The sequence below is a fragment of the Pan troglodytes genome, chromosome 4, assembly GCF_028858775.2.
Source record: "Pan troglodytes isolate AG18354 chromosome 4, NHGRI_mPanTro3-v2.0_pri, whole genome shotgun sequence".
Lineage (NCBI taxonomy): Eukaryota > Metazoa > Chordata > Mammalia > Primates > Hominidae > Pan > Pan troglodytes.
Window position 1 is genome coordinate 134,291,389 of NC_072402.2, and position 1,055,800 is coordinate 135,347,188.

The 1,055,800-nt window shown below is 41.4% G+C and overlaps 1 protein-coding gene, 3 long non-coding RNA genes and 1 pseudogene across 4 annotated transcripts; 3 read left to right on the plus strand and 2 right to left on the minus strand.

The window, feature by feature from the left end:
- Positions 1 to 6,413: 6,413 nt before the first annotated feature.
- Positions 6,414 to 13,958, minus strand: LOC129144020 (uncharacterized). Its single transcript, XR_008548087.2, has 2 exons — positions 13,520 to 13,958; positions 6,414 to 8,644 (listed from the first exon to the last, which is right to left on the minus strand). It is a non-coding gene; the product is annotated as an uncharacterized LOC129144020 (long non-coding RNA).
- A 163,993-nt stretch (positions 13,959 to 177,951) lies between these two features.
- LOC134810027 (uncharacterized) lies at positions 177,952 to 212,845 on the plus strand. The gene is made up of 4 exons (XR_010157095.1): positions 177,952 to 178,124; positions 203,171 to 203,332; positions 203,716 to 204,792; positions 212,283 to 212,845. It is a non-coding gene; the product is annotated as an uncharacterized LOC134810027 (long non-coding RNA).
- A 94,478-nt stretch (positions 212,846 to 307,323) lies between these two features.
- On the plus strand, positions 307,324 to 308,084 carry LOC471643 (ankyrin repeat domain-containing protein 49-like; annotated as a pseudogene).
- Positions 308,085 to 425,032: 116,948 nt separating this feature from the next.
- Positions 425,033 to 942,971, minus strand: SPOCK1 (SPARC (osteonectin), cwcv and kazal like domains proteoglycan 1). The gene is made up of 11 exons (XM_517947.9): positions 942,756 to 942,971; positions 941,946 to 942,131; positions 710,890 to 710,935; positions 584,171 to 584,285; positions 556,222 to 556,348; positions 511,535 to 511,649; positions 442,374 to 442,490; positions 438,319 to 438,540; positions 434,890 to 434,952; positions 429,078 to 429,215; positions 425,033 to 428,590 (listed from the first exon to the last, which is right to left on the minus strand). Exons 2-11 carry the CDS (start codon positions 942,129 to 942,131, stop codon positions 428,400 to 428,402), a joined length of 1,320 nt encoding a protein of 439 aa, XP_517947.4. The 5' UTR covers positions 942,756 to 942,971; the 3' UTR covers positions 425,033 to 428,399.
- On the plus strand, positions 571,956 to 574,751 carry LOC107974960 (uncharacterized). Its single transcript, XR_001718127.3, has 2 exons — positions 571,956 to 572,043; positions 574,472 to 574,751. It is a non-coding gene; the product is annotated as an uncharacterized LOC107974960 (long non-coding RNA).
- Positions 942,972 to 1,055,800: the final 112,829 nt, after the last annotated feature.

A 1,055,800-nucleotide genomic window follows, 5' to 3' on the forward strand; every position in this document is an offset into this window, starting at 1 on the left:
CTAAGCTGATCCTCACTGGGGGATAGGGTGGCAGAGGCCAGGTGTTCCCTTTGGTTCTCAATGTGGCCATCCTGGGTTTCTGTGCTCTACAAAGACTTTTAGACTCTTTTGATGAACTCTAGTGCTCTCCTTTAGTTATTTTCGTCAAAATGTGGTTTATTCATTGTTTTGGCCATCTTGGTTGTGGGGGAAGAACACTAGAAGCTTCTAGCCAGCCATCTTGCTGACATCACCTCGAGTTTACTGACCTTTTTATAAATGAGAGGACTGAAGTTTGAGTTCTAGGTCAAGGACACATAGTAATAAGCGTGTTAAAGAAGAGTTTTAAGCCAAAGCCTGTAGTACTATTCCCACCATACCATGCTAAGTATTAAAGTAAAGCCTCACTTGCAATTGGACAGATTATTGGGTACAAACAAGACACTAAAGGAATCCTTGTCCCAATGTGCTCAAATAAGTGACCTCTGAGAGCAGCTGTCCAGGCAGGCACAGCTCTCCATGAGGGATGCCTGTGGCAAGCTCTCTAACAGTGGCTGCTGCCTGTCGTGGACAGCTAACTTCCAGATCTCAATGCTGACAACCCATGTAAGGCCTCCCAAAATTGATTTTCCCCTGTATAATGGCTTTTGTACCCTTTAGCAACCCAGACTTATTTTTTGATTGAACTAGACCCTAGTAATTTCCAGACTTAATGGATTTCAGAAGTTTTGAAATGCTGAACTGTTAGAGAAATACACAACCTACATGTGGCCACAGAGAATCTTCCTCATAAGCCAACTGCACTCTAAATATTGAAATGTCATTTTCACAGCTATGCAGTTTTTGCAGATTTTTCAAAATGGTTGACATTAGCAAAAAAACTCTTGCTATTAAAAAACTGCATAATGTTTTGTTAATGAAAATGTGAATAAAAATGTCTCTAATGTCACTTGTCCCTAATTAAATTTTTCACAAGAATGTTGTCAGCAACATACTGTGATTCTGTTAAATAGGAAAAGGAGTTACATTATATGGCTTAACAATGTTCCTGGAGTTACTTCCATAAGGAAAAGTGATTAGAGCCATTCCAGCTAATGACCACAATGTACAATAGTCATCTGAAGTAAGCATCCTCAGATTGCAATCAACAGTTCCACATAATAGCAAATTTGAAATTTTATCTGGTTTCTGGGTTTATCTTAGTTGGTGCCTCATTTTATGTTTCCCTGTGATTTAATACCAAGTGTCTGTGTTGCAAAGTTTTGTTTTGTTTTAAACTTTCAAAATTGAGGCACAACATGCCCAGACAGGTGTATAAATCTTCAGTGAACAACTTAATAAATGTTTGCATATGTATATGTCTGTATAGTTATCACCCAGGTCAAGTTATAGAATATTTTCAGCACCCAAGAAAGGTCATTTGTGCCCCTTTTCAGTCAACAACATCTTCAGAGGTCACCATATTTTTCCTTCTATCGTTATGTATTTGTTTTGCTTGCTCTTGAGCTGCATAGCAGTACGCTTTTTGCTTCTGGTTTCTTTTGCATAATACTGTTCCTGTGAGATTCATTCATGGTGCATGTGGCAGTAGTTCATTCTTCTTTGTTCTGTGTAGTATTCCATCATACCACATTTACTTTTAAGAATCATAGCTGGCCAGGCACAGTGACTCAGGCCTGTATTCCCAGCACTTTGGGAGGCCAAGGCAGGTGGATCACCTGAGGTTGAGAGTTCAAAACCAGCCTGGCCATCATGGCGAAACCCTGTCTCTACCAAAAATACAAAAATTAGAAGGGCCTGGTGGCAAGTTCCTGTAATCCCAGCTACTCAGGGAGGCTAAGGCACAAGAATCACTTGACTCCCAGAGGCAGAGCTTGCAGTGAGCCAAGATCCCACTACTGCACTCCAGCCTGGGCCACAGAGCAAGACTACGTCTCAAAAAACAAAAACAAAAAAACATAGCCAAGCTAATCACAGACTCACTCAATGTGGGGTGAACCTCTCCATCACTGCCTGCAAAGGATAAATTAAATTTTTAAAAATGCTATCATCTTATCTCCTCCTACAGAGAGGAAAGAACCGCCATCATCTACCCAGAAAAATTTCATCTCACATAGGCAGGCGAGTCAGCCCTTTATTGGGTCAGGGCAATTTTACTTGTCAAACAACTGCCTCTATGATGCTTTGCAATATCCAGGGATCTCTGATAAGAAGGTGGTATTGTTAATTGACAAGCATGGAAGAAAATATTGCCTGTTTGATTCATAATCAGTAAATCATATTTAGCGATATAAATATCACCAGCAGTTTGAAGAGGAGATAGTTGCTAGGAGCAGTTCACTTAAGTCAAGCATTGATAGTACTCAGGCCTGAGTCACACTGATGCTCGGTGCAGAGACCCAGGTAGAATGTATGAGGACCATAAAGAAATGAGGCTCCACAGACAGTACTCACCACAAACATAAAGGAGCAGAACAAAAGAAGATGGATAATGAGCTTTAACAAATGAAACTTTTGCTAAGGTAGATTTTACATAGAAATACAATAGTGTTATGTATCTGGACACATATAGAAACACAGGGGTAGAGATCAACAGAGAAATCAGAGCTTAGAATATCTCTTAACACTTAAGGCTTGTTTTTACAATCTTGTAGGAGATTGAAACATTCTGGTTTCAGCCTGCCATAAAGTAAGTGCATGGAAGTCCAGACCTTATCAGTGCATTGTCATAGTGAAAGCCAGTCATCCAAGTATTTATGAAAACTAGAAGCAGAGGAACATTTGATGAAAGAGAAAAAAAAGGAGGATGTTATAAGATTCATACGTAATGAAAGGATGAACTTGAGAGAGCAGAGTTTTTAAACTACTTTAGCTCTACCATTTCAATTTTATTAATAAAATAAATACTTAATCGTGTCTATGACTTACTAATTTGTTCATTCAGCTAGTTTTATTGAGCATCTTCCATACACCAAAACAGAGAAAGAGCCTTGTAAGTAGCAATGCCCTTTGTCGAAGGCAGCTACCCTGAATCTGCATCTTTATTTTCCAAGGACATTTTTTTTTCCTGTAGCTGTTTTTGCTGCCTGCACTTTCAAGTCTGTAACTATATTTACAGTTTTCTTTTTGCCTTTGACATTTGCACTTCTCAACTCAATGCTTCAGTAACTCTCCATGCCCTTTACATATCCTGCAGCTAATAACTATGCTGCTTACTTAGGAAGTTACAAGGAGCCTCAAGTTGGAATGCTTTGAGAAATATGAGCCAACAGCTCCTATTCCCTGACTGCATTTTCTGAGCATGGTTTGCAAAGTAGAAGCTTTGGGGAATGCTTAGGTGTGGGAAGAAGGAAAAGGAGGCATCTGCCTAAAATTTGAAGTTCTTGTAATGAAGCCCCTGGACTTTTAAAGTCCCCTATAATAAGAGAGGAACAATTTCCTTCATTAATTAGTCATAGATGGTTTGAGAAACTTTGCCTACTATGCAAATTGCACAGTGCTCAGGACAGGAAATTCAAGAAGAGATGTCATTCTGGAGCTCAGCTGGGTTCATTCTGGCTTGAGAAAGAAGGTTCTAGGAGGAGGAATGGAGAAGACATAATGGACCAAGAGAATTGATCTTGAAAACAGAGAGAAAGCATCAGACTGCAGTTGAAGTTACAATGTTACAACATGTGTCCCATTTGTTGAGCACTTATGTGTCAAACCCTGTGTCAGTCCAAGAGCATGTAGTATAAACTTCCCAACAACCCTATGGGGGCAGTTACCATTATTTTTGTCATATCAAAAATGAAGAGACTGAAGGTCAGATGTTTTCTGTAGATCACAGAACTGGTAAGTAGCGGAGCTGCAACTCAAACTCAGGCCCGAGCGACCCCAGAACCCACGGTTTTAGCCATGTGCCATGTTATCTCCATGTTATCTCTTTGTTGAGATAAGGGAAGATACACAGGACAGGGTGATTTTCACTGGAAAGTGAAGGTGGTCAGGGGCAGGGGTACCTGCATGTCTGGAGATGGAGAATGGAAGGATGAGTCTTTGGCTTTTATAAAAGCCAGTGTTCTCTGAAAACCTCATAATACCCAGTATGTCAGGCAGCTCTACTTGTGGATATCACTGCCAATCAAAACTTGGATACGTCCTTCTAAGGAACCCTGGTTTTCTCATCTCTGTTCCTCAACCACTCTGAAGCTAAGCAAGAACCTCTTTAACTGGAGCAGCTTGTTAACCTTCCAGAGAGCTCTCTTGCTTCTGACACCTTGACTGCCTCTCATCATGCTGCTGATGTTATTATTCTCCTTTCACAGTGGAGACTGAGCCACAGGAGCCTACACAGAATCTGAACTAGACGGGTTCCTGCCCCTGTCTTCTTCCTCAGGCTGGCACAGTTATTTGTGGTTCCATCTATGTAAGCATAGAACAAAGAACCAATGTAAATTTTGGTCAGAATTTAAATTAGATTCCAGAAGGTTCACAAACTTGCCTTCCTCTTTCTCTTCCTCTCTTTCCCCTCCTTCTCCTCCTTCCTCTTTTTTATTGCTTTTATTTTTCCTTTTAAGAAAACTGATCTGAAAGGTTCAATGCACTTGGTCATTAGAGTCCTTCTAGAGCCAGATCCATGAACTGTTTCTGAGAGACGCAGAGAGCAGTGGCTCATCCAGCCAAGTTGAAGACCCTGGCATGGGCAGAGCAGCAAAGACCCCCAGAGTGTCTGGAATCACTAAGAATTGCTGCATGCCCACAGCTGGCTGTATCCACTAGAGTTGGGCTATGGTCTTATCCTAAAAAGCACTGACCCTTTACCATGTGCCAACTCTGCCAGGAGCTAGGGTGTGTGCTGGGGATTTGGAGTTAAATAAAACATAATTCAGGTGAAATGTGTGGGGGGATAAGCATCGTAACAACGTGCTCTTGATGTGCTAAGATAAAGTGCAAAATCAACTGTGTCAATAATATACTACAGCACTGCTGAAGAAAAAAGAATCGATCATGCATTGGGTAAGGAGAAGAATTGGGGGAAGCTGTTTGTGTTGGGCTTGGAGTGGTATGAGTAGAATTCTACAGCAGGAGCATTATAGATAAAGGTGAGAAAACAGGAATGGTCTGAAAATAATAATGTCAAAGACGGTTCTGTGATTTTAATACTTAAAGCATGATCCATGTATTTCTTTATTCAGGAAATTATTTGCTGAATAACTTGTGCCAAGAGCTAGCTAGTTACTGAGTACACAGCATTGAGCAAGACTGGCCAGCTCCATGTCCATGGAGGGGGAAGTCTCATGGAGGGAGATAGAAGAGAATATGCCATTTACACAGTCATTTCTTTGTTAACGGTCATGATAAATAAAAGTAAAATGGTGCCACAAATGTGCCTAGAAAAGGGCCTGATCTTGTCTTTGGAATATGGAAATGCAGTTAGGATGTGTTTCCTCAAGGAAGTGACACTTGTGTTGAGATCCAGAAGATGATTAGAAATTAGTTAAATGAAAGAAGCACATCCTGACACAGAGAGGTTTTATGCTCTGAATTTTGTCCCCCCAAAATTTATATGTTGAAGCCCTAAGCCTAGTACCTCAGAATGTAACTGCATTTGGAGATAGGGTCTTAAATGTGGTGGTTGGGTTAAAATGAGGCCATTAGGGTGGGCCTAATCCCATCTAATTGGTGTCTCTACAAGAGGAAATGTGGATGTACAAAGAGTGACCAGCGATGCATGTGTACAGAGGAAAGTCCATGTGAAGAAACAGCAAGAAGAGAGCCATCTGCAAGCCAAGGAGACGGGCCCAAGAATAATGCAAATAATAATTGCCACCCTCTACAACTGTGAATATTAAATTCCTGTTGCTTAAGCCACCCAGTTGAGGTATTTTATTCTGGCTGCCCTGTTTGTTATGGGTTCTGCTTGAAGATGGGGAAGATGGTCAGTGTGGCTTATGACATTCCTTCAGTCTGCGGCCTGGGTAAGTCTGTCTCCTATTCTTGGGACTGGGAGTTGCCTCCTGTAATACAAATGCCTTGGACTGATCATTCATCTCTGAGGTTCCTTCTGGGTTTTTGATGCTGTAAATTCAAAGACTTAAACTCTTATAATTCCAGGACCCTAGGAAAGAAATGGGCAAGATGATTATTTGAGAATCCCTTAATAAAACTCAGAACACTGGAAAAATTCTTGATTCATCAAGTCTAACAGTGGATGATCAATAAATGTTTGTTGAAAGAATGGACACTTGGATGAATAAACCAACATTTATCAATAGGTTGAAGGATAGCTAGCTAGGTAGAGAGAATTCTGATGCTAATATGCAAAACAGTAAACTATTTTCTTTCAACTTCTTGAGGTATTGCTCCTCACAAGAGGGCATTAGCTGCGAGGGTCTGCCCGCAGACCCTGACCCAAACAACGGATGGATAAAACGTACACTGACACACAGATATTCTGTTTTGCCAGTCCTGCTGAATGTCTGACCGCCTACACCAAGAGAGGTTTGTCACTGCGGCCAGCCCCGATCAGCTCAGGAGGCTTGCATTTATTCATTAAGATTAGCTAACAAAAGCTTGAGTTAACGCCATTAGAGGTTAATTGACATTGAGGACTTTCTGAGTAAAAAGTATACATCAAAGGCTTAAGGCTTAAGACCACATGAGTAAACAAGCTAACTAGATAACTTCCCCACATCCTGTTGTTTACTACTCTAACCTATGTAACTAAAGGTAATGTGACCAGGCTGCCTTCTGCCCGGTCTATTACCGAAGTCATATGAAAACCCCAAAAGGGTTTTGTGGCTATCATAACGAATATTTTTCCCACCAGCCTGATCAAATTCCAACAAGTTTTATTTTAGAATCATGGGGTGCATGGGCAGGTTTGTTAAAAAGTTATACTGCATTATGGTGGAGTTTGGGGTATGATTGAACCTGTCACTCAGGTAGTGGGAATAGAACACAATAAGTAGTTTTTCAGCCCTTGCCCTGTTCTCTGTCTCTCCCCTCTAGTAGACTGCAGTGTCTATTTTTCCTATGTTTATGTCCATGTGTATCCAATGTTCAGCTCCCACTTACAAATGATAATATCTGGTATTTTGTTTTCTGTTTCTGCATTGCATTAGTTTATTTAGAATAATGGCCTTCAACTGCATCCATGTTGCTGTAAATACATGGTTTCACTTTTTATGGCTGTATAGCATTTCATGGTATATATCTATCACATTGTCTTCATCCAGTCCACCACTGATGGGCACCTGAGTTGATCCCATTCAGAGGCAAAGCCAGCTGGACTTCCTGGATCCATTGGGGACTTGGAGAACTTTTCTGTCTTACAAGGAGATTGTAAAATGCACAAATCAGTGCTCTGTAGCTAGCAAGAGGTTTGTAAAATGCACCAATCAGCACTCTGTAAAAATACACCAATCAGTGCTCTGTAGCTAGCAAGAAGTTTGTAAAATGGACCAATCAGTGCTCTGTAAAATGGACCAATCAGCAGGAGTCTAAGAGTAGCCAATCACGGGGAGGATTGAAAAAAGGGTGTAGGACAGAAACAGGACATGAGAGGGGACAAATAAGGAAATAAAAGCAGGCCACCCCAGCCAGAAGCAGCAACCTGCTCAGGTCCCCTTCCATGCTGTGGAAGCTTTGTTCTTTCGCTCTTCACAATAAATCTTGCTGCTGCTCACTCTTTGGGTCCGTGCCAACTTTAAGAGCTGTAACACTCACTGCAAAGGTCCACAGCTCCATTCTTGAAGTCAGTGAGACCACGAACCCACCAGAAGGAACCAACTCTGGACACACCAAATTTTAGTATTGTGAATAGTGCTATAATTAACATATGGGTGTGTGTGCCCTTTTGGCTATATACCCATTAATAGGATTTTCCTTTGGGTATATGCCCTTTAATAGCATTGCTGGGTCAAATGGTAGTTCTGTCTTAAGTTCTTTGAGCAATCTCCAAACTGCTCTCCAGAGTGGCTGAGCTAATTTACATTCCCACCATTGTCCCCTCTTCTCCACAGCCTCACCAACATCTATTTTTTTTGGACTTTTTTAGCAAAAGCCATTCTTACTGGTGTGAGATGGTATCTCATTGTGGTTTTGATTTGCATTTCTCTGATGAGTAGTGGTGATGAGCATTTTTTCATGTTTCTTGGCCGCATGTATGTCTTCTTTTGAGAAGTGTCTTTTCATGTCCTTTGCCCACTTTTTAACGTGGTTATTTTCATGCACGTCCATGTGAAGAGACCACCAAACAGGCTTTGTGTGAGCAACATGGCTATTTCACCTGGGTGCAGGCGAGCTGAGTCTGAAAAGAGAGCCAGCGAAGGGAGATAAGGGTGGGGCCATTTTATAGGATTTGGGTAGGTAAAGGAAAATTACAGTCAAAGGGTGTTTGTTCTCTGGCGGGCAGGAGTGGGGGGGTCACAAGGTGCTCAGCGGGGGTGCTTTTTCAGCCAGGATGAGCCAGGAAAAGGACTTTCACAAGGTAATGTCATCACTTAAGGCAAGGACCGGCCATTAACACTTCTTTTGTGGTGCAATGTCATCAGTTAAGGTGGGGCAGGACCTTTTCACTTCTTTTGTGATTCTTCAGTTACTTCAGGCCCTCTGGGTGTACACGTGCAAGTCACAGGGGATGCGATGGCTTGGCTTGGGCTCAGAGGCTTGACATTCCTGCCTTATATTAATAAGAAAAATAAAACAAAATAGTGTTGAAGTGTTGAGGCGGCAAAAATTTTTGGGGGGTGATATGGAGAGAGAATGGGCGATGTTTCTCAGGGCTGCTTCAAGCGGGATTAGGGGCAGCATGGGAACCTAGAGTGGGAGAGATTAAGCTGAAGGGAGGTCTTGTGGTAAGGGGTGATATTGTGGGAATGTTAGAAGAAACATTTGTCGTATAGAATGATTGGTGACGGCCTGGATACGGTTTTGTATGAATTGAGAAACTAAATGGAATAACAGAAGGAGAAAAACAGGTATAAAAGGTCTAAGAATTGTGACAACTCAGGATATCTGATTAGAGAGTGCCTAAGGAGATTCAGCATAGTCCTGCCAGCAAAGATTATTTATTTACTTCTAGAGTTAAGAGTGGCAGTTTGGGGATAGCACCAGGAGATATCAGCTGTGATGGCTTGGAGAAACAGTGTAAACCCGCAGCGTAAACAAGAGCAGGGCATGTATGAGTAGTTGAGAATGGTGAATAGGAGTATGACTAGACAGAAGATAGTAGGGATGACAAGTTTTTTGGGGGGCACAGTCTAAGTTGGTCTGGTGTCTGGAATGAGACTGGGGCCTAATAAAAAGGAGCACCTATATAGGAGCTTAAATGGGCTGTATCCTGTAGCATTCCGAGGATTGGCCTGAATTCTGAGAAGGGATAGTGGTAAAAGTATTGTCCAGTCCTTTTTAAGTTGGTGGCTGAGCTTGGTGAGGTGTGTTTTTAAAAGACCTTTAGTCCATTCTACTTTTCTTGAAGACGGAGGACCGTAAGGGATATAAAGGTTTCACTGAATACTAAGAGCCTGAAAAACTGCTTGGCTGATTTGACTAATAAAGGCTCGTCTGTTATCCGACTGTATTGAGGTGGGAAGGCTAAACTGAGAAATTATGTCTGACAGAAGGGAAGAAATGACTGCGGTGGCCTTCTCAGACCCTGTAGGAAAGGCCTCTACCTATCCAGTGAAAGTATCTATCTAGACTAAGAGGTATTTTAGTTATCTGACTTAGGGCATGTTGAGTAAAGCTAATTTGCCAGTCCTGGGTGGGGGCAAATCCTCGAGCTTGATGTGTAGGGAAGGGAGGGGGCCTGAATAATCCCTGAGGAGTAGTAGAGTAGCAGATGGAACACTGAGAAATTATTTCCTTGAGGATAGATTTCCACGATGGAAAGGAAATGAGAGGTTCTAAGAGGCGGGCTAGTGGCTTGTAATATAGCATAACCTGCCTTTGCTGGTGTGTGGCAATTAGGCCTGGTGGAACTGCCATCAATAAATCAAGCGTGATCAGGGTGAGGAACAGGAAAGAAGGAAATTTGGGGAAATGGGGTGAATGTCAGGTGGATCAGAGAGATACAGTCATGGGGGTCAGGTGTGGTATCAGGAATAATGTGGGAGGCCGGATTGAAGTCTGGGCCAGGAACAATGGTAACTGTGGGAGACTCAACAAAGAGTGAGTATAGCTGAAGGAGCCGGGAAACAGAAAGTATGTGCATCAGGTATGAGGAAGAAAATAGATTTTGGAAGTTATGAGAACTGTAGAGTGAGTTGAGCATAGTTTGTGATGTTGAGGTCCTCTAAAAGTATTAATGCAGTGGCAGCCACTGCACGCAGACATGAGGGCTAGGCTAAAACAGTAAGGTCAAGTTGTTTGGACAGAAAGGCCACAGGGTGCGGTCCTGGCTCTTGTGTAAGAATTCTGACCACGCTAACCATGCCTAGGAAGGAAAGGAGTTGTTGTTTTGTAGAAGGTGCTGGGGTTTGAGAGATCAGTCAGACACAATTGGCAGGGAGAGCACGTGTGTTTTTATGATAATTATGCCGAGATAGGTAACAGATGAGGAATAAATTTGGGCTTGATTGAAGTAATGGGGGCTGTCTGTGTAGCTTTGCAGCAGTACAGCCTAGGTAATTTGCTGAGCTTGATGGGTGTCAGGGTCAGTCCAAGTGAAAGTGAAGAGATGCTGGGATTAAGGGTGCAAAGGAATAGTAAAGAAAGCATGTTTGAGATCTAGAACAGAATAATGGGTTATAGAGGCAGGTATTGAGGATAGGAGAGTATATGGGTTTGGCACCACGGAGTGGATAGGCAAAACAATTTGGTTGATAAGGCGCAGATCCTGAACTAACTTGTAAGGCTTGTCTGGTTTTAGGACACGTAAAATGGGGGAATTGTAAGGAGAGTTTATAGGGTTTAAAAGGCCATGCTGTAGCAGGCGAGTGATAACAGACTTTAATCTTTTTAAAGTGTGCTGCGGGATGGGATATTGGCATTGAGTGGGGTAAGGGTGATTAGGTTTTAATGAGATGATAAAGGGTGCATTATCGGTCACCAAGGAGGGAGTAGAGGTATCTTATACTTGTGGGTTAAGGTGGGGGGATACAAGAGGAGGACGCAAAGGAGACTTTGGATTGGGAAGAAGGGCGGCAATGAGATACAGCTGTAGTCCAGGAATAGTCAGGGAAGCAGCTAATTTAGTTAAAGTGTCTCAGCCTAGTAAGGGAACTGGGCAGGTGGGGATAACTAAAAAGGAGTGCTTAAAAGAGTATTGTCTAAGTTGGCACCAGAGTTGGGGAGTTTTAAGAGGTTTAGAAGCCTGGCCGTCAATACCCACAACAGTTATGGAGGCAAGGGAAACAGGCCCTTGAAAAGAAGGTAATGTGGAGTGGGTAGCCTCCGTATTGATTAAGAAGGGGATGGGCTTACCTTCCACTGTGAGAGTTACCTGAAGCTCGGTGTCCGTGATGGTCTAGGGGGCTTCCGACGCAATCGGGCAGTGTCAGTCTTCAGCCGCTAAGCCAAGAAGATCTGGGAAGGAGTCAGTCCGAGAGCCTTGGGCCAGAGTTCCAGGGGCTCTGGGAGTGGCTGCCAGGTGAGTTGAACAGCTCAATTTTCAGTGGGGTCCCACACAGATGGGACATGGCTTAGGAGGAATCCTGGGCTGTGGGCATTCCTTGGCCCAGTGGCCAGATTTCTGGCACATGTAGCAAGCTCCTGGGGGAGGAGCTTCTGGAGGAATGCCTGGCTGCTGTGGTTCAGGAGTTTGGAAGTTCTTGTGTGCTGGAGATGTGGCTGGGGTTTGTCTCACAGTGGAGGCAAGGAATTGCAACTTTTTTCTGTTATTGTACACCTTGAAGGTGAGGTTAATTAAGTCCTGTTGTGGGGTTTGAGGGCCAGATTCCAATTTTTGGAGTTTTATTTAATGTCAGGAGCAGATTGGGTAATAAAATGTATATTGAGAATAAGACGGCCTTTTGACTTTTTAGGGTCTAGGGCTGTAAAGTGTCTTAGGGTTGCTGCCAAACAAGTCATGAACTGGGCTGGATTTTTATATTTGATGAAAAAGAGCCTAAACACTTCTGATTTGGGATAAAGAAAAAGGAGCATTAACCTTGACTATGCCTTTGGCTCCAGCCACCTTTTTAAGAGTAAATTGCTGGGCAGGTGGAGGAGGGCTAGTCATGGAACGAAACTGTGAGCCGGACCAGGTGTGAGGAGGGGAGAGGTGGTAAAATATTATAGGGTGGAGGAGCAGACGCTGAGGAAGAATTGGGACCTAGCTCGGCCTGGTGAGGAGCAGCCTGGGGAAGAAGGGAGAGGTCAGATGGGTCTGTAGAAAAGGAGGATTAGAAAGACTCAGCAATGCTTGGGGTTGGTACTGAGGGGACAGGTGGGAGGGAAAGAAGGAAGATTTGGGGTGAGTTGCACTGGGCACAGAGACTAGGAAGGGACTGATGTGTAAAAGAATGCCTGGATGTCAGGCACCTCAGACCGTTTGCCTATTTTACAACAAGAATTATTTAGATTTTGCAGGATGGAAAAATTCAAAGTGCCATTTTCTGGCTATTTGGAACTACTGTTGAGTTTATATTGGGGTCAAGCAGCATTGCAGAAAAAAATAAGGCATTTAGGTTTTAGGTCAGGTGTGAGTTGAAGAGGTTTTAAGTTTTTGAGAACACAGGCCAAGGGAGTAGAAGGAGGAATGGAGGGTGGAAGGTTGCCCATAGTGAAGGAAGCAAACCTAGAGAAAAGAGAGAGTAGAGAAATGGAGGGAAGGGGTTCAGGGGTTCTCACCTTCCAGAAAAGGGGTTGGGGCACAGAGATAGATCAGGGTGTGGAAATAAGGGATTGGGGCGCAGAGATATAAGAGGTTGGGGCATGGAAATAAGGGATTGGGGCACAAAGATAAGAGGTTGGGGTGTGGAAATAAGGGATTGGGGCACAGAGATAAGAGGTTGGGGTGTGGAAATAAGGGATTGGGGTGCAGAGATAAGAGGTTGGGGTGCAGAAATAAGGGATTGGGGCACAGAGATAAGAAGTTGGGGCATGGAAATAAGGGATTGGGGTGCAGAGATAAGAGGTTGGGGTGTGGAAATAAGGGATTGGGGGTTCTTGCCCCATAGAAAAGCGGGACTTGCCACTAAGGGTGAAGGAGAAGGGGTTGAGGGGTACTTGCCCCTCTCCCAGAAAAGCAGAGAAGGGGCAGAGACAAGGAGAGAAGGGGTTGAGGTACTTGCCCCTTCCCCAGAAAAGCGGACTTGCCACTAAGGGTGAAGGACCAAGGCAGGCATGTCTGCGTGGTCTGACACCCTTGAAACGTGGGTGTATAATCAGAGAGGCATCCCTGCAGTGTTTAAACACCAAGGGAAGGCTGCCTTCCCAGTCCGTGACCGGCGCTGGAGTTTTGGGTCCATGGATAAAATGTGTCTCCTTTGTCTCTCCCAGAAAATGAAAGGAATTGAAATTAAGAGAAGGGAGAGATTGAAGAGTGGAAAGGAGAAAGTGGTTGAGGGACTGTGAGAGAGGTTGGAGAAGAGAGTAAGAAGAGGCCGCTTACCTGATTTAAAATTGGTGAGATGTTCCTTGGGCTGGTCAGTCTGAGGACTTGAGGTCATAGGTGGATCTTTCTCTTGGAGCAAAGAACAGGAGTACAGGGGATTGATCTCCCAAGGGAGGTCCCCCGATCTGAGTCATGGCACCAAATTTCATGTGCGTCCGTGTGAAGAGACCACCAAACAGGCTTTGTGTGAGCAACATGGCTGTTTATTTCACCTGGGTGCAGGCAGGCTGAGTCCTAAAAGAGTCAGCAAAGCAAGATAAGAGTGGGGCCATTTTATAGGATTTGGGTAGGTAAAGGAAAATTACAGTCAAAGAGGGTTTGTTCTCTGGCGGGCAGGAGTGGGGGTCGCAAGGTGCTCAGTAGGGGTGCTTTATGAGCCAGGATGAGCCAGGAAAAGGACTTTCACAAGGTAATGTCATCACTTAAGTCAAGGACCGGCCATTTACACTTCTTTTGTGGTGGAATGTCATCAGTTAAGATCGGGCAGGGCATATTCACTTCTTTTGTGATTCTTCAGTTACTTCAGGCCATCTGGGCATATATACGTGCAAGTCACAGGGTATGCGATGGCTTGGCTTGGGCTCAGAGGCCTGACAGTTATTTGTTTTGTGCTTGCTCCATTGTTTAAGTTCCTTATAGATTCTGGATGTTAAACCTTTCTCAGATGCATAGTTTGTGAATTTTTTCTCACATTCTGTAGGTTGTCTGTTTACTTCCTTGATAGTTCCTCTTCTGTGAAGAAGCTCTTTAGTTTTCTTATGTCCCACTTGTCAATTTTGTTGTTGTTGTTGCAATTGCTTCTGAAGACTTAGCCATAAATTCTTAACCAAGGCCAATGTCCAGAAGGGTATTTCCTAGGATTGCTTCTAGAATTTTTATTGTTTGAGGTTCTTACATTTAAGTCTTTAATCTATCTTGACTTAATTTTTACATATGGTGATAAGCAGGAGTCCAGTTTCATTCTTCTGCATATAGTTAGCCAGTTATCCCAGCTTCATTCATTGAGTGGGGAGGCTTTTCCTCATTGCCTATTTTTGTCGAGTTTGTCAAAGATCAGATAGTTGTAGGTTTGTGGCTTTATTTATGGGGTCTACATCTGTTCCATTGATCTATGTATGTGTTTTAGTCACTGTGGCTTTGTAGTATAGTTTAAAGTTGAGTAATGTGATGCCTCTGGCTTTGTTATTTTTGCTTAAGATTGCTTTGGCTATTCTTTTATGGTTTCATACGAATTTTAGAGCAGTTTTTTTCTAATTCTGTAAAAAATAATGTTGGTAATTTGTTGGGAATAGCATTGAATCTCTAACTTGCTTTGGGCAGCATGATCATTTTGATTATATTGATTCTTCCAGTACATGAGCTTGTAATGTTTTTCATTTATTTGTGTCATCTCTGATAGTGTTTTGTAGTTCTCATAGTTATTCTTTACCTCCTTGGTTAGATATATACCTAAGTATTTCACTATTTTTTGTGGCTGTCATAAATGAGATTGTCTTCTTGATTCAGCTCTCAACTAGGATGCCATTGGTGTATAAAAATGCTACTGATTTTTTTCTGTTCTGATTTTGTATCCTGAAACTTTACTGAAGTCTTTTATCAGTTCTAGGTGCCTTATGGCAGTCTTTAGGGTTTTCTAGGTATGGAATAATTTTACCAGTGAAGAAAGACACTTTGACGTCTTCTTTTTCTATTTGGGTCCCTTTTATTTCTTCCTTTTGCCTGATTGCTCTGGCTGGGACTTCCAGTACTATATTGAATAGGAGTGGTGAGAGTGGGCATCCTCGTCTTGCTCCAGTTCTTAAGGGGAATGTTTCCAGCTTTTGCCCATTCAGTATAATGTTGGCTGTGAGTTTGCCATAGATCGCTCTTATTATTTTGATGTATGTACCTTCAATGCCTAGTTTGTTGAGCATTTTTATCATGAAGGAGTGTTAGATTTTATCAAGTTTTTTTCTGCATCTATTGAGATGATCATATATTTTTTGTTTTTAATTCTGTTTATATGGTGATCACATTTTTGACTTTCATATGTTGAACCAACCTTGCATCCCAGAAATAAATCCTACCCGATCATGGTGAATCAACTTTTTGATGTGCTGCTTGATACAGGTTGTTTGTATTTTGTTGAGGGTTTTTGTGTCTATGTTCATCAACGATGTTGGCCTCAAGTTTTCTTTTTTCATTGTGTCTCTGCCAGATTTTGGTATCAGGATGATGATTTAGTTAGGGAGGAATTCCTCTTTTATTTTTTGGAATAATTTCAGCTGTATTGGTACCAATTCTTCTTTGTACAACTGGTAGAGTTAAGCTGTGGATCCATCTGGTCCAGGGCTTTTTTTGGTTGATAGGTTTTTATCACTGATTCAATTTTGGAACTTATTATTAGTCTGTTAAAATTTTCTCTTTTTCCTGGTTGAATCTTGAGTGGTTGTGTGCTTCCAGGAATTTATCCATTTTCTCTAGATTTTCTAGTTTGTTTGCCTATTGGTGTTCATAATAGTCTCTGATACTCTTTTGAATTTCTGTGGGATCAATTGTAATGTCATCCTTTTCATTCTGATTGTGTTTATTTGGATCTTCTCTCTTTTGTCCTTGGTTATCTAGCTAGCAGTCTATCAATGTTGTTCATTCTTTTGAAGAACCACCTTTTTGTTTCATTGATCTTTTGTATGAATTTTTGTCTCTCAATTTTGTTCAGTTTATCTCTAATTTTACATTTTTCTTCTGCTAGCTTTGGGGTTGGTTTTTCTTTCTAGTTTCTCTACATGCATTGTTAGATTGTTAATTTGAGATCTTTCTAATTTCTCTTCTTTCTTTTTTTTTGAAAGAGAGTCTTGCTCTGTTGCCCAGGCTGGGGTGCAGTGGCGCAATCTCAGCTCACTGCAACTTCTGCCTCCCAAGTTCAAGCGATTGTCCTACCTCAGCCTCCCCAGTAGCTGGGACTACAGGTGCACCCCACCATTCCCAGCTAATTTTATTATATTTTTAGTAGAGACAGGCTTTAGCCATGTTGGTCAGGCTGGTCTCAAACTCCTGACCTCAAATGATCTGCCTGCCTTGGCCTCCCAAAATGCTGGGATTACAGGCTTGAGCCACCATGCCGGGCCTCTAATTTCTTGACATAAGCACAAAACAGTAAACTATTCATAGCTAAAAGTTACTTCGAATTTCTCTGCACCAAACTCAGTATTAAGTGTTTCCGACTCAGTATATTTAATCTTCATGGCAACTTTTTTAATGTAAGCATTACTTTGTAAATGAATAAATTGAGACAGGGAGGTTAACCTTCTCAAGGATGCCCAGGTGCTTTGTACCACAGGAGAGCAGAGATGGTGAAACACACAAAGGAGAGCTTCTGTCAACTTTGAGTTCGGACTGGCAGTGTGACTGCCCTATGGGGAGGCTCAGGCGATGGTATGGCCAGTCCCTATCCATGGTAGACCCTTAGTGCCTTGTGAATTTGCTTTTTTTCCTTCCTCAACTTCCTGATTCCTACACCTAATAAAAGGAGCTGCAGGACGACAGACAACATAGTCTATTTCAGAACACAGTTGACAGTTTATAGATACTTCCCAGCTGAGTAAAGAATGCCCTTTACTGAATTAACCAGCCACCCTGTACTAGAAGGCTTGGAGCCTGTTAGTATAACTGTGCCAGTTCATTTGGTTCCATCAAATATCGTCACGACACTGCAGGTGACCTTCAAGGAAGTATTGGCTGCTTCTCGGTGGACCTGCTGGAGCTAAACCAAATTTTTCCTCATTATTGACCTCAACCATGAGGATGTGAATATGAATATAAAATATTCATATTCATATTTATATCTAATGTGATGCTCCCATCAACCCTCTGAAAAGACTATGCTTCAACTACAGTTGGTTTTGTAGAACACCCACTATCATTATATTTTCACAGCCAGCTTCTGGAAGAAAGAAAGAAATCACCCGAGGTTGTTTCCATACAGGAGAAGGACAGAAAATTGGCAACCAGGCATCAAAGTATGGCTTCTGTGGACTCTAGAGAGTCACAGCTCCAGTGCTGGGAAGAGTCACCCGAAATGCAAAAGGAGGCCTCCCTGCCCATCTCATAACAAGGATGCTTCCTAGGGCCTTCTCAAGTAAAATAAGAGTGGAAACTGGCTTTGGATCACCTTACGTGGACTGCAGAAGCTCAGCTCAGACTAGAAAATAGTGCTCCTTTGGCCACACTGCTTATTTGTTAATTTTTAAATTTTTAGATTGCACAAAGATCTAAAACTGTTGTAATTCACTGTGCTCCATTCACAATCATTGTCTTCCTTGCCTACACTCAAAACCGTCACCATTATCTTTGAAGTACTTCTTCCTCTAACTTTGCCCATCCATCAACCCAGTTTCCAAAAGGCCATTTTATAGACCAACTCATCACAATCAACTGAGTAGCTTTGTAGATCTACTGATCCCAGGCCCTCATCTGGTAATCAAAGAGATTCTTATTCAATAACTCTGTGGTGGAGCTAAAGAATATTTTAAGAATATTGCCCCACAATATCAAATACATTGGCAAGGTCTCCCGGGAGGGAATCTTGGTGCCTGGGACAATGGCGTAGTGGTGCAGGGGATCCTTTTCACTGTATACCTTTTTCATTATTTTAGATTTGTATCCAGTGAATGTATTACTTATTTCTACAGAATAGAATTCACAATGAATGCATAAATAAACAAATACATAAAAACATGTTCCCTTGATGATTCTGCTGCACAGCCAGGTTTGAGAATCACTGCATTAACTCATCACAAGGGAAAAAAATAAATTCAAATTGATTAGCCCATTTACCAATCTTCCAGTGTAGACATCTGCCTTGTATCCCCAGTGATTAATACAGGGCCTGCCTGGAGGGTAAGCAATAAATATTTGTTGAATTTAAATCAGTCTTCATCTGTCCTTTACAACAGACTGAGGTGAACATCGTCTCTTGAGGTTGAGTTCTGTATGTATTTTTATATGCCCCCTGCAAAGCTAGGGGCCACAGCACCATATCTTGTGTGATAAATTCCAGTTTCTAAGTGTCTAGCACTGAAGTGCATTTAATCAGGCTGGTCCCAGGGAACAATGGGATACCGTCTCTGATCCTGTTCTTTAAAGAATATAAATAGTCATCTTTCAAGATAAATTTGAAAAGGGCCTTGGGTCAAAAGTCAGAAGTTTGTATATACAGGGAGTAGTTAGGGATTAGGGAAGTCTTCATGGGGGAGAATGGCACATCTTGACCAAGCTCATCAGAATGATTAAGATGTCAGTGAACGGTGATATCATAGGAAAGGCGGACTCAGGGGTTAAGACATTCCAGGTGGAAGTATAGGAATGGGAAAGTGTAGCATTGGAAAGGCCACAAGTGGAAAAGCATATTTGGGAAAAACAGGGAGCAGCTAGCTATAGGAAAGAAAAACTGGGACACATAGTCTGGAGAGGGTGGGGCCGGGTTGTGGGAGGCCTAATGTAAGTAATGCGAAAGTCTTTGAAATGATATGCGCAGGCAGGGAATCATAATTGTTATTATAATTTTTAAGTCCTGGTTGGTCCTGTAGGTAAACTGGGCTACTATTTTAAGCAAGAAATATGCTCCAAAGCTTGCTGCAAAAGCTGAATATTACACGAGGAAGCAGGCTCTTTGGCAAAAGAATGTGTTCCCCAGACAGATTCAGCCAGGTTTTGATGTTGAACCCGCTGAGAACAATGAGAAGAGAGGTAGTGAGTGGAAAGAATAAAAAGATAATTACTACTTAAAGAAAGAAATGTAGAAGCAGATAAAATAACTGTTTTCTCCTCTCAAATGTAACAGGGAAAGAAATGCTGAGATGGGTAATGATAAAAAGTGGCCCAAGATGAAATAAAGTATGCAAGCGACAGAAATCGATTCCCTGACTATTGTGTATCCATTCTGGGCTCAAAGGCAGAGCTAACCTGGACTTTTGTTCCACATTCTCAGCTCAATAAATTCCTCTTATTTTCCCTGAAGCACTTCCTACTGAGGCATTGATGGGAACGGTGGAATATGTTCTTCCTTCCAGATTTAACGCTGCCAGCCAGCCATAGTGTGAACTCCCAACAGGTGTTGAGGAGCACCAGAAACATAGGAGTCCAAGCTAATGGAAAATAGAGCAAATGAAAGCATTTCCTAAGAGCGCTATTTGCCCACAAATGTTTTGAGGGGGTACATATGAAAGAAATCACACAAAATTAACTTCTTTCAGTGTCAGTTACATTCCCCCAGGACAGCGATGAAACCTGGTGAGCATGGATCACACTTATGAATTTCAGCCCCAAACTAGATGTAGTTATTTGTTTTACAGACTAAGCAAAGTTTAAGAGGTGGAAGTTACCTTTTGATGCAACCGGAAGCAAAATTTCCCCTGCTTTCTGACACTTGATGTACTTACTTAGTTTTAGGTCTTACAAATCAAGGCACATTGCTTAACAGATTATTCTCTCTCTCTCTCATTTTTAATTTTCATGCTCCTATTCATGGCTCTTTACGTAGGAGATGAGGATAAATATAGAGAAGATGCTCCTCACTCAAGCCATTCTATTCCTCTGTCTGGCTGAGCGGAACTTCCCCTTAGGATAACACATAACTAGTTTACTCTGCTTTAGTCTTTAGGGAGCTATGAGAAGTAAATTTGCTTGGGAAAAGATCCGGAAACAAAACTAGGCATTGAAAAAGCAGGACCAGCGCTCAGGTGAGGTGAATAAAGTAAGTAAGGCACACAATTTAAGAAGTCACTCCCGCTCCGGGTCACACAGCACAGGGTTGGCCCTGGGAGTGGACACCTCCTTCAATTTTAATCCCTGGGTGTCTCACTTGCCTCACCCTAGTCTCTGCCTAGAGCCCCAGTGTTCCATTCATAAACACCCAAGTCGCCTTGATATTTCATGCAATCAGTTCACCATTTATTCAGGAGATACATATCTGAATATTATTCACAATATCCAGACGTTTTTCAAGTTGTTTCATCTGTTTCTTTCACTGGCAATGGCCCCAAGCATGTTAACTTTGTATTTTCCTTATTGCTTCCTGCAGAGAATCTTAGAGGCACTACAGGAAGCTGACATTAAGTGAATTTGAGAAAGTAAAATAATCGTGAGGTGTTAACGATCACCTCTGAAATTTATCTGTTTTATATTTTCGTGTTTTAATTTTCTACAAGTTCAAAACTGTCTATACATTTGGATTCCTGAAATTCACCGTCCCACAGGCCCACCAGGAGGCTAAACAAAATGAGAGCAGCCATTGCTCTCTTTATTGTCAACTGATCCTGCATAAGATCTCCTTCAACGCTATATGCCATATTGCCATGTCTTAAACGGCTGGCTGCTGGATTCTCAGGGATGAATTAATTGTGAATGTACTGTTAACCACCTGGAAAAGTGGATTCTTTCATTCTAGGATTCTGATTTAGTACCTTGCCAAAGAAAATGATCTCTATTAACTCGATAACAGAGGATTAGTTAGAATCCTTAGTCATTGCTGAAGGCTATGGTGACACGATAGCTGAATGCCTAAGAAGGATGCTGCTTTTCAGATGGTCAGCTGTATTAATACTTTTCTTTGTGACTATTTGCTTTTATCCTTAGCAAGTTTTTTCCTGTTTACCTATATTATTTTTCTTTTTGATTTTTCATTTAAAATGTACTGAACTCTTTTATTCTTCTAGAATTTCTTTTTGTAAATGTTCTAAGGAGAATATCTAAATTTATTTTTCTCTGGTTAGTAAAGCAATTCACCTAATACTATTCATTTCAGAATTTCTCAAGTCTGTGTACACATGAACCCCCTTAAGCATATAAAAAATAAACTTTCAAATAATTAAGGACAAGGAGAAAAGGCTTACTATGCTACAGTAACTATAAAACATCAGATACAAAACTGAATCAATTTGATCCATGTATAATGTTATACACTATACATGAATATAAATAAAATGTGTTTTACTTAAACATTTAAAAAGGTTAAAAAACACACCTAATTCTTAGTAGTTGTATGTATCTCGGGTGATAAAATTATAGGCAATTTTTATTGTTTTCTGTATACTTTATGAGTTTTCTGAATATCCTCAATGGGCATGTATTATTTTTATAATATAATGGTATCAAGATTAAAAATTTAAAACTTTTTTGCCTATTACATTAGCAAAGTGAAAAATACATATATTCAGGAGAATTCTGAGCAGAGGGTGGCAATGGCTATAAAGTTTTTCAATCTCTGAATGCCCCCATAAAATTTGAGCAACTTTATGGCAAAACACAGACAACATTGACAACAAAACTAGGTGAGGTGTCCCCACAAACCCTAAAATATAAGCCACCAACAGCCACAAGATCTATGGGGTATTGGCGTTTTTGTGGAGAACACAACTGAAACTATAGGCCAGCATTTTATAGGGTTGAGAACAGAGAACCCCAAAAACTTAATAGGTATTCACCGGAAAGTACCACAGGCTAACTAGAGAACAGCAGCTGAAATGAGGGTGAGGTTTACTCTACCCCATATCAAATGAGTGCAAGAAATCTGGTGCTAGAGAGGTGTGAGGGAGCTGCAGCCATTAGCCAAAGCTTGAGATGAATTCTCAAAATAGCCAGAGCTCCTGCTAGGATGGGCCCGCCCTCAGGAATAACTGCTGGGAGTAGAATCAAAATTGAGCAGGAGATGGACACCAGGGACAAGAAAAGACAACACTGGGGAGGAGAACAGAGCTGGGAGACCTCAGGAAGCAGGCTGCCTATTTTGGAGCATTATGAAACAGACGAGGGAAATCTGTGAAGTTATAAAAGCTTTCCTGAACCACGCCCATTCTAAAAGTGCAGAGAACCAATTACACATAAAAATGGGCAACAGAAAAGTATGAAGGCCAAACCCATACTCAGTTATTATAAGAAAAAAGAGAATAAGGGGCAGAATAACATCTCTGCAGACAATGAAAGCATGTTAGAAAGTTATGCTCCCAAACAACAAAACTATATCCTACAATTTTAAAACTAAAAGAGATTAAGAAAATGATATGACATTAAAGAACAATACAAATCAAAATTAGAAAAACATAAAAATGTGATGACAAAACTTGAGAAAGAACTAAAAATAATTAAAAAATGGTGATCGCCCTATAATATTTTTAGACATAAAGAGACATAGACATGAGCATCAGTTGTCAGCTTATAGGAATCTATAGAACTAAAACTAAGTGAGAGCTAAGAAGGGGAGGATAGAATTCATAAGTACTATGTATTATGACAATGCAGATAGAGTAGAACTCCAAGAAATACAGGAGAAGAATGTGTAAGTCATATGCAAAAATAATTGTAATATTTTCAGGAATTGTATTCACTAATATTAGTATTAGTCTCTATTATTATTTGGATACTGTTGTATGTGCAATATGTGAATAAACAAATGAGTAATTATGGAATATTTTCATTCTATCACACCTGCTGTTCTTGAGAACCAAGATTCTCAGTGTGAAAGAAAGGAGATGCATATATAATAGAGGGAAAGTTGAGTAAGAGTTCTGTAGGCTTAAATTTGAATTAGAGGCAGCAAAATAACTTACGTGGTCTTTTATCTTTATATATGTATATGTGTATGTGTGTATTTCCTAGCTCTGGATACTAATGAATGGAGAAGCCTAGGGACAACGATCCTCCCAGTAGCAATGAGCTCTAGTACCCAGATTGTGGTATTGAAATAAAATTTGTCTCTAAAAGAAACCTAGGCTCCGTAAAGAAATAGCTAATGGCTGGGGGCGGTGACTCATGCCTGTAATCCCAGCACTTTGGGAGGCCAAGCCAGGCAGATCACATGGTTGGGAGTTTGAGACCAGCCTGACCAACATGGAGAAACCTCGTCTCTCCTAAAAATACAAAAGTAGCTGGGCGTGGTGGTGCATGCCTGTAATCCCAGCTACTCAGGAGGCTGAGGCAGGAGAATCACTTGAACCCAGGAGGCGGAGGTTGCAGTGAATGAAGCCGAGTCCACATAGTTGTGGGCTGCCAAGTCAAGGTGATTGTTTCAATAGGCCACAAACACTTTTAAGGATCTAATCATGAGATAAGAGAAGATGAAAGATACCTCTAGGTGTCATCAATATCTCCAAAGAATGGAATAAATATGAATATCATCAACAGGCAATGAGCCCAACTTGGAGGGAAACTCAGACAGCTAACAACTATTTCAGCTGATTTGCTCAGCTTCATTTGAAAAGGAAATAAGGCAGAATGGAGTCCTTCAATCAGATGGTTTAATCCTATCTTCAGGGAAGGCAAAAATCATTGTGTTAGAGATGAGAGCTGCCTTTTTAAACCAGTTAAAAACACTTAAACAGATAAAACACAAAAGCTGATTAGAAAAATAGGGCGTTGAATCAGGCAGAGTTTTTTTTTCAGATTCTTGATAAACTTTCATCACAAGGAGATTTATTATTGGAAATCAAAGAGCAATGAGCTATTAATAAATGTATTAATGGGAGTAGAAGTATTACTCATACTTTTAATAATATTTAATATAATAGCAAAAATGAGACAAATATCCAAATGGTATCAATTTGAATATTTTATCTACAAATGTATAGACATACAACTTTAATTTGATAACAATCACTAAAAAATGAAACTTAAAGGGTGATTTTTGTCCTTAATTTTAACCATTTAGGGGAAATGGAAATTAAGGTCATTTCATAAATTCACAAATAACTCAAAACTAATAACTAAGGTAAAAATTCAAAATAAAAATAATAAAAAACTGATTATTAATGAATATTTAGCCACAGCAGAGTGATTTTAAAATGGTAAAGATCACTATTTCAAAATGATAAAAAAAACTCAAGGACTTTATAGATGCTGACATTTTTAGAGAAATTTTAAAATTCTCACTTTTGTAAGAAGGGTTTATTTTATCACCCTGAGACAAAAAAATGTTCTGGGTATTTTAGCCAAAGTTAAATAATACTTAAATTTGCAAGATTTTTATTGAAAGCTAAAAGCCATTGATTCTCAATCATGGTTGCACATTAGAATCATCTGGACAACTTTCAAAATATTAATTCTGCATCTTATTCCAGACTGATTAAATTAGAATCTCTGGGAATAGGGTTGGGCATCAGTTTTTTCAAAAGTCCTCCAGATGATGCTATTGTGCTGTCAGGGTTCAGGACCATTAATTTAGATAGTGAAGAGAAAATTGTAAACATGATGAGAGTAAGAACGATGTGTGATTTATTCAACACAGTGCTTGGGGCACAATAAATGCTCAATAAAGATGGAGTGAATGGAGTAATTTAATAATCATGTGGCAATCTATAATTAGGAAAGCCTACCAATGCTTCCTATCCCCATCATATCATTTTTAAAGTTGTCCATGCTGAGTGATAACTTATTTTTAGTTCTTCTTGATTATACATTCAAATAATATTTTCAAATCCAAAATCTAAAGAAATGAAATATCTTTTGAAATGAAGTTGAATTTTAATGTGCCTACTTCTTGTCCTAAAGGAACCAGCTGCCTGTCTTGTTACCATTATAACAAGCACCTCATAGGTGGTGCCCCTAAGCATCTCATATGTGGTGACACAGTGCTGAGCTTGTGGCCTAAGGAGCCATGCCTTCATACATTTTTTTATGGTGACCTGCTGTCACATATATTTTACATCAGAACCAGGATATCCATAAATTTAAATCTGAAACAAATATCAATACTAACCTTTAATATGTGAAATAATCTCTGATATGTTCTATTCTATTTAATTCACTAAAAATATTAGTAAAATCTCAATTAATTTCATGACCACTAGGGAATCTTTAAAAAACTTTGAAAAACACTGCTAGTGTATGCTACTGACTTTTGTATGTTGATTTTGTATTCTGAAACTTTGCTGAAGTTGTTTATAAGATCTAGGAGCTTTTGGACAGAGATTGTGGGGTTTTCTATCTATAGAATCATATTATCTGCAAACAAAAAGCAGTTGCAACAAAAAGAAAAATTGACAAAGGGGACCTAATTAAACTAAAGAGCTTCTGCACAGCACAAGAAACTATCAACAAACTAAACAGACAGTCTACAGAATGGGAGAAAATATTCACAAACTATGCATCCAACGAAGGTCTAATATCCAGCATCTACAAGGAACTTAAACAAATTCACAAGAAAAAAAACCAACCAACCCCACTAAAAAGTGGGCAAAGGACATGAAAAGACACTTTTCAAAAGAAGACATACACATGGCCAACAACCATATGAAAAAATATTCAGCATCACTAATTGTTAAAGAAATGCAAATCAAAACTACACAAGATACCACCTCACACCAATCAGAATGGATATTATTTAAAAAGACAAAAGAGAAAAGACGCTAGTGAGGTTGTGGAGGAAAGCAAATACTTATACACTGCTGGTGGCAATGTAAATTAGTTCAATCATTATTGAAAGCCATGTGGTGATTTCTCAAAGAATTTAAAACAGAACTACCATTTGACCCAGAAATCCCACTATTGGGTAAATACCCAGAGGAATGCAAATTGGTCTACCATGAAGACTTATGCACACATATATTCATCACAGCACTATTCACAATAGCAAAGTCATAGAATCAACCTAAATGCCCATCAATGGTAGACTGTATAAAGAAAATGTGGTACATATTCACCATGGAATACTATGCAGCCATAAAAAGAACAAGACCATGTCCTTTGCAGCAACATGGATGATGCTAGAGGCCATTATCCCAAGCAAACTCATGCAGGGACAGAAAACAAATACCACAAGTTTTCACTTATAAGTGGGAGCTAAACATTGACTACACATGGACACAAAGAAGGGAACAACAGACACTGGGGCCTACTTGAGGTTAAATGGTGGGAGAAGGACAACTATTAAAAAATTACTTATCGGGTACTATGCTTATTACCTGGGTGATAAAGCAATCTATATACCAAACCCCCATGACATGCAATTTACCTAGATAGCAAACCTGCACGTGTACCCTGAACCTAAAAGTTAAAAAACAAACAAACAAAAAATGCTATAACTGAACAGTGCACATAGCATGGCCAAGGCGAAGTAGCAATGCTCTTCTTACCATGGAGGAGAAAATAGATTTTCAGTGATTATAGCTAACTCATAATATCCTGGTATTGTACTTGCTATAAATAGATATTTTATTGTTTACTCTTTATTTCTTGCAGCATGAATCTATGCCTCATTGAGGGCAGGACTTTCATCTGCCTTCTACATCATTCTGTCATGAACTAGGTATAAATATGGTGCCTAACTCATATTAGAAACTGAGCAAATGCTGGTTAGATTGATGAACACATAAATAAATAAATCACAACTATAGTTGTGTAAACTATATGAAAGTTTCAATTATTTTCCAAAAGCTCTCAATTCTGAAGTCTTAGTTGTACAGTTTGCATCCTCTTGAAGAGCTGGGCATATCATCATTATTTTATAAAGGGATGCATGGTATTCAGTGAAAAATATCATGAATCTCCTAAAACTCAACCAAGGATTTAAAAAATAATATTTTCCCTGAAGTTTATAGCCCTAAAACCAAGAATAATACCCCCATCAGCTGAGAGATGGAGGCAGAGAGAGAATGAATCTATTTTTTGAATAATTTTCTATGAATAATAATAACTAAATATCTTGGCAGGGAAGAAGGCAGGCCTTGAAAGTAAAAGAGCCGTTAAATCAAAAGCCTGGGAGCCATGAATGGTGAACGCCAATGAGACCACCAGATTTTAGGATGGTTTTGGCCTCTGAGGTGATTGGGAAAAGCAAAAAAGACCAGTAATAGGGAAACGATGGCAAAAATAAAGAAATCATATGTTACCTGGCAGGGTATCTGGGAGTACCTGCCAGTACTCCCCAGGGAGTAGCAACCCAGGAACTCCCCAAGCAACTCAGGGAAAGAGAAAACCGGTGAGAACATAGATCAATAGATACTCATCCACATGCACACACAAGATATCATAGATATACAAGTCAATGTAAGCCAGCGCTCATGTTGCTGAGTGACTCATACGTTTCGATTCAAAGATAAGTTGCACTTAGAGGTTTATAGCCCAAGCTCTGATATTGGTAGAGAATGAAAATCCATTCATTTACTTAGTCAATAAATATTTATTGAACATTTGTCCTATACAAACATTAGGAATAGAATGGTTAGCATGGTAGACACTGTCCTTATCCCCATGACATTTCTATTCTAATGAGAAATTTAAACAACTATAGTATTAACAAATTAATTGCATAGTTATTGATTATAATTTTAAGAGTTATGAAGGAGGTGTTCAATGGTACCATAAACGCTTGAGCTGTGGTCTAAAGCATGAAGAAGAGCCCACTGGGGCATTCCAAGCAGAGAGGACAGTATTTGCAAAGGCCCCGTGGCAGTGGGAGTATGTTTCATTTGAGGATGGTGTGGCTAGAATACATGAGTGAAGGCAGAATCATGAATGAGGAAGTCAGTAGGGTCTGGACCATGCATGGACTTTCAGGGCATGTTAAGTTTTGGAAACTTTATTCTGAGATTAATGAGAAGCTGCTCAAGGGTTTTGAACAGAGTTCAGAGGGGTAGTGTTGAGGAGGATCAGGGACGGGAATTAATGTGAGTTATCTGGCTCAGGTCTGTTCTGTGGCAAGTGTACCAGCATGATGGCTGTCAATTGTCATGACCATCTCATTCTAATTCTGACTGAGATAGTTGTGTTAGGACAGCTTTAGTTCTGTTACTGAATGATCTTTTCATTTTATCCCTGGATCTGCCCAAATTGCTGTATAAAGAAGTTTTCCAGTTTAAACCATTTCTCATTAGAGAATGATTTAAAAAGAAAAAGGCTTTGCCTGTCTATTACTACTGAAGAAAATGTTCTGGAGAGAGAGACTTGCCTTAATCTTGGGCCTACAACTTATGCATTCCAAATATGATTTTCAATAAATCTGTTTAAATCCTCATTGTGTCTGGGATTCCTAGCTTTCCAAAGAGCTCTATCTAGACAGAGAGGATGTATATACATCTAGGAGGTTTTCTTTCTTTCTTTTTTTTTGTACTGTTTTTAGGGTTAGATAAAATTAAATTGTACCATAAACTATGATTTTTTAGAAAACCTATTCTTGAAAAGTCTAGGTGTGAGAAATCTGAACTTACATGAAAGTATTTAAGTTTGGTACCAGATCCAGCAATGACGGAAGATTACAATAATTCTTTTAAATATGTATTAAGCAGTTACTGTGTGCCAGGCACATGCGGAAGCTTTAGATGCATTATCTCATTTTACCCTCATAACTATTCCAGGAAATAGATATTGTTAACATCTTCATTTTACTGATGAGGAAAATGAAGCTTGGAAATGTTCATTTGCTGCCTGAGAATGTGGTAGGGCTGGGATCTGAACCCAGTTTATTCAACTCAAACACTCCTTCTTTAATTCCAACATAAAATGTAACACAATTAGATTAATTAAATATCACGTGTAAATATAAGACTTTTTTTAAACAGGTTCCTAACATTGTGCAATATTGTAAAGTTATTAACGCAGGCTAGCATCTAGGAAAGACAATGACTTGAGCTCAGAAATAGAGCCCCACCTTTCCTCTCCTATAAAGTGATTTTAAAAAATACCAAAAGAATCCAAAAAATAAAAAGGAACACAATTCTGTCATTAGTGGCAACATGGATGCATGGATAAGCTTGGAGGACATTATGTTAAGTAAAATAAGCCAGGCAAAGAAAGATAAACACTGCATCTTCTCATTCATATGTGAAAGCTGAAAAAGTTTATCATATAGAAGCAGAGAGTAGGGCAGTGGTTGCTAGAGGCCAGGGGAGGGCAGCAGGGAGGGCCCTCACTGTTCTTTCTTGACATCACATGCGGTACAGACACCACCATTAAAGCATTTTCATAGTGAAAAAAAAATTATCCTTTCCACTTAAGAGCTAAAAGAGAACAAATAAAAAAAAGACAGAAATCAATCAGAATGGCAAAACGTGGGTATTGTAAAATTGAGTGACAGGAGAATTCTTTATGGTATTCTCTTTACTTCTGTGTATGGTTGAAAGTTTTTATAATAAAAAGTCCTAGATTTGGAAAATAAATTCAGGAGTAAAGTTGAAGATTACAAAATTAATGTACAAAAATTACTAGCATTTCTATACAGCAATAATGATCAAGCCAGGAAAGAAATGAAGAAGGCAGTCTCACAATAGCTACAAAAAAATAAAATACCTAGGAATAAATTTAACCAAGGAGGTAGAAGATTTCTACAAGGAAAACTACAAAACACTGTTGAAAGAAATTGAAGATGATCCCAACAAATGGAAAAACATCCAATGCTCACGAATCAGAAGTCAATATCATTAAAATGATTATATTGCCCAAAGAAATCTACAGATTTAATGCAATTCCTATCAAAATAACAATGTCTTTTTTTTACAGAATTAGAAAAAACCAATCCTAAAATTCATATGGAATCAAAAAAGAGCTTGAATAGCCAAAGCAATCCTAAGGAAAAAGAAAAGAATCTAGATGCATCACATTTCCTGACTTCAAAACACATTTCAAGGCTATAGTAACCAAAAAAGCAGGGTGCTGGTATAAAAAATAGACACACAGACCAATAGAACAGAATAGAGAACTCAACAATAAAGCCACACATTTGCAGCCAACTGATCTTTGACAAAACCAGAAAGAACTTAGAATGGGGAAAAGGTAGCCTCTTCAGTAAATGATGCCGGGAAAATTGGAGAGCCACATCCAGAGGAATGAAATTGACCCCTATCTCTCATCATATACAAAGATCAAGTTAAAATGGAGTAAAGACTTAAATGCAAGACACAAAACTATTAAATTACTAGAATAAAACCTAGGGAAAAATTTCCTGGTTCTTGATTTAGGCAATGAATATATGACTAAGAGCTCAAAAGCACAGGCAACAAAACCAAAAAATAGGTAAATGAGACTTTATTAAGCTAAAAATCTTCTTCACAGCAAAAAGAAATCATCAACAGGGTGACGAGACCTCCTATTGAATGGGAAAAATATTTGCAAACTATTTATCTTACAAGGAATTAATATCCAGAATATACAAGAAACTAAAAAACTCAATAAGAAAAAAATCAAATAATACCATTAAAATGTAGGCAAAGGACATGGATAGACATTTATCAAAATAAAACATACAAGTGGCCAATAGGTGTATGAAAAAAATGCTCAATATCACTAATAATCAGAGAAATGCACATCAAAACCACAGTGAGGCATCATCTTACCTCAGCTAGAATTGCTATTATTAAAAAGACACAAAAAAACAAGTTGGAGAGAATGTGAAGAAAAGGGAAAAGACTTCCCTTCAATTCTGTTGGTAGGAATTAAAGCTAGTACAGCTACTATGGAAAACAGTATGGTGATTTCTCAAAAAACTAAAAATGGAATCCCCATTCGATCCAGCAATCCCACTACTGGGTATCTACCCAAAGGAAAATAAATCAATATATGAAAAGGATACCTGCATTCACATGTTTATTGTAGCCCTATTCACAATAGCTAATATATGGAATCAACCTTAGTGTCTATCAACGAATGTATGAATAAAGAAAATGTGATGTATATAAACAATAGAATACTACCAATAAAATCATGTTATCTGCGGCAACATGGAGAAAACTGGAAATCATTCTCTTAAGTGAAATAAGCCAGACACAAAAGACAAATATCGCATGTGCTCACTTATATTTAGGAGTGGAAAATAGATAACAAGGCTGGGGATGTGAGTGGGTGGGAGGGGAAAGGATGAAGAGAAGTGGGCTAAAGGGTACAAACTTATGGTAAGATAAGATGAATAAATTCAAGTTTTGATAGCAGAGTAGGATGACCATGCTTAACATTGTACTTCAAATCATACTTAACATTGTAAATATATTGTACTTGGGTAATGGACACTGAATACTGTCTTGATGGAACCACATTATATACGCTACACATTATTTTGTAACAAAATTTTTCATGGACCCCATAATTTTTCACAAATAAAAAAAGCAAAAAAGAATAGGAAGAAGAAATATGCATCAGTATGGGAAACCAGAGATGGTATCATACTCATGTCCAAAACTTACATGAATTTCTGTTATGGTACAGAAATTGCATAGGAAAGTGGACCGGCTTTGATATAATTAAGCAGAAGTGAATATGCAGAAATTGGATATTCCCTAATTGGCACTCCTGTTGGAACAGAGTGGGGCAGGCTGCTGGACAGAGGGTTCTCCCTCTGAGTACTCTTCTACACTGCAGATCAGTCAACAGAATCAGCACAGCAAGCAGTGTTCCAATCAAAGGAAAAGCCTTGGGGAAGAGGACTGCATATTGAGAGGCAATTTAAGACCCGCTGGGTGGATTTTCCCTCTATCTATGATGCCAAGAAGTAACAAAATGTTACCTACAGCAAACATTTCAATCAGAATATGCAATTCATTCAGAATACAAATGGTTTCTTAGAAAGACAGGTAGCCTGTTTGAAGGACTGAAGCATACACTTGTTTACTAGCCTTGAGATTGTACAGGGAAGAGTCCATTGATATTTGTGGCATGGAAAGAAAGATGATGTGGTTTTTGCTGGTTTTGTGGTGCAGAAATTTGACTGTTTATCATTTCTTTTATCCCATGTCTAAGGTGCACTCCCTCCTCATCCTCCAAGACCCAGCTCAAATGCCCATTCTTACATCAAACCATTTCTTGTTATTCCATCCGAGTTTTTATCCTCCTCAGCTAGAAGTAATATTTATCTTTCTTTTTGTTTGTTGATCCCTCAGGAAAATTTCTTCATTAACTTTTCCAGCCATTTTTTAACTGCCTCACTCCATGCCAGAGGCAATGACTTTCTGAATTCTGCTACAATGTATCAGTTTTTAATATTCTTATACTGAATATAAATGAAATAATATAGTACACAGTCTTATGTTCTTTTATTCTTTTTCCTTGCTGAGTAGTATTTTATTTTGTAAGATGTGTTTATCCATTCTCTTTTTAATAGACTTTCTGATTTCCTCTAACTTTTTCTTCTAGAAAGCTCTATATTTTTAAGCTTTTATATTTAGATATATGATATTAAGTGAATTAATTTTTGTGTATGGCATGAAATGGGGGCTGAGGCTTCTATTTATTCATACAAACATCCAATTATTCTAGCACCATTTGTCAAAACAGCTTTCTCCACTGACTTTGTGCATTGAAGTTCAGTTGTCCATATATGCGCACATACGTATTTAGATTCACAATTTTCCCATCAATCAATTGATCCAACACTATCTTTATTACTGTAGCTTTATTTTTAAATCATAAAATATAAATTATCCAACCTCATTGCTCTTTTCAAGGCTGTTTTTCTTATTATAGACCCTTTGAATTTCCATAAAAAATTTACTTTATTATATATTTACTTTCATAAGTTCGACTTTTATTCTAGATTCAGGAAGTACAAGTGCAGTTTTGTTACTTGGGTATATTGCACGATGCTGAAGTGTTTGGAGTACGATTGATCCCATTGCATAAGTACTGAGAATAATATCCAATAGTTAGTTTTTCAGTCCTTTCCCCTTCCCTTCCTCCAATGTTTAGCTCCCACTTATAAGTGAGAACATGTGGTATTTGGTTTTGTGTTCTTGAGATATTTTGCTTAGGATAATGGCCTCCAGCTCCATCCATGTTTCTGCAAAGGACATAATCTCATTCCTTTTTATTGCTGCTTAATATTCCATAGTATAAATATACCACATTTTCTTTATTCAATCCACCATTGGTGAGCACCTAAATTGATTCCATGTCTGCTATTCTTAATAGTACTTCAATGAGCATATGAGTGCAGGTACCTTTTTGGTAGAAATGTTTATTTTCTTTTGGATATGTGCCCAGAATTGGGATTGTTGGATCAAATGGTAGCTCTGTTCTAACCTCTTTGAGAAATCTCCAAACTGCTTTACACAGTGGCTGAGCTAATTCACATTCCCACCAATAGTGTATAAGCACTCCCTTTTCTCTGCAGCATTGCCAACATCTGTTGTTTTTTGACTTGTTAATCATAGCTGTTCTGACTGATGTGAGATGGTATCTTATTGTGGTTTTGATTTTCGTTACTCTTATTAGTGATGTGGAGCATTTTTTCATATGTTTGTTAGCTACTTGCATGTCATCTTTTGAGACGTGCCTGTTCATGTCTTTTGCCCACTTTTCAACGGTGCTATTTGTTTTGTGCTTGTTCAATTGTTTAAGTTCTTTATGGATTCTGAATATCAGGCCTTTGTTGGATGTATAATTTGTGAATATTTTCTCCCATTCTGTAGGTTGTCTACTCTGTTGATAGTTTCTTTTGCTATACAGAAGTTCTTTCGATTAAGTGCCAATTTTCAATTTTTGGTTTTGTTGCAATTGCTTTTGAGGACTTAGTCATAAATTCCTTGCAAAACTGATATCTAGAGAGGTTTTCCTTCTAGGATTCTAATAGTTTACCTTTAAATCTTTAATCCTTCTTGAGTTACATTTTGTATGTGGCATCCAGTTCCATTCTTCTGCATATGGCTAGCCAGCAATCCCAGCATCATTTGTTGAATAAGGTGTCATTTCCCCATTTCCTATTTTTGTCAGCTTTTATCAAAGATCAGATGGCTGTAGATGTGTGGCTTTATTTCTGGGTTCTCTATTCTGTTCCATTGTCCTATATGCCTGTTTCTGTACCAGTATTGTGCTATTTTGATTACTGTAGCCTTATAGTATAGTTTGAAGTTGGGTAATGTAATGTCTCTGGTTTTGTTCTTTTGCTTAGGATTGCTTTGAATATTCAGGCTCTTTATTGGTTCCATATGAATTTTAGAATAGTTTTTTCTAGTTATGTGAAAAATAACATTGGTGGCTTGATAGAAATGACATTGACTCTGCAGATTATTTTAGGCAGTTCGGCTATTTTAACAATATTGATTCTTCTAATCCATGAGTATAGAATGTTTTTCTATTTATTTGTATTGTCTCTGATTTCTTTCAGCAGTGTTTTGTAGTTTTCCTTGTAGAGATCTTTCACCTCCTTTTAAAGATATATTCCTAAACATTTTATTTTTGGTGGCTATTGTAATGAGATTGCATTTTTGATTTGACTCTCAGCTTGAACATTATTAGTGTATGAAAACATTAATGATTTTTATACATTGATTTTGTATCTTGAAACTTTACTGAAGTCATTTTTCAGTTCCAGGAGGTTTTTGGCTGAGTTTTTAGGTATAGAATCATATTGTCTGTGAAGAGAAATAACTTGACTTCTTATTTTTCAATATGGGTGCCTTTTATTTCTTTCTCTTGCCTGATTGCTCTGGCTAGGACTTCCAGTACTACGTTGAACAGGAATGGTGAGAGTTCTCAAAGGGAACGAGTCTAGGTTTTTTGTTTGTTTGTTTGTTTGTTTGGTGTGGGGGGTCTTGCTATGCTGATGAGGTTGGCCTTGAACTTCTGGGCTCTAGTAATTCTCCCACCTTGGCCTCCTAAAGTGTGGGATTACAGGCATGAGCCATCACACGTGATTGAATGAGTCTAGTTTTTGACTGTTCAGTATGATATTGGCTGCCAGTTCATAATAGATAGTACACAGGCTTTGGGGGTTGGTAGTTTTTTTTTTATTACTGATTCAATTTTAGAACTCATTATTGCTGTGTTCAAGTTTTCATTTTCTTCCTAGATCAATCTTGGGAGATTGTGTATTTCAGGAATTTATCCATTACCTCTAGATTTTATAGTTTGTGTGCATAAAGGTGTTCATAATAGTCTCTGAGGGTCTTTTGTATTTCTGTGGGATCAATCGTAATGTCACCTTTGTCATTTCTAACTGTGCTTATTTGGCCCTTCTCTCTTTTATTCTTTGTCAGCCCCACTAGGTAGCTATCACTCTTCTTCATTCTTTCAAAAAAAATTTTGTTTTCATTTGTCCTTTTTATGGATTTTTTGGGTCTCAGTTTCATTCAATTCTGCTTTGATTTTAGTTATTTCTTTTCTTTTGCTAGCTTGGGGTGAGTTTGTTCTTGTTTTTCCCTAATAATTCAAGAAAATTTCCCTAATCTTGCAAGTGAGGTAGGCATTCAGATACAAGAAATTCAGAGAACACTTGTAAGATACTACATAAAACTAACATTACCCTGGCATATAATCACCAGACTGTTCAACGTCAATGTTAAAGAAAAAATCTTAAGGGCAGCTAGACAAAAGGCCAGACCATGTACAAAGGACACCCCTTGAGGCTTACAGTGGACTTCTCAGCAGAAGCCTTACAAGCCAGGAGAGACTGGAGTCTAACCATGAATTTCATATCCTGCCAAACTAAGCTTCATAAGCAAAGGAGAAATAAGATCTTTTCCAGTCAGGGAAATTTATTACCACTAGACCAGCCTTACAAGAGATTCTTAAGTGAGTTCTAAACATGGAACTTAAAGAGATACCCACTACCATAAAAATACACTAAAGTACATAGCCCACTGACCCTATAAAGCAACCACACAATAGAAACTACAAAGCAGCCAGCTAACAACTTCATGATAGGATTAAAGTCTACATATCAATTTTAACCTTGAATGTAAATGGTCTAAATGCTCACTTAAAAGGCAGAGTGGAAAGTTAGATAAAAAAATAGGACCATCTATTTTCTGTCCTCAAAAGACCCATCTAACATGCAAAGACACTCAGCCTCAAAGTAAAGTGTTGGAGAAAGAAACATTGTGCAAGTGGAAAACAAAAAAGAGCAGGGGCGCTATTCTTATATGAGATAAAGCAGACTTCAACAATAGTGAAAAAAAAGACAAAGAAGCACACTAGATAGTGATAAAAGGGCTCAATTCAACAAGAAGACTTAACTACCATAAATATACATGCACCCATCAATTGGAGCACACAAATTCATATAACAAGTACTTCTATACTTAGGAAAAGACCTAGATAGCCACATAATAGTAGTGGAGGACTTCAACATCCTACTGACATTGTTAGATCATAGAGGCAGAAAACTAACAAAGAAATTCTGGACTTAAATTTGACACTTGGTCAGTTGGACCTAATAGACATTTACAGAGTACTCCACCGATCAACCAAAGAATATACATTCTTCTTATCTGCATATGGAACATACTCCAAGATTGATAACATGCTTGGCCATAAAGCAACTCAAAAATTTTTTTTTTTAAAGTGAAATCATACCAACCATACTCTTGAACCACAGTGAAATAAAAATAGAAATCACTACCAAAAAGATCTCTCAAAACCACATAATTACGTGGAAACTAAACAACTTGTTCTTGAATTGCTTTTGGGTAAATAGCAAAATTGAGGCAAAAATTAAAAAAGATTGAAATAAATGAAAATGGAGACACAACATACCAAAAACTCTGGAATGCAGCAAAAGCAGTATTTAAAGTTTATAGCGCTAAAGACCTACCATAAAAAGTTGGAAACATCTCAAATTAATAATGTAACATCACATCTAGAGGAATTAGAAAAATAGTTAAATTTCAGATTTTAAATACCTATTAGTTTTCCATTTTCTTCAACGTGCTCTGCTGGGATTTTAATTTTGGAGAGAATAAGCACCTTGACAATTTTGAGGCATCTGATCCATGAAAATTATATACCTTTCCATTTATTTGGATCTAACATCATTTCTGTTTTGTTTTCAGTGTAGAAGTATTGTACATCTTTTATTAGGTTTATTCTAAGGTGTTTTATATTTTGGTTGCTATTATAAATGGAATTTTCCAATTCTTTATTATCAGAATAATGAAAGTACAATTGATCTATGTATGTTGCATACACATTATGTTACTTGTTTTTTAAATGTTTGTATTTGCTGTATTAGCTTTGCAGGACTTCCATAACAAAGTATTACCAACTGGGTGACTTAAACAACAGAAATTTACATCTTCACAGTTCTGGGTGCTGAATGAGGTCCAGATGTTGTCAGAGTCACTTCCTTCTGATGGTCATGAGAAAAGAATCTGCTTCAGGCCTCTCTCTTTGGATTAGATATGGCCATCTTCTCCCTGTGTCTTAACATAGTCTTCTCTTCGTGTCGGTGTCCAAATTTCATATTCTTCTAAGGACCCCCATCATATTAGATTTGGGCTCACCCCAATGACTTCATTTTAATGTAATTACCCTTCAAAGACCCTGTCTTCAGGTATAGTCACATTCTGAGGTCTTGGGACTTAGGACTCCAAAATATAAATTTGGGGAGGGTGCTAAATTTAGCCCACAGCAATGTCCTATAAATTCTTTGTTTCTTTGTTCCCTTTTTCCTCCTTTCCTGCCTTCTTTTGGACAAATCAGGCATTAAAATATTAATTAATGTTATGATATTAGTATTCCATTTCATATTATTTATTGACATCTTTGTTATACTTCTTTGTGTTAATTTTTAGTGGTTGCTCTAGAGATTACCATCTGCAAATTTAACTTTTCACAGCTATCTTCAAATAATATTATACTATTCATAAACACATAAAGGATGTTTCAACATTGTAATTCTATACACCCCACCCTGACCTTTGTGCATTTTTTCCATTTATTTTATTTTACTTCTACATCTGTTATAAAGCCCAGAATATATTTTTATTAGTTTCACTTTAAAAGTCAATCAACTTTCAATGAAATTTTTAAAGGGAGAAAAAGCAGTATTTAAGAAATTAAACTATATATATATGATATTATCCTGGTAAATATTAAATAGTATTTTAAATAAATATAAAAATACACACATATATTTATTCCTATATATATTGATGTGTTAATAACAATGTATATAACATTTTATTTTCATTTATCAGGTCACAGATGCTGTTTTCTTGTTTCTGGCCTCCACTGAAACAGCAATTTCTAACCTTAGCTGCTGTGGCCATAGAGATGAATGGGCAAAGAAAAAGTTTCCATGAAGGAAAGAACTTTGTCTTCCATGTAACATTGGATTTCGAAAATACCACTCCCCACCCAGACATGGGAATGCTGTATTCCTCCTCTTACTGTTGCCTTAGTATGCTCTTTGTCAAGGCTCAGAGGGGCTTCTTCACCCTGGATGAGAGATACATGTACAAATTTTTAACATCAAGTGAGTCTGTACAGGAAATCACTGATGGACTCTGTACTCCTCTTGCTGTTTACCCTTTGCAAAGCACAAAAGAAAACGGAAAAGGAGAAGACAAAGAGAAAACAAGGTCTTCTAAAAGATAAGAATATTCTGGTTTATAGGAGTGACTCTGGTGAAGGTTGGAGAAATATTTTGGCATGTAGTTTTGGAGCATACATGTGAGGATTGAGCGATTTTGAAGATCCTCTTTGTCCCACCAAGCACACTCATTCTGCTCATGACACAACCTTAGGGTCTTGAAGGTAGAAATGATAATGAAGATGTTGTGCAATGTGTGGGCATCGTCGCATTAGCAAGGGCAGTGCTTTGCAAGCACATTATCTGTCTTTGCTTCACCTACTCCGTGGTATTATCCCAGTAGTGGCTGCATGCATTCTGATCTGAGATTTCTTTTGAGGAGACCTTAAGGGCTAAACTTTTTCACAGTATCCAAATGCCTGAATACAAAGTGGATTACTAAATTTAAAATGAGACTAAGTTGGGGTAAGTGCTTTATCTAAATTATGGTGCTTCAAGATTTGTCATGTGCAAAAATATTATCAATCAGTGATATTCTGAATGCAGTTATCTTAACTGATGATCTTCAATTTTGAATATTAAATCTCATTAGAATATGCCATTATGCAGTAGTCATTATGATCTGATAGATTCAACAGATATTCACATATCATATTTCCAAGTATAGGCTGATATTATGAATATACATAGTGAATTATGCTTAGAAAATGTTGTTGCAGATATTTGTTTTACACAAATGGTTAACACTTGGAGTGAACATTCACAGGCAGTAAATTGAGGCAAATTACATAATGCCAGAGACTGCTTGTTCATTATCATCAGTTAGGGACTTTTTGTCGTAAGAAAGCAAAAAGAAAAAAAAGCCAAATTAAGCAAAAAATGGGGGTGAGGAAGGCAGTTCTTGGTTCATAAACCTGAAAGATTTAGGAACGTTTCCGTGTTTAGGTGATACTTGATTCAATAACACATATATTATAACCAGAACTTGATTTTTCTTTTTGCTCTATCTTTCATAGTGCTGGCTTCATCCTCAGGCTTCACACATTGCTATCTTCCCCATTCCAAGCCCTCTTTTCTTATTTATGAACAGCTATTGCTAGTTGCAAACTCACAGCCTTAAACCATTCTCCAAGGGAGAAGGAGGGCCACTTCTAGTTGTTCCTGCACAAATCCTTAGATGCTCTCTCTCTTATTGGCTCAGATTTGCTGATATGTCCATCCAGAACCAATTATGGTTGACATAGGGAGAGGAGACCACAATCAGCTTAAATCAATCAGGGCCTGGTCTTCAAACACAGAATGGGTCAGCTGCACCAGAACCATATAGTGTCAGAGGGAGGGAGGATAGGTTGGTTCCCCCCCACTCTCTGGGTACACTTGCCTGACAGAGGATTAGCATTTTACTCTCTGGGGATGGTGACATAGGGAGCTTAAAGTTGCAATGCATTCAATCCTTTCCTTGTGCAAACCCCAGGCTTTGGAATTTTCTCTATCAAAACTGATGCTCCCATTCAGGGCACCTACAGGCATATCCTACCCTTAAAAGGGGCATTTCCTTCTTGTTTGGGCAAGTTTTCCTTCTAGGGATGAGTTCTTCTTTTTCTTCTCTTTTTTTTTTTTTGAGACTGAATCTCACTCTGTCACCCAGGCTGGAGTGCAGTGTCTCGATCCCAGCTCACTGCAACCTTCAGCTCCCAGGTTCAAGCGATTTTCCTGCCTCAACCTCCTGAGTAGCTGGGATTACAGGCATGCGCCACCACACCCAGCTAATTTTGTGTATTTAGAAGAGAGGGGGGTTTCACCATGTTAGCCAGGCTGATCTCGAACTCCCGACCTCTGGTGATCTGCCCACCTCGGCCTCCCAAAGTGCTGGGATTACAGGCATGAGCCAACACTCCCAGCTGGGATGAGTGCTTCTAATTCAAAGGCCTCTAGGAACAAAATTAAACAGTTCAAGTTTCATTTCAAAGCATAAACAGCTATTTTATTCCTGGGCACTCTGACCAGAAGGGCACTCATCTGAAAGCTGCAGAATTGCTTGAATTATCCTTGAATTATCGTCATCATCACCATCATCATCATTCTCATCATCACTTTCACTGAAGACACTGTAGGAGACACATTGCACATAGTGCTCTACTCCAATCTTAGAAGTAATCCTTTTTCTAATCCTATACATGTTTCAAGGCCCGGTTCTGATCTTCCCTTAGAAATTCTTCACAATCACCCTGACCTTCATAAATATTTTCTTTGGGTGATCTTTTTTGTCTCAATTATTTATCTTGCTCTTCCTTGTCCTGTCTTCCCACTGGGTTGTTAGCTGCTTAAAGGAGGAGACCTTAGATTCTAACTTCGTGTATCCTCAGAGCCTAACACAGTGGCCTTGAACATCATTCAAGACTGTGGAACTCTCATTTCTTAAAGAAATCAGAAAACCGTTGTACCACAGGAGAAAGCTGTTTGTACAGTTCACATTTCAGGACAGTCATCTTTGGCTGCATACTTGCAGGCTTATTCTGCAAAATTACATTGCTCTAAACACTTCTCACACTAAGGAGACTGAAGATTTAGGGCCAGAAATGTCTCCCCTAGCAGTTTTCCTTTCAGCTTCATTCCTGAAATGGGATTGGGATAAGCATTTGTAATATCTGATCTTTGTGAGAGTTAGAGCAGGTGGCAAAAAGAAAAAAGATCACAGACCTTGGAATCACACAAGCCTCAGTTTAAATTCTAAGTCAGCCACATAGTAACTGTATTATCTAATGGGAATTACTTAGTGTATTTAAACATTAACATATTCCCTGTAACTTGAAAATATGATTCCTACATTTGAATGTTGGGAAGTATTCCTGCCTTTACCACAACTAAATATACTGTAATACAATTCAATTTAATGTTAACCACCTGAAGTTAGCATCAGATCAGCAAGGTTCATAACAAGACTGTATATTAGACATCAATTATAAATTATGTGGATCCACAAGCCACCTGCATTCTGACTAACAAACTACCAATCCAAGACTTTTCTACTCTGCCCCTCGTGTTTGATAATTTGCTAGAATGACTTACTGAACTCAGAAAAGTAATACTTATGATTACAGTTTTATTATAAGGTATACCCATAGGGTGAGGTCTGGGAGGAAACACGGAGCTTCCATGCCTCTCCCTGTGGACTGAGGGTGAATCACTCCCTTGGCACATCAGTGTTTTAATAAATTAGTAAACTCCACTGAGCCTTGTTGTCTAGAGGTTTTATTGAGGCTTGATTGCATAAGCATAATTCATTAGCTCATTAGCCATGTGATATGGTTTGGATGTTTTGTCCTCTCCAAATCTCATGTTGAAATGTGACCTCCAATGTTGAGTTGGGCCTGTATGGAGGTGTTTGCATAATGGGGGTGGATTCCTCATGAATGGCTTGGTGCCATCCCCATGGTAATGCATGAGTTCTCACTCTGGTAGTTGATGTGAAAGCTGGTGATTTAAAATAGCCTGGCACCACCTGTCTTGCTTCCCTTTTGGTCATCTACTCTAATTGTTAGCTTCCTGATGCCCTCACCAGAAGCTGATGCCAGCACCATGCTTCATGTACAGCCTGCAGAACCATGAACCAAATAGTCCTCTTTTCTTTATAAATTACCCAGTCTCAGGTATTTCTTTAAAGTAACGCGAACAGACTAACATACCATGTGACTTAACTCAATCTCTTGTTCCTCTCATTTCCCCCAAAATTAAGATCGTCTAAAGTGCCAACTCCATAATCACATGGTAGGTGTTTCTGGTGATCAGCTCAACTCGCCCAGAAGAAGCTATCTAGGAGTCCACCATGAGTGACCTAATTAGCATAACAAAGACTCTATCACTCAGGAAATGTCAAGGATTTTAGAAGTTCCATGCTAGGAACCCAGGACAAAGACTAGACAAATTCTTTATCATACTACTGGAAGATTATGAAATAATGAATAAAAATACACTTTTGTTGAGAAAAAGTGGACACAGAATAAAGCACTAAGTTTAAAAAACTAAGTTTTTAATTTCAATAGTTTTGGGGGAACAGGTAATTTTTGATTACATAAATAAGTTTTTTAGCAGTGATTTCTGAGATATTGGTGCACCTGTCAACCAAGTAGTGTCCACTATGCTCAATATGTAGTCTTTTATCCTTCATCCCCCAATCATTTTTCTCCCCAGGTCCCAAAAGTACATTCTATCATTCTTATGCCTTTGCATCCTCATGGCTTAGCTCCCACTTATAAGCAGGAACATACAATATTTTGTTTTCCATTCCTAAGTTACTTCACTTAGAATAATGGTCTCCAACTCCATCAAAGTTGCTGCAAAAGCCATTGTTTCACTTTGTTTTATGGCTGAGTAGTATTTCATAGTGTACATATAGCACATTCTCTTTATCCACTTGTTGGTTGATGGGTGCTTAGGTCAGACCTAAGTTCCATACTTTTGCAATTGCAAACTGTGCTGTTATAAACAGGCATGTGCATGTGTCTTTTTCATATAATGACTTTTTTTCTTTGGATATGATGTGGTTTGGCTCTGTGTCCAACACTAATACATGGTGTTGCACCTATGGGTGCACAGAAATTAAGAATTGAAGTTTGGGAACCTCTGCCTAGACTTCAGAGGATGTATGGAAACACCCGGATGTCTAGGCAGAAGTTTGCTGCAGTAGTGGAGCCCTCATGGAGAACCACTGCTAGGGCAGTGTGGAAGGAAACCGTGGGGATGGAGCCCCCAGCAAAATCTCATTTTGAATTGTAGTTTCCATAATCCCCATGTGTTGTGGGAGAGATCCAGTGGGAAGTAATTTAATCATGGGGACATTTATCCTCATGCTGTTCTCATGATAGTGAGTGAGTTCTCATGGGACCTGATGGATTTATAAGGGGCCTTTTCTCCTTTTCCTCAGTACTACTTCTCCTTCTTGATGCCATGTGAAGAAGGACATGTTTGGTTACCCTTCTGCCATGATTCTGAGTTCCCTGAGGCCTCCTCAGCCCTGCAGAACTGTGAGTCAATTAAACCTCTTACCTTTATAAATTACCTAGTCTTGGGCAGTTCTTTATAGCAGCATAAGAACGGACTAATAAAGTAAATTGGTACTGCAGAGAGTGTGGTGCTGCTGTAAAGATACTAGAAAATGTGGAAGCAACTTTGGAACTGGGTAACAGGCAGAGATTGAAACACTTTGGAGGACTCAGAAGAAGACAGGAAAATGGGAAAGTTTGGAATTTCCTGGAGACTTGAAGGGCTCAGAATATAGGAAGGCGTGGGAAAGTATGAAAATTCCTAGAGACTTGTTGAATGGCTTTGAAAAAAATGCTGATAGTGATATGGACAATGAAGCTCAGGCTGAGGTGGTCTCAGATGGAGATGAGGAATTTATTGGGAACTAGAGCAAAGGCAATGCTTGTTATGCTTTAGCAAAGGGACTGTAGGCATTTTGCCCCTGCCCTAGAGATCTGTGGAACTTTGAACTTGAAGGAGATGATTTAGGATATCTGGTTGAGGAAATTTCTAAGTGGCAAAGTGTTCAAGAAGAAGCAGAGCATAAAAGTTTGGAAAATTTACAGAATGATGATGCAATAAAAAAGAAAAACCCACTTTCTGGGGAGAAATTTAAGCCTGATGCAGAAATCTGCATAAATATTGAGTAGCTGAATGTTAATCACCAAGGTGATGGGGAAAATGTCTCCAGGGCATGTCAGAGACCTTCACAGCAGCCTCTGTTATCACAGGCCTGGACGCCTTGGTGGGGAAAAGGGTTTCATGAGCTAGGCCAGGGCCCCCCTGCAGTATGCAGCTTTGGGATATGGTGTCCTGTGTACCAGCTGCTTTAGCTCCATCTTTGGTAAAAAGCATCAAGGTACAGCTTGGGCCATTGCCTTAGAGGGTGCAAGCCCAAGCCTTGGTGGCTTACATGTGGTGTTGGACCTGCAGGTGCACAAAGGTCAAGAAATTAGATTTGGGAACCTACACCTAGATTTCAGAGGATGTATGGAGACAGCTGGATGTCCAGGCAGAAGTTTGCTGCAGGGGTGGAGCCTTCATGGAGAACCTCTGTTAGGGCAGTGTGGAAAGGAAATGTGGGGTTGGAGCCCACACACAGAGTCCCCACTGTGGCACTGCCTAGTGGAGCTGTGAGAACAGGGCCACCATCTTCTAGCCCCCAGGATGGTAGATCCACCAACAGCTTTCACCATGCACCTGGAAAAACTGCAGACACTCAACATTAGCCCATGAAAGCAGCCAGGAGGGGTGCTGTTTTCTGCAAAGCCACAGGGGCTGAGCTGCCCAAGGCTGTGGGAGCCCACTTCTTACATCAGTTTGCCCTGGATGTGAGACATGGAATCAAATGAGATCATTTTGGAGCTTTAAGATTTAGCTGCCCTGCTGGATTTCGGATTTGCATGGGACCTGTAGCCTTGTCCTTTGGCTGGTTTCTCCCATTTGGAATGGGTGTGTCTACCCAATGCCTGTACTCACATTGTATTTAGGAAGCAACTAACTTGCTTTTGATTTTACAGGCTCATCAGTAGCAGGGACTTGCCTTGTGTAAGATGAGACTTTGGACTTAGACTTTTGGGTTATGCTGGAATAAGTTAAGATTTTGGGATACTGTTGGAAGGGCATGATTGTGTTTTGAAGTGTGAGGACATGATATTTGGGAGGGGACAAGGGTGGAATAATATGGTTTGGCTCTGTGTCCCCACCCAAATCTCACCTTAAATTGTAGTTCCCATAATCCCCATATGTCATAGAAGGGACGTGGTAGGAGGCAATTTAATCATGGGGGAGGTTACCCTCATGCTGTTCTTGTGATAGTGAGTGAGTTCTCCTGAGATCTGATGGTTTTATAAGGGACTTTTCCCCCTTTTACTCGGCACTTCTTCCTGCCACCAAGTGAAGAAGGATGAGCTTGCTTCCCCTTCCTCTATGATTATAAGTTTCCTGAAGCCTCCCCAGCCCTGCAGAACTGTAAATCAATTAAGCCTCTTTCCCTTATAAATTACCCAGTCTTGGGCAGTTCTTTATAATAGTGTGAGAATAGACTAATACAGGGTAGATACCGAGTAGTGGGATTGCTGGCTCAAATGGTAGATCTCCTTTTCATTCTTTAAGGGATCTCCATACTGTTTTCCATAGTGGTTGTACTAGTTTACATTCCCATCATTGGCATAAAAGTGTTCCTTTTTCATCACATCCACACCAACATCTATTTTTTTATGTTTAAATTATGGCCATTCTTGCAGGAGTAAGGTGGAATCTCATTGTGATTTTCATTTTCATTTCACTGATAACTAGTAATGTTGAACATTTGTTTTCATGTTTATTGACTGTTTGTATATCTTCTTTTGAGAATTATCTATTTATGTCCTTTGATCACTTTTTAATGGAATTGTTTTTTTCTTGCTGATTTCTTGTTTGAGTTCCTTGTAGATTCTGGATATTAGTCTTTTGTTGGATGTATAGTTTGCAAATATTTTCTCCCACTCTGTGCTGTTTATTTCTGTTTGCTGTTTATGTATGTTTGCTGATTATTTCTTTGGCTGTGCAGAAGCTTTTTAGTTTAATTAGGCCCCATTTATTAATTTTTGTTTTTGTTTCATTTGCTTTTGGGTTCTTAGTCATGAATTCTTTGCCTAAGCTAATGTCTAGAAGAGTTTTTCTGATGTTATCTTCTAGAATTTTTATGGTTTCAGGTCTTAGATTTAAGTCTTTGATTCATCTTTAGTTGATTTTTATATAAGTTGGAGATGAGGACCCAGTTTCATTCTTCTGTATGTGGTTTGCCAGTTATCCCGGCACCATTTATTGAATAGGAAGTCCTTTCCCCCACTTTATGTTTTTGTGTGCTTCATGAATCAGTTGGCTGCAAGTTTGCCAAAGATCAGATGGCTGTAAGTATTTGGCTTTACTTTGGGTTCTCTATTCTGTTCTATTTGTCTACATGGCTATTTTTATACCAGTACCATGCTGTTTTGGTAACTATAGCCTTTTAGTATAATTTGAAGTTGGGTAATGTGATGCCTCCAGATTTCTTCTTTTTGCTTAGCATTGCTTTTGCTCTAGGGACTCTTTTTGCAGTTCCATATGAATTTTAGGATTGCTTTTTCTATTTTTGTGAAGAATAATAATGGTATTTTTGTGGGAATTGCATTGAATCTGTGGATTACTTTTAGCACTGTGATCATTTTCACAATATTGATTCCACCCATTAATGAGCATGAAATGTGTTTCTATTTGTTTGTGTCATCTATAATTACTTTCAGCAGTGTTTTGTAGTTTTCCATGTAGAGATTTTTCACCTCCTTGATTAAGTACATTCACAAGTATTTTTTAGTTTTTGCAGCTGTTGTAAAAGGGATTGAGTTCTTAATTTGATTCTGAGCTTGGTTGTTATTGGTGTATAGTAGTGCTATTGATTTATGTATATTAATTTTGTATCCTGAAACTTTAGTGAATTCATTTATGAAATCTAGGAGCTTTTGGGACGAGTCTTTAGTGTTTTCCAGGTATATTATCACATCATCAGAAAACAACAACAGTTTGACTTCCTCTTTTCCGATTTGGATGCCCTTTATTTTTCTCTTGTCTAATTGCTCTGGCTAGGACTTCCAATATTATGTCAAATAGAAGTGGTGAAAGTGGGCATCCTTGTCTTGTTCCAGTTCTCAGGGAGGATGCTTTCAACTTTTCCCCATTCGGTATTATGTTGGCTGTGGGTTTGTCAAAGATGGCTTTTATTACTTTAAGGTATAACCCTTCTATGCTAATTTTATTGAAAGTTTTTATCAAAAAGAGTGCTGAATTTTGTCAAATGCTTTTTCTGTGTCTGTTGAGATGATCATATTTTTGTTTTGAATTCTGTTTATGTAATGTATCACATTTATTGACTTTCATATGTTAAATCATCTCTGCATCCCTGGTATGAAACCCACTTGATCAGGATGTATTTTTAAATATGCTATTGGATTTGGCTAGTCACTATTTTGTTGAGAATTTTGCATCTATGTTCATCAAGGATATTGATCTCTGGTTTTCCTTGTTGTTGTTATGTACTTTCGTGGTTTGGGTATTAGGGTGATACTAGCTTAATAGAATGATTTAGGCAGGATTCCTTCTTTCTCCATCATTTGGAATAAAAATCTAACTTTTATGATAAACTATTATGCTGTTCTCCACCTTCCTTCCTCTTTTTCTGCTCTCCAGAACTCTGTCAATATTTCAGCCATTTAAAAGATGCAGTCTATGTAATGGGTATTGTATTCATGGCGTAACTCAACGTGAAAAAGAATCTGTTATAACTTATGTTTGTACTTAATTGATAAAATAAGGGACACTTCCAATGAAATAGTTTTAGCCACTTTCCAGAAATGTTTTTAAAACAGAAAGAAAAGAGAATTTTGGGTGACCTCCCCAGGATAATGTAATGAGAAGGGATGGTGATAAAAACAAAATCTGATCTTGTCATAGTAACAAACATGGTAAACTCACATGCTGAAGACTTAGATGTTCCAAAAAGATCTGTGATCTGCACATTCACCAAAGCCATTTTACTTCTGCATTCCGGCATGAATGCTTTTCAGATGTTTTCTTTTGAGGTCTCTACATCACCTATGCCCACCAGGTCTTGAGAGTGGGCAAAAAAAATGCTCACACAAAGCCTTTAGGTGGGCCTACTGCAGGAACCACTGTGAGCCACACATCATTTCCCTGTCATGAGTTTGAACAACAATTTTTTGAGTTTTTTTTTGTTTCTGTCATCCCAGAGTTTATTCCTATCATCTTGAAATGTCAGATAATCAGAAACATAAAAATGTGCAGAGGTAGCATGACCTCTGTTTAATAGTCTGATGAAAGGAGAAAGGAATTAATTCCATGCTAATCTTTCATTAGATTGTAAGCTCCTAGATCATGGATATTAATGTTAGTCACCGTGTGTGTTCAATACTAGGTCTCCTGTCTGACATATAGCAAGTAGCTGATGTCAGATAGTAGAATAACACATGAAGGAGGCCCTCAATAGAAATGGAATGCTGGGATCCACAGTACAATTCATTTTTCTTTTATTCCCCTGGGGATCACAACAAGCTCCCTCTGAGTCTTTTTCCAGTTGTTTACATCACTGGAATGATGTGTCGTTGTAAGGATATTATAAGAGGTCAGTGTGAGTGATATAGACAAATGTTCATATTACCATATTTAGTGAAGAAAGAACTAGGTTACAAAATTAAGTATCAATACAATTCCAGCACTAATCCTTAGATAATATTCACATATAGAAAAAATATTGGGGCAGTATATCAACATATACTTTTTAATAAAACATAAACTTTTTAATCATGGCATTACTGTTTATGGTTCATTCTCTTCTTTATTCTCTTCAACATGTTTACAGTGCTTATGCATTCATTTAATCATAATAAAATTATTTTAAGAAAACACTGTATGCTTGTGTATAAATTGTCCTGTGATTATTTTCACCCTATTTCCTATGTGTCTGTATGATAATCTTATCTCCCAAGTGGAATTAAACTCCTGCACAATAGGCACAATGCCTCCCACTGACTCCAAACATGGCACATTATTTCCCTTAAAGAACAGGCTGATGATTCAAACAAGATACCTAGGAGCAGAATACCTTTAGAATGGTTCCAAGTCAAACAAAGCGGTGGAGCAAGATGTTGGAGTAGGACTCTCCAGTGATTGTTCTCTAGTGGAAACATCAATGTGAACAATTGTCCATGCACAAATACATTTTCACAAGAACTAAGGAAACTAGGTGAGAGATCATAGTACCTGGTTTTAGGATAATAATTTTAAAAGACACATTGAATATAGTAAAAAGGATTTATTGCTCTCATTACCACTTCCTCCATCCCATGCAGTGTAGTATGGAAAGAGACACCATAAGATTGGGGAAAAGAGAGGGGAGTAAGTATAGGACTTTGCCTTGGAATTCAGTAATGACCCACCAAATTAAGACCCACCACTGGGATAAATGCCATGACCCTTGACTCCAGGCCAGTTCCTGCAGATGGAGCCTATAGATCCACCCTGATGCTAGATGAGAACTTATGGCCCCAGCAAAAAGAACTCAAATTCTGTGTTGCATCACTTCCAACTGACTACAGCAGCTTCAGGTCCCATATAAACCTCAGCAGCACGCAGACTGTAGCCCATGGGCTTTGGGCATGCCTCAGTACTGTGCCAGTCTCATCAGCAGTGAGCACTGTGTTTGACTGAGCACTTCATCAGCCTCAGTGGCCACAAGACTGCCATATCATTCCTCCCCAAGCTCTGGGCAGTGTAGCACAGAAAGGGATACTGTCTGCTTGGGGGAGAAGAGGGAATTAAGCATATGACTTTGCTTTGGAACCTAGAACTGGGCCCACCACAGTAAAATCCAGCACTGTGAATAACCCCATGGCTCATCAATTTAGGCTGGTGCTCAGAGACAGAGCCTCTAGATCTGTCCCAATGCCAGATGGGAATCTGTGGCTCCAGTAAGACAGACTAAAATTTTAGCTTTCATAATCACCAACTGACTACAGGGACTTTGGGCCCTTAATAAACTTCAGTGGCAGGCAGGCCATAGAGGCTGTACTTCCCCAGTGCTGCACTAATCTCAGTAGCCACGGGCTTCGGGTGCATGAATACTGTGTCAACTTCAGCAGCCATGGGATTCTGACTGAGTCAGTCCTGGGCTTAGGGCACTCTCTGGCACTATACTGGCTAAAGAGCTCATGGGCTTAGGGACTTCAGGAGTACACCTTTTTTTGAATATTGGGACAAGCTTACTGTTGAAGAACTCCCCTAAACAAAGCTAGACTGTGAAGACAGAATTAGGTACCTATATCAATGCGGATAGATCAATGCATGGCCCTAAGGATCAAGAATAATCAGGGGAATATGACATCACCAAATGAACAAAATAAGATGCTAGTGACTGACCATAAAGAGATGTAGATAAAGAACTTCCTGACAAAGAATTCAAAATAATTGTTTTAGGAAGCTTAGTAAACTTCAGAAAAATACAGAAAAAAATTTAGAAATTTATCAGAGAAATGTGATGGAGAAATTGAATTAATGTTTTAAAAGTGGAGCTGAAAAATACAATAAACAAAATGAAAGATACAAATAGGGGACTTCAACAGCAGAACTGATCAAGCAAAAGAAAGAACCAGTGAACCTGAAGGCAATTTATTTGAAAATATATATACAGTGAGAGGAGAAAAAAATGAAAAAGAATAAAGTTTACAGGGTTTATGAGATAATATCAAAAGAGCAAATGTTTGAGTCATCAGTGTTCAAGAGGGAGTAGAGAAAGGAGTAAAAAGTTTATTTAACTAAATAATAGCACAAAATGGTTCAAAACTGGAGAATGATGTGAATATCAATTTACAGGAAGGTCAAAAGTTGCCAATCAGATTCAATCTAAAATACAGATACCAGATAATATATTATAATCAAGCTGTCAAAAATCAAACACAAAGCGAGGATGCAGAAAGCAGCAAAAGAAAAGAAGCAAATAACATATAAGGGAGTTTCAATATGCATAAAGCAGATTTCTCAGCAGAAATTTTACAGGCCAGGAGAAAGTAGGATAATATATTCAAAGCACACACACACACACACAATCTTTCAACTAAAAATACTGTACACAGCAAATCTGTACTTCCGAAATGAAGGAAAGATACATACTTTTCTAGATAAATAAAAGCTGAGGAAGTCCATTACCACCAGACGTGTCTTACAGGAAACGCTAAAGGAAGTTCTCCAAGCTAAAAGAAAATGATGCTAATGAGTGGCACAAAAAACATCTGAAAGTACATTTTTCATACTCACTGGTAAAAGAAAGGATACAATCAAATTGTGAATACTCTTATGATATAATGGTGTGTAAATCACATATCTTTAGTATGAAGGTTAAAAAACTATTAAAGTAATAGCAGTAACAATTTTTAAGGGATATGCAATATAAAAAGATGTAAATTGTGACAGCACAATTCAAAATGTGAAAGGTGGAGACTGGAGTTAAAGTGTAGACTTTTGGTGGGTTTCTTTTTATTAATGAAAGTTGTTATTAGTTTAAAATAACCAGATACAAACATAAGTATGATAGTTTTTTTGTAAGCTTCATGGTAGCCACAAAGCAACAACTTAAATATATATACTAAAAATAAAAAGCAAAAAATCAAACACAAAACTGAGAAAATTATTTAACCACAAAGGAAGACAGTGGGAGAGGAAGAAAGGAAAAAAAGAATCAACAAAACAACTGGAAAGCAATGAACAAAATGACAATAGTAAGTTCTTATCTAACAGTAATTACTTTGAATGTAAATGAAGTAAATTTTACAATTAAAAATTATACAGTAGCTGCATGGATTTTAAAAAAGAAAATTATATGCTGCTGACAAGAGACACACTTTACTAGTAAGAAGACACATTGACTAAAAGTGAAGGGATGAAAAAAGACATTTCATGCAAAGGGAAACCAGAAGAGAGTGGAATAGCTATAATTATATCAGATAAAATGGACTTTATGTCAAAAAGTAAAAAAAGAGGCAAACAACGTCATCATACAATGATAGGCAAGGGGATATAAGAATTGTAAATATATATGCACTCAATATCAAAGCACCCAATGTCAAAGTCAACTATTAATAGTTCTAAAAGGAGAGATAGATTGCAATACAGCAACAGTAAGAGATTTCAACATCCCTTTTTCAGCAATGAATAGATCATCCAGACAGAAAATTAATAAAGAAATAATTGGGTTTAAACTGTGCTCTAGACCCAATAGACCTAAAAGATATTTACAGAACTTTTCATCCAACAGCTGCAGAATACACGTTCTTCTCAACTGAACATGGAACATTCTCCAGGATAGAACATATGTAGCCACAGAACAAGTTTTAACAAATTTAAGAAGGCTGAAATCATATAAAATATCTTTTCAGACCACAACAATATAAATCTAGAAATCAGTAACAGGAGAAACCTTGGAAAATTTGCAAATCTATGGAAACTAGAAAACATGCTTCTAAACAATCAATGGGTTAATAAAGAAATTAAAAGGGAAATTAAAAAAATTTCTAGAGACAAATGAAAATGGAAACACAACATACCAAACCTATGGGGTACAGTTATAAGAGAGAATATTATAGCAACAAATGTTTACATTAAAAAAAAAGCACAGTGGCTCACATCTGTAATCCCAACACTTTGGGAGGCCAAGGTGGGTGGATCACCTGAGGTTGGGAGTTGGAGACCAGCCTGACCAACATGGAGAAATCCCATCTCTACTAAAAATACAAAATTAGCTGGGAGTGATGGTGCATTCCTGTAATCCCAGAAACTCAGGTGGCTGAGGCAGGAGAATTGCTTGAATCCAGGAGGCAGAGGTTGCAGTGAGCTGAGATCGCACCATTGCACTCCAACCTGGGCAACAAGAGTGAAATTCCAACTCAAAAAACAGACAAACAAAAAAGCAATATCTGACATAAACAACCTAATAATGCACCTAAAGGAACTAGAAAAAACACCCAAAACTAGTGGAAGGAAAGAAATAATAAAGATTTAAGCAGAAATAAATGAAATAAAGTCTAAAAGTAATTTTAAAAGATCAATGAAACAAAAACTTGTATTTTCAAAACGATAAACAAAACTGACAAACTTTTAGCTAAACTAGGAAAAAACGAGAGAAGACCCAAATAAAATTAGAGAGGAAAAAGATAACATTACAACCAATAACACAGAAATACAAAGAATAATAATAGACTATTAGGAACAATTCTATACCAACAAATTGGAAAACCTAAAAGAAATGGATAAATTCCTGGACACATACAACATACCAAGATTAAACTAAGAAGAAACAGAAAACCTATATAGTCCAAAAGATGTGTAATAAGATTAGATAAGCAATAAAAATGTTTTCATCAAAGAAAAGCCCAGAACCTGATAGTTTAATTGTCAAATCTTACCAAGAAATTAAAGAACTAATAGTAATTATTCTCAAACTATTTCAAAAAAATTAAAGAGAAGTGAATTATTTTAACCTTTTTCTGTGAGGCCAATATTACTCTGATACTAAACCAGACAAGGACACAACAAAAAAGAGAACTGCAGGTAAATATCCCTGATGGACATAGATGCAAAAATCCTGAATAAATATAGCAAACTAAATGCAACAACACATTAAAAAAATCATTCACCATGATCAAGTGGGATTCATCCCAAGGATGCCAGAATGGTTTGACATATGCAAATCAGTAAATGTGACATATCATGTTAAAAAAATAAAGGCCAGAAACCTGTATGATCATTTCAATAGATGCAGAGAAAGAATCTGACAAAATTCAGCATTCCTTCATGACCATAAAAATCTCTTCATAAATTAAATATAGATGGAACGTATCTCAACACAATAAAGGCCAATTAAAACAAACCCTCAGCTAACATAATACTGAATGGGAAAAAGTTGAAATTTTTTTCTCTAGGATCTGGAAAAAGACAAGTATGTCCACATTCACTGCTTTTATTCAACAGAGTACCAGAAGTCCTAGCCAGAGCAATCAGGTAAAAGACTTGGAACCAACCTAAATGTCCAACAACGATAGACTGGATTAAGAAAATGTGGCACATATACACCATGGAATACTATGCAGCCATAAAAAATGATGAGTTCATGTCCTTTGTTGGGACATGGATGAAACTGGAAACCATCATTCTCAGCAAACTATCACAAGAACAAAAAAACCAAACACTGCATTTTCTAACTCATAGGTGGGAATTGAACAATGAGAACACATGGACACAGGAAGGGAACATCACACACTGGGGACTGTTGTGGGGTGGGGGGAGTGGGGAGGGATAGCATTAGGAGATATACCTAATGCTAAATGACGAATTAATGGGTGCAGCACACCAACATGGCACATGTATACATATGTAACAAACCTGCACGTTGTGCACATATACCCTAAAACTTAAAGTATAATAATAATAAAATTTTTTTAAAAAGACAGAAATGAAAGCTAACGAAACTGGAAAGAAGGAGGTTAAATTGTCTCTGTTTGTGGATGACATGATTTTATATATAGAATACTCTAAAGACTCCACAAAAAACTGTTGAACCTGATAAATAAATTCAGTAAGTTGCAAGGCACAAAATCAACATACAAAATTAGTGGCTGGGTGTGGTGGCTCATGCCTGTAATCCAAGCACTTTAGGACGCTGAGGCAAGTGGATCGCTTGAGGATATGAGTTCGAGACAAGGCTTGGTGAAACACTGTCTCTACTAAAATATACAAAAATCAGCCAGGCGTGGTGGCAGATGCCCATAATACCAGCTACTCGGGAGGTTGAGGCATAAGAATCACTTGAACCCAGGAGGCGGAGGTTGCAGTGAGCCAAAATTGCACCACTGCACTCCAGCCTGGGCAATAAGATTGAGACTGCATCAAAAAAAAAAAAAAAGAAAAGGAAAAAAGAAAAATTAGTAACATTTCTATATATTAATAGCAAACTATCTGAAGAAGAAATCAACAAAATAATCCCATTTACAATAGCCACAAAATTTAGAATACCTATGAATAAATTTAACCAAGGAGGTAAAAGATGTCTACAATAAAAACTATAAAACACTGATGAAAGAAATTGAAGCAAATACAAAAAATGAAAAGATCTCTTGAGTTATTAATTGTAATAATTAATATTGTTAAAATGTCCATACTACTCAAAGTAGTCTACAGATTCAATGCAATTCCTATTAAACCCCAATGACATTCTGACATTCTTCATGTAAATAGAAAGAAATCCTAAGTTTCGTGTGAAACCACCCAAGAGCCCAAGAGCCAAAACAACCTCAAGCAAAAAGAACAGAGCTAGAGGTGCTGCACTACCTGACTCAAAGTATATTAAAAAGCTGTAATAACCAAAACAGAATGGTAATGATACAAAAACAGGCACATAGACAATTATAACAGAATAGAGAGCCCAGAAATAAATCCACACATTTACAGCCAACTGATTTTTTTTCACAAAGATGCCACAAGCACACATTGGAGAAAAGACAGTCTCTTTAATAAGTGGTGTCGGGACAATTAGATATACACATGCAGAAGAATAAAATTAGACTCCTTTTTTTCATCCTATGCAAAGATTTACTCAACATGAATTAGACAATTAAATGTGAGACCCAGAACTACAAAACTACTAGAAAAAAACATAGGGGAAATACTTTTGATGTTGTTCTGGGCAAGGATTTTTTGGTTAATGCCTCAAAAGCACAGGCAGTGAAAGCAAAAATGGGATTACATCAAACCAAAAAGCTTCAGGAAGCCATCAACATAGTGAAAAGACAACCTGCAGAATAGGAGATAATATTTGCAAACTATATATTTGACAAAGGATTAATATCTAAAATATTTGAAGAACTCAACTCAACAACAACAACAACAAAAATAAAATCAAATAAAATTTAAAAATGGTCAAAAGACCTGAATAGCGGTTTGGCCTAATAGTAAATGGCCAACAGGTATATGAAGAAATACTCAACATCACGAGTCATCAAGGAAATGGAAATCAAAACCACAATGAGATATCACCTTACCCCAGTGTGAATCACTATTATAAAAAAAAGATAAAAGATAACAAATGTTAGTGAGTATGTGGAGAAAAGGGAATTTTTACATTCTTTTGGTAGGAATATAAATCAGTACAGACATTATGGAAAACGGTATGGAAGTTCCTAAAAAAATTAACAATAGAACTAACATAGGATACAGTAACTTCATTACTGGGTTATAGCCAAAGGAAATAAAATCATTATGTTGAAGAGATATCTGCATTCCATGTTTATAGGTGCACTATTTACAATAGCAATGATAGGATATCAACCTAATTGCCCATCAATGGATGAATGCATAAAATAGGTGTGTAGTATATATATACAATGGAATACCATTCAGTAAAAAGAATAAAAGGATAAAAAAGAATAAAATCGCCATTGGTGACAACGTGGATGAACCTGAAGGACATTATGTTAAATGAAACAAGCCAGGCACAGACAAATACTTCATTATTTCACTCACATGTGGAAGCTAGAAAAGTTGAACTTATAAAAGTAGAGATCAGAATGGTGGTTACCAGAGGATGAGGAGGTTAGTGGAGAAAGGAAGGTGAGAAGACGTAGGTCAAAGGATGTATAATTACAGGAGAATAAATATGAGAATGAATTTCAAGAGATCTCTTGTACAGCAAAAGATTATAGTTAATGATACCTTGTATTCTTAAAAAAGTAAAGAGAGTGGATGTGTTTTCACCACAAAATAATAACCTTGTGAGTTAATGTATTGGTTAATTAACTAAATTTGACCATCCACAATGTATATATACTTCTGTCAATTTCACATAAATAAATAAATTAGTTTTTTTTTTAAAGAATGGGTTCCAGTTCATTTCTAGAACTGCCCTGGGAGGAAAAATTCAGAATAAGTACTGTTTTATGGAATATTCCATAACAAAATCACTCATTGATTCAAAATATGTCATAGTAGAGTCTGTAGAAAATGATGGAGAAAAAAAGTCTTTATTTCATAAAAGTTATCCTGTTAATGTGGAGAAAAATCTTCTCAGCAAATATGTAACTTAAGGGCATTTGCCCAAATTCTATGATGCCTCGTTGTATATAGACGCCAGCTATAGAAATAGCTTACCTTTGAGCTTGAAGACAATTCATTTTCTCTCTTGCTATTTCATTCATTCAATCATTCATTCACCAACCCACTCATTCATTCAACAAAAATTCAACAATTATTTGGGCCACCTAAAATATTCATTATAGTGTGCTAGGCATTGAAGGGGATAAGGGGTAGAACACTTGGTCAGGTAACTTTCTAGTGAAAATCATCATGTGATAGACATGATGCTTCTGATCCATGTCATGCATTATCTGGATTTCAAAGTTTCCCTAGCCCTCTTAGTTCTCAATTTAAAATAGCTAAGTCATGTTTTTTTTCTTTTTTGCAATATGTTAAATATAAACTTGAACCTAATTTCAAACACATGAATTTTTAATATAACAAGTTTTAAAATTTTACTATATGGGACTCCTTCTCATCCCCAAATAATTGAGAAGTAAGAAAACAAGATTTTCCTCTGCATGATAACCTTTAAATCAAAGTAATAAAGAACTCCGTTCTCTGGCCCATGGGCACTGGCATTGGTGGCCAGAGCTGGCTTTCTATTCCGGTCATGCCCCTGCCACTGCCGTTAGCCAAATCTGGACAATAGAATCTTTGCCATGTGGAGCCAATGAAGGAATTTAGAAAAGTCAAACAAACTTAAGAGGCCCAATGGTAAAATATAGGTATTACTGTGTGAAGAAGCAGGCTTTATAAATGTGTTGTTTAGAAATATATTTTCTTGGTGAGCTCGAGAAGCTTTCTCTCTCTTTGTAATATTAAAAAAGAAAAGAACCCTGGAAGAAAGTCTTATATATCATTTTTTTTCCTGCCAAGGAGAATTCCAAGATAGGCATTTTCTAGTAAATGTCTTCTTTGCAATAATTGCTTCCTTGGCATTGTGATATAATGCTGCCGTTTCCTTTAATCTGAGTCATATACGTTTCAATATCTGACCATTCAAGCCGTTGTAACAAGACACACAAAAAGAAATTGCTTTGGCTGGTGTCCTGAGATGTTGGGATAGATGCTGTCATTTACAGCCACAGGTTAGGAGAAATCACTTTAAAAAGCAGGGAATCTGTCTGAGGAGCCTTATCTGTTTTATTGCAACATGATGGAATATGATCACCATCATGTATTGTGTTTTCATCCCCTGATTGATTTGGTTTCTAGTCTTGAGTTGTAATGACAAATACAAATACAAATACTCAATGACTTACCAGGAACAGAAATAGGGATTTAACATCAATCATCTTATAAAAAGCTCAAAATGCAATTTGAAACAAGAAAAGGAAATGCGACTGAAATGGAAATTTCCCATGGTGTTTGTGGCCCATCAGTCACAGCTTTATGTCTCTATTAAAAAATAGCCCTGTCTCCATACAAGGTGAGCAGCTGGCGCATGATCACAGCCCGTGGAGTGAGTCCACTGAGCTTGTGCTTCATTTCTACAAACGGCCTCAGGGGTTTCCCTTTCTTGGCAAATATAATTTGTGTAGGAATTGATTTGCTGCTTCAATAGGAGAATTACATTACTGATGTGCTGTGTACCTAAACTCCTAGATTATTTTCATTAATAAGTCAAATAATGGGTCAGTTTAGTAAACAGATCAGTTGGGTCTGATATCTAATCAGCCTTTATTTAAATTTTGCACCATCAGAGAGGATAGTTCTTTCATGTCCAAATATGTATGAATTATATGAATTAGTTTATGCCAGGCAACATTCTAGACCTTGAAGTTTTGTTGGTAAATGACACAGACAGATTTCCTTCCCTCATATTTGTAAATTGGGGGAGACCCACAATAAGTGAATTAACAAATTAAAAAGGCAAGAAAGAAAGAGACAGAGACAGATAGGGAGGGGGGAGACAGAGAGGAATAAGAACTCCAAAAGCAACAAAGGATAGGATATATGTATGTAAACCACAGCATTTATATGTATCACAACTGTAGCTCAGAAGAACATACAAATTAGAGCCACTTGATTTTAAGGTCGGAGACCTATGCTAACACGGCAGGTGTTAGTTATTTCACTGAAGGGGAATGGCCTTGTTGGTCTTTGCATTGTTCCTAAAAGAATGTAACAAGGAAACAAGACCCCACTCCCTAGCCCCACAACAGAAGGAGTACTGAGTTCCAATTATACTTGCCCCACTTGAAAAGTCATAACTGATATTATCTGAGACTCTGGAAAGGCTGGTAATTCCTGTTTCATCTATTATTTTAATACTGAAACTTTTTTCCTGTCCCACTTATTAACCTTCCACCTTACCTGTGTTCTAACAGTTATCGCATGGGTAGGAAGACTAGGGGAAGGGGGATCATTAAATAGAAAGCTTTATGCACCTGGGCACTCAACACTACTGGAGAGTAGCCAAAAGACAGTTCAAGAGCAGCACATACTCTCTAGGAATTTATAATCTCAGTATGTGACAGCTCAGTTTATGAACAGCCAATCTGTGTCAGTCCTGGGGATAGAGAGATGAGTGAGACACGGTTGGTTTTTTTTTTTCAACTTTTATTTTAGATTCAGGGGTACATGTGCAGGTTTGTTCATATAGGTAAATTGTGTGTCACAGGGGTTTGGTGTACAGATTATTTCATCATCCAGGTAATAAGCATAGTACCCAATAGGTAGTTTTTGATCCTCACCCTCCTCCTATCCTCCATCCTCAAGTAGGTTGTTTTCTTCTTAGTGTTCACATGCACTCAATGTTTAGCTCCCACTTATAAGTAAGTCCACACGGTATTTGGTTTTCTTTTCCTGTATTAGTTTGCTTAGGATAATGGCCTCAGCTCCATCCATGTTCCTGCAAAGGACATGATCTCATTCTTTATATGGCTGCATAGTGTTCCATGGTGTATATGTACCACATTTGCTTTATCCAGTCTGCCACTGATGGACATTGAGGTTGATTCCATGACTTTGCTATTGTGAATAGTGCTGTGATGAACATATGCATGCCTGTGTCTTTATGGGACAACTTATATTCCTTTGAGTATATACTCAATAATGGGATTGCTGGGTTGAATAGTAATTCTGTTTTAAGTTCCTTAAGAAATTTCCAAACTGCTTTCCACAATGGCTGAACTAATTTACATTCCTACCAGCAGTGTATAAGCATTCTGTTTTCTCCACAACCTCTCCAGTATCTATTTATTGACTTTTTAATAATAGCCATTTTGACTGGTGTGAGATGATATCTCATTGTGGTTTTAATTTGCATTTCTCTGATGATTAGTGATGTGCAGCATTTTTTCATACAGTTGTTGGCTGCACATATGCCTTCTTTCGAAAAGCGTTTATTCATGTCCTTTGCCTACTTTTTAATGGAGTTATTTTTTACTTGTATATTTGTTTAAGTTCCTTATAGATTCTGGATATCAGCCCTTTGTTGGATGCATAGTTTGCAAATATTTTCTCCCATTCTATAGGTTGTTGGTTGACCCTGTTGATAGTTGTTTTTATTGAATGCAGTTTTTGCCCTCAAGAAAACAGAGTATAAATTAAAATCTGTATTTCAGTATTACTTGCTACAATCAAGAGAAGGGTCCAGAATAACCAGAGAGGCACAGAGCTCATTTGGTTAAGCCTGGACAAGACATGAGGGGTATTATAAAAGGGACGATAATTGCATATACAAAATTTCCTGGATAATAATCCATGATAGCCCAACATCAAAAACTGGGTCATAGTTCAGATACAGTTCAGGAATTCAGAAACTGGAAGAAAGATTCTGGGATATTTGGTCAGGTATGGATTTCCACAGAGATAGTGGAACATTAGCAGGATCTTGAAGGAAGCAGGCCTAATAATTAGCTTTAATCATCTACAATTAATAATAATAATATTATATTAAGTATCATTAACTGTAATGGAAACCCTTCTCTGCATTATATTTGTGGCAGACACTGCACAGCACCTACCTCTCCAACAGCCCTCTGAGGTGACCATCACAGCTGCATTCTTCTGTAGATAAAAAAAGGAGCTTTGAGGGTTCAGAGAATTTGCTCAAGTGCACCTCAAGGTCAGGGGAAGGGCCAGGATTTTAGCCAGGCATGATGCAGATATTCACGGGCTTCACTGTGATGCTGATTATGTTATTTGGACCCGATGCCCAGTGATAGGAGAGGAGTCTTTTAGAGTATACTGTGAGTTATATGAAAGATAAAGAAGTACTCCTTATGTACAAAATAGCTTTTTATGTAGCATGCTTAACTATACCTCCTCATTCCCTTTGGATTCCTAATACACAGGATTTGATGAAAAAAAGATACAAAATACTCAATAACTCTATATGAATTATAAGTCTGCTTAGATCGGTGCTGCATAATGACACCAAAGGAAATTTTATTTTGTGTTCAAAGTTCATATCCCATTTATAAAAGCTCCTCTCCCCAGTGCTGCTAAGTTTCCAAAAAATTAATATTAAATATAGACTTCAGAATTCTTTGTCTCCTCAAAGAAGATAAAATATGGAAATGACAAGAAAGGAGGACCTATATTTAGAAAGAAATTCTTCAGTTAGAATCAAAGTTGTTGTGATATTGAAATTACAGGTATTTGTGAGTTTCCCTACTCTTGGAGAAATAGAGCTTACAAGTCAAATCTCAATGCCGTAAGTCCTTTGGAACTTTCTACTTATGTCATCAAATTTGCTTGATAAAGAAGAGGTCTGCTTCATCTTACATATATCTCCATTTGAAAGAAAGACCTGATTGGGGTCTATTTTTTCATGTTGTTAAGAAATCATACTTTTTATTTATAAAGTTTTACACTTCACTATTTCCCGGAAGTATTTTTTAACTTTTATGTTCGTTTCAGGGGTACATATGCAAGTTTGTTACATAGGAAAATGTGTGTTGCCGGGGTTTGGTACACAGATTACTTCTTCACCTCAAGCATAGTACCAAAAATTATTTTTTTGAAAAAGAAATTATACCTGTCACAGAGATTCAAGAATGTCAAATATATGCAAACATTTCTAAATTTCATATGAGATTATTCATTACATTTGGTGCTAGATGTGCCAATGCTGGTTTGATTCTTTCAATTAGGAGGCATAAAACATGCATGGAAAAAATATTTTGTATGAACACGGGGCAGATTGATTTGCCTTTTAATGCTAAATGGAAGTGGTAGATCAGTAATATTTCATAGGAAATGCCAGAACAGTGAGTTTTAACTCCTGTTTCCAGAACTTTAGTTTCCTCATATGTAACAGTAAGCTAAGTAGAGAAAATATTACAACTGGATAAACAAAAGCTTTTTGGCCTTCTTTGACTCAAACCTGGGCTCCTTCTTCACAGCCTACTTCTCCTGCAGCCCTTTTAAGAGGTAGGTAATTCTCTCTCCAAGCGGATCCTTCAGGGTCAGCTACTGGAGTATACCCCCTTCTGGTTTTCTATTGTCATTTCCAAACCACTCTCAGACTCTTGGCAAAAAAACACCAAACAAACAAAAATCTTCTTTGAGCCCTATGACATTCAGACTCTCCACTTTTTGCTCCTCAAATGCTTTTCCTCTGCCATCACCCATTGACTTCAACAGTCACATGGACAATTCATCCTGTAATCTGGCCGCTCAGCTCCTTGACCTCTTCATCTTCAGTGTCTAAGATATTCTACCCCACACTTCCTGTCTGTTTCTTATCATCATCTAAAACTGTTGACTAGAGTTGCTGACTAATAACAACTATTATTTCAGACTTCTTCTCCTCTACTCCATCATCTGATCTTGGCCACTTTATCTTCTTTTCTACTATCTCTCAGTAATTGACCCAACTTGTGACTCAGAGAAAAGTAAAGTCATCATGTGGGAAATGCCCTCCATTTCCAAATGCTAAATCTACAGACCTATTTACACCGGTCCTCATTTTTTCTCCTTTTCTCCTTTTCTCATGCCCACTTAGTTTTTCTCAGGGACTTCACATGGACTATAGATTGTCCTTGTCTTTCTCCCATCAATCTTTCTTTGGAACCAGGTCCTTCCCATAAGCATCTAAACACGCTCAAGTTCCTCTATATTAAAAACAAACAAAAGAGCAAAATCAAGTCTCCCAAAAATCTCTCTTCTGACATTATATCTACCCCCTGAGACACTTATCTTCTCTTTACAACCTATTTCTTTTATAAGAGCTGCCTTTACTTCCTGTCTCCATTTATTCACTTCTTACTTACTCCTCAACCCACTCTGGAGTGAATTACAATCATATCAAGCTAGCAATACAATGCCCCCTAAGATGACCACTTTTCTAAATCCACCTTTCAGCTCCCTATTGTTTGACCTCTTGGTCACATATCTTCATGTTGACTGTTCACTCCCCTCTTGAATCACACTCTATTTTGGCTTATGTGACATGACATCTCCCTTATGTTCCTCCAGTATCTCCATCCACTGCCTCTTTAGGTCATTAAATATTAGTATTTATCAAAATTTAATCACAGTCACTTCTACTTTTCATTATGTACTCTTTTAATTCTATGTTTTCTGCCTAGGTTTTCTTATTGATACTCATGGGTTCAATTGTTATCTATACATGATAACTCATTAATATAAATCATTAGCCTAGCTTCCAGATCTGACTACTTATATGACATCTCTACATAGATGCTTCTAGGTACCTTGATCTCATCCTCTCCAAAATATGGATTTAGTCCCTTTCCAATGTCCTCTGTCTCAGGGATTAGGATCCCCATCCATCCAGTTTCATAAGCCCAAAACCTATGAACCAAATGACCTTCTTCTCCTTTACATCTGCATATTCAATCTGTCAACAAGCTCTCTCACCTTCCAAATCTGTGCACATCTCTTTCCACTGCCACAATTTTAGTCTAAGTTGTGATCATTTGTCATTTGTCTCCACTATGCAGTTAGTCAAACATTTTCAAAATGCAAATTGGCCATGCCTCCTGTCTGCTTTTAGTTTGAAGACTAAAATCTTTAACACGGTCCTCGAGGTCCTTCTTGTGTTAATTCATGGATTAATTGATTGATTCATTCCTTTAAGAAATATTTATTGACTGCAAACACTGTTCAAAGCACCGTGGATACAGTGGTAAACAAAAAAAAAACAATATTCCTGCTCTTGTGGAGCCACAGAATATTTATTCTAGTGGGAAAGATCAACAACTCAAACATATACAAAAAAGAAATTTCTTTTTGGGGGTGATAAATATGATGAATAAATGTTAAGCAGCATAAGGAGTTGAGGAGTAACCAGCAGAGTAAATTTGGAAAGGAGGTGGAGGAAGCCTCTCTAAAGAAAAGACTCCTATGCAGAAAACTAAAGGAAGTGAGAACACACTTGGGGCCCGAGCTCTCTGCTCTCCTTTATTCTCTGTGCTCTAGACTTGTTGACTTTTTTTTTATTCCCCAATGCCTAAGGCTACCTGAGGGCGTTTACACATGTCCTTGGCTCTTTGTCCTTCTCCTCTTCCTTCTTCCCTTCTTCTCCTCCTTTTCCTCCTCCTCTTCCTTTTTCAGTACTTGAAACATTCTTCTCCCTTCCTCTCACTGGACATGGTTTCCTCCTAATCTTCAAATCCAGGCCAAATTCACCTCCCCTGGGAAAATCCTTCATCACCTTCTAGATAAAATCAATTTTGGTATTATGTGTTCCGCCTGATCATGTTCTTGTCTTCAGGTTGTCAGCTGAGTTTTATGTTGTATGCGAATGGCTTTTACACATTCAATGGGGTATTTACTATTACTTATATTTTAATTAATACTAAAATTATGAAAAACTTGCTTTTCTTAAGCATTAATCTCAGTTGGTGAATTATGTTCTTTTACTTATAATCTAGCTATTTTCTACATACATTAAAAAATGTTTAACTTGTTATTTGATTAATATAATTTGATTAATAGTTAATAATGAATTTAATAGATTAAATTATCTATAACATTTAACATAATTTTCTTAATATGTCCTTAGATGTTTCAAATTACAATCACAAATGCAATGAATCTAATTCTCTCAGGGCATAGCTGTAAGCAGACCTACAATTCTAACATGATTTTCTTAGGCACTTAAAGACTACTTTCAAAACTAATTAATCTCAACTTTGGGATGTAACTGATCAGATTATTAAATAAACAGTGTTTACAAATACAATCAATCAAATTATCTAGACATTTCAAATTAAAATCACAAATGTGTTACCAAATAAACAGTTAAAATCAAAATAACAACTCTAATGGGTCAGATGGACTTAACTGTTTCATATACCTTAAATAGATGGTTACCTATCAGTATGCCCCAAGACTTGACTTGATACTCTCAGCCTTTGGGGCAGGCAAGTGGGGCTTGAGGTGGCCAGAATCCATGGGGCTCTTGGCATCCTGCCAAGAACAGCTTCATATAGGGCTCCAAATCCCTCTGGAGAGTAACCCTAGTATTCCTTTGTAATATTATTTATTCTATGACATGGTAAATGTTGGCAAGCACTACCATAAATGACAAACACACAAATTGTTATGATTGCAAAACCTTCCAAAGCAAAATTTGTTAATACCTTGGGTGTGGCTTATGTATTTTACCAGCTGAGGGCTTATTTCCAATTTCCCAGGGTACAAAGACACTTCCCCATATAAGGAGAGCAGATTTGCCATTTCTGGCCAACTGAGGTCACCAGTGTAAGACCTAGGGTACTGATGGATTTGGCTACACGTCCAGAATAATTCTACCTGAGCCTTAGATTTAAAAGCTGAGGCTTGTTTTATATTCAGGCTGTGGCTTCTTTCTCAGCTCTTAAAAAGACTGTAATCTATCTCACAGTTGTACTGCCTGATTGTTAGTTGGCTCTATTCACCCTACCTAGATGGTAACTAACCCCTTTCCTGACACTTTGAAAAGTCTTTCACTCCCTTGGTTTTAGTTTCCTCTCTCGCATGCACGCCATCGTTATTCTACTGTTCTTTATTTATATATAGCGTTAGGACAGCTTTAATATTACATTTAAGCCCTTGATTACATGATTATTATCTATCTTCTTCACTAGACTGTGAATTGCATTAGGGCCAAGACTGTGTCTGCCTTTTTCTCACCATCTTATCCCTACCATGCGGTACAGGGTAGCTACATGATAAATTTACCAGTGAGCAAATGAAGAATGAATTATTGCCCAGGGAAGGTGTGGAATCCACTAAAATAGAAATCATATAGATAATACGAAAGTATTACATTAAGGGGTTATATGTCTTTTCAACAAAAATTTGGCCATAACAAATATCTAACTACCCTCTGAAAAATGAGCAAAACACCCAAAACATAATGGTTCAGGGTACATATGCACAAAGCCAAAGCCAGAATATATTCTAGGCCCACAAGATTGATTTGATTTCTCAACAAAAGCCTACTACGCAATGAGGTACTTAGCAAAGGAGACACTGACATTACCCATCTCAGCAAACTCCAGAGAAAAAGGTGCCCAAGGACACCTGGTCTGGTCTCTAGAAAACTGTGTCTCTGTTGTGGAAATAGCATCCAACTTCAAACATCCCTGCAGAGAAAAAGGCATATGGCTTATGAGCCAACAGAATTAGGAATCATAGGACATGCTTTCCCGCTTTCCAGTCCCCCACTGCCCACCACCACCACACCCAGCTCTCTCCTTTCTTCCTCTTTCAGCCATCCTTCAGGTCTCAGCTTCAGGATGACCGCCTCCAAGTTTTCCCCAGCTCCCCTCCCCCTTACCCTGCTCCCCATACTGGCAGAGATGCCTCTGTTCTGGGCTCCCACACCATCGTACACTTTCCACATCACGTTATATGAGTTCCATATTATTTCATACTCACTTGTAGCCAGTGTACATCCTTCAATAGATTGTGAGTTACTTCATGGCAAGAGTGATTATGATTTGTTCATCATTCACAGTGCCTCTTACGGAGCCAGACTCATAGCAGCCATTCCATTAATAGTTATTGAATGAATAAGTTGTTCTGATCTCCTGCTTAGGTGGCCACTTGTTGTTTTTGGTTGTTGTCGTTACTGTTTTGAAATGGAGTCTTGCTTTGCTGCCCAGGCTGGAGGGCAGTGGCGCGATCTTGGCTCACTGCAACCTCTGCTTCCTGGGTTCAAGCAATTCTCCTGCCTCAGCCTCCCAAGTAGCTGGAGCTACAGGTGCACACTTCCACACCCGACTAATTTTTGTATTTTTAGTAGAGACAGGGTTTCATCAAGTTGGCCAGGCTGGTCTTGAACTCATGACCTCAGGTGATCCACCCACCTCAGCCTCCCAAAGTGCTGGGATTACAGGCATGAACCACCGCGTCCAACTGGCCACTTGTTGATTATCACTGGCCTTCACATGATGTGAGTTACACAGGGGGAGGGGAGAAGGTCAAAAGAGGAACAGGCATGCTCCCCTTAGGAGTTTGAATTTTCAGTGGTAAGTTATAAATTGGTGTTCTGGTTGACACATCAGTCTCTGGGCACTTAGTAAAAACACGTCCATTCCTGAGAGAGAAGTCATGTTTGCCAGGTCCTACCTGATAGCAAATGTCCCCAGCCCTATCAGCAGCCTCCCTCAGGCAAACACCCTCGCTGTCTGCATCTCTTTCTCACCCTAAGCTTTGCTTTTGAAACATTCATACGTGGGAGGAAAAATGCTTCAAGACTTAACCTGAAGGCAATTTTATCCTAGAAGAAATGAGCAAGCAAATGATAAACAGCAGCTTACACAAAGACCACATTCATTGGAGGTGCCCTGATGCTAGATTTTTATTCAATTTAGGAAATGTGTAGCTACTTAGCTCTTGAATGTTAGGATCTAAATTTATTCTGCATTGAACCTGTAAAAAGTTCCTATGATGAAAACATATAACGAAAAAACAGCTTTTTTTTTTTTTAAACTGGTTTCATCCCAGGAACCTATTTTCACCTTACCTGCAATATTATTTAGGGCTTTATTTTCCTCTTTTTCCAGAAGCCTTGGGTTGGGGTTTAATGAAAATGAAACCTAAAGTAGATGTCAGAAAAATATGGAAGGGGCTTTCACTGCTGTCTTGAGACGGTGGTGCCCAAGAAAGAGAGTGTTTTCCACGCAGAGACAAGCCCTTGTCTCTTGTTCACTTTATTCTGAGCTTAACATTCCTACTGATTAGCTGACAATAAGGAAGAAATAAAAAAGTTTCAAGCCTTCAGAGGCCATTTGAGAAACTTTTTTTTTTGTCTTTAAGAATGGACCCTGATTATAGTCACTTCAGCTAGTAGGAAGAATTACCATGGTTATTTCATGTTTGCAATGTGCCTATGCTAAACCCCTGCTTTACATTTATCTCGTTTGATCTTTGCAATGATCCTAGAAGTTCAACACCTATGCCCTTGCCTTCTAAGGCTTATGGAAGTTAAATGATTGCCCAAAGTCATGGAAAACGAATAGGTAGTGCTAAGGTTTATATCCATGTCTGTCTGACTCAAAAGTCCATCACCTTTACCACTGTGGTGTCCTGGCTCCACAAAAGCAGGTGACATTAAGTGCTAAACACTGGCAGTTCTAACTCAGGTGCCCACTGCCACCACCATGTCCCACTTATCTTCTGTGATTTCTGTAGCTCTTTGAGGCCACAATCTCCACACTTGTCAGTGATAATACATCAGTTATCATTATTATAGGACAGCCATGCCAAAAATAAGAGTTATATAAAAATGTTTCCCAGGTAAACTAGAGATAAGAATCACTCCAAATTAACCAAGGGAAAAATGGAGTCTTTCCTGCTTTCCAAGGTAAGGGTTTTGAGCACTTTTAGAAAACAAAGACATACACGTGTGAGAGAACATGTCATGTTCAAGGTGAAATAGAGAGAGTAGTTAATACTCATATAAGGACAATAATTTGTGTTTAGTGGAAATAAAATAGCATTTGGTAAAAAGAAACCCAGTGACATAAAACCAGCCTGCATTATTTTGTTTAACAAGTATTTTATTCAATAAATAAGATAAAAAATTTTTGTTCAATGAATATTTATTGAATGTTTAGTTTACATCATGGACGGCTCTGTCCTAGATACTAGAGAATTTTTTTTCTCTTAAGCTTCTCTTATGGTTCTCATATTATAATGTAATCAAGACAAATGGTGATGACCAAAAGGTGACACATAATCTGAGACAGCATCCCCTAGAGCCAGGCACAAAGTTTCCCTCTCAGGGACAGGGAGTTCTGCCGGAGGCTTGCCATGCTGTCACCTGGCAATGTTCTGTCTTAGAGAATAGAGATCTGCAGGGGAGTCCCTCCTGCATCAGAGAAGAAGGCATTGCCAAATCTAGGACACAATTCTGCCCCCTTCAATGAGGATTCTGGAGAAGGAAAAAAATGGTGGCTGAATAACATTCAACTTTTTATTGAGCATTATATCAATGTGTTTTTCAAATGTCTGGAAGAAAGCACTGTAGGATTGCATTAGTCCATTCTCATGCTGCTAATAAAGACATACCTGAGACTGGATAATTTATAAAGGAAAGAGGTTTAATTGACTCACAGTACAGCATGGTTGGGGAGGCCTCAGTAAACTTATAACCATGGCAGAAGGAGAAGCAAACACATCCCTCTTCACATGGTGGCAAAGAGAATGAGTGCCCAGTGAAGGGGGAAGCCCCTTATAAAACCATCAGCTCTCATGAGAACTAACTCACTATCATGAAAACGGGATGGGGGAAACCGCCCCCATAATTCAATTATCTCTATCTGGTCCTTCCCACGACACATGGGGATTACGGGCACTATAATTCAAGATGAGATTTGGGTAGGGACACAGCCAAACCATATCAAGGATATTTCAGGATGTAGGATAGTCTTAATTTGCTTTGTTTACTTATTTTGTTTGTCTTTGTGATGGTTAATTTTATGTGTCAACTTGACTAGGCTAAGGAATGGCCAGATAGCTGATAAAACACTATTTTTGGATATGTCTGTCTCAGGTTGTTTCTAGGACAGATCAGCATTTGAATATCTGTAGTTCACATAAAGCAGATGGCCCTCACCAATATGGGTAGACATCATCCAATTGGTTAAGGGCCTGAATAGAATAAAAGTTTCCTAAAAACAAAAAGAAGAAGGATGAATTTGCTTCCTGTTTGAGCTGGGACTTCCATCTTATTCTGCACTTGGACATTGGTGTTCCTGGTTCTGGGCCAGATTTCAGACTCCAACTGACACTACAGCATTGTCTTCCCTGGTTCTCAAACCTTTCTTCTCAGACTGGGAGTCACACTACTGACTCCCCTCCCTGGTTCTCAGGACTTCAGACTGGGACTGAATTACCCCACCTGTTTTCCTGGTTCTGCAGCTTGCAGATGGCAGGCTGTGGCCTCAACTTCATAATCAATTCCCATAGTAAATCTCATGTGTGTGTGTGTGTGTGTGTGTGTGTGTGATCTCTTATTGTGTTTGTTTTCTGGAGCACCCTGACTGATACACTCTTCTAAAACAGAACTTTGTAGATGAGGTCAATTGAAGTTCCGTGCTTCTTTTTCTCAGCTTTGTGTGTCTTTAAGATATACAACATCTTCCTTCTGTATCAGTAGACTCTGTGGCCTGTCTCTTCTCAAATTTCCAAGAGGACTTGCCTAATACAGAAAATATAATGTCACAGCTAACATTTTACTGAGGATTTACTTCATGCCAGGCTCTATACTAAGCAGTGCTTCTTCAGGCCAGTTTTCTTCTTATGCCCATTTTATAGATGAGGAAAACAGGGTTAGCAGGTTTTGGTAGCTTGTCCATGTAAATGGCAGAACTGGGATTGGATCTAAGTCTGACGTCAACGGCCCTGACTTTAAAGGACAAATATGCTCACCACTGACCACATAATTATGGAGTGCCTACTATGTGCTAGACACCATAAACTCTGAGGCTATAGAAGGGATCAAAATACACAAACTTCCTGCCTGTAGGGGTTTCTCTGGGGATGTGAAGGGAACAATCGACAATAAAATACACATGAAACACGATATCAGGGAGTGAGTTGTGTGAGCAATGTGATCGCCTATTGACAGATGCACGTGTATGTTTGTATTAGAAACATGCCCAGAAGAAAAGACTAGAAAAAATCTACCATAAGGGTGAATATCTCTGGGTGGTCAGATTTCAATTTTCTTCTTTATATTTTTTGTAAAACTTTCAAATATTCTTCAGTATCTATAAATTTCTGAAGTGATCAGATGCGACACACAAATATTATTAAAACATACTTTAATCTTAGACAAACTGCATACAGTTTAGGTGGTCTTCTCTTACCCTCTTTCAATTCAGTTCTTCATATTAGAAACTAATCATAGTTTGCTTTTTTTCTCAGCTGTAGCAATGTCTGAAATATTTGTTCCTTCCCAGGGACCTTGTGGGCTCTCTCTGCCCCAAGCTTTTCTGAGTTCATGCTTATCTGGGGTTCTCAACCCTGGCTGCATATTTCAATCTTCTGAGGAAGCTCTGGGGTGGGGCTGGTCCCCCTCTGTATGTTCCAAAGTCCCCCAGGTGACTGGTGTGCAGCAGGGATTGAGACTCCCGGAACAATGGGCTCCTTCCTCCTGTTCCTCAGAGCCCCTGACATGTTTCCTGGGGAGTACCCAGGGCAGAGAGTAGTTCAAGGCCTCTTTAGCCCACCTTCCTTTGCTCTGTCTCACTGGGTCTGGGTTGGCCAGGGAGGAGGAGGAGGGATGGGCTAGAGCAGGTGCCAGAGCCAGGCAGAAAGAAGACAAGCAAATCCCTAGCCCTGCAGCGCCTGGCTCCCCAGCCCCTCCCTCCTGACCTACTTACTCAGGGTACATGGTGTGGTGTGAGGGACTCAGGGCTGGAGGACAGCAGAAATTGTTAACAAAAGCAGAGCGCTGTGCAGGTGGGAGCCAAGGACACACTTCGGTCCCGCTAGACTTCTCACCGTTCCGGAACGCAGCACTCACTGTCTCAGCTTTGGGCCTTTGCCCTGGCTGCCCTTTCAGACCAAAATGTCTTGTGAAGCCAACTCTCTTCTTCCCTGAGGGCTGAATTCTACCCTTCGTTGAAGGTTAAGCTCTCTGAGGTCTCCCTTGACCCCCTCCCTCCCAGGCTGGATGAATCCCTTCCCTCTTCCCCATCCCTTGGCACCCACAGGAATTTGTCACACGATTTATGCAGCACTTAGCACATTTCATTACTCAGTAAAAGTGTCTGCCCCCCTGGCCAGTCTGGGAATCCTCCAAGGCAGCATCACGTCCTGATTCATCACACACAGTTGCCCCCCACCCCCAGCCCTCACCTCACAGGATACCTGGCAAGTGGATGAGCTCAGGCCTTGAAGTTCAACTAACCAGGTTCAACCCCAGCTCTGACCTTTATGGCTGATGAAATGGGAAATCATGCCGCTTCTTGCTATTCACCTAGAAACAGATTAGAAATGCAGAATCTAGGATCAGACCAGGACCTGCATTTAGTAAGACCTCCGAGTGATTCAGATGCACATTAAAATTCGAGAAACATTAGTAGTTTCTTTAACCCTCAACTTGCTTGGCTGTGAAATGGGAATAATAACTGCTAACTTACAGGGTTGTTGTGAGGTTTAAAAAGGCAACACACTCAAAGTATCTACCACAGTACAGAGCACATAGGGAATATTTTTATTGTTTCTGCTTGATGAATGCTGTCTTAGGAGGGGGCGGGAGTCTGCCGTGGCCCACATTAAGAGGTCTGGGGTCTGCTCCAGTGAGCCCTGGGGCACTGTAGTGGAGCAGGCTTAGCAGCCCACAGAAGGAAGAGTAAGGGAGGGGAAACAGAATCTCAGCATGGCTCAGGTTTTAGTAGGTCTTATGATCTCTTTCCAATTTTTAAGGGGCCTTAATCACTGAGGACAAGTGTGTGCTGACCTGTAATGCTGGGGCTTCCTGAGCCAGCCCATCAATGAAGGACTGTGTCATCAGGGCCCACCTGGATCTTCCTCACATGATGAAGTTCATTATATGAATTAGGTGAAATTCACAGAGCTTCAGTCAATTTATGCATGATCAAGCTGTGGAACAGGAAAGTGGGGGCTGTTTGGATTGGGCATTTTTGTGTTAATTAAACATTAGCGCTGACTAATAACTCCATCCAACACATGGAACATATCACATTTGTGAGAACTTACTTTGCATAGACCATTTCATTTTGTAGTGATGCCTTTTCCTCTCAGAATTCCCAGACTCAGTTGCTGCTGGAAAGAGAGGACCTACAAGTCAGCCTGGCCTGCAGGCTGCTCCCCTGGGGGCAGGGATAGAACGGAGACATCTTTCTGCTTATCCCGGGTCTGCTCTCATCAGATCATGCCAGCCCATAAGGGCAGGTAACCAAGTGGGAATGATGTTGATTCAATGACACCAGCTTCAATTTCTAACCTTCAGGCCTTGCTCCCAGACAAATTAGATTAGGGTTGCTCCTAAAGCCACTCTGGCACACGATGGAAAAGCCTTGCCCAGGGAGACACATACGCGCACTGGCAAAAGGCATGTGAGTCCTTCAGTGACATGGCCTGAGGTTGGCTCAGCCTAGAATTGAGATTCGGGGACCCTGGGCAGCACACAGGCATTACTGGCAGGGATAGGAGTCAGTGGCCAAGGTGGGGCTAGTTGCCAGGGTGGTTTCTGCTGTGCAGTCTCAACTCAGGACATACTTAGAGATTGGAGTTGCCAGTAAGGTGGGCAGACCAGGGCACAGGAAGCCACAGCAGGGCACTGTTCTTAGAGCAGGCTCAGCCCCAGGGGCATCTAAGTACAGGATTTGCCTTCCAGGACCTTATAATCCAATAGGAGAGATTAAACTCACAGCGACAAAGAGTCCAGATAAGTGCGGTTGTTGCCACAGTGAGTCAGCATCAGCTCTAGCCTTAATTCTCAGATCAGAGCATGGGGATAGTGGAGAGAGGATGAAATCAGAAGGTGAAGTGTTGAACTTGTTTTTACCTAGCATTATTGAAGGTACATGCAAAAACATACAATAAACTGCACATACTTAAATGAATATTTTATATATTTTGTCATACGTTTACACCTGTTAAATCAACAGCACAAACAAGATAATAAAATCTGTCACCCCCAAAAGTTTCCTTATGCCTTTTGGAAATTCTCCCTTTCATCTCTCCCTGCTCCCAATCCCCAGGTAATCACCAATCAGCTTTCTGTCATTGTAGAATAGTTTGCATTTTCTAGAATTTCACATAAATAGACTCAAACAGTATATACTCTCTTTTGTCAGACTTCTTTCATTTAGCATAATTATTTTTATTTTCCCCCAGGTTGTTGCATAAATCAACAGTTCATTCCTTCTTATTGCTGAGTTGTGTTCTGCTGCATACCACAATTTGTTTATTTATTCACTGGATAATAGACATTTGAGCTGTTTTCAGTTTTTGGCAATGAAAAATATAGCTGCTATGAACATTCAAATACAAGTCTGTGTATGAACATATCTATTTATCTTTTATTTCTCTTGGGGTAAATAGGAGTGAAATGGCTGCATCATATGGTACATATATATTTAATTTTGTTAAGGAACTGCCAGACTCTTTTCCAAAGAGATTGTATCATTGTTATCCCCACAAGCAATGAAGAAAATCATCACTAATACATGGGATTGATATGACCAACTTTTAAAAAATTTAAGCCATTCTAATAGATGTGTAGTGATATTTCATTTTAGTGTGAATTTGCATCTCTTTAATGAGTAAGGATGTTGGGTATCTTTTCATGCACATATTTTCTGTCCAAATATCTTCTTTGGTGAAGTGACTGTTGAAATAGATTGTCCATTTTAAAAATTGGGTTGCTGTTTTCTTATTATTTAGTTCTGAGTTATTTCTATAATCTGGATATAAGTCCTTTATCAGATGTGTGATTTGTAGATATTTCCTTCCTGTCTGTGGCCTTTTTGTTCATTTCCTTATGATGATCTGCCAAACAGTTGAAGTTTTAAATTTTTGATAAAATGTAATTTATCATTTTGTTGTTTTATTCTGCTTTTGGTGCCCTACTAAAAAAAATCTTTACCTAACCCATGGTCACAAGGTTTTATCCTATACGTCATTCTGGAAATTTTATAGTTTTAGGTTTTACAATCAGGGTCTATGATCAATTTTGAGTTAAATTTTTATTGGTGTAAAGTATTGATAAGTGTTTGGGTCTTTTTTTTTTTTTGCATATCTATGTCCAATTGTTCCAGCACCATTTATTGTCAGATCATTTTTCTTCAGTATGTTGCCTTTGCACGTTTGTTGAAAATCAGTTATCCATATATGAAGGGTTGAAATTTGATAAAAATTTTTCCAAATGTTACAGTTCTGGAGGGAGGAAAATAAAATGTGTCTGAGATCTAATAGGTGGTTGGTCACGTAGTTAATGGTTTACATTCATAATAACTAATGCTAGTAAATAATAACAACAGACTCCCACATACTGAGCACTGACCATGAGCAGGCCGTGTGTTGAACACTTTACATGCTTCGTCTCCCTAATCCTCATCACAACCCAATGAGATAGGGTCTATTTTTGCCCTCACTGTTCAATGGAATAAGTTGAGTCTCAAGAAGCTTAAATAACTTGCCTTTGCCTAAGGTCATGAGCAAGTAAGAAGCCAAAAAGAGCAGTATAAGAGCAATCCAGCCTGGATTTAAATTTGCAGATTCAAATTTAGATTCTGTATCACTCCAAAGCATATGCCATATGATCCCTTAACTATATGATCATTAAGCCATATGATCCCTTAGATCAACATTTGCATACAACACAATTTTTGTATCTTTCTCAGACACCATAATGGTCAGTGTATCATGAAATAACACTAATAGCCATGACTGTTTATTTTATTGAAACGTTGAATGTGTATGAGTGAGAAAAGTTTAGTATGGCAGGAGTTCTTTCAGCAGAAAGGCAAATTTTAAGTGTCAGATGGAACCTCTAAAAAGCAACTCAAAATACTACATGGGCAAATCTGTTCAGTGCAAGCCTCATGCCTAGTAGCTGCAATAGATCACCCAGCTCTAGTGGGTCCATGCCAGAATGACCTAGGAATATCAGAAGCAGGAACTAGTCAAGTCTCTGGTGTTCAGTTACTGATACCTCCCTGAGGAAAAAGAAGCACATGTCTGGAGCAGAAGGATTAATCTTACCAGCGATAACCAGAGTCTTTTGGGGGCACTTGCTATTCCCTGTCTCACTCTGCTCTGCAGGCCACAGCTGCTTGAAGACTCCTTCCCATCTTGTCTTGCAGGGGGATGGGTACCTGCCTCCAGAGTTGGTCCTATTCCCAAGGGTGTGTGGATGAAGCTTGCACTTAGTCTCAAATACCATTCCCAACTTTCTTCACAAAATTCTATTGAGTCACAGTGCTACCCTGCCTGGAAACACCCTCACTGAATGTTACTCTACATCTGGTTATGCCCGGTGACTTACTTCAGGCCAATGAGATGAGATTTATTGAATAATTTGTTTAGTATACATATGTTCCATGCAATATTGAGGATATACTTTTAATTTTAAAAATATTCTTTGTTTATCTGATATTTAAATTTAACTGTGTGCTCTATATTTTATCTGACAACACTATCCCCAGTTAAAAGCCCAAGGTTGGACTACCATCTCTTAGTCCAGTAGCTGGCAAATTTTTTCTGCAAATAGTAAATATTTTTAGGCTTTATGGGTTATACAGTCTCTTTTGCAATTACTCACCTATGCCATTATAGTGCAATGGCAGCCATGAAGAATATGTAAATGAATGAATGTGGCTGTGATCTAATAACATTTTATTTACAAAAATAGGAAGCAAGCTGGATTTGGTTCACAGACCATAGTTTGCTGACCTCTATTTTAGATCACTGATCCTTAAAGTGTGGTTTCAGGATCAGCAGTATCCTCTGGGAACATCATCTGGGAACTTTATAGAAAAGCAAACTCTCAAACTCTGTCCCAGACCTACTGAATCAGAAGCACTGGGGATGGGGTTCAGCTATGTGAGCCCAGAAGATTCTGATGCACACTAAAGTGTAAGAACCATTCTTACGAATTCTTAGTTCTCAAACATGAAGGATCATCAGAACCACCTGGGGTACTTCTTAAACTACAGACAGCTGAACCCTCCGGACCCTATGAATCTGAAACTCTGTGGGTATTCAGGATGGAGGGGGACAAGATAAATTAGTGTATTTCTACATTTCCACAGGTTACTCTCAGCTAGAGCTGAGAACAGTTATGAAGTCATCAATGAATGTTAGATCCAGAACCTGGTATGTTTTAAGATTTCAAAGCATGAATGCTGAATTAATCTCCCCAAAGGAATAGAACATTTGCACTCTCTGAGCTACCGCATAATAAAGAGATACATAAAGGTTCATATTAGGAGTATAAAAACAATTATGTCTTTTATTCAAAGGTTGATTTTCTTTGCCAAGAAACTAAAAATGCATTTAATAAATTGCATTAACCACAGTCCTATGATGCTGTTCCCCTAGGCAGAGTTAGGTAAGCTAGTGCTCTCTCTTCCTCCTTTCCCACTGGGTAGGAAGCTAACATAAAGTAATTTATACAGGGCAATGCACTGCAGTTCTTCATTCTAAAGGATATTATTCTAAACAAAGAAAAATAATTAAGCCAGCCAGCCATATTTCCTTTTGGCTAACTCCCCGTCCCTAGCCTCCCAAACACTTCCTCCCCAGACAAACAGCAAATACATAAAGTGTTACAAGCATAGGAAAGGAAAACATGAAAACTCATTAGATGCTTATTCTCCCATGAAAGAACCTCAGTTAAGGTCTTAAATGTTAACATTTCTGTCTTATAGTTATTGACTTGCTTTATTTCATTAAGAACAAGTGATCAAAGGGCTTTGGGCAGAGACTTTTGGGGATTGTTCTCCTTCAAAAGGAGTATTATTAATTAGTTAGCAAAATGAAATGTCCCTTCACAGTGGGATTGGGGAGTTGGTTATAGAGATCCAGGAAGGAGAAGTTCTTGAGTTTTCCCCTACAAAGGAGAAAAAGGTAAATAAAAACCCTGGACACTGGGGAAAACAGCAGTTTCCCTTTTCTGCTTTTTGAAATTTTACTTTGAACATTCCATCAAGTTGAACTGGCAAGTAAAAAAAAAACAGTAACTTGGGTCCAAGTTAATTAAGCAACTCTGAACAGGAGCTCACAGGTTGGGAAGAATAAGGCACATGATTGGAAACCAGTCTGGCAATACTTTATTGAGAGTCACGGAGTTCATCATGACTTTTGGACCAAAAGAGGAGAGATAAGGAATTCTTCCATACAGCTGCAGATCTCTTTCCAAAGTCGTCTTTTTGTAATATCTCACATGGATTATTTTGCTCTTGAAAATCCAATGAATATAAAGGGATGGAAAATTTGAAATACCTGTGTTTACATAAATATGTGAAGAATACCAAATATAACCATCCATGGAGGAAAGGTATTCACTTTTGCAAATGTAGGTAGTAGTTGTTAATATCTCCCAGTAGGGCACTTCTGAGAAATTTTTCCTTTAGTGGAAATACTCCTACTTTTTATTATTTGCCAGTTGACTGGTCATGGTTACTGCAGCTGTCTTTGAACAGCTGATCTGCTTAAAAATAAACCTAGCATCCTGCAGAAGCTCAGTTCATAGGATAGAATAAAGATTTCTGAATAAGTGATCAAAATGTTGAACACAGCTTCAAATTCTTAGAGTCTGCTCCGTGCTATATCTAGTTGGTCCTAAGTGTTTCACATTTTTTAAAGGATTTATTTCTCACAAGAACAAAAGTGTTCTTCCTCAAAGGAGGAAGTTACCATTTTCCTTAATTAACAGATCAGGAAATTGAAGGGCAGAAAAATTAAGTAATTTACTCTAAGGTGACAGCTGATTAGTAAGCTAGTAGGGATTGGAACTCAGATCCTCCAAGCTTCGAAGTCTTCTCCACCACACATTTTTTCCGTTGCTCTGTTTCTTCCTTCCTTCCTTTTTTTTTTTTAATGAGTCTCACTCTATCGCCCAGTCGTCCAGGCTGGAGTGCAGTGGCACAATCTCTGTTTACTGCAACCTCTACCTTCCAGGTTCAAACAATTCTCCTGCCTCAGCCTCCCAAGTAGCTGGGATTATAGGCGTGCCCCACCACACCCAGTTAATTTTTGTATTTTTAATAAAGAGGGTGTTTCACCATGTTGGGCAGGCTGGTCTAGAACTCCTGACCTCAAGTGATCTGCCCCCCTCAGCCTCCCAAAGTGCTGAGATTACAGGTGTGAGCCACTGTGCCTGGTCCCTTTGCTCAGTTTTTATGCAACCATCCAGACAAATGAGCTATAAATAATAATAAATTGCATAGTTTTATCACCATTATTTCTCAGTTCTTTTTTTTCCCCTACATCAACAGAACATAATACTTGTAAACAACTTCCAAAATGTTAAAGTTGGAAAACAGTTGGGAAAAGATTGGGAAACAGTTGGGAAAAATCAACGTAGTAAGGCCTTGCATTCTTGCTAGTGTTTAATTGGAAATGCAGAATTTCTTCCACTGAATTCTCTTGGGGTCTAGAGATAGAACAGTGGTCAAAACCATGGACTCTCAGGTGAGAAAAATCCAGACTCTACTGCAAACTACATAATTCTGGGAATGCCTCATTCTCCTCATTTATATAGTTAGGATAATAATGACATCTATGTTTTGGGATTGTTGGAGGCGGGTATTAACATGAAAACCTCTGGCCTTGTCAGCACATAATGAGCATTAACCACATTTTATTTCCCTTTCTGCTTTCATTCTAGTCTTGTTTGCAACTACTTCTTACCTCATGCTTGATAAACATAGCAGGCAGATACACTTTGCTTATTACGGCAATACACATAGATTGGACCTATGGGCCAGCATCAACCTTCAGGAACAGTATGTGGGTTCATCATTATTATTATAAGAGTAATTATTTCATTCATCTTTCAATAATTACTTCAGTTAAAAATGCGTCATCTAAATCCTTTCTGCCATTTTTTGAGTAGAGAATATTTTTCCAAATATTTCCTCTTCTAAAATTTTAGTCATCGAGGCAAATAGACTAAAGAGACCACAGCCAAAACCAACAACAACACCAGGAAGAAAGTGTCCATCACTCAAAAATAGAAGGAAACTTTCCCATCTTAGAGACCTTAAAATTGTCCTTGAAGATTCTTTCAAAGAGAAAAAGAAAGCACCTTCTTCATTCGGAGAGCAGGGTCAGCTCCCTTGCCCCTCTCAGCCAGATACAGAACCAGTGTGTGCTCCAGGGGAATCATGAGGATGGCGAGGTGAGCCAGATCAGAAGGTTTCCACGTCCTGGGAAGCTCTTCGCCCACTTTCTGTCTCCTCTACCCACCTGCAACAGGCAAAGTTTAGCTCCTTTAGGAACAGCTTGGAGATTCAGCTCATGATCAGGGTTTCTCAAATGGTCTTTTCACCACCAACAAAGTGACTTCATTCTTCTCCATGGAGCATTTTTCCAGAAAAGGCTTTCTTCCTTTCTCTGTAAGAAGCCAAAAGGAGATTTGGGGCTTGCAGTGATGTCTTCCTTTGAAGAGTTGGGGAGAAGTGACAGCAATGAACAGCCCTCTCTGACAGTCAGTAATCTTGGTATGTCCATGTATAACAGCTACCACCTATTGGACACCAGATGGGGCTACCAGTACCATATACAAGATCACACTGGACCTTGGTAACAACCTTACAAAACAGTTACTATTACCATCTCCACTCTACAGATGAAAAAGCAGAGGCTTAGAAAGCCCAGGTTACCTTCCTAGGGACATACAGCCACAACTCAGCCAGGGTTTAACCACCAGTGTGTGCCTCTTTTCTGTCTTTAAATAAACAAACACTAAAGCTTTAAAAGGGTATGCAGAGACATGAACACATAGTAATTCTACCTGCAAGTGGCTCTCAGTTTCTCCATCAGGTCCTTCCTGGCCTGACATTTCAGAAAAAGGTTTTGATGCCGGGTATTGACTTGGCGACCTGAACAACGGGCAAGATCCTGCTGTGCCACCCTCATTCTGGAGGATAATGTATACTGTGTGGAATAATGTGAAACATTTTATAACTTCTTGCTTGGGTGATGTGTTGGGAGGACATTGGGAGAAAGGGAAATACTGACATATTTAGACTCTTTCAGTCATTAAAATTTGAACATTTGGATCAAGGTGAAAACAGAGTGGTGGGATGTCTTTCCTGACACTAAGAAGGGGAATGAAATCAAATACAAATGGAGGATGGGCCCCCACCAGTCAGGGATTTACTTTTGAGGAAGTAGCTTCATACTAATAAATTATTAACATCAAGAGTCCTCTTCAATATGCCTGGTGTGTCTGTAATTGGTTTATCAGAAGGTTTTTATGGGGGAAATCCTACACTGTACACACTGCACCCTCCCTGCACAGCCTTGGCCTCCAGTGAGTGACAGACGCTTCTGACCATTCCCCACCTTTTCTAAAGACCCTTTAACAAGGTCCCTGTACTTGGATTCCACCATCCGTTAGATGTCTGCAATGCTCTGCCACTGTCTCATCACAGGGCAGGAGGCTAGGTGAGAAGTGGGTATTTCTGGTTAACATTAGGCAAACAGATGTGATTCTACACTAGGTGCATTACTTGGCTCCTTAGTGGCATCATGGCAGCTCTGAAGCCACATGATATTTCTCAGTAACAACTGTCCAGATGAGCAAATGTCCCTAGATCTCTCTTGGGGACAGAGCTAACGTAGCAGCGGACTTCATCCTCCTTCATTCAGGCCTTTATGGTCCTCTCCTTGTCTCTGCCTCTGTGTGGCTTATTTGGAAGAGGATGAAAGGACTTGCTAGTAAAGAGGGAATGAGAAGGACATATTTATTAGCTGTGGCCAGCTAAAGCCTTACTAAGGACGCTTGTGGTGGGTTTGAGAACCTGGAATGGAGAATCTCAGTTGACACCGCTTTGTTGTTCTGCTTCTGCTAATGGCATTTGCTGCCCTGGTTTTGTGGAAGCATCCTGGACCTCAATTGCCTCAAAGGTAGTAGAAAAGGGCATGGAAGATGGTAAAAAACTACAAAAAGAAACAGTTTACAGCATCATGCAATATGCTTATGTAACAAACCTGCACAGGTACTCCCTGAATCTAAATCTTTTTAATGTAAAAAAAAAAAAAGAAACTGAGTTTGGAAATAATGCATTAAAATTGGTTTGAAATCATAATGTTAAAATGTATGTTACCACCCCATGTATGCGCTGGGGACCTGTAGGAGCACACAGGCTGCATGAACATATATGAAATATGCATGTGAAGTCATCATCCTATGGCTCACTATGCACCTGTCACATCCAAGACTAGAAGCTTAAAGTCAAGTAGCAATCAAAGTTATCCAAAATGTGTGTCAAATAAGTGCAAAGAGCAGAGACAGGCCCAAGTGTCTCTGAAGTGGTCAGAGGAAGTGAAACTTGATTTGAGGCTTGAAGGAAGGGAGCTCACAGAATGTAGAGAAAGAACAGGGTAAGGCAAGCAGGGACCAAGAGATAGCAAAAGCTCAGGGCCTGAGAATCGATAGGATAGAGTGATACATGGGATGGCCCTGGAATGACTGAACCGTCCTGTGGACCTGAGCCTCTGCCACCTTGGCATTGTCTTAGTACCTTCTTAGAATCCCAGAAATTGATCTAGAAGGCGCCTCAGAGATTATAGTGCAACCCTCTCCCCTCTGGGGACAGAAGGCTGGATATGCATTGCTTAGGATCCCACTCCATGCTGGATCCTGGCCTAGCCACTCATTGGCTGTGAAACTGACCAATCACTTCCTCACTGCGGACCTCCTTCTCTTTCTGAGAAACAAGAGAAACTATTGACTGCCTCAAAGCATGGGTGTGAAGATTCAGTAGGATGCCACAGGTAATTCCATAGTATGCCCGGTAATGACACAATAAATGATGATTATTGTTCTCATCATTATTACTTTCTTGACAGTGAAACCCAGGCTGAAGGAAATTAAATAGCTTGCTGGGGTTACCCAAATTAGAGGCTGTGTCAGGCCTACAACCTGGGTCTCCTAAGAGCCAGCCGGATATTCCACCTCTAGGGAGAAATAGAATTTGTGGTAGGAAGTAGAGGTGCATATTGATAAGAGACAAAATTTGGTGCCAAAGGGCTCCACCCCTTAGGAATAATACAACTGCACAAATTACCTAATCTCTCTTGGTTTCATCTTCCACGCCTGAAAATTGGAGATGCTGTCATCTGCCTCACAGAAAGGGTGAGGGTTCACTGATGTGAGACCTGGGAGGGGCTAGCAGGCAGCCAGGCACACAGAAAGAGCTGGATCCATGGACCACTTACTAATTCATCTCAGGACAAGCAGACAAGATCCCTCTGGCCCCAGGTGTGGCATTTGCATGAAAAAAATGGGATCTTGAATTTATTATTTGGCAGAAGGTTGCTTCATAGCATAATTGGAGACAGCCCACAAAGGTGGTAAAACTAATGCTGACCCGCTGCCTGAGAAGCCTTCAACCTGGGCATCCCCTTGAAAGAGCCAGGTAAACATGCATGTCCTGGAGACAAAGAAGCTTTCCTCAGAAAGGCTCTGAAAGCTGCCCTGCAGGCCCACCATATCCCTTGAGATGTACCCAGAGAAGGAGGGAGAGATGGCCATCCCATTGTGCCGCTGCCCCCAGCTGCTCTGGGCATGCCACAGCACATTCACCTCTTCCTAGCTTTCGTTTTTGCTGATTCTGGAGAAGAAGCCAAGTAAACTCAATATTTATGGAGCACCTTCTATATGCTGAGTGCTGTGCTTACCCATATATCCTTGTGCCCCACCGAGGATAAGAACTAGAAAGCATCCACAGTCCCCTCAGCACCACCAGCCTGGGTCATGAGGGATGATTCATTACTTCATGAATGACAGCTACTTCATAGATATCTGAAATGTGCCAAACAATGAGCTAAAGTACTTCTTAAGCGTCATTTTGATGAATCCTTACAGCGTCCTAGTGAAGTTGGCCCTATTATTATACGTGAGGCTCAAAGGGGTGAAATAGCTTATGGCCATAGAGTTAGTAGGTGGTGAAAATGCGTATGCACTCAGGCCCCAGGGTCCACTTAATTAACCAGATCAGAAGGCTAGGTGAGCTAGGTAACAAAGTGAGGGCAAGGAGTGGGGCTTCTCTGTCTCTTGATCAGCTCCTGGGTAGCATTAGGGCTGAAGGGTTGGTGCCACATAGCTTTTTGGAACAGGAGCCTAGCAACAGAAGAAGAAGGAATCTAGAGTGACAGCCCTTGCTCCAAGAACTCCCTCTGGGCCTCTGCTCTTCCACACCCCAGTCCAGCCATCTGCTTGAGTGGTTCCACCCAGGCCAGGTGCTCTAGAATCAGACAATCTCTGTTTGGGTGCTTCCTGGCCCAGTGACCCTGGACAGGTCCCTTAGCTTCTCTAAGCTTCAGTTTGGTTCACTACAGGAGGAAATGGGATTACCCAATTCCTGAAGAGCCTAAGGATTAAATGGGTTGACACGTGTATAAGAGTATCTGCCACACAGTAAGCTCTCAATGAACATGAACTTTCTCAGCTCTCTGAGAACGCGCCAAACCATCCATCTTAATCCAAAAGATGCTGGCTGCCCTCTGAGCCAGGACTTACTGTAATTATTCACTTCTGCCTCCCTCTTGGGATTGAGCAGAGACCTGATACATTTATTTAATTCAATAGTGTGGGCTGTAGGACCAGAATGTCTGGATTCAAATCCAGTCATCATCACTTACTGCCTGTGTGATCTTGAGCAGTTACTTGAATTCTCTGAGCCTTGGTCTCCTTATCTGTAAAAGGGGATAGTAATGGTGCATATGTTTAACATTTATTGAGCACTTATTTTGTGCCAGACACTTTGCCAATTGCTTTACAAAAAAGAAAAAAGAAAACCCACAGTGATAAAACAGATGTTTCTGCAATAGCTTCTGTGTGTTAGACTCAGCACTAGATGCTGGGGACACTCTAGTAAGACTGACCTGGACCCAGCCTTCTGGAGGTCACAGTATCCACTGGGGAAGATCTCCACACCAGTAAACCAATAAATAAATCTAACATTCCACATTGTAGTACATTGTAGTACAGTCCAAGGAGAAAATGAACATGGTTTGGTGATAGAGAAAGGGTAGGACCTACTTTGTGAAGGTCAGGAAGTTTGTGAAGTCTGGAAAATCCTGCATACTTTCCCTGTTAGAAATTCATAATGTTCATTAACATATTAAAGACATGAGAAATCTTCAGCAAGGAAATGACGAAGCCAGTTAATTTTGTGTAACCTAGATATTTTTCAATTGTTTTGACTATAGACTATATTTCCCAGCAGAAGATCTTTTAATCATCTTTTAAAAATTAGTGTTCTACCAAACACATTTCAGGGACTTGAAATCAGCTAATATTTCTCTGTAATTAGGTGTTTTTGGCAGCCTCAGGTAGGAATCTTTCATTTGGTTATTCTTTAGACTAGAATGACAATACTGCTGGTGAAAAATGTGTTTCCAGGTGTCGCATTCATCCTATTTTTCTTCAGTGTTATTGATTCCTTCTCTCTCTTTGAAATTTTCTTAGTACATTTCTTCATATCTCTCTGTTAACAAAGTGGTTTTCACCCTGACTTTTTGCAGAGGAATGAAAAAACATTCTCTTCAAGGAGCAATGTATTCAGGTGAGTTATGCAGCGGGCAGCACAGCATGGAGCCTTGGCAGCATTTTCCTGGGGCCAGCTCAAGGCATCCATACCTGTGTGGTGAGAGCAAATGTCCTCTTTAGAATTCAGGAGTGACAATGAGGCTGCCATGCCAGCTGGCAGAGATGTCCTGGGCATCCCTGGCCAACACTAGCAAGTAAAAAGAGCTGTAAAGCTCAGTACGACTCTCCCAAATAAATGAGGCTAATCTACTGCCACTAAATATCAGGATAGAGCACAGAGAAGGCAAAAGGTGACATTGGAGCACAAACAGATGGCCTTGTGCACAAAATAATTCATATTTCAACCTTAAGAGAGAGTTAGAAAGTCTACCATTGTGCCTACCATTGAGAAGGCTCAAAATGCAGGCATTTCCTGAAATTAAATTGCAAATATTTTATAAACTTGGGAGCCATATGGGCTTGCCTTTGAATCCTGACTGGCACCATGCTAGCTGTATAACCTTACTTATCTGCTCTATGCCTCAGTTTCCTCATCCATCAAGTGGGGATATTGCCACAAATCTCATTATGAGGATGACATGGGAAGGTGGCAACAGTACAACAGCAGGCACTTAGAAGGGACTTTTAAAACACCATTTTTGGGCTGGGTGCGGTGGCTCACGCCTGTAATCCCAGCACTTTGGGAGGCCAAGGCAGGTGGATCACGAGGTCAGGAATTCAAGACCATCCTGGACAACATGGTGAAACTCCATCTCTACTAAAATACAAAAAATTAGCCGGGCATGGTGGCACATGCCTGTAATCCCAGCTACTCGGGAGGCTGAGGCAGGAGAATCGCTTGAACCCGGGAGGCAGAGGTTACAGCGAGCTGAGATCACACCACGGCACTCCAGCCTGGCAACAGAGTAAGACTCCATGTCAAAACAAAACAAAACAAAAAAGCATGTCACTTTGCCTTCCCTGCTCCTTGTGAGTCACACTCAGCTGTTAACACCATAGGATGAGTTGTTCATGAGATCAATCCTATCAGAAAGCTGGGGGTTGGGGGGCATGCAGTTGTGAGGAATAGAAAAAAGAATTGAAAAAGTGTGGGAGTGCTCAGAAATGTCAGTAGCTTGGGCTCTCCAAGGCCTGCAAACCATTGGCTGCAAACTCTAAAGTGTGGGAGGCTTGTTGGCACACAGAGAAGGAAATTAGTGCAGAGGGGCTCCCTGGCATCATGGCTCAGAGCAAGATGCGGGCCTGCAACATACAGTGACAGCCAAGAGCCAGCTGTGTGATTTTGGCAGTGATGTTCCTCTCTGTATGCCAAGTGGGCACCTGATCAATGGAACACTCCTTTCTGAGGATGCCATGATCATTTGCCATAGAGAAATGCACAGCACAGAATTTTAAATAATCCACCTTACTCAACTTCCTCAATCGACAGGTAGGGAAACTGAGTTATGGGAGAAAGACTGTCTTATTCGGTGGGTGATATAGTTTGGAAGTTGTTCCCACCCAAATCTCATGTTGAAATGTAATCCCCAATGTTGGAGGTGGGGTCTGGTGAAAGGTAATGGGAACAGGGGGTTAGATTTCTCATGAATGGTTTAGTACCATCCTCTTGGTACTATCCTCGTGATAGTGAGTGAGCTCTTGCGAGATCTGGTTGTTTAAAAGTGTGTGGCACCTCCCCCTTCTCTCTCTTACTGCTGCTCCCACTGTGCGTGATGCCTGGTCCCCTTCATCTTCCACCATGAGCAGAAGCTTCCTGAAGCCTCCGCAGAAGCACATGCCACTGTTACGCTTCCTGTACAACCTGCAGAACCGCGAGTCAGTTAATCCTTTTTTCTTTATAAGTTACCCAGTCTCAGGTATTTCTTTATAGCAATGCAAGAATGGCCTAATACAGTAGGAAAGTATGATCTAAGAAACCTGTTTGCTTAACTCCCAGTTTCTTCTTTCCACTTGATCTAATACTACACACTAGGAAAAATAGTCCTGAATGTCTTAGTACCTGGCACAATGCACAGGGACAGCCTGTATATTTGAACAGAAGCATTAAGAAGCCATTTTGGAGGCATCTTTTATTCTTCCTCATTATTCCTCCTTCCTTTTGCCTTTTTTGGAACATGGTAATGGTACAGCCACCATCTTACGACCATGAGGATACCCTGAAGATGCAGCCCAGCACCAACGAGGCACAGCAGAAAAGAGGAGGAGGCTGGGCTATAGAAGGCATCACAGAGCCATCATAATAGTCTGGACTGTCAACTCGAGGCTTATTTTATATGAGAAAAAAGTCTCTAGTTTACTCTGAATGTGTGTGTGTGTTTATGTGTGTGCAATGTAGACTGATGTGAGACATGTATTGCATAAACTGATGTCACTTTCAAATCCTAGCTCTGCAAGACTTTAAACAACTAGTTAATTTTTTCTCTGGAGCTTCTATTTCTTGATAACAATATAAATAATAATTGTCATAAATTAGACACTCTGAGCCAGAAGCTGTGCTACCTACTTTCCATGCATCACAGAGTAGGTGCCACCTCCATTATACACATGAGGAAACTGAGGCAGATATTGGCAAGTAACTTGAGTGAGCAGGGATTCAGACCCAGGATTATCTGATTCTGGATGCTCTACACCTGCCCAAGGAAAATGGATAGACAGTATCTACCTCATAGATTTGTTGGGAGGGCTGTGTACCAAATGGCATGTAGAAAGCACTCATTAAATGATGGATAGTATAATAATTCTTAGATAAATAATAAGAAATAAGAATTATACAATTTATATAATTATAGAATTATAAAGAATTATGCAATTCTATTAAATAGCAATTATAAATAAATTATTAGATAAAGTTATATTTCCTAGTTTTCATTTTATTTGTTGGTTTTGTTTGTTTGATTTGTCAGACATTGTAAAAATTTATGGAAGAAAAGGAGCAATCCCAAGAGGTCAAGAAAAAAACTAGGGTGAGAGGGAAAGTTTTCCTTTGCCATTCCTGGCAGTGGCCAATTATCGATAGAAAATAATTAGAAACCCATATTTTCTATTGTATCTGGAGGCCACCTAAAATGGGCCCTGGACTTGGAATAGCAGGAAATGAGCTCTAGTACTGTATGCATTAGTAGCTCACTATGTGACCTTAGGCAAACTCCATTCATTTTCTGAATCCCAGTTCTCCCCTCCATTAAAGGAGGTGGCTTCATTAAACATTGTACACATGTAGAAAAAAATATTACACTGTACCCCATAAATATGTGCAATTATTATGTGTCAATTAAAAATAATAATAAAAAGAGAGATAGAATACATTTAATATTAAAACTGAGAGGAGAAAAAGGGAGGGGAGGGAAAAGAAGGGTGGAGGTTGATAGAATACATTTTGCATGAAAGTATTTTCCAAGTACTTGAAGTTAAGTTACCATTCAAATTCACTTATAGTATGGAAGGCAAAACCATGTGAATGAACACAAATACCAACAATAACACAACTAATAATGACTTTCTAAAAAGTAGATGTTTGGATTGGATTGGCTTTAAGGGTCATTTCCAGTTGCTTTTCTGAGAATTTCAAGTTCATACAGAATGGGCATACCCCCTACAGAGTATTTATTAATGAAGTTTTCATATTTAGTCATTTTAAGACACTACATATTCATTTTCAAAGCATCTGTTAATTTCAAGACCACTACTGATGACATATGTTAATTTTAGCATCTTATCATCAAATCATTTTCTCTTAAGATATACACTACAGTTACTTCTTTAAAAGTTCTTTTTAAGACATTGGAATTAAGGAGGAAAATGTACAAATAAAATCAAAATATCAATAATCCTCAAATCTGACTTTCTTTCCACATTATGTTTTGTTCAGTTTGCTGTTAAAAATGAGTTTGTATTTCCTGTCTGACAGCAACAGGAGGTGTTACAAGCTTCCAGGATAAAAAGAAAGCAGCCCAAATTACTTATGTGTTCTTAGACATGCCATGAAGTCCCTTGAGTGACTCTGGCTGTACTAATAAAGGCTGCATCCTGTACTCCTCTGGCCCATTATGCATTCCAAGATCCCAAAGCTTCCAAGCTGTCAGCAATGAAAATACTTGTGACAGCGATTCAAAGACAGTCTTGGGGAAGATTCCTATCTAGAAGATTGCAGGCAATTGGTGTTATATTCTCAGGACCTAGCCCTACATGCCCATCAGCACCCAGAGAGTAGAACAAGAACCCATGATCAAAGATAGTTAGGAAAACATAAGGAAGAACTTCCTAATGACCAGGCACTTACAGGCGGTGACCTCCTTGTCACTGTAAGAAGGCAAGTTAATGTTAGGTAACCTCTTAATGGTAAGGCCAGGAGATAAAACTTTAGGTGGAGGGTTTGGCCTTCATAAATGTCACCTTCCCTTCCACCAATGCTCTTGACTAGAAATGCTAGCTTTTTTTTTTTTTTTTTTTTTTTTTTTTGCACTGTTATTAACTAAACACTCTAAACACCAGGCTTTACTTGGATTTCATTACTTTTTTCAGTAGATGACCTCTTTCTGTTACAGGAGCAAATTCAAGAAACCACATTGCACTTAGTTGTGTCTCCTTTGTCTGGAATCTGTGTCTTTCTTTACTCTTTCTTTGTTTTTGTGATGTCGACAGTCTTGAAGATTACTGGCCAGGTATCCTGTAGAAATCTTCCAATCTGGATTTGGCTGATGTTTTCCTCATTATTGGACTGGTGATATGGGTTTATTTAAAAGATTATATAGAGGTAAAGTTACATTATATTAGAGGGTACAATGCAACCACATGATATCAGTGATGATTTTAACCTTTATCATTGGTGGTGCTTGTCAGATTTCTTCACTGTGAATTTACTATTTTTACCTTTCTCTCTATTCTTTAAATATGTCACTAAGTTTGGCCTACCCTCAGGAGGCAGGGCATAAACTAAGCTATGAGCTTAATGGTATTGTTCTAAATTGTATTTTCGAATTGTTTTTTTCTTGGTATTTAAAACTACAGTTGATTTTTGCATATTGACCTTGTATGTGACAATCTTGCTAATTTACTTATTAATTATTTTCGTGGATTCTTCTGAGATTTCTGTGTACAAAATCATATCTACTGTGAAAAATGATAATTTTACTTCTTCCTTTCCAATCCTTATACATTTATATTTCTTCCTGCCCTATTACATAGACTATGCCTTTTAGTATAATATGAGATTGATGTAGGTATAGAAAGCACCATTGTCTCATTCTCAATCTTGGAGGAAAAGTTTTCAACATTTTACCAGTAAGTATATAAATAAAACTTGTGTTACTTAGAAAGTGCCTGTATTAGTCTGTTCTCACTCTGCTGATAAAGACATACCTGAGATTGGGCAATTTACAAAGGAAAGAGGTTTAATGGAGCTCTCACAGTTCCACGTGGCTGGGGAAGCCTCAGAATCATGGTGGAAGGCAAGGAGTACCAAGTCACATCTTACGTGGATGGCAGCAGGCAAAAAAAGGGCTTATGCAGAGAAACTCCCATTTTTAAAACCACCAGATCTTGTGAGATTCATTCACTATCACAAGAACAGCGCAGGAAAGACTCGCCCCCATAATTTAATCACCTGCCTCCAGGTTCCTCTCATGACATGTCGGAATTGTGGAAGTTAGAATTCAAGATGAGATTTGGTTGGGGACACAGCCAAACCACATCAGCTCCTTTCTATTTCTATTTTGCTAAGACTTTTTATTATGTGTAGATGTTGGATTTTAACAAGTCTTTTTACTATATCCATAAATCTGGTCATATTATTTTATTCTTTTATTTTGTGAATGTTGTAAAATATATTGACCAGTTCCAAGGTTAAATCAACCTTGGATTCCTGGAATAGTATGATTAGGATGTATTGTCCTTCTTGCATATTGCTGTATTTGATTGACCAATATTTTGTTTAAAAATTTTACAGCTATGTTATGAGTTATTTTAGCATCATTAAATGAGGTAGAAAGTATTTCTGTTTTTTTTTTTTTTTCAGTAATCTGGAAGAGTTTTTCTAAAATCATGTTATTTTCTCCCTTAAATGTTTGGTAAAATTCACCTAATGACCCACCTGAGTCTGGATTTTGGTGATGAAGTGTTGGGGTGTAGGGGTGCAAATTTTTAATTATGGATTAAATTTTATTAGTAGTCATAGAAGCACTCAGATTTCTATTTCATCTACTGTCAGTTTTGAAATTTGTGTTTTTCTAAGAATTTGACTAGTTCATCTAACCTTTTAAATTTATTTGCACACATTTGTTTATAATATCCTTACCTTGGAGTGTTGTTTTTCTTTGCTGATGTTGGTTATTTGTGCCTGCTTTCCATTTTTAAAACTTAATCCATCATGTCATTTTAATCTAACTTATTAGCCTTTTTTAAGACCAATTTTGACTTCATTACTAGGAGTGTTTTCTTTCCATGTCATGGAGTCCTGCTCATATCTTTGTTGTTTTCTTCCTTTTACTTTGTATTTGGCTTACTTTTCTTTTCCTAATTTTTATTTTTTTAAATGTTTTATTTTTTTAGTTTCAATAGGTTTTTGGGGGAACAGGTGGTGTTTAGTTACATGAATAAGTTCTTTACTGGTGATTTCTGAGATTTCGGTGCACTTGTCACTTGAGCAGTGTACACTGTACCCAATGTGTAATCTTTTATCTCTTACCACCCCCCCCCACTCTTTCTCCCATGTCCCTAAAGTCCAATGTATCATTATTATGCCTTGCATCCTCATAGCTTAGCTTTCACTTAAGAATGGGAACATACATAAGATGTTTGATTTTCCATTCCCTGAGTTACTTCACTTAGAATAATAGTCTCCAATTCCATCCAGGTTGCTGTGAATGCCATTATTTCATTCATTTTTATGGCTGAGTAGTATTCCATGGTGTGTGTGTGTGTGTGTGTGTGTGTGTATTTCTATCTGTATATATATTCTATCTGTATATATATTCTATTCTGTGTATATATATGTATATCACATTTTCTCTAACCACTTGATTGATGGGCATTTGCTTTCATATTTTGCAAATTGCAAATTATGCTGCTATAAACATGCATATATATGTGTTATTTTCATATAATGATTTCTTTTCCTTTGTGTAGATACCTATTATAATAGTGGGATTGCTGGATCAAACAGTAGATCTACTTTTAGTTCTTTAAGGAATCTCCACATTGTTTTTCATAGTGGTTGTAATAGTTTACATTCCCACCAACAGTATAAAAGTGCTCTCTTTTCATCACATCCCCACCAACATCTATTTTTTTTTTTTTTTTTTTTTTTGTTGATTATGGCCCTCCTCGCAGGAGTGAGGTGGTATCAGATTGTGGTTTTGATTTGCATTTCCCTGGTCATTAGTGATGTTGAACATTATTTCATATATTTGTTGGCTATTTGTATATCTTCTTTTGAGAATTGTCTATTCATGTCCTTAGCCCACTTTTTGATGGTACTGCTTTTTTTTTCTTGCTAATTTTTTTTGAGTTATTTGTAGGTTCTGGGATAGTAGTTCTTTGTCAGATGTATAGATTGTGAAGATTTTCTCCCACTCTGTGGGTTGTCTGTTTACTCTGATGACTGTTCCTTTGGCCATGCAAAAGCTCTTTAGGTTAATTAAGTCCCACCTATTTATCTTTGTTTTTATTGCATTCACTTTTGGGTTCTTGGTCATGAAGTCTTTGCCTAAGACAATACTAGAAGGGTTTTTCTGATGTTATCTTCTAGAATCTTTATGATTTCAGGTCTTAGATTTAAGTCTTTGATCCATGTTGAGTTGATTTTTGTATAAGGTGAGAGTTGAGGATCCAGTTTCGTTCTTCCACATATGTGTTGCCAATTATCCCAGCATCATTTGTTGAATAGGGTGTCCTTTCCCCACTTTATGTTTTTGTTTGCTTTGTCAAAGATCAGTTGGCTATAAGTATTTGGGTTCATTTATGGGTTCTCTATTCTGTTCCATTGATCTATGTGCCTATTTTTATACCAGTATCATGCTGTTTTGGTGACTATGGCCTTATAGGATAGTTTGAAGTCAGGTAATGTGATGCCTCCAGATTTGTTATTTTTGCTTAGTCTTGCTTTGGTTATGTGGGCTCTTTTTTGGTTCCATATGAATTTTAGAATTTTTTTTTCTAGTTCTGTGAAGAATGATGGTGGTATTTTGATGGGAATTGCATTGAATTTTTAGATTGCTTTTGGCAGTATGGTCATTTTCACAATATTGATTCTACCCATTCGTGAGCATGGGATGTGTTTCCATTTGTTTGTGTCATCTAGCTCATTGATTTTATGCTTTTCTGTTTTTTAAACTTACATGTGTTTCAGGCCATAAATATCTCTTTAAGCACACCTTTAGCTTCATCTTAAAATTTCAGTGTTTATCTTCCTTAATATTTGGCTCAAATATTTTCCAGTTTCCATTATAATTTCTTTATTGATCCATGGTTTATATAGAATTGTGTCTCTTAATTTTGAAATATATGGGGATTGTCTAGGACAAACACACTCATATGTGCACACACACCATCTTATATACTTTGTCTCTATTTTCTGGTTGTTCTCAGTGGGAAGATTGGTCTTCAATAATTAGTAACTGATTATCAGAAGCAGAAATCCCACTCCACTTTATTTCTCAACATTTCATAAAGGTTTACTTCTTCATAAAGATTTCCCTAATTATCCCAACTTCAGTCTCTTTCCTTGGTATATTCTATCCAGTTCCATACAGTGTAATCAGCTCCTGTATTTCTGTCAAGAGGGTTGTGCTTTTCCTTCTTTCCTGATTATATTTGGACTCCTTCTCACCACTCCTTACACCAAGGGCATCATATTTAAGTTCATCCAAGTCTCACCTCACATATAGGATGACTCTTCAAGGGTGTATTCTAACACCTGGCTGCCAGGTGAGTCTGCTGACAGCCACACCCCTTAAGTGTGCAGCAACTATTGTCTGGCTAGTGACAGAATTTTTTTCTCAGTCCCTTTCAAGCTGAGACCTCTGGCTGGTAATGCTCCACCCAGGCCTCCCTCAGCCATGCTACCTGCTGCAGGAGATGGCCCACTCACTCAGCCTGCCTCAGCCGAGTCTGGCTTGTGTACCAGTTCCTGAGTTCTTGTCCCACATCCAAAAAGAATGAGGATACACTGACAATCAAAGAGTGAGCAAGGTGAGGAGTGTTATTGAGTGATGAAAATGGCTTTCAGTGGAGAGGGGATGTGAGGGTGGTCCCCCTACATGAAGGCAGTAAAGTCTCCCCAATGTGGCTGAGTCTGGGGCTTTTATGGGCTCAGAATGGGGGAGGGGTAGGCTCTAGGTAGTATTAGAAAAGGTAACATTTGATTGGCTAAAAGGCACTATTCAGAAAGAATCCATTGGGAAAGGGTGGGCAAACAGAAACAGAAGTTCTCAATCTGTGTCATAGGTTTCATCCAGGACCAGCAGTCTGGTCTTTCAGCCTTTAGGCTGTTTTTGGGCTTGAAGGTGGGGTTTCACTGGGGACCCACACCTGACTGCCTAGGCATTTGTCTGTCTCCTGTCACTTTTACTGGCAGAGGTGCTGCATGTCTTGCCCCATAGGTCAGTGACTGACTTTGATGCAAATAGTTGCCCCACCAGACACATGGCTGGACACTCTCACAGAGAAGCAGTGCGTGTGTTCCCACCCAGCCTCTCTCCTTATATATCTGGCACTATGGCTTTGTTTTCTGAGGTCAGAAGCCTTGACAACCATAGGAGCAAGATGAGTGCATCAAGCCCTGGCCTTTCTGGAGCTCAGATGAGGCACCCTGAGGAGATTCTGTCAGCTCAGGCTCTTATCACAATTGCTTAGAGAAAAAAAAAACGAGGGTACTTGGGAGTGATTTAATTATATGGACTGCAATGACTTGCTCTGTTATTGATTTTATATATTCAAGGAGTCTTTAAAGTGATTATTCTTGCAATGGGCAACCACCACCACATTGATTTCTATGAAGTCAACAGTATCTGGAGAGGAGCCAGTCCTGCTGGGCAGAATACATTTGGAAGCAAAGTCACAGACCCTTTTGAATGAGACTCTGGGGGGAAGATGTTGAATATGGAGGAATGAGCAAGGGGGATGGCTTGAGGCAGATTGCTTTAAACACAGCCAGCATGGTCCATTTGTGCTCCTTTTTTCTTCATGTGCAAATCTAGTTTTATCCTTAGGACTGGACAGTCAGTTTTCTCCCTACCTGCTGCAACCCTGGAGATTCTGGAGGCTAGTACAAAAGAGGCACCAGAACATTTTAAATAAATGGCAATTGCTTAGTCTTAATACCATTTATACTCGAGTTTATATTTTCACATGAAAAGAAACATATGACTCAATAAAAAGGGCTAACATATTAGCAGCAACCATCTTTTGGTAGATAAAGCATGGTTTATTATAGTTTTCCACAATAATTTTTATATTCATAAATACCTTGGTATAGCTGAAAGTATATTTCAAGAAAGGACTATATGCTCTGACCCAATATTCTTACTTCTAGGTATATGACCTAGGAAAGTAATTTGAAATACAGAAAATATATTTATATATAAAAGGATGATATATAAAGAACTATTTAGAACAGTGAATGAGCTATACTTTACACTTGATCTTAGCCAAAAGGCCAAGAAGTGATGAATGAGCTATACTTTAAAAAATAATTTAAATATTCAGTAATAAGGATAGGTAGAAGGAAATGGAGGTTTATGCAGTTATAGTATGGAATATTATACAGCCTTTAAAAATGTTTACAAACAGGTTTTAATGATTTAGGGGAAGAATAGTAAATTTTGTGAAAAGAAAAATGCCAAGTTACAAATTTTATTAATAATACAGTAACTTTGTACTCCAATTTAACTCTATAAAATATACATAAAAATATTCTCAGCTGGGTGTGGTGGCTCACGCCTGTAATCCCAGCACTTTGGGAGGCCGAGGTGGGTGGATCATGAGGTCAGGAGATCGAGACCATCCTGGCTAACATGGTGAAACCCCATCTCTACTAAAAATACAAAACATTAGCCAGGCGTGGTAGTGGGTGCCTGTAGTCCCAGCTACACGGGAGGCTGAGGCGGGAGAATGGCCTGAACCCAGGAGGCGGAGCTTACAGTGAGCCGAGGTGGCACCACTGCACTCCAGCCTGGGCGACGAGTGAGACTCCGTCTCAAAAATATATATATATATATGTGTATATATATATATATATATATTCTCAATAGTTAGCCCTGGAGAGCAGGATCCCAGGTGACTTTTCTTTCTCTGTTTTTACTTTTCTATATTTTCTAAGCTTTCCTTAGTGAACAGAAATATTACATATACACATATACACGCATGCATTGAAAAATTCATATTAGAAGGAACTTTGGACCCTGAGAGTTAGACTTTTGCTTACTTAAACTCTTCAGAGACTAAATGAGGCCTAAGTGAATATAAATTTTTATATCCGTTTAATTTTCCACCTAAATTGAAGCTTAAATGCTTATGCAATTATTGAACCAATACCAACAGCAATTTCACCAATTATTTGGAACTCATGTTAAATGTGAATGCAGAGGCACACAACAGAAATGAGCCAAAGTGTCTGAGGCCAGATGTCATTCCATTTTCAGAAGATGATACTCCACTATGAGCATTAATCAGCCTCTGTCTTTTTCTAAATCCCATTCCCCTGGATTGATGTAAGAGAAAGATTTCACACTTGCTTATTCTACTTAGAGACTGTGGTCTAATTTGATTCACTTATATTTGAGAGAGTTGGCATTTATAATTCACTATGGGTTTGGATTATTGCTACATTTTTTCACAGAGCCACCAAACTGCACATCTCTGAGAAGCGCCGTTTTGTGCATACAGCATGCTCTGGAGCACTGTGTGCAGGGCATCGCAGGGAATTTTTTTCCAGAGAGCATTCTTCATACAGCATTCTGGTGGGCACTACGCCCTGGAGTAGCAAGGGTCGTGAATTTTACACAAATTCCTGCTTTACTCTAACTGATTCCTCACCTGTCTCCTTCCCTCAAGCTTTATAATTTTGTTGGGTTGAATTATTTATGCTAGCCATGAATTGGAATAAGGATCAATGTAGGAGGAAGATGAGGTGGTAAAAATTGTAGGGATATTTGACAGACCTTACCCAAATCAGATTCTATAATCCTTAAAATAGTAAGTGTTTTACAACTTACTTCCTTAATAGTTTCTACTGACTGTGCCATTATGGAAAACGGTGATCAAATCAATACTGCATATCATTAATATTATATTGTGATGTGCCCAGTCTGAATGACAGCAATAGGTTTCAAGCAGGGCCATTAGTCTGATTGGTTAAATTAAGTGGTCGATCATCATGATTATGGTATATGCAAAGATTTAATCAAAGCCAACTGCCCTTCCAAAAAACAAAGAATAAATGTATTTTTTTAAAAAAAAGATGGAGTACATTAGTCAGAATGGCTAGTCTGGTCTATGCTGCAGTAAAATAAACACTCCCTAGTCTCAGACTTACAATAACAAAGATTTATCTTTTATTTACATCAGTCTGATGTGGACTTTACTGATTTACTGATTTACTCTCTTCCAGGCAGTGAGTCAAGAGCTCAGGCCACCTTAATCCCGCTTTTTCATCACCTTGGAATCCCTTGTTTCTGATAGTGTAGATTACACAGAAAAGGAGCAAACAGAACGTGTTTTCATTCTTAATTGTCTAGGACCAGAAGCAACAGATCCATTAGACTCAATAATTAGTCACATGACCCCCCAAAAGATGCATACGTACTGGATATTAGGTGGGGATTAACAGCCTCTGCCACAGGCAGTAAGTGAAATATTGTATTCTAGCTGGGAGAGTTTGTTTCCATGAGAAAGCTCATGCAGGCTTGCATGGCAGCCTAGTGCCTGGTGGGCTCATGTGTGAGTCACCCAAGGAGAAACAATCTGTCTAGAGGGCCAGAGAGTTCCCAACATCAAACTCAGTCATCCCTTCAACCATAGCCCACTTTGGTCATATTTTCTTTAAACTAACATGTGCATTCACACATTACTCCAAGAAATGTGTGTATCCTGTCACTCCAGTTTCCTTGGGAATTGAGACATCCCTATCTGGGCTTTTGTTTGCCCTATTATTTTTGCCTATAATGACCCCCCTATTCTAACGGCAACCAATAATTGTTGAAAGCCTTACTTTCTTAAGACACATTTAGAATAGGTACACTTAGGAAGCCTTCTCTGATCCTATCGACCAAATATTCATTCACTTAACAGATATTTACAGCAGCAAATAACATAACAAATTTTCTGATCTTGCAGAGTATACCTTCTAGTTGAAGGAGAGAGTAGTAAAGAACAAGTTTTTTAAAAATGCCAATTATGGCAACAGCTATTGAGGAAAATAAAATGGTATTGTAATGAAGACAGGTGGGATACTTTAGTTTGGGCAAAGACCTTTTTGAGAAGGTGGCATGTGGGCTGACACCTGAACACTTGAATGTGTGCTCTGTCTTCCATCTGGGGCCCCCAGAAATGTGTTTGTACTACTTAAAAGATACTTCTCGTAATCTATATGGTATTTATTTTGTCTTCACCTCCTGGCCCATTCTTTTAGAGTATGAGCTCTTTAAGGGCAAAAACTGTTTTGTTTCTTTTTTCATTGAAACTTAAAGTTTCCATTTTAATTTTGACATTTCATTAAATGGTTAATGCCTAACATGATGTCTGACCTTTCATAGTTGCCAAACAAATAGAAACTCTTAGCTTACTGAAGACACATATACCTTAAGTGTTCAAATTTGACTGTTGGATAGAAGAGAATTGGATTGACTAAATATATCATCAGGAGTAACTCACAATGTTAAAAAAACAGTTTCCTCATGTCCATCCAGCTTGACAGTGAATCAATCTTTCTGTGGCATCTTTTAAGTCAAACAACATAACGAGTCATCTCCACTTCGTCCATACATCACTCTGAGTGCACAGCTAACCCAAACGGTTTTCTTGGCATCCAAGCACATTCCTTATGTAATGTGCTGGCTAGCCCTCATGCTTAAAAGAATAGGGTAACATACGTTTTCCTGCAGACTATGGCATCTTGTCAAAGACTACATGGAGCAGGCTGAACTGCTGTAGCTATCAATCAGTGCAGTCTTGACCAATTTCTGGGGTAGTGGGTGTAGAAGACTATAACGGACTTAACACCCTTGTCAGTACAAAGTGAGTGATATCATTCTATTATTATTATTATCATTATCATTACTATTATTATGTGCCTGAACAAAGTCCTTGGCATGTTTTATTTCATTTAATCCTACCAACAGCTTTATGAGATAGATTTGATTATTTTCTCCATTTTACACAGGAAAAATGGAGGCTTCATGAAGTTGAGAAACTTGTCAGGGTTGCAGAGCTAGTAAGTGGTACAGCCACATTTGGAATGTGCAGTCTGATTTCAGAGCCCATGTATGACATCATTATTCTAAGACAGACAACCTTTCCTCAAATTTATACACAATTCAGGGCAGCTCTTGTCTAGGCCAGGAGCCCACATAACTGTCTGTCTGCCCAATGCTTTAGGACTTACCAAGTGCTTTCACATCTATGATCACACCTGAAACTCATAAATACCCCACAAAACATGTAGGGTAGGGTGAAGTGGAGAAATACCTAATGCATGTGGGGCTTAAAACCTAGATGACAGGTTGATGGGTGCAGCAAACCACCATGGCACATATGTAACAAATCTGTGTGTTCTGCACATGTATCCCACAACTTAAGTATATTTTTTTAAAGAAGCAAAAAAAAAAAAAAAAAAAAAAAAAAAAAAAGCAACACATAAAGAAATGAGACAAAAATCCAAGGCTTAGGGTGATTGAGAGAGTTGCTGCCCTTCATAAGATGCTGGTGAATTGGAACTGGTACTTGTGATGCTACTTTGCCTTTTCTTCCCTGAAATTTCATAGATACCACCATATTTTCCAACAAATACCCTTGCTCCAGTCTTTGCTTGAGGGAAGTATAAATAAGAGTGCTATTCATAACTGAATGAATCTTGACCATGGTGTAGGATCATTTCCCCATGTGAAAGACCAAGGAAGCGAGTGACATTTCCTATTCTCACAGGTAAAAATGCTAGAGTGAAGGTTATCTACCCCAGTACAGTGCACTTTCCACTCTAGTAAGCTACCTCTTTAGACTTTGCAATTCAAGCTACTATTTTATACGTTGCTTACTTGGATCTCAAACTAACAAATTATGAAAAACTCATAAGATATTCTGACACATAGCCACACATTGCATTCTCTTAACTGGGCACTGCCTGTCTTGTCTAAGGCAGGAAACTACATTTACCAGGATTCCCTTCCCCACATGAGAGGACTTGTCTGAGATTTTGGAAGCAGAATTGAAGCAGGACCATACTCCCACTGGTTGAAGCAGTCAGGCACAAGGATGAGCCAGTACAGAAGTGCCTGGCGAGCCTCAACCAGCCCTTGCTTTCTTCCTGTTGTTCATGAAGTTCATCTGGCTCTGCTGGCCCCACAGAGCCAGCAGATTGAGGCCCACTCCCAGATCCATGGCCACAGGCTGCACAGTAGCAAGGTTCAAAGAGGCATCTGATTCCACAGGGGCAGGAGTTTGCCAGACCACTCCAACAACTCCCCCTTTGTGGTCCCGTGATGCAGTCAGTTGCACAATACTCATATTTTCCTGCGAGTTCTGACTTGGTCAACCTCACCAGTGCAGCAGTCGGATGGGCTAGTGACTCTCTGATTCTCCGACACCCATGTCAAGATGTTCACTTTCCCACATCCATCATTTGCATAAATAGCAATTTACCAATTAAATCCTTTATTCTCATAAAGCATTCTCATACTTATAGAGCTCTGTTTTCATCAATGACACACATGTAAAGTGGAAATGATAATAAAAAATAAATGACAATAATAAGACCATCACTCACTTCCATGTATTGAGTGCTTATTACATTCCAGGCTCATGCTAAGGGCTCTATGGGCATTACCTGGTGGTCATCCAGATTCACTCTTATATGGGGGCATTTCTGAGTTATGGTGGCCATTCTTTTAGCAAAGAAAAGGATTAGTTTTGTAAAAAAGTAATTTATGACTAAAAATACCAACAAGATGGCTTTATCAAACACAGATAACTTTAGTGCTGAAGGACCTGCCTGTTTAATTGCACTCTTTAGTGCTCTAGTCTCTGTCAAGGATTATTTTCATGAGCCAATAGAGCCTCAACTCACATGGCGATGTATATTCTTATTTGCCACAACTGAAAGGCATTAATCAACACTCTTACAAGATAAGTCACCAGGAATATTCTTGCCAAACAAGGATTTGGTGTTTCACACAACCCCCATGTTAAAATGAATGTAAGCTTCTAGTCTCACTTCACATCTTTAAAAATCTCTTTTCCCCTTTAACAATCACTCTCCAGTTCCATGAGCTGTGTGATAAATATTTTTATGCAAAATATTAGGCCTGCAAAGGGCAAGCATTGCCATTATTTCATGAGAACATCCATAAATGTTTCATTCAAGGATAATGAAGTTATTGATGCCATCATTATCAATTATTTGTGATTGACTTAATGGCCATACCAGGCTGTGTCCTTGACATACCACACCCTGTTCCCATGACTTAAGAAGCTGGCAGTCTCCATGTGTGGAGTCATGAATCCCCACATTGCCAGAATCCAGGAACCTATATGCAACTTTTTTTGTTCAGCCACTAAAATTTGTTACACTGTGTGAGCCAACAGGCCTTCAAAGACTTGCATGGAAAAAATATCCTGCCATTTCCCAATTGCTGTATGCATCTATACATTCCACTTGAGAACCTAAAGAGCCTAATAGTAAGAACACCTAATCCTCATCTCACCTCATAGAACAGAGGGGTGTGGGGTCTAGGCCTGGGACACCCATAAGAGGCTACCTGTGGTAGGCATGTAAGAGACCAATGATACTGAAAGTGGGAACACTGTAACCAGAACCCTTCTTGGGAACAGTGTAATGAAGTGTCCCCTGCTCCCTCAAATGAATCTTTGACCCAATTCACCGTAAGCCCATAGGCTTAACAACTATTCTTCTACCTCCCACAAAGAAAATACTCAATAAATAGTAGATGAAGAATGGCAAATGAAAATGTTTATAAGAATCCACATGCAAGAGGATCAAGTGCGGTCTTGAAGTGATTCTTCCAATAGCAGTTACTGTGCCACCTGAGAGACAGGCATGTTTTCAGATAGAGAGATGTGGATCTGATAGGAAGCACCATGACTTTACCCAGACCCTTGTATTGCCAGAGGTGCATATTTACAAAATACCTCCCTGAGATTTTATGTGCAATGTATGGTCACAAGATCCACCAATCCACCTGCATAATATGGGTTTTGCTTCATCGTCCCAACCTTCTAACAGAGCAAGTTCCTGTAACACCCTGTTTCCATCTTCATTGACTTCAGTGTTTTCTACAAGTAACATATGGTGAAGAGGAAAATTGGTAATAATAGCAATGGTGATAGTGAGCATTTAAGAAGGGCTTATTACATGCCAGGACTCCCTTTAAAATTTAATTTCCATGTAGTAATAGCTGTTATTCTTATTTTACAGATGAAAAGGTGAGATCTTAGAGAGATTAAATGCCTTGCTAAAGTTAATTAGGGCTTAATCTACTAACTTGGTTGATCCTTTGAATTCTGAAGAACCTTTACTTTCTCCTGTTGTTCTAACTAATAATCAAGTATCAATTCTTTCTACCAAAGTCTTACAAAATGCTTATTTTATATTTCCCTCACGATTCATAAGAAAAATGAATTGCAGTTTGTTAAATTCCATTTTGATTTTCCTCAGTAAAATTCAAATTACTTCCTTGGGCATGCTGACCAATAGTAGAGTGGAGTAAAAATGTTTTTAAAACCACAAAAATTAGCACGGCATCATTTATGACAGCAGCCACAGCAGCATACATATAAAGCTATCTTAGAATGTTTTAAGCACACATTGTATTTCTAGAATCTAATTTATCTAAACAGCGTCAAGAAGAAAAACAAAACATACAATTACAGTGATTTTTGGAATGACACATGGATTTTGTGACAAGCTGTAGGCTATGTCAGGAAAGAGTTATTTTCTGGTTCCTTTCTAAACGATGCTGTTTGGGAATTCTTCCCAGCATTGTTAGAGATGGATGCAGACCATCTAATCTGCATCTCTTTGCCAACTCTATGATCATTCAGTAGACAACAGATTTGAGCAGGAGCTGGAAAATTCTGTCAGCCCATCTTACATGGCCTTTCCTCCTTGGCTGATAATAGGATGGGGACAATGATGCCAGCCCTGAGTGGTAGGATATGCTGTTAAAAGGCAAAGCACAAAAAAGGGGTGCATGGTGTGGTGATGCAATGTTCATGTGGAATTTTCACGGGAGGGTCCCCACAGAATTTGACCAACATCTGACCCCCAATATAACTCCCACCTCCACCCCCTTATCTTCACTTTTCTGAATACCCAGACCTCTGAGCTATTCAGAAAAGTAAAAGGACTCTGGCCTTTTCAGCTTTGGACTGGTTGTTCTAGTACAAACACAACAAAACTAAACTTCAGGAAACTGAGTAATTATAGACATGCTGGAGGCACATGCTGAGAAACAGGAAGGCTGCTCTTCTTGTATCATTTCAAACCAGGTTCCGGGGGCAGGATTGGGTTTTATGAATGCCAAAGGGCCAATCCTGAGAATGATCGCCATTCAAATCTTTCCTCCTGGGTTTGCCAAGATATGTTAGGTCTGGTGCACTTCCCTTCCTCCTCTGGTGACATGCACTGGCATTTTGGGAAGCCCACCACATCACTGCTTGCCTCTGCCTGGATTTACAACATCTCACTGCAGGGTGAACCAGCAGGGTGAGGAGCATGGTGTTGGGCCTCGAGAACTACCTGTCAGATTACTGAACAATTCATCCAAATCTGCAAGGTCTCCTCTATTTCATTAAGTCATCTCAGAGACATTTGCTATCAGATTTATTTCACTGTGCCCCCTGTAGCTTAGGCAGATTTTGTGACTTTAAGTTTTGTATTTAGGAAGCAAATGGTTTTCATGCTATTTTTTTCCCCAAGACTCCTTAGACAATATATAAGCCAATATTTTATTAACTCCAAGGCGCAGGAATAATGGTATTTGTGCAATATATTAACTTCATTGAGCCTCGTTCCTATTTCCAAGATGCATGTTCCTATGAACACATACCTAAATAATAATAATAATTATTATTTTACTTTAAGTTTTGGGATACATTTTCAGAACGTACAGGTGTGTTACATAGGTATACGTGTGCCATGGTGGTTTGCTGCACCTATCAACCCATCATCTAGATTTTTAACCCTACATGCATTAGGTATTTGGCAAACATATGTCTTTTCTTCTTTGCTTACCAGATATTTATCAGATTATATAATAATAAAGTATTCAATTGGCTTTCAGTTGCACAGAAACGGGCATGCTTTGGGAGACTAATGGAGTTGAAAGACCAAGAAGATTTCCTTAAAGATTTCTTGTGCTCTGACAGCAGAATTGTGAGTGGGAGGCCATGTTAATTGAAGTTATATCCAAAGGTGTAGATCTGCACTGAGCTGTATCTCAACCCTGCTTGGGCACTGACTGCCTCTGTGACCTAGGCAGGCCTCCTGACTGCTCTCAAGCTTGGAGTTTTCAACAATAAGAGGATTGATTGTGCTTAGGTCAGAGTTAGTGAAAGGATTATATGAATTTATACCAAAAAGTGCTTAGCACTGGGCCGAAGACATATTAAGTAATTGTTTACAAGGTAGCTTTTATAAATACAAAGGACTTCAGAGAGGGGGCTGGACAGGCTCATAGACTATTATTGACTGGGACCCTGACATCAGGACTTGTGTGAATCTGTATGTGGATTTACAATGCAGGAAATTAAATATCAGCTTTCCACAAGGCATTGACTTGCTCACGGAAGTCACAGCACAATTGGTTATTTTCACACAGAAAAATAATGTCACAAAATAACATTTTTGGCTTTATATCTTTCATCAGCCAGTTCTTAAATCGCTTCTAATACCAGTACATGGAGCATGCCATACGTAATATTCTGATATCTGTTCCAGTGTGTTTCTCCCCCACCTCACCCTCTATTCACACACACACACACGCACACACACACGCACATACATACACAGTATTATATAAAATCAAATGAGATAATAATGTCCATAATATTTTTTGGCTCAATTTTTAGCACTGAGTGAAATATTGTGAACATTTTTCATATCATTAAAAATTATTCTACCTAATCGAATTTGACATCATAAACTGTTTGAAACTTATTTCCACTTTTAAAATATTCTAAATGACATTTTGGTAAAGATCTTGAAACATACATCTGTGTATATACTACTATTACAATCTTATAAAAAACTTCTAGATACAGAAGTTTTGAGTCAAAGGATGTGCACAGTTTTAGGACTTCTGTTACATCTTGTCAGATTTTTCCATGGGAAATGCTAGACCAATTTTCACTTCTGCCAGAAGGGTGCTAGTTTCCCCTCACTATTGCCAACTGGGTATTTTACTTTAAAAACACTTACCAATTTAAAAAATGAAGACGGTTTATCAGCCTTCTCAGTCTGATTTGCATATCTTTGAACATTTTCACACATTAATTATTTTTTTTCTCGTTAGTAAATTGCCTTTCCTAAAGTTTTTCTTTGTTAAAACACTGATGAGCCATGGAAAGAAGATGGGAATATAATTTCTTTTAAATATTTTGTTGGTTTTTGAGACTGAAGGTAAATTAAATTCAACAGCAATGTCACACCCTTGTTCCTTCAGAGCAGAAACTCATCCAACAGAGCACTGAACCTGAGAGACGCCAGACATGTTGTGAACATCTCATGATTAGAACAAGGTTTCCCAATAGTAAATGTGATAATAATGAGGGATCTTAGGCCCTACATAGCTATCATGGGATAATAAAGAAAAAGCCCTTCCACCTGACAATAGGAAGTTTATTTTAGCCCTCCCATGAATGCTACTTGGACCAATTTCCAGAGTTTTTCAGGGAATCTGGAAAGACAGTTCTATATGTCATAGAATATCAAGGTAACAAAGAAACTTCAAAGAACAGAGACTACAGAAGGCCAGTCTTACATCATTTCTGCTTCTGTTTTATAGTAAGGTATTCAACAAAATCTGTTGCATGAATGGCAGCCATGGTAATCCTCATGCTTAAATTGTTCATAGACTTAATATTCAAAATAAAAATCCCAGAAGGAAACTTCTCCTATAAAGTAATGTGCCTTGGAGGTCAAATAGTGCCCACCCAAGTCCATGCCTCATTAAAGCTGATGTGTTCATTCTTCCTAGTCCAAAACACTGTAAAGTGTTAAGTCTTGGTGTGTGAATGTGTGTGTGTGAGTGTGCGTGGGCTTATAGGAACACATAGGAAAATCCATGATTATAGGGTGACAGTCCCACAACTTTATGAATCAGGGGTCAAGGATTATAAACCTGGATGCTTAAAATAGAAAGATTGTCCCACAGCATTTGAGAGATATAGCTGCAATTTAATTTGTCTCCCTTTCTGTGATCCAAGGCCAAGTGAAATGCTCGTGTGCTTTGCTTAAGTGAAACAGACCCACTGCTCTTACTAACCCTCTCATGCAGATACACATATGCACACACTGCTCCCTAACTTCCATGGCACCACCTTCACAGTCAGCTCTCATCTCATGCACATTTTCCAAGGAGGTATATAAGACACAGATACTATACCTTCTCTGACCTTGTCGCTCAGACATAGATCACAATCCCAAACCCTTTCTCCTCCTAGTTTAAAGAGTAACACAGAGAAGAAGTGAACAGTGTTTGCTTCAGAGACTGATGAGGTTTCACTTGGTCTCTGCTACTTCTCCAGCCCTGTGACTTTGAAAAGATTACTTTTAAAAAATGAAAAGTTACCAGTTTCCTTCTCAGTGAAAAGAGCATAAAAATAGTATCACCTTACCAAGGTAGTTGTGTGTATTCAATGAAATGTGTGCAAAGGATTTAGTGAAGTGGTACATTGTAAGTGTGCAGTAGCTGTAAGCATGTATTATTATAGTCATTACTGAAACTCTTCCAAATAGATCCTGCAGTTACGAGCAATACTGGTTTTGCACTTCCCCTGGAAATGGAGGCAAAAGAACAGCGGAGATTTGTACTATTTAATGAGAAAACAAAATTGCCAGACATCTCTGTAGATTTTTTTTTTCTCAGCTCCTTTCTGTTACTAGCTAGTTCTCAGAAAAAGCATGTGTACCTACTTAAAATTCCAATTACAAATAACACAAAGCCATTTTGATTTCATTTTAAGAACTGAATGAGGGAAAGACAATCTGTTGAGGAAACTAGGATGCTCCTCCAGCTCCTAGGAGGAAGGAGCTGAGGCTCCCCCACACACAGAGTGTACTCAGTTGGAACTCTACTCCCACCATGGGTGTCTGCTGCCAATTATGAGGCAGCTCAGAGCTGAGCCAATTTCTTCACTAAGGCAAATGTCCCAGGCTGGCATAGTAGTCAGTCCCTTCACCTCAGCTGTAAAAGGAAAGAGAATGTCTAACAAAATTTGGTATTTTTCCTTTTAAATGTTATCCCCATTTTAATTACAAAAGTAACACATTTATTATATAAAATGTTGGAAAATACCCCCAAAATCAAGTAAAAAAGTTCAAGTCACTGTAATCATACCACCAGTGTCAAAGGTCACTGTTAGCATATTAGCGTATATCCTTGCTGACATATATATACATTTTTTTTAAAGATAGGATATTATTTTAGCATCACTTCCCCCACTTAATAGAACATGAACATATGTCCATATAAATATTTGTATCTAAAACATGTAAAATTGTGATGGTTTCATAGTATTCCACCTTGAAATGATACTCTTAGTTATTTAACCAACCTCTCATTTTTATACAAATGTCTTGTTTCTTATAAACAACTAACTGACAAATAGCCTTCTAGCGACATCTATGAGTCTATCCAACAATAGTTCCTTAGGAAGAAGTAGAATTGTGGGCTAATAGGCATACACAGTTCTAAGGGTTTTAATATGTTCAGGGGATAAGACTTGGCTAATCTAAGTCAACTGCGGTAATTCCATCTTCCTTCCCAGTGACCAGGTTTAGTCATGGGCACATGGCCAGTTCTGGCCAATAGAACCTGAATGGAAGTATATTTGCAGGTGTCCAGGAAATGAGTTCCTCTGATTAAAAGAGACACAGAAGGGAAATACTTTTTCCCTCAATGGACCATTTTTCCAGTTCTTAAAGTGGAAGGGAGTGTGTAGAAATAGCTCCTGCACCCATAGGGTAACCACGAGAAGATGTGTGGAGGGGAAGAGACAGTGCACAGAGGACAATGGAGGGAAAGATGGAAAACTTTCCATCTTAAAACCTAGATGATGGGTTAATAGGTGCAGCAAACCACCATGGCACGTGTTTACCTATATAACAAACCAGCACATGTATCCCAGAACTTAAAATAAAAATGCCATTCCTGGACAGCATGACAACTCACTAAATTAACTGCCAGGGAAAAACTCCACACGTACTCTTTGTGCAAGGTAATAAAAGTTTGTATTTTCTGAGCTATGTTTTGTCAGGTTTTCTGTAAATCACAATGAAAAGCATTCAATCAGGGTAAGAAGCAAAAATGATATATAATGATCTTAATTTCCATCTTTGATTACAACAAACTTAAGCTTTGTCTTTTTAACCTGGCCACTTACGTTGCTCTTTTTGTGAACTGCCTTTTATGTCTGTTGCCATTTTTCTGCAAGGGTATTGGCTTCATGTTGATTTAGGGAAGTATGTTTAGAGGAGGAATTTCAAGATAACTAACTAGAAGTAAATAGATCATCCAATAGAGAACACTAAAATTCAACAGAAAAGTGACAGGAAATACTTAAGTGAGGAAGGAGAGGGAACAAAGGCAGCTTGCTTTGCCAGGATGGGCTGGGAGCCGAGGGACTTCCCACAGTGGCCCCTTAGTGGCCCATATCCCCACCTTGCACTTCTGCAATTCTAGCCATGGGAGAGCCCCTTAAGCCTTGTAAGTCCTGAAACTAACATGGGGAGTTACCAAGCGACTGTGTGATAGCACTCCTCCGGGAAGGAAGCTCCTGCTGGGCCCCACACCCTCCCTAAGACCTAAGCAGCTGAAGAGAGCACTATTTGAGAGCCCTGCCCCCAACAGACTGCATGTTGTCCTGGGGCCCAGTGGCATCGCGGCTGAGGTTAAAGAGAAGTGCAGGCCACTGTCCCTGGGGCTGAGGCATGAGCCAGGTATGGGCTGGGGCAGCCAGGGCTGAGGCATAACCATCACACGGGCTATCACCACAGTTAGGACTGAGCAGAGAGCGAGGCAAAGGTTACCACCAGTAGAGCTGAGGTGTGAGTGCTTTGGGGCTGAGGCACGAGCAGCACTTGAGTTTCCCACCCGCCCACCTAGGCTGCCACCACTGAAGGTGGCTCTGCATTCCCCAGTGGCAGGGGAACAGTGCAGCCACTGCTGCTTCCCACCTGAACATTCCACGGGTAGCCTGGGGGCCACTCACCCCTGCCTACCATGACTGATGCCTACACACACCATCAGGGGGCCTGAGGACAAGCCTACCTAGCCCAACTTTATCCCCCACCCCATGGCAGAGCACACAGTACAGGAGCCAGAGGGTTGTCCAGCCCAGTCCACCACCATTGGCACCTGAACACTCTTTCCTGGGGGCTTGAGGTGGGGTCTGCTCCCTCTGCCACTACAACCACAGCTGTCACCTGCACATGCCACCTAGAGTACTGGGGACTGGTCTGCCCAGCCCTTTGCAGCCACGGCCAACACCAGCACACACTACTCAGGACCCAGAGGGTCATCCTGCCACTGCCACTGCTGTAGCCCAAGTCATGCTGGCAGCCCAGGGGCCTGAGAATCTGCCCACCCACCCAGTCCACCGCTGCCACTACCAGGAAGTAAGCCACATGGAGACCCAAGAATCAGTCTGCCTGGACCTGCTAACACCAGTGCCAGTGTATGCCACCCTGGGGTCCAAGGACAGTGATGCTTAGCCCACCACTGCCACCACTGGAATCTGAAAATCAGCCTACTGGGAGTCCCAGTCTCCAACGAAACTTTACCAAAGCCCGTGGGATACAGAAAAAGCAGTGCTAAGAGGGAAGTTTATAGCAACAAATGCCTATGTCAGAAAAGTAGAAAGATTTCAGATAAACAATCTAATGATTCACCTCAAGAAACTAGAAAAGCAAGAACAAACCAAACTCCAAATTAGCAGAAGAAAAGAAATAACAAAGACCATAGCAGAACTAAACTAAATAGAAACTAAAAAACAACAAAGGATCAATGAAATGAAAAGTTATTAGAAAAGACAAACAAAATTAATAAACCACTAGCTAGACCAACTAGGAAAAGAAAAGAGACACAAAATCAGAAATGAAAAAGTGGACTTTACAACTGATATCACAGAAATGCAAGAGATCATCAGAGACCGTTATGAACAACTATACACCAAACAAACTGGAAAACCTAGAGGAAAGAGATAAATTCCTGGATACATACAACCTACTAAGACTGAATCACGAAAAAAATTAAAAATCTGAACAGATCAATAACTAGTAGCGAGATTGAATTGGTAATAAAAAATCCCCAAACAATCAAAGCCCAGGACAGATGGATTCATTGCTGAATTCTACAAAATATATAAAGAAGAACTAACACAAATCTTCCTCAAACTGTTTCAAAAAATTGAAGAAAGAATTCTCACTAACTCATTTTACAAGGCCATCATTAACCTAATACCAAACCAGTCAAACAAAACAAAATAAAATAAAAACCATAAGCCAATACCCCTGATGAACATAGATACAAATATCCTCAACAAAATACTAGTAAACCAAATCCAAGAGTACATCAAAAAAAATAATACACCATGATCAAGTGGGATTTATATCTGGGATGCAAAGATGATTCAACATAGGAAAATCAGTAAACATGACACATCATATCAACAGAATGAAAATAAAAACCATATGATCATCTCAATAGATGCAGAAAAAGTATTTGATAAAATTCAACATTCTTTCATGATACAGACTTTCAATAAACTAAGCATAGAAGGTACATACCTCAAGATAATAAAGGCCATATATGACAAACCCACAGCTAACAACATACTGAATGGCAAAAAGTGATAGCTTTTCCTCTAATAACTGGAACAAGAAAAGGGTGCCCATTTTCACCACTCCTATTCAACATAGTACTGGAAGTCCTAGTCAGAGCAATTAGGCAAGAGAAAGAAATGAAAGGCATACATATTGAAAAAGAATAAACCAAGTTATCCCTCTTTACAAATGATATAATCTTATAATTAGAAAAACCAAAATACTCAATCAAAGTTCTTAAAAGTGGTAAACAAACTCAGTGAAGTTGGAGAATACAAAGTAAATATACAGGATGGGCACAGTGCCTCATGCCTGTAATCCCAGCACTTTGGGAGGCCAAGGTGGGTGGATCACCTAAGGTTAGGAATTCGAGACCAGCCTGGCCAACATGGTGAAATCCTGTCTCTACTAAAAATACAAAAAGTAGCCAGGTGAGGTGGCAGGCGCCTATTGTCCCAGCTACTCGGGAGGCTAAGACAGGGAGGATTGCTTGAACCTGGGAGGCAAAGGTTGCAGTGAGCCAAGGTGGTGCCACTGCACTCTATCCTGGGTGACAGGGTGAGACTGTCTCAAAACGAAAACAAAACAACAAAAACAAAAATAAAATAAACATACAAAAATTAGTAACATTTCTATACCCTTATAATAAAATAACTGAAAAAGAAATCAAGAAGAGAATCCCATTTACAAGTTACAAAAAAGAAAATATTAGAAATAAATTTAATCAAGGAGGTGAAATATCTCTACAAGGAAAACTATAAAATACTCATAAAAGAAATTGAAGAGGACACACACAAAAAAGGAAAGACATCTCAGGCTTACGGATTAGAAAAATTAATATTGTTAAAATGATCATAGTGTCCAAAGCAATCTACAGATTCAGTTCAATCCCTATCAAAATACCAATGTGATTTTTCATAGAATTAAAATAAATAGTCCTAAAATTTGCACAGAACAAAAAAAGAGCCCAAATTGCCAAAGCAATCCTGAGCAAAAAGAACAAAGTTGGAGGTATCACCTGACTTCAAAATATATTACAAGGCTGTAGTAACAAAAACAGCATGGTATTGGTATAAAAATAGACACATAGAACAATGGAGCAGGATTAACCCACATATTTCCAGCCAATTGATTTTTGACAATTAATTAACCCACATATTTCCTGCCAACTGATTTTTGACAAAGACATCAGCAACATATACTGGGGAAAGGACACTCTCTTCAATAAATTGTGCTGGAAAATTAAATATGCACATGCAGAAGAATAAAACTGGACCCCTATCTCTCACCATGTACAAAAACCAACTCAAGATGGATTAAAGTCTTAAATGTAAGACTCAAAACTGTAAGAATGCTAGCAGAAAACACAGGAGAAACACTTCAGGACGTTGGTCTAGACAATAATTTTATTGCTAAGACCTCAAAAGCACAGACAACAGAAACAAAAATAGAGAAATTGGACTATATTAAACTAAAAAGCTTCTGCACAGCAAAGGGCACAATCAACAGAGCGAAGAAACAATCTGTTGAATGGGAGAAGATATCTGTAAACTATTCATCTGACAAGGGACAAATATCCAGAATACACAAGGAACTCAAACAACTTCATAATAAAAAACCAATAATCCTGTTAAAAAGTTTTTTTAAAAAGTGGGCAAAGGACATGAGTAGACATTTCTCAAAAGAAGACATACAAATGGCCAATAGATATATATAAAAAAATGCTCAATGTCACTAATCATCAGGGAAATGCAAATTAAAACACATATAAATGACAAATATTTAAGGTGATTGATCCATATTAATATGATACCTGGCCCTACTTTAGACTTGTCTATTCTTTTTCATGACTGTCTGTTTTCCTTTTATATCAGTGTCATACTACATTAGTCATTGTAACTCCCTAATACATTTAATATCTGGCAATACAAGCCCAACCTCACTATTCTTTTGTAAACTTCTTTGTTTACTCTACTGATTTCTTTTGTATATAGGATTTCAAAATTATTTTTACATACCCCCCAAGTTTTATTAGGAGTTTTGAAATTACATTAAAATTACAAAATAATGTAAAGAGAGATAGCATCTTCATGTCACCATTCTCCTTATTTAGGACCATATTTCATCTGCCACATTTTTTAAGTCTTATTTTACTTTTCCTAGCATTTTGTTTTAATTTTCTGCAGGTAGTTTCTATATATTAACTTTTTTCCTAAATGATTAGATTTTTAAGTTAGTGATACAGTTTCCTTTATTGTTATGGGAGAAATAATTATTGCTTTTTACAGATTGTGTGATACTGGTGTTATAGCAACTCTTCAGTACTAAATATAGTCAGCTAATTATGCACTTTTCAATCTTTCTAAAATATTAATGCATATTAGACAGGATCAGTATCAAAGTAGACACTTCACTTTCATTAGTGTCCTCAGTGTTGTGAACTTTCTGCCAGAGCCAAGGTATTGAACAACCTTATTTTAGAAAGAAGAAAAGCTATTAACATCTAATAAACCTAAAATCTCTCAATAGTCAGACAAGTGAAGATGATCACATCAATTACTAAGATAAATGCAATATCTCCCTTTTACACACTTAACCTCAAATAAATACAACATAAATACAATTATGTTTACTACACACTTAAAATATTTGTAAATCAGTCTCCCAATTGACATTATTTACATAAAAAAAGACTATTTTACAGTACAACATAAAATGGGCAGTGGCTTACGCCGGTAATCCCAGCACTTTGGGAGGCCAAGGTGGGCAGATCACGAGATCAGGAGTTGGAGACTAGCCTGACCAACATGGTGAATTCCCCATCTCTACTAAAAATACAAAAATTAGCTAGGCGTGGTGGTGTGCACCTATAGTCCCAGCTACTCAGGATGCTGAGGCAAGACAATCGCTTGAACCTGGGAGGCGGAGGTTGCAGTGAGCCAAGATTGTGCTACTGCACTTCAGCCTGGGCAACAGAGCAAGACTCCATCTCGGCAAAAATAAATAAATAAATAATAATAAATGGCACTATTCAGAGGGACTTGAAAATATAATAGACTTTAGAAATCTGTGTTTTGGGAGAAACTCAACTAAGTAAAGAGTTCTTTTCCTTCTCTTCCTGTGTAAAGCCAACTCCCTAAAACTTAAAATCGATGTTATTCTTTACCTGTTTTGAAGTTTTAAGGTCTCATCCCTTCCATATTATAAATTAAAAATAACATTTTAATTTCTTTAATGTTCTTTTCATTATACTGTTTGGTTTAGATGTGTTGTAGCTACTCTAGGGTTTTACATGTATCTCTTTTTAAAAATTTTTTAATTTTTAATTTTTGTGATTATATAGTAGGAAGGTGTATATAATTATGGGTTACATGAGATATTTTAATACAGGCATGCAATGCATAATAATCACATCAGGGTAAATGGGGCAACCATTACCCCAAGCATTTATTCTTTGTGTTACAAACAATCAAATTATACACTTTTAGTTATTTTAAAATGTACAATCAAATTTTTTTTTTACTGTAGTCACCCTGTTGTACTAGCAAATACTAGATCTTATTCCTTCTAACTATAGTCACCCTGTTGTACCAGCAAATACTAGATCTTATTAATTCTAACTATATTTTTTTACTCATGAACCATCCACACTCCCATTCCCTACCCATATTACCCTTCCCAACCCATTCTTCCACTCGCCATCTTGATGACTCAAATTGTTTTACTTTTTAGTTCCCCCAAATAAGTGAGATGCAAAGTATGTTTTTCTGTGCCTGGCTTATTTCACTTAACATAATGACCTCCAGTTTCATCCGCATTGTAAATGCTTGGATCTCATTCTTTTTTATGGCTGAATAGGACTCCACGGCCATAAAGGGAGATTTACAATGACCTGAACGACTTATGATGATCTCACCATTGTTTATAATATAAAGAACAATTCAGAGAGATATGGAGGTAAGGGATAAAACCTTCTATGTGCCAAGCTCATATGTATAGATCATATAGTTACAAATTGGATGCATTTCAAAACGAAATCTAGTTTATAATTTCACATACTTTCCTTGATGCTGGGCCCCCAGGTGGTTCAGGCTTTCAGTGCAGGCAATGAATTCTAATCCAATCAGAGCATTAAGGGTACAGGACTCCATGTCTCTGATTTTCCATGAGAATACTTGAACTTCTCATCCATGTGCGCTGATTTTTGTTCTCTACGTATTGGGTCCATTACATTTCTGGGCCTCTTACCAGTTCCTGGCCTTCCTCTATTGATCATGTTGGAGAAGACATAGTAATTCACTTCTGCTTTGCAGTGAGGCAGAATTACAGCACAGAGGGCTTAAGCAAGTTGCCAAAGATCACATATCTGGGGAGGGGTAAAACCAGGATTTGATTTTCAGAGGTCTGATGTCAGAGTCAATGCTCTTAGCTGCTTCTCTTTTATGGCCTTTTATAACAAATGTTATCAGTATCAGTTTCCCTTTCTCTCCTTTTATGCAATGAATTCTGCCTGTACTGGTGATGATGGCTTGATTCATGTTTGGAGTCGTAAATACCTGACTAATTCAAGACACTCCTCCGAATCTCAAAAACCCTTAAACAGGAATTCTCACACTTAGCTGCTCATTGTAATTACCTTGGGAAATTTTAGAAGTAGTAATATCTGGGTCTCAACCTGAAGATTCTGAAGGAATTGATCTAGGCTATGTTCTGTGCATTGGGAATTTTGAAAGCTCCTCAGGTGACTCAAATGTGCAGCAAGGCTGAGAACCACTTCACTAACAAACCTGGGCATCAGCTGGTTCACCTGACAAGGAAGGGCTCACTCTAGCTCAACTGATTTTATTTCTAGGTATTGGTGACACAAGCCAGCACAAAATGTATCAGTTTAGACCCATCCAAAGTGGAAATTCAGGTACATCACAGTTCTACAACATAGCATCACTGTATTATGATCACACACGCACATGCACGTGCACACACACACACACATGCGCACCATTCCTTTAGCTGCTAGATTCCTATTTCTGCATGTCCTTTACTGCTGGGCCCTTGAAGAGCATGTGTTTAGGTATAATAGCGTGGTGCCATCTCTCAGACTATTTATACTAATCCTTACAGCTGTTGAAGCTGTCACTTTGTAAGTGCTATTGTAATATGAAGGGCTCTTCTAAAAATAGAGTGTTTTTTATCTTCCGAAGTCTTTGCTAACTAGGACCATGGAATACACACAGCTCCTGTGCAACTACAGAAAGATTAAAAAAGCACTCTTACTTATCTCCATTTTACACCTGCCAGTGCTTCTGGGAGGCCTATCCCACCTATCAGGGCCAGGAAAATATTTAGCAGTTTGAGTTTTTACATTCACAGGTAGAACCACAGTGGAGAAGCACAAACTAGGGCTTGTGAGAAAACTTAGCACTTTACTCCCAGTAAAGTGATCAGCTAGTTCCTATCTTCAGGAGATCCAGTCCCCTTTTCAGAAAAGAGTCTAAAGTGTGGATTGCTTCCAGTGACCAGTGTTTGATCCACTGAGGAGGGAGGCAAGGCGGCAGCCATGCAGAGCCAGAGCTCAGCATCACTCACTCATACCTCTCACTAACACACTGACACCACTGAACACCTGCCACAGCCTTGTGGGCCCTGGGACCAGCAGCCAACAAGGCAGATGTGGCCCCTGCCCTCATGGAGCTCACGGTCTAATGAGGAGGGTGGATGTTAAATGATTAAAGTCAAATAAATAACTACAAATAAATAACTACAAACTGTAATAAAAACCAGAAAAGAAAAAAGGGCTATGAGAGAACATAATAGGAAGAATCTTCTTGAGATTGAGTGGTGGGAGGAGGGGCAGATGCCCCAAGTTTAAGGAATGAGTGAGATGTGGCTTGGAGGAAAGAGACGAGTATTCCAGGAAGGAGGTGTCATGGGTAAAGCTAGCCCATTCCGCAAGGAATTCGTATGATGAGAGGGGAGGCAGTGGGCCAGGGCAAGGACCCTAGAAGAGGTGGGAGAGGGAGATTGAGGTCAGGAGGCCTCAAGGCCACGGAGGTCAGGAGGGGGATTGGGGATGTTTTCCTGAGTGCCATGAGAAGCCTTAGAGGCAGAGGGGTTGAGGTTACATGGCCATGTTTGCATTCAGAGAGGAGAAAGAGTTAAAGAAGAGTGGATGTGAGCACACCAGAGAGAAGGGGCCAGTGAATGGCTCACAGCATTCTCACCCAGCTGACCACCTTCCCTTTCTTTAGGCTGAGTCCTCAGGTGAGGAAGCAGCCAGTGTGTTTGCTGTCTGTCAGCACTTGTGTTTTCTGTGCCTGGAAGAATGAGGCCGATGGGATGGAGGCTGACATGGTCGTTGCATGGTCCACTCATCCACACTGGCCTCCAGAACACAGCAGAGTTGCAGACCTCTGTTTTTGGGGATGACTGCACAAGATTCTTGCCCGTGGGAAGATGCTGCCTGCCTCTGCTTTTTGGTGATGAATGAAACCTGCATATTTTTGCTCTCAGTGTCTCTTCTGTCAATCTCCTTTTTTTCCCCAGCCTCTCTCCTGATATCTCAGTTTGGACTCTGACCTCCTTTCACCTGGCTTGCTGCAGTAGATTTCTAACTGGCCTCCCAACTGGTTTTAGAACCTCCAATATTTTCTGCTAATCAGGCCTGCCTTGAAATCTGACTCATCTTCTCAAATCACAGTTTTCAGGACACCACACCCCTGATTTTCTCTTGGCTCACCATTGCAGAATGAATTAAACTGAAGTTCTTTCATTTGCATTCAAGTCCCCAAAGTACCTCTGCCTTTTATTGCCTACTGTTCTTTGGATTATTGACCCAACAGGACTGCACTCTATTCTAGGACCATGTCCTTTGGTCTCCTGTCTCATGTCTTTGGAATTGGCCCTGCCTACCAGAAATAAGTGAAATTCCCTTCTGTGAAAGACAAGAGCATATTTCTCATGCCATTTACTCCCCAGCTTCAATGGTTATCTTTGCCATCCATCTATCCTACATGTTCTGGGAGGGCACAAACTAGCTAATTCCTCACTGTTGTTGCCCATCTTAGTCCTAGGATCAGGAAACATTGACACACTTGGACAAATACACCTGGAATTCTCTTCCCTCTTTTCCTCATCTTCAGATAACGCTGGAAGTTTAGCAGTAGGTCAGAGCTGAGAAACACCTCCATTCTTTACGTCTAGGTGCCTACTTTCTTTCTCATCCTTCTTTGTCTCTTTTAGCACTGATGGTGCCAGCCACAGTTTTCTTTTAATAGAAGAGGGGGGCTGCAGAGACTTTTTTTCTCAGCCAGTATAACAGTGTTTGCAATACCCCCTCCACATGGCAGTGATGGGTAGGTAGAAGGGGACAAGTTCTATTTTCACCTGCTCTACTTGCAAATGGCTACAAAGTGATAGTGCAAGCTGGCATTTGATTGACTCAGTCCCACTGAAGGGAGTCAAGAGGCTGTGTTTGTGCACCACCATCTCCAGATCCCTGAAGGGTTTGCAGGTTCCTGAGTCTGTAGACTGCAGCCAGCTTTAAGTGATTATGACACAAGGCATTAGCAGGTCCTTAGCTGATGCAGAAAGTACCCTTTACGAAGTGTCATGAAGCATAGCTGTGGCCTCTGGATGTCAGGGCTTCTAGCACTACAGCTTCTGATTGCTAAATTCTCAAGTTCCTTACCAGGGACCAGGAACATCACAGTTCTTAAATGTCAAAGAAAAGGGAATCAGTGCCACCCTAGTCTTGACCTGGAGAATAACAACAACTCAGCAGTCTTGGGGCAGTGTTCTACAAAACTTGTTTATAGTCCTTGCAGTCCTGCTTTCCTCTACACTCACACTTTTCACTTTCAAACTCAATTCAAAAGCAAATTATGCAGAGGCTGACAACCCCAACTTGGTGAGGATTTGGAGCAACAGGAATTTGTATACATTGTTGGTGTAAGTGTAAAATAATAAACCACCGCTTTGAGAAAAGGCCGGCAGCTTCTTATGAGACCAAATATACATCTAGCCTGGATCACCCTCAGGCCTTTACCCAACAGAAATGAAAACATGTCCACAGAAGGGCTTGTGGTAAAATGTACATAACTGTCCAAGTGACCATCAGTACAAGAATGCATTAACAAACTGTGGCATATTCATGCCTTAAAATACTATGTAGCAATAAAAAGCGATACCCTGCTGACACATGCAACAAAACCTGGAAAATATGCTGAGTGAAAAAAGCCTTATACAAAAGGGGATATACTATATGATATGAAATTCTAGAATAGGCAAAACTAATATATACTCGAAGAAATCACATCAGCCTCTGCAGAAGGTGAGGTCAGAGATGGACTGAAAGGGCTCACGAGGGAGCTTTTTGGAATGATGATAATGTTCTACATCTTGGTGGAAGTTTGGGTTAGTTGTATGCACCTGTCAAAATTCAGAATGTACACTTCTTAAGACTTGTGCTTTCATTGCATGTGGATTTTCATAAAAAATAAAAACTGCACACAAATATTAAATTTCACTTAATGATTTTATTACATATTTAGGGGGAAGTGTCCTGTAGTCTTCAATTTACTTTGAAACCCAAAATATGAGATGGATCCATGGATGGATAGAGGGATAGAGGAATGAATATGTGTTACAGCAAGTATAGTGGCATGTCAGTGCTAGAATTTAGGAGGTAGATGTACAGGTATTCACTGAAAAATTATTTCAACTTTCTGAGTAGTGTAAAGCCTGAAAGTAAAGCCCCATATTGTGAGATGCCTTGACATGTGGTGTAACCAGGAGGGCCTTGAATGGCCTTACTGTGAGTTCCCCTCCCCACCCTGCTATCATGGATAAGACCCCAAGCCAAACAGCCCTCTTTATCCAGGGGGTCATACACACGTTCCTGTTTATCCCTGAGTAGTGGGTTTCAGTTCCTTGCCAGCCCACAGAGTTATTCAGTCAAGTCAATCATATCCTCCTATGGGAACCAGGGGCACCTCACCCTCTTGGTACTACAAAGCATGCCACCCTCAACCCCTGGTAGTTCACTTTGTTCATGAGTGAAACCCCCATGTGGCCCTGTGTGGCACTGGTGTCCTCCTCCCTCAATTGTGAGTATGTGTGACTGATAAATCTCATCTGTCTAGTGTAGGGTGTCATGCGTTTAGCCATCCCGATAAACCAAGGGTGAGAATCCTTCCTTTGGATGAATAGGAGACAATTAAAACATGCTTCATGTTTTAAATTTTTATAGTAAAATATTGGGGAAAAAATCTGCCACGTGTCTGGCAGTGAGTAATGTTTCAAAAGAGAAAGCGTTGCTTCTATCTTTATTGAGCATATAAATTACTTAGGCAAATACTAAATAATATAAATCACACACTCATCATGTAAATGTAGCATATACTGTACCCGCTGTCTATCATTTAATTCTGACTTGCTCAGGGCCTTGCAGTGATTGGAAGAGTATGAGAATCCACACATCAGAATGCAGTGGTGTGATACAGTTCAGAGAAGAAAGCCCTCCACCACTTTTTAACTCTGTGTCCTATAAGCAAATTACTTCCCCTCTCTGGGTCTCCATTCTTTACCCATAAAAAGGAGGGGTTGCCACGATTCACCTTTCCAGCTCTAACAGTCTAAATATATTTAATGTTAAATTAGCATAAATTACTGTACTTACAATTACCATATGACAGGAAAAGGAAAGGGGCATTTATTTTTGGACCCCTAATTCCTGAGTAGTCATTTGCTTGGTAAACAGTTTATTCCATTGCAAACAGCCCCCTTGTTTCCACCCAAATGCAAACCCCCAAAGAGCAGGAATTTAACTGCCTGCCTAATTCAATCATCTAATTCTGAGAATTTGCACAATAGCTAGCAATTTTTTTTTGGTCACACAAATACTAATAGTCAAATAATCCAACCCAGCTTTCTTGTGGACAATCACCCAGAGGGGAGCCATGGTTTCTTCTCACTCACAGAAAGGTTGGCGTGAGGATTTCATACAGAGGCAGGCCACATCCATGCAATGAAGCTGAGTGTGTGACTAAGCAATCTGGATGTGTAGATAAAAATGTCACACGCGGCTGGGACAGATTCACTGCACGCCTGCAGAGATAACAATTTTTCCTTTTATTCTTCTCAGGCTTCAGCTTGCTAAAGATTGGTGAAAGATGATGGCTGATCTAGGACATATTCACCGAGGACAAAACGAGACAGATTATGCTTTGGAGACATCTTTCCGGGGATACTTTAAAATCTGGCTTAAAAGCTTGTGGGAGAAGAGACAGAAAGTACCAATTATCTGTAGATAACCACGTTTCTCTGCCTGTGACATTGTAGTTAGTTACCCATCACCAACTGGATTTTTTTTTTCCCCAGAAGGAGGAGTGGGCTTGCTGTAAGCCAGGATATCTTAACCTCAGCACTATTGGCATTTGGGACCAGATAATTCTTTGTTGGGAGGTGCGAGGGGATGATCCTGTGCATTGCAGGATGTTTGGTAATATCCTTGTCCTGTGAAAACTGATGTGTCTCCAGACATTGTCATCTTCCCCAGTTGAGAACTACTGTTCTAAACTATCCACACTCTCTTTACCAGATGCACTGGAAAACAAGCTAAGCATACATGAAAAAGATGGGTAAGGTGAGGGAGGAGCCGTTGGCTCACTACCGTTACTTTCAATGGCAGTGAAGAAAGCTTAGTTTCCAAATAATGCCCTCAAATTGGCACATTTTTTTAAATGTAGGAAAATACATATAACACAAAATTTATTATCTTAATCATTTTTAAGTATGCAGTTCAGTATTGTTAAATATATTTACGTTGTTGTATAATCAATCTCCAGAACTTTTTCATCTTGCAAAACTGAAACTCTATACTCATTAAACTCCCTGCTTCCCCCCAGCACCAGGCCACTGGAATTCTATTTTCTGTCTCCATGAATTGGACCACACTAGGTCTCTCATTCATATAAGTGGATTCATACAGAATTTGTCATTTTGTGACCAGCTTACATGACTTGGCATAATGTCCTCAAAGTTCATACATATTGTCGCATGTCAGGCTTTTCTTCCTTTTTAAGGTAGAGTAATATTCCATTGAATGGATATGCCACATTTTCTTTATCTGTTCATCTACCAGTGGGCATGTGGGTTGCTTCCACCTTTTGGCTATTGTGACTAATGCTGCTGTGAACATGGGTACACAAATATCCTTGAGACCTTGCCTTGAATTATTTTTGACAAAAATCCAGAAATGGAATTGCTGGATCATACAACAATTGTATTTTTAATATTTTGAGGAATGGACAGACTGTTTTGCATAGCACCTGGACCATTTTACATTCCAATCAGCAATGCAATTGATCCACATTCTCACCAACACTTGTTATTTTATGTTTTTTGTAGTAGCCATCTTGGTAAATGTGGGGTGATATCTCATTGTGTTTTCTTCACAACTTTATTAAGGTATAATTGATATACAAATAACTGTATATATTTTATGTATACAATGTGATGCATTTTGACATACACATGTGGATCAGTAATAGCATAGACTAGGTAATAAATATGTACATACCTCCAAAAGTTTTTTGTGTCCTTTTACTTTTTATTTTTGGTAGTAATAACACTTAACATAAGATACATCTTCTTAATAAATTTTTAAGTGAACAATACCATATTGTTAACTACAGGCACTACGTTGTACAGCAGATCTCTAGAACTTACTAATCTTGTATAACTATAACTTTTTACCCATTACTATGGTTTGAATATCGTTTGTTTGTCACACCAAAACTCATGTTGAAATTTCATCCCCACTTTGGCAGTTTTGGGAGGTGGAGCCTACTGAGAAGTGTTTGGGTCATGGGGGAAGATCTCTCAGGCTTACAGCCATTCTCACAGTAGTAAGTGAGTTCTTGTGAGATTGGATTAGTTCTTAAGAAAAGGGATTAGTTCCCATGACAGTGAGTTGTTATAAAGCCAGAACACCCCTGGGGTTTTGTCTCTTTACAAATGTCTACTTCCACTTTGACCTTCTTTGCCATGTTTTGATCTAGCACCTATCCTTCACCAGAAACTAAGCAGATACTGGAGCCATGTTTTTCATAGTTCCCAGCCTTCACAGCTGTGAGCTAAATAAACCTCTTTTCTTTATAAACTATCCAGACTCAGATATTTTGTGATAGCAACACAAAATGGACTAAGACATGCCATCCATTGAACAAATTCCCCCTTTCTCCATCACCACATTTGCATTTCTCTAATGATTCATGATGTTGAGCATCTTTGCATATACTGGTTGACCTGTATTCTGTATACTGCCAGCCTTTTTTCAAAGTGGTGGTTTTTAATTTTACACTTACACCAACAATGTATACAAATTCCTGTTGCTCCAAATCCTCACCACGTTGGGGTTGTCAGCCTCTGCATAACTTGCTTTTGAATTGAGTTTGAAAGTGAAAAGTGTGAGTGTGGAGGAAGGCAGGACTGCAACGACTATAAACAGGTTTTGTAGAACACTGCCCCAAGACTGCCGAGTTGTCGTTATTCTCCAGGTCAAGACTAGGGTGGCACTGATTCCCTTTTCTTTGCATATACTGGTTGACCTGTATACTTTCTTTGGAGAAATGTCTATTGAAGTCCTTTGTTCATTTGTTAATCATTCTCTGTTTTTTTTTGTTGTTGTTGAGTTGTAGGAGTTCTTGATATATTCTGGATATTATATATCAAATATATAATATGCAAATAATATCTACCATTCTGTAGGTTGTGTTTCACTCTGTTAATTGTATCCTCTGATGCACAGAAGTTTTTAATTTTGATGTAGTCCAATTTATCTGGTTTTACTTTTGTTGCCTGGATTTTTGATGTCAAGAAATCATTGTCAAATTCAACCCAGGATTTTCCCACTTTTTTCTGACAGTTTTATATAGTTTCAGATTTATATTTAGATTTTTGATCCATTTTGTGGCACACACTTTTTACATTAATACTATTATGTGATATAGTTTTCTGAGTTCTGAGGTAGCCAGGTCTCAACTGCTCACTAATGGATAGAGTCATGGTTACAGTGATAAGCTAAATTTCTCAGGCTCTTTCTTCCCTTGCTATAAACTTTTTAAAAATCCCTGACATTACTCCTGGCAGTACCAAGGCAGGGCTCACATGTGCTCACAGGCAAGTTCAGTCACATGTTCCCTGCCACATCCCATCATCCATTTCAATTGATTGGGTGCCATGAAGTCCAGTAAATACAACCGCCTTGTCTTGACCTGTTTGCCATCTCCTGCCAGGCATGCCTCTACTTTTCCATTAAACATTGCCTATAGGAAACTATATTATAATTTCCTATAATCCGCTGCTGCCAATATATATGAGGGCCACCACCATCACCCTGGGGCTCTCAGGGTGTCAGAGCTGTGGTGGTAGTATAGGTTGAAATAAAGGAGCACATCTCTACCTTTTTATTGTGGTACATTTTCTTAAAGAAGCTATATGTATTGGGGTTTGCTTTTGTTTTATCAACATGACACCTTTAGTATTTGCTGACAGCATGCTTCTCTTCCTGTAACAAGTTCCAGACACAAGTTCATGGGGTTGAGTTTGAGTTTGAGAAGCAGCCAGTGGCAGGGCAGCCACCATGCCTTGGTAAGACTCAGCACTCCAGTCCAATAACAAAGCTTTGTAACTGGGTGAAGCTAAAGGAGCCTGGCTCCTCTTTCCCTCTCAATGAATACTTTCCCATGGATCCTCACCGTCTTGTGCAAATAGACTTTTGTCCACCTATCCTTTTCATACCCCAGCTTAGTGTTATGCTAAGATTCCATCTGAATTATTTTAGAATGACTGAGAGCTCAGGAAGCAGCCTCACAGCTATGCTGATGATCTACTGTGAGTTAGTCACAGCACTGAATAAAGCTTCAATGTTAGATGTTCCCAAGCACTTACATAAATCTCATTTGTTTGGCACTAATGAAGAATCCCTGTTTTTTTTTATTTAAAAGGGATATTTGTTATACACCATCCAATATTTATGAGTTAATTTGAATCCTGCAGTAAAGCAAAATACAATCTTGAACCAGAAAATGCTAGTAATCCTTCCATTGTGCATCACTGTTGACACTGTTAATTTCATTTTAATCACACAATCTTACCCCTGAAATGTTGGCATCTGTGTGGCAATAATTCAAAGTGTTCCAACTTGAAGGGGATGGGGAAAATCACTAAATAAGCTGGCAATCAAACAAGGAAAAATTTGAGCTAGGAATTGTAGCATCTGGTTGCCAGCACCTACTAGGCATGCAGAAGGGTCAAGTGGCACCAACAGCCCCAGAACTGTCCCTTGGTTAAAGAGAAAAGGTGATTTTCTTTTGTATCTAAAACCTAAGCCTCTCATTGCTTGTGAATGGGTTTTTTAATAATTATTATTATTATTTTATATATATATTTAACAATTGTATTAATAGTTAGAGGGATGTTGTGAGCATTTAACCAGATCATGCAAGGAAAGCATATAGAACAGACCCTAGTATTTAGCTCAGTAAATTATTTTTTTAATAATGTTTAAAAAAATACACTGAAGGCAAAGTGTGGTATAAGAGAAATAAAATGGGCTTTAGCATCATATGATCGTGATCCAACCACCCCACTTAATAAGTAAGTGACTCTTGCTATGTTACTTCTGGAACCTCATCTTCTTCATCTATAAGATGTAGAAGTCATCATCTTCAAAGAATTGATGTTAAAACAGTAAATGAGATAAATCAGTGCCTGCTAGAGTCACTGGTACTTCACTATCATCATGAAGCAGTAATAAAAGTTAATGTTTAATGATCACCAACTCTAAGCGTAACACTTTAAGTCAGTCCTTTTATTGTCTCTAAGAGATGAAGAAACTAAAACTCGAACAGGTTAAATGACTTGCCCAAGGTCACAAAACTAAAAAATATTCACCTTTGAACTGAAGTCATATCAGTTGGATGCCCAAGCTCATGAACTTAATCACTTTAACATACTGACATGCCCCCTTGTTGCAGAACTTTCTTCAATGATGCTTGGTGGCTTGGCATTAAAGAATCCAGACAAAGGAGGCTAGCTGAGGACATGAATAGATGAGGCAGAAAGGTGGGAAATGAAAAGGCTAATGGTGGCAGAGTGCTCTGTCGAGATGGCTGTTGTGAAATGAAAACAGACAAGAGTTGTGTGCATGTGTTGGGAGAGGGGGAAGGGAAGAAATGTTAGGATACTCACACGAAGACAAAAGAGAGTAATGAAATGAGGAAATAGAGCAAGTCAAATGATTAGAAGACAAGATTGAGTTCCTAACAATGCACCCAAGAGATCTCTTCTGAAGGCAGCTGTTGATCCAAAGGCTTCTAAGAGAAAAATGAAAGCACATCTCTATGTTGTGCTGACTGGATTCTAACAGCATGATACTTGTGGGAATGAAACCATTTTAGAAGGAAAACAACCTGGGTAACTCAGCATCACTCAGTGTACAAAGATTCTTCTGTAATAACTCTCCTGGTTGAAGAAAAATGCATTATTGAGCATTTTAAGACCATAGGAAATATAGAATTAAGAGAACCAAGGTCACAGAAAACTCTATGAATGCCCTTATAAAACTTTCACTTTTGTCAATATAAAATACATCCATCCAATCCAATTAAAAGAATATCAAGTTTGTTTGTTTGTTTTTCCAAGATGGCAGATTAGAGGCTTTTAGTGTGCCTCAGCCACTAGGAAATAGCAAGAGAGTGTATAAAGATCAACTCTGTGAGCCTGAGTTCCAGAAGAAAAATGGGAATCCACTGAAATTGTAAAGGACACTCTAGGTCCTGGGGAAGAGAATGTGTGCAAACAGCCCTTATGACCTTGTCCAGCTGGTAAAAGTGAGTGAAGCTCCAGTATGTGAGAGAAGCAGACAGTCCCCCTCTGTGACTCACCTTTCCACTAGGGATCCAAGCAACCCAGCTGAGGCAGAGCACTTTGCTTCTCCCAAGCCCTGAAGCTAACCTGGGGAGAGACTTGGAGATGCTGTAAGGGTACGACACTGGGAAAAGCTGCAGACATTTTTGCAGATCCAGGAACAAGAGCAAGAAACCATTTTTAATCTGGGTACATACAAATCAGCCATTCTTTGGAGACCTAGCACGATGGTCATGCAGGCATTTTAATCTTGGGCCAGAGATTGGAGTGCCTGCTTTGGAATAGAGTAAGGACTCCACAGACAGAACTGTGGAAAGCACCTCAGTAATAGGCATGAGAATTGTGCTCTCCTCCATTGCAGTCCTGGGACAAGAGGAGAGCTGCCACAACTGTGGTTTCTCCGGGGTGATGAGACTTGCAGCTAGGGCCAGCTTGGCAACCTGGGACTGGTCTGCATGTGTCATTGCTGAGTGCCCAGTCTACTTCCCTGAGATTGTGGTACAGTGAGACCATCTCCACTCCACACCCATGCAGATCTCCAGGATTTCAGAGTACCTGCTAACCTTGATCTGCTGCCTGATCTACCCCACCTTTCCTATGCATAGATTGTGGTACAGCAGGGCCCTCTCTACCCCATGCTTAGGCAGATCTCTAGGCATTCAAAGCATCTGCTTGCCCAGATTGGCAGCTTGAGCTACCCCATTTTTCTTGTGCAGATATCTTGGTGCATGGGGGCCCTCTCTGTTCCATGCTCAGGCAGATCTCCAGGCATTTGGAGTGCTCACTCACCTGGAATAGCAGCCTGAGCTGCTCTACTCTTCATGTGCAGTGATCTTGGTGCAGGGGAGTCCTCTTTGCTCCACATCCAGGCATGTGGAACACCCTCTTTCTTGAATTAGGAGTTTAGGCTGCCCTCCATAAACATCCTGAGAAGCTGGGTCTGAAGGGATTTCCTATCTCCACACCTAGGCACACTTCTGGGTGCTTGGTGGCTGCCCACTGGATTACCTCTCAGTGCTTGTGCTTGTGGTTGTCATCAGGGAATCTATAAGCAGACCTGCCCAGTCCAGCCCCACCCAACTTGGATCCCACTCCCCAAGGGCTGAGCATGAAACTCAGACCTCTGTACATTCCCTGAATCAGCTCATTGCCCAAGGCAACAGAAAGCTTCTCCCAGTAAACAACGATCAAGTGTATACCCAGCCACATTGGCTGTAGCTGGCTCTTACCTATAAGTGCCATCTACTGGCTTGTAGGTCAAACTGCATAGCACAATATAAAATCTGCCAAAAGAAGTATATACGGCTATAGAGGCAAAGCCAAAAGACCCTACCCAGAATTCTTTACCGTCATATCCCCTAGGGAAAGGATGAAAGGAAAAAGAAAATAACAGAATAATATTATAGAGAAAAAATAAAATATTCTACCTACACCAAAATAATTGCAAAAATTAGAAAGTGACAACATCTCCAGATGAGAAGGAGGAAGTGCAAGAATTCTGGCACCATAAAAAATCTGAATGTAGTAACATCACCAAAGCTCTCCAACAATGGTCCTTAACCAAAGTGGAAACTCAGAGATAGCAGATAAAGAATTCAAAGAATGGATTGCCAGGAATCACAATGAGATCCAAGACAAGGTTGAAAATCAACACAAAGAAACTTCTAAAGCAATACAGGAAATGAAGGAAGAGATCTTAAAAAGAAATCAGTAAGAGCTCCTTGAATTAGAAAACTCACTTGGGAAATTTCAAAATACAATTGAAAGTTTTAGCAATACACTGGGCCAAGCAGAAGGTAGAATCTCAGAGTTTAAAGACTGGTCTTTTGAACTAGCCAAGTAAAACACAAATAAAGAAAAAAAAATTGGTTAAATAAACAAAGCCTTCAAGACATATGGAATTATGTAAAGCAACCAAATCTAAGAACTATTGGCATTCCTGAGAGAGAAGGAGAAAAACTAAACAACCTGGAAAACATATTTGAGAATATAATTCAAGAAAATATTCCTTATCTTGCTAGATATAATAAATTCAGAGAATGCCTGTGAGATACTATACAATACAAACATCAACAGGGCATATAGTGAACTGATTGTTCAATGTCAATGCTAAAGAAAAAAATCTTAACAGCAGCTACAGTAAAAGGTCAGATCACATACAAAGGGAATTCCATCAGGCTAACAGTGAACTTCTCAATAGATACCTTACAAGTCAGAAGAGATTAGGGGCCTATTTTTGGCATTCTTGAGGACAAGAAATTCCGACCAAGAATTTCATATCCTTCCAAACTAATCTTTATAAAGCTAAGGAAAAGTGGAATATTTTCAGACAAGCAAGTGCTAAGGGAATTTGTTACCACTGAACCAGCCTTACAAGAGATTCTTAAGGGAGGTCTAAACATAGAAACAAAAAAGCAATACTTGCTACCACAAAAACACACTTAAGTACATAGCCCACAGACCCTATAAAACAACCACACAATAGAAGCTACAAACCAACCAGCTAACAACTTCACCTAGGATGGAAACATCACATATTAATATTAACCTTGAATGTAAATGATCTAAATAACCCACTAAAGATGTACAGAGTGACAAGTTAAATAAAAAACAAGATCTATCCATCTGCTGTCTTCAAGAGAAGACATCTCACACACAATGACACCCATAGGCTCAAAGTAAAGGGCTGGAGAAATATCTACCACTCAAATGGAAAATAAAAGAGAGCAGGGTTCACTATTCTTATATCAGATAAAACAGGCTTTAGACCAGCAACAGTAGAAAAGAACAAAGAAGGGCCTTACTAATAATAAAGGGTTCAATTCAACAAGAAGACTTAAATACCTTGAATATATATGCACCCAGATTCATAAGATCAGTACTTCTAGTTATATAAAAAGACTTACACAGACACACAGTAATAGTAGGAGACATAAACACCCCACTAACAGTGTTAGAGAAATCATCAAGGCAGAAAACCAACAAAGAAATTCTGGACTTAAATTATATACTTAACCAATTGGACTTAGCCGATATCTACAGAATATGCCAGCTATCAACCACAGAATATACATTTTCTCATCTGCACATGGAACATACTCCAAGATTGACCATATGATTGGCCATATAACAAGACTCAATAAATTAAAATGTGTAGAAATCATACCAACCATACTCTCAGATCACAGCGAAATAAAAATAGAAATCAATACCAAGATCTCACAAAACCACACAATTACACAGAAACTAAACAATGTGCTCCGGAATGACTTTGGATTAACAACAAAATTAAGGCAGAAATAAAAAAATTCTTTGAAATAAATAAAAATGAAGACACAACATACCAAAAATCTCTGGGATGTAGCAAAAGCAATGTTAAGAGGAAAGTTTATAGCACTAAACACTTACCTCAAAAAGTTAGAAAATCTCACATTAACTATCTAATATCACTGCTGGAGGAACTAGAACTACAAAAAGAAACTAACTCCAAAGCTAACAGAAGAAAATATATAACTGAAATCACAGCAGAACCAAACAAAATTGAAACCCCCAAAAAACCATACAAAGAATCAACAAAACCAAAAATTGGTTTTTTGAAAGGATAACAAGATCAATAGACTACTAAGTAGATTAATAAAGAATAAAACAGAGAAGATCCAAATAAGCACAATCAAAAACCACAAAGGTAACATTACAACTGATCTCAAGATATACAAAAGATCCTCAGAGACTATTATAAACACCTCTTTGCACACAAACTAGAAAATCTAGAGGAAATAAATAAATTACCAGAAACACACAATGTCCCAAGATTGAATAAGGAAGAAAATGAAGCCCTAAACAGATCAATATTGAGTTCTAAAATTGAATCAGTAATAAGAAAAACCTATCAACAACAAAAAAGTCCAGGACCACATGGATTCACAGCTGAATTCTGCCAGACATATAAGGAAAAGCTGGTATTGGCCGGGAAAAGTGGCTTATGCCTGTAATCCCAGCACTTTGTGTGGCCGAGGCAGGCGGATCACTTGAGATCAGGAGTTTGAGACTAGCCTGGCCAACATGGTGAAATCCCATCTCTACTAAAACATTAGCTGGGCATGGTGGCACACACCTGTAATCCCAGCTACCGAGAGGCTGAGGCATGAGAATTGCTTGAACCCGGGAGGCAGAGGTTGCAGTGAGCTGAGATCACACCACTGCACTGCAGCCTGGGTGACAGAGCGAGACTCCGTCTCAAAAAAAGAAAAGAAAAAGAAAAAAAGAGCTGGTACCAATTCTACTGAAAGTATTATAAAAAATTGAGGAGGAGGTTGTCCTTCCTAACCCATTCTTTGACGCCAGTATAACCCTGATTCCAAAGTCTGACAAAGACACAACAAAAAAGGAAAACCGTAGATAAATATTCCTGGTAAACATAGACACAAAAATCCTCAAAAAAATACTTGCAAATTGAATCCAGCAGCACATCAAAAAGTTAATTCATCATGATCAAATAAGCTTCATTCTTGGAATGCAAGATTGGTTCAACATATACAAATTAATGTGATTCACCACATAAACAGAATTAAAAACAAAAATCATATGTTCATATAAACAGACACAGAAAAACATTTTGATAAAATCTAACACATTTATGATTAAAAACCATCAACAAATTAGGCATTGAAGAAACATAGTTCAAAATAATAAGTCATCTATTGCAAACACATAGCCAACATTATACTGAACAGGCAAAAACTGGAAGCATTTTTCTTGAGAAATGGAAGAAGACAAAGATGTCCATTCTCACCACTCCTATTCAACATAGTACAGGAAATCCTAGCCAGAGCAATCAAGCAAGAGAAAAAAATAACAGGAATCTAAATAGGAAGAAAAGAAGTCAAACTATCTCTCTTCTCAGATTATGTGATTTTCTACCTAGAAAACCCTGAAGACTCTGCCAAAAGGCATCTGGAACTGATAAATGACTTCAGTGAAGTTTCAAGATCCAAGATCAATGTACGAAAATCAGCAGCATTTTTATACACTAATAATATTCAAGCTGAGAGCCAAATTAAAATGGTTTTATTTATAATAGCCACACAAAAAATAAAATACATAGGCATACATATAACCAAGGAAGTGAAAGATCTCTACAACAAGAGCTACAAAACACTGCTGAAAGAAGTCATAGATGACACAAACAAATGGTAAAATATCCATGCTCAATGATTAGAAGAATCTGTATCATTAAAATGACCATACTGCCCAAAGCAATCTGTAGATTCAATGCTATTTCTATCATACTACCACCATCATTTTTCACAGATTTAGAAAAAATATTCTAAAATTCATATGGAACACACAAAGAGCCCAAATAGTCAAAGCAATTCAAAGCAAAAAGAACAAAGTCACAGGCATCACATTACCCAACTTCAAACCATACCATAAGGCTACAGTAACCAAAACAGCATGGTACTTGTATAAAAACAGACATATAGAACAATGGAACAGAATAGAGAACCCAGAAATAAAGCTGCACACCTACAGCCATCTGATCTTTGATAAAGTCAACAAAAAAAGGCAATAGGGAGAGGACTTTCTATTCAATAAATGGGGTTGTGATAGCTGGCCAGCCATATGCAGAATAATAAAACTGGACCACTACCTTTCACCATATAAAAACTTAAGATGGATTAAAGATTTAAAAGTAGGACCTCAAACTATACGAATCTTAGAAGAAAACCTAGGAAACACCAGTGTGGACATGAGCCTTGGCAAAGAATTTACGACTAAGTCCTCAAAAGCAATTGCAACAAAAACAAAGATTGACAAGTGGGATCTAATTAAACTAAAGAGCTTATGCACAGCAAAAGAAACTACCAACAGAGTAAACAGGCAACCTACAGAATGGGAGGAAATATTTGCAAACTATACATCCAACAAAGATCTAATATCCAGAATCTATAAATAATTGAGTTTATTTGAAAAGAAACTAAGATGATCATGTGCTTCAATCCTGGAATAGGAAGAAACAGTCCAAGTATAAGCAAAGGTTAGGACAGGAGTAGACTTTACTTGCATTTTGAAATAATTGGTGGGTTTGAGGCCTAGGATGAATAACCTTAGGTGACAAGAGAAGTGAATCAAGAGTCCTAAGGCCATCTGTTGGAACAAAGGTGATTTAAAAGAAAATATAACTGAACTTGTGACAGTGCTAAGGTTGGGAAAGTTATACCCTGACCTTATATTTATCTGCAATGTTATAATTTTTGTAAGGAACAGTGTAGTCATATCTTACTTGAGTAATTAAAAAATCTTTAATAAAAAATTTTAAGGATATGCCAACTTGTGAAAAGTTGGTATGAAATGGGTTGATTGACACTTTTTCTTTCTATTATTCTGCATTTTTCTAATTCTCAAGATAAACAAATAAATATATATATTTATGTTATATGTAATATATAAAATAACTTTATTTTATTATATTTATTTATAATAACATATATCAATGTATACATTCTGCTCCTGTTATATTCTGCTATAACAATTATTATATCATTTGTTGAGTGCTACTTATGTGTCAAAGGGATCTACTAACAAATGCATCATTTCCTTTAAATATTACAACAATCCCGTAATGTAGAGACTGCTTTTATCTCTGTTTTCAGATAAGAAAACTGAGGAGAAATTATGTACTTGCCCAAAGTCACTTATTAGAAAATATAGCTAAGCTTGAGATTCAGGTCCCTATGTGAACTCCAGAACCTGCTTTTTAATGTTTATATTAAACATAAAAAAGCAAAACATAAAAGTGTTTATATTTTTATGTTTATATTAAACATAAAAAAGCAAAACATAAAAATGCATGTAGAGTAGAAGCTAACTTTGTGGCTGTATATGACATAAATGAGACACTGGAAAGGAAACAGCCTTATCTTAACCTTCCAGCTTTGCTTATTCCAGAAGGAAGAAGGGTTACTTACCTACTGCCCTACACAAAGAGTTTTGTAATAATTTCTTGTTCATTACTGAGGTAGGAGTTGAGTTGGAAGAAAGGAAGACGATAATAGATGATAGTGAAAAAGGAAGAAACTTCAAGGAGATATGGGATAGAATCTTTCTGCTGTCAGAGAAAACAACCCTAGAAGCAGATGCTATTGAGACAAACCGTTTCTATTCCTAGCAATTTTCAAGAATAAAACTGATACACCACCTTTTCTGGCCAGCTTGGCCAGACAGGGGCCTGCATTCTGTTATCCCTGTGGATTCTGATCTAAGTCTTAAAGGTTCAGCCATAATTACAGGGAAAGCAATTTGCTTTCATGCCTCCTTCATATCACCTCATTGACCATTCTGGTCTTCAGCTCCCTCTTCTCATCTCAGATTATCTGGGATAAGAATACTTTTGCAGAACCTGACTGTTTTCATTTCGCAGAAACAATTTAAGATAAATTGATCATGGTGAATTGCTTAAATCTCTTGCTACATGTAATCTTACCTCTAATGTATTTACGGAAACAGTGATGGAGCCTGCTTTCTTTTTCTTGAATATGTTAACCCTAAATAACAGAGAGAAGCTCTCTAAAAGGAAAAGATATTTATTTGAGAATACAGCATTGCAATGGGAATATGCATGCCACAGTAAACTATGTGAATATTAAGGAAGGTAGGGAAGTCAAAGGTTTTTAAAGAAAAAAAAAATGAGAATTACATAATTGTTTTGAAATAATTATCCTTGGCTACAAAGATCAATAACATTTGTGACACCAATTCAAGGTTGGACAGGCAGTTTCTGGGTAGGTGTCCTTGCAGAAGTATGTTTCTGTGTAAGGTTGTGATAGTCTTTGTGCAAGGTTATGGTATATTTTAGTCTTTTTTTTTAATCAGGTATACAAGCATTAGAATCCTCTCTTCATGGTCTTTCCCAGCTCTATTTGTTGGGGGTTTCTTATCATTAGTGACTCCATTTTGATTCTGAAAACTTTCATTTTTCACCCTTTTGATCAGGATCTTTCTTCTAAAGCATCACTGATCAATCACCCTGCAGTTAGGTTTTGATGTCCTTCCATGTTGGAATACACCTGTACTGGTTGTTGATCTTGCTATATTTTGGGGAGAGTGACTGGTTATAGAAGTCAGTGTCAAAACCCTTTTAGCCACATATGAGCAACAAAGGAGGTTTTAAGGGAGTGGCTTTCAGGCTAGTGTCTCCTGAAGTCCATTATTAAGTTCAATTTTGTCTGTCCCATAGTTTTTTGTTATTATCTCAAAGTGCTGGGCCAGCATTATTTTGTTAGGAGTTACACTTCTGCAAAAATTTAGCAAGTAAAAGATACAAATTTAAAAAGAGAAAATACAAAGGGAAATTAATAATAATATGACAATTTCAGTTTACATAATGGTTTAAGTCATGAACCTATGTTTAAATACAACCAATTGAAAAAATCAAATGACCATAGGGAATTGGGTGAGACCTACTATAACCGTAAGTCCTGTTTGCTTATTTTGTGTATATGAGTCTCATCTTTCCAAGAGGAATGTATCCAGGTACAGCACGTAATATTAGCAATAGCACAGACATTTTCTTATTTAACCAATATGTATTAAATGATTTTTTATTAGGTTCTGTTAAGTTACCAGCAGAAGCTATTGATTATAAAATTTCAATTATACCATTATCCCATCAAGTGAAAAGTTAAGTACTAAGTTGCGGGGGGGTGGTAAAAGTCTCATTATGATACAGAATCTTGTTCCAACAACTTAGGAAAAGCTGTCTACAGCATGAAAATATTAACTTTTTTTCTCTTTTTTTGTTTGAATGTCTCTAGTCATGACATTCTGCAGTTTGGTGAACTTTTTGTTGGTCCATACATCAGGCATGAGGCTTGCTCCTTAAAATGTGTCTAGTTTCAGCTTATAGGGCTTTGGAACAGAGAAACTTTTGTTTTTAGTTGGAAAATTATACCAAATATTGGAGGATATTGGGAAAATTCAGGAACTAATCCAGTCTACATGTAGATAACATGAACTTGAAAACAATTAACAAGGCTACAATCTAACAACAGGTGTATTACAGATTTTCTTTAGAAACATAAATTTTCTCTCCACATTGATCATATGGGAATCTCAGATTTAAAAATGTCTTGAAGCTAGGAAGCCAAGCCAACACAGACTTCAGATTTTACCCACAGTCGTAAGGTTCTTGGGCCTGCCAGGAAGTAATAATTTTTGCTCACTTACCATAAGGCTGGGAACTCTTGAAGCCAGGCATTTTATGCACATTCTTAAATATGACACTTCAGTCAAAGCATTGGTGATATAACTAATGTTTCCAATTGTATACGGCTTATAAAGAGAGAGCAGATTTTTATTGAACTTTTGTAAATAAAAATGAGAATATTCCACAAAGAGTTTCCAAATTTTGGAGGAATCAACTAGGGAGAAAAAGCAAATGCTTCCACTTTTGGTTCACAGGAGTATACTTTACCAAATTCTTGTAAACTATAGCTAGCTTATGAGAGAAAATTTTCTTAAATGGGGAGAACAAAATGCTTAAGTAAAGAACTAATAATGGTTTAAATAAATCATAAAAATGCTATCTTCATCAATTATTTAATTTCACATAATTTTTCTTGTTTTGCTTGATTTTATTAGCAGTATTATGAACCCATCCATTTCGTTATTAGAATTCTAAAAATTTTTATTTAGTCTATTGATCTTAAAGCTATCACAAATCTACGTTCAAGAGTACATGTTAATAGTCTTTTCCCATGAAAAGGAATTTTGGTTTATAGCTGACTGCAAGTGATTTTAGAGCAGAATTCAAAATAATAACTGTGGATGACAAAAACTTGGAATAACCATAGTTTAAATCTGATGCAAGTTCTCAGCTGACAAGGAAATTTAATTATTTCTACTACTTGCAGCATTTTAAGATAACCAGAATCATGACTGGCAGTGTCACATCAAGACTCCCAGACTTTTATAAATTTCATATAATCTTTTTTTTGTGGGGGGTCGTAGAGGATGGAGTCTTGCTTTGTCACCCAGCCTGGAGTGCAGTGATGGGACCTCGGCTCACTGCAACCTCCACCTCCCAGGTTCAAGCAGTTCTCCTGCCTCAGCCTCCCTAGTAGCTGTGATTACAGGCACCTGCCACCACAAGCAGCTAATTTTTGTATTTTTAGTAGAGATGGGGTTTCACCATGTTGGCCAGGATGGTCTCAAACTCCTGAGCTCAGGTGATCTGCCCGCCTCAGCCTCCCAAAGTGCTGGGATTACAGGGGTGAACCACTGCACCCAGCCAATTTCATATAATCTTTAGAATACTCACATTATATAACATATCCATACAAATATAACTTTAGAAAAGAATTAACATAACAATCAAAATTATGATAACATTAAATTTTTATGAATGTATATAATTTTTGGAATATTTATATGAATAACATACCCACAACTGTAACTGAAAACAGATCTAGTATCTATATTTGTCTTTGCTAGATATTTTTAAATGTCAATGTTTGATACAAAGTTTGTAAAACGATATGCCCAGCCTAAAGCAGAATGATCTTTATATAATTTTTTGATAAGTAAGATTAATTTGTTAGTTTAATGAAAACAGCCATATCTTCTGAGTTATTGGCAAAATACTCACACAACCTTTAAAAAATTCTGGCTGATTATGCCAGATTATACCACGTAGACATGATGTATAACATGATCAATGTACATATGCATAGACACATTCAATACATATACACACACACATATAAAGATTATATAGCTTTCATTTTAGAGTTTATCATGAGTTAATAATACAAACTTACCAACTTATAAAAGACAGTTGGATCTAAATTATATCTGACTCATCTGGGACCTATTCACATGGTTAAACTTTATTTGCCCCAATAGATAATCTAAAGAAGGCTGTGGGCCAAAATTTTGGGTAATGCAGTTTCAATGGCAGTTTTATTTTTAAAAACCTCTTTCATCCCCCCGTATTTTTTCTTTTCTTAGTTTTTAATGAGTTGAGGGTTAAATTTTCAATGTTTACATTTCAGGTAGGACTGGCTGATTTATAAAAGAAAAACAAAATCTCCAAGTAGCTTTGAATTAGTAACAAATCTATCTTTTGTTTGCTGGTCTGGTTTGCTTGACTAGCAGGAAATAATTTTAAAAGTTTCCTTTTCTTTCTTCTTTTTTATTCTTTTTTCTTTTGACCTTTGCGTGAAAAAAGAAGCAAAATTTTTACACTGGACAGAGACACCTTATACTATTTCTCCAAGCTCAAGATTTTGACCTGTTTGATTTGAGAGGCTAACTTTTATAAATATTTATCTAGTTTTTATTTTAGATTATTAATTTTTCCATTAAGTGAAAAATCATACACAATTGATGATCATAAATCATACACAAGCAAACCTAAATTTATATTTGTAAAAGGTGTATAGGTTGTTGGTCACCATGGAGCTACTGCAATTTGTAAAACCATCAATTTGATAACCCTTTAAAACTTTTTTTTAATCCTGGCTGGAATGCCATAAGCAGTTAGTTTATCTCAACACCAGTAGAAAAGTGAGCAGATACAAAGTAGGCTGGAAAAAAAAATATGTAGACAGACAATTTAGAAGACTCTACATGTAAATTCTATATTTGCAGGTTTTTCAAATAATGCTCATCTGAGTTCTGAATTTTCCTTGACGTAATTTTCCTTTTAGTTAAAAAATGTGTGCAAGAAGGGGCCAAAATATGTAGCCCACTAGAATCCCTCAAAAACCTGGCATGATTTAATGTTTGAGAATCCCATTCTGTTCCTTATTAATCTCCCAAAAGCAAAGAAAATCTTATAAATCCTGTTAGGGAATGTCCGGAGTTTAGATTGGTGTTTTAGATGAAGGAAACCACCCTAATGGCTTTTAATTAGCCATCCTGTCCCCACTATTTAGAATGTTTATTTTTGCTTTCAGAAAATTTTCAAGAAGAAATAATCTAACCAAATTTTTAAAGAAACGACAAGATAAGCATGTTCACAAAAATTTTTACCTAGGCACACAGATCTAAAAAAAAATTTAACTGGGTACACAGACTGGACCAAAAATAAATTCACCAGGAGGCATGCCTCACAAACAGAATGCAAATTCTGTAGAAATCAAGAGTACTCAATCCAGAAAGACGCTTGCTTTTGTATCAGAAAGGACTTACCAGAAAAGACAGAAAGTCTTTTATCATCCCAGGAGGGATGTATTGTCCTTTATTAAGTCAGCCTTATCCAAACCAGATCCCAAATAATATTAAAAAGCATCTGCCAAAAGGAGGGAGGCTCAGCCTGAGAGAAGACTCATCAGGGCAGAAAAGGCAAGCCAAGGAAGCAGAGAGCTCAGAGGGCTCAAGTGAGTAGTGCACCGCGGGTCCAAGAATCACCAATGCATCCCGATAGTGATCTTTTTCAAGTCCTGTTTCTGACACATATAGGTCAACATAAAAAACAGAAAGAGGCACTCCAAAAGAAAAGGTATTTATTTGGGAAGAGAGCACTGCAATGGGGAATATGCATCCCATAGTAAATTATGTGCATATTCAGGGAGGTAAAGGAAAACAAAGATTTTTAAAGAGAAAAATGAGGAGGACATACAAGTGTTTTGACGTAACTATCCTTGTCTACAAAGATCAATAACTGGTGATACCAGTCCGAGGTTGGACAAGCAGTTGTTGGGCAGATGTCCTTGGAGAAGTATTTTTTTTGTGTCTAAGATTGTGATGGTCTCTGTGTAAAGTTGTGGTTCTTGCAGAGTCTTTTTTGTTATCAGGCATACAAACATGAGAAACCTCTCTTCACGGCTCTCCTCAGCTCTATTTGTTGGGGTGTTCTTAACATTACTGATGCCACTTAGATTCTGACAAGTTTCATAAATATTAATAAACAGTTAAAAACAGAGATACTAGTATTTTTTCTGAAAGCAAATATTATTCATTCAAATACATTTTAAAGTATGTAGCAATTTGATGTGCTATGAAAATGACAATTGGCATATTACTTATTCAAAGACCAAATGACTGATATATGAAATAAACCAGATACACTACACCCAGTATTATCAAGTTGGAGAGAAATGCATATTCTTTCAAAGATACAAGTTATAAAAGCAACATCATGCTATTTAACTTAACAATCGTGATTTTTGATGATAAAAATGTCACTATGCATGGTACAGCAAAATAAAGTCTAATTTAGCTAAATGTGCTTTGAGTAAATATTATATAATTTCTAAGTCATGTATTTTGAAGAAAACAAGCTGACAAGAATCTTGATAAATTAAATTGAAGCCACACATTGTACTGGTTAAGATGCTTTTAAATGCAAGAAATATTAGCTCAACTTCAAGTGATTTTTAAAATAAATTCCTGATCTTCTATAACAGAAAGTCAGGTGGTAAGGCAGGCTTCAGGGTGCGTGGAGCCGGCAGTCCAATCATATCCTAATGGAGCATGGCATTTTCATCTGTCCATACTACCATTCACAGTATCAGATTCCTCCTAACGCAGTTCCCTTTCATGGTGCTGTGGTGACTGCCAGCTACAACTGGAGAAATATTTCTGTTCACATCTGGGAGGAGAGGGAACTCCACCTGAAGCATGGAATAAAAATCCTTCCCTTCTCTGAGATAGACAACGTCAATTTATGTGCCCCCTTTTGAACCATAGCAGTTGCCTAGGAAATGCCACATGCATCCTTGTTAACAAATCAGCATCCACCCCAGGTTTTGTGGGATGAAGCCAGTTTACTGCTTGTTGGTGGGGGCCAGGCAAGGGGGTAACTAGACATCTGAACAATATTGGAAGGAAAAGAGGGGCAATGGGTGCTGAGTTCTCAAGCGATAGTGTTCACCACAATCATCTTTTTTATTTCCCAACACATACACACACCCATCTTCTCATATGTACATTTCAACAATCCTGGCACGTGCATAAAATACTGACATTCCTTAGTCTCATCCAGTCTCAGATCCAGTCTTTCTGGGTGATGGGCAGTCCTTCCTTCCATATCTAAATTGTCTGCTGACATAGCACCAGGGAGAAAACTGTTTTTGTTTTGTTTTGTTTTGTTTTTAGCGCCTGAAGCTCACATAATTTGGGAGGCTGTATTAAAGAAAAATAATGTTAAATTATAAACACAAAATTTGGCACACAAAAGGAATATTTACTTAGAATGAGAAAACAAATCACAAAAATTTATGTATTTTAAAAAGCTGACAAATACCACAGACATCAAAAAATTCAGAAAAAAAGAATATATTCTTGCATAAGTGTTATATTAATTGCCTAACTCATCTCTTTTCCTACATTTTTTGTGTGCATACGCTGATCATCTCTTCAAATGACAATGATTTCATAATTCAAATTTCTATGGAAAGAACAGAAAGATAATACAGTTTTTATTTTATTTTTTATTACTGAAAGTTTAGAAAGTTTCTTTCAACGTTGCAACTTCCTTCCTCATTTTTAGTACCACAGTTCTTAACACCCTCTGCAGTTTCTTACTCAGGCAGATCTGCTTTGAGATAAACTTTAGGAGCATTCCAGCCCTTTAATCTCACAGTATAGCGGTCCAGACTGCAGCTTCCTTAGCAACCAATTCAGTCTGACATGTGGCACTACCAGTTCCTCCCCGCCTCGCCACTCTTGACCTGAGGCCAATGATGGCCGGGAGGAGGTGAATCCTGGGTTGTCTTGGTCTTCAAGCAGGAAGCAGAGCAGTCGCTGATTCAGGCACTTCTCCTTTGGGTTAAAGATACACTCCAGGTGCTGAAATGTGGTCCAGCAGAGGGATGCTCTCCCTTGGAGCCAGGCAGATGTGGAGGTAGAGCTGATAGCCCACTGGCTGCCTGAAGCACCAAGACCACACCTAGATGTAAAGAGTAAAACCCCACACTGGACAGCACTTCAGGGCTCCAGCTTCTGTATCCTGTTCCATCATGCCCCAAGGGAGAACACACTGAGCTGTGGAAGGGGTCCATGCAAGTGAGGGGTTTCAACACCAAAACATCATTAACTTCATGGTAAGAGTCTACCTCTTACTATGACTAAAAGATCATTGCAAAAATTCTCAAACCAGTCAGTATTCAATTGTGCAAAAGGAATGGGTTAATCATTCTATTTAAAAAGGAGAGAAAGGTAACCATGCACAGTGGTTCCTGCTACTAGTACATCCTGCCGCTGGACACAACTGGGGAGGACCTTCTGCCCAGGCAATGATGTAACTATTGGCCAGCCAACTTGACATTCCTTGAATATTCTCTCTGGGACAACGCTCCTGTTCCTGTTTCCTCCTTGGCCACCTCTGGCCCCCAGAACAGAAATTGAGGGTCTGTACTGCAAGATGGTATGTATACTGGTGGATAATATGTGCCCCTGATGGGGATGCACAGCTTCAGCAGTCTTCTTCCTGACATTACACATTTCAAGGTCAAAGAATTGCTTTAGGAATTAAACATGTTTGCTGTTGTCAGCCAGCTGAGAGCTGTCATTGGCAATACAGTTCCTGTATAAATTTAGTGGTTTCAGTCTATTTGCTCCTAAGCATTTCATTAGGCACTCAAGTACCCAAAGTTAGATATCTTCTCTGCCACTGTGTCTTGTTCATCCACATGGCCTGAAGTTAAACCAATGTCCTCATTTGAAAAATTAGCCACAGTAAACCTCTCCTTGACCCAAGCCTCATCTCAGATACTTCTTTCCGGTGGGCATGATAATACCCTCTGTCAGACAGAAAATACTTGAGAGAAAGTGGTGGGGACAGGTTTATAGAAAAGGGCTTATCTTTTTAATCTCTTTCTAAGTCTTCTGCCTCTTCAATGTCTAACTTCAGCTTGGGGAAGAGACTTCCGCCTTTCTGACCTTGAATATCTACAAATTATTGAACTTGTATTCAACTTAGGTTTTAGGACATAAGCAAAAAGGACCTTCTTTAGTAAAGCTGCATGATCTTCCCTCTCTGCTCTTAGAATCCAGTGTAGCCTAAATTTATCTCTTGTAAGACCTTGCTGAAGCTGAAAGAAGTGGCTAAAAACATACCTACAGCCTGAACTTTCTTACCACTTCCCCTAAAAGTAAAGCCTTTGGCACATGGTCTCTGCCCTCGGGTACAATAAGCAACAGAGGTTCCCAGCCGCATCAATAGGGTATCCCATTTCCTAACTGGAGTAACAGGTTCTCCCAACTCAGAGACATCAAGGGCTAGGCTATGCTGGGAGTAACTGGTCTAATTCAAAATTTTGTGCTGAATATTTACAGATATTAGTATTAATTTTGGCTGCAAGTAACACAAAACCAGACTAAAAGTGACTTAAATCTGCAAAGATAGTTGTTATTTACAACAAATATAAAAAGTCTGTAGGCAAGTGAATGCAGGGTTGATTCCAAGGATTAGCAATGTCAGGACTTTGGGTCTACAGGCTGAAATACTTTCGGTCTCTCACTAAGAATGACAAGATGTATGCTGAAGCTTCAAGCAACATACCCTTAAGTAACAGCATCTCATGCAGCAATAAGAATGGGGGTAAGTAAATGGGCTTTTACTCCTACAATGTTCTTTCTCTTATTAAGAAAGAAAATCTCTTCCCAGAAGATCCCCCCTCAGTCTCACTGGACAGAACTGGGTCACACGCCCACACCCAGAGCAATCGCCAGTCAAGAAGACTGGGATTACCTGGACTGGATGAAACTATTTACCCCTAAGGATGGGGTGATGTCTTCCCTGAGCCTGCTGCCGCCCACCTGCTGCTGCCCACCTGCTGCTGCCCACCTGCTGCCTACAAAGCACAGCTCTGTTTGCAAAAGATAGGGGAGTGGCAGAGGGCAATGTATCTGCCAGAGAACTCTAGAAAGAGAGATACTTGCAAAGTGGAGAAGGCAGTGCCCAGCAAATGTCAAATATCTGTGGACTCCTTTCTGGAGATACACTAAGTAAGTCTTTAAGACTCAGAAGTTTCTGATCCACTCATTAAGAGGTCTTAGCACGAGACACAGACAGCAGAAAAAAAAAAGAAGGCAACTGGAAGAAAGGGAAAGGGTAAAGCAAAGGAACAGAAAATTAAGAAATGAAAATAAGTAGAGGAAAGAGAAAATTGGAGAATATAGAGAGGCAGAAGTGAGTCTGTTTTTTAGATTTTCGTAGTGAAAAAGCTATAAAGTTTTTCAGCAGTTTATTTTTCTAGGAAGAGGAGAACAATAGAGGCAAAGAATACATGGAGAGAGACTTAGTCTGTGGGCAGGGGTCAAGCCAGGTCTTATGGGACCTGAACCTTATGGAATTTGAAGGGCCTTCTTAAAGAAAAAGAAAAAAATATATAAATATGTGATTAGATGTGCAGGTGATTATTTACCTAGGATGAGAAAATAAAGCTATACAAATTTTTAAAATATGACAATTATTTTAAAGAGACATTATTTTTATTAACTAACAGACTGGCACACCTCTTTAATAATTTTTCCTTCGGTTTTTCCCTGTATATTCTTTAACATCTCTTCAAATATATAACAACTTTGCTGTATTTTTTATAGAAAGCATAGAAGGAAAAATCAGTCTTCTAGCATAGTAAAAATAAAAGATATTTTTATTATAGTTGGAATACATAAAACCTATGACTTTCCACATAGATGTCTTCACTATTTCTAGCACTGGTTGCAGGGCTTGTGCTCTACAGACACAGGCATTCAGATAAATCCTATTTCATGCAATTCAGTTTAGAAAAGGAGAAAACAGGTATGGTGCAATTATCATTACATGTTGGGTGTACCCTAGACAGGACAGAATCTCCATTTGGATAAGTTGTCAATGAGACCCAAATTCTCTGCTAGAATTTTGCATGCCTGATGACAAATTTTTCCTGAATCAGTCTTTGGCTCTATGTTTTTAAAACTTGTTTCTCCTCCACTATACACAAACTTCCAATGCCAGACCCCAGAAGCACATACTTATCCTAGTCCCCTGCATCTTTGTTGTCATGAGGTCTGGAGAGTTGGCAGAGTGCAACAGCAGTGTGCTTGGATACCATTCTCACACCAGATGGCTATCAATAACTTTACACGGAGATGATGGCAAACTCCATAAACATATCCCACTAGACCCAAACAAAATGTGTTTATAAGTCAACTCTTCCTTAGCTGGATCCCCAAAAATGCCTCTCAGCTACTCCGGTACCACCCAAAACAAGAGGAAATGTGACAGAAAAGAATCCAGCATGGAAAAAACAGCAGTCTTAACCAATTGTGGTTAAAATATATTATTTTTGCAAAATTCACAAAAACATATGACCATGTGAAGACATCGCTAGGCCCTTTCCAGGACCTAAAATCATAAGCTTTCTTTGTTCAAGTAAAAATGCTTCTGTCTGGAGGGAACAAAGGGTATGGATGGGGTTATGGGGAGTATGAATAAATAATTTCATCATCATGGTTTTTCCATGGACCAACCCTACTACCAGCTCCCTGACTTAAGTACAACCCTAGGACCAAGGCAAGACACCAGTCTGCAGACCTTTGCTGTCAACACAGCTAAAATGTAGCTCTTCCTGACACATTTGGTGAATTCATCCCTCAAGAGTCTACAATTCCTTCTCCATGACATATTTTCTGATCTCCAGAGCAAAGTTGACTTCTACTTCCTTCATTTGACATAACTGCACCCCTTCCACCCTCTCCTGAATCGACTGTGGAAATGACTCACTTGGACTGCAGGCTCTTTTCTCTCATGAGGTATTTGATGGCACCACTAGATCCACAGTGCTAAGTCTGGTACTCTGCACAGAAGAGGAGGCTCTGGGACCATGTTTTGAAAATAAGTCTGGGAAAAAATGTCAGAATGAGAGGTTCAAGGTGGCTGATTAGAGGCATCTTGTATATGCCTGCTCCACTAAGAAGAACTAAAATAGTGAGTAGATCGTCACACTACTATTAGATTATTCAAAAGAGAACACTGGAATTCAACAGAAAAGAGACAAGAGACCCCTAAAGCAAGGAGGAAGAGAGAACTGAGGCAGCTTGCTTGGCCAAAATCAGCCTGGAGCCAAGAGAGACTCCCTAACGTGAGAAAAAGGCAACAGAACCTCCATGATCCATATTCCCACTGCAAATATTACTAAACTGAAAGAGAGAGATAAACTGAAATACAATAATTGTGGGGAACTTCAACACTCCACTCAGGTTTAGACAAATCATCTAGACAGAAAATTAACTGAGACACATTGGATTTAAACTTCACACCAGGCCAAATGGACCTAACAGACATTTACAGAACACTCCATCCAATGAATACAGAACACACATTTTTTTTTCAAATGCACATGGAACATTCTCCAGGAAAAACCATATGTTAGGCCACAAAACAAGTCTCAACAAATTTTTAAAAATTGAAAACCTTTCAAATATCTTCTCAGACCACAGTGGAATGAAACTAGACACCAGGAACAAGAGAAACTTTGGAAACTGTTCAAATACATGGAAATTAAACAACATGCTCCTAAATGACCACTGGATCAAGGAAGAAATTTTAAAAATTCTTAATACAAATGAAAATCAAAACACAGCATACAAAAACCCATGGAATAAAGCAAAAAGAGTGCTAAGAGGGAAGTTTAAGGTAATAAGTGGCTACATTACAAAAGTAAAAATTTTAAAATAAACAATACAATAATGCTCCTCAACAATCTAGAAAAGCAAGAACAAACCAAACCCAAAATTAGTAGAAAAAAAGAAATAATAAAGATCAGACCAAAGCTAAACAAAATAGAGAGTAAAACACAATACAAAAGATCAATAAATGAAAAATCGTTGTCCTAAAAGAAAAGCAAAATTGATAAATCGCTTGCTAGACTAACCAAGAGAAAAAAAGAATCTAATAAACAAAATTAAAAATCAAAAGCAGATATTACAACTGATACCACAGAAATACAAAAGATCATCAGAAACAATTATGAATAACTGTGCACCAACAAACTAAAAAGCTAGAAGAAATTGATAAATTCCTGGACACACAATCTACCAAGATTAAACAGGAAGAACTACAAAACCTGAACAGACAAATAACAAGTAATAATATCTGTAGTAGTCTATTCTCACACTGCTATAAACATACTGCCTGAGAGTGGGTAACTTATAAACAAAAGAGGTTTAATTGACTCACAGTTCCACATGGCTGGGGGGGCCTCAGGAAACTTATAATCATGGTGAAGGGGAAGCAAAGTATGTCTTACATGGCGGCAGGAGTGAGAGAGTGCGTGCAGGAAAAACTGCCACCTTTAAAACCCTCAGATCTCATGAGAACTCCCTGACTATCATGAGAACAGCATGGGATAAACTGCCCCATCATCCACCAGGACCCTCCCTAGATGCATGGGGATTACAATTTGAGATGAGATTTGGGTGGGGACACGGAGCCAAATCATATTGATATCAAAGCAGTAATAAAAAGTCTCCCAACAAAGTACAGAACCAGATGACTTCACTGTCAAATTCTACCAAACATCCAAAGAACTAACACTAATTCTCCTGCACCTATTCCAAAAGATTGAAGAGGAGGAAATTATCCCTAACTTCTTCTACAATGCCAGCATTACCCTAATACCAAACCAGACAAATACAAAGAAAAAAACCCAAAACTAAGATGGATAACAATGATGAACACAGTGCAAAAATCCTCAACAAAATATTAGCAAATCCAACAACACATTGAAAGAAAAAATACATCATGATCAAATGGAGTTTACCCCAGGGAAATGAGAATAATTCAGCATATGAGAATCAGTAATTGTGATACATCACATCAACAGAATGAAGGACAAAAACCATATGATCATCTCAATGAATGCAGAAAAAGCATCCAATAAAATTTACCATCACTTCATGATTAAAAAAGAAAAAACTCCTAATAAACTAGACCCAGAAGGAGGGCACCTGAACCTAATAAAGACCAAATATGATAAACCCACAGGTAACATCATACTGCATGGGGAAAAGCTGAAAGTCTTTCCTCTAAAAATTGGAACAGGACAAAGATGTCCACTTTCATCACTCCTATTCAATATAGTACTGGAAGTCCTTCCCAGAAGAATCGGGCAAGAAAGAGAAATAAAAGGCATCCAAATTGGAAAAGAGGAAGTCAAATTGTCTTTTTTTGTCAGCTATATAATCTTGTATTTAGAAAGCCTAAAGACTCCACCACCAACCTATTAGATTTGATAAAGAAATTCTGTAAAGTTGCAGTATACAAAATCAATGTACAAAAATCAATAGTGTTTTTATACACCAATAATGAACTAATTGAGAAAGAAATCAAGAAAACAGTCCTATTTACAATAGCTAAAAAAAAAACCCTAGGTATAAATTTAATCAAGGAGGTAAACGATCTCTACAAGAAAACTATAAAGCAATGATAAAAGAAATTAAAGAGGAGACTCATACGAATGGAAAGACATTCTATGCTTATGGATCAGAAGAATTAGCATTGTTAAAATGACCAAATTACCCAAAGCAATTTATAGATTTCATGTAACTCCTATCAAAATACCAATGACATTCTTTGTCTGTCAGAAACAGACAAAAACAATCCTAAAATTAATATGAAACCCAAAAAGAGCCCAGATAGCCAAAGCAATCCTGAGCAAAAGAAAAAAGTGGAGGCATCACACTAGCTGACTACAGAAATATTACAAGGTTATAGTAACAAAAACAGCTTGATATTGGTATATAAACAGACACATGAACCAATGGAATATAACAGAAAACTAAGAAATGAATTCCAACTCATTTTCAATAAATGCACCACCTATACACACTGGGGAAAGGACGCCACCTTTAATAAGTGGTTCTTAAAATATTCAATATCTATAGGCAGAAGGATGAAACTGGACCCTTATCTCTCACCATACACAAAAATCAACTCAAGATAGATTAAAGACTTAAACATAAGGCCCAAAACTATAAAACTACTAGAAGAAACCATAGAGAAAACACTTTAGGACATTGGTCCAGGCAAAGATTTTATGGCTAAGACCTCAAAAGCACAGGAAACAAAAAGGAGACAAATGGTATGATATTAAAGTAAAAAGCTTCTGCATAACAAAAGAAACAATCAGCAGAGTGAAGAGACAACCTGTGTAAAAGTATTTGCAAACTATTTATCTGATAAGGGACTAATATCCCAAACATATAATAAACTCAAACATCCAACAATTAAAAAAAAAACAAATACCATTAAAAAGTGAGCAAAAGCACAAATAGACATTTCTCAAAAGAAGACATTCAAATGAACAGGTATATGAAAAAATGCTTAGCATCACTAATCATCAGTGAAATGCAAATGAAAACCACCATGAGATATTTTCTCACTCTAGTTAGAATGGCTATTACTGAAAAGAAAAAAAATAATAATAGCTGCTGGATAGAATGCAGAGGATGGGGAACTCTTACACAGTGTTAGTGGAAATATAAATTAGTACAACCACTATGAAAAACAACATGTATATTTCTAAAAAAACTAAAAACAGAATTACCATGCAATCCAGTAATTCCACAACTGGATATCTATCTAAAGGAAAAGAAATCAGTATATCAAAGGGATAACTGCACTTGCAAATTTCTCACAGCACTATTCATAATAGCAAAGATATGAAAATCAACCTAAATGTTCATTAGTGGACTAATGGATCAATAAAATGTGATGTATATACACACAATGGATACTGTTCAGCCATAAAAAAGAGTGAAATTATGTCATTTGCAGCAACGTGGATGGAACTGGGGATCATTATGTTAAATGAAATAATCCAGACACAGAAAGACAAATACTGCATGTTCTCACTCATACATGAGACCTAAAAAAGTTGATCTCATGGTGTAGAGAATAAAATTATAGATACAAGAGGCTGGGAAGAGTGTGCGTGTGGGAGGAGGGTATGGAGAAATTTCGGTTAATGGGTAAAAATATAGAGTTAAATGGAAGAAGTTCTAATGTTTAATATGAGAGTAGAGTAACTATACTTAGATATGTAAAATATTATGTATCAATAAAATAACCTTTTTTAAAAGTGATAAGGATATCTTGAGAGAGTATGCAGTAATGTTAAATAATATCATCATTAATAGCATAAATAATATCATCATTAATAGTATCAATAATAATACACATATGTTTTGAGCATTTACAATATGGCAAGCCACTTTATAGTCACTGTCTCATCTAATCCTCACCATAGTCCTATTAAGTTGGTACAATAATCACTCCTACTTTCTATAGCTCAGATAGTTGAAGTAGTCACACAGCTAGTAAGAAGCAGAGCCAGGATTCCAGTCTAGGTCTGCATAACTCCCTAGGCTCATACATAACAAATTTACCTTCTATACTGAGATTACTGAGGCTACCCTATAAAGATTATACAGCCAAGAAAGTCAAGTCTACTCTCCTCTTCTAGGGTTGTAAACAATATCACTAGTAGATCAGGACACTTTTGTCATCCTTTTGGAAGTAAAGTCTACATCCAATTCCAAATAGCTATCCCGAAATCACTGGAGGAAGAACAGAGCTAAAACTTGTATTTCTTCTTGCACCCATCCCATCACCTTGGTTGAGAGAAAAGCCGCTTGCTCAGGTTTACAAAAGAAATTTGTTATAAGTTTAGGTTAAGAATCCAAATCTCCACATTTCATCCAGTAGTCTTTGATCTACACTGTGTGACTGATAACCTTGCTTCTGGTAGTTTACTCTTTTTCTTGAGATTAAAGACTCATTAGAAGATACTCCCAGTGAGTTAGACAAGCTCTCATAGCTGACTGAGAAATGAGGTATTTCTGTAAATGAAATGAGGTATTTCTGTAAAGAGTTACACTCATATTTCTTCCGGTAATTTTTTATCCTGTAATTCATATATATATATGTGTGTGTGTGTGTGTATGAATTATATATATATAATTAATATATATAATTAATATATATACACACACACACATATATAGATATATATTCCTAATAGAGACAGGTGTGCAGTAATACTTCATTTTTTTCATGAAGACTGTATAAACATATCAACTTAGTAAATTACAGTATGGCTACTCCTTGCTTTTTCCTCTTTCAAGAAAAATAATAAATTTTATCAATTTTATGTTGATTCATTATTAGCCAGCCATATTAGACCTATCAATGGCAAAAACTAACATATTATGAGTTTTAAAAACTGAACTTGGAAGACAGAATTTGCTTCTCAGAATATTCTTATCTAATATATATTACAAAAATACATAATAAATTTGAGCCAGAATGGAATGAAAAACACCTAACCTGCACTGATGTGTGAGAAATGCTCCACTGAAGCCACAAGTTGTCACTAGAAATAAACAAGAGGCAGGCAAAACTAGAAATTCACACCCTGGTGGCCACCTGTGGTTGCTTCTGTGCCTCTAAGCCTGGTGGCCCTCCCAGTTCTCTGAGTGACTCCCAAAACCTTCCTGGGTATTGCTTGCAGACCATCCCAATTAATCCTGCTGCTTCTCCCGGAGGTTCTACTCTTTACTTTTCCAGACTCCAGCAAGTTATCTTTTATTCATCACCAAGTTTATATTTTGGAGTGCTCTTACTCCTTCTTCTTCGCATCCAAGGAAGTTTCAATTCCTCCATCCATTCCTCCATCACTTCCTAAAAGGTTCAGCTGAGAGATAACTTACATCCCCAAAAAGGAGGTTAGTGGCTACATAGTCTTGATAAAGACCGCTGGATGGAAAGTAGACACACTTGGGTCCTGACCTAGACCCACAACAAATTCCTTTGGTAAACCTGAGTGAGTCCCTTTGCTTTTACCTTAAAGTTATCAAGAAAAGTGGTCTCTCAGAGTCTCCAGAGCCCAAATAACACACTAGCAAACAGAACCAATCAGATTTGTCTTCAGAGATCCTTCCTTTATGTAAAGCTCACAAGTTGTCTCTAGATCCAAAGGGCCTCTAGCTCCAACTCTGAGCATCCCACCTTTGTGCTCTAGACCTTTTTACTGCCAATTCCCAATACTTCCACTCTTTCTTCTCTAAACCGTGATTCTTCTTAGTTCTCGTCAGTGGGTACTAATTTCTTACCTCTGCCTGATAACAAAGTTAAATGTCAAGGGAGGCCTTTGATTCATCCCACCACATGTAGGGTTATAAAAATTCATCCTGTGGCCAGGCGCGGTGGCTCACGCCTGTAATCCCAGCACTTTGGGAGGCCAAGGCAGGCGGATCATGAGGTCAGGAGATCGAGACCATCCTAGCTAATACTGTGAAACCCCGTCTCTACTAAAAATACAAAAAATTAGCCGGGCGTGGTGGCAGGTGCCTGTAGTCCCAGCTACTTGGGAGGCTGAGGTAGGAGAATGGCGTGAACCTGGGAGGCAGAGCTTGCAGTGAGCTGAGATGTGCCACTGCACTCCAACCTGGGCTACAGAGCCAGACTCCGTCTCAAAAAAAAAAAAAAAAATTCATCCTGTGACCTTGGACTTCAGGACAGTGGGAAACATACTCTGAGACTGGCCTTGTCAATTTAACAAATGGGCAAAAAATCTGAACAGACACCTTACCAAAGAAGCTATACAGATGGCATTGGAAACAATGCTCAACATCGTACATCTCTAGAGAATTGCAAATGAAAAAATAATGAAGTATCACCACACACCTATTCGAATAGCTAATTTTAAAAAACTGACAACATTAAATGCAGATCAGGATCAATATAAATGCATTCATTGCTAGTAAGAATACAAATGGCACAGCTACTTTAAAAGAGAGTTTGGCAGTTTTTACAAAGCTAAACATGCGATCCAGAAATCATGCTCCGAGGTATTTACCCAACTGAGTTTAAAACTTGTGTCCACATGAGAACTTGCACAGGAATGTCACAGCAGCTTTATTCATAATCACAAAAAACTGGAAAAAATTAAGATGTTCTTCAACACATAAATAGATTTTAAAAAACCTGTGGTACTTCAATTATTATTTAATAATAAAAAGAAATGAGCTATTAAGACAAAAAGACATGGAGGAATCTTAAATAGTGCTAAGAGAAGAAAAGCCAGTCTAAAAAGGATATACATTACGTGATTTTAAATATATGGCATTCTGGAGAATATAAAATTACAGCAATGGTAAACATATCTGTTTACCATATTTAGAATGTTTAGTTAGGAAAGGCATAGGGAATTTTTAGGGCAGTGAAACAATTCTGTATAATATTGTAAGGTGAATACACAGCACAATGCATTTGCTAGAATCCGTAGAACTTTACTGCACAAAGAATGAACTTTAGCAAGTGCAAATTAAAAGCAAATCATTTAGGAGTTTGGGGAATCCCAGAATGGAATGCAGAATGTGAAAAAACAGCCTAACTGTATCACAAATATATGAAATAATCTCACTAAAGGTAGTGGGAGAAAATCGTACTGACAAGTAAATTTGGAAACGAGTGGAGTCTCTTAAGACTAAAAGCAAAATAAACTATAGACGGCCCTCCATATCTGTGGGTTTTCATCCATGGATTCAACCAACCATAGATTGAAAATTTTTAAAAATTGTGTCTGTACTGAGCATGTATTAACTCTTTTCTCTCATTGTTATGCCCTAAAAAGTGCAGAATAACAACTATTTGCATAACATTTACATTGTATTAGGCATTAAAATTAATCTAGAGGTGATAAAATATATGGGTGGATGTGCATAAGTTAAATGGAAATGCTACACCATTTTATGTCAGGGACTTGAGCACTCATGAATTTTGGTATCCACTGGAGGTCCTGGGACTAATCCCTTATATATCCCAAGGGACAACTGTATACACAAGCACTGTGCTCTAATTTATAAAGCTATTTACCATGGGAGTATTAATAATTCTGATATTGCTATACATGTATGCTGGAATTAAACAATTAAGTAAACAGACGGAGGATGATAGGAGCCGGGTTTTTCACTTCCAGGGTGGGAGATTACAGGTAAGCAAGAGTAAGAGTCTATAATGATCATGTGGTAATGGATTAGATTTGGAGACATCAATATGAACTCATATCATAATCCAGATACAGATGGTTATAAATAGAAATATCTATTAAAATGTATATACACATTAATTTCCTACCTCTGTCAGCTGAGTGGGCCTAGGTGCAATGCCAACCCAGTAGCAATTAGCACACCTAGTACCCAGATCTTGGTTCCTAATGCCATTGTCCAATAAAGCGAACCAGGGTTCCTTAGAGAAACTACAATTCTTGGACTGAGTCAGGAAAGATGAGCCTGGAGTATCTTGTTGTGAAGAAAGAAAGGAAAGAAGATGAGAGGGAGAGAAAGAGAGAGAGAGAGAGGAGAGAGACAGAAATAGAGGGAGAGACAAAGACAAAAATAAAAAACAAAAATTATGATGGAGACATGTCAAAGGGACACTAGACATGTCTCCCATTCAGAAGAATTCCAAATAATTTATGCAGACACTCTGCCCTCAAGGATGTGGCACATAACTCTTTGTTTATTTTGGATACAAGTCATTTATCGGATATGTTTTGCAAATATTTTCTCCCAGTCTGACTTCTTTGTATGGCTACTATATTTTTCCAACTACATGACATTCTAGAAAATTCAAAACTAGAGAGATGGTAAATAGATCAGTGGTTACTAGGGGCTGGGGGGAAGAGAAAAAGATGAAAAGTTTATGCACAGGAGATTTTTTTAGAAGATGGAACTATTCTGTGTTACACTGGCAAAGATTAATTTTATGTGTCTGCTTGACTTGGGGGCAAAGGGTTCCCAGATATCTGGTCAACATTTTTCTGGGTGTGTGTGTCAGAGTGTTTTAGATTAGATTAACATTTGAACTGGAACTGGTAGACTGAGAATAGCAGATTTTCATTCCTAATGTGAGGCGGCCTCATCCAATCAACTGAAAGCCTAAATAAAACAAAAAGGCAAAATCTCCTATGAACAATAGAGAATTTCATCCCGCCTGAATACCTTGAGCTGGGGCATCATTATTTTCCTGCCGTGGGGCTCCAAATGAAACACTGGCTCTTCCTGGCTCTTGAGGCTGTAGGTCTCCAGACCTGGGCTGGAACTTACACCATCAGCTCTCCTGAATCTTTAGCTTGTTGACTGCAGATCTTAGTTCTTGACAGCCGCCATGATTATGTGAACCAATTTCCTGTAATAAATCTCTCTCTTCTCTCTCTCTCTCTCTGTGTGTGTATGTGTGTATGTGTGTGTGTGTGTATTCTATCAGTTCTGTTTATCTGTACAACCCTCACTGATACTGTAATGATAGACACATAACATCATGTGTTTGTGAAAATCCATAGAACTGTACAAAACAAAGAGTGAACCAGCATAAAGAATATAAACTGTAGTTAATAATGACATCTCAATATTTGTTCATTAATAGTAACAAATGTACCATATTAATCCAAGATGTTAACAGAGGAAACTGTGGAAGAGAAGAGGGGGTTATAGAAATTTTTGTACTATCTATCTGCTCAATTCTTCTGTGAATCTAAAGGTAAAGTCTACTAATTTAAAAAATGTAGAGTATGCAGAATACAGTGTGTTGATGGTGTTTGGAGGAAATCAAGCTAATGTGCAATGGGCTGATGGTTGCTGCTATAAGATGCCAGAAATAAGTTGACAGTTAATTTAAAGAAAGTAAGAGGTTGTAACTTAGGTGGCCAGATGCAATCCAATGCTTCCCAAGAATCTCCAGATAAACTGGGGATAAGGGTGGAGGTGGTAATAGAAGCTGTGTGTCCTATTACACTTGGCTTCAAAATCTGAACGAATTTTAAGTAAATTTTAAAGGATTAAGTGGCTTAGAACAGCATTATGTATGTCTTCAATTCCATCTGTAAGGTCTAAACTGACAGGTAGGTACCCCATCACCAAAAGGAAAAGTAGATTTAACACACTGAATTCTTTCTGTTTTCCTTTTAAAATTTTATTTTAGGTTCAGAGGTGCATGTTCAGGTTTGTTATATAGGTAAACTTGTGTCATGGGAGTTTGTTATACAGATTATTTTGTGACCTAGGTACTAAGCCTAGTATCCAATAGTTATTTTTTTCTGTTTCTCTCCCTTCTGCCTGCTATTCTCCTCTTTGTGTCCATATGTTCTCACCATTTAGCTCCCACTTATAAGTGAGAAAATGCAGTATTTGGTATTATATTCCTACATTACTTTGCTAAGGATAATGACCTCCAGCTCCATCCATTTTCTGCAAAGGACATGATCTCATTCTTTTTTATGGCTGCATAGTATTCCATGGTGTATATGTACATTTTCTTTATCTAGTCTACCACTGGTGGGCATTTTAGTTGATTCCATGTCTTGGCTATTGTGAATAGTGTTTCCATGAACATGCAGGTGCATGAAACACACTGAATTCTGATGTTAGTATAACATATTTCTTAACTTTTTCTTAATTCACTTGAAGCATAAATGTCTGCCATTGAGGTCTGTCCAGGAGACCCTTCTCTCCCTGTGTTTTCTATTCACCCTGCCCTGAAGTCTTTTTATCCTGTGAAACCAAGCCTCGGTCTTCTCCTCAGGACCCTCATTGCCATCCAGGTGGTGTACTGAAAGTACTCTGGGCTCACTTTGTGCCTCCTCCTGCTTGCCTCCAGTGGGTCTTTTAGATGCTGTGGTATGGATACCTTTCAGAGCTCTGTCATGTTTTCCAAAAAGCCTCCGTCTGTTTATGCTGTCTTATTGCAGACACCCTCTTCATTAGGGAGGAGGAGGAGTAAAGAAGATAGGTGGTAAGGAAACCCTATCTTGCCACACTAGCTAGCATCATTATCACCATCATTATCTTCATCATCATTGTTATTGCAGGCACCTAAAGAGCCTACTTCTTGACTGCTTTTCTGTCTCTATGCCAGGCCCTGGGCATCCCAATAATAAAGCCCTTGTTCCTCTGAAGTAACCCCAGTGAGCTTCTGGCCAGGATATAAAGTGATTTCCAGATCCTCCCAACTTTCTTTGTACACATGGAGCAGAGGCTGCTTATGCTTTAGGAAGTGAGAAGGAAGCACCATCCCAGGTGCAGCTGTTTTCACAGGAGCCAGAAAAATGTAGAGTTTGACCCCTATCATCTCCAGTGGCTTATATTTTAATGAGAAATGTTTGAGGAGGAAGGAAGCTTTCAGGGGTCTCTGATGGGAAGGAGCTGACTGAATGGCATGTGGTGTGATTGGCGGGTACATGCTTCAGAACTGGCTCAGCAGCTCTGGCTGCACCCGTGTCTCTGGCTGCCTCCCCCTGTTCCTGCCCCTTCCCCTCCATTCACAGACTGAAGGTTAGCTCCCCTGACTGAGCAGTGGTCTGCCCAGACTGGAGACAGCCTGTCCTTCCAGCACCCCATTTAGAAACACCAACCTCACACCTCAAAGGAGGATGAGCAATTTCATTTTCTGCCTTGAAGGCCAACATAAAGAGACATCATAATGCCAGCCCTCAGGAAAGGTGGGCAGAATCAGAGACCTTTTATCCAATTCTTAGAGATTAACATTTCAAATCTGGAGGGTTGGATGCCTTTGTTCATAAAAGGTCACAAGAAGGGCACGTTGACTCCCATCAGCATTCTTAAGCAGTCCCTCAGGTCAGACCATCTCAGAAGCGTCAGCCTTTGGAAAGCCACACCATACAATGACAAGGAACACAGAGGGGTGAAGAGTTTTCACTGCTCAGATGCTTTGTCTGACTACTCAAAGTCCACTGTGCTCCACCAAATGGGCACTGAGTTCTGGACCTGTTTCTATCGCATACTTAGCAGGTGATTCTCTTCTCTGGGGCCTCAGTTTCCTCATTTTGCAAAATGTGAGAATGGACTACACTAGATCAAACACACTCAATGCTGGCTCCACTTTGGTATTACCTGGCAAGCATTTTGTTTTGTTTTGTTTTAATTTAAGGGAAATATATAGATTCCTGGGCCCAATGCCAGGCTTGCTAAGTCAGGATCACTTGGGCTGTGACCCTGGACCTTGTGTACCTAGTGAGCTTCCCTAGTGGTGCTGAGGCAGCAGCTGGGTCCTCAGCAAAACCATACTTGGGAGCCACCGAATGAAACAACCTTCAAGAGCCTTTTCTCATATGATTGTTTTGAAAATATTTAATTATATTTTAACAATCTAAAATATAGGCACTTTTCAGAAAAATCAGAAAAGTAGAGATAGAATTTTTGAAGGACAATAATTCCACTAGCCAAAGATCTCTATGCTATCATTTGTCCATATGCATCAGTTTCTGGGATTTTTGCTTTTGTTTGTTTGCATAATTATAACCCCATTACAAATATGCATTCATATCTTGTTTTCTCACTTGACATTAATCAATTTTAAAAATGTAAGTATTTCCCCATGTTTTATGTATTTTCAAAACCAACATTTTTAAAAGTAAATGACATAAGCTGAGAGTGAGGGCTGCAGTTTACTTTGTCACTCCCTTTTACTGGGCATTTTCAGTTAAATGAATTGCACCACTCACTTCGTTGCAGGGCCCCTTAGTGGAGGGATGAGAGAGCAAAAGATCAGCCATCAACTCTCCTTCCCTGGCCTTGTGGAACCCTGGCAATTCACACCTGCCCACAAACTGCACTTTATGGCATTTGTGCCAGAGGGAAACCAATACATTGAGTCAGATGCTGCTATGAAAAGGCAGCACAGACCTTTCTCCCTTGATCTTTGACTCCTCTGCCTGAGAACACCGCATTAGTACTGCTGATGACACAGATTAATGGAGAAACTGATGGATCTGGCCTAGAAAACATCTGATCCTTCCCCATCAGTTTTCATTTGCTATGGTGTGTTTGGCCATTTTAGGGGCTGCAGTGAGCTTCAGTATTAACTAGTGAAATCTCAGGTCAGGGAAACTCATTCATCAACCCAACCATGAGCCCCTGACTAAGTAACAGGCAGAAAACTCAGAGCTAGGCTTTGGGAAGAGATGATGCTCAGGGACTAGCAGTTCAGGGACATCATGGCTCCAACTAAACTTCTCCTTATAGTTGGCAGAGAATCCAGCAAAACCACTCATTTTCCAAGGAGGAAGCTGAGACTCAGAGAGGCTAAGGAACATGTCTCAGGTCTTATGGGGAGTATGTGGCAGAGCCTGCTGGCTGGCCTGGCTGCCTGCTCCTGGCCTGTTCCCTACACAGACTGAAATGCTGATACAGGGTGTCTGTGACTCCTCCTGCTTCATTCAGGATGGAACAGAACAGTGACCTCGGTACTCCTCCATATTCCCCAACCACCCGCTTTACCTCAAAGTCTGTGTCTCTCTAATATCCATGTGTTCATCCTGCTTTTTCTTTCTTTTTTCTCCCTCCATTCTTTCCTCTCTCCCCTACTCTCTTCCTTCCCTCTTTCACAAAGTTTTTGAATACTAGGCAAATGTCAGGCACTCACTCTAGTGGAGACTCAAAGCATCCACCAGCCCACAGGCAGCTTCGCTACCAACATGATAAGAACCATAATGAGGTTGTAAGAGCAAACGTCAGGGCACCAACTCCAGACTTGCAGGGGAAAGGAAAAAGGCTTCCTAGAGATGGTAACACCTAGATTAAATTCCGAGGACCAAGGCGTGAGTAAGGTGAGGCATGAGGAGGGGAGGGGACCCTTTCCTCCTGGGAGAGGGAACAGCATGTGCAAAGGCCTGTGAGTGAAAAAGCTCATGACGCATGTGAGGGACTGCAAGGCATTCCATATTTAGGGCCCAAAGAAGGAACAGGGGAATGTGTTTGGGGGAAGAGGTGAGGATCACAGCAAGGCAATGAGTAGACCAAGCAGAAAGGCTACAGATCCTAAGTGCCCTTACTCATACATGGTGGTTACTACTTTATCCTGAGGGATGTGGGGAGGGGCACAATTAGGGTACACCTGGAATGTGTCTGTGGCTGCAGAGCAAAGACTAGAATGGAGAGCCTGAAATCTGCATAAGAAAGGGTGGTGGCCTAATCCATGGATGGGCTGCAGGGATGGCAAGGATGCAGAGAATATCACTTATGGAGTACCCCCTGCATCAGGGCTGCAGAGCTCTAAGGGGAGGCCCACTTAGTGCATTCCAGGCTACCCCCAAGAGTCCCCAAAGCAGAAAATAAGGCTACACAGCTCAAACTGCTAAGCCTTGGCCTTCTCCAGCCACTCAGGGTCATTGATTCCCTGGAACAACCAAGCTGGCTTTAATAACAGACACCTCAGTGCTTCCCACTGGGTAGAACCCTGCAGCTGATCGGTTCAGCCTCAGAGCATGCAGGCCCCTGACCACTGCACACCTTTGAAGAGGGTTAATTGAATTTTTGCATCTTTAAATGTATAATTCGTGACCAAAAGTGGAGGAACACTGGTTCTTTATTTCTCCTAGTTATCTAAATAAAACAGATGTTTGTAAAATGCAGTTCCTAAAGAATACAGCCAATTTTTTGTTCACCTGAAAAACCCACTGGTATAGAAAAGCTTTGATACAAGTTCATACTTAACAATTGCATTTTACTGTTATTTATTCTTATTTCCCCAACCCAGAGGTGATGTCTTGCCTCACAGGTATGAGACAAAGGACAAGGGTCCTTTAGAAAAGTCAAATGGTAAGTCTGAGGTGAGGGGGTGCAGTGGTGGGACATTGTCTCCCTGTAGGAATGCTGTCTCCTGGGCCACTGATCATAAAATTAACCATCACAGTGAGCAATAGGTGTCTGCTCCAACAAGAGAGAGCTGTGGCTCCATGCACTTGAGGAAACTGAGGGGTCCATCTGAGCCCAAAAAGGAAGGAAGTCTGTTTTGGTTAAATAACACTGAAGGGCCTGTAATCCCAGAACTTTGGGAGGCCGAGGCGGGCAGATCACGAGGTCAGGAGAGCGAGACCATCCTGGCTAACACAGTGAAACCCCATCTCTACTAAAAAATACAAAAAAAATTAGCTGGGCATGGTGGCGGGCGACTGTAGTTCCAGCTACTTGAGAGGCTGAGGCAGGAGAATGGCGTGAACCTGGGAGGTGGAGCTTGCAGTGAGCTGAGATCACGCCACTGCACTCCAGCCTGGGTGACAGAGCGAGACTCCGTCTCAGAAAAAAAAAAAAAAAAACACTGAAGGCGTCTTTAAAGTACAAAGGTAACTAGGAAGAGGGTATCATATTTAGCCATTCCCATTAACTGACATCTCTTTTCTTCCTGTACCTAATTAGGCAGGCACCCAGCTTGGCATTGAGGTGTGGAAACTCAGGAGTGATAAGTTTTCTGGGTAAGAGTTAGATGATTCTTAAGAGTAGAACTTGCCCAAGTGGGGCACTGCTAGGAAGGTCCCAGGCAGCTGGGGGAGGGAGTCAGCAAAAGCAGGAAATCCCTGCAGCAAGGACAGAGTGAGAAGGAGAGCTGATGGGGACCAACTTTGCCTTATTCCATATCGGTTGAATTCTAAAAGCCAACAGCATCCTTTTCTCCGGGCTCCTTTTTGCTCATAGTATCCAGTTTATTACAACCCAAGTCTCATGGACAAAGGGGTCTTTTTGGTTTTATGAAAACAAATAATGACCTAAGCCTTTTAAAGAAGTAATCTTCTGCTTGAGGAGCTTGGATTTCAATCTTTATGAAATCACTTTCACTTGGGTCATGAGCTAACCCTAGGTGATTTCAGCTATTACCACCCTCCAAAGACAGTAACTTGACATTACCAATTAGTCTTTTTTTTTAAATCTGCATTTGTTACCAAGGGTCTTAGTGTTATTTCATAGTCACACAGTCCAGCTGGTATCTACTCTCTGGATAATCTGGGAATAGTTATAAGGCAGACAGTGCAGAAATAACAGGAGGAGGGGAAGAGACCTGCAGTCACTGAGTGGCTCTTTCACATTTTGTATTTAATTCAGTCCTCACCACAAGTCTGGGAGGTAGGTTTATTCATCCCTGTTCTCAGCTGAGGAAACTGATATTCCAAAGGGGGTAATGTAGCCAGAGGAGATGTGGTAGGAAGAACTCTGTGATGAACTTCAATGACCCTGACCTTTTTATAATTTCCTTTTGTTGAATGTGGGAAGAACCTGTGAATAGGATGAGGCATCACTTTCATAATTTTATCTTGTTATATGGTAAAAAGTTGTGCAGACGTAGGTAGATTCATAATCAGTTGCATTTGAGTTTATCAGAAAAGAAGCTATCCAGGTGGACCTGACCTGATTACCAGAGCCCTTTAAATCTGCATGAAGAGGTCAGAGAAATAGAAAGTATGAGATTTGAAGAATGGGAGGGATTACACCTGAGAGAGATTCTCCATAGCTGGCTTCGAAGTTGAAGGAGCCACATGAGAAGGAATGCAAGTGGCCTTAGGAGTTTAGAGCATTCTCAGCTAACAGCCAGCAATAGAGTTAGGCCTCTGTCCTACAAGAACCAGGAACTGAATTCCGCAAACAACCACACGAATTTAGCCCAACTGACACTTTGTGTAACTGAGCAAAGGACTCGGCTCAGCTGTGCTGGATTTCTGACCTATGGAAACTAGGAGGAAAGAAGGGGTTATTGTTTGAAATTGCTTAGTTTGTGTTAATTGGTTACAAAGCAATATAACATGAATGCAGATGGTGATGAGCTAGAACATAAACTACCTGGACCCAAAGGCCACGCTCCTCCCACTGTAGTAGTTGCCTCTGCCTTCTACTTCTTCCATCTGGGAAGAGAGATAAGAAGGGTTTACTGGACAATTACATTCTACAAGGGTTTATTGAGAACCATTGTGTGCATAGCCCTGGAGTAAGCAGGGGATTTACAAAATGAGTAAGGCTGGACAGCATCCCTTCAAGGGGCTCACTGTCTGGCATGAAAAATAAATAAGAGGCAGATGGTGAGAGCAACGTGTGGGAGCAGATAGTCAGTAGCATGCTGCTAGAACTGAGATGAAGAAAGGCTGTGAAGGAGAGGAGACTTTAAGCCTGGATGTGAAGATGAGGAAAGAGGATGCGGTAGGCAAGCTGGGTAGTGCATGCGAGAAAGGGCAACTGCACAGGCAAAATCAGAGACAGAACCCACACAACATATTTAAGCTATAGTATCAGAACTGCTAGGCATACATAGGGCAGGTGGGAAATGGAGCTGGAAACGGATTAGACCAGATGGAGGGAGGCCTCTCATGCCATGATATGGCAGCTGAGCCATATCATAACTTCTCTGTTCTGCCAGCTCTGCCTGCCCAAAAGCCCCATAAAAATCAAGGCAACTTACTAGACAACACTCTAGAATGTCTTAATATGTAAGACCTCAAATGGCTGCTATTTGGGGTTTTTTTCAGTTGACTTTTTTCACTTCATTTAATCATTGATTCATTTAACAAACATTCCTTGTATAGCTTCTCTTGCTGAGCACTATGCCATGCCCACGGGGTATAGCAGGGAAGCAGAGGAGGCCCTTTTCCCCCAAGTGGTTGACAGGTTTGGGAAGCTGCATGGACCTGCCTGGGGTTGGAGATGGGAGAGGAGAGGAAGAGTGGGAAAGACTAAGATAATCTTTCCAGAAGGAAGAGAAGAGAATCTGCTTCCTGGGAAGTGAGGATGAAGAGGCCAGAAAACAGTAAAGACTTCCCTTTTCTAAAATATTCTGGAATTCCCTATGCCCAGGCAACCTGTTACTTCTGATCAAGCTGCAGATGGAAATGTATGCAGGTTACCACAACCGTTTCATAGCTGGCAACGGTGCCCAGCCTGATTGCATGCTCAGGGCTGAATTGCCATGCATTCTTTGCTTTAATTGCATAATGGCTTATTTTGTTCATTAAACTTTGGCAAATGACATCATAAGCAACAAAACATTTCAGGAGCATTTTGGAAATAATTGTGTTTTTTTTTTTTTTTTCCTACAGCAGATATCTCCCCACTCTCAAGATTAGAGCTTTTCAGCCTATTGTAGAAAAGAATAAAAAATTGGGGGCAGTGGGATTGTTCTATATCCTGACTACAGTGGTCGTTTCATAGGTTTATTTGTCATCTTGGACTGCCATAACAAAATACCATAGACTGCGTGGTTTAAATGACAGAAATTTATTTCTCAACAGTTCTGGAGGCTGGAAGTCCAAGATCAGGGTGCTAGCATCATCAGGTTCTGGTGAGGGCTCCCTTTCAGGTTACAGACTGCTGACTTCTCACTGGGTCCTCACAGCTCTCGCTCTCTTTCTCTCTCTGGTGTATCTTCTTATAAGGGCACTAATCCTATCATATCAGGGCAAACTCTTAGGACCTCATTTAACCTTAATTTCTTCCTTGTAGCCCTGTCTCCAAATAAAGTCACACTAGGGATTAGAGCATCAGCACATGGATTTTGGGTGGACACAATTCAATCTATAGCAACGGGCATATAAATCTATCAAAACTCATGAATTTGTATGCTTCAAATGAGTGCAGTTTATTATAGATAAAACAGACCTTCATAAAGTTGTTTTAAAAAATAGAACAGGCCAGAAACAGCCAGATCTTGGCCCAGTAGATTTAATAGAGTCTTTTAAAAAAGTCAGGTTAGTCCTTACTCCGGAATTGAGTGACTATGTCACTTGCTACTCAAGAGAAAATTGCAAAAGAAACCACTCCCTTCCTGAAACCTCTCACCCCACTGGGCTTACACTTGTCCCTCTATGACCAGGCTCCAGAGGACAAAACTGGACACTGCCTCTGTACCTGCTGAGGCCAAGTGGGTTCACCCTCTTCCCCAGGCAGCTTTGGCCACTGGTACTCCCCTTGGCTTTGGGTGCTCTCAATACCCAAATAGATGACTGGCCTGCCCCTGCTTTTAAGAAGTTAGGTCCATTTTACCACCTACTTTCCAAAGGGCTCTGGGAGCACTGTGTTGTGGATGGAAGGTCTCAGGTGCCCACCTGTTCAATCAGTGCCCCTGCAAGGTGTGCCCTGCTGTACGAGGACTCCTACCAAGTCTGATCCCTTCCCAGGGGGCTTCATGCTCCAACATTTCCTACTCCTACCCCTTTCTTTTTTTTTTTTTCTTTTTCTTTTCTTTTTTTTTTTTTTTTTTTGAGACAGAGTCTCACTGTGTTGCCAGGCTGGAGTGCAGTGGTGCAATCTTGGCTCACTGCAACCTCTACCTCCTGGGTTCAAGCAATTCTCCTGCCTCAGCCTCCCAAGTAGCTGGGACTACAGGTGCTTGCCACCATGCCCAGCTAATTTTTTGTATTTTTAGTAGAGACACGATTTCACCGTGTTAGCCAGGATGGTCTCGATCTCCTGACCTCACGATCTGCCTGCCTCGGCCTCCCAAAGTGCTGGGATTATAGGCGTGAGCCACCATGCCTGGCCCCTACCGCTTTCTTGATACCTCATGAAATGTGCTTATGTCTTAGGCTCTACAGACTCTGTTTTCAGATAACGTACTGGTGACTGATAATGACTTGCAACCCAGGGTTGCCTTTTAATTTAACAGAAGCATTTTGGAGACAGCATCTGAATCTCAGGGAATCTTGATGCTTTCAGTCTAACCCCTGCTGAACTATAAGTTTGTCTGGCCTACTATGCCATGGGGATTTTTCTAAAGCTCCAAATGGATCACATCACTTGGCTGATTCTAGTCCTTCATTATTCATTCATTTATTTATTCAAAATGATATATCAAGTTTCTGCTGTTCTTGGCTCTGGGCATAGAGAAATGAATAAGACATAGTTCTTACCCTCTAGGAAAATACTGTCTGGCAGAGGCAGCTAGACCTGCATTTTATGTAAGTAGACAAATGTCACAAAGAGCTGTAGGTGCCTTGATGGAAATGATGGGATTTAGGAGAGCCTAAAGGAGAATGATGTCATTTCTTCCTAGAAGGCAAGAGGACATTGTTTAGGCTCAAAAAACAATATCCCAAAATGAAGTCCACAGAAGCAGCCTCAGAAGCCTGTTTTTCTCTGACCTTCTCCTGCCCTCTTGAGTCTTAGTACTATTCTCCCTCAAAACTAGTCCTGTAAACTAGAATCCCGCTTCCCCAAAGCAGATCATAGAAACAAGAACTGCTTTTCTAAAAATCCATCCATAAAACTTAAAATATTCCATGTAAAAACTGGCCATAAATTATATGACCTACCTTGTTTGACTGCAGGTCATTAGAATCCCATTCCAGAGAGAGGCCTGCCCCATACCCAGAAGGGAGGAATGTGTGCTTAGCAAGGCCAAGAAGAATCTAGACAGACAGGCCTTGCTGGGTTTACTCAGTCTGTTAGATCAGATCATACCTTCCTGTCTATGTTTCTACATGGCTGTCCATACTTGGTTGAACCTAAGTATAAAAATGGATAATTTCCCCTGTATCTTGGGTCTTCATTCTGAAGGCTCCTACGTATACACATTAAATAAATTTGTATGCCTTATCTCCTATTACTCAGTCTTCCTCATGTCCATCATTTTCAGCAAATCTCCAAAGGGCCAAAGGCCTTGGCCCTTACAACATCAAGAAAAGCTTCAAAGAAAAACTGACCCCTGAGCAAGGTCTTGAAATGAGAGGGTTAAGACATTTCTGGAAGAGGAAGCCACACTGAATAAAGGCATGAAACAACGTGGACATGTTTATCCACATTTTACTCATAAGAAGTCTGAGGCTCCAACAGGTTAAAAGCTTGCCCATGACCATATTACTTGTGTTGCTAGTAAGAGCTTCTCCTGTGTGCCAGGTATTATTCTAGGGGTTGGGAATATGACAGGAAACAAATTCAAATTTAAGTACAGGGATATTTTTATTACTCAACACTGCAATCCCATCTTTTCAGTTTAGTAATGCTACAGAGCACACCTACTCTGCTCAAACATTTTGGGGAATACAGAAATGAGTTATACAAAGCTGTCCTCAAACAATATATGTAATATAGTAATAACCCCGTAGTTAAATTTAAATTTGTTTCCTGCCATATTCCCAAATAATTTTGTGGTCCTTTCAATTTTGTAATGTTATCTTAAAAATAATCACTGTTTTGTTTTGTTTTGTTCATTTTATTTACCTGATGACAAAGTGCGAACATTACAAGAAAACCAAAGTCTTATTGACCTGGTACTTAGCACTTGACCAGTGTTTTGATTTATATATTTTTGTTTTTTGTTTTGTTTTGCTTTTTGAGACAGAGTCTCACTTTGTCACTAAGCTGGAGTGCAATGGCGCGATCTCGGCTCACTGCAACCTCCGCCTCCCGAATTCAAGCTATCCTCCTGCCTCAGCCTCCCAAGTAGCTGGGACTACAGGCACAAGTCACCACACCCAGCTAAATTTTTATATTTTTAGTAGAGGTGGGGTTTCACCATGTTGGCCAGCATGGTCTTGATCTCTTGATCTCATGATCTGCCTGCCTTGGCCTCCCAAAGTGCTGGGATTACAGGCATGAGCCACCATGCCTGGCCTGATTTATATATTCTTATGAACAAAATTATGTGAGTTCTGGCCCAAAGGCAATTGGGGGCTGTTTTATTTGAACTCAGACTGTGTAACATGAATTGTCATCCTGAGAGAGGGCAGTCTTTGCAGTTAAGCTATTGGGGCTGCCATGTAGGTTTCTTGTGCTAAATCCTTGAGGGGGTTCCCAAACCCATAAATGAGAATCCATACTCAATCTACTTTTATGCCTAGAATCTTTTCATATGGGTACCTGAACATCTACCTCTGGCTGTTAGAGTAAACAGCAGTGATGAGATCCAGGTAGATAATGTCAACCTCCCCCTCATGATACTTCTGAATTAAACAAAGGTGAACTGTGTCGTCTTAACTCAAGTCGTTACATCCCCTTAGGTCCTCCTGGCCTGAGCTGGGAGGTATTCATTCAGTGATGTCCTGGACGATGGGACCAGAGACATGAGCATCACTTCCTTTGGGTAGGAAGGAAGGCAGGAAACTGGGAATGACTCTTGAAGCCCACCAAGAGATTCCATTCCTACCCCATCCCCCAAGTAACCAAAGCAACCTCTAGAATCCCTACCTGGAATTTTAGGTCCCAAATTCCAAAGGTAGTCTGTGTGTAAAATTTGGGGCATTAATAACAGGTCCTTTTGGATTTGTTTCATGGCCAAGGAATCTAGAAACACATTCTACTCATGATCCATCCACTTTCCCTACGAGTCCCCAAGAGAAATAAGATGCAGGACAAGTATAAAAGACAGACACACTTCAGTGTTAGTTGAGCCTTTGAACCTAAACCCCAGTATACAGAGTATCAGTGGGATAGACTGTGCCACAAGTAGCACTCCTTTTTCCCACATTAGTTGAGCCCACTCTCCAACCCTGGACCCATGGCAGATACCACTAATCAATTGCAGTACTCTACTGTTGATCCCAGACAGAGCCTCAGACCCTTTTTCAATACAGAGTTTTAAGAAGCTACTCCTTATTAATAGGATTAGTACTGTACAAATATAAAGCCTATAAACTATTTTTTTGACCCACGAGATGAGTGAACACTTGCTTGGTTCTGTCCTTGTCTTGCTGCTTCCCGCAGGATTCTTCTGCTATTCTAGGCTTGGCTGCATACCCATAGATTTCAAGCTATTAAGAAAGATGTCACATACTTGGATTTGAGTCACTAAAGCTCTGCCATATAGTTCCTCTCCTTCCTTCCTCTTTTCTTAATCCTTATCATCCAAGTGATGGGAAGGCATTGTGTTTGCTTGATCTTTGTCCATGTGCTTTTTTTCTACCTCTGATTAGAGTCATGCCCTTCTACCTGGGTTATCATTTGTTGGTCTTCTCCCCACCAGCTCATACTCTCTAACAATTTTCAAAAAAGTCAAATTTTCAAAAGTTTAAACAAAGACTAACTGAAACCTTCTCTTTCATTGTTAACAGAAAATCTAATGTGCCAAGTATGCTGACAACTTTGAATTCAATGTCTTTTAATTCATAACTGAAAATGCACCTACTGTCTGAGGGATATTTTATGTTCCACCATCTCATGATGTCTCTGGGATGCTTCTTAAATGATATTCCTCTCACTGAAGCCTCAAACCTTTCTATCTCCTGTAGAAAACTACCTTTCTCTACTTCACCCATATTGCTCCTTGGCTTCCCAGGTTGGGCCCAAATATCCCTCTACTTTCCTTTTATTATGTATTATTACTATTTTTAGAGAAAGAAAGAATCTTACTCTGTTACTCAGCCTGGAGTGCAGTGGCACACTGATAGCACACTGTAACCTTGAACTCCTGGCTCAATCAATCCTTCTACCTGAGTTCCCTGAGTAGCTGGGACTACAGGTGTGCACCACCATGCCCAGCTAATCCTCTTCTGTCCTTGAAGGAAGTCAAAGAAGATGCCAGTGAAGAGGCATAAGTGGCCAATTACTCTTAAGCCCAAAGGCTCTTAGGAATTGACTTCTGCTTCACCAGAGGTGTCCAATATTTTGGCTTCCCTGGGTCACATTGGAAGAAGAAGAATTGTCTTTAGCCATACATAAAGTACACTAACACTAACAAAAGCTGATGAGCTTAAAAAAAAAAAAAAGTTCTGTGTTGGGCCACATTCAAAGCTGTCCTGGGTCTTATCCATGGGCCACAGATTGGACAAGCTTGCTTAGAGGAAGGAATTCAAATCAGGATTTCACTCTAACTCTGTTGCTTTCACTCTGATGGAGGTATTAATCTGATGGGTTGGATTTCAGGGCCTCATTTTCCAGTGATTGGGAAGCCCTCAGGACATAAACGAGCCTGTGGATAGGCAGACTATGATTTTGATTCCATCCCTCCTGCAGCTGGTGGATGTCTTTCTTACATAATGATAAGGTTCAAAACTTAAATTGGGTGCTGGGAAAGTGGGAGGTAGGGAACAGGCAGACTGTTCTGAGAGCCTCTTTTGTATAAAGCCACTTAGGCTCAACCAAGTCATCACAAATGGTCATGGACAATAGATGTCCTCAATGCCCCTTATCAAGACTCTTAAAATGACTCTTAAAGCTCTAATTATCTAGTCTTGCCTCTGATCTCTCCTGTATCCCGAACCATAGTGACTTTATGAAATGTGAAAATCTGATGATATCTCTACTCTTGGAAAGGCAAAACACATTCAGAGCTCTGGGACAAGGATCAGAGAAGTGATCTTGCTTAGGAAAGACAGGCCCCTGCATCCCCATAAGCCATGACTTATTAGAGAATTCATGTTCTTATATAGAGCCACACACACCTCAGCCTGTCCAGTGGGAGCTATCATGATAAGCAGAAAAAGGAGAAGGAACTAGAAAACAATTAAATAAGAAATTGAAAATCTAAGAGTTTTGTCAAATAGGTAGCCTTGTAAGATGCCGTCTTCTGAACCATCAGTAAGTGTCTATGTGGTCTCCCCACAAGCTGAGGATTCTGGGTCTATTTTTGGACAGGATAGCAGGGGTGTGGGCCCCAGGGTGGCAGGCTGGTCTGTTCCCATTTTTAAGCAAGGCCCAAAGCACAGCTTGGAGGGTTCATCCTGCCCCATCTCTCCTTCCAGGATCCTGGGCCTGATTAAGAAGCAACTCAGATGTAACGCGGTGGGAAGGAGTCTCTCTTCCTTAGCAGTTCAATTGGAAGCAGTCACGGCCAGCTGTCAGCACTGAGGCAGGAAAAGCCAAAAGCAGTTGGAGGCCAGGGCAGGTGTGGTGGGAGTGGGATCGAAGGTCAGATGCAGGAGTGTGAAATGAGGCCAAGCAGGGGCCGGGAGGATGGATGGGCCTGGAGTCTGAGGCTAGGTCAGCTCTGCAGGAAACATCTAATCTGAGCAGTATGTGAAAATTGGAGTTTGGGGTCAGAACCAAGGGCAAGCAGAGCTTGTTTGGAAGATGGGGCCAGGTTTCAGGACAGAGCCTTGGTTGGGAGAAAAAAATCACTTCTAGGGGATAGAAGGCCAGAGCATCACCAGAGAGGCCAAGCTTATCTTGGTTCTCCCCTTTCCCTTTCTTCTAAAAATTATTACCTCCTCTGGTCTTAAAAGTGCAGTCGTCCAAAACTAGTGTCTGTTGTAGAGGGAGGTGCTGTTTAGCATTAAATAATCAAAAGACATCAGCAATGTGTGGGAAGCCCAGGAGGGGACCACATCTTAGCTGAGGAGCCCCCTGCATTCATTACCTTCTGGTGCAGCGCTGAGCGGCATAAGCGGGCTGCTTCAACCCTTCTTTGGGTGTAAGGCATATGCATTAACAAGTATCCTTCATTTCAAGAACATTCTATATTTTCTGTGATGAATTTTGAAATAAGTGTTCATCCTGAGGCATCATAAAACCAAATTTGAAAACCACCAACATGACCAGTATCCAGGTAGCTTTGAGGATAAAAAGAGCAGGAGTGGTTCCTGTACAGCCTCTGTCCTTCCTTCTGTCCTCTGCAAGGACTTATGAGCTCCTTTTCTGGACCAGGATGGCCTTCCCCAATAGATCATACACTTGGAGATGAGCTTCTCAAAACTCCCCAGCATTTTCTTTCCAGTCTGCCGGCTCTCCAAAAGATCTGTAGGGCTGACCAACATTTTATACTCATTTTGTAGGTTAAAACCAAAAGCCACAAAATTAGCCAGGTGCAGTGGCTCACACCTGCAATCCCAGCACTTTGGGAGGCTGAGGCAGGAGGATTGCTCGAGGCCCGGAGTTCGAAACCAGCCTGGCCAACATGGTGAAACCCCATCTCTACTAAAAATACAAAAAATTAGCCAAGTGTAAGGCTGGGCGTTTGTAATCCCACCTACTCAGGAGGCTGAGGCAGGAGAATCACTTGAACCTGGGAGGCAGAGGTAGCAGTGAGCCAAGATTACGCCACTGCACTCCAGCCTGGGTGACAGAGCGAGACTCTGTCTCAAAATAAATAAATAAAAGCCACAAAATGGGCTTGTTTAGGGTCAAAACAGTCTTCAAAAAAACAAGATACTCATCATTTGCATGACTCAAGGATGCCAGATAGTTAAGCCAATTGTTTACTTTATGATTATTCTGCTCCATGATGCCGCTTTGCCTAGCGTTCCTTTCATACAATTCTCCAGCTTTAAAATGTTATGTGATTAATAGGAAAAAGAGGTAGGCAGTCTGGCTTCCCACTGAGAGATATGACTCACCCTCATAACTTTAATGGCCTTAATGTGTAATGCCCTGTGCCTGAACTTGAATATCTGTGGAAGGGATTCTCTTATCACTGTGTTTGCAGCCTATTCTCGGAACCATCAGAGGATCATATCAGAAATCTCCCAGTCTCTGATGTGAGTCTGGTGAGGGTATTCATACACAAATACCCTTTCTTCGTTTCATACAAATAGTTTTCCTCTCTGAAATATCCTTTCTTAGCCATGTGATAATTATCACCTGCAAGGGACACCATGAAGAGAGGCCCAGGTGCCACCCAGCCTTGCTTTGCTTCTAGTTCTCTGCAAGGGCTCTCAAATGCTTGTTGAGTGTAACCTCTCTTCAGGGCAGCACTAACCTCCTCTGAGTGGCCACCTGCAACCCCATACCACTCATTCATTGCTGGGAGGTAACAGCTACACCGTGGTGAGCAGTCTTTGGTAACAGAATGACTCAGAATCAAATCCACCCCTCACAGGTGAAAGATCTGTGACTTTAGGTACAACATCCGTGTCACTGAATCTGTTGATCTGTTAGAAAGATAAAATGACTAACAGAAAGAATGTCCCAATTGTAAAAATTAATTTGAAAATCATAAATGTGCTTAAGGATAGCTTCAAGGATAAAATAGGTAGGGCCAGTGTCAGGTGCAATCTCTGAACTTCCTCTTGTCCTGTAACTTACTGATGACTGCAATGTGCCAGAAGCTGCATTCACTGCTAAGGATAGAGCAATCAACAAGAACAAGTGGTCTTTTATCCCAAAGAGCACATATTGGGAGACAAGCATCTCAAAAATTACTCTGCCCTGGCACACGGTAGGCCCTCAGACACAGGTGGTTATTGTCCACTGAATTATTCTACATCCGGAAAACATATTATGTTCTTGTAGTTTTGTGGAAATGCACTGTTTTTGCTACACTTCTCTAACCCTGGCTTGGTGTTCTACAGCTAAGGAGAGAGCAAGAACGGTTTTTCTTTTCTCTGCCATTAATACAATGTTCCCAGTAAGAGTTCGATAAAATGTTCGTTATGTAACTAACCACTGTTAGCAAAATTCAACTTCCAGGAGAGATTTTTCAGAACAGCACACAGTGTCAAGAGTGGCATGTGGAAAATCACCTCTTACACTTTAAGCTCTGGTTAGAGACAGAAAAGGAAAATGAACAATGATCCCTGCCCTTCCATAGTCAGCTGGGTAAGGCAGGGTGGAATCAAACAGAATAATCTTAGCAAACTCATGTAAGAAGGCCATCCCCAGTGGTGAGTGAACAGAGGGGAATGCACGTGCTAAGAGAAGTCTAGCTTTGCCGGATCTCACTAAGATTTTATGTGTACTTTTCCCATTTTACTACTATGAGAAACAACCCAATGAGGGTGTGTAAGGAAAAAAGGAAAGAAACCCACATAATGTAATTGTTATGTGCGTGGCATAATGTAGGTGATTTTAACAGCAGGTAGAAATAAGCTCCTTCAGTAAATTAATTCAACTGTAGTGGCAAAGCATCCTGAAACCATAGAGGCTGCTCCTGGCAAACCCTCAGTTCCTTGGCAGCAGTGCTTAAACACAACTTTATGTATTAAAATAGGAGAACCTCCTTTCCAGGAGAATGAGCCAGGAAAATCAAATAAAACAGCAACTTCTCAAATCATTTCAAGTTCAAGAAAATGCTGATCAAGCAGGCCGAATAAAATGAGTTGTGTTTCTAAAATAAGAAAGGTGGGTGTCTCTAAGAGTGGAAGTTGGTTTCATGACCTTTCCTGGTAATAGAAATCTCTTATATCTCTTAGTTCACATATTTCCACCAAGCCCCCCCTCACCACCAAACAAATACAACAAAACCACCTCAGAATCATCCCTCTGTTTGACTGTCAGCAATGTGATCTTCAGTAAAATCTGCAGACCCATCTTGGAAAAACTTCACATAGTTTCTAGCCTAAAGGTGATTTTGTTTTTTGGTGAATCTCACCAATGTGGACATACACATCACAGGATTTATTTCAGATTGAAGCTGGATCTTCTACTCTGATTCAAGTTCTGAAATGTAAAGGTTGTTGAGGAGAAAAAATACCCAGAAACAGTTTCTCAGTTCATTCAGTTCATTAAAATCGAGTTTTAGGTTATTGAAAATTATTTTCTTCCACATGTTGGAATAATACTTGTCCCTACGAACATTAGGGCAACATTGCTCGTGCAGTTTGGAACACTGATTACTAAGGCAAGAAAACCAGCTGGGGCCGGGCGCAGTGGCTCACGCCTGTAATCCCAGCACTTTGGGAGGACGAGACGGGCAGATCACGAGGTCAGGAGATCGAGACCATCCTGGCTAACATGGTGAAACCCCGTCTCTACTAAAAAATACAAAAAATTAGCCGGGCATGGTGGCAGGCGCCTGTAGTCCCAGTTACTCGGGAGGCTGAGGCAGGAGAATGGTGTGAACCCAGGAGGCGGAGTTTGCAGTGAGCCAAGATCGTGCCACTGCACTCAAGCCTGGGTGACAGAGAAGACTCCATCTCAAAAAAAAAAACAACAACAAGAAAACCAGTTGGTATGTCTTAGAAATATTTTCAACCCCATAAGTTAAAATTAAAAAGGCTCTATGGCTAAAACAGAGTTAAGCAGAACGTTCAGTTTGGAAAAACATTATATTCACTGATATTTTTGGTTACTCAACATTTTGTTTCATTTTGCATTAGAATGAAAGGTTAATCATTCACTATTTGATGAGATGCTGCCTGGCATAATAGTGTGGGCTGGATAAAAAGCGACTTGGCTTTGTTTGTGTTTTGCTGTAAAGTAGCCTGGTGGCTCAGGGAAATTACTTAACCTCTTGGAGGTTCAGAATGCTCAAACGGATTAAGATATCAAATTGGAGACTTTATAAGACCCTGTAGTTCTAAGTGACTTCCATGTGCTTCCAAGTCATTTACCAGGTACTACAGGTGAAGCCAGAGACACTGGCCATGAGTTATCTTCAAGGTCAACTGTGATCATCTCAATCTCTTCCTAAAAACTGTCAATCATTTCCAAACACCTACTGAACAAAATTCTATGGATACCATTGAAAGCTTCCTACCAATGAAGATAAAGGAAAAGAAAAAAAGGAATTTTCTCTGCCCCCAGGTGAGAAATGAAATCTCTTTCACCATTGTACTTTCTACCACAGTAATTGTTGCTAAGCAAGTAGCTCGACAGAGTGATGTGAGGTTTTTTTTTTTTTTTTTGAGACGGAGTCTCGCTCTTTCACCCAGGCTGGAGTGTGGTGGGCGCAATCTCAGCTCACTGCAGGCTCCGCCCCCCGGGGTTCAGGCCATTCTCCTGCCTCAGCCTCCCGCGTAGCTGGGACTACAGGTGCCCGCCACCTCGCCTGGCTAACTTTTTGTATTTTTAGTAGAAATGGGGTTTCACGGTGTTAGCCAGGATGGTTCGATCTCCTGACCTCGTGATCCGCCCACCTAGGCCTCCCAGGTTTTAAATGGACATGACAGCCCCTTTCTAGCAACCTCCAGATTCAAGGTTAGTGAGGGTTACATGGACTCTGGGATTCTAGGTATTAGAGGCTGTGGTTACTCAGCAGCTGTTTACCAAGTTAATTGCCCTCTCTTTCTAGAAAAACAACTAGACTAAGTTTCCTGGCCTCCCTTGCAGGTAATTGTTACTTTGTCATGGCATTCTGTCCTACAGAATATGGGTGGATGATACCTTTTCCAGGCCTACCCCATGAAAACCTCTCACCTGGCCTGGAGTGGTGGCTCACGCCTGTAATCCCAGCACTTTGGGAGGCTGAGGTGGGCGGATCACAAGGTCAGGAGATCGAGACCGTGGTGAAACCCTGTCTCTACTAAAAATACAAAAAATTAGCCGGGTGCGGTGGCGGGCGCCTGTAGTCCCAGCTACTCAGGAGGCTGAGGCAGGAGAATGGTGTGAACCCGGGAGGCGGAGCTTGCAGTAAGCCGAGATCGCGCCACTGCACTCCAGGCTGGGTGACAGAGCGAGACTCTGTCTCAAAAAAAAAAAAAAAAGAAAAAGAAAAAGAAAACCTCTCACCTAATTCTCAATTTCCTGTTGCCACCCATCTGCCAGCTGAATTGAAGATGGCAGCCTGGGTTCCTGAATGACTGTCTTCCACCACAGACTACACTCTGCAAGAGTAAAGAATCAACTTATTTTGTGTTCAACTGCAGAAAATCTGGGTGTTGTTGTTTTTTTTTGTTTGTTTGTTTTTGTTTTTGTCACAGCAACTAAATTAGCTGCATATAGAAATGTCTGCCTATATACAAAAAAAAGGTATTTGCACTATTGATTTCTTCAATGGGAGCTTTTAAGCTTTCACCTAATTAAGTCAATAAACCATCCACTATAGTTCTGATACCAGTTCCTGGGGTCTTAATGAAGGAATGAATACTGAATAAATCACTGGATAAAGAAAAGGTAGATAATTAAGTAAATCATTGAATAAATAAATAAACAGGCTTGTCAGTGGTAGGTGCTCCAGAGTGGGGTAAGATGACAAAAACATCTTCTTCCCTGGGCCTTTTTATGTCTGGAACAGCTGAGCACAACCACTGATTTATTCCTTGAGAAGTGTGACATGAATTGTGATGCAGGCCTAGGACTCTGAGACAGTTAACAAGAGGCTCAGAGAGAGATTGGCTGACCCACAGCTACTGCCCTGAGACTGAGTAGTGTAGTGGGGAGGCCAATAGAGGGAGATAAATGAAGTGCCATCTAATTAAGAAACAGGGCAATGGCTCATCCTAGAGCTGAGAAGGAAAGAGAGGCTGCTTCTACCAGGTTCTCCATCCTGCAACACAAGGTATGTCCAATTATAATTTCCAAACAATTAAGAGCGTGACTATGTGTTAAAGATTATTAATTTAATAATGAGGGAGTTGGTAAAATGGTAAAGCTGGTTCAAAGAGCATTTTAAAAAATAAGGGACTCTTCCATAATCCAGGAGAGAAGGCATTCTGAAATAAATTTGCCGTTAGACAGAAAATTGGAATATCATACAGGACAATAAAATATAACTTTTAGGATTATCTATTTTAACAGAGAGAAATCTATGTTACATGTAACTTTATTGTATCTAATCCCTTAAAAGCAGATATATCCCCACATATAATTAATCTTTGAATAAGCCTATGAAATAATATTCTAGTATGACATTGAAAGGACATGGTGCTCACTTTTCTGCCTCATTTCTAAGTTTTAAAAGATTTTTTCCTAGCAGTCCCCCTAGTTTGATCATAAATAATCTGCAAAGATTATTCTCTATCACAAAAAAACTGATGGTCTTGAGAGGAGGTGTCAGCTGGGCTTCCTGGGTCAAGTAGGGGCCCAGAAAGCTGTGAAACTCACTCATTTTCTGCATCAGGACTTACTTCGGTCCTGGATGAATAATATTGAAGATATATGCTTAAAATATTCCTAACATCAGAATTTGTGCATGTGTTTTCTTCCCCAAGAAAGCTATAAACAGCAAAAATTTTGTTGTAAGCTTCCCTGTGTCCTCTCTCCCTCTCTCCCTTCCCCCTCCCCTGAAACTAAAAGGAATGTTAAAAGCCCATTTTTCTGTGACCAGCAGACCTTATCTATGCTCCCAATTACAATTCCTTGTAAACACATTTGTAAAATCCTGTGAGATCCTGTCTCCTTTGCCATGCAGCGGCAAGGTTAGAAAGTAGATAAAACTTAAGTTGCAATTCCGGTTTTCCTCAAGATCTGAGACATGTTCATTGTCTTTGTTTCTCGCTCTGGTAACCTCTTCCCACCGCACGTATTTCCCGCCTTAAAGAGTTTAAAAGGTGATCAAAAAATCTAATACTGGCTACCCACTCGGGACCCCTTCCACGCTGTGGAAGCTTTGTACTGTCACTCTGTTCAATAAAGCCTACAGCTTTTTTTCTCTTGGTCCAATCCGTGTCTGTCTCTCACCACGGGCTGCCGTTACACTAAATCTTTGGCGTGGCTAAGGTAAGAACCTTTGGCGTTACAGTCTCATGGTGTTTTAGCTTGATTATTTACAAAAGTGAAACAAGAGGTATTAATTAACCATAAAAGCCTCCATGAGCATATAGTACTAAGCAACTACTAAGGCCAGATAATTTAACTTCTGTCTGGAAATTTTATTAAGGAATCTCAGGTAGAGCTTTTTAAAAGACTCAATTGTTCTGTCTTCTAGCCTGTGGCTAAAAGCAGGCCCAAGAAACTCCACCACATTTCACATGCAGAACCTCTACATTTTGTTCATTCAGCTTTTAAAACTGTGTTGAGCTAATTAAGAAGTATGCATAAAAGAACTAGCTATTGCTAGCATCCCATTAAATCTTAGAAGATCTCAAAGGATGTCAGGTGTAAAATTTACAAGAGATAAACAACCCCATTAAAAAGTGGGCAAGGGACGTGAACAAACACTTTTCAAAAGAAGACAGACATGTGGCCAACAAGCATATGACAAAAAGCTTAATATTAGTGATCATTAGAGAAATGCACATTAAAACCACAATGAGATATTATCTCATACCAGCCATAATGGCTATTATTAAAAAGCCAAAAAATAATGGATGCTGGCGAGGCTGTGGAGAAAAGGGAATGCTTATAGACTGTTGGTGAGAGTGTAAATTTGTTCAACCATTGTGGAAAGCAGCATGGTGATTTCTCAAAGAGCTAAAAGCAGAACTACCATTCAACCCAGCAATCCCATTACTGGGTATATACCCAGAGGAATGTAATGCATTTTACCATAAAGACGCATGCATGTGAATGTTCATTGCAACACTATTCACAATAGCAAAGATATGGAATCATCCCAAAATCATCAAAATCCATTTTTATAGCTATAAAAATAAGATCATTGTCAGGCTTATGAGCCCAGGCTAAGCCATCATATCCCCTGTAACCTGCACGTATACATCCAGATGGCCTGAAGTAACTGAAGAATCGCAAAAGAAATGAAAACGGCCTGTTCCTGCCTTAGCTGATGACATTACCTTGTGAAATTCCTTCTCCCAGCTCAGAAGCTCTCCCACTGAGCACCTTGTGACCCCCACCCCTGCCCACCAGAGAACAAACCCCCTTTGACTGTAATTTTCCATTACCTACCCAAATCTTATAAAACAGCCCCACCCCTATCTCCCTTTGCCGACTCTCTTTTCGGACTCAGCCCGCCTGCACCCAGGTGAAATAAACAGCCTTGTTGCTCACACAAAGCCTGTCTGGTGGTCTCTTCACATGAACACAAGTGAAATTTGGTGCCGTGACTCAGATTGGGGGACCTCCCTTGGGAGATCAATCCCCTGTCCTCCTGCTCTTTGCTCTGTGAGAAAAATCCACCTATGACCTCGGGTCCTCAGACCAACCAGCCCAAGGAACATCTCACCAATTTTAAATTGGGTAAGCGGCCTCTTTTTACTCCCTTCTCTAACCTCTCTCACTATCCCTCAACCTCTTTTTCCTTTCAATCTTGGTGCCATCTTTCAATCTCTCCCTTCTCTGAATTTCACTTCCTTTCCTTTTCTGGTAGAGACAGGAGACGCATTTTATCCGTGAACCCAAAACTCCAGCGCCAGTCACGGACTTGGGAAGACAGTCTTCCCTTGGTGTTTAATCATGCAGGGACATCTGCTTGATTATTCACCCACGTTTCAGAGGTGTCTGACCATGCGGGGATGCCTGCCATGGTCCTTCACTCTTAGTGGCAAGTACCGCTTTTCTGGGGGGCAAGAACCCCCCAACCCCTTCTCTCCATGTCTCTACCTCTTTTCCACTTTCCTGGGGAGCAAGTACCACCCACCCATTCTCTCTGTGTCTCTACCCCTTTTCCACTTTTCTGTGGGGCAAGCACCCCCCACCCCTTCTGTCCGTGTCTCTACCCCTTTTCCGCTTTTCTTGGGAGCAAGAACCCCCCACTCCTTCTCTCCATATCTCTACTCTCTCTTTTCTCTGGGTTTGCCTCCTTCACCATAGGCAACTTTCCACCCTCCATTCCTCCTTCTTCTCCCTTAGCCTGTGTTCTCAAAAACTTAAAACCTCTTCAACTCATACCTGACCTAAAACCTAAATGCTTTATTTTCTTCTGCAACACCACTTGGCTCCAATACAAACTTGACAATGGCTCTTAATGGCCAGAAAATGACACTTCGATTTCTCCATCCTATAAGACCTAGATAATTTTTGTCAAAAAATGAGCAAATGGTCTGAGGTGCCTTACATCCAGGCATTTTTCACACTTCCTTCCCTCCCTAGTCTCTGTTCCCAATGCGATTCCTCCCAAATCCTCCTCAGTCCCAACCCTAAGCATCACTGAGTCTTTCCAATCTTCCTTTTCTACAGACCCATCTGACCTCTCCCCTCCTCCCCAGGCTGCTCATCACCAGAGTGAGCCAGGTCTCAATTCTTTCTCAGCCTCCACTCCTCCACCCTATAATCCTTCGATCACCTCCCCTCCTCACACCTGGTCCAGCTTACAGCTTAGTTCCATGACTAGCTCTCCTCCACCTGCCCAACAATTTCCTCTTAGAGAGGTGGCTGGAGCTGAAGGCATAGTCAGGGTACATGTGCCTTTTTCTCTATCAGACCTCTCTCAGATCAGTCAGCGTTTAGGCTCTTTCTCATCAGACCCCACTAAATATATACAGGAATTCAGATATCTAACTGTGTCCTACAATTTAACCTGGAGCGACTTAAATGTCATCCTAACTTCTACCATCTCCCCAGATGCACAGGAAAGAGTTTTTTCTCTGGCCCAATCTCATGCTGACAACTGCCGGCTCCATGAGCCAGACCTCCAGGAAGGCATTAGAGCAGTTCCCTGAAAGGATCCCCAATGGAACTATCAGGCAGATTCCCCAGCTATAGCTAGGTGAGATTACATGATTTCCTGCCTAGTTAAAGGGCTTAAAAAGGCAGCTTACAAAGCTGTTAATTATGACAAACTTAAAGAAACTACCCAAGGTAAAGACGAAAACTCAGCCCAGTTCATGGCTCGTTTGGCAGCAACCCTGAGATGCCTTACAGCCCTAGACCCTGAAGGGTCAGAAGGCCGTCTCATCCTAAATATGCATTTTATCGCCCAGTCAGCTCCTGACACTAGAAAAAAACTTCAAAAATTAGAATCCGGTCCTCAAACCCCACAACAGGAATTAATCAACCTCGCCTTCAAGGTGTACAATAATAGAGAGGAGGCAGCCAGACAGCAATGCATTTCTGAGTTTCAATTACTTGCCTCTGCTGTGAGACAAAACCCAGCTGCACCTCTAGCACATAAGAACTTCAAAATGCCTAAGCCACACACGCCTAAGCCGCAGCAATCAAGCATTGCTACAAGACTTCTTCCATCAGGATCTTGCTTCAAGTGCCAGAAATCTGGCCACTGGGCCAAGGAATGCCTGGAGCCCAGGATTCCTCCCAAGCCATGTCCCATCTGTGCAGGAACCCACTGGAAATCAGACTGCCCAGCTCACCTGGCAGCCACTCCTAGAGCCCCTAAAGCTCTAGCCTAAGGCTCTCTGACTGACTCCTTCCCAGATCTGCTTGGCTTAGTGGCTGAAGACTGACACTGCCCGATTGCCTCTGAAGCCCCCTGGACCATCACAGATGCTGAGCTTTGGGTAACTCTCACAGTGGAGGGTAAGTCCATCCCCTGTTTAATTGATATGGGGGCTACCCACTCCACATTACCTTCTTTTCAACGGCCTGTTTCCCTTGCCCCCATAACTGTTGTGGGTATTGATGGCCAAGCTTCAAAACCCCTTGGAACTCCCCCACTCTGGTGCCAACTTGGACAACATTCTTTTATGCACTCTGTTTTAGTTATCCCCACCTGCTCAGTTCCCTTATTAGGCCAAGACATTTTAACCAAATTATCTGCTTCCCTGACTATTCCTGGGCCACATCTCATTGCCGCCCATCTCATTGCTGCCCTTCTTCCCAACCCAAAGCCTCCTTTGTGTCTTCCTCTCATATCCCCTCACCTTAAACCCACAAATATGGGACACCTCTACTCCCTCCCTGGCAACCAATCACATGCCCATTACTATCCCATTAAAACCAAATCACCCTTATTCCACTCAATGACAATATCCCATCCCACAGCACGCTTTAAAATGATTAAAGCCTGTTATCACTCGCCTGTTAGAGCATGGCCTTTTAAAGCCTATAAACTCTCCTTATAATTCCCCCATTTTACCTGTCCAAAAACCAGACAAGCCTTACAGGTTAGTTCAGGATCTGCACCTTCTCAACCAAATTGTTTTGCCTCTCCACCCTGTAGTGCCCAACCCATACACTCTTTTGTCCTCAGTACCTTCCTCCACAACTCACTATTCCGTTCTTGATCTTAAAGATACTTTTTTCACTATTCCCCTGCACCCCTCATCCCAGTCTCTCTTTGCTTTTATCTGGACTGACCCTGACACCCATCAGTCCCAGCAACTTACCTGGGCTGTACTGCCACAAGACTTCAGGGACAGCCCTCATTACTTCAGCCAAGCTCTTTCTCATGATTTACTTTCTTTCCAGCCCTCAGCTTCTCAATATATTGGTGACCTTCTACTTTGTAGCCTCTCCTTTGAATCTTCTCAACAAGACACCGTTCTGCTCCTTCAACATTTATTCTCCAAAGAAGATCAGGTATCCCCCTCCAAAGCTCAAATTTCTTCTCCATCTGTTACCTAACTCAGCATAATTCTTCATAAAAACACACATGCTCTCCCTGCCAATTGTGTCTGACTCATCTCTCAAACCCCAACACCTTCTACAACACAACAACTCCTTTCCTTCCTAGGCATGGTTGGATACTTTTGCCTTTGGATATCTGGTTTTGCCATCCTAACAAAACCATTATATAAACTCACAAAAGGAAACCTAGCTGACCCCATCAATCCTAAATCCTTTCCCCACTCCTCTTTCCGTTCCTTGAAGACAGCTTTAGAGACTGCCCCCACACTACCTCTCCCTGACTAATCCCAACCCTTTTCATTACACACAGCTGAAGTGCAGGGCTATGCAGTTGGAATTCTTACACAAGGACCAGGACCACGCCCTGTAGCCTTTTTGTCCAAACAACTTGACCTTACTGTTTTAGCTGGCCATCATGTCTCTGTGCAGTGGCTGCCACCACCCTACTACTTTTAGAGGTACTCAAAATCAGAAACTATACTCAACTCACCCTCTACAGCTCTCATAACTTCCAAAATCGATTTTCTTCCTCACACCTGATGCATATACTTTCTGCTCCCTGGCTCCTTCAGCTATACTCACTCTTGGTTGAGTCTCCCACAATTACTATTGTTCCTGGCCTGGACTTCAATCTGGCCTCCCACATTATTCCAGATACCACACCTGATCCCCATGACTGTATGTCTCTGATCCACCTGACATTCACCCCATTTCCCCATATTTCCTTCTTTCCTGTTCCTCACCCTGATCACATTTGGTTTATTGATGGCAGTTCCACCTGGCCTAATTGCCATTCACCAGCAAAGGCAGACTATGCTATAGTATCTTCCACATCTATCAGTGAGGCTACTGCTCTGCCCCCTCCACTACCTCTCAGCAAGCCGAACTCATTGCCTTAACTCAGGTCCTCACTCTTGCAAAGGGACTATGTGTCAATATTTATACTGAATCTAAATATGCCTTCCATATCCTGCACCACCATGCTGTTATATGGGCAGAAAGAGGTTTCCTCACTACACAAGTGTCCTCTATCATTAATGCCTCTTTAATAGAAACTCTTATCAAGTCTGCTTTACTTCCAAAGGAAGCTGGAGTCATTCACTGCAAGGGCCATCAAAAGGCATCAGATCCCATTGTTCTAGGCAATGCTTATGCTGATAAGGTGGCTAAAGGAGCAGCTAGCATTTCAACTTCTGTCCCTCATGGCCAGTTTTTCTCCTTCTCATTGGTCACTCCCACCTACTCCCCCGCTGAAACTTCCACCTATCGATCTCTTCCCACACAAGGCAAATGGTTCTTAAACCAAGGAAAATATCTCCTTCCAGCCTCACAGGCCCATTCTATTCTGTCATCAATTCATAACCTCTTCCATGTAGTTTACAAGCCACTAGCCCATCTCTTAGAACCTCTCATTTCCTTTTCATCGTGGAAATCTATCCTCAAGGAAATCACTCCTCAGTGTTCCATCTGCTATTCTACTACCCCTCAGGGATTGTTCAGGCCCCCTCCCTTTCCTACGCATCAAGCTCGAGGATTTGCCCCTGCCCAGGACTGGCAAATTGACTTTACTCACATGCCCTGAGTCAGGAAACTAAAATACCTCTTGGTCTGGGTAGACACTTTCACTGGATGGGTAGAGGCCTTTCCCACAGGGTCTGAAAAGGCCACTGTGGTCATTTCTTCCCTTCTATCAGACACAATTCCTCAGTTTGGCCTTCCCACCTCTATATAGTCCGATGATGGACTGGCCTTTACTAGTGAAATCACCCAAGCAGTTTCTCAGGCTCTTGATATTCAGTGGAACTTTCATAACCCTTACAGTCCTCAATCTTCAGGAAAGGTAGAACAGACTAATGGTCTTTTAAAGACACACCTCAACAAGATCAGCCTCCAACTTAAAGAGGACTGGACAGTACTTTTACCTCTTGCCCTTCTCAGAATTAGAGCCTGTCCTCGAGATGCTACAGGGTACAGTCCATTTGAACTTTTATATGACACACTTTCTTGCTCAGCCCCAACCTTATCCCAAACACCAGCCCTCTGGGCAACTTATCTTCCAGCTCCAGTGGGCTAGACAGGAAATTCACCAGGCTGCTAATCTTCTCTTGCCTACTCCAGATTCCCAGCCATATGAAGACACCCCAGCTGGACGATCAGTTCTTGTTAAGAATCTGACTCCTCAAACTCTACAACCTCGATGGACCGGACCCTACTTAGTCATCTATAGTACCTCAACTGCTGTCCACCTGTAGGATCCTCCCCACTGGGTTCACCATTCCAGGATAAAGCTGCGTCCATTGGACAGCCAGCCTAATCCCTCCTCTTTCTCCTGGAAGTCACAAGTACTCTCCCCTACTTCCCTTAAACTCACTCGCATTTCTGAAAAACAGTAATAACCCTTATGAGCTTAATACATCTCTTCATTCTATTAGGTCTGTTCATCCTTACCCTTCTTTTTGCAACAAGGCTTTACAAAGTCACCCCCACTACTTGGACTGAGCCCCAAAAACTAGTCATCCCTACTATCTTCTGTCTAGTCACACTCCTATTCACCGTTCTCAACTACTCATAAATGCCCTACTCTTGTTTACACTGCCAGTTTATACTGTTTCTCCAAGCCATCACAGCTGATATCTCTTGGTGCTATCCCCAAACCGCCACTCTTAACTCCCTTTTAGAGTGGATAGATGATCTTTGCTGGCAGGGGACCCTCCAATACTTTCACTCTGATGAGGTTCTATTCCTTACTTTTATACTCATTCTTATTCTCATTCCCATTCTTATGCCACCCTCTACCTCTCCCTAGCTATCTCCAACACACTATTAATGTTATTCACTCTCTCCTAGCTGTTTCTAATCCCTCCTTAACAAACAATTGCTGGCTTTGCATTTCCCTTTCTTCCAGCACCTACACAGCTCTCCCCGCCTTACATACAGACTGGGCAACATCTCCTGTCTCCCTACACCTCTGAACTTCCTTTAACAGCCCTCACCTTTACCATCCTGAAGAACTCATTTATTTTCTGGACAGGTCCAGCAAGACCTCTCCAGACATTTCACATCAGCAAGCTGCCGCCCTCCTCCGCACTTACTTAAAAAACCTTTCTCCTTATATCAACTCTACTCACCCCATATTTGGACCCCTCACAACACAAACTACTATTCCTGTGACTGCTCCTTTACGTATCTCTCAGCAAAGACCCACTGGAATTCCCCTGGGTAACCTTTCACCTTATCAATGTTCCTTCACTCTTCATCTCCAAAGCCCAACTACACACATCACTGAAACAATTGGAGCCTTCCAGCTCTGTATTACAGATAAGTCCTCTATCAATACTGGCAAACTTAAAAACATTAGCAGTAATTATTGCTTAGGAAGACACTTACCCTGTATTTCACTCCATCCTTAGCTACCTTCCCCTTGCTTGTCAGACTCTCCCCGCAGGCCCTCTTCTTGTTTACTTATACCCAACCCTGAAAATAACAGTGAAACGTTGCTCGTAGACACTCAATGTTTTCTCATACACCATGAAAATGGAACCTTCCCCTCTATGCAGTTACCTCATCAGTCCCCATTATAACCTCTGACGGCTGCCACCCTAGTTGGATCCCTAGGAGTCTGGGTACAAGATACCCCTTTCAGCACTCCTTCTCATCTTTTTACTTTGCATCTCTAGTTTTGCCTCGCACAAGGTCTCTTCTTTCTCTGTGGATCCTCTACCTACATGTGTCTACCTGCTCATTGGACAGGCACATGCACACTAGTTTTCCTTACTCCCAAAATTCAATTTGCAAATGGGACCGAAGAGCTCCCTGTTCCCCTCATGACACCAACACGACAAAAAAGAGTTATTCCACTAATTCCCTTGCTTGTCAATTTAGGACTTTCTGCCTCCACTATTGCTCTCAGTACTGGAATAGCAGGCATTTTAACCTCTGTCATGACCTTCTGTAGCCTCTCTAATGACTTCTCTGCTAGGATCACAGACATATCACAAACTTTATCAGTCCTCCAGGCCCAAGTTGACTCTTTAGCTGCAGTTGTCCTCCAAAACTGCCGAGGCCTTGACTTACTCACTGCTGAAAAGGGAGGACTCTGTATATTCTTAAACGAAGAGTGTTGTTTTTACCTAAATCAATCTGGCCTGGTATATGACAACATAAAAAAACTCAAGGATAGAGCCCAAAAACTCACCAACCAAGCAAGTAATTATGCTGAACCCCCTTGGTCACTCTCTAACTGGAGGTCCTGGGTCCTCCCAATTCTTAGTCCTTTAATACCTATTTTTCTCCTTCTTTTATTTGGACTTTGTATCTTCCGTTTAGTTTCTCAGCTCATCCAAAATCATATCCAGGCCATCACCAATCATTCTACCTGAAAAATGCTCCTTTTAACAACCCCACAATGTCACCCCTTACCACAAAATCTTCCTTCAACTTAATCTCTCCCACCCTAGGTTCCCACGTCGCCCCTAATCCTGCTTGAAGCAGCCCTGAGAAACATCGCCCATTACCTTTCCATACCACCCCCCAAAATTTTCACCACCCCAACAGTTTACCACTATTTCGCTTTATTTTTCTTATTAATATAAGAAGACAGGAATGTCAGGCCTCTGAGCCCAAGCTAAGCCATCATAACCCCTGTGACCTGCATGTCCAGATGGCCTGAAGTAACTGAAGAATCACAAAAGAAGTGAAAATGGCCTGTTCCTGCCTTAACTGATGACATTACCTTGTGAAATTCCTTCTCCTGGTTCAGAAGCTCCCCCACTGAGCACCTTGTGACCCCCGCTCCTGCCCACCAGAAAACTACCAGCTTTGACTGTAATTTTCCACTACCTAACCAAATCTTATAAAACAGCCCCACCCCATCTCCCTTCACTGACTCTCTTTTCGGACTCAGCCCGCCTGCAGCCGGGTGAAATAAACAGCCTTGTTGCTCACACAAAGTCTGTTTGGTGGTCTTTTCACATGGACACAAGTGAAAATCATGTCTTATGTGGGAATGTGGATGGAGCTGGAGGCTATTATCCTTAGCAAACTAATGCAGGAACAGAAAACCGAATACCACATGTTCTTACTTACAGGTAGGAGCTAAACGATGACAATTTATGAACACAAAGAAGAAAACAACAGACACTGAGGTGTACTTGAGAGTGGAGGGTGGGAAGAGGGAGAGGAGCAGAGAAGATAACTATTTGGTACTGCACTTAATACCTGGGTGATGAAATAATCTGTACAAGAAACCTCCATGACTTGAGTTTATCTATATAATAAACCTTCACATGTACCACCAAACCTAAACTAAAAGTTAAAAAAAAAGAATATTAGGTGTAAAAAGACATGTTGATTATTTTTCTAAATTGTGCTCTGATTTTGGAATGACAAAATCAAGAGTTATGAGAAGATATTTAGGCACTTGATTAAAATAGAAACAATAGCTTGGTTACCTATTAATCAAAGAGACCATATGATATTTTAAATAAACATTGAAAAAGATGACACAAGAATATGGAATCTTGGCTCTTTAGAATCAAAGGCATAATAAAGTCACACAAAGAACAGAAAATTATTCTGGCGAGACTTTGAGTTCTTGCTATCCAGACAGATAACACAGGGTGTAAAAAATAACCTTTTTCTTTCCCTCATAAGAGCAGAAATAAATACTCTAAGACAAATCTATGACTTTAACAGAGAGAAATCATATTCTAGGTTTTCATTAATGTCAGACTTAGCAGTGAAGATTCTCAGGTTCCTCTCACTCCCCTTTTTTAAACTTATGGATGAGCCCATCAACACTATGCAAACTTTTCCAGAATTTGAGGACATTCCTTGGCTTCTTTCAGACTCATCATTTGTAAGTATTATAAATCAATTTCTAAAAACCCTCTACAACTTTCTATATTCACGTTTTGTCTCCCATTATTCTTTTTCACATGTGGAACAACCAGACACTTTACTTAGGTCAAAACTACCTCTTTGATCCTTGCCATTTTCCTTTCCCATGATCTTGCAAATAGTTGAATTTATTTGCCATAATGCCTGGTATAGTTTTTTGTTTGTTTGTTTGTTTGTCTGTTTTTTTGTTTGTTTTGTTGTTGTTGTTGTTTTTAGGTGGAGTCTCACTTTATTGCCCAGGCTGGAGTGCAGTGGTGCAATCTCAGCTCACTGCAACCTCTGCCTCCCAGGTTCAAGAGATTCTCCTGCTTCAGCCTCCGGAGTAACTGGGATTACAGGCTTGCACCACCACACCCAGTTAATTTTTGTATTTTTAGTAGAGACAGGGTTTCATCATGTTGTCCAGGATGATCTTGAATTCCGGGGCTCAAGTGATCCGCCTGCCTCAGTCTCCCAAAGTGCTGGGATTACAGGCATGAACCACCATGCCCAGACCCTGGTATAGTCTTAACCATTTATATTCATTAAAACTTATAAACAAATTCTATTTTAAAAAGAGAACTTGTAAGTAAGTATGTAATTAAGAATTATCTGTCATACACAAGCATTTAGGCAGACCCAAAAGCATAGAGGAACATATAATACAACCTCCTACTGCCATCCACATGCCTTTTACACCTTCTCCAAGTGGCAAAAAGAAACACTTCCACTAACAAGATCCAAAGATACAGTCACTCTATAATATATGCAAATAGGAAGCAAAAGTATACCCATTTAGATGTTAAGATGACACTCAGTAACCGAGATTTCTGTATTCTATTTTACTTAGAAATTACCCAGGTAGTCAAAGATTCTTCATTAATCATTATCCATTATCAATTTAATATTAGTTTATAGATTCAAAGTTTACTGAGGGTGTTAGAAATTATGTTCAAACAGACATGCTACACATATAATTGCTGTTAATAGAAAAGGTTTGTAAAAACTCTAATTCAATTTATTTGAAAATTTTGTTTTCCCACAATCCTAAATATTATGTAGGGCTAATATTAGCTAATCTAATAAATGAATTAGTGTAAAAAGTTTAGGAAGTTCAGATTAACTAGTATCTTCACATAAAAGAAAATATACCAAACCTTACTTTCAAAAAATCTTATATTTATACCCCACACTGATAAAACCATAGGAAATTACATGTAACTGTTGCTAATCCTAATTATTAAATCAACCTGATTTGGACATGGATTCATCTTGATTACTTGAATTTTGATGCTTATGAAAATGCCTCCTAGCTAGCATTTTCTGTAAGAGAGAATTTTTGTAGGTTAGCCCATTTAAAATATTAGTTTAGCTTCTTTATTTGGGGGGATGACATGGTTTGGCTCTGTATCGCCACCGAAATCTTATGTTTAATTGTAATTCCCTATGTTGGGGTGGAACTTAGTGGTAGATGATTGAATTATGGGGGTGGATTTCCCCCAGCTGTTCTCATGATAGTGAATTCTCACAAGATCTGGTTGTTTAAAATTGTGTAGCACTTCCCCTTTTGCTCTCTGTCTCCTGTCACCATGTGAAGATGTGCTTGCTTTCCCTTTACTTCCACCATGATTGCAAGTTTCCTGAAGCCTCCCCAGCCATGCCTCTGGTACAGCCTGTGGAACTGTGAGTCAATTAAACCTCTTTTCTTTAAAAACTATCCAGTTTCAGATAGTTCTTTATAGAAATGTGAGAACAAACTAATACAGAAAATTGGTACCAAAGAAGTGGGGCATTTCTATAAAGATACATGAAAATGTAAAAGCAACTTTGGAACTGTGTAATGGGCAGAAGTTGAAACAGTTTGGAGTGTTCAGAAGAAGACAGGAAGATGAGGGAAATTTGGAACTTCCTAGAAACTTGTTGAATGATTTGACCAAAATGCTGATAGTGTTATGAACAGTGATGTCCAAGCTGAGGTGGTCTCATATGGAGATGAGGAACTTACTGGGAACTGGAATAAAAGATCCCTCTTGCTACACTTTAGCAAAGAGACTGGCAGCATCGTGCCCCTGCTCTAGAGATCTGTGGAACTTTGAACTTGAGAGACATGATTTAGGGTATCTGGTGGAAGAAATTTCTAAGCAGAAAAGTGTTCAAGATATGGCCTGGCTGCATCTAAAAGCTTATGCTCATTTGCATGACCAAAGAAATGACCTAAAACTAGACCTTATATTTAAAAGGGAAGCAGAGCATAAAAGTTTGGAAAACATGCAGTCAGATCATGCAATAAAGAAGAAAAACCCATTTTCTGGGAAAAAAAATTCAAGGTTACAGAAATTTGCATAAGTAAAGAAGAGCTGAATGTTAATAGCCAAGACAATGGAGAGAATACCTTCAGGGCATTTCAGAGACCTTAGCAGGAGCCCCTCCCATCACAGGCCTGCAGGCCTAAAAGGGAAAAAATGTTTTGTGGGTCAGACTCAGGGCCCTGCTGCTCTGTGCATCCTTGGGACAAGGCACCCTGCATCCCAATTGCCCCAGCTCCAGCTGTGACTAAAATGGGTCAAAGTACTGCTGGGGTCATTGCTTCAGAGGATGCAAACCCCAAGCCTTGCTGACTTCCAAGTGGTGTTGGGCCTGTGCATGTACAGAAGGCAAGAGTTGAGGTTTGGGGGAATCTGCCTAGATTTCAGAGGATGTTTGGAAATGCCTGAATGTCCAGGCAGAAGCCTGCTGAAAGGATGGAGCCCTCATGGAGACCTTCCACTAGGGCAGTGTGGAGGGGAAATGTGGGGCTGGAGCCCCCACACAGAGTCCCCATTTGGGCACTGCCTAGTGGAGCTGTGAGAAGAGGGCCACTATCCTCCACCTCCCAGAATGGTAGGTCTTTTGACAGCTTGCACTGTGCATATGGAAAAGCCAAAGGCACTCAGTGCCAGCCATGAGGGCTGTACCCTGCAGAGCCACAGAGGCAGAGCTGCCCAAGGCCTTGGGAGCCTACCCCTTGCATCAATGTGGCCTGGATGTGAGACATGGAGTCAAAGGAGATTATTTTGGAGCTTTAAGATTTAAGAACTGCCCTGCTGGGTTTGGGACTTGCATGGGGCCTGTAGATCCCTTTGTTTTGGCCAATTTCTCCCTTTTGGAATGAGAGAATTTACTCAATGCCTATACCCCCATTATATCATAGAAAAACAAACTTGTTTTTGATTTGCAGGCTCACAGAGGGAAACAACTTGCCTTGTCTCAGATGAGACTTTGGACTTGAACTTTAGAGTTAATGCTGGAATGAGTTAAGACTTTGGAGGGCTGTTGGGAGGGTATGATTGTGTTTTGAAATGTGAGAAGAACATGAGATTTGGGGGGGTCCAGGAGCAGAATGATATGGTTTGACTCTGTGTCCCCACCCAAATCTCATGTCAAACTGTAATTCCCAATGTTAGGGGAGGAACCTGGTGTAAGTTGATTGGATCATGGGGGTGTATTTCTCCCCTGCTGTTCTCCTGATAGTGAGTGAGTTGTCACAAAATCTAGTTGTTGTTTGAAAGTGTGTAGTGCTTCCCTTTCACCATCTCTCCCCTGTCACTATATGAAGATGTGTTTGGTTCCCCTTTGCCTTCTGCCATGATTGTAAGTTTTCTGAGGGCTCCCAAGTCATGCTTCCTGTACAGCCTGTGGAATTGTGAATCAATTAAACCTCTTTTCTTTATAAACTACCCAGTCTCAGGTAGTTTTTTTATAGCAATGTGAGAATAAACTAATACGGGGAATTCTGAGAATATTATATCTATGTAATTCCTTAAAGTCCTATGAAGCATTTAATTAATTTAAGAGACATTGTAATCTAATTTATTAATATCCTTCAGGAGAAGGAAAATGTTTCACACTCACAGTGAGAAGTAAAGCTTTTCTTAATTACATACAAACGTACAGAGAGCTTGCAGTTTCAGTTCTGTAAACTAAGTCACAGGTCAAGAACAGATAGAAATACAAACATTCACTTATCCAGATCTCAAAGGATATGCTTAGTTCCAGGAAGCACAAAATATTTTCTTAGTTACTTGAGCTCACAAATGGTCAAACAAACTGAAAAGACTAACAGAATTATCTCTCATTTCTCACCCAAGAGAGTATATCCCATCGTTCTAGTAAAGATCACCAAATGATCACACTATGCAGCCAGAGTCCCATCATTGCAGTCACCAGTGGCAAATGACTATTGGTCATGCTTAAATCAGAACTATGGCTAAATCTATCCAAGGGCCAGAAATAAAAAAGAGAAACATGATTAGAAGAGTAAGCAAGTGAAAGTGTGTGTGAGAGAGAGGAAAGACGAAGATTTATTACCACTTGAGATCCATTGTAGGAGCCAAAATCACTTGCCGGAGCTGCAGCAGCCCAGGTTTGTTTCCCATGCCTCAGAGTTTAATGAAAACTAGCAGGTTAGTCCACTTGACAATCTCAGCAAATCTTCAAAAACCAACAATTATTTCAATTCCCCAAAATTTAAAAACATGCAAATATAGAAACAACATGTATCCAAAATTACTGATTCATCAATAAGGAAATAACTAAGATGGTAAAGTTATTTAAAAGAGCATTTTGATCAAATAAACAATCTAATGCAACTTAAAGAACTAGAAAAGCAAGAGAAAACCCAACCAAAAATCAGTAGAAGAAAAAAATTAATAAAGGTCAGAATAGAAACAAATGAAATAGAAATGGAAAAACAATACAAACCTCAATGAAACAAAAAAGTTTTTCGGAGTTTAACAAAATTGACAAACCTTTAGCCAGACTAAGAGAAAAAGAGAAAATATTCAAATAAATAAAATCAGAAATTAAAAAGGACATACTACAACTGATACTGCAGAAATTCAAAGGATCACTAGTGACTACTATGAGCAACTATATTCCAGTAAATTGGAAAATTTAGAAAAAATGGACAAATTCCTAGATTCATACAACCTACCAAGATTGAACCAGAAAGAAATTCAAAACCTGAACAGACTGATAACAAGTAACAAGATTGAAATCATAATAATAACAATAATAAAAATCTCCCAGTAAAGAAAAGCCTGGGACCTGATGGCTTTGACTGAGTTCTACTAAACCGAATTCTACTAAATATTTAAATAAGAACAAATACCAATTAGTTCTTCTAATTCTACTATTTAAGGAAGAACTAATATCAATCCTACTCAAACTATTCCCAAAAATAAAGGAGGTTGGAAGATCTCCAAACTCATTCTATGAGGCCAGTATTACCCTGATATCAAAACCAGTCAAAGACACATCAAAAAAAGAAAACTACAGGCCAATATCTCTGATGAATATTGATGCACAAATCCTCAACAAAATACTAGGAAGCTGAATTCAACAACACATTAGAAAGATTATTCATCATGACCAAGTAGGATTTATCCCTGAGATGCAAGGATGATTCAACATATACAAATCAATCAATGTGATATATCCTATAAACAGAATGAAGGAGAAAAATCATATGATCATTTCATTGACACTGAAAAAGCATTTGATAAAATTCAACATCCCTTCATGATAAAAACTCTCAAAACCTGGGGATAGAAGGAACATACTTCAACATAATAAAAACAACAGACCCACGCTAATATACTGAATGGGGAAAAACTGAAAGCTTTTCCTCTAAGATAAGGAACACAACAAGGGCGCCTGTTGTCACCACTGTTATTCAACATAGTGCTAGAAGTCTTAGCTAATCAGACTAGAGACATGCAAAAGAATGAAACTAGACCCCTATCTCTCACCATATAAACAAATAGAGTCAAAATGGATTAAAGACTTAAATCTAAGACCTCAAATTATGAAACTACTATAAGAAAACATTGGGGAAAATCTCCAGGACATTGGTATGGGCAAAAATTTCTTATTACCCCGCAAGTACAGGCAACCAAAGCAAAAACGGACAAATAGGATCACATCAACTTAAAAAGTTTCTGCCCAGAAAAGGATGCAATCAACAAAGAGAAGAGACAACCCACAGAATGTGAGAAAATATTTGCAAACTACTCAACTGACAAGTAATTAATAACCAGAATATATAAGAAGCTATAGGAAAAAAAATCAAATAATCTGATCAAAAATGGGCAAAAGATTTGAATAGACATTTCTCAAAAGAAGATATACAAATGGCAAACAGGCATAGAAAAAGGGGCTCAACATTACCAATCATCAGAGAAATGCAAATCAAAACTATGATGAGATATCATCTCACCCCAGTTAAAATGGCTTATATCCAAAAGACAGGCAATAACAAATGCTGGAAAGGATGTGGGGAAAAGGGGACCCTTGTATACTCTTGGTAGGAATGTAAATTAGTACAACCACTATGGGGAACAATTTGGAGATGCCTCAACAAACTAAAAATTGAGCTACCATTTAATCCAGCAACTCCACTGCTGGATATATACCCAAAACAAAAGAAATCAGTATATCGACAAGATACGTGGACTCCTATGTTTGCTGCAGCACTGTTTTCAATAGCTAAGATTTGGAAGCAACCTGAGTGTCCACCAACAGATGAATGGATAAAGAAAATGTGGTACACATATACAATGAAGTACTATTCACCCATAAAAAATAATGAGATTCAGTCATTTGCAACAATATGAACAACATAGATGGAACTGGAGATCAGTACGTTAAGTGAAATAAGCCAAGCACAGAAAGACAAATATTGCATGTTCTCGCTTATTTGTGGGATCTAAAAATCAAAACAATTGAACTCATGGACATAGAGAGCAGGAGGATGTTTACCAGAGGCTGGAAAGGGTAGTAGGAAGGGGCGGATAAGGTGAGGATCATTAATGGGTACAAAAAAAATAGAAAAAATAAAAAAGATCTACTATTTGATAGCACAAATAGCGACTATTATTAATAATAACTGCACATTTTTAAATAAAGAGAGTAATTAGGTTGTTTGCAACTCAATGAATAAATGCTTGAGTGGATGGATACCCCATTCTCCTTGATGTGCTTATTTTACATTGCATGCTTGTATCAAAACATTTCATGTACCCCATAAATATATATACCTACTATGTACCCACAAAAATGAATAAAAATAGATTTTTAAAAAAGACTTACTATGAAACTAAGAAAAATATCTCTTTAAAATATGGTAAGGATGAAAAATAAAACTTATTTTTTACACAAAAAATAAGTAAATAAAAGAGCATTTTGAGGAACATGGACTGTGTTTACTATATTGTGGTAGGCTGAAATAAGATCCCCCAACACTTGTATCCCCAGAACCTGTGAGTATAATATCTTACATGGCAAAAAAGATTTTAAAAATTAATTTAGTCTAAGGATATTTATATGGGAAATAATCCTGGATTATCTGAGTGTGCTCAGTTTAATCACAGAATAAAAATAGAAGAGGAAGGCAGATGGTAGGTCAGAAAGATGCTATGTGAGAAGGATCTGCTGTTGCTGGCTTTGAAGTTAGAGGAAGGGGACCATGAGCCAAGAATGTGATGACCTCCACAAGCTGGGAATATCCCTCAACTTATACTTAGCAAGAATATGGATGGGGACCTCAGTCACAAACCTGTAAGGAACTGAATTCTTCCAATAACTCACATGAGCCGGAAACAGATTCTCTCCTGAGAGACTTCAAAAAGGAGCAAAGCATGCACAGACCTTGACTTTAGTCTGGTAAGACTTGTACCAAACTTCTGACATTCAGAAGTATGGAATAATAAATCTGAGTTGTTTTAAGCCACAACATTTGTGGGAATTTGCTATAGCAACAATAGAAAACTAACATACTAGAATGGAGATTTAATTTGTTAAATTCCTACAGGACAATAAAACTGTGACCTTGAAACTTATCTTTTCTGCCACACAGATACCTACATTATGCATTTGATATGTTTAGGTTTTGTGTCACCACCCAAATCTCATCTTGAATTGTAACCCACAGGTGCGGAGAGAGAGACCTGATGGGAAGTGGTTGGATCATGGGGGCAGTTTCCCTGTTGTCATGATAGTGAGTGAATTCTCATGAGATCTGATGGTTTTATAAATGGTAGTTTTTCCTGCACTCTCACATGATCTCTTTCACCTGCTTCCCCTTCTACCATGATTGTAAGTTTCCCAAGGCCTCCCAGCTACGTGGAACTGTGAGTCAATTAAACCTCTTTCCTTTGTAAATTACCCAGTCTTGGGTACTACCTTTACAGCAGCGTGAGAACAGACTAATAAAACCTTTAACATCAGAGTATGACTTCATAGTTAATAGTGAATATCAAAATAAAAAACAGGTACATTATTCTAGATATTTAAATTATTGTTTAGTGAATCCATTAAACAATGTCCCAGTATGACATTGAAAGAACATTCTATTCACCTTTTTGCCTTCTTTCCAAGTTTAATTATTTTTTTTTCTGCCAGGTGAGACTAGATGTCATTTCATTTTATAGACTATAAGTTCCATGATGGCAAACACCATATTTTTTTCAACTGATATCTTACTTGAGTCTAACACATTGTCTGACATATTGTGGGTGCTAAATAAATGTTGAATGGATAAACAAACCTCTGCAATCTCATGTCTGAATATTTCCTGCTGTGAAATTTATGATTCAACCTCACTGAATTCCTTCCATTCCTTAAATATCAATAAACCATGCTCTCTCTCACTGTGAGACTTTTGCACTTTATTTTTTCTCTGCCTGAAACCCACATCCCCATTTTGCCTGGCTAGTGAGCAATCAATGTTAGAGCTCAGCTCAGATGTCACTTCCTCTGGGAAGCAGTGTCTGGTCACTCTCCCCTTCCCATACATCATTCTCTTTGCTCTGACAGTCTGTGTACTTACCCCTCCATAGCACTTGATGCATTATATTTTTCTGTATGTTCTCTTCTTGATAGACTAATGCAGCAAACAATAATAGTGTTTTTGCTTGTTTGTTTTTAAGGCAGGGTCTCACTCTGTTGCCCAGGCTGGAGTTCAGTGGCGCCATCGTGGCTCACCACAGCCTCAACCTCCCTGGGCTCAGGTGATCCTCCCATCTCAGCCTCCTGAGTAGCTAGGACCACAGACCTGCACCACCACACCCAGCTATTTATTTATTTTTTTGTATTTTTAGTAAAGACAGCATTTCACCATTTTTCTCAGGCTGGTCTTCAAACTGCTGAGCAACCATAATAGTTTAATCATCAACCCTAGAGTCAGACTGCCTGGCTCTACAATTGACTAGCTGTATTAATTTAGGTCATTTAATCCATGACTCCATTTTTCATATCTAAAGTAACAACAATATTAATGCAACTACTGCATAGGGCTGTTGCGAGGACTAAATGTTAAAGACTTAGGACAGAGCCTGGTATACTGCTAGCTCACAGGAAGCTTTTGCTGTTTTGTAAGCTTCCTGAACTCAGAACCACCATCTTATTCACTCTTTTCCTTAGTTTCTGATACAGAAAGCCTGCCATAGAGTGAGTGTTCAGTATCCTTTGGTGACTTGAAGAGATTTGTGATCCAGTAAAGAACATCCTTCTGTGGGACCATAATTGGATATAAAAAAGCAATGTCTTTATAGTGAGATAAGCTACCCAGAGAGGCTCAACTTCAAAGGCAAGAGGGATCCTCCAACTCACCCCCACCCCAAATATCTGGAAACCAAAGTACCGGTCCTGGTGCTCCCTGGAGGGGCCTGTTGACTCAAGCCTTCTGGGACATATACCTCATTACATCACAGATGCAAGAAGCCTATTCCCCAAAAGACTGTGGATTCTCAGTAACAGCAGACCCTTTCCATCCCTACCTCCCTAAAACACATAAACGCATGTGCACACACATACACACCACTCCCTCCATCCCACCCCAAGCTTCCTGGATCAGGAAATTCTCCTGTGGTCTTTAGACACATTATGCTGACCTGAGGAATCAGGCTTTATAATTCCAAGAGCTTGTTCAGGCCCAGGATGACTCGAAGGAAAATAAGAGTTGCCTTTGACTGAAGGAATGCAGTGCCATGTTTTCCCTCTTTGGTTATTGGGGTTCCTAGCTGAGTCATTACACCCTTTTTGGTGCACAGATTGAGAGCTTTCCTCAGCCTTTCTGCCCAGCAGGGTCCGGAAGCACCAGCCCATCCAGGAACAGCACAGAGCTGGCTGATGACTTCATCAAATTCACACTCCTGCAGGCATCTGCCTACAGCCCCCACAGAGTGAAAAGAGAACATAAATTATGTGAAAGGCACAGTCTCTTTGCAGAAATTACCCTGAGCCAGCATGGAATTTGTGCATGGATAGAAACTGTGAGATTTGGTATGAATTTTTAAAGGCCCAGTCTTATCACATACTGGACCTGTGTGGGCTGCATTCAAAAGAGCTGTGCAGGAGCCTCACTGGTGATTGTCCACATCCTCCTAGTTTCCATCTGTTATTGAATAAGGTTTTACATTGTTTGCCAATGTATGCTTTTATTTTCCCTATCACTAAAGAGCAGAAAACACCAAACAAACATAAAAAAAACTAGACAGTACATGCCTGAATTATTATTATTATTTTGCCATTGAGAAAAGCGAGCCAGAAGAGGTTACACAAAATGTGAAAGGCTATATAGCACAATAGGCACAGAGACCAAACTCTTGAGTTCCGGATTTCTAGGGACATTACAGCATATAATCCATACAACAATCTACCAGTTGGATGCTATTAACCCACTAGCAAGGAAGCACTTTTTTTTTTTGACAATTAAACATTTATTTTTTACCTGAAAACTCCACAGCTAATAAAAGAGGTGGGTGAATATTAGAATTTTTGCTTTTTTTTTTTTTGGTTTGTCTGTCTTATTTATTATACCTTAAGTTCTAGGGTACATGTGCACAACGTGCAGGTTTGTTACATAGGTATACATGTGCCATGTTGGTTTGCTGCACCCATTAACTCATCATTTACACTAGGTATTTCTTCTAATGCTATCCCTCCCTCTGCCCCCTACCCCAGGACAGGCCCCAGGGTATGATGTTCCCTGCCCTGTGTCCAAGTGTTCTCATTGTTCAATTCCCACCTATGAATGAGAACATGTGGTGTTTGGTTTTCTGTTCTTGTGATAGTTTGCTCAGAATTATGGTTTCCAGCTGCATCCGTGCCCCTGCAAAGGACATGAACTCATCCTTGTTCATGCAATACTGCATAGTATTCCATGGTGTATATGTGCCACATTTCCTTAATCCAATCTATCATTGATGGACATTTGGGTTGGTTCCAAGTCTTTGCTATTGTGAATAGTGCTGCAATAAACATACATGTGCATGTATCTTTATAGTAGCATGATTTATAATCCTTTGGGTATATACCCAGTAATGGGGTGGCTGGGTCAAATGGTATTTCTAGTTCTAGATCCTTGAGGAATTGCCACACTGTCTTCCACAGTGGTTGAACTAGTTTACACTCCCACCAACGGTGTAAAAGTGTTCCTATTTCTCCATATCCTCTCCAGCATTCGTTGTTTCCTGACTTTTTAGCGATCGCCATTCTAACTGGTGTGAGATGGCATTTCACTGTGGTTTTGATTTGCATTTCTCTGATGACCAGTGATGATGAGCATTTTTTCATGTGTCTTTTGGCTGCATAAATGTCTTCTTTTGAGAAGTGTCTGTTCATATCCTTTGCCCACTTTTTGATGGGTTTTTTTTTCTTGGAAATTTGTTTAAGTTCTTTGTAGATTCCAGATATTAGCCCTTTGTCAGATGGGTAGATTGCAAAAATTTTCTCCCATTCTGTAGGTTGCCTGTTCACTCTGATGGTAGTTTCTTTTGCTGTGCAGAAGCTCCTTAATTTAATTAGATCCCATTTGTCAATTTTGGCTTTTGTTGCCACTGCTTTTTGTGTTTTAGTCATGAAGTCTTTGCCTGAATGGTATTGCCTAGGTTTTCTTCTAGGGTTTTTATGGCTTTAGGTCTAACATTTAAGTCACTAATCCATCTTGAATTAATTTTTGTATAAGGTGTAAGGAAGGGATCCAGTTTCAGCTTTCTACATATGGCTAGCCAGTTTTCCCAGCACCATTTATTAAATAGGGAATCCTTTCCCCATTTCTTGTTTTTGTCAGGTTTGTCAAAGATCAGATGGTTGTAGATGTGTGGTGTTATTTCTGAGGCCTCTGTTCTGTTCCATTGGTCTATATATCTGTTTTTGGTACCAGTTCCATGCTGTTTTGGTTACTGTAGCCTTGTAGTATTGTTTGAAGTCAGGTAGTGTGATGCCTCCAGCTTTGTTCTTTTTGCTTAGGATTGTCTTGGCAATGCAGGCTCTTTTTTGGTTCCATATGAACTTTAAAGTAGTTTTTTCCAATTCTGTGAAGAAAGTCATTGGTAGCTTGATGGGGATGGCATTGAATCTATAAATTGCCTTGGACAGTATGGCCATTTTCATGATGTTGATTCTTCCTATCCATGAACATGGAATGTTCTTCCATTTGTTTGTGTCCTCTTTTATTTTGTTGAGCAGTGGTTTGTAGTTCTCCTTGAAGAGACCCTTCACATCCCTTGTAAGTTGGATTAGTAGGTATTTTATTCTCTTCATCTTGTGAATGGGAATTCACTCACGATTTGGCTCTCTGTTTGTCTATTATTGGTGTATAGGAATGCTTGTGATTTTTGCACATTGATTTTGTGTCCTGAGACTTTGCTGAAGTTGTTTATCAGCTTAAGGAGATTTTGAGCTGAGATGATGGGGTTTTCTAAATATACAACCATGTCATCTGCAAACAGGTACAACTTGACTTCCTCTTTTCCTAATTGAATAGCCTTTATTTATTTCTCTTGCCTGATTGCCCTGGCCAAACATCCAACACTAATGTTGAATAGGAGTGGTGAGAGAGGGCATCCCTGTCTTGTGCCAGTTTTCAAAGGGAATGCCTCCAGTTTTTGCCCATTCAGTGTGTTATTGGCTGTTGGTTTGTCATAAATAGCTCTTATTATTTTGAGATATGTTCCATCAATACCTAGTTTATTGACAGTTTTTAGCATGAAGTGCTGTTGAATTTTGTCAAAGGCCTTTTCTGCATCTATTGAGATAATCATGTGGTTTTGTCATTGGTTCTGTTTATGTGATGGATTATGTTTATTGATTTGCATATGTTGAAACAGCCTTGCATCCCAGGGATGAAGCCGACTTGATCGTGGTGGATAAGCTTTTCGATGTGCTACTGGATTCGGTTTGCCAGTATTTTATTAAGGATTTTTGCATTGATGTTCATCAGGGATATTGGTCTAAAATTCTCTTTTTTTGTTGTGTCTCTTCCAGACTTTGGTATCAGGATGCTGCTGGCCTCATAAAATGAGTTAGGGAGGATTCCCTCTTTTTCTATTGATTGGAATAGTTTCAGAAGGAATGGTACCTGCTCCTCTTTATACCTCTGGTAGAATTCGGCTGTGAATCCGTCTGGTCCTGGACTTTTTTTGGTTGGTAGGCTATTAATTATTGTCTCAATTTTAGAGGCTGTTATTGGTCTATTCAGAGATTCAACTTCTTCCTTGTTTAGTCTTGGGAGGGTGTATGTGTCCAGGAATTTATCCATTTTTTCTAGATTTTCTAGTTTATTTACATAGAGTTGTTTACAGTATTCTATGATGGTAGTTTGTATTTCTGTGGGAAGCACTCTCTTGAAAGGAATAAGACTGGATTCTGAGAGTAAACATTTGATGAAAAAATATAGTTCAAATCCTGCACACCTGGGTGACTTAGAAAATTTTAACTATAAATAAGGGCATTCAAAATACATAGCAGTATTGGCAAAGGGAGTCCCAAATGCCATGTCCAGACTATTTGTCTTTCTCTCTTCTTTCTAGGACAGCAGTTGGTTGACATTTAAAGGGCTACTGTCCCAGAAGGCTGCTTGCCTGGGCCCATGGCACTGCCAGAAATCACAAGACTAAGCTGAAAAAGCACAAAGAAGTTTCCTTTCGTTCCAGGAACCTCTTGGCTTGAATAGGAAATAGCCTCTTAGTGACACTACACTGCAATTTCAAATAATAGGTTTTTTATCACCTCTTTGAGAAATATCACCTTGGGTTCATCCCAGAAAAATAATACAAAGTAGAATTTTTTCAAACGTAATCCCCTTGGGTTCATCTCAGAAAAAAATAGAAAGTAGAATTCTTTCAAACTTAATCCCTTCTTTGTATTTGTCTCCTCTGCATCTCTCCAAAGTAGATGGGTAGGAGAGGGAAACAGTGCTGTAGAAAATGGGACAAGACCACACCCTAATAAATCAAGAAAACATGGTTTGCCAGAGGTCTCCTTTCCCAGGCTCAAGCCTCAAGTTTCTAATTGTCCCTACATTACTCCCACAAATGCCTTTCTGGGAGAGTCTTGTATGCTAGACCTCTGCCATCTTCCCATCCTTTCTCCCTTCCTCCTAACCTTCACTCTTGAGAAAGACTCATCCTGGCTTCTGTGTCCATAGAACCTTGAAGCAGCTTTCTGGTGAGGAGGTGAGCTACTTCCTGCAAAACTACTAGTAGCTGCTATTGATTAATGTATTCTTCCAACCAGGTAATGTATTCCTGTTCCAACAGAAGTCTTCTTGAGACATATCTGAAAGTGACATAGTAACCAGAAGGAAGATTTTTGGAGGGTTCTTGAACTAGCTCTACATAGGAAACTGCCAACAATAACTTCCTGTGGCATTTGTTAAATTGTGATTCTGCCCCTCACTGCTTGACTTAGTCCTCTTGACAAGGGCCAGGAGGAGAAAACAGGTCTCAAAGAACAGTGTACATCAAAGCCTGGCTTTCCAGCAATGCCTGACCCTGCCAAAGAAGGCAGGGAAGCCCCCACAGAGCCTCTTAGAAACCTCAACTCCCTCAGCCTCTTGTCCCAGAGCATCACTGGCAGGTATAGACCAAGCATATTCACATCCACATGTACGTCTTTTTTGCTTTTATTCATTTTAGTTTATAACAACTATTTATTTAGGACGTGGTTCTGTGAGCTGTTAAATTGTTCTATTGTCAGATCATAGCTGTATACATTTGTGGGGTGTCAAAACGATGTTTTAACGTATATATACAATCAGTGTGATTAAATCAAGCTAATTAACACATCCATCACCTTGCTTACCTATCTTTTTTATGGTGAGACATTTGAAATTTACTGTCTTAGTTGTTTTGAAATATACAATGCAGTATTATTGACTATAGTCACCCTGGTGTACAATATATCTCAAAATCTATCCCTACTGTCTCTCTGAAACTTTGTACCCTTTGATTAACAATTCCCATTCCCCTCTCAATCTGAAACACTGTACCCTTTCATCAGCAACTCCTCATTCCCTCCCTCCCAGCCCACTCTTAGCCTCTTTCTACGCTCTATTTCTATGAGTTCAACTTTGTTAGATTTTTACATGTAAGTGAGATCATGCAGCATTTGTCTTTCTGTGCCTGGTTTATTTTACTTAGCATAATGTCCTTCAGATTCATCCGTGTTGATGCAAGTGACAGGATTTCTCCGTTTTTAAGGCTGAATAATTTTCTATTGTGTATGTTTCACATTTCCTTTATACACTCATCCATTGATGGATACCTAAGTTGTTTCATGTTTTAGCTATTGTGAATAATGCTGCAATAAACATGCAGAGTACAGATATTCTGTTGACATGATTTCAGTTTCTTTATATATTCAGAAGTGGGATTACTAGGTCATACGGTAGTTCTATTTTTAATTTTTTGAGGAACCTCCATGTTAGTTTCCATAATTGATGTATAAATCACATTCTCACCAACAGGGTATGAGTTTTCTTTTTCTGCATCACTCCAAGATTTGTTATCTTTCTTCTTCTTGATAAAAGCCACATTAACAGATGTGAGGTGATATCTCATTGTGGTTTTAACTTGAATTTCCCTAATGATTAGTGATGCTGGGCATTCTTTAATGTACCTGTTGGCCATTTGTGTGTCTTCCTTTGAGAAACGTCTGCTCAACTCCTTTGCCCATTATGTTAGATCATTCTTTTGTTGTGAGAAATTAATATCTGAGATTGGGTAAGTTATAAAGAAAATAGGTTTAATTGGCTCACAGTTTGAAGCCTATACAGAAAGCATAGCCCCGGCATCTCCTCAGCTTCTGGAGTGGCCTCAGGGAGCTTTTACTCATGGCAGAAGGCTACTTGGGAGCAGGCACAAAGCATGGTGAAAGCAGGAGCAAGAGAGAGAGGGGAGGTGCCACACTTTACATCAACCGGATCTTGTGAGAACTCACGGTTGTGATGACAGCACTAAGCACAAGTGATTTGCCCCCATGACCCAAACATCTCCCACCAGGCCTCACATCCACAACTGGGGATTAGATTTCAACATGAGATTTGGGTGGGGACAAATATCCAAACTATAACACCCATTTTTAAATCAGGTTTTTGTTTCTTTGCTATTGAGTTGTTAGAGTTGCTTCTATGTTTTGGATATTAACTCCTTGTCAGATGTATGGTTTGCAAATAATTTCTCCCTTTCTATGAGTTGTCTCTTCACTTTGTTAGTAGTGTCCTTTGTTGTGCAGAGGCTTTTTAGTTTAATATAACCCCATTTGTCTATTTTTGCTTTTGTTTCCTGTGCTTTCAGGGTTACATCCAAAAATACCATTGCTTAGACCACTGTTAGGGAGATTTTCCACTGTTTTCTTCTAGCATTTTTACAGTTTTGGGTCTTATTTTTAAGTCTTTAATCCATTTTGAGTTGATTTTTTAATTGTGTAAGATAAGGATTCAATTAAGCCCTGAATTCTCTAATTCTGAAAGGGTGGTGTGAAGTAACTTTATTCCTACTAGGAAGGTTGTAAGACAAACTTATTTAAAATAACTGTGGATCCAATAAATTATTAAAAATATAAATACAAGAACAAATGTAAATTTCGACATTAAAAACAAAAGGTGGGAGAAAGGCAGTGAAAGTGTAGAGTTTTGTATGCAATTAAAAGCAATTATTGTCAGCTTAAAGTAATCTGTTTTAAGGATAACATGTTTTATGTAAGCCTGATGGTAACCACAAAACAAAAACCTATAGTAGTTGCACAAAATATAAAATAAAAGCTTTCAAACTGTACCCCCACAGAAAATCATCAAACTACAAAGGAAAACAGTAAAAGATGAAGAAAGAAACAAGGGACCTACCAAACTATCAATAATTACATCGAATGTAGATGAATTAAATCATCCAATAAAAAGAGTGGCTCAATAGATGAAAAAAAAAAAAACAAGAAAAAACTTGCTTTACTAGTAAGGACCCACATAGGCTGAAAGTAAAGGAATGCAAAAAGATATTCCATGCAAATGGAAACTAAAAGGAGCAAGTGTAACTATGCTTATCTCAGACAAAATACACTTTAAGTCAAAAACTATAAAAAGAGACAAACATGATTACATAATAATAAAGAATATACAAATATATATTTGTAACATTGCAAATATATATGCCCCCAACATTGGAGCACCTAAATTTGTAAAGCAATTATTAAATAATCTGAAGGGAGAGATAGAATGAGTTACTATTATAGTATGGTGCCTCAATACCCCACTTTGGACAATGGGCATATTATCTAGACAGAAAATTAATAAACATTGGTCTTGAATTATACTTTAGACCAAATGGACCTGACAGACATATACAGCACATTCCATCCAACAACAAAATACACACTCTTCTGAAGTACACAGGGAACATCTTCCAAGGTAGATCATATTTTAGGCCACAAAACAAATCTCAACACATGTAAGAGGAATGAGGTCATATCATGTATCATTTCAGATCTCAATGGCATAAAACTATAAATCAATAACAGGAGAAATCTTGGAAAATACAGAAATATGTGGCACATATTTCTGTTACAGTTTCAGTACACAGATCTTTTACCTCCTTGATTAAATTTAGACCTAAGTATTTAATTTTTTTGGTTGCTATTGTAAGTGGGATTACTTACTTAATTTGCTATTCAGATAGCTTGTTATTAGTATAAGGAAATGTTCCTAATTTTTGTATGTTGATTTTGTAACCTGAAACTTTACAGAATTTATCAGTTTTAACAGTTTTTTGGTGATGCATTTATGGTTTTCTATACATAAGATCATGTCATCAGCAAATAGACTTGCATTTCCCTAATGATTAGTGATGTGGAGCACACTAATAGGTCACAGAAGAAATAAAAAAGGAAATAAAAAGTACCTTGAGACAAACACAAATGAAAACACAACATACCAAAACTTAGGAAAAGCAGCCCTAAGAGGAAAATTTATAGCAACAAATACCTATATATAAAAAAAATTCACAATCTACTGTTATAACTCAATAAATTGGTAAAAGAACAAACTAAGCCCAAAGTGAGCAGAAGAGAGGACATAGCAAAGATCAGAGTAGAAATAACTGAAATAGAGACTAGAAAAACAATAGAAACATTGATAAAACTGAAAGTTGGTTTTTTGAAAAGGTTAAAAAAGAAAAGACAAACCCTTAGCTAGACCAACTAGGAAATAAAGAATAACTACTCAAATAAATAACATCACAAATGAAAGAGGAGACATTACAACTGATACCACCAAAATACAATAGATAATAAGAGACTAATATGAACAAGTATATGCCAACAAATTGTAAAACCAAGAACAAATGGATAAATTCCTAGATACATACAACCTACCAAGAATGAAGAATGAAGAAATAGAAAATCTGATTTGACCAGATTTTCTGGTCAAATCATGAGTAAGGGATTGAATCAGTAGTTAAAAAAAAAAAAAACTCTCACCAAAGAAAAGCCCAGAATCAGACAGCTTTACTACTGATTCTTCCCAACACTTAAAGAAGAACTAATACAAATTCTTCACGAATCCTTCCCAAAAAATCATGGTAGAAAGAATACTTCTGAACTTGTTTTACAAGGCTAGCATTACCTTTTTACCAAGGCCAGACAAGGACACTACAAGAAAAGAAAATTACAAGCCAATATCCCTGGTGAACACAGATGTAAAATCCTCAATAAAATATTAGCAAACTAAATTAAAGAGCACATTGAAAGAATAATTTACCATGAACAAGTAGGATTTATCCCTGGGGTGCAACGATGCTTCAATATATGCAAATCAATAAATGAAATATGCCACATTAATGAAATGAAGGATAAACGTTATATGATCATCTCAACAGATACATAAAAACTATTTGACAAAATTCAACGTTCTTTCATGATTAAGAAAAAACTCTCAACAGATTAGGTATACAGGGAATTATCTGAACAAAACAAAGCCCATACATGACAAACCCATAGCTAACATCATTCTCGATGAAAATTTGAAAGCTGTTCATCTGCGATCAGAGAGGATGCCACTCTCACCACTTCTTTTCAACATAGTATTGGATGTTCTAGCCAGAGCAATTAAGCATGAGAAAGAAATAAGAGACATTCTAATAGAAAAGGAAGAAGTAAAATTATCTCTATTTGCTGATGATATGATCTTATGTATGGAAAACATAAATGCTTCACTAAAAATCTGTTAAAACTGATAAATTCAGTAAAGTTTCAGATTACAAAATCAACATACAAAAATGAGGAACATTTCCTTATACTAATAACAAGCTATCTGAATATCAAATTAGGTAAGTAATCCCACTTACAATAGCAACCAAAAAAATTAATACTTAGGTCTAAATTTAATCAAGGAGGTAAAAGATCTGTGTACTGAACCTGTAAAACACTGATGAAAGAAATTGAAGAAAACAGAAATAAATGGGAAGATATCGCATGTACATGAATTGGAAGAATTAATGTGAAAATGCCCATACTACCGAAAACAATCTACAGATTCAATGTAATTCCTGTCAAAATTCCAATGTCATTTTTTAAGAAATGGCCAAAACAATCCTTAAATTCATGTGGAGCCACAGAAGACCCCAACAAGTGTCTAATATCCAGAATCTATAAGGAACTTAAATCAACAAGCAATAAACAAACAGCCTCATTTAAAGATGGGCAAATGACATGAGCAGACACTTCTCAAAAGAGACATACACATGGCCAAAAAGCATATTAAAAAATACTCAGTATCACTAATCATTAGGGAAATGCAAATCTAAACTACAATGAGATGCCACCTCACACTAGTCAGAATAACTATTATTAATAAAATCAATAAACAGCACGTGCTGGCAAGGTTGTGGAGAAAAGGGAATGCTTATATACTACTGGTGGGAATGTAAATTAGTTCAGTCATTAGTTTCAGTCATTAGTAAATTAATTCAGTGGAAAGCAGTCTAGAGATTTCTGAGAGAACTTAGAATTATAATTTGACACAGCAATCCCATTAGTGGGTACATACCCAAAGGAATATAAGTCATTCTATCATAAAGAGACACACACACACATGTTCATCACAGCACTAGTCACAATACCAAAGACATGGAATCAATCTAAATGCCCATCAATAATGGATTGGATAAAGAAAATGTGGTGCATATACACCACAGAATACTATGCAGCCATAAAAATGAAATCATGCTCTTGGCAGCAACATGGATGAAGCTGGAGGTGATTATCTTAAGTGAATTAATACGGGAACATAAAACCAAATACTACATGTTCTCACTTATAAGTGGGAGCTAAACATTGAGTATACGTGGACACAAAGAGGCCTACTTGAGGGTGGAGGGTAGGAGGAGGGTGAGGATTGAAAAACTACCAATTGGGTATTATGCTGATTACCTGAGTGACAAAATCATCTGTCTACAAAGTCCCCACTATACACAATTTACCCATGTAACAAACCTGCACATTCCTTGAACCTAAAATAAAAGTTGGAAAGAAAACTAACTAAACGAACAAAAGTTACTTCCCAAGCTTATGCCATATTCTTTTTATATCTCCTTAATGAGGTCAAATTGTTGTCTTGGGAGGAGGGTTTTAAATGTTGGAAAATAGCCCAAGGTCATTACGAGTTTAGCCTGATGGCTGAGTACCTTGAACTCTACTGTCTCGCCACTCTGCTTGCTCTTCTGCACAATGATGGGATGATAACAAGAATAAATTTCTTGCATAATTTGTAAAATGACCCTGAAGGCCATCTTAAAAGAAGAGTGAGAGTTACTGAATGGCTTGTTTAGAGCAACCAAAGCACCTGTGGAACAGGTGCACAGTCTTCCAGCATGACTACTTAGAAATCAATAACTCTCACTAGGCCATATAGGTCTGGACAAGATTCATTTATGAGATATAATCAATGTCTCCCTATCAGAGCCACACTGAAAACTAAGTAGTATTTTGCATTGTTACCACCTCTAAAAGCCTGAAAAATGGAAACAATTTCCATAAGCTCCAGAACATTCCAGAAAACCCTTTTCTTTTGCTTCCTACCACATGTATGAGAGACAGCAAGAGAATATGAGAGAACACGGGTTCACGTGCATATGAAGGAGAGAAACATAGTGGATTTTTGTTAGGAGGATATAATTTCTAATCAGCCAGACCCTTTTCACTCAATAATTTCCTACACTGCAGAGAAGTTAGGTGTTGGATCACTTCCCTCTATGCTTTTTAGATCAGAAGTGTAAATTCTAGCAATGTGTTAATTTATTATCAAATGTGGTTATAAACCCCCCAATAATTTGTAGCGCGCACACACACACACACACACAGAGAGAGAGAGAGAGAGATCAAATTTGTAGGAAAAAATCATGTTTTGGAGTCGCATAGGCCATAGCAGTGATTTTTAGAAGCCAAATGCCAAGAGAATAGAGATGTTGAACACTCTAGCCCCTTTGCTCCTAATTAAGCACAAATAAATGTATTTGAATGATTTGATTAGATCTATTAGATTTTATTTTGCATGTAACTAGCATACAGCCAGACCTGGGATTACTCACTCACCACTAAATTGTCTCCTGATTAGAAGGTTGAGTGTTGTTGGTTGGCATTTGGTTCAGTTAGAAACCTTCCCTTCTGAGTGCCAATCTGAACTGGCCACCTTGCAACAAAAAGAAACAGTGGTGTGTTGGCCATGGGCTGGTTCATACCACGTTGAGGCTGAGGATGTGTGGTTTGATGGAAATCTGAATGCTGGAGCTCTCCATCAGTCTTCCCACATGTGAATGTCTGCAGTGTCTCCTATCTACTATGAGGACAGAACTGATAATCAAGAGCCTTCGGGAAAGCCTGGATTGCTGGGCATGTGTCCCATGCCCTGAACAAAGTGTGCTTCCCAAAGCCAGCACTAGTGACCCCTAGCACCCTCCACGAAAACTTAGGTCCACACCAGAGCTGAACTCCCTCTTCACTTCTCTCAAGTATGCTAAGACTAATTTCTGTCTTAGTTCATTTTGTGCAGGTATAACAAAATAACTGAGACTGGGTAATTTATAAAGAACAACCATTTATTTTCTCACAGTTCTGGAGGCTGAGAAGTTCAAGATCAAGGATTCAGGAGGTTTGGTTGTCTGGTGAGGGCTGGTCTCTGCTTCCAAGATGGCACTTTGATGCTGTGTCCTCCAGAGGAGAGAAATGCTGTGATCTCACCTGGTGGATGGCACAAGGCCCAACTGTCACTGAGGAGGGGAAGACCCAGGAAGAAAGGTCAAAAATCAAGCAAATTGCCTCACTATCCTCTCAAGTCCTTCAGAGCCTCAGGATCCCCTGTGGACCCTGGAAGTTTTCCCCCACCTTACTCAGGTCACTCCTTTCTCCGAGACCTTCTAAACTTTGAGGAAACTAAGAGACCTAGCCCTAAGCATAGATGGGACAGGATGGTGTAAATGTGCAACACAAACCAGCAAGACACAGGTACTCTCCTCTACCTTCCCTGCAGAGCAAGCGGTGTTGACAACAGTGAAGATGATGATAATGATGACAACTGCAGTGTTTTGGAGAGCAAATACCTAGGGCCAGCTATTTTACAGATATCCTTATGTTACTATCCAAAGAAACTTTATAAAGAGACGATGGAAAATCACAGCTTTGAACTAGATGACCTGTGTCTTTATTTGATTTGCCTGCCCTTCCTTCAGAATTTTTTTTTGTCTTTCTCTACCTCCCACAAGTTGAATGCCTACCTCATGCTCCTAGGTCTCCTCTCTATCAGAAAATTTGGTCCCCACTGGTGCTATGGGTTACCCATGGCTGTCTCCCTTGCTTAGGCTGTGAGCTGTAAGAGGCTGACTTTGTCTCTATAAACCCAACCCAATCCAGTACCAAGGACAGAGTATGCCCTTAGCAAATGGGTGTCGGATGGATGGATGGATGGATGGATGGATGGATGGATGGATGGATGGATGGAAAAAAATCTATGTACAACTTGGCTTGGATTAAACAGATATTGAATGTCTCCTATGTGTCAGGCTCAGTGCTAAGAATTCAATAGTGACCATACAGACATAGTTCCTACCTTTAAGGAGCTTCCAGTCTGGTTTATAAGTTTACAAGCCCCAACCCTTTTCCTTCTCCCTCCCTGGAAAAGTCTACCTAACAGCCTACTTCTCAGTGTTTAGGATACAGCCAGGCTCTCTTGAAGGCAGAGGACAGAGCAGGGGTCTCAGTCATATTCTCAGTTCTATCTGCCACAAGAGTAATGTAAGTGCTGATGGTACTGATGGGAGAGAAGCTCAATCTTCTGTCTTTTGGCTCACAATTCAGAGGCTCCTACTTTCTGTGACAGTCCCTCTCAGGGCCATACTATGGCTTTTCACTCCTTCAGGTGCCTGTACTCCTGCTGACCTCCTCAGTCCTGAGTCAATGCAGCAGATGCCAGAACTTTCCATGTCCCCACATTGAGTGCAAATCACACGGCATTAAATAAAACAGACATCAGCATTGCCTACCCTCTGTCCCCTTCCCTTGGCAAAAGGAAATGATAAGTGCATGCTGTCGAGCAGGTGTAGTGTATCAGGCAATTACTTTTCTAAACTCTCAACCAACCTGCAAGATAAGCATCACAGATATGGGAATCAAAGCTCTCAGAAGTTGGGCAGACTTGTTCAAGACCTCACAGGACTTGAATTCAGGTCTTTCTAGGTCCATAGCAGGTGCTTATCCTACTACACAAGACTTTATGGAGCAAAGTGAAGGACTGTGCTTTGAACAACCAAGGGGCAATTTGCTGAATTGGCCAAACATAAATTATTTGGAGTCCTATCAAAGGCTATGTTTTCCTCTGTGGATATGCAATCTTTTATCTCACAACCTAGAGAAAAAAAAATATTTCTAAGTGAAAGAGAGCTGACAGGAAGGAATTTAGACAGGCTTACCAGGGTGACATTAAAATGCCTCTGAACCAGTGAGCTATGGCAAATGCTCCACTCTTGATCAACTTTATAATCCAGCTGGGGCAGCGTATAGCCTGCCATGAAAATGAGATTCCAGAAAGATGGGCTGAGGTCAGGGTAAAATTGGGACTTGTTCTCAAAGGATGTCATGAGTTGACTGTTGGGTTGATGTTGAATCCCCAGGATGTTACGGCTAGTGTCAATCATTCCAACTAATGTGTTTTGGGGGCCAACTCTGGGCCAGGCTCTGGACCAGGCCCTACATTTTCAGTCATGAAAATGGCAGTGCACACAGACTGGAGAAGTGGCAATTAGACAAAGAAATCTCATGCACTGAGAAGTGCTAAAATAGGGGTGGCTCCTGTTCACATCTCTGTGAGTGCGAATAGAAGCCCCTGCCCTCCAGGAACTTATGACTGCTGTGACCTGCGTGAGACAAGGGTGCAAGTATCTGACAACAAATGGTACTCATTCATTCAACAAAACCTGCAGGCCAATGAGAAGACAAGATTAGTGAGACAGCCCTATCTTCTGAATATCATTACACACATTCTACAGAAGAGGGAAAATACCTCCAGACAGCTTGTCAACTTGCCTGGGCTCATGAGCTAGTGTTTGGCAGAACCATATTGGAACACTAGACTGTCTGGGATCACAAGGCCTATATCTTTCTACAACATAACAGAGGCTGAAATGACTCTGAATTGCCCTCTCAATGAATCTCATCTGTAAGTATTCTTTGGAGTCTGAAGAGATTCTTTGATACAAGACTAGCGTCTAGTTCATGTGCTCAATTCAGGCCAGTTGGCTCAGAGGCCTAGAAAGAGCCCAAGCTGTTGCTAACTCTTCTTGGGGACCAGTTTATATCATAGGGGGAGGAACAGTGGGCTTCACTCAAGTAGCCCTCAGCAATTGTATATCGTCCATAGTACACTCAGAGACAAGCCACCCAAATCCCCTTCAAGGAAGGACTTGCTCCCCAGCTGCTGGGGGAATACAGCAGGCACCTCCAGCTGTCAGCTCCTCTTGGATCTGCCTCAGCTGCCAAGAGCCTGGGTCACACCTTCCTGGGCAGCCTGTATTCAGTGGTATAGGGCCAGCCATTTCAGCTCAGCCCAACACTGATGGGTGATCTTTGCTCCCATGCTCCTTATCAAGTGGGCCAAGGCTTTGTCAGGTATACATTGTATTTTGATTTTTCCCTCTGACCCATCCTCCTGCTTCCTCCCCTTCCTTCCATAGGTGTTCATTCCTAATAGACATCTTGTTTTTTGTTTGTTTGTTTGTTTGTTTGAGAGGGAGTTTCGCTCTTGTTGCCCAGGCTGGAGTGCAATGGCATGATCTCAGATCACCGCAACCTCCACCTCCCGGGTTCAAGTGATTCTCCTGCCTCAGCCTCCTGAGGAACTGGGATTATAGACATCCGCCACCACATCCGGCTAATTTTGTGTTTTTAGTAGAGATGGGGTTTCTCCATGTTGGTCAGGCTGGTCTCGAACACCCGACCTCAGGTGATCCACCCGCCTTGGCCTCCCAAAGTGCTGGGATTACAGGCATGACCTAATAGACAACTTGCATTCCAGTTTGTCTCTGCATTTACTGTCAGAGACTCCAACCTCCAGCAGTGTTGAACGTCTTCAGCAGTGTGTATGTGTGAGGAGTGGAATGAAGAGTGTTGCAAACAGACAGAGCCTTGCTCTTAAGATGTTCATCGTTGGGCATGAAGGGAGAAGTGTGGATGGTTCAGTTCAGACTCCCATCTGCAGAAGAATTCAGTCTAAACTCCCTGCATCTGCCTGAGCGCCAGCACAGCAGGCCCTCCTCAGTGCCCAGCCTGGCTGAGGGTGAGTCACAGAGGCCTGGGGCCATATGAGGAGTCTGTGACCCTGGGCACCAGCTTCTTTCCAGCTCATCTGCCAATTACTTTGCTCACATTCTTCTCTTCACATCCACTGACCGTCCTGATGCAAGCCACCAGCACATTCCCTGAGTTCCATCTCTGGACCCCTGCTTCCAGTCATTCTCCATAATATATCCACAGTAAACTCAAAATGCAAAGCAGATCACATTCTCTACTGCTTAAAACTTCCAGTGGGGCCAGGCATGATGGCTCACATTTGTAATCTCAGCACTTTGGGAGGCCAAGGCAGATGTATTGCTTGAGCCTAGGTGTTCAAGGCCAGCCTGGGCAACATGTCAAAACCCTGTCTCTATAAAAAATACAAAAATTAGCCAGGTATGATGGCACATGCCTATAGTCCCAGCTACTCAGGAGGCTAAGGTGGGAGGATCGCTTGAGCCCAGGAGGTGGAGGTTGCAGTTGGCCGAGATTGCACCATTGCACTCAGCCTTGGTGACAGAGCAAGACTCTGTCTCAAAAAAACAAAAATAAAAACAAACTTCCCAATGGCTTCTTACTGCTTTTAGAATAAAACCTACAGTGCTTAATACTGTCTATTACATTCTCCATGTTCCACCCCTGTGTATGTTTCTGACCTCCAAAATATTTTGGGGTATCTGCCACATGCCAGGCAGGTGTTGGAGATACAGCAATGAACAGAATGAAGTCCCTACATCCAATGAGCTTCCATCCTAAGGGGAACAGACAACAAACAAACAACTAATGCATCAAAGGGTGATAAATGTCAGGGAGAAAAATAGAAAGTGCTGGCCGGGAGCGGTGGCTCATGCCTGTAATCCCAGGGCTTTGGAAGGCCAAGGCAGGCAGATCACGAGGTCAGGAGATGGAAACCATCCTGGCCAACATGGTGAAACCCCATCTCTACTAAAAATACAAAAATTAGCTGGATGTCATGGTGTGCACCTGTAGTTCCAGCTGCTTGGGAGGCTGAGGCAGGAGAATCGCTTGAAACTTGGAGGCAGAGGTTGCTACTGGGGAGGCTGAGGCAGGAGAATTGCTTGCACCTGGGAGTTGGAGGTTGCAGTGAGCCGAGATCATGCCACTGCACTCCAGCCCGGTGACAGAGAAAGACTCCATCTCAAAAAAGAAAGAAAGAAAGAAAGAAAAAACAAAGAAAGTGTACAGGGTGGGTGATGGAGACATTGAGGAGGAGTAGACAGGTTGGTAAGAAGCCTCCATAATAAGTTGATATTCAAGCAGAGACATAAAAAGCCATGTGGGTAAGTGTGTATAAGGGGATGCAACAGGGAGTCCTCCAGCTGAGAGAAGAGTAGGTGCAAAGGCCCTGAGGTAGGGTGTGTGCTTTGCATGTATGAAGAAATCAAGGCTGCTGCTGGAGCAGAGTGGATAGGAGAGGCAGAGTGCATGCCGGGCCTTGTGGGTCACCGTATGCACTTGCGGGTTATTCTCTGAATGAGATGTGAGCTACAGAAGAATGTGAGCAGCACAGTGCTGTCATCTAACTTACATTTTCAAAGGTTCCTTCTGGCTGCTTAGGGGTAGAAATCAGGTACGAGACTCCTGCTCACTCCAGGTGGAGTTGAACTAGGATGGCCATCATGCACAATGAAGCTGAATGGACTTGCTGAGAGAGCGGCTACAGAGTGAGAGAGAGGGTCAAGGATAGCTGCAAAGTTTGGCCCCTGAGCAGTGGAAGAATGGAGATGGGAAAGATAAGAGGAGGGACAGGTTTTGTGGGGAAATGAGTTCAGCTTGGACATGTGAAATTTGGCAGTATTTCATCTCCTATCAACCACTGAATTCACACTGCTCATTCATCAGTTTCTAGAAATGTAAGCTAGTTTTACCTCCTGGCCTTTGCACTTGCTGTACCCTCAGCTAGATGCTCTTCCTGTCTACATGGGCAGTGGGGTGCAGCCGTCTGAGAGACAGACAGGACTCTCATCCTTGGGCACCTTCTTTTTTCAGGTTTCAATATGACTGTCACTTACCTCTGATGTGTTGAAAGTAGATCTCAATCGCATGCACTGTTTGCTTTTTTGTAGCATTTGTCACTACCCGTGACCTTTGTGTTGTGTGTTTCTCTGCTAGTCTAGCTCCATGAGCATTGCTGGCACCTAGCTAGCGCCTGGCACATGGAGGATGCTCAGTTAACATTTATTAAATTGATTTAACAGAGACTAGCAACCACGGTTTTATACTCCAGGGGCTCACGGCCAGAATGAGAAGGATATGTCACTAAAGATTAGTCACAGGTGAGAAAGAGCAAGTGCAGAGAGGACCAAAGGAACACCTAGCAGCCAAGGGACAGGGCAGGGGCAGGGATAGGATCTGTCAGGGAGGGCGTCAGCAAGGCCAGTCAAGGGAAGATAAGCTGGGCAGGAGGGAGAGGGCATAGCCAGCCAGACCTGGGTTAAGTGGGCCAAGCCAGGCAGGGCCAGGATGAGCTGGCCTTCTCTCCACACAGCTAGCAGACAGAGGGTGCACAGGCCACACCAGGACCAGGGCAGGGAGCACCAGAATAAAAATACCAGCAACGTCTGCCACAAAGCCATTTCGACAGCTCCTTCTCCAGGTGGTGGTGGGAGGCTCAGAGGCCATAAATCAGAATTAACTGCAGCTGTCATGCAAAGGGTGCTTCCCCAGGACGTTCATCCAGACACCAGGGGAAAGAAACCCCACTGGGCCACCCAGGCCAGCGCACCACGTGTTCTCACCCCACCAACCACTGCTTTACCTCTGCAACTGCGGCTAAAGCTTCCCTCCAACAAACCATGACCTCAACAACCTTCACCTTGAACAAAGGGCAGAGGTAAACCCTCCCACAAGTCCCACGAAGGCCAAGGCCTAAAGGAAATATGGCTGCTGAAAAATAATGAAACCCCTATGCACCCTAGAGCTACTCCTGCCTGAACCTGGGAGGTGTCCCTGAGGCTGTGTGGGTGAGACCAAGGAGGGTGACAATCGCACATCACCAAGGGAAGGAGGTAGTTCTTGTCAGCTCAGAGCAAGGAGCGGGGGCCCATGGTGGGGCAGCAGAGCTAGGCTGGGAGCACCAGCCAGGATAAAGCCCATCTGGCAAATTTCCCCAAATCGATTGGCACTGGCTGCTAAGAAGCTAAGGCTTGTTAGCAGCAGCTTTCAGAGCACAGTGTGGTGGGACCTGTGGATTTCTCCGCTCTGGGGTATTTTTCTTGGCTTCTTGAGGCCACAGAAAGTATGATCTCCCCCCATCCTCCAACCATGATCCTGGTCTGTGCCAGGGTTAATCCGGCTGCCCTGAAGGTCAGGAACCCCCTACATCAGCACTGTGTCTGGTACAGAGGGGACATGCTCCCTTGGAAGAACTCCTCGGCTCTCAGATTTCTGGGCACTCCAGAGGCAGCCCCGGGCCCTTCTGGGATGACTGGAGGCATATTAACAAGCGTGGGACGTTTGAAGGGGCCTGGCTCTGGGCCATTTCCTCTGCTGGGTTTTCGGCCCTCTGACCCTCCTCGGAGAACCTTTCTCTGGGTCATCCTCTCTGACTGTGATGCAACAGCCCCTGCTCCCTAAGTCTCTGGCCTGGGCTCCTCATTCAGATGCTCCAGCCCACTCACAGTCTGGTCCTTCATCGCCCCCAAGTGGCTGTCTAGGCTCACTGCTCGCTGAGCTGACTCATATTTCCTGTTTTCCTTCAACATGGTAAATAGACACTGCTTTCCTACTATTCGCCTGGCACCCTCACTAGACCTGCAAGGGACACAGTGCCTGTCCTAAAAAAAGTATAATCTCCTCAGGAGATGAAGGCACACCCTCAATGGAACAATGAAATCAAATAAGATAATATATGCTTTCAGGGAGAGGTAAAGTCGCAGCAGAGAAGGAAAGGCTCAAAAAGACTGAAGCCATAGCATGCCTTTAAGCATGGAGTACATTGTGGTATGTGGAGAGGTTGGGGAAGGACTCCAGGAAGGAGGGATGACATGGGTAAAGACTGGGTGAGGAAAGACCTGCAAGGAGTCAGAGAGGAAGGAAATGAAGCAGTATGCATGGCTGGAGCCAAGATCCCAGAAGAGAAGTCGCTTCTCTTCCAATGAAGAGAGCAAGAGAGACCCCAGCCAACTCCTCCCAAGTTATGGAGCACCTTGAAAGGGGCTTTTTCCTTTAAATACCAAAGCTCTCAAAAAAGATGAATCTGACACCCAAGCATGGGGTTGAGTGGACACAACAGGCTTCAGAAGTAACAAGCACAGCGGAGCCACCTAGGGAGCCAGCGGGCCCACCCCAGCCCTTTGAAGGATCCCGTCTATCTGTGGAGAAGAGGAGGCTCTGGCACTCACTAAGCCCCTGCCGTATATCTGATCCATGCAGGTGTCGAATCACCTGCTATCTTATTTAAGCACCACGCGGGCTCCTGTGGGAGGCCTGTTCCCTTTTTCACAAATGGAAAGGCCAGGGCTCAAAGAGGTTAAGCATAAGGTCACATAGGTAGGAAGAAGCCAAGCAGAACTTCAAGCCCATCTGTGATTCCACATCTGTGTTCTTCCCAAAAATCACAGTTTACATTAGTGTGGGGGTATAATCTGTAGACGTGCTTTCATATGCTTTATTTAATTTAATCATCATATTAACCCCAGGAAGCTGGAGGTATTATTTCTATTTTATGGGAGAGAAAATAAAATCTCCAAGAAATAATATGCCCCATGACTCATTATCTAGTAGGTGGCTAGGCTAAGATTTAAAATTCAAACACCAGTGTGTCTGGTAACCTAGGCCCTTTCACGACTCCACAGTGATACTGTTATGTGTCACCTCCTTCCATTAAAGTGTGGAGACTGAGAGTTTTCCCACAAAAACTGTCCTGCTGTCTCCCAGCCCAAGTTCATTCTCACCTAAGCCCCCTACCCATGCCTTGTCACAGGAAGTCAGAAGCACACACACTCCAAGGACCCCGACCACCAGGCACAGTTCCCGCCCCTCATCAGCAGATGTGGTTGATTTGTTAGTTTTGTCACTGCTGCCCTTGAATATCTCCATGCTCAGGTTCTGGGATGGGGCACAGCTAGGAACAAATATCCTTGAGATTTCATGAGTGCCCCTAAATCTAAAGCCATGGTCTGGGGAGCCAGAATGGGTGAAGGGGTGATACAGACATGTTTTGTTAAAAGACTTCCCTGCCATTTCTCCTGAGAACGCTTTCCCTTAGCGCTGAAAATGTGTGGGGGACAACCTCTCTCCAACTAGAGGGATTGCCTGGGTGGAAGAAACAGCTCCCAGCAACAGGAATGATGTAGGAAGGCAAGACACACATCCCAAGGTGGGATGGCAATGATTCTCACTACCTGAGTGTAGATTATAGGATGAAAAGTAACAGAAGAGCAAGAGAAGCACAAAGGCAGATTCCACAAAGGATCAGAACAAGGGCTCATGTTTATTGGGATTTAGGTGCTAAGGACTTCACTGCTCCATTCCAAATGAGCACCATAACCACCCAGTGAGGCCACAATTCTCATGCTTCCATTTGACAGATGAGAAAATGGAGGCTCAGGAAGCTTAGGTAACTTGCCCAAGGGTTTGTAATCCAGTGAGGCTGATTCCCTCCCCTCTGCCCATAATCACTGTTTGATATAATACTCCCCTGAAGTATTCTATCAAAGGCCTCACCTTCAAGAATTTCTGATTTAAAAGGTCTGGGGTATGGCCTGAAAATATGTATTTTTAACAAGTTACCAGATGACTCGGAAGCTTTGAAAATGATTATTCTAGAAGTTGGATGGCTAATCAATAATTTACTCAAAATCAACCCAAGTTCAATGGCAACAGGGATGTGTATCATCTTGTATTTGGGGGTGAACTGGGCTGGTGATGCTGATGCATCTTAGCTTTAGCAGTAACCAGCTCTGAGCCAGATCCTCTCCCTCATGTCTGGCTCTTGTGGAGCAGGGCACAGAGGTGGGCACTGCACTGTTAAGCCTTGAAAGAGGCCCCAGGGGGCTAATCCATCACACAAGGACAGCACCACTGTGGGAGGCTCTAGGGACTCTGACAGCCCACAAGTGCTGGAGTCTGAGCCACCAGCCATGAGCCCAGCTGTGCAGCCCAATCCTACTCTCTATTTTGTCCGAACCACAAGCATCTGAAATGTGCATCCCTGGAGGTTTGATTTTAGCATTTCAAGATCAAGAAGCAGACACACTTGCCTTGTCTGCTGCTCCAAGGGCACACAGTCCCCTCCCACCTCTACTCCACACATAGCCCAACCATAGAAGATGGCAACTGGAGGAGAAAAGGGAGGAGGGAAAGACAGTAGCCAGGAGGTGGTGAATAGAGGAGCTCAGAAGACCCTACCCCCTCGTGTCCCGGGACGTGCTGCCCCTGTCAGGGGAGTCCTAGACAAGGTCCAGTTGCAGGTCGTGGCAAGAGATTTAAATTCATAGTAAAAGCATGGTTCTCATGTTTGCCTGTGTGGCTGCATCTCTGCTCTGCTTCAGGTCAGGCTGACCCTAGACTCCTAACATGGACAGACAGTCCAAATGCAGATATACTGTATGTACGATGAGTTGTCCAGCTGGAAAATGCACTTTCTAATGATGCCACACTTTGGATCTTTAGATCTTTGGATCATTAATAGAGCATTTAAAAAGAAGCAGGTAATTTGTAGAAGCTCTAAAAGCCTTTGTTGAAAATTAATTGCTCTGCAGCAGTCAGATATTATAGTTCTAGGGCCGCCAGGGTCCTTTGACGAAGAATGTCGAATATAAGCACAGCAATTATGAGCCGTTGGTGAGTCCCAGGGCAATATTCAAAAGAAAATCATAAATAATTTTTAAAAACATGTTTTAATATTTGATGAACGTAAAAATTAAAAAAGTAAAACATGCCCTTTTATGAAACCAGCTATGTAGTTTAGGAAGCAAAAGTGACAGTTCCATTTGTTTTATGTTGGTGTAAAATTCACAAAAATTTAAAAACCAGGTAAATACAAAGCACAAACAAAACAAAACAAAACAAAGAATGCAAAGGAAAAGAAAGAACGGATTCTATAAATCCAGGGTTGCACCACCAGCTGCTCTGATGCTAAGCATAGGGTTTGATTGCCCAGATGAAGGGGAAACACTGGTGTGAACAAGAACAAAGACACAGTTTTAAACCCTGCACGAAGGGTTCGGGTGCAGAGAGGAGAGACATCACCTTACTCAGTAGTCTTCCCTGTCTGGCTTAACTAGTGTCCAAAAGGAAAGTGCATTCTAGATTCCCTAGACTTGCAAGAGATAGTGAAGAGACAAAAAGATACCACTAATTCATTGCCCTGGCCAGCCTTTTAGATCAGTGGTTCTCAACATAGTCTGAACATCAGAGTTATCTGGGGAACATTTAACATCTTAATGTCAGGTCACTCCTCAGACTAATTAAGTAAGAATTGGTAAGAACCAGGCATCAAAGTTTAAAGTTTTTAAAAAATATTTCAATGGGTCAATGGTCAGGCTGAGAGACACTGCTCTAGAATACTCTGACTTAATGTTGAATTTCCTGGATTTTTTGGCAGATTTTGATAATCTGCTTTATGCCATCATCCACGTGGTCAGTTAAGATCTGGCCACAAATCCACCTCACTGCCCATTCCTGACACTCTGCATCCTTATATCCTTATCTTGCATTGATTACCTCACAATGGGCATGAACCAAAGTCGAGCAATTAATTGATACTTTAAAAAACAACAGAATAAAATTGTGAAAGTGTATCCCAGTCCTCTCCGCATAAAATGTCTTCTAAGAACACAATAACATCCTATCCAATTTCATTAGCCACAAATGCCTTTGCAAAGTAAACTCAATTCTTAAAAAAAGTTAGCAAGCCAAAGGTTTCTTCTCCCATTGTCAATCAGTTCCTTGATTTTATCCTTTGCCTCACGAAACATTTTGTGGAAGATCTGCCACCTACCTCTTCAAATAACTTGTTTTTTTTCCTTCAGGTTGTGTGATAATATGGTCATTCTGATTTTTGTCCTAAGAGAAACTTATACCAGACAGACAGGTCTTAGATCATTTTTTCTCCCACTTTACCATCATGCTGTTGTTCAATTTTTTTTTTTAAAGTTCTTTTAGAAGTGCCTCTTCCAATCAAAGGAAGGCCATTTATTTCAAGATATATAAATAGCTGTGGATTTTTAAGATTTTTAAGATTTTTAAGATTCTTAAGATTTTTAAGAGCTCTGACTCTCTATAGCGTTCATTTTCCTCCCAATTTTCTTATTCCTACACAGCCTGAAAAATATTCCCTGTGGAGAAAGCTATAACAAATGCTTCAAAAAAGGGGGACTCTGCCAATTTATATGTGAAGTTCACATATAAACTTCAACACTACCAATAGCTACACATTCCTAGATGAGTATACATGTCACAATTCTGAGAAAGCATCTGGAGAAGACTATGCTATTAGAAGTTCTAACAGGGGTCATTATCATAAACCAGTAGATAGAAGAATCTAATCTCTACTTTCATCTCTGCTCAGACTCTCTCATGCATCTGGGTGAACACTGCTTGGATTCAAAAACAAAGGGAAAGGATTGAGATTATTTGATGACTTTGGACTTTGTTTATCGATACTTGAGATAATCAGATTATTTTTTATTTTTTAATCTCAATTTGTCTTATACCTATATTAATGTTTTTGTCTGTATTCTATGTTTTAAACCATGCATATTTCATTATGACACAGCCACGGTTTACAAGTTATCAATCACCTAATCTTCAGGAGTAGATAATGACTGTGTAAAAAAATGTTTTTTTCCAGGATTTGAATCAAGGAATAATTTGGTAAGGTGCCTAAAAGAGAATCAACCTCCAGGAATCATGTTCAAATCTCTAGTTGACCCATCTTGTCCCCATACCAAGTCCAGAGTATCTGATCCCATGAGAAGAGGCCTAGATTTTAGAAGGACTTGTGTTTCAGCCTGCTCTCTGCTCTTTGAATGGGTATATTACTTGTTTTAATGTACGAGGATATTCATTGCAGTGGAATTGATTATGAGGAAAAGTTTAAAAGCAACAGAAATGGCCAACAATTTATACTTAGTTGAATTCAGTAAATTTTGATATTGAACATCAATATAATGAAAAATACGCAGTCATTCAAACTGTATTGTAGAGGGATATATGGAGACATGTATTAGGATATAGATTTAGCTACTATTAAGAAGACTCAATTTATAATGAAGCAAAGAAAATGGGAGTTTCTTTCTTATTCACAGTTCGGAGATGGTCAGTCCAGGGCTTGCAGTAGCTCTGCTCCATGAAGTCACTCAGGGCCCCAGTCTTTTTATATTTTGTTCCTCTCTCTTCTATCTTGTTAACAGTCTATTTTGTCATATCAGCCTTCTGTCTCATTATCATTCTGTTTTGTTGTCAGTCTATGTATCTTGTTATCAGTCTTCTTCTATCCTATTATCTTGTAGAGCATGATCCAAGACAGTCCACACTTTGTCTTCATTCCCTTTAGCTGAAAGTAGCAAGAGTGGAAAACAGAGGGCATATCCCTTTCCTTCAGTGCAGTACTCCCATCCCTTCCACTGGCTAGAACTTGGTCGCATGGCCACATCTAGATGGAAAGGAGGCTGGGAAGTAGGGTTTTTAAAAGAATTGTGGACAATCATAAAACATTTTGATTGATTCTGTTACTAAAGAGCAAATGAGCACAAATAGCAGTCTCTGATTCAGCACAGAAACATTTTTACAACATACTTAGTAGAAAAAAACAGGAAACAAAACAGGACCAGTTTTACATGTCTGTGTGTACTCATACATAGAATTCCTTTTCTATATAAACAGTGGTTATCTTTGTGAGTTGGAATTATGGATGATTCCAATTTCTTCTTCTTGCTTTTATTGTGGAAAAAAAGTCCCAATTGTTTTACAAATTAACATTTTTCCCCCAGTAATAAGAAAAACCTCACAATTTGTACATTAAAAAGAAGTAATTTAGGAGAGAAAGCAGTGCCTCTTGTGTGCTTGCAGCTGTCTCCCTTTCTTCTCAGTTGTTCCTCTGCTGGGCCTCTTTTGTTGGTGGATCTCTTGGTTCTCATGCAAAGTAATAACATTGTCCAGGCTGAATGGGTGTATTACTTTTTAAAAGAGGAGTAAGAGAGCTCCGTTTGGAAATTTCATTTTCATTGTGGATAATGGAGTGGTGTGTTAGTTGTTGATGTTCAAATGTCTATTTTGTGTGTTAGTTGACCTGCCTCAGCTTTCCCATGATGACCAATCTCAGGGAAACTAATCGATTTGGAGAGAACACATAAAAGCAGGCACAAGATTCATCTGCCCCCTTTCAGCCAGACTGTTTCACCATGCCAATCTACCAGGAGCACTGTGTTTCCATGCTGAAATTCCTTTCCAGTATTTCTTGGAAAATTTACACCTTTCTGAACACCTCAATTTTGAGAAAAATCAGTCAAGAAATCAGGAAAATGAAAAACAAATAATATAAATCTCCTTTGAGAGTTAAAACTTAACGAGTAACACAAAGACACTCCTGGCTTGAAGTTCAAACAAGAACAGGAAAATTTGGCAAGAAAAATCAAAGGTTAAGGTGGACATTTCTAGGAACCAGACATTAGCCCAAAGACAGTCATAATCTAATTAATGTTTCCTTTGTAGCTATGGACATGTTTATGAGTGTGTGTCCTTGGCCTTCTCTGCTGCTAATAGTGAGTCATTCTTTCAAGTAAAATGAATATTAATAAGCTTATAAATATAGTATGCTTTATACAAATCTTATGAGTGGTGCTTCAAGAAATAGTAAGTTTTGCAAATAAATTACATCCTAAAATGGGCAATTTTGACATGCGATTCTGTGAAGTATCATTTATCTCCCTGGGAGATCTGAATACTACATTATCGCAGTACCATCCAAAAATGTGCCAGCATTTTCCAGTGTTTAAATCTGTAGGCTACAATTCTTCATAAAGTCTCTAAACCTTCTTTTTACTTCTTATTTATTGAAACAACTTTTTCTGCTGTCCATAATAATAATTAAGAAATATGAGAAATGTTCAAAGTTTTTTTTTAAAAAAGTATGATTTTGGAAATTCCTGAAAATCCCCAGGATTCCAATTTCCAGTTTCCAAATTCTAAAGACCCTCAGAAGTTTGGAAACACTGCTGTCAACTACAACTCCTAAATTTCTTAGTTTGGTGCCCTTATGTCTGCCTCCAACCTGGGCTGTCATCTGCCTTGGACTGGATTGCTGAACCAGCCTCCTGACAGGATCCTCGCAGTCCACTCTCTATACCAGAGCCAGACAGACCTTATGGAAACACAAATCTATTGGTTTCATCCCTTCACATGAGACATTTTAATGGCTGCCAATATGACAACAAGGTGCTCAACTTCATTAATAACCTGGGAAATTAAAATTAAAATCACAATTAAGGATCAGGGCATACCGATCATATTGGCAAAAATGTAAAGTCCCAGATTCATGAGGGTAGGGACAATATCCATTTTTGCTCACCATTTTATTTGTAAGCTTAGCACAATGCCAGACAACTAGTAGATACTTAATGTCCATTTGTAGATGAATGAATGGGCAAATGAATGAGAGTGATACATGCAAGGGCTCCCATTTTATATTACACAGTGTCACCCCACACATGGAAAAATTGAGTCCCCTAGGCATTGTTCAACCTTATTTTTCTTCTCTTAGGCTGACATCCAAAGATCCCTTGATTTGTCAAATGCCTTCTCCCATCACAGTGGTGAAATAGATTCTTATGAGCCCAAATTTTCCCATCTTAAACAAAGAGAGACTGTACAACAGGCTTGGTGTTTCCTTTGTTCCGAGAAATTATCAAACGATATTAAATTCTATAAAAATCTATCAAACATAGCCACCGTTATCAACACTATTTCTTCCTGTTTTGTGGGATTGCAGTGAGAAAACAAATGAGATAATATACATAAAAGTGCTCCATAAAGCACAAAACGTCATGCAACATTAGAATCCAACATTAGTAAATCGGCATGCCTCCACTTTACAAGCAAACCCCATCTACGTACATTTATATCACAGAGCCTGGGCACAGCCTTAAGCCAACCTGGAGAGATCCTCTCTTTATCTGGGAGCACTTTCTTTTCTGATTCTCTTGCCCTGCTTTGGGTGTATTATAATTCAGTACCTGACTTCCACAATCAAGATTTTCCTTCTATCTGGAGAAAAATGCATTTTAGAATCAAACACACCTGGTTTTGAATTTTGACTTTGTGGCTTATAGCTTCTTTGAACACTTAACTAGTCCCTTTCATTTCTTAGACTCATTTTATGCACCTGTTAAATGGGAATAATCATCTCTCCCTAATGAGGGTGTTTTGGGAGATCAAATAAAGCCATATGCTCAAAGTAGCTTCCTTATTATCTGACTCGTAATGAATATGAGCTCTATCAATTCCCTTCTATTTCCCTGAGTAATCTCAACGAATTGAAAAGCTTATTTTCACTAATAGGAGAGAGCAAAAAGCAGGTTCTCTTTAGTAAGACAAAAAAGTGGGAATATCAGGCTGGGTAAGATAGTATTTAGCCCCTTAACAAAGCAAAGGGTTAGGACTTGGTCACATAGAAGCCTAACAGCTGCTCTCAATGACCACCAAATTTTCTGGGGTGTTGGAAGAATTCGAATACACAAGAAAAGAAGCTGACCTACTAAGCAAAGACCCTTGTCTGACAATATGTTCTAGGACTATGATGATTTCCCAGGTCTCAAAATCATAGTCAACCAGAATTGTACTATCCTAGGTTTGACTGTACCATTTTAACACATTCTGGGAACAACACCAACAACAATCTGGATACCAATTGAGGGCCCCAAATTACTTATTCCTTAAACCTAAACTTTCATTCTAAGGAATTATCATCTTAGACCAAGACTTGCAATAGGAATGGCCTTGTCATAGGTTTGCTGTGAGACTTTATGCGAGACCACCCATCTCTGGGCTCCATATAAACCGATCTACAAACTGAGTAGGCTGGGCTTGGAAAGTCTCAGGGCCCTCCCCAAAGTTGCATCCTGTTGATTAATGATACAAGCCTTTGACTGGCAATTCATGCCTCAGGATCAGGGACTGTTTCCCTTGTTTTGAAATCAAAATCGTGTCAGTTGTATTTGAAGTCTGTTCCTGCACTCCCTGTTCTTTCAACAGAGAGAAAAAGAGCTACTCATTGTTCCAAACTCTCAGGACTTCCTCTGTTTTCTGATTTCTTGTTTCATACTTGCACTGAGGTCCCCAGCCTCAGCTCTGTAACCACCAGGGTGATGGCTGACAGCACAATGTAGCACATCAGGTCATCCTGATATCAGCAAAGGATGTTTTTATTCTGTGCCCTCTCCCCATCACCTCGACACAAACAAATATCTGGTGCACAATATGAAAGTTTGCTTATTTCCAATCTGACTTGGTTGGTACATTAGTTGAATCAGAAGGGGTTTTGATCAAATACAAAAAGTTCCTAGCTATAACAATCTCACGACAAGAATTTTGCAGGATAGTCACAATTTCAAATATTACAGGCCTCCTTTTGTATCCGTGAGGTATTGGTTCTTGGAACCTTCATGAGCAAATACCAAAATCTGGGGATGCTACATATAACCCATGCACATTCTCCCATATCTTTTAAATCAGTCCTAGATTACTTATGATACCTAATACAATGTAAATGATAGAAATAGTTGTTATACTGTATTGTTTTTATTTATATTACTTTTATTTTTTTTTTATTGTTTTTTTCCCCAAATATTTTAGATCCTTCATTGGTAGAATCTGCAGATGCAGAACCATGGAAATAGAGGACTGACTGTACATTGTATTTTCAGATCAAGAGTTCTAAATTTTAACTATGAAAACACTCACTGCAATGAGGATTAAGAGCAGTAAGATGGTTGCAAAATTGACCTATGTCAGAGATGTAAGTGATGAAGAAAATCCATGCCTGGTATTCAACCTGAACAGCAAGAAAGCATGCAACTTAGCAAAAGCCTTTTCACCATGATAAGCCCCGAAGCGTGCATTGTTTCATGTGTGTGGTTTTACTGCCCTCTAGTGTCTCAGAGTGTTAAGGATGTGTTGAACCTGGAAATGCCTTCTTACCACTAATTATAGAGTCACAGATTCCAAAATATTATCACTTAATGAAAAAAAAGAGATAATCTAGTGAACATCAACAACTTTTGTATAGGTGTCTAATTGAAGATGAGAGAGTAAAAGACTTGCTCAGTCAGCCAAAATTAGAAACAGCACAGTAATGATTAATCACCTCATTCATTTCATTGCAAAATATTGGAGAAAACAATTTACATTATTTGTTCCCTAAGTTAGATCCTTTTCTCTGAGGTCCCTCAGGGCAGAAAATTGCACCTCTGACTTCAGAGCCAGGGTTCTTAATTCAAACTTTGTGCCTAAGCTCCTTTATATCCTCCAGGAGAGAGGAAAAACAAGGTCCCTCTTGCTTACAACCATATTCCAAGTGCTTTGGATAGAGTTTGACACATGTTAGGTGTTAAGTCACTACTTATTGAATAAACCAATCAATGAATAAATAGCAGGGTAATTTGTTGAAATACTAATCATGGGTTTTTTGTTATTGTATATTTATCTCATTGCTATAGGAATGTACACAAGCTGTTGAAAGAGCAGAATTTAGTAGGATGTAGTCACAAAGCAATTCTGTCCCAATTACTGCCCTTTCATATCTGCTTAGTGGGCTAGTTGCTTTTATCCCCCTCCCACACAAGTTTCTCAGAAATTTTGTGGGCATGCGACCACGCCCACAGCAAGAAGCACGTTTTGCAGGGCCCAGGGCACACACTCACATGTGTTCATGAAACAAAAGTTTCTGGAAATAGTGATCTTTACTATGTACCACATGCCCTGATATTTCCAATTCCATTCATTCTCTGTGTTTTTTAAAGCTGGTCATGACATACGAAATGGGTTTTATGACTCACTAAGAAACTATGAACTTCAGTTTGTAAAACCATATACTGAACTGATTTCTGCCGTCCCTCTGAATCTTTTCCTCTTGCCCCTCTGAGATTTCACACATGCCACTCTTTCTGGTAGGATTCACTTTCTCTTCTCCACTCCTCCTTTGGCTACTTCAATTGTGTATTAGGGTACTCTCGAGGGACAGAACTAATAGGATATACATATATATATGAAGTTTATCAAGTAGTATTCGCTCACATGATCAGATGGTCCCACAATAGGCTGTCTGCACGCTGAGGAGCAAGGAAGCCAGTCCGAGTCCCAAAGCTAAGAACTTGGAGTCCAGTGTTCAAGGGGAGGAAGCATCCAGTATGGGAGAAAGATGTAGGCTGGAAGGCTAAGCCAGTCTAGCCTTTTCATGGTTTTCTGCCTGCTTAATATCCTGGCTGCACTGGCAGCTGATTAGAAGGTGCCCACCCAGATTTAGGGTGGGTCTGTCTTTTCCAGCCCTCTGACTCAAATGTTAATCTTCTTTGGCAACACCCTCACAGACACACCTAGGATCAATATTTTGCATCTTTCAATCCAATCAAGTTGACATTCAGTATTATCCATCACAAGTTGTTTCCTACCTTTCCTGCACATTAGAATCACACAGGATGCCTTAAAAATATACTAGTGCCTGGTCTCCTTCCAACCCATCCCTCAACCCCTACTCTGTGATTCTGATTTAATTGGTCAGGGTGGAGCCCTGACTCCCAGGTGGTTCCTCATGGGCAGCCAGAATTGAGAAGCACTTGGCCTCACTCCTACTCAATCTTCGAAGTTTATCTGCAACATCCCCTCCAGGAAACTTCCTCTCCCACCCCCGACACACACACACACACGTGCATGCATGCGTGCACACACACACACAAACACAAACACACGAGTCCACAAGCTCCTAGCTCTCTCCGGTCCAGTCTCTATAACATTCACCACGTTTTATTATATTTGCTCTTCTATCTGTCTCTCCTCTAGGTGGTGAATGGCTTGAAGGCAGGGATGTATCACATCTTATGCCTGTAAACTTAACCTACTTAGCACACAAAATGTGCTCAGTAAATATCTGTTGCATGACCTCTGAGGCAGTTCCTATCATTATCCTATTTTACAAGTGTGAGTTCTTTTTTTTTTCTTTTTTTTTTTTATTATACTTTAAGTTTTAGGGTACATGTGCACATTGTACAGGTTAGTTACATATGTATACATGTGCCATGCTGGTGCGCTGCACCCACTAACTCGTCATCTAGCATTAGGTATATCTCCCAATGCTATCCCTACCTCCCTCCCCCCACCCCACCACAGTCCCCAGAGTGTGATATTCCCCTTCCTGTGTCCATGTGATCTCATTGTTCAGTTCCCACCTATGAGTGAGAACATGCGGTGTTTGGTTTTTTGTTCTTGCGATAGTTTACTGAGAATGATGATTTCCAATTTCATCCATGTCCCTACAAAGGACATGAACTCATCATTTTTTATGGCTGCATAGTATTCCATGGTGTATATGTGCCACATTTTCTTAATCCAGTCTATCATTGTTGGACATTTGGGTTGGTTCCAAGTCTTTGCTATTGTGAATAATGCCGCAATAAACATACGTGTGCATGTGTCTTTATAGCAGCATGATTTATAATCCTTTGGGTATATCCCCAGTAATGGGATGGCTGGGTCAAATGGTATTTCTAGTTCTAGATCCCTGAGGAATCTCCACACTGACTTCCACAATGGTTGAACTAGTTTACAGTCCCACCAACAGTGTAAAAGTGTTCCTATTTCTCCACATCCTCTCCAGCACCTGTTATTTCCTGACTTTTTAATGATCGCCATTCTAACTGGTGTGAGATGGCATCTCACTGTGGTTTTGATTTGCATTTCTCTGATGGCCAGTGATGATGAGCATTTTTTCATGTGTTTTTTGGCTGAATAAATGTCTTCTTTTGAGAAGTGTCTGTTCATGTCCTTCGCCCACTTTTTGATGGGGTTGTTTGTTTTTTTCTTGTAAATTTGTTTGAGTTCATTGTAGATTCTGGATATTAGCCCTTTGTCAGATGAGTAGGTTGCGAAAATTTTCTCCCATTTTGTAGGTTGCCTGTTCACTCTGATGGTAGTTTCTTTTGCTGTGCAGAAGCTCTTTAGTTTAATTAGATCCCATTTGTCAATTTTGTCTTTTGTTGCCATTGCTTTTGGTGTTTTGGACATGAAGTCCTTGCCCAGGCCTATGTCCTGAATGGTAATGCCTAGGTTTTCTTCTAGGGTTTTTATGGTTTTAGGTCTAATGTTTAAATCTTTAATCCATCTTGAATTGATTTTTGTATAAGGCGTAAGGAAGGGATCCAGTTTCAGCTTTCTACATATGGCTAGCCAGTTTTCCCAGCACCATTTATTAAATAGGGAATCCTTTCCCCATTGCTTGTTTTTCTCAAGTTTGTCAAAGATCAGATAGTTTTAGATATGCGGCGTTATTTCTGAGAGCTCTGTTCTGTTCCATTGATCTATCTCTGTTTTGGTACCAGTACCATGCTGTTTTGGTTACTGTAGCCTTGTAGTATAGTTTGAAGTCAGGTAGTGTGATGCCTCCAGCTTTGTTCTTTTGGCTTAGGATTGACTTGGCGATGCGGGCTCTTTTTTGGTTCCACATGAACTTTAAAGTAGTTTTTTCCAATTCTGTGAAGAAAGTCATTGGTAGCTTTATGGGGATGGCATTGAATCTGTAAATTACCTTGGGCAGTATGGCCATTTTCACGATATTGATTCTTCCTACCCATGAGCATGGAATGTTCTTCCATTTGTTTGTATCCTCTTTTATTTCCTTGAGCAGTGGTTTGTAGTTCTCCTTGAAGAGGTCCTTCACATCCCTTGTAAGTTGGATTCCTAGGTATTTTATTCTCTTTGAAGCAATTGTGAATGGGAGTTCACTCATGATTTGGCTCTCTGTTTGTCTGTTGTTGGTGTGTAAGAATGCTTGTGATTTTTGTACATTGATTTTGTGTCCTGAGACTTTGCTGAAGGTGCTTATCAGCTTCAGGAGATTTTGGGCTGAGACAATGGGGTTTTCTAGATATACAATCATGTTGTCTGCAAACAGGGACAATTTGACTTCCTCTTTTCCTAATTGAATACCCTTTATTTCCTTCTCCTGCCTAATTGCCCTGGCCAGAACTTCCAACACTATGTTGACTAGGAGTGGTGAGAGAGGGCATCCCTGTCTTGTGCCAGTTTTCAAAGGGAATGCTTCCAGTTTTTGCCCATTCAGTATGATATTGGCTGTGGGTTTGTCATAGATAGCTCTTATTATTTTGAAATACGTCCCATCAATACCTAATTTATTGAGAGTTTTTAGCATGAAGGGTTGTTGAATTTTGTCAAAGGCATTTTCTGCATCTATTGAGATAATCATGTGGTTTTTGTCTTTGGCTCTGTTTATATGCTGGATTACATTTATTGATTTGCGTATATTGAACCAGCCTTGCATCCCAGGGATGAAGCCCACTTGATCATGGTGGATAAGCTTTTTGATGTGCTGCTGGATTCGTTTTGCCGGTATTTTATTGAGGATTTTTGCATCAATGTTCATCAAGGATATTGGTCTAAAATTCTCTTTTTTGGTTGTGTCTCTGCCCGGCTTTGGTATCAGAATGATGCTGGCCTCATAAAATGAGTTAGGGAGGATTCCCTCTTTTTCTATTGATTGGAATAGTTTCAGAAGGAATGGTACCAGCTCCTCCTTGTACCTCTGGTAGAATTCAGCTGTGAATCCCTCTGGTCCTGGACTCTTTTTGGTTGGTAAGCTATTGATTATTGCCACAATTTCAGCTCCTGTTATTGGTCTATTCAGAGATTCAACTTCTTCCTGGTTTAATCTTGGGAGAGTGTATGTGTCGAGGAATTTATCCATTTCTTCTTGATTTTCTAGTTTATTTGTGTAGAGGTGTTTGTAGTATTCTCCGATGGTAGTTTGTATTTCTGTGGGATCGGTGGTGATATCCCCTTTATCATTTTTTATTGTGTCTATTTGATTCTTCTCTCTTTTTTTCTTTATTAGTCTTGCTAGCGGTCTATCAGTTTTGTTGATCCTTTCAAAAAACCAGCTCCTGGATTCATTGATTTTTTGAAGCGTTTTTTGTGTCTCTATTTCCTTCAGTTCTGCTCTGATTTTAGTTATTTCTTGCCTTCTGCTAGCTTTTGGATGTGTTTGCTCTTGCTTTTCTAGTTCTTTTAATTGTGATGTTAGGGTGTCAATTTTGGATCTTTCCTGCTTTCTCCTGTGGGCATTTAGTGCTATAAATTTCCCTCTACACACTGCTTTGAATGCCTCCCAGAGATTCTGATATGTTGTGTCTTTGTTCTCATTGGTTTCAAAGAACATCTTTATTTCTGCCTTCATTTCGTTATGTACCCAGTAGTCATTCAGGAGCAGTTTGTTCAGTTTCCATGTACTTGAGCGGCTTTGAGTGAGATTCTTAATCCTGAGTTCTAGTTTGATTGCACTGTGGTCTGAGAGATAGTTTGTTATAATTTCTGTTCTTTTACATTTGCGGAGGAGAGCTTTACTTCCAACTATGTGGTCAATTTTGGAATAGGTGTGGTATGGTGCTGAAAAAAATGTATATTCTGTTGATTTGGGGTGGAGAGTTCTGTAGATGTCTATTAGGTCCACTTGGTGCAGAGCTGAGTTCAATTCCTGGGTATCCTTGTTGACTTTCTGTCTCAATGATCTGTCTAATGTTGACAGTGGGGTGTTAAAGTCTCCCATTATTAATGTGTGGGAGTCTAAGTCTCTTTGTAGGTCACTCAGGACTTGCTTTTGGAATATGGGTGCTCCTGTATTGGGTGCATATATATTTAGGATAGTTAGCTCTTCTTGTTGAATTTATCCCTTTACCATTATGTAGTGGCCTTCTTTGTCTCTTTTGATCTTTGTTGGTTTAAAGTCTGTTTTATCAGAGACTAGGATTGCAACCCCTGCCTTTTTTTGTTTTCCATTTGCTTGGTAGATCTTCCTCCATCCTTTTATTTTGAGCCTATGTGTGTCTCTGCACGTGAGATGGGTTTCCTGAATACAGCACACTGATGGGTCTTGACTCTTTATCCAATTTGCCAGTCTGTGTCTTTTAATTGGAGCATTTAGTCCATTTACATTTAAAGTTAATATTGTTATGTGTGAATTTGATCCTGTCATTATGATGTTAGCTGGTGATTTTGCTCATTAGTTGATGCAGTTTCTTCCTAGTCTCAATGGTCTTTACATTTTGGCATGATTTTGCAGCGGCTGGTACCGGTTGTTCCTTTCCATGTTTAGCGCTTCCTTCAGGAGCTCTTTTAGGGCAGGCCTGGTGGTGACAAAATCTCTCAGCATTTGCTTGTCTGTGCAGTATTTTATTTCTCCTTCACTTATGAAGCTTAGTTTGGCTGGATATGAAATTCTGGGTTGAAAATTCTTTTCTTTAAGAATGTTGAATATTGGCCCCCACTCTCTTCTGGCTTGTAGGGTTTCTGCTGAGAGATCCACTGTTAGTCTGATGGGCTTCCCTTTGAGGGTAACCCGACCTTTCTCTCTGGCTGCCCTTAACATTTTTTCCTTCATTTCAACTTTGGTGAATCTGACAATTATGTGTCTTGGAGTTGCTCTTCTCGAGGAGTATCTTTGTGGCATTCTCTGTATTTCCTGAATCTGAACGTTGGCCTGCCTTGCTAGATTGGGGAAGTTCTCCTGGATAATATCCTGCAGAGTGTTTTCCAACTTGGTTCCATTCTCCCCATCACTTTCAGGTACACCAATCAGACGTAGATTTGGTCTTTTCACATAGTCCCATATTTCTTGGAGGCTTTGCTCATTTCTTTTTATTCTTTTTTCTCTAAACTTCCCTTCTCGCTTTATTTCATTCATTTCATCTTCCATTGCTGATACCCTTTCTTCCAGTTGATCGCATCGGCTCCTGAGGCTTCTGCATTCTTCACGTAGTTCTCGAGCTTAGTTTTCAGCTCCATCAGCTCCTTTAAGCACTTCTCTGTATTGGTTATTCTAGTTATACATTCTTCTAAATTTTTTTCAAAGTTTTCAACTTCTTTGCCTTTGGTTTGAATGTCCTCCCATAGCTCAGAGTAATTTGATCGTCTGAAGCCTTCTTCTCTCAGCTCGTCAAAGTCATTCTCCATCCAGCTTTGTTCCATTGCTGGTGAGGAACTGCGTTCCTTTGGAGGAGGAGAGGCGCTCTGCGTTTTAGAGTTTCCAGTTTTTCTGTTCTGTTTTTTCCCCATCTTTGTGGTTTTATCTACTTTTGGTCTTTGATGATGGTGATGTACAGATGGGTTTTCGGTGTGGATTTCCTTTCTGTTTGTTAGTTTTCCTTCTAACAGACAGGACCCTCAGCTGCAGGTCTGTTGGAATACCCTGCCGTGTGAGGTGTCAGTGTGCCCCTGCTGGGGGGTGCCTCCCAGTTAGGCTGCTCGGGGGTCAGGGGTCAGGGACCCACTTGAGGAGACAGTCTGCCGGTTCTCAGATCTCCAGCTGCGTGCTGGGAGAACCACTGCTCTCTTCAAAGCTGTCAGACTGTAAGTCTGCAGAGGTTACTGCTGTCTTTTTGTTTGTCTGTGCCCTGCCCCCAGAGGTGGAGCCTACAGAGGCAGGCAGGCCTCCTTGAGCTGTGGTGGGCTCCACCCAGTTAGAGCTTCCCGGCTGCTTTGTTTACCTAAGCAAGCCTGGGCAATGGCGGGCGCCCCTCCCCCAGCCTCGCTGCCACCTTGCAGTTTGATCTCAGACTGCTGTGCTAGCAATCAGTGAGATTCCGTGGGCGTAGGACCCTCCGAGCCAGGTGTGGGATATAATCTCATGGTGCGCCGTTTTTTAAGCCGGTCTGAAAAGCGCAATATTTGGGTGGGAGTGACCCGATTTTCCAGGTGCGTCCGTCACCCCTTTCTTTGACTCGGAAAGGGAACTCCCTGACCCCTTGCGCTTCCCAAGTGAGGCAATGCCTCGCCCTGCTTCGACTCATGCACGGTGCGTGCACCCACTGTCCTGCGCCCACTGTCTGGCACTCCCTAGTGAGATGAACCCGGTACCTCTGATGGAAATGCAGAAATCACCCATCTTCTGCATCGCTCACGCTGGGAGCTGTAGACTGGAGCTGTTCCTATTCGGCCATCTTGGCTCCTCCCCCCTACAAGTGTGAGTTCTAATCCCATTGTACACTTCAAGCTATATGACACTGGCTAGTTTATTTAACCTTCCAGATATGTTTTCTTTTTAATAGCCAAAAGTTACAAAAAGTACTTGAAAATTAATCTGTCTGAAGGTATCAGAGAGTTATAGAGGTAATGAAAACTTGAGAAACCTAAGATTTCCAGGAGACCAGAAGCCCAGAGATGTAATCACAACATTTGCCAAGGCACCCTCCCTGAAACATTTGGAGACTGGAAAGTAGTGGCAAAGATGAAGAGATGAGCAGAGAGCCAGAGATGAGAAGCTGAGAACCTGAGCAGAGATCTTCATCAGTGTCATGAGATGGGGGGAAAATCTTATTTCAGAGCCTGGCAAGGAGGAGCGACCCTGACAAATACTCCAGAGTTTCAACTGAGATCCCTACCCTCAAGGCCTTACACTAGATTAGTCTAGCCTTTGCCAAGAATGAAGCTCAATCCATAATTGCCCTAGGGTGATGTGCATCTAGGCTATCAGCCTGTCAGAAGTAATAGTAAATCCTCTCTGGAGAAGAACATCATACAGATCTTCACGTGATATCCAAAGTTTTTGAACACAAGCCTCATACTCAATCAAGATTAACCAGACAAAACAGAATATGAGATATGCCCCAAAAGTTAACCGAACAATAGAAATAGTTCCATGGGAGATTCAGATATTGGAGTTATGAGATAGGGATTTTAACAGAGTCATTATTAATGTATTCAAAGAGTTAAAAGACCAAATGAAGACTTAGAGTACATAACTATAAAACATAAAAAAGAATACAACAGAAATTTTAAAAGTGAAAAATACCCCTCAAAATGTGATATAGTTACAGAGATAGTTAATAAACTGGAGTATAGGTCAAAACATATCCAGACTGAAGCACAGAGAAATAAAATAATGCAAAATAAAGAAAAGAGCAGAGAAAATATACATACTTTTTGAGTCTGAGAAGTTGAGATGAAAAGGATGGATCAAAAGTAGTATTTGAAGAGTCAATGTCTGCGAATTTTCCAAAATTCATGAAAGGAATTAAGCCACATACACCAAAAGCTCTATAAACCCAAGGTAAGTACAAGGAAAACCACACCTAAGCACATCATCATAAACTTATAAAAATCAATAAAAATGAATGATATTACATTAACACTATGGAATATTATGCAGCTGTGGGAAAATATTTGCAAACTCTCCATTTGTCAAGGGATTAATAATCAGAATATATAAGGAACTCAAACAACTCAACAGAAAAACCCAAATAATCCAATTTTTAAAATGGGCAAAGAATCGAAATAGGCATTTCTTAAAGGAAGACATACGAATGGCCAACAGGTGTATTAAAAAATATTCAACATTACTAATCATCCAGAAAATGCAAATCAAAACCACAGTGAAGTATTATCTCACCTCAATTAAATTGGCTGTTATCAAAAAGACACACACAGACACAAAACCAGATGTCTGTGAAGATTCAGAGAAAGAGGAATTCACACACTGTGGGGATGTAAATTAATACAACCATTATGGAAAACAGTATGGAGGTTCCTCAGAAAACTAAAAATAGAACTAATATATGATCCAACAATCCTACTGCTGGGTATATAGCCAAAAGAAAAGAAACTGGTATATTGAAGAGATATCTATTGGCACTCCCATATTTATTGTAGCACTATTCACAATATCACAGCACCGTTCACAATAGCCAAGATATGGAACCAACCTAAAGTATCCATCAACAGATGAATGCATAAAGAAAATGTGGTATGTACACACAATGAAATACTATTCAACCACAAAAAGAATAAAATCCTGTCATTTACAGCAACATGACAAATGGCCAATATATTTATTTAAAGATTATTAACCTCATTACTTATCAGGGAAATGCAAATTAAAATTACAATGTGGTTTTACTACATACCTACCAGAATGCTTGAAATAAAAATAACTGATTATATCAAATCTTAGCAAGAGCAGGGACCACTGAACTCTCACATGCTGATGGTGGAAGTCTAGATTGGAATGACTCTTTAGAAAAACTCTTCAACAGTATCTATAAATTTTTTTTTTGTATACGCAGAAAAAAGGGGCAATATCTTCACCAAAAAACATGCAAGAATGTGCATACAGCCACATTATTCTTAAGAGCCAAAAAGCATAAATAACCCACCAACAATGTCTACTAATAATACAATGGATAATACATGGCATTTTGGCATTTTCACACAATGGAATCCAGGCAACTATGAAAATTCATATCAACAATTGTATGCAACACAAGGATGAATCTCAAAAACAAAATACTGAGCAAAAGAAGCCAGGCCTAAAAAAATGCATACTATGTGATTCCAAGTCTATAAAGCAGAAAAACAGGAAAACTTACCTATCCCTTTTTTTTTTTTTTTTTTTTTTTTTTTTGAGATAGAATCTTGCTCTGTTGCCCAGGCTAGAGTGCAGTGGCATGATCTCGGCTCACTGCAACCTCCACCTCCCGGGTTCAAGTGATTCTCCTGCCTCAGCCTCCTGAGTAGCTGGGATTACAGGTGCTGGCCACCACGCCAGGCAAATTTTTGTATTTTTAGTAGAGACAGAGTTTCACCATCTTGGCCGGGCTGGTGTTGAACTCCTTACCTCGTGATCCACCTGTCTCGGCCTCCCAAAGTGCTGGGATTACAGGCATAACCACCGTGCTCAGCCAAACTTACCTATGTTACCTATGATCTTAGAAGGCAGAATAGTGGTTTTACGCTGGTAGAAGAAGAGGGTAGTGACAGAGGAACATGAGGGGGCTTCTGAGTTGCTGGTGATGTGCTGTCTCCTAATCTGTGTACCTGTTTCACAGTTGAGTTCACTTTTTGACAAAATGTACATTTAAGATTTGCTCACTTTTTTGCACATATGTTATACTACAACAAAGCTTTTATTGAAACAATGAGGATGGAGACGATTGGGCATACACTCATGCAATCAGTTTCTGAAGGACAAAGCGCTAATCTGCATTAAAACTCATCAACATTTTCATATCGTTTGGCCCAGGAATTCTACTTCCAGTAACTTATCCTAACAAAATACTTAAGAATGTGTAAAAAAGTAGAAAGATTTAGCTACAAAAAAAGTGTTCAAGATAGCATTGTATACAATAGTGAAAACCTGGAAATTGCCTTACTGTCAAACAAAAAACGGTTTGCTAAACTGTGAAATATTAGAAAACAGTATTATAAAATTAAAAAGTAAATATATAGACTTGGAAAGCTATAAACAATTTATTAGGTCAAAAAGTTCAAGTTATTGGCTGAGCACAGTGGCTCATGCCTGTAATCCCAGCACTTTAGGAGGCTGAGGTGGGCAGGTCACCTGAGGTCAGGAGTTCAAGACCAGCCTGGCCAACATGGTGAAACCCCCTCTCTACCAAAAATACAAAAATTAGCCAGTGTGGTGGTGCATGCCTGTAATCCCAGCTACTCGGGAAGTGAAGGAAGGAGAATCACCTGAACCCGGGAGGCAGAGGCCGCAGTGAGTCAAGATCACACCACTGCACTCCAGCCTGGGTAACAGAGGGGGATTTAATTAAAAAAAAATTTTTTTAAGTTATCAACAGCATTTCTTTTCTGATTCTAATTATATTAAATAAATTGTTGGATTATATTCAGCAAAATTCTTTTTTTTCTGAGTGGAAAAAATAAGTGATTTTAATTTTTAAGTTTATTATTATCTTAATTTATAACTTTTCTCTAGTAACAACACACTATCTAAGCATATTTGCTGACTCCTAGGCTGGTGGTCTTTTAAGAGCAGGGGCCTGAGGGTCCTTATAAGTGGCACAGATATGGGGAAAGGGGAGCAGGGATAGGGTGCTACTGTATAGTATCTCCTCTCTTATTTCTCATTTAGGTGGCTTGGACAATCTGGTAAGTTATGTAATTCTTCTTCTCTGGCCACTCTAATCTTGTGATTCAAGAGATCTATTGCATCTGGGGACAGGTTGCTGGTATATAGGTATGCAAAGACAGCTTTTCCAAGAAAAATGATTTTCTGGAACAGATTCCCATGAGAAGCAGCAATGAGTGAGAGTATTTGGGGTATCTCAGAGGTGACCAGGTGTAAATCCAATGATGCTTCTGTGGATCATGTCAAAGTAGCCACTGACTATTTTTAATCACATGAATTCTGAATTTGTAGGTCACTAATGTGCAAAATATGATAACTACAGCTCTGTCAGAGCTTCTATTTGTTTTTCATTTTCAGAAATATATACCTACCAAATGGAGTAATAGTGTGAAGCGGATTGTGTTTGTACAGTCAGGATGGGAACTTGGAAGATAGGACTCTGTTATGAAGTAATTTGGGAGCCCTTCCTGTGCTGTGGACAATTCTCTCACTAAACATATGCTTATCTGTTCGTTTAATAAAGCTTTACGCTGTTGATATCTAGTCATCAACTTAAATTTTGGAATTTGGACATAATAAAGCTGAATATCTTTTAAGAAATAACTTCTTTGGAGTTGGGGATATGTTGATTCGAGGACTCAAAATTTCTGTTAGATAGGAGGAATAAGTTCAAGAGATATATTGTACAACATGGTGACTAGTTAATAACAACATACTGCATTCTTGAAAATTGCTAAGAGAGTATGTTTTAAGTGTTCTCGTCACAAAAGAATGATAAGTATGTGAGGTAACGCATATGTAAATTAGCTTGATTTAATCTTCCCACAATGTATGCATATTTCAAAACATCACTTTGTATATAATATATACAATTTTTTGTGAATTAAAAGTGAAGGAAAAAAGAAAAAAGTACTTCTGGTTGAGTATGTACCTTGATCAAGTACTGGGTCAAGTCTTTGCAATCCTTTGAGATCTGTTGTTGCTGATAATCCCATTTACAGGCATCCAAAATTTCTAAATGGTTACATAATTTGCTCAAGTACACGTATGCTAATTACGAGGGTCAGATCAGAATCTACATCTTTCTACACTAAACTAATTTTTCTTTTTCCATTGGCCCATCTCCTCCTTTAGATAATCTTGTTAATTTAGACTGTACTACCTTTCCTTCAGAAAGTGAAGTTCTGTAGCTAGAGTGGATAGACTTGATTTTCATAGCCTGGTAGCCTGAAAGCACTGTTCTCTCTTGGAGTCCAGTAGGACAGGGCCCTGCCCTTCTACACCAGGCCACACTTCCACTGCCTGACCCCTGCTTGCCTCTCAGCCCTCTCTGCAAAGTGCAAGGCTGGTGCTTCCAGGGCACTCTCGCTCTCCAAGTGACTGAAGTAGAAAAGCCCAAAGAAATCAAACTGAGCAGATCTTATTACTCCTGGTTGTCACCCATTATATTGTTACTTTTTCTGTAGAATTAGAATATTTTTTATGAAAAGGCAGGGAAAGTTCAGCTCCTTGCAGCACATCCCAAACTTCTCTATTGGGGTGGTCTGTTCTGGAAATTGCCAGCTGTGACTTCGGTGTGATGTTCATTATCTTTCCTGGTGGCAGTTTGCAGAGAGGATGTTGAGGTTGTACACAGTAATCACAGTAATCACCTGACACATAGTAGGTGATCATTAAATGCTTATCACATACATTAATATGCCTTCATCATTCCTTTTTCAAGCACTTTTGAATCTTCCACCTTCACATCTATGGAGTGCCCTGCAAGCTTGTAAACATTATTTGGAATGACAAAGTAGAAATTGTATTATACATCCTCCAGGTGAGGAGCCTGAGGCACTTTGATGCTAAAGCAAAGAGTTATGCAGCAGAAACACGGTAGAGGCAAAGATAGGTCAGAAATTATCAAAAAGAATCCTCCTCTGTGTCCTTTCACTTAGACTCCTTTCCTGTCTCTCTGGCTGGTTCATTTTCTTTCTCTTCTTTCTGATCTTAATATTTCAGAAGTTCCTCTTCTCTTAAACCAGTGCTGAAGTTAATGGCAGCACAGGATCAATAATATAAAAGCCCCTTCATCAACAGAGCAGAGGCAATATTCAAGCATTGTGAACTCCTCTCCCACCTAAACTCTGAGATTGTATCTTAGAAGCCCATGGGCTGAAAGAGAGTGGCTAGTGACATATTTTGTTGCTATAATTTGTTGGATCATCTATCTCCCCATGGGGTCACTTGGGGACTCCCAGAGAGACAGTGTGGAATCACAAAAACTTCAGACCCTGGAGTCACAGCCCAGCTCATGGGCCTTGGCTTTGCACTCATTCAATAAATACTGACCACCAGGCACCATGCTGAGACTGGGGACTATCATGGTAACAAAACAAGCATGGTCCCTGCCTTCATGGTGCCACAGGGTCACCTCTGGAAGATGGGCACTTGATGAAGGAACAGAAGCATGGCTCATATTTATTAGTGGTTGCCATGTGCCAGACACTGTGTTTAACAGGTTGCAAGCATTGTTTGAAGATAAAACATTGGGTGGCAGAGCTAGAGATTCATACCACACCTATATCTGTCTCACTCTAAAGTCCAAACAGGCGAAAAGAGAACGTATAGAAAATACCAAGTCAAACGTATGGCACTTGGTACATGGCATGGTTGAGGGAAATGGGTCTGGATTTGGAGTCAAAAGGAGAGGGATTGAGCCCTGCATCTGCTGCCTCTGACTGTCTGTGATGAGGAAGCACAGGGGTGAGGCCACATCAAGAAAGAGCGAGCTCCATGTAGCAGGGCCAAGCCAGGCAGGTTCACTACTTTACCCTTAGCATCTGGCACAAAGAAGGAGCTGGAATTCAATTACATTGACTTGACTTAGAACATCCTGGCAAACCTGCTTTGTTACAAAAACTAAGAAATAGTCTGAAGAGGACATACCTATAGGAGTCAAGTGGCCGATTAACTGATGATATCACTCTCACCACTAATAATAATAGCACACTCCCATGTATGGAGACACTACTCTGTGTACTCTACTACTACCCAATACAGAAGCTGTTATTTCTATTTTATAAAAAAGAAAACCATAGCTCAGAGAGTGTATTGCTCTTGGCTACACAGCCAGTAAGAGGGAGAGTCTAGACTTGAACCCACGTCCCTAATGTAACTATCCCAGCAGACCCTGCTTCCAGAGACTCCTCCTCAGAAATCACCCTCAGTCCAGGCCATATCCTCATTTGGGTGGACTAAAAGCTATCATTCGAAGATGAGCTTTGGTGAGATTCAAAGGTCTCCCGGATCTGAAGTCTGTGTTTAGTTTGGAAGCAGTTACAATTAAGATAACAGAAAAGTTCTAATCAAATCGAACATTATCTGGGCCAATCAGATCTTCTGCTAATAAGAGTTCCATTCAAATAATAATGCATGCAAAATTGTCTTTCTTGAGTTAAGGAGGAAGACTAACTTTTATCAAAATATCTAGCCCTAAGCTGTACCAACACTCATCCCAGAAAAGTAGGTGAGTGCATGAGGCTGAGACTTGTCCTGGGCAGCTCCAGTTTCTTCTGAAACCTTGAGTGCTCCTAGGAGACTAACCAGTGGTGTCTGCCCATTGCCCTAAGGCAGGGTATCTCAACCTGGGTACTATTGACATTTGGGCTAGAAAGTTTCTTGTGGGGGCTGTCCTGTGCATTGCAAGATGGTTAACAGCAGACAGGTGTGGTGGCTCACACCTGTAATCTCAGCACTTTGAGAGGCCAAGGCGGGTGGATCACCTGAGGTCAGGAGTTCGAGACCAGCCTGGCCAACATGGCAAAACCCCGTCTATACTAAAAATACAAAAATTAACCAGGCATGGTGGCACATGCCTGTAATCCCAACTACTAGCAGGGCTGAGGCAGGAGGATCACTTGAACCTGGGAGGTGGAGGTTGCAGTGAGTGGAGATCATGCCACAGCACTCCAGCCTGGGCAACAGAGTGAGACTCCGTCTAAAAAAAAAAATAGATGGTTAACAACATCTCTGACCTCTATGCACTAGATGCCAGCTGAAGCCCCTCCCCCAGTTGAGACAACAACTAATGTCTCCAGACATTGCCATATACCCTCTTGAGGGGAAAAATTGCCACTGGTAGAGAACCACTACGATGAGAACATTTATTTGGGGATGGATTAATTAATTCAGTCACTTTGCCCTCCTTGGTATGCTGGCTCTCTTCTCCTGGCCCCTGCCAGCCTTATGTACTACGGATGCTATAATTAAGGAATGGAACACACAGAATTAAAGAAAGGAGCAATGCCTATCCCTGGCTTGCCTTACTTCTTTGTCTTATTGCATGTGGAAATCACCATGTGTGCTCTGGCAGACATTTGCCGTGCATGACTCAGTAAGGTAAGTGAATGAAGAAATTAAACAAATGTTACTAGCGGGTGGGAAGAACCCTTGCCTCACATAGGCCAATAAAGGTAATTTTTGTGGTTCTAGTTCTTGAAAAATCTAATCTACCTGCAAACTATCTCAGCGGAGGGACTTGGCAGGTGTATTTTGGCTCAGTGCGCCATGGGAAGTAGTCCCTGACATCTCTCATACTGGGACTCCTCAGCCTGTCCTTGTGGGATGGTGTATCAGAGTCCACTCACAAGTCAGGTAGCTGCCCTGCCACAATGAGAGCAAAGCAGTGGTGCTGTTAGCAGTGGGTTGGAAGGTCACAAGCAGAGGGTAGAGTCAGGGAGTACAGGTGCAGCTTTGTTACATGGATGCATTGTATGACACTGGAGTTTGGGCTTCTACTGAACCAGTCACCTGAATAGTGAACACAGTACCCAATAGGTAGCTTTTCTGCCCTTGCTCCTGTCCTCCCCTGTCTCTCCCCATAGTTCCCAGTGTCAATTATTTCCGTGTTTATGTCCATATGTGCCCATTTTTTAGCTCCCACTTATAAGTTAAAACATGCAGTATTTGATTTTCTGTTTCTGAGTTATTTCACTTAGGATAATGGCTTCTAGCTGCATCCATTGTTTCTGCAAGGGACATGATTTCATTCTTTTTTATGGCTGCATAGTATTCCATGGTGTATATGTACCACATTTTCTTTATCCATTCCACCATTGATAGCCACCTATGTTGATTCTATGACTATGCTACTATGAATAGTGCTGTGATAAACATTTGAGTGCAGACGTCTTTTTTGGTAGAATGGTTTCTTTTCCTTTGGGCACATAACCAGTGGTGGGATTGCTGAGTTAAATGGCATTTCTATTTTTAGTTATTTGATAAATCTCCATACTGCTTTCCACAGGGGCTAAACTACAAACAGTGTATAAGCATTCCCTTTTCTCCACATACTTGCTAATGTCTGTTTTTGTTTTTTTACTTTTTAATAATATCCATTCTGGCTGGTGTAAGATGGTACCTCACCGTGTTTTAATTTGTATCTCTCTGATAATTTAGTGATGCTGAGCATTTTTTCATGTTTTTTGGCCACATATATGTCTTCAAGTGTCTGCTCATGTGTTTTGTCCACTTTTTAATGGGGTTATTTGTTTTTTTCTTGTTGATTTAAGTTTCTTATAGATTCTGTAAATTAGTCCTTTCTTGGATGCATAATTTGCAAATATTTTCTTCCATTCTGTAGATTGTCTGCTTACTCTGTTGATAGTTTCTTTTGCCGTGCAGAAGTCCTTTAGTTTAATTAGTCCCAATTGTCAATTTTTGTTTCTGTTGTGTTTGCTTTTGAGGCCTCAAAATAATGAGAGCCATCTATGACAAATACACAGCCAACATCATACCAAATGGGCAAAAACTGGAAGCATTCTCCCAAAGAACGGGAACAAGACAAGGATGTCCACTCTCACCACTTCTATTCAACATAGCAGTGGAAGTCCTAACCAGGGCAATCAGGCAAAGGAAACAAATAGAAGACCTCCAAATAGGAAAAAATGAAGTCAAATAATCTGTTTGCTGATGATATGATACTTTACCTAGAAAACCCTAAAGATTCCTCCAAAAGACTCCTAGACCAGATAAATGACTTGAATAAAGTTTCAGGATATAAAATCAATGTACAAAATTAGTAGCATTTCTATACACCAGTAATGTTCAAGCTGAGAACCAAATCAAGAACTCAATTCCATTTACAAAAGCCACAAAAAAAAAAACCTAGGAATACATCTACTAAGGAGGTGAAAGATCTTTACAAGGAGAACTACAAAACACTCCTTAAAGAAGTCAGAGATAAAACAAACAAATGGAAAAAATATTCCATGCTCATGGATTACAAGAATCAATATCATTAAGATGTCTATATTGCCCAAAACAATATACAGATTCAATGCAATTCCTATCAAATTACCAAGGTCAACCTTCACAGAATTATAAAAAATGAATTCTAAAATTCATATGGAACGATGAGTAGCCAAAGAAATCCTCAGCAAAAAGAAAAAAAGCCAGAGACATCACATTACCCAACTTCAAACTATACTACAAGGCCATAGTAACCCAAACTGCTGGTACAGAAATAGACACTGAGATTAATGGAACAGAATAGAGAACCATAAATAAAGCTACACACCTACAACTAACTGATCTTTGACAAAGTCGACCAAAATAAGCATTGAAAAGGGCTCCCTATTCAATGAATGATGTTGAAAAAACCGGCTAGCCATATGCAGATGACTATTTAATCCATCTGCCATATGGATCTATAAGAAACTTAAATCAACAAGAAAAAAACAGATAACCCCATTAAACAGTGGACAAAACACATGAGCAGACACTTGAAGACATACATGTGGCCAAAACACATGAAAAAATGCTCAGCATCACTAAATTATCAGAGAAATACAAATTAAAACACGGTGAGGTACCATCTGCCATATGCAGATGGATTAAAGACTTAAAACCTCAAACTATAAATTCCTAGAAGAAAACCCAGGAAAAACTCTTCTGGACACTGGCTTAAGCAAATAATTTATTATTAGGACCTCAAATTCAATTTTAGGGTAACTTCATTTACTTGGGTTTTTTTCCTTTTAGACTTACTTTTTAAATGAACTGTAAAGGTAATATTTATTATAGAGATAGTTAGTAATGACAAAGAAGTACAACAGCACAGAAAATACGGATAATCCTAATGCCAGAAATGGTGAGGCAAAGAATTTTGTCATTTTTGGTCATAATTTGGTCAAGGTTTTTTTTCTTCTATGATTTTTTTCTTCATTTTGAAATGTATTACTCACAGTCCCAGCAAAAGTACAGGATATACTTAAGTTGAGTAACTTGAAGAGAATTTAGTAAACTTACTATTTATAAGAGAGTGGATGGAATATAAGGAAACCACAAGAGATAGTGCAGCATCTAGGGTTTGGTATTAGTGGGGATGACATTGCCACCTGGAGCTTGAGTGGGAGAAGACAATGGTCAGAACCCAAAACAGAGAGAACTGTGTAGGGACCACCTCCTGACAGCAAGAGGAGGTAGTGCAACATCACTGGGAGGAGAATACATGCCTCAGCCTCACTCTTCCCCTTCCCTACCAGTGGCTTCCTCTGGCCAAATACATCAGAAACCAGCCATCAAGGCTGCAGCCCATTTATGCAGCCTACACCCCTGGGCATAGGACAGGGTCAGGGAGTGTAAAGAGTCCAACTAAAGGGGCAAACAGAAGATATCCAGCCCAAACTGCCCAAACACACTTTGCTTTCATTGTCTGATATTCGAACATTAAAGATAAAGCAACCTCTCCCCTACAAAGAGGTAAGCATTGTTTTACGTTTAGTGTATGTCTTCCAGACATTTTCCTAGTTTGTTACCTGTATAATATATGTCCTCATAATAGGTGCAATTTTGTTCTGCCTGTGTGGGCATGTGTTTTATAAACAGTGTGATACAATATGTATTGTTAAAGAACTTGCTTTTTTACTCAACAATTTGTCTTGGACTCTTTTCATATCAGCATGTAGAGACCTGACATTATTTTAATCCCCTGTGTGGCATTCCACAGTGTGGTTGATAGGAGGGCTGTTCTCCAATGTCCTAGTTCTCTCTCTCTCTCTCTCTGGGCACATAGTAGGATGGGAGCATCCCACTCTACTAAACTCAGGTTGCCAGTATGATTGCCTTTGGTCAAGGAGATATAAACCCATGTCCCATATGTCACTCCCAGGCAAAAGCTTTAAGAGCTGACACATGCTTCATCTTTCTCTTTTCACTTGCTGTTGAGACTAGTGGTGTTCTCGACCAGCACTGCCTAGTAAAAAATATAATCTAAGCTGTTATCTAATTTTAAATATTCCGTAAGTCACATTTAAAAAAAGTTAAACACAGGCAAAATTAATTTTAATAATGTATTTCATTTACCCAGTATACCCAAACTATTATCATTTCAACATGCAATCAACACGAAAAACTATTAAATAAATATTTTACACTTTTATACTCAGCCTTTAAAATCCGGTATATAACTTACACTTACAGTGTTTATCAATTCAGACTAGACACATTTCAAGGGCTCAATAGCTCCATGTGGCTAGTAGCTACCATGTGGGACAGTGCAGTTCTGTCTGGATCTTAAGGATGATGGAGCTGAGCCCCAGCTGAAGTGTGTTGAGTTACTTTTACTCACACTAAAGTGTGAGAAATTTTTTATTGTTTTTTTTAAGGCATCGTGATTTGGATGTTGTTTGCTCCCACAGAATCACCTGATCTGTCCAAACACACATATCGTAATTCATTTAATCATTTCAATATGGGTGGACAAGCAAGTTGTTTCCAATTTTTCACTGTTATAACAAGATGTTGGTGAATATCTTCATGCACATTTTTGTGCTCAGATGGAACTTTTTATATCATAGGCATTTATATATTTTTTTACTTTAACAAATTTATCTAAAAGGCTGTCCAGAGTGTTTCAAATTTTCACTTCTATTAGAAATATGTGAAAGTACCCATTTTCCCCATATCCTTACCATTACCTGATATCATCTAATTTTTTATTTCAAATACTTTTTCTACTTGTTTTTATTTACATCTCTTATAGTTGATATAATATACAGCCCATTCTTCTAACATCGTATTTTTATATAATTAAAATTTTCTTGAAACTTTGTTTTTAAATGACAGCATCAACATGTGGCATAGATATAGCAAGTCAATTTAACCATTTTCCTAGTTTCTTGGATATCCACATTGAGATTACTTCCAAACTTTATTATACATATCACCATAATGAACGTCTTTTGTGCAAACAACATTTTATACGTTTCACTTAATTTTCCTATGATAAGTTCTAAAAGTGTAGTTACTGGCTTGAAAGGCCCATACACATTTATAGTTCTTGGTATTTGCTAGCAGATTCTTTTTTCTTGCTAGAAAATTTGTATCGATTACAGTCCTTTAGGGAAATTTCAGGTTTTTATATGACATAAATTGAACATTTGCCATTTACAGATGCTTTTAGATACATTCTTGCATCTAATGCTTACAAGGGTTCCATAAGGTGAGCAAAAGGAAAATGACCTGCCAGGGTCACAGCGTAGGTGAGAAGCAATGCTGACATTTGAACTCAGCTTCAGACAACAAATTCAGGTTTGTTTGTTTGTTTTGTTGAATACTTCAATTGCTTCCTTAACATTGACCATGGAAAAATAGGCTTCTTCTTGATCCCCATTTCAGCCACAACTTGTGGCCCCAAGTAACTCATCAGTTTGGGTCTTCAAGGAGAGAGAACTAATATTACCAATGGCTTATTTCTGTAAAAATCCTCCTCCATGCTTGAAAATAGGAATGTCACTCTATAATTTCAAGATGCCAGGTGAGGGCACTGCTGGCCCATAATTTGTTTCAGAAACAAAACAGAAATGGTCTCAAGAGGAGGCTAACAATTTTTTATATGGTTTCCCTCAGAGAGACACCTTCCACTGAAGGAATATTAAACTGGTGTCTGGCATAGAGAACTGTTTTCCAGTGGGACTCACTGGGGTTCTCTATTTGGCGGATTTATCCACACAGACCAACTTGTTTCAAAATGAAAAGGGAGCCATAATAAAGTAAGATGTTAAGCTGTTTTAGGTGGAAACCACTGCAGATATATTCTAGTATAGTTCTCACTACTGCAGACAACAATAAAATGCAAATGGGGAAATAGAGCGAAATGCAAAATTTCCTTTTAGAGTTTAATAGAGTTGAGCCTATCAGAAAAGATTAGAAACAACTTCTCAACATTTTTACATTTTGTTCTTTGGATGATGTTGATATATTATAGTTTTAGCTGAAAGGAGAATGTTTGTGTTCTCTGAAGTCATCTATCCCTTGTTGTGATCTGAGCTTCTTTCTTGTCTGGACCATGGCCATAGTGTTCTGATCAGGGTTCCTTCCCCCATTGTCACATCTCCATACCCAACTCACCCTCACTCTGCATACTACATTCTGTATGAACTTTCTAAGGTAAAAGTTGGATCCTTTCACATCCCTTCTCAAAGCTCACCAGTGGTTCACCACCCTCTAGAAGATAAAAGCCTTCACATACCTTATACTACCTTCAAAATGAAGCTTCTACCCACTTTCCAGCTTCATGTTATGCCATGCTTCCTGCATCCCCTCGTAATACTGTGCTCCAGTCACACTGAACTTCTTGCTTTCTGCTATGGTCTGAATGTGTCCCCACAAATTCACATGTAGGAAAATTAATCCCCAATGCAGCAGTGTTGGGAGGTGGGACCTAATTGGTGGTGTTTAGGTATGAGGGCAGAGCCCTCATGAATAATTAATGCCACCATAAGAAGCTCTTAAAGAAGTAAATTCACTCTCTTTTGATCTTCTGCTATGTGAGAACGCAATGTTCCTCCCCTTCAGCAGACACGGCAACAAGGTATGAGTTTGGTGCAAAAGTAATTGTGGTTTTTGTCATTTCTTCCAATGGCAAAAACTGCAATCACTTTTGCAGCAACCTAATACCATCTTGGAACCAGAGACTGAACCTGCCAATGGCATGATCTTGGACTTCCTAGTCTCTAGAATTGTAAGAAATATACTTCTGTCATTTATAAAATACCCAGTCTCAAATATTCTGCTATAGCAGCACAAAATGAACTAAGATGCCTTCCCCCAAATGTGCTCTGCTCTTTAATATCACCAAAGTTTTATACCTACTCTTTTTTCTGCATAAGAGTTTATTCATTATTTTATTCAACCTACCAATCCCTCTCACTCTTTAAAACCCAGCTAGCAGGTCACCTTTCTAGGATATTTTTCCCCAAATCTCCAGATATAATCACTTGTATCAGTCAAGGTTCTCCAAAGAAACAGAACCAATAGGACACACACACACACACACACGCACACACACATGCACACACACAGATACAGATAATAGATATCAATATGTGAGAGGGGGCCAGATGCCATGGCTCACCCTGTAATTCCAGCAGTTTAGGAGGCCGAGGTGAGTTGGATCACTTGAGCTCAGGAGTTTGAGACCAGCATGGGCAACATGGCAAAACCCCATATTTACAAAAACATGCAAAAATTAGCCAGGCATGGTGGCATGTGCCCATAGTCCCAGCTACTTGGGAGGCTGAGGTGGGAGGATCACTTGAACCTGATCCTATGGAGGTTACAGTAAGCCAAGATGGCACCACTGCACTCCAGCCTAGGCAACAGAGCCAGACCATGTCTCAAGAATTTATATCTATCTATCTATCTATTTATCTATCTATCTATCTCTATCTATCTGTCTATCTCTATCTATCTATCTATCTATCTATCTATCTATCTATCTATCTATCTATCTATGGGTATTTATTATGGGAATTGGCTTACATAATTTTGGAGGCTAAGCAGTCCCACAGTTTGTGATCTGCAAGCTGGAAAATCAGGGAAGCCAGCAGCCTGGCTCAGTCCAAGTCTGAAGGCCGAAGAACTGGGAGAGCTGAATGTGTAACTCTCAGTTCAAGGCCAAAGGCCTTGGTTGGGGGAGGGATTTGTGCAAGTTGCAGAGTTCAAAGGTGAGAGCATCTTGAGTTCTGATATCCAAGGGCAGAAGATGAGTGTCCCAGCTCAAGAAGAGAGAACAAATTCAGTTTTCCTCTGCCTTTTTGTTCTATCTGGTCCCTTAATGGATTGGATGGTGCCTGCTCACACTTGGTGAGGGCAGATCTTTCTTACTCAGTCTACTGATTCAAATGTCAACCTCTTTCAGAAACACCCTCACAGACATACACAGAAATAATGCTTTACCAGCTATCTGAGTATCCCTTAATTCAGTCAAGTTGACACCTAAAATTAACCATCACATGACTCCTCTATTGGTACTCCCATGAGTGATCTTAGGACTACATTATGTTGCTATTTCTTATTTTGAGTGCCTATCAGTACCTCTGTACAGAGAGCTCCTACACGAAAGAGATTATATCTAATTCATCACCGAATTCCAAACCTAAGCTTACACTTGGCACATAATAGACCCTCAATAAACTATTATTATTATTTACATTTTGGTAGATAAAGAGGTTTTTCATGTCAATAATCTGGCAGCATGCCATATATACCATTCTAAAATTTTATGGAGGTTCTGAGATATCATTATTCATAACTTTACAATTTATACTTACAAAGATGTTTGTGCTTACTTTTACTTCTATCTTCTGGATTATTTGGTTTAGGCAGAAGGGGAGAGGATATCTGAGGTTAGAATTTGGTCCAATGCCAGCACAGGTTTTTTTTAAAAAAGAGATGGAATTTAAGTGAAGGGAGGAAGATTTCCCAAAGGGTAAGAAGGGAAACCTGCTCTGAGTATTTAACAGAAGAAAGCAGAAAGATTAAAGTGGAGAAGAAAGCAAGAATCCTTGAGAACAGTTTTGCCACATTGTAGGGAAGAGAGATGGGAGAGAACAGGAGTGAATTAGGGAGGAGAGAGAGAAGTGAGTTTAGGCATTTATTCCTCTTCCTACAACTTCTATTTCTGCCCCCAGTGGCAGATATTAGCAGTGGTGAAAGACAATTGCAAAGTTCTACCAACTCCCCATATTCGTTTAGATGGTAATAAACTCTGAATGATCATTACATCTCAAAATGTAGAAAGTCACTAAAGGGAATATTATACATTCAGAGATCTATAAAGCTTGTTACTACAGAGTGTATACTATTTTAATGAGTCTTAAACTCTTTACACAGGTCCTATATCCACACAGAGTCATAACCAATAGCCTATACAACCACATGCCTGCACGTATGTGCACACACACAAATATGGCATCTCACACATCTACTATCCCACCTGGGGCATGACTGTATTTTCCTACTGATGGATTGAGCTCTTGGGTTGAGATGAACCATCTCTCTCCCAGATGGATTTCTAGTACTTCAATCACATCTCCAGTAATCATTTCCCCTGAACACATTAGTGGGAAATGATGTAAAAAATAATTAAGCATAACTATCCAGTGCATTAGAAATTGATGGTATCTATGTTGTGTAAATTAGAGACATGTAGAAGAAAATGATTATTTTCACAACTCATTGCTACAGAAAGATCTCTTTATTATTGCATAGAATTCATTCTACTAAAAGGAATGTTTGACTTCAAAGGAAAGAAGTGAAAACTTTAAATGAAAGAGAGAGCTACTTAGAAAAAATGAAGAAGACATGATGGTGAAAGATGATGATGAAGACAAGAGGAAAAAGGAAGCTATGCCAGCAAAACTAGCTTCTAATCTTAAATACAGCCTAGAGTAAGTTAATTTAGCTCATGTGACCCAAGAAAGTGAGGCAGACATTTGGTTCCTAGAATATCGCTTCTGGCTTAAGATTATATCTTGCTGTAGCCTTAGACACAAGTTTTCTTATATTTTCACTAATTCACCTATGAAAAACTCTTGTCCTAAAGTAAATAGGTAGAGCCTTTGTTCATCATCATCTATCTGGTTGAGAAACACATCCAAGAAAATGGAGCAATGGCTCTCAACTACATGGATGTCACTCTTTTTGGCAGAAAAAATATTGCTTCTTACTCCTTTAGTGCACTCTCAATACACACTTTTTTTCAGTAAATTTTACCTTACCCATAGACATAACCCCTGAGAAAACAACTAAACAAGACATATAGGGGAGGGGGGGAGGGGGGCATGTACAATGAGTATGTCTGTGGGGATGAGGCGGGGGCTACATGCACACAGCACTCAGCATTTTTTTCCACACAGGTTGAGTGCCCAGTGGAAACAAGAAATTGGGCTAGGAACTGTGTGTACCATTTTGCTCTTTGGCTATAAAATACGAGAAAAGTGTTTACCAGAATTCAAAGGCCTCAGTGATTAATAACACATAGCAAACTTTGACTCTGCATAAAGCACATTTATTCAAGCACATGAGAGAAAAAACGTTATGGGATCCATTAGAATATTCTACAGGATTGGTGAAAGGCTATTTTATTGCAAAGATGCAGAGGAATACCAAATCTTTGAAGATAATTTACTACAGAGATCAGAAAAAGAGTTTAGAAAATTGTTTGTATATTTAAGAAGATGCTATGAGGTGTGACCTCTCTGGAACAGAAACAGAATTCCACAAGGTTAAAATGCAGTTAAAATACTTTAATGCGGTTTCAAAAGTTTCTAGGAAAACCTAAACTGAACAGATAACATAATAAGATGGAAGAAAAAATAAAATGTAGATTTTCTGTAAACCAAAAGTACAGAATTAAATCTATATTGGAGGCTTTAAAGATCAGAAGTGGCAGAAAAATTCTATTTAGTGATAGAAACAGCAAACTTTAAAGTATGTTTAATAATTAGAGGAATGGGATAAATATTAAAATGGGAGTGATGATATATAGAGAGAAAACAGAGGCTAAACATTCCACCTAATAATTACATGAATTTCTAAGGAAAAATCCAGAATCATTAATATTGAATCAATAATGGAGAATATAGTTGAAGAACGTTCTGCATAGATTTTTAAGGAGAATTTTAATAGGAAGATATTAGGGTGAGAAATCTTACTACATTCTCAGATAGAATCAAAGAAAATGACCCAAATTCAGATGTAAATCTAAAATGGAATATTTTAATTATAAGTAAAAATAAAATTCTATAAGCATCCTTTCAGATGATCCACAAATGACCTGCAAAGAAAAATATATATGTATGATGATACACTTTTCCTCTGTGATACTAAGTTATAGAGAAAAAGAGAGAAATAGTTTTGAGGGGATAACAATAGAATACAATAATTCATATGTGAAAGCAACAGGAAAATACTCTCAGGTACACATGTTAAATAAATGTACCATCCACACATCTATCTTTACATAATACTTGAAGAAATAGCTTCAATTGGCAAAATGACTCATAAGTCAAGAACCAGGATAACTTGTATAAAAGCATGGCAATTTCTTCTTCAATTCAAAGTCTCTGCCTTTAGGAAATAATTTTATATGCTATGATTTGTTATACAAAGATATTAATTGAAGCATTATTTCTTTTAGCTAAATGTTATAAACAAGCAAACTGACCAATATTTTCAAAATGTCCAAATGACAGATTATTCTTCTGTCATTGAAAGTAATATTGAGGAAAAAATTTAAGGATGTGAAAAAACACAAGAAAAAGTTAAATGAAGAAAACATGATAGAAGTTTGTTATGCAAAATAATATTTACTATGTAAAAACACAAAAGAAAATAGATCAGAAGAAAATATATTTGATGTCAACTATGGTGCCTCTAAATAGGAGGATTAGGATTGAGCTTTATGCTTTAATGCAGGTTCAAAAGTTTCTAGGAAAACCTTGAAGATAGGGATGGAGAAAGCAGAAAGAATCAAACTTTTAGAACTAGAAAGGACTTTAGAGATTGTCTAGTATTGTGGCTCCCAACCATGAAGCCATTTCTGGAAGTCTTTAAGCAATGTTTAGTGTTTCAAATAATAACAAGAAGGTACATTTATTACACATTCACTGCAAGCTAGTCACTATGATAACTCCTTTACATATACTCCCTCCAAGTTTAAGAAGAGTCATTCAGGTATTCATCAAAAGGTCTAGAAACCATATTTCAGGTCTTCTAATAACTGGTCCAATAGCCTTTCTAACACCCCACAATTCGCATGACTCTAGGTCTAGAGTGTTCTCATAGTGTTAATTGTTGGGACATTTGGTTTTCACTGGAGTAGATCATACTTTATTCTCAGAAGGAGAATTTTTGCAGAAGCCCTTATAATGCAAAGCTCTTGGAGCCTGACGGAACTGGCTTTCAAATATGACTCAACAACTTAAAAGCTGGATGGTTTTAGGCAAGTCAATTAACCTTTCTGAATCTCTATATCCTCACAGAAGTGTTGTAAGAATTTAATTAGATGACACATATGGAGTGCCTGGCACATTGCCTAGCATGTAAGCCTCCATTGTAACTATTGATTATCACCACCCTTTCACAGAGTCTTCAATATCTGCACTGATGATCCCATTTGACACTCTGACCTTGTAATCTGAAATGGGGAACACTCTATGTCCCATTTTCAAACATAATGGAGCAGCTTTCAATTGCCCTATAACTTGCTCCGAGTGCCCTCTTCTATTACGCTGTCTAATTGAACACTAAGTACTGCAGTTCCTCTTGGCAAGGGTTCTAAGGAGCTTTCTGCTTACTTGTAAATCTGCCTCTGACGCAGCCTATTTTCTTTGCCTCTCACAATGCCAATGGTAGCCTCTGTGGAGACCTCAAGCAAGGCTGGCTAAGCCATAGGTAGCAGGCAGCAGGCAACTTTCTCACATGAAGTAACTCCAGTGCCAGCCTGGCATGAATGTGGGCATTTCTGCTTTACTTACTCCTTTGGTCTAAGTCATGCAAAAGACGCAGACCTACTGATGAAAGAAGTAAGTTACAAGACTGACATCTTCTTTCATCTGAATGGACAAGTTCCAGGAAAAAGGCAATGGAGGAAGGTTGGTTCAGAGACACATTTGGCTGCAAACTACCCCTGCAGTCCCCTCCTTTTCTCATCTTCTCACAGCCTGGCACAGATTATCACAATCCCAACAAGATTTCGCCCACTCTGCCCTCCTTCTGGAACATTTTCCCATCCCCTTTGCAGTTCTTTACATTCTAACTACCCTGTAGACTTCAGTTTCGATCCCATTTTGCCCAAGAAGCATTCTCTTATTGCCCCAGCCTACTCCATTCCCTACCTCCCCTCAATGCCTGTGGCACTAGGTTATCTCCCTTACTCAACTGTGTTTCATAATTAGGACTCTGGAGTCAGAAAAAATGATCCTGAACCTAGCCTCTTCCTCTCATTAATCTTGAGAAAGTGAATTAAGAAAGTGAAAGTGATCTTGTGAGAAAAGTAATCTTGAGAAAGTGACTAATCTTTTTAAAGTAAGACTTCTCATTTGTAAATAGACAAGCTAATTATATATTTCTCATAGGAATGCTATGAAGGTCAAATAAAATAATCCATAAAGAAGACTTAGAAAAGTTCTTGTACATAGTTAACTGTTTAATGAACATTTTCTAAGTTACTTAATTTTTTTTACTCTAAATCCTATAGGGCAAGATTAATCATCTCTCAATCCATCCATTCTTTCATCCATGCACCCATCCAAGCATTTAACACCTGGAATCCCATAGATATACTAAACCCAGTCTTTGCCCGCAAAGAGCTGGCAGTCTTGCCAGAGAGACAGAAATGCAAACAGGTTTATTATAACATGATATATTTGAAAGGCTTAGGGCCCACCAATTGGAACTTGTCAATCTTCCCCAATAATGGGACAGCTAAGACAGACCACTCTCATTTGCCTGCAGTGTCCAACATCCTCATTGCTCTTGGCTCCTCAGTGAAGCCTTTTGGTTCCAGAGAAAAAGCTGAACGCTATGGATACACAGTGGTCTAGAGGGACTTGTGCTATGTCCTGATTTCAATACCAGAGCAAGCTCCCTTTTGCTGTATAGGAAATGGAAAACAACTTTTTAGCACAAGCTGCTGAAGCTTCTAGGACTTTTGCCAGGATTTTAGTTCATCCAAATCAATTATTCTAAGATCAAGGTCAGTGGACCAGCCCTGGATGTGATTCGGGAGTCAGACAGCAAAAGTTGCAGGTCATCTGATGCCTTGTCAACACCTTCCACCCAGCAAGTCAGTCTGAACCATCACCAACAATGAGAAAGTCTTGTCATTGGAAGATTTTCAGAGAAGTGGTTCCACAGGTGCCCTTTCCAATATGAGATTAATCATAAAATCTCTGAATCATCCTACTAAGCTGCAGGAGCACACGAATATAGAAATAGTGTCCAATTAGCTCAGGGGATTATAATAGCCTGTGAGCACAGCCTTAGTCAGGGCTGTGATTCCCATGTAAGCCAGCTGGCCTTTCTCTGATGCCAGCAGACTTAATGCTGATAGGATAACATGTGGCCTTCAAAAACCAAGGGAGAGTGTAGGCAGCTCTGCACAGTCCCCATGACCAAAAGTTATACCCTGAATTGTTGACATGCCTTTGCATATAACGTTCTTTCCAATTGGCATCATTTGCCTACCTGGCAGATCTCAGCTGTTCCACACAGACATTGCTTGTGTCTTCTCGGTTCTGTGAAATTCTCCTAATAGGCAATCAGTTATCTGATGCTTCCAAGGGTTCTATTCAATAGATATTTATGCGGTTCTCTTTTTACTTAGATGTGTACATGTCACTATATTTCTTTACTTTTATGCATGTCTGTATTTTCTGTTAGACTTGAACGACCCAAGGACAAGGGCATGTCTTCTCTATTCCAATGCTCAGCACACAGTTGGTAGCAGAAGATAAGCATAGATAGGATCAGATAAATAAATAAGAAAGTCAGAATTCCATCCACACTAGTGGAAAAGGCATAGCATTGCCATCAGCAAAGAGCTAAAAGAAATGGAATAGGTTCCAGTGGTCTCTTGGCTCAGGAAAACGGGAAGCTTCTGAGCTGGGGTGTGAAAGATATCAACTCAGCCCCTTGTTGGCTGTTTTCCCAGAGTTTAGCAACTCTTTTATCTTCCAAACACTTGGCTTTGCTTTTTTTCTAATTATTTGACTACCTTTTCCATTATCTATTTTCTTAAGGTTATTAACATCTTTTGTATCTGTGTGGTGCACCATCACATACCATTTTCATTACACAGATACAATAGATGTCAATAATCCTAAGAATATTAGCTAAAATGCAGTCAAATAATTAGGAAGTGATAAGCTTTGAGTTCACATTACCTTTTAAAAATATAATTTGTTTCATAATTATATATTTAATTATATACTTATATGATCTAGTTAATTGTAACTTTATATAATTTAATTTGTAACATCACTGTGTTTAACACTCAGCTTGGTGAATTCCTAAAAATAGAACAGTGAGCACTGTGAGCAGGCATGAGTCAGCTCCAGCAGCCCATTGTCAGGATGACTAACCCAGATCATTTCCCCTAACCATCTTTCCAGGACTCTGCACACCAATGGGGATGCTTTACAGGAGAAGCCACATGCTTAGTACTGGAGACTTGAGCTTCAAACTTGTCCAGACATAAGCAAAAGCAAAGCAGTCTGGCCAGCAGGAGAACTGCCACTCTGCCCATCAGAAAGATGGGACTATCACCATCATTCTTCACAGAATTGAAAAAACAATTCTAAAATTCATATAGAACCAAAAAAGAGCCTGCATAGCCAAAGCAAGACTAAGCAAAAAGAACAAATCTGGAGGCATCACACTACCTGATTTCAAACCATACTATACGGCCATCATCACCAAAACGCATGATAGTGGTGTAAAAATAGGCACATAGACCAATAGAACAGAATAGAGAACCCAGAAATAAACTCAAGTACTGACAGCCAACTGATCTTCAACAAAGCAAACAAAAACATAAAGTGTGGAAAGGACACTCTTTTCAACAAATAGTGCTGGGATAATTGGCAAGTCACATGTAGGAGAATGAAACTGGACCCTCATCTCTCACCTTAAACAAAAATCAACTCAAGATGAATTAAAGACTTAAATCTAATACCTGAAACTATAAAAATTCTAGAAGATAACATTGGAAAAACCCTTCTAGACATTGGCTTAGGCAAGGGTTTCATGACCAAGAACCCAAAGCAAATGCAATAAAACCAAAGATAAATAGCTGGGACATAATTAAACTAAAGAGCTTTTTTATGGCAAAAGGAACAGTCAGCAGAGTAAACAGACAACCCAAAGACTGGGAAAAAATCTTCACAGTCTATACATCTGACAAAGGACTACTATCCAGAAGCCACAACGAACTCAAATCAGTAAGAAAAAAATAAATAACCCCATGAAAAAGTGGCCTACAGACATGAATAGACAATTCTTAAAAGAAGGTATACAAATGGCCAACAAATATGAAAAAATGTTCAATATCACTAATGATCAGGGAATGCAAATCAAAACCACAATGTGATACCACCTTATTCCTGCAAGAATGGGCCTAATCAAAAAATTTTAAAAAAACAGTAGATGTTGGTGTGGATGCAGTGAACAGGGAACACTTCTACACTGTTGGTGGGAGTGTAAACTAGTATAGCCACTATGGAAAACAGTGTGGAGATTCCTTAAAGAACTAAAAGTAGAACTACCATTTGGTCCAGCAATCCCACTACTGGGTATCTACCCATAGGAAAAGAAGTCATTATTCAAAAAATATACTTGCACACACATGTTTATAGTGGCACAATTCACAATAGCAAAATAGTGGAACCAACGCAAATGCCCATCAATCAACAAGTGAATAAAGAAACTATGGTATATATTTACGATAGAATACTACACAGCCATAAAAAGGAATGAATTAACAGCATTTTCAGTGACCTGGATGAGACTGGAGACTATTACTCTAAGAGAAGTAACTCAGAAATGGAAAACCAAACATTGTATGTTCTCACTGATATGTGGGAGCTAAGCTCTGAGGAAGCAAAGACACAAGAATGACACAATGGACTTTGGGGACTTGGGAGGAAGAGTGGGAGGGGAGTGAGGAATAAAAGACTACAAATATGGTGCAGTGTATACTGCTCGGGTGAAGGGTACACCAAAATCTCACAAATCCCCACTAAAGAACTTCCTCATGTGACCAAATATCACCTGTACCCCAATAACTTATGGAAAAATTTAAAAAAATAAAATAAAAAGAAAGACTGGGGACTATGAAGTCTACAAAGCAGGCCCATGCTCTCACCATTTGTTACAGATTAAGTCCTCTGACAAAGTAGTCCTTTGTCAGATGTGGGGGACTCTGTCATGGAGATATGTGTTTATTAGAGAATGTTATTGGGAACAACTGTGAGGGAGTGAAGGCAACAGGACTGAGCAGGGGGAGATGTTAAACTGAGATGTACCTGAAAAGAGGACCCCAGCTGATCCCAGGGGAGCTCCAAAGCTGAAAGATTTTCCAGAATCATCACACATGGAGGCAAAGAGGCTGGGCCTTTGTGTGCCCACATCACTCAGTCGCTGAGTGTGATGTAGCATCGATCCCTGAGGAGATGTAACACTGGACAAGGAAACCCCTTCTTCCCAGGGCAATGCCTAAGGAGAGACTCAGCTGTGAGCCACCTAGAAGTTGAGGCAGCTGGGAAATAAATGCCTTGGTGCTGCAAGGGGGTTGGGGGTGTCTGTCCTACACACACAACATCTCTTACACCTGAGAGGGTCCTGAATCAGCATCAGCTGGGAACTTGTTAGAAATGAGTATGTTTAAGCCTTACCCAGGCCTCCTCCATCAGAAACTCTGGAGATGGGACCCAGCAATCTGTTTTGACAGGCTGCCCAGGTGACTCTGATGTATGTTGAAGTTTGAGAATAACTGCCTCATACCAGCAATTCTCAGATTCTGTGGTCCCAGAACCACTTATCCTCTTCAAACTTACCTGGGATCTCTAAGAATTTTTGTTTATGTGGGTAATAGTTATATTTACCACATTATAAATGAAAGTTTAGAAATTTAAAAAATATTCTATTAATTTATTTATGATAAGCTCATCTTTTTTATGAAAAATAACTAGATTTTCCAAATTAGGAAAAAAGTTAGTAAGAAAAATAGCATTGTTTCACAGTTTTGCAAACCTCTTCAATATCTAGCTTAATAGAAGTGAGCTGGATTCTCATAACTACTTTTATATTCAATCTGTTTTAACATATGTCATATATATAGCTCATGGAAAACTCCACTGTACACTTGCAAGAAAATGAAAAAGAAAAAGGCAGATAACAACTTAGCATTATTATAAGAATAGTTTGACCTCATGGACCCTGAAAGGGTCCCAGGGACCCCCACTTTGAGAACAGCTGGCCCTAGCATCGATAATGAAGCAAGAGGCCCAGGCTTTTAGGTCAGAGATTGCTAGTTACTCATTTGTGGTTTGGGATTATGTCTTGGAACTTGTGAACGTTACATTTGGGAGACTGATTATGTTTTATCCGGTCATATCCTGAAGAGTACTTCCTCCCTATCCCCAGAAGATAATGCAATTGATTAAACTCAGACTACAAGCTTTGTCTGTTTGGCAGCGGCCCTAAGCTTTCCTGGAGTCTCTTCTGGGAGCACATGCTGCAGGGCTCATGCAGACTTGGCAGAGCTTATACGCAAAATCTGGGGCCCTCTTTCTCTGGTTCTCTCCATTCAGGGATTGCTCCCTCACTTTTGGGTATGTGTGGTGACCTTAAACTCAGACATCTAGTTTTTCGAATTGGAAAGAATATGGAGTTTGTAGCAGACTTTTAGCCACCCTACAGAATGCAGATTTCAGTTTGCTCTAGAGTCAAAAACCCCATGCAAACCGCAGTCTCACACCACACCATTCCTTTGTTCTGAGTGTCATCCCCGCTCCAGAATCTGCCTGATGGTGTTCACTCTCCAGTCTCCTGTGCCTGCAGATCGTCAGTTTTGGATGCTTTGTCCAGTTTAGTTATCTGCAGGAGGATCAGACGGTCATGAGCTACTCAGCCATAGAGCAAAGGAAGGGCCACAGGTCCTTAGGAAGCCCCATGCTTCCCTCCTGCTCACTCCTCCCGAGAAGGAAGAATGCTAACATGGATTCTAGGCCTCTGTGAGTAGAATCACTATGAGTTAAAGGGTTGGCACACAGCGCAATTCTTTTCTTTTTTTCTTTCAGCTTTTATTTTAGGTTCACGGGGCACACGTGCAGGTTTGTTACATGGGTAAATAGTGTGTCGCTGGAGTTTGGAGTACAAATGATCCCGTCACCCAGGGAGTGACCATAGTACCTGAGAGTCAGCTTTTCCGCTTTCTTTTTTTTTTTTTTTTTTTTTTTTGAGACGGAGTCTCGCTCTGTCGGCGCGATCTCGGCTCACTGCAAGCTCCGCCTCCCGGGTTCACGCCATTCTCCTGCCTCAGCCTCCCGAGTAGCTGGGACTACAGGCGCCCGCCACCACACCCGGCTAATTTTTGTATTTTTAGTAGAGGCGGGGTTTCACTGTGTTAGCCAGGATGGTCTCGATCTCATGACCTCATGATCCGCCCGCCTCTGCCTCCCAAAGTGCTGGGATTACAGGCGTGAGCCACCGCGCCCGGCCAGCTTTTCCGCTTTCACCTCTTTCCCCGTCCCCGATTTAGTAGTCTCCAGTGTCTATTGTTCTCATCTTTGTGTCTGCATGTTCCCAATGCTTAGCTCCCACTTATAAATGAGAACATGTGGAATTTGGTTTTCTATTCCTGCATCGATTTTACATCTTCCCTTTTGGTGGCAGAGAGGGAAGCAGACCTATCTAGACAACATCTTTTTCTCTCTGGGTGTCCTCTATTTCTCCTGCTAGATGGGCTAGCCCAGGACATCTGCCTCCCCTGAGGTCCAGGACAGCTCTGAGCTAAGTACTGGAACCCAAGCCCTTTCTTCTGCTACCACTTCTCTCTGGTTACATTCCTCCTGCAGCGGATGGGTTTGCATTGGATCAATCCTCGGTCTGAAGTTCGTTAGGCCTAACTAGCTTAAGAAAAACGTGTTTACCAGTTTACTAGAGTTCTCTGCTTTGGGGATGGAGGGAAACACCACAGCTGATAACATATTGTTTTATTTGTTATATTTTATTTTTTCCAGGCATTTTCCCATATTCCTCGCTCCCTCTGGGGCCTCAAAGAAAGGGAGGGTAGAAAGGGCAGGATTAAGGACTTCCAAGTGCTTAGCAAAAATAGTATCTAAGAGTACAGCGAACACACTATTAGTGCCAGCTGGGGACACCATTAAAACTTGTCAGGCACGTGCCTTCTCTCAGGCCAGACCCCAGAATCACAGGATCTATTTGAATGACTGAGGCACAGACTCCAGAGTTTTTTCCCACACACTCTAGAGAAACCTAGATATGGGAGACCTATGTATTAAAGAGAAAGCACGCAGAATCTGAAGCCCACCCCAGCCACATGCCTTCCAGGTTATCTGCCAGGTCGTGGGCAGAGTTCTGGTCTAATGCCTGACATACTATGGTGTGGTCAACCCCTTCCACATCTGCCTCCCCTGCTAGATTAGAGACCCTTAGGCATCTCTGAGCTCATCTCTGTTTCCTTCTACCCTTGCAGGCTCTTGGTACACATTGTCTATTCCTGTTCTCAGGTTAACACGTCCAGAAGCCAGATCAATTTGTTCTACTTTAAATCTTTGGCCATGTAACCCAAAGGGGTCTACAACATCATTCAGCATGAGTACTGCACACTTTTTTAACAAAGGCGTGGATTGGGCTTAAAGAAGAAACTAGGGATGGTGCAGTACTCCAGTACTACAAATGGATGTGATGTTAGTGGAACCCAGAGAAACAGCTCTATGGAGAGTGCCACCTGATGGAAACTGTAGCCTGAGTTCAAGGCACACAGCCAACCCGGAGAACTCAGTAGAGAGGGAGGCAAGGACATAAACACCAACATAACTCTCCTTTTGTTATCTGGTCTCCTGCAGGTGACTTCCATTGGCTGACCTCAAACAGAAGCCAGCAGGCAAGGGAGCCCATTGAAGCAACACACAGAGATCAAGTTCCTAGGCACAGAGCAGAGTGGAAGGTAGGCAGGGAACAATCTACACCAGCAGAGAGAAGCTGATCAAGGGAAAAATCACCTAGCCCTACTTCCATTCCTACTAATTCAGGGAAAAGGAACAGAGGGAAAGGAAAGTAGCCCTAATAGAATGAACTGATGTTTTTGGTTTACTCATACTTACCTGCTGTATGATCTTGAGCATACTATTGAATCTGTATGCATCTCAGTTTTCACCTCTGAAAAATGATGGCAATAATACATAGTTTATGGGGATTTTATGAGACCGTTGTGGTAGACATAAAGCAGTAGGATGTGGTCTGGCACGCAGGAGGCTTCAATAAATGGCAAATATCCTTGCCAGGCCAATCTTTCCTCATATACCCTTAATCATATCAGTAATCCCTCTCTCTTTTGCAGTTTCATTCTCTCCAAGGAATTCTTCCCTACTGTCAGCAAATATGTCTGGACATCCCTTTTCCTAATTCAACTTTAATTTAGTTCACAAAATTAAATGCAGTGGTTGGCATTTTTAGAGCACTGGAAACTCCTGGAGGGCCAAGCCCCTGGTGAGGATGTAGCCTTGGACTGGCAGCAAGCCCTTCATGTTTGGTCAACCCAGGACTAGGACCAGCTACTAAGTCAGCCTTTACAGCTTAGCCTACAGAAACTCAAGTGAGTATATTAGCAAAGGCAGTGTCAAAACTGGGCAGCCAGTCCACCCAGGTCTGGTTGTGTTGAGTCTTCTGTCAGAGACTGGTTAAAATACAAATCTGGAGAAGACTGCCCATGTTTGGATTTCATTGCATGCTCAGGGTTTATTGGCCTTTTCCAGTTGTGTCTTGAGTGTGAACAATCCTCAGGTCCTAGGAGCCAGGAGATGCCCCTTATTGGTGATGTTATAAGAAAGTCACAACATTTAAGCAGAAGTCAGACTACCATTAGGATTGGCAGCAGGTATAAAACACAAACTACCAATACCCAGATGCCCTTTGTATCAGTTTGCTAGGGCTACTGTAAGAGGATCACAGGCTGGGAGGCTTAAACACAAAAATTTATTATCTCGTAGTTCTAGAGCTAGAAGTCCAAAATCAAGACTTCAGCAGGGTTGGTTCTCCTTGTGGAGCTGTGAGGGAGAATCTGTTCCAGCCCAATCTCCTTGGCTTGTAGATAGCCATCTCTCCCTGTGTCTCTTCATATCATCTTCCCTCTATGCATGTCTCTGTATCCAGGTTTCCCTTTCTTATGATGACACCAATCATATTGGCTTAAATCCTAGCCTAGTTGACCTCGTTTAACTTGATTACCTCTGTAAAGACCCCATCTTCAAGTAAGGTCACATCCTCAGATGCCAGAGATAAGGACTTCAACATTTGAACTTTAGGGGGATAAAATTCAACCCATAACACCTTCTTGATGGCTCTTATGTCAATAAAGTGTCATTAAGTAAATATATATAGAAGAGTCTCAAGTTGGCTATATTCCCATAATTATTTTTCTAATTACTTTTCTGCTAAAGCAAACTTTTTTCCCATTCTCTCTTGTAATTTTTTGGATAGTACCTGGGTATGCCAAATGGATTAAAGAATTCACAGACAGTACTAGGCTATTGACCACACTGGCCTCTTCCCTTTGCACAAATTAGGGCAGGTCCCTGGATAGCCCTGAATGAACTAACTGGCAGAGAACTCAGAGTTTCACACTGAGCCTGTCTGTTTACTTGCATGTGCCTCTGCCTCTGTTACATCTTTTGATAATTCTGCCTGAGAGCCACTATTTGTCGTGTCAACACAGACCATGAAAAGATGAAAACTGAGCTCTACTAATCCTGACTTTTGTGCATCTTGTCCTATACCTTATGTCCAGAATCCCAGGGTATGCCTGGCACCTACCCTCAGGGCAACATAAAAAAGGCTTTTCTCTCCAGGGCTTGAAATGTTCAGATTGATTCCACTGGCTCCAGGTTGCTGAGTCTACAGATGTTTTGCTGCAGAAAGCTAAAGTTTTCCAGGGCTCAGAGACAAAACCATATCAGAGGCAGGATAGAGACAATGGGCATTTGGCTTGCCACAACCAGCCTTTGAAGAGAATGATGTGCTAGGTGCTGGGCTAGGCACAGGGAAGATGGGTGAATAAGTCACAGCTCTCAAGGGACTTGCAGCCACTGTGAGACATTTATGGACAATGAGGCATTAAGGCTGAGGGGAGTCTGGAAAAGAGTTGGCCTGGGCTCATATGGTCCTGCTGGATTGGACTGTTTGTGTCCCACCTGAAGGATGGATATCACATATTCTTCTTGAAACTCAGTAACCCCGACTCTGGGATCTATTGATGTTGGTTTCTTGTATGATTTTCAGCTTAGTCCCTTAGGGTCAGACTGGTGATGTCATTCCTCCTGGAGGGATTGAAAACATATGCTGTCCATTATCCTGGGCAATAAATGATTTAGAAGGCAGGCTCTAGATCAGGGTAAGGCAAAAATATCCTCCTCTTCCAGGGTCCATCTGGCCTGATTCTGAGACAAGGAGGTATCCTGGTATAAGAGTACCCTGCCACAAGGAAGCCACTCAGTAATGAATAAACAACATAGTGGGATGAACCTTGCCTGACTTTAGTGCTATTCCTCTGTATTACACTGTATTATACTTCTTTGTCATAAGTCTTGAAACTTTCAAAGTTAGAGCCTGACCCATGCCCTACTGCAGGTGGTGATGGGAAGGGTGGGTCTCTTTCTCAGGGGAAGTGGACAAGGCTAGAACAGTGTCCTCTGTGACCACATGGTGGCATCAACTGGGGAACGAATAGATGGGGCCATGTCCTGACAGGAGAGCAGGTGAAGCACATGTCCCTGTGATTCAAGTTACACAAATTAACAGCCAGTTGGAATTCAGCCTGATCAATCCTGTGTACTAGGTCAGCGCAGGTGCAGAGTAGAACACAAATGCAGCATAGCTGAAGGGTCAGGAGTGTGGGTGTGTGCCTGGGTAGTTAGCGGCTCAGAGTAGGGTTCTGGAACCCGATAGCTTTGATTTGAGGGCTGTCAACACCACTTGCTGACTGTATGATTGTGGGTAGATTAGTTTTGCTAAGCCTCAGTTTCCTCATTTATAAAATGGAGATGATTATAATACTTTGTAAAATTCTTGTAGGATTCAGTGTGATAATCTGTGTAAAGTCCTTAATCTGTGTAAATCACTCATTAATTAATTCATTCATAATTCAGCAGTATGCATAGATCACCTGTATTGCGCCAGGTCCTGTTCTAAGCACCAGGGTACATCAGTGGGTAAAAGCAGACAAAAATCCTGCTTCCTACCCCATTACCCCATTCCACCACCACCACCAAATTTATATCCAACAGGTGTTTAGTGCAAGCCCTCAAAAAAATTAACAAGGCTTATTATCCCTCAGGTGGCATTTGGGAAAGGAATCAAAGGGTGAATGAGGAAATGATAATGCAGAAAAAGGTGAGAGAAAGGCTTTCAAGTCAGAACCTTGCACAAGTAAACATGCAGGCTGACATGAAAGCACACACAAATTGTGATTCAAGTGGCCATTTGGGAGGCTCTCCATGCCTCACTATGACCAGTCAAGCCAAGCCACCCCCAGGAGGTGCACAGCACTGGGGTAACTTTGTAGCTCAGAAGTTCTATGTTGGAGCCCAGGGAATGCTGCTATGGGTCTGACTGTGCTCACATGGCCCCTAGGGAAAACGCAGTTGCATCAGGGCTGAACTGGAGTGCATTCTACAACTGAGCGATTCTGCCTTACTTTTCTAATTCTGGTAGCACAATAGAAACCTTCCTGTTATTTTACAGAATCAAATAGGAAAAGCAATTAAAGAATGAGAAAATTATGCAGGATTTCAGCTTGAGAGAGCAAAGAAATTAGCAACTGCATTATTGAAATGGAAACGTGACCAGGAGATTTTGAGAGCAGTGATATCCATACTGAGACAGCCGGTCTGTAGAAGATTCTGGCATCACTGTAATTCAGCTAAAATAAAGGCTCCCACTGCCTTGGAAAATGTGTGGCATTCTATCCCTCTCATCTCAGAGCCTCCTGCCATCTGAGCGACTGGTGTGGATGTGGTATTTGCAGGGCTCATCTGCACAGAATCTCTATTTGTTTCTGGCTTAATAAGTTCTCCATGTGTCCTAAACCAATCACCACCTGTGGTCTGTGAGTGAGCCATTTGCAGTGTTTGCTGTGCAGGAACATTTAATGGGATCCTAACACCTGCCTGGACCTCCGATAGAAAAGGCAAGTGATGGGACGTCAGCACTGCATCATTGCATTCTGGGAGCCAAACGCTGGCACTGTATATTATAGAGAGAAATTCACGGGGCGAGTCCTGTGACCTGTCCAGAGTGATAATTATGGAAGGATAGCTAACATTAATTTACCATTAACCTAAATTTTTACTATGAATAAGGTACTCTCCTAAGCATTCTACACATAGCAAGTTAACTTGGTCTTCACAAAACCTCTGTAAGATAGGTGCAATTATTAATTCTCTTTTGCAGATGAGGACACTGAGACCCTGAGAGCTTAACTAACTTGCCCAAAGTGACTCAGTTGATAAAGGGGGGAGCCAGAGTTTGAATCCGGGCAGTCTCACACTGGGGTCCTTGTTCCTGCACTTCATCTAAAGTTTCTCATCATGGTGGGATGAAGGATTAGGCATATGAGATTGCAGCCTGCTTCACACCAAGGTCTGTGCAGAATCAAACTCCCACCCAATTTTATGGAGCTTCAATCTAAAGTCATGTCCCCATCTGTGAGGTCTGATTCCTTGCCCTCGTTTATGGGATTTATTACTCACTACCTGAAATACAATTTGGGTGGTCTGGAGATCACTCAAATTCAGCGTTCAACTATTTAAACTCAATTGACTTTTTAAATTTATTTTTTATTTCAATAGGTTTTTGGAGAACAAGCAGCATTTGGTTACATGAATAAGTTCTTTAGTGGTTATTTCTGAGATTTTGGTGCACCCATCACCCAAGCAGTGTACACAGCACCCAATGTGTAGTCTTGTCCCTTACATCCCTCCCACCCTTTCCCCAGCATCCCCAAAGTCCAATGTATCATTCTTATGCCTTTGTGTCCTTATAGCTTAGCTCCCACATATGAGCAAGAACATACAATGTTTGGTTTTCCATTCCTGAGTTACTTAGCTTAAAATAATCGTCTCCAATTTCATCCAGATAGCTGCAAATGTTATTATTTCATTCCTTTTTATGGCTGAGTAGTATTCCATGGTACATGGAATATATATATATTATATATATATAAGTTATATATAATATCTAATATATAGATATTTTATTTAAATATATATAAATGTGAGACATCACATTTTCTTTATCCTCTCATTGATTGGTGGGCATTTGGGCTGGTTTTATATTTTTGCAATTGTAAATTGTGCTGCTATAAACTTGCATGTATAAGTATACAAGTATCTTTTTCCTATAATGACTTCTTTTCTTCTGGGTAGATACCTAGTAGTGGGATTGCTAGATCAAATGGTAGATCTAATTTTAGTTCTTTAAGGAATCTCCACACTGTTTTCCATAGGGGTTGTACCAGTATACAGTCCCACCAATGGTGTAAAAGTGTTCCCTTTTCATCGCATCCCTGCCAACATCTTTTATTTTTTGATTTTTTTAGGTGAAATAACTATTATTATTATTATTATACTTTAAGTCCTAGGGTACGTGTGCACAATATGCAGGTTTGTTACATATGTATACATGTGCCATGTTGGTTTGCTGCACCCATTAACTCATCATTTACATTAGGCATATCTCCTAATGCTATCCCTCCCCACTACCCCCACCCCATGACAGGCCCCGGTGTGTGATGTTCCCTTTCCTGTGTCCAAGTGTTCTCATAGTTCAATTCCCACCTATGAGTGAGAACATGTGGTGTTTGGTTTTTTGTCCTTGAGATAGTTTATTGAGAATGATGGTTTCCAGCTTCATCCATGTTCCTACAAAGGACATGAACTCATCCTTTTTTGTGGCTGCATAGTATTCCATGGTGTATATGTGCCACATTTTCTTAATCCAGTCTATCATTGATGGACATTTGGGTGGGTTCCAAGTCTTTGCTATTGCAAATAGTGCCTCAATAAACATATGTGTGCATGTGTCTTTATAGCAGCATGATTTATAATCCTTTGGGTATATACCCAGTAATGCTATGGCTGGGTCAAATGGTATTTCTAGTTCTAGATCCTTGAGGAATCGCCACACTGTCTTCCACAATGGTTGAACTAGTTTACAGTCCCACCAACAGTGTAAAAGTGTTCCTATTTCTCCACATCCTCTCCAGCACCTGTTATTTCCTGACTTTTCAATGATTGCCATTCTAACTGGTGTGAGATGGTATCTCATTGTGGTTTTGATTTGCATTTCTCTGATGGCCAGGGATGATGAGCATTTTTTTATGTGTCTGTTGGCTGCATAAATGTATTCTTTTGAGAAGTGTCTGTTCATATCCTTTGCCCACTTTTTGATGGGGTTGTTGTTTTCTTCTAAATTTGTTTGGGTTCTTTGTAGATTGTGGATATTAGCCCTTTGTCAGATGAGTAGATTGCAAAAATTTTCTCCCTGTAGGTTGCCTGTTCACTCTGATGGTAGTTTCTCTTGCTGTGCAGAAGCTCTTTAGTTTAATTAGATCCCATTTGTCGATTTTGCCTTTTGTTGCCATTGCTTTTGGTGTTTTAGACATGAAGTCCTTGCCCAGGCCTATGTCCTGAATGATATTGCCTAGGTTTTCTTCTAGGGTTTTTATGGTTTTAGGTCTAACATTTAAGTCTTTAAGCCTTCTTGAATTAATTTTTGTATAAGGTATAAGGAAGGGATCCAGTTTCAGCTTTCTACATATGGCTAGCCAGTTTTCCCAGCACCATTTATTAAATAGGGAATCCTTTCCCCATTTCTTGTTTTTGTCAAGTTTGTCAAAGATCAGATGGTTGTAGATGTGTGGTATTATTTCTGAGGGCTCTGTTCTGTTCCATTGGTCTATATCTCTGTTTTGGTACCAGTATCACGCTGTTTTGGTTACGATAGCCTTGTAGTATAGTTTGAAGTCAGGTAGCATGATGCCTCCAGCTTTGTTCTTTTGGCTTAGGATTGTCTTGGCAATGCAGGCCCTTTTGTGGTTCCATATGAACTTTAAAGTAGTTTTTTCCAATTCTGTGAAGAAAGTCCTTGGTAGCTTGATGGGGATGGCATTGAATCTATAAATTACCTTGGGCAGTATGGCCATTTTCACAATATTGATTCTTCATATCCATGAGCATGGAATGTTCTTCCATTTGTTTGTATCCTCTTTTATTTCGTTGAGCAGTGTTTTGTAGTTCTCCTTGAAGAGGTCCTTCACATCCCTTGTAAGTTGGATTCCTAGGTATTTTATTCTCTTTGAAGCAATTGCGAATGGGAGTTCACTCATGATTTGGCTCTCCGTTTGTCTGTTATTGGTGTATAAGAATGCTTGTGATTTTTGCACATTGATTTTGTATCCTGAGACTTTGCTGAAGCTGCTTATCAGCTTAAGGAGATCTTGGGCTGAGACAATGGGGTTTTCTAAATATACAATCATGTCATCTGCAAACAGGGACAATTTGACTTCCTCTTTTCCTAATTGAATACCCTTTATTTCTTTCTCCTGCCAGATTGCCCTGACCAGAACTTCCAACACTATGTTGAATAGGAGTGGTGAGAGAGGGCATCCCTGTCTTGTGCCAGTTTTCAAAGGGAATGCTTCCAGTTTTTGCCCATTCAGTATGATACTGGCTGTGGGTTTGTCATAAATAGCTCTTATTATTTTGAGATAGATCCCATCAATACCTAATTTATTGAGAGTTTTTAGCATGAAGGGCTGTGGAATTTTGTCAAAGGCCTTTTCTGCATCTATTGAGATAATCATGTGGTTTTTGTCTTTGGTTCTGTTTATATGCTGGATTTTGTTTATTGGTTTGCATATGTTGAACCAGCTTTGCATCCCAGGGATGAAGCCCACTTGATCATTGTGGATAAGGCTTTTGATGTACTGCTGGATTTGGTTTGCCAGTATTTTATTGAGGATTTTTGCATCAATGTTCATCAGGGATATTGGTCTAAAATTCTCTTTTTTGTTGTTGTTGTGTCTCTGCCCGGCTTTGGTATCAGGACGATGCTGGCCTCATCAAATGAGTTAGGGAGGATTCCCTCTTTTTCTATTGATGGAATAGTTTCAGAAGGCATGTACCAGCTCCTCCTTGTACCTCTGGTAGAATTTGTCTGTGAATCCCTCTGGTCCTGGCCTTTTTTTGGTAGGTAGGCTATTAATTATTGCCTCAATTTCAGAGCCTGTTATTGGTCTATTCAGGGATTCAACTTCTTCCTGGTTTAGGCTTGGGAGGGTGTATGTGTCCAGGAATTTATCCATTTCTTCTACATTTTCTAGTTTATTTGCGTAGAGATGTTTATAGTATTCTCTCTCTGGTGGTAGTTTGTATTTCTGTGGGATCGGTGGTGATATCCCCTTTATCATTTTTTATTGTGTCTATTTGATTCTTCTCTCTTTTCTTCTTTATTAGTCTTGCTAGCAGTCTATCAATTTTGTTGATCGTTTCAAAAACCAGCTCCTGGATTCATTGATTTTTTGAAGGGTTTTTCTGTCTCTATTTGCTTCAGTTCTGTTCTGATCTTAGTTATTTCTTGCCTTCTTCTAGCTTTTGAATGTGTTTGCTCTTGTTTCTCTAGTTCTTTTAATTGTGATGTTAGGGTGTCAATTTTAGATCTTTCCTGCTTTCTCTTGTGGGCATTTAGTGCTATAAATTTCCCTCTACACACTGCTTTAAATGTGTCCCAGAGATTTTCATATGTTGTGTCTTTGTTCTCATTGGTTTCAAAGAACATCTTTATTTCTGCCTGCATTTTGTTATGTACCCAGTAGTCATTCAAGAGCAGGTTTTTCAGTTTCCATGTAGTTGAGCAGTTTTGAGTGAGTTTCTTAATCCTGAGTTCTAGTTTGATTGCACTGTGGTCTGAGACACAGTTTGTTATAATTTCTGTTCTTTTACATTTGCTGAGGAGTGTTTTACTTCCAACTATGTGGTCAATTTTGGAATAGGTGCGATGTGGTGCTGAGAAGAATGTATGTTCTGTTGATTTGGGGTGGAGAGTTCTGTAGCTGTCTATTAGGTCCACTTGTTGCAGAGCTGAGTTCAATTCCTGGATATCCTTGTTAACTCTCTGTCTCGTTGATCTGTCTAATGTTGACAGTGGAGTGTTAAAGTCTCCCATTATTATTGTGTGGGAGGTTAAGTCTCTTTGTGGGTCACTAAGGACTTGCTTTATGAATCTGGGTGCTCCTGTATTGGGTGCATATATATTTAGGATAGTTAGCTCTTCTTGTTGAATTGATCCCTTTACCATTATGTAATGGCCTTCTTTGTCTCTTTTGATCTTTGTTCATTTAAACTCTGTTTTATCAGAGACTAGGATTTCAACCTCTGCCTTTTTTTTGTTTTCCATTTGCTTGGTAGGTCTTCCTCCATCCCTTTATTTTGAGCCTATGTGTGTCTCTGCATATGAGATGGGTCTCCTGAATACAGCACATTGATGGGTCTTGACTCTTTATCCAATTTACCAGTCTGTGTCTTTAATTGGAGCATTTAGCCCATTTACATTTAAGGTTAGTATTGTTATGTGTGAATTTGATCCTGTCATTATGATGTTAGCTGGTTATTTTGCTTGCTAGTTGATGCAGTTTCTTCCTAGCCTCGATAGTCTTTACAATTTGACATGTTTTTGCAGTGGCTGGTACGGGTTGTTCCTTTCCGTGTTTAGTGCTTCCTTCAGGAGCTCTTTTAGGGCAGGCCTGGTGGTGACAAAATCTCTCAGCATTTGCTTGTCTGTAAAGTATTTTATTTCTCCTTCACTTATGAGGCTTAGTTTGGCTGGATATGAAATTCTGGGTTGAAAACTCTTTTCTTTCAGAATGTTGAATATTGGCCCCCACTCTCTTCTGGCTTGTAGACTTTCTGCCGAGAGATCCGCTGTTAGTCTGATGGGCTTCCCTTTGTGGGTAACCCGACCTTTCTCTCTGGCTGCCCTTAACATTTTTTCCTTCACTTCAACTTGGTGAATCTGACAATTATGTGTCTTGGAGTTGCTCTTCTCGAGGAGTATCTTTGTGGCATTCTGTGTATTTCCTGAATTTGAATGCTGGCCTGTCTTGCTAGGTTGGGGAAGTTCTCCTGGATAATATCCTGCAGAGTGTTTTCCAACTTGGTTCCATTCTCCCCATCACTTTCAGGTACACCAATCAGACATAGATTTGGTCTTTTCACATAGTCCCATATTTCTTGGAGGTTTTGTTTGTTTCTTTTTACTCTTTTTTCTCTAAACTTCTCTTCTCACTTTATTTCATTCATTTGATCTTCAATCACTGATACACTTTCTTCCAGTTGATTGAATCGGCTACTGAAGCTTGTGCATTTGTCATGTAGTTCTCATGCCATGGTTTTCAACTCCATCAGGTCATTTAAGGACTTCTCTGGATTGGTTATTCTAGTTAGCCATTTATCTAATCTTTTTTCAAGGTTTTTAGCTTCTTGGCAATGGGTTTGAACTTCCTTCTTTAGCTCAGAGAAGTTTGATCTTCTGAAGCCTTCTTCTCTCAACTCATCAAAGTCATTCTCCATTCAGCTTTGTTCCGTTGCTGGTAAGGAGCTGCATTCCTTTGGAGGGGGAGAGGCGCTGTGATTTTTAGAATTTTCAGCTTTTCTGCTCTGTTTTTTCTCCATCTTTGTGCTTTTATCTACCTTTGGTCTTTGATGATGGTGACGTACAGATGGGGTTTTGGTGTGGATGTCCTTTCTGTTTGTTAGTTTTCCTTCTAACAGTCAGGACCCTCAGCTGCAGGTCTGTTGGAGCTTGCTGGAGGTCCACTCCAGACCCTGTTTTCCTGGGTATCAGCAGCAGAGGCTGCAGAACAGCGAATATTGCTGATCAGCAAATGTTGCTGCCTGATCATTCCTCTGGAAGCTTCGTCTCAGAGGGGTACTGGGCTGTGTGAGGTGTCAGTCTGCCCCTACTGGAGGATGCCTCCCAGTTAGGCCACTCGGGGGTCTGGGACCCACTTCAGGGGGCAGTCTGTCCATTTTCAGATCTCAAACTCCATGCTGGGAGAACCACTACTCACTTCAAAGCTGTCAGACAGGGACATTTAAGTCTGCAGAGGTTTCTGCTGCCTTTTGTTTGGATATGCCCTGCCCCCAGAGGTAGAGTGTACAGAGGCAGGCAGGCCTGCTTGAGCTGCGGTGGGCTCCACCCAGTTCAAGCTTCCTGGCCACTTTGTTTACCTACGGAAGCCTCAGCAATGGCAGGTGCCCCTCCGCCAGCCTCGCTGCTGCCTTGCAGATAGATCTCTGACTGCTGTGCTAGCAATGAGTGAGGCTCCATGGGTGTGGGACCCTCCGAGCCATGCGCAGGATATAATCTCCTGGTGTGCTGTTTGCTAAGACTGTTGGAAAAGTGCAGTATTAGGGTGGGAGTGACTCCATTTTCCAGGTGCTGTCTGTCACCACTTCCCTTGGCTAGGAAAGGGAATTCCCTGACCCCTTGTGCTTCCCGGGTGAGGCAATGCCTCTCCCTGCTTCGGCTCACACTCGGTGGGCTGCACCCACTGTCCTGCCCCCACTATCTGACAAGCCCCAGTGAGATGAACCTGGTACCTCTGTTGGAAATGCAGAAATCACCCATCTTCTGCGTCGCTCATGCTGGGAGCTGTAGACTGGAGCTGTTCCCATTCGGCCATCTTGGAACTGCCACCTGTATTTTTTGATTTTTTTATTGTGGCCTTTCTTGCTGGAGTGAGGTGTTATTACATTGTGATTTTGATTTGCATTTCCCTGATAATTAGTGATATTGATGATTTTTCCATATGCTTCTTATCCATTTGTATATCTTCTTTTGAGAATTTTCTATTCATATTCTTAGCCCATTTTTTGATGGGATTGTTTATTTTTATCTTGCTGATTTGTTTGAGTTCTTTGTAGGTTCTGGATATTAGCCTTTTGTCAGATGTATAGATTGTGAAGATTTTCTCCCACTCTGTGGGTTGTCTGTTTGGTGATTACTTCTTTTGCTGTGCCGAAGCTTTTTAGTTCAATTATGTTCCAGCTATTTATCTCTATTTTTGCTGCATTTGCTTTTGAGTTCTTGGTCAGGAAGTCTTTGCCTAAGTCAATGTCTAGAAGGGTTTTCTGATATTATCTTCTACACTATTTATGGTTTCAGGTCTTAGATTTAAGTCTTTAATCCATCTTGAGTCGATTTTTGTGTAAGCTGAGAGATGAGAATCCAGTTTCATTCTTTATATGTGGCTTGCCAATTATCCCAGCACCATTTGTTGAAAAGGATGTCCTTTCCCCACTTTAGGTTTCTGTTTGCTTTGTCAAAGATCAGTTGGCTGTAAGTATTTGGCTTTATTTCTGGGTTCTCTATTCTGTTCCATTGGTCTTTGTGCCCATTTTTCTGCCAGTACCATGCTGTTTTGGTGACTATGGCCTTATAGTATAGTTTGAAGTCGGTTAATGTGATGCCTCCACATTTATTCTTTTTACTTAGTCTTGTTTTTGTTGTGTGGGTTCTTTCTTGGTTCTGTATGAGGAACTGTTCTTCATTCTGTGAAGAATGATGGTGGTATTTTGATAGGAATTGCACTGAATTTGTATATTGCTTTTGGCAGTATGGTCATTTTCATGATATTGATTCTACCCATTCATGAGCATTAGATGTGTTTCCATTTGTTCGTGTCATCTATGATATCTTTCAGCAGTGTTTTACAGTTTTCCTTGTAGAGGTCTTTTACCTCCTTTTTGGGTATTTTCATAAGTATTTTATTTTATTTTTTTGCAGCTATTATAAAGGGGTTGAGTTCTTGATTTGATTCTCAGCATGGTTACTGTTGATGTATAGCAGAACTACTTATTTGTGTATATTAATTTTGTATCTGGAAACTTTGCTAGTTAATTTACCAGTTCTAGGAGTTTTTTGGAGGAGTCTTTAGGGTTTTCTAGGTATACGGTCATATCTTCAGCAAAAAGCAACAGTTTGACTTCCTCTTTACCCATTTGGATGCCCTTGATTTCTTTCTCTTGTTTGATTGCTCTCACTAGAACTTCTGATAATGTGTTGAATAGAAATGGTGAAAATGGGCATCCTTGTGTTGTTCCAGTTCTCAGGAGGAATGCTTTCAACTTTTCCCCATTCAGTATAATGTTGGCTGTGGGTTTGTCATAGATGGCTTTTATTACCTTAAGGTATGTCCCTTCTATGCCTATTTTGCTGAGGGTTTTGATCATAAAGGGATGCTAGATTTTGTCAAATGCTTTTCTGCAGCTATTGAGATGATCATATGATTTTTGTTTTTAATTCTGTTTATGTGGTGTATCACATTTATTGACTTGCAGATATTAAACCTTCATTGCATGCCTGGTATGAAACCCACTTGATCATGGTGGATTATCTTTTTAATATGCTGTTGGATTCAGTTAGCTAGTATTTTGTTGAGGATTTTTGCTTCTAAGTTCATCGGGGTATTGGTCTGCAGTAATATCTCCTGTTTTTTTTTTTTTAATTGAACTTATTTGGATCTCCTCTCTTCTTTTCTTGGTTACTCTCACTAATGGTCTATCAGTTTTATTTATCTTTTCAAAGAACCAGCTTTTTGTTTCATTTATCTTTTGTATTTTCTTGTTTCAATTTCATTTAATTCTGCTCTGATCTTTGTTATTTCTTTTCTTTTGCTGAGTTTGGGTTTGGATTGGTCTTGTTTCTTCAGTTCCAAGAGGTGTGACCTTTGATTGTCTATTTGTGCTCTTTCACACTTTTTGATGTAGGCATTTAATGCTGTGAACTTTGCTCTTAGCACCACTTTTGCTGTATCTCAGAGGTTTTGATAGGTTGTGTCACTATTATAGTTCAGTTCAAAGAATTTTTAAATTTCCATCTTGATTTCATTGTTGACCCGAAGATCATTCAGGAGCAAGTTATTTAATTTCCATGGTTTTGAGGGTTCCTTTGGGAGTTAATTTCCAATTTTATTCCACTGCACTCTAAGAGAGTACTTGATATAATTTCAATTTTCTTAAATTTACTGAGACTTGTTTTGTGCCTCATTATATGGTTTATCTTGGAGAATGTTCCATGTACTAATGAATAGAATGTATATTCTGCAGTTGTTGGGTAGACTGTTCTGTAAAAATATGTTAAGTCCATTTGTTCTAGGGTATAGTTTTTTGTTTGTTTGTTTTTGTTTTTGTTTTTTGAGACAGAGTCTTACCGTGTCACCCAGGCTGGAGTTCAGTGGTGCGATCTCAGCTCACTGCAACCTCTTACTCCCAAGTTCAAGCAATTCTCTGCCTCAGCCTCCTGAGTGGCTGGGACTACAGGCGCTCACCACCATTACTGGCTAATTTTTTGTATTTTTAGTAGAGACAGGGTTTCACTATCTTGGCCCGGCTGATCTTGGACTCCTGACCTCGTGATCCACCTGCCTTGGCCTCCCGAAGTGCTGGGATTACAGGTGCAAGCCACCACACCTGGCCTAGGATATAGTTGAAGTCCATTGTTTCTTTGTTGACTCTCTGTCTTGAAGACCTATCTAGTGCTGTCAATGGAGTATTAAAGTCCTCCACTGTTATTGTGTTGCTGTCTATTTCATTTCTTAGTTAGGTCTAGTAGTAATTGTTTTATAAATTTGGGAGCTCCAGTGTTAGGTGTATATATATTTAAGATTGTGATATTTTCCTGTTGTAATAGTCCTTTTATCATCATATAATATCCCTCTTTGTCTTTTTTAACTGCTATTGATTTAAAGTTTGTTTTTCTGATGTAAGCATAGCTACTCCTGCTCACTTTTAGTGTCCATTTGCATGGAATACCTTTTTCCACCCCTTTACCTTAAGTTTATGTGAGTCCTTATGTGTTAGGTGAATCTGCTGAAGACAGCAGAAACTTGGTTGATAAGTTCTTATCCAATCTTCCATTATTTGCATTCAATATTAGTATTGAGATGTGAGGCACTATTCTATTGTGCTATTTGTTGCCTGAATACCTTGTTTATTTTTCATTGTTCTATTGCTATATATGTCCTGTGAGATTCATGCTTTAAGGAGGTTCAATTTTAATGTATTTTGAGGATTTGTTTCAACATTTAGAGATCCTTTTAGCAGTTCTTGTAGTGCTGGCTTGGTAGTGGTGAATTCTCTTAGCATTTGTTTGTCTGGAAAAGACTGTATCCTTCCTTTGTTTATAAAACTTAGTTTTGCTGTATGCAAAATTCTTGGCTGATAATTGTTTTGTTTAAAGAGGCTAAAAATAGGACCCCAATCCCTTCTAGCTTGTAGGGTTTCTAATGAGAAATCTGCTATTACTCTGATAGGTTTTCCTTTATAGGTCACCTGGTGCTTTTGCCTCACAGCTTCTAAGGTTATTTCCTTCATCTTAACTTTAGATAACCTTCTGACTATTTGCCTAGAGAATGATCTTTTTGACATGAATTTCCCTGGTGTTCTTTGAGCTTCTCGTATTTGGAAATCTAGATCTCTAGCAAGGCTGGGGAAGTTTTCCTCAATTATTTCCTCAAGTATGTTTTCCAAGCTTTTAGATTTTTCTTCTTCCTCTGGAACACCAGTTACTCTTAGGTTTGGATGCTTAACATAGTCCTAAACTTCTTGGATCCTTTGTTCACTTTTAAAAATTATTTTTTCTTTGTCTTTGATGGATTGGGTTAATCTGAAAGCCTTGTCTTTGAGCTCTGAAGTTCTTTCTTCTGCTAGTTTGATTCTATTGCTGAGACTTTTCAGTGCAAATTGCATTTTTCTAAATATGTCCTTGATTTCCAGAAGTTGTGATTGTTTTTTATTTATGCTACTTATTTCACTGGAGAATTTTCCTTTCATACCTTGTATCACGTTTTTAATTTCTTTAAGATGGGGTTCACATTTCTCTGGTGCCTCCTTGATTAGCTTAATAATCAACATTCTGAATTCTTTTTCTGGCAATTCAGAGGTTTCATTTTGGTTTGGATCCATTGCTGGTGAGCTGGTGTAATCTTCTAGTGGTGTTGAAGAACCTTGTTTTGTCATATTACCAGAATTATTTTTCTGGTTCCTTCTCATTTTGGTAGATTATGTCAGAGGGAAAATCTGGGACTCAAGGGCTGTTGTTCAGATTCTTTTGTCCCATGGGATGCTCCTTTAATGTGTAATTCTCCCCTTTCCCCTTGGGATGAGATTTCTTAAGAGCTGAACTGCAGTGATTGTTTTTGCTCTTCTGGGTCTAGCCACCCAGTGGATCTACTGGGCTCTGGGCTGGTACTGGGGAGTGTCTGCAAAGAGTCCTGTGATGTGATTTGTCTTCAGATCTTTTAGCTATGGATACCAGCACCTGCTCCAGTGGAGGTAGCAGGGGAGTAAATTTGACCCTGTGAGGGTCCTTGGTTGTAATTTTTGTTGAGTGTACTGGTTTTGTGTTGATTGGCCTCCAGCCAGAAGGTGGTGCTTTCAAGAGCGCATCAGCTGTGGTACTATAGGAAGGAAGTAAACTTGCCCTAGGGTTACCTGGTTATGTATTTAGGTTTCTCAGGCAGTGGGCAGGGCCATAGAGCTCCCAAGAGATTATGTCCTTTGTCTTTGGCAACCAGGGCAGGTAGAGAAATACTACCAGGTCGGGGCAGGGATAGGCATGTCTGAGCTCAGCCTCTCTTTGGGGGCTTGCTGCAGATGCTGTGGGGGACAGAGGTGTGGTTCCCAGGCCAATGGAGTTATGTTCCCAGGGGGATTACAGCTGCCTCTGCTGAGTCACATAGGTCACCAGGGAAGTGGGGAAAGCTGGCAGTCACAGGCTTCAACCCACTTTCATGCATCCTGCAGTCCTAAAGGCATGTCTCATTCCCATTATGCACCCCCACCAACAGCACCGAGTCTATTTCCAAGCAGCCAGTGACCAGAGTTGAGAACTTGCTCCAAACCCCAAGGCTTCCTGCTGGGAAAACAAGCAGACTCACGGTTTTTGGCATTTGGGGAGCCTGCAGTAGCAATACAGTTCCCTCAAAGGGTCTGTGGATTCTCCTGAAATTATCTTTTATCTCATTAGATTCAGTCATTCCAGTCACTTGAAGAATCTGGGTGGGGATATAGTCCAAAAGGCCAAGAGTTATATCCCTCTGACTCTGATGACTTTGTCTTCTCTGTTGTTCACTAGGTGAGCAGTTATGGCTTGTATTGTGGAAGTTGTTCAAGTAGGCAGCACTGTCCTATTACAGAAAAATTATAAATCCCTATTTCTTAGTTATAATATTCTCCACCTTGTTCTGATGGTTAAAGATTTACATATATACATACAGTTTTGTTACAGCATTAGGTTAAGATGGGCGAGGGGAGAGTATTTTATGTGCATCCCAAAGCTGAACATTGTATAAGATCTGGGAAGGGAATAAATGATGGAAACAAAATCAGATAGACAACTGTATTAGTCCATTTTCATGCTGCTGATAAAGACATACCTGAGACTGGGTAATTTATATAGAAAAACAGGTTTAATGGACTCACAGTTCCACATGGCTGGGGATGCCTCACAATCATGGCAGAAGAGTAAAGGACATCTTACATGGTGGTAGACAAGAGAGAATGAGACCCAAGTGAAAGGGGTTTTCCCTTATAAAAACTATCAGATCGCATGAGACATATATTTCCACAAGAACAGTGTAGGGGAAACTGCCCCCATGATTCAATTATCTTCTACCAGGGCCCTCCCACAGTACATGAGAATTATGGGAGCTACAATTCAAGATGAGATTTGGGTGGGGACACGCTAAACCATATCAGCAACTTAGAAGGAGCCACAGGGCAGATCATGGGAGAGGGCAAGTTCTTACAAATTCCTCTAAACCACTTATTCAAAACTAAATGTTCAAAGGAACTAGACTCAAAGCAAGTTAGCAAATGGGGATAGGAGTACAAGATTTTTATTACCAATTAAGTGTCCATATTTGTGACCCTCATTTGTGACCCTGTGAAGCAGCAGAGATCCTCACAAAGTATTGGGCATGGAAAGATGAAACTGCAAGACTCCAGCAGCTCTTTTTTTCTTGAACAAGTCCCAGAGGCTGTGCAGAAGATGTCATGGTGCTAAGGCTCAACCTAATATGGTAGCTCTCTCTAGTCTCTACCAGAGGGGAAGCGATTATTTCTATCAGACTCTAAGATGTTACCCTTTCTTTGTGGTAGAGAGCAGAAGGATGCTGAGCCCTCAGGCATGATATAATCACTGGAGAGTGCAGACCCAACACATTCCCTTTGGTGAGCCAGGGCTACCCCCTTCTGGTTATAAATTTTATAAGGCAGAGAAACTTAAAAAAGAAAGAAAGAAAGAACCATTGACAGAGAAGTGACTAATGTACTTGATCTAACAAAAATCTATGATAAAAGTAATTAAAACAGTGTGTTTATTGGTGGAGAAATTAATAAATAGATCATTAGAATAAAACAGAGGATATAGAAATGGTTCCAAGTAGATACAGAAATTTAGCTTAGGGAACAGATTGAATTTCACAGGGAAAGAAAAAGAATGGCCTATTTTCCCTTCAAATGGATAACTAGTAGTCCCAATGTCATTGATTTAATAAAGCTAGATGTGCCCCAACTCTCTGTTCCCAGCACCAAAATATAACTGAGATGGGCTGAAGAATGCTGTATTCAATACAATGATAATATTAGATGAAAATGAACAAGAATATTTTGATGGCTTTGGAGTGAGTTAAGTCTTCCTACGTAGAATACAAAATGTCAAAAGTTTGAAAAAGCTGTTCACAGATGTGTAAAATAAATTTAAACTCTGTATACAAAAGGCATAAGAGAAGTTAAAAAAATAAGCAACATTTTAAAAAATTGCTGAGTATTTGAAATTTTTCTTAATGAAATTTGGGGAAAAATAAGCAACATACTAAGAGAAAATGTTTATCACAAAAATTATAGGCAGGATTAATATTCAGAATATATAAAAGCTATAAATGCCAGAAAAATCGAGAAAGAATAGAGATAGGCAATTAACATGAAAAGAAATGCCAACAGACTATAAACATATGAAAAGTTGTTCAACTTGACTAGTAATCAGGGAAATGAAAATTAAATCAACAATTAGCTCACATTTTTTATTCATTAGATTGGAAATAATTAAACATATTGATCATATTCAGTGTTGTTGTTAAGGAAACAGACACTCTCATATACTCTTGTTTGGTGTATTCATTGCAAAGTCATTTTGAGGGTAACTTGGAAGTATTATCAGTGCTTTAAATATGTACATTCCTTAATCCCGAAAATCTGTATCTCAGAATTTATTCTCAAGGAAGATGTATTTTCTTCAAGAGTCATGGAAAAGTATTGGGAAAAATGTCCATCACTAGAAGAATAGTTCAAAAAAACTGTTGATACACATAACCACTGCCTTCAGAAAGAATATCATAAATCTTTATGTACTGACACAAAAACATTTGCATGGCATTTTTCTTTTATTTAACTTTTATTTTAGGTTTAGGGGTACATGTGCAAGATTGTTAGGCATTTTTCTTTGTCAGTGAGAAAGGCCAGTCAGAAAACAATTCATAGAACATGATTTTCATTATAAGTAGAAAAAGAAAAAATATTTGTTTTACATAGAAAACATGACTGGAAGGATGACCATCACAAGGTCTCACCTCTCTCTCACCCGGCAATTCTGGCTTTCTAATCTTTTTGAACATGCCAGCCTCTCTCTCAACTCACAGAACCTTTTTCTTTTTTTAAACACTTTTCCTTTGACTCTTCAGGAGGCTGCCTCGTTCTCATCCATGAAGCGTCGTTATTCGTATAGTGATCATTAGCCATCCACCTCCACCACATAGTAACAATTTTCTTGCTTCTCTTCCTAAATGGACCACAGTTTTCCTTTTCAAGTGGCTTTGATAGGACTAATCCCATGTTCAGTTCCCAGAATGGGTCACAACTAGCTTAAGCCAATCAATGTATTCCATCTTCCTGGCTAAAACTATTGATTTAGGAATGGGCCAGGTCAGTTTAAGTAGAACAATGAAATTTCATTCTATGGTTTGTAGGGTTGATGAGGTAATGGCTAGGATTGAGAAAAGTTGCAGTACTAGCTGTTGCTGTAGGATATCTCATGTCAGGGAGAATGGAGCCCACCTGAGAACAGTACCAATGCTGAGGTAGCTAAGCCAATAATTGGAGCAAGCATCCAGTTCTTTGATAATGTCATTTGAATGGCTGAGTCAAACTGTGCCTCTGGATGTTTGGTTAGAGTCCCTAGGCTTTCTGTGACTTGCAAAAGCATTACCACCACCCATACCTGAAGGAACCCTCTCTATCTCATCTTTTTTCCCTCTCATAAGTGGTCTTTGTACCACTCTAGAAGGTAAGCGCTCTAAGGACAGGTATGCATCTGTCATAATTACTGTTATAACTCTATAATTAAAACTCAGTATTTTTGAATGATTAGATAAATGAATAAGTCAAAGTGAAGGATGCTATGGGATGACCTTCATGTTTTGCCATGTATACTTACGTATCACTTGAATCTTTTACCTAAATGATATACTATGTATTATTTTTAAAATGTTTAGTAAAAGGTTAAAAAAAGGTTTGAAGAAATATACTTCCAAATGTTTATATTATGTAATTATATTAATAGAAAGTGTCTGTGATAGTGAGATTATGGTTGGATTCCTTTCTTCTTCATATTTTTCTGAATTTTCTAAAATTTCTACAATAAACATACATTGCCTTACAATATTTTTAAAAGGAACATTTTTAAAACACTCTGAGGTCAGTAACAGCGGTCCTAAGTTGAGAATTAGACATCCCATTGTGGGCAAACAAGAACAATGTTGGTCAAAGAGAGACAAATTCAGAGTCTACAGGAATTAATCCCTCAGCTACCCAGGGGAAGGGTATTAATGAGTCCCTTAATGAGGAGGAACATAGTAGAGCTATAAAGGGTCATTATAATTTGTTGGTATTGTCTCTATGCAGCAAACCTTCTGTAGTCTTTAGCACAGAATGTGGCAGAGTGCTGTTTTCAATCTCTGTTCTCCTCTTCTTTTTCAGCAATAAAATCCCACATTTTTAACTGCACACATGGTCCTCTAGGGTAAAGACTGGATTTCCCAGCTTCCTTTGCAGTCATGTGGCATGTCACTAAGTTTCAGCCAATGGGATGAGAGCAGAAGTGTAAAGCAATGTGTTCCTAAAGGGATGGGGCTTCAGCCCATCCTTCTCTTCTTCCTTCCAGCTGCCTGGAGTATGTGGCCAGGATGGCTGGAGCTCAAGCATTTGGGGCCATGACCAGGAGTCCACATGCTAAGGATGACAAGGCAAGATGATTAGGAGTCTGACTGTCTGATGCCATGAAGTGCCATGCTGGCTCTGGACTGCTCACCCCACCCTACCCCACTCTGTACTTTTATATGAGGAATACTCTTCCATCTTGTTCAAGCTGCCAGTATTGGTTCCCCACCCCGCTTTTTTTTGAACCGTAATGCAGGTGAACCTAATCTAATTGATCCACAGTGTGGTCGTTCTCAATAAATTGTTATGTGTCACTCTCAAGCAACCCTATTATAGTTTTCAGCCAATCCCAAGTTGATTAAACCCACTGTACACTATGCTATTTAGATGACTGAACTGAGTAGATGCCCCTGAATACATTGAAAAAAATTCTTATGTCCAAAGTAGACAAAATCAAGGAAGTACCTTCCTCCATTTTTCCCTAACCACACACACACTTACACACCACTTAGAGAATTAGGTCCTAATTAGTTTATAAGCTCCTTTCCCTATGGTGTTTTCTTAATACCTTGTGCTTCTACTTCTCTCATCTTTATCATAATTATTCTTTCAAACTCTTTTCTCTACTAGCTTCTGGAAGGCAGTGACTATGCATTACATACCAGTGCACCCCTGAGGCCGAACACTGAGCTAGGCCCACAGAGGGCACCCAACAAATATTTGTTGGATAAATAAATAACTCCTTTTTCAAAGGCAACACCGAAAGAAATTAACACATTATTAATTAATAAAATACAAATAAATTAGCATTTTCTATATCAAATGGCTAATTGGAGAATAAGAAGTTTACATGTGACAAAGTGTAGGACTGTTTCACATACGTCCCTTCCCCAAAGGTATTAAATGTATCATTCTATTTTCTCTAAGTTGCAATAAGAAGAGATCAGTGCTTGTTCATATTCTTCATGGATATGAGCACAGACTTCAGCAGGTGCTCTTTCTATACCACTGATAATGGGAAATCTCAATAGAGAAAAGAAAGGGAAGGGAGTGAGAGAAGATTTCTTTTTTAGTTTGTCAAGGTGAACACTGGCACTTCAATTTTATTTTTTTAAGGAAAAAAATAATCTAGCGAAGATAACGTAGAAGTTGGGTTCCTCAAAAATAGATAAATGATGGAGGAAATGCAGCTCTCCTGTAAACACAGATAATGAGCAGAGAAACCCAGTATCTCAGGGGTGGAATGGATCTGAGAGGTTATCCATTCCAGTGAAATTATTTTTGTTATAACATCTAAGTCTGCAGAAGATATGTTATCACTATGGGTGAGTTTTCAGGGAGGGATAAGACTGCACGTGGGTGTTGGGAGGAAGAATACCATGTGTTGAGGACAGATGGAGCTTGTGGGGAAAACTGGGTAAAATGAACTCTCTTGTCTTTGTCTTCATCTTCAAGCCTGCCTCTGGTCGTGTTTGGCTCTATTTTGAGCAGACACTGCCTCCGTGGGCTCTGTGTAAGCTCTGCGAGAGGAGCAATGTGACATCACCCCACAAATGTGTAATATCATGATCACTGCCTGAGTTGGAATTCTCTGTGCACCTGTCTGCTTCACCAGGTCCATGGAAATCTGTTAATTGCCTGGTTCTCCATTACCAGTAAGTAGTAGGCAAATCATAAAAGTTTATTGAATTGATAACATTTGTGCCTTTTTCTTAACATGGAAATAAGGAGGTGGTTCTTTGTTTGAAAATGATGTATGGCTTCAGGAGATGGCAAAAAAGGCAAGAAGTTTGTACGTCTCTTTGGTCTCTGAATTGTTCCTAGAGATTGGGTGTGTGGGTTTTACCTGATTTGATAAATAAGATCAGAGACCTAGAAGTGCAATAGAAAGTCCTAGGCTCATTATTACTCCACTCTTAGATTATTGTAGACCAGAGTTTTTCACTCTGTGTCTTTTGAAAGGAGTTGGGGAGACCAGAAGTTTGGAAAACAAACAAGTAGGTCCAAGTGTTTCTGTGGGACATGGTGTATTTTTCTCGATGAGCATGACTGAGTTTTGTGGTAACTGTTCTGCCCGTAGCCCTGTTCTCTGGGAATTCTCTCCATTCACCCATAGCCTGTGCAACCATGGGAGGGTGGCACTGCAGCAACCAGCTTGCAATTCAAGTCACTGCTCCACCAGGAAGGAACTGAATTCTCTCTCCTGAGAATTTCAATGCCACAGAGGCCAAATCAGTCTTTTTAGGGCTCTGGAATTGAAAGTCCACATGGAGAGTCAGGGTTAGGCCCAGTGCCCCAAAAACCAAAGCCACACAGCAACCAAAGTGAGAGGAGGAGGCAGGGTCAGCAGAGGTGGCCAGACGGTGGGGAGAGTAGAGCTCATATCAGAGAGGAGCTGGGGAACTCCATGTGGGAGAGGAGGACAAGGACGAAAGGTCCAGAGACAGGGACTCCATGGCTGTATATAGTGCTTCACCAATGGGTGTCTTTGAGATTTTTGTCCTTTCAATAAGTGCCCTTAAATGGGCACTGATGTAGGTGGATATATATCTCTTACTAATAATCTCTGACTAAGACACTTGTTTGATGAAAGTAATCCATCTTTTCATGAATACTCTGGATTTGTGCATGAGTGCTATGAACCTCGGTGTTCTGCTACTAAGTCTATTCAGGCTTCTGTATATTCTCCACCAGAAAAGGCATGTGCCCATTACCAGGTGCCTCTACTTAAGAAACAATTTTGAAATTAAAAACTAGTTCTTTTTTTGAGATGGGGTCTCACTCTGTCACCCAAGCTGGAGGGCAGTGTGATCATGGCTCACTATAACCTTGAATTCCTGTGCTTAAGCAATACTCCCACCTCAGCCTCCTGAGTAGATGGAAATATAGGCACATGCCACCACACCTGGCTAATTTTTGAATTATTATTATTATTATTATTTGTAGAGACAGAGTCTTGCTAGGTTGCCCAGGCTGGTTTTGAACTCCTGACCTCAAGTGATTCTCCCACCTCATCCTCCCAAAGTGCTGGAATTACAGATATGAGTCACCATGCCCAGCCAAGGACTAGTTCTTTAAAAACTGAGTTTCCTAAGTTTATGTTAAATATGGCTTACAAATACACACATTTTTAGGAATGTTATATCTAAAACAAGGTCACTGAACACAAATCTCATTCTCATCTGTGTTTCTCTGGCCAGCTGCATCATTGCTTCTGCCTTTCAGTGTATGTACATGATAAGGGACTTGGATGGTCAGGTACATTCTTCTCCTTTATATATGAAGAAACTGAGGCCCAAGGAAGTCAAGCAACCTACTTACCCAAGGTCGAAAAGTGATCCTGGACAAAGCTATGGATGAACTCAGTGGTCCTGAGAGCCAAGTCCCGCGGCACTCCCCTTTCATTGAGCGATCTTCTTGTCTTGTCAATATTTAATTTATCCCCTGGCTACAATAGGCCCCTCTTGGCCAGCTGAGTATAAGCTTAGGCATACTTTATTTCTTTTCCAGTGAAGTTTTTCTATGTGGTCCTTTATATAATTGGTCCTCAGCTAGGAAAGAAAATGTATGCTGGTGTCAGGGGGTAAGCCCTCCAACAGTTCCAAAGTTAGCTTTCTGCCTGCTGCATTTTTCAGCTGCAGAGCTGAGTAAATCTAGAACAAATGCTCTCACGAATCACTGATGGGGTCTGTAAAGAAGAATGTTTCCAGTCCCTCTGAGGCCTGACTTAAAAAATGCAAGTAGTTTTAGAAAAAGAGAAAGGTGGCTACTTTTCAAACCAATACTTTGTCCACCCTCTGAGTCTCTGACCTGCATGCACAGGCTCAAACAAACGTGATCCACTTAGCTTCACCTGGCTTGTCATCTCAAATCCCAAATCAGCAGCGCCTCATATTCAAGAAGCAAGGCTGTGTAGAAGCAGCAGGCAAGACTACAAAAGGCCTAGAATAAACAAGCCCAGGAGAAGCCGATGAGTTGAGGGGAGGTAATGCTGCCATGGCCTGGAGCACTGGAGCTACTGGAGAAGTTCAAGAATGTTAGAGAATCTACCTGCCCAGTCCGGTCCCTGCCCATTGCACAGACAGCCCTGTTAGGCATTCCCCACCATGAATGTATGTGGAAGAAGGAACTGAAGGCACTGAAGGAAACTTGTAAATCCTTGGGACAATAGAAGCAAAGCGTCAGAGACAGAAGCCAACCAGCCATGTGAGGAGCACAGGACTAGCCCTTAAGCCTGTGCTTTGAACCTGTGCTGGGCCCTTATAAGGGAAGCAAGTGCTGCCTGTGGGGGTCATCCCAAACTGCTTCCAGCTCTGCTGCACACTGCTTTGTACAAAGAGTAAAAGGCAACATGGATGTGGCATTTATCCTGGCACTGTGCTGGCCACTCTTTACATTCATTAGGCATTCACTGAATCTTCTCCAAAAGCCTGTTAGGTGGGTTTTCAGTATCCTTACTTTCCAAGTGAAGAAGCAGAACTCTGCAAAGTCAAATGACTTTCCAAATTTACACATTTATAAAGGAAAAAGGCCTAGATTTAAACCAAGGTTTTTCTAACCTTAGAATCCAAAGTCTTATCTCTAATTATCTCTTGCAATGTGTTTGTTCTACAAGAAATTGCCAACCTTCTTGGTAATCATGCTTAGATGCTGCCAAAGTTATTCAGAAGACCCAGGCTTTTTAATTCCTCCCTTCTCCTTCTCCCCGTCCCTCTTTTTCTCTTTCCCTTTTCTCTTTCTTGCTTTTATTCTTTTTTTTTTCCTTTGTACTTCTTGAGAAACTCTCCCTAACCCCTAACAATATTGTTGAAACCAGTATTTGGCTCCCTGCGTCAAAAGGCTTCCTATTTAGCGGCAAAGGTCACATTCTTTCCACTTCCCTATAAATGTGAGATCCTTGAAAGAAATTTCTGATAAGAAAAGTGTTGGACCCTTTTCTTATCAGAAATTTCTTTCAAGGGTCTCACATTTACAGGAAAGTATAAATGGTTGATAAGCCTCATAGAAGAGGGTGCCAAGCCTTAGCAATAATAAAATATCCTCAAAGGTGAAGAATCACAGAAGAAATCAGGCACAATGGAGATTAAGTCACCAAGGAAAGGAATCAGTCACCATGAAGAATTGAGGTCACCAACAGGGCCAAGAAGAGGGAGGCTTTTCCATTGGGAATGGAGTTCAAGAGGAGAGATGGCTGGTAGACTGAGCAGGTTAACCTTCTTAGTTGACCTTCAAAGCATCAGTGGGCAATGCTCTTCCTTCTCCCAAGGCTGCCTCCCTGCCGTCTAGCTCAGGAAATGGCCAGGTGGTCTTCTCTCCTTCCCCCTTGCCTTCCTTCTTAACTGGATCCAGGTTCCTGTCACATGTCCCATCCAGCCTGCCTCTTGAGGAAGCCTGGTTCCTCTTGTCCTCTAACATGGCTAATTTATCTAGGCCCTGGGTAGAGTCTTATGGACAACCTACCTTCCCCCTACCCCACAATATTTGCCACCACAATAAAGTACATGGGGAAATCACATCTAGAAAAGAACATGCCCAGAGGTAGTCTCAGAATTGCAATTTCTCATGGCTGGGCTGAACAAGGCAGCTAAAGGAACTGCTGTTCTAAGCCATAGAGTTATAAAGATATCCAGTATCTCTGAGGACCATCTCATGCTATTCCTGTATTTCATTAGCTCAGCACTAATTGACTTAACTAGAACAGACAAAGGCTCATTAAAATATCATGCTGAATGAGATGTAATTTTCAGAATAATGTTAATATCAAAAAGTGATTGGGAAACAGCTTTGCCCGCCCCTGCAAGTGAGGAGATATTTTGTAAGGTAAGCACTTTTCTCAACAACGGGGTTTGGAAGCTGGGAAAAGGGAAAATAATATGGATGAAGAGGCTGTTGCTGTGAGGATAGAAATTCCATGTCAACTAAACCCAGCTCTGTCTAGTCAACCCAATATCTGAACATTTGGCTTCTCAAAACGTAATTCTACTTTAACCCTAATCCACTAATTACATCTTCTCTAAATTGACCATTCAGCAATTCTTCCATACAAATTAACCACCAGTCCACTTTTAAGAGAAACTGCCAAATTAAATTTAGAATCAGCCAGTGCTGCTTTTCCCATAGGGATCAGTCAGTTGTGAAGCATCATGGCAACGATAACGTAGGCAGACGTAGTTAGTTTTGTGTAGTATAAAGAACATGGCCTTGAGTTAGTCCTAACTTACAGTCTTAGCTCAGTCACTGTGGTGGGTTAAATAGTGTACCCCCAAAATTAATGTCCACTCAAAACCTCAAACTGCGAACTTATTTGGAATTAGGATTTATATTTGGAGATAGTAATTAGTTGAGATGAGGTCATAGTGAATTAGGGTGGGTTATACCAATGACTGATATTCTTATAAGAAGAGGAGAGGCTCACAGAGACACACACAGCGTAGAAGACCATGTGAAGACAAAGGCAGAGATGAGAAAGATGCAGCCATAAGCCATAAGAAGTTAGGAAGAGGCGAGAAAGGAGTCTTCCCCAGAGGCTTCAGAGGGAGCATGGCCCCACCAACACCTGTTTTGGACTTCCAGCCCCCAGAACTGTGAAAGAATAAGTTTCTGTGGTTTTAATCCACCAAGTTTGTGGTCATAATTTGTTATAGCAGCCCTAGAAGAATAAGACAGTCAGTAATCAGCTGAGTAAACTTGAACGAGTTATTTATCCTCTCTGAGCTCAGTTTCTTTGTCTAAACCAGAGTTTAGGCCTACAACTTAGGATAAATTATATAGGCATTCTATTTGCTTATCTTAAAATGGACAGTAATATTACCTAGCTTTTTAAGTAGAGAGAATTGGAATTAAAATGTGTTGAGCTCCTAATACATCATGAGCATTAATAGGAATCTCATTAAATATTTGCAATAAATTTCTCTACACTGACTTGATCTGAAAAGTTGAGATGGCTTAACAAATTCTTGTCTTAAAGCATGATACACTTGGACAGAACTTGATGCTAGACTTTCCAACATCCAATGCAAAAAGGGAAACATGACATTTTATGTGACTCACATATCCACAGGGTAAATTATCACTATGTTATCCTGGCAATCCTAGGGAAGATACTAATGGGCCAAACTCTGCTCTCCCATGAACCCATTTTCCTATCAATGTTTCCAGATTTGATTTAACCTCATATGTTATTAAATTTCTCTGTGAACAAGGCTTACCATAGCAAAAATAAGGGAAGACCCAATTTCTGTTGAGAAAGAACTTCTTGTCCAGTAGTGAGGTAGGGTTTGGAGGGAAGTTATATAAGCCTACAGGAAACTGATGTAAAGCAGAATAGAATCATGTCCTCAATCCTTTGAAGCTTGAAAGGATGGATAAAGGACGGCAATAGGATTCTGAAATAACACAAACCCAAGTTCTATCTCACAGCCATTTTCTCACAAAGCAATGGACACCCCAAATGTTATCTCACCTCCTACCCACAGCCCAGTGCCCAAACGGGACAGTTTAGACGGTTGGGGCTTCTTCTTTTCTGAAAAACTTACCTAAGGATTGGCGTTTCCAAGAAAAGCCAAGTCTAGGAATTGATGCAAGAAATGGTATGTTAAGTTCTAGGAATGCAATAGTGAATAAAAACAGGCAAGATCCCTGCTCTGATAGAAATTACACCAATCATAACCAAATTTGAAGGTAAAAATGTTCTCTGCTATGAGAATAGATAATAAAGATGAGTATTCTAGTTACAGCAGTCAGGGAGTTGTCCTGTAGAAGTGGTGTTAGAGCTGAGATTCAAAGCATGAGTAAAATGTATCTAGGAGAAAAGATGGTGACACAGCTTTCCAGACAGGATGAACAGCATCTGCAAAGGCACTGAAATGAGCAGAGCTTGACTAGTAGAAAGGACTTAACAAAGGCCAAATTCAGTGCTCTGGGAAGAGCACAGAAAGTCATGGAGGGAAGAAAAAAAGCTGTCGTGTTAGATGGCAATGAAATCATGCAAAGACCTTGTAAGCCATGTTAAGCTGTGTCTGTATCTCAAGAGAAATGTGAAGCCATTTGAGAGTTTAGAAGTTTGTTCTGCAGTGTGGGTCATGGATCAGCAGCATGGGCATCACCAGGGAACATGTTAGAAAAGCCTAACCCCAGGCACAAGCCCATGCCAACCAAAACAGAATCTGTTCCCCAGGTGATTTGTATGTATATTTATGTTTGAGAAGCACTGGAAACTAGAGCATTTTTTGATGGTAGAGGAACCGCCAAATGCAGAATTCAACACAAAACGTTTATGGTTTTTCTCGAAATCCTACTATCTGTAACAAAACGGATGAACCTGGAGGACATTTGCCAAGTGAAATAAGCCTGTCACTAAAGGGCAAATATGGCATGATTTCATTCATATGAGGTGTCTAAAAGAGTCAAATTCATAGAATCAAAACATGTAATAGTGGTTTCCAGTCCCTAGAAGGAGAGAGAAACAGAGAGTTGCTAATTAGCAGTCAGAAAGTTTCAGTCAAGCAAGATGAATAAACACGAGAGATATAATGTGTAACATTGCACCTATAGTCCATAATAATGTAGTGTACATTTTAAAATTTGTTAAGAGGATAGTTAAGTATTAACTCATGTTAAGTGTTCTTACCACAATAAAAAAATATGAAGTTGTACATGTACTACTTGTATATTTTTCTGTATCTTTCATATACCTCAATATATTTTTTCCTTTTTATTATACTTTAAGTTCTTGGATACATATGCAGAACGTGCAGGTTTGTTACATAAGTATACATGTGCCATGGTTGTTTGCTGCAGCTATCAACCCTTCATCTACATTAGGTATTTCTCCTAATGTTATCCCTCTACTTGCCCCCTACCCCCTGACAGGCCCTAGTATGTGATGTTCCCCTCCCTGTGCCCACATGTTCTCATTGTTCAACTCTCACTTATAAGCAAGAGCATGCAGTGTTTGGTTTTCTGTTCCTGTGTTAGTTTGCTGAGAATGATGGTTTCCAGCTTCATCCATGTCCCTGCAAAGGACATGAACTCATTATGGCTGCAAAGTATTCCATGGTGTATATGTGCCACTTTTTCTTTATCCAGTCTATCATTGATGGGCATTGGGTTGGTTCCAAGTCTTTGCTATTGTGAATAGTGCTGCAATAAACATACATATGCATGTGTCTTTATAGTAGAATGATTTATAATGCTTTGGGTATATACCCAGTAATGGGATTGCTGGGTCAAATGGTATTTCTAGTTCTAGATCCTTAAGGAATCTCCGCACTGTCTTCTACAACAGTTGAACTAATTTACACTCCCACCAACAGTGTAAAAGCCTTCCTATTCTCCACATCCTCTTCAGCATCTGTTGTTTCCCGACTTTTTTTTTTTTTTTTTTTTGAGACGGAGCCTCGTGCTATTGCCAGGCTGTAGTGCAGTGACATGATCTTGGCTCACTGCAACCTCTGCTTCCCAGGTTCAAGCGATTCTCTGGCTTCAGCCTCCTGAGTAGCTGGGACTACAGGCATGTGCCACCACACCCAGCTAATTTTTGTATTTTTTGTAAACACGGGGTTTCACCATGTTGGCCAGGATGGTCTCGATCTCTTGACCTCATGATCCGCCCACCTCACCCTCCCAAAGTGCTGGGATTACAAGCATGAGCCACTGCACCTGGCCTTTCCTGACTTTCTAATGATTGCCATTCTAACTGGTGTGAGATAGTATCTCATTGTGGTTTTGGTTTGCATTTCTCTAATGACCAGTGATGATTAGCATTTTTTCATGTTTTTTGGTTGCATAAATGTCTTCTTTTGAGAAGTGTCTGTTCATATCCTTCACCCACTTTTTGATGGGGTCATTTGTTTTTTTCTTGTAAATTTGTTTAAGTTCCTTGTAGATTCTGGATATTAGCCATTTGTCAGATGGATGGATTGCAAAAATTTTCTCCCATTCTGTAGGTTGCCTGTTCACTCTGATGATAGTTTCCTTTGCTGAGCAGAAGCTCTTTAGTTGAATTAGATCCCATTTTTGAATTTTGGCTTTTATTGCAGTTGCTTTTGGTGTTTTAGTCATGAAGTCTTTGTCCATGCCTATGTCCTGAATGGCACTGCCTAGGTTTTCTTCTAGGGTTTTTATGGTTTTAGGTCTTATGTTTAAATCTTTAACCCATCTTGAGTTAATTTTTGTATAAGGTGTAAAGAAGGGGTCCAGTTTCTGTTTTCTGCATATGGCTAGCCAGTTTTCCCAACACCATTTATTAAATAGGGAATCCTTTCCCCATTGCTTGTTGTTGTCAGGTGTGTCAAAGATCAGATGGCTGTAAATGTGTGGTGTTATTTCCGAGGCCTCTATTCTTTTCCATTGGTTTATATACCTGTTTTGGTACCAGTACCATGCTGTTTTTTTTACTGTATCTTTGAAGTATAATTTGAAGTCAGGCAGCGTGAGGCCTCCAGCTTTGTCCTTTTTGCGTAGGATTGTCTTGGCTATATGGACCCTTTTTTGGTTCCATATGAAATTTGAAGTAGTTTTTTTCTAATTCTGTGAAGAATGTCAATGGTAGCTTGATGGGGATAGCATTGAATCTATAAATTGCTTTGGGCAGTATGGCCATTTTCACGTTATTGATTCTTCCTATCCATGAGCATGGTATGTTTTTCCATTTGTTTGTGTCCTCTCTTATTTCCTTGAGCAGTGGTTTGTAGTTCTCCTTGAAGAGGTCCCTCATATCCCTAGTAAGTTTTATTCCAAGGTATTTTATTGTCTTTGTAGCAACCTGTGAATGGGAATTCACTCATGATTTGGCTCTCTGTTTGTCTATTATTAGTGTATAGGAATGCTTGTGATTTTTGCACATTGATTTTGTATCCGGAGACTTTGCTGAAGTTGCTTATCAGCTTAAGGAGATTTTGGGCTGAGACGATGGGATTTTCTAAATATACAATCATGTCATCTGCAAACAGATAATTGGACTTCCTCTCTTCCTATTTAAATACCCTTTGTTTCTTTCTCTTGCCTGATTGCTCTGGCCAGGACTTCCAATACTATGTTGAATAGGAGTGGTGAGAAAGGGCATCCTTTTCTTGTGCCAGTTTTTAAAGGGAATGCTTCCGTTTTTGCCCATTCAGTATGATATTGGCTGTGGGTTTGTCATAAATAGCTCTTATTATTTTGAGATACGTTCCATCAATACCTAGTTAATTGAGAGTTTTTAGCATGAAGTTTTGTTGAATTTTGTCGAAGGCCTTTTCTGCATTTATTGAGATAATCATGTGGTTTTTGTCATTGTTCCTGTTTATGTGATGGTTTACTTTTTTTGATTCACATATGTTGAACCAGCCTTGCATCTCAGGGATGAAGCCAACTTGATAGTGGTGGATAAGCTTTCTTATGTGCTGCTGGATTCAGTTTGCCAGCATTTTACTGAGGATTTTTGCATCAGTGTTCATCAGGGATATTGGCCTGAAATTTTCTTTTTTTGTTGTGTCTCTGCCAGGCTTTGGTATCAGGATGATGCCGGCCTCATAAAATGAGTTAGGGAGGATTTCCTCTTTTTCTATTGTTTGGAATAGTTTTAGAAGGAATGGTGCCAACTCCTCTTTGTACCTCTGGCAGAATTTGGCTGTGAATCTGTCTGGTCCTGGGGTTTTTTTGGTTGGTAGACTATTAATTACTACCTCAGTTTCAGAACTTGTTATTGGTGTATTCAGGGATTCAACTTCTTTCTGGTTTAGTTTTGGGAGAGTGTATGTGTCCAGGAATTATCCATTTCTTCTAGATTTTCTAGTTTATTTGTGTAGAGGTATTTATAGTATTCTCTGATGGTAGTTTGTATTTCTGTGGGATCAGTGGTGCTATCCCCTTTATCATTCTTTATTGAATCTATTTGATTCTTCTCTCTTATCTTCTTTATTAGTCTGGCTACTGGTCTATCTGTTCTGTTAATTTTTTCAAAAAACCAGTTCCTGGATTCATTGATTTTTTGAAGGGTTTTTCATGTATCTATCTCTTTCAGTTCAGCTCTAATTCTAGTTATTCCTTGTCTTCTGCTAGCTTTTGAATTTGCTCTTGCTTATCTAGTTCTTTCAATTGTGATGTTAGAGTGTCAATTTTAGATCTTTCCCACTTTCTCCTGTGGGCACTTAGTGCTATAAATTTCCCTCTACACACTGCTTTAGCTGTGTCTCAGAGATTCTGGTATGTTGTGTCTTTGTTCTCATTAGTTTCAAAGAACTTATTTATTTCTGCCTTAGTTTCATTATTTACCCAGTAGTCATTCAGGAGCAGGTTATTCAGTTTCCATGCAGTTGCATGTTTTGAGTGAGTTTCTTAATCCTAAGCTCTAATTTGATTGCACTGTGGTCTGAGAGACTGTTTGTTATGATATCCATTCCTTTACATTTGCTTAGGAGTGTTTAACTTCCAATTATGTGGTAAATTTTAGAATAAGTGCAATGTGGTGCTGAGAAGGATGTATGTTCTGTTGATTTGGGGTGGAGAGTTCTGTTCATGTCTATTAGTTCTGCTTGGTCCAGAACTGAGTTAAAGTCCTGAATATCATTGTTAATTTTCTGTCCCATTCATCTGTCTAATATTGACAGTGGAGTGTTAAAGTCTCCCACTATTATTGTGTGGGAGTCTAAGTCTCTTTGTAGGTCTCTAAGAACTTGCTTTATAAAACTGGGTGCTCCTGTATTGGGTGCATATATATTTAGGATAGTTAGCTCTTCTTGTTGCATTGATCCCTTTACCATTATGTAATGCCCTTCTTTGTCTTTTTTGATCTTTGTTCATTTAAAATCTGTTTTGTCAGAGACTAGGATTGCAACCCCTGCTTTTTTTGTTGTTTTTGTTTTTTGTTTTTTTTGTTTTGTTTTGTTTTGTTTTGCTTTCCATTTGCTTCGTAAATCTTCCTCCATCCCTTTATTTTGAGCCTATGTGTGTCTTTATATGGGAGATGGGTCTCCTGAATACAGCACACCAATGAGTCTTGACTCTTTATCCAATTTGCCAGTCTGTGTCTTTATATTGGGGCATTTAGTCCATTTACATTTAAGGCTAAATATTGTTATGTGTGAATTTGATCCTGTCGTTATGATATTAGCTGGTTATTTTGCCCACTAGTTGATGCTGTTTCTTCATAGTGTCAATTATCTTTACATTTTGGTGTGTTTTTGCAATGGCTGGTACCGGCTTTTTCTTTCTATATTTAGTGCTTCCTTCAGGAGCTCTTGTAAGGCAGGCCTCATGGTAACAAAATCACTCAGCATTTGCTTGTCTGTAAAGGATTTTATTTCTCCTTCACTTACGAAGCTTAGTTTGGCTGGATATGAAATTCTGGGTTGAAAATTCTTTTCTTTAAGAATGTTGAATATTGACCCCCATCTCTTCTGGCTTGTAGGGTTTCTGCAGAGAGAGTTGCTGTTAGTCTAATGGGCTTCCCTTTGTGGGTAACCTGACCTTTCTCTCAGGCTGCCCTTAACATTTTTCCTTCATTTCAACCTTGGTGCACCTGATAATTTTGTGTCTTGGGGTTGCTCTTCTTGAGAAGTATGTTTGTGGTTTTCTCTGTATTTCCCAAATTTGAATGTTGGCCTGCCTTGCTAGATTGGGGAAGTTCTCCTGGATAATATCCTGAAGTGTGTTTTTCAATTTAGTTCCATTCTCCCCTTCACTTTCAGGTGTACCAATCAAACATAGGTTTGGTCTTTTCACATAGTCCCATATTTCTTGGAGGCTTTTTTCATTCAGTTTTGTTCTTTTTTCTCTAACGTTGTCTTTACACTTTATTTCATTAAGTTGATCTTCAATCTCTGATATCCTTTCTTCCACTTGATCAATTCGGCTATTGATACTTGTCTATGCTTCACGAAGCTCTTGTGGTATGTTTTTCAGCTCCCTCAGGTCATTTATATTCTTCTCTAAAGTGGTTATTCTAGTTAGCAGCTCCTGTAACCTTTTATCAAGGTTCTTAGCTGCCTTGCATTGGCTTAGAACATGCCCTGTTAGCTCAGAGTAGTTTGTTATTACCCACCTTCTGAAGCCTACTTCTGTCAATTTGTCAAACTCATTCTCCATCCAGTTTTGTTCCCTTGCTGCCAAGGAGTTGTCATCCTTTGGAGGAGAAGAGACATTCTGGTTTTGGGAATTTTCAGCCTTCTTGTGCTGGTTTTTCCTCATCTTCATGGATTTTTCTATCTTTGGTCTTTAATGTTGGTGACCTTCAGATAGGGTTTTTGCGTGGTCGTACTTTTTGTTGATGTTGATGCTATTGCTTTCTGTTTGTTAGTTCTCCTTCTAACAGGCACCTCTTCTGCAGGTCTGCTGGAGTTTTCTGGAGGTCCACTCCGTACCCTGTTTGCCTGGGTATCACCAGCAGAGGCGGCAGAACAGCAAAGATTGCTGCCCACTCCTTCCTCTGGAAGGTTTATCCCAGAGGGGCACCCACCAGATGCTCGTCGGAGCTCTCCCGTATGAGGGGTCTGTTGACTCCTGCTGGGAGGTGTTTCTCCATCGGGAGGCATGGGGGTCAGGGACCCACTTGAGGAGACAGTCTGTCCCTTAGTGGGGCTCCAACACTATGCTGGGAGATCCGCTGCTCTCTTCGGAGCTGGCAGGCAGGAAGGTTTAATTCTGCTGAAGTTGCACCCACAGCTACCCCTTCCCCCAGGTGCTCTGTCCCAGGGAGATGGGAGTTTTATCTATAAGCCCCTAACTGGGACTGCTGCCTTTCTTTCAGAGATGCCCTGCCCAGAGAGGAGGAATCTACAGTGGCAGTCTGGCTACAGCAACTTTGTGGCACTGCAGATGGGCTCCGCCCAGTCCAAACTTCCCACCAGCTTTGTTTACACTGTGACCAGAAAACCACCTACTTAAGCCTCAGTAATGGTGGATGCCCCTTCATTTATGTTTTTAAGTATGTGAGTATGCATTCATGTGTTAAGAAGAGATGATGATAAATTTCAACACAGAGCCATGCCCAATAATACTACATACCACCCTATTCCATGTACACTCTTTTTGAGAGCAATAACTACATTTTCTACTATGTCAGAGCTCCTCCATGCACTTGGAACAGTATTAGGTATGTATAGAATGCTCCATAGTTGTTGCATGCCCTTTGTTGACAACTCTGAGGCATTCAAACCTGGTACCTCTGTGGGGTGGCTCCCACTCTGGAGAGATATCTCTTAACAATCAGGCTCTCTTTTTACTCAACACCAGAGATAAGACATGACCTGAGAGTCTCTCCACACAGTTCTCCTGTGCATACTAATTGATCTGAATTGACACACAAATGAAATCAATTTGCCACCCCCAATTTCTTTGAACAAGACGTGGAAACAAATCTCAGCAACAATCAAAACTTCTGAACCTTCTGCATTTGCTCAGGGGCCTTCTGGCTTGCAAGCCTAATTTCTGGGAATACCTTTCCAAGAGGGAAGCAAAATCACACCGTGTTGGAGGTTGGCCAGGGGAAACAGTGATGGTTACACAGCAGGCTCCCCACCCAGAAGGGGAGGAATGGATACTAGCTCTGAGAGCTTGCTTCTTGCAGAAACACCAATATTTGAAGAAGGAACAGCAGAGACATCATTGGGCCACACAATGATTAGGATGCATGCTAAATATGGTCAGCAGTATCCAAAGTATACAGATTAGCTCTGATGGGTTAGAAAATGCAGTTATTGCTCTCAAGCAGTGCTTCCTCCTGGGGGAAGAAATTGCTTGTTCTTTTTGAACCACCAGAGCTGCCTCTGGGTCTGCAAAGAAGGATGACTGGAAGCTGTTCAAAAAGACAACTTAACCTTCCTCCCACTGGGCAACTTCAGTTACCACAAGCTTAGACAGAGATGTATAAGCTGTCAAACACCACAAAACTAATTCTAAATCTCTGAACCAAGCAAGATTCCAGGCATAAATAGCCAGCCTCATTTTGCTTTCAAACTCTTTATAAAAGGACAGACAAATCTTTCTTTCCCCCTATTCACGCATAGAGGAGAAAGATAAAACTGGATTTGCCACCAACTGTGCCAAATCCAACATTTGGTCAATTCTTTCAAGCACAAGCATTTTTCCGGACACTCAGCTCTGAGACTGTAATCAAATGAAATTGATTTTGCTTCTGAATGAATCAACTTTATTTTGTGGGGGTTAAGTGGACTTGGCCTAGGTCAGCTTTTAGGTTGTATCCATTGGTAGATTTAAAGGGACCACCGAGTACATCCATATGTCAGTGTCCTTGGAGTCCTAATGTAAGAGGAAAAGGCAAGAAATGCAGGACATGGCTCCATCCTCAAAACCATTGCCACATAATTAAGTGATATTTTAACATTTTATTTATCCATATACTATCAGGAGAGGCAAATATATGGCAGACTCTAATAAACAGACATAGTGAATAACATCAAACAACCAAACAGAAGGTTTTCTGTCATGAGGAAAAGCCAACAATATCAATGAGGGCTACAGGCTCAGAGGAAAGGGGAAACTTGGGATCCATGTGGAATTGAAAGAGAAAAAACAGGAAGTTGGGCTTTTGAACAAGTCACCCAACAGATATATGTGTGCCTTCATTGAGCACGTTCGGAATGTCTTAGCTGATGCTGTACCCTTTCCACTTACACCTACCATACTCTTCCCAAGGAGAGAGTCAGGGATAGGACAGATTGCCAAATCCTGAAAGAAACATCATCCAAATGGGTAAATACATCTTTCCAAACGTAGAAAGTCCCAAATCACTTCTCTGCAATGTTCAGAAAGATTTACTCCGGAACACAAAAGGTAGCAACTAATTCCAGCTTTCATATCTGAGTACTATAATTTCTGTATTCCCCTGGGAGTTATTCTATCACCATTTTATTTTATTGCTATGTTTGTTTTTACGCTGAGCATGAAAACCTAAGACTTCATGACACCAGATTCCATGGTGCTGATTCACTATTTTATACCTCAGCTAGCCCCTCTGAGAAAAGTACTATTGAGATACATTCCTGTTTGAGAGAGCTATCATTTTACTAATCAACACAAAGCCCATTGCTGAAAAAAAGACATGTATTTGACTGTGTTTATTATGCATCCTTGGCATAAGTGTAAGGCTTTGTATACAATGAGGACTAAGGAAAGTGTTAGTTCATTCAGAAAGTCAGTCAAAAGCAGCTGTTGATTTCAAACAGTGAGAACAACTGAATGAGGTAGGGAATTTAAATGCATTGTTTGAAATTTCATTAATGGGGTGCATTTAATGACAGTGGGAACATGCATAAAGGAGACTTAATTATATTTAGCTCACCTTCTTGAAATGGAGGTCTAAAACCAGAATGATATGATATATATTTTAAGCAGTAGGTAAAAGGAAATATAATTTTTAAAATGATATTATGCTTAATTCTGATTGGAATACAACGGGGAAAACATATTTAGATCTAGGTTCCTCATTTTAACAAACATAAATATTTATAGGAAAGTGTCTAGGGTAGTGAAGTATTCAGAAACTGCACCACATGAAGAATGGGGAGGGCATTTACCGAATTCTAATCCTGGGAGGACGGCTTCACAAAAGTAGTATCCTTGAATGACTGAAGAACTGCTTTGTGGCTGCAAACTCCTTCTATGTTGTTCTACAATGGCAGAAACCATGAAGAAGTGAGCACGATGATAGGGTTTCCAAGCTGCTAGAACTGCCCAGTGATGGAATCAGTGTGGCAGAAGCAGAACAAGATGGGACAAGAAAGGGAAATAGTTCAAAGAGTAAGAAACTGAATGAGGAATCATATTGTAGACACGACCCAAATCTCTACATAAAAGGAATCAAAACCAGGGGAACTTTTTTTCCCAATAGAGTTTATTTTTTCAGAACAGTTATAGGTGTACAGAAAAATTAAGACCATATACAGAGTTCTGGTATACCCCACACCCAATTTCCCTTATTATTAACCACTTACATTTGTTACAATTAATGAACCAACATTCATACCATATTTTTAATAACTGAAAGTTCATAGTTACTCAGATTTGCTTAGTTTTTCCTTATGTCCTTTTGCTGTCCCAGGATCCTATCCAGGATACTACCATACACGCACATCATGTCCCTTTAGGATCCTCTTAGCTGTGAAAACTTCTCTTGATTTTCTCATTTTTGATGACCTTGATAGTTTTGAGTACTGGTCAGATATTTTGTAGGATGCCTCTCACATAGGATTTGTCTGTTATCTTTCCTCACAATTAGACTGAGACTGTGGGCCTTGTGGGGGAAAACCACAGAGATAAACTGCCATTTTCATCACATTATATCAACATGGTTTCTCACTGCTGATGTTGGCCCTGATCGCCTGGCCATGGGTGTTTTCTGGGTTTCTTCACTGTAAAGTTACTGTTTCCCTCCTTCCTTTCCATGCTGTACTCTTTGAAAGGAAGTCACTATGAGAAGCCTACAATTAAAGAGTAGAGATTTATGCTCTCTTTCTTAAGAATGGAGTAAAGAAACCATCATTCTCAGCAAACTAACACAAGAACAGAAAACCAAACACTTCATGTTTGGTTTTCACTCATAAGTGGAAGTTGAACAATGAGAACACATGGACACAGGGAGGGGAACATCACACACTGGGGCCTGTTGGGGGGTGGGAGGCAAGGGGAGGGAGAGCATTAGGAGAAATACCTAATGTGGATCACGGGTTGATGGGTACAGCAAACCACCATGGCACATGTATGCCTATGTAACAAACCTGCACATTCTGCACATGTACCCCAGAACTTAAAGTATAATAATAAAAAAATTGTAAAAAATGCTACCGGAAGTGAGATGCATGTTGGCTATTTTCCCTTCTGTCAGATCTTGATGAATAAAGCAATCATAATTCATCTCTAGAAAGATTATTTATACCCTGGCATTTGAAATGCTTTTTATTTAGAATAGTAGTAAAAATGGAAAAAGAAAAAGGAAATGATGATGGAATACCAGACCAAGGGAATTCCTTGGATTTTTCCGAACACTTTAACCAACTTGAATTTTTGGAAACACATGGACACCTTATTCCTACTGGTACTCAAAGTCTTTGGGTAGGCAATTCTGATGAAGACGAAGAGCAAGATGAAAAAAATGAAGAGTGGTATCAATTGCAAGAAAAAACAATGGAAAAAGACCCAAGCAAATTGCTTCTTTGGGCTGCTGAAAAAAATCGGCTTACTACAGTACAGAGACTACTTTCTGAAAAGGCCGCTCATGTGAACACTAGGGATGAAGATGAGTATACCCCTCTTCATCGTGCAGCCTACAGTGGACACGTAGATATTGTCTAGGAGATCATTTCACAGGGGGCAGATGCTCATGCAGTGACTGTGGATGGCTGGACGCCCCTGCACAGTGCTTGCAAGTAGAATAATATGAGTGGTTTCTTTCTTACTGCAGCATGATGCAGATATCAATGCCCAAACAAAAGGCCTCTTGGCCCCCTTGCATCTTGCTGCTGGGAACAGAGACAGCAAGGATACCCTAGAACTCCTCCTGGTGAACTGTTACATCAAGCCAGGGCTGAAAAACAACTTGGAAGAAACTGCATTTGATATTGCCAGGAGGACAAATATCTATCACTACCTCTTTGAAATTGTGGAAGGCTGTGCAAATTCTTCACCTCAGTCTTAACAGTTCTGAAAATTTTCTTAAGTTTCTAAGTACCAGTGCCTCCTTTGTGTGAGATGTAAAGTATTCCCATAATCAAAGTTGACATTGAACATCTTACTACAAAAATTCGGTGGTATTCATTATAATGTTCTTCCAAGTGAATTGACTGACTTTGATGTCAAAATGTATTTGAAAGTTGTTTGCATACATATTTAATGATTAAAAAAAGAAGGGAGTATCTACATGATTTACTTGGAATTCTTTTGAAAGGGACATTTGTTTCTTCTCCATCATTTATTTAGTCATTTTCAGTATAGACTTACGGATATTTATGTTACACTTTGGGTTATAATCCAATACTGCTATATTTTGTTGTTCAAATTGTTCCAGCTTTGTCCATTGGAAATTCTTTCAGTTGGGCTCTGTGTCCCTCTGTTCCTCTGACATAATCCCATCATTGTAAGTTTCTTTTAATTTTTAAGCACTTCCTTACTTTCTGATATTACAAGATGCTTGAGGCTTATCTTGTTTGTTTCCTGCCCCAAAACTATAATCAGCCATTTCTCCAAGGAATCCTGGTTCTTTGTAATGGTTCCTATACTTGTATTATAGACCAAGATCTGGATTCTAGGTGTGTTCATTGCTGCTGGGGTGCTGTTCTTTCTAGCCCCCCTCAGCTAACAGAACAAGGAAATACGTATGTATATACTAAATTATGAATATACATTTATCCATAAGTATTTCTGTATCTGTATTAAACTAAATATAAATTCACACTGATGTCTCCAACTGTAATGAATTACCACATGGACCATTCCATGCTTATCTATAGCTCCTTGCTTATCTGTAACCTCCCACTTTAACCGTGAGGAAACTGGCTCCCACACTTCTACTGCACATTTACTTAATTGTTCAGTTGCAGCATACATGTGTAGCAGTATCTGGATTATTAATCTGTTCCCCATAAGAAACAACTTTATCAAATAGCGTACAGTGCTTATTTGAGTCTCTTTTGACTTTAGTCTTATAGACCTTACTTCTAGACTAAAGTTACATAGGTCAGCACCTATCCTACCCCCTTCAGTGGTGTAGTTTTGTATATTTGCAATATAATCAGAATCTCTTATCACAGTCTGAATTCCTTCCTGGGATTCTTGGAGCTCCTAATTTTTTGTTTGTTTGTTTGTTTGTCTACATTAAGGTTCTCTCTTTGTGCTATAAAATTCTATAAACTTTGAAAATAATGTCATGTATCTAACATTATAGTATCATGAAGAATAGTTGTATTATCCTAAAGATCGATTGTGCTTCACCTGTTTAACCCTCTACGCCTCCCCCAAACCACTAATCTGTTTACTACCTTTACAGTTTGTCTTTTCAGAATGTCATATAATTTGAATCATATGGTATGTGGTCTTTTCAGACTGAATTCTTTCACTTAGCAATATGCATTTAAAGTCTATCGGTAGCCTTTTGTGGCTTGATAGCTCATCTCTTTTTAATCAGTGAATAAATATCTATTCACCTGTTGAATGACCTCTTTGTGGCTTCCAGTTTTTGTCAATTATGAATAAAGCTGCGGTAAACACTTGCTTGCAAGATTTTCTGTGGAAATAAGTCTTTAAATAGGAAGATGACGGCTGAATTATATGGTAAGACTGTATTTAGCTTTGTAAAACATTGACAAACTGTTTTCCAAGTTGACATTTTTTATCCCCATCAGCAATGAATGAGAACTCTCCCTGCTTTCCCAGGATTTCTTTTTGGGTTTGTTTGTTTGTTTGCCATTTAAGTAGGTATGTGTTAGTATCTCATTGATTTAACGTAAAGTTCCTTGATGACAAATAATTTTGAAATTTTTTTCGCATGGTTATTTTTTATCTGAATATCTTCTTTGATGATGTGTCTATTCAGATCTTTTGCCCACCTTTAAATTGTTTGTTTGTTTTCCCATTGTTGAGCTTCAAGTGTATTTGCATTTTGGATATAAGTCCTTTATCACATATGTGTTTTGTAAATGTTTTCTCCCAGTCTGTTGCTATATTTTCATTGGCTTTTTTTGTTGTTGTTGGGTTTTTTTGTCTTTTTTTTTGACATGGAGTCTCACTCTGTCACCCAGGCTGGAGTGCAGTGGCAGAATCTCAGCTCACTTCAACCTCTGCCTCCCAGGTTCAAGCAATTCTCCTGCCTCAGCCTCTGGAGTAGCTGGGACTACAGGTGCACCACCACGCCCAGTTAAATTTTTTTTTTTTTTTTTTTCAGTAGAGACAGGGTTTTACCATGTTGGCCAGGTTGGTCTTAATCTCCTGACCTCGTGATCCACCCACCTTGGCCTCCCAAACTGCTGGGATTACAGGTGTGAGCCACCATGCCCAGCCTTCAGTCTTTTAATAGTGTGTTTCACAGAGTAAAAGATTTTAACTTTAATGAAGTACAACTTATCACATTTTTTCTTTCATGGATCATGCTTTTTTATTACCTCTAATCACCAAACCCAAGGTCACCTAGATTTTCTTCTGTATTTTCCTCTAGAAGCTGTATAATTTTGCAATTTATATTTAGGTCTACAGTTCATTTATTTAAGTGGTCATTTCTAGATATTTTTTGAATTTTGACATTCAATTGTTCCAGTACCATTTGTTGAAACAGCTATTTTTTCTCCATTGAATTTCTGCATTTTATATTTGTATATTCCTTCTTGTACAATGAGAATGAATAGTCTATAAATAGGCATAATGAGAACTGTGGTTCTCAGTATCAATGTAGTTACTCATTGCTCAAATCTACAATACAATGATTAGTGGTTTCAAAGTTACTACACCAATACCACTACCAAAACAAATCTCCTAAATAGAGTTCAAGGTTTCTTTGTTGTTCCTTTTGGTCTTTAAAATAAATCTCAACAATTGTATCTAGTGATATATTCAAAAGTTACTTGAACAAATCCTGGTTTTCTTTTGTATGATTTGGATAGCTATTTGATATTAACATAGGATCAATAGTCTGTGTTTAAATTTCATTTTAGCTTTCCTCCATCTTTATTAATTTATTTTGATTATTTAGCATATGTAAAACATTAATATGGAATCAAAGGAAAACTATAAAAAGATATACTCAGAAAGACTCCAATTTCTTCCATCACTCCTATACTGTATTCCTACCCATTCTTGTACATTACTAATTACTTGTTATAGTAAGGTTTATTTGACCCCTCCAAATCTCATGTTGAAATTTGATTCTCAATGTTGGTGGTGGGCTTAATGGGAAGTGTTTGGGTCATGGGAATAGATCACTCATGAATAGATTAATGCCCCCCCTGGGTGGTGGGAGTGAGGGAGTTCTCACCCTATTAGTTTCCTCAAGAGCTGATTGTTGAAAAGAGACTGGTATCTTTCCCTGCTCTTTCTTGCTTCCTCTTTCACCATGTGATCCCTACACGTTCTGGCTCCCATTCACCTTCCACCATGGGTAGAGGGAGTCTGAGGACCTCAACAGAAGCAGATGCTGGCACCATGCTTCTTATATAGCCTGGAGAACCATGAGCCAAACAAATGTCTTTTCTTTATAAATTTCCCAGCCTAGGTATTCCTTCACAGCAGCACAAATGGACTAAGACATTAAGTAACTAATTTTATTGGTTTCTGGTTTATTCTTCCTGTGTTTCTTTTTGCAAAATAACACACACACACACACACACACACACGTGTGCGCGCACGCACATTATTTTTTTAAATTCTCTGTTTGGATTATTTAAAAGTCTTTAATTGTTTAGAGCAGTTTTGGGTTCACAGCAAAATTGAGGGAATGATACAATGATACAGAGATTTCCCACATATCCACTGCCCCTACACATGCAACATCCCTCAGTATCAACATCCTCATCAGAGTGGTTTATTTGTTAAAATTGGTGAACACATTATAATCAATCAAGGTCTATAGTTTGCATTAGGGTCCACTCTTGGTGTTTTACTTTCTATGGTTTTGGACAAGTGTATAATATGTATCCACCATTATAGTATCTTATGGAGTATTTTCACTGCTCTAACACTTTTACATGCTCTGCCTATTCATCCCCTCCACCTCCAACTCCTGGAAAACACTAATCTTTCTACCGTCTTCATAGCTTTGTCTTTTCCAGAATACCATGTAGTTGGAATCATAAAATATGTAACCTTTTCAGATTGGTTTCTTTAATTAATATTACACAATTAAGTTTCCTCTGTGTCTTTTCATGGCTTGATGCTTGTTTTTTTTTTTAACACTTAATAATATTCCATTGTCTGAATGTACCATAGTTGACTTACCCATTAGCCAACTGAAGGACATCTATGTTCTTTCTAAATTTTGGCAATTATAAATAAACCTGCTTTAAACATCCATTTGCAAGTTCTTGTATGGATGTAAGTTTTCAACTCCTTTGGGCAAACACCAAGGAAATTTATTTTAATATAAACGGTAAAATACTATATATAATTTTGTGCATTGTGCTTCTTTTCACTTAAAGATACATATTCTGGAAATTATGCCAGATCATTTCACAAATATCATCCTTATTTATTTCTACAGATGCATACCATTTCACTGTATGAAAATACCACCAGTATTTTATGACTAGACATTTTGTTCATTCTAATATTTTGCTACAATAAATAACTCTTCAGCGAATAATATTGCTCATATGAGTGGTTTTGATATTATTGAGAATCAATCTTCAGGGTAAATCCTTACAAGTGAGATTGCTAAATCAAAGTGTTTCTCAGCCGTTTTCCTCCCTTGACTTGAATGCTTAGATTCAATTTTGAAAGCAGGGCTTTTTGTTTGTTTGTTTGTTTTGCTTTGCCTTTGTATTGTGGAGGGGTGGGGAAGAATATAAGAATATTTTGTCTATGCAAAATTGTCAAGGCTGAAGCAATGGAGAACTAAACTCTTAAGTGTATTAACTTATCTCCGTATATAACAGCATCAACAGGCAGGCCCCAAACTGGAAGTAAGAGGAAATTTGACTTATTCTTATTCTGGATCTAAGGAAAAACACAAACAAAAACGAAGATATAAATACCAGCAGGGCTGCCACACTGGCAACTCCATAAGGTGCTATTCATATGTTATAAAATGTTAATCGTGTCCCCCAGGAGTTACAGAACATGACAGCTCTGGGAACTTGGACTCTAGAAGGGAAAGGCCTGTTCAGACCTTTGATATTTGGGCACTAAAGGGAAGGTGAACCTGCAGATATCAGGAGCATCTGGACAACAACAACAGCAAAAGTTTGTTTGTGAGCAATTGGATGGATTTAACACAATTTAACTTTCATTTGGTGCATACTTTACACGGGTTTTTCAGGATACAAGCAAGCACTCAGTACTTGCTACATGCCATAGTCTGTAATGTTAATTACTTCGGCTAGTATTAACAAGTTTGTAAGTTAGGTGATATTCATATCCCCATTATCAAGACGGGGAAACTGAGATTCAAGGTGTTTCGTGTATGGCAGAACAACCAAAGTGCAGTTCAGCTACTTCTGCGCTATATAGCCTCGGGTAATTTAGTTAACCTGAGACTCAGTCTCCTCAGTTGTAATAAAGGAGATAATTAGAACATTAGAACACAGGCTAGAGCAGTCTCAAAAAGCAGCATTAACATCACCTAGGAGCTTTTTAGAAATGCATATTCTCAGGCCCAGCTACAGAATCAGAACTGGGCATGGTGGAGGAGGGGGTGGTTAGGACCCAGTAATTTATGTTTCCATGAGCCTTCCAGGTGGTTCCAAAGCATGCTCAATTTGGAAGACTGGTGGTGTAGAGTAAGGATGTGGATTCTGGAGTCTGAGTCCATGGTTTTGAACCCTGGCATTGTTTCATTGTTATACTTATTGGTGGTGTTACTTTGCTTACTAAATCTCTAGTTACTTAATCTATCTGAATCCAAATTCACTCATCTATAAAATGGAAATAATAGCTATATCTGCTTTGTTGAGATTGTTACACGGATTAAGTTGTGAATGTACATAAAACACAACATGTCTGGCACATACTGAGTGTTGTAGTGAGTACTTTATAGCTGTTTGTTAAACAGAATAAATAAAAATGAGGTTTGTTGGGGGAATTTGGGTAATGTATGTAAATTGTGCTAGGCACATAGTAAGTGCTCAACAAATGTTAACAATTATTGTCATTAGTAGCCATAATGTTCTAATAACTTGTTCTAAAGTCCCACAGCCTCTAAGGGACAGGAGTGAGCTTGGTGCATTTTATACCCTCAACATACATACAGTGTAATCCACATGAACACAGTCTCTGTTTTCAAGGGGAGGTGAAAATAAAAAGTCCAAACTAAGCAGATAGGCATCAGAGTAGAACTAAACCCAGGAGCCCTGGGCAGGTGCAAATATTGCCGCAAGAAACTCGATGTTGGTCTCAGAGGGATGACATCAGTATGGGGGAAGCAGTGGAGGGAGGAGGCTGATGGCTGCTGGGTCAAAATTGAAAGCGACACACCATTTCAGCTGGAAACACTCAAAACATCATTATTTTGAAATTGCGGAGCAAATTCAATGGCTGGTATTGCTGTGCTAATGTGTTAATAATAATTCTGCAGTTAGAGACAAGCCTGGGCTGTTAGCGTTCAAGGCCACTTAAATTTTAAAGAGTCATTTTATGGAAAGTTTTAATTAGCTCTGGGTTGTAACTAACATTCTCTTTAAAACTGTTGTGGGTGTTTGATGAGGTCTGAGTTCCAGTGGATGGAAATGAGAGCTAGATTTTACTCATTGCTCTCACAGTCTGTCCAAGGCAGTTCATGTTTTCGGGGCCTTGGCATGAGTGCTGTGTAGCCAGGCATTACGCCCACCAGAGAATTCAGGCCTGCATGTCCTGTCATTCTCTGCGCAAAAGGAAAAGGGAGCTGGGCCCTTCAAGAGGGAAGGTATTTCTGATCCTAGACTGCAACCCCTGCTTCCCTCCTGCTGCAGCTTACATCTCTTCTTCCGAAGCCCAAATGCCCTGCCTATCCCTCAGGACAGTCTCCTGAGCACAGCTACACACTTCAGCTTCATGCTGTCCCCTCCTGTCTCCCTTCTAAACTCCTACCCAGCAGGCCCAGATGTTCATCTTTCTTCTTTGCAGCATGGTGCAGTGGGACTAACAGCAGGATTCTGGTGGACTTAGGTTTGAAAACTGGCTTTGCCATACATAAGCTATATACCTTAGGCTTATTAATTCTCAGACTCAGTTTTTTCATCTATAAAATGGGGAAAAAACACCTAACAATGTTACTGTGATGATACTCAGTAGCAAGTATTCAAGGAGAATTTTATCATCATCTAATCACTTCCAACCATTCTAACATTTACTTCGGTTCTGCCTGTGTCCTTCTTAAATTATTCCATCATGTCCTCCCTTTAACCCCTGAGAAGAAGGATCTGGATGACTTCTTTGAATACTCTCCTACTGCTCCCCCCACCTAGTTCCCTGCACACTAATCAAATTTCCCTGGTGACTGGCAGACCTGTGCACAGGACATGAGCACCCTTGCTCATGGTGGAATTGGAGGATTATAAAATGACTCCAATGGTGTAGCACTTAAGCGGAAAGAGATCTAGAACTCTTTCAAATTTGAGATCTAGAACTTCACGATCCATGCTGACTCTGGTGATGGAGGAAGCCCAGGCGTGAGAAATGATTTGTGCCACTTCTGCAGCTGTTTATGTTACTTGAGGGTCAGAGAGGCTCACAGGAAGTCAAGGGATTTGGAGGAAGTAAAATGAATCTCACCCACACCTATGATTGAGCAGGGGGAAGCAGAGAGCCTAATAAAGAAGTGAGTAAATGGAAATCAACCAGTAGGGAATGTTGTGGCCTCTGACAGCTGTCCTGAATGAGATCCTGAGGCTTTGGCTGGCAGAGCAGAAAGAAGGGAAAACCAGGATGAGGACAGAAAAAGACAGGCAGCATTAAAACTCACTCCTGGTTGGTATCTTTGAAGGAACTCGCTGGGCTGTGTGTGTGCAGTGACTATCCTTGAGCTTCTTCCCTGCAGTGGACCACCTCCCACCTTGTGACTGGCTGCCCATTTCTGGCCATTTCCTGTTTTAAATGCAGTCTTTTTTCCTACTGGGCTGTGAGTTCCTTGGGACCAAGAGCTCTGATTTTTTTTAGGTTTTGAATTCTGGGTGTCTCCTCTGTGGCTGGGCCATAATGAGGAAACTCTAAATGGAAATATAAAAACAATATTATCTTTGGAATTATCCAGACCTCAGTTTCAATTCAGCTCCAGCATCTATCTGCTTGTCTAGTTATATTGGACAAGTCACTTTTCCTCTTTGCTCTTTCTTATCTGTAAAATGGCCAAAATGAGGCTTATCTTTCAGCTGTGAGATTTCCCTCTTGAGGCACATGTAACATATTACCTGCTCATGAATGGCAGTTATTTGGTGCTCAATCACATTGGTGGCTCAGGTAAGGTCTTGGCCTAGAACATCCAGTGATTTCAAGGGATGACAACTAAACCCAAATGACAAAAGCTCTTCAATTTGGCAGCTAATTTAGTCCAACCATATTTAGCTAATTCAATCAGTTCCCATTCACCAATGGATAAATTGTGCTCATCATAGGCTTAACCACGCAACTAATATGGTTTTGAGATAGATTGATTAACAAAGCCCTAATTGAGGCTAAATAAATGAGACAAATCTGTAAGTCTGTAATATCAACCAGCAATTCAGAAACAACCAGTGGCAATATTCAGTCACCTGCTTTATTTAGCAATATTTCAACAAATACTTATCGTGTGTCTACTCTGTGCATGCCAGGGATAAGACTATATCCTGTGTCAAAGCTGGATATTAAGAGAATATTAACTCAGCTGTGGTCAGTCTGAGTAGAATATAACTAAGAAGGATGATCACTGTGGGATCAGAGTTAGAGCAGAAAGTGTAAGGCCAGAGAAAGAAACAAGCTGAGAGAGGGACCAAAAGCCAAGGCCAAGAAGCCAATATTGCAAATATTGCTGAAAGAAACTCGATGTTGGTCTCAGAGGGATGATATCAGTATGGGGCAAGCCATGTGCGGAGGAGGCTGATGGCTGCTGGGTCAGAATTTTTCTGAAAGGGATACTCCAGACACACTGGGAGTCAAGAGGATCTCAAACAGCTAACAGAAGTGAGGATAGAGCAGGAAGGGACAAACAGAGATCTAAGAGTGATCAGTCTGAGACCAGCATCTGTGTGTGGTGGGGAGGAAGGGCAGGAATCAGAAGGGGAAGACTGAACACACAGGCTTCTTTTATAGGCTGGCTGCATTCTTGTATGTCTGAGTGAACTAACATAATTTATGAGGACCAAATAGATGTAGGTTGGTTAGAATCACCACAAAATGCTACATTCTTGAGCCAAATATGACCTGTTGACTTTACAGCTCTGAGCCTATCTGTCCTTCCTGCAGAGAGTGGGAAACTGCACAGACGAGCAAATATGTGCCTATTTTCTTTCATTTTAACTGTGGCCTCAGCACTACGCCCATGTTGTCTAAATTTACTGCACATACTATTTTCTGAGCAGGGCCATCTCACATACTTGCTTTGCTTCCTCAAATTGGATTTCCTGACATTGGCCCTGTTTCTTTTCCAACTTGCACAAAAATTCAATGTCCACTTTATTGTTCAATTCAAATTGGGCTTATCATCTTTTTCCTAATAAAAGTTTTTATCAGTCTTCACCCAAAACATGACACCTCTGTCCCCTCTGGCAACTATGGCTAAAGACAGAGATGTGACATGTGATGGCTAATTTTATGTGTCAACTTGACTGGGCTAACAGGTGCCCAGATGGCTGGCAAACATTATTTCTGGATATGTCTATGTGGGTGTTTCCAGAAGAGATGAGTGTTTGAATCAATAGACTGAGTAAAGAAGATCTGCCTTCACTGTGGGTGTGAGCATCATCCAATCCACTGAGGGCCAGCATAGAACAAAAAGGCAGAGGACGGGCATATCTGCTCTTTCTGCCTTAGCTGAGCCATCCTTCTTCTTCTGCCCTTGGACATTAGCACTCCTCGTTCTCAGGCCTCCAGACTCAGACCAAGCTTTACATCTTTGGCTCCTGGTTCTCAGGCCTTTGGGTTGGGCTTGGGCTGGAGCTACATCACTGGCTTTTCTGGGTCTTCAGCTTGCAGATAGTAGATCATGAGACTTCTTGGCCTCTTTAATTGCATGAGCCAAAACCTTCATAATAAATCTCTTTGTATTAATATATAAATCATATAACTTTTTATTAATATACTTAATATATAAATCTTATTGATTCTGTTTCTCTGGAGAAGCCTGACTAATACAGAGCAGAAGACTCTGCATCTTCCCCCGATGGTTTTAAATGAGTTTTAATCACCCCTCTCCACCCTCATGCAAACATAGCTCAGGCAAGGAGTTTGAACCTGCAATGCATTTTTTTTCTCCCTTTATGTAATCCGTTGATATTTTCCTATTTCAGCCCTTGGGTAGATTTGCTTCACTCATTAGCTAACAGAGCTTATTTTACCTACCTAGGATCTGTACATCTCAGGTTCTTAGTCTTGCCCAGAAGGATGTCTGCTATTTAAAGGAAATAGTGTGTTGTATGATCCCAAATTGCTGTCTTCAGTTCTGGAAACTAAGATTTGGGAAGGGCTGTCAGTTTAGGATGGTTCCAATAAAAGTTCCATGAGAAAATAAAAGTATGCTCCAATGATATGTCTTGGAATTCAGTTGGCTTCTGAATACATCCTAAATTTCTTTTGATGTGTGACTTGGTTATACTTAGTTGAGAATGTTGTTGACCGGAAATTATATTCCACTATTGAAATGCTGATGGCACTCAGGGAACTGGTGAGATCCTAGGAAAAAGTTGAGAGAAGGCCTAGAACTCTCTAATTCTTCACACTTTTTTTGAGCTTTTGTTTTCTTCTATAAAAAAGGAGTAACTTCCCTTCTTGAGTCCCATTTTAGAAATGCCACCTATAAAAGAAAGCTTTTCTAATAGCAGATCAGTTTCCCAATTAATTGTGTTTACATCAGAGTCAAAGTGAAAGTAAGGGCAGAAAGAGATCATTAGTTTGCAAGGAAGTCAGGGTCTTCCTCATCCAGCTTCAGCTCTGAAGGCTATACCAGCCCCAGAAGCAGCTGACTCATAGAGGGACACTTGTATAGCATCATAGATGTTAGATATCAGCCATTAATGCCACCTATTTAACAAGAATGAACTTGCTCTTCTAAGTCATCTGTCATGGAGAGTTTGAAGAATAGAAAAACTCACAGCGAAACATTTTCTTAGTGTGTCTACCTAGTGGATGGGCATTTGGAATCCTCTCACATTCACCTTAACCCCTTTGCTTTGAGTTATAAGGCAACTCCTTGAACAAAAGATTTGTCGGTATCTTTTTTTAAGCTAATTATTGAAGTTGTCCCCATACTGTTCCCTCTCAACTGCTGAAAACCATTCTAACAATACTGTCTCTCAGCTCATATACTTCTAATCTAAACTCAGAATAAATTTTTAGAACAATATGTTTAGAAGTAGGTTTTTGACATTTTCAATTAGAATTTGGAACATTTTTTTCTGTATCAAATGCACAATGGCAGAATGTACCCCTAATCTCAAGAAGACTCATTAAAAACTTCCATCTTGATACATAATTATCGAGAGTCAAAATGGTCATGATTAGTCAAGCTTCAAAATTAAAATCCTCTCTTTGATGAACTTTTGAAATAAAATGCCATTATCATCTAAAACCTCTATCATCTATGATAATGAAGCTCTCAATTAATTCTTTTGTTATTCACAAAAAGATTAATAATGCTAGTTCATAGTTTTTTAAGTATCCACATCTGCAAGAGGCATACCATATAAACCATATGTAACTAATCTCTTCCAAGGGAAACAAGAAACAGATTTGAGCATATGTTTTATGGACAGCTAGTATTCCCCTACAATAATGGCTCATGCTAATTATTTTTCTTAAATTGATTATGCTTGCAATAAATTATTATCTTTATGACTATTTCTAGTTTTAGGAAAGTGTTCATGAAATAAATGGTGATTAGTCTAAATGACCTTGCACAGACTTAGTGTTTCAGATAAATGCCACATTAAGTGGATAATTGTTGTGAGCTGATCCTAACTCTTCTAACAGCTTCTTCTGGTCCAGCTGTTGCTTTAGAAATCTTGAGCACCAAACTGAATCCTACAAGTATTAAGACTCTATTGGAACCTATTGATTGGAAAAGTCCTTACATTTGTGTGGAATATTGTCCTGGGCATTGTAATAACAACTTTGACTTAGGTGGTCAAGTGTGATCACATTGATGGCTTTTACCTATTTCAAGGTGGCAATCCACCATGGAAGCCAAAAAATGACTTACACTTCACTTGCCGGTTAGATCCCCAGCTAAAAACAATATTTGGTCATCTTCCTATGAAAATTCTCCTAAAGTTCATAAGACACTTGGTCAAGAAATTCTGCCTTTATAATTTAAACTTATTTTGTATCATGTTTTATCCTAGTTGCAAAAATAACTAGGAACTAGGTGCTCAAACTCTATTAATCATTGCTAGACACATCATTGAGAGAGAAACTATTTATAGAGAAGTAATATTACATAGCTAACAGTAGATATGTATTATCTATTGCATACAGGAGGCTTCTGAAGGGTCAGCTCAGCAGTCTCTTTTGTTGTGGTTGGGGAAACATCTCATGAGGTATTCAAGTTCAAATGAAATATAAGCTAAATATCTGAATCTAGCCTCAGTGAAATGAGCTTAGGATCCTAATGTTTATTAGGTCTTCCTTTTTATGTCTGATATACCACAGTGTTCAAAAAATATACGAGGCATTCATTATGCTGGACCCTACAGGAGAGTTGTGAATGAGACAGCCATCTCACCTGAGCAGTCTACTGAGGGATATCAAGTAGAGAATGACTATACAAGGCTATGGCGTGGTTATGGTGTTGAAGGTATATGGGGCTGCATAATCAGAGAGGTGCCCCTAAACCAGCTGGGAGTTATGGAAGGCTGCCTGGTAGGAGTGACATCCAGGTAGAATTCTGAGAGGTGAACAGAAGTCAAGAGAATGCAAGGTAACCTGGGTGAGGTCTGAGAAGGCATATAGAGACTTTCTTCTAGGTTCTAGGCAATAGGTACACATATATAACCTTCCAAAGGCCAAGAAGACTACAGTACACTTTGAGAAGAGTAGTAGCTAAGCCTGGGGAGGGAAAAAGATTGCATTTTATACGGAAAGTAGAGAAGAGCCATAATAGGGTATTAGGAGGGGAACAATGTTTTCAGATGTGCTTTTGAGAAAACACTCTGACAGCAACATGGACCATGGATTGAAGGAGGGTAGGCGAGACCCATAAATATGCTGGAAATAGAGCCTAGCACTAAGAATGGGGCTCATTTCAATCAGTCTCATTTTTCCATGTTCTCTGCAAGTAAAATCCACTTTGGGAACCAACTCAACAATTCAAGGGTGTTTTCAATTATTCTTTGTAATAACGTAATCTACTTCATATGAGAAAAATCCTGTTTGCCATAGTTGAAAAATGCTCAGTTGGTAGTTCTCTGGGAGAAATTACTCAGTTTCCTAAAATTTAAATACCCACAGAGTAAAAACAAAGGCTGCTAATAAGAAATGTGTCATTGAAATTGAACAGAAGCTAGAGAAGTCCTATTTCTTGTTCTTTTTATCTTTTCAAAAGCATAGTTCCACAGCAATTTACCCATGATATCATTCATCCTTTGTATCATTAGCATTTGGGAAAATGCCTGAAACTGTCACCATGAGACAAGCAACATGTAGAAACTAGAAATGCAGTTTGGGGAAATTAGAAAATAAAACTCCTAAAGAGGAGGATTGAATGTTTCATTAAGCATAAACATGATGCAAAAAAAATCCTTTAGGACTTCAACTGTTGTTGGCTACTAAAATGTCATCACCAATTAGGCCTTTTTTGCATGCTCTGTGGTGCAAAACCAATTATCCTGACAGTCCCTGTCCTCAAAACACCAAGATCACTGATGTGGGCAGACAGAAAAAGAGCCAACTTTGATACAAACACATATTAAAGCAGGTACCAATTTTTAAAAGAAAGTCATAGGTAATCATTCATTCATTCATGTATTCATGCCAGTATACACCATGCAAGGCAAGGGATAGGGGAAGAGGGATAGGTGCTGAAACTGGATTAGGGTCATGCCCATAGTAGGCTTAGTTATAGTCTGGTAGGTATGTCACATCATATAATTAAGTGACAGAAAGAAATGAAATTGGAAAGTAGTAAGTATCAATACAGACTGTGTTTCAGTAAAAATAGATGAGGAAAATGTTGGAGAGTAGTAGAAAGTAAAAAGTAGAGGGAGGAGGAAAATTACAACAGTTCACATTTTACTGAACCAAGCACTGTATTTGTGTATTTATATCTTAGATTTCATGTGATAGGTACTATAATTACTCATATTTTAACATCAGGGAACTAAGACTTAGAAATATTAGTTTACTGATTCTTGGGTATGGGTAGCACTGGGGATCACCATTGTGCCTGGTGTTGGACTTCAAAGCAAGCGCATCAATTTATTTCTAGCCTACTCTGGAGTTGAGGTCTCAGAGGGAAGAAGACATTATGAGTTTGGTTCAGGATTTTGCAGACTTTACTAGATCAGGGAGCCATGATCACATGCATTTTTGAGAATTCCATATATACGATTCAAACAGTAAGACAGAGGGCAGGAAGCATGGAACTTACGAGGTACAGAGTGTCTTCTACTGTGGTACCAAGATAAGAAATTTGGATGATGAGGACTCTGGAATTTCAGGATTGAGATCTCATCCTGCCAAGGAAGGTTTCCTAGAAGAGGTGGGGCATAAGCTGGGCCTTTGAAAGTAGGACATGAGCAAAAGGAAGTACAAGGAAACCCTCCGAGATTTCAGTGAGCTGTGATCACACCACTACACTGCAGCCTGGGCAAAAGAATGAGACCCTGTCTCGGCCAGGCGTGGTAGCTCATGCCTGTAATCCCAGCACTTTGGGAGACCAAGGTAGGCAGATCACAAGGTCAGGAGTGGGCCTGAGAAAGTGAAACCAATTCTGCATTCACTGAAGGGTAATTTGATTCCAGTTAAGGTGTCTGACCAGTGTCCGACCAAGAAGTGATACTCTGACAATTGCACACCAGAGTGTTCTGCACTGTGCAGGTTGGGGAGATATGATTTCAGAAGCAGCCAGTGGTAGAAAATGAAAGGCTGAGCTGCTCCTTTAGTCTCCACTTGCCTCTCTCCATCCTTGGATGTGCACAGGGAACATTTTCTTAGTTTTGACAAATGTAGCTTTAGACCTCCCTCTTACCCCTCCCCACCTTCCAATCAGATTATATAGACAGGGCCCCCCGGGAGCCATCCCCTCAGAAAAGGGTAAGTTAAAAGAAGAGGGTTGGAGATACTAGAGTATATCATTTATTCTCTGGCTGTCACCATCTCCTCCTACATTTTAAATTTATATACCTGGTTTGTAATTTTCCTCCCATCACTGATGGAACATACCAATAAATACATTCAATGCCAGAGAACTCAAGCCTGTATGCACATGGCATTCTCCAGTGAAGGTTATAGCAGTGGGATGGAGGGTTGAAGGTAGATCATAGGATTCAGGAATCTTGGATATATTCTGGACATTGGGCTCAGTCGTAGCTTTGATATAAGAACTAACTTGTTTTTATGAGAACTGAGGTAGTAAGCAGTTCCTCTTGTTCTTCACCTTATTTAAAGGAAAACAGGTTGGGGGCAGAGTTGCAGGGGAATGTCTTATACAAATCAGAGAAGTGTTGTTAGGAGGACAGAGTTAGATTTTCTAAATAGCTCTCTACTCCTCCACCTGAAGTTTGAGTGTATGATACATGGCTTGGATGTCATTGGCAGAGGACTGATAAATACAGTGACTTCTAGCAGGCTTAGCTCTGTCTGTAATAGTGGTTGCTCAGTTGAAATCGCCCCAGTGTTCACAGATGAAGTTACCTGTTGAGGTAGAAGACCCAATGACATATACAGTTTAGAGATGTAAAATGAAGTCAATGTAAAATGAAGGAAAATGCATAGCTTTAAATTTGCCTTTGAAAAGACCTTGGGGAAGCAAGACATTTCTCTGGTTGTTCCTCTCAAATCTGGATTGGTGAGGAGACTAACTTGGTTTTGAGTGAGTTTCTACAGAGAAGGTAGGAACCCATACTTTCTTTTACTATCACCTTTTGACATCTCAGATGTCTTCTTGGTCAATACAGCGCCTTTTTGAGATACCTTTTCTGTCTAAGTAGCTTTCCTTCAGCCTTGCTGTCATTCAGCCCACCATGCCAATTTTATATCTCCTATATAAGAGGAGTCTGATTCCATTTGTGACAAGAGGAGCTGCTATCTGGGTAATCTTCTTCAAGCGCTGTCTCAGTTAAGCTGGTACTCTATATATTGTAAGGATACAAAGTTCCAATTGAATTAAACAGAATATTGCCACAGGAAACAGGGACAAAGAAAGTAAAAATAAATTCTCTCATGTTAAACACTTGGGTGGATTCATGCTTTCCATATTCCAACATCATAAAATATTTACCTATAACCAAGACATCGTGCAAAATAAATCAATGGTACCATTCTGTTTTTGAAGAACCAATCATCTCTACGAAGTCAGTGTTTTTACATAGGGCTATATACTGATGTGTTAGAAAAAAAATCAACACTACTAGCAAAAGTGCCCAACTTCGTCTTGCTATTTTAGCCATTATGCTATTCCTGTTTCATTCTCCTTGATTAAATCAGTGGAGGCTTAAGACAAAGCTAGAAATATAAAGGTGATTAGGAGAGAAATGAAGGAAAAGAAAATAAGGTACCCATAAAGGTTGGGTGGTAATTACTACTTAGGGAGTAGGAAGGATTAATTAACATTATTCTGTCTAGTGTAAACCCTCCTCCCTACCACTGTGAACTAGGAAGTCCAATAAAATGTAAGTGAATAAAGTATAATCAAATCTACTTCTTTGAAATGTACTTTAAACAGAATTTTTACAAATTCTTAAACATTTCTTTGTTGCAAGGAATCTACCTATGTAGTAATACTTTAGTTCAAGTGGCTATTAATTTTTAAGCTAATTTTATGCCTAATGCTATACATCAAAATAATTTCCAGATGAGCTAAAAGTTTATATATAAACATCTATATGATAAAATTACTTAAAGAAATTATAACACATTATAAAATTGAAACAAAGCTGATATTTCCAAGTGTGACTCCAAAAAATGAACCTATCAAAAAGGTGGGGAGGGAATAGGTGAAACTATCAGCATTAAATTATTTCTAAAGTTTCTCCATAAAAATATATTGTAGATAAAGCTAAAAGGGAAGTTTGTAAAACTGAAAAAAAATTACAACATATGACAAAGGACAAATAGGGGGATAAATAATTTTTAAAAGAAATTAAAATACCCTATAAGTGTACACAAAGTATTCAACTCCCCTAGTGATGATGTCAAAGACATAGCAAAATGGCAAAGATTTTAAAATCAACAATGATAAGGGAAATAGATATTTACATTCATTCATGGGTGTTTGGAAACAATATTTCTAGGTCAAACTTTGGCATCACATTTCAAATTTGACTATACCTTTTGATCCAGAAATTTCATACTTAGGAATCTACCCTATGAAATACAGGTAGAACACCCTTAACACAAAAATCTGAAATTCAAAGTGTTCCAAAATTTGAAACTTTTTGAGTACCGACATGATACTCATGGGAAATGCTCATTGGATTATTTCAGATTTTGGATTTTTTAGATAAGGAATGTTTAGCTGGTATATAGTCTTCAAATATTCCAAAATCCAAAAAAATCAAATCTAATATTTCTCTGGTCCAAAGCATTTCAGATAAGAGGTACTATAATAACAAAAATTAAATTATAAAATAGCTAATTTCTACTCCATATTTATTACATGAAAGGATCTGTGTCAAGTAATTTATGTACTTCATCTCATTTAATATTTCCAATAAGTTTATGAGATGGGGGCTGTTATGTTCTTTTATGAAAAAAATGAAATAACTTAAAAGTCTAAGAAAGGAATTTGTTAAGTTATGCCACAGTTATACAATGGAATTCAGCCGTCCTTACATTAAAAAATGGTATCAAATATTTTTTGACATACAGAGATGCCTATGATGTATTAAGTGCAAAAAAGCAGATTACAGGAGAGTATGTACAGTATCATCTCATTTTATTTTAAAAGTATCTACATATTTTTCCTGTGTACATACCAGATACATTTTTATTTGTCTCAAAGTGTATGCATCAAAATATTAATGGTATTTATGTCTATAGTGCATTAATTTTCTTTTTTGTTGATTGCTTCTTTTATCTCTCTACATTGAATGTATTTTATTTGTTTAATATAAAAGGTGACAAAGAAAAAGAAGCAAACAATTTATAACCCAACTAGAAAGCAATTAACAATATGACAGAAACAAAACCTCACATATCAATATTAACCTTGAACATTAATGGTCTGTGTGTGCTCCACTTAAAAGATATAGACTGGTGGAATCAATAACAAAACACATTCCAACTGTATGGTTCTTACAAGAAACTAATCTTAGCTGTAAAGACATATAGACTGAAAGTAAAGGGGTGAAAAAGATATTCCATGCAAATGGAAACCATAAGTGATCAAGAGTAGCTATGCTTATATCTTTATGCTTTAAACTTTAAATCAAAAATAGCCAAAAAAATGAAGAAAGTCATCAAATAATAATGGGATAAATTCAACAAGGAGATATAACAATTCTAAATATATATATGCATCCACCACTGGAGCACTCAGACTCATAAAAACAAATATTACTAGACCTAAAGAAAGAGACCAACAGTAATATAGTAATAGTGGGGGTTTCAAAACCGCAGTCACAGCATTAGATTTTCAAGATAAAAACAAAGTCAACAAAGAAATATTGGACTTCAATTAGACTTAAAGCCAAATGGATCTTAAAGACATTTACAGAAAATTTTATGTAAACAACTGCAGGATATACATTCTTTGCATCAGCACAAAGTACATTCTCCAAGACAGACTATATGTTACACCAAAAAACAAGTCTCAACAAACTTTTAAAAAATAGAAATCATATCAGGTATATTCTCAGACCACAGTAGAATAAAACCAGATATCAATACCACAACAATGTCAGAAACTATACAAATACATGGAAATTGAACATGCTCCTGATCATGAATGATCATTGAGTCAATGAAGAAATTAAGATGGAAATTTTTTAAAAATTGAAATAAATGAAAATGGAAACACAACATACCAAAACCTGTGGGATACAGCAAAAGCAGTGTGAAGAGAGACTTTAATAACAATAAATAAAAAAGTGGAAAGAATGCAAATTAACAACCTAACATCAAACCTAAATAAACTAGAAAAGCAAGAATAAGCCAAATCCAAAATTAGCAGAAGGAAGAAATAACAAAAATCAAAGCAGAACTAATGAAATAGAGGGCAAAAACACAATACAAAGGACTGACAAAACAAAAAGCTGCTTCTTCAAAAAGATTTTAAAAATTCATTAACTTCTGGCTAGGCTAACCAAGGAAGAGTGAAGATCCAAATAAAACAAGAATGAAAAAGGAGGCATTACTATTGATACCACAGAAACACAAAACATCATCATAGACTATTATGAACAACTGTATACTCGCAAACTAGAAAACCTGGAGGAAATAATAAATTCCTGGAAATATACAACCTCCCAAGATTGAACCAGGAAGAAATGGAAAACCTGAACAAACCAATAATGAGTAGCAATATTGAGTCAGTGATAATAGAAAAATCTCCCAAAAAAGAAAAGCCCAGGATCAGATGGACTCACAGCCAAATTCTATCAAACATACAAAACACTAATACCAATCTTCCTGAAACTGTTCCAAAAAATTCAGGAGTAAAGAATTCACCCCAACTCATTCTATGAGGTTAGTATTATCTTGATACCAAAACAAGACAAGGACAAAACAAGAAAACTACAGACCAATATCCTTGATGAACATCGACCAAAAATCCTCAAAAACAAAAAAGGAAAAGAAAAAGAAAAAAGAAAAGAAAAGAAGAAACTAGCAAATCAAATCCAACAGCACATCAAAGTGATAATACACCATGATCAAGTATGTTTTATACCAGGGATGCAAGGACGGTTCAACATATGCAAATAAAAAAATGTGATACATCACATAAACAGATTTAAGGACGAAAATCATATAATCATCTCAGTAGATGCAGAAAAAGCATTTGATAAAATTCAGCATCCCTTCATAATAAAAGAGCTTTAAAAACTAGGCACAGAAGGAACATACCTCAAAATAATAACAGCCATATATGACAAAACCACTGCCAACATCCTGCCAAATGGGGAAACGTTGAAAGTATACCCTCTAAGAATTGGAAGAGGACAAGAATGCCCACCCTCACCACTCCTATTCAACATAGAGCTAGAAGTTCCAGCCAGAGGAATCAAGCAAGAGAAAGAAATAAAAGGCATCAAAATTGGAAAAAAGGAAGTCAGATTATCCCTGTTCACTGAAGATATGATCTTATAGCTAGAAAAACCTAAAGATTCCACCCCCAAAAACCTCTTAGACTTGATAAATCAATCTGGTAAAGGTTTAAGATACAAAAAACAATGTACACGAATCAGTAGCTTTTTTTTTGAGACAGAGTCTCTTTCAGTCGCCCAGGCTGGTGTGCAGTGGTGCAGTCTCTGCTCACTGCAACCTCTGCTTCCTGAGTCCAAGCAATTCTCCTACCTCAGCCTCCCAAGTAGCTGGGACTACAGGCACAGACCACTGCACCCAGCTAATTTTTGTATTTTTTTTTTAGAGACAGGGTTTCACCATGTTGGTCAGGCTTGTCTGGAACTCCTGACCTCGTGATCCACCCCACCCCCCTCAGCCTCCCAAAGTGTTGGGATTATAGGAGTGAGCCACCGCACTCGGCCCAAGAATCAGTAGCATTTCTATACACCAATAATGACCCAGCTGAGAATTAAATCTAGAAGCCAATCCCAGTTACAATAGCTACAAAAAATAAAAAATAAAATAAAATACTTTGGAATATATTTAACCAAGGCAGTGAAAGATCTCTACAAATAAAACTACAAAACACTGATGAAAGAAATAATAGATGACACAAGCAAATAGAAAAACATCCCATGAATATGAATCAGAAGAATTGACATCATTAACATGCACATACTGCCCAAAGTAATCTACAGATTCAATGCAACTCCTATCAAAATACCAAAGTCATTTTCCACAGAATTAGAAAAACAATCCTAAAATTAGTAGGGAACCAAAAAAGAGCCTAAATTGACAAAGCAATCTTAAGCAAAAGGAACAAAGCTGGAGGCATCACATTGTCTGACTTCAAATTGCATACTACGAGGCTATAATAACCCAAACAGCACGGTGCTGGTATAAAAATAGACACATAGATCAATGAAACAAAAGAGAGAATCCAGGAATAAAGCCACATATTTACAGCCAGCTAATCTTTGATAAAGTTGACAAGAACATACATGGGGGAAAGGGCACTTTTCTATAAATGGTGCTGGGAAAAATAGATTTCCATATGCAAAAGAGTGAAACTGGATCCCTGTCTCCCACTATATGCAAAAATCAATTCAAGATGGTTAAAAGACTTCAATGTAAGACTTAAAACTATAAAAATAAAAGAAAAAAATGGAGAAAAACTCTTCTGTACATTGGTCTAGGCAAAGAATTTATAATTAAAACCTTTAAGGCAACAAAAACAAAAATAGACAAATGGGACTTAATTATACTAAAATGCTTCTGCACAGCAAAAGAAATAATCAACAGAGTGAACAGGCAGCCTGCAGAATGAGAGAATATATTTGTAAACTATGAATCCAACAGGGGACTAATATTCAGAATTCACAAGGAACTCAACTCAATGAAAAACCACAAATAATCCCATTTTTTAAGTGGGCAAATGACATGAATAGACATTTTTCAAAAGAAGACATATAAATGACCAACAGGCATATAAAAATGTTCAACATCACTAATCCTCAGAGAAGTACAAATTAAAACTACAATGAGATATCATCTTACACCAGTCATAATGACTATTACTAAAAAGACAAAAACTACTAGATGTTGATGAAGATGTGGAGAAGAGAGAACTCATACACTGGTAGAAGTATAAATTTGTACAACCTCAATGGAAAACAGTAAGGAGATTTCTCAAAGAGCTAAAATAGAACTACCATTGGATCCAGCAATCTCACTACTGTGTATCTACCAAAAGGAAAATAAATCAATATATCAAAAAGATACATATACTCATATGTTTATTGCAGCAGTATTCTCAATAGCAAAGATATGAAATCAACCTTAACATATGTCGATGTTAAGTGCCCATCAACATATGGCTGAATAAAGTGGTATATATACATATATAATACACATATATATACACAATGGAATACTATTTAGCCATAAAAATAATGATATAATGTCTTTTGCAGCAAAATGAATGGAACTGGGGATCATTATCTTAAGTGAAATGAATCAGATACAAGAAGACAAATATTGCATGTTCTTGCTTATAAGTGGGAACTAAATGTGTACATATGAACATAGAGTGTGGAATAATAAACAGTAGAGACTTGGAAGGGTGAGGGGGTGAGAAGAGGGTGGATGATGAGAAATTATTTAATGCCTGTAACATACATTATTCAGGTGTTGGGTACCCTGAAAGCCCTGACTTCATCACTATGCAATCTATGCATGTAACAAAATTGCACTTGTACCCCATAAATTTATAGAAATAAAAATACCAATTAAATTAAAAAATAAAAAAATGACAAAAATAAAAGCAAAACAAAGTCGGTTAATTGTTGTTAATTTTTTATCTCAAGTAGAAAGTAGATCTTTGTTTAATTGTGCTTAGTAGACAATTAAACAAAGCAGCCTCAAAAGAAACTGGTTTCAATGGGACTTTCTAAAGATTTTCTGAAATACCAGTGAGTAAAAATTAAAGTGCACAGCAGAGATAGACTGGAGGGTTATGTGTCTTTATAAAAAACAAAAAGGAGTCTCTCTGAAGTTGAATTGCTGGGTCACTTATCCAAGTACCTTTATCTAGAACTGATTCTAAACTTGGGGACCAGAAACAACAGGACACCAGTTGGTTTTGCTTGGTTCAGGAGTTGCAAATTGGTGGCCCTCGGATGAGTTTCATTCAGCCTCCCCCATGTTTTTAAAAATGTGTGTTTGAATGCCTTCAGTTAGACTTGCATGCTCAAACTTTCCACAATTGCCATGGTCCCTTCTTGCTGCTCAGTACTCCTTTTTAGTTTACTTGCCTGGCATCCTAGAAGATCCATGGACAGAATTAAGGCTGCCCATGATCTTGGGTGGAGGGAAATTACATCTCTATTTTCACTAAGATCTAGCTACAAATTAAATTTTCCTTCAGTTATAAATGTAGGTAGTAAACCATCATTTGCAGCACATGTGACTTTGCCACCAATAGAAAGCCCATATGGTTTCATATTATAAGATATTACTACTTATGTTTATTATTTCTTTAAAATTATGGTAGTTATTAGCTCTGCAAATATGCTTTTGTCCTAATTATTTAATGCAATAATAAAGAAGCACCTATACTGTCATATACTCTTTAAGTTTCTTTTTTAATATTTTGCAAAAAAAATCTCAATATCATTGGTTTCCTTTGGACTTTTATGTATCTTAATTTTATGTGTTTAAAAATAATGACTCAAAAAAAAAACCTGAGTTTAGGATAAAATATCTTCAGCCTCACTCCCTTGAAGAACACAGACTTAACATTGCAGCATCTGAATACCGAATAACGAAGGTTTGGTTTCTTCACCCGAAAATATTTTTATCAGTTAAATCCAGGCCCATGTGTTTTTCTGGCTAACTCAGTTCACTCAAGTCCATTTGTTCCCTCTTCTAGAGCTGTGCTGTCCAACATAGTAACCACACGCTATACATGGCTATTGAGCCCCTGAAATGTGGCTAGTATGAATTGTGATATGCTATAAGAATAAAATGCACTTTGGCTTTTGAATATTTAGCAGAAAAAATATAAAGTATTTCATTAATGATTTTGTTGCATTAACTAGTGTCACAGTGCTGGTGACAGAAGTGTGAGCAAAATGGCTGCTGCACAGCAAGCATTTTTATGTATGTCTATCTTTTCTCTTCTCCTTTCCTTACCTGCCTCTGAGTGGCTAGTGGCTATCCCTGACTACAAGCCTACTAAACAATAAGAAGTTATTAACTAGCTATTTTTTACATGCCCATATATCTAACTCTACTGAATGGGGGCTATTTTCCAACTGACGTATGTGTAAACAAAGTCACCATTCAAACCTCTGCTGAGTACACATCAGGTACAATGCCCACCATGTGATCTTTGGAGACACACAAACTGTTAGCTTCTTGTCCTCAAGGAGAGTTCTAGCTGGTGGGACACAAAGGAGGTGCATGCAAACCATTTTCACAGAAGGTAGATGGTAGAAGGAGCATTTGAGCTTGATTTCGGGGTTTAGTTGCACACTTGTTTCTGGGATCTTGGCACTTGCCTATTTGTTTTCTTTGTAGAAGTTTGGCTTCTTTTTGTGATGTTCTTATGAAAAAACAGCATTAACAAAAACATACTAATCATCCTTTCTCATCTCTTTTTTGAGTTTGCTTTTCTGTCCCTTTAGCTGTTACATCCATTGCTTACCATTGAGCAATACATAGTAGGTGCTCAATTGCTATTTTTCTGGTGGATGAATGTAGCTAGCTTACAAAACACTTTGACATCTGTTGACTTACCAGTGCTTCTTAAAGTGTGATCCAAGAAACATCTCACGATATTGTTGAAAGTAGGACTAGGACTGATTTTAATCTGCTGAGTCAGAATCTCTGAAGTGAGGCCTCAGAAATCTGAATTTCTAAGTTATTTCTCTTCCCTTTCTGGCCCATTTCCCCAGTGATTTTTGTTCACATGAAAATTTGAGAATTACTATTTTACATGATCTTCACAAAAATCCTATAAATTAGGTAGGCTGAAAACCATCAGTTCATTCTAGAAATTAGGAAAATGAACGTAAGTGATTTTGTTTAAAATTATACATTTATAACATGGCAGCTGATAAGAGTATTATTCATAGAGATACAGCTAGGCAGAGAGGGAGAAATGTAAGAATTCCTGTCAGCCAGAACCTTGAATTCAGGCACAGACAATGGGGAGTATAAGATGGGTGTGGAAAGTGGGAGGCTGGGGGAGAAAGATAGCTCAGGAGAGTTGCTGCAGTAAATTTAGGCAAAGAGAAGCCAAGGCTTCAGTGAGGACAAGTGTATCAGGTAAGAGAAGGAAAATGCATAGTTGATTCTCATTATTCACAGATTCCATATTTGCCAATTCACCTACTGGTTACAATTTATTTATAACCTCAAAATCAATACTCAGGGTGTTTTCACTGCTATTTACAGGCATGTGCAGAGGATCAGAAAATTTGAGTTGCACAATACTCACACTTCCAGCTGAGCTGGAGCAAAATGACACTCTGTGATATAGTTTGGCTGTGACCCCACCCAAAATCTCATGTTGAATTATAATTCTCATAATCCCCATAATCCCCACGTGTCAAGGGAGAGACCAGGTAGAGGTAATTCAATCATGGGGGCGATTTCCCCTATGCTGTTCTCATGATAGTGAGTGAATTCTCATGAGATCTGATGATTTTACAAGTGTTTTGTAGCTCTTCCTGCATTCATTCTTCCTCCAGTTACCTTGTATAGAAGGTACCTGCTTCCCCTTTGCCTTCCATCAGGATTGTAGGTTTCCTGAGGCCTCCCCAGCCATGCACAACTGTGAGTCAATTAAACCTCTTTCCTTTCTAAATTACCCAGTCTCAGGCAGTTTTTTATAGCAGTGTGAAAATGGACTAATACACTCTGCCTTCCTGTTTCAGCTCTCATGCCGTAAACAAGAGTCCTTTTTGTGGTCTATTTAATAGTGCCATTTTTTTGCATTTTTGTGCATTTCATTGGTGATTTAACTGTTTAAAATGACCCCAAGCATAATACTCAAGTGATGTCTAGTTTTCTTAAGTGCAGAAAGGCTCTGATGTGCCTTATGGAGAAAATATGTGTGTTAGATAAGCTTCATTCAAGCACAAATTATAATGTTCTTGAATACAAGTCCAATGTCCATGAATCAGCGAAGTATATTAAGTGTCTTTAAATAGAAACACACATAAAACAAAGTTACATAATGATTGCTCAATGATAATGTTGTGATCATATGTTTATAGGAACCTAGCCCTGTATTTCCCTAGAACCAATGGTTCAATATTCACTAATTTAGTGTCTGTGGCAACTTTATAGAACATAACCACTGTGAATAACAAGAATCAACTGTAATGATTATAGCAAGAACAACTAAAAGTAGCTGGGTGTGGTGGCTCACACCTGTAATCCCAGCACTCTAGGAGGCTGAGGCGAGAGGATTGCTTGAGCCCAGGAGTTAGAGACCACCCTGGGCAACATAGGGAGACCCCACCTCTACAGAACAAAACAAAATGAACAACTCAAAGTATCTACTCAAAGTAATAAAGTACCAGTCTCTTGGTGCTTTAATAGCAGGGCTATCAACCCTTAACAACACCTGCACTGCATCTGCCATGATCTACACGGCAAGGGTTAGGAAACTGAGGCTCAGGATGGTTGAGTTTATCCTAAGTCACTTCTGAAAGAACTGCCAAGTGCTGGTTTGTGATAGATATTTCACAGTCAGAACCAACAGGGCTCACTTACTGTTAGGATGGAAGGGAAGGGAAGAAGGGAGTGGCTTAAAAATAATCCCAAGATATCAAGCCCTGTCACTCAGGAAGGTAGTAATGCCACTAGAAAAAAGAACAGACTGAGAATCAAATGTGTGCACTTGGTATGGTGGAATTTAATTAGAAAGGCAGGACTTGATTTTACTATAGATTTGGAACTCGTCCACAAAGATGCATTTATAGTCAGAAAAGAGGATGAGACACAATCCCCACCACCACCACCACCACCAGAAGAAAGTAGAACTTGAAAATGTTTGTATTTAAAGGAGTGAGGGTGCAAGGGAAAGCAAAGAAAGGGAACAAAAAACACATCCAAAACCAAGGAGAGAAGAAAAAAATTGCAGGATAACGGAAGCAAAAATGAATTTTCCATAAAGGCAGAAGAGATGGTCCATAGTATGAGACACTCAGAAAGGGCAAGCAGCATGAAGACTCAGAAAAGGTCACCACATTTGCTGATAGAATGTCATTAGTGACCTTTGGGAGAGCAGTTTCTGTCGATGATAGGGACTGAAGACAGAGAAAGAAATAGTGACTAGGAAATGGAGGCTGCAGATGTGGACTGCTCTTCGCTCTTCTCCCATCTGCAAATTCCAGAGGGACGAAATGGAATGATCACCTTAAAAGGAGAGTGGAACACTCTTGGAGACCAGAAAACGGAGACCACAAAAACTGGAACAGCAAGAAATGTGGTTTCAAAACACAGGAGAGACTGAAAAAGGAGGAACAAGCAAACCTCTCCCATGGAAAGAGAAGTCATTTCTTCTTTTTGAGACAGTGTGCAGCTTACATCTGCTGATCTGTAGAAACAGAAATCTAAAGTTCTCAGCTAAGTTCTAAACTGATAAACACGGTCATCTGAAAAATGAATAAACTGCAAGAAAGATTTGGACACTTGGTGTTTTCAGTCTCAGAGATAATATGTCAGGACATCCTCAATGCTGATGGGAGCATGTCTAGTCATTTAAGGAAATAACATTGTTGGGAAATAGACTACAGTTTTAAAGCAGGAATAGTTACTTGGCTACTTCTAAAAAGTTATGACCTAGAAATCTTGCTGAATCTGCTTTTGCCATTAATAATAACTATTTAGGAGCCGGCATTTTCAGGCAGACACCATGCTAATGTTCTTTACAAATAAAACCACAACAACAAAAAAACCACTTAAATCCCTCAAGTAGGTTAAATGTTTCCTATCCTTACTTGTCTGTTTTCCTTGTTTATCAAGAAATCTGGCAAATTTTTTATATACAGATGTTGCAGAAGCAAACTTCAGCCAAGCTTATGCTAAATTGTCACAAAACTCCAAATGAATGAGACCTGACTGCCTAACTCCACACCCTGGCTATACCTGAATACCCTTAATTTCCCATGCCCATAGGCATGGGAAAGTGGGCTAGGCAATTTGAATGCATCTTGATTAAGTCTCCTCAATGAAAAAATGCTTCCAGACATAAGATGTTCCAAACAACCTGTTCCAGGGAAATACTGTGTAGAAGCTGATGAGTAATAGCAGCTTGCTCAGCTAAGCCCAGCCATGAGAATTGAGTTATTAAAATTTGATATGCTAGGGAAGCTATTCTAACCCTGGGTCCAGCTCACAGCTGTCACGGTTCCTGTCCTGTCACTGGGTACAGCGGAAATTGCTCACCACCACCTGATACTCCTGTATAGAGGCCTCGTGCTGGACCTCTTGGTAACTGGAAGCCCTCTAGCTGCATCCCTACCCCCAGGGATTATGTAGTTGGCCTGACCTGGGTTCAGACCTCAACTATGTCAGGAAAGTGTGGTGCAAATTCAGGCAACTTAGCATTTCTGAGCCTGTAAAATGGGAGCATAAGGCTTTTGTAAGATGCAAGCAAGAGTGTATATGAAGCACTTAGCAGTGGATATGATACATAATAGGCTACAAAGACAATGCTTTCTATTACCCCTTACTACTATTTGCTACTTTATATGCTACGCAATTTAATGTTTCTATGGTTTATTCTTTTTAAGTGAGATTCCAGTAATCCATGTGCATCGTGGCAACTCAAATGATACAGAGGGGTGCAAAGAAAACCTTAATTTTCTCTTCCTCCTTTCCAGTACATCCTCCACTCTCCCTGAGGTATCCAATGGTAAGTTTCATAGGGATCCCTCACACCTTTCTCTTTCCTCACAGGAATACATATGTAATCATCAGAGATTGTTTTCCCTAAGTTCATACGCATTGTTTTTGTTGTTGTTTTATCAAAATGAAATCATAATGTCCTTAAAGTTACTCTTTCTACTTTCACAAACATCTCTCTTGGGTCAATATTATAAATCAACTTATTCTTTTGAAGAGCCACATGTTATCCAAAACAGCCTGTTAATATAATGAGTACATAGTATAATGCTACCGTAATCGACTCAACCAACCTCCTACTGATGGAAAGTTAGGCTACTTATAGCTTTGTTTATCTAGCAGAAATATTGTCATTAGTAATAGTAGTAATGTTCCATTATGGTCATAAGATTGGGCCACCAGAAATATCCCCGTTTTCGTGAGAAAACCAGAATTTATAGTTAAATCCTATATTCTGCATTGTTTTTTCTTCCTCAACTCCCCTTTCTCTCTCACATACCCCTCTATCTTCCCCTCCATCACCCTCCCTCTTTCTTCCTCTTTCCCTTCCCCACTTCCCTCCCTTTCTCTTTCCTCTGCAGAAAAACCTGGAAACAAGGGGACATTGAAGGTTTGTTTTTATTTCTGTAGTTTATTGGATCTGGCCATTGGGGATCCTATAGTTATTTTTGTGACAAAGTATTAGTTGTAAGAGGACTTTGCAATCCCTAAGCAAGAGGTCTTACAGAAATGAATTACCAGGTTGTACTCTCCCTGCTCAGTGGACACGCTGTCCCATCCCTGATCAGCTCATTCTATTCTATTAGTATCCTCAGGAAAATCAGAAATACAAGCATTCTCTTAAGCAGAGGAGAGTTCTTATTTCACTCTGGAGAAGAAACGTTGGAATTTTATTTTTACAATTTATGTTGTAAACTGCATCTTTGAGTCTGCAGGCTCAGAGGCATAAACTGTTTCCTAGAGTATTGTTTGCTCTCTTCTTCCCATAGCTTCTGCTTCTGGCACATGCCAGGATTAAGTTGATTGTAAGGACAGAGACCCAAAGTCTTACTCTCCCGTGGTGGTTCCCACAGCTGGCTAGTGCTGGACCCATGGTGGCAGTGGCAAGGGCTGGAGGAGGAGGATAGGGCTGGGCTCAGTGGGGTAAGTGCTGGCTTCCAGGGCAGGGAAGAGCTGGCTCAGACAAGCCCTCATCCCTCTGCCTGGCAAAGAGAAAATTAAATTTAGTCTAACACACTATATTCAGTTCAATTTACAGTGTTTTGGTCACTTTTAGTTTAAAAGTCTCTCCCAGGTATTAAGTCAAATTTACATCCTGTCAGCATTTGGGAACTACCCACCATTCAGAGTTTTCTCTCCAGGGTTCCCACAGATGCACACACACTTACTGATTCCAGGTATCTTGAGGTCTCACTCCAAGCAGAAAGGGTAGGTAGGTGGAGGGAGACTGTCTTTTTGTTGGTGCCTCTCCGAATACCCCTTCTCTATCCTCCTGGAACTGGAGGCATGGAAGATTCCACCTGCCTTCATTAGCCTCTCTGCCTTGGCCTTTGTTCTGCAAGGTGTACTCAGTGTGTACCTTGTCATAGGACAGCGAGCTTCTCCCTGGTCCAGGCCCACAGGAGTCTGCCATGCTAGCTCAAGCTTGCAGGGATTGAGTAAGCTTTGCCGTCTGCTTTCTCCCTCTGCCACCCTACCACCTCTGCTGCTCTGTCCAGCTCCCTAAGGGTTTCTGCTTAGGAAACTCCCATCAAAAAGTGGGTACTGGACCTTGTATTAATAGTCACTCCAAAACTGTCGAGAACATTCTCTGGAGATCACTTCTTGACTTTCTCCAAAGTTCCTCTCCTCTCTTTCCCAGTCCTTTTATTCCTTCTATCTTGGTGGCAAATAACCACCCCCCCAATCCCCCCCACCCCCACTAAACCAGTTATGCTTTATTTTCTACTTGGTATTGACTGGGAGAATCTGCCCCCAGGAAATATATTTCTTATCATTTAGAAGATGAAGGACACAAACTCTCTGGCTGTCAACTGTGAGCTTGCCTTCTATAATTGGGCACTGATGGGGGTAGGGACAGGCAAACAACCAGTTGGAGCAGGGAAGGCATCTTTTTGTGACATTTTACATCACCTTGTGCCATAATTATATAATTAATTTTGTGACCAGTTGCTTTACATCAGCTTCTCATTTGCTGGAGGAGGCAGCCCGTGTCATGGTGACAACATCCATGTTTTTATTCACTGTTATAGCTCTAACACTCTGCATGTGACCTGCCATGTAATAGGTGCTCAGTTAATGTTCGCTGGGTGAATGAAGGAGCCATCAAACCAGTGCCCAGGGTCAGAACCTGACCGCCTACAAAGGCGAGTTCCGTCAACTTCACAAGGGCTGACTGATGCTCCTTTAAGTCCTCATCCAAAGACCAGAGTTAATAATACTTGTGGCCAGGATAGCCAGATTGAGCAATTGGTAGAAGAGAGGCAAGGATTTGGGGAACCAGGTAGGACCTAGCAAAAGCAGATGGCTATCTGCTAACTACAAGTCTCCAAGTCTGAAATGCAAGTGTTTATGTCTAAATATGAAGAACAAGACTCTTTGTCTGCCAGTGCAAGATCCCAGCTGTCATCCACGGTCATTTTCTATACCTTACTTGAGTTGAATTCCAAAGGAAAGAGAGAAAAGAATCTAAATCCCATCCACTTTGCTCTTTCATTTGAAAGGGCTTTGTCTGTGTGCCTGGGTGCACGTGATTAAAATTCACAAGTGTGGAGCTCTCTCTTCATTTTTATAGACATTTGTTATTCCCAATTTTATGTGGGAGGCAGTGTAATATAATGTAAAAGGTTGAAATCCAAATTCAGCTACTTGTTAGCTGTATGGCCTGTTACTAAATTTTCTAAACATCAGTTTCCTTATCAGCAAAACAAGGGAATGGGCTTGTAATAAATACTAAATACATGTTAGCATATGTAACAGGCAGAAAGAAAACACACCTCACACTCTTGCCACTCCTTGGTCAATTAGTCTCATGAATGCCATGTAAACCCAATTGCATTCATTTCTTTATAAACTCATTCATTTGACAAACCCTTCTTGAGCCACCACAATACAGTTGCTAAGACCACAAGCTCTGGAGCTCCACTATCTAGATTTGAATTCTTAATATTTATGTACTGGCTGGGTCACCTTGGGCAAGTTATTTAACCTCTCCATTCCTCCAAACCCCCATCTGCAAAGCAAGTATACCAATAGCATTTATTTCATGGATGATTATGAGGATTAATTAGGTTCATGCATGAAGAAGTTGGCAAGTACCCAAACAAATGTTAGCCACTTTTATGACTATGAGCCAGGCATCATGCTAGGGGTGGGATACAGTGTTAAGTAAAAATAGATGCAAACTCTGACCTAACAAAGCTTACAACCCAGCAGGAAATGTGGCTTACAAATAATTACACAATATTCTTATAATTATAATCATGCTAAGTGCTAGGAAAGCAATGTAAAGAGGTCAATGGGCAGATGGACCAGAAACTTGATCTGGAATATGTGGAAAAGGGGCCTCCCAGTGAAGTGACAGTAAAGCTGTGCTTTGAGAATTAGAGAGATTTGGTCAGGCAAAAGGCAGAGGAAATGGCAGGTGCAAAGGTCCTGGGGTGGACAGAACCACAGCAAGCTAGAAAAACTGAGACTAATCTGGTGTTGTTGGGGGGAAACAAAGGGTGACCAGGCTGGAGGCGCAGGCAGGCACCAGATGGTGTGGGCCTTTGGAAGCAAAGTGAAGATTGCAGACTTGATCCAAAGAGTATCAGAAACCACCAAGGGGTTTTAAGCAGGGAAGTGATATGGCGACTTTCTCACTGTCTTTTTCTATCTTTAGAGCTACAAGATGAGATTAGGACATGCCCCTTTGGCTACTGAGGCATCCTAATGCTTTCTTTCTTCACAGCTTCGTTAGGTAATTCATCTCAGCAGTCTAAAAGCTAGGGACAAATCTGGGAAAACTCTAGGGCCTGAAAAATTTGATTCTTCAACCATTGCTGTCTAGCATTCCCCACTAGAGGATGCAATTCTAGAGGAAAATGGTAACACATATTTTTCTTTTCCAATTACACCCTCAGTGCTTACCATACCATAAGGTGTGATATAAATTGATCCATGCATAAATGGTGGCTGTTCAGAACCATCACCAATACTGACATCATTAGGAGCTCAAGAACACCAACCCCAGGTTCCTTTTCACTCTGGTCTTTATGATTTTCGTGGGTGGGACAGGGGCCTCTACATCGGCTTCCTCCTTTGAAGCCCTGGTGCGGCGTGAGTCAGTTATTTCTGATTTTAGGCAGCTCTGAGGTTCACAGGGACAAGATGTTGTGACACTGCTTTGCTTTATTTCTATAGTTTTCTTTGAGCAGCCATTTGTTCCCTCCTCTTGTACCTCTTTGAAAAGCTCCCGATTCCCCATGAAGGATTGAATTCATTTGCGTTACAATACATTGTGTTCTGAGCCAGAGTGTCTGTGCTGGTGAAACCTTCCCTTGATCAAACTCCACGACTTCTGTAGAGTGTTTGGAGAGGCACAATGCTTTTTTTGCTATGCCTGAGGAGTATGTTTCAAGAAGAAAACATTACATTCTCTGTGTAACAAATCATACCTGTCAGGTAGGCTGTCCATCTTAGAGACAATTAAGCACAAGCCCAAACTCTCTGCAGTTTTCCCTGGACCATAGCTGATTTCTCAAGGACTGATTAAACAGCAAATGCAATGTCTCTACAGACAAATATCGGTCATCTTCCCCTTCAATGGCTGAATTCTATCTGCAGCCAGAGCTCCTGCATGTCAGACCCCAACAAGGTTTTGTTTTACATTGCAAACACAAGCAGGCTCATAGAACCCTCTGCCCCGCCGACAGACTCCAGACCTCAGCTCGCCCTGCACAAACGCAAGGCTGTCCCTCCTGCCAAAATCCCAGGACTTGAACCAAATGTAAAAACAGTAGAGTTCAATTCAGGTTCAGTTTAGGGAATATTTTTATTTTCTGGTTGAATAATTCTAGAAAAGATATAGGTTTAGTCCTGAGTCCAGCTGGCTTATTGGATTTATGTATTTAAAAACAACTTTGATTTGCTTCATAGCTTGCTTTAAAATAACCTGGGCTCAATCTGATTCTGGGAATGAGAATGACCCATTCCCGCTTCTGCGTAGTGCTCAGTTCAAGACCCTGTGCCCTACATAGAAAGCTAAATGAAGCTCAGTTCTGAAAAATAAATCTTCCTAGTCTGACTGTGCTTGGGACCCAAGGACAATTGAAAAAGCCCCAAAGTTCCTTTTAAACAAAGAGTTGGTCTATAGATAATTTTAATAAAAACATTTTTACTTTTTGGCAATGACCATAGATCAGCCTTCCGTAGGACAAGGGAAGCCTGGGGGGGTGGTGGTTGTCGCTAGCAACTATCCTGGAAACTTGGCAGCTGATCTAAGTTATTCTAAGAAATAAAAAAATGACTTTTGTCCAATTCTAATCATGGGATTTGAGGGATCAGAGAGAAGCATTTAGCCCATCAGGGGAACTAAGATGTCTCCCCTTTTCTCAATCCTTCATTGTCTACATGTTCGTGATTCCTCTTGCTATACCTGGAACCAAGCATTGGGCCAAATATATAATAGGTGTTTTCTAGGTGTAAGTTGCATTAATTCCAACTCTTACCTTGTAGAAGTTAGGATTAGATTGGCTGCAAGAAACATAAATTCCCAAGAGTGACTTAAATGAGATTGAAACTGGTTTCTCTGTAGTGTAGAAGCAGTTCAGAGGTACATGGTCCAGGGCTGACTTGGCATCACTGTGATGGTCTAGAACCCAGTTTTCCCTCTGCCATTCATACTGAGTAAACCTGTTTCTCCACCAAGGAAGTAAGAAAGAAGGATGTTCCCCTCACTCTTTTTAAGTTACTCATTGTGAAATGTAACAGACATATAGAAAAACATAAAAATACATTATCATAAAACAAACATATAACCAATACCCAGGTCAGAAAATAGAATATTGGCAGCAGCCCAGAAGTTCCCCTCTAGGTTTTTGCCTCACCTTTCCCCTTACCACCATCACTCCCAAAAAGAAAACTACTAGGCTGACTTTAATAGTTGACAGTCCTTACTTTTCTTTATAGTTTTATCAGTTAAGTTTTATCCCCATAGGCTACAGCTTAGAATTGCCTGTACTTAAGATCTTTATAAGTGGAATCATGCAGTGTGTATAATTGTTTGTCTGATTTCTTTTGCTCAATATTGTGTTCATGAGATTCATCCATATTGTTGTGTGTAGAAATGGTTTTCACTGTTGTGTGCAATTCTAGTAAATGAACAGTAGTATCTCATTGTGCTTTTTATTTGTGCTTTCCTGATTACTAATGTAGTTGAGCACTTTTTTTGTGGCTTTTAGTCATTTGGATAACTTCTTTTGTGAATTACCTGCTTAAATCTCTCATCTATATTTTAATTAGCATTTTCTGTTTTATTTATTTATAAGAACTCTTTGCATATTCTGGATACAGTTTGTCAGTTATTGGGATATAAATATCTTCTCACACTTTGTGGCTTTGCCTTTTCATTCCCATAAGAGTGTATTCTGATGGTAAAAGTCCCTACTTTTAATGTAGTCAAAATTATCCATTTTTTTCTTTGTGGTTAGCAGTTTTGGTTTCTGGTTAAGAAATCTTTCTATGCCCTGAGGCCATAAGAAAATTTTCCTATGTTATTTTCTACAAGCTTTACTATTTTGCCTTTCGCATTTTCGGTCTACCATCCTCCCAAGATTGACTTTTATATATGTGTGAGACGAGGTCAAATAGATAGCCAGTAGTTCTAGTACCATTTGTTTAAAAAGTCATTCATTTCCTACTCCTCTGCAGTGTCACCTTTTCCATTAGTCACATCACATGTTCATATATGCACGGTTCTGTTTCTGAGCTTTCTATTCTAGTCCATTGATTTATTTGTCTCTCCTAGGTTTCAATCCTGCATTGTAAAAATTACAATGTAGCTTTATAGTAGATCTTAATATCCAGTAGAGCCTGTTTTTTTTCATTTTCTTCTCCAAAGATATCTTGACTTTTCTTGGCCCCTTGTATTTCTCTCTGTTTCAGGATCAGTTTGTCGAATTACCCATGCACACACATACGACGTAAATCTGGTGGACTCTTGATTGGAATTTCTTTAAATTTATAGATCAAATATGGGGAGAGATGACATCTATATAGTCCATAGTTTTCAAACCTGTGAATGTGGCACATTCCTCTTTTTAATTAGATCTTCTTTAATTTCTGTAAATAATATTTTACAATTTTCTGTGTGAAGTTCTTTCACATAGGTTATTCCAAGGTATTTGATTATTTTAAGGTTATTGTAACCATACCTTTAAATTTCATTTTCTAACGGGCATATAGAAATGTAATAAATGCTCATATTCTGATCTTGTACTGACAATTTTTTCGAAGCTTAGTTGTTAATTCTAATGATTCTTCTATAGATTACTGTGAGTCTTTTACAAATATAATTATCTCTATAATTAATGGCAGTTTTATTAATGAAAGTTTTCTACCTTTTCAATCCTTATACCTTTGTGTTTATTTTAAATTTCTTTCACTGTATTTGCTAAGACTTCCACTGCAAGATTGATTAGAAGTGACAATAGTGAGCATCCATTCTAGTTTGTGATCTCACAGGGAAATTTTTTAATATTTCACCACTAAGTTGATTGTTTGCTCTAAGTTATCTGTAAATATCACATTTCAGGTTAATAGACTTCTTCTATTCTAAATTTCCTAAGATATTTTAAAAATCATAAATGGATATTGAATTTAATTAACTGCTTTCACTGTATCTACTGAGACGATCATATAATGATCTTTTTTGTTGTTGTTAATGTAGGAAATCACATTGATTTTTTTTTTTCTAATGTAAAACCCAGCCGACATTCCAGGAATCAACCCAACTGGTTCATGAAATATAGAAAGTAGATTGGTAGTTACAAAAGGCTGGGAAGATACAGAGGAGGGAAAATTAAAAGAGGTATATAAATGGGTATAAATATACAGTTTGATGGAGGAAATAAGACCTACTGTTTGATAGATCAGTAGGATGACAATAATTTACAATAATCTCTTTTGTGTTTCAAAATAGCTGCGAGATAATAATTTGAATTTTTGTAGCATAAAGAAAAGCCACAAATTTAAGGTGATGGATATCCCAATTTTACTGATTTGATTTTTTCAAATTATGTAAATGTATTATCACATGTATCCTGAAAATATGTACATCTTTTTTTGTTTGTTTGCTTGTTTTTGAGACAGAGTCTCACTCTGTTGCCCAGGCTGGAGTCCAGTGGTGCAATCTGAGCTCACTGCAATCTCCACCTCCTAGGTTCAAATGATTCTCCTGTCTCAGCCTCCTTGGTAGCTGGGATTGCAGGTGCCTGCCACCACGTCTGGCTAATTTTTTTTTTTTTTTGTATTTTTGTATTTTAAGTAGAGATGGGGCTTCACTGTGTTGGCAAGGCTGATCTCGAACTCCTGACCTCAGGTGATCCACCCACCTCAGCCTCCCAAAAGTGCTGGGATTACAGGCTGTGTACATCTATTTGGTATCACTTTAAAAAAATTTAAAAGAGAAATAGCCTTTTAAACATATTACTGAAGTTGTTTTGCTAATATTTCACTTATAACTTTTGTGTCTATGTTCATGAATGATATTGGCTTCAATTAAATAATATTCTATTCTTAAGGTTCTTTCATGTTTTGATTGTATAGTTATCCTGGGCTCATAAAAATATTTAGAAAGTTATTTTTTTTTCCAGTGGCTGAAGCAATTTCTGTAAGATTAATGATATTTCTTCCTTAAATATTTGGTAGAATTCTCAAAGAGGCTTCTTTGTAGTAAGGTCTTATAGATTCAATTTCTTTAATGAATATAAGCTATTCAAATTTCCCACTTCTCATGTTAGTTTTAGGATGTATTTTCTAATAATTTCTCATTTCATCTAAATTTTAGCTTACTAAAAATTAAAAAATAATTCATAATAATATAACTTATCTTTTTAACATCTGCAGGATGTATACTGATATGTATCTCCTTTAGCCCTGCCCTTTATTAGGCAATTTTAAAACATGATCTCACAAGAAACTTGTCAATTTTATTAATTTTGTTAAAAAGCCAACATTCAACTTTGAGCCTATTTTGTCATGTAACATTTCAGGTTTTCTATTCTTTTTATGTACTTCCTTTTTTTTTTTTCTTTTAAAAAACCTTTTGGGTTTTAATACCTAAGTTTTTTCCTAACGTTTTTAGATGGGTTTTAACTTATTGATTTTTCCCAGACTTTTAAATTTTCCAATAAACACACAAAGCTCTAAATTTTCTTTTCAGCATGGCTTTCATTCCATGGGTTTTTGTATGTAATATTTCTATATGTAATATTTTCTTATAATCCCATTAAAATATTTTCTAATATCAATTGCAGATTGACTCATGGAGTTTTTTAGAGATGTATTTATTAATTTCCAAATAATTAGGGACTTTGGAGTTTTCATTTTGTTATCAATTTCTAACTTAATTGCATTATGGACAGAGAATATATTTTATATGATTTCAATATTTGGAATTTTTTGTTTTGTTTTTTGTTGTTGTTGTTTTTATATAGTTACAGGGTCTTGCTCTGTCACCGAGGCTGTTGTGCTGTGGCCCAATCATAGCTCACTGCAGCCTTGAACTCCTGAGCTTAAGTAATCCTCTCACCTCAACCTCCCCAATAGCTAGGGCTAAGGCTGACACCACCATGCCCAGTTAATTTGTTGTCATTGTTGTTGAGATGGGGTCTCACTATGTTGCCCAGGTTCACTATGTTTCCTGGTCTCGAGCTATGCTTCTGCCTCAGTCTCCCAAAATGCTGGGATTACAGGTATGAGCCACTGTGCCAGGCCCAATCTTTGGAATTTGTTGAGACTACTTCTTGGCCCAAGATATGGTCAACTTCTGTCAATCCATATATGCAATGCTTTTATATGTCCAATAAGTCAGGTTGAATAACCCGTTATTCAAATATTTATCACATATTAAAATTATGACTTTATATAATTGTGAATTTGACCATTTCTCCAGATTATTTTTTGCTTATTTAAAAAAATGAAACTATGATACTATAGTCAGATTTAAAACTGTCACATATTCTTAGTAAATTGAACTATAATTATATTTAAATTAAAATCACTTCTTTATCTCCAATAAGACTTTTTGCCTTAAAGTCTACTTTGATGTTAATATAATTATATTAACTTGTCTTGGTTAGTGTTTTCATGGGATATCATATCCCATCACTTTATTTTTCAACCTGTCTATGTCTTTATGTTTTATGTGGATCTTTTGTAAATAGGGTATAGTTTGATTTTTTTCCTTCCTAATCCACTATGTCAATCTTTCTCTGTTAATTGAATATTTAAATCCATTTGTAATTAAGAAAATTCCTATTACATTTGTGTTTTAATATTTTCTGTTTATCCTGACAGTTCTACATTTTTTCTTTTTTCTCTTTTCTTGATTTCTTTTGGGTTACGTATTTTTTTTATTTCCTATTTTATTTTGTACAATTTTTCAATTAAGCTACCTTTCATTATTTATTCATGTTTTAGTTATTCACCTAGAGATTATAACATGCATCCAGATCTAACATTACAACTTCTTTAACTATTCAAGGGCCATATAAACTCTAATTCTCTTATCTTGCATTTTTATTTATATATATTTTAACACGTAAAATCTATTTTTTTTATTTTACTTTACGTTCCGGGACACATGTGCAGCACGTGTCAGTTTGTTAGATAGGTATATGTGTGCCATGGTGGTTTGCTGCACCTATTGACCTGTCCTCTAGGTTCCCTCCCCTCACTCCCACCCCGTAACAGGCCTGGTGTGTGTTGTTCCCCTCCCCGTGTCGATGTGCTCTCATTTTTCAACTCCTACTTATGAGTGAGAACGTGAAGTGTTTTGTTTTCTCTTCCTGTGTTAGTTTGCTGATGATAATGGCTTCCAGCTTCATCCATGTCCCTGCAAAGGACATGATCTTATTCCTTTTTATGGCTGCATAGTATTCCATGGTGTATGCATACCACATTTTCTTTATCCAGTCTATCATTGATGGGGATTTGGGTTGGTTCCATGTATTTGTATGGTAAATAGTGCTGTAATATACATACATGTGTATGTGTCTTTATAGTAGAAAGATTTATATTCATTTGGGTATATACCTAGTAACAGGATTATTGGGTCAAATGGTATTTCTGGTTCTAGACTCTTGAGGAATTGTCATACTGTCTTCCACAATGGTTGAACTAATTTACATTCCCACCAACAGTGTAAAAGCATTTCTTCACAGCCTCACCAGCATCTATTGTTTCTTGACTTTTTAATATCACCATTCTGACTTGTGTGAGATAGTATCTCATGCTGGTTTTGATTTGCATTTCTCTAATGATCAGTGATGTTGAGCTTTTTTTCATATGTTTGTTGGCCACGTAAATGTCTTCTTTTGAGAAGTGTCCGTTGATATCCTTTGCCCACTTTTTGATGGGGTTGTTTGATTTTTTCTTGTAAATTTGTTTTGGTTCCTAGAAAATTCTAGATATTAGACCTTTGTTCAAATGGGTAGATTGCAAAAGTTTTCTCCCATTCTGTAGGTTGCCTGTTCACTCTTATGATAGTTTCTTTTGCTGTGCAGAGGCTCTTTAGTTTAGTTAGATTTCATTTGTCAATTTTGGCTTTTGTCGAAATTGCTTTTGGTGTTTTAGTCATGAAATCTTGTCCCATGCCTATGTCTTGAATGGTATTGCCTCGGTTTTCTTCTAGGGTTTTTATGGTTTTGGGTTTCACATTTAACTCTTTAATCCATCTTGAGTTAATTTTTGTATAAGGTGTAAAGAAGGGGTCCAGTTTCAGTTTTCTGCATATGGCTAGGCAGTTTTCCCAGCACCATTTATTGAATAGGAGATTCTTTCCCATTGCTTGTTTTTGTCAGGTTTGTCGAAGACCAGATGGTTGTAGATGCGTGGTATTATTTCTGAGGTCTCTGTTCTGTTCCATTAGTCTATATGTCTGTTTTGGTACAGGCACCATGCTGTTTTGGTTACTGTAGCCTTGTAGTATAGTTTCAAGTCAGGTAGCATGATGCCTCCAACTTTGCTCTTTTTGCTTAGGATCGTCTTGGCTATACGGGGTCTTCTTTGATTCCATGTGAAATTTAAAGTAGTTTTTTTCTAATTCTGTGAAGAATGTCAATGCAGTTTGATAGGAATAGCATTGAAACTATAAATTACTTGGGCAGTATGGCCATTTTCATGATATTAATTCTTTCTATCCATGAGGATAGAATGTTTTTCCATTTGTTTGTGTCATCTCTTATTTCCTTTAGCAGTGGTTTGTAGTTCTTGAAGAGGTCCTTCACGTCCCTTGTTAGATGTATTCCTAGGTATTTTATTCTCTTTGTAGCAATTGTGAATGAGAGTTCATTCATGATTTGGCTCTTTGCTTGTCTATTGTTGGTGTAAAGGAATGCTTGTGATTGTTGTACATTGATTTTGTATCCTGAGACTTTGCTGAAATTGCTTATCAGCTTAAGGAGTTTTTGGGCTGAGATGACAGGGTTTTCTAAATATATAATTATGTCATCTGTAAACAGAGATAATTTGACTTCCTGTCTTCCTATTTGAATACCATTTATTTCTTTCTCTTGTCTGATTGCCCTGGCCAGAACTTCCAATACTATGTTGAATAGGAGTGGTGAGAGAGGGCATCCTTGTCTTGTACTGGTTTTCAAAGGGAATGCTTCCAGCTTTTGCCCATTCAATATTATATTGGCTATGGATTTGTCATAAATAGCTCTTATTATTTTGAGATATGTTCCATCAATCCCTAGTTTATTGAGACTTTTTTAACAGAAAGGGATGTTGGATTTTATCAAAGGCCTTTTCTGCATCTATTGAGATAACCATGTGGTTTTTGGTTCTGTTTCTGTGATGGATTATATTTATTGATTTGCATGTGTTGAACCAGCCTTGCAACCCAGGGATGAAGCAGAATTCATTATGGCGGATAAGCTTTTTGATGTGCTGCTGGATTTGGTTTGTCAGTATTTTATTGAGGATTTTCGCATCGATGTTGATTGGAATATTGGCCTGAGTTTTCTTTTTTTGTTGTGTCTCTGCCAGGTTTTGGTATCAGGATGATGCTGTCTTCATAAAATGAGCTCGGGAGGAGTCCCTCCTTTTCAACTGTTTGGAATCGTTGCAGAAGGAATGGTACCAGCTCCTCTTTGTACCTCTGGTGGAATTCGTCTGTGAATCCATCTGGTCCTGGGCTTTTCTTTGGTTGGTAAGCTATTAATTACTGCCTCAATTTCAGAACTTGTCATTGGTCTATTCAGGGATTTGACTTTTTCCTGGTTTAGTGTTGGGAGCGTGTATGTATCCAGAAATTTATCCATTTCTTCTAGATTTTCTAGTTTATTCACTTAAAGGTGTTTATAGTATTCTCTGATAGTAGTTTGTATTTCTGTGGGGTCAGTGGTGATATTCTCTATCATTTTTTATTGTGTCTATTTGATTCTTCTCTCTTTTCTTCTTTATTAGTCTAGCTAGCAGTCTATCTATTTTGTTAATTTTTTCAAAAAACCGGCTCCTAGATTCGTTGATTTTTTGGAGGGTTTTTTGGGTCTCTCTTTCAATTCTGCTCTGATCTTAGTTATTTCTTGTCTTCTAGTTTTTTGATTAGTTTGCTCTTGCTTCTCTACCTCTTTTGATTGTGATGTTAGGGTGTTGATTTAAGATCTTTATAGCTTTCTGATGTGGGCACTTAGTGCTATACATTTCCCTCTTAATGCTGCTTTAACTGTGTCCCAGAGATTCTGGTACATTGTCTCTTTGTTCTCACTGGTTTCAAAGAACTTCTTTACTTCTGCCTTAGTTTCATTATTTACCCAGAAGTCATTCAGGAGCAGGTTGTTCAATTTCTGTGTAATTGTGTGGTTTTGAGTGAGTTTCTTAATCATGAGTTCTAATTTGATTGCACTATGGTCCAAAAGACTGTTCATTATGATTTCGGTTCTTTTGCATTTGCTGACGAGTGGTTTACTTCTAATTCTGTGGTTGATTTTAGAGTAAGTGCCTTGTGCTACTGAGAAGAATGTATATTCTATTGATTTAGGGTGGAGAGTGCTGTAGATGTCTATTAGGTCTGCTTGGTCCAGAGCTGAGTTCAAGTTCTGGATATCCTTGTTCAATTTCTGTCTCATTAATCTGTCTAATATTGACAGTGGGGTGTTAAAATCTCCCAATATTATTGAGTGGGAGCATAAGTCTCTTTGTAAGTCTCCAAGAACTTGTTTTATGTATCTGAGTGCTCCCGTATTGGGTGCACATATATTTAGGCTAGTTAGCTCTAGCTCTTCTTGTTGAATTGATCCCTTTACCATTATGTAATGCTGTTCTTTTTCTTTTTTGATCTTTGTTGTTTTAAAGTCTGTTTTGTCAGAGACTAGGATTGTAACCTCTACTCTTTTTTTGCTGTAAAAGCTATTTTTATTGCACTTAATATTTATTATGTTTATACATATGTTTATCATTTTCATTTGCTCTGTATTCCTTTTGGTGTCTGGAAGCTAGTGCTTCAGTTATTTTCTTCTTTCTTTTTTTTGTTGTTGTTAAAGTCAGCTCTCAGTCTAATTGTTGCTCCTATAAAGGTTAATGTTTTTTTTTTGTTTTTAATTCTGGCTGCTTTTTAGACTTTTCTCTTTTTTCTCAGAAGTTTTACTAGTATGCGTGTATGTATGGATTTCAGTTTATCATGATTGAGGCTCATAGTGCCTTTTGAATCTAAGTTTCAATGTCTCATTGGCTTTGGAAAAAGAATTCTCAGTCATTTTCTCTTCAAATATTGCTTCTGTTCCACTTGTCTCTCCTTTTATTTAGGAACTTCAATTGCATGTATGTTAGACCATCTAACTGTCTTTTTTTGTCTCTTTCTCTCTTTTCTGTGTCTTCCACCTTTATGTCTCTTAGGGTTTTATTACTGATATATTATTTTATCCTAAATCCTAGCACACTAATTCTCTCTTTAAATATGTCTAATTTATTAAACACATCCATTTGAATTCTTAAATTCAGCTTCTTCAGTTCTATAATTTTTACATGATTCTTTTGAAAATATATTATGTTACTTTTTTTAGTTTCTAATTCTCTGTAAGAATTCACATACTTTTTTTTAAATCCTCAAGTGTAGTAAGCATAATCATTTTAAAATTTGCTATGTGGAGCTTCTCTGGATGTCTCTGTATTGTCTGTTATTTCTATATGCTCTTATTCATTTTCTCATGAGCCTGGTTATTTTTTTACTGGATGTCAGTAATTGCATACACAAAAAGTGTAGAGATAATGTGAAAGCTAAGATGATATCTTCCTACAGAAAGAATTGATTTTTGTCTCTGCCAGCTTTCTAGTGATGCTGGTAATGCAGAGCCTTTTAAGCCAATTTTTGGGACTGAAATATTTGAAGCTGAGCTGAAGTTCTGTGACAGCTTGTCTAGGTCTCATTTATCACTATTCCTAGGGTAGAACCCTTTAGAAGTCTAACCTTAAGCACAGAAGATTTATCAAGGAGGATCCACTTCCTTGGCAGACCTTGGACAAAACTTTTGTCTCCCAGTTCCAATGAGGCTATCAAAAGTACTGCTCGGCCTCTTAGCAGTCTGTAAAGTTTTCTTCATACCTAATCACGTCTGCAAATAAGAGTTTTACTTCTTCCTCTTCAATCTGCCATTTACCTAATTATCTTGCTGTATTGCACTGGCTTGGACCTTCAGTACAGTATTAAATAGAATTGGTGACACAATATCTTTGCCTTGTTTATTATTTTAAGAAGGTATTATTAAGCCCTGCATTATTGTCTATAGGTTTACATAGATGCCCTTGATTAGATTTAGACAATTCTCTTTTGCTCCCTGTTTTTGGAAAACTTTTACCATAAAAGAATATTAAATTAAGGGGTGGGAGCTATCTGCGTCTATTGAAATAATTTTGGGGTTTTTTTTCTCTTTTGTACTAATATAATAAATTGCACTAATTGATTTTTTAATCAATTAACTTGATTGGTATTCCTCCTCCTCTGATTTTCCAGAGAGATTAATATTCTTTCTTCCTTAAATATTGGATAGAATTCACCAACAAAACAATTAGGGCCAGGAGTTTTTTGTCTTCAGAAAAATTTTACATTACAAAATTCAATTTTCTTAAGTGAGCTAAATCTGTTAAAGTTTTCTATTTCTTCTTGGGTCAGTTTTGGAAATTTGTGTCTTTCAGGAAATTTTTCCATTGTTGTCTAGATTGCAAAATTTGTTGTCATAAAGTTACTCATAATATTATCTTATTATCTGCTTAATATTTGAAGGCTCTGTAGTGATAGCTCCCTTTTTACTCTTCTACTTTATTTCTTGATAATTCTGGCTAGAAATTTTATCAGTTTTATTGATATCAAAAAACAAGCTTTGATTTCTTTTTTTCTTTATGGTTATTTTATTTTCTATTTTATTAACTGTTCTTGTCTTTATCTCATTTTGTCTGATTGCTTTATATTTAATTTGCTTTTCTTTTTCTAGATTTTTAAGATAGAAGTTAAATCATCAATTTAAGTTCTTTCTTTTTTAATGTAGCCTTATGAACTTACAACATTCCCTCTAAGCATTGCCTTCAACTCAAAATTTTTGATATCATATTTTTATTATCACTCAGTCCAAATATTTTCCAATTTCTCATGTGATTTCTTTTTTCAGAAGATTATTTAGAACTGTGTTGTTTAATATCTATATACCAGAGATTTTATTTGTAATTTTATCATTGTTATTATTGACTTTAAATATTTTCTCTGCATTCTTACTCTCGCTTCTCCTATGGCATTTCAAATACATGTATGTTTACTGTTTGATATAATATTATCTAACAGATCCATAGATTTTGTTTATTTTGTTTTTAATATTTCTTCTTTCTCTTTCACCTTGTATAATTTCTGTTCCTTTATCTTTGAGTTTACTTTTTTCTCCATTATGTCGATTTGGCTATTAAGTCCATCCTATGAATTTTTATTTTAATTTTTGAGATTATATATTTCAGTTCTCTAATCTTCATTGCTTTATTATCTCTATTTCTCTGCTGAGATTTTCCTTTATTGAAAATATGTTTGGGTTTACTTTTTAAGACTAGTTAAAATGTTTGTATGTTACTTTAAAATCCTTTTATGTTACTTACAACATTTGGTTCATTTCAGGCTAGGACTCAATTACTATTTTCTCTTGAGAATGTGCTCCATCCTCTTTGTTTGTTTGTTTGTTTTTGTTTTTGTTTTTTGAAACAGGGTCTCACTCTGTCTTCCAGGGTGGAGTGCAATGGTACAATCATAGCTCACAGTAGCCTCAAACTCCTAGACTCAAGCCATCCTCCTGCTTCAGCTAAGCATGGCTTCCTGAGTAGCTGGGAATATAAATTGGTACCATCACACCTGACTGATTTGACCTAATTCCTTCCTTCCTTCCTTCCTTCCTTCTTCCTTTTTCCTCCTTTCTCCTTTCTCCTTCCTTCTCTCTTCTTTCTTCTTCCTCTTCCTCCTCCTCCTCTTCTTCTTCTCCTTCTTTTTCCCTTTCCCCTTCATCTTTCTCCTCCTCCTCCTCCTCCTTCTTCTTCTTCCTCTTTTTTTTTTTTTTAAGTAGACACAATGTCTCTCAATATGTTGCCCAGTCTGATCTCAAACTCCTGGCCTCAAGTGATCCTCCTGCTTCCACCTCCCTGAGTGCTGCAATTACAGGCATGAGCCACCAAACCCAGCCCATCTTTTTAATTCTTTGAATGTCAGATAATTTCAGATTATATCCTGAACATTATGAATGTTAAGTTAGTAAGATTTGGGAATCTTGGGTTTTGGGGGTTTGTCTGCTTGTTTTTAACCCAATGGTTGTTGCTTCCTTTGTCCTTTGTTTCAGCAGATAATTTTTCTTGGCTGGGCTTGAATTTGCAAATTCTATTTCTCAGGCAGCAGCTTTGGTCTTAAAGAAGACATTTTGTCTTCAGCTTAGCTGCTCTAAATCTGTTCCATGCCTGAATAGTTAAGGGATTATACAGAGATGTGGGTAGGCAGAGTTTGGGGATCTCCTATCTGGCTTTTCTTCTCTTTTGAGGGTCTCTCTTCTCTTCAGCACCCAGCTCAATTGCCCAGCTTCACTTCTCTGGTTCCCCAGGCTGGAAAGATTTCAGGTTTTTTTCATGCAACCGTGTCTGCCTCTGTGTATTCAGCTTAGCCTTAGGCTAAAAGCCTCAGAGGTGGAAACTTATTTATACAGCTCCCTGGCTCCCTCATCTAAACTATGCACTCCCCACCAGTCTGTCTGCTTTTGTTTACTTTCCAGGATCTTTGGGCACTTGGGTTTTGTATCATATCCAGGATTAGTACTGGTTTTCTCTAGGTGAGGGAGGTTGTCTTGTCTTATTCCATCATGCCTAGAAGTGGAAGTTCTCTTTTAGGATTCCATCAGGGAGATAAGGAGAGGTGGAATCCAATGGCAGTGGGTCAGGATCCAGACTGCTCTACTGCTCCACTTGATATAAATATTTCACCAATAAATTTTCTTATTTCTGACATTAGGATACAGGCAACATGATCAAACTGCCTCTCATTCTAACCAGAGTTCCCAGATACATTGGCCTTCTGAGCTGGTGCCACAAAGTGGGCCCAAGACGTCTACCTACACTGACTATTTGGAAAGTTATTGAGTTTCAGGTATACTCAATAGGGCATGAGTCAAGCCTAGTAATTAGAACCTCCTGTCCCATAAGGGGGAACCCTTCCAGACCCTTGTCACCAATGTTCCCTAGTAAGAACAGTATATATGGTCTTATAGAAATCAGACATAGGAGAATTAATCAGGAAGGTATAGAATTTAGAGGAAGATAGGAAGAACCCACCATGAAATTCACATTGAGAAATGAAAACATAAAAAGCACTGGAGTTTATTAAGAAGTGACTTACTGAGCCATCTGGGAAATAGTCAGGAGCAAAATGTGGGCAGACAAGGGGCTGCTCAGTGGGTTCAACTGGGCATGATTACCACAGGGCAGGAACAACTAAATATTGAGTGCCCACCATCTTTTGCCAGGGCTGCCTGAGGGCCTCTGTTGGACAGAGAAGGAGATAAACCTCAGACAGCTTTTACTACTTGCTCAAGGTTTCACAGCTAGTAAGGATGTGAATCATGGTCTGCTTGGCCTCAGAACAGGTAGATAATCAAGCTACGAGGTGCTATGGTTTGGACATTTGTCTTCTCCAAACCTCATGTTGAAATTTGATCCCCAGTGTTGGAGGTAGAACCTGACAGAAGGTGTTTGGGTCATGGGGGCAGATCACTCATGAATCACTTAATGCCCTCCCTATTAGTTCCTAGAAGAGCTGGTTTTTAAAAAGAGCCTGGCCCCTCCCCCACTCTCTCTTGCCTCCTCTCTGGCCATGTGATCTCTGCACACACCAGCTCCCCTTCACCTTCCATCATGTGGCAGCAGCCTGAGGCCCTCCCCAGATACAGATGCCCAATTCTGAACTTTTCGAGCCATCAAAATCATGAGCCAAATAAACCTTGTTTTCTTTATAAATGACCCAGCCCAGGTATTCTTTTATAGCAACACAAAATGGACTAAGACAGGAGAGAACTTCACATTGTTCTCTGCATCAGAAGTTCTCAGCCTTTTCCAGGCCTCAAGTATACAGTATAGATAAGACAGATAGTAGAACTTTATCACCCACTCAAGAAAGCAAATTAAAAGATAGATGAGCAAGACATTGTTAAAACTTAACCAGGAATCTCAATTTATTTCAGAAAAAATTATTCGCACAGTTCAGTGTCTTGATTATTATACACAACAAATTACATGAGCCACCATGTCATAATTTATCCTGACCTATCAGGGTGAAAGCACTCAAGGCCTGGGGAATGTTATCCTGGAGAAAGGGAAATATTTGGATGCAGGGACTCAGCAGGAAAGAAGCTGAATCAGTTTCCTCAGGGGCTTTGCAGCACAGCAGCAAGAAGCAACCAACCAGAAACCCGGCTTCTCCCTATCTACTCCCATCCCCTTTCCACCTCCTTGCTCACTCCTTGCCTGCGATCAATCTGGCCTCTTAGAGCTATTGACCGGGCTGCCTGAAAGTCATTGCCCAAATTCCATCTCCTCTCAAATCCATTTTCCCTGCCTCAGAGAGAGCCAGTTGGATTTCTCAATTATCAGATTGTACAGTTGTGAGCTTATATACTTCTAAGAGGTAATACGGTGTAAGTTTCTTTTCTGTGGAAATGTCATATCAGCTCCTTTGGGAAGTGAATGGAATATTTAAAATACTCTTTCAGTCTCTATGGCCCATTAAGAGGAATGCCAAGATGGAATGTGACTTTGCTAAGGCTGCAGTAGAAACGTATGTTCTTTAAGAAGCTTGGAGGCAGTTTGCTTTACTGATAACACCACTGCCTAATCTTATATTATCTTTCTCTCTCTTCTCTTCTACCTGGATTTAAAAGTACATAAATGGGCAAATAAAATTTCTCCCTTAATACATATCTGTAACACACATAAGCCAATTTTGGCAATGTATTTAGCACCTTTAAGGCTAATTAAATCAACACTGCTTGTTTATTTTTTTAAAATAATAAAAGCAACTACCATTTGTTTGATCTGTATTTTGTGCTAGATAATATTAAGGCATTTAAAAATGCTATTTAATTGTAAAAATTAATGTTTGTTTATACATATAATATATGCATACATTCTCCTTAAAAATTTCAAATAATTTAAATAATACTAACTCAATTTGATCTCAATCCTTGTTCTCACTCAAGGCTCTGCTATTCTACTCAAAAGTAGCACATTTTCAATTTAGTGTGTCCTTCCAGAATTTGCTATGCACTTACATACATATGTTTCTGTGAAAGAGATATAGTACCATGAATCTCTGTGTGTATGTTTGTTTTATAAACAGAACCATCAATATGTTTTATGCTGCAATTTGCTTTTCACACTCAACAATATGCCCTGGGTATTTCCCCATGTTGGTAAGAGAGTTCTGGCTCATTCTTTCCAATTCCTATTTCATTTTCCATAACAGGATAGCAGTAAACTTTATTTAGCTATTGCCCTTTTAAAGCACAATTAGGTTTTCTTTTTGCTTTTCTTTTTCCTTTTGTGGTTACACACAGGGTGAATTTCCACAGTCTCCATCTTATTTGATGATTGTTAGCTTTCTTATTGCCAGTGAGAGGGTGCTGCAAATGCAAAGTCGGCCATAGCCTAGTGTGTAGGGTTACACAGACAAGATTCCAGAGCCTCAATTCCAGTATCCAATCATAGACAGGATTATCTGCATTTTATTTTGAGGGTGGTGATAAGGAGAAAGAAAAAAGCTAAAAATGTAAACAATAGCTGTTGAGATATCACCTCTGGGATATTACATATTTTTCAGACAACATGAAGGACTACCAAACAATAGGAAACAGTCATTGTTTTCATCTTGATTTCTTGGTGTTTTTAACTGGAAACTATCAGAAATCTCCTGCAGATATGAGAAAAACAAACTCTTAATTAAGAAGAGTGTACGAGGCATGTGAAGAACCCTTTCTTTCCAGACATTACATGTAAATGTGACTTCCTGTACATCCCCATAGGCTTGCACACCCCATCTTGTGGCTAAAGCTCTGATCAGTGCTGCTACCCTCTCATGGTTCTGGATCTCAGACAGCTGCACTTCTATCCTGCAGCCTTCAGAAGAACAAAACAACAAATGTTCGCATTTGTTTATCTTTTCTGAAGTAGTAGGTTTGTTTAGTGACAGAGTTATTATAAACATGATTTATACTCATACTAGATATTCAAGCATTATGGAAATGTATAAAGAAGAAAGTAAAAATAAAATCTCCCCCAGTTTCCCTATCCTGATGTGAATTAACATTTTGATAAACATGCTTTCTATCTCTCTAAAAATTGAAATTTCTATACTTGGCTATAACTAGTTTTTTTTTTTAAGAACTAGCTTTTTTCACTCAACAGATGTTCTATATATATTTCCTTAACAATGCTAATAGATATGATTTATCCTAGATACTGACTAAATCATAGTCAGGCACATAGTGGTATGGTACACTTGTTCATTCATTTATTCATCTCTCTATTCATCCATTTGTCCTCCAATATTCGTTTTGTGGCTTGCTACATGTCAGGCAGTGTACTAAGCACTGGGCACACAATGGGGAGCAAGACAGGCACAGCATGAGGCCCATAGATTATAGTTCTAGCAGAGGAAACAGATAAGCGATAACAATATGCGGCAAATCTTACTATACCCAGTTTAGGGGGGTGATTAGGAGAGGCTTCGTGGAAGAACAAATGACTATGCTCAGAAGTCGCAGATCATGAGGGGGGAGTTTGCCAGGCAACAGGGAAGGGGCAGGGGAGGTGTTTAAGTCAGGGGGAATAGCCCTTGCAAAGACCTGGAAATGAGAAAGATATTCACCATTCTGCTGAATATATTGTATCTAGCTGGAGTACATTGTTTCTGGGGGTATGGAAACAGATGAAGCTGGAGATTAGGCAATAGCATTAGCCTTGCTCAGTGACCCTCTAAACTGAATCAGCAGTTATTTTCCAAGCATGAACATATTACATCCCTAAGTCACCTAGTTAAATTCAGACCTGGGCATGACTCAGATAAAAAGGAAAATCAAAAGTTAGTTTCCTCTATTTTGATATATTGTAAAAAATTGTAAATATGACCAGGGACTTTCATAAAGACATTTAAAAGGAGGCTGAAGACTTTGGCCGTGAGAGACCATGGATTGGCTCTTTTGCTGCTACATAATATTGTTGAGTGGGACGTAAAAAGAAGAAATTGAATAGGCACAGGAATAATTGCCCAAATACCTGTTTTGCTATTGTCCAGGTCTGGCTGATTTTATGAAGGGTGGGTGGGTAGTAAGACAAATATCATGAAGAATATTACAGTATTAATATTCTAGAAACCCTTGAGCACAGAACAAACTTTTATCATTCTGGGGCCCAATGAGGCAAACAAAAGCAGGCAGCCAGGCCCTGCTGGCTCAAGCACAATGAGACCCCCAAGACAGTTGTAAGCCAGATGTCTGATCCATGTGCTTCAGGAGCATATGCAGGTTAGGAATTATGAGTAAGGTAAGTGGCCAACATGGAAGATTTGGGACATCAGAAGCAAGAACACTGATCTCTGCCAGAGGACAGGACTCCTCTCCCATCAAATCACCTGCAGCAGAGAGAGGGAAAGTAGCCACAGAGAAGGCGCTGACCCTGCACCTCCAGTGCTCTGCCTGGGCAGGGCGCCAAGAGGCTCCCACCAGCCCAGGTCTGCTCAGGGGCAGAGCAAACCTCCTGGGGAGTGAGGAGCCCCTAAGTATGCATCAGTGCCAGAAGCACTGGCCAAGGGTTAATTAACAAGGTTCTGATCTCAAAGATGGGGATACAAGGGCCAATATAGGGAACTGAAAACTAAACAATAACTTACAATTTTGACATTTAAAGGTAGCCTCCGCTGGGCATGGAGGCTCACACCTGTAATCCAAGCACTTTGGGAGGCCGAGGCGGGTGGATCACCTGAGGTCAGGAGTTCGAGACTAGCCTGGCCAACGTGGTGAAACCCTGTCTCTACTAAAAATAAAAAATTAGCAGGGTGTGGTGGCAGGCACCTGTAATCCCAGCTACTTGGGAAGCTGAGGCAGGAGAATCGCTTGAACCCGGGAGGTGGAGGTTGCAGTGATCTGAGATCGCACCACTGCACTCCAGTCTGAGTGACAAGAGCGAAACTCCGTCTCAAAAGAAAAAAAGAAAGTAGCCTCATTTCCTAAGAGTGGTTTTAAATGGACATTTTTATATTCTCCACTAAGGGAAATTCTGGAAAATGAAGATAGAGCCATGGTTCTGCTTGCTTTTTAAATTCTGTGGTTCTCTGAGCTTTCTGGTGAAACTATTTGTTTTTTTTTTTTCCTCTATGTTGAGTAAGTGTTTTGAGTACCTGGCAGGACACTGAGGTACACTGGGCACTGTCCGAAGTATAAAAGGAGAAAATATATTTTATCACATTTGGACCCCAATTGTCAGGTTAGAAGCAAATAATTACAAGACAGTGGGAAAGGATTCGCAAATGAAGTAAATTCCAACGAGTGATACCACAGGTGGCTTGTACATTAGAGGAAAATGTTTATTGACTATATATTACACTGAGAAATAGAAAAGATAAATATTTGTGCTTCCATTGAGACACATTTAAAATTCCCAAACACCCATTGCATAATCTGCTAAGCAATTTGCCCAACTGTTTTGCATTTTTTCCTGAACAGGTGATTACACTGATATTTATTCTAGTCTGTGTGGATTTGTTTTTGGTGATTATTTGTAGTTGTTATTTATCTGTTGTTGAATTTTTTTTGAGGGGAAGGTAGCAACTTAATATAAATTTTATATAAGGTATTATAACAAATCTCTGATTTTTAAAATCACAATCAATTTTGTTTTTCCATTGACAAAATATACAAATCTACAATCTTAAGCATTGTTTATGGAACAAAAATATTAATTAAGTAGGATAAACTCAGTTTTTAAAGTCATGGAATGGGGTTTCCAGGTTAATCAAATATACTAGTTAATAAAGAGCTACCACACATGTGATACACCTAGAATATAATAAAATGTATATCACTAAATTAAGATGAAACAGATATCTTTTTTGGATGTTAAGGAGGTGTCTCATGGCTGGGTACAATGGCTCACACCTGTAATCCCGACGTTTTGGGAGGCTGAGGTAGGCAGATCACTTGAGGCCAGGAGTTTGAGACCAGCCTAGCCAACATGGCGAAACCCCATTTCTACTAAAAACACAAAAATTAGCCGGGCATGGTGTTAGGCATCTATAATTCCAGCTACTCGGGAGGCTGAGGCAAGAGAATCGCTTGAACCCAGTAGGTGAAGCTTGCAGTGAGCCGAGATTGCGCCACTGCACTCCAGCCTGGTCAATGAAGCAAGCAAGACCCTGTCTATTTTTTTCTTTTTTTTACTTTTTTTTTATTATTATTATACTTTAAGTTTTAGGGTACATGTGCACAATGTGCCGATTAGTTACATATGTATACATGTGCCATGCTGGTGTGCTGCACCCATTAACTCGTCGTTTAGCATTAGGTATATCTCCTAATGCTATCCCTCCCCCCTCCCCCTACCCCACAACTGTCCCCATAGTGTGATGTTCCCCTTCCTGTGTCCATGTGTTCTCATTGTTCAATTCCCATCTATGAGTGAGAACACGCGGTGTTTGGTTTTTTGTCCTTGTGATAGTTTACTGAGAATGATGATTTCCAATTTCATCCATGTCCCTACAAAGGACATGAACTCATCATTTTTTATGGCTGCATAGTATTCCATGGTGTATATGTGCCACATTTTCTTAATCCAGTCTATCATTGTTGGACATTTGGGTTGGTTCCAAGTCTTTGCTATTGTGAATCGTGCTGCAATAAACATACGCGTGCATGTGTCTTTATAGCAGCATGATTTATAGTCCTTTGGGTATATCCCCAGTAATGGGATGGCTGGGTCAAATGGTATTTCTAGTTCTAGATCCCTGAGGAATCGCCACACTGACTTCCACAATGGTTGAACTAGTTTACAGTCCCACCAACAGTGTAAAAGTGTTCCTATTTCTACACATCCTCTCCAGGACCTGTTGTTTCCTGACTTTTTAATGATTGCCATTCTAACTGGTGTGAGATGGTATCTCATTGTGGTTTTGATTTACATTTCTCTGATGGCCAGTGATGAGGAGCATTTTTTCATGTGTCTTTTGGCTGCATAAATGTCTTCTTTTGAGAAGTGTCTGTTCATATCCTTTGGCCAATTTTTGATGGGGTTGTTTGTTTTTTTTCTTGTAAATTTCTTTAAGTTCTTTGTAGCTTCTGGATATTAGCCCTTTGTCAGATGAGTACGTTGTGAAAATTTTCTCCCATTTTGTAGGTTGCCTGTTCACTCTGATGGTAGTTTCTTTTGCTGTGCAGAAGCTCTTTAGTTTAATTAGATCCCATTTGTCGATTTGGGCTTTTGTTTGCATTGCTTTTGGTGTTTTAGACATGAAGTCCTTGCCCATGCCTATGTCCTGAATGGTAATGCCTAGGTTTTCTTCTAGGGTTTTTATGGTTTTAGGTCTAACATTTAAGTCCTTAATTCATCTTGAATTAATTTTTATGGTTTTAGGTCTAACGTTTAAGTCTTTAATCCATCTTGAATTAATTTTTGTATAAGGTGTAAGGAAGGGATCCAGTTTCAGCTTTCTACATATGGCTAGCCAGTTTTCCCAGCACCATTTATTAAATAGAGAATCCTTTCCCCCATTGCTTGTTTTTCTCAGGGTTGTCAAAGATCAGATAGTTGTAGATATGCGGCGTTATTTCTGAGAGCTCTGTTCTGTTCCATTGATCTATATGTCTGTTTTGGTACCACTACCATGCTGTTTTGGTTCCTGTAGCCTTGTAGTATAGTTTGAAGTCAGGTAGCGTGATGCCTCCAGATTTGTTCTTTTGGCTTAGGATTGACTTGGCAATGAGGGCTCTTTTTTGGTTCCATACGAACTTTAAAGTAGTTTTTTCCAATTCTGTGAAGAAAGTCGTTGGTAGCTTGATGGGGATGGCATTGAATCTATAAATTACCTTGGGCAGTATGGCCATTTTCATGATATTGATTCTTCCTACCCATCAGCATGGAATGTTCTTCCATTTGTTTGTATCCTCTTTTATTTCATTGAGCAGTGGTTTGTAGTTCTCCTTGAAGAGGTCCTTCACATCCCTTGTAAGTTGGATTCCTAAGTATTTTATTCTCTTTGAAGCAATTGTGAATGGGAGTTCACTCATGATTTGGCTCTCCTATTATTGGTGTATAAGAATGCTTGTGATTTTTGTACATTGGTTTTGTATCCTGAGATTTGCTGAAGTTGCTTATCAGCTTAAGGAGATTTTGGGCTGAGACAATGGCGTTTTCTAGATATACAATCATGTCGTCTGCAAACAGGGACAATTTGACTTCCTCTTTTCCTAATCGAATACCCTTTATTTCTTTCTCCTGCCTCATTGCCCTGGCCAAACTTCCAACACTATGTTGAATAGGAGTGGTGAGAGAGGGCATCCCTGTCTTGTGCCAGTTTTCAAAGGGAATGCTTCCAGTTTTTGCCCATTCAGTATGATATTGGCTGTGGGTTTGTCATAGATAGCTCTTATTATTTTCAGATACGTCCCATCAATACCTAATTTATTGAGAGTTTTTAGCATGAAGGGTTGTTGAATTTTGTCAAAGGCCTTTTCTGCATCTATTGAGATAATCATGTGGTTTTTGTCTTTGGTTCTGTTTATATGCTGGATTACATTTATTGATTTGCATATATTGAACCAGCCTTGCATCCCAGGGATGAAGCCCACTTGATCATGGGGTGGATAATCTTTTTGATGTGCTGCTGGATTTGGTTTGCCAGTATTTTATTGAGGATTTTTGCATCAATGTTCATCAGGGATATTGGTCTAAAATTCTCTTTATTTGTTGTGTCTCTGCCAGACTTTGGTATTAGGATGATGCTGGCCTCATAAAATGAGTTAGGGAGGATTCCCTCTTTTTCTATTGATTGGAATAGTTTCAGAAGGAGTGGTACCGGTTTCTCCTTGTATCTCTGGTAGAATTCGGCTGTGAATCCATCTGATCCTGGACTCTTTTTGGTTGGTAAGCTATTGATTATTGCCACAATTTCAGATCCTGTTATTGGTCTATTCAGATATTCAACTTCTTCCTAGTTTAGTCTTGGGAGAGTGTATGTATCGAGGAATTTATCCATTTCTTCTCGATTTTCTAGTTTATTTGCATAGAGGTGTTTGTAGTATTCTCTGATGGTAGTATGTATTTCTGTGGGATCGGTAGTGATAGCCCCTTTATCATTTTTTATTGCATCTATTTGATTCTTCTTTCTTTTTTTTCTTTATTATTCTTGCTAGCAGTCTATCAATTTTGTTGATCCTTTCAAAAAACCAGCTCCTGGATTCATTAATTTTTTGAAGGGTTTTTTTTTTTGTCTCTATTTCCTTCAGTTCTGCTCTGATTTCAGTTATTTCTTGCCTTCTGCTAGCTTTTGAATGTGTTTGCTCTTGCTTTTCTAGTTCTTTTAATTGTGATGTTAGGGTGTCAATTTTGGATCTTTCCTGCTTTCTCTTGTGGGCATTTAGTGCTATAAATTTCCCTCTACACACTGCTTTGAATGTGTCCCAGAAATTCTGGTATGTTGTGTCTTTGTTCTCGTTGGTTTCAAAGAACATCTTTATTTCTGCCTTCATTTCGTTATGTACCCAGTAGTCATTCAGGAGCAGGTTGTTCAGTTTCCATGTAGTCGAGCGGTTTTGAGTGAATTTCTTAATCCCGAGTTCTAGTTTGATTTCACTGTGGTCTGAGAGATAGTTTGTTATAATTTCTGTTCTTTTACATTTGCTGAGGAGAGCTTTACTTCCAAGTATGTGGTCAATTTTAGAATAGGTCTGGTGTGGTGCTGGAAAAAATGTATATTCTGTTGATTTGGGGTGGAGAGTTCTGTAGATGTCTGTTAGGTCCTCTTGGTGCAGAGCTGAGTTCAATTCCTGGGTATCCTTGTTAACTTTCTGTCTTGTTGATCTGTCTAATGTTGACAGTGGGGTGTTAAAGTCTCCCATTATTATTGTGTGAGAGTCTAAGTCTCTTTGTAGGTCACTTAGGACTTGCTTTATGAATGTGGCTGCTCCTGTATTGGGTGCATATATATTTAGGATAGTTAGCTCTTCTTGTTGAATTGATCTCTTTACCATTATGTAATGGCCTTCTTTGTCTCTTTTGATCTTTGTTGGTTTAAAGTCTGTTTTATCCTAGACTAGGATTGAAACCCCTGCATTTTTTTGTTTTCACTCAGCAGGATATTATCCAGGAGAACTTCCCCAATCTAGCAAGGCAGGCCAACATTCAGATTCAGGAAATACAGAGAACGCCACAAAGATACTCCTCGAGAAGAGCAACTCCAAGACACGTAATTGTCAGATTCACCAAAGTTGAAATGAAGCAAAAAATGTTAAGGGCAGCCGGAGAGAAAGGTTGGGTTACTCACAAAGGGAAGCCCATCAGACTAACAGCTCATCTCTCAGCAGAAACTCTACAAGCCAGAAGAGAGTGGGGGCCAATATTTAACATTCTTAAAGAAAAGAATTTTCAACCCAGAATTTCATATCCAGCCAAACTAAGCTTCATAAGTGAAGGAGAAATAAAATCCTTTACAGACAAGCAAATGCTGAGAGATTTTTGTCACCACCAGGCCTGCCCTAAAAGAGCTCCTGAAGGAAGCACTAAACATGGAAAGGCACAACCGGTACCAGCCACTGCAAAATCATGCCAGAATATAAAGACCATCAAGATTAGGAAGAAACTGCATCAACTAACAAGCAAAATAACCAGCTAACATCGTAATGACAGGATCAAATTCACACGTAACAATATTAACTTTAAATGTAAATGTACTAAATGCTCCAATCAAAAGACACAGACTGGCAAATTGGATAAAGAGTCAAGACCCATCAGTGTGCTGTATTCAGGAAACCCATCTCACGTGCAGAGACACACATAGGCTCAAAATAAAAGGATGGAGGAAGATTTTTTTTTTAAAAAAAAAGAAGTGTCTCCGGGTCTTAGAATGTCCGGGGGTGGGGCCACCATTCATCATGTGTCATTGTGTAGAAGATCTGTGGAAATGTCACAGGGAGGAGGGCTCTGATTAGCCAGATACCAGATAGCACAGCTTGCCATGCATTTTCTTCATTTGCCATCTTCATATTCAGAGACTGATCATTCAGGAGACTAAATGGAATGAAGTATGTTAGGTGTATTTGCCTAGCAAGTGCATGTATGATAGACTGGATTAAGAAGAAATGGTAGATGTAAAGACCAGTTATGGGGTTCTAGGATAAATCCAGAGAGGAAGTGAAAGGAAAGGATAAATTTCCCCAAGAAAGAGCCAAACAGTAAGGACAATGAGCCAAGAATGCCTAAGGCAGCAGGAACACTTGGGTTGTGGGGGAAATAAGTAAATATATTACTTATATAGCAAGTGTGACATCCAAGGGACTCCACGCTTTTCTGGGTCATATTGGCACTCTTCATTTCTGAGAGCCTTGTGGGTAGAATGTGGTTGATCATGGAACTTTCCCTCTGTATTATAATTGTCTTTTGCCTTCCTCCTTCCCTAGACCATGAGCTCTTTGATAGCAGGGACTTGGTCTTTCATCTTTGAATTCCAAAGCACCTAGCACCATGCCAGGCACATAATAGATACTTATTAAATGTTTGAAAAAGGAAGAACGTGGTCAGGAAACTGAAGGAAGTGAGAGGTTAAGTGGAGAAGGGCACTGGCATGTGTCATTGATATTCATGTTAAAATTAAATAAGTGAAAGGAAAAAATTCTTGAGTAATATCTTTAGTTTATGGAATGGTAAACTGAGGCACATAGGTAAAGATGGCAACTTGTCCAATCAAGCTCAAAATCAAGGAGCTACAGGCAGAGACAGGGCCAGAAAGTAGGTTTATTCTGTGCACTGTTCTATCCCCATCTGATGAGCAATCCTGCCTCCTTCCAGGGAGAGCAGTACTTTTTTTACTTCTCTCAAAGTAAACAAGGTTTGGGACACAAGAAAGCATAAAAAATATATGAAAAATGTCTTTTAATAAACAGAGAGTGGGCCATGATAACTCTATCAAGACTAGGTTTAATCCCACAAGGCTGACCACAGAACACATTGATTGACTCTAGAAAATTAAATTTTAAAATTATTACTTGACTAACTTTTGATAAGAATTCAATTGCATGATTTGAAACTTTAAAAAGGCATAAAATATTTAAAAAGGTATAAATATTTTATTTTTGATACAGTGTCTTACTCTGTCACCCAGGCTGTAGTGCAATGGTAAAATCATGACTCACTACAGTCTTGACCTCCTGGGTTCAAGCAATCCTCCCACCTCAGCCTCCTGAGTAGCTAGAACTACACATGCACACCACCATGCCCAGCTAGTTTATATTTTCTTTAATTTTTTGTAGAGATGAGATTTCACTATGTTGCCCCTGGTCTCAAACTCTTGAGCTCAAGCAATCCCACCTGGGCCTCCTAAAGTGTGGGGATTACAGGTTTGAACCACTGCACCCAGTCTTAAAATTTCTTTATGGTTATTCAAGACAAATATGAATAGATATTCATGTTTACTTCCTTTTTATTACACAAAGTGTAGCATACGGAAAAAAACACATATTGATCTGCATCTTTATTTTATAATTTAAAATATATCTTGGAGAACTCTCATATGAACACAAAAAGAACTATCTTTATTCAGATACAAAGTATTTTATTAGAGGGATGAAACATAATTTAATTAAATGGCCTCTTATTGATAGACGTGGGAGTTATTTCTAGTCTTTTGATTTTAGAAAAAATTTTCTTTAGTGACTAACATTGTCCGTAGTCCAAGGGTTTGTGCATTTGTAATTTTGACATATTGCCAATTATCCCTGTAGTGGTTATACCAATTTACATTCAAGTCAGCAGTCTGAGAGGACCTGATTCTTCACAGCCTGTACATCCGAGTGTGTTATCAAACTTTAGGATGTTAGCCAATATGGTGGGTGAAAAATGGTATTTAAGGGTGGTTTAGTTTGCATTTATCTTAGGAATGAGGTTGAGCATCTTCAAAATACTAGAAAATGGAAGTATAGAATGAAACTAAAACAGCATTTTCTTCTCTTATCAAGACCAAAAACCTGCACACAGCGGGCCCCAGAGAAGGAAATCTCAGCTTCCTCTGAGAGGCATTTGGGAACAGACCTCCTCTCAGTACAAGTACTTCACATGAATTAACCCATTCAAATTCACACGTCCTTGAATTATAGGCACTTTTATATCATTTTACAGATGAGAAAACTGAGGTTGAGAGAGCATAACCTTCCCAAGATCTGTTAAATGACAGAGCAGGGGCTTAATCCTAGGTCTGGAGGACTTCAGGACCCTGGTTATCAACCACTAGCCTGTACCATTTAGGAGGCTGTATTTATGCATGGAGTTTGAATTAGGCCATTTGTATGCTGTTCTTCTCCCATCGGATTTATGCTCTTCTCACTGGCCTAGCCATCTTCCAACTCTGCTCCTGGTTTGGAAGGATATATTTTTTCTTTAATGTAGCTCTGGTTCATTGCTTTTCCCGGTAGAGTTTTGAGATGCAGCAAGTTCATTCTCAGGCAGTCTCTACCTCTCTGTACTTTACCCTTTTCTGCCTGTGTCTTGATAGAAGCCACTGTGTTTGTAGCAAATTATAAATATTGATCTGTTTTCTCTCTCACCTTCATATAAATATGGGAGTTGGAGCATTGGGCTGTGTAGTGATCATTTTTTAAAAAGCAATTGGGGAAAATTCATTTCTTGATTATATATGAGGGATTAACTCAACGTAATCATGTGAGCACAAAATAATGTAAGACTAGTTGATTTATAATTCCTTATTAAACACAACTGAACTTTCCAAAATTACTTAGGAAAGACAAATTCCTCCCAAGTAGAGCTATTACATTGAAAATAATGGGCCGGGTGCGGTGGCTCACGCCTGTAATCCCAGCACTTTGGGAGGCCGAGGCGGGCGGATCATGAGGTCAGGAGATCGAGATCATCCCGGCTAACACGGTGAAACCCCGTCTCTACTAAAAATACAAAAAAATTAGCCGGGCGTGGTGGCAGGCACCTGTAGTCCCAGCTACTCGGGAGGCTGAGGCAGAAGAATGGCGTGAACCCACGAGGCGGAGCTTGCAGTGTGCCCAGATCGCACCACTGCACTCCAGCCTGGGCGACAGAGCAAGACTCCATCTCAAAAAAAAAAAAGAAAAAGAAAAAGAATGGAGAATTTAAAAGTTAGTTCTCTAGCTATATAGCAGTTGTGTCTATACAATCATAGCCAGAGTGAATTATTAGTCTTCCACTGAAGTGATATGTACTTCATTAGAATGGATTGGGAGCCCTATCAGCAACAGCTGTCCATCAAGGAAGCCTTCAGTAGGTTATAAAATAACTAACCTGTATTCACGACTGCTTGCAAACCCTTCCAGGTTCCTTTGATCTCATGGTTGCATCTAGGCATTCTCATTCCCAGCAACCACCTTCAGAAACTTCTCTCTGGTAACCCAGGACAGCACTTCTACAGCTGCTTCTGCCTTGCCTGTCTAGCTCTCTTTCCTCCTCCTAGCCTGAAACCTCAGCACGGCTGCTGTAGGAAAGCAAGTTTTTTAAAGCTGGGTCCCCTTCCCATGAAACCTGCACCAGCAACATCTAGTTTCACAATCTTGGGTCATAGATGTCCTGGAAACCAAGGACCAGGTTAAGGCTGTTTAGAATAAAAATCACCTAGGCAAATCAAATCACTTGAAAATTGCTATTACTATTATTAAAAAGTCAAAAAATAACAGATGCTGGCAAGACTGCAAAGAGAAGGGAATGTTTATTCACTGTTGATGGGAATGTAAATTAGTTCAGCCACTGTGGAAAGCAGTTTGGAGATTTCTCACAGAACTTAAAACAGAGCTACCATCTGACCCAGCAATACCATTACTGGGTATATACATAAAGGAAAACAAATTGTTCTACCAAAAAGGCACATATATTCATATATTCATTGCCATGCTATTTACAATAGCAAAGACATGGAATCAACCTAGGTGCATATCAACAGTGGATTGGATAAAGAAAATGTGGTACATATACAATGTGGAATATTATGCAGCCATAAAAAGGATGAAATCATGTCCTTTGCAGCAACATGGATGCAGCTGGAGGCCATTATCCTAAGAAAATTAAAACAGAAACAGAAAACCAAATACCACGCATTCTTACATATAGGTGACAACTAAGCATTGGGAAACACATGGATGTAAAGATGGGAACAATAGATGCTGGGGACTACTACGAGAGGGAGAGAGGGAAAGGAGGAAGGGCTAAAAAACTACCTATTGGGTACTGTATTTACTACCTAGGTGACAGAATTACTTGTACTCCAAGCCTCAGTATCACACCTTATACCCATGTAACAAACCTGCACATGCATTCCCTGAATCTAAAATAAAAGTTGAAATTAGAAAAGAAAAAAAAAAAAGAAAAGACAATTGCCCTTAACGTGTATCTCATGTCCCTGCCATACAATTCAGTTGAACAATGAGGGAATTTAAGGAATTGCCACCCCATGCGCTGCCTTTTACCCCATCCCAAGGGTTCATCTCAAAGGTGTCTTTTTCTGTCCTGGGTAGAGGTAGGTCTGGAAGAAGACTTTGGCAGGAAAAGAAGGAAGGGAAACCAAGATGCAGGTGCCTCTATTTTTCTTCTCTCTGCTTCCATTGTGAACAACTTCCTTTTACATGGTGGTTCCCCGCCCCCTTGGCTACATATTGGAACTACCTGGAAAGTTTTAAAAATACTGATGCCTGGGTCTCATTGTATTTGGATGGTCTAGGGTGCAACCTGAGTTGTTTAAAGACCCCCACATGTACACACATGTTTATAGCAGTATCATTAACAATAGCCAAGAGATGGAAGCAACCTCAGTGTCCACTGATGGATGAGTAGAAAAACAAAATGTGGTGTATGTATATAATAGAATACTATTCATTCCTAAAAAGGAAGGGAATTCTGATATATATTACAACATGGATGAACCTGGAGAAAACTCATGCTTGAGTCTGATAAGTGGACTAAAAGACAAATACTGCATGATTCCACTTGGTAGAGGTAGACTGCTAGAGTAGTCATGGACTTTTGGCTCCTATCATAGATATGAGCAGTTCTCACATGGCAGTTTCCAGACTTGCTCTGCAAGAACCTCCTGGGGTCTCTAATTTTCATCCTACAATTATAGAATCTGAATTTCAATGGTTGGAGCCTGGGAATATAAACTTCAATCATCCCCCCAAGTCATTCTGATGAGCTGTAAGTGCTGGAAGTCACTAGATGTCCTAAAATCCAAACTCTCTGATCTCACCTGAGGTCTTGGGCACTCTGGCTCTAGCACATTTTTCCAGCCTTACTTCCTATCTTCCCTGTGCCCTTTAGAGAGGGCATTGTGTCCTTTGTCTCCTCTGCACTTACACCATGCCCTGGTTCAGAATTTTCTTCCTGCCTAGAGTGCCTTCTACTCCTTTGCACTTTGCCCTTCTCCTCAACCTTTGAGGCTTGGACCAACTTCTGCCTCTTCCATGGAACTTCCCTGGATTCCTTTCCCCATACTCATTTTTTCTCTCTCCTCTCCCCACCACTGGTCACAATTTGTTGTGAGCTGTAGGGCCCTTTCCATTGTAGTGTGTGCATATCTCACTTTTGACATATTCAGGATATGGTCTCATGCTTGGTTCTAATTCTCTCTGGGCAAGATGAGGAAGTTCCCTGGTACCAGCATGATGCTTGGCTGAGAGTAAATATTCAATATTTGTTGCACTAAAATGAATTTAACTTTCCAGCTCAGACCTTCTTTACTTCTAAAGTCCAGATAAATATATCCAGAGGTCTACAAGATGTCTCAAGCTATTCAAACAAAACACAGTCAAAATGAAGTCTTGATATTTCTGTACAGTTCTCCCTTTCCTAGTGTCCCTGTCTCAACAATGGCATCTCTAGCACGCAATTACTTGCTCAAGTGAGAATGCTGGACATCACCTTTTATACCTCCGTGTTTCTCTCCTCCCATATCCAATCAGACACCAGGAACTGGCAATTTCATTCCCAAAATTAACTACAAACCCTCCCTTTTCTCTCCATCTTTATTTCTCACCACCTGGTATTGTCATCTCTCTCTAAAGTGAAATATGACCTTGTCTCAAACACCCACCTTGCCCCTTCCAGCTTATTCTCCTTACTGCAGAGAATGTGGTTCTGGCCTCATTCTGGCCATGTCACTCCATTGCTCAAACCCTGTCATTGGGTGCCCATGACATCTGGCCATGTCACTCCATTGCTCAAACCCTGTCATTGGGTGCCCATGACATCTGGCCATGTCACTCCATTGCTCAAACTCTGTCATTGGCTGCCCACTGCTCTTGATAGTTACGGTCGTCTGTAGGATCTGGAAGGCTCTGAGTGATCCAGCCTTTGCCAGTGCCTCCTGCCTCGCACCCTGGTTTTACTCCTGCTACAGGAACACCATCTCCACCACTGTACTTTATTTTGGCCTCACTTCTTTCCTTCTCCAGAGAATTTGCCCATAATGATCTCTCTGCACAGAGTTCTGGTACTATCTACCCTGTGAGTAACAACTACCCATTACTCTTTTTTCAAGCTTTAGTGTATATGTCACTAATTTAAAGTGAGATCTGTCCTCAGCCCAAGTGTAGAAGGCGGCCAGATTCCCTCCACAGAGCACTCTTGATTTTTCCATCTTAGCCCCTGTTATAAGTGTACTTATTAAAAATAATAATTTCTTGGATATTCCCACTCTACTGAGTTTCATCCCTGATTGCATCCCCATCTTTAAGCATATAGTAATTGCTCAATAAATAATTGCTGCATGATTCAACTCCATCCAACCTGCCTGCACAGACCATCCTCATTTTGCAAGCCCCTCTCCTTTTCAACCCCAAGATAGAAAAAAAATCATTAATGTATCTGCCACAGAATTGCTCTTTTCTTGAGCTGGCCCAAGCTAATCACTGATATGCAAGATGGGGAGGGCTGTCTTAGGAGGGAGAAATGCAGGAGTGGGCTTCTGGTCACCATCGTGCTAAAAACCCAAGTCCTCCACCCCTTCTCCACTGAGCACCCACCATGACTGGAACACAGTTCTGTAGCCTCTGGCCCCTACCTGCCAGGCTCTGGACCTGGGACTGGAAGTTGGGAGGGAGGGAGGGAAGCCCCAGCCTTTTCTCTTTGCCTTTCAGGGCACATTGTCATGAACAAAGGCAGGAGAAGGCAGATTCTTTTCTTGTGATGAATGCTGCATTTTAAATGAAGTTCCTTAGGCATTTAAACAATCATATTTATTGTACATGCAACAGTAGTTTCATTATATACAGTGAAAATCCTTCTAAATGTTAATGTAACATTGGACCAAGGAACCTCACATTTGGAATGAATAAACCAAGACGTGGCCTCTCATTAGTGAAAATGTACTGAGCTTAGTTCTCTGCTGCAACTTGTTTTAGGAAGAAAACAATTTCTCACAGTTGTAAAGAACACAGGCTTTGAAGCCTCTGAAAGACCTGGGTTCAAATCCTAGCTTACTAACCTGGTGGCTTCAGGTAAATTATTTGAGGTTAGTGAACCTTCTTTATAGGGCTTTTTGAAGGGATTACACTGAAGAACATATATCAACTTATTAGTTTACAGTGCTTTCAGTATATAGTATGCAAATGGCCCTCCATACCCATGAGTTCTGCATCTGTGGATTCAACCAAGCACAGATCAAAAATACTTGGGAAAATAAATTCATAAAGTCCCAAAAAGAAAAAACTTGAAATTGTTGCACATCAAGTGCTGTGTCAAATCTGAGTGAAGTGATGTGTAGGCATTGTATTAGGTATTATAAGTATTAAAATTGTTAGTAGTATTATAAATTCCTTATATTCTATTAATAGCACAGTGATAGAGCTTATCTTGAGTCAAGTTGAATCTTACCTAACATCCACCATTCACTCCATAATTATTTCTTGAGCTCCTACTTTGGTTCAGGCAGTATGCTAGGTACTAGGTAATATTTTGGTGAGTGAAATGAACAAGGGTTTGCTCTTATGAAACATAAAGTCAATGAGGGACAGAAAAACAGGTAAACAAACCAATTAGTATATAGCTATTAAAACAAAATGTGACTTGAGCTGCAGGGGAATGAGCTGTGTGCTGTGAGAGGAGATGATAGGGAGGAACTGCACAGATGAGGTCATCAGAGACGTGCAAACCCACGAGTGCAACTGAGAAGATCAGGCCCTTGGCTGACTCCTGTTCCCACCCGCACAACACAGGACCATCAGAGACAGTCAAAAACTGTGTTCATTCATCGTGGTACTCTTCAAATTTCCTGACATTTTACAAAGCTAGCCTCACTCTGATGCTTTCCCTAATCTGACCAAAAACTGGTGATTGTACAACACACACCCAACCTTCAGATCGGTAAATTAAAAAGAAAAACCCTTAAATAAAATGTTAGCAAACGCAATCCAGCAGCATTTAGAAAGAATAATTCACCACAACCAACTGGATTTATTCCCAGAATACACAGGTACATTGATATAAATTAATCTGCTAATATAATTTATCCTATCAGTCCCTCAAAGAAGTAAAACTGTATCCTCATCTCCTACAGATGGAAAAATTCTTTCATTGTATTCAACAATCAAAGTAAAGTTTTTCCTTACTACTCATTGCTGTGGTTATTTTACCTGAAGTTCTAAGGCTTTTGATTACCAAGCATGATGACTAACGTAAGCAAACATCAAGGTTAGAACAAAAATATTGTGTGTATCCGTGTGTGTGTGTGTGGAGTAGGGGTAAACTGGCCATCTCTACCAGGTTCGTTTAGATTATATCAATATCCATAAGACTTCAAAACCAATATAAGCACCATTTCAGCACAGTTCATGACTTGTACTTAGCCCAGGAACTGAAACAGAAGTAACAGGAAAAAATCCCCAAAGGCTATGGCCACTCACAAGTGGGATGGTTTATGCTAAGGTATAACTGACTGACAGCCTCTGCTTCTGAAATTAATTACTTTTCTTCTGGAGTTAAATTTGCTGATGATGCTTCTCACAAAAATATGAGATCTTTACATAGCAAATGCTCTAATTAAATAAGAATAAAGGCAGAAAACTTCAAGACCTAAATGAGATACATTTATTCCGTGCATGTGGTTGAATCTTTAATAATTTGAAATGTAACAGCCTCTTCCCTCCTGGGATAGCGATGATATCTTGCTCTTTCCTGAATTTGCATCTATCTCCCGTCTGATGTTTATTTATGACTGTGGTAAAGAGGAGAGATGCACTCACTTTGTTCTTTCCCTACCACCCCCTGCCCAAGCTCTCAATCTGCCGTGCTGTGTACGGAATGGTGTCTTCCCCAAATTCATATGTTGAAGCCCTAACCCTCAATATGACTGTATTTGGAGATAGGGCTCTTAGGAAATAATTAAGGTTAAATATGGTCATAAGGGCATAGGATCCTATCAGATCCTAATCTGATAGGATTGGTGGCCTTATAAAATCTCTCTCTCATTCTTTCTTTTCTCTGCACCTACAACAGAAAGGCACCATGTGAGCACACAGCAAGAAGGTGGCCACCTGCAAGCTGGGAAAAGAGCCCTCACTAGAACCTGACCACACTGGCTCCCTGATCATGAACTTCCAACCTCCAGAACTGTGAGAAAATCAATTTCTGTTCTTTATGCCACCCAGTATATGTTATTTTGTTATGACAGCCCAAACAGATTGTGATACCCAGAGGGGAGAAAAAGGAATAGCTATGAGTATAGGGAAAACGAAGAGATCCAGCTTTTTCTTCATTCTTCTGTTTAAACATTCTTTCCTGCTTTCAACACTTGGCCCACTCAGGGAAAAATGCTGGGTTACTTGTGCCTTTGAACTAGCTTCCAAGAGACTAAGAATTGGTATACACTTCCCTGCCGAGGGACTACAGACATCATTGTTGTCTCAGAATCAACCTCTCTTTTCAGCATCCCTCCTCCACTGTAGGTCAGAACACAGTAAAGATGTATGGCAGGGACAGTGGCACCACTATGTGCCAGATGCTGGGCTGGGCACTGCAGCCAGAGACCAGTCATTTTAATCCTCATATGGGCTGCATCAGAAATACAACAAAGGAGCCTCAGGCTATAAGTCATAGAACTTAGGCATATCTGGCTTTGAGACTAGTCCTCTTGGCACAGTTCTCTGCTCAGATCATGATGCTTCCAAGAGCTAATTATCCCAGGAGCCACAGCTGGCCAAGAACATGTGTAATGCAGACATCAGGTGGATTTCCAAACTAGTGAGTATTCTCAATAGGACGCTCAACTTCTACTCTCCCACTTCTCCCTCATTCCCCTTCACCCTAGAATTGGATCCATTAGGCAAAGAAGATAGACAAGTCCCAGGTGCTCCATGCCCTCAAAGTTCCCAAAGGTTGCTCTTTTAAGTATTTGGGGGGAGGAGAAAGGAGCAAAAGAAAGAGAATATGTTAAATGAGAATCTTTCAGTGGCAAGCTAGCTTGGGTAGGGATGAGGAGAGATTTAATGAATGACAAGGGGCAGTTCACAGAACCCAAGTGCAGAAAAGTGCTGGGCCCTAGGAAGAGTGACTAGAGTTAGGAACTGGAAACTGGACAGGATGCCCTGCAACTCTTGTTCTCTGTCCATCCTGCTTAACTGGTTTATCCTCCTCTCTGTTCATGTAACAACAGCTTATTATTATTATTATTATACTTTAAGTTTGGGTACATGTAAAGAATGTGCAGGTTTGTTACATAGGTATACATGTGCCATGGTGGTTTGCTGCATCCATCAACTTACATCATCTACATTAGGTATTTCTCCTAATGCTATCCCTCCCCTAGCCCCCCAACTCCCAACATGCCCTGGTGTGTGATGTTTCCCTCCCCATGTGCATGTGTTCTCATTGTTAAATTCCCACTTATGAGTGAGAACATGTGGTGTTTGGTTTTCAGTTTCTGTGTTAGTATGCTGAGAATGATAGTTTCCAGCTTCATCTATGTCTCTGCAAAGGACATGAACTCATCCTTTTTTATGGCTACATAGTATTCCATGGTGTATATGAGCCACATTTTCTTTATCCAGTCTATCATTGATGGGCATTTGGGTTGGTTCCAAGTCTTTGCTATTGTGAATAGTGCCACAATAAACATATGTGTGCCTGTGTGTTTATAGTAGAATGATTTATAATCCTTTGGGTATATACCCAATAATGGGATTGCTGGTCAAATGGCATTTCTAGTTCTAGTTCCTTGAGGAATCACCACACTGTCTTCCACGATGATTGAACTAATTTACACTCCCACCAACATTGTAAAAGTGTTCCTATTTTTCCACATCCTCTACAGCATCTGCTGTTTCCTGACTTTTTAATGATCGCTATTCTAACTGGCATGAGATGGTATCTCATTGTGGTTTGGATTTGCATTTTTCTAATGACCAGTGATTATGGGCTTTTTTTCATATGTTCATTGGCTGCATAAATGTCTTCTTTTGAGAAGTGTCTGTTCATATCCTTCACCCACTCTTTGATGGGGTTTTTTCTTGTAAATTTGTTTATTTGTAGATTCTCAATATTAGCCCTTTGTCAGATGAATAGATTGCAAAAATTTTCTCCCATTCTGTAGGTTGCCTCTTCACACTGATGATAGTTTCTTTTTCTGTGCAGAAGCTCTTTAGTTTAGTTAGATCCCATTTGTCAATATTGGCTTTTGTTGCCATTGTTTTTGGTGTTTTAGTCATGAAGTCTTTGCCTATACCTATGTCCTGAATGGTATTGCCTAAGTTTTCTTCTAGGATTTGTATGGTTTTAGGTGTTACATTTAAATCTTTAATCCATCTTGAGTTAATTTGTGTATAACTTTTTTTGTATAATTTTTTTGTAAATTTTTGTATAATTTTTTGTAAGGAAGGGGTCCAGTTTCAGTGTTCCACATATGGCTAGCCAGTTTTCCCAGCACCATTTATTAAATAGGGAATCATTTCCCCATTGCTTGTTTTTGTCAGGTTTGTCAAAGACCAGTTGGTCGTAGATGTGTAGTGTTATTTCTGAGGCCTCTGTTCTGTTCCATTGGTCTCTAAATCTGTTTTGGTACCAGTACCATGCTGTTTCGGTTACTGTAGCCTTGTAGTGTAGTTTGAAGTCAGGTAGCATGATGCCTCCAGCTTTGTTCTTTTTGCTAAGAATTGTCTTGACTATGTGGGCTCTTTTTTGGTTCCATATGCAATTTAAAGTAGTTTTTTCCAATTCTGTGAGGAAAGTCAATGGTAGCTTGATGAGAATAGCATTGAAACTATAAATTACTTTGGGCAGTATGGCTATTTTCACTATATTGATTCTTTCTATCAATGAGCATGGAATGTTTTTCCATTTGTTTATATCCTCTCTTATTTTCTTGAGCAGTGGTTTGTAGTTCTCCTTGAAGAGGCCCTTCATATCCCTTGTAAGTTGTATTCCAAGGTATTTTATTCTCTTTTTAGCAACTGGGAATGGGAGTTCACTCATGATTCAGCTCTCTGTTTGTTTGATATTGGTGTATAGAAATGCCTGTGATTTTTGCACACTGATTTTCTATCCTCAGACTTTGCTGAAGTTGCTTATCAGCTTAAGGAGATTTTGGGCTGAGATGATGGGGTTTTTTAATATACAATCATGTCATCTGCAAACAGAGACAATTTGACTTCTTCTTTTCCTAGCTGAATACACTTTATTTCTTTCTCTTGCCTGATTGCTCTGGCCAGAACTTCCAATACTATGTTGAATAGGAGTGGTGAGAAAGGGCATCCTTGTCTTGTGCTGGTTTTCAAAGGGAATGCTTCCTGTTTTTGCCCATTCAGTATGATATTGGCTGTGGGTTTGTCATAAATAGCTTTTATTATTTTGAGGTACATTCCATCAATACCTAGTTTATTGAGAGTTTTTAGCATGAAGCGCGTTGAATTTTGTCAAGGGCCTTTTCGGCATCTATTGAGATAATCATGTGGTTTTTGTCATTGTTCCTGTTTATGTGATGGATTATGTTTATTGATTCGTGTATGTTGAACCAGCCTTGCATCCCAGGGATGAAGCCAACTTGATCGTCGTGGATAAGCTTTTTGATGTGCTGCTGGATTCGGTTTGCCAGTATTTTCTTGAGGATTTTCACATCGAGGTTCATCAGGGATATTGGTCTGAAATTTTCTTTCTTTGTTGTTGTTGTTGTTGTTGTTGTTGTTGTTGTTGTTGTTGTGTCTCTGCCAGGTTTTGGTATCAGGATTATGCTGGCCTCATAAAATGGGTTAGGGAGGGTTCCCTCTTTTTCTATTGTTTGGAATAGTTTCAAAAGGAATGATACCAGCTCCCCTTCGTACCTCTGGTAGAATTCGGCCGTGAATTGTCTGGTCCTGGACTTTTTTTGTTTGGTAGGCTATTAATTATTGCCTCAGTTTCAGAACTCGTTATTGGTCTATTCAGGCATTTGACTTCTTCCTGGTTTAGTCTTGGGAGGGTTTATGTGTCTAGGAATTTATCTATTTCTTCCATATTTTCCAGTTTATTTGCATAGAGGTACTTATAGAATTCTCTGATAGTAGTTTGTGTTTCTGTGGGATCAGCGGTGATATCCCCTTTATCATTTTTTATTGTATCTATTCGATTCTTCTCTCTTTTCTTCTTTATTAGTCTGGCTACTGGTCTATCTATTTTGTTGATCTTTTAAAAAAACCAGCTCCTGGATTCATTGATTTTTTTGAAGGGTTTTTCGTGTCTCTAACTCTTTCGGTTCTGCTCTGATCTTAGTTATTTCTTGTCTTCTGCTAGCTTTTGAATTTGTTTGCTCTTGCTTCTCTAGCTCTTTTAATTGTGATGTTAGGGTGTCGATTTTAGATCTTTTCTGCTTTCTTTTGTGGGAATTTAGTGCTACCAATTGCCCTCTAAATACTGCTTTAGCTGTTTCCCAGATATTCTGGTACGTTGTGTCTTTGTTCTCATTGGTTTCAAAGAACATCTTTATTTCTACCTAATTACGTTATTTACCCAGTAGTCATTCAGGAGCAGGTTTTTCAGTCTCCAAGTAGTTCTGCAGTTTTGAGTGACTTTCTTAATCCTGAGTTCTAATTTGATTGCACTGTGGTCTGAGAGACTGTTATGATTTCCATTCTTTTGCATTTGCTGAGGAGTGTTTTGACTTCCAATTATGTGGTCAATTTTAGAATAAGTGTGACATGGTGCTGAGAAGAATGTATATTCTGTTGATTTGAGATGGAGAGTTCTGTAGATGTCTATTAGGTCTGCTTGTTCCAGAGCTGAGTTCAAGTCCTGGATATGCTTGTTAATTTTCTGTCTCATTGATCTGTCTAATATTGACAGTGGGGTGTTAAAGTCTCCCACTATTATTGTGTGGGAGTCTAAGTCTCTTTGTAGGTCTCTAAAGACTTTCTTTATGAATCTGGGTGCTCCTTTATTGGGTGCATATATATTTAGGATAGTTAGTTCTTCTTGTTGCATTGATCCCTTTACCATTATGTAATGCCCTTCTTTGTCTCTTTTGATCCTTGTTGATTTAACGTCTGTTTTATCAGGAACTAGGATTGCAACCCCTTCTTTTTTTTTTTTTTTTTTTTTTTTTGGTTTCCATTTTCTTGGTAAATCTTCCTCCCTCTCTTTATTTTGAGCCTATGTGTGTCTTTGCACGTGACATCGGTCTCCTGAATACAGCACACTGATGGGTCTTGACATCCACTCAGAGACCCCATCAGAAGGTCACCAACATCAAAGACCAAAAGTAGATAAATTCACAAAGATGGGGAGAAACCAGTGCACAAAAGCTGAAAATTTCAAAAACCAGAATGCCTCTTCTCCTCCAAAGGATTACAACTCCTCCCCAGCAAGAAAATAAAACTGGATGGAGAACGAGTTTGACGAATTGACAGAAGTAGGCTTCAGAACATGAGTAATAACAACCTCTTTCAAGCTAACAGAACTTTTTCTAACCCAATGCAAGGAAGCTAAGAACTTTGAAAAAAGGTTAGAGGAATTGCTAACTAGAATAACCAGTTTAGAGAAGAACATAAATGACCTGATGGAGCTGAAAAACACAGCATGAGAACTTCATGAAGCATACACAAGTATCAATAGCTGAATCTATCAAGTGGAAGAAAGGATATCAGAGATTGCAGATCAACTTAATGAAATAAAGCAAGAAGACAAGGTTAGGGAAAAATAGTGAAAAGAAATGAACAAAGCCTCCAAGAAATATGGGACTATGTGAAAAGACCAAAACAGTTGATTGGTTTACCTGAAAGTGATGGAGAAAATGGAACCAAGTTGGAAAACACACTTCAGGATATTATCCAGGAAAACTTCCCCAATCTATCAAGGCAGGCCAACATTCAAATTCAGGAAATACAGACAACACCACAAAGATACTTCTCGAGAAGAGCAACCCCAAGACATAATCGTCAGATTCACCAAGGTTGAAATGAAGGAAAAAATGTTAAGGGCAGCCAGAGAGAAAAGTCGGGTTACCCACAAAGGGAAGTGCATCAGACTAACAGCAGATCTCTTGGCAGAAACCCTACATGCCAGAAGAGAGTGGGGGCCAATCTTCAACATTCTTAAAGAAAAAAAATTTTCAACACAGAATTTCATATCCAGCCAAACTAAGCTTCATAAGTGAAGGAGAAATAAAATCCTTTACAGACAAGCAAATGCTGAGAGATTTTGTCACCAGCAGGCCTGCCTTACAAGAGCTCCTGAAGGAAGCACTAAACACAGAGAGGAACAACTGGTACCAGGCACTGCAAAAACATACCAAATTGTAAAGACCATTGACACTATGAAGAAACTGCTCAACTAACAGGCAAAATAATCAGCTAGCATCATAATGAGAGGATCAAATCACACATAACAATATTAACCCTAAATGTAAGTGGGCTAAATACCCCAATTAAAAGACACAGACTGGCAAATTGGGTAACAGCAGCTTTGACTCTCCAGTCTGCAGGGTGAAATGTGGGTGCCCCACTTGGGCAAGCTTCCATGTTTTTGCGTCAGCTATCTAGAGACTTCTGGGTTATCTCTTATTTATACATCCCTAGGAGACGTATAATGAACATGGGTGAATGTTCTACCCTTGGTCCAGTTTGCTGTGGCCAAGACAGACAGAGTCATGAAGTAAGAAAGGCAATGAGGTGAGAATAAAAATACATCCCTCACAAAAGCAATGCACCACAAAAAAAAAAAAAAGGAGAGAAGAGAGCCCAAAGGAGGAGAAAGCTGGCTGGATAACTTTTATTGACTATCTCCCAGGTGTCTTACTATGTTCTAGATGTTAGAATGAATGCAAGGTGTGATGGTTAATATTAGGTGTCAACTTGACTGAATTGAGAAATGGCCAGATGGCTAGTAAAGTATTGTTTCTGGATGTGTCTGGGTATATACCCAGAAAAGTTGTTGCTAGAGGAGATTGACGTTTGAGTCAGTGGACTGGGAGAGGAAGACTCACACTCATTGTTGGTGGGCACCATCCAATCACCTGCCAGTACAAGAACAAAGCAGACAGAAAAAGGGCGATAGGGTTGCTTTTAGAGTCTCCGGGCTTTCTCTCCTCCTGCCCTTGGACATCAGATTCAAGGTTAGTTGGCCTTTCAACTCTGGGTCTTACACCAGCAGCCTCCTGGGGGTTCTTGTGCCTTAGGCCTCAGACTGATGGCTGCACTGTCAGCTTCCATGGTTTTGAGGCTTTTGGACTTTGAGCCATGCTACTGGCTTCTTGCTTTTCCCAGCTTGCAGATGGCCTATCCTGGGGCTTCATCTTGTAATCATGTGAACCAATTCTCCCGATAAACTCCCTTTTATATGTACATATATCTTATTAGTTCTGTCCCTCTGGAGAATGCTGGCTAATGCATAAGGGACAAATAAAGCATGACCTTCTAACGACCTAGTTGGGGAGACCAGAGAGACATGGAAGAGACAATTCCTGGTCAATATGCAACAGCATTTACCCATGAGCTGAACTGTGAGGCCAAGATGCTGTGCCTCAGGTTGCAGAAGGAGTAGGGTCTGTGGCAGTGAGAAGGAAATTCGAGTTTACTGTGCCAAGCATCTGCTAGCATGTTCTTATCTGACTCCAGCCTCTCAACAATTTATCTATAAGATAAATGCTACCTGAGAAAACTTCCTGGAAGATAGAGGGAAAGGGCATGTTAGTGGAGATAATAGCATGGTCAAAGTCTTGGTGGTCAAGAAGACCATGGTTTGTGCAGGGGAGATTCAGGTAACCAGTCTAAATGCTTTAAACTCTCCAGTCTGCAGGGTGAAATGTGGATGCCCCTCCTGGGCAAGCTTCCATGTTTTTGCCTCACCTATCCAGAGACTCTGGTGTAAGACCCAGAGTTCAAATCCTTTGAAGTAGGAAATGCTTTGAAAGGGTGGAATTTGTAGGAAGGAAGTTTAATAAGAGCTCAAATGAATGAAACCAATATTCATTTATTCAACTTACTTCTTGATCCCTACTATGTTGTATGCCAGGCTCTGGGTGTGTCCCTGCTATGGTGCGCCAGTCAGGTATTAGGGACAAAGAGATAAATAAGATACAGCACAAACTTTGAGAAGTCCACAGTCTAGTGGGCAGAAGAATACTTGTTGGAAACAACAGGCACATGCTTCACACATTTCAGAGACTGAAATGTCACCCATAGATTCTGATTTCTCGGTATATCAGCCATGTTTTTCCATGGCAAATAAGTAAGGCAGAGTATTAAACCCAGAACATCATTAGTGCAGGCTTTATGTGTCTCTACCATTTAAAAAAGCATCTAAGGAGATTTTTAAAAGAGATTTAACAATCTAATAGTCAAGTCTTTGGGGATTTTAGGGTGACCTAGTACCCAAAGCAACAGCATGCTGAAGACACTAATCTACAGTACCAACTCTGAATAATACTCTAAAAAAGTTGATGCCATACCATTGGGCAGTCACTTTGTAATGCTGTTCATATAGAATAAATCTCATTTTTAACAAAAATGTATCTTTAAGATATATACAACGATTACCCTAGAAATAGATTGGGCTGTCTATTATATTGATAAATATGCAATCTTGGAAATTTGTCTCTAGTGCCTGGTTTACTATACACCAACAGAATTTAGAGCTCCATTAAAATACTTTATAGCATTCAGGCAGCAATGTTTCTATTTCTTATGCGGATACATTGGAAACATGGTTGGGGCTGTCATTCATCCCTGGCACCTAAATGTTTTTCACAGATAGTTGTTGCCTTAAGAAAGTGTCACCAAATAAAATGTTTTTATTTGGTTCTTTGGTGATATGTCAATAGACATTAAAATAAAAACTTCCTGTACTTAGGTGCAATAGTCCCCTTCAAAGTGTTTTCAAGAGGAGCTGGAGGGTCTCTAAGGACCCATCAGTGGGAATGAGGAGGCAGAGCTGAGGGATTATTACCTCTTAAAAGATAGATCTTTCTATTGGCCACTTCACCTTTATTGGGAAGGAGGGAGCATAATAGAATTTTATATGTACTATCACACATCCAGAGGAGGATCGTTGATATGCTGTGTGCCTCGTGCATCTGCCAGCATGGGAGCAGGGCACACATGGGCCTTGTCTCTAGACACCAACAAAATGCAGTTGTCCATTTCTTCAGTGAACTCAGTTCGTGGTAATATCTTTGGATATTAATAATAATATCTTTGGATATTACCATGAACTGAGGTCATTGGAGAAACGAGATATTACCATGAACCGAGTTCATTGAAGAAATGGACACCTGGATATGGTTCAGGAGGAGGATAATATGCAGACCTTACACAATGACTTATTTATAATCTATTTAAATAAGGAGGCCTCATAAAACAATGAAAATAGATTTTTTTTCTTCCATAAATTAGACTTACCTTCCCAACTGTATTGCCTGGGGTTATATATATATATGTATATATGTGTATATATATACACATATATATATATAATATATATGTATATATGTGTATATATATACACATATATATATAATATATATGTATATCATATATATGGAAATTTGATTCATTCCTTATTAGTCATATAACAATAGTATTACTAAAAATAGCAATAGCACTCCCTTAGCCCCTTCATTGCTTTAGTTTTCTCCATAGCACATATTGCCTGATATACTATTTATTTTATTATTTCTGTATGATTTTCCTCCCTCCACTAGAATGTAAATGCCATGTGGGCAAAGATTTTAACTTCTTTATCCTCCCCCACCCTCTGCATCTATCCCCAGAGCCTAGAACATGTCTAGCTCAAAGCATGTGCTCAAAAAATATTTTGTAAACAAATGAAAAAGCTATCCCTTAGTAAGTCTTGATTACATACTTTACCTCATTTAATTAATACAATACTATGAGTAATATTATTTCCATATTTTTAAGAAAATACATGAATTATTTTTCATATAAAGAGCTAAAATGTGGCCGGCATGGTGGCTCATGCCTGTAATCCCAGCATTTTGGGAGGCCCAGGCAAGTGGATCACTTGAGGTCAGGAGTTTGAGACCAGCCTGACCAACATGGTGAAACCCCATCTCTACTAACAATACAAAAATTTGCTGGGCATCATGGCTGTAATCCCAGATACTTGGTAGGCTGAGGCAGGAGAATCACTTGAACCTGGGAGGCAGAGGTTGTAGTGAGCTGAGATTGTGCCGCTACACTCCAGCCTTGGCGACAGAGCTAGACTCTATCTCAAACAAACAAAAAGTTAAAATACTACTAGAGGCAGATTATAGTCTTTAAATACCATTTTCTAGTAAAATGAACAAAGGCTTCCTAGAGAAATGACTGATTCTAGATCTAGTGTGGGAAATACATAGAATGAGACTAGAACATCCTATTATGCAGAAAGCAAAGAAGCTATCAAAGACTACTTGAGTTGTGTCAAAGATTTAAAAGACCAATTTAAAGGGACTCCCACTGTCCAAAGCTGGGGCAATAATGATTTTAAAAAGAATAACTGCAACAGATTGAAAACCTTAAAATGTTAAAATCCATTAGTTCATAGTAGTACTGCCAAAAAAACAAACAAAAAAAGCCACCTGATTAGTCACCTTTGCAAGATACTAGGGAACACCCTCTTCATTCTGGAAGTGGTAAATAAGAGAATCAAGACTCAGTTTCATCTCAGAGATACAAAGAGTAGAAAGCAGTATTGTTCCCACACTTACAGCATGAAAAAAGCTTTAAAAATGCAAATAAGCAACTTTTCTTGAACTTTCAGAGAACTGAGGTCACAGGGCAAATAACTAACCTGAAATCTAGTGTTGAAGACAAAATGCACAAGACAATTAAGGAGATGATTATATTTAGACTATTGTAATAGAAGAACACCTTGGATTCAAAGATCAGAGTATCTCAGCAATGTGGTTTCATCCCGGACTTTTTAAGGAGAAGTAGATAAGTTACAGCTGGGGTGATTTACAGATGGTATCATTTTGCAATTAGGGGAAGTCTCAGTCATGTTGCTGAACTAGAGATGTTTATTTCTACATCTGCCCGGTTTCGGGGAAACAAACAGTTCTAGCTTTAGCTACTCATTCCTAAGGCTAGGGGTGAAAGGGAAAGGATCTATATCTGGCTTATCAACAGGTTCAAGCAAAAGGGGAAAAAAAAGATCTGTGTTTGACCTTGTCTCAGGTAAACACAAAAGTCTTATGCCAGTCATGACAAAGAGTGGACAGCAAGTTTTAGCTGAGTCATATTGGGAAGGGTGGTTCTTCGTGATGTCCTTTCCTGAAACACCAAATAATCGGAGAACTTCTTAACTATTGCTGTCTGCTGGGAGCACAAGACTCAGTAAATTTCAGCATTGTTCCTGTAGAGAGACAGGTGCCTACAGAGGGAAACAGGACCAGGACAGCTGCCTATCTGATGCAGAATACCAAACACCATGTAAGTGCATAAGAAGGTTCATATATAAACTTTTAAGGAATTCCTAAAGTCTGGATATGGGCTATAAGAGTGTTAATTTCTTGGGAACCACAGAAACAGAGGTTTGCAAACTCTTACAGGTGTAATGTCTCTCAGGTGTTCAGCTTACTTTAGCTTTAGCCCCTGCTGAAACTTCACGGAGACCCATCACCCCTTTCAAATAAAAGCGTTCATCTTCAGCAGGAAGCGCAATAAAAACTGTAGCCTTAAGAAGCTGGAAGCAATTCATTGCAGCTGGGCCCGGAGAAAAGGAAAACATTTTCTATCCCTGAGAGAAAGGCAGGAACAGTACCAAGCCCAGCACGAGTCTGCAGGAGGGTAAGACCACACCCCCTTGAGACAGGTGCTCAGGGATTGTCCACGACTGAGGCTCAACCAGAAGATCAGAGAACATCGCCCTGCTTTGCACCAAGTGTTAAGAAAAAATAACAGTGGAATAAGATACAAGAAGCACAAGAAGTGGATTTTCTTTGGGGAGCAGGGCAAAGGGAAGACCCAGTGCCAAGCCAATATATCCAAAGCCAACGGGGGAGCAGACATTGAGAAAAACACTCCAGCAGATTATCCTACATCCTGAAACAAGGTAGGCCTCTCCATGAGTAAAGTCATTTTTTCTTTAATCCTTATAAAATCTATTTTATTTATTTTTTGCCTTCTATTCTGCTTCATCATATAGCAATTAGCTTTCTTGTTATTACTTGCCTCATGTGTGCATTTCCATCCCTTTACTTCCAACTTTCCTATGTCACTTTATTTCAGATGTGCTTCTTGTAAAAGTACATCACTGTTTTTGATGTTTGTTGTGTTGCAATTTTATAATGGCCATTTTGAATCCCTTGATCAGAAATGTATCCTTGGAAGGTTTAGAGAGGATCATAACCTTGGCTAAAGCCACTTGCCCAGCGGCATGATGACCTGCTGCTACATTGCCTTTAACTTCCAAACTGTCTTTTTACCTGGGCTTCAATTTGATAAAAGCCACCTCTCTAGGAAGTAGGAATGCAACTAAATGTCTCTTAACTTGCTGTCCACTTTTGATGGAAGTTACAGGGAGGTGAGAGACGCTTTTTCTTTCCAAAGCATCCGAAAGTCACGTACTACTCTAGAGTAACCCTGCTATCTGTATATAAGTCTATTCTCTGGTCTTTGGCTAGTTGAAAAACTCTAGAAGGTGCAATAAATTCTGCCACCTGGGATGCCTTTTCCTCAGACAGAGGACTGTATTCTAAAGGAGAGCTGGGATTAGTGATGGAATATCTTGCTCGATAACCTCCAGATTCAGTTTTTGTTACAGTAAGTAGCTAGTCAGGTATAAGCAGGGCATAAAAGAGCTCCCCACCACCCAACACATACTCCAGTAGTGTCAGGTGACCATCCAGTGATGGTCAGGCAGTGTTAACTGTCTCTCTAAGGAAATAATTGATCCCAGCTGGCACTAGGGAAAGACAGTCTCCTAATAGATAGAAAATACCTGAAACTGGCGATTTGCAGCTTCCCAATAAGATCTGAGGAGTTGAGAGAAGTGACACAAGACTCGGAAGCATGCCAACATATGAAACCCCAAGTCACAAAGGTCAAACTGTGCACTTGTCTTTCAAGTTGCCCACTTGGCTCTCTTCCAAGTGTACTTTCCTTCCTTTCATTCCTGTTCTAAGGTTTTTAAATAAATGTTCTCTCCTGCTCTAAAACTTTCCCCAGTCTCTCCTTCTGCCTTAAGCCCCGAAGTCAAATACTTTCTTCTGAGGAGGCAAGAACTGAGGTTGCTGCAGACCAGTACCTATTTGCCACTATTAACATATTTTGGTGCCTTGTGACTCGGATACCTTCCACTACTAACATTTTGAGGTATGATCCATAACAAAGATTATGAGGTCGTGGTTCTCAATATGAGTCTCAGATAAATCTGATTGTGGTACCGAGGGTTCCCTAATTAAGAAAAGATAATTCTAAGGTTCAGCTCCCCATCTTCTTGCAGGGCAGGAGAGTGACAGTGTTTAGGTTTTGTTGTGGTGAATAACCCATGTGAGAGGCAGGGAGTAATAGCATCTCATAGGAGGTTAATCAGATGGCTGAGAAGTGCTGTGTGTCCTCAGTAATGTCTGCACTGTGTGAGGAACCTGAGGTCAAGTAGGGAGCCAAAACCAGTTCAGCAGAAACATCACCAAGTTTGCAGTAGCGGCTGTGGTTCTCAGACAAGGAGGATGAACCTTTGCCCCTGGGTCTACTGATGATGCAGTTAAAACCCAAAGGGCTTGTCCCAATCACTCATATGCAAACAGATGAAATGTTTTTTTGGTTTTTGTTGTTGGTGGTGTTGTTGTTTTAGTTAGAGATACCTAGATAAGGAGGCAATTGAAAAACCTTCAGGTTCCAGAAATCCTGCTCCCATTTGGACTTTCAGAGCAGAAGTCTGTTCCTGAGGATTTATTCGTAAAAAGGTTTTGCAATCTCAGAAAAACTTAGAACCCATTGTCTGCAATATCCACTTAAACCTACAGATCCTTTCTATTGTAGTTTGTAAGAGATCTAGGGCATGTTTGAATAGCCTTCAGTCTAACAGTTTTTTCCCTCTTGTGCCCTATTCGATAAACTATTCAGGAAAAATTGTAATTTGTCTTTGGAACTTTAAGTCCATTTTCTAAGACTGAGAGCAAGTAAATGGAATCTTTTTAATAGTCTTGTTCTCAAAAAAGAGTAGGAGATCAACTACATAGCATATTAGAACTGAATCACAAGATAAATTTAGATCTTTTTTATTTTTTAATTTTTAAAATTATACTTGAAATTCTGGGATATATGTTTCAGAATGTACAGGTTTGTTACATAGATATACACGTGCCATGGTGGTTTGCGGCACCCATCAACCCATCATCTACATTAGGTATCTCTCCTAATGCTGTCCCTCCCCCACCCCATGACAGGCCCTGGTGTGTGATGTTCTCCTCCCTGGATCCATGTGTTCTCATTGTTCAACTCCCACTTATGAGTGAGAACATGTGGTGTTTGATTTTCTGTTCCTGTGTCAGTTTGCTGAGACTGATGATTTCCAGCTACATCCATGTCCCCGCAAAGGACATAAACTTGTCCTTTTTTATGGTTGCATAGTATTCCATTGTGTATATGTGCCACATTTTTCTTTTTTTTTTAATTACACTTTAAGTTTTAGCATACATGTGCACAACGTGCAGGTTTGTTACATATGTATACATGTGCCATGTTGGTGTGCTGCACCCATTAACTCATCATTTAGCATTAGGTATATCTCCTAATGCTATCCCTCCCCTCTCCCCCTACCCCACAACAGGCCCCGGTGTGTGATGTTCCCCTTCCTGTGTCCATGTGTTCCCATTGTTCAATTCCCACCTGTGAGTGAGAACATGTGGTGTTTGGTTTTTTGTCCTTGTGATAGTTTGCTGAGAATGATGGTTTCCAGCTTCATCCATGTCCCTACAGAGGACATGAACTCATCATTTTTTATGGCTGCATAGTATTCCATGGTGTATATGTGCCACATTTTCTTAATCCAGTCTATCATTGTTGGACATTTGGGTTGGTTCCAAGTCTTTGCTATTGTGAATAGTGCCGCAATAAACATATGTGTGCATGTGCCTTTATAGCAGCATGATTTATAATCCTTTGAGTATCTACCCAGTAAAGGGATGGCTGGGTCAAATGGTATTACTAGTTCTAGATCCCTGAGGAATTGCCACACTGACTTCCACAATGGTTGAACTAGTTTACAGTCCCACCAACAGTGTAAAAGTGTTCCTATTTCTCCACATCCTCTCCAGCACCTGTTGTTTCCTCACTTTTTAATGATTGCCATTCTAACTGGTGTGAGATGGTATCTCCTTGTGGTTTTGATTTGCATTTCTCTGATGGCCAGTGATGAGGAGCATTTTTTCATGTGTCTGTTGGCTGCATAAATGTATTCTTTTGAGAAGTGTCTGTTCATATCTTTCACCCACTTTTTGATGGGGTTGTTTGCATTTGTCTTGTAAAATTTGTTTAAGTTCATTGTAGATTCTGGATATTGGCCCTTTGTCAGATGAGCAGATTGCAAAAATTTTCTCCCATTCTGTAGGTTGCCTGTTCACTCTGATGGTAGTTTCTTTTGCTGTGCAGAAGCTCTTTAGTTTAATTAGATCCCATTTGTCGATTTGGGCTTCTGTTGCCATTGCTTTTGGTGTTTTAGACATGAAGTCCTTGCCCATGCCTGTGTCCTGAATGGTATTGCCTAGGTTTTCTTCTAGGGTTTTTATGGTTTTAGGTCTAACATTTAAGTCTTTAATCCATCTCGAATTAATTTTTGTATAAGGTGTAAGGAAGGGATCCAGTTTCAGCTTTCTACATATGGCTAGCCAGTTCTCCCAGCACCATTTATTAAATAGGGAATCCTTTCCCCATTGCTTGTTTTTGTCAAGTTTGTCAAAGATCAGATAGTTGTAGATGTGTGGTATTATTTCTGAGGGCTCTGTTCTGTTCCATTGATCTATATCTCTGTTTAGGTACCAGTACCATTCTGTTTTGGTTACTGTAGCCTTGTAGTAATAGTTTGAAGTCAGGTAGCATGATGCCTCCACCTTTGTTCTTTTGAGTTAGGATTGACTTGGCAATGAGGGCTCTTTTTTGGTTCCATATGAACTTTAAAGTAGTTTTTTCCAATTCTGTGAAGAAAGTCATTGGTAACTTGATGGGGATGGCATTGAATCTATAAATTACCTTGGGCAATAAGGCCATTTTCATGATATTGATTCTTCCTACCTATGAGCATGGAATGTTCTTCCATTTGTTTGAATCCTCTTTTATTTCAATGAGAAGTGGTTTGTAGTTCTCCTTGAAGAGGTCCTTCACGTCCCTTGTAAGGTGGATTCCTAGGTATTTTATTCTCTTTGAAGCAATTGTGAATGGGAGTTCACTCATGATTTGGCTCTCTGTTTGTCTATTATTGGTGTATAAGAATGCTTGTGATTTTTGTACGTTGATTTTGTATCCTGAGACTGCTGAAGTTGACTAGCAGCTTCAGGAGATTTTGGGCTGAGACAATGGGGTTTTCTAGATATACAATCATGTTGTCTGCAAACAGGGACAATTTGACTTCCTCTTTTCCTAATTGAATGCCCTTTATTTCCTTCTCCTGCCTAATTGCCCTGGCCAGAACTTCCAACACTATGTTGAATAGGAGTGGTGAGAGAGGGCATCCCTGTCTTGTGCCAGTTTTCAAAGGGAATGCTTCCAGTTTTTGCCCATTCAGTATGATATTGGCTGTGGGTTTGTCATAGATAGCTCTTATTATTTTGAGATACGTCCCATCAATACCTAATTTATTGAGAGTTTTTAGCATGAAGGGTTGTTGAATTTTGTCAAAGGCCTTTTCTGCATCTATTGAGATAATCATGTGGTTTTTGTCGTTGGTTCTGTTTATATGCTGGATTATGTGTATTGATTTGTGTATATTGAACCAGCCTTGCATCCCAGGGATGAAGCCCACTTGATCATGGTGGATAAGCTTTTTGATGTGCTGCTGGATTCAGTGTGCCAGTATTTTATTGAGGATTTTTGCATTGATGTTCATCAGGGATATTGTTCTCAAATTCTCTTTTTTTGTTGTGTCTCTGCCAGACTTTGGTATCAGGATGATGCTGGCCTCATAAAATGAGTTAGGGAGGATTCCCTCTTTTTCTATTGATTGGAATAGTTTCAGAAGGAATGGTACCAGCTCCTCCTTGTACCTCTGGTAGAATTTGGCTGTAAATCCATCTGGTCCTGGACTTTTTTTGGTTGGTAAGCTATTAAATATTGCCTCAATTTCAGAGCCTGTTGTTGGTCTATTCAGAGATTCAACTTCTTCCTGGTTTAGTCTTGGGAGGAGGGTGTGAGTGTCGAGGAATTTATCCATTTCTTCTAGATTTTCTAGTTTATTTGTGTAGAGGTGTTTATAGTATTTTCTGATGGTAGTTTGTATTTCTGTGGGATCAGTGGTGATATCCTCTTTATCATTTTTTTATTGCATCTATTTGATTCTTCTCTCTTTTCATCTCTTTTCTTCTTTATTGGTCTTGCTAGTGGTCTATCGATTTTGTTGATCATTTCAAAAAACCAGCTCCTGGATTCATTGATTTTTTGAAGCGTTTTTTGTGTCTCTATCTCTTTCAGTTCTGCTCTGATCTTAGTTATTTCTTGCCTTCTGCTAGCTTTTGAATGTGTTTGCTCTTGCTTCTCTAGTTCTTTTAACTGTGATGTTAGGGTGTCAATTATAGATCTTTCCTGCTTTCTTTTGTGGGCATTTAGTGCTATAAATTTCCCTCTACACACTGCTTTGAATGCGTCCCAGAGATTCTGGTATGTTGTGTCTTTGTTCTCATTGGTTTCAAAGATCATCTTTATTTCTGCCTTCATTTTGTATGTACCCAGTAGTCATTCAGGAGCAGGTTGTTCAGTTTCCATGTAGTTGAGCGGTTTTGAGTGAGTTTCTTAATCCGGAGTTCTAGTTTGATTTCACTGTGGTCTGAGAGACAGGTTGTTATAATTTCTGTTCTTTTACATTTCCTGAGGAGTGCTTGACTTCCAACTATGTGGTCAATTTTGGAATAGGTGTGGTGTGGTGCTGAAAAGAATGTATATTCTGTTGATTTGGGGTGGAGAGTTCTGTAGATGTCTATTAGGTCCTCTTGGTTCAGAGCTGAGTTCAATTCCTGGATATCCTTGTTAACTTTCTGTCTCGTTGATCTGTCTAATGTTGACAGTTGGGTGTTAAAGTCTCCCATTATTATTGTGTGGGAGCCTAAGTCTCTTTGTAAGTCTCTAAGGACTTGCTTTATGAATGTGGCTGCTCCTGTATTGGGTGCATATATATTTAGGATAGTTAGCTCTTCTTGTTGAATTGATCCCTTTACCATTATGTAATGGCCTTCTTTGTCTCTTTTGATCTTTGTTGGTTTAAAGTCTGTTTTATCAGAGACTAGGATTGCAACCTCTGCTTTTTTTTGTTTTCCATTTGCTTGGTAGATCTTCCTCCATCCCTTTATTTTGAGCCTATGTGTGTCTCTGCTCATGAGATGGATTTCCTAAATAGAGCACACTGATGGGTCTTGACTCTTTATCCAATTTACCAGTCTGTGTCTTTTAATTGGAGCATTTAGCCCATTTACATTTAAGGTTAATATTGTTATGTGTGAATTTGATCCTGTTATTATGATGTTAGCTGGTTATTTTCCTCATTAGTTGATGCAGTTTCTTCCTAGCCTTGATGGTCTTTACAATTTGGCATGTTTTTGCAGTGTCTGGTATGGGTCGTTCCTTTCCATGTTTAGTGGTTCCTTCAGGAGCTCTTTTAGGGCAGGCCTGGTGGTGACAAAATCTCTCAGCATTTGCTTGTCTGTAAAGGATTTTATTTTTCCTTCACTTATGAAGCTTAGTTTGGCTGGATATGAAATTCTGGGTTGAAAATTCTTTTCTTTAAGAATGTTGAATATTGGCCCCCATTCTCTTCTGGCTTGTAGAGTTTCTGCCAAGAGATCCACTGTTAGTCTGATGGGCTTCCCTTTGTCGGTAACCGGACCTTTCTCTCTGGCTGCCCTTAACATTTTTTCCTTCATTTCAACCTTGGTGAATCTGACAATTGTGTCTTGGAGTTGCTCTTCTCAGGGAGTATTTTTGTGGTGTTCTCTGTATTTCCTGAATTTGAATGTTGGCCTGCCTTGCTAGATTGGGGAAGTTCTGGATAATATCCTGCAGAGTGTTTTCCAACTTGGTTCCATTCTCCCTGTCACTTTCAGGTACACCAGTCAGACGTAGATTTGGTCTTTTCACATAGTCCCATATTTCTTGGAGGCTTTGTTCATTTTTTTTTATTCTTTTTTCTCTGAACTTCTCTTCTCGCTTCATTTCATTCATTTGATCTTCCATCATTGATACCCTTTCTTCCAGTTGATCGTATCGCTTACTGAGGCTTGTGCATTTGTCACGTAGTTCTCGTGCCATGGTTTTCAGCTCCATCAAGTCCTTTAAGGACTTCTCTGCATTGGTTATTCTAGTTAGCCATTCATCTAATTTTTTTTCAAGGTTTTTAACTTCTTTGCCATGGGTTGGAACTTCCTCCTTTAGCTTGGAGTCATTTGATCGTCTGAAGCCTTCTTCTCTCAACTGGTCAAAGTCATTCTCCATCCAGCTTTGCTCCGTTGCTGGTGAGGAACTGTGTTCCTTTGGAGGAGGAGAGGTGCTCTGCTTTTTAGAGTTTCCAGTTTTTGTTTTTTCCCCAGCTTTGTGGTTTTATCTACCTTCGGTCTTTGATTATGGTGATGAACAGATGGGTTTTTGGTGTGGATGTCCTTTCTGTTTGTTAGTTTTCCTTCTAACAGTCAGGACCCTCAGCTGCAGGTCTGTTGGAGTTTGCTGGAGGTCCACTTCAGACCCTGTTTGCCTGGGTATCAGTAGAGGAGGCTGCAGAACAGCGGATATTGGTGAACAGCACATGTTACTGCCTGATCGTTCCTCTGGAAGTTTTGCCTCAGAGGAGTACCTAGCCATGTGAGGTGTCAGTCTGCCCCTACTGGGGGGTGCCTCCCAGTTAGGCTACTTGGGTGTCAGGGACCCACTTGAGGAGGCAGTCTGTCCGTTCTCAGATCTCTCGTTGCATGCTGGGAGAACCACTACTCTCTTCAAAGCTGTCAGACAGGGACATTTAAGTCTGCAGAGGTTTCTGCTGCCTTTAGTTTGGCTATGCCCTGCCCCCAGAAGTGGAGTCTACAGGGGCAGGCAGGCCTCCTTGAGCTGCGGTGGGCTCCACCCAGTTCGAGCTTCCCAGCTGCTTTGTTTACCTACTCAAACCTAGGCAATGGCGGGCACCCCTCCCCCAGCCTCACTGCCGCCTTGCAGTTTGATCTCAGACTGCTGTGCTAGCAATGAGTGAGGCTCTGTGGGCGTAGGACCCTCTCAGCAAGGCACGGGATATAATCTCCTGGTGTGCTCTCTGCTAAGACCGTTGAAAGAGCGCAGTATTAGGGGGGGAGTGACCTGATTTTCCAGGTGCCGTGTGTCACCCCTTTCTTTGACTAGGAAAGGGAATTCCCTGATCCCTTGCACTTCCCAGGTGAGGCGATGCCTCGCCATGCTTCGGCTCACACTGGGTGCACTGCACCCGCTCTCCTGCACCCACTGTCCGACACTCCCCTGTGAGATGAACCTGGTACCTCAGTTGGAAATGCAGAAATCACCCGTCTTCTGCATTGCTGACACTGGAAGCTGTAGACTGGAGCTGTTCCTATTCGGCCATCTTGGCTCCACCCCCCACATTTTCTTTATCCTATCTATCATTGATGGGCATTTGGATTGGTTCCAAGTCTTTGATATTGTGAATAGTGTGGGAATAAACATACATGTGCATGTATCTTTATAGTAGAATTATTTATAATGCTTTGGGTATATACCCAGTAATGGGATTGCTGGGTCAAATGGCATTTCTGGTTCTGGATCCTTGAGGAATCGCCACACTGTCTTCCACAATGGTTGAACTAATTTACACTCCCACCAATTGTGTAAAAGCATTCCTATTACTCCACATCCTCTCCAGCATCTGTTGTTTCCTGACTTTTTAATGTTCACCATTTTAACTGGCATGAGAGGCTATCTCATTATGGTTTTGATTTGCATTTCTCTAGTGACCAGTGATGATGAGCTGTTTTTCATGTTTGTTGTTCACATAAATGTTGTCTTCTGAGAAGTTGTCTCTTCACATCCTTCACACACTTTTTGATGGGGTTGTTTTTTTCTTGTAAATTTGCTTAAGTTTTTTGTAGGTTCTGGATATTAGCTCTTTGTCAAATGGATAGATTGCAAAAATTTTCTCCCATTCTGTAGGTTGCCTCTTCATGATGATGATAGTTTGTTTTGCTGTGCAGAAGCTCTTTAGTTTAATTAGATCCCATTTGTCAATTTTGGCTTTTGTTGCAATTGCTTTTGGTGTTTTAGTCATGAAGTCTTTGCCCATGCCTATGTCTTGAATGGTATTGCCTAGGTTTTCTTCTAGGATTTTTATGGTTTTAGGTCTTACATTTAAGTCTTTAATCCATCTTGAGTTAATTTTTGTATAAGGTGTAAGGAAGGGGTCCAGTTTTAGTGTTCTGGGTATGGCTAGCCAGTTTTCCCAACACTATTTATTAAATAGGGCATCCTTCCCTAATGTTTGTTTTTATTAGATTTGTCAAAGATCAGATGGTTGTAGATGTGTGGTGTTATCTCTGAGGCCTCTGTTCTGTGGTCTGTATATCTGTTTTGGTACCAGTAACATGCTGTTTTGATTACTGTAGGCTTGTAATATAGTTTGAAGTCAGGTAGTGTGATGCTTCCAGCTTTGTTCTTTTTGCTTAGGATTTTCTTGGCTATGTGGGCTCTTTTTTGGTTCCATGTGAAATTTAAAGTAGTTTTTTCTAATTCTGTGAAGAAAGTCAATGGTAGATGGATGGGAATAGCATTGAATCTATAAATTACTTTGGGCAGTATGGCCATTTTCATGATATTGATTCTTCCTACCTATGAGCATGGAATGTTCTTCCATTTGTTTGTGTCCTCTCTTATTTCCTTGAGCAGTGGTTTGTAGTTCTCCTTGAAGAGGTCCTTCACATCCCTTGTAAGTTGTATTCCTAGATATTTTATTCTCTTTGTAGCAATTGTGAATGGGAGTTCACTCATGATTCGGCTGTTTGTCTATTACTGGTGTATAGAAATGCTTGTGATTTTTGCACATTGATTTTGTATCCTGAGACTTTGCTGAAGTTGCTTATCACCTTAAGGAGATCTGGGGCTGAGACAATGGGGTTTTCTAAATATACAATCACGTCATCTGCAAACAGACAATTTGACTTCCTCTCTTCCTATCTGAATACATTTTATTTATTTCTCTTCCCTGATTGCCTGGCCAGAGCTTCCAATACTATATTGAATAGGAGTGGTGAGAGAGGGCATCCCTGTCTTGTGCCAGTGTTCAAAAGGAATGTTTCCAGTTTTTGCCCATTCTGTATGATATTGGCTGTGGGTTTGTCATAAATAGCTCTTATTATTTTGAGATCTGTTCTATCAGTACCTAGTTTATTGAGAGGTTTTAGCATGAAGGGTGTTAAATTTTATCAAAGGTCTTTTCTGCATCTATTAAGATAATCATGTGGTTTTTGTCATTGGGTCTGTTTATGTGATGGATTACATTTATTAATTTGCATATGTTGAACCAGCCTTGCATCCCATGGATGAAGCCAACTTGATCATGGTGGATAAGCTCTTTGATGTGCTGCTGGATTCGGTTTGCCATTATTTTATTGAGGATTTTCACATCAATGTTCATTAAGGATATTGGCCTGAAATTTTCTTTTTTGGTTTGTCTCTGCCAGGTTTTGGTATCAGGATGATGCTGTCCTCATAAAATGAGTTAGGAAGGAGTCCCTCTTTTTCTATTGTTTGGAATAGTTTTAGAAGAAATGATACAAGCTCCTCTTTGTGCCTCTGGTAGAATTCGGCTGTGAATCATCTGGTTCTGGACTTTTTTTGGTTGGTAGGCTATTAATTACTGCCTCAATTTCAGAACTTCTTTTTGTTATTCATGGATTCGACTTCCTCTTGGTTTAGACTTGGGAGGATGTATGTTTCCAGGAATTTATCATTTCTTCTAGATTTTCTAGTTTATTTGCATAGAGATGCTTATAGTATTCCCTGATGGTAGTTTGTATTTCTGTGGGATCAGTGGTAATATCCCCTTTATTATTTTTTGTTGCATCTATTTGATTCTTCTCTTTCTTCTTCTTTATTAGTCTGGCTAGCAGTCTATCTATTTTGTTGATCCTTCCAAAAAACCAGCTCCTGGATTCATAGTGTTTTTTTTTTTTTTTTTTTTGAAGGGTTTTTGGTGTATTTATTTCCTTCAGTTCTGCTCTGGTCTTAGTTATTTCTTGTCTTCTGCTAGCTTTTGAATTTGTTTGCTCTTGCTTCTCTAATTCTTCTAATTGTGATGCTAGCATGTCGATTTTAGAACTTTCTTGATTTGTCTTGTGGGAATTTAATGCTATAAATTTCCCTCTACATACTGCTTTAGCTATGTCCCAGAGATTCTGGTATATTGTGTCTTTGTTCTCATTGGTTTCAAAGAACTTATTTATTTCTGCCTTAATTTCGTTATTTACCCAGTAGTTATTCAGAAGCAGGTTGTTCAGTTTCCATGTATTTGTGCAGTTTCTTAATCTTGAATTTTAATTTGATTGCACTGTGGTCTAAGAGACTGTTATGATTTCCGTTCTTTTGCATTTGCTGAGGAGTGTTTTACTTCCAATTATCTGGTCAATTTTAGAGTAAGTGTGATGTAGTGCTGAGAAGAATGTATATTCTTTTGATTTGGGGTGGAGAGTTCTGTAGATGTCTAGTAGGTCTGCTTGTTCCAGAGCTGAGTTCAAGTCCTGGATATCCTTGTTAATTTTCTCATTGATCTGTCTAATATTGACAGTGGGGTATTAAAGTCTGCCACTATTATTGTGTGGGAGTCTAAGTCTCTTTGTAGGTCTCTAAGAACTTGCTTTATGAATCTAGTTCCTTCTGTATTGGGTGCATATATATTTAGGATAGTTAGTTCTTCTTGTTGCATTGATCCCTTTACCATTATGTAATGCCCTTCTTTGTCTCTTTTGATGTTTGTTGATTTAAAGTCTGTTTTATCAGAGACTAGGATAGCAACCTCTGCTTTTTTTTTTTTTTCTTTCCGTTTGCTCGGTAAATCTTCCTCTTTATTTTGACCCTATGTTTGTCTTTGCATGTGAAATGGGTCTCCTGAATACAGCACACCGATGGGTCTTGATTCTTTATCCAATTTGCCTGTCTGTGTCTTTTAGTTGGGGCATTAGCCCATTTACATTTAAGCCTAATATTGTTATGTGTGAATTTGATCCTGTCATTATATGCTAGCTGGTTATTTTGCCCATTATTTCATGCAGTTTCTTCATAGTGTCAATGGTCTTTACAATTTTATATGTTTTTGCAGTTGCTGGTACCAATTGTTTCTTTCCATGTTTATTGCTTCTTGTAAGACAGGCCTGGTGGTGACAAAATCTCTCAGCATTTGCTTGTCTGTAAAGGATTTTATTTTTTCTTCACTTATGAAGCTTAGTTTGGCTGGATATGAAATTCTGGGTTGATTTGCATTTCTCTGATGGCCAGTGATGATAACCATTTTTTCATGTGTTTTTTGGCTGCATAAATGTCTTCTTTTGAGAAGTGTCTGTTCATATCCTTTGCCCACTTTTTGATTGGGTTGTTTGTTTTCTTCTTGTAATGCAAATCAAAACCACAATGAGACACCATCTCACACCAGTTAGAATGGCAATCATTAAAAAGTTAGGAAACAACAGGTGCTGGAGAGGATGTGGAGAAATAGGAACACTTTTACACTGTTGGTGGGACTGTAAACTAGTTCAACCATTGTGGAAGTCAGTGTGGCAATTCCTCAGGGATCTAGAACTAGTAATACCATTTGACCCAGCCATCCCATTACTGGGTAGATACTCAAAGGATTATAAATCATGCTGCTATAAAGACACATGCACACATATGTTTATTGCGGCACTATTCACAATAGCAAAGACTTGGAACCAACCCAAATGTCCAACAATGATAGACTGGATTAAGAAAATATGGCACATATGCACCATGGAATACTATGCAGCCATAAAAATGATGAGTTCATGTCCTCTGTAGGGACATGGATGAAGCTGGAAACCATCGTTCTCAGCAAACTATCACAAGGACAAAAAACCAAACACCGCATATTCTCACTCATATGTGGGAATTGAACAATGAGAACACATGGACACAGGAAGGGGAACATCACACCCTGGGGCCTGTTGTGGGGTGGGGGGAGGGGGGAGGGATAGCATTAAGAGATACACCTAATGCTAAATGATGAGTTAATGGGTGCAGCACGCCAACATGGCACATGTATACATATGTAACAAACCTGCACGTTGTGCACATGTACCCTAAAACTTAAAATATAATAATAATAAAATTAAAAAAAATTCTGGGTTGGAAATTCTTCTCTTTAAGAATGTTGAAGATTGGCCCCCACTCTCTTCTGGCATGTAGGGTTTCTGCAGAGAGATCCACCATTAGTCTGATGGGCTTCCCTTTGTGGTTAACCTGACCTTTCTCTCTGGCTTCCCTTAACATTGTTTCCTTCATTTCATCCTCGGTGAATCTGACAATTATGTGTCTCTGGGTTGCTCTTCTTGAGGAGGATCTTTGTGGTGTTCTCTGTATTTCCTGAGTTTGAATGTTGGCCTGTCTTGATAGGTTGGGGAAGTTCTCCTGAATAATATCCTGAAGAGTATTTTCCTCCTTGATTCCATTCTTCTCGTCACTTTCAGGTACAACAATCAAATGTAGGTTTGGTCTTTTCACATAGTCCCATATTTCTTGGAGGCTTTGTTCATTCCTTTTCACTATTTTTTCTCTAATCTTGTCGTTATGCTTTATTTCATTAAGTTGATCTGCAATCTCTGATATTCTTTCTTCTGCTTGATTAATTCAGCTATTGATACTTGTGTATGCTTCGTGAGGCTCTTCTGCTGTGTTTTTCAGCTCCATCGGGTCATTAATGTTCTTCTCTAAACTGGTTATTCTAGTTAGCAATTCCTCTAACCTTTTTTCAAGGTTCTTAGCTTCCTTGCATTGGGTTAGAAGATGCTCCTTTAGCTGGGAGGAGTTTGTTATTATCCACCTTCTGAAGCCTACTTCTGTCAATTCATCAAACTCATTCTCTGTCCAGTTTTTTCCCTTGCTGGTGAGGAGTTGTGATCCTTTGGAGGAGAAGAGGTGTTCTGTGTTTTGCAATTTTCAGTCTTTTTGCACTGGTTTCTCCCCATCTTCGTGGATTTATCTACTTTTGGTGTTTGATGTTGGTGACCTTCAGATGGGGTTTTGGTGTGGACATCGTTTTTGTTGATGTTGATACTATTCCTTTCTGTTTGTTAGTTTTCCTTCTAATAGTCAGGCCCCTCTGCTGCAGGTCTGCTGCAGTTTGCCAGATGTCCACTCCAGACCCTGTTTGCCTAGGTATCACCAGTGGAGGCTGCAGAACAGCAAAGATTGCTGCCTGTTCCTTCCCCTGGAAGGTTCATTCCTGAGGAGCACCCGCTAGATGCCAGCTGGAGCACTCCTGCATGAGGTGTCTGTCAACCCCTGCTGTGTCTCCCAGTTGGGAGGCACGGGGGTCAGGGACCCACTTGAGGAGGCAGTCTGTCTGTGAGCAGAACTCCAGCACTGTGCCAGGAGATCTGCCACTCTCCTCAGAGCTGGCAGGCAGGAATATTTAATTCTGCTGAAGCTGCACCTATAGCCGCCCCTGCCCCCAGGTGCTCTGTCCCAGGGAGTTGGGAGTTTTATCTATAAGCCCCTGACTGGGGCTGCTGCCTTTCTTTCAGAGATTCCCTGCCCCAAGAAGAGGAATCTAGAGAGGCAGTCTGGCTATAGCAGCTTTGCCAAGCTGCAGTGGGCCCCGCCCAGTTGGAACTTCCTTAAGGCTTTGTTTACACTGAGGGGAAAACCCCCTACTCAAGCCTCAGTAATGCCAGATGCCCCTCCCCTCACCAAGGTGGAGCATCCCAGGTCGACTTCAGACTGCTGTGCTAGCAGCAAGAATTACAAGCCAGTGGATCTTAGCTTGCTGGGCTATGTGGGGGTGGGATCCACTGAGCTAGACCACCTGGCTCTCTGGCTTCAGCTCCCTTTCCAGGGGAGTGAATGGTTCTGTCCCACTGGCTTTCCAGTCACCACTGGGGTGTGAAAAGAAAATCCTGCACCTAGCTCAGTGTCTGCCCAAACGGCTGCCCAGTTCTGTGCTTTAAAACCAGTGCCCTTGTGGTGTAGGCACCGGAGGGAATCTCCTGGTCTGTGGGTTGCAAAGACCATAGGAAAAGCGTAGTATCTAGGCCAGAGTGCACTGTTCCTCATAGCACAGTCCCTCACAGCTTCCCTTGGCTAGGGGAGGGAGTTCTTCAACTGTTTGTGCTTCCTGGGTGAGGCAACGCCCCACCCTGCTTCTGCTCACCCTCCGTGGGCTGCACCCACTGTCTAACCAGTCCCAACGAGATGTGCCAGGTACTTCAGTTGGAAGTGCAGAAATCACCCGCCTTCTGCGTTGATCTCGCTGGGAGCTGCAGAGCAGAGCTTTTCCTATTTGGCCATCTTGCCAGCCACTCCCAGATCTTTTAAGTCTTGTTTGAGGACTTGGGAAAAGTAGGAAAGGGCTTCAGTAACTCTCTGAGGCATGACTTTCTAGATAGAATGTTGTCCTTCTCAGGAAAAGGCAAAAAGGTATTGACTCTTCTAGTCTAGAGGCGCACTGAAAAAGGCAGAGCAAAGGCTCACTGCAGGTAAGCAAGTGGCTTCTGGAGGAGTTGTGTGGGTTGAGGTATTTCTGGAAAGTGAGGAATAACAATTTTGCCAATGGCCTTGAAGTCTTAAGCAAATTGACACTGTCATCTGTTTGGGTTCTTTACTCACAGGACAGAAGTGTTACAGGGCTAATGCAGGGTATGAGAAGACCTTGGGATACAAGGCTTGCAACTATAGGTTTGATCCCTTACCTGTGTCTGAGTTCAAGGAATATTAGGGAAGTTTATGTAATGGTTTGATAGACTCTATCTGTATTTTTTATAGGTTCTGCTCTGATTATTTTGCCTACATCAGTAAAATTTTTGCCCATATAGTGTCACTTTTCTGTGGTATGCATTAAATGTAATGGGAGAAGCAATGGCATATCTAGAGCAGACACATCTTGACCATGAACAGAGGAGTTCTCTGGAACCTCAAGAAATACTCCTCCTGGCATGCTTTTAATCATTACAGTTCCATTTGCAAAGTAACCATTCTATTAAATTTGCAGGGGTGGTATCACAGAGCAGGAAGGAATGTTTTTCAGTCAAAGACACAAGGGTTAGGTTAAGAACTGGGAGATGGGGAAAACCTGAGGGTTATGAAATACCTTCCACATATGTTGTAAGTTTACTCTGAGGAAGAAGTTAAGAAAGATAACAAGGTATAATGCAGAAAAAGTGGCACACATATCTTTTTTCGTATGAGTTGAACTAGGAATTGATTAGCATGACTGTATTCATAGTTAATTTACTTTGAGTGTTTGAGGGTATGGCAAGATATTGAATGCTTTTTCATTCCTTGGAATGCCTTCATTGATCCAAATTGAGGGATGTTTCTTTGTCTTGGTTTTTCTTTTATAAGATGGGCTCATCTATTTCCAGTGTTCCTTCTGTTAACAATTTCTACAAGTGTCCTTGTCAGCAGGTGGTTGGTTGGGGAATGGACTACCTAGCTGTTTATAGTCCCAACAATTTACTTTAGAGCTTGTCTCACTTTTGTCCTAAAGCCCTGGCAAAATGTTCTGTCAGGTATTAGAGTTTAGCTAATGGGGCTGTTTCCCATTCTAATGTCTACTTTCACATTAGGACTTTAACGTCAGGTTTAACTCCATTGACAAAGTGAGATGAAAGGGCTGCTATCACAACAGCACCTTCTTTATTCCCAAGAGATGTCAGAAAGTATTTCCTACTCTATCTTGAGCAATCTATAGTTTCATCTTTTTTGCCTATTTGCATGATTGAATTGTGGTCCTATCAATTTTTACTGTGAATGTTTCAGGAATGGCTTTTTATGAGACGTTGACCTAATTTTCTGGCCTGTTTTTGACCCTCAGGTTTGTTATGGAAAGAAGGATCCTATAGATTACTTTCTGGGTCAGCCCAATTATCTTTTGCCATTTAGGATTTAGTATCTGAGGTTTGGACCAATGTGTGTACAGGCTGATATAGGTCAGGTAACCCTAGGTCATATGTACCCAAAATAATTCTAAATTCTTCTATGAATATTTGCTGGTCTTGTTTGAGTTTAGGGAAATCTTTAGTTGCAGCTCTCGAATGAGCTCAGGTCCAAGGCTTCAGTTCGACAGTTGCCTGCAGGACAGACTCATGAGAGGAATGGGTCCTTATAGGCAACTGGCATTGGGGGGTTTTAGGAAAGTTGTTGGGAAAGGTAGGGAGGCTGGACAAAGGGAAGAAGAGGTAGGAGGTGCAGAAGGAGAGAGATCAGCAGCATAAGAGGAAGACTTTGAGGTCCCTTGAACTGTCTAACCCCCCTGACCTGAGGTTCTTATTGATTATCCTGGACCTAATTATTGTGCTGTCCCTAGCACCCAGTAGGTGCTTTGGAGAATTCATTTGGTCATAAGCTTGGGCGATGGGAAGGGAGGCAGTTTCTAGAAGAGCTAGCAATGGAGGATAAGGACTGGGAGGAGGATTTACTAGGGGAATAAGTCTAGTTCTTGCTATAACTTTGTCAGGTTGCCCTTTAGCTTTAGCTGGAGGCTTTTTTAGTGATGCAATTTTTAATTCAGTTTTGTTTGGAGGTCCCTGAATACCAATCAAGAAATGCTACCCTTGCAGTAAGCCGAGATCATGCCACTGCACTCCAGCCTGGGTGACAGAGTGAGACTGTCTCCAAAAAAAAAAAAGAAAGAAAGAAATGCTAACCATGGAGCTTGTAGAATCTTATTCCCTTTCTTTTCTTAGGTGCCTCTCCAACTATTTTATTCAAATTCAGTGTTCCCCAGAGTGGCACTGAAGACCTAAGTCATCTTCTGAAGTTATGCCATTTAGAGAGTGAGGCACAAGAATTAGGACTGTAATCAGATTACATATAAGAAGCAGGGATTTTTCCAGATACAGGAGAGAATTTAGACTTAGAGGACCCCATACGAGCTGGTGATAGTTGGTAGGAATGTAATGCTGTGCACTTCGTGTCTCAGGTCCACAACCTGACAGTTGGCGGCCTCCGAACATAGACCCAATAGTCTGTGCCCCTGGCAGGTGGAAAACCAGAAATAACATTGCCTCTGGGTCAAAGCCAAGCTCTCAGGAGCCAAATTCAGGATAGAAGAAGAACCTCATCTGGTTTCATTGGTGACCCACAGCAAAGTTTGTCCAATGGACACCAGTCCAACAAGATCTGAAAACTTCCCCGCCTGTGAGGCCAGCTTGAACAACAGGCCAATAAGGCCTTTGCCCATGTTCTGCCCTAGGATTCTCCTTCTTTTGACAAGTAACACTTTTAGACAGCACAACACAAAACAGTAGCACAAAAAATAGAAAAAAAAAAGGTGGGGAGGGATGAAAAGAGATGGCCTGATTCAAAGAAGGGCGCCAAACAAATAGGAACCAATAACAAAGCCAGTGACTCAGAGAATAAATAGCCAAGAAACTCAACACAAAGAGAGTAGAGTTCATGCCCAGGGTGTGGCATCATAGGATTCATAAGCTATGAGCAGCAAGGCAAGAGGGGCCTTCGTGAATAGTGCACCTGTGTGAAGGCTGGGGTCTGTGCAGTGCACAGTGCAGATAGGGGCTCTGTGGAGCCTCCACAATAACTATGGAAATGAATGAAGACCAACCAGATGAGAATAACCAGGCATGGTTTATTCAGAGCCTGCCATAGCAAGGGAGTCAGCCACCATTATTTGTGCTTGGCAGAAGCTCAATGGCAGGCAGAGGAATGGTAAAGCTTTACAGTGAAAAAAGGGAAGTCTTCAGGTATGCCCTATTGGAGGCTATTGGCATGGAGAAGCTGCAGGCAGGCTAACGAGAAACAGAGCATTCTATGTCGTTGGTTAGTGGTAAGTATTTGACTTTACCTAATTGGTCCTCTGTTGTACAAAAGTAGGTACAAAATTAGGAAAGCTGTCAGTTATTAATAAAGTCCTGCTTGGGGGTAATTATCACAGGTATTATTGTTTAGCTTCCTGGATTTTTGTTAGAAGTAGAGATCTGACACCCTACATGTCTGACTTAGAAATAGCAGACTGGTTTCCTGGGCTGTTTACCACAGATTATGGGTTGACTTCCTGAGCTGGTTGCTGCAGATTGTGGGTCAGAGTTCTATTTTTATATATGGCCTGGCCATTCTCTGTTTGTATATCTAGTCTCTTGCATCAATCTGATTTATTCATGTGTAACTATTATGAGTTTCCAGCATATTTTAGAGTTTTACATGTATCGTTGACATTATCTTGCTTGACACTTAATGGTCTCTTAAACTGAAGACTTGTGCCCATCTTTAGTTCTTGGCTATTCTTTCTTCTCTCATTGCTATTCCTTCATTATCAATTCTCACTCGCTCCAGAACTTCCGTTACAAACTTGTTAGTTTTTAGATCTCTCCTTTACATTTATTAACTTACTTTCTTTCTTTTCACCTGATTACTCCTTTGGCTGTATTTTGGAAAAATTCTTTACTCAATTTTCCAGCTAATTAATTTTTTCCTTTTAAGTGTTTATTTGATGTTTCAGTACATCTATTGAGAATTTTTCCCCTCTAAGTTATATTTTTCATTCTACGAAGGTAATATATTTTAAAGGTTTTCTAAGTATGTAAATTATCTTTTTTTAAAATCATATTCTTATTTCTATTGCTAATTCTTTGTCTTTGGATATAAATTCTGCCATTGGTTGAGTTTGCTTCTTCCATGGTGTCAAATTTCCCCCTATATTTGATGATTTTTATATTGTGTGTTCACCTTGGTGCTTGAAATTTCCTGTTAAATTTTCCACTATCCAGTATTTCTACACTATGAGACCGTAGCAGTGTTACTATTTTGGATGAAATGTGTCTGGTGAGAATGGGCAAGGGTGGATTGAATGAGTTGAGTAGTAGCTGGCATTTGGTGCTTGAGCTCCCTATGTTTCTCCTGGCCCTGGAAGCAATGTCCTGCCTCTTTGATTTCAGCTCCCATCTGCAGAAACCAACCCTCCATCCCTACCCCCACCCCTATGGCTGCAGCCTGGGCCCTGAGGAGTGATACACAAGATTTTATCTGCCTGGAGTATCTCAACTTAGCACCCTATTAGTTGCTTCTGGATCACCTTCAGGTTCTGACATCCACCACCTCAATGCATGGGACTTTTAAAAATGAGATTTTTTCAATTGTTTATGATAGAATTCTCCTTCAAGGAATTTCCCTGTCCCCTGATGCACACATGCCTAGTTTTCTTTTCTTTATGGGGGGTGGGGGAGGCAGGGTCTTACTCTGTTGCCTAAGTTGGAGTGTAGTGGCATGATCATGGCTGACTGCAGCCTCAACCTCCTGGCCTCAAGTTATCTTCTGCCTCATTCCTCCTAAAGTGCTGGGATTACAGGTATAAGCTACTGCATTCAGCCTATACTGAATTTTTTTTTGGTACAGCCATACATTTTTATTTTAATGTATTTTCTGTAACTTGTTTCAGTTTGGCGTAGGATGTAGAAGATTGGTACACATGTTTAGTTTGCAGTCTTGTAACTGGAAACTTTTTAGTGTAGTAATTGTTAAAGTATGATCCAAGGAACCCTGGAGGCCGCAAAGACTCTTTTAGAGAGTCTAAAAGATTCTTCCTTCTTCAGCCTCACATCTATGTGAAGTTGAATTCTCTTTATATACTTCAACCAACACAACATATTGCAGCAGATTGAATGTACACATATGACAATCCAGCTGTCTTCTATTAAGTCGGACATAAAAGAGATTTGCACAAGTATAGAACATTGCTATTCTTCTCATTGTTTATTGTTTTGAAATATATACTTATTTTTATAAAGTATTACTGATATTAACATGTAATAGATATCTTATTTAATGAATTAAATATTAAAAGAAAAAATAAAGGTTCATATTTATTAAAATAAGTAAAGATTTTCTATTATCTTATTTTTTTATTTTCACAAATTCCTTTGGACTATTCTTTTCCTCTCATTCCATACATTCCCCTTAACTAATTTGGTGTTATACATTGTTACCATTGTTATAGTGAATGAAGTGAAATTTTTAATATTTACAATTTCACGAGTCTAAATGTAATAAATGTATTGTTTTTTCTCACACAAAATAAGAATCTGTTTTAAATCTGATCATTCCAATATTGATGTGTAGGCTTTTGTATGCTACAGTGTTCATTCTAAATTAATTTTTACAGCCCTCCAGATTAGAAAGTAATGTTTTTGTTTTCCATAATTAATATTGGTTTAAATTTACCATTTTGCTTCCCTATTTCTTTTTCCATCTTGAATCTTCCTTCTGAAACAATTTTTCTTCCTCCTGAAGCACATATTCTTGAAGTTATTTCAGTGAAAGTCTTTTTTAAACTCTCAATTTTTGTCCAACAATATCTTTATTTTGCATATGTTCTTGAAAGATAGTTTGTTTTCCCATGTATCAATTCTAGATTGACAGTGACATTTTTCACTTGGTACTTTACAGATAATGTCTTTTGTCATTCTAATGTCTTTCGTTTTCCAATATTGCTCTTTATAATGCAAATATCACTCTAATTCAGTGATTTTCAAAAGTGGTTCTTAGACCAGCAGCCTCAGTATCACTTTGGAGCTTTTTCAAAATGCAACTTTTAAAAATCTTATTCCAGATTTACTGAACCCAAACTTTGTAGTTGGGGTTCAGAAATGTGTTTTTAAAAGTCCTCCAAGTGATTCTACTGCCCACTTAAGTTTGAGAGCCAGCTATCTAATTGTTATTTCTGTAAAGGGTAAAGGTAATTCATCTTCTATTTCTGGCTGCTTTTAAGGATTTTTGTCGTTAATGTTCTACAGACTCTGATAGGTCTATAAATAAATTTACTTTTATTTATTTTAGTTGGAATTTATTGGGCTTCCTGGGTCTAAGGATTGGTGGCTTTCATTAATTCTGGAAAACTGTAACCCATTAGCTCTTTAAATATTGATTTTACCCTACTTCCTATATTCTTCGGAAACTTCAATTATACTTATATTGGAGCTTCTCACTTTACATTTCATATTTTAAAATTAGTTCCTCATGTTTTCTATATCTTATGTTTACTATATTTGGGATCAGGTTTTCAGCTATTCCCCAGAGAAGATTTGTGTTTACTTCTGCTAGGGACACATTAAATTCAATTTTCTTCTTGGGTTTTTGGACCACATAGGTAATATAAATTCTTCCCTCAAACCCATATGAATGCAGATTGTGTTAAAAATTCTCATGGGTAATGTTTTTTCTTTATTTTTATTCTATTTTATATGGCACCAAGGCCAAGATCAGCATATCTACTCCTCTACCCCAATTTTCCTGTTTTTAAAAAAATTCATTCACTGAGGTCATTGCCTTTTGAAGGTCTTGGCTTTCCTGAAGTTTCTGAGCTTACCTGTATACTTACTTCCATGGCCTAGGCTTTGTCTACTATCTCCTGAACCCACAAACTATTAAAACAAAGACAGAAACCACCAAAAGATTAGCAGATACTCTGGGGCAAAAGCTAGCTCTAGAATTAGCTTAACCTTGTGGATTTTTGCTTGCTTGTTGTTTTTTTCCCTCTACTAATTGGGACATTTATATTTATATCTATATCTTGGTGGTTGAGCTATCAGTGAAGTGCATTAATTTTATTCAATATTTTGAAACATACTGAGCTTCTTGTCAGTTCTGTTACCAAACATTCGGGTCACTTGAATTATCTAACCCCCATGACCTCAGGTTCTTATCACTACCCATACTCCTCATTGAATATCCTGGACCTAGTGATTGTGCTGGCCCTAGCACCCAGTAGGTGCTTTGGAGAACTCACTTGGTCATAAGCTTGGGTGCTGGGAAGGGAGGCAGGTTCAAATTCCCTGGGGAACCCACGGGAGTTTTGTCCATAAGAGTTTAGGCCTTATTCTGGCTCACTGGGAGTTTTCTGGCCTGAGATAACCTGAGAGCAACTTGGAGAGGGTGGGGTTTTGGAAGTCATGCCCCCCTTTTCCTTCAGTCTCAGCTCAGAAGGGGCAGGCCCAAGAGCCATCAGAGAACCTCAAAGGAGACAGGCTGCAGATCAGAACAATGAAGTAAAAGCAGCAATCCTGGTTTCCTGGATCTAGCAACTGCAGTACCCTCAGATGTGGACCCGGAATTGGGAAATTCTCTCTATTATGAATGTCACAGGTTGTAGGATGGGGGGAAACCCCATCAATGAATACAGTAAAGATAGGGGCAAAACAAATATTTGTTGAGTGGATGAGTTCACAGGAATTTTTCTGAGCCTTGGAATATTATTGGAAGTTCTAGTCCATGATTGATTCTGGGCTATTTCAGTTCTTTTCATTAAAAAAGAATTTTTATTAAGCATCCAAACCAGCCAAAAGGCCCAGGCTATGCTTTTGTGGGGTGTAGAGAAGTGGCCTTTTTCGATGATTGAGGGGGCCATATGGGATAGCTAACATATCACCTGGGAGATATCAGTGCTGATGCAAATGCTTCCACCAAGCACATGGCTTGAGATGGGGAAATAGAGGAGACATTCCAGAAACAGAGAAACGAATGTAGGATAAAAGTGAAGCAGATTGAGAAAAAAGATTAACATGGAAAAGGAGGTCAAGGGTGATGGAGGTAGGCTTTGCATACACAGAGAAATTGTAGAGGGAGTTTATGTGTTATTTATGTGGCAAAAAGCCATGGGCTTTTGACCAAAAATGGGCCAGGATATTTCATGCTAACAAAGGCAGTCGACTGAATCCATAGACAGGCCGAGATTTTATGTTGGGGCAAGAGACTACAGGATATCCTTAGAGTTCTCTAGGAGTGATTGTTGTGGTTGGTTTCTAGGGCAGGTGGTGCTGTCTGGTGTCAATAATGACTGTCTCCTGTGGCCAGCTGGCTGTGACATTATGTATCCTTACATTAAATGTGATTCTGGAAAGTGGCTTCATTTCTATTGGTTAACGTTAGCCAGCTCCTAAATCCTAGTTTAATGCTCATCCAAAGTGCTAAGTTCCTTTGTTCATGAACTATTTGTTAAAGTATAAAATAACTTGGGAATTATTCTGCACGAAATGTCAAGCGGCAGAACAAATAACTATTCCCCTCATTAATCCCTATGGGCAGCATCTGTTTGAGAGCTTTGCTTTTCCATAATGAAAATATGTCAGCCCTGAATATATGTTTGTGCTATTGAGACTGAACAGTGAAATGAAATGAATTCTCCACTCAGCCACAGGTGAAATATGGCAGTTTGTGGTGAATGAGGCACTGAGCGCTGTAGGAAGTTGAGACTCGAACTTTGAGAAACCTTAGGGAGGCTAAAATCAGCGAGAGAGGGGAGGGCAGTGTGTGATTAAAGTGTAAAGCAATTCCCCAAACTAAATTCATCTTAATTCATTCTCATTTATAAGAGAAAGCTACTCCACATAGTACAGCTGGGTGTTTAAGAAATATGTGGGGCTTCGTTGTCCTCAAAGCCATGGAAATCAGGGGAAGCCCAGGGGTGAGGGTTTGATGTGCAGAAACGGTGTCATACAGAAAGGAAAGAGCACAGACTGTCAGTGAGCACAGAATCATAGGACCTCAGGGACAGCCCATCCATCTCACAGGTGAGGAATGTGAGGCCCAGAAAGGGAAGGAAATTGTCTAAGGAATCAGAGCCAGTGAAATTCTTACCCAACAGGGCCTATAATCAGACTAGCCTATTCACTCAACACTGTGTGCAGAATGCCTAGCTCTCTGTCCTCTGCTCTCTCCAGTGCAGAAATCAGTAATTCTTTAAGGGCAGGGTCTGATTTCTTCCTCAAATAGTGCTGGGTACCTGGTAAATGATAAATGTTGTGAATTGATATATTACTGGATTTTTCCTCGAGGTCCAGAGTGGTATGCTTTGTGTACAGATGGGTGGAGGGATGTGTATACGTAGTTAGCTTCTTTTTATTTATCTATATTTTATTTTTTTAATTATACTTTAAGTTCTTGGATACATGTGCAGAACGTGCAGGTTTGTTACATAGTTATACACATGCCATTGTGGTTTGCTTTTATTTTTTAAGTCAGATCACATAGCCCCACAACATAGCAGTTAAGAATGTCAGCTTTGGTGATTGCCCATGCAAGGTTCAAATCCTCACTCTGCCATTTATTAGCTGTGTGACTTTAGACAAGTTGCATAACTTATCTGTAAAGTGGAATGAGACATTGTATCTACCTATAGAACTGTGGTGAGACTTCTACAAGATAATGTAGTTGTAGGTAAGTAGTCCTGGCCTCTAATGATGGTTGTTAATGTTATTTCCCTTTCATCCTAACTCACTCCTGCACCAGTTCCCCCATGACAAACTCTATGCAGAGGCTGAACTATATCCACTTGTGACACAGTATTCTCATAGCATAGCTCTACATTAAGGCGTTGTTGCTTTTCCTAGCTTGCAAAGCTGCCTCCAATCAGTGTTCTTCTCCCTGGGAGAAGAGTGTGAACCGCTAAATAGACTGTTAATGTTGATGTCTTCATTTGTTTTTGAAAATGGTCACAGATGATCAGGAGGTGAGTGAAAGCTGCCTTGAGCCTCCAATCTACAAGACATGGAAACAGCATTACCAAGGTCCCTATTTTAAGAACTGGCCAGAATTTTCATAAAAATTAGACTTGGTTTTAATGAGTCTCATTGTTTTGCCAGAATGTGATTAGCTTTTTAAAATTAAGCTTCGATTTATAGGAATAGAGGACAAATTTGAGAAAAATAAGTAGGAAGAAAATATTCTTGTTATATATAATCAAATGGTCTCTAAGTCCTTTAAAAAAAAAACAAAAACAAAAAGGAGCCCGGGTGCAGTGCCTCATGCCTGTAATCCCAGCACTTTGGGAGGCCGAGGCAGGAAGATCACGAGGTCAGGAGATCGAGACCATCCTGGCTAACATGGTAAAACCCTGTCTCTACTAAAAACACAAAAAATTAGCTGGGCGTGGTGGTGGGCGCCTGTAGTCCCAGCTACTTGGGAGGCTGACGCAGGAGAATGGCATGAGCCCGGGAGGCGGAGCTTGCAGTGAGCTGAGATAGCACCACTGCACTCCAGCCTGGGCAACAGAGCAAGACTCCGTCTCAAAACAAACAAACAAACAAACAAAAACAAAAAAAAGAAACATTGAATAGTAAAACTAAGAATAGTGGAATAAAATAGTAAAAACAACTGGAATGTCAGGAAAAGAGAACCACCCTCTGATTTGGAGAGCATGTGCTGTCAGTCGTTTAGAGTCTCAAGACCCATTGCTGAAAACCTTTGCAAATCATTATATGGCACCAGGATTACCATTCAAATTTGTGATATTTGAACTTTTGGACAGTAGAACCTTGACATTGTAGATTTGTCATCGTGGATCTACATGAAGCCCACATGTAGTATGATTCTATTTTATGAAATGTTCAAAAAAGGGAAATCCATAGGGACAGAAAATAGTTTGACGGTTACCTGGGGCTCAGCATGGGAAAGGGAAAGGACTGGATAGCTGGGCATGAGGTTTCATTCTGGAGTAATGGAAATATTCTAACATTAGATGTGCTGTGGTTAACAACCCAGTAAATTTCAAAAAGGTCACACCTCAAATGGGTGGACTTTATAGTAAATAAATTATTCCTCAGTAAAACTATTTATAAATTCAACTTGTGTGAACGATGAACAATTCAATCTGTGTAAAAGTATTAATCAAATGTCATTGTTTCTATGAAGTTTCTTTTTAAAAATATATCCAGGCAGAACTAATTGGTCAGTTTTCCTTGTTCCTGTTGCTATTTGCTATGTTCATTATTCACTCAACAGACAGTAATTGCTCATCTACCATGTGTTGAACACTGAGGAATAAGAGCAGGATTTTTTTTTTTTTTACTGTGGTAAAATATATTTAACAAATTTTTCTATTTTTATCATTTTAAATGTATGGTTCAGTGGGATTAAGTACATTCACATTTTTGTGCAACCATCACTGCTATCTTTCCCCTTATTATTCCAGATGGAATCTCTGTATACATTAAATGCTAACTCCCCATCTTCTGTTTTCCCCAACCCCTGGCAACCACTATTCTACTTTCTATCTCTGTGAATTTGACTACTCCAATTACCTCATATAAGTGGAATCATACAGTATTTGTCCTTTGATGTTGGCTGATTTCATTTAGCATAATGTGTTCAAGCTTCATCCCTATAACAGAATTTTCTTTTGAGGGCTGAAAAATATTTCATTGTATATACTGACCACATTTTCTTTATCCATTCACCCATTGATGAACATTTAGGTTACTATTTCTTGGCTACTGTGCATAATATTGCTATGAATATTGGTGTACAAAATATTGCTATGAATATTGGTGCACAAGTATCTGTTCAAGTCTGTTTCCAGTTTCTCTGGATGAATAAGTAGGAGTGAAATTACTCAATCATGTGGAGATTTTACATTTACTTTTTTGAGGAACTGCTGTTCAGTCTTCTGCAATGGCTGTCCTGTTTTACATTCCTACCAGCAATCCACAAGATTTCCAGTTTCTCCACATCCTTGTTATTTATTTATTTGGAAATAGCCATCCTAAATGGTGTAAAGTGGTATCCCATCGTCGTTTGGATTTGTATTTCCCTAATGATTAGTGATGTTGAGGGTTTTTTGTGTGTGCTTAATGATCATTCATATATATTCTTTGGAAAAATGTCTATTCAAGCAAGTCTTTTGCCCATTTTAAAAATCAGGTTGCTTTTTTGTTGAGTTATAAGAGTTTTTAAAATATATTATTGATATTAATTCCTTACTAGATAGAGTATTTGCATGTATTTTTCCTCTTCTATGATTTGCATTTTCATTCTGTTCATAGTTTCTTTTGCACAAAAGTGTTTAATTTTCATTAAGTTCAATTTATCAATTTTTTTCTGTTGCCTGTGCTTTTTGATGTCAAATAGAAATCATTGCCAAATCCAATGTCTTGAAGTTTTTTTTTTTTTTTCTCTTAAGAGTTTTATAGTTTTAGCTCTTACATTTAGGTCTTTGATCCTTTTTGGAGTTAATTTGTATATAGTATAAGGTAAGGGTCCAATTTCATTATTTTGCAAAGGATATCCAGTTTTTCCAACAGAATTAGTTTAAAAGACTATTCTTTCCTCATTGCATGGTCTTGGAACCCTCACAGAAAATCATCTGACCATATATATGAGAGTTCATTTCTTGGCTCTTTATTCCATTTATCTGTATGTCTGTCTTTATGCCATTACCACCCTTTTGATTACCATAGTTTTGTAGTAGGTTTTGAAATCAGGAAGTGTAAGGTCTTCAACTTTGTTCTTCTTTTCCAAGATAGTTTTGGCTATTCAGGGCCTCTTTAGATTCCATATGAATTTTGGGATGGGTTTTTCTATTTCTGCAAATAATAAAAAATCATTGGAATATTTATAGGGATTTGTTTTGTTTTGAAACTGTAAATCACTTTCAGAAACATCTTAATACTATGAAGTCTTCTATGAACACTGGATGTTTTTCCATTTATCTATGTCTTTAATTACTTTCAGCAATACTTTATAGTTTTCACTGTAAAAGTCTTTTGCTGCCTTTATTAAGTTTCTTCCTAAATATTTTGCTCTTTTTGTTGCTATAGTAAATGGAATTGTTTTCTTAATTCCATTTTTGGAGTTTCATTGTTCTTTAGAAATACAGCTGATTTTTGTCTGTCAATTTTGTATCCTGAAACTTTGCTGAATTTGTTTATTCTAAGTTTTTGTGTGTGTGAAATATTTAGGCTTTTATATATGTGAGATTATGCCATCTGCAAACAGAGTTAATTTTACTTTTTCCTTTCTAATATGGATGCTTTTATTTTTCTTGCCTAATTGCTCTGTCTAGAACTTCAAATACTATATTGAATAAGAGTAGTAAAAGCAGAATGCTTGTCTTGTTTTTATGATCATAAAAGAGAAGCTTTCAGTCTTTTGAGTACGATGTTAGCTAAACGCTTTTCACATATAGCCTTTATTAAATAGTTTTCTTCTATTTCTAGAGTATTTTTGTCATGAAAAGGTGTCAAATTTGTCTAATCAGTTGAGATAATCATGTGTTATTGTTTATTCTTCACTGTTAATGCCAGGTATGTTATACTATTGAGCTTTGTATGTTGAACAACCTGACATTCTGGGAATACATTCCACTTTGGCATGGTTTATAATTTTTTTAATATACTGCTGAATTTAGCTTGGTAGTATTGAAGATTTTTACAAGAATATTATTGATACTGGTCTGTAGTTTTCTTGTAGCATCTTTGGCTTTGGTTTCAAGGTAATATTGGCCTTATAAAATTACGTAGGAAGTATTCTGTGAAGAATTTGAGAAGGACTGCTGTTATTTCTTCTTTAATTGTTTGTTTGAATTCACTAGTGAAGCTTTCTGGTCCATAGAGTTTGTTTCTTGGAAAGTTTTTGACTACTGATTGCGTCTCCTTATTAGTTAGGAGTCTATTTTGATTTTCTGTTTCTTCATAATTCAGTCTTGGTAGGTTGTGTGTTTCTAGAAATTTTTTTCATTTTGTCTATTTACCTAGACTATCCAACTTGTTGGCATACAACTTTTCATAGCATTCTCTTATAATCCTTCTTATTTATATATAATCAGTAGCAATACCTCCCACTTTCTGTTTTGAGTAATGTAAGTCATCTCTTTTTTCTTAATTAATTAAAGCTTTGTCAATTTTGTTCATTTTTTCAAAAAATGAACTTTTGGTTTTGTTTATTTTTCTGTATTATTTCTCTATTCTCTATTTTATTTGTCTCTAATTAATCTATGTAATTTTCTTCCTTATGTTAGCTTTGGCTTTATTTTGTCCTTCTTTTTCTAGTTCCTTATGGTTTAAAGTTAGGTTGTTGATTTGAGATTGTTCTTCTTTTTCAATGTAAACATTCAGAGCTATAAGTTTCTCTCTCCTAGTACTGGTATTGCTGCACCCCACAAGTTTTGGTTTATTTATTTTCATTTTATTTATGTCAAGACATTCCCTAGTTTCCTTTGTGATTTCTTTTTTCACCTACCGGTTGTTTAGGAGTGTATTGTTTAATTTTCCCACACTTGTAAGTTTCCTCATCCAAGTACTAACTAGGCTCAACCCTGTTTAGCTTTGGAGATCAGATGAGATTGGGTGTGTTCAGGGTGGTATGGCTATAGGTTCACACATTTGTACATTTTCTAGTTTCCCTTTTGTTATTGATTTCTAATTTCATTCAACTGTCTTTAGAAAAAAATACTTTGTGTGATTTCTGTCTTTTTAAATATATACAATTTAACATCTTAATAAGACTTGTTTCATGACATAACATGTGGTCTATCTTAGAAAATGTTTCATAAACACTTGAGAAAAATGTATCTTCTACTATTGTTGAGAGAAGTGTTCTGTATATGTCTATTAGGTCCAATTGGTTTATAGTGTTGTTCAAGTCCTCCATTTCCTCATTGATCTTCTGTCTGGAAGTGGGGTTGAAGTCTCCAACTATTATTGTAGAGCTGTCTATTTCTCCATTTAAGTCTGTTTGTTTTGTGTGTTTTGGAGCTATGATTTTGGGTGCATGTATGTCTATAATTGTTATGTCTTCTTGGTGAATTGACCCTTTTAACATTATACGATGTCCTTCCTGGTCTCTTGTAATCATTTTTAATGTAAACTTCATTTTGTATAATAGTATATCCATCGCTGTTCTCTTTTGGTTAATAATAATATTTACATGGAATATCTTTTTCCATTCTTTCATCTTCAACCATTTGTGTCCTTAGATATAAAGCAGAGCTTCTTGTTGAGGGCATAGAGTTAGATCATATTTTGTTTATCCATTCTACCAATCTATACCTTTTGACTAAAAAGTTTAGTCTATTTAAACTAATTATTAATAGGAAAAAATTTACTCTTGCCATCTTGTTATTTCTGTGTGCCTTACAGTTTTTTCCCTCCTCATTTCCTCCATTACTGCCTTCCTTTGGGGTGTGTGTGTGTGTGTGTGTGTGTGTGTGTGTGTGTTTTGGTCAGAGTCTTGCTATTGCCCAGGCTGGAGTCCAGTGGCAAGATCCCAGTTCACTGCAATATCCGCCCCCTGGGTTCAAGTGATTCTCCTGCCTCAGCCTCCTGAGTAGCTGGGATTACAGGCATACACCACCATGCCCAGCTAATTTTTGTAATTTTAGTAGAGACTGGTTTTACCATGTTGGCCAGGCTGGTCTCGAACTCCTGACCTCAGGGGATCCACCCATCTCAGCTTCCCAAAGTGCTGGGATTACAGGTGTGCGCCACCATGCCTGGCCAGATTTAGTTGATTTTTTTTGCAGTCACGTGTCTTGATTCTCTTCTCATTTCCATTTGTGTATATTCTATAGATATTTTATTTGTGGTTACTATGAAAATTACTTCTTAAAGTTATAACAATCTATTTTAAATTGGTAATAACTTCAATTGCATACAAAAACTCTACTCCTTTACAGCTCCACCCCCTTCAAGTTTGTTATTGTTACAAATTACATATTTATATATTGTGTACACATTAACCTACATTTATAATTATTTTTTATTTATTTGTCTTTTAAATCTCACAGAAGCTGAAAACTGTTATGAACCAAAATTACAATAATATTGGTTTTTATATTTGATTATGTATTTACCTTTACCTTTAAGGAACTTATATCTTTGTATGGCTCTGAGTTCAGCATCCTTTCATTTCAACTCGAACGACTCCATTTAGCATTTTTTTATGGGGCAGGTCTAGTGGTACAGAAATCCATTAGCTTTTGTTTACCTAGGAATGTATTAATTTCTCCCTCATTTTTGAAGTACATTTGTACTGGGTAGAGTATTCTTGGCAGACAGATTTTTTTTTTCTTTCAGCACTTCAAATATCATTTCATTCCTTTCTGGTCTCCAAGGTTTCTACTGAGAAATCAGCCTATAATTTATTGAGGATTCTTCATATTTGATGAGTCACTTCTCCCTTGCTGCTTTCAAGATTCTCTCTTTGGCTTTGACTTTCAACAGTTTAATTATAATATGTTTTGGTGTGGCTCTCTTTGGGTTTATCTCACTTAAAGTTCACTGAGCTGTTTGGATTTGTAATGTTAGGTCTCTCCTCAAACTCGAGACATTTCCAGCTTTAATTTTTCAGAAGTAATCCCTGTACACCTTTATCTCTTCTTCTTCTGGAATCTTCTTTTAATGTGCATTTTGGTCCATCTTATGGTGTCCCAGAAGTTCCTTAAGTTCTACTTGCTTTTCTTTTTTCTTTCTGTTTCTTAGACCTGTTAATTTCTAATGTCCTATCTACAAGTTTTCTGATTCTTTACTCTACCTGCTCAAATATACTGTTAAACTCTTTTTGTGAATTCATAAATTCCGTTATTGTATTTTTCAGCTCCAGAATGTCTAATACTTCCTCTTTTTTTTTTTTTTTTTTTTTTGAGACGGAGTCTTGCACTTGTCACCCAGGCTGGAGTGCAGTGGTTCAATCTTGGCTCACTGCAACCTCTGCCTCCCAGATTCAAGCAATTCTCCTGCCTCAGCCTCCTGAGTAGCTGGGATTACAAGAGTGCACCACCACACTCGGCTAATTTTATATTTTTAGTAGAGTTGGGGCTTCACCATGTTGGCCAGGCTGGTCTCGAACTCCTGACCTCAGGTAATCCACCCACCTTGGCCTCCCAAAGTGCTGGGATTACAGGCGTGAGCCACCGCACCTGGCCTACTTCCTTTTTGTAATTTACATCTCTTTGTTCATATTTTTATTTTATTCATATATCATTTTTCTTATTTCCTTGAGTTTTTGGTCCATGTTTTCCTCTAGCTTTTTTTTTTTTTTTTTTGAGAAAAGGTCTCATTTTCACCCAGGCTGGAGAGCAGTGGTGATCAGGGCTTACTGCAGTTTCAAACTCCTGAGCTCAAGCAGTCCTCCCACCTCAGCCTCCCAAGTAGCTGAGAGTATAGGCATGTGCCTTCGTGCCTGGCTCCTTTAGCTCTTTGAGTGTGTATATATATACATGTACATATACATACATACATACATATGCACACATATATTAGACCCTTATCCTCTATCTCTTTTATGTCACCTATATATTTTTTAGTCTCTTGTTTAAGTTTATGTTATTAATTTTGATGGAGGCAAATTTTTTCATCTTCTCCATTTGGCTCATGTGTGCTAAGACTTAAGAAAAGCCTTGCTGACTCCTACTGTCATAAGTATATTTCTTATATATTTCATTTTGTCATTTAGATTTTTTAAAATTTGCACTTGAGGTGTCAGTGAAAAATTCAAGTAGAATTATCTAAATGGCAGGGATTGTTTCAGAATGGAGCAGAAATCAAAACCTACACTTGACATACAGATTGGGGGCATCTCAAAATGGAGATGTTTAAAACCGTAGACATAGATAAGACTGTCCAGAGAAAACATGTAAAGTTAGAAGTGGGACAGGGATGCAGATCTGAGGTACACCCATACTAACAGAACTCGTTGAACAAAAGAATATACAGGAAACCTAAAAGGAATGTCCAGAGAGGCAGGAGGAAAGCCAGGGAATGATGGATAAAAAGAACCAAGTAAGGCAAGCTTTAACAAGGGTTGAGTAGCTACTGCCCTTGACATCAACCCGTTATGATTATGACAATGTCAACCCGTTTTTTTTTTTAGACAGGATCTCACTCTGTCACCCAGGCTGGAGTGCAGTGGTGCGATCATGGCTCAGTGCAGCCTTGACCTCCCAGGCTCAAGTGATCCTTCCACCCCAGCTTCTGAGGTAGCTGGGACTACAGGCACGTGCCACTGTGCTCAGCTAGTTTTGTTTTCTTTTTGTTTTTTGTTTGTTTTGAGACAGAGTTTCACTCTGTTGCCCAGGCTGGAGTTCAGTGGCATGATCCTGGCCCACTGCAACCTATGCCCCCTGGGTTCAAGCAATTTTTCTGCCTTGGCCTCCCAAGTAGCTGGGATTACAGGCGCCCTCCACCACACCCAGCTAATTTTCATGTTTTTAGTGGAGATGGGGTTTCACCATGTTGCCCAGGCTGGTCTCAAACTCCTGAGCTTAAGAGATCTGCCCTCCCCAGCCTCCCAAAGTGCTGGGGTTACAGGTGTGAGCCACCACATCCAGCCTCAACCTATTTTTTAAAAAGAGTTATTGGCCAGGTGTGGTGGCTCACACCTGTAATCCCAGCACTTTGGGAGGCCGAGGCAGGCGGATCACAAGGTCAGGAGATCAAGACCATCCTGGCCAACATGGTGAAACCCTGTCTCTATTAAAAGTACAAAAATTAGCTAGGTGTAGTGGCACACACAGGAGAATTGCTTGAACCCAGGAGGCAAAGGTTGCAGTGAGCCAGGATTGTGCCACTGCACTCCGGCGTAGCGACAGAGCAAGACTCCATCTAAAAAAAAAAGAATTATTTACGTTTGTCTTGTTCAAGGTGGTAATAACTTTTTCAAGCAGGTACCAGATCTTACTCACTTTCATATTCCTAGAACTGAAGATGTTTCCTGCCCATGGTGTCATCCATCCATCCAACAGAGTGAAATCTATAAATCTACCAATTAACCTATAAAGGTTTGTTGAATGAATATTTTTTAAATCTTTCTTTAAGTCAATATATCAAAGCAAATCTTACCACTAAGAACTTTGAGAAAGTACTCTGACCTTTATGCCAGCTCTATAACTAAAGCTGGAGAATTGGCTTCCAGTTCTTCCATTAGTCTTGGCCTTTAACATACTAACATGGCATCCATGAAGGTGCAACTTTAGGAGAAACGTGGGGTTTTACCTGCTGATTTGAGAAGAATTGGAAGTATGTTCGCAAACACCAACAACTCTTTAATGTACCCTTTAACTACCTTGGAGACTTTACATTGGTCCTTGTTCTCCTGACATTACTTATTTTGTGGATTTATTAAGCACCTTTTCTTGAACTGTCAATCTGTAAATTGTCTGTAAAATTTAGTCCAGAGGGTAAAGGAATGGAATTATTCATAAGATAGTTTCTACCTCAGCTCATGGCGAAATTACTCACTCAGGGTATAATTAAGTCGTAGACACACTGGCCCAAAAGTGGATAGAGGGGAAACGGAAATAATTCCTGTTCCAATTTGGGTGCTTTCTGATGTTTGACAAGTAGCTAGTGTATTCACAAAGATAGGGGACCCTAGGGTCCCCATAAAGGGAAGAGAGGTGAGTTGTGTTTTTTTGTTTTGTTTTGTGTTTTCAGAGAATTGGAGAATAACTGGCTGGGGAGGGGAGGGAAGGGATAAGCAGAGTTTAAAAACCTTAAGGTTGTAAACAGGATGACAAGAGTGAAATCTGATAGGTAAGGTGTAAAGTTGGAGCCTGAGCGAGGCAAAGGCAGCCAAAAGAAGGGCTCAGGTGAGTGGTTCTAGAGCAGCGGTCCCCAACCTTTTTGGCACCAGGGACGGGTTTCGTGGAAGACAATTTTTCCATGGACGTAGGGGTGAGGGAGATGGTTTCAGGATGATTCAAGTGCATTACACTTATTGTGCACTTCATTTCTATTGTTATTACATTGTAATATATAATGAAATCATTATATAACTCACCATATTGTAGAATCAGTGGAAGCCCTGAGCTTGTTTTCCTGCAACTAGATAGTCCCATCTGGGGGTGATGGAAGACAGTGACACATCATCAGGCATTAGATTCTCATAAGGAGCATGCAACCTATATATCTAGCATGTGCAGTTCACAATAGGGTTCTCACTCCTATGAGAATCTAATGCCACTGCTGATCTGACAGGAGGTAGAGCTCAGACGGTAATGCAAGTGATGGAGAGTGGCTGTAAATACAGATGAAGCTTCACTCACTCACCCACTGCTCACCTCCTGCTATGCAGCCAGGTTCCTAAGAGGCCACAGACCGGTATTGGTCTGTGGCCCAGGGTTTGGGGACCCCTGTTCTAGACTGAGCAGGCACAGGGCATGCATGTTCCAGGGGTGCTGCAGGTGCCAGGCCAGACCACCGGCAGGCAGACCTCCCCACCACAATCAGAAGTCCTGACAGAGCCTTATTGGCTATCCCCTTTGTCTGCTCATACTATTCTGTAGTGATTGTGTGCGGGACATGGCCTGCTGAATGTACATTCCACCCAATGAAATACAAACGCTCAGATATTGCAGACAAAGTAAAATTTATTGAGACAGACAGAAATGCACCTACTCAGGACTACAGTTAAGCATTTACTATTAACCAAAGAGTTGTGTTCACATTCCAGATAAGTCTACGTGGAAAAGCATTCAGAATTTACTAGGTTTTTGCTACATCACTATTTCATCTACAATAGGGACAACAAACTGACACTCAGGATTTGATGGGCTCTCATTACAATGCTATACATTTAACAGGAACAAACATCAGTGACTTTGAGAAAAAGTTATAAAAAGACCAAAACCACCCACTGTAGAACGGGCTCTTGGATGTTACTGTACAGCGTGGTCAAGGTAACAAGAAGAAAAAAATGTGAGTGGCATCCTGGGATGAGCAGGGGGACACACCTGGACAGACACGTTGTCATTTGCTGCTGTGGGTAAGAAAATGGGCGTAACGGAGGAGAAACAGATACAAAATCTCCAACTCAGTATTAAGGTATTCTCATGCCTAGAATATTGGTAGAAACAAGAATACATTTATATGGCAAATAACTAACCATGGTGGAACAAAATTCTGGGATTTAAGTTGGATACCAAGGAAATTGTATTAAAAGAGCTGTTCATGGAATAAGAATAAAACTGTTCATTAAGAACTTTTCAAAAGTGAATTAGTGAGGATTCAGCTTAATACCTGTATCAAATGAGGAAGTGGTTTATTACAATATTTTTATAATCAGTATTTTATGTGTACTTGGTCACTATACAAGTGACTTCTTGTCACTGGTACAAGTGGACTTTTTGGAGGACTATTTCCAAGAAGAAGAAAGCAAACATTCTACTTCTAAGGATAAGGTAACTCATTATAATCTTTAGTACTCATGGAAAGTATTAAAGATCTTTAAAAAAAAATCGAATGCTGTCATGTCAAAGTGAGGCATGAAAAGTATTATTAATGTGGCTCCATCGATTTGGGGGTTCCAATCTGAGGAGGACTTTTTATTTAATATTTTAATGAATCAAAATATCTTCTTAGAATGTCTCTGAAAATGGCATCTCATTACCTTACTGGGAACTGTCTATTGAGCACTCTTCTCCATCATTAAGTTAATGCTAAGGATCTTTAAGTGTCATCTTAATTTGATACTTGTCATAAGATAATTAGGCAAATTAAAATCAGTGGTTCACCCTGTTCCTAGAAGTTTTTCTAAGTGAAATCAATTTTTCAATTTTAATTTGTTCTCTTGTACATTTTCCTAAGCTCAAAGGAGATAGTAACAATGGTTTTCTTTGATGATCTAAAGTGAGATTTTACAATGTCGTGATTTTTAATATACTTCATAGTAATTTTATTGCAATTAAGCACCTGTTTTCTAAATTATCTCAGTTTTCTTCAAGAGAGAAAAAAAATATTGAAACAAAGGTGATGGAGTTGAGATCCCAAAACAGAGTTTGCCTATGGTCTGTCTTCCTATGGGGAAAGTAAGTACAAAACCTCAGGGTTATTTACGAAGCCAAAGGACTTTGCTATATCAAGTAGTTCATTTCTTATCTAAGACCAACTATAGGTATGATGCCACTGTATTCAGCCAATGCTGACTGGATTGGAACATGCTAATTTAAGGTGAGTTGGTACATCTAAATGGTCAATTTGGGATGGGGGATTGGTCAGCTGCCACTATGGTCATGTTTTGGCTGAACATATTTCTTGCTTGAGTTTATGTGGCTTTTGTGTGGACAGGCTGAAGTTCATGGGGAAGGCAAGAGATAGATATGTGGGCCAGAGAGGCTTGTTTGGGTGGCTGATTCTGATTAGGACACCCTGGTAGATGAAAACCAGTGGCGGACAGGAGCTTATAGACTGGTACTGAAGGAAATGGGGGAACTTCAGAGACTACTGTTTGGTACTTGTATCTGGGCCAGCTTGATAGGGAGAGAAATCCTAAGGAATGTAGAGATGATGACCCTACCAAATTTGGAACTAGACTCCAATGAGTTTAGTTAAAACAAACACTATGGTGAAGAACTTTCTTCATTAGTATCTTGTCACTTGGGGGAGTGAGAGGGGGACAGAATTTGCTCTTAAAAACCCAGGGTTTGCTTCTATGTGTTATTATGATGTTCTTTGTAGGCCTCCATTTGGGATTGAGTGGTTAAAAAAAAAATCTGTACAGCTTTTGTGCCCTTATCATGATTTGTCAGTAGAAAGGGAGTAAAAGCAAAACATTGAGTTCAGAATTAGAAATTTTCTTCTTTTAAGGAACACCATGGTACTCTCTTCTCAGAGAACAGGAGATATGTGTGCATGCCTTAGAAAAAGCCCTTGAGTAGGTAAGGAAGGAAGAAACCTATGGCAGACAGGATTGCTGCAGCCAAGGGGGCTTCAAGCAGAAATGAAAGAGATGGCTTGTGAAGCTGCCCGTGTCGTGTGGGAGTCGCATGGCTTCTGCGAGAAAAGTGATTTAGGCAGACGGAGGTTTTTTCTCAATCAGAGGCTTTCAGTAACTCTGCTGATGCACAGAGAAGAGACTTCCTCAGCCTGCAGGCTACAAGAGCCAACTGTTAGTGCAAAAAAGGACTTTAATACAAATTTCTTATTCCAGAAATTTTGTTCCAGGTCTGGACAAGCTGAGAAATTTATCATTGTTTTCCAAGTGAGTTTTTAAGATACCCAAACACTTTTTCTGAGAGGTATGGGTGTGTGTGCAAGGCACACACATACAGTCTTTCTGTACATGCATGCATATTTATGCATGTACAGGGAAGTATCCAGACACCAATTTTTAATAAAATGAATTCCCCAAAGGGAGTCTTGACTGAATTAAGGCTGTTGTTTATAGGAAGCCAGATATAATGATGTGAAAAAAACTAATTTTTAATAATAATCACCGGCAGTAACGGGGGCAGGGGGAAAAGGTACAGTGTGGTGTATTTTTTGTTTTTTTCTTTTTCACAACATCTACAGGACACAAGAGAAGCACTTAGACACTGTAAGGCTGGGAACCATGCTGTAATAACCACCAGTGTGGGTAATCAAAAAGGGTCTTTGACATTTAAGAGGGTGGGGGCTCCCTGCACTGTCAGAATTCCACGTAAATCACATGCTTGTTGGAAAAATCTCACAGAAAGGAAGGAGGCTCTAATTAAGCCAACCACTTCCCTATCCAAAAAATAAACAACAACAACAAAAAAAACACAACACCCTTTCTCCCATACAAACATATGCAAAATCAGAATCCTCTGGGAACAAGCAGTTGTCTTCCAAACCTTAGGTCGGGTATAGAGAGCAACAATGGAGAAGAGACCTTGGTGCCTTGGAGTCTTAGATACAAATGCAGGAATAGGAAGTGACTTGCAATTTTGTGCAAAACTTGTGTCCCCTTTCTTGTGGGCACTACCATATGTACCCGACCTCATCCTCTTTGTCATCATCCTCGTCCTCATCATCCTCTGTCACGGCTCGGGTGTGCACCCTCAGCTTCCCCTCTTTGTCCTTTGGTCCCAGCTCCCGTTCATATTCTAGGTCATCCAGCAGGACCACGGACCCACCACTGCCAAAATCCCCTGAGGTTTCCTGCTCCTCTTCTGAAAGATTAAAAAAAGCATTGAGGTTAGTTTCCACTTATACCTCATGACCCATGTCAGGGGTTCCTTTGCCTGAATTGTAGGGTAAAACCAAGCAGTTTACTTTCTGAAAACAGAAACATCCCTGCCCCACTGAGGTGAGTCTTCAGGGCATACATTACAAACTTTGTTCTCGTAAGAGCCCTAGAATTCTTGAAATGCTCCTACCTTCCCAGGAGGTTTACAACCCTAAATGAGAAGTGAAGGCAGCCTAAGTCACTCTTTGTCTGCAGCAGTTCTGTCTCTCTTCTCTGGTCATAGTGAGTTCCTGCCACTTGCCAAGCTAGCTACATGGGAGCTCATGTGATTTCAGGGTTACTATGCCTCTATTATAAACTTAATGTATACTGGAGTTACCTCTCAACATTCTTCTGCAGAGATCCTTATGCAGTGAGGACCCACAGGCCACCCAGGTCATTGTGGGGCTCATGCAGGAGGCCTTACTCACCACAGCTCACAGCACCCTGTTTCCTGGAGCCAGCCAACTCATTCCCATATTTGTCCACACACCAGCACTGCCCCGTGCTGCCGTGGCACTGTGTGGCTTTGTAATAGCCCTCCTCATTACACCGAGGTATGAAGACCCCTGGGGGAACAAAAGGTGCAACTTTAATCAGAGACATGCAGAGATACTCGGGGTTAATGCCTGTCAACACAGGGAAGAGGGCTCACATGTCAGAATATCTGCTGCAGGGTCAGCAGCAGAGGATGGGGATGGTTGGCTATTAGTCAAAATTACAGGGCCCTTAACCTTTAGAGGCCCAAACGCAATGAGCTCTAAGGATGTCAGTGTTTAAACGGGAATGATAATAGCTATCATGTATTGAAATTGAATACTTCTATTTTGGGCACTGACCTAAATCGTGCTTACATATGTATGTGTATATATACATACATTTGCAGAATCTCTTATTCCCACAACCCTAAGAGATACATACCATCATTACCTTTTAATATGAAACTGATGTCTAGGAAAATTAAGTAATCTTCCCAAGGCATCTGCTAGTAAATATCAAGTCCAGCATTACCAATACTTTGCCCAACCACATAAAGTGACTCTGTGAAATTGTTATAAAACTCTATACGCATTAACTACTGCACTTGGTGCTGACTAGTAACAAATGTTCTATGAACAACACCAGTCTGTGGATCATATGGTTCCAAGCTATTCCTTGTCACTGTCTTCTAGCCTCTAAGAAAGAGGTAATTAGTAATAGCTAAGTGCTTTACTTGCATTATTTCATCAAGCCATGCCAATATCACCATAAGGTGTTGCTATTACTATCTTCCTGTTTGCAGGCAAAAAAAAAAAAAGTGATAAACTGGAGTTAATTTGCCCAATGTTAAGCAAAATTCCTTCTTTGATTAGTTCTAATTTTTCACTTTAAATCTTGAATGGGTACTACTGTTATTACATTTTTAATGTGAGAAAATCATATGGTTTTTATGCTTTATATACTTTTAACAAGATGGATTACTAGTGGCACAAATTTACAAGTATGTTACTAAGTGATTGATATGGTTTGGCTGTGTCCCCACCCAAATCTCATCTTGAATTTTAGCTCTCATAATTCCCACGTGTTGTGGGAGGGACCCTGTGGGAGGTAATTGAATAGGAGGTAATTGAATCATGGGGGTGAGTTTTTCCCATGCTGTTCTCATGATAGTGAATAAGTCTCACAAGATCTGATAGTTTTGTAAAGGGCAGTTCCTCTGCACACGCTCTCTTGCCTTCTGCCATGATTGTGAGGCCTCCCCAGCCATGTGGAACTGTGAGTCTATTAAACCTCTTTTTCTTTACCCAGTCTCAGGTCTATTTCTTCATAGCAGTGTGAAAATGGACTAATACAGTGATTGAGGCATATAATTTTGTTTTGGTGTTTTCTGCATTGTTTCTTTTGAAGTTCCTAATTCATAAAATGATTCGGATATGCTCTAGAGATTTTTTATAAAATGAGAATCTCTCTTTTGAAGAATTTGCCCATAAAAATATCTTGAGCCTGGTGCCCATTTTGAGGGATGAAAGTAGCATTTTGATTAATTTCCTGGTTTTGATTTACCTGGGTCTTCTGTTATCAAAATTTGGTAACTGATAGTATCCATTTCAACTAGGTTTTCATAATTGTTATAAATTGACTTATAGCAGTGGTTCTCAAAGTGAGGTTCCAGGACAAGCAGCACTGGCACCACATGGAAAACCCTTAGAAATGCAAGTTCTTGGGCCCCACCTGAGACTTAGAGAGTGGGGCTCAGCGGTCTGTTCATTTATTTAACCCTCCAGCTAATTCTGGTATATACTAAAGTTTGAGAACTACAAGTTTACAGTATTCTTCTATAACTGAGCTTATATCCCACTTTTAAATTCATGACACTATTTGAGCCTTTTTACTTCTTCATATTGTCAAAAGTTTGTCTATTTCATTTGTTCAGAAAACTCTCTCTGATATGGTATTTTAATATTTTTACTTCACTGTGGTCTGCTTTCATCTTATTCACTTTGTGTTGTTCCTATAGTTTAAGTTACATCTAGTTAATTTTATTTTGATCTTTTTTTATAAATGCATTTGACGCTATGAAGTTTCACTTAGTTGCTGCCCATGTATTTGGTACACCATGCTTTCATTTTCTTTCATTTCTAGATATTTTGTAGATTTTACTTTCTTCATCTTTGATCAATTTTTATTCATGAAACCAAATGTATGGGGGTTTAGTAATCTCATATTTTACTTCTATTGGTATTGTGTTGTGGCCAGTAAGTTTGATCTGTGATCATTTATTTGAAATTTGTTTTCTTTTGTGGTACAGTCTGTGGCAGATGTTTGAAAGACTACATTCAATGCCTAGATTCAGGAATACATATATAAGCATGAATGCTAACAAATCTTAGTCTACTTGAACTGTAGGTTTCAGGAAGTGGTATGTCAAAGTTTCTGAAGACCAGTGTGGCTATAATTCGCCCTTACAGTTCTAGTCCATTTTAAGTTATGAGTATAGTCATGTGCCACATAATGATGTTTTCATCAACAATAGACTGTATATGTGACAATGGCTCCATAACATTATAACACCATATTTTCACTATGCCTTTTCTATGTTTAGATATAAAAATAATTCCCATTGTGTTACAATTGCCTGTAGTATTCAGTACGATAAAATGGTGTACAGGTTTATACCTAGGAGCAATAGGCTATGCCATCTAGGTCTGTGTGAGTATACTCTATGATGTTTATACAATGACAAAGTCACCTAATGACACATTTCTCAGAACCTATCCCTGTCATTAAGCAAGGCATGTCTATACAGCAACTGATGGCATAATATGGTAAAAGGGATATTTCAGCAAGATGATTGCATTATAAAAAACAGATTTGCTTTGTCAGATATTAATGTTGTTTAAAAAAGAGTATTTACCCTCATTTAATTTCAACTTTCTGTGGAATTATTTTTGTATAACTCTCCTTTAAAATACTAATCAATAATAATAAATGTGTTTGACCTGTTCACATTTATTGTGATTACAGATATTGTGATTACAGAAATGCTTACTCTTATTTCTGCCACCATATCTGTTTCCTACTTACTAAGTTTTCTTTATACCTTGTCTTTTTTCCATAGGTTTAAAACATATATTCTAATATTCTTGTGGTTACTCATATTTTCCACAGGGGAACATAGTTTTTCCTAGTAAAATCTACAGTTAATCTATACAGATTTTTTTTTTCCATGAACAAACTAGAAGCTTAACACATTCTTACCACCTTTTTCTCACTTCCCCCAATTGTCTGGAATTTTAATTCCAGGTTGCCATATAACTATTTTTATTGGTCTTAGCAGAATTGTCATTTCTTTTTCATTATTGCATCTGAATAGTTCTTTCTGGGATCATTTGTTTGGTAGAATAAATCCTTTAGTGATATTTAAGTGAGTCTGGGGTTAGTAAGCTGACTGAATCTTAGATGGTTTCAGAGTACCTCTGTCATCACACTTGAATGATCACTGGGATAAATTTAAAATTGTAGGTTCATAGTTATTTCCCCTCGGCACTTTGAAGATACTGATTCTCATTGTACTGTGGGTAATCTTTATTTATAATAGTTTTTAGTTTTGGTTTTCCTTACAGGGTAGGTGTGTTTCTTGATAGTGTGCATCTTCTATGGAAGAATTCTTCCTCTTTGTGTAACAATTCTTCCTCTTTGTGTAACCTGGGTGGTAACACCATCTACATCAGCCTCCTGAAAACAGAGGTTCCTGCCTTCCACTGTAGCTTTCTATGCCCTAATTTAATTTCTGATTTTGTGAGCGTGCTTACATTTTCAAATTTGCCTTTTAGTTAGTGGAACAATCCCAGAATAAAAGTGTGGCATGGGAGGGACATATTTCTCCTATTTTGAACCAAGACTTCAACCCAGACCCAGATGACTCTAGGGTCTAGTCTAGAACATGCTACTCACCAGGCTATACCAAGATGATCATATTCTCAGAGATTAAATGAGACCATGGAACACCATATCTGTCACTTAGGAAAGGCTGCTGATGCCACAGTTAGAGGCTTAGTGGTATCCACCCTCTCATTAAGGAGTGTACGCCATTGCATGCTATCAGTTTTCAAAGAGCAGTAGATAGAAAAGAAAATGTAGATGCTGTCAGTAGCCCAAAAAGAGATTTGTGAACAGATTCGCAATCAAGGACTGCAGAGAAAGTGAACATGTAGAGAGCTGGCTCCTCCTTGGACCAAAAAAAAAAAAAAGGGGGCTGAGGCCCTGGGTTGGTAAGAAGCAGGTGCTGCTCTAAATCTACAATGCAATAATTATAGCTGATAATAATTTGTTGATTGTTTTATTTATTTGACTCTGTATACCCCTGACTACATAAAGAATTTGTAAGCAAATGGCATTTTTTCTGAGTCAGCTGCAGTAATCTCCATATGTGGGAAATGTGATAAAGCAAGCTTTAAAACAAAATGGGGTTTATTTTAACAGAAAGGTAGGCATTTCATTCATGTGCACTGGGGTAAATGAGACATCTTATCACAGGTGACCCTTACCAATGAGGCAATGTATGTTTTAATAAACAGCAATGTACTAATTCTACAACTACCTGCGGATCATAGGTACGTCACTCAAAATAATATCCAACATGGAGAAATGAGATCAATAAACACAAGTCTTTGCACTAGAAAAACCTATGGAGGAGGGATCCAGCCACTTTTCCTTCAGACCAGAAATATATCTTTATGTCCTTTTACTCAGCAGAAGAATGTAGGCCTAAAGAGTTAAAAATCCTGACAACTTTGGGGAAGTCTACATGCATTTTGAAATAACTCAAAAAATCCTAAGAGAAGAAAATCACCGGAATTCATAGACTGCCTACATTTGACAATCTGCAAGAAAACTTGCCCATTTCCTTCTCTATTCATTTCCTTCAAATGAATAGAGAAACTTCTGAAATGGCAGGCTGCTTGGGGAATGCATCTGCCTCTGAATGCTTCACAGGAATAATTCTGTATTACTGTGTTGCAGCTGACACCTCTTTTTTTAAAAGCAAGGAAAGCAAAGCAGGCTCCTCCTTTCTTCAGCAAACCAGTGAGAATAGCCAGTGTTTCTATGACACTATGACAAATGCCAGGACTTCCTCCACGTGCTGGAGAAAGGCAGGCTTGGAGCTAAAGGGGACACTTTGAGAGGCCTGCAAGTTGTGCGTGTTAGGGGAACACACATTCACTCAACCCACTTGCTTCCGTGGTGTCCAAACAGCCTGCATACTTTCCTGGAGGGATTAGGTGAAGGTAGAAACAGGCTTAAGCACATACATGTCGTTCAACCCTGTCTGATAAATTCTGAAGAGAGTACAGCTCATCTGCCTCCTTCAACAGACAATCCTATCTGGGGAATGGAGGAAATGCTATAATTTTTAGACCTTATAGTTTGAGCACTTGAGAGCACCATTCAATGATCTTACTTAGAAAAAGCCAAGATTTGTTTTAGCCTAAGATAGATCAGGGAGGAGTTAGCAGTGGGGAAGGTGCTGGACTTCGGCCCTGGCTGACCTCTCTTCCTGCCGAAGGAACACACAGCAGTTTTCAACCAGCCAGTCCTCAGTTTATGTCCAGCTGCCTGGAAGAGCTCTGCCTGGGGTTAAAACAAGGCATTTCTTTCATGAAACACTAGCCCTAATTGAATAACCATTGCCATGCTGATCATTACAAGGGACATGGCTGGCTTAATTAGTTGTTTAAATGAGTGGCAAGAAATTGTACTTACCCAACAGGCTTTTCCCCTTACTCAGCTTCTGAATTCTGTTCATTTCATTCTGGCAAGGGAGACCTAAAAAATAATTTCTGAAAGTCAGCTTCCAGATGGTATGGAGTATAATCTCTAATGATTGACTTCACTCTTGATGTGAAATGTAGACAATGACACACCTGGGAGTGGAATTGTTCCATATGCTGTTACTATGCAACAAAACAAATTCGGGCCATTAGTGTTACTAGTTAAAAAACAAACCTCATACCACAATGCACTTAAAATAGTATTTGGGGGCCACTTGCATTGCATAGAAATTTTTCTTTCTAGTACCAACTCAAGCAAATACCAAGTATCTAATAGGTGGTGTAATGGACTTTTTCCTTTCTATCAGGAAGCAAGTAATCAGCCAAGGCTTATTAGTGGGGAAGTGTTCTGAATCCACAGACGAACTAACCAGAGGTGACAAATACTTATATAGCCTAGGTTTTCCTGTAGGAAAGGATGGATAGGAATGGTTACTTCAGACCTCACTACCCCCAGGAAAGTAAAACAGGCTTTGAGGGACAACTATGAAGATACAGAAGAGATCTGGAGAGGCAGTGATGAGACTTTGTATCTAGGCTCTGCCACCTCCTAGCTGAATTCACCTGTCCCAGCCTCTGGGTCCTCAGCGGCAAAATGCATGTCATAGAAAAGAAGTTAGTTTCATTCTAAGCAAAATGAAAAGTGACCTCATTCATTCTTCAGAGTTTTACCATGATTTGCCTTTGCAGACCTTGTGGCTCTGGGAGTTCTGCTATTTGTTCATGGTTCTCCTGTCCTTGGCAGAGGAGTTCTGGTTCTCTGAGTTCTTATCTTTGGCTGATACTGCCTCTTTCTGCAGGCCCCACACTTGCATATAAAGTATCTAAGCAACCATTTACAACTCTTATCCTGTAGACTGCACAATGCTACCTGGTCTTGCTGCTTGTTCCATGAGAGAAACTGCTTGTAAAATACATTTTGTTGACTTCTTGTTTTAAGATGCTTTCAGAGTAAAGGAGAAACAAATTTCATCTGGATTATAAAAGGTAGCATTTCCTGGATGCTGTGCCACAGGAAGGGGTTCTGGCTTTCAGCAACTGCAAGAGTAAGGGCAGTCTATCCAGAGATGTCCCATGTGGCCAGGTGACCAGCTCTGGCACTGTTACCTCCAGGCAAGCATTAACACATAGGCTCTGTGTTGTAAGGAAACCATGCTAAAAATCACATGTTACAGTACGAACTCAAACCTAAAACTATCACTAGTCTTAATGCTGAGAATCACTACAAGTATTTACATTACTAAAATTTTTAAATGGCTATTATCTTAACATTGATTTTAGGTACTAACAGATGTAATTAGAAAAATGAGGTATAAAAATTGAAAATGAAGAGAAAAATTATCACTATTTGCAGATGATATGATTGCACACCTGAAAAATCTAAGCAAACCGACCAGAATAACTTATAAACAAAGCAAGATTTTAGTAAGGTGGTTGGGAACAAAATTAATGTTGAAACCACCAGGGAGGGAATATAGTGCAAAAAAACACCTATTTCAGTTACAATGGTAGCAATAATAAATACAAGGGAAGTATAATAATTGTTAGAACAAAATTTCAAAATTAACACCATGGGTTGATAGATCCTGTTCTAAAACAAAATGATTCCATATTATACAGCTATTGATTTTTATTTGATTAATTTTTCCTGATACTTAAAAATTACCAATAGGAATTGTTTTTAATTGGATAAACTGATGCTAAAGTTCACACGGGGAAAGAAACATACTAATATCCAGGAAAATTCTAGAAAATCAGTAATGGCAGCAAAGGACAGTTCTACCAGGTAGTAAAACATATTGTAAAACAACTGTGATTTAAAAGTCTAAAACTGATTTATTTTATATATATAATTATATATATATTATATATATTTATTATATATATTATATATATTTATTATATATTATATATATTTATTATATATTATATATATTATATATATTTATTAATTTTATATATATAATATATATATATTTATTTTATATAGCAACTGGATGACCATCTCCAGGGAGGCTGGGAGCCTACTTGACTGTGTAATACACAATCTAGACTGATACAGAATTTAAGTGAACAGCAAAAAAGATAAAGTGAGAAAAAAGATAAAGTGAGAAATACCTTTCTAAGCTAAGCTTTATGGCTTCTTAGAAGCCATAAAATATAGAGAAGCTTGGCTATCTTAAAATTTCTCCCTAACAAAAATGCATGAACTGTAATTTGGGAAAAAATATTTACAATACCTATGACCAGAAAAGTTCCAATTTCCTTAAAAAACAAACACACAAGAACCTGATAGAAAAAATATACAAAGAACATATAGACATTTCCAGAATGTTTCATATGTACAGATGTTCAACCTAACTCATAAATCAAGAAGATTGGTAACGCCATAGAGAATAGGTAATCTCATATATCTTTGGTGAAAGTAAAAATTGTTACCACCTCTTTGGAGGTGAGGTCAATTGCTCAAATTTTAAAAGGCACATGCCTTTTGACTAGTAATTTTAAGAACATATCTTGAAATCCCATATACACATACTTACCTTTCACTGAATACCCATGGTTTTTGTTGTGTGTGTATTGTCTATGCATACATAACTTAAATACTTTCATATTAGCAGCCATCCTCCTTTCCTGGCGGTGGGATATACCAGCTATGCCTGTAGTTGTATGTTCTCCCAATGTGGGCCTGTCTCTTCTGGTCCCATTAACTGTGACTGCCATACTCAGGTGTACCCCCCAGACAGAGGGAGGTAAAGTCAGGGCACCTGCCACTGGCTTCCTGTCCCTACTCTGAATCCCCCAGCAGGCCAACCTGTCTGACTTTGGGTTATATGAAATATCCTGGTATCTTTTCTTCTATTCCCCAAATCTTGCCTCTTTTTTTCATTAGCTGGAGTTTATTTATAACCAAAATATTCTTGTCTAGGACACTTAGTATAAATCTGAACTTATCCTAGAGAAACTGACAAGTGACTTTCTCAATGAGAATGATTTTCATTGTCTCTTACATTTTTAAGGTATTTTTTACATTGAGAGCTCACAATGACCTTTGGATTATGTCATGAAGGTTTCTATACCCATTGTATAGATGAAAAAGTAGATAGTTGAGAGACTTCCCCAAAGGGAGGAACAGACAGAAGTAACTGACTACTTGATTTATACTCTTGGTTTTTCTAGTATACCACATTAAAAGCAAAAATAAATTGGAAGAAATGAGACTTTGGGCCTGGCATTAAATGGAATGAATTATGTATTTTCTGGCTGTGGCTCTCTGCCCACTTCATAGTCATACGCAGTTCTCCTCTGCTCCAGCAAGGCTGCCCTGGGCTAGGGACCCCAACCCTCCATCCCACCTTACCTCCAGGCTTCTGGAAGCAGTAGCACCACTCATTGTTAGAAAGCTTGCCATCCTTGAAGGAGTCACACGAGTTGAAAAGAGGCTTGATACAGGGCTCGTACTTATCCAGGTAGATGGCATTGATCTCTGAAGGGTCAAGCAGGAGGTCATAGTTCATGTCCAACTTGTTGAACATCCAGCCCAGGGAGTCCTTGCAGATGGGCAGGATGCTAGTGTCAAACCCTGCCAAACAAAAGGCATATCTCAGCTGCCACCAAGCCTGATGCTTTCCGCCCTGCTCACTCCCCAGCTTTCTGCCCCAAGAAGATGCCAAGGCCCACCTGACTCCCTTCCTGAGGCTGTTTCCTTCCCAGCATACAGATTTAGTGGTTCTCTAGAATATTTTGTGTTTTTTTGTTTTGTTTTTAAGTGAAATGGTTTAAAAGTCATCATTTGAGGAAAATATGTTCTAAAGGGGAAAAAATCCCCAATTTTGACATATCTGTGATATAAATATGTGTTTTCATTTGCTTAAAATGGGGTATGCCTGAAAGAAATAATAGAAACATTGTGAGTGAGAGGTATAGCTTATGGTACCAAAAACTATGCTTTCATATTTCAAAAAATACTGAAAAACCAAAACAAAATATTTTTAAAAGGATAGCAGTGAAATGAAACAACATAGCATAATCCAGAAGCACCGCTTGCATCCCAGAGGACCTTTAAATCCAAGCAGTCTGAACGTTAATGGCAAAACAAGCCAGGTGCCTGCCTCTGTTCCCCACTCTTCTCTTCTGCAGTCCCCTAAGGAGATCCATGAGATGGAATCCAAATCAACTCAGACAATAATTTCTTTCTTATTTCCCTGGGGGAGAAGAAGTCGTTTTCTTAAAGAATTATTTGTTTCTACATTGGAAAGTGTATGCACTAAAATAATAACACTTAGCTCAACACTCGGGATATTGAGTCTACTGTAGACATGTCCCAGATTTAAAACTCATCTTTTTTCAGAATCAAAGGTCCCGTGCAATCTCAGGTTATTCCATAAACTGGATTTCTAGGGCTAGTTGTATTTTTCTGGAATACCCCAATGATAAAAGTGAACGTCTGTTGCTATATAGAAAGCATGCTTCTAAGCACTTTGTACTTAATTTTCTCACTGAATCCTTGTAACAGTCCTATGAAATGGTGCTATATCATTTCCACTGTACAGATGAAAAAATAAGGCTCAAGGTCATACAATTGTAGAATGGAGATTCAGACCCCAGCAAGCTTAATCCAGAATCTACATATTCTCAATGACTCCTCTGCTAGCCTTCTGCCTGACTTGATCTTCCTGTCCTGAGGCCATCCAGTTGGCCTAGAGTGTCATGTTTAGGGATGGGCAGTGCAAGGGGGGCCTGATGGCATCAGTTGCCCATCATTAAGCATTAATGACAGCCTGGTCATTAAGTTTCTATGTGAATCACTAGGAACCCTTTCTTAGTGAAATGTAGAATACAGCAAAATGTACCCGCTCTTTTTTTTTTTTTTTTTGAGACGGAGTCTCACCCTGTTGCCCAAGCTGGAGTGCAGTGGCACCATCTCGGCTCACTGCAAGCTCTGCCTCCCAGGTTCGCGCCATTCTCCTGCCTAGCCTCCCAAGTGGCTGGGACTACAGGTGCCCGCCACCATGCCCGGCTAATTTTTTTGTATTTTTAGTAGAGACAGGGTTTCACCGTGTTAGCCAGGATGGTCTCGATCTCCTGACCTCATGATCCACCTGTCTTGGCCTCCCAAAGTGCTGGGATTACAGGCTTGAGCCACCGCCCTCGGCCCTGTACCCACTCTTTAAAGCAGCATCTTTGCAGAAAAGTCTTCACTGTCTAGAAGCCAGTAAAATAAGTACAGCATCTCCTCCTCCGAGCTCTCTTATAACCCTATGCTTCCCCTCATTGTCCATGCTTGTTAATCAAACTATAGGCTCCCTGAGGGAAAAGACTGTCTTGTCCCCTTCGGCAGCCTCAGGCATGACAGGCATATAGTGCTCAATTAAAAAAAAAAAAAGTTGGGAGGCATTTTCTAGCTATTGTAAACTCTATTGCTTTAAAACATAAAATCTTTCCATTTTTAAATTTATTTAATATCTTAGAACACATTTTAAAATACCCACCCCCCTCTTTTTTTTTTTCCAGAAGAGAGGCTACGGGACATAACGTGGCCCCTTCTTTGATCGAATGTCATGATTGTCAATAGTCTTTGATGATGCTGTCCTCAGGGGCTGCTGAATGAGAGGAGATAATTTACTTTGGCACTACACAGCTCTACACTTTTGTAAACAATATTTTACATACATCAATTTTATAGGATATCGATATTTTAATACATATGGCAAGAGGAGTTTACTGCTGACTGGTCGGCAAAAAGAAGTGCCAATCTGGTTGGGCAGTAGTCAAAAAGTCAAGCGCAGCCCACCCTACCACTACTAGAAAAGGAGTGCCTGCATCTTGACATCTGTGGTTGCCTGTCATGCAGGAGAAAGGAGAGCAGCCCTTCTAGTTGGCCCCAAGAGTGCAGGGACCAAGCAGGGTTCCAGGGCTTCCCCTTCAGAACTCCTAGACTCAAATGCCGCTCACTCCTCTGGCCTTCTGGGCTAACCAACATCATGCTTTAACATTCCCTTCACTCCAGTTGCTTCAGGATATCAAACCTAAAAGCCTCTTAGGGGACTCAATTTGCTTTTGGGCAAAGGCAGGTCTTCTGGAGAAATCTCCAGAGACTGGAGGCTGCAAGCAGCTGCTCTCCTCACATCAATCTGCTCTTTGTTGAAAGGTTGTTCAGAAAACCCAAGGGTCAGGCTGCTCCTAGAGGATCCAGGGGAAAAAAATCTTATTTTGCTTTTCCAACAGACCCAACCACCAAGAACCACTTTGGAGACACTTAAATGCAATTTTTTTCTTAAGGTAAAAGATCCCAACTACTAAAATAATTAATTGTCCCCTGGATTGATGTTCTCCACTGATATCTCTAGAAGGCTATGAGCAGCCAAAAATAACTAAAAATTAAGAAGATCATTTTTGTTTTGGCTGAAAACCAGATGCTAGTCAAACTCGGGATCTCAACAGTTGCTACTCTAACTTCTTACCTACTGCATTCAATCCAGGAGCATTACTTTCAGAAATTCCAGACAAGTAGGGGATCAGGTGAAATGCTGTTTTAAATGATGTGTTTTTATATTTTGACCAAATAATATCAGAATGTCTACATAGAGAAGGCTGTGGCCAAACTACATATATCAAATAATTGTGTTTAGTAATCTATTCTGTGCTCATTGGCCACAGTGTGGAGAAGCCTATCCCTAACTGCCTTTGAATTAAAGGCATCAAAGAGACTCCATTGATGTGCAAATGTGAGGACCCACTCTGAGTGTTCTCTGCAGCTTATGACAAAGCTGAGTATGGTCTCTGCCAACTCAGCACCTGATGCTGGCGGGAGGCTCCTTGAGCAATCTGCATGTTATGGATGGGGAGAGGGGACACCTGTCTGGGAGTTTCTGTGGAAGACAATATGCAGTCTGACTATTGTACAAAAAGACAGCACCAAAGATGTTTGCTACAGTGTTACTTCTATTAGCCTAACATTGGCAACAACCTCAGTGTCCCAAAATAAAGATCAAATTAAGTAAACTGTTGTCTCCATAAACTGGGATTCTGTGTAGCTATCAGAAAGCAGAATACTATTCACAACATGAAAAGATAGTCACATTTCTACATGGTAAAAGATCATAAAACAGTCTGGAAAGTATGATCCAAACTTTGTAATTATACACACACACGCTGTTTCATATATGACACCAAAAAAAACCTCAAAGTATGTACCACAGCATGCTTACGGTCATTAAAATGGTGAGATCATATATTTTTTTCAAAATGCCTATACTAAACATTTTTTAATCCAACTTTTTTTTGAGATTGGGACATATTTAAAGTCAAAGTATATATTTAATGTAGTGGGTGTTTTTCACCCCCAAATGATATTGCTAACCCTAAATCAATGCCTAATAAATTGAGGAAATATGATATTTAAAATGGTCTTACTGGCTTGGGCTGTGTTGGAGCTGGTGGGCTTGATGACTCTGTTCGCATCCTCGTGGAGAGCTCCAAACCAATCCTTCAGCCGGGAGGCAAGGTTCCGCAACTCCTTGTCTGTGCAGGCTAGAGAAAAGCAAACAGAACAGACAATGGGGCTGGGGGCTTTCTGCCTTCTGTGTGCAGGGCTACTGGCAAAGCCATGTTCAAAGCAAACCTTTCTATCCAACCACGATATAACTGTTACCTCACGTGGAAAACACCCCAAAGATGCTGTTAGTACAAACAAAGAGTGGGACAAAAAGAGAGCCTAGACCCCCAGGGCAAGCAGCCTTTGTTCAGAACTTGAATTTGGATGGCCTCTGTGCTGTGAAAGCAAGCTGCGGTGGTCTCACCGTTGTGTAGCATCCTCAGAAGACAATCACAGATCACTTTTGCTAACCGCATAAAGCTTGCTCTTGCAGTTTTGCCAGAGGAGATCACATTTTCCACTAAACTCATGCCAAGAGATTAACACCCAGGCACAGCTAATGCTCTTAGAGAGAGGCTGCCTAGGACACCAAAAGATCCTATTAATAGCAGACTCCTAATTTTGTCTTAGCCCAAGGTTTGGATTTGGGGATTGGGCCTATTTTGCTAGCCTTCCAGTGGTCTCATTCTTGACTTTCCACTGTAAACAGATGGATGCCTTCTCCATGAAACAGTCCTTTCAGCCCATCTATAACTATTTAGTCATTTCTTAGGGTAAGACAGAATCACTGGGGCAGACAGATACTCCTGAGAACAAGAAAATCCAGACAGACGGATGGGTGGGCAGGTGAGTAGGTAGGTGCAAGCTATTTGAAGGTCTTGTAGAATGCTAAAACTTGAGGAAAGAAATCCCAAAGGAATAAAAATGGTGCAGAGAAGGGAGTTGACTTTACCTAGCCCCTCCCTCTTCCCTCAGGGCATACGCTAATTCTTGGTACTGAGAAAACCTGCAAAGGGTCCAAGCAGTAGGCTGCTACCAAGACCTAGAGAACCCAGCAATGCATTTGGGCTCTTTAGTAACTGGAGAGACAGAAATTAAAGATCTGAGGAGTCAAAATTCCAATGAGTAAAATGGGGCAAAGAACAGAGCCCCACATCTGTAACTTCTCCCATATTCTAAAGCTACAGGAGCACATTGCTAAGGAGTTAAGCAGAAATGCTGTTACAAGGCACAGCCAAGTTCTGAATATCTCATGGTGCTGAAGAGACACAGATTAGGGCTCAGAACCTACCAGTGCAGAGGGAGCCTGGGGGAATCCCTGGGGTCTTCACTGGAAGCCATAGGGACAGTGATGAAAAAGAGTAGACACAGCCTCACCAAAACTCCAAGTTAGCCTTCAACCAACGCAGGACCTGATTGAATTAAGGTGATCAGCCCCCATCGGCCTGCCTTGCAAAAGACTAGGTGAAACTTCTCCAGAAGAAAATACCATGCAGATCCTCTCCTCATTTTTATCATCCACATGTGCTTATCAGGCAAGCCCATTTCTCACCCTAAGGCTTGATGGAGAACCGAGCTTCCCAGAGCTCAGGCAGAAAAGGTCTTTCCCCACCCTCCATATTAGAGGAGAGGTGACCAGGCCCTGACTGGGTCTCTGCAACCTGGGGACTCTCATTTACGACACTGCCTTCTGTCCAGGTAGGATCCAGACTCTACACTCTGCAAAGCATGGAATGAATGCGTGTCCAGTGTTTATATCCCAGTTTTTAATGACCTTAAAACACTGCCTTGCTTTTAATAACCAGGGTTTGGCTGTATTTTAAAACACCAGCCAGGAAACAACACTGAGAAATGTCTCGACAGGGAGCAAAGAATAACTTCTCAGGAGTCGCGCTGGCTGGAATGAATCCCAGCTTTGCCACTCACTGGCTGGGTGACCTGAGACAAGTCAGCCTCCAGCACCTCGGCTTCCTTATCTGTAAAACTTCGGATAATATGGTTATATAAGTATAAATCAGACAATGTATATAAAGTTCTTAGCAAAGTACATGATATATGGTAATTACTTAGTATGTGCCACCTATGATTTTGATTATTATTACTATTGCTATTTTTAAACTGAACATTTATAGGTAACATTAGGGCTGGCATCACAGCATTCAGAAAGCCAACAACAAATCCACCTACACACAACTGGCTTTAGCCACATAAAATAGTTGCTTGTGTTATCTAGTAAGCTGCAATTAGCCATATATGGCTATTTACATTAATTAAAATTTAGGCCAGGTGCGGTGGCTCACGCCTGTAATCCCAGCACTTTGAGAGGCAGTGGATCACCTGAGGTCAGAAGGTTGAGACCAGCCTGGCCAACATGGTGAAAACCTGTCTCTGCTCAAAATACAAAATTAGCCAGTCATGGTGGTGCATGCCTGTGATCCCAACTACTTGGAAGGCTGACACAGGAGAATCACTTGAACCTGGGAGGCGGAGGTTGCGGTGAGCTGAGATTGTGCCAGTACACTCCAGCCTGGGCAAAAAGAGCAGAAACTCAGTCTCAAAAATCAAAATTTTAAAAATCTAATAGATAGTTCCTCAGTTGCACCACTGCATTCAACAGCCCCACACAGCTAGTGACCTCCACACTGGACAGCACAGATGCAGAATCTTCCCACCGCAACAGGGTGTCGTGCTGGGCAGCACTGAATCAGGTTAGCGATCATTTTGGGCTAACTTTCTGGAGCATCATCATGATATTCTGCCATCCAAGTTTGTTCCCGTACTTCTCCCCTTCAACTGTTTAAGATGAGCTGAGAAAGAAGATAAGCCCCCACAAGCCAGGAACCAGCATCTCTTGCTAAGCCATGCTCCCAAATAGCAGGGAAGGTAGTTGTTTAGTTGTTATGAAGGTGGAGAATCCTGGCTTAGCCCAGGTGCCAAGGCAGATCCTCAGGAGCAGGCCCAGGCCCTCCCGACACATTTATTGGATCCAACTCAGAACCTCGGGGCCCTAGGTTTTCACTTTTCTGACACTGCCCTGCTCTAAGCAGGAGAGAATGTGGCCTGTTTTTCTGAGGGAAATAGGTTGTGCACTCCGTAGTCAATTTTACATTTGAAAATGGGAAACTAATAGCCTCTATTTTTTCTCTATTGCCACGCGCACCATCTATTCTAAATGTTCTCTGAACAGAGAAAATTGCCAAGTCAACATGCAGAGGAAATCTCATGCTTCAAGATGAATTAGTCAGTCGTGTTTAACTAAACCCTGACAGATGTGCAGGTAATCTGTATCCTTACAAGACTGCTGGATTTTCCACAGGCTCCCCAAAGTACACAAGTCTTGGATGTCTGATGGGATCAGGCACTGAAATCCTGAAAGAATGAATCTGTCACTCAGGGACAAGTCCACTAGCAGGGAGCCACTGGTGTGGGTCGAGAGAGATCAGAAACCCGAAATGGAAAGAGGAGGCTCTCAGTTACTGGGCCCTGTTCACTCACAAGGTCTTCAACCAAATGGTCTGTATGAGAAGAAAGTCAGGCACAGGTTGCCTGGAGCTTGATACATCCCAAAGAAGGAAATAATCAAAGGCAACAGCCTGCAGAGGGCTATTTGTTCAAATTTGGTATTCTAGCCACAACACACAGGCTGGTGATGGGAGAAAAGTGCCTGCCTTTTAAGGTGCTCATCATCGCCCCCAATAAAGGTGTGAACAGGGGACTGAAGCTTTCAGAAGTGGGGACCCAGAGGATACATCCCACACACTTAGTACATTCCTAGGGAAAAGTAATGTTCGTGGGGTGAAAAATATAGTCATATATCCCCCTACTATTCTGGTGCCATTCTGGCATTCTACCCTGTGGCAATCCCGGCAATTTCTGGAGAGGGGTCCTGGCGAGAGGAGCAGGGCACTTGGGCTACCAGCATCAGACTCTTCAGAGGAAAAGACAGTGCTTTCTTGGGAGAGGATTTGGATTAATCACGAAGACCAAGACCTGCTTTCTTGTGCTCTCCTCACCCTCCTGGATGGACACGTGCCAGCTAGCCCTCTAATTCTCCCATTTTCAATTACATTCCCTCCCGCCCTCCATCCTGGTTTCAACTTGCTTTTCATTGCTCTTGTGCTCCCAGTTTTCTTCTCAGCATCTTACTGAGAGGTGAAGCCAGCTAGACTTCCTGGGTCGAGTGGGGGACTCAGAGAACTTTTCTGTCTTACAAGAGGATTATAAAATGCACCAATCAGTGCTCTGTAGCTAGCAAGGGGATTGTAAAATGCACCAATCAGTGCTCTGTAAAAATGTACCAATCAGCACTCTGTAGCTAGCAAGAGGACTGTAAAATGCACCAATTGGCAGGATCCTAAAAGTAGCCAATCACAGGGAGGATTGAAAAAAGGACACTCCGATAGGACAGAAATGGAACATGGGCGGGGACAAATAAAGGAATAAAAGCTGGCCACCCCAGCCAGCAGCGGCAACCCTCTCGGTTCCCCTTCCACACTGTGGAAACTTTGTTCTTTTGCTCTTAACAATAAACCTTGCTACCTCTTACTCTTTGGGTCTGTGCCATCTTTAAGAGCAGTAACACTCACTGCAAAGGTCCACGGCTTCATTCTTGAAGTCAGTGAGACCATGAGCCCACTGGAAAGAACCAACTCCAGACACACTACTTCTCAATGATGTTTCCCCATTTACCCTACTGTTTCTACAGGTTATGACGTATCATTTTTACACAATCTCCATCTGCTCCAATGGGCTGGTGTGTGAGCCACGTCTCTGGGATCCACTCCCCAGCCTCATATCTGCTTCTTCCCATAGTCAGAAAATGGTACCAGCAGATACTCATATATTCTCAGGGCAAACACTTGGGAATTGTCCTGGTTCACAGTGAAAAAGTTCACTGCTTCTTATCTCCACTGCCTCTATTCTAGTCTCCAATGCCACCACTACCTCCCACCAAGACAACTGGAACAGGCTCCTAATTGGTCTCCCATCTTGCCCCCTCCCTCCCCCGCCATGTTCCCTTCTCCATCCAGCAGCCAAAGTGATATTTCCAAAACGGACATTTGATCAAGTCACTCTCCTGTTTGAGACACTTCAGAGGCTCCCAGTTATTCTGTAGGTTAAGTCTAAACTCCATAATGTGAGCTAAATGGCCTGCAGGACACACTCACTGAAAAACCAAATCTCTCTTCTGTATCTGCTCCTCCTCAACCTTCATGCTCTGGCCTTACTGCCCCTCCGACATGCTCTTCTATTGGGAAACAAACACCTCTTCCCACTGCCTTGCTAATGCCAATTCCTCCATCAGATCTTGGCTTTAAAGTGACATTTTCTTAGAAGACGTCCCTAATCCTCAAACTTGAGATTTCTCTTTTCTATGCTCCCAATGCCTTGTTTCTCTGATAGCATTCATAACACCCATCTCGTTCAGTGCCCATTTCTCCCCTAGATCATAGCAACATAAAACATGCCCTGACTCTGCCCAGCACTGGGGACCCAGCATCTAACCCAGTCAGTTCCTGGCATGAAGAAAGTTCTCAATACACACCTATTGACTGAATAGAATCACCCTTTTACTGCCTTTTGTAAACTTCAATTTTTCCATCTGCAAAATGGTGTAATAAAGCTTAGCTCATAGCATCACTACATGGAATAAGATGAGACAATATTAGTAAAACATAGCTCACAGCTACTGGCATATAGCAGGAACTCAATAAATTTATGTTCCCCTTCTCATATCCCAACTGTCTGCATAATATGTTAGAATTGTATTGTTGTGCGTTTTTTAAGCCTGAGGAGATGCTTGTGATATAAAGAATAACATCTCTCCTTATTTTATACATGGGTCAGTAGAAGTCCAAGAAATACAGGTTGCAATATCTGTCTGCTGTGGATAAGTTCCAGGATTGGGAGATTGGTCTGACTTCCCCACACCCGTATTCTTAGCACTTGCTCTAAGGTACTATGTAGTCGTTGTTCAAAAATATATTTATCACTAAGTATATTTTAAATGAATGAACAATAGATCACAGACTCCCAATGTCAAACAGCTATTAAGTGGAAGAGACAGGATTTGAATCAGGCTGTCATCTTGCTGGGCCATCCCCACGTGCAGGACTTACTTCCTGGATATATTGGTCTTGTGGGCAGCCAATACTAACCTAACAATTAATATACTTGGTCCATACTCTGGGTTGAAAAAAATCAAAATATCAGGCCTTGCCTTGTGTAGGAAACTCTGCCAATGATGCAGGTGAGGTAGCTAGCTGAGCAATATAGGATGGAGGGAGAGCAAGTAGGCTCTCGCCTTTGTTAGCTTTGGTGTGAGAACAATGGTCTTTTGGAAGAACTGCGAACAGCCTGCTGCCTGTGTCACATGTGTGGCCACTGGGGCTTCATTAGAGAAAGGTATAGTGCCATTGCACATTACTCCAAAATGTGGAAAAAGACAGCTCTCTCCCCCAGGAAAGCACAGCACTCAGGCAGAGAAGGGCCCAGGTAATTTGGTGCTCTCCCAGTGGACTTTTCCTGTCTGTTTGGAAAATATGAACAAAATGCAAAGAGCAAGTGTAAATAAGGCACGTTCAGTCTCCATGGAAAGTACATAGCCCTGGGAAGAAAACGTGATCGCTCTCCACCTGGCCACCTTTGCCCCCTCCACCCAAGGCATGGAGCTTTATAGGGCTTTAAGCTAGACTGGATTTGAATGCAGACAGTGTTCAAACATAGCTTGGAGTGCAGCATGAGGAACGCAGCTGATGGGAGGGAGAAGGAGGCATTGTTGTCAATACTGTAGGACAGAGAAGCTGCTCCAGGGTTACCGTAGCCTTGGTGGGGTTGTAAGGGGGAAGGGGAGCTCTAAGTTATTAGTATTTGCTTATGTGGCAGTTAGACTCCCCAGGCAGTAGTCTTTGGAGGAAAGAAGGGTTGCTTCTTACCTAGATGAGTGTCAGTAGTCTGGCTCTGCCTGTACCCTGGGACCCCATTGTCCCCTTCTCTCTGGCCCCTGTGTCCTCCCTCAGACAAAACCAGGGACTAGTGAAGAGCTGGTGAGGAAGTTTCAAAATAGGTAATGGTTTTGAAAGTGGAGAGGTAGGAGCTAGGAAATCCAAGCGTCTTTGAAAAATGCTCCCAAAGGCTATAACTGGCGTTCCACGCTGGTCTCAGCTCATTGATGACTTCAAGGGCTGAATGACAGTCTGAAAAGCCCTTTCTGAGGATTTGACAAAAAAGGGGAAGACAAGGAAACAATCAGTGGGATAAAAAACATTTGGGAGATGAGATAAAAAATGGAAAGGGAGACAGAGGATAGAAATCCTTTATCCAAAGCTATAGTGTTACTATCTAATAGAGTAAGAAGTGGCGAGCAAGTGTGAGTGAGCGTGTCTCTGTTAGAAATCCTAACTGAAGCCACATTTGAACACCCAATTGGGGATGTCCGAAAATGGCAAATCTGACACACAGGCATCACAGGATAGCTGTAAACCTCTGTTGGGGAACCAATTACTGGTATATTCTTGTAATGCATGAAATCTTTCAGCTAAAGAACCAAAGGATAAAAATAACCCTACCCCACTCCTCCCCTTCTGTCACAGGACCAGCCCCCCTCTCTCAGGCCAACCTCACCAATGCGATCTCAGGGCTCTAGCAGAAGCAAATATGAAGACAATCAGAATTTAATTTAAACTTTAGCGCCTCCAAAGGTGATTAAGGAGTTGGGCGAGACTCAAGTTCTCTTTGGGAGCAGGCTGGGAGGCCTCTCAGAAATGGAGACCTGATGCTGATTCTTTCAAACTAATCTCCTTCAGCCCTCCTAGGTGCTGTTGTGAATAATTACTTAATCAGAGCAGCCCTGGATCAATGTGCTCAGAGTGTTTGCAATTAGTAGCTCCTGTAGAAGGTCCAGCTGAGCCTTCCTTAGAGCAGTGATGAGTTGAGATGAAATAACACTTTCCAGAGTCTGGGCTCAAGCAAACACAAGGGTGCCTTCCTGAACTGCCTTGCCTGGGTTGGGTCTCTTCCCTCCATCATGGCATTCTCAGGCTGCTGGAAGCCTTCAGCAGCAAGTGTCTGTCTCCCAGTACAGCATGGTAGGCTCCTCCTCACCAACAGGGACCATGTCCCTCCTGTCATTCAATATCTAAGCAAACAGAACGTGCCCCAGTGCTGGAAAAATGTGTAGGAACACCAAGGAGAGGATGCTGCATGCCATGGGAGCATGAATGTGGAGAAGGAGTGAGTCTACAATTCCCTTAGGAATGTGGACCCCAATAAACTTGAATGCAAACAGGTGAAGATTGATTCTGCTTAGCACAGTCATTCTGCCTTAAAAGCTTAAAAACAGGAGAGAGAAAGTAGGCTCTGGGCTGGGCATGGTGGCTCATGCCTGTAATCCCAGCATTTTGGGAGGCCAACTCACCTGAGGTCAGGAGTTTGAGACTAACCTGGCCAACATGGTGAAACCCCGTCTCTACTAAAAATACAAAAATTATCTGGGCTTGGTGGCAGGCGCCTGTAATCCCAGCTACTCTGGAGGCTGAGGTTCCAGTGAGCCGAGATCACGCCACTGCACTCTAGCCTAGAAGACAGAGTGAAACTCCGCCTCAAAAAATAAATAAATGAAACATAAAAACAAAAAGTAGGCTCTGGAGTCAGGGCTGAACGCAGATCCCAGTGGTGCCATCCTCGCTGAGACTACGGACAGGTTACTTTTTAATCTTCAGTTTCCTCATCTCTAGAATGAAGGTGATAACAGAACTAGTATTAGGACCACGAGGAGAATGAAACTATAATAGAATGCACTTAAGCACTCAGCTCCAGGCTTGCCATGTGGTAGCACCAGGCCACACTCAGTAGCTGTCGGCTGTGATCTGATTTGTGTTTGTCGACACAGAGCAGCATGGTGATCCACCAAATAGAAAAGTATAGGAATCAAGATCATGCATGTGATGTTTTCACAGGAAATGACCACAGGAAGCCATCCAGCAAGATAGGAATCTCTTCTATTGCTTTTCAGAGAAGGTGGCTGATATCTCCCAGGTCCTACGGATGGTAAACGGCAAAACTGAATTCAAGCCCAGCTCTCTCAACTAGAGTTTCACTCATCTGCTCATCTATGACAACCCCATTCTCCCCAAGAAAATACCTCCTCCACAAGATACAGACCATGCACTTGAGTGCAAGGTTGGGACCGACACTCCCTCAGACTTCCAGTTCTCACAACCCTCAGTGTACAAGTTGTTGCTCTTCACGCAAGCCCTTGCTCTTCTCTGATCCCCTGCTTTTTCATCTGTAAAATGGGAATAATGTTTGTGGTGAGGATTTTGCTTTCAAATACTGACAGGCAGCCACTATTTCTTCTCTTCAAAGGAGCTTCAGGGGCTGGGAGCACTTACCCTTGAGAGGCTGATAGATAATAAGCTCCTTGCCATAAGCAGTTTTGTAATAGAAAACACAATAGGAGCTTACTGAAGGGATTTAAAAAATATATACAAGGTGAATTGCCTTTCTAATTGGAGATCATCTAACAGAGATCTTTGAGCCAGGTTATGCCTGCTCAAATTAAATTGCATTATATGTAATTCCAGCTTTTACTTTTCACTGCCTAAAACATCAATATATATGCGTGTTCTCTTATCCTTAGAGAATGCGTCATTTTATGTAAAAACAGGCATGAGCAAAGGAATTAGGTGCCATTATTCAGGAACTTGCTAATAAAGTCTTTAAAAAGCAATCTTTGGAAGAGTTTAAAATACTGACATTAAACTTGGAATAAGATGAGTTATACTAATTAATGGTACAATCTACAAGCAAAGATGGATAAATTTTCCTATTAAACCCATTAAGACTATTCTAGGTAAGCTGATTTGAGGAGACTTTAATGTTTCCCTTGATTCTAATGATAATCTTTCATCTGGAAAAAGAAACACATTTAGAACTTGCATAATAACATCTGTAAATGTGCATTAGTGGAGTAACGCTTATTTTTTTTTTCTCCCTGAATAATCTAGATCAGGGAAGTTAGCTAGATGAAATAAGCTTTTAAAGCTTCTGATAAAATCCACAGCCACTTTCACACTCTGGGGCAAAAAAAAAAAAAGTTATTGGATATGCAAAATATTGGTTTAAAATGCCAAGTCTGGCTTTAGCTGTGCTCCCTAGCCAGTGGGTCAGCATTTCCCTACATGGGAGACTTGAAATCGATTAGCAGCATCATACCCAGCAGTTTTACTGAAGGATTTCATGGCCAACCAGACTTTTTAGGCCCTCAACTAATAAAGACTAAGCTGCAGAAATGACAACTGCTGTTCTCACCTAAAATCAGCAATGGCAAATGCTCTGAGATGAGGGTGTAAAACAGGCTCAACCTGGACTACTGAGAGAGCCATGGGGGAAGGGGAAGGACAGAGTCCTGGGAAAGGGGCTAGGTGATAATGCCTAATTCCTTCATGGGCCATCCCACTGTGGAGAGCCAGACTGAGTGTCTGAGAGTCATTTTGCCTTTTGTTAATGTATGAGCTCAACTGGCCAACAGCAGTCAGTGAAGGCTTCCTGGAGGAGGCAAGAATTGAACTGAGGCTCATACGCAGGGAGGACTTAGAGACATTCTAGGCAGGCCTTAGAAATAATGAGGAGCCCACTTTGAATAAAGTGATTTATTTTTAATGCTCTGCTCAAATTATATATACCATTTCTAAATCATAAATGTATATAAAATCATAAGTTGGGGCCAGGTGCAGTGGCTCATGCCTGTAGTCCCAGCACTTCAGAAGGCCCAGGAGGGTGGATCACCTGAGGCCAGGAATTCATATTAGCCTGGTCAACACGGTGAAACTGTCTCAAAATACAAAAAATTAGCCGGGCATGGTGGCACATGCCTGTAATCCCAGCTACTCAGGAGGCTGAGGCAGGAGAATCACTTGAACCTGGGAGGTGGAGGTTGCAGTGAGCCAAGATGGCACCACTGCACTCCAGCCTGGGTGACAGAATGAGACTCCGTCTCATAAATAAATAAGTCATAAGTTGTATAAATATGTATATTTGTTCTGCATATCTGTTTAAGCTATTCCACTATATTACATAATATATATGCATATATACATCTCAAGGGATGACTTCTGACAAAGGTAGCACTGCTTGTTCCAGGGCCAATATATGAACTTTTATATCTGTAAGAGGTTGTTGACAGAAGATGTCTTTTTAGGGTATATACAAGTCTCTATTTCTAATGAGCAATTTGTGTCCAGTTTGACCTGCTCAAATTCAACATCCAAATCTAGGTATTATTGAACAATTTTAATTTCTATATTTTTTCAATCCCAGAAGCATCAAAATATGCATGTATGTTTTTACACTTAAACATGAGGTAAACTTAAATTGTTATTTAATGGAGCAGAAAGCCACAAAGAATTGGTGGAGGACCAAGCCTGGGATTTGAGATCAGATCCTGAAGGTGATAGGAAGCTTAGGAGGTGTCTGGAACCTGGGAATGGCTCTTTTATTTGGGAGTGGGAGGAGAACACTGGTACACTTTCATTCACAGATTACATGGGGAGGATCAGGCATAGACTTAAAATGAATGCAGAGAACCATGAGCTCCTTTTAATTCCCCCCACTACTCCACCATTGCCCTGGTTTAGAGTGGATGGTGCCATGGGGATATGGGCTGATGGAAGGGTGGTAGCATTGACTCTTTCTTGCAACAAAGGTCCAGCAGCATCTCCAGGGGTGCCAGAGTCTAAGGTAAGATGGTGGACATTGAGCTGGAGTTGAAAATTCCCACTTGGAATTGAGGCCAGAACAGAATAATCCTGGAGATGCCTGGACCAGATGCAGCAGGACACCTGCATTAGCATGCTTCCAGTGAACAAGCTGATGAAGGAGGAAGATAGATAAATGAGGGTCTAGAGACAAACTGCCTCCTGAAACCATAAAGGTGTTTTAGGCTATTCCAAATCCTGCTTGCTTGGGTGTACGACTTACTACTCTTCTCACTCTTCAGGTCATGCAAGTCTCTCAATCATCTCCCCTTCTCCTGAGGGCATGATTAGGTATAGTGACTTGGCATGAAAAGTAGCTGGCATTCAAGCCTCAAGTGACCTCCTCTGGGCTCAGAGAGGATCGTGTGACTGGCACAGTGATGAAATGTTTGCTATTATTATTATCTCTATTTCTAGTAAAACTGCTATATTTGATCTACATTTCCTATTTAGAGATCCGTATCTAACAACACAGCATGACATAGCTAGTAATTTCTCTCTTCCCCTCCTGAATGTCATATATAAGCAACAATGTACCCAGGAAAAAAAACCTAAATTTTATTTTCAGTAAAACTAGGAGATATATCCCCAGGCTTGAACAGTACAACAGAAGCCACCCAGATGGAAGTTAAAAGGTCCAGGTGGACCAATAAAAACACAATGACCCAGCAAAAATAGACTTCCTACAGGCAAAGAGCTCCTTCTGAAGTGATAGACTTCTTGTTCAGCAAGAACTAAGGGATCTGGAAGAAGGGAGAGTGCACAGATTAAGCAGAAGCTGCACAGGAAAGTAAAATAAGGGAAGGAAGAAAAGAGCAAAATGGCCTAGAGGCAGCAGATCTGAGAGAGCGTCTACAAAATTATTCTTCTTGTAGGCAAGAGGCTTGCCATAAAGTACAACTTGGGTCTGGCAAGAAAATTAGAGACAGAGTGAGCACAGCTGATAAGAGAAACCCTCTTAGACCTGATCTGTTTCATAGAAACAGAAAAGATAGGACCATACAGAGGAGCCATTTTTATAGGGGGCCATCTGTCACTGGTAAATCCCTGAAGCAAGTGCCTTTGGAGTGTGAATCTATAAAGATAGCCTGGTTCTTCCCCTTCCAGCCACAAGGCTTCCTTTTGAATAGGTAGGCCAGTAACATCTAACTTATTCCAATAATAGCTTTTTTTTTAAAAGGGGCTGGCAAGTTGATTTTTAAAGTGAGTTACAAAAGAGCAGCATTGCATCTATGTTCTAGGTTTTGAAAAAAAAGAAAAAGAGCAAAACTTACCACAGAACACTTAGCACAAAGATGGAAAAGATGAACATGTAGATCAAGTATAAAACCATGGATTAAAATGAAACAATCACCTTTGTAAAGAAAGACAACAAAGCAGTATTCAAGAACTCAGGGGAGAGATAAGGAGTCAATGAGGAAATGGCATGGAAGCATTTAGAACCTAGGTGAAAATGAAGCCAAAGTGGAGAAGCACAAGGGAGAACAGACACTGTGGAAAAATACAAGAGAGAAGGCTGCCAGAAATGAGAAGAGTGAACAACATGAAGAGGAAATAAAGAAGGAATTACAGAAGGTTACAGAGTAACATATAGCTATAGAGAAGAGACAAAGGAAACCCTATATATGGATAACTGAAGCCTCTGAAGAAACAAAAGACAACAATGGAACACGACATAATTTAAAATACAATTCATTAAACCACTCCAGAAATAAGGGTGGAATTTACATGTTTAAAAGGCACAGCATAAGCTAGGAAAAAGGGACCGAGAACGGTCAATACTAAGATCTACCTAAATAGAGTTACTGGGTTTTAAAAGCAAAGAAATATCTGGTTTGTCAAAGATCAGATGGTTGTAGATGTGTGGTGTTATTTCTGAAGCCTCTGTTCTGTTCCATTGGTCTACATGTCTGTTTTGGTACCAGTAACATGCTGTTTTGGTTACTGAAGCCTTGTAGTATAGTTTGAAGTCAGGTAGCATGATGCTCCCAGCTTCGTTCTTTTTGCTTAGGATTGTCTTGGCTATACGGGCTCTTTTTTGGTTCCATATGAAATTAAAGTAGTTTTTTCTAATTCTGTGAAGAAAGTCAATGATAGCTTGATGGGAATAGCATTGAATCTATAAATTACTTTGGGCGGTATGGCCATTTTCACCATATTGATTCTTCCTATCCATGAGCATGGAATGTTTTTCCATTTGTTTGTGTCCTCTCTTATTTCCTTGAGCAGTGGTTTATAGTTCTCCTTGAAGAGATCCTTCACATCCCTTATAAGTTGTATTCCTAGGTATTTTATTCTCTTTGTAGCAATTGTGAATGGGAGTTTGCTCATGATTTGGCTCTCTATTATTGGTGTATATGAATGCTAGTGATTTTTGCACATTGATTTTGTATCCTGAGACTTTGCTGAAGTTGCTTATCAGCTTAAGGAGTTTTGGAGCTGAGATGATGGGGTTTTCTAAATATGCAATCATGTCATCTACAAACAGAGATAATTTGACTTCTTCTCTTCCTATTTGAATACCTTTTATTTCTTTCTCTTGCCTAATTGCCCTGGCCAGAATTTCCAATACTATGTTGAATAGTAGTGGTGAGATAGGGCATCCTTGTCTTGTGCCAGTTTTCAAAGGGAATGCTTCCAGCTTTTGCCCATTCAGTATGATATTGGCTGTGGGTTTGTCATAAATACCTCTTATTATTTTGAGATATGTTCCATCAATACCTAGTTTATTGAGTGTTTTTAGCATGAAGCATTGTTGAATTTTGCCGAAGGCCTTTTTGGCATCTATTGAGAAATCGTGGTTTTTGTCACTGGTTCTGTTTATGTGATGGATTATGTTTATTGATTTGCATATGTTGAACCACCAAAAACAAGCAGTGGGGAAAGGATTCCCTATTATTTAATAAATGGTGTTGGGAAAACTGGCTAGCCATATGCAGAAAACTGAAACTGGACCCCTTCCTTACACCTCATACAAAAATTAACTCGAAATGAATTAAAGATTTAAACATAAGACCTAAAACCATAAAAACCCTAGAAGAAAACCTAGGCAATACCATTCAGGACATAGGCATAGGCAAAGACTTCATGACTAAAACACCAAAAGCAATTGCAACAAAAGCCAAAATTGACAAATGGGATGTAATTAAACTAAAGAGCTTCTGCTCAGCAAAGAAAAAAAAAACCGATCATCAGAGTGAACAGGAAATCTACAGAATGGGAGAAAATTTTTGCAATCATCAATCTGACAAAGGGCTAATATCCAGCAACTACAAGAAACTTAAATTTATGAGAAAAAAACAACCCCATTAAAAAGTTGGCAAAGGATATGAACAGACAGTTTTCAAAGGAAGACATTTATGTCGCCAAGCAACATATGAAAAAAGCTCATCATCACTGGTCGTTAGAGAAATGCAAATCAAAACCACAATGAGATACCATCTCAGGCCAGTTAGAATGGCGCTCATTAAAAAGTCAGGAAACAAAAGATGCTGGAGAGGATGTGGAGAAATAGGAACACTTTTACACTGTGGGTGGGAGTATAAATTAATTCAATGATTGTGGAAGACAATGTGGCGATTCCTCAAGGATTTAGAACTAGAAATACCATTTGACCCAGCAATCTCATTACTGAGTATATACTCAAAGGATTATAAATCATTCTACTATGAAGACACAGGCACACGTATGTTTATTGTGGCACTATTCACAATAGCAAAGACTTGGAACCAACCCAGATGCCCATCAATGATAGACTGGAAAAGAAAATGTGGCTCATATACACCACAGAATACTATGCAGCCATAAAAAAGGATGAGTTCACGTCCTTTGCAGGGACATGGATGAAGCTGGAAACCATCATTCTCAGCAAACTAACACAGGAACAGAAAATCAAACACCGTATGTTCTCACTCATAAGTGGGAGTTGAAAAACGGGAACGTATGGGCACAGGGAGGGCAACATCACACACTTCGGCCTGTCGTGGGGTGGGGGGCAAGAGGAAGAATAGCATTAGGAGAAATACCTAATGTAGATGACAGGTTGATGGGTGCAGCAAACCACCATGGCACATGTATACCTGTGTAACAAACCTGCATGTTCTGCACATGTATCCCAGAACTTAAAGTATAATAATAAATATACACACACATCAACACAGTAGCAGAAAAGATATCCAAGTAACTTAGGAGAGGAAAAAGGAATAAGTCTGCCCTCAGATTTCAGCACGGCAATATTCAAAAAAGGAAGTCAATACAACAATATCCTTAAAACAGCCAAGAAAAGAAAGTTGAACCAAGGATTTTACATCGAACTGTGCTCTCTATCAATAATAAATACTTCAGGAAACCAGTTCTATACAGTTAACCAGGAACTACTGTTCTCATGAGCCCTTCCAAAGGAAATACTAGAGAATTGTAGACAACTGTGGTGACTGGAGTGACAGATAAGAAGGCAAATGCTACATGCCCTGTCAATGAAGAAATGATACAAACAACAACAACAAAGAGGGGAAGGGAAGAAGAAGATGCAAAGTACAACAAGTTTACTGATGGCCTTAAACATAATAGTTGGAGTCAGATGACAGAATTAAAAGCTGAGTAATATAATATTGAACATATTTCACTGAACAAAGATTAAACCCTAAGAGGATAATTGTATCAACTATGATCAAGTGTCAGGAGAAATGAAGGGGAGGCTAAACTGGGGGAGAAGGGAAGAGAGAGAAGAATCATATTAATTTTATCACTGTTTTAAGTGAGAACATTCCTGAATATCAGAAGAATGATACACACACATGCCCTGCCACACAATATTAAAAAATGTAAAGGAAAATATGGAAAAATAACAGAGATGATAGTACTAAACATAACTTTTTACTTCGATAAGTCTAAATGAGTTAAAATTCACCTCTCAAAAGAATAAGATTTTATTTTCAGACCAGGTCACAAAGAGAAGCCTAACTCCATATTGATTTTTACAAGAAATATAACAATGGCAAAGTGATTCAGAGAGGTTGCTAGATATTTTGACCCCAAAATTTCACTTTGGGACTAACATCTACAGATAAGCATATAAATACATTTGAAGTAGCACGTATAAGGCTATCTATAACAGCATTATTTGAAATAGCAAAAGGCTGGAAACATTCAAATGTCCATCGTTAAATCAATTATAGTATATCCACCAATGGAAAAACTATAAAGCTACTCATATGAGATGCAAAGATCTCCAAGAGAGGTCAACTGAAAGTGCAGAATAGTGTATATTCTATACTATATATGTGTTAAAAGGGAGAGAGATAATCTGTATTTGCATTTGTTTCTATGTGCATCAAGAGCCTCTTCAAGCATACACAGAATATAAATACATATAAATGAGTGAGCAAAGGCAGTGCAGGGTAGTAGCCCTGAGGTGGGAGAAAGCTTGAGTGATATGAACATAAGAGACTTGTTAGCTATAACCCAAGACAGTTTGCACCAATCCATCTGTTCTCATGCTACACACTAACATTTTTCTTTTAAACCAAAAGGGAGAAAATAATTCCTAAATGCAGGATTTTTTAATCAACACAATCTGTGTGCTGTTCTCCATTCTGCCCTGTGACCTTGGGCAGGTCTAAATTCAATTCCAGCACTCCCTAAATCAGACACTCTGGGGGATACAAAGATGATTAAGACATAGCCCTTGTCTGGTGCTTGGTCTCCCCTCTCCTAATTTGTAAAAGGAGAATGCTTTCCCTCCACTGAGTTGGTGGAATTTTAACAAGGAAGACACAGACCCTCTCTCTCTCAGAATCCTCCTTCCTGGAGAATCAAGGTTTGCTTCAAATATGTGTTCACCTGGGGAATCTTCTCCCAACACCCATCCAAGAAGAGTCTACCTCCCCCTCCTTGGGGTGTCCCCAGGGCCCTATTCATGCAGTTCTACTTTTCCATGCTATATCACAACCTGCTGTCTCTTTTGGATTCTGAGGTCAGACGCAGTAAGAATTCTGCAGTAGTCACATCTATACTCACCCGAGTTCCCAGCAGAGTGCCTGGCCAAAAATCGGCATCAATATATGTTTACAGGAGGTGCAAAGGGAAGAATGTGAATACTTAAGTGAAAACGCTGCTCCAATTACCATAAGAGCACCAAGAATAAACATGCCAAACAGGTCATGGCCAGCATGTACCTTTGAGGATGTTGTGGAGAGATAGAGCCACCATGGAGAGGGATAACTTCCAGCCAAACAGAAAATGGACTTGCGAGGAAGGGAGGGGCAGGGAAATGCATGTGTGTGGGACACTTTGATGTAGCATAGATAAAAAGACACATATTGTCTCAGTGAAGCCTCGGGATGTCCTGGGAGGATGACACTATCATCTCTACTACATACCTGAGAATACCAAGGTCCCTAAACAGGCTAGGGGGCTTGCTCACTCCAGCCTCCAGCTCCCTCACCAGCACACACATAAAGGCCAAAGTGAACATTTGACACCAGGACAAAATAACTCAAATCTGTGCTCTTAATTTCACCCATGCTGACTAATTTATGAAAAATATGACCTAATTCTTCTACCACAGATATCACGCCAACATCCCTTGCCTGAGAACAGGAATTACCAGGTACCACATGCCGAAATTGGGTCTCTGGGTTTATAGATTGTTGCTATCCCACCTGATAACACCTCAGACCTTAGCTTAGCCTGGTAGCAGCCTGAGGTCCCTGGAATGTCATTTTCATGTTCCTTCACATATTGTATTGAGGGATGCTAGAACGATTGTACACCTAGCTTGTTTTGCACTGGCTTCTCATTCCTGTCTGGATAGTTACCACTAAGTAATTTAGTTTATCTGTGTCTCCACAAGCTTATTTGAAAACCATAGAATGCTGCTTACAGAAAATTAAGCTTCATTTTCTTTAAGCATCCAGCCAATAGCGCAGGCAGGAGATGGTGATTTGGAGGTAACTGGCTTATGCATATGTAAACATGATGCATTTAGCAAATTATATAGACTTCACACTTCAGAGCATTGAAGAAAACAAAGGTACCTTCCAAAGAAACTTTAGTGCAATCGAGTCATTCTGAAAGGAATACAGAATTACTGGTTTGTGAGAATAGTTGAGCTCAGATACGAATGGAAAATAGTGGTGTGGAGCACAGGCATAGACAAGAATTTGAACAGGGTTAATTTTAGGTGGTATTACAGCATCTCTAAGGACTCCCAGGAATTATACCCCATAACGTGCCTTGAGATTGAATTCATGGTGTAATGAGGTTGTATGTTTCAGACTCAATTCCACTGTGACTCTTCATGCTTTCCACAATTTCCCAGCATGTTTTTCTCCCTAAGCCCAGAGACAGAATTCTAGACATGCCTTGTGTTCACAAAGGATTGCAATGGTTAAAACATCCCTGAAATTTATTACATACCTTTTCCATTCTCCACCAGGTCCTTTTGCCTCAGTCCCATCTACCACATCAGCAATAAATTGCACTGATAATGTAATTAAAAATATCACCCCAGAAGAGCAACCTTATAAGCCACTGTTATGGACTTTAGAACTCCTGGACAAGTCAAATTAGAGTACTTGGGTGTAAGTAGTTTCCAATTTGTAGCCCAAAGTCAAGATGGTTCATTTGTCTGCAGGTGCTGCACCTAAGGGGTCCACTAGCTTGCAGTGTTCAAACTGCCAACAGTTGACTGCAAGGGTCCAAGTGGCACCAGTGCAGTTCAACTTGTCATGTTCATCAACATCAACACCAGGAGTCCTGAGAGTTGCCATATATTAAACACCTACTCTTGCCAATACCCATGTTAGCACTTTGCCTTCATTTATTTCTTTTTTCATTTAATCCTGGAGAAAATCCACTGAAATTGTTATTTCAAGTGACTTTTATCCAGCTGCCACTGACTGCTTGTTGTAGGACAGGCACTCTACACCCAAATGTGATCTCATTGACTCAGCACACGAACGCTCTGTGAGGCGAGGATTTTAATTCATATCCTTTTTCCAGACTGTGAACCTGAAGAAGTTACAAAACATGTCTAAGTCAAGGAGCTAATAAGTGGCAGAACTGGGAGTCACATTCAGGTCATGGCCACAGTCATGTCTGTCCTGTTGTATCCTGCATTCTCACCATTTAAAAAGAGGTTCTAATTGCCAGAAAATGAGGACGAGCTGGAGAAAGAAGCACTTTGGGCATGCAGAGGTTATGTTGGTCTCTGGTACATAATTCTTCCCTTTCTTCTCCCTGCCATCCATCCTCCCACACACACACACATGCAATTCCAAGTGATAGATTCATTAATTCTCACAACTCTTTGAGGCAGGCACTATTTATCATTCCCATTTTACAGCTGTGGAGACTGAGGCTTGGGGAAGTGACATAACCAACTCAAATTCAGTGAAATATATAATAGGGTCAAAGTTTGCACCAAGGCTGTCTGATTCCAGGTCCCAAACTCTCAGCCAGAAGGTTCTATAATAGTTAATCTAATAATTAGAGGCATGTTTCTGATGGTCCAAGAGCTAATTCTAATTAGGGTTCTGCCTCAAGATGAGGGACAAACACTGAAAATTATGACCCGTTAGATTTTCTGTAATACTTAAGTCGAAAAAGCACAGGTGGGTGCAAAGATGATGTTGTACTCTTACAACTGTAAAGCTTATCATAGAAAAAAATAACCTAGAAATAATGTCTAATATTAGGGGTTAAGTTGTGGTTCACAAATACGTTGGAAAACTACGAAGGCATTAAAACTTTGCCAAAGAAGAATATTATGACATGGAAAATGTTTATGATACATTAAGTGAACAAAAGCAGCTTACAAAAGCATCTATGATTTGACCCCACTTTTGTAACATGAAATGAATAATGTGGATGTGTGGAGTGAGTTGGAGGGAGAAAGAGAGACACAGAGAGAGAGACAGGGGAAGGTATATAATAAAAGGTTAACAATGGTCTCTGACATGAGAAGAGCATGGTTCTTTTTCTCCTATTGCCTATAGATGTTTTCTAATTTTCTACAATTAACACTGTATCCATCATTTTGTGGTTTCTTTTTAGGTTTTGTTTTGTTTTGTTTTTTGGCCTAAGAACTTGAATGTACGTGGTATAAGACAAAAACACTCCGATGAGACTCAGAAAAGATTGCTGGAGATCAGAACAGACTATCTCAGAGTCTTGAGTTTGTGGATATTTCCTGAAAAGTCTTTCATGATAACATTCACTTGGCAAACTTTCTTTGTTGACTTGGACTGCAGCCTCGTGTTAAAGAGAGTTTATTTAAATTTGCTTAACCTGGAGGTTCCCCAATTTATATGACCACACAACATTTTTTATGTGCAGTACATAATTGGTATCTTGCAGCTCTGAGGAACCCAGTCTGGGAATCATTTGCCTAGAGAACATTTTTTATTCATATCTATGATCTATGTTTAGTCCGAATGCCAACCTCTCCCTCCAGAAATTCTCATTCTCTAACACCTGTAAAACTAATGAATTTTTCCTCTCTGCATCCCCCATAAATACTTTCAGAATTTAACTAAATGAAGCAGAAATATTTGTACTCCCTCTAGACATGGGATACCTGGATCTGTAGACATAAATTCCAGTCAAAATACTTTGTGAAATATGAGACACTTCTCTTTTTCACTGCATCTACTGCTAATATTGCTAAGAGTGTTATCACCAGGAGTTACAGTTTTTTTAAGAGCTTGCCTTGGGAGCCGGGTCAGCAGAGATCTGCAGGTAGTGGAGACAGTGTGGGCGCATCGGGGTAGTAGAGATGGCTCTGACTATCTCCTTCCTTGTTGATATAGTTTGGATATTTGTCCTTGCCCAAATCTATGTTGAATTGCAATCCCCAGTGCTGACAATGGGGTCTGCTGGGAGGTGTTTGGATCATGGAGGTGGATCCCTCATGGCTTGGTGCTGTCTTCATGATATTGACTTCTTGCAAGATCTGGTCATTTAAAAGTGTGTGGCACCTCTCTTCTCCCTCCCCCTGCGCCCCCACTTCTCTTGCTTTGTTCTGTTTTTGCCATGGGATATGCTTGATCCCACTTCACCTTCCTTCATGAGTAAAATGCTTTCTGAGGTCTCCCCAGAAGCACTTGCCAGCACTATGCTTCCTGTTCAGCCTGCAGAATCGTGAGCCAACTCAACCTCTTTCCTTATAAATTACCCAGTCTCAGAGGTATTTCTTTACAGCAATGCAAAAATGGCCTAAGACACTCACTGAGTCCATTTTCCTTGGCCATGTGGTCTCAAGTAGGGGTGTGGTCTAAAGACATTCAGGTTCACACATATATCCTTGCTAGTCCAAGAGTGGAAATCTTTCGGCATCAAGATTTGGGGTTTTATTCAAAAAGTGCCCTTAGACATAATTTACAAGCTAGTTAAGCCTGCTATGCCCAGATTGTAAGTATCCAGGATAGAGGAAGAAGAGAGAGACCCTCTTGGGTCTCTCAGATCTATCCAAAAGAGGGACTTTCTGTGTCAATATACCTGAGCTTATCACCCATAATGGAATATGTACATAGCTAAGACTCATTAATCCAATTTTCTATCTCAAGGGATATTAGAATCCTCACAAGAACAAATTCCTGAGAGGGTCAGAATATATCATCTTTTATTTAGTTTGTTTTGCTTTTTTAATCTTGTGTAATGATGTGAAAACCGCCAAGGACTCCAGCAGAAACCACCCATTTATCTGACAGTTATTCTGTACACAGTGGGGGTCTTGCTGAGAAAACTTGGCAGGGTGAACAGACAAAGGTCAAGCCCATTTGGAGGTGACTTCTCCAGAACAGATAGATTCTCTCCTGTGAAATTAAGCTGGAGCTAATTCAAAAAGTGTCTTTGGGTAAAAGCGAATTCTGAAACTTCATTTTTCTACTTTTGCCAAGAGGTGGCTTAAGTAGCTGTGGAGAAGAATTTGTAGCATGGTTATCACAGTAGCCTTGGGAAAGTAAAATTGGTCTGCTTTTTAAAGAACAGAGCAGGCCAGGCACGGTGGCCCATGCCTGTAATCCCAGGACTTTGGGAGGCCGAGGTGGGCAGATCACGAGGTCAGGAGATCGAGACCATCCTGGCTAACACAGTGAAACCCCATCTCTACTAAAAATACAAAAAAAAAAAAAAAATTAGCCAGGCATGGTAGTGGGCACCTGTAGTCCCAGCTACTTGGGAGGCTGAGGCAGGAGAATGGCATGAACCTGGGAGGCGGAGCTTGCAGTGAGAAGAGATTGCGCCACTGCACTCTAGCCTGGACGACAGAGCAAGACTCTGTCTCAGAGAGATAGATAGATAGCAAAGCAGAGATTCAGACACTAGTGCTGGTACCATTCACATTCACACTCACATTCAGGGCACATTTACCCACAAGGTTCTCCTTCCCCAAATAGGAGCCTGAAGGAATCTGGGAAGCACAGTCAGAGCCCTAAAAGGTCCTGCTTCGGATGTTGTCACCCTTTGACAGTTCTCAGCATGGGAGAAAATGGGGTCTGTTTGTGGGCACACATGCACATGTAATAGACTGTAATAGACTACAGAGGGGGAAATCCCATCCTGCCCTTCTGCATGCAAATCCTCTCAAGGTGACAGATTTGTTCTGAGACATGTCTGTGGCCTGCCCCTCTGGAGGCATGGAGCAGATCCCAGGGAGTGGCCACAGAATGGGACTGCTTTTAACATCCCCCAAGTCAGGATACCATTTTAAAAGGCTCTAGCACCTAAGCACGTGACAATGAGCCCAGTGACAGATGGCTTTTAAGGGAACCTAGCCAGCGTAGAGAAGTGTGGAGGAAAGGAGGAGAGAAATCATTCCATATTGTGGTTCCAAGATTTGGAGTCTGAAGGATACTCCTACTGAAATGGCTAGAGTTAGGCAGGTCAACTTCACTGCAGAAGAAGGAGAAGGCCTAGGGGAGATAAGGGTGATGGAATCAGGGTGTCAATACCCCACTGGAAAAAAGGCCGCTTTTCATCGCAAAATCAGACCACTAACAAACCCCCGCACGTTCCTACCTCTGGACCTTTACAAACATGAACATCCCTCCCAAACTGCTATGCTCTCCTTGTGAGCTCTGAGATTTCACTCATGTGAATACTGGTAAAAATAATATTCCCACCTCACACATTGTCATGCAGAATAAATGAAGGTCATGCAATACCGCAAGCATGAGCACAGCAGGAAGTGGGTATTTAACGAGCCGGACATCCATAGAACACTCATTCTCTGGCTTACGTACTTAGAACTCTTTGCAAGTGAGGAGCTGAATAGATAATACGTTCATAAGTTGAAATTCAAATGGCATTTCCCAAATAAGAAGACCTAGAAAATAAATCCTATACCAAACAATAAATTTTCTGTGGGAAACAGGCTTGTACTAAAAAACCCAGATTATAAGAACTTGGAAAAATCAAACAGGTCATCTTAACACCAACTGGTGTCTAACAGTGAAAACATGAAGAAGTCATCTAGTTCTTGCACAATTTTTATCACAGGGACGGGGTATATTTTTCTAGACTTCCAGAAGGAAACAAACAACCCAACTTAGAGTTTGAGTTAGGGTAGAGAAAGGCTGCCCAGGCATCAAATGAGGCTGTCTAGGACCAAAACTATTTGCTGTATTTTAAGAGAGCAAAACAATCAAAAACAGCAGCCTACTATGGCCTCACGTTCACAATGCTGTGAGATGGCCCTGCAGGTGGTCCAAGAAGTGGAACCTGGTGGGGAGTAAAGGAGAAACCAGGAACGATGGGGCTTTGTTTTGGGTACAGGTGTTGGGCCACTCCTATGTGCTCAAGCACATGTGGAGGCTGGAGCACTGAGGCTCCTCCTTCTGACTGGGAAGTACTCGAGGCCCTGCAGCATGCTGTGGCCCCCACGGTTCTCCTCCCCTGTTCTTCTAGCTGGCCTCACATGACCTGCTGAGGCAGGAGCTCTCAAGGCTGCCTGCTGCTTATGTGAAGGGAGGACCTCAGCTACCACAGAGCAGGGAATTAAATAGTCAACTCAGCCACAGGAGGCAGCACATGTGGCTTCTGGATTTGAATCTGCCTCCCTACCAGATCACAAGGCTTTGGCAACTACAGACAGCATTACATTTCTGTCTCTCTTATGGCAGTACCTTGATGTGGTAGGAACTTCATACACAGTTGCTATTGGCTACCAATTAAGAAGCTGAGGCTGGTGTTCTTGCTTCTTTTCTGAGCCAAATTCCAAGGGGAAATTTAAATGACTTAAAAAGTCATAAAAGAAAACAAGAATAATAATTTTGGAATTACATTATTCTCAACACCTAGCTATGTATATATGTAAACAAATAATATGTAAGTAGGGTCTTTGCTCTAATAATTAAAAACTATAATATTGCAAGATTCTTTAGACAGAACCACAAAACAATATATGACGCTGAAAAGGTAATAACACAATGAATGTCTTAAAGGACATTATAATAGAATTATCCAACCAGTGGCATCATTATATTTGTTATTTTAAAAGAAAAAAGTTGCAAAAAGTTAAAACTCCACCTCACAAAACACATCATTGTAAGTTTTACGGGGATTAAAGGATTAGGCTAAAAACAATTAACAGTACCAATTATTAAAAGATGAATAAAGAGGGGGTCTGTATATATCAAAGCCATAAAGGAAAAATTTTTAAAAATTCTAAAATCGAGTATAAAAATGAAAGGTTTATGTTCATTAAAAGACTCACTATAGCCCCACACCGTGGAAGACAGCCTATGGGCAACCAGCCACAATTCCATCCAAGCAAATCAAGCCAGAAAATTCTCCAAATTACAATTCAATCTAAAAGTCCCCAAAGCTTAGAAGGAAACATCTAGCATTAATTGCCCTGTGTCAGCTTTAGCCTGGAACAGTGGTTCTCAACCAGGGCTAGTTTTGCCCCCGAGGGGACATTTGGTAATGTGTGGAGACACTTTTGTCCTTCATAACTGGAACAGTGCTACCAGCATCTTGTGGGTAGAGGCCAGGGATGTTGTTAACATCTTATAATGCACAGATCAGCCCCCACCACAGAAAAATCATCCCACCCAAAATGGCAACAGTGCCCAGGTTGAAAAACCCTAGTGTAGAAGAGAAAAGGGGTTTATTCTGTGGAAGATATGACTAAGTGGGGACCAGTCAGGTGACCTGGAGGAAGAAGTGGACACAGGTCTAAACCTCAGGACTCTGGTCAACGTGGAACCATCACTGGGTTAATTCCTACTATAATACGTATAAATCATTACCCTGCATATATTAATAGTTGTAATTTGCTGAAGCCTTCCTTTCCCCTCACCTTGTCCCCTCCCTCAGGTATCTCATATAGTGACAATGAAGTGTTATAACCCTCAGGAGGTACATGATAACCATTGAAGATATTGATACGAAAGTATGGATATGTACATCCACAGAGGAATGACTGATGAGGCAAATCACCCCTTCCCCCCATTAGTTAAAAACTCTAGAGGAATGCTCTGCCCCTCTCCTTCTTAGAGGCATATTTTATTTGCTTTTTCTCTCCTTATTATACAAATGCATATTAGGATTTTTTTGAGTATATATTTTACCTTGCCTGTAATTATTCCTCTCTCTTTTTTCAAAATGTATACCTGAATCATTTTTAAAATTTTAAAAAAAGAAACAACTAAGTTACTATAAATGATGTTACAAGACAAGCTGGAAAACAGTTTGGAAAAAGGCAGAGTCAATATTCTTCATATATAAAAAGTTCTTTCAAATCAATAGCAAGACCATTAAGAATGTAATTGAAAAATCAACAAAGGCAACGAGCAAATGCTCTAGAGTGAGAAGAAATACAAATAGCCAATAAATACACACACATACACAAAAGTGTTTCACTTCAATAGTAATAAAAAAGTAAATGGAAATAATAAAATACTATAGTATGCTTATAAAATTGGCAGACATTAAAAATATAACTGCTACTCATACACTGCTGGGGTCAGATGTGAATGTAAATAATCCAATCTTCCTTAAAATCATTTTGATTATGGGACATTTACAAAATAAATTACTGGTTTCTAATTATAAATGCTATACTTGCTTGTGCAGAAAGTTTATAAAATATCAAAAAGTATAAAAATGAAAATCAAATCACCTATCACTTCAACACCTGAGAAATAATTTTAACGTTTTGCTATACTTTTCCTAGTTTTTTCTCAAGGTGTTTATGGGTATGTGTGTATCATGTTATACATACAGTTTAGTGCCTTGCTCTTTTTCACTTAGGATTGTATTGTGAGTGTATTCCTATACTATCACATTACCTTTTAAAACATAATTTATGGTTGTAAAATATGATGTCATATTTGTATAGCTAACCACTCCCCTATTGTCAAATATGTAGGTTTTTCAGTGTACTTTTGTTTTTGTCTTTCATAAACAAACAATGCAGTAAAGATCATCGTTGTGCCTCAATCTTTTCTGAATTTTCAATGATTGCTATTTGCCAAGATTTTACTTAGAATGACAGGAAAATGAAGACAGTGTGAGACAAACAAAAAATAGATATTTTGCAACAAACAGACCCTCATTATAGGAATTTCCATTAAAATATACTGTACTTCAGACAGAAGAAAAGTGCCCACAGACAGGACTTCTGAAGTGCAAAAAGGAATGATAGACAAAGGAAAAGGAAAATATGTAGGTAAAACCAAGCAAAACATAAACTATATAAAATAATAATATCTTGGAAGTTAGAAAATGTAACACACAAACCCATATCAATAATGCCATATAAGTTAGAGCTAAAGTATCCTAAACTTCTTCCTTGTATTGTCTGGGAGGAACACAGAGATACCGATTAAGTTTAGGCTCTGACAAGTAAAGTATGCATGCCAAAATCTCTGGATTACAAACTAAGAGAATAGAATAGGGTGGTTATCTTTAAGACTAATGAGCATAAAAAAATAGGAAAAAGAATCCAAAATTAGAAAAAAAGGAGAGATAAAAAGCAGAAAATATTAATAAGAGAGTAGAATTTCCATAACTCTATGTAGGTTAAATTATAACAGAATGAAAAAAAAAAACCCCATCTGATTGCTGTTACCAGACAACCAAGACAAAAAGGATAAAGAAATATTTAATATAAAAGGATAAAATTTTAAAAAGATATTCTAGGCACATACTAAGAGAGTGGCAGTAGCTATATTATCAGACTTTTAATATCAGAATTCTTACTTATCAAAATTCAAAAAAGACTACTGAAAACAGAATCAAAACACAATAAGAGGTTCACATCACCAGAAATGCAGTCTCCCTAAAATGTATGCACTTAATAATATAAAAGATATTCAGAAGAAAATAGAATATGTTTATGACTTCAAGGTCGGGAAGGATTTTCAAGTAAGGTAGGAAAGGATTTTTAAAGAAGGACCCGAAAGATTGCAAAATTGGATGGTATAAAATGAACAATTTCTTTGTATTAAAAGACACTACAAAGAGTAAAAAGAAGCAGCCCACAAACTGGGAGAGGATATTTGGAACACACAACTGAAAAAAGATTAGTATCCAGAATAGAAGAATAATTCTATAAATAAATTTTTTAAAAGACAACCCAATACAAAAATCAAGAAGAGACATGAACAGGAACTTAATAAATGAGAAAGCCAGAATGACCAATAAATATAAGAAAAGATGCCCATAAATGCCAAAGAAAACCACGAAGATCCTATTTCATACACACCAGGTTGGCAAAAGTTAAAAACAACCTAAAAAAATAGAAAAGAAGTTTTGGTGAGGATGTGAAATAACCAGAACTTTCATGCACTCATGGTAGAAGCATCAGTGGAACAATGACTGTGGAATACTATTTGCCATTTCTTATAAAGTTGAAAATAAGCATTTATTATTCCTCAATAATTTCATTCCTAGGTATATGCCCTGCATAAAATCATTTGTACACATACACCCAGAGAAGTGTAAGAATGTTAATATCAGCATTGTTTATGATAGGGAAAACTGGAAAAAAGAAATGCCCATCAAAAGTATATGTTCTTGTTTACAATGTTGAATGCTATATAACAGCAAATGTGATGGAAATTTAGCTACATGCAGCAGCATAGATAAATTTTGGGAATGCAGCATTGAGTGAAGAATACGATATGATTCCATCTACAAAAATATTCTAAAGCAAGCAAAACTGAACAAAATATCATTAAGGGATGCAAATATGTGCCAAACTATAAAGAAAATTAATGTAGCAATAAACGCAGAAGTCAATATGATAGTTAGCACGAAATAGGGAGGAGAGAGGATGGGGTTAGGAGGTGACACAAGGTAACTTGGAAATTAATGGCAATAATCAAAGTTACTGGTGTTCTTTCTTTGTATTGTTACCGTTTATCCCTTACACACATTTCATAGATTTAAAAAATTACCTATTTTATATTAAATAAAATTCTAACAAATTAAAAATGAATATACTAGCTGTGTTTCATTAAGGTAGTTCTGAGCCTAACTGTATTCACAATAATCTGGCAGCCATGAGAGAACATCTTTCTGTGAACTAGAAAACTCCAAAATGGAATGCAGTTATTCTACAAATTATTCTGGTTGTTCAACATCCTTGGAACTACTCTAAATTATGCTTTGCTTGGGAAGAAGATGACAATATTTTCCATTGATTGGTACTGCTCAAGATGCAGTTGATTTTTTTAATACCCATATGTTTCACTGAGAAAAGAGATGATATCAATAATGAGTTTAAAGAGAAAGATCTATGCTGACAAAAATGTTTGCTTGATGCAGAAGTTTTAGCTCTAAAAGAAAACAAATTTTTGGGAAAAAACTGTGGCAGTTTATATTTTCAAAATATGCTCTTCTTTATAATGCGACCTTGGCACACTTGCTTAGAGAGATGGCATCTCTCTGTCCCCTCCTTTCACTTGGACAGAGCTTTGTGACCGACATACAGAGTATGGAAGGACTGATGCATGATGACTTGCCAGTCTAGGTCATTAAAGGTGACAGCTTCCCCTCAACCCCACCTTCTCCCTTCCATATCACATTGCTAGCTCTGCCTGTCTCTGGACACTTGCCCTGGGAATCTAGCTGCCAAGTTCTGAGGAAGCCCAAGAGACCGCAAGTGGGTGTTCCAGCCAACAGCCCCAATTCATATACTAGCTGACAGCCAGTTTCAATGCCAAACATGGAAGAATGCTTTTAATACGACTCCAGTCCCAGGCACTATCTGCCTGCAACCACATAAGAGACCCCAAGTGCAAACCACCCCAGTTGACCTGAAGAACCACCATAGATACTGACGATCAGTAATTTGTTATTATCTTGTCACCAAGATCGGGGCAGTTTGTTACAGGGCAAGAGATAACTGAAACAAACTATGATTTTAAGCTCCTTTAAGGCAAGTAGAGGAAAGAGGATATAGAATATTACACTCATGCAAGACGCCCAGGATGTACAATGAAGCCCTGCTACTAAGTAGCTGCGTGCCTGGTTAAGCTCTGTGAGCTTCAATTTCCCTAAGTGAAAAAAAGTGTCGATTTATATCAATTTACATGTCTCAAGGTTTTTCAAGCATAGGATATATTGCATGAAAGTCAGATCATATACAGTAAACAACAAAGGGCAGCTATTGACATTAGTATTACTGTTGTTAGGGCTGGTATTTGGGTGGCCAGCGTTCTCTTCCAGACCTCTTCCATTCCTATATGGGCCATAGATAGAATTCTCCACTGCTCATTGGCTGAGAACACATCAATTGTGTCTGCAGCTCACACGAGGGACCACTTAGTTTCACTTTTCTCTGAGTTTGCTCTTTCTTTCCTATTCCTTAATCTTGGTTCTGATTCCCAGGCAGCAAAGCCTAGCAAATAAGAGAGGCAGCACAGTGTAGTGGATACAGGCATAAATGCTGGAGCTGACTGCCTGAGTTTGGATCCTGGCTCTGCTTCTTGCTGTCTTTGTTACCTGGGACAACTTGTATGCTTTCTTTGCCTCAATGTCTTCATCTTAAGAATGGGACTAAGAATACTATCTATCTTACAGGGCTTTTAAGAGGATTCAAATAAATGAATTAACATATATAGTTCTTAGAACTTTGATATATAGTAAATTTCTTAGTAAGCATTGAGAGCACTTGGTCACTAAGTTGGATAAAGTGACTTATTTTGGTAATGTGAAAAATAGACCTCAATAGAAACAGAAGGGCTGGCTTCACTTCCAACCAGCTCCCCAGTAGAGAGTAGGGACTGGGTTTTGACTAGGGGATTGGGTACCCCTACAGTGACATCTTGAAGACACATTCTGGTAGCCATTGCTTGACAGGCACTAGGGACAGATTTGAAGGCAGGGTGTGATAGGCTAACTATTGCTGTACTTCTAAAATCTGAAACACATAAAACATGCTCCGAGAAAAGTGACATGAAAAGTGTGACTTATATACCAGACTGGGGCTAGAAGAATAGATGAGGAAATGAGAATCAAATTGTGCTACCGATGGACAGAAGGTGCCATGAGAAAGGCATCCTTTCATCTGCAATGCGATGCCCAGACATGTTCGATACCCTAATTATCACGAGAGGAAATGCCAATTCTTTGTCAGCCTAAGTGATTTTCTTCCTCTGTCTCTTCCTTTATGCTCTCACAGAAATGAAGGAGAACCAAGCTGATTTGTCTCTTTCAAAAGACTGCTCCCACCAAAGACATTGAGTATCATTAGCAAGAACTGCTTCTATAGCACAATGCAAATAAAGGTAGTAAAATTCACATAACCATAGCAGACTACATGGTGAAATTGGATCTAATTAGCAAGTGTCAATATAGTATATATATATATATATTTTTTTTTTGCTAACTTTAACACTTGCATCCTTTGCTATTTCAGGAAGTCTGCAGAAGATCTTCTTAGGCATGCAACCTAGAAGCTTGTACTTCCTGTTGTTACTTTATATTAATAAGGTAGCTTCTCTCTGAAATTCTAGTGCTAGGCAGTTCCTTAAATGACACGGAAGAAAACTTTGGCTTTTGAACAGCAAACCCAGCAGCACAGGTACTGCTACTCTGATAAGGTTAGCACAGAATGAGAGAGTGCGGCCGAGGGTGACGGGTGTAATTAAAATTATGTTCGGCTGCTGATCTGCCAGACAGATAAATTCCATAAGCACTAAATTGCACCAGTTTGAGGGGGGGTGGTAGTTACAACTGACTGCTTATGTTTTGTTAAATACAACACTGATGTAAAGCTGGGATCCTTAAACTTTGCTGTGATTAATAACATCTCACCAGGTTTTCAGAATAAAAGGAGCACCAACCTTTGACCTATTGAAATATTTAAAGTAATAATGCAGAACATGGGAGAAAATGCCCTGCTTACTGCTATCTACCCCTCTGTGGCTCTAACATTTGAACATCTCAATCATTAAAAATAATTTCCTGCTGTACAGAGCAATTACTAGGAAGGGAGCCATCTGACATGTAAAAAAAAAAAAAAAAAAAGTAGAAGAACCCCAAAGCTAGACAGGGAAAATAAAAAAAATTGAATATCCACTGATCTCATGATATGTCAGTCATCTCTACCATGTAGTTAAGACTGGAGGCATCCACTACATGCTCCAGCAATTCCACTTTTGGGTATTTATCCAAAGGAACAGAAATCAGGATCTCAAAGAGACAACACTCCCATGTTCACTGCAGCACTGTTCACAAGATCCAAGATGTGGAAATAACCTAAATGCCCATGAACAGATGAATGGAAAAATAAAATGTGGTATGTACATATAATGGATTATTATTCAGCCTTAAAATGAAGGAAATCTCATAATGCAGCAATGTGGATGAATCTTGAGGACATTATGCGAAGGGATGTAAACCAGTCACAGAAGGATACATACTGCATGATTCCACTTATATGAGGTATCAAAAACTGTCAGTCAAATGGATATCATCAAAGAGTGGAACAGCAGTTGCCAGGGGGAAGAGAAAATGGGGCATTACTAATCAAAGGGCATGAAGTTTCAATTAAGTTAAGATGAATAAGCACTGGAGATCCGTTGTACAACATTGTAACTATAGTCAACCATAATGTATTGAATACTTAAAAAGAAGGTAGACCTCATGTTAAGGTAGATCCCTTTTCCAGGACTTATCTCACCTGTGATGCTGCCAGAGCACAATGAAATTTTTTCAAAAAAGACTGGCAGCATCACAGGTGAGATAAGGCCTGGAAATGGGACATTAACAGCAAGCCAGCAACAGTGGGAAATAATCCTACACTTGAAGCACCTGCTACATACATTACCTCTGCCCATATCACTCCCTTCTAATAAATTCATTTAACATTTAATAGACAGATATTTCATGAGCATCCACTGTATTCTAGCTATTCTATTTACACAATGGTAAATAAAACATAATTCCTGTCCTCAAAAACAAAGAAGCAGCTGGGTGTAGTGGCTCATGCCTGTAGTCCTAGGTACCGGGGAGCTGAAGTGGTTGAGGTGGGAGGATCACTTGATCTAGCTAACACAGCAGAACCTGTTTCTAAAAGCAAAACAAAACAAGGAAGGACAAAGAGATCAGGAGAAAAATCTAAAACTGAATGAAAAGTGATACAAAGGGTACCATGAAATAAACTAGCATACCATTTTACAGATGAGATAGGTGAGATTCTGAGAGGTCAGCCAGCAATAAAACCGAGGTTAAAATCTAAATCTGAGTCCAAACCTGTGATATTTCCAGTCCATCATGAGCCTCCTTCTAGCTGCAGGAAGGAGAAGAAACTAGTCAAGGCAGCTAGGGAGGTATTAACCCCACTCAGGAATACATTGCGAAGGAAAATTGGGCTTAAGGACTCATACAAACAAGTGAGGAGGCTGGCTTTGAGGAATGATGAAAACTATCATTAAATAGAAGGAAGGCATACAGAGAAACATGTCTGCAAGAGGCGAAATTCTATATACCTGAGGTCATCTAGCTCTCCATAGGGATGGAGCAGGACCAGGCTAGAGAAAGAACCAGACAAATAAAAACATCGGCTCAGTGTGGTCAGGAAATGGGTCTCCTTCAGTTGCAACTCATCGCCACCAAGGGTAGGTAAAACAAGAATACCAGAGCAGTTAATTTTATGAGTCAATGTGGCTAGGCCACAATATCCAGATGGTAGGTCAAACATTATTCTAGATGTTTCTCTGAAGGTATTTTTGTAGATGAGATTAACATTTAAGTCAGTAGACTCAGTAAAGCAGGTGACTCTCCATAATGTCACTGGGCCTCATCCAATTATTTGAAGGCTTTAAAAGACTGACCTCCCCTGAAAAAGAGGGGGAATTCTGCCAGCAGATTGTCTTTGGGCTTGAAGTGCAGCATCAATTCTTCCCTGGGTCTCCAGCCTGCCAGCTCACCCTGCAGATGTTGGACTTTCCAGCTGCTATAACTGCATCAGCCAATTCCTTCAATACAATTTCCCTCTCCCTCTCCCTCTCCCTTTTTCTGTCCACACACACCCTCTATTGGTTCTGTTTCTCTGGAGAACACTAACACAACCACATTAAAATACAGAACCGGCTTCAATATCCAGAAGAATCCAACCAAGCCTGGAGCACGGTCAATCCAAAGCTGCCTCCCAGGTGCTGGTCTGAGTTGCTGGGCCAAGGACCTCCACAACATTCACAGGAAACAAAAAGGAACAGCAGGCTGGACGGCTTGGTGGACTTGTTCTAGGGTGAGTAATTTATTCATTCGTTTGATAAATATTTATTGAATATCTATTATGTTCCAGGCCCTGTGTCAGGTGCTGGTGAATCTGGGCTCTGATTCACCTGAATCCTGGCACAGAGTAGTCATTCAGTAAATATCCTTTAAATGAATGAATAAAATCTTCATTCTAAAATAATTAAACTCATGTATTTTTATGACTGTTTTATTTTCTGAAAAACTCCACTGCTGATGACTAAATCAGGAACTTGGGTCAAAATACCTAGAGGACAAACATCACCTAAAGGACCAGATGACAGTGGCAAGAATTCCTGTGAGAGACTGAGAGTTCTGGGACCCTGCTTCACAGGCCTGAGACTTTCTCAAGCTCTTTCTATGTTTTGAACTTGATTTTTTGTTAGGGGGAAGGAGAGATGACACACAGATAGTGCCTTCAGAGAAAAGCAGGCCCCAATTTATACAAATAATATAGCCATCATAAGGTATTAGGTCAGTTTTATATGAATTCAATGCTTATAAAAATCTTCTAGTGTTAATGGAATCCCAAAGTGGCTTCTTTTGTAGAGCCAGTAATCCCCTGCCCTGTCCCAGAGCAGTGCTATCCAATATAACTTTGGTGATGATAGAAATGCCCTATATCATAGTGTCTGATGTGGCAGCCATTAATCATGTGTGGGCTATTGAGTACTTGAAATGTGGCTAGTGTGACCAAGGAATTGAGCTTTTAGTTTTATTTAATTTTAATTCATTTTAATAGCCATAAACACTCAATATCCATATGTGGCTAGTAGCAGATACAGACTAACTGAAGGGTGTGGTAAGAGGGTGTTTTAACAGAGTAGGTCTCTCCAGGCATGGGGAGGCTTCTTCTGTCAACCCCCTTGCAGAGCTTATCAGCAGTCAGTATGGCTGTAGTCCACCCTCCTGCCCCCATACTCACCACCCCTTTTGCACCCCTCATTCTCTCTTGCACAAAAGCAGGCAGGAAGCCAAATCTCAGTAGAGACCTTGTAGCTGCACTGCTGAAAAGCCTGCTGGGCAAGGAACTGATGAGAACCACGGGGTGAACCATAAGGTGGGCAGCAGGGAGAGTGAGTGTCTATGAAGCTCTGTGGTCAGAATAAACTTACCACCCCCAAACTGCTGTGCCCTTCAGATTTCAGGAAGCCAACCTCTCCCATCCCCCCTCCAAAATGGTATAACTAAGAGGGAGGGCATTTTCCACCTTGGGGTACCCACACCTCTTGTGCTCCACTCTTTAAGTCAGGTGACTCTGACACACCAAAGCATCCAGCTGTCAGAGTGGTGAATCTCCTCTGTGGGATGCAAGCTGCTTCCCCAGGGACACAGGTGAAGGGCTGAAGGAGTAGAAATTACAGTATGAGGACACATGCTCTCTGGCCACATGAAACAGAGTAGAAAAGTCACCTCAGCCAGACTCTTACTGGGCTAAATGCTGTGTCCCAGAGGAAATGTAATTCATAGGACTACCACTTACAGACTCTAAATGACAGAATACAGGATCTGGCAGAGAAGGTTCACTGGAAAAAGGTATTATCTAGCACAGCAACACAGGGCCGGTGGCTTTGAGCATGTTTACCAATATGTTCAGTGGCCTCTTGGAGCAGCAGGAGTTCCTTGAGCTTGCTGCCAGCTCCCCAGAGACACTGAGAGAGAATGTATGTGTTGTTGGGGATGTTATCCCTGGGGGTGGGCTTCATATTCCAGATCACTGCTTAAGGTAGGAAGTTTACAGATGGGTCCTGGGGTAGAGAGATCAGTGAGGTCCAAACCTCCTACCTACCTACTCTAGGACTCTCTGGAAATGAGACTGCCTCAGAGAAGTGAATGACAGAACCAATGGGCAAGTGAACACATGTGAAATCTCTCCCCGAGACTCGACCCCAGAATGAGAGTGAGGCTTGGTGGGAACTAAGCCAGTTTCAAGACATTGACACATCCAGACAATGTGTCAAATAGGAAAAAAGAAAAAAGTGGTCATTATAGAATCAAGAAGAAAATGAGAGCTTGAGAGGCAAGCACTGGAAGCGCCCTTTGAAGACCTCTCCCAAGGGGCTGGGACCTCAGTCCATGGATGGTCATGTAAGCAAGACTAAACCTAAAAGCAGCCAAGGTCATCAAGCTATTTTAGCCAGGGTGGTGGTGGGGGGCTGCCTGCTTATGGTCAACTGAGTCCCCTTGCTCTAATTCCCAGCTCACCTAACAAGCATGAATTATAATCTGGCTCTCAGAGAGCCATACCCAGAGAGTAAAACTGGCCCAGGATGTGAGTATTTTGGTCTCCATCTATTTAACAACTGTCCAGACTTGATAAGCTATCTTGGTTTTGGTTTATAGAACAGTCTTTTGAGAACTTGCTTCATGTGACCTCATCCCTGAGAGACTGAGCCACTCTCAATGTAAAACTAAAATCAAGTTTCAGATCTGTAAAACTAAGATCCAGACAGATCCAGGCTATAATAAATATGTCAAAGAAAAGGCCACCTTCTACAATCTTTTGTCATAACCAGCTAGACTTCCTTAATGATAAACTTATATGACTTGGTTAATAACAATAATTTAAATAATCATCTTGACTGATCCTTACAAAAACCCTTGTGCGGCAATTTATTTATCCATTTTAAATAATAGGGAGCTGAGACCTAGAGAAGTTAAGTAAGGCACCTAAGACGTTTAAGTGGAAGAGCTGGGATTAGGCCCTGGGTCGGCTTGGCCTCAAAGTCCTCACACGTGCAACTCCAACAGTGATTATCAAACTTGGTTTGGCAAGGAAGCCAGAGATCATGCTAGGGTCATGGCAAAAGCCAAGAGGAAACCAAATTTATTAGCTTCTACAGAAAGGGTACTAGAGGGCTAGGGATGGTGGCTCACGCCTATAATCCCAGCCCTTTGTGGGGCTGAGGCAGAAGGATAGTTTAAGGCCAAGAGTTCATGACCAGCCTGGGTAACATAGTGAGATCCCTTCTCTATTTAATAATAATATGAAGAAGAAAGGGTACTAGAGGAGGTTCCGTTTTGTTTACTACAAACTGGATTTGATCATCTGTTTGTTGCTCAAATTTGCCTCCCCAAGGAAGCATGCAAGGAGAAAAAAGACACATGCCTTAGAAATCATGTGGGCTGGGAGGCTTCTGCTATTTCATGAAAGCATGAGCACTTTCTGTGGGTCAAAAATGTCCCCTCTTGGACTACTGTTCAAAAGGATTTCCTTTCATGAGTTCACACACTGTATTATAAACTCTTCTTTAGACCAGCATTCTTGAGAGCAGGAACTAAAGCCTAATACACAGCCTGGCACACTTAAAAATACATACCGGGTAGAGTGATGGATGAAGTGATGTCCCGCCACTCCTGGGGATAACAGCCATTAGCTCTTGGCCCTACGGCCATCCAAGTTACTGCATTATGATTCATTTAGCATTTATCCAACAAACATTTATTTTTGGACAAATGAGCAGTTTAAAGGTCTGATCCAAGAGGACATAACACAGCTTAATGAACCATTAGTGACTACGCCGTGGCAATTCAATGCAAGAGCAGAGGTGTTAAACAAGGCCTCTAAGTACAAAGGACGCAAATGGCAATTTACAAAGGAATGACTGCAGCTTGCCAAACAAAAAAGAAAAAATGTTCAACCTCACAAGTAATCAAAGCAATACAAATTAAAATAGGAATCGATTCTGGGGGGAGGTCTAGCAACTAAGAAACAAAAAATTCTGTGTCTTTTTAACTAGCAACTCAGGATTAGAAAAGATGTTGGCAAATGACCAGACCATGGGAGTATGAGTGAGTTGGTAGGGCATTTTGGGGCAGATATGTTGGTAGCATGGATGGATTAAAACACCTAAAGTTATCTGTACTTTTGATGTGTAATTTCATTTTAGCCATTTATCCTATCAAAGATGTGGACAAAAGCCTATCTGTAATAATGCTAACAAAATATTTTGAATAGCAAAAAAAAGTCAACTTAAACCTGGAAACTAGTTAAACACATCCTATGACAGAATGCTATGCAGCCCTTTAAAATCAATTCCTCAAAAAACTGATTCCAGGGGAGTTTGTGATATATCTTAAAGTCAGAAAAGTAGGTTCCAAGGCACTACCTATAAAATCATTCCTGTTTTGTTTTAAAAAGCCATAGTTTCTGTATTTTTCTTTTCTCTACATTAAAATAATTAATATTTCCCACATGTTCAATAATACATATTTTGTAATTTTTTTAAATAGCATTTAAGTCTCACAAATAAAACTAACAATAACCACTCAAATTTGCGTGGGACTCTGTACCATTTCCTAACTCTTTTTATTCCCCACATTATCCCTGACTTGGAAAGAGAAGAAACAATACATCCGATGCTTTCTACTTATTAAATACCACCTCACACCCAGGTCCCTCATTTCATTTCAAAGGCAGAATTCTTTCCATTAAACTAAAGTTAGGTCTGCCCTGAACCAGTGTCAATTTCCAAAATTCACCGGCTCTCATGTTGAATTTCTCTGAGTTAACATAATCCAGTGGACTTCAAAAACAGCAAATGTAATTATGCCATTTCTCTAGATGTAAATATCCCCCAATGGGAAAACCTAGCAGCTACTATATGTTTGTAATTCTAATTCTTCCCAAAGAGTTTTAAAAATTATAATATGTACAGTAATGATGAGTTTTGTAAGTGTTTTCCCCCAGAATTATGAAAGCACATTCTTCCTTATAAATTATACATGGCATAACTACAGCAAGATGGGCCATGTTTTGGGTCTTGTTTCAAAGATATTCCATTTTAACACATTCCTTCTAACAAATACAAAACACTCACAGCCTGCACTGTGCAACTAACAGGAATTAGCAGACCCTATTTTTTAATGGTAGACACCATCCAGGGAATTAATACCAAGTCCTCAAAGCCTAAGCTTTATCTCAGAAAAACTCTTTTTATCATAATCAAGAATTAAGTGGGTAGTGAAAATGACAGTGGCAAGAATGATTAACAAATGTATGGTGTACATACAGTTCTAGCTTGTGGGTGAACTATCAAAGAGGAGTTTACAATATACATACATACACACACATACATACATATGTGTGTGTATATTATATATATGCGTGTGTGTGTATATATACACACACACGCATATATATAATATATAATAAAAAGAAATATATATATATTCCCCATATATATATAATATATAATAAAAATAAATATATAATATATACATATTCCCCAGCCAGGAATGCCATTTCTTTTTTGGCATTCTCTACATCTGTCCATCTCCTCAAACTCACTAGAAACTTCTGAACAGCAAGCTACATGTTAGGAGCTCAGTACACGTTTGCTGACTCACTGGGAGTACCAATGAGAAAGATCCTCCCCACAAACAAACAGATAAACATGTCTCATCCCAGAGGAGGAATCCCAGTAGGTTAGCGTGGCTTCATGAGTTGACAAAGAAAAGAGGATTCTCAGGTTTGGGAACAGCATAGGCAAAAGTCTAATCATTTTCACAGGACAATGAGAATGAGCCTGGTTATACCAAAAGGGAAGAATGACTATTCCATTAATCTTTTAAAAGATTAATTTGGGGCTGGGGAACAGGGGAGTGGGAAGGAGAAAAGAACAGGCAAGAAAGCTTGTGAGCAGGCAGTGCAGCAGGGAAGCTGAGAGATGATGGTGCCAGAAAAAGGCACGAGGTAGCGTAAGTGAATAGAAGTGTGGGCTCCTGCAATGTGGGAAATGACGGTACTCACGAGAAAACCAAGGGTGAGGAAGCCCAGCAATCAGCTAAGGCAAAAGGAGAAGAGTTTGCAGAAGGAAGGAGGTGGTCAACATCCCCAAAATCTATGGAGAGAAAGTAGCTGAGGATTTAGCCATCAGGGTTGCTGTGGTGGGGGCAGGTGATGAGAAAAGGGAGGCAGTCGGTATGTTCTGCACGATGAACTCAGAAGCATGGTGGTAACGAGGTGTTCAAGATAGGAGAGACCCTAATGGATTTGAAGGCTGAGGATGGAACAGGCAGAGAAGGAGGGGCAACAGGAAAAAGGAAGGTGGTTCACCAGATGTAAAGGGATTCTTCTTCCTGTTCCTGAGAAGAAGAGATGCACAAGAACTCGGCCCTCACAGCCTCAGTGCAGCTAAGTCAGGAAGAAGTGGGCCCGCTAAATGGCTGGGGATGGGCAGAGAGGCAGGTCTAGGTCTGGACTTGGCAGGGCTGCTTCAGGGTCAGGAAGTGAGCTCAGCTCGGCTATGATGCAGCTGAATGAGAGCCCAGTGGGGGTCAGGGGAGATGAACTCTCTCGTGGCAGCCGAAGGCCTGGGTGAGGCAGGAGGATGGAGCAGCTGGCGATCTGCAAGAGGAGCCTGGAGTCCTGGTGTGCTGCAGCCTGCAGTGTGGGAAGCATGGAAGCCTGGATGCTATGGAGCCACAGTGTCAGTAAGGGCTGAACTCCACAGGAGAGGACACTGGTCTCTGAACATGCTACATGCCTTCGAATTTGCATGCCTTTGAATTTGCTGACAAGCCTGCCTCCCTACCAAACCCCTATTCCTTTTTTCCTTTCTATTGAAATGCCTCACGTCTGTGAAGCCCAGCCCCCAAGGAAATGCAGGGCTGTTTCCTCCCTGCTCTTCCTGCATGTTGACGCCATCTTTCCCTTGTCCCCGGGACTCACCTTGCAAGCTATCTGAAAGCCACTCAAATGCATGAAGGGGTCTCCCCACTGGTAGCTCTGTCTACCCCTCTCCCTCACCTCATTCACACTTACAAATCCTTCCAGCCTCAGATCAGGTGTCATTTCCTAATGGAAGCCCTTCTTCCCTGCTCTCACCCAAATGAGGTCAACTTCAACCGCTCTTCTCTTTCATGGTACCTTGTACTTGTTCTTCAGGGCTTCTCTATGTTGTTATTAATTTTCATTTATTTTTTATTTTTTGTAGAGATGAGGGTCTCACTTTGTTGCCCAGGCTGGTCTTGAACTCCTGGCTTCAAGTGATCCTCTTGCCTTGGCCTCCCAAAGTGCTGAGATTACAGGCATGAGCCACTGCTCCCCACCAGGGCTACTCCTAACACACTTAGCATATTCCTAATCACACACTGTGTTTTATAATAGTATCATCACAGTCCATGTCTCCCACTAAACTGTAAGCTCCATGAGAGCAGAACCCTTTTCTTTTTTACCATTACACTCTACCTTGTAGCACAGTGGCTGACCTCGAGTAGGCACTCAGGAAGTCCCTGTCAAATAACCAGCAGGTGAATGACTTGGACTCCAATAGCCATGTGCTGCATTCTCTCCTGCCCTGGAGGACAGGCTGCTCAAGGTCTACCATGCAGTAAGTCCCTGCCCTCAAGGAGCCCTTGACCTAGGGAGAGAGACAAATGAAACCAAACTTTTCAACAGAGAGTGAAGAATGCTGTGCGAGTACCGTGTACCGTGCTGAGGGTGAAATCTCCACCCACTTATTGGTGGGGTCTTACCAGGTGCCAAAGTTGCTGGAGACACTTCACCAAGATGACCTCATGCAGCTCCTCATAATACCCCTACAGTGAGCCAAGGGATGGCATTCTCTGAGGCAGAGCTGTAAATCCCTACAGGCAGCTGTTGGTGGTGAGAGCCCCTTGCACCCATTGCTGTGATGATGGCAGATGGCATGATGGTGCACTCGCTGTATTCCAAGCCCTATATAAAATATTTCACAGACATCATCTCCCGGCTTTGTCACACTCCATGGGCTCAGCATTATCAATAAGCCTGTTTTATGGCACAGAAAACTCGGGTTGTCTCAGAGAGGTTAAATGATTTGTCCATCCTGAGGCTAGGAGGTAGCAGAACTAGGAATGAAACCTAGGTCTGCGGGGTTCCAGAGTGAACTACAAGGCTGTGGTTAAGGAAATATTCGGTCCAAACAGGAGCCATGTGGTGATGACAGATCCACAGTTGAGAAAGGGCACGAGGATGTGGCACTGGGGCCAGGCTGGTGTGGACAGTGGCACGGATTACAGCAGCTGCATTTTCCAACTGACAAAGCGTGTCTAGGAGGAAAATTGGAGAACACAAAAGGGCACATGCGGGCGGCCCAGAAGGGTCCAGGTGTAGGCCTGCCTAGCCTTGGTGGGGGTGGGAAGGGGCATTGGCTGCCTCCAGAGTGGGTTCTACTGCTGGGGTTGGCTGTGGCTGAGTTCTTCCATCAGATGCACGCCTTCCCTGTGAGTAAGACCACAAGCAACTCCTCAGGCCCTGAGCCTGGCATTCACAGGACTGCCACAAGTTAGCACCTGAATTTAAATCAGGCCAAATTAGTGCTATTTCCGCAGGTGTCTGTGCTGCAACTTCTTTTTTCTCTCCCTCTGCCTGAAGGAGGAGAGGGAGAAGGAAGGCAGCCGAGGAGCACAGCCAGCCGTATCAGGACCAGAGTGGTGGCTGTCAGCCCCTGCGGCTCCCCCAGCGGATGGCAGCTGTCAGTCTGAATCACAGAACCCCTGGGGAAGATACAGGGTCTTCACTGCTTTCAGGAAGCCATTTCTGGGCAGAGACTCCTATTTGCAAGGCAAAGGCACAGACAATGTACCTCTATGCAAGGTAGCTGTTTTTCCAAAGGAAAGGTAGATGGAAAGAAGGACGGCAAAGCTGGAAGAGGGTGAATTAGGAAGGGAGAGGAGGAGATGCAAGCTATAACCAGGGGGAATGCTCACCTGGGGCTGCTGGCTGCTGCCCTTCAAGGATGGCCTGTCTGCCAGACCATCCCTCAAGGTGGGGCTTCCAGTCTGAGACTCCCTGGAGAAGAAGCATGATCCTGAGGTCACTGTGTGCTCATGCCCTCCCCCTTGTCACAAGAATGAATCATAGCCAGCCTTTGCTGGGACTGTGCCTAACCCAAGCTGGAGCTGTGGTGGGGAGCATGTGTCTGCTAGCAAGTCCTCACCCCACGGTGCCCAGGAGACTATTCAACTTGCCTTCTCTCTTGGCTAAACTGAACAAAGGCAGTGGGGAAAGGAGAGACCAATGCCAAGATAGGAGCAGGGTGGCATTGTCTCTCTGTTCAGACTCCTTCTATGTGTCAGCCCAGTGCTCCATGCTGGGGATTAACCAGGGATTGAGGCAGAGATGGAGCTGCCCTCATGGAGCTCCCCACAAGGATGAGAGTGAGGAGAGGGAGAGTAGCAGAAAAGGGGAGATGTCCTCAGAACAACTGCAGGGGAGGCAGGAGAGAGCTGGGCTTGCATAGGAAATCATATGTCCCTGACAGCAAAAAAGAACTAAGCAACACTCAAGGGTGGTGGGTTAAAGGGTAGTGCATCTGTTTTCTTGAAGAGGAAAGAAGCTAATACCTGCTGGGTACCAGCTCTGGCAAATATTAATTATTTTTCTAATTAACCCTTATTCATCTAGTAACTCTGAGCAGGGAGGTTGATCACATAGTTCTGGATTTCTCTGCCTTGCCCATTTTTTTTTTTTTCTTTAACAATCAGCAGCTCTTGGAGAAGGTTTGCAGCTAAGGAATAGTCAATGGCAAGACATATGAAGACTTCTCTTCCATCCAGGAAGCCCTCTCTGATGATCCCATCTGCCCCTGTGTCCTCCTCCCTAAGCTCTCTCTACTTTCCTTCCTTCTTGTTGTACAATATAAAACTATAAACCTGTTTGTTTATCTGCCCTGCAAACAGGAAGCTGAGGGCAGGGATGGCATATCCAGCACTGAACACAGGGCTCAGAATTTGTGTCATGGAATAAACGAGTAAATCAATGAATGAATGAGTGATTGCCATTCTCTCAGACCCTCACAAGCATGCCAACTAATTTCCAGTTCAAAGAGCCCAGGCACTGAGGCAGTCATTTTACAAGACAGCAAGGCCGGAATGTGATGGGAGGGAGGCCCCTCCACCTCTGAGGCTTTTCCTGCTCCAGGCAGTTCCTGCTGCCCTGAGCACTGCCCCCAGGCTAAGCCCTTGGGAACCTGCTTCATAAACACTTACTTAGCAAGACATTTAAAATGCTATTGATTTCTCTCCTCAGAAGGAGAGGTGAGACAGTGATAGACACGGTGAGCAGTTAGCAACAATGAGTCCCATTCACCCCGCAACCAGAAATCATTTCCCTCTCAGATTACCAGCCCGGCAGCCCTGGGAGAGAGAGAGAGTGGCTGCACGCTAATGTAGGCAGTGCTAGAACCAGCAGGTGCTCTCGCTCCGATAGTGGCAATTAGAGGTTAAGCTCCTTTTTCTATGAGACAATGAAAAATAAAGCTAATTTCAGATGGCATATTCTGTATACCTGAATCAAGGCACCCTTCTCCCCTACTTAGGAAGAAAGACAGGAGCCCATGCCTCCCCAAGAACCAGAAGGAGATGCCTCTGATCCAAGTCATGGTATCATCAACAATATTTTCAAGCACTTACTAGATGCTAGACAGAGATCTTACTAGACGGGAATAGGTACTGGGAAATGGAGGCACATAACAATGTAGCCCTCATCCCCTGTGCCTAGCCTATGATGGACAGAACACATGTGTACCACACATACTAGATAGATGGATTAAGTGCTGCCCTGCAATTCTAGCTCCATGAGAGCAAACCTTCCTCTGTAGTCCACCTTGTTAGGCTCCCAAATTTCAGAACACTTGTCTCATAGCAGGTGCTCAACAAACACTCTTTGAATTCATTTTGTATTTTGTTAAGGTCACAGCAGCTGCTATAATAAATGCCTAACATCTAAGTGGTTTAGGATAAGAAAGTGTATAATCACCACTGTCCTCTCCAACTAAGATCAGGGAGGAACAAGATCAGCATACATATACTCCCTTAGCCTCACTTGCAGATTTCTCTGGGGTGAGCTGTATTCCTTGAACTCATGGGAGTCGCTAACCTAAAAAAAAGTTTCCTGATACATAAATATGCGTTGGGAATAACAGACCTAGAAATGAAGTTTCAGAAACTCCAGTTGCTTACCCCTGATGTTTGAGGCTGTGGCACAGCTGAGCAGGGAGAGGTGACCCAGGGGTGCTGGTCTCATTCACATGGGTGGAATGCAGCCAGTAGCTGCATTTACATACTTTAATGATCACATAAATGGGAGTTGGTGGCAGAGGCCATATCAGATTTGTCATAGAATAGAAAAATCCCTTTGGGAAACTAGGTATTAGGGAAAAACAGACCTTTCTACCTAACTGCAAGAGGGGTTGAGATGTATGCCCTTGCCTGAGGGTGGAGCTGTCTCTCCTGTAAGTCTGTTGTGGGGGAACATGAAGCAAAAGCCTCATGGATTGAAGAGAGAAATGCCACTGAATGATTCCTCTCCTCTGCTGACATAGAGGACAAGACAGTTTAAGAAGCTATGTAGATCCATGCTTTTGTCACCAAAGTCTGAGACTCATGAAATACCTTACTGGATGTCAAATTACTCTGTCTTAGGGGAAACCAGACCTCTGAGCACTCCCTCTACCCCTTCACCCCAGTGAAGCTTCCCTGCATACAGGATGCTGGTATCTGGCAGGTAAGGAGCAGGTACCTGACAATGCCCAGAACCAGGCCTGGGAAGGGATGAAGATCCCAGTAGACATCTTCTGCCCCTTTCCTCTTCCTCCTGCAGAAATATTTTAAGTGCCAAGGTTTCAACTGACTGAGTGGTTTGAAAGTGAAGAAGAGAGGTATGGAATGGAGGGATTTAAGAGAGAAAAGGAAGAAGGCAGGGAAGGGCAAAGGGAATAACTACTTAATGCCAGAACAACAACAAAAAATTGGTGAGGAGCTTTGCAGTGGCTTTAATTTACTTTCCTGTCCTCTCTGGCTCTCATTACTTTTTATAGAAATATATTTTTTGTGTCACAGATTGACAATGACATGAGCCAAGGAAAGAACTTATGGGTCAGGGCTGTTTGAAATCAGATGGATGCCATTACTTTGGTTTTCTAAGCAATTAATAATCACAAATTGCATTGCTTTTTATATTTATTAACGAAATTTAATAAATTTATCAAGTTTCACCCCTAGAAGGTATAAGCTCTATGAGAGCAGAAACTGTGTATGCATGTCTGTATCCATCAGTATGTCCTACTATATGTCCGGCATATAGTAGGAAACAAAAAGGGTTTTCTGATTTTTATTTAATGCAGAGAGCTGATGACAGAGGGTGGAAAGAATGTTGTTACACGGACCTTCCTATTGCTAATAACAGTGTAGATGATGATGGTGGTGGTGGTGGTAATAATGTCACTTATTATAAGCTGGATCCCATTTCAAGTGCTTTATTTTGATCATTTCATTAAAACCTCAAAACAACTCCATGAGGAGGTATTGTTATTCTTATTTCCATTCTTCCAATGAAGGCATGAATTCAACAGGTAAAGGATTTGTTAAAAGTGATTTAACTAGTAGATGCTGAATCTAGAAAGAAGACTTTATCACTCTGCCTTTCTGCCTGCCACACTTTTTTATTTTATTTATTTATTTATTTATTTATTTATTTGCAACAGGGACATTCTGCCTATACCTGGAGCCCTAGGAGAACAGAGGTGAACTTGAGACATGTAGACAAAACAAATTATGGATCTTGATCCTTGAGGACCTCAATGCCTATGTTCATGCTAATGATCCATTGAGTACTTGAATTTCAGTTACTACTTTTCCTGAATATTATTCCACCCCTGTATGCTGACCTTTGCAGAAGACTCAAGTTGGAAGATGCAAATTCAGATTACAAGCTACCTCACCTGCTACCTGCCACCTCTCTGGCTCTCCTACAAACCAGATCATCCATGCAACAGGTCCCACACCCCCATGGGCAGGGCCCACACCATCAGTAGGAAAGGCTTTGCTAATGATGGCCTAGAGGGAGGACTAGCCCTGGCATCAGAGCCCTGTGTATGATTTAGCCTATAAACCCAAAGCTGCTATTAGCTTCTACTAAGCCACCACATTGGGCAGGTCCTGAAAGAGAAGAACAGAGCAGCCCCATCAAAGGGAACCTTCTATGCACCCAGGGCAATGCTGGGTATTCACAGGTATACAGGTGCCTGGCTCTTCACCTGAACAACAGCTTCCCTCCATGGTAGCTTTCCTAAGGTTAGGTTATGACCAAATATCCCTGCAGGCAACCCATTCATTGCTCCTATACTTTGAATAATAATAGAACCGGCTGCTGGCTGGAGTCTGCCAAGGTTACCTCCCAGGAGAGCTTCTCTGAAGGTTAATGCGGAGCTGTCATGCACAGCCAGATTTTCACTTAGGCCTTTGTTGTTCCTCCTGCACTTGCTTCCCTAATCTGGCTGTGTCCAGCAGCTTCCCAGTGCCCACTAGGTGGTGATGCCCGCAGAGACTGGGCTCTGAGCCTGGAGCAAAAGGACCATCAGTATGAACTGGCTTCCAGCTGAAGTGGGCCCACCCAGCAATCCGAAGAGGTGGGAAGGATGGTGTTAACAGCAAGCTAGCACTTCATGAGGGCTTGGATTACTGTTCAGTGCATTCTGATGAGCACCATCTGCTGCCAATCCACACTGGGCATATGTCTTTTTGCCCAAGCACTGCACTGTGGCTACAAATTCATCACAAAGCATGCATAGGCCTTGCAGAGAGGAGACAAGTGCTGGAGACAATCTCCAAGCATATCTGGGAGCAAGGGAAGACAGGTGGAAAAACACTGTAAATACAGGCCCACAAAATACATAAGGGACAAATACTGCCTGAGACATTTAGCAATACCCAATTTGCCATATGACAGACCATAAAAGTGACCAGAGAAGTTTCTGCACCAGCTGAAGCCTTAGCTAAATCTGTTGCTTAAACTGCTTCTTTTGTTTCTGTATGGTATGTTTGATGTTCTAATTCCCATTCAACTATGAGATCCAGTTCATCCCAAAACTTTTTTGTTGTTGTTGTTAAGAACAATCAATTTCACATCTCTCTGTATTAATCATCAGCACTAGAAATCAGTTTTCTTTTGGGAACCATAAGTGTCTGTCACCCCATGAGAGATGATGAGGCATAATGGCCCACCAAGATGGTCATGCCCAACCATCTGCTGAACTCACTGGCCAAGGAAATTGTTCCTACTGTCCTTCTAAGCAGTCAGCAAGTGATAAAGGAGGGCCTACTGTGTACTTGGCCAGCACTAGATTGCCCAGACAATGTACATGTATCAGGCAAAAAGGCTGGGAACTATACATATTTCTTTAAAAAAAATTTTAATTACATTTTTTAAAAAGAGCATTGTAATACTGAAGAAGAAAAACAAAGTGTGAGGTCTCATATTACTAGATTTCACGACTTACTATAAGGTTACAATAATAAAGGCAGCATGGTTGTGGTAAAAAAAAATAAACAGATTAATGGAACAGAATAGAGGAATGAGATATAGCCAACCGATTTTTTTTAAAGGCACAAAAGCAAGGAAAGGATAGTCATTTCAATAAATGGTGCTGGAATAATTAGATATTCAAATGCAAAAGAATGAACCTAGTCAGAGATCTTCTACCTTACACAAAAATTAACTCAAAATGGATGATAGGTCTAACTGTAAATTACTAAACTATAAAACATCTAGAAGAAAACATGGGGAAAAAAATCTATGTGATCTTGAGTTTGGTGCTGAACCAAAATCACAACCTATAAAAGAAAAAATAGATAAGTTGGACTTTATTAAAATTAAAAACTTATACTCTGTGAATGACACTGTTAAGAGAACCAAAAAGCAAGCCACAGCCTCAATAAAAATATTTGCAAAACACATAGCTGATAAAAGACTTGTATCCAAAATACAAATGCTCTTAAAATTCAACAAGAACATAAACAACCCAACTTTAAAAGTGTACAAAACATAGGAACAAACACTTTGCCATATGTGATAGAAAATAACCATATGAAAAGCTTATGAACATCATTTTTCATAGGGAAATACAAATTCAAACAATAATGCCATATCACCATGTACCTAATATAGTGTCTAAAATCCAAAACAACTGACAATACCAATTGCTGGCAATGATGCAAAGCAACAGAAACTTTCCTTTATTGCTGCTGGAAATGCAAAATGATACAGTCACTTTGCAAGACAGTTTTTCCATTTCTTATAAAACTAAATATCTTATAAACAAGTTAGTAATAGCACTCCTAAATATTTACCCAACTGATTTGAAAAATTATGGTAACACAAAAAGTTGAACTCAAATGTTTATATCACCTTTATTCATAATCACCAAAACTGGAAGCAACCAAGATGCCCTTCAATATGTGAATGGATAAACAAACTATGAAACATCCATACAATGGACTACTATTTAGTGATAAAAAATAAATGAGCTATCAAACTACAAAAAGACCTAGATGAATCTTAAATGAATATTGTCAAGTGAAAGAAGCCAGCTTAAAAAGGCTATGTAATGCACAGTTCCATTTATATGACATTCTGGAAAAGGCAAAACTGTAGAGCAGGTAAACAGATCAGTGGTTCCCAGGGTTTTGAGGCAGGGAAAAAGGAGTAGTTGAAAAGATGAAGCACAGAGAATATTTTTAGAGTAATAAAACTATTTGTTATGATACAATAAGGGCAGATACATGACATTAGGAATTAGTGAGAACCTACAGAACTTTACAGCGTAGAGTGAACCTTAATGTATGCAAATTTTTTAAAAATCATTTAGGAGGCCAGGGGATCCTAGGATGTAATGCAGAATGTGACACAGTCATCTGAATGTATTATAAAGGTGCTGACCTGTGTAGCTTTGGAAATGAGTGGAGATTATAAGCAAACAGCCTATACATAAGCACTGTACTCTAGTTGATAAAGTTGTTTCCCATGGAAATAGGGGCTAATAATTTTGATACTGGGATTAAAGAATTAAGTAAATGGATGGTGGATGGTGGGAGCCAAGTTTCCTACTGCTGGAGTGGAGAATTACAGATAAGCAAGGGGAGGAAGCTATAATGATATGGTAATGAGTTGGATACATTAGCATAAACTTGTATTTAGCTTAATATACATACATATAGAATAATTTATAAATGTATGTACATACATTTATATACACACACATGCACACACACATATGGATTAGTATACACATATATATTCCCTTGCTGTCAAATGAGAGTGCAGAACAACAACATTCCCGAAGTAGTGAGCACAATGAGTGCTAGGATCTTGGTTTCTAATTCCATTCTACAATAAAAAGAACCAGGTCTGTTTGTGGAAGTTGCTGATTCTATGGCTGGGATACTAAATACACAAGATGAGCCTGGATATTTTATTTCTGCCAGAAATTACAGAAGTGTTCAAGAGTAGGTAAATAAAATACACCACAGTGGGGATATGTCAAAGGGACACAAGACCAACAGAAAGAGTGCCAAATGACCAAAGCTGGAAAAATTTGAAATGTAAAATCTTAGTATTGGATTAATAGTTAGTATTGGATTATAACCTCAAGCACAAAATATATATCCATGAGTCCACATTATATAAATATTAATACATGCTTTAAGAAACAAATAAATGGGGTAAAAGAGATAAATCTCTCATGTAAAATATTTCAAATAATTTATGTAGACACTCTACCCTGAAGCATCTACATAAGGAGATGGAACATTAAATACCTACTCCTTAAGTGTAGGCTATGCATAGTAACTTCTTCCAAAGAGTATGGTGTAGAAATGGGGTAAAATGAGTACCTTTGCAGTAGAGAAGCCTGACAAACACTACCTCAGCCAGGTGATCAAGGTTTGCATCAATGGTGATAAGTCATATAGATAAGCATGTAATTATGACTTCATAGGATGACAATGACACTTGTGCTGATTCCTCTGTGGATCTTGGGGAACCCCAAAACTCATAACCCTACTCTAATCATTAGACCAACATGGAACAAATCCTAATTGAGGGACATTTTAGAAAATACCTGACCAGTACTCAGAACTTTCAAGGTCATCCAAAATGAGGAAAATGTTAGCAAAGCCTAAGAAGACCTGATGACTAAATGCAATGTGGTATCCTGGATGAGATCCTGGAACAGAAAAACGAAATTAGGTAAAAGCTAAGGAAATATGAATTAAAACATGGACTTTAGCTGATTATAATGTATTGATATTTGTTAATTGTGACAAATGTACCATGCCAATGTAAGACAATAATAGAGAAACATGGGTGCAGGGTATCTGGGAACTCTCTACTATCTTTGCAATATTTCTATAAATCTAAAAATTTTCTAAAATAAAGAGTTTATGTGAAAAAATTAACATTAAATTAATGACTTTGGGATATAGTAGAGCTTTATTGGACACCAGTTGCTGAACAGAAGGGGAACACAGTGTTCTAAGCATAAAGAATGACCAAGAATTGATCAAGCCAAGAAAGTGAGGAGAGTTGTCTCTAAGTGACGCATCAGGAGTTCACCAGACCAATCTTAGAAGGATGGTGTGTGCAAAGGCCTTCACAGCCTTGATTCCCATTTGTGCCCCAGCAACATCGGAAATTACCATAGCAGGGACTTCTTAGCAAAGTATTATTCACTTTATTGTGAAAGTTTTAACCAAAGCATTAAGACACACACACAAAAGAAATGTAACATACATATAGAAAATAAAATTAAGTACTTAAAAGCCCAGGTGGAAGAGTAAGAATAATCTGAGTTCAAATCTTGGCTCTGCCATTTGCCAGATGGAAGAATTTGAATTTTAAAAGGCGTATTTTTTTGTGTTTAAGATGGAGATCATAGTCCCTCCCAACACTGGGCTTTCAGGACTATTACATGGAAACATACATAAGGTACAGAGTGTTTAGCAACAGTGAGACATAAATAAATGACTATTTCTTAAAATTTACTTTGGAGAGGAAGATAAAAATGCCCATTATCTGCAGATGATATCATTTTCTAAAGAAAATCCAAAATGATAAACTAAAAACTGTCAGAATCAAGATTTCCTATTTGAGAGAAATAGTCATTTTAACAAAAATGGAAAACAGATTTCATTCACAAAAAGCAATCTCAAACATTGACTCTCTAGTCATAAATGTAATGAGAAATACTCTCATATTCTGAAAGAAAACTGCAGACGTTTTCCAAGGAGGCTTGGAGAGATGTGTGCCACATTTCCAGATGGAACAACAACTTAACTCTAAAGTTACCAATTCTTCTCCAATTACTTTGTAAATCCAATCTAAATATCATTTCTTTAAAGTTTTCAAAATGATTTTGAATATCGTCGGAGAGAATCGGTAAGAATACCCATGAAAAAATATGAAAAAGCGGATAACTTGTTAGATGAAAGATGAATTATTGAGTAAAAGTCATTTTTTGAACTGGCTATTTAAAACACACACACAAAATACAGTTTCAGTTTTCCTATTATACCCCAAAAAGTATTAGACTGATTATTAGTAGTACTTTTCCAACTACGAGTTGCAATCTACGAATGGGTCCTCAAAAAATCTTTCTCAAACATGAGGTATGATAGCAGAGAAAAGAAAACAGGGCATGTCTTACAGAGTAAGGGCGCTGCCTGGTGAAAGCTTTGAGTATTGGCTTACTGTAGAAATGATTTCTTCCTGTTTGAATGCCACTGGCCTTATGCATCAAACATGAAAAATTCAAGCCATGACAGAACAAAATAGAAACATAGGTGAAATTTTATCTGGTCTCAGAGTAAGACAGAGATTTATAAACACATATCAATGCCAGAAATTCTAAACAAAAAGAACGATGGACCTGACTGGATAAAAACCACAAAATCTTAGTTCATCAGAAAGCACTGTTAAAGACAAATGACATATTGGGGGAAAAGTGAACTATATATGAAGAATTCATATCAAATTAAGGATATAAAAGAATAACCTGAGAAACTATTGAGAAAAAAATCAGCATCCTAAAAGGGAAATCATAAAGGATATAGGGCATTTTAAAAATAATTACAAATAGCATACATACACACATACACACCTTTAACCTCCAGTATGATCAAAGAAGTAAGAAATCAAAATGTGTAGGAGTCAGATAATTGTCTCCCAAGACCCATTCTTCTGCCTAGTAATGAGAACCTTGATTTTCTGCTGGCTTACTGCTTTTGACCTGAAAACTCTGTACTCCCCAGCATCTAGGTAGGACCATGCGTGACTGTACTCAGACTAAATTCAGACTGAGATGGCCATTGAGATGTAAGCAGAACTGTATCCAAATTCACAGAGGTCTGCTCGAAAGAAAGGGGTGCCCTTCTTTGCTCTTCAATTTTTCCCTCTGACTGGACTAAAGCTGGAATGGCTGGAGCTCTAGCAGACATCTTGGACCATGAGGCAGACTTGTTTGAGCAACAAGAGTGGAGCCTGGTTCCCTTATGATTGAGGTTGCCTCATACAAGCCCTGGACTTCCTACCACTTGACTCATTTTATGTGAAAATGAAATACACTCTCTTTTGTTTAAACCACTGTTATTTAGGTTCAGGAGTGTCAGTCACATACCATTAAACTAAATCCCTGCTAAGAAAGCTACCTTTTTCTTAACCCACAAAGTGGAAAAATTCTTTTAAAAATTACAGTATCCAAAAATGACAGTGGTCCTCTGACTAGGCATTCCTACACATCACTTGTGGCACATCTTTTCTGAAAGAATTTCTGCTAGTATGTAACAGAAGACTTACAGTATACAAGCCATTTTACCCAGAAATTCTACTTCTAAAAATGCATCCTATGAAAATAATTAAGGTGTGTGCAAAATTAATATACATTGTTGTTCATAAAAGCAGTATTTATAACTAAAAATTAGAGAAGCTAAATGTTCAATAATAAAGGACTAGTTACAATAATTATAGTGCTTTTATAGAATTGAACACCATGCAGCCATTAAAAATCAGTTTTTAAAAGAATAATTGATGATATGGGAATATAATTAAGTATTATTAAGCTAATAGTAAAGATTAGTAAATAGTATTTTATTATATTCAGTTTGGGAGGCTGGGTAATTTTAAAAATTTATTCTTTGTATTTTGCAGTATTTTTAAGTGTTCTATAATAAATATGTGTAACTCCTATGTTTTTTTTAATGCTCATTTTAAATGAGCCTATGTCTCCTGTCTTCCATCACATAACTGTCTTCTCCAGTTGGGTGGTTTCTTCTGCCCAACTGCAGGCACAGGGTGTTCTGGTCCAGCATGCCTTGCTGGCTGGTACCATGGGACAATTTTTCTGCTCCCTTGTCTGTCTTTCCAAGGCATGAGGAACACATGATTTATAACCATAGGTCAAATATTCCCTCTCCAGGACATTCTAAGCCCTTTAGCTAATTCTAGGAACTACATGCTCCTGAGACAAGAAGCATGACCTCTGAGCCACACTGTGATGTCCCTTAGCTGCTGCTCAGGGACAAGGAGGCAACAAACCAAGGTGCACAGGGCACCAGAGGGCAAAGTAGTCAGTTGTGGTTATCACAGAAAGCCAATAAGGAAAGCCACCCAGAGAGTGTAGAGGCCAACTTGAATCAGAAGTCTTGGAGTAAACCAGAGATGGCTCCTGAGGCCATCTCTGGTCTCCTCCTCCCCTAGATACCAAGTTGCCATTGTTCCTGGCACCTTGACAACTTCTGACCTTGCACCAATATTGCCTGTAAAAAGGATGTGCTCTATCTCCATTAGAAAATGTGTTTAGCTGCAAATAAGAAAGCTTAGTTAACAGTGGCATAAATTCATGGGGATTTACTTTGTGGCACAAGAAATCAGAAGAAAGGCAGTCACAATGTTGCTTCAGCTACTCCATAGTGCCACTGGGGACCCAGGTTCTTTCTGGGCTTCGGCTCAGTCATCCTTAATGGGTGGGGGGTAGGTCTGAAGCCTTAGGCTTGGCATCTTGTGGCTACAAAAGGGCTGCTGCAGCTCCACTCACACCTCTGCAAGGATAAAACACAGCACAAGCTCTGCCTGTCCCTGTTTGTTGTAAAAGCAAAAGCTTTCTTAGAAATCTCTAGAAGACTTTACTTGCATTTCACGGGCCAGGACTGAATCACAGGGCCACATCCTCAGCTGGAAGAGACTGGGAAAATAAGAATGCAGGTAAGCTTATTCTTCCTCAAAGAAAACCAGAATCAAATGGCTATGGGCTAGACAACTAACAGTGTCTCTGCTACATGTCTACAAGACTAATTCTAGAATTCCAAGGTCTTTTGGAAGGCTGGTATTGTCAAATTGTACAAAGAGCAGATCCATGTCTGTGTGTATGTGTGTGTGCATGCGCACGCACACACATGAAAAAAGGAAGGAAAATGGTATACATTGAGCACCTTTTAGAACCAGCCACTTTCGTAATTATCTCAATTAATTTGTTTCATTCTAATAACCTCACAAGATAGGCCTATCTATCTGTTTTTACAGATGAGAAAACTGAGACTCAGAGAAGTTAAGTAGCTTGCCCAAAGCCACATAGCTAGCAAGTTCTGGGGCTAGAATTCAACTTTACAATTGCCTGGTTCCACAGGCAACGCATTTTCTAGTGTATAAGACTCCCTCTCAACAAGTCTTATCATATATAATTGAAGGCAAATAATAGACAAGTGCAAACAAGTTTGCCTAAACCTTGAAGATACAGAGTTAGGCTCATGGAAGGTCAGGGGGACAGGAGTCTTCCTGTAGAAGACAGAAAGCAAAGGCAGCACATGTGGCAGAGGCCACACTGTGATGTCCCTTAGCTGCTGCTCATGGGACAAGGAGGCAACAAACCAGGTGCACAGGGCCCCAGAGGACAAAGGAGTCAGTGTGGTTATCACAGAACGCCAACAAGGAAAGCCACCCAGAGAATTTAGAGGCCAACTTGAATCAGAAGTCTTGGAGTAAACCAAGAAGGAGGTCAGTCTCTGCCATATGGAGAATAAACAACTCATAATAGGAAGCAGAAATGCACTAATTTAATCTAGATATTTATTAAGTATTGCTCTAATTAAATTTGTAACAGACATATTACAAATTAATATTTACACTTAGTGGTGACCATACATTCGACAGATCCTATGCTGGGGATATAAAGATAAATTAGACATAATCCCTGCTTTCTAGAAGGTCACAATCTAATGAGTTTACAGTGCCAGTACATAAGGTCCAAAATGTAATAGAATCACTTGTATTTTTAAGTAGGTTTCCTTGTTTCAACCACATGAAATGAAACCTAGTTCTTCTGACCACAGAGACCACGATGGTAGTATGTCAAAATTATAGAAACGTACTCAGCAATAAAAATTATTGGAGTCCTGGACTTATAAACTCTGCTCTATAAAGACATGGAAAACAGCTCAGCTTGACACAATTATTACCCTGAGACATAAGTGAGCTCCATATGCAGACCCATGAGCAACACACTGTGGTTGTATCTAGTCCTAAGAGTTCTTGTTATCCCACTTAAGGGAGAAAGAGCATAGGACCTGGGCACAGAACAGGCACTTAATAAATGCCAGCTGGCTGGATGGACAGCTGAATGGATGAAGATACATTACTCATTACCAACAGACCCAGTCACTGTCCTCAATTTTAGGGCAAAAAAACCCTCTGGGGGTATTGTTTTAAGCTTTAAATTTTAAATATAGCTCAGAGGCCTTGAGAAGCAAGGTACACGAAGTAACAGATCTGTGTTATTTTAACTCACTATGCTTTCCCCAAGTAGGTAAGTTTCCTCTTGGGCACAATGGTAATCAGATATTAAGCCAACTATTTCACAACACAGAACTATGTATAATTCTTATAACAGAAACTCTTCACTCAAAAGAGAACAAATGGCTTGTAATCTCCAGATACTCCCTCCTCTGGCTATAAATGTTCTGTGTTCTCACAAGGGCACAAGGAAACACTAAACAGAATGTTCTATACCACAGGATGCTACACCTCTGTCATCAAGGCAAAAATATTTGCTTCTTGAGACACCTTGAGCCCTTCTCTCTAGTCAGGGAGGTAGGCTGTAGGGAAAGAACAGACTGCCTGAGCTTGCTTCTGATGATGGCATCTTCCCAGTGCAAAGGAGCCAGAAACGCACAGCAGTTACCTGTTAGCCTGAGGTCGTGCCCCAGAATGACCCATGTAGGGAAGTACATAGACAAGTACCTTCAGGTGGAGGAACCTGCCTCTTTGACTTCGGGACCTAAGTCACCTACAAAACCCAACTTTTCCAAGGGCTGGGACCACCAAAATCTCAAGTACATAAATGTGCCTGGAAAACAGTAAGACCCTATACATTTCCTCAGTTACTTCATTCCACAAATGATTGAAGTCAGTCTAATCTGTGCCATGCACTGTCCTGGGCATGGTACACACAGCAGCCAACAGGCTGTAGGAAAAGCTGGAGCTGAAGACCCTGGTGGACAAGACAGGCTGGCAGGTGTGAATCACAGACAGAAGTCTGGCAGGTGAGGGGACGCTGTTGCAGCTACACAACCATGTGGGGGTGGGGGACAGGGGGTCTATGGGAAGTACAGATGCCAGATCCTGGAGGCTGGGGAGAACCAGCAGTATCCTACCCTAAAGGAACCAGGTCATAGACTGAGATCTGGATTTAGATGAGGTCAAGGGAGTAAGGGGACATGATGCCGTCCACTCCAAGCTACTGTCCTGGAGTGCAAAAACTCCCTGGTGACTAGCCTGGCTTAGGATATAATATCCTAAATTCTAAGATTTTTGGGAGATACAGGCAGAGAGATTTAGGCCTCTTCAGCCTCTGTAATACTTCTCAGGGGTAGTTCCATAGGATTAGTAGCCCTCATAAAAAAGGACTTTTATTTTTTTTTTAACTTAGTTTTTTTGCAAGTCATTTTCAGGAGTATTTCTTGGCTGCGGCTATGATCACATCTGTTTTTGAGTGAAGCCCAGGGGATCTACTTGGTTGTCAGCCTCACTCCACTTCCACACGACTTGGTGGCAACAGCCATTTAGCAGACTCAAGCTTGGACCAAACATAGTAAGGCCAAGGAGTCCAGAGTAAATTGGTGCTCTCTTGGCTAGGATGAGAGGAGACAGGCACATGTAACTACCTTCTTGAGACCCTCCCCCTACCAACAACTGCTATGCAACAGGTGGGCTAGGTTTGTTCATTCAAGATCCTTCTACATGGTAAAATTTACGCAAGTATGAAGGACCTGCCTCCAGGAAGACCTGCTACTACATCACTGGGAAACTTGAAAGCAGGGCTTCACACATTATGCAGACCCTATGGTCTCCTCTCTACTAATATCACTGTTCCTCACCCTCCCAGTACTTCCCCTAAATTGTTCTGAAGTTATTGCTGCTTTAAGCTCATTCTAAGCCTTGAAATAATAAGATTCATAACCAGATCTCCTACTGTGTCAGCAGGTCTTTTCTCTTGCCATAGAGCGCTGCTCACTCTTTTCAAGCAGGAGGGCCTTAGAGGTGACCTTTCTGGGACTAGGAGAGGAACACAAGGTTTTACTCTAATTACTTCTTTGTGATTTGAACACATCTCTCAGTTCCCTCTTTTACTTCAGTCTCTTCAGAATAAGGAGAGAGCTGGATGGTTGTTTGTGTTTTGGTTGCAGCTCTAACCAATCTGAACATCTATCACTATACATTCAACCAACTATTGATTCTGAGCTTTATCTGGCATCATTATATATTCTTCAAGTTAAATTATCAAAGTGACATTCCTGCTTTATATGTAATTGCCACTTTGGGTTTTCAAACAGAGAATCATCATCATTGATATAACAATGATGATAAAAGTTATATTTTGTGAACTGTAACTCTACTTTTATAGCTAAAATTGAGCTCATTTGATTCTTACTACATCTGTTGGACTGGGGCCACACCTTTCTTTGCTCTCTGCCCTGTCAAAGGCCTAGCTCCCAATACACCACTTGGATCTAGGAAAGAGGCCTACCAGCATTTCACTAAGCAGCCTGCTTTGTGAGGTGGAAGCCACTTACTTTCATCTGGTGATAATTTCAATTTATTTTTTATTGTAATGCTGTCTTTTCTTTTCACAGTAATGGATAGCAGGGCAATGGAAGAACAGTCAACCTCAGGACAGATTACAAATGAATTTTTATCTTTAAGAGCTAGGTTGGAAACTTGTAGCTATCAGAAAAGCATAATATGGTGATGAACAATGAGCCCATGCCAGTGTTTTGATAAACTTCAGAGAGCTAAGCCTGCTTGAGAAAAAGACAGGAGAAAATGTGTGAGGACATTAATTCTTTCACTTTGGAAAAATCCCATCAGTGAAGGCTGTGATCTCGTAAAGGGCTATATTCTCTGAGTACCGAAAGCATGGGAAAATTTAGCTTAAAGTGTGTGGATGGACACATGTGTGGAAGAGTGGGGTGTGCACTTTTTCTTTTTTCAAAGGAAGCCCGACCTTTCAGTGGACATTGAATTTAGGTTAAGAACAGTATAATGTAAGGGTAAGAGCACAAGTTCCAGAAAAGGCTTCAGATCCCTGTTCTGTCATCTATTATCTGTGTGGCCTTAGGCAAGGTACTGAACAGATCCAAATCTCAAATTTTCTCACCAGCAAAGGAGATAACATTATTTGGCTGTTAGAGGGATTAAACATATGTATAAAGTGCTTAGCACAATTCACAAATTAAGCACTTTATACAGACTATCTTGTGCCATAAATCATCTGTTTACTATTTTAAACATTGTATATTATGGTACATATGTACAATGGACAACATTTTAAAAAGAATGAAGTAGATTCATTTGACATTTGTCAGTCATTGAAAATCTAGACAAAAAGACTTCCTGTAACTTCCATTCTACTTGGGCAAGATAGACAATAAAGAAAAAAGGTAAGCAAACGAATATATTAGAAGGTGATAAATGATACAGAGAAAAATAAATAGGAGAAGGTAGGTAGGAAGTTCAGGGGAAGGTTTCCTGAGAAGGTGACATTTGTGCAAAGATTTAAAGAGGTGGTTGACGGAGTGGCCCCATGGATGTCCGGGGAAGAGGGTCCTGGCCTAGGAGATGGTCAGTGCCAAGCCCTGAGGCAGTGGTGTGAAGGGCACATTTGAGGAGCTCCAGGGAGACCTGTGTGCCTGGAGCTGAGCACACAAGGATCACAGCAGCAAAAGATGGGGACAGACACGTAACAGAGGACCAGAGCATGTTGCCTTGCAGGTCACTGAAAGGACTTTAACTTTTCCTCTTAATCTTAACAAGATGGAGTGTCTTGAACAGGGGACTACATAATCTGATTTACATTTTACAGAATCAGTTGGACTACCATGTGCAAAAAAAAAGAAGGTAAGGACCAGGAGATCAATTAGGAAGCTATTACAATACAAGACAAGGATGTCTTAAACCTCTGGGGTGGTTCCTCTGTGGAGATAGTAAGAAGTGGTTATGTTTGAAACTATATTTGAAAGTGGAGCCAATATGATTTGCTGATAAGTTATATGTGGCATGTAAGAGAAAAAGAAGGTTGGTATATTTTTGGGTTTTGGCTTCTTATTCAGCAAATGGAAGTATAGAGTTGCAGTTAATTAAAATAGCAAACACTGCAGGACGAAGGAGCAGATTTCGGGGAAAGAGCAGGAGCTTGATTTTAGACATTAAGCTTGATATGCCTAGGGGCATCCAAGTGGAAATGCTAAGTAGTCATTACATATTTAAGTCTGGAGTTCAAGGAAGCAGGTAGGCAGGTTAGCTGGTGATAGACAGGCAAATACACACATATCTAGATAGGTCTACATGTACTTACGTGAAAATATATGTATGATATATAAAAGGCAGGATGCAAAACATTATGTAGAATATAATCCCAATTATGGATGAGTAAAGTTAAAAAATTATTATATGCATATAAAAATAATTGAAGGTAAATGCAAAATAAATAAATAACCAAACTGGGATGATGGATTAAAGACTTAAATGTAAAACCTAAAACTATAAAACCTCTTCAGAAAAACCTAGGAAATGCCATTCTAGACATAGACCTTGGCAAAGATTTTATGACAAAGATGCCAAAAGCAATTGCAACAAAAACAAAAATTGACAAATGGGACCTCATTAAACTAAAGAGCTTCTGCACAGCAAAAGAGAGTAAATAGACATCAACAGAGTAAATACACAACCCACAGAATGGGAGAAAATATTTGCAAATTATGCATCTGACAAAGGTCTGATAGCCAGAATCTATAAGGAACTTAAATTAACAAGTAAAAAACAAACAACTCCCTTAAAAAGTGGGCAAGGGACATGAACATTTTTCAAAAGAAAACATATACATGGCCAATAAGCATATGAAAAAATGCTCAACATCACTAGTCATTAGAGAAACATATCAAAACGACAATGAAATACCATCTCACATGATTCAGAATGGCTATTATTAAAAAGTCAAAAAATAACAGATGCTGGCAAGGCTGCAGAGAAAAGGGAACACTTATATACTGCTGATGGGACTGTAAATTAGTTCAGCCACTGTGGAAAGCTATTTGGCAATTTCTCAAAGGATTTAAGAGAACTACCATTTGACCCAACAGTCCCATTATTGGGTATTTACCCAAAGGAATATAAATTGTTCTACCATAAAGACACCTGCATGCGTCTGTTCATCACAGCACTATTCACAATAGCAAAGACATGCAATCAACCTAAAAGCCCATCAGTGGTAAACTGCATAAATAAAATGTGGTACACATGTACCATAGAATACTACAAAGCCATAAAAAAGAGTGAGATCAAATCCTTTGCAGCAACATGGATGGAGCTGGAGGCCATTATCCTAAGCAAACTCGTGCAAGAACAGAAAACCAAACACTGCATCATCCTACTTATAAATGGGAGCTAAACACTGAGTATACATGGACACAAAGAAGGGAACACTAGATACCAGGGCCTACCTGAGGGTTGAGTGTGGGAGGAGGGTGAGGATCAAAAAATTACCGATTGGGTATGCTTATTATCTGGGAAATGAAATAATCTGTACACCAAACCCTCATGACATGCAATTTATCTATAGAACCAACCTGCACTTATACCCCTAAAACTAAAAGTTAAAAAAAAAGAATGTATGTTAATTTTGTACATAAAAAAAAAACAGTAAGTGCAGGATAAGGCAAACTATCAAAGCCATTAATTTCTAGCACAAACCTCTATCCCATTCACTGAACTCTGGTTCCGACCGCAGCTACCCTTTGCCTCAGCTTATCCTTCTTTCTCTGTTCACCTTTAGCTTTCCCCAATCACTTGCTATCAAATAGACTTCAGAGGACCAGGAAAATCTGTGGTGCACTTTCCCAGAGTTGAACTCACAGAAGAGGAAGAATCTGAGATCAAAGTCAAAGTCAGTAGTTACCTCAGAGTCCTGACAAATGAGTTTTTCTTCTTTGATGCAGTTGCCAATTTAATTCTCAAGCATTTTTTTAAGGTCATGATATTTAGAATAACAAGGCCCTAAAAATTAAATATTCCTTTATGTGCTTAATTTCTGACCCAAATGTAGTACTGAATGACAAGTGAATGAAGCTGAATATGTATAGAAAGGTTAGTATAAACTGCTTTTAAATTCCAAGTTTGCAAGCCCAAGGCTTTCACTCTCTTACACAATGGGCATTAAACAAAAATGTTCTTTCCTGGATGCAAAGATAAATCTCTATTTTTCTAGGAGCCTCTGCAGCAGGATTCTTTCAGGAATTTTCCATTGAGACATTACAGCTAGGAGGAACTCCTTACCCCATTCCCTTTTGCACCGCCTCCTGTTCCCTTTTATCCACGTTTCCAACTCCACTTGTGATAAGTAATGGAATTGGACAACCGTCTGTCAACCCAAGACGGTTTCCCCCAGAATCTAGCCCTCAGGTTGAAAACACCGTTTGAGAAAAGAAAATCACTGTAGACTATTTTTCTACTGTTCTAAATAGCTCAGCTGGAGGGAAGTTGTTATTTCCTCTTTAGCACGCCCTGTTGGAAAAACTTGCAGTTCTCTTTCCTTCCCTCCTGCACCAAACCTGCCCCCATCCTGCTCCTACCTCCCAGCTCATGTCAGGCCAGGAAGTGGGTAACAGTTCCACAGCCTTCTCCATAATTTCTTAGGCTGGAGCCACATCCCTTCTGATCTAATCTGTGCCAACAGAAGAAAAGAAGGAGCTGTCCTTGGAGAATGTTCTGTTTCCTCTTCTAGAGATAGAGTGGAGGGGGCGGGTGGGAGAGCGTCTGTAGGATGCCATTCTAAACCTTGCTGGTTTGGGAGTGTGCTGACATCCTCTGCCTGATGGTTAATACTGTAAGATGTGGGCAAGTGACTTCAGACCCAGGAGAAATTAAATTTAACTCCCATCATATAGACCTGCCACCATCTTCAGGCTAAAGATGCTGCTGACTGTGACTGAGGATGTACCCACACGTGATAGGAACAAACTCACTAGACCCAGGGTCAGGTGAGCTGTCAGCTGATGGCACGCAAGGATCTTTTCTCAGTGAGCCTCCACGGTTCTCTTCTGGTGAATGTGGACTCAATAAAGACCAGTGGTGGTCAAACTCTTCCCACAGGTGTAATCTAAGTGGTAACGTGTAAGAATGGAGTCACTCTGGAGGAGATCTGAGGCCCCACCCATTTGGCCTTCCCCTGGTCTGTATGGGGAAAGCTGTGGCACCTTGGAGGAACAGAGAAGACTCCTCAACATGGTGTGGATAAGTGAGACTCTTCTTGATCCAAAATCCTACAACCCTGCCAAGTCCTCACCTCGGGGAAGAGGAAGCTCCAAATCCCTCCTCAGATGAGGTGCAGGGAATGGGGCTGCTATGCTCAGGCCAGAAGGGAGTGGTTTATGTCCCTGAAACAGGGGAAGTAGGGCAGAGCAGGCAGATGCTCAGGTTCAGAAGGGGTGGAGTATGGGCTAGCTGAAAAATCTACCTTAAAGCCTCCACTTTTGAGAGACCTCTATTTCCTCTTGAGATTTTCAAGCATTACAAATAATAATAATAATAATAATAATAAAGACAGCACCTCAGACTTTCCTCATGGTTTTCACCGAGTACTGAAGAAAAAGCATCAGCAATGCCCTGGAGCTGAAGAATTTAGGTCAGAGCTAAAAAGTGACTTTGCTGATGGGGCTGACTGTTGGGTCCTAAAAAATACCAAGAGAAACTGGGAGAGACCTTTCCTGAAAAAACTCAAAAAAATGCACAGAACCTCAGCCCAACGCAGAGATTTCAATTTCATCTCCCTCTTTTTAACTGTGTTTTCCTTTATTTGTTTTTTGTTTTTGTGGATAACCATTGCTTCATACTCTTGAGGCTGGACTGGCTTTATGGAGATGAGAGAGATAAGGCAATGAAGTCACCTGCCCTTGTCAGGAGGTAATTTAGAGGTGTAGTAAGAAATATTCAGAAATTTTAAAGGATGGTCCCACCTTCCACCATCTCTTCAGGGGACATGCCAAAGGAGAGATGCCAGATAAACAAAGAGAACAACAACAACAAAAAAATCAGCCACTTGGCTTTGACTTCTGAAAAAAAAAAAAAAAAAAAAAAAAACAGATGAAACTTAAAGGTGAGACAAGAGAGTTCTGATTTGCCAGAGCTGAAGATGTTATAACTCAAAAGACCAAAGGCTGGAAGAGGCAGAGAAGCAGAGCACACTAGGAGATTGGAAGAGAGTGAGTTAGACCTGCCTCATACATCCTCCACACTGACATCCAGTGTTGACCAAAGTGGGGCTATAAGAAGTAAACCTCTGAAAAGGAGAAGACCATGCAGGTGAGTGTTGGATTCTCCTCTCCATAATTCTCCCCATCTCTCACCCAGTTCTGGACCCTAGGTTGGGAAGAGGTGATTCTGAAACCTGAGACAGGTGGGGAGCCCTGGCAGTAAAGAGGACCTGTGTTTGGCTACAAGCTTGAAAGCCAGTTTGAGGCAAGCCTCATAAAACTGTACTCTGCATTGAATAGAAACGGTTGCCAGGCACCTCTAAAAGAACCTAATGCATATCTTGGTCTAACAGAACAGATCCATGAAGAGAAGGCTTGAGATAGCAACCTCACTACAGTCTTTTTTGATGCCAGAAAACCACAGAAGGGCCTCCTCAAGTTTTCTGTGCCCCTGAACAGGGCCAAGAAGAAGCTGAGAGGGCTAGTAAACCCAGAGAAATCTAACAGAGAAGAAAGAGGATTCACCACGACCTTAGTGGACAAGGTGAGTACAGGTCTCTCGGTAGATGCAGTGAGAATGAACACCACTGGCCTAACTGAAGATGTTAAGAACTCCATCTAAGTGGATGGATCCCAAAGAAAAAGAAAACACCAGGAAAAGCCTCCCACCAATACTGTAGCTCATAAGCCCTCAGCCCACTTCTACTTCCTGGAATTCAGGTACAGCCCTGCATTAACAGAATTGACCTGGGAGTGACTTTATGTTTCACCTCAGAAATGAGGTTCAGAATAGAGGTAAGGTTGAAAATAAAATATCAACACAACAGTTTGTGTGTGTGTGTGTGCGTGTGCGCATGTGTGTATTGCCACAGTTTTTACAGACCTGCATTTATAAGACTGTAAACTCTCATTTCTGCAATAGGCACAGAAATAAGACAGCTCCTCCTATGGTCCAGAGCCACAATGTGTCTCAGAGGCCAGGACTGCCTGTGGACACCATGCCCACTGCCTGCAGCTTCTGGAAGGGGCTGCTGACAGGTAAGAGGAGGTGGACTGCATGCTCAGCTCTTCTTCCTCCCTCTGTCCACGGCTAAGTTGCCAACTCAAAGTTTCCTTTTATTTCACCTCTGACCTCTCCCTTGTACCCATGCCCTCCTCTTCATTTGAACTGCCACCACCTCAGGTCAGCCCTGTTGCCTGTCATAAATTATTGTGAGAGCTGCATGGAAAGAGGTGTCAAATCAAAGGAAAAGGTCAGCCTTCCCTTGCTCAATTTTGTCCAGGTAAAGCATTATTACTTAAATGTTTCATTTCAAAGAATGACTCTGGGGATTTATCAATGCCCTCACTCCCCCAAATGTGTTCTTATCCTGTAGGAAAACACTGATCAAATCCATATTAGATAGTTTGGCCAGGCCTAGTAGCTCACATCTGTAATCCCAGCACTTTGGGAGGCCGAGGCAGGAGGACTGCTTGAGGCCAGGAGTTCAAGACCAGCCTAAGCAACATGGCGAAACCTTGTCTCTACTAAAAATACAAAAATTAGCTAGGCGTGGTGGTGCACGCCTCTACTCCCAGTTACTAGGGAGGATGAGGCAGGAGAATTGCTTGAACCCAGGAGGCAGAGGTTGCAGTGAGCTGAGATCGCACCACTGCACTCCAGCTCGGGTGACAGAGCGAGATTTCATCTCAAAAAAAAAAAAAAAAAGAATCCATATTAGATAGTTAAACATGTACCCTAATAGGTGATTATTTTCTCCTGCATTAGGATACTGTTGGTACTGTCATAAATTAACTACCACCAACAGGTAGCTTCTGCTTCCCCTCATGATTACGTGAAAACTTTGCTGTAAGTCAGAGCCTAGAAATGAGGTCTTTAACAATGAAGGACAGTCTTAGAACCTCATGGAAAGAATCGTACCAAGTTTGAACTACTGACACTTCAATTAACAGACTCATTGGTGCAGGCTTCCAAGGTGGTATTTCTTAGATAATTTCCAAAGGGTGTTCATAAAAGCAAACTGTTGACCCAAGATCTGGTGGAGCAAAAATAATTATATTGGACTAAAGGAACTGATGAGGAAATAGAATTTTAGTTGTTTTATAATATTGTTGGTATTATTTTTAATGTTCTATTTTCTGATATCACAGAGTGTTTTCTGTTTTTTCCTGATCTCTCACCATTAACTTAGTAGTCTGTGCTTTTGTAAACATTTTGAAATGAAAGATTTTTAAATGGTAATCTTGTTCTCACTGGCCTTTCAGAATTCAGGAACAACACTTTGTCTGAGTCTCTTTACTTTTAATGGCAATGGGGTTACTTGTATAGATTCAGTAAGAATCTGTTCTCATTTTTACTCGTAAATAATTGAACAAATAGATGGCACAGTCAAGGCCACACCTGGAGTGTCAGTCTCATCTGCTTAAATATGAAGCCCATCATTAAGAAACAAGGGTTGTTTTTTATTTGCAAAATCATGAGGCCCTCCCAGAAACCTGGACTGTTACCTTATAATGGCAGACTTGGAGGCCATCTCTCTTAAGGAGAGATGCATTCACCCTCATTTGTAGATGCTACAGGCAAAATAGTGGCAATGACTTTATTTTATTTTTTATTTTTGAGATGGAGTCTCACTCTATTGCTCAGGTTGAAGTACAGTGGCGCAATCTTGACTCACTGCAACCTCCACCTCCCGAGTTCAAGCAATTCTCCTGCCTCAGCCCCCTGAGTAGCTGGGATTACAGGCACCAGCCACCACACCTGACTGATTTTTGTATTTTTGGTAGAGATGGGGTTTCGTCATGTTGGCCAGGCTGGCCTTGAACTCCTGACCTCCAGCTATCCACTCACCTTGGTCTCCCAAAGTGCTGGGATTACAGGTGTGAGCCACCACACCCGGCTGGCAACATGGCATTGTCTAGCCTCAGAATAAAAGCAATAAACAATATACCTAGAATAAGAGAGGCTTCTGAAATTTCCTAAGATTTTTAAGAAATCTCCAGACAGAAGTTAATTTTCTGGGCTACGTAGTTGCTTAACACCACATGGCTTTAGATTTTCTGACCAGACTACAAAGAGGCTTATATATATTAGTTAACTTTTCTTACTGCATTTATAACTAAATGAATCAGGCCTAACTGCAATGAGATTAGCTTTTTAGAAATCAAGAATAATAATTGGAGATTATTTGTAATCACAGTGTTTCATGGTTTACAACGTCCTTCCACATCCTGACTTAAACCTCCTAAAGAGCCTTTAAACACAATATTCCTGAAGTCACCATGATCACATTTAGATTTGAAATCTTCATCATTTATTTGCCCTGGAAAAGACAACATAGCTTATAAAGAGCCAGATAGATAAACGCTCATACCCCATTCATTCCACTCCATTACAAATCACTCCTAGATTTTAAAACATAAGCATACACACACACACAAACACACACAGAGAGAGAGAGAGAGAAATGCAACAATTTCCAAGAAAAGCCAACTACAGCTGAGAAAGCTGAATTCCACAGAAGGCAAATTCAAACGTCTATCTTGGGTCTCACCAAGGAAGGCTCAAAAAGAGGCTGAGACCAGTGGGACAACATTACTTTCTCCATCATGAAAACATCCAAATGAGCCCAAGCTTTCCTGCCCCTCTCAGCCACGTAAGAGAAACAGTTACCCCTAGGGAGGTATTCTCTTTCATCTGTCCCCTGGCTCTGTGCTGCCTTACAAGCAGAATATATTAATAAAGAAATACTTTAGGGGAGAACTCTCTCCACTGTTGTGACATCTCTGCAGTCTCTGTTTTGATATTTGGCCTTGAGAAGTTCAAAGGATTCGAAAGATTAGAGTTCAAGAAAGACTAAGATGTACCCCAGGGCAGGTCCTGGTCTTAGATGCTGAAAAACATGCTCCTCCCACACCATAGCGAATATGACCTCTAAAAGAACCTAGTGGATATCCTGGTCTAACAGGATTATTTTCAAAGGCTCTTGTTCATCTTTTTAATGGTAGTTGAAGGCAATTCGGTTTAGGGTCCCTAAATCTGGAGTACTTACCTGTCATGTCTGCTCATTTCTCCAGTTTGTTCCTAGTGCCTGGGACAGAGCTCGGCCACATCAACCCTCTGTGACCCCCCATTCCTGCCCACGAATTCTCTGAAGGAAACCCTCACTCACCACTCCTTTCTGCCTTGTGCTTTGGTGGCTCAGGCTCTGGGAGACAGGGACAGGGCCCATCACAGAGGGTGGTGAGGCTTTTGCCAGTAGAACAAGCATGGAACTCCAATTTGCACTGCAAAAGAGAGACACAACAGGTCTTAAGAATGCAGCCATAACAGACCCCTACCCCGCCTCCTAAGAAACAGCAGTGCCCTTTGCTTCACAAAAGCAAAGACAAAGCAGGGAGAGGTCGACCTCAGGTAGAGGTCTCAATTACAGAATACTAAATAAGAAATGGCCTTTTATATTTTACCAAATGCAGAGGATAACTTCTAAAAACACTGTGGAAGCCCTAGAAGACTTCCTTTAATGATGGTAAACCCTACTGTCACTATTTCTAAAATAAAATTATTAATATGAAACTTAACATCTGTAGAGTCCTATCTGGTCCAGGAACCCCCTCCATTCACTTTGAGGCATCTTCTCCACACTCCTCCCATGTGGAGGTAACACCGCTGGAATACCACTCCTGGTCCCTCTCAGCCTGCTCACATGCTCTTCCTGGGAGGGAAGAGTAACAATCCCTTTAGTAAGTCTGTATGGTAATCTGAGGCTCAGCCCCTTCCCCTTGGGAGCAATGAAGAATGAATGCTCTTGCTTCCGTTGTCCAAAACCTAAGTTTACATGGGTCTTCCCCCATCAGAGGATGCCTGTGGTCTAACTAGCTTGTGACTCCGTGGAAATGTTTACCTAATTCTAGGATTAAATATTAGAAGCCCATAATCCATATCCTCTTGTCAACCCTTTATCAGTAGCAATGGTAATATTTTAGTCATTTTTCTGTCAGCTCTTTAAAGTCTCAATGAATTCTCAGAACACAGGCAGGAGAGAGGAATGTTATTAATAGGTGCAAAAGACCGCAACAATTATCAGCATTTGTATTATTCTTGCATTATGGAAGAGGAAATTAAGACTCAGGTTAAGTAACTTGCAAAAGATCACAAAGCTCAGGGCCAAGCACTTAATGCATTCCACAACACTGTGTATATGGGGCTTCGGAATACAGACATCCCATACTGAACTGTGTGTGGCTAACTATGCGACTTTGCTATTGGCCTGGATCTGTGTTGTCTGAGAGTTTACTCCTTTTTTGTCTGTAAATTTCTCAAGATCAAGACCGGTGTGTAATCAGTCCTCTGCAAAGACCCACAGGCCCAGGACCACATACATATCTGGTGGAGGTTCAAAGGAAGAAGAGATAGGTGAAATTTAACGAGCACCCACTGTGCGTGCAGCTCTTATCAGGTGCCATGGGGAATCTTTAAAATGAAAGAAAAGAGGAGATACAGTCCTTGCCCTTGGAAAACACAAATGCATACCTTTGAAAAAAGTCCACTAGCACTTGCAAAGCCACACACATGAGTGCAGATAAATACTGGCTCATTGTAAGAGGACAAGCTATTCAGTCCCTATACCGATTAGAAACGGAGGGAAAGAATACTTTAAACCTGGTTCTAATGTACTGAAGTCACTCCTGTGTCACTCCAATGATCACCCATACAGTCACCAGCTGCCCATTCAGGGAGAGGGCAACAGAGCAAACCTACAGAATGCTGGCTCCCTCTTGATACAAAACTTCCTCTTGTGCATATTTGTTCAGTGCCTAGTATGTGCCCAGCATGGCAGCAGGCATTGTGGGGGCTACACAAAAATAAGCCATTGCCCACGTCTCACACATCAACTGAGCTGATGAAGCAAAAAAGAGTGTGTCCTTGTAAAGCCATGTGGATGTGACTATGAGGTGAGGCAGGACATATGTCTCCGTAGGGATGGGGCATGAAAGAGGACCTCAGGTATGGGATGTGCTACAGAGAGCACGTGGACTGAAGGTGAGCCAAGTGGAACGCCGGGAAGGCAGCAGGCAGGTCACTAGCACGAGGAGCTTCCTTTCATTCAGCACAGCGTGTGTGCACATGCCCAGAGCCGGACACAGCTGCCATGACCGGGCTGCCTCCTCCGCCTCTTCTGGGCTAGTTCTCTGGAACAATCCTCTGTTTCAGACTAGTGGTTCTCTGGCTTATTAAAAGAATCCTTAAAGCTAATTTAGGGGAAAAAATATATTTTTATGTGTCCATTTGTTTCATAAAGTCAAAATTATTACCTTTATTTATCATAAAGCCTTATCATGCTATTGCTGTTACTGCCCGATTGTATCTGTGACAGACTGTGAGACTCCCCCTCTCCACCCCATTCTCTTCTCTCTCTGAGAGAGGAATCCACACTTCTGCTCCAGGCCCCATGTCTTGCAGCAGCACCTCCCTGTAGGAGGGTCAACTTTCCCACCAGGTCTAGCCACATGCTCATTCCAACCAGTGGTGGTTAGTAGGTGGGATGCAAGCCAGGTTTGAGCAGACATGTCAAGAATCACTGGTTTCATCACCTCTGTTGCTCTTCTCTACCATGAAAATGATGTGCCAGATAAGGGCTGTTCCCTTCTGCCCAGGACACAGAAGGCAGAGAACATGGAACAGAGCTGAAGTGTTCTGAACAGAGCCACAGCTAACGCACAATGTGAACACGGAAATAGGGTTTATCATAATAAGCCAATGATGTTTGGGGATTATTTGCTATTACAGCATAACTTAGCAAAAGCTGACCAACAGAATGACTTCCTTCCTGCTAGACCATGAAGGCCTTAACAGCATGAAAAGGTTTTAGTTACTGTTTTATCCCTGGCATGATATGACATACACAGAGCCCTGGCATAGAGTAGGTGTTCAATAAACAGCTGCTGAATGACAAAGGCAGAAAGAAGGGAGCCACAATTCACTTTGCTGCTCTGGACCTCTGTTCCAGTCCCTGGGTGCTTACCAATCTGCCTGCACAAGGAAGGAAGTGCTGGAGCTCAGTACTCACCACATTCATCCTAAACCATCCTTTACCCATGTCTACTCCCTGAGACGCCTCTTTGAGCTCCACATTGAGTACTCTGCCCCTCAGCCTGCCTGCTCACCCCAGCCTATCATTGGATTATGAGCCTCTCTGGGTGGCCTTGCCATGACTGTGGGCCCTGTGGACTGTAATTCCTGGAATCCACTTTCTCGGCTGGCCTGCAGCATCCCCTCTCCTGTCCAGCCCTGGTGGCCATCTCTGCAGGCAGCCCAGTCTCCTCCCTAGCTACAGAAAGACACCACCAGAGAAAACAGTACTTATCTCTTATCTGTATCAGTGAAAATCCAAGTTCAAGGGCACAGATCTGTTTTTTTACCTTTCAGGACAATATGTGGCATTTCACATATGTAGCTCAAAAGGCTAATTTCTTTTCTTTTTTTTTTTTTTTTTTTAAAAGAGACAGGGTCTCACTCTGTCACCCTGGCTAGAGTGCAGTGGCATAATCATAGCTCACTGCAGTCTTGAACTCCTGAGATCAAGCAATTCTCCTGCCTCAGCCTCATGAGTAGCTGGGACTACAGACATGTTTTGTAGAGATAGGGTCTCACTACATTGCCCAGGCTGGTCTCAAACTCCTGGGCTCAAGCCATCCTCCCACCCCAGCCTCCCAAAATGCTAGAATTACAGGCAAGAGCCATCATATCCAGCCATAATTCCATTTTTTATAAAGCTTAAAACAGGCTATTTAGAGATACAGATACATGTGGTAAAAGCTCCTTTAAAAACTGGCAGGGGAGGGGACCATGACAAATACCAGGAAGATAGGGGTCACCTCCCCAGGGAAGGCAGCAGGATTGGTCAGACAGGAGCCCAAAGGAAGCGTCACAAACATTGATGATGTTTTATTTTATAAAGTAAGCATTAGATTCTGAGGCTTTTGTTCTGTTACTAAGCTTGACAACTTCTATAAATAATATATACATTTTTATGTATCAAAGACTTTATGATAAAATATAAAACAATGTTTATAGGCTCCTATGCAGGTGACAACGAAGCTAGAACCACACCTCCCAGAAAACTCCATGAGCAAGCGCGGGGAGAGCCCTCCAGGAAGGGTTGAGAGTGTGAAGCTCTGCTCCTGAGCCCACGGCCTCCCACACATGTTCTCTTCCCACAACACTTCTCTAATTCTCACCCTTGAAGTTACTCTCCCAATCACTTTCCCTCATCCTCCCTCCTCCCTTCTCCCAGGTTCTTTCTAGGGAAGAACAGATACAGAAGCCAAAACCTGATCACCATTCCAGCTTTACACTAAGGACTCTATGTAAAGACTATAAATCTCTGTTGTTGAAGCACCCAGTTAGTGGTGCTTTGTTACAGTAGCACTAACAAATTAATATTCTTTCCATCCAGATTTTTTAAAAAGAGAGAGACTCTAAGGAATGAAGACACTTTGTCTTAGGTTTATAAAGCACAGATCTTTGTGCCAAGATGGCTCAGCTCTGCTGGAAAGAAACAAAACAAAAACTATGAAACAGCAGCCTCAGGATATGAGCAGTTGGACCTAAAGAACTTGGCCAAGTTGTATCAGTTGTGACGCATGCCCAGAAAAGAGGAAATATTAAAAATTCAAATCTTTATATTGATTTTATGATGAAGCAGTCAAATAAATAATTAACTCTAACTCTCTAAAGGAGGAGAGTTGAGAAACTAGGAAATAAGTTAAGGACTTTTAAACATTATACTAGAACCCATACTCATACACAACATATTATTATAAATACAAACCCCTGGGGATTCTAGACCCTCGACCTGCTAAAACAGAGATGCCTGCCTGCCCTTATCACTGCAGACAGAAAAAGAAGCAAGAGCCAATGACAACATGAACAGGCAGATACACTGAAAATGTTGACCTACTTAAAAATAAATGTGCTAGCATATTTCCCAACCAATCTTTCCTTCCATTTTGCATAACACTCTAATACATTGGTTGGAATGAGTGAATATTTTCCGTAAATGGTCAGTAAATCTTTCTCTTTTATGATTTGTAAAGCACAGCTAACAACCTCTTTCTGGTTCATTGCTCACACAGGTCTCAACCAAGTACATTTCTCTACCACACCACACTCTGCTTTGCCTCTCATGCTTTGGGTATTATTTTTAACATTTTATTCAAATTGCTTTCTCCACTGTATTTCATCAACCTATCATCCATTTTTTAAGCCAGACTGTTGACAGTTCACAGTTGACAATTTTGTTCACAGTTGATGAATTCTGATTTGTTTTTATTCACCCAAAATCATGTCACAGTAGGTGGGGGGGAGCAATCCTGAGGCTTTGCCGGCTTTAATAATTGGGCGGGAAGTGAGCGGCTGCTGACTGCACCAGTCAGATGCCAACATGCTGTTCCTGGCTGACGGGAGAATAACCACCCATTTCTGCACAGAGCTTGAGTGGCTCAGTGTTCATCTGGAAGAAGCTATGCACAGAAACAAGGGAAGGTCTTCGGTCTCATTTAGAACCTTATTGAACATCCATAAATATATGTGTTCCTTTCTGCATTTAACACATATTCACTGAGCATCTACTATGGGCCAGACCCTGGTCTAGGTGTAGAACCAATGGGACAAAGGCCTGTTTCCATGAAGTTCACATGGCAGGCATTGATGGGAGTCAGGGAATTAAGCAAGAGGGAGAAAGAGGGAATAAAGGAGAGGGAATGATGTATGGTGTGATCAGTAAATCTTCTGGAAAGATGACATCTGAGCAGAGAACAGAATAAAGTGAGTCATGCAGCTCTCTGGGGAAGGAGGGTCTGGGAAAAAGGAAGCACAAAGGCCCAGGGTAGAAGATTTTGACTACACTTGAGAAACAGTGAGGAAGCTAGAGAGGGATGAGGAGAGTGGGAAGGACCATGTTAGTGGAACAGATGGTTGGCCTGTGTGTGACCCAGGGCACAGTCTTTTATTCTCTCTCTCTCCTTCTGTGTGGTACACACACATGTCTATGAGTTAAGGCTTCCAAATAAGTCAGAGCCTTAAACTTCTTGAAGACCAAGCTGTTAAAAATATAAAAGAGGAAAATGCTTTTTTTTTTTTTTACAAGAGAATAGCAGCTACAAAATTTAAAAGAAAGGCTAGAGTTAGAAAGTCACCATTTTGAAACTCCTCATGTAATTAATTGAGTCAGAAAAGGACCATTTAATATTTGCTAAAAATTTTGGGTGAAAGTTATTAGAGAATGAAACATTCCCACAGTCTTAAAATGTCTCCTTATAGTGTTATTATTATACAAAGAAGAAAATGCACACTTTCAATAAAACAAATGGCAGTCACCCCTTAACAAAGGGACCAAGGGTCCAAGCTAATACCACTGGCGGCAGGACAGGCTGGCATGTGCCTCCTAATATGCAACAAAAGAAAATACACAGTAGCACCTGTGAGGCACTGGTATTAAAAAGGTTGAACCCGAGTCTATGCATTAGGAAACAGACAAATCCAAAATTGAGGACATTTTATAACAGTCTGAACTCTAAAAGCAAACAAAACAAACCTGGGGCGGGTGGATTATCATACTAGAGTAATCATTTCTAATTAAAATAAATTAAAAATCGGAAACAAATGAAATGAGTGAAAGTTAACTGAACCTTGACTAATAATTATTATACAAAACACATTATTATACAAACATTTGGGGAAGAATTTCTGTGATGTTAATGTGAACTATATGCTAGGTGATATTATGGAATGTTCTTACAGGCATAATACCTACTAAGGTTAAGGTGGTTATATAAGAGAACACCCCTTTTCTTAGGGGTGAGGTGTCACAATGCTGCAAATTACTTCTAACTAGTTCAGGGGAAAGTACGTATGTATATACAGAAAGCAAGAGTACACAAATGTGCCAAAATACTAACGACTGCCAAATCTTTTTGTTTCGTTTGTGTTTTGAGACTGAGTTTCGCTCTTGTTGCCCAGGCTGGAGTGCAGTGACATGATTTCAGCTCACTGCAACCTCCGCCTCCCAGGTTCAAGCAATTCTCCTGCCTCAGCCTCCCTAGTAGCTGGGATTACAGGCACCTGCCACCATGCCCTGCTAATTTTTGTATTTTGTTGTTGTTGTTGTTGTTGTTGAGATGGAGTCTCGCTCTGTCGCCCAGGCTGGAGTGCAGTGGCGCAAACTCGGCTCACTGCAAGGTCCACCTCCCAGGTTCAAGCCATTCTCCTTTCTCAGCCTCCCGAGTAGCTGGGACTACAGGCGCCCGCCACCACGCCCGACTAATTTTTGTATTTTTAGTAGAGACGGGGTTTCACCGTGTTAGCCAGGATGGTCTCAATCTCCTGACCTTGTGATCAGCCCACCTCGGCCTCCCAAAGTGCTGGGATTACAGGCGTGAGTCACCGCGCCCGACCTAATTTTTGTATTTTTAGTACAGACGGGGTTTCACCATGTTGGCCAGGCTGTTCTCGAACTCCTGACCTCAATAGATCTGCCCACGTCATCCTCCCAAAGTGCTGGGATTACAGGTGTGAGCCACTGCAACAACTGTCAAATCTTAATGATGGGTATACAGCATTCATTGCATTATTCTTTAAATGCTCTGTACATTGAATAATTATTAAACTAATAGCCAGGGGAAGAAAATTTAACTTGCTTTGCCCAGTGGTGCTAGGAGAACTCTTCCCAGAAACCACTCCTCTTTTCCCTCCCTAAGCTCCTCCCTCCCCAGTGGCTTGCCACTCTCAGGTGTTGCAGTTACTGTCCCTCCTGCAGCTCCCCCTAGAGGGTGGCTCTCGGGGCAGGGACTGGATCCTATTTCCTGCTGTATCCAGGCTGGCTTACACCTGGTAAAGAGCTGACCTTCAGTAAGGATTTGTTAAAGGGCCAAGTGATTGAGGTTTTCCAGAAGCACAAAATTCTCTTGATTGATATCAGCAATTAGCTTTGCTCATTTTCTTACCTTGTTTATCTTGTCAGTGATTTAGCACACCCTTTTCTAGTGAGTGAGGAGGTAAGTTTCAGTCCAGTTCATGTACAGATTGTCACAGGCTTGGTTTTAGAGGCAAGGCTGAATAGTTTCTCTAAACTGTGTAACAAAACCAGTGGAGAGTCTTGCTGTCCTCCAGGCAATGCAACCAAGAGTGGCCGGCACCATGGAGAGGAGTGCAGCCCTGCCCTGCACGTGCAGGCCCACCCCCGGCAGGCTCCTGGCCCCTGCTTTAAGCTCCCAAACTGCACACAAGGGGAACTGCCTTGGCTCACCTCCACTGTTCTCACTTCTGGGCATTTTCCCTGTTATCTCCTCTGCCTGGGATTTTGTTAGGACTGGACACTATTTTGACATTTTAAATGTCTGTGGGATTTTTTACTTAACTGGGATTTCGGAGAATAGTGCAGATGAGGAAGGACTTGAAGTTCCCGGGCCTGTCATCCTCTCTAGGAGATGGCTGGCCCCATGGAGGGAGGACAACCTGCTGTACATCAGAGAGGTGGGACCATGCACAGCCTCACCAGGCAAGGCCTGGATGCAGCAGAGAGCCCAGACCCGAAGGGCTCTCAGTGAAGGCCCACAGTCGGGCCAGCTGCAGCCCTCCCCTCTTCCGAACCGGGCTCCAGTGCCTTTCCTCCAGGAAAGCTTTTCTGAGGCTCCTGCCTCTGTGCCCCAGGACAATTCTCTCATTGCACTCACCACTGGACAGTGCTTATCTGTTTACATATCTACTTCTTGAAGGAAATAGTATCTTTGACTAGAGCCTAGCATATCACAAGTACAGGTGCTCCTCAACTTACTATGGGGTTACATTTCAATAAACCCATCTTAAGGTAAAAATAATCAGAAATTGAAAGTGCATTTAATATGTCTAACCATCAAACATCATAGCTTAGCCTAGCCTACTTTCGGTGTACTCAGAACACTCACGTTAGTCTACAGTGGGGCAAAATTATCTAAGATAAAGCCTATTTAATAATAAAAAGTAGGATATCTCATGTAATTTATTGAATACTGCACTGAAAGTAAAAAAAAAAAAAAAAAAAAAAGAATGGTTGATGGGTAGCCAAAGTATAGTTTCTACTAAATTCGTATCTCCTTTGCACCATCTTAAAGTCATACCATTTTCAGTTGAACCATTGTAAGTCAGGGACCATCTGTGTCTTATACATTTTTTGTTTATTTATGGGATATACCTTATGTAACCCTATGTGAGAGCAGGTGTTAATACATTCATTCTATAGATTAAGAGCAGGTGTTAATACATTCATTCTATAGATGAAGAAACTGAAACTAGAGAAAGCAAATAACTGCCTCGGGGACACAAGGTGAGTAAGTAGCAGATTTAAAAATTTTTTTTTTTTGAGACAGAGTCTCACTCTGTTGCCCAGGCTGGAGTGCAGTGGCATGATCTCAGCTCACTGCAAGCTCCGCCTCCTGGGTTCACGCCATTCTCCTGCCTCACCCTCCTGAGTAGCTGGGACTACAGGCGCCCACCACCACGCCTGGCTAATTTTTTTGTATTTTTAGTAGAGACGGGGTTTCACCGTGTTAGCCAGGATGGTCTCGATCTCCTGACCTCGTGATCCACCCGCCTCATCCTCCCAAAGTGCTGGGATTACAGGCATGAGCCACCGCGCCTGGCCCCCGCAGATTTAATTTTTAATTCAACCCCTTCACTTCTCCCTAGTCCAGTGCTATGTGTAATGACTCACAGACTTCTACAACAGTGAGGGGTTTGGCAAAGCCTTTACAGGAATCCTAGGAGGACAGAGAGGAGACAGAAATTATGCCAGAGCTCGGGAAAGGGAGAGAGAACAGGAGGTGCCCTGCTGGCGGCTGTGTGGTGCTGACCGGCAGGGAAGAAATGGAGTCAGCCAAATACAACCCTTGCTTGTCAACTGTGACTTGTCACTAGTGATAGTGATGTTAGTCAAAGCCACTTTAACATGTTGCAATTAGCTAAGCCAACTTACAGAAGTGAAGCTGATCAGCTCACAGACCTGAATCAGGTGATGTGGCCACCTTCTGTGTTCCAGAAGCTGACAGCAGCCAGACTTAGCCTCTCCTGGAGGCATAAAGGCCTGCAGCTATTCCTAGCTAACAGATTAACTGTGAAGTGTGATCATCAGAGCTCTCCCAAGCAGTCCAGAGCGGCCCAGCCAGGGCCTCAGAAGACAGTTCTGTTCATAGGATCTGGTCTCCGAACTTGACTCCCACCTGATGCAAGCTCCTAGAGAGAGCTGTCCATGCTCATACACCCTAGGGCCACATATAAGCTGTACCTTGAAAGTGGACAGGAAGAGGTTGCTGAAATAGATTCATCATCTTCCCAGAAACTCTAGGAAGTTGGAGACTATCACTTTCATTTTACAGATGAGAAGGAAAAGGGTAAGAAAGGAAAGAACACAAATAAGAATGAAAGAAGGAGAGAGCAAGAAAAGAAAGCTGTAGAGGAGGCATGGCAGAGGAGAGGAGGGAAGAAAAGAGAGAAGAAATACAAGGAGGAGAACAGAGGAGATGCTTCAAGTATAGAAAAAAAGCACAAAACATCCCAGAGAGACTTGGGAGATGCAAGAGGCAATGTGGGAGCAGAGACCTTGTTCACATGTCTCTCGCCCAGCCTGGATATGTGGGCTCAGGCAGCGCTAGGAGAAAGGAAGAGGATGTTCTGAGGTGCTGGCACCTGCTTAAAATTAAAATGTCTCTGCAGCTATAAATGCCCTCGAGATGCCTGTCTCTCCAGCTGTCCTGGTTTCCTTGCAGGGGACCCAGCCCACACTAAGCCTCCTCTCCATGCTGCCTGTTCCCCACTGGCTCGGGCAGTTTACTCCACAGACAGAATTCACCGGAGGTGGAGGGCAAGTTGAGGTGGCACCTGATTCTATCATGACTCACACCTCTCCAGCTGTGATGGTGGGTAGGGAGAAACTCTCTGCCCAGGATCTGTCTGCATCTCTCATTACAAACCTAGTAGGGAATCTGACACCCAGGGCGCCACTGCTTACTGGGGTTAAAGGCAGGTCAATTTACATAACCTGTCCAAATCTTCATTTCCTTGTCACTAAAGATAATCCCTACTTCCTGCAGCCATCCTGGAAGTAGAAAGGATAACTAATGATCTCTAGATCTCTAGTGCCTGGCAGCATTCCTGGCACATGGTAGACAATTAATCTTTGCTCCTTCCTCCATACCCCAAAGCCCACATTCATTCTCTTCTTCCTCCAATAGCTTCTCCATGCTGGACTGATCTCTGTAAAATGAAAATGTGCTTGTGACACCCTACCCCAGCTTACAACCATTCCTTGTATCCTGCTATCCTCAGACAAAAAGTAAAGACTTTTAGCCCAGCAGAAAAGGTCCCCAGAGATCTGTACCCCACATATCTCTCCACTCACATCTCTTATGTCTCTCCAAACACATGCTTACTGTGACCCAGCTTGCAGACCACGCTTACTCCCCCTTAGTCTCCTCGGCCATGTCCCTTGAGGCTTCCTCTTAGATGCTTTGCTTTGTCTACAGCAACCCCAGGAGCCTGCAGTAGGCATCCCTAGGTACTTCTAGCACCTTCCCACCTCTAACACTCTGTCTCTTGCCCTGTACTTCAATGACAGCTTTCTTGCCTGTCTCTCTTATGAGTTCCATGAGGACTAGGTTTTAATTCACTTGGTTAGCCCCAGTGCCTGGAAAAGAATCTAAAAAAGAGTATGTACTAAATAAATGTTGGACAGCTATATAGATGCATGGGCAGGAGGATGGAGGGACAGCCCCACCCATCTAACCACCTGCTGAACAATCGACACAGCTCTGTCGTCATCTCCAATGCACTTGGCCAAATGAAGTCATCTCTCACTATCCATCTCCAGGCTTTGATACTCCTTAGATCCATGAATGGTATCTGGACTGTCACAGTCCAACAGATGGAAAGCTTTGACTGTCTCTCCTACCATCCCATCTGATTCCCCCCCACTTAGTGAAATGTCGTACCAAAGATCCCAAACTAACATTTTGCCCTCAAGCCCTGATCAAAACTCAAGTCCTCCCTTTTGATGCTGGTCACCATCTGGTACTGATGCTGCTTCTTCAACAACACTGCTCTGACTCTTCAACAACATGCAACAATTCCTTAATAGCTGTCTTCTTCCTCCTCCCCGTCCCTGCTTCACTCTGATGTTGCCTCATCTGAATACCTCTTTCTTTTCCCATCCCAAACCTTCCCCACCCAGGCGTGTCCTCCTCTGGACATGACCCTGACCACTCCTACTCCTGCAGACCCCCCTTGGCTCCAGTGACATTTCCAGCCCACCCCACTCAACCACACACAGTCCCATGCCTGCTCTTCTGGTTTCCTCTTACCCTCTAATATTTTCTTCCCAATTATAATTTAGCTGCTAGACTTCAGGATATTTGTGTCATATGTCTATGTATTCTTCATAATACAGATACGAGCACTAAGTATATTTCTATTCTTCACAGTGCTGGTAGAAATGGCTTCTAATTCTTCATAATGTATACAAGGTTTAATATAACTAATCATGAACCCGGCATTGTGCTAAAAGTTTTACCTATATTTTCTCCTTTAATTTTCACCCCAGCCCCTATATGATAAAAATGATAACAACATACATGTTACACATGAAGAAATGGAGGCTCACAGATGTCATTTGGCCAATGAAAGCCAGCTCTAAGTTGCGAAGCCTGAGTCCAAATCCAGGCTATCTGATTCTAAAGTCTGTGCTCTTAAGAAATTAATTATGTGGTCTCAAGTCAAAATGTTTTCTGATGTTTGCTCAGGTCACATGTTTTCACAGTGTTCAGGGCTGTGCTGACAATGGTCTTCTCTGTCAGTTCATGGTACCTGCAGGAACCATTATCTTCCAAACAAAGCCAAGTCACACAAATGGTAAGGAATTATCTGAGAACTGTACCAAGGTAGTGCACACTCAGAGTTACAGTGTCCCTCCCGGATGTCTCTATAGAACCCCTGCCATGATCTCACTGAAACAAGGGCTCCCACCAGGGGGTGGAGATCTTGGTCTTTTCATTCCCAGATGTATCCCAGGCACACAGAACACAGCCAGCACACAGTAGGTGTCCTTTAATTATTCCTTGAATAAAAGAATGAATGAATGAATGAGATAGAAAGCAAGCCCCACAAAGCCGTGTCACAACTATCACCGAAGAAAGAACAAGTTTCTTGGTGAAATGAGTGAAGAAAACTACAGAAAATCTAAGTAGCTGTATCAGAGAGAGCACTTCACAGCCACCAGAAGGCACGGGTGAGATGACCACGTCACTAATAAAAAGGAAGGTCAGAGCGAACAGAGGTCTACATCAGATCTATAACTGCTACAAAGCAGCCCAGTAATGGCCTCTTTTGCAACTTCAAACCAATTCTGAACTGATTCTGAACTCCCGAGGGTGCAGGCTTCATAAGTACTTTATCATTCAGAGTTCAGACAATCAACAGCTCCTCTGTTCTGATCCCTCAGCAGGGGGGCTGTGCCTCCTGTCCCTGGACATCTCTGCAGATCAGCCTTCTGAGGGGCATTCCAGGCCTGGGGTCTGCCCTCCTCATGCTGTCTGTGTTTCTTTGTCATAACTAACACACTGTAGAGGGCAGGCTCCTGAGCCTTAGTTTCTGAGGCAGTGACCTCTCTTAGACTCTCTGCGTAAAAACACCTCTCCTCGCTTACCTACAGAGACTTCACAGATCAGGGAGAAGAAATGCAGATGGAGAAAGAATAACAGCAGATTTTTAAAGTGATAGAGAGGCAGTATTCCATCCCTGGTTGCCCCCAGTGTACTCTGAAAATGGAAAAACAGATACTAGCTAAGCACATCCACCAACTTCTGTCCAAAGCTGACACTGTCCAAGGTCAAAAAAAGCCATTAAGATCTCACCTTGGGCTGACATAAGACACCCATCACCAACCATTCAGCCTGCTTTACTTCTGCACTTCAGCCCAATTTCTTCCTTTCTCCCCTATCACTTGCTCTAGAAAATAAACCCCAAATATCTTTCTGAATAAAGCCTGCGTATGTCCATAAGAGCCAACAGAAACGAAACCACAGATAAAGGTGACCAAAAATGCCAAAGCAGACTTTTAACCAAATGCAACAAGATTAAGGTGATATTTTTTAAATGAAACAGTAACTTAAACTTTGAATTACTGCCTGATTTTACTGCTTAGAGATGAAAGATGCTGTAGTGCTGAACGAAAAAGCCATATAACTCAAAGAGGATTTTCTTTGCTTGGCATCACCTCTGTGAAAAATACGTTTAAGTAATAAAATGCCCTTGCAAGAGTCGATTCTCTGATGATGGAGCTGAGGTGTGAAAATGGTCGAGGGCTGGACAAAGACTGTCATTTTTCCTTTCTTTTGATTACACAGTTTTTCTGGAACATGTCTGATCTCATTTCTCCCAGAGCCTGATGAAAGGAGAGCTGGCTAGGCCAGGTGCCCCAACAGGCCTGCCTTGGTGACCATTCTGCCCTGCGAGGCAAGTTGTGTGCTGATTGTTCCCACCACTTGCTCCATGGCCAGAAACGCCCAAGTCACATGGTCCCTGCAGACCTCACTCTCCTTTTCTATTTACTTTTGAGGCCAGAACTACAGCCCCAGTGATCCTGAGATGGTCATGATTTGAGCAGACAAACTCACAAGGCTAAGTGGGATGCAGACATCTGATGTGGGAAGGCAAATATCTGGGTAACTTCTTGGTGTGCACAGAAAGAAGCAGATCTAGAGCCAGGAGGCCAGCCCAGGGGGACAAAGGGAGGAGAGACATGCCAGCTACTTGCAACAAGCTATTGGGATAAGATGCCACAAGCCTAACCAGGTGGGTGGGGATGCTTATGGAGAAAGATCCACAGAGAAGCAGTTGGCATGGGTGCAGTCAAGAGGGGTGAGAACACAAACCCTGTGATACAGACGCAGGCATTCAGCGACAAGACACCTCTGGAAGTCCTTGTGAAGATTTCAGGGAATGGTGACATCGGATGAGGATGCATAACAAGCATCCAGGTTTTTAGGAAAAGAGATACAAGAGAAGCAGTTGGCACAGCTTTTGAGGGTCAATCAGCCTTAGATTTCCATCCTGGCTGTATGCTTGGGCATGGAACAGAGCCAAGAAAGCCCCAGAGTCTGAGCTGGGCCTCGGTCCACAGAGGCCTAAGCAAAGTGGGGCAGCTTCAAAGACCCAAGAGCTCATTACATATTCAGTCCTCAGTTCCAAGCTTTGTACGAGCCTTCTCTTCCGCTGATTTCAAAGTTAGAAAGTTCAAACTAGTCTCCTCCCCCTCCTACTAAGTTTCCACTTGCATATTTCGATGTCAGTCCGAATCCTGTGTTAATCAGGCCAAAATTCATTAACGAAGGCCAACTGTGATCTCCAGGAAGCTAGCTGCTCTCCATCTAACATAATCTGTGTTTCATAAAGCTAAGTGGTTTCTCAAACACTCTAACACCAAGCTCTGAGGGGGGACCCTGTGAACAAAATAGAACAGCTCCTGTCTCATGGTGCCTGTTGCAATATGTGTGCTCCCGTTTTGGGGAATTCTGCACTGCAAAGTAATAACGAGCAGTCACGTTGTGGCGCCCTCATCATGTCATTGCCACAGATAATTAAGCTCATCAATTATCTCCTTTCCTTCGCTGCCTTAAGAGGATGTCACTGTGAGCTCACAGGGAAGCCAATACATCAGCTACTCAAATCCTCGGGAGCCACATTGCTGACTCCCCAGAGCAGCAGAGTGGCGGAAGCAGAGGCTCTAAATAAATGAACCTGGGTTCAAATCTTCCCTGGCTCCAGCCTTACAAGCTCTGAGGAACTTAATTAACCCTCCTGTGCCTTAGCTTTCTGATTTGTAAAACGGGGGAAACCATGATGCCTCCCTCAATGGGCAGCGGCACTCCGTTTATTCAACTGATATTTGTTGACCACCTATTATGGGCTAGGCAGTGCTCTGGTTGCTAGGGATACAATGGTAAACAAAACAGGCAAGGCTGCTGTCAGCTTGGGGCTTACATTCTAGTGATGAAAGCCAGGTATTAGAAAAAAATTAAATAAAACAATGTGTGTGAAGTACTTAACACAATGCCAGACACTGAATACTTGCTATGTGAGAGCCGAAAACTGAATACTTGCTATGTGAGAGCTATGTTACATTTGGGACACACATCGCCCCCAATACCCAGCCTATGGAGGGAATGGGCATTCTTAAAGCCTTGAGCTTGGGGAAGTTTGCCAGGCTCCTGTCCCTCCAGTGTGACAGGAGTGAGCTACAATGCAGTAAGAATCCTCCTGGGCTCTGGAGCAAGACAATATCACCGAGAGGAAAGAATCTGGAGGCAGACAAACCTGCTCTCAAATCCCAGCTCTTGCTTGCCCACTCCATGACCTTCAGCCTGTCACTTACAGCTTTGAGACTTAGTTTTTACATCTGTAAAATGGGGATAATAAAGGCGCCTGCCTCTTTGTGTTACCAGGATTAGCCAGGATTATGACAAGAGTTCAGCTCAGTGCCCAGTGCAGAGTAAGTGCTCATCCCCCTCTGCCAGCCCCACCTCCACCCCATGCAGACTCAGGAAGCTATGGCTGTTATGGTGCCTCCATCCCACTTCTGAAACTGTTCCCAGAGTACCTAAGTCATTTCACTTATTGCCCACAAAGATGCAGTAAATTCCATCCCCACAAGCTGGCCCTGCCTCCTTCTGCTTGCTAAGGGTATCCCTGAGCAGCAGGACACACCTCAGAAGCTGCAGAGTGGTGTGGGAATTGCAAGGCCAGGGCAGTGCACTGCCTATAACTTCCCATTCAACCTGGGGCCATGGCATGGATAACGTCTTTCTTCTCCCCTGCCAGACTGAGCTCCAGGAGGGCAGAGACTCGAGCACCAGTGCCAGCCAGGGGCATTTCTAGGGCACAGGAAACACACAAGGGATGGAAATGAGGCCAAGTAGAATCAGTGTGGCAGGGGCACTGGGAAACCCCTATTAGAGAGGGATGCATCTAATACTCTTTGATTCCCTCACCAAAAGTCCTAAGGCACATTAGTGAAAAAGGAATGCTCTGTTAAAGATTTCATAGAGCCACAGAGGAGAAGGTTAAACCACAGCGCCTTACCAAGCCTAAAAAAACCCAAAAAACAAAAAACAGAAAAGAAAAGAAAAGATAAGAGAAAAGAAACTCTATTAGATCCTTTAATCTCCACTGAAAGTCCTCTCAGCTGCCACTGACCCAGGGCTGCCTTTACCTTTCCATGCCAACCCCACTACACCACTCCAAATGCTTTTCCTCGGGGTCCTTACACCCATATCCCTCTAAGGAAGCAAAGCACTTGCTTTGGGATCCATCCTCATCAGAAGGCAAGAGATTTATACAAAGCAAAAAAAAAGAAAAAAAAAATTGCACCATCACACACATTGTTTGGATTTATAATCAGAACAAAGCAATAAAACATGTTAAAATTGAAAAGAAAAATGTCCCATGTATCTACAAGACAACTAAATATGTGATTCTAAAGGAAAGAACCTTCAGTGCTGAGAGTAACAAGCCACATGAGGAGGTGGCAAGGCACCTCAGGGTCGGAGGGTTCCCTAAGTGGCACTACTGGGGCTGTCTGGAGATGCCCCACCTGGCCCACCCTACGCTCACAGGGCCAGTGACAAGGACAGCACAGCATGAAGCAGGCATGAGGGTAGCGGTCAGAAAGGACCTCTATGTTACTAGAAAGGAAAAGCCATGATTTAAATTTAGGGCCATCACCAACCACAGCTCTGAGGCATTTGTGAGGCAAGAGCAGAAAGTGACATTTCCCCAAGCAGCAGCTCAGCCCCAGTGAGATGATCCCACTCACCATCTGCACAGAGAGCTTCTGGCCATGCCTCTTCCAGAAGGAAGCGGGGACTGATAGAGAGGCCTGTGGGGAGACGGCTTTAGAGAAAGAGACCAGTGTCCTGGAAAACACAGAACAGTTTGGGTCTCCACACTGGGGAGGAAGAACACTCACCTTTTGCAAGGGAATGAAGGAAGATCAAGCCAGATCTACACCCATAACAAAGGAAAAGCCCAGCTCCACTCCCGGTCAGTCATTCCTGAAGTGAATGCCTAACGGTGATGACGATGACAGAAACTGAGTAATAAGTACTAAAGTTGAGCTTTGCATCCATTAGCTCATCTGATCTTCTTGATAAACCTCTAAGGTAAGCATGCTTGGTTCTTAAACTACTTGCCAGTTTGATGGGTGGAAAACTGTATCTCACCATTGTTTCTGTTTACCTCCTCACCCAAGGCAAAAAGCCCTTCCTCCCTGCCCCAATAGTGTTATTCCAGGCTGGAGTCATGGGCTCTGCAGTGACAGACTGACAGACCTACAGTGTTTTCTGCAACATCATAGTTGAGTCCTCGTTCTCCCATCTATAGACTAGAGGTAATAGTACCTATTTCAAATGCTGTTTTAAGGCAAATGAAATTTAAAATGCTCATAGAGTATTTAGCACAGGGACTCCCCATCTGACCCATCTCCCTTTTCTCACTGGGTTAATTTGATGCTTGGAGGCAAAGCACACCTGACCCTCACTAAGGAGCCAGACCTTCTGCCTGAGCTCTGGGGCTCCTTCCTTCTACCCCTTCCTGCATCTCTCACTGCATCTCACACTGCTCAGTTACCAAATTTCACTTAGGGACAAAGTTAGCCACCCCACAGGCTACAAGATATAAAGGGCTTACCTTCCATGTTCCAGTTCCCAGCTAGATGGGGCTAGAAACTGGACAAGGACAGTAGCAGCATCTCTGCTGGGAAGACACCGCACCCAGGCCACAAAGGCAGCCCAGGGCTGAGCAGCACTCAGCAGCCCTCAGGGAGGAGGTCACAAAAGAAAGTCTCAAACCTGAGGGCACAGGCTCTTTGTTTACTCTGAGTGTGGGCAAAATCATCCTCTAGGAGGCAGAGCATTGTGTACAGAACCCAAATTGAATAAAGGCCTTCTCGGGAGGTGGCTGGCTGGGGTTCTGTATGCCGGGTTGGAATGACCATGCGTAAGGCATTCACTCCCTCCACCATTCCTGCATCCACTGAGTAGGTCATGCAAGCAATGTCTATGCAGCCCCTGTCACGTGCCTGATGTCACTAGTCACCGAAGCTACCAGCTGAGCAGGATTATGGCAGACCTAATTCCTGATCCCAGAAAGTTTAAATTTTAATGGGCATGTTTCGAGTTAATAATAGGGAAAAGAAACGCTTAGCTTTCTACTACACCTTATTCTTAGTAAAGTGCCCTCCCTTCTACTAAGTTTTTTACTGTGCAGCAAGCTTTTAAGGGACCTAGGAAGCCAGCTGCGTCTGATGGATGGAGAAACTGAGACTCACAGAAGTCACAGGATTTGCCCAAGGTCACTGGGATAATACAAGATAGAGCTGAGACTTGACTAATGTTTTCTGAGTTCCAATCAACTGCTCTTGTTATGTAACAAGCTGTCATTTCCCCAGCAACTAGAGAAATCCTTGTAGATATTTGCTGAAATTAATCAAATCGATACAACAAAAAGCCACCAGAAAAGCTTCCTATCGGGAATGGTGAAGGGAGCCAGGCACAGTCTTTTTTTCTTTCCCTCCCATCTGATGAACTGCAGCAGGGAGGTGTCACTAGGTGGGCTCCCTTCCTCTCTCAAGGTGAAAGCCACATGTGCAGCTGCATCTGGAAGGGCTGACTGCTGGAAGAATAGGTCTGGGCATGGGCTAAGCTGCATGAACTCAAACAAGGCAGTATATCTCTCTGCGCTTCAACGTCTTGCTCTAAAAAGAGAACTAGTACCACTGACATCTTTGGGGTTGTACTAAGTGAGATCACAGAAGTAAAGCGCTTAGCACTGGGCAGCACTCAATATACAGAAGCCATTTTATTGCTATTATCACCATCATTAATACTATTATTCTTGTCATCAAGTTCTTCACTAAAAGAGCTACCTCCACGAGGTCTCTCACTCTCAAAAATCCTGCAACTTGGGGCCTCTGCATGGCAGGAAGGGCTGGAGACTCGGCCTCTCTGTGAAGCAGCCGCTGGCAGCACCTCTTCCAGTGAATACTGCCATGTGTGTCCCAGGGCAGGGCCCTGGAGAGCACCAGGACCTTGGTGTGCGGGAGACACTGAGGTAAGGGGCCCAGCCTCCGCTGGATCTTTCAGAGGTTTTAGGGAAGGTTTTCCAAGCCCCACGAGAGGGAGAACATTGAGAAGGTTCAGAAAGGAGGTCAAGAAGCAGGGAGGAAGAAACAGAAAAAAGTGTGTAAACCAAGGGAAACACAGGGGTGGCTGTATCTAGGAGCCTCCCACCCAGGATTTCGCAACAAAGAGCTGACGACACTACATGCTTTCTCTAAGCCTGTTGGTGCCCAGAAGCATCTACCACTTTCTCGTGTAAAGCTCTTAGGTGGAAGTGGGGAGACTTTGGTTGCAGTCTGTGCTTAGACAATAACCCAGCTTCTCAGGTCTAGATTCCATGTGTGTGAAGATTGCTGGGGGTCAGGGAGTAGGGACCACAGGAGGCTGAACTAGATGAACTCTAGGCTTCCCTCCAGGCCTTCATCAGCCACCAGAACATCCTGCCTCAAGGACTAATCTGGGTCCCTCTCCAGGGAGAGGTTACAGCTTCTGTTCCTACAAACCTCTCACGGAATGTGACTGAAGTCTCAGAGCAGTGTCATGGACTTGAAGTCACATCCTTCCCCTGCATATTTGTTGGGTAAACCTGAGCTTCGTAACCGCATTGGTTTTATCAATGTGAGCTGGTTGTATGTTTTCCTTTGCTCAGCAATTTCTCACATACTTGAAAGATGAACGATGTCTATCTCCCATATGGGTTTGTTTCTACTTTTGGATACAAATCACCTGATCGGCTTGCTTCCAGGCACTTGTAAAGAAAGATAAAAAAGAACATTATCAGGATGCCAAATCTATCAATCTCTGAGAGAAAGTTTGCTAATCCTCCTGCCCCTCGTCTCACCCACCATCACCCCCAGTCCTCCAGATATCATTAGCTTTTCATGTCAGTCATCTTTGTGTTGCAGGAGTAGGTATTTTGAGAAATACACAAAAAAGTTAGCAAGGTCAGAGTCCCTGCCCTTAAAGAGATTTCAGGTAGATCAACAAATGGATCAATTAGCATATGATACCACATTGGTCACAATCCCATGGTGAACCATGGCAAGGGAACTTAAGTACCGTGGGGGTTGAAAGATGGAAAGCCATTGTAGGGAGAATCTTCCAGGTGGATGTGCAACTTGGTGCAAGGTTCTGAAAAATTTGGAAAGAATGATGTATGGGGGAGATCAGGAGCAAAAAGGTTAAGAAACAGGTTTAGAATCTAATTTGGTGTCTGGTCTTGTGAGAAGCAAGAAGCTTCTACTGTGGGTTCTCAAGCAAAGGAGAAGCATAGTCGACATGCCGAGAGAGGAGGCCAGGAGAGCACTGGGACTATTGCAAGGGGGCTGAGCAGGAGAACGGAGGAGGGACTAGAACAGGGAGCTAGCACAGACATGCAGGTGCAAGGGGAGGAGGAGGGGGCTTGTGCCTGGTGGGGCCTACACAGTGCCACCTTCCTGGCTTCCCATCCCCCTCTTTGTCCCTGCTCATGAGTGTCAAAGTCTTTGACACTGCCTGTGAATTAAACTGAAACAAAACAAAACGACAACAACAACAAAACTTCAGAAGCCACTGTGTCTCAACAGCATTTTCTAATTTTCTGGTTAGTCCTTCTAGGGAAGGTGCTCCCAGACTCAAAATTGTGGTGACAGCTCCCATCTCATATGGAATATAGCAGCTGTCATGGCCAACATACTAACTCACAGGAAGTGGCCACCCTCCTCCTCCTCCCACACCAGCTACAACATGATAGCAGAGGGCCTTGGAGCCAGTGACCTGAGGGCAGTGGGGCACCAGCAAGCTCTTCTCTGTACCTAGGACCTGGGGAACTGTGCTGCTGCCCCTCAGCATCTCCTCAGTGACCTAGTGCAGCCACACCTGCCAGTGCCTGAAGTCATCAAGAGGCTGATGTTCAGAAGCCACATAAAGCAGATGAAACTTTAATAAACTTTAATGTCTCTACTAAAATCATAGGTCCCCTCAACTCCAAAGTCCCATCAGATGCATCATCTCATGATGAAACAGAAACACCAAATCTACACTGATTTTGAGTAACAAAATTGGAAATGTATTCTCAATTGAGAATACATTTTTAGAAATTCACATTTCTAAACACATTTTGTGAAGCCCTAGGTTAGAGGCCTTTATAACTATCAAAGATAACTGCACAGTTTGACCTGGAATAAAGAAAAGGGCCTCTTCTGAAATACACCAGGAGATGAGCCAGGAAGGCCACAGAGGCCACTGGCAGGCTACAGCATTTCCCTCCTCAAATAACCACGCCAGGTGTAAGCACTAGGATCTAACACTAGATACTTGGCATTTTTGCTTGCTGATTTGGTTGGGACTACATGGAGATACGGAATCAACTTGGAGATGGCCCATCACTTAGAACAACAGAAATGGAAGCAATACTTTCTCTAACAAAAAGCAAATCCCACGCAAGGCAAGCTGCTAGTTTAAGGTTGTATTTCAATGAAGAAGGGTTGAGCCTGCCTCAGGAACAAACAAGTAATTTTTAGCAAAACAGCAACTTGGAGTTCATCCTTTTGTCAACAAAACTGCTACGTAATTTCTAAACTTCCCACCAAGAGGCAATCAGCCAACAGACACATCTGTGAATACAAGAACACCTCTCTTTTCTTGTTGTGTAAGACAGAATTTTACCCTGGGCTCTGCCTCTGGCCATATCCAGGCCTTCCTCCCTCTACAGATCACAGGCATCTGGCACACAAGCATAGACTGTTCAGGGAACAACCAACCTTCCACTGGAGTGGTGCTCACTGCCCAGCCAGCATAAGGTAAGAGATAGCTAGGATTGTCAACTCCTTGAGGACAAGGCTATGTCCAGCCATCTCCACACCCCTCACCTCACAGCCAGGCATGGGGACCCAGCAGGCACCTTTGCTGGCTGAAGTTAATGGAAGAGCAGAATTCGGTCAAGCTTGATTGTGATGTAAAGTTGTATCCCTAAAGTATGAAATACCTCTCAAATATCCCACAATCCCAAGCTTCAGGAGGAAAAAGGGTCATGGCACAAACAGAATGGGCAGATTCTGTAAAAGGAAAATCTCTTTGTTCCCCTGGGCTTTTCAAGCAAGGGGCTTTGACAAGATGCAACTTGATTCTCCTGAGACGCTCAGGCATCTGCAGTCATGAAGTGTTTTCTCTTTCTTTCAGTATTCTCTGGCTCAGTTTCAAATTCCAGTTTAAAGCCCTCTCCTCCCCACCCCCATCTCTTTACATACTAATTCAGCCATGGAACTGAGCCAGGACCCAGGAAAAAAAGGTAGCACAAGAGAAATGAAAATGGGGCCACAGGATCCTCTGTGTTCAATGGCCAGGAGGCAAAGGGGAGCTGAGGCGGATGAAGACACGAGCATAGGAGAGTTGGCTAAAGAGGGTGCAAAGACGTGTGTCACAAATCAGCCAGTTTCTGCACAAGCATGGGGACTCTGCTTTCAATCTGGGCAGCCAGTAGGTCATTTCTCCTATCCTCCCAAGGACTATCTCTTCCCTGCTCCATCCCACCCTTCCACCAACATTTACTGAGCACCTACTAGCTGCTAAGCACAGTAGTAGGTGCTGTGAATATAAAGTAAAGGCTCTAGCAAAACACACCCAAGCCAGGATAAGAAGACAACCCCAAGGGTTATGCTAGCCAAATAAAACCCTCGCTGTAGATGAAGCTGAGACACTATCCTTCATCATGATATCAATGCCAGGCAGCATTCCCTGGGATGTATTTGGAGAAGGCCTGTGTTCATGTCTACTGAGAGTGGTGCCCACTGGCAGCCTTTACATTTATGTTTTGGTTTCTAGGTAAGGACAAATAAAAATAACAGTTCCCTTGACAGCCACATTTAATTTAATTGCCACTCCCCTTGGCTTTCAGGCTCTCAGAGCCTCCCACAGCTTCAGCAGTTCAAATTTCCTCACTGTCAGTCTGTTGGAGGATCACAGACTGGCCCTCCCCTTCAAATAGAGAGCGCCTCCAGACAGGGGAGCTTGAATTATTCATCTCAGGCATTCCCAGAGCTGGGCACAAAGCCTGGAACCAAGGTACACAGAGGACACTGGATGGTGAATTGAAGTTTATTAGCCCCTCTTTCCAGGACTGAAAACTCTTTGCATATGGGAGCTCATCTGCTCTTACAGATTCTTTATAATATTTACTCATGAAGCTATTTCATCCACCAAGACTAGAAAGAATCCCCAAAGTGCTCAATTATGTCAGTTCCTTATAAACACAATAAACTCACATTTCCATTATTTTCCCGTCAAGTCCCTCAGTGGGCGACAGAGACCTTCCTGATCTGGCCCCTGCTCACCTCTCCAGCCCTATCTACCCCCATACTCCCTGCCACTCCATCCACCTTCCAATACCCAAGTGTCCATTAAGTAATTTCTCTGTGTCAGGCATTGTACAAGATTCTGAGGATAAAGCAGTAAGCCACAAACAAACATGGTTTGTATTCCATGTTCATAGTTTACTGGAGTATAGAGACATTAAATAATCTTACAAATACAAAATTAATCTATAACTATGGCAAATGCTAAGAAAAAAAAAAGATACATGGTGCTGTTGAGATGTGTAACAAGAGGCCCTGAGCTGGTTCGCCCTCAGGGAAGGCATTCCTGAGGAAGCGACCAAGCGGCTGAGATTTACAGGAGGAAGAGTGTGCCACAAGTGTGTGAAGGGGAGGGCAGGGTGTCCAAGGCTGGCCCCACTTGGCGCTTCTGCCAGAGGCCCTTCTTGACACTTCTCTTATGCAGCTCTGTCATTACCTCCGCAAGAGGCCCTCCCTGATACCCAGGTGAGGTCAGACGTTCTCTTACTGTGTGCTCACCTGATACACACCCACTTTTCTCAAACCATTCAATACATCTCCCCTTCTGAACTGGGAATTCCATGAGGACAGAGACGTTGCCTAGTACATTTTTGTATATCCTGTGCCTAGAGAGGAACAAGCACCCAGTCCTTTCCTGACGAATAGGAGAAAAGATCAATCAATGAATGGATGGGTGGATGAGCACAGTGCCTCTTTCCAGCACTCACACTTGCACACATCAGTGTTTGGGCAATTGTAGTAGTCCATTTTCTGTTGCTGAAACTGGGTAATTTATAAAGGAAAGGAATTTACTTTTCACAGTCACGGAGGCTGAGAAGTCCTGGGTTGAGGGGGCTTATCTGCTGTAAGCCTTTTTGCTGATGGGGGCTGTCTAGGGTATCGCATGGCCAAGGGCCTGAGCACATTAATGGGTCAGCTCAAGTCTCTCTTCCTCTTCTTATAAAGCCACTAGTTCCCCTCCCATGATAACTCATTAATCCATTAACCCATTAAAACATTAACCCATTAAAATATTCATTAGGGCAGAGTCTTGATGATCCAGTCACCTCTTAAAGGCCCCACCTCTCAATATCTGCCACATTGGGGATTAAGTTTCAATATGTGTTTTAGAGGGGACATTCAAATCACAGCAGCAGTTATCAGCATTTCTGTATTAACCATCATGATCCTGTGCTCTCTTTGTCTCCCTGAGATCCTGAAAGAGCAATTAGAAGAGGCTAGCATCCTCACTGGGGGCTGAAGAAGGGCAGGGTCTCTCTCAGCCCTGGAGAGATTCTGGACTAAAATAAATCCAATGGTCCATCCAGCAGCTTTCCTGGCACATTGTGAGAACTATAGCACTTTAATCATTTAATTTTTTTATTCACAGTGTTTACTGAGAATCTACCATATGCTAGGCCCCATTCTAGAAATTCAGACAGAAATAAGATAGACATGGACTCTGCCTTTATGGAGCATACAGTCTTGAGTAGCAAGTGAAATAAGAGATTTCAGATGCAAGTAATTGGTATGAAGAAAGCAGAGCAATAGGCCAGAAAGTAATGAGGGGAAGACAGCTCTGTTGTGTGGTGGTCAGAGAGGGTCTCTCTGAGGAGATAACCTTCCAGCTAAGATGGGGATGAGGAGAAGGAGCCAGTCCCATGACAGTCTAGGGAAACAGCATGCAGGCAGAGGGAACGGGATGTTCAAAACGCTGATATGAAACTAGCTCAGCACATTGGAGGCAGAAAAGCCACCCAAGTGACTGGAGCAGAGTCATGATGAGAAAAACATGGTAAGACAGAGGTCAGATCATAGAGAACCTGGGGGAGCAGGGTGAGGACACCACTTGTAAGTGAGGGGAAAGGAATAGGCTGTTTCAATGATCACTCAGCTGCTCTGTGAAGAACAGACTACAGGCAAACACTGATGGAAACAGAGACCAGTAATGAGAGCATGCAATGTCCCTGGGGCTCTCACCAGTGTTTAAGGAGTAGCAATAGGGATAAGTGGTCAAAATCAGGATATAGTTTAGAGTGAAGAAGACAAGGCTTGCTAAGGATTGGTTGAAGAAAATGAGAGAAAATCAACAAAGATGACTCCAGAGATTTGGCCTGAGTCACTGGACACAGAATAGAGTCATTAGCAGATTGGGGGAAACACTGGGGACCAAGGAAAATCAGGAGCTCTGTTTTGGACACATTGAATGTGAGATGCCAATCAGACATCAGGGTGGATGGTTCAAGTAGGCCACTCAAAAGCTACTCTACATATGCACCATGCTATTCCTATTCACCACTATTAAACCAGGAGAGTTTAGTACTTTATAAAATTCAAGTACAGGCAAACTTCAGAAGTATTGTGGGTTCATTCCCAGACAACCACAATAAAGCAAATATTACAATAAAGTGAGTTACTCAAATTTTTTGGCTTCCTGGTACATATAAAAGTTATGTTTATACTATAGTATAGTCTATTAAGTATGCAATAGCACTAGCTCTAAAAATAATGTACATGCCTTGATTTAAAAATATTTTACTACTAAAAAATGCTAACCATCACCTGAGCCTTCAGAAAGTCATGACCTTTTTGCTGGTGGAGGGTCTTGCCCTGATATTGATGACTGCTGACTGATAAGGGTGGTGGCTGCTGAAGATTAAGGTGGCTGTAATTCCTGAAAATAAGACAATAAAGTTTGCTGCATTGATGGATTCTTCCTTTCACAAAAATTTCTCAGTAGCAATGTGATGCTACTTGATAGCATTTTAATTTCCTCCAATAACTTTTCATTTGCACTTACAACTTGGCTTGGCACAAGAGGCCTGGCTTTGGCCTATCTCATCTTTCAATATGCCTTTGTCGCTAAGCACGATCATTTCTAACTTTTGATTTAAAGTGACAGACATGTCACTCTTCCTTTCACCTGAACACTTAGAGGCCACTACAGTGTTATTAATTAGCTTAATTTCAATATTGTTGTGTCATAAGGAACAGGGATGCCCATGGAGAGGGAGAGAGACAAGGGAAAGGCTGGTTAGTGGAGCAGTCAGAACACATACCACATTTATCAATTAATTTCATCATCTTATGTTGGAGTGGTTTATGATGCCCCAGAACAATTTCAATAACAACATAAAAAATCAGTAATCCCAGATCACCATAACAAATATAATAATAATTCGTAAAGTTTGAAATATTGCGAGAATTACCAAAATGTGACACAGGGACATGAAGTGAACACACATTGTTGAATAATTGGTACCAACAGACTTGTTTAATGTGGGTCTGCCACAAACCTCCAATTTGTAAAAAAAAACCTCAGTATCTGCAAAGCACAATAAAAGAACATTCATTAAAATGACGTATGCCTTTATTAACCAAAGACCAAAACTGTTTGGCTTCAGCTAAGTCTAGGTTCAGATTCCACTTCTGTCATTTATGGTTGTGTTATCTTAGGCAAGGAACAACCTTTTTGTGAGTGTTGGTTACCTCTTCTGTAAAAATGAAAACAGAATTGTGCATCCCAAGGTGGCTGTGAGGACCTGATATAATGGTGAGCAGCAAACTCCCGGAGTAGCACCTGGCACAGAGTACACACTGCACACAGGCCCACCAGCACTACTCCTATGACAGCCAGGCTGGCAAGCAGCTCAGTAAAGCCAGCTGTGGTTCTCCATTCTTATCATTAGCCAGTATTATCCCTAGGTTGATGGAAACCTTAGGAAGGAAAAAAGTCTTAGAAATTCCAAAGCAATAAAGTAATACTGTTTTGAGTGACTGAAATAGCAGGTCAAAAATATGACAGCTACAGGGATAAAAATGTGGATCTACAAAACATGCAATCAAGAAAACCTGTGAGCTGTGAAAAGCAAGTAACCTCAGGAACCCTCATTCCCTCCCCACAGCACCAGCTTCTAATAGCACAGAATAATCTGGGTAGATGGGTGGGTGGGCAGGGGGAAGGAGGGAGCCTCCCTCATTGATGGGGTGGGGTCATCAAGGAGAATAGATTTTGGGAGACTGACAGCACTGAAGGCGAGTGACAGAAGCACTTTGTTTGTAGGATATGATAATGGGGTGGTATACACAGTGGCCTCCCTGAGAGATGCCATGTGGTTCACCCCATCCTCAGCCCCCCAAGTATAGCATACTGCTGGAGCCATCTCTGAAATTGCTCAGCAGTATGCTATACTCATCTGCCATAGCTGGGCACTCCACTCTTTCCAGGTAGTTGTAATAAAACAGTGACCCTTCCCAAGACAAAAAAGAAAAAAAAAAGAACCCAAATAGGTTTCCATGACAACCACTTCTGAGTGAGGTACTTGGGAGATGGTACCATGCAGAGAAGCAGCACCAATGGGGTCAGTTATGGTCTATGGAGCCCAGCCCTCCACCTCATCCCACCAACACTTAGACCCCTCTGCTCAGTGAAATGCCATCCTGGGCTGGGCTTGGGATCATAAAATCAGGAGTTTGGGAAAGAAACGGTCCACTCAAAGGGAGAAATTAATGCAGGCATAACTGCAATAGGAACATCTCAACTACTCAGGAAAAGAGGCTGCTTGTGATACTTGAAAATGGATCATCACAGCACATAGTTGTATCCAAGAAATTGATGAGCCAACCCAAGCCATCGTTTGCACTCATTTGCCAAGGCAGTATTAACAGACCCTCAGTCTGTAGTCATAGTATCTTTTTAAAAAAATTTTTTAAAGAATTATGTAAACGTATTTAAAATCCAGTCTTCTTACCATTGTTAACTGAACCCAACCCCTCCCAGGTTAGTGTGAATTGGTGTAGTTCTGTCATAGTGGCTTTTGCAGTGTGGAGGACGCTTGGCTGTCTGGACTCTATGAGTCAGGGTGATGTGTTGAAGCCTGGCTCCTCCACCTATGGGCCAAGGGAGCACAGGAGCATTAATAATAACTGAGTCCCTCTCTGCATTATCTGAAGAAGAGGTTTTTCAGTAGCACCCATCTTTTGAGACTGGCATGAGAATTATGTAATGTCATGTTATGTGCATAGTATGGCAGGTGGCACACAGCAGACAGTAATGTAGTACTAGTACTAGTGTTCATGCAAATCACACCTACTTACACACAGGGAGGAGCTGGAGTATGATGCCCAGGTCAAGGGAGGTGAAGCTGGCCACTGGGGGGTAGACTCTGGTCTCCGGCCTTGTGAATAGAGGGGCTGCTTTTGCTTAATTTATTAGGGAGGGGGCCTTGCCCAGCAAAAGCAGTTCTAAGCCCAGTTTTCTGACTCCCTTGCACATTTGGCAGACCTGAGAAGGTTCCAGTACAGTCATCCCAGCAACCAAAGTTGCTGCTCGCTTAGTCTTCCGACATAACCCTGTCTCAGAGAGATGTGAGCCGTGGCTTAGAAATTCGAGCAAAGCCTGACAACTATTCCCAAGCTCTAGCAAATGCAGCCAGCTCAATTCACCTGCCTCAGCATCCTGTACACAGACTGAGCATGTCAGAGGAGCTGAGCAAGCATTGGACAAATGGATATATGGTGGAATGGGGATAAGCAGATGTCATAGAGAGCCAGGAGAACAACTGAGTGTGCAAAAACATTCCCCCTTGCAATGCTGGGCAGGCTTTTATTCACTTCCTATTGGAGCCTCACAGTCTATGTAAGATTCTTCTGATTCCACTAACAAAAACTAACCCGAACCTGCTGTGGCCTAATGCTCACTACATGTTGGCAAAATGAATGAAAACGGACCCAAATACCACTGCATCTGCCACATTGGGTGCTGCCACGGGATCAATAATGAGTAAGAAAAGCCAGGCCCCAGCCAGTGCCTGCTAAAGAGTCTGCCCTCAACCAGAGGTGCCTGCTGCCATTACCACCACCATCGGGCAGAACATGGTGCAATCCCACCTACCCGAGAGCAGAAGGCAGAGAAGGCTTTCTGAAGCAAATGGAAGGTGTAATGTAAAAGCTGGGCCAATGGAGCTAGGGGGAGCACTGGTGTGCTACAAAAGATCCTTCAGACTTCCTTGGGGAGGGGGTAATTAGTAATAAATGAGTACTGATAGATGGCTTATCAATGTGACACATACTGTTCGATGAATTTAATATGTAATAACTCAATTCTCACAAAAACTCTTCCAGACAAGTGTTATTATGTCCATTTCATGGACAAGGAAACTGGAGCATAGGAAGATTAGGTAATTTGCTCAAGGTCACATACCTAACAAGCCAAGGACAAGCTCTTAACTCGGACACTGCTGCACCCAGCCCTCCTCTTCCCCACAGTACCTCACCCTGGCTCTACTTCCAGCACTCCCCTCACCTGGCTGACCTGTGAAACTATCTACATTTACATATGTGTCTTCCTCAGAACCAGGCAGCAACCTGAGCACAGGACCAGTGGCCCAGCAGGGGCCTGGCAAAGGGTGGGTGTGTTAGATGACTTTAAAGAGACCACCCTGGAAGAGGATCCCAAAGCAGGTGCCAGAAAAGTCTGTGACCTCATCCAACTCTATGGACTAAAGGTCTGAGCATGGAATTAGTGGATGGAGCCTGAACACCTGCAGTCAGAAGACAAAGTGGCCCCTCCCAACACATAACTTTCACAGGTACAACCTCTCTTGTTCCCATCACCTACATGGCTGAAAGCTTTGTCACATCAGTCTCAGAGGCCATGTCAAGAACACATTGCTCTTCCCTCACCTGCACTGACCATCAATTTTTGTCTCCCAGATACTTAGAGACTTTGCATAGTTTATTCTTGCCATACCATGAGCCTTAACTCTCCCTCCCACCAAAGCAGATTTTCTCTGAAATGCCACCGGGTCCACAGGCTCCATGGGCCACCTCAGGAGACCTGCTCTGCAACCTCAGCCACCTCCTGGTTGGCTCCTCCGGCTGCTGCTCAGTCCCCCAAGACCTCTTCTCAAAGAGGGGGAAGAAGGGCAACACCAACAAATGAGAGCCAGGCTTTGTTCCCAAAGGGATGTCAAAATCCAGGACATGCTTCAAGTACAGACTTTCTTCAGGAAAGGAGAGTCCAGAGTGATTGAGTGTTCGGGGTGCCCACACCTTTTTTATCTTTCAATTTTTCACGGGAAAAACATTTGAAAAGTGTCACCTCCATTTTCTGACATTCCTCAGCCTAGATGAGAGAGCAAAGCAGGATCTTTCTCAGTGAGGGACAATACCAGCATCAAAAATGAGAAACACAGAAACAAACGTGGGTGACTGGAAGAATGTGCTGATCTCTGGACACTCTCCACAGGTCTCATTTTTAATATACATACTTTTTAAACGGCTCTATTGAGGTATAATGGGTTGGGGCAAAAGTAATTGTGGTTTTTGCCACTACTTTTTCTGATTGGTTTATGTCTGTGTCCTATATATGTCTTTAAATATTTTGTGTAAAACCTTTGCCCTGAATGAATGCAAGTTCTCTGTTATAAAAGTTTCACCAGGGATCTTTTCTCTCTCTAACCAGAGTCCAAGCTGAAACTGGCAAGTGTTCTTTTGCCCTGTTTTACTAACAGATTTAAAAATATATATATGTGTGTGTATATATAAATATATATATACACATAAATATATACACACACATATGTATATATGTATATGTATATGTACATGTGTATATATATATATCTCTCCCACCCTTTAACTCAGGGTGAACCCACTGAAGGTCTTGGATTTATGTTTGTGGTTTCAGCTCCAACTTCTCACTATGTTAGGACTTAAGGCATTGTATCCAGTCAACAGAAAGGAGCCAGTCAAGCTAATCAAGAGGTTTTGGGGCAACAGCTGCATATTATTGCACTGGAGCATGCAGCTGTTACCTTAAAATCTCTTGAGCTTCCCTACCTCCCCACCCCCCAGAGTCATGGTCAGGATTCTGTCTGGATTTCAGTGCTCCTCTCTCCCTACAACCAGGGATTTCCCTTACATCTTGCAAGCTCAACTATTAAAATAATGTCTGCATTATAACTAGGAGTTCGGTATCAGAGAGTTTTCAGGGACTCTAGTCTATCATACGGCTGGATTTCCACGTGTACAACAACATTTCCAATGTGATGGAATCAGTGCTCCAAAAGGGGAGTTTACAGGAAAGAAATGGGCTAATTTGGCACAAAGAGCTCAGGAGGGTTCACTGAGGAGATGGTGCTTATGATAAGCCTTACAGTTAAAATCCCAGGAAAATGGTTCCTCCTTTTTTGTAGGGCTAGATGTGGGTGAGGGATCATCACAGTGCATTAAATTGCCAAAAACAATTGATGCATTCTCTCCATTCCACCTCTCCTTGTCCCTTGTTTGGTGCCAGGGAGTTGGGTTGTGCATTGGTTTATTATAAAGAGAAGCCAGGTGGCTGGACTAGATAGCTTCCAGCAGAAAATGGTAGAAGACAACATGCATGATGTAGTGAATCTTGATTAGAGACACCTTTGGGGCATCCCACCCTCACTGATACATATCATCTTTTGGCCTCTCCACTGGAGAAGAGAAAGCAAAGAAATACTTCTAATGAGCTCAATCTGACCAAACTGTTTGGGGTCACCAGTTTCCTATAGCATCCAAGTTTCTTACCTGCCTGCCATTGTACAGCCTGACTTTGGGGAGGTTTGGATTCAAAAGCTGTCCTTACTGCTTTTGGATGAGAACTTGGGAAAACTCGCTTATTTGGACACAGGGCCTTTCCTGCTACTGGAGTTTTGCTGTTCTGAGCACCTTCCTGGACAGAACCTAGCAGCTCAAGAAGGACACCCTTGTTCAGAGGAAGAAGCATTTCTGTTCTGTTCATGGTATACAAAGATTCCCAAAGGTTTCATTTGTTTCTGAAAGGGGAAAAAAAAAAAAGAAAACTTGCTTTGGTAAAAATAAGAGCATCATTAAAGCCCATTTCCTTCAATACACAATTATGGCAACAACTCATGGTAAGTCCCAACCCAGTTAATATTCCTTAATTTCTTCATATAACACACAGGTCTCAGGCTAGGGCTTATAAAGTAAGATCAGCTTCACTGAGCACTACCTACATCTTGGCGCTGAAATGTTCTCTTGAAAAATGTGAAGAAGTCTGACCATACTTATTTGAGCAGAATGTCAGCAAGGGAATATTCTGTTTGTCTCCTTTAAAGAAAAACAAAAGCGACATGATCATGAACTTAATTAAAGTTGTTTGCAGTGATTTAATTAGGCTTATAGCACTGCGTCTATTCATTCTGGCCAGGGACCTTTCTGTCTTTTAAAGGATTGGTAGGCAGAGATATCATGTGCTGTGCAATTTTACCTAATCCTTAATTTCATCTCCTGATGAAGTGAGGCCAAGCATCTTCCTGTTCAGGTAATTGCTTTATCAAATGGCTTAATTGTGCATTCAACAGAACTAACAACAAGAAGGTATTCTTCTTAATGTGTTTTTAACAAAAGCACTAACTAATTACATGGCATTCTACTCAGGGCATTTGAGAAGAAGAAATGAAAACCTATTCTTCAAATCTTGGTTAAATGCATGTTTGCATACAGAACATAGAAATAAGTGGTAAAATAATTAGTTGAATTGCTTCCTTCTGCTCTAACTTCATGACTAATCTGCATGCTTAAGTAGTCTGTGTAAATTCTGTGGATGTATTTTCACAATGGATGATGTCTGAACATCTGTGCTTTCTGAAAATGTCACAATAACCATTTTGCCTGAAAGTTTATCTTCAGGAGCCAAAAATACTGTGTTATCTTGGCATGTTCTAAGAAGAAATAAATGCTGGGAGAACTAAGGACAGATGTGTCCCATGATCAGAAGAAAGTATTAAAGCATTAAGCCAAATGGTTTAAAAACATCCTGAATTAAAATGACACTAGATCACATTCCCATAGATGAACTTCCTCTTCAGCTAAACAACATGTCTGGGATAAAAACTTGCCTTGCATGCCCCTCTATGCCCATCATTCCTAGAAACACAGTATGCCTTAATACATTCTTACCAGCTCAAACCAGGCTCATGCGGCCATAGCATTTAATGAGGCTAACATAGTTAATATTTAAAAACGTGATTGGGTGGTATACTACTTATTAAATTTTATTCATGCAGTATAAACTCTTTTCCTCCCACTTCTTGTGCTGAAAAAAAATCTTAACTCTTATTCATAGCGAAGGTTGGGATGAAGAGGTTCATGTGACCAGAGTAGGCCAACCATAGGGCCATATCAGCCTGGATATAAGATTTCATTAAGGGAAGGGCACATGATTCAAAATGAGCTAGTTGGAATCTTTTGCCAGGGTTAAAACATGAGTAAATTTGTTTGGTGTTTCTAGGCTGGGAGCAAGTGAATCTGGGGCTATTAAAATCCCTATTCTCTGCTGAGGGAAGAAAGCCTCTTTGCAGAATAAATACGAGTAGAAGCAAACAAAGACGAGAGATGGAAAGAAACGGAGTGGTGGCAACACTGAAGGTTTCCTTCTTTCTCTAAGGCCTGGCTACCCCAATATGCTTTCTAGTCTTTTATGCCAGTAACTGTCCTTTTTTGGGTTGGGTCATGTTTCTGTCATTAAAATCAAAAGCATTCTGATATTACAACTAGTATTTTACATTACTTTTCAGATGGTTTTTCACTTGTGGAAGTAAAAATTGCAGCTCTTGAGTCAGACAGACCAGGGTTCAAATATCTACTCTGCTACTTACCAGCAATATTGACCTGAAAAAAGTTGTATAGCTTCAGTTTTCTCATTTTCAATTTAGGACTGACAATAGTACCTACCTTATAGGTTTACTGTGAGAGCTAGATGAAATAATACAGAAAATAAAATAAAGAATACTGCAGCACTTAGCACAATGTGATAGTGCTTAATATGCTCAATAATTACTGTTTTTGTGTCGTTATTATTATTTATTATTTAAATATCACTGTGGTAGTGATTGCTGGATAACCCCAATATCTACTCTGCTTTTTGTTTTATTTTGTAAGATAGAATCTTGCTCTGTTGCCCAGGCTAGAGTGCAATGGTGTGATCTCCACTCACTGCAACCTCTGCCTCCCAGGTTCAAGAGATTCTCCTGCCTCAGCCTCCAGAGTAGCTGAGATTACAGGTGCCTACCACCACGCCCGGCTGACTTTTGTATTTTTAGTAGAGACAGAGTTGCACCATGTTGAGCAGACTCAAATTCCTGACCTCAGGTTATCCACCCACCTTGGCCTCCCAAAGTGCTGGGATTACAAGTATGAGCCACCACGCTGGCTTTGTCCTTCTTTTAATAATGTAACTTTCCTATTTTGGCTGGATACATTGCTGCCTGTAATAAAAACGACATTCCCCAGCCTCCCTTGAAGCTTGCAGTGTGGCCTTATGATTAAGTTCTGGCAAGTGGGATGTAAACAGAAGTAACACTAGTGGCTTCGCAATTGTGCCCCCTTCCTTTTCCTCTATCCTACTGGCTGGATGTAGCAGCCATCCTGGACCCAGAGACAGAAGCTTAGCAATTCCAATCACTGAGAATGACAGCAGGCTAAAAGGATCCTGGTCATTGCCAGTCTGGAGGCTGCACATCAGCCTTGGGCTGCTTACCTTGGTAAATGTTTACAGGAGCAAGAGCTAAAATGTAATCCCGTTATAAGCCTCTGTTTAATTTGGGTTTTTGTTATAGCAGCTACAACCTATATCCTAACTAACGCACAATTAATATTTTAAATATTATTCTGACTTTCTCCTTCCAAAAGCCCTGAAAATCAGAAAAGAGGATAATTCTAACAAAACTAGCACATGAACTCTATTTAAACTAATAGTTGAGGATTTTCACATAATGTAAACTAGCTCTTTTTATTAAATGATATTTGGCTAAGGAAAGAAGGTTGAAAATGAGCAAGGACTGGGTGGAAAAGGCAAAATTCAGTCATCTGACACTGAGTGTTTGTCCCCAACCCTCAAACTGTTGAATGTATAAAGCAAAATCACGTGAAGTTGGTTAGATGCCACTGAGTACTTCTCCAAACACATACAACTTCATTTGTTGGCTTTTTCTAAGCAGCAGTGATATGGTTTGGATCTGTGTCCCCACCCAAATCTCCTGTTGAATTGTAATCCCCAGTGTTGGAGGTGGGGCTGGTGGGAGGTAATTGGACCACAGGGGCTGATCCCCACTTTGGTGCCATTTTCGTGATAAGAGTTCTCAGGAGATCTGTTTGTTCAAAAGTGTGTGGCATCTTCCTCATCTCTCTCTCTTCCTCCTGCTCCTGCCATGTAAGATGGGCCTGCTTCCACTTCACCTTCCACCATGATTATAAATTTCCTGAGGCCTCCCCAGAAGCAGAAGCTTGTACAGCCTACAGAACCATAAGTCAATTAAACCTCTTTTTTAAAAATAAATTACCCAGTCTCAGGTATTTCTTTATAGCAGTGAGATAATGGACTAATACAAACAAAACCAAAATAATAAAATCTACCACTCAAATGCCTTATCGCAGGGTCCCCATCCCCAAGGCCATGGACTGCTACTGGTCTGTGGTCTGTTAGGAACTGGCCCGCAGCAGGAAATAAGCAGTGGGCAAGCGAGCATTACTGCCTGAGCTCCGCTTCGTGTCACATCAGCGGTGGCATTAGATTCTCATAGGAGTGCGAACCCTACTGTGAACTACACATGCAAGGGATCTAGGTTGCATGCTCTTTATGAGAATCTAATGCCTGATGATCTGTCACTATCTCCCACCATCCCCATCTAGTTGTAGGAAAACAAGCTCGGGGCTCCCGCTGATGCTACACTATGGTGAGTTGTATAATTATTTCATTACGACAAAATAATTATACAACATTGTGTATTATTATGTAATAATAATAGAAATAAAGTGCACAATAAATGTGATGTGTTTGAATCATCCAAAAACTATCCCTGACATGGCCCAGGGAAAAAATGTCTTCCACGAAACTGGTCCCTGTGCCAAAAAGGTTGGGGACCGCTGCCTTATTGGACTGTTGATGTCCACTGTGGTCTATCTGCACAAGACTCTTTTCCCCACTACCATCCAAGAGTAGGCATGGATGAAATCAGAATTTTAACTTCTCATCTCCCCTCAGTGCTGCACAGATGCGAACATCCAGTGACTTGCCTAATTGCTGCTGCTGCTGCTCTCATCCTTAACGCCATTGCTATTGGCATTGTGTTCCAGCCTGTGGATGCACAACATGCGCAAGTGCAATCTTCTGCCTTCAGTTTCCAATAATTTTATTTTCTGCTTAGTCAGAAGCAAGGCCCTCACCAATAAGCCATTTGCAAGTAAAGCCAATTTTCAACCCACAGGTCTGGTGGGAGCAGGACTATCCAAAAAATACTCCTGAAAACACCAACAGTCTCGACTCTGCTTAAAAGAAAAGTAGCCACACATAAAAACCTCCTATGCCTGACATGGTCACAAGGTCATAAAAGCCTTGGGAGACAGAGAAGTCATGCTGAGCTTAAAGCCATCTTGAGAAGTCTTACACATCCACAACCCTGATTTGCTCCGACCCTGAGAATAGCCTGTTGTTAGGCAATGTCGGCCAATACAGACTCTACTTGCCAAGAACTTCAAACATGACCTTTACAAGGTAGCAATTGTTGGAAACTATTAAGATGCCTCTGAAAAAATAATATAATCTGCAGCGACAATATGCTGAAAGAAATGCCAACCCTGTAAAGCAAGTGCTCTCTCGCCTCCCTCACACGTGCTCAGGCAGAAGGGAAGAGAAACATTTTCCTCCACAGCAGTTCTTAACTCTGCATCTCTCTTCTGTGTCGAGACATAATTGAGCCATTTGCTAATTGTTTAACAGCAATTAAGGAAGAGAATGTCAGGGGGAGGGGAGTGACAGCAGACGGGTGTTTGCCTGCTTGGTCGCCGATTACCAACAGCCAAGCTGATGCCAGTGAACGGTGCTGGCTCTCAAGACTCACAGTGGTGGCGCTTGGTGGGCCCTCTCCTCAAAGACAAGGCCCAGTGCTGGGAAGTGAGAAGTCAGCCCTGACATCTGAGCTTCAGTCAGGTGGGCCCAGATGACTGAAGTCCATAAAGTCCTATCAAAGGAGGCCTGGCAATTAGACACCCCCACCCCCCACCACAACCAGAGCCAGGACCTGGAGCAGTAGCAACCTCCTCCTCTGCTCCTTTCTGAGCTCCCAGGAGCCCAGTTCCTCACCAGATCTCCTCCCATTTTCTAAAGCAGCTCTCTCCTCCAGAGTGAGAAAGCCTGAGACTGCCCACTTGGGTGAAGCCTGGGCTGCCCAGGGTCCAGTCAGCAGCATCAGTGCTTCTCTTCCAGCGGACAGAATTAAAAGCGGGCAATCAGGCCCCCAGCAAGCTTTACTCTTTCTATACTGATAACAGAAAAGAAAGGAAAGGATTCCAGAAGTGCTGGGCTCTCAGATGGTCCAGGACAAAACCACAAAGCTGCAGGCAGGAGGACTTGCAAGTCCCGCCAAGCTGAAGACGGTGAAGAAGTCCTCCTGGGCTCGGAGCTGTAATGACTATATCTGAAATTCAAATCATTGCTAAGACCAGCTGTAGCTTCCCAAATAACTTTTTAGATGGTTTTCTATCCATCCCTGCACCCTCTCTGCAAATCCAGGCCTCTCTCACACCAGGCCCAGATGATTCCAGGAGGCTTCTCACAGTCACCCTGCCTCCAATCCTGCCCCAACCATGCCCACCCTGCAGCCAGTGTAAGCATACTCAAAAATATAAACCTTTGGTAGGTTCCCCAATACTCTTCAGGTAAAGTCCAAACCCCTTCATGTGGCCCCTGCAAAATGTGGCCCTTGGTGACTTTTCTAGCCTCATTTCTACAGCTAGTGAACCCCTTTCTCTACCTCACATGTGACCCAGCCACACTGACAGTCACCAGTTCCTTCAAGGTGCCATGCTTTCTCTCACCTCTTTGACCCCCTCCTCCCTGACTGAATGAGCTCCTGTGCCCCCAGCTCTTACTCCGGTTGACTCTTTCCAGCCTTAAGATCTCACCTGAACCATCGCTTCCCCAAAGAAGACTGCTTACACCTCCAAACTGGTTGAGGTGGCCTTGCTCTGTGTTCCTGCAGCTTCCCAAATGTCCCTTACCTAAACACCTATTCTAATGAAAGGAGACTGCTTTTCAATTTGTCTACCTTCCTTGTAAGTTCCATGAAAACTGGGGCTTTGTCTATTTTGTCTTTTGCCATATCCCTAGTATTTAACACAGTGTATGGTACAGAGGAGGAAATAACTCAATACATATTTATTGAATTTCTGAATTCAATAAAGTCAGAAATTTACTTCAGTCTTCCTTGCCATAAAAATGCAGTATCAAGAGTAATTAAGAAATTACTAGGGCGATCCTTACTGCCTGGAAGCCAAGCGAAGGGTCAGAGTCTATATCACACTCTCAAACCAGCTGCACTGTTGGCCTTCCATTTGTCAATTCCCTGTAGTACCCTTCTGTTCCTTATCTTTTATGGATTATGCTTTATAGTGTCTGAATAAACATTTATTGCCATGTAACATCTTACATCCTTTCATCTCAAGACTCTGTGCCTTCCTGTGCACTTTATCTTTGATCCTGAGGGAGTCACACAGCTCTGAGTGGCGTCCCTGGTATCAGGGCATTAGAAGAGGCCTGCTGTAGAAAAAGACTCCACAATGCATCCACCACTTCTAGGAACCTCTGACTATTGGGGGCCCGGAAGCAGAAGGAAAGCTTGTTTGATGAAACCCAAGGACAGATACCAGCATCAAGAACAGGAAGATGCTCAGGTTTCTTCTTCCAGCTGCCCTGGTGATGCTCACACAGCCATGGAACCCATCTTGAAGGAGTAAACAATTCACCTGGAGAAATGTGATTACGTATTATGGAGTGTGGGTTTCCCTGATGATGATGGGACGGGGACAGTAACATATTTTTGCCAAAACTAATTTTTATGATTTTGACTTAATGACATTGAATCACCTCCAACTACACATGCGTCATGGTCTCATCTGTCCTTTGTTTCCTGACACCGATGATCCAAAAAAGGTTCTAACTCCATGGGATGGGAAGTCATTTGCTCCTTTACAGTTAACTAATTCACTCTTACTAATTGAGCATCTACTGGTGGTCTCCAACAGGTTTGTCTCTGAGACTAAATCATCTTTTTGAACCTCAATAAATAAGTGGCCAGGTATTTAGGAGCAATGTCTAAAACACTCCAGTAGTAAATCCAACCAGACTGAAATAGCCCCCTTGGAAGGAAGCCTCATAGAATGCCACAGGGGTCTAGAATTGTCCTCTGCTTCAGAAGTCTTCAGCAATCAAAACACAGCTTCAGATTAAGTAATATTTGCCCCACTATGTTAAGAAAGAGAAAACACAAACTTCTAGATGTTCACATAAGACAGAAGACTAGCACACTAATGCCAAGAACCAACACCCATGCCATTTCCCACTGCAGCAGTGCCCCTCCCACCACTCTTTTCCCTTTATCTTCCAATAGAAGTGAACAGATCACAGATACCCAGGCAGGAGACCATGGGTGTAAAACTCCCACTATCCTTGTCTTTTGGGGCTTCGGCATATCCTACATGGAATATGGGAGAAGAATATTACAACCTTTGGTAAGATGGCTTTAGACATCTTCTTCTGCCCCAGGAAAAGGGTTAAGCAAGTCTGGGAAACTGAGAAGCTGGTCAGGCTGGTGTAGGAATTCAAAGACACTAAAGGAACATCAGGATGCTGTTTGGGAAGGTCTGAGGGCCAGGCCCAGCAGTATGTATATGCCACTCCTCTTATGAAGAATCAGAAGTCATTGCAAAGGGGTCTTCCCAATCCTTCTCAAACCAGCTATTAAGTACTTGTAAGCAGGCAACCTTCCCATATCCAAAAAGCCAACTTTCCTGCCCAAACTACCAAGAGGCTTTGACCAGCGAACATTTCCAGAGCTATTCCCCGGGCAACTGACAGCATTTCAGCCATGTCTGACAGGTTACCACTGCTCTTTGCAGCTCAAGGTTCACAGGGAGCTGGCATTTTAAGCTCCTCCTGCGAATGAGAGGCAGAGGTGAGTGAGCAGGTTTTTGCTGGGGTTTGATGTACAATACGCCACTTGCCCAAACAGTCCTGAGTACTCAGACATCTCATGGCTCATCTCCAGTCTCAGGCTGAGGATCAGACAGTTTGCTCCAGAGCTGGAAGGAATAATTAGAACAGCACAAACAGGATCTTCACAAAGAGAGAAACATTGCAAGGAGCTGCTAAGTCTCTGCCAGAGCCCCAGTTTGAGTGTTCAGCTAAGCAGCTTGGCCCAGGATAGGGATGGCTTGTTTTTTTCTATTGCAAAGCTCTCTGCACTCCATTGACTCAAATCCAAGTTGAGTTATGCGGACTGGAATCTCCCCACTCCTTCTCAGCTAGACTCTTTTTTGGCTCCTCTCTTGGTAATGATGTTTTCTGAGCAGCCACTATCTACTATGCCCCATGCCTGAGCAACCACTATAAACGGTCTCTGCCTCTGGGATCTCACATTCTTAAGGCAATTACAATACCGAGTATCCCTCCAGCCTGGAATTGCCAGATCATCTTCTCACCTTCCAGGCTGGCTAAGTGTCCCTGCTTAGATGGTTTCAATATCCTCCCTCTCCTTCTTATCTCATGTTTCTCCACAGGGGCATCCTCATGGTTCTTCAAACACCTCACACTGACTTACTGCATTGGCCCATGCTATTTTCTCTATCTGGAACATTCTACTCCTCCACTCTCAGTTTAAAGGACACCCCCTCAGAGACATCTTCCCGGATCACCATCCCCTATAAAACAAGTCTCTTTCCAACCCTCTCTTTCAGAACTATGCTTCATAGCACTTACTAAAATTTGAAATTACATATTTATATGCTTGGTTACCTGTTTATTTCTGTGTTCCCTACCAGATGGTAACTTCCAAGTGAGTAGGAATGGTGCCTGTCTTATTTGCCACTGCCCTCACCCCATGTTTTGCACAGTGCATACAACAACTGCAAGTGTTCAATAAGAGCTGCTGAACAAATGAATGAAAGATTCTTTCTACAGTGAGTGACCTGGAGCAAAAGGGGGCAGGCTCTGGAGGGCCCCATTAGTAATGATAGTGGCAAGGGAGAGCTAGCTGAGCATTTTTAGCAGAGGAGACACACAGACTTTTATTACAAAAATTCTCCTTCTTCGGATATGTGGAAATTGACTTTGGGGTAGCAGAAGGGGCAGACTGGAGGCAGGGAGACCTATTAGAAGGGTTCTATAAACACTGATATCCTTGCTACTAAAAGTGTGGTCTGTGGACCAGCAGCTTGGTCATCACCTGGGAAACTGCTAGAAGTGCAGAATGTCAGACCTGTCATCTCAGAATCTGCATTTTAACAGCATCTCCAGATGATTGTTTACACACCTAGGATCTGGGCCTTAAGTGAAAGACAATGATGGCCTGATCTGCCTTTGGGAATGGGGGATAGAAATGACTCATCAGTGTCCCCTTTAAATCCACCATTCCAGACATGGCTAGGGTGTCAAAAGCAAGTCCTGTTACTATAAACTATCAAAAATGTTGAATCTATTAGGGGCTAAAAAGAGTAAGGGGATGGGGAAGTGTGGGTTTAGTTGAGCTGAGATGGGCTATGGCTATTGAGAAAGGCTATAATCTTGGACAAAGAATTTCTAACTCACAGAACAGGTCTGGAGTTAGAGTTAAGGATTCCTGAGTCTGGCCATGAAGAAGAGCCAACTCTTTTATTCCCATTATGTTATAAATTTCCCCAGCACCTACCACAGTGCCTGGCACTAGAAATGGATCAAATGATACCTGTTGAATGAACCAAGGAACCAATCAAGCAATGATATGCTATTGAATCCTAAAGCAGATCCCATGGGTCTGAGTACAAGCCAGACATATGTACCTGTCCACTTTCCTGTTTGAAAGAAACACATTTTTCTTCTCCTTTGTTAGAAAAATGTGAACATCTGGGAGGATAAAACTCAACTATTAGTGGACAAAATCATAAAGATATATGACCCATGCATCACAAAATCGATAGGGAAAAGTGGTCACAGCCTCTAAATAACCCTGATAAGTCTCTGAGGACAGCAAGCAGTGAGGATCATCATGAGCCTGTGACATCTCCATGGTGTGAGGGTCAAGGTGGTGAGGGGATCACAGAGAACAGAAGTCGCCAATTGTCTGTGCAGTGGGAGCATGACAAGAAGGAGGTCCCAGCAGAAAGGCCCAAGAACCATGCAGCAGTGTGGCCAGGAGTCACCACGATGTCCCCTACAGCAACTCTTTAGTCACGGGCTCCACTCTGCAAGTTAAACCTTACACAGAAAAACAGGAAGACAGATGAAAATGGTGTAGCTCTGGCTGGAGGAGATGGGGAGGGCAAGAGCTCTACTCCCACCCACCATGTCTTACAGAAAACCCTGACACATGTACCCATACACTGGCTCCTTTGTGTCTAGCAATGTTAGATCCTCAGGGGATGGTTGTCAGATATGAAAATGAAGAAGCAAACTCATCAATTCTGTGATTTCCCTTTAGTTCATTATCCTGGCGAAATGTACCCATTCTAAATCACAAATGGCCATACTTCACCCAAGGAGAGTTCCAAGAACAAATTATCACCTCCTTTCTTTACTTCCATAACCCCTGCCTCCCTGCCTGTAAATCCTATTATTAGAGCTTAGGTGAAATGCCCCTCTAGAAGAGGCTTTTCCTCATCTTTCCAATAGAAATAAAGCCTTTCCTCATCCCTCCAATAAATATAAATAGACATATTTTATCCCAGCCCCTTTTTCTGTGAAACAATTTTCTTTTTGTTGGTTTGAGTTAAAATGACCTGTCACACACTTGTCCCTACCCCCATTCATCTGTGAATCCCTGAGGCACCCCCAGAAAAGAACAGTGCCTTATTTGGGGCCTGTGCAGGAACAGATGCATTCTAGATGTGCAGTAAATGTGAATAATTAGGTGTGCACTGACGTCACACCCCTTCCTTCCACTGCACTGGCACAAGGCAGCATCCCGACCCCCCCTTACTGGTTTGCTCCCCATCAGTTGAGCTATATGACTTGCCTCTTTTGAACAGCTGGCTATCCCACCTTCTCCAGGAAGCTTGTCTAGATTAACTTCAGGATCACACGCCACTCTCAGAACCATCGCTTCTTCTTACCCTCCAACCAGCCCAGTTACACGGGATAGAATATTTTTATTTTGCTTGTCTCCATGGCCAGAGAACATCTCTGAGTCTGCTAATGCAGCAGCTTCTCAAGGGCAAGGCCTGGAGCCCACCACGCTTCCCAAGCCCCAGTTTTGGCATAGAGAAGTGTTAGAACAAGCCGACATGAAGTATTTTTGATAACATAAAAAGACAAGAAAACCAACCTTGGATGTGTAGGAGTGGCCATCTGAGCCGCAGACCATGGCTGACTGTGCCACGGGACAGGGCTTGCACTTGACCAAATTCGAAGGTCCAACCCAGTGTTTGTGGGCCATGTTCCCCTTCTTTTGCCTAAAGATGAGAAAAAAGGGGATAAATTAGTTGAAGCTCCAGACCCTATGAGTCTTTCCTCTAAGTTCCCAGAATAAAAGGCCAAATAAATAAAGGACTATCCAACCAGGCCAAGGGATCCTGAGGGCCTTAGCCAGTACTTCCATTTGCTCCAACTCATTGATAGGAAGCAGAGGATTTTGTCCCAGAAGCATAGATTCAACAAACCAGATGGACTGAGGAAAACAATGTAGCCATTGAAAACATGACTACTGACATGGGAAGATTTTTACAACACACAGAAAAAAAAAAAAAAACGGTGAGGGAATATGGCTTAATCAGCCCCAATACCGTATGTGGCATATCATGGGTGCCCAGAGAACAGCACCCCAAAGTCTGAGACTCTCCTGGGGCTCACAGGCAGCCTTTTGTGTGGAGGACGCACAGGCAACTCAATGAGCGCTTTAGACAAAAGCACACCTCTGAACACAACTGAAAGACTTTATCACAGCTGTAGAAAACTATCTCTGGATATATTTTAAAGTAATTTCAGTCCAGCTTCCAATCTGCCATTTGATAGAGGCTCTGAGGTGATGTCACTTTCAACTGTTAAAATAATCAGAATTCTACTCTTTCATTCCAGCTCAAGTTTTCCCCCATTCTAACCTTTGTCATAATGATAAATGTCGCTATTAGGATGACTTATGTCCACGGAAGGAACCCCATCACTATATCATAAACCACTGAAATAAAGGCCTGCAGTTACTGCCACCCTTCCTCTCTTAGCCAAAGCTGTTCTCCAAGCAAACCACTTGGAGCGACTCCCAGGGCCCTGGGGCTGAGTTCTGGTTGAAGGCTACCCGTCTCTGGATAGCCCATCAATCAGGCAATTACTGTGCCTTTGAAATGTTTGGCACTGGCCTTCCTGCATGATGATTAGTGCTTGGGCTCTGGAGTCAGAAAGTACAAGTTCAAATCTCAGCTCTGTCATTCACTCACAGTGCGACCTTGGCAAGGTATTTAATGGTACAAATCTCAGTTTCTTCATTAGTAAAATGGAGGAAAATAGAATTGACTTCAAGTGGATATTATGAAGATTAAATGAGCGGATGTATCTGAAGTACTCAGCAGAGTGCCTGCAAAATAGGAAGCAGTAAAAATGGTAGCCATTATTACAATTATTACTTGCCCCCACAGGTGGGGGTATGGAGGATGAAATTACCATAACCATAGAAATGTGATTAATCCTCAGTCCCCAGGCTTGGAATGGCATTTAATTTTCAAAATAATTCATGGAAGCAGAAGACGGAAATATTTTCTACCAGGTGTGGAATGAATCTCCAGTCCTCAGGAATTCAGGTTTGGTATCTAGGGTAACCTACCCTCTTCCAAATGAAGGAAAGTGAGCAAGAAAGGAAGATGCATAAAGCCAAGAGCACCATTAATTTGGTTCTTATTCTACCTCAAACCTACTCTAGCAATTTGGGGGAGGTGGTAGGAGGAAAAAGGTCTGTTTGGGGAACAACCTTTGAGGGTGACATCAGAGAGGATCAACAGGTACCCACAGCACAGCACATGGGGCCCTCAGAGATCCTAGGCTGGGAAGGCCACAGGACTGAGCCTGTCTAACCACAGAACCAGGGAAGAAAGTCTTATGAGTGTCCCCTGAAATCACCTTGCTTGTTCAACTTGCTTGTCTTACTAGCGGGGAAAACTGAAACTCAATGAGAGCCACAGTCTTGCCTAAAGTCGTGGAGCTGATCAGTAACTAGATTTCGGATGGCATGCACGCAGCTGTAGAGAGTGTCCAGGGATGTGTCTCTCTTCTTTAGCCCATCTCAGCCCAACCTAGATTACCCGCTTGAAAATTCTTTGAGGGCACCCATATGTGTGTCATTTGGGGTCTTCTCTCCAACACTTCACTGCTTTCACAGCTGCTGCTCACCTTGGCTTTGCCCTCTGGATTTTTTAAAGTCTATTATTTGCATTTATAAATTACATGGGCATGAGGCCTCCTATTATCCTTCATCAAACATACGGTACTCTTTCAGGATTTTTTCTAGGATACTGATAAAGGGATGGTGGGTGGGACTCCTTGTGGTGAAAGAGGGGGCTGTCAGCATGGGGTTAATCTTAGGGTACGTGATTCCTTCAGCAGAACACTAGACTTAATCATCATTCACACAGCAGATTGTCTGACACTGATAATGAATCAGCAAATGCAGGAAGTAGTTCTGGCATCTAGCAGCCCTGCTCCTGGGTCAGTCCCCAGTGTGCATATCTACAGCTGAAGCAATTCTTGTTATGAGTTCCCAGAAAGGGGCTATAAAGTCCAAAGAGTGGGCAGCTTTGCTGGAGCAGACATAACCATGTATAATGATGCCCCAGAGGACAAAAGCCTGAGGGAGCTTAGCCAAAGTCAAGGGAGGGAGACGTAAGCACTGAACCAATGGCTTTGAAGAAAAGATGGAATCAGCTATCAATAACCAGTTAATGACAAATCATCTCTATCACTGGACCTGAACTTCACCATTAAAGTAAGTTCATTAAAGGGAAGCAACGAGGTGAGGCTGACTGGTGCCTATCAGAGGGCCTGGTGCATTCTGGACGCTAAAGATATCCCTGTAGGGTGGCGGGGTCGGTGGGGGGGTCCCTATGTGCTGACCACTGCAGTGGCATCTCAGCAGTTAATCACAAAATCACAGAATGTCAGAACGAGAAAACACCTTAAAACTACTCTACTTCAATAACTTTATTTTCTAGGTGAGAAACTAGAGACACAGAGAGGAAGTGACTTTCCCAGTGTCACTGAGAAATATGGCGAAGTTACATCATGTAAAATTGTTGAACGCAAGTTGTTCAGGAAACCAGCATCAATCTGGGACTATTTTCATCCCCTGTTTTGGCATCTGTACTTTCATTACCAACCTTCAGTTTTATAAATAATAGTCTTTTGAAACATTGTTCCTGGCTCTATACCTGCAGAGCAGCAAGCTGGACATACTTGATATCAGGTGGTTATGAATTATGCCCAGGTAAAACCACCTTTGACTTCTCCTAGGACACCTTGGGGGCTCTGGGTACAAAGGGCAAGCCATTCTGAATGCTCTCAATTCTAATGAAACAAGAATACCTGTTAGATGGCTGTGAACTCAGCTGTTGCTTACCTCCACAAGGTAGGACTCTAGTGGAGATGGCACATGATTCTGAAGTCTCTTTCCAGAAGCCAAGTATGTAAAGTTATGTACAAGTATATGTGAGCTCAAGGAAGCATAACTTCCCTGGCTATTGTATATTTTAATCCCCACAATTCAGTGCAAATCATAAAAAATAACTAACCCAGTCAAGGCAAGGGACTAAGATTTTTAATCAAGATATTTCTTCATTTCTCTTGAGTCAATGAAGAGTGAAATCCAGTGAAGGTATCTTGATGGGATTGTTATGCCCAATGTCACAGATATTTGTCAACTGGGGTGACACAACAATTTAGTCTGAGAGCAGGTTCTGTCAGCCTTCTCTCATTGGCCAGCGAGCCCTAAATCCACCCCAGCCCAGCTGGTGCCAAGGGGCAGCCACATCTCCTGCAGGCTGATGGCACCACACACAAAATCCCAACCCTCAAGCCATCCACGATGGCAAGAAGACAGATAATCAACAGATCACTGGCATTTCTTATTCCTTTTTGTTCAACTGTATATTCTCCATCTTTTTTAAAAAAGTATAATCAAATTCCCAGCATTATGTTTGTGAAGCAGAGGAATGATTTTTAGGTGCAAATCTGATCATGTGATTCTCCTGCTTAAAACCTCTATCTTCAGCTGGGTGCTGTGGCTCAATGCCTAAAATCCCAGCACTTTGGGAGGCTGAGGCGGGTGGATCACCTGAGGTCAGGAGTTCGAGACCAGCCTGGCCAACATGGCGAAACCCCGTCTCTACTAAAAATACAAAAAATTAGCTGGGTGTGGTGGCGGGCACCTGTAATCCCAGCTACTTGGGAGGCTGAGGCAGGAGAATCACTTGAACCCGGCAGGCGGAGGTTGCAGTGAGCCGAGATCATACCACTGCACTCCAGCCTAGGCAACAAGAACGAAACTCTGTCTAAAAAAAAACAAAAACAAACAAACCAAAAAAAAAAACCTTCTATCTTCTCCCTACCTCCTAGGGCATAGTCTACACTCCAAGCTTGAGAATTAAACTGTCCCAGCCTACCTTCACAGGCTCCCTGTCTACCTGCTCCCCTCCCCAACACACACATGCACACTGACCACGACCAACACCAATTTTTGCTCCAGCCACTCTCATCCGTTTCCCAGAGCCAGCTCTTTCCCATGTGCCATCATGTGGGTTTTCCTTGACCCACATTTCTCCCCTCCATCCACCTTTCTCTGTGGCCTGGCTAAAATATCAGTTCCCCAGGAAGCCTCCTAGGTCCCTCCAAAGGCAGTCAGGCTGCACTCCCACTCCACCATAGCCTAGTGACCACTTCTGGTTGGGTTCTCTGACTAATTTCCAAGCAAGCACCTTGATTTAACTTGACAAAAGGTTAAGAGGTTATTATTCCAACAGGACATGGGGCACACCCAGGCTAAAAGCCTGGGAAGCCCATGCTGGACACCTCCCTCTTCCTGCTCATACCAGTTTTCCCTGCCGTGCAGTCCTATTAAGTTCTATCTCCAACCAGCCATATCTACCACTTAAGTGTCTCTTCCACGTGTCATGCAAATTCAAGTCTATAGGACTGGACAATTATTTTCCGTCTGCATAACAATGTCTATTCCTTGTTCAAGTTTCAAATCCATTGCTTTCTGTGAAGTCTTGCTGACCCTGTAAACGTCATCCCAAGTAGTTAACCATGACATTGTTTATTCCAACATTATAACCTGTTCAGTCCCAACTGTGGCATTCACTACAATGTGAAAGTTCTTTTTGTGTCTATCTTCCTCAATATACTATGTACTCCTTAAGAGAGGTGACTGGGCCTTAATCATGTTTGTGCTTCTGGTACTTAGAAATAGGGGAACACTTGGCACATGATCCTACTCAGTCAATAAGTGAACATATTAATTTGGACCTTTAGAATTTTCTCCTTTTATTTCTGGAAAATGTTAGCACTATGGCGAAGACAAAAATGGTGTGTTGTTTTAAGCAACAAGAATGCAACAGGCTCTTGTTTCCAGAAATCCTAATTCAGACTATGAAAAAAAAAAAACCATTTAGCAAAAAATCCCACAAAACTCTAGAAACAACTGAGAAGTGGGTGGAGGGAGCTCCCCTGTGCATCAGCGGGCTAAGGATTCCCATACTCTAGAAGTCAGACAGTTTCCAAAGCTGCATGAGGGCCTCTGATGATGTGGTTCCAAACTGTCAGCAGATATTAATCTTCAGGATTCAGGAATGATAAATCAGAATGCTGAAATAATGTTTTTCTATATTTCTCACAATATTTTATGTGTTTTTTTAGATAAGCAAGAGATATTAAGTTTAGTAGTATTTATAAAGACATGCAGCCTAGAGCAAAAATTCAAACACTGTGAACTGTCATCCAACATTATTGGGTAGTACTCAATTAACATAACATTTGGATCTTCTAACAAGTTAACAGTACTGCCCAGAATCACATGTTGATATTATCACATTGAAGACTTACTTTGCTATAAAACAATTCTTTGGAACCCCACTCAGAGGATTTTTATAAAATATAGTATTGAAACAAATCTATTCAAATTCATCTTATTTACAAGAACAACTCTCCATGAGTGGCTGACAGGACTATAAGCACAATCTTTTAAGATGGCAACAGCTACAAGCAAGATGGACTGCCCAGGTCATAACCCCTCTTTTCAAGGTGCTCCTGTCCTGGTTCCTGGGAATGTCAACCTTAACCTTCAACTCCGCACGTCAGTGTTTCCCACTCTTGTTTTAGACAGGACCCCACTAAGATATCCCCACCCTCACCAACCCATACCCTGTTACCTCCCCCACAGGGGACACCAAGGGAGTCCTTGAAGACATCAATGTGACCCAGCATTTCACTTGACCATGGCATAATGGGGCCCTAGCCAGGGCCGACAGCAAGCAGGTGGCAAGACAGAGTAATTTTTTTTAGCAATAAATACATGTACAGGTGTAAATTTCCTGACATAATCCTGCTGAATGAAATTCAACAATCTGTGTCAAAAATATTTTAATAACGGGGAAAGTAGCTGCTAAAAACGTGTAGAATTGCTGACTTTTTCTTTCAGTCACTGAAGGAAGGCCATTCATTTTACTCAGTACACTCTGCCATCTACCATGTTTGTATAACTTTAGATAAAACTGTTTCCACTCTGCATATGAACAGCTGCTGAAGGAGTAAAGCAATTCCAGATAATGAAGACCAGCAGCAGCACTCAACTTGTTTCGTGTGGCTACTACATGCCAGTCTAATTGCCCTGAACGCATCTCCCTGATTCCTCACACATAGCAACTACTCTGAGGGTAAATGCTATTAATAACCCCATTTTACAGATGGAAAAAATGAGGCATATATAACCAGTCCTAGTAACTGGATCTTCTTTTCTGTCCTGTCTTTGTTCTCTTATCACATCTCTAAGACAGAGACCTGTCAGCGCAAAGGGATGAAGAATCCACCAGAGAATGATCCCTCTCCAATAATAAGAGTGTTTGTTTCCTGGCACAGAAGGATTACATGCATTTTACTTTCATGTTACTATCAAATCGCCTATTCAAAAATAATGAATTTGTTTGCCAAATCAAAACTAATTGCTTCTAAAGCAGATAGTTAACATAGTGGCTATTTTGAACCAGAGACAAAATAATGAATGTTAATTGAAATGAAAAACATGTTAACCATTGAAATAATCTGTCATGTAAAATGATACTATAATTCCTCTGTTGTTAGGGTTATTTGAGTCATTATACTAAGTCATAAAATTACACAGGAAGAGCATAATGGCCTGTGTCATTTACAAAAGCAGCTCTGATGAAAGAGACTCCCACGAGAGAGATTTTCCATCGTGGGGTATGTGGGCTCACGTGTCTCCCTCCTGTTCCAAATGAAGAAGATCCCAGACGTGAAAGCATGTCCAAAGAGTCCAGTTTTCCTAACAAGGCAAAGAGAACTGAAGAGAGTGACTCCTATGTGCCTGAGGGTGTCCCAAGCGCTACTGGACACGCAATGGTGCAAAAGACTTGCTGTTTACAGAAGCTGAAATTTAAAAGGACAAATATGTAATAATAACAATAACAGCAGCTAAACATTTACTGAGGCCTTATTATGCCGCTGCTGCTACTACTGCTGTTACTACTACCCATAATAGCTCACATGTGTCCAGCTCCTATAACATACCAGGCATTGTTTCAAGCCCTTTATTTGATCTGTCCATCTCCTCCTCTCAACATTCCCAAGAGGGAGAAAAGTCAAGGAAGAGCAAGAGAATCTGTTAGGGAGGGGGTGAGTTGGGGAGATTTCATGGGAAAGCAGACCTGGGGCAATGGAAAGGACCCATACCCACAAGATAAGCCCTCAGCATCAGGGTGGAGGGCATCCATTGATTCAAGCTGGGAGGTCAACCACAGGAATACCAGCACCTTTATGTGCTTCACCCCGTCTTGCTTGGCCCAGATAACGAGAGCCAGGGTCACCACACATCCAGGTCAAGACTTGCTCGTATCAGGAGAGACAAGCAGGCCCCAGAAGAAGTAGAGAGCCATCATCCCAGGGCATGCTTTCCAACCCAGCCCCAAGCCAGGTTTCTCAAGCACCTTCAAAACTCCTAGGAAAAGCGCATATTTAAAAAGTCTTAGAGCAGAATCAGGCCCACCAGAAGGATATGTGTCTGGTATGCATGCAATTCCAAAAGCATGAACATCTCTCTGGTGTACCCGAATGTCGAACTCTAGACTGTGGTTCATTTCAACTTGGGACTCCACGATGTACCTCTCACCTGGACTGCATAATGGCCAAGGCAGCTGAGGAGAATCTATTCTTCATAGATGAGAGGATTGAACAGCCTCAAATGAGAATTTCCAAAAACACTGTATGAGTAGGTGCAAATAAATTGAAAATGAGTAAAGAGGCACACACCAAATGTGTAACACACCCTCAAGAAAAGTGGGATTGAGGACATGAAACAGAACTGCTGCTTTGTTACTCTATATGCCTTTCTATTGCTCAATTCTCTTACGACCATGTATCGCTGATCTAAATTGTTCAAAATCTAAAAAGGAAATGCATTTTCAAAATTTCTAAAGAAATACATGCTGCTGGACTCACACCTGCCCGCCAGTCTCGCATTTCTACAGCAATGCTTAAAGAAACCAAAGTTGTCACAGTCAGAGAAAGATCTCCCAAGTGCAGGAAGGAGGCTGAAGAAAGGAGTTACCTAGATAAAATCTTCCTGACCAGTCCTCAAAAGTTCAGTGGAGATGAAGAGGTGAGATCAATCCTATCTGAATTAAATTTCCACCTTAATATTTTGAGGGCCTGTTTAAGCTAAGCTATCAAAGCTGAAGGTATAAACATTCCAAATGTGTTAGGATTCTACAGTCTTTACTTTTTCAACAAACACTTATTAATTACCTAGAATGTGCCAGAAATTGAGCAACAAATTCAAAGATACTGCTAGCACTGCATTAAATGTACATCCCATAACATACATTAAATGGGATGATTATTAAACATAATAATCATATTTAATTTCTCTGAACAGCTAAATTTATTCAGAAAAGATGTTACCTTAACTATTTTTGCTCTTATTCTTATTTTGAGACATTAAAGATCCACAGACTGATAACTTTTCCAACAAAATATTTATGTGGCAAGACATTTGTTATTAATTTCAGGAATCCCATGAGCCAGGCTATATTTAAATATGCCAGGAGCAAATTATGTGGCCAATGGGAAAACAGTAAGAAGAAAATGAACTTGCCAGATCACAATCCATATCTCTGGTGGTTCACACACTTTGGAACATTACTTGAATCAACGTTTCCCTATAAGTGAAACCAAATTTATATATAATATATTTAAATATATAATATGTATTATTATATATTACATATAATATATTCTATATTACATAGAACATTATTCTTTATTACATATAGTGACATTAATTATATATAATATATAAAATTATATATTATATATTTGGTTTCTATATATATTTATAAAACAGGGATACCAGTATTCCTGGACATCATATAAGTGTGTGTGTATGTATTTTATATACATATATAAAATAGGGATACTAATATCCTTATTATCCCTATTAGTAGTATCCTTATTATCCCTATTATTATATTTTATAAATATTTGGTTTCAAATATATAATATATAATTATATATAATTATTAGTATATGTTATTATATGTCATATATAATACTATTATATAACAGTATTATATATATGATTATATATATATATATGATGTCCAAGGATACTAGTCAAACCTACTTCCAGCATTAAACTCACAATATCCTCCATGTTTCCTGACCAGATCATGAAGACTAACAGGATGACGTGACCACGTAAAGTCTACTAACTGGTATGAGACTGCAGTCTGCACTTTCCATTAAGAGAGTGACAGAGCACAGCCAGTAACACTAAGGGTATCTGTGAGGCAGACACCAGTGGGGTTTTACCTCAAAGTTCAGGTGTTGAACAAGCAAGGCCCCTGGGGCCTGCATGCAAAAGCAGTTACACACACACACACACACACACACACACACACAGAGGCACTCTCAGGCTCTGACTAAAATTCTGCTTTGCTAAGGAAAAGTGCCAAGCAGCAGTGTAATTGCAAGCTATTAGGGAAATGTAAACGAACAGTTGAGCTTTTTTTATTCCCTTAGGATAATAGTTAGTGATGCACTCTGTTTTAAAAATCCATTTCTTACTAACAAGGGTCAGAAAAGAAATTGTTCCTTTTGTCCACTGACCTTTGGCATTTTGGTTTGATTTATTGTTTTGCTACTTTACTTTCTTCATTGGCCCAGTAAAGAGAGGTCCATCTCTATCCCTGAGACCTTAGAGGAAATCTTTAGCAATGGACACACTAATTGGAAAAAAGCAAATACTCATCAAGCAAACCCAGGGCTGAGAACTTCATTTGGTATCTCCTGCCTGAGCATTCATAATCCTGCTTCTTCACAGGAGGGGCCAGAGCAGCTGGGAAAGCACAGATTCCAGCTAATTATAGGCTCAGGTGTGCATACAAAGGCTGGCACAAGCACATGTCATTCCACCATCAGCTTCGCTGTTCTAATCTTGGAAAACACTTGCTTACATTCCTTGAGGGCAATTAATTATCATGGGATGTGCCCATGGGAGAGAAAACACCTGTAATTGTTTTCTGGTCACCAGCAGCAAAGCCCCCTGTTCTGGGAGGGCTGGGTGTGATCGCCATTAAGAAGGAGCAAGTCAGTAAAATGAAGCAGAAGTGGCTTTGGGGACATGATGCCAGGACAGACACAGAGACAGGCTAGATCCTGATTGAGACATGGCATTTGAGGAGCTTAGGCTGAACACCATTCCCCATAAGACATTAGTGGTGGGTCATTCACGAAAGCGCTACAGGAGGCTGGTACGGCCAGATCCGCATCATTACTTATCCCGTGCTCGAGAAGTTTCTTCACAGTCAGTGTTGGAGGAGAGAAGATGGAGCCCCAGAGAAGCTCCTTCTCTCCTATGTGGCCCTGACTGGTAGGACATTTTCTGGATTGGTAGTCAAGAACCCTGGCTAGCTCCCCAGGCCTTGTGTTTTCTCCAGCACTTGTCTTCTGCCGGTATGCCCCATCCGTTCCCAAAGGTGAGCTCAAGTAGCAGCCCTCTCTGAGAAGATCTCAGATAGCCTCCACCTCCACACACATTTGCCCCGTGTTCCCAGCCACTCATACATAGCTGTTTATCACTGGCCACTTTGGGCAATACAGTTGGTACTCAACTGCCCCTCTTGTACAGACAAGATGCTCAAAATTGTGTCAGCACAGGGAGTAGTAAGCCAATGTGTCCCAATGCTATTCCACAGCAGAACCAGACAGAACCTATTCTACCTAGACCGTGTTGAAGTTATCAAGAAAAAGCCTTTTGACTCAACCTAAGGAAGATAACTCAAACATCACATAAGAGCTGTCCACACAGGAAAGCTACCTCAGAAGGTTGGTAGGCAGGCTCTCAATACTGCAAGAGTTCAAGCAGAAATCACCTAGAGGAAGGGGATGTTTCCATTTATTTAACCTTGTCATCACTGAACATCCTGAATCACACTGAACATCCCTGTATATAAACCTGTATGTGAATGTCTATTTACTTCCATGAGATGGAGCCACAAAAATGGAATCAAAGAATCAAGGGGGTCAAAATACCCACCAGAAATGTTGCACCAATTTGTACCCCCAATGCCAGCACCCTGAAGGAGCACAACTTCATCACCCCAAGCCTCTGCTCTGCCTATTTCTACCAGGTATTGCTCTGAGAACCACTCTGATGCAAAGGATTTGGAACCACCACCGAAGAACTGTAGGTAATCACAGAGCCATAAAGAACAACAAGCCAACTTTTCCACGTACCACAAGACGAAGAAAATGGTGCAAGGAGAAACTGCTCAAGTTGGAGACCAGGTAGACTAGCAGGAAATCACATATTTCAATTAGTTTGCAGCATATTTCAATTAGTTTGCAGGTGTATCCTGGGCTCCCACATGGCAGAGAGCAGCAGCTGCAGGCCTGAGCTGAGGTGAGCCTCTCAGGGTTGAGCAGCTCACCACCCAGCCCCTCTTCTCTGTGCTTCTCCCTAGGACATAAAGTGAACCCCTGAGGATGCCGCCTGCTGCCTCCCCAGGCTTATTTCTGGCTGAGTGCGCAACACAGGCCTCAGGCAGCCCTGTTGCCTCCTATTCTGAAGGGCAACATGGGTGAATCCTGTGGACCAAGGGGAGAGGAATCAGACCTTAGAGAGAAGAGATTCTGGAGCCTACAAGCCTCATGGCTGAGGCAGTCCTTAAGGATAAACCTAGGCCAGGCATGGAAGAGCCTCAGGGCTCAGGACCAGTGAAGAGCCATGCAGGCCCTCATCGAGACAGTCAGCACTGTGCACACTCAATACCTGTCTCTCTCCTTTTTTACTTCCTTAAGGCAGATCCAAGGCCATTCTGCAGCACTCTGAAGAACACAGAACTGCAGGTCTGAGAGACTCCTGGGGCCACTGGGATGGATGACATCCTCTCACCACCAAGGCCAAGCCTGCAGCTGCAGAGGAGAGCTGACTTTAGATGTGTGTAGTCACTTTGCACAAAGAGAGGAAGGCAAAGAGAGAAGGCCCTAAATAAGCAGGCTACCAGGTCGGGCAGGGTGCAGAGTCTAGTTATGTTGCTCTTTCTCAAGAACAGGGCCACTTTCACAGCAGATTGACACATTACCTCCAGTTTCCCTGGGGAGTTTCATAGACACATTCTGAGTATTTTCTGTGTATCCAGGAATGTGGTAGGTTCTATGCAGCAAACAAAAGGAAATGGAATATACTCACTTCCCTCATGGTATTAACAGCACTAACTCTTACTGTAAGCATCACTTTGCAACTCGGCTGACCTAACACAGCTTCCATTAAGTGCACCAGCTTGGCCCTGTACCCCCAGCTCCTTTCTTGATTTAACTGATTCATTCATCCATTAAACATGCCATGAACACCTGCAGTGTGCCAAGGCCTGAGCTAGGCACAAGGGATACAAGAGTGAACTAGTCATGCCCGCCTATGGCTGACACTCCAGAGGGAATCTGGGCATTGCAAGTGAGTGGTAAGAGCAAAACAAGCAGTGGAGTGTTCATTCAACCAGTAGAGAAAGCAACAACTGCTGTAGATCAAATGTTTGTGTCCCCCCAAAAATCCATATATCAAAATCTTAACCTCTAAGATGATGGTATTAGGAGGTGGGGCCTTTGGCAGGGGTAATTAGGTCATTAACTCACCTCTCAAAGGGATTAGTGCCCTTATAAAAGAGACCACAGAGAGCTGGCTAGCTGTTCCCACAATGTGAGGACACAGTGAAAAAATGTCCTAGTGAAAAGGGACTCTCACCAGACACAGAGTCTGCCAGTGCCTTGACCTGGAACTTCCTAGCCTTCAGAACTATGAGAAATACATTTCTGTTGTTTATCAGCCAGTTTATGGTATTTTTGCATAGCAGCCCCAAACATGATAAGATGGAAAATTGGTACTGAGAAGTGGGGTGCTGCAGTGACAAGTACCTAAAAATGTAAAAGCAGCTTTGAAACAGGGCAATGGACAGAGGCTGGAAGAGTCTGAATGTGCATGCTGGAAAGAGCCTAGATTGTCATGAAAGGATCTTTATGGCTATTCTGGTGAGCACCCAGAAAGAAAAGGAGAGAGCTGTAGAGAAAGCTTTGATCACCTTAGAGAATACCTAAGTAATCCTGAACACAATATTGGTAGAAATTGGATAGTAATATAGTTGGAATATCTGTCCCCTCCAAATCTCAAGTTTGATGCCCAGTGTTGCAGGTGGAGCCTAATGTAAGGTGTTTGGGTCATGGAGCAAATCCCTCATGAATGGCTGGCTGGGTGCCATTCTCACTGTAATGATTGAGTGTTGAGTTCTTGCTCTTTTCGTGTCCATGAGAAATAATTGTTAAAAAGAGCCCGGGACCTCCCTCCTCTTTCTCTCTTGCTTTCACCCTTGCCATGTGATGCTGCTCCTCTTTGCCTTCCACCATGAGTGGATGTTTCCTGAAGTCCTCATCAGAAGCAGATGCTGCACCATGCTTCTTGTACAGCCTGCAGAACCATGAGCCAAATATATATCTTTTCTTTATAAATTACCCAGCCTCAGGTGTTCCTTTATAGCAACACAAACATATTAAGATAGCAAAGGCTATTCTGATGAGGACTCAGACATAAATGAGGAATATATTATTAGAAACTACAGGAGATCAGGCACAGTTGCTCACACCTATAATCCCAGCACTTTGGGAGGCCAAAGCGGGTGGATCACCTGAGGTCAGGAGTTCGAGACCAGCCTGTACAACATGGAGAAACTCCATCTCTACTAAACATACAAAATTAGCCAGGCATGGTGGTGCATGCCTGTAATCCAAGCTACTCGGGAGGCTGAGGCAGGAGAATCACTTGAACCCAGGAGGCGGAGGCTGCAGTGAGCTGAGATCACACCAGCCTGGGCAACAAGAACGAAACTCCATCTCAAAAAATAAAGAAACTAGAGGAAAGGCCACTTTTGTTAGAAAGTTGTAAGAAACTTGGCTGAATTGTGTTCATGTCCTAGTGTCTGTGGAAGGTAGAACTTGCAAATAACTAAACTGGATATTTGGCTGAGGAAATATCAAAGCACAGTGTTCAAGAAGTGGCCTGGCTCCTCCTGATTGCTTACAGTAAAATGACTCAAAAATGAGATTGTTCATCAACAGGGAGGCAGAACTTAAGGATTTAGAAAGTTCTCAGCCTATTCATATTGTAAAGAGTGAGAAAACATGATCTAGAGAGAATGCCAAGGGTATGGTAAAGTGACAATGTATAAAGGAGATTAGTATGGGTCAGCCATCGCAACAGAAGCCAGGTGCTATTCAAGACAATGGTGAGATTAGTCAGTGACCTAAACAAAAGCCAAGAGCTATCATCAAAGACAAGGAAAGAGCAATTCAGAAATCATCAGGGCTGCTCTACCCATCACAGGCCCAGAGTACAAGAGCCACAGTGAGTACTATGAGGCCACCACAGAAAGACCACATTAGGGCAATGTCCACCTACTCCAGCAGCTCCATACCAGCAGAGCTACCAGTGTATGATTCCAGCCCAAGAGAGCTATGGTTGCAAGAGACACTGCAGGGGGACAGGGCTGCCTGGAGCCATCAGGGGCCCAAACCCTGCTAGGCAAAGCCGTGGGGGCAACACAGCCATCTCAATGGGTCCAGAAGGTGAGACTCTCACTCCAGTGGGTCTGGCAGGCAGTACCCCTACCCCAGTGGGTCTGGAAAGGAGTAGCTCTGCCCAGTGGGCCTGAAGGGCAGAATATCAAGTCACAAAAGATTATTCTTGAATGTTAAGGTTTACTACTATTTGCCCTTTTGAAGTTTTGACTTACTTGGGGCCTGTTATCCCTTTCTTCTTTCCTATTTCTCTCTTTTGGGATGGGAATCATATACCTATCCCACAATTATATTTTGGAACCACATAACATGTTGGTTTCACAGGTTCACAGCTGGAGAGCAATTTGCCTCAGGATGAACAGTATCTTGAATCTCATTCCTGCCGGATTTAGATGATATTTAGATGAGAGTTTGGACTTAAGACTTTAAAGTTGATGTTGGAATGAATTAAGACGTTTATGGCTATTGAGATAGAATGAGTGTATTTTGCATATGAAAAGGACATGAATTTAATGGGGGTCAGAGGAAGAATGCTATGGACAATGTTTGTGTCTCCCCAAAATTACTATGTTGAAACCTAATCCCCAATGTGAGGGTATTTGGAGGTGAAGCCTTTGGAAAGTAATTAGGTCATGAAAGTGGAGACCTCATGAATGGAATTGGTGACCTCATAAAAGAGGCCCCATAGATATTCCTGGCTGCTTCTGCCATGTGAAAACACAGCAAAAAGACAGCTGTCTATGAAACAGGAAGTAGGTCCTCACCAGACACAGAATCTGCCAGTACCCTGACCTTGGATTTTCGAGCCTCCAGAACTGTAAGAAATAAATTTGTTTATAAGCTGCCCAGTCTATAGTATCGTCTTATAGCAACCCAAATGGTGTCAGATAACAACTGACACCACCCAGAACATTAAAAATAGCAGGACCCTTTGCACATATGATCCTGAAAACCTCTGTGAGATTAGCAAGGATTGTTCCCCCATCTGATTGTTCCCTGAGGAACTAGAGGCTCAGATGAAAGACTAAATTTATTGAGTGCCTACTATGTACTGGTACTAAGCTCACTGCTTTCCTTATAAAAATACCACAATGTGGGGTTTAAAGTAATCATTTTAGAAGGAAATGGAGATTCGGTGCAGGAAGCAGCTTGAGGGCAGAGTGGCTCTTACACAGAAGATGGGTTTGGGGCAGCACTGCCCTGGTCCCCCAGCTGTGCCATTTAACAGGTGTCAACATTAAGCATGTCCCAGTGGGTCTGAGCCAGTGTCCTCATATGCTCTTAAACACTAGTAAATACTAATAAACACTACTAAGTAATGCTCCTTATCTGAGTTCAACCCTCCCCCAACCCCAGCTGCAGCTGGAAGTGCTTTCTTCCTTCTTAGAGCTTCCACTTTATTTCATGGGATTTTCTATCTTCTAGATTAGATTATACACATTCACATTCTTAACCTCCTCTACTAGTCTACAAGCTCAATGAGGATATCGTTAGGATTTCTAATGCACACAGAACCCTCTAGATTCTCTCATGTGGTACAAAAGTCTGCTTTAAAGAACAAGAATTTAAGGAAATACAGTCCACCCTAAACCACACAATTCTATCACTCTCCAACTGAAAGTCACACAAAACATCCCGTTATACCTGGTCTGAGAGCTGCGCATGTCCTCATGGTCTTCAAGGTGTTGAAGAATCTAGCCCTGCCTTTCTTTCCAGCCTCATGTATCCATACTCCCTCTTTCCTGAAGCACAGGCCTCCCCTTTCTCACTTTCTTTCGGACACCGAGCTCCTTCTCTTCTTCCCTGACATAGGGCCTTTGCAGAGGCTGTTCCCTCCACTGAGAACACTTCCTCTCCTCTCTGCCTTGCTGGTACCTACACCTTTGTAATTGCCTGATAGGTTCTTCTTGCCCACTACACAGAGAAAACCAATTCACCAAGACTGTGATATTATAGTAGAAAAAGAGTTTAATGCGGAGCTAGCCAAGTGGTCAGACAGGAGTTTTCTTGCTCAGATCAGCCTCCCTGAGAATTCAGAGGCTAGGGATTTTATGGATAATTGGGTGGTCAGGGGCCTAAGGAATGGGTGCCACTGATTGGTGGGGGATAAAATCATAGGGCTGTGAAAAAGGGTCCTCATGTACTCAGTCCTCCTCTGGGTAGGGGCCACAGGACTGGTTGAGTTGTGAGTCCCAGGTCCAAGTGGAGTCAGTCAGGCGCTTAATGTGCAGGTCTGAAGATATCTCAAAAGATCAATCTTAGGTTCTACAATAGTGATGTTATCTATAGGAGCAATAGATAGAATAGGGAAAGTCACAAATCTTGTTACCTCTGGTCACATGACTCCTGAGCAGCAAGGGATCAGAGAAAGGCAAGCTGGTAGACAATGGCTGGTTATTGTTTAGCTACACCTACATTTTAGCCGAATTCAGACCCCTCCCATAATCCTAATCTTGTGGCTTTTCATTAGACTCACAAAGGTGGTTTTGGTCCCTGAGCAAGGAAAGGGATCATTTTAAAGAGGGAACTTCCCCTCCTTTCTTCCCCCCTCATCCTTCTTTCAAAGTTTAACTATAAGCTAAGTTCTTCCCGTAGTTGGTTTGACCTGGGTCCAGGAATGAGTGAAGACAGCCAGCCTGTGAAGCTAGAGGCAAGATGGAGTCACCCATGCTAGACTTCCCTCGCTGTCATAACCTTTACAAAGGTGGTTTTACCTTTGCCCCCTGCAGAGGCCTTCACTGTTCAACCAATCTAAAGTGATTCTTAAACCACTCCACTCTTAACCTTCTTAATCTTACCACAGTTTATTAGATACTTATTTTTTTTTCATCTGTCTCTTTCAATAGACTTTAATCTCCACATGGGTAGACTATGCCCACTCATCACAAAACTCCAAACATATAACACAGTGTCTGGCAAATGGAAGGCACCCATAAGTATTTGTTGAATAAAGAAATTATCACAAACTCCAACTTAGTGGGATCTGAATTAATGATCCATAACCCACGATCACCAAAGCATGCACATGAGCAGTTTTCTGAGCTAGTCCTGCTGAAGCAACTACAGGAAGGACTCAAGCTCTAAAGCATTTCATCACTGTCACCATATTCAGAGATGGCCTCCCCGGTGCCTGCCAAGAGAAGGTATCTAGCTCCAGGCTACAGGGCCCCTTGTCACTTTGCTGTCTACTTGGGAATTCCTCACAGTGATGGAAAGTTTGAGCCGGGTCTCCTCCTTTCCTTCAGGTCAATGTCACTGTTCCGAAGCTAGACTTGCAGTTCACTGGGAAGCATGACACCACAGCACCTCCAGCTGTGGACGCATCATGGACAAGGCAGGCTGAGAGGAGAACTTCTCATTACTTGCAGCACAGCAACATTGGGTTCAATGTATGCCCATGAAAAACCTCATTTAAGAGAATGCCTTGGAAAGGTGCCAAGGTCCCCAAACTAATTAACTTTCATCTCTCCTGGCCCTCTGCACCCTCTCTCCATGAGGAACATTAAACATAGAACATCAGCTTGAGAACACTCTATTTAAAGCAAAAGTCCTTCTAAAGATAGCCTTGAATGTCCATCTAAATCATCCTAAGTCCATTTTCTGGCCCAGAATCCACAAGGCCAGCGCCCCAGATGGGCCCTACTATGGTGGCTTATATCCATAAAGAATGTCTTTCACGGTTCATTGGTTGGATTAATCTGATATAAAATGTCTAAACTGAAAACCTCTGGGTTTGGATCTTGATGAGTTTTGGCAGAACAGCAAGTAAGTGACAGTAGATTTATTAAATAACAAAGGAAAAGGAAAGTGATTAAAGAAAAATTAAAATGAAGTAAAAGTGGGAAAGTTCAATCTCATAACTTTTATAAAAGAAGATTATATCAGCCAGGCGTGGCGGCTCACGCCTGTAATCCCAGCACTGTGGGAGGCTGAGATGGGCAGATCACAAGGTCAGGAGATTGAGACCATCCTGGCTAACATGGTGAAACCTTGCTTCTACTAAGAATACAAAAATTAGCCAGGCATGGTGGCACATGCCTGTAGTTCCAGCTACTCAGGAGGCTGAGGCAGGAGAATCGCTTGAACCCGGGAGGTGGAAGTTGCAGTGAGCAGAGATCATGCCACTGCACTCCAGCCTGGGCAACAGAGTGAGACTCCATCTCAAAAAAATTAAAAAAAGATGACAACATCTTTGTGAGGAGGCCACACAGGCTCTGGTCTACCTGAATACTAAAAAATATCTCCCCCCGGGTGTGGTAGCTCACGCCTGTAATCCCAGTACTTTGGGAGGCCAAGATGGGCGGATCACGAGGTCAAGAGATCGAGACCATCCTGGCTAACACGGTGAAACCCAGTCTCTACCAAAAAATATAAAAAATTAGCTGGGCGTGGTGGCAAGTGCCTGTAGTCCCAGCTACTCAGGAGGCTGAGGCAGGAGAATGGCGTGAACCAGGGAGGCGGAGCTTGCAGTGAGCAGAGATCGTGCCATTGCACTCCAGCCTGGGCAACAGAACAAGACTCTGTCTCAAAAAAAAAAAAAAAAAAAAAAAAAAAAAAAAATTCTCCAGAACTTGCTAGGAATTTTGTACTCAAGATGGGCAATTTAACATCTTCAGTGAATTGCAGGGGGGCTCAGGTTTGTCATTTTCTCAATGTTTAGGGAGAGATGTGCTCTAGCAATTCACACCTGAGTGCTGCCCAGCAAGATCTGATCCCTAATGGAAATCACACCTAGTAATTATCTATTCAAAATAGGCACACCTACCTCAACCTCCTCTTTCTAATCCACTGAAATCCGATGTAGGAAATATACCAATATGTACATTCCTTAATAAGCAAGGACACCAATAAATACAGCAACTGCAGCCCCATTATTCTGGGCAGAACTGCAGAGAAGGGCAGTGCACTTAATGCCATTTTACTGGAAATGGAAGCAGGAAATCGGAGGGCATTGCTAATCAATCCCTGGCTCTACCATTCCCAGCTTCGCAGACGCTTGACTTATTAGCATCTGAGCATGTGCACATCCTGGGAATTCAACCATAAAACATTCTCCATCTCCTACAGATAAAACATGGCTCAAAAAAAAGATGGTGATCCAGTGCTTTGGGGTCAATGGAAAATATGAACTGCCCCCTCTGGAAGCGCTTTTTTTGTTGTTTGTTGTTGTTGTTGTTGTTTTTCTTCAGCAAGTGCAGCCTGGAGGGGAGATGCCAAGCTCCCAGGGCAGAGGCTCTGGTTCTTGAGGGCACATCTAGAAACTACCAGGCCAGGCAGGAGGTAGGAGTCTCACTGGTTGACCTTGCCAGGTAAACCTGCCCCACTCACCCCCATCTTCAGATGGCACTGAAAGCAAGGCTTAAATGAAAAATGGGAAAACAAGGCAGAACAAGATGAGTGTGACACATTTTACTGGCAGTCTTCTTTTGTTATTTTTAAAAATGTATTCGTAGGCCAGGTGTGGTGGCTCACACTTGTAATCCCAGCACTTTAGGAGGCTGAGGCAGGCAGATCACAAGGTCAGGTGATAGAGACCATCCTGGCTAACACAGTGAAACCCCACCTCTACTAAAAATACAAAAAAATTAGCTGGGCGTGGTGGCATGCACCTGTAGTCCCAGCTACTCGGGAGGCTGAGGCAGAAAAATTGCTCAAACCCAGGAGGCAGAGGTTGCAGTGAGCCAAGATTGCACCACTGCACTCCAGCCTGGGTGACAGAGTGAGACTCCATCTCAAAATAAAAAAAAATTGTATTTGTAAAGGGGGACCCCCAGCCTAGCGAATTTGCCTGACAATATGCAATATCTGCCTCTCATTCTGTTCCTTAATCCAAGGGACTAAAAATTCCACATAATTATTCACATCTCCATTATGAATTGCTTTTTACTCTCTGCTGCTTGTCATCAAGGTCATCTAATCAATAGTCTTCGTTTCAGAGAGAAAAACAAAGGAACAGAGGAGTTAAGTGGCTTGAGAGTTATAAAATCTCGCTCAGTGAAGGCTCCACAAACAGCTAGGTCCTTAACCTGAGCACAGCCATAAAGTGCTTCTGCTGTTTAAAAAAAAGAGAGAGGCGATTGTGGGTTTAAAGTAATTAAATATCTCTATGTTTAAGTGACATGTGGTTTGAATGATTACTTTCAGAAAAGCGAAGAAGGGGAAAAATGAACTCAGAATTATTGCTTTGGGCACAGAAAGAAGAAATAGGTTTAATACCAGGGCATGGACTAGTTGCTTTGCGAGGGGCAAGGATTAGGAGAAAAGGTCCCAGGCATCTGTACAGCAGCACCTCTAGGGCCAGGAGCAGATGGGCTGGGGGTGGGGGGGGTAGCGGGGGGGTGGCGGTTATCACTAAGGGAAATGTACATCAGGCTCCTGGGAGCTTGCCCCATGACTCCACAGCAGAGGAGGCTGTGCAGCATAGGCAACAGGCATGGACTCTGGAAGTGCAGTGACCTCCACTGTGGTTCTAATCTTCCCCTTACTGGCAGTGTCCAATTAGGACAGTTATTTACACAACCTCAACAATTCCATCTGTAAAATGGGTATTATAATACTGACCTAGCAGACTGTTGTGAGAAGTCAGTAAGATTCCTCCTGCAAAGTGTGCCTAACACAAGATAGGTGGTCAGTAAGCAGCAACCTTGAGCCAGCCACTTTCCTTCTCATCTTCTTTACTGTCCAGTGGTATTTATTTGCAGAACAATAGACCACAGTGATGATGTTTCTGTTTACAAAGATGACTACTCTGAAGAGGGAAACCCAAAACTCCATGCATTAATTCCACAATCAGTGTAGGAATATAGCACCAAGATCTCACTGGCACCCTATCCAGACCCAGAACACAGTAAATGAAGATCCTCTGAGCTTAAAGGAGAACCCCAAAGCAATGCATGAGCCACTTGGAGAAGGGGCATAAGCTACATAAATATAAAATCATAGTAATGAATGTGGGCACAATCACTCTTTGGTCACTGGCAATGCCTTGATTTGTGAAGTGCCAGAAAGCCAACCAGACACCCAGGAATTACCCACCTCCTGCATGGCCACGTGTCTTCCAAACCTCGACAGCTATGTGTATGTATAATCAACCAGTTCAAAGCCCCTGTAGCAGGAGGCAGTGCTTTGTTGTAAAACAAAACTGAGATGAAATAACCGTCATCCTTTCAAATCTCCTCTGAGAGTTTGGTATTTGAGGCACATTCTGTGATGTACTTCTCTCTGACCTCGAACACTTTGATTCTTTTTTTCAAGTTCACATAAAAGACTGAAAACTCTCAGATCGGTCTACTGTATCGAGAGCCTCGACTGGATCTGAATTCTTTGCTGGTGTGGAGAATTAGTTGTTATTCCAGATAGTTAAGAAGTGGAGATAAAGGGCCATTACATTAGAGAGGCCCAGCCCATTGGGAAATCGGGCCATGTCTGCTCCTTATTTAAAAACAGATTAGTTCCCACTGCTCCCCAGAGGCTTCAAAGGGTACACTTAGATATTGTAAGTTCCATCCTGACATCCCTCCCTCCCATTCACAATACACTTGCAGAATTTGAGAATGTGGCTTGTCTGGAAGGCTTAAAACAAATGCTTCAATTTTCCATTCTCCAAATGAAAATCAATGGCAACAGAGAGGTAAAATCAATGTTCAGCACTCTGTAGGGAAACCTCCACCCTCTGCCCCACGATCTCCCACCCCACAGAACAATAAATCAGAACCAGCCATGCAGACTAGCAGAAAATCCCTGAGGGCAGAGCCCTCTGCAGGCTTAAAGACTTTCTGTTTGTCCCCCTGTCCCCTAAGAGAACATTTTTCTTAAGAATGCCTATGAGAATGTTGCTAAAACCTAAGTCAGGAAGAATAGCACAAGGTTGTAATAAAAACCCTTCTTCCACAAACAAACCCATTTACCAATGGGATCCTCGGCATCTAAGACCAGAGTGTGACTTAACTGTCTCCCAAAGGGTCTACTTTATGATCGAGGCTTACAGAATGCTTAGGCACTCAATGATCACTACTCTGAGGACAAATAACCTGCTTTCTGTCATCACAGATTGGTCTGTATTCTCTACAGTTTCAAGTAAATGGAAATTGTACAGTATCTCCCCCTTTTTGTGGGAGGTTTGTCTTCTTTCACCCTGCCTAATTATTACCAGATTCATCCATTATGTTGGATGTATCAATAGCCTATTTCTTTTTATTGCTGAATAGTAATCCATTATGAGATAGACCACAATCTGTCTACTCATTCATCTCTTGTTGACATTTGGGTTGTTTCACAGTTTTTATCCATCACACATAAAGCTGATATGAACATGCAGGAGGGAGTCTTTAAATGCACATATGCTTTCATTATATTTTACAATCAAATCTTTTGTTGTACATGTTTTGCAAATATTTTAACTCAGAGTGACTTGTCTTTTTCGTTTTTGTAAAAGTGCCTTTAGAAGACCAGTGATGAAGTCTAATTTGTTGCTTTTCTTTTTGTATTACAGTTCAGGCTTTTTGTGTCCTACTTAAGAAATCTTAGTCAAACTCAAGGTCATAACTCCTATGTTTTCTTCGAAGCATTCTTCCAAGACTTCTAAAAAAGCCTAAGCTCTTATATTTAGGTCTATGACTCATTTCAAGTTATTTTTTGTATAGTATGTTATATAATGATTAAAATATATAACTATATTGCTTGAGCCCAGGAGTTTAAGGTTACAGTGAGCTATGATCGCTCCACTGCCCTTCACCCAGATGATGGAGACTGTCTCAAAAAAAAATTATATCTATAAATAATTTGTAGTATCATTAAAATACTCACTTATAAAAATTAACTAAAGAGGATGTAATAGAAATTTTTATATGCAATATAGGAACCACTTGATCAGTTTTGACAAAAACACACCAATAGACAAAACCCATGATTTGAAAAAAGAATGGAAGAAAATATTCCACAATATTTTGGTTACTGTTTTTAGATAGTGTGACCATTGCCTATTTCTTGTTTCTTTTTTTTCTACTTTTAATGTTTTCTATAACAAGCATCAACTAGCATTACACCAAACTAAATTAAAAATTATTTTAAAGTAGCTTAAGAGAAGGCTTCCTGACTCCCAGCTGTCTTCACACTGCTCTTTTGTGCATAACTGGCCCTTTTAGAGAACTTGAAAGATGAACATACTACAAAAATCTGTCCCTTGCAACCCCACTCTATATCGCTTAACAGCAGGAAGGTGTGAAACAAAGAATTTCCAAAGAGAATTCTCCAAAGAGAATATGAGTTTACCTGAAACCAAATACAAATGCCACCCTAATCAAGGAGAAGAATTCCAGCAGGGGAGGGCTGGCTGCCTTGCTTGGCCCCCCAATGAAATTGCTTGCCTGCCGGCCCTGACACACTGCAGTCACAGATGTGTGTGTCAAACAGCTTCTCTGCTCACTCAATCTCCACAGACAAGGAAAGCTAATGACATTCTCTCACTGATGTGCTCACTGTCCTTCTGTCTTGATCTGCTTGCAAAGATAGCCTAAGTCTGGAGCCTCATAATCAGCTAAAGCCTGGCCTGGCTAACTCTCTGTGTGCACTCATGACTGTCTGGCAGGTGAGATTTGCCTCTTAAGCTGCTGCAGAGGCCAACTTGGCTGGCAAGAGTGCCTACAGATGTTTCACAGAGAGAAAGATTACTTCCCTGATTGATGAATAAATAGAGTTGTCAACATGGTCTCCCTGGTCAGAGGGGACTCCTGGAGTATAATGTGGAAGGACAGATGTTTCTTCTGGGAAGGTGTCCAAGACCCTTCAAAGAGGTATGCACTCAACTGATATTGTGGACTGAGTAATTCAGCCTCTAAGAGGAAGAGAAGGAAGGCTGGACATAACAACCACAACAAACACACTCAGGGACTTCCTGGGCCAGGCCACCTCCCAGATCTTGATAAAGGAGTGGGCACACCATCTCAGCCAGCGCCTCCTCCTTGGGCTTTTTCCAATGAACCAATGGGCCCAATTATCAGAAATCCCATCATCTTCTTAGTCTACACCTGCTGTGAATTGCAAAGGGGGCAGCAGAAATGACACTGTCATCCTCACGCTAAACCTCAAAGGCTTCCTCTTGCAGAAACTGCAGACACAGGCGCAATCGAACTGGGTAGGGACCAAGGCACCTGCAGTGAATTACTTTTTAGTCAGTAACTTGCAACTTTGGAGATTTCTGGCTGACCTTCCGAAATGAAGTAGATAATAATAACTATTATCATAATTGTCTCAGTAATTGTACGAACAGCTGCTATTATTTGACAATAGACTATGTACTTTACACACCATCATTTTATTGAACACTCAAACACACACACACACACACAAAATACTCTGCAAGGATTCATAAAATTTATCACCCATAAACCCTCCCTGTAAGAATTACTAGAGGATGTGTTCCAGCAAATGAAAAAGAGGAATGGTAGAAGCACTGTCATTAAACCTATTTAACAGATAAGGAAGCACAAATTCAGAAAGATAAAATAACTTGCCAAGGCCACTTGGAAAAGGAAATAGCCAACCTGGGAATTGAGCCCAGATGGGTCTCCTTCCCAAATCCATGCTCTCAGCCACTGTAATTTTATGGTCACCAGGAGATGTGGGAGATGAGGATTACAATTTTCAACACAAGCAAAAGTGTTGGTGCTTCCAACACAGAAACATGGCATGCCCAGAAAAACACCACTTACACCTGGATATGCCTGAATATCAATGAGGCTGCTGAATAGGTCTCAAACCGATTTGAGTTTAAAACCAAAAATGTCTTGTCTAACACTTCCAGAAAGGGCTATATCCTGCATTGTAGGAGGAAACATGCAATGGACTCTCCATCTTACACACACACATACACACACACACACACACACACACACACACCACACACACATGGCTAAACAACCTAGAGCACCATCCCAAAGGGTATTTGGGTATTTTTAATTCATATGGCCACATCTTCCCTCCATCTGAGAAGAAAGACATTGCATATAGCAGGAGATTCTAGGCTAGTTTTCTCAGATAATATATACCTTAAAAGGAACTTCAAATAATAACCCCCCCCCCAAAAAAAAGTGGTATTTTTTTACATACCACTCCCCAGTGAACTTGACTTTCCTTGAGGGTAGGAATAGGGTCTCTTGTTTACCTCTGTAGCCTTAGTGCCTAAGGCCTCAATACCTTTTCGTTGAATGTCAATGAATGGATGAGCAGACAATAACAGGTAGAATAAAGACATCAACATATTGTAGTAGTGAAAACCATAAGCTTTGGAGGCAGACAATCCTGGGTTTGAATCATGCTGCTGCTTGCAAACAAATTACTAATGCCTCACTAGCTTCAGTCCTCTCATTTGTAAAGCAGAGACAAAATAAATACCAAATTTACAAAATGGCTGAAAGAACTCAAGGAAACAGGTGCTGAGCACAATGCTAGCACAGGCTGAAGTATTCCAGGGATGCAATCTAGCTTTACTACCAGGAAAACAGTTCAGTCTGGGGACAGAGAAAAGCACATTATGATACCTTGCATCTTGCTCTTGTAGAGACAAAGTCTGATTATTTTAAAAATAACCTTGACAGTGACCTCAGAGCAAGATGACCCTGGAAGCTAGGTCTATTGTTGCAGGTGCCAGGCTTAGAGAGGCCAGAGGGGTATGGGGTGGGGGCTGCTCTAGATGCTCACCTCATGCCAGGAGCACCATTTCTCTGCCAGACCATGATTTCAGAGGGCAGGAGCTCCCTAGGCACATTCAGAGGAAACCATTTACAGGATTGAGGGAAATTAAAACATACCCCCAGAGGAACAGCCAAGGGGACCAGCATTGCTTGGACTTCAGGAACAGAGGGAAGGGATAGGACCCATTCTGCATGGTCCCAGCTCAAGCTGGAGATATAAAGCAAAAGTTCTCGGTGGGGAGCAGATTTAAGTGGGAATCTTTATTTATCTAAATTCAGAAAGGTTGCTTTATTTGTCTGAGGTCATGGTACAGTGCCGGTGAGCAGCAAAGCATACTACCCACTTGGGAACTGGACATGGGTAACTCCAAAGCCCCATTGTGACACCTCTCAATTGTACAGGCAGCACAGGGAGAAGTGCAGAATATGCACTGAAATTGCCTTCCTCTCATCCCTGCCCCATCTGACTCCCTTCTTAAAGAAAGCCCGTTTGCATGTGTATGTTTGTTTGCTTTCATGCTTCAGGTATTTTTGCAGGACCAAAGGCAGAAGCAGTCTGAATCGAAAGCCTGCATCCATCATTTGTGAAAGCCTAAATCCACTGGATAGATGATGCTGGGAGTGGAGTTAGGGGTAAAAGCAATGGCTTTAAGGACCCTGAAGAAGATGGGGGATACTTCCCCCTGGGCTGGGGAAAAGAGGATATCAGGGGCTGTATCCTGAGGAAATAGCATGTTCCCAGAAGGAATGGTGGTGTGGTGGTCCTGAGAAAGCAGGACCCAAAAACCAAGGATGGCAAAGATGCTACATCCAATGGGGACATGGAAGCAGAGAGCCCTTGGGCCTCAATGGACCTTGAAGAATCATCACAGTGAGGTTGTTAGTGCAACCAGGAGACTAAACACTTGGCCCCTGCTTTCTTAGTTGTAAGTTTCCTGGGTCGTGGCATCACTCTGGGAGGAGAAAGTTCTCAATCATGACCAAGAAGGAATTTTCTGCTCATCTGTTCAGATCAGGACTCAGAGTCAAAATGAAGTAGATTTAAAGGAAATAAAGATGGACATTCTTTGTAAACCTGTGTTTGAGAACTGAGATTCCTATCATAGTCAGAGTACAGGCACCAAACACCATACAAATGGCGACCCTAACACTATGCTCTCCCCTCCCCATATCCCCACGTCAAAGACTGGAAACCCTCAGATCTGCCAGCTGCAGAATGCCTCCCAGCCCCAGCCCCCGGCCTTCCTGCCTTACCTGGGGAGCAGGTGCTTGCGGCTGACACACAGGGCGGTCTGGTAGTCCTGGGTCACACACACTTTGTGAGGGCTGCATTTTACCTTCAGGCAGGGGTCCTTGGATGGGTCCAGGGCTGAGGCAAAAACAAGAAGGAGGGCAGGGTTTAGGACCTCCAGGGAAATTTAATTTTTCTTTTTTTTTTTTTTTTTTTTGTTGAGACGGACTCTCGCTGTGTTGCCCAGACTGGTGTGGGTGGCGCGATCTCAGCTCACTGCAACCTCCCCATCCTGGGTTCAAGTGATTTTCCTGCCTCAGCCTCCCAAAGTAGCTGGGACTAAAGGTGCACGCCACCATACCTGGCTAATTTTTGTATTTTTAATAGAGATGGGGTTTCACCATGTTGGCCAGGCTGGTCTCAAACTCCCGACTTCAGGTGATCCACCTGCCTCGACCTCCCAAAGTGCTGGGATTACAGGCCTGAGCCACTGCACCGGGCCTTAATTTCTATTTCTACTTAAATAAACAGATAGGAAGTAAACCAACCATGTGTTTGCCCTCGGTGCTGTTCTCTGAGGCTGGAGGGGAACAGAATGAAAGCCCAAGCCAGGGGAAATTCTGTGTCTATCACACATTCTTCCTCAACATCAGGGGAGCAATTCCTTTGTGCTTTGGGAGTTTCAGCATCTTCAGCTCAGGCAGGAATTACTTTTAAAAAATCCTTTAGAATCTCACATGATCCAAGAAACAAGAGCTACTTTTCCCTCTTTGGTTATGAATCTGGTGTTGCTTTTTATGACTTTATTCATGCCTAAGTTTACTTATTTCCTATGAAAAGTCCTTGAGGACAGAGTTTTTTGCTTCCATTCAATAAACACTAACTATGTGCATAAACAACCTATTTTAAGTTTTTGAAGAACTTCAGGATATATAAGACAGTTTTGTGCCGCACAAAGTTACACTGTAACAGGGAGGGGGAAAAGCTTACACATAAATATTTATTGTGCAAGGCAGAATTAGATAAGGACCATGACGGGCATATAAAATGATAACAGAGCCCAAGAGAAAAATGGAGATCAATTTCTAGGGCAAGGATTGATGAAGCATTAATATGTGAATTGGATCTTGAAGGATGGGCAGGATTTTGAAAAGCAAAGATAGAAAAGGCAATCCAGTCAGAGTGAACCGGCACAGCGAGTGTAGGGAGGCATGTTCGGGCAATCATAAGATACTCAATCTGACTATTAAGTGTGGTTTGTGGGGAGGCAGTAATGAGACAAGAGGGGGTGAGGGGAGTTGATTCAAACAAAGTAACTCCAGAAAGGGTCTCCAAAGACAGCAGTTCATATATTGCAACATTTCCTGGAATAGGCTGAGCAGCAGGCCCTCGGCTAATCAGCACTCTGCATGCTGAGGTGCACATGCTCATCATTGCCACAGAAGAGGCCTCGGGGAATTCTCTGCAAAACCAAAGCAATTGTGCCATCTTCAAGCTCTGGGGCCTAAAGCCTATTAAGCAGTAAATCTTTCATAACTGCTCTCCACAGTCAGGGGAGGTGATGTCTCCCCATGTCCTCCCCATGCAAACATTTGGTTAAACAAATTGGCATCCTGAGCAGGTACAGCAAAACTTCTACAAGAAATGACATGGTCAAAAAACCAAACCAAAACAAACACAAAGACATGTCACAGTGCCCTCAACCACTGGACTCTTAGCCATCCTGACTCCTCAGCATGTAGAGGACATCGCTGTTCCTCTCCTCCTGCCCAGGCCTAGAATCTGCACACTACTTTCTTCAAATGCCTGCTGAGAATTTCTCAAGGGTCCTGAACACACAACATCCAAAGGCATTTCTGCTACTTGAACAGCTTAGCTGGCTCCCTCCACTGCCGCAGCTTCAGCAGCTATAAACAGAAGCCAGGCTGCATTCTCAGGCCCATCTGGAAAGTAATAAGACCCAGGGCCCGGTCCTAGGGGAGTCACCTGGTAGAGTCTACTCCCCAAGGGATGTGGCTCTGACACTCGGAGCTTAGCAGAAAGAAACAGACTGTGAGATAAAAGAGAGGCTGGTTTGAGCCCCAGGGACAGAGTGTTCATTCACTCAGAGCTCTTAAGCTGAAGGCAACCTCTGCAAGGCAGGTGGCAGGGCCCTGTGTCTGCCTTCAGAGTCTTCCAAGGCTGGGGCTTCCAGAAACTTGCAGCAAGAGCTTCCTGGTCCTAAGTGGAACTCTTTTGGTTCCTGGGGATGTCTGCATAAGAAGCCAGGAGACTGGTGCAGTCTCAGCCCAGTGCACTGCCCCCCACGCCAACCCTGGGGCTGCAGCTCAGCCAACTTTGACTCACTCTCCAAGAATCATTCAAAATTGAGTCAACAATTAAGAATGATTACCAGATGACCACTAATGATGAAAGTTTCTCAAGGGTTCTGAACACACAACATCCAATGGCGTTTCTGCTGCTTGAACAGCTTAACAGGACATGTCAGTCCTTCATTTCCCCTTCTCACACTTCCACACACCACAGGATGAAGACATTTATAGATCTCAAGAAACTTGGGGACTAGACCACTGGCAGCCCCAGTCATAGTTACCAGCTGAGGCATTTTCCCCAACAGATGCCAAGTGCTGCAGCAGAGAACTTGAGATTTTCACTTGAGTGGATGTCAGAGACAGAGAAAAACAGGTTGGCCTAGGGTGATGGGTGTCAAAATCTGCAGTACTACATGACAAGCTTTGTGGCAGAATTTGAGCTTATTTTTGCCTCTGTATCCAACTTTGTTAACATGCCACACTGTCCTCCGGGTGGTCTCAACGGACAGTGCAATCACAAGGATCATGAATCAGCTGAGCAGATCCGGGAACAGCACAGACTCCAAGGCAGAGTAGCTTCTGGAACAGCACAGACTCCAAGGCAGAGTAGCTTCTGGGACTGAACCCTGCCTCTGCTGCTTGCTAACCTTGCTATACCTCACTTTCCTCTCCTGTAAAAATGGGGATAATAACAGCACCTGCTATTGCTTGGTGGTTGTCATGAACATTTAATGAGTTAATATCTGTAAGTACTTAGACCTGGAACATGCTAATCACCTCATATGTGTTTATTAAGTTTTTTGTGTTTGTCTTTTTTCCCAGAGTAAATAATCAGTTTTCATAATAACAAAGAACCATAGTTAACACTCACTGAGTGCTTTTGACATACAGGCAGTGAACTCTGATTGGATCACCACATTTAATTTTCATAGCCACCAAAGGAGATAGCTGCTATTAATGTGCAAGTCTTAAAAATAAATTGCTAATGAGAGATGCAGGACAAACCTGGTCTGTGACTCCAGAACCCAAATTCTTCACCAGTGTATGCTTGAAGCATGAGAATCTCCTACTATCTTCTTTAAAAAGCGGATTGCAGGGCTCACCTCACGCCAAGGGCCCAAGTGCACCATATTCTTAAGAGGCTTTGGGGGCAGAATGAGGCTTACTGGGTAAAAGGAGGGGGCGGCCAGATTACCCAGTGCTGCAGAGGATGGTCCACGATTCCCTCTCAGTACACCCCACAGGATGAGGTCACCAGCCCTGATCTTTCCCTAGAGGCTAGGGTGCCCAGCTCTGGACACCTGAGCCCTCAGCCTACCCCCTCTGAATGCAGCCATCCCCCAACTGAGTCAAAGGAACCATGGTCTGGTCAATTTTGTTCCTGTAGTTTTGCCATCTGTCACCCTACCTTAGGCTAACTCCTGTAGACCACCCTCCACTTCTGGAAGCTAACTAACATTTCTTTAAAAACAAAAAACCTCCAACCCAAAATACTAATAAATAAAAACTGTTCGTTATTAAACTCCCTACATACTTAACAATTTGCATACAGAAATCAAGTCTGCTAAAAATCAATTACTAGGGTCTGAATACTTCAAACATGTATGCAAATTATTTAGAGTAAATGAACTTCACAGAGCAACAAAACAGTAACAAATCAAGCTGTCAGCATTTGTTTAATCACCTCGCCGCATTTTGTTTTTGAAAAACAGCAACACTGGGATTGACAGGGGATGAGGAGTGTGTCATTTCCATTTAAACTCAAGCCTCCCAAATACGTTTTACCTAGCTAGCAGCCTCAAGGCTCAGGGTGATGGATGCTCCTGAAAGGCACCCAGCACCAGTACTGGAAAGGACTGTGGCTGCACTTTGTAAAGGGAAGGATAAGAGATCCGAATAATAAGTGGCATTTGAGAGGCCTTTTAATAAGTAGGGGAAACTGTAGGTGAGAAGGTAGGAGAGGCAGCTGAGCGTGACAGCCCTGAGCAGAATTCAAAGTTTCCTTGTCATGGTGCTATTGATTTCCTGGGGACTTGCTGCAAGTTTCAGTCTCTCTCCGCATACAAGGAGTGAGAGGACTTGCTCCAAGTTTCAGTCTCTCTCCACATACAAGGAGTGAGAGGATGCAGACATCCCCAGAGGATGACAAAGCCCTGTGTCTTCTCTACCTCTTCTATCACCAAACCTGCAGGACTCCTGTGGACCCAAACAGGATAGCATCCCTAGCACAGAGCAGGCGCCCACCAAAGGTTAATTTTATCTTTCCCACCTATACGCAGAACTATTCAAGAGTCAACTGGCACCCAGCACAAATCCAATTATTTTTTTCAAAATGACTTTTTACAGAAACCTTTCTCAAGGAACAAACCAAGAATGAATTAATTTAAAGAGATTTGTTAAGCTGTAAAGCATTGAATTCAAAAGCCAGTTAATTACTGGTTCCATGTAACTTTTTTTGATTAATTTTATTTTTAAGCTCACTACTTGGTCTCAATTAAGGTGGAGATATTTTAATTATCTTAATTGTTTCTGAACTTGTTTTTCAGTTCAACGAGTTATTTTTTAATTAGCTACATTGATTTTAAAATCCTGAATCAAGCCTTTGCACTCTCCTTGAGCACATACTATAGGCTAATTGGCAAAGGGTCACAACACCTAGCACAGCAGAGCTTGATACCACCTCAGAGATGCTCAGATGAGAAGAAGGTTCCATTTTGTGGGTTGGCCCAAAGGGTTCCTCACCTGGGGGAAATCACACACATTTGTGTTTATTCAATTAATATTTACAGAGTATCATTCAGCGTGAAGCATCTTTCTGCAGGATAAAGGTGAATACAAAGAGGTGAGCAAAAAGATGTCCTTCCAGCTCTCCAGGGGTTCACCGTTGAACATAGGAGACAGGTGAGACAGGTAAGGTACCTAATTCAGCCTTTCAGGGGGTCAGGTGAGACTTCCTGGACAGACTGACATCTATGGAAAAGTAGGTTTAAACCAGATAATAGGATGAGGAAGAACGCTCCAGATAACAGGAAGTTGTCTTTCCAGGGGTAAGAAAGTTTGTGGCAGGCTTAAGGAATTCAAGTGTTTCATCAGGCTGGCAGCAGTTGGAGCAAGCCGGTGAGTAAAAAGGCTGGAGAGGAGGCTGAGCCTGGTCCTGAAGGGCCTTGGAGCCACAGGGACCATGCTGGGGAGCCAGGGCCTTTGAGTTCCACAGTGCCTTCAACCCAGCATGCAAGAACCTGTGACCAGACTAAAGTCGGGGGAGAGGGGCAGGAAGAGGGAACCCTAAATATGCATTTTATGTAGAAAGTGGCACTTAGTAAGAACAGACACACTACATATATTCTCGTCCGCCAAATGACAGAGGACCTCAGGGCTGGAAGGCCCAGTGGTCAACTCTTAGAACCCCTTTTCTCCTGCCAGGAACCTCCTTCCTCCCTCTCCCCAGGAACACCAAGCCACACAGGATTCCGGGAGGCACAAGCCTACCTGTTGAGACCAGTAAGCAAAAGATTAATCTAAAACAGCAGCTTGAACTCCTGGCCCACACTGGTGACTTCCAGAATCTTCCTCAGGCCAGAGGCCACTTGATTTGCAAAAAGTCCACCAGTTAAAGATGTCTTGTTGTCTCACTGTTGCTTTTAAGACTGCTCTCTGCCTGAGTCATGCGATCCCAAGGTTCACGTGAAGAGCAGACACTCCCAGTGATTCATTAGGAGTGACTTAACGGACGACTGACAAAGAAATTACACCAAACTGTGAAAACCTCGTCAAGCTATGAGCAGGAACATTTATTGCAGCTTGTCTGTCCCCATGGTAACCCGTGCATGCATCTTGCCTCCCGTGTCTCCAGAGAGGCTTGTTCACCAGCTGACGACAGAGCCTCTCAGAATATAAAATAGAAGATTCTGCCCATAGGATTTTTGCTGTAACCAGAGAAGAATGGCAGCTTGGAAAGCCTCCTCACAATTCTTTCCTTTCATATTCAAGGGGCTGGCCAAGTTCTCCGAGGCCAAACAAAGGGCCTATTAGACATGTGCCTGGATAGGGCAGAGAGCAGAGTGGCATAAAGGTTGGACTCCTGCATTTAAGAATTGGGGAATCGGTGGGGAGGGACACAGGACAGACAGAGACAAAGAGGCAGAGGAGAGAAAGATGAGTCTGACCAAAGATAGCCCTCCTGGGAAGAGACCTTTTCTTTCCCCTTTAAACTGAGGTCCTGGGGACTTCTTTCTGTGTCAAAGATAAAAGCATCTTCTCTGTTACATTATTTGTGTATGTGTGTGTGTGAGGTGGGGGAGAGGGTTATAAATTGATAACAGCCTTTTTTGGGGGTCAATTTTTTGGTTGTGCCCTTAAATGATAACAATTGTTAAATGTAGGTAGATGGGTGTATAGCAGTTTATAGTATCCTCTCAGCATTTTGGTATACATAAAAATTATAACAAGAGAAAAGGGAAAAAAGAAACATCCTATGACCCAGCAAGTGAACATATTAGGCAAAAATGTTCATCTTAATAATCTATAATAAGGGAAAATTATAACAATTTGAATGTCCATCTGTGTTAGTCTGCTCGGGCAGCCATAATGAAAGTACCACAGACTGGTGGCTTAAAAAACAGAAATTTATTTTCTCACAGTGCTGGGGACTAGAAGTCTGAGATCAGGGTGCCAGTAAGGTGAGGTTCTAGGAGGGCCCTCTTCCTGGCTTGCAGCCAGCCAGCTTTTTGCTACGTCCTTACATGGTCTTTCCTCGAGGCAAGCACTTAGAGAGACAGAGAGCCAGCCCTCTCTCGTGTCTCTTCTTATAGGACACTTATCCTATCAGCTCAGAGCTCCACCCTTTGGACCTCTTTTAACCTTAATTACTTTCTTAGAGGCCCCCTCTCCAAATACAGACATCCTAGGAATTGGAGCTTCAACATGGGAATTTGAGGGGGATAAAAACATTCAATCCAGAACACCAACTGTAGGGAAATGGTTTAGTTAATAACATTATACATTTTTTAAACATCATGCAACTATTTTACAGAAACTAGTAGATCTATATTTGGTAACATAGGTAGATATTTATGATAAATTAAGTGAAAAGGCAAGTTGAAGATGAGAAAACCAATTTGAAACGGTAAAGTAACTTCCCAGCACCATAAAGCCTTAATGGCAAAGCCAGTACTCAGAACCAGACCTGCCTTCTTCCAAAGGAAGCGCCTTTCCCTTCCCTACCCTTCTTCTCCTGACAGCCACAGCCTCTGCCCCACTCACAGACCAGGGCCCTCAGTTTCTCCTGATTGCCCTCTATCTCATATCCTGTCTGCAGCAAGGAGACAATGACAAGCCATGACCATGGCCAGGGTCCAGAGCAGGTGTCCAGCCCTGGGTGATCTTGGCATTTGTCTCTGAGATGAAGGAGTTAAGGACTACCCACTACTGAGAGTGTCTAGGAATTGCTTGGCCCCTCTGCTCACATGCAAAGCAAGACATTATGAGCAACCACTGATAAGCCCAACATGGTAATTTACATGTCCTCATCATTAGAAAAGAAGGCGTTAAGAGGGGTCTGCCAGAGCAGCTGTGGAAATGTGTGTCATAAAATCAACAACCACAAAATTTTATTAGCCTGGGCAGCCAAGCCTCCCTTCTCAAAGCTATCACCTCACATTTTCCCTGCTCCCCAGCTGCTCTGACAAGGACCCTCACTCAGCATTTCCATCAAGAAATTGATTTCCCTTTGAAAGTGAGATGGGAGTGGAAAGAGGAAGTAGAAGGAAAGGGGGGATTAAATAGAAAGGAAGGGGAGGGAGAACATTACATACTCTGTCACCTAATTAGGGGGCTGACATGGAGACAATGACAACGACCAACTATAGAATAATGTACTATTATCCTAATTCAACAATAAAGAAACTGATACAGAGATCAGATCATTCTTAATTTACCAACTGGTAACTGACAGAGAAATGTTAAGCCTGTTTGTGGTCACACAGCCAGTGAGCCTGGATTTTAATCTTGGCGAGTCTCACACCAAGGCTGATACTTGAAGCCACTAAGCCACTAATGAAAATAACTTCTGATGGGGATAAAGGTGATGATTAAAGTGTCAAGCAGCAATGTATCACACCCCTCTGTCCACCTTCCCCAAGATTCATGTTACCCAGAAGACCTCATAAAAAAAGACTTCCTGTGAAAAAAAAAGATTGAGCTATCAGAAATCAAAGCCAAATTGTTGGCTATCTTAATAAGCTTGTATTACTTTTATAATGAATACAAAAGTGCGAGCTGCTTTTAAAGGCAATGCTGCTGTCCTGTGAACTTAACTCCCTCTGACTTAAGAAACAATAGGGACCAGGTGAACTGACTGTGGTTCCTCCCGTGAGGGGTTTCTGTGAAGTGTGCGTATGTTCCACACTGCTAATGGGGAGATGCATGAAGCCCAGCACAGCATGGGACAGGGCAGTGCAGGCAACAGGAGCTGAGAATGGCCTTGCCTCTAAGTAGAGAAAAAGATATCATCCACAGAGAAGTCTTCACCTTCTCATCCATCGCAATGGCCAGAATTTATTAAAATGCTATAATAGTAAAGGTATTTGGGTTCTATTTCATTATAATTGACATAAATTATTCATAAGACATTTATGAACAAAGGAGAGAGATTTACTCAAAATACAAAAGAACCAATTCTATAACCTAAGAGAATAAGAGGGCATAAAAAGCATAGTAAAAATCAAATATTTCCTGGAAAAAAGTGTACTTAAAAGATCACTGTGGCTCACACAGTCTATCTTTTGTACTTGTGCTTCACTTTAATGCAATTAAAATTTCTATAAAAACATGGAGCTTTTCCCAGGCCAAAGACATCCAGAGAATTAACTCTTTTGGTGCTGATTATTCTGACATTATTCAGCAGCCATGGTTGTTGATCATGTAAGGATTGGGAAACTCAGCAACTCCAAGAATTTCTGCCAAATTTTTAGTGTACCTAGAAGATAAGAACCCAAAGCATTTGGCTCAGAGAGATGTAAGTTTGAGAGGAGAGAGGCAGCTTTGCCACTTCTTGCCTATGAGGTATCTTGATGGGTTACTCAACTCTTTAGGATTCAGTTACAGGCAAACAGATCCACTTTACTGAGATGTTGTGAGGATCTGATGGGATAACACATTGAAGGTTGTCTAGCACAGGGCCTGGCGCACAGTTCATGCTCATTTATTATCCTCATGGCTTTTACCAGCTCTTTTTAGCTTGCTCCTAAAATACAGAAAATGGATGTCCACCAAGGGCAAGGGACCCTGGACACTTCAGAAACACAAGATCCTGGAGCCATAATTCTGTTCAGTCTTTCCAATCTCAAAATGGTAAACCCTATAAGAAGAAACATTAAAGCTTTTCAACATCAAGCATGGGGTCCACTTTGTCCCGAAAACTTCTGCTGACTAACCACATCCACACCACTGATGAAGCCACCCTACAACAAACAAGTAGCTCATGCCCCTCTAGTAGAGCTGTACTCTGCCTTGTCTCTACCCACAGATAGTAAGGGCTGGGAATAAAGGATGAAAATCCTCTTCCTCTCCTAAGTTTTGGGCACTAGGTTCACACAACAGAGCCTTGTACACAAACCTACACTCATGCTCTTTTTGTTTTAGGAGAAGCTCTGTGGGCTTTGAAATGTCACTATTGAAGAGTCACAGAGCTTAATTGTTAAGGTATCTTAAGGGCCTACATTCAAGCACTGTTGGTAAGAGGCTAGAAAAAAAGAAGAGCTTGGTTAGGGAAACAGAATCTGGCAAATATTGTTGATCCAAGCAGACAAGGAGTCCAGGGAATTTGGTGGCAAGGGGTATGTTGGGGACAAATGGGCAGGCAGGGCTCAGCAAGGCAGGTGTGGTGTATAAGGTTGGGGCTTTCTGATCCTCAGCCTGTGAATGTCTTCTGCCCTCTCCTACAGAGCCTGGCAGTGACAGGTGTTAATTGAACAGGAAAGTCTGTAGGGAAAGCCTACCCCAGATTAGAAACAGGGATCTCAAATCACCTCTCAGAGCCTCAGATGAAGAGGTCACTTCTGCAGTATGGCAGCCTATGGAACACAGCTTCAGTGGAGCACTCTGGTGAGGTCATCTCTCAACAAGTCTAAAAATCAACTAAAGGAAGGGAAACAGGTAGGCCTACACCATATGCATCTAGCACAGCCTGGCCACTTCTTTCTCTTGTGTTCCCATAATCCAATCTAATCCTTGCTTCTCAGACTATATGGTAGGCCAAGGAGAATGCAAATCTATATGGAATCTCCCTGCAGCATCTATTTTACTAGATGGTAGTAGGTAATCTAAAATTTATATTTTGTATTTTGTAATTTTTTTTTTGTTGCTGTAGAGACAGGATCTGTCTATGTTGCCCAGGCTGGTCTCAAACTCCTGGCCTCAAGCAGTCCACCTATCTCAGTCTCCTGAAGTGCTGGAATTACAGGCTTGAGCCACCGAGCCTGGCTAGAACTTATTTATATTAAGGTAATCAATGATCTACTATGGAATAGAATGCAAAATGTATATAAACTTGTATAGAAGAGACTTCAAGAACGTACGTCTCACAGTGGATTCTGCCCCCGAACCTCAAAATAGGTATTTGCTCTTACTTGTCATTAGGAGCTCTTTGGTAGAAAAGTTTGAGCAGTGCTGAAAGTATGGAACAAGTCTAAAGGGTCCTAGAATGAAGTGGTAAGCTCTCCAGGGTACTGTTACGTAAGACGGAAAATCAATACCAGTAAATGTACACACAAAGAACTCTCATAAGCAAATTCCTTATTCTTGCAGGACCAGAAAGCAGCTCCCATTAAATCTGACTAATCAAAAATATATCCCATGCCCCCTGAAACAGATTTCCGTACCATCTCTTCCCTGGAATCTCAATCCCACAGGTGAAAGGTCCTAGAGTTTTTCAGAGAACTGACTCTGAAAAGTTCAAAGCTTGTTTGAGAGCCTTGTAAGTGCCAAGCACTGGGTGAGGTATTTAAATGAGCTACAAAGCATTTGCAGTTCCCCAGATATATTAAAATTAAAGCTGTTACTACTTTCATCCCTCTCACTGTTAATTTTTCAGAAACATTTGGCTGTGGGTTTATAAATGGATATTTGAAGACTATTCATTTCCAAGCCCTTTCTTTCTCCAATTAGAGCGGGTTCATTTCTGCTTCTTTAGGATGGTTCCCAAGGTTATTAAATTTCATTCCTCAACTGATAACATTGAAGCCATCATGACAAAGTTAATGTTGATTGGAGCTGAAGTTTCTTGGGGCATCTACTATTAGAAACCACCTCAAGCTGAGAGAAAAATGGTTGCATCCCCCACTATAGGATTTGGTAAGTGCCGTATAACTTAAGTCTTATGTATTCTTGCTGGTTTTTACGTTTTGTGTGTGTGTTCTGTGCTATTCAGTCATGACTAAAATACTTCATCAATGCATCTAAATAAGCTAAATAATTCGCAGTTCCTGCCTTGCTCACAACCAGCTCTTTCCCACCTATCTCTCCACCAATGTGCCACTCAATGGCTAATTACTTCCCTTACATTAGCTAAGATAAGGGCTATCATGCTAATATAAAACATAAATCAGGGCTTAACTGCACATGGAAGACAGTTGCAACAATAAATAATGGAAAAGGACCTATGGGGTTTCCTAAGACAAGCATAAAACAAACACAAGGGGCAAAATCTTTCTTTTTTTGTTCTATAGCAATAAATACTGATCGCCTAACAGGTAAGACAGAGCAGAAAGAAAGTCATCTTTGGTTACTATAATGGCAGCAAAATTCTTTCCACCGGAGGGGTCGTTGACATTCTAGTTTTTGTTAAATTTAAGGATTCTAATTTTTTTCTTTTAAAGGAACCTCATGACTCTGTCTTCTACAGTCTGGCTTGAAATTTCCCTTCCAGAATGTGGTTCCCATTTCCTGCCAATATTCTCCTTATCATCCAATATTTACCCTGCCTTAATTTATACGGACAACCCACAAACCCTCAAACATCTGAGGTGCTTTCATGTCTCTTCAGCCTTGACTGCACTGCTCAATACAAAATACCATTCCATTCTTACACCACCCTGTGAGGCCAAAAGAAAGAATTAGAATTTGCCGGAGATAATCCAACTAGTAAGTAGCCAATCTGGGATGTAACTGTAAGTCTGCTAAATCCAGTTGAAGCTCCAAGAGACTAAAGACAGTGTCTATCCTCTTCACTGCCACATGCCACCTCTCACCCAACACAGTGTCTGGAATATCTTGGGGGTTCAATAACTATTGCTGAGCCCAGGTCCATGGGCTTAACCACTACTCTAGCCTGCTCTGTGAGGCCAGGGGCCAAGTTTTGCTCACTATTTCTGAATCCCAAGTCCCCTGACATGTGTCTGCTGTAAAGGACATGTTCAGTTAATGCTGAAAAACTCTGTGCAAGGGGCATCTCCGGATGGATCTAATAACTTAAGATTTCCAGGTCACAAAAATTCAGAGCTGTGAGAATCCCTGGAGTATTTCCAGACCAACACACTCATTTTTCTTTTATTGTTTTGTTTCAGAGAATAAAAACACTCATTTTTAATGTAGGGGAGACTTCAATTTGTCAATTCAACAAACATTTATGAAACTCATTTTATATGTCAAGTACTATTATAACCATTGAGAATTTAGAGATGCTTAAGACAGAGAAAGTCCTAGCTCTTAAGGAACTTATGACCTAGTAGAGATGTGATAAGAAAGAAAAGAGGGGAAGAGAAAGAGGCCAGGCATGGTGGCTCATACCTGTAATCCCAGCACCTTGTGAGACTAAAGAGGGAAGATTGCTTGAGCCCAGGAGTTCAAGACCAGCCTGGGCAACATAGCAAAACCCTGTCTCTACAAAATTTTTTGAAAAAAATTAGCCAGGCATGGTGGCACGCACCTGTAGTCTCAGCTACTCAGGAGGCTGAGGTGGGAGGATCCCTTGAGCCCAGGAAGTCAAGGCTGCAGTGACTCATGATCACACCACTGCACTCCAGCCTGGGTGACAGAGCAAGATTTTGTCTCAAAAAAAAAAAAAAAGAAGAAGAAGAAGAAAGGAAAGAAGGCAGGGAGAGGAAAGAAGAAATAGATAAGGAAGAGAGGTAAGGGGAAAACATGAGATAATGATAAGACCTAAGCAGCACATTTTAAGAGTGATATAATAAGGCCGGGCATGGTGGCTCACGCCTGTAATCCCAGCACTTTGGGAGGCCGAGGTGGGCGGATCATCTGAGGTTGGGAGTTCAAGACCACCCTGACCAATATGGAGAAACTCCATCTCTACTAAAAATACAAAATTAGCCAGGCATGATGGCACATGCCTTTAATCCCAGCTACTCAGGAGACTGAGGCAGGAGAATCACTTGAACCCAGGAGGCGGAGGTTGCGGTGAGCCAAGATGGTGCCATTGCACTCCAGCCTGGGCAACAAGAGCAAAACTCCGTCTCAAAAAAAAAAAAAAAAAAAAAAGAGTGATATAATAGAGAAGCTCCTAGGTGGTCACTCTAGATTGAGTGGTCAGGGAAGACCTCTCTAAGGAGGTGACATTTAAGCCACAATCTGACAAGACGGAGCCAGTGTTTTGAAGATCTGCTGAGGAACGGTGCAATCCCAGGAGAGGGACTGCAAGGGCCCCAGGATGGGAAATGGCCTTGGAGTGATGGATAAAGAAAATATAGCAATAGATCTCATGACTTTTCCAAGAACACACTATTGGACCAGGACCAGGAAGTATCTTTAGAATGATGGGTTCTCACGTCAACATGTGCATCCTTGGTGCAATTAGTCTCCAGATATCTGTTGAACATGTTGAAGTCTAACTGAGGTTCATCAGCACCAATGGGCTGGCCTTGCTCCAGATCTGTACTCAGCTTTATGATCATCATAATGCCCTCACAGACCCATGGGGCTGCTTCAACACAGGGTTCTTAAGTGACCATTGCTCAGAGTGCCAAAGCTAAAGGTGAACAATCTGCACAGAAACAAGATCACCAACTTCCTGGTCACAGTCTTTGCTCCTATAAGCAAATCACCAACACGTGTGATAGAAATTATGTAGGAAGGGCTAAAGGAGAATGAACTGTGGGCTTCATTCAAGGGAGAATGAACTGTGGAACTGACACAGCCAGTTCCAAATCTGAGCTCAGCTCCTTGCACACTGTGTGACCTTGGGCAAGTTACATAGCTTCTCTGAGCTTTAAAGAGGAGTGGTAACATCTCCCTGATATGGTGGTCAGGAGGACTGGGTGAGACAATGTGTCAAATGCTTAACATTGATCTTTGCAAGTCCTCGGTAAGTGTTAGTTTCAACTCTTTCCCACATGATCCCTTTTAAGCATTCCTTTCAGTTGTAGCAGCCCAAACTGGGCCCCTTTTCCTCTCCAGATTTCTCCACCAGGTCATCTTTAAGCCAAATTACAGTCCTGAAATTGTGTTGCCTCTAATGTCTATTTCCCAGGAGACCTCCTGTGAGCTGCCCCTGGTGGCAGAATGGCCCTGCTATCCATAGCAGTCCCCCGTCCCCTGCTGGTGAGTCCCCTTCTCAGTGGGCCTGTACTCCGCTCTCGCAACTCCCGAAATCAGAAGGCTGATCACCTCACTTGGCCTCTATTGTTGCCCAGTTAGCCAATGTGGGGAAAGGTGAAAGGATGGTTTAACACCCCCCACTCAGTGAGGTCATGCTGGAAACTGATACATGGCACTCCATCAACAGCAGAAAGGAGATGAAATACGGGGATACCCTTTCTCCAAATACTCCTTCCCCATGCAAATGTGTAACAGAGATTTTTGGCACCAGATCCCACTGGCTGGGACTAAAACAGCCATCAGGCTTTTTGTGATCCTAAAAAAGCTAATGAGAAGATGTGTCTCTGTGTAATTCAAACAGTATCAATTTCATGGCCAATCGTTTTTTAAATGGGCAACAAATCTCCCTGGCATGTTCCTTTCTCTGACAAACAAAGGCTCCGTCTGGTCTCTTTGTGGGCTGTGTCCAATCAACAAGGGCAAGAGGCCCTTGATGCCTGTTCAAAGCCCTGTTAGAGGGCAGACCCGCTGGGCGGCCTTGCTCCCTCCTGAAAAGTTTCTCTCATTGGAAGCCAAGTCAACATCTAGAATTTTCAACTCGGACTGATGAAGCAGGCCACTGATTTCAACTGACTTCTAAATGGCAAGTTGAAAACTTTTCAGACTGCGTTTACTCCTGTTTCAGGCAGTAGCATTAAGGGATGGAGTAAGACAAAACCACATAGCATCACCAGATAGGGTAGCACCACAATGTAAGGAGCCCCTGGGGTGCATTCCTGGCTCCTCAGGTCCTGGGGGAGCAGGGTAAGTGCCTCTGCACCCTGAGAGTGGGGAGGGCCCATAGCAATATAATACTTTTGCACCAAGTATTGCTGCAAAAATGAGGTGACATGTGAACGTGGTCTGCCCTGTGAAGCTGGCCTCTGCTGTCCTGGCTTCCAAGGGTCATGAATAAAATAAACAACCACACTGCTTAAATTCCAAAAACTCCTCAAACCATCCCTCTCTATCTCAGCAGAGTTTGCGCATTCTTATCCTGGAGCAAAATTCCTCATGAGAACACACCGCCATAGCAACCCCTCACCTTTTGACCTCAAAAGGGAAATTAATAGGAGAATAGAGTTTACTCTGAAGTAGTTTGACAACCAATAATTCATGTGTGTGTGAAGCAGTGACCTTCACTGAGCACCTACTACATGCAGAGAGTTTCGCTGAGCACCTACTACTACATCATTTGGGGTGGTGAATATACATGTTGAAAAGGGAGGGCCTATACCTGTGCTCAGGTAATTGCAGGCCTGTGAAAGGTATCTGGTAGGTGCCTGGTATATATGACCTCAAGGAATCCGTAAAGCAAAACCATGAGCCAGGTGTTCCCTTCATCCTCATTCTATAGCCAAGGTAACAGAGAAACTTGTTGAGAGAAGAACCAGAATTTGCTCAAGCACCTACAGCTAGAAGGGATGAGCAAGAATTCATACATAAGTGGATCCAGAGCCCTCCTGCACCAGAGGCCATGAAGAGTGGATCCACTGAGCCCACAGGTGTGTGGTGACCAGCCCATATAATGCTTTTAAAATAAGGTGTTAGCAGTAAGAAATTAAGGAATATCACACAAAAATCTATCATAAATTTTTAGGTTATTTTTAATAGAAAGATATGGCCACACTTGGGCTTGCACTCCCCCATGGCTGCCTCCATCCTGTTATTATTTCCTTCTCCCCCTTTATACTCTGCTGCCTCGGTCCCTTCCTCCCTCCTGCACTCTTACATGAATTGCCCACTTGGTCCCACCGGCACTGGTGTTTGCACTACCTAGAGCTCCATAAGAACACATCTTTTCTTCATAAAATAAACAACCACACTGCTCAAATTCCAAAGACTCCCAAGACAATTTGGATGGGAATGCTCCAGGAGGATTAGTTTTCTTCAGTTTAAAAGCAGTTCCCAGTCCCTGGTACTTCATTGTGTGGCAAACAACATGATAACTTCTTTTTTAGCTTAACAGGCTGTGTCATTATTCTTCCTTTGAATTTTTGCATCTGAGTAATTAATTTAGCAATCCTCTGTCCTGGAGAATTTTCCCCCTCCTAGTAGGCTGGACCCTGCTTTTTTCTTTCAGTCTTAAGTGTGCCGTCTAAATGCTGTTGGATTCCAGAGGTGACTCCCAGAGCAAGAAAGGGACCTCTTCCTCCCAGTGCTTTTGCTGGGCTGGGTCTTTAGCACCATGTATCCAAAAGCTGGCAAGTGAGGAAGGCTTCTACATGGTTTCTCTCTCCATAGAGTTTTCTGTTAATCACTTGGTCCCAATCCCATTCCCCAGGCACTAACCTCTGAAATGATATGAATGAACAGAAGCTATGGATGAAAGGTTGGTCACTAGGATTCTGGGAACAGTTTTTAGATGGTTTAAAACTTGCATATGGGGCCAGGCACAGTGGCTCACACCTGCAATCCCAGCACTTCGGGAGGCCGAGGCAGGCAGATCACCTGAGGTCAGGAGATCAAGACCAGTCTGGTTAACATGGTGAAACCCCGTCTTTACTAAAAATACCAAAAAATTGGCTGGGTGTGGTGGCGCTTGCCTGCAATGCCACTTACTTGGGAGGCTGAGGCCGGAGAATCACTTGAACCTGTGAGGCAGAGGTTGCAGTGAGCAGAGATTGTGCCATTGCACTCCAGCCTGGGCAGCAAGAGGGAGATTCCGTCCCAAAAAAAAAAAAAGAAAACTTGCCACAAAACTTTATGGGCATTTTTGTGATGTGGGGTCCCAAATGCCCACTCCCCAGTAAAAAGACAGATATGCCAGCTGATCCTGCCTCTCCCCATCCTGGTGATTCCATCCCAGTGACTGTCCAGAGACTCTGAAATGTGAAGGAGGAGCCCCAGGGCAGAAGGGACACTGGCAATGATTAGACTGGGGTTCCTGCTGCCTAGCCCTTTGGCCTCCCCTTAGTCCTTTCACATTTCCAAGCTGGGGTTTTCCAGCCTCTCGCAGCCTCTGGGAGCTTTGGATACCCTTCCTGTGACAGTTGAGTCACGTTCTGTTGCTAACGTCCAAAGAACTCCTTGGCAATATAGGCTCATACTCTGTAGAGAACTTCAAAAGGGTCTCTGGTTAGAAACCAGTTTTGGGACATGGAACATGTCAATTGAAATGCAGCCAACACCCAGGCAAGTTATCACACTGAACCTTAATACTGTGAAGGCTCTGAGTGATTGGGGTGAGCCGATTCTCCTCAACACCACAGCCCACAGAAAGCTGCTCCCTGGAGATGAAAAAAACTATGTATATCACTGGAATGGGTGTCATGAAATTTACACAGAACACTCCACAAAGTGCAGCTGGAAAGGGGGCAGTGGCTGTGCCACAGAAGGGAAGGAGTCTCGGGGGCACCATGACAAGGGAGGGACCATGGAAAAAGGACAGGTTGGGGGTGTGAGAAGACCCCCGAGCAAACCTCATCCACTTCACAGGGATGAGGTGAATGACCTGGTCCGCAGAGGATGGGATCTCCTACAGAGATGGCAAATTGCCAACTTCTCATGTGGCTTCTCCAGGCTCCACAGGGGAAATATGGCTGCCCATGGCTCCCAGCTCCAGTAACAGGAAGAGACTGACATGCTCTTATTCCTAAATCCAAATTCTCAGTCTAAATGATCACGTATACCTGACTGGTCCAGCAGGAATCAGATGCTCCCCTTGACCAAATCAGCTATGGCCCAGGAAGGGGAGGCTGGTCTCAGGAAGCAAACACAGCTACCAAGAGCCCACCCATAGGTCTTTCTTCTTCTTCCTTTCTTTGATGGAGATACAATATTCCTAGAGAATGGGTAATTTGGAGGCGGGAAAATACTTCAAAGAACATCAACATCAGAAGGAGTTACATGAGGCAAGAAAATACAGACTTCTTAAAATGGGATCACTTCTACTTTAAATATTCTAGGCCATAGAATAAATACCTTAGAGTTGACAATGTCAAGTATATGTTGTCTCACAAGTCTCCAAGTAAAGCTAATTAGGATCATTTAAAAATCTAACGTTTTCTGGGATTTTAGTACAGCCATCACCTGAGTAGCATACACTGTACCCAATAGGTAGCTTTTTATCCTTCACCCCCACCAACCAGCCCCACCCCCCAGCCTCCCACTTCTGAGTCTCCAAAGTCCAATATATCACTCCTTATGCTTTTGCATACCCATAGCTTAGCTCCCACTTACGAGTTAGAACACGCAGTATTTGGTTTTCTGTTCCTAAGTTATTTCACTTAGAATAATGGCCTCCAGCTCCAACAACGTTGCTGCAAAAGGCACCATTTTATTCTTTTTTTATGGCTGAGTAGTATTCTATGGTGTATATATACCACATTTTCTTTACCTACTCATTGGTCAATGGGCACTTAGGTTGGTTCCATATCTTTGCAATTATGAACTGTCCACTTTTAATTCTAGTTCTCTTTCTACCACATCTGCAATTACTTCCTCCACTGAAGTCTTGAGTCCCTCGAAGTCATTTATTTTTACTTTAATTTTTTTGCCAATCCATGTCTATATTTTATTGGAAATTTGGCATCTTTTCTTTACCTTGGTGAACATAAGGAGGCAAATGAGTCTTTTTTTCCATAAGTTATTGAGGGACTGGTGGTGTATGGTAACATGAGTAAGTTCTTTAGTGGGGATTTGTGAGATTTTGGTGTACCCTTCACCCAAGCAGTGTACACTGCACCATATTTGTAGTCTTTTATCCCTCACGCCCTTCCCACTCTTCCCAAGTCCCCAAAGTCCACTGTATCATTCTTATGCCTTTGTGTCCTCATAGCTTAGCTCCCACATATCAGTGAGAACATACGATGTTTGGTTTTCCATTCCTGAGTACTTCACTTAGAATAACAGTCTCCAATCTCATCCAGGTCACTGCAAATGCTGTTAATTCATTCCTTTTTATGGCTGCATAGTATTCCATAATATATATATTATATATATTATATTATATAAATATATAAATATATAAAATATTTAAAACATAAATATATATAAATATAATATATATATTATATATAATATAATATATATATTATATGTTGTATATATATATGGGACATAGAACATGTCAGTTGAAACACAGCCAACACCTGGGCTATATATATATATTATATATATATAAATATATATATAATATATATATAACATATGAAAAAATGTTCAACATCACTAATGACCAGGGAAATGCAAATCAAAACCACAATGTGATACCACCTCACCCCTGCAAGAATGGCCATAATCAAAAAATCAAGAAAACAGTAGATGTTGGTGTGGATGCAGTGAACAGGGAACACTTCTACACTGCTGGTGGGAATGTAAACTAGTACAGTCACTATGGAAAACAGTGTACAGATTCCTAAAAGAGCTAAAAATGTAACTACCATTTGATCCAGCAATCCCACTACTGAGTATCTACCCAGAGGAAAAGAAGTCATTATTCGAAAAAGATACTCGCACACACGTTTATAGTGGCACAATTCATAATAGCAAAATCTTGGAACCAATCCAAATGCCCATCAATCAATGAATGGATAAAGAAACTGTGAGATATATATATATTACATATATTTTATATATATATCTCTCTCTAATATATTATATATCTCTAATATATATTATATATTATATAATATATATCTCTAATATATAATATATATAATATTCCTAGAGTATATATATCTCTAATATATAATATATACAATATTCCTAGAGAATGGATAATTTGGAGGTGGGAAAACACTTCAAAGAATATCAACATCAGGAGTTACATGAGGCAAGAAAATACAGACTTCTTAAAATGGGATCACTTCTACTTTAAATATTCCAGGCCATATATATATATGGGATATGGGACATGGAACATGTCAGTTGAAATGCAGCAATAAACCTAATGCTTTACACAAACTATACTCAGGGCATCCCATGTTGCCCAGGAGCCTCTAAACTCTCTCTCCAGGTAAGGCTGACTACCTTGCCTGCCAACATGACCCCACACTTGGGTTTCTTTGGGCTCCAATGGAAGTAATTGCTTAGGCTATAAAATCATCATTGCTTTCATCTACACATTTTTTATGATTTATATTTTGAGTCATGCTTCCCCTAGTTTTTGTCTTACTTGTAACAAAATTGTGAGCTCCTATTTTATATAAATATTTTTACTTCACTCAGAGCAGCCAGTACCATACTTTTGCTGACGAAATGTTATTAACAAGTTCATAATAAATGCATGCTTGATAACATCCTGGCTGCACTGAAAATGTTGTCCTCTCCAAACTGTTTTTGTATTAAAAAATCCAGGATTTGCCTGTATCTAAGATGTGAGCAAGATGGAAGATTTTTAAAACGTATCTTTTTCATCAAGTATTCAATGCCACAGCTATCCAATTTCCATTACGTAAGAATAAGATCCAATAGCTGTCATATTCTGGGTAAGATCTAAGAGGTGTCACTCCCTATTCTCATCTTTGGTGATACATTATACATAGAATTATCTCAGTGTGAATTCAGATCCCCATCAAAATATTTGGGCTAGCTTTATATCTTTACTTTCAAGCTGGTAAGAAAGTTGTTTTTCTTTCTTTCTTTTCCTCCCTCCCTAGGGGTAAAAGATGCCCTTTATCAATGTACCATTCCCATTTGTTCTAGCCTCTAATGCTTTTTTTTTTTTTTTTTTTTTTTTTTTTCCTCTTGAGTTGGAGTCTTGGCTCTGTTGCCCAGGCTGGAGTACAATGGTGGGATCTCGGCTCACTGCAACCTCCATCTCCAGGATTCAAGCAATTCTCCCGCCTCATTCTCCCGACTAGCTGGGGCTACAGGCATGCACCACCACACCGGGCTAATTTTTTGTATTTTTAGTAGAGACAGGGTTTCACCATGTTGGCCAAGCTGGTCTCGAACTCCTGACCTCAGGTGATCCTCCTGCCTTGGCCTCCCGAAGTGCTGGGATTACAGGTGTGAGCCACTGCACCTGGCCTTATAATGCTTTCTGAAATAAGACTATGAAAGAATGTGTGCCTAAATCAGGGATGATTTTTCCCTTTCCTTGCCTCGGTAGTCATTTAGCAACCTCTAAAAACATTTTTGCTTGTCACAACTGTGTGCAGAGGTGGGGGTGATGCTACTCATATTTAGTGGGTTGAGGCCGGAGTGGTGCTAAACATTCTACAATGTACAAGACAGCTTCCTCCCCTACAATGAAGAATTATGTGGCCCAAATGTCTATAGTTATAAAGTTGACAAACCCTAGCTTAGATACACAAGATGTGCTGGGAGAAGCTATTGTTTAAAAACTTCTCTGGGGCTACAGTGATTTCTGTATGGGAGACAAGAAGGAAATAAGTGAACCTGGCAGTTATTGGAGGCATAAGAAAAGAGGACAGGAAACTGAGACATGTCCCTAAAGAATCTCCTGAGAGCCTACTTACTCCACATCAGCGTTGGAAGGGTCTTTAAGAAATTACATAAACCAATTTCCTTGTGACGCTATTTGGGAATGGAGAAGCAGAAAGGGAAGGCTGACTTTTCCAAGGTTCTTTAGCAAGTTAGCTGCAGAGCTGAAACTAGAACTCTGGCCTCATACCCCTAGCCCAGTGTTCTGCCTACTGTATCATGCTGATGCTAATGAAAACAGAAAAGGAAACATTGCTCCAAAAACTACCATTGGCCTTTAATTAAGAGAGATGGGAAGTGAGAAGCCAGTAAATTTATTCAACAACAAATATGTATTTAGCACCTACTATATACCAAGCACTGGTTTTGGTGCTGGAAATATAGCAGTAAATGGAAAAGAAAAATCCCCTGCTGCCACAGGACTCTCTCTAGTGATATATGCAAGAGAGGTGGCATGGCTGCCAGGGAAAGGCAGCAAAGATAAACAGAAGTCTAAGATACATCTGGTACCCTCCAGGGCTCAAAGACCTCAGTGGGCAAATTCCCTAAGTACCTTTATACAAGATATTTTAGGATGATGTGACATTTGACTTCAGGCTCTAAAAATTCCATAAGTCACTAACTAGTTCATTACTAGGCAATGAAAGAAGAGTAATAATAACATCAGCCAACACTTCCTGGATACAAATGTATGTGCAGGATGCTATCTTACCATCTCACTAAATCCTCATAATAATCATTTGAAGTAGACATCATTATCCCAGTTTATAGATGCAAAAACTTGGGTTTGATGACATAAAATAATTAGTCCAAGTTAGCGGAACTCACCCTCAGGTCTGTCAGCCTTCAAGGCCTATTCTCTTAGTGACCAGGCTAGATCGCACAAAGATTTTCTAAGCTTTTGGAGCTAAGATCAATCACTCAGTATGGCAGCTACTCCAGGACAACATGTGACTCTCAATTTCCCTGTTCCTTTACCAAGGCACAGCTACAGTTTCTCTATAAGATCTCACATCATACAAACACCTATCTTAATTATATATATTGCTCATATTTCTTTCTGTTTAAAGTAGCTTCTCAAAAAATTTAAATTGTTAGCTTTTTTTATTTTTTTATTTTTATTTTTTTATTATTATACTTTAAGTTTTAGGGTACATGTGCACATTGTGCAGGTTAGTTACATATGTATACATGTGCCATGCTGGTGCGCTGCACCCACTAACTCGTCATCTAGCATTAGGTATATCTCCCAATGCTATCCCTCCCCCTCCCGCCACCCCACCACATTCCCCAGAGTGTGATATTCCCCTTCCTGTGTCCATGTGATCTCATTGTTCAATTCCCACCTATGAGTGAGAAAAAAAATAAAAATAAAAATAAAAATAAAAATAAAAAAAATTTAAATTGTTAGCAGACCACATATTTCACACACTGGAGTAAGGGTCACCTTGTTTGAAATGTAAATGCTTATATGCTGTTAAACTCTGAAAGCAGAGAGGTTATATGAAGAGTTCATTTGCACTTTTGAGCACTACCAGGCAAGACTGATTGCTTGCTGCCCCATAAATTCTCACCACTAGATTAAATTTTGTTAATGGGACCAAGAACATTCAAAATAACCCATTTTTCTATGTGAATACTTGATCTAAGTCATTACTTCTCTACCAGATTAAGTTTGTCTTTTTTTTTTTCTTATCCCTACCAAGAATCTCATCAAGCTCAGCCACAGCAGGACAGGGCACCGGTCAGTGGGGAGGCTCCCATTCCAGGCTGCAGCTCTTGGACGACACTTCTAGACACACCATGGGACAGAAGGAAACCCAGTGTCTTGAAGGGAAGGACCCAGTCCTGGAAAGATCCAACACCTGCTGAATATAGAGCCCTTGGATCCTGAATCACCAGCAGTGATAGCCAGGTAGCTCACTATGGGCCTTAGGTGAGGCTCTAAGATGTGCTGGCTTGAGGAGAGACCCAGTACATTCCCAGCTGTGGTGGCTACAATGAGAGACTCAGGGAGGCTTTCTTTTGTACCTTATGTACCAACTTGGCCACAGTGAGATAGAGTACCAAGCAAGCTCTTGGAATCCCTGCTTCCAGGTCATGGCTCTTGGACAGCATTTCTGGACCTGCCCTGGGCCAAAGGAGAGCCCATTGCCCTGAAGGATGAGTCCCAGGCCTGGCAGCCTTCACCACAAACTGACTAAAGATCCCTTGGGCCTTAAGGGAACATCAACGGTAGCCTGGCAGTACTCCCTGTGAGCCTGTGATGGTGGTGGCAATGGGGTGAGGCTGTTCTACTTTTGGAAAGGGGAGGGAAGAGTGAGAAGGACTGTACCTTGTGGTCTGACCGCCAACTCAGATGCAGTAAAATAGAACACTAGGTAAATGTCTAAGGTTTTTGACTGTAGTCCCTGGCTCCCAGATGGCACCTCTGGACCTGCCCAGGGCCTGGGGGAACTCGCCACCCTGAAGGGAACGACACAGACCTGGCTGGCTTTGCTATCTGCTGATTGGGGAGCCCCAGGACTTTGAGCAAACATAAGCCATAGCCAGGAAGTGGTTACAGTAGGCCTTGGGCAAGAACCAGTACTGTGCTGGCTTCACATCTGACCCAGTGTGGTCCTAGGGGTGGTGGCCACAAGGATGTTTGTGTCACTCCACCCCCACCTCCACATGGCTCAGAACAGAAAGAAAGACTTTGTTTGTTTGGGAGAAAGCAAGGAAAGAGACCAAGAGTCTCTGCCTGCTAATCCAGAGAATTCTGGGTCTTGTCCAAGACCATCAAGGTGGTACTTCTATCAGTCTACAAGAACCAGAGCATGACTGAGCTTAAGGTGTCCCCCTAAAGGATATACAGTTTATCACAACACCCAAGTCTTTGCAAATATCTGAAAAGCCTTCCCAAGAAGGATGGGCACAAACAAGCCCAGACTGCAAAGACTGCAGTAAATACCTAATTCTTCAATGCCCAGACACAGATGGACATCTACAATTATCATGATGATCCAGGAAAACATGACCTTACCAAATGAACTAAATAAGGCACCAGGGACCAATCCTGCAGAAACAGAAATATGTGACCTTTCAGACAGAGAATTCAAAATGTTAAGGAAACTCAAAGAAATTCAGGATAACACAGAGAAGGAATTCAGAATTCTATCTGATAAATTTAACAAAGAGATTGAAATAATTTAAAAGAATCAAGCAGGAATTCTGACTTGAAAAACGCAATTGGCATACTAAAGAATGCATCAGAGCCTTTTAATAGCAGAATTGATCAAACAGAAGAATTAGTGAGCTTGAAGACAGGCTACTTGAAAACACACAGTGAAAACACATAAGAAAAAAAATTAAAAACAATAAAGCTCACATAAAAGATCTGAAAAAAATAGCCTCGAAAGGGCACATCTAAGAGTTATTGGCCTTAAAGAGGAAGTAGAGAAAGAGATATGGGTAGAAAGTTCATTCAAAGTGATAATAACAGAGAACTTCCCAAACCTACAGAAAAATATCAATATCTAAGTACAAGAAGGTTATATAACACCAAGCAGATTAAATCCAAAGAAGACTACCTCAGGACATCTAATAATAAAACTCCCAAAGGCCAAGGATAAAGAGATGATCCTAAAAGCAGCAAGAGAAAAGAAACAAATAACATACAATGGAGTTCCAATGTGTCTGGCAGCAAACTTTTCAGTGGAAACCTTATAGGCCAGGAGAGAATGGCATGACATATTTAAAGAGCTGAAGGAAAAAAACTTTTACCCTAGAAAAGTGTATCTGGTGAAACTATCCCTCAAATACAAAAATGAAATAAAGACATTCCCAGACAGACAAAAGCTGAGGGATTTCATCAACACCAGACCTTTCCTACAAGAAATGCTAAAGGGAGTACTTCAATCAGAAAAGAAAAAAAGACATTAATGAGCAATAAGACACCATCTGAAGGTACAAAATTCACTGGCAATGGTAAATATACAGAAAAACACAGAATATTATAGTGCTGAAACTGTGGTATGTAAACTACTTATCTTAAATAGACTAAAAGGTTAGTGAATCAGAAATAATAACTACAACAACTTTTCAAGACACAGACAATACAATAAGATATAAATAAAAACAAAAAAAGCTGGGGGACAAAGTTATAGTGTAGAGTCTTAGTTTTGATTTGTTTGCTTATGCAAGCAGTAAGTTGTTATCAGCTTAAAATGATGGGTTATAAGATAGTACTTGCAAGCCTCATTGCAACCTCAAATAAAAAACATATGATGAATACACAAAAAACAAAAGGCAAGAAATTATATCACCAGAGAAAATCACCTTCACTTAAAGGAAGACAGAAAGAAAGGAAAGAAGGGAAAGAAGGCTGGCCACAAAACAACCAGGAGGCAAATAGCAAAATGGCAAGAGGAAGTCTTTATTTATCAATAATAACATTGAAAGTAAGTGGACTAAACTCTCCAATAAAAAGTCATAGAGTGGCTGAATGGATTTAAAAAAACACTGAAAGATCTGTTGCCTATAGGAAACACACTTCACCTATAAAGACACACATAGACTGAAAATAAAGGGATGGAAAGAGATATTTCATGCCATGGAAGCCATAAAAGAGCAGGAGTAGCAATTCCTACATTAGGTGAAATAGATTTTTAAGATAAAAACTATAAGAATAGACCAAGAAGGTCATTATATAATGTTAAAAGGGTCAATTCAATAAGAGGATATAACAATTATAAATCTATTTGCACCCAAAACGGGAGCACCCAGATATATAAAGTAAATATTTGATCCAAAGAAAGAGACAGACCCAATACAATAATAGCTGGGGACTTCAACACCCCAGTTTCAGCACTGGACAGATCTTCCAGACAGAAAATTAACAAAAAAAAACATAGGACTTAATCTGCACTATAGACCAAATGAATCTAGTAGATATTTACAGAACATTTCATCCAATGGCTGCAGAATACACATTATTTTTTTCAGCACCTAGATCATTCTCAAGGATGGACCTTTTTTGTTAGGTCACAAAACAAAACTTGAAACATTCAGAAAAATTGGAATAGTATCAAGCATCTTCTCTGACCACAATGGAATAAAACTTGAAATTAATAACAAGAATTTTGGAAACTATACAAACACATGGAAATTAAACAATACGCTCCTGAATGGCCAGTGGATCAGTGAAGAAATTAAGAAGAAAACTGAAAAATTTCTTGAAACAAATAAGGGAAATGCAACATACCTGTACCTATGAGTATAGCCATGGGATACAGCAAAAGCAATACTAAGAGGGAATTTTACAGCTTTAATCGCCTACATCAAAAAAGAAGAAAAATGTCAAAAAACAACCTAACAATGCATCTTAAAGAATTACAAAAGCAAGAGCAAACCAAACCCAAACTTACTAGAAGAAAAGAAATAGTAAAGATCAGAGCATAAATAAATGAAATTGAAACAAAGAAAACAAAAGATCAATGACACAAAATATTGGTTTTTCTGAAAAGATAAACAAAATTGACAAACCTTTAGCCAGACTGACAAAGAAAAAAGAGAGAAGACATACATTGGGGAAAAGATAGTCTCTTCAATACATGGCACTGAGAAAACTGGATATCCATATGCAGAAGAATGAAACTAGACACCTATCTCTCACCATATCAAATCAAAATTGATTAAAGGCTTAAATCTAATACCACAAACTATGAAACTACTAGGAGAAAACATTGGTGGAAAGTCTCCAGGACATTGGACTGAGCAAAACTTTCTTGAGTAAGCACAGGCAACCAAAGCAAAAATGGAAAAATGGGATCACACGAAGTTAAAAAGCTTCTGAACAGCAAAGAAAACTATCAACAAAGTGAAGAGACAACCCACAGAATGGGAGAAAATATTTGCAAACTACCTATGTGATAAAGGGATTAATAACCAAAATATATAAGGAGGTCAAACAACTCTAGAGGAAAAAAATCTAATAATCTGATTGAAAAATAGGCAAAAGATCTGAATAAACATTTCTCAAAAGAAGACTATACAAATGGCAAGCAGGTATATAAAAAGGTGCTCAGCATCACTGATCATCAGCGAAATGCAAATCAAAACTACAATGAGATACCATCTCACTCTAGTTAAGATGGCTTTTTTCCATAAGACAGGCAATAAATGCTGGCGAGGATGTGAAGAAAAGGAAACCCTAGTATACTGTTGGTAGGAATGTGAATTAGTGCAATCACTATGGATAACAGTTTGGAGGTTCCTCAAGAAACTAAAAATAGAGCTACACTATTATCCAGCAATTCTACTTCTAGGTATATAAAGGAGGAAATCAGTTAACTGAAGAGATATGTGCACTCTCATGTTTATTGCAGCATTATTCACAATAGCCAGGATTTGAAAGCAACCTAAGTGTCTATCGACAGATGAATGAACAAAGAAAACATGGTACATATACACAATGGAGTACTATTCAGCCATAAAAAGGAATGAGATCTTGTCATTTGCAACAACAAGGATGGTCATTACGTTAAGGGAAGTGGCTGGGCACAGAAAGACAAACTGCATGTTCTTGTTTGTGGGAGCTAAACATTAAAACAATTGAATGTATGGATATAGAGAATAGAAGGATGGTTACCAAAGGCTGGAAAGTGTTGTGAGGGGTTGAGGGGAGGGGGGATGGTAAATAGGCACAAAAAAAAGTTAGAAAGAATGAATAAGACCTAATATTTGCTACAGCAAAAAGGTGACTATTGTCAAAAAAATTAATTGTACATTTAAAATAACTAAAAGAGCATAATTGGATTGTAACACAAAGGATAAGTGCTTAAGATGATAGATACCCCATTTGTCCCCATGTGATTATTACACATTGCATGCCTGTATCAAAATATCTCATGTACCCAACAAATATATATACCTACTACACACCCACAAAATTAAAAATTAATTTTAAGAAATTTCACTAAATGCCTATCTGCCCAGGCACACACCCACTGGATCTAGATGCCCACATCAAGGGCAGGAGAATCAGAGCAACCTAGGAGTTAAGACTACAAGTTAATTAACTGTGCCAAATCAATGAATACTTTACCGATAAACCTCATCCCACCAACATTTAGAGAACATCAACTATATATCAGAAAATACAGGTGGTTTCACATGGATTATCTCATTTAGTCCTCATCAGAAGTCTGGGAAGTAAGATGTGTTGTTCTCATTTTACCAATCTGAAAAGCTGAGGTTCAGAGTTTTGACCACTGCCCCAGAGCACGTGGCTAGGACACAGCCAGGCCAAGATTCAAAGCTACTATTCTGAATCCAAAATCTCTTGTCTTTCTCCTTTCACCCACATCTTCATTGTAGCATTCATTTCTGGCAGAAAGCCACAAATAAAATACAGGCCTCACTTAAGTATCTCAAAATTTTACAGGGAAAAGAGATATACCCATGCAACTACAGAAGTTAACATTCACAGAGTAATGTTGTCCTTCAGTACCCATGAGGAATTGGTTCCAGGACCCTTGCAGATACCAAAATCTACAGATGGTCAAGTCCCTGATATAATAAAATGATGTAGTGTTTGCATATAACCTCCATAATCCACCTGTTTGCTTTAAATCATCTCTAAATTACTTATGATACAATGTAAATGCCATGTAAATAGTTGTTATATTGTTTTTATTTGTATTTTAAACATTGTACTTTTATTTTTGTTTTCTCTTTTAATATTTTTGATTCATGGTTGGTTGAATTTGGGAATGCAGAACCCTTGGACACACAGGCCTGACTGTACCTATCGTGTTCCAGGCACTGGACCAAGCACTCCACAAGCATTATCTAAAAGCAACCAAATGAAGCAGGTGCTGCTATGGACTGAATTCTGTCCCTCCCAAGATGTGTATGTTGAAGTCGCTGGCCCCTAATGTGATGATATTTGGAGATGGGGACTTTGGGCTATCAGGGTTAGATGAGGTCATGAAGTAGAGCTCCCATGATCACATCAGTGCTCTTATAAGAATAGGAGAGACACCAATGAGCTTGTTATTTCTCTCTCTCTCTCTCTCTCTCTCTCTCTCTGTGGACACTAACAGAAGGCCATGTGTAAACACTGTAAGAAGGCAAGTTGCCTGCAAGCCAGGAAGAGGCGCTCACCAGGAGCTAATTATGCTGCCTCCCTGATCTCAAGACTTTCAGCCTCCAGAACTATGAGAAAATAAATTTCTGTTATTTAAGCCACTCATTATATGGTATTTTGTTGTGGCAGCGCAAGATGACTAATGCAGGTGCTACCACTGTTATCATTTTAAAGATAAGGAAACTAAAGCTCAAAGAGGCTATGAGACTCACCTGAGTGCACAGAGTCATAGGCTGTGACTTGGGGCCTCCTGTGGGTGACTGCAAAGCCCTTATCCTTAATCACTGTGCTCTGAGACTATGTCCACAGTTAACCAGGTGAGAGACTGTCCCCATAGCAGGGATATAAATACACATGTTCTAGGGGTTCCCAGTGGGGAGAGTGTCCTATGGAGTGAACAGGAAGAGCCTCCAATGGAACTCAAACATAAGCAAGCCTTTGGAGACAGCAAGCATCCTCGATGCACCTGAGACTACATGCTCATCACCGGACTGTGTCCTGACAATCTGCTCTTCTCCCATCACACCCACCTCTGAACTCATGCTCTTGTCTTGACAGCCTCCTATGACCCATATTCAATTCTACACACATGGAAAGGCACATGGTCCTCTCTGCCATTCTTGCATATCTTTCTCCCTGATGGTGAGCTCCTTGGGGACCGAAAGGGGATCTTGCTCATATCTATGCCCCCACTGACTTCCATGGGCCTGATACAGAGCTGGCACTTGATCAACTTTTGCTGAGTTTAACTGAGAAGCGACCTTCTTGAAGCCACCACATGAAAGGGCCAGCCACGCTACCAATGTGGAGGATCAGGACCCAGCTGGTACTGTGGGCTCTGTAAATGTCTGCTGGATCAAGGAAATTCCACCCACCAGTTTTAAGCAACTAAAAACCATTCATATGTAGATATCTTCAATTTATTCTCAGACCCAAGTAGTTGTTGGAAAAAAAAATTACAAATGACCAAAAATAAAAATAATAATAATAAAGACAAGAGAGGAAAACCTCACGCTGGCACACAGTAGGCATTCAATGATTGTTTTTTGACCTGCAGAACTCGTTTCCTATGAACAGATCCCACAACTAACAATTCCTACAAAGAGAAACTGATGCTAGTGTGAATTGCCATTCATATCTGAGAGGGCAACATCAGTATCCTCGTACCTTTCTAATAAACATATGTTATATGTGTGCCTACAATATAAAGGTTACTGTGACTTAAAATTCCATTGAGAGTACCAGAGCAGCTGCTTCTGTCCTGTTCATCTTACATACGAAACCACCGTGAACAATTTGCCTCTGTGGCCAGTGAATGGCCTGAGCACCTGGCCTTTGAATGCAGGTTGTCATACTTCACTTGAGTGAAATAGCTTTCTCAAGAAAGTCAACAATTATTTCATTTAAACCCCTTCCACCAAACAATGCAGCCCTGGCCCTCAACACCCAACTCACAACATTTCTAAATCTTCCAGACAGACAAATAACAAAATAAGATTCTACCAAGTTTTAGAAAGATGGTCAGAATGGTTCTCAAGCTTAACCCACAGAAAGTGCCTGATCCTGCAAGCTGGTTTATATGAAAACACCAGTACTTTCCTGAGCCCCTCCATTCATTTTGATACCTCAGTGATGGCAGGATAATGAGGATTTGGAAAACAAGAATCACTTGGGTCTATCTCTCCATTAATAGACAGGGCTTGATATGGTGAGCAAAAGAGTCACAATATTTCCAATCTATCTCAGTTGCCATGTAGAAAAACCAATTATCCAGAGTCCCCTCTCCCCTGCAGGAAGATGAGCTCTCTGTGCATCAATATTTCATGCACTGTCATCTGTGCATTATTTAATAAAGCAATTGAAGGGATGAGTCTATTTTATTTTTCCACCTTCCCACCAGAGACACTAGGCCTACAGTGCACACAGTGCTAGAAGTTGGTGGGCAATCCTAGAGATATATTTGCTGATTTTTTTGAGGCCAAGGGGCTGTTTCTAGTCTTAACTACACACTCCCAATGTCTAATACACTCCTTACCCCAGGGACACCCAATCTGTGTCTGTGCTAATGGAGGTGAGCTCACTTCAGAATCCAGTAAGTGGGATGCAACTGATCACCAGGCATTTACTGAGTGCCATACTTGGGGGTACAAAGCTTATAACCCAGGGTCCCTGCCTCCTGGAACCTAAAGGCTGTCTGCAAAGACAAGATGAAAATTCATGGACAGGCAAAAGACAGACTACAAACCAGCTAAGCACATGGTTGACCAGGACACAAGTGATGCACAGGGCCTGGCATGTCAAGGGCACAGAAGATATCCTTCTTTTTTATCCCCTACCCAATATCTAACTCCCTTTCTTCTTGCCCCCAATCTCCCATTGTGTATGGTGTTAGTGGGAATGCAGCTTCCATGATGCTTGCCTCTCATCTCATAAGTGAAGGTACCAGATATTTCTTTTACCTGAGTCCTGGTATTGCTGTGGGCAGGTACATGGTCTGAACTCAACACGAGACCTCTTTCTTGGACCTCCAAGTCTTCAAGGAGTGACTCAAAGAAAATCTCAAGATCAAATTCACTGCAGCCAAGAAGGTAGTCCTTAGAGTTGACCTTTGCCAATGTATGGCCTTCAGCAGGGCCCTCAGATTCTGCTCATTGTCCTAGCCCCCTGGTAGTTCTGTGAACCTGTCATCGTAATAAATCAACTTTTTCTTAACCAGAGTTGGCTTCTGTTTCTTGCCACCAAGATGCTGACTGATCAAGCAATAAAGAATTGTTTGTTGAAATAGAGATTGAAGCTGTGATCCAATTGCTATTCCATTTCATCACCAGCAGCCTGAACATGTGCTTAGGGTACCAAAAATATTTTTCTAAGACTGTGATATTTCAAAAACAAAAACTAAACACCACCAAGCTGTGGACTAGAATGATGATAAACATCAGATACAATACAAATCGGTATTTCTTGAATTTATTTTGTAGTTCAGTATTGTTTTTAGTTTGAATGGCATATGAGGTCAGAACTTAAGGATCCTAAAAATTTCAGCCTATCTCTGCTCAGTGTACAAATATCTTTGCATTTATCAAGTCTCCTTAACCAGGGTAATGACTCCTTCAGGGAAAAGTCTGAGCAACACTTATCCTCCTAAATGTCTAGCTTCTATATACCTGGCACCATCCATGCCTTAAACAGTTACTAAAATCTGTGTATCCTTGTTATCATTTAATCCTTGCAACAATGCCTCGAAGTATGTATAATTACCATTTTATAATAAAAGGGACAGAGGTCCAGAAAGGAAAACTAGCGCTAACTTATGCAACTGATGAAAGGCAGAGCTGAGATCTGAACCTGCTTTAAGAAATTCAAAAGCATCTGTGTCTAACCTAACCAAGTGATGTCACATCATGCTTACTCTCACATACATTATTGTGGTACTTCTTACATTTAAATCAAGTGAGCAAGCCCAGGGGACAAGAGGAAGTTTAAGACATATCTAAGACAGCTCCCTGTTTCTGCCTAAGCTTTCCTTCTGGAAAGAGGGACTCTTTCTGCAACTTCAATGCAAGCACTTTTGTTGCTCCTGCCAGCAGGTAACAATTGCACATTTAGCTGAAATCATTCCTTTCCAAGCTTAAACATACTTCTGTCCCCTCCACGGGGAAGAGACAAGCTGACCTAACTCAGTGGTAAAATTGGCTTTCATATGCTTCAAGACAATTACTAGATCTCCCTGCAGGCTTCTTTCCCTGAGGCTACAATTCCTAATTATTTTTCATACATGCCCTAATTTCCAGCTCCACAACCAAATCTGTTGCCCTCCTTTATACCATGTCCGAGCTGTCCTTTGCAGTCAGCGGTCCTGACACATGAGCAGTGCACCCCAGTGCCTGGGCTTGTCCATCCTCTCATTCTGGACTCAGGTGTCTGCATCCGTGGGGCAGAGATAAAAAGGATCATCCCAGAATGTGCAGGACAGTCCCCATTCCAAAAGGGAGCATTTGTCTTGATCAGATATTTTGTTCCAAAGCCAGTTCACTGGCAGGCCCAAGAACCCACAGGTTGGTATTGATCAGGGAAGAAACACTATTATGGTTTGGTGTCAGGGAAGTCCTGGCCCTTCACCAGACCCAGTGTTCTCTAATGAATGACTGAGACAGAAAAGAGGGGTCCAGAACCCATGGGAAAGAGTGATGGCATAAAGGCACCATATGCCCCATGGAGCACCCCTCACTCTAGGAATAAAACCTTGCTAGAGGCCAAGGCCACCACCACCTTCTTGATGTTCTGTGTAGCATTACAGGCCCAAACCCGTGTACCCGACCACCACACATCTTTGCAGAACCACTCTCACTCATTCTGTAAAAATCTACAGTTCAGTCCTGCCCTCAAGGAGTTCACACAACTATAAAAAGAAAGGTGCCAAATGTCACAAGAGAGAAAAATGACAAATTACTATGGAAATGAGTTATGAAGAGGGAGAAATTACTACCTGCACCAGGCATGAAGCCTTGTGGAAAAGAGGGTGTTAGGAGTGGGCCTTGGAAAATGGGTAGTACAAGACATGTAGAAACTGTGGGTAGTAAAACCATGTGATCAAAGGACCAGAGGCCACCATTGAAGCACTGGTGGGTTGGATAGGTAGGAGGCCAGTGAGGCTTTTGAGTAAAATTGTGATATGATTAGAGCTGATTCAACCCCTTGATAAGTACAAAAGTTGTAGTCTATAATTAGCATTTAAGCTGCTTAGGGGCAAAGCATACAGTTGTGCCAGGGAATGGTACAGTAGGAGACTAATACATGTTGGTTATGATTTGATCTGCCAGTTCCTGGAATTGCTGGATTGTTCTATTAAGTGTTATTGTCAGTCAATATAGCTTACTAGTTAAAAGCTCAGGCTTTGGGTTCTAATCCCAGCTTTACCATTTCCTAGCTTTTTAACCTTGGATAAGTTACTTGGCTTTACTTGACCTCAGTTTATCTTTGAAGTAGAAAAATAATTATAGCTATCTCGCTTCTCACTAGGTTGTCAAATAACAAAGCAACCAATCCATGTAAAGTGTTTTGCAGAGCACCTGGCATATAGAATGTACTCAGAAAAGCTCCTAAACCATCCCATCCAGCCCCACCAATCTCCACCACCATCCATTTAGACCTGTGCGTGTGGGTACACCTCAGCACATGCAAATACATGTTTATGGCAAGCAACAGGCAGCGACTTCTTGGGGAAAATGCATAATTTGTTCAAATTTCACAATAAAAATTTATCTGCAATAATAGTAAAGGCAGGAGGCTTGCACTGCCCACATGTATTTTTGGCTATACTTATGCTAACTCTAATGCTACAGAAAGAAACTTCTAGACCTGGATATCAAACCCAGAAGAATGCCAACAATATAAACTTTTACTTTATCTTCCTAATGACTGAATTAATCTAAGGCAACAACCATTAAAACTACCAACCCTCTTGCTTACAAAAGCTCCTAAGATGAAAAGCACTGAGCAAATCCCACAGTGATGTTTTATTTGTCTTTAAGTAAGAAAGACCGTGTTCCTTAATCACACAAATGGCCGGTATGTCCTCAACCCCCTTCAGCATTTGCCATCAAGGTCATCTTGAACAGGCTCACAGGTAGGCATTCTCTCGGCAGTGAACACAATAGCAAGGGGGTGGTGCCATGAGTTGGCAGATCCCCTAGAAGCAGGGAAGACTCTTGGATGTCCTGGAGGATATTTAGACCTTGCTAAAATAGACTTGAGATGTTCTAATGGAGAGACTCAGGATCCTGACAGGCTTCTAATGCTTACAAAAATCTCCCCCACCACAATGTGTGTGTGTGTGTGTGTGTGTGTGTAGGTACATGTGTATATACACACTTATGTATATTTACCTTACTAGAAAGGTACATTTTATTCATCAGTAATTAAAAATGACTCTAAGAACCCGTCATACCTGTTAACTCCTCAGAAAGATGAACCCTTCATCAGAAAAGGCAACAACTCAAATTGATGTTCTCATCAATACAAATCAACTGTAGGGGCCAGACAGGCTGAAGGCTGGCATGGATAGAAAAGAAAAATGATGCTAATAAACTGCATATGGAGCTAATAAGCGGTATCTAGTTGATGAAATGCAGCAACGATTGATGCCAAAAGAATCCTAAAGCCCTGGTTTCTCTTCTTATAATATTCTCCTAATTGGCATTTGTGGTGGTGGAGGTCTGGTCAGGGCAGGCAGAAGGGCACTGACTAGGTCTGAGTACATAAGAGTACAACTGTAATCCACTAATCCATTTGCTTTCTTTTTTTGAAAGTTCAGATCATGTCCTCCTCTGCCAGAGAAATTTCAGTAGCACCCAAAAACTGGGACTGTGCCTTACAGACAGGAGTAAATCCCTAGACACGAAAGGAATTCATTAACAGAAAATGGGATACAGTATGCTCAGGGAAAAGAGATGAATGAATGGCCTCACAGAGCAGCATCTCCCCCTCAATGATGAATGCTGGGTGTACTTTTTTCTTAGTAGCTGCAGAAATTCCTCCCAGAGAAAATCTACCACGTGAAGTTAAAGACAACATTTGCTTTCTTTGAAATCAGGGCAACTTCAGCCAGTGGGCAAATAGGTGTCCTGCAGTACAGGTCTGCTGGGGGCCATCCCCAGGTTATCAAAGGCATCTTCAAAGGAGTCTGGGGTTGGAGGAGACCAGAGGCCCCTTCACTTAGAAAACAGCCCTTGGCAACAGCTGGGTTAAAGAGCTCAGGGAGTCCAGCTTGGGGACAGAGAAAGTGAGGGCAAGGGAAAACCAGAGAGGAAAGTACAAAAAAGAAGAGGTGGGAATCATGCAGGCGTGGCAAAGAGAAGATCAGATCAGAATACATGCTTCAGGAAAGGGGCTTCAGGAGGTTGGGGGGTGCTTGGAAAGGAGGAAAAAGAAAATGGAATTTTCTAAGACAACAAAGTTTAAAACTCCCTTTAACATTAACGCACATTAAAAAAAGTATTCCTCCGCAAAAATGCTGTTGGACTCAAAGATAAGAAGAAGGGGAGCCCCAAGCATTCACTTTGAAGCGTCTTTTTAAGAAGAAATGTCTTTGGTGTGATCCAGTCGAGAGAAATGAGGAGTGGGAGGGAAAGGAGATCTCTAGGGGAGAGGGGGTGGGGAAAGAGGGAATCAACCAAAAAGCTTTCCAAGTAGGGACTGAGAAATAAAGCTGGGGAAGTCCATGCCCTCCTGTCCTAAATAGAGGCAGTATAGCTAGGAAAAGGTGAGGACAAGGGAAATGGAAGGACCTCAAGGACCACATGTTGAGAGGAAAATGTGCCTGACACCGGCTTCCTTCAGGAAATCTCCTCCAAAGCCCTGGCAGGTGAGCAGAGAAAAGATGAATCTCTGAGGCAATTTCACCCCTAGCCCATCTCACCATCCAGATCAATGCAAGTGACACTTCCTCCAAGAAGCCTCCCAGATCATCCTGTTGCTTCACCAAGACACTGCCCTAAAATTGGCCAATACATTTGTTTGGTTATTTCACATTGATTCTCCTGCTAGAATGTGAGTTCCATGAGTGAGGGAAATTTGTCTGTTTAGCTCTCAATCCCCTGTGCTTGGCACATGGTAAACACACAATTTGTGGAACAAGGGATAGAATTTCCCAACAATTCCAGTTCTCAGTTACATGAGTAGCACTGTTGGGGCAGCACCTTCTTAGCGGGCAAAAAGAGAAAGCCTCACATTTGTGATGTCTGGTAGGCACCGGGCATGCGATTGCAATCCATTCTTACAACTTCCCATGAGGAAGCATCTTTATCCACACCTTGCTTTTAAGGAGACCGAGGCTCAGAGAAGCCAAGTGACTTGACATTTCACATGACTGAATACCAGAGCAAGAAGTGAACTCAAATGCTGAAGTTTCTTTCTCTACAGAGTCTGCGGGGGAAGAAGGGAAAACAAATGACAGAGTCTAGTACCAGCCCAACCAACTCCCCTTCCTCTGGGGCCACCCTCACACGAGTCCCGCACCCTCAAGTGAGAAGGGGGCAGAAATAAGAAATGAAGATTTGTTCAGACTAAGACTGCCAGTGACCTGCATCTGGGCTGGCCCACCAGAGGCACTTTGTTTATATGGCCCAGTAGAAGGCACATCCACAAGAGCAGTGATCTTTTCTACCGTGTAAACCACTATATCCCCTGGGATAGGCTTAAGATAGTAGTACAGCATAACCTTAATAAATGGCTAAGAATCCCTCCACATCCCCAAGGACTAGCACAGTGCCTGGCCCAGAAGAGCAGGTACTTGGAAAACAATGGTGTGTTGGGTAGGGAATGGTGACTTCCTCCGTTTCCAACCTGGCTAATACATGACTGACTACAGAGTATTTCTAAGGCCATTCAGGCTATTTAAACTCTGATGTTATTTTTCCTCTGACATCAAAAACAAGTTTTTATTACAAAAATAGGACTGTGCAAAAAGGCAGGATCCATCCCCAGTCTGCTAAGAACCACATCTATAGTGGTTTAATAAAAATAAAGGGACTGGTTTCTACCCATATCCAGTGAAAAACAACAAAATATCTGTCCCCTTCTCCCAATTTGATCTAAAAATAAAGGCACCAGCTCTGAATTCCTCTGAGAGCATTTGATATCAGGTCTGATTTTGTCTCACAAAAGGCACAGCCATTTGCTCTCCCTTAATAGGACATAATGCTACCAATTAGTTAACTTACACATTTAAGCTGTCACACAGGGTGAATTACAGGCTCCCAGGGCTGGCAGACCTTCAAGGGTCATCCAATTTCCCCTCTGCTTTATCAGACCACCCTAGGCACTTGGAAACCACTCTTTTCTTAGGGGAGGGGGTCCCATCACCCACTTACGACACCTTTTTGTTTAACCACCTTTTTGACCAAAAATTCCCCCCGGTAGCAGCCTCAATACTGCCTAGCATGACGACAGATTGTTTGCCTTGCTCTATCTCCAGCGGAGATTGAGGGGAACTCATTCCTGAGGTTGGGTAGCCAAGAGTATGAGGTATAAGACCTGCTCCAAGCCCCACCTAATGACTTGCCAGTCATGAGACTTGGGGCAGTCCCCTGACTTCACTTAAAACAAAAATGGGGGGATTAATAAGACTGTCCCTACTACTTCCTGGGGCTTTTCTGAGGATTAAACATAGATGAGGTCTTCTACCCCCTTGTGCCATGTGCTCCTTGAAGACCAGGCCCCAACCCCTCCTACCTTGCCACTGCACACGTCACTGTGCCCTCACTGATGCCAGGCAACAGAGCGCCACAGGAGGCATCTCCTTTCATCCTCAGAATAACACTACAATGTGACTGCTAGCATCTCAACCTTATAGTGAAAAGACTCAGAAAGGTTAAGCCACTTGCCCAAGGTCACACAGCCATTGAGTAGCTGAATGGGAATCTACCTGGATCTGGCAGAGGCAAGCATCCGGTTCTCCACCCCTCTAGCACCTGGCTCCTAATCATCTCTGTACCTACCTGCACGGCATGGCTGGCCAGGAGCACCAGGCACACAGCACACGCAAGCACTTGTTGAGCCAAGTGTAACATGTTTTGTACAGCAAAAAGATGCACGTGTAAGATGCTACTATTAATATTATGTTTTGTAAAATAATGTTTGTAACTCTACCCTCAGTGGGTTTAGATAAGGGGGTCATGACTGGGGTGGGGGCGGGTAGGTGACAAAGAAGAGATACTTGACTCTCTGAAGCATCAGACACATCACCTGAATTATCTTATTCCTCAATGGCTCTGAGTTATACATTAGTATCCCATTTCACAGGAGGGAACACGAAATTCAAAGAAATTTCCAGCTTCCTAAACTGAAACCAGTGAGTTCTAGTCCTCAAAGACCCTACTACTAAGAGACTCAGGACTGACAATGACCTGTACCAGGGGGTCGTTTGATTCCTTGGGACAGTTCCGTTCACCACCCCAAGGACATCTCAGCTATGGCCAAGAACCCCCACTGTTTAGTTAAAAGAAAACCAGGTGAGCCAATTCTAGAATATTCAGGTCAGAGCTGTGAGGAGGCCTCATTTCCCCCTCTTCAGTGTTTTCCTTCCCAGTCTCTGACAAACAGTCTCAAAATAGAAGCCCCCAGGGTTTAGGCATTGGGATAGTGGAACAACACAGAAAGGCCATGAAGGAGCTGTTCATTCTCCTGGTCCTCACAATGAAAAATTGAAATGCTGGATGATAAGTGGATGGCTTGGCCAGCTTTGTCTTGGAATCGAATCCAATCTTACACACGTATCATGAGCTGTCTGTGAGGTTTTGGGCTGGGCACCAGGCAGAAAGATGGGGAATAAAGGTGACACCAAGATCATCAGTTCAAGGGCCTTCTAGTCTGGAGTTCCAATCTCACAGATGACTCTAACACTGGTCCTAAAACACCAAATGGGAAACAAGGATGCAGACTAACAGAAGTGAAAACGCTTGATGGAAGGAATAGTATCAAGTTGGGCACCGAAGAACATATAAGATTTCCAACAGGTAGCAATGAGAAGCGGCAGCATGAGCAAACAGAGGCAGGAGAGGAAGGTGGAGGGGTGGTGTACAAGGGTCTAGTCTGCAGATAGAACATGAAGCACTGGGCTATTAAGTTTGGACTTTATTCCATAATCAGTGAGAGCTACTGTTAGTTTCTGAGGCAGGTAGTGACACAAAGGTATCTGCTTTAGGGTCCTTCATTCTATCAGCAATGAGGACTAGGATGGACTAGAAGCACCAATCAACAGGGGGCTGTGGTTCTGCTCACAAAATGAGGCTCTCTCAAATTTCTGCCTCAGAAATGAAAACTCTAGGCTGAATTCAGGGAATGGGAGAAACAGTCACAGGGCTAGACTTGGAGGGGCCCCACGGCCAGTTTCCCAAGCCCAGAAGTCTGCAGCTTGCCATCAGCTCTGCCCCTCTCATTTGCTGCATTTGAATTAAACATTAAACAGAGCTGGAAACAGGGTCCCCACGGGCGCTAGAAACTTTGGAGCATTAGCTGACAAACAGGCTTGCTGCTGTGTGAACTCCCAGGGCAAATGCAAAGTGTGAGCTAATCTTGCCACCATCACCAGTTCTCTGAGCTAAGGATAATGTATGATAATCTAAATCAGGCTGGGCAGATGCCTGCCTGGGAAATCTGATTAGGATTTGCTTGATGATTCCCTTTCATCCCCCAGGAGACTGCAGGGCATGGTAGACAGGACCTGGCCATGAAGTTGACATGCTCCCAGTGGTCCAGGCCCCAAGGCACTCCTCTGCTGAACCTCCACTGGTAGCAAAAAGGGACATGAAGACAACAGTCTGCAAATAGTTTTGCAGCAGTGGGCCTAAAGGAGCAGATCCCCAGGTTGATCAATGCACAGCTATAGAGATCAGGGCCTCTTTCTTATAGAGACTGTGTAAAGTGTGTAGGCTCAATCATGCCACTTTTTTGCCCTGCATCCTTCAATGGATACCATCAATTCTGGAATAAAGTTTAAATTGCTCAGTAGGACCCATCTCTCTGGCCTTCATCAGCTGTGATTTTCCTCACCTAAAACTTAATGTCCAGATAATAAATGAACTGCCAGTAGCTTCCCTCATCTACCTCACACACCACCGGGTCTTTGCTCCTGCAGTGCCCTCCATCTGAAACGCCCTTCCCCTGGCTGAATCTTACTCATTCTTCAAAACAAAACTCAGACATCTCCTTTTCTGGGAAGCTTTTCCTAAACAATGTCTCAGCTCTTGGTTATTCAACAAATATTTGCCACTGTTTCCTATTGGTATACACCAAGTACCTACTATTATAATCCCTTCTTTACAATGAGGGAGACCAGAGAGCTTAACTGGCTGGAGTTCACATAGAGACAGCCTGGATTCACCCCACATTCCTGACTGGATTTCAGAGCCCTTGTCTGAGTGACCTCCCTCCTCACACTAAACCTCTGGGTCAGCAGTTCTGCTTCTGGGTTTGCCTGCCAGACTGTGAACTCCTTGAGGGCAGAGATGGTCTGACCCATCCCTCTGGCCAGCATGGGGTGCTGGCCTGCTGCAGGTGCTCAGTCAAGAGTCCCTGAGCTAAAGGTCTTCACTTGCTCAATAGAAGTGGCCACAGTACCATCAGGCTAAGCTCCTAAGCTGAAACTCTCCTCCCCTCTAGACCCACATGCCCGCAGCTCTGGCCACCTGCCTTTCAGTTCCAGGTCACCAATCTCCATGGAGGCCTGGTAAAGGAGCGTGGATGGGTTAGTGCAGAGCCACACCCACAATTTGAAAAACAACTCCTAGTGTGTTCATTAGGTACAAGGCACCTGCACTGGTGTTCTCTATCTGAATGAAAATAACTGAAGCATGAGAACCTCATGTACATCCCCTATAGTCTCTACCAGGAAGGAACAGGTAACTCCATATGCAAACACAGGCCATTTTGTTACATGTAAATATATCCTTCCAAGCATCCATCAATCTCATTAATCTTTATGGTATACTCACTATGTGGCAGACACTATGAATAAAAAGACTAAAAAGTACTCATCCCCAGTAACATTTGGCAAAGAAGAATGAGCAGGCACTAAGGTCCGCACATGGTATGAAGCAACATGCATGGGGTCACAGAAAGATGAATGGCTAATTCAACAAAGACGAAAGTCAGGAAAAAAGTCTACAAAAGGGGCATGGAAGACATCCTGGCCTGCAAACCATGGTTCCCTGTTTAGAAAGTTATTGGCCTTAAAGAGGATGAAGAGAGATCAGGATAGAAAGTTTATTCAAGGAAATAACAGTGTAAGTGTCTGGGTCAGTGGTTCTCAAACCCAACTTCACAACAAAATATTGATTCCTATATCTCACCTTCTGAAATTAGAATCTTGGTGGTTGTGACCAAGATTCTGTACTTTTAAGTTCTCCAGAGGACTTTTGCAGCCTGTTTGGCACTGGTCTAGGGGTGGGACCCGGCAGCCACTGCTGTGGGTCATCAGCTACCTGGAGAACACTAGAGGGAGCCCAGGGAAGGCTGAGAGAGCCTCAATCTCTCGAAAGGCTAGCTGTGAGTCCAGTTTCCAGCCCTCGCTGGCTGTGTAGACGTTAGCAAGTTGCTTAGCCTCTCAGGAACTCCTCATCAGCAGGCAGGAAGGCACAGAGGTAGAGAATCAGACTGCCTGGATTAAAATTCCAGCTCCATTCTTTCCCAGGAGGGTGACTTGCTTAAAGTCACCCATCCCCCTCTATGCTTTAGCTCCCTTTATTTGTGACACAGAACTGTGACTATTATCTATCGCATAGGAGACAATCCAGCCAACACACTTAGCGCAGTGGCTGATGCCCGACATTATTGACTGCTTCTGTGCTATTATGATTGTCAGCAGCAATTGCTAAGGTGTGGCCTTAGGATTTAGTCCAGTGACCACAAGCAGGAGGATTCTCCAGGACAAGAACAAATTTTACCAATTTTTAAGTGTAGTTTTGCTTTCCTCAATGACCATGTAAAGTAGGCTTTTGCAGTGAGCATCTGAGCTTCAGCTTTCTCCCAAGGGCATACAGCTGTGTTTAAGAGGCTAGCCAAATAAGCACACAGTAGACATGATTCTGATAACCGGAGTCAGAGGAAGCCAATGAGGCACAAGCCTGGTGCAGGGGCATCTCAGCTCCTCTCATGGACAGATCCTAGCATCCAGCCACAGGAAGCCTTCTCTCCCCTGGCCCCACACATGTTACTCCCGACCCAGATTGTTGGGTCTGCCCTTGCCCCAGAATGTCCCATCAGCTCCTGGAATCTGCTGCCCAGCACGGGCAAAGCTTTTCCATTTGGGAGAAGGTAAAGACCACCCTCCCTAAGCTGCTGGGCAAGTAGCAGAGGTTCTGGCCAGAGCTCTGCAGAGTTTCAAGTAAAATAAATACCCATGTCCATGAGTCGATGAAATCACAAGGGGCATCTGGCCCTTCACAGCCCAGTGCAGAGAATATTGGGGCAGCCACATCACAACCCAGCTCAAGGAATGAGGATGGAAGGCACAGAGCGCAAGACAACGGACTTCTTCATGAGGATCAGAAACAGGTGCATGCATCCCAGCCTCTCTCCAACTCCTCCATCACCCCCTCCTGTTCCCCACCCTCAATGCCCCCTCCCCCTCCTGACCCTTGCTCTCAATGCCTCTCTAGGAGGCCCTGGAATTGCAGCTCCCTCTGAGCCCTGCCCCTCAAATGTTCTCAAGCTTGGCTCCTTCTCATCCACATGTCCCCGCCTCAGAGATGCCACTCCTCACCACACTGTCCCTGTCATTCTCCATCACTGACACCTGCTGATTCCCTGTGCAGAACTTAACCACGCTTGAGACTATCTTGTCTGTCTTGTTGACCACTGTATCCAGCACCTAGCACAGCAAATGGGGCAGAGCGAATGAATGAAATGACAAACAAAAGGAGGAACAGGGTGAAGTCAGGGCAGAGAGAGGAAAAAATGGAAAGGGTCAGTTGGGAGAGGGGGAGGGAAGAAGAGTTGGAGAAGGTGAAACAGAAAAGAAACTGCCTCTTTTATATCCTGGGTGGCCAGAGATTTTTTTATTTCTTATTCTCTTTCCTTTGGAGGCCTATGAAGGGATTACACAGGTTCCACTCCATTCATTTCAAATTTACTTGCTCCAAGAATGAGGCCAGAAGCCCCTGCCACCAGAAGATAGCCACCAGCTGCCCCTCACCACCTGACTGTCACCAGAGTTGAGCTGCAGGTCATGAGCTGAGGCAGGACCCTGGAACTCCTCTCACAGATGGCTTGGTTCTAGCACCAAAGGAGTCTCAGCAATTAGTTTAATTTGTTGCATTTCTCTTTTTAATTCAGGAAATAGAAACAGACGAATTAGCTACACTTGTATGACTTTAATACCTGACAGCTTTGTAGCCATCACTTTTCCATCTAGGGCCCTCTGAGGCTCCTAAGTCTTAATAAAATAAAGAAATAAATAAAATCTTCAGAAGGAATGCAGAGAACATGGTGGGATGGGCATGAGATTAGGTGATGGACTACCGTGGTGCCAGGGTGCCGAGAGGAGGCTGTCTCACCAAGGGGCAGAAAACAGATGTGAGCCAGGCTGGCATCTAAGGAGGCCCCTGCAGGACCACAGAGAAATACTGCACAGGGAAGATGCAAGCTGTGTCTCTGCTAGATAAGGCCTTTCAAAGTACATCTTGGTAATTGAAAACAAAATGAATGTGGTATTGCTACAAGACAGGCAGTAACAAAATACAGTGCTCCATCCTGATAAGCCATGAGAAACGAAGTCTTCTAAAGGGGCAGAAGCGGGAAAGGCAGCGTATGGAAACAAATTCCCTTTGAGACCAAATTTATCTGTGCCACAGAATAGAGATGGTTATTGGGAATCCAAAAAAATTCCTGTCCTCGCAAGCACAAAGCCTTCTGAAAATCCTGATCTGGAGGTGGGACAGCTGAATAGACTTGAGTCACCCCGTCTTTAACAACTCTCAGTCCCATATCCCCCTTCAGATATTTTCCTCTCTCATTGTCCTTTCACAGCCAACCTTCTTGAAGGAGTTGGTGGAGAAGTAGTACTGCTGATCATTGACATAATGTACATGATCACAGAGATATGCTAAGTTGAGCAGAACACTTTTTATGAGCCACCCTTCCCTGTGCATAGGCCCGTTTGGGGTATAGGGGGATTGCATCAATGGCTAGACAGTGACATAAGGGCTAGGACTGCTCCTGCTCAGCCATCTGTTTTGGATTTCATCCACTGTCACCAGCATTGTCTTGGAAGGACTCAATTCCACTCAAAGAAAACATCTTCAAAGCCCTGGACCAAACTGGACAAGATAACATCAGTAACTTTCCTCCAGCTTCACAAGGCAATGGGAAGGGGACAGAAGACATGGGGCTTAGGAGGACACAACAGTTATTGTGTCTTTATGAAATTTCATTTGCTGGGTTGGATTTATATAAGGGCTATCTGACCCAAGTGGAGCCAAGACTTCCAGTCTGTGAGCCAGGTGTTCTCTGCACTCCTTTCAATTATCTCAGGATTCCCAAGTGTCCAGCCTGGGAGGCACAAGGCAGTGAGCTAGGTGCTGGTCTCCATCCAGTGTACAGCTACTGTCTTCACTGCCTCGCTTCCTCCCCTTGGCTTCCCTCCCTGTCACTCCACTTCACAAAACTGTTCTCACCAGAGGACCAATGACCTCCAGGCCATTAACTCCAAAGGCCACATCAACATCTTCATCTGGCCTGGCTCTCAGAGCCCCTTGGCCCCTGATCATGTCTCCCTCCCTCCTGAACGTGTTACTCCCTGTAGTTTCTGTGATATTGTGACATTGCCCCATCCAGTCCACATCCCACCTCTCTGGCAGCTCCTTGGTCTCTTTGTAAACTCTCATCCCTCTTGTTATTCCTTATGCTTTGCTGTTCCTTGGGGTCCTGCCCTAGGTTATCCCTCTGTCCCACTCCCTGAAAGGATAATGCAGCATGCCGCCCACTCCATGGCTACAAATACCAGCCTCATGCTGACGACTCCCAGACATTTCTCTAGGCCTGACCTCAACCCTGAGCTCCAGGCCCATCTGTCAGCAGCCTGCTTCTCCTCCTCCCCAGGGTGATTCACTGGAAACAGAGCAGCAAGCTGGGGCCAGTGTTTACCTAATGCTTTCTCTTTCTGTGTTCATCTCTTCTTTCTACATTCCTTATCTAGTTAACAAAGCCAGAAACTTAGTCATTTAGAGTGTCGTCCTTTCTCTCCCCACATCTCAATTCACCCTTCTACCCTCTAGTTACCACTCCAATCAGACCCCTTCTCCAGCAACCTATCATAATTTCTCATCTATAGCAAATACCTCCTTATTGAGATGTTCCTGGGTTCAAGCTTAATCTCCCTCCCATTTGCCATTGTTATCTACCCCCAACGCAACTGTAACTCATACATGTATGGAGTACCCAGCGTGTACCAGGCACTGTGCTGGGCACTATGGACAAAACGGTACGCTCACTCTAGGCATGCTCCTGGTGGCTGTCACTGCTAAACAAGACAGGAACCATTAAAATTCAATATGTTAATAGGAGAAATCTGTGTATAGTTATGTGGGAGCCTAAAAAAGAGAATGATAAAGCTGTTCAGGTCACTTCCCCTCAGCAACTCTCAGTGATTTCCCTGCAGATGCCCTCAAAAAGCTACCAGTAGTGGTGTTCTGACACATGGAAGGGTTATGATCCATTATGAGATAGCCAAGTAATTAGTTAGCATAAATTAGTGGAAGTAACAATGGCTCAAGAATGGGAGTTTTTAGAAGGTTATCTTTCCACCCCTTGGAGCAAATATAAGGTTGTCTGGTAAGAACACATCTCTTGCTTAGCAGCAGTGTAGAGAAGAGGAGTTACAATCCTATTAGGTGAGCATCAGCCCAGGCAAGTCCACAGGACATCCTGAGTCAGGTGAATCATGGCAGAAGAAAGGGTGGGAGCTCTTATTATGCTATCCAAGATCCCATGTATGTGGCCCCATTCTTCCCTATCTTACACCTGCCCCCAACTTGCTGCTTGCTCCAGCCACACGTGGCCACCACTTTCTGCCTATACAGCATATCTTATCTTATGGCGCTTTGCTTATTGAACTTCTCAGATCTTGCATTTTTTACACATTGAAGGTTTGTGGCAACCTGAGTTGAGCAAGTCTATTGGCATCATTTTTCAAACAGCATGTGCTCACTTTGTGTCTCTGTGTCACATCTTGGTAATTCTTGAAATATTTTAAACTTTGTCATTATTATTATATGTGCTAGGGTGCTCTGTGATCAGTGATCTTTGATGTTACTATTATATTTGTCTTGGGGCACTACGAACCACATGTATATAAGATGGTGAACTTCATCAACAAATGTTTTATGTGTTCTGACTGGTCCGTTGACTGGCTCCTCCCCCATCTGTTTTCCTCTCCTCAGGCCTCCCTATTCTCTAAGATAAAACAATATTGAAATTAGGCCAATTAATAACACTACAATGGGCTGTAAGTGTTCAAGTGAAAGGAAAAGTCCAACATCTCTCACTTTAAATCAAAAGCTATAAATGATTAAACTTGGTGAAGAAAGCATGTCGAAAGCCGAGACAGGCTAAAAGCTAGGCATCTTGTGCCAAACATTTAGCCAAGTTGTGAATACAAAGGAAAAATGATTGAAGGAAATTAAAAGTGCTACTCCAGTGAACACACAAATTACAGAAAACCGAAACAGCCTTATTGCTGGTATACAGAAAGTTTCAGTGCTCTAGATAGAAAATCAAACCAGTCAAAACCTTCCTTAAGCCAAAACCTAGTCCAGAGCAAGGCCCTAATTCTCTTCAATTCTTTGAAGGCTGAGAGAGATGAGGACATTTCAAAAGAAAAGTTTGAAGCTACCAGACATTGGTTCATGAGGTTTAAAGAAAGAAGCCATCTCCATAACACAAAAGTGCAAGGTGAAGCAGCAAGTGGTGATGGAGAAGCTGCAAGTTATCCAGAAGATCTAGCTAAGAGAATTGGTGAAGGTGGCCACACTCAACAGCAGATTTTCAATGCAGGCAAAACAACTTTCTATTGGAAGAAGAAGCCATGTTGGACTTTCATAGCTAGAAAGGAGAAGTCAATGCCTGGCTTCCAAGCTTCAAAGGACAGGCTGACCCTCTCATTAGGAGCCAATGCAGCTGGTAACTTTAAGTTGAAGCCAGTGCTCATTTACCATTCCAGAAATCATAGGGCCTTTAAGAATGACACTAAAGCTACTCTGCCTGTACTCTAAAAATGGAACAACGAAGCTCAGATGACAGCACATCTGTTTACAGCATGGTTTACTATGTATATTAAACTCACAGTTACGATACCTACCACTCAGAAAAAAAGATCCCTTTGAAATAATACTGCTCATTCACAATGCATCTGGTCATTCAAGAGCTCTGATGAAAATATATAGGAGATTAATGTTGTTTTCAGGTCTGCTAATACAACACCCTTTTTGTAGGCCACGGATCAAGAGGTAATTTGACTTTCAAGCCTTATTATTTAAGAAATATATTCCATAAGGCTATAGTTACCATAGATATTGATTCTCCTGATGGATCTGGGCAAAGTAAATTGAAAACCTTCCGAAAATGATTCATAAGTCTATATGCCATTAAATACATTAGTGATTTACGGGAGGAAGTAAAAATACCAACATTAACAGATATTTGGAAAAAGTTGACTCTAATGCTCATGGGCGACTTTGAGGGGTACAAGACTTCATTATAGGAAGTAACTACAGATGTGGAGGAAATAGCAAGAGAACTAGAAGTGCAGCCTGAAGATGTGGCTGAATTACTATAATTTCTTAATAAAACTTGAACAGATGAGGAGTTGCTTCCTATGGATGAGAAAAGAAAGTGGTTTATTGAGATGGAATCTACTGCTGGTGAAGAGGCTGTGAGCATTGTTGTAATGATCACGAAGAATTTAGAATATTCCATAAACTTAGTTGATTAAACAATAGCAGAGTTTGAGAGGATTGACTAATTTTGAAAGAAGTTCTACTGTGGGTAAAATGCCATGAAACAGCACAGCATGCTACAGAGAATTCTTTTGTGAAAGAGTCAATCAATGTAGCAAACTTCATTGTTGTATTATTTTTAAAATCTGCCACAGCCACCCCAACATTTAGCAACCACCAATCTGATCAGTCAGCAGCCATCAACACTGAAGCAAGACCCTCCACCAGCAAAAAGACAATGACTCTCTGAAGGCTCAGATGATGGTTAGCATTTTTTAGCAATAAAAGATTTTTAAATTAAGGTATGTACATTGATTTTTAAGATATAATCCTACTGCTTGGAATAGTGTAAATATAACTTTTATATGCACTGGGAAGTAAAAAATGTGTGTGACTCACTTTATTGCAATATTCACTTTAGTGGAATGGTTTGGAACCAAACCCACAGTATCTCTAAGGTATGCCTGTACTCTGTGCTCCCTAAACTTTGGAATCTTTGTCATACTGTTCTCCCTCTCCTGAAATCCTTTTCCCACCCTGTCTACCAGCCTTCAGGTCCTTCAGGTCACATGTCACATTTCAGGAAAGCTTGACAAACCACTTGCCTCCCCAGAGCTCCTTTTCATCTGCAGCCTTCCTTCCCATTCCTCCAAGAGACTGAGGTCAAGATGGAGCAGGGCTGCTGTCTAATCCAGACACTGGCAATGAATACAGGTCTACGTATATTTTCTGAGCAAACCAAGGAGAACTCATTTTGAGGTCCACCTGTTTCAGAGCCTTAGGAAATAAGCCTGTCCCAGACAAGGAGAAGCAAGCCTTGAAAGACCTTCCTGTCAGTGTCTACCCTTTGTATCTGGGGATACAGAATGTTCCTGGCTGTCTTCTATTCTCTTCTCCATTAATTCTTCTGTCTTATTTTCCCAGCTAGAAGCTACAGAGGGCCAGAAACAACAGGATATGGGAGAAAGAAGATTCTAACTCTTCTTGGCTGGGATCTTGAGCAAGTTACTTAACCTCTCTGAGTGTTTCCTCTTCTGAAAAATGAGAAACATAAAACATCCCCTCACATGGGTTTTATGAAGAATAAATAAGTTAACACACAGCTTTCAAAGCCCAGAGTAAGTCCTTAGTTAATATGTATCTAACTAATCTTCTCCATTCTCTTTTTTCATAATCTTTGCTAAGCAAACCACAGGATCTCATACCACTGGTTTCCAGAGAAGGCCTGCTGTATGATGGAAATTCTGTATCAGTAGACTCTAAGACACAAACCATACTCTAGGGTTTAGCTAAGAAGTCTAAGGTACTTGGACTTTGAACATAAAAACTTTTGTTTGAAATAAAGTAGATTTCATCCAGTACCTCAAAACCTTCTCATGAATCATAAATTTCTTTTTCAAAACTGCAGTGTGTGACCTGTAGTATCAACAGATCAATCATACTTTCCAAACTACAGACAATATCAGTGGCCCATCGGGTAAAACAGGCTTGGAGCTATTTTTTCATAATAGAAAATGGCACATTCTATGTGCCATGTACACCACTGATGACCTTCACTGCCTTTGGCCAAGGTCACTGGAGACATTAATGTGTGGGGAATAATTTGAAACAATACCTAAAGTCTACGAGTCTTAAAACTAAGGTGCTCAGCTCCAGAAAATTCCCAATGTCTGCATTCTACATTCCAACAAACTCACCATCTGTCCTTGCGGAAAAGATACAGGAAACAAATAATGAAAAAGTAAGCAGTATGAAAAACAAGCGGCCAGGCGCAGTGGCCGGGCGCAGTGGCTCACACCTGTAATCCTAACACTTTGGGAGGCTGAGGTACGTGGATTGTCTAAGCTCAGGAGTTCAAGACCAGCCTAGTCAACACAGTGAAACCTGGTATCTACTAAAATACAAAAAAAAATTAGCTGGGCGTGGCGGCGTGCACCTGTAGTCCCAGCTACTCGGGAGGCTGAGGCAGGAGAATTGCTTGAACCCGGGAGGTGGAGGTTGAGCCGAGATCACACCACTGCACTCCAGCCTGGGTGACAGAGCAAGACTCTGTCTCAAAAAAAAAAAAAAAAAAAGAAAGAAAGAAAAGGAAAACAAGCTCAGAGAGTCTCCTTCCCAGGGCTGTGTGCTGCATGGAGAGACGGAGGGAGGAATGAGTTGTGCAGGAGAGCCTCACACACATGAAAGCCTGGCAAATCAGCATAAACCCAGCTCCCAAGACCTGAAGTTCAACACGGCAGAGCCCAGTGTTATTTGTTAGTCACACACCAAATCCCAGCCACTGCTAGGTGGGAATAAGGAAAGGCATGGAGTTAGCTTACATTAGAAGGATTTTTCCCACTCCTGAGACTGCCTCCCTGGCATCTGCCTGTGTGGGCTGTGCAGTCCCTAGCATGGGCAGGGGAAAACAAGGCCACACATCCTGCACAGCCTCCTAACCAGGGCACTGAAGGGTTGTAAACAAAGGAGAAACAGGATGTGATTCATACTTTGCAAAGATGACACACTATCTATCAACAGAAAGATGGACAAATAAATCATTCTGTACACAATAGACTATGGCCCAGCAGCTAAAGTGAATGAGCTAGAACTGCATGAACCAACAACACGGAAAAACCTCAAGACTATGTCAAGGAAAAAAACAGTGTGATACCATTTGTACGGGGTTTAATATGTGCAAAATAATAGTATGTAATGTTTACTTACAGATCATGTAAAAACATACACATGGGCATGAAAAATACCAAATTCAGAATTGTAATTACTTCTAGGGAGGCAAGGAGAGAACGAGATCTGGGAAAGATATACTAGGGTCCTCACTGACAAATCTCTGATGTTTTGTTTTTGTAAGTAAAAGCTCTGAAGCTGATAGGGCTGTATTAATGCTGGTAGGTAGATACAAAGTTGCATTTTTAAACAGAGAAGAAAGTATCACCCTGATGTTTGTGTGGCAAAGACTCTGGAGGGGAAGGGGAAAGACTGGAAGAAGTATACCAATTAGGAGACTGCTGCAACTAGGAGGTTTAAGACGGTCATGTTAAACTAGGAGATCCTAAGAGGTAGAGGAAGGGGTAGACCAATTAGGAGGTTGCTGCAATTAGGAGGTCCAGGCAAGAGACAGTGAGAAGTGAAGAGACCTGGGATATGCCTGAGAGGTGACCCAAAGCCTTGGGGATTGACTGGGACGTTAAGGGGAGGTAGAAAGTGATGGAAGGGGAGAAGGAATTTTGATGTCCAGTTTTCTAGCTATAGTAACTGGGTGATGGAGGCCCTGGAGCAGGCAGAAAGCAGTGGAGAAGAAACATACAGACATTCCAGGGATAGATCAGAACCAACCACCCCCAGCAGCATTCTCTAGCAAATTAAGTGAGATACAGAAATCTCCACAGACTCATAATGGGCAGTCACCACAGAATATCACGAGAATTATAAGTCATGCTTGGTGTCCGCCTCTGATGAAATAACCTAATTAAAGAAGGGATGGAAAGGGTAGAGCTGAAGCCCCAAGTAAAGCAGCCAGCCCTTGCTTCATTCTGCCCTCAAACCTTTGGGTACAACCAGCAGAGAAAAATGAGAGGTCTGAATGGTGTCCATGAATACTTGATAGCTCAATATAGCTTTGGGGGTGCAAATGACTAAGAAACGTGAACAGCGTCTGGCTGCCCCAGAGAAGTTACATTAGCGGTAATAACATGGAGGGCTATAGGTACAGGGTGCCGGTAATTTATTTCCCCTTTAAGGATATGTTAGGAAAGGCAGATTTAATAGTGTGGAAATTAGAATGGGTGAGAGATGATGTGGCAATCATGTAGATAACCTATCAGGCTACCCTAGCCCCAAAATGGCTGGGGTCAGCTCTCCTCCCCTAGAGGCAGCTCTGAAGCCCTCTGAACAGCTTCTTCCCTTCGCCCTATGAAAAAATATTGCACACCTCACTCTGTTGGGCAGAATGGCGAAGCATTTAATTGCTTATTTAATTCCTGGGCTGCTGGCAGAAGGCAGGGAGAGCCTGGGCCAGCCACTCCAAACAGTATCACCCACAGGTGGAAAAAGAGATGGCTACAATAGCAACTTTTCTTCCTTCATGCTTTGCAGATTCAATAGTTCATCATGAGGGGACAGAGTAGCATGGTGGTCTTGATCACTTTTGTTAATGAGGTATTGACTGTGCTGGGGCCAGGGCATTAGTCAAAGAAGTGAAAGAGCGTTTCAGGGAAAGGGAACAGCTCGTACAAGGGCGCAGGAGTGAGAGAATATGCAGCCTGTTAGCAGAACTGCAGCAATTCAGTTTCCTCAAAGCAGAGTGGCGGGTGGAAAGTGCCAAGAGCTGAGGGTGGGGGGCCAGGCAAGAGCACTGGTCTTTGCTTTCTCAGGACTCGGCCCTGTGCCACCCTATGCTGGGCAGATAGAAGGATGACATGGAAAGCCCTGCCCTCTAGGAGCTGACAGAGCAGAGCCAAGTCTTCCTCCCCTCCTCCAACATCCTCCTCTTTCCCGGGCACCAGACTCCTGCTTCCCATACCAGGCCCCACCTGATTTCCTTCTAGGAGGGCAGTGATCACCCCGTGGCTCCACCCTCTACCCCAGAGCATTCAGTGAGCACTCTCCTCTCCAGGTCCACGAAGACTCAGTGAAAGCACCCATCTGAGCCTCCCATAAGCACCAGCCCTGAGCCGGCAGCTACAAGCCCACTTCTGGTCAGAGCCTTCGGATAAAGGATGCCATCACCATGCACAGTACCACAAAGGACCCTGGTCCTGTCTGGTCAGGCTCCACAGGTTTAACCACAATGAAAACAACGTGCTGACAGCAGCCACTCTCTCTCTTCAATGTGGTTCTGATTCCCTCCACATCCAACACGTGAGTGAGGGAGAAAGAACAACCAGGCCCTCAATCCCTAATTAAATTCACCACATGGCAAAGGGGTCATCCATCACTTCTTTTGTTTTCTTCTCACTCTAACAATGTAAAATGACCCTCTTAAACCAAACTAAATAAGCTCATTTGGCCTGTCCTTTTAATGCCCCTTCATTGAAAGCATAGCCAAGATATGTAGACAGGTTTCCAACTCCCTCTACTCGCTTCCACTTTGTTTCTCTTTCCAACTTTTAGGAGCCTCTGCCTATTTAGTGGTTTGGCTTCCAGGGAAGCCTCTCTCACAGATACTCACCTGCCACTTTGCCTTGATGGGCAGTGGGCAGTTCACCAGAATCTCATAGACATTTACGAAGATAATTTCAGGGCTGTGGTTTTGCTTAACATTAATTGTTTTTTGAAGATATCTTAACAAAGCATGCAGGCAGCCATAAAATGAGTTCTGAGTTCCAGCCCTGACATCATTGCCTCACTAAGCAGAGGAAGATGTGGGAGCTGGGGCAGTGGATGAAGGATGGGGCTCAGGCATGACGGCCACCCTATTTGGCCACAGGCTACAGTAGGCCAGCCTTGAGCTTGGACTGCTGCCTATGGGCATGGCATGATGTGAGGGTGGCCCACAGCTCCAGATTTGGAAACTTTATGTCAGTCATCACCCAGACTATCTACTCCAAGGCAGATGACTCAGCCCAGGCAGGCTCCTGCAGCAGGAAATGCAAAGATAGGTATGAGTACATGACTGGTTGGCAGCGCCAGGGGAACATCCCTCCAGGATGGCTGGAATAGGCTGGGCCAAGCCAGGGATGCAGATGCCAGCCCTCTGGGTAGTAGTAAATATGCAGAATTGTGTGCACCCCACAAGTCTCTTAGAGCTACTGTCACAAAGTATGGCCCCCAGAGTCACTAAGATACCTCACCCTGGGCATGTGGAAGACTGAAAGAGAAGAGAATAACTCTCTCAGGCCACCCAAGAGCACCAGTCAATCAAATTAGCATCTACCATGTGCCCAGGGCAATGCGAAATGCTGTGAAGGATCTCAAGAAATAGAAGACCCACTTTTGCTACCCATTACCTCATAGATCATTGCCTCAGGCCCTCTGACACCCCTCACCTATTCTGAGTCCATCTACGTGCCACCATCTCCAGCACCAGCTCCTTTCTAGTGCAACCTAAGACTAATGTACAGCAACAGTCTCCCAACTGCAGACTCCAAACCCCAGCTTTCCCTGCCCAAACCATTCCCCACATGGCAGCCAGAGAGCACTTTTCACAACATAAATCTGTCACCTAGCCCTCTGCATCTGCCTGAAAACCTTTCAGTGGGTTCCCATTGCTGCTAGGATGAGGACAGTACTCCACAAGGTGCATGGCCCTGGGCCATCTGGCTTCAGCTGGTCCCTCTGTGGCATCTCACCAGGCTTTCCCTACTCTCTGCAAGTGGTCTTCTTTGACCCCCTCCCATCCACTGCCTTCCATCACAGAATATTTAAACATGTGATGCCACTGGCTGCAATGCTCTTCCTTCTCTGCTTTAACCTATTTAGCTCCTTCAAGTCTCAGCTTGAATGCCACTTCCTCAAGGAAGCATTCCCTGACTGCCTCCAACTATATCAGATCTTCCTTTTATAAACTTCTGGAGCACTGTGTGCCTCTACTTGACATATATCACTGTTTAAAATTTACATTTATTTATGTGATCATTTGGTTAACGTTTCCCACTGAACTATAAGCTCCTGGAGGGCAAGAATTGTGCTTGTCTTTATCATCATGTGGCCAGTACTCTTCAGGGTGCCCCCTGCACAATATGAGCTTAGTAAATATTTGTTGAATCAGAAAATCCTGGCATCAAAGGGCTTGCAATAGCTGGTCTAGTTTTATGAGAGGATCCATATCTAGCTTCAATTAAATTGACATTCAGCAAAGAAAATAACCTAGTCACCCCGGAGCTGTTGAAGAAATACAGGCAAAGAGGTTGACCACAGTCCCCTATGTGCCAGGATACCCACCTGAGGACCATCACCTTAATCTTGACAACACGATCAGGATCTTACACTCTTTGGATGACTGTGGAGGCTCACTGATTCTGCGAAGACTCCAGAATTCATTTAGACGTGAATCTCTGCATTCATACAACCAAAACCTGCTCTGGAACTCATATTTCCAGGAGCTTCAGGGCCCTCTCACATCAGAACAAATGACTGTCCTGAGTAAGCTGCTGGCACCTGCTTGTTTTGCACCATTAAAAAGATGTGACTGAGGAAGATCGAGATACTCTGGGAGATGAGGGATGAGGGAGCAGAACTATGAATTCTGCTTTGAAAGGAAGCAGAACTATGAATTCCAGCTCCGCAGTGCACTGGCTATGTGACCGTGGACAAGTCACTGTGCCACTCTGGGCCAGTTTTCCCATGCACAACAAGGTCAGGTTAAGAATCACAATATCTACCTGCCAAGGCTGCATGAGGATTAAATAAGATAATGTGTGTGACATGCCTGCCACAGGAAATTCAAATTCTAGTTTCCATTAGAAGAGAAAAATCTTCATACTAAGAATAAAATTTGGTAACACATTGTATTCCTTTAAAAAATTTTTTAAGTTTCTTTTTTTCTGATTCATCACAGTAATACATTTTCATTGAGACGTAATGTGGAATAGGAGATAAGAAGCCATTAAATGGGTTCAAATCTAGTTCCACTTCCTAACAGCTGTTTGACCATGGGCAAGTTACTTACCTACCAGAGTTCAGTCTCTACATTTACTAAATGACTATGATAGTATTTCCCAATTTATATCCTAGTTGTGGAAATTAAACAAGACAATCTATATAAAGTACCTGATACAGTGCCTGACACACTGTGAGGACTAAGTAAATATTAATACAATCATCCTCCTCACTGCTACTGGTAAAACTTCTTAAAGTCAGAATTGTACAAAAATAAGAAAGGCAAATAATTTGTAATACCACCCCCCTATAGACATAATAGAGTGTTTTTTTCGTTATATTGACATCAGTATTTTTCTGTTATGAAATTGGGGTCACATGATATAAACTTTGTCATATTCTGACCTTTTCACTTTTTTATGTCATAATTGTTGTTTAAAAACAAATGTAAAAAAGTTTCATATATTCTATTCTATAAAAGTATCAAAATTAATCCATCATAACAGTTCACCAACAAATGTTTCATTAAATGTTGGTTTTATAAATAATGCTGCAATGAATGCATTTCTGCATATGTCCTTGTCCTAATGTCATTTCCTTAGAAGAGACTCTGAAAGGATAAATTACTGTTTAACAAAACATATGTATTTTTTAAAATTCTCAATATATGGCTAACTGCTTTCCAGAATTTATACCTCCATGCTTTCTAGCATAGTGCTTGCCATATTGACGGGCTGGATAAACAGCTATCAAAGGGAGAAAGGAAAGTAAGCACTATATTTTCAAAAAATACTGGCTAATAACAGAAAGATTGTTTCTTGTTGCATTTTTCACTTCTTTGAATGCTAATGAAGTTAAACTTTTTCATGCTAATTGTTTATCTACAGTCTATGAAATTTTTTGCTCATCTCTTTGTCTATTTACTAGTAAGATTTTAATACTTTTATTAATTTGTAAATGCTTTTTATATAGTATGGCTAGCATCTCCTTGACTTATTTGTGGCAATGTTTTTCTTAATTTGATTGGTGTGTTGTTTGATTTTTAACAGGTTTTAATTTTAGTGTATCCAAACTTGTTTTAAGATTATTGTCTTTATGGTTAGATGAAAACTCAACCATGTCTTCTATTACATGGTCTAAATTTTTATACATAACTCTTCTGAATAAATACTAAACGACTGAACAAATGTATTTTGGTGGGTAGCATGGAATGCTACCTTAAAGCATTTGCAAAATCTACCTTAAAGTATCTGCAAAATCTCCCAGCACCATCAAGAAAACAATCCTTTATGTGATGCTGCCATAACCGTTTGTCAAAGACCTACAATGACTATCAGGATTTATTTCTGACTTGTGGATTCCAGTTCACTGTTCTGTCCATTAACTTTTTCACTGTTTACTGAGCTTTTAAGGAGGAAAAATTCATCTTCCTCAGAGTCTGAGTCAGTGGATCCTGTCACATTGTGACCCAGGAGAACACAGGGTGCTGCCACCTTATTGCGATGACAGCCACCCGTCTTAGAACCAGCCCACACGTTGACACAATGACCCCTGTGTTCAGAAGAACATGGCATCAGTCTGACACATGCCTCCAATATCATCAATACCACTGAGACCAGCAATGACCCTCCTTCACCTCACAGATTCCCATCTTAGCTGTGGTTTTTGTTCTCTGCGTAGTTTCTCTTAAGTTCGGGCTGGTTAGAAAAGAGCCTCCTGGGTTGCATGAGTCACAACAGACCTAGTTTTTTGAGCACAAAGTTGACCAGGATGGTGCTCACCTCTCTGTGGCCACTACTGAAACCTCATGAGCTCTGAGTCCTTGCTTTACCTGACCCATCAGCTGCATTAAACCCCAATGATCTCCTCCTCCTCCTTGAACATTTATTTTGCTTCTAGGACACCACATTCTCATGAGTTTCCTCTACCTTTCTAGCAATTTCCTCTCAGCCTCTTCTACTACTGTCTTCTCATTTTTCCAACTTCAGAATGTCAGAGAACCCAGTTTTTAGTCCTTAGGCCCCTGCTTCTCTGCCTAGGTGATGCATCTCATGGTGCTAAATACCAACTACAAGCTGATGACTCCCAAAGCTTTTACATGCCCAACCTGGGTCCCTCCCCTGACATTCAGACCACTAGACTCAACCATCAACACAGAAGCCTCTAATGCATCCTGAAATGAACACCCATCCTTCCCTGAAAACCAGCACTTCCTGCTGCCAGCCCCCTCTAGACTCCAGCAGCAAACTCACCAAAACATAGCCAGAACTCAGCAGCATCTTCTCGCCTCTGGCATCACCACTCTGGCCCAAGCCCCTAGTGCCCTGAGCCTGCACTAGAGCAGCAGCCTCTAAGTGGTCTCCCTGCTTCTTCCATTTAGTCTGTGATCCCATGATATCACTCAAAGTGAAGAGTCCTTCTGTATTAGTCATGGCCCCATGGCTTCTCTGTTTTCATTGTCAAATATTTTCCACCCCCTCCACTCTCCACCAGATGTCCCTGTGATTCCTCAGACAGGCCAGATGCACCCTTTTGGGCCTCCGAACCCGCTGCTTCCCTCTCCCCAATGTCCCTGCCTCCTCACTTCATTCTAGTCTTTGCTCATTGGCAGCTTCTCAGTGAGGCCTTTCCCTGGCCCCATCTGAAATATCAAACCTCCTAAAATGAATAAAAAATAAAATGTCAACTCCTCACTTTATACCCCCACTTCCCTGCCTTACTTTTTCTCCTTGACACTTACACTACCAGACTCTGTGTTTTACTGATTTAGTCTGATTGCTGGCTGTCTCCCTCACCAGCATCTATGCTCCAGAAAGGCAGGCATTCCTGTCGGTTTACTGTTGCTAGAACAGTGTTTGGCACATAATAGGTAGGTACTTACTATTCATTCAGTGAATGGGAGTAAATGGATGAATTTACAAATTTGAATCCCTCTTTTTTTCAATTTTAATTTTTTTATTTTCATTTTTTATTTTAAGTTCTGTGATACATGTGCTGAATGTGCAGGTTACATAGGTATACATGTGCCATGGTGGTTTGCTGCACCTATTAACCCACCATCTAGGTTTTAAGCCCCTCATGCATTAGGTATTTGTCGGAATCCCTCTTCTATAAACAAGGAAACTGAGGCTTTGAGTAGTTTAAAAACCTCCTGAGGTTGGAATTGGAACCCAGAGCTGATTCTAGAATAAGTCTTCTGTTAATGACACTGTGAGTATGAATTGAAAAGTTGGGCCAGTGACACTGTGAATAGACCCTGATGTAGTTAGCAAGCCCCACTCTGTTTTACAACACAGCCAGGGATTTGTCCACTGGCATCTTTAGAATGTGGTTTTCTTGGGGAAAGAAAATAACAACAAAAAAAGAAACAATACAGACATCAAGGCAACTGTCCTGTTGAGTTGTCCCAGGAAGGGAAAGGCATCAGCAAGACAATGTCTCACATTGAGTGAAGGATCTGATTGACAGAAAAGGAGAGGAATTAATTCATCAGAACAAAAGAGACCAGAGGGCTGGACCAGCAGAGAAGCATGCTGCCCATCTAGGGGCTCCATGGATGGAATGTTGATTACAAAACAAAACAGTCCTAATAAGATTACAGCTGATAATGAATCCACTACAAAACTCTGGAACGATGTTAGGATTTTAATAAGCATCCCCCAAAGACCATTCAGTCAATTTCACAAATACCCATTCTCATCACTTAATTCTAGTGGGGCAGAAGGACTGCTCTACCTACCTGTTTCCAAATTAATAATGTGCTTCATTCCTGTTATGCTTCAGAAACAAAGCCACTGTAATATTTCCAGCTGTTTGGGGAAGAATTTTAATATTCTCAATGCTAATATAAACAGAACCTTATTAACTAAGTCCCAGAGATGCCCCGTTTGGGATGTAATCCAAGTCCTGGTACCAATGCCAACGTTAACATTTGAAAATACCTCATGTGCATACTTCATTTGAACAATTACGGCAATATAAGCTTTCCTCTAGAAAAATGGAAAGAAAAAGCAAAGATAATGCTGCACCACATTGAGAAAGACTGCTTAATCCCAATTTGGATAATGGCTACAGTAAACGGTACACACTGTCTCTTCTTCATCATTTTCATACCAATGCTCTATCAACTTTGAGGGGCCTATACTAAAAATACACCCAGCTCTATTCCATGCAGGGGAAAATAAAATGAGAAAACAAAACCCATGAGACTTAAATACACATTGAAACTGCATCCCAGCAAGCCACACAACTCTCAGTCCAACCGAGGCCCAGATGTGGCACTGGTACCAAGTCTCCCAGCCCACTCACTTTGCAGCCTGTGCCTGAACACTCCAACCTACAGGGGTGCTCAAGCCTGCTAAGGAACAATACGTGGCCAACCATCTGAGCAGAGCATGGGCTTTGCATCATTGGATGCAATCATTTCCCAGTCATACTGATCCCATTCTTATGACTCAGCCTCTAGGGACATCCCAGACTCATGTAGCTGTAGCAAATCCTCACCACTTCCAATCCCAACACAGGAAAGGCTATGAATAGAATGATGAAAAGGAAAAACTGAAAGAAAGAAATCATGGGGGAAGGTATGGTTTGTCTACTTGTTCAAAATCTGGACAAAACACTTGCTTGTGAATATACTGCTAATACACAATTTTTTTAATGTTTTTCTTGTGTTGGAAATAGAAATCCAAAAGGTTTCATGCAACATGACAAACCAGAAAAGCCAGACTAATGCCCAGGACAAGCTGGTATTCCACTCCATTTGAGACCTGGTTTTATCCATCCTGATATAGTTGTATGCAGGAATGTACATACACAAATGTACATGATATCAATTTTTGGTGTTCCCAGCATGTATAAATGCCTCCAGGAGAACCAATGAGTAAAAATTGTGTTGAACAGCCCTTAGAGGCTTTCAGTTCAAAAGTCATTTCCTCAGTTTGTAAATGAATTAGTTAGGTGTTCACAGGCTGAAACAGCTCCTTCACTTGAGGAACTCTGATTTGAAAAGGAAAATAACAGCAAAGCATTCTTTTCCTGGAATTAAAAATCAGGTCACAGTAAACTCAAAAATAACTTTGTAAAGGCTAAGGATGGGAATAGAAGAGTTCTTCTATAAATAATCACTAGCATCCATATTCATTGTAAGCCTTTTAAACTCGCTGGACAAGTAGCTTCAGAAAATCTGTGGCTGATCTGAATATGTTGCTTTAAGAACATCATACATATTCACGTCCTTGTTGCATTCTAATCAACAAATCAAAGCACTCGACTAATTAAATGTTGATTGCTTGTTGTACAAAGGTGAAAGTCAACCTTCTTAGCGAAGGTTTGGGTTATTCTAACAAATGATGATAGTTCAGCTTTTTCAAGCCATTTTGTGCTTAATGAGTACATTACCCTTAATGAAACTTCATTTAGGCTAATGAATACCTTGGTTTACCAAGTAACTAACTGATGACAGCCTGTCTTTTAATGCTCTAAATGTGGTAACTGACACCATGGACATGAGTAATAGATTTCAAACACTTTTCTGTGCTTGGCCATTGGCAGTCAACAGATGATCTAGTGTGTCCCAGCGCCTAGGTGATGAGCTCAGCCTCATCATCGAGGGAAAAAGTGGCACCTGATATGAGATCTTCACTGATAAGGTTCACGAGAGAGCTTCAGCATCACCACCCAGGTGTGATGAGAACATTTCCCCAAATTAGGGTGGCAAGGTTAAAGACATGTCACTCATCTCATGAAGTGAAAAAGGCGATGAATGGCTCCAGGCCTAAGCAGCTTATCATTAACTCCCTGGGGAAGTCCCAGGGAGCTGTTTCTAATTACCAATGTTCACTATATGATTTCCTTATCATTACTGCTATTTACACTTTTTTCCTTAGGATGACATTACCATGTTTACCTGAAGGGTAATGTGTGCTTTAGCTAAATGAGAAAATCATCTTCTCTCTATAATCCTCGAGAACTTGGCATACGGGGCCGCGTAAATGAATTTAAAGTATCTCACCAAGTCATCAACAGAAGTTATTTGCTTTATCCGGCTTACAACTTTTTGATTTATAGGGTGCTTTCTAATGTTGCACATGTAAACAAGAAACTACTTAGATCAGGAGCAATGTCACTCTTGCATAACTGTCTCTACTTCATCAATTAATCAAGCTGATTGGAGGACATTATGGAAAATCCCTCTTAAGTAATGTGGATTAGCAATGTAGATGTGCCACCACTTCCAAAGGGAGGGGAAAAGTTGAATTCTCCCTAAACGTGGAATGTTGGCAACACACAGAGTAACTCTGGATAGTGGATATGCGCTGGGGCTCTGGATTCTGACAGATCTGGATTTGTCCTGTACTCTGCATTTGCTTGGTGGCTTTGGGCTAGTTACCCAACCAGCTCTAGCCTTGTTTTACTCCTCTGTAACATGGAAATAACTACTCCTAACTCTTGGTTTGTTATGAGGCATCAATCAATATCATGCCTACAAAGTCTTTAGCCCTGGCTTAATAAATGTTAGATGCTAATATTATTTTTTTATTTTGTTCAGAATATTTGTAGTGATATTAAGCCAGTAGCAAAACAGCTTAAAAATAGAAGACAGTTTTGTAAACCTGATGGAACAAAACCTAAAATGCTTCATGCATCCCCACTCTGTGTCTGGGAGAGTGCACTGTCTCAGCAGAAATGACTCTGCTCTGATGGAAAACTGAGGCAGCAGATTGGAAAGAGGGAAACATATCAGTTGGTTTCTAGGACCCTTCAATAAATGGCACCCACCCCCACCTAATAGTAAAGGTAGAAATCTAAGAGCCAACCTTAAATTCACCTCATTTCTCTCATTCCCTTTGTTCAGCCCATCACCCTGTACCACAGATTCTACCTCTAAAACATACTCCCAAGACTCCCCCTCCTCTCTTGCACTTCTAGCACTTACCCCTAGGGCAAGTTGCCCCTAGGGCAAGCTGCAATATTACAAGCAGCTTGTAACTGACCTTTCCACTTCCAACCCCACCAAATGCAGTCTCCATCCAACAGCCAGACTTGTCTGCTTCAAACCCTTGAGCAGCTTCATCCTGCCTTTGGAATAAGGTCCATATCCAAATTGACCTCCACTGACCCCTGCAATCTCATATCCCGCTCTTTTCCCCTCACTGTATATACCCTAGAAGCACTCGCCTCTGCTTCTCGAGCATGCTTAGCTTGTTCCCACCTCAAGGCCATGTGCAAGTTGTTTCATCTGCATGAAAGGCCAACTCCACCACCCTTTGCTTGGCTGGCTCCCTCTTTGTCAAGATCCAGCTAAAAGATTTTCTCCTAAGAAGTGATAATCCCAATGACTCCAAAGAAGATGATTTATTCCCTATCACCGTACGCCATTTGTTTCTTTACAAGTTTGCTGAAGTTGATGCTCCTTTTGCTTGTTTACCAGTTGATCTCCCCACTAGACTATAGGCTTCACAAGAGCAAGTTCATTCACTGCCATGTTGTCACTATGTAGAACAGAATTTGGCATGGTACTTGGTAAGAATGAATTATTCAAGCGCTGTCAAGGAGTAAAGTGAGATGTGGATGTTTCTCTACATGGTTTCAGAATAAAAAGAAAAGCCATGAATGGGAAATATGAGGCAGCCTATTGCATGTCAGTGAAAGGAAGCTGTCGTGCTCTCTAAAGAGCTGTGTGCCCTGTGGGTAGTGAGTTTCCTAGGCCTGAGAATGTTCAAGCAGGGACAAGTCAACAGTTTACAGGAAATGAATAATTGGACTACACAACCTGGTAGGTGGCTTTCACCCTATGACTCCATGAGATGAAAAAGGCTCTGCTCTTGGCAGTGATGAATTGTCTGAGTGGGGTGGCAGGAAAGGAGACAGTGGAACTATGCACTTGGGATGCAGTGGCTCTCCCAGCTGCTGCTGTGATTGCAGATGTCCCTGTGACCTCGGATCCTGAAACATGCCTCTTGGACTCAGTTTTAGAGAAGATGCATGATCAAGTCACAGCCACCACTGAAGGTCAAACAACATTTCTTACTTGTTACAAACAGACTGAAGAGCATCTCTGTGCCATAATAGCCTGAGCTGGTCACTGGGGAGAGAAACAGTGGAATTAAAGAAAAAAGGAACATCTAACTGAGTTTTGCATAGCACTTATATGTACTCGGCACAGTTCCAAGCACTCTGTATAAATTAATTCATCTAGTCCTCACCAAAGCCCTATGAGAAAGACACTATCATTGCCACCACTGAACGGATGAGAACATTTAGACACAAAGAGAGGTCAACATATAATGCCCAAGGTCAAATATCTACAATGGCAAAGCCAGGGTGAGAAGCCAGGCAGGCAGACCAGAAAACACACTGGTAACCCTCACACTATCCTGCAGCACAACAACTCAAAAGCAAGATTCAATATGTATCATTCTTTTCAATTCCTCTACAAGAACCATTAGCTGTGCTCAAAAACCTACTTAACATCCTTGTTAAGGCTGCCACACTGGGCTGGATTCCAAGAAGCCAATAATAACCCCTAAGTGGAAGCATACTTAAGTTTAGGTTAAAGAAAAGGGCTTCTGAGAGTGCAAACACAAAGCCACAGAGTGGCCTGAGAATTCCCTTCAAGCCTCTGGAGCTTCATGCCCCCAAGGCCATGCTGGCCTCCTAGGCCACCCACGCTGGGTTCACCTGCCTGTCTCTACCCAGCTTTCAAGTTATAGGAGCCTGCCAAACACGGAAAGAGAAACAAGAGTCCTTAGCATATGAAAAAGCCAACAAGGTGAAATTATTTTAGAAGGGTACACAACTGAATGGGAGAAGCCAGGGCCATGACTCAGTGGAATTTTTCACCCTGCAATTTACTAGCAGAGGCACAAGAAGCAAGAGACTTGCCCCACCGTGTGTCTGTTTCTTCACTTGTATCAACCAACTGCTCCTTAGGGCTCCTGTGAGGTATCAGTAGATGTATTTAGGAAATGCTAATTGTAATTCTACAAATTAAAGTTGCTTTTAATATGTTACAACCAGCATATTTAATTCAAACAGGAGAAACTTCACATAAATATCATCATAGCTGACATTTATTAAGCATTATCTATGTTCCAGGCAACATCTTATGCGATGTATTTGGGCTGTTTGATTTAATCCTCAAATGCTCCATAAAGACAGGACAAGTATCAAGCCCATTTTACAGTCAAGGAAACTGAGAACCAGAGAGATTTAAAGACTTGTCAAAGGGACACGATGATGATGAAGTGGCAGACCCCAGATTTGAAATCAGCCAGGTGATTCCAGAGGCCACATGCTGAACCACAGAGGCACCAGCCTGTGAAGAATATGAGAGTAAGGCATGCTTGCCCCTGGAATGTGTACATAAATATACCTATATATAAAAGTGCAGTCCTTGGCCCTGAGTAACAGATTCTCCCAGCTCCAGTCTCAGGTCTCCAGAATGTCCTCTTGCCCAGGTCCTCTGGTATCCAGGTACGGAACCCCGAGCAGCCTGTCTGATGAGTTCCTTCCACGCCTGTCACCGGCCGGCACTGCTATCACTCTGCCAAGGTCACTGACAACCCCAGCTGCCCAGAATGAGCACCTGCAGGCCTGGAACAGGCCCACCAGCAGGGAGCCTTTTCAATGGGGGGCTGTTCTAAGTTGGAACCAACACACAAGCACCTGCATTCTCTTGATTTAGTATTATGTAGTAGAAGGGATGGTGAATAAATGATTTACAGGTGCACATATATTTCCTCCATGAATTTTTTCAATCAAACTTTTTCTAACTGCAGGAAGAGGTATAGGCTTCAGTTGCAACACTGCCCTGGGTTTCCATATGCTTTACCTGCAGGTAACAATAGGTCCCCTGGGTTGCCTTCTCTGCCAGTGTGAGATGGTAAATGGAGACACCACTGTGGGTGGATTTAATAGAGCCCTGTAGCAGGAACAGAGACAGTGGAGGAGGTGGCAATGTGACTCAGGGACAAAAGACAGGGGTCAGGAACCAATATTTACCGAGCACATGTGATGTGCTAGGCCCTGTGCTAGATGCTTCTGGGGTGCTGGAGGGTTAAATAAGAGGATGCATGTAAAGTCTCAGCCCCGGGCCTGCTCTGCTCATGCTCCACCAATGCTACTTGTGGTTCCTGTGATTTACTATTGCCATTGGTTATTATTTTTAATTAGTATCGTACCCTATGAGTCCACAATCCTACACGGTTTACAATCAGAGCACAGCTCATTCGTTTATCAACTTAAAAAATCAGAAATTTCATCCTTTACTCTCCCTGGAAGGCATTTTAAAAGGTTCTAAACATACAATCCCCAGCAACATTAATCAAAATCCCTCCCTCTCCCATTCATCTCCCTCTCACCCACAAAAGAGCCAGCCTCACTATGAGCACTCCCAAAATAATCCCAATTTAAATGTCTTTTTCTCTTTGCCCTCAATTATTTTGACTGGCTTAACCTCTCTCCCAACCAGAAAAACATTATTTTTTTCTATTTATGAGTAGAAGGAGAGAAAAACAAAAAAAGGCTGGCAATTACAGGATTCTCTTTGTTGGATGGCAGAGCAGGGAGCTCTGTGGATATGCTCATATCAATAACTTTTGCCCCAGAATTATTATAATATGGATGACTGTGTGAACTGGAGGATGTTGTCCTTGTTTTTAGAGATGAGGAGATGAAGCCTGAGAGGTGTTAAGAAAGGCCACACAACTCATAGATGGGAGAAAGACTGAATTCTGCTTCCCTAAAGAGACCATGCCATCCAAAACACCATTTCATATCTGAAATTCAGTGGATTGGATAAAGAAAATGTGGTACATATACACCATGAAATACTATGCAGCTCTTAAAAAGAATGAAATCACATATTTTGCAGCAACATGGATGCAGCTGGAGGCCATTATCCTAAGCAAATTAATGCAGGAAGAGAAAACCAAATACTGCATGTTCTCACTTATAAGTGGGGGCTAAACAGTGGGTACTCATGGATGCAAAGATGGCAACAATAGACAGTGGAGACAGCTACAGGTGGGAGGGAGGAAATGGGGCAAGGACCCATAAATGAACTATTGGATACTATACTCAGTACCTGGGTGATGGGATCAGGTGTACCCCAAACCTCAGCATCACACAGTATACCCAGGTAACAAACCTGCACATGTACCCCCTGAATCTAAAATAAAAGTTGAAATTATTTTAAAAAAAATAAAACTAAGCAGAATTCTAGTTTTATGGAGTAAAGGAAGCAACACAGAATGTGGAGTTAGCTCTGTCTGACTGTAAAACCCAGTTTCATTCCTTCTTGATGAAACAATCACCAATCAGCAAGTCTCCTAGCCCCTTTTGACCTCCATTTCCTCATTTGTAGAACTGGGATAATTAAGTGCTTGTTTTATAGGAGTGTTGTAAGAATTCAAAGAACACACTCAACAAATGTTATTTCCACCCTTCAACCTAATGAGACATCTTTTTAAAAAATTTCTGTATGTAGCCTCTTGAATGTGGCAGCAACAATCTTTCTCCCTTTCAATATCAAATCCCACACCATGGTAGGAATTACCCACAAAGACTGTTTTTACTATCTCCTATCTCCAAAATATATTTTCTGTTGGGTAATTTGAAGCTATTAAGGCTGCCAAAACCCTAAATAACCAGGCCATGTCAGAGCCAGCATTGCATGACCTGCATGCTATAAATGAATTGCTTGTAAGCGCAAGTAGATGTGGAGGTAGTTTGATTTTGCTCTGATATGACTCAAACTAATAGAAACACCGTAAATATCCTTCCCAAAGTTGGAAGCAGGCAGCATTACCATTGGCAGTAAATGTGAAACCATTTTCATAATAATTTGTTGAGCCAAGAACCTCGAGAGTGGCTTCTGTGACAGATGAGAAGTCACTGGGCTTGACTGAATCAGACTAACCACATATTACTAGACAGTACTCTGCCTCCATTATGGCCCTCCTGAGAATTCGGTCTCAGCGTCAGTCAAATCAGGACAAAACAAGAACCCAACCCTTTCGCCTAACAATGGCCAGGAAAGTTACATTATATTAGAAGGTAGAAAATTGATTCATACAGTCAATTAGCATGTGGTTACTGCGATCAAGTTTTAAAAGAGGCACACAATATGCTTGGTATACAAATATAAAACCACAGGAAGTGCAGAGAAAAATAAACTTTCTCAAACACCAAAGGTAATAAATCCATATTTATGCTCTTGGGCATTAAGACTCAGGTACTTTCAGTGCTCTCAATGTTCCACTATAGTCTTTTCAAACTTGTGTATTTGCCAACACAACTAGATTTGATATTGGTTTTTTGTTACAAAGCCAGAACTGCAAGATCTTGGGACCAAATATAAGATCCAGAGTGGTCCCTTCTTCTCCTTGCATTTCCAATTCTATAAAATTTCAGGGTGACACTTCACCCTGTTATACATAGGACAATTGAGCAAAGTGATGAGCAGATGTCAGTTGTATAATATCAGCTAAATGAGTTTCAATTTCATTCCATGCTCTGTCAGCTTCCCTTCCTCTTGCACACCCTCCCTCTTCTATAGAACAGGAAAAAGAAACTGGGCCAAGTTTTACGTGAATTCATCTCAAAGAAACACTGAAAATGCCACCTAAAGAAGCAGAGAACTTCCTTGCTTTCTTAATATTTTCCAGGCTATAACTGGATACTTTATTTATCTAGGGAACCCTTAAGGCAATATCACATCTTAGTCTTCGGAGAACTAAGAATGAATACACAAAAACATGTGCACTTGTTTTTGAAATGCTTTAGAATAATCGGTTTTATTTCAGAGTCATTTCATTCCATTATTTAAAAGCCTCCTACCAATCCTTTTTATTAACTCAAGAAGGTTCAGGAGAGACATAATAAAAGGCACATTTGTAATACAGGTCAGATACACGGTCTGGGACTAGGGGGCATCTGGAGAGGTGAAGGTGAGCCTTTTCCAGTAAGTCATCATTGTGAGTCCCAGAGCTGTCATTCTCTAGATAACCCAGTCACCAGGCAAGGCACACAGGGGCAGCTGGGATGGAGGTGAAGGTTTGCCCAGTGCTCCACTGCACAGCTCTCATCTTCTAATTCTGTTATTTGTATTCTCCCTAGTCCGGCTTTATGCCAGTTAGGGAAGAGAGATATCTAGACCCAAAATTGTCAGTAAACTTGGTCGCATGACATCACTGGAGTCCAGGGGCTCAATTCTAAGGTTGTTCATTCCCCCAGTACTCTGTCCAAAAGCCAATAAGCTATAATTCTCTGTAATGAGCCAAAACAATATGGAAACACAGTTGTCATTCTCAGCAGCCAACATACCAGCAGCAGAGAGACAAGCTGGGGTCATAACTCAGCCCTTCGTATACCTGATGCCCAAAGAGAAAGAAGACTGAGAATGATAGTTCTAAGAGAAACCTCCGAAGCCCCCATCTAATGCTATTTCTTTGAAGATGAAGAAACAGAGGTCCAGGGAGGTAAAGAAACACAGTTCCACAGTTTAGCTCCTACTATCCTGGATCCCATTGGTGCATAGGAGTTAAGAGCAGGATCTTCAGAGTCAAATAGATCTCAGATTTCTACCGCAGCTACCCACTAGCTGTGTGACCTTGAGCAAGTCTTTAAGTACCTGTGAGGCTTAGGTCCTACAACTACAAAATACAGGGCACCTACCTCAATAGGGATGTTACTGTGATATTGTGATAGAAGAAGTACATATTTGGTCTCTGCCCCTGGTTTCTGAGACAAAGCTCCTAAAACTCTTACGGATAAGGGTATAGAAAGATTCTATAGATATGGAATGTTTTGTTCTACTATTTGGTCTTTGACCCTGGCTTCTAGCAGGCAGTTCCTAAAACCCTTGGAATCTCTGGAGTGACGAGTGTCTTTTGTACGCTAATGAGTTGACTGGCAGTTGGGGGCCCCAAGATAGCTTCAAGATGGGGACTGGTCACCAGAAAGACCAAGGTATGAATAGAGGGTTGGGACTTTCAGTCCCACCCCAACCTCTCGGCTGGAGAGAAGGGCTGCAGGTTGAGTTGATCACCAATGGCCAATGATGTAATCAATCACACCTATGTAATGGAGCTTCCATAAAACCCACAAAAGCAGGGTTCAGAGAACTTTTGGATTGTTGAACACAATCCAAAAGGGTGGTGCACCCCAAGAGGACATGGAAGCCCCGCCCCCTGCCACACACCTTGTCCTATGCATCTCCTTACCTGGCTGTTCATCTGTACCCTTTGTAATATCCTGTATAATAAATGGGTAAATGAGAGTAAAGTGGTTCCCTGAGTTCCATGAGCAGGTTTAGCAAATTAATCAAAGCTGAGAAGAGGGTTATGGGAACCCCAATTTATAGCCAATCAGTCAGAAGCACAGGTCACAACCTGGGGCTTATGACTGGCATCCGAAGGGGGGTCCATCTTGTGAGAGTGAGCCCTTAACCTGTGGGATCCAATGGCAACTCCAGGTAGACAGTGACAGAATTAAGTTAAACTGTAGGACATCCAGTTAGTGTCTGCTGGAGAATCAGGTGTTGGTGGGGAGAAATCCTCACATATTGTGGTGACTAAAGGTGAATTATTCTGTATTGAGTGTGTTGAGTGTGTTGAGAGTAGAGAGAAAAAACAGGGCTTTTTTTTTTTAATGCTTCAGACTAAAAATCAGGGACAATCAAAGTGTTTCACCCAGTGTCTGGCAAATAATAAGTTTGCAATATATTGCAACTAATATGTGAATGATGGTGCAATTTCTCAGAATCCCTTTAAACCATAATTCTTTCCAGATTAATTTTATTAATTCAACAAACATAAGCTGAATATATACTATGTGTCAGGCACTGTGGATTCTTCTGGACAGAAGCAGACAGCAGGAATTGTGCATCAACTTTGGCCTGATTTGCCTGCATAGTGCCTGATCAACAATCTTATCTTGGTCAGGTGAGAAGCCCGTATGGTTACTTTTTTAGTCCATGACTGACCTAGAGGCCCTGGGCCAAAGGCAAGGAGCCTTAGTCCTTTCAAAATGCATTTCCAGAATTTCCTAAATTTGTATTTTGTGTGTTGCCAGATAGCTTTACCCTGAAGCTGAGCTTCCTTGTAGACAATGTCAGAGGCTCACTTCTTGCACATGGATAACAGCCTCAAGCGGTTGGCTGGACAAAGACGCTGCACAGTCTGTTGAAATAGAAAACTGGGGAGAGTGGGGCAAACATAACCCCAAGCTTAGCCTCTGACCTCCCAGACTCAAGCTGCTGCTGACCGGGGGGTAGGTGCTCAGCCAGGTCTAGGGGAGGTCAAGGCCATGAGTCTTGGTTTCAATGCACTGCAGAGGCCTCTGCAAATCACTGTGAATCATTTCAGGAAGGAGAAAGCCCAATGCAGCAGCTGGAGACCATAAAAGGTGATAATCTGGGGCATAGTCATGGGTTTCATTCTTGATGAGGGGGAAAAGAGTGGAGAAATCAAGTGAAATCATCCACCCCAGCACCACTGTAGTCATATCTACCCTTTACTGAGCACTTGCTTTCAGAGTGCACATGTTCATTACAACTATCCCCATTTACTCAGAAGGAATCTGAGGCTTAGAGAGGATAAGCAACTAACCCGAGGTCACATAACAAGTAAGTGCAGAAACAGACTTCACACCCAGGAAGTCTCATAGATTCTGCACACTGACTATACTGACAACAACACTATCAAGAACTCATATTTTTAGACTTGATGAGCCAAGCTCTGTGCAGAGCAATTATATTCTCTCATTTTATGCCATCAAACCTCTATCAAGTAAGTGCCATTGTTATCCCCATTTTACAGAAGAAGAAACAAACTCAAGTCACATTACACAAGTGGGTGACAAGGCTAGGGTCTGCCTCTAACCACCACGCTCGCAAGGGCACTAGATTAGGAATCAGGAGACCTGGTTCTAGTACTGTCTTCACCACTCAATGACCACATGCTCCAAGCTAATTCAGTATCTTGATGAGCCTCTAGTTCCCCATCTGTAAAATAGGGGAACAATACCTCCTTCTTGGAGTTTGAGTGAGACTCCAATAGAAGGGTGCAGCACACACACACCTGGGAGAATGGTTATTACTGTGATGATAATGACCTTCCTCCCATCTGGGGTTGCTGTTGTATACAGCAAGGCCCTGGAACCAAATCTTGCCCTGGTCTCATCATTTTAATTCATTGTACTCTTGAAGCAAGATGAGTGTCAACAGAAGTACTGCCAACAACAACAACAAAACCAATGTGCATCTGTTCGTGTCTGCATTTAATTTATACCAACAATAGGAAACTTAGACCAAAGAAAACTGCAACCAAAACTCAAGTGCAATGGCCTTTGTCATTATAATATTCCTTAATACTTAGCATAATACCTAGCCCAGGGTCGAACACATAATAAGAGTGAAAATATTTCCAAATGACAGTAAATAGTTAACAAAATTACTATTACTTACTGCTATGAACCAGACATTGTATTATCTCAACTTATCTCCCCAACCTATAAAAAAGAGATTATTTTTATTTCTATTTTACAAAGGAAAAAAACTGAAGCTTGGAGGGGAGATATATGTTGGCCAAAGTCACAGAGCTGGCAAGTGGTGCAGCCAGAATTGAAACCCAAGTTTGTCTGAATCAAATACAGAGCCCACCTCCCTAGAGTACCATTGCCAAGGCACAATAAAAAACATCCAGACACCAGAAAGTGATGTCACTTCTACAAGGCTGAATCCCCCCTTACAGAAGCATGTGGCTCCATCATTCATTTAGAAAGAAAGGATCATGTTTATCTGCTTCACCAGTATTTCTCTACAGCCAAGCAGACTTGTGGCACATTGCAATCACTCCACAACAACAACGATGTCAGATGACTGATTGAATAAGCATGTATCAGTAGCTGTGGTCTATACCTTCAAACCAATTGGGATAAATAATAAGACAAAGGCATGAAAAGATAAACAGAAACAATACCTCACATACCAAGTGCTAGTGTCAGGATACAAATGAGAAGAGATAAGGGGGAATGAGCAAGAGATAGTGGGGCCTGACGTGGTCAGGAAACTATATTTGAGCTGAATTTTAAAGAAAGTACCTGAATGAGTAGAGATGACATGAGGCAGAATTTATAGTATATCAAATCATGATCAGTTTGCTGTAGAAATATTCCACTCCTATGCATATTTTTTAATTCACAAGTCCTACCCCCAATTTTTTAAAGTAAAAGCTCAATGTAACCATTACAAGGGAAAAGTTAATATTTACTCCTTAATTGGGTGCAGACCAAAGGCATACCATGTCCTAAGCATACACACACACACTGTGACTCAATAAATGAAAGATAAAGTCTTGCCCACAAAAGATACTGGATAAATATTGGCTAATGTGGGTGGGTAGGTGGCAGGGTCTATAATTTCAATGGGAGAAAACAATATTTCTGAACACTTACTATGTGCCAAGAACCAAACTTTCTATAGGTTTTCACATCTAAGACATATGAGAAGGATGTTTTTACCTCTATAGAAAACAGGTATATTCCTTCCAAATTAATGTTAAGAACCTGGTTTTCACCCAGGCAATGAGGTGAAATGTCTTCCAGGCAGCCTCACCCACTTGGTGAAATCACCCTGTATACAGGTCTGGCCTTCAGACCAGGAAAGGAAGAACTGTGCTCTGCAGGGTCCCTATGGTCAGATTTTCCCCTCCCACCTAGAGAAGACTTACATCAACTAAGCTTTGAGGGACAAGAGGAAAAGCCACAGCACCAAAATGTCTCGTCTTCAATGAGAATTAGAACAGTTGTGATGATAGTACCTTCCTGGAATGTAAATTTTACTGGATGATAATTTTACACATTTTTTTATACCAAAATAAACACAGATATGTTAAGAAGTAGAATTCAAAATGTGTATGAGTTTTTAAGATGAAACCTAAGACTTCAAAGAAATTTAAGGTTTATGAAAGATTGCTTCAGGCCATACTCCCAAACCTCCCAGCAATAGGGTTCATGTTCCCCTACCATGAGCAGTTTGTGGTAGAAAGTTTTGGTGAAGCTCTGAGTTTGTCAATTTTTGTAGATTCAGGAACCACAAGGTATCTTCAGGATAACTGCACATTTTTGATCTGATGCATAAGGGTTCATTTCAGAGGTTAATCCTCAGATTCTATGCCAGTTAAAGTTCTTAGGAACACATAACTACCTATTCTAGAGACAAAGAAACTAGTGTTTAAAGAGATCAGTGGCTGGCCCAAGGTCAAACTGTGGCAGAACTGCGGTTCAATCCAGGTTCAAAGTCAAAGCCTGGCCCCCTCTTTTACAGAAGCAAATGATCCAGGGGGCATACCAAATGTCCAATGAAAGGATGGCTCATCATGTAATGCTCCCTATGACATGAGTTCTGAAGAGAGTAAGGATGACCAGGCAATCCCTGGCATGGCAGGGAAAGGGGGCACTGAGGTAGACCCTAAATGACAGGAGGGACTCAGACAGAATGGGTGACACATTCAGCAGGTGAAGGCTGTCTTGAGGAGGGGTCTCAAGATAATCAAATGAGATGCTTGTATATGGCCCTGCAGAGCTTTGGGCACAAAGAAAGCATGCAAGAAACATTAGCTGTTATGGCTCATTCAGTTCAACATCCAGACATTTATAAAATACTCACCCAGGGCAGCCATTATGCTAGTGATAGCAAATAAAAATTGTATAATATAGCAATGTTTCTTTCAAGGATCATAACAGTAAGGCCGGGTGCAGTGGCTCATGCCTGTAATCCCGGCACTTTCGGAGGCCAAGGCGGGTGGATCACTTGAGGTCAGGAGTTCAAGACCAGCCTGGCCAATGTTGTAAAACCCCATCTCTACTGAAAATACAAAAATTAGCCAGGTGTGGTGGTGCATGCCTGTAGTCCCAGATACTCAGGAGCCTGAGGTAGGGGAATCACTCAAACCAGGAAGGCAGAGACTGCAGTGAGCCAAGATCATACCACTGCACTGCAGCCTGGGTGATAGAGGAAGACTTCGTCTAAAAAAAAAGGGCTCATGCAATATGTTAGTAAAATAAGCAAGTATGAAATAAGAGCAAGGGAGATTAAAACACCACCCAACTCTACCTGGAGGAATCAGGGGTCGGGGGTGTGTTGTGAAACCATCACTGGGAAAGGCATAAAAGAGGTGATCTTTTGGCTGACTTTCAGGATAAGTAGGAAATCACAATGGAAAGAAGTGACCAAAAGGCAAGGTTTTAAAATAGGCATAAGGCAGGAATTAGGAGGCTTGAGGACAAGGAGAGGAGCCCAGAGGCAGGAGGTGGGTTAGGAGGCAAGTTTCTGAAGGCCTAGGTCGGGAGAAGGGAGTGGAGAGCTCAGACTTGACACTGGGAACAGAGAACAAGACACGGAGGCCCATGAGAAGCCACAAGGAATCAAGATAAACCAACAAAGACAACAAAACTCAGTTGACTGAAGAATTTCATTCATGTACTGGAGTCTCTTTTCAAACATAATGAATAAATAAACATGCTCCCAGTGACAAAGCAGCACTTTGCTTCTATCTAAATCACTCCCCAGAGCCCGTGGTTGTAGGAGCACTGAGAGAGCACCATCTCATCCAGCATTAACTCCTCTTCTTGCAGAGGCCCCTGTGCTGGGCAGCACTAAGCCAAGGGGAAAGAGACAGAGTTCAAGAATGTGCTGGAGTCTGAGAACAGGCCCCACTTTGCCTTGCCTCCACCCAGGGACACTGGACTAGAGCCTCCCCCACCACAGCCTCCGTTTCCCATCTGTAAAACATGGACTCTGCGATTGCTTCCAGCTCAAATGCTCTGATTCTAAAGATGGGATTTCCTCTTCAGGGATGGGATGTAATACGCGTCTGTGCTGCTTAGAGGTTGTCATCTACATCCAAATGTCGATATCACACTGTGGTTTGAAATAAAAAACTGCTTGGCAAAGTCAGCCACTGTTACTGAAGTAAGTACTCACTGTACTTCTTATATTAGTAAGAACAGCTTGATAACATTTTTACTGATCATCTACTATGCAAAGTACTTAAAACGCCTGACTCAATCATAGCAATCTTTTGTGGTAAGGACTATAACACTCTCCTTTTACTGATGAGGAAATTACAGCTCCGAGAAGCTAAGTAATGTATCCAAGGTATCGTGGTTAATAAGTGACAAGCGGGAATAGAAATCAGGCTGTGTGGCTCCAACCCTACTCCTATCCATTATACTGCACTATCTTACTTACCCAACCTTACCGCATCTATATTTCTACATAGGTATAGATGGTTAGAAGGAGAAGGAGAAGGAGAAGGAGATTTGGCAAGACCCAGCTCAGGATTGCCAACACTCACCCTTTCCTCCCCTAAGGCAGACATGGCTAATCAATTACAGAATTCTTCCCCACTGACTTGTGACCACAAATCCATTTCTGACTAATCAGAGTTCAAGATGAAGCTCGATCCTTTATCTTCATCGCTGGGATAATGGAATCCCATCAGAGGGGTGTAATTTGTTTAAGGAAGCACAGCTTGTTAGTGACAGGGTTGGAAGTAGAATCTTGGTCTCTTGACTTTCGGTCTAATGGGTTGATGGTAAGATCTCCCTATGCAAAGGACAGTGCCTTTTCTAACTGACCAGAGAGAAATAATAGAAGGTATACCAAAGATGACCACATCATCAGGTGCCAGAGGAGACTGCTCTAAATACAGCCCTAACACATGGTTCTTGGACATTGCAAGTTATCCAATTAATGACAACTGTAAAACAGCATTCCTGCTTTGTTCTGATTGAAATGAACAATTTGTAAAGCTGAGAAATTAACTTCCTTTCAAGGTAACAAATATTTGAAGTTGGAATCCCAGAAAACTTGTGAATTAAGCAAAAGAACAACAATGCCACTTATTTAATCCTTCTGGAAAGACTAGATTTTATTCAAGCTTTGCTGGGAAAATTGACAAGTTGTATGACTCAGCTACATCAAACAAATGAGCCACTGGTCTCATTCCTGAGACACAGCAGAAGCAAGCTGCCAGAATTGAGTCCTATAGTAGCTAGTCAGATTCTTCCCCTACATTTAAGGTGTACAACAAGCACAGGTGGTCCCAAACCTGCCCAAGGAGGAGCTCCTTCTCATCAGACCACCATACCAGACAATACCACCAAAGGTAACTAGCTGCCAGGTACCTGGGCAGAGGCGGCATGGTGATATGAAAGAAAATCATCAACAAGGAAAAAAGCAGTGCCCAGGCTGGCTCCAAGCAGGCTGAAGTGGGACAGACAAAATGCAGGGTCCCCACCAAGGCACTCTTTTGTTGTAAGCCCTGCAAGGGGGAACCTTAAGGAGGCATATGAGAAGAAACCTGTTTTATACAAAGCTCTCTTCCCTAGGATCTCACCTGGAATCTCTCCAAATAGATGACGGCTGCCAAATCTGCACACAGGAAATGCTAGCATCACCCTCTTAATTTGTCTAGTAGCCTTTTACACAAATACACTGTGTTCTTTGCGTGAACCTGAATTAATGATGCTAAGATGACAAAAATCACTCATTTAAAATTATTTGCAGAGTGGTAAGTAAGCAGGATTCTGGCAGTGGGTGTCAAAAGATCCTTTCATTAAATGTTAACTCTTCCTTGTGAGAGGTGGAGTTCAGTGGAGGCAGAGGGATTGGAAAAAGTAAGAGTATCCCAACACTTAGCAGGTCCTGCCCTGGGGAAAGCCAGACATCTCCGCTGCTAGAATGGGCCTAATGAGCCAGGAATTGGCATTGCTGCAAATATGTTTCTTTCTAAAAGGGGATTCATTATTCCAGGACTCGCATTTCTGAATTCATGAAGGTAAAATTACAGCAATTAAGAATCATGCCTTTTTTTCTCCAAATGAATAGAAGCTCAAAATACCACCAAACAAAACTCCAGGTCAAATTTCATGAGAAAGTATACCTTATTGCCAGAAAACACACAGATGTGTGAAGAAACAATAACTGGCACAGTGCCTTTGCCCAGTGTTCTAGAGCTCATCATGATCAAAGTATTCACTGAACATATGTCTGTCCAGGCTGTGTTGAGTGCTTAGGAAGCTGAGGTCTTGGCCCTGGCTGGGCCCCTAGTCTACTTCACTGAAGATAACCTAGGTGGCTATTTTTCCTGGAGAGACATGATGATTTTATAGGGCCTCCATGGTGTCTTTTAGAGCTGCTTTGCCTCCTTAGAGTGAGCAGGTCCTGAAGAAGTAATTAGAAAATGTGAACCTTTCTAGAGCCATGGCCTTCAGGATTCTCTTGATCTAGTCTCTAAGCCCTGGGCAACCCATCCAGTACTCCATCTGCCCCAGAAGTAGATTCTGAAAGAATAGCCCAGGGTATCTAGACACCACGCCCTCCATCTAGTGGGGGTCAGTTGCATCTCCTGACCCAGGAGGGTGGTGTTTCTAGATAGAGCAACAAGAACCCATGTTTCAGAGGGAGGAAGTTGGGGAGCACAGAGACAGAGCAGTGCAGAACAAAATCAAACGACCTCAAAATCATGTCCTCCACATCCCATATTGACAACTCCTCATTTCCAAAAGCACCATTTCGGTTAAATCTGTGGAAAAAGAAAACAACCTTCTCTCATTTTGGGGGGCATGTACATAACTAATCCTTTCACTTTGGAGTCGCCCTGCCTGGCAGTGCCCCCCAGGATGCATTTTGAGTCACTCTCTATAGCACCTGGCTGTGAAGCCATGAATGGATCATCATTTTCTAAGTATTATCACATGCAAGGAACTGTACTTTACATGGATTTAGATTACTTAATCCTCAAAGAGCCCTGTGAGGTTGTTTGTATTTTACCCCACTTTATAGAGGAACAAACCACATCACATAGGATGTAATAATTTGGCCCACATCACCCAGGTCTGACTCCTGAGTCTAGTCTCCTAACCACTATGAACTCCACTGCCCTCTAGTGTAATTGTTGGGTTTCTCTAAACAGTGAGCACACTAAGGACAAGGACTGAGTCACAGTCATCTGTTTCGTCAGCACCTTAGATAGGAATCACTGCTCAGCAGGCACTGAGCAAATGGTCACTAAGAGGATGTGTCAGCGAATAGGTAGGTGAGTGAGTGAATAAGTGAAGGTTGCTAGTCTCCATACTGAATCCTCAGCCTTTCTCGGGCACACACATGGTTCCAGAGCAGAAAATGTTAACATTCTAACGAAAGTCTAGTGAAAAAGTCCCCCAACTTTTATTAAGATGTGTGACTTTATATCCATGTTTTCAAAGCATCTTTGCAATTATTCTTAGAATCACTCATTTAACACTCCAGCACAGTAAGCCAACAGCCACAGAAACGTGGCCAGCAGAAATATATCTGCTTAAATAGGTGTGTCTCACTTTGAGAAAAACTGGAATATAAAAACCCAAATATCTATGTAGAAACATAAATGGGGGAGGCATTCCAATTTTAAAAGGATTCACAAGTTTCCTCTAAATAGCCTGTTGCCTTGGAAATTTCCATTTTAAATGTCTGATTTTGGCACCTTCCAAAAATTCCATCTTTTAAATGTCTGTCCATCCTAAGGTAAATGACCAATGAGTTATAGTTACTAAGAAAAGCACATGGCTTCATGTTATAAAAGTCCAGGCCCATTTCAGAAACTGCCATGTGCATCCAGCTGCAAAAAAGCACTCGAAGAGGCAGCACGCCTAACCCCCCTAAAATGAAAATTATTACAAGGCAATATATATGACACACAGAGGTCTTGTTTCAAGGAATCTGTCCCAACAAAGCAAATAAAAAATTCAACAGATCTATACGTTATGAGGGCGGTTGCCTCATCTCCGGATGTCGAAAACAGCATGAAATTCCTAATAACCGAGACCTTTACACAACATCTTCGATGAGATATTTTCAGTTTCAGTCAATGACTGAGATGACAATAGATTCCAATTTTAGGAACTTAACTGTATTATTACAGCCATGAGGGTCCAAATATCAGAACCATTCATTATGATATGTGTTTAGACTGTAACTAAATTCATTTTCTCGGCATGAATATTCATTATTTTTCTTTAATTGTTAAAATAAAAGTAAGTGTGAATGTCAATCTTCTCTTCCAAGAAAATTAGCATCTGAAATATTTCTGTGGAGAAACAAGGCAATAATGAAAATGATGAATGAATACTTCTCCTTCTGGGAATGTACACAACCAGTTATTCCTCCCACAGCATCTCAGGGAAGCAGCACCCACCCTTCACAAGGCTCAGGCACTGGGTTTGTTTCTGTCTGATGAGAAAGCCTTGATCAGACTCCATCTGAAAAGGTCTTCCTGGTATCTGGCTTCTTTAACACACCAATTGTCATGCTTTTATTACTATTCCCATCACAGAGGACAGCATGAAGCCTCGAGTTTTCTTGTTTTATTTAATGTACTCAAAACTCTGGCTTTTATCATGTCACATACATACGCCATCAGGAGAGAGGACAAAGCAGCTGCAGAGTATCAAGGGATCTAAAAACACGCAGGCTGCCTGGGCAAATCCAGAGTACACTAAGAAGATCTGTTTAAGTGCTTCTATTTGATTCCCGCCCCCACTTCAGAGTAGGTGGGGGGAACCTCTCTTTGGGTAAGGCCAAGCAAAATACTCTCAGGGGCTCTGTCACCAAACAGTTCAGTTTCAGTATCAGAGCTTAAGTGGGAACAAAGGCTAACACCAGTAGCTAATAAGAGCATTTAGTAAATTTGTACATTTGCTTTCTGTGTATACATAGATCATCAGGGATAATTATCTATAGGTTTAAATAAGACCCTCAATTAAAGCATTACCTCTCCCGGATAATCAGACTCTTAAAAGAAGAGCACAGATTTAATACAACTATAAGAGGGAGACCCCCTTCACATATCTGTCAAGTGGTTAGCCAACATTTGTTTGGCCTCTACTGAAAAAGAAAAAAAGACAATGAAATTCTAAAAACAGGTGCTTGAAAACAGCAAGCACATCATTTATGTGTGGGTTTAATCACTTTCATGAAGACAGACATCCTAGGTAAGTCAAATTCATTCAACACAAATTAATTGAGCACCTACTGTGCTCCATGTACTCCTTTTGACACTAGGTCTGGAATGTGCTTTCTCAAAGGGGACCACACTGTCCCTCAAGGGAGTGAAAACTGGTTTTTGAGGGATGAAAACAAAATCTTACACTTCTTTTTACATATAAAGCACAGATAGACAAATAGCATCTAAACAGATACACAGTATTAGTGGCTTTAAATTTCAGAAAGGGGAGAGGCAATTAGGAAAAAAAAATTTAAGTCTTCTTAGGGAAGTGATAATGAAAAAAACTGCTGAGACACGCTGATCTAGAATGGCAAAACTCCCTACTCTTACGGAGCTAATAGTCTACCAGTGACATACAGATGATAAACAAGTATCCATGCTATGGCAAAAATAAAGCAGGGAAAGGAGATAACAACTGGGCAGGAAGAGACTGAGGATGGAGACAGGAACAGACCACCATTTCCATCAATTAATTTGTCACTTTTCTCCCAATCATGATATGAGAAAAATGAACTTTTGATGACAAATTAAAGGGGTAGCCCCTATAATCCAAGGCAGCCCTGTACATAATGTGCTATAACATGAAAAAAAAAAAAGTAAAAAGCATGACAATGAAACAACAGGTGTATCTATGGGGGATTGTTCTGTACGTATTAAAAACAGCATGAAATTCCTAATAACTCAGCTTTCGAAATATCATCTTTGATGACACATTTTCAGCACTTCATTTGTGCCCTTTATTTTCCTCTTTCCTCACAATTGACTGCGTAGTTGGCTGTCTTAATTCCAGGGTCCATCCATCTGAGACTAATGATTCACCATTTGGGGCCTGCTTAATGACTCCCAATGTTATCTCCACATTTGTGAGACCCAGGTTTCAACACATATTTTCAACAATGAGATGAAATTATTCTCATTTTATGACATGTTGATAAAATAATGAGCAAAAACATGTTCTAAATGTTCAAAAAATTGCTCAAACATGTAAGGTTGTACAAGCAAAGGTGATGGTCTTGCCAAAAACATGAACCGTTAGCTGACATGCCCTGCCAGAGTTCAGAATGTCTGCCTACTCAGGAACATCTGAAAAAAATATATAAAGCTAGTGGACAAAAGGGTCATTTGTGGGCATCAGTTCATAATGTACAAAATAAAGTTTATGAAAAAGTTAAATCTGAAAAAGTTGGAATCACCTTAGTGCACGCACCTACTAAATAATAAGAGAATGGTTAAGAGTCATTTCATGAAGTTTACTCCTGAGGTCTTTTTCCCCTAACTAATGATGCCACAGAGATTCCAATTTCCTGCAACACTCTAACATTATAACAGATGCTAAACAAACTTACTCTCCAAGGGAGAGGCTGGTTCTTTGGAAAGAGGAACAGCACAGCTCAGCACTGTTTGTTAAGTTCAGTCTCCCTGTAGCTTTGCCACAACTTTTCTACAGGGAAATTAACAAGAAAAGCTCTCAGCTTAATATATTATTGGAACTTGGCTACAAGCTTATTAGGAAAGAGAAATCATAGGGAAATGCAGTCCATCACTGGATGTCTCCAATATAAATCTGGAAAATGGTGAGATGCTGAACAGACAGAGGACTGCTTGCCATGTAGGCAGGGTATACACATACATTGTGACTTAATTTACATTTATTCCTTGGAGAAAGTGACATGCTTTCAAGGTACAGACTCCAAAGTTGGGGTCCATAAGGAGAAAACAGCCAAACAAAAATCCTTAAAGAATGTTAGCTGGGAAAGGAAACTGGTGTAAAATCAAAATGGCAGTTCATACCTAATTCCCAAAGTACCTACCTACATGCAGCTTTCAGAACCAGGGAGAAACTTGAAAAAGCATCACCGATCAACCTGAAAGTAGCAAGCTGAAGTTCGGAAGCTGACTCTATTGAGCTTAATAAAACAGAAACCTCATACACACGGCTTCATGAAGGTGCCTAAGCCTCTGCCAGATTCATCTTCCCAGTTAAATAAAATTGTTACTTCTAACTGTTTAATAACAAGAAGAAACTCCCCAGGGAGACCCGCAGGCAGCATGGGAGCCTTGTCCTTCTCACAGGCTGCTGCAATGACCTGGGAAGACAATTAGCCAGGCTTCCTCCCGCACTCCAGGTCTATGTTTTAATGGCTTCAATCACAGGGGGCTGGAAGCACAGGCCCGGCCCAATTTAATAGGCAGTCATTCACTTGTGGTACATTTCAAGTGTAAAATAGCTCACTTCATTTTCTTGGTTCCTGTTTATGCTTCTAAAGTTACTCTTGGAGAGAAGATTAAGTACCGTTCTTCCCAAAAGCATGAAAGCCCTTCATGTTCAATCTCTTTGCAGGGCTGTATATTGAAACATGTCCACCAAACCAGCCCAAGAGCCGCACACAGGAAACCCAGGTGATCCTGAAATCGGCCATCCCCAGAAGAGCCAGTACACGAGCAGAGAATGACAAGAATTAGACTTCAGTGGCCAAGTGCAGAACTGGGCTCAGTTTCCATCTCTACCATTTTCTGGTTGGATGATCTTGAGAGAGTTAGTTAACTGCTCTGAGCCTCACTTTTATTATAAAATGGAGACAGTAAATGCAACTACCTCATAGAGGTTACTGTAGAAATAAAATAGGATAATGTCTACAATGCTTGGCAAAGTGACTGTCACACAGTACCCACACAAAATTGTTAGCTATTGTCATAAACATCTTCATTAGGTACTAACGAGTATTAAAGAACTTTCAAGTTTCACTCAGCCCCTACTCAGGTGTTACCTACAACTATTTCCCTGCACAGAACCTTCCCTAAATGGATCAAACATGTTCACCCATACTCAAACACAAACTTAGACCTTCCGCACTCTCAAATGCTAGGGCATGCCACACGATGCCTCGACATACACACTTGATGTAGCAGTGGTTCTCCACTTGAGCATCCTTTAGAATCACCTGGAAGGCTTGCGAAAACACAGGTTTCTGGCTCTATCATCAGAGGTACTGATTCAGCATGTCTGAGGTGGAGCTGCAAAATTTGCATGTCTAATACTGCTGGTACAGGGATCACATTTTGAGGACAACTGTGCCAAAGGAAGGAGAAAGACAAGCCAACTTCAAGAACTGAGAAAGGAATATGTGGAAACAAAAGTCTTTTGTGAGAAGCTCAGAACCAAAAGAAGTCTAGCCCTCAAGGACACTAGGTCTCCCCCCAGAGAGCACCAGAAATGGTGCGGGCAGCCTTCTTCCCACTTGGAGCCCGCCTCACCAGGCTCCTGGATCTTGGACTGTTGGGCTGACCCAAGGCCACAGCCCAACAGGGACATCCAGACCCAACCTAAATCCTGAAAAGAGATGGGGTTTTTGAAACAAGACTATCAGTGGGCTGCACACCATCCTGCTCAATTATCATCTCTTCCTCCTCTGTGTTAAAGCAATTCTGCAGCACAGTGATTCTTCACAGGGAGATTGATGGGCATCTTTCATGCTAATTCATTCCTGGAGTTGGGAAGCCTTTATTTTCCTCATGACATGAAGAAAACGATGGCAGACATTTCCAGTAGAAATGCCACTGCATTCTTTATAATGTCATTCAGCTGCTGCCAGAATTAAACTATTGACCAAACCAATCTGTTTAACACCCACGTTGTGGCTTGATCTCCTTGCCCCGAGGGGTGAAGCATCATGCTGCAAAGGCATCCACATTTATTCTCAGTAAGTGATGCTGGATTGCAAAGTGCCATGCATACAGGCTGGGTTTTTAATGCCATGGAAGCCCCACAGAGGCCACCTCATCCTCCACTGTGCTTTACCCACTTCAAACCATCCCCTACCTCCTTGAGGGTTAGATCCAAACCCCTCAATATGGCTGATGAGGCCCATATGACCAGACTCTTATTTTCACAGCTTCCAGTCTCCTCTGGTCTCACTCTCTACACCCTAGGGAACCCCTACCCGTAGGCTCAGGACTTGCCCATCTCTGGGCCTTTGCATAGGTTGTTCCCTCTGCCTGGAAGATGGCCCTCCCCTGCTTTCTCTAGATGTTTAATTTCTACTTGTCCTTTATTCAGTTTAAGTATAACTACCGTGTGCCCTGTAGTATCTTATACCTCACATGTTATAGCAATCATGTTGCTGATAATTATTTGTATTCAGATTATAAGCTTTGTGAGGCCAAGAGCCATATCTAATAAAGTACCTAATAAAAAATGTGATGTAACAGGTGCTCAAGAAATATTTATAAATGAATGCATGGATAGCTAGCTCTGACAACTCCCTCTTTCAAAGCCTTCCTCTGTTATCCATCTGCAAAATGAGGAATTTTGACTGAGGATTTCTAACAAGGGATTTGTGACAAGGGGACAAAACAGGGGTTCCAGAGAAGCTGCAAGAAATGAAGTTCAAAGCATGCAGGGAATCAGAAGACCCTACTCCAGGACCTTTCTGTCTTTTGTGAACTACAGTACTTTTCCCTTAGCTTCAAGGCAGTGGAGAAGGATGCTTAATGGCAATACTCCTCAAAGCATGGACCCTGAAATCCTGGGGTTCCAAGAAAGTGCCTCAACATCTATTGTAGAAAGCAAGGAGTAGGCCAGTCTTAGAAACTGTACCTTAATCCATTTGAGGTACTACGTTCTAGGTGAGAGTTCATTTGCAAGAAAAGTAGACTTTGCTGCTTACAAAAAAGAAATTTGAAAGCATGAGCAGAATTGGTCACTGACTTAGGATTTAAAGTACATCATCATCAGAGGGTCATGAAATCCTGACAATCCTCTGGCTCTGGTATGCTCGAAACAGATAAGAGTCTTTGAGCATTTGGCATCTCTTGCCCAACTCACTACCAGGCATTGAGAATTGCAAAGGAGCCTAAAAGCCTTCTACTCTGGTGAAAAGAACAAAGCTTCCTACACAGCAAGGTCTATAGAGTAAGGAAACATAGGGAATAACCCAAACTCAATAACTCTCTTAGAAGAAAGGTCACAGCTTCAGATCAGACCCTGGGGCTTTGCAAACAAAGATGAGGGCAAGTTATCGTAGGAGCAAAGGGAACAGCCAACAGTGCCAATAACTCCGGATACAGACCACCAATGCAGATTTGTGCCATAAGCTTGTACCTCTTAGACCCTTCCCTCCTCTGAATCTTTCTTGTCCTATTTCTTGGGGCCTCATGTGAGGCAGATACATCTATGAAGAGGAACCACAAAACTCTGCGATCTGTACATTTCCTCATCCATATCCAATGCAGAAAAAGTATAAATACCCTTTCTTTAATAAAGCTAATCAGCCCAAATATGCAATGATGAGTAAACCAAACCTGTTTTATTTTCTTTGCATTTTCTCCTCTTCATTTATCTGCAAACAGGAATACATGGCTTTCTGACCAATGCCAGTTGATCTGAGCATCCCTGAATGACTTAAGCCCCAGGACTCATACATGATACATGGCTGGTACAACTGCAGAGATGGCTTCAGCCAACATGAATGACCAAGGAGGCTGTCAGTGTACACAGTTTGTAAAGATGGCTCCCAGGCCACAGGGCAAGCCTTAACCATCCAAGTGAGACTTCAGACTGAACACAGAAGTGAATCACAAAACGACTTCTTTCCAGGACCCACCCAATATGAGACTTAAAAAACTAATCATCAGCCAGATGCAGCAGCTCATGCCTGTAATGCTAGCACTTTGGGAGGCTGAGGTGGGTGGATCACTTGAGGCCAGGAATTCGAGACCAGCCTGGCCAACATGGTGAAACTCCATCTCTACTAAAAATACAAAAAATTTAGCTGGGTGTGGTGGTGTGCACCTATAGTCCCAGTTACTTGGGAGGCTGAGGCATGAGAATCACTTGAACCCAGAAGGCCAAGGTTGCAGTGAGCAGAGATTGGGCCACTGCACACTAGCCTGGGTGACAGAGAATCTGTCTCAAAACAAAAATAAAAACAAAAGAAAACAAAAAAAACCTAATCATCTTCTCAAAATATTGCTTGAACGTTACTCAGGTGGAATTGCAGTACAAAAGTGCAAAATTTTAAAAATCATCTCCAAGAATATTTTAAATATGTTTTGCTGAGGGGCAGAAAGCATGTACAAATATAATATTTTCAGTTTAATTACTACATAGTAGCTCTTACCCAGATAATGGATTTACCTCGGAGCAATGTCAGAATTTACGAACAATCTAAATATACTTCTGCAATCCCGCATTGGTCTTGATTCATGAATTTGTTAGAAATTACCCTGGGTGGCTTCCAGTAACCAGCCGAGCTCACGCACTGCAAATACAGGCACTGGGAGCAACCTGGGCTGCCCAGTCCAGGCCTTCTTAAATTCTGATTAGGGGAATTTGTGGTCAGACTGCAGCTGCTCCTGGAAAAGCATCATCCCCAGTAGACATACAATGGGAATCTTCAACCTATCTTGACTGGGATACAGCAGGAAACTTACAGACAGAATAAAATGATGAACTTATTTTTGCCTTTCCATTTATAGTTAAGAACAGTAAGATAAAGGGGAGAAAAAAAGAAAATAATGTATATTGGTCTTGGCAAAAGTATGAATTGGGACATGTGAATGCATGTGAAGGAAACTCAATGTGAACTAGCTCAGCCAAGGAATACACCTCCCTAGCTCATAAAAACAAACAGCTAAAAGGGGGGCTGGTCTCGAGGATGACTGGTACCAGGGGCTAGTCTAGTACCAGGTCCTAGAGACACCTCTGGTAGCTCTCAGGCCCCCAGTCACTCCTTTTGATCAGGAGACAGACCCTATGGGAAGATGACACTCTCACTTGAATCACAAGATTAGGCAAGAGGAGAGACACATCTGCTAGAAAGGTGGATGGCTAATGTCTGGTCAGACCAAACAACAGATGTCCATAACAGGGGGCTCAGACGAGAGATGTATTAAGCTAGGAGCAGCCTTGTCACTGTGCTGTAGAGCAGCAGTCCCCAGCCTTTTTGGCACCAGGGACCAGTTCGTGGAAGCAAATTTTTCCACAGACCAGGAGGTGGGGTGGGGGGAAGAGGGTGCACAGAGATGATTTCAGGATGAAACTGTTCCACCTCAAATCATCAGGCATTAGATTCTCATAAGGAGTGCACAACCTAGGTCCCTCACATGTACAGCTCACAATAGGGTTCGTACTCCTATGAGAATCTAATGCCGCAACTGATCTGACAGGAGGCAGAGCTCAGGCAGTAAGGCTCACTCACCCTGCCGCTCACCTCCTGCTGTGCAGCCCATGGGTAGGGGACCCCTGCTGTAGAGTAGTGACAATGAAGGCAGCCTTTGGCCAATGAAGGAAAGGCAATGCAAGACTCGCCCATGCTCCACTCTTAACAAAAGGGGCCAGTCAGAGACAAGATTGGATACTCTGGAAACTAAGCTTGCCCCATCTTTCTTTATATGCAAACATCTTTTGGCAACAACCTAACATAAACTCAGAGCCACTGAGCGCACATAAGACGCATGCTTGGTTATAGTCTCTTGGGTAGCTAACTTCTTAAACTTTGTGCAAGAGCCTTGTCTCAAACCAATAGCATCCCTGCAGAAAGACAGACCCAGCCAGTCAGAAAAAGACATTCACACCCAAGGACTTGGGGATTCTCCTTGGATCATCTCCTTGGAAAGAAAAATCACCCCATCAGCTTCCTGCAAAATGAATGTTAGAAGGAACCAGCGAGAGCAAAACAAAACACCACAGCCTGGGCTGTCTATTAAAAAGCAAACACTCATAGGTAATGTTTATTTTATTCCTTGTGTTTATTTGGAAATTTTAAACATAAAGAATCTTTACTACTTCTGTAAGAAGAAAAGTAAAACTTCATTTTAAAAAATATATAGCATCAGAATTAAACTGATATGTATTAAATTATTTCCTATTTATCTATCAACTTTGGGGATAGGAATTTCAGATGTCACATAGTTTAGTCATTTCTATATCCTTTTCTGAAAATATTATAGTAGGACCTGTTTGATCATTTTGAATACTTTCAAAATATATTAAACCTGATCACATCACATCTTTTTATTTAATTTTTTTGTTGAGATCATTGTGGATTCATATGCAGTTGTAAGAAATAATCCAGAGATATTCCATTTTCCTTTACCCAACCTCCCCAGAAAGTGACTTCTTACAAAACATTCCATTTTCCTTTACCCAACCTCCCCAGAAAGTGACTTCTTACAAAACTAAGTACAACTGTACTTGCACTATTTGTGTATGTGTGTGTATGTATGCCTAGTTCCACAAAATTCCATCACATGTATACCTTCCTGTATCCACTACCATGGTCAAATACAAAACAGTTCCATCACCACAAGGATCCCTGGTGTTACCCCCCCCCCTTTTTTTTTTTTTTTTTTTTGAGATGGAGTTTCACTCTTTTCCCCCAGGCTGGAGTATAATGGCATGATCTTGGCTCGCTGTAACCTCCACCTTCCCGGGTTCAAGTGATCCTCCTGCCTCAGCCTCCTGAGTAGCTGAGATTATAGGCATGCGCCACCACAACCAGCTAATTTTTGTATTTTTAGTAGAGGCAGGGTTTCACCATGTTGGCCAGGCTGGTCTCGAACTCCTGTCCTCAGGTGATGGAGACCCACTTCAGCCTCCCAAAGTGCTGGGATTATAGGCGTGAGCCACCGCACCCGGCTAGTGTCACCCTTTTATAACCCACCCACCTTCCTGCTGACCCTGCCTCCTTGTTCCCCTACTATCCCTAACCCCTGGCAACTATCAACCTTTTCTCCATTTCTAAAATGTGGGCATTTCAAAAATATTATATAATTATACAGTCTAACATTTTGGGGACTGACTTTTTTCACTCAGCAAAATTTCCTGAAGATTCACCCAGGATGCTGCATGTATCAGCAGTGCATTCCTTTATTATTGCAAAGTACTATTCCATGGTATGGATATGCTACAGCTGGTTTAACCACTCACTCACTGAAGGCCCTCTGGCCTGATTCCAGATTGTAGCTATTGTAAATAAAGCTGCTATAAACACTCATGTGCAGGTTCTTACATGAACATACATTTTCATTTCTCTGGGATAAATGCTCGAGTGCAATTGCTGCCCTGTATGGTACTAGCATTCCACAGTGACTATGTCACTTTACATTCCCACCAGGAACACAGGAGTTACTCAGTTTTTCCACAACCTTGCCAGCATTGGGTGTTGCCACTATTTTTCACTTTAGCCATTCTGTTAGGTGTCTAGTGATATCCCACTGTTACACTTTAACTTGCATTTCCCCGATGATGGTGAACATCATTTCATGTTCTTACATGCCATCTGTATATATTCTCCTTGGTGAATGTCTCTTCATATCTTTTACTCGTTTCAGATTGGCTTGTTTTTTCACTCTTGAGTTTTAAGAGTTCTTTACATATTCTCAATACTTACCGCCTGTAAGATACGTGATTTGCAAATATTTTCCAGTCTAGTTTGTCTTTTCGCTTCTTAACAGAGTTTTTCACCCTTTTTTTAAAATTTTTTAATAAGCCCAGTTTGCCAAACTTTCCTCTTATGAATCAGGTTTTTGGTGTCAAGTCCGAATTCTTTGTCTAGGCCTAAATCCTGAAGATTTTTAATGCTTTTTTCCTAAAAGTTGTATAGTTTTAAATTTTACATTTAAGTTCATGATGCATTTTGAGTGAATTTCTGTCTATGGATGAGGCTTCGGTCCAGATTCGTTTCTTTGCCTATGAATGTCCAGCTGCTCCCGCATCACTTATTGGAAAGGCTGTCTTTTCTCCCTTGAATTGCACCTTTGTCAAAAAGCACTTGAGCATATTTGCCTGGCTCTCTTTCTGGGTTATCTATTCTGTTCCACGGATCCATGTGTCTATCCCCCTGCCAGTACCACACTGTCTTGATTACTGTAGCTATACAGTAAGCCTTAAAATCAGGTAGAGTGATTCCTCCTACTTTATTCTTCTTTGTCAAAATCACTTTAGCTATTCTAGGGCCTGTGCCTTTCCATATAAATTTTCAGAATAACCTTATCCATGTTTACCAAAAAACCTTGCTGCAATTTTGATAGGAATTTCATTGAACCTGTATAGCAATTTGGAGAAAATGAACATCTTTACCATGTTAAGTCTCCAAATCCATTAACAAGATATGTCTTTCTGTTCATTCAGGTCTTCTTTGATTTCTATCATCCGTGTTTTTTATACTGTAAGTATAATACAATTTGTATTTGTCAGTTGAAATAGATGTGTTATTCCGCACTATCATGGATGGAGGGAAGATCTTTGTCTCAGGCTACATGGAACATACTGTGGTTAATCCCAGTCCTGCTCATTGTATTTGCCTACTTGGACTCCTTTCTAGACCTGCATCACCATTTGACAATATTCAGAATACCGATCCTAAATATCAGCAGTCCTCACCCTTTTTGGCACCAGGGACTGGTTTCATAGAAGACAGTTTTTCCATGGACCAGGGGAGGGGCAGGCAGGGATGGTTTCAGGATGATTCAAGTACATTATATTTATTGTGTACTTTATTTCTATTATTACATACATATGAAATAATTATACAACCCACCATAACATAGAATCTGTGGGAGCCCTGAGCTTATTTTCCTGAATCTAGATGGTTCCATCTGGGGATGATGAGAGACAGTGACAGATCATCAGGCATTAGATTCTCATAAGAAGAGCACAACCTAGACCCCTCACATGTGCAGTTCACAACAGGGTTCATGTGCCTATGAGAATCTAATGCTGCTGCTGATCTGACAGGAGGCGGAGCTCAGGCAGTGATGCAAGCAATGGGGAGTGACTGTAAATACAGATAAAGCTTTGCTTGCTCACCTGTCGCTCACCTCCTGCTGTGTGACCCAGTTCCTAACAGGCCATGGACCAGTACTAGTCCATGGCCTAGGGACTGGGGACCCCTGCTATACATGTCTTAACTGTATATCTAAATATTTCTTTTTCTTTGGAGTAATTATACATGATATTAACTTCAATTTTCACATATTCATTGTTAGTATGAGGATATGCACTTTTTTTTTTTTTTTTTTGGTTATTGATCTTGTATCCTGTGACTTTGCCGATCTCACTTACTGATTCTAGGAGGCTTTATTTCCTTTAAAAAAAAAAATTTCTTGGGATTTACTACACAACTATGTCATCTGCCAATAGGCACAGCTTTATTTCTTCCAGTGCCCTTTATTTATTTTTCTTGCCTCACTGCAGTGACCACAATTTCCAGTACTAGGATGAATAAGAGTGGTGAGAGCAGACATTCTTGCCTCGTTCTTCAAGGCAAAGGGTTTCCTCAGACCAGGCCATCTAGTGTCACCTGGCTGGAAAGGACAGTCTGAGGTCCATGAGGATGAGAAGACATCCTGAGTGCCCTCTGCCAGTGTCCCCAGCTGCCCAGGTGTCTCTGGGTAGGGAAAAGGAGTTTTGAGCTCACAGGGATAAAGAGGCTTCCCATACCAGGCCACTTACTGTGGGGCCTGTTCTGCTGATGGCCCCCAGACACTGTGGCCTCTCTCAGTAGAGGACAGGATTCTCAGGACCAGCAGGGAGGCCAGTATTTCCCTTAGCCTCTTACCCTGGGGCTGGGTTCAGCCTCTTACCCTGCTGGGGCTGCTTTCTTCTGCTGGGTGGTGGGTCAGGAAACACCATGCCTGGGCCACCTTCTCCTGCTGGGCAAGGGGAGGACGTAGATGCCCTGCTGCTGCATCGCCTCTCCAGCAATGGACTCCCAAACCAGCTCACCTTCTTACCACTTTCATCATTCTCTTTTGGTTGCCTCTTGTGCTATTTCCAGCGTTTATTATCATATTTAACAGAGAAGAGCAGAAAGAAACAAGTCTATACCATCTTGGCCAGGCCATAAATCACATCAAATCCCATTGTATCTTTTTAAAAGTTAGGGTGAGTGAAATATTTCTTTCAATACAATTCTAAATAATATATGTAGATGCTGGTCCCTACAGGAAACAGACCTTAATTCCTCCCCTCCTCCCCTTGAGGGTGGGCTAGGGTTAGTGACTTGCCTCCAAAGAAGAGTAGGGAAAGGGGAAATCATGGATTTACAGAGAGGCAGCCTGAAAAACACCATGTTCACCAACTGATCGAAGTCTGGAATTTAGTTAATTAGTGATGTACTAATGTGTTTCTTAGGTTTGACAAGTATATTACTAAATACCAAACATTCTTCCAAAAAAAATTGCTCATCAGAGAGATGAACATCTTACAACACTGAGATTAAAGGGTTTTTGCCTAAATATTGCTGACCTGGAAGTACCTCACTGAGCACGTATTATTTCATCTCAGAGACAGAACTGCTACGGAAGTGACAAAACCAAGTGCGTGCTTTGTGTCTGCTCCTTCTAGTGGGCAGTGACCTGGGGACCAGACATTTGGGGCTGCATCATTGGCAAAGTGGGAGCTGAGGCTCCCAGGAAGATCTAGCGTCACTTAGTCTTTCCTGCATGGTTTCTTTGATGTAGGATGTTGTAAGGAATGCTGAATACTGTCCTAAAATATCCAGGTCAAGGAGCCATGGCCAAGTCCTCTGACCTGTTGGATGGCAAGTGTAAACCTTCAGAGGGAGTGTGTCACCTAGAGAGACAAGGTAAAAGGGTGTTAATGTTCAGATTACCTTATAGTCATCAGGAAAAACAATGTGGCCGGTATTCATTATCCACTCATGAGTCATAAGTAGAACCTCTGTAAAATAACTGCACCCAAAACCTTAACGCCTTATTTCAACCACTAGTTTCAACCTGAGTCCTGGTAATACCAATGATCACAAGTGCTGACAAGAAAAACATGCCCAGATAAAGTGTGGCTACATGTTAGAGAAATGAGTATGGGCAGAAAGATGCCTACATTTGGAGGTATGTATACAAGTGAAATGTTGGTGGGTATACACACATGTGTGAGCAGGTAGATGCACGTGTCTGTGTGAAAACACTGCTCTGTGTGAAGATATGCAACAGGTGTCTGGGTATGAATGCCACAGTGTGGCAGACAAGTGAGAACTACGAAGAGTGTGTGTTTATACATAAGAGTAGTACAGATATGACCACTAGAAGTATAGAAGTCTGTTAGTGTGTAAGGATGGAATGTGTGAGTACAACAGGCAGGCAGCTCACATAGGTGGTTCGGCTTCTGATCATCCGTACATGTAAATGTCTGTGGGGGGTGTATACATGAACATGAAAGTCTGTGTTTAAAGCCTCTCCTTTGATGGAGGCCCCGGATAAATGAAACTATGCTAACATTTTGCAAGTCCAGCATCATGCTCAGACACAGGCAGGAAGAGCCTCCACTCTGTGCCTGATCTGACTGCGTCCCTCCCAGGGCGGTGGGGCTTCTGTAGGGCTTAGAAAAAATGACCAGCCAGAGCTCATGCTTTGCCTTTCCAGCCCATGTCCTTGGTCCCTGAGATCCCAGAATTTTCTGCCCAAATGGCCCTGAGCCACCTTCCATGACTATCTGGCCTGTCCTCCAGGTCTATCCTTTTGAGGTGGCCTAAGCTTCCAGTGAGGGCCCTCTAGGCCCAGGAGAGGCCATGGGGCAGTGGTTTGCAGTGACGAGGGGGTTACAATCAGCACCTTGCTGGCTGTCTGCCGCCATGCACACCAGGCCCTTCATGGAGTAGGACGAAGCCAATGGTGGTCAGTGAACGGGAGCTCTTTTCACACAGCCACACCCCAAGCATTAGCAGGGTTAAGTTGCCAAGGAAGGAGGACAGAACACATGTTATTGTTTAACAGTGGGTTAGCCTGATTTATAATTTAGTTATTTAGACAGGAGGTATGTGAACCTCTGCTTAAACTCTCCCTGTAGGCCCCACAAATGTTAGAGGCAGGCTGTGCATAGATGTACATAAGAGCATGCTTGCCCAGGTTTCTTTGAGCTCTACCAAACCTAGTCTCCAGCCCTTAGGTCCTGAGGTATAGAGATGTAGACTGGGGCTATGGTCATATCTGACCTGGATTGGGGAGGGAATGGTTTAGAATCAGCTCATACAAGTACACACTCTGCAGACCCTAAAAACTGGTTCCTTTCCCTTATCAATTCCCCACTGGTCACACATATAGATGCACAGCAGGAAAACATCTACTGAGCACAGAAATATGTCAGGCCTGGGAGCTTCCTGAACTGGACAAGATACCTGAATATAATGAAGAGCTCATTTCAGCAAACTATACTTGGTCACTGGTAAACCCATAGCACCCTCACAGCCCCCAACCAATACCATTCAGATCTGATTACTCTGGGGTGGGGACCAACGCAGGGATGAGAGGCATGTTATTGAAAACCACTTTAGCACTGCTCCAGCTCACAGCCACACTGTCCTCTATAATGACTTCACCCAATTAGCTTGCTAGCAGTCTGCCTTTTGTAAATCAGCGATGCCAATGGAATGAATTCTGCACCGAAAGGGAAGGGCAAGCAACTGGTAATTGCATGGAAATCATTAATTGCCTTTCAGGTTAAGTGAATTATCATTATTTCCTCCATTTGGTGGCACCGTGTGCAGATGAGGTCAAGTGGGCAGCCCACCATGAGCTCCCATTCCCAGCATTCACTCATTCAGTGAATGGAAGAGTGGCAGTGTGTGCCTCTCTGAGAGGCAGAGGACTAAGAGTGCTGGGCCCTCCCCTGAGAGCCCCCCATCTACTTAGTCCCAGGAAGGAACATCCCACCGACAGGCCATACATGGAAAATGTACACATCTGTGAACTGCTTTCACTCCTAAAATGAAGCCTAACCAGTTTGTTTAAGACCTCTGCCTGGACTGAGGCTCTAAGTAAATGATGCTTTACTGACGTCTCACAAGAATGTTTAATTCTCACAAGTTTCACAGGGAGCTAAGCTGAGCAAATACTCCATTTTGTGAACAAGACATATGGTGTTAAACAAATAATTAGCCTTTATTTCTGGAAAGAAGAAAGAATATTTTGCCCTTATTCAAAGAGTCAACATGTTAATAACTCCTACAATTCAGACAGCAGAAGGGAAGAGGAGGATGCAGTCTCTAAGGCACTGGTTCTTGAGCTTTAGTGTATGTGAGGATCACCTGCAGGGCTTATTAAAACACAGATTGTTGGGCCTCATTCCCTGAGTTCCTGCTGCAGCAGATCTGGTTGGAGTGTGGCACTCTAACAAGGTTCCAGGGGTTGCAGATGCTGCTGGTCTGGGGGCTACACTTGAAGGCACTGCTTCAGGAAATAGGTTTTTTTAACTTCAAATTACCTACAAAAACTCAAATTTATTTTAAAAGCAATACATCACGGTGGTTGAGAATATGGACACCGGGAGGAAGGAGATCTAGATTTAAAGTGTGATTCCTCCCTTTACAGCTGTGTGATCTTGGGCAAGACTGGTTCACCTCTTCAAAATAAGCTTTCTCTTCTATAAGTTGAAATCAATTCCTCACAGGGCTGTAGAGAGAATTAAAATGAACTAATATATGTAAACCCAAGCTACTTATATTAAACAAAACAATTACTTCAATTAACTAATGACTCTTATCAGTAGGTCTTATTAGTACTAATGAAGTGTTAACAAATTATTTTGCATAATATGCCTCCCCAAAGAGACAAACCCTATTTTCACTACTGGCTGAAATTTGCACTCACATACACACTGCAGTCCTTGAAACCACTTGTTCCTTTATGCTAAACATGCTCCTTACAATCTTGCTCACAATGTAAAATTATTTAGAAAACACTCTTTCACAGAAAAACTAAATGTAAGTTCTTTAAAATAAGTGCTACACATAAAAGGCAACTCAAAATGAATCTCATTTATGAAGAGCAAAGCAAAAAAAATTACCACATAGAATCAAGAAGCACAATAAAAGAATAGTATGTCATGACCAAATAGAGTTTACACAAGAAAGGCAAATATTGCACAAAATCAGTAAATCCATCAAACCAGTGAATATTAATAGAGCTCAAGTAAAATCATGTAATCATTCCAAAGATGCTGAAGAAGTACTGAGCAAAATTCACCCACTCTTGGTAACAACAAAAATACTCAATAAAATAGGAACAAATATATACTTCCTTAAAACGATAAAATATATTTTTGTCAATTACAAGCTAAGATCACACTTAATGGGGGCAACACTAAAATACATGTGTGATAGTGAGATATACACTTGATCTTAGCCAAAAGGCTAAAAAGTGATTGATAGTGAGATATAGTAAGAAATATACATTTGGTCTTCATTCCTGGTTTGTGGCACAGAGCTCCTAAAACCCTTAGAATGTGAGTGATACATGGGAGAGAAGAATCTTTTGGTATTCACAGTAAGACCCTTTTAACCCCATATGAGTTTATGCTAATGAAATGACTCCTGAAGGATGGGGGCTGGTTTCCAGAGGAGCCAAACATGTGATTAAAAGATTTTAACTTGCAGCACTAATCCCCAATTTCCAGGGAGAGGAGAGGGGCTAGAGATTGACCTAATCACCAATGACCATTAATTTGGTCAACCATGCCAACAAAACAAAGCCTCTATAAAAACCCTAAACAATAGGATTTGACAAGGTTCTGAGGTGGTGAATGCATCCACATGCTAGGAAGGTGATGCACCCCAACTCCACAGGGAAACTCCTGCACTTGGGATCATTCTAGACCCTTGCCCTATGTATCTCTTCATCCGGACTTTCATTTATATCATTTATAACAAACCAGTAATAAATAAGCAAAGTATTTACCTGTGTTTTAAGTATTTACCTGGCACCGTGACCCATTATAGCAACATATTGAACATGACATGGGAGGTGTGGGAACTCCTGAATGTATAGCCAGTCATCAGAAGCATGGGATTTGTGACTGGCATCTGAAGTGGGGGACAGTCTTGTAGGATTGAGTCCTTTAACTTGTGGGATCTGACACCAACTCCAAGTGGATAGTGTCAGAATTGAACTGAATTGGAGGACACCAGTTAATGTCCACAGAGAATCAGAGGATTGCTTGGTGTGGAAAAAAAAATTCAGACATTTTGTATTCAAAGTGTTATGTCTATAGAGAAAAAGTTTTTCCCTTTAACAGACAAGAAAAATCAAGATCAAAATAAGACAAGGGAATTCACTACCATCATTGTTATCTTACATTGAATAAGGGAAACTAGGAAAAGCCTAAAAAGGTATAAAAATGGTAAGAAGCACTTAAATCTAGGACTTTTTAAAAACAAGTTAATTATATACTTAGAAAGTCTAAAAGAATAAGCTAAAAAAATATAATAAACCCAACACAGCTCAGAAAGCTAGCAAAATACAAAATTGACTTGCAAATATCCATAGCTTCCTTATATGCAAACTTCCATCAAGTAGTAGACCTATGTGAAGAGAAAATTCCATGTAAAATAGTACATATGAAATAAAATACCAAGGAATTGACTAAATAAGAAATACACCAGAGCTATAAGAATAAAACTTTAAAACTCTTCTGAAGGACACAAAAGAAAACTTGAACAAATCAGAAGACACACCATGTTCTTGGACAGTGTATTAAACCATTCTTGCATTGCTATAAAGAAATATCTGAGACCGTGGTAATTTATAAGAAAAGAGATTGGATTCTCTCAAGGTTCTGCAGGCTATCTCAGAAGTACAGTGGCATCTGCTTCTGGGGAGGCTTCAGGAAGCTTCCAATCATGATAGAAAGCAAAGGGAAGCAGGCATATGACATGGCAAGAATGGAGCAAGGTGGGAGGAGATGCCACATATTTTTAAATGACCAGATCTTGCCAGAACTCAGAGTGAGAGCTCACTTATCATCAAGGGGATGGGCTAAGCCATTCATGAGGGCTACACCCCAGTGATCCCAACACCTCCCACCAGATGCCACCTCCAACACTGAGGATTACAATTCAACATGAGATCTGGGTGGGGATATCTATTTAAACTATATCAGACAGGAAGACAAACTCACAGAGCTGTCAACTCTCCTTAAGGAAATTTGTAAATGTAATGCTCTCCTAATGATAACCTTGTTTTTCGGTTGGAGATTATATAAGTTTATCCTTAAATACATTTAGAAAAATATAGGACTATAAAAAAAAAAGAGAGACTCTGAAAGAGAAAAGTCATGAGGAAGGACAAGCATATCAGACAGTATAACATTATCGAGCAATGATTAAAATAGTGTGGGACTGGTACTGGAATGTGACTATAAGACAAACAAATAGATCTAAATACAAAGTCCAGAAACTAATCCAAATACAAATGGAAATACTTCAGTGTAAGTGAAGATGGCATCTCAAATCAGTGGACAAAAAAATGTATATTCAACTAGTGACACAAGGACAACTGGATAGCATCTAAAGAATAAAGTTGGTTCTATATCCTACATCACATACCAAAATAAATTCCAAATGGATAATGAGATTGATAGGAAAATCCTACTAAATTGAGGGGTGGTGGGAGCTAAGTTAAATTTTAAAAATAATGGGAGAAAAACTAGAAAAATCTCTTATTAACCTCAAAGTGGAAAAGGCCTTTAAGACATGCCTGAAAATCCAGAAGCCATAAAATTCAAGGTTAATAAATACAAACACATAACAATGAAACTTTTACTTAGTAGTACACATAAGCAAAGTCAAAAGACAAACACCACCACAGGAAACGGATTCAAACTATAGGTAAAATGCTAATATCTCTCTATATAAAGAGCTTCCAGAAGTTAACAAATGAAAGACCAAGGACCCATCTGAAAGATGGGCAAAGGACATGAATAGACATACTTACTGCCAAGGCTGGTTGGAAACAATTATTCCCAAATACTGACTGCTATGGTTTGGATGTGTCCCCCAAAAATCATGTATTGGAAATTTAATCCCCAATGCAACAGTGTTGGGAGGTAGAGCCCAGTGGAAGATGCTTATGTCATGAGAGCTCCACCCTCATGAATGATAAATGTCAATTATAAAAGGATTCCAGTCTTTAAGTTTTATCTCTTGCTCTCTGTCACCCCTTTTGCCCTTCAGCCATGGGATGGCACAGCAAGAAGGCCTCACTAGATGCTAACCCCCTGATCTTGAACTTCCCTGCCTATAGAACCATAAGCCAATAAATTTCTGTTCATTATATATTACCCAGTCTGTTGTATTCTGTTGTAATAGCACAAAGAGACTAAGACATTGACCATTATGGAATGGGGACAATTTCCCAATAGCCATCAAAATTAAGAATGCATACATCTTCTGACCCAACAGCTCCTCTTCTGGGAATTCAGCATATTGAAGAACTGGCACATGTATATGAAATGACATACATACAAAATTATTCATTCCAGAACTGCTTATGATAGTAAAATACTGGGAACAATTCAAAGACTCATTAACAGAGGATAGGTTGAATAAGTTATGGTCTATTTAACACTAAAAAACCATACAGGCCAGCATGGTGGCTCCCACCTGTAATCCCAGCACTTCAGGAGTCCGAGGCAGGCAGACCTCTTGAGCTCCTGAGTTCAGGACCAGTCTGGGGGACATGGCAAAACCCCATTGATATGGTTTGGCTGTATCCTCACCCAAATCTCATCTTGAATTGTAGCTCCCATAATCCCCAGGTCATGGGAGGGACCCGGTCGGAGGTAATTGAATCATGAGGGTGGGGTTTTTGCTGTGCTGTTCTCATGATGGTGAATAAGACTCATGAGATCTGATGGTTTTATAAAGGGTAGTTCCCTAGCACACACTCTGGTGCCTGCCACCATGTAAGACTTGTCTTTCTTCCTCCTTCGCCTTCTGCCATGATTGTGAGGCTTCGCTAGCCATGTGGAACTGTGAGTCCATTAAACCTCTTTTTCTTTATAAATTACCTAGTCTCAGGCATTTCTTCATAGCAGTATGAAAATGGACTAATACACTTGTCTCTACCAAAAAAATACAAAAATTAGCTAGACATGGTGATGTACGCCTGTAGTCCCAGCTACGCAGGAGGCTGAGGTGGGAGAATCACCTGAGCCCAGGAGGTCGAGGCTGTAGTGAGCTGTGATTTCGCCACTGCATTCCAGCCTGGGTGACAGGGTGAAACCCTGTACCCCCAACCCCCAAAAAACCATACAGTTGTAGAAGAATAAAAAAGTTAACAATTATCTCTATGCACAAACACAAAAAAAAGACATATTATTTGCAAAAAGCAGGGTGGAGAACATTGTGTATAACATGTTCATATGTCTTGGAGAAAGAGAATATATATACAAATGCTAACTAATGTGTGTATTAAAATTCCTCTGGAAGAATACAAAGAAACTAATAACAGTGGTGACAGGGTGAGAAAATTGAGCACAAAGAGACTTTTTACTGTACTTCTTTCTATTTTCATTCCTGAACCAACTGAATTTATTCCTTATTTAAAAACTATATTCAATAAAAAAATAAAAAACCAAAAGGAATGTGATCTTTTCTGGGATTATTTTTTAGAAAATGTTATCCAAACGTGTCCCGGGAAGTGCCTTGTCCCACCTACAACTGAGCCGCTGATTTCTCCTTGGCTCGTTCTTGAGCCCCATGTTTCCTTTCTCTTAATAGCTAATACCTGGGGAAAAGCACGCTGAGGCCTTAAGATGCCCATAATCGGCGGCTATTTTTTAATCTCTTAAAATTACAACGAAACTCACCCAAACGTTTCAAAGGCAGGCTAGTATTTTATATTTTAAATTCAGTATCAGAGCCTTTCTATTTTTATGTGTTTTCAGTCTCACTTTCCTAAGACCAAAGACATCATCGAGAAGATAATTTTCTGAAATTGATAGAAAAAAAGGTGAGTATTTAAATGCGAACTGCTGTATTCACATATGGGTACCATCCAGAACAAACTGATTTAAAGTTTCTAAGATAATGGAAGACTTATTCATGTAAAAAACCTCCTACCTCTCTGTGTTACCAAAAGACCCTAAATTAATCAACGTAAGAAATGATTCTGTCCAAATCTACTATTACATTTCACAGGAATTCTGCAGGAAAAATGCCATAATTTAAGACACTGATGGTGCTGCTGATTCAATTTTCTGCTTGCATAAATATCTGCTAAATCCCTTATTATGACTGAACATGGCTAGCTGCAGGTATGAGACCTCCAGTTCTAATCACTGCAGCCACCAGAACTAATGATTCCATAACGACTCGAAACTGATAAACTAGCAGGCCAGCCTCACCCACCACACTGTTCCGCGGACTTGCATTAACAGCACTAGCAGGGAGAGTCAGGATCTATGGGCAATGAACAGGGATTAAAGGATTATTTAACCAGATAAAAGCAACGAGGATGAAACTATTTCTAATAAGGTGGCAATGGCCCTCTTTCCCAACAGTGGTGGCAATCTCAGTAAATATTCCAGAGAAGAGTGTTGCAGCTTAGGTTATTATTGATGAAAGATATAACTCTAATAAAAATTCAGTGAGTATAAAAAATGTCAGAGATGGTTTTGTATCACGTGTAATAAAGAAAGGCACATAAAAATAACATGTTGCCTATAAAGAGACTATATTACATTCGACAGAGGTACTCAAAAACACAAAGTCAGGGACTTAAAGAGTCTGCTAGTGGCACAGGGATCCACAAAAAACAAACCTCCAAAATTCAACGTGTAGAAAATTCAGATTTATGCTGGGACTTGGAGAGACTGCTCTGGGAAACCCACTGTCTTTAAGGTAACTGTGAGCCTGTTGCTTCCACTATGCGATTTTCAAAATGAAGATATTTAGGAAGAAAAACACATAACAGAATTTGAAGGGGGAAAAAACCATTTTTGAGGCAACTAAAAAGAAACTGTATATATTGAAGCTGAATTCTAGATGCTTCCAAAAAGCCATAATACCAAAGTGGAAAAATTAATTTCTGACAGAACTATAAAACACAGTAATCAATTTTGAATTTGAAGTCAGGAGAATGTGAAATCTGTGGGCCTTAATTTAGTAGTATCCCACCAGACGACAGAGTCCCACTTGACACTGACCATCAAGATTTTGTTCTACCCTCAATGGAAAGTGCTCACACCCAGAAAAAAAGGAACTGGGGCTACCAAACCTATTTATGACTGCAAATAACTCCACAAGGCAAGGTGCTGGGCACCTGCTGGTACCTGGGTGCCCTTTTTCCCACCCGATGCTCTCTGCCATGACAGTTTCTGTCACCTTGGCCTAGTGCCCTCCAACATAAGAACCAAAGATCCAACCCCCTACAGGGTGGGGAGGGCAGACTCTTTCAAAGATCTTTGCTGGTTTTTAAATACTAATTTTATTACTTACCAATGTCCAGGACAAAGTTTACCTCTACCTAATAAGAGAAAATTGCTCATAGAAATGGTTGAAAATTTTAAAGGTTGATTTTAAACTCTGAGTAATTCAAAATAATCCTCTACAGATTTGAATAAAAAAGATAATGACTCTCTCCCTCCCACCCCTATCCTCCGCAAAATTAACAAGGTATTAGTGAACATGACCACGTGTCCCACTAAAAGGAGAAAATAAATATTATTGGCATTAAGCTTCCAGGTGAGAGCTAACATAATTAATAGTAAACACATCATATTTCACTAGGATTCTCCTTGATGCCAGTATTAAAAAAATCAATCATCTTTTCAACTTAATAGCCAATCTGAAAAGTAATTTGAGAAAAATAATTGGTTTTAGAAACACATGGACGTAATATCTTTCTATGACTTTCTGGAACTTTACAAGGCCATTCCTAGTACTCATATAACATTTATAAGAAATAATTATACCTCAAATGATTATTATGCCAATTGTTGGTTCTAATCAATAGTTAAGGACATAGCAGAAGAGGGAATTCATTAAATATTCAATATTCCTCCTTAAAAATGAAAGCAAAATTGATGGCAATAAAAGCATCAAAAACTTAGCAGAGTCAGAAAAGCACAAGTTCCAGATGAAAGTGCCCAGGCATGGAGGGCTTCCGCTTTGCAAAGGTGCACAGAGCATTCTGGAATTGAATCACAGAGACATCCACAACCTCAAGTCTCAAGGGATGTACGGTTAGATGGCCCAATCATGAATTCTCTGCAGCATGAATTTTCTCACAGCTGCATTTGTTAAAAAAACAAAACAAAACAAAAAAACAAAAACAAATAAAAAAACTGTCTTGAGATATTCTTTAAGCATGGGATCCATGATTAAATAAGTTTGGGAATCACTGTATATACTGCCTGTCTATTAACATATAAAAGGCTTTGAGAAGTCCAGCAAGAAAGATATCTACCTAATGTTTAAACTAATGTTGTCCCAGCTTCTCTGACCAACATGCATGCCTATAATAACTATTAACACCTATTAACAGGACAAGGACCATCTTTAGGAAAGTTTTCTCTCTGGATTTCTTAGTTGTCCTCTATGTCCTACTTGAACAGTTAGTGATGGGATGTCAATCCCCCTACAAGCAGCCCATCATTATAGTCAACTCTATCTACTGAGAGGAAACAGCAGAGTGGACACACTTCAGGTTTTAAAGTGAATCTGACCAATATTTGAATTCTCACTATCCACTTAATCACTGTGTACCCTTAGCAACATTTTTAATTACCTCTGAGATTCAGTTCCATCATCTGTAAAGCTGGGGTAATAGTAACCATTTGCTATGATGCTGTAAATCTTAGAGACACTATCTATAAAGTGACCAGTAAACTGTCTGCCATCTATTACTATTGTCATTAGGATATGACATTTCCTTCTATCAAGATAAAGTTGACCTCCCTATAACCTACATCCATTAAGACTAGTTCTACCTCCTGGAATCAAACAGAACGTATTTTCTCCCACTCCCACTTATTACATTGGCTTTTCCCAAATTAAACATCCTCAGTTCAACTTTCCATCAAGGCTTCCAGAGCTTCCACTGCCATCTCCACATTTCACTGCTTCTCATATCTCCAATTTTGCTATTCTCTTTGTAATGATAGACTCTAAATTTGATGGCCCTGACAGGGGTAAGGACAGTGTGACCTGAGGGGTCTTCACCCTTGGAATCTGCCATGAATGACCACTCCCACCCACTACTCTAGATCTCATTCTGTCACACATTCAGCCTAAAATTGTCCAAGCAACCTTGCCCAACATGTGGCCGTGGCACATGAGGGGTAGAAGCAAGAACCCCAAAACAAGCTGAAAATCACAGAGTGAGTTTCTGACAGCTGCAATGAGTCACATGCCTGGAGCTTCTGCTACACTGGTTCTTCAGGTAGGTCTTTAGATTACCTAAATCCGAAGCCCCATCCCAGACCTGCTGAATCTAATCACCGCGGGTGGAGCCCAGGATCAGCATTACAGCACATACCCTCACATGTCTTCAGGACACTTCTGTACCACAACCCTGCAGTTTGGAGGACATCTAAAGTTGAAGTTCACTCAACCTGCAAAACTATCTGAAGGATGAAGAGACATCAACCAGGGTAAAGAAGAAACCACGGAGGGAAGGCAGAACATGGCAGGCAGAGGCTATGAACAAGGCATGGATAAAAGGCCCATGTGCCAGAGTGAGGAAAGGGCAGAGGAGGGCACTGTGAAGGGGAGCTGGAGATGAAAATGGGTGCCTGGCCCAGGGCCTGGCAAGCAGCAAGCTCAGTTCTTGCACCGAGAGCTGGAGGAGTTCTTCCAGGTCACTCAGTTCTGGTGCAGGTCAGTGGCAAACATGCCAGGTTTAGACTCCCCCTTGATTCAGATGCCACCAGCCATGCAGAAATTATGGCCTTGCTATGGTGAGTACCCATATCATCCTATGATTATGGAATTAATGCAAATTGTGTGATTTCTTTGCAATCTGTCTTCTGCTTATGTATCCATAATCAACCATAGTGCAGAAAACATAACATATATCTCTTCTGGACCCCAGCTATACAACCGATTATCACCAAATAGATTTGCAGAGCACTTTAAAAAAAACTGCTTATCTTGTCGTCCATTTTGTGTTGCTATGAAAGAATACCTGAGACTGGGTAATTTATAAAGCAAAGAAGTTTATTTAGCTCAAGGTTCTACAGACTCAGTTCAAGGGCATGGCCCTGGAGTCTGGTGAGGGCTTTCCTGCTGCATCATGACATGGCAGAGGGGGTCTAAGGGGAAGACAGGAAAACCTGAGGGGGTGGCCTGGCTTCATAACAACCCGCTGTTGCAGGAACTAATCCATTTCCACGAGAACTAATCAGTCTCACAAGAACTCACTACCTGGGTAAAAGCACCAAGATATTCACGAGGGATCTGCCCCCCAAAACCCAAACACCTCTCATTAGGCCCCACCTCCCAACGTCGAAACATTGGGGATCAAATTTCAACATGAGCTTTGGCTGCGACAAACAAACTTATCTAAAATATAGCAGTTTTAGATAAAAGTTTAGATGCAAAAGGCTTTGGGTTAACTGTCCTTACCTATTTCCCTACACATAACTTAGAGGTGAAGGATTAGCTACCAACAAACTTTTAACATTAAAAATAAAATTAACTATTCTTTTGATCTCATTACTAAGTGAGGAAATACAGAGAAGAATATACTTTCTAAGCCCTCTTTTCCCTTAAAAATCTATAGCATCTTAATCTTTACACCCTACTACTTAGCCCCTGATATTATAAAGCCTTAATATATCTTCTATTTTATGTGTATGTGTCAAATTCATTCATTGATCTGTTCAGTTAGTCAACATTTGTTGAGCACCTTTCTGCACTTGGGTCATATAGGTGTAAGTGACCCACCATCCTGTCCTCGAAACCCACAGTCTGGCAGAAACACCTGTTTCTATGTCTAGCTGTGAAGCAGAAGGCAGAAGCAACAGCTACTTCTGTGGCTCCCTCAGAACCATTCATTGATCTCTATCATGCAGTAAATTAATACTTACAAAATTTTGAGATGACTGGTGATCAAAAACAGAGTTTTGAAGTCAACTCTGTGTTCAAAGCCTAGCCCTACCATTTCCTCGTTCTCTGACCCTGGGCCTCTCTGAACGTCAGTTTCCCCATCCGCACAGATAGAGATAAGTGAGAATAGTCCCAGTCTTACATGTTCATCATGCATATTCAAAGAGATGATTCATATAAAGGGCTTAGTAAAGAAGCTGGAATATAGCCAGTGGTCAAAATCAGTAGACATCAATTAATGTATAAGCTCTTAACAATTCTCCCTTAGGCTTTGAGGAACATTTACAGAGATTATGGTTTTCACAAAGCATTGTTCCTTTCCCATCTGAGAATCTTGGCCAAGGAGGCCCAGAAAACATTTCTTATGTTATCAAAGATAAGTTGACTTTTCCTTTAAACAGATGTCAAAGATCATGATGAGATCTGGAGCCCAAAACCTTAGTGTCACCGTGTATTAATTCTCTACAAACTATTTTGAAGATGAAACACAATCTATTTTCTCAGCAAACAGAAAACAACAGACAACTGGAAGTGTTAAAGGAGGCAGGAAGGAGTCAATTTTCCCACCAGCAATGCTATTCTTTGTGGACATTCATGGCTCAGGCAAATAATTTGCTTGAGAGTTAATGTAAGAAAAACATTAATTATCAAAAATGCACATTTCCTTTGATGCAGTGGTTTCACTTCTAGGAACTTATCTCACAGAATTATTTATAGATGCATGATAGATTTAATTACAGCATATTGAATGAACTATTTTTGGTAATAACCAAAAACTAGAAATAAATCCAACAATGGAATCATGGTTAAATAAATAACAGTATTTCAGAAGTACACGACACAGAATACTATGCTATAAAAATTATGTATCAATAGACAAATTTTTATGGAGCACTAAGATGTATTACATGAAAAAGCAAGTATGCAGTTAAAAATGAATATGCATACATACATACTGATATATTTACATAGCCAACTTCTAGAAGGATGCAAAAAGGCTATTAAGAATAGTTATCTATGGGAAGAATTATTAGAGATAAAAAGCAACAAGAGAAAGAGTTTTACTTCGCCTTTTATGTACTTTTGAAGTATTTGAATTTTTTATGCTATGTGCATGTTTATTTTACCTAAAAAAACTTTACAATTCCAAGCTGTCAGTTCAAAAGCCAAAATGCCTTCCCAAATTATAAGTAACACTGAGCTAAAAAGAAACACATCCAGAGGAAATTACAATTAGACATTCCTTGAAAAATTTGACAATCTTCAAGATAAAGGCAAGTAGTATTTTTAGTACAGATTTTTTTTTAAGAAATAAACAGTTGACAATCAGCTACTCTTCTTATTATGTGCGGCATAGTATAGCAGAGATTAAAACCTGGTTGAGGAGACACACTTGGATTGGAAACTTGATTCCAGGTGACTGTAAACCAGGGGTCAATAATCTATGGCCCACAGCCAAATCTGGCCTGCCACCTGTTTTATATAACCCATGAGTTAAGAATTCTTTTTACATTTTAAAGTAGGTGAAAAACTTAAAACAATATTTCATAACACATGAAAATTTTATGAAATTCAAATTTCAGTTTCCACAGATAAAATTTTATTAAAATGCAGCCACACCCACTCATTTGCATACTGTAATGGTAGCTTCCCTCTACAAGGCCAAATTGGGTTGTTGCAGCACATATGGACCCCAAAGGCCAAAAATATTTATTATCTGACCTTTCACAAAAATAAATTTGCTGATTCCTGCCCTATAAACTGACTTAATTGAGCCTCCATTTCCTTTCCTGTAAGATAGGTACAATAATAGATAGCCTCAACTCCACAGAGCAGTTATGAAGCTTGAACGTAATGATGTATGAAATGCTCAGCACGTACTAGTTTTTAATATTACTTCTCACATTTTAACATTGAAATCAGGATTTTTTTTAACAGTCAATGGCATGTCTGAGTCCGTTCATAGAAGTGGGGGGGAAGCCCCACTGCACAGCCTCCCTGAATGCTCCCTCAGCTACATCCTCCCCACTGCCTGCCAACACGAGCTGCTTGCCCCTGTGTGCAGAGCCTTGAGAAGCTGAATCTTTCCAAGAGAGCCTCAAGAGGACACACGGAATGGCTTCAGTATTCAGGAACAGGCTGTATTATGCTACAGAGAAAGGAAGTAAATGAAAGTAGCCTCAAAGGCACATCATAAGAGGGAGTACCAGGGATATTTACTAGTCCATGAAGATCAGAGCAAACAAATGTTCCAAGCTGGATTACTTGGGCTAAAACTACAAATCACACTTGCCTGTCTTAGCTCACTGATTCTTCCACCAATTCAGCAAGTTAGGTAGCAACACTCCTATTCTACAGACCCAGAGAAGTCTGGGACATACCGTACACACCAGCTGATGGCATAGCAACACCAGAAAGCGGAGTCTCAGCTTCTTTCCACCTTACCAGCATTTTCTTAAACTTGAGCTTGCATCAGAATCAACCAGAAGGCTTGTTTCAACATAGATTGCTGGCCCCCACACCCAAAGTCTCTAATGCAGCAGGGTCTGAGGTGAGGATGGAGAATTTGCATTTCTAACAAGTTCTCAGGTAAAGACCACACAGCTGTCTGAGGGCCACGCACTGCAAACCAATGAATTATATCACTAAGCCGCTGAAAACGTAAAGTCCTCACCCCTCCTCATCTTTCACACCTCCTATTCCTCAAAGTGAATCCCAACCAACCTCACCCACACAATAAACTATTTTCTTGTTTGTTTGCCTGTTTGTTTTCAGGAAAACAATCATACTTGTCTTCCCATTGTTGTCTTGATGGGACTCACTGCAAGACTGGCTGGGGGTTTTTTGGCAAGTGACTTCTCTCTAGCCTTGGTTCCCCCTGTGTGAAGTGAGAAAGCCACATCAGATTATTTCCAAGAGCTTCCTTATAGAACACAAGGCTGATGCTCCGATTTGACAGAGCAGCCTCCCTGCCTGAGTGGTTACCTTCAATCCATGAAACTCATAGATGGGTTCCCCTCAGTAATGAGTGAACTAAAGAAAAATACTGGGTGAGACCTGTTTATGTAGGCACCAGCAAAATGGTGCCACAGATGGGCTTTTAGATGCCCGCATGAGAGAGCTCACAGTAAAATGTTTAGATAGACAGCATAAAAAAATTATGAAGCAAAAAGTAAATTCCTCATACCCCTCTCAGCCCATTCCTCAGATATAATACATTACAATTTGGTACTGATTCAGGTATTTTATATGCAAATACAAGCATTTGTCAGATACATACTCTGACATAATTAGGATCGTATTCGACACATTATTTGCTTTTTTATTTTTCTTCGAGACAGAGTCTTGCTCTGTTGCCCAGGCTGGAGTGCAGTGGTGCAATCTCAAGCTCACTGCAACCTCCACCTCCCAGGTTCAAGCAATTCTCCTGCCTCAGCCTCCTGAGTAGCTGGGATTACAGGCGCCTGCCACCATATCCAACTAATTTTTGTATTTTTAATAGAGATGGGGTTTTACCATGTTGTCCAGGCTGGTCTCAAACTCCTGACTTCAGGTGATCCACCCGCCTCGGCCTCCCAAAGTGCTGGGATTAAAAGCATGAGCCACCGTGCCCAGCTTAATTCACTTTCTTAATTACAATTCTCCCATCTCCCCCCATGCTATCTGGAAATTTATACCAGCAGGATAATTTTCCACTTGGTACATTTGAAGAATCAAACTCACAGAGGAGAGCATGGTTCTAAGAAAAATGGTACACATATAGAGCAATACAGAGCAACGGAGAAAAACGTGGATGGCAGTCATGATCACACAGCAGCCACTGAGAATATTGTATGCAAAAGTTCCTAGAATATTGTATGCAAAAGTTCCTACAGCATGAGTTACTTAATGTCAGGCATTATCTTTCCTGACTGATCCCTGCCCTGTCATACTTCAGCCTGAACATCCCTGCAGACAGAAACAGTTCTTCCTCTTTCTCTTCCAGGGCAGGCCAGCTCATTGTTGACCAGATATAAACACTAGGCACATAGTTTCCAAACACATAATAATGCCTCTTCATCTGAGAGTGGTAGGGCCTTTTCTTTGGTGTCTGAGATAGCATGATGTTCTAAAAATGTAAGTTGTTACTTGATACACTAACAAAACTACAATTAATCTGGCATGCACTTCAATTTTCAAACAACATGAGCTAAGTCAGAAGACAGGAATCCCTAACAGCATGCCCTTTGGGGCTGTGGCATGGATCTGTGGATACGGCTCCACACTTCGAAGCTGGACAACAGCACACTGGTAGGGACACGCATAGGAACTTGTAGGGATCTAACCTACCCCTCCAGGTCCTCGGTGGTTACTCTGTAAAGACAATGACTTCCTATGCCATTCTTTATTCACCCGCTACTTGCCTCCCCAAGCACCTGAATGTCAGGCAAAAGCACTTCCTTTTCTAGAGGACAAAAATCCCTCTACGTGAGCCTCACAGTGAGAAGTCACACTGCATTTGGAAACGTATGTCCACATCTACAGCTCTGGATAGACAAAAGAGGGCACCAACATCATTTATTCCCCTGCTTTTCTTACCAAAGAGAATAGAATTCACTCAGAGCAATAGGTTAGTTCTAAATTCATGAAACTGAAGCTCTACAATGAGTGGGTAGGTTGCTTTTCTTTACTAGGAACACCCAGTAATTCTGCCATTTTTCTTTCTTACTCCCTTGTATTTGCAATGAATGAGGCTTTGATTGTAAAAGACTGACCTAATTTACTTATTAGATATTCTTGCAAAGCTGCATAGACATAACTTTGGTAAACTGAATCTACCTCAGACATACCAATTAGGCAGGCTGTTTGAGGAAATTCTATGGGGAGTCATTGTATAAAACAAATTATCACCTCTCAACAGTCCTGCCTTATCACAGAACTGCCTAAACTCAAGGTCAGAAACAATCTCAATAGTATCTCTGTCCTCGTCCAGTGTTCAATTTCCCCTACATCAAACCAGCCATGTGGCTGTCTACTCTTACATGTACACATCCCAGGAGCGGTGTCTCAGTCTCCTCCATGGCAGCCTACCCCATCCTCACACAGCTTGGGATATGAAAATGCCATACTTGGATTGAGCCAAAAGCCATCCCTTTGCAACTCCCACCCTCTAATTCTAGGGCTACCCTATGGAACCAAATAGAATCCTCAACTCCCTGTGAGCAACCTACAAATATCCAGGTATGGCTATTATGTCTGAAGGAGTTCAAATGTCCACACACTGCACCAGCTTATGTTGAGGCTGCCCCCAGTTCTAGGTGTCCCACCATGCTACCCCTGCTTTTAAAACTATTCATAAAGCACTCGAAACCATTTCTGGGTGAAGGAATCTGTGCCTTGCTATGAGAACAGAATGATGAATGCTCACTCTTAATCTGACAGTATAATTTTATCATTACAAACTGGGAATTTCTCCTCCTGCCTAATCACTGGTAGAAAGAACAACTCAGGATTGACCTCGCTAAAAGCAAAAATCATAATTATTAGCAGATGCCTGACAACATTTACATGGCTTATATCCAAAAATTATATTTTTCCCAAGGGTATATTTTTCTCCTACAAATAATTTTATCTTAGCAGGGTCACCGCAAAGAGATGTGCCTTAAAATTAGGCATTCTGTGGATTTTTATTGGTATTTTTTTATGGCTGTTTCATAATACCTGCTTGAAAACATCACAAAATGAAACTCCTGCATGTACGCACTGTGGTAACGTGCCCAAATTCTTCCACCATGAGAAACCCTTTCCACTGTCAAAAAAAAATTTATAAACTCCACCTCCCCTTGACCTCTCCAAAGATAGCTATCGTACTAATCATTCTGTTAGTTGCTGAGAATTTTATAATGACAAGATCTAATATGGATTTGCTAATGTCTTTAAATAAGATGTGGATTTTATTGAGCACATCAGCATCCATACGCGTTTGAGAAACATATGTAAATATGTACGTATGTGTGCAAGGAAAGCATTTCCCACCCGCGTAAAGCCCACACTACACTGTGAAGCTCCACATAACACTGCCCTTGGCTCTGGTGGCCTATAGGGAAGAATACTGACATTCTTAATCCATCATTTGCCTGTGGGGTTGAACTAATCTATAGTGTTAGCATGGAGGAAGGTAACTATGCAGTCAGGCATCAAAGCTCTAGTTTGGATTCTGAATGTCTAACCAACAAGACTGGCTCTGCGTGCCACTTGGCTGAAGAGAGAAGAACCATATGCTTCCATTAATTGGCAGCACAGATCATCTGAACTCCTTGTTCCTGCCAGGAAAAGCCCAGAACTCTCTGTTCCCAATGCTAATCAGTTACCAGCAACAAAACAATCAGAGTATTCCCTGATGGAGATGCAGGCCAACCATTCTTCCTGATATTGTCAATTTCGTCCATGTATCAAGCCAGGCCTTTAGAAGACAGTGCACTCTGAATTATTGAGTTAACTTATAGAACTGTACTTTGGCACTAAGCATCATTGTATACTGAAAGATCTTGGATGAAGTAATCATAAAAGCTTACTGGGGTATTCACTGCTAGATACTGGCGGGAACACGGGCCACCCTGACAAACCCCCTTCTGAGAATCCACAGGAGGAAAGCATCTCTGGCCTCACTACTATGAATACCTGTATTTCTCCTGAATACCAGCCTCGTTTACACATCATGGGAACATAGTGCTCTGTGTGTCCTTCTCTGCTTTGTTAGGAAGCTCTGAGCCCAGTTACAGAAGTATACAGAAACTCACTGCGCATGTGATGGAGTAACAACATACATAGCATGGCTTTGCTATGCCTTTAATTTACTTATACTCAAATGTTTTTTCTTATACTCAAATGTTTTCATCTATTCGTGTTATCACTTGACACTTACATATGCCTATAAGTTGTTTTTTGGTGAATGAGGCAAAGACAAAAACAAAAAAAGACATATCGGGTTATCATGTATTTGGTTACAGATTCAAGGACCACTGAGTGACAGTTCAAGTAAGTTCCTGCAGGAAAAGTGAGCATTCATGGACGTGAAGTGAAGGCAGGAGGAGAACTCAAGTGCATTGATTACCATATATTGAAGTTAGGAAGGGAAAGGGGGAGCTAGAGCAGAGTTCAGGGCAAGGGCCTGAGAGTGACACAACCCTGGGCAAATTTAGGACCTGAATGTCACAGTGGCTCCAGTGGGCTCAGAGGATAATTTTTCACCTAATCAGGGATTGTCTTGCCTTGGCAATGACTGCAACTAACATTTTCCACCTTCTCTAGCCCTTTCTACCTTGAATTTTGGAGACAAAGAAGAAGATGAGCAGTGCAGGGCCATCTACTGTACACAGCACCCATCCTCTGCTAAGCGGTTCCTCCTGGCCAGGCTGCCAGTGCCCATGGAATTACCCACACCCTCCTGGCAGCAAGGAAACTCAGCACCTCACATCATCACTCTTGAGATCACATGGGTTCCACTTTTGTTCTTTGGGAACTGGCATATGTTTCTAAATCCTGGTGGCACCATATTCTGTATGGATTTTTGAGTATGAGACTTGTGCATGTGTGCATGTATGAGGGCATGGGCTGTGTTTCCCTCTTTTAAAGGCTAAACCACTCCATCTCCAGGTGATGGAGGCCACACAGAAATAGCAATTCAGGCTCTTACGCTTATTACAAGTGGCTTTAGGCCTTGTACTGGTCCACTGTGTGCTGCTGTAATAGAGTATCATAGACTGGGTAATTTATAACAAACAGAAATGTATTTGGCTTATGGTTCTGGAGTCTGAGAAGTCCAAGATCAAGGGGCTGCATCTGGTGAGGGCCTTCTTGTTGTCTCAGGACATGGGGGCAGGCATCACATGGTGACAGAGGGCAAGAGGTCAGACTCACAGCCTCAAGTCCTTTTACAATAGATAGGCATGGCTCCATTCGTGAGGGTGAAGCCCTCATGACCTAAACAGCTCCCCTACGCCCCACCTCTCAACATTATTGCATTGGGGATTATGTTTCCAACACATGCTTGTGGGGGGAACACATTCAAACCACTGCGGGCTCCTGTGGTCTCTGAGCACAGTCCCAACAAAGACAACTTCTGCTCAGGCAGTCTGTCCCCAACTCTGCGAGGCACTGCCTCCACCCCAAGGGCTACGCAGCTGCACCAAGTCAGAGGGACCCCAAGGATGCATCAACCTCCAGCACACGTGTGCCACAAGCAAAAGACAAGAAGAGAAGCCACAAACAGCCCAAAGGCACATTTACCCTCTTGCTGTATTTTTTTTAATAATTGATTTTCCAGCACTGAAGAATTAAGTTTCACACACAAAAACAAATGTTCATTTCCAGCTGCTTTTGAGCAATCCATAGTCCTTACAATGCTGACCCAAGCCCTCATAACCATCGTCAGCTAGAGTTGGGTCAGGGCTGCTCTCTGCCGGTGGCATGGGTGTTAGTTTGTCCCAGTCCCACCACTCCCAGTGTTACTGCATCAGGCCCACCTTGCTATCTGCAATCCTGCTCTGGGTGTTTCAAGGTGCCTAGCAGAATGAGACTTGAGAGACAAAGGGAAAAAGTGAAACAGCCTACTAAAGTAATGATTGACATTTCCTTCATATCTCTTAACAAAAGTATTTTTAAAAGAAGCATCCCATCTGCATAGAACTGAATGTTTGTGTCCCCCCTCAAAATTTATGTGTTGAAATCCTTTCTCCAATGTGGTGGCATTAGAGGTAGGGCCTTTGGGTGGTGCTTAGGTCATGAGGGTGAACCCTCTTGGATGTGATTAGTGCCATTATCAAAGGAACCCCAGAGAGTTCTCGAGCTCTCTTTCCCCCAACATGAGGACACAAGAAGATGGCCATCCACAACCTGGAAGAGGGCCCTCACCAGCACCCAGTTATGCTGGCACCCTCGTCTCCAACTTCTGGCCTCCAGAACTGTAAGAAATAAATTTCTACTGTTTGTAGGCCACCCGGTCTATGGTGTTAGAACAGAAGCCCCAAAGGACTAAAGCATGATCAGATTTCACTTCTGCAGCACTGAGCGATAAGCTATCAGAAAACATTTCTCCCCACTAGATGCTCCCCTTCCTCTCTACCTCCAAACATCTGCCCATCTTCAGAAAGGCCCCAGGTCACCTCTTCTAGGATCCTTTTCCTGACCTTCAACCAGGAAGGGCTAATTCCTGGCCTGAGCCCCAACTCTGCCAGCTTCTGTCAGGACACCTCAAACACATCCTTTGAGTGATTTTATTTCGTGTGTGTCTCTTGGCTCTGTAGACCACAAGCCCCCTGAGGAGAGCACTGTCACACTCCCCTCCACAGTCCTCACCAAGTCTGTGAGTTCTTGATTCAATGATTAACTGATCAATGAGTTCACATCCTTGCGGAATAGGCAGAGACATCAAAAACCACTAAGACCCTTCCCAATATGAAACACCAGAAGAAGACAGCAGTACTCTATCTCCTGCCAAAGCTTTCTTGCCTTTTTCATGTACATTCTGAGATTGAATCAGGAGTTTTACCCCTCATGCCACATGTGTAATAAATGTCATAATTTCTATGTTACAGATAAGAAAACTGAGGTACCCACTTAGGTACACACAGCTATTAGAGGGAAGAGCTAGAAAATGAACCCATTCTCTGAGACTGCAAAGCCCCAGGGCCTTTCCACTATACCGCATTGCCTTTCATCAAGCATGGTTTCTGGGGCAGAATGAACATTTAACAGGTTTCCAGCAGTTAATTGCTACACAGTACAATTGAGGAGCTTAACAAAACAAAACCCCCATCTCAGGCCTGAAAGTTGTAGAGGACGCAGGTGATGCCTGCAGGTTTTTCTCCAAGCAGCCATTTCCTGATTGGGAAAATGCAATAATCCATTCTACATTCTCAAATGAGAAAAATTTAACAGCATTATTGATTGATTTTAAAATTCAGCTGACATTTTTTTCCCTATTGAGAATTTTCCCAAACCAAGGCTGGTTCATTAGGACTCAACAAGTACAATATAATTAATTCAGGGACTGTTGTTCTAGCAGGTGGATTAACAGGAAGGTTTTTTCCCCCCTTTTATACAACTAACACCACATTTTATGAGTTTGGGGAAAGGTAATAAACATGTCTTTAAAATGGATTCGTTCGTGCTGAAAGAACCTCTTAAACACAATATTAGAAAGCTGCAGTGCCCCATAATTGCAGGGAGAATTTTACCACCCTTCATCATTCACTACGATTCCCTCCAAAGGGTGGAGCACAACCCAGAATGGCTTTTGCTCCTTGGTTCTAGGGGCACAGAGTCCTGAGAGCTCTTTGTGAAGTCAGGGTGAAGCCAGAACACAAACTCATAGCCGACCCCAGCACTCAGTGAGGAAATGGAACCTACACAGTTCCTGGCAGAACTGACTGAGCAGGAAGAAACGCTCTTTGTAGAGAACATACCACATACCTACTCCTTGGCCCTTTGCAAACATGATCTCTCCACAAATGGCCTACAAGACAGCTGTGATTAGACCCACTCTACAGATAAGAAAACAAAGGCTTATGAATCATTCTACTATAAAGACACATGCACACATGTTTACTGCGACACTGTTCACAATAGCAAAGACGTAGAACCAACACAAATGCTCATTAATGATAGACTGGATAAAGAAAATGTGGCACATATACACCATGGAATACTATACAGCCATAAAAAAGGATGAGTTCATGTCCTTTGCAGGGACCTGGATGAAGCTGGAAACCATCATTCTCAGCAAACTAACACAAGAACAGAAAACCAAACACTGCATGTTCTCACTCATAAGCTGGAGTTGAACAATGAGAACATGTGAACACAGGGAAGGGAGCATCACATACTGGGGCCTGTTGGGGGATGGGGAACTAGGGGAGGAATAGCATTAGGAGAAACACCTAATGTAGATGACGGGTTGAGGGTTGCAGCAAACCATCATGGCACATGTATACCTACGTAACAAACCTGCACATTCTGCACATGTACCCCAGAACTTAAAGTATAATAATAATAAAAAAACACTGAAAACAGATGAAAAGTAAAGACACATGAAAGTAAAAAAAAAAAAGAAAACAAAGGCTAGATAAGTCAAATGACTCAAATGTATACAATAAGCTTATGGGAGAGGCAAGATTTGATTTGAGCACTTTCAACTCTTGCTCTTTCCTCTACAGCTCACAGTGTCCCATAGGATTCTGTAGGAAGAGACTTCTTTGGCCTTTTTTGCTTTTTATTCTGAGCCCTCTCCACCCCTGATAGTTAAAAGGCCCATTTAATTCCATTGGTTTTATTTCAGTTACAGTATATTCATAACTCATTAGCCAAACTGTAACCTTTGAAATAAGAGCATCATGCTTCAAATTTTTCATTTTTCCTTTATGAGAAAACATATATGGAAAACTATTCTGTCTGAACTTAACTACCATAGCTCCCAAGGACTTCAGCAACTATCTCATCTACCCTTTTTATTTCAGAGATGGGTGAACTAAAGTCCAGAAAGGACATGTGATTTGCCCAAAGTTGCACATTTTAACAGTGGCAGAGCCATGTCCCACCTCAGCCCTCCTCCTGGCATCCCACACTCTTCAGGCCAAGCAGTTTACATTTAAAAATACTAAGAAAAAGCAGCCCCAATAGCAAAACAGATGGAGTCAAGAGAAACATCCATCAGTGGGGGAATAATTGAATTAATTGTGATATATTAATACAATAGAATAGCACAATATAAAATAATTCATTAGATCTACAACTATCAAAAAAGTTACCTCAAAAGCAATGTTAACTGGAATAAACAGATTAGAGAGGGAAACATTAATTTCTATTGCAAAATATACAATGTAACATTGCCTGTATACATATACATGACATAAAAACATAAGGACATGAACAGAAAAGCAAATTAATGATATGGTCACCTTTAGAGAAAAGAAAATGGGAAAGAAGAAGGGGCACCCATGAGATTCAAATTTTATAGCTGATGTTTTATTCTCTAAAATAAGCAAACAGGCAAAGGCAGACAAAGACAAAAGAGAAAACATTCAATTTGATCAAACATCAAGGCAGAAAGACTGAGTTAAAGTAGGAGCACATTAATATTTGAATTAATAGCTTTCTGTTTCTTCCCTGGAGTACTGAATTAGAATGTTTAAAAACCAATACTCCAAATTTTTTTTTAAATAGGACTATCTTATTGTCACAATGAAGAAACAGAAGAAAAGATGGCAGTGGGAACAGGCTAATTAGGCTGGAGCCGAGTGTGCGTGTCTGGGGCAGAGAGTAGGTTAATGTGGATAAGATGAGTAGTTGCTGTTGGGGAAAGCATATTCCTAATTATGTGGAAAAGGCAAAGGTGAGAGGGAGAAACCAACCAGACCAAACATGAGCGAGCCAGGAGAAAAGTATTAAGATGCTTCCCACAAACGAGGCCAGCTGCCTCTGAAAATCCACAGGGATCAGATAAGGTGAACAAATTCTTTAAAAAACTGAAAAACTTTCAAGGCCCTATAAATGCTAATCAGAGGTTCTTTTAGGGTGAGGCTAAACTCCACATTATGAAGAAAGCTATGGGGACTTAAGATTTCTATTAAGCCTATTATGTAAATTTTCAGATTAATCTAGAGAAGGAAAACTCCCCTTCTATGGAAGATTTTTAGAAATAAGCAATCTTGACTCCCCAGGCACCCTTTAAGACCTTGGCAAAACACAAATGCTGTGATAATCCACTGGGCTGGTGGTTCCAGAAACACAGCTGGAACATGAAAAGAACTCCCTCCTTTTGAGTTTTAGAATTTTTGCCTCAAAATAGTTCAGGGCTTTGGTCAGGATTTGAGTTTGTCAGGATCTTGGTATAATAGACTGGAAGTCAAAGGGTGAGGTCTTTCTTTTCTTCTATTCACGAGAACAGCATGAGTGAAAGGGGCACCTGACTCTCTGAGTTTTATTTTTATCTGGAGATCAATTTCTACAAGTTCACATGCTGCTTTGAAGATCACCAGCAACATCTGAGGTTTATCTACAGCCAGTCTGCTCTGGAAGAATGATTAGTATTCACTCCAGAATAAAAAGCATCATCTTTAAAACCAATGTCTATACACTTTATCTAAAGCGTTCATTGATTCCACTTTAAAGGAACCCACTTGTCTCAGGAAAGTCCCATGCTAAATCTCTCCAGCCATTAGTCCTACAGTGGCTTGTCTCCTCTAGTGGAACTTCATAGCCAAATAAATTGGGGAGGTTCTTTCCTGAGTGCACCCTGGCTCCAGCAGAGAACCTGTTAGTGTTCCATCACTTTGAGACATCTTCATGTAATCAGAATTTTATTCTAAAGTAGTATAGTGGTTATATACATAAATTACCTTCCAAACCCTCCAGTGCACAAAAAATCCTTTTGTTCAGCAAAAGTACTATAAATAAGTTTCCATTTTCTTCTTCTAAAAGAACTAGTCAGGAAGCTTTGAAACACCTTGTTAGAATTCACTTTGCTGTATATTCACCCCCTATTCAATGAATCCCCAAAGCATTACCTTTATTTTATTTTTACAACAGCTTTGTGGTTCAATAAATTCTATCTTTCATTCCCCTCCAGACCCTCATCAAGCCATCTCACTTAAAGGCAAAAGATACAATCTTTGTGACAATACCTTTTTTATTTGCATTGAAGGTAATTGTTACCAGCAAGTGTTGGTTGTACAGCATGAGGGAGCCTGGTCCACATACCAAAGGCACAGACTGCATAAGGCCAAGGCATAGCAAAAAACATCACCTCAACTAAAACTGACCTGTCACCTGTATAAACACTTGACATATTAAGGATTTCCCTGTTACCCAGACCAACTCTACTCACTTCCCTACCCCCCAGTAGGACCTTGGATGGATGTCTCTGAGGACTGATAACTGGGAGTGTCCCCCAAGAGACGTCTTCCTTAGTGTTGTCCCTATTATCCAGTTCAGTGCATTTAAACATCAGGCATTTGGTAACTGCTTATGGAATGAAGGAAGGAATGAACACATTAAGAGCCTGAACCTCTTCAGCTCCAATAATGGGGATCTGGAGTGTACCAGTACGATGCCCCAACACTAGTTAAGACAAGCCAGTGTCAGTGTAGCTCCGAGAGCTTCAGAGCATCACAACTTGGAAGGCCACCAGAAAGGAACAAAAGGAGAAGGGAATAAAACCAGAGTGGAATGGGAAGAAAGACACCAGGAGAGGCTGCTAAATAGGAAGAGAATGAAAACAATCAATGACTTGCTGATCACTTGTCAAGCACTTCCTATATGCCAGGCATATTAATTCACTTCATCTTCTCAGTGCTATTGTTGAAAGTACTTATCATTATTGCCATTTTCAGATAGGAAGATTTAGAATCAGAGAAGTTAAGCTACTTTCCCAGGATCACACAGCTAGTAACTGACAGAGTCAAATTCTAAACTTGGAGAATCTGACTCCAAACCCTAAGACCCCAGACTGCACTTACCAAAGTGTATCATGCCAAATACATTACCTCCTCTGAGTATCTGATAGGTGTGTAGTGGAAAAAAATTGAAAATATGGTCACAGGCAAATTTGGAAAATGATAGGTTAAATGGGTTTCTTTACTGAAAGACGCCTCAGAGTTTTTAAGTTGATAATGAGCATGTGAATCTTCAAGAGATGAGGGTATATGTGTGTCCCTTATTTGACCATCAATGGTTTTCTTGGGGAAGCATCTTGCTGACCCAGATCCCCACTGAGAAGCACTAACCTCATATGCGCTCCTGAGTTTGTCAGGCGCCAGTTAAGGGAAGGTGCTGGCAAGGCAAAGTGGCAGAGGCAACCAAAAGCTCCGGAATCACCCCAGAGCTCTGCAGCCTCAGCCAGCCTTCTGAAGGTCCATCCGGGGGCCTTCATTTCTCCTGACTATGCAAGATAAGAAACCCATTTGCATTGGCCCATGGCTCTCTCAAACTGTGCAGTCTGCCCAACTCTCTCTGCACAGTGTCTTTCTTTGTGGACTTCACAAGCGAAATTTCTCACCTGAGTTAATCATTGCCTTCAATTCTGAACTCCTGTCCATCCTTTCTGTGAGGAGATTTGGCATTAAATCATTACAAGACAAAAGGATATACTACTTATGCCACTTTACCCTAATCTCAGGAAGAATTCTTAGAAAAGTCTGAAGTTGATGGCCATTATACTCCACTGACAGAAACATTAAAGATTCACTTAAAGATAACAAGTTAAAGACATTCTGAGTCTCATCATTGGAGAGCACCAGGTGAGATACTTTTCTTCTAACTGCCTTAGAGTCAATTACATGATGATAGCACTCGCTCCATGAAGCCCTGTTGTTCAAAGTTCAGTAAATATCTTTAAGCAGAGAAGCAATTACAGCTAAGTAACTATTTCTTGAATACTTTGAGTCTTCTAACTATTCACCACACCAACACGACAATCAGAAGCTGCATGGGCATTTCAGAGGTCAAGCTGGAGAGCTGAATTGATAAGTCTGACCACCGGTGACAGCCAGAGCCCAGGGCTCCAAGGCAATGAATGATGCCATGAAGAAGTTACCCAAGAGTCCTAGAGGAGTGACAACATTTAGCAAGTATGTTTTTGGGTTCCTAATTATAGCTGTTGTCACCAAACCAAATCCTCTAAAATACTGCCCTCATCATGTCACTCGCCTGCTCAAAGACTTTCTATGGCACCCCACTGCCAAGAAAACAAAGTTCAAATTTGGCTGATTGGTATGGAATGTCCCCTCAACCCATTTCAAATCCACCTTTCTGACTACACTATTACCAGAATTCTCTATGCTGGGCCTTCCTTCCCCTCCTCTCCCTCTATATTCCAAGCCTACTCCACACCCACCTCCATCATGAAGCCCCTTCCATCCCCATCCTAAACCATATTTGTCATCTGAAACTCTGAAGACACTCTTCAACAAGTTCCATTTCTACAAACTAAAACTTTTCCCTAACCACAAACCCATTTTAACTATGTTTGATTCTTTTTTCAGCTGAGGAGAGGAAATGACTCCTCTCTTTGGCTGTCATCTTCCACTGGAGTTCAGTAATTCTCCTAGTTTCTGGAAGATGAAACGCTCTACATCTTCCATGCCTGTGGTTTATATTTCACCAAGTGGTGTCAGCGCTGATAGAGTAACCTCCCATTTTTATTGAGCCGCACACAATGTAATTGATGACATCTGCTGGGGCTGATATTTTAAGTGAAGGCTATTCTCAGCTCTGCCTGTGCTCCTCATGGTTCTGTATATAAATAGCCAATGGCAGCTACCCCTGAGGTACAAAGTGGGGATACTCAGCTAAGGTCCTTAATTATATCCCATAAAGTCATAAGGTTTTCTGGGAGGGTTAATCTGAGCAGACCCAGTTTTCAAGCCTGCAGAGCTAGAAAAAGAGAACAGGATGGGGCTCTGCTGAATATAGCTGCCATCATTCCTAGGAGAGAAAAATCCTTGTTTGAACTGTTTACCTACTCAGGTTTAAAGACGGTGATTTTGTGGTTCCCAAAATTTCTGTGTTAACTCCCAAACCAAGGGAAGCTATCATTTATATCCAAAGTGGCAAATGACACCTACCTTGATGTATTCCTTCTCCAATATGCATTAGTAAAAGTAAAAATGTCTTCCCTCGGGAGAGTGTATTCATTTGCAAGCTTTGGCAAAGAGTAATTTTTGACAGTTATTTAGGCAACATTTGATCCTTATAGCACAAGAACCTATTTCTAGTTCTTAGCTAAAAAGAATCAGTTCACAGTGACTGTCAATTGAGTTACCTTTGCAAGCAAAAGCCTGGTAGGGTTGTTTGCAGAAGGGCTTGTTTATCAGGCACAGACAGGGAATTTGTTGCTCTTTAACTACCAGTATTCTTCATAGATCAAGTTTTATCCTATTAAAAAGTTTTAAAATTTTTGATCACTTTTAATAAAACATTTCTAAACTAAGTTACAAATGCCTTCATATGCTTTTGAGTGAATCATTGTGATGATTCAGTCATTGTTAGGATTGTAGAAGAATAATTCCGTTACCACTCTAAGGCTGCTAAGATATGTATAGTCCAGATAGAGCCTCCAAAGGAAGGTTTTGCTGGACACCTTGCCCTTTACAAAAACATATACAGTTCTCCATCTGTAGATTCACATGCTTCCCTGAACACACCTGCATCACAGCCATTAACAGATCCCACCACAATTATTGACTGATTTATTTCCCTACTCCCCACTCTGAGCTCCTGTAGGGTGGGCACCACAGCATTTTTCTCTATCCCCAGTACCTGGCTTGGTGCTTGTGCATACAGCGAAAGCTCAATAAATGTTTGAGAATGCTAGCATGCATGAATGAAAAAATTGTTACACTACTTCAAAGCATATGATAAATGTATATATGGCAATTTTAATACCATTTTTGCTTACGAGAAAACCAGAGTCCAGAGGTAGTGACCCATTAAACTGACCAAGCAGAGGGCAGAAAGGAGCACCTTCCTCCATGTCACATGTCAATGCCTCCCTCGATTTCTTTGTATCAAGTTGACCATCATGATCACATCGAATACTCACATTACAGAACTGAAGCTGATTCTCAGAAGAATGAACGCTTTGAGATGTGGTAGGTAATACTGTTTCATTGTGTTTTGGCATTAATTCCATATGAACATATGAAGTGCAATCTACCATCATTTTCAACAGCACCACACATGGAACAACGGGGGAAGGGATGTGATTCATGGCAGGTCCTCACTGTGTCTTAAATAACTCACAGGAGGACACTGTTAGTGATTTACAACAGCTATCATGAGAGACTGGTTTGATGCTTGCTGGGGGAATGGGGGTGGAGAAAGCCTTCTGTGGGCCATGCTTAAACCCAAGTAGTCATCGAGCTAACTCTGAAACAGGCTTCTATTTAGAAACCATGAAGAAGTTATTTAACAAATAAAATCGCAGTACCCTTGACAGTCTCCCAGGATTAACCTTTTTCTAGAAAGAAAGTTTCATTGTTATGGCTCATGTGAATTAGGGAAGCATCTCCAGGCATAGTCTGTTCCATGAATGAAAGCACTGCATTCAGCCCCACAATTCACCATGTTAATTTGATAATCAAATTTCACTTTTTTTAAAAACAAAACGAATCAATGATTATATTGGTCAAGCCAATTAAAAGAAATTGTTTAAATCAGCCCTAGATATAACCTCAGACAAATAACCAATTTGATAAAATAATTTCTATCACCCCAGTCAATTCAGTCCCCAAAGTCAATAAAATAACACCGCTAGCTGGCCCTTGTGGGAACATTAACTCAGCATGCAAGGAAGGAAAAATGAGACCACATTTACCACAGACTATACAGCAAGAAATATTGCATCCATTACCTTGGTCAAAGGGCTTGTTGGGATTCCAGTTTCTGAAATAATCATCCTATATAAGGAAAAAATAGAAAACAAAGGTCAGAGTTCAAAAAGCTTCTCACATAACTGCATAAAAACCTGCCTTCCTTTTCACCTCCCAAAACACAAAGGAAAACACTGAAAGCTTATAAATTTTTCCCAAAACAGGCATTAATGTGTAATAAAAAAATATCAATTTCCTCTTCAAATTCCTGTCTTTCAAACCGTATGTATTCAATACTGGGAATAGTAAAAACATTTCAGCCCAGTATAGAAACAGCGCTGCTCTTCTTAGTTTGATATATAAACCCAGACACCTTCTAAGTGCAAGGTGTATTTGCTATCAATTATACTGTAGGTGATGCCTTGCTGCTCTCAGTTATGATTAAGCCTCTGTGTTTGTAACAGCTGATAATTCAACTGTCAACATTTCTTTTACATACAGACACGCATCTTGTGGTGCACAGTTTCAGTTTTTCAATACTCACAAAACCTAAAAAGAGACAGCCTTCCAAATGTTAGAATTAACCAAAGGCGTACATTTAGCTTAATACCATTTGTTCTGGGTATGGAAAGATGAAAAAACAAAGGCTGGCCAGTCTGGTCTCTTCATAACCATGTCTTTCCTGCATTTGGGTTGCATCAATTTATGCTCTGAGGCTAGGCAATTCATTACTTTAAAATTGCAAGGATCTCAATCACTCAATTCTTCACAGCTATGTTAACTTCTTCCCCACTCCTAATAACCCTTTCCTTCCTAACAGCCACCATGTACTACCTTTATTCTCCCCATCAGCACTTTGACCCCATTGTTTCCTGGCACACCCACTGTATCAGCAAAACTGAACAGTTTGCAAGTTGAAGAGGTGTCACCCATGCACATTATCCTCATAGCATCTTTAAGGATTTGTCCCTTTGTAGTTAATATTCAATTGCTTTGCTATACGTGTTTTTGGCAGGCAGTCTGCATGCTGCAGTTTTAGAAAGCTGCCCAAAATGAAGCCTCAATATCTCTTCTGGAAAAGCTAATTTACATCAAAGCGCACAATTAGTTTAAATTATTGTCCATGCTGTGTTCTGATGCAGTTTATCTCTGACACGATCTCCTGTGAATTTTATCAGCCTCAGTGTCATTCAATTATGTAGCTTTATTATATCCTTGTTGAGTTCACCTAGGCCCTTAAATAGATTTTAGGAAACTAGCTTTAGAGTAAAATCAGAACATATTGTTTCTTGGCCAGTGATTCCATCTTCCAAAGCATTAGGAAATAAACAGCTTCCTCTGAATCCAGAGGATTCAGCACTAAATTATTTTTAGTTTCAAAGAATTGCCCACTTTGCTCTGGCTTTAGTTTTATAGAATAACTGGCCTTCTCACCCATCTGGTTAGGGAGTCTTTGAGCTCTTTACCATGAAATATCACTGAGGAAATTTAAAACAATCTCTCTGCAATATCTTTCCCCATTTATAAGTTTAAATACAATCCCAAACTTTTGGAATTGTGCTGTCAGAAACTCGGCAGCCACTGTTAAATGATTTTAAGTTAAAAGTTGGATGGCAGATAGGAAATTTAGCACCCAATTTCTAGGTTTGATGACCAAAGTGTTCTTAGCCTTAGACAACCATGTTACCAACATTTTCTGCTATTCTCAAGGGCAGAAGAGATAACCCAAGATGAACTCATTCTCACCAGTGGAGAAAAAAAGGATCAAACCGTTCATCCTTCCAACTGTGGTTTATCAATGCTCTCTCCACATACAGAGGATGGCATCACATATAATGGCAATGTGAAATCTTGTGAAATATTTTCTACTTGAACATGCTGTTCTAATAAAGCCTTTGGAAGCTCAGGCTGTGTGTCCAACAGGGAAGGGCTGGAACCAAAGACAAGTTCCTTTAACTTTAATTTCACAGGCCACATTCTCTTTGATGTCAAAGAAAGGTTTGAGCAAGTCTCAAGAACTGGATATTCCCTAATGATTTCAACATATTTTATAACTTGGATGGAATTTGAAGCATTCTTCTGGACCTTGCCACTTTTTCAGGTTAACTATAATTACCATTTTTACATATTTCTTAGGGAAAAATCACAGTTTTAAGTATAAGGCCTCCAAAAGTAGCTATCTGCATTAGAATATTTAAAGCTCATTGCAAATGTAACAATACTGCCTAATTGCTGCCACAATGTGAAAGTACACCTTGAGTGAAAACTCATTATGCAAAATGAGTCCTTCAAACAACCCCTTGCCCAGCCAGGCCAAGCAGGGAAGAAAAATGATTCTCTGCATCTGACTGCTTTTTCCCTGCCTCAGGAAAGTGGACTGCCAAAGCAAAAACCAATGAGCCAGAGCTGATAAACCTTTGTGTGTCACTGCTTTGGCTGCAGCCGAGAGAGGAAACCTCACATCAGGGGCCAAGATCATGAACACATGTGAAGGACTCTAGGCACCAGAGCCCACTTGGGGGATGGTCACTGAGCATGGGGGAGGGGTCTCTTAGCAGCCACTGCTGCAGTCGATGTCAAGAAATAAGTGCTGGAGTATACGTGATCACTCCTGCACACTGTCCTAGCTAGGTTCAAGGACTTCCACACACGGTGAGTATAAGCAGGCTGGGCTGCATCAAATAAGTCACTCTGTGTCTGGGAGAATTCTGGTGAGGCACAGTCCAAACTCAAGTGGAGAAAGCCAAAGATAAAAGACAAAAGAGAAAAGAATGGCTCCTCTAGAGCTTCACCTCCTGAAAATTTGTTCATCCCTGAGACCCACTTAACGATTGGGGTGCTCAAAGGACATAAGGATAGCTGTCAGTGGTCCTGAACCAACACCCTACCAATACCAAGGCTGGGCATTTCACCAGGGCCTAAGACTCAGGTGGCAGAGCCAGGCTTTTAAAAAAAAAATCTTATTTTCTATCTAAATAAAAACATATTGTATCTATTTTACATTGTCCTGAAATGAACAGACCCCATGACTTGCTATGCTGTCAATAATTCTATCACTTCTACCCTGGGAAGTAGTGCCGGGTCTGCCCCGGCACGACCCCAGTGCTGTGTGGGCCCCACACTTAAGCCCTGAAGCTGACAAAGTGCAAGACATTAACAGCCCTTGCCTCTGACCTTCCCTCTGGCCCAATAAAGTTATGGCTTGTTAAAATTCAAACTGTGGTGAAAGACATATTGGATAGATCAAACTTGTCAGGCAAGGCATATCTATCTGAGTTAGCCTTTTGAGTGGCAATTTTATCATCTAATGATAAAGCTTTTTTAAAGACTTGCAAGGAGCCCAGCAACAGTTAATTTTTAAACATAAACCCAAATAGAAAGATGCATATCTAAATATAGTCATTTAAGTTCAATAGCTCCCATTAATGAATTCCACAGGTTGAGGGATGAAGGATGGCAGTGTTACTACATGTCTATTTTATGGGTTACACTGAAGAATATAATTATGTCAGGCATCTTCTGGACAGGACAGAGAACGGTCTTGCTGTAAATTCTAACTAACCCATATGAGGAAAGACTGATTCCATTTCACTATAGCATTTCATAAATGAATATTATTCAACCCTTTTTTAGGGATTGTTAAAACATGAAAGACCCTATAAATGTAAACAGAGGCCCAAACTTAAGCATACTGACTTAGGTCTAGAATCACATAGTATTCCAAGGCAGCAGGAACTCTCATGAAAAGTTGACATGGCCAGGCCCAGTGGCTCACACCTGTAATCCCAGCACTTTGGGAGGCTGAGGTGGGTGGATCACCTGACGTCAGGAGTTTGTGACCTGCCTGGCCAACATGGTGAAACCATATCTCTTCTAAAAATACATAAGTAGCTAGGTGTGGTGGCACATGCCTGTAGTCCCAGCTACCCGAGAGGCTGAGACAGGAGAGTCGCTTGAACCCGGGAAGCAGAGGCTGCAGTGAGCCAAGATCGCACCACTGCACTCCAGCCTGGACAAGACGGAGCAAGACTCTGTCTCAAAATTAATTAATTAATTAATTAATTTTTTAAAAGTCACCATAAAGATCATGGTAAGAAAGTGACAAACCATCCATGTCCAGGATGAAGGAGGACGGTTGGTGTTAGTGGGAGAGGAAGAAACAGAGACTGGTAGCAAATAAGACTCCAGTTATTGTTTTATTTTCTACAGCTGATCAACAAAGATAAAACTATATTTCTCCATTTATCTCACTTATTAAATATTCCACTAAGATAGTATTGAAACCTGTGAAATTATTGGCACTCGATGGCTGGCGCAAAGGAATTTAACTATTAATGCTTTAGAGATATTCTGTTCAGATAAGCATCAATGAAAAAGAAAATATGTTTTACATATACATATATACACATTTTATATATAATATATATTATTAAAGATATATTTATTATATATTACTATATGTTTTTCATACACATAAATGTGCCAAGAGCACTCCACTCTATAATGCATCTTCCAATGAAATAATTAAGTCTGCTTAACATGAAATGACAAAATATTCTTGCTATAATTTGGGTGATTAAGTCTCTTCATCACAGATGATCATAGCCAACTACAGAACCTATGGTTCCAGCCCATTTTGAATAAGAACCTGAATTTTCTTTTACTATACCATAGCCCCAAAATGACTGATGCAATTTAGCTCAAATATTCCCCAGGGATTTGCCTTTCAAGAGGTGCCTATTTAATCTCCAAGGAATGTCAAAGCTGACTCTGAGGAAAAGATGGGGTGGCAGAACCAAATGAAAACCCAATTGCCTTGGCACCCAATTATGAAGATGATAATGTAATTTATTACATACTACAGCTTCAGATGCTACAGATCAAACACATTTAGTTCTCATGAAACAGATCGTTTCTCCTTCATACATATTTTAGCTAAGCTGTTTGAACCCTGCCGTTTCAACTGATGATTACCTGAGATAATATTAATACAAATTACCAGCCTAGAAAATAAATGGGAGCCTCATTTGTCTTGACCAGGAGGGAGCAATAGAGACATAAACTGAAGGAAGCAAATTAAAAGGAGGGCAGGCAGTCACTTTGGAGTTGTCTGTGGGCTGATTGCAGATACACACAAAATGGAGAAGCACTTCCCTGCAAGGCTAAGTAGATCAGAACTGAGTTTGTAGATCCCAGATGGAGGCACACTCCACTTTACCAAAACTGCAACCTTTAGAAAGAGATCAATGAAGGGACTGTAGCCAAACTGCTCTCAAGAGGATTCAGTGCAAACTGGTTCTATTTATCTTCACACTACTTGACTGGGGGAAATAGGAAGAAGATCTGGTTGGTGGGTGGGAGAAATGTCCCTGAAATGATAATAGAAGTCACCAGAAAAGTGAGATTTCCAGACCATTATGTAAATGCATCTGTTATATAATGTGACATTTGCCTGTAATTTTGTGTGCAATGGAAATCTCTGCTAATCAAACTATTATAAGGTACAAAACACTCCATTTATTAAGAAAGGAGCTAGCATCACACACAACTACCCTACCTCTGAGCTGTTTTCATTCACATCTCTGGGCAAATAATTTGCTGTTTGTCTCCTCCCCATCTCTGGTGAGGAGCCTCAGTGAGAATCCTTCTGAATGAAGTGACCCAGCTTGGACAGTGACTTGAGGCTTCTCAGCCTTCCATCCAAAGCTACCACTCGTGAGAACCCTGTACAACAGGGCCTGGGAGTTGTCTGCATTAATACATTTCTGTGTGCACAAATCACCCACCCCCACCCTCCACCCCCCACCCCCCAACACACACACGGGCCTAGGCCGGTTCTGAGCAGGGATGGGTCTTACTCACCTGCACATCCCCTAAGGCATCACTCAACAGCACACAGTAAATCCTTGCTAAATCACATCAAATATAAGTAAGCAATTCCAGTTTGTAAGCAATTCCATCTCTGTATCCCTGTGAAATTCCCATAACTATTACTGGTGTGTGTAAGTACAGGTGGTTGTATGTTTATACACACACTCTAAATCACCTTCACCCTGAATAGAGCAATTCTTTGATAAATTGGTCTGACATTTGGTTTAAAGTCCTCCAGGTCTTAGACAAAATGATTCAGAACAATGTCAGTTGCTCTGCTCTTTCAATAAATAACCCACCAGTAAAACACAGATAATAACTGACAATCATACTTGTACTGTAACTAATGAGAAAAGATAAAGCAGCAAATGGACTGTTTATATGCATTTGATAAATTGCATCCCTTGGATATACCAATGAAAAATAAATGTGTGTGGTACTGGTTCACTGAACTAAAACAAATATTTACTACTGAGATTTCAGATTTAGAATGAAATTTACATTTTATTTGGCAACTACTTTAATGCTATGTCTACATACAGTTGAAAAATCAAAAACCTACCTCAACTTCCTGAGTACGAAAGCATTATAAATGAGAAAAAAATAAAAGAATCACATCAAACAATAGGAAGAAATGTATACATTTTTGATAATTGCATCAAATTTTCAAATTATCATAACATTAGAAAGGTCATCCAGATATGCTCTCTTAATTCACCTACCATCATTCCTTTGAAAAGGTCCCAACAATTCACTAAGTTCATGGGAAAGGACATGAGGTTATGGGGTAGAATAACTGAAGTGGGATGAAATCTGAGTGTGGTCTAGTGATCTATATAATTGCTGCCGAACAGCTAGCAAAATCATGATTAAATCCAAACACTCAGCCATGATTACCATCCACGAGAATTTCAAATGAGTAATTGCCTGTGACATTGGTCCAAGGGGTGAAATTCAATAAAAACCCCAAGATGACATCCAAGACCAAGAGTAGTATACCTTCTACATTTCTGCAAAGAAATTCCTTTGCCTTGCAGTTTCAAAATAGCTTGAGGGGTCCTCAAACCTGAGAGAGATATGGATTTATGTTCCTAGGAAATATGTAAAATGAATAGCATTGTCATTGCTCCTCTAGCTGATTCAAGGATCATCACCAACACAAAGAGCTCCCTCTTCTTAGGGACTTTCTGTCTGTCTTGGTCAGTCCATCCAAGCTGGGGTGGAGAGAAGTAACCCACTGGCTTGTTATTTTCCCAAGGGAAAGAACTGAGTCTGAGGTTTATTCCCCAAAATATGCCCTGTGTTTGGGCTTTTCTTCTGGGGATATGAATGGGCATATGATGCTCCATTTGTACTCTGGCCAAGACATGTGTTGTCTCCTCAGACTCAAAACCATCCACAACCTTGACTTTATTAGCAAAATTATCAAATTGAGCTGGCCAAGAGCAGCCTTCTTAATATCTAGGAAGGAAAGAATAGGTCAGCACCAGGGAGTTAAAGTCAGAGAAGATACTGTAAACATGGCAGGCTTTGAAGCAGATGTGGGTTCAAATTCTGGCTCTAGCACTCACCAGCTATGTGGCCTTGCACAATCTACTCAGCTTCTCCGAGTCAATTTCCTTATCCATAAAACAAGACCACTTGCACCTACCTTGAAGGATGGTCGCAATGACTTGCAATAATGATGCAAAGTGCTTGGTACGATATCTGGCATACAGAATTAATAAATAAAAGGTACACAATTTCATGTCCATTTCCTGAGGTTTACGGTAGGGGGATGTCCCAGGAACACTGAGAGAAACATTAGTCTTTGTGGATATGTTTTAAATTTCAATAATGCAATTCTTGCATATTTGAATCTTGTCAATTAGGCCCAAGTGAAGGGAGACCAATTGCAACTGGAAAAAATAATTATGAAATACTTAAATGCATGTAGTTTTATTAGTCTCATGTATGAAGAGAGATTTTTTAAAAATCAATGAAATTTGAAAACTTGAGCTACAGGCATATTTTGTGTAAAGGGCAGACACGTACTATCTAAGATTCGGTCACACCTCTCTATTAAATAGACCCCATCTATTAAAAAAGACAATACTTACACCATTGGGCCTATTTGTGCATTGAGTGTGGCGTTTTAAACCACTGAAAGGTACTACCTATCATGTAATTGTAAACAAATTAATTAAAGTTTCAATTATGATTAACTATATCCTGATAAGGGACCTGAACCTGCTCTGAACAGGCAACATTTCTGTGTAATCATTAATTTACATGTAGAAAACAGATGGAGGAACCCTGAAAGGGTATGTCTCCTTGGCACACCAAACAAAGCCATTGCCATCTTATAGCTTATAGCACGTAAACCTTCATTTCAGAGAAAGTACAAATTATACTGGCCTGAGGCCCAGCCTTGTCTGAGTATCACAAATTCCAAATTAATTAGGTCCAGCCATCTTTCTGAGAATGCCTGCTCCCTTCCCCCACCATAGCTGGCAGGCCTCCATGAACATCCAGATGCTACCTTGTAGAGAATAAAACACCAGCTATTAACTACCACCTCACCATCCCTCCCCACTTATCCTCTCACCAAACACAGGGATTGGCAGAAGCAGTGGTTTCCACCTTGGCTGATGGCTGGGGATGCTGTGGGGCTTTTCAAACTCTGATGCCTGGCCCAGGGCAGGAGGTGCTGATTCAGTGGCTGGAGTGTAGCCTCCACACTGGGATGTTTTAAAAGCTCTCCAGGTGATTCTAATGTGCAGCCTCCATAGGAAGTCACACACTAAATCACAGTGACTGAGGTGACTGAGGGAAGGCCAGGCCCACCATGGAGAGCAAACCAGGTACAGAACATCAGGGGCCTTCTCCCCCAGCTTCTGGAGCTTTCCAGAGTTGTATCTACCACTTTCAGGGTCTGCTGCTCTAAGAGTCTCCAGCTCATTAGACAGCACCTCTGTCCACCTGCTGCTGAGGCAAGAACCCAGGCCGCAGGCTGGTCTCCTCCCTCTTCCTTCCCTCTGCCGTTCAGGCAACAACGAAGTCATCTTCACTTGCACTCCTGGGTCTCTCTCACAACTCCCCTCTCCTCTGCCTTGGGTCAGGCCTCCACAATTTCTCCTCACAACATGGCCACGTGCCCTAACCAGCCTCCCTGCCTCCCCTGAGCCCTGCCCAGGCTGTTCACACTGCCTCAATAGTGACCTTCTAAAGGGATGTTCTGGTCACATCACCCTCCTGCTTAAAATGCTGGAGGGACTCCCAGGTCAAGGCCAAGCCCATCAGCCCAGCTCACAGGACTTCTGTGCCCCAGCACCTGCTGAGCCTTGCAGTCCCCTTATGGCCACACTAGCTTACATGTTCGAGCCACCAATGAACTACGTTTTAATCCTGCAGCAGCCTATGCTCTCTTCCTTCCCCAAAACTCTGTCCATGCTATTCCTTCTGTGCCTGAAACACTCCTCCTTACCCTTCTTTTGTTAACATTTACTCCTCTATCAAATCCCAGTTTAGACACTTCTTCTCGTGGAAAGCCTTCCTTGTCCCCAATCCCTCTGCACTCGAGGCACCCCTGATGTGTGATCTGCAGCCCCCTGGGCTGCCTGAACAGAGCACTGAACTGCTCACACTGTAGAAGCTGGCTACTCCTCTGCAACTCAGCCACACAGACGGCAGTCCCTAGGGCCAGGGGCTGGGTGGCCTCACTGCCGAACCTCAGCACAGCATTCATTTGGCACCAGGTACTCTAACATCTACTGAATGAATAAGGTAACAATCCAACCTCGGCTGGTTTTTTATGCCAGTATCTTGCACTGCAGCTCCACAACTTCTTCCCCTTTGTCTCAAAACTGATGGTTCTATGACCTGGAGGTTTCTGAGGAAGGTGAAATAGATAACTCCCTTTTAGTGACTAACTGGGGCAGTAACAGGAAACTGGAAACCAATGGGGATGACACTGGAAGGTCTCAGAGGGATCAACCAGGCTCCATAGGAGGAGGACAGGTAGATTTCTGCCCAATGGCCCCACCCCACATCTACTAATGCCCTGAGTCTCCTCAGGGACCAAGAGGACTTCATGATTTGGAACACCACAGCTGAGCCAAAATCTGATACAAGATTTAGGACTTGCATCAAATCAAAGCCCAAATCAAAACATCAAAGTAATAGTAATATTAATAGTAATCGTCGTAATAATAGCAGCTACCACATTTTTTTTAATAGACAGGGTCTTGCCATCACTCAGGCTGAAGTGCAGTGGCACAATTGTAGGTCACTGTAACCTGGAACTCCTGAGCTCAAGTGATCCTCCTGCCTCATCCTCCCAAGTAGTTAAGACTACAGGTGTACACCACAATGCCCAGCTAATTTTTAAATTTTTTGTAGAGATGGGGTCTTGCTATATTGCCCTGGCTGGTCTCAAACTCCTAGCCTCATGCGATCCTCCTGCCTCAGCCTCCTAAAGTGCTGGGATTACAGGCATGAGCTACTTTTGCAATAACCATCTGAGACAAGCATCTCAGTGTTATAGTTGTGGAAATTGAAGCTTAGAGAGATAAAATTACTATACAAGTTCACACAGCTAGTGAGAAGCAGAACCAGGATTTGAACTCCATTTTTGCCTGACTTCGAAGATCATGCTGTAACCACTACGTACTACTGCTTCAATGGCATCAATGTGAACACCAGAGACCCTGGAGAGAAGGCATGGGGCTGCCTGCCCTGTGGAGATGCACCATGATACAGGAGATACCAAGAAATGGGAGGTGACAGCACAGATGACGGGCCTCTCAAGAGATTCTCACTACCACTACCAGGACTCTCATTATATCTGAAGCCTCAGCTTTCCTATCTGTGAAATAGGGGATGAAAACACCTGCTTCACAAGGTCTCTAAGTAAGTGGACAGCAGGTCTATCTGTCATGTGTCTGCCCCAAGAAAACAGGCAGGACACCCTGGATTCCTGATCCACCCCTACCCTCAGGCCCAGCCTCACTAAGATGGTTTTCTGGGAAGAATCATGGCCTCTGGCCCCAAAGAGAGCAGCCCCAAGAGCAGGCCGGCAGGAGATGCACAGGAGTCTCCTGCCTTTGTGTGCCCTGAACTGAGCACTCACACCTGTTTACCACCAGCACTCCTGGTGGCCCTGTGCAAAGTGAAACATCCAACACCAACATCCAAGCACAATGCAGAGGATGTAGTGGCTTTAGCATGAATCATCTCTCTGGAAAACTATGGCTGCAGGCTTGGCATGAAGTTTTCTTTAGCTGCAAAGTGAGGGATGCTATGGCTCCTCCTAGCCCTCCCATTCAGCAGCTTCTCTTCCAAGGAACATCTGGGAAAGAAAGCAATAAAACTCCTTTCACTGTGTCCCTAAGACTGTCCTAGCTGCCACCTTGCAGCCCTGTATCCTGAGGCTTCAGCCTTTGGATCCACTTACACAGCAGATGCTCCTCACCAAAGCCCCAGAAATAAATTGAGTCCAAGACTTTGTCCACTCCAAGCCTGTGCTGTCTTGATCTGATAATTCTCCTTTGAAATTTGCAATTTTGGAAGTGACATTTTCCCCACGGTAAGAGGTAACCAGAGTAGGCAAGCCTACCACAAATGGACCCACATTCCTGAGCCACAGTTTTCCTGTACAATCACCAACAAGGCTTCCATGGAGAAGAGTGGGCATCCCCTCTCTGAGCAACAGCCACTGCTAACAGCAGGGCCCACCACATGGGTAGAACAGTCCTCTGAGATTGACTGAAGGCTCTCCACAGAACCCACACTCCCAAAGGCTGCGGGGTCAAGGAGTCCTGAGCTACCCTGCCTGTTACCCAACAGGCACTGATGCAACTCTGTAATTGTTGTAACACAATTTCTCCTCCCCAGCACTGACAGAAAGATGCCTGATAGAAACAGATGACCACGAGGCACTTCAGCCAGGCTCCACTCTTCATAACTTGCTCAGCTGACCCCTTGGACAGAGAGATGACGTACTGATGTCATGTGGACAAGATGGATGGTCCAGAGAACCTACAAGAGAATTGTCTTTAGAAGAAGAACAATGCACATGAGTCCCCAGATAGTAGTCCTAACCCCACTATTGAGGACCCATGTACTAGTCTATGCCATGAACAACTGGCTGTCCTACTTCCCCCCAGGGGGAATGCTATTATCTGGTCCCACTTATTTAGGGCCTGGGCACCCACAGAGACAGAGTGAGGCTAAGACTAGGAAAGAAATGGAGATCAAAGGCTCTAGGACCTCAATGCCCGATGACACATCCAGATCTAACCTATAAGCACTGGGGAGCCCCTGGAGGGCTTATTTGGAGGGTGACTCCACCAAACTGGTATTTTCTAAAGCATACTGCACTCTCTCTGTGTGGGACAAATTAGACGGAGCCCAACTGAAACCAAGGACACCAGTGAAGACTAACAACTACCCTTACCCTCTTGAAACCCATGGTCTAGCCAGAGGAGAAGTAACAAGAAATGTAACCAGATTAAGCATAACATGACCTGGTAACTATCACTTAGAAAAATTAGCTATGGGTACACAGAGGAAGAAGTCACAAATTATTCCAGAGAACCAGGGAAGATTCTACTGAGGAAGTACCACTGAAGCTAGCTCTTGAAGGACAGTTTTCCAGAGGATGGACACACAGTGGAGCAAGAGAGGACATTGCATTCAGGGGATCTGGCAGGTGCACGATCATGCGGTCTTTGCCGCAGCAGCTCTAAGCTATGACAAAAGGCCGTGAAGCATGAGCCCAGGTGCAACAACAGAGAAGAGACAACGGGAGATGCTGGCAGCTCTACTCAGTGTCTCCTGCACCTCTCAGTCTGCCCTTTGCTCTGTGACTAGGAAACTCTGTAGCTACTGCAGCTGGCTGCCGGAGATAATGCATATGACAATTACAATCCCTCCACTTTAGCTGGAAGGCTAAGCCATGACACTGTATCTATGCCACCCAAGGGACAAGAAGCAAGCTCACACCCTGGCCCTTCCAATCCAGCAGCAAGTTTTGCCATGCCACCTGTTATGGACATGTGTGAATCATTATGAAGCATAATTAAAACCAACTAGTTTTCTGCCTGCCCTCTTTCCCTCCTAAAGAGACATGCTGAGAGCTTGCTGTACCTTTCCTTTGTTAAATAAGAAAACGTCTTTCCCTCTGAAGGTGAGCTCATAGGGCCATGCCATGTCTCACGAAACCAGGACCCTGGAGGTCCCCCCCACAGCCAGTGATCATGATTCATGGCCTCTGGCTCTCACTCGGCCTTTGAAAGGTCACACTCTAGTTTGCAGGGGACTAGAGAAGGGGAAGAGGAACAACCAGGGTTCCTAAGTCCCATCTTTTAAAAAAAAAACTCTCCAGGGTAAAATTATCAGGTAAGATCATTTATATGATAAAAAAATACACATCAATAAGGACATAGTTATTTCTTGTAAGGAGCACCCAGCTGACAGAAATCATATAATACTTCTATGTTTTCTTTTCATTTATTATTTGGGGAAACAATAGGAATGTTAATAACATTGCAAGTCCCTTCCAGTCCTAACATTGTATGATTTCTAAACATGTCAAATGATAAATCAAATATGCCTAAAAGCTCTGTGTAAATAAAGTAGGAGCAATTTTCAGACTAGCAAGGACTGGAATGCACTGAAAGAATACAAGGCAGACTAAAGCAATAAGCTGCTTTTGCTTTTCTTTTTATTTTTGCTTCCAAATTTTAAGGACCTAACATGAACACAAACAGTAATTATGTCCTAGATCTTTAAAAATCCCTTTCCTGTTAAATAACTTATGAATATTAAAGAAAGATTCCAGTTGGATTTTTCTCATGATGCCCAGAACTACTAAAACAGAATCTCTTGAACAAATTACCAAGACCAAATCCTTTGGCAAAATTACGTTCTCTTGCAAGTCGAAGACTCTAGGGGAAAGTTACATAGGAAGACATGAGAAGAAAACAGAAAAACAATATGAAAGAAGACTAAAGATGCCACAGTGATTACTTCATCCACCTTGTAAACACAGCCCTGGTGCACCAATCCCCTCCTCCCAGCGCTCAGAGGCCTGCAAAGGAAGGACAGACACCTCCACCAATGTGCTGGAAGCCTCAACCATCCTTACATAGTGCCCATGACCCACTGTAAGAAGAAGAGAAGGGAATACAGAAAAGGATTAGAGAAAAATCAAAATGGTAAAGATAGTTATGGGAATATGAAGGGTTTCTTCCTGTTTCTACTTTACTACTTTTCGATTTAAAAAAACAACATGGATTACTTCTTAAATTCATATATTGTCTATATATTCATTCATTTATTTATTCATTCAATCATTGACTCATTCATTTAAAGCCCTCTGGGGTAGGTATAAGGAAGACGGCATCACCCTAACATTATAATCTGGGAAACTATAGCCCAGAAAAGTAAAATCATTTTTACATGAATTCACATAGCACTAAAATCTACAGTATAAGGTCCACGTACACCAGTGGCATAGACTCTGAGAAAAGTATCTACATCCCAGACATGAGCAGTAAAAATGAAGAGCTTCTTGGGCCATGATCATGGCTAAAGTCCAGGAATGTTTCCAGGCAGCTGAATGGAACCACAAACCCTTATAATTAGCCTGTTTCTGGGATGGCAAATAGTGTCACCCATTCATTTATTTCTTTTGTCCTGGCATTTCTGTACCCTATTAAGAAATGAAAGATCTGAAATAAGCAAGGAGTGACCCTCAGCTCACCCACCAACACACAGCCCATGGCCCATTCCAGAAATATGCAGGAGAAAGCCCCAGAAATCACGTTTACCCACAAGGCGGTGACAGCTCCTGCAAAAGATCCAAATTGTGGCTCGATTTGTTCAAGCATTCGGGGCTCAGCTATCTCATCTAATTTACCAGCAAGACACACAAGTCACAGCTAGAACTGAAGGCACCCTGTCAGGGCTGCCTGCTGGAATTATTTGGGAACAATACTGTGTGGGTTATTGTCGAGCTGCCCATCACAGCCTCGGATGTCCGTTTCTCACACCTCTCTTCACAAAACTCAGCTCTTAGCCCAGCTTGGAGCTAAAATTAATGGTCTGTTTCCTGGTCTAAAACATGAAATATATGAACAGCTATGGCAGTTTTTTAACTGGTAACTTTTCTTGATGTTTCTATTGCCATTGCCTAAGTGACTCTGGACAAGCATTTAACCTTCCTAGGCTTCAGTTTCCTCATCTGAAAATGAGGGCAATGGTGCCTACTCTATCACGTTAACGGGAGGATTATTTGAGACTTACATGCCAAACACCCAGCACATAGGATGCACCAAGAAATGGTAACTATATTTTGTAGTTGACCCCAGTATATCCTCTGCCTTACGCTGATAACAGAGTTTTAAAAATATACCACTACTTTCCTCTGGATTAGTATATTTGTGATGCTGCCATTCTGACTCTGAGGAGATTTTTAAAAATCAAATCTGGGTGATAGCTGCATTGGAAAAGCGGCAGCCACTGCTCTGTGCAAAAGTGTAAATAAAATGCCACTTAAGTAATCACATTACTCACAGCTTAACGTATGCAGCTCAGAGCTGCAAGCAAACACGCATGTGTGATGGATTTCTCATTATCTGTTGACTGCCACTGCAGTCCATCCAGCTGTCTGCAGGCGTCCTGCCTGGGAACGTCTACATCAAATCCTGATGGGCCCACACTCCTGCTATCAGTGGGAACAGACCCAGCAGGAAGGAGGTGATGCCTTCATAATAAGGTGATAAAGCAAACAGAAATGTTTGTTTGGAGAAAAGCTGCCAGGTTCAAAGTCAGCCATTAAAGGTCCCTTCCTTAGCTTCCAAATGATGCTGGGACTCTCCAACATCATTTGGGCCAGAGAAAACCTCTAGTTTCTTCCTCCCGGTCCCTGCCATGAAGAGACTTGGCCTCCTCAGAAGCTATGGTATCATCTACTTTTGACACAGCAGTGCCCAGTGCCAGACCAGGCACCAAAGGAGAAAACCCAGAAATACTGCACTAGACTCTAGCTCCTCTCTGAAGTGGGGCTCTGAAATCCCAGGGGTTCCCATTTGACTAAAGCTGCCCAGAAAAGTGCCAAGAACTGACTGCAGATGCATTAGGTGCTTAGACCTTTTACACTCTGGATAGATACAGAACTTGTGGAGAAGCCACTTCACAATCCAACTGCAAGTGTGCAGTGCAGATGTGGGCATCTACAGGGGTACAGGCTGGAATGTCCTCAGGTAAGGATGCGAGGCTCAGTTCCTCATGTTAAATCTGATCCTCTGAGGCACGTGCCACCTTTCCTTGGGGACGGGGCTGCCTCCAAGTGGGTATCTTTGATTGGGGTAAGGTTTATCCTCGGAGACTCTACCCCTTTTGCCTCTACCTCCCAGTGGAGCTTCTGTGCCCTCATGATCTTCTTCCCTACCTTTGCTCCTCAACACTTGCTCCTGGATCCTTCCTCAGCTCCCAGTTCACTCACATGTTATAAGTGATCCAAGCCTGAAGTCACAAACTTCTACTAGGGTGTCTGCCTCCTGAATTTATGGCATGCCTGTCGGCCTCAGTCAGAAAAGGATGGAAAGTGAGGACACTTAAGAACTAGCAGAGACCAGGCGCAGTGGCTCAGGCCTGTAATCCCAGCACTATGGGAGGCCGAGGTGGGCAGATCACTTGAGGCCAGGAGTTCGAGACCAGCCTGGCCAACACAGTGAAACCCCATCTCTACCAAAAAATACAAAAATTAGCCAGGTGTGGTGATGTGCACCTGTAGTCCCAGCTACCTGGGAGGATGAGACAGGAGAATCACTTGAACCCAGGAGGTGGAGGTTGAAGTGAGCCAAGATCATGCCACTGCACTCCAGCCTGGGTGACAGAGCAAAACCCTATCTCAAAAACAAGATGAAACAACAACAAAAAAAACTAGTGTAGAGGTAAAAGGGAATGAAAATATTCTGCAAATAGCATTCAAGGAAGAGACAGTGACCAAGAAAATGAGCATAGTCAATGTGAAAACATTTTCTACTACAGACCTGAAATAGGCCCAGTAGGCAGCAGAGCAAGGACCCAGGTCCTAGAGGAGGTAATGGTACCTTGCCATTTTCTAAGCAGAAACCAAGAAACTGTAACTTGAGCCTGTGTTCACCTACAACAGGAAGCAAATGAATGTTTACTGAACATCCATGGCCTGCCAAGCACCGCACTCTGTGCTTTACGTAGATTATTCCACAATATCATCACAATGACTTTGCAAGGATGATGGTGGCCTCTACATTTTGTAGCTGAGGAAACTATGGCTCAGAAAAGTTAAGTAACCTGTTCCAGGTGACACTAGGCAGGAAACACAAGAGCCAGCAGTCACATCTGGTTCTGTCTAACTGCTCCTTCTGTGCACCACGATAGCCTACCGCCCCAAATTGGCTACAGATTCCACCAAATTCTAGACCATCATCTCCCAAAGGGTGAACTCTGCTGCACCCGACTCAGACCCATACAACCAGCAGGGACTCAGAACAGGTATTGGTTGAATCAAAGCTGCTACATGGAGAAATTATGACTCCTCTTGGCAACTAACAATTCTTTTGAAGGAAAAGGACAACCCTTGATAAAGCCCAGGGAAACTGAGCTTTCTGTGCTAAAACATGAGTGAACACAGGATTTAGAAGGAGAGGGGAGAAGAACTGAAATCCTAAGAGACATCTGGAAGGAAGGGGATGGAAGGACAAGGAAGGTGCTGGGCCTGGCTCTGCACTAGAGTAAGGTCAGGAGAAAGCCAGTCCATGGGAAGGGCCCTCGGGTGGCGGAGTGACCTCATGAAAGGAGAAAATACACGTTTAATTACAAATTTTGAGATTGTCTGTTGTGGAGTGTGTGAGGTAAGACCCATCCTCAGTCTCCCACACAAAATCTTTAGTGAATTCCACTGGGCACACTAACACCTGTGTGCAAATGACTCCTCTTTGGGAAAGGAGGGGTGGGTTCAAAGAGGTGGCAAGTTCTGTGACTGTGAGGGAAGCTCTGGGAACTACAAGATGAGGGAACAGCTGGTCCCAAACCAACCTTGCTATGACACTGGACCTCTGCATGGCTCCTGGGTAGAGATGGGCAGTGGGCAGAGGATAAAGCAGAAGTCTCGCTCATACAGCGTTTGTTTACACAAGTTCTGGGGAGGGCCAGTTCTCAGTGTATGGAGAACAACTCACTAATGTGCATCAGCCCACAGTTCGATATGTGAATTGCCCCAGACTGATGTGCCTCTGTCCCCAGCAGCAGCACAAGCACAGATCGGGCCCAACAGCCTAGCGGGTTGCTCGCAGACACACACACGTTAAGAAACCTGGGGCCCGTCTCACTAAAATTAGATGCAAATTTGATTTTGATCATTGCTTGTCTTCCTGCTGGTCCTTGCATTCTTCTTCCACACAATGATTATACCTGATGACAGAACTGGAGAAAATATTAAATAAATTATGAACACATGCTCAACCACAGCAACACAGATCTTTTGTGTTATTAACATTGTCTCTCCGCTCTTTAGAGGACCACATTATTCTTGAATCTTTCACAGCTAAAATCTACCTGGAAACATAAATTTCCCTCACTGTAATGTGAACAAGTCCCCTAACAACAGCAGCAGTTCATTACCAAACCATTTTGGGTTAGATTTCTCCAAGAAAATAAATAACCAGTTTAAAGACCATCAGAAAAATGGCCCACTCATATTCAGCTTAAACATGGTTATTTATTAGAAATCATCAAGAGCCACTCACACCTGTGGTAACTATTAGCACAGAAGGTCCTCAGTGAGGTTTCTACTTAAAGACAGGAAAAAGACATGAAACATGGAGCTGCCATGGCATTCCATTTTGAATAGATCCGCATTTCAGCCTCGCCTTGGCCTTTGTGTCTGCTCTTGGTAATGGAAGCCTTTTGCACCAATTGTTCAGGCATGGAAGAGCCCTAGGGAGATATTTGTAAGAGGGGAGAATACCACATGTAGAGCCACTACTCTGTGCCAGGCAGGGCTCACCCTCCAAAGTGGAAGTCAGCACAATTGTTTTTTTTTCTGTAAAGGGCCAAATAGTAAATAGTTTAGGTTTTGTAGGCCATATACAGACTCTGTCACACATTCATCTTCTTTTTAACCCCTCCTTTAAAAATCATTCTAAACTAGCTGGCCTCAGCTGGAGCAGGCCTGTAGGCTGAGTTTGTCCATCCTGCTCTAAACAGACTACATCTCTTAATGTTCTTCACCACCCTAGGTGGTCAATGCTGTTTTTACCATTTTAAAGATAAAGGGAATGAGGTGCTGAGATGTTAGGGAACCTGCTTGAGTTCACACACTTGGCTAAGTGTCAAAGTACAAAGCCAGACAGGATCTAAATCTAGGTCCATTCGTTTTTAAAGGTCAGACACTTCCCACTATATCACATGGCCTCAAAAACATTCTAAATTTGGCAACTCTCTTCTCAGAAAAGAGTGAATTTATACTATGAGTAAGAAGGGATGTAGGGAACTCATGTTTCTTGAACATCTATGTGTTGCCCTGGCCACGAGAGTCCACAGGGCTGCCATGGATGGTTGTAGAGGTCACTCGCTGAACAAGAATGCCAGGTCAGGAAACTAACGCAGGCTGAAATCCCATCTGCACTGCACACAGTAACCAAGCACCCTGGAGCAGGTCTGCACTCACCCAGAAGGGCCCCTCCTTCTATTTCTTACTAGGCCCATGGTGGCTGCAGCAGCCCTGCTAGTGTACCTCCCAGGGAGGCAGAATGAGGGAGGACCAGCCTCACCAAAATCCAGGGGAGACTGCAGCCTAGAACAGCAAAGGGAGATAGAATAGAGTCTGAGTGTGTCAAATCACAGAGCAGGAGGGTGGTAGGTGAAGCCAGTGACAGGGACCCAGGTACCAAGTCTCGGCCACAAGGAGAACAAAGTTCCCCCAACAACCTTAGGATAGAATTTTGCAGTAAGAAGACAAATAGACCACTGTTTCACACACAGTATGAATTAACCTACATCATTATCTCAAAAGGTAACAGTGGAAAATAGGTACTTTAAAGGAAGAGTTACACAAATTCTATTCAGTTCAACAATTATTAGCTCTCTTAGTGATCACTTTACAAGAGCTTATTAAAAGGCAACAGGAGGTGCTGGAGAATTTCCCTAATATCTTGATGTTTATATTCTACAGGTGCCATCCTTAACAAAAACACACTGTTAACCTGGAAGAAAAATAGGTGGCACCCAGGGTCACACTGCTTTTCAGTTGGTCCTGCAAGCTCCCAGCCCACAGTTCTTCAGACCATTGCCTCCAAAGTCATCAGCCAAGCATTATGGGGACATACAAGTCCCAACTTGGCTGCAATGGTGCAAACTGTTTCTGCCCTAAAGCTCCCTGTCAGAAGACAGCCGGGGTCCAGTCCCAAGACTGACTGTATGTCCTGCTCATCATGCCCCTCCTCCTAGACTCAGACCTTCTGGTCATAACTTGCAGGAGGCAAACTAAACCAAACACCACCAGAAGCGCCTCCACACAGAGGCATGCTCCTGCCTCAGGACTCGACGAGACTTCCTTGCAGTGACAATGCTGGCAAAGGGTCCTTAAGCACCCTTGAGGCTTCTGTTCTCCCCCATCCTACCCAACTGGAAAAAATATATTCAGAATCGTCTCCCTGAGATTGCAGAGGGCAAAAATTTAGTGAAATTGATAGGCACTAGTTAACAAATGGAAGAAACTACACTTTCCATTTTTAATCTCCAACTTTAAGGACAAGATTTTTCTCAGATGCCTCTAACAGTTTCTGCAATTGTCTCTAGATAGACACTAGTGAAGAGAGAAAGCAAATTTCTCCCTGCAATTACTAAGCTCTGAACTCCTAAACAGCCAATTTTTATGCTGTCACTGTAGTTGTGTCTATGGACAGCTGGTTCAGGCTAGGGCAATCATTCCCAGAGCCCTTCACTACTGCTAAATGCAATGTGGAAAATTACCCAGAAAACAGCTGTTTGTGCTTTAGGCGGTACCTACATGGGGAGAGAAGCAATGGGCGGGTAGAAGTCACAAGCCATAAAATTGAGAAAATACTATTTTCAAGTTAAATGCAAAGGGAAGTCCCATTACAAGAGGTAATCAATAATCAAGAAGAAGGACAATAAGAAAAGACCCTCTGGTTAAAGAGAGAAGGGAAGCAGCAAGAGTCCCCTCCAAATGACAAATAAGTGAGCTGTAACAGTCCCAGAGAGACTTCACCACTGTTATGGTCCCAAGAGCATTGATGGTGCTCACTCAGCAACAGGGAGCCAGGTGCAGTCCTCAGCTTCTGTGTGATTTTCTCCTTCAATGCACACAACTCCACAATGTAGAGGCAGCTTCTATCTCAATTTTGGTAAAGTCCGTGGCTCAATGCACACTGCTACTGACTTTTGAAAGAACAAGTAATGGCAGCATACCTATTACTCCTTTCCAACCATAGGCCAAGAACCTAAGAGACTTAGAACCCTTGGACATACCCAATCCTAACTCTGTCCCAGGTCTTGACAATAAGCTGCCCACAACATAGAAAGACCAGCACAGTGTCCTGAATCCTACACAATGCTTCCCCTTCTAAAGGCCCTATCTTCCCAGGCACAGCCAATTCTCACCCTCTACTTTGAATCCCTCTTACTTGTGAACAATTGGCCAGTGGGGTATAAAGCAAGGGTCTTTAATCAGTGAATACAGAGAGGGTCCAGAAGCAGCCAGAGAATCAAATCGCTAGCCTCTCCTAGGTTCCTGAGACCTGGCAGTCATTTGCTGCCAAGCCTGGACACCAGGCTACATTTAGATGGAAAATCTGGACTCACAAAGATTTTTACATACAGAATTCTAAGCAAGGTTATTGAAGTCCCTCATGGTTTATCCAGAACCTCCAGGCTCTCCTAACTGTACCAGGGGAACAGGACACAATGCCATCTGGAATGATGTTTCAGTAAACAACTTTAAAAGCCACTAAGGTGACTGTTGACTTCATTGATTTATTTCTGTGATGGAGAACTGGGGAAGGAAAAGCTACCCAATTTTTCCTCAGTACCAAACTATTCATAGCAGAAAGCTCGAAATGTGGTTTGATTAGCTTAATGCAAACTGCAAAAAGCAAGGATACAGAGCAGTGCAGTAGAGTACTGAGCTATGGGGTCCAACAGAACCCAGCTTGAGTCTTGGCTTCAACAAGATTATTGACTACGTAACCTTAGAAATGAACTGAACCTCACTTATCCAATCTATGAAATGAGGTTATTAATGAAGCAAGCTTCATAGAGTTTACCAAGTCAAAATGAGTTAATCCATGTAATGTGCTTAGCTAAAGGACTGATGAATGCTCATTAGAAGTAATACTCTTGTTTAATAAATGATTATAAATTATATGTATTTTAACCCTTACCTCCTTTTTTTCTTTCCAAGGCCTGCTCATCATATAACTATTTTAAGGGAAAATGGTTAAAGGAAATACTTGATTGGCTTGTTGCTTTTCTTTAAAACATGGCACATTCTGGTTCCATGGTCTAAAATATGATCCAAAGAGCCAGTGACTCTTTGGATTTTACCCAGTGGAAATGAGTCCTTTAAAAAGAGGTCTAACATGTAAGCCAGAGGCAAAGGTGGGAGAAAGTGGTACTTTTTTATCATAAAGAAGCAGCAATTCAGGGGAGAAAGACAACAAGTTTCCCAGCTAGAGATGTGTTGGTTGAAGCTAGAACAAAGCCATTAGAGCTGTATATCCTGCTCAACAAGAGGAGGAAAACCACATTTTCCCAGATCTTGCTTTACAATGCATAAGGGAATGAGCATGCAAAGAATAAAATTCATAAAGCATCTCCCACCTCAAAAAAACACCAAAAAGAGAGTGAAAAGCCAAGCCACATAGTGAGAGAGAAGATACTTGCATCACTTAAAACCAACAAATGGCTTGCATATAGAACTTATACCAATCAATAAGAAAAAGACAGATAATCCAATTAAAAATAAGACACAGAAAGTATGAATAGCCACTTTACAAAATAGGATACCCATAGGCCAAAATATACCAGAATGCCTAAAAACTAAAAGATAATGGCCATACCGAGCATAAGAAAAGATGTGGAGCAACTGGAACTCCTGCACACTGCTGGCAGGAGGGCAGCATTAAAGTGCTACAGCTGCTTCAGAAAACTGTTTGGCAATAGGAACTGAAGATAAGCACATGAACCTCACAGCCCAGCAACTCCAACCCTAGGATTTTACCCAATAGAAATGAGTACAGGAATACAAAAAGATCTCAACAGAAATGCTCACAAGCAGAAATACTCAAAATTACCCTCATTTGAAAAAACTCAAATATCCACCAGGAATATTAATCAAATGGACATTGTGTTATGTTCACACAACTGAATTTTACACATAAAAAAAAATTGCTAAGCATTACCAGAGATAATATTACCTACATAACAGTGACTGACAAAAGGCCAGACATAGAAGAATATAAACTGTGTGAGTCCATCTATCCATCTATATAAAGTTCAAAAAAGGGCAAAACTAACATATGATGAAAAGTTAGAACAGCAGTATCCTTTGGAAACAAGGGAGGTGAAAGGAGTCAGGAGGAGAATACAATTAGGGGAGCATGAGCGAGGCTTTTGGAGTAACAGTAATATTCTGTTTCTTGATCTCGGGGATGGTTACATGGGTGTGCTCACTTTGTGGTAAGTCCATTCTATTCATGTACTTTGCACACATGCGTATCACATTTTAATAAAGGTTTGAGAAATAAGTGAAACAGAAACAGGCTATTCTGATGTCTTGATATGATTGACATGGGCCACTGCTTAGTTGTAAATAAAGAAATACTCTGAGCCAGAAAAAGGTATTTCCAGGGAAACCTTCATATGGCAGAACGGACAGGTTTCCTAATACCAGGTGAACTGCTGAAGGCGCACATCCCACAGTTAGGGAGAAGCGGGGCCCTTGTCTAGTCTCAACCCTGACAGGTCTGGAAAGCCAGAAAGGCACAAGGGAAGCCTAGTACTGGCACAAGTAGTAATTAACATATTGATCGCTTACTAAGTGCTGGTATCTTTCCAAGTGCATAAAACATCTCAATTGATGTAATCCTCATTACTCTCTATTTTATTTTTCAAGTGAAGTAACTAAGCACAGAGGAATTTGGGGGTTGGCCTGAGGACACACAGCTGGTAAGAGCCAGAGCCTAAATTCACCTGGTAGTCTTGATCCAGAACCCACATGCTTAACAGCACAATTGACCACCTCCCTGAACTACCTGGCGATCTATAGAACAGGAAATCCATCCATCTGCCTCAGCAGAAGCATGCATGCCAGCCCAGAAAAGAGCAGACAGACACTGGAGGAGCAGAGCCACCAGGGATGGGCACCAACCACATGCCAGGCAACAGGCTAAGCAAGCTCTCTGTCCCAAATTTGATTTAATTCTCACAACAGTCCTCTAATCTAGCTATGATTACTGGCCCTATTTGAAAGATGAAAAACGTGAGGCTCAAAAGAGTTAACTTTACACAGCCAGGGAGGGGCACAGGCAGGTTGCAAGTGTGTAATTCCTTCACCTGAAAGGTCAGTAAGATCTCCCAGGTCCTACAAACCAGAATCAGAACAGGCCCTGACATCACGGTGTTTCCATGGCAACTCCAGGAGGCCACCACAACTGAGGTCAGGTATGGGCAGAGGAGTTCACACCTATAAGACTGCTTTATAGGTCCAGGCTAGAACCAAATGCAGCAAATAACGGAGCTCCCTTGAGCAAGGAGAGGGGTAAGCTGAGCTATGAGAACTCCATGCAAATGAAAGCTGATGGGAGGCTTGGACATGCCCTGCCTGGAGTGGTGGAGAGGACCTCTGTTTTATCTGTCCCACAGGCTTCCCCCTTCTTCCAAGCAAACCATTTACCTAAGGTCCAGGCATGGCTGACCACACCCCCAGCCAGGCTGGCCACTGTGAGCTCACACTCCTTGCCACAGCGATGCATCAAGGAATGGATGCATGACCTTCACAGCTTGGTAAAAACCCTTCCTGTTTGCATGTGGATGCCAGAGAGAAAGGGTTCTCTCTCCACATGGCCCTATTAGGAAGAGGCTGGCTTGGAACTGCCAGAGAAGATCTTCCCAGTCATGTGATAAAAGCATCTCTGAGAATAAATCCAATGTGCCAAAGGAGCTGCAGCCAAGAGAGAGGAGAAAGCGAGTGCAAGCCTGGATGCAGCCACGCCTGAAGTCCAACAAAGAACTTTCAAATTACAGGGAACAATAACTCGGCTTTGTATGTAAGCCAGCCTGAACTAAATTTCATTCATGTGTAACCATGAGAATCCTAACACAGTAGAGGTCTCTGGATGAGGTATGAGGAAGGAATATTTTCCAAAGCAAGAAACTGCAGACTAAAGGGGGTGAAGCTGAACAGTCTTAATTACCCCTGAGGAGAGTTTCGAATGGGAACTACCCTAAGCTAAACCCCTAAAAGTGTTGCTCAGCATCCAGAAAAGGAAGGAGCTTGGTTTCATAGGAAAACCCTATGCTGTCCATTCACTGGTATAGTTAAAAAAAAAAAAAAAAAAAAAAAAAAAGTTGGAGGAGCCAGACCAAAATGCTGGGGCAGCTACCATGGGTGTGGATGTGATCTGAAAAGACGGAGTCACCCATCACCTTCCAGAGAAAACAATTGTTAGAACGAAGCCCTTCCCAGGACAGAACTAGTGCATAGCCAGCTAGTCTTCTGCACATGAATCTCTACAGCGTAATGCATTGACGCATCTTTAAGATTTTCCTTTGATTTTCATTCCATACAGGATTCAGCCACTGAGAAAGAACAAAATGGTATTTTACTACCTGTAGATACACATCCTAACTTTTAAATTCGTATCTTCAGATAGGAAGGGAGTTGGCAATAAGAGGTAATTAAACCCATAAATCCACTGATTTATCACTGGACAAACACGAAACTGGCACCATGACAGTAAACTCTTTGCAGGCCACATTTCCCTCAGAGTCGCTGCTGCAAACACGGCGGAAAATCCTGATTTGGAGTAAGAAATAATTCCATTTTAATCTTGTTTATCTTCTTGTAATCTTGTTTATTACTAGGGTCCCTAGTAATCCCCTGTGACCAGTACCCATCTGGCACATTCTTTTAAGAAAACTGTGGCCACTGCTGTTTCATTCAATTCTGCAGTTGGTTTGCTGAATTTTTTTTTTTTGATGTACATTGTAGGCCACTGGGTATTGGGCTTATTTCTTTAAATAAATCTAATAAATGAACACACAGCACCATTTATTTCAGGAATATTTTGAAAGCACAAATAAGACTTTGGCAGCTTTTATTAGAGCACATGAAATGCTGTCTCCAGGGGAGTTCACAGAGCCCAACAAATTAGTTTAATCTCAAGTGGACCATGATGAAGGAAAGTGATCCACCAAAGCAATATGCAATTAGTACTAATATTCTGCAATTCTGTAGCTTGCATCATCTGAGCATTTTAGGATGGACTACATGCTTTAATAAATTCTGACAATGCCCTCTAGAGCTTCAAATCTCAAACTTTAGCCTGCATCAGAATCACAGAGGAAGTGAAAAAAAGAGGCAGATCCCTGGGACTTACCCACAGAAATTCTGATTCAGGAAACCTGTCATGGGGCTCTGAAATCCCACCTTGCCCCCTCCCCAGTGTGACTGTGCTCCTGGTATGAATCATGAATACTACCATAAAGAAAGGTAATACCACTTTCCCTATACATGGACAAGAGCTCGGAATAAGCAGAAGCTTGACACTTGCTGTAGGGCAGCGCCATCCAATAAAACTTTCAACGATGCACCGGGCGTGGTGGCTTACGCCTGTAATCCCAGCACTTTGGGAGGCCGAGGCAGGTGGATCATGAGGTCAGGAGATCGAGACCATCCTCGCTAACACGGTGAAACCCCGTCTCTACTAAAAATACAAAAAAATTAGCCGGGCGTGGTGGCATGCGCCTGTAGTCCCAGCTACTCGGGAGGCTGAGGCAGGAGAATGGCATGAACCCGGTAGGCGGAGCTTGCAGTGAGCCGAGATAGCACTGCACTCCAGCCTGGGTGACAGAGCGACACTCCATCTCAAAAAGTGGTGCTGGAAATGGTCCCTATTCTGCACTGCCCAAAACAGTAGCCACGTGGGCTAATGACCTCTTGAAATATCACTAGTATGACTGAGGAATCTTATTTAATTTCAATGAATTTAAATTTAAATGGCCACATATGTCTTTTGGCTTCTTTATCGAACCATATGGTACTAGATGAAACAGCAGCATCTAAGAAAAAATAATTGAGAGTTAGCTGTACTAGATCATATTTATTTCCATCATGAGAAAAACTACAGCAATTTCCTATATTAATAGATACAGGCAAAATGGCTTGGATTGAGTACATACTGTGCATTATAAGTCTCTCAAAAACCCTGTATTAGTTACGTTTTATAGGTGAAGAGACTGAGATCCAAGAAGCTAAGTGATCTGCCCAAGGATGCAGGGCTGGCCATGACACAGTCAAGAGTTGAACACAAGTCCTACAATTCCAACACCCATGCTGTCTCCATCACAACACACTGCCTCCATGTAGATGAGCTCAACTGAAAACACAAAGGCCAAGGCCGTGGAAGTTGTCACCTCCCTTATCTCAAACTGACATTTTCCATTATTTTCCACATATCAGCTGGCATTCCTATCCAGGGTTCTATACATAAATAAAGACAGCATCCCACAGAGAAGGGAAGATGTTCCAGGACCAGGATTTGACCCTATTGCTTCTCCTACTTTCCATCTCTCCCCTCTGGTTCACTCTGCTCCAGTCACTCTGATCTGCTGCTGCAGCAACGTTTCAGGCACATTCTTGCCTCAGGGCCTTTGCACTTGCTGTTTTCTTATCTGAAATATTTTTCCTTCAGATATCCACATAGCTTACTACCTCTTTCTTGAGATCTCTGCCCAGCTGCCCTTTACAAATGAATCCTTCCTTCACTAGCTATTAAAAGAAGACCAAACTCCTCTTTCCACCCCCATGATCTCCTACTTCTGGCACTGCCCTTCTCCCTTTATTTTTCTCTGTAGGATTCATCACTCATTTATTGCCTGTCTTCCTCTACTCCCTCTAGGACATCAGCTGCATGAGGGCAGGTATTTCATTCTGGTCACTGATGCATCCCAGCACTTGACCCACGGGAGATACTGCACAAATACCCTGAATAAATACCTAGATATACAACCAAAGTTCACCTGCATGGCTGCAATACAGCTGTTTTTTGTTCTTTATGCTTTTCTGTACTTCCCCAACATTCTACAATAAACTATGTCCCCTGCAGTCACAAATCGACATGCCTTTCACATAATGCTACTCAGTGGTCACTGTGTTGCCCTAAATGTCACTGCCTCCATGAAAGCTCACTTTATATTTACCCTACTTGCCACTGTTCCTCCTTAGAGCTCTACCACCAGCAGCACAGAGCTAATATTCCCTGGAAACAGAGATGAGCATGTCTACGTTTCATCAAAACTGTTGGATCGAAGAGCTCACCACAGGGCCAGCCAATGAACAATTCTCCACTTATTTCATTTAAGAAAAATAAACTTTATCACTTCTGACAATTTTACAATTGCAATGAAGGCTAAGAATTAAAGGACCCAGTATTTGCTAAAGTAGCCACGTGACTTTTTCCCCCAATACAGGCCAACTACAGACACTGTTTATAATGCTGGCATCAGGGAGTTAAGGGTACACTCACTTCACTGACCAAGCAAGTTTAGTTAATACATTTTTACTGAAAAAAAAAAATACATATTATCGGGTGTGGTTTCTGATTTATGTGAATCAAATATGAGTGGAGTTATATATTAAAATAATAAATACACATGGCATACTACTTCATTTTACAGTGTTTTTCCTCATGTATCACCTTCCTGAATCTTCTGAACAACTCAGTAAGGGGTGGTTTACTCTTATTCCTGTTAAGAAGTTGCTATGGGCTGAATGTTTGTGTCTCCCCCAGATTTTTTGTTGAAACCTAACCCCTAATGTGAGGTGTCAGGAGGTAGAGTCTTCAGGAGGTGATTAGGTTGTGAGGGCACAGCCCTCATGAATGGGATTAGTGCCCTCATAAAAGAGACCCTGAAGAGACCCCGCATTCCTTCTGCCACATGAGGACACAGTGAGAAAACAGCATCTATGAGGAATGGGCCCTCTTCAGATGATGAATCTGCCAGTGCCTGGATCTTGGACTTCCCAGCTTCCAGACTGTGAGAAATAAGTATCTGTTGTTTACAAGCCACCCAACATATGGTATTGTTGTTACCGTGGCCTGAACAGACTAAGTCAGAAGCTGAGGAAACAAAAGCACAGAAAGGCAATATGCATGCCTTTCTCAAATATCACCAAGTCACGCAAGGGGAGCCCGCATTCAAACTCAGGACTCAGGTTGCATTAAAGGACGTCATTTCTAGTCACGAGTGATGAGCAAAGCAGCAAGGCTGGGCGTCCAAGTAATGGAGAGGCTGGGATGGGTGACTGCAAAGCATGGCATGGCCGACTGAACGTGAACTAAAGGAGCATCCAGGCTGTGAAATTGTGCTCCCGGCTCTGTCTATGAACATTACTGTTGGACAAGTGCTGCCCAGTGAATCAGGGGATGAAAAGGCTTTCCCACTGACCTGGCACTAATGCAGGCCTCATAAGTAAATAGCACTCATCTGTGACAAGCACCGATAAATCACAGTTTAGGGCTTTCCTCTGGAAGGACTGGTGGAGATGTCCTGACTAGCATAATTCATCATCCCAGAGAGACAGGTTAAAAGGTACATTCAATGCTATGCAGAATCTTGACACAGGCTCACACAGGTGGGAGACTGGGGACTTGGGATTTGAAGAAGCCCATGTATGGAATAGCAGAGACCTTAGCAGCAGGCTTCCTGAGACCAGGCTACCCAAGCCCTCCTGCAAAACGGGGAGATAGGCACAGCTAATCCCAATGAACTGCAACGTACTTTGCTTAAAGAATTTTAGCTTGAGTGAACCTCAAGAAGGACAGACAAGAGTATCTATGTGTGTATATATGTACAAACACACAATACATACATACACATGCAATAGATACATATGTGTATATGTATATAAACATAATATGTATGTATATTTTCTTTTTGCCTTTTCTTGAAGTTAAGCTTCAATTAAAGAGGGATGTATATACACACACATATATGTATGTATGCATATCTTTATGTGTGTGAATACACACATACATGTATATTTTTATACAAATAAGTGTGTATGTGTCTACTTATCTCCCTTTAATTAAGACTGTCCTCAGAATGCGTCTCCTTTGGAATTACTGAGTAAACTATGATTCATTCACTCCACAGCATATCATGATACATTAGAAAAGATGCTTCCAAAGAATCTGAAATAATGAGAATATTTTATGAAATTATAACTGAAAAAAATTGGGATTTTTGTTAAGCATGCACAACAAAAACACAGTGGAAGCAAATATAAAAAAAACTTCAGGGTAGCTACCTCTTAGTGATAAGAGACATTTCTTCCTTTATGCCTTTCTATAGCAGGCATGAATTGTTTTAACAACGATAAGTATCAGACTATGTTTTAAGGAGACTATGAGGTGTGCCTCTCTTTTGTGAGGGGAGGGGTCCCTTCTGGCCTAGTAGAGGGCCTGGCCTGCAGTGAGCATTCAAATCCTCGAGGAACAGGGTGGGGAGGTGGGACAAAGGCAGGAAGAAAGTAACGGAGAGCCTGGGGAGACACGGTAGGGCACAAACATGAGCAGACCAAGGATTGTCAGAAGTTATCTCACTAAGATCTAGGAGGTCAGTGAATGTCTTCAATCGAGGTGCACAGGGCAGACTTCTGGCACACTTAATTTTAACAGAAGGAGGAAAATGATAGGAGAAAGTCCAAATCGGGTAGGAATGGACATATTTTCATCAGAAAAGAGCATGGTACAATTTCAAAATCTCATCAAGACAGGAAATGTGACCATACAAACATGATTCAAAGGCGGTATTTTACTGTGGCCCAGAGAAGTCTGTCTCTGGAATCAGACAGACGTGGCCCCAACCTCAGCTCACCCACCCACTAGCTGTGAAACTGTGGGCAAGTCACTCAAACTTTCTGAGCCTCATTCTTCTCACCTCTAAAACAGGAATAGTTGTATGAAGATTACGTCTAAGGTACTTTTAACAGTGCTATGTGTGCAGTGAGGACCCAGTGAATGCCAGGTGCCTTTTCCTCTCACTGTGATGGGCTGACCATACCCCACCCTGAGGGCAGGTTCTCTTGCTTTGGATACCAGAATGGGGTCTCCTGAGAGCATGTTTAATTTCCATTTATTTAGGATTTTGTTGATATTGTATTGATACTAATTTCTAATTCAATTCCAGTGTGGTCAGAGAACGAACTTCATAACATTTCAATGGTTTGAAATGTGGGTCTTATTTATGACACTGAATGGTTTCTCTTGGCAAATGTTCCACATGCACTTATTAAAAATAAGTACATTCTTCTTTTAGGTGAACTGTTCCACAAAAATCAATTAGGTCAAGATGGTTGATTGCATTTTTAAGATCTTCTGTATTCTTACTAATTTTTAATCTGATTGTCCATCAATTGCTGAGAGAGGAGTGTTGAAATCTCCAGCTACAAGAGAGAATCTGTTTATTTCTTCCTATACTTGTCTGGTTTTGTTCAAATAATTTGAAGTTCTGTTACTAGGTACGTACATATTGATGACTGTTAGGTTTTCTGGGTGAATTGACTCTTTTATTCTTATGAAATACCTCTCTTTATCTGTGTTAATATGCCTTCTTTTAAGGTCTATTGTCTGATATTACTATTGTCACTCAAGTTTTCTTATTTTTATAGTTTGCATGGTATATATTTCTCCACCTTTTAACTTTCAACCTACCCATTTCTCTATATTTCAAGTAAGCCTCTTGTAGACAACATTTAGGTGTCCTCCCTTTCAATCCAGTCTGACAATTTCTGATTTTTACATGAATGTTTATTTACATCTAATATAATCATTGAGATGGTTGTATTCAGGTCTGACATATTCCTATTTGTTTTCTATTTGTTCCATCTGTTCTAATTCTCATCTCCTTTCTTCATTTAATCAAATATTTTTAGCATACCATTTTAATTCTTATACTGTCTATTTTGGCTACATCTTTTACTATTTTTAGTAACTGATATGATGATCACAATATGTATCCTTAATTAAAACAGTCTAGGCAGAGTTCCTGTTGTACTACTTAATGTAGGAAACACAATCATTCTATTTATCCCCTCCCCACATCCTGTTCCTACAGGCTATTGCTGATGTTCATATATATGAATACACTTGCACATATTACATAATATATGTTGGGTTTATACACTATACCCCTTACAAATCCAATAAAGTTTTTTAAGTTTTTGATCCAAATTACTGTCTTTTAAATAAACTGAGAAGAAAAATATATACATATATAGTCCTGTATACATTTATATTTATATATAAATTTATGTTTACATATAAAATACATATATTTCATTCATTCCTGTAGATTCATGTTGCCATCTGGTACAACTGCCTTTTAGCCTGAAGAACTTCCTTTAGCATATCATACAGTATAGTTTTGCTGGTGACAAATTTTCTGCTTTTATCTGAAAATATTTTACCTTCATTTTTGATGAATATTTTTGCATAATGCAGATTTAAGAGTTGACAGGTTTTAATGTTCTAAATAAATTTAAATTTAAAATATTTTGTTCCATTGTTATCTGGTCTCCATTATTTCTAATAAAGAGTCAGGTTTTCAAAATATCATTATTCTCACTATAAATAATGTATCTTTCTGCCCTCTCTGGCTGCTTTAAAACTTTCTCTTTCTTTTGGTTCTTAGCATTTTGGCTATAATATACCTAAGTGCAGATTTCTTTGTATATATCCTTCTTTGAGTTTGCTGAGCTTGCTGTATCTATAAATTAATGTTCTCGCCAGTTTTAGGAAATGTTAGGCCATTATTTCTTCAAATATTTTTCCTGTCCGACTTTCCTCTTCTTTCTCTGGGATTCCTATTACACATATATTAGACCACTTTATACTGTCCTGGAGGACCCTGATACTCAGTTGACTTTTTTCCTACTTTTTTCTCTTTTTCAGATTGGGTAAGTTTTTATTGACGTAAGTCTAGATTCAGTGACTTTTTCTTCACCATTTCCAAACTACTCTGGACTCCATCTGATAAAATTTTCATTTCAGATAGAATTTTCATTTTTAAAATAGTTTCCATTTTTCTGCTCAGAATCCCCAATTTGCGTATTATGTCTCCATTTCCTTTAGGTCTCTGAACATATTTATAACATGGTTTTGAAGTACTTGTCTCCTAATTCTCACATCTGGATCATTTCAGGGTCAGTTTCATCTAATTGTCTAATAACCATGACCTAGACACTCCTGTTTCTTCACATGCCTAGCGATTTGTATTGTATAGAACATACTGTTGGCCACAAAGAGTCTCTAGGTTCTTTTATCTTTCTTCTAAAATAATTTTTATTTTTATGTTCCAATAGGCAGTTAATGTGGCTAGACTCCAAGTCCAAACTGTCTCCCCTGCAATGAGTCACAGCTGAAACTGCTCAGTTCTTCCAGAATTTTCCTGTTGCTTTTTGCTGGAAACCTTGGAGTCTCACCCATTCATGTGAGTTCAGAGGGCCGCCAATAACTTGGGTAGAGTTTACAATGATTTTAGTGCTCCCCTTCTGTGGTTCCGTCCTTTCTGAAATGTCTTCCCTCCCTTTCCAGTTGTTCTAGCAGTTCTTAACTGCGTCCTCCAATTCTGAAACCCAGTTGTAACACAGCTCTCAGCTGTGACCTCCAGCAGCTCCGTGCCACAGTGAATGGAGGGCACCCTCACACAGAAAGCCCCATGAACACAGATTGTACCAAGTGCAGCTCTCTTCTCACAAGGGTCCATTCCCTCCCAGGTTCTGGTGGCCACTGGGTTTTTTCCTCAAAGAGAAGAGGCTTCTTTAGGAGTCTAGTCTAAGACCATGTGGTCTTAATAAAGGAAGAGGCTCATCCTTAGCCAAACAGGGAAGAAACAGAGACATCCCTGGGAATCTTCCAGTCTCTTAACTGACCCCTTAGTCTCTTTGTCTATGCCTCCATTGGAATTAAGAATTCTTTTACAGCCTTGGAGCTCCCAGTAGGAATGCCCAGGACCTATAGAGGGACCTCCCCCACCTTCCCAGGAAAGGGGGAATGCCTCTGCTATACTCACACCTGCAGGATCTTCTCCTCCAGCCTGGACAAAGAGCAGATCCCAGTAGATGCCTGTGGCTGCCCTGGACCTATTTGTCACTGATATTACTCAAAGCAGCTTACCAACTGAGAGGCATCATGACAATAATATTTGTGAAACTGGGGAAGCCACAGGGAAACTATTTCTGGGCAGGATGCAGGTAGTACCATATTCTGCCAACACCAGTTGTGAACTCCTTCAGAAGCATGAACAGCTCCATATAAACCTTCCTTCCAACTCCACCAACAGTTCCCCTTGGCCTACTCTAGAACAGTCAGTCAATACTAAAGCAGTATCTTTGCATCTCCTGTTTCTAGGGTATGAACTCCGGTTGTGATCTTCAGGAACTACCAGCAAACATACTCATTAAGCATTTCGTCTCTTTTTTTTTTTTTTTTTTTTTTTTTTTTGAGTATGTTCTCATTTTGGGCAAGGACTACTCAGGGCGCAGAAGGAAGAACAATGACACAGTTTACTCAACTAATATTGGCAAGATGATTCCATGCCTTACAAAATTTCCTGTACACAAGCAGAGACAATTTACAGAATAATGAAAAGCAAGCTGATTTCAGGTTTTCTATTTTAACAACTCCAGATACACAAATTTTCTCTAAACAGTACTGCTTCAGAGTCATCAATGAATAATTTAAATACTGGGAGGATGGCAAGAGCTGTGAGTATGATGACTGACATCCACGAGCCCACTCCAGGTGGCCCATAATGCTGAGGGTCATGGCGCTTCTAAAACAATGTGCTTTCAACCATTATAAAATGAAATTGGTTCTTGAAGAGGCATCTTATAAACAGCCTGAACTTACTGCCAAATAATATTGCAGAACCTATAAACAGTTGTCCAGAAATTCAGGCTGGTCCACTCCACAGAAACGAGACATTTTAGAATCAGAATGTAAAGGGAAAGAGAAAATCAAATTAGATATTAAATAGTTTTGAATGATAAATTGTAGGAGAACATGCATATTGTAGGAGATTCCTTTGCTTTACATGAGGAATTAACATTGAAGCTCCTTTAAATCAGTTTATAGGCTGGGCGCGGTGGCTCACGCCTGTAATCCCAGCACTTTGGGAGGCCAAGGCGGGTGGATCACAAGGTCAGGAGATTGAGACCATCCTGGCTAACACAGTGAAACCCCGTCTCTACTAAAAATACAAAAATATATATATATTAGCCAGGTGTGGGCACGCACCTGTAGTCCCAGCTACTCGGGAGGCTGAGGCAGGAGAATGGTGTGAACCTGGGAGGCAGAGCTTGCAGTGAGCGGAGACTGTGCCATTGCACTCCAGCCTGGGCAACAGAGTGAGACTCCATCTCAAAAAATAAATAAATAAATAAATAAATAAATAAATAAATAAATAAATAAATCAGTTTTAGATGCCATTAAAAGTCTAACCCAACTATATTTCTTCTCCCATGGAAATAAACATATATACACATACATATACATTATAAATAATTTCAGGAGTAAGGTACACCTTCTAAAACATCCTTGAACTCTGCATCCACAAGGACTTCCTGACTCAACGTTAAGAAACTCAAAATAGTGCATCTTTTGCTTCCCACTGCTGTCTCAGTCTTTGGGGAGTTATAAGGCTGGGGTTGTTCCATTCATTTCCACAATAGTATTTTCAGATCTGGAACAGGTATAGGGCTGGCACAAAGTAGGTACTCAATACATACTAGCAGTATATTTTATTATTTAATCTTCATGAGAATCCTTTTGAGGAAGGTAATATCATTTCCATCTTACAAAACCAGCTCAGAGAGGTTTAGTACTTGGCTGAGACACACAGCTAGTGAGTAGTGCAAACTGAATTGGAAGAATCACAGGACTCTGATTTTAAAGTGTGCACTTTTTTAAGGCTTTTTGTGCCTCTGGGGTTATTGTACAAAGAGGCAAGCATTTTTGAGTGGGGGTTCCTTGGTGACTAGATTAATGATGTATATGTAGAAAAAAGAGACATTAAGTAACAACTATTTACAGAATGCCTATGACATGTGATATGTCAGACTCTCTTGGGAAAGTGAGACCTATAAGATGTGGGGAGGGGTGCCCACTGTTCAAGCACCTGCTACTTGGGAGGCAAGATACTAGATGCCTCACATACATTTTCTTATTGAATGCTTATGATTATTCTATGTGATAAGTCTCTGTAGCCTTAACTCAGAGCTCAGTGAAGATAAGTAATCTTCACACATAGACACACAGATTTTAAGTGGCAGAACCAGGATTTGGACTCATTTTTGAGTTTGTTATTAACAAGTAATTACAGCGATTGAGAATCAGGTCATAGCATGCTCAACCGATGACAGAGGATCAATGTATTCAGCAGACACATAGGCTGTGTTTAGTACTTGTCCCAAGAGGAAAGGAGCAGGCACTGGGTGGAGAACAACAATGCCTGGTTGAGAAGGCAGGCAAGGCTTCAGGAGGAGGGGAGGTTTGGTTTGGTTCCTAGGGAACATAAGAGTGGGCTCCTGAAGCAGGTGGTGAGGACAAAGTCCTGGAGACCAGGCTGGGGCAGCCAGGAGGGGCCCACAGAGAAGGTGTGTGATGCCTGGGACCCTGAGCAGGAATTCCAGCAACTCTTTGCCCTTCTCCTTTCTTTGTACACACTCCGTTTTCCTGTGGGCTCCCTGCTGCCCTTCTCCTTGTGCCAGGAACCGGTTTGGAAAGCCATCCCCCTTAGGAGTCTCTCAGTGTTGCAGAGAAGAAAGATGGTGATGACGTAGGCATCCTTCACTTCACACTGAAAATCTGTCTACTTTTAGATGACTTTTTCCCCAAAATACAATGGGTTTTTTTTTTTTTGGTTCTGTTATAAAAGCAATTCCTACTCATTACAGAAGAATCAAATTCTTTAGAAAAGCACAAAGAAGGGGGAAAAAATCCACCACCTCATCACCTGGAGATAACCACAGTCAAAATTTTACATCCATAAGAAACAAGGTTTTGATGTTCAAAGGCTTGAACCCACATATAATATTCAAGGTAGGGAAAGGAGCAATGTTCTGTTTATCTCTGCATTCCCACAGCACCTGACCGAGGCCCTGGAACACACAGGCTTGCCAATAAACCTGTGTAAACAGCAGCTCACAAGCCCTGCCCCAGCTGCTTTTCCTCTCAGGCTTCCAGAAGGCCCTCAAATGAAGGGCATGTGCTCTGCCAAGTTTATCAGTTTGAAGTGTGCCAGCTGAAATGTAAGCTGAGTTGTGCGGGGCGGGGGGACAGGAACTGCAGAGTGTGTGGGGCAGTCAGGAATAGGATTTTTATGGGAAGAGGAAATTAAGAATGTGCCACAGAAGGTGCCCTGGTGAGGTCTGCGACATGGGAAACCAGCAGGTTTGGTAAGGGAGGCAGCTTCCCCCCACTGGGTGAGCAAAGCAGATTTTCTTTTCAATTGAGGAGCAAGACCCCCTGCTGCTCTGGACCAGTGGCCCATGTACCATGTGAATACCACCAGAAGGGCCTCTCTACAGAGAGGAGGGTGGATGCACTGCCCAGGCTCTACCGTGAGTGGCTGTGTGACATCAACAAGTCACTTAATCTGTGTCTCAGCTTCCTCTTCTGCCAGTGGGGGCTGTGACTGCACCTACCTTGTATGTTCGGCAGGGGAGAGTGCATCAGCTTCCTAGGGTGGCTTTAACAAAGGACCATAAACTGGGGGCTTAAACAGCACAAACTTAGTCTCTCAGTTTCGGAGGCTGGAAATCCAAAACCAAAGCGTTGGCAGAGCCACATTCCCTCTGAAAGCTGTAGGGGAGAACCCTCCCCTGCCCCTTCCTAGCTTCAACTATTAATTTACCCATAGCTTCAATTACACTCATCATTCCAATTTTATTAACCACCCTCGAATTTGCTGTAGCCCTTATTCAGGCTTATGTCTTTACACTATTAGTAAACTCTCTCCTTACATAACACATAATGACCCACCAAACTCATGCTTATCACATGATAAGCATCTAGTGGTTGTCAGCCACCCTGGGTGTTTGCCTGAAGGCAGTACTTCACCCTCTGCCTTGAACAGCACTCTCACCCCGTGTGTCTGTGCCCCGTGTCTCTTCTCCCTGCATAAGGATGTCTGCCATATAGGATTCAGCCCCATCCTGCTTATCTTATCCTAACTTGATTACATCTGTAAAGACCTCATTTCCAAAGGTGGTCACATTCATAGATGCCAGAGGTTAAGACTTATTTCAATGCATGGCCTAGAGACTCCCTGAGATAGGGCTGGAGAAACTCACCTGGCCACCGGAAGTGCTCCATGGGATGTCAGCCACTCTGCTGTAATCAACAACACCAACAGGTTTTGGGATGGCCATTCTTATCATTTAATCTACACCATCTCCTTGTCCTCACAGCTTAATGGCCATTTAATTATGATCTCCACTGTAAAAACACGCCTTCTCATTTAGGCTGCACCCAGTCCTACTGCCTTCACACCCAGCTCAACTCGAGTTCCTCCGTGCAAACTTCTTCACTCAAGGCAGCCAGAGTTCCCCTGAACTAGAGGCAGCCATGCTGTGAGGTTAAGAGAGCCTCAGGTCTCCTTCTTGTGCATGCTCCTTCCAAGATCTCGGGGCAGGCCCTAGCAATGCATTCACATGGATATATGTTTGCATACGATGTGCAAAAGTAAGATCTTTTAACAACAATTAGTTAAGACCTCTCTCTTTCTATCTCACCTTGTTCCAGGTAGCACTGGAATCCAGCTAAGAGGTGGGGATGTATTCAGGGAGGATTCAGTAGGGTGGACTGTGTAGTTGGTGGTCACTTCTACGTATAGTTAGAATTACTGCTAGTCACCATGGCGTGGAAATGGCTTTCAGGAACTCACAGTAACACTTAAGAATGGGGCGAGAAGTCATGTGACAAGAGGAACATGTCATACAGTGCACAGCACTGGAAGTCCAGGAAGGTGGAGGAGAAACAAGTTCTGAAATCTACAAAGCCAGAATCTAACCTGTGGCGCAACCTGCCAGTTATCAGACACATAAAACCACCACGGGGGTTTGGTGCTCGTTGCTGCCTGTTTAAAATGGAAGTTCTCATCCAATAGGAGTGTCCCCAATAATGCAGCATGTACAATCACAAATGCTCATGCTTTGTTCCTCTATCTCTGGGTGGGAGTCACATGACACAGAATTAATTAGATTCCCTGTGCTTGAGGGGAGCAGTATCACAAGTGGTGAGCAGGGGACATCTGTGTAGGAAGTTGTGTGCTTTCTTCGTCCAATTATCAAAAATAAAAAGCAAATTTCCTCAGCCATGCTAAAGACTGAATTATCTTTTCAATCTCTCAGGAGAGAAAGATTACAAAATTGATGTCATATAAAGAGACAACCAAAAAGTATACAGCAAAAAACATAACATATGGGGAAATTTTATTATAAAGCTGTGTTGGGCAGTTAATTCACAATGTAAATCTGTTTTCTTTTTTTTTCAGACCTGACCATGTTTGTAATGTGCATAGCTTTTTAAAGTTTATAATTTTGTGATTATTTATTTTCTCAGCCTAAACAACACATAATTTTACTCCTAAGCGTGTATATATAATTCTGTGGGGATTTTTTATAAAGAAGGCCACTATGTTATACAAGCTTTAGGCCCCACAAAATCTGGGTGCACCCATGTTTGAACAACTGCAATCTCTGAGTTTACTGCTCTCTCTGGAAAATCCAGTGGTCTTAGAATGCACTGAGCACACACAGAACCCTCCGGCAGGCCCATCCTGATGTCAGACTCCACCCTTACCCAACTCTAGTCCTTGCTAGTTGCTAGTTGTTTATCTAACCTATTTGAGCCTCAATGCCCTTGCCTGTAAAATGAGGATTGTTTATATGGTAGTGTACATATCCAACACCCAATAAATATCTGTTAAGTTTCCACACACTAGGAGATAAAGATACAATTATGTACAAAAGCAAGACATGCTCCTTATTCTCACGGGACAAAGCTGGAGGCAGGCCTTTGCTGATGGAAGAGCCCGGCCACTTAACTGCCGTCTCCAAAATCATTTCTAACTACCAAACATACATACCCACAAGCCACAATGGCACAGTTCTGAAATTTACCTACTTTTCTCCAAGAACTGTTTATGCTCTCAGCCAGGGAGAAAAAACACGGCCCCACCATACAGCTAAAGCTCTCAGCCAACATGTTCTGCCACACCGTCATGAGCCAATTCAATTCTGCTGCACTATGCTGAAGCTTCTCTTCTCACCGTTTATTTTGTGTTCTGGTCCATGGTTTTTACCCATTGTGGGTAACACTCATAATGGTTTGCAAAAGTTGTCTAGCAAAGGAAGAATCTGGCACATGATGCTAAAATGCCAATTTCCCAGATAAAAACCTACAGAACACAGAGAAAAGGCCAGCAGACTTTTAGTCATTGGTGACCACCTCGGTGACTTAGAGAGGACATCATAAAAACTGCTGCAGCCTGGATGGACTGCCCTGCAGTCATCAGAAATTGGGAGTGTAATAGGCAAAGATGGATGCCTGACATGGCCTCGAGGACTTTGCCTGGAAGGGTGACTGCTGGCATCTGAAGACTAGAACGCTGTGCTGCAGGGGCTCAAGTGTCATGACCTTGCATAGTGCTGACTCAGTGAGCACTTTCGTTTCCAGGAACACATCCTGCAGTAAACCAGGTATGCATTTCCATAATGACAAAACAAGGTAAATGTCCAAAAGAAATGAATGTGATGCTATGAGCCATGAAGATTAAAATGATGATATACACAAAGGGCTGAGCATAGTGCCTGGCAGTTAGTAAATGCTCAACAAACAGCAGGTGCTGTTAGCCTTCCTATTATCTCCCCTATTGAACTTTACTACAGAGCAGGAGCAATGTCCTATAGTTCTTTGTATTCCCAACTGGACTTCAGCCAGTGCAGGGCATACAAAAGTACTAAAAAGATATCATCTCATTAATTCTACCAAGATTTTTCAGACACACAAAGCCTTTGGACTAAGTTGACTGATTCTCATCCTTACCAGTCATCTGCCTATTTGATCTCAGAACAATTCCTGGTTCTGCCTCTCCTCTGCTCTGCTCTGTATCAGAGAGAAAAGCATTTCTCATTCTCCTTTGACCTCTGGCTGCAGCAAGGCAGCTTTGTCCAGTGGGAGGCCCAGATGGAATGTTGGAAGGTAGAAAACCAGAAGCCAGGGCATTTCTCCCCAGCTTCCCCTGCTTTGAGGGGCACCTCAGCAGTGAGAGAGCAGTGCCATGCATCTCTCCCAGGGCCCCAGTTCCAGAGGACAGCATATCTGCGGTTCCAGCTCCTACCAGAAGGCCCTGGCTCCTGGCCTCTGGTATCATCACTGCCTCCTCCCATGTGACCCCTAGCCCAGGGGTGGTAGCAATTTCTTGCTGCTCTCAGCTCTTTCATCTCCTGTGTAACCAATTCCCTGTATAAAATATTTTCCATTTAAAACACCTATTGTGGGTCTGTTTTCCTGATTGGACCCTGACAGATACACCATCTAAAGAAGAATTTTTATACAACCATCCTATGGAGTACTCAGCAGCCATTAGAAACAATGATACATATCTAAACATACTGATGTATAAAGATGACTGAGGGTTATGGTGAAGAGAACCAGAAGACAGTGAAACAGTGTTATACCCAGAGAGCAGACGTTGAGAAGTATGCACATTTACACACTTAAAAAAAATGACTGGAGAAATACACATAACATTTTGACTGTGGTTATCTCCAGGTGGCGAGATGCTGGATTTTTTCCCCCTTCTTTGTGCTTTTCTAAAGAATTTGATTATTCTGTAATGAGTAGGAATTGCTTTAATATCACAACAAAAAAAAATTTCCCATTGCATTTTGGGGAAAAAGTCATCTAAAAGTAGATAGATCTTCAGTGTGAAGTGAAGGACGCATACATCATTGCCATCTTTCTTTCTCCTCTGTAACACTGAGAGACTCCCAAGGGGAGCAGCTTTCCAAACTGGTTCCTGGCACAAGGAGAGGGGCAGCAGAGAGCCCACAAGAAAACTGTATGGATAAGGAGAAGGGCCAAGAGTTGCTGGAATTCCTGCTCAGGGTCCCAGGTGCCAGGCACCTCCTCTGTGGGCTCCTCTTGGCCGCCCCAGCCTGGTCTCCAGGCCTTTGTCCTCACCGCCTGCTTCAGGAGCCCACTACAGCTCCCTAGGAACCAAACCAAACCTCTCCACCCCCTGAAGCCTTGCCCACTTTCTCAGCCAGGCATTGTTATTCTCCACCCAGTGCCTGCTCCTTTCCTCCTGGGACATGCACTAAACACATCCTATGTGTCTGATGAGTACATTGATCCTCTGTCATGGGTTGAGTGTGCTATAACCTGATTCTCACTCACTGTAATTATCTGTTAATAACAAACTCAAAAATGAGCCCAAATCCTGGTCCTGCCACTTAAAATCTGTGTTTCTATGTGTGCAGATTACTTATCTTCGCTGAGCTCTGAATTAAGGCTACAGAGACTTATCACATAGAATGATCCTGAGGATTAAATAAGAAAATGCATGTGAAGCATCTAGTATCATGCCTCCCAAGTAGGAGGTGCTCAAACAGTGAGTACCCCTCATTCAATTTATAGGTCCTACTTTTCCAAGAGGGTCTGACATATCACATGTCACAGGTATTCTATAAATAGTTGTTACTTAATGTCTCTTTTTCCACATATACATCATTAATCTAGTCACCGAGGAACCTTCACTCGAAAATGTTTGCCTCTTTGTACAATAACCCCAGAGGCACAAAAGCCTAAAGAGAGCATAGACTTTCAAGCCAGGATCCTGTTGATTCTTCCAATTCAGGTGGCACCACTCACTAGCTGTGTGTCTCAGCCAAGTTACTGAATCTCTCTGAGCCAGTTCTGTAGAATGGAAAAGACATTACCTTCTTCAAAAGGAGTCTTAAAAGGATTAAATGAGAAAACGTAGGCGCAAAGTGCTTAACACAGCTCCCAGCATGGGCAGTCTCTATAAATAGAAGTTCCTGTCTCTCCCATTTAAATGAATGGCACCAAGCTTTTCTGAGCTCAGGAAAAAAGCAAGCAGACCTCGCTGTAATTATAAACACCACAGCATAATGGCATCCAGGTGGAACCATGCTAGTGTCATCCTCATTTAAGAATTTTATATCGTCTACTGAGTTATTAGCTATAAGAAGCCATTCCCCAGAGGAGACTACAGTTGAAATAATTGTTTTGAAGAAAGTAGGGTGGATCAACATGCCAGAATCATTAATCATCAAAACAGCAACATATACTTGATGAGCTGGCCTCTGTGGAACTTGCTTTCTGTGACGAAAGGAGAATTTGCACAAAAATCTCCAGCCCTGTCATCCAACAACTCATTGGCATTTTTCCTATATCTGCCCTGTTCCACTCAAACAAAGTGGGAATCTGCATCTGAAAATGACAGTTCCAATGGAGGATGGACCTCATCATTAATTGCTGCAAAGCTGCAAGGGTTTAATGGGTTTATTAATGAATTAATAATTTGGAGAACACTTACTGGCTATTTTCTACTGAATAACATCCATGTAAAACTGCAAAAGCCACCCAGGAAATGAGAAACTATGATGCTGAACAGAAGAAAAAGCTACCTCCCCCAGATGCAGGTAACACACAGCTTTAAAATCAATTTGACCCTCATGAGAAAGGAACAGAAGGACTGCTCAATTCCCTAACACAGGCACCCTCTGTGAGGGAACAGGCCTTGGGGAACCCTTCTGTCATTCAAGAGCAAACCTCCGGAAGGCCAGTCTGAAAATCTATGTGTTTTCCTCTTAAAAAGCACATTTCCAAATGGGTACTAGGATCTCAGGCCACAAGGTAGAGCCTCTGAGTGTTGGTTTAACAAAGAGAGATAATCCAAAAGGGATAAATTCAAAGTCATCTCTTTTCCCCGTTGGCTTCAGAATGTCATGGTTTAATTTTAACCAGAACAAAAGCACTGATCCCAGAAAAAAAAAGATGAATCTTCTGGATACCTACTATGTGCTAAGCACCTCCCTACATTCTCTTGTTGAGGGGTGGGAAGGAGGGTGACTGCAAATTTCTGTCTGTTCCTGAGCCACCATGCTAATGTTTGGTTTTCAATCTGGACTGCATATTAAAACCACCTGGGGAGTATTAAAACACACCACTGTCTTGAATACCTTACAAATGTTCTTCTTCCATAAATAATTACAACAAGCATGTATAACAGATAAGGTTATTCCCACTCTGTTAAACCTCACTTTCTTCATCTGCAAGCATAAGTAATGTGTCCAACATAATTTTAAATAATTTCAAACTATCTACTCTGCTCCTCTTTTCCTTCAGTCTAGTCTTTACACACACATAAGCACATGTGTACACTTTTATTGACTTTTCTCCTTTTGATAAATATCATGTATACACTGAAAAATATACAAATATGTAAAATTTTTAAAATAATCACCTGAAAGCAGAACTCCCAGGAAGAATCACTGTTAACATTTTGATGTCTGCCTAGTCAGTCTTTTTGTATACTGTTTTTTAATTATGAAAGAATAGGATAAGTCTGTACCCAGTCTTTTGTAACCTGCTTTTTACACTTAATAAAGCATGAACTTTGCTTCATATCATTAAATATTCTACAGCATCATTTTAGTGGCTGCCTAGCATCGCAGTGTATGCCTGTGCCCTAATTTACTTAGCTCGCCTGAATTAATTAGGCTTCACTGTCTGACAAAAGTTAGTCTTCCATTGCTATCCCCAAACTAGAAAAATCAGGTACCCAGGTATTTGAAAATGTGGAGACACTTTCATTGCTTGGCACGTAGCTCCATTAATATGCCAATTCTTTCAGGTACTTCTTTTTCAAAGAGATCCTAGACACATCTCATTTCAATAAATGCCTGGAAACCCCCTAGGGGATGGCTCAATATTCAAACTCAACTCCCTTAAATCCCTAGCAGCAGAGCTGGCCTGAAAGAGCTTACCACGCCTGGTCCCAGGCAGCCTGCTGTCAGGAGAGGTGGAGAGGGAAGGAATGTCACAGGTTCCAGACTCCAGGGTCTGGCCTAGTCTTGGGACCTCAGAGGGTCATGGATCTGCTTGATCTCATCCCCACAGCACTCAAATGAGAGAGACCTCCTCCAGGAGGGTTGGAGAATAAAGCAAAAAATTGCTGAGGCCTTCAGGAAAACCATGCCATAAACAGTCAAAACCCTTTGTCACCACACTGGTGAGGAAGGACCAGAATTTTGGTTGTTTTTTTAAAATTTTTTTTGTTGTTGTTTTCTCTTAATTTAAATTCAGACGCTGGGTTACGAATTATATTATTCCAAGAAGTGCCAATGCAGGAGCCCACAGCTGTCAGGAATCTGGGGTGGTTTAGGTTAGAATGTGTGCTCTTTCAGGAGCAGCAGGCCCATCCTTCAAGCACACAGCGAGTAGGGTACAGTGGACAGGAAAGCACCCACAGGGGCTGTGCATAGAGGTTCTGAAAAGAGATGCTCTCTCTGCCCCAAAATCCTACTTCTATCTCTCTCCCATCATCCCCATCCAGTAAATTGTCCACTTGCAGGAGATTCCTTTGTGTTAGGAGGACTTCTTTGAAGACTAAATGCCGCTGGAGGAGGAATGCCCACTTCTGTGTAGATCTGAAGGATGACAGCTACCATCAGACCACAGTCAACCAGGGACAGGCCCATTTTCCTACTGGCAGGTAAACATGAATCCCAACCAGGAGTATCCTGGGTTGCTGTCTTCCCCGTGCAGCTCCTACAGTAAAAGAAAGGCTAGACCCAGGAGAACACAATGCCACCTACTTGGGGTAACAGAGGGTGGGGTTAAGTTACCTGGACCAGAATGTGTCCCTACCATCCATTCCCAAAAGTGCCTGAAATTCCCACAGTTAGAGTCTCTCCTAAAAGCCCAGTGGAGATGTGTGTGTTTTAATAAACATAAAGCATTATACTTTTGGAGCAACACATAAGCCAGTCCCTGCTATACTCATTAATTCTATTAGCCTTATTGATAGGACACTACAATCATTTAGTTGGAAGTAGGGATGAGGTATGGGCACACAGAAGAGCCAGACATTGACAGGACAAAAAGATTAAAGAGAAGAAAAGTAAAGCCCAGCATCTTGCTGCAGAAAGTGTCTTACCTGCTGCAAGGGGTGGTGTCAGGAAATCATCAGGGCACAGGCCGGGCACCTGTGACACCCACCCAAAACAAGGACACCAGCAGCCTCAGAAGGGATCCGTAGGAGACACAGGCTCCAGCCTGCCTCCTACCTCCTCTTAAAATGAACCTGACCCCATTCTTCTAAGCTCCCAGAACATATTGCTACTTTGCACAAATATAGATGCTCTGGGGAAAACAATCATCCAAGTCTATCCAAGCTACAACCCACTGCTTGGCCAGGAGGCCACCCTACCCTACCCAGCTGCTGCCTATAGTTCTTCCAGAGCTCCTTGGACCAAGGGCATTTACAAAAGGGTTGCATTCATGCATGACAGGAAAAGGAACCATTTTCCTACCTAGCTCTTTCTGATCATATACTGCAAGGCTCCACATCCTGGGGGAAATGAAGAACCCCTTTATAAATGCTTCCCACAGAAGAGAGCAGCAGCAGAACTGACATATGCTCACAACAGGGAGATAAGGAGACTCTGGCTAGAGCCTGCTTTTTGTGTTCCCAGATGGTCCTGCACCACACCCACCTGCAGACATCCAAGCTCTCCTCCCATCACCCTCTCAGAGCTCCTTGTCTCTAGATCATCTCAATTCAGTTTGGCCTCAAGCTCTGAGCTCTACCCCTTAGGCTTTCCTGCCCAGGGGCTTTATCCCAGTTAACCCTCCATTTCTCCCCAGCCCCTCCCCAGCCTGACAGTCTCTGAGGACAAGCAGTGCCCATCTCATTTCCTTTTCTTGGCTCATTTTAATTAACAAGGCAACCAGGCACATCACTGCTCATCAGTGAATAAGGACCAGAAAACATCATTCTCTCACATGATACTGGGACAATTCTTACTTTCTAATACCAGTTCAAAGGCCTCCAAACTCCAGCCTCACAAACGCTACCATCTCTGCACTCTAGTATCTCCACCAGCTTCTGTGGGCTTGATTTAGAAGTGACACATGATTCCACAGAAGGAAGACAGGACTTGGCACCTAACAAACCTGTACTGCAACCCCAGTTCTTCCAATGACAAGCTTTCTGAGTCTCATTTTCCTCACCTGTACAACAGAGATAATAAAACCTGCTTTGGGGATTTTCAAAAAATTAATTAGAAATGCCATCTATAAAGCACCCAGCAGAGTGCCAGGAACACACACTCTGTTCTCTATGAAAAGTAGCCAGTATCAGTATTTGTCACGTGTCTATTGTTTATCCACAGCTACAGTCCTTAGCTATCGGTTTACTGCCTGGCTCTATTTAAAAGGACATATGGGATCCTGCCATATTTAAAGGTTTTAGAGTGCATGGACCACGTTTTCCATGTTCTCTTTACTCCTCCACTGCCTCTCATCCTGAGCTCAGCACCAGCACCAAGCAGGTGCTCCATAAATTAGGCTCTCAGGACAACCCCAGCCAGTTCCATGTCTTTAATTGGCTTTACTGAGATAGTAGTGTTTAAAACTGTCTGCCCACCTACATGCACCAGCTCAGTCTCAATACCCAGCAGAAATGAGTTGTCTTCAGGAACATTTGAAAGAGTTGCTGTATGCACCAAAGTCGGCTTCAGTATGTACCAAATCCTGTAGCTTCTCTAAAATAGGAACCCTCACCTGTCTGCTTACCCCTGCCAATTCCCACAGGTCCCTACTCTTCTCTGATAGGGAAAAAAATGGCAAAAGCTATAACTAGAACTATGTCAAGGAATAGTTTCACTGTCTTAGCTAAAAATCCATCTCCTTCCACTAGGAAGCCTTCCAAGGTTCACCATGGACAGAATTCAACACTAATCCTCAGTGACTCTCTGCATTTCATATTCCATGGGGCTGTACTCCATGGAACTGTAATTCTCTCTCCATCTCATCTGTCATTCTCATGAGGCTATGAGTTCCAAGGATCTGTCTTCAACTCTGAACCACGTACGGCGATGGATAGAGAATACAGGTTCAGCAAACTTTTGATGAATAACTTAGCAGCCTTGTGAAGCAAATATGGCATCCCACAACCCCCCCACAATCTCCACTTTGATACATGAGAAGCAGTAGCTAGGAGCAACTGAGCACTTTACCTTCAATGCCTCTGTTTTACACAGGAGAGAAAGGAGACCTCCATGCCAGGACATGCCACCAGAGCACATCGAGTGGCCTCCTGCTGCACTGATGGCTCAAGGCTCTCACAAACACCCCTTTGAGGTCATTTCATGATCATTATTTGCCATCTTCTCCTCTGGACAGTTAGCTTCCTGAGACTAGGCACAGTGTCTGTCTCCTCCTGCTGTGTCCAGCACTAGCAAGGCAGGCAGGCTGTAGGTTCTCATGAAGATCTGCTGAAACGATACAGACAACTTATCCGTCCCTCTCTGCTTCTCAGACTTCATGGTGCCTATGAATCCCCAGGAGATCTTGTTAAAATGCAGATTTTGACTCAGTAGGTCCTAGGGGGGTTGGGGGCAGGGTGCTGGAGAGTCAGCCTTTCTGATAGCTCCCAGGTTATGCCAAGGCCACTGGAAAGCAGACTGCCTTCTGAGAGGCGAGCCGCTAGTTGTTGAAGGCTTGGCTGGTCGTTCACTTGTGCTATGACAAAATACCTGAGACTTGGGTCATTTATAAAGGACAGAAAATCATTTCTCACAGTTCTGGAAGCCGGGAAATCCAAGATCGAAGTGATAGCATCTGGCATCCAAGGAGGGATGTACCGTCCAAAGGGGAGGAACACTGTGTGCTCACATGGTGGAAGGACGAGAGCCAAATGCTACTGTGTGAAGCCTCTAAGAGTCATAATCCCATTCATGAAGGACATGCCCTCAAATCATCTCTCAAAGGACCCACCTCTGAATGCTATCAAATGAGCAACACCTGAATTTGGGAAGTGATGCATTCAAATCACAGCGGCTAGCTAGAAAAAATCCTCTTATGTTCTAAAAAGAACTTTGTCTTTCCTCAGCACTTGGGGTTGTCCTTTCTTTCAGCTATGATGTGAGCCCTCCCTCCTGGTCCTTGATATCATGTGATTCAAGGAATTCGAGCAAAGTTTCAGCCCTGAAGAGCTAAAGGCTGAGAGCTGGAGAACCTGCCAGTTGAATCCCCTCTCTGCTAGCTTCCAGGCCCACAACCAGGACTTGTGACTCACAGTTTATTATTGACAACCTGGCCTTGGCAGCAGGAGTATTTTTGGATGCCTTTACTCTTAAATCCCTGGAATTCAGAACTGTACAAGTTAAACCTTATTCTAACTACTTTTTTCCTTGCAGTTTTCATCTCTAGCTCCTCTGCCCTCTGAATATTTCATTCATGCCCAAGACAGAGTCTTAAATTGCAGGAAACCAGAATTCTGCAGATCAATTAGCCTAACTCACAACATGTAATTTTTCTTATTTAACAGTTAGAATAACACCATTTCTGTGTTCAGCATGGGCCCGCTCTGTGCCCACTGGAAAACAAATCTACCTGCCTTTGGAGGAGATCCATTTAAGAACCAAAGCCCCCATGGTGCCTCATCATCTAAGAAGGGTGACACTGTGAATCCTTCTGAGGATTACTCTTTTTTCCAAGCTGATAAGAGCTCTGAATGGCCACTCAGCGAGGAAGATCAAGCAGCCCACCTTCTTCCAAGGGCCTCTGGGCACAACATGGATCATCCTTGATTTTACTGCTTGGCTGAGGCAGAGGGGCATGTCTTTTGGCAGAGGTGAGTGCGGGTATCCTGGGGGAGAGTCTCTGGTCACCAACTACAGCCCTTGTCTCCCTCCCAGTTTTCACTACAGCTAGATAAGCACAGAGGGCTTTGTAAGAAATGGTCAGTCAAGAAGCAGAAAGAGCCTCTGCTTTTAGGGCCTACAGTGAAATTGCTGGAAGCCTTTTCTTCCTTGTTCCTTCCATCTCCTGGCCATGGAGTAAGGGTAGTGAGATCTGGTGGTCTCCAACCTTCAGGGACTTCAGGGGATTCGTCCCTGACCTATATTACTGCTGTTTTGGTGCAATGCAGGACACTGGAGAGGACATGGGCTTCAGCAGATCAGGAATAGGTGAGTTTCAGGAATGGATGGAGGGAAGCTCCAGTCAGATGGGAATGTTTAAAAACAAAACTGAAATTCTAACGGTGTACACAGCATAGTTAAAACATCCTTGTCAAAAAAGCCTCTTGGACACACATGTTTCAGGAAATGAAGGCTCAGCTCCGCAGGTATTGTTCTTCACCATGTCTGACAAGGCAACCCTACAAGTCAACAGGTTGAAGAAAAGTCTGGCATTCACAGAAATAAAACATTACTGCAAGGCCACCTCCTTCCTCCAGAATGTGAAGCATTCATGACAAAAGAGAGAATTCACTAATCATAATCTACAAATAAAACTAGTCATGATGGGCATATTTTCTCTTATTTTACTCCATCAGATGAAACTAGTTTCCAAGATCCGCATAGCTGTCAATTTCCCCCCGCAATTCATATTTTTATTCTTCTCAGTAGACGCTTTATTTTTGTAAGCTGTACCCAGTTTTGTTTTGATAGCTCACCAGAACCTGGAGTAACAAATACTTTTAATTTGATTATTTAAAAAGTCTCATTAATTTTTCAAGCCACACAACATACACAAGCACAAATGTATTCACCAGACACCTGCAACCAGTGAAGGTTAATAGTCATTTAATGTAACTGCATATGTTACAAGCAATCTTCCTGTCCCACTGCATTTTCAAAGACCACATAAATATGTAATCCATTCCTCTTTTTTCCTATCATAACATTCCACTGGGGCGATTCTGATGAGCTGTCCCCCTGCTGCCTCCACAGTAAAGTACTGCACAGTGGCTGATGGATAGATACTGGGTTTGAGTAAAGAGGATTTCTGCAGCCATCCATAAACCCAGCTCATTTAAATTGGTAGCTGTCGACTACCTGAGAAGAAAGAAAAGGCTGTCCTTAAATAATAAAAAAAGCATGGCTCTATTGTCTAGAATGTCAAGCAGAATTCCTATTTCCAGGTAGCAGCACTGAGGGACCACCTGATTATAATGAGGGGTTTGTCTGTCTTCTCAGACCAGTCTCCTGGGAATCCCTCTCAGTACCTTGAGAAGAGGTAAGAGTGCTCGAGATTCCTCTCCCTGTAACTAGGGTTCTGGTGGATGGTGAGCCAGATAATTGTTTAGATGGCCAAGTTGGTTTGAAGTGGAAATAGAAACAGATCCAGGATGTTACTAGGAGACTACCCCTTGATTAATTGGAATTCAAAGATGAAACAAGTATTGCCTATTGTTTAATTTTCCCCTCTTTGCAAGTAAGGTGTTTGGGGAGAAAGCTAAGACTCTAAAAACCAAAGCATATATGAGACAGCACAGAGCAGGCCCTCCTTAAACTTTTCTCTTGGTCAAGATAAAATTTTTCCTAATCCCAAGACATGCTGCTGATGGCAGAGACACTCAATAATGTGGATTTACTGACCGATTCACCTGCTTCTCTGCAGGAAATCAAAGTTCATTCATTCACAGACTTGCTCAGTGACAGAAGACGTTTAATAGATGTCATTCTATCCAGGGCATACAGTTCACGCTTTAGCCCCTAAAATTTGCCAAGCAATGCAGTTGAAAGCTAAAAAACATAAGTCACTTTCTCTATATCAGCAGTTCAAGTTTGTCCAATCTCTGCCCTCAGAGAAAAGAGGAGGCGCACACAAATTCCAAGACTATATATCATGAAGGTTATGGAGCCTGTTTGAGACATCACAAAAACTACCCAGCTGAATTTTAAGCTGCTTCTCATCAGAGAACTGAGGATTCACAGATTTCCAGGGAAATTGCATTTTGAGGGAAATTCTTCTAGGTAAAAACCCATATAATTCAATGATGAATATTTCCTTTGGCCTTTAATTGATTTACAAGCAATACTCCATGGCTAGCTTTAGGTGAAAGATCTATTAATTTAAAACCATTCATTACCCTTTTCTTTCATCTAACACATTTTTCCAATATGCTTATTGTTCACTATAAGTAACAGATTGACATCTCTTCAAGAGCAAGTCCTTTTAATACTTGTAAATGGTTTCTTGGAAGGCATCAATGATAAAACTAGTTATGTTTTCAGTAGAGTGATGCTAGGATACACTTTTATGCAATGCCATAAAACTATCCTTATTGAAGTAGCATCAGCAAGACAGTAGAATAGGAAACCCGAGAGCTCACTTCCCAACAGAAACACCAGCTTTAACAACAACACATGATCCAAAAAGCCTTTATGAGAACTCCAGAAATCAGTTAGGAAGTCACAGTACCCCAGGCAACTCAAAATCAAGAACAGCTACATTGATATGGGTAACAAAAAGCTATTTTATTCCAACTGCATCAATCCTTCTCCCAAACCAGCACAGCTCATGATCAAAAAGAAGAGTCCAACTTGTGGATTCTCCCTTGGGAGGGAAATTGAAGAAACTGAAACACTTCCAATGTTCCAGCTTTTCAGGAAACTGCCCAAGGGACTGGTTTCTGTCCTGCCTGATTCAGAGTGCTGATGGGAAACTGACATACCTTGGATGCCTGGGATCCACAGAGAACAAAAGAGAGCTCAGAAGCTTGTGGCAGCACCAGAGAACTTGTAGTATCACACAGAGACACCAGCACAGCTTGCCACAATTTTCAGAAAGCACCCAACTCATGGCTTCTCCACTGGGAGGGAAAGGAAGGGTGGAATGTATATATTGTGTTCTGGCTTTTCAAGGGCTGCTAGAAGGAGTGGTTTCTGTTTTGCCTGACTTAGAGTGCTGACAGACTTAGAAAACTTTGGATACCTGGGAGCCAGAGAACAGAAAAGAGCTCAATGCCAGAAAAAGCGCCAGAAAACCTGAAATACCTCATACAGACACCAGAGGGAGCAAGAGGCTACAAGCGCCTGAAAAAGAGACCAGCAAATCTCTCTAAATGGGAAATTACACACACAAGCCTAGAAAAGATTTCTCTCCCCAAAAGGTTAAGAGACGCTTGGAATCTCTAGCTGGGCTGATTGCTGAAGGTCTTTCCCTATAAGAAAAACCATAAGGACTGGGGAAAGTGGTTGTGTTTTCAAATGTGCAAATCCCAACACAAAATTATAAGGCTCACAAAGTAATGGGGAAACATAGCCCAGTCAAAGTTACAAAATAAATATCCAGAAATTGGTCCTAAAGAAAAAGAGTTATATGAATTATCTCATAAACAATTCAAAATAGCCACCATAAAGATGCTTAACAAGCTCAGGAAAATTGGGTATAAACAAATGAGAGTGTCTGTAAAATGAAAAAGAGTATTTTTTAACCAAAGAAATGTGTGACCTGAAGAACACAAAAACTGAGTTGGAAATTTCACTAGAATAATTCAAGAGCAGAACTGTTTAAGCAACACAGAATCAGCACACTCAGAGACAGGTCATTGGAAATTATTCAGTCATAGAAACACCAACCAAAAAAAAAAAAAAAAAGTAAAGAAAGCCTAAAGGACATACTATGGGACACCACAGAGACCAATAGGTATATTATAGGTATTCCAGAAGAAGGAAAGACAGACAAAGGGGCAGAAAGCTTGTATGAAATAATAATGGCTCTGGTAAAGGAAATGAACATCCAAATCCAAGAAGCCAAATAGATCTCAATCAGAACATACACAAAAAAGTCCACACTGAGATACATTATAATCAAGCTGTCAAAGGTTAGACAAAGAGAGAATTTTGAAAGCAAGAAAAAAGTAACTCATCACATACAAAGGAGTCTCCATGAGACTATCAGTGTATATATCAGCAGAAACTTTGCAGGCCAAAATGGAGTGGGATGATATATTCAAAGTGATTAAAAAAGAAAAAAAAGGGCCAGGGCGGTGGTTCACGCCTGTAATCCCAGCACTTTGGGAGGCCGAGGCGGGTGGATCACGAGGTCAGGAGTTCAAGACGAGCCTATCCAAGATGGTGAAATCCTATCTCTACTAAAAAAATACAACAAAATCAGCCAGGCATGGTAGCAGGTGACTGTAATCCCAGCTACTCAGGAGGGTCAGGCAGGAGAATTGCTTGAACCCCAGTGGCAGAGGTTGCAGTGAGCCAACATCATGCCCTAGCCTGGGCAACAAAGTGAGACTCTGTCAAAAAGAAAAAAAAAAGAAAAAGAAAACTGTCAATCCAGATTTGTATGTCTGTGTTTTTCAAAAATTAAGAAAAATTGAAGGCTTTCCTAGATAAACAAAAGCTGATAAAATTTATCACCACTAGACCCGCCTTATGAGAAAAGCTAAATGGAGTCCTTCAAGTTGAAAAGAAAGAATGCTAAAAAACACTGGTCAGCAACATAAAAGCATATATAAGTATTAAGCTCATTGGCTGAGGCAGGCAGTGAACCCAGGAGTTCGAGACCAGCCTGGGCAACATAGCAAAACCCCATTCTTACAAAAAAATACAAAAATTAGCCAGGCATGTTGGCACAACACCTGTAGTCCCAGCTACTCAGGAGACTAAGGTAAGAGAATAACCTGAGCCCAAGAAGTCGAGGCTGCAGTCAGCCATGATTGTGCCACTGCACTCCAGCCTGGGCATCAGAGTGAGATGCTGTCTCAAGGAAAAAAAAAACACACACACACACAAAACTCACTGGTAAAGGTAAATATATAAATATTACAAATACAGAATATTGTAATACTCTAACAATGGTAGGTAAATCACTTAATTCTGGCATAGAAATTAAAAGACAAAAATACAAAAATAACTATAAAGATATGTTAATGGATACACAATACAAAAGATGTAATTTGTGACAATAACAAAACAGAGGGGAGAAGTCAAAGAGTAGAATTTTTGTATGTGACTGAAGCTAAGCTGATATCAGCTTAAAATAGATATTACAACTGTAAAATAAGCCCCATGTAACCACAAAAAACCTACATAAGATACATAAATGAAAATGAGAAAGGAATCAAAGCATATCCTTACCAAAAAAAAAAATCAAAAGAGGAAAAAAGGAACAAAAACACTAAGAGACAGGCAGAAAACAAAGTGCATTTTAGTCCATTTTAGTATCACAGGAAACCTGAGACTGGACAATTTATAATAAACAGGAATTTATTTTCTCACAGTTCTGGAGGCTGGCAAGTCCAACACTGAGGGGCCAGCATCTAGTAAGGAACTTCTTGCTATGTCATAACGTGGTAAAAGGAATCATGGTGAAAGGAATCACATGGTAGAAGAGCAAGAGAGAGAGAGTAAAAGGAAGGTGAACTCTCCCTTTTATAACAAACCCACTCGTGCAATAACTGTTATTTCATTCACTCCATTCTCATGGCCTAATCACCTCTCATTAGGCCCCACCTCCAAACACTGCTGCACTGGGGATTAAGTTTTTAACATGTGCATTTTGGGGAACATATTCAAGCCATAGCAAAAAGTCAATAGTAAGTCCTTCCCTATTGGTAATTATTTTCAATGAAATTGAATTACATTCCCGAATCAAAAGACATAGGGTAGTTTAATGGATTTTTTTTTTTAAAGAAGATGAGAGTATTTGCTTATTTTAGATTTTAGGACACACACAGGATGGAAGTGAAAGGATGGAAAAAGATATTCCATGCAAAAAGTAACCAAAGGAGAACAGCGTGGTCATATGTATTCATACAAAATAGACTTTAAGTCAAAAACTGTCATAAGAGACAAATAAGAACATCACATATTGATAAAAGGGCCAATTCACCAGGAAGACATACCAATTATAATTATATTTGCACCTAACATTAGAGGAGCCAAATATATGAAACAAACATTGACATGACATGGGCTCAACAGAAGGGGAAAAAATATTTACAAGCCATACTTTAGAAGGGATTAATATCCAAAATATATCAAGAACTCAAATAACAGCAAGAAAACAACCCAATTTTTAAAATGGGTATTTTAAAAAACTGAAATAGACCTTTCTCAAAGAAGACATACAAATGGCCAACATGTATGGGAAAAAAAATACTCAACATCACTAATAAGCAGGGAAATGCAAGTTAAAACCACAATACGATATTACCTCAACCTGCTGGAATGACTATCACCAAAAACACAAAAGATAAGTGTTGGCAAGGGTGTGGGGCAAAGGAATCTCTCACATATTATCAGATAGTGTAAATTAGTACAGCCATTACGGAAAACAGTATAGAGGGTTCTCAAACAATTAAAAAGAGAACTACCACATGATGCAGCCATCCCACTTCCAAGTATCTACCCAAAATAATTAAAATCAAGATCTCAAAGAGATATTTGCATTCCCATGTCCAATGCAGCATGATCTATAAAAGCCAAGAGGTGGAAACCACACAAGTGTTCATCTATGGATGAATGGATAAGTAAGATGTGGTGTACAAATACACAAGAATATTAGCCAACCTTAAAAAAAGAGAAAATTTTGGCCAGGCACAGTGTCTCACACCTGTAATTCCAGCAATTTGGGAGGCAGAGGTGGGTGGATCACTTGAGATCAGGAGTTCAAGAACAGCCTGGCCAACATAGTGAAACCCCATCTCTACTAAAAATACAAAAATTAGCCAGGTGTGGGGATGAGTGCCAATAATCCTGTCTACTTAGGAGGCTGAGTCAGGAGAGTCGCTTGAACCTGGGAGGCAGAGTTTGCAGTGAGCCAAGATCACACCACTGCACTCCAGCCTGAGTGACAGAAGGAGACTCCATCTCAAAAATAAGAGAGAGAGAAAATCTTACAAATGGTTGAACCTGGAAGACGTTGTGTTAAATAATACAAGCCAGTCACAAAAGAGGAGATACTGCATCATTCTACTTACATGGGATATCTAAAGTAGTTAAACTTTAAAAACAAAAAGTAGAATGGTGGTTTCCAGGGGCTGCAGTATGAAGCAGAAGAAAAATGGAGCTGCTGTTCAAAGAGTACAAAGTTTCAGTCACGCAAGATGAAAAAGTTCTTCAGCCATACAACAATATGCATATAATTAACACTGAATGGTACAATTAAAATTTCATTAAGGAGGTAGCTTTCATGTTATTTGTTTTCTTAACCACAATTAGGGGAAAAAAAAGCTATACTTCCTGTACAAGCTGGAAATTTCCAAAGAATCTGAACACAACCCATTTTGCAAGCAGGTTTCCCCATCCCAAAATTTCATTTCCAAAGGGACAGAGAGAGCAGACCAGCACCAACACTAAGCTGTACAGACAAGCTTGACGGCTCAATCCTGAAAAAAAAAAAATGAGGGGTTTGCACTTACCAAGGAAGCTAAATTGTCAATACACCTGCAGATCTTGAGTTTGATATATGTGTGTATAAACAAACAAAAACATGTCTGGAAATAGATATGGCAAACTAACAGCTCTGTCTTTCCGAGAGGAAAGGTTTTTGGGATGGGGGACAACTGGGCTAAGAGTTTGTCAAAATAATGGCTTAATTATGTAATTCAAAATAGTGAAAATAAAAGTTTTTGATTGAAAAAACTATTTACCAATCAGCTATGGTATTATCTCTCAATATATGTCCTTGATATTTAAAAACATACCAGCCCTCTCTTGCATGACACCCCTTCTCAAATCGAGAAAATTTCATCTTTCTCTCATCAGGAAGCCACATGGTTTCTGGCCACTGAGTTCATTGCCCTTTGTGCTTTGGGGCCAGAACAAAGTACCCCAACACCCTCCTCATCAAGAGAGCCAGATCTTGTATACAAACACTTCTCTTAAGTCACTGATGCCTTTGCTAAGAAGAATTCTGCGTACATACTTCCTAAAAACTAACAGCCCAGCTCTCTGAAGTTGTCTGCCAAAACAGAACTTCAAGGCAGTAACTTTTAATTATATCACTCAATGATTTATGAATCACCCACTCTGTGCTGGACATAGCACTGCTCTCAGTGCTGGGTACACAGAAAGGAGCAAATCAAAGGCCCCTGCCCTCTCAGACCTCTCATTTGTGGGGGAGATGGACAGACAAACTCACACATGCATATGTTAATACCAGGAAATATTAACAGCTATGGAGAAAACAGTGGCATAAGCAATCCACAGAGTGATGGGCAGTGGTAGTTTACACGGGGCAACCAGCTATGACTTCTCTAAGTCATATTTGGGCCAAGGGCTAAAATAAAGAGAAAGCCACACAGACATGTGGGAGTAACACATTCCAGGCAAAGGAAACAGCAAGTGCAAAGGCCCTGAGGCCTTTTGGTTTTGATTGATATCAACAGGTCAACCTCTAAAAGGGCTGCACCAATTCCCACCCATCAGCAGCATCTGGGAGTACTTATTTCCCTACATTTTTACCAGCACTTCTTACCATATTCCCTTTATTTCCATAAAAGATAATTACTATTGTGTCATATCTTGTGTAATATCCATAGATGGACTCAAAGCACTGATAACAGGAGAAGAGGAAATGAAAAAAAGGCAGCTCCCATTCAGTACTCCCCGTACCATACACTGCACCCCTCCCAATTGACAGATGTTTCAATTTATCCTAACATCAACCCTTTAAGGGAGGCATGAGGTACCTACTTCTGCATCCAAAAAAAATCTAGATCCTGCAGACTTTAAGAAATCAGGCCAAAGGCATTCAATTCTTAGGCTATAACCGGAATTGACCTCAGGTGAGCCTACCTTCAGAACCTGACGTCTTTCTATTCCACCAGGTTGCTCCCTAGTCCAGGGGCACAGAAGAGCTTGCTTGGCAATACCATATGAAGGACAAGCTCCAGCCTGAGAGGAGCTGGTTGCCCTGGGTAATTTCTTGCATATGCATTTGATTTTTCTTTCACTGGATCTTTTTAACAGCAAAAGCCAATCTTCCCCAATGTGCCAGGAATTTATCTACAGCTGAAGGAAGTTACTGTCAGGAAGATGTGGATATGAATAATTAAGGCCCTATTAAACATGCACACATCTTGTAATAAATCTCAAATTAGAATGTGCCAAGATCTTGTTAAACCTGCCAACACATATTCTCAAATAAGGTGGGAATATAATTTGGAGCTTATCAAGAGATTCAACCTTTCACAGAAAAATACTATTTGACTGTTCGGAATTTTAATCTGGAGATTACCTGAATTTGTCTCATCTATCATTCCATTGTGTTTATGCCCATTGTGAAAAATCAAACAAGTAATTTCTCTCAGGATGTCCTCAAGTGGTGTGTATTTTGATACATACTGCACTAAACCTCATTATTTCTGACATCATCCAAAAGAGCCTTACTCTGAATACACTTCCCTTAAATTCTAAAAAAACAAACAAACAAACAAAAATGTTCATTCATCAGTGACTTAAACAGAACTTTTTGAAAAGCCCAGGAGTTATGCTTCCTGATGTGGATAGGGAGAGAGCACTGTGGTTAAGAGCACACACTCCGAGTCCGATTGATTTCCTGTCCCACCTCTACCACTTACCTATTGTCAAATGGGAACAGCAGGAGTGTCTGCTGCACAGGGTAGCTTTAAAGACCTCATGAGTTAATCACCTAAAATGCTGCCTTCCCCATAGTAAGTGCCAGCTGTAGTTATTATCATTGGGTGTATCCCAATAATGAAAACTGATGTTACCAAAAACTAACAGTTTTTAGTAACTTTTAATTTTTCTGATATAAAAAATACAGGTTTATTTTTATAATCTTATAAACAACTCACATGAACAAATAAGAAAATAGATTCTAGAGTATAACATAACGAAGTGTTAAATATCCCTGTGGCACTGGCAGAAACCAATACAACTATATCTATTTTGCCATCAGGGAAACTGAGATACCAGTGGTTGAGACTTTCAGTTTTAATCTTCCAGAAAAGAGGAAGATCCCCAGCCTTTCATGAGTCTTTCAATGGTGTCTTGCTGCTTCCTGTTCCAATAGGCCAGTACATTCCTGAAACATAGGCTTAATTTTTACACACAAGCTATGTAACCTCAGACAAAGCAAATAACCAGGCTGTGCCTCTGTTTCCTCATCTGCAAGGTAGAAAATAATAAAAACACATAGCTCTTAGAGTCGCGGTGAAGAAAATGAACCAAAATCATAGACGAGTCCTGCCACACACACGCATGAGCTGCTGGAAAGGCATGCCCATTTGTCTGTTCTAGAGTGGGCCTTCCTAACATGGGAAATAATCCAGATCCTCAAGCCAAAGAAACAGTGGCTCAGGGGGGCATCATGGACCTACCAATATGTGATGTCACCCCCGGTGGCCCGGCTGTAAAAAAAAAAAAAAAAAAAAAAAAGAAACAGTGGAAAAAAGCCACGGCAAGGGGAAAAAATGAATACACTGTTCCTACAGAGACCCCTCAGATTCTTAAGATCACACTGCGGAATTAACCATCCATGGTCCACGCCCACCTGTGAAGCCATTTAAGGTGGAAACAGCAGCAGCTCATCACAGCCTTTGCTGCTGCCTGACATCCCACTGAGAGCTGAACTCTTTGCCAGTAATTGGAGAACAAATTGTGCAAAATGATTGGACTGACCAATAAATCTGTGCCAGTAAACCACTGGAAGGGCAACCATGTGATTCTGTAGAATCTGTACATCTCACCCAGATAGATGGCAAACTTACTGAAGTCCCTGGGTCAGGGGCCTCAAGTTCCCAGGCCATACGCCCATCCTCATCTGTACTCTGAGGACAGAGATGGCGGGAAGAGGATGGACTGGGAAGAGTGAAAGTTTGCAAGGATGACCTATGCCCTCCCCAAGAAATAAATCTCTCATTTAAATGACAAAAGAAAAAACCCAGAAGAGAAAATATGATCCATGTGGTCTTCAGGGGAGAGAGCAAGTCAGATACTAAGACCTGAACCTAGCTCCTGAGCAGGCAGGCCAGAAGGGAGTTCACACAGACAAAGCATTTAACGCCGTGCCAGGCCGACAGTGTTCACTCAATACTGACACTAGTCACTGCTCTCCTTCTCAATGCAGAACACAGCTCTAACAGCAGCCAGTGTGCTACAGGCCAAGGCACAATGCTAAGTGTTTTACATGAATTATTTAATTTTCTCCTCAAAACAATCCTAAGGAGCAGGTGCTATTCTCATTCGCACTTTCCTGCTGAGATAGCTGAAGCTTAGAGAGGCTAGGAGACATGCCAGGATCACACAATCAGTACGCAGCGGAACCACACCACCAACCCAAGCCATCTGCATCACTACTTCTAAACGACATCGTCTCTGTATACCATGGGATCTTTTAAAAACTGTTTTTGCTACCTGCAATTCTTTTGGGAATTGGAAATGGTATATAAAGTCAGAAACAGCTGGCACACTTTCACCACCCTGCCCCAGCCTTTGGATGCTGTGATGGTTAATTTTATGTGTCAACTCGACTGGGTCATGGGGTGCCCAGACATTCTGTGAAACATGATTCTGGCTGTGTCTGTGAAGGTGTATCTGGATGAGATTCACATTTGAGTCAGTGGACTGAGTAAAGCAGACTGGCCCTCTCCAGTGTGGGTGGGCTGCATCCAATCCATTGAAAACCTGAATAGAACAAAAAGGCTAGGGAAGAGGGAGCTCCTCTTGCGTAACTGTGAGCTGGGGCATTGGTCTTTTCCTGCCTTCAGACTGGAACTGAAAAATAGGCTCTTTTTGGGCCTTGAGCCTACCAAATCTTAGACTGGGATTTACACCATCGGTTCTCCTGAGTCTCCTGCTTGCTCAATCTCCATAGTCACATGAGCCACTTCCTTATAATAAATCTATTTTTATATATATATATATACATCTATATATACACATACACATCTATCTGTCTGTATCTCCTAATATCTCCTTTTGGTTCTTTTTCTCTGGAGAACCCTAATACAGATGCCTTGCATCACAGAAATCCAACTGAAGCCTCCATTAACAGTAGAGATTTTTTTATGGGTCATTTGGACACTAAGCGTGCAATAAGCCAGTGTTTAAAACTAAATTTTAGAGGAATGTCCAACCTAAAAAAGCACTGCTGTGAAAATAAAATGGGAACTGATGCAAAGCATGGGATGTAGTGGGGAGGGAGAAGGGAACACAGAGGAGCGGTGTGCCCTCATGCCCCTGCAGAACCTTTCTGCATTATTGTTTTGTTGGCTCCTCTAATGTACCACATCCCTTTGCGCACACACGCTATCCCACAGTGCAAGCTCGAGAAGCCATCTGCATGGCTCACTCAGCATATCACCCACAGGTCTCCTCACCTAAATGAATCTAGGTAAGGATCTGAAAGAGACTGAACAAATGGTAGAAGGAAATGCTATTTTGGGGTCAGAACCTTCTTTGTAGTTCCTGTCTCTCATTTACAAGACAGGCTCCCCTGGCCCTCAAACTAGGCTCAGTGGGAATTAACTGTCATGAGCTGGATCCAGATCAGCCATTATTATATGTCCCATGGGAAGCAGACCTGAGACCTCACTCTGCTCTGCCAGGCCTCCCACCAGGCCACTGCTCCTGAAAATTAGCTATTTCATCATGACGAGCTGCCCAAAGCACAGGAGCTAAGGGATGACCTATGGGCCCAATTCATAATATTTATGTTCCTGCCACTTCGCTGCCCTGTATCTCCACTCAGTACCTTTGGCTGGCTGAATCAGAGACCCCCCAGACACTGTGGGGATGGAAACTATAATTGCAATTGTCAGTGGTGAGCGGCTTTTATGGTGAGGGCTACATACCTACAATCCTCCTGCATTTCCCAGCTCCTTCCACCAGCTTTGGCCAAAATGCAGACTGACACTACCTCTTTAGATTAGGATAAGGCCAGTTTAATTCACTCCTTCAATGCATCAGCATTTATTTTAAAGCCACATATCTCTCAGATCACAAGACACGAACCTGCTCCAAACCTATCACCAGATGCATTGTAAAAATTCACACAGAAAGCTAGAAGCAAAAATTAAAAGTGAATGTGAATGCAAGGCTGGTACTTAGGTATGTAACTTGCTTTAAGTTCTTGATAGTAAAAATATCCACTCATGCAACTCAACAAATACATATTGACAAACTACTATGTGCCAGACATAGACTGAGATGAAGAGATGAGGCCATGCCTACATGAGCTCAATGTTCTAATGCACTCCACCAAACCTCTCTCAGTTTGCCAGGAAGGAGTTGTGTGAATCTTTGCAAAGATCTTCCCAGTCCCACATTCACCTTGATAATTATAGCTTTCATCTAAGGAAGTCACACATGCCAAGCACTATTCAGCCATAGGTATTTTCAGCATTCCATTTATTGAATACCTATTATATCAGGTAACTGTGATAAGTACTATGCACATTATACGATTTAATCCACCTTACATCTCTGCAAGGTATGTATTTGTACTATTATTTTACAGGAGAAGGCTGGAGAGATGTTAAATGACTTTCCAAAAGCCATGTAATCAGCAAATGGTGGTGGAGCTAGGATTCAAATTCCTAGCCTAACTGAACTTCCTGGGCATCCACTGTGATTCCCAAGAGATTCAAAGGAGGCCTGCTCTTCACTCAGCTGTACAGCAGTGTTCATGCTACCCTGTCTAAGGCCAAGGGACTGTTTGTTCCTCTGTGTGAGAAAAAGGAGCACCAATGTAACTGGCAAGGCTGCAGCCATAGGTCCCAGCCTTCCCTAAGTCTGCCTTGTCATCTCTCAAATAAGGAAGGTGAACAAAGGGATCCATAAGACGTCTTCCAACTCCAGAGTCTTCTGAATCCCTGCAACTGGAAGACCTGCCAAAGTGTGGCCAAGAAGACCTAACTCATTCCCAGGGCATGCAGCACCACAATCAGACCCTCACCAGGGCCCACAAGAGAGAAGATGACTCCAAAAGACCTGTGCATTGGGCCATTCTTGCATTGCTATAAAGAAACACCTGAGGCTGGATAATTTATGAAGAAAAGAAGTTTAATTGGCTCATAGTTCTGCAGGCTGTATAAGCATGGTGCCGGCGTCTGCTCAGCTTCTGATGAGCCCTCTGGGGGCTTTTATTCATGAAGGAAGATGAGGCAGGAATAGGCATGTCACATGGTGAGAGGGGGAGCAAGACAGAAAGAAAGGAGAGGTCCCAGATGCTTCTAAACAACCAGATCTTGGTGAACTAACAGAACTCACTCATCACCAAGGGGATGATGCTAAGCCACTGGGGAGGGATCCACTCCCATGATCCAATCACCTCCCACCAGGCCCCATCTCCAACCCTGGGAATCACATTTCAACATGAGATTTGGAGGGGACAAAAATCCAAAACATATCAACCTGCCGCAGCACATCCCAGGCAAACAGAACACTCCCCAGACCCATCATTGACCTTCAAGTTCCACCCTGATTTCATCTGACTTGTTGAAATAGAGCCATTATTTACAGATTCAAGTTCTACTAACCCAGATCACATCGCTCCCCCACATTCAAAGTAACACACACCTGAAAGCCAGTGATAGAAACTCCTCAGCAAGGCCTGCAAGACCCCAGGTGGTCAGTGTGGCTTCTTTTCCCCTCTCTGGCCCTGCCTAGGCTCCCACGTCCCAGCTCTCCACTCCAACCTCCCCAGGCACCCAGCTTTTCATGCTGTTTTCCTCCTGGGATCCCCACCCTTCCCTCTGTCTCGACACTCCCCCCCAGCCCTCTTCACAAGACTGTGCCCCTCCCTTTGACCTGAGCTCACAAGTTCCCTCTTGTGAGAGGGCTTCCTGCCCATTATTTAAGACTCCAGCCCTGTTTGGTGCCTCACAGTAATATCACAATTAGTAATTTTCCTGCTTAGGTTCATCACTCATCTTCTCCCACCCCGAGAACTGTGTGTGCTTCATCCACCATCTGCGCTCTGCACCCAGCCCCCAACAGAGCACCTAGCACAAAACCAGCCGTCAGTAACACTTGCCTAATGCTTGAAAGAAACTGCATTGCTTATCTCAACAGGCCCTGTATGATTACCACAGCGACTGGCTGGCCAGCACCATGGATGCTTCTCCACTTCTATGGGCTGGAGGAGGGGGATGTGCCACATTTTGTGCAGATAGCAAAGGTTCTGCTCTGCAGGAGCTAAGGAATACATACAAAAGTGTTTTCAGATGATACAGTGTCATGCAAATAGAAAGCACTTTCATATATATGTATGTGTGTAGATACTACACTTGATCTTATCCAAAAGGCCGAGAAGCAACTGTGTGTGTGTAGAGAGGCAGACAGACAGATGTCTGCTGAAAAAATGCATATATAACAAACGTTGAAATCATGGTCCAAGGCAAAATAGGCTAAGTGCAAAGTGAGTATCACAAATAATGAGTGCCGCAAAAATGAGGGAGAGTCCAAGAGGGAGAGGTGAGGTTACCCAGGGAAAATGGACTTCAGTCAAACTCTAAAAAGTGGCACAGATTGATAGATGTCAAAAGCCAGAGCAGCATAAGTGTGGCCCCAACCCACTTCCATCAGTATCACCTGGGGTGTTGGTCAACTCCCTGCCTACTAGCAGAGCCCCAGAAGTTGGGCCTGGGAGTCTGTGGTTTTTATCACATGCTCAGGTGATTCTGATGCACATTAAAGAAAAGTCATCACTGAGCCCACCAGGCAAAAGGGCCTAAGTGTACAAAGCTGTGTAGGACAATAATTTGAGAGAACTAGGAAGCAACAGCTAGAAATACATGTTAAGCCTCGAGAGCTAGGTCTGGATTCTATAGGTAAAGGGAAGACACTGAAGGCTTTTGGATAAAGGAGTGACATAGTGAACATGATGTCCTAGAAAGCTTGGGAAAAAGCTCAGGAGGGACTGGGAAAACAGTTGAGGAGGAGGGAGCCAAGTCAGGAGGCCACAAGACCTCCAGCAGACACTGGGGCCCTCCCCAGGTTGAGACCCCCATGTTGGCCACCACTAGGGACCAATCGGGGACATGAAGTAGCCTCCCTGGTCTCATCCATGGACATCTGCTCTGGTCTTCCTGATAAGTCCGGGCCTGAGGATGTTTTGATAAAAAAGAAACACACAGGATCTCAAGGCACAAGTGAGAAACTCTTATCTGTAGGCCAAGACAGTAAGAGATCCTTCAGAATTCAAGTGCTCAGGCACTGGTACTTGGCAAGGATGTGCTGCATGCCCGGCACCCAAGTTGCTGGAAACAAATAGTAACTGTAATCTGGTCAAAGCCGAGAATTTACATTTCTCAGGAACACTGAAATATGCACATTAAATCTATAAATACATAAAGATTCCTGGGAGCACTAAATAGAAGTGTGAGATTTTTCCAAACAGATGTGTCTGTTTGTTGGGAGATGAATCTCAATGACCTCTACTACTACTTAACAAAAAAAAGAAAGACAAAAACAATCATGAGTTGGAGGCTATATAAACATCATGTCCAATGCATCACTGTGAACATGAAGCAGGTTGGGTAGTTTCCATCTTGACAAGGGAGTTTAAAGGGTGCCCTGTCAGATCCCCATGGAGTCCTACTCTCTGGGGGTCTCTGCCAATGGAGGCATTCCTCTCTCCCTCCCTGTTTCTGCCTGGCTCTTGTGCTGTGAGCTGTACAAAATTCGCTGTCTTCACAAGAGTACACAGATTGCATGAGACAGACTTGCCTCAAAACAATGCAGATACATAACTTGAACTCCAGCTGACAAAGTGTATGAGGGTCCAAACAAGTTTCTTTTCTGCTGAGATTAATAGAAGAGGTGACTTTTCGAAAGCTTTCCTCTTTCAAATATATGAACAGGGTTCCAGCCAAAAGGAACTATATCATTTCCACCTGTCTGAAGGCAGACAGGCTGTAAACATTCCAGCAAGATGTTTGGGGAGTCCTTTAAGCTCCGTGCAAGAAAGTAAATGGTTTGAGAAAGGTCTCTCTAATTAGCTAGTGCAAACGGAGAGCAAAAATGTTTCAATTCCAGGAGTGTGGGAGGGTTTGGTCGCAGAACGCGTTCCCTGTGCTTCTTGCTCTGGTGCTCCACATTCTCTCCAAAGCAGACAATGTTTTTCTGGCCTTGTGTTTTCAAAAGATAACCTTCATGGTAAAAATCAATAGCTGTAACACAGTCTTCAGTTCAGAATGAAGCAATAACCCAGGCTCTAAGATGAGGTCCCCTGTTGAGGTCAGAGAGATGCTGACACAGATGCCTCATTTTCTCCTCACAGTCCTGCTAACATTTGTAATCACTGCCCTCTTGCCCGAGGAGAAACACCTTTGCTGTTTTGCCTTTCTCTGACAGGAGAGATGCTCACAGCCTTCAGACTGTGGTTCCCAATGCAATGAAAACAGGTGGGTCTCTAAGAACATTTAAACTGACCGATGGTATGATATTTGCACTTTGGTGTTGCACCCAAGGGCGCACCTGTCACTAAGGGGGATACCACTAGTGATGCTCAGAAAAAGAAGCCAAATGCCAAAAACTACCTGTGGAGAGATTTCACCCCTATGACATGTCCACAGACGGCACATTTACAGAGACAGAAGGCGGACCAGCAGTTGCCTCGGGTTAGGGTACAAGTCAGATCTCAGGAAATTTGGGAAGACAATGGAAATGTTCCCAAACTGGATTGTTGTATAGTTGCAAAACTTGTAATTTTATTAAAATTCATCAACTGTATACTTAAAATAGGCTAATACTATGAAATTAAATTACACATCAATAAAACTGTAAAAGAGATGCGTTCATTGAGTAGTTAATGAGATGGGGAAATACAGGTTAAAAAACACAGAATACCAGATATTAAATCATATGCTCCTGTTTTTAAAAAAATATGCATCAGCACACATTGGCTTCAGAGGAATAAGAGAAGGCAATATGCCAAAATGTTTATAGTAATTGTTTTTTATGTAGTGGAATGACAGGTGCTTTTCACTTTCTTCTCTATACTTCCTGTGTATTCCAAATTTTTATCATGAATATGCACTTGCTTTCATCATCAAAAATTGATGCTGTAATTTAGTAATGCACCTATGAAATAATTGGCCAAGAGTACATAACTGAAGAGTTAATAGCCAAGTTTGAGACAACACTGCTTACGGCCTCTGCAATTGAGCAGACACTTAATGGCTATTGTGAAACTCAGGGACCTGAAAGATTTAAGGCCTCCCTCTTCAAGTAAGCACACCTCCCTCCCCTCATCAGGCCCACTGTATGTGTCCCCAGAAAGGGTCAGGCCTTGCACAGGGAAAGCAAACGTTAATTAACTTGCATATTGCATGTGCACACACACCAGTCCCCTGTTAACACACTGGAACAAATTTCAACATGTTCAAGTCAATCAAATACAGGTGACAGGAACTGAACTACATTATAAAGCATGAGCCCTGCGGTGCCCATCGCCAATCTAGAACACAGCCTATCTGTACAAATGCTTCTTTTTTTCCCCTGTGAGAAAGGCTCTTTATTTTCTTGAAATACACAGTCTTACCATAACAGAGGACTCACAAACCCTAATGATTTTCTCTCCTTCAAAATTAATATCACACACTGGCTCTCTAGGTACTTTACAGTACTTACAGAATTTTCTAAAATAATGAATACTCTGTACCATGCTAACACAGGAGTTTCTCCATCCTTGCTGTTAAGATTGAGGACAAGGGTCAGCTGAGGCCAATCCTGCAGTTTGCTGGTTTGGAGAAGGATCCTAAACTGAGCAGACAGCAAGTTTCCTTGATTGCCTCAAGAGGAAAGCTTGAGGGTGGTATCCTTAGCTCATCAGCATTTTTCTACCATTGACCTGTGTCTATCATAGGGACAGGCCCTGCAGCCTGGTTTGCATTCCAGAACCCACCATCCCCTTTCAGATCACAGCTGCTGGAGCTGTGGGCAGCACAGCTGACCCAATTATTCTCTCCTCTGACCTCAGGAATGGGAATTTACAGTACTATTGCTCTCCACTGTTAAACTGAAATAAGGCTCTATAAATTCCAGAGCTGTGGGACAGACATTTGCTGCCAATGTACCTGGTAAAGCAGGTAAATCCAGGCTCAGGAAAGAGCAGTGCAGAGCAGAAAAGCAGAGAACAGAGAGAGAAGAGGCCAAGAGTTGCTTTCTTGGCCCCCTTAATTCTCTAGCTCCTGGTAACAGTCTCTGTGAGGTCAGCAATCAGGCTGCACAAACTACCCTCTCTGCCTCCTGATTACTGCTCCTTCTAGCCTGAATGAGTCTTTGTGACTTACATCCAAAGGAGGCTTGGATAAAGAACCTACAAAATAAATTCCTCTCTGAAAATAGGAAATACTTCCCTGGGCTCTCTGCCTGGAGGCATTAGCAAAATGACAGCCAGAGGAATTAAACATTTTTTTCAGGATTGGAGCCCAAGAGAGTTTCAAGTGCAAGTTTGAAAGAAAAGGGCTCCTAGGGCAGGTGTCCAGGCTGGAGACCCAGCAGAGCCTCCAGAGTGAATGATTCACCCAGTGGAGGTCAGAATGAGAGCTCCCCCATGGCAAAGACCAGCGACACTGTCTCCCTTACTAACCACTGTATCCCAAGCACCTAGAACAGTGCCTGGCACACAGTGGGATCTCAACTAGTACCTGCTGAATTAACTCATGGGTGTATAAATACTTGATGGGTAGCTAGCTACCTTTTGCAAAAAGTAATTCTAGGCACAGGCTCAAGAAGTTACATAAACCAAGGCAGAAGCAAAAAAGTACAGTGTATCTCCAGGGAGCAGGTAACGACCCCATTTGGCAGATACATCAAGCCTATTTGCAGAGCTATAGGATGGGACTATGAGGGAGAAAGCTTTGCGTATCAGGCTAAAGAAGTAGTTTTGTCTGCAAGGGTGAACATCCTGCAGCTAACATTTCCAATGACCAAAACACATTTCCACTGGAGTTCCTTAAACACATACTTCCTATGCGGCCTTCTCACTCCACCTCCTAGGTATCCCTACTGACCCAGGAGACTTGACGGCATCTTCCTTTCTGTATCATGTACCATGAAAATAATAAGTCTACTGAAGCTGTGGTCTACAGACTTCACAACATCCTCCACTTCTGGACATTCTGACTAAAGACACCTAATAACTCAAGTTACAGGATCAGAGAGGCAGCATCAGCTTCAGCATCCATCGAGCTAAAGGCAAGGAGCAAGTATCAATTCACACTAAGACCAGAGATTCAACTCTCTCCATTTTTATAACAGCATGTATACAAGTGTATATATTCACATACACACAGAGAGAATTCAGTTTACAACTGCATCAAGCTCTGACCCTCCTAAACAAGATGTTTTTCAGTTTCTCCTTGTCATTGAAGAAGCATTAATAAACATCTGATTCTCTTTCAAACAAGTATGTCCACAGGAGTGGGAGAGTGATTTGGTAGCAAGAATACACTCTGGCCACTAGACCTGAATGAGTTCTCATCGTGGCCTCTCCACTAATTAACAATATGATCTCGAAGGCATTTTACCTCCCTGAGTCTGTTTCTCTATCTGCAGATTGGGACTAGTGACACTCCTCTGTATTATTTTTTTATTATTATTATACTTTAAGTTTTAGGGTACATGTGCACAACGTGCAGGTTACATATGTATACATGTGCCATGTTGGTGTGCTGCACCCAATAACTCGTCATTTAGCATTAGGTATATCTCCTAATGCTATCCCTTCCCCCACCCCCACCCCACAACAGTCCCCAGCGTGTGATGTTCCCCTTCCTGTGACCATGTGTTCCCATTGTTCAATTCCCACCTATGAGTGAGAACATGCGGTGTTTGGTTTGTTGTCCTTGCGATAGTTTGCTGAGAATGATGGTTTCCAGCTTCATCCATGTCCCTACAAAGGACAGGAACTCATCCTTTTTTATGGCTGCATAGTATTCCATGGTGTATATGTGCCACATTTTCTTAATCCAGTCTATCATTGTTGGACATTTGGGTTGGTTCCAAGTCTTTGCTATTGTGAATAGTGCTGCAATAAACATACGTGTGCATGTGTCTTTATAGCAGCATGATTTATAATCCTTTGGGTATATCCCCAGTAATGGGATGGCTGGGTCAAATGGTATTTCTAGTACTAGATCCCTGAGGAATCGCCACACTGACTTCCACAATGGTTGAACTAGTTTAGAGTCCCACCAACAGTGTAAAAGTGTTCCTATTTCTCCACATCCTCTCCAGCACCTGTTGTTTCCTGACTTTTTAATGATCGCCATTCTAACTGGTGTGAGATGGTATCTCATTGTGGTTTTGATTTGCATTTCTCTGATGGCCAGTGATGATGAGCATTTTTTCATGTGTTTTTTGGCCGCATAAATGTCTTCTTTTGAGAAGTGTCTGTTCATATCCTTCGCCCCCTTTTTGATGGGGTTGTTTGTTTTTTTCTAATGAACTGTATTGTTATTTCAAAGATTAAGTCAAAGAATGTGCATCAAAGGGACTGTCAATGCCTGACATGTGGGTGGGACTCAATGAATGGTAACTATAATATTGCCACTGACTTAAGTGTAAGTTGTCACATCAGCATTAGCACATGGCCAGGGCACACATACCTGTCTGCTTTGTAATATAGTCAGAAGTGTACACCAGATTCTCCCCACACAGCACACATAACCCCAGCATACAGCCAGTGACCAGAGGACCAAAGAGACCTAAGGGAAGTAACAAGTTTTATATCACAGCCACCAGCATCCATCTCCCTTTCTATAGGTTCCTTTGGGAAACCAGCTGTCCCCTACATTTAGTCCCTGGCTTTGTGACTCTACCCCAGTTCCAGGATGGAGCATGTGACCCAAACCTAAGTCAACTAATGCACTGCATTTTCCTGGCCAAGGTGATTGGTCCATGGATGGGCACATTTTCCCTGGACAGGGAAATGTAATGAGATACTTGCCAGAATGGCCGAAAGACATTTTCTACTAAATGTATATATAAAGGCCTTTAAGACTGGCCCTGCTGCAGCCAGCTCACCCCATGAGGACAGCCTGCCCAAGAACAGACCTAATGCACAGAGAACAGAGCTCAGAGATGGGAAGGGGGAACCCAGCTTCCAATGGCATTTATGAGCCTCCGCATCAAGCTAAACCTAAAACCAGAACTATCTCTTGAGTTCTTGGTAGTGTCTTAAAGCTCCTTTTTTTTTCAATCAGTTTGAAATAAGTATTCTGTCTCACTACACTGGAAGAGTCCAGACAGGTACACATAGCAAGGGTGTTCATGGCTGATGAGAGGTTTTGGGGGAGCAAGCAGAGACACCCAGATAATGCTTGGTGAACCATGATTCTACTTCTAAGCCAGGAGCTCTGATTCACCGTAGACTATAGAAAAGATGCTCTGAAGAAGTGGCTGGGCCTGAAAGCAAATTGGAAGCCCCTGGGATGAGTGCTGCTAACCTGGGGACAGCACCCTCTAAGCCTGAGAGCCTGAGGTCTGCCCACGGGGTCCAGCTCAGGTGTGATGTGTGCTCCTGCACATGCCAGCTTTTGACTTCCTAATCTTCTCATCCTTCCAGGTAGGTGGGAATGTGATATTTACAAGGGCCATGTTCTCTAGAGCATGCTGTGGAAGTGCCTCATAAATTCTACTTTACTATTTCAAAGAAAAAAAAAAACACTTGATTAAAACACACACCAGAGAAGGTAGACAGTTAGGGGCCTTTCAGTCTCCAGCTGTCATCACTGAAGGAGATCTTGATCCCGGTTTGTTTCAAGAAAGGGGAACTGGAACAGTTGGATGACATGCCCTCTTCCACTGCACAGGTGCAATGCATCATTACCTGACACTGGCCGCCTGAACTTTTCTACTGAGCCCTTACTTCTGACCCCTTCCTGGAGCTCCCCAATAAACAGGTCTTCACTGAGAGAGAATGCTGGATAATAATTAGTGCCACACTCTGAGGCTTCAGAACATCCAGGGCTGGCTGGATTCCTGACCCACCCTGCCACTTCCTAACTATGACCTAAAACAAGACATTTTACCTATCTGAGCCTTCAGTTCTGCACCTGTGAAATAAGAATAACTGTAGTACCCCTCACCAGGTTGTAAGAATTAAGTGAGGAAGTCAGGGAGGCAGTAGATCTTACTTCAGTTTTACTTGTAAGAAGGCTAAAGCTAGGCACGGTGGCTCACGCCTGTAATCCCAGCAGTTTGGGAGGCCGAGGTGGGTGGATCACTTGAGGTCAGGAGTTCAAGACCAGCCTGGCCAACATGGCAAAAACTCGTCTCTACTAAAAATACAAAAATTAGCTGGGTGTGGTGGTGTATGTCTGTAATCCCTGTTACTCAGGGGGCTGAGCCAGGAAAATCACTTGAACTTGGGAGGCAGAGGTTGCAGTGAGCTGAGATCACACTAATGCACTCCAGCCTGGGTGACAGAGTGAGATTCCATCTCAAAAAAAAAAAAAAAGGAAGAAGATTGAGGCCCACAGTGGCTGTCTGACTTGCCCAAAATCCTAGAGCTAATAACTGCAGCATCTGGGACTCACATCCTGGCCTGACATCAGAGCCCTCATACTCTGCCCACCCCTCCACGGGACCATAGGCCTGATCCCTCTGGCACTCCACAACTCTGAAGTCAACATGCACATCTGTGATGCTGTCTTCACTGTCTCTATTCATGTACTCGCTGCACCATCCAGGCCACAGTCTCCCCAAGGGGGAACAACTTCAAGCATTATGTTCTGCACGCGCTTGGCAGACACTTTATGCTCTGCAAGGCAAGGTCTCAGAGACAAAAGACAAGTTCTATCCTCTCCTAATGTGTGTGTTTGCTCAGAGTGCCTTGCAGGCACAGTATAAATGTAGTTATATTTTAAGATCTGCTCAGAATAAACAAAACCTATTCCCAGAGACTTTACTCTTCATAAGTGTCAAGAAAATCCAGCAAATCGAACAGGTGTCTCACTGTACAAAGAGAATCAGGACGCTGCCAAGGAAGATGGCTTAGGCCTCAGGGATGCAGTCGTGTCTCAGGTTTGAAAAAATGATAGCAAAAAATAAAAGCAAAATGAAATATGTCACTTGGCTTTTGAGATTGTGCCTACTAGCACAGAAGGACGTGTGTGAACTAAGAGTTTTACAGGCTGATTACATATTTTAAACAAAACTTATCTTACTCACTCATTTGTTCCATGAGTTTTTACTGAGCTTCTGTGTGTCAGGCACTATGGTGGACCCTCAGGCTATACCCCTGAATAGGACAGATACAGCCCTGGCCCTCTTGCTGAGAGTAGAGATGACACTTCCCGGCATCCCCTGCCAGTCACTCAAATAGGTTTGCAAAAACTCCATGTTTACAACGATGTGGGTAACAGCTAATCCCAGGAGAAAATCATTTCATACAGCAACATCTCTAAAAACTTGTTCCTTCTAATAATGTGTCACGGGAAGAAAACAAAAAGCTTTTGTAGCCAAATTACCTGAGAATGAGTGGTTTTAAAGCTGGCAAACTGTTTTCTCTACTGCAGGACTTCTCTGATGCTTTACCATGTGACTGTGCTCGGTGACTTGCCAGAGAGTGCCAGGGCTGCGGTGTGTGGGTACACAGGCCTGCCCAACTCCAGGAAATGAGCAAAGGCTTGCAAACATGTATGTGATCAGACATACTCTCAGCAAAGAGCGTTTTGATGGACGGTGTTCCACAGAAAGCACTTCAGAAAGACACCTCCGTGGAGGATAGTGTCTGAGTTAGACCTACTGTGGAGATGAAATCCCAGCCTCACCTTGGCCCTCCTTGCTAGGTATGCCATTGCCCTGATGCACCAATACAGAACTGCCAGGTTTCCTTCAGAACAAGAATCTCTTTCAATGGAAGAAAATAAAATTAAAAATCTGAAAGGTATTTTATTCTTTATGTCACTAAAAAAAAATCTTGTCTTGGGCATTTCTTTCAGCTCACCCCATGGAATCGGTCACTATGAATAATTGAAAATATAAATAAAAAATTCATTTGGTAGCCCAGCCAATCTCTGCTGTGTCCGTGGAGGGTGGTAAGACTTGTTGTCTCAAGAGGAATTTCCATGACCTCTTTCCTACCCATTCAGGAGCAAATAAAGTCGATTTCCACTAGAAGAATGTCAGGCAGAAGTGTGAACAATAGTGGTGTAGAATGACAGAGACAGTAGCTTCCTGGAAGAAAATGAGGGTCTTCACAGGTTATTTAAAATAAAGAAATCTGGCTAGAGTTTCAGACTAGAAGAGAAGAGCAGGCTGAAATGGAAGATGCTCAGTTATTCACAGAAAATTACCTGTGGTTGAGGAAGGAGTCAGAGAACCTTGCCCTTTGGCAACACCGGAGAGTAGAAACTTATTTTGTCTGTTCTGCTCTCCAAGTTCGGTGCCCTTTTTGTTCCTCCTGGCTCTTTGTTCCACTCTTTGTTCTTACCTGACCCTTTCAGAACTACAATATCTATATTCTCCTTTCCCAGTGAAATCTGATCTCAGGAAATGAGCTGAACCTCATTCACACCAAAATGTAATGACTAATGCTAGATAAATGATCTGATGCCAGATCAAGTGTTAAACCAAAAGAACTGTATTCCCAAAGCAGGCTTTCAGGCATCAGAAGGCTGCTGGTTGACTGTCTTTGAGCAGAAGGCCTTCAATCAAGTGCAAGTACATCCCGACACTTATCCACTCCCACAGGTGTCGGAGTAAGCCACAGGGGCCTCAGTCACAAAGGGGAGGTCTGGGAGGGTTTGGCTGTCCCCTCTCCAGTGTTCATGCTGATGCAGAGACTAGCTAGACCTGCAGACCTTCAAGAGGGGACAATGGGTTAGACTGAGGTCAAAAACCACATATCATTTCCTTCCCTTCCCTACTGAGGACCCTCTTGTCTAGGCTCACCCAGAGCAGAAGAGGTGCATAGGCCAGCTCTTCTCCCCACAAGGTCCATCCACACAGTGATGCCACTTTCAGTGCCCTGGAGATGTCCAAGCTCAACACTCCCACTCAACAGTGGAAGAAGGGCCCCAAGAAGGGCAGACGCTTCCCCAGGGCTGTACAGAGGACCTGTGGAAGAGCCTTGCAGAAATCAAGCACCTCACTGCTTCCAACCCACTTAGCTGCCTCGACTCTAGCAACCATCACAGCCACCTGTGAAGCTCAGCCTCTCAGCCCTGTTGTATGAAATCCCAGATCCAACAGGAAGCATATTCACACAGTTCCTCCTTAGGGTCAATCCCAACCCTCTACTTTTAGGGAACAAGAAGTCAATCCCTTCTACAATACCCAAGGATTCATCCTGCAACATGTTCCCTGGTGTTTGGCTATTCCTGTGTGGGGCACTCTGTCCCAGCATGAGAATATCAGAAAGCCTATAAGGTGCTGGGGGGTACTGACATTCCCCCAGTTAACTGACTTCCAGTGGAAGTGTTAAGTCCAAGAGGTCACCTCTGGGAAACCCATACCAGGTGCAATACAGGAGACTTCAGCTCCCCATCATAGAGCAGGATCAACAAGTTTCATTTAACCAGGCTAGAGTCCACAGGAATGCCCAGTGAACTCTTTTCCCCACAGTGAGTATTGTCTATAACCCTTTGGGAATAAGTTTTCTGTACAAAAATATAATTGACACAATAAACAGCCCCTTCCCACAATGGAAAAACCTAATAGAATTTAATTATTGCAAAGAGATTCTGGGAGAAAAGAAGTTACACTTCTCTCTCTTGATCCCTCCCAAGAGGCTCCCATGCACCAGGAGTCTGAGCCAAAATAGCCGCCTGAGAAAGGCACAGCATGGCCCATGCTCAAGTGTGGGGAGTCCTTAATTAAAGTCCATCCTGTATGACTTTCCCTGATGACTATTTAAAAATCAAAACAAAGGTCATAAAGCCAGAACGTTTTATTCTACTTACAAGTCCGAAGTCATTTCACATTTGCATGAATAACCTTCTGTGAAGACAGGTGTCACATCTTAACTTTTAGTGACCCTGTGGCACTTGCTGTCATTGAAGTGGGCTAGATGTTCACAGCACACCTCAGGGCAGCAGTTCTTAAGCAAAAGTGATTTTGCCCCCTAGGGGACATTTGCCAATGTCTGGAGATAATTCTGATGTTCACAAATGGGGAGGGGGCGGTGCCACTGACATTTAGTGGGTAGAGGTCAGGGATGCTGTTAACCATCCTATACTGTGCAGGACAACTGCCTGCAACAGGGAATTTTCCAGTCCAAAAGCCAATACTACCAAGGTTGAGAAACCCTGCTGTCAAGCAATGGTTTTAAACAACATTGGGCATAAGGTTCACATAAAGTATTTAGTATAAACGCAGGTTTCTGGATTCTACCGACAGAGATTGTTTCAGTTGGTCTGACATGGGAATTTGCCATTTTTTAAAAAAACAAAGACTGTTCCCCATTCCCCAAGGGATTTTGATGCAAGTGTTTCCTGTATTTCCAAAATGATGGGCTTGCAATTCCAAAAGCTACCACCAGGCAGCAGTGCTGTTAGCTTGGGTAACAAAAGCTTTATAGAAGGTTCTTAGGCAGAGTCTCAAAGAACCACACATGCTCTACTTCCCCACGAAAATACAATCACAGGTAAGTAGAAACATGGACTAAATATAGAAAGTGAATAAACTCACACAATATAGATCAATATTTAAAAAGAATGCAAACACCAGACATTAGGGGCACCCTTCTAACAAATATTCATCTCTGCCTAATGTAACTTGTATGGAATTGTTTGGAGCCAAGTGATTTCAGAGCTGGAAGAACTAAAGTCATCCAGTCCCATAGCCTCATTTTAGCAAAGAATATGACTGCCTTTAAACGACCAGTTTCTAGAATTTGAGACCTTGCAATGCTGTGCCCACTCAGTCCCAATAGTGAGCACTTCAGAATCCCTTCCCTGATGAGCTCTTCCTGTTTATGGGGTGAGCCTGTGTCTGCCTCTGAAACATATCCCCAGCTGCTTGCACCTCTTGCAGTAAATACTCCTCCTGCAGAGATGGGCATTACCTGGATTCCATACTTCAGTGTTAACCAAATTTGCTTTATCCAAGAATCACCTGGGGCTTGGTCAAAATACAGGCTTTCCCTCTGAAGAGTCCCACACAGTTGTTCTGGAGCAGGGCTGACAATCTGTATTTTTAGCAAACACCCTGGTCTAAGTGGCTCTTTAGCTCTGGCTCTATTCCAAAACTTTCCCAAAATGTGGTCCCTATAAAAAATCAACTGGGAGCCATTCCAGACCAATCACTCTCTCTAGGGGCTGAGCCCAGGAATGTGTAACAAACTGCAGGTTGAGTATTTTACACATTAAGGTTGAGGCCCCTAACACTCTATATAGAAATTACTTACAGCATGATGCCCTCCCAGATCTTAAGGAAGCCTCATCTCTAAAAAGGCAGGGAAGAGAAGGCTACCAGATAGACACAAATGTCTCAGCATTACTGCAGGCACTCCAGCAGACACTGCGGGCACCAAAGAGCACTGATCTCTGCCTCATCTGGGCCTCAGACACCTGTGTGACAGGGCTCATCACTGCCATCTTATCAGACAAAATAGATTCGGAAAAGCGAAGCAGCTGCCCAAGGCCATGGGGCTGAGTAGCTGAGTCAGGATTCAAACTCAGGTCTGTCCCACCCAAAGCCCCTGTCTTCCTTTGCACAGGCTCCCTCTCAAGAGGCAATTCTGGTAAGGCCTCAACTCTCCTTTCTCCTGCACCAGATGCCCTTTGGCTTCCTCTCCCAGCACACAACAGAATAGACCCCAAAGAATGAGAAGCCCAGGAAGACCGGGAAGTTGCATTTCCTTGTGGGCCCCTCCTGCCCTCATGAGCTGGGCACCTGGAAGCTGGGGTCACAGAACAGGAGTTTGCTCCCCCTCCTTCCCTGCACCCCTCCTCCACCCATCCTTTCTCCTGAATGGCTAATTTAAATGGATAAGATTTATTTGACTCAACTCTGCATTGTCTGACCCCAACCTGCTTCCAGCTATAACTCCCAAGTCAAAAGGCAGGAAGTCAGAACAGGGAGGAGAAAAAGACCGAGATAATCAGCCCTTGATTAACATTGAGCTGTGAATGCACAGCCTTTTCTAAAGCTGCACAGAGGGTGAACAGGAGGAATGCAAATGAGGTGGCAGTTATGAAAATGATGCCTGAACTGTAAAGCGCCATATAAACAGGAGGTACATTCAAATTTAAAAGAAACAAACAGGGAAACATGGTTTTCCAGACAATTCTCCTCCGAGGCTTGCCTCCTTCCACCAACGTTCTCCCAAAAAGGAGTTCGCAGCTCAGAAAGACAACTCCTGATAGCGCTGTGTGCCAGGCCCAGTGTTAGACACTTTAAGTCAAACAAAAATGTGCAATACGTGAGCCCTGTCTTCAAAAAACTGATGATCTGATAAAGAAGGGAACTGAGAAATACCCCAAATCTACATGGTGTATGCCTAGTGGGGCAGACTCCAGAATGTGAGAGTCAGAAAAAGTTACTCAGACCTTCTGCAGGATACCAGCCAACGGCACCTCCTAATGGGCCTCTCCCTTCTCTGTTACCTTCCCCACTCCAGGGTCCTTCCAGTTCTGCCTCCTAAACATGTCTCAAAGGCACCACTTACCTCCCCTGCAGCGTCATTTCCTTGGTCCAGGCCTGTCCTCTGTATCCTGGGTAGCCCTCCACCCTCCCTTGCACCAAGCCATCTCCCACATCGTAGCTGAAGTGATTTTTCTTCAATCCAATCATGTTTTCAAATCAAATAATGTTTAAATGCCTCAGTGGCTCCCTGTGACCACCTGGGGAAAGTTCAAACTTCTTGTTTTGGGACCTGAAGCCCCTCTCTGCCTCCCATGTTGCCCCCAGTGCTCTGAGCTCAAAGATTGTAATTCCTCTAACAGGGTGTAATTTCTCACGCATCAGAGTTTAAGCACACTGCCTGGAATGTGAGATCTCACACAACCACCAGTCTCCACCTGGTTCATGCTTCTTTGTCCTTCCAGTATCAACTAAAACAGCCTCTTAGGCCGGACATGGTGGCTCATGCCTGTAATCCCAGCACTTTGGGAGGCAGATCACCTGAGGTCAGGAGTTCAAGACCAGCCTGGCCAACATGGTGAAACCCCATCTCCACTAAAAATACAAAAAATTAGCCGGGTGTGGTGGCACGGACCTGTTAGCTACTTGGGAGGCTGAGGCAAGAGGATCACTTAGAACCTAGGATGTGAAGGTTGCAGTGAGCCAAGATGGCACTGCTGCACTCCAGTCTGGGCAACAGAGCAAGACTCCATCTCAAAACAAAAAACAAAAAACAAATCAAACAAACAAACAAAAAAAAACCAGTCTCTTGCTTGGAAGCCTCCCCAGAGCACCCAGAGCCACGCCTTCTCTGGCACAGGCGTAACGTGATGGCTCCTCTTAGAATGCCCTACACGTGCCCTTCCTAAGCAGTTTCACACTATATTTGAATAACCTGTTGAATATGTATGTCCTCTTGTATAGGAATAGGAATCACCTGGCCATCTTGTTAAAATGCACATTCTGATTCAGTAGGTCAGCAGCAGGGCCTGGCTTGCTGCGTTTCTATCCAGCTCTCAGGTGATGCTGCTGCTGCTGGGCTGTGGGCCACACCTGGTGTATACAGACTGGACTTTGCTGCCCAGAGACAGCAGGGCCAAGTTTGTCTTGTTCACCAAGTATCCCTAGCTCCAAGCCCAAGCCTGGTACATGTTGGCACTAAGTAAGTTTTTACAGAATGAACAAATGAAGAAGGTAAACAGGTTGGAGGTGGACATTCAGTAATTTGGGGTTCAAGTAATAGTTTCATCAGGGCCACAGGGGATAATAACACTGACAATGTCTGCAAAATCAGCACCATCCCTTACAAATCAGACCTGACTGACAAATATTTATCCATTTATAAAGTTGATTATTGGCCTAAATCAAATCCATACAGCAAGTGCATGACCAAAATAGAACATCCGAACTTGGTGATTTTGTACCCTTTACCAAAGCTAAACAAATTGCTACTTGCTGCAATCCCAGAGGGGTGGGGGTGGGGATGCGGCAGGGGCATAGCGCCTGTGCTTAACTGTGAATTATTAATGTGAAAGATTTGCATGTGCTTTTATGATTATAGCTGACTTTGATGTCTTTGTGCCCTGCTCAGGGCTTCAACACACAACTATAATTTATTTGCAAAAAAAAATGTGCATAGACCAAGTATCAGAAATATGTTGAAGTAGTTACAATATAAAATAAAACTGCAACAATTACATTGCTCCTGTGTTGCCAAGGGTAGTCCAGAAGCTCTGAAAGGATGGAGCACACGGACTTGTTCAAATCACTGTCTAGAGAAAAATAGCACAACATCTCTTTGGAAACCTGACTCTTAATTCTGCAGACTGGTGATTTCAATATCACTGAATGGGAAAAATAGAGGTAAGCATTTGCAACAACTTCAATAACCCACTGCAGATCAATACAGCTCTAACACTGCCCTCCTCGCCCTAAGCCGTCCAACAAGCTCAGCCAAACTTCTGAGATTGGTTACAAAGATCACATTGTTTGACTCAACACACTGGTGCTGCTCTTACACAATGATGGAGAAACTGGTCAAAAGAGAACTTTCAGGTAACTCTCCCAACTCAAAATCGATAGTTCTCTGAAGAATTGAAAGGCAGGCAAGCTGCTGAGTCCTTATTTACATATATGTGGCTCTCAATAGATGCCTTCCCCATGGCTGCAAGAACAAATCAATAGTTTCTCTCAGGAAACCTCAAGTACAGAGGGATGGGATGGATATAAAAGATGTTTGGGGTTTGCATCTCTCTTTAATTCCAATTCTGCATATCCTCAGGGTAGTAACTATAATTGCCAAAAGACCTGCAATATTTGAAAGCATCTATTTAAATAGTCAATATTATTGAGTTCCTAACTTCAAGCCAGCCCAATTCTTGGGACTGAAGATTCAGGTTTCCAGCTTGATCAAGTGGAGAAATTGGGGAATGACTTGCTGAGACCAGGACTAGAGAAGGAAGATCAAGCTTACAGTATAGATGGTATAGGGGAATATCTTTGTTTCCTAGAGTAGTCACACAAATGACCAAAAACTGAGTGGCTTAGCACAGAAATTATTGTCTCACAGATTTGAAAGCTAGAAGCCCAAGATGGGGGTTGGCAGGGCTGGTTCCTTCTGAGGCCAGGAGGGAGAATCTGTTCCATGCCACTCTCCTGGCTTCTAGTGGTTTGCTCATCTTTGGCATTCCTTGACTTGTAGATGCATCACCTTGATCTCTGCCTTCATCTTCACATGGTGTTCTCTCTGTGTCTTCACACTCTTCTCTCTCTGCATGTCTGTCTCTGTGTCCAAATTTCCCCTTTTCATAAGGACACCAGTCGTACTGGATTAAGGGCCCACCCTAATGATCTCAGAGTAACCTGATTACCTCTCTAAAGACTCTATTTCCAAATTCTGAGGTACTGGGGATGAGGACTTCAACATCTCTTTTTGGGAGGATACAATTCAAGCCATAGCGTGGAGGGAAGGGGGATGTTAAGCCCCATTCTCAGCATGTTGAGAGTGAGCTATCTATGAATGCTTGGGTGCTAAGATCAGAAGAAAAATTTGCCCAAGAGATATAGAGCTAAGACACATGTTCCTTTAGCAGTTCAAACAAACAGATGCGTGAGAGTCAGGTGCTGGTGTGGACGGCATGGCTGAAGCCACAGACAGGAATGAGACTGCCCCCCAGAGAAGTTACAGTGCTATGGACAGAAGGAGAGCTGAGAAGAGGAGCTGCCAGTGAGGTGGAGAAAACCCAGGAGGGCAACCTCAGTGAAGCCAAGGGAAAAGAAGGTCTGAAGGGAAACGTCACTGGTCTAATTACACTGTCCCAGTTATCTATTACTGTGTAACTAACTACCCCAAAATTTAGTGACTTACAACAACTGCCACTTATTATCTCTCACAATTCTGTGGTAAGGCTTGGCTGAGCAAGGCTTCTGCACCACGTGGCATCAACTGAGGTAACTTGGAGGAGGTTCATCTGGGGGAGGGATGAACTCATCTGGAGGGTACAACACTGCTTCACTCCCATGTCTGGCACCTGTAGGAGTGAGTGCAGGGGAAATGTCCAGAAGGCTGGACTCAGCTGCAATCATCCAAAAGAGTGCACACACATGGCTTCTCCCGCTTGTTGGTCTCAAGGGCAGGGCTGAGGGCAGGACTCTTTCTAGTTCATGATTCCTCATCCTGTTGTTTTCAGTGGAAGCAATCCTCAGCTGCAAGATGAATTTGTGGGGCCTAACACAAAATGAAAGTGTGGGAGCCCTTCTTCAAAAAGCAGGAAGGAATCATATAGAGTTGTGTGTGTGTGCGTGTGTGTGTCCACGCACGTGTGCGTGTGTGTGTAATGTAGCATCAAAGTGGGCATGGAAGTACTACGATGCTAAGATCAAGTTTGATCAGTTTTCAAGGGACAGGAGTTTCTATTTTATCAACATACATGCTTCCCATGTGTTTCACATGAAGGACATATTTCATTCATGATTCTATCATGACTCAGCGGAGTGTAGGTAGTCACAATGTCCAAGTAGGGCTCAGTGGCAGGTTCGGCAAATTCCACATCTGTTTCAGAGAACAGTTATAAAAACAATCCTGACCCACCAAGGACCATAGGCACTTGAGATAGCCCAACAGCCAGAAGAATCTGGACGAAGAAAAGAGCATCAGAGAAGCAGCATGCTGGGTTGGAAAGGTAGACCTTCTGCACTGGATCCCCACCTCCCACCAGAGCAGATGGTCCTTTAGAAAGAGCTCAGCCATATCTGCTGACAATGCCACTCACTGGCTGTGTGCAGCTGCCCAAAGTGCTTGGCCACTCAGGCTCCTCATTGATGAAATGGAAACACAATGCTCTCTTCTAGCTAGGTGGTTGTATCATCTACAGCTGATTAGCGGGAAGCACCCTCTAAAGGAGATATTCTCGTCATTCTGCTGATTCCAAGGGTCCTCCTGAAAACCACAATCCGCTTGTCGTCCATCTCCTCCTGACAAGGTGGGGAATGTAAGGTGAGACAGAACCCAAGGAGTATTGCATTCTCCATTCCCAGAGTGGGAGAAAACGCCTAGATTTTACTCTCCAGGCCCTCCCAGTTCTGTTTCACAGCCCACCAGCCATCTTGCAAAGGGGCCTGACATCCAGTGCTGTAAATTTGTAGCCAAGATAGTTGTATGTTTTGGCCACATCCAAGGGCAGTACATTGCCACAATCATATGGTAACTAAACGTTTCAAATGTCACCACCTTTCATGCATCCTTTAAGATAGCACCCTTTAAAACACAAAAAGGACACATAATGTTGTCATATAGATCAGAATAGCCACATAGTCATGATGGGAGTAGGGCCCATGTAAACTAAAATTAAAGGATGGGCATGTAGGAGCATGAATCCCAGCTCAGCCTCTCATCAGCCTTGCTCTAGATGGCACAGTGGAGAACCTACATGAGAAGCTACTTTTCTGGAGGCTCTAAAAGATGTTAAGGCCATTCTGTAAGCAAGGATATGGAGAGAGACTCAAAGGGCTCCAGCTCTGGAATCAGACAGAATAAGGCTGGAATCCTCTCTACAATATATTGGCTGTGTGACCTGGAGCAAGTGTCTTAACTTCTCTTCCCCCTCATGAGTAAAATCCAGACTTGCCAGCCTGTTTAGAAGGCTTGAGAAAATTGTAGAGAAATATCTAGAATGAGAGCTGATATACTGCAGGCCGCCAACCAGCTGCAGTTACTATCATTGTTATTACCATGCCAGTAAATATTTTAATAGACTAGATGTTCTTCCTCAAGGCACAGAACTAAATTTCACCCACAAAGGCATCTCTGTTAATCACTCATTAAATATTTAGCAAGCCCTTTATACAGTCAACTATTGTGGGGGCAGAAAAACAAATAAGGCACACCGTTGTCTCACCTCAAGGTGGTTATAACGCAGTGACTGCTGAGGATGTGGCATTCTTGGACACATGATTGCTAAAGAATTTTCTATCTTTTTCACCAAGTTGTTATCAATCTTTTTTGCATATGACTGTCCTTCCCTGGAAGGATTAAACCACATCTGTTACAGAGCTAGTAGAGTGCCTGGCACAGCTCATATAACAGCTCAGCAAGAAGCCATGGTGGAAAGATGCAGGAGAAGGAAAAGACGAGGAAGAAGGAGGGAGGAGTGGAGGGAGAAGAAAGGTGGGGAAGAGGAAGGGGTGGAGGAGAAGGAGGCATTTAAGTCAGAAATAACCTGAAAAGGCAGCCAGAACCATGCAGTCATAGACCTTGATAAGCTATAGCTAAGGAGAATTTGTCATCTCTTATAAATACTAGTGAAATAACTTCTCTAGTTCAAAACAAAGATAGGCAAAGAGTGGGTGATGTTTCACGTGTGGTTGCAGAAGATGGACACTGCAGTGACCCTTCTCCATATTCTTTTCTCTCTCAGACACATACAATTATTTTCTATATTTCCAAAAACACACAAAGTCCTTTTGATGGCTATCATCTTTGTAGTTCTGGATTTACCAAGTACCACTGCAGTACTGGTCAAGTCAGAGATGACAAACTGAAAGAAGACAGAGATGAAAAACCTTTCAGAACCCTTTCCTAAAAGTGACACAGGGGCCAGCTGTGGTGGCTTACTCCTGTAATCTCAGCACTTTGGAAAGCTGAGGTGGGCGGATCGATAGAGCCCAAAAGTTAGAGACCAGCATGGGCAATATGGCAAAACTCCATCTCTGCAAAAAAATACAAAAATTAGCTGGGTGTGGTGATGTACGCCTGTAGTCCCAACTACTCAAGAGGCTGAGGTGGGAGGATGGCTTTAGCCCATGAATTCGAGGCTGCAGTGAGCAGAGATCACACAACTGCACTCCAGCCTGGATGATAGAGCAAAACCCTGATTCAATCAATCAATCAATAAATAAAAATATATATAAATTGTGACACAGGCTAAGGGAGCCCACTGCCGCCTTCTTGATGAATCAGACACACAGCCCAATCACAAAGCCTCTGCTGACCCCACACCTGCCACCACACACCTCGGGATGCGTTATCTTTACACATCAGAAACAAATGTCTCTGCTCGGATAACAGAGACCTCCCGATCAGTTAAAGTGGCACCTTCAACAGAGACTAATTACTCAGTCCATTCAAATTCTGTAGCTGCTGCAAGCTCCCTCCAGGAAACTAACTTTACACTCTGACCAATAAGGACTGCAGTGATATACAAACAAACCAAGACTCTCAGAACACAGCTAGCACACATTCATGACCTAGAACTCCTTCCTAGATGGGAGGTTCAGCAGGGGCAAGCCGAGGTGTCCCCTCTTCAACTTCCTGTCCCCAGTCTCTCCCTGGCAGACCCACCCACTTCCAGAAGGGTAACACCTAAGTTTCCATTCCTTATCCATACCCTCCCTCTACAGACACTTGCTGGCCTCCCCAGCACCACATGACAAAGCTAAACACCACATCTTCCCTCCCCAACGGCATCACCAGCTTAATTTCCTGATGTCTGCTGAAAGTGGGAAACTCACATTTGCCCTTTCCTTTCCACTGCCACCATTTTCACTCACATTCTGACCCTCAGAAGCTCTGAAATCAGATCTCCCTGACTCCAACATCTTTCCACTTACTACCACTATCCCCACACTCATCCCGAAAGGTGTTTCTTAATCCACTGCTGTGGGAAACCCAGTGGTGGCTCCCCAGCCCTCGCCTCACTAAGCACCGATCGCTGCTCCTGGCTTCTCCCTTCCTAGTCTCCTGCATTCCTATACGTACATCCTTCATTCCAGCCAAATCTTATCAGAATAGTGGATGTGGATTTCTGCCCTTGCGAGGCCCTGCCCTCATTGGTCCTCACCCCACTCCTCAAGAATACCTCAAATCTGGCTCCCACTGAGGCTTCTCCAAGACTCCCCAGGATGACGTTGCACCCTCCCTTGACCCCCCCCAAGCAGCCTCCTCAGTCCCTCCCTGGGGACACACCCTGTCCTGCGTCACCTGCATACTCGACTTCTCTCTGCCACCCCCAACTGTGAGCTCCTTGAACTCAGGACTGAGGGCATCTGCCTCCAAGCACATCTCTCATGGTGCAGACAGTTTTACACACCATAGGCTTTCTACCAATATTTGCGGAACAGACTGTCTAATCAATCCACAGAGCATAAAGTTTAGGAGCAAGGGCCCGGCCATCAACTGCAGGTGTCAGGTACTTTGTTTGTTGACTGTTTTGTGTCTCAGCCACCAAAATGTAACCTTCCTGAGGACAGAGCTGTGTTCCTCATTCCCTGCTGTATCCCAGCACCCAGGAAAGGATTGGCCCCTAGGAGGTATTGAGTGAATATTTCATTAATTGAAAAACCTGCTTTCAGATATCACTTATTGACTGTATCACCTTAGGTAAGTGACTCACTCTAAGTTTTGTTTTTGTTTTTTTTTTTTGTTTTGAAAAGGCATCTCTCTCTCTGTCTCCCAGGCTGAAGTGCAGTGGCGCAATCTCAGCTCACTGCAACCTCCGCCTCTTGGGTTCAAGTAATTCTCGTGCCTCAGCCTCCTGAGTAGATGGGACTACAAGCAAGCACCACCATGCCTGGCTAATTTTTTGTATTTTAGTAGAGATGGGGTTTCACCATGTTGCCCAGGCTGGTCTTGAACTCCTAAGCTCAGAAAATCCGCCCACCTCAGCCTCCCAAAGTGCAAGGATTACAGGTGTAAGCCACTGCATCTGGCCTGTTTTTAAGAGTTTTGGTCTCACTCTTGTCATCCAGGCTGAAGTGCAGTGGCACTACCATGGCTCACGGCAACCTCAAACTCTTGGGCTCAAGTGAGCCTCCTGCCTCAGCCTCCAGAGTAGCTGGGACTACAGGTGTGTGCCACTACACCCAGCTAATTTATTTTTTGTAGAGGCAGGGTCTCACTATGTTACCCAAGCTAGTCTTGAACACTTGGCCTCAAGTGATCCTCCCACCTCAGCCTTCCAAAGTGCTGGGATTACAGGAATGAGCCACCACACCCAGTCCTGACTCTAAGTTTTAGTTCTCACCTCTGAAATGGGAGAACAGGATAGTATCATCTCAAAGAGCAATCACGAGGAGTTGAAGTAATCAAGGATGAGGGCTTGGTATGGGGCTGGGCACCATGAGTGTTTGCAATGACCATCCTGGAGAGGTGCTGGACTGTCTCGGCATTCCCGCCACACCTTTTTCACTCAGTTTGCGTCAAGGACCTGAACCGTTCCAGATGTTATCCACAACACCCCCCCATACCACTCTTCTCTGATAGCTTTTCTTGCCCTCATGCCTCCCCCTCTCCTTTTCTGGCTCAGATCGTAGCCCAGCCCCCAGGGGAAGTCCTGCATGCCTCCCTCACAGCGTCAAGAATGCTCAGGCAGCAGCTGCTGAACACAGCAGGCCCAGTGGAGCAGACTCCAGCCTGGTAGCTCAGCCACCTTGGACACATCCTGCTGGAGGAGAACCCGCTCCTCCTGGGAAGCCACAGACTCGGGGAGAGGCTCAGTTCTTCCAGCCATCACTTCCACTACCCTCCTGTTGGAAGGAACCTATGTACTTCTGAGAGAATAACAGGTGCCTGAACAGCCCTGCCCTGAGCTCACCCTCAGAGGGTGGGCTCAACTGAGTCAAAGCACACCAAGCTCTGCGACCTCCTTACACCTGCTCTGCCTCATCAGTGCAGGTTGGATTAGGCTGACCATGCCATTTCCATTTGCCTAACTCTAACTCGGCCCCAGGCTAGCCTATCAAGCCCACCACCAAAAAGCCCACTTATTACTAAGTTGACGGCCAAGTGAGGTCAATTTGTAATTTAAATCTGTGCTGCATAATGCAAAGAGATCTTGGTATAAATTATTCACCTGCAAATTGCCATCTGGACATTTAGGAAACTTAGTGGGAAATCTGAAAGGGAAGTGGGCATTTGCCCAGCATCACCTTAGTAAGCAGAGAGTGCTCTTTTGTTGCTGTTGTCATTTTATTTGCCAGGAACCCAAGCAGATGGATTCCATTTACCTCCACCAAAAAACATTTTAGAGGCAGGGTGTGGTGGTTCAGGCTTGTAATCCCAGCACTTTGGGAGTCCCAGGTGGATGTATCACTTGGGGGCCAAGAGTTCGAGACCAGACTGGCCAACATGGCAAAACCCCTGTCTCTACTAAAATACAAAAAAGTAGCCAAGCATGGTGGCACATGCCTGTAATCCCAGCTACTTAGGAAGGTGAGGCATGAGAATCACTTGAACCCGTGGAGCAGAGGTTGCACTGAGCTGAGATCATGCCACTGCACTCCATTCTGGGCAACAGAGCAAGACTGTCTCAAAAAAAATAAAATATATATATATATAGAGAGAGAGAGAGAGAGTGAGAGAGAGAGTATGCAGACCAACCAGGGGGCCAGCTACTTACTATGTTTCCTCTCCCAGCCCCAGATCCTAGAGCCAAGCTTCAGCTTAATATAGCTATAGGGCACCTTCTTTACAGGAGCTTCTCCTGTCTCCCAGGAACACAAAGGGAAGCTTGGCCTACTGCTGACCTGGCCATTAGCAAAGACTCCCTTCCCTTTCTCTCATGTCTATACAAAGAACTGGTTTCTGCTCTCCCATGGCTCCATCTTCCCTATAGAAACTCCCCTGAACAGGGTATTAGAGCTTACAACAGAATCCAACAAGACGACCACTCATGGAGTTTGCTATCTTACACTAGTCCATCCTCTTCTTAGGCCACCGTGCTAACTCCATCCATTCAGCTAATCATAATTGAACATCTATAATTATGATTCAGGCACTAAGGACAAAGGGGTGAGTAGAACATGTTCTCTGTTGTTAGGGAGTTCACAGACCAGAAGGGTAGGTGCTCATGCAAACAAACCACTACAAAACAAATTAGCCCTGATGCACACTTTGTTCTAGGCACAGGGTGAGGCATTGGGGGATGTGGGAATGAGAAGTGGAATAAATACATGTTCAAGGTCAGTGGGAATATAAAGGAGCTCATGATCAGCTCTGCTTGTGGAAGGAGAGGGTCAGGGAAGGCTGCGCAGAGAAAGAGATGCCTGACTGGGTCTATAAGAATGAGTAGGAGTTGCCAGGCAGACATGTTACACCCACATGCACATATGGGGAACGGCAAGCAGGTGAGTGTACACAAATGCTTTAAGGATCATGATGCAACCCAGCTTGTACTGCTGGGACAGGCTGAATATAGACTACATATTTCCTTTAAAGAGATCAGTGTGATTCCATTTGTGACAAATGATTCTCATACAATCTTTGTGAAGTTGGAAGGAAATGGAACTTCTCTCATTCTGTCACAGCAGAATAATTGGAACCCTTATAATTCCCTCTTCTTACCTTCTGTTAATAATCCACCTTTCATCAGAATAAAATATCATTACCCTAAGGCACCATTCCATTTAAACCTTATGGATCTTCCTAGGAATCAAGAAATCATTGTCAGGCTCACTTCACCCTGAGACACAAATGAGAAAAAAAAAAAAAAAAAGACCAGAAATTTGCCTTCTGACAAGGACTTCTGGAGTCCCATTTCCTTCCTGAGGACTGTACCAGTCACTGCAAATCCTGAAGGTTTTTCTATGCAGAAGTCAGAAAGCACCAAGTGACGCAACTAGCCTGCTTAGGGAGGAGGAGTAGAGTAAAGGTGTTTTGTGGCTGCTATGTGTCCATGAGACACATCACTGAGCAATGACTGAACAAATCAGTCACTTTCCCAAGGCCAGAAAATCACTCCACCATCCTTCATACCTGCCAAGCATCCCCAACAGGTGATGTTCATCCAACACCACTGCCCAACTCCCAGAAGAGGACACAGCCTTGACCCAGGGCATCTCTTGCCCCTGATCTGTACAACACGTTTGGCTCTTATTACCTTCATGCCGGGAAGGAAGGAAGGAAGGAGGGAGGGAGGGAGGGAGGGAGGGAGGGAAGGGGAGGGGAGGATGGAAGGAGGGAAAGGAGGGATGGAAGGGAGGAGGTGGAGGAGTGGGGGAAGGAAGAGGGGAAGGTGGAGGGGAAGGGGAAGAGGAAGGGGAAGGGGGAGATAAATTTCCTCCCTCTGTAATATCTCCCCAGACAGCCGTATCTTTCCACCAACCATGACAAGAAATTGAACCTATCCAACAGGTCTTCAGCATTTTCCTGCAAACCTGGAATGTTCCAGGTGGCTGTGCATCTAAGAGACATTTTCTGTTGGTTTTTGATAAACTGTTTATATCAGAGTTTGATATTCTTTGGCTAACCCCTAAGACTCTGTTCAAACAGATTAAACACTCAAAACTTTGAGGGGTTTTTCTATGCCTCCTGGACAAAATTTCAAGACTTACATGATCAAGTCAAGACTCTAGGTACCCTGAACTCCAATTTAATAGGCACTTTTGGATGGTACTGAAAGTATGAACTCATCACAAAGCCTGCAGTATAGAACAGAGCACAGCTTCTTAAGGCATCATTTCTGGGATGAAGGCTAAAAATTGTCTATCACAGCCAGTTAGCCTCAAAGGGAGTCTAAATAAATCGAGCCCACTGGGGAGTCTGTGAAATAAGACCTATATTAGGAGCAATCTTTTGAGCGTCATGTCCATATGAAGTAAGAATTCTCCCTCTAACTGGGACACAAGACCCTCTTAAGAATAAAACTTTGGATCATTTCACAGTAATATGACTGTATCTTAGAAAGCAATCTAGGGATTGAACTAGAAATTTGCATGATACTCTCATTTGGTTATAAGACCCCTCTCTGGCTGTTCGTCACTAGGAAAGCAATTGCCCACAGGAAGGTGAGCAAGATACAAGGCATTCTCATCATCACCTCCCTCTCTGATTAAACACCAAAATATATTTGATCCAGAGCATACAAAATCAATTAAGAGAGTTAACACATGTAAAGCATGTTGAATCCTGAATCAAAATTAGCTATTATATCAATAAAAATAATAGCTTCCATTTATTGAGTACCTACGACAGGGCAGACAGTAGGTTAGCACATGTGCTCTCTAATTTAATCCTAACAGCCAACACTGCAGGGTAGTGCTAACTCTCACATTTTACAGACAAAGGTAAAGAAATGCAAATTGTGTTAGTTTCTGCCTTGCTTGCAGGCCTTTTCTAATGAAAAGTCATTTTTACTTTTTTATAAAGCACTGCAGTCCATACTAAGGAGCAAATGCAGTCAGCATTTTTATATGCTTGCCCAAATTGGATAAAGCTAAAAAGTCAAGAAGAAATACATAGGCAGATACATTTCCTGAACTGGATTTTTTTTTTCCTCTAGGATGGACATAATATAGCGTGGAGCTTTCTCTACATCACTTGCACATCTATGTGGGTTACCTATCCACTGCTGGGAGATGGCTGTGGTCCACAGATTTGTCCTGAAGCAACTTCAGAGACCCTCGTGGTGACAAATGTACTACTAAATCCCCACAAGGGTGTCCCTGACCAATTCCATCTCCTGATCACCCAAGTAATAAAGAGGGCCAACTTCTATTTCAACCACTCAGAGAGGATTTAAGACCAAGAGCGATTGGTGCCATTAGTCTCTTGTTGCAGATGCACAAGTCTAAGCCCAGGTCAGCTGTCAAACATAAACATGCAAGATCCAACATGCAATCAGTTTGCCACAACAGCCATCTCTCCCCATGTCATTCCTCATGGGAAACACATAAAAACAAACACACAGGTAACAAGGCAAAAGGAAGAAGGCAGGCATTGTGTTCTCAGAACTTGGGAAGAGTGTTGGTTTTGAGTTTTGCCCTTGCTAAAATGTTGTGTCACCTCACATCTTACAAAGGCACACAGTCTTGTCCACATTAATCCAACAGTCATCTGGACCCACATGGACCTTGAGCATCCCTAAAGTCGCCAGAAGGCAGACAGGATCTGGGATCTCACAACAGTGCTGCTGAACCTTCAAAAGGCAAGAGTACTTCCAAATATACCCTTCCTAGGATGCGCCCTTAAGTCAATGGAGGTGATTCTCTCTGGAACATTGCCTCCTATTTCAGGAATAAGTCCAGCATTTCCAAATGAGTCTGCGCACTTTGATCTCTGCAGTGCCTCACTTTATTTCTAAAGGGCTTTATTTTAGGAAGATAGTCTTGATAATAATACAGCACAGTGATATTTGGGGTTCCACCACTCACAGTAACTACTAATTTCTTTTCCTTCCATCTCATTTAGGTGCACATTTCTCAGAAGACTGTCTACCATCCCAAAGAAAGCTGGCAGATCAGGGTTTCTCAAACTTCCTCCAAAGAGATGACTCAGAGACTGGGACTGGCTTCCTCTGGGAAGCCTTCACTCAACACTTCAAGTGAATTGATGGGTCCCTTCTGTACGTGTTTCTACATATCCTCTACTTCCCATTAGGGCATTATCATATGATGTCTGTTATGGATTGAATGTTTGGGTTTCCTCCTAAACTCACATGTTGAAACAGAACCCTAGCCCCCAATGTGATGATATTTGGAGGTGAAGTGTTCGGGAGGTAATTAGGTTTAGATGAGGTCATGAGGGTGCTGCCCCATTAAGGGATTTGTGTCCTTATAAGAGGAAGAGACCCCAGAGCCTCCTCTCTTCTCTACGTGAGGATACAGAGAGAAGTTAGACATCTGCAAGTCAGGAAGTGGGCCTCACCAAGAACTGAATCTGCCAGCACCTTGACCTTGAACCTTCTAGCCTCCAGAACTGTGAGAAATAAGTGTCTTTTGTTTAAGCCACCCAGTCTATGGTATTTTGTTATAGCAGCCTGAGCTATGACAATGTTATAATGATTAATTATCTCTCTATATGCCCTACTAGACTGTGAGCTCTGTAATGGGAGAGATAAGGTCTATTTTACTCACCACTGTATCAGAGTCACCTAACAGGGTCTGGGATATAAGAGGCACTAAGGAAATATCTGTTGAGTGAGTGGATGCATGGGTGGGTGGAAGCATGTGTACATGCATAGATAAAAATTATGGTTTTAAAGAATATCAGACACTAGAGGAAATGCTTTATGGCATAAGTAAAAATGCAGGAAATAAAATTATTTAAACAATGTGATTTCAATTATGTAAACATTTACACACGATTAGGAATCTGGAAGGAAATATGCTAAAAAATGCTAATAGTGGTTATCTGGTTGGTAAGATTTGGATGACTTGTTGCCGTTGTCTTCATTTCCCATGTTTCCACAAATTGCGTATATTACATTTATGATTCAGAAATAAGATTACATTTTTAAAAAGCAAATTACTGAGAAAAAAACTTGTCTTCACGTTTTAGGAGGTTTTCACCTATAAAAACAGGGCAGAGAGACTCGGGGAAGAAGTCAAGACTCTGGGTGAGTTCATGTTCCCAGAGTTTAGGAGCTCCTGTCTCTCCCAATTTCCCAGAAGCATGAGGGACCCTCAAACACAATGATTTTACAGCGAGCTTCCCCCTTAATTGTTCCTCTCAGCCCCAGCCATTCAGTAAGGAGAGCTGTTCAGAGATGGAGGTGGAAGAAATGCCACCTTTTGAGGACAGATCCAAAACTACGAGGGATCAAGAGACCAGAAGAAAAAGGCTGGGAAGGAATTCCACCCAAATCTTCAGAGCCATCAAGACCAAAACCAAGAGAAGCACAAACATGTTCATCAAGCATTGAGAAGTTCCTCCCAAAACTCAAAAGTACAGAAGAAAGTCACTGCTTTAAAAGTGACTTATTTAAGGGTTAGAAGGGGGGTGGTGAAATTATAGATAATGACAATAATTGTAATAACCACTGCAGTTTACCATTTATTAAGGACTTAACACAGACGTCAGCAACCTTTTTTTTTTTTTTTGAGACAGAGTCTCGCTCTGTTGCCCAGGCTGGAGTGCAGTGGCATGATCTCCACTCACTGCAAGCTCCTCCTCCCAGGTTCACACCATTCTCCTGCCTCAGCCTCCCAAGTAGCTGGAACTACAGGCGCCCGCCACCACGCCTGGCTAATTTCTTTTTTTTTAGTAGAGACAGGGTTTCACCATGTTAGCCAGGATGGTCTCGATCTCCTGACCTTGCAATCCACCCACCTCAGCCTCCCAAAGTGCTGAGATTATAGGCATGAGCCACTGCGCCCGGCCAGCAAACTTTTAATGTAAAGGGCCAGGTAGTAAATATTCTCCACTTTGTGAGCCATATGACCTCTCCTCAACTCTGCCATTGTAGTGCAAAGACAGCTATAGATAATACATGAAAGAATGAGCATGGTTGCCTTCAAATAAACCTCTATAAAAACAGACAGACAGGGCAGATTTGGCCTGAGGGCCACAGTTTGCAACCCCTGGCTTAACATGGGCAGGCATTGTACTAAGCTCCTGACTTAGCACTAATTTAATTCCCACAACCCTCAAGTGGGGAAACCGAGACTCAGGAAGATTAAATCACTTGCCAGGCTATACTGTCAAAAGGTGGCAAGGCTCAACTCAACCCTAGGTTAGTTTGACTCCAAAGGGGACACATTTTTTCATGAGGTTATTCAGCCTCAGAGGCCCTCATGACAGTAATCAATCCTCCTTCACCACGTGAACACGTACGGAGCACATCTTTGTGCCAGTATCAGGCTGAGTATGGGAGATCAAGGATGAATAAGATCCAGACCTTGCCTTCCAAAGTTCATAGTTTGAGATGGGCATCTGCCCTGTAAGTACCTACCTAGCTCTCCCTCCCCAATACAAGTATGTCCCCAACAGAATAAAATAGGTCCAGGGATACCAAAAACTCACACCACAGACATGCATTAAATGCACCTCATTTCTTTACAAACGGATTTTATGCTCTACACAAGACACTGCTAAGAAGTGACCCCACTCAGAACTTGTAAATATTGGCTTACACATCCATAAGTCCTGAGTGCAGAGGCCAAGAAACAAACTGCAGCCTGAGAAGCTCTACCAGAAATTTACTGTACTGAGTCACAGTTCAGCTTGACGGTTAAGGGCATAGAACCTGAAGACAGACCTGGACTGGAATCACAGCTCTGCATCACCTTGGGTAAATGACCAACCTGCTCTAAAAGCTTCAGCTACCTCACCTGTATACAAAAGTTAAGAATCCTTACTGTCCTAGAGCTGTCAGGAGACAATGTAGGGTTGGAGGACGGGGACTAGATTTGTCTTATCCATCATCATATCCTCAGCACCAGGCAGATACCAGGTGCAAAATAAATACAGGGGGATAAATAGAAATGGAGACTTTTTGAAATAACTTCAGTGAAAGGAAAATAGGACTTACTTTGCAAAGAACCTCCCAATTAAAGAAGTCTAGCACTGGAAGCAAGGTGCAGGTGTCCTGCAGAACCAGCCTGGGCAAGCCAGTCACTGGGGACAGGCTTGAGATGCACAAATCCATGCTCAGAATGGGCCTGGTAGGCCCTTCTCTGCAGGAAGCAGGGTGGATGGCAGTAAAAGTGAGCAGTGAGGTGCAGGTGCATCTTCTGTTTACCCATCTCTACATAAACAGCCTGAGATCCCAGGGCCCTGCACCTGCCCCAGCCCAGCCCAGCCCAGCCCTGCTGCTTATTTCCCCCACCCGCTCATCTCCTGCTTCTGATTCTAAATAAACTCTGATCTTATTAGCCTCCATCACATGGGGGAGTGAATACCCAGCCTGCCCCTTCACAGGCCTTTCTGACAGAGGCTGCCTCACTGGAGAAGGACAGAGGTTAAATACCGAGATTTGCAAGCAGTTTTCCCTAATACCTAAGCACCATCTGCCCACCTGTGGCTGCTTCATCAACCTCAAAGCTAGAGGCAAGGATGTTGGGGAGCGGGGTGACATTTTTTGCAGCTGTCATGTGCCAGGCACCATGGGGCTTAACACTCAAATTACGAGTGATTTATCTGCCAGTGGAAAGCTAAGTGACCTGATAGAAGAATCTGCACAAAGCCAAAGAAAAATGGAGTCATTTTTACACAGCCTTTGGACGGGGTAGATAAGCACAAGGCTGCAGAACAAAGAGCTTTTTGCATGAGGGTCCCACAGCCCTGGTGATACCTGAATCCAGGTGACAGGAGCACCTATAGTTCTGCTTTGCCTCCACCTATAGCTTCCCCACCTAAGACAAGGGCAATTTGCCCATTTCCCTAACAAACAACTACAGTGGGACTGTATGAAAAGGGCAAAATCTGAACCTGCCCCCCCAAGCCTATATTGTGGGACAGTGCCCAATACTCACTGCTTACAACACCACAGCATTAGCTATCATTTTATACCAAGGATAGAGCAGGATTTAAGAGCCAAGACTTGGAATTAGCCAAAGCTGTGTCCTAGCTGAGGCTCTGTCACTTATTACCATGTGGCCTAAAGGTTCCTCATTTGTAAAATGGGGCTAATAATAGTGCCTCCCTCAAAGAGGTGCTATTAGGATCAGGTGACTTAGTTGCATGCAAACTGCTCCTTCATACTCACTGTGGGACACTGTCATCTCCTCATTTGTTCTCCCAGATGGAATGTGAGCTCCTCACAGGGAGGATTCATGTCCAAGTGCCCAGCATAGGTGCTGGCACACAGTAGGGCCTCAGGTCATACTTCTGGTGAGGATACCAACCCAAGCTTGTGGGATGCATCTGCAGAACACCCAGCTTTCCACAGCTGCTCCCCTGCTCCTCAGTCGTCCCCTCTCCTCCCAGGCTGCAGTTCTCAGTCCAGGGATCTCCACTAAGACCTTCCTGAAAGCAGTGCTGTGGCCAGTAAACAAGTGAGGAGAGCCCCAGCCATTCTGTCCATCCACACGGGAATCTCTGACCAACTTGAATTAAGTTGGTTTCTTCCCAGCTCTCTGGCACATGCCCAGGATTCAAAGGTTCACCTTCCAAGGGGCAGTTCTGGCTTTCTCAAGCCTTTCTAATTGAGTCAGGTTTGGGAGGAATTCTAGAGTCTACTCCAGAACTGACAGAAGCAGGTAGCCTCTCTTCCCTAGAAGTAAGTTTCTCTCTTTAAATAAAGGACCCTGAGAAATTGCCCCTAAAAGGAACACCAATGTTGGGGCAAACCCTCTCTTTGGAGGGTCTTGGTTAGTCAGCTAAAATTCTCCCTTTTGAAAAAACAATTGTGAAGCAATCTGCCTCCTAATCCATTCATAAATCAGACACTCAAGTCTTAGAATAATTTCCCCATAATTCATGTTAATCATTCCACTCTCGTAATATGAATCATCTGTTTAATGGAAAACTTTCACCAAGACGGGCAAGAGCCACTGGATCTTGCTTTAAAAATCTCTTCAGAGCTCAGAAGGTTTTCTATTATTGATAGAAAAGTTACTATATTTTTAACAGGCACTTTAAATATTACTCATGCAATCAAAGCTGTTTTCGTAACTCAACTTACACAGTTTTCAAACATGTATTATGTTTGACCTTATTAAATATTCTGTAGTACCACTTACACACAACGACGCACAAAAGTACAGTACCAAAACTTCTGGCAGCACTGGAAAAAAGCAAATCCTCATGAATTGCCCAAAAGGGTGCAGCAAAAGCTCTGAGCATGGCATGGACTCCCAACCAGTGCCATGGGAGGCAGGGACAGGGGACAGGTTCCCAGAAGAGCTCTTTGCCCTGAAGTTCAGTGAGCAGGAAACAGACAAAAATCTGGGATTTTTGCACTTTAGTCAAGAATTTCACTGAATCTTCTCCAAGAATACTCCCCCAGTGCTCCAAGAATAAGACAGCACTGTTCAACCTTATTAAGATCCAGGATGTCACATAGGAAACAAGACAATTTTGATGTTTTCAAAATAGAAAATTTGGAGCTGTCTTATCAAAATCTATAAAATAGACAATAATACCAAAAATAGCTACCATTTACTGAACACTCAGTACCAGGCATTGTGCTAACTAATGTAAAGATAGAAGATCTTGTTTAATCCCCACAAAAACCCTAGGAGGCAAGTGTTATCTTCATTTTTCCGACAAGAAAAGACAAACTTGCCTGTGACCACCCCACCAAAAAGTGACAGAGCAGGCTGGGAGCAGGGGCCTGTTGGACTCCAACATCTATGCCCTAAATCCTTCCACCAAACTTGCCTAGGAGGTCAAAGCTGGAGTCCTGCCCCACCCCACCCACTATGGTGTAGGACTACATTCAGGTGAAGTGAGTTAATGCCATTTAACACTAACCAACTGCTTGTCAGAATAGCTTAGCTGCTTCGAATGGGAAGGGCTTTGAGTCCTGCCAAGATATAAGTGATTAAGTAGGAGTTTAGTCAAAACAGATGTGGCAAGGGAGTCTCTCACCGGCCTTGTGAAAGTCAGAACCAGAGGGAAAAGCATGTGGCTCTAACAGAAGGTGAGAGAAAGGGGGATGGATGCTCCAGCTAAGTGTGGACCAGTTGTCAGCAAAACAAGAAAAGTATCAGACCAAGTAACTGAGAAGAATAACAAACAACTATGGTTGCAATTTTTAAATACAAGGCCTTAGACTGCTTCAATTGCTGAGCCAGAGATGAGGAGACAGAGTGCACTGTGACAACTGAGTCAAATGGCAGTGATTCCAGTGTTTTTGTTTTGTCAATTCACATGTTCACATATCTTAAAGTACGTGAAGTATCTGGATTACACTTGCTTTAGATAAGCCCTGGATTCAGGGAACTGAGCGCCTATAGTTCTGCTTTGCCTCCATCAATGGCTTTCCTGCCTAAGCTGATGCCCTTCCTTTGCTACTTGAAGTGAAACACTGACAATCACCAGGTGGCAACAACTGGTACAAAATGCATGATTGACAAGAAGAGCCCTGGTCTGGACTCTCCGTAAGCCTTTACCATCCCTGAACAGTCACACCCACCCCTGCAGTCAATATGCCGCAAGAAGCAGCGCTGTTGAGCACTGTGCATGGAAGAATATGAAAGTTCAGGTTTACAGAAACCAAGTCACTGAGTATTTCTAGAGCAGCTCCAGGGGTTCAAGGCCCCAGATAAGGCACCTGGGGGACACTTTCCTGTAAGAAGTTTACAACTTAATGAAAAAAATATAAATAACTCAATTTGAGACATGCCTCAGGAACATTAAATTTGAAAGCAGGCATGCAGTGAATAAAGCAAAAGTGCCAACACACATGATCTATATTCCCCATGGCTATCCCATGTTGAGCCCCTTCTAGCTCCCTGTTTTTCTTTGCCCACACTCTTTCATGCTGACCCACATAAACCACACATCCCAACAAAGCAGCTCAGGCTAAACAGTTTGGAAATCCCCTGATGCCTCTTCTCTTTCATGTTGGAACCAACACCATTTAGGCACCAACTACCTGCTGATAACTGGGCCAAGTTCTTGGGATGCTAACATAAAATGGGCATCCCTACCCCCAAAGTCAGAGGAGCTATTGCTTTGGATGCAGAAAAAGGGCTGTAGCCAAGGCGAGGGCAAAGGGGGCTCGGGTCCACCTCTAGTTAGGAAACTGCAGTGGAAATATCAGCCCATATGCTCTCCACACCAGGCTTCCTCACCCCACTTATACTATCCAACCGCCCCAAAAGGCAGTTTCACTATCACATGACCCTCTCTTCAAAGCAGTTTCCATTAGATTAACCCTGATCCTAGAAGACACACTCACTAGCCCAAATTAATCCAACCACATTCCCCCTCAAACATCTGTACCTAACAGTCACAAAGACTGTGGTCAGCTAATTATGGCTTTTGAACCAGATGATGTTGAGCCAGGGCTGGGAGAGTTGTTTCCAGGCATGAACATACGAAAAAACAGCCAGGGAAATCCAGTTTACTTAGTGAAGCAGAATAACCCAAGTGGACAAAAGACATGGGGAGGAGGGTTACAAGTTAAGGTATAATGACAACTGGACCGTGCCACACAGAAAGGGAGCACAGGGTCCTGAGAGGGAACAATGGGCACCTGTGACCTGCTTTGGGGGTCTGGAAAGGTTTCCACAAGCAAGGGAGACCTGGAGGCAGAATGGGAGCTAACTAGGCAGCAATGGGAGAGGCTGATCCAGGTAGGGAGGAGGGCATATGCAAAGGCCCTGTGCAGCCCCAAATACAGCCAGCTAGGCTAGAGGACAGTGTGCATGGGGGACACACGCAGCATTTCACACACAGCTTCAGGGCATCTTCAGATTGCTAGAAACCTATCCTGGATCCAGGTTTAGAACCCCTGTCATTATGCGGCCCTTCTTCCCAGGAAGTGTCCTGGGCTGGCTTTTGTCTGGGGCTGCTGGCCCTGTGCCTCCCTCTCCCTTCCCCACAGCCCTGTCCCCACTGCTTCCACATCTCCCATGTGTCTCCCTTCACGACTGCACACAGGACTGTGTGTTCCAGAGGAACATGTGGTCTGCTCCCTTATTAATCTTGCTGTATCTTATTAAAATGGCCTCATGCCCACCTGGTATTATTCTGCACAGAGCAGTGGGGTTCGTGCAGCAAGCTGCAGCTAGGCAAGCTGTATTTCATTTCTTTTGTGTTGAAGGAATGACCTAGATGCTGCTCTGTACAACAGACTCATACTTGCAGGCTTTAACTCGTTCTTTCCCATCCGGCCTGGTGCTCAGATGGAAGCAGAGGTTTGGACTCCTACCAGGGTGGTGTCAGTTGAGCTGACAAGTAGGCTGAGTTGGACCCATGTGGGAAAGAACAGCTTGAGACCCTTCAGAGCTGCTCCTGATGACAAAGGCAATGCTCCTTGATGGGTGGGTGGGTGTCTGGACAGCAGAGGAAACTTCTCTGGGAATCCTTATTTATGCAAATTCATATACAAGACATGAGTGAAAGGAGAAGTTGAGTGACTTGTGGCTTCCTCCATTTATCTACCTCTTTCCTTGGTTGGTTTCCATCCCGGGCTGTCATATTCATTCATTCACTGTGCTGTTATCTATTCAATGTCTGCTCTACACATGGCTTTGCAAGGGACCCAAAAATAATGACAGGGCTGTAAGAGATCCTCCTGAGGGGAACATATACAAGCAAAACCCCAACAGGCAATATCCATACAGGGGTCGAGAAGTGCCAGGGAGACAAGCTGTTATCCCCAGATTGACCTGGGTGTGCCACTTACTAACTGGGAGCTTATGTAAGCTTCCCAAAGTTGTGAACTAGAACTAGGACCACTGTCTTAGCTCGGGTTTCCGTTAACAAAATACATTAGAGTGAGTGCCCTAAACAACAGGAATTTACTTCTCACAGTTCTAGAGGCTGCAAGTCTAAGATCAAGGTGCTGGCCAATTCAGTTCCCTGGTGAAGGCTCTCTTCCTGGCTTGCAGATGGCTGCCTCCTGGCTGTACCCTCATATGGCCGAGAGAGAGAGGAAGCAAGGTCTCTGATGTCTCTGCTTATAAGGACACTAATCTCATCATGAAGTCTACACCCCCATGACCTAATCAAAACCTAATCACCTCCCAAAGGCCCCATCTCCAAATACCATCACACTGGGGGTCAGAGCTTCAACAAAGGAACTTCGGAGGAACACAATTCTATCCATAGCAACCACCAACCCCACAGGATGAGTGCCGTGATTTACTGGGATCCCACAGGTACACCTCCTTATAAGAATAAGCCTAGCTGGCCCTCTTATTCTGGTGGCGAGTGAAGCAAGGATGGTGCCTAGGGTGAATGTAGGTAGAATTCGTCTCCTAGGACCTAGGCTGCCTCTCAGCACACTCAGGACCAACTGATTCTGCACCCTTCTCACCCGCTGCCTACCTCTGCCGAGCCAGAGCACGACTCGGAATTGAACTTTTTCCCTCCAGGGGTATGAAAGGAAACTGAAAACACAAGAGATGTGATTACATGCTGAGCTGGTCATCATGCCACGATCAGACAGTCACACGCCGACCGAGTCCGGTGATTTTCCACCTCTTAATCACGTCCCTGCCAGATTTAAAATGCAATGAACATCAATTAGAATAAATGCTAATAAGGCTCTAACAGGCATTGGATGTCAAGAGGTGAGGAATAAACCTTGCATATTTTGACTGAAAGGGGGTCAAAGAGGAAATAACTGGATACTAAATAGAATTCTTCTATTCAAGAGAAAGGCTCCTTGAAAGGCAGCTGCTCCAATGAGTGACACTCGCTCATTAAAGAATGCATCATTCAATGTCCTGCGGCAACAGAAACACCCAACCCAGTGACACATATCTTTCCTGGAATTTAGCTAATGTGGTAAAGTCTCCAGCAAATTTATATCAGGCCTAAATGAAAAAGAAGATCCTTTTCTGACACATGCAATCATTAGAGTTTTAGCTGTACTGAGATTTCTCTAAGAAAACACTGTGGCTTTGGAAATGTTATATCACATGCCTCCTTTAAGCAGCGTTGGCAAAGTTAATGCATTTGTCAAGCATCTCTGCCTCTCCAGGGTCTTGGGAAAGCCTCTGGGGTGGATGGGCCTCAGGTCCATGAATGCATCGTATAAAATCTGCCTGTCTGACACAATGGGACAGCCTGAGACCAGGGCTGTGCTGCTCTCACTGCTGGTCACAGTAGCTGGCCATGCCTGTCAATGGCCACCATGTACTGCACTCTGGTTCTAGAACCCAGTTCAGCCCTGGCCTGAGGACTCAGCCATTTTCTGGGCTTATGCCTTCAGGCTTATGCCCTCTCCAGTGTCTCAGACATTGTGAAATACCCAGTGTGCTGCATAAGGTTTCCTGATTAAAAGAGACTCACTTTTTGAGTTCTAAGGAGGCAGAATGAATAGTGCCACAACTTGAGAATCAGACTGACCTAGATTCAAGGCTCAGCTCCCTCACGTCCTGGCTGCAAGATGTTACTTATGCTAAGTTCTGCTTCCCTCCACTTAAACTGGTGGGGCCAGCACTTGCCTTGGAGGGCTACTGTGAGCATTAAATAAAGAAATACATGAGAAGCACTTAGCTTAGTGCTAGGCATATGGTAAGCACTTCCCAAAGGTTAGCTATTTATAACTGGCTTCATGAAAACCTGATTTTTCACTCCACTGCAAGAGTCAAAGTAGCTTGGTAAATAAATAAGCCTCTGGGGATTCTACAAAGCAGTTTGCAGTGAGCAGCCATCCCTTTAGGTAACAGGATTTACCATGAACTGCATACACAGCCTTCCATTACCAATACAAATGAGGAGCCAAGGGGATGAGGATTACTTATAACACCAGAGAGCATCAAATCATAAACAACCTCCTAAGAAGTTGGTAAGTTTACCTCAAACCACAATCCAGATGTCTCCACACCCCAACTTTCTCCTCTTAGCTTAGGTTTCCACCCTGGATGATAAGATGATGATGATGACGATAATGTCAATGATGATAATCTGAGGCTTTGTAAATACTTACTATATGCCGAGTACCAAACTAAACACCATTCATCTATTCACCCATTTAACCCTCACAGCAACCCATGAAGAAGGAAGGGGCTGTTACTATCCTCAGGTGAGATCAGCACTATCCAATAGAAATATAACATCAACCACAAATGTGAACCACATATATAATTTGAATTTCTGGTGGTCACACTAAAAAGCAAAAACAGGGAACATTCATTCTAATATTTTATTTAACCCAACATATCCAAAGTATCATTTCAACATGCCATCAATATTTTAAAATATTAATGATCTTTCATCCTAAGGCATTGAAATCTTGGTGTTTTATACTCCCAGCACATCCCACTGTGAGCTAGCCTAGTTTCAGCTGCTGAGTAGCCACATGAGCCTGGTGGTTACTGTACTGGACTGTGTAGGTCTAAAGAATGATAAAATAGGAAGAAACTCCATCAGTTCCTCATGTGGACCCAAACAGTCTGTGTCCACAGCCAAGCTCCTAACTACTGTGCTCTTCAGTGTCTCATTTGCTGAATCCACTGAACCCCACAATCTGCCAACCAATACCCTCCCTGAGCAATAGAAGCTTGATCTTTCCTTATAAGGATTGGAAGCAAACCCCTTCCTGCATGCTGAGGGAAAGTGTAAGGAGACACCTGCACTGTAACTTTTAAAGAAAATATCTTGACAAGGCACCATCACTAAAACTTGCTAAAAACGACCCCAGGGTAAGAAACAGCTAAGAGGAGACAAGCACTTTTTCAACAGCACCCAACTGATGTCAGAGGGTAATTCCAAAACTGTCACACACAAAAAACGGTCTAACACTGTGTCAGAAATTCCAAGAAAGGGTAAAGAGAGTGTTACAGAGATTAGATACAATTAGGTAAGGATTCCAGTGTAAAATACCAGAAGATGACAATGCTAAGCACAGAAAAATATGGAATAGAAGAGGAGAGAATACATACTTAAGTGGGAATGGGTACACACACACTTAATGGAGATAAAGAAAGGACAAGCACCAGGCAAAAAAAGCCTGGAGGTGAGCGGCCACTCTCCGCCTGCATCTCATCTCATAAATCTTCAGTTCTTCCTCCAAGGATGTAGAAATGATAGCAGAGAGAAACTCTTTGCAGCTACAGTTTGTGGTATGATGACATTGCTATGGTTTGAATGTGTCCACCCTCATGAATGGATTAATGCCAATTCTAAAAAGGCTTGAGGCTGTGAGTTCCCTCTCTCGTTCTCTCTGTGTATGCTCTCTTGCCCTTCCATCTTCCACCATGTGATGATGCAGCAGGAAGGCCCTCACCACATTTAGGCCCCTGGATCTTGGACTTCCCATCCTTCAGAACTTTGAGCCATATGAGTTTCTATTCATTGTAAATTACCCAGTCTCAAGTATTCTGTTACAGCAGCACAAAACACACTAAGATAGGCCTAATGCTAATTACCTGCTACCAACTGTACTGTGAGTAAAAGTGCATTTAAAAATCAAAATGGCTTGAAAAGCCTCCATAAGATTAACATGATCAACAGGGATTTTCCTACTGAGAATACCTGGAGTTTAAAAAGAAGGAGATGAAAATCCCCAAGCATGAACCATCATTGCCCTAAGCACAGGACTGATCCAAGACCTCTGTCAGACAAGGGTGGGTTTCACCTCCTGCCCCACCAATTCCCCTGCAGCATCCCTGTAGAAAGATCCAGGACAGGAATATCTGCCCAATGCCTGCAGAATCCCGGTGAAGGGCCAAGATGGAAGCCCATCACCAAGTCCTCTGCCCTGCCAGACTGGGGGCAGCCAAGACCTGGACCCATGCAGGTGAGGGTCCTGAATGACCCCACCTGGACGGCAGGTGGCACATCCCATGTGTACTCGGCAGCATGCTGGGATCATTATCACAGGTACATATAAACACTGAGCTCAAGGTAAAATCCCTCTCTCTCATCCCATCCTTTCAGGAGAGGTCTCCCCTCCAACTCTTGTACAGGAGGACAGTTACCAGCAGGAGCTCAGAATCAAACAGACCTGGCTCAGCCTCTTACTATCAGTGTGATGTTGGGTGAGTCATTTAACTGGTCTGAGCCCCAAATTCTTCTTCTTTAATAGAAAGAATCATTCATTCATTTTACACATTTATGGAGCCCACACTGTTTTAGCTTCTGGGGATACAACAGTTAAGAAAAGAAAAGAAAATCTCTGCCTCATGGAATTTAATTCTAGTTAAAATGGGGAGATGCCCAGTGGGCAGATCAACACATGTAACTGTACCTATCTCATAGGACTGTCAGGAAGATTAAATAACACATCTAATGGAGATTGCATGCACTAAATAATTGTCGCCTATTGTTATTACAAACAGTTATAATAGTAATAACTAATCCTTCCAGCAACACATGGGCCTGGGTCTGGGCCTGGCTCCAAAAGACCAATTTGGCTGGAAGCCAGGGTAGAATAAAAGCCTGAAAGGGGCTCCATTCTTCACATCATAAGAATGATGTGATTCTCTTTCTGGATTCACGCCACAAGGACATCCTGTCACAAAGATGAAGCCCCAGGCAGTCTTTATTTAGCAGACTCAATAATCCCAACAAGCCCAGGTACATAGTGAAAAATGGGTATGAGAAGTAGAGCTCTAGGAGGTCCAGTTCCACTCGTCAAGAGAGTGTCAGCCTTCTGCCAGTCCCATGATGAGCGATGCACCTGCTGACCACGGGTTCCTGCACTAGCAGGGAGGAGGGCCTCAGAGGCACTCCAACACGCTGTGGCATGTCACATCTTCATGGACTGGAGGGACAGTGAGGGCTGTGATTCTGCTACTGCCATGAATCCATGGCTTTCTGATGGTGCCCCAGGGAGTGCTAGGGCTCTGCAGAAAATGACACTGACTACAGTGATGACAGCAGCGCTCACCACACCATTTATGACACCCTTGCTGAGGGGAACACAGCATGCAGTGCTTTCCTTGCACTGTATTTCTTAATGCTTTCTAGAACCCTGCAATGTAAGGATTTTTTTTTTTTTTAAATCTCCATCTCACAGATAAGGAAAGTGAGGTTAAGTAATTTTTCCAAGAATGTACAGCAAGGAGAAATTAGGCAGGCAGTCCAACTCCAGAAGCCAGGTCTGAACCAACAAGCTAAACTGCTTCACCTAATGGCCATCCTATAGGGATAAGAGAAAGCAAAGAGGCTGGGGGCTCCAAGCCACTCTCCCCCATCTCAGTTGCAGCCGTTCACATTTTATCTGTTTCCTATGAATGGATTCTATATGAAATTTCCTTTGGAAAAAAAGAAAGATCCACTGCTAATTTTTAAAAAAATCATTGGAATAAACGATGGCCAACATCAAAAGATGGTTTTTGATAAGCCAAGCTTTAAAAAAATGTCAAGAAGTAACAAGAAGTAAAATATCCAATCAACAGAACAGATAAACTGTAGTAATAAACTCACAAAAAGGAATAAAACACAGCAATGACAAACAACGACTTCTAGACACAACACCATGGTAATCCCATAGACATAATGAGTGAAAGAAGGCAGATACAGAAGAATATATACTGGATGAATTCACTTTATATCAAATTCAAAAACAGGCAAAATGAACAGTTGGTGATAAGTTAGAACTGTCATTACCCTTGGGAAGGGAGCACTGTCTGGGAAGGGCACTAGAGGGCCATTGGAAGTGCTGGAAGTGCTTTATATCTTCATCTGGATAAGGTGATAAGGTTACAAATGAGTATTTAGAGGTAAACATTTACTGAGATGTACAATTAAGATCTGTGCACTTTTTCTGTACGTGTATTATACCTCAATAGAAATGTAAAATAAAAACTCAAAAATATCTCAGTAAATTATTTAATCCAGGATTCTACTGTTAGGTAAGAATAAGGCCAGACTCATTTAAGAAAGAGCAATTGTGTCTCCTCCTTGTAAAAAACTAAAAATAAGAATCTTTTTAACTCCAAAACAGAAATTCAGCATCAACAATAAAACACTTGAGCAACAGAACCAGCTAACAGGAGCTTTGTGCTCCAAGTCTGCACAGGCTACACGTGACCTCCAGCTACCCCAGTCCACCCTGCTGGGGAGATCCACAGCTTGATTCTCAGAAGACGTGTCTGCAGAGAACAAAGTCCACGCCTGCCACTTCAAAGGGGCTTAGAAGAATGCTCCCTTCCTCTGCGCCTAGGAGCATCAGGCCTTTTAAGAAGGCACCATGAGAAACTCAAAAGCACTGAATGCAATAAAACTGTCGCTGGCTATCTCAACAACCAAGTACATGAAGTAAAATGGGCATACATGACAAAAGGAAGCCAACAGCCCACCAGGCTTTCACCACACAGTAGATAACAGCAGGCATGCTTGCCTCTAATTATTTCCAGGTCTGGGGACAGGTAGGGCCTAGAATAAAAGCCCAGGGATCCGCCCAGTTACACTCCCAGAAAGCAACCCAGAGCCCTGGGTCTTTCTAGTTCCAAGAAGAGAGCAGCACAAGCACCTCTTGCCACCTACCACCCTCCTCCTGCAGACAGCACCGGCTGCCCCGCCCTCTTGTGCTACCCTGCCTATTAAAAGGGAAGCCGGCCTGCCAAGAATCACAGGCTAAGTGTGCTGGGCTTTGCTCAGTGTCAATGTGAGTGGTTTTGATGCAAGAGGCAAAGGAGTAATGAGAGTCACTTGGTTTGATCACAATTGCACTCTGATTTGAAATGCAGTTCAGCAATTACAAGGTCCTCAGCCGTAGAGCTCCCCAGGGATGGGGGCAGAGGGGGGCCTTTTAAAAGGGAAATTATATCCACCATACAAAGGTTTCACTTTTTAGCTCCTTGTAGAAGATTCTTTTTCATGAAAAACCCCTTCTGGAGCTGAGGGAAAAGAATAAGCCTTATGGGAAAAGTAACTCCTGGACTTATCTTATTTTCAGGCTCTTGTTTTTTTTCTCTTCATGCCAGTTTCTTCTTTAAATACTGCTGTATACTGACTCTCTGCAAGCTGTCTCCAACCTTTCTGGTACATCTCTATATAGATGCATAGAAAAAAAGATTAGAAGGTCAACAACAAAATATTAACAGCTGTTAAGTATGAGTGGAAGGACCATGGGTGACTTGTGCCTTCTTTTTGTGTACCAATATGTTAAAATAGTACATTAAGAATTTTACTGGTATCTTCTGTTCGTCTGTTTTTGCTGCAATATGGCACTTCACTTCCTAACTCATGAAGGAAAGACCAGCTTTGAACTTCCTAAGGTCTGGGCTCTCATTGCTCCACAAAAGAGTAAACATTATTATTTGTGGGTTTCCAAATGTGAGGGAGGAACCGACGGGCAGTGGATAAGCCCTCCTCCAATTTTTTGTCTTCAGTTTGTTGGCCCAATGAGGCAAATTAATTGTACCAGCACTTCCAAATAGGAGAGATGAAGGTATGCGCTTCAAGCACTGTATCAGGAAATGGCCCCACACAGGTTACTGGGCAAGGCAGTGATGACTGAGCTTATGGGGCCTCCCCTGGGAGAACCTGATGCCTCTGCAACACAGGACTCTGATAGGGTAGAAATTTGTGTGGGGAAAGACAGGGAGGTACCACTGAGACAGGAGCACTCAGTGCTGGAGCCTGCAGAGCCTTCTGGCCATCTCCTCTTCCTCCTGAGTCTTATAAATTCCTCCTCTCAAGGGAAGAAGCCTTGAGGAACACCTGATACTGGGCTTCTTGTCTATCTCAGCAAATTATGCTTAAAGTTGATTTAACTTTAGAAAAATATTTTAATGTGTGATGTCTTACTCCCCAAGTATCAAGGAACAATTTGTTCCTGTTATTTTTTTTAATCTACAAGGAACATGTACTACTTGTGGAATAATAAATTAAGTTTTTGGAAGAATGCAAGACATAAGCAATTCAATAAGCTGACAGATAAATCGTGGGAGGGGGCCACTTCTTATGCTCCTGCATGACCATCAGCTGTAGAAGGATTCCGGATTCTCTTACCAGGTGTTCAGAAGAAACCCCTTGACATTCTCTACAATGGACGGGTTCCAAGATCAACAAATGAATCAAATCAGTCCTGAATGGAATTTCTTGTCCTAAAGAGAAATCAGACAAGGTCTAAAAGAAATCAGGCAAGCCTAAATGCGAAGCAGGAGACAGAGCTGGCAGAAATGCAATACAATCACTTCTTCCTTTTTTTTTTTTTGAGACAGTTTGCTCTTGTAGCCCAGGCTGGAGTGTAATGGTGCAATGTTGGCTCACCGCAACCTCCGCCTACTGGGTTCAAGTGATTCTCCTGCCTCAGTCTCCTGAGTAGCTGGGATTACAGGCATGCACCACCACATCCGGCTACTTTTGTATTTTTAGTAGAAACGGGGTTTCTCCATGTTGGTCAGGCTGGTCTCGAACTCCCAACCTCAGGTGATCCGCCTGCCTTGGCCTCCCAAAGTGCTGGGATTACAGGCATGAGCCACCGCACCTGGCCTTCCCTTCCATTTCTTAGCTTTGTTCTGCATGAGAATTGCTATGTGAGGGAGGCTCAGATGCTTGAGTTCTCACAGCTTTACAGCTAGAAGAAGAATGAAGAGAACAGGTCTAGTAGGAGGTAAGAAAGAAGTGGCATTGGGGATACAGGTAGGACAGGCATAACAACTCCAGCTCCATACACTGTGGACAGGCCAGTTGATATTGAAAAACCACCTTGAAGGTTGAGCTAAATGGCGGTAACTTGTCTCACGCATGGATGGCTGCAGTCTCTGAGCTAGATACGCTAATGAACCCAAAGACCCTTCATGGGAATGAGGTTGGAAACCCCACCTGAGCCAGAGAGGAGCCTAAGATGATGCAAAGAGCTACACACTGACAGTTTTCTTTTTGAGCAAATCAGCTGGACAGAGTTCCATGGCCATAGGTCAGCATGCTTGGTACCAGGCAAACATGCCTGGCCTAAACTAGCCAGACCAGGGCTTGGCGCCTGAGGCAAAGGCTGTTTTATATAGACTAGCTAGCAACAGGATCACTTACAGCAACTCAGTTTCCTTGTGGGGAGTTTGAAGTGGGGCTTGAAGAAATGTGTCAGTAGCTAGAGAGAGAGAAGAAAGCAGCATCAGAGGGGTAAAAAGGCACCAGAAAGGCAAACTGCTAGGCTTGGAGATAGCCATGGAGCCAGACATAGGAAATCACTGCTGTACCCTGAGCCACTTCCCAGGGCTCCATGGGGTTGGCTGTTTGAAAGGCTTGCCTTTCATACAACTAAGACTATATCTTGAGCCTCTTCATCTCCCCTGGGAGCCCTGCAGTGCAACCCAAGCCACACTCTTCTCCAAGAGCCTAAACACTCTCCCATCACCAGCTAACCTCAAAGCCATGTCTACAGGGATGGGGGGATGCTGTAAACTACTGTGGGCCAAGGAGCACTTGCCACCCTGCCCCCACCCCACAGTCCCCCAAGCAACCCCCTCCTTGGCCCTGCATGGAACTGATAATGTCAGGATCATGTTTTGAAGCCACCAGAATGAAAACTTATTCTAGCTTTCCATCACAGCAAAGACAGAATAACCATTTGAAAAGAGTCTCATCATAATGATTCTATTTTAATCTCCTTCAAACACGAGAGATCAAACATATACAGATTTATTTTTACCAAAAAGAAAAAAAAGTCCTGGGTAATATGCGAATGCATTTCTGAGACATCCTGTGGCTTTAACAAAAAAGGAAGGTTTAATGTTCAAAAAGATACTGCTCAAGTAACAAGATCTCTTAATACCCACCCCCCCACCCCACCACCACCACTCCTAAACACCCTGCAAATGCTCCTGAGCAACATCCATTGCTGACCAGAGGGATTTGGGAGCTACTTAAAAATCACACAAGACAAGTCAATGATTTCAAACTTTACTATTGTCTTTGACTTAACAGCCATAAATCACACATGAAATCAGCATCTGACTTGAATGTGAGATTTTGCTCTGATGAGCCAAGACATGCTTGGCAGTGCCACCACACCAGTCACCAGCCAGGGCTTGATGTGACAATAGAAGCTGTAAGGTGAGTGGGGTTTAAAACTATCTTCTCTTTCCAAAGTCCAAATAAACTCATCTCTCAAGTCATTCAGACCTTAGGGGTGGATTAATTCATGAGCCCCCATGGTGATAGCACTAAAACCAATTCCCCTGCACAGACTGAATCATCAAACTAAATATTGCCACTTTAACACTTAGTGAGTAAGAATTAGAATGTCAGGGAAGAGCTTTCCAAGCATTCATCATTCTCCTTTTTTCCCTCTAAGATATTCATACAGCAACTCCCTAAGACCCACACCTAATAAACTCCAGACCGACAGCTTGGTGGAGAAAATGCTGTGTGTGTGAATCACGCTCCATCTATGGCATAATATATCTGCCTGCCACCAAAAGGACTCACTAAGGGCACAGGCAGGAGTAGAGATGGTGGCGGCTGGGGGAAAGGTGATGTGACAGGTTAGACAACATCCAAAGCTAAAAATGAATGCAATGCAACAGAAAACTCATTAATGCAATTGCTTTATTGGTGTAGTCACCACAATAGCTTCTGGGTACATTTTCCTATGCAATATAAAGGAGACAGAAGGTAATAAAATGATCTGTGTGTATCTAATGTATGAGTGTGAGCTTCTGAAAAAGTCTCTTGCTTAGGAAGAGGAATGCTGTATCAGTCCATTTTCACATTGCTATGAAGAATTACCTGAGATTGGGTGATTTATGAAGACAAGAGGTTTAATTGACTGACAATTCCATGGGCTTAACAGGAAGCATGACTAGGAAGCATCAGGAAACTTAACAATCATGGCAGAAGATGAAGGGAAACCATCTTCACATGGTGGCAGAAGAGAGAGCGAGGGGGGAAGTGCCAAACACTTTTAAACCATCAGATCTCATGAGAATTTACTCACTAATGCGAGAATGGCAGGAAGGAAACCCGCCCCTACAATCCGATCACCTCCCACCTGGCCCCTCCTGCAATTCAACATGAGATTTAGGCAGAGACAAAAATCCAAACCATATTATTCCATCCCTGGCCCCTTCCAAATCTCATGTCCTTTCTTGAGCCTCTTCAGCTCCCCTGGGAGCCCTGCAATACAACCCAAGCTACATTGCAAAATACAATTATCCCTTCTAAACAGTCCCCCAGTCTTAACTCATTTCAGCATTAACTAAAAAGTCCAAAGGATCATCTCCCACTAAGAGCCTGTAAAATCACACACAAGTTATGTACTTCCAAGATATAATGGGAGTACAGGCATTGGGTAAATGCTCCCATTCCAAATGGGAGAAATTGGCCAAAAAAAAAGTGGTTACAGGCCTCACACAAGTCCAAAACTGAGCAGGGCAGTAATTACATCTTAAAGCTCCAAAATAATCTCCTTTTGACTCCACGTCTCACATCCAGGCCACACTGATTCAAAGGGTGGGTTCCCAGGGCCTTGGGCAGCTCTGCAGGGTACAGTCCCCATGGCTGTTTCATGGGCTGGCATTGAGTGCCTGTGACTTTTCCAGGAGCAAAGTGCAAGCTGTTCATGAATCTACCTTTCTGGGGTCTGGTAGACGGTAGCCCTCTTTTCATAGCTCCACTAGGCAGCGCCCCAGTGGGGATTCTGTGTAGGGGCTTCAACTCTATGTTTCCCCTCTGTACTCCCCTAGTAGAGGTTCTCCATGAGGGCTCCACCCCTGCAGCACACTTCTGCCTAAACATCCAGGCAAGTCCATACATCCTCTGAAATCTAGACAGAGTTTCTCAAACCTCAACTCTTGTCTTCTGCACACCCACAAGCCCAACACCACATGGAAGCCACCAGTGCTTAGGGATTGCACCCTCTGGAGCAATGGTCTGAGCTGTACCTTGGTCCCTTTTAGCCATGGCCAGAGCTGGAGTGGCTGGGATGTAGGGCGCCATGTCCCAAGGCTGCACAGAACAGCTGGGCCCTGGGCCTGGCCCACAAAATCATTTTTTCCTCCTTGGCCTCTGGGCCTGTAATGGGAGAGGCTGCCACAAAGGTATCTGAAATGCCTTTGAGGCATTTTCTGCATTGTCTTGGCTATTAACATTTAGCTCCTCTTTACTTATGCAAATTTCTGCAGCAGACTTGAATTTCTCCACCGAAAATGGGGTTTTTATTTCTACCACATGACTGGGTTGCAAATTTTCCAAACTTTTATGTTCTGCTTCCCTTTTAAATATTAGTTCCAGTTTCAGATAATCTCTTTCTTCACACATACGAGCATATACATTTAGAAACAACCAGGTCACATCTTGAATGCTTTGCTGCTTAGAAATTTCCTCTTCCAGATACTCTAAATCATCTCTCTTGAGTTCCACAGATCTCTAGGGTAGGGGCAAAATGCCACCAGTCTCTTTGCTAAAGCATAGCAAGAATGACCTTTGCTTCAGTTCCCAGTAGGTTCTTCATCTCCATCTGAGACCATCTCAGCCTGGACATCACTGTCCATATCACTATTTGCATTTTGGGCAAAGCCATTCAACAAGTCTCTAGGAAGTTCCAAACTTTCCCACATCTTTCTCTCTTCTTCTGAGCTCTCCAAACTCTTCCAACCTCTGCCTGTTACCCAGTTACAAAGATGCTTCCACATTTTCAGGTATCTTTATAGCAGTGCCCCACGCTCCTGGTACCAATTTTATGTATTAGTCCATTTTCACACTGATATAAAGAACTACCTGAGACTAGGTAATTAATGAAGAAAAGAGGTCTAATTGACTCACAGTTCTATAGGCTTAACAGGAAGCATGACTGGGAGGCCTCAGGAAACTTACAATCACGGCAGAAGGTGAAGGGGAAGCAAGGACCTTCTTCACATGGTAGCAGGAGAGACAGAGTAAGGGGGGAAGTGCCACACACTTTTAAACTATCAGATCTTATGAGAACTCATTCACTATCATGAGAACAGCATGGGGGAAATCCACCCCCATAAGCCAATCACCTCTGACCAGGCTCCTCCTCCAATTTGACATGAGATTTCAGAGGGGACACAAATCCAAACCATATCACATGCCCAGGAGGACAGAGCATACAACATTACCCAGCTTAAACATATTCACCTTAAAAAGAAAGCCTGTGATGTGACAAGTTCTCAGAAATTTGATTAGTTGCTGGGCCAGGACTGGTTAAAATGATGAAATAAGTAAAAAATGGCCTTTTTGTTTTTCCAGTCCCTTTCCACAATCTCCACGTAGAAGAGCCAGCACCAAGCAGCCCCCTGAGGGCCCTGCCTGGTCTGTACCTCGTGCCTCAGAAGCAGTAGGTAAGGGCGTGGCCTTTGGAGTCAGAAAGACTCCAGGTTCAAATCCCATCACTGTCATTTACTGTGAGTCCTTAGATTAGTCACTTAAGAGTTAAGCCCTCAAACCCTTTTTCCTACCTATAAAATGGAGACAGGAAAATTTATCTCAAAGAGCTGCTGTGATACTTAAGTTTAAGAAAATCAGGGGAAAAAAAATCTTAAAGTCTTAGCATACTGCCTGGTACTTGGCAGGGCTCAACAAATGGCAGCTCCATTTGCCCTTCCCCTCCCCACATCCTGACCTACCCAGCCCTTAGTATCTACTGCTGGCCTGATGAGTTGGTCTTTCCAACCACATTAGCAGCTAACTGGCTAGCTGAGTTTCAACTATGTCTGTTCCCCATGAAGAAGGGATGGAAACAGATTTGTGGGGAAACTATAGAAGCTAATAATGATCCTTACCCCCAAGAATGCAGCCAGCCTGTGTGAAAGGCTGACCTCGCAAGGTGACCTAGTCAGGATAACTTCCTCCTTCCCTCTAGCTAGTTAAGATGGAGCTGCAGTGAGATAAACCAAGGCAGTCTAAGAATGAAGAGGGCAGTGGCACAGGCTTTGGCCAAATAGATGCAGCCACTGATTGAGATGGAAATGACTGATGGGGGAAGTCCAAGAAACAGTTAACTGCGAGGTCCCTGTAGGCCCAGACCATCTTTGCATTGACAGTCTTTCCACAGCTGCAGCTCTCAGGACACACTTTCACTCTTTCAGGCATTGGAGTCTATTCCACCTCTTTTTCCCCCTTGGGGAGTCCTGAATCATTTGCAATTTAAAATGAAGCTCCTGGTAAAACTCAGCACTGGCTCCCTCCTCATCAGCCCAACCAAGGTCACTGTTCTTTCAAGGACCACAAAAGGCACACACTGTTTTCCCTACCCCCTAGACCAAGCATGGAGGCCTCTGCTTCCTGCTATGTCCACAGCCTGTGCCTCAAATGCCCAGTCCAGCTCCAAGCCACATTTTCCAAGGCTGCCCTCTGAGTCCCCAGCTGGCATAAACCACGTGGGCTCTGTTCCAGGCACAAGGACTGTCAGCACAGCATGGACATATGGCCCAGCAAGCTCCCTATGGGGATTCCACCTGGGCCTCTGTACAGATGGGCGCTTGCCCTTTGTGGCGGGAACAAGGCCTCTGAGGAATAAGCACAAATGCTCACTTAGAATTGACAGGCAGAGCTGCCCAGTGGGACTCTGCCCAAAACATTTTGTTAATCAGGTTCCACCACATCTGGAACCCAAACCCTGCTCTACCAGTCTAAAGTAGACTACCCTATCAAAGCTCTAGCTTCAATTCAAAGCTCTAGCACTCACCGGGTATGCCACCATGGACAACTAATGAAACTTCCCTGGGTAAGGTAATAATTGTTTTCTGCGGCTGCCATCACAAATTCACACAGACTTGGTGGCATATACATACATACATGCATGCATGCATATGTATATATACACACATATACATACATACATATATATATATATACATATATATATATATTTTTTTCCCCCCCCGGAGGCCAGAAGTTCACAATTAATGTGCCCAGCAGAGTCCCTGTGAAGTTTCTAGGGAATTCTTTCTTACCTCTTTCAGTTTCTAGTGGCACCTGACATTCCTTGGTTGCAGCAGTAAAACTCCAATCTCTCCCTCCAACTGCACATTGCCTTCCCCTCTTTGTCTCTGTGTGTCAAATAACCCTTTCCTTTCTCTTTTAAGGACAACTAATCATTGGATTTAGTGTCCACCCTAAACCTAGGATGATATCATCTCAAAATTTCCAACTTAATTACATCTGCGAAGACCCTCTTTCTAAATACAGTCACATTCACAGGTACTGGGGATTATGACTTGACCATAACTACTGTAGGATTGGGGGGGGGCGGTGCATAATTCAGTCCTGCAGTGTCTATCACATAATCACATGGAGTTATTTAGATTAAAAGAGATAATGTCTGCAGCATGCTTTGCACAGTGTCAGGCACATTGTAAATAATAAACATTACATGTTGCTTTTATCACAGTCATAATCTTCACCTCCCTCTCCAGGAAGCCTTCCTAATACCTCATTCCAAAAAGAATTTGAGGCAATTCAGACTGCCACTCTAGATCACAATCACCTTAAGAGCAGGAACCATGCTTGTTGATATCCACTTCCTCTGTATTACTAAGAGTGTGTGGTACATATTAAGGTCCGTGGTCTCAGTGGCAAGATCATGGGCTCCTGTATCAGATAGACCCATGCTTGGAAACTGGCTCTTCTGCATTGTAATGATGTGATGTCAGATGTGTGAATCAATGTCTAAGCCTCACCATTACCATCTGTAAAACAGGAATATGACCAGTTTGTAGGAATGTTAAACACACTTCAGACATTGCATACATAGCACCAAAGAGTAACCAGCAAATAGTACATGGTCCATAACTAGAATAATGATTCATTATTGTGCTTGGGAATTGTTTTGTTAAATAAATGTCTAATAACTAAATAAATGAACACCAACAGCCACTCCTCCTCACAGTCCAACAGAGGTGTCAGATCACCATCCACACTCCTGCACAGACTTCTGGTCCTCAGAGGTAGTGCTGAGATTGAGCCCACAACCTTACCTCCTCCACATCTCCTAGGAGTGAACACCCCACCTGCAGATTAATAAACCAACCCACTCATCCATTCTATGGCATTCACTGAACACATACTCTGCCAGGTTCCTACCATCTGCTAAATGCCTTCTGAATGCTCTTGAGCGGGGATCAGAAAACTTTTTCTGTCAAGGGCCAGATAGTAAATATTTTAGGCTTTCTGGACCATACGGTCTCTGTTGCAACTACTCAACTCTTCTGCATGAAAGCTGCCACAGATGACATGTAAACAAATGAGAATGGCCATACTCCAGTGCAATTTTATTTACAAAAGCAGGTGGTGGCTAATAAGCAATTACAGCAAGGTGGCAGGATACAAGGTTAATATACAAAAGTCAATTGCTTTCCTATTTGCCAACAGTGAACAAGTGGAATTTGAAATTAAAAGCACAATATCATTTATATTAGCACCCAAATAAATGAAATACTCAAGTATAAATCTTTAAAAAGTACAAGATCTATATGAGGAAAACTACAAAACTCTGATGAAAGAAATCAAAGAATTAAATTGAGAGATATTCCATGTTCATGGATAGGAAGACTCAATATTATCAAGATGTCAGTATTTCCCAACTTGATCTGGAGATTTAATGCAATCCTAATCAAACTCCCACAGGTTATTTTGTGGATATTGACACACTGATTCTAAAGTTTACATGAAGAGGCCAAAGACTGAATAGATAATGCAATATTGAAGAACAAAGTCAGAGGACTGACATTACTCAACTTTGAGACTTATTATAAAGTTTCCATAATCAAGACAGCACAGAATAGAGAACCTAGAAATAGACCCACATAGATGTAGTCAACTGATCTTTGACAGGGAAGCAAATGGGTAAAAGGTAGTCTTTTCAACAAATAGTGCTAGAAAAATTGGACATCTACAAGCAAAGAAAAAATCACAGACTTTACACCCTTTAAAAAAATTAACTCAAAATGGATCACAGACCTATGTGTAAAATACAAAACTATAAAATCCCTAGAAGATAACACAGGAGAAAATCTAGATGGCCTTGGGTTTGATGGTGACTTTTTAGATATGGCACCAAAGACAGAATCCATGAAAGAAAGAATCGATAAGCTGGACCTCATTAAACTTAAAAATTTCTGCTGTACAAAAGACAATGTCAAGAAAATTAAAAGACAAGCCACAGACTGGGGGAAAAATATGTGCAAGACATATCTGACAAAGCACTGTAATTCAAAATATATAAAGAACTCTTAAAACTCAACAATAAGAAAATAGACAATTTGATTTAAAAAAATAAGTCAAAGACCTTAACAGACAGTTTACAGAAGACATACAGGTGGCAAATAAGCCTATGAAAAGATGCTTCACATCATGTCATTAAATTTGTTTTAATACAAATAAAACAACAATGAGATCCCATACACACCTATTAGAATGGCCAAAATCCAGAACACTGACACCACCAAATGCTGATAGGAACTCTCATGCATTGCTGGTAGAACTGCAAAATGGTTCAGCCACTTTGGAAGACCATTTGCTGGTTTCTTATATAAGTAAACACACTCTCACCACACAATCTAGCACAAGTGCTTTCTCCTTGGTATCTTTCCAAAGGAATTGAAAATGTATATCTACACAAAAACCAGCACATGGATGTTTACAGCAGCTTTATTCATAATTGCCAAAACTTGGAAGCAACCAAGATATCTTTCAGTAGGTGATAAACTGTGATATATCCAGACAATGGGATATTTTTCAACACTAAAAAGAAATGAGCTGTCAAGCCATGAAAAGACATGGAGGAACTTCAAATGCATATTTCTAAATGAAAGAAGCCAGTGTGCAAAGGCTTGCAATACTGTATGAGCACAGGGGATTTTTAGGGCAGTGAAACTAGTCTGTAGGACACTATTAATATAATGATGTATACACGTCAGTATGCACATGTCCAAACCCATAAAATGCACAACACCAAGAGTGACTGTAGTAATGTAAACTATAGTCTTTGGATGATAATGATGTGTCAATGTAGGTTCATCAACTGTAACAAATGTGTGACTTGCAGGGATGTTGATAATAGCTCAGGCTGTGTAGGTGTTACAGCACGGGCTATATGGGAAATCTCTGTACTTTCCTCTCATTTTTGCTGTAAATTTAAAACTGCTAAAAAAAATAAAGTATATTTAACAAATAAAAGGCAGTGAGCTATATACAGTTTGTAACCCCTGCTTTTGAGGATACATAAATGAGTAAGATGCAGTCTCCATACAGTGATAAGAAAAAGTCACAGAGAGAGGAAGGGACAGTGCTGAGAATAGAATCCAGGTTTCCCATTCCCATAAAAGCTATTGAACTAAGTCCTACCTTGTCCACCTAGGGTCAATTAAAAGTGCATTTAAAGGGAAAAATAGGAACAGTTAAACCAAAACAATTTGTCAGATGGCACAGAGGAAATATTTATAATACAAAATCCAATCAACAGATATGAAGAGTCTGTTCACACACACATTTAACTAGTATTTACTGAGTGGATGAGAGTTTCATCTTCTGGGTAACAGCATTGTGCTAGATGCTAACTGAAAGCACGCAAACTATATAAGCACATGGCAGACCAAGAAACCCCACTGAAAACAGATACTCTTTCAAAAATTGTGCCAAGTTCTTGTGTTCTCTGATGGCATCTCTAGGGTAAGGGGTATGTGGTCGGGGGGAGGGGGAGAAATGATGTTGAATTTACAAGACATTGTATAACAAAAGCAAGGTCACAAAACTATGCTCTATTTTTCCTCATATGCAGCCAGATGTCTAGAGTGTACAGGTCTATGATGACCCGTACCATCTCCTGCCCTTGAAGGACTTCAACCTCTCATTGAAGTCCACATGGTATGATGGCATGTAGGGCCCCAACCCCAGAGGCACCCCTCCAGTTCAGCTCAACAGCATGGATGGCCACTCTCACCTTCCAGCTCTCCACAGATGTGGACCCAGTTTCTGGATGTGGCATTCGCACATCACACCGAACTAGAAGCTTTTAGCGCCTCTGCCAGGGCTCCAGATTCTGTTCTGCAAAACACCGCAACTGCTCAGCAACCTCTTCAAAACAGTCAAAATTAATTTTAGACAAACATTTAAGAGGAAAAGAAAATCTATCTGAGGGATCTTGCCAACACTCACAGCTGTGACACTGACAAGAAAAGGGCTGCAGAAGAGAGAATTTGCCACAGACCATTCACTTGTCATCATATATGGCATTTTGCACAAATTGGCATAATTTAGGTAGGCAAGAAAATAGGCCAACTACAGCAAAACACCTAAGGCTCATTCCAAAGACCAATCAAGACAGGATGAGAGAGGTACAAATAAAGCACACTGCCACACACTTCCTGGGAGATGGTTTTTATCGCAGGCTTACAAATGATAATCCAAATAAGACACATAAGTTCCAAGTATAACAGCCCTCTTTAAAATAGCACAGAAGCATCTCCAATTCCTCACAAGCTCTGGTGCTGCACAAGACTACCAGAAGGGCCAAGAGCTTTCTAGGCTTCCAAGAACACCTTGTCCTGGTCCTGTCTGTCCCCTCAGGAGCTGATATGCCCTGTCCTCTGTTGGGGACTGCCTGCCTTTGTGGATCCCAAATGTTTGAATCCCCACTGTCTAATACTACTCGGATTTGTATTAAGTTTTTGACAATACAGTGCATCACTGCACCAAACATCCTTCATCAGGGTTCAAGATGTCATTGCTGATGTGAACCAGAAGCAGGAGGGACCCCTGACTTTGTGGATTTGACACATGGTCCCAACACTTGATGAAGTGATGAGCAATCCAAAGCTGGTGGTGATGGCAAGATCCACTGTTCCTGACTACCATCATGTGCTGAGCTTCCACAGAGCACTTGCAGGTCTGTCCTCAGCACAGTGACGTCCTCATCTCACAGACTGAGAGCCACAAAGCTGCAAGAGGCAGAGCTGGTGTTCACATCCAGGTCTCCGAGATGCTGAGGAACAGATCTGAATCAAGTCCCTCATGGCTGGAGTGTGGAAGAAAAACCAGTTGGCCACAACATCTCGAGTTCCATGCAGCTTAGCTGTGTTGTCTCTTTAAGGTTCTGATGGGTACATACAGGTTTCAGACATGCTTGATGGCATTTTATGGGGAAAATCCTAGGCTACTAACAATATTAACCAATTCTGTGATGTGAGACTGTCAAGGGCATATTCAGCATGCAGGGATACCACCCCCGCCCCATCCTACTCCACCCACAGTGTCCTGTTCACTCTGGTCCATGTATGTGGGTGAGGGAGGATCTCTACCTCTACCCAGGTTCAAGCAGAACTTCACATTCTTTCTTAATCTGACATAAAAATTCCCATGTCTTTGTCCTCTGTTCCCTACTAAAGGAAATCCTTTCTCCTCTTCTCTCTAAAAGGGACTCTGCAACCTGGGGGTACTTGGGGATTTTCTATTTAATAAAAAGGGCAAAATACAAGACAACTTGGCAGTCAAAAATCCCCTATGGTCTGAAACAAGGTCATGGAGAAGTCAATGTGGGGAAATCATGCTTGCCTGGAAGCCGTATGTATCTATAAGCAAATAAAGGACATTTGTTCCCGTGGCTGCTAACGCAATGACCCCTGGGACCTGAACAGCCTCCCAGCCTAACTCATATATATTTTTAATGAAAAATTGCAAATTAGATTAGCTTAATTTGACCACATCTGCCTTTTTAAATAAAGGAAATTACCATTTTAATAGGAACACCAGCTATTTGTCTTGAGGAAGAAGGTCCTTGTGAGGTCTGCTTTGCTCGTTCTATTTCCGTTTTTAATAAGAGAAAAGGGGACTGAGGACAGCTGCTCAGGCTTGAAAAACACACAGTGGCTCTCCTGGTGAGCATACAAAGAGATTGAGAGAAACACCAGAGAAATCTCCACCTTCATAGATGTTCTCAACTACCAGAGGCAAAAAGGGTTTCCCTCTGCACGTTAACATGGCCTGTCTCAATTGCCTTCAGAAAATCTGTTCTGAGCCCCTACTGCCAGCAAGGCATGGTGTCAGGGCCAGCACTTCCAGAGGAGTTCAGGAAAGAAGCCAGAGGTCAACTGTCTGAACCAAGGCCTGCAGTTAGGGAGTAGCTGGTGGGGGGTGTGGCAAATGGAACAGAGCTGGCGGGAGTGTGTATAAATATATGTATACACACACATACATAAAGTTCTGGGATACATGTGCAGAACGTGCAGGTTTGTTACATAGGTATACACGTGCCAAGGTGGTTTGCTGCACCCATCAACCCGTCATGTAGGTTTTAAGCCCTGCATGCATTAGGTATTTGTCCTAATGCCCTCCCTCCCCTTGCCCCCAACCCCCCAACAGAACTGGGTGTGTGATGTTGCCCTCCCTGACGTTTCTCATTGTTCTATTCCCACTTATGAGTGAGAACACGCAGTGTCTGGTGTTTTGTTCCTGTGTTAGTTTGCTGAGAATGATGGTTTCCAGCTTTATACATGTCCCGGCAAAAGATGTGAACTCATCCTTTTTATGGCTGCATAGTATTCCATTATGCATATGTGCCACATTTTCTTTATCCAGTCTATCACTGATGGACATTTGGGTTGGTTCCAAGTTTTGCTATTGTGAATAGTGCTGCAATAAGTATACGTGTGCTGGTGAATATTGAGGGAGGGAGTGGCTGGATGAGGCTAAGGAAACACCAGGAACCCCAACATGAAGGGCACCCAGCAATACAGGCTACCTTAAGGAGAACAGACTTCAATCCTGAGGGCAAGGGAGATCAAGAATCGTTTTATTTTCAGAATACCCTCTGGCTCCTGTGTAAGAAGCTGTAACTGCAAATACAGCAATGGTGACTACCCCATGACAGAATAGGGCTTATCCTTTTCTCCCAGCCCCACCAAACCCCCGATTCACTCGGTACCTCCCCAGGTCCTTCCACACGTCTCTCCCCGCTCCCCTCCATGGTCAATTCCTCCTCCTCAGCTGGTTCCTGGTCTGCATTTTTCACGTGTCCCCTGGGATCTGCTCCTGCAATTAGGCCTCTCTCTCAAGCATCCTAAATCATCTCCAACTGCTTCCTCTTGAGCTCCCAGTCTCTACGGCACAGACAGCCTTCTCCCCTAGCCCTGCTGCCCAAAACAAAGGTCCTGGGCTTGGCTGCCAAACTCCCTGAGTGCAGGCTCTAAATCTGACACTCACATACTGCCCTCCAGGTAGCTATGCAACCTGCCTTCTATTGCCACAGCTCCCTGAAACTGCCCTCTCCAACACCTTCACACTGACCTCCACACTGCCAAATCCTAGAACTCTTCTCAGTTTTCTTCCTTGTGGCTTTTCCCACACTTGACCATACCCTATTCCTCCAACTTGAAACTCTTCTCCTTTAGTCTAAATTAATTCTATCCACAATATCCACCTACCTTTCAGGTCACTCCTTCACTGGCTCAACTCTCTGTTTCTAAGTGTACACTGGCCTCAAAGCTCCATTACCAGCCCTCCCTGCTGTTTATATTTCCCAGATCCCCCAAGTCCACGGCTTTACCACTGCTTGCACCCACAGTCCATAGACATCCAACCGCCCAATGCATATCCAACCTCAGCAACTTTACAATCCCCAACGCCAGCCCACAACTTGACTTTTATCTACCTTTCCTAATTCTGTCCAAAGTATGACTCCTATGACTGGAATGTTCAGTTATTTCTATAACTTATCTCTGTCCCTCTTTTCTTCCATCGACAATTACCAAGTCTTAGCAAATCTCACTCAATGGTATGTGCTGCTCCCAGGGGTGATCTCTGGAGTTACAGTGAAGGGTTCAGGCTCTGGAGACTGACTGCATGGGTTCACACCCAGCATAGACATGAGGTGTCTGTGTGACCTTAGACAAGCTGTTTAATTGCTATGCCTCTGTTTTCTTATCTGTAAAAGGGAATAATACGAGTACTGTTCTGAGGATTACAGGTAAACACAATGAGTTTGGCATAGTGCCCAGCATACAGTAAGAACTCCATTAATGAAAGCTGCAAATGTTAATCTGATTGCTTTTGTCCATCCCTTCCTTTCCATTTCCTTCTACCCCAGGCCTATACTTGAATTATTCCAATACATAGTGACTTGGTTCCCTTTCTCCAGCCTCTATTCACCCAAATGTGTGCCAAATATCATTTTTACATTTACTTTTTGAGGCCCTACCCTTATTGTATCATCCAGCATTACTGACAAGATAAAGTCCAGCCTCTTTCTCCTAACACATGATGCCCTGTGACTCTCCTCTGCTCATAGAAAATGGGCAGACCCAGCCCCAATATCCAGTGCTTTCTCCACATCTTTTCCAATACATACCCTTTGTCTTAAAATTCCTCTGCCCACCCCCTGCATCTATAGACACATGATAGAATTTTGTGCAGCAAGCAAGAAGGGCAATGAGGATGTATATTACAGTAGATCAATTGCATTAGGGGTCCCAATTCTTCACCCCTTCCTGTATGTACACTCTTGGCCATGTCACCTTGCAGAGGGCTTACACTCTGCCATTGAGCCCATCCATGTGACTTGTCAACAGATAGGACACAAGCAGAAGCTTGAAAAAACACTAGAGTGTTTCAGCTACTGCTCCTTTGCCTCAGCCATCACCATGAGAACATGCCTGAGCTAGCTTCTAGGAGATGAGACACATGGAGTTGCCCCAGCCAAGGCCATCCTGCATCAGCTGACAGCCAGTGGATGCACAGGCATGCCAGGAGACCAGCCAAGGTGAGTCAACCCTAGCTAACTACAGACATAAATGCTTATTGTTGTGTGTTTCAGTGGCTGGTCAATTTGCAACAGATAGCTGATATATACATCAAATGACATCAAGAAAAGTTCACAGCACATTAGAAAGGGAAGATCACAGACAGCAGAGCAATAACATGGTCCCAACTGTGTATGTGTGCTTATGTTCATAGGAGGTGACACAGCTGCAATTACATATTTCTAATAATTGTTCAACTAATGCTAGGCTGTTTCCCAGCCTAGCAGACAATGTTCTTAAGAAACCGTATCTGCTTTGTTTACCATAATAAACTTAAGTGCCTAACTCAAGGCCAGGAACATTGTATACACATAATAAACACTATTAAGTGAATGAATGTCCATGAAAGTGCATGCATCCACAGATCTAGAGGGTTCACACCAAATGGTAAAAAGTGGTTATCTCCAGATGTTCAAATGATGAGTTATGTTTTAGGGTTTTTTTTCAATAAGTATTTTCTATTTTTCTACAGTTAACATGGATGACTTATATAATAAAGTAATAAGAGTAAAGTAATAAATCCTTCAAAATGAAGGTTCCTGGATTCCAGGCAGAGGCTTTCTCAGTCAGCCAAACCCCAGGCAATGCTTCCTTCTCTGAATCCTTGGTGTGCACTGTCATTCATTCTTGCAATTTTATTTACTTTTTTAGTGTCATTCATTCTTACATTTTTATTTACTTTTTTAGATAAAAACTCCTGATATTAACAGTTGTACAGTTTACTGGTGGATCTTTATCTCCACCGGTAGACTGTAAAACTCTTTATTAAGACTTTTACACACTACACACTACACAGTCCCGTAGTACTTAATGTCAACTTTTAAAAATTAATTCACTAGCATCTCTGAATTTTATGACAATTCTGAAACAGAGAAAGTCCTAAAATTGTTGTACATTTGAAGAAACTGAGGCACAGTGAGTTGCTTAGTATCACAAAGGACAGCATTATAATTCATCACAAGGCTGGAATCAGGTCTCAAACCTTGACCTTTTCTCCAATGTTGCTGCCACCACGCCTTATAGCCTTCATCAGCATTAGTGCTGGTGACCACATGTGAAGCCTCCCACAGGCTATACCCTTTAAAGGCTGGGTATGAATCTCATTCATCTTTGCAACTCTCCCATCTGAACCAGAGCCTTACATGCAATAAGTGCTCAATAAATATTCCCTGAGCTGAACCAGGAGGCAGAGACCACAAGAATGAGAAAGCCAGCTCCAAGAGCCAGCTCTTGTTTCTTCCATGGGAGAAGTGTTATAAAGTGTAATAGGGTTTTAAGATAGTCTCCAGAGCAGAGTGACTCTGTAAGGCTCATTAAGTCTGGGGGTCCTTAACCCAAGACCCATGGATGGACTTCACAGGGTCCATCAAGTCCTGGAACTGTGTGAAAAATACTTTTTGGATATGTACAATGTTTCCCAGGGAAAGGGTAAAGCTTTGATCAGAATTGGAGTCCATAACTCAGCAAAGCTGAGGTCCAGCAAGACCAAGTTACTTCTGCCCATTGGTGTATGGTGGCCAATGGGCAGACCTGGGGCCAAACCCAGACCCCCTCATTTCTACTCTGGGGTCTTCTCTTCCTTGTAGGCTGCCCAGCATGTGGCATGTGTACACCAATGACATGGTCCCAGAACACTGCATTTCTGCATCTTGGAAGGATGGTCAGCTTTGTAGCTTTATTGGATTTTGTTGCCCGCAGACCACAATGTTTTGTAAGGGTAAAAAATTTCTGACGTGATCTGGATACATTCCTCTAATTCATCAGGAATTCATACAAATGTCAGGTGTGCCAAAGTAATTTTCTTTAAAATGATTTATCAGCCATACGAACACAAGCCATCCCACCTGATCTTTGGAATTAAAACCACATTTCTCTTCAGAAGGGAATAAAAGTGCAGTCTTGACAAACAGGACACATTTTCACTGGTCTGGGATGAGCTGGTCTCCATCAGGGAGCAAAGTGGTAAACAGGAGGACATTTTATCCGGCCTGTGAATCTTCCCCACATCTCATCCACACCAGATCTGGCACTTGATACCTGGTGACTCATTCCCAACTGACTGTGTTTAATAACTAACATAATCACCCAGCTACCAGCCAAACTGCAGGCAGCTGCTACATTATGTGTGCCCTGGAATAAAGGAGAAGGCAGGGCTATGGTGAGGTGAGGTGGTTGATGGAGCAGAAATAATGTTCCTGCAATGCAGCTTGGAAGAGATACAAGTCAGTTCCTGCAAGGCGTGGAGCTGTATTCTTGAAAGGTGAGGAGGTAAGCTCAGCGGGCCAATCCAAAGCATGTTGTTTATCCTGGGTGGGATTCTATCCTGCATGTGCACTTACCCTCTGAGAAAAGCCTAGATAGGAATAGCTAACCAAGGTCATTCACTTAGTTTCCTCCCAGAAAGATCCCAATCCCCCCCAATACAAATAGAAAGGCTACAGCTGCCTACTAATGGCACCCATTCGTAACTCTGAATCTCTCTCCAACATAAGTTACGTTTCCTTGCAGCCAATAACATTACTCAATACTTTGCAGATTTTTGAAGGACTGCCTCAGTTGAGGCTCTTGGGTTCCACTATCTAGAGACAGATGGAGATTTTAAGCCTCAGAACCCAGACACCAAACTGGATTTGGGGTTCCTCACTGAAATTCAGCCAGTTCTGTTCCTCAAATTTCCTGGGATAAAAAATTCCCTCCACTAACCTATCTCCAAAATTCCTTGAGTATTTCTTAACGAGAAGTAACATAGAAAACACCACCAGCAAGCATGACAAGTAACTCAAAGGCATTTGACTAGCACAGTGTTTTTCAAAGTATGATACAACTAAGGATTTTGGAAAATATACATATATTTTTATTTAAGTAATTTACATGAAGGTGTATTAAACCTGTGGCTTCAAATGGATTATCCTTTAAAACTAAGTTAGGGGAAAAGAGGAATTGATTTTTTAAATATTTCTACACTAATTCCGGTGTCTGATAATGTGGCAGGAATCAGGACTGTGGTACCCACAAATCTAGGAAGCATTGGATTAGGTATGAGATTGGAGACGCCTGCCTAGTGCACCTGCTGCACCTGCAGCTACCTATGAGCACACATCTAGGTTGTGATTAGGGGAAGGCAATGAACATTCTCTGGTTATCTACTCTGTTTCAGAAGCCATTTATGCACTGTCTCACTTAATTTTCCTAATAACCCTATGAGGTAAAACTCAGCCTCCTCATTTTATAGCCAGGGGAAAAAACCCAGATACATTAAGTAGTTGTCCAAAGTAGTATACTTATTAATCTCATGTGCATTGAGTGACTTATCTGGCCTTGACATGTGGCTGAACCAATTCACTGCCACCCAAGAGAGGGTGTCTCAGGGGCCATCTATCCCCCTTAAAAAATATAACACTAAGAACTCGCTCTCCAAAGAGCCTTAGGTGTTTATACTTTGAATGCTTAAAAAAACTTTTGCAACAATCAACACCTGTGTACCTTGTGGTATTACTTGAAACAGGGCCCAGAGATGTTGAGCAAGTTGCCCAAGGTCACTCAGTAAGTGAGCAATTGAGGCAGGATCAGAACTGAGACTTCCAGATTCTTGGTCCAAAAGCTCAACACCCTGCTCCATGATCCCACCATGATGTCAGGCCAAAGAGTCAGAGCCTTACCAAAGAACTCATCCAGAAGTGGGATGCAGGGAGCTCCATGGATGACCCTCTAGAACAGCAATGGCATCCCACCTAGCAAGGGCTGGTCCAAGAAGTGAGTGGAGCCACGCCCACTCCTCCTCGATGTTTGAGGACTGGGTATGTGTGGATGCCAGTGGTGATGGACCGCTTGCTGTCATCTCCTAGAGATCAACGTCTGGGCTGTACATGTGATCGTAGTTTTTATTTCTATCAAACAGAGCTTTCCAGCTTTACCTTCCTAACTGGATCATAAACTCCTTAAAAATCTTAAGGACAGAGATCAAGTCTGTCCTTCTCTTCACCATAAGCTCCTCTCCTCTCATAGAGGCAGCCCTGGATGTCAGGTTTATTCATTGTCCTCTCGCTCCTCACAACTGTCTCCTTTTCCTTGCCAACACTGGGTCAAATTGTGGACTTTACCTGTCTGTCCTCTGCTAAAGAACAGTGGTTGAGCATGGGAGCTCTGAAGACAGACTTCCTAAGTTCACTTACTAGCTCTTGACCTTGAGCAAGTCACTTACCCTCTCTGAGATTCATGTCCTTCTCCATCAAGTGAGAATAACACTAATACAGACTACTCAGGGCTGCAAGGGGCCTAAGTCACTTCAGCTGGCTCTCACATATTCAAGATTCAGCTCAAACATCGCTCCCCCAGGAAGCCTTCTTGGACACACCCACCCTCCTGTCCACAGAGGCCAGCACTACACCCAGCATATACTTGATGCTTAGTAAATATTTATCAAGTGAATGTTTGAAGAAAATTTCCCAAAGAAAAGAGAATCATCAGAACCTAAAAGAAGGAAGATGAACTACTAGGATGGCGATGGTAGGGTCAATCCTCGGTAGCCTGCAGAGACTACCCAGGACACCGTCTGGGCCATACCAGCCAGCCACACCATACAGGAGGCTGCCAACACCACCGACACCTGAGCCCATTCCACTGGCCCACAACACTTCCATGAGGCCTGCCAGCCAGCCTGCCTGCCATTTCTGAGCATCTGCAAACCTTAGTGAGGAAGACTCATTAGCTGATGGGTTGCAATGAGGTGGCACCATGACAATAATTTGTGCCTTTGAAATAATTGGTGCCTAGAGACTAAGTGTTCAGTCCAAGATAAAGTGGCATGAGGCAGAGGCAGATCCCCATCACCCTGGGAGATGGGCCAGAGAAACCTGAACTACAATCCATCCTCAGCTTCCCCAGGAAAAGCAGAATGTAATGTGATTGTATCTGGCATTAAGCAATGTATCTGGCCTTGGATCATTAACTTATATGGTTCACGAAAATATAGTAACAAGTCTGAAATATTTGCTTAATTTATCTCTGACTCAATCCCTTCAAGCAGCTTCTGATAGGATATGCAGAACACATTCTTCTCTCAGGAAGAGAGAAACAAATCTTTGGGGGAATTATGAGAGTAAATAAAGCAGGAGACACCCAGAGACCACAGCTAAACAAATACTCAACAAATCTAATTGATTCTCTAATTTGAAAATTTGGCAGATTAACAGGGTTTTATGGTGATTTTATGGATAATATTTCCATAATTTCTTCCTAGTTAAGTGATCGATAAAATCTAATACTATAACACTTGTTTATTCCTGCAAATGAACAAGCTGCATGAAAAATACTTTACGGAAGATGCCAAATGCACCAGCCTACCATAATCTGCAGCCCACAAAACAGGGCAGAGAGACTAACCCAATAGGTATACAGCATGCACCACGCCAATTGGATTTTCCAAAAACCTGACACTGCAAGCAACTAGGGAGAATTGAAGAGGGCCAAATGAATTGGAGTGAGGAGGACCATCTATATACAAATGACACCATCCTAAAGCTTATGCAATGAAAGGCAAGGAGACAGTGCATGCCACCCAAAAGATAGGCACTTCACATTTATATTTTAATAAGCCTTTTATTTTTCCTGAAAGTTCTACTTTTCGAGTCACAGTAGCCTATGTAGCGTGCCAAAAGTAATGCCAGAAAAGTTTTGAAATATGTCAGCAGTGGGGACATTAAGGAAACCTAGTAACCTTAATAACTAATACTGAGGACTAGGCATTGCATGTGGCAAGTTTTTGCAGGCATGAGCTCATTTAATTCTAATAAACCTACTAGGGGATATCCAGGGCACAGCTTCTTCACTACTGGGCTATATTGCCTCTTTATTGTTTGTTGTTGTTGTTGTTGTTGTTGTTGTTGTTGTTGTAATTGCTTTATTGAGGTATGACTGACATACAAAAATCTGTCAGCGTTTAATCTATATGACTTGGTGAGTTTGCAGATAAGTATATACTCATGAAACTATCACCACATTGCCTCTTTAAGTATTAAAAAAAAAAAACCTGTGACTTTGTCTCCATCATCGAAAACATTTATTCCATGCAGAGATTGACCACCACCACCACAGCTCCCAGCCAAGAGATATGGGTGAACCCCAAAGACCAGTGTAGACCAGACGTTTGCACTGTAAAGAGAGACCTCACCAACAGCAGAAGAAAGCCTTGTGCAGTGATTAAAAGTTGACCTTTTCAAACTATATATTTTTTAAATTGATTGCTTTTAATTGTAAAAATTATTTTTTTAAAAAAAACTAGTAAGTAAACTTAGGAAGTCTCTCTTCAGAGCCCTCCTGTTCAACCACTGTACCTTAACAGAGGACAGACAGGCAGACTCCACTATTTGACAGCGTTGGCAGGGAAAAGTGGGAGACATTTGTGGGAATAAAGAAACCACTAGGCTTGTTAACTCTGGGAGAGTTAAACTTCTTTTCTGGACTTGCTATCTCTGAGGTCAACATTTCCTGAAAATAAACAGAATTGCTATTTAATCTCAAAGTTTTCTACCCTAAAGCAGGTCTCATCCACCAAACTGCAGAGAAGCTGATTCATCTGCAAAAGCCTGGCTTGCACACATGGGCGTTAAGTTAACTGGGATATTCTTGCCCCTCTGCAGTCAGTGTGTGCATCATAAGGCTGCGATCACTGTAGCTTCTGGCCAGCTCAAGTGATCACCAGACCACAGTGTGGAAGAGGACAGTATTCCAAGTACAGCCTCATACAGGCTGATTCTTGTAGCCCGTCACCACAAACAGAGACTGTACCAAGCCAGCCTATGCAGACTCTGCAGCTCCCCAGGACAAATGCAAATGACTTAGAGAAAGACTATAGGAGTCTTCACAAAGAAGGGGCTCAAGCCATCTCTGTATGGGAACATCCACAGGTAGATAGGAGACCACTGAAGTCTTCCAGGAGACTACGTAGAGTCTCTACCCACATGTACACCTGAGAGAGGTGTCATCTCTCCCTGTTCACCCCACCCAGTCAGCACAGCAAATCTGCAAGCTATGCTGTATTTCCTAGAAAAAAAGTGCCTTGGATTATAATATATTACTCCTGCTTTGAGGAACCAAGTGGAAGAACTCTCCGCCTAACTAGTCTTCAGGGTTTTATGGAGTACTGTGGCAGTGTGGTCAGCACAGTTGCCATCAAATGGTCCTTGCAGAGCCCTCAGCACACACAGCACTCAGATCTTTAGTGGGCCCTTGAGAAGACTTAAGTGCTTCTCCCAGCCAAGGAGCTCAATGCTGCATGGGCAAACACCCAAACACAGATGGTCCAAAGAACAGCTGGCAAGGAGGGAGGAAAAGTGCGGATCAGAGAAAAGAAAAGGCCAAGCTACAGACAAATCAGGGGTGGTTCCCACTACCCAGAGGGCAGCTCTTCCACAGCCACTTTCAGTTTTACCCAGCAGAGCACCCGCTGGAAACCCCTCTCCCGCCCACCCCTTCATGTGCTGCCTTTGCCAGAGCCAGAGTCAGTGGACAAGCATGGGGCCAGTGCACAGAGAGGGCCTGTCTCTCAACAGGGGCTATCAAGCATCCTTGTACCAAATCCAACATACAACCAGAGGCGAGAAACCAGGGGTCATCCCTGATGGTTCCAGCAGGTCGAGTAATAATGGACTAAGTCATCAAGAGAGGTGTACACCAGGTCCCACTCATGGAAACACTTCAACTGGAGGAAAAGTAATAGTGCTTAAGGAGTTTATCTTTCCATCATTCCAACAGGGACAAGAAAGAGTCTTGTGGGGGGCAGGGGGAAACTTAGCAAAATGATAGCTAATAAAAGCTAAAATTTACTAAGTGCTTATCATGTGCTAGTTTTATATGCATCATCTTATTTAGTCCTCAGGTTGACCCTATGCAGCAGGCACTATTAACATTCTCATATTAAAGCTGGGTATGGTGTATGGTGGGTGTGGTGTCTCATGCCTGTAACCCCAGCACTTTGGGAGGCTGAAGCAGGAGGATCAGTTGAGGCCAGGAGTTCGAGACCAGCCTGGGCAATATAGCAAGACCTCATCTCTACAAAAAAAAAAAAAAAAAAAAGTAAGTTTAAAAAAATTCACTGGGCACAGTGGCACACATCTCTAGTCTCAACTACTTGGAAGGATGAAGCAAGAGGATCACTTGAGTCCAGGAGTTCGAGGTTACAGTGAGCATGATCTCACCACTGCATTCCACCCTGGGTGACACAGTGAGACCCTGACTCAAAAAGAAAGGTTGGGAAATGGAGGGTCAAAGAGGTTATATAATTTTCTCAAGGTCACACAGCTTGCACCAAGGAAAATCTGCTCATGATACACATACGCGTGATGTGCACAAACTCCCCACACCTTCTCTCTCACCCACCTCTCCTTGGGTCCCTGCATCTCTTTCTTTTAGGGGAAAGCTAAAGGTGTTTTTACTCAAGAAAGCCTTCTGTTTTGTCTAAGATATCAGGATTTTAGTCTCATGTTTCTCTGTAAGGAAAGGGGCACTTTGAAATAATGCATTTATTAGTGTTATCTCAGAGGCATTCTATCTCCCTCTCAAGGAGCAACAAGGAGCCCCATCTGTTCATGAAGATTTCACCTTCAGGCCAGCACCAAAAAGCCAGGGAAGACAGGTTACAAGTGCAAACCTGTCGTGTCTTGAAGAAAATAGGCCCATTTATTTCAGTTCCCCTGAGTCAGAGGAGTTTTCATTTGTTTCAGTAGAAGCTGTTAGGTTTCTCTTGGAAAAGCTTTCAGGAAAAGGTACAACCATTGTAGATACTCTAGTTCATCGGAGGTTAATATGCTTATGACATTATAACAAAATAGACTTGCACATCTTCCCAAAAATGAATTTAAATTATGGAAGAAAGCATTTCACAGACTTGAATTTAGTCAGCATTTTTAAATGTCATTTTTTATTGACAACCATTTGGAGTGGGAATGAGATGTGTTTTGTGCCACTTTGCTGAGGCAATAGTTGGCCTATATCATTTCATCTTTGACTGAAATTAATTCTCTTTTAGTAAGAATGGCAGTGAAAATCTCAACAACTCCATTAATTACACATGACGGTGTGAATGCTGGGGTTGCAAAAGCAGCCCCCGGGTGTCAGACCTCAACCTGCTCCCCGCCTTCCCAGAAGGGATATGAAAACCACAGCCCAGTAAAACAGCTCTTTGAAATCACGTCATATTTCACTGAGTGAGGGGAAAATATCTGAACCCAAAATGGAGTTTCTAATGAAATCTGAAAATAAGAAAAAGTATGTTTTTAATAGCATTGATTTAGATTTAGGAAATAATTATGGATCCTACACAGTGCAGATGAGAGGCACAAATAATTTTACTTAAAGTTTCTCCTGCTAAATGTGAAATACAGTCAGTGTGGGTCAGGACCTTCTTAGAACTATTGATGGCTTACAGAGTTGTGAGAGACCTCAGAGAATTCTCCAAAACAACAGGCTCATCTCATAAATGGTAAAACTGATGCTCAGAAATGTGCCAAAGGTCACACAGCTGATGACTTCAGAACTGGAACCACCTAAACTTGTCCCTTCACCTTCCTTCCTTCCTTCTCCATTTACTCCTTGCTCCATTTGACAGATACACTGGCACCTTAATTCTCATTTACAGAGAAAGACATAAAAGAGCTAGGAGACCACTACGGAAGATGATCAAGGAAAACTGCTAGGATTCCGGCCCTCACACCTCCAGTTGAGAGCAGTCACGCTGCACTGCCTCTGCTGAGCTTCCCTGCTGGGCAGTGTGCACCCAGATAGAAAGAAAACCTCCAATTCCCATAATTTTAAGGGTTAAGCACCTGGAAGCACTCAGAAAACGGGAACATCCAACAACACATATTTATTAATACCCACTCTGTGCCAGGCGTGCCTCAAGATGCTTAGGATAAAATGGTAAACAAACAAACAAAAAAATCCTTGCCATCATCAAATTTACATTCTAGCAGACAGAAGTGGAAAATAAGAGACATGATAAAGAAAGCATCTAATGTGTTATTAGGGAATAAATGCTATGGGAAAATGAAACTGTACAGCAGGCTGAAGGGCTGAAAAATGCAGGCGGTAGGGTGTGGCCAGGTTGTAGTAATAAATGGGATGGTGAGGGGAGGTCTCCTTGGTGAGGAAGTGAGAGAATTGGCCAAGCAGATATCTAGAGGGCATTCCAGGCAGCACGGGCACAGGAACTAAGGTCTGGCTTGTTCAAAAAACAGCAAGGGGGCCGGTATGGCTGGAACAGAGCGAGTGAGGCAGAGAGGAGGAGGAGGAGATCAGCTTGGAGAGGTAACAGGAGGCCTGTCATGACAGCCTGCGAGACGGGGTGGGTAGTTTGGCTTTTCCTCTGAGAGAAATGGGGGCCCATAGCAAGGTTTGGAGCAGAGGAGTGATACGCTCTGACTTAAATTTTCAAAGGCGCAGTCTGACTTCTGTGCTGAGCATTGACTCAGACTGGGAGGAACAGGGAAGATGCAAAGGTGAGACAGACAGGCCTACTGGTAGTTGTTTGTGTCAATCCTGACCAGAGATGTTAGCTCAGGCCAGGATGGTGCAGCAGAGTTGACAGGCAATAACTCACTGAGCATATCCACACTCACTGCTCTGATCCTGGAGTCACCAACTCAAATGTGCATATGTGGCCAAACTGATAAATTAAATAAACAAAGAAGATCAGGTAGAAACAGAAAAAAGCTGCATAGCAAGTGCACACCAGCCCCGTCAGAAGGGGCAGCTGCTACGACAGCCAACTGTCTCCAAAAGGGATCATGGGCTGGTGTGCTCAAGTCTGAGGATTTTCCCAAAGAATCAGGCTATCCAGATGTATGGATTTTTAGATGTTTTTAGATGCCATCTTCTATTTTTTAAATGTTAACAACTAATTCAAAATGACTTTTTTTTTTTTTTTGAGACAGAGTCTTGCACTGTCGCCCAGGCTGGAGTGCAATGGCGCGATCTTGGCTCACTGCAAACTCTGTCTCCTGGGTTCAAGCTATTCTCCTGCCTCAGCCTCCCCAGTAGCTCGGATTACAGGCCCTGCCACCACACCCAGCTAATTTTTTTTTTTTTTGTATTTTTAGTAGAGATGGGGTTACACTATGCTGGCTAGGCTGGTCTCGAACTCCTGACCTCGTGATATGCCTGCTTCAGCCTCCCAAAGTGCTGAGATTACAGGGTGAGCCACCACACCTGGCCTAAAATAACATTTTAAATATCGTTGGTACAGGCCAGAAAAACCACATCAAGCCAGAGTTAACCCATGGGTTTGTCACCTCTGGTGCTCCCATGCTAATTAGTTTGATGAATCACTGAAAAACTAGCCTACTGATATATAAAGAAATATACTGCATCAGCACCACCCACAAAGTTACGTTTCCAGGTGCTTATTAGTTTTTATGTTTAAAAATACTCCATCCTTCCATTTGAATCTGGCTGCCAATGCAGCAAACATTCATACCAGGAGCCAGCAGGCTGAAGTCCTCCCAGGTGATGATCTTAATAAACATTTAACAATTAGGAAAATAAAGACAACACAACCATATCAAAGATGCACGAAGTCTGTGGTCACCTATAGCGCCAGAAAATTTCCTGAGAAACCCCACCTAAGACAAGCTTGTTACAAAGCAATAGATGCAGAGATCAGAAGTTATTCTGAACTAAAAGAAGCTAATGTCTAAATTCATCACTGTTTAGGTCAAGAAAGTGAAATCAACCTGAAATGATTTTGCAAGCATCAAAGGGAAGGAACAGGGAATCCCCTCATCAATTCATATAATTACTGACAGCTCACATAATGAGCTTATCTTAGTCCCATAAATCGGCTGAACTGCAAGTTATTAAGTCTCTGAAGGGAGACAGATGGGGGTGCACTTCCTGGGAGAAGGGCCAGAGGCAGGAGGTAAAGCTGGCTGCCCGTTTCTCCTGTGTCCTATTTTCCAGACAGAAACGAGGGCCCTCCTGCGGGTAGCCCAGGGCTGAATGCCAGGCACCAACTTCACCGTCCCACCTCTGTCACCGTGAATAAGCCAAGGACGGGCAGACAGATCCCTACTGGGCCATAGAGGGCTCTTCCTGTTTCTCCTTCGCGAGTCCATCTGAGCTCCAGATCGCCCCCAGCTACACAAGTGAGAGGTACCAAGAAGAACAAACCCACCAACAACATCTAAATTGCAGAGGGCAAGGGAAAGAGAAAAGGTTGGCTAATTCCTTTCCCAGTCTAGCCAAATATTTCCATTCCTAATTTAAGAGGCTATTCCTTGTGGTTAGAAAAGTAAGCAAGGGCCCTCAGAGCTGTGCTGTGGATCAACGGTACATCTTCGCCACACCATCTGGGAACTCAGACCAGGCAAACAGAACCATCCCACAGGCTTCCTGCAATGACCGAGTCTCCACCTCTCCTCTGTTCACCCATTTGGCCCACCAACTGAGGGGAAAGAGAAAACAGAAGACTGTGGCTGGAAGGCAGCCTGGCTCTGTCACACCTTGATTCAGAGTCCCCGGGCAAGCTGTGGCTCTCCAGGTTGCTGTGACAGTCCAGCTGAGAGGACATCCCAATTTGTAGGGAGTCAAAACAAGAAGCTGTAGGCTCCCTGCTAGAGAAGCCCAGCCTCCTACAGAGGCTCACCACTAACAGATACTTATAGCCCAGGAGCCAGGCATCCAGACAGGGGCAGCCTCTCACCAGGACAGTCATACCTAGGGACACATAAAAGTGGTGTCAGCCCCTAGTGCTTGATGCCAGTGCCAAATGCTGTAGGTGCCAAAGTCATCGGAAGGAAGAGATTAATTCTAGGACTGAGGTGTGTATCAATGAGCAAGGACTCCCACAGGAGCAGTAAGGCCAGGCAGGAGTAGATGCATGCCCACGACATTGAAGGCAACCAATGGGCCTGGGGGTCCGGGCAGAACACCAATTTTCAGACAGCCTTACCTTGTCAACATCTAATGGCTTGATATGCAGTCCATCCTGAGCACTGGATGCCAAAGAACTGTCACCATCAGCAGAAAGCCCATTTGGATTCAAAGCTTCTGCCCTTCTACTTAGAAGTCTTTCAAGAGGGCAACCCTTCAGAACTAGAGAAGAACACTGACTACGTGCCAGGCACTGTAATAAGTGCAATGAACACATTTTTTCCATTTAAGTCTCACAGCGGCCCTCAGAGGGAGGTTCTATGGATAGCTCTAGTTAGGGGCCAAGAACACACACTCTGGCTTTAGATCCCAGCTCCTCTACTTTCTAGGTAAATGGCATTGGGCTAGTAACTGAACCTCACCCCAGTGTTCACACCTGTAAAATGGAAATAATAATAGCATTTGCCATGTAGGACTGTTAAGAGGACTCAATGAATTATTCAAGCAAGTGCTTCAATAGACTAATATGAATGTTCACTTCCATTAGCTTCTACCATTATAATTTTATATTGAGGACACTGATGCTCGCAGGAGAAAGAAATCTGCCTAAGGCCAAAAAGTAAGTGAGTGGCCAAGCTGGGTCTTGAACTAAGGTCTTGCCCTTAACCACTGGGAGGCATTAACAGCATCCTGGGATGCTGCTAAAACATGGCTGAAATAAACTCAGAAAGAATTAAGAGCTTAATTATATCTGTGAAATATGTACTGCAGCAGGACATAATTTCATGGTCTGGAAAAAATAGATATAAGATTTTTACTTCAACTCCATAGCTGTCACTTTAAACCACTGCTGTCCGAGGAGAATGGGCAATTTTAAAGCAATTGATCTTTTTTCTCTAGGGAAATGTGACAACGCTGTGCTCTTTAAGCTGCACTTCACAGCTGGGGAGAAACTTGGGAAGAGACAAGAGGCAGAGAAAGAGCAGCACTAACAGGCTTAACCCAGAGGGCAGGATGTTATGATAAAAATCAAACCTTCCTGAGACACAGGAACCCAGGGTTCTTGCAGTCACTCACCAGCTTGGTGTACCTGAGAAGGGGGAGTGGTGATCAGATTAGGAAACTATTCGATGGTAGCATTCGGTAGTGACCCAGGAATGCATAAATCCTGCCTGAGCCCATATTCCCTTCCTCAAGGTCCCTGTAAAAAATATATATAAGACAAAAGCAGCACAAAACACTACATTCTTGAGTCCAAACCCCAACATAAAATGCCAGTGATTCAGGCTAGACCATAGAGAGAACTCCGATCACCCAGGCTCACATAAAGAATCTCATTCTCCCCCCCAACAGAAAACAGAACCTCAAGTCTTTCTGCTCTGTAAGAAAACATAAGCCACTGCGCACCTATCAGCAGAGCCATAGAGACAGAGAACAACTGAAACCTATGTCAGTTCACATCATTTCCTAGATTAAAACCCATTGGTGCTTTCCCCTATGCCTAGATTGACATCCCAGTCCTGCTTCCAAGCCACAGGGCCCTGCAGGGTCTATGCTTGCTGGCTTCCTCTCCCGCCCCCACCCCCACTGCTCACTTGGCTCCAGGCACAAGGGCCTCCTTGCAGCCCCTGCAACAGACCAAGCTCTGCACTACCTGGGACTCTTTGTAGATGATATTTCATCTCCCTGGAAGATTTTTTTCACTGCATCTTGACTTATTTCCTTCACAACACTTACCATTAACTGAAAATAGATTATTTATTTGTTTTCTGGCTTAATGTCTGTCTGTTAGTTCTACTAGCCCACAAGGCCCATGAGAACAAAGGCCTTGGCTGTGGTATTCAGTGCTATGTTCCTGACACTCCCCATATATTATAGAAGACAGAAGAGGCTAGGTGTCCCCCAACCCCACCATGGATGGTGAGTGGTATGGTCTTACCATCAGATAGTCAGGAGTGGGGATGTGGAGGGGAGAGAGACAGACAGGGACATGTTTCCTCTCATATAGGCCCAACCATGATGCCCAGCAGCCTGAGGCTGAAGAAGAAACACCACAGCCCTTTGCTGTGATCATTCCTGCCTTGCCAGTGCCACCTCTAGCATGCAATACCTCCTAAGTGCCCTTGAAACACATCAGTTCTTGCCCTCCTTCTCAGGGATAAAAAGCTTATCTTTGTCTCGAATCCAAACCCATTCTTGAGAAAAAGTAAGGGGAAAGGGGAACAGCTTAAGCTCCTAGCTGTGGCCAACGTGAAAGGAACATGTTTACCCTCTCTGGACCCCATTTACTTTATTTTTTTTAACTGCATAACTCTTAAGGCTACCTGCAGCTCATTTTCTAATGTTATGTCATGGTAAAGGACACCAGCCTCCACCAAAAGCCAATTCCCCCTGGAAATCAGAATAAGATGTCAAGGAAAGAACATGAGACAGACCAGGAGCAGCCCAGCTCCACCACTTACTAGCTGTATGGCCTTGCCCATGCTTCTTAGCCTCTGGGAGCCTCAATTTCCTCAACCAAAAAAATGGGAGGATAACTCCACTTTCCTCACTGGGTGAGTGGGAAGACAGCCCTCAGCACTGTGCCTAGTGCTCAATTTATGTTTCACGAAGGTCAGTCCCATCTCCCTCCCAAACCCCTTCCCCAAACACACATTTTAGAGCACAGCCTATCAGACTCCTGGGAAAGAAATCCAAGTCTGAAGGAATCCAGGCCACCTCCAGTCCCCCATACAATCTCCAAAGTGTCATGACCACCCACCCCTGACTCCATCCAGGAAGCACCAGATATGGTCCCCACCTCCCCATCCTCAAAGGGGGTTTTCCCTTTCTTTATGAAAAGCCTGGAAGGAGGCAATACTGTTAGAGGCATTGAAAGTGTCTGTACCAATCCTATTTGTTATACCCTTCATAGGAGACATAAGCTTCATAACCCTAGGCAGGTAGGCTGAACCAAAGCCATGGGTTTGGGGAATCGCAGATCCATAGGCAGCATGCAGGTGGAGAGGGAGGCTGCCATGGGATAAGGCTGAAGAGTGCTGGGCTAAAGGAAATCTGGAGGAGGAAGTCTGGCCTAGCATCTCAGAGCACAGGATCTAGAGTCAGACAGCCTGGGCTCATATCTCAAATCTGCCATGTGCTAGCTGTGTGTCACTTTCTGTAAAATGGCATAATGATAGTACCCATCTCCTAGGGTTGCCCATAAGGATTAAATAAAATTAGCCTTAGCAGCATTTTAACACATGATAAATTAGCAATACTTGGCACATGATGAATATTACATGGGTAAGGGGCACATGGCAGCTGCCATGGGAGACTAGCTATTGTGCCCACAATGATTGGGTTGAGAAAGTTAATTTTGGTTTTTGGTTTTGACTTTCCTATGTTTCTGTTAGGTTAGAAGGATATACATACCAGAACTCCATTCCTTCCATCATTTGACAGCTATTATATGCTAGGCTCACTAATAAGTGCTGAGCAAAATAGACATCTAGCCCTTGGGGAACCTATGGTTGAATGGAAATTCAGTTTAGCTTGGTTTAGCATTTACCAGCTACCTCCTATGCTTCAGGCCAGGGCTGAGCACTGTGGTGGTGGGAAGGAATGCCCAGGCACATCAGATATGGTCTAGCAATGGCCCACCATGAGCCACCTCCCACTGCCACCACATAGCTGGCCTGGGTCCCAGCTGTCTCCTCAAGCTGTGAAAACTTCACTTTCTCCCTCAGCTTCACCACTTCCCAAATCATCACACCACAGACCTTATTATCTTTGCAAGCCTTCCCATTTTATGCCTTTATTATCATGCTCCTGATATTCGGCATTCACAGGCACTTAATCAAGGTGCTCTGCTGGTTTATTACAATATCTTTCAGCTGATCTATTTTCCCTTATCTAGACACTCCACCACTGCCTGTTAGTGTTTAAAAGGATCTTTCTGAGGTATCATTTGACTTGTTCCTGATGATAATTAATTTTAAGAACTGATCAAGATGTTAAGGGGAACCAGCCCTTGGAAACTGATGACCATGTAGGTTTATCATGACAACAGAGCCTTTTTAAGATGTTATGAGCAGGCTGGCTGCAGGAAGCCAGGGAAAGGCTGTTTGTTGATAATCATCTCATTGGCTGCATGGATCACGGCTGTCAGGTTCTGTTATTGGTTTCATTATTCCAAACAAGTTCCGTTCTGTGCCCATTGGATAATTGGCCCAGAAGATATCCCTGCATTTTAATAAAGTCAACAAGTATTAAATAGGGACTGCACCCCACACCACTGGACAGCTCTCTTTGCCTATGGCATATCACAAAGATTAGGCAAGCAAGATTCACACCTGTGAGCATGAGCTCGAGTTCAGAAGGGAGTGTGCCACACCAGCTCTCCAATGGACACCACCCAATGCACAGTCAGAGACATCCCATGCACAAAGGAGACCTGCTTTCCCTCCAAGGAGGCCCAGATGGAGAGACAGGCAGCAATGCACTGGGAGGGAGGAGGGGATGCAAGCCACAGAAAAGGCAGAAATACCACCTTGAGAAGAGCACCAAGCCTTGCAGATGAGCACATCAAGTTTGGGGACCTCAGGACAGTTTGTTTCCTAGTGTCCTGCTTTAAATAAACTCCAGAAGCAAGTCACAAATGCCCATGCTTCTCAGGACCAGTGGCATCATGGGTTCCAGCCAGAAGGTCTTTACTTGGCACCCTCTTATGGACCGGGCACTGTACTGGGCCCCAATGAAAATACAGTGGGGAAAAGGACAGGTGCAGTCCCTGCCCTCACAATCCTATCACAATACAATGGAGTAGGGTGCAGTGAGAGCAGCTGGAACAGACAACTATTTAACCCAGTCTGAGATCTAGCCAAGACTTCCCAGATAAAGGGAGCTCTGAGCTAAGGCCTATAGGATGGGACCTAATTATCCACAGAATGAGGACGGGTAGAGAGATGAGCAGTTACAAGCAGGAGGCAAGATGGAGGGTGTTCTGTAGGATCACAGCAAACACCTGAAGAAGGGGAGAGCACCAGTGATGAGGATGGAGGGAGAGGCAGGGCCAAATCACCAAGGACCTTGTTGGGCATATTGAGTTTGGGCATCACTCTGAAGTTAACAAGGAGCCCCAAAAGATTTCAAGAACAGTAAAGACATAATACTATTGGCATTTGAAGACAATCCCTCTGAGTAACCAATGTGGTGTTCTGGAATGCACCTTGGACTGGAAGCAAAGAGACCCCAGGCTTCTTTCCACTCTGCCACTTCCCAGCTGTGTGTTTTTGGATGTGCCACCTCCCCTCATGGGCCTCACTTTATCTTCTGTAAAATGGGGTTAACAACTTCTGGGTCTGTTTATCTCACCGGGGCCTTGTGAGGCTCCCATCCTGCAAATGAGAGTATGGCAAAGTGCAGGAAGTTAAATAAATGCAATGGATAATGACAGCTCTCCCAAATACCAAACTTTCACTTCATCCCATAGCTTCAACCTTCTCCAAAAAATTTAAAAATCTATTTAGACCTTGAAAAGGAAAATGTTGACTGTTTTTCCACTGCATTTCCTAGCCCTCACCTACGCAGTAAAGAAAAGGTCCGCGTGGCTATCACAGCAGCCAAGGCGAAAGAAGAATGAGGGGAGAGAGACACTCTAGGACTCTGATGCAGAGCCCTCGGACTCCAGATAAACAATCCACCCACAATGTGAAGAGTTGAGGGGAAGAGCCACCTGTCATGGAGATGGACTGCACGAGCCCAGTGCAACAGTGTCCTCATGTATTACTTCTCTCACCAGACAATCATTTTCCAGGCCCACAAGCCCCACTCCACTCAGACAAAATCTCTAATTTGTCAGAGCACAGGTTTGCACTCTGCAGGCCCATTCTACCTCACTGACAAGGGGCAGGTATAGAGCTCCTGTTGGCACCCAATTTCTGCCAGCTGGAGTGCCTTATGCCAAAATGAACATCTGGCAAGCCTATGGAAGTTGAGCCACAGTGAAACATTAGCTGAACTTCCCTTCTACAGCTGACAGGCCTGAAAAAGGCAATTCATGGGAGATGGCTAAGTATGGGTAGATGATTTCCAAGTAAAATGTGTCACCTTGAAATGTCAGTGAATGAGAAAACAACTGCATAGCTTTCCACTTTGGTTTAGGGAGGGACACAATGGAGGCGCAGGGTCACTGTCTGGGAAACATCATTCCTAGGCCAAATGAAAGGAACCAGGTTGACCCACTCAGAGCTCCTGAAGCTCAGAAAGAGAAGCAGTCCCTCAGACAGAGAGAACAGTATTGACTCCAATTCCCACCTCAGAAGAAGCCTTGGAACTTCAGTGGAGTCTTCACCTGGGCCTGTGATCCAAGGCAGGGACTGTGTTGCCCTTCACAGGCCTCAAGAACAAGTGACAGAGATGTTATTCTTCAAAGCTAATAAATAAATAAAGCAAAATAAATGTGCAGAAATGTTCTCTACTGCACTGTGAGAGAAGACAAGTGCAGAGGACCTAAATTTCCTTCAACAGAAGACTTGGAAGATAAATGAGAGTCCAAGTGTACTCTGATTATCTGACTAGATCACTATGTTCTAACAGAGAAAGCTGTCCCAAATCTAGTGTTAAGTGGAAAAAAAAAAAGGTACCTTTAAAAACAACATGTAGCATCTAATGCTATTTTTATAAAATCTTAAAAGTAATTTTTGGAGGTGCTGTATCAAAAACTTACAGTCATAACCTTATTTAGTTCTCTATGAGGTAAAGGGCACTATTACCTCATTTTAGAAATGAGGACAGTAGCTCAAAATTCTTTTCTCCTCAGTCAACTCTGCTGAATGAAGAGCTATACTTTGCTTCTCATTGACTCTTCGTCTATTTTGGGTTTTTTTCCCCAGAATTATACTGCATTTAAATATAAACTCATGGAATAAAATATAGAAATACACAAACACTAATTCTCTTTCACTGATGACAAGCAAAATTTTTAAAATCATGAGCAAAAACAAAAAACCACACATGCACCATAATCTGTGATTTTACCAACTTATTTCAAAATTGGCTTTGGTATTAAACTGTTTTAATAATAATAATAAGCAGATAATTAACAGCTGAGTGGATAGATGAATGGGATTTCTATTCACTTATTAGGGTAGTTTCCCCCTGATCTTGTCCTGCCTTCCTGGAAGATCTCAGCCACATCTATTCCTTCACAGCTCCTGGCATGAACTCCATCCCACCTGAGCATAAATCACAGCCCTCAAACCAAGACCTGAGCTACACTCCTGGCTTCTCTGAAGGCACGACCTTTGGAGGGAGCAGTACCATGCCCTATGTCACATCAGGGTATAATGTGATGTCACAACTCTATTTGGAAGGCTTCTGCCTCTATACAAACTTCAGTCCCAAATACCTGATTAAACATTTATCTCACATAATCAAGAAGTACCAAACTGTTCATAATGAGCCCCTACCTGTTCCCATCAACAACTAGTTTGTCTATCACAAGGGTTCTACCAGGTATGTTCATGACAAGAATCTGAATTTCCTCAGCCCCACACGCACTTTTTTAAAACAGAAATTACCCTCCCTCCACCCACCTGTTCTCTGAAACAAATATATGAGCACTTACAGGTCAAATAACCTGTCTCCCAACTATTGGTTCAAGAAAATATCATCTATAGACAAACCGTGATCGGTAAATGATTCCAAATGGAAAGAAAACACACATAAAACAATGTTTTGTCCTGCTTATAACCATATGAACAACTTTAATACAGAAGAGCAAAAATATAATTCTTAGGGATCAGACAGATTCTGCTTACTTCCTATTCCTCCTCCATCCTTCACTACAGTGTCTGCAATCACAAAGCTTCCCCTCCAAGCAAGTACACTGGCTGGGTGAGAGGGGTGAGCAGGCCAGTGTTTCTGAGTGGCAAAAGATAGTGACCAGACATGCCTGTCCTTTGTCACTAACCACCTTTCAAGCTTCCCCTTCTGCTGAGCCATCTGCAGGAAAATATCAACATGTGCTGCAGGGAAAAAATGTATTTGCTAATTTATGTGCTGGGTAAATTCACTTATTCAGTAGAATAATAAAAATGTGACTGCTTACCACCTTTCCCTTCTAGAGTAAAGACATCTTTATTAATGATTTTAAAGCCTGAAGAAACAGGAATGCTTGCTCTGTTTACATTTCCCCATATTAAATGGAAGACATTCACTTGCTGGTGGCGAAACATTGAAAATACCCTTCTGGTCATGATTTATTGCTGGAGAAATTTTACTAAATTGGGATGTGACCATGTATCCACCTATTAATAACATTGCTGGGAAAATAAAATAACAGAGATTTACATTTTCAGTAATTCCTGAAATAAGCACTCTGTGTTTCTGGAAGGTATTAAAAAATATTTTCCAAGACTTTATATTTTAGCACCTAAGGTCTGGAGTTTCAAAAGCTGCATACTCTGAAGCCAAAAAAGTCATAGATAATCCCAAGTATGTCCCTGCCCACCCCCCTTACTAACTGGAGGATATTACATCTTGTCCCTTAGGTGCTATATCTTTGCTGATCAAAACTTTTTCCATCAAAGACCTCCCTGAATCTGAATTTGGCCTGAATCCACAAATGAACATTCAATTAGGACCAGGGAAGCATTCCAATTTAGGAACTAGCACAGTTACAAGTAAGCCAGAAGAGGAGATACAAGATAGTATTTCTAAGTCCTACTTAAAGGATACAAGCCATTTGGGGGATTAAATTTAAAATTGATGAGAAAAAATGTATTTCAGAATAAATGTGTAAATAGAGATTTATGAATAGTTCCTCAATTAGGGAGGAAGGTGAGATAAATAGAGAAGAACCCATATAGTTTGAGATTCCGATCACAAAAGGCAATCCCTTCCTATTACAAGCACACAAATATTTGTGAGCTAAATCAGTGCTACTGGTAATTCTCTGGGCTGACTGTTTAAATAGGATTTGTGAGGGAGGAGGAGAAACACAAGCCATATGTTTGTGTGACTAATGAAGGCCAGTGGTTAAGAAGCATACTGTGAGCTACAGAGGCCCAAGGTTGAGGGACATGCACCCAAAGGTGGTAGGAAGGGTCCTCTAGGATGAGGTCAAGATGACAGCCAGGTCCTTCCCTCTCCCTCCATTGTGAAGAAGAATGAAAACTGCTTGGATCCCCATTATGGGGTAAACAGGCAGTTCCCTGGTTCAGAGGAATTCTTCAGCACATTCCAGAAGCGTGATTCCAATAAGCACTGAGCCAAAAAGCCACAAATGGGAAATCTCTACCTGGTCAACTGCTCAGATGAATAAAAATTTAAATGAAGGTCCTTATTTTCTTAACCAAGAGTCTGGTGGCAAGCTCACTTAAGGTTTCTGGGAAAAAAAGAGAAACTTTTGCTGATCTATATCCACTTACTTACCTGCTAACTTAATTGAATGAAAATACATTAGCTGTCACTGTTACCTTGGCAACCCTGAGAAATCATATCTTCCTAAATATCCCAAAAGCTCAAGTCACCTTGTTAGTTCTTAGAAACCTAAGTAGATAAAAACTGTAAACCCACAGATCCAGTAATCTCAATGAACCTCAGTCACAGGAAACAGGAAGAAAAGGATACAAAGGCTCATATCAAATTGCTCCAAACTAGTCATAAAAAGAAGAAGTCATAAAACCTTAAAATCAGCCAGAGGAAAAATAGACATGTTACATACAGAGGACAATAGAAAAGGAAAAGAACACACTTCTTGCTGAAAACAACGCAAGCAAGACAGAAGAGCAACATCTTTAAAGTACTGGAAAAAAAAACTGTCAACATAAAATTCTATACCAAGCAAAAATGTCTTTCAAAAGTTGCAATAAAGACTTTTTCAGACATAACAAAACCTTAGAGAATTCATCACCAGCAGATCCTCCCCTCTGAAAAAAAAAATTAAATGCTTCAAGCAGAATAAATATTATACCAGATGGAAACCTGGATCTACACAAAGATATAAAGAACTCTGGAAATGGTAACTACATGGGTTCTCAGAATCAACATTAGTTATATATATTAGCTGCTTTTCCTACAGTAATTGTCTTTTTAAATATACCTATCGCATTCTTTGATATTACTTTTAGTTAAGCATAGGAGCAAAAGTGATAGCCTTATATAATCCTCCTCAAAAATAATAACGGAACTTGAGAAAACCTATCGCTCTCCCCAAAGAGCCATAAAACTGGGGGAAATAAAAGATACAGTGGAGGATGTAACTGTAACTAAGAAAGAATCAGAAGGCTATCAAAAATAATATTAATAAGAAGCTGCCAAACACTTTTCCAAAGCAAGTGTAGCATTTTACACTCTCAGCAACAATCAGTGAGAGTTCCACATCCCCACCAGCACCAAGTATTGCCAGACTTTTAAATGTTAGCCACTATCATGAAGGTGAAATAGTATCTTCTTGTGATTTTAATTTGCATTTCCATAAGTACTAATTTTGAACATTTTTATGTGCCCACTGGCCACTTATAGATGTCTTTTTGTGAAGTTTTTGTTCAAATATTTTGAATATTTGATTATTTTGAATATTTTGTGAAGTTTTTGTTCAAATATTTTGTCCTCTCATTGTGAAGTTGTAATATTTCTTTATATATTTTGGGTATAAGTCCTTTGTCATACATATACATATCCACATATATAGATATATGTGTACATGAATGTTTATATGCACATGTGTGTATATAAAATATTTTCTCCCAGCAGGTGTCTCATCTTTTCATTTTCTTAATGGGGACTTTCTAAGAGCCCAAGTTCTTAACGTTAATGAAGTTCAGTTTTTTTTTCTCATATGAGAATGCTTTTTGAGTCCTATCTAAAAAATCTTTGCCTACTCCAAGGTAATGAAGATTTTCTTTTAGAAGTTTTATAGTTTTACATTTTACTCTGACGTTCAGGTGTGTATAACCCATTTCTTTTTTTTTTCATTTTTTAAAAAAAATCAATTTTACTGAGGAAAAATTACTGTCAAATGCACACATTTTAAGTTACAGAAGATGACTTTTGACATTCACATACACTGTGTAACCACCACACCAATCAGTCAAGATATTATAGGACATTTCCATTACCCCACACAGTCCCATCATGCTCCTTTGAGTCAGCCCTTCTCTCAACTTCCACTCCAGGCAATCACTGATCTGATTTCTGTCACAATTGATAAATGTTACCTGCTCTAGAACTTTATATTAAGAAAACAATAAAGTCTGTACTTTTTGTATCTGGCTATTTTAATTCAACATATTTTAGATACATCTATTACCAATAGTTTGTTCTTATGTATATCTCAGAAATTTGTTCCTTTCTAATTGCTGGCTAGTATTTCAGTATTTTTGGAATGTTTTTCTATTTTTTTATCTTTATTAGTCAGTTTTTATGTTTTATTTTCTTTTATTATACTTTAAGGTTTAGGGTACATGTGCACAACGTGCAGGTTTGTTACATATGTATGCATGTGCCATGTTGGTGTGCTGCACCCATTAACTTGTCATTTAACATTAGGTATATCTCCTAATGCTATTCCTCCCCCCTCCCCCTACCCCACAACAGGCCCCGGTGTGTGATGTTCCCCTTCCTGTGTCCATGTGTTCTCATTGGTCAATTCCCACCTATGAGTGAGAACATGCGGTGTTTGATTTGTTGTCCTTGTGATAGTTAGCTGAGAATGACGGCTTCCAGCTTCATCCATGTCCCTACAAAGGACATGAACTCATCATTTTTTATGGCTGCATAGTATTCCATGGTGTATATGTGCCACATTTTCTTAATCCAGTCTATCATTGATGGACATTTGGGTTGGTTCCAAGTCTTTGCTATTGTGAATAGTGCCGCAATAAACACACGTGTACATGTGTCTTTATAGCAGCATGATTTATAATCCTTTGGGTATATACCCAGTAATGGGATGGCTGGGTCAAATGGTATTTCTAGTTCTAGATCCCTGAGGAATCGCCACACTGACTTCCACAATGGTTGAACTAGTTTACAGTCCCACCAACAGTGTAAAAGTGTTCCTATTTCTCCACATCCTCTCCAGCACCTGTTGTTTCCTGACTTTTTAATGATTGCCATTCTAACTGGTGTGAGATGGTATCTCATTGTGGTTTTGATTTGCATTTCTCTGATGGCCAGGGATGATGAGCATTTTTTCATGTGTCTTTTGGCTGCATGAATGTCTTTTTTTGAGAAGTGTCTGTTCATATCCCTCACCCACTTTTTGATGGGTTGTTTTTTTCTTGTAAACTTGTTTGAGTTCTTTGTAGATTCTGGATATTAGCCCTTTGTCAGATGAGCAGATTGCAAAAATTTTCTCCCATTCTGTAGGTTGCCTGTTCACTCTGATGGTAGTTTCTTTTACTGTGCAGAAGCTCTTCAGTTTAATTAGATCCCATTTGTCAATTTTGGCTTTCGTTGACATTGCTTTTGGTGTTTTAGACATGAAGTCTTTGCCCATGCCTATGTCCTGAATGGTATTGCCAAGGTTTTCTTCTAGGGTTTTTATGGTTTTAGGTCTGACATTTAAGTCTTTAATCCATCTTGAATTAATTTTTGTATAAGGTGTAAGGAAGGGATCCAGTTTCAGCTTTCTACATATGGCTAGCCAGTTTTCCCAGCACCATTTATTAAATAGGGAATCCTTTCCCCATTGCTTGTTTTTGTCAAGTTTGTCAAAGATCAGATGGTTGTAGATATGCAGCATTATTTCTGAGGGCTCTGTTCTGTTCCATTGGTCTATATTTCTGTTTTGGTACTAGTACCATGCTGTTTTGGTTACTGTAGCCTTGTAGTATAGTTTGAAGTCAGGTAGGGTAATGCCTCCAGCTTTGTTCTTTTGGCTTAGGATTGACTTGGAAATGCAGGCTCTTTTTTGGTTCCATATGAACTTTAAAGTAGTTTTTTCCAATTCTGTGAAGAAAGTCATTGGTAGCTTGATGGGGATGGCATTGAATCTATAAATTACCTTGGGCAGTATGGCCATTTTCACGATATTGATTCTTCCTACCCATGAGCATGGAATGTTCTTCCATTTGCTTGTATCCTCTTTTATTTCAATGAGCAGTGGTTTGTAGTTCTCCTTGAAGAGGTCCTTCACATCCTTTGTAAGTTGGATTCCTAGATATTTTATTCTCTTTGAAGCCATTGTGAATGGGAGTTCACTCATGATTTGGCTCTCTGTTTGTCTGTTATTGGTGTATAAGAATGCTTGTGATTTTTGCAGACTGATTTTGTATCCTGAGACTTTGCTGAAGTTGCCTATCAGCTTAAGGAGATTTTGGGCTGAGACGATGGGCTTTTCTAGATATACAATCATGTCATCTGCAAACAGGGACAATTTGACTTCCTCTTTTCCTAATTGATTACCCTTTATTTCCTTCTCCTGCCAGTTTTCCCTGGCCAGAACTTCCAACACTATGTTGAATAGGAATGGTGAGAGAGGGCATCCCTGTCTTGTGCCAGTTTTCAAAGGGAATGTTTCCAGTTTTTGCCCATTCAGTATGATATTGGCTGTGGGTTTGTCATAGATAGCTCTTATTGAGATACGTCCCATCAATACCAAATTTATTAAGAGTTTTTAGCATGAAGTGTGTTGAATTTTGTCAAAGGCCTTTTCTGCATCTATTGAGATAATCATATGGTTTTTGTTGTTGGTTCTGTTTATATGCTGGATTACATTTATCGATTTGCATATGTTGAACCAGCCTTGCATCCCAGGGATGAAGCCCACTTGATCATGGTGGATAAGCTTTTTGATGTGCTGCTGCATTCGGTTTGCCAGTATTTTATTGAGAATTTTTGCATCTATGTTCATCAGGGATATTGGTCTAAAATTCTCTTTTTTTGTTGTGTCTCTGCCAGGCTTTGGTATCAGGATGATGCTGGCCTCATAAAATGAGTTAGAGAGGATTTCCTCTTTTTCTATTGATTGGAATAGTTTCAGAAGGAATGGTACCAGCTCCTCCTTGTACCTCTGGTAGAATTCAGCTGTGAATCCATCTGGTCCTGGACTTTTTTTTGGTTGGTAAGCTATTAATTATTGCCTCAATTTCAGAGCCTGTTATTGGTCTATTCAGAGATTCAACTTCTTCCTGGTTTAGGCTTTGGAGGGTGTATGTGTCTAGGAATTTATCCATTTCTTCTAAATTTTCTAGTTTATTTGTGTAGAGGTGTTATAGTATTCTCTGATGGTAGTTTGTATTTCTGTGGGATCAGTCGTGATATCCCCTTTATCATTTGGTATTGTGTCTATTTGATTCTTCTCTCTTTTCTTCTTTATGAGTCTTGCTAGTGGTCTATCAATTTTGTTGATCTTTTCAAAAAACCAGCTCCTGGATTCATTGATTTTTTGAAGGGTTTTTTGTGTCTCTATCTCCTTCAGTTCTGCTCTGATCTTAGTTATTTCTTGCCTTCTGCTAGCTTTTGAATGTGTTTGTTCTTGCTTCTCTAGTTCTTTTAATTGTGATGTGAGGGTGTCAATTTTAGATCTTTCCTGCTTTCTCTTGTGGGCATTTAGTGCTATAAATTTCCCTATACATACTGCTTTGAATGTGTCCCAGAGATTCTGGTATGTTGTGTCTTTGTTCTCATTGGTTTCAAAGAACCTCTTTATTTCTGCCTTCATTTCGTTATATACCCAGTAGTCATTCAGGAGCAGGTTGTTCAGTTTCCATGTAGTTGAGCGGTTTTGAGTGAGTTTCCTAATCCTGAGTTCTAGTTTGATTGCACTGTGGTCTGAGAGACAGTTTGTTATAATTTCTGTTCTTTTACATTTGCTGAGGAGTGTTTTACTTCCAACTATGTGGTCAATTTTGAAGTAAGTGTGGTATGGTGCTGAGAAGAATGTATATTCTGTTGATTTGGGGTGGAGTGTTCTGTAGATGTCTATTAGGTCCACTTGGTGCAGAGCTGAATTCAATTCCTGGATATCCTTGTTAACTTTCTGTCTCCTTGATCTGTCTCATGTTGACAGTAGGGTGTTAAAGTCTCCCATTATTATTGTGCGGGAGACTAAGTCTCTTTCTAGGTCTCTAAGGACTTGCTTTATGAATCTGGGTGCTCCTGTATTGGGTGCATATATATTTAGGGTAGTTAGCTCTTCTTGTTGAATTGATCCCTTTATCATTATGTAATGGCCTTCTTTGTCTCTTTTGATCTTTGTTGGTTTGAAGTCTGTTTTATCAGAGACTAGGATTGCAACCCCTGCCTTTTTATGTTTTCCATTGGCTTGGTAGATCTTCCTCCATCCCTCTATTTTGAGCCTATGTGTGTCTCTGCATATGACATGAGTTTCCTGAATATAGCACACTGATGGGTCTTGACTCTTTATTCAATTTGCCAGTCTGTGTCTTTTCATTGGAGCATTTAGCCCATTTACATTTAAGGTTAATATTGTTATGTGTGAATTTGATCCTGTCGTTATGATGTTAGCTGGTTATTTTGCTCATTAGTTGATGCAGTTTCTTCCCAGCCTCAATGGTCTTTACAATTTGGCATGTTTTTGCAGTGGCTGGTACCAGTTGTTCCTTTCCATGTTTAGTGCTTCCTTCAGGAGTTCTTGTAGGGCAGGCCTGGTGGTGACAAAATCTCTCAGCATTTGCTTGTCTGTAAAGGATTTTATTTCTCCTTCACTTATGAAGCTCAGTTTGGCTGGATGTGAAATTCTGGGTTGAAAATTCTTTTCTCTAAGGACGTTGAATATTGTCCCCCACTCTCTTCTGGCTTATAGAGTTTCTGCTGAGAGATACGCTGTTAGTCTGATGGGGTAACCCAACCTTTCTCTCTGGCTGCCCTTAATATTTTTTCCTTCAGTTCAACTTTGGTGAATCTGACAATTATGTGTCTTGGATTTACTCTTCTAGAGGAGTATCTTTGTGGCATTCTCTGTACTTCCTGTATTTGAATGTTGGCCTGCCTTGCTAGATTGGGGAAGTTCTCCTGGATAATACCCTGCAGAGTGTTTTCCAACTTGGTTCCATTCTCCCCATCACTTTCAGGTACACCAATCAGACATAGATTTGATCTTTTCACATAGCCCCATATTTCTTGGAGGCTTTGTTCATTTCTTTTTATTCTTTTTTCTCTAAACTTCTCTTATCGCATCATTTCATTCATTTGATCTTCCATCACTGATACCCTTTCTTCCAGTTGATCGAATCAGCTACTGAGGCTTGTGCATTCGTCACGTAGTTCTCATGCCTTGGTTTTCAGCTCCATCAGGTCCTTTAAGGACTTCTCTGCATTGGTTATTCTAGTTAGCCATTCGACTAATTTTTTTCCAAGGTTTTTAACTTCTTTGCCATGGCTTTGAACTTCCTCCTTTAGCTTGGAGTAGTTTGATCGTCTGAAGCCTTCTTCTCTCAACTTGTCAAAGTCATTCTCTGTCCAGCTTTGTTCTGTTGCTGGTGAGGAGCTGCATTCCTTTGGAGGAGGAGAGGCACTCTGATTTTCAGAGTTTCCAGTTTTTCTGCTCTGTTTTTTCCCCATCTTTGTGGTTTTATCTACCTTTGGTCTTTGATGATGGTGACGTACAGATGGGGTTTTGGTGTGGATGTCCTTTCTGTTTGTTAGTTTTCCTTCTAACAGTCAGGACCCTCAGCTGCAGGTCTGTTGGAGTTTGCTGGAGGTCCACTCCAGACCCTGTTTGCCTGGGTATCAGCAGCAGAGGCTGCAGAACAGCAAATATTGGTGAACAGCAAATGTTGCTGCATGATTGTTCCTCTGGAAGTTTTGTCTCAGAGGAGTACCCAGCCGTGTGAGGTGTCAGTCTGCCCCTACTAGGGGGTGCCTCCCAGTTAGGCTACTTAGGGGTCAGGGACCCACTTTAGGAGGCAGTCTGTCTGTTCTCAGATCTCCAGCTGCATTCTGGGAGAACCACTACTCTCTTCAAAGCTGTCAGACAGGGACATTTAAGTATGCAGAAGATTCTGCTGCCTTTTGTTTTCCATGCCCTGCCCCCAGAGGTGGAGTCTACAGAGGCAGGCAGGCCTCCTTGAGCTGCGGTGGGCTCCACCCAGTTCGAGCTTCCTGGCCACTTTGTTTACCTACTCAAGCCTCAGCAATGGTGGGCGCTTCTCCCCCAGCCTCGCTGCTGCCTTGCAGTTTGATTTCAGACTGCTGTGCTAGCAATGAGCGAGGCTCCGTGGGCATAGGACCCTCTGAGCCAGGCGCGGGATATAATCTCCTGGGGTGCCGTTTGCTAAGACTGTTGGAAAAGTGCAGTATTAGAGTGGGAGTGACCCGATTTTCCAGGTGCCATCTGTCACCCCTTTCTTTGACTAGGAAAGGGAATTCCCTGACTCCTTGTACTTCTCGGGTAAGGCAATGCCTCGCCCTGCTTCAGCTCATGCTCGGTGTGCTGCACCCACTGTCCTGCACCCACTTTCCAACACTCTCCAGTGAGATGAACCCAGTACCTCAGTTGGAAATGCAGAAATCACCTGTCTTCTGCGTCGCTCACACTGGGAGCTGTAGACTGGAGCTGTTCCTATTCAGCCATCTTCATGTTTTTTTCCATATAACCCATTTCAAGTTTATTTTTGTATATGTTGTGAGGTATGAGTGAAGATTCATTTTTTTTTTCCATACAGATACCTGGTTGTTCCAGCAATATTTGTTGAAAGTCTATCCTTTTCTCCAGTGATTTACACCTTGATATCTTTGTAAAAACAAACAAAATAAGCCAGGCATGGTGGCGCACACCTGTAATCTCAGTCTTTTGGGAGGCCAAGGCAGGAGGATTGCTTTAAGTGAAGGAGCTTCAGAACAGCCTGGGCAACATAGCAAAGGCCTATCTCTCAAAAAAACTTTTAAATTAGCCAGGCATGGTGGCATGCACCTGTGGTCCTAGCTACTCAGGAGGCTGAGGTGGGAGGATCACTTGATCCCAGGAGTTTGAGGCTGCAGCAAGTTATGATCATGCCACTGCACTCCAGCCTGGGTGACAGAACAGGACCTTATTTCTAAAAACAAACAAAAATTCAACTGACCATATATGTGTGGGTCTATTTCTGAACACTCTATTTTGTTCCATTGATCTATAAATATGACCCAGCAATTCCACTCCTAGTTACTTACCCAATAGAAGTTAAAAGCATTCATTGCCATGAATGCTCACGGCAAACAAAAGCTCTGTACATGAATGCTCATGACAACTCTACTCATAATAGTCTCAAGCTGGAAACAATCCAGATGGCCATCAACAGGTGAATGGATAAGCAAGTTATAGCTATACAATGGAAAGTAGTCAGCAATAACAAAGAATTACTGATATACACAAGAACATGGACAAATCTAAAAAAGATTGTGCTAAGGGAAAGAAGCCAGACACTAAAGATTAAATACTATATGATTCCACTTATACATAAAATTTATCTACGGTGACAGAAAGTAGATGAGAGGTCTCCTGGGACTGAGGGACTGAGTATAAAGGGGCACGAGGAAAGTTTGGGTAATAAAAATGTTCTAAATCTTGATGGTGGTGGTATTTACATGTGTGAATACATTTGTTAAATCTCAAACTGTATACTTTAAATGGATGCATTTTATTGCATATAAGTTATTCCTCATTAAAATTGATCTTTTAAAAAGCAGTCTTCCCTGTTATCAATACAAGCTTCCCATTCTAGAACTTTACCAAAGGGTTTGTCTACATTCGTAAATATGAACAACACAGTTATAAATATAAATATTTCAGGCTGTCCCTTGTTTCTATTGACTACTTCTAAAGTGCTTTCACAAGGCTAATATTTTAAACCAACACTTAAGATTGGGCTTAGTACAATGGATGGCTTTACCTAGTGGAGATACACTTATTACTAATGTACTTATTGATCTGCTCTGGTTGTTTATTTTCTGGATTCCCATAAAGCATTGGTATGGCAAAAGACTATGATCCTGGAGACATGAGAGAATATTCAACAAAGATATATCCTACTGCACATTATCTCCTGCTCCCATGTGTGGCTTTTCATCTGTGTCATGTCAAACATCCTCCACAACCTGCCCTCCAAAAAAGAATGACCTGAAATTCTGCTGACAAATTCATCTCCAAAAAAAAAAGAGAATACCACATGCATTTTCTGAAGCAAATGACAACTCTAATAATGTTGCTGAATCACAATATAACACAGCACTACAAAGAACTGAAGCTTGCCCAGATATCTGTGTTTGCACGCCAGTGTCTGGATGCTGATCACACATCTACAACCTCTGGTTTAGCAAACTATATATCAAAGCTTCTCAAGCTGGGACCTGCTTACCTCTATCAGTGCCCTGCATTTTACCAGAGAGTACAGCAAGCCACTAAATAGCATGGTGCATATTTTCTTGAGTGTCAATTTTACATGGAAATTTAGAAAGGATAAAATGAAAATGTTTTCGTGGTAAAAGAGTCACACTATATTATAGAATAGAAAGCCATATTCACAAAATTTATTAAGATGTTTAAAAAGACATTTCCTACTGCAGTAGATGCTTCTAGTTAAACTCCCCAAACCCTCAAACCCCCTTTGGGGTATGCATTCATCTTCTATATTGTTAAGGGTACATTACAGAAAAAAAAAAAAAAGGTTGCCAGAGGTACACCAACTCATTCTAGCTTAGCGTCTATCCAGAAATTAGGTACTACACCCAACAGCTGGGCTCCAACACTGGCTTGGCCACATCTCTACAATATGACCTTTGAAGGACTGCTATAGTTTTTGCATCCATAAAATAGACATGACAAGAGTACCTGGCTTATAAAGTACAGCACAGTTCATATGCCTGGCCAACAGTAAATGATCAATTAGTGTTAGCTGCCTATCATCATTGCTGTTATTTGACTGTTGCTTTTAATCTATATATACCATGGCATAACTTTTTTACATATCAACTGCAGTCCATTTGGTGATAAGATTATCAACTGCTTACTCCCCAATGCAGAGGGAGGCAATGAGAATTCTGGACACCCAATGTGAACGCACACCTTTTCAGGACCTCTTACTCAGGTACGGTATACTCTTTGGATACCAACTGACATCAACAAAAGAAATGAGGGCTTTTCAGGGCTGAGCTTTGACAAATTACCTGAAGCAATCTTGATGCTCAACATATTTCTAACAAGGGAAGCCTGGTGAGTTATTCTCCTACATTTGTAGGATATTTCTATGGAATGAATGTGGATCATCTCCCCTAGAAAAACTCTGGAAAATTCTTATTACATGTGACCTGAGTTTCCTCAAACATCATATACCTATAGGCCTTGCTCTAACCTATGGGTGACTGCCTAAACATGATGTAAGAACTCCTGCTACCAGAAGTGCCACCCAGTTATTTCTGGGAGTCCCCAGAAGCAAAAACAAGAGTTCACAAGGAATCCTTCCCAGTCTGGCACCCCCATTGCTCAGTCTTACCCGCACAACACCCTGAGAGTGCTGACATCTCTGCCAGGGGTCACAGATGCCAATGGACTTCCATAAGGTGCACCACAATATTGCTGTATGTGGCACAGAGAGTGAGTGGTCCACCAACCATTCACATTCTCCTTCCAGAGTAGATGCACTGCTGGGAAGCAGCTTCCAAGCCAAGGACTTCATTTCCCAGACCCCTCTGCATGTAGGTGGGACCATGTGACTAATTCTTCCTAGTGAAGTGACTAGAAATAATGTGTGTCACTTCCAGGTCGAACAGTTAAGAGAGTGGGTATGCCTTCTCATATTCTTTCCCCATTTGCCAGTGGATTCAGAGAGAGCAGCTGCCCCCAGTAGCCTAGGTCCCTGAATGATGCCAAGAAGCAGAACCCTCCCCCAACCCACCGAGGTGCTGGGATTTCTCTCCTATAGCAGCTAGTATTATCTTTACTAAAAGCACTGTGTTCACTGCTGAAGTGGAGAGAAGCCTTTCTCCACAACACTGGTTGATACTTTTATGCTTGGGCCCAAAAGCAGTGTGGGCTGTGCTCATGTATCTCACCAATGTCCCCATAAAAACACAGTTTTTTTCATTTACTCTGGAAGAAGCAGCTAAACAGGGCCAGGGTTAGGAAGAAGCCAAGGACATGGGCAAGGGCTGAGCTCTATGTGGTCTCCCTTGTTTTCTCACAAAGGTGCATCCAGAATCCCCCATGGAGTAAGATGCCTACCAGGCCAAAGATCTCAGAACTATGATCTCCCTACTACTCCACTCTGGGTTGGAACCCAGAAACAACTTGTCTTACCGTAAAAGGCAGTAACTGGCCGGGCACGATGGCTCACACCTGTAATCCCAGCACTTTGGGAGGCTGAGGCGGGTGGATCACAAGGTCAGGAGATCGAGAACATCCTGGCTAACGTGGTGAAACCCCATCTCTACCAAAAATACAAAAAATTAGCCGGGTGCTGTGGTGGGTGCCTGTAGTCCCAGCTACTCGGTAGGCTGAGGCAGGAGAATGGTGTGAACCCAGGAGGCGGAGCTTGCAGTGAGCCGAGATCGCGCCACTGCACTCCAGCCTGGGTGACAGAGCAAGACTCCGTCTAAAAAAAAAAAAAAAAAAGGCAGAAACTTTGGCTACTCAGCAAGTCATGTTACCCTGGCCAAGTCCTGTTTCCATGCTCAAAGGTACTGCTGTGCCAGGAGTAAGCTCCCTTTACTTGTACCTGCACTGTAGAACCCAGAAGTTTTCCATTTCTGTCCACTTCAGGACTTTCTATGGATAAGCCAAGCCATGACCCAGCACAAGTCACTCCCTGGGGCCACTGTAGACATACCAATCTCTTTGTAACCTGGCTGGACTCAGGTTAAAAACAAGTTAGAATGTGTGAAGGAAGGAGAAAGTGGAGAGGACAGTAGTAGGAGAGAGACTGAGAGGGTAGACTGTATCCTTTATACAACAAAGAACCTTCATTCAGCCTTTTAACCTCTTAAGCAAGAGGTTTCTGAGACACAGTCACATCACTAGGAGAGTCGTGTAGGGAAAATGGAAAGGCAGGGAAGCCCAGTTCAGAGGCAATCACAGCCAACCAACCAGGCGAGATGGCCATGGGAGAGCCAGTCCCCAACCTGTCCTTCAAGGCAACTCCATCGACTCTTCCTGGAGTTACTCATGGTTTGCTGGACCTCATGGAATCTAACTTCCTTTCACTGTTTGTGTCAACCATTTTCATTCTGCATCTTTCCCTGGAAAATTTGTAGACTCTGTCTACTCACTGAATGGAAATGTTGCGTTCTCCCTCAGATAAGGTTTCCAGAAGCACTAGTTCATCCCTGTTAGGCATTAAGTTCTCCCTCAATGTCCTGCTGCCAAACTGTGGGTCCCCTCTGGCTCTCCTCACTGGCCTCTAGCCCACCCACCCCCAAAGACAGACAACCAGAATTATGGGAGTTGTCCTAACACCTCCCTCTTCCTAATTCCTCCACCTTAAAGTAAAACACTAAATCCTATCCATTCTGCCTCCTGAGTTTCTCTCAAGCCCTTCAGCTTCTCTCCATCTCCACTGCTGCCATCATCCAAGCCAATAACAGCTCTCTCGCATGGACTGATGGAACTCCCTCCAACCTGAGTGCCCTTGTTCTTCCCCAACCTGTTTTCATCCTGCAAGAAGAATGATCTTTTACAGACTTACATCTGATTATGGTACTCTCGCCCTACCTTGAGTGGTTTCCCTTTATTCTTTGGATAAATACCAAAATTTCCACATGGTTTTCATGATGCTGTGAGGATCTGGGCCCTGCCTACTTTTCCAGCAGTCTTTGCTTTTCTCCTATTCACTCATTCTTTTCCCACAGATTGGTCTCCTTTCAGTTCCTGAAATGCAGCAGGATTCTGCTTTCTCAGGCTGCTGTGTCTCTGGAAATAGACGTGACTCTGCCCCTTGGGATCACATATCCCACAAAACATAATCCCACAGAAAACTTACATGTACCCTTCATCTCTGTTTAAGGCAGAACTTTCTCTGTGAAATGTTTCCAGCTCACCCCCACCCCCATTATATCAGGTCTCTCATTACATAATACATTATATTATACTTTCCTTTACAGCACTTACCACCACTGTAATTACTACTTACTTGGATAAGTATTTGTTTAATGGCTGTCACATTTGCTGAATGTAAGCTCCATGAAGGCAGAAACAAGTTCAACATGCTCAGTACAATGGCCTCAGAGCCAGTGCATTCCCTAGCTCATAGTAGGCAATCAGTAAGTATGATTTGGCTTAGCACATTCAGCATGCCCACATGAACTGAGAAGAATAAACTGAGGCCTAGAAAAGGAAAGGGGATTTCCCAAAGCCTTGTCTTCTTTGGCAGAGCTGTGGTTTATTAAACCCTGGACTCTTAATCCACAGTTCAATCCTTAGCCCATACTGATACTGAAGTCACTGTAGACCCAAGAGATCAATCCATCTATAATCCAAAAGAGAGGAGAAAAACTAAACTGTGGAGACCAAAGATCTCTATTCAAATCCTGGATGGACTGACCACTTAAATCTTACAACACTATGGCAGAAATTAAGCAAGGTGATGTGTACACTATGATTGGCGTAGAATCTGGCCTGAGTGGTCTCTCCAGAGACGTGGCTGTTCTAGGACAGCTTGTGAAGTGTGTCTTCAATTCCTGTGTGTCCACCTCAATCCAGGCCAGAATAGCAAGTACTTGGGAAGGCAGGAGAGCATTTCATATTGAGCAGTTGCTGCTCCCCCAGGCAGCTGGTAAACAGCGTTTGATGAGGATGATAAACACATGATACTAATCTTACTACACAGAGGTGTGTTCAACATTCTAGCACACAGAGCCACATGGCAGGTGATCCATCTTAAAAAGATGACATTGCTGGCTGATTTCTGCCACAGTGTATTTACTTGGAATTTAAATTTAGATTTAAACCTACCTATAGCATTATTATAGAATATACCAAAGGCTCTATTCACAGGTGGGCAAAAAGACTATCCATCACCCCAGCTCATACTCAGCAATTCACAGACAGCTTCTTCCTTCATCCAGGACAGCTGGGTGTCCTGGAAGCTTTTCTACCACTGGCATATTAAAATGATGCTTCAGCCAATTCTGTAATCACCTATTTATTTTGCCCATGATGTTTCAGGCCCTGTGCTAGACCCTGGGGATTCAGCAATGATGAGACACAGCCTCTGCCCCAGAAAGCTCCCAGCCTAGCAAAACTACATTTGCATAGTCCTTTACAATCTACTAAGTGATTTGGACTTAAACCTTTTATCCACCTCTCCTGGTATTTTCATTATCTTTGTATATGCCTTCCTTGGTTGGAGACGATTTTGACATAAAATTTGTTTCCAGTTAAAATGCGGCAGAGGAACTTAATCACTCTCATTTTGGCTTTAGAATTCTAATTAAGGAAAAATAAACCCTGGATTCCTCCAGAAATGTATACCGTAACTGACTGTTGAGTGGCTGCCCAAAAGCCACTGCAAACACCTTTTCCCTTGCTGCCTTTCACTGCAGAGATGGCAGAGTCACCCATCCACTTGCCTTCTTTACACTGAGGGGTCATCACATGATCTAGTTCTGGCCACAGCAATGTCTGTAGAAATCTGTTCAGAGGCTTCTACGAAAGCTTTTGCTTTAATTTTTTATAAAGACAGTCCAAGCTAGTTTGGCCCTTATTTCTTCTCCCCATCTTCATCCTAGATGTAATGTTTGGGGCTGTAACAGCCACCCCACAAACAGGAAGCAATGAGGGAGCCATACGGGAAAGACCTAGAGAATCAGATGTTAGCTCTGATGTTGTTGAGCTAATGAGGCAAGGACAGCAGCTATAGCCCTTCAGACTAGTTATTAAGTAAGAAAAACAAACTCCTCATTCTTTAAATCAGTGTAGGAGAGGTTTTCTGTTACCTACAGCCAAACAGTCTTGGAATGCATGGTTCAGGAGATGATTAAGCACACAGCCTTTGAACTAGACACACTTGGGTTTGTGTACCAGCTCAGTCACCCACTGGCTGCATGGGGCTGGACAAGTTATTTAACTGCTCAGAGTTCTGTTTCCATCTTCCATGAAATGAACATACTATAACTGCCTTTTTCACAGGCTTGCTGTTAGGAATAAGTGAGATGGTATATGCCATGATTTGGATATGGTTTGTTTGTCCCCACCAAAACTCATGTCTAAATTTGATCCCCGGTGTGGTGGTGTTGGGAGGTGGGACCCAGTGGGGAGTGTTTGGGTCATGAGGGTCTCACCCTGGTGGGTGGCTTGGTGCCATTCTGGAGGTAGTGAGTGAGTTCTTCCTCTGGCAAGACTGGATTATTTCTCAAGGAAAATGTATTAGTTCCTGCAAGAGTGGATAGTTACAAAGCCAGGATGTCCCTTGTGTTTTGTCTCTTTGCATGTGTCCACTTCCCCTCTGACCTTCTCACTATGTTATGATGCAACTTAAAAGCTCTCACCAGAAACCAAGGCCATGCCATTGAACTTCCCAGCCTGAAGAACTATGAGCTAAATAAGCCTCTTTTCTTTATAAATTGCCCCGTCTTTGGTATTCTATCACAGCAACACAAAATGGACTAAGACAGTGCATGTAAAGAGTTTTTGTGCAATGTCTAGATAAATAACTACTCAAATGATAAACCGCAGCCAATAAGCACGTGAAAAGATAATAACCATAATCATTAAGGAAATGCAAATCAAAACCACAATGAGATACCACTTCACACCCCTTAGGATGGTTATTACATAAAACAAAAACGAACCCAGAAAATAACAAGTGTTGGTATGAGGATATGGAAAAATTGTGCACCGCTGATGGGAGAGTAAAATGATGCAGCTGCTATGGAAAAACAGCACTGAGTTTCCTCAAAAAGATAAACATAGAATTACCATATAACTCAGCAATTCCACTTCTGGATATACACCCAAAAGAACTGAAAGCAGGGACTGGAGAAGATATCTGTATACCCATGCTCATGGCAGGATTATTCACAATAACCAAAAGGTAGAAACAACCCAAGTGTCCACTGACCAGTGAAAAGATTTTTTAAATGTAGTATATAATACAATGAAATATTATTCAGCCATAAAAAAGGAAATTCTGACATATGACACACCATGAATGAATCCTAAAGACATTATGCTAAGTGAAATAAGCCAGACACACAAAGACAGATGCTGTTAGGATTCCTGCCTGACTTATGTGAGGCACCTAGAGTAGTCAAACTATTCACAGAGACAGCAAGTAGAATGGTGGTTGCCTGGGGCTGGGAGAAAAGGAGAACAGTGCTTCCATTATGCAAGACGAAAAAAATTCTGGAGCTAGACAGTGGTGATGGTTGCACTACAATGTGAATATACTTAATGCCACAGAAGTTCAGATTAAAACAGTGAATTTTATGTTATATTTTATTGCATTTTTAAATAAATTTTTAAAATAAAAATGAAATAAAATGATGACCTGCATTACTGATTCTAATACTGATATTATCATCTTACTGAGTTTTCAGTAACTCAGTAAGTTGTCAGACAATACCACTGGCTGGGTACAACCCTGGGTCAAATGCTAAAATGCTTGCCCCCATTGCATATTTGTCCTAGATGAACATATCTAAAAGGCATTTCATCCATGCAGCAAACAAGCATATTTACTTCTTTCTCTAGGAAACCAAAGGTAAGTCAAATGGTTTCCTGCCCTGTGGAAGGCAAAAAGATGTTCACAAATAGCCACACTACAAGGTAAGATGTAGCACCTGCCTTGAAGACAAATGCAGAATCTTCAGAGAGCAAAGCCACTGCTTCTGGCTTTGGGGTTTGAGGAAAGTTCCAAAGAAGAGACGGAAATGGAGCTGGACTTGAAAAATCGGAACCTTTATTGCTGAAACAGAAGGAGTGTTACAGATGATTCCAGGTAGAAATAGCAGCAATGTGAGCAGAGACAGCAGAGCATCTTGTTTGGTTAGAGGGAACTGTACATTAGGGTGAACAGAAAAGACAATAGCCAGTCACTAGGCAGAGAAGCCATGTCTTTATTTCATGGAGGAGGGCAGGAGATAAAGATGTGTTTGCATCCACAGCACCTAGGACTCTCTTAGCACACATCAAGTTGTCAAAATTGTCAATTCAATCATTGACCAGCAGATTGGAAGATCTGTAGAATCCTCCAGATGTCTAGCATTGATGCTCAGGAGAGGCAGGCCCCATTTGGCTGCCAAAACCACCTCTTTCGTGTCACTATTATCTAGGCTACTTCCCAAGAGATGGAGAAGCATAGCAAACGGGCGAACATCTCAAAAGGCCTTTGGTTATTGATGGACACCACAGGCCAGTCCTAACCTCCCAAAAACCTTTATCATGCATGCTCCCAGATGGAATCCAACCAACTAGAACAGAGCTTCCCTTCCAAAGGAACACTGAGACTACCCTCCCAGGACAACTTGAACTCTGGGCATTGTGCCCTTTGAAAGCGTTTTCCATGTCCTTATCTAAATGGAAGGCAAGTACACTAGCACAAATAATTGAGGGGAAAAAAATGGACAAGGAGACCCAATCAAAAAAAATGTATTCAATTGAGTACCATTTTAAGGAATTATTTCAAAGTTCTAATCACTATAAGTGATGAAACAATTCATGACAAAAATTGCAATTACCAAAGAAATAATCTGTTCTGCAACAGCAATTTTAGTGACATTTATAACACACAAGAAATCATGAAGCTTAATTATTTGAATTTATTGAGGCTACAGATGCCATGTTTAAATCTAATTAAACAGATCCACCAAAACTGACCGTCTGAAGAAATGGCAAAGTTGCTGAACAGAACACTGGTTTTTAAAAGCAGTTCGTGAACAGCCTCCAAATAGGCAGTGAGTAATGATCTATCTTTCTTCCTCAGCTGTCATTTGGGGGAAAAAAGAGACATTTCTATATTGATCTTCAGTCCTTCACAATAGAATTTACCTCAACTCCTAAAAAACATCCCCCATTCCAATGATCTTTGATAGATCTGCAGGATAAATGGGGACTCTCCTACTATTACCTTTCAGGTCTCACACTCAAACTATATTAGATCTCAAGGAAGTAGGTACAAATCCTTAAAAGTGATTGAGAAAAAGATTTCCCTTCTCCATTTCTTTTTTTTCTTTTTTTTTCTTTTTTCTTTTTTCTTTTCTTTTTTTCTTTTTTTTTTTTTTTTTTTGAGATGGAGTCTCGCTGTGTCACACAGGCTGCAGTGCATGGTGCGATGGTGCGATCTCGGCTCACTGCAAGCTCCGCCTCCCGGGTTCACGCCATTCTCCTGCCTCAGCCTCCCTAGTAGCTGAGACTACAGGCGCCCGCCACCACGCCCAGCTAATTTTTTTTTTATTTTTAGTAGAGACTGGGTTTCACCGTGTTACCCAGGATGGTCTCAATCTCCTGACCTCGTGATCTGCCCGCCTCGGCCTCCCAAAGTGCTGGGATTACAGGCGTGAGCCACCGCGCCCGGCCTCCATTTCTTAAGAATGTTAACTGGTAAATATCAGTAGCCTACAGAATTTGTATAATTCCTGAAATATCAATGAATTGTTTGCTTAAATAATAAGTATTCTATGAAGCAAGATTCTGATTATAAAAGTAATAAATATTCAAAGAAGAAAATATGGAAAACATGAAGAAACAAAGAGAATTAAAATTTCCAACAATCCCACTAACCACATATGATCACAATTAACATTTTGCACTTACTTCCAATGTCATTTCTAAGCTTACATACTTTTATCACAATGCGAACATGTTATATTTATAATCTTACATCTTGTTCTACCATTAAACATGATATCAAGTACATTTAATTTCTTTAAGTAACCTCTCATTGCTGGATTTATAGCTTGTTCCCAATTTTTAAACTTTCATCAATAAACTGACTTACATTCACATAGATAAACCTATGGTTGCATCTCTAATTAATTCCTTAAGAGAATTCTCAAAAATAAACTCTTGGGATGGCATTCATTGACTCGTTAAAGTTCTAATAAGACCTGCCAAATTGATTTATCTAAAAGTTACACCAATCTACATTTCTACCAATGGTATAATAAATAGCTCAAATTTAAAACTCTTTTCTTTCCTTTCCAACAGCATTACTTAACTTTCAGTGAATTTCTTACCAATTTTTTTGTATGTTTCTCTGTTTTACAGATTTTTGATACACTATTTTGTCTCCTGTTGTTTCCACTTCATATTAAACTCATTTCCTTAGGATATTAAGGGTTCTTTGAAAACATGATTTTCTTAAGGGGCACATATAAGCCATCCTATAAAATGTATTTCTTTAAGTAAAGTGGGAGGCATTGAAAGGCTTAAGATTTTTTTCGTGTTTATTAGCTATTTGTATTTATTCTGTTAATTGCCATCTTACTGCCTTCACCAATTTTCCCACTAAGGTTTTAGTGTTGTTCTTATTTCTATATTAACAAAATTAATGCTTTGTTGCATGTGTTTTTCTTAGATTTTTTTTTTACCAGCATCTTAATTTTAATTTCTTGGGGGAGTTTTTTTACTTATTAAAACACTAATTTTGGCTGGGCGCGGTGGCTCACACTTGTAATCCCAGCACTTGGGATGCTGAGGCAGGCAGACCACCTGAGGTCAGGAGTTCAAGACCAGCCTGGGCAACGTGGCAAAACCCAGTCTCTACTAAAACATGTAAAAATTAGCCGAGTGTGGTGGCACATGCCTGTAAATCCCAGCTACTCAGGAGGCTGAGGCAGGGAGAATTGCTTGAACCCAGGAGGTGGAGGTTGCGGTGAGCCAGAATTACACCACTGCACTCCATCCTGGGTGACAGAGTGAGATTCTGTCTCAAAAAACTATATATATATTAATTTTATATGGAGAAATGAGTCATTTTCCTCCAGTGATATTTTGTTTCTGTTGACTTCCCTAATGTCAGAGTTAACCACAATTTTTCCTACTTTTCATTTTTTATTATTAAAATTTTTGCATCAAATCAAAATTTATTTTGGTATATAGGGTGAGGAAAGGCTCTAATCCCATTTTTTCCAAATAGTTAACTTAGAATATATTAAATAATTCATCCTTTCCCTCCATCATGTACTAAACCCTCTTTCACATTAGGCTCTGTTTCTAGACTATTCTGTTCCACTTACTGGCATGTTCCTGCAATAATAACCACGTGGTCTTAATTAGCATCATTTGAGTACATTTTATATCTGGAAATGTAAATCTCCTCTATTATGCATCATTTCCAAAAATTTTTTGGCAATTCCAGCTAGCATATTCATATTTGAGAATAATTTGACACAATCCAAAAAAAGAAAGAAAGAAAGAAAACCCCAGCTGAGATGCTGATTGGAATGGGGTGAAATGATACATTACTTTGGAAAGAACTGACATCTTTATCACACAGAGAGAAACTGGCAGCACATATCTCCCTTTATTGAAGTCTCCTTTTATGTCATTCAGTAAATTTTTGTGATTTTCCTCATACGGATTCTGTAACATTTCCTGTTATGCTATTCCTGTGTGTTTTATACATTTTTACTCCTAAGTAAACTACACCAAGCAAAGAAAGTCTGAGATTGTATGCCTGAATTTCAACACCACATCATGAAATATATGCCTGTCTCTCTTTAGGGTCTGACAGAGAGGGCCCAACATTTCCGGAATGAATGAGTGACAAATGGGTCCGAAAGCCCTAGTATCAGGACAGAACTGGGTGGGCTACACTGTGTAGCAGACTCACAATTGTTCTTTCATGCTCAGTGCCAATTTTATATTTTCAAAGAATAAAAAATCATCTTAAAATAATCACACAACTACCTCTGATAGTTCTGCCATCATGGTACACTTTCCCGCCACTCCTCATCCTCCATCTCATCCCCAGAGGTGGGTACAACCAAACCAAAGTCCTTCTAGGGAACTTCAGTTTGGGACAGAATGACTAGCCTTTGGAGCTGAGCCAAGACAGAGATATCTCCTCATGAAAACCATCTCTGAGTCCCTGTAGAGGAGCACAGAGGAAACAGAGGTCAGCCCTGATGGATATTATAAAGCAGGTTTGCAATAAAAGAGATTAAGTTTTTTAACAATTTTATTGAGATCATCATCCGTATACCATACAATTCACCCAATTAAAGTGCACAATGGGTTTTAGTAGAGTTGTGCAACTATCACCACAATGGATTTTAGAATATTTTTATCACCTCTAAAAGAAATCCTGTAGTTTTTTTAAACTGTGGTAAAATATACATTAACTTTCCCATCTTAACCTTTTTAAAACAATTTTTAATTGATGTATAATAAATGTACAAAGTTATGGAATACATGTGATAATTTAACACATTCATATAATTTGTAAAGATCAAATCAGTGTACTTGGGATATCTAGTACCTTATATACTTGTCATTTACATATGCTAGAAACATTCAAATTATTCTCTTCTAGCTCTTTTGAAATGTACAGATTATTGTAAACTATAGTAACCACTTCTAAGTCTACAGTTTGGTAGTGTTAAGTCGATTCCCTGAAGCCAATCTCCAGAACTTTTTCATCTTGAGAAACTGAAATTTATACCCATCAAACAGTAACTCCCCATTCCCTCTCCCCACCCAGTCCCTGGCAACTGCCACCTTAATTTCTGTTTCTGTGATTCTGACTAAGTATCTCATATAAGTAGAATCATAACAGTATTTGTCTGTTTGTGACTGGCTCATTTCACTTAGCATAATGGCCCCAAGGTTTATCCATGTTTTAGCATATGTCAGAATTTCTTTCCTTTTTTAGGCTGAATACATTATGAGCTTTTTTAAAGAGAAGAGAAGGGAGGGAGAGGTAAGGGGGCAGTGAGGGAAGAAGTAGGGAGCAGGGAGGGAGACCAGAAACTGGGGGCTCCTGCACAGTTCCAGGCAGGAGATGATGGCGGTCTGCCCTCAAGGAGAGATGGGAAAATGGATGGGAGTAGATGAGTTCAAGATATATTTGGATTAATATAATTAAAGATAAAATGAGAGGACTTGCAGATGAATGGGATATGGGAAAGGGAGAGGAATGCCCAAGGGTGACACCTTGCCTAATAGAAGGAAGACTACAGCGAGCAGAGAAAACCCAAACCAGGCAGCTCCTGGGTGCACCTCCTAAATAACCCAAAGGAGAAATGCAAGTCCTCAAAGTAGTGAACGCAGTTCTGCCCTGGAAGGGAATATCTACAGCCAATTCCCCTCTTAGAATCTGCCCTGGAAGGGAATATCTACAGCCCAATCTATCACCACTGTGTGCCTTTGTAAGAAAACCTCATTTCTAAAATTTCATTTGGAGATATTTGTATATGCACACACACACACACACACACACACACACAGAAGCCACCAAGCTGAACCTGATGACCTGTTTGTCTGAATTCCCACCCATAGGTTCCAAAAGGAAGGTAGCATCTCTTCTCAGCCAAAATGAACTGGCAGGCAGGCTGCTGAATTGCAGAGAGAGCAGTAGGAGGTAGACTAGACAGACTCCCCAATCACAAGGAAAATAACCATTACTTAAGTTTTCCAAGTCAAGTCAGCTGTAAAAGTCCACGATAAAAGTAAGTAAAGTTTTCAGATCATTTGGGTTCGTTAGGCAGGGCTCAACAACTCAACACGTGACTTAAGAGGGTGCAATGCATCAGTAAAGCACACACTTTGGAGTCAGATGCTGGTTCTACCACCAAATAGCTCTGTGGCCACAAGCAAATTATACCATCTGAGTTTCAGTTTCCTTATTTGTAAAATCAAGATAATCAAGCCTAATTCATAGGATTAGTGTGGCAGTCACACGAAACAGACAAGGGGAGGACAGGAGATGAAGAGACAGAGGATGGGGATGTTGCGTGTGGGTGTGGCTGTGACACAGTGCTGAAGTACACAGGATAGTTTCAAAGCTGGATGAAGAGTCAAAAGACCCAGTTTCTATGCCAGCTTCTGCCCTAACTAGTTCTATAAGGACACACAAGCCACTTCCCTTCTCTTGCCCTAGGCTTCCTCACTCATTAAAGTCTCAGCTGACCTGAGGACACCAAAGTGTAAACTAGCACAGGGAGAGCTAAGGACCAATCCATTTAACACTATAAGTCCCAAAAGGCTGAAAAGCTCATGCTATTATTAATAGATTCCTCCAGAGGTAGGGGGTGAGGGGGCTAAAGTAAAAAGAATTGATTGCAATTGTGATCAACAAGCAGTCAGGCCCCTAGACTTCCTCTGCCACTCTGCACAACAGAGCTGCCTGCTCCTTCTCTACCATGGCAAAATACAGGAGGTTTAATAACTGGTACCTCACAGGGTCTGTTAATTGAGGGCATAGGTTTAAGGCTGGGGTACCTCATTTAAAGTAGGAGTATTAAACAAAGGGAGATGCCAAGACACACACCCCACCACACACAAACACAACCCTCTCATCTTCGCTGGCTCCCAGTAAAAATGGCAGCTGGCCATTCACTCTACAGGTGGGAGATGATAAGCATCTTCTCTGAGGTCTGAGAAGCCTAAGAGGAAAGACCTAAAGATACCAACACTGATTCTTAATCAAACAGCCCAGCCAGATCACCCTACAGTGAAGCTCAGTGTCAACTAGCCCCACCCACACATCAAAGCATCCAAACAGCTTTGTAGTCCCTCTTACAGATGAACAACAACTGAATATTATCAGAGATTGGAGGAAAGCCTTTCACGGGAAAATGGAGATCAAAACAGAGGGGAAAAGAAAGTTAAAAGCCTGGAGAAAAAAAGACTCCGCAGGGAGGGGGAAAAATCTTTAAAATAATTACCATGAATATCTTTAGAGAGATAAGAAATGATAGTAACCATGAAATAGTAATTATAGACAAAATAAAAGAACATCTGGAAAGATAAAAGAACATCTGGAAAGACAAAAGAAAAAAGGCCTGGAAAGTTACATTTATGTATTTGTGTATATTCACAGACATGGAAAAGTTAATAGAGAGTTGAAAGATAAACTTGAGAAAAGCTCCTAGAAAATAGAGAAGAAAGGAAGGAAAGAGAAAAGACAAAGACAAAGGAAGAAGACAGAAAAGGAAGGAAGAAATAAGTTTGCATGGCCCAAGAATGTAATGGTAGGGAAGAGTATGTACAGTTAGCTTTGGAGGGATGTTCATTAAAGAGCAAAGCCAAGAGCTACAGGAATGATTACACAACAAACTCTCATAAGTGAAATCTGATTATGTCAAGGGTTAACCCCTGCCACTTGCTGTTCATGATCTTTTTAAAATGATCTCTCCAACTTAAGCACCATCCAGTGGGTATAACTGTACCTTTGCTATGAGCAATCATCTTACAGAACTCAGAATCAAATTCTGAGTCTAAACCACATTATGGTGAAGTGTTGATATAAATGGAAATGGTGTCGTGATTTGGTTCCCTGGAAGTTATATTTTATTTTTTATATCTAAATTTGATTTAAGCTTTTATTCTTATAATCTGCCAGTTTTGTTTTTCCCCAAAGCCTACTGCTTCAAAAGCAAGTTCCAGAAAAACTAAGCCTGTCTAATATGAGTAAAGAAAGATGAATGTCTTATGAAAATAATGTCTATTGACCCAGATCCTGCTGAGAGAGCAAGCGAATCCTTAGGTGCAAATGAGGCACTTATTGCTGCCATTCAGCTTCAGGAGGCTTCACTTATTACGTGACTGTTGGAGGGCAGTAATAGTTCTTTAATAACCTGAAGAGTAAAGGAGTTTTCTAATAATGACAACTAATGCTCGTTCACTTGTCTGCAGGTGATTGAACATTCGTCACAACTCTTCCTGTGATTCTGGATAGAAATAGGTGAGTCACAATCAGACGTTCAACATCAGAGTGGCTGAGAAGAAACTCACCAACAGCCACTGGAAAACTGATGAGGTTTCTCCAATCTCTTTATAAACTTCTTTTCCAATTTTCTCAAGCAATAGGACCAGCCTTGGAAGTATTTGCCATGGAGACATCTGAAGTGGTAGCAGAGAAAAATCACCAGGGTATGAGGCAGAGGGCCACTGCCTCAGCTGTCACCTCAGAGTCTCCTCAAGACCTAGCCAAGGAAATCACCACCTTTCTCCAGCCTTGGTGTTCTCCTTTGGGACTGGACCAAGGTTCCTTTCAGCTTTAAGTCTATGATTCCAACTTTTATCAAATCATACTATTTAGTAAGATAAATCAAATCAGCCATCTTAGCCACCCGCCAGGCTGAAACCACTGCTCACCACAGGCAAATCAGCAAATGTGTATTTGCAGGGCTCCCTGGCATGTAGGAAGGGAATGGAAACGTGGCTGATGGCAGAGCTTTGTAATCACTTTGGAGGCTCTGACCCTTGGGTCCCAGTCACACAAGGCTGGCAGCTGTCTTATGCTGCACGGATGGCAACACCAATCCATTGAGCATGGGCCATTGACTCCTGGGTAATTCATTAGCAAAAGAGCACAGACCCACTCTGGTAACAAAGGAAAATCCATAAGCAAGAGATCTCAAACAAAGGGAATGTTTCTGTCTATGTAGTAAGACATTGGCTTTTAAAAGGACACTCACTCCAGCTCTCTGAGGATGAGCAGTTACCTACTCACAACTAGGCAGGTGCAGAACCCCCAACAGAGCCAGAAAGCATGTCCCCTGCAAGAATAAATGGTCCCAGAGCCACCCCTAAAGGCCACAGGGTGTTTGATAGCATCACAATTTCTTGAGTCTCAGAAACAACCTCCTTCCACTTCTAAAGAGGCAAAAAGAACAAAGTCTGTCAGTGACAGGCCTGGAGTGTTCACTTACTGATGACATTCCGGCAGATCTTGATCCATTCCTCCTGGGACTTCAGCTAATGCTAATCCCAAGACCTCAGCTAGTCCAGCTGCAGACTAAGACCTCTATATGGGTTGTTTGAAATGTTTTGGGTCATTCAACCAGTTACTTTTTAAACAGTCATGCTAGCCCTTACGAGTCTTCAAGAACAATCATAGTTCGGGGACGGGGGAGCGGGGGGAAGATGCAGGCAAGGAGGCTCTGACTTGGATAAAACACCAGCCCAGAGAAGATGTAGAGAGTAACTGGGAAGGCCAGGGAGAATTGGGTTCAAATCTCCAATTTGCCATTTATCAGCCATGGGATCTTGTACAAATTGCTAACTTCCTTTAGTATTGTTTCTGCACTGGTGAAATGACAATGATATTACCTAACTCACATGGTTGTGCCAAGAATTAAATAAGATAGTGCATGTACAACACTGAAGCCCACTACCTTGCACATAGAGTAGGTACTCCATAAATGTCAGATTCAGGTGTGTGCCCACACTCACACTAACCGAGGATCCCACAAACTTTTTACAATGTAGCTAGACAATTCTAACACCACTACCTTAGATAAAAACTGATCCACCATGTGCACTCAAGGAAGGAAATATTAAACAGGGAGGCATGTGCCAACAAGGAAAACAACAGAAATAATTATAGTAGATCCTCTGTGCCTTGTGCCCAACAGAAAATGAGTTTGTTGCTAGGTTCCTTTTCTGGCCACAATTCACGGTGCAATTAAATCCCTGGCATTGTTTTTCATGTTCCATTTTAAACAGCCTTCTTGTCCAGGTCTCTGTCATGTGACCTGCTCAGTGGGGCCAACAGAGAAATGAGCCCAGTGGGCCTCCCTCTCATTGGCACCTGTAATGCTCAAGTTCCTCCAATTTGACATCTGCCCAAGTTACTGAGGTCCCCTAAAGGAGGAGGTTTTCTGGACTCTGGAGCCTCCATCTCTGCTACCACCACCATTCCCATGGGGTGGAAAAGAACATGGGCTTTGGGGAAAAAAAAAACACAGATCTGCCACTTTGGCTGGACAGCTAAACTTGGACATGTTATTTAAACTCGGAGCCCCTAAGTCATGGCTAATTCTACCCACCTGCAAGACTGTTGCAGATTTACAAAGTGAGGGACCTGGAGTTCTCAGCATAGTATGTGAATCATAGCAGACCTCCAATTCATGGTAACAGCTATTCCTGCCATGCCCTTAGGTCTCCTCCTCCCTCTTTCTTTGGTCCTTCTCAGTGTCCTTTGTGTGCACTCATTTCTCCTTGCCTTTTCCTTAAACACTTGTATCCCTAAACAAAGGCTTAGTCTTTCATTTTCTCTTCTTCTGTGACACCACTCCCCCTGAACAGTAGCACCCACACTGATGGATCCAGTTCTCACCCACAACCGAATGACTTGCAGATGGCTGTCCCAGGCCAGTCTTCTCTCCTGGGCCCCAGACCACTACGTTCAGGTCCACACTTGACTCCTTGTCCAGCTTCCCCATGACCCCAAACCATAGACCTAAAACAAACTTCAACTGCACCCCTGCCAAAGCCCGCCCTTATTCAGCTATCCTCACTAGCCCCTCTCCAGACAGCCATGGGTTCACCAACGGCTGTGGTCTGTACCTCCTTGCTAGCTTTCACATGAGCACTATCTTACCCCGTTGTATTACCACTGCTTTGCTCAGGCCTTTCTCTCTAAGCTGGCCTCCAGGCATGCTCCTGTCCCTCTATCCTCTCCCCTGCCTCCTGAATCATCTCCCTAACTTGAAATCTCACCCTGTCCCTTCGTTGTTTAAAATCCTTCAGCAGGTCCCATCATCTAAAAGTAGGACAAAGATATTTCTTATCAAACCTGGGCACTTTTGAGAGTGAAAGAGGGACACCGTTCATCATTGTACCAGGATAACAGGCATAAACAGGCATAAAGCATGACACAGTGAGATGTACAGTCATCCTACCCATGAAGAGCGAGCCTCAGCCAGGCTCCCAAGGCACTTTGTGACCTAGCTTCCACCTGTGAGGGCAACCACACCTCCCTTTCTCTCTCAAATGCAATCTGCTCTGGACTTCTCCCTGCATCCCCTGTGTCATGCTCTTCCCCACCTGACACATCCTTCTACCTCTGCCTAGATGCTCCCCCTGTCCACCAGGCAGTTGCCTACATCCAACCCTACATCACCTTCCCTGTGATGTCTTTCTGCTCCCTGGAGCACCCTGGCTCCTCCACTCCCACCCTCTCAAGTGCCTGAGCATGCATCATATAGGCTCTGCCTGGTGTCACAATAGGGTTGGGTGCAGAATGCAGTGTAGGTGTCCAAGGTTTACCAGATAAATACATAAGCTTCCAACCAATGATCCCCTCTCTCAGGTGCTGAACTCAGAATGGCCAGATGTGCTAAGTCACAGCAGAGACAACAGACTGACCCAGGCACACTAGGACCAAGCAAGCCACTAGACCTGGCCTCCAAGGAGATCAAAACCAAACCTCAGCAACAAGCTCCTGAGATACAGCCGGACTCATTCTGCTTCCTGAGACTCCCTTTATTCTTAACACTCTTAGAAGCAAGTAATAGAGCCATCTTCACTTCTCCCCAGAGGAGATTGGGGACCTGCGGAGAATCTATGCTGCAGCCACAAGAATATTGACATGGGTGTGCACGCAGGGCTATAGCCAGGCCCTACAACCAGGCAAGGCCCTAAGGACTGGAAAATCACCCTCTGCTGACCATTCTCTTCCCCTTGTTCAGCCTCCTGGCAGATACCAGGTTGTCCACCTCCCAGCTCCCAAGCTCACATGACACAAACCCAGCTACCTAAGTTCCTCTCCCAGCTCCTAGTCCAAATACCCAGGAAAGAGGCTCTGATCTTGGGTTAGGGGCTTGTCCCTAGCTCAATCAACTGTAGGTATCTGGCAGGATGCTTCCAGACAGAATGGCCATGGAGGAGCCCACTACTACAAATGGTGGAGAACGAGGCAGAGCATCAGGGCTCACATGAGCCAGGTAAACACTCCAAAAGGAAAGTCCACTGCCCACCTCCACCCTAGACATTGCGTTTTCTCCTCCCCTCCCCCTTCTCCATATTCCCTTCTTCCTGGGTATGCTATTTTTCCTCTACTAAAATTATCTTCACAAATTCTCTGCCCATTCTTCAGAACTGAGACCAAATTTCACCTCCCCATGAAACTGGGTGTGGCTAATTCTAACTGGTTACAAAATGCTATTCACATTGCATTAGGAAGCTGCATTTTATTTGTGATCATACTTTTCCTTCAACCCTATGAATGGTCTACTTAAATTCAGTACAGCCAGATTGAGAAGAGAAAAAAAAATTTTAAACTCCCTTCCATGTGCTGGGCACTCAGAGGCAACAGGGAGGCTTGGGAAGCTTACAATCTCACAAGAAGTAATGTACAAGGTCCCTGAAGAGTATCATACAAGTGTAAATGAGGAAAGGGAAGAGGGAGTCAAAGTTGAATGCAAACATTATTTCCCAAGAAAGGTTAATTCAAGGATGATTTTTGTCATGTTATAGAAGAACTCTTCCATTTTCAAAATGATTTAATCCAGCAATCCTCTAATAGCCAGCTCCTTGGAAGCATTAAGTTCAGAAGTTGACTTTGGCACAGAAGCACTTATCTGGGGTAAAGAGAAGGCAACTGACATAGGACTTCAGACATGGTCTGAAGAATGTATAAACGGTATAGCCACTTCTCACTGCTAGCAGACTGGACATACAATCACTTCAAGCTAATAGATGTATTATGCTCTAAAATGAATGGTATTCAGATCCCTGGAACTAGATATAGTTTTATAAATTCCAAGGGGGTGCATCAAGAAATAGAGCACAAAATACAAACTGTGACCTAAGCCTGATTCCAGCTTCGCCATTAAACACTTTCCTAATCAGGGCCCCAAATTCCTCCCCTATAAAAAAAGGAAGTTGAAATTAAAGCTCTCAGAAATCCCTTCCAGCACTAAAATTCTATGCTCTACATTAAATTATATATATGCAGGCTCCACAATATCCCTTTGGACTTAAATGTCACACCAAAAAACAGTGCCAGGCATTTATTAACAATAAAAATTCAAATGATATGGAAAAATAATTACATTTTATCTTTTGGGGAGACAGAAGCACCCAAAGACTTTTTTCCTGCTGTACCTTGTAAAAATCGTTAACAGCAGAGTCACTGCAATTAAACCAAACCTAATGATGCAACTAATCAATGCAGCTGCAGAAAATGACACAGAGTTTGGATCTCCAGAGAGCTGTTGGGCCAGGAAGAAACAGATTATAGATGCTAAGAGACAGGAAGAGTAAACACCCACCACGGCAGTGGCCCAGAGGCAAAGGCAGTCTTCCCTTTGGTCTCAGCAGGATCCCACAGGTGAGAGATCCCAGAACAAGTCTAACCTGGATTCTGAGGAATTCCCATAGGAGGAAGGTATGTGAGATGCACAGTATGAGAAAATTGGGAAGGTGCTCGCACCATGGAAAAGACAAGACGGGCACAAGTCAACATGGCTTAGAAACTAGAAACGCGATGATTCTTTTTATTGTGATTTTTAAAACAGAAAAAAAATTTACCATTGTAAATTTTTAAGTTTACAGTTCACTACTGTTAAGTATATTCACATTGTTGTGCAACCAATCACCAGAAATTTTTCATCTTGCAAAACTGAAACCCTATACTCATTAAACTATACCCCATTTCCCTTCCCCACAGCTCTTGGCAACGACCATCCTACTTTCTGTTTCTATGCGTTTGACTACTTTAGATACTGCATAAAGTGGAATTATACTGTAGTTGTCTTTTTGTGACTGGATTATTTCATTTAGCTTTATGTCTTCAACATCCATCCATGTTGTAACATGTGATAGAATGTCCTTGCCTTTAAAGCTGAAAAGGATTCCATTTGTATGTATACACCACATTTTCTTTACCCATTAATCCATCAGTGCACTCTTGGATTGTTTCCACTTCTTGGCTGTTGTTGTTAATGCTGCTATGAATATGGGTGTACAGATATGGAGATAATTCTTATAAGTAGATTCTTATAAGCAGAAATGGCTATTTTGAACAAAAGTTCAGCCTAATGTTTTTCATTGTTTCCTAATATAAATTATTGCTCCTTCTTGCCTAACATGGAGAAAAGGAGGGCAACAGCTGACAAAGCCCTTCACCAGCAGAGGAGAAGAGTGTCCACACTAAAGGACTGTCGTGTGTGCTACATAACGAATGCTCCTGAATACACAGAGGAGACCATGACCTAGTCACAGGGATGTAGCTGTTCCCCAAACCAGTGGTCCTCTACTAGTTCTGTTTCTGTCTGAGGAGACTTTCTCAAATATCTAGAAAAATCTTAATTAAAATAGGTACGCTGTGACAAAAAGCTACTGGCAAATCAGAAGTGTTTTGAAATAAATCGGTATTATATTACACTCAATCACACACAAGTAAAAAGCAAAGCTTGGCAAACACATGGATTTACCAACTTGAAATCATCCCCCCCCCAATATATGACCCACGACCACCACCATACCTACCACCTCTCCCAGGGGTCTGAGAGCCAGAAGTGGGGAATGCCTCCCTAAACCATCCCTACTCACCTGTTCAGGCATCTGTGAACCTATCACCATACCTATAAGAGAAATGACTAGGATTCAATCTACGCCTGCAAGAAAATCCCTAAATAAATTTAATCCACCTCTATAAAGCCAGCCAAAAACATCAGCAACCTCGAGGTAGGTGATATAATCTGGCTATATTCAAAAGCCCAGGGGCTTGATGCCTGGCTTTCCATAATATTACCATTCAGTCTCTAATATCAAATAGGCATTAAGCATTGGTATTAAAAAATAAATACAGCCGGGCACAGTGGCTCATGCCTGTAATCCCAGCACTTTGGGAGGCCAAGGTGGACAGATTGCCTGAGGTCAGCAGTTCGAGACCAGACTGGCCAACATGGTGAAACCCCATCTCTACTAAAAATACAAAAATTAGCCGGGCTTGGTGGCAGGCACCTGTGATCCCAGCTACTCAGGAGGCTGAAGCAGGAGAATCGCTTGAACCCTAGAGGCAGAGGTTGCAGTGAGCCAAGATCGTGCCATTGCACTCCAGCCTGGGTGACAAGAACAAGACTTCATCTCAAAAAAAATTTTTTTAATTAAAATTAAATACATACCCACTCGCTGTTATCTCAGTAAGAACCACACCTCACCTCATGTTCGTACTACAGAGGGCACACAATCTGAGAGCAAGTTAGGGTCCATCCTCCTTCTACCAAACATCATCTGATTAGAAACCTGGTGGTTTCTTTGGGGCTCTTAGACTAGGGAGGACTGGACAGAATTCTACTGTGAAGTGCAACCCCAGAGACCCCCAAACACCTACAGATGCCACCTGACTCCCTGTGTGCCTGGGCTACAGCGGCCAGGACTCAATGATTTCTTTTCATTAGGTATAGCCACTAAATGGAATTCAAATACAGGTAAGAATGTATGAGTGACAAATAATCAGATTTTTTTAACTTTACAGTAAAATTTCCTTGAACTTGCATTTGCAAACAGCAGCATATCAAAGACATTTTTCCCCATCAATCAATTTGAATCATTCATTCAGAATTAATTCAATGATGATTTCAAACTCCAAACATCAGGTTCTCCATTGTTTCATCTTTCTCAGAGTTAGCAGACACTTTGTACAGAGACATCCTGCACTTGGCACCTGCTCCACTTTCTGTGCCCTCCCAACTTTCCTCCTCCCATGGGGCAGGGCCCTATCAGAAAAGCCCTGCCTGAGAGAAGAAGGTCTGCCCTTCAGTAGGAATCTGGCCTGACACCTGATTTCCACGGAGTTGTCAGTGGGGTGCCAGGGAAGTGAGACAGCACTCTTTGTTCAGGTGTCACTTCTCTTCCACAATCTTCCAGTGATCTCCCTACCCTCAGGCCCTGCTTCAAGGTATCAGAACTGCTAAGAAGCCTGGAAGGAGATGCTTGGCTTCAGCCCCCAGGACAGTTGCAGGACCAGGTGCCCTGGCACTCTTTCCAGCCTGCTGGCTGGTCACAATCACAAAGTAGAAAATGATTTCTTCTCAACTGACCCAAGGGCCCAATACCTTCTGCCCAGTGCAACAAAAGGAGAGATAGTCTCCTTGACCAGACATAAGCAATCCTGGACCATGCGTCAGGAACATGTACCACCTGCACAATAACTTTGACACAAAAACATCCTCTGCTCTACCCCACCTCTCTCCTCTCAGCCTAAATAAAATAACCAGTTAGTTTCCTCAGAAAGTAGTTTTAACATTAGCTCTGCTACAACTGTGTTTTTTCAGTCTTAAGCAGTTCGATTGTCTGTGTTTCCATGGCCAGCAAAGAGAGGCAGCATCACAGAGATGGGCTCTGCCAAGTAGATACTGTCAAATTTTAGAGCCTCTTGCCTCTCTAAGTCCCAGTTTCCTTATCTGTAAAATGAGGCAAAACCCATGTCTAAGATTAAACAAGGAGCCTGGCACAGTGGCTCATACCTGTAATCCCTGTATTTACGGAGGCCGAAGTAGGAGGATGGCTTGAGCCCAGGAGTTCCAGATCAGTCTAGGTATCACAGTGGAACCCCATCTCTACGAAAAATAAAATAAAATAAAATAGCCAGGTGTAGTGGCAGATGCCTGTAGTCCCAGCTACTAAGGAGGCTGAGGTAGGAGGATCACTTGAGCCCAGGCTGCAGTGAGCTATGATCATAGCCACTGCACTCTGGCCTGGGCAACAAAGTGAGATGCTGTCTCAAAAAGGAAAAAAAAAAAGAAAAGAAAAGAAAAAGAAAGAAAGGAAACAAAATAAAAGGTAAATAAGAAAAAATGAAATAATTTTTTAAAATTAAACAAGGTGGCATTCATTAAAAAAAACTCTATAGAAGAGTGTGTCCAAACACACATGGTAGATACCTCCCAAAAAGGGCAGGATCTTCTTTCCTCAATGCAAAAAAGCCCAGGGAATCTTCAAGCTATAGCCTTGGGGAAGTGAGATGTTGAGGTGGGAAAGGGCAAGAAGATTGAGGACCTTTCTTCTCAACTTTAATAGTTTTCACTCAAATTGCAATTGATGACAACTATCAGAGGACTTGTGTCTCCACACCTGTTCTAAGGAATTTATCACCTTTGGTAATGATAGGTGTTAACCCACTGGGATAGAGTGGGTTCGGTTCCACTCAAAGACTGCTGTGATTCTTGTCCTTTTCAGCCCTGGTCACCACTCTGTGGCATCCTGCACCAGTGCATGCAAATCTGCTCTGAGTTTTTACTTGAGCATTCCAAAAATGGGGGCAGGTGCATCTCCCCAGGAAAGGTGTGGGGTGTACATGCATCTCAGCACCTCCAGCTCAATCAGGGCTGACTTCATGGGTGTGTGACCTGCGCTTTCACATAGGGCCCATGCTTAGAAGGGCCATGCTCTGCTATTGCCATCTTGAAATTCTTAGTAATTTTTTAACAAGAGGCCTCACATTTTACTTTTCTCCAGGCCCTGAAAATTATGTAGACAGTCCTTAGCTCTGAATTTCACAACAATATTCAGCTTCTTTCAAAACCGTTCTCCCTCTTTTTTCCTGATAATGGCACCATTATCTCTCCTATTACCTGGGCTTGAAGTCATAGGCTCTCTCCCCTCACTAGCCCTCTGCATCTGAAAGCTGCTAGATGCTGCCAATTCTATCTCCATGCTGCATCCATGTCGTCCCATCCATTCTCACTGTGGCTGCTCCACCTCTCTCTCTCACCCAAACTATTAAAATACCCTCCCAACCAGTGTTCCCTCTTCCAAACTCCTCCACAGCTCATCTGCCCTGCCCACCCATGCCGGGCAAATTTCACCAAGGCAAGAGCAATCATAGCATTCTCCTGCTCAAAGCTCCTCAGTCTCTCTCAGTGTAGCAGTTCAGTTGCTCTGAAGCCACTGATAATCCCCGCACCTGGCCCAGTCTAGGAACAGACCCACCTTACCCAGGACTCAAACTTTTCAGGTAAGCCACAGGCCACAGGGTAGATCACCTCTCCCTCCTTGATCCTTAGTCTAAAACAGAACAGTTTTCCCCTTCTTAGGTAATGCCATTCTTATTATACTCCATGCTCCCGGCAGCCAGGAGCCATGCTTGATCATTCCATCTCTGCTTACCCCCAAACACTCCTGCACAACGCAGAATGTTTTTCAAAGTGACTGTCACAATACACAGTTTCAATGTTGCCCCAAGCTCACGTTTCAGCCTTAGCAGGGATGAACTCAATGCTATCACAGTGCTTTTTACAATGTATTCAATTTTGCAGGACACCTGTCACTTCCTTTTCTTCTTTTTTTAGTGACAATAAACACCAACAGAAGAATTACATTAAGCATAAACAGACTCTTGAAATCTACCTCAAAGTAATATGAAAGATCTGCACTAATCCAGCTAATGTGCTTTCCCTGCAACACCACGTAAACCCAGCTCTCATTTGAATATTTAACAAGCAACATCTTGGTAAATCTCATTCCCTTGATCTATGTAGAAATAAAAAATGGATTTAGCCCATTCAGATTGTGTTTGGTCCTGCACATACATTTTATGCCTTCACTTGAAATCTTAATCCTATTGCAGCACACTAATTCTGGCTTGTATAAGATGCTGCCAGCAGAATCCATTGATTTGCTTCACCCATTTACATTTATATCCTTCAGCCAGTCCTGTAAGGTTTTAGCTCAGTAAGTAAGCATGTATATTTTTGAGTTCTACAAATTAGGGTAATTTTAGACCCTAAAGGTTGAGTTTCCCTTATCTAAAATGCTTGGGACCAGTAGTGTTTTAGATTTTGGATTTTTTCCATATTTTGCAATACATGCATTATATACTGACCTTGGTTAAACATCTCAAATTTGAAAATCCAAAATGCCCCAGTGAGCATTTCCTTTGAGCATCAGGTTGATGGCCAAAAAGTTTTGGATTTTAGTGTTTCAGATTTTGGATTTGGGATGTTCAATCTGTATAACAACTGCATACTTTAGACCACTAACCATGTAGAAAACCTTGAAAGTATGTTTTGTAAAACAAGCCAAAATTTAACTATTTACATTCGTGGTATATAACTTCACCATCACATGCCGTGTGTTTTGTATCAAAATGATATGATTAGATGAGCTTTTTTGCCAATGAAATGTATTTTTTATACCAATTCTGCTGGCTTGTTGCTGTACATATTAAGAAAATATGAAAATGGAGTGTTTTGCCAAGTCATTATGAAGCCGTCATTTTGAAAGGGCGGGGCTTACTGAATCCCAAATTATTTAGTTATCTTTTTCCCCATTTGCATTGACTATTACCTACTGCCACCTGGTAAAAGAAAAAAAGTGAATCTGATTCAAGGTTTATAACATAGTAGTTTTGAAAGAACTCATCTTTTTAATTTGGATGTGTCTAACAGACATCCTAAAAATTGAGATTGTAATGTGCATAGGTGACATGTCTCATCTAATACCTCATGTAATAATTCTTGTGAGAAAATAAACAACAAAAACAAATCCCAAAGCATAGTTATGACTCACAATGGTACTTGTATTTTTATTACTTGCATTTCAAATGCAAAAACTATAGTTTCCCTTTTGCTTATGTGGCACCCTTGGCACATGGGCAGTTATCTATCCTATGTCTGTTTCCTCCACTGCTCTATCAGCTCTATGAGGGCCCAGATGTAAATTCTCAAGAAATATACATTAAATCCAATATCGCTTTTGGTCCTGGTGCTAGTATCAAAGCGGCAGAGCTACCTGGGTGGAGAAAAAAGCACTCTCTTGTTTCCTAAGAATTTTCTAGGGCACTAGCACCCTAAGAATCCGGGACACCTTCAAGTCCGTGAATCTGAGTTTTAGAAAAAGAGAAGATGAATGTTACTTGACTTTTAAGTCTTTTTCCACTTTATCATGTTCTTCACCTCATTCAAACCAAAGGCAAATATTAGAGAGCTGTGTTTTCTCCAAATGTCACAACTAGTAGGTTTGCTTAGAAAAAATAAGGCACGCTTCTGAAATAAAACTAAAAACCAGAGCCCACTTGGTCCTTCCAGAAAGTGATTATGAAATTCGCTGTCAATGCTAATGGTACCAGAAGCACATCTCAAACTCCCTGATTCCACTAAAAAGCAGTGCAGGAAATTCAGAGTAAGAAGCTGCTTCATATACACCTCTCATTAAAAATAATTGTCAACTCCCTGTGTGCTCTCTGTGATACTCTTGGGTAGCTACAGGAAAGAAAAAATGAAAACACAAGCTTTATCTACCAAAAACAGCCCAGTAGTAAGAAATTCTTCCAATGTCTAAGACCAAGAAAACTTGGGCCCAAAATATCAAGGCACTGAAAGCTAAAACCATTATTTTGGCTCAATCTAGTGAAACAATTGTCCGCAATTTTCTATTTCATTCAGTATGGCAAAACCCAGCCATGGGAATCTAGAGCGCTAATTTCAGGGAGCAAAAGGTTTCATTCCATCCAAGGCTGCACTCTTGTTCAAGAATAGTTTTCTTAATAAGCCTATCAGCACCACGGACAGTTCCAAGTAGCATTGCTGAGATACATATTACCACTGCCCCATAGGTATCTACGCCACAATAGTGATGCAATTTAAGGGGTAGAGTGAGACATGATCAAGGTGTCCTTGTGTGTTTTTTATTGCCCTGCTCTGTGGGGGTACAGAGGGTGCAGAAAATTAAAAGTAAATGAAAAATCAAGGTCTTAGAGGTCTAATGTGACTGTAGTGGAGTCCCCTTATTCCCTGGGTTTCACTTCTCCAAACTAAATTTAGCTGTTTGTGCACGGATAAATGCAAATGCATGCCATGCTCCCTAAGGACAAACATTATGATGTACAAGGATGTCACTATCAAGAATAAAAGACGGATACTACTTGGGATCAGGAAAAAAAAAGAAAAGTAAGATTTCAGAGTCCATATATTGTATTCAAGAATAGCATTGGTGAGAATAGTGAAGATAAATCTCTACAGGATAAAATAGAATTGTTGTCTCTGTTAGTGTAGCCCAGCTCATATAACTTAAGGTGGCTCATCTAACTAGCAAAACCTGGGCCTAGATGGGTATTAATGAGCTCAACAACAGACAGAAAGCCAGACTTAAGAGGACAGCCACCCCTACACCAACTCTGGCAACCACAGGGTGGGTTATAAGTCAACTGCAAGGATCTCCCCCAAAATACCTAGAAGAATGGGAAACACATTCGGAGGATCACTGAGCTCCTGCTTAAGGTGGCTCAATAACATTCACATGAAAGAGCATTTAAAATCTCTTTTACATAACCAAAAGACCCTAAAGGAAAGGCCATATTCCTATAAATCCATACAAGTCCCTCAAAATCTGCTGAGGCTGGAGGGGAGGGGTGAACAATGAGATATAACTTGCTAAGGTAATGAAGTGAGTCCCCTAGAAGAATTCAAAATTATTTATTCCAGCAATGTTTGAGAGAGGCTCACAGTGATTTGTATTCTCATTCAAAAATAGATATTGATTCCTCTATGGAAGGATAAATAAACATTAAAGTTACATGATTGGCATGATGAGAATGTTTTCCCTTAATTTTGTTTTGGCAAAGGACAATGAAACCCCTTGAACAATTAATCACAATTGTTGAATCACAGCAATAAATGACAGCTCTTATACAATCCAAGACCAAGAATGCTGTCAAATCATATATATGCAAAAGGGGAGTTGCTTTTAGATGCCAGCTTTTTGGAAAGCTGTCATGCATAATTTGGAACATTTGAATATGAAGCATATATCTATCTATCTGTTCCATTGTTTTTTACCAAGAAAAAATAATACATGAGAAAATGGTCTCTCTTTTCCAAAGTAAATGTATCACCAAACAAGACCTCCATTGTCTTAATGGGTAAGCTTCTTCAGATACATGTTGAATTCTCAAACCTTTGGGTTATCAGTTCACTTAGCTAGGAACTGTGGAGAAATGGTGCCACATTTTGAGGCTGTAACAAGACTTTGTACCTTACACAAGAGAATGCACCCATTTATCATTGGGATAATATTACTTCACTTTCATCTTCAGGAGCATGTTTCCTTGATGGATCTGGGTCTATTCACAAATACCACCTTATCTTAAGGACAATAAAGTTATCTGAGGCCAGAAAAGGTGGAGAGACTTGCCCGGAGTCCCACAGTAACTCATTAAGAAGGAAAGATCCTTCTTTACAGATGGTTTTGTTTCCAGGGCACACTGTAGGCACCAAGCTGCCTGAATCAAACTAAGATAGTTTCTCTCAGAATATCGAGCATGTCTCCTAGGAGACAGGGCCCAGGCTGGCCTAACAGGGTATATGAGAAGAATAGCTGCTTCTTGGAGCCTAAATAAAGACAATGCTAAAGAGACAGCAGCCAGTCAAAGTCATAGCCCTGAGATGGCCTGGAATAATAGCAACCATTTACCATGGGAATCTGTGCTGATGTGGTCTATAGTAACAGGTTGCTTCTTGTCTCTAATACCTGCAGCACTGGGGATCTGACACACTTAGAGGATCTTCTCTTAAAATGGAATCATTCCTTCCTGCCAGCCACCAGCTTTCTTCATGGCTTAAGATTCAGAGACTTCCTGGGCACAGTGGCTCACACCTGTAATCCCAGCACTTTGAGAGGTCGAGGTGGGAGGATCGCTTGAGCCCAAAAGTTCTAGACCAGCCTAGGCAACATAACAAAACTCCACCTCTGCAAAAAGTAGAAATAAAAAAAAATTAGCTGGGTGTAGTGGTGCACACCTAGCTACACGGGAGGTGAAGCAGAAGGATCACTTGAGCCCAAGGATCCAAGGGTACAGTGAGCTATGATCACACCACTGCACTCCAGCTTGGGCAACAGAGTAAGACCCTATCTCTAAAATGGAGGAGGAAGAAGAAAAAAGGAGGAGAAGGAAGAAAGAAGAAAAAGGAGGAGGAGAAGGAGGAAAAGCATTCAGAGACTAATTTCTTTTCCTAGTCCAATTTAGTAAGTGAGACTGCTCATATGAGGGTCCACAGCCTGAATCTGAGAAACTTCTGTAGCTGTCCACAGTGTTTAATTATCACCGCCCCTCAGTTGCTTCTCCTATTTCTCAGGAGATTCCTGCTCGATCCAGTGCCCACAGCTTTCCTTTGGACAGGAGGAGAAACAGGATTCTGTATTATTACAAAACTAACATAACCAATAACTCGTGTCATAATTCATGGAGCTGTTTGTACATACTTTTCATACTTATAAATACAATGATTTCTTCTCTCCTTTTGGCAAACTGAGAAGAAATGTGCCCTTTATACCTTCTAATTCTCTAACTATATTAAATGCTAAAGAATCTTGGTAATTCCTGATCCCAGATTGTATATTTATATCCAACAACCCAAGGGTGTTTTTGACCCATCAGCTTAATTAGAATTTTTGATGTATTTATTCAGTCAATGAACACTTACTAAACGATATTATGTTCTGTCACAATTATCACCACTGGGAATGTATATGAAAGGAGAAAGTCTTTGTCCTCAAGGAGGTAATAATGAATGATGAAGGAAAGAACCCATAACCAGTAAAATGATTGTCTATAGGGACTATGACAGAAGTCTGTAATGGATACCGTGGTAGACTGAAACAATAACTAGTCACCTAGAACCAATGGGAAATTTATATAAATTTTATCAATGAAACTATAATCATGATACCAAACAGACTACTTCAATACAAGATAGCTTGACACCTACAGAAGAAATTCATTGTTAATACACAGTACCAACTACTATACCTCTGCTAGTGGGTATATTAACCTTTGTTTCAAGAAACTATTCAGTAAATCTGAAGTAAGTCTGCAAGTTGTTTGGCCAACTCATGTTTTCCAATAGTTATCCTACTTAATGGTCTGGGGCTCTCAGTTTAGCTTGATATTCAGTAGAGAATAAATTGAAATTTGAAAGCAACTCATCAGATAGATAAATCACTAGCTAAGATGAGGCTTCACTATCAAGAAGAAGGAGTTTCACATATGGCTGGTTTTGAGCAGAAACCCACACATACACAGATACCTGCAGAGGTCCTTATAAATTTTTCAGAGGAAGATCAAAGAGAAAATAGACATGAATGGGTTGGATCAGAATGATATAAAGTGGAAGCAGTGCCAGTATGGATTAGAATTTAGATAAAGTCTATCCATGCAGGATGAGTTTGAGCAGAATACAATATTCCTAGGCTTGAGGAGACTGATGAATAATATCAGTGTGGGGCAGTGGGAGAGCATGAGCGGCTTTCATACTCAATGTCACTTTTCGAGATTTTTGTTTTCACCACACCAAGAATCATGGAGCCTTTCAAATCTCATACTCTGGATTGACTATTCCTTCTAGACAAGGCTGCTACATTAGGCTGCACAAGCAGGACAGTACTTGTGCAAAGATGCCCCTGGAAGTATGCAGTGTGGCAGTCCTCTTTCAATGAGATAAGCTAATAAGGATGTGTTGGGGTTTTAAATCAGTAATTCAACTAGCCTTGTTTGAGTACCAACTATGTGCCAAATAGCATGAAAGACATTGGAGATGCAAAGATTAAAAAGCACTGAGCCTACCTTCACAGAATTACTACATTCCTTTTATTTCAACAAGAACATATTGGCTTGTCTAATTATCCCGGAGGGGAAAAAAGGGGAATTTGTTCCTCGAACAAGGTAACTCTCCTTCAGTTTTAAACAAAGTGGGAGCTGCATATGGGGGATAAACCAAAGGATACAAAATGAGAAAACCCACAGAAATGACTCAATTCTGTTTTGTGGTTATTAAAAATAAAGAAAACAGTGGCAGCCAGTGCACTGCTAGGAAATACAAGCAGGGACTTAAAGGAATGTTGAGGTGTCTTTTAAAGAGAGGTGGTTTCTTTATGGACGACAACATCATCATTCCAGTAAGCTCTCATTCTAGGTTAGGGTGGACTCTTCTTGATAAGTCAGAGAAGCACATTTCAGAAGGAACAGGCTATGGGAGAGATGACCTGGTGAAGAACCCACATAAATAGACACCAGTGTCACTTTCTTGTGACATATGTTTAAGACATAGGACTGGCCAGCAAATGCTCCTGAAGACACCACAAGCTTTGCTCATCATTTCCAAACCTGGGTCCATAATCAGGTTCTCTTGACCAGCTAGGAAGAGTCTTAGAAACAAAACAAAACAAAAATAAAAGCCAAGAGTTGACACTATTTTCTAAATTTTCTACAATAAACATATGTTACTATTGTTTTTGTAATAAGAGAAACAAATTTTTAAAATACAGAAAGTATTAAATACTGCCTGGGGCAACATCTTTAGCCCCTAGATGCCTTAACTTTGCAAAATAATTCACTCTTCCTGAGAAAGTCAGTGAATCTTGACCTTCACTCAAGCTTTTATGGTAAGATATGGTAAAAACTCATGTGCTATTAAATTTAAGAAACATTACTGTTCAATTATCCCATTTTGCTCCAACTAAATTTCTCCTAGAGTAAGGGTTCCATTTCTTGTTTGTTCGTTTTTTTTAGCTTTTACCAATAAAGGCAAGAAAACATCTAACATTCTTGGGTGTATCACATTGTCCCTTTGAGAAAACACATGTGCTCTGTGGGCACAAGGGAAGCACTTGAGCATCAAATGACAATACACAGATTAGACCCTCAGCTAAAATAAAATACTATAGAAATACTCATGTCAAAATAAATACTAGAAGCAACTGTTCTGGGGTGGTTTTATCATCTTCTAAGCCCATAAAGATGGGCCACCAATTTGGATGTGCTAAGTTGGAATGATTTTACCAACAGGGAAACAGAGAATACACACAAGAAGGAAAGTCTGTCTGTATCTTACCATTTCCCAGTGAAGGTGCACACACAATTCCATGTGGTCAGGTGGTGCAGTGAGTGAGGCTGGCAGCCCAGGTCCAATGCCCTATATCGAGTGAGTGTGTTGGTGACTACATGTTGAACCAGACAGGGCCTGCTCTTGCTCAAACTGAGTGGGTGAGGATGTACGTGTCGTGTAGTCTTCTGCGAGCTAAAAACAAGACCTATTATTGAAGAGTAGGGGAAGCATCCTCAAGTCTGAGACAAAGAACATTTATCAAATCAATGCCAGAAGCAACAAAGCAGTCCCTGTGACCAGGTCCACCTATCTCCAGAGCTGACCTTCCCCCTCAAACAAAAATAGGCAACTCCCAACTCCAAGCCTTAGGGGAACTTTCCCATCAATGAAGAGGTGGTTCCAAGAGCAGGATGTCCTTGCCTTCTACAAACAGAGAGAGGCTAATGAAAGGCTTTTTTTTTTTTTAATTCATTGCTCACAGCTGGAGTTGCAGGGAATTATTTCAGCCAGGGACTTCTTTTGGAAACTATCTGAAGAGCTGACCGGAACACCAAGAAATTTAAGCAATGCTACTCCATCTTTCTGGACTATTTCATGGGGAATATACTCCCACCCTGACCTGAAGGAGGTGCATGTGGTTTCCAGCTTGTTCACAGATTCTCACCATCTCTGAGGCTTTTCTCAACACCATCAATAAAGCAAGTGCCCTGCGCTCCAGGAGCTGACGGTACACTGGAGGAGATAAAAAGGTAAAATAACTACATGGTGAGGCCATTACAGATAAAGACTGTAAGCACTAGAGCCATTCAGAGGTATATGAAAGATCCTCATGAATTAAAGCAATTGGGGAAGGCTGCCCAGAGGGGCAGGTTTGCAACTGGAAATTGAAGGTGTTCCTGGAGTGCTAGGATAATGGAAAAGGTATGCTAGGAGAAGGGGCTTGGCATGTACAGATGCAGACAGGATAGTGGCATTTACACATTGTGGGTAAACATGTACAGTATGGGAAAGAATCTGTGTAGGAGAAGTATGAGCGAGAAGGATGGGGCAGTAAGTAGGACTAAATGGTAAAGGGCCTTGAAATCCAAGCTAAGAGGTGTGGATTCAATTCACTGAATTGAATTAGTTTTTAAAGCATCTGAGCAGGTACATTTAAGGAAAATATGACAAATATGAATCAGGCAGTGGGATGGTCAGCGTGGTGTAGGCCTGTGCTGGAGAATGAGCAATGGCTCAAGAAGTCTGGGAGATCTGGCTTCTACATCTGCAAGGTGAGGAGTCTGCTGACCAGGACTCCTCTGAAAATCTCCGCCCCTGTATGCTTAACAATCTTCACTGCAGGGGAGTAAGCCCTTAGGATATGACGCCTCCAGGGAGACTCTTCCAGGTCAAGGTACGGGATAAGGACCAGCCTGTTTAATGCACTTAGGGAACACAGAAGAGCCAAGGAGTAAAGCTCAGCAGCCGCTCCCTGCCCTCCTCCTCTGCCCCAACCCTACAGGAGACATTGAAGTAAGCTGGTCCAGTAGCCAGCAGATGCAGGCCAGGCTCCAGGATGAATATTGGACAGACAGAGAGGACAATGGTGACTGTCTCTAGTAGAGAGGCAAGTAACATGAAGTTGCAAAGACTCTCCAAGCAAATTCACTCTGAGTTTCTACTTGTTAAACTTGATGAGTAGAGAAGGTGATCTCTAACATCAAATAGAATCCAATTCCTTACACTGATCTACATGGCCCTGTATGATCTACAAAGCTCTACATATCAATTCTACCACACTGCTGCCCATTGAATGCACTCCACACATCCTTCTTTTATTCCTCAAACACACCATATTCATTCCCACCTCTGGGCCTCTGCATTGCTGCTCCCTCAAGCAGAATGCCTCTTCCCAGATCTTAACCCAGCTGCCTCCACTCAACTTTCTACAAGGCCTTCCTGGCTGCTCTTATTTAACTTTTTTGCCCCCAAGGAGGCATATCACATGTATCACAACTCCCTGTCATGTCTTCTTCTCTGGATGTAGCTCTATCAGAAATTCTAATATATGTACGTGGTTGGTTTGTTGTCTGTGGCCCTATTAGAATATAAAACCCAGGAGAGCAGGGACCTCTTCCATCTTGCTCAAGTCTGTCTCTCCAAGATCTATAAATGTGCCTGGCACATATTAGTGCTCAATATATTTTTGTTAAATAAATGGAATAATTAATCAGTCCGTGTCTTGGGAGATCCACGAAACTTTACCTCCCTGGGTAGAAAATCTGTTTAAGGGTATGTGATGCTCAAGCAGATCTTAAAGAGACTGCAGCTACAGAGTTTCTAGTTTCTTTTAAACCATCTGCATCCAAGACACTGGCAGCTGGGTATTGTGTATGCTCACATCAAATGGAGGAAAAACCATGGGGAACCAGCTGAACACACAGTCAGTGAGAAAGGATACTTCCAGAAATGTCTTCATTAATGAAGCAGCTTTTGGGGGCAGCCCCTTGAAATGCTGTCAGTGTTGCTAATAAAACTCCCATAACCATGGACTTAAGGGCGGGAGAGACAAGGGTAAGATCACTGGCATTCCACTGTGATTGAAATAAGAGTCTCCTGGAAAGCTTAGGCTGCAAGTCACAGTGTGCTCCAGGGCCTGCATTTTTGTTCTGCCCGTCTCTGGGCTCTAATGAGGCTTTATGAAAAGCAGAGCTGCCTTTTAAGAAAATTTCATCCTAACCTAGAAACAGCAAAATGCAGCCAAGTCTCACTTACTGGTACTAACGAGATAGAGAGACAATAACTGAAACTCAGATAAATCAGAAATATCTTCCAGCAAACCTCTCTATGATCTAATAATAAAAACTACCCCCATTTCTGTAGCATTTGATTACTCACAAAGCACTTTTACATCCCATTATCTCTTGTGATCCTCAAACTCCCCATGAAGCCAGTGTTAACATCACCAGATGAAGAAACTGAAGCTCAGGAAAACAAGGAGACTCATCCAGAGCCCCAGATAAAAGGCCAAATGAGGACTCAAGCCATGACCCTCTGACTATGCTGAAGGGGTTAACGCCCAACCTGTGCCTGCACCTGCTGGCAGTTAAAGCCTTAAGCGAGAGGAAGTGGGAAGGTCCTGATGGCCCCCTGTGCTTAGCCTCTGGAGGCCACCAGGAGGCCACATCTGGGCAAACCCCACACCCTTACAGCCACTTTATTTTCTTTTATTTTTCACTGATAGAATTTCCCATTGTTTCTAGCATGCACATTTCTCCTTGACAGCCAGGATCCAGAAAGACCCCAAAGGCAGGAACCACATCTGCTTTTCCTCTGGCAGCAGCCAGAGCCTGGAGCTTCCATCTATTCAGGCATTCAGCCCAAAGTTTCACTGCAGCTGGATACAGACAAGGCCATGGCTCACACTCTGAGGTGAGAAAGGTTTCCAAGGTCAGACTAATTCCTGCAAGCCACAGACACTGGGCAGCTGGATAGTGCACTGGCTAAGGGGCAGGTTCGTGGTCAGACTGCCAGGCTTGGAACCCCAGCTCCGCCACTTCTCACCTGTATGACCCAGGGCAAGTTACCTTGCCTGTGCGTTGTTTTCCTTATCTGAAAAAAAATGAGGATTATAGTGGTATTGATGACATGGAGCTACTGTGAGTATTAAATGCAAAGCACTTAGAATGGTGTCTAGCATATTAAGCAGGGGCTTAATAAATGTAAGCTATTGTCACTAATTGCTCTTATTTCAGATATAATGCCCTTAAAAGGTTAAGAGAGTCTGCAAAGAAAGGGATGGGGAGAAACATGTCCATGTGTCAGAATGTAGCATGCTGAATAGTATCTCAGAGAGATGAACAAAGAGCCAAATACAAAACCAAAAATTCACTAGAAGGAACAGGGAGGGCTTCACTGAGAACAGCAAGTTCATTCTAGCTTCAGCAAGTGCTGATAGTTTCGGTACCATCCAGGGAGTGGAAAAGGATGAGGCTGAAGGGATGAGCAGGAGCCAAATCATTCAGGGGCTTCATGGGCCACAGTAAAAATTTGGAATTAGTCCTGAGGACAACGAGGAGTCATCACTGAAGCATGTTAAGCAGGAATGTAATAAGATCAGATTTAGGTTTCAGAAATACGGAGCTCAAAGCCAGGTCCATATGGAAGGTGGCTTAAAGATGATGTGCTCCACTACTGGGTATATACCCAAAAGAAAGGAAATCAGCATTTTAAAGAGATTCTACACTCCCATGTTTGTTGCAGCACTGTTCACAATAGCCTAGATTTGGAAGCAAACTAAGTGTCCATCAACATGTGGTACATATACACAATGGAGTCCTATTCAGCCATACAAAAGAATGAGATTCTGTCATTTGCAACAACATGGATGGAACTGGAGATCGTTATGTTAAGTGAAATAAGCCAGGCACAGAAAACAAAGACAAACATCACATGTTCTCACTTATTTGTGGGATCTAAAAATCAAAACTATTGAACTCATGGAGATAGAGAGTAGAAAGATGGTTACCAGAGGCTGGCAAGGGTAGTGGGGGGGTTGGGAGGAGGGAGGTGGGGTGGTTACTGGGTGCAAAAAAAAATAGAATAAATAAGACCTAGTATTTGATAGTATAGCAGGGGGACTATAGCCAATAATAAGTTAATTGTACATTTAAAAATAACTAAAAGAGGCCGGGCGTGGTTGCTCATGCCTGTAATCCCAGCACTTTGAGAGGCCAAGGTGGGTGGATCACAAGGTCAGGAGTTTAAGACCAGCTTGGCCAACATGGCAAAACCCCATCTCTACTAAAAATAGAAAAATTAGCTGGACACAGTGGCGTGCACCTGTAGTCCCAGCTACTCCGGAGACTGAGGCAAGAGAATCACTTGAACTCGGGATGCAGAGGTTGGAGCAAGCCAAGATTACGCCGCTGCACTCCAGCCTGGGCAACAGAGCAAGATTCCATCTCAAAAAATAAAAAAATAACTAAAAGAATGTAACTGGATTGTTTGTAACACAAAGGATAAATGCTTGAGAGGGCCAGGCATGGCGGCTCATGCCTGTAATCCCAGCACTTTGGGAGGCCAAGGAGGGCAGATGACTTGATCCCAGGAGTTTAAGACTAGCCTGGGAAACATGGCAAAATTCCATCTCTTAAATAAAAATACAAAAATTATCCAAGTATGATGGTGCAGGCCCGTAGTCCCAGCTACTTGTGGGGGCTGAGGCAAGAGAATCACTTGAGCCCAGGAGGTTGAGGCTGCAGTGAGCCATGATCATGCCACTGTACTCCAGCCTTAGTGACAGAGCAAGACCTTGTCTCAAATAAATAAATAAACAAACAAACAAAGGCTTGAAGGGATGGATACTCAATTTTTTGTGATGTGATGATTACACATTGCATTCCTGTATTAACGTATTTCATGTACCCCACAAACATATACACCTACTATATACCCAAAAAATTAAAAATTATAATTTAAAAAAAATTAAGAATATGGAAAAGATAGTGTGGCAAGAAATGGTATGGGCCTAAATTAAGAGACTGACAAGAAGCCAGTGAAGATGGGTTGAGAGCAACTGAGGAGGTCAAATGGACAGGCCTGGGTGGGGTGGGGTGGGGTGGTAGATAGCAACAGCCTGCCAGTCTAGGTGACACGATGAATGGCAATGCCACTCACCACAATGAGAAGCAAGAGGAAAAGGAGCAGTTCTAGGACAAAGAGGAACTCAGGTCTGCACATGCTGACTGTGGGGTGACAAGGTGGAGGGGCCATCCAAGTGGAGAGGTCGCTGGGCAAAGGAACGAGTGTGTCTTGAACCTAGGAGAACAACCTGGACTGGAGACACGTATTGGAGTGTGAGCATATATGTGGTAGCAGAAACATTCCTAGTGAATTAAATTATCCAGGAGAGATTAGTAAGGTGAAAAGAGGTCTGAGGACAGAACCCTAGAGAATCACCAATATTTAAAGGTTGAGAGAAAGAATATGACTCAGACAAAAAGACAAAGCCAGAGATATCAGAGAGAATGTGCAGAAAACCTTGAGAGAACAACGCTATAGAAGCCACTGGAGAGGAAGGGAGTGCCAGATAACACCAGAGTCCAGGATTCACGACTGAATGAGAAGTAATCAACAAGCACCCACGGCCATCAATTTTGGTTATATTCATAAAATACCTCCACAAGGAAGATATAAGATCTCAAAATAAGTGAACACATTTCTCCAAATTTAGGTTGTCGAAGAGACTACCAAATCAAACACTTACCAAATCAAACACACTTGTGATCTCACTGAGGTTAGAAAACAACTCTAACATCAGAAAGCTGCCAAAATCATGACAGCTTTAAAAAAATTAAAATCATGACAGCTGAACACCATGGGCAAAGCAAAGCCTTGGAATATAAAATCCAAGTTCCATTCAAATTCCTTCTCATAACAACATTAAGACTAATATATAAGCTTATAATTTCTAAAAATTGTAAACTCGTCTTTTACTGAGAGCCCCAACTTGATTCTTGTTTAGCTGGAAAAGTTCTATTGAACTGTCAGGGATTTTTGCTAGTAGATACACAGGCACATCTCTGCAATACAAAGTCTGATCTGAAGCAACATTTCAAATAGTCACACACTCAAGACACATTTCATATCCAACACTTATTTGCAATCTGTGTCTGTATATGCCAGGTTATTTGGCAATCACTCAAAATTAATCTATTTAGGTAAGCAATTATCATGCAACCCTACAGTACTTAAGAAGTTGCCAAAAATCAATTCTGAGGCAAGAGATATAGAATCACACCAAAGAATAGAAAAACAGACAACAAGAGTCTTGGTCTCCCAAGATTTCTAACAAAGAACATATATTCCAGAATCCAGGGCTCAGAATCACAATGCATACAAAATTACAGCACAAGGTCTTAGAACCTCATAACCTAAAACCATAGTGATCATACACAACATTTATCTCTTCCCCCAAACATCTTACATTCTTCTGTTCATTACATTTTAAGATCTACAAATAAATGAAATAAAATGGAACATAAGCTTAAAGACTTTATTACTGGTTTAAATATTCACAATGCCACAATCTGCCTCAGACAAATCAGAGTCATGTGGTTAAATGTGCAAACAATTACTCGATTTAATTTCATCTTGCAGAAGTTGAAAACAAGCTGTAATCACAGTGGATGCTGCTCATTTTATTCCAAAAGCCACCATCTTTTGTGTTCCTGATTGGATTTTATTCTTGGACACAAGTGGAGTGACTGACCAGAATTTCTTCCTGGGTTTCCACACTAAGCATGCTAATTCATAGGGTATTAAGAGGGTCATGCCTAAATAAAACAACAGCTGGATCTCTCCTAAAGGGGCTTATTTCAGCTCCTTAAAGAGACAGGGTCCAAGCTGAGGCACTGCCCAAATCTTCATACTGAACAGTTGGACAACTTACTTGCATTGAGTCCTGGAAGCTCATAAAGTCAGGAGCCCTGGTCTTTAGGTGAGGACAGAGCCCAAAGCAATTCCAACTCATAGTCTACCTTCAGATTGATGGGTAAAAGCAGACTCCAGGATCACACTCCCAGTGCTCTGCCAAGGCCTTAGACAAGTTACTCAATCTCTCTTTGCCTCATTTTTCTCATCTGTAAAATTGACATAATGGAACTTACATGGAGTTAATGTGAGGAATACATAAGAGTGTGCATCTTAAGTGTTTAGCACAAGACCTTGCCTGTATTAAGTTCCCATGAGCATCATTTGTAGCTAAAAACCTAACAGGGAAAAACCTGCGTATGAGTTATCTATGGCTTTATAACAAATTACCCCCAAAATTAGTAGCTTAAAATAGTGAGCATTAATGATCTCAGATTCTCTGGGTCGGGAATCTGAGCACAGTTTTGCTCAGTGCCTCTGCCTCAAGGTTTCTCACAGGCTGCAATCAAGGGATCTGCCAAGGTTTCACGGGAAGCTTGGATGGAGGGAGGAGCCACTTCACAGTCCACTCACATGGTTGTTGGCAGGATTCAGATCCTCAGGAACTACTGGGCTGAGAGCCTCAGCTCCTTGCTGGCTGGCAACTAGAAGTTTCCTTTGGTTCCTTGCCACATGGCCTAGGCCTCTGGTAGGGTAACTTACAGCATGGCCACTGGCCTCCATCAGGGCAGGCAAAGAAGGGAGTGAGAGAGGGCACACAAGCTGGAAGTCACGTTCTCTGTAACCTAATTTCAGAAGTGACATCCTATACTTTTGCAATATTCTACTGGCTAGAGATGAGTCACTAGGTCCAGCCCATACTCAAGGAGAGGGGACTACACAAGGGCATGAATGTCAGGTGAGAATATTTGGGGATGTTCTTAAAGGTGTACCTATTGCAATCTGAAAAGCCAAAGTCTTCACGATGAGCTTCCAACTCTTCCTTTCCTTCTTTCAACAACTATTTGAGTACCTACTTGGTGCCAAGCTATGTGCAAGAGCTTGAAAACATATTAAAGAAAATAGACATACCTCTGCTCTCATGAAGCATATAACATAGAAGAGGAAACAGATATTAAAGAAATAAAACAAATCATCATTGACTTAAAGGTGTGACAAGGGCAATGAAGAAAAAGTACATCTGATAACACCACAGGAAGAATGTGATCTGCTTGGGATTCAAGTAAGGCTTCCCTAAAGAAGAGAGCCAGGCTGAGACCAAAAGGATGAGAAATAGTTAACCAGGTAAAGGGCAGGGCCGGTAAAGAGACAGCATTTCAGACACAAAGGGAATAGAGTTTATGAAGACTGTGAGGTTGAAGGTATCTTGCACATGGCAGGGGCTCAGCAAATGGAAGGGTGGAGGCAGATATGTGCCCAAGCAACATCAAATAGAAACGTTTCTAATTGGCCCTTGTTCTCAACTAAATTAAATTCAACAATGTAATTCAGGCAAATTGACCCTCCATGGTTTAGGTTAGATCTACAAACAATCCAGATAAACAGAGTTAATAAAATCCACTTTGGTTTCAACCCTCCACACTTTCAGAACCTCCAGTGCCTTCAGGGCTTAGAATTATTTTAATAATTTTTCCATTAAAACAGCTTTATACAATAGGACACACTGTCCCTAATCAAAATGAGATCTCACTCCAATGGATTGCTGCTAACCAAAAGACACTCACTTAGAACAATGAAGACTCCTTCTCATTCCATTTCTTTAAACTCAATCAATTTTTACATGAGTAATGCTACTTAGTGACTCCTGCAGTTAAAGAGAACAGAGGGCTGCCAATACATGGCAGAGATAGACTGAAACACTCAAAATAAAGATGCTTTTCTTTTGATTCCCGTGCTTAAAGGATAAACACAGAAACAGACACAGACCAGTGGGTGTTTAAAGAACTTTCCTGCAAGGCATTTGAATTCTGCCCAGCGCTTTCTCCTGCTTACCAGCAAGCTGCAGGTTCAAGTACCAGCCATAGAATGACACATTTCAATACATCTGAAATCTGATGTATTTGTACAGGAAAAGAAATTAACAGTTGCTCATTATAGCCACATTAACCTGGGCTAATATACTTATGACAAATGGCCAACATTGTAATCCTATTGACGAAGGACCATCTTTTCTATTGATGCTGTGAAACCCCCAAGTACACTGTCAGTAGCCAATACATACATAATAATAATGCAATGGAAGTTTGGGGGGCCAGTAACACGTTTTTATTATGCTCAAAAATTGAGTGTCAGCTGAAAGTCAGCTATGGGAAAAGCCCGCCTTCAGCCCCACTTCCAGGATGGAATTCCCAAAGTAAAAGCCACAGGGAGAATGAAGCAGGCATGATCACAGTTACATGCTTTCCTGGGTCAAGAAGCTGTAGTGAGATAAAACTGAGAAAGAAGGGCCGTTCCCCCCAACTCACACACACATGCCGACAACTGTCCCCTCACCCACCTCATCACAATTAAGGCCCATGATAATGGGTGAAGGGGAGTCAGGAATGATGGGCCTGCAGAAAACTACTTAATTAAAGAGTTAACCTTTTAAAATAGTTTTGGTAAACTGTAGGAAGCTGGAGGGCCCTAAATTTAGAGTTTGTGGGCTGACAAAACAAGCTTCTGGCTGGAAGTTGAAAGAACTGGATTCCAGCATCAACTAATTAACTCTTTGGCCTTTAACAAACATCTTCAATCAGTCAATTAACAAGTCATTATTGAATAGCTATTACATAGTCAGTGCTGAGAAAGCTGTGGGCTTGATACAAAGGATGTTAGGATTTCATTGCTTGCCCTCAAGGAACTTAACATTTTAACTCAGGAAGGAAACACGAATATGTAGTCAGCTTTCCAGAACCCGCCAGGAACAACTCTGTTATTCAGTCCTCCAAGAGTTGGAACCTTTAAATTCAACAGCTTTTTAGCAGTTAAGTGCTTTTACCATAGAAATCTTTCAGAAATATACTATCTCACCATTCCCAAAGTTGTTCTTTTTTTTAAGGCACAGACCATGGTTCTTATGAATATTAATAAGAGTTATGCAAAAAAGTAGGGAGATCCCATGGTAAGTTTGGGAAACAATGGGTTGAAAAGTTAAATAGGTTTCTTTAACTATAGAACACCTTAGAGCCCTTTAAAAACTAATGTGTAGTGCACATATCTAAAGGGAGTATATTATGTACTTCTCCAGAGAATCATTTATTCTCATTGGATGAAAGTTCAGTGCAACGTACTTTGGAAACACTGTGATATACACACCCCGTTCTCCTTGAGTAAATGCTCCTGATGGCTCAGAACTGTCTTGTCATGGACCTCCATCATGGGGATGGACTGGTGATATGGATGAGCTACTGCATGGAAATGCCTTCATTGGCCACCCCCACTCAAGAGGCTATTTCATGGGTGGAAGCTGTGGACACTACTCAGTCATGCTCCACTATTGACTATGCTGCTATGAGGTGGGCTTTGAGAGCAGCCCAAACTTGACATTCCCATCTGGGACCCAGAGGCTGGCTGTGAAAAGCTTTCAGGACCTAGAACACTCTTCACTCCATGATGCTGCTACTATAAGTTATCTCCTACCCTTGAAGCTCCACCTCCCTTAGAAAGACTCTAGGCCACACTGATCTCCTGCTCCACTGAGACCACAGATGGCCTGCATGATGTTTGTGGCACTCACCCGGGCTCTGCCTTATGGATTTCCATCCACAATGAAATGTATTTGGCCATTTATTGTGGACGGATTTGTGGATGCATCCTCAGCTAAACAATATGTTCCCCAAGAGCAGTGTCTGTGTCTCCCTGTGGCACTGAGAATATACTTTTAAATTTTTGCTGATTGATCAAGAAAAATTTAAAGAGAAATGCAAGGTATTTTTACGAAAAGAGGTCAGTCAAGCTCAGTCAGCCATCCTGGCATTGGCCTTCTGAGATAAGAGTTATGCTGTTTGTCTTATCCACAGGCACAGTGTGGGAGGTGAGGCTGTCCCCACAATGTGGTGATAGTATTAATAAGAAGTCCAAACTCAGACAGAGGTAGAGGAGGCTACAGGGACATCCGGAAAGGCTTCTGAAGGTGTGGCTGCTGAGCATGGTGCCCTCGAGACCCCACCATGCCCTGAAGTGGTCAACCATCTCCAAGTGTAGTCTGGTGGCTCATGCAAGAGCCATGCACTCTGCAGCCCATGGAGACTGCCTTTGTACCAAGCCCACTGAAGCCAGAAAGGAAATCTGCTTTCTTAAAATCACTGGTCACCAGTGAATCACTGTTTTGATTTTGGTGAATCACTGTTCACCAAACAGTAAACAGCAAAAAATTCTGGGTGCCCTCTCTCCAGTACTAAAAGGGAGAATCTGTCTGGAGGATGCTGCCCAGTGTCTGGCAGAATTTCCCCAGCCTCACAGGAAGCAGATCAGCCAGGTCTGAATCATGGCTCTCTAGTGGTTAGTCATCCAACCTTGGGCAACACGGTTAGTGTCCAGGGCCTCAGTCTTCTCATGTGTAAATGTAAACTGGGGGAAAACAGTTCTTTTTCATCGGGTTGTTGTGAGAGTAATACGAGTTAATTGTAATATGAGTTAACTGTGCAAAGTGCTCAGCCCAACACGTGGCATGCAGTAAATGCTCACTAAACGTTGGCATTATTGATCAACAGCTCCACCTGCTCTGTGCAGGACTTAGCTCTGTCCAACTCTCCAATCCAAGCTGAGGTCCCCAGAGCCACATAGGGTGATCCTGGGCTGATCTATTCAGATGACATAGGCTCAATAAGTGAAATTTATTTTTTACATAATTAGATTGGCAGATTTTGCTGCCCTCCCCACCAAATCATAATACTCCCCAAAGTTAAATTAGTTGTGTATTTTTATCTTTTTTTGTTTGTTTGGTTTGTTTCGTTTTGTTTTGTTTTGCTTTGACACCCAATAGCTGTGAGGATTTGGGCAGCTTCCTTATCTGTAAAAATGGAGATGATGATGGCACCTACTTCATTCAGTTGCTGCAAAGGTTAAATGGAATACAAGTAACATGCTCAGCCCACAGTAAATTCTCAGTCAGTAGTCACCGCTATTCCTATCTGTGCATCTACATTTGCCAGAATCAAGAGAAAGATCCACCACCACTGCTTTTTCTGCCATAGTGTGGCTAACAAACATTGCTGGAGACTTCAGGACCCTGGTGACTATTCTAAAGTAATGTGAAAACCCAGAAGCAGTCCTTTCCTACCCAGCATAGATAATGATGGTTCCTGGAGGCCAGCAGTCAGCAGATCAGACCCACGGCAAAGTGCACCATGCCTAGGAGGGCAAGGTCTCAGCAGCCAGAAAAGGAGCGTCTCCCAAGAGCAGGAGGAACCCCATCACTCCCTCCACTTCTCAGCAGGGAAATAAGAGGCTGAGAACAAGGTGATTAGGGAACTCCACAGCCTTGCAATCAGCGAAGAGGTAATCACATGCCCATGGGACCTGAGGGCATGGGAAATAATACGGCAGAGTGACTTCACTCAGGTAGATTGCGCAGGAGAGGAGAACAGAGCAACTGACAAGGGTGAGCAGAAATAAAAGGGATGAAAACATCCCTCAAGTCACAAACTGTGCTTCCAGAGTCAGATTCTCCCTCCACTAAGAAATTCATCTGGAGGGTGGCTCGCCAAAGACTCACTGCCACGAATTCATGGGAGGACATGCCCGGGGCCCTGGCCCAGTGCTGCCAGCAGACCCTGTACACACTTGGAGTGGACCTTAGGAACAGGGACACTTGATGAGGGCTTTAGTCTGCGGCTGCAATTCTCCAGAGACAGAGTTTCTGGTCAGACAGGAGCAATCCCCATCATACTATCTTCTCTTCAACTCCCCCATCACCACCTTATCCAGGAAGAAGTGATTCTGCCAGGAAAAAGGAGGCTCAAACCTTAAAAGAATGTATCAGGTGTACAAAAAAAAAAAAGCTCAGTGCAAACTAACATTTCACTGAGATCACATGTTTTTCCTATCAGGACAAAAATCCAAAAGGCAATCACTCAGTCAGTCGGGAGAAAATAGGCACTCACGTGTGCAGCTGGTGGGGGCTTTAACTGGGGCAACCCATGGAAGGGGAGTGTAATTTGGCAACATTCATTAACATAACTAATGTATATGCCCTTGGACCAAACAAATTCGTTTCTGAAATTTAACCTACAAATACAGCTGCACACGAGTGAAATGAGGCTTCCCTAAGATTATTCATTACAGCATTGTTTTTAACAGCGTAACACAGGGAACAACCCCAGTTTCCACCAATAGGAGACAAGGCAAATAAATCAAAGTACATTCAGACAATGGAATATATGCAACTTTCAAAAAGAAAAAGAATTAGAACCCAATAGAAAAATGGGCAAAATTCATAAAATGTCCACACAGAATATTTGAAAAGATGCTCTACTTCACTCATAATGAAAGAAATGCCAATTAAAACTACACTGTGATACCATTCCTCACCTATCCTGCTTGCAAAAGCCCAAACACTTCATCACATATTCTGTTGGCAAGGCTGTAGGGAGCCAAGCACTGTTCTATGTTGCCAGTTAAAGGGCAAATGGTTCAGCCCCATGGAGAGGGATTTGGCAATTGCTGACAAACCTGCATATGCTTCTGCTGTGACCCAGCAATTCCCCTTCTAGGAATTTACCCCCAAAGATATACGTCTCTGCAAACATGAAACAATAAATGCACAAGATTATTCACTCACCCTCATGAATATGCCGGAAAATGTTCAAACAACCTAAATGCCCATACATAGGAGACTGGCTGAATAAACTACTATAAATCCACACAACGGAAAAAATTCTGCAGCCCTATAAAGAGTGCGAAAGATCTTGATAAACTGCTATAAGCTGTTTCCATGTATTGTTAAGTGGAAAACAGCAAGGTACGCAAGTAAACATGTATACATGTATACACATGAGAGAGTAGGAAACAAAAACATACGAATATACATCCTTGTTTTTGTAGAAAGAAACATAGAAATAATAAACTAGCAGCTACTAGAAATGGTTCCCACAGTGGGCAGGAGAAACAGGGTGGGAAGGACAGTAGCAGGGAGTAAAATTTCTATTCCTCTCTATATAGTTTTGATTTTGAACATAAATGTTTTATATTTTCAAGAAATTTTAAAGTGATGAACAAAGCATACCCTAAAGTTGAATACAAACAGCAATAAGAAAACCTAATCGTATATTAACATGGAAACAAAATCACTTTAAAAATAAGAATTTGTCCAAGTAATTTTCAAAACACTACTCCTTTAAACCTTTACTGGGATATAGTGTAAGAACAAAAAGAGCTAGCTGTCTACAGCACCCGAATTATTTTCTTCGCACTGTTAGGATAACCTCACTTCAACAATTTTAATAAAGCCAAATGCCCATCAATCAATTAGTGGATAAAGAAACTGTGGTGTATATATACGATGGAATACTATGCAGCCATAAAAAGGAATGAATTAACAGCACTTGCAGTGACCCGTATGAGATTGGAGACTATTATTCTAAGTGAAGTAGCTCAGGAATGGAAAATCAAATATCACATGTTCTCACTGATATGTGGGAACTAAGCTGTGAGGACACAAAGGCATAAGAATGATACAATGTGACTTTGGAGACTTGGGTGGAAGAGTGGGAGGGGAGCAAGGGATAAAAGACTATATATACGGTGCAGCGTATGGTGCACCAGGATCTCACAAATCACCACTAAAGAAGTTACATAACCAAATACCACCTATACCCCATATAACTTATGGAAAAATAAAAGAAAAAAGAAAAAAAAAAGAAATTTTGAACTTTGGTAGGTTTGTTGTATTATCAGTACGGTAATTCCTAGACTCTTGTATACACCATAGAATACAATAAATAAGTAAATGTATTGATATTATTTGGAATTAGGTTTCTCACTGTGCGAAAAATAAAGAGCCTATTTTATGGAGTCTAATGGTATGGTGTTTGATTTACACTGAAAGTATCGATAAGAGCTCATAATTTATAGCATTCCTGCCTCTGTGCATTTAAAGTGGCTCAAAGTAATGACAAGTGCTGATAGTGACCTGCACACCCAGCCCCCAGATCTTGGTTTATAAATACCAGTCCTCATTAGAAGGAACCAGGATTCTTTGGATCTGATTCCAGGACTGGGGAAATGCAAGATAAGCCTAGAATATCTTATTATGCCAGAAAGTGAGTGAGTGCTCAAAAGAACAGAAAAGCAAGCTTGAAAGGGCTCCCATCGTCAGATTTGGGACAATTAGTGCATCAATAGGCACAGTGATGTCCATGACAACACATTGAATGGTAATCACTGAACTGAAAGAAAATCCAGGAGTCCACAGTGTTACTAACAAGGTGGGAGAGAGATGAAGCTCTTCTTTACTAAAAAATACTAGCAAAAAAATGTGGGTAATATTGGAAAATCATCACTTTGCAATGTAATACTATAGGAAAGGACCATTAATGCATGCTAAAGTATTTGGGTAAAAGGTCTTTTGAAGAACAGGATATTCACATGGTCTCAAACTTCCATCTCACAGATTATTTATTGGATACAAAGGAAACAGGGTGCCTTTACACTGAGCTAGCCGGCAGACACCCCCTTAACCAAGTGATCAAACTAAGGATCCCAAACAGTGAGACAAGGCGGCATGGCATCTTATGTGATACAGTGGGAAGTATAATACAGACCATCACTGCTGTGATCTTCCTGGCAAAGTGTCTGATCAGAGTCCAATCGTGAAGAAGCAACCAGACAAGTACAAATGGGGTGACATTCAACAGGACAACCTGCCTGAACCCTTGAAAAATAACAATATCCAGAAGGACCCCCCTCGCCCCCAAATGGTAGCAGTACTCTTCTCTTTTCTAGACCAAATGTGACATAACAACCAAATTCAATATCTCACAGATCCTGGAATGGAAGAAAAAAACAGTTACATACAATGTTTTTGGAAAGTAAGAGGAAATGTTTTTCAACAAGGTTCTAGCTAAAGTAAGAAATTTTAATGCAAACTTGATATCATTATTATATTAATGTTAAATTTCTTAGGTCTGATCATTTTGTTACTGAAAACATGAGATAATTAATGTATCACCTAAAGTATCTTTATTTATTTATTTATTTATTTATTTATTTATTTATTTATTTTGAGACAAGGTTTCACTCTGTTGCCCAGGCTGGAGGGCTGTGGCAGAACCATGGCTCACTGCAGCCTTGAACTCCTGGGCTCAAGCCATTCTCCTGCCACAACCTCATGAGTAGCTGGGACTACAAGCACACCATGCTGGCTAATTTTGTTTTTTGTAAAGATGGGGGTCTCATTATGTGGCCCAGGCTGGTCTTGAACTCCTGGCCTCAAACAATCTTCCTGCCTTAACCTCCCAAAGTGCTGGGATTATAGTATGAGCCACCAAACTCGGCCTAAAGGGTATTTGAACATAAAAAAAATGAAGATGTTGTCTCTGTTCTGATTATTTTTAAAGTTTCTTCATTATATTTTATGTTTAAAAAGGCAAGCTAGAGAACATTGTGTATAGACTTCTACCTTGGGGTAAAATGTTGGGGAGGGGGCAAATTATAGGTTTTTTTTTTAAACTTTTAAGTTCAAGGGTACATGTACAGGTTTGTCATATAGGTAAACTCATGTCATGGGGGTTTGTTGTACAGATTATTTCATCATCCAGGTATTAAGCCTAGTATCCAACAGTTATTTTTCCTGATTCTCTCCTTCCTCCCACCCTCCACTCTCTGGTAGGGCCCAAATTATACAGTTGCTTATATGCACATACACAATTTCTGGAAGAATATGTAAGAAATTTAAAAAGATGGTGACCTGTGGCAGGTAGAAAAGAGAAGCAGAGAACAAAACAGAGCAGATAAGAAACACAGGTGGGAGCAAGCACATCAGCTGTACCCTTTTCGAAATATTTTGAACCATGCATAGGTATTATGTACTAAAAAAAGAAAAAGTCAGCATTGTGTTTTAGAAGAGAAAAGTGAATATCTAGAAGGTGGAAGGAATAGGTCAATGAAAGAACTAAGAACTTTGAGACCTTAAGGGAGGGGACCTTAACATTTTCTAGGGGTGTCAGTGATGTCCTTGGTATCATGAAACATGACCTTCTCAGGCTGAGTGGGGCAGAGCAGGTGTGCAGCTCAGCAAAACACATCAGAAGTCTTACATTTTTGGCTGGACACGGTGGCTCACGCCTGTAATGCCAGCGCTTTGGCAGGCCGAGGCAAGTGGATCACTTGAGGTCAGAAGTTCAACACCAGCCTGGCCAATATGGTGAAACACCATCTCTACTAAAAATACAAAAATCAGCCAGGCATGGAGGCAGGTGTCTGTAATCCCAGCTACTTGGAAGGCTGAGGTGGAAGGATCGCTTGAACCTGGGAGGTGGAGGTTGCTGTGAGCTGGGATTGTGGCACTGCACTCCAGCCTGGACAACAGAATGAGACTCTGTCTCAAAAAAAAAAAGTCTTATGTATTCTTATTTTGCAGCAATTCAGCAATTCTTTTACTAAAAATATATGCCAAGGAAATAATAAAGATGAACAAAGATTTAATCACCGAAAATGTTCATCACAACATTGTTATAATAGGGAAAAACTGAAAACAGTCCAAATGTTTTTAAAAGCCTTATTTAAATAAATTATTGGACTATCCACCCAAAGAAATACTAGGCAGTCATGCTCAAAGTATATGCCATGACCCAGAAAGATGTTTATGTAGCATTTTAAAACGAAGGGGGCATATACAGCTCATGATTTCATTTAAAATTGTGTATGTGTGGATATATAAATGTATAAAGCAATATGGCTATCTTGGGGTGACAGGATTACAGGTTTTTTTTCTTCTGATTAATTTTCTCAAAAAGTGAGGCTTTATTTTATGTTTTGTTTTTTGTTTGTGTTTTTTTTTAAGTAGTGAATTTATTGTTGTAAGTGGGACTGGGAAGGCGGTTGCAGAGAATTCTGGAGAGGCACAATCCAGATGCCCTTCTCATCAGCTTCAAGGTTGGGAAGACACTTGCAGACCACTCAGTTTGGGTATAGCCAACTTGCACCTCTAGCTTCTGAAGCATTTCTCAGTATAACTTGCAGGGAAGCAGAGGGGGCCAGCCTTCTGGCTAAGATATCAAAGCAAACCTGTCAACCTACTGACAACCCCTAAGAGCAGCTAGAGTAGGTCAATGTCCACTGGACTGTGACGCTTCCCCACTTACTCTCCAGGGAATGATCACATTTGAGGGGGAAAACAGAGCTGCATTTTAACAGAGCACCCCTTGCTAAGCTCCACATGTCAGCTCAGACAGCACCTGAAGCTAAGGACCACTGTAAAAAGCTGACAAAAGCAGCTCCCACACATCAGCATACCCTGCTGACTCTGGAAAGAGGGACGCTTGGCTTCATGTAAGGAAGCTGAAAAAGTCCTGGTTTCTGTCAACTTGCTGGCTGCTGAGCCAGTGAACAGAATGAAGTGGACTTCATTCAGCAACACAGCATGCTGGAGAATGCAGGTTTGGGGTCAAACCCAGATTTGAAGTTCCCCTTCTTTTCCTTAGCTCCTCTACTTGGGCAAGTCACCTCCTCACCCTATGTTTCAGGTTCCTCAGGTATATAACGGAGGTAACGAGATTTTCTAGCAGAACCAGGAAGATTAAACGGGCTATGTGTAAGGCTTGGATAGAAGTCCAGTACATGTGTAGGTGTACACATGCATGGGAGGATGGATAAACACGAGGAAAATGGTGACAAGGCCATCTTAGAATAGCACCTGGCACAGACTAAGTCATAATAAATGCCAGCTGTTATTATTGCTAGAGCAAAGATTAGTGAGCTGGAGTCACCCACCAACAGATCAGATAACCAAGCATGAGGGCCTGAGACACAATCTCTTGTAGCAAGATTCGAAGTCTCCAGGAGACAAGCCTGGCATTGGTATCCCAAAAAGGTGAGAAATTACTGGATTTAAAGTAAAAATCACATCTGAGTCCCACATGTCAGAGACATTCAGATTTGAAATAATCACTGGTTTTACTTTAAATGCAATATAAACTAAATGACCCAATAAAATGTTTGTTTTTAGAAATTAAACAAGCTTTCCCCCCAGTCCCTAGTACATTTGAACAGAAAAAGAAATTTGTGTTCAGTAAAAGTTCCACCAAAATAAGCTAGGCCACAAATCTAAAGGATTTTAAAATTGGTATATATTAGTAAGATTTCCTATTTATCAATAAATTACTACGTTTCCAAGCAGAGAGTTAGGTCTCTTATACCAGACTCTATTGTTTAAATGGGACTTTGTATTCACCACCACCCCCAACCCAAATTTGACTAAGACCAAAGTTCAACACCAAATTCCTGACTGTTCTAAAAATAATAATAATAAGGAAGATAGGGGTAGGGGGGCAGGCAACAAGCTTTCAGATGTGAAACAATAATTCTTACCCAGAGAGCTTCATAAAAGGGGTAGAAAGAACTAATCTCTACCATTACTCCACACCAGGCCTCCCTGCTCCCCCAGTCTGTATAAGAAGAAAACCAAAGGGAGAAGGCGGTGGTCACCAGCCTTTGGGGTCATGCAAGGTTCACCAGGTTTTCCCACCGAGGTGTGTTCCCCATTCAAGTGCTGTGTAAGGGTATACTAGATAGGAGAACTGCTCAAAAACTGGAGCACCTGCAAGAAGAGAAGATTTGTTTCTCCACTTGGGCCTTTTCTCAGGCAGCGAGCTTGTTTATCTGTCCCGTGACTAACGGAACAGAGAAAAGGAAATTCAAGAAGTCTAGCCAAATTAAGAGAAGACGCAGCATTAGGGAAGTCTCTGTCCCCATGGGTTAGTAGAGCAAGGAATGAGAGTTTAGGGAGCATCATAAACAGTAGCTCAGCTGGAACCACTGCATGCATATCCATCCGTCCATGAGGACCACCTACAGATGAGAGGACTTTAGTAGCATAACTCTGCAGGATAGATCCCCAGAAGGGGATGCCCTTGGGACAGTATTAATACCACTGGCCAAGCATGTGACTTCTCCACCTCCTAGGCACATGATAGCATCACCTTTAACTGGCCCATTGATGGGGTGTCTGGCCATGTGACCTACCTGGCTCTCAAAAATGGCATCTCCTCTAAGAAGATGCACTGAATTGCTAATGCAAGGCCCCACAGCACACTCTTCCTCCCGCACAGTGATTGTGAATGCACGGAGATGGAGCCTTCATCAGCCTGGTGTCCTGGGACAACGCAGATCAGAGCCCCTACCAATAATCCACGAGAGATGTGTGGCATGAGAAGAAACAAACCTTTGTTGTTTTAAGCAAAAGTGTGATTAACATGGAGTTATTGGTTACCACAGCATCATTTAACCTGTCCTAACTGATAAAAGCGGGATAGGAAGGAAGAGGTTGACCTGGATTCAAACCACTGCATCAAGAAATTATATAGTAGGCAAGTCCCCTGCCTGGCCCTCTAGAGGGCATACCTTGATGGTAAGCCTGGGAGGAAGAGGGTTAAATAATCAATCAGACATTCATCCCCACTCAGACTCCTCAAGCCACAAGTCAAGACTGTGCAGGGGAACAGGAAGAGAAAACCCCAAATCTGATGTAAGATGGAAGTTGTAAACTTAACTGGACTTAGTTTTAAGGCTAAAAATGATAGAAAATTATGCAATCTGCCAAGATGTTATTAAGGGAAAGCAGCAATTAAAAATAAACAAAATTGCCTCATGTTTATTTCCCAAACTGAAATTCCTTCAATACGCTGGCTGCCCATACATGTTTGGTAAACAAGGACATGTGTTTATGACTGGTCTTAGAAAGCTGCAGCTGTTCACGTTGCTCTCCTTCACACACACACACACACACACACACACACACACACACACACTCATTCACTCGTATTACTGAAATAATTTCCAAAAGACAATCAATATTGCCCCAAGACAATCAGTTCTAATCGGCTCTACCAACTGTGATATACTAATCCTATTATGTGGCCTTCCTGCTTCTCTTGGACATAGAGTTGTTTTGCTTTGCACAGAGAAGGTACACCCACTGGGAAAGAGAGATTAGGATGTCTGAAAATAATGTGTCCAAGAGAAGTAAGTGGATTAGAGCCCAACTATCATTACTGAGAGGATGGGCACTGAATGGCCAAATGGCCCATGAGTGTGACAGGGAGGAGATTTATTAAGATGTCAAGCTTCCCCAACTTCTCCCCACTCCACATCACCCACCCCATGCCCTCTAAAGAACCATTGTGTCTATTTCTAGCCTGGAAGTCAGGAGGGTAGAAGAGCACCTAAGAAGCCAGGGGAAAGTGGGAAGTATTTAACCAGGAGAGGCAAATACCTCCTGGCTAAGGAGAAGAGTTTTATGCTGTTGTCATAAGAGAGACTCCTGAGCATACAAAGGGACCAAAAGAATGAGGAGAGGGAAGAGGAAGAGGAGAAGGAAGAGGAGGAAAACAGAGCTTTTGAGAACCTTCATTGTGGGTTATGATTTTGAGTATTCTTTAATATTTTTTACTTGAAGTAAAAACTGAAACTTCTCACGAATTCCTTTGGCTGGTGGATGTGTACCTGTGAATGGAACTTTAAGCAAAGCCCTGGCTGTGTGAGGCTCTGAGGTTTATTTGGGTGACAGATTCTTCTGCATCATTCTCCCCCTTGCCCTCTTCCTCTGATACTTCTCCAAAAGGCATTTCACAATTCAGAGCAGATGCCTTCTCTCTGCAAGCCTCTCTGACCTCTCCACTGGGATTGTATGACCCTCCCTGAGGCTCCCCTGGTGTCCTATGCTTCCCCTCACATCAACTTGTATTACAGCTATTTACCTGTTTATCCAAGTATAGCCTTAGCTCCTTACAGCCAAGATTTAGTCTTGAATTTCACACCCCTGAGCCTGGTACCATGCCTAGCACACAAGTATTCAGTAATTAAGACAATCAAGCATCTCTCAAACTCAAAATTTTACTAGGTCAAAAATATGGGAAGAAAATGATTATCTGCTTCCCTTGTCCCATAAAACATAAACCACATTTCTTGCCTGTGCATCAACATCTGTGTTATTTCTGCAGAAGCTCAATCATTCTGCTGGTCAGTCTTACATGCATTTCACATAAACAGTAACTCTGTAGTGGGGAAGGGAATGGAGGAGAAAGATTTTAAAAACTATAACAAGTATCTTAAAAGGTTACTCCAGAAGATTCCCTGGAGAGTCAAGGTCTCTTGTTGGATGATGAGTCACGGAGTAGCAACGTCAGCTGCAGGTCTGTGTGAGCACCTCAAAGGATGGCGTCCTGCCAAGCTGCGGTAAGTGAGCAGGCTAAGGCTATGACATTACAGGTTTTCTTCCCTGTCTTCCATTCCCCCTAAAGTATGCCAAAGACCTCAGTAGGCCTTTAAACTTTAACTCAAGACTGGAAAGGAGAAAGATACACTTTAGCTTAGAAATGCTCAGGAGTTACATTGGCAGGAAGTTAATATTTAAAGGGAAAGGGGCCTTTCAGACTGGACCCAAAAGACTTTTCTCCCATACTCCTACCCATGCCTAAGACATCTGACCTTTACCTGGCAAGTGACTGGCCAGGGCAGAGATAGCAACCCATGCTGGATGTCGGGGATAGAAATTGGGAGGATTTGAGGAGGGATACAGAATAAAAAGTAGGGGAGGGAAGGGGAAACTGCAGAAAATGCCCAAAGGAACTCTCTCTGCCAGCCATGGCATGGGCCACATGGTACACCACATAATGCTGGACTAAGACTTCACATCCATGAGCAGCAGCTGTAGAAACATCCAAATAGAGCAGAGGCATTTGTTCCCCATCTCCACTATCCTATGGACTTGATGTAGACTCACAGATGACTTGAACCAGAAGTAAAGACGTGATCAGACATCCTCTGAGAGGCTGGTGGGCTTGATCACTTTGTTATGGACCATGTCCCCTTTCCCACCCCAAGGCAGAGATATTAGAATTATACAGGGAAAGAGAAGATGCTCCCCCAGCACAGCCTCAAATGTATATTGACCATCTAGAGAGGCTTCTAGATGCCACAATACAGGAGCCAAGGCCTGGAACACAGGAGTTCACAATCCAAGTGTGCCTCAAACCGACCAAACAGGAACCAGGGTGAGGAACATGCTCCCCAATACCCAGCCATGTGGTACTGGCTGTCACTGCTACAGAATTCAGGGGACCGGGTCATTAAAATTTGCCATGCAGCAGATGAAAAAGAAGCAAGCTGTGAACAAGGATCATCGCGTTGGAAATAACAGATACTACCCAAGATGTGCAGAGAAACAAGAATCAAGGGAGAATACCCAGCCCATCCATCTGGAGACTGTCAGTTCTCTTGGGGAAAAGCAATATTTTTATGCTGCATTTTCCTACTCCTCAGGGTAACAAAATCAAACAGGCTCTCTGATTCACAGTGCAGCCAATTTACTGTAACTCATAGGTAAATAAACAACATCTCCCAGTGGCCATTTATCTTGGCAAAAATAATAAAAATCATACAGTCTTTATTATACCTGATTGGATGTAATAATCTGTCAAACTTCCTTGAGATATAAAAAGTAATGTATTTAGGCTGGGCATGGTGGCTCACGCCTGTAATCCCAGCACTTTGGAAGGCCAAGGCGGGTGGATCACCTGAGGTCAGGAGTTTGACACCAGCCTGGCTAACATGGTGAAACTCTGTCTCCACTACAAATACAAAAATTAGTCAGGCATAGTGGTAGGCACCTGTAATCCCAGCTACTCAGGAGGCTGGGACAGAAGAATCACTTGAACCTGGAAGGCGGAGGTTGCAGTGAGCCAAGATCACGCCATTGCACTCCAGGCTGGACAAGAGTGAGACTCCATCCCAGAAATAAAAATAAAAAATAAAAAGTAATGTATTTGTTCAGTTAGCCCTCCCTTCTCTTGGCTCTGGAAAAGTCAAACGTCACAAACAAGAGGAGCCATATGCCCTAGAATGTAAGCTCCATAAGGGCAGGGAATGTTGTCTGTTTTGTTCAGAGCTGTGTCCCAGAGCCTAGGAGAGTACCTGGCACATGTATTTCTCAAATGAACAACACTCTTACCTTCATCCACCTGGACTATATCTTACATTAAAAAATAATTATAAAAGGAGCAACTGTATCTCTAGGCCAGCATTTCTCAACCTTGACCCTAGTGACAATTTATTTTGGGGTTGGAGGGAGGCTGCCCTGTTCATTGTAGGCTGTTTAGCAGCACCCATGGCTTCTACTCACTAGATGCCAGTAGCACACTCTCCAACCAGTATGGCACCAAAAATGTCTCCAGACAGGGCCAAAAGTCTTCTGGGGCAAAATCTCCTGGCTGGGAATCACTGCTCTAGGCCTGCAGAGAGCTCCCAAAGAGCTGACACAGACCAAGAGAACTGTTGTGTTTTCTGTCTCATTCATGATGCTGAGACAGCACCCGGGGAAGCCCTTCTGCCTGCCTGCTCTCTGAGGTGAGTGCACCAGACAAGCCTGCGGTGGGAGGAAACATTGGGTAATGAAAATCAAGTAGATGTCTTGAACACAAATGAAGACTGAGATGCGGGCCCAAGCCTTGTCTGTATTCGACAGGAAAAACCACTTTACCGCTGTGGTGGGAATGGACTTGGTTTTCAATGATCCCCTCTCACCCTCCTCCACCAGAAGGGCATTAAAACATCTATACATTGCACCAGGAGCAGGGCATCCATCAGCAGCAATTTCACTTAAAATCCAGCTTGGAGCATCTGCTCCTGCTCCTAATTAGGAACAAGGCTGAGATTCATTAATATCCCCACAACCAGTTCAAAGGGCTCTTCAGAGAACAGGCCCTGCAAAGCATTCCCAAGGCCAGGCACAAGCATGAGGAATGGCAGCAGCTTCTGCTCCCCATCTCTGGGTGAGCTGTGGGCTCTCACACCTGTTTCTCTGACAAAACTCAAGTGGGATCAGGAAAACATTCCTCCCAATCGGGACTCTGATGATCATGCATCACCTTACCTGTGCTTATTTAGTACTTGCACATAACCTGGCATGCCATGTTTCCATCAAATTCTTCTTCTTTACCAAAATTCACTGATACCCGTGGCTGGAAAAGTTGCAGTAAAACACATATTCTACAGTTCCAAGGGTAGAATCAGTACCACATGACAACAAACATCAATGCCCTTTAAAATACATGTGCTGGCACACCAAGCATTGCTACTTCTGGAAATATATCAAAAGGAAATCATTGTAAATGTAGAAAGACTCATATAACCAAAAATATTCATCACACAATTATTTAGAATAGGGAAAAAATAGAAACAACCAATTGCCTACCATCAGATACCTTAGTTTGGTATACTGTAGCATATACACTCACTGGATTCAAAAACACCATTAAAATGTCATTTACAAAGAATAGCACCATATTAAAATGTTTATGTTGTGTTTTACATGAAAAAAGACGCACCAAATCATATAAACAGCATGATATCAACCACGAAAATAAAAATTTTAGTATTCAAAAGTCTACTGGAGGCAAATAGATCCTTCCCAAAAAGTGTTCAAGGTGAGTGCATTTTGGAGGGAATAATTTATTTCACTCTTCTGCATCTTCTAACTTCTTTTTTAAAAATTATCTATTTCTTCAAATTTGGAAAAGAAAAATATAAAGTCAAAAGAATAGTGGAAGACCCACCATTACAGCATAAATATATCCCCTCTATATTCCCTCTATACTAGGGTATCTTTGTCCCTAGCACTTAAAACCAACCATTGTATCTTTAACCGTGTTGCTTTTCTCCTTCAACTGGAACATAATTTTCATAAGGGTAGGCAAATGTCTGACACGTAATTGATACACTTTTGTTGAATTGGATGTATGAGCTAGATTATAGGATTTCTCTTTTTAATTTCTCAATCAGTGAATCAAAAAACATTGCTCCCAGTGAACCTTCATATATGAATGAAAGAGTAATTGGCACAACCACTTTGGAAAACTAGTTAACTGCATCTCTTTAAGTTAAACACTCAGCTATCTTACAGTGACCAGTGGATTGCCACACCTAGGTGTGTACCTGAGAAAAATGTGTACATGGGTTTACCAAAAGACATGCCTCAGAGAGTGCTATTATGTAATAAACAAAAACTGGAAACTAACTGCCCTTCAACAATATAACAGGTAAATAAATTGTGGAATATTTATACTGCAATGAAAATTTTAAAAACACACACACACAAAAAAAAGTACAACAAATTTAATGTTGAAAAAAAAGAAGCCAGACATTTAAAAGTACATACTTATTCCATTTATACAAGTAAGAAAATGGGCAAAACACACCTATGGTGTTAGAAGTCAGTGACTGCCAGGGGCATGAGATGGTCTTCAAAGATGCTGATAATATTCTGTCTCCTGATCTGGCTGTTTGGGTGTGTTCACTTTGACAAACTGCATCAAGTGGAACATTTATAATGTGCACCTTCGATCTCTGTATGCTATGCTCCAGTGAAACACACTCCCTACCAATCCAGGGCTGCTAAGGGCAGGGTATGTTTTCCATAATTATCCCTCCATTCACTACAGCCCTCGACCAACAGCCCTGACAAGGCTAAACTCACCACACTTCAGCATTTATGCACACACAAGTTCTGTCTTGTCTGAACTCTCCACCTTGATTGTACAGGCCAGCACCTTCCTGTTGGCCTGTTGGCAGTGTCTGCACCCAAAAAATTGGGTAAAATGACAGAAGTTGCCCATGTATGCCAGGAAGAGCTGAGGCAAACTGAAGTGACCTGACCACCAGAAAGATTCAGAGACATGGCCCTGGATCACAAGAAGGACAATGACTCTGGAAGCCCAGCTCGCCAGAACTGCTCTGGGCCATTTGCAGAGTAGGCCCTTTTCTTTGCAGAAAAATGCCCAACAGGTTTCCCTGACCTCCAAGCACCTCTTTCTCTTCACTTTGTCGCAAATAGAAAGCCTGCAGCCTGACCAGGAGACAGGAATCATGTTTGTTTCCCCTCTGCTACATCCTAAGTGCATAGCACGGTGCCTGGTACATGGTAGCCTTGTCAATAAGTATCTTTGGTATGAACACACGAATAAACAAAACCTACTGAATCAGTGCACCAGGATCTGGTTTCTAAAAAGGCAAAGATCTAGGACCTGGATGGCCATGGAAAGAAACAAAATATTCCAAAAAACACATGAAAAGGTCTTTCTGGCATAGGAATTTTTAAACCAACAATTCTGGCATGTAAAAATCTCACGATTTCTCTAACAACAGTAAACACAGTATTATTTTATCTTTACTGTGGATAGAATTTGACCGTCTTAGTCATTGGAAGTGATGCAGGCCTCATTCCAGGTGGCTGGACAAAGGCTCCAGACCAGGTCCAGAGTCATGACAAGGCTGGCTGACTCAGATGGGAAGTGAGGCCTTGGCCAGATGAAAGTGCTGACACAAGCCAACCACGTCCACAGAAGTCACAGGGAATCATCATGTCCAATAAGCATGGAAAGATCCAGAAATTCCCCATATTCCCCTAACAGTGGAACAATGGAAAGACCTCCAAATAGCCACAACAGTCTGCCCAACAGACTTAACTATTTTCTTCCTCTTGGCAATTTTTTTAAATCAATTTTAGGTGCCATGAATTTACCATTAATTAAAGGAAATTTAAGCAGCTGGGGAAAAGAACATTTGAGAGTTTGTTCAGTGGGAATAGAATGACTTCAGAATGAGGAATACTGCCAAGTCTGGTTGATGCTCATAAATTTTCTAAACTTTGATGAGTCCTTTTTTAGGGGGCAGGGGAGTGGATGCCTTCTGATCTTTCAAAAAAAAAAAAAAAACTCTGGCCAACCAAGAAAAGAACTGACTACACCAAAAAGAGAGTATCAGGTAATGTCACCATCTAGCCCCTGTGTCTCAGACTCCCTCTGTGGTTCCGACTATCAGTATCTGCATCTCAGTGCCCAAGAGTAAACATTCTTTATTACATCCACCATTCCTTGTTTGTTCCATACCCTTAACACCACTTCAGTTTCAATATTCTTTTCACTATAAACTAAAGCCAACGTCAGAGTCAATTTCCTTCATTTTGTCTGTGCAGAAAACATATCAGTTGTGTTAGATACAAAGTCAGGCCAGAGTTAGCTAGAATCAAGCCTTTTGGAGACAAATATGCTGAGATGATCCCCTGGAATTTCATCATGTAGAAGGTCCCACATCAATTCCACTGTGCTCATGTGTGCAAGCATCCCTGGGCCCTGGCAGCCAATCAAGACCCAAATGTTATTCCATTCCAGGAAAACCTCATGACAATAGTTGTTGCTGAGGCCTATGTTGAGTCACACATTGGAAAACAAGACCATTTTTTCTGATGTGAATGGTAGCCCTGTTGGCATAAGGGGAAAATACTGCACTCATATTAATTTATTGCAAGTCTTCAAAATAAAATGCCCATTTTGTCTAAAATGTTATTATTCATTGCAGCTAAATGGTGTTGGCTATTTGGGATGAATAACAATTCTCTAGGATTTTCCTAAAAATACAGTCTGAGAACTACCTACATCAGAATCACCTGGATTGGGCCGAGCACAGTGGCTCACACCTGTAACCCCAGCACTTTAAGAGGCCAAGGTGGGCAGATCACTTGAGGTCAGGAGTTTGAGACCAGCCTGGCCAATGCGGCGAAACCCCATCTCTACTAAAAATACAAAAATTAGCTGGGCGTGGTGGCGCATGACTGTAGTCCCAGCTACTCGGGAGGCTGAGGCAGGAGAATCACTTGAACCCAAGCGGCAGAGGTTGCAGTGAGCTGAGATCGCGCCACTGCACTCCAGCCTGGGCGACAGAGCAAGACTCTGTCTTCAAAAAAAAAAGAATCACCTGGACTGCTCATTTAAAATGCAGGTTCCTGGGTGCCACCTTTGACCTGCTAAAGCCTATGCTCTGGACTAGCAGGATGAAATCTGCATTTTAAATAAACCCTGAGAGTGATTTCTCAAGACTGTAAAGATATTAGTCTGAGAATGCCACTCTAACAGACCGCTCTGGGCATCTTTTCTCTTTGTCTTGGCCAGGCCTCTCAGAATTGAGTTAGAGCATGACTCCATTTGCACGGCGGGACAGACGAGTACAGCTGAAATAAAAAGTAGAGGCCTCTGCTCTCTGCATGTTTGTTTTCTCCATGTTTTATTTGGGCAAAGATTGCCTGGAACACCTGCAGTAAGTTCCACTTCCCTGCTCCAATCACAGGCGCCGACGGACTTTGCATAAATGCCTGCTCACCTACCACATAATTCTGCTGGGGAATGTTGACGGTGCCCTCTGGAGTGTGATGTGTCCCAGATCACACAGGAAGGGTTTCAGGAGCATTACAAATCCTTGTATAATATGTCCTCCCTTCCTCCCTTTCCCCAAAGAAAAGTTTGTTTTTGAGAATGAAGTGAGAGGGTCTCTGGGGGGTATATTTTCATAAAACCATGAGAAAAGCTACCAAATCAAATTAACTTGGATCTTAGCATTATCCTTCTAAAGGAATCCCCAATAATTCACATCACCAGTCTGTGAATGCATCTTTCATCTTCCCCAAAAAGAAACCATTATCCTCATGTCTGTCATAGGAACACTGGGCAGACTCAGACCCAAGGGCAAGAAGGTGCACATGCTATCCACACACTCCCCATGTGGTGCTGAAGTAAGTGCATGCGTGTCTATCTCTGCCACTAAGCTGATCCCTTAGATGAATGTCTTGCTTTTCATCTTTAGCCTCAAAGTGACAGTGGAAGGGGAGAAGGTAAGGGGAGGAGCTGAAGGAGCAGCCCCATGTATACTAGTCTCATTTTTAAAATATAAACTCCACAGATCACCACTCTGACCAAGAAACACTATGATCCTCTTATTTCTAAACAGCAGTAGGAACTGTAGGAGCTCTAAAGCCAAGGACATTTGACCACAGAGGGAAGGAGAAACTTCCAGACCACGGACACCAGAGGAGTAGGAAGGATTAAGTGGGGGACCAGAGTGAGGGATGTTTATACAATAGAGATGGCTGCAGAAGATGGCACAGAGAGGCACAAAGAGGAGAGGAAAAGAACAGGCCATCCTTCCAAGTACTTGGGCCATCTGTGTGCCTCACTTTTTGCAGTTGACTCATTCCCCTGCCCCCAAATGTGTGTTAAGTTGAAAATGTGTGAAGTGTGCTTTAAAATACACTAGGAGAGAGCTTGCTACTTAAGGGAACCCTAGGGCAAACACATCTGATGGAAACACATCAAGGTCTTTCCCACTTCAAGACCTTTGGACCCACTCTTCCCATGGCCTCTCCTCACCTGGTTCACTGCAGTCCTCCTGCAGGGCTCAGCTTCAATGCCCTTCCCAGGGAAGCAGTCCCCAGCCAGAAAGGTTAATGGGTTCCTCCTCCCTCTTCCCATGACATATTCTGAGAGCATCGGTGCCTCTGCCTTGTAGCACTTTTCTCAAAGGAACATAAATGATTATTCTGTGATTGTTTGTCTACCATACTAGACCATAAATGCCAGGAAGGTACAAATGTGTCTATCTTCTTCACCCAATACCTAGCAGAGGCCTGGCACATAGCTGGCATTTGAAGAACATTTGTGTGACAACAAATTACCCTACCTGCATTAACTATTTGTTATTGCTGGGTTTCTTCTAAGCCACAACCAACCTGCTTGGGCTGTAGTGAATGACAGGCCCTCTGACGACCCGTAATGATCTGGAACTGAAGAACTGGGTCTTTGGAGAGAAGGATCAAAGGTCTGGCTAATCCCTACTAGTATTCTCCTTTGGTTCTAAAGCCAAATCTGGAGCTTGGGGACTGCCTGAGTGCCAAGAAGCATGTGCTAGCCCCTGCAAGAACTTCCCCAAGTATAGTGATGCCAACATGATGCAAAATCAAGACCAAATTATGGGCACCAGACATACAGAGCGTGCTGAGAACGCCGCAGTAATACACAGGCTGGTTGGATCATTTGTCTCAAAATGGATCCCATCCCCTGGTGCCCATAAAGCCTGCCTGAGACCTCTCTGGCAGGACAAGATGAGGTTTCTACCTCTTGAGGTGAGCTGGAGGCAACTGGATCAGAGCTTAACATTAAAGTGACACCAAGTAGTGGTTAGTTGCATAACGGGGCTCCCAAGAGCACCCTTCGCATAACTTGGATTTCAGGCACAGTTGCATACAAACCCCCTCCCAGTTACGTCATGATGAGAGTTGCCAGTTTTGGGGGAGGAGGTCCAGCAAGAATATAAAATATGATGGCAAGGTCTTCTGTGCCAGGAGCTACAACTGGAAAATAACAAAGAATGGGCCATATGGAACCTCACACAGCCTTCCAGACTGGCAAGAAATGGAGTGAAGACAGGCTCAGGATCATGGAACTGACTCCCCCAACATGTTTCTAAGAGACAGAAAGCAGCATCTATAGCTGAGTGCCAACAACTCACACTCACAAGCCAGACAAGAAGCTCCCTTAAATTAAATGATTATAGATCATTACGAATTAAAATAGATATACCAGCCACTCAAAGATCACAAGTACCTACTCTGTGCCACGTGCTTACTCAGTCCTCCCCCAGAGCCCCACAATGCAAGTATCACCATTCCAGTTTTACAGAAGAAACTGATGCTCTAGCCAAAGACCTAAGCTTAGCTTTGGCAAGACTGGAACGTGATCTCAGGTTAAGAGTGGGCACTTACACCATGACATGACTCAGCCTCAAAGAGCTTTTCACGGAATCACAGATTGTGCTGGAATTGTGAGGGGGGTTGCATTTCCCTGCTGGGTTCCCTCTGCCTCTCAACGGCACTGCATTTGTTATTATCCATCATCATTTTCAATTACTAATAGAGTGAGACATACACATTCGAAGCTAGTATGACTCACTCTGCCATGACAGCCCTCTGCAGTGAACCCCTCCACTTGCCACAGGTGTGGAAAGTTCTGGCCTGGGACAGTGCACTCAGCCATTCATTCATTCCAACATTCAATGAGCAGCTTTCCGAGTGGGGCTCTGTGGTAAAGGTCTGAGGACACCAAGCTATATACGATGGTGTATCTTAAAAGGAATTACAAAGCGGTGAGGTCCTGGCTTAGAGATAGGAGTTAGACTAAAAAACAGTTTTTTGATATGTGTGACCCTGAGAATTTCCACCTCTCAAAGACTATAAACACATGTGCCTAGTATGCTCCTAAAAGCTTTCCTTCCTCAGATTCATCCAAGAGGTTTGCTCAGGAGGCAATTCAAGTCAACAAAATGCTTATTGGCCACCTGCTGTGTGTGAGGCATGACAAGACTTAGGTTCTTCAGGAGGCATCCAACTATTAAATAAGCTAAAATGTAGATATATACAACTATAAATCAAGGAATACTGCATAACAGTGCTATAGGAATTGTTGATATTAATAAAAAGCATAGCCTCCACTTGCTATCTATGATGCCAGGCATTGTGCTAAGAGCTTCACCTGCATTAACCAACTTACTCTTCATGCTAAACCCATAAGCTTGGTCAACACAGTGGACATCTGTTGACATCTGCCCATCAGGCATCCATTTCCCCTTGAGAAATTACCCTTCTACCATCCATCAACAGTGGGATCCAATGAAACCCCTCCACCACTCTAGCCCTAGGCCCCAGCCCTGGGCACATAACCCAGACTTGGACACATAACCCAGACTTGGACAATCAGCACACTCTACCAACTTAGCCAAAGTGATTGACGGAGGAATGGGTGCCTAACGCCGGGAAATCTGACAAGTCTCAGTTCTGGGACTTCTGTTGGCACTATCGAGAACATGAAAACTATGATGATGCAGATTTGCAGTTGCCATGAGCCACTACATGGAACCAAACAACCTGAGCACAAAACCAACATAGGAGCAGGGAGACAGAATGAGACACACACAAACCCCTAGTCCTATGATGTAACTTGACCCCTGGATCCAGCCTTACATAAAACCACAGCTTATTCGAATTTTTTAGTTATACAAGCGAGTATGTTTTCTCTTCCATTTAAGCCAGCTTGGACCACATTTCAGTCACTTGCAATCTAAAGTTTCACCAAAGGAATATTATTATCATTTCTTAACAAATGAGTCAGAGGCCCAGAGATGATAAATAATCTGAGACTGCTTTAAGTTAAATGAACTGCGTAAGTTTTTTATGGGGGGAGGGCACAATGAGAGTGTGCATGTAGACCAGAAACCTGCGAGAGTGCCAGACTGCTCAGTTGCTTGGAGCATGTCTTTTCTCTCCATCCACCAATGGAAGGTGGAGACAGGCAAGTAGCCTTGCTGCGGCCCCTTCCCTTCATGGTGAGTTCATTTCTTGTTTACCTCTACACAGACAGTGTAGCCCTTTGGAATTCCAGCTTTATCCAGAGGTCTATTAAACTCTTCACACTGGGCACTGTCTTACTCCTTGACGGTTCATTAAAATGGTGCATCTTACCATTGGTGGCATATCACACCGAATGAAACATGATGGACAAATACTTATAACCTTAAGTGAATTACATAATCTCTTACAGGAAATTTCTTTTGTTTGTAACTATCTCACCTGGAGAGATAAGACCAAGTATAATCTGGGTCTTATGAATTTTCCAAGGACCACAGGCAGTCACCTCACCACAGGAAAGGTAAAATGAGTCATCCTGAATGTGCTTGTGTTTAGTTATTGTGTTTGGTTTGAAACACATTATATTGAGTAAATCAATAAGAAATGATGATACATTATTTAATTACTAACATTATTTTGCCTCCTCAAGTAACAAAGTGATTGAGTAAATGATGAGGTCCCACTCCTCTAGGCAAGTATTACGGGTCCATTATCCATTTGGAGCCACTTCTTGGTTTTGAAACTGGCCTCATCAGAATATAGGAGAGCACTTATCCTCCCAGTGATACAGTTCTGCTGAAGTATCATGGAGAGGCCTGGGAAGGCCAACTGGGGCAAGGAGCTCTGCCATCTGAAAAGACTTAGCTTTTCTCTGGCAAGGGCACACTGAAGGTAAGGACAGAGAAGACAAGAAGGCTCTTAGGCCTATCAACTTTTAAACTGTCCCTTTATAATGATCCCTGTGAAATAATTATTTCTATCAATGGTCAGCTAGTACAGGGGATTTAAGATAGTGGGTTCATTAAAGAGAGTCAGGATCACAAACTCATTTAAGTCTCCTTGAACCTGTTTAATCAAAATGATTTTCTGCTACTCTCGATTACGGGCTGAGTTTCCGTGGTGACAGATTAATGACTGATCCACTAAGCCATACCACCTCTTTTGTCACCAGCCCCACTGACTGGGCCAGCCACTATTTTATCAATAGGCTCCACTTGCCCTTGAAACTCATTATAGCTGATATGTTAGATCAAATGAGCAGATCAGATGCTCGCTGCCACCCCAGCTCTGCTACAAAGACCACCAAATCCCACAGAGCATGTGCCAGAAGGAAAAAGAACAGAAGTTGGTCCTTGTGCTCTTATTAGAATTACACACTCAGGTCACTCCACAGTAAGATAAATTCCAGCCAAGGCAGCACTTCTGATTCTTCAGGCCCGCTAAAGGTAATTATCCTAAAGTTAAATGTCAGGGTTTCATGTGTGCAAAAGAAAGAAAATGTCATGTTTGGTGTAAGCAACAATACTATTTTAATCAAATCAGAAGCTCATTATTAGAAGATAAGCCCTGACATGACCCCCACAATACATTGTGTCCAGCTGACTTCCCATCCCACTCTGTCTTAACCTAAGGCTGTTCACGGGTTGCCCTCATTCATAAAGCAGGAAAAACTTGCAATGTGCTATCAGTGGAGGCTTGCACCCCAAATCCACTCAGCCCCTGATTGGCTGTGGTACAGAGGGAGCCTAGAGTCAGATGGCATAGTTCCAGCCTCAGCTCCTCCACATCTCAGCTCTAATTTTGATCAAGAGACTTAACCTCCCAGAAAATAGGAGATGATAATAAAAGTACTTCTCTCATAGGATTGTTATGAATATTAAGTGAGATAATACATGGAAAGTACCTTAAACAGTGTCTGGCACACTCGGTGCTCCATAAATGTTAGCTATTACCTATTTCTGCAATGTTTTAATCTTTTAGTTACAACCAGACTGTATTATGTTTCTAGAAAAAATATTTTTTAAAAGAAAACAGAATAAGTAGTCTATGACAGCATAAGTTAAAGAATTTCCTCTAGCAGGCAAGAGGTTACATGAAAGAAGAGATTACATGTATTTATCTTGTTCACTCTTATAACCCAATGCCTAGTCAATGGTAGATAAACATTTGTTGGAATGAATGAAGGTACAAATGAACAGAGGAAAATTTCCTTATGGTAATGGTTATGGAAAGCCAAAGCCAAATCAGATGCAGAAAAATTAGGAGAATGGTTGTGGCATCTTGATCCCTCAACCTCAAGCCATGGAGGAGTTAAATGCATGTCAGCTAAAGATGGAAAATTATTGAACAACTTAATACAAAGATCTCCTTCTTCATCGCCTCCTTAACATTGTGTACAAAAGTCCAGGCCTCCATCTGGCCAAAACTTCCCAATTGCTAGTGTTTATAAAAGAAGAATGACAAAACTAACAGACCACAAATACATTTAGGAGCAATCATCTGAGCGTTGTTCTATTTGTCCTGGATCTGTAACTCCAGGGAATAAGCCATGGAGTTGTTCTAAAGGCTTTACTTCTAAAAAGAAGGGGATAGGAAGTATTTATACATCTAGAGCAATAGGACACTTTTCAAAATGATAAGTAGAGGTTGCCAGGTCACCTCTGGCAATGTCACAGCACACCCAGCAGTCAAGGGATATGGAACACGCACCCCACTGTCATATTCATTTCAAAGTTGACCCTGTAACAACACCCAAGGGCTACAATCAACTCTCTAAGAGCAGCCCTTAGTTTTCAGTTTCCAAGGTTCAAAAATCACATCTGAATCTCTCCCCCAAGTCCAACAAAGAGACAAGTCAGGAGGAAGGCAAGAAGTTTTCTTTCACAATGAGTTCCAAAAATTGACAAGCATCATAACAATAATTGTGGGACACAGCCTTTCAAAGTTATCAGTAGCTTCAACAAAACAAAGAAATAGCAAAGAAGCTGAGACTTTGTCAACCTCAAGCAAGGCTTGGCTCAATGAAAATGATTAGGCTGGCTGAGCAACTGCAAGATTAGCTGAGGCTTTATCGATTGTCCACTGAATAGTAGGTTTCTGTGAAAAGCAAATTCTTACCCTCTGTTCCCAGGCTCAGGCTTTGTGATTATTCCAGGGACTTGCCCTAAAAGAGTGTCTGGTCTGAGTTCCACAACACTTTAAAGAGGTTAATGACATTAAATTATGTCTGAGCCACTGTTAGTGTCAGGTGACTCCATACAGCACATAAAATGGGTGATGAATGAAGAAGTTTGGGATTTTTTTGAACATTTTTAGATGTTTTAATGGCATGCTGGATTAAATTATCATTTTTTAAATATATGCTGCTAAAAATATTAGTTTAATGTCTAAAACCGCTCCAAAAACAAAAACAAAAAAAATAGTATATTGGGACATAAAAGCTTTTCTTTTTGTTATGTCTTGGACATTTTTACACTATCTAAAGGCAGTATTTCCTAAACATTAGAATAACCTAGTATGTTTGCTTAAAATATGGATTCCCTGCACTCACCCCAGAAATGTAAAGTCAGATTCTCCAGGGTAGGACCATGGATGCTATAATTTAACAAGCACTTCAGGTGAGCTTCATCCTCAGTCAGGTTTGGAAACACACTGTTCCAAAGATCTAAAAATGTCACCACCATCCATAATAAAGATGGGAAATGAACAGAAGTCCAATTTTAAAAAATTTAAAGCTAAGCAGGAATTCAGAATATCATGCTTATGATACACTGAGACTAGAAAATCTTGAACAGGCATGAAAGCACAGTAAACCTTTCCATAACCCAAAGATCCAAAAAAGCACAAGTGTTTTCAACTCAATCCAGCTGCCAGGAGCACCAAGGCATCTATCTCCAGAGGTGGCCCTTCACTTCTAATCCTGGCTCAATTCTTCCACCTCTAGCAAAGTCAAGCAACTGCCCTGCTCTTCAACTCTATCTAAAAGATAGCCATAGAAAAGTAAAAACAAAACAAAACAAAAAGCAAAATTATCTCTGCCCCAGGTGAATCCTTCATGGTTTGGGCACATTTTTCAGCCATAGGGAAAGGTAATCAATGAAGGATTCTCAGATCTAAGCAGTTAACAGAGCAGGTCAGGAATGGGGCAATGAATGGCAGGAATCTCACTGGGGTAGGGGAGGAAAGTGAGGGGCATATCTACTGCAAAAGACCCTAGTAGTTATTATGTATCAATTAAAAATTTTAATGAAATTACAATTTCGATAAAAGGCCCCAAATAGCTGTGGCTATTCATTGAAAGTGTTTGAAATCCCCTTTCCAAGAGAAGCAGTCCAACATCAACTAGAAAAAAGAAGAGGAGGAACAGAGAGGAGAGTGATAAACCCCCACACAAAGCTATGAGTGCATCTCCTCTGGACAGGGATCTGGAGAGGGTGCTCTTTAAAAAGTGTATGGAAACATCTGGGATTCATTCAATGTCTCAAATTCCCTCTCCCTGCAAGGCCTGCAGATACTGAGAGCAGAGCTTAGAGGAGTCCAGTGGAGGAAGCTGATCCCCATACATATCCCACCTCAAAGAGTCTGTAAACCATGCCCAGGGACATTAACAAAGGGGGTCTGTGGTATAGGTCAAATTATCATATTTAAAAAATACATGCTGCTAAAAATATTAGTTTAACACCTAAAACTGATCAGAAACAAACAAAAAGAAACAGTGCATTTGAACATTAAAGCTTTTCTCTTTTTTACTGTTATGCCTTGGGCACTTTTACAATATTTAAGGCTTCTCAGAAACAGGAATTCCTAATGTTAAGTACCATAAAACATGGTACTTCCAAGTCCCCTAGAAGGGCATGGCCCTGGCCAGCTGAGGCAGTCCTTGAAGAAGCTGGCAGACGCTCCCACAGAACAGAGGAGATGCCATCTGCTGGAAAGACTGCACCAGATGCCTCTTGCCCCACATCCCTGGGGCACACCTGGGGAGTGGCAGCCAGCCTTGAGGCAGAAACAGGCCGCAAGTGTGTTTCTGCGTGTCCGGGAGTAACTTTCTCCACTCCCAGGGCTCCCACGGAGGAGCAATGCTCTGCCACCCAGGGTCCCTTTCAGGGCAGGGGACCAACTGCACGGGCTAGTTGTTCCTGTTTCAAGATTCCGAGGGTCAAACCACCCCACCTCCCCTGTATTTTATCAGGCCCATTGCCATGACCGCCCCCCTCAACACACACACACACACACGCAACACCTGACTCCCATAAATAGCTCCCCCATAAATAGCTTGGACCACTCCCAGACCCAACCTCTCCAGTAGGGATTCTCCTGACACACCCCAGAGATGGTCCACGCCACCGCTGCCCCGGGGAGGTTTTCTCCGGAGCTAGGGAAAGTCTACCATCACGGTTAGGAGAAGTCGGAAGCTCAGAGAACCTCTTTCTCCACAGCTACTGGTGATCTGTGCTGTATTTTAGTGCAGTCACCTCCCGCAGCCCTACGAATACACATACCTGGGCCACAGGTAACAGGCAAGCGCATGGAGCCTTCGAAGTTCTCTTTAAAGTTCCTTTCAGGCAAGACCGCACCCAGGAAGCTGGGACCGACCAGCCCCCGCGGGAGATGCCCACCTGTCCCCCTCCCAAACACACACACACACACACACACACACACACCAACCCCGCTTCAGGGGTCCCCTCCGAGAGGCTCCGCGCCCCCCAGGGCCGGGTGGCGCCGGTACTCACGTCTCGAAAGCGGTTCCAGTACTTGTCCCGGTCGTACTGGGAGACGGTGCTCAGCCACTGGTCATTGTCTAGGAAATTGCCGTGGTTGGGGCCCGCGCCTCCGGCGAGCGCGTCCAGGTGCCGGCTCTCGACTTGGAGGAAGCACCACGCCGCGGCGGCCGCCGCCAGCACCGCGATCGCCGGCATCTGCGGGGCAGGGCGCGCAGGGCGCGCAGGGCGATGAGCGAAGAGGGCGGGCGGCCGCGAGCCCCGGGCACCCAGACGTCCCAGCGCCCCAGCCCGGAGGCGGGGACCCCGCGGCGGGCACGGGCAGCGCTCGCGCACCTGGGGCGCCTGTCGCGCCTCTAGACCCAGGGACCCCTCTCACGAATGGGGGACTCATCTACGAACGAGGAGGCTGCGTCACGAATCCGAGGCTGCCGTCCAACTACAGGGGACCCGTCTCGTCTATTCTCCGAGTGCCCCACAGATGCCGCCCTCCTATCAGGGGCTTGGTACCCCTCCCCAGAAGCGGGGAGCCCGGGTCCGCACGCCGCACTCCCACAGACGGTGCACACGGCTTTGGGGCAGGAGAGGGGAGAACAGGGCTCCAGCAGCACCCGAGCTCCGGCAAGCGGGGTGGGGGCTGCCAGCAGCTGGGGGTCCCCGGCGACAGCTAAGGGAAAGGTCTCCCTTGAGCGCCCTGCGGTCTCGGGGGTAAGAAAGGCGCGCGGAGGTAACCCCAGGCCCTGACCCTGCCAGCCCCCTAGGCGGCCGCGGGGAGGTCCCAACTACTCCAAGTTGGGGCGCGGGGTTCCTCTGGGCACGTACCTTGGGGGCCGGCCCGGGTCCCCTAGTCCGAGTTGCTCGAGCTCCCGCGGCACGGTCGCCGGGAAGGCTGGTCGCCGGGAAGGCTGATCGCCGGCTCGCGCCCCTGCGCTCCTGCCACACGCCGCCGCCGAGCGTCTGGCCGCTTTGTGAGCCCGCAGCGCTGTGCTCCGCTCGCTCGCTGGCTCGGGCGCGGCGTCCGCGGGCGGAGGAGGCCGAGCGCGCGAGCCAAGGCTCTGGCGCCCCCTGGTGGCCACGCGCTGCCTGCCCGACAGCCCGGCCGCCCCAGCCCGGAACGTGGTCATTCACATCTTAATGCAAGGCTAAAATCAGCTTTCAGGCCCAGGCTGGTGCGAGACAGAAGAGGGGACTGAGGATATGAGGCCAAGACGCAGGCCAGCATGGAGGCATTCTCAAAAGGAAGGCCTTCGGGTTATCTAGATCAAAATCACCTGGGTGGAGAGAGAAGAGAACTTCCTAAAAATGATTCCTGCCCCACCGCCCCACTTGCTGAGTCAGCATTCCTTAGGAAAGCCTCCAAGTCTGCACTTTTAATGAGCTCCCGAGGCGTTTTTTATGCACAGCAAAGTTTGATAACCACCGTCCTGCCATTCCCTGGATAAGTGAATATCTGCACTGCCCATCCCAAGTCATGCACCCACCTGCATCTCTGCACTCCCATGCCCTATGCCATGCTTACCACTGTCCTGCCCCTTGAGAACCGGCCCCAGCACTAACCTGTTGAGTTCCCCTAGATGGGAGGGAGGGGAGAGAGGAAAAACAGATCAGGCTACAGGGACAGAACACTGAGAAGCAGGAGTCTGGTCCTGCCCCATCCCCCACCCCGTTTCCAAATACCAGCAATGTTTGGTGAAATAGGGCTGGAAGGGACTTAATGTCTTCCCCTGCCTGTATACAAGTGATACTGGCCTGTCACCTTTCTCTGTACAACTACTCCCCATTCCCCAGACACCTGAGCGCTCTTTCAGAACAAGTCTGACCATCCCATCACCCCTCTCCCCTCAACACAAAATTCTTCACAATGCTTTCCTGATAAAGACCAATCTCCTGGCTGGAGCCCCCAGGACCCGCACATCTGGACCCCACCTCTCACCCCACTCTCTCCTCCTCTGACCTTCTGGACGGGCTGGCCCTGACCCCAGTGGAAATGGGCTCCCTCCACTCCTGGGTATTCACTTCTGCCTGGGCTGCTGTCCATACCCAGTCCCAGCACAAGTCTCATTAATTCTGCTCTCTGCTTATTCATCCTCACTTCTTCAGAGACTCTTGCTACACCTGTGGACCAGGCCAGCACCTGCAGTGATGCTGTCTTTGAGAACACAGTGCTTCTCTGGCTGTAAGCTCAACTGATATCACTTACTCTATGTCTGCCTCCCCACCTGGCTAGAGCTCCTGAGGGCAGAGGCTATCTTTGTCTTGTTCACCACTTCTCCCAGTGCCCAGAGTACAAGATCTTGACACATTGTTAGTGCTCAAAAAAATTTGATAAATGAATGAATGATTTAATGAATGAATGCCACCCAACCATGTCTGGAACAACAACACATCTCAGCCAGCATGCCAACAATAATGTATGGTGTGATCAATAATAAGTTGCGCTACAAATAATTTGGTTACATATAATAGTTGAATGTGTGGAAGTCAGCAGATCTGTGGTTTTCCCAACATTACTCTGCCTGATTTGCATTCCTAGAAACTTTCTCAAAAGGGAGAAAAAGGAATGGAGTCACAGCTACTATGTTGGGGACTGCACATCATCCACGGTTTATTTTATCATGGAATGCTGTGGGTGGGTGCATCAGAGTGGGAGAGAGGTTTAGAAATGATGAAGAGACTGTTTCTTATGTTCATAGAAACCCAAGTAAGCAGCACTTCCCCATTTATCTGCCCAGTGTGACAGCAAGATCTCTCCAAGGAGTTGTCCCTAAATGTCACTTTTGCCTCCTCACCTCCAACTCATTCTTCAACCCACTCCAATCTGCCTTTCATCCTCACTAACTGAAATGACTTGTCACCATCAGCAGCCTCCTCCAAGTCACCAGATCCAGTGGGTACCCTCGATCCTCCCCAGTGTGGCCTCTGAGCAGTTTCTTTTGGCTCCCGTGGCTCCAACCCTCCTGGCTTTCCTGCTCCCCCCATCATTCCTGCTGACATTCCAGTGCTTCTTAGGGCTCAGACCTATCCCTCTTCTCTTTCCCCCAAAACCCTTTCCCCAGGTGCCCAAGTCCAGTCCTATGCTGAGATCCTCCAGGTACATTTCCAGCCCAGAAATTCCAATGACTTCTGACTGTACCTCCAGCTTCATACTTTACATCTCCTCAATGCCCCATGGGCACGTCAGATCTGTGACCAGGCCAAAACAGAAGTCTGGATGTCCTCCATGCCTCTGTGTTCTCCTTTCATCCCTGTTAGAGTGAATGTATCCGCATCCACATGGCTGCTTAAGTCAGAACCCCACAAGTCATCTCCAGTTCATCCATCTCCTCGCCCCTCACCTCCCATCCATCAGCAAAGGGGGTCCATCCCACTTTCGAACACCCCCTGGAGCCACCCACTTCACCCCACTTCCACAGATACTCCTGAGTCCACAAGACCATCACTTCTCACGTGAAGAACTACGGTGCTTCTTGGCTGGTTTCCTTCTTTCCTTTCCCTTGCAACCCATTATCCACTCAGGTGAGAGCAATCTTTTTTTAAGACAGCCTTCTCTTTTTAAAATTTTTGTGGGTACATAGTGGGTGTTTGTATTTAGGGGGTACATGAGATGATTGATACAGGCACGCAATGCATAATGATCACATCACGTAGAATTGGATATCCAACCCCTCAAGTGTTTATCCTTTGTGTTACAAACCATCCAATTACATTCTTTTAGTTATTTTTAAATGTACAATTAACTTATTGACTATAGTCACCCTGTTGTGCTATCAAATACTATGTCTTATTCATTCTTTCTATTTTTTTTTTTGGACCCATTAACCATCCCCACCCTCCCTGCAACCCTCCACTACCCTTCCCGGCCTCTGGTAACCATCCTTCTACTCTCTATGTCCATAAGTTCAATTATTTTGATTTTTAGATCCCACAAATAAATAAGAACATGTGACATTCATCTTTCCATACCTGGCTTATTTCACTTGACATAATGATATCCAGTTCCATCCATGTTGTTGCAAATGACAGGATCTCATTCTTTTTATGGCTGAATAGTACTCCATTGTATATATGTAGCAATCTTTTTAAAATAGAAATCACTCCCTTAAATAAAACCTTTCAATAGCTTGCCATGACAGTAAAACAAAAATTCACATTCCCTCCCATGACTCACAGAGCTTTGCACCATCTGGTCCCTTACCTCTGCCCTTCATTCCCTAGGTTCTAGCCAGATTTCTTCTCATGGTTCTGCAAACTTAGCAAGCTTGGGCCCCGCAGGTCCTCTCTTCTGGCCAGGCTCTCTGCCCACAGTGTTCCTTTCCCTGCTTTTCACAGGGCAACTCCTTCTTAGCTGTCAGGTCTCACTCAAATGTCACCACCTCATTGAAGCCTTCCCTGACCACACCTTCTAAGATAGACACTTCCCTCCCAGCCACATCAGCATTCTCTCTTGTTGTATCTGGTTGCTCAGTCGTTCAAGAGTGTTTCACTCCTTTGTTTATTATCTCTCTCTTCCTCAATTTGAATATTAATTCCAAGAGGGCAAACACTGTCTTTTTCACTCCTGTATCCCTGAGCTAATCTCAGAACCTGGCATTCAGTGGGCCCTCAACAAATATTTATCCAGTGGTTCAATGAATGAAGCAAATTCCATAACCCTTGATGCATCCTGAAGTATGAAAGCCCTGTCTAGGGCCATTTCCTTTGTCCTCCTTAAATTCCTTGCTCTGCAGATCCAAGTTCCACTTTCCTCGGGGACCTGTCCCCAGTTTAATCAGAGAGCATCTGCTGCTAGCCATGCTCCAATTTCACAACTGGAATCTTCCCCATAACCATCCCCTGCATGGGAAGGGTGACCAAAGGAGCAGGGGCAGGTGTGGCCATGCTGGATCTGGCCTGAGCCAAGGAAGGACATAACCTTGGAGCAGGGGCAAGGAGGCTGGGAGCTGGAGACCTGCCATCAGCTCAGCCAGCACTCGAGGGGAGAAATGGCAGATTTATTCAGCCGCAGGAAGCACCCAGGACCAAAATCAATACTGAGCCTTGGGGCTGTATTTCTGCTTTTCATTGGCTTATGCACAACTATAATAACTCCTTGTTTTAACATAGTTCTTATTTCTACGAGCCCCACATGTTTTATTTTCAGTTTAATGGATCCTCAAACCTGTGCTACTGGTAGTCAGAAGCAGACATAACTATCACCATTTTATGCTGAGGCTAGGGGAGCCCAGAAAGGCAGATAAACTGGTGAAGGTCACAGAGAGAGAAAGAAAGATGGACCTACTTGCAGAAAGTTCTAGGTGTACTCCCTGCCCCCTGTTCATGATGCTATGCCGGCAAGAATCAAATCACCCACTGGGTTCCATCCAATAAAAGAGGTGCCTATAATACCTTATCATCAGCACAGATTTATTTTTAGCTGCAAACTCATATATCTACCTGCTACATGGCATCTCCATTGCGCTGTCTCATTGGCACTCTCTGAATTCAGTGTGTCCAAAATTGAACATCTGAGCTGCATCCCCCCTGTTAAACCTACCCTCTTTCCTGTGTCCCCATGTTGGGGAAACCACTTCCCACCCCACCAAGACCCTAGTGTCACTCTGCCCTCCTTCTCAGCCCCCACTTTCAGTGACTCACTCATCTGTCAATCTCTCTTTCACTCCTTTCAGCTCCACCCACTCCCCACTGCTGTACCTCTAGAATCTACTTCCCACCACATGTCACCTGCACACCACAGAGCCCTTATAAGGGTCTCCCTCTCTCAGTTCACCCATGGTTATTCATTATCCACACAGGAGCCAAAGTGGTCCTCTCTCAAGGTAAATATGATCACTTTTCTCTACTTACTTCCCTTCCTGTGCCCTCAGGACAAAGGCCAGGCAGTGCACCATGACTCCTGGTACATCCTGCTAAGCCCAGGGGCCTCTAGATCCTTCTGTCCTGGATGTTCCTGCCCCTCCTGCTCTGGTCACCAGCATCCTGCCCCCTCCACTCAGGCCCTTTCTTGCAGGGCTCACTCCTGCTGAGACGCTCTCCTCCCTGTCCCCTCTTCTCCTGGACAGCCCCACTCACCCTTCTGGCCACAGCTTCTGCAAGTCCTCAGAAAAGTCACCCCTGACCCTCACAACTTTGCACTCATCACAGCTGCACAATTGCTTGATGTCATTCTCCCACCTGACATTCAGCAGCACAAAGGCAGGGTCCGGGTTTGGGTCTGTCTCATTTGCTGCTGAACCCATAGTGCTGAAAAAAGGGACATAAGTGCACAATAAATATTGAGTGAATTAATAAATACTCATAGCTCAATTGCATTTGTTTCCTTCCCTTCTTTGAAGCAAAGAAGCTCCAAGGTTTATGTTGAATATTTTAACCCCCAAACACCCCTTGGATAGAAAGTAGGGACTGTGAGGGAATGACATGACCTTCCCACTCCCAGGCTCTTCTGCTGTGGTTTGAAGGTGATGTTGGAATAATTCCTTATCCCAAGAAGAGGAGTAATGAAACAGATGCATTTCTTGACACCACTGAAAGCAGCTCACCCAGCAGGGCCTGTAACTTTTGCGAACACATCGATTTCACCCATTGATTATATGTATTCAGTAGAGCCAGGCTCACTCCATCTCCCTGCGTCCCTCACAGCCGTTTCCCCCACCCGCCCCCACCCCCACCAACACACACACACACACACACACATACATGCCTTCTTGCTTTCTTCCCCCTATGCAGAGCCATGGTGTATGGACAACCCACCTTAGGAGGACATGATTTTAAGCAAATGAATACCTCACAACAATATGAAAGTAAACACCAGAAAACTCTAATGGCAAAGCAACTACTCAGAAACAGAGAAGAGGATGCCCAAGCCCTGACTACAGAGGAAAAAATCATGAAGGCCACAAAACTAACAACAACATGGGCTGACATGCATGAGCACTTACAGCATGTCAGACACCGCAGTCCTGTGTGTTATCTGATGTAATCCTCCTGACAATCTCCCATGAAATAGGCACTGTGAGAAGCCTCATGTTAAAAACAAAAGCCTGAGTCCCAGAGTTGAGAGATCCTTTATCCCAGATCACTCATTGAGTAAATGGAAGAAGAGCCAGGGACTACTTGACATCAAAGCTCCCACTATGACCCACTACAGCACTCAGGCACAGTGCTGCCACAGCCCATGGAACCCACAGCATTTCCCTTGATGTCCAAGACTTATGCACTTCATAGTCTGATGGAAAATATGTACACACCTGATCTCTGTTGGCTGAATAACAAGCCCTCTGAGACTTGAAGACAATTTTCTTTTCCTTGCTCAGAAAGGCAATCCAGGTTCTTTTTCCTTTTCTTATTAGCTTTGTATTCATTTACAAAGAGAAATGCAACCGCATGTTGGCATCAGGCTCCACGCAGGCTACAAAGCTCTGGGATAGGCTGGCAGGGCCCTCCTTTCCTCTCAGGGTCAGTGCCAGATGGCTGCCTTTAGAAGGACCGCACAGTGTGGGTGCAATGTGGGCTCACGCCTTGGGGAATAGAAGATGGTGACTGCTGAGTCAACAGAGAGTGAGCCCACAGGACGAGGGTGCCGAAAGAGGCTCCAGCTCACCGAGGATCCCAGGACTGGGAGCAAAATGGAGTTCCTTGAGGAACAAGCGCTCCAAACAGCTTTCAAGCTGGGATGGAAACCAGAGAGCAAAACTGGAGCTGGAGGAGTCCCACACATCCAGAAGGGCCCGGGAAACACAACGAAATGAACCCAACTCGTTTGCAGCACCCCCTGAGAAGCCCCATCTTACTGGAACTCAAAAGGAGTTCTAACTCAAAAGGAGTTCCAAAACCACCCACTGAGCTAGCATGAACCAAAACCATACTTCCTGTGAGAATTTCCTAACAAAACTTCCAAAATGGAATACAGATGAGTCAGCAAGTTTCTGCACACTAAATTGAACATGCTCAAGCACCCAGAAATGAACAATACTAGAAACGCATCAGTATTATTATCATTATTATTATTATTATTATTTATGCTAAAAACTCTTAACATGAAATGTACTCCTTAAGTGTAAAATGCTTAAATATGGTCATTTATGGGCCCAATGTTGTACAGATTTCTAGAATTTATTCATCTTGCATAATTGAAATGTTATACCTGTTGATTAGCAACTTCCAACTCCCCCTTCCACCTGCCCCTTTGCAACTGCCATTCCACTCTCTGCTTCCATGAGTTTGACTATTTTAGATAGCTCATATAAGAATCATGCAGTGTTTGTACTTCTGTGACTAGCTCAGTATCCCCCAGGTTCATCCATATTGTCACATATTGCAGGATTTCCTTCTTTTTAAAGGCTGGATAATATTCCATCATATATATATATGTCACATTTTCTTTATCTATTTACTTATCCATGAACATTAGGTTATTTCCACATCTTGTGAATAAAGCTTCAATGAACACAGGAAGGCTAATATCTCTTTGAGATCCTGATTTCAATTCTCTTGGATAAACACTCAGAAGCGGAATGCTGGATCATATGGTAGTTCTATTTTTAGTTTTCTGAGAAATCTCTATGCTGTTTTCCATAGCGGCTACACCATTTTGCATTCCCACCAACAGTGTACAAGGGTTTCAGTTTCTCCTCATCCTCACCAACGCTTGTCTTCTTTGTTTTTTTATAATAGCCATTTTGACAGGTGTGGGATGATATCTCCTTGTGATTTTCATTTGCATTTCCCTGATGACTGGTGATATTGAGCATCTTTTCATACATCTGTTGGACATTTGTAGGCCTTCTTTAGAGAAATGTCTGTTCAAGCAAAGATATGGAATCAACCTGAGTGTTCACCAATAGATGATTAAAGAAAATGTGGTGCAAACACACACACACAATGGAATACTCTTCAGCCATAAAAAGGAATAAAATCATGTCTTTTGAAGCAACATGGATGGAAATGGAGGCCATGATCTTAAGTGAAACAACTCAAAAGCAGAAAGTCAAGAACTGCATATTCTCACTTACGGTTGGGAGATAAACAGTGTGTACACATGGACATAGAGTGTGGAACAATAGCCACTGGAGATTTAGAAGAGTGGGAGGAGCATAAGGGATGAGAAATTATTTAATGGGTACAAGGTACGCTAATCAGGTGACGGTTACACTAAAAGCCCAGACTTCACCACTATACGATATATACATGAAATAAAACTGTACTTGTACCCCTTAAATTGATAGGATTTCATAATTCTATACCATGTAATTTCTCCTTAAAGTCTCACACATGCAGCTCACACAAGCAGGTTAGTTCACCCCTTTATAGACTGAGAAACTGAGGCTCAGAGAAGAAATTTTAACCATTTACACACTCATCTCCACTAGATTTTTCTTAAGGTCAAAGCATTGGAAGAATTCGCCTGGCTGCACACATATTTGCATATAATTTACAGATGCCTCCAACTATGAAAGACATCCTTAGGCAATTTGCAAGTTAAATTTGTATCATTTCACTCAAGGCATGAAGTGAAAAGGGAATTATCAAGCCAGGGGGAACTGCAGGGGAGACAGCAGGGGTCCCCAGAAATTCTCCCAACATCTTCAGTGGGAGTACACTAAATTCAAGAATTTAGCATCTGCTCAACAAAGGAATATTATGCAGGGCATTAAAATGATGGCTATAAAATCCATGAAGCAACATGAAACATAGAGTGAAAGAAAAGCAAGTTACAGAATTGGGTGCACAGAATGACTTTAGCAGCGGGGAAGGGAAGAGGAAAAGAACCGCACCAGGGACAAGCTGTGACTATGTTAGGGCACAACCGTGGGGAATGTTCTTTTTCTTCTTCCAAAGGGTTCCTAGCATAGATGACCTCTACACGTTTTTCACCCTCTCTGTGCCTCAGTTTCCTTTTTTGTAAAGTGGTAGTCATAATAGCACATATCTATCAGGGTTTTGAGAAGATTAGATCATATACACAGAGTGCTTTGCACCAAATATGACATATACTAAGTGCATGATTAATGTTGGATTGGCAGTAGTGTCTGTTATTCTGTCAGCTCTTAGCCCTCACTTCTGACAAAGATGGTGGAGCAAGAACTCTATTGGGAGTCATGAGGCCTGGCCCAATCAATGCCAGATTTTCCTGGATGTTCCTAGGACTCAGTTTCTTCTCTTGTGAAATGAAGGGACAGGGCCATGGTACTTCTACCCTGTCGTTGCACTCTGTGAAAAGCTGTGTGGTGCCCTTTACATCTACAATTGAAAGTTCCCTGTACTTTCAATCAATTACAAAAAAAAAAAGGCTCAAAGAAATTAATGAGGGGCCAGGCTCACGCCTGTAATCCCAACACTTTGGGAGGCTGAGGTGTGCAGATCACATAAGTTCAGGAGTTCAAGAGCAGCCTGGCCAACATGGTGAAACTTTGTCTCTACTAAAAATACAAAAAATTAGCCCATGCCTGTAGTCTCAGCTACTAGGGAGGCTGAGGCAGGAGAGCTACTTGAACTCAATTGTAGTGAGCCGAGATCACACCACTGCACTCCAGCCTGGGTGACAGAGTGAGACTCTGTCTCAAAAAAAAAAAAAAAGGAAAAGAAAAAGAAATTAATGAGGAAAATACATCAATGGGAAAATGGGCAAAAGTCTTGAATACACAATTCACCAAAGAACTACAAATAACCAAACTGCCAAGTAACCAAAGTAAAACACATTAAGATAATAAGTCACCGATAAAATCTGCAGATACTTCTAAAAATCATTATTCTCTGGGTTGGCAAAAATGAAAAAAAGTTGCTTTCTTTGCGGGATCATAAACTGGTACAGTCCTCTTAGAGGCCAAGGTTCTTGATATTTATGTTAAGAGCCATAAAATGTTTGTGACCAGTGACTTTGTAACTTCACCCATAAGAATTTAACCTGAAAAGATAATTAAGAATGTTTACAAAGGCTTAGCAACAATTATGTTCTTCTCTGAATTATTTATAATAGTGAAAGCTCAGGAATAACCTAAATGTCTAGAATCAGATTGGTTCAATAAACTATATTCACATAATAGAACATCGTGTGGCCATTAGAAATCTTATTATTTGAGAATATTTAAGAGATGGGAAAGTATGACATTAATTGAATAAAAATTCCCAATCAGCACCATCTCTCTAGAAGCAGAGCCTGAAACAAGGATTCTTGAGGAAGTGATTGATTGAGAGCACACTCCAAGAAGGAGAGCAAGGGAAGCAGACAAGTTCAGGGGAAGAAAGCCAAGCAAAGGTGTGGTCTCTGCTAGAGACCACTTCCATCGTGTCCCCAGGGAGCTCAGGAACACAGAGTCATACCCCTTCTTGGTGCCCTTTGAGGGGCTGGTCTTTTGTTTCCCCATGGCATTGGCTGTTGGCTGCCTGGGTGGAGGGGTATGAGGATGAGCAGGGGTGCTCTTTCTTCCACCCCTTGATTCTCTGACTCATGTATTCTGTCTACTAGGGACACAGCACCATCTAATGTCTATTGGTTTAAGGTGTCTATTCAGCCTAAAGGATGTTGCCCCATCCTTGCAGAATATCATCTCTAAACTAGTACCTCAGCTATACCTTCAACAGGCTGTTCCAATCCTTAATCAGGCCAGCAACTTTCGTATGGTATAGTTTTTAAAAGGATCAGTGGATCTCTTGAATGTTCTCTCTGCCATAACTTCTTTGCCATAAAAGGCAATGTAATGTGGTATCCCATGCCAGTAGATCAGAAACCGATTTGGTCCCTAGCATAGTGGTGCTGGCTGAGACACTGTGGGCAGGAAAGGCAAATCTGACCCCTGAATATGTATCAATCCCAGTCAGAATGAAACATTGCCCATTCCAAGTTGGAAGAGGTCTGATACACAAAGGCTCAGCAATGGTCGGTTTCTGGCAGGTGGAACCCTGGGCTGTGGCAGTAGCTAAATTAGCCTTAGGGTAAGGAAACCCATATTGTTGGGACCATACATAGTTTTTATCTCTGCAACCATGGCCACTCCTTTCATCAAACCATGGTGCAAGAAATATAGATGGTATATATGTACAGATTAGTAAAATACATATATTTCCTAGCTCTACGGAGAGGGTCTAGAACAAATGCAACCCAGTATCTACGAGCATACCTAGTGCCTAGGTCTTGATTTCGAAGCACTGTTCTATTCTAAGCACTATTCAATTAAAAGAACTAGGGTTCCTTGAAAAGTGCTTGATTTCAGTGCTAGAGCAGGAAAAATATGAGATAAAGCTGGAACACTTTGTGGTGATAGAAAGTCAGAAAATGCTCACAAAGGATGTGGATTTGTCAAAAGAATAAGGTCTAGATAAATAAACTGTGGTATGTCCAAACAATGGAATATTATTCAGTGCTGAAAAGCAATGAACTATCAAGCTGTGAAGAGACAGGGAGGAAACTTAAACGCATATTACTAAGCAAAAGAAGCCAGGCTGAAACAAGGCTACAGACTGCACGACATTTCAACTGTATGATACCCTGGAAAAGGCAAATCTACAGAAACAGTAAAAAGATCAGTGATGTCCAGAAAATAGGGGGTGGAGAGGTAAGAATAAGCAGAGCACAGAGCATTTTAGGGCAGAGAAACTACTTTGTATGATACTATAATGAGGGATACATGTCATTAGACTTTGTCTAAACCCATAGAATGTACTGCACCCACTGAAACATAATGCCTATGGATTTTAGATGATGTCAATGTAGATTCATCAATTGTAACAAATGTACCACTCTGGTAGGGGATGTCGATAATAGGGGAATCTGTGCATGTGGGGGGAGGACCAGGGAGCAGGTGGGAAGTATCAATGCCTTCTGCTCAATGTTGCTGTTAACCTAAAACTGCTCTAAATAAGTAAAGTCTATTGAATAAATAAATAATAAAGTCCAAGCTGAAGGAGCTCCTAATGGTCAGAGCTAGAAAAATTTTGGAAAAAAAATAATGATAGTATCAGATTTAACCTACAGAATAAATAAACATACAAATAGGGAAGAAAGGACAGTTCCTCCTTACAGTAGACTTCTAATTAATAAACGTAGAAGGAAAAAGGGAAATAGAAAATCATCATTAGGCAAACACTACAGTAATTGTTGCAGACAAGATCTATCAATGGATGGTAAAATTAGCAGGTGACGGTTTGAAGAAACGTAAGATTTGCATGGTCTCAAAGTATTTCCCCCAAGATATTTGTTAATTATAAAAGGAAGGATAGTAACTTTATTGTGAAGAAACCTTGCAGAAACCACCTTAACCAAGGGATGAACATCAAAATCACCAATAATAAGACATGCTGACATCATGAACCTCTTGATACCATTCACAGAGGATACTTCCTTGGTGTTCCTGCCAAAAATGCATACCTCATTCCAAGCATGAGAAAACATCAGACAAACCCAAACTGGAGGCATTCCGCAAAATAACTGATCAGTATTCTTCAAAAGTGTCAAGATCATAAAAAATAAGACAAACTGAGAAACAGTTGAAAATTGGAGGAGACTAAAGTGAAATAACAACTAAATGTGGGATTATGGAACAGAAAAGGAGCATTGGTAGAAAATGGGTGAAATTCAAATAAAGTCTGTAGTTTATAGTGTCGTACCAGTGTTAGTTTCTGGCTTTGTATTATGGTTATATATGATGTTAACATTAAGCTAAGCTGAGTGAGGGATATAAGGAAACTACACTATCTGTGCAACTATTACATAAGTCTAAAATTAGTTCAAAATGAAAATTTTTTAATCCAAATAATAAAATACACTTCACATTTTGTAAACCAAGGGAAAAAGAAGAAAGAAAGTATAGACCCAGATAATGCAAACTCTTTTTTATGTTTCCTAAGCCCAAGCAAGACAAATAACTCAGGTAGATAAATAAAAAATCATGTCCACTCCCTAAACCAAACAGAAACTGTATTTAGAGTCTCCACATGCTGTGTGCTTCCATTAGCATAGATAATTGGAAATTGACTGCCTTTAGAAATGATGCCCAGTTTCTCTCTCTGAGTATAACACAAAATAAATTCCCAGGGCAATGGCCTATGTTATTGAATCCAACAGTAATTAAGTTAATGTATCCTATCTTGTGTGTGGAAGTGTAATTCAGGAGGTACAAATCTTTTATTGAACTCAAATTCAATAGTCATGTACAATCCCCCTACTTGTGGTGTGTACAAAGGTTGTAGGAAAATTACAAAAGGTGATACATTATATTTTTATTCTTATGAAGACTGGGTTTATTCACCTGACACAAGCCATTCATGGGGCACCCTTTCATTTGCACAAAGGCAAATGTTCAGATGAGTAAATATCAGCACATAATAAATGGAGCAGAGACCTGAGGTTTTTGCCTGCCCAGTATTCTTTACTTTTTCTTCCACTAAACATGCTCTGATTTTCCTGTGAGGAGCCCCCTCCTGCCCTCCCTCAGCCCATATGATGCAGGAAGGCAGGTGCCTCCCAAGCTGGACAAATGACCCCAGCCTGCCCAACAAGCATATGATTCTCCTGGCCACAGTCATTGGTTCAGGATGGGCACATGACCCAAGTCAGGCCAGTGTGGCTCAATTCTAGGGCTTTCATTGGAATTAGTAGGAAATAGGTGTCTTTTCACTGATGATGCTAAGATGACAGCCAGGAGTCAAAGATGGCCATCCTGCCCTTCTTGGAGGAGATGCCAAACAAGGCCAACAGAGAGAAAGATCAGAGCTGAGGGGGAAGGTAAGCAGCCAGGTACATTTGTCAACACATTCCATTTAGTTTGTCTTTGCTTAAGTCAGCTTCAATTGGAGTATATATATACATCTTATTTGCAATCTCAGAACCCAGGTCCATCTCTGAATTCACTCACTCTGTTGTACCATTATAAATAATCCTATCTTTGTCATTGTTTTAATTATCTTCTCTCCCTGTCTCTCATGTGTCTAGTCTTCCCTCTCACCTCAGACCACAACAAGATTTACAAATCACACCTCTTCCCAGAGCAGTCAGGTGTCCCACCAGCCCCCTTCCCCAGGTGTCACACATTTGAAACCTCTAACTCAGACTTTGAATGTTCTCTCGGCTCTAAACTAAATGGCAATTTTTAAAAGAGAAGAGAAAAATACAGGGAGAAAGACTTTCATCGTCCTTCTGGGGTTACACTTGCAGGCTTATTCTAACAGGCGAGGCAGCCAGACTGGAGGTGCCAGGATCTGTGTTTTCAGGCCAGACACCAACCAGCTCAGTCATCTCAGGCAAGGCCCCTGATCGCACTGGCCTCAAGCGCTTGCACCACGAACGCCATGAAATGAAGGGTCAGGCTAGATGGGAAAGAAAGCTTTTTTCACTGATGGTGTTTAAACCAAGTCAGAGCATCCTCTAGAAGGGGAAGTTGCAGGGCCAAAACCTATCTTCCAATGCACAAAGACACTAGACAGGCCTGCATTTCCATGAGACTGAGTGGCAATGTTATCATTCGACCTTAACATTTTACCCACCCTCCCCCATTAACCAGCATCCTGTAGGGCAGAGACCATCTCCCTGCAAAGAAAAATAGCAATAGTGACAGCAGACACTGTCTATGTACCTCTCGTGTGCCAGGCACTATACTAAACATGCTTCGAATGGAATCTGCCGTCCTCACAGCAACCCTTTCAGGTAGGTCATCTTAGTTTTCGTTGTTAAGCAAGGAAACTGAAGTTGAAAGAGGTTACATAACTTGACTCAGATCCTACAGCTAGGAAACATCAGCACCGTTATTCTACCCCAGGTCTGCCTAGCCACAGAGCCTGTTCCCTTTCCTCTATGTCATGTTCCTCCACAGAAAAACTCCTGCCCTTCGTCAGCCTCCACTTCAACCAGAAAAGCCACAAACAGTAGCATTGTGTCCAGCTGGTGTCATTGGAAGTGGGCCGGGGGTGCTGGGTTGGCCAAGTGGAGAAAGGCCACATGACCACCTCCAAGCCTTTCATCCAGCAAGCCAAATAAAAGACAACATCCCGAACAGTTTATATTTAACAAGGATGAACAAAAAGTACACATTTACAAGGTGTACAAAGGAGCTGGTCACAGCACTATTTATAATGGAAAAAAAAAAAAGCCCAGAATCATCTACCTGGGGAATGGCTAAGCCAGGTGCCACAAATCATTAGAATGCAGATCATATAGCCCTAAAAAATGATATTTGCTGTTGTGCACATGAAACAAGATCAAGCAAAAAAACCGCAGAAATCAAAAGAATAACATCAATTACAACAAAACAACTTTTTCTGATCACTTACCATTTGCAGATGTAGCAACTAGCACATTACATAGATTATCTGATTGAATCCTCAGCTATAACTTTATGAAATAGGAGTTATTATTTGTCCCCATTTTTCACATGAGGAAACTGAGGTTTAGCTTAAGCAAAATATTCAAAGTAATTAAACCGGAACCCATTTTAGAAGCTAGGAAATTTGACTCCAGAGCCTTTTAAGAGTTTATCACTACTGTGTGAAATGCAGGTATGAACATGCATTCAGGGACTAGGTAGGAATTCCTAGATACACCAGCCCTTGCTAGGGTTCTGGGATACAGAATGAACAAAACAGGGAAGGGTATATTTCTTATGGCGTTTACCTTGTGGTGGAGACGGGATAAAGGCAAGTGTGACTGGTGGAGCTAAGGACTGTGAAGAAAATCGAGCAGGGTTTGAGGATGGGAGCTAGTGGGGACGGTGCTAGTTTAAACTTTTAAATAGGGTGGTCTGGAAAGGTCTATTTGAGAAGGTAATATTTGAACAGAGGAAGGGAAGGAAGTATCCCGCCATGCAGCTGGGGTAGGGGAGAGGGTGGAAGTGAAGGTGCCCCAGGGGAGGAGACATTGAGTGCAAAGATGAGAAAGGACACACCTGGGTGTTCCAGGAGCAGCCAGAACACCAGTGTGACTGCAGGAGAAGCAGGGATGATGGGAGGTGAGTTCAGGAGGAGGGGCAGAGATGATGGGAGGCGAGTTCAGGAGGAGGGGCAGAGATGATGGGAGGCGAGTTCAGGAGGAGGGGCAGAGATGATGGGAGGCGAGTTCAGGAGGAGGGGCAGGGGTAATGACAGGCGAGTTCAGGAGGAGGGGCAGGGATAATGACAGGCAAGTTCAGGAGGAGGGGCAGGGATAATGACAGGCGAGTTCAGGAGGGGCAGGGATGATGGGAGGCTGGTACAGGAAGGGCAGGGATGATGGAGGCAAGTTCAGGAGGAGGGGCAGGGATAATGACAGTTGAGTTCAGGAGAGAGGGCAGGGATAATGACAGGCAAGTTCAGGACGGGCAGGGATAATGACAGGCGAGTTCAGGAGGAGGGGCAGGGATAATGACAGGCAAGTTCAGGAGGGACAGGGATAATGACAGGCGAGTTCAGGAGGAGGGGCAGGGATAATGACAGGCAAGTTCAGGAGGGACAGGGATAATGACAGGCGAGTTCAGGAGGAGGGGCAGGGATAATGACAGGCGAGTTCAGGAGGGGCAGGGATGATGGAGGCAAGTTCAGGAGGGGCAGGGATGACAGAGGTGAGTTCAGGAGGAGGGGCAGGGATGACAGAGGCAAGTTCAGGAGGAGGGGCAGGGATGATGAGAGGCGAGTTCAGGAGAGTCAGAGATGATGAGAGGCAAGCTCAGGAGGGGCAGGGATGATGGAGGCAAATTCAGGAGGAGGTGCAGGGATGATGGAGGCAAATTCAGGAGGAGGGGCAGGGATGATGGGAGGTGAGTTCAGGAGAGGCAGGGATGATGGAGGCCAGTTCAGGAGAGGCAGGGATGATGGGAGGCAAGCTCAGGAAGAGCAGGGATGATGGAGGCGAGTTCAGGAGGAGAGGCAGGGATAATGGAGGCCAGTTCAGGAGAGGCAGGGATGATGGGAGGCGAGCTCAGGAAGGGCAGGGATGATGGAGGCGAGTTCAGGAGGAGAGGCAGGGATGATGGAGGCGAGTTCAGGAGAGGCAGGGATGATGGAGGCAAGTTCATGAGAAGCAGGGATGACAAGAGGCAAGTTCAGGAGAAGCAGGGATGATGGGAGGCTAGTTCAGGAGAGGCAGGGATGATGGAGGCGAGTTCAGGAGAAGGGGCAGGGATGACAAGAGGAGAGTTCAGGGGAGGAAGGGATTATGGAGGCAAGCTCAGGAGAAGCAGGGATGATGGGAGGCAATTTCAGGAGGGGCAGAGATGATGGAGGCAAGTTCAGGAGGAGGGGCAGGAATGATGGAGGTGAGTTCAGGAAAGGCAGGGATGGTAGGAGGCGAGTTCAGGAGGGGCAGGGATGGAAGGGCCATGCAGCCATGGTAAGGCCTTTGGTTTTATGAAATGGGTAAGACCTTAGGAGAATTTCAAGTCGAGGAATGACATGATCTGACAGGTTTTAGAAATACTGTTCCAGCTGCCATGGGGAGAGCAGACTGGCAAGTCAGGCAAGTGGAAATGGTAAGAATTGATGGGATTCTGGATATATTTTGAAGACCAAGTTGACAGAATTTCCTCATTCTTTGGATGTTGGATACAGAGGAAAAAAGACAAGTCAAGGATGACTCCAAAGGGAGATCTATTGACAAGGATCCAAAGGAAACACATAAAGAATATTTTAAGGTAAAGGAAAATTTTCTGTAAAATATTTGAATATATAATGAATTATATATCATTAGAATTTAAATGATAAAAATAATTATACATAGATTCAGTTAAATGGTGGAGCTGCTATGGAAAACAGTATAGCATTTCCTCAAAAAATCAAAAATAGAACTACCATATGATCCAGCAATTCCACTTCCGGATATTTAACCGAAAGAATTGAAATCAGGAACTCAGGGCCAGGGACAGTGGCTCATGTCTGTAATCCCAGCACTTTGGGAGGCCGAGGCAGGCAGATGACTTGAAGCCAGGAGTTCAAGACCAGCCTGGCCAGCGTGGCGAAACCCCGTCTCTACTAAAACCACAAAACTGAGTCAGGCATGGTGGCAGGCACCTGTAGTCCCAGCTACTCGGGAGGCTGAGGCACAACAGTCCCTCAAACTCAGGAAGCAGAGGTTGCAGTGAACTATAATCATGCCACTGCATTCCAGCCTGAGCGACAGAGTGAGAGACTCTGTCAAAAGAGAAAGGAAGAAAGGAAGGAAGGAAGGAAGGAAGGAAGGAAGGAAGGAAGGAAGGAAGGAAGGAAGGAGGGAAGGAGAGAGAGAGAGAGAAAGAAAGAAAGAGAAAGAAAGGGAAAGAAAAAAGAAAAGAAAGAAAGAGAAAGAAAGAAGAAAGAAAGAAAGAAAAGAAAGAAAAGAGAAAGAAAGAAAGAAAGAAAGGAAGAAAGAAAGAAAGAGAAAGAAAGAAAAACAGGAACTCAGATACTTGTACTCACATTCAGAGCAGCCTCATTTATTCACAATAACCAAAAGACGAATGCAAACCAAGTATCCACTGACTGAGGAGTTGAGAAACAAAACTAGTCTATACATTGAATAGAACACTGCTCAGCCCTAAAAAAGGAAGAGAATTTTTTTTTTTTTTTGAGACAGAGTCTCACTCTGTGGCCCAGGCTGGAATGCAGTGGCATGATCTCGGCTCACTCTAACCTCCGCCTCCCAGGTTCAAGCAATTCTCGTGCCTCAGCCCACCAAGTAGCTGGGATTACAGGCCTGTGCCACCACGCCCAGCTAATTTTTTGTATTTTTCATAGAGACAGGGTTTCACCATGTTGGCCAGGCTGGTCTCAAACGCCTGACCTCAAGTGAGCTGCCCACCTTGGCCTCCCAAAGCGCTGGAATTACAGGCATGAGCCACTGTGCCCAGCCCAAACAAAAAGGAAATTCTGACACAGGCTATGACATGGATGAACGCTGAGGACATTATGCTGAGTGAAATAAGCCAGTGAAATAAGGACAAATTCCACTCCCAATAGGTACCCAAAGTAGCCAGATTCATAGAGACAGAAAGTAAGATGGTGGTTGCCAGGGAGATAGGGGAGAGGAAGAAAGGATGAGTTAATGTTTAATGGGTATCCAATTTTGGGTTTGCAAGATAAGAAAGTATGGTAGGTGAATGGTGGTGATGGCTGCACAACAATATAAATATACTTAATCCCACTGAACTATACCTTAAAAATGGTTAAGATGGTACATATTTTATTATATGTATTTTACCACAAACAATTGCTTAAGTCATCACCAACCTCCCCTCACCACAAAAAAAATAGAGCCATTGTCCCGTGGAAGAGGGGTAAGCCGTCCTAACATCTATTGTTAACAGTCCCAGAAATGGCCGGGGCATTTGGGTGGGGGAAGATTGAGCAGGGTAAAGACCTTGGCTTCCTTCTGACTGCTTAGGTATCTCAAAGAGAAACTGTAACAAAGAGTGTTAATATATGGTGTGTTGTTTAAGTGTCTATTAGAAGAACAAATGACGGGTTCTATTCCAATTTAATGAGGCAGAGATCATCAAACACACATTCCAGGCTATAAAACATCCCTTCTCATTGCAAACTCCCCAGGGGAGGTTGCAGAATAGATGGGAGTTAATATCTGAAGATTAAATAACACAATAACAGATTCGGTATGTTTGACCTACTTTTTGAGAAACTAACAAAGACTGTTTTTACTCCTCACCTCGTAATAAACAGCCTAATAGGTCACTGTTAAGTCCACTATCATAAGGATGGTGGTAAGCGGGAAGATAAACATGTGTGCACCCATTTATTACAAGGACCAGGTGGAATGTGGGGTCTCAAAAGCAGCTGAACACCCCCAAAGTAGGCTGGCAAGGACCCCAGTGTGTTCTGTGGTTGTCCCTCCAGGCCACAGGAGGGGAGGAAATGGCTTCCTGTTTTACCATCCCTCAACTCATAAAAAGAGCCAGAAGTCCCCCCAACACACACATCTTGCTTCCCTTGGGCCTAAAAAGAGTGTATATAAGGATGAATTCCATGCTCAAAATATCTGAAGTCTGTGAGGCCTCTCAAGGGCACCTCATCCATGTATAGATAGGCAAATTCATTCCAAAGGTGACTGACCCAAGGTCAAACAGACAACATGTGGGAAAGAGCCAGTTCCTTAGACTACCTGTGTGGACTTGGGAAACGGAAGGAAATGAGAAAAGGAAAGGGGTGTCCACATTTCTCATCAAAAGGAATAAGAGACTGTCGGTCCCCTCCGGCACAAGGTCACTGAGGCCTCTGAATCTTAGTGTTTGCGTGTAAAATTGGAATAATAGTTACTTCACAGAGGTTCTTCCTTTTTTTGAGATGGAGTCTTGCTTTGTCACCCAGGTTGGCACGGTCTCAGCTCTCTGTAACCTCCGCCTCCCACGTTCAAGCAATTCTCATGCCTCAGCCTCTCAAGTAGCTGGGGTTACAGGCAGGCGCTTGCCTAATTTTTTTTTTTTTTTTTTTAGTAGAGATAGGGTTTTGCCATGTTGGCCAGGCTGAGCTTCTTCTAAAAAATAAGACATATATGCTTATCTAGGTATGATCATGGATTATTGATTACATTATACTGTGTTCACCCATTTGAGAAATCTTTGCTGGTTCCCGGTTGTCTATGGGATAGAATCTAAAAGACTGTCATCCAGATCTCATCTTAAATATGACCACATACTTCACCCAACCTCTCCTGGCCCATTTCCTTTCAAGGTCTGTAACCCTCACTGCGTCCCTAGGCCTTTCTACCACATGTCCCTGTTTTATTCTCTTGATAGTATTACTGATTTTCTTATTTATTCACCTATCTTGCTTACTGCTATATCCCAGTACTTAAACCATACCTGTTATGTAGTGTTGTCTTCTGCAATTGTGCATGACTTGGCTTGAAATTAAAGACCTTCCACAAGACTCTTTTGGGAACAAAATGATTCCCAAGAGACATTGTGACACCCCCTTTTCTACCCGGAATGGTTTGAATATGATTCTGCCAGGAAGCAAAGAGCCGGAGCAGAAGACTTCTTAAGGCCCATTCTGCCTTTTAGAAACGTTTGACCTCTCCCCATATCTATTTGCCACTGGGAAAATCTGTCCTTTGCCAGAAGAAACAATGAGACAGTAGCATGTTCCATTTCCCTGCGAAGCCTTAAGCCTGGGCAAAATTGTACAATCTAGTCACACAGTTGAAACTCAACTCTTGGAAGGGAAGGAAGGAGAGAGCTTTTTATACTCAAGAGCTAAGACTAAAATATATAAAGATAAATAACAATGCTGGCAGTAAGTATAGGCAGCCTCTCTGACAGCAAAATTCAACTTTTAAAAATTAGGCAATTCTTCAAACTACAGCTAGACTTTAGGAAATTAGGGTTTGTGTTCAAGTGGGCACATTACAATTTCATAAAAATTCCCTTAGCTATTTCTCTGCTGTGGACTTTCAAAGATAAAGATGCACTCAATGTTTCTGATTATGTTGCTGGGCAAATCAGGGATCATGGAATAATTGGAGATGCAGAGGCTGGAAGCCATTTGGAAAGAAATAAATCAGAGGCCAACCTGCAGTGTCCTCGGTTAATAGGCTGGGCCAGGCCTTCACACCATACCCCTGCCCCACTCCTACTTCTTCTACTTTCAGTCAAGATCCTTTCAGTCAAGTTCAACCAAAAACAGCAGAATATCCTAAGTCCATACCTACCAAAATTGTTCTGTTTTGAAATAGGTGATGTTAAAGGGCAAAAACTCCCTGCTGTGTGACAAATGTCATAATGGGTGAAAACAGCAGGCAGGCCCTTTGAGAGCAAAGGGTCACTGTGCCTTCCAAACCATGATTATTCCAAGTCAAGGATAAGAATGTTTAACAAGAGAATTAGGTTTTGTCTCCTAGCAAGTAGTCTCCACTAGTTTAAGTCCAGAAATGTCTTGCTTTAAGAATACCCAGCATAAGAAAATCAGATCCTACCAACTTAAAAGTAGATAGAAGAAAGCCTAATGTCAACCCTCTCTCATTTCACCCAAAGGAAGCTAAGGCTCCAACACACTGAATTCCATGTCCCAGGGGGTTCACCTGAGCCCAGACGGGATCCGGGATATCTTTACTCCCAATTACAGTGATCAACCATCCTGGTTTCCCCAGAACTGCACCTGTTTTAGTATGGCAAGGCCCTTATCTGACTTCCAGTTTCTGATCTGACATGTAAGGAGTTTGGAAGTCATCACCTTGTCCTAGTAAAAAGCTAAACAAACTGAAAAATCAATAATTCTTCTCAGATCCGTCAGAGAAGGAAGGTTCATGGGGAAAACCACTGCCCCAAAAGTTGGACATATAGACAGGCAGAGACAGAAAATCACAACTCACCAGAGCAGAAGCCCATGAGCAGAAACCTGTGTGGGAACCAGTACTGCAGTAAGATGACCTGAACTGTAATTGATGAATTGCCAGAGGCTCAGGGTGGACAAGCCTGAGAGTTAAAAATTACAGGGGGCCTCAGTTATAGGAAGGCCCTCACACTTCTGTGAGTCTTATCTCTAGAAGCCTACCAGGTTCTCACAGTGAAGGCAGAAGAAAAATCCCCTCCTGCTTACTTACAGCAGAAAGAGGGGGAAAGCAGCCATTTTGAAATACACCAGGGAATTCTGTACTTCTTAACAAGGCTTGCGCGCAAGAAAAATATTTTAACAGAGCTTACCCTGTTGGGGTTATATCAGAGTCCAACTTAACTGGGGGAAGGAAATACCCAACTGCATCCCACTCTGGCCTTCCATGTGGGGGAAGGAGAATACACAACTCGGACCGCCTCTAACCATCCTGTCCTACACAAGGTGGGGGACAGGGAACACTGGGGAACATTATAAAGGTCACAGTCCAGGGGCACAGGCTCACTAAAAGACCACAATCCAATTATAGGGCTATAGAGCACCTCCCCCAGCCAACACCTCACCACCACACATCTAAATGCCCATTTACCAGAGTTCCCTTCATCCAGGTGTGGCTATTAAGAAAAAAATTGCAGGAACACTAAAAGGCCAAAAACACATTTTGAAGAGACTGAACAAGTGTCAGAACTAAAGTCAGGTGTGGCAGGATGGTTGGAACTATCAGACAAGAGTTTAAGACAACTATGATTTATATGATAAGGGTTCTAACGGAAAAAATAGACAACATGCAAAAACAGATGTGTAACATAAGCAGAGAGATGGAAATTCTAAGAAAGAATTAAACAGAAATGCTAGAAATAAAAAGCATTGTAACTAACAGGCTAGGCACAGGGGCTCACACCTGTAATCCCAGCACTTTGGGATGCCAAAGTGGGAGGATTGCTTGAAGCCAGGAGTTCAAGACCAGCCTGGGCAACACAGTGATACCCTATCTCTATAAAAATGTTTTTAAAATTAGCCAGGCATGGTGGTGTGTGCCAGTAGTCCCAGCTACTTGGGAGGCTAGGCCACAGGACTGCTGCAGCCCAGGAGTTTGAGGCTGCAGTGAGCTATGACTGCGTCACTGCACTCTAGCCTAGGCTACAGAGCAAGAACCTACCTCTAAAAATAATAAAAAATAAAATAAAAACCACTGTAACAGACATGAAGAATACCTTCCATGGGTTCTTTTGTAGACTGGACATGGCTGAGGAAAGAAACTTTGAGCTTGAGCGTATGTCAGTAGAAATTTTAAAACTGAAAATTAGAGAGAAAAAAGACTGAAAAAAAGCAATACAGAATATCCAAAAACTGTGGGACAACTACGAATGATGTAGTAACACGCATGTGATGAGAATACCAGAAGAAGAAAGAAAGGAAAACAAGCAATATTTGAAGCAATAATGACTGAGAATTTCCCCAAAATTACTGTCAGACACCAAACCACAGACAACACCAAGCAGGACAAATGCCAAAAGAAAAAAGAAAAACCACACTGGGCATTTAATAATTTTCTTTTATTTTCTTTTTATTTTTTATTTTATTTCATTTTTTTTTTTTGAGGGTCTGTCATCCAGGCTGGGCTGGAGTACATAAGTGTGATCACCACTCACTGTAGCCTTGACCTCCTGGGCTCAAGCAATCCTCCCACCTCAGCCTCTTGAGTAGATGAGAGACAGGCACATGCCACCACACCTGGCTAATTTTTGTCTCGATAAAAAAATACAAAAATTAGCCAGAGTTTCACCATGTTGCCCAGGCTAGTCTCAAACTCCTGGGCTCAAGCAATTTTGCCACTTCAGCCTCCCGAAGTGCTGGTATTAAAGGCATGAGCCTTAAATTTAAACTGCGGAAAACCAAAGATGAAAAACTCTTAAGAAACCAAAGGAGAAAAAAAAAATCCTTACCTATAGAGGAGCAAAGATATTAATTACATCTGACTCTTCAGAAAACATTCAAACAAGAAGATAATGGGATGAAATATTTAAAATGTTAAGAAAAAGAAAACTCCCCAACCTGGAATTCCATATTCTGTGAAATTATCCTTCAAAAGTAAAGGAGAAATAAAGACTTTCTTAGAAAAGCAAAAATTAAGAAAATTTGTTACCATTACACCTGCCTTGTAAGAAATGCTAAAACCTCTTCAAATAAGAAAATTATAAAGACCAGAAACACAGATTTACATTAAAAAAGAAAGAACATTAGAGAAGGAAGAATTGAAAGTAAATTAAAATCTCTTATTTTCTCATTCTTAATTGACCTAACAACAGTTTGTTCAAAATAATAATAGCAACAATGTTAACAATGATTACGGCTTATGCATAAGTGAAATGAATAACAGCAATGATGCAAGAGATGGGAGGGAGAATATGAGTGTTTTGTTATTATAAGGTACTAGCATTACCCGAGAAGCAATATAGTATTTTTTGAAAATGAACTTGGATTCATCGTAAATGTATATTGCAAACTATATGCCAACCACTTCAAAATTTAAAAGTATACGCTTTTTAGCATATGATGGATATGCTAAAAAAAAAAAAAGACAGTAGAATCACATAAAATGCTCAATTAAAACCAAAAAAGATAGAAAAATAATGGAAGACAAATAGGAACAAAGAACAAAAGGAATAAATAGAAAACAGTAACGAAAAATGAAATATATTAATCCAACTATATCAACAATTACTTTAAATGTCAATGGTACAAACACACCAATTAAAAGACATCATGGCTAGGCACAGTGGCTCATGCCTGTAATCCTGGCACTTTGGGAGGCCCAGTGGGAGTGGATCATTTGAGGCCAGGAGTTCAAGACCAGCCTGGCCAACATAGTGAAGCCCTGTCTCTACTAAAAATACAAAAATTAGCCGGGCGCAATGACGAATTCCTGTAATCCCAGCTACAAGGGAGGCTGAGGCATGAGGATAGCTTGAATCTGGCAGGCAAAGGCTGCAGTGAGCCCAGATCACACCACCACTGCACTCTAGCCTGGGCTGGAGTAACCACTTGTATATGTAACCACTTTATTGAGGTCTGATTGACATACACAAAGCTGTTTGGATATATGGTGGATATGTTAAATTGCTTGAATGTAGGAATCACTTTACTATGTGTGTGTGTGTATCTATCTATCTATCTATCTATCTTGGGATCACTACAGTCATGTGCTGTATAATGGCATTCTGGTCAACAGTGAGCTACATATACAACAGTGGTCCCATAAGATTATAATGGAGCTGAAAACTTCCTATCACCTAGTGAAGTCATAGCTGTCATAATGCCTAGTCTCTGATAAAACAGACTTTAAACCAACAAAGATCAAAAGAGACAAAGAAGGCCATTACATAATGGTAAAGAGATCAATTCAACAAGAAGAGCTAACTATCCTAAATATATATGCACCCAATACAGGAGCACCCAGATTCATAAAGCAAGTCCTTAGAGACCTACAAAGAGACTTAGACTCCCACACATTAATAATGGGAGACTTTAACACCCCACTGTCAACATTAGACAGATAAACAAGACAGAAAGTTAACAAGGATATCCAGGAATTGAACTCAGCTCTGCACCAAGTGGACCTAATAGACAGCTACAGAACTCTCCACTCCAAATCAACAGAATATACATTCTTCTCAACACCACATCACACTTATTCCAAAATTGACCACATAGTTGGAAGTAAAGCACTCCTCAGCAAATGTAAAAGAACAGAAATTATAACAAACTGTCTCTCAGACCACAGTGCAATCAAACTAGAACTCAGGATTAAGAAACTCACTCAAAACCGCTCAACTACATGGAAACTGAACAACCTGCTCCTGAATGACTACTGGGTACATAACGAAATGAAGGCAGAAATAAAGATGTTCTTTGAAACCAATGAGAACAAAGACACAACATACCAGAATCTCTGGCACACATTTAAAGTGGTGTGTAGAGGGAAATTTATAGCACTAAATGCCCACAAGAGAAAGCAGGAAAGATCTAAAATTGACACCCTAACATCACAATTAAAAGAACTAGAGAAGCAAGAGCAAACATTCAAAAGCTAGCAGAAGGCAAGAAATAACTAAGATCAGAGCAGAACTGAAGGAGATAGAGACACAAAAAACCCTTCAAAAAATCAATGAATCCAGGAGCTGCTTTTTGAAAAGATCAACAAAACTGAGAGACCACTAGCGAGACCAATAAAGAAGAAAAGAGAGAAGAATCATATCGATGCAATAAAAAATGATAAAGGGGATATCACCACCGATCCCACAGAAATACAAACTACCATCAGAGAATACTATAAACACCTTTACGCAAATAAACTAGAAAATCTAGAAGAAATGGATAAATTCCTGGACACATAAACCCTCCCAAGACTAAACCAGGAAGAAGTTGAATCTCTGAATAGACCAATAACAGGCTCTGAAATTGAGGCAATAATTAATAGCCTACCAACCAAAAAAAGTCCAGGACCAGACGGATTCACAGCCGAATTCTACCAGAGGTACAAGGAGGAGCTGGTACCATTCCTTCTGAAACGATTCCAAACAATAGAAAAAGAGAATCCTCCCGAACTCATTTTATGAGGCCAGCATCATCCTGATATGAAAGCCCAGCAGAGACACAACAATAAAAGAGAATTTTAGACAATATCCCTGATGAACATTGATGCAAAAATCCTTAATAAAATACTGGCAAACCGAATCCAGCAGCATATCAAAAAGCTTATCCACCATGATCAAGTGGGCTTCATCCCTGGGATGCAAGGCTGGTTCAACATATGCAAATCAATAAATGTAATCCAGCATATAAACAGAACCAAAGACAAAAACCACATGGTTATCTCCATAGATGCAGAAAAAGCCTTTGACGAAATTCAACAGCCCTTCATGCTAAAAACTGTCAATAAATTCAGTATTGATGGGACGTATCTCAAAATAATAAGAGCTAATTATGAGAAACCCACAGCCAATATCATACTGAATGGGCAAAAACTGGAAGCATTCCCTTTGAAAACTGGCACAAGACAGGGATGCCCTCTCTCACCACTCCTATTCAACATACTGTTGGAAGTTCGGGCCAGGGCAATCAGGCAGGAGAAAGAAATAAAGGGTATTCAATTAGGAAAAGGGGAAGTCAAATTGTCCCTGTTTGCAGATGACATGATTGTATATTTAGAAAACCCCATTGTCTCAGCCCAAAATCTCCTCAAGCTCATAAGCAACTTCAGCAAAGTCTCAGGATACAAAATCAATGTACAAAAATCACAAGCATTCTTATACACCAATAACAGACAAACAGAACCAAATCATGAGTGAATTCCCATTCACAATTGCTTCAAAGAGAATAAAATACCTAGGAATACAACTTACAAGGGACGTGAAGGACCTTTTCAAGGAGAACTACAAACCACTGCTCAGTGAAATAAAAGAGGACACAAACAAACGGAAGAACATTCCATGCTCATGGATAGGAAGAATCAATATCATGAAAGTGGCCATACTGCCCAAGGTAATTTATAGATTCAATGCCATCCCCATCAAGCTACCAATGACTTTCTTTACAGAATTGGAAAAAACTACTTTAAAGTTCATATGGAACCAAAAAAGAGGCCGCATTGCCCAGTTAATCCTAAGCCAAAAGAACAAAGCTGGAGGCATCATTCTACCTGACTTCAAACTATACTACAAGGCTACAGTAACCAAAACAGCATGGTACTGGTACGAAAACAGAAATATAGACCAATGGAACAGAACAGAGCCCTCAGAAATAATACCACACATCTACAACTATCTGATCTTTGACAAACCTGAGAAAAACAAGCAATGGGGAAAGGATTCCCTATTTAATAAATGGTGCTGGGAAAACTGGCTAGCCATATGTAGAAAGCTGAAACTGGACCCCTTCTTTACATCTTATACAAAAATTAATTCAAGATGGATTAAAGACTTAAATGTCAGACCTAAGACCATAAAAACCCTAGAAGAAAACCTAGGCAATACCATTCAGGACATAGGCATGGGCAAGGACTTCATGTCTAAAACACCAAAAGCAATGGCAACAAAAGCCAAAATTGACAAATGGGATCTAATTAAACTAAAGAGCTTCTGCACAGCAAAAGAAACTACCATCAGAGTGAACAGGCAACCTACAGAATGGGAGAAAATTTTTGCAGTCTACTCATCTGACAAAGGGCTAATATCCAGAATCTACAATGAACTCAAACAAATTTACAAGAAAAAATCAAACAACCCCATCAAGAAGTGGGCGAAGGATATGAACAGACACTTCTCAAAAGAAGACATTTATGCAGCCAAAAGACACATGAAAAAATGCTCATCATCACTGGCCACCAGAGAAATGCAAATCAAAACTACAATGAGATACCATCTCACACCAGTTAGAATGGCAATCATTAAAAAGTCAGGAAACGACAGGTGCTGGAGAGGATGTGGAGAAATAGGAACACTTTTACACTGTTGGTGGGAATGTAAACTAGTTCAACCATTGTGGAAGACAGTGTGGTGATTCCTCAAGGATCTAGAACTAGAAACACCATTTGACCCAGCCATCCCATTACTGGGTATATACCCAAAGGATTATAAAGCATGCTGCTATAAAGACACATGCACACATGTGTTTATTGTGGCACTATTCACAATAGCAAAGACTTGGAACCAACCCAAATGTCCATCAATGATAGACTGGATTAAGAAAATGTGGCACATATACACCATGGAATACTATGCAGCCATAAAAAAGGATGAGCTCATGTCCTTTGTAGGGATATGGATGAAGCTGGAAACCATCATTCTCAGCAAACTATCACAAGGACAACAAACCAAACACCGCATGTTCTCACTCATAGGTGAGAATTGAACAATGAGAACACTTGGACACAGGAAGGGGAACATCGCACACTGGGGCCTGTCACAGGGTGGTGGGAGTGGGGAGGGATAGCATTAGGAGATATACCTAATGTAAATGATGAGTTTATGGGTGCAGGAAACCAACATGGCACATGTATACATACATAACAAACCTGCATGTTGGGCACATGTACCCTAGAACTTCAAGTATAATAATTAAAAAAAAATTAACTCAGAACAGATCATACACCTAAGTATAAACTGCAAAACTATAAAACTATTTGAACACAACAGGAGAAAATCTAGATACTCTTGGGTATGGTAATGACTTTCTGGACACAATACCAAAGGCACGATCTATGAAAGAAATAATTGATGAGCTACACTTCCTTACAATAAAAAAATTCTCTTCTATGAAAGACATGATCAAGAGAATGAGAAGACAAACCACAGATGAGAAAAGTATTTGCAAAAGACATATCTAATAAAGAACTTTTAATCCAAAATTTACAAAGAACTTGTAAAACCCAGCAGTATGAAAACAAATAACCTGATTAAAAAATAAAAAGACCTGAACAGATACCTCACCAAAGGTGATACACAGATGGCAAATAAATATATAAAAAGATGCATCAAATGTCACTAGGAAATTGCAAATTAAAACAACAATGAAATACCTCTACACACCTATTAGAATAGCCAAAATTCCAAGCACTAACAATACCAAATACTGGTGAGGATATGAAGCAACAAGAATTTTAATTCATTGTCAATGGGAATGCAAAATGTTACAGCCACTTTGGAAGACAGTTCGGCAATTTCTTATATCCTGTTAACGCAGGATCCAGCAATCATGCTCATATGTATTTACTCAAATAAGTTGAAAATTTTTGTCTACACAAAAATCTGTACATGGATGTTTATGGCAGCTTTATTCATAATTGCCAAAACTTGGAAGCAAACAAGATATCCTTCAGTAGATGAATGTATAAGTAAGCAGTGCAGTGATACATCCAGACAATGGAATATTATTCAGCACTAAAAAGAAATGAGCTATCAAGCCAGGAAAAGACATGGAGGAAACTTAAATGCCTATTACTAAGTAAAAGAAGCCAATCTAAAAAGGCTATATACTATACAATTCTAACTATATAACATTCTGGAAAAGGCAAATCCATGGAGACAGTAAAAAGATCACTGGTTGTCAGGGATTTGGGAGAAAGGAGGGCTAAGTGGGTGGCACACAGAGGATTCTTGGAGCACTGAAACTATTCTGTATGATACTATAATGGTGGATGCATGTCATTATACATTTGTCCAAAACCATAGAATATACAACACCAACCCTGATGTAAACTGTGGATTTGGGGTGATAATAACGTGTCAAAGTAGGCTCAATTGATTGTAGCACATGTTCCCTCTGTGGTGGTTGTGGATAGTGGAGGAGGCTGTGCATGTGTGGGGGAAGGAGGTAATATGGGAAGTCCCTGTACTTTCTGTTCATTTATGCTGGGAACCTAAAACTACTCTAAAAGTATTGCTTATTTTTTTAAAGGGCCCTTATCCCAGGAAACCTCTCAGTCACAGGCAGACAGGAACAGCTGGTCACCTTATTCCCAAGCTGAGGTAAGTTCTGCTTGTGCCTCACTCAGAAATGAGGGCAAAGTGTCTCTGAAACGATCACATTAGTTAATGGAGAAATGTGGCTTGGTTTCTAGAAGTTGGCATTCATGAGAAGTCTTCTGAAATGGGCCTACTATATAAAACAAGACACACCTATTTTCAAAATCCTCATAAAGCAAATATTTGAAAGTGGATTTCTCAAATCATGGGTTAAGATGAATTACATCAGTACCTCTGTCCTCAGGCTGTGAGCCATTCTCTCAGGAGAGAGCATCTCCTAAAATTAGTCTATTCACCTACACACACAAGGATTTATAGATTATTTTTGTACAAACCTTACTGAACAGAGGGAAAAAGATAGACTCACCTTCTAAAATACATGTTTTAAGACTTTTAGATAAATCATATTTTATCTGTTAAAAAAAATCTATGCACCTGAGGTGCCCCCCAGATCCTTTAAGGACTGTAAAATTTGTAATTATTGTATCAGGAGGTGGTGAAAGGGGGTTGGAGAAAGAGAATAAATACCACAAGGACTCTTGTGCTGTGAAGACTGGTACTGAGGAGTCAAGCAGTCAACAAGCGAGGATCCCCATTCCCCTGCACCTTCACACCTGCCTTCTCCTGAGGCTGATGCACCTTGCTGGACCTCTGGAGACACCTTTTAGATAATGAGGTGCCTGTCCTTTCCTGTAGAATTTTCCCTAATCCTTTGTTTCACTCTAGCAGACATTGTAAATGAGTGTTCCTAGAAAATTTAAATTAAGCCCATCCTGCAAACACTGAAAGTGAGGTGAGTAACTGTACTGATGAAAATGGCACTTCTCAAACTTCAACGTGCCTTGAAAACACCTGGGATCTTGTACTGTGCATGTTCTCATGCTGTGGGTTGGGGTGGGGTCTGAGCTTCTGCATTTCTGACAAGCTACCCCAAGCTCCCAGGTGATGTCAATGCAGGAGTAGCAAGTCCCAGGAGTAGCAAGGACTAAAGTGTCTCACCCCAGATGAGCCTGGGACTCACGCTTCCCAGACAAATTGGATTCCACACAACTTTCCATACAATTGGATTCTTATTCCTTGAGGTTAAGAAACTTTGTCATGAGGCTTTAAGATACCTTCCCTACACTGACAATTCCCAAATTCACATCTCCAGTCTACATGTCTCCTCTCAGTTTTCAGACTTGTAAATCCCACTGCCTGCTTAATAGCTCCACTTGAATGCCTAACACACTTCAAACTTAATATATCCAAAACTGAACTCTGGATCTGCTCCACCAAAAATTAATGTAAACAGTGAATCAATCAAAAACCTGCTCCACCACTGGCCTCCCCCAACCCATAGAAGGAATCCCATCCTTCTAACTTCTCATACCGAAACCTTGGAGTTATCCTTGAATCCTGTCTTTCTCTCACACTCCCCATCCAATCTGTCATTAATCTTTTCAGCTCCCCATCATTTCTCCTGCATTCACTCTGGCCTAAGCCATTATCATCTGCTTGGATTTCTGCAGTAGCCTCCTAACCAATCTCCCTACCACTGACCTTGTCCCCAGTCATAGGTTGTATGCCCCCAAAAAGATACATCCACATCCTAACCCCTGTAACCTGCGAATATGACCTTATTTGCAAAAGACCTTTTTGCAGATATAATTGAGAATCTCAAGATGAGATCATCCTGCATTATCTGAGTGGGCTAAATCCAATGACAAGTGTCCCCCTAGGAGTAAAGTAGAGGGAGATTTGAGAGAGAGAAGGGTTCGTGAAGATGGCAGCAGAGATTGGAATTATGCAGCCACAAACCAAGGAATATCTGGAGCCACTACTTGCTGGAAGAGGCAAAGAACAGGTTCTCTCCTAGAGCCCCTGTGATGGTTACTTTTATGTGGCAACTTGACTGGGCCAAGGGTGCCCAGGTATTTTGTCAACATTACTCTGTGTGTCTGGTGAGAGTGTTCTGGATGAGAATAACACTTAAATCAGTAGAAGAGTAAAGCAGATTTCTCTCCATAATGTGAGAGAGTCTCCACCAATCAATCAAAGGCCTCAATAGAACAAAAAGGCTGACCCTCCCCCAGTAAGATAACTCCTCCTGCTTGACTGATTGAGCCAAGACACTGGTCTTTTCCTGCCTTTGGACTTGTGCTGGAGATACACATTGGCTCTTCTGGGTCTCCAGCTTGCCAATTGCAGACCTTGGGACCTCTCAGCCTCCAAAATCATGTGAACCATTTCCTTATAACAAATCTCTGCATACATGTGTGTGCATGTGTGTGTGTGTGTGTCTATGTGTGTGTGTACACATACATACACAGAGGATGGCTCGATTTGAGCAGGGTTATAACCCGATAAACCCATTGTACATGGAAAATATTGTAAGTCAAAAATGCATGTAAGACAACTAACCTACTGAACATCATAGATTAGCCTAGCCTACTTTAAACGTCCTCAGAACATTTACATCAGCCTACAGTTTGGCAAAATCAGCTAACACAAAGACTATTTTATAACCAAGTATTGATTATCTCACGTGATTTATTGAAAAGATCAAAATTCAAAGCAGGTTTCTACTGAATGTGTGTCACTTTCACACCATTGTGAAGTCAAAAAATTATTAAGTCAAACCACTGTAAGTCAGGGACCGTCTATGTACATATACATATAAACACATACACACACACACACCCTATTAGTTCTGTTTCTCTGGAGAATCCTGATTAATACAGCCCCAGAGGGAGTACACCTCTTCCAACACCTTGACCAGATCTCCAGCCTCCAAAACTGTGAGAATAAATTTCTGATGTCTGAACCATCCCGTTTGTGGTCATTTGTTTTGGCAGCTGCAGAAAACGAATACACATCCCTATCGTCTAATCTCAACTAGCAGGCAGAAGATTCTGTTGAATCAAAAGTCAGATCACTCCCTTGCTCATAATGGAAGCTCCTACAGTGGCTTCCCATTTCTTTCAGAGTAAAAGTCAAAGTATGTGCGAAGCCCTGAGGAATCTGCTTCCACTCTCCCCCCATTTCCTCTCTGATTTCCTCCCCTCCTGCTTTCCCTCCTGCTCCTCCACTCCAGCCACACTGGTTTCCTTGCTGTCCCTTGAACACACCAGCAATGACCCCATCTCCGTGCCCTGATCTTCTCCCGAGGTCTGGGTGGCCAATTCCTTCACCTCCTTCTAGTCTGGTTAAATTTCACTTTCTCAGTGTGGAGGTTAGGATAGACAGTTATAAACGTCTTTTGCAAATAAGGTCATATTCACAGGTTAGAGGGGTTTGGATGTGGATATATCTTTTGAGGGGCATTCAACAGGCCAGAGTGAATGCAGGAGAAATGGTGGGGAGCTGAAAAGATTAGTGACAGATTAGATGGGGAATGTGAGAGAAAGACAGGATTTAAGGATAACTACAAGTTTTGGTATGAGAAGTTAGGAGGAGGAGATTCCTTCTACGGGTTGGGGGAGGCCAATGGTGGAGCAGGTTTTTTATTGATTCACTGTTTAAGGTCAGGATAGACCTCCTCATTGAGAAAGTGAAATTTAATCAAAGACTAGAAGCAGGTGAAGGAAACCTGATTTTTTTCTAAACTGTAAACCTCAGTTTCCAAATATTCTTATCCTGCTCTACTTTCTATTTTTCCATAGTACTAATCATCTTCCAACATATTAGATAATTTCCATATTTACTATATTTATTATCTGTCTCCACTGGAAGACTATAAGCTCCCAGGTGAAAGGAATTTTTACTCCTTTGTTCGCTAACATATCATAAGTGCCTTAAATAGTGCCTGACACATAGTAGGTATCCAATACACATTGAATGAATGAATGAATCAATGAATGAAGCTTTTTCAAGATCACAGTAAATATAGAGTTCAGATTCAAACTTAACACTGGCTCTGGGGGCGGTTCCAAGATGGCCAAATAGGAACAGCTCCAGTCTACAGCTCCCAGCATGAGCAACACAGAAGATGAGTGATTTCTGCATTTCCAACTGAGGTACTGGGTTCATCTCACTGGGGCTTGTTGGACAGTGGGTGCAGGACAGTGGATGCAGCGCACCGAGTGTGAGCCGAAGCACAGTGAGGAGCCGCCTCACCCAGGAAGCACAAGTGGTCAGGGAATTCCCTTTCATAGCCAAGCAAAGCTGTGACAGATGGCACCTGGAAAATTGGGTCACTCCCACCCTAATACTGCACTTTTCCAATGGTCTTAGCAAACAGCACCCCAGGAGATTATATCCTGCACATGGCTCAGAGGGTCCCACACCCACGAAGCCTTGCTCATTGCTAGCACAGCAGTCTGAGATCCAACTGCAAAGTGACAGCAAGGCTGGGGGAGGGGCACCCACCATTGCTGAGGCTTGAGTAGGTAAACAAAGCACCGGGAAGCTAGAACTGGGCAGAACCCACCACTGCTCACAGAGGCCTGCCTGCCTCTGTAGACTCCACCTCTGCGGGCAGGGCATAGCCAAACAAAAGGCAGCAGAAACCTCTGCAGACATAAATGTCCCTGTCTGACAGCTTTGAAGAGAGTAGTGGTTCTCCCAGCATGGAGTCTGAGATCTCAGAACAGACAGACTGCCTCCTCAAGTGGGTCCCTGACCCCCAAGTAGCCTAAATTGGAGGCACACCCCAGTAGGGATAGATGGACACCTCACACGGCCGGGTACCCCTCTGAGAGGAAAACTCCAGAGGAACAATCAGACAGCAACATTTGCTGTTCAGCAATATTCGCTGTTCTGCAGCCTCCGCTGCTGATATCCAGGCAAACAGGGTCTGGACTAGACCTCCAGCAAACTCCAACAGACCTGCAGCTGAGGGTCCTAACTGTTAGGAGGAAAACTAACAAACAGAAAGGACATCCACACCAAAACCCCATCTGTATGTCACCATCATCAAAGACCAAAGATAGATAAAACCACAATGATGGGGAAAAAACAGAACAGAAAAACTGAAAATTCTAAAAATCAGAGCGCCTCTCCCCCTCCAAAGGAACGCAGCTCCTCACCAGCAATGGAACAAAGCTGGACAGAGAATGACTTTGAGAAGAAGTCTTCAGAGAAGAAGACTTCAGACAATCAAATTTCTCCGAGCTAAAGGAGGAAGTTCGAACCCATTGAAAAGAAGTTAAAAACCTTGAAAAAAGATTAGACGAATGGCTGATTAGAATAACCAATGCAGAGGAGTCCCTAAAGGACCTGATGGAGCTGAAGACCATGGCACAAGAACTACGTGACGAATGCACAAGCCTCAGTAGCCGATTTGATCAGCAGGAAGAAAGGGTATCAGTGATTGAATATCAGATGAAGAAATGAAGTGAGAAGAGAAGTTTAGAGAAAAAAGAATTTTAAAAAATGAACAAAGCCTCCAAGAAATATGGGACTATGTGAAAAGACCAAATCTACATCTGATTGGTGTACCTGAAAGTGATGGGGAGAGTGGAACCAAGTTGGAAAACACTCTGCAGGATAATATCCAGGAGAACTTCCCCAACCTAGCAAGGCAGGCCAACATTCACATTTAGGAAATGCAGAGAACATCACAAAGATACTCCTCAAGAACAGCAACTCCAAGACACATAATTGTCAGATTCACCAAAGTTGAAATGAAGGAAAAAACGTTAAGGGCAGCCAGAGAGAAAGGTCAGGTTACCCACAAAGGGAAGCCCATCAGACTAACAGCTGATCTCTTGGCAGAAACTCTACAAGCCAGAAGAGAGTGGGGGACAATATTCAACGTCCTTAAAGAAAAGAATTTTCAATCCAGAGTTTCATATCCAGCCAAACTAAGCTTCATCAGTGAAGGAGAAATAAAATCCTTTACAGACAAGCAAATGCTGAGAGATTTTGTCACCACCAGGCCTGCCCTACAAGGGCTCCTGAAGGAAGCACTAAACATGGAAAGGAAAAACTGGTATCAGCCACTGCAAAAACATGCCAAATTGTAAAAAGCATCGATGCTAGGAAGAAACCACATTGACTAATGAGCAAAATAACCAGCTAACATCATAATGACAGGATCAAATTCACACATAACAATATAAACCTTAAATGTAAATGGGCTAAATGCTCCAACTAAAAGACACAGACTGGCAAATTGGATAAAGAGTCAAGACCCATCAGTGTGCTGTATTCAGGAAACCCATCTCACGTGCAGAGACACACATAGGGTCAAAATAAAGGGACGGAAGAAGATCTACCAAGCAAATGGAAAACAAAAAAAGGCAGGGGTTGAAATCCTAGTCTCTGATAAAACAGACTTTAAACCAACAAAGATCAAAAGAGACAAAGAAGGCCATTACATAATGGTAAAGGGATCAATTCAACAAGAAGTGCTAACTATCCTAAATATATATGCACCCAATACAGGAGCACCCAGATTCATAAAGCAAGTCCTTAGAGACCTACAAAGAGACTTAGACTCCCACACATTAATAATGGGAGACTTTAACACCCCACTGTCAGCATTAGACAGATCAACAAGACAGAAAGTTAACAAGGATATCCAGGAATTGAACTCAGCTCTGCACCAAGTGGACCTAATAGACAGCTACAGAACTCTCCACTCCAAATCAACAGAATATACATTCTTCTCAGCACCACATCGCACTTATTCCAAAATTGACCTTATAGTTGGAAGTAAAGCACTCCTCAGCAAATGTAAAAGAACAGAAATTATAACAAACTGTCTCTCAGACCACAGTGTAATCAAACTAGAACTCAGGATTAAGAATCTCGCTCAAAACCACTTGACTACATGGAAACTGAACAACCTGCTCCTGAATGACTACTGGGTACATAACGAAATCAAGGCAGAAATAAAGATGTTCTTTGAAACCAATGAGAACAAAGACACAACATATCAGAATCTCTGGCACACATTTAAAGCCGTGTGTAGAGGGAAATTTATAGCACTAAATGCCCACAAGAGAAAGCAGGAAAGATCTAAAATTGACACCCTAACATCACAATTAAAAGAACTAGAGAAACAAGAGCAAACACATTCAAAAGCTAGCAGAAGGCAAGAAATAACTAAGATCAGAGCAGAACTGAAGGAGATAGAGACACAAAAAACCCTTCAAAAAATCAATGAATCCAGGAGCTGGTTTTTTGAAAAGATCAATAAAATTGATAGACTGCTAGCAAGAATAACAAAGAAGAAAAGAGAGAAGAATCAAATAGACACAATACAAAATGATAAAGGGGATATCACCACCAATCCCACAGAAATACAAACTACCATCAGAGGATACTATAAACACCTCTACACAAATAAATCAGAAAATCTAGAAGAAATGGATAAATTCCTGGACACATACACCCTCCCAAGACTAAACCAGGAAGAAGTTGAATCTCTGAATAGACCAATAACAGGCTCTGAAATTGAGGCAATAATTAATAGCTTACCAACCAAAAAAAGTTCAGGACCAGACAGATTCACAGCCGAATTCTACCAGAGGTACAAGGAGGAGCTGGTACCATTCCTTCCGAAACTATTCCAAACAATAGAAAAAGAGGGAATCCTCCCGAACTCATTTTATGAGGCCAGCATCATCCTGATACCAAAGTCTGGCAGAGACACAACAATAAAAGAGAATTTTAGACCAATATCCTTGATGAACATTGATGCAAAAATCCTCAATAAAATACTGGCAACCTGAATCCAGCAGCATATCAAAAAGCTTATCCACCATGATCAAGTGGGCTTCATCCCTGGAATGCAACGCTGGTTCAACATATGCAAATCAATAAACATAATCCAGCATATAAACAGAACCAAAGACAAAAACCACATGATTATCTCAAAAGATGCAGAAAAGGCCATTGATAAAATTCAACAGCCCTTCATGCTAAAAACTCTCAATAAATTTGGTATTGATGGGACGTATCTCAAAATAATAAGAGCTATTTATGACAAACCCACAGCCAGTATCATACTGAATGGGCAAAAACTGGAAGCATTCCCTTTGAAAACTGGCACAAGACAAGGATGCCCTCTCTACTCAACACAGTGTTGGAAGTTCTGGCCAGGGCAATCAGGCAGGAGAAAGAAATAAAGGGTATTCCATTAGAAAAAGAGGAAGTCAAATTGTCCCTGTTTGTAGAGGACATGTTTGTATATCTAGAAAACCCCATCGTCTCAGCCCAAAATCTCCTTGAGCCAATAAGCAACTTCAGCAAAGTCTCAGGATACAAAATCAATGTGCAAAAATCACAAGCATTCCCATACACCAATAACAGACAAACGAAGAGCCAAATCATGAGTGAATTCCCATTCACAATTGCTTCAAAGAGAATAAAATACCTAGGAATCCAACTTACAAGGGACGTGAAGGACCTTTTCAAGGAGAACTACAAACCACTACTCAACAAAATAAAAGAGGACACAAACAAATGGAAGAACATTCCATGCTCATGGATAGGAAGAATCAATATCGTGAAAATGGCCATACTGCCCAAGGTAATTTATAGATTCAATGCCATCCCCATCAAGCTACCAATGACTTTCTTCACAGAATTGGAAAAAACTACTTTAAAGTTCATATGGATCCAAAAAAGAGTCTGCATTGCCCAGTCAATCCTAAGCCAAAAGAACAAAGCTAGAGGCATCACGCTACCTGACTTCAAACTATACTACAAGGCTACAGTAATCAAAACAGCATGGTACTGGTACCAAAACAGAGATATAGACCAATGGAACAGAACAGAGCCCTCAGAAATAATACCACACATCTACAACTATCTGATCTTTCACAAACCTGACAAAAACAAGCAATGGGGAAAGGATTCCCTATTTAATAAATGGTGCTGGGAAAACTGGCTAGCCATATGTAGAAAGCTGAAACTGGATCCCTTCCTTACACCTTATACAAAAATTAATTCAAGATGAATTAAAGACTTAAATGTTAGACCTAAAACCATAAAAACACTAGAAGAAAACCTAGGCAATACCATTCAGGACATAGGCATGGGTGAGGACTTCATGTCTAAAACACTAAAAGCAACGGCAACAAAAGCCAAAATTGACAAATGGGATCTGATTAAACTAAAGAGCTTCTGCACAGCAAAAGAAACTACCATCAGAGTGAACAGGCAACCTACAGAATGGGAGAAAATTTTCGCAATCTACTCATCTGACAAAGGGCTAATATCCAGAATCTACAAAGAACTCAAATAAATTTACAAGAAAACAAAACAAAAAAAACATCAAAAAGTGGGTGAAGGATATGAACAGACACTTCTCAAAAGAATACATTTATGCAGCTAACAGACACATGGAAAAATGCTCATCATCACTGGCCATCAGAGAAATGCAAATCAAAACCACAATGAGATATCAACTCACACCAGTTAGAATGGCAATCATTAAAAAGTCAGGAAACAACAGGTGCTGGAGAGGATGTGGAGAAATAGGAACACTTTTACACTGTTGGTGGGACTGTAAACTAGTTCAACCATTGTGGAAGACAGTGTAGCGATTCCTCAGGGATCTAGAACTAGAAATACCATTTGACCCAGCCATCCCATTACTGGGTATATACCTAAAGGATTATAAATCATGCTGCTATAAAGACACATGCACACGTATGTTTATTGCGGCATTACTCACAATAGCAAAGACTTGGAACCAACCCAAATGTCCATCAATGATAGACTGGATTAAGAAAATGTGGCACATATACACAATGGAATACTATGCAACCATAAAAAAGGATGAGTTCATGTCCTTTGTAGGGACATGGATGAAGCTGGAAACCATCATTCTCAGCAAACTATCACAAGAACAGCAAGCCAAACACCACATGTTCTCACTCATAGGTGGGAACTGAACAATGAGAACACTTGGACACAGGAAGGGGAACATCACACACCGGGGCCTGTCATAAGGTAGGGGGAGTGGGGAGGGATAGCATTAGGAGATATACCTAATGTAAATGACGAGTTAATGGGTGCAGCACACCAACATGGCACATGTATACATATGTAACAAAACTGCACGTTGTGCATATGTACCCTAGAACTTAAATTATAATAAAAAATGTATATATATAAAAAGACTGGCTCTAAGACCTATACTATTTCTAATCCATACCACCTCACTAGATTGTGGTTACAATACTGCCCCTGAAATGCCTGCCTATGGGCATCTTTGTACGTGAAACACTAAGAGGGGACCCTCTTCGAATTCTCTTGTAAACACACTTGAAGAGAGTGCAAGGCAGACTTACCTTAGCCATGGCAGGAGTTACAAATCAGAGTACGATGTTAGCTGTGTGTGTAAGGAGAGGAGGGTAGGGAAGAATAGAGGTGATCATATTTCTTAATCAGAAAATAAACCAAAAGTAACTTAAATAACTCCACAAGGCAATGAATCAGAAATGCCCAAAATTAGAGAACAGTCAAATACCACTAAGACCAAACACCCACTAATGCTAGAATTGCCTCTAACTCAATCCCACCAAGAAGGTAGCTCAACTCTTACCTTCAATTAATACCTGAAATTTAACTTTTCTTCCTTTTATTGAGTAAAATATACCTTCTGAAAGTATTCACCATCAACTCCTCCAAATCAGATCTTATTCCCATGCATTAGACCTGGGGTCAGCACACTTTTCTTTGGAAAGAATCAGAGAGCAAATATTTTAGGTTTTATGGACCATATGTTCTCTTTGGCAACTCTAGTATTGCAGCATGAAAGTAGCCACAAGCAATATATAAAATAGCATGGCTGTGCTCCAATAAAACCCTATTTACAAAAGCAGGCAGCAGACCATAGCTTGATGACCCCTGCATTAGACCACCCAGAACAAATCAAATCCCTCTTTCATAGGTCAGTCCTGCAGATACTTTACAATAAACTCAATAGCCCTCAATTATCTGGGTCAAATAAGCTCAATGCCTTCCTCTCTCATTGGTAGGGTCTCCAGTTCCTCCAAGGGCCTGGACCTTCCTCCAACACACTCCAATTTTCTGCGCAGTTCTCACTGGAGGTTCCTGACCTGAGTAGGATGCTCCAGCGTGTCCAGGGCACAATAGAAGGGGGCTCTCAGCTCCTCCACTCCAGCCAGACATCTAATGGAGTAGCCAAAGATCACTTTACTTCCCTGCATCCCACATCCCACATCCCACTGTTGACTCAGAATGTACTCACAATCAGCTACAACCCCAAATCACATCCACACAGGCTAAGTCCTTCCTCCCCCACTCCATGTTGGTGCCCTTGTTAGTTTAGGCCTTACCTTTTCCCCCTTAGCTTTTGCCTTGTTGAATTCCAGGCTTCAGCTCCATCCAGTCAAGATCTCTTTGATCCCTGAACCTGTCATTCAACATGCTGGCCATCTCTCCCATCTCTGTTGCTGAGAAGACACTCTCCATCTTCATTTAAGTCTTTGATGAGAAAACTCTAGGAGGACGTGGCCACTCTCTCCCATAGTCCCTGGCATTTCCACTCTCCTGTGTATCCCCTCTGTGATTCAGTGACACCTAGAGTCATGGCTCCCCTGGCTGCTTTCTCTCTCCTTCAGATGCTGCATCACAGGGGTATAAACACCAGACAGGATAGAATGGAATTGTGTAGAACATGTGCCTGTGTGTGTGGCATTCAGAGGAGAGAGGGAAAAAGGGAGAGGGGCCTCTACTGGATTCTGTGGCAAAATATATGGTCATTAAACTCCAGCACATTTGAAATCCAAAGATCTACCTGTACCCACTTGCTTGGAAAACAACATGATTGCAGTAATTTCACATGATTATCTCTGATGTGTTATGGAGATGTGTGATATCTCTGATGTGGAGAAAGTTTTATCAGTGGCCTTTCTCTCACTACCACTAAGTCATTGAAAATGGAAGTTTTCCCCATTTTCTAGACTGGCTGGACTTTTATGAGATTGGGAATTAGTGTTTTTTCTTATTTTTTAAGTATTTTTAAGTGAAAAACACTTTTTCAATAGCTGCCAATCATTGGCTTCTTTGTTTTTAGGTTTTGAACATTTAAGTCCCAGGAGAAAAGCAATTCAGAAGAAAAGCTAGTCTCTCCCTTGTCAATATTAATCCCAGGTTTCAGGCTGCAAGAGAACCAGACTTTCAAAATCAGGGAGAACAGGACACTTGGATTTGAGTCGGGTGTTTCTGGGCAAAGGCAGGGCTATGACGGCCTCTATCACTAAATCCCCAAAGTCTCTCAACCTCTAGTTTCCCCAAAGCCTGCTTGGTGTCCTGAAGCTTGTTTATTCCCCCCAGCATCCACCACCTACCCTGATTCTCTGCATTTCCTTCGGCATTGATGTCCTCTACCTGCTCTGATTTCCTGTTTGAATGTAGAATTGAAGAATTCTTTATTGTAGCCCTAAGAAGTGAGGCTTAAAATTCATTAGCCCTGAGCCAAGACGGGTGGTGGCCTTTATTTCTACGTGAATAGACAGAGACAAGCTTAGAGTGTGCGTATGTGCAAGTGTGTGTGTGCTTCCAGCCAGTTACCCAAATAGAATTTGGTATTCATGAGTTTTATATTTGTCTGTTTAAGGATGCTCAGACATAAATGGATCTTTAATTACACAGGTCTAAATATAACCCCATCTCCTTGCACATGAATCCCACCTTTCACCAAATTTGCTGCTACTAACATTAGCTTTTCCTGAACTTTCAGAGAAAAGCCTAGGGTGAGTCAAGAAGAAACTTGTGTGCAAAGGAAAGACCTCTCCCCAGCAGGGAACCCTCCCCCACTTTTCTGTGAGTTTTCCCCTTTCTAAGAAAAGTGGAGTGAGAGGAGCCAGCGACCGCCTAATTATGGCCCACCCATCTGCTATTTGTGAATGTCAGTGTTTTTCAGGCTGAGTAGCTTCGCCTTAAAGCAGGGGTTGTCAGTAAGTGCAGAAAGGCTCCCCTCTGCTGCCCTGCATAGAAAGCATCAAACCCAGATTTGAGGTGGGTGTCTCTGGGCAAAGGCAGAACCATCAGGGCTCCTGTCACTCAGGCCCCAGGAAAGTCTCTCGGCCTCTGGTTTCCCAACAGCCTGCTTGCTGTGCTGAAGCTTGTTTATTTCCTTCAGCATTGATATCCACCAGCTACTCTGATTCCCTGTTTGAATGTAGAGTTGATTCTGGGCTAATGGAAAGCAGGGGAATCTGGCTACAAATGCCCATTAGATTTGTCACTGAGCTTCTTTCTGGAGACACCCCCAAGGCTTTTCTTCCTCTTCCTCTGCTCCCTGAGAACATGTGAGCACAAAACTGATCCCAGCTTCTATCCACACCTTTGTATACTTTCAGCCTAGGTCTTTGAACCCTCTCTTTGCAAGCCTGGCTTCCTTTTCTTTCTTTCCTCCTTCAAATCAGCTCAGATCACCCAAGAAAGTGAGACAAGATTCCAATTTGTCTCCTTGAGCTTCAAACCTGAGACTTGTTCATTCCTAGAATTGAACGCCCTAATAGCTTGAGTGCCATCACAAGCACTCCACACTGTAGCAGAGGCAATTTGTGCTTCAAAAGTAATAGAGAGTAAATTGCAGAAGAAATATTTTATGCAAATTAACCAAGCTTAACATTTTGATAAAGGGCTTTTTTTTTTTAAATGAACCAAGGAATCCAATACTCCACTGCAAGTTTAACAAAAAGAAAATTTCAAACGCCTGAATTTTTAAAGTATGTGACAGCAAGAGAGATTTCGCCTGGTATGTAACACCAAGAGACATTAACCACCTATAAGATGGAACACAGGAGCCTAAGTGCCTAAAACTATTAGTTCAAAACAACATTTATGTGAACTTATGGATTAAGGTGTTTCAATAATTTAAATAACTCTCTGTCTCCTTTTCAGTGGACTCATCACTAAGCCAAAACATATTTGCTGTGAGATCAATGCTCAATTTGCATGTGAGCTTGGAACCTGCTAACAAATAGAAGAAGGAAGGAGAGAAGAACAAAGATTTGTTGAGCATGAACTATAGCCAGGCCCTGTGCTGGGCAGTTCACATGTTATCTCATTTAAACAGGCATGCTTCCAGTCCCCTGAGAGAAAATGACAAAGGAACAAGGAAAAAGCCATATGCTGATTATTCTGGGTAAAGACATTCCCATTTGGAAAGAAAATGAGAAGAGTATAATTAATATCTTTTTCACCCACTCTCAGGACTCTTGAATAAGATGCTCCTTCATAACTGAAAAAGGTAGGTTGGAGACAAAAGTTTTTTAAAGCCTGCTAATACTCCGACTTACACCAAATTCAGGCTTCCTGGAAGCCCCAAACCCACATCCCCACAATTCACAGCTGAAAGTAGTCTAAAGGAAGGGACAGCTTTCAAAAAAGGGAAAATATCTGAGTCTCAGCTCTACCTTGAAAGATGTGGTTCCCAGTGTGGGTTCCCAAACCTGAAAGGCCTTGATATTATTACAGGGGATCAAGCATCCTCAAGCACACCAAATTTGTAGACAGAATATGTATTTCACACATAGGTACCCCATTTCCCAAAATGTGTATAAGTGCTGTGGTGATTATTACAATGCAAATTCATTTTTAAAATTTTTTTATTTCAGTAGATTTTTGGGAAACAGGGGTAAGTTCTTTAGTGGTGATTTCTGAGATTTTGATGCACCTATCACTACACTGTACTCAATGTGTCTTGTTTTATCCCTCATCCCACTCCTGCCCTTCCCCATAAGACCCCAAAGTCCACTGTATCATTCTTATGCCTTTGCATCCTCATAGCTTAGCTCCCACTTATAAGTGAAAACATAAGAAATTTGGTTTCCCATTCCTGAGTTACTTCACTTAGAATAATGGTCTCCAACCTAAGAAAAGACTTAGACTGCCACACAATAATAGTGGGAGATTTTAACACCCCATTGTCAATATTAGACAGATCAATGAGACAGAAAACTAACAAGGATATTCAGGACTTGAACTCAGCTCTGGACCAAGCAGACCTAATAGACATCTACAGAACTCTCCACCCCAAATCAACAGAATATACATTCTTGTCAGCAACACATCACACTTATTCTAAAATTGACCACATAATTGGAAGTAAAACACTCCTCAGCAAATGCAAAATAATAGAAATCATACCGAACAGTCTCTCAGACCACAGTGCAATCAAACTAGAACTCAGGATTAAGGAACTCACTCAAAACTGCACAACTACATGGAAACTGAACAACCTGCTCCTGAATGACTACTGAGTAAATAATGAAATTAAGGCAGTAATAAATAAGTTCTTTGAAACCAATGAGAAGAAACACAACATAACAGAATCTCTGGGACACAGCTAAAGCAGCGTTTAGAGGGAAATTTATAGCACTAAATGCCCACAGGAGAAAGCGGGAAAGATATAAAATTGACACCCTAACATCACAATTAAAAGAACTAGAGAATCAAGAGCAAACAAATTCAAAACTTAGCAAAAGACAAGAAATAAATAAAATCAGAGCAGAACTGAAGAGATGGAGACACGAAATACCCTTCAAAAAATCAATGAATCCAGGAGATGGTTTTTGGAAAAGATTAACAAAATAGATAGACCACTAGCCAGATTAATAAAGAAGAAAAGAGAGAAGAATCAAATAGACACAATACAAAATGATAAAGGGGATATCACCTCTGATCCCACAGAAATACAAACTACTATCAGAGAATACTATAAACACCTCTACACAAATAAACTAGAAAATCTAGAAGAAATGGATAAATTCCTGGACACCTACACCCTCCCAAGACTAAACCAGAAAGAAGTCGAATCCCTGAATAGACGAATAACAAGTTCTGAAAATGAGGCAGTAATTAATAGCCTACCAACCAAAAAAAGCCCAGCACCAGATGGATTCACAGCCAAATTCTACCAGAGTTACAAAGAGGAGCTGGTACCATTCCTTCTGAAACTATTCCAAACAATAGAAAAAGAGGGAATCCTATTTAATAAATGGTGCTGGGAAAACTAGCTAGCCATACGTAGAAAGCTGAAACTGGATCCCTTCCTTACACCTTTTACAAAAATTAATTCAAGATGGATTAAAGACTTAAATTTCAGACCTAAAACCATAAAAACGCTAGAAGAAAACCTAGGCAATACCATTCAGGACATAGGCATGGGCAAGGACTTCATGTCTACAACACCAAAAGCAATGGCAACAAAAGCCAAAATTGACAAATGGGATCTAATTAAACTAAAGAGCTCTGCACAGTAAAAGAAACTACCATCAGAGTGAACAGGCAACCTACAGAATGGGAGAAAATTTTTGCAATCTACTCATCTGACAAAGGGCTAATATCCAGAATCTACAAAGAACTTAAACAAATTTACAAGAAAAAATCAAACAACCCCATCAAAAAGTGGGCGAAGGATACGAACAGACACTTCTCAAAAGAAGACATTTATGCAGCCAACAGACACAAGAAAAAATGCTCATCATCACAGGCCATCAGATAAATGCAAATCAAAACCACAATGAGATACCATCTCACACCAGTTAGAATGGCGATCATTAAAAACTCAGGAAACAACAGGTGCTGGAAAGGTTGTGGAGAAATAGGAACACTTTTACACTGTTGGGGGGAATGTAAACTAGTTCAACCATTGTGGAAGACAGTGTGACAATTCCTCAGGGATCTAGAACTAGAAATACCATTTGACCCAGCCATCCCATTACTGGGGTATATACCCAAAGGATTATAAAGCATGCTGCTATAAAGACACATGCACACATATGTTTATTGCAGCACTATTCACAATAGCAAAGACTTCGAACCAACCCAAATGTCCAACAATGATAGACTGGATTAAGAAAATGTGGCACATATACACCATGGAATACTATGCAGCCATAAAAAAGGATGAGTTCATGTCCTTTGTAGGGACATGGATGAAGCTGGAAACCATCATTCTCAGCAAACTATCGCAAGGACAGAAAACCAAATACTGCATGTTCTCACTCACAGGCGGGAATTGAACAATGAGAACACTTGGACACAGGGTAGGGAACACTACACACTGGGGCCTGTTGTGGGGTGGGGGGAGGAGGAGGGATAGCATTAGGAGATATACCTAATGTAAATGATGAGTTAATGGGTGCAGCACACCAACATGGAACATGTATACATATGTAACAAACCTGCACATTGTGCACATGCACCCTAGAACTTAAAGTATAACCAAAAAAAAAAAAAAGAAAGAAAAGAAAAGAAAAAGAGGGAATCCTCCCTAACTTATTCTATGAGGCCAGCATCACCCTGATACCAAAACCTGGCAGAGACACAACAAAAAAAGAAAATTTCAGGCCAATATCCCTGATGAACATCAATGTGAAAATCCTCAGGAAAATACTGGTAAACTGAATCCAGCAGGACCAATGACAAAAACTACATGATTACATGATTATCTCAATAGATGCAGAAAAGGCCTTCGATAAAATTCAACACCCCTTCATGCTAAAAACTCAATAAACCAGGTATTAATGGAATATATCTCAAAATAATAAGAGCTATTTATGACAAACCCACAGCCAATATCATACTGAATGGACAAAACCTGGAACCACTCCCTTTGAAAACCAGCACAAGACAAGAATGCCCTCTCTCACCACTCCTATTCAACATAGTATTGGAAGTTCTGGCCAGGGCAATCAGGCAAGAGAAAGAAATAAAGGATATTCACATAGGAAGAGAGGAAGTCAAATTGTCTCTGTTTGCAGATGACATGATTGTATATTTAGAAAACCCCATTGTCTCAGCCCAAAATCTCCTTAAGCTGATAAGCAACTTCAGCAAAGTTTCAGGATACAAAATTAATATGCAGAAATCACAGTCATTAGGAATGTGTATTAGGAATACATTAGGAATGACTGTGTATTAGGAATACACCAATAATAGGCAAACAGAGAGCTAAATCATGAGTGAATGCCCATTCACAATTGCTACAAAGTGAATAAAATACCTAGGAATACAACTTACAAGGGATATGAAGGACCTCTTCAAGGAGCACTACAAACTACTGCTCAAGGAAATAAGAGAGGACATAAACAAATGGGAAAACATTCCATGCTCATGGATAGGAAGAATCAATATTGTGAAAATGGCCATACTGCCCAAAGTAATTTATGGATTCAATGCTATCCCCATCAAGCTACCATTGACTTTCTTCACAGAATTAGAAAAAACTACTTTAAATTTCATATGGAACAAAAAAAGAGCCCGTATAGCCAAGACAATTCTAAGCAAAAAGAACAAAGCTGGAAGCATCATGCTACCTGACTTCAAACTATACTACAAGGCTACAGCAACCAAAACAGCATGGTACTGGTACCAAAACAGATATATAGACCAATGGAACAGAACATAAGCCTCAGATATAACACCACACATCTACAACTATCTGATCTTTGACAGACCTGACAAAAACAAGCAATGGGGAAATGATTCCCTGTTTAATAAATGGTGTTGGGAAAACTGGCTAGCCATAGGCAGAAAACTGAAACTGGACCCCTTCCTTACACCTTATACAAAAATTAACTCAAGATGGATTAAAACCTTAAACATAAGACCTAAAACTATAAAAATCCTAGAAGAAAACCTAGGCAATGCCATTCAGGACATAGGCATAGGCAAAGACTTCATGACTAAAACACCAAAAGCAATGGCAACAAAAGCCATAATTGACAATGGGATCTAATTAAACTAAAGAGCTTCTGCACAGCAAAAGAAACTATCATCAGAGTGAACAGGCAACCTACAGAATGGGAGAAAATTTTTGCAATCTACCCATCTGACAAAGAGCTAATATCCAGAATCTACAAGGAACTTAAACAAATTTACAAGGAAAAAACAACCCCATCAAAAAGTGGGCAAAGGATATGAACAGACACTTCTCAAAGGAAGACATTTATGCGACCAACAAACATCTGAAAAAAAAAGCTCATCATCACTGGTCATTAGAGAAATGCAAATCAAAACCACCATGAGGTACCAGCTCATGCCAGTTAAAATGGCGATCATTAAAAAAGTTGGGAAACAACAGATGCTGGAGAGGATGTGGAGAAATAGGAACACTTTTACACTGTTGGTGGGATTGTAAATTAGTTCAACCATCGTGGAAGACAGTGTAGCGATTCCTTAAGGATCTAGAACCAGAAATGCCTTTTGACCCAGCAATCCCATTACTGGGTATATACCCAAAGGATTATAAATCATTCTACTATAAAGATACAACATGCACACTTATGTTTATTGCAGCACTATTCATAATAGCAAAGACTTGGAACCAACCCAAATGGCCATCAATGATAGACTGGATAAAGAAAATGTGGCACATATACATATACACCACAGAATACTATGCAGCCATAAAAAGGATGAGTTAATGGCCTTTGCAGGGAGATGGATGAAGCTGGAAACCATCATTCTTAGCAAACTAATACAGGAACAGAAAACCAAATACTGCATGTTCTCACTCAAAAGTGGGGATTGAACAATGAGAACACATGGACACAGGGAGGGGAACATCACACACTGGGGCCTGTCAGGGGGTGGGGGCTAGGGGAGGGATAGCACTGGGAGAAATACCTAACGTAGGTGACAGGTTGATGGGTACAGCAAACCACCATGGCACGTGTATACCTATTTAACAAACCTGCACGTTCTGCACATGTATCCCAGAACTTAAAGTATAATTTAGAAAAAAGAAAGAAAAGAATAATGGTCTCCAACTCCATCCAGGTTGTTGCAAATGCAGCAACAATTATTTTATTCCTTTTTATGGCTGAGTAGTATTCCACGATATGTATATACCACATTTCCTGTATCCACTCATTGATTGATGGGCATTTGGGCTGGTTCCATATTTTTGCAACTGTGAATTGTGCTGCTATAAACATGAGTGTGCAAATGTCCTTTTCATATAATGACTTCTTTTTCTCTGGGTAGATGCCCAGTAGTGGGATTGCTGGATAAAATGGTAAATCTATTTTTAGTTCCTTAAAAAATCTCCATACTGTTTTCCATAGTGGTTGTACTAGTTTATATTTCCACCAGCAGTGTAAAAGTGTTCCCTTTTTACCACATCCACACCAGCATGTACTTTTTTTATTTTTTAAATTATGGCCATTCTTGCAGGAGTGAGGTGGCATTGCATTGTGGTTTTGATTTGTATTTCCCTGATCATTAGTGATGTTGAGAATTTTTTCATATGTTTGTTGGCCATCTGTATATCTTGAGAATCATCTGTTCATGTCCTTAATCCACTTTTGATTATATTATTTGCTTGTTTATTGCTGATTTCTTTGAGTTCCTTGTACATTCTGGATATCACTCCTTTGTTAGATGCATAGTTTGTGAAGATTTTCTTCTACTCTGTGAGTTGTCTGTTTACTCTGCTGATTATTTCTTTTGTTGTGCAGAAGCTTTTTAGTTTAATTAAGTCCCACTTATTTATCTTTGTTTTTGTTGCATTTGCTTTTGGGTTCTTGGTCATGAAGCAGTTGACAAAATTCAGCATCCCTTTATGATTAAGACCCTCAGCAAAAATCTGCATAGAAGGGACATACCTTAAGATAATAAAAGCCATCTAAGACAAACTCACAGCCAACATTACATTGAACCAGAAAAACTTGAAAGCACTCTCCTTGAGAATGGGAACAAGACAAGGACGCCCATTTTCACCACTTCTATTCAATATAGTACTGGAAGTCCTAGACAAAGCAATCAGACAAGAGAAAGAAATACAGAGCATCCAAATCAGTAAAGAGGAAGTCAAACTGTTGCTGTTTGCTGATGATATCATTGTATACCTAGAAAGCCCTAAAGACTCCTCCAGAAAGCTCCTAGATCTGATTAATGAATTCAGTAAAGTTTCAGGATACAAAATCAATGTACACAAATCAGTAGCACTGCTATACACCAACAGCAACCAAGCTGAGAATCAAATCAAGAACCCAACCGCTTTTAGAATAGTTGCAAAAAAATAAAATACTTAGGAATATACCTAACCAAGGAGGTGAAAGACTTCTAAAGGAAAACTATGAAATACCACTGAAAGAAATCATAAGTGACACAAACAAATGGAAACACATCCCATGCTCAGGGATGGGTAGAATTAATATTATGAAAATGACCATACTGCCAAAAGCAATCTACATTTAATGCAATTCCCATCAAAATACCATTATCATTCTTCACAGAACTAGAAAAAACAATCCTAAAATTCATATGGAACCAAAAAAGAGCCTGTATAGCCAAAGCAAGACTAAGCAAAAAGAACAAATCTGGAGTCATCACACTACCCGACTTCAAACTATCCTATAAGGCCATAGTCACCAAAACAGCATAGTACTGGTATCAAAATAGGCACACAGACCAATATGTGCCCAGAAATAAATACAGAGCCCAGAAATAAAGCCAAATACTTATAGCCAACTGATCTTTGACAAAGCAAACAAAAACGTAAAGTGGGGAAAGGACATCCTATTCAACAAGTGGTGCTGGGATCATTGGCAAGCCACATACAGAAGAAGGAAACTGGATCCTCATATCTCACCTTATACAAAAATCAACTCAAGATAGATCAAAGACTTAAATCTAAGACCTGAAACCTTAAAACCACTAGAATAACATCAGAAAAACCCTTCTAGACATTGGCTTAGGCAAATTCATTTTTTAAAGCAACTGAATGTGTAGGAGTTTTGGGTCATTATATATTCTCCATCAACAGACCCTAAAAGTATAATCACTATCATATGGAGGCCTACAATTTTTTAACACTAAAATGGGTACCTCAACACAATAAGCTTAGAAAACAATGATCTTGAAAGGGCTTAAACAGTTGTCACCAAACTCACACATACTACTATGTGGGAAAAAAAATCACAGTTCCACACTGCAGCCTCATTCACTCTTGTTTAAAAAGAAATTTTAAGATACTTGACTAATCCTTTTTCCAAAATTAAAAGTTGCACGTTAGGAAGGCAGAAAAACATAAAAGAAATGCTCAATTGATTTAACCTTATAACTTTTTACAATTCCTGTGTATCACAAATTCTCCATAAAAATTAAAACCATAAACTGGAGGAAAGGTATATGAAATAAACATAAGCATAAGGGTTAATAGCCTTAATATGTATATCAGTTTTTTACCTATTTGATTGATCACAGATGCTTAAAAATAATAAAACTTAATAGCATCAATCTGGTGAGAAGGGATTTACACACTCCTGGTTGGAATATTAACTACTACTTTCCTAGAAAACAAATGCCCAAGTGTAACAATATCTTTTTAAGAACTGGCTTTATCAAAATATAATTGGCATATAATAAACTATACATAAGTGTATTATTTGATAAATTCTGATATATATATGTACCCCTATGAAACCATCACCACAATCCAGATAGGAAACATATTCATCACCCAAAATATTCCTTGAGCCCCGTTGTAAACCCTCTCTACCACTTCTTCCCACTCTTCCATCCCTAGACAATGATTGCTAAGCTTTCTGTCACTCTAGATTAGTTTGCATTTTTTCAAGCTTTATATAAATGGAATCACACAGTATATTCTCCTTTTTTGTCTGGTTTTTCTCATGCAGCAAAATGATTTTGGAATTCATCTATGTTGTTGCACATAAAAATAGTTGATTGCTCTTTATTGCTGAGTAGTATTCCATTCTATGAATACATTGCAGTTTATCTATTTATCCATTGATGAAATTTGGGTTTCTTCTAATTTTTGTCTATTACAGTAAAGCTGCTATTAGCATTTATGTAAAAGTCTTTCTGTGGACATATATTTCCTCTCTTCTTGGGTTAGTACCTAGGAGTGGGTCATATGATAAGACAACTTTGGAAGACACTGCCAAACCGTTTTCTAAAGAGGTTATACCATTTTAAACTCTCACAAGCAATGTATGAGAAGAGGAGGGATGCTGCTATCAGCAACAATTGGTATGGTCGATGAAATTGGGCTTAAAAAAAACAAAGCAAAACTCTAGAATGTGATCAATTAATCTCACATCTGAGCATGTATCTTTTAAAAAAATTTAAAATAAGGATAAAATACCCACAAACATTCATCATAAATTTAATTAGTTTTAAAAATTCAAATTGCCTGAATGTTAAATCACGAGATGAGGTAAATTAAAATTGTACATCTTATGACAAAATGCTATTCAATCATTTTGTAAAATAGCTCAATAATATGAAATATATATTAATATATATTCAGTATGATTGAATTTTCATACATATGTGTAATGAGGTAGGGAGGAGGGGAGAACTAGATGGAAAAATGCTTATTCTTCATACTTGTTTGTATTTTCTTCTCCATATTTGTTTGTATCTTTCTATTTTCTAGGTAAGTGTTTTTATTACAATCAGAAAAAATTTTTTTTTTTTTTTGAGATGGAGTTTCTCTCTGTTCCCCAGGCTGGAGTGTAATGGCACGATCTCAGTTCACTGCAACCTCCGCCTCCCAGGTTCAAGCAATTATCTGCCTCAGCCTCCCGAGTAGCTGGGATTACAGGTGCCCACCACCACGCCCGGCTAATTTTTTGTATTTTTAGTAGAGACGGGGTTTCACCATCTTGGTCAGGCTTGAACTCCTGACCTCGTGATACAATCAGAAAATTTTAAACTTTTTTTTTTTTTGAGACAGAGTCTCACTCTGTCACCCAGGCTATAGCGCAGTGGTGCGATCTCAGCTCACTGCAACCTCGGCCTCCTGAGTTCAAGAGATTCTCGTGCCTCAGCCCCCCAGGTAGCTGGGACTGCAGGAGCACGCCATCACACCCGGCTCATTTTTGTATTTTTAGTAGAGACAAAGTTTCACCATGTTGGCCAGGCTGGTCTCAAACTCCTGACCTCAAGTGATCCGCCTGCCTTGGCTTCTCAAAGTGGTAGGATTACAGGTGTGAGCCACTGCACTGCACCAACATTTTTTTTTTTTTTTTTTTTTTTTTTGAGATGGAGTCTTGCTCTGTCACCCAGGCTGGAGTGCAGTGGCGCAATCTTGGCTCACTGCAAGCTCCGCCTCCTGGGTTCACGCCATTTTCCTGCCTCAGCCTCCCGAGTAGCTGGGACTACAGGCACCCGCCACCACGCCCGGCTAATTTTTTCTTTTTTTTTTTTTTTTGGTAGAGACGGGGTTTCACCATGTTAGCCAGGATGGTCTCGATCTCCTGACCTCGTGATCTGCCCGCCTCAGCCTCCCAAAGTGCTGGGATTACAGGCATCAGCCACCGCACCTGGCCTGCACCAACATTTTTTAAAAGAGTAAAGAAGTAAAAATGAGAGGGCAAGGCATGAGACGTGACTGCCAAATGCAGACTGGCGTGGAAGGAGAGTGAAAATGAACAGGTGCAGAACTAGAAAAGCCCAGCTCCATGCAACACAAATTTTGGGAGGGAGGTAAATACATATATCTTACCACAGGATTAATAAAAATTGTTCCTACTAATACAATCAATACTCAGATCATAAAGGCAAGGAAGTTTATAATACAATCTTAAAATATCTCCATCCAAAAAAAGTTGTTAAAGTAGAAAAGTTTTTTCTGTGAAATAAATAAATTCCTTGACGGTGTTAGGTGCATATAGAACCTATTACCGTTAAGTGGTGGCATTTGACACCATAAAGAGGTTTAGGGAAGATGTGGAATCTAATAGGTGTTATAACAGAAGATGGTCATGTGAGCATCCACTGCCACCCAGCAAAGCCCAGGGCCCTGTGGCAATGGGGCATCAGTTCAAAGGTGAGGAGGGTGAGAGCAGGGGGTTCTGCCCAGGAGGACTGGGAGACAGGTGTGAGAGTCCCAGCAGACACTGGGCACCAGGTATGGCGTGACCAAAAAGAGATAGGGGTGGAGATGGTTGATGGATTCAAAAAAAAAATAGAAAGAATGAATAAGACCTACTATTTGATAGCACAACAGGGTGACTATAGTCAATAATAACTTAATTGCACATTTTTAAATAACCAAAAGAGTATAATTGGATTGTGTGTAACACAAAGGATAAATGCTTGAGGGGATGGATAGCCCATTCTCCATGATGTGATTATTATGCATTGCATATTTGTATCAAAACATCTTATGTACCCCATAAATATATATACCTAGTATGTACCCGCAAAATTTAAAAATTAAATAATTTTTTTAAGTTTAAAAAAAAAGAAAACGAAAAGAGAGAGAGAGACTGGGACCTGACAAGCCCATGCCTCATCTCTGGCCTAAAAGTTGAAAAATCTGCCCACCTGGAACCACATCTTATTCCTTTTTGGGGAAGGTGGGGAGTAATCACGGAAGACAATGGAAAGTGAGAACTAGCCTCATGGGTGGGTGAGAGCAAAAGGTGGATACACTGAGAGAATGAAAGAGGAGACCCAAGAATCTAGCCGCAGGCTCAAAGTTGAGCCCCTGAGTTGTTGGAAATTGGTGACAGTTGTTGAAACAGACTCAGTGGATCTCAGAGCTGACCAGGCGGCTCTGCCCAGGAGGCCTTTTGGAGCTCAAGCATCATGTGGTAGGCTGGGAAATGAATGGCCCCTTCTCAACAGAGGGCTTCTAGACATTTCTATGCACAGAGTCACCTTACAAAGGAACACTCACACCAGAGCAAACTGCGAGGTGATGAGGTCCCAAGAGATGGGTCTTCAGTAGTGGGCTTGAAAAAACTGGAATTCTAATCAAGAACTTTAGTTCTTTTGATTTGCTGGCTTTTCTTTGCTAGGACCCAGCTCTGAGATGCAGATTCTTGCTGGAGAGGGTTGGGGAGGGAGGGAGGGAGAGAGGGAAGGAGGGAGGGGAGAGAGAGAGAGAGACAGAGACAGAGAGAGAGACCCAAAGGTCTCTCTGATACTGAAAGCTGGGGAAAAAATTATCAGTTGAGTCCGCAGACTCTTGAATTGAGTTTCCTTGAATCCAACATTCAGATAGCTACTTTCATTATCCAAAAATTCCCTGGTCTCTCCAGCCTGTAGATGGAAATGAAGGCACGTTGACCTTAAAAACAGATTCCCTACTCTTGCCTTATCTGGTCCTTGGAGATCCTCCATCTCCTAACATTCCCCAAGGAGTGTCTCTTACAGGCTCCTAAGTCCATCTATCATCTGTGATCATGATGCAGGATCAGCCATGTCTTTGCTCTGCCTTATCTACATTCTCCCCTACACTCAACAAGAGAGTCTCATTTCTGTTGCTTCTGACAGTACCCATCACAAATACATTAACATATGCCAACATCCACTCCAAAAGTGCCTCTCCTGGTGGGGCATGGTGGCTCACACCAGTAATCTCAGCACTTTGGGAGGCCGAGGTGGTTGGATCATCTGAGGTCAGGAGTTCAAGGCCACCCTGGCCAACATGGTGAAACCCCATCTCTACTAAAAATACAAAAATTAGCTGGGCGTGCTGGCTCATGCCTGTAATCCCAGCTACTCAGGAGGCTGAGGCAAAAGAATCACTTTAACCCAGGAGGTGGAGGTTGCAGTGAGCCGAGATTGTGCCACTGCACTCTAGCCTGGGCAACAGAGTGAGACTCTATCTCAAAAAAAAAAAAAAAAAAAAAAAAAAGTGCCTCTCCTGACACCTCCAGTGCTTACAGATTCATTCTGCCTTCTATACCCAAGTGAAAAATCCCCTTTCCCTGACTCTGCATCACTCTGTCGTATGGGGACAGGGCATCCTTCAGCAACTCCATAACTTATGGGGTCCTTTGCAAAAATGGCAACTTCAGCTTCTCTCCTTAAGCCTTTTCACCATCACATTTAGGGACTGGGCTGGGACACTAGGGCATTCCTTCCATCACCCTTCCTTCTCCCTCTGCTCCAGGTTCTCCCTCTACCAGAAGCCAGCCCCCTTCTTTAGCTAAAAATCCAAAAATCTCCTTAAACTAAAACTCATGCAAATAAAGAACTAAAGGGGTTCAAAGTGATTATGTTTCTGAGACCTGTATTTTTGCTAGATTTCCACTAGTCTACCTCTCCTCAAACCCAATAGGAGTAAACTGAATTCTTCCCGCAAACCTCTCCACCACTACCCACTTTTCTCTTGATCCTCTCTCTCAACTCCACCTCTATTCACCAAGTCCTAACGAGCTTTTCCTCTTTTCTTCTGTCCTCTTCCATCCTCAGCACTGCAAGGCTCACATCGGGACAATGAGACAACCTCTACCTGGGCTCCAATCTTTCTCTCTGTCTCTCTCTTTCTGGTCCATGGGACCAACACTCTGTCAGAGCAAGGCTGCTGTCTTAATCCATTTGGGCTGCTGTAGCAAAATACCCTAGACTGAGTAATAGGTAAACAACAGAAATGTATTGCTCACAGTTCCGGAGGCTGGGGAAGTCCAAGATCAAGGTGCCAGCAGATTCGGTGCCTGGTGAGGGTTCTTCATTGATGGTATCTTCCATCTGTTCCCACACAGCAGAAAGGGCAACCAAGCTCCCCAGCCCTCTTTTATCAGGGCAGTAATTCCATTCATGAGGGCTCCACCCTCATGACTTAATCACCTCCCCAAGGTCTCAGTTCTTAATAACACTACACTGGGAATTAGGTTTCAGCATATGAACTGGGGTGGGGGGCGGGGGGAGGCCACAAACATTTAGACCACAGCAACTGCTAAAGCACATCTCTGGTTATAGCCCATTACACGCACACACACTCACGCACAGCGATGCTGGACTAGACAGTCACCCATGGAGCAAAGAAAGTCATGCTGCATTACCCCGTAAGCATCAGTAATAGCAGCCATTTCCCATGCCCCTGAATCACGCACTCTAAATATCGCATTTTATCAATCCTCACCCAATTCTGTAAGGTAGTAGCTATTGCTCCATTTTATAGATAAGGAAAATGAGATTCGGGTACTTACTTTGCTTTTCCTTTATAAACAGAGGCTCTAAACATATTTGGAGTCTCAAAACACTGTGAGAATCTAGCAATAGCTATGGACCCTGTGAAGGCCATCTGTGTGCCTCCCACTACTGTGTCCCAGGTTAAGAATCCCAGCTTGACTCTACCTTTCACTGTCCCCAGAAGCAGGCCTCTAGGATGTTAATTTTATTTTCACTTAGTGAGCTTGGAGGTTTTCTTTTCTTTTTACTTTTCAGCACATTCTGCACCCCTGCAATGGGGTCAAGCATCCAGCTCGGAACTCTAAAACATGAGAGAGAGAGAGAGAGAGAGAGAGAGAAGGAGTAGCCATTATCCCTGACACCGTCCCTCAACTCCCCACAAAAAGCCAATTCCAGTTTCCTGAAACGTGTAAGAGGCATTTTCCCCTGGACAGCCAATGTGCCTTTGAAAGAGATGAGCAGAAGAGAGGCTACAGCTGCATGGAAAGTAACCCACAGGGTCAAGAAACCAAGGACTTCCCTTCAGGAAGATCAGGAATTAATCTGATTGGTGTCAGAAATACTTCCTCATGGCACTAGGATTTAAACTCATGGCACCAAAAGAACAAGGGCCCTCCAGCTATATAATCACCAAAATGCCTCCTGCAGCCCTGGGTTAATAGGCTGTCACTCAGACAGGTTGAGCCAGAAACCATCCACAGCAATGACAAAACAAAGCCTCTTCCTCTCCTTCTCACTCACTCATCCATCCATCTATACATGCAAACATTTATAGGACACCTATTGTATGCCCATGGGTTTAGCTGTGTCCCTGTTTTCAATGAGCTCACAGCATAGAGGGAGAGACAAATGATTAAATGGATAATTATAGTGCCACATGAATGTGGATAAATGTACATTATAAGTGATGGATGAATCATGAAACAGCCACACAATAGTGTCCTATATAGCCATTAAAAAGAATAATATAGTGTCATATTCATATCACATTTCCATTGATATGGAAAGATCTCCACAGTATATTAAATGAGGAAAGAGGGGAGCAGATTGCAAAACAGTATTTACAGTATTTTACTCTCTTTAAAATTGTATTTTATATACACATGAATGCTGGAAAGATGTTCACCAAATTATCTACTGGTTAGCTCTGGGTTGTGGGTTTTTGAGGGACTTTAATTTACTATACTCTTCTTGTCTTTCTGTTTTGTTTATATCATTTAAATTTTTCTAAATGAAATAGCTTTCTATGATAAAAATAAGAGACGTTCACCACAGAAAATCAATGTGCCGAGTTCAGTAATGGAGACACTTGCAGGTGCACCCTGCCCCCACCCCATCCCACCACTCACTTGGAGAACAAAATTCTCTAAAGTCTCTAAAGGACTGAAAGGTAAATGAAGATGTCTAGAGTTTTCTTCTATTTTCGGTTAGCTGACTATTACGGATTAGAGTTTTCAATGCTAAAGATTTGGGAAAATAAAAAATGATACCAAATAGCCTACAATTACCTTCAATGGCAACAATGTCTTTATTTCTCAGAAGTGAGTTTACGTTGACAACCACAGCAGCTTTCACTGGATTTTTCTTTTTTTCTTTTTTTTTTTTTTTTGAGATGGAGTCTTGTTCTATGGCCCAGGCTAGCATGCAATGGCACAGTCTAGACTCACTGCAACCTCTGCCTCCTGGGTTCAAGCGATTCTCCTGTGTCAGCCTCCCAAGTAGCTGGGACTACAGGTGCGTGCCACCACACCCGGCTAATTTATGTATTTTTAATAGAGACAGGGTTTCACCATGTTGGCCAGGCTGGTCTCAAATCCCTGACCTCATGATCCGCCCGCCTTGGCCTCCCAAAGTGCTGGGATTACAGGCGTGAACCACCACTCCCAGCCCACTGGATTCTTTAAGAACAGCAAACCACTCACCAGCACTATGCCTGGGCCCTCACGCCATCCCTCCAGACCCTATCTGTAAAACACACAAAAGCGGGTGAAAGAGTGTGAACCTGATTCCAGACTGCTTCTCCTGCTCTCACACTCATACAAGGTTTGGGTGTTAAGTTCATTTATTTACTTAGCAAGTGCCTTGTGAGCACCCCCACCCTTTGTATTTGGCTCATATTAGGAGCGAAGGCACAGGGCGAACAAAACAGCATGCCACCATCCCTGTCCTTATGGAATTCAGGATCTGGTGGGGATAGGCGACTGAAACAAAGTGACTCTGGAGTCAAACTCTGAGTTCAAGTCCTGGCTCCTGCTTACTAGCTGGGTGGCCTGAGCATGTTAGTTACACTTTCTGGGCTTCTGTTTCCCTGTCTCACAAAGAAGCATAATAAACTCACAAGGCTGTAACAGAGATTCCATGAGATGATGCATGTGAAATGCTTGGCACAGGGCCTGGCGGAAAGCAGCCCAGCTGAAGGCTAATTAATATTGTCATCAGCACTTACACTTGTAATTAGCTGTTATGAAAGAAGAGAGTCCAGAGGAGGGACTGGGTGCTCACAGCAGGGAAATCATTGAGCATCTCCCAGCACCACTGCCCACCTTTCCCAATAACAGTGGTCCAGTAGGAGGAAAGAACAACTTGATCAGACTTGGCACCATTCCTCTCTCTCATTAAAATCATAGCCATCAGGAACCCATAAGACTGATGCAATTTCCTGACTACAGGGTTCGACTGGGGTAATACGGAAAGGCATGCAGAGGCAGAATGCTAACACCTCCCATTCTAGAGAAATATATTGCAGGGACCCCACCATGCTGACCTTTTCCACACAGAGTATTTTGATTAACTGGCCACTGATTCCTCCCCTGCAGGTCTGGAAGACTATAAACAGAAGAAGGGGTGAGTGGTTGGCCAGTCAAATTTTTGGTTCACTGAAAAGGTTAAGAGAGTGCAATAAAGCACAGTGACTGGAGGAGAGAGGAACCTCATCCCAAGTCACGAGAGGAGGAAGCCAGAAGGCGAAGCTGCCCCACACATTTGGCGCTGAAAGAGGCCGACATCTTTGCTTCTGGTCCTGAGCCAGGCTCGGCCTTTCTGCAGGCCAATTAATTCTAGACACAACATCTGCCCTAAATTCTTCAATGTAATTAGCACCACATGTTATCAACAGGAAGCTGGTACCCGCGGGCACTTGAGATAATTGTTTCAACACTGGCATTTCTCTGCTTACCGTGAAAGGTCACTGCAGCCGATATATCTCTGCTATCCCCCATTCCTTTCGTTAAATGACAAAAAGCCGTCCCTTGTCGTTACAGTTACGTCAATTCATGGGTGCAGGGCTCAGGACATCCATACAAAGGCTTCTTAGCAGTAAGTATGCTCTAAGAGTTTGCAATAATTACTTCCTGTGACTTCTGACATCAGCAGTGTCACACCCCCCTCATATAGGCCATATTGCCTGACATTGTTATATTGCCTGACATCTTTGGGCTGCTGGGGCGGCTGGGGAATGTCTGCAAAAGGGAGCCTCCTCTTTGCTGCCCCAGTTGCAGGAGGCCTTTACAGATGGAGCACATAGAATGACAAAGAATGGCTGTTTAGAGCAGTACTGAATGTTTTGCTCTGTCTTGTTACTTGACCTGTGAGTGCAGTGGGCTGAGAAGCACATCTTAGTTTGCTGTGAATAGGACTTAGTGTGCTCAGGATGACTGCACTGGACAATTGCCACCAAGACTACTCAGGACGCCCCCACACATTCTCCAGGAGAGCAAGGAAAGTGGAAATCTTACAAAGTTTCCTCACCTCACCCTGCACCCATGCTGCAGCCACACTGAATCCCTCTTTACATTTTTTTTTTTTTTTTTGAGATAGTCTTGCTCTGCCACCCAGGTTGGAATGCAGTGGCATAATCTTGGCTCACTGCAACCTCTGCCTCCCAGGTTCAAGCAATTCTTCTGCCTCAGCCTCCCAAGTAGCTGGGATTACAGGCGCCCGCCACCATGCCCGGCTAATTTTTTTGTATTTTTAATAGAGACAGGGTTTCACCATGTTGGTCAGGCTGGTCTCAAACTACTGACCTCAGATAACCCACCTGCCTTGGCCTCCCAAAGTTCTGGGATTACAGGCGTGAGCCTCCACACCCAGCCTACCCTCACTCTTGCACAAGCCCCATTCTCTCACCTCTAGAACTGTCTGTTCTTCCTTTTTCTCTGGGCACTCTTCTCTCACCCCTCATTTCACCTGGCTAGCGCATACTCATTATTCACCCTAGATAGCATTTCCTCTGGAAGCCTTCCCTGAAGCCCCCTGAACTAGGTAGGGGCCCAAACCCTTCAACTTTGACAATCTTGTTTCATGGTCTCTCTCCCACTAGCAGAAGAGCTGGGTAAGAGCAGGGATCTTGCCTATCTTGTTCATTCTCCTATCTCCCATGCTTGGCAAGACATTCAATAAATATTTATGGAATGAAGTTTGAACACATGGAGGGCATTCCATGCTGCACTGGCTGAGTAACATGAAATTCAGGGGGATATTAGTCCTCAGGGAGACACAATCAACACATTCTTGATTCCAGAGCAAACAGGGGCAAGAAAAACCATACTGTGACCTGGCTGCCCCAGCGCTAGTTTCCCAGCAGGCAGGAGCATCCTTCCCGGGAAACAGTACCTCTGCGTGGAAAGCTGACTGTACCCACAGGTCACGTAATAAGACAGAGCAAAACATTCACTGCTGCTCTAGACAGCCAGTGCTTATTTGTCATCTGTGTGCTCCATCTGTAAAGGCATCCTGCAGCTGGGGCAGCAAAAAGGGGGCATCTCTTGTGCAGACATTCCCCAGTCACCCCAGCAGCCCAAAGATGTCAGCCAATGGCCACACCAAGTCATGGTTTAGGGAGGCTTTAGTGCCTCCCCCATAATCTCCATCAGTTCCCTGACAAGCCACCCCAAAATCCAAACAAAAACAGTGCTCTTGCTCTGCCTCCCCTCTCCCTCCAAAGAGAGATTCTGGATATCCCACTACCCCCAGGATAAATGCCAAAATCCTTCCTGTGGCCAAGCCCTGCTGCCTCTCCAGCCTCCCACGCACATCCCCAGCCCTCACTCCCAGGGCTCTGGCCACACAGGCTTCTGTCCACCCACACCTCCTGGCGCTGGCCTCTCCAGGTTGGCTCAGGCCTCTGCATCCTTCAAAGTGTTCCCTCCCTCCAGGACACCCACACAGAGGGGCAGATCCCCCAGAGCGCCACACTCCTCTCCCACACAGGCTTTCTCCTGCCATGACTCTACACTAAGTGTGTGCTTACTTGGTTTATTGCTTGCCTCCCCCACTAGACTGTCAACGTGAGGAGGACAGAGCCAAGACTAGGTCTGCTTTGGCTCATTTATTCCCCAGTACTAAAGTGGCATGCAACAAAATTCTGTGGAGAGAAGAAATGCATGAGCTAACCTAGGTCAACATTACACAAACTGCCTCTTAATGAAATGCCAATGAGAGCTTGTAAGTAAAAGTTTGAAAATACAGTGAACTCTTACCTCACAGTATGCATTCGCATAAGAAAAAAAAGAACTCACCATCCTGCAAGAAAGAAACCTGTTTAATTTTAATGCGATGTTTCCCAGCTTAGCTGAGTATGAAATCCTGTTCTCCTCTCCTTCAACTTCCTACAGAGTAGTATGCCTCAGAACAGCAGTTTGGGAAACACTATCCTAAATCATGTTTCTGTGTTTAAATGTTCTTTTTAAACAAACTGGTAAAGACGCAGTTCTTCAAGATACTCTGAGCCACAGAGCCTTGTGAGGTGGGGCAGGATCCGAGGTGCTCCTGCTTCCTGCCTGACCGTCCCTGCTCTGCCTTCTGTGGTCTGTGCCAGGATGGCTTTGGGAAATCATGTTGCTACAGACAGAAAGCCTCACTTCCCTGGGGGTTAGGCCAGAACTAAGAACCAGGCGGGAACTTGGACAGGCATGGAGTAGGCATCTTTTCAAGTTCACAGTTCCTTCCCACCACATGCTGGCCACACAAAACAAGAACAGCAATTGGTATCGGCACTTTTCCAGTCATGGTTACTGATGTGATCCTTTTTGCCTCGAACAAAACCTAGTAGGTAATTCAGATATAATTTTTCTTATTTAAAAGATTAGAGGAATAAGACCCATGAGGTTCAAGAAATTTGCTCAAGGTCACTCGGCCCCGGAAGTTGCAGAACTTGAACAAAAGTACGAGAGCTGAGGCTCTTTCTTCTATGCCACAAGGTTACTCTTTCAAACTAAAACTATCCCTAAAGAGGCAGCTGCCGGCCAAGCAGGTCGGCAAGCGCCGAGAGAACTCCTTATGCTGGCGGGTAATTTGGGCTTATCGCTGTGTGATAAGTTGCCATAACTGGCCTAATGCATCTATGGCAGAGGCTGCCAACTGGTAGCCTCAGGACTGGAACTGATGAGTGTGTTTTATTCAGCCACATAGTGGGGTTGTTTTTTAGTTACCTACATTTAAAATTCAAGAAATTTCACCTCACAATCTGGATGAAAACTCAGAGGCCTCCCCCTACCCTCAGCTCTGTGTCCTTGTGATGACCGTCAGCTGGAAGTGCAGCAGCTTCCCTTTCCAATATTTGCTTACTTACAGGCCCTATGGCCATTAGAATGTTGCTCCCCTGCTTTGTAGATGATGGGCACTTGTTCCCAAGACCACCAGACACAGAGGTGTGGCGGAACAGGACAGAGGGATTATAGAGAAAGAGGGAGAAACACCAAGAAGAACATCTTCTGAAGTCAGGGATAAGAACCTCCGCTAAAAATAAAAGCAAGCTTCTGCAACAGAGGGAAATTGCAAACATAAATTTCCTTTAACCAGCATCCAAACATTTTAATATTTATGCCTAGACTTTCCCAGGCAATTTTAATTCACATTACACTCTTCCTACAGAAAAGAAAAAGGAAGACAGGGGGTACAGAATGTGGAAAAAAATACTTAAAATGCCATCATTTAAGTGGAAATGAATCCTTTTCAAAACACTGTGTCCAGAGGAGCTGTTGCCTCGAGAGGTGGTTTGTCAGTTCGGTGCACCCTCAAAATCCATTGAAAGCTATAAAAAGCACCTGCCGTCTTCCACAAACTCCAGATTCATTTTCTCCGGGGTTGGATTCTAATGTGGCCCCTTTGCAGCAGAAGCAGAGCTGGGGGCGACAGCTGAGGAAGTGCTCAGGCCTGTGACAGGCGAACTTGTTATATTACATTTCAAAGCCACACACTGTTACAAAGAGAGGCAAAGCCATCCAGAGATGCAGCATCTCAAACCCAACTTTGTCAGGCCTGGCTGGCAGCAGGGGGGAGAATGCTGATGCAGAAATAGCCAAGCACACTTTTCAAGTTCTTCAGAGTTCAATAGGTCAGGTTGGTTCTTTCTTTCAGCAAATTCACCTCATATTGGCTGCGGAGTTGGCTGGCTGGGTTTTGTATGGGGGATGGGGATTAAGTTCTCTCCATCCCTCATACAAAACTCCCCAATCCCCACACAAAAACCCTCAAGTCAGCCCACTCTCCAAATGCAGGTTTACCATTTTCTCCCTGTAAGGAGCCGTCCACCATCTCTTCAACCCTCCCCACTCTTGCTTTCCTCCCAACTGCTGGAGTCTTTGGTTTTTTTTTTTTTTTTTTTGAGACGGAGTCTCACTCTGTCACCAGGCTGGAGTGCACTGGCGCGACTCAACTCACTGAACCTCCACCTCCTGGGTTCAAGCGATTCTCCTGCCTCAGCCTTCCAAGTAGCTGGGATTATAGACACGCACCACCACGCCCAGCTAATTTTTGTATTTTTAGTAGAGACGGGGTTTCACCATGTTGGCCAGGATGGTCTTGATCTCCTGACCTCGTGATCTGCCTGCCTCGGCCTCCTAAAGTGCTGGGATTACAGGCATGAGCCACCTCACCTGGCCATCTTTGGTCTTTTTAACACATGATCTTCTGCCTGTCCTTTTTACATGTGGAGCTTTGTGACTTGCAGCTACACAGGCTGATCTCTGAGGGCAGGGACAAGGCCTCCTGTTTCTCTTTGTAAACACACATGGCGTAGGTGTGCAGTGGGAATAACCATCCCTACGCAGTAGGCAGACTGGACAGGAGGCTCAGGGCCCTAGTGTGGGAAGAAACAGCAGAACTCGGACCTAGGGGACCATGTGGCTGGAAGGACGGCAGCTCAGTGGCCAATGGCAGAGCCTTCCCAAGCCCTTGGCACTGCCTGAGGAGAGGCAGTACTCAAGAATGACTGAGCCCAAGTTTCTGCCAGCCCAGTAGGATAGGGACTCGGATTTACAGAAAATGAGACACAATACACCTCTGAGTTTGTGACCTGAAACTCCCATCAGCCTAAAATCCAGCTGAAAGGATGACAGAGGAAACAAAGAAAGGAAGTGGAGATTTCAGCCTCAGTGCAGAGGAGGGAGGCATTGAGAACACATGGGAAGGAGGCTGTGACACAGGCTCCAGGAGCAAGGAGTGGGGCACAGCTGAGTCCCAGATCTGAGCCTGGTGGTACATGTGCTTACAAAACCACAGTGCCTATTCGGACATAACTTACGTATTGATTTCAGCATGGACCTGGACCCCTATTGTCAGTCTCCCAGGACAAACCACTAAAACCCATCTGGAAGCCCCAAGGGAAGTAGGGTGCCTTCTGAGCAAAGTCTCAGCCTGTATGAGTCCATTTTCACACTGCTATAAAGACCTGCCTGAGACTGGGTAATTTATAAAGAAAAGAGATTTAATTGACTCACAGTTCCGCATGCCTGGGGAGGCCTCAGGAAACTTCCAATCATGGCGGAAGGGAAAGTAGGCATGTCTTACATGGTGGCAGGTGAGAGAGAGCATGTGATGGAGGAACTGTCAAACACTTATAAAACCATCAGTTCTCATGAGAACTCACTCACTATCGCAAGAACAGCATGGGGGAAACCACCCCCATGATCCAATCACCTACCACCAGGTCCCTCCCTTGACACATGGAGGTTACGGGGATTACAATTCGAGATGAGATTTGGGTGGGGACCCAGAACCAAACCATATCACAGCCCCAGGGGAAGATACTTGGGTACAAAACCATGTGGTGTCACACCGCAAGTGGCTGTCTCCCACAAAAGCTCCAGGACGTGAACCAAGCTTCCCAAACCTCCTTCACCAGCAAGCAGGGTGTTTCACACATGGTTGAATGCAGAATGAATGTGTCAACGCATCAGTGATGCCCACATCTACCACCCATTCATTAAAGAAATATTTATTCAGCACCAGTTGCCTCCTGCCACATGCACTGCACGTGCACATGTTCCAGCACGAGGGACACAGCAGTGAACGAGGCAGACCTGGACAGACATGGTCCCTGCCTTCATGGACCTCGCCCTCTAGTTGAGGGAAAAGGCCACCAAAAACTAACAAATGGATTATTTCAGGTAGGGGCCAGGGCAATTAAAGAAAATTAAAGCAAGATGAGAGAGAAAAAGTTTGGGAAGAGGCTGGGCATGGTGGCTCACACCTGTGATCCCAACACTTTGGGAAGCTAGGAGGAGTTCCAGACCAGCCTGTGTAGCATAGTGTTATCTCATTTCTACAAAAAAAGAAAAATGTTTAATTAACCAGGCATGGTGGCATGTACCTTAGTCTTAGCTACTCAGGAGGCTGAAGTGAGAAGATTGCTTGAGCCCGGGAGTTTGAGGCTGTAGTGAACCAGGGACACACCACTGCACTCCAGCCTGGGCAACAGAGCAAGACCCTGGCTCAAATTTTAAAAAGTTGGAAGAAAAATGTATCTTGGTGGTCAGAAAAGACCACCTGCAGGAAGGGTGGCATGTGAGCAGAGACATTTGTGAAGATCTGGGGGAGGACTATTCCAAGCAGAGGGAAGAGCGGAAATGAAACCCCTAAGGCAGGGGTGGGTATGGCAGGAACAGCAAGGGGGCCAGGGTGGCCCAGGTGGGGAGGGGCTGTAGGAGGTGGCTCACAGTGGCTGGCGGTGCCACTCACTCACCACAAGTGTCCTCACAGCAGGTGCTGTCTGTTACTCTTCTTTTATCCCCTGAACGTAGCCCAGGAGGGATATGCAGAGGAAGGTTGTAGCTTGACTGCTCCCACCCCTCATCTGAGCCTCTAGCACCACAAAGTCCCCACAAATCCTGCTGATAAGAGACAGCCCACAGAGTGCCCATCCTTAAATGAGATAAAACGGAGTGTTTTCCAACCTAGAACTTTCTGAACATCCCCATCAGGGCCCAACATTTATGTTTGATATCAGCTCAAAGGAAATTTTCTCTTAAAGCATTAGTTACATCTGTTCTGCTATTTTTGCATCTAGGGGAGCAGGAAGCCCAAAAAAAAAGCCTTCCTTTAAAGAAAGATTCCGGAGGTTTCTTCCCCTCCTGCTTGAGTCATTGAAGTGATGCTGAACTCCCCAGATGGAGACAGAAAGCGGGTAGAGAGATGACAGAAAAATGCTACCAAGGTCATGAATCAAGCCCTTGTGATTGGCCAGAGGTACTGTCTGTGCCTTGGCTAGAGACTGAGGGACTAGACACAGAAAGAGCAATAAGGCAAAGACAGGCCGGGCACAGTGGCTCACGCCTGTAATTCCAACACTTTGGGAGGCCAAGGCAGGCGGATCATTTGAGGTCAGGAATTTGAGACCAGCCTGACCAACATGGTGAAACCCCGTCTCTACTAAAAAAATACAAAAATTAGCTGGGTGTGGTGGCAGTCTCCTGTAATCCCAGCTACTCAGGAGGCTGAGGCAGAAGAATCACTTGAACCTGGGAGGCGGAGGTTGCAATAAGCCGAGATCACACCACCACACTCCAGCCTGGGTGACAGAGCAAGTCTCTGTCTCAAAAATAATAATAAGAATAATAATGATAATAATAATAATAATAATGGAAAGATGAGGACAGAGGTCAAGGTCCATCCATCAGCCCCAGTGTCCTCCTGTTGTGTCCCCTCCACTCCTTCCCTGAGCTGCTGCCAGTCACACCCGATCACCTCCCTTGAGGCCATTGCGCAGCCACAGCCTCTCTTCCCCCTGCAGACTGCGCTGCAGGTGAGGGATGGCTCTGAAATGCAGAGGTGACCTTGTTGCTGTCTGTTAAAAACCCTTCAAAGGCTCCACCCTCTCCTAGGGACAGAGCCCAAGTGCCTTTCGCAGCCCAGTCCTCATCACCTCCCCATCACCACCCAACTCCTGCACTCAGTCCAGCTGAGCTGGCATTCCCAGAAGCCTGTGACTGTGCCCAGGGCAAGAGGTACATTTGCAGGGCCCAGGGTACACACCACATGTGTTTGTGAGACAAAAGTTTCTGGAAACAGTGATCTTTACTATGTACTGTGTGCCCTGATATTTTCAATTCCATCCATTCTATTTGTTTTTTAAAGCAGGTCATGACATGGTAAATCAGTTTCATGACTCACTAACAAACTACGAACTCCAGTTTTTAAAACCACATACTAAATGAATTTGTGCAGTCCCTTTGAATCTTTTCCTCTTGCCCCTCTGAGATTTCATACACAACACTTTCTGGTGGGATTCACTTTCTCTTCCCCATTCCCCCTTTGGCTAATTCAGTTGTTTTCCATCTTAGCTGCACATGAGAATCACAAGCATGCCTTAAAATTATACCAATGACTGGACCCTATCCAACCCACCCCTCAACCCCCACTCCGAGATCCTGATTTAATTGGTCAAGGTGGTCAAGGTGGAGCCCTGACTCCCAGGTGGTTCCTCCCAAGGTTGAGAAGCACTTGGCCTTACCTTCAAAATTTATCTGCAACATTCCCTCCAGGAAACTTCCTCTCTCACCCCTGACACACACATGTGCGTGCACACATGCACACACACGCACACTCTCCCACCCCTGACACACAAATATGTATGCACACATGTGCATACACACACACACACACACACACGAGTCCAGTTTTGATGACCCTCCCACAAGTTCCTAACCCTCCCTGGTCCAGGCTCTGTAGCACCCACCACATTTTATTGTGTTTGGCGTTCTGTCTCTCTCTCCTCTAAGTGGTGAATGGCTTGAAGGCAGAGATGTGTCACATCTTATCTCTGTAAACCCACCATGCTTAAGGCACCAAAGGTGCTCAGTAAATATTTGCTGCAAGACCTATGAGGCAGGTCTTATTTTACAAACAAGAAAATTGACATCCAGAAGGTTAAGTAAGTTAGCCAATGCTGTACAGCTAGAAGTGTACAATGGGATTAGAACTCAGATCTGCCCAGTTCTGGGGTCAGAGCCTACTAACCAGCACGGGAGCCTCCTTTAATACCCTCAACAGACCAGAGTCACAGTGAGTCCACAGACCCAACCCAAGCTGCTCCAGTCCTTAAGGATGAAGGTCCCAAGAAAGCCATCAGCTTTGCCAGCAGAACTGTTTTTCCCCTGGCTCTTTTCTGGCTCTGGGTTCACACAGGCAGCCCCACCCCCATGCAAAGGACTTGGTCCTCATCCTCTTGCATTTTCACTCTGCTCTCTCCCAACCCAGATGCTCCAACCCAGCTCCCATACTCCTCATGCTGGTTGGACATTTCCAAATGGACATTCTCTCAACAATATGATTCATCCCAAACTCAGTCTCTTCCTGCTCTCATTCCCAAATAGTCTCACATATCTCTCTCTCTCTCTCTCTCTTTTAATCCTTCCAATTATCTAAGTTCAAAATATCCCAACCCTGACTTTTCTGCCTGGCCCCCTCCTCCTTACTCCCCTGTGCCATCCTTCTAGGCACCTGGGCTCCTCTATTGCTATTCCCCACACCCTACCCATCGACCCTTCAGCCCACAGCCCTCCCATGCCATTCCCAGGGCCAGCCTGCTCCCAGTTCATCACCACCACTCCCTGGACTGAACAGCGGTCTCCAGTACATCTCCCTGCTTCCAGGCTCCCCGCACCTATCGACACCCCCAAACAGGATGCCTGACAAATCTTCCAAAGCCAACTCTGGCAAGGTCCCACCTTTATTCAAAATCCTCCAGTGAGCCCACACTAACCCACATTGGTAAATAAAACCCAAGTGTCAAAGTCCACTAGTGTGAGCTGGTTGTAAGGGCTCTTTCAAGCCATATCCCACCATGGCTCTGTGACATATGCCTGCACTCCCAGCTGATGGGTCTGTCAGGCATGCCATTTCTCAGACTTGCCTCCTGCTCTACCCTGGTCCAGGCACCATTGTCATCCAGGAGAAGGGCTCAAGGGAAATAACAACATCAGCAGGACCATCCTCACAAGCCAAATGATACAGGCATTAAGCCATTGCTGCCCATGTTAATTCCATGTCATCAAGTCATAAGTTGGGTTCATTCATGAGCTAACAGCAGGAAAAGATTCTGCAGCCTCCCTTGTCCCTAGGAAGACTCATAACCAGAGCGGAAGTGGGAAGTCACCACCACATTTTCTGATCTACACCAAGTTTCCTAGAGGAAGGACAGGTAAGTAATGGAGTTTCCTACTCCTTTGGGCCCATGGGAGGCCCAAGGGCCATGGTAATACAGAACCCTTGTCATATTAACTGTGAAAAGAAAGTGGGGAAAGGTTTCTAGTGGAGTCTTGGGGAAGGCAGGTGAGGGTAAGGCAGCACAAAATTGTGGGAGTGGGGAAAGCTGGCAGCCTTGGAGATGACACCAGGTCATGGTGTCCCTGTGGGCTATAGAGGATGGAGTTTCTGGTCCCTGTTATGCCCTCAAGTGACTTACATTTTCATAAGGGAAGGAAGTTATTCCAGAGTAATTCTGGAGTAATTAAGGCTCAGAAGTCCAGGGGAACATTCATTAGAAGCACCTTCCCTTGAGCAGGGCTTTCTTTCCTCCTTAAACCTGAGAAGGCTGGGGCCTTCCTTCCCTCTACCATCCCACCACACATGAGGAATCCATCCCTAGATGTGCCATCCCATGACCAGACCTCTTCAATTCAATGCTTGGGGGTCCCTAAGTCAACCCCTCCCCACCCCATACCCTGTCCCTGTTTCAAGTCTGATCCTCCCTTGCACATTGAGCTGATTAGGGCTCCTACTTTGGCATTCCAAATGCCTAATTGGGAATAATTACAACTCTTAATTACAGTTCAATCATTACATACCAACACCACAGCTGCTTTTAAGTTTTATATTTCATTAAAGCAATGTTTTCAAGAGCCCATTTAAAAAGGTGGAAAAACTACTGAATAATCATTTATAATTTAAAAGTAAATAAGAGCAAATTATGATCATGTTTGTGAAACAAAACACTCTATCCAATCCAGTTAGTTATTAACCTAAAAATCTTTCTGAGTCACCTGGAGCTTTAGGTTCATGTAGTAAGCTCGGTGACTCTGACTCTAAAATTCCAGGCTTCATTTCCAGTGGCAAAATGCTAGAGCCCAAAGCTATAGAGTTTCCAAGAAAGGATGGCAACAACAAAAAAATGTGGTCAGGGCAGAAGGTCAGGTATCCCAAAGCAAGACTCCCGAAGACAATAATAACAATTTCTTGTATCGATACAGCACTTCCCATCTTAGAATGTATATTCAGGTGTATTTGTGCATAGGTCCAAGACTCATTTTTTTGATGGCTCTTAACCTTTTAAAGGTGTAGTCATGAAAATTATTTTCCCCAGAAAAATGCACATTCATCAACCATACATAAGATTTTTCACATAATTTTAAGAGGTTCACAAATTCTTACACAAGGTCATCCATGAATTTCTTAGGATTTGTGATTTACAAAGTTCTCAATGTTCATTGTTTTTTCTAGTACTTGATGAAAGCATGGAGGCACCTGCAAATTATATGTACTGTGAAATTTCTAGGCATGATTCTTTACTATTCATTCTATAGACATTGACTGAGTGCCTACTCTGTTCCAGGCATTGGGCTTGTTGCCTGAAGAGAGTAAAGATGTGGTGATGAATCAAACAGGGTCCCTTAGGGAAATCCCTTAAGTGGGAGAGGCAAGGGAAGGATGTGGGTTATGCTGAGGAGGAAGGAAGAGGAAGTACTAGAAGAATTTTGGTCCCTGGGATGCTGCGAAGCTGGGGCTGGCCTCCCTATAAAAGCTGCAGGAGGAATGGAAAGGCAGGGAAGTGTCCTGGCACCAAACACACAACAATGATATTAACAGCAAGACCTGAGTCCCATACAAGTAATTCCAACCCCTTGAAAGCAAGCTCATAAGCTTAACCCAGCAGCCAGGGAATGTGATCCATTCATCCATTAATTTCCAGGGGTGTGCTGAGTGTCTTCTGAAGACCCTACACACTCAGCATAGGAATGAGAATTCGTGACAGAGATATTTGCTGTAAGAAAGGCAAAGACTAAGTGCAAAGGATGTAGCTAATTCCATAGGTGGTGTAGTAGTCTGTTCTCATGCTGCTAATAAAAACACACCTGAGACTGAGTAATTTATAAAGAAAAAAAGGTTAATGGATTCACAATTCAACATGGCTGGGGAGGCCTCACAATCATGGCAGAAGGTAAAGGAGGAGCAAAGGCACGTCTTACATGGTGGCAGGCAAGACAGTGTGTGGAGGGAACTGCCCTTTATAAAACCATCAGATCTCATGAGACTTATTCACTATCACAAGAACAGCAAGGGAAAGACCCACCCCCATGATTCAATTACCTCCCACTGGGTCCCTCCCATGACACATGGGGATTATGGGAGCTACAATTCAAGATGAGATTTGGGTGGGGACACAGCCTAACTGTTTCAGGTGGTTTATTGCAATGACTGCTCCCGTGTGACATTCTAGTACCCTAATTCTGAGCTTGGCTCTGATGTTTACAACCTGTTATTTTGCCAAGCAAACATTTGTTTGTCTACAATATACTAACATCACTATTTTCTGAAATACATTTCCTTATTATCTAAGAATAAAAATAAAGGACAGTTTCATAATGAAGGCCACTCCTCACCAGAAAAAAAGAGTTGGCATTTCACACCATGTGTGTACCCACAACACACACAAATACACAGTTTACATTTCCTTATTTTTCTAATTTTTCTAAAGACCAGTGAAATTTTATCACAGCTTAGCACCAGTTCACAGAAGGACATTTGGAAACCACCATAAGGATTTGAAAAACAAAGCAAGAGCAAAGTATCTGCAGAGCAATTTGCCTTGCCAGGATCAAAGAGAGAAGGTTTTCAGTGGCAGAACTGTCTGGGCTGGGTGCTGAAGGATGAAAGGAGCTCGAGCTAGTGGGTTGCTGGAGTCCTGCAGACACACTGGAGTGAAGGCAGGTGGGGAGAAGCACAATAGGAAACCTCATTAGTTTTGTCTACTAACAGCCCTTAATGTCCACATCTAACTTTTGTATCTTATACATTGTTATTTCTAATCTGTTCTTTGTTCTCCAAAGGTAGACTTTCCTAACTAATGGACAAAGATTTCAAGTTATTACTGGGTGGCCTTGTTCCCCAAACAGCAGTTCAGTTTTGTTAGCTTTACTATATTTGTGTGTTGTTCCTTATTTTTACAAATTCTTTAACATTAGATTATAGGGGGATAAAACCAAAGACCTATTACTAGAGGAAAAACAGCATATAAGCACTGAACAGTTTAGAAAAAGATGAAGTTTATTTGATGATACAAAAGCAGAATAGTACTTGCTGGACCTAAGCCAGTCAACTACATGTTTAATTTTGAAAAAGAACAAAAATATTTTTTAAAAATTTGACCACAAGCATTTGTCTCTTCTCCCTCTGAAAATCCCACTAAAATGATAGTAAAATAATTTTTTTTTTTTTTTGAGACGGAGTCTTGCTCTGTCGCCCAGGCTGGAGTGCAGTGGCGCAATCTCGGCTCACTGCAAGCTCTGCCTCCCAGGTTCACGCCATTCTCCTGCCTCAGCCTCCCGAGTAGCTGGGACTACAGGTGCCCGCCACAACACTCGGCTAATTTTTTTGTATTTTTGGTAAAGACAGGGTTTCACCATGTTAGCCAGGATGGTCTCGATCTCCTGACCTCATGATCTGCCCTCCTCAGACTCCCAAAGTGCTGGGATTACAGACGTCAGCCACCGCACCCAGCCCGAAAGTAAAATAATTTTTAAGTATAAATAACCAAAGGAAAAGAGAGTGAGAAAGGAGATAACAATGAATGAAAAATTTCTACAAGGCCAGACGCATAACGCATTACCACACTATTATCAATAATGTTTAAATGCTTAAATATGTTAAATTTTTGTGATCTTTCCTGTTCTCTGAAAACAGACTCCGTTATAACACGTAAGTCTATTGTTCAACTTGGACCTGTTTGATTTTCACCTGTACTTTCAGGCACATGTTCTGTACAAAGGCAAGGATTCATCTGTTAACATTTTTCTAGCACTCAGTAGCTAATGGCTCCCCAGCCCTCTGCAGTTCTGAGTCCAGGCTGGCACCTAATAGTTTCACAGTTGGCCCAGCCAGTCTGGCCCACAAGCTCACGACCCATTCATTGTTTCCTATGATAACAGCAGGCTGAGCCATGGTTTTTAACAGCTGGAGCCCTTAGCAGCCCACCAGGTCAGGTCAATACTCCTGTCTCTTCAGGAATCCATCAGGCCTTCAGCAGGACCTGGGAAGTTACTGGTGCCAGCTTGCTCTTCTGGCTTAATGCTGAGGACCAAGTCGTCTACCAATACCTCCTTCCTGGGAAGATAATGAAAGTGGCATTTTTCAAGTAATAATTCCATAATTGTAGTGATTAATAAACTTCCCAAAATGAATGTCATATCTCACCAAAAAGCCAGCAGCAGTTAGACCCCTACAATCTGTGAAGCCTTCTGGGGCTGGGGACCTGAATATCCATGACACCCAGACCCTCTTTCCTGGAGGTATCAGAGGCTCTCCTTCTGTCTGACGTGGACACCAGTCTGTGTGATATGATCCTGCCATTGAGTAAACATCAAGAGGGCCAGGCTTGACTTGGACAGTCTCTTCCCAAATCCAATCATGTCATAATCAGATTTAATTGAGATTAATAACCTCTCACAACTGGCTCTAGGTATTTCATCAACAGACACCCTGCTAAGAAAACTGTTTTGCCAGCCTCCAATCTGGCCAAACAAGCTCATCCCTCCTCCCTCCCCATATTGGCTCCCAGCCCATCAGACCAGCAAACCATTCAAAGACAGAAAAAAGTACCAAGGGTACTTCAGGAGTCAGAGGATGAGAGAAGCAAATACAGAACTACTACTGAGTCAGAAGCATTGAGATCCTGGCACGAGCCTCTTTGCTCTGCTCCAATAGCCCCTACTGGGTAAAGGCAGGAAAGTTCTAGAAGCATTGTGGCCATCATTGTTCCTAGGATGGGCCCGACCTAGGCTTGTTTGCACCGTAGCTAATGCTTCCCAGTTCTGGCCGCCTTGGCTGCTACACTGAACTAAGAGTCAAAATCTCATTCACTTCCTCAAAGATACATGTTAAGCACCCACTATATGCCAGGCCCTGTACAGGGCACTATAATTTAGTGGCGACTAAGACAGAACAAGGTGCAGCCCATGTGAGTTTAGAGTCTAGACATGGAGAATGGCTAAGCCAATAATCTCATACATAAATATGGAAGGACACGTTTTAATAAGGGATATAAGAGTATGGGGGTTGATGACAGAGAATAGATAGGGAACCTAATGTAGATCAGGGGTCAGAGAAGGCCTCCCCAGGGCCAGCTAAAAGATGACTAGGAATTAACTGGACGTGGAGGAAAAGAACCTCCCAGTCAAAGTAACCATCTGTGCTGTGTTGCTGGAGTGGGATTATGACAAGTGGTTTGTGTAGCTGAAACAGAACAAGAACGGGGACAGCAGAGCCAGATGAAGCCACAGAGTCCACAGAGGCTGGGCCATGGTGAAGAGGCTGGGCTTTATCTGAAGCTCAGTGAGAAGGTGCTTATGTAGGACAGCTCTTTCAAAAGCTTGGAGAAGATGTGTGGGCATAAATCTTATAGCACAGCTCCTATGTTTCCCTTTTGGGAAACACTTTCCTAGAATAAAGTACATTCATTCATTCATCCAGCAAGAGTGTACAAAGGTAATAAGACAAACTCACACACCCTGGGTGGATCAGTTTTACGTGGTCAATGGTGTAAAGTTTGTCCTAAAGGACTAATGGGTGCTTCACTCCACCCAGTAATGTGGAGAAAACACAGGCTCCTGCCCTCTAGGGGCTGGAGGGAAAAGGCAGGTCAACCTGTGGTTTCCACAGAGGAAAAGGCCCTTTCACACTTTTGTTCTAATCCAGTTCTTTTAACCCAGGACTTCAAATGGAAACAAAACAAGTTGAAAGGAATTGAACTTGCTCTTTGGAATGAGAATTCTGAAAATGTACCCAAGCAGTCCTTTTCCCATGAACACACACATACATTTCAATCTCGGCCCAGGGCATTCTTTGCTGAGGGGTGATACAGATAGTCAGTGCTGTAAGAGTTAAGAAGAGGGCCAGGCGTGGTGGCTCATGCCTGTAATCCCAGCACTTTAGGAAGCCGAGGTGGGCAGATCACTTGAGGTAAGGAGTTCGAGGCCAGCCTGGCCAACATGGTGAAACCCTGTCTCTACTAAAAATACAAAAATTAGCTCGGCATAGTGATGGGCCCCTGTAATCCCAGCTACTCGGGAAGTTGAGGCAGGAGAATCACTTGAACCCGGGAGGCAGAGGTTGCAGTGAGCCGAGATCGCACCACTGCACTCCAACTTGAGCGACAGAGCAAGACTCCATCTCAAAAAAAAAAAAAAAGAAAAAAGGAAAAAAAGAGAAGAGGAGGTGTGGATCAGTTAAGATTTCAGATGGAAAGGCAAGAAATACCCCATCTAGTTTATCTCAGCCCCATTAACTCATATTCTGCACAGAAGCTATTCAAAGAGGCACTTTATAGAGAATCATAGCTGAACACTTCAAAAAACTTCAACACTGAAGATGCTTTTTGATGGGGTTAGAAGGTAATAGCTTTAGTCCCAAGAGTCTGCATTGGCACCAACAGTTGATACTGAGTCTTTAAGGTGACCCAACTCTTGGGAACAGCTTTTCAAAAAAAATTGGAATGGGACCCTACCTTATCCATTGCAACATGAATGCTCTGCCTATTACCCAAACTGCCAGGTATGAAAGGAGAGAACATGAGATGGCAGTCCCAGTGAAAGCTGCAATTACCCACGGCTCCAGCTCACCTTTGTGCTTCCAGTCTCGGCTGCTTTTCATCACATGTTTTTCAAAAGCCACTGAAACTCAAGAGCTGGGCTGGGTTCCTGCCTGTTGCCAGACCTCTCTTTCCTAAGCCTCCTGGGGAGGCCAGAGGCCTCAAATTCTGGTCCTATCTCACTCCTCTTACCAATGAAACTGGGTAGGGAGTCCAAAGCCTCACCAAAGTTTCCTTTGGAAAGTCAGATCCTGGAGCCTCTCTCTTCAGAGTGTGGGGTTAGAGCAGGTAAAGAAGTGTGAACAAAGGGGCTATAATGAAGCTTGTGATTCCAGAGTTCTCAGAAGCTTAAAAATATACACGAGCAAACAATGCAACTCATGATACAAACTCAAATTGTTTCCTCATCTGTTCCCACTGCCTTTGCCTGAATTTAGGGACTCACCTCCTGCCTTCTGAACTTTCCTGGCAGTGTCCCTGCCTCTTGCCTCTTCAATCCAGCTCCCAGATTGAGAGCACACCTCTTTTTTTTTTTTTTTTTTTTTTTTTGAGACGGAGTCTTTCTCTGTCGCCTAGGCTGGAGTGCAGTGGTGCGATATCAGCTCACTGCAGCCTCTGCCTCCCAGGTTCAAGCAATTTTCCTGGTTCAGCCTCCCAAGTAGCTGGGACTACAGGCATGTGACATGCCTGACTAATTTTTGTATTTTTAGTAGAGACAGGGTTTCCCCATCCTGGCCAAGCTGGCCTTGAACTCCTGACCTCAGATGATCCGCCCACCTCAGCCTCCCACAGTGCTGGGATTACAGGCGTGAGCCACTGTGCCCGGCCTGGGAGCACACTTCTATCAGTGGCTTTTCTCTAACTCAGTCCTGACCTGTCACTCCTACATTTAACACTCTTCGGTGACCACCAACTGCCTGTTAGAGAGAGTCCAAGCAAGCTCCCTAAGTAGCATACATGGCTTTTTGTGATCCATCGCCTGTAACCGCCACTGCTTCGTTTCCTCCCCTCTCTTCTCCTTCCCCAAAATGCACATCCTTCCCACCCAGCAGAAATGCACCACCAGGGACAATCCCCAGAATGTGCCCTAGGGTTTGCATGCCTGTGTCTTTGCACACCCTGTTCTCTCTGCCTGGCATGCTTTCTCCAACTGCATCATCCAGTCATAAAACTTCTCTTGAAAAACTCACTTCATGTTCCCTTCTTTCTGAAGCCTTCTCTGATGACTGACCTCTTCCTCTATTGCCCAATAGGGCTTGTAACACCAAATGGCAATTGTTGGTTTACAGGTCTGTCTTCCCCACTAGACTGAGTTCCGTAAAACACAGATTAAAATTTCATCCTTCCCCAGGCCTTACCCGATACCTAGAATGAAAGGATATTTACATAGTCCATAGTTAGGTATAACCATTCCCATTTTATAGATGAGAAAACTGGGGCTTAAAGAAAAAGAGTCACAATGCCAGTTGGCAGTACATTTGGAACTAGAAATGAGTTTTCTCAACTCCTAATTCAGAGTGTTTTATACTAGGACTTCCTTCCCACATGGGTCAGGACACCTATCTCTACAGAAAATCACATTGTCAACTTTTCGTCCTACTCAGCCAGAATTATATGACACAAAGGTCTCTGAGGTCAGGGCGTCAACACCAAAACACAGAGCACCTCCCTGGCATGCCATGTAACCTCATTGCCTTTTTCTCCCCTTTCCAGGGGGCTCACAGACTCCCTGGCAGCAGCTTTGCTCCAGAGACCTAAACTCACCCAGGCTTCTGAGGGTCTATGGAAGACATCACTCTAAGCACTATTTTCTAAGGACTAGAAAGGTGCCCTAGTTGGGTTGCCTTGGCCCTCTGTCCAAGGGAGAGGTTCTGCACAGGGGGCAGAGAACGTCTGTATCACTCACATTATCTTAACCTCCCAGAGTCATAAGCAGGGAAGGCCATCAGGAGGAAGCCTTTAATTACCTGCAGATGATCCCAATTAAGCAGCACTGCCTCCCCAATTAGCAGTCCCTTTCATTGAAAATCATTAGGCTTAATTTCATTTCCCAGGAAACACCTTAATCAAGCAAGCTCTGTCCCCAACTCCTGAGGCAGCCAGACTCCCACTGACGTCAGCCTGACCCCGTCTGGCCTGGATGATGATGCTAAATTGAGCTCTGGGTCAATTTGCCAATTAAACCCATCCCTTTAATTACACTGTTTTCTAACATGTAGCCAGACCAATGGTCTGTGTTCCTTAAATTACTTACTAAAGGTAGAGCATGTTCAAAGAAGGCCCATCCCTAAAGGGGATAAATCTGTAAGCACACTCCAAAAAGGTACCTCTTATAAAAAGTAAGTCTGAAACACCATAGTATGACAGCCACAAAGCACAGCCTGTGTTCAAAATGCAAGGCAGGAAAGCTGCTGGTGCCTTCACTGTCAAAGCGGGAGGAGGTCCAGATTTCTTCTGCCCCTTTTTTCCTTCACTATGCCCCAAAAAGGTGAAAATTAAGGGAGAGAATCTTAGCATGCAAACCCTGCACCACATTCTGGGGATTGTCACTGATGGTGTGTTTCTCTTCGGTGGGAAGAGTTCTTTCCAAGGTGCAGATGCCCATAGGCAGCCATTTACGTTCTCAGCCTTTGAATCCTAAACCTTTCACTCACAAGGTGAGGGAGAGTGACTGCAGGAAGAAGAAAATTCAGAGTTGTGCCACTCGGACCACTGTCAATGGAATTGCAGCCTATTACATGTCAGCACTAAAGCCAACTGCTGACCATCAGATTTAGAATTACTGTAGAGAACCTCCTTCTTGTGTCCAGCTCTCTTATTCCAAATTCAGAGCGCCCATTCAGGGTTCAGGGTAAACCAAGGAGTCCGTTTCCCCTGTCAACAACCAGCCTGAGATCCTTCACACTGCTATGTTCCCAAAGTGGTTTTCCGCCCCATCCCAGCAAGGCTCGCCCTCAGCTGGGCTGGCTCTTTTCTTCCTTTTGCTTGATTCTCAGCAGACTTACACCTCCAGGAAACAGGAAAGGAAGGAAGAAAAGTACAAGATGGAATTGGTTCAATCACAATTTAGAATCCCTGTAAACTTATCCACTAAAACCCTACAAATACATCTTAATTTTCACACTGAAATAGGCTATGAAGTTCAAATCAAATTCTGTTTCCTTTAACTTTTTTCATATCCATGTTAATCACATTCCTGTGAAACTGAAGAGAGAGAAGTGCCCCTCCCCTTGATACTAAATTTAATATGGAGATGATTAGAAGTGCATTTGTCATTGCTGCCTGGAGAGCTTCATGCATTAGCCCTCCCCAAATGAGATTAACACCTAACCATTCCCTGCTGCTCCCCAAGTCCTCACTGCTATGCCAGGCCTCTACAATAATCACCTTCTATTGATTTTTCCCGAACTATTTATTTTTTAAACTTTATAGTCAGCTCACCTTAATTCATTCATATTCATCTTTCGGTGAAAAACCTGAAACATTGGGAGACTCTGATCCTGTCCCTTCTGGTTGAGATATATATATCTCATATATATCTCATATATATATATATCTCATTATATATCTCATATATATATCTCATATATATATCTCATATATATATCTCATATATATCTCATATATATATCTCATATATATATCTCATATATATCTCATATATATCTCATATATATATCTCATATATATCTCATATATATATCTCATATATATATATATATATATATATGTCTGAAGTCAATTATTTTCTATTGACTTTTACCATTTCTTCCCTCTCTTTCCCAAAGACAAAACTATTTAGATCTGATCAGGCATCTGGCCTGTTAGATGAGCTGCCCTTTCTCCTTTATAGAAATCCTGATTGAAAATGTGGCTGCTCTGATAGTGGTCTAGAAACATTTCCCAGGAGCAAGCCACAATTTGTCACTGCATTAAGTTTCAAAGCCTTTTGGTTGGGGAAAATAGGATTCTTCAAATTTTCCTTAACAAAGTACCAAGTCACTCCTGAGAGTCCAGATAACCAGTGCCCCAAGCCTTGCAACCCACACTGCTTGGGTCTCTGTGCTAGCTTTAGGGAGTAAGCCAGGTAAAAAGCTTATTGATAATACCAGAGGTGGCCATACTACTACTACCACTACTACTACTAGTAACAGCTAACATTTGAGTCTTTACTGTGTTCCAGAAATGTGAAAATGCTCTCCCTACAATTGTCTCACCTATACAATAGATATTATCCACAATTTACAGAAAAGGAAACTGAAATTTAGAAAAGTCAAGTAATTTCCTCAAGAACACACAGCTAGTGAGTGATTGTGCCCAGGATTAAAACCCAGTGTGTTCTATTGCCAAGTTGTCTGATACCTCAGAGTAGGTAAAGGAAGAATTAATATTAAGCTGAGATTAGCATCTATTATATAATAACCCTCTATTTCTGCTTGGCTTAGATAAGTGCAAATTAATTCAATTTAGATCTGTCCCTGTACTCAGGTTCTGACATCCAGGTGAATTAGTTCCCTCTGAGTCTTAGTTTTCTCATCCATGCAATGAAGACATTGGACTGAGTGATACCATGGGAAACTCCCAGCTCTTACAGTGTGGGATTCTAGATAAATGTGATATAGACAGAACTATGGACAGACATTTACAGCTAGAGAAGCCCTGGAGATGATCTAATCTAGATGTGTCAAATGCACAGCATACATGCTGCCTCTTCCCTCTGCTGTGCCCATGGTAGACGTCACTAATGGATCACCATCTTCTTTCTTGACGAATCCAGTCATAACTTCAGAATTCTTTCCAATTCTATGCTAAGTAACTGAATGAGACAACTGCACATAAAATAACCCTAGTTGCCATCCCAATTGTTAACCAACCTGCTCAATTTAAAAATGAGGAAACTGAGACACAGAGAGGGTAAGGGATTCAATAAACATGTATTGAGCGATTGATATGTGCCAGATCTTGTGTTAAATTCTGAGAAAGAGATGAATAATAATAGTCTTACCCTCTGACAACTTTCGGTTTAGTGAGTGATGTAGGCTGTTAAATAAGCAGTTACAATACTGTGTAATGAGTATTATTTGACCACCTGGGAAATAATCTAACCTGGACTGATTCACAGAAAGCTCCCTACAAGGAGTAGCACTTAAGCTGAGACTTGAATGGGAATAGAATTTTGTCAAATGAATACAGAGTGAGAAGGTCATTCTAAACAGAGAAAAGAGTCCAACAGCTCAAGAGAGCTCAGACTACTTAAAGAGTTGTAAGTTACTAAGGATGGCTGGAGCCTTAGAGCATAAAATGCAATGAGTTTGTGAATGTTGGGCAGGAAGGAGATCAGCAGGAGCCAGCCCATGAAGGGCCACACATACCATGCTACAGAGGCCACTCTTCATGCTGAGGGTGGTCAGAAGACATGGCTGGAAATTCCTTGACATTTCTCCCACTGAGAGGTCGTGTCTATATCCCCTCTCCTTGAAACTCAGCAGGCTTGTAACTGCTTCAACCAACAGAGTAGTATGGAAATGGTGTTACATGACTTCTGAGGCTAGGCCATAAAACACCATGCAGCTTATACTTTGTTCCCTAGAGCTCACACCTGTGGAGCCATGAGCCACCATGTAAAAAGACCAACCACCCTAAGACCACCATGCTGCAGGGGCCACATGTATGAGCTCCTGCTGACAGCCCCAGCTGAGGCTAGCCTTCTGACCTTCCCCGCAAAGTGCCATATTTGTGAGTGAAGCCCATTACCAGCTGGATACCACTAACTGACCTCTGTTGATGCCCCATGGAACAGAATAATCACGCAGCTGAGACTTGCCTGAATTCCTAACCCACAAATTATAAAATATAATAAAATGGTTGTTTTAAGGCACTGAGTTTTAGGGTCTTTTCTTATGTAGCAATAGATAACCAGAAAAGAAAAGGAACATTGAAGGTTTTTAGGAAGGAAGGTGATATGATTAGATTTAGTCTGGAAGGACTACTTAGGTTGCTGTGTGCAGAATGGATTGGGAAGTGGGAAGAATGGAGCAGAACAACTCTTTGGGCTACTGCAGTTGTGCAGATAAGTGATGGCCAGGACAGTGGCAGTAAAGCAAAGAGAAATGTTGACCTGATTAGAGATATATGTAGAGAGTAGAGGCAATAAAATGCAGTGACTGCCTGATGGGTATATGAGAGAGAGAGGAAAGTCAAGAAAATTCCCAGTTTTCTGGCCCAGGTAATTGGGTAGATGGTGGTACCATGTGCTGAGACGGGCACATGGAAAGGGAGATGAGTTTCTTTTTGATGTGTTAGGTGAGACAGTGCAGGATGGGGCAGGCAACAGCTAGGGAATTCAGGAGGTCCATCTGGGCTGAAGACCCGGGTCTGAGAGCCATCCACTAAGGGATGGTGATCCATGAGAGGATAGAATGACCAGGGATCTCACTGGGAGGAATGAGAAGAGGGAAACAGGGCAGAAAACCATAGTGAGTGGCCAGGCTGAGAATGAGCAGGGAAAGAGCACACTCTGGTCCCTGAAGTTGCTCTTGGGTGATTCACTCCAAATTGCTTACTACCTTCCTTCTTCTGTCTCCTGTACCCTAGAAACTGTGGGGCTTTGAACATGGCAAACACTGAGGCTAAGGAAACTGTGAGACTAGACTCTCTTCCACTGTCACTCATCAGACTTGCATAAGCCACTGCATGCCAATTTCTTTAATTTTTAAATGCACTGTTTTATTCTCCTCTCTCCATTCCCTCCAGCCTGATTGTTTTCTTTTAAAATGTTCGTCATTTCTCTCTCATTTCATTTTCTTTCATCTGCAACCTGCTATTAAGGTTGTTTTCCCCACAGCTATTTTGACACCAAAGCAGCTTAATCTGTTCTCCTAATTAGCTTGTGATACATACACAGAGTCCAACATCTCCTATACAATAGCATTCTCTCCAGTCGTCTCCCTGGCTCTTCACCTCCCTCTTTCTTCCCTGCTGTTTCATGGGCCCTCCAGCCAGACCTTTCTCTCCGTGTTTCCAAAGGCAGAAAAGCAGAGAAACTGCAGGGATGTGTTCTTACCCTCAGAAGTAATATATCTGTTGCAGGTGGCTGATCTGAGGATATACAATGTCACCAAGAACATGAGCTTTAGACTGTAGCAGACTGGAATTAAAACTACTAGTTTAGCTACTTGCCAGCCACATGGCCCTAGGCAAATAATAAACATTTTTGAGCTTCTGTTTTTTCATCTGTAAAATGAAGATGATATCAATACATAACTCAAAGGATTAAAAGAGAGAACTGTGTTAAGTTCCCAGCACTGAGTATGGCACAAGGGAAGCACTCAATAGCCAATGGCTATTAATAGATTATGCTAAGGAAGCGTCTTATTACATGTGAGCTTTGGGGTTTGGTGCAAGGGTTGTTCTTGAGATGAGAGAACCAGATGCTTTCCGAACTGGTACTGGGTAGCTTCCATGACCAGCTGCAGTTTCAGGAACCATGTTCACTGCCTGGAAATGTGTTGTGGTGTCTTCAGGCATGCCTTCACCTTCAGATTGCTAAAAGCTGTCAGTGTCCTTCACATAGACCCTTGGTCCACTTTAGGTTCCAAAATTGCCATTTTGTTGTGGTATTTCAGAGATGAGTAGATGAAAATGGGCATCAGCAGCCATCCAGTCCAAAAATCAACCCTTATATGTGGGGAAAATAAATCATTCAGTTCAATGAAACACCTGATCTACCTCATATTCCAGACCAGTTCTTCATCCTAAGTCCCTCCTACTCAGCCTCCAGGATGTCAGTGCATTAAATTGGTCAGCAAATATTTAATGTGCAAGGAAACACGGCAGGCAATGGGAGTAACAATAATCAATCAAGTGGGCAAAAATATCTGATCTTGTGGAACTTACATTCTAGTCTGGAAAGATAGACCATCAACAAATGAATGAGTGGTATAGAGAAAAATAAAGCAGATTCAGGCAGAGAGGGAGTGAGAGAAAGAGTCTTTCAGTTTATGTAGAGACATCAGAGAAGGCCTTGTTCACAAGGGCTTTGCACAGAGACGGGGGAGCATGAAGGAGCGTTATCTGGGGAAGAGTGTTTCCAGGAAGAGGAAGGCAAAAAAAGAAAGACCCCAGGTGGAGATGCAGTTGCAGACCAGCAAGGAAATTAGAGTGTGCAGTGGTATTATCAAAAGTGAAAGTGTAAAAAAGGTCAGAGACATAGTAGAAGACCAGATCAGGTAGGAACTTGTGAACCATGGCAGCAAGTAGGGCTCTAACTGTGGAAAGATAGGCAGTCAGTGTGGGCCATGACTTAAGTTTTTCAAGGACCACTCTGGATGCTCTACTGAAAATGTACTGCACAGGTAGCAGGAAAAAGCAGGGAGGTCAGTTAGAAGGCTCCTACATTATTATTATTCCAGGAGAGAGAGGATGGTGACTTGGACCAGGAGACGGCAGTGGAGGTGAGAAAGGGGAAACTCAGACCTCACTTGCTACAAGAAGCCTCATCCTCTCTCCTCCCCTGTGTTTCCACCACCCTAGCGCTTTCACCTGTATTTTAAGTGTCTTCTACCTCCACTGATTCTGAGCTCCTTGAAGCAAGGACCATATTTCATGCATTTCTATCACCTCGGAACTTAACCCGCTGCTTAGTGCATGGAACACAGTCCTAATAAAATGAACAAATAATTGTTATCCTCTTAACATGCCAGGTACCATAGGGATGAACATGAGTGGCCTGTGGCCCTAGAGAATGTAGCACTGGAAATTTACGGGATCCAAGAGTGACTCTGAAGTCTATGGTTTGTCATTTTGCTGAGTCACAAATTTGAATTATTTGCTTGAAGACTTGTCCGTAAGGAAAAGAGACCTCCTTGGTGACTGAGCCCCAGTGACTAACCAGAAATACACACCTCAATCCAACTTAGTTTTTCTCTCCTTTATTCTTAGTGGTATTTTGCCAGGGGGTTGTTTAGTGGATTCACATATTTCAAGTTCCACAAAGATCTCCCACCTGAAAACCAAGAATCAATTGCAAGATGCAGTCTCTACCTTCATCAGGCTCATAGTTTAGCACACACTACAATAAAATATAAGTGGAATAATAAGATGGAAAATATGAAAAGAAGACAAGAAGGATATTTAATATATGGAAATAATTAATGTATTATACCATAACAACAGAATTAAAAAACAAACACTATATGATTATCTCAATAGATGCAGCAAACGCATTTGGCAACATCCAACAGCCTTTCATGATTAAAATAAAAATGTTCAACAAATTATGAATGGAAGGGAAAATCCTCAAAATGCTAAAGGGCATCTCCAAAAAACCCACAGCTAGCATCCTACTTAAAGGTACAAGAACTGTATGCTTTCTCCCTAAGGCCAGAAACAACAAAAGGGTATCCAGTTTTGCCACTTTTATTCAACATTGTATCAGATGTCCTAGACAGAGCAATAAGGAAAGAAAGTGAATTAAAAGACATCCAGATTGTAAAGGAAGAACTAAAACTATATTCGCAGATGATATGATCTTAAATATAGAAAATCCTAAGGAATCCACTAAAAAAATTCTAGAAATGATAAATGAGTTCTGTCAGGTTGCAGAATATAAAATCAATATAAAAAATTAATTGTATTTCTACACATTAGCAATGAACAATCCAAAAGTGAACTTACGAAAAAAATTCCATTTAAAATACCATCAAAAAGAATAAAATATTTAGGAATAAATTTAACAAAAGAAGTACAAAACTTATACTCCAAAAACTATAAATCATTGTTGGAAGAAATCAAGATCTAAATAAATGAAAAGACATTCCCAGTTCACAGAACAGGAGACTTTATGTTGTTAAGATGGCAAGACTCCCACAAATTGATCTACAATTTCAGTGCAATTTTTATCAAACTTCCAGATGGCTTCTTTTTAGAAATTGACAACATGATCTTAAAATTCATATATAAGAGACCCAGAATAGTCAAAACCTCTTGAAAAAAAGGAATGAAATTGGAGGACTCACACTTCTTGATTTCAAAACATACTACAAAGCTACAGTAATTGTGATCATGTATTGCTGGCATAAGGATAGACATATATAGATCAATAGAATAGAATTGAGAGTCTAAAAATAAATCCATATGTTTATGATCAATTAGTTTTCAACAAGGATCTGTGACAACTCAATGGGGAAAGAATAATATTTTCAACAAATAGTGTTGGGTCCACCGAATGGCCAATGCAAAAGAATGAATTTGGAGTCTTATATCACATCATATGCAAAAAATAACTCGAAATGGATCAAATATCTAAATGTGAGAGCCAAGACTATAAAATTCTTATAAGAAAACATAGGGGTAAATCTTTATGACATTGGATTAGGCAATGGATTCTTAGATATGACACCAAACATGCAAGAAATAAAAGAAGAAAAGTTAGGCTAAGCACAGTGGCTCATGCCTGTGATCCCAGGACTTTGGAAGGCCAAGGAGGGAGGATCACTTAAACCCAGGAGTTCAAGACCAGCCCAGGCAACATGGCGAGATGCCATCTCTACAAAAGATTTAAAATTTAGCTGGGCATGGTGGTGCATGCCTGTAGTCCCAGCCACTTGGGAGGCTGAGACAGGAAGACTGCTTGAGCCCAGGAGGTCAAGGCTGCAGTGAGCCATGATCATGCCACTGCACTCCAGCCTGAGCTACAGAGCAAGACCCTGTCTCAAAAAAAAAAAAAATAGGCATTGGGCTTCTTCAAACACGTTTTTAATTCAGAGGACACTATCAAGAAAGTGAGAGACAACCCATGGAATGGGAGAAAATATTTGCAAACTGTATCTGATGGGAAACTTATATCCAAAATACATAAAAACACATTTAATAATTTTTAAGAAACCAAGTAACTCAGTCAAAATGGGCAAAAAATTCGGAATAGACATTTCTCCAAAGAAGATGCCAGTCAGCACATTTAAAAAGAGGCTCAGCATTGTTAATCATCAGGTAAATGCAAACTGAAATCACCTTGGGATATAATTTTATACCCAGTTGAATAGCTATAATCAAAAAGTCAGATAATAACAAGGTTGGTGAGGATGTGAAGAAATAAAAACCCTCATAAGTTTCTGGTGGGAATGTAAGATGGTGCAACCACTATGGAAAACCATCTAGAAGATTTTCAAAAAGTTAAATGTATGGTTACCGATCCAGCAATTCTACTCCTAGGTATACACCCAATAGAAATGGAAATGTGTGTCCATACAAAAACTTTAACATGAATATTTATAGCAGCATGGCCAAATAGTAGGGGGAAAAAAACCTATATGCCCATCAACCGATGAATGGATAAACAAAATGTGGTATATCCTTAAAATGGAATAGTATTCAGTCATTAAAAGGAAGGAAGTACTAATACATCCAAACATGGATGAATCTTAAAGACATTATGCTAAGTGAAAGAAGCTGCTCATAAAAGAGCACATATTATATAATTTTATTCATATTAAATGTCCAGAACAGGCAAATATATAAAGACGGAAAGTAGACTGGTGGTTGTTTAGGGTTAGGTGAGGTGAGAAATTGGGATATGATAGCTAAAGGGCATGAGGTTTCTTTGTTAGGTGATTAAAAGCTCTAAAATTAATTGCCATGATGGTTTTACAACTCTGGACATACTAAGAAACCACCTAATTGTATGCTTTAAAAATTGTATGGTATGTGAATTATACCCCAATAAAATCTATTACAAAAACAGACAAGGGAGTAGAGTGAAAAAAATCCAACATGTTTAACCAGAGTTCCAAAAGTAGGAGAGAAGAGAAAATGAGTCAGAGGCAAAGTTTGGAGAGGATTTTCCAGAACATATAAAAGATACCAATCCATAGATTCAGGAAGCCCAACAAATCCCAAGAAGAATACAATTTTTAAAAAATCGCCTTAAAATGTGATATCGTGAAAGCACAGAACACCAAAGATAAAGGGAAAAAAACATAAAAGCACTCAGAGAAATATGACAAAGGGGAATGAGTTCAACAGACAGCTGACTTAGCAACAAGGGAAGCCTGAGCATGGTGGAATTACATGTAAAATATTCTGAAATAAAATTCTACCAATCTAGATATGGAACAAATAAAGACAAATGAAAACTGGATAATTCAATTCTAGTAGAATCAGTTGAGAGGGAGCTTTTTAGAGGAATAGTTACTATAATTTTTGTGTGTAGTGAAAGAAGAGCTTTAGCACTGGAACCGCAGGACCTGGGTTTGCATCGTGCCCATTACTACTGGAGAAAATAAGAGTTGGACAAGTCACAGAACTTCTTTGTAAATCAGTTTTCTTCATCTGTAACACAGGAATGTCTGTCTACTTACAGAACAGGGCTGGTACAGAGCTTGAATAGAATCACATATCCTAAAAGTCTTTGAAATCTGTAAAGAATGGGGCAACTTGATGTGTACTGATAAAAAATTATCTCTAAGACATTTTGTTAATTGAAAAAAAAAGTTGCATTATAGTGTATACAGTAGGCTATTACTTGTGTACAAAGAGGGAGAAATATGGTAGGTGTATACTTTTATGTGCATAGCGCATTTTAGGATTCACGAAAAATTTATAACTACAGTTACCTCTGGGTAGGAGAAGTAGATGGCTGCAAACAGGAAAGAGAGAGCTACGTGAAATTTTTCATAATAACATTTAAAAATATAAAACCATAAAAGTGCTAGACAAGGTATATGGCAATACATATTTTTATAATTTTATGACTTTTATAATCTTAAAGTCAAAGCCTTTTTAAAATGACACAAAACCAAGATATAAAAGAACAAATTTAACAAATTCAAATAGCCAAAATTAAATGTTCCTGCATGACAATAAAAACATCACAACATCTTTTGCACATTTTAAGTTTTATATTATGTAATTGCATGTACCACATACCACAAAATAAACAAAATCATATTTGAATACTTTTGAATCTCTGATGTTACATGAACCTCATAAGCTCTCTGTCCCTCTCTACATTACTATTAATTCCAGGACCAGATCCTGTGAGCAGCAAAGGATCTCAACCTTCACTCCTCAACAGAGGGCCTCCCCTAATCGTGGCTATTTGGGAAAATGTGCTCTACCCTATTAAATTATCCCTTACTTCTAGGTGATGTTCCTGATACTTAGATTATTACTCTCCTAGCTCTGTGACATCCTGTAAGCTAAATAAGCTAATGGCAGCAAAATAGTGGCAGCCAATTTGCATGTCATTTGCATGTCCTTTGATACTCTATTCCTGTGAGAACAAAATGTACCCCAGTTTCTCATCCATAACTCCTATAAATGCCCAGATGTCTCCATCTCAGGCAGGCTGACCAAGACCCCTAGGCAAACCACTCACTAGTCTCCACTGAGGAATACACAGCCCCAACTCTGGCCCCAAAACTTCCAATCAAAGTCAACTCTGGCTTTTTCTTCCTTTTTAATCTTACCAGCTGTCACAAGATCCTCATTCCCTGCTAACAGCTAGCAACTTTCTGACACAAATTTTGTCTGGAGTTGTTAGGCTCCTAGGAATAAAACATTTTCTTTCCTAGAACAACGAGGGACATATTAGTCCACTTTCAGCTCTGTAGCTTCTAAATGAGTATATAAACTTTTTCTACAGGTTTCAATCTTGCCCTAAGGTGATGCCATTAAATGCATTTTAATTAAACAGAACGGTGCATCTGGAGAAGCAAGCGTGTATGTGGCACTGTCCATGGTTCTGGTCCTGCTTGCCAACCACTCCTAACCTGAGAGATCAATGACAACTGAGCAACCTCTCCCAAGAATTGTAAATGTAAGAGAAAGGCAGTGGCAGGAGAGAAGGAAAGCAGGAAAAGGTGGAGGAGGAGAAAGAGAGAGAGAGAAAAAAAAGGCTATTTCAAAAGCAGAGACCACTGAAAGATCAATTAGCAAAATGAAAAAGAAGGCTTCTGTTTTATTTTTCAAACAACTATAGTTACTGAGAAGCCACAACCAACCACAACTGAAATATGAACTACAAAACTGCTGAAGGAAAGTAAAAAGTTTATCAAGGTACTGAGATTTGTTGGTGTTGATACAAGCAAATGAGTTCCTAGGGCTGGATGAGAACAGCAGGTAGGTCAAGATGATAAGATTGAGTTGTACCAGTGTTTTTATGATTTTTTCTTTTATATCTTGCTGCCAATTAGGACTTATGTGTCACAATTGACATAGCTTCTTTCAGGCTCTTGTAAAAGTCCTCTCACACCTCCAACAGCTAAATTACTTTTCTCTTTGAGAGATTGAGGAGCACTCCCTTCTTTGTCCCCTCCTCTGCTCATCCTTTCCTGGGGTCAGCACTGACAGCATACACTGCCCAGAGTCACTCAGTCCTGCAGCTGCTGAACGTTGACAAATTGCCAGTTCTTTTGGCAGATAACAATTCTTCACAGCTTATTTTCAAAACACTTGAACTCTATAATGTATGCTCACTCTGCTTTAAAGAATTACAGAAAATTGATACACTCCTCAATCCCAAGAAGCAGAATTATTGTTCTTGGACTGGTTGTTTACGTGCAGTCTGGGCTTCAGGGCACATGAGGAGAAACTGCAAAACTGAGGGCAATGTTCAAGGGGCTTGGAGTGTGAGATGGCTGAGAACTGCTCGGAGCCTGCTAGGAACTTTGCTGCAAAGTAATCACAGGCACTGGCATAGAGGTGTCACCGCTAGAAATCAAGGCCATCTGGAGTGTTCTGCATGGGAGAGAATTCTATTCAGTTCGCTTTAGTGGCCCTTTTTATTCTCAGTAGAATTTCTCAGTATTCCAGAATGTCAGAGCTAAAATAGCACTTAAGTCCATTTTTTCCAAGCATGTTTTCCATTTACAAGCAAACAACAACAAAAACAACCCAAAAACAAACTCTGAAACACAGAGAAGTTGGGTGACTTCCACAGTTACAGAATTAGAAGGAGATAATCGAGGCTGAAATCCAAGTCTCTGCTCCCAATCCAAGGCTTATTCATTACACGATGATCACTCCAGCCCTGCCTCTCACTGTCCATGTGTCCCTGAGTAAGCTAATTGATTACTTCCTCTGTGCCCAGATTCTCTCATCTATTAAAAAGGAACACAATTAGCACCTCTCTTTTTGGGTTCATATGAGGATCAAATGAGGTAATTTATGCGAAGTGTCTAGCGCAGTGTCTGGCTCATAGTATTCAATAAATGTGAATTCTCATTATTATTACTAATGTTGTCACTAATTTCCATCTTACCTGTGAAGAAACTAGGTATTAGAGCTTCAAGAAGACTTGGCAAGAGAACAAGATTCTAAAATAATTGCTTTTGAATTCTAAACCCTGACTTGTTATAGATACTGAGATTAGTTCTCTCAGGAACATGCTTCTTAGGACACACATATATTGAAGGCAGCAAGATTGTACCTCAGACACCCCCAATGCCCCAGGTAGTGAGCTGAAAATGCCCCAACAGTCAGGAAGAAAACTGACCTTGAATTGTTCTTCACTCCCAGGTTCTTGATCCCCAGAACCAATGCTGGGCAATGAAGCCATCAGCAGACTGAAATACTATATTTTGTAATCTGACCTGGCTGTGGCTTTAATTGCTCAAAATCCAAATTTCTGTTCATCCTCTGACCTTACTGAGGAAGCACAACAAATGTTTGAGGATTAATAAACATATTAATGAGAAAAAAGAAATGAATTCACTAAGGATGCCTGGAAGATAAAAGAATAAATGTCGTTAGAGGGAAAATATTAAAAGATGTGATTAACTGTACATGAGAAAGACACAATTACCATTGCTGTTTTCAAAAAAAAAAAAATCTCATCACATGCATCAGATCAAATTGCCCTTTTTTTCCTGTAAATAAACCAGAGATTTGACTCTGTAATGGAATTCAACCCTGAGTCTTGTGAATCAGGATCGGATTGTAATGCTCTCATCCAGTAAGTCTGGGATTATTTCCAGCCAGTTCAGCAGCTGCTCACTCTTGGTTATATAGATCATCACCAGAAGCAACACATAGGAAAGAAGCCCCAGCTTTCACACAAATCAGGAAAAAGGGAAAAGAAAGGGGAAGATAACTTGCAGGTGGGAATCAATTAGACCGGCTCATGGCCTTTACATACTTGTAGACTCACTCAAAGAACCAGATCAAACTCCAACTCATACTCCCATGCACAGCTCAATCCTGAAGACCTCATTCCTCTAGCAGAAAAATCCATGTTACGGCATGGAAGAGACAACATAGATAAGCAGAAAGGATGGTGCCTTCCACTTTCTGGGCATTTTAGACATTGCAGGCCGTTTAGTGTACATGATTTTACCCAAGCTCTGTACCAGCCCTGTGAGGGAAGGGAGCCAATGTTCTCCAGTTAGATGTGGAAGCCGAGTTCCCAAGAAGTCCTGCGATCTGTCCAATTTGAGGATATTTTTCCCCAATAGTACCAAGGCAAGGATTCAAATTTAGGTTTTGTGGTTCCAGGGCTAAAGTTGTTCATTATGCACATACAAAAATGATATTGATATAAAAATTAGCCAGGCGTGGTGGTGTGTGCCTGTGGTCCCAGCTACCCAGGAGGCTGAGGCAAGAGAATCGCTTGAACCCAGGAAGCAAAGCCTACAATGAGCCAAGATCGCCCCACTGCACTCCAGCCTGGGTGACAGAGCGAGACTCCATCTCAAAAAATAAAATAAAATAAAATAAAATAAAATAATAATAAAAATAAATTATATTGGAAATCCCTGCAGAAATCTCCCTGTCACCTCAATTCAGTAAGAGAAACCTAGCAGAATGTGGGAGTGGCATGCACAGAGAAAGGGAATGAAATTGCCCGAGCACCTGCTACAAGCCAAGCACTGCATACACCAAATCCTCACACCAGCCTGCAAAGGAGGTGTTCATGTCCCTAGTTTACAGATCAGGAAACTGAGTCACAGCAAAGCAGAATGGCTTGCTTGGGTTTCAGTTTCCTCATGTATGAAATTGCAGGATTGAACTTGATGATCCCTCACATCCCATTTACCTCTAGGAATCTGTGATTTCAAGAAATGCAAAGAAGCTGCCTCCACCACGCAGTGGAGGAGACCCATGTTCACCTTTACGCCACCCCCACCAGCTCGCTTGCTGTTGTGCGGAGCCAACCCCCGTGTCTGAAGCCCTCCCAGACCAAGGAGAGGTGTCTTCTGAGAAGCAAGAAACCTAATGGAAGTTTCTTTTGTCTCTCTCCAAATAAAATATGCCACAGATCTGAGCACACAGCTCAGACCCACTAGCCCGTGGATTCCCATGGAAATGCGGCTCCCAGCCAAGCAGCCCCATATGCTGAGTGGGAGGCCCCCATATACACAACCAGAACAAACTTCCTGAGAGCCCCACAGGGCCACCAGATTTCTGTGTGCCTCTCCACAGCCCACCTGCCTCAGCCCTCCACTCCTCCCAGCAGGAACCCACAGTACCCACACTGCAGAGAGGATTTATGGAAGTGTCGGCCTGACCAATGTTAATTTCCCTTTCCTGACGTTAATAACAGCAGCAGCAGCTACCATCTGTGCACCTTACCACGTGCCAAGCACTGTCCTGAGTGCTTTCTGTGGCATGCCTCTTTCAGTCCTCTCCACAACGCCATGCTCTGTGCACTATTATTATCCCTGTTTTGCAGATGAGAAAACTGAGGATAAGAGGTTAAATAACTGGCCTAATCTCACACCGCTAGTAAGTGATGGATTCAGGAGTCACATCCAGGTTTTTCTGACCTGACAGCTTACACTCATAACGACTCCCCCCAGGGCCTGGCACTGCGCCTGGTGCTCACCAAGGGCGTGACAAAAAGCCAGTATGTCCATATGGCAGGAGGACATGGAACTCTTCAATGGAAGAGTGGTGGATCACACTGAGCTCCGGGAGGATACTCACACGTGCCTGCGACCATGCTGCAAGAAGAGCAGGGAGGCCTGCACACAACACTGGGAAATGTAGCATGACCCTTGCTGAGGATCAGAAATGAATAGGGATGTGGGGTGGGTAGCAGTCCACTGAGCATCTTCTTTCCTGAGTGTCAATTTACTATACAGTCAAAATTTACAAGGTTCGAAACATACAAGGGAATCATCTCCAGAAAAAGTCCTAAAAGGTAGGCTCAATGTATAGAAAAAAGAGAAACTTCCATTCATTCACTCAGCAAACAATCTTGAGCACCTACTGTACACCAGTCTCTATGCAGGACATTCTCCTGGAGCACACAGTCTGTCGGGGTGAGACCCTGCATAGGGCAACTTCAAAATATATGTCTTTAATGACTGTGATGGATGCCATGAAGGAAAAGCAAATTGTGAGCGTATTTGATGAAGAAATTTGATGGGGTCATGCCAGGCCTAACTGAAGACATTTAAGCAGAAACATGAAAGGTGAGCAGGAGTTCATGGAGCCAAGGGAGAGTGGGAGTGAGAAAGCATCACAGGGCGGAGGAAGAGCCTGGGCAAAGCCCTGAAATCTGAGTGCCGGAGGAAGGCTGGGGTGGCAGATGGAAGGTTGTTGAAAGGTGGGTAGGAGGAGATAGGCCTGAGAGACACAGGACCTGAGCACACACAGCTCTGGGGCTGTGTTTAGGGTGTTTTATTATGTGTCAGGCACCGCGGCAAGTCACTAAGCTGGCGAGAGACAGGAGCAGTTTTCCATTTTGGGAAGACCACACTGGCTGTTGTGCAGGGGATGGATGAGGGCTGTGGGAAGCTGGATGCAGAGAGACGAGTTATGAGGCTAATGCTTTCATCCAGGTGGGAGTGGAGGGTGGCCTGGAGAGGATGGTAGATTGAGGTGGTGGTGAGCTATGCACTAAGTCTGGTGGCATTTTTGGTGGGAATTGGGAAGGGGGAGTAGCAAATAGGATAGAGAAGAGCTGGAGCCCAACACCTTCTCATCTAGACCCTGCATAGCTCCAGGGGCAATGACCCAACATTGAGTTCTAGGAATGATGTTCCTGAGATCTCAGCCCCTCCAAACACCACTCCCCTATACTTGGAAAAAGCCAAGGGCAGCTCTGGGTGCCTGCTTCCCCAGCTTTCTCCCCGATGTGGGCCCCTTCCCCACTGACAGTTAAGTGGCTGTCCTCAACCAGAGCTCCCTGGGGCAGGGGGAAGGAGGTGGCACCCCTGAGAGGAAAACAGGTGAAAATAAACCTCCTTCCTTTGGTAGAGAGGAAAAGATGTATGTCATCAAAGTGCTTCACAAAAGGGAGAAACAAGATATCAAGAGACAGGGAAATCCAGCCCAAACCCAGCCCAAATCCCAAACAAATACTTTCTTTCTCTTTTTTTCTCTCTTTTTTTTTTTTTTTTGTTGTTGTTGTTGTTCTTTAACTTATACTTTAGAATCAGGGGGTGCATTGCAGGTTTGTTACAAATGCATGATGCTGAGGTTTGGAGTATGAGATTTGGAGTATGAATGAACCCGTCACCCAGACAGTGAGCATAGAACCCAGTGGGTATTTTTTCCACCCTTGCCCCCCACCCCCTCTCTTGTATTCCCCAGTGTCTATTTTTCCCATCTTTAGGGAGGCATGAAATCAACCCAGGTGCCCATCAGTGGTGGATTGGATAAAGAAAATATATTATATATACACCATGGAATACTATGTGGCCATAAGAAAGAATGAAATCACGTCCTTTGCAGCAACATGGACACAGCTGGAAACCATTATCCTAAGTGAACTAGCGCACAAACAAAAAACCAAATACCATATGTTCTCACTTATAAGTGGGAAATAAATGCTTTCTAATTAAATAAAAATCCTGATATTGTCAGAAATATATATCCAGTCATTTCAAAGTGCCATCGTTTATCTCATCTCAAACCAACTTTTCTAGGGAGCATCCACAAGCACATTTACCCTTATCAAATGCTTGAATTCAGAAAAGAAGAGGCAGCAATAACTCTACCTATGGGAGGTGTAATGCCCAGTGGAGCCAACAGCTAAGGATGAGCCCTCATGGCAGCCCCCAGCCCTCCATAAGCGCACCTCCACTCATGCTTCACAGAGCAGCCCCCTGTTATCTCACCCCCACATCCATCCCTGGGCTACTAATGATGATAACAACTATAATTTATTGAGCAGCTATTGAAAGCCAGACCAACATTTCAAATAAGTCTTGTACACCAGATGAAGGATCTGAGACTCAGAAAGGTGAAGCAACTCATGAGTGACTTAGTTAGGACTCGAACCCCAGGTCTGTCTGACTTCTGAGCCACACCCTAACCACTTGGCTAAGCCTTCTACTGGGCCCCCTGGGCCATCTCTCAGGTACTGTTGGCTACATCAGCTGAGGGGGGTGGAGGGATGAAGGAAGGGCGGACAGTTCCCTCTTCAGCAATGAGAATGAGAATGATGGTCCTTACTTCTGTCCCCTCGCAGACAGCAAGCCTCCTGTTGCCTGCTGGGCTGAAAAACAGAGAGAAACAACTGCAGAGCTGAAGGCCAAGGGTTCAGGTCCTGGGCCCCCTGAGGCCATTGGAGTGCAGCTCTGAGAAAGGGAAGACCATGGGAACCCCAAATCCAGGACTAAGGCTGACGGCTCTCCCTTCCCCTCTCCACCTATCTCTAGGGCTGACTTCATTACCCTCCACTTCAAGCCTTTGGAGGGAAGGCCTACCCTGGCATGGTCTCACTGACCCCTAGGTTCCTCTAAGGCACAGAAAGGCAGTGGAGCACCATGGTTAAGAGCAAGGTCCTGGAGTCAGACCACCAGGATTACAGCCTTAAAAACCTTAAGAAAAGCACTTCCCCTGAGTCTGAGTTTTCCCATCTGCGACGTGGGAATCACTGCATGAGGTTAATGTAGGAGATAATGCATGTAAAACCTGGCACCCGGCAGGCTGTGTCAGCTGGCCTCACACCTTCCACCCTGGAAGATGGTCCATCCATCTGGGAAAACGAAGTTGACAATGTCAGCCCTGCCAAGAGACCTTTCTGGGGGCAGCTGTACCCAAGTCCACTTGCAAGATGGGGCTAAGCACCATCCCTCCACCTGACCAGCACGGGAGCCTCAGGCCTTCAGGATCACCCTCTCTATGCAACAGATGTGGAAATAGAGTCTCATAAAGGTGAAGTGGCTTACCCAAGGCTACACAGTCAGTGAGGACTGCTCCAGGAATCAAGCCCTGATCCAGCGCATACGTCATTGTTTCACACCCTCTGTTTGTGTCTTTCTATATGGAGCATGCCAATGAGTACTTTGTCATTCACTTATGAAGTCCATATCTTGGGCCAGAAACTATGCTAGTCTCTGTCCTCAAAGATCTCACAGTCTTCTAGGGATAGATAAGCATGCCATAATGAACAGATGATTGCATTTGAGGGTAGAGGTACCTCACCAAGGGTCTGCACAAGGTCCCTTAGGGACACAAAGGAGGTAGCAATCAACCCTGCTAGGGAAGGAGGGTCAAAAGCAGAGGCTGCCTGGAAGGGGGGCTGCCTGAGCCAGGTAAACAAATGTGTCTGGGAAGGGCATTCCAAACCCAGGAATTTGAGGTCTACAACTGGAGTGACCACCTATGTCTTATGTTCCTGTCTCTATGGGTCTGTGGGGTGCCCTGGTCTACTCTTCTAGGATTCCCCCTGATTAATCCACAGCAGCAGTCCCCAGCTCTTTCCTCAGGCCACCTAATACTCACCTGACCAGGAGGCACAAGTTTCCACAAAGTGCCTACCCTCCAAGAGGCCACAAAGGTCTGGGATTGCTCAGCTCCTGATACTGGCTCTAGAAGCCAATGAGGCTCAAGCAGCCTTGGCCTCAGCCTCATTTGGAACCCTCCCTCACCTTGTATTCCCCTCCAGGGCTGCTTCTGGGCTGGGAGCTGGGGACCATGGTGCCACCTGTCCTGGTGATAACAGATTGAGCCCTACCACTTACCCCTAAGGGGCCTTCTTCTCCAGATCCCAGCTTATCTGGCTACTTTACTATTATCAACAACTACTATGATGATTTTGTAATGCTTCCTAGATTCCAGGCCACAGCAAAATTAAAATGAATATTCTGCCCAGGATCTGCATCTCACAGTAACACATTACCCCAGAAAGATGGGGGAGTCAATCTCCTTCCTAACCTTCCTTGACTGAAATCTTCAGCTCTTCCTAGGTTATTAATATTTTCCTTTGGAGAAATAAAAGATCCTAAATGCTTCTACTCTGGAAAGCACAGATATTTCAGGATTATTTCAGGGACCAAATGTCTCTGTGGTAACAAGAGACTTTCTTCCCCTTCAAATGTGGGCCTGTGATAATGATTAAAACGATAGACAGGCTAGCTACTTTCCAGCAATCTGCGAAGACTGCAGCAATATACCCCAAAGTGTCTCCAGAGAAAAAAGAGTGAGATTAAATAATTTGAAGATAATTTCTTCTGTGAAAAGAATAATGTTGCCATCAAAATGAAAACTCTTGTAATAAAACCAAATTATGCTGAGACTTTGGGAGCACTCTGTCTCTCTCCTACCATTTCGAGGCAGCGCTTCTACAAAAACAGTGCTGGAATTGTCAGCACAGGGTTTGTACGAAGGCAGATAGTAAGGCAGATGCCCCCACTGCCAGTCCCATAGACAGTGTGCTCCAACGGGATGGAACACATGGGCCCAGGTCTAATATTACATGCTAATCAAGCCAGCAAGAAAAAAACAGCAATTTGCTCCGGGGCCTAGGTCTAATATTATGTGCTAATATTAAGTCCCAAGGTCTAACATTAACAGAAAGAGCCTGGTCAACACCTAAGAAGTCAAAACCAACCCTTCTCAGGGTCCTCAAGGGAATCAGATCACCAGGATCATGAGAAACAGCAGCACTTCTGTCTCTTCCCTAGTAGGGTCCAGTTAGGTGGGGTGAAGCTTTCCCATTTGGTTTGGTGTCTGCACATGGAATAGACCCAGAGGCAAATCTATGTGTGTTGAATCACAGAGGGCTGAAGGCAGAGAAAGGCAGGAGGTGGAACTTGCAGGGGAAGGAGAGAGACAGCTGACAGGATGCCTCCAGAACCAAATTCTGCCAGGCCAGGGATTTGGGCAAATCATCACCAAGGTTCCTCCAAAGAAAATTACATTTCTGTCCCAGCACAACATGTGAAAAGGCTGGAGATATTTTTTCTTTATATTTAAGGATATATTTGAGACAGTCCAACCTAAAACACAGGGACACATCACAGTGATTTTGGGAGCAACATGAGGTGATGCCTCTTCGTCCAAAGCAGTTGAAACCAAAGTACAGCTATTGGCACCCAAGGGCCAGACCCTCAGGTAAAATGTTTCCATGAATAGTAAGACACAGAAAACAAACGGGAGTGCTCAGTGTGGGTTCTAAACCAAAAATCAGGAACACAGACTCCCTGGCTTGCAGGATTTGGGTTGTGATGGGCAGCTTCTAACCAGGCAGTGAGTAGCACTTACTACCTGATATTTAATAATTTATCTGAGCCTCAAAAGGCATAGGGGAAGGGGTTGTTGGTCTTTGCAACTAGCCAAACAGAGAGCAGTGAGAAAAGATGCAGAGTATGACCTGAAGCTTCAGTATGACCCGGCACCAAAAGGATGCAGCCCCAAAGAGAAGTCTCTTTCCTCACATGCCAGCTCCTCACTCTCCAGCAGCTGCAGGCTTCCGTGTGTACCTGACTTTCTCCCCACTCTGCATGTGACTCCTAGAGGCAGGTCTTAGTCATCAAGGGATACCCAGAGCCCAGTGGGTAAACAATGAATAAATCTCTCAGTCTAAGTCCTGAAGCTGGTGAGGTTAGTGACTTTGCAGATGCCAGCTCTCCCATGCCCATTCCTCCCCTGCTCTGCTGAGCTCCCTGCCTCTTTCAAATTCTGCTCTCCAGAAGGGACATTTGCTTACTTCTCAGGCAAATTTATCTGCTCCAGGACTCCTGCGTTTTAAGCTGCGTGCCTGGGATGAAGGATGTTGTTCCTAAGACATGCCTAGCCTTTGCAGACTAGCAGAGGCGGGCAGCAGGTGGGGGGCGTGGATGGTGCTGAAGAGAGATTGGGATTGAGATGGAAAAGCATTTGATTTAGTGCAAGTAAAACGTAGGGAGAAAGCAGGAAAAAGGTAGAGGAGCCTATAAGCTCCAAAACAAAGAGCATCACATCCCCCGAGGGAGAGACCAAGGAGAGGATTAATCAAGGTTTTGATGCCAGACAGACCTGGATTCCAATCCTACCTCCGTTTTTTACTAGCATGCAATTTTGGACAAGTTACTTGACCATTCTGAGCCATTTCATCATGAGCACTATGGGGATGCTAATGCCAGGTGCTCAGGACTGTGATGAAGAGTAAGTGAGCTGGTGCAGATAAATTATTCAGGGGAGTGCCTGGCACATGGAAGAAATTCGAGAGCTGGTAGCTGTTAAGCTATTTGTACTTCTAAATCAAACAGGGGCCTCTGGTGTGCAAGTAAGGTATTTTCCTGTGCTACAGGGCAGAACTGACTGTTAAAATCTTTGAGATCCTCTTCACAGGAAGGCAAAAAAGCTTCTAGTATGTCCCTAAGATCTGGAAATAAAGGAGGAAGACAGCTCGAGGGAGGGCACAGATGGCTTGATGTTAAGTCTGCTCACATAACACTACACAGGGTTTTTTTTTTTTAATTTCCAACTTGAAAAAAATTGCAAATTTTACACTGTTACAGGGATGGGGGTTGGAGGAAAGAGCCATAACTTGCTTCTGTTGCATGTAGTCAATTTCTGCACTTTTAACAGTTGCAGCATATTCCTAGTATATAAAACTTCAAACCTCAGCCTCCAACATCTGGAACATCAGTACAATATATCATATTTGCACTAGACAGAAAAACCCAAGGGCAAGTGCTTAAAACTGAAAGGGCAAATAAGTTTCATCCCTGGTGCCAACTCCAACTGACTGGCAGGGGCAGCCTGGTGCCTTGTCTTGCAGGGGTCAGTAAGCCAGTGCCATCGTTGATTAGTGAGTGATGTGTGCCTTCGGCTCAGAATAGGGTACCAGAGGCTTCTTGATACATTTTTTTATATCAGTAGAGTCTATGCCAATTCTCCAGACACTTAGGAAAACCAGTAATAATGACCACATTCTGCTTAACAGTTGTGACAGCAAAGAGGGTGGCCTGAGGAGAAACACTGCAGTCAGGAGGAGGATGGCCCAATGCTTAGAGCCAATCAGGAGGAGATGGAAAACCGAGTTTGGACAATTGGAATATGATGAAAGACATCTTAACAAATAGCCACTTTGATCAAGGCAGTCCTTAGAAGAAAAAACTTTTTTTTTTTTTTTTTGAGACAGAGTCTTACTCTGTTGCCCAGGATGGAGTGCAGTGGTGCAATCTCAGCTCACCACAACATCTGTCTCCCGTGTTCAAGCGAAAAAAATGTTTTTAATCAGCAAATGTGGCAACGGGTTTTGCCTGAGAGAATAAAGAACCATTATCTGACAAATTTCCTAACTCTTTGCCATCCTTGTGAAAAAATTAAGACCAGATGGGGATAAGGAAAAGTGAAGACAGGTCCCTGTCACCCTCCCCAAACCTTCATGAGGACTTTGGTTTAATTTCCAAATATTTGTGGTTTTTTTTCCAGATATACTGTTGCTACTGATTTCCAGTTTAATTCCACTGTGGTCAGAGAAAGCATTCAGCATGACTTCAGCTTTTTAAAATTTATTGAGACTTATTTGATGGCCCCAAATATGGTCTGTCTTGTTGTACACATATATTGTGGTAGATGGTTAAGATGGCCATTAATTCTTTACCTCCCAATGAAAGATGGAGTCTTTTTCTCCATACCTTGAGTCTGGGCTGGCCATGTGGCTTGCTTCAGCCAATGGGACAGTAGCAAATGCAACATAAACAAAGGCTCTAAAAGTGTTTGCACATTGGGACTTGACCCCAAGACTGCCATGTGAAAAAGCCTGAGCGAACCTGCTGGAAGATGAGATACCCTCTCCAATAACCGGCCCACCACCAGATATTTGAGTGATCCTACATCATCCAGCCATTAGCTGACCTGCTGGCTGAATACAGATGCATGAGCAAGCCCAGCAGAGATCAACCAAGCCACATCAGACCAAGAGAACTGCCCAGTCAATCCTCAGAATAGTGAGAAATAATCAATAGTGATTGCTTCAAGCCAGTAAGTTTTGGAGCACTTTGTTATACCACAAAAACCAACAGATATGTGAGTATATATGCATGTTATACAATACACATACACACAGACCTCAATTCCCCTTTCTCTCCTTTTTTCTACTTTGCATAGTATATACTGTGGTTGTATACTGTGGTTATGCATAGTATACACTGTGGTTGTTAATTTCACATTTAGGCTTCAGGTTATATGATATTAAGGAAGAATTGTCTCTAAACTAGAGGATGGATAATGCCACCTAGATATGCAGTGACTGATGACATTTGAAGCTTTCCCATTGTGGAAGAAGGGTAAGTACGTTTTAATTTTCACAGAGGATAGCTGTAACAGGTTAGAAAGGAGCCAGTTCTTGCCACGGTTGTTTAGGCGCATGGGAAGAAGGGTGTGTACGGAAGTTGAGCAGCCACATGGGAGGAATGTGGCAAACAACGAGGACGGATAGTTCCACAAGCATTCTACCCCGCTTCTATTACCAAGAAGCTAGAAAGCTAAAAACCACATTTCCAGACACATTTGCAGCGAGGGTTTCTGACTGCAGTTTAGCTTCTGCTACTCAGATGCATTGAAGCGAAACAGAGTGGGCACTGAGGATTTGTGGAGTGCCCGTGTTCCTGGTGTAGACTGTGGCAAAGGTGGGGACAGGAGCTGTTTCCAGTTCTGCAGGTCCCTGCCTGGGGCAGAGGCAGCACACCGCTGGCACCCTAACTTGGCAGTATAGCTTTGAGAGCCATGGCAGCCTAGAGTGTGTTTCTTTGCCTCCCCAACAAATTCATAAGCCATTAAATATTCTGCTATATGTCCCTCTTTCTGCAACTGAACCCTGACTAGGCAAGAACCAAGTCTACATTTACCAGATTAGACTAAAATTGAAAAGTTTCTCTTCCCACAAGCCAATAAGTGGGAAACTTGTGAGACAAATTAGAACTTTATTAGAGACTGCATTTTTCTCTGCTCATATGACTATATTTTCATGTATGCCTGCCAAATACATATTATCTCATTTAATCCTTCCAACAACCCAACAAGTTAAGAACTATTGTTACCTCCATTTGAAAGATGAGGTAGCAAACTCAGGGTTACGCTCAGAGCCAGGCTCATAACTAGACAGTGCACCCCCAGAGCCCGCTTCACCACTTTGCTCTTTCGCCCCCGATTTTCCCCTCCCTGCTCTCTTGACCACCACTCAAGTCCTCAGAGCCCTTTGCTTCCCCCACTGTGGAAATGTACTTGGGCATTCACACTGAGATGGGAATAACCACTGTGACTGTAACTTGGGCAGCAGGGGTGTTTTCATTTCACTAGCATCAACATCCTCCGTGGCAGTGAAATTGTATCTCCATCAGCCCTGACTTCAATGATTGAAATCCATAACTCTCCCCAGATCATCAACAGAATGTGTTTAGGTATGGGAACATCTGACAGGAAACTGAAATATTGATGAAGATAAGTTTATAATATTTTTGACAAATAAGATGCCTTCTGATACTAGATTTTAGTAGAAACAAGTTGTCAAAGTATAACCAAAAATTTGCATCAAAAAAAGATTAAAAATGAGGAAATGCTGTTTCTTCCGTTAATTTTTTCCTGTGGCTTGGGAGAATACTAGCGCCGAATGTTCACAGTGGAACAGCATCTGTAGTAGATGCCAATTAATCTTTCAGGGGAAACAAATCTGTGAATGAGAGAACATGAAATAGCTCAGAATCATAAGGAACGTGGCCTTCAACCTGAGATAGACACGAGTTCACATTCCTGTCCAAATTGTAGCTAGTTGCCGAGCCCCTGTGCAAGCTGTTTAACCTCTTGGGGCTTTGGTTCACTCATTTAAAGGGGGGGATAATAATGCCTGCCTCTTAGGATTGTCATGGGGATCACATGCTAAAGCGACAATCTGACTGTGGATTGTGGTGGTGTGTAACCCACATCCCCAAAGGCACTCACTCCTCTGGCCTGCTTAGAGTGTCATCTGCTAATACTCACAGCTGAGCTCCTCTCCAGAAACTGCCCTCTGCCAAAGGGAGCTGCCTCACCCACAGTTATATGACCTGTGGGGTTTCAGGGTGGGGGGATGCACATTCAGTGACTGTTTTTTACTTGAGTCATCATTTCTATGCCATAAAAAAGCACCCTTTAAAATTACAATTCAGTGAGTTTGGGTATATTCACAAAGTTGTGCAACAACTGTCATCACTATCTCCAGAACATTTTCATCACCCCAAAAAGATATCCCAGATACCCCAAGCCCATTAGCAGCCATCCCCTATCCCCTCGCCCTCAGCCCCTGGCAACCTCTAATCTACTTGCTATCTCTATGGATTTACCTATTCTGGATTTTCATATAAATGGATGCATGAACCATGTGGCCTTCTGTGTATGACTTCTTTTACTGAGCATGTTTTCAAGGTTCCCCCATATGGCAGCATGTATCACAACTTCATTCCTTTTCACGCTAAATAATATTCCACTCTGTAAATATATGACATTTCATTCATCCATTCATCAGCTGATGAATATGTAGGGGTGTTTTTTCACTTTGGGGCTATGATGGATAATGCTGCTATGAAAAGTCATATACAAGTTTCTGTGTGGTCATGTTTTCAATTTTCTTGGGTATATACTTAGGAGTGGAATTGCTGGGTTGTATGGTAACTCTACATTTAACTTTTTGCAGAACTGCCAGTCCATGTTCCAAAGAAGGTACACCATATTATTTTCCCACTAGCAATGTATGAGGATTACAATTTCTCCATATCCTTGCCAATATTTGTTATTGTCTTTTTTATTACAGCCATCCTAGGGGGTATGAAGTGCTATCTCACTGTAGTTTTTATTTGCATTTCCCTGATGTCTAATGATGTTGAGCATCTTTTCATGTGCTTATTGGCCACTTGTATATCTTCCTTGGAAATTAAATCCTTTGCCTATTTTAATTGGGTTATTTATCTTTTAACTGTTGCATTGTAAGAATTATTTATATTTATGGATACTACACCCTTATCAGATATATGATTTGCAAATATTTTCTCCCATTCTGTGGGTTTTCTTTCTACTTTATTGATGGTATCATTTGAAGCACTGAATTTTTTAATTTTGATGAAGTCTAATTTACCTATTTTTTCTTTAGCTGCCTGGACTTTTGGTGTCAATCACTAATTTTGCAAAGATACAAAGGGTTGTCTCCCTTGTGTCAACTCAGAACAACACTGAAAGGCCACCCAATTCCAGAGCTCCCCATGGAATTTTCTGAGGCCTCTGCTGCAGCTTCTTCACCCTCTGCCCTCTCCTGCTTCCCTCATCCCTTCATGGGTGTTATTGCCAAAAGCACTAACCAGTAATATTCTGCATGAAAATCTCAGCATCTCAGTCTGTTTCTTGGGGTACCCAACCTTAGACACTTTTGATGTTCCCTCACGGACCTCAAGACAGAGGGTCACCTCCTCACCATGGTTTCAAGTCCTTTTATGACATGGCCCCTGCCCACTCTCTGGCCGCATCTCTCTCCACACGTTCTCCTCATTCACTATGATTCAGCCACACTGAACTGTTTGTGCTTTCCCATAAAGGCCATCTCTCTAGCCACCAGGCCTCTGCACTTGGAATTCCTTCCTCCTTCCTCCCTAACACCTACATCTATCCCCTCACCTGGCTGACACCCAACATCCATCCAAAATTATGACTCAGTTTGTCATCATTTCCACCAGGACACTTGCCCTGACTCTCTCAGTGCTTCCACAGGCCCCTTCACTCCCCAACCCTTATGCTTACCATACCATATTATAATTCCTTGTTTATGACTTTGTCTCCACAATTTGACATGAACCCCAGGAGGACAGGGATCCTCTCATTTACATCCTATCTCTAGAGCTGGCACAGAACCTGACACTCATGAAGCACTCAAAAATATGCAGTGAATGCATGACACATGCAAAGTACAGAAGCAGCTCAGAGAAGGTTGGCAACTAGCTAGGGGCTGCTTCGTGAAGGGGGTAGCCCCTGCCCAGGGCTTCACAGTGGACAGGAGTCCCCCAGGCTGGCAGTGGGAGGGCTCCATGACACCACCCCAGAGTTCTGGAGCTCCCTTTGGCACCCCCGTGATGTATAGCCGGCATTACAGCAAAGCCTAATTCTCTCATTCACCCCACCCATCTCCACCTGGGCCTCCCGGAGTCCACCTGGGGCTGGCCTGCCTGCATTCACAGGCTCCTGGTGCCTAGCAGTTTCCCAGATCCAGATAGAAAATTTCTGCTAGAAGCTGCTAGAAATCAAACTACCCTTTCTAGGACATGCATAAAGCTTCATCTGGCTGCCTAGAGACGGTTTTTTGGGCATCCTTATCTGGACTCTGCAGCAGTTGCCGGCATCAGGACAGACAGTTCCTTAGTTAATCATTCAAATAGGAGGTCTGAGTTACATTAAAATGATGGGATCTGTAGCTAGAAAATACATTTGGAATGCCCTATGAAGCCTCAGCCTTCCCCTGCACACTCTCACCTCAGATCCAGGCTGCTGCTTGCAGGTGGAGGTGAGGCCCAGAACGAGGGAAAGGCCCGCAGGGGGCTGTTAGCTCCCCTAGAGTGCGGGCTTCCTCACCCTTGGAGTGCGCTGCCTGTGCGGACCTGTTTGTCCTGGGAGGGCCTTTTATCACCAGTGTCACACTACTAGTAATTCACAGGCAGAGATTCAAATCCACGCTGTCCGATGCAGAGCCCGTGCCCTTAACCATTATGCTCTATTGTCAAATGATGTTTTGAGACTAGATCTTCCTGTTCTCACTCTACCCTTTCCATGCTGCTTCACATCCTCCTTATGAGATGGAGGGCAAGGCCCAACCCCCTCCAGCCCAGATATTCCTCCCTCCCTACTCCATGCCAAGGCTACAGTCAGGCCCACACCTGGGGGGCGCAGACCTGGGACAGCCCCTTGGCAGCAAGACTGTTCACATCAGTTCTGTGACCTCCTTCAGCTCAGCTCAGCTGAGGACACCACTGGATGGGCTGTCAATAAATCTGAGGACATGCTGGAGGGCAAGAGGACAAGGTTGTTGGAAAAATTGCCTCCAAGAGGCCAACACCAAATCTCACCCACCTCCACCTCCCAGTTTGTGGCTCAGAAAGATTTATGGTGCTGCACAGATGGGTCATTCTTGAGATAAAGTTCATAGATCTTGCAGCTGACAGGTCTTTTCAATCAGTGCTTCAGAAAAACTTCCACAGCTGATAAATGAGCCGCCACTAAAGCCTCAGCAATGGGCTCCTAAAGGTCTCCATGGCTTAGGATTTCTCATTTATCCTGCAATAGGGACATCCACTGTTGATGCCAAATAGAGCAAGGAAGAAGGCTGGAGTGCAGTTGTGAGAGGAAGCCTTCCCTGCCCAGCCCTATTCTGGGCCCCCACTCTGCATCCCCTCAGTAGATGCCAAGTGCACAGGGAGCATCCTCAGCACTCACTGACAAGAAGCCCTGCATACAGTCAGTACCCAGCCAAAATAACCTGCAGGGCAGATGCTAGAGGATGGACCAAAAAGACCTGGACTTTTGGATCCAAGAAAGCAAAGTCCAAGCTGAGTGGTGAGAGGAGGCCACATGGCATTTGGAGACATAAGGCTACAGGGACTCTCCACTATGGCCTCATTGGTAGTTGACCAGCTAATGTCCTTCTTTCTCCCAAGGCAAACTCTGAGTTTGTTTGGAGCAGCAGCATGCCCAAGTAAAAGTATTCATCTGCCCCAACTCACTTGCAGCTGGGGCACTACGAGAATGTAAAGGGTGCTGTATTAGGGATTTCTGAAAAGGTTTTGCTTTCCTGTCACAGGCACTCTCTTCCACCTTCCCCTCCCCTTCTTTTTCATCCTGTTGTGCAAATGTCAGAATACCTATGGAGCACCTATCTCACAACATGCTAAGGATGGAAGAACAAGAAGACAGCAGGACTTGGGCACTGGGGAGCTGCTGTGCCAGCCCTGGAAAGCCAGCCTCTGGACCTGTGGTTATGTGAGCGAAGTAGCCCACTCTTTGGTTAAGCCACTGCAGTCATTTTGCTGTCACCTGGAACCAAACACAATCCTGGGTGATAGAATCCAAGCCTGGAGAATTTCATTGACCTCCTTAACCTCTCTTGAGCTTCAGCTTCCTTATCTATATAAAGGGAATAAGATGATAATATTCGTTCCCCCCAGTAAACTACCCACTATGCACAGTCACCATGCAGAGTGTTTAGCCTGTGCCACCCACGAATTGAGAAAGTGACCATTGTGTACAACAGGCAGAGACAGTGCACACAATAATACCTGCCAAGGCTACCCCACAGGACTTCTGAATCAGATGAGACCACATGGGAGATTCCTTAGTCATGTCCACACTTACACACATGCCTACCAAAGCCCACGTTCTCTGGTGTGCACAGAGTTGAAACCAAGAAGAGGCCCTACTCTAAAAGCAGGAAGTAAGCTCCTGCAACTCATGCCTTCCACCCCCTCAGAGGAAGAAGGAAAGAAAAAGGGATTTCATCACACTGTGCCAAATAGAGAGCAGCCAAGTGGCCACAGGTGAAACCAGGCCCTGCCAGATGGCTCCACTTGGGGCAACCTTCCGAAATAAGATTCTGCTTATCAAAGATCTAATGTTTTTTGAAAAAGAAAAGAGGTCCTAGGTGTATCTCCTGGCCCAGACAAGACCCTGGGACAGAGAGCTCGTCCTTTGTTGGTGCGCCTTCCGTCCACACACACTCCAGCCCCTCGAGCATGCACGCAATCAGCACATCTCCAGCACCAGCACCCACCACCAGAGACTCAGAGTGCCTCATGCTGGAGGCCACCTCTGCCAGGCTGTGCCTGACTCCTGGGGCCTGAAGTGGCTGCCTTCTATGTTTTAGGGCCTTTTCATGTTCATCTCCACAAGCTCACAGACGTGGTGCATCATCCATATTTTATAGATCAGGGCACTGGCTCTGAGAGGGGAGGAGACTCCTCAAACCCACCTGATCACCCTGCCTGAGCTCAGGCTTGAAGTCTCCTGACTCTAAAGCTTCCCATCTGAACCACCATGCTGACCTGTCCTCTGCCAGAAATGACTCTTGCTCTCTCTGTCTTACGCTCTCGCCCTCTCATTCTCTCTCTCTGGGTCTCTGCCTCTGTTTCTATATGGATGGTATCTCTTCTTCCCTGGCCATGTGTGTGTCTTTTTTATGCTTCTGCCTCCCTGTGTTTCTGTGTGTGTCCATCTCTCACATTACGTCTCTTGCTCTGTGTGAGTCTCACCCCCTTTCCACCGGTCTCTGTGTGTCTCTGTCTTTCCTGTTGCTCCCTGTGACTCTCGCTTGGGGGCATGTGTTTCCCCTCCTCACCCACCCCTGCCCCCGCAGCAGACCAGACTGTACCTGTGTCTTTACCTGATCATGTTCTTTAGAAACTCAAACTTCCATGTCCACAGGGACTGCTTGTTCTGTTAGCAGTTGCATCTCAAGTTCCCAGCAACACACAACATAGATGATGGATATATTCTTGTTGAAGGAGTAACTCTTGAACACACTGAAAAGGGAGAATGAAAGACTCCCAACACTGGGAAGGACACTGGGGTCTTTCCCAGAGGCAGCTGGGAACTAGGAATGGGAAGGAAAGAAAAACCGAGGAAAGGAAACAGGTCTAAAGTCAAACTTTCCAGCCTTTAGCTTACAATTAGGAGATTCATCAAAACATTTTCATCATGTTCACTGGCAGGGTCCAGGGGTCTAACAGATTAACAGACTAACAGACTGCAGCATAGCAGTCAAAAACTACTACCACGGAAGATGTGGGTTCAAATCCTTGTTCCCCTCATCTCTCAGCCTCTCTGAGCCCCATCTCCTTGCCAGTCACATAGGAGCAAGAACAGGGCCTGGTGAGTGCAGTAAATGCTCATAAGGACACACATTCCTTCATTTGACAGACGAGGAACCAGAGAGGGAAAAGGATGTGCTGCAGGTCACACAGCCAAGAACAAGGCCTCCTTCCAGCCTAGGCCAATAGATGCCCTGA

Coding starts and splice junctions, on each gene's coding strand:
- SPOCK1 (XM_517947.9), bottom strand. CDS start 942,131: ATGCCGGCGATCGCGGTGCTGGCGGCGGCCGCCGCGGCGTGGTGCTTC. Junction 710,936..941,945: donor ACTGGAACCGCTTTCGAGAC/GTGAGTACCGGC, acceptor TTCCTTATATAG/GATGATTATTTCAGAAACTG. Junction 584,286..710,889: donor CAACAAGCCCTTTGACCAAG/GTAATGGATGCA, acceptor TTTTTGCCTCAG/CCCTGGACCCATCCAAGGAC.